At 43.1% G+C, this 1,089,881-nt stretch overlaps 8 protein-coding genes and 1 long non-coding RNA gene across 24 annotated transcripts; 3 read left to right on the top strand and 6 right to left on the bottom strand.

The window, feature by feature from the left end:
* Positions 1 to 11,747: 11,747 nt before the first annotated feature.
* On the bottom strand, positions 11,748 to 102,124 carry ncapg (non-SMC condensin I complex subunit G). 3 transcript variants are annotated; one of them, XM_033026077.1, is made up of 21 exons: positions 101,894 to 102,124; positions 95,870 to 95,995; positions 80,566 to 80,775; positions 70,841 to 71,069; positions 70,261 to 70,406; positions 69,260 to 69,344; positions 63,018 to 63,210; positions 62,523 to 62,672; positions 59,882 to 60,022; positions 57,925 to 58,048; positions 54,624 to 54,713; positions 53,566 to 53,745; positions 46,282 to 46,392; positions 41,217 to 41,336; positions 39,453 to 39,692; positions 35,993 to 36,174; positions 24,422 to 24,596; positions 23,731 to 23,898; positions 22,964 to 23,087; positions 16,579 to 16,657; positions 11,748 to 12,532 (listed from the first exon to the last, which is right to left on the bottom strand). In XM_033026077.1, exons 2-21 carry the CDS (start codon positions 95,981 to 95,983, stop codon positions 12,406 to 12,408), a joined length of 2,988 nt encoding a protein of 995 aa, XP_032881968.1. In that variant the 5' UTR covers positions 95,984 to 95,995; positions 101,894 to 102,124; the 3' UTR covers positions 11,748 to 12,405. The 3 variants fall into 3 exon arrangements, with proteins under 3 accessions (XP_032881968.1, XP_032881961.1, XP_032881977.1); XM_033026070.1 differs by having other exon boundaries at positions 101,808 to 101,933; XM_033026086.1 differs by having other exon boundaries at positions 95,870 to 95,998; positions 101,808 to 101,926.
* Positions 102,125 to 136,163: 34,039 nt separating this feature from the next.
* Positions 136,164 to 368,776, top strand: fam184b (family with sequence similarity 184 member B). 2 transcript variants are annotated; one of them, XM_033026050.1, is made up of 16 exons: positions 136,164 to 136,552; positions 290,049 to 290,891; positions 298,517 to 298,652; positions 314,910 to 315,070; positions 325,911 to 326,117; positions 326,834 to 326,944; positions 327,391 to 327,525; positions 334,200 to 334,309; positions 343,576 to 343,726; positions 345,920 to 346,123; positions 348,997 to 349,178; positions 349,804 to 349,947; positions 353,271 to 353,388; positions 357,183 to 357,287; positions 363,579 to 363,784; positions 366,964 to 368,776. In XM_033026050.1, the coding sequence occupies exons 1-16, from the start codon at positions 136,418 to 136,420 to the stop codon at positions 367,049 to 367,051; spliced, it is 3,036 nt and encodes a 1,011-aa protein (XP_032881941.1). In that variant the 5' UTR covers positions 136,164 to 136,417; the 3' UTR covers positions 367,052 to 368,776. The 2 variants fall into 2 exon arrangements, with proteins under 2 accessions (XP_032881941.1, XP_032881950.1); XM_033026059.1 differs by lacking the exon at positions 363,579 to 363,784 and having other exon boundaries at positions 366,964 to 367,064.
* Positions 368,777 to 370,729: 1,953 nt separating this feature from the next.
* Positions 370,730 to 449,977, bottom strand: haspin (histone H3 associated protein kinase). The gene is made up of 15 exons (XM_033026042.1): positions 449,323 to 449,977; positions 447,355 to 447,576; positions 446,397 to 446,514; positions 436,933 to 438,381; positions 411,933 to 412,044; positions 409,755 to 409,936; positions 408,398 to 408,601; positions 401,989 to 402,074; positions 394,196 to 394,258; positions 391,747 to 391,838; positions 388,226 to 388,305; positions 388,031 to 388,119; positions 384,007 to 384,149; positions 380,976 to 381,075; positions 370,730 to 371,202 (listed from the first exon to the last, which is right to left on the bottom strand). The coding sequence occupies exons 1-15, from the start codon at positions 449,526 to 449,528 to the stop codon at positions 370,995 to 370,997; spliced, it is 3,354 nt and encodes a 1,117-aa protein (XP_032881933.1). The 5' UTR covers positions 449,529 to 449,977; the 3' UTR covers positions 370,730 to 370,994.
* Positions 449,978 to 454,591: 4,614 nt separating this feature from the next.
* On the bottom strand, positions 454,592 to 465,215 carry med28 (mediator complex subunit 28). Its single transcript, XM_033026029.1, has 4 exons — positions 465,005 to 465,215; positions 459,759 to 459,825; positions 457,777 to 457,889; positions 454,592 to 455,029 (listed from the first exon to the last, which is right to left on the bottom strand). The coding sequence occupies exons 1-4, from the start codon at positions 465,176 to 465,178 to the stop codon at positions 454,832 to 454,834; spliced, it is 552 nt and encodes a 183-aa protein (XP_032881920.1). The 5' UTR covers positions 465,179 to 465,215; the 3' UTR covers positions 454,592 to 454,831.
* Positions 465,216 to 477,847: 12,632 nt separating this feature from the next.
* Positions 477,848 to 501,434, bottom strand: lap3 (leucine aminopeptidase 3). Of its 2 annotated transcripts, none has more exons than XM_033026003.1 (13): positions 501,278 to 501,434; positions 495,105 to 495,220; positions 494,247 to 494,301; positions 490,293 to 490,398; positions 488,539 to 488,698; positions 487,017 to 487,181; positions 485,481 to 485,639; positions 484,791 to 484,915; positions 483,294 to 483,382; positions 483,030 to 483,132; positions 481,607 to 481,686; positions 480,455 to 480,564; positions 477,848 to 478,794 (listed from the first exon to the last, which is right to left on the bottom strand). In XM_033026003.1, exons 1-13 carry the CDS (start codon positions 501,377 to 501,379, stop codon positions 478,596 to 478,598), a joined length of 1,569 nt encoding a protein of 522 aa, XP_032881894.1. In that variant the 5' UTR covers positions 501,380 to 501,434; the 3' UTR covers positions 477,848 to 478,595. The 2 variants fall into 2 exon arrangements, with proteins under 2 accessions (XP_032881894.1, XP_032881904.1); XM_033026013.1 differs by having other exon boundaries at positions 477,848 to 478,791.
* Positions 501,435 to 503,786: 2,352 nt separating this feature from the next.
* On the bottom strand, positions 503,787 to 522,330 carry clrn2 (clarin 2). Of its 2 annotated transcripts, none has more exons than XM_033025989.1 (4): positions 522,092 to 522,330; positions 520,771 to 521,701; positions 507,592 to 507,771; positions 503,787 to 504,924 (listed from the first exon to the last, which is right to left on the bottom strand). In XM_033025989.1, exons 2-4 carry the CDS (start codon positions 521,021 to 521,023, stop codon positions 504,659 to 504,661), a joined length of 699 nt encoding a protein of 232 aa, XP_032881880.1. In that variant the 5' UTR covers positions 521,024 to 521,701; positions 522,092 to 522,330; the 3' UTR covers positions 503,787 to 504,658. The 2 variants fall into 2 exon arrangements, with proteins under 2 accessions (XP_032881880.1, XP_032881869.1); XM_033025978.1 differs by having other exon boundaries at positions 522,112 to 522,330.
* A 3,908-nt stretch (positions 522,331 to 526,238) lies between these two features.
* Positions 526,239 to 544,548, top strand: qdpr (quinoid dihydropteridine reductase). Its single transcript, XM_033025966.1, has 7 exons — positions 526,239 to 526,415; positions 526,731 to 526,823; positions 527,665 to 527,761; positions 528,511 to 528,651; positions 534,671 to 534,779; positions 539,906 to 539,989; positions 543,235 to 544,548. Exons 1-7 carry the CDS (start codon positions 526,323 to 526,325, stop codon positions 543,338 to 543,340), a joined length of 723 nt encoding a protein of 240 aa, XP_032881857.1. The 5' UTR covers positions 526,239 to 526,322; the 3' UTR covers positions 543,341 to 544,548.
* Positions 544,549 to 559,268: 14,720 nt separating this feature from the next.
* On the top strand, positions 559,269 to 1,069,251 carry ldb2 (LIM domain binding 2). Of its 11 annotated transcripts, none has more exons than XM_033025916.1 (14): positions 559,270 to 559,582; positions 617,772 to 617,881; positions 624,342 to 624,380; positions 747,025 to 747,100; positions 869,786 to 869,888; positions 985,283 to 985,455; positions 991,243 to 991,365; positions 999,173 to 999,256; positions 1,001,065 to 1,001,160; positions 1,034,377 to 1,034,500; positions 1,042,341 to 1,042,430; positions 1,043,453 to 1,043,595; positions 1,044,601 to 1,044,744; positions 1,068,244 to 1,068,363. In XM_033025916.1, exons 2-13 carry the CDS (start codon positions 617,862 to 617,864, stop codon positions 1,044,715 to 1,044,717), a joined length of 1,188 nt encoding a protein of 395 aa, XP_032881807.1. In that variant the 5' UTR covers positions 559,270 to 559,582; positions 617,772 to 617,861; the 3' UTR covers positions 1,044,718 to 1,044,744; positions 1,068,244 to 1,068,363. The 11 variants fall into 11 exon arrangements, with proteins under 11 accessions (XP_032881782.1, XP_032881807.1, XP_032881801.1 ...); XM_033025910.1 differs by having other exon boundaries at positions 1,043,453 to 1,043,601; XM_033025891.1 differs by lacking the exon at positions 1,044,601 to 1,044,744 and having other exon boundaries at positions 559,269 to 559,582; positions 1,043,456 to 1,043,601; positions 1,068,244 to 1,069,251.
* On the bottom strand, positions 917,168 to 937,242 carry LOC116976246. Its single transcript, XR_004412910.1, has 2 exons — positions 937,109 to 937,242; positions 917,168 to 917,632 (listed from the first exon to the last, which is right to left on the bottom strand). It is a non-coding gene; the product is annotated as an uncharacterized LOC116976246 (long non-coding RNA).
* Positions 1,069,252 to 1,089,881: the final 20,630 nt, after the last annotated feature.

The raw sequence follows: 1,089,881 nt of genomic DNA, 5'->3' as shown, positions 1-1,089,881 counted from the left end.
ACTTGTTCCGAATACCCACCACCCACTGTAAAAACCTTGCCCTGCACATCTCCTTCTCACCTTAAAGCTATGCCCTCCAGTCTTTGACATTTTAACCCTGGGACAAATATTCCGTCTGCCCCATCTATGCCTCTCATAATTTTATAAACTTCTAACCCCAACCACTAGCATTCTAGGAAAAACAAATCATGTTTGTCCAACCTTTCCTTGAAGCTAATGCCCTCTAATTCAGGCATCATTCTGGAAAAAAACGTGTCTGTACCTCTCCAAAGCCTCCCGATCCTTCCTGTAATGGGGCGACGAGAACTGCATGCAATATTTCACATGTGGCCAAACCAACGTCTTATAAAGCTGCATCATGACTTCCTGACTTTTATACTCAATGCCCCTATATTTTGTTGCAATTTCTTTCCAACATATTAAACGTTTCAATTCCCTCCATTTCTCTGTTAACTCAAAATACTCTTGTGCATCTTTCATGAATGCAATTTCTCTCTGTCCATTGTACCCAACTGATAGCTTGCTTCATTTAGGTTTTCAGAGGAATACATTTATCAGATTCTAATGCTGGCCACTTTATAAAATGTAACTCTTTTCCTGTCTTTTTGTTAAAGATTTCCTCCTTGTTTAATATTTCCTCACTTCCTCTTTTTTACTATCCTAATTTTTCATTACTTTGAACTTTACAGTATGTGGTCACTAAAGAGTATGAATGCAGACAAAAATCCAAGGGACTTCAGCAAAGTACAATCAGATAAATATCATCCTGGGACAAAGAAAGGCAATTGATTATGACTTGAGGAGGACTAGAAAAAATCCGAGGTTAGGAAAGATATCCAGAGATTTGTTCTCGTGCAACCAAAGGTAATAATAATAATAAATTTTATTTGTGGGCGCCTTTCAAAAGTCTCAAGGACACCTTACAGAATTTAACAAGAGTAAAAAACATATAATCGGAGTAAAATAAATAATAAAGACATCACCAGTACACAAATTAAAGACAGAATTCGATCCATAGACAAAAAAATCAAAAACACAATGTGAAGAGAGAGCAGCGGCAGCTAAACCGCGCCAGCGTACACTCTCCCTTCCGACAGTCATCTTGGACACAAACTAAAATAATCACTTTTTTATGTGTGGTATGGCTACTCATGGCGTTTACAGTGTTCTTTCAGGGATTTAGGTTTATATGAAGTCGCATTGAAAAAGAATGTGAATAAGCACACTCTGCCTTTATTACTTTGATGATAAGCAGCTGTTCTAAATTTTTAAAGCTGCAGAAAAATTCTCGACAATTAATTGCCAATTTAACTGCCATATAAATCCTGCGGTCAAATTGGAATTGCACTAAATTGCTCTTCTTACTTCAGTCCAAATAGAGTTACAATTTTTAAAAACTATAGTATTCTTAATACTCTAAATTATTAAAGTTTGATTTATATAGATTACTCTAGTAACTAATACAAAGATAAATATTGTAGATGCTTTATTATTGAAACTAAAATAAAAAAATGTAGAAAAATACTCAGATTAGGAAGCATCCGTGGAGAAGGAGTTTTGTGGTCAGCGGTAAACCAACATCATTCACTATTGACTTTAATAAAATATCAACCTTAGTGATTCAATGAAAATTAAAAAATATAAGGAGGATCCTCCATGGCAAAGCCTTGTGTTCTGTAGAGGTTTGATAGTATTACCATGCCGCGTGCAGCAGCTAAAACTAGTTCCACTCTGAGGAAGGAATTGACAGCAGAGCCACACTCCTGACTTATCTAAAATTGTCAAACTGTTAAGCCTTTAGTTTAGTTTATTATTGTCATGTGAACCGAGGTACAGTGAAAAGCTTTTATTTTCATGCTATCCAGTCAAAGAAAAGACTATACATGAATACAATCAAGCTGCCTGTAGTGTACAGAAAAAAGATAAAGGGGTACAACATTTAGTGCAAGATATAACATTGAAAGTGCAGGATATCCAGGATATTTAAAATATCCAGGACTTTAAAAAATATCTTCATTGAGTTACCTAAAAAACGAAAATTCTAAAGAACCTAAAAAACATAAACACTTCTAAGACACCTAATTTATGGCAGAAATGACTAAAAAATATTATTTGGAAGATTTAAATGAATGCTTTTAAACTAATAATCAATCGGAGAGTCTTTTAAAATCAACATTTACCCAGGAATCTCAGAGCCACTCCCTTTAAAATGAGTGGAAGAATGTCCCTTGCACTGGGACAGAATATTCTGCATGTCAGCTTGCTTGTGCTGGGCATGCAGCCAACTTGCTGCTCCCTCACTGCACTCCACACCGTCAGCAACTGGAGCACAGCCTGTTGGCTTACGACAAATTACCGAGATACCTTTGGATGGTGGCATTCATCAAAATCCCAAAGTTACTATTAGTTCCACAGGGGAATGATGATAAATATTGACACTTTCACTCTGAAAAATATGGTCAGTTTCTCAGTTCAATGAGTTTTCCATCATAGTTCATCTTGAAATGTGAAAATTAAATGGTCAATTAACTTCTAATTGGCTTGAATTTAAAACATCTATTTCAATGTTGTTGCTTTAATAATGAATTTGTAAAGGAACAAAAGCAAATGGTGACAGAAGGGGAACTGAAGTGATCCTTTAGTTCACTTGTGTTTGCAAGGGGTATGTTATTTAGATTAAAGTTTCTTAAAGAAACCTTTCTATGGAATCTATGTACTGTGTTTTATTCTACATTGATACCTTCTGGGTCACTTGGGTACATTTTTAAACTGTGAAAGATTCTGAGGAAAATTTGCTGTCTGTCTCAGTACTACTTTCAGTGTATTTTTTACCAAAAGTAATTATAAAATCAAATATTTCAGGAACATGTATGTATGTGCACTGCAAAATTATTTCTTATATATTATAGTGTACATCTTATTTTAATGTCATTTTCAAAGATCTTTGACTGTATGTAATACTTGATAAAATAAAATAAATCTGAAATATGAGTTTTTTTTTAATATAACGTATTCAAATTCATATGATTGATATTCTCAAACAGGATGTTTCCACATTACAGGTAGCTCTGCTACAGTGCAATAGTTAGCAATGTTACAACATTTTGAGATTTAAAAAATCAAGTCTTTAATTTATCCCATCAGATAAAGCATAAAAAGAAGTTTAATTTGACACCAAATTCACTTTCATATCTTCAGTATTAAAAAGGTTATGGCCATTTTCATACTCGGAAATTGGCATCTTGTTCCCTATTGCTTTTTCATTGACTTAACACAAAAGCTGTGATCGAGAACATTTTAAAGCACATAACTTTCTTAAAATTTAAGATAACTGAAATAAATTTTAGTTATTATAGATTGAAGCATTCTGAAACAAATATGAAACAATCTTACTTAGATGACGAAATTAAAGCATATAGTTAGTTAGTTACCTAATTGTAGCTAATTACAGAAATTCAATTACTAGATCTAAACATCTATCCATTTCCTAAGAATAGATTAAGTGGCAGAAGGTAAATCTACAGAGAGATTTATGCCAGTTGGAAGAGTGGGCTGAAAGATGGCAGATGGAGTTTAATGCTGATAAGTGTGAGGTGCTACATCTTGGTAGGACAAATCAAAATAGGACGTACATGGTAAATGGTAGGGAATTGAAGAATGTAGGTGAACAGAGGGATCTGGGAATAACTGTGCACAGTTCCCTGAGAGTGGAATCTCATGTAGATAGGGTGGTAAAGAAAGCTTTTGGTGTGCTGGCCTTTATAAATCAGAGCATTGAGTATAGAAGTTGGGATGTAATGTTAAAATTGTACAAGGCATTGGTGAGGCCAATTCTGGAGTATGGTGTACAATTTTGGTCGCCTAATTATAGGAAGGATGTCAACAAAATAGAGAGAGTACAGAGGAGATTTACTAGTATGTTGCCTGGGTTTCAGCAACTAAGTTACAGAGAAAGGCTGAACAAGTTAGGGCTTTATTCTTTGGAGCGCAGAAGGTTAAGGGGGGACTTGATAGAGGTTTTTAAAATGATGAGAGGGATAGACAGAGTTGACGTGGAAAAGCTTTTCCCACTGAGAGTAGGGAAGATTCAAACAAGGGGACATGACTTGAGAATTAAGGGACTGAAGTTTAGGGGTAACATGAGGGGGAACTTCTTTACTCAGAGAGTGGTAGCTGTGTGGAATGAGCTTCCAGTGAAGGTGGTGGAGGCAGGTTCGTTTTTATAATTTAAAAATAAATTGGATAGTTATATGGATGGGAAAGGAATGGAGGGTTATGGTCTGAGCGCAGGTATATGGGACTAGGGGAGATTATGTGTTCGGCACGGACTAGAAGGGTCGAGATGGCCTGTTTCCGTGCTGTAATTGTTATATGGTTATATGGTAAGTATTGTAACATACCTACAATAGTTGCATTCCCAAGAAATCTTGCTTATAGAAAATTGTATTATAAAAGCAATCGTGTCACTGGGGGACAAGGGCTAGAGAGTATAGTACTCACAATAATAAAGTTTCTTACCCCTCAAGATTTTCAAAAATGCCTTTGTCATCATCATCATCATCAACATCGTTGAAAACATCAACGGGCACAGTGCCTTACAATGCAATGTACGACAACTTCTACTGAAGCATGGATGTCCGTTGGTTTGCTAGGAGCTCATCCGCCCTTTGACAGGTGTTTTTGGTCCTCCTGGGGGTCAACAGCCCCCTCCTCACCTGGCAAACCAGGTGGGGGAGACGGTTTAGTTGCTGACTATCCGATCATGGAGCAGGTAGCACGGGATTATATGGTACCCGTGACGGTAGGAACTCTCCCTGACCTGACCTAATAATAGCTGTAAGTTTATTTTGGGTACAGCAAGATAAAAAATACTATAAGGTGTATATTACATTGTTTAATAGAGTATCATTGCTCAAGTGTCAATAGAAATTTCTGCTTGTCAATTTCTACAGCCACCAGCAGTGAAATTGACAGATTATTTTTAAGAGACAATTGTGCCTGATTACTGTGGAGAGGTTATCTGGAAAAGTTGCGTAAGTGGGACAGGCTCTTCAGAATCACTGGGCCTTTACTGGAAACTCCTATATTTTATTTTCCATTTCTATGGTTCATAATAGATTTTGTTTCAAAAGCTCCAAATTCCTTTTGCTTAAACTCCAATGGCCAAGATAGTGCCCTCCAGAATGCTTCACAGGTGTTTGTAATTGCTCAGGTGTGTTTAATTGCCTCCTTAATGCAGGTATAAGAGAGCTCTCAGCACCTAGTCTTTCCATGACATTTGGAAACTTTTATTGCTGTTTATCAACATGAGGACCAAAGTTGTGCCAATGAAAGTCAAAGAAGCCATTATGAGATGGAGAAACAAGAATAAAACTGTTAGAGACATCAGCCAAACCTTAGGTTTACCAAAATCAACTGTTTGGAACATCATTAAGAAGAGCACTGGTGAGCTTAGGGACTGGCAGGCAAAGGAAGACCTCCACAGCTGATGACAGAAGAATTTCTAACGCTCAAAAAACAGGACAGAATTTCTAACGCTCAAAAAAAAAAATGCAAACAGTGACAATTCAATTTGCCCAAGGCTTCCAGATCTCCATTCTGAATGACTGAATGGGTGCGAGGGGTAGGGGGTGACGGCAGGTGGAGAGATGGTGGGAACAGGAGCACACCGGGACAAGTTGAATCAGTTGTGATCTTATTGAATGGCAACTTGTGTGCTGTTGTTCCCACCATCTCTCCACCTGCCATCACCCTCTACCCCGCACCCATTCAGTCATTCGGAATGGAGATCTGGAAGGTGAGTGATTGAGTTGCTGGCATAATCCCCGACCCCCTCCTCAACGCTCCTGACCCGGAGCAGACCCCCCCATACGCTGTGAAAGATACTCTCCACCCCCCAGCGGCGATGTCCTTTTACAGCCACTTCCCATCAGCTGTCAGCAATGTGGGATAGACTTGGCTATCTCAGTACAGCAACATCGTTCTTGATGCTGCTGTACTGAGAGATAGCCACGTCTATCTTTCTTGGCTGACAACCTAACCTTTGGCCTCCAAGATGCAGATACATTTTCGTGCCTTATTTTGGTAAAAAAAAATATACGTGTGTGTATATATAAGTCTTGTCTTGTTTCTATGTGTGTACGTGTGATTGTATTTTCACCAAAATGGTACACATTAGCGCAAATGTTTTTGCAGGACCTTAGTCAGCACTTTCCCGTTGTCGATGTAATAGGTTTCCTTCAGATTTGATGTTATATTTCACGTTATTTATAATAAAAGTTTTTTTAAAGTTTTTAAAAAGCCAACTTTGAAAATAATAACTGCCTTTGAGAGGGAGACACTTCCAGCAGCTTCCAGTGATGACCCACAGTCCTGTTTATATGGTTGAAAGGGTCAAGAGCTTCAAATTCCTGGGCGTGCACATCTCTGAAGATCTTACCTGGTCCGAGACCACTGATGCAATTATTAAGAAAGCACATCAGCGCCTCTACTTCCTGAGAAGCTTACGGAGAGTCGGTTTGTCAAGGAGAACTCTCTCTAACTACTACAGGCGCACCGTAGAGAGCATGCTGACCGGTTGCATAGTGGCATGGTTCGGCAACTTGAGCGCCCTGGAGAGGAAAAGACTACAAAAAGTAGTAAACACTGCCCAGTCGGCAACGGCTCTGAGCTCCCTTCCATCGAGGGGATCTGGGATTTCTGGGCTAACTGCATTTCATTGTCGCTGTACTGTGCACTGCACAATGACAATAAAGCTTGAATCTGAATCTGAATCTATCGCAGTCACTGCCTCAAAAAGGCTGGCAATATCATCAAGGACCCACACCATCCTGGCCACACACTCATCTCCCTGCTACCTTCAAGTAGAAGGTACAGGAGCCTGAAGACTGCAACGACCAGGTTCAGGAATAGCTACTTCCCCGCAGCCATCAGGCTATTAAACTTGGCTCGGACAAAACTCTGAACATTAATAGCCCATTATCTGTTATTTGCACTTTATCAGTTTATTTATTCATGTGTGTATTTACGTATATAATGGTATATGGACACACTGATCTGTTTTGTAGTCAATGCCTACTATGTTCTGTTGTGCTGAAGCAAAGCAAGAATTTCATTGTCCTGTCAGGGACACATGACAATAAACTCTCTTGACTTGGTCTTGACTTGATGATGTCACAATGCCATCTCATTTACATAAACTGCGAGTCCAACAATGACCTCACAATGGGACCTGCCCGTGAAGTCTTCATGCCCACAATCACATCACTGCGCTTATTCACACCCGTTGCCAACGGTAAAAGCAGCCGCAGCTTGAAAGAGAAAGCTGCGCGCCACCAACTTCAGTCCTACTGGGCCGGGCAAGGTGGGTGGGGGATTGTGTGACAGGGGTGGGAGTGTGTGATGGTGGGGGAAGTGTGTGACGGGGGGGGGGGGGGGAGAAGTGTGTGACGGGGAGCAAAGTTTGACATGGAGGGGGGGGGGAGGAAGAGACATGGGGGGTGGGTTAGTCTGTGTGGGCGAGGGGTTAGCATGTGGGGGGGTTAGAGTGTGGTGGGGATTTAGTGTGGGGGGGTGGTGTTGGTGTGTAGGGGGGTATTAGTGTGTGGGGGGGTTAGTGTGTGTGGGGGGGTCGTGATGTCACAATGGGAACCCATCAGCCGCGCCTGCTCAATTGGGGGCTATGAATGAGTGGTGGAATATTGCGTTCGGCTACCAGCCCTCCCGTGTGATGATGCTCCGCCCCCTGCGTTGGGGGACAGGTCCCACTTGGTCTAATCTATCTATTTTCTATCTATCAATACTTACTATTATTAAAACTCTCATCCGGTCTGCGTTGTATGTAAATTTGCGCAAAAACGGTACCCTATATCGCTAGGATTTTTCCACCACCTTACTCACCGTTCTCCTCTGCTCCAAGCGCACCAAGTTTTGTTCCGATCGTGGAATATTACAAAAGTTATGAAGGTTTAAAAAATCGTGAGATGAGCAGATTGGTCTTACCTGTCAGTTACCGTGAAGGTAACGCCACTGAGCCTACACCCCTCCTCCCCTACCCTCCCTGACACCCCCCCCCCCTTTCCTACACCCCCACTCTCCTACAACCCCCCTCTCCTGCACCACCCCCTCCCCATTTTAAGCTTTAATAAATCCCTTTTCCACTTGCCGTGCCCGCCAGCTGCACCTGCACAGTAATACCTGCGTGTTCTACATCACAATGGGAACCCAATGGGAGGGAATGGCTGCGCCGCCAGAGAGCCGCTAAGTATGGATGGGGGGGGGGAGGGGGGTTTGACGGGGGGGGGGTGGAGTGAGTACGTGGGGTGGGGTGGAAGGGATCAGGGGCATCACAACGGAACCAGTCAGCCGAGCCTGCGCAGTTGGGGGCTATGCGCGAGTGGTGGAATATTGGAATTGGTGCAGAGGTGGAATATTGCGTTGGGGGACCAGCCCTCCCGTGTGAGAATGGAACCCAAGGGTCCCACCTAGTCTAGTATTCTACTAAAAGTCTCACCTCGTTTGAACATCTGCATGTGTGCGTGCGTGCAAGCGATCTCAAGAAACAACGCCGAAACGTTACACCATAGCACAAAATCGTTTGCAGAACCTTACTCAGCTTTTTCACATCATCGTTCTTACAAGTTTCCTTCAGATTTGATGTTATATTTCACGTTATTGATATTTAAAGTTTTTTAAAAAGCCAACTTTAATTTTAAGTTTAATAACTGCCTTTCAGAGGGAGATTCTTCCAGCAGCTTCCAGTGATCATGTCACAATGGCATCTCAGTCGTCCAATCACAATGGGATCTCATTTACACAAGCTGTCGTGAAGATTCCGAAAACCGAAAATGACATCACAATGTGATCACTGCTGCCAATACACAAGCTATGAGAGTGTCTTTACATTGTTGTAAGGAGAGGGACAAAGTGGGAGAGATTTAAAAGTTTTAAAGTGACATTTAAAAGTTGGATTTCTCCCAATCTGCACTGGCAGTTATGAAGTCAAAATGCCCTACAGGCTACAATATTTCTATTCCAGAACACTGAGTCCTTCACAGCATATGTCCTTCAGGGAAAGAATCTACCAGCCTAACCCAGCACAGTTAGGTTTAATGATTGGATTTGGATAACAAAGGGAAAGAATCTGCCTGCCTAACCCAGCACAGCCAACTTTAATGATTAGATTTGGATAACAAAATATGGCCTTGTCGGTGGCTCCTACATCACATTAAATTTTAGTGCAATTGCATTTTTTTGTTTTGTTTAAAATGATCTGCACAGTTGGGGGCTATGGGTGAGTGGTAGGAATATTGCATTGGGGAAACTGGTTGCGTTGGGGGAACGGGTGAGTGGTGGAATCATACGTTGGGGAACGGGTTGCATTGGGGACCAGGCCTCCCGTGTGACAGGGACCCAACAGGTGAGCGGTAGGATCTTGCGTTGGGGAACCAGGCCTCTCGTGGGGGCTATGGGTGAGTGGTAGATTATTGCGTTGGGGGAAACGGGTGAGTGGTGGAAACGGGTTGCATTGGGGGAACGGGTGAGTGGTGGATTATTGCGTTGGGGGACAGGACCCGAAGGGGTCCCACTTGGTCTAGTATATACTTAAAAACCTTATTGCAGTTGGAATAGCAGTAAGGAATTGCAGTCATGTATGGGTAAAATGTATTCAGCAGCTTTAGTGCCTAAATGCTGTAAATCCATTTAAATGTAGGGCTGAAGGTCAGTGACTTTGGAATTGTAACCGGTAGAAAGGTTTTAAAAAATGTCATGAAGGGGAAGGAGTAGAGAAGAAAAAAATGGGAAGAGGATTCAATGGCCATTCTTAGTCATTGTTCCAGCAGAGGTTCGGCTGCCACTGAAGACATGCTGCTGAAATTCTGGACTTCCCGGGCAGCAGGAGTGCCTCTCCACACGTGGTAGAGTAGATGGGGCATATTGGTTGGCATGGGCAAGTTGGACTAAAGGGCTTGTTTCCATGCTGTATACCCAGTACAGGTATGGGGACAATGCAGGTGAGAATTCTGGGCTAGGGTTTTCAGGTACCATGTCAGCAAAATCTGGCTCGGTATTTGAAATTAAACACAGCGACAGGTTTGGAAGGCCATGATTGCAAAAAGCTCACCTTGCATTTCAAGGTTGTGGACATGGCTCATCGATGGGCCTTACTTTCTCATGCCGTGGGATTGCCCTCAATGGTTCTTGGGAGGGGGATTCCTCCGCGGTAAATTTCAATTTGTTTCAAAGGCGAATGGTAAGAAAACAGTGGTTGCCTCTGACTGCAAATCCCTGTTCATTGGAAGAGTTGGAAGAGTCTAGGATTTGCTCATCCTGTGAACAATACAGGACTCTTATCTTTGCAGGGAGGGTGGCCTAGGTTGGAAAAATTAGATAGTAAAATAAAGGTCCCATGTATTGCTTTCATAGAGGAACTCACTTCCTATTTAGATAAAGTCCATCCTGTCCATTCAGGGCTGCTGATCACCGGCAGTTGTGATGTTTCAAGTGCAGACGGGATGCCTTCCTTTAGGCCTACTGGAACATTACAGGTGGTGGAGTGGTTATGGAAAATAAATGTAATGGGACAAGAGGTTCAAGGTCATACTAAGCAGGAAAGGGTCTGTAGCAAAGCAGCTATCTGCCGTTTGGCCTCCTTATAGAATAAACAAGCAGGAGTAGCAAATGCAGCATACCACATTTGAAATCCAATTACATCTACGTATTGACTTTATCATAATGCTTCCTTTTTTTTTTTTACAGAAGGGGAAACTGAGAATGATTCATGATCCTGCTAATGGTATGGAAACTTGACCTGCTACAATCTGTGTGCATTGTGGCCTTCAACGTTACAATGAAAATTCTGCACAAGAATGTACAATACCAATTTATGTGAGTTTTATATTTTGGGAATAGATTATACGTGAAAGAATTGCCCAACTTGTGTACAGCCTGAAACCTAAAATGTGCATTTGGGAGACCGGTGGTATGTATTTGCTGACTTCTGTGGGGCTGTAGGTATCTTCTGCCGTGTGGGAACTGTGTGGGCAACATTTCCAATTTGCAGCTGTTTGAGATACGAACAGTGTCTGGGAATTGGACAGTGTAACTGCAGGTTACAACTAACTGCAGTTCTGTCGAGTGCAATTCCAGTGAACAACAGTGTTCGTTTAACTAGAGTCTGGCAATTCAACAGGATAAATTGAGAACTACATCGTCAATTACTGGATTCTGGAATAAGGACCTTTATTTTGGGGTTTTTTGAAGTTGATTAATTATTTTAATCCATAAAAAGTATATCCAAGTTAGACACAAAATGCTGGAGTAACGCAGCGGGTCAGGCAGCATCTCTGGAGAAAATGGATAGGTGACGTTTCAGGTCGGGACCCCAGTTTCGCCAATTCAGTTGCAGAAAAAGTTAATACAACAAATCACCTGAAGTTAATACAACAAATCACAAATCACTTAATCGGGGATCATGACAGAAGCCTCCTCGTGGCGATCCTCGAAAACGACGACACGACGCACTCTGTAACGCGTCAGGTGACCAATTCTGTCAACATGTTGGACGACGACAGAAGCCAACAGCGAGCTATACGTCATCTGACACACGAGCGAGCAAACTCAATCTAGTTTTACTGCTGATTAAGGCGATGGTTTAGCCCAGTACATTAAAACCTAAACCTACCTGTTTTGAAAGCATGTCACTGAAAACATTTAGTTTTAAATAAAAAGATTAACCACAAACAATGTAATGCTTCAATTTTGAAAGCAATGTTTAATTTGCAATAACATTGAAACAACTTCAGCTACAGGCAACAAAATGCTACCACATAACAGCAGGGAAAAGAAACTCAGTCAAGGAGATTTTTCACTGAAATAATAATTAAATCATTTTAATATTTTCTACTGGTAATATACTGACAATTGTATGCTACTTGTACAGAGTAATATTGGTTTATATACGAGTAGCATGAAATGAGTCAGACTGCACAAGGCCAAAGATGGCCTTCTCAAGTAATTCTTAGATATTTAATTAGCCATTTAATTTTTTAAACTGTTGAAATGCTAGGTCTCTTTTTTGAATCAATTAAGAATTTTGCCATTATTTGTAGCTTAGATTAATAAAGCATCTACATTAAGTAAGAGCCTGGTGGAAAGATATTTATCTTGGAAAAAAATAACATTTTAAAACATCTGACGCCTGATCTATTACTCATATCATCACAACCTATCAAGATATAGGTTGTGATATCAGGGAGCATCTTCAATAAAATATTAGTACCTTGCAGAGGTATGACATGGTAGTTAAAAATGCTAAATATAATTTCAATTTAATGTTATTGAATAAATGCAACATCTGATTTATTTGGCTATAAAAAAAAACACAAGTTATGTTATGCCATGAGACTAATTATTTTCTTTGTTCAGTAAGTGAGAAAGGTTCATTTTTGTTTTTTCTAGTGCTGCAGTCTTTGCTCGTCTTGAAGGTCTTGATGATACTGAAGGGGCTGGAGTTACAAAAACGTGGCTGTCACTAAAATAAAATTATACCATTAGTAGTCAAATCAAGTTTGAAAGACAATAAATTAAATAGCTTCAGCAAAACATATAAAGTTCAAGAAGGGAGATTGTGCACAAAGGTTTTTCAGATTTTTTTAAATCTAAAAGCATAGCCCAGAAATTTTTCACAACATTCTCAGAGAACCCAAGTTGAAAAACTGTTCTGGCCTCAGTTATGTGATGCTTTCTCACCTATTCATCCCATCATGGGAATAGAAACAAATTATTATGGCATATCAGAAATAAATTGTAATTGCTCAAAATGTTCTACTACCTGAAAAGATTACAGAGTTTTGGTATGTCAGAGAGGATTCTCTTGAACGTCTACAGGTATACAGTAGAGAGCGCATTGACTGGTTGCATCATGGCCTGGTTCAGCAACTCGAACGCCCGGAGCGAAAAAGACTGCAAAAAGTTGTGAACGCTGCCCAATCCATCACCGGCTCTGACCTCCCCACCATCGAAGGGATTTATCGGAGTCGCTACCTCAAAAAGGCAGCCAACATCATCAGTGACCCACACCATCCTGGCCATACACTCATTTCACCCCTGCCCAGTGCTTCCACACCTCAATTTTTTTTTTTCCTGAAATAGAATTCAAATTACCTGGAATTTGATGGTGTTTCCCAGCCTTCCCCAACTGCGCACGCGCGGATACCAGGCCCACTGCGCATGCGCAGGGAGACAGCGTCCCAACCACGTCACCGGCGCCATTTTCAATTGTGACACGGCTGACGGGCCTCCCCCAACTGCGCAGGCGCGGATGGTCGTAAATATATGGGAACATACTTTTTTTCTTCAAATAATCCTGCGGGCCTGATTTGATGCATGCGGGGAGATGCGAAGGCTTACCGGGTCGGGAAATCCTTACCGGGCCGGGGAAGGCTTACCGGGCCGAGAGATTTCCTGAAATTTCCCAAAATTATTTTATTTCACTAAAATTACCCAAAGACAACCAGAATTTCAGGTAATTTCCTTCAAAGTGGAAACACTGCGCCTGCCATCGGGAAGAAGGTACAGGAGCCTTAAAACTAACGTCCAGGTTCAGGAACAGCTTCTTCCCTATAGCCATCAGCCTATTAAACACCACAACCTCAAATAAGCTCTGAACTACAATAGACTATTATTATTCCACTACTATTGTTTGTTTTTGTGTGTGTGTCTGTGTACTTGTGAGTATGTATATATGTACACACACACTGAACTTTTTTCCTCTCGTTTATTATATTGTTTATAGTGTACTATGTTTACATATTCTGTTGTGCCGCAGCAAGTAAGAATGTCATTGTTCTATCTGGAACATATGACACTTGACAATATATTGGTATAATTCCCAGTATTTCCTAATATTTTCTCTGAATTCTGTAGGAAGCTCTGCAAAAACAGTTATTTACAGCATTGTCATGGAGTCATACAGTGTGGAAACAGGCCCTTCATCCCAACTTTACCTCACTGGTCAACATGTCCCAGTTACACTAGTCCCATCTGCCTGTGTTCGGCCCATATCCCTCTAAACCAGTCATATGCATGTACCTGTCTAATTGTTTCTGAAACATTGCGATAGTCCCTGCCTCAACTACCTTCTCTGGCAGCTCGTTCCTTACACCCATCACCCTTTGTGTGAAAAAGTCACCTCTCAGATTTCCATTAAATCTTTTCCCCTTCACCTTAAACCTATGTCCTCCGGTCCTCGATTTCCCTACTCTGGTCTAGCCAATGTATTCCTCTCATGATTTTATACACCTCAACAAGAACACCCCTCAACATCCTGCACCCCAAGGAATAAAGTCCCAGCCTACTCAACCTTTCCTTGTAGCTCAGACCCTTGAGACCTGGCAACATCCTTGTAAATCTTCTCTGTACCCTTTCCCGCTTGACATCTTTCCTAAAACACAGTGCCCAGAATTGAACACTATACTCTAAATGCAGCCTCACCAACATCTTATATAACTGCAACATGACTTCCCAACTTTTATACAATACTCTGACTGATGCAGGTTGATGTGCCAAAGCCATTTTGACCACCCTATCTACCTGCGGCTCCACCTTCAATGAGCTATGTCCCTGCACTCCTAGATCCCTTTGCTCTACAACAATCCCCAGAGATTGTTCCCATTCAGTGTGTAAGTCTTGCCCATGTTAGACTTCCCAAAATGCAACACCTCACATATCTCCGCATTAAATTCTATCAACCATTCCTCAGCCCACCTGGTCAACCAATCAAGATCCTGCTGCAATTTTTCACAACCATCTTCAATTTCTGCAAAATGACCCACTTTTGTATCATCTGCAGACTTGCTAATCTTGCCATGTACGTTATCATCCAAATAATTGATATAGACGACACATATTAATGGAGTAATTCAGCAGGACAAGCAGCATCTCTGCAGAGATGGAATGGGTGACGTTTCGGGTCGAGATCCTTGTTCAGACCCTATCCATTCAGCTATCTCTCCTTGGATCCCATGCGATCTAACCTTCCAGAGCAGCCTACCATGAGCTAGAGCAAGGAATTAGGAAAGTCCTGCATTAATTATTCGCCACAATTTTCTATTTGAAATATGTCTATTAATTCATGTTAATGTCTGCCACCACAAGGAAATAATACTTGGATATCAAATTCACAAATCCGAAATGATCCAGTGTATATAACCATATAACAATTACAGCACGGAAATAGGCCATCTCGGCCCTACAAGTCCGTGCCGAACAACTTTTTTACCTGCCTGCACTCATACCATAACCCTCCATTCCCTTCTCATCCATATGCCTATCCAATTTATTTTTAAATGATACCAACGAACCTGCCGCCACCACTTCCACTGGAAGCTCATTCCACACCGCTACCACTCTCTGAGTAAAGAAGTTCCCCCTCATGTTACCCCTAAACTTCTGTCCCTTAATTCTGAAGTCATGTCCTCTTGTTTGAATCTTCCCTATTCTCAAAGGGAAAAGCTTGATCACATCAACTCTGTCTATCCCTCTCATCATATATAGTTAACTATTTCCAAAGTGAGTGATAATCCACAATCTGACCTAAATTTCCTTGTGCTCAAACAAAAGTGCTGGCAGGCCAACTCTTCCAGCTTAATTTTGGGGTTTTTTAATATATGTAACATATTTTCCACAGAAAATGTAAGGCTAATTTTAATACATAACATTTTGTAAAATCCTTGTGATTTACAGGGAGGTTGTTTTTTAAAGTTATAATTTTAGCTTTCAAAGAACCTCGTAACAATGCATAATATTTAAATGTAAAGTGGCAATACAAATACTTTACATTTAGAAGAGATTTGGAAAGGTATACGGATTTGAAAGATTTAGAAGGATCCGAGTCAAAGACAGGAAAATGGGACTAGATTAGATAGGAAATTTGATCAGCATAGACAAGGTGGCCTATTTCCATGCTGTATGACTGACTTGTTTGATTGCCATTATAAAAGAGATTTTATAAACTGGAGGCAACTCTTATCCAAACAGTGGGTTACGCAAAGTAGAAAATCTGGTCTCAATGAAAGTTTTGGATGGCACAGGGAAAGGGAGAGCATGGCATCATTATTTAAGATCTATTTGTGCTTCATTTTATTAGTTTAACAAGTACAAAACTGATAAGGAATTAACTAGCAAGTAACAAAAAAATTCAGAAATTGCAAAGTATGGCGACTATATGATCAATAGAAAACTTAATTATATCAAAGGAAAATTTGTATTGTACCAAAACTAGTCAAGTTAGCTCTGAAATTACAATGGGCATCTGTGAAATAGTAAATTTCATCCTTTTTGGCAATATCTCCAAATATTTGAATGCAAGTGAATGAATATGCCATTCCAGGAAGGCTTCCATTATGTTTGATACATTTAATTAATACACCATGTTTTATCAGCTAATAACATGAGTGTTTGAAACACATTCCCTGAAGTGCAACTTAATTTGTAATAACATGCTTCATTAAATTTCAGCTCATAATCACTGCATTTATGGAAACTTTAAATCATTTCAACCATTGATAATGTACTTGCCTTTCAGGGGAATCTGGTACTCTCTTGGTCCTTCTGCTTCTGGTTGCAGACTTGGCAGTTGACAAATCTTTACCTTGTTCTAAAATAAAGCATAAACATTTCAGTTCAGGTGGTTACAAGATATCCTCTAGTTAAAATCCACACCATATCAACTGTATGGAAAGTCTAATTTGGGTAAAAATCAGTTTTTAATAATTGAAAATGTAACCAAATTTTGCTGAAAACAATCTGTAGTTTATGTTAGGGACAGTTCAGTTTACAAAAGGTCCAGATAACTTGCCATTTGCCTCAACTCAACATATGCCCTGTTAAAAATGTTCCCATGTGAAAATGTGAAAAAGCAACATATAACAAAAAAATAAAAGAATGATATCAACTAGTCAATCATTGTTTGTTACAAGACAAATTGGATAGTAATGGAGCCAGATGCAATTTTCTGTAGGTAAGTAAGAAAATTGATGAAGGCGAGTGGTAGCCATTTTTACACTGACTTTATTAAGGCTTGGTGATGTGATACAAGACCAAGTGGGACCCGTTGGGTCCCTGTCACACGGGAGGCCTGATCTCCCAACACAATATTGCACCACTCACCCATAGCCCCCACGGGAGGTCTGGTTTCCCCAACGCAACCCGTTCAACAAGGCAATATTCTACCACTTACCCATTTCCCCAATGGGAGGCCTGGTCCCCCAATGCAACCCGTTCCCCAAGGCAATATTGCACAGCACTCACCCATTTCCCCAACGCAACCTGTTCCCCCAACGCAAGATTCCACCACTCACGGAATATCTGTCTGTGTCCAGCGTGCTTTTAAAAAATGTAATTGAGATCCCATTGTGCCTTCTTCAGCCGCGGGAAAGGGGAGGGGGAGGGGGAGGGAGGATCGCGGCTCTGGGCCCTGTCTCTGTCTCTGTCTCTGTCTGTCTCCGTCTTTCTTTCTCTCTCTCACACACATCAAATCTGAAGGAAACTTGACAACATCGACGAAGGGAAAAAGCTGAGTAAGGTTCTGCAAAAATTTTAGCACTACCGTGTACCGTTTTGGCGTAGAAACAATCTCATTCATCGACACACACACAAGACTTTTAATAGTATACTAGACCAAGGGGGACCCGTTGGGTCCCGTCCCCTCAACGCGGGGGGGGGGGGGGGGGGGGGGGGGCAGCCTGCGGCATCACACATTAACCATCCCCCTCACACACTAACCACCCCCTTGATATTGGAGAGAGGAGGGAGGGGGTAGAGAGAGGGGAGGGGGTAGAGAGAGGGGAGGGGGGAGAGAGAGGGGAGGGGGGAGAGAGGGGAGGGGGGAGAGAGAGGGGAGGGGGGAGAGAGAGGAGGGGAGAGAGGGGGAGAGAGAGGGGAGGGGGGGAGGGGGGGGGGGGGGGGGGGGGAGAGAGGGGAGTGAGAGAGAGAGAGGGGATAGAGGGGAGAGAGAGAGAGAGGGGATAGAGGGAGAGAGAGGGGAGAGAGAGAGGGGAAGGGGGAGGAGAGAGGGGAAGGGGGAAAGAGGAGGGGGGGGAGAGAGAGGGGAGGGAGGGGAAGAGAGAGGGGAGGGAGGGGAAGAGAGAGGGGAGGGAGGGGAAGAGAGAGGGGAGGGAGGGGAAGAGAGAGGGGAGGGAGGGGAAGAGAGAGGGGGGAGAGAGGCCCGGGGGGAGAGAAAGGAGCCGACGGAGCGACCTGCGAACTTGGCAGCTTCAGTACAGGACCCGATTTGCTTGTTCTTTCTGCGTCTTTTGAATAACGGGGGGAGGATGAGTATGGGGGGGGGGTGACGTCACTCACAGCGCGAACAAGACGGCAGCAAGCAGACCCATTGTGACGTCATCAGCGAGACAGTTGTTTGCAAATGACACTTGTATTGATGGAGTTTTAAATAGCACAGGAGGTAGAACAGCTGGAAAGTTGGGCGGAGCAGTGGCAGATGGACTTTAATCCAGACAAGTGTGAGGTAATGCACTTCTGGGGAAAAATTCTGGTTGGTCATGTGGCCTCGAAACTTCGGGGTGCAAATCCATAGTTCCATGCAATGGCAACACAGGTTGATAGTGTAATGAAAAGGGCATTTGATATGCTTGTCAGTGTAGGCTGAGACATTTTTATTAAGAGTTAAGATGTTATATTGCAGCTGTACTAAAAACTGTTAAGATTGCACTTAGAGCAACAGTGTGGTAACAATAGAGTATAGAAGATTGAAAGGGTTCAGAAAAGATATACAAGGATATTGCCAGGACTAGAGGGTGTGAGCTATAGGGTGTAAGCTATAGTTGAGTAGGCTGGGTCTCTATTCCATGGAGTGTTGAGTTAACTGACGTATTTACAAAAAATTTCAATCAATCCCTAGCACAATGCATGGTCCCCACATGCCTAAAAACATCGGAAATAGGGCCAGTTCCGAAGCAGACAGCCATAACCTGCCTCAACGACGACAGGCTGTTGCACTAACACCAATCATCATGAAGTGCCTGGAGAGATTGGTCCTTAAGCGCATCAAGGCCGCTCTCCCATCAATCCTGGATCCACACCAATATGAGCAAACAGATCAACAGACGACGCCATTGCCACTGGCCTCCATACTGTACTGCTGCACCTAGAACAATGGGGAGCATACGCACGACTGCTATTTGTGGATTACAGCTCTGCATTCAACACAATCGTACCCAGCAGACTGGTCTCCAAGCTGTCCGACCTAGGCTTCGAACACAACATCTGCCTATGGATTAAGGACTTCCTTAAGGACCGGTTGCAGTCAGTCAGGATGGGACCACACAACTCCCCCACTCTGACACTTAGAACAGGAGCTCCACAAGGCTGTGTGCTGAGCCCCCTCCTCTACTCTCTCTATACCTATGACTGCATACCGACCCACAGCACAAACACCATCATAAAATTTGCAGACGACAAGACAGTGGCGGGGCTGATCACTGAGGACGATGAGTCAGCTTACAGGGAGGAGATACTGAGGCTAGTGCTCAGAGAAAAACTTAGCACAATACGAAAAAAACAAAAGAGCTCATCATTGACTTCAGGAACAAGCAGGGTGACCATCCCCCAATGCACATAAACGGAGGAGTGGACAGAGTCTCCAGTTTCAGCAGGGCTCGAAATTAGCGATTGCCTGGGTGTCAATGACCTCCCAAAGTGCAGCCAGCAACCTAAATGCCGAGTCATTTTGCCCGGCTTGGCACTGCAGATACTGGTTTAACATTAAAACCGCAGTGTTCAATTGTCACTGCTACTGTTGACTCGTTATTACAGAAATCATTTTAACGGCAAATCATTGCTCTTAATATGGAGTATCAGTACTGTAGTTATTTAATGAGCAACATTCACAACTATACGTTGGATTTATCCAGGTTTTACTTCTACAGTCGGTCATATACATCACAAATTTGGTCAGGAGATATTTCAGTTGAAATTTTAACGTTAATTCGGAAGTGGGAATGATGGAAACAGCATTTATCAATAACTTTTTTTTAAAATCTTGTGCGTACAAACTGGGTATCTTCATTACTATTCACAGCACATACATCTAATCTGAATGTCCGGTATTGTGGTGTTTTGTCACCTTTAAACATATTACCAAAAGAACATTTGCTGCAGTTATGTCCTATGGCCATCTCTTGTCAGTTAGTGTAATGTTTAACCTGTCAGATGGGTATAGTCAGTTTTAACAGCTATCATCATAAAATGCCTTTAGAAATTTCCTTGCAACCTGTATATTTTGTTGTGGATAAATTATGTGGGAAGCGAGAGTGTTTCTGTACCAATAGCAATAACAACCCATGCTATTATGGCCATGTCATGATAATCTTCAGTCCTTCACAGAAAACATGCTTGCATCAATCTGTAGTGTGCATGGTTAAGCATATATGTTACCATGGTCTAGGATTTATTGACACAGGTTGATCATACGCTGAATAATCCAACCACATTTTTGTTTGGAAGTGGAAAGAAATAATAGAAATTGCAATAATTGCAATGTGTAAAAAGTTGAGATATTGTATTATAATTTTGCTGCATGTCATTGTGGTATATATCATGTCTTGATTGGTGAATATGTTTAGTTTGTGACTTTATTCCAAGTAGAAATAATATGTGAATGCTTCATTGAGCATAATTCCGACTGGTAACTACGCACTTCGTCCGAGCACATTATTGCACACGTCATGCAAGCTGTCTTAAATGACCACATAAACTGTCATTTGGCAACCTAAAAAGCTGCCTAGGTTGCCTGGCTGGCAACAGGGAAAAAAAGTTAAGTGAGAGCCCTGTCAGGTTCCTGGGCACCCACATCTCAGCAGATCTCAGGTGGTCAACTAACACGTACTCCCTGGTAAAGAAGGCACATAAACGGCTTTTCTTCCTAAGATCACTCAGGAAAGTCAACTTGCCACAACAGCTGCTAGTGTAATTCTACCGTTGCTCCATAGAAAGTGGCCTGACAATGGCATCCTGGTATGGTATGGCAACAATTCTGCAGCTGACAAGGCTCTGCAGTCATCAACACATCCCAGAAGATCACCAACACACACCTGCCTGCCCTGGAAGAGATCTATAGCTTTCGTTGCCTGCAGAAGGCATCACGCATACTAAAGGACTCATCTCATCTCGCACATCACATGTTTGCCCTTCTGCCCTCAGGAAAGCGTTACAGGTCCATCAAATCACACATCACAAGATTAACAAACAGTTTCTACCCCAAGGCCATCACCACTCTGAACTCTGCACCGAACAGACAGCCCCCATAGCCAATATTTTGTACTGGCACAACACTATACTGTGAAATATTGCACATTATGGCGACATTTTCTTGCCATTTTGGTATTCGTTATTCGTTATTATTTATCCGATACGTTCGAGCTCCGCTCGGACAGTGCGCCTGAAATTTTGTTGTATGTATTTGCAATGACAATAAAGTATTACTATTATTATCATCACGAGGATGAGGGGAGATCTTGGAGGTATACAAAATCATGAGAGGAATAGATCGGGTAGATGCACACTTTTACCCAGAGTAGGGGAATTGAGGACCAGAGGACATAGGTTCAAGGTGAAGGGGAAAAGATTTAATAGGAATCCGAGGGGCAACATTTTCACACAGATGTGTGGTGGGTGTATGGAACAAGCTGCCAGAGGAGGTAGTTGAGGCTGGGACTATCCCATCGTTTAAGAAACAGTTGGACAGGTACATGGCTAGGACAGGTTTGGAGGGTTATGGACCAAGCGCAGGCAAGTGGGACTAGTGTAGATGGGACATTGTTGGCCGGTGTTAGACCGAAGGGCCTTTTTCCACACTGTATTACTCTATGACTCTATGAGAAGAGATTCACCAAGTAAAACTTAAGTACAAGAAGTAGAGCAAAGGGGAAGATACAGAGAGCAGCACCTAGTTCTCAGCATCGTAGTGCATCAGTTCCATAGACAATCCCCAATGTTTGCAATGGGGTAGAGGTGAATCAGATAGTACCCTAACTTTTGGAAGGACTATTCACAAGCATGATAAGCATGGGGTGGGAAAGCTGTTCCCGAGTCTGGTGGTGTTCCCTTTCAAGCTTCTGTACCTTTTGTCCGATGGGAGCAGGGAGATTTCCCACTCAGGTCATAAATCTGGGTTTATTCTCCCTGGATTGGAAATAGCTAAAGGATGACCCTATAGAGCTTCATAGAATTTGAGGGGCATAGATAGGATAGAGTTAGAATTTTCTCCCCCCAGGGCAGTAAAGTCTAGAACTAGAGAGCACAGGTTTGAGGTGAGAGGGGATATAAAATATCTAGAGCCAGCTGCCAGAGGAGATGGTGGAGTCAGACACAAATACGGTTTAAAAAGCATTTGGACAGGTACTTGGCTAGGAAAGGCAGAGAGAAAATTTGATCTAATGGTAGACATGCATCATGGTTGGCATGGATGTGGTTGCCCAAAAGGCCCAACTCTGTGCTGAACATTTCTATAATTCTACAAACATCCATACAACATCATTATTATTAATATTTCAGTCATCGGCCAATACTAATTAATATTATTGTCTTACCTCACACAAGCAGAACAGGCTTGAAGGAGTGAATAGCTTATTCCTATCTTATAATTTCATATGTAACAGTGGGAAGAGAGAGCAGTCACAAGAACCACTGAAGGATATTGGCACAATGGCTTAACATGTCTGATCAAAAGTTTTTGAAAAGTTTCAGGTAGGGTATATAGGTACTTTGTAAGCCAGTGGGTGAAAGGTTGCCATGAGTAGAAATAATGCAAAGTTAAAGTTAGTTAGATTAGCTGTGATTTTATTAAATGGCATAGCAAGATTAAGGGGCTATGAGTGGCATCCTCTTGCTCCTAATTCACGTTCTTAAAGATCGGATTTAATAATGATGGAGCAGCCCATACCTTTGTCAATTTCAGTTTTGTCCATTGTGTTGTCATCTTTACACTTCTCGCTCTCTTGTAATCCTCCATTTAGGTGATTCATAATTTTCTCAATGACTCGCTGATTTACTTTGTTTTTCATTTCCTACAGGAATATCAGCATAGAAGTATTTAGTTCCAAATTTGTATCTGAAAATGTAATACCTGTCCTTTCATTTTCAAAAATATCATTATAATACATAAAAATTACTTCTAGCATATTCATCAAATTTTAATAATGCAAAATGTAGAGTTTTAAACAAACCCAGCTTTAACAACATTTATGCTGGACTTTAGTTCATAAAACATCTCTATAAGTGGCATGGGAGGCACAACTTCTGATAGATAATTTTACCAAGTTATCTTAAAATATTTTAGGCCAAATATTGACATTAGATGATAGTGGTTTGCAGTTGCAGGTAAAAACATTCAAAGAATCAAACTGATGTGCATCTGTGAAAGAAGACTGAGATAATGAAGAAAATATGACTAATAGTATTGCTCCACTGGGAGCTGGCATGGACCAGAAAGAGCTGAGCGACTGTCTACAATGCTGTTGCAGGGATAATCCATGTTACTTTATTAAATAACTTGCCTATTTCTTTACCTTGCAAAACAAAGAAGAAGCTTACTTCACATTTTTCAATGTTCAAATTAAAGTCAACCTATTTAAATTCTAAAAAAGCCAAAGCAATCTATTTCTTTCCAATAAAAATATGCAAAAAGTCACAAAAAGTTACAAACATAACCTTAATGTCGGCCAGGAGAACATGCAGCTGCTCGGTCAATATTGATCGCCCTGGAGAGAGTTCAAGCAACCCCAGAATTTTGACCAATATCCGAATATCAGGAGAATCTGGATCCTTCAATATTTCTTTGCAGATCTTCACAGCCAAGTTGTCGTGAATTGTAAGTTCCTACACAAATAGGACATGTTTAGGTAGCAATGCAAGGTACCTCAGTGAAGAATACACAGCTCTCATTTAGATTCCCAGCCTAATGCTTATTACATGCAAAAGAATAATGGAAGTACCTTTAAGTTTTTTTTAAACCGCAATTTAACAATCCTTGTTCTATCTATGATTCCCTCCAGAACATTTGTAGACACACAAGAAAGATCTTGTCTAACCGTTTTGACATACATTTCCAGTTGCATCACTTGTCAGGTGATCTCAACAACGGTTAAAGCCATTTCTATCCTCTTCTCCGCATACCAATATTCATAGACATTTTTCTTTCTGCATTTGCCAATTAAAAAATTCTCCTCCCTAAGTCACTTGTACCACATTTTCAATCCTCAAAATACCAAACATTAGGCTCTCCAGCTGTTATATTACACATGCAGACTTCACTTTGTCAAATATCTGTTTCCTTAAATCCAAAGCAACTATGTCAATGAAAGATATTGCCTATTTATGTAAAGTTATTAGTGTTGCTTACCTGATGGTCCTCATTTTTTTTGTTCAGCGAATTAGTTGCACTGACACGGGACAAATCCACAAAAAGCTCTGCCACATTAAGGGGATTAATTTCAGCTAAAGGAGAAGAAGCTGGTGCATAGAACAGGGTCCTCAATGTAGGTAAGAAAGCTTCCTGATAACATTCTTGATTTTTCCTAAGAGAAAATGTTTGCAAAATATTAAATATAAATTTTATTTATTTTATGAATCAATATTTGCTTCAAGTTTTCACTATAAAAGTAGTTGCTGCAGCAAAGTATCTAATAAAGAGCAATTTCAAAATGGACTCTGGAAATAAAAAGAGGGCCATAAACCCTCAACATAACAAGCAGTATAGGTGGAGATAGAAACAGGAACAGTTATCCATTCATCCATCTATCTATCTCTAAAACTCTCGTCTTGTTTGGATGTCTATCTGTGTCTGCGTGCGGTATCAAGGAACTACGCCAAAACGGTACACATTAGCGCAAACATTTTTGCACCACCTTACTCTCCTTTGGCCCGTTGTCATTTGTATAAACTTTCGTTCAGATTAATGTTTTACTTCACAAGTTGTTGACATTAAAACGTTTAGAAAAGCCAACTTTCAGGAGAATAACTGTGACTGTGCTGTGAGAGTTTTCTGGCAGTTGGAGCTATGAAATCACAATGGCATCTCACAGTCCTTCAATCATAAATAGTGATATTCTTAGACATTGTTTTTATTCAAAGATAAAAAATAGTTAGGTTTTTAATTTTCTTGATTGGTCCAGGTCCCACGTGGGGGGGTTGTAGCTCGACGACCGATTGGTCGCTGTTCCAGGCTGCTGATTGAATGAGTGGATCCGTGTTCATTGACTACTAACATTGGGTTTAGCTTATTTTTCATTTTCATTGTTGCATTTAAAAAAAAATTAAAAAAATTACGGTTTTCATAACTCAACGTCTCGAGGATCATCGAGAAAGAATACAAAACAGAAGGGAACAAGAGACGCAACAAGAAAGAACTCAAAGTTTCGAGGATCATCAAGATAGAACGCAAAACAGAAGGGAACAAGAGACTGAACTGAATAAATCTCATCTTCAACGTTTAAATTGTTATATTTTAAGTTATTCACATTTTAATCTTTAGTAAATCCCTTTTCCACTTGCCGTGCCCGTCCGCTGAGCCTGCGCCGTAATGCCTCCGTTTTCTATGACACAACGGGAACCCGTCAGTCGCGCCTGCGCAGTTGGGGGCTATGGGCGAGTGGTGGAATATTGCGTTCGGGGACCAGCCCTGAGATATATATATACAGTGGCTTGCAAAAGTATTCATACCCCTTGAACTTTTCCACATTTTGTCACGTTACAACCACTAACGTAAATGTATTTTATTGGGATTTTATGTGATAGACCAACACAAATTGGCACATAATTGTGAAGTGGAAGGAAAATGATACATGGTTTTCAAATTTTTTTACAAATAAAAAAACTGAAAAGTGTGGCGTGCAAAAGTATTCAGCCCCCTTTACTCTGATACCCCTAAATAAAATCCAGTGCAACCAATTGCCTTCAGAAGTCACCTAATTAGTAAATAGAGTCTACTTGTGTATAATCTAATCTCAGTATAAATACAGCTGTTCTGTGAAGGCCTCAGACGTTTGTTAGAGAACATTAGTGAACAAACAGCATCATGAAGCCCAAGGAACACACCAGACAGGTCAATCGAGCAATTCCAGTGCATGGAACCCAGGTAGGAAAATAACTATTAAGTACTTCCTGGGCTATTGAGAATGATGAACACGGTACGATGAACACGGTATTAAGAATATAAGACCTTGTGGTTAACGCCCTGAAGGATTCAGGGGGCTGCAAGGCAAACCCAGAAGGGAGGGGAAAAGGCTGTGGGCCAAATCCCCGCATTCTGCCCAATAGTCCGTTGGGGAAAATGCTGGACCCTGGAGGACAGGAAATACCCAGGGGTTGGAAAAGCCAACAATGATAAGGTATAGTCAGTTGGGGAAAATGCAGAGCTGCATATGGAGAGGAGATACCCACAGAAAATGTAGAGCCGGAGGGGGCCAAAATACCCAAGGGAAAGAGAAGACAGGGGCCGAAGATCACCCGGCCAACAGGACGGGGAGTCAAAGGGCAGAAGGGGAAGATAAGAAGTTCGGTAGAAATTAGACCCCTGAGGGAGGTACCTAGGAGAGGACCCTGAGGGAGAAGGGAGTTTGCCTCCTTGAAGATTCATTAGGTCTGACGAGAACAGTTAGATCAATTCTTGAGAGACAGGAAAATTCCTGAGACAGGATGATAAGGGAGTTACTCCCGAAAGTAGCAGATAAGACGGCAGAGGCCGCGAAAGGGGGATGTTTGTAACAAATGGTTGAAATGAGCAAGTTGTAAAATTGAAGACAGACGCCCCGTGGCGGAGGTGGGAGTTCCCACTGTGTTTGGGCCGTAGGGGATTGCGAACAAGCTGCAAAAATGAACTCTTCGTATCCTGGTAACCTGAAAAAGAGAAGTTGTAAAAATCGTTTCTTGATGTTCTTTTAGATTTCTTGTCAGTAAAGTTAACTGGAAATAAGTTAATTGATGAAACATGACCAGCTTTTATGTTGTTTCATGGTACATACAAGTTGAGAAACACAGACAGAGAGAGAGAGAGAGAGACAGACACAGAGAGAGATTTTATTTATTTAGCGAATGCAAAGTCCTTTAGCCAAGCAGTTGCCTCTTGATCGGCTGTATGAAGGGTGACAAGTCCTCCCTTGAGTCTTTGTTGAAGGCATGCTTCAATGATGTGTTGTAAGGGAGTGCCACAAGCACACGTGGGGTTGGGCTGCTGCCCCATTTGTGAAGGCTGGCCAAGCAGGGGCCATGTCCAGTCCTGAATCTATTCAGCGTCGAGAGAGAGAGAGAGAGAGAGACAGAGAGAGAGAGAGAGAGAGACACAGACAGAAAGAGAAAGAGAAAGGATGCCTTCTGGAGCTGTCCGCTGGCAACAGAGAGTAGAGACTTATTCGCCTTTGAGTGGGAAAACCTAAAAACCGGGCGAAAGCAACAATTCCGGTGGGCGGTGCTCCCTCAAGGTTTTACAGAATCACCAAATTTATTCGGCCAAATTTTAGAGCAGGTATTGGAGGATTTCCCAGGACACGGGGAAACGCAACTATTACAGTATATGGATGACCTCCTTTTGTCAGGAGAGAGAGAAGAGGAAGTAAGGGACGCCACAATAAGCCTGTTAAACTTCTTGGGAAGGAAGGGGTTAAGAGTGTCCCGTAACAAGCTTTAATTTGTGAAACAAGAGGTAAAATATCTGGGACATCTGATAAGTGGAGGAAAGAGACGAATCAACCCTGAAAGGATAGCTGGGATCACGGGAGTACCAATACCAAAGAATAAGAAAGAGATCCGAAAATTCTTGGGATTGATAGGATACTGTCGACTGTGGATAGATGATTACTCCAGACAAGTGAAATTCCTGTATGATAAATTGGGAGAAGAAAAAGACAAAGTTCAGTGGACCCCAGAACAGGAGGTGGAATTTGGGAAATTAAAGAACAGTTTGATTACCGCTCCCGTGTTGGCTCTGCCCTCAGTAGAACAACCTTTCCACCGGTTTGTAAATTCAGACAAGGGGGTGGCACTAGGGGTACTCACCCAGAAAAGAGGGGGAAATCGACAGCCAGTGGCCTTCCTCTCGAAAATATTAGATCCAGTCTCCAGGGGATGGCCGGGATGCATACAAGCGGTAGCAGCTACCGCAATATTGGTGGAAGAGAGTAGGAAATTAACCTTTGGAGGCACTCTGGTTGTTTCTACACCACACACAGTAAGAACCATACTCACTCAGAAATCCAACAGATGGTTAACAGACTAGACTTTTAAAGTATAAGGCCATCCTGATGGAAAAAGACGATTTGATGATAAGAACCTTAACCCGTCCCAATTCCTGTATCCAGCAGAGAAACAGGGTGACAAGGAAGAGGGCCCAGTACACTGCTGTAGTGAAATAATAGATTTACAGACAAAAAGTAGAGAAGACTTAGAAGAGCAACCTCTGGCTGAGGGCAGCCGGTGGTTTATAGATGGATCCCCCAGGTGCATAGGTGGAAAAATACATAGTGGGTACGGTATAGTGAACGGGGAAACGATGGAGGAAATTGAAAGCGGCAGGCTGCCTGGTAGTTGGTCAGCTCAATCTTGTGAATTATATGCATTAATGAGAGCTTTAGAATTATTGGAGGGGAAGGAAGGAACAGTATATACCGATTCAAAATACGCTTTTGGAGTAGTACAAACCTTTGGGAAGATCGAGGTAAAGAACTAGAGCATGAACAATTGGTAGGACAGACACTGGAAGCCTTGCAAAAACCAGAACGAATAGCCATAGCATATGTGGCAGGGCATCAGAAGGGTAACACCCTGGAGGCCAGAGGAAATAGGGCAGTGGATGAGGTTGCAAAAAGAGCAGCCACAGAACAGATGGTAGAAATGAAGTCACTAATACCGTTAAGGGAACCAGAGGAAAAAATACCTATCTTTAGTGAGAAAGAACAGGAAAACATGAAAGAAATGGGGGCTCAGCGTACTTCAAATGGGAAATGGTGGACACCAAATGGAAAGCAGCTATTGAACAAAGAAATAATGAGGGAGTTATTAGGGAGATTACATGGACAAAGCCATTGGGGAACACAAGCCCTCTGTGACACCCTCCTCAGAACCTACGCTTGCTGTGGGATGCTTACCATGGTCAAACAAGTCATAAGGGGCTGTGTAATATGTCAGCGAATTAATAAGGAAATCATGAGAGCAGTCCCAGGAGGAGGACAACCATTAGCAGTTAGGCCCTTCCAAAGAATACAGATAGATTTTACCGAGCTGCCCCGGGTACGAACATGGAAGTACCTGTTAGTGGTAGTGGACCATTTCACCAGATGGGTAGAGGCATTCCCCACGGCAACTGCTACCTCACAGGCGGTAGCCAAGATATTATTAGAACAAATTATATCCAGATATGGGATTGTGGAAACAATAGACTCAGATAGAGGGACCCATTTTGCCTCCAAAACACATGAAATGATATGTGTAGCACTGGGAATAGAATGGAAATTGCATACACCATGGCATCCCCAGAGCTCAGGAAAGGTGGAAAGAATGGATGGCACCTTAAAGACCCAAATCACCAAGTTGATAGAGGAAACGGGACTCCCCTGGACTAAGTGCCTCCCGATAGCCCTGTTGAGAATCCGAACGGCACCTCAAAAAGACATAGGGATATCACCATATGAAATGTTATTCGGGCTCCTATACTTAGGGAAGATAGAAGGAGTCCCAACAATACAAGGGAACGATGTGTTCCTGAGGAACTATTTACTGGCAGTGTCCCAATCTCTTGCAGAACTAAAAATTAAAGGATTGCTGGCCCAGAGCCCACCACTGGACTTTCCGATTCACTCAGTCAAGGCTGGAGACGGTGTATTAATAAAAACGTGGAAAGAAGAAAAGCTGCAACCTAAGTGGACTGGACCCTACCTGGTGTTACTAATCACCGAGACAGCAGTACGAACAAAAGAGAAAGGGTGGACACACGCAAGTCGAGTTAAGGGTCCTGTGGAGGCCCCACCAGACGATATCAGACCGTGGACTGTGCGCAAAGGAGAGGAACCATTGACTTTAACATTTACCAAGAACCCGCAGGAAAAATGAAGATTTCGTGTTGGTGGGTCGTGTGTTGGGTGGTTACCCAACTTGTAAGTAATGTAACATGCATAAAAATCACAATACCACAGAATAGAAGGTCCACCACCATCCCATTTAATGTATGTAAAGGAAAATGGTGGTGCGGCTATATAATGTATGTATGCACCCATCCCTGTAAAGATTGGCACGCGGTGTTTACTTCATCAAAATATGGGTGGCATCGGACCACCTATCAAACTGATAGGTGGAGAGTATATCAAAACCTGAAAGAGAAATTGCCAGGACGCGTATATGTGAGCATACAGTGTCCAAATACAGGAAAGTGGTAGGTATTGGATATGTGCAGATACAACAGGGAAGGACGCATGTCTGAAGTTTGAGATAGAAGTAAAGTGAGATGGGAAGATACGAGGATAGGGGAGAGGTGTTCAAGATAGATGACAGTCAGAATAGGGATCCCGGGGCAACACCAGCACCACCAGTAGTCAGCAATGTCATCAGGGAAAATGAGTCGAAGGATCTGAAGATAATGATAGTAGCAGGAGAAACAGGATTAAGGTAGTTATATAAGAAAGGAATACCAACAGGGGGAAAATGAGCCAACACCTGGCTTGCCTGGATGATGTACACAGCCAGAAGTATGCAACGAACCAATTGTTACGCCTGCACTGGAGCTAGGCCTCAGCTGGTCCCTGTACCATTTCCCCTGAATTGGGATAGAACACCTAGGGCTATGACATGTATACTACAGCTATTCACAAATCCCCTCTTACCAAAGAATGTGATATGCCAGAGTTATCATTACCTATTTCCGGCCAGCAACAACAATACGAAGGGCCGAAGGGAAGACCCTCGACCTCCTCCATTTACCATTCCTTTTGGGGAGGAGGGGTTTGAGTGCTATACAAGAAATAACCCAGAGGGACAGGACATGGGGGAGGTGCTCAACTGCAATAAGACCTATAACATAACGGCTGAGGAACGGGGCCACTGTTAAATAGCTCCTGGCTGAAAAAGCAGTTAGTCAGTAGAGCCGATGTCTGGTGGTGGTGCGGGGAGAATACCCTGTGGCCCCGGTTAACGGGAACCTGTACCCTCATACAACTGATGATGCCCTTCACCATAGCAGTAGAACATGCTGTAGAACTCGATAAAGGAAGCCGACGACAAAAGAGAAAGGTGAGAGGATCATTCGACACACACATCTATATAGATGTGATAGGGGTGCCAAGAGGGGTACCCGATGAATTTAAAGCCAGAAATCAGATAGCTACGGGCTTTGAGTCCATACTCTTCTGGTGGTCCACAATTAATAAAAATGTGGACTGGATCAACTACTTATACTACAATCAACAACGCTTTATAAATTACACTCGAGATGCAGTTGAAGGATTAGCGGAACAACTGACAGCTACCAGCCAAATGGCCTGGCAAAATCGCATGGCCTTGGACATGCTACTGGCTGAGAAGGGAGGGGTGTGTGTAATGTTTGGCGAACAATGTTGCACATTCATCCCCAACACTGCTCCGGATGGGTCAGTGTCAAGAACCCTAGCAGGTCTCACCTCTCTGTCTATCGAATTGGCTGAGAACTCTGGAGTAGACACCTCCTGGACCGGATTTCTAGACTCCTGGTTTGGGAAATGGAAGCACATCTTTACATCTGCCCTAACATCAGTAATAGTCATGGTAGGGTTATTGTGTTTGTTCGGATGTTGTATCATTCCCTGCGTACGGGGATTGGCTCAGCGATTGATAGAAACAGCCCTGACAAAGAACAGTGTTGCCACCATGATGGCCTTCAGAACACAGTATGACCAACGAGAGGATAGGGAGGTGAAGAATCTGCTGCTAGCATTAGAAAAGGAGGAGATAGTGTAAATCAAGGGTGCGTAGCAAAAAGAAAAGGATGGATTGTGAGGAAAGAGTTAATAGACATGGTTGATTTAGACTAGGGATAGAAAAATATAACTTAGAAAGAAATAAGATGTCAGCAGAAGCCAGACTGCTAGTAGAATAGAAAGTAACGATATAAAGAGAGAGAAATTCTAAATAAAAAGTAGCAACAGAAATACTTCAGTAGATGTTTGGGTGGGCGTTCCACGACGTTCTCGTGGGAATCTGGGTTTTATGTTATGATTGGAAGAAGCTCAATGGGTGTGAAAATAGTGAAAAGAAATGTATAAAGATAGAAGACATCCCGATCCTCGGTGTGCCTCTAGGGGACATCAGTGGAGAGGCACCTATTCTGCAGAATATGAAATTAATAAAAACACTTCTTTGTCTGAATTTGTCTCAAGAGCATTTGTGATTTTTGAATCTCACAGTCTATCACATAAAATCCCAATAAAATACATTTACGTTTGTGGTTGTAACGTGACAAAATGTGGAAAAGTTCAAGGGGTATGAATACTTTTGCAAGCCACTGTATATACACACATAACTAAAACTCTCATCTTGTTTGTTAGTGGGTCTGTCTGCGTATGATTCACGCCCTGAATTATGCCGAAACGGTACACGATAGCGCTACAATTTTTTGACCACCTTACTCACCATTGTCCTGTGGTGTTGTGTATCAAAGTTTTGTTCAGATTGTTGTTGTATTTTACAAGTTATTGCAATATTCACTTTACTAAATCCAGTTTGAGAAAGAATCACTTGACCTTTAGTGGCAGTTACAGCTAATGACATCACAATGGGATCTAATTTTCATAAATTGCCCGGCAGCAGTTCTCCACCCGACAATGACATCACAATGGGATCTCATTTACATAAACTGCCCATGAGAGGTGTTCCAGCCCACAATGACATCATAATGACATCAGCAGCTTTCACCTCGGGGGGGGGGGGGGGGGGGGGGGGAGAGGAGTTAAGGAGGGAGGGAGTGAGATTTTTAAGAAAAAATCAGTTTAAATCAAATTATTGGGACTTCCGGTGGCACCATGGAGCAGAAAGAGGCGCTCCTTTTAGCTCCGCTCTGAAAAATGCGTTAAAACGCATTAAAATACCTGGAAAGAAAAACGGACTGAATGAAAAATACTTACCGGCAGATGCCCGACGGGCGCAAGTGACGTCATCAGAAATCGACGTATACCACTGGATACCGGTATTTTTAAATGAGTAAACGGATTCTGCCGACTCGACCTCAGGCTAGACAAAGAACCCGACTGCAAGTTCCTCAAGAGCAAGAGAAAGAAACTTCTGAAGAATCTGGGGGAGAACCTGAGGACTTATTTCTACCATGGAAGAGCAAATACAAGAACAAGAACAAACTTTAAGACGGGCTATGGCAAAAGACTTTGGAGAAATTCTGACTGAAAAGCTTGGAAAGCTAGAAACAGGACTTGATGTCGGGAATAAAGAAATTTGCGGGAAAATTGACATTCTACAAGTTGCATCGAAGAGGTAAACACCGTTTTGATAGGAGAAATTAAACGGGTCGAAGAAGATATTAGCAAAAAGTTGGAGCCCATTCTCCTCACTATCAGAGAACTCGAAGCTACTACTACGGACATCTCTGACACAAAGCAAAGACTGAAGGAAGATCTCGACCGCGTTTCTGGGCAACTGGCCAGAATGACCAACAAATGGCTAGATCTTGAAGCCCGGTCAAAACTTAAGAATTGTTGGAGTGAAGGAAGGGAAGGAAAGTGGAAAAGATTCTCGGGTCTTCACTGACAACTTACTTCAACAGGTATTTAATCTGCCTGAGAGATCTAAAATTGATCAGGCACATCGAGTCCAGAGAGCCCGATCAGGTGCTGGAGCCCCAGCGAGACAAATTATTCTTAAACTACACGACCTATCAGTTCTTGAAGATATCATGAAGAAAGTGACAAGCGCAGGAATCCTGATGTTTGAAGGAGAAAATAAAAGAATTTTTAGATTCTATCCAGCAGAGGTTGTCAAGGGGCGGAGCTAATTGTAATTAACATCCACGGAAGCTCACGCGAAATCTCCCACAGTAACTTTAAATGCTGTTTTTTTTGTATTATTTACGTTATTTAGCACTTTTTTTTGCTTTTTCTTCTTAAGGCACTTTTTCTTATGATATACCAGCAAGGTTTGGCATTTAGGATCACCCACCCAACAACCAGAAGGTTGATTTATTGTGTTGCCCCATCTGAAACAAGGGTATCCATGTAAGCTATAATGCAAGATGACCCTCTAAAGAAAACTGGAGGAATTACATTTTGTAGCTGGAATATTAGGGGTGTTAATGAGCCAATTAAAAGGGGTAAGGTTCTTGCCCAACTAAAATCGATTAATGCTGATATAATATTTTTACAGGAGACGCACCTCAAAGATCGAGCTCTTATCAGGCAGAAGGCTAATTGGATTGGTCAAATATATCACTCCTCTTTTCTCTCCAAAACCAGAGGTACTGCAATTATAATTCGTAAGGGTATACCATTTAAACATAAAACCACCATAGCAGATAAAGATGGTAGGTACGTCATAGTATCTGGGGAGATATATTCTACCCCACTTACTATGGTGAATATCTACGCTCCCAACTATGATAATCCACAATTTTTTTAACAACATTTTTAATATAATCTCAGATTCCACCCAGTAAAATCTGATAATCGGGGGAGATTTCAACTGTGTTTTGGATCAATATTTGGATAAATCCTCACAATAAAAGAGATATAATACAAAATCAAAATCAAGCGAACTTCAAAATACGTATATAAAAAATAAAAATATAACAAGACGTATGGAGGATTGCAAGTCCATCCGGAAGAGAATACTCCTTTTATTCATCCGTACATAAAACTTATACACGTATTGACTATTTTCTGGTGGGCACAAAATCAATACCATTTACAACTTAATCCCAAATATCATAATAGTATTATTTCCAATCATACCCTGCTAACCTTCTCACTAAAACAAGAAGGAATGTACAATAAAAAATCGTTCTGGAGATTTAATCCCCAAATACTAACTGACCCAGATTGCTGTGAATATTTAAAACAACAGATGGAATTCTTTTTTGAGACCAATGATACTCCAGGTATTTCGCCCTCGTTATTATGGGAATCTTTTAAGGCTTTTATTAGAGGCTCTATCATTTCATATCAAGCATATCAAAACAAAAAGAATAGGATGGAACAATTGCAATTAGAAGAAAAGATCAGACAGCTGGACTCGGAAAATGTGACAGATCCGTCTATGGATAAACATAATAAGATAGCAGTATTAAAATTCAAGCTAAATCGAATTCTCTCTGCAAGAGTTATCAGGCTAATTCAAATTACTAATCAAGAAAACTTTGAATTCGGCGACAAACCGCATAAACTACTAGCACGTCAGTTGAGAAAAGTGGAAAAGGATCATACCATTAAAAAAAAAAAAAGCAGATCAGATAAAGGTGAACTGTTCACACTTCCAAAAGATATTGACGAAAGATTTGCCCAATTCTATCAAAATTTATATACATCCAAAACATCACAGAAACGAGAAACATAGAAACATTGTTGTTAATCCCCAAGAATGGTCCACACTCACTACACTGATCAGAGTACAATCAAGCCCTACATCTCAGCATTGAGTGGCCATACCCCACCCAAGACCAGTCCTCACACACCGTTTCACACCGAGCTGTGGTATAATTCAATGCTCGATTCAGATCAGGTATCCTGGCATACCCAGTGCCGTCAGTAATACATCTTTCTTTATACAATGCAATAACAACCACTTTTAAGGCTGATTCAATTAATGCTCTGGTGGTTCCTTGTACTAATGTACAATGTTTTACATTTCATTTTGTTTTCAGTATAACTTCAGTTTTCAATTTTATTGAAATTCTAAAATTTTAAATTCTAAATTTTTCACCTGAAAAAATGTTTGAAACAGCAAATAAATTACAAACCTGTTGGTAAATGCATACAAAGGAAAGAAAACTCCTAGGCAGTGTCGAAGGAAGGTGTCATCTTCAGTCACAGGGTTATACCACAACAAAATAAGCCGGGTAAGGAGCTTGGGACTTGAAAGTCTTCCAGAAAAAAGCAGTTTAGCAAATCCTTCAGCAGCTACAGTCTTCAGTTCTGTTATCTAAATAAAAACAAGTAATTCTGTCATCTGAAACATTAAGGAAGAGAAAGTAGGGAAGGGTATAGGATACTTAACATTTAGAAAGGATTGACAAAATGCTTTAAAAATGAGGGCAGACAGAATACTGAAGGGCAATATTCAATTCAATTCAACTTTAATGTCATTGCACAAATACTGAGTATGGGTACAACGAAATGCAGTTTTGCGTCAGTCCGTAGTAGTGCAATATAGAAATTTTTTTTTAAAAGAGGATACAGAACAATAGAAAATGCAAAATAATTAAACAATGGGGACGGAGGGACCGGAGGAATCTATCGGCGGGACTCCGAGTTCAGCAATGCGATGGTATGATTGTAGAAGCTGTTCCTCATCCTACTGGTACGAGACCTGAGGCTCCTGTACCGCCTCCCTGATGGGAGGAGGGCAAACAGTCCATGATTGGGGTGGGAGGGGTCTTTAATGATCTTCCCAGCTCGTTTCAGACACCGTTTTCGGTGGAGGGCATCCATGGCAGGGAGCGGGGCGCCGATGATGTGCTGCGCGGTTTTCACCACCCGTTGTAGTGCCTTCCTGTCCGCAACAGTGCAGCTGCTGTACCATACCGTGAAGCAGGCGGTCAGGATGCTCTCGATGGTACACCTGTAGAAGTTGGTCAGGATCTGGGGGGACAGGTGGGCTTTCTTGAGCCTCCTCAGGAAGTAAAGGCGTTGCTGTGCCTTTTTGACCAGCTTGGAGGTGTTGAGGGACCAGGACAAATCCTCCGAGATGTGTACCCCGAGGAATTTGTAGCTGGAGACGCGCTCCACCTCAGTCCCGTTTATGTGGATGGGGGTATGTCTGCCCCCTCTGACCTTCCTGAAGTCGACAATAAGTTCCTTCGTCTTCTTGGAGTTGAGGACGAGGTTATTATTGGCACACCAGGTTGTCAGGTGCTGGACCTCCTCTCGGTAGGCTGACTCATCGTTGTCACTGATCAGTCCTACCACCGTGGTGTCGTCAGCGAACTTAATGATGGCGTTGGATCCGTACTTAGGGATGCAGTCGTGGGTGAAGAGGGAGTAGAGGAGAGGGCTGAGCACACAGCCCTGTGGCACGCCGGTGTTCAGTGTTATAGTGGTGGAGTTGAGGTTGTTGACCCTAACAGACTGTGGTCTGTTGGTGAGGAAATCCAGTGTCCAGTTGCAGAGGGAGGTTGAGATGCCAAGCCCGCTGAGTTTGGTGATCAAGCTGGCGGGGATGACAGTATTGAAAGCGGAGCTGAAATCAATGAACAGCAACCTGATGTAGGAGTTGTTGTTGTCCAGGTGGGTCAGGGCAGAGTGTAGGGCCGCCGCTATGGCATCCTCTGTAGACCTGTTGGCCCGGTAGGCAAACTGATGGGGGTCCAGTGTGGGGGGGAGGCTGGCTTTGAGGTGAGCCAAGATCAGCCGCTCAAAGCACTTAGCAATGACAGGGGTGAGTGCCACTGGGCGGAAATCGTTGAGGCTCCCTGTGGCTGACTGTTTGGGCACTGGCACGATGGTTGATGTCTTGAGGCAAGTGGGGACAACACCCTGGCAGATGACAGATGTGAGGAATGATATTATAAATTATTGAAGTGTGAACAAACAATATAATTGGGGGGAAAAGATAACAAGGGGCAAACAAAAACACCGGTGGGAGTTGTTCATTGATCCCGGTGGCAGCGATTATGATGAGAACATATTTGTTTAACAAGCTGAAATAATTTATATCATTAATCAAGACAGAACTGAAGTAGAGAGACTACTGTAAATCCTCAAGATAGTTTGTACCCAAGAATTGGAAAAATAGTTAGGTGCAGACTCAGTGAATAATTAGTTAAAATCAAAAGAAATTCCTTAGATTATGGAGCAATCCAACCAAATAGGATGAAAGCAAATGTAATGTCATTATTCAAGAGATTGGATGAGAGGGGGGGGGGGGGGGGGGGGGGCAAGGATTAAAAAAAATAAGAAACTATATCATTGAATCCAAAAGCAAAATGCTGCAGATTATAGAAATCTTAAGAACAGAAAATGCCTGAAACATCAAGTTCAGAGAGCAGTTAAAGGGAGAAACAGGTTTCAGATTAATGATGTTCAAAAGGGAACTGTACCTTCAGATTAATGATGTTTTGTCAAAACTGGGAAAGTTAGAATCAAACAATTTACATAGAAAAAAGGGTGTGACAGAGAGAACAAAGAGTAAGTTTTGTGATGGGGTGGAAATTAGGAAAGAGTCAGTGATACGCTTGGTGATGGTGCTAGCTGAAAAATGATGGTGAAAATATGTCTGAAAGAAAAAAGGAGGAAAACTGAATGCCGAAAAGATGAGGGACAAGATAAGAATGGCTGATTATCCAAAAGTGCCAAATTCATTTGTTGTGTCCTGAAGCTTGTAATGTGTCAAGTTGCAACAAAAATGACTTTCCCTTAAATTTACATTGAGCTTTACCGAAACGTCGAAGTCCAAAAGCAAAATAGGAGTGGGAGCAGAATGGAGAAAAAGTGAAAGGTGACGGAAAAATCAAGGTCACCCTTGGACCATGAATGGAGGCGTTCTGTCAAGTTAGCATATCATATTACATTGTGACAAATGAATGCAATGTGAATTTGTAGCTGTACAAGTTAAATCAATATTTCATCTGAAAGGAGTGTTCATATCCTTGGACGACATGCAGGATTTGCTTGAGATAGCATCCCAAGAAGGGGAGTAAAGATTGAGAAGTGGATTAAATAACGGCAAAGTGAATTCCATTTGAAATGCTGAAGGAGGGTAGGGAAATATACTTCTGGTAATGATATCTTGGTGGAGAGGTTGGAAATTGCAGAAGATGATTCATTAAATGCAAAATCTGACAAGGAGGAAGGAGGGCAAGATGAAGCATCCTTATTCTGGGAGGGAGAAAAGATTAGTTTAGACATACAGCGTGGAAGACACAAGGACATTTTGTTTAAAAAGAGGATTGTAAATATTTTTAATTCAATAATCGATTTAGCTCTGCATATCAATTAGAAACTGTGATAGATCTATGAGATCAGGTTTACACTCAGGAAAGTGAATTTTAGGTTGGAAAGTTAGCCACATCTTACTAAAATGGTAAAGCAGCCTTCTTATTCTTATTTCTCATTTCTTATTCTTAAAAATATTATAGTAGAAATGGTGCACATCACATTACCTTACATGTTCCTATTTTAAAATGTACTTTCCCATGATCCTTGTCCTTTACCCATCCCAAGTTCCCAAATGCAATATCAAAAGTCACTGGTTATCCTTACCTCACTGTTTAAGTATTCTAGGAGCAGTTTAAGGATACTGTTAACGGTGTCTGTTTCGACAGCAGATTCTGTAAGTTCGGCAGCTGTTGATTTATCAGTTTCATTACCAATCTCCTCGTTTTGTATATCTTGCGATTTGTCATGACCAGGTTTGAAAACCTCAATTCCAAATACTTGCAGAATGTCAAAAACTGCTTGCAATGCACTGATTTTCACCCTGGCCTCATCAAGTTGAGAAATCTATGATATACAAGGAAACTATATGGGTTTAATCAAACAGGAGTAGATCGCTACAGCAAGCTGAATAGTTTGTAACGCACTGTAACACACCAATTTCATGTTGCCTGTGCAACTACATGATTGCTCCTTTCAATCTATGCTACTGCACTTGTTAATGGCTTAACAGCTCAGCAGCAGCTCAATGTTTTGACTGGCAATGACCAGTTAAAGTTAATTTCCACTGCTTAAAGTCAGATTGCATCTATTAAAAGGGAAGTTGCACTGTGGCTACATTGTATTCCGACAGGCATTCTGAATTCATTCTGTCCTGGGGATCCAACAACGAGAACAAGGGCTTGGCGGTTTTCCAATATTGCAACATAACTGTGGCAAAAGGGGGCAAGTTGTTCTGTATTAGCTGAAGTTCACAAAGCCCTCCACATGTGCACAAACGTTCGTTGTATCACAATTAGTCCCTTGGAGAGGTCATCATTCAGCATATGCATTAAGGTGAGTTGGGGGAGTTCGTGGAATGAGAGGGAGATGCTGAAAATCTTGACAATGTCTGTATCCTTATACCAAGTGTTTCTTATATCCTATAACTTTTCATGATTTACAATCCTTCACTGTACACTTATAGTCACTAAATTAGTTACTAACAAACTTAATTTAGATTTTAGCATAGACGCAAGATCAGTATGTAATGAGTCTCTGGACGAGTGGCTTAAAGCTACACCAAAGGAAAGAAAAATCATAGTCGCAGCAGCCCACAAGGCACGCATAAGTTGAATCAAAATGCTTGTAATTTTTATCATACATAGCAAAAAGCCTACAAGCAAAGTCAAGGACCGTTTGGAAATCTTGCAGCTTGAGAGAGGTAAACGATTCTAGCAGACATGAAGACCATGTCACAATGTAGCATTTGAAAGCCAATATATCAGCTTTTCTGTACAAGCCGTGCATCTTATCAAGCAAACTCAGGATCTTGCTAACATAGCTGTGAATTCCAGTTTTCTTTCAGACTTTTCCAGGTGATTTCTTGGATTGCTGAAGCCAGTGGCTCCTTGGATTTTGTATTTGCTGGCCTCTCAGGATTACAACATTTGTGATCAATAAACATATTTCATCAATGTAAATTAAATTCAAAAGTTTAAAAAAAATAGAAACTCTGCAGTCATCTGCTATACTCTTTTCTACTTAATCTATAATAAATGTGGGAAACAAATCATGCTTTGCAAAGATGCCTGGCTGTTCCCAATAAAAATGATGGACAGATTAATAAAGAAACACAAAGGATAGGAAAGTAGAGATCAGAGTAAAAAAAGACACCAAAAAAGACACAGAGCTATTCACAAGATTAAGAAAATTTAAAGAAATGACCGATACAGGACATTCTACCCATCCTTTTATGGTTTTGCTCTTAACATTTTCCTAACATTAGACAACTCCGTCCTGGCAATCTATACAAAACAATAAATTCAGGAATTCACAATCAAGGTACTGAAATGAAAGATTTACTCAAATATAGACCAGTCCATAAATTACCTGCAATAACAGTGGCAGATGTTGAATCGCTAAATCTTTGTTGTGCAATGCTGCTGAACCCAAACATAAGACTGCCAAATTTCTTACAGCAGGATTAACATTTGCAATACTTGGTAGTATCTAAAAGTAAAGAAACATATTGGAGAGTAAAAAAATCGTGAAATAGTTTTACTAAATAGTATTACACAATGCAACTTGTCTACAAGTATTTAGTTAGCTGACATTTAAATTACTGATACCACAAAAATAGCAGAATTGGCACAATCACATACAATCTATCACCCACCTATACACTGGGGTCATTGTATAATGGCCAATTAACTTACCAATGTGCACACCTTTCAAATATTTCCGAGAATTGAGAGCCACAACAGAAATGTAAGCTATTTGTCAGCAACAATTGTTCTGTGCCTGTGTCGCCACCCGCACCCTCCCCACTTCCAAAGATCCAACGCAATTATAATTACAATATGGAGTGGCATTGCCCTATTAATGTGCAGTGCCACACCGCAGACGCAGCTGGCTTCTCATTGCAAGTTTAGTCAAATTTTGGAGAGCTGCTATGGTTTTGGATGAAATTCCTGAGGATGTAGCAGTACCAAACGTGGTGAACAAACAGTTGCTTTATTCAGACATGGCATGGTTGGTGTACATAGTTTGGTCCTCTAACATATTGTCATTGCTGCTGAGCGAGGGTGTTGCCTCGAGCTCAGCTACCTGTCGCCTCTCATGATCTCAAGGTGAGATCTGCTTATGTAGCACGACACTCTCCTTAACCCATGTCAATAGACAATAGACAATAGGTGCAGGAGTAGGCCATTCGGCCCTTCGAGCCAGCACCGCCATTCAATGTGATCATGGCTGATCATCCCCAATCAGTACCCCGTTCCTGCCTTCTCCCCATATCCCCTGACTCCGCTATTTTTAAGAGCCCTATCTAGCTCTCTCTTGAAAGCATCCAGAGAACCTGCCTCCACCGCCTTCTGAGGCAGAGAATTCCACACTCACCACTCTCTGTGAGAAAAAGTGTTTCCTCGTCTCCGTTCTAAAAAAGTCTTTCCTCGCCTCCGTTCTATGACTTCACGTGACAGCCCTCGTAACCACTGACGAGGGTACGACCGTAAGTGGACTGACCATCGACTGACGCCAGAAGGCGAACATTAATAATGTTATACTGTCCCATTTGCCTCTGTACTCCACAATTTGAGATTTGTAATAGAAATGTGCACTTTAACCACATGCGACTTTTTCTATTACAAATCTCAAATTGTGGAGTACAGAGGGAAATAAATAAATGATGGGTCTTTGTCCCAAATATTATGGAGGGCACTGTATGTTTCTATAAGATCCCCTCTCATCCATCTAAATTTCAGTGAATACAAGCCCAGTCGACTTTCTTTCAACATATGTCAATCCCGCCATCCTGGGAATTAACCTGGTGAACCTACGCTGCACTTCCTCAATAACAATAATGTCCTTTCTCAAATTAGGAGACCAAAATTGCACACAATAATAATAATAATAATAATAATACATTTTATTTGTTGGGCGCCTTTCAGACATCTCAAGGACACCTTACATAGATTAACAGGAATATAAACATATAATCAGAGTAAAATAAATAATAAAGACATCACAGAGACACAAACTAAAAACTGTAAAAACTAAATACTCCAAGTGCCGTCTCTCCAGGGCCCTGTACTACTGCAGTAGGACCTCCTTGCTCCGAAACTCAAATCCTCTCGCAATGAAGGTCAACATGCCATTAGCTTTCTTCACTGCCTGCTGCACCTGCATGCTTACTTTCAGTGACTGATATACAAGCACATCCAGGTCTCGTTGCACCTCCCCCTTTCCTAATCTGACACCATTCAGATAATAATCTGCCTTCCTGTTCTTGCCACCAAAGTGGATAACCTCACATTTATCCGCATTATACTGCATCTGCCCACTCACCCAATCTATCCAGGTCACCCTGCAGCCTCATGGCATCCATATCGCAGTTCACACTGCCACCCAGCTTTGTGCCATGCGCAAACTTGGAGATGTCACATTTAATTCCCTCGTCTAAATCGTCAATATATATTGTAAATAACTGGCATCCCAGCACCGAGCCTTGCAGCACCCCACTAGTCACTGCCTGCCATTCTAAAAATGACCCATTAATTCCTACTCAGCTTCCCGTCTACCAACCAGTTCTCCATCCATGTCAGTACTCAACCGCCAATACCATGTGCTCTAATTTTGCACACTAATCTCTTGTGTGGGACCTTGTAAAAGGCTTTTCGAAAGTCCAGATACACATCCACAGGCTCTCCCTTATCCATTGTACTTGTTATATCCTCAAAAATTTCCATAAGATTAGTCAAGCATGATTTCCCCTTCATAAATCCATGCTGACTTTGACCGATCCTGTCACTGCTTTCCAAATGCGCTGCTATAACATCTTTACCATTGACTCAAGCATATTCCCCACTACAGATGTAAGGTTAACTGGTCTAAAATTCCCCATGTTCTCTCTCCCTCCTTTCTTAAAAAGTGGGGTTACATTGACTACACTCCAGTCCACAGGAACTGATCCAGAGTCGAGAGAACATTGGAAAATGATCACCTATGCATCCAGGATTTCTAAGGTCACCTCCTTGAGTACTCTGGGATGTAGACCATCAGGCACTGGGGATTTATCAGCATTCAGTTCCAACAGTTTACCTAACACTATTTCCTGACTCATGTGGATTCCCTTCAAATCCTCCCTCCCACTAGATCCTCGGTCCCCTAGTATTTTTGGGAGATTGTTTGTGTCTTCCTTAATGATGACAGAACCAAAGTACTCATTTAACTGTTCTGCCATTTTGGTTTCCCATTATAAATTCAACTGTCTGATTTGAAGGGACCTACATTTGTCTTCACTGATCTTTTCCCTTTTACATATCTAAAGAAGCTATTAGTCAGTTTTTATATTCCCCGCAGGCTTTCTTTCATGCTCTTTTTTCCCCTCTTAATTAACCCCTTTGTCCTCCTCTGTTGATTTCTAAATTTCTCCCAGTCCTCTGGTTAGCTGCTTCCTCTGGCCAATTTTTCCTTATATTTAACACTATCCTTGATTTCCCTTGTTAGCCACGGTTGAGCCGCCTTACTCGTTTTATTTTTTCGCCAGACAGGGATGAACAATTTTTGGAGTTCATCCATGCAGTCTTTAAATCTTTGCCATTGCATCTCCACCATCACCCTTTAAGTGTAATTCGTCCGTCCATCCTAGCCAATTCCCATCTCATATCTTCAAAGTCTACTTTTTTTTAAAGTTCAGAACCCTACTCTCTGAATTAACCGTGTCACTTTCCATCCTAATGCAGAATTCCACCATATTATGGTCACTGTTGCCCAAGGGGCTATGCACAACAAGATCGCTAACTAATCCTTCCTCATTACATAATACCCAGTCTTGGATGGCCTGTCCTCTAATCGGTTCTTCTACATAACATCTAGATACATTCTAGGAAATCCTCCTCCTCAGCGTTGCTACCAATTTGGTTGGCCCAATCTATATGTAAATTAAAGTCACCCATGATAACTGCTTGGAACTAAAACTGGTGAGTAATATTAACTCATTAACACCACTTGCATCATCTTCCATTAATTAAATAACCGAGAGAAAACTGAGATGGCAGTCATTGGCTACTCTGCATTACTTGCATTTTGTGAACACAACAAAAGTTAACAATTTTTTCTTGTAATAATATTGATGTCAATGTTGTAGTTATAACAGAACACTGTAGAATGGATGTGCTAATTAAGCGTCTTTGATCCTGATGTTGCCAGACCTGTTTCCAGTATTTGCCTTATTTTAGTTGGTAGATACCAAAGATATAAAACACTATTCTCCAGAACCACAACTTGGGTGGTGTAATGACCCGAGTCTTTGTTGTTTCTCGTGCACTCATCTGTTCAAATTGGATAAAAAACAGCTTCTGCAATGGAGATTACTTTGAGACGTCATGATAGTCCATTCACTCAGAACTGTTGGGTAAAAATCTTGCATTTCCCTCCCCTACCCGTGTTGGGATCTGACATCACTGAATCACCACCTCTAGATATTTTGTGGTCCTGCACCATTTACAACAGATTAGATCCATTGTTTGTGGAAGAACCTAGGGAACCACTCTGGTGTAAAGATAGACAGAGTTGACGTGGATAAGCTTTTCCCACTGAGAGTAGGGAAGATTCAAACAAGGGGACATGACTTGAGAATTAAGGGACAGAAGTTTAGGGGTAACATGAGGGGGAACTTCTTTACTCAGAGAGTGGTGGCAGTGTGGAATGAGCTTCCAGTGAAGGTGGTGGAGGCAGGTTCGTTTTTATCATTTAAAAATAAATTGGATAGTTATATGGACGGGAAAGGAATGGAGGGTTATGGTCTGAGCGCAGGTATATGGGACTAGGGGAGAATACGTGTTCGGCACGGACTAGAAGGGTCGAGATGGCCTGTTTCCGTGCTGTAATTGTTATATGGTTATATATGGTTAAAGCAGATTGATGAGAAGATGACTAAATAGTTTTTTCCATTGTTTTGGTGCTCAAATAATCTGCATCAAATTCATTCTGATAGACCACTAATTTATTTCCACTATATATGGTTTTATGTTAGAAGCTTGGTTGAATATGCATCCAAAACTATCGAGGATAAAGAGAGCCACTTTCCCCTCAGCTCGTGATCACTTTCTTGATAGTCTAATAGGTATAAAATGTTGAACTTGCTAGCAATGCCCAAATTTCAAGAGATGCAAGAAACTTAATTTGTCCTGACTGAATTTTAAGTTTTTGGGATAGAACTGATTTAAGCAGATTAAAGTAAATCCCAAATCAGAAAACAAGTTTGAAGCATATCAGAAATTCAAATGTGAATATGGATGTAAGCATTTGTTTTACCACCCACAATCTCCATGAAAAATCTACTTGGCATTGAGAACAAATTACACTTCCTAAACTCTTGCTTCAATCTAAACTATTTGATTTACTCAGACTAGGTTACAGCAAAGAAACCAGATAGTAAATATGAAAATCATACCAAAGCTTCTGTGATTCCATCGAGAGTCGGACCCAAACCCTTTGTAACAGCCATTTGTTTGACAAGCTCATTGCACATGATCAGGCATTTTAACATTGTTTCAGGGTCATCCTTTTTTAAATTAAAAAAAGAGAAAATGTGAAAATGTAGCACAATTTAGAATTCCATGAAACGTCAAAAGATTAGCAGCACGTAGATAATAAACTAGCTTTAAGGTTGATGTGAGGCGATTACAAGACACGAGATATTAAAAAACTTATTTACCTCCACTGTCACTTTTTTGGTTCAACAGCTTGGTTTACCAAATAAACAAAATTACATTTTTAAATCAGATTATAAACTTTATGGTGCTCTTGAGAGAAAAATACAAATATTCTTTCAATCATTATAAAGTAGGTTTTTGCTAAACTTAATGTAGTCATACAGAAGATTTTCAATTATACAATTTAAAGCCAATCTTGTTATATCTGCTAACAATAAGTAGAAATGACTTGTGAGATTCACAAGACCGAAAATTTAATCTCTGAATTAACTGAGAGTCCCTGCAAAGGAACTATTAAACAAAATAGCTGGTGCAGTAATTGGGTGATTCTATGTTAATACGATGACAAGGCAGAAGGACAGTCGAGGGTCCCCTTCAACAATTGATGGAATCGCAACTTTATACTTAGTCATCTGAGTCAAGAATGCGTAATACAAAGAATTAATGCACTAAGTATTCCATTCTGAGCAACAACACGATTGCAAACTTGATGAGCAATAGTTTGGAGTTTTTTTAGGATAGTAACTCATTGCAAATACAAATGTGAAATTTAACTCTGAGAAATGAATGAATGAATGTTTTTAAGTTCCTTGGAACCATCATCTCCAAGGACCTGAAATGGGGTTAGGTCACCATCGACTCCACAGTCAAAAAGGCCCAACAGAGGATGTACTTCCTGAGGCAGCTGAGGAAACACAATTTGTCACAGGCAATGATGGTCCAATTCCATACTGCCGTTGTACAGTCTGTCCTCACTTTCTCCATCATGGTCTTGTTTGGCTCAGCCACCAAGCACGACATCCAGAGGCTGCAGCGAATCGTCCGCTCAGCTGAGAAGGTCATTGGCTACAACCCTCCCTCCAGTGACGAACTGTACACAGCAAGAGCTAGGAAGCAAGCGGGTAAGATCATCTCTGGCCCCTCTCACTCTGGCCACAAACTCTTTGAAACACTTCCCTCTGAAAGGCGACTCCACTGTCAAAATCACTACAGACACATAAAACAACTTTTTTTTCCCATGAGTAGTAGCTCTACTCAATAACCAAAAGTCTGTCGCCTCCTTTTGCTCTGGTATTTTGTTTCATTCACATGTTTAAACTATGTTTATTATTAATGTTTAATGTTTTATGTGTCATTCTTAATCTATATTACTAAAACTAAGATATTGACCACTTTCTGTTCGTGATTTCTGACGTCATTTTTGGCCACCTCGCACAGAGTCCCCCTCTGCCGGATTGGACCGGAGGATATTTCCCATCGTTGAAAAATCAGAGTTATTAATGTTTTTTAAAATGTCGCCATTCTCTCTGCTGCCCCCGCTGGCGGCAGGGGGGGAGGGACTATAAAACCCGGTAGTGTCGTGCCTCACTCAGTCTCTGCGAGATAGAGGAAGCGATAGGGTCACGGCTCCCTGAGCTGCGAATAACAGTGAACGCACATCTACTCGACAGTGAGTCTCCTTGATGTGGTTGTAAAGTGTTCGCCAAATTGTCTTGGCTTTTTAAAAGTTTTCAGAAAATGGATTGGATTTAAAGTGTTTGCCAAATTGTCTGCCTTGGTTTTTTAAATCGTTGCAACAGTTTTCGGATGGGTAAAGCATGCATAAACATTTTATTAGATCGGGACTGTGTTTAATTGCAAAATTGGCGCTCATTCCATTAGTGGCAAGATGACGCCGATGGCGTCATTTCCGGTTAGCGGCAAGATGGCGCTGAGTGTGTCATTTCCGGTTCATGGCATGATGGCGCAGACTGCAGAAGGCACAGTGAAGACGTTGTTGAATAATTCAAGAGAGCTTACTGCTCTGTCTATGGTGAGTGTGTTTGTTGGACATTGTTTAAAGCATGTTTTCGCTTCAGCAGCTGCAGCTTCTACAGGAGGCTTTAAACATTTGAATCATTCGGTTTACACACTGTATGTTTACCACGTTCTGAAGTAACTTGGCATTTTAGTATTGAGTGTGGGTGAGTGAGTGAGTGAGCAGAAAATGTATTGGTTGTAAAGTGTTTGCAAAATTGTTTGTCTTTGCTTTTAAAATGTTTTCAGAAAATGTATTGGTTGTAAAGTGTTTGCCAAAATGTCTTGGCTTTTAAAAAGCTTTCAGAAAATGTATTGGTTGTAAAGTGTTAGCAAAATTGCCTTGGCTTTTAAAAAGTTTTCAGAAAATGTATTGGTTGTAAAGTGTTAGCCAAATTGTTTGTCTTGGCTTTATAAATGGTTGCAACAGTTTTTGGATGGATAAAGCGTGAATAAACATTTTATTAGATCAGGACTGTTTAATTGCAAAATTGGTGCTCATTCCATGACTTTCGCTTAGTGGCAAGATGGCGGCGATGACGCAATTTCCGGGTTGCAGCAAGCTGGCGCTGAGTGCGTCATTTGCGATTCGTGGCAAGAAGCGGGAGGGTGACGTCAAGATGGCGCTGAGTGCAGAAGACGCCGTTGAATAATTCTAGAGAGCTAACTGCTCTGCCTATGGTGAGTGTGTTTGTTGGACGTTATTTAAAGCACGTTTTTGCTTCAGTAGCAGCAGCCTCTACAGGAGGATTTAAACGTTTGAATCATTCGGTTTACACACTATATGTTTACCACATTCTGAAGTTACTTGGCATTTTAGTATAGTTTAGTGAGAGTGTGTGTGACAGTGTGTGTCTGAGAGTCTGTGTGTGTATAGGGTGGTCGCACGTAAGGTCACCGGGTCAAAGGGCTTGACGCACGGAGCCGCTCAATCCATCTGGAGGACATCGCAGCTTCCGGTCTATGTTGTTAATACACTAAACGCGTACTTTCCTACCTGTTAAAAACCGCCAAAATGGTGATTTTTTTGCTCTGTAAATGATTGTGGAAGTCGGGGTAACTGTGAGAGACATCTATCCTACTTCAGAATTCCAAAAGTGAAGAGAAATTAAGGTAAAGAGAAGCGAGAGCTGAAGGGACAACAACAGCTAAAGTGCTTGGCAAACATTGTGCAAATATCGAGATTGAAAATATTGGGAATTATCGCCTTTGCTCACTGCATTTCATCAACAGTAAGGCATTATTTGTGTTTTTTCTTGATTCCTTTGGTATCTAAAAAGTTTCAGAAGTGATAAATCTGGCTGTAAAATTTAAAAATCGCCCATGGTTCTGAAGTGAATTTTTACATGCAAAAAGAAAATGCTTCTGAAGCTAAATTTATCATTATAAAAATCTCCAGACTTACGAGTGGTGTGTGGGAAAGTAAGTTTTCTATCATTATGCTATTGAGATGTATATTTTGGCAAATAATAAAATGCCCTGACAGCTTAAACATCCACTCCCTTTCAATAGGATATTGTCAATATGCTGAGGTTGATTATGTCCAATTAACAGCTAACTAATATGCCATTCCTTGGCTTGCATCTGAGTAAAATTTAATTCAAAACCATGTATGGTTTGCGATTTTTTTAAATTATAAATTTTGCTTCAGAGGCGTTTTCATTTTTTATGTAAAAACCCATTTGAGAACCAAGGGCGATTTAAAAATTTTACAGCCAGATTTTTAGATGCCAAAGGAATCAAGAAAAAACACAAATAATGCCTTACTGTTTGAAATGCAGTGAGCAAATGCGATAATTCCCAATATTTTCAATCTCGACATGTGCTTGGCCAATGTTAGCCAAGCACTTTAGCTGTTGTTGTCCCTTCAGCTGTCGCTTCTATCTAGTCATTTCTCCTCACTGTTGGAATTCTGAAGTAGGATAAATATCTCTCACGCTTATCCCGATTTCCATAATTAGTTACAGCACAAAAATTGACCATTTCGGTGGGTTTTAATGGGCCCGCTATGCTGGAAACAATGGTAAGTGCTTACCTGCAGTTCATTGCGTGTACTCCAGTTGGCGTAGCGTAGCAACAGTATGGGTCACGGGTCGTGACCCGACTGCCGTGCAACCTCCCTATATATGTGTGTTTGTGCGCGAGTCTGTGTGTGTGCGCGCGAGAGTCTGTGTTTGTGCGCGCGAGAGTCTGTGTGTGCGCAAGTCTGTGTGTGCGTGTGTGCGAGTCTGTGTGTGCTTGTGTGTGCGTGTGCATTTGTGTGCGAGAGTCTGTGTGTGCGTGCGCGAGAGTCTGTGTGTGTGTGCGCGCGTCTGTGTGTGAGTGCGCCGGCGCACGAGTCTGTGCGTGAGTGTGTGTGATCAACAAATAGTACAAATAATATAGTCTTTCGTAGTTCAGAGTTTATTCGTTATGTTTAATAGCCTGATGGCTGTCAGGAAGAATCTGTTTCTTAATGTGGATGTTACAGTTTTCAGTTTACAAAAGTCGGAGTGACTCCAGAAGTCGGGCATAAGTCAGTCAGTCCACAATCCGTGATTCAGTCTGTTAGTCCAGAGGCCATGAGTGAGTGAGGACTGCCCCCCCTTCTCTCCATCAGCCCACGAGAGCCCCCTCCCTCGGCTGCAGGACATTTACCAAAACCAAGAAATGGAAGGATGCACTTTGATGATGACAATCCAGAATTGCTGCAGGAATTGCTATACGATAGAACTGAACAGCAATTTGTTGAGAATGGGCATCTGCTGAATGCTGAGCAGAGAGCAGGGTATGCACTCAATTTAACAGAATGTGAAGACATTCCCCTTCAGCAGACCCAATTCTCCATTCAATCATGTTTTGCTATGACGATCCATAAAGCACAAGGACAAACAATGCAGAAGGTGTTGATCTACCTCGACAAACCGGTATTTAGCATGGAAAACTATATGTCTCTTAGCCGAGGAAAGATGAAACGAAATGTCAAAGTTTTCCTGAAGGATGGAACATCGACCAAGAATATTGTCATTAAAAGCGTGCTTCGTTGAATGATGACTTCTGAGATAAATTCTCAGATTTTGTTTGTTAAACCTTGACCGCTGAATCTCTCTATATTTAAATTGTCTCTTTTTTTTATCAACAGCAGAGACATAAAGACGCAGAGAGCAGCAACAAGAGACACAACAAGAAAGAACAATAATTCTCACCGTTAACATTTAAATTGTTCTTATATTTTAAGTCATTCACATTTTAAACTTTAATAAATCCTTTTTCCACTTTTCATGCCTGTGTGTTCTTCATCACAAAGGGAACCTAATGGGCGGGAATGGATGCTCTGTGGGAGAACCATTAAGAGTGCATGGTGGGAAGTTGTGGGGAGATGGACTGAATGCATCGGGGCAGAGGGGAATGGCAAGGAGCAGAGTGGGGAGTGAAGGGAGGAGGGGTGACTGAGTGAACTGCCAGCGTACCAGGCGTGAGTGACTGCACTGCCAGCCCACCAGCCGTGAGTGACTGAACTGACAGCCCACCTGCTGTCAGTGACTGAACTGCCAACCCACCAGCCATGAGTGACTGCACTGCCAGCCCACGAGCTGTAAGGGAACTGCCAGCCCACCAGCTGTAAGTGACCGAACTGCCAGCCCACCAGCCATGAGTGACTGCACTGCCAGCCCACCAGCCGTGAGTGACTGCACTACGAGCCCACCAGCCGTGAGTGACTGCACTGCGAGCCCACCAGCCGTGAGTGACTGCACTGCCAGCCCACCAGCCGTGAGTGACTGCACTGCCAGCCCACCAGTCGTGAGTGACTGCACTGCCAGCCCACCAGCCTTGAGTAAGTGAACTGCCAGCCCACCAGCTGTGACTGCACTGCCTGCCCTCCAGCCGCGAGTGACTGCACTGCCAACCCTCCAGCCGGGAGTGACTGCACTGCCAGCCCTCCAGCCATGAGTAAGTGAACTGCCAGCCCACCAGCCGTGTGACTGAACTGTCAGCCCAATAATCCATTCAGTCCACCCTCTCCCCCTTCTCTCTGACAGTCTATCACCTGTTTTGGGCAGAATTTCTGGCAGTTTCTCAGCTACCAGCCTGCCAGGTCTCAGTGACTGTACTGCCAGGCCTCAGTGACTGAGCTGCCAGCCCAAGAATCCATTCGGCCCACAATGTAGTTTTTGTTATTTTTTGTTGGGGTATGTGTGTGGGGGGGTGGGGGTGGTGTGGGGGGGAGGGGGTAACTTTTAAATCTCTCCCTGCACGGGAGACCCGACCTCTTCTTTGTCGGGTCTCCGTTGTCGTTGGGGCTGCAACGAGGAGCGGCCTCCAACAGGAAGACCGGGGGCTGTGGTGCCGACTACTCACCTCACCGTCGCGGAGCTGGCCGAGTCCAGAGCGGGTGGAGCGGTGGTGGACGCTGCTGCGACCCGACCCCCGGAGGTTCGGAGGCTGCAACTGCGGGTTTGGCAGACAGTGACACCGGGAGCCCGCGGGTCCCTGGAGGGAGACCGCTTTTCGGGGCTTCCGCAACGGCGACTTCTCCCGCCCGAGTTGCGGGGTTGAAGAGCTCCTGGAGCGGGGCCTTACAGCATCGCCCCGCGCGGCTTGGAATGGCTGCGGGATTGCGAGCGCGCGCCGGGGGCTCTAACACCAAGATCCGGTGCGTGACCTTGCATCACCCGGCGTGGCTTTAATGGCCACGGGACAATCGCCATCGCCCGCCGGGGGCTTTGACTTTGACTTTGACATCGGGGGGGGGGGGGGGGGGGAGTGCAGTGGAGAGAGAAGTTTTTTTGGCCTTCCTTCACAGCAATGTGATGGATGTTTATGTAAATTATGTTGTGTCTTGGGTCTATTTGTTTGTAATGTATGGCTGCAGAAACGACATTTCGTTTGGACCTCAAGGGGTCCAAATGACAATAAATTGAATTGTATTGTTGTATTGTATTGTATTGTATGTCCATACTAGCCCTCTGGAAACCAGTCCCTTCGGCCCACAACACCCATACTAGCACAACTGAAAGCCCCCCACCCACTGGCCAGCAATATTGGAATTGGTGGAGGTGGAATATTGCGTTGGGTGACCAGCCATCCCGTGTGATGCTGGGACCCAATGGGTCCCACATAGTCTAGTTGTTACTGTATGTCGTGTTGTTACTTGCGAGCAGAGCACCAAGGCAAATTCCTTGTATGTGTACGTACCTGGCCAATAAACTTATTCATAAGTTAAGCTTTCTGTAAAATAAAAGTACCTTTTCAATGAAATTTTCTTTAACTTCTGGTTGTTCAGTTGCCTTAATCATTTCAGTTTTGAAGTTTTCCAATTCCTCAATTTTCTGCTTCAGCTTTGAGGCAGCAATGAAATCCTGGCTAGCTATACTCTCCTCCAGTGCTTGTTTTGCTTCTATCAGTTGAACTTTAATACTAGCAAGCTGCGGAAGTAGAAATAGAATATTGTTGTATTAACATAGTAATGCCCAGAAATTCATAACAGTGAGCTAATATTCGCAGTTGGGATGAGCCATCACTCTCGCTCTTGTGTATCAAAATCTATGCAAATATTTTATGACGATCAAACAGGCAGATTAACAGCAGAGCCAAAAAGTTAGATTTGCATTCTGGAAAATGCTTAGAATTCTTCCAAGCGTCCACAATAATCAGAAACATTCTAAAACTATTAAACATAAAATAAAAAGTGTTATATATAAATTTAAAATCACTTAAACACTCTTAAACAATTAAAAATATTATGCAATCACCAAATTTTAAAAAAACATTGCCTTCATTGCCCTTTCCCTCAGTCATTCCTTTCCATTGAAATGATAGGCTTGGATTCAGCATGCAGATTTCTTAATATAACTGCTGTGAATTTCACAATGTTTGTATTTCACTACTCGATTTCCACCTTAAGTGCAGCCAGGAAAATGATAGTGGAACTTGGCTAATAAATTCAGAACTTGTGCACTGGAGAGTGAACACTGGAAGTGTGGGGGAGAACTGCCAGCATTTCCAAGCAAGTCCCATGCCTTTTTACAGTTGTAACTGCTCAGGCCATGGTTACAAATCAGAAGTATAATTTTAACACTTTGAATTGGCATCTCAAAAGCAACCTTCCAAATCACTAAGATATAAAAGTCTTTATCCAGTTTTCCAATTTTGCAATTTATTACTTCACTTTTAATTAATTCAATGGTGTGTACAATAAAAATATTCCTCATGTCCATCAAATCTCCAAAATATTAATATTGTTTTTAAATGGTACATGGTTACAAATTATGCCTAGCCAAAATAGTCACTAGCCTAGGTATACCTTGACTTGCCTCCTCCTTTCTTCATCAGCATTCTCTGGCACATCAACATGAACAGTTGGCACTCGGATATCTGATATTATTTCTGCAACCTGCAATATTAAATCAAATAATAACAATAATTGAAGAGTCATTTTGGCTAGAAGAACAAGAAGGTGCAATGTAAACCAGAGGGCACAATTCTAAATGGTGTACAAGAAACATCCAGGAGTACGTTAATTTGTTGAATGGGCTAAGAACAGCCGAGAAAGTGGTTTAAAAAGCATACAGGATAAATGTGCTTTATTATTTTGAAGTTAAAAGTATAAGAGCAGAAACGGAATAACTTTTTAAAACACTGGTTTAATACGAATTGAACAATTTCTGGATATCACACTTTACAAAAGGTTCACTCAAATCATTTAAGGTATGAGGGACATTAATTATGTGGATGGGCTAGAGAAGCTGGGGTTATTCTCCTTGCATTGGAGAAGGTTGCAAGGAGATCTCATGAAGGGAATACACAGAATAGACTGTATAACTGTTTCTGTTGTTGGAGTTTTCAAAAACTAGGGGGCATAGAATAAGGGTGCAAGAAAAAAAGCTGCTGTAGAAACTCAGCAGGTCATTCAGCAAAGGGATAATCAATGTTGCAGGTTGAGACCCTGCAACAGGGATTTGATGAAGGCAAATCATGATTAATTTGATGACATTCTGATGCAGGGTCTCCAACTGAAGCATCGGCTATCCCTTTGCCTCCATAGATACTGCCTGGCCTGCAGAGTTTCACCAGCAATTTGGTTTTAGCTCCAGTTCCAGCACTGCAGTTTCTTGAATTAAGAATCTAGAATTAAGAAGATTGCCCAAAAATGACAAGTATTTTTTTTAAAGTTAGCCGTCTGAGGCAAAAATAAACTGATAGACTGTAATGGAGGCAGATTTGATTGCAGAATCGAAAGGAGGCTGGGTACGTATTTGAAAAGAAAGAATCGGCAGAGTTATGGGGTGAAGGCAAAAAAGTGGAACAAGCTGAGCAAGTACAGACTTGACAGCTTGAATATCCAACTTTTATGTTACAACCATTCTGTTGCTCTGTGAGTTAATTCTGAGTCTCTCTCAATATGGAATTTCACAATGTACCACATCTCTGAAGTTGATAGGAAAAAGGGCAAATGTAAGATCCATTTGGTATCCTGTAAACTGCATTGTTAACTCCAAACATAATCTTTCCATGTTTTCCTTGTTGGAACCACTTAAATCATGAACTCACTGTAGGCCAGCATAACACAACTGGAGAACTATTTTTTTTCCCTGAGAGGACTAGAACCTAAAAACTTTTCAAGATTCACTTATTTTACAATAACCTTTACCATTTTAGATCAAAGCTACAATCAAATTGACATTGAACTAAATTCAGCCATTTATGTTACTACCTTGATTTTCCAGTAATTAAACTGATATATTTGTAGGTTCATACAGGTACAATAACCCACCAACCTTTTCCATTTTACAGGTTCATACAGGTACAATAACCCACCAACCTTATCGAACCAATACAGGAATCAAAGACCCCTAATTATATTTTAAAAATGAGAAATTCCTACACTAGAGGATGGAATTCATTACCCATGATGGTCATGGAACTATAGACGTTAAGCATATCTATAATAGGTGCATTTTATGGATTCTGACAGAATCAAGGTAAATGGGGTTATTGCAGCAAAGTAATTATCTTATTGAATGTTAACCAGGCACAAGGGATCTTGATTTTATTTTGTTCTTGCATTTATATGTATGTAATGGAATTTAATGTGCTACACTGACAAAGTCAAACTAGCTTCAGTTGGACATTAATTATTAATAATATCTTGGATTCATTACCACGTCTGTGAAATCGTTGTAAAACTTATCAGAGAGTAAAGAAGGTCTTTAACCCCCGACATAGACACCACTACATATCATTGAGGCCGCATGACACTATCTCCATATAACTACAAGTCTTTGTCTTGTTTGTGCCCACGATGTGTCTCTGTGTTAATCTGGTTAAATCCGATCTAGGCTAGAGCCTTCCCATTTTCACACATCCTACACATTTTTTCCGTGGCGATAAACATCTTCCCATCGCATTTCTACCTGTATTTACAAAGTTAATAATCGTTGAAATTTTAAAAACAGCCCAATTTCTTCAAACACTCATTTCGGGAAAAAATATCTGAGTGGCATCACAATGCACTCACAAGGTAGGACGGGCCACTCTGGGAGGATGGGGCACACCAGCGCTTCAACCCCCTCCTCCCCCACCAGTGCACCAATTACAATGGGCTCTCAAGCTGCCGAGTGCCACACCCCCTGCCCCCTCCCCCCCGGCACCCCCTCCAGTAAATCAATCACAATGGGCTCTCAAGCTGCCGAGTGCCACACCCCCTGCGCCCCCGGATTATTCATGATTAAAGTTTGAAAAAAAGCCAAACGGGTTGCATTGTGGGAAACGGTGAGCGCTGCAAATAATGCATTGGGGGAGCTGACCCAACGGGTCTGCACTTGGTCTAGTTAAAGTCTAAAATCCAATGTACATACAACCCTACATTCTTACAAACAGCAGAAATGGTTTGCTCTCTTCCCTTACAGTAATATTTTTCCTTCTTCTCAGTCTTATGTGCTCTTGGTATCATTCAATACAATACATTGGAGGAATGGTTACAATATTAAATGATTTCTGTGTATTTTCCAATCTATGGACAGATCCAACTCATAGATGTCTGTAAAAATGAAAGCCATTTGTTCACCAGGAATAACTTGAAACCTGACCTGTATTTTTAGGCATGATGAATTCTAGAAGACAATTCCCGAACATGGTTAATTATTAAAAGTTAGATTTTACAGGGCACTGAGTTTTTAAGAAGTAGCATACCTGGGGAAAGAAATATCTACACCAAATGATGTGAACATTAATTAAAATTTACATTTAGTTTAATGATAACCACATCACATGGCAACTGGGAGAAGTACAGTTCACCCTTGCGACTGCACTTCTCTCAGCCTTATAAACCAAGTATAGCAATCCTCCAATAAATCACTGATACACCTGTAATACATAGCATTCTGAATTTCACTTCACAATAACATTACAGGTGCGAGAATCTTGTGGTTTGAAATTATGATGATTATGTTCACAAGATCAAAGCCAAAAGCAAGATCCATTGCTCAGGACCAAAACCTGCAGCAACTATTTTACCAATAGAATGCCCAAATTCTCAAATTAATAGTTAAATAAGGCATACATTTTAACACCATGAAATCTTCACAGCAGAACTGCAGTCTTACCAGCCGAATCCTTCTATCATTTTCTTTCTGGATGCTGAGCAATTGCTTCATCACTTTTGCTACAAGAGTACTTGGTGTATTAGGCAAGAGTAGAATTTCCTTCAACACTCCCAGCATACATTTCCTGGCAAAACAGACCACAAAATCTGAATCAAGCAGCATCCGGAGACTTCAACTACACCAAAAATTCAATCAAAATGAAAATTCACATTGTAACGTTATTTATACCGATTTCTTAAAATACCACTCAAACATTTATTAGAACAACTGAAGTCCATGGGATTAAAATCGGGTGCTTTTGATTGGTCAAATAACAGTAGATTGTTGATTTTCAGTGTTTTCAGACAACTAATCTCTCCTGTATGTTAAGTATACCAGACATCAATCTTAAAATTTGAAGAGGACACAAGACTCAAAAATAAAGTTAACAGAGAGGAGAATTTCGTTTAGTTTAGAGATACAGCGCGGAAACAGGCCCTTCGGCCGACCAGCGATCCCCGCACATCAACACCATCCTACACCCACTAGGGACAATTTTTACATTTATCAAGCCAATTAACCTACAAGCCTGTACGTCTTTGGAGTGTAGGAGGAAACCAAAGATATCGGAGAAAACCCACGCAGGTCACGGGGAGAACGTACAAACTCCGTACAGACAGCACGGGTCTCCGGCGCTGCATTCACTTTAAGGCAGCAACTCTACCGCTGCGCCACCGTGGCCGCCCTTAGGGTAATAGACATTAGGAGGATATAATAAGAACTGAAGAAATGGGCATACATCAAACAGAAACGCAACTCAAAAACATTAAATTATTCAAATTTGAAAAAAAAATGAAGAGTGGCACTAAAAACTAAATGCTACAATTTAAAAAAATAATGCAGGAACAGATGTAAACATATGAAAAACATTTGCAGGTATCAAGGTTTAGGTGGACTTCACAGGACATTTGGTTTTATAAATAAAAGAATAACATACGAAACCAAGGTAGCAATACCAAATCTTTATAAAATGCTGGTTATACCACTAGTTGAAATATTGTGATAATATATGAACAGATCTCTTTTGAAGGGATGTTGAGACAATGGAGAAGGCATGACGGAAATTTACTTGAACAGTACCAAATAAATTGAACTTTAGATACAGATAGAGAATGTAGTAATGTTCTTGTGGCAAAGAAACAAAGAGATTCAATAGAATAATTCGAATATCAGAAAGGAATTTATTTTGCCAGATTAAAAAAAAATATAGAAATCACAGATAATCAAATGAATCAAGTAACATAACATGATTTTTAAATAGAATTAGAACAAGTTATTATGATCTAGAATTCACAGCCTGAAAAGATTAAACACACTTTCTAAGGGGAATTTGCACTGATGTTTGAAGAGAAAAATAAATACTAAGGGACTCTTAAGGAGAATAGGAAAGAAAGTGTTTTTGAACAAGGTCAAAGTGTGCATGAATCGCAGAGCAATGAATGACCTATTCCTGTTCCTGCATCTTTGTCCAGCCTGAGGCAAGGCAATGGAGGCCAATTCTCTGGATGCTTTCAAGAGAGAGCTCTTAAAGATAGTGGAGAAGGCAGGAACGGGGTACTGATTGTGGATGATCAGCCATGATCACAATGAATGCCGGTGCTGGCTCGAATGGCCGCATGGCCTACTCCTACACCTATTGTCTAAAGTTGTACATTATTGATAAGGAGGAAAACTTGGTAGGGGGTGCAATGGATGGCTACTTTGGAGAAACATGTTTTACCACCATCTCTCAATAATACCAAAAACCTGAATGATATGACCACAATCATTTGATCTTTGATATAACATTATCCAATTCCAAAATTTAATCAAGCTGCGATTGAACATAAAAATAGTTCACTGGTTCATATCCGACATCAATTGATTGTTGGCTTCTTCAAACCATTTGAAAATACAGGATAAATTTAACAAAATATACCTGCCACCTTCTTCTGATGTATCCAGGCAACCAACAAGACTAAGCAACTCTTGACTTATGAATTCTTTTTTCATTACGTCTTCAACTTGGGTAAAGTCAGCTCTCAGCGATTCTTTCAGAACAGGAAGGTTTTTCAAGAAACTAATAACAGAAGAAATCAATAGTAATTTGTAAACTAAATATTTTAGCTGCATTTTCCAATCCCTACCAATAATTGGTTAAAAGGGTCATTTCATTCAGTTGGTATTTATCCAATAAGTAGAGATGAAGTCTATAAAAATACAAACTTGGGCAAATAAAATCCCCACAGGAGAAAAGCTCTGCAGTCTTTTGACACAAAGTCTCCACTTCCACACAGGATGCTACATCTAGCACACGGCACATGACAAATAACTCATTGGAATATTTTCCAAGAATAAATTTACCAACTTCTGAAGACACTCTAGTGGTGGCTTTCTACAACTATAACTCCCCCAGTTCAACAGATCCCCCATCTGTCAGAGGACGTGACAAATGGTAGAGTCAGAGCAAGTGCATTTGTGTGTGCTGGTGGAGTGAAACTGACAATCTTCACTCCAGCAGCCATCTAAATGTACGTTCCTTACACCTCTACGATAACCAAATTCCTGTTATGCTCACTATGTACAGGTTTGATGTCAAAAATCTAGCCATCTGAAAACCAAGTGCTCTGTGGTTAGGATAGCCAGTAGTTCTCCATTACCTTTACAATTGTGCACCTGTCCAGTTTATTTGTTCCAAGTGGACCTGACCTAACCAAAGGTGCAAGACCTTGGTAAAGAATTAACAATTGCACATCAGACCAATCTTCTCAATAAGAAGCAACAGAAGAATGACTCATCTGCAATTGGACTCTGGCGTCAAGAGATTGCAGATGTTGGAATTTTAAGCAAGGAACAAAATACTGGAGGAACTCAGGTTTGTTTTTGTTTTTTTGCTGCAGTTAGTGCGTTACATATAGGACGTCCAATTAATGAATTGTTTAGAGATTGACTGCTTAACATTCAAATACATTTTGAATTTTTCACAACTCAATCACGTCCCAGTTCTTGTGTCAAAGGCGGCAGCCATTCGATCTAGTCTATTCCAGCTCACAGAATTATCCCATTCCTCCATGAATTTTCCCTACTCCCACCAACTTCCCCCAGATTTTACCACCTACCTGCACGCTAGCAGCACGTTAGAGTGACCAACTAACCTTCCAATTTTGGAATGCACGTATATTTCAGAACACCCAGTGGAAACGTGGGATGATCACAGCGAGAAGATACATATTCCAGACTGTGCTTTGCTGGAGATCAAGATGGAAACCGGATTTCTGGCACGGCCAGGCAGTAGCTCGACTAGCCAAGTGACTACATCTCCCTTTGATACCCTTATTCTACTATTTTGACAAGCTGCAACAATTTCTCATGCCCTACATCAACACTTTTAATTATAAAATTAGCAATCTTTTTTTTCCTTTTGTAGTAATAACTGGTCCAATTTTTAAAAATATTCTGAAAATTCAATTCATAGTCAATAGTCATACGGCATGGAAACAGGCCCTTGGCCCAACTTGCCCATCTTGCCCCAGCTACACTAGTCCCACCTGCCTGCATTTAGCCCATATCCTTCTAAACCTATCCCATCCATGTACCTGTCCAAATGCTTTTTTAAATGATATGATAGTATGTGACTCAACTACTCCCTGACAGTAGAAGTAGTAGGCCCCTCTCAGTCATGACTGACCATGGGTGATGCATCCTGGTCGGATGCAAGCTCATATGGAGGACAGGCTGGTGCCCATGCAGCAAGTCCCCCCTCCCCACGTCGCTGATCGATCCAAAGGATCAGCTGGGCCGTTACAGTTTGGCACCAGCGCCATCGCAGAAGCTGCCAGAGCGAGGTTGTAGACAACGACGAACTGCCTTAGGGGCTCCGGATTTTCTTGAGGTTTACTCCTGGAGCCTTTTACATGACTGGATATGGCCACAAGGCAGTGGAGGTTTTAAATCAGAGTTTTCCCTCTCCTAGAAGGACTGCCTTCCCAGGCTGTCAGCCCCATCTGCCCGAGACTCGTGGGGGCAGGAGCGTCTACCTTCCCATGCAGGTCTATGGCACCTGCCCACTACCTTAAGCTTGTTCCATATACCCCCCATGCTTTGTATAAAAAAAGTTGCCCCTTCGGTTTCTATTAATTCCTCCATCCTCTCAATCATTCTAATTGCTCTCTTCTTGATTGTTCCATTAGCTACAATATTTTGTTTTGTTTTATACAATGACAACTAGAACTGTGCCATATATTAATTGTAATCTTATCGATATTCAAAGTGACAGTATTACATCTGAACAGTGATTAGCAACATATCACAATATCAAGCACAATATCTTGCTTCAATCTCTTTATAAGGACCTGGAAATTCATTTCCTTATTTGGTTACATTTTCTTTAGACAAAAACCCATTCTGATGATTTGAGCAAGCAATTTAACACACCAAAAATCTGCCATAAAAGAAAGACAGTCAAATCAGATATGGGAAAAGATCAATAACTGTACCAAGAAATACAATCTTTTCACAAACTTAATAATGTCTTATTATAGATGAACAGAACCAACATTTTAACGATTTAACGAGTATACCTCAAGAGATATGATGCATAAATAGCTGCTTCAGGCAAAAGTTTTTCTAAGGCTTCTTCCCCTTTATTTCCCATTGATTTCACATAGTTGCAGAGACATTTCCAATACAGAGCATTTTCACAAGTTAAATTTTCTGCTGGTATCACTTTCCTGAAAGGTAGAAAACATTTTGAAAATCAGATCAATATTTTGAAATTTAAAAAATGTCGCAACTCATTGTTTTGCTAAAAAAATAATTAAAAAATGTCAAAACTATTTTTTTTTTTTTACATATTCAGTGTGTTTATGCAATTCACCACCTTTTGGTTTGAGAGTAGGCACTATCATTTAGGTAAATTCAGTCCCATTTGATTTCTTGATGGGGAACCATGGTAGGACATCTATGACCTCATGTACATCCCCAGAACCTTTTGCTTTAGATTAAAATATTTGTAAATTAAGACATTTGTCATGTTAAACTATTTCAACAGTTAGAACAAATCATTTTTGTCGTACCCATTATTCAGCTTTTGACAATTATCAACCAATTCCTCCAGATGGCTTTGAGCAAACATAGCATTAAGTGCAGACTCAGCCTCATCAACACAATTTTCCACATCTAGACAATGGAGCAAGTCCAAAATATTGCCATCCAACATGCGAAGCCAAGCCTGCAACAGCTTTTTCCGTACCACTTCTTTTACAGCATCTACAAATAAAAAAAATATTATATTACCTGAAAATACAAAGCACATACTAAAAGGACCATACACATAATAGCTCCTATACATTGCCATAAATTAAATTTAGAGGAAGATAAGCAAAATATGGTTCATTCCAAAGGATCAAAATAACAAACTTCTTTTTTTTTTTTAAAGAAAGAGCATGATGCTTATACAGTGCCCTCCATAATGTTTAGGACAAAGACCCATCATTTAATTATTTGCCTCTGTATTCCACAATTTGAGATTTGTAATAGAAATGCGGTTAAAGTGCACATTGTCAAATTTTAATAAAGGCCATTTTTACATATTTTGGTTTCACCATGCAGAAATTACAGCAGTGTTTATATGTAGGCCCCCAATTTCAGGGCACCATAATGTTTGGGACACAACAATGTCATGTAAATGAAATTTGTCATGTTTAGTATTTTGTTGGGGGGAGGGACTCAAATTGGGAAAGCTAGCAGTCAGTGTGTGAGGCAGGAGGCAGAGAATGGTAGCACTCTGACCCAAAATGTAGGAGAGAGAGAAGAAAAAGACAATAAACAGAGAATAAGAGAGGGTGGGTTTCTTAAATGTGTATATATTTTAATGCTAGGAGCATTGTAAGAAAGGTGGATGAACTCAGAGCCTGGATTGACACCTGGAAGTATGATGTTGTGGCGATCAGTGAAACATGGTTGCAGGAGGGCTGTGATTGGAAACTAAATATTCCAGGATTTCGTTGCTTCAAGTGTGATAGAATTGGAGGGGCAAGAGGTGGAGGTGTTGCATTGCTTATCAGGGAAGATATTACAGCAGTGCTTTGGCAGGATAGATTAGAGGGCTCGTCTAGGGAGGCTATTTGGGTGGAACTGAGAAATGGGAAAGGGGTAGCAACACTTATAGGGGTGTATTATAGACCGCCAAATGGGGAGCGAGACTTGGAAGAGCAAATATGTAAGGAGATTGCAGATATTAGTAGTAAGCACAAGGTAGTGCTTCAATTTTCAATTTTCCACACATAGACTGGGAAACACATTCTGTAAATGGGCTGGATGGGTTGGAGTTTGTAAAATGTGTGCAGGATAGTTTTTTGCAGCAATACATAGAAGTACCTACTAGAGAAGGGGCGGTGCTGGACCTCCTGTTAGGAAATGAGACGGGTCAGGTGGCAGAGGTATGCGTTGGGGAACAGTTCGGGACCAGTGATCACAATACCATTAGTTTCAATATAATTATGGAGAGGGTCAGAACTGGACCTAGGGTTGAGATTTTTGATTGGAGAAAGGCTAACTTTGAGGAGATGCAAAAGGATTTAAAAGGAGTAAATTTGGACATTTTGTTTTATGGGAAAGATGTGGAAGAGAAATGGAGTACATTTAAAGGTGAAATTTTAAGAGTACAGAATCTTTATGTCCCTGTTCGGTTGAAAGGAAATAGTAAAAATCGGAAAGAGCCATGGTTTTCAAGGGAAATTGGACGGTTCGGAAAAAGAGGGAGATCTACAATAATTATAGGCAGCATGGAGTAAATGAGGGGCTTGAGGAGTATAAAGAATGTAAAAAAAATCTTAAGAAAGAAATTAGAAAAGCTAAAAGAAGATATGAGGTTGCTTTGGCAAGTAAGGTGAAAGTAAACCTAAAGGGTTTCTACAGCTATATTAATAGCAAAAGGACAACGAGGGATAAAATTGGTCCATTAGAGAGTCAGAGTGGACAGCTATCTGCAGAGCCAAAAGAGATGGGGGAGATATTGAACAATTTCTTTTCTTCGGTATTCACCAAGGAGAAGGATATTGAATTATGTGAGGTAAGGGAAACAAGTAGAGTAGCTATGGAAACTATGAGATTCAAAGAAGAGGAAGTACTGACACTTTTGAGAAATATAAAAGTGGATAAGTCTCCAGGTCCGGACAGGATATTCCCTAGGACATTGAGGGAAGTTAGTGTAGAAATAGCAGGGGCTATGACAGAAATATTTCAAATGTCATTAGAAACGGGAATAGTGCCGGAGGATTGGCGTACTGCGCATGTTGTTCCATTGTTTAAAAAGGGGTCTAAGAGTAAACCTAGCAATTATAGACCTGTTAGTTTGACGTCAGTGGTGGGCAAATTAATGGAAAGGATACTTAGAGATAATATATATAAGCATCTGGATAAACAGGGTCTGATTAGGAACAGTCAACATGGATTTGTGCCTGGAAGGTCATGTTTGACTAATCTTCTTGAATTTTCTGAAGAGGTTACTCGGGAAATTGATGAGGGTAAAGCAGTGGATGTTGTATATATGGACTTCAGTAAAGCCTTTGACAAGGTTCCTCATGGAAGGTTGGTTAAGAAGGTTCAATGGTTGGGTATTAATGGTGGAGTAGCAAGATGGATTCAACAGAGGCTGAATGGGAGACGCCAGAGAGTAATGGTGGATGGTTGTTTGTCAGGTTGGAGGCCAGTGACTAGTGGGGTGCCACAGGGATCTGTGTTGGGTCCACTGTTGTTTGTCATGTACATCAATGATCTGGATGATGGTGTGGTAAATTGGATTAGTAAGTATGCAGATGATACTAAGATAGGTGGGGTTGTGGATAATGAAGTAGATTTTCAAAGTCTACAGAGAGATTTATGCCAGTTGGAAGAGTGGACTGAAAGATGGCAGATGGAGTTTAATGCTGATAAGTGTGAGGTGCTACATCTTGGCAGGACAAATCAAAATAGGACGTACATGGTAAATGGTAGGGAATTGAAGAATGCAGGTGAACAGAGGGATCTGGGAATAACTGTGCACAGTTCCCTGAAAGTGGAATCTCATGTAGATAGGGTGGTAAAGAAAGCTTTTGGTGTGCTGGCCTTTATAAATCAGAGCATTGAGTATAGAAGTTGGGATGTAATGTTAAAATTGTACAAGGCATTGGTGAGGCCAATTCTGGAGTATGGGGTACAATTTTGGTCGCCTAATTATAGGAAGGATGTCAACAAACTAGAGAGAGTACAGAGGAGATTTACTAGAATGTTGCCTGGGTTTCAGCAACTAAGTTACAGAGAAAGGTTGAACAAGTTAGGGCTTTATTCTTTGGAGCGCAGAAGGTTAAGGGGGGATTTGATAGAGGTCTTTAAAATGATGAGAGGGTTAGACAGAGTTGACGTGGATAAGCTTTTCCCACTGAGAGTAGGGAAGATTCAAACAAGGGGACATGACTTGAGAATTGAGGGACAGAAGTTTAGGGGTAACATGAGGGGGAACTTCTTTACTCAGAGAGTGGTGGCTGTGTGGAATGAGCTTCCAGTGAAGATGGTGGAGGCAGGTTCGTTTTTATCATTTAAAAATAAATTGGATAGTTATATGGACGGGAAAGGAATGGAGGGTTATGGTCTGAGCGCAGGTATATGGGACTAGGGGAGAATACGTGTTCGGCACGGACTAGAAGGGTCGAGATGGCCTGTTTCAGTGCTGTAAATTGTTATATGGTTATATGGTTGCATATCCTTTGCATGCAATGACTCCTCGAAGTCTGCAATTCATGGACATCACCAGTTGCTGGGTGTCTCCTCTGCTGATGCTCTGCCAGGCCTGTATTGCAGCCATCTTTAGGTTATGCTTGTTTTGGGGCCTAGTCCCCTTCAATTTTCTCTTCAACATATAAAAGGCATGTGCAATTGGGTTCAGATCGGGTGATTGACTTGGCCACTCAAGAATTTACCATTTTTTAGCTTTGAAAAACCCCTGTTCCTTTAGCAGTATATTTGGGATCATTGTTTTGCTGTAGAATGAACTGCCGGCCAATGAGTTTTGAGGCATTGGTTTGAACTTGAGCAGATAGGATGTGTCTATACACTTCTGAATTCATTATGCTACTACCATCAGCAGTTGTATCATCAATGAAGATAAGTGAGGCAGTACCTTCAGCAGCCATACATGCCCAGGCCTTAACACTCCCACCACTGTGTTTCAGAGATGAGGTGGTATGCTATGGATCTTGGGCAGTTCCTTCTCTCCTCCATACTTTGCTCTTGCCATCACTCCGGTATAAGTTAAAGCCCTGTCCCACGGTACTAGTTCATTCCAAGAGCTCTCCCGAGTTTGCCCTGATTCGAACTCGGAGATTTACGGTAATGGCTACTCGGGGGTCTCATGGACATTTTTCAACGTTGAAAAATCTTCACGAGTCTTCCCGTGCTTACCTGTCGTTAGCGAGACTTCCCGAGTACCTGCCGTTAGCGTTAGGAGCCACTAAGGGACGTCCCCGAGCTCTGACGTACCCGCTACGTTCATTCCCTGTGCTTACGAGTATGATTTTTCGTTAAACTCGGGAGAGCTCTTGCAATGAACTCGTACTGTGGGATAAGGCTTTTAATCTTTGTCTCATCTGTCCACAAGACCTTTTCCCAGAACTGTGGTTGCTCTTTTAAGTATCTCTTGGCAAACTGTAAACTGGCCATCTTATTTTTGCGGCTAATCAGCGTGTTTGCATCTTGCAGAGTAGCCTCTGTATTTCTGTTCATGAAGTCTTCTGCGGACAGTGGTCATTGACAAATCCACACCTGACTCCTGAAGAAGTTTTCTGATCTGTCGGACAGGTGTTTGGGGATTATAGAAACATTTCTTCTGTCAACAGCTGTGGAGGTCTTCCTTGGCCTGCCAGTCCCTTTGCAATTAGTAAGCTCACCAGTGCTCTCTTTCTTCTTAATGATGTTCCAAACAGCTGATTTTAGTAAGCCTGAGATTTGGCTGATATATCTAACAGTTTCTCAGTCTCATAATAGCTTCTTTGACTTTCGCTGGCACAACTTTGGTCCTCATGTTGATAAACAGCAATAAAAGTTTCCAAAGGTGATGGAAAGACTGGAGGACAGACTAGGTGCTGAGAGCTCTCTTATACCTGCATTAAGGAGGCACATACCTGAACAATTACAAACACCTGTGAAGCCATGTGTCCCAAACGTTATGGTCCCCTGAAATGGGAGGACTGTGTACAAACACAGCTGTAATTTCTACATGGTGAAACTAAAATGTATAAAAATAGCATTCATAAAAATCTGACAATGTGCACTTTAACCACATGTGATTTTTTTTTCTATTACAAATCTCAAATTGTGGTGTAGAGGCAAATAAATAAATGATGAGTCTTTGTCCCAAACATTATGGAGGGCACTGTAGATAGTTCAATGTTAACAACTAAGCCACTTTATAACACAAAGAGACGGGTTAGAAGGATCTTAAAGGCAAATGGTAGGGAAGCCTAGTTTACTGTGTGCTTAGCTAAGGGGTCAGCAGATACTAAAATTGGGACTGAGTAAGCAATCAGAATTGGAAAAGTAAAGCGGTAGAGGTAGGTTTTGGACAATTAGAAGGGCAATCATCTGAAGAATTTATACACCAGACTCAAAATGTTTAAATGCTACCTTGAGCCAACCTAGCCCAAGCTGAACGCTGAACAGCAAAAAAGACATGATGGATTGAGGCAAAGTTAAGATCAAGTTAATCAAATGTGGCAAATTAAAAACCATGAGAGCACTCAATTATTATTCATGGGGAATAAGATACTTTGCAGACTTCTTTGGACATTGGATGACAAGTTTCTTTCAGTACATCAGAAAAAGTCAATTGTCCAAATTTCAGATACATACTACAATATACACAGTGGCACAGTAGTAGAGTTGCTGCCTCACAGTGCCAGAAACCCAGGTTGGATCCTGACTATGGGTGTTGTCTGCATGGAGTTTGTGCGTTCTCCCTGTGACCATGTCGTTTTTTTCCAGGTGATCTTCCCACACTCCAAAGATGTACAGGTTTATTTATTGGCTTTGGTAATAAATTGTAAATTTTCCCTAGTGTGTAGGATTGTGCTAGTGCACGGGGTGACAGTTGGTCGGCGCAGACGCAATGGGCCAAAGGGCTTGGTTCAGTGCTGTATCTCTGAAGTTCAGCTGTTATTATGTGCTATTGACCAACAATGAATTTCAAGGCACAAATGCATTTGGCAAGGACTATATTGCTTAATCTTTAAAATTTCATAGATTTTATAATAGTTATTAGCGATATTATATGTGGATAACTTACCTGAACGGTCAGCCATGCCTTGCTTCAGAAGTTTTACTCTTTGGGCAATGGAAAAAGCTTTTATATGTATTTTCTCTGCTAATACCTAAAATACACATAATTGACGATGTAGCAGAATCTGTTCAGTGCTTATGTTAAACATTGAAAAGTGAATAGTATCACATGATCATTGTCAAAATACACAAAAATGTGTTTAGCTGCTGATAGTAATTTATATTAACAAAAATTGCATCATTGACTCGACAACTATCCCGAAATGTTTGAGGATATAAAAGGACTAATGGATGATCAAATGTTCGTGAAATAAATCAGTTTCAAGGAGGATCTTAGGAATAGAATTGTAGAACTTGGGGTCAATGTACCTGCTAAAAAAGAGGGAATGGTGTATTATTTAATGCTCCAGGAGAATTTTTTAGCATCTTACACGAAGGTTCTCCATATCAAGAACATAGGTTTAAGCTGAGAAGGGAACGATTAAATAGGAACCTGAAGGGGAACTTTTTCACTCAGGTGGTGGTGCTTATATGGAATGAATTGCCAGAGGGGGTAGTTGACACCAGTACTATAACAACATTTAAACAGGTACATGAATAGGAAAGGTTCAGGGAAATGGGCCCAGCACGGGCAGGTGGGATCTTGGTCAGCATGGTCTAGTTGGGTTGAAGGGCCCGTTTCCATGCTGAATTGCTCTATCCACGTTCTTCACGACAGATGCCCTCAGTCTCCCAATTCTTTCCATCGCAGATCAAATCTCTAGCTTTCACCTGCACAATCAACCCAAGATCACCCTCAAGCCACCACCTACCTAATGAAACCCCAAATCAATAATCCCCAATTATTTTTCCGCACTCCCACAATTTTCTGGAATTCTCCCCCACTTCATGACCTGCCGCCCAATATATATTCACTTTAAATATTGAATTTCATAGACCAAAGTGAAGGAACAAGACACAGGGAGCAACATGCATCAATATTCATGTACACTCTTTAAAATAACGCACCTCGTAGGCTAATTTTCTGACATTATCTTTAACATCCATTGTACGGCCAATGATTTTAGCAAGAGTTCTCACTGATGGTGCTATGCAGGACAATACTGCTCGTCTCACCTCTGGATTGACGTCACATTCAATCAAATACAAATATGCTAAAATAAATTACACGTGATTAGTACATTATAAGTAAAAGAGAAATTTCAATAGTTATATTTTAACTACATTACATAGAAACAAGACTAAAGACGTTCAATGAGTTTATCAGCTTCAAGAACAAGCAGCTCCTGTACAAAGCACCAATTTATGTGTAAGAAATATGTTTAGAAATTGTTAAGACTGAAAAACGGTAGTGAAGCAGGACTGGACAGGGCACCCAAAACTGGTTTGTTTCAATCATCACTGCTGGAAATCTTAAGCAAGGTTTCTAACCATTATCTAAACTACTGAAGAATATTCTTCCTTAAGGTGTTGGGATGTACATGAACATCAGTCATTTGAAGGCAATTCTAATGGCATACAGTTTAATGAGTTAAAAAATAGTTTACACAAGCAAACATGCATGTAGATTAGATAGTTGAATTCTTACCATTGATTACTGGACAGTTTTCATCAATGGGATCCTGAAGTCTGCCCAAGGCAAGCACAGCCTGTATTCGCACATTTGGAAACTTATCTTTTAACCTCACCAGCATGGCATCATATATACGATCATACAGTTCATCATCAATCTGTGCATTTTCTGACATGCTACCAAGAAGCCTATTGATAAGCTGACAGGCACGGAATCGAACAGAGTGGCTGCATGCACTGTGAGACTGTTGGGATAAAGTTTACTAACATGAACTCCAGTCAAACATTAGTAAAATTTAAAACAAAATTACAAAATGATGGAATCATTAACAGGTCATGCAGCAACAGAGAGGAGAGAAACGGTGAACATCATAGGTCAAGGATCCTTCATCAGAACTAGAAGTGTGACAAATTAGCAAGTTTCAAAGAGGAGAAATGAAAGGAGGTCAAAGACAGAAAAATCAGATGGGAGCGGACAATTAAAGTAACGGGCAAATGGAAGCTCGGGGACACCTTTGCGGGTTGCACAATGTTCTGCCAATCGCATAATTTGCATTTGGTTCCTGCAGTATAGAGAAGACCACAATGTAAACACTGAATACAACAACTTGGAAGAAGTGAATTATCGATTCAACTGATTGTGTCCTCGAATAGTGGTAAGATAAGACAGGGCTCAAAATTAACGGCTGCCCGGGTGCCAATGGCCACCTAACGTCCCACCGGGCAACCTAAAAGTCGTGTCAATTCGCCCGACTTGGCAAGCACCTAGTACACCCGCCTCTCTCTCTCTCTCTGTCACTCTCCGTTTCCGCCCCCCATGCGTCCGGGCTGCTGGTTCTCTGCTCTCCGCTGTTCCTTATCTGCCGGAACAGCCGGCTGCCTTGCACATGCGCACTGTCACAGCCTGCACATCCTCCCCCTGCACATGCACACAACTACAGCCATCACATCATCGGCCGCCCTGCACATGCTCACTGCCACGGGAACTGGCCGGCTTCGGGCACTTTCTCCCTCCCTTTGCATTGTGGGAGATCTGGCCGACATTGCTGTCCGGTCGCCGTCTCGCCTCGACCGCTGAAAACCAACGCAGTATCACTCCCTGGAGTTGAAGTAACTCCTTGGAGTAACTCTTGCTTCTTGGTTTCCTGGTCCTCCAAAAATATTCTAAATTAAATTTAAACTGGAGGTGGTGGGGGGTCCATCACCAAACTCCAAACTCTGAACAATAACAGCCTATTGCACTTTATCTGTTTATGTATTGTATATATATATGGTCTATGGTATATTAACACACTGAACTTTTATCTCCTGTTCTGTATTATGTTTACATATTCTGTTGTGCTGCAGCAAGCAAGAATTTCATTGTCTTATCTGGGACACATGACAATAAAACTCTCTTGACTCTTGGCTTGGACTTAAGCCAAAAAAGGGTTCTTGGGGAAAAAAGAGCTACCTTAAATTTAGTTGTGTCTGTTGGGTAACTATGGTAGGGTGAAGACTATTCCATGCTTTAATTGTGTGGGGGAACTCCATGGAGCAGCCAGCATCTCTGGATAGAAGAAATTGGGTGATGTTTTGTGTAGAGACCCTTTAGACTCCCTCTGGTTTTAGTGTTTTTAGTTTAATTTATAGATACAGCGTGGAAACAGGCCCTTCTGCCCACCGAGTCCACGCCGACCACCGATCACTCGTACACTAGTTCTATACCACATATTCGCGACGCAAGTCAAGAGTCAAGAGTGTTTTATTCTATCACGTCCCTGTTAGAACAATGAAATCCTTACTTGCAGCAGCTCAACAGAATATGTAAACATAATACTCTGTAAACAATATTATAAACGAGAAAACAAAAGTGTATACTGTGTTTTGGGTTGGGTCTGAAAAAGGTTCTTGCACACCTTTGCAATGTGGAAGGAAACAAGAGCACCCGGAGAACAAAGCACCTCCAAGGAATAATTTGTAGAAGCCAAGAAGCAAAGGCTGAAATGTTGGAAATAGAGGAAATGAGGTTGAGAACCCTATCAACAGTGGTAGAGGGAAATTCACAAATAAAAAACATCTTAAAGACTCATCTGTGCAATGGCTTATCATTAATGCAGATAACAGTTTGAGAAACTAGGAGAATGAATTGGAGCTCTTACAAGAAGCAGTAAGGGAGGAGATGTCGTCAAGATATCTGTGGGAGTAGCGGCCTTATAATGGATATTGGTAGGTAACCTACCTCCCTGAGATGTTCAGAGATACATCATTGAAACAGGCCCTTTGGCCCACAATCCATGCTGACCATTGATCACCATTTGCACTAATTCTCATGTTATCCCAGCTTCTTAACTACTCCTACAAACAAGGGACAATTTAGAGGCCACTTAATCTGCAGGCTCGCATGTCTTTGGGATGTGTAAAGAAACCGGGGCGCCCAGAGGAAACCCACACAATCACAAGAAGAATGGGCAAACTCCACATGGACAGTATCCAAAGTTAGGTTCGAACCTGGGTCTCTGGCACTTTGAGGTTGCAGCTCTAGCAGCTGCACCACTTTTCCACCTTGATAGACGATGATATAGAGAAAGGGAAGAATTAGAAATGGACCATATGAAAGTTAGTAATTAGCAACAAAAGAAATAGTTCAAGAATCTCAGCTACAGCCCTTCCCCACCAAGTTTGCTTTTCTATCTCCATCATTCCTACATAACCACAGGGAATACATTTGACTTTTTCGCTTTCCACCATCCAAGGACACAAAGAGAAACTCCCCCATGTAAACCAGTATTTGACGCGCTTGTTTCATCTCAGCATGATGCATTCAATGCTCACGTGATCTCCTTTACATTGGAGAAACCTAACACAGATTGCAGAACATGTTTGTATAGCCTACAAGGTGACCACAAGCCAGTCTAATTCTCTATCCCTGTCCCACCAAACAGGACCTCGGTCTACTGCCTCCTACACTATTCAAAGAACAGCATCACATCTTCATTCCATGTGTGTGGAAAAGTTGTAACTTCATACTGAATTTGACTATTTAAAACCACTTATTTACTCCCTACTGACTTGCTTACTTAGACACGGAAGGCCACTTGGCCGATTTCATTTATTCTGCTGCCGCATAGTTCTCTGTAGCCCTGCAATACATTTCCCTTGTGTGCCCACCAACTCACATTTCAGCTCCAGCAACAGAAAATTATAATCCACTAGACTAAGTGGGACCCAGCATCACACGGGAGGGCTGGTCCCCCAACGCAATATTCCAACTGTCCACCAATTCCAATATTGGTGGCCAGTGGGGGGGCGGGGGGGCTTTCTGGAGCGCTAGTATGGGTGTTGTGCACACTGAAGTGTGGCCTTCAGGAGAGAGAATCTCAACATTTTTTAAACACTAATAACTCTTTTATTTTTCATCAGTGGGAAAAATCCTCGTGTCCTGCGCAGCTGATTTTGTCGATCAGTAAGATGGTCAAAAATCACAGCCATAAGTAGCAGCGTTTTTTCTTTTTTTGTTTATTTTATTAGAAGTTAATACAGTACAAAGCAATACAGTGGTACCTAATTTTAGGTGCCAACTATGCCTTCTAGTTTTATGTTTTTGAAAAGGAAGTAACATTTTTTTTTAAATAGAGAGAAGAAAAAGAGGAAAAATAGATAGTAGAAAATAGAAAAACGTGAAGTGTGTATATAAGAAAAGAAAAATAGAAAGTAGAAATAGGAGAAAAGGACCCTTAAAAAAGAAATTTTCAAATCTTTGTTCGGAGATGTAAATCTATCCACGACCTGACCTGAAATCAGTAATCTTTACGGTACTGCTGCATCACATGATTCCAAAAGGTCGATGAAAGGGGACCAACTCCTTAAGAATTGGTCATTTTTATCTATTAGGCGGAGTCCCATTTCTTCAAGGTGTGCTATGTCCATCATATTCCTAATCCACATTTTAATAGTTGGTATAGCTGTATTTTTCCAAAATTTAAGTATCAATTTCTTTCCAATTATTAACCCATAATTAAAAAATACTTTTTGGTCTTTATTTAAATTGATATCTTCTACTATTATTCCATATATAATACATTCCGTATTAGGTTCTATTCTTGACTTGAAGAGCTTTGTAAATATATCAAATAGAAACATAGAAACATAGAAATTAGGTGCAGGAGTAGGCCATTCGGCCCTTCGAGCCTGCACCGTCATTCAATATGATCATGGCTGATCATCCAACTCAGTATCCCTGTACCTGCCTTCTCTCCATACCCTCTGATCCCCTTAGCCACAAGGGCCACATCTAACTCCCTCTTAAATATAGCCAATGAACTGGCCTCGACTACCCTCTGTGGCAGAGAGTTCCAGAGATTCACCACTCTCTGTGTGAAAAAAGTTCTTCTCATCTCGGTTTTAAAGGATTTCCCCCTTATCCTTAAGCTGTGACCCCTTGTCCTGGACTTCCCCAACATCGGGAGCAATCTTCCTGCATCTAGCCTGTCCAACCCCTTAAGAATTTTGTAAGTTTCTATAAGATCCCCTCTCAATCTCCTAAATTCTAGAGAGTATAAACCAGGTCTATCCAGTCTTTCTTCATAAGACAGTCCTGACATCCCAGGAATCAATCTGGTGAACCTTCTCTGCACTCCCTCTATGGCAATAATGTCCTTCCTCAGATTTGGAGACCAAAACTGTACGCAATACTCCAGGTGTGGTCTCACCAAGACCCTGTACAACTGCAGTAGAACCTCCCTGCTCCTATACTCAAATCCTTTTGCTATGAAAGCTAACATACCATTCGCTTTCTTCACTGCCTGCTGCACCTGCATGCCTACTTTCAATGACTGGTGTACCATGACACCCAGGTCTCGCTGCATCTCCCCTTTTCCTAGTCGGCCACCATTTAAATAATAGTCTGCTTTCCTGTTTTTGCCACAAAAATGGATAACCTCACATTTATCCACATTATACTGCATCTGCCAAACATTTGCCCACTCACCCAGCCTATCCAAGTCACCTTGCAGTCTCTTAGCATCCTCCTCACAGCTAAGACTGCCCCCCAGCTTAGTGTCATCCGCAAACTTGGAGATATTTCCTTCAATTCCCTCATCCAGATCATTAATATATATTGTAAATAGCTGGGGTCCCAGCACTGAGCCTTGCGGTACCCCACTAGTCACTGCCTGCCATTGTGAAAAGGACCCGTTTACTCCTACTCTTTGCTTCCTGTTTGCCAGCCAGTTCTCTATCCACATCAATACTGAACCCCCAATGCCGTGTGCTTTAAGTTTGTATACTAATCTCTTATGTGGGACCTTGTCGAAAGCCTTCTGGAAGTCCAGATACACCACATCACTGGCTCTCCCCTATCCACGCTACTAGTTACATCCTCGAAAAATTCTATAAGATTCGTCAGACATGATTTACCTTTCGTAAATCCATGCTGACTTTGTCCAATGATTTCACCACTTTCCAAATGTGCTGCTATCCCATCTTTAATAACTGACTCTAGCAGTTTCCCCACTACCGAGGTTAGACTAAGTGGTCTGTAATTCCCCGTTTTCTCTCTCCCTCCCTTCTTAAAAAGTGGGGTTACGTTTGCTACCCGCCAATCCTCAGGAACTACTCCAGAATCTAAAGAGTTTTGAAAGATTATTACTAATGCATCCACTATTTCTGGAGCTACTTCCTTAAGTACTCTGGGATGCAGCCTATCTGGCCCTGGGGATTTATCGGCCTTTAATCCATTCAATTTACCCAACACCACTTCCCGGCTAACCTGGATTTCACTCAATTCCTCCAACTCCTTTGACCCGCGGTCCCCTGCTATTTCCGGCAGATTATTTATGTCTTCCTTAGTGAAGACAGAACCAAAGTAGTTATTCAATTGGTCCGCCATATCCTTGTTCCCCATGATCAACTCACCTGTTTCTGACTGCAAGGGACCTACAGTTGTTTTAACTAATCTCTTTCTTTTCACATATCTATAAAAACTTTTGCAGTCAGTTTTTATGTTCCCTGCCAGTTTTCTTTCATAATCTATTTTTCCTTTCCTAATTAAGCCCTTTGTCCTCCTCTGCTGGTCTCTGAATTTCTCCCAGTCCTCCGGTATGCTGCTTTTTCTGGCTAATATGTACGCATCATCCTTCGCTTTGATACTATCCCTGATTTCCCTTGTCATCCACGGATGCACTACCTTCCCTGATTTATTCTTTTGCCAAACTGGGATGAACAATTTTTGTAGTTCATCCATGCAGTCTTTAAATGTCTTCCATTGCATATCCACCGTCAACCCTTTTAGAATTAATTGCCAGTCAATCTTGGCCAATTCACGTCTCATACCCTCAAAGTTACCTTTCTTTAAGTTCAGAACCATTGTTTTGGAATTAACAATGTCACTCTCCATCCTAATGAAGAACTCAACCATATTATGGTCACTCTTGCCCAAGAGGGCACGTACAACAAGACTGCTAACTAACCCTTCCTCATTACTCAATACCCAGTCTAAAATAGCCTGCTCTCTCGTTGGTTCCTCTACATGTTGATTTAGATAACTATCCCGCATACATTCCAAGAAATCCTCTTCCTCAGCACCCCAGCCAATTTGATTCACCCAATCTATATGTAGATTGAAGTCACCCATTATAACGGTTTCGCCTTTGTCGCACGCATTTCTAATTTCCTGTTTGATACCATCTCCAACTTCACTACTAGTTAGGTGGCCTGTACACAACACCCACCAGCGTTTTCTGCCCCTTAGTGTTTCGCAGCTCTACCCATACCGATTCCACATCCTCCAAACTAATGTCCTTCCTTTCCATTGCGTTAATCTCCTCTCTAATCAGCAACGCTACCCCATCTCCTTTTCCTTTCTCTCTATCCCTCCTGAATATTGAATATCCCTGGATGTTCAGCTCCCAGCCTTGGTCACCCTGGAGCCATGTCTCCGTGATTCCAACTATATCATAGTCATTAATAGCTATCTGCACATTCAACTCATCCACCTTATTACGAATGCTCCTTGCATTGAGACACAAAGCCTTCAGGCTTGTTTTTACAACACTCTTACCCCTTATACAATTATGTTGAAAAGTGGCCTTTTGATTTTTGCCCTGGTTTTGTCTGCCTGCAACTTTTACTTTTCACCTTGCTACCTATTGCTTCTACCCTCATTTTACACCCCTCTGTCTCTACGCTCACACATTTAAGAAACCCTTTCCCTTTAACTCCATCCTCCATTATCCCATTCGACACCCCACCCCCCTTATTCAGTTTAAAACCACCCGTGTAGCAGTGGCAAACCTGCCTGCCAGAATGCTGGTCCCACACCTGTTAAGATGCAATCCGTCCCTTTTGTACAGTTCTCCCTTACCCCAAAACAGATCCCAGTGATCTAAGAATCTAAATCCCTGCCCCGCGCACCAGTTCCTCAGCCACACGTTCAGGTCCCGTATCTCCCTGTTCCTGCTCTCGCCAGCACGAGGAACTGGAAGCAAACCGGAGATAACAACCCTGGAGGTCCTGCTTTTATCGCTCCAAAATTTATTCAACTTTGTACATCCTACAAATGAATGTGTTATATTGGCGTTTTGAAACAAACATTTATCGCATCTGGGAGAGACATTTGGGTAGAATTTATTCAACCTCGTTTTTGAATAATATAGTCTATGTAATAATTTAAATTGAATTAAATTATGTCTTGCATTAATGGAGCAATTATGTGTGTTCATCAGATACTTTTCCCATCTATCTTTCGGGATCTTTATCATTAGTTCATGTTCCCAATCTTCTCTTAGTGCCTCTGTTGAGGGTAATTCTCTATTTAATATACTATTATAAAAATATGATATTAGTTTTTGTGAATCAGCCTGCTTCTTCTAAAGGGTCTAAAAATAGTTTGAAATCTATGTATATATTTCTTCATAGTCACATAACTGTATATATTTAAAATATTGATTATCATTCAGTTTAAATTTTGATTTTAATTGTTGAAATGATAACAATTTGCCCAATTCATACATATCTCCTACTTTCCTAATCCCCAGTCTATCCCATTGTTTGTATGTTTTGTCGATAAGAGATGGTTTGAATGCAGGATTGTTCAATATTGGGGTTAGTACTGATAAAAATTATCCTTGAAATTAAATAATCTATTTGTTTCCAAATTCTTATTGTATTGTGAATAATTGGGTTCTTCTTATATATTATACTATTCAATTTTATCGGTGAGAACAAGATCGTTCCTATATTGTACGGGAAACACTCCTCTTTCTCCATTTTTATCCACTCCGACTGGTGAGTGGAACTATCCAACCAGTACAATATGTTCTTAATATGCACTGCCCAGTAGTAATACATAAAGTTAGGTAATGATAAACCCCCAACTTCTTTAGGTTTACACAAATGCTTTCGTTGAATTCTGTGTGCTCTATAATCCCATATAAAATTAGTGATATTATAATCTAGTTTTTTGAAAAAATATTTTGGAATATATATTGAGATCGCTTGAAACAAATATATTAATTGTGGTAAGAAAGTCATTTTTATAGCGTTAATTCTACCTATCAATGAGAGCGGGAGCGTTTTCCAAAATGTAATCATAACATTCAGCGTTTTTTCTAAAATCAATATACAGTGCAACAGGAAGTGGTCAAGTTGAGACTTTTAGTAATATAGTCAATAATTAACAATCTTTGAGTTGTGAATGGGGAGAACATAAAAACTCTACACAGAATCTAGAGGTGCTTTCTCAGGTTGGGTGTCTGAGATCATCCAAGAGCAGGAGGAAACCTGGATCCTTGGAGCTGTGACATATCTTTCTGTTTTGTTTTATTTCCTCTGTACTGTTTTTTTTTAAATTCTACCTTAACCACTTGGTCTGCATACCATTGGATATTCCCAATTTCCTCCACCTTTCAACCTGCTTAATTTATCACTTCTCATGCCCCCTGACCAGTTGTGCATTTCCAGTATTTTTGGCTTTTGGTTCAAATTTCCAGTATTTGTGATTTTTCATTTCAACCAGTAAAATGTATGACAAATTTGTTTCCTTAGAAAGCTACATTTCATACAAAATAGAATTGGTTCTATTTGTAATTATTATATGTTAATATGTTAAATATTAAAACTACATTCAAAATTTGTACATTACAATTTTCCACATCACATCTAAACCTACTTTTTTGGCTTCAATATGGACTAAATCTAACACAAACTACAGGTATTGCTCTATTGTTGAATAAATTGAAGCAACCTTAAGGGGTTGGACAGGCTAGATGCAGGAAGATTGCTCCCGATGTTGGGGAAGTCCAGGACAAGGGGTCACAGCTTAAGGATAAGGGGGAAATCCTTTAAAACCGAGATGAGAAGAACTTTTTTCACACAGAGAGTGGTGAATCTCTGGAACTCCCTGCCACAGAGGGTAGTCGAGGCCAGTTCATTGGCTATATTTAAGAGGGAGTTAGATGTGGCCCTTGTGGCTAAGGGGATCAGAGGGTATGGAGAGAAGGCAGGTACGGGATACTGAGTTGGATGATCAGCCATGATCATATTGAATGGCGGTGCAGGCTCGAAGGGCCGAATGGCCTACTCCTGCACCTAATTTCTATGTTTCTATGTTTCTAATACTTTAGGTAAGATATAAAAAATAACACATTTCTATTTACATTATGGAAATTAAGAGATCGGTTAACAATCTTTACTAAATATATAAAACAATAGCAAGAGTTTATGCCCCGTTTCATTTTGAATATAACTTAAATAATACTGCACCTTAAGCAGAAATTGAAAGAGGAACAGTAAGAAAGAGTTGTCATCCTCATCACTTTCTTCCTCATCAACTGGTTGTTTAAGTGAAGTAGCAAATTTTGCAACAAACTCAATCACTCTTTCTACTGCTGGCTCCCGCTTATAAATGGTCATGGGATACATCAACAAATTGATAAAATCTTCATGAAAAGAAGTCTTGGCATCATCCTGCAACTTTAATAAAATTTGCATGATTAATAATTGAAACAATATAAAAAGACTTCCCATGTAAGTCCAAATAAACAGTGGTGTCAGTCAACCCAGAGAAATTCTCTACCAGAATCTGATGTTGCACAATTTGCAGTCAGTTCATTAAATGAAACCTAGCTAAATAACCTAGTTATCATGTGAACCCTATGTTCTTAAAAGTTAAATCTGCACTTATTAAATTTAAAATGGAGAATGCATATGGAGAACACAGCAATCATGGTCACTACTCCCAAATAATGCATATCCACCGATTTCTGGAAAACCGATGATTACAACATTTATCTTGTTTTAATGATATTTCATAATAAAACATCTCACGATCTTTCATCATAGAAATTTGCAGCAAACTAGAAGGCCACTTAATCCATTTTAATCAATGCAGGAATACATTATGAGGAAATACAAATGTTTTGGAAACAATTGTATCCATCAAAAAGTGAACAAAACCGTTAGTGTCAATTAAGATAATATAAATTATATAACTCTCGTAAGGAAAGAAAGTACAAGGAGACAAAGCGGTGCCTCCAAAATTACTAGAAAACTACTCAATTATAAGCAAAAGGCAACAAAAAATTTAAATTCAAACATGTAATGCCCAAGAAGTAAGGAAAACATTTCAGCTTTGGGACAGTAACAAGTAGCTAGAGAATGAGGAATAAAAAAAATAATTGCCTATCCTAAACATAAAAACTATATTTGATAGTTTGTCGTTCTGACAAAAAATATCAATGATTGGAGATAAAATCAGGAGGATGTTTAAAACAATATGTGAAGGGTGGAAAATATCAGGTAAACATAGAAACACAGAAAATAGGTGCAGGAGTATGCCATTCGGCCCTTCGAGCCAGCACTGCCATTCATATAACCATATAACAAATACAGCACGGAAACAGGCCAACTCGGCCCTTCTAGTCCGTGCCGAACACTTATTCTCCCCTAGTCCCATCTACCCGCACTCAGACCATAACCCTCCATTCCTTTCCCGTCCATATACCCATCCAATTTATTTTTAAATGATAAAATCGAACCTGCCTCCACCACTTCCACTAGAAGCTCATTCCACACAGCTACCACTCTCTGAGTAAAGAAGTTCCCCCTCATGTTACCCCTAAACTTCTGTCCCTTAATTCTCGTCATGTCCTTGTTTGAATCTTCCCTACTCTCAATGGGAAAAGCTTATCCACGTCAACTCTGCCTATCCCTCTCATCATTTTAAAGACCTCTATCAAGTCCCCCCTTAACCATCTGCGCTCCAAAGAATAAAGACCTAACTTGTTCAACCTTTCTCTGTAACTTAGTTGCTGAAACCCAGGCAACATTCTGGTAAATCTCCTCTGTACTCTCTCTATTTTGTTGACATCCTTCCTATAATTAGGCGACCAAAATTGTACACCATACTCCAGAATTGGCCTCACCAATGTCTTGTACAATTTTAACATTACATCCCAACTTCTATACTCAATGCTCTGATTAATAAAGGCCAGCACACCAAACACTTTCTTTACCACCCTATCTACATGAGATTCCACCTTCAGGGAACTGTGCAGTTATTCCTAGATCCCTCTGTTCAACTGCATTCCTCAACTCATTACCATTTACCATGTACGTCCTATTTTGATTTGTCCTGCCAAGATGTCGCACCTCACACTTATCAGCATTAAACTCCATCTGACATCTTTCAGCCCACTCTTCCAAATGGCCTAAATCTCTCTGTAGACTTTGAAAATCTACTTCATTATCCACAACACCACCTATCTTAGTATCATCTGCATACTTACTAATCCAATTTACCACACCATCATCCAGATCATTGATGTACATGACAAACAACAGTGGACCCAACACAGATCCCTGTGGCACCCCACTAGTCACCGGCCTCCAACCTGACAAACAGCCATCCACCATTACTCTCTGGCATCTCCCATTCAGCCACTGTTGAATCCATCTTGCTACTCCACCATTAATACCCAACAATTGAACCTTCTTAACCAACCTTCCATGAGGGACCTTGTCAAAGGCCTTACTGAAGTCCATATAGACAACATCCACTGCTTTACCCTCATCAATTTCTCGAGTAACCTCTTCAAAAAATTCAAGAAGATTAGTCAAACATGACCTTCCAGGCACAAATCCATGTTGACTGTTCCTAATCAGACCCTGTTTATCCAGATGCTTATATATATTATCTCTAAGTATCCTTTCCATTAATTTGCCCACCACTGACGTCAAACTAACAGGTCTATAATAGTAAGATTAAACGAGAACTTACCAGTTTGAAGTTTGATCTGTATTTTATGAGGAGTTACGATGAGGGATTACGTGAATACCCCGTCCAGCACGCATGCGCGACATACTTCAAAGCAGCGGTGTGGAATCACAGAAAAACACAATAATTGAAATAAACATAGTAAAGATAAGGAGAACTAAGATACCAGTTGATCTCTATAATTGAGGGTGGGAGCGGAGGGCACGTAATCCCTCATCGTAACTCCTCATAAAATACAGATCAAACTTCAAACTGGTATGTTCTCGTTTAATCTTACTATTTTACTTCGGAGTCACGTGCATGACTATGTGAAGATTTTAAAGCTGTGATTTCAAACCATGTAACAGTCCATACTTCACTCGCTGCCGAAGTCATCCAAGGGAGGAAGTATGTTATTGTAATCAAACATGAATCTGTTTGTAAAACAATAATGGTATTATTTGAAAATAATAACAAAGTAATTAATGCTCCCCCCGGGCTTAAATTATATATTTTTTGCAGTGTCTAAAATTCTCTCTGCAAGTGAAACAGGTTTTATTAATGGCTTGTTGTAGAATGTTTGAAAAGTTCTTTCCATGGACCACCCCGCTGTTACCAGGGTAGGTGCAATGGCACATCCATTCTGTTAGCCGCCGGCGTGGATGCTGCCCTGGTGGAGTGAGATGTGTAAATATCGGTATCCACTCCAGCAGCTCCCAATACCCGTTTGAGCCATCTAGAGATGGTTTGACTCGGTACCCGACCCAGTGGCTTTTTTGTGGCTGACCCATCGTGTTTTTTGTCTCCATCAGGAATTTTAGGTTGTGTTGATATATTGTAGAAGGCGAGTCATGACACATAACGGTGGTCAGGTGGGTACGCCCGGAATTCCATAACGAGTCCTGAAGTTCCTGGTCTACTCTGTTTTACCAGCTCCTGAATGGTGACTATTATTTGGTCTGATGTTACGACCATATTGTCCAGTCTGAGTAGGTAAAAGGACTGGACCCTTATGCTGAGACTAAGCCATCAGCATGGCCGTATACAGGGTAGCTGTTTTCAGAGTAAGGGATCTGGCTGGTGGCCATCCCTTAGGTATGTCAGGACAACACTTGACATCCCAGATCTTGGTATATCTAGGTCTAGGGGGTTTTGAATTGAAGGTACCTCTCATTAATTTGGACACCAGTGGATGAGACCCTATGGCCTGTTTCCCTTGGTGCCTGTCTTAGATAGGCTGACAGTGCACTTCTAGCACATTGATAGTGCTATAGCTCAGACCTTCATCGTGGTGAAGGCTGGCCAGGAACTCCGGTACATAGATATGGTGGTTGATTAGTAGGTTGTCTCTGTTCTCGAGCAGTATGTTTCCCATTGTCTTATACTGGAGAGATATTGTTTCTTGGTGGAAGTCGGTGAGATGCTGTCATCGTGTCCATGGTCCTATTTGACAATCTCAGGTCCATCAAAAGGTCTTTTTGGAATCTGCAACCCAGTAGGCTTATTCTGTCATGGCATGGGTGACTTTCGCCTGATACAGGGTGGATCCGTATATCTGGTCCGCTAGAAATGGTCATGGGTTTAAATGACCCTGTCAAGGACCACTGGGAACCATGGTTGTGTAGGCCAGTCGGGTACTACCAAAAGTCCGAAGCAAAGTTCATCTGTATTTTGCGTAGTACCTGACTGATGAGGCAGAAAGGGGGGGGTGAAAACATAGAGATTAGTTCTCCCCAGTTCAGTAAGAATGTATCCATCGCCACTGCCTCAAGGTCTGGTTCCCAAGCGACATACATCGGTACGTGGTGATTCAGTCGGGATGCAAAGAAACGATATCTGATGTTCCATATTGCTTTGTAATTTCAGCAAATACTTTGGGGTTTAACATGTCTGTCACAGTATTTAGCTTACCTGGTAGGTAAGTTGCTGATAGCCAAATATGTTTGTCGACACACCATTACCAGATTGTGTTGATCAAATTATCACATATCGAGTTTATCCCGCCCATGTGGTTAGTATAGGCCACCACTGTGGTATTGTCAAATTGTAAACAAACATGCAAAATGGTGCATTTTTGAATATGCTTTTAACCCATAGAACATTTCCAACTAGGTTTTATGTCGTGTCTGTAGTAGTGATGACTCTAGATTAGTCCATCTACCACCTGTTCTGGAAATGGGCTATTGATAAATGATGGGACTGGAACTATGCCAAATGTTGTAGTGCGTGGGTCTCGGAATTAAGCACAAAGTCGTGTTTTGAGAGACACTTTTTATTCAGCTCCTCCCGGTTGTAGGGAAGACCAAACGAGAGGAAGATGGCACCCAAACCCCTGCCTTTAAAGCCTCCGGCTAAGGGCCGCCTCCGGACTGAACCACTCCTGTGCCGAGGGGTTCGACACTAAGGTGGCACGACCCTTGGGAGCCGCCACAGGACCCCTCCCCAGAACCAGAGGCACGAAACGCACCGGCGGGCGAACGACCCGGCCAGCCCGCGTGCGGAAGTTAGCCGCTCGTGGGGCTTGCGGAGGCATAGGTGGAGGGACAGGACGAGGGACCGGCGGGAGGACAGGTGGAGTGACAGACGGAGGGAGCCATGCAGGGGGGCGCCCTCGAGGCCGAGGTTGGGCAACCAGCACCGGCTGGTCAATGTCCAGGTGTGCCGGCTTCAAACGGTCGATCGACACGGCCTCCGGCCGGCCCCCCATGTCCAGGACAAAAGTCGACTGCCCGTGTTCCAGCACTCGGAACGGACCTTCGTACGGCCTCTGGAGTGGAGTCCGGTGGGCATCACGGCGCAGGAAGACGTACGGGCAGTCCCCGAGGGCTGATGGCACGTGTGGGCGAAATGTCCCATGGCGGGACGTCGGGACGGGTGCGAGCCTGCCAACTTGCTCGCGAAGGCGCTTTAGGGTGGATGAGGGCGTTCCCTGCTGCCCCGGCGCCGACGGCACGAACTCCCCGGGCACCGTGAGTGGCGACCCGTAAACGAGCTCCGCCGATGATGAGGCCAAGTCCTCTTTGGGAGCAGTCCGGATGCCCAGCATGACCCACGGCAACTCGTCCATCCAGTCCGGGCCGGAGAGTCGTGCCTTCAGTGCTGCCTTCAGCTGCCGGTGGAATCTCTCCACCAGACCGTTAGCTTGCGGGTGGTAAGCCGTGGTGTGGTGTAGCCGCACCCCCAGCAAGCGAGCCATGGCTGACCACAGCTCGGAGGTGAACTGTGGCCCCCGGTCTGAGATGTGCGCCGGCACCCCAAAGCGAGCAATCCAGTGCGCGGACAACGCACGAGCACATGTAGCCGTTGAAGTATCGGTCAACGGAATGGCCTCCGGCCACCGCGTGAAGCGGTCCACCATTGTAAGCAGGTGGGTGATGCCCCGGGACGGCGGGAGAGGCCCTACAATGTCTATGTGGAGATGGTCGAACTGCCGGTGAGGTAGACCAAACTCCTGGAGAGGCGCACGGACATGGCGCTGGATTTTTGCCGTCTGGCACGGAATGCAGGTGCGAGCCCAATGGCCAACCTGCTTGCGCAGACCGTGCCACATGAAACGAGCAGCCACTAGTGCCGTTGTCGCCCGGATTGATGGGTGAGCCAGTCCGTGGATCACCTCGAACACCCTCCGGCGCCAGGTGGCAGGGACGATGGGGCGCGGCTGACCGGACGACACATCGCACAGGATTGTCACTCCCCCAGGACCGAGAGGGACATCCTCAAGGCGGAGGCCGGAGATGGCAGTCCGGTAGGCGGGCACCTCATCGTCCGTGAGCTGTGCCGCTGCCAGAGCAGAATAGTCCATTCCGGGCGCCACCTCGAACACGGCGTTGATAGCGGGCCGGGACAATGCGTCGGCCACCCGGTTCTCTTTCCCCTTGATGTAGCAGATAGATGTCGTGTACTCCGATATGTAGGCCAATTGCCGCTGCTGTCGTGCAGACCAGGGATCGGAAACCTTCTGCAGGGCGAAAGTGAGCGGCTTATGGTCGGTGTAGGCGGTGAACGGGCGGCCCTCCAGGAAGTAACGAAAATGGCGCACAGCCAGGTACAGAGCCAGGAGCTCACGATCGAACGCGCTGTACTTGGTCTGCGCACGGTTGAGGTGCCGACTGAAGAAGGCCAGGGGACGCCAACCTCCGCCCGTCAGCTGCTCCAGCACAGCACCAACCGCCGACTCCGAGGCGTCCACCGTGAGAGCAGTCGGGGCATCTCCCCGCGGGTGTACCAGCAGTACGGCCCGAGCAAGGGCCTCCTTCGCGCCGTCAAAAGCTGCCTCCGCCTCGTGGGTCCACTCAACGCTCTTGTGCTGCCCACCCGCCATAAGTTGATACAGGGGCCGCATGATGTGGGCCGCGGATGGCACGAAACGATGGTAGAATGCCACCATGCCGACAAATTCCTGCAGGCCACGCACCGTGCGTGGGCGGGGAAACCGGCGGATGGCGTCGACCCTGTCAGGCAGGGGAACCGCGCCTTGCGCAGTCACGCGGTGGCCGAGGAAGTCAATTTCGTTCACCCCAAAACGGCACTTGTCCAGGTTGATGGCCAAACCATTCTCGCTGAGCCGCTGACAGAGCTGCCGAAGGTGAGCACAGTGTTCCTGTTGCGAGCGGCTGGCCACCAGGATGTCGTCCAGGTACACGAACACGAAATCGAGGCCGCGACAAACCCCGTCCATGAGGCGCTGAAAGGCCTGTGCTGCGTTTTTGAGGCCGAACGGCATCCGAGTAAACTCGTAAAGCCCGAATGGCGTGATGATCGCCGTCTTCGGCACGTCATCCGGGTGAACTGGGATCTGATTATAACCCCGTACCAAATTCACTTTGGAAAAAATTGTGGCCCCAGCCAAATGGGCCGTGAAGTCCTGGATGTGGGGTACGGGGTATCGATCCGCTGTTGTTGCCGCGTTCAGCCGTCGGTAATCCCCACAAGGTCGCCAGCCCCCGCTTGACTTGGGGACCATGTGGAGTGGGGACACCCAAGGGCTGCTTGAAGGGCGGACGATCCCCAAGGCCTCCATCGTGCGGAATTCCCGCCGTGCCAGACGCAGTTTATCTGGTGGCAGTTGCCGTGCTCGTGCATGGAGTGGTGGGCCGGTAGTCGGGATATAATGCAACACTCCGTGGCTGGGGGTTGCTGATTGAAACTGCGGAGTGAGAATGTCCGGGAACGCAGCCAAGATACGTGCAAATCGGGAGTCCACGGACGCCAGTGGCCATCCCACCGGTTGATCCACACGCAACGTGATCGGCTCCATCGTAGTGGCGTTGACCAAACGCTGACGTCCGACGTCCACCATGAGGGAATGCGCCCGGAGGAAATCGGCCCCGAGCAATGGTTGGGAGACGTCGGCAATGGTGAAGCTCCATGAGAAATGGCAGGAGCCGAGCACGATGGGAACCATCCGCAGTCCATATGTGCGGATGGGGCTGCCGTTCGCCGCGGTGAGGACAGGCCCCCGCTTACCGGAACGAATGTCGGCCAGCGAAGGGGGCAGGACGCTGAGCTCCACTCCTGTATCCACGAGGAAGCGGGTCCCGGAGCGCCGATCCCAGGCGAAAAGGCGATGAATTTGGCTGGCCGCCGCGGGGACTATTGGCAGCCGGCCCAGGCGTTTCCCGGGAATGTGCATGGCTGGCGGCATTGTTGTGCTGCAGCACCCCAGCGTTGATGGTGTAGCACCAACGTCTCCTGTTGGAGTCACTTGGAGCTTGCCTGCTCCTGCTGGTGGTGCCTGCCGCTTGCTGGCGCTGGGCTGCAGGTGCAGTACCCCTCACTGCCGTTGGGGGCGATCGTACGGGCCGTCGGGCTGGAGGTGTCACTCCTTCCACAGCTCCCCCGCCCCACCGGAGGAAATCGGGAGCTGCTGGGGTGACATCATCGGCGTGCCTGCTGACGGCGAGCGCGTTGACGTCATCAGGGCGCGTCGACCTCAGCGCGACCCTGTCTCTGCTGACGCCCAGCGCGCTGACGTCATCAGGGCGCGCTATCCACAGGGCGTCGGCGCGCCTCCCGAGGGCCCGAAGGTCGGCAAACGAGACGTCGGTGAGCTGCAGACTGATGTAGGCCGGCAGCAGATGCAGGTATGTATACTCAAACAACAGGCACGGCGTGTGCCCGTCTAGTAGAGCCACCATCTCCTTTAGGAGGGTAGATGGCCGCCGGTCGCCCAGGCCCCCCATATGCAGGATCCTACCTGCCCGCTCCATCCTACTCAGTCCGTAAATCTGGAGCAGGAGCTTTCAGGCCGAGGTATTTATTATTGTCCGGGGGGTCTGCGAGGAAGTCCGTGACCTCTTCAACCGCATCCTGGTCGAGGGCTCCCACCAGGTAATAGAAGCGGGTGGCATCGACCGTGATGCCCCGCAGGTTGAACTGGGCCTCCGCCTGCTGGAACCAGATGAGCGGCCGGGTGGTCCAGAACTTGGGCAGTTTTATGGAGACCGCGTCCAGAGACAGGGCCGGGCCGGCCTGTGAGGAGGTAGGGCTTTGTCTGTTCTCCATCATGACGCCAATAGAGCGTCGGGGATCACCAATGTAGTGCGTGGGTCTCGGAATTAAGCACGGTCGTGTTTTGAGAGACACTTTTTATTCAGCTCCTCCCGGTTGTAGGGAAGACCAAACGAGAGGAAGATGGCACCCAAACCCCTGCCTTAAAAGCCTCCGGCTAAGGGCCGCCTCCGGACTGAACCACTCCTGTGCCGAGGGGTTCGACACTAAGGTGGCACGACCCTTGGGAGCCGCCACAATGTTCTCTTTCCATCATTATAGGTCTGAAAATAGGCAATTTCATGGTTCAGTCAAAGTGACCTGCATGTTGTTTAAAACGCTAGCACCTTTGCTCTAATGCTGGTAATGCTGCTACTAATTTCCCAATTACTCTTGCCACTTTGTCGAATGGTTGGTTGATTGCTAACCATTAATTTGTTACAGGTTTGTGCCAATTCTGCTGACTTTTCTTTTGGCAACGTTATAGACATGTGGACTGAGTTAATTGTGAATACCAGATAGTCCACAGTTGTGGATGGTGTCAACGTGGATTTATCTGGATGTATGACAAAGCCCAAGGTTAAATAAGTTTTTAGTAGCTAATGCTGCTGAATTAGCTAATTCCATGGTTTTGTCTATTATTAAATATCATTGAGATATGCCATGACAATATGTTTCCTTAATAGTGTCAGGGCTGGTTTAAATATGTTGGAAAACAGTTTTGGCTCATGTTAGGCCATTAGTCAATAATTTGTACTGCCATAGTTACCCCATTCAGGTAAATTTTTAGGTATCTCCGATGATCTTTATGAATGGGTACTGAATAGTATGCATCTTTTAAGTCGATGCCTGCCATAAAGTATCCTTAGGAAATCCATTGTTTGGCAGTTACAAATGTTTTCCATTAAAGTGTGTATACCTGACGAAAGTATTCAATGTGGTTAAGTCAATGATGGTGCGACATTCACCATCTTTTTTGGTTTTAGTAAATTTAATACGAATTCCAAAGGTTCATATTTAGATTTCTCTATGACCCCTTTGTATGTAACTTCTCCAGTTCAGCTTGTCCCTCATGTTTTCTTTTTAGTGAGAGGGTAAAACCCCTTTGGGGTGCATGCTGAACTGGTGGCAAGTTTTTCTTGAATTCAATTTTTATCCTTGAATACTTTTTGGTATATAACTGCCAAGTGTGATAGTTCTTCATGCTTCCAAAAACAGGTGTAGTCCGTCCCCCCCCCCCCCCCCCCCCCCCCCCCCGTTAGCACAACCCCCCCCACCTTTATGTGATGGTAGGAACCAGACCTACCTACCTCCACTGTTGTCTCTGGTGTGTTCATTTCTTCGGTTTCTGGTTCGTCTGTCGGGGTGGTGCTGTTGGGGGGTGGCGCATTTTCCATGGGGCCCGCTCTGGGCCCTGTCCCGAAAGACTTGCGGGGATGGTATGCGGGCCCTGAGCTTTCATCAGTACCATGAAGTAGACGCCTACTGGTGGATGGGTAGAGGTACTGCCGTCTGGGTTTGCGTGGTTTGCTCGTTCCAGGTCCTGCCCTCATGAGGCCAAATGCCTTGGATTCTTCGTCCAGATTTTAGGCTTGATTTGGTAATTCTTTGCCAAATAGCAGGATCTGTGGTTCTGAGGCCGGCGTTCTACACAGTCCTGCGAATCTTTGAGGTTGAGGGCAGGTCTTGTGGCCTCCTTCCAGAAGTTGTTAATCACATACTGTGTTGCACAGTAGAGCCAGGGTGTTTTGGCATGTCAACCTTGTCCATGGAATGAGCATATGAAGTGATAGCCGACGTGAGGGGTATCAACATTTTTTGCAATTTTAAGTATTTGGGTTTAAATACCCTGCTCAATGTACCCCCAGTAATGGCAGGCACATTGAGCAAATGCAATTTTGGGGAGGCGTGATAAAGTCCAGCGCCTCAATGACTACCTGTCTTGGAGAGGTTTAAAGGACAGGTAGTAAGCTGGCCGCCAGTTTAGGCTGTAACGGCCGTCCCGCTCGTGGTGTTGCCACGTAGCGGTTCACCACTCCCAGCAGCTCTTCCCGGTCCTGTACCTCAAGCATACTCCCGGTTTTCTTCAGCCAGTGACCCCTCTTCTTGACCAGCCCAGTCCTGGTCGCCAACGCTCCCCTCTGTTGAGGGAGATGCGATGGCCAGTGCTGTTAGTGCACTGGAGCGGGAGTGTTTATGCTCCCTTGGCGAGCTTGCCCCATCTCCCGGAGCAAGTCTCGCTGGAGCTATTGCTCCATGAGCCTTTCCATAAGGCTTGAAACGGTCACCTTTTGCCGCTCTCGGGCGGCAGTCTACCGTGCCGGGCTCTTCTGAGTGAACCGGCCGGTCCGATTTCCGTTGTGCCTTACATCCAGCCCGCTGCGGTTGGTCGCCAACGTTCCCTTTTGAGCTATGCTAGCGGCGCTGGGCTCGGCTCGGAATGCTGTCGGTGACTGTGGACTGCAGCGTTGTGCGGTCCAGGTGCCGCCGGTCGCCCCCCACTGCAGGAACCCTCCTGGTCCATTGCAGTCCGACGGGAACGACCTTCCTTGGTGTTTTCTCTGTTTAATTCCAATTTAAAAATAAAACAGAACAGGGTTTCGAAAACACCATGTCCTCAGAGTAAGATTTGCTTACCTGAAGGTCCGTTTTTAAATTGTTGCGGGAGAGCTCGAACTCCCGTCCGTCGCTGTGCACTGTGTGAGACGCTATGTCGCGCATGCGTGCTGGACGGGGTCTTCACGTAGTCACTCACGTGACTCCGAAGTAAAATTGCTAGGTTTACTCTTAGAACCCTTTTTAAACAATGGAACAACATGCGCAGTACGTCAATCCTCCGGCACTATTCCCGTTTCTAATGACAATTGAAATATCTGTCATAGCCCCTGCTATTTCTACACTAACTTCCCTCAATGTCCTCGGGAATATCCTGTCAGGACCGGGAGACTTATCCACTTTTATATTTTTCAAAAGTGTCAGTACTTCCTCTTCTTTGAATCTCATAGTTTCCATAGCTGCTCTACTTGTTTCCCTTACCTTACATAATTCAATATTCTTCTCCTTGGTGAATACCGAAGAAAAGAAATTGTTCAATATCTCCCCATCTCTTTTGGCTCTGCAGATAGCTGTCCACTGACTATCTAATGGACCAATTTTATCCCTCGTTATCCTTTCGCTATTAATATAGCTGTAGAAACCCTTTGGATTTACTTTCACCTTACTTGCCAAAGCAACCTCATATCTTCTTTTAGCTTTTCTAATTTCTTTCTAATGTTTTTTTTTACATTATTTATACTCGTCAAGCATCTCATTTACTCCATGCTGCCTATAATAATTGTAGATCTCTCTCTTTTTCCGAACCAAGTGTCCAATTTCCCTTGAAAACCATGGCTCTTTCCAATTTTTACTATTTCTTTTCAACCGAACAGAGACATAAAGATTCTGTACTCTTAAAATTTCATCTTTAAATGTCCTCCATTTCTCCTCCTCATCCTTCCCATCAAACAAAATGTCCCAATTCACTCCTTTTAAATCCTTTCGCATCTCCTTAAAGTTAGCCTTTCTCCAATCAAAAATCTCAACCCTAGGTCCAGTTCTGACCCTCTCCATAATGATATTGAAACTAATGGTATTGTGATCACTGGACCCGAAGTGTTCCCCAACACATACCTCCGCCACCTGACCTGTCTCGTTTCCTAACAGGAGGTCCAGCACTGCCCCTTCTCTAGTAGGTACCTCTATGCATTGCTGCAAAAGACTATCCGGCACACATTTTACAAACTCCAAACCATCCAGCCCATTTACAGAATGTGTTTCCCAGTCTATGTGTGGAAAATTGAAATCTCCCACAATCACTACCTTGTGCTTACTACTAATATCTGCGATCTCCTTACATATTTGCTCTTCCAATTCTCGCTCCCCATTAAGCGGTCTATAATACACCCCTATAAGTGTTGCTACACCTTTCCCATTTCTCAGTTCCACCCAAATAGCCTCCCTTGACGAGCCCTCGAATCTTTCCTGCCAAAGCACTGCTGTAATATTTTCCCTGACAAGCAATGCAACACCTCCACCTCTTGCCCCTCTAATTCTATCACACCTGAAGCAACGAAATCCTGGAATATTTAGTTTCCAATCACAGCCCTCCTGCAACCATGCAACTCTAAGCTCATCCACCTTTCTTACAATGCTCCTAGCATTAAAATATACACATTTAAGAAACCCACCCCCTCGTATTCTTTGTGTCCGAGTGCTACCCTTCTCTGCCTCCTGCCGCACACTGACTACTAGCTTTCCCTATTTGAGTCCCTCCCCCCAACCGTTCTAGTTTAAAGTCTCCTCAGTAGCCTTTGCAAATCTCCCCGCCAGGATATTCAATATGATCTTGGCTGATCATCTAAAATCAGTACTCCGTTCCTGCTTTTTATCCCCCATATCCCTTGATCCCCAAGAGCTAAATCTAACTCTTGAAAACATCCTGCGAATTGGCCTCAACCGCCTTCTGTGACAGCGAATTCCACAGACTCACAACTCCCTGGGTGATAAAGTTTTTCCTCATCTCAGTCCTAAATCGTCTACCCCTTATTCTTAACCCCTGGTTCTGGACTCCCCCAGCATCAGGAACATTTTTCCTGCATCTAGCCTGTCCAATCCTTTAAGAATTTTATATTGTTCTATTAGATGCCCTCTCATCCTTCTAAATTCAAGTGAACACAAGTGAACATATTCTTTCATAATATGTCAGTCGTGACATCCCAGGAATTTACCTGGTGAACCTACGCAGCACTTCCTCAATAGCAAGAATGTTCTTCCTCAAATTAAGGGAACAAAACTGCACACAATACTCCAGATGCAGCCTCTCCAGGGCCCTGTACAACAGCAGTAGGACCCCATTGCTCCTAAACTCAAATCCTCTCCTAATGAAGGCCAAGCTTTCTTCACTGCCTGCTGTATCTGCAGCCTTACTGAACAAAATATCATTAAACTTGAGCAAAACCAAAATAATGTTATTTGGTAATTGCAGAACAAATACACAAGCAAATATAAAGTTAAATGGGGTTGAAATTGAACGAGTTCATGAAAATAAATTTCTTGGGGTTATGGATGATAGAATCACCTGGAAATCACACATTAAACATGTACAATCCAAAATGTCAAAAAGCATTTCTGTATTACACAAAGTTAAGCAGGTTCTGGATCACAAATCACTCCGCATTCTCTACTGTTCACTAATCTTACCCTATTTAAATTACTGTGCAGATGTCTGGGGCAATAACTATAAAAGTTCGCTACATTCATTAACTATTCTGCAAAAAAGAGCAATACGTATTATTCACAATGTCAGGTATCTGGATCACACTAATCCATTATTCTTAGTGTCAAAATTATTAAAATTAGCAGATTTGGTTGCATTTAAAACAGCACAGATAATGTTTAGGGCCAAAAATAAAAACTTACCTGGAAATATACAAAAATTATTCAATGAGCGAGTGGGGGGTTATAATTTAAGAAGAATATTTAATTTTAAGGTACAAAGACCAGAAAACCTTTTTGTATTTCGGTCTGTGGAGTAGGATTGTGGAACAGTTTGAATGTGGAGTTAAAGCAATGTCCAAACATGAACCAGTTCAAAATGACATACAAAAAACTTTTTTACACAAGGTACAGGGATGAAGGGGATGGTTGACAAACAGGGGTTAGTGTTTGTTTATTATTTTGTTTATTATTTATTTATGTTTTTTTGGTTACTTCATACATATTACTTATAAGTGTATATCAGTTGTATGTATATATATGTTTGTATGCATCTCTAAAAATTGTCTGGGGTATTATTATTATTAATTAATTAATTATTAAATATGGAAGAAGGGTTTAGGGAGAAGGGGTGAGATTAAATAAGTTATTCTTCTTCTCACTCCTTTTCGAGCTTGTAAAGAAAAAGTGTTGGACATTTAAATTTTGCTTTATGCTTTTCATTGCTTTGCAAATATTGCCTGGAATGTCCAATTGTTTGACTATTTCGATTTTGTTGTTGTTATTTATTCCTATTTATGTCTTTACTTGTTCGGAACAAATAAACAAATAAATACTTTACCAGTTGGAGGAGTGATATCAATATGAAGTCAAATATTGAGTGGAAATCCCTGAGGCCCCACTGCTTATGATTTTACATTAAAACTAAGACACAAAAATTCAAACTAATGAATCACAAAATACATTAAAAATGCATTAAGAATTCAACCCAAACACAAAATACAATAAAACCAATAATCCATACTCTAATTTAAAGCAGCATCATCCAGAATATGTTGCACTCCATTTTACCTGATTATACATTTGCTTAAGACCTGCCACCAGCTTTGCCAGGTTTTGATGTCCTTTCTGGGCCTTTTCAAAAACTTGGCGGATTTGAAGCAGTTGATTTTTCTGTGACCCCATTTTTAGAAAGATCTTTTTAAAAGAGAGATGCATTAATTAATCATAACGTTTTGTTTGTAACAATTCTTAAAACAGCTAAAATAGCACATTAAAAATAATGCAATAAACTATTTTAAAAGATATAGGTCAAAAAGGTCACGTCTACTTCCTACTTCAAGATTCTAACGATTAAAAATAAATATTAGCATGGAAAAAATATTAGCCAAAATTGTAGATCTCCTAGACAATGGTGAATTTACACCAGCTATTAATTAGTCCAGATTGGAGGTGGTCTATATTTGTCCAGGTTAAATAAGATTTTAATTTAATTTGAAATGGAACCATAGTGGTAAAGTACTCAGGAAGCTCTTGCAAACAACCTATTCATAACCAGATAATATTTAAGTATTCAATGCTTGAGAAATTTTAACCAGGGTAACGAAGCGCATTTACAGTAAAGTGCCATATAACCCTTTGCATCCATCCAAGCAGCAAAATAAAACTTTTGTTTAATATCTCATATGAAAAACAGCATTTCTCACAGTGCAGCACTCCTTCAGTAATACAAAGGAATGTCAATCTAGATTTCAGTAAAGCCTAATTTCACGCAGTTGTATATTTAATTGCACATCTGGATGAAAAGAAGCTTTCACCCAGACATAAATTAATGAAGGGGACTGCTTCCTAAAGAACCCTCCATTATGCAAAGATTTGTTCAGGGGGGAGATACAGTAAATTCCTGCGGATAGTATTTGCCATTGATGAACTTTTCATGCCATCCATCTCCTGCATGTATCAAACTAAAACAAATATTTTATCAACTGATCATTACACAAGAACTCAGGTGCTTTAGAAAGTTTTTTAAATTTTTTATAAACACACTCGCATTGATATAAATGCTTGCTTACTTAACAGAAAACAGAATGGGGTGGGGGGGTGACAATAAACTTTCCCTCTGATGGAGCCCTCAGTCACATTTACTCCATTTACTGCATGCCTGTTCTCAAGCCTTTTCTCACCAGACAGAACAGCGACAGAGTTCCCTTGGTGCTCACTATCACCCCACTACCTTCTCCTTCCAATCTATCATCCTTCACTAATTCTGCCAGCTTCAAACTGGTCCCACAAGTCGCATCTTCCCCTCTTGGATAGAGTGTACATATGGAGAGGATGTTTCCACTAGTGGGAGAGACTAGGATTAGCGATCATAACCTCTTAATTAAAGAACGTTCCTTTAGGAAGGAGACGAGGAGGAATTTCTTTAGTCAGAATGTTGCGGAGGTCGTCAACGGAAGTCAAGTCAAGGCAGAGATAGATAGATTCTTGATTGGTACGGGTGTCAGGGGTTATGGGAAGAAGAAAACAGGAGAATGGGATTAGGATGGAGAGATAGATCAGCTATGATTGAATGGCAGAGTACTTGATGGGCCGAATGGCCTAATTCTGCTCCTATCACTTATGACATGACCTATCCTCCTCCCCCAACTTTCTGCAGGAATCATTCTCTTTGTGGCTGCCTGGGGTCTGCTCATCGCAACCAACCCACACCTCCCCATCCCCTGGCACTTTCTCTACAACATAGGTGATGTGCAACCTGTTCTTTCACCTCAGTCACCACCATTTTTGGGGACAAAAATAGCCCTGCCGTTGCACCTCTTACAATCTAGTCTACTCTTGCAATCTAGTCTACTGCATTAGGTGCTCACAATGTAGCCTCCTATACACTTATAGCATTAGGAGACCATCTTGCAGAACATCTGTGCACATTCCACCACAGCTATCTCAACCTTCCAACTGCATGTCATTTCTATACCGACTCATCCCTCCTCAGCCTTCTGCGTTGCTACATAGAGCCCAAGTGCAAATTGGAAGAATATAATTCATGTATTCCATTTGTAGTTACAACCCAAAGATATGAACTTTGAAGTTTCTAACTTCCAAAAAGACGGTGAAACACATTTCCCCACCCCCCACCATCTGCAATTAAAAGTCTCCAAATGCGTTTCATTCCCATTGTTTAAATAAATAACACCCCTATTAAATGAAAACTTAAAATAAATGATAGTTCATATTGGTGAAGATTTATTAAATTAACATGTGCTTATCCGGGAGTGGGGAGTGCGCAGGGATTTTGTTGTTCCCCATTCACTTGATACCAGTGGCTGCATATATTTCCTCTCTTGGGAGTCCAGATTACCCATATCTTCTCCACCGTTACAATACACCCATTCCTCTTTCAACTGGGTTACACAGCTCTGGGTCCCCATTACTGCAGACTAGCTCCCCAGCTTACCCCACTCCTCCCCCCGCCCCACCATCAGAGGTCAGGTTACCCTTCTTCCCCGAACCCATACATTCCCTGGGTATCTCCAGATCTGCCCCAATCTCCCCTGCAGCCAAGGCTACCCATCCCATATAATAGACAATAGACAATAGGTGCAGGAGTAGGCCCTTCGAGCCAGCACCGCCATTCAATGTAATCATGGCTGATCATCCACAATCAGTACTCCGTTCCTGCCTTCTCCCCATAACCCTTGACTCCGCTATCTTTAAGAGCTCTGTCTGGCTCTCTCTTGAAAGCATCCAGAGAGCCAGCCTCCACCGCCCTCTGAGGCAGAGAATTCCACCACTCACAACTCTCTGTGTGAAAAAGTTTTTCCTCATCTCTGGTCTAAATGGCTTACCCCTTATTCTTAAATTGTGGCCCCTGGTTCTGGACTCCCCCAACATCGGGAACACGTTTCCTGCCTCTAACGTGTCCAAACCCATAATCTTATATGTTTCAATAAGATCCCCTCACATCCTTCTAAATACCAGAGTATACAAGCTCCCGCCATACCGGGAACTAACCTGGTGAACCTACACTGCACTCCCTCACTAGCAAGAATGTCCTTCCTCAAATTGGGAGATTGGCACATAATACTCCAGGTGTGGTCTCACTAGGGTCCTGTACAACTGCAGAAGGACCTCTTTGCTCCTATACTCAACTCCTCTTGTTATGAAGGCCAACATGCCATTTGCTTTCTTCACTGTCTGCTGTACCTGCATGCTTACTTTCATTGACTGATGAACAAGGACCCCCAGATCCCATTGTACTTCCCCTTTTCCCCCCACCTTGACTTCATTTAGATAATCTGCCTTCCTGTTTTTGCCACCAAAGTGGATAACCTCACACTTATCCACATTAAACTGCATCTGCCATACATCTGCCCACTCACCCAACCTGTCCAAGCCACCCTGCATCCTCTTCACATTTCACACTGCCACCCAGATTTGTCATCTGCAAATTTGCTAATGTTACTTTTACTCCCACGGTTGTCCTTCTCCTCCGTTCTCAGAGGTACCCTGCTACCTTTCCCCACCCCCATTCCATGCTTCAGTTATGCCAGACCCATTTCTTCTCCCCACTGCTAAGGGTTACTCCTCTCCCCAGATGTGACAGCTACCGTTCACCCTCTCTGCCATCCCCCAAAAGACTTGCTTATACTGTTTCTGCCCCCCAGTTCCCCACTCCTGCTCCTTCTCTCCAGCTGCCCTGATGTTATGTCACCAGCCCTCTCACAATAGACAATTGGTGCAGGAGTAGGCCATTACCGCCATTCAATGTGATCATGGCTGATCATCCACAATCAGCATCCCATTCCTGCCTTCTCCCCAAATCCTCTGACTCCGCTATCTCAAGTTTACATTTATTGTAACATGCACCAATTGGTACAGTGAAATTTGAGTTACCATGCAGCCATACGAATATAAAAAAAGGAAAACACAACACACGATAGAATTTAACATAAACATCCCCACACAGCTGAATCAATGTTTCCCACTGTGAAGGAAGGCAACAAAGTTCAGTCATCCTCCTCTTTGTAGTTCACCCGTGGTCAGGGCCTTTGATCCCTCCGCAGTCGCCGCTACAGCGGCCCGATGTTCAGGCCCTCTCGCCGGGATGATCGGAACTCCAACGTCGTAATGGAAGAAGATTCTCAGCAGCTTGGAGTTCCTAATCGGCCACTTCTTACCAGAGACAGCGGCTCCCGAAATCCACAGGCCGAGCTGGGCGGAGATTCAACATTAACGGCCCTCAGCAAAGGGATCACCAGGACTCCGCGATGTTGAAGTCAGCGCCGCCCGTGGCAGGAAACTCCGCAACCACAGCTCCACGACGTTAGAGCAGCAGGCCCAACACTCCGGAGCTTCAAACGGCGATCCCCAGTAAGGCATCGCCCGCTCCGCGATGGAATCCAGTGCAGCACTGCTGCTGAAGTCTCTGGCAGGAAAGGCCGCGCCAATCCAGATTGCGGGGGTGGGGGGGGGATGCAAAGACGCGTCCTCACCAGGAAATGCCTGAGAAATGGTTTCCCCTTTACCCTTCCCACAGAAAAAGACTAAGAAACCTCCAAAACATACTTTTTAGACTAAAAATAACAAAAAGATGAAAAACAGAGACTGTAGGCAGAAGCTGCCATCATACGATGCCCCTGGAGAAATATGTATCTTTAAGAGCCCCATCAAGCTCCCTCTTGAAAGTATCCAGAGAACCGGCCTCCACCGCCCTCTGAAGCAGAGAATTCCAGATTCACAACTCTCTGTGTGAAAAAGTGTTTAATCGTCTCCGTTCTAAATGGCTTACCCCTTATTCTTAAACTGCGGCCTCCTCTCCCACAACTCTGTACCAATGTTATCACTGACCCATTCCTCCCCCCCCCCCCCCCCCAGCACACTCATCTTACTCCCTCCACTGCCACTTTGAAGTTCTCCTTCTCTCTGAGACCATCTCTCACCCCCGCCCACTCCATCTTTTCCAGCTTTCTTGTCCCCTCCCACCACCATAATCAATCTGGAGAAACCACCCAAAACGTCTCCTATCCATGTTCTCCAGAGATGCTGCCTGACCCACCGGATACTCCAGCACTTTGTGCGTGTGGTTTTTTTTGTACAGCAGCATCTGCAGTTTCTTGTTTCTACATTTTCCTCCAACGCTTTTGTGATCTGTGCAAAAGTCCAGCTTCTGCAGCTCCTTGTTGGCCTCATCCTCGCTGCCAGGGTTACCCCGGCTCCGGCTCCTCAACCCTATTCCCAGTTACCTTACCCCGCGCAGCCGGTGTTACCGCCATTCTCACACCGTTGCCAGAGTCGTCAGCGCCTATACCCCCACCCCCGTTACTGGGGTTGTTTCATTCCTCACTCTCACCCCCACCCCCGTTATCGTGATCACCTCACTCTACATCCCCTTCCCCCCATTGCTAGGATTCTCCTCCCCCCGTTGCCAGCGCACACCACACCCCCGTTGTTCCGGTGAGATCATAAGAGTCAGGAGCAAAACTAGACGATTCGGCCCATCAAGTCTACTCCACCATTCAATCACGGCGGTTCTATCTCTCCCTCCTAACCCCATACATCTCCCCGTTGTTAGGGTTATCCCCGCCCCCGTTGTCCTGGTTTATCTCACTCTACTACCACCATTCTTCCCCCCTCCTTGCAGAGTGTGGTAACCACCGGTGTGGGGTGAAGCCTTGCAACGGGGTGGGATAGTAGAGCGAGGTAACCCGCATCTGCAGTTCTTTGTCACTACGTTTTCTTCCAACGCTTTGTGATCTGTGCAAAAGTCCAGCTTCTGCATCTCCTTGTGCCCTCGCCCTCGCCCTCTTTGCCGGGGTTACCCCGCTCCGGCTCCTCGTCCCCCCCCCCCCCCCCCCCCCGGGTTGCCAGCGTTACCCCGCTCCCCCGCTTCCCCCCCTCTCCCCCCGCTCCCCCTCTCTCCCTCTCTCCCCCCCGCTCCCTCTCTCTCCCCCCCCGCTCGCCCCCGCTCCCCCGCTCCCCCGCTCCCTCTCTCTCCCCCCCCGCTCACCTCCTCCCCGTTGGAAATTGGAACGTTTATAGTTTTAAACCCAGTCGCGGATAAACCGCCAGCTTCAACCGCCCGAAATTTCAAACCAGATCTCGCGCGGTCCGGCGCCGGAAGTGCAGCGCGCGTCCGCGTCCTGCTGGCGTCGGCGATGATGCTGCTACTCCTCTATAATCTTTGATGCTGCTACCAAAGATAACATATTTGGCTGCTACTGTCGTCGACAGCTGGCTGCGCCTCCACCTCAAGGCCTCCTGTGAAAATCCTGCAAAATAAACCAGGGAAGTGCTGGAAAGCAAAGATCCTATAGCGGAGCCGCTATAGGATCCAAAGATCATAGAGGAGCTTTATGATCTTTGATAGGATCTTTGCTGGAAAGTTGAGTCCCGACCCGTCCATTCCTTCCACGGACGCTGCCTGCCCCGCTGCGATCCTCCAAACCTCGAGTTGATAAATCTCCCCTTTGGCTTCCGAATGACTGCGGACTGCATTGAGAAAGACTGATCAATGCAACATTGTACACTTGATTTCAAACCAGGAAATCGGATTGGACAAAGGCAACAGTAAAATTAGAGGAAGAAAGAGACGAGTGTTTTATTGTCATATGTCCCGAAACTGTATTGTCATATGTTCCACATTGACTGTATCACTCTATGAAACGGAACTATGAAATTCAAGGTACACAAAAAAGCTGGAGAAACTCAGCAGGTGCAGCAGCATCTATGGAGCGAAGGAAATAGGCAATGTTTCGGGCCGAAACCCTTCTACTTGCAGCAGCACAACAGATATATAAAGATAGCAGAGAATATATACTGAGCGTATTATCAATGTAGTAGAACCTCATTTGAAACAACACGATTCACCATTCAAATCGCGATGAAATAAGGTTATTGTAACATGTAGGCCAAGGTGGACATGGGTCTGAAGATGGATCCCGAATCAAAATGTCACCTATCCATGTTCTTCAGAGATGCTGCCTGACTCGCTGAGTTACTCCAGCATTTTGCACCTTATTTTGTAAACCAGCATCTGCAGTTCCTTGTGTCTACATTTTGTTGCACAACTGATGGGAGTTCTTTGAGACCCTCTCTTACTGAGTCTGAAAGGAGGGTCTCGGCCCGAAACATCACCTGTCCACGTTCTCTGGGGATGTTGCCTGATCTGCTGAGTTACTCCAGCACTTTGTGCCTATTTTTGCAAACCCGCATCAGCAGTATAGTTGGTCATAGAAACATAGAAATTAGGTGCAGGAGTAGGCCATTCGGCCCTTCGAGCCTGCACCGCCATTCAATATGATCATGGCTGATCATCCAACTCAGTATCCCGTACCTGCCTTCTCTCCATACCCTCTGATCCCCTTAGCCACAAGGGCCACATCTAACTCCCTCTTAAATATAGCCAATGAACTGGCCTCGACTACCCTCTGTGGCAGGGAGTTCCAGAGATTCACCACTCTCTGTGTGAAAAAAGTTCTTCTCATCTCGGTTTTAAAGGATTTCCCCCTTATCCTTAAGCTGTGACCCCTTGTCCTGGGCTTCCCCAACATCGGGAGAAATCTTCCTGCATCTAGCCTGTCCAACCCCTTAAGAATTTTGTAAGTTTCTATAAGATCCCCTCTCAATCTCCTAAATTCTAGAGAGTATAAACCAAGTCTATCCAGTCTTTCTTCATAAGACAGTCCTGACATCCCAGGAATCAGTCTGGTGAACCTTCTCTGCACTCCCTCTATGGCAATAATGCCCTTCCTCAGATTTGGAGACCAAAACTGTACGCAATACTCCAGGTGTGGTCTCACCAAGACTCTGTACAACTGCAGTAGAATCTCCCTGCTCCTGTACTCAAATCCTTTTGCTATGAAAGCTAACATACCATTCGCTTTCTTCACTGCCTGCTGCACCTGCATGCCCACTTTCAATGACTGGTGTACCATGACACCCAGGTCTCGCTGCATCTCCCCTTTTCCTAGTCGGCCACCATTTAGATAATAGTCTGCTTTCCTGTTTTTCCCACCAAAATGGAGAACCTCACATTTATCCACATTATACTGCATCTGCCAAACATTTGCCCACTCACCCAGCCTATCCAAGTCACCTTGCAGTCTCCTAGCATCCTCCTCACAGCTAACATTGCCCCCCAGCTTAGTGTCATCCGCAAACTTGGAGATATTGCCTTCAATTCCCTCATCCAGATCATTAATATATATTGTAAATAGCTGGGGTCCCAGCACTGAGCCTTGCGGTACCCCACAAGTCACTGCCTGCCATTGTGAAAAGGACCCGTTTACTCCTACTCTTTGCTTCCTGTTTGCCAGCCAGTTCTCTATCCACATCAATACTGAACCCCCAATGCCGTGTGCTTTAAGTTTGTAAACTAATCTCTTATGTGGGACCTTGTCGAAAGCCTTCTGGAAGTCCAGATACACCACATCCACTGGTTCTCCCCTATCCACGCTACTAGTTACATCCTCGAAAAATTCTATAAGATTCGTCAGACATGATTTACCTTTTATAAATCCATGCTGACTTTGTCCAATGATTTCACCACTTTCCAAATGTGCTGCTATCCCATCTTTAATAACTGACTCTAGCAGTTTCCCCACTACCGATGTTAGACTAACTGGTCTGTAATTCCCCGTTTTCTCTCTCCCTCCCTTCTTAAAAAGTGGGGTTACGTTTGCTACCCGCCAATCCTCAGGAACTACTCCAGAATCTAAAGAGTTTTGAAAGATTATTACTAATGCATCCACTATTTCTGGAGCTACTTCCTTAAGTACTCTGGGATGCAGCCTATCTGGCCCTGGGGATTTATCGGCCTTTAATCCATTTAATTTACCCAACACCACTTCCCAGCTAACCTGGATTTCACTCAATTCCTCCAACTCCTTTGACCCGCGGTCCCCTGCTATTTCCGGCAGATTATTTATGTCTTCCTTAGTGAAGACGGAACCAAAGTAGTTATTCAATTGGTCCGCCATATCCTTGTTCCCCATGATCAACTCACCTGTTTCTGACTGCAAGGGACCTACATTTGTTTTAACTAATCTCTTTCTTTTCAAATATCTATAAAAACCTTTGCAGTCAGTTTTTATGTTCAAGAAGAGTCAAACAGCGTGGAAAGAAGCCCTTCAGCCCATTTCGTCCATTCTGACCAAGGTGCCCATCTATGCTGGTCCCATTTGCCTGCATTTGGCCCATATCCCTCCAAACCATCCATGTACCTCTACTACAATCAGTTTGAAGAAGGGTCCCAAGCTGAAATGTCACCCATCCATGTCCTCCTGAGCTGCTGTCCAAGTGTCATGCACCAATTTAGATTTATACGCAGTTTTACAAATAACCCATAGTGGCTTTATCATAACAACCCACCCTTACCACTGAACTACTATGAACTTTGCATAAGACTAAAACACAAGGAACTGCAGATGCTGGCATCTTGAATGAAAAACAAAGAGGGTCAGGCAGCATCTCTGGAGGACATGGATAGGTGACATTTAAGGTTAGGACCCTGGTTCAGACTGATTGTAATGGAGGGATGAAATCTGGAAAAGAGATGAGGAGGACAAAGCCTGGCAAGTGATAGGTGAATACAGATTAGGAGTATTCTGATCAGCAGATGGGTGGACAAATGCTAGAGATGAAAAGAAGACAAAAGGGAACAAAAGCAAACGAGATAAAGGGTGTCAGATAAGGAGAGAAGAGACACAGAAGGCAGTGGAGGTCAAGTCACTGGATGCTTTCAAGAGAAAGTTAGATATACTGTAGCTCTTAGGGCTAACGGAATCAAGGGATATGGGGAGAAAGCAGCAACGGGGTACTGATTTTGGACGATCAGCCATGACCATATTGAATGGCAGTGATGGCTCGAAGGGCCGAATGACCTACTCCTGCACCTATTTTCTATGTTTCTAAGAGGAGCAACAGAGGAAGGAGGAACCTAGGTAGAAGGGAACCGGGTTGGGAGGTGAAAGGGGGCGGGACAGTGGGAGAAATGGGTTGGGCAGAGGGGCTTGGCTAATTTATTGTTTATTGTGTTATTATAAAGGACCAGCCAGACAGTTCTCTGCGTGCTGGTCCCAGAAGTCGATCTCCAATTATTCATTGCAATCGCTCCATTATAGTTTTAAACTGTACACTGTGAGTATAGTTCATAAGTCCATAAGTGATAGGAGCAAAATGACACCATTGGCCCATCAAGTCTACTCCACCATTCAATCATGGTTGATCTATCTTCCCCTCTCAATCTCATTCTCCTGCCTTTTGCACCCCCTCCCCCCCCCCCATAAAGTCCCAGCATTACATCCCTGTTTTGTATTCTAGTCCTCTCGAAATAAATGCTAGCATTGCATTTGGCTTCCTTATTACCAATTCGACTTGGAAATTAACATTTTGGGAATCCTGCACCAGTCCCTTTGCAACTCCGATTTCCGAATTCTCTCTCCATTTAAAAATAGTCAGCACCTCTATTCTTACTACCAAAATGCATGACTCCACACATTGTTACACTGTATTCCATCTGCCACTTCTCTGCCCACTGTCCCAGCCTGTCCAAGTCCTTCTGCAGGGTCTGTTTTCTTCACACTACCTGCACTTGTACCTATCTTCATATTATCTGAAAACTCAGCCACAAAGCCTTTAATCCCCTCATCCAAATCGTTGATATATAACACGAAGAGTAGCGATCCCAGCTAGTTACTGGCAACCAATCATGAAAAAACCCCCTTTATTGCCACTCTTTTCCAAAAAAGCTTTTCATAGTACCTCTGTGCACTTGACAATAAACTAAACTCAACTAATGTGCGTATAGACAATAGGTGCAGCAGTAGGCAGAGAATTTCACAGACTCACTACTCTCTGTGTTTCCTCATCTCCGTTCTAAATTGTGGAACCGTTCTAAACCAGCAATTGTGTTGCACGTGTAATCATCTGAGCAAAAGATGGTGCACGGTAAATAAATGAAGAAGAAAGCTGATAGATTCTGTGTGGTTTCCATTGGAGATGGAATAGAGCTTTATCTTTACCACATTTTTATGCTTCTGTTACTTTTATTCCATACATTAGATGCAGCTCTAATGGTGACACAAGAAATTGCAGATGAGCAAAAATATAAAGTGCTGAGGAACTCAATGGGTCAGGCAGCATCAGTGGAGGAAATGGACAGACCACGTTCAGGTCAGATTCTGAAGAAAGGTCCTCTCCTGTCATTGTCCATCCCCTCCACAAATGCTGCCTGACCCACCAAATTCTTTCAGCATTTTGTTTGAAGGAAAAAACATCAATCCTCTTCTTACTCCATGAATTAATTGCTCCTTTATTAGTGCATTTATACATTCTCAGTCCTTAAAATAATTAAACTGTGGCTTCCATTTTAAAGATTGATGTCTATGATTGTGGAACTAGTGTCAATTTCAAATATTATCAGAAAATAATTCTATGTAATCACTTAAAATCAACAGCCTTAGCCAGAATAGAATCACATCTATTAAGTTTGCTTCTGAGGTTTAAATGCTATAAATCGAACAGCATGAAACAGACGTTTTGGTTCATCATCCACACCATCCACTCGTTTTTCACGCAGTCTTGAGAGTATAGAGAGTATACAGGGAGGCTGAGAATACATTCTTGCAGGCACTGTTTTGAGAATTATTGAGAAGGACGTTTTATCACCGATCCTCACTGATTAGACAATAGACAATAGGTGCAGGAGTATGCCATTTGGTCCTTCGAGCCAGCACCACCATTCAATATGATCATGGCTGATCATCCCCAGTCAGTACCCCGTTCCTGCCTTCTCCCCATATCCCCTGACTCCACTATTTTTAAGAGCCATATCTAGCTCTCTCTTGAAAGCATCAAGAGAACCTGCCTCCTCTGCCCTCTGAGGCAGAGAATTCCACAGATTCACCACTCTCTGTGAGAAAAAGTGTTTCCTCGTCTCCGTTTTAAATGGTTTACTCCTTATTCTTAAACTGTGGCCCCTGGTTCTGGACTCCCCCAACATCAGGAACATGTTTCCTGCCTCTAGCTTACCCAAGCCCTTAACAATCTTATATGTTTCAATGAGATTTCCTCTCATCCTTCTAAACTCCAGAGTACAAGCTCAGCTGCTCCATTCTCTCAGCATATGACAGTCCCACCATCCCGGGAATTAACCTTGTAAACCTATGCTGCAACTCCCTCAATAGCAAGAATGTCCTTCCTCAAATTAGGGGACCAAAACTGCACACAATACTCCAGGTGTGGTCTCACTAGGTGCTCTGTACAACTGCAGAATGACCTCTTTGCTCCTATATTTGATTCCTCTTGTTATAAAGGCCAACATTGCATTCGTTTTCTCCACTGCCTGCTGTACCTGCATGCTTACTTTCATAGACTGATGTACAAGGACCCCCAGATCCCGTTGTACTTCCCCTTTTCCTAACTTGACTCCATTTAGAAAGTAATCTGCCTTCATGTTTTTGCTACCAAAGTGGATAACCTCACATTTATCCGCATTAAACTTCATCTGCCCACTCCCCCAACCTGTCCAAGTCACCCTGCGTTCTCATAGCATCCTCCTCACAGTCCACACTGCCACCCAGCTTTGTGTCATCTGCAAATTTCTTAATGTTACTTTGAATCCCTTCATCCAAATCATTGATGTATATTGTAAATAGCTGATTGTTCTCAGGGGGTCAGGAAATCAAGGATCCAATGGCAGAGAATGCTGCTGACACCTAGTTTGGAAATGTTGTTGGAATTATGGTGTTGAAGGCGGAGCTATAGTTACTAAATGGGAGTTTGACGAAGGAGTCCTTGTTGTCTAGGTGTTCCAGCAATGGGTGTAGGGTCAGGGAAATGGCGTGTGCTGCGGCCAGTTGGAACAGTAGGCAAACTGTATTGGATCAATGCTGTCCGGGAGGCTGAAATAAATGTGTGATGACCAGCTTCTCAAAGCACACCATGATGGCGGGTGTCAAAGTCACTGGATGGCAGTCATTAAAGCATGCTATCTTGTTTATCCTTGGCACTGGGATGATAGAGGTCTTCTTAAATTTGCTGGTCACCTCAAAATGGAGTAGGGAAAACTTACAGATGTCCATGAATACTAATGCCAGCTGGTCCAAGAAGACTCTGAAGATGCAGCTGGAGACTCCATTGGGACCACAGAAAGCTTTTTTCACAGAGACTGGTGAGTCTGTGGAATTCTCTGCCTCAGAGGGCGGTGGAGGCAGGTTCTCTGGATGCTTTCAAGAGAGAGCTAGATAGGGCTCTTAAAAATAGCGGAGTCAGGGGATATGGGGAGAAGGCAGGAACGGGGTACTGATTGGGAATGATCAGCCATGATCACATTGAATGGCGGTGCTGGCTCGAAGGGCCGAATAGCCTACTCCTGCACCTATTGTCTATTGTCTATTGACCAGTTGCTTTCCATGAGTTCACTCTCAGAAAGGCTGACATCTGTCCCAGTAACCATGAGTACAGGTGCACCTGAGGCTGTCGAGGTGGAGGACGTGATTCCACTAACCTCTGTTCAAGGCAAGGTCGTTGGGGAGGGGCATGTTGCCAGTAATACCACCTGACTTCGCTTGTAGCCCATGATGGCATGCAAGTCTTGCAACAATCTGTGGGTGTCTGTGTGGTTATCCTGAGACACCAGCTTGATCTGGAATTCCCTCTTGGCATTCTTAATGACTTTGTGAAGGTTGTACATAGATTTTGTGTGCCATTCGGGATAGTTTGACTTGAATGCTGCAGAGTTGGACTTCACCCGGGTGTATACCTCATGGTTCATCCATGATTGGTGAGTATTAACATTGTCTGCTTTGGTATGCATTCCTCATCACCCTTACTGATGAAGTCCGTGACGGCATATTCATTTCGGTTGGAAACAAAGTTCTTGAATATAGATTGTTTCTCAAATTATTGCAATTTTGATTTAGTATTTGGTGCATTTGGTATACTTGTTTGTATTTCTTTCTTTTTTTTGGTTTGCTTTTTCATTTCTCAAAGCAATTCTGGAGTCTGAAGCTTCATGGTGGTCCTCTGGCCATCAAAAAATCTGAGGTCAATGAATAGCACAAGAATGGTCACAGAGAGGTCTAGCTGTACTTAAGGATGTCCATGTTGACCTATGATACCCAATTACCTGAGTGTCTGGACTCTTCAGTTTACCTGAACACATGAGAGGAGATTGTCGCCATTTTATATTTTCTAACTAACCACACATCAAAAGGTAGATTTTACAAATTATACAAATTTCAGGAACAAATTCAGACCATTTGTGATTTTCTGATCATTGTAATCAATGGAGAAAAAGTTCTCCAGAGACAGCCAACATCCCAGCATGAATCTCTGCCCCAATGGAAGTTGTCTAGAGGTGTATTCCTGTGTTCATAACACAATAAGAATTTTGATGAATGCTGAGCTCATATCAAATGAATTGCTTAGTTTCCTCTGAATTGAATAGAGATCTTTGCATTTATGAGCTTTCACTTAGTCTCCTTAGAAATGTGTGTTATCTCTCTTAAACATTCTTATCAGTTATTTTCTCTTTTATTTTGTCTTTGCCTTTTGGTTGAACATTTTATGTATCCCAAAGAAATATGACATCAGAATTTTATCAGGTTTTGTGTTTTATCTAATTTGTAAAAAAAAGGCCATCAATATGTTCTTGATGTTTTCTATTTGAAAATAAAGGCGTATGCTAACTGAGAATAACACGTTCAAATTATAATTTGATGGCTTTATTATGATAGAGCAAAACACTTTAAAGAAAATTATAAAAAAATAAAATTGACTTTCTTTATCTACAATACTTTACATAACAATGCTTTCCTTATCAAAAATACAGCCTAATTTTGCCTCCATTATGTCATCAAGCTGTTGCTCATCTCATCCACAGTTGAAGCTCTCATCCATGTTTATGTTACCACCTGGTTCCTAGCCCTTCTCCCCCAAAACCCATCACAAGGGTTCTCTAATCCAGGGCACCTCTAGCCAGCCGCCTAATTTTTACCTTCCCATAATCTGAATTTCCTGAACCCCATGAATGACCCAAGTCCTTTCATCTCTGTTTTTGAAGGAGATAATCTGACCAGAGACCCAACAATTTGGTCAAAAGGATAGGTGTTAAGGAACAACCATTGGAAGAGAAAAAGGTGTTGAGGCAAAGAATAGGAATGGAATTTCAGTTTTGGGATTATTCAGATACTGGCATGGCTGGCAGCAAAGCAGCAAAAGGATCAGGAATGTGTAAAAGGCCAGAACTGGAGTAAAGATGAATTCCTGCAAACTACTTTAGTTTCTAGTCCTCTCATACTTCAGATATAAAATGCTCCTCATTGTGTTCAAATCATTCCACAGAATTAGCCAGATTCTATCACTGTAAGGGTCAACTGTCCAAAAGAATCCTATTCCTTCAGATCTAATTTCTTGTACACCCTAGATTTCCTTCATCACTTCATTAGAGCCATGCCTGGCTTCAAGCATTTTGTTCCTAAGCTGCAGATTTCCTTTCCTAACATCCAATCCCACCCCCCACCCCTCCATTCCACTGTTTAGTTTTAGTTTAGAGATACAGCGCAGAAACAGGCCGCACCGACCAGCAATCCCCGCACATTAACACTACCTACCCTACACACGTTAGGGACATTTTTTTTTAACATTTATACCAAACCAATTAATCTACAAACCTGGATGTCTTTGTGGTAGGAAACTGCAGATCTCAGAGAAAACCCACGCGATCATGGGGAGAACATACAAACTCCATACAGACAGCACCAGTAATAAGGATCGAATCCAGAACTCCGGCGCTGTAAGGCAGTAGCTCTACCGCTACATCACCGTGCCGCCAATAGTGTTGCAACCTAACATCCAGTAATGAAATCTACTTCTAGGTCACCTGTCCTGAAATCTTTTTATGTGATGTGGAATACATTTTGTATGAATGTTCATGTTCCGGTGAAGTGTATATTACTACACTAATTGTGCTAACATAAGTTGGTGTTCCTAGATATTTTTGGATACATCCCTGGGACCAAGATTGACTTTTTTCCGGGTTCTATGGATTTCAAGGTCAATGGAGATTCCACAGACTCTGCCACAGGTAGACACAGAAATAGGTAAAGATGAGTAATTTTGGGAGGTACTGCACTTCTTTCAACATTTATGTTGGACTTCTGTATACTTTAGATGAACAGACTTAAGCTTCTCAATGTCTTTCCCAATGCGCTTTCCGCACTTTAAGTGGGCATGGCCAAAGATCCCCAAAAGTCAGTGGGGATATTGTACTTTTTCAATGAGGCTTTGATACATCCTTGAATCCCTTTCTCTGTTCACCCAATAGCAACTTGCCTTTACAGTAATAATTTTGCTATAGTCTGTTGAGCATGCAAACAAAAAAATGGAAAACTTCACCATATTTCAAGGAAAAAGAAAATAAACAGCTTTCTATGCATTTTCTGTCCTAGAAGAGGTCAAACCGGGAAAAAACATGCCCTAAAGAAGTGATAAAGGGTGGAAAGTGTACAGAAGGACCACCAAATCACAAATAACTATGATGGGCATGGATTTTACATCACTACATCTTCAGTTTAAATGGCCAAGAAAGTTAACATAAAGAATTGACATGCAGTCATCGTCCACTAGAGGGACTTTTCAAAGAATTCCTCAACCATAAATCTATGAAATTAATTATACGTGACTAAACACAGGAAAAACTAGGGCAACTTACACCATTGTTTGACCCTGGAGTTATCTCTGTTGATCAGACCCTCATCATGAAAGCTTATTTCTGCCTTTGTTTAAATTGTACCATCATTACCATTGCAGACTCAAGACTCATATATTTACCACCAGAGGGCAGCAAGGGGCAATAGAAATGAAAACAAGTCAGTTTACAACTTAGAAACATGGAAACATTAAAAATAGGTACAGGAGTAGGCCATTCATTGTGATCATGGCTGATCATCCACAATCATTAACTTGCCTTCTCCCTAAATCCCTTGATTCCGCAAGGGAACTAACAATTACATCCATATTACAAAACCAACAATTCAATTCATATTTCAAAAAAATATTCTGAATTAGAAATTGTGTAACAACTCAGTGGGCTGCTGTCATTTTGCATAGTTATTTATTATATTGAATTGTTGGGCCACTTCAACAACACAATGTTCATTTTATATGTGCTTTAATGACCTATCCTGCACTTAGAGTATTCAAGATATCTTTTTTGTTCTTTTTTCCCTCTGAATGTGCAAGGAAATGTAGCCAAAAGAGCACATGAATTATCTGATTTCAGGAGATTCAGATGTGATTTTGAAGAAGGGTTTCAACCCAAAATGTCACCTAAGCTTTTTCTTCAGAGATGCTGCCTGACCCGCTGGGTTACTCCAGCACTTTGTGTCTATCCTAGTTGGTTACTTGGAAATGACAGGCAGCTGAGAAATTATGCCATAGTTGATTTAGTCATAATCTGATTGAGTGATAGATCAAGGAACCGAGAGTCCTTCTCCTACTCACAATTCATAGAATCATTTGAATGTTCATTGATCAATGGTACTTTATTGTCATTGTACCGAGATACAGAGAAATTCCTTTTTTGCATACAGTTCAGTAAAAATCTTACTATACAGAAGCAGAATTGCATAAGATCCGAGGAGAGATAGCTGAATGGATAGAAAATTGGCTCTGTAGGAGCCATTAAGCTTGTCAGTATTATAATAATGTCTAACATTTTTAATATTTTAGTCTTTATCTGTCTGTACTTTTGCTGGTGATATTTGATACGTAGTAGGGGTGTGTCCTTTTGTTAGAGGAGTCTCGCGCAGACTCGCAGATTAGAAGTTATAGTTTGTGTCAGAATATGAGGGAGATAGTTTTCTACCATGATCACGACACACGTTACGAGGCGACATACCTTTATTTTTATTTATTTATTCATTTAATTTATTAGAAGCAAGTGTACAAAAATATAACCAACGGCATATGACATAATACAGTTATTGTACAGCTTCAATTTTGACTTTTAGCTATAGTTAAGAGAAAAGAAGGGAGAAAAAGCAAGAGAGAGAAAAAGTGGAATGTGCAAGGATGGAACCCCTAGACTACCAAAATGGTGTAGCCAAAGAGTGATTAAGTAAAAAAGAAATAAGGAAGGAATAGAGAAAGAAAAAGACAAAAAAGAAAGAAAAAGAGAAGTGATGATATACCTGCCTCGCATCCCTCCCCACCCATCACCCAACCCGTAATTAGATTTAACTCCAAAATTGTGTTGTACCATACTATCCTTGTAATAAATCAATGAATGGTGTCCATGTCTTCGAAAAATGCTCTGGTTTTTCTGCTAAGACAATTCTAATATTTTCAAGATGTAGCGTCTCAGACATGTTTGTAATCCACATTTTAAGAGTAGGGACAGATGTATGTTTTCAAAATTGAGTATTAGTTTTTTCGCCCTTACCAGGCCATAATTAAGGAAACGTCTTTGAAATAATGATAGCTCAGAGCAGGCTTCTGACGTACCGAGAATAATCAATCCCGTGTCGGGGTTCAATTTTATTTTTAGTGTTTTTGAGAAAATTTCAAAAATTCCTCTCCAAAAATTATGTGACTTTATGCAAGAGGCAAAGGAATGTGTTATAGTTGCTTCCTGGAGGAGACATTTATCACAAATAGAGATACATTTGGAAATATCTTATTCAGTTTAGACTTTGAATAGTAGAGTCTGTGCAGTATTTTACATTGAATTAACGAATGTCTAACGTTAATCGAACAATTGTGTATGTATAAAAGGTTATCTTCCCATCTGTCTTTTAGAATTTTTAGGCCAAGTTCCTCGTCCCAGTCTCTTCTAATTACCTCTAATGACGGGATTTCTATATTTAAAAGGGTGTTATACAAATATGATGTTAACTTGTTAGACTCCGAATTTCTATTCATACATTCGTCCAGTATATCTGCAGCAAAGTTTTTGTCGTCTTGGGTATATGTTTTCTGATAATAATATTAATAATAAATTTTATTTTTGGGCGCCTTTCAGGAATCTCAAGGACACCTTACAGAGATTAACAGGAATAAAAAACATATAATCAGAATAAAATAAATAATAAAGACATCACAGAAACACAAATTAAAAACAGAATTCAGTCCAAAAACAAAAAATCAAAAACAAAATGTGAAAAAGAGAGCAGCGGCAACTAAAGCGCGCCAGCGTCCACTCTCCCTTCCGACAGCCATCTTGGACAAAGACTAACAGGATTACTTACAGACAAAAAAAATCATCCCTCCACAATGGATACCACTGTGGGGGAAGGCACAATGTCCAGTCCCCAACCCCAAGTTCACCCAAAGTCAGGCCTATTGAGGCCACCGCAATTGCCTCTACGGAGGCCCGATGTTCCTGGCCGTTCTCACTGGGTGATCTTGCCCCGGAGTCGGGAGAGTCCTCTCAGCGGCTGGGCCACCTGGAACGGCCGCTTCCTAGCCGGAGACCGCGGCTTCCGAAGCCGACAAGGCCGCGCCGGCCTGGAGCTCCCAGGCTCCCGATGTTGAAATCGGCGCCTCCCGCTCCGCTCCGCAGACCCGCAGCCCGGAGGCGTCGAACACGGCGGACACAGCTCACCGGAGCTCCAGCGCGTCAATCCAGCGCGGCGACCCAGGCAAGGCATCGCCCGCTCTGCTCCGCGACAGCGCCCCAGCGCTGCGCCGCCACCGAGGCCGAGGTGCTGGGAGGTCCCCGACAGGAAACGGCGCTCCAAGCCCGCTGGTAGGCCACGAGGACGGGTCGACGGGCAGCCCGGAGAAAAAGCTGCCTCACCGACCAGGTAGGGACCTAGAAGTAAAATTGCCCCCACCCCCCACATTAAAAAGTCCATTTCTCCAACGGACGAAACACAGGACTTACTAAAAACTTTTTTAAAAAAGCGAAGTAAACGGACGGCTGCTTGTTAGCAGCCGCTCCCCAAGATGGCTCCTCCTCCTAGATAGTCTCGAATTTGATGGTATCTGAAATATTGATTATCTTTCAGGTGATATTTCGACTGTAATTCTTGAAATGAGAGATGAGTTCCCATCTCATAAAGATCTCCGAGTTTTTTGATTCCTAATCTTTCCCAATATGTAAACGTTTTATCTATAATAGATAGCTTGAACAAAGGGTTATTGGCAATTGGTGAAGAAGAGATAAATTTATCAGTTTAAAGGTTGATTTCACTTGTCTCCAGATTCGTAAAGTACTGTGAATAATCGGATATTTATCATATAATGTGTTCTTCAAATTTATTGGAGAGAGAAGAATCGCGCCTATATTGAAAGGCGAACAATCCTCTCTCTCCATTATTAACCAATCTACCTGTTAGCCTGTATTGTCCAACCAGTAGATTACATTTTTAATATTTGTTGCCCAGTAATAGTATAAGAAGTTGGGGAGAGCCAATCCACCAGTTTCTTTGGGTTTACATAGGTGCCGTTTATGTGTTTTATAATCCCAAATAAAGTTTGTAATCAGAGAATCCAGTTTTTTGAAAACAATTTTAGGAAGATATATCGGTATTGATTGGAATAAATACAGGATTTGTGGAAGGAAGATCATCTTTATAGCATTTATTCTGCCTATTAGAGACATTGGAAGTGTTTTCCAGAATTGAATAAGAGCGTTTAAATTAGTAACTAAAGGAGGGAAGTTTGCGTTGAATAGAGAAGTATGTTTTCTGGTTACCTGAACACCCAGATATTTGAATTTTTCCGTAGCAATTCTGAAAGGGAATTTTAGAAGGTATGTCGGCTCTTGAGGTTTTATTGACATAATTTCACTTTTGTTCCAGTTTATTCTATATCCTGAAAAGGAGCCGAATTCCTCTACAGGTGCACAACCTTTTATCCGAAGATCCAAATAACGAAAACCTCCGAATAGCGGACATTTTTTCGGTCCTTGAAGAAAGGTCCTTGAAAACGTTCACCGAGGGCGGCCCGCAGAGGTGACAGCGGAACCTCCGGTCGGTCCTCCAACAAAGGGGAACTAAATCCCCATTCATAAAAGAGAAGGTGAGAGTATATTGGGTGAGTGTATATTGCGCGGGAGGGTAGGAATCATTGTAAATCATTGCTTAAATGTTAGTCAGTTAGTTTGGTGGGCTTTTGGGGGGAACTTTAATTCTTAGTCCCCTACCTGGTCGGAGAAGCGGGGAGCGGGCAATGACTTACCGGGTCGCCGTGCAGTAAGCTCCGGACCGCTGTGCTGCGGCTCCCAACATCGTGGAGCTGGGGCTGTGGCCGGCTGCGCTGGATTTGGATTTGTAGCGCCGCGCAGCCAGGGGTAGAGTTCGCCGTGGTCGGAGCTACAACCGGCGCCGCCCGTGGCCGGACCACGGCAGCTCCACGATGTTGGGAGTCGGCGGCCCACAGCGATCCGGGCTGCGGTGGTCCAGCCACGGGCGGCGCCGGTTGTAGCTCCGACCACGGCGAACTCTACCCCTGGCTGCGCGGCGCTACAAATCCAAATCCAGCGCGACCAGACACCCGCAGCCCCAGCTCTGTGATGTGGGAGCCGCGGCACAGTACTGCACGGCGACCCGGAAAGGCATTGCCCGCTCCCCGCCTCTCTGACCAGGCAGGGGACTAAGAATTAAAGTCCCCCCCTTCACCCCCACCACATAAAATCCCTCCAAACTAACTGACTAACATTTAAGCAATGATTTACAATGATTCCCCGGTCTCCGGGGAGGAGGCAGCCGCTCCAGTCTTTCCAAGCCGCCAGCGCTACCTACCTAATCTACGCTAAAAATCTTCCATTCCGAAACCCGAAAATGTCCGATATCCGAAATGTGTCTGGTCCCAAGGCTTTCGGATAAAAGGTTGTGCACCTGTATAAGATTTAATCTATTTGGAATGCTAACTTGGGAATTGGTGATATATAATAATACATCATCTGCATATAATTATATTTTATTATTGGAGTATTTAGAATTATAGCCGTGAATGTTCAGATGTGCTCTTATACTTTCCACTAGAGATTCAATCGCAAGGGCAAATAACTGGGATGATAATGCACATCCCTGTCTATTGCCCCTGGATAACTGAAATTTAGGTGAGAGTATATGGTTAGTCAGTATTCTGGCAGTCGGCTTATCATATAACAGTTTCATCCATGAGATAACATTTTCTCCCAACTGAAATTTTTGTAATACTGTAAAAATATATTTCCATTCTACTTGATCAAATGCTTTTTCTGCATCTAATGAAATAATTGATAAGTCTTCTTTTATAGTTCTGTGTGAGTACATTATGTTAAAAAGGCGTCTCAAATTATTAAACGAATGTCTCTTGGGTATAAACCCTGTTTGATCCGAGTGTATTAATTTATTAACGTATTTAATTAATCTTCTTGCCAAAGTTTTCGCTAATATTTTCTGATCTGTATTTAACAGGGCGATTGCTCTGTATGATCCCGGGTCTTCCCGATCTTTATCTTTTTTGGATATAAGTGTGATAGTTGATTCAGCTAGTGTTTGTGGTAATGTCTGTTCTTGCGGTAATGCGCATGTATAAAGGTTGTATAAACACGGGGAAATTACCTCGTAAAATCTTTTATAAAATTCGTTACTAAACCCGTCTGGTCCTGGTGTTTTGCCGTTCTTCAGTGAATTGATTGTCTCTTCTATTTCTTTAATTGAAATCTGTGCTCCTAATTCATCTCATTCAACCGGATTAAGTGTCGGGAGATTACGGTTTTCAAGAAAGTTTGTAATTTTTCTCCTTTCTGTTGATATTTTGGATGTATATAAAATTTGATAAAATTGGGCAAATCTTTCAATAATGTCTTTTGGAAGTGTTAACAATTCACCTTTATCTGATTTTTTGGATAGTATGGTCCTTTTCAAATTTTCTCAACTGGCGCGCTAAAAGTTTGTGTGGTTTGTCGCCGAATTCAAAATTTTCCTGTTTAGTAATTTAAAATAATCTGATAACTCTTGCAGATAGAATTTGATTTAGCTTAAATTTTAATACTGATATCTTATTACGTTTATCTATAGTTGGATCTATCGCGTTTTTTGAGTCAAGTTGTCTGATCTGTTCTTCTAATTGCAATTGTTCCATCCTATTCTTTTTGTTTTGATATGCTTGATATGAAATGATAGAACCTCTAATAAAAGCCTTAAAAGATTCCCTTAATAACGAGATCGAAATACCTGGGGTATCATTGGTCTCAAAAAAGAGTTCCATCTGTTGTTTTAAATATTTACAACAATCTTGATTATTTAGTATTTGAGGATTAAACCTCCAGAACGATTTTTTATTAAACATTCCTTCTAGTTTTAAGGAGAAGGTTAGCGGGGAATGATCGGAAATAATACTATTATGGTATTTGGGATTAGTAGTGAAAGTTATTAGTTTAGTGTCCACTAGAAAGTAGTCAATACGTGTATAGGTTTTATGTACTGATGAGTAGAAGGAGTATTCTCTTCCGGATGGGTTTGCAATCCTCCATACGTCTGTTATATTTGTATTTCTTATATACATATTTAAGAGTTTGCTGGATTTTGATTTTGTATTATATCTCTTTTGTTGTGAGGATTTATCCAAGTATTGATCCACAACACAATTGAAATCTCCCCCAATTATCAGGTTTTGCTGGGTGGAGTCTGAAATTATATTCAAAATTTTATTAAAAAATTGTGGGTTATCAAAGTTAGGATAGCGCATTCTTTTGTTTTTTGTACAAAAATACAAAAATTCTGGAATGAAATATTTGACATCTTTACAAAATTAATTAAAATAAAACTGGTACCAAAACCAGAATGGATTATTTTTGGAATATCGGAAGGTAACCCTGAACTAAACGTGTTTCAGAAGAATTTACTCAATTACGGGCTAATAATGGGAAAAAAGCTCATACTTAAATTCTGGAAAAATGCGCCTACACCAACAATAAAAATGTGGATATCAAATATGTTTGAAACACTACATCTGGAAGAGATGAGATTCCTCTTAGCAGGCAAAGCAGACCACTTCCAAAAGACGTGGTCTACGTTTTTGGAACTATTACAAGCATAAGGTGCAATAGTAATTTTTAAAATAAATAAATAAATAAATAAATAAAAGGTACCAGGATCTGGCAACGGGGGGTAAAAAAACAAAAAAACAACAAGAACAGACTTGGTTGGTAGTCCCCTTTCTGCGGAGTTTAATGTTATAATAGAGCGATTGTTTCTCCTTTCTTTTTCCTTCTTTTCTAGGGTCTACTTTCTTTCTTTACTTCCTTCTCTAACTTCTTTTCTAAGGGGCTTTCTTTTCTCAACACTCTCCTGCACCTTCACGACTTGCGCACTTTCTTTACTTTCTTTACTTCTATCTTTTTCTTAAAGCTCAAAAAATGAAGCGGTACAAAAAATGTATTAAGACATATGTGTTGTGTAGTATTGTAACTTACCGTACTTCTAATAAAAAATAAATAAAAAATAAATAAATTTAAAAATCAAAGTTAGGAGCATAGATATTTACCATCGTGAGTGGGATAGAATATATATCCCCAGAAACTATGACATACCTACCATCTTTGTCTGCTATGGTGTTTTTATGTTTAAATGGTATGCCCTTACGGATTATAATTGCAGTGAACAGGTCATGAACGGTTTCACCTCCCGCAAAATGCTACCAGACTTATTGAGTGCTTTGGCACGTGCTGGTTGGAATTGTCATCTTCTTTAGGAAGTAGCATCATTGATATTCTGCATAAATTACTTTTAAATTAATTTTTGTGATACAACAAGGAAACTTTGGCCCACCGAATCCGCGCCAACCAGCGATCACCCCGTACACTAGCATTATCCTACAAACTAGGGCCAATATTACAATTTTACCAAAACCAAATAACGTACAAACCTGTACGTCTTTGGAATGTAGGAGGAAACCAGAACACTGGAGGAAACCCCCACGGTCACAGAGAGAACGTACAAATTCTGTACAGACAGCACATGTAGTCAGGATCGAACCCAGGTCTCTGGATGCTGTAAAACAGCAACTCTATCATGCGGCACTGTGCCGCATCTAAATGTGTTTCAATATTGCATAGTTGTTGGCATGTACACATGGGAGCTAATCCTTCAGAGGTCATGTGCACAACACAAACCTGTGTTCACTGAACACCTCAGCTCAGTCCGTCTTAACTTACCTGATCTCCCGGTGGCTCAGCATTTCAACTCCCCCTCCCATTCCCAATCTGACCTTTCTGTCCTGGGCCTCCTCCATTGTAAGAGTGAGGCCCAGCGCAAATTGGAGCAACAGCACCTCATATTTTGCTTGGATGGTTCACACCCCAGCGGTATGAACATTGACTTCTCTAACTTCAGATAGCCCTTGCTTTCTCTCTCCTTCCCCTCCCCTTCCCAGTTCTCCTACTAGTCTTACTGTCTCTGCCTACATTCTATCTTTGTCCCGCCCCATCCTGACATCAGTCTGAAGAAGGGTCTCGACCCGAAACGTCGCCCATTACTTCTCTCCAGAGATGCTGCCTGTCCCGCCAAGTTACTCCAGCATTTTCTGTCTACCTTCCCCTTGTTTAGATCATCCAGCAAGGGAAGTGTTAGATGCAGACAAATACAGTACCTATTGAAAGTATCGTTTGAGTGTAGAAATGTAATTGAATTATTAATGTTTAATGTTTTATGTGTCATTCCTAACTGTCAGTGTATATCATGTTGTCACTTGCGAGCGGAGCACCAAGGTAAATTCCTTGTATGTGAATACTTGGCCAATAAACTTATTCATTCATTGGTTCATAGGTGCAAGGAAGTTTTAGGTCTGAGTGAACAGTCTGTAATGTAAGCAGTCAGCAACGAGTGAAGAAGCCTAGAAAAAAAGTGTTTAGTCCTTTAAATCGAATGGTTCTGTGAAACAGTAAGATTTACAATGACAATGGGAGATTACAACTGAGCTTTACACTATTACAGTGATAAGTTTTTTTTTGCCTTCCATCACAACGATGTGATGGATGTTTGTGTAAACTGTGTTGTGTCTCGGGTCTTTTTGTTTTGTAATGTATGGCTGCAGAAACGACATTTCGTTTGGACCTCAAGGGGTCCAAATGACAATAAATTGAATTGTATTGTATTGTATTGTGGCAAATTTAACACCGGAATAACATTTTAATGCAAAGAAACATCCTGATGTAAAAAGTCACATTTCTTCGATGGCCTGGCAATTACGTTCTATTCTGCATTAAACAAGTCATTAACTGCACAACACAATAATAATATATGTTTAATCCAAGCATTTTATCAGTATTCCTTGGCTCCAACAAATTTTTGGATAAAAGTATTCAGTCAACAAAAAAGTAGGATTGCTAAACTAATTTCATTTTGATAATTAAAAATAACACTTTTAAAATCAGTATCAGTTTAAATCACCACTTCTACTCTGATATAAAAACTGATATTAAACATTAGAATGTGTATTTGTTCATTATACTTTACTGCTTCTAGTCAAGAGTTAATGTTGAGAGATATTCTTCTCTAAAATTATTTATTGTTTTGCTTTACAAAAACATGCTTTCAAAATTATTGTACAGGCATCAACAATTTATCTTTTGAAAGGTAAGGCGTTTTGGAGAAATATTTTGCCATGATGACAAAATTATTGTCAATTTAATTAATTAAATAATTTAGGTGAATAATTTAGCCTCCCAACACTTGAAACAAATATATTCACGTAAATGTAAACTGCTTAATATGCATAGCATTAGAAAACCCAGGCAGCTTCCAGACCACCTTGGGGCAGAAAAATAAGTATCCCTGAGATGCATTTGCAAAACAAATTACTCTGACAATAATTGCTGGCCCGTGTGACAGGTCATTAAGCCATTAACCTCCCAATATAGGTGAAATTAAAGCCCCGCAACCATTACTGTGATTAGGACTGATTGAAGGTGACCCCACAAATGAAGCAAATGCTAATACATTTCCAATGGACAACACATTTAAATTGATATCATCTTTCACAAACACTTTGAATCATTGAATGGGGGATTACTTCCCAATAAGCAATTAATGTATTAACATAATTTCTTTGGGCTAACACCAGCTTTACTACTTAATGGCCAGATAATTGCAAAAATAACCAGCCTGTTGTAGCTGTTGTAATTGACATCAATGGGAATGGGAAATGGTCAGGCAGTACCATTTGTGGGGATCATGACAGAAGCCTCCTCGTAGCCATCCCCGGAAACGATGACACGGTGCACTCTGCGACGCGTCGGGTGACCAATTCTGTCAACATGTTGGACGCCGACAGAAGCCAACAGTGAGCTATACGTCATCTGACACACGAGCGAATGAAGTACCATTTGTCCAATATAGGCAGCTGACCAAGATGAACAGAGATGGTATGAGTGATCAGGATGTTAAATAGATGTGCACTTGTGTCCTTCAATGGGATTGCTCTTATAAAAAGAAGCTTAGGGCAAAAATGCAACATTCTGTTGCCAGGGTGGGGTAGATTAGTTGTGATCAGAATTGTCTTGACATGGTTGCGATACCACTTGGTGGAGAAAATTTTCAAATTGAAAGATGATAAAAATGAAAAATATATTAAATTGAAAATACTTTTTAAAATACTTTTTGGAGTTTGAAAAGCTATCAGGCCTTAGATTGCATTGTTTATTTTGGTGTTGCCTAAAAGCCACAAAGATCCAGTATTCAGTGGTTAATAGAACTCTGCCGGCTCACCACTAACCTCTGAATCAACTGAAACTAATAAGGCAGCATAACACAACCCCCAACTCCCCTGTCCCTCCCCCCCACTCCTTAAAATAACAACATGAACCATGTACAGTAACACTCCATCTAATGCTGGCAAATACAGTATTGAAAATGGGCATTTTAATGCCAAAATATGTTACTGCCTTTAATAAAATGACAAACATATATGTGGTATGTGTATCATATTAACTTGGTAAAATAATTTCAAAATGAACACGTGAGTTTTTGAGAAAGATAGTAATTTGATTCATCTCATTCCCCTAAGTATCTCACTTGTCATTTCTGAATCTGGTGGGCTGTCTAGACAGCTGGTGTGAAGTGCTGCAAAGAGTTAGGACCAATTCGCAGTGAAAAGAAATAGTAAGATTAAACGAGAACTTACCAGTTTGAAGTTTGATCTGTATTTTATGAGGAGTTACGATGAGGGATTACGTGAAGAACCCGTCCAGCACGCATGCGCGACATACTTCAAAGCAGCGGTGTGGAATCACAGAAAGACCCAGTCATTGAAATAAATATAGTAAAGAAAAGGAGAGCTTAGATACCAGTTTGATCTCTATTATTGAGGGTGGGAGCGGAGGGCACGTAATCCCTCATCGTAACTCCTCATAAAATACAGATCAAACTTCAAACTGGTAAGTTCTCGTTTAATCTTACTATTTTAGTTCGGAGTCACGTGAGTGACTACGTGAAGATTTTAAAGCTCTGTGATTTCAAACCGTGTAACAGTTCATACTTCACTCACTGCCGAAGTAATTTGAGGGAGGAAGTATGTTATCGTAGTCAACCATGAATCTGTTTGTAAAAAACAATAATGGTGTTTATTAACAATAACAAAAAACAAATTGCTCCCCCGGGCTAAATTATATATTTGCAGATTGTACTATTTTCTCTGCAAATGAAGCAGATTCTGCTAACGGCTTATTATAAAAAGTTTGAAACGTTCTTTCCCCAGACCACCCCGCTGTAGCCAGTCTATTGGTACGTCCATTCTCTTAGCCAGCCGACATGGATGCTGCCCTGGTGGAGTGAGATTTATACGTTAGTATTTATACCAGCAGCTTACAGCACCTGCTTGAACCATCTTGAAATGGGTTGGCTCGTTACCCGGCCATAAGGTTTCTTGTGGCTGACCCATAAGGCTTTTTCTCTCCCTCGGTGGATTTTAGTTGTGTCAATATAGTTCAGTAGGTGGGTCATGGCACATAACCGTGGTTCTGGTGGGTAGGCCCGGAATTCCATGACTGGATTTGATGTTCCTGGCCTGCTCTGTTTGACCAGCCCCTGGATAGTAAACGAGACATGGTCTGGAGTTATGATCATGTTGTCCAGTCATAATAGATGAAGTGACTGGACTCTTTGTGCTGACACAAGTGCCATCAGCATGACCATCTTCAGAGTTAATTGTTCCAGGGTGAGGGACCTGGCTGGTGACCATCCCCTGAGGTATGTCAGGACCACACTGACATCCCAGATATGGGTGTACCTTGGTCTAGGGGGATTGGAGTTAAATATCCCCCTCATGAGCTTGATCACCAGCGGGTGGCATCCCATGGTCTGTTGTCCTGGTGCCTGAATTAAATAGGCAGACAGAGCACTTCTGGCTGTGTTAATGGCGCTGTAGCTGAGTCCTTCATTATGGTGAAGGCCTGCCAGGAACTCCAGTACATTGGTTACTGTTGTGGTTGAGTAAGTGGTTCCTGTATCCGAACAGTATTTCTCCCACTTCTTGATACTTGATAAGTATTGTCTCCTTGTGGATACACGGTAGGATGCTGTCATGGTGTTGATGGTGTTTTCTGACAATCCCAGGCCCAGCAGAGACCTTTTCAAAATCTGCAACCCAGGAGTTTAATTATATCGTGGCATGGGTGGCTTATGCCAGATACTGGGTGGGTTAGCAATTCTGGGCTACTGGGAAAAGTCATTCGGGTCTCGATGATCATGTCGAGGAGCACTGGGAACCATGGCTGTGTAGGCCAGTCGGGTACTATCAAAATACCTGAAGCAGAGTCCATTTGTATTTTGCGTAGTACCCGACTGATGAGGCAGAAGGGAGGAAATGCATAAAAGAAGAAATTTCCCCAGTCCAGCGTGAACGCATCTACCGCTGCTGCCTCAGGGTCTGGTTCCCAAGCGACATACATAGGAACCTGGTGATTTAGTCTGGATGCAAATAGATCGATATCTGGCGTGCCATATTGCTTGGTAATTTTAGCAAATACTTTGGGATTTAACATCCATTCGGTGTTATCATTGAATTTGCGTGACCTGGTGTCTGCCACTGTATTTAGCCTACCTGGCAGGTAAGTTGCTGATAGCCAAATATGTCTGTCGACACACCATTGCCAGATTGTGTTGACCAATTTGTCACATGATATCGATTTTATGCCGCCCATATGGTTAATATAGGCCACCACCGTGGTATTGTCTATTTGTAACCGAACATGCAAGTGATGCATATTTGTTGAATATGCTTTTAATCCATAAAATGCACCCAACATTTATGCCCAGTGTAAGTAGTAACGATGACTCTAGGTTAGTCCATCCACCACCTGTGCTGGATATGGAATTAGTTGCTCCCCAGCCTTGAGCACTGGCATCTGTTTGAATAATTAACGTAGGGTTAACGATGATGATAGGGCTGGAACTATGCCAAATGTTCTCTACCCACCACTGTAGCTCTGATATTGCTTCAGTGGGTAATTTCATGATCCGGTCAAAGTGACCTGCATGTCGTTTTAGTGCCTGCACTTTTGCTCTTTGTAAGTTTTGATAGTGCAGAGGTCCAAATTGTGTAGCTGGAAATGCTGCTACCATCTTTCCAATTACTCTCGCCACTTGTCGAATGGTTGGTCGATCGTTGACCATTAAATTGTTACATGTTTGTGCCAACTCTGCTGTTTTGTCTTTTGGCAAAGTTACAGACATGTGGACTGAGTTAATTGTGAAGCCCAGATAGTCCATGGTTGTGGATGGCGTCAACTTAGATTTATCTGGATGTAAGACAAATCCCAAGGTTTCAAATAATTGTTTGGTAGCTGACACAGCTGATATAACCAATTCCATGGCTTTGCCTACTATTAAGATATCATCAAGATATGCCATGACAATATGTTTTTGTTTTCTTAATATTGCCAAGGCTGGTTTTAGTCTTGGGTGAATAATCTTGGGGCTGATGTTAACTCGTTAGGCAACGCTTTAAACTGCCATAGTTGCCCCAACCAGGTAAATTTTAGGTATCTGCAATGATCCTTATGAATGGGTACTGAATAATAAGCATCTTTAAGGTCAATGCTTGCCATGAAGTATCCTTTGGAAATCAGTTGTTTGGCAGTTACAAACGTTTCTATTTTGAAATGTATATACTTAACAAACATATTTAGTGATGTTAAGTCAATGATGATGCGACATCCACCATCTTTTTTGGTTTTAGTGAATATATTAGAGACAAATTCCAAGGGTTCATGTTTGTTTTTTTCAATGATACCCTTTGTAATTAGCCTCACCAGTTCAGCTTGTCCCTCTCGTTTTTCTTTAACTGAGAGGGAAAAGACCCTTTGGGGTGAGTGCTGAACTGGTGGCAAGTTTTCTAGAGTAAACTCTATTTTGTATCCACGAATGCTGTTGAGTATATATTTGTCATTTGTGATAGACTTCCATGCTTGTACAAACAGGTGTAATCTCCCCCCTGTTAGTATAGAACCCCCACTTTTTATATGCTGGTAGGGACCAGACCCACCTACCTCCATGGTTCCGGGTGTTTCTTCTGTTTCTTTGTCGGACGATGAGTCTTCTGATGTGTTGTCTGATGTGTTGCTGTTGGTTGGGGGTGGCGCATTTTCCATGGGTTCCGCTCTGGGCCTTGGCCTAAAAAAGGCTTCCGGTGGTGATGTGCGGACCCCGAGCTTTCACCAGTCCCATAGGGTTGACGTCGACTGGTGGACGCGGTGGGGTACTGCCGCTTGGGTTTAGTGGGTTTGCTCGTCCCGGGGCCTGCCCTCATGAGGCCAAATGTTTTGGACTCCTCCTCCATGTCCTTGCCGAAGAGCAGGATTTCTGGCTCTGTGGTCGGCGTTTTGCACAAACCCATGAATTTCGGGTTGAGGGCAGGTCTTATAATCTCTTTACGGAGGTTGTTAATTTCGAACTGGGTATTGCACAGCAGTGCGAGTGTATCCTGCTGATTCGTCGTCATTTCCACCCCATTCACGGAACGAGCATATGAAGTGATGGCTGACGTCAGGAGCCTGAGGTTCCGCTGTAGTTTGAGCTCTTGATTGCGGATGTTTGGCCCAACGTGCCCCCAGATTTGGCTATTGACAGCCGGCACGTTGAGCGAGGCGCAATTCTCAGGGGCCGAATACAGCTCTAGGGCCTCATTAACTACCTGCTCTTGTAGGGGCTTGAAGGAGGTAGTTAATGCTGGCCGCCAGTTTTGGCTCTAATGGCCGTCCTGCTCGTGGAGCTGCCACGTAGCGGTCTACCACACCCAGCAGCTCTTCCTGGTCCTGTACCCCAAGCGTACTCCCGACATCTTCGGCCAGTGACCACTCTTCTTGACCAGCCCAGCCCTGGTCGCCAACGCTGCCCTCGGATGAGGGGGAAGCGATGGCCAGTGCGTTGTGAGGCACTGTGGTGGGAGTGCCTGAACTCCCTTTGCGAGACTGCTCCTCACGAAGCAAGTCTCGCTGGAGCATTTGCTCCACGAGCCGCTCCATGCGGCTCAGGCGGCTGTCTCTGCCCCGCACGGGCGGTGAGACGTCCCCGTCCGAAGAATCGGATACCACCGGCCGGTTGGTCTTCCGTGCTGCTTTACATCCAGCCCGCTGCTCAGGCTGCGCTAGCGGGACTGGGCTCGGCACGGTGTCGGGGATGGCGGACCGCTGGGTTAGCGGTCCTACCGCCTCTTGCCCCCCACTGATGGAACGCTCCTCCGTTGGAGTCGAACGGGGGGCGGACTTCTTGGCTTGTCTTGTTTTGCTCATGATCCTGGTGAGACAAAACAAAGCACTTCTTTTTCAGAAAAACGACCTCAGAATAAACTTACCTGACGGTCCGTCTTTTTTAAGCTGTAGCGGGAGCGCCTGACTCCCGCTGCATCGCTGTTGCACTGCGTGAACGCTAATGCCGCGCATGCGTGCTGGACGGGTTCTTCACGTAGTCACTCACGTGACTCCGAAGTAAAATTCAAATAAAGACTCGTAGCATAATTGCCGAGCTATAAGACAGAAAATCAAAAGGGAAGGCAACACTGGTGAAATTGTGTTATATTTCATTATAAAGGTTTGTCACAGTATTTCTGATCAGTGCAGGCATTCGCAGTCCAGAACCTGCAATGAGAATAACTGTGAGGTTAGCAATAGACAAAATCAGACAGATATTTTGATGTAGGCATAAGTGAAGTTCAATGCAAAAATCGAAATGATGCCTGTACAGCACCTTTGCTACCTTCTCTTGGGTAACTGTGGAAATCTATAATTGATCAGAACTTCAATTATGTAGGAACAATTCTTACCCTGAAATCTGAGACAATTTTATATCTTGTTGTTTAAGATTTTATTGAATTCCTGAGAAAAATAATTACTGTGCAACAAACTCACTGGCATTGATACTAATTACATCTGCAAAACAGATAATCCTTCAAAATTTCATTTTCTGAACTTGTTAAAAAGTTTATAATATTCCATTTTATATTTTAATCTTGCGAGTTTTTCCCAATATTTAGTTCACTTCCTATAAATCGGGTGACCATTTAGCAGAGCACCAGCATTCATTTGCCAAGGCTGGTTCTGAGCCTCCAGTTACCTGTAACTGTCATCTTTATTTCTCCACTCTGGCTTATTTGTCTGAGCCTTCCTTCATTGTTATATGGAGGCCAATGAAGGCTTTAGTAACAGCACCTTTACCTTACATCTGAGCATGCTACACCTTCCGATCCAATACTGAATTCAACACCTTCAGTTAACATGCTTTTTTCTGTGTGTTTCAGAATTAGCCAGTTTTTCTGCAAGTCTGTAGATGCTGTAGAACTGTAGGTGCTGGAATACGGTGTTGGAGTACCCCAGTAGGTGGAGCAGCATCTCTGTAGGACCAGTCCAGCTGAGTTACTCCACCACTTTCTGTTCTACATCTGTACTATTGTTTCAGTATTTCTGTCTCCACCACCATGCCCTGAACTGCTGAGAATATTCTATAGCTCTGCATTTCTAAGCATTTACATTGTGGTGTCTCTCACTCTCTCTCTCACTAACAGCCCTTATTTAAATAGCTTTTATACTCCTTGGAATGTGTTTCCTCCCTCTCTACTTTATCTCATTAACCTTTCAACCAGATGAATCATCAGCCTTATATTCCCTTGGTAACCCTGAACTCACAGTCTCAGGTCTCAGGTATCTAATACAGTAGATACTAGCTGCCCCACACCACCCAACCCCTCTTCACAGCAACTTTAAACCGATTTATTTTCTCTCTCTCCTAGTTCTGATACAGGATCTTCGACCTGAAACATTAACCGTTTCTCTTGGCACAGACACTGCCTGATCTGCTGACCTTTTCAGTATTTTCTGTTTGTAATCTAGATTTTCAGCATCTGCAGTTTATTTGATTTTCATCTATCATTTTGAGGCAACCCTATGTTATGGCTAAGATAGACACAAAATGTTGGAGTAACTCAGTGGGTCAAGCAGCATCACTGGAGAAATGTAGCAGGTTATGTTTCGGATCGGAACTCTTCTTCAGACTGGCTGTTTGTTCAACGGAAATTCAACTTTACAGAATTCATAAATCACTAATCAAAACTTTGATATGCTGAATAAAATTTGCTCTTGTGGAATTTACTTGAAAATCAGTAAATAAATAAACACATTTATATTTTTCAACTTGCATTGCAGGTTTAGGTTTATTATTGTCACATGTACCGAGGTTCAGTGAAAAGTTGTGTTTTGCATACCATCCAATCAGATCAGATAATACTATACATATGTATAATCAAGCCAAACTCAAATACAACAGTAGAGCAAAGGGAAAGATGCAGAGTGCAGAATATAGTTTTCAGCATTGTAACAAGCACACCAGTTCCAGAGACCTGATACGTGCACAGATGACGTGCATTTAATTATGAAAAGTCGCTATACGGACTATCTTTTAGAAATGAACCCCCCCCCCCTTACCAAATTTTACCCCCCCCCCATCACCTGCAGTGATAGATCATCCAGTTCAGATACTCCACTACTACAAGTTCGCTTAATATTATTAGTTTTCAGTATGCACCTGCTCTGATGAACAAATTAGTGCTGACTTGATTTGCTTAGTTTATTCAATATCTTTCTACCACAAATTTTTGAAATGTAATACTTTTTAAACAAATGGTGCTCTCAGTAGCCCATAAACTCAACAATCTTGCCACCAATGACATTTTTCTGACATCCTGTCTTTAACTTTAGATTAGAATTTACAAAAAGAATAACAGTGAATCTATCTATCTGTATTGATCATTGTGATGTATTAACTCTTGCAAAGACTTCCGTTGTGTGTGCAAACATAGGTTGGTGCTGAAATTCAGAAATTACTGAGAAAGATTTCCTGGCTCTCCACAGATTATAAAGTTGCAGATTTCTACTTAATCGAAAAATGACAAGAATCACCAAAAATGACAGGCCGCATGGAATAACATGAAAGTGATTTTTAATAGTGTACTAACATATTACTACTGCTTAACAGTCATTTTGATCCATGTGTGTGGTTGGCCAAATATTTCAAGATTTAAGGATTTTGCACTACTTAAATATTAGTTTAAATTTGACTTCATTTGGTTTACTTTTCTTCTTTATTTTACTTGCTCATTTCATTGAAAATCTCACCATTTATTGTCCTGTTGCAGGGAGAAGTTGGGAAGGCTAGGATATTATTCCTTGGAGTGTATGTAACAGAGGGGTGATCTTATATAGGTGTATAAAATAGGGGAAACTTTTTCACAGAGCAGGTGGTATGTACTGTATATGGAACGAGTGGCCAGAGGAATTGGTTGAGGCAGGTACAATAAACAATATTTAAAAGAGATTTGGACAGGTTCATAGATAGGAAAGATTTACAGTGATAAGGGTTCAACGTGGAGAAATGAAACTTGTTTAGGTGGTCAACTTGAGCAGCATGGACAAGTTGGGCCAACAGGCCTATTTCTGTGATGTATGACTATGACTTTATCCCTCAATATTCCTGAAATGAGAAGCACCTGCATTGGTCTACCTTGATTTTCATCTATTCCAGTCCACCAGGATTCATTTGGTGAACTAAGTGTATTTTTATAACCGTTTGGAGGTTTCATGATCATGCTATGTGGAATAGCTTTAATTTCAGACTTACTTTATTATTGGTGTAGTTCAAATCAAATGTTTCCACATCAGAACTCTGGCCGCTGATCCAGTAAACAAGGATCCCTATTATCTGGTCCAGACCCTCTTCTCACTGCTACCATTGGGCAGGAAGTATAGAAGACGTGGGTCTAAATTCAGAAAGCTATGTTCTGATAACTATCAAGTTCTTGAACCAACCTGCACAAACTTACTCCTACGTCAACAATGGAACACTGCGGACCACCTCTTGCACTCCCATCTTCTTGTTTTCTAATTGTGCTTTACACTAATGTTTTGTTTATTGCATGTTTTTTTTCACCTTCTTGTAGAATATATGTGCAATTTTTGTTTTTGCATGATGTCTGCCTTTATGTGCCTGTGATGCTGTGGCAAGCAAGATTTTCATAGTTCAGTTTAGTTTATTGTCACATGTACAGTGAAAAGATTTTGTTGCATGCTATTCAGTCAGCAGAAAGACAATACATGATTACAATCGAGCCATAGTACCTGTACCTCACTGTACTTGAAGATACCACATATGATCATAAACTTGACATGTTTCATTGTAGAACAGGGAAGAAATAGTATGCCTTTATGGAAGTAAACCAAGCAAAGACTGTCACTTAACTTAAGCTTTCTATTTGTTGAATAAAATGCTAGAGTAGGGGTGGCCGACATCTGCCGTTTAAGAGTGTCAAATGCTGCCTGTTGTTGTTCATGCCAGGTCATATATTTACCAAGGACGGCCTGCAAACTGATCCAGCGAAAACCAGTGCCATTAATGAACTCCCAGCACCCATTGACGTGCCCAGCTTGCAGAGGTTCCTTGGCATGGCGGACTATTTGAGCAAATTCATTCCTGATTTCAGCGAAACGTCAGCCCCATTACGCCTTCTCACACACAAAGACACTGCTTGGACCTGGCATGAACAACAACAGACAGCATTTTACACTCTTAAACGGCAGATGTCGGCCACCCCTACTCTAGCGTACTTTGATCATAGACTGCCTGTTACACTTACATGTGATGCCTCACAACATGGCCTGGGCGCTGCATGCCTTCAGAATGATGGCCATGGCAATAAGCCTGTCGCCTATGCCTCAGGCACCATGTCTGACACAGAACAACGATACGCCCAAATTGAAAAGGAATTACTAGCGGTAGTTTTTGCCTGCAAAAAGTTCAACGATTTCATCTTTGGTCGCACAGTTACAGTTGAAACCGACCACCAACCACTTATCAGCATTTTCCATAAACCTATTCATAAATCTCCAGCGCGCCTACAACGGATGTTACTACAACTTCAAAAATATGACATCGTCCTCGCCTTCAAACGTGGAAAGGATATGCACCTGGCAGACAATCTTTCACGTGCACCTCGGAAGACCTGCAAGGGTCTGCCCTCACAGGATGATGACTTTATCGTGATGCCCGTATCCTTCATCCCTTCATCATGGATGTAGGACTTAGTTGCCCACACTGCCACTGACAAGACCCTACGGATCCTAACCTCTGTCATTAAGTGTGGCTGGCCAGCCAAGCACTACAATGTTCCTTTGCTAGTCCGACCTTTCTTCCCTGTTCGGGCCGAATTGGTGCTACAACACGGGATTGTTTTAAAAGGACACAAGGTCGTGGTTCCTGCTTCATTGCATCACCAGTATTTCGATGCTGTCCATGCAGGACACCCAGGCGTTGAAGCCACTGTTTCACGGGCGAAAAGCATGTTTTACTGGCCTGGCATCAACGGCAATGTGACAGCTTGTGCTGTGTGCAATAGCATGGCACCTCATCAACAAAAGCAACCACTTCTGCCACATCCTGTACCTGCGCTCCCATGGTCTACAATGGCAGCTGTTTTATTTGAGTGGCACGGCAGGCAGTACCTGGTGCTCGTGGATTCGTATTCAGGGTGGTTCAACATTGATTTTCTCAGCAGCCCCACTTCCAGCGGCGTGATTTTGAAACTATCTCGTCATTTTTCAATCAATGGATCTCCAGGCAAGCTGTTGACTGACAATGGCAGCCAGTTCACCAGCCAACAATTCAGAGAGTTTGCCAGACAATGGAATTTTCTCCATATCACCAGCAGTCCTGAGTATCCACAATCTAATGGGCTGGCTGAACAGGCTGTCCAAAGTGCGAAACAACTCATGGAGCGCTCTCACAGGGCCAAATCTGACGTATTCCTAGATTTGCCTGCTACAAATCAAGTGAACCTCAGCAATCTATATTATCAACAGGTATTTTCGATAACTCAGACTTCCAGAGGAGTGAGGGAGCAGGGCACCCACTGTTGTTTTTATTTCAAAATGTTAATTCTTCTACGATTTTAGAGGTCATCGCAGTTCAGCAATCACTTCGCTTCTCCAAAACCACTTTCTTGTCTGAAATGCTGATTGTGCCACGGGTTGAATATGTTTTAAATGTACTGCTTCGGAGATCACCTCCCCTTAATAAACTTGTCCTCATCCGTCTCCTCAATATCCAGCCCCCTTCATGAAAGCTATCCCTGGATTGGAAGCATTTTCTTCCAGATCCGGACACATACTGAAACAGAAGAAAATTATAGCTAAGTGTGCAAATTGCTTCCTTACATCTTTGAAGAAGGGTTCCAACCCAAAACGTCACCTAAAGATACAGCGTACAAACAGGCCCTTCGTCCCGCCGAGTCCGCGCTGACCAGCGATTCCTGTACACCGACACGATCTTACACACACTGGGGACAATTTACATTTGTACCAAGCCAATTGGCCTACAAACCTGTACATCTTTGGAGGAAACCGGAGCACCCGGAGAAAACCCACGCAGGTCATGGGAAGAACGTACAGACAAGCACCTGGAGTCAGGATTGAACTCGGGTCTCTGGCGCTGTAAGGCAGCATCTCTACCGCTGTGCCACTGTGCTGCCCACTCCTACTTGCCTTGAGAAGATAATGATGTGCTGTATTTTTGAACTATTGTGGTCAAAGAGTCATACGGCATGAAAACTGGCCCTTCGGCTCAACTTGACCATGCTGACCAAGATGCCCATCTAAGTGAATCCGATATACCCACCTATGGCCCATATCTCTAGAAACCTTTCCTATCTATGTACCCGACCTAATGGCTTTCAAATGTTGTTATTGTACTCTGCCTCAACCACTTTCTCAGGCAGCTCATTTCATATACCCACCGCACTCTGTGGAAAACATTGCCCCTCTTGGTCTTATCTTTCCCCTCTTATCTTAAACCTATGCCCTCTGGTTCTTGATTTCTTTACCTTGGGGAAAAAGATTGCATTCACCCTACCTATTCCCCTCAAGATTTTATACACGTAAAATCACCCGAGGAATAAAGTCCGAGCCTGCCCAATGTCTAGCTCAGGCCCTCGAATCTTGGCAACATCCTCATAAATCTTCTCTGCACGCTTTCCAACTTAATGACACCTTTCCTGTAGCAGGATGAACAAAACTGAACATGATACTCCAAATGGATCAGAATGGATCGACTGGGCTTATATGCACTGGAATTTAGAATGTCTGGGAGGGGATCTTATAAAAGTTATCAGCTACAACTCCAGTGAACCTCGGCAATCTATATTATCAACAGGTATTTTCGATAACTCAGACTTCCAGTGGAGTGAGTGAGCAGGGCATCCACTGTTATTTTTGTTTCAAAATGTTAATTCTTCTACGATTTTAGAGGTCAACGCAGATCTTATAGTAACATATAAAATTCTTCAGGTAATGGACAGGCTAGATGCAGGATAAATGTTCCCGGTGACGGGGGAGTTCAGAACCAGGGGTCACAGTTTAAGAATAAGGGGTAGGCCATTTAGGACTGAGATAAGGAAAAACTTTTTTACTCAGAGAGTTGTGAATCTGTGGAATTCTCTGCCACAGAAGGCAGTGGAGGCCAATTCACTGGATGTATTCAAAAGGGAGTTAGATATAGCACTTGGGGCTAACAGAATCAAGGGATATGGGGAAAAAGCAGGAACCAGGTACTGATATTGGATGATCATATGATCAACTATGATCATATTGAATGGCGGTGCTGGCTCGAAGGGCCGAATGGCCTACTCCTGCACATATTTTCTATGTTTCTCCAGAGATGCTGCCTGACCCGCTGAGTTACTCCAGCATGCTGTGTCCTATCCGGATAGTGCATCTCTGCTGGATCCCTTCCCCACAGAGCACCCACCGTTCTGTGTGTGCATTGCATGACGTTCAAAGCACGGATCTCTCGTTTCATGCAAACTTTGCCCCGTGTTCACAGGCAGCAATGAGCAGCGCCAACCCACTGATGCCTCCCTCCTCAGCCCTGCCCGGTGGCTGGCACTGAACCACCATTCGCTTGAGCAGTCCCCGGGACGGGTTGCCCGCGCCCGCTTCTGCTGCTTCCACCGGGGAACCGGACCATCGGGCGGACGGAGCCGGACAAGCGGGCGCTCCTGCAAGCCCGCCTCGGGCACCCGAGCCACGCATTCCTTCTCCTCGTCCCCTCCACCCCAAACCCCCGGGGCTCTGCCAGTCTGGGAACCATGGCGACGGGAGTGAGCTGGGCAGTTCATGCTGCCAAATGCAACGGCTCGAAAGCAACTGTGGCGGATCCGGAGCTGCACTACGACCACGACATGCATTTGAAAATGAGTAAGAAGATCGCCCAGTTAACCAAGGTATGGTCCGCGGTTGTGAAGGCTGCATGAGTACATTGCAAAATTAGGAAGGTGCAAGCGCGTCCACCAGGCTGGAATTATAAAAACCCAAATGTCCAATTATATTTGCCACGACGTTATGTGCACTTAAAATTCTGGCTTTAAAAGCAGCAATATAAATATACAATATTCTGCAAATGTTGAAGAGTTTGATACGAGGCTCCTGTTCATTCGAGCAATTTACTTAATTCCCTGGTAAACTTTTAGGTGATTAATGTTTGATTCCCGGTATACATTTCTTCCTTCAATATCACATCGGTGTAATTAAAGTTAACAGATCGCTAATAGTTGGCAGTTAATAAAAAAGCCTCTCAGAACAAAAACATCAGAAACTTGGTGATCATCATAAGAATACAAAAGAAACCTCGAAGGTGCTTGCGTTTGTGTAAAAAGCGGGTTGGTGAGGAGCATTCCTCCTTTCAGCGATCATCTCGAGAATACATTGACTGTTGAATGTTCCCAGGAATATAAACAAGCTTTCATTCGACTGATCTTTAAATCAAGTAAACAGCGAAGAACAAAGCTTCTCAAAGCTATTTATTTGTTGTGGTGGTTGTTAGTCTTTACATTTCTGAGGGAAACTGGTAACTACGGAGGGAGCATACATTATCCCATACAAGGATTTTCATGGGATTATCTTGGTAAATTGCTTTTACTTATGTAATACCAGTATGTCATGCACGAATGCCGCTCATCTGCTGTTTTCCTATTAGACATAGAAAAATAATTAATACAACAGTGACATTTGATTATGTTATTAAAAACATCACGATTGGACATAATGTTGAACTTAATCCCTTTCCTGGTTGAGTGTTAAGAAATAAGTTTACTACCTGCATTTGAATGCTAAGAGTATTTCATTTTGCATTCAATATCCTCTGGAAAATAGCTGCTGCTTTCATAATAAATAACTGGTTGAATAATACGTGCAATGGTTATTGAGGAGTATTTACTGTAAGCTTCAAACTAGATTTAAGAAATACTTTTAGCAAAGGTAAATAACATGGTCAAGGTTGTGGCATCCGGTAATTTTTATTTACAATAACATATTTAAGATGTAGAATATTTTAATTTGTAGCAGACTGTAATATACAACCATAAAATGATTCCACACACCTGTTTAAATTTTTTTTTGCAATCCTTAAGACTAATTTAACTATTAGCATCATGTTGACATGATACCCCAAATTAAAATAGATTGTTGCTAGCTGAATATAGGCTGAAGGGAGCAACTTGTAGGACACTTTAGTTGGCAAAGACGGTAAATTTAGAACTGTGCAAAATGCCAACTCCACCTCTGAAAATCCAAGGGAACGTTTTACTTCTTAGTTTTGTGTTTTTATATTACAATGGTACACCACTATTAATTTTAAATATACAATTTTAAACATAATAATATCTGAAAAATGTCATTAAGACATTTACGCTTGTCCTTTTGGGATATTTAAAGTGCTCATTTAGTTTTTGGGAAGGTGATGATTGGCATTGTCTATCACAAAAGGACAAGCATAAATGTCTTAATGACATTTTTCAGATATTATTATGTTTAAAATTGTATATTTAAAATTAATAGTGATGTACCATTGTAATTTTGATGTGCATCTAACTTGTTGGCCATAGCTCTTGCCTGACAATGTTTTGTTTTTATGAGGGAGACAATCTCTTTATTGTGGGTAAACATTTCTAATATATCTTAAAGGGGATGTACCACTGCAATGAAGAATTGTCATTAGCAGCTCCCTGCTCAGATCTTTCTGACAAAGCCATGCTCAAACTGAATTTGGGACTGTCAATGAGAAAGTCATCAAACAGTGAAGCGGCAACAATTTCCGAGTCAGATCCCTTGCAGCAACAAATCAGCAGCTGCATCAGGAACTCATTCAATTGCTGCCCCTGGGATAAAACATATTTAATAGGTCTGTGTACAATGCATATGTTTAAGCAAGATCTGCATTGATTTAACATAGATGATAGATTCTCTTGTTTCAAAAACGTCATTTTCTGTCATGTAGCTGTTGATGCCAGTAAATTTAAAAAAACCCAGTAACTATGACAGGTTTGACTTTTGGACAAGCTTTTTTTGTTGGAAATTTGAAAATCGATGATTGAACATACTCATGGATGTCGAAACAATAATCTCCTGATTTTAACTATTAAAGTTGGACTACAGAAGAATATACAATAGCTTGGAATGGAAAAGAAGTAAGTGAAAGTAAAAAAGGAAATGTTGTTCAGGGTAATAAGTATGTAATCCAACCTATTATGGACCTCTCCACATTCATTTAGTTTCCTACTGATTGCTTTGCACATTGTCTTCACAAGCCCCCAAAAAAACAAAAGAAGCAAAACTCTATCCTTCCATATCCAAACTTCAATGCTATTTATAGACACGTAGCAATATTTTATGACTACTTTTACAGTGGCACTGTCGCCATCTTGCAATAATTATTGTGATCTATTGTTAGCTTTATTACCTTCAATCGCAATTCCACCCAATTACTAGTTTAAGTGTTTTAGAATAAAGGAATGGTTTTATTCTAGCATGACCTTGGACTTACAGATCCTATGATTATATGCTTTGATTTTATGTAAACAATATAGTTATGTTCTGCTTACACATCCATTGTATTTTCAATTTCATTCAACAAGTAAATCATTTCCGTACACAGGATAATTCAATGTTTTAAATAACAATGTCAAGGTGTTTGAAACATGTACCCGATAGTTTTGACAGCTGAATTGTCATATAAGAGTATTAACTGAATGTGGAAATGGCGATTCTGTTGAATGTCAAGGGTTCATTGTTGGACTCTCTACTATCACATAGAAGGCCATTGTGTGGCACGCATGCTACTTGTCACTCGGGCAAAACCTGATAAATGTCCAGGTCTTCAATGGTTCAATAGTTCTTTATTGTCACATGTACCGAGGTACATTGATATTAATTTTTTTTGCATACAGTTCAGCAAAGTATTACTAAACATAAGCACAATCCTAGTTTAAGTAAAGGTGAATAGAAATACTCCACTGAGACAATCTGCAAGAGTCGCCAGGTTTGCTGCCATTTTCAAAGTCCATGGTGCTTTAAGTGCAGCTGACCATAAAGGCCTATTGTGTAGGAAGGAAGACTCTTTTGGGTCGACACCCTTCTTCAGACCCTTCTCGACCCGAAACTTCACCCATTCCTTCTGTCCAGAGATGTTGCCTGTCCCGCTGAGTTACTTCATCATTTTGTGTCTATGAAGGCCCGTTGTCCAGGTGTTGCAGGTTGCAAATCTTGATGTCACATGCAGTGAATCAAATAGCTCAACTAGCTTTTGAGGTGCAGGGTCCTCAGGATGTGACCAAGATGGATGTTACTCACTGGGCTTCTTTGACAGAAGAAAGCTGCAAATGTTTCTGTATTGCCTCTGGACATGATCTGGGCTTTGATATCATCAGATTTGGAATGTTCATGTAGCCTCATCCCCCTCCTCCCATTTGTTGGTTAATTGTCCACCACTAATGAATGGCTATGGAAAGATGTGCAAGGTCAAAATGCATTGTTTATGGGACTGCTTAGCTCTATGCATACCATTCTGCTTCCATTGTTTGCCATTTAGTCTTTAGTCATGGGTTAATCAGGCTGGCATATTCTTCTCCGGTCCTCATTGAACAGGGTTGCTTAGGATGAGGGATGTGCTGTTCCATAAACTTGTGATGGAATATAATTCTGCTGCAGTTGATGCACCAAGTCAGTTCATAGATGTCTAGATGTCCATAGTATCCAGTTTGACTTTGGCATTGACATCGGTTTATTATTGTCACATTCACCGAGATACGTGAAAAACTTTGTTTTGCATGCTATCCACACAGATCATACCATAAATTAATGCAATCTTAATCATACATGAACACAACAGATAATGCAAAAATAGGAAGGAAACAGAATCTAGAATATAGTGTTAAATTTACAGAGATAGTACAAAAACGTAAAAAAAACTGCAAGGACTACAATAAGGTAGGTTGGAAATTGTGAACACATCCTTAAAATATGAGAAATCTGTTCAAGACTGTAATAACAATGGGAAGAAGCTGTTCTTTTATCTGCTAGGATGTGCATTCAATGTTTTGTATTTACTGACTGAAAGGAATGGGGAGACAAGAGATTAACCGGGGGTGTGAGTGGTCCTGCCACTTTCCCAGGCAGTGTAAAGTGCAGATGGAGTTGATGGGTGGGAGAGAAGGCGTGAGTGGTTGTTGGTTTGTGTGATGGGCTGAGCTGAGCCCACAACTCACTGCAATTTCTTGTGGTCTTGGGCAGAGCAGCTGCCATATCAGGCTGTGATGCATCCTGATAGGTGTGACATCTGTCCTAATTTACAACACAATGTAAGTGTTTCCTCAGCTTTCGGGGTCATTGTCTACACACAGAATATGTATTGGCAAATTTTACCAATGGTGTCATTGACAGATAGAACAGGTAGATCGGTGAAGACAAATGAAGTTGCATTCTTTGATATGTATTACAACGAGCAATACAAAATCAGTACTTCAACGTGACTCGGAACTTCAATACTAATACATATGCCAACTGTGCGAAATCTTGTTCCACCTTCAATACTAACTTTTTGTGTTTTATCAGTATATTTGAAGTGTATCAGGGCATGGGGCAGGGATTTAGATTCTTAGATCACTGGGATCTGTTTTGGAGTAAGGGGGAACTATACAAAAGGGACGGATTGCATCTTAACAGGTGGGGGACCAGCATTCTGGCAGGCAGATTTGCCACTGCTACACGGGTGGTTTTAAACTGAATAAGGGGGGTGGGGTGTCAAATGGGATAGTTGAGGACGGAGTTAAAGGGAAAGGGTTTCTTAAATGTGTGAGCAGAGAGACAGAGGGGTGTAAAATGAGGGTAGAAGCAATAGGTAGCAAGGTGAAAAGTAAAAGTGGCAGGCAGACAAATCCAGGGCAAAAATCAAAAAGGGCCACTTTTCAACATAATTGTATAAGGGGTAAGAGTGTTATAAAAACAAGCCTGAAGGCTTTGTGTCACAATGCAAGTAGCATTCGTAATAAGGTGGATGAGTTGAATGTGCAGATAGCTATTAATGACTATGATATAGTTGGGATCACGGAGGCATGGCTCCAGGATGACCAAGGCTGGGAGCTGAACATCCAGGGATATTCAATATTCAGGAAGGATAGACAGAAAGGAAAAAGAGGTGGGGTAGCGTTGCTGGTTAGAGAGGAGATTAACGGAATAGAAAGGAAGGACATTAGCTTGGAGGATGTGGAATCGATATGGGTAGAGCTGCGAAACACTAAGGGGCAGAAAACACTAGTGGGAGTTGTGTACAAGCCACCTAACAGTAGTAGTGGAGTTGGGGATGGCATCAAACAGGAAATTAGAAATGCGTGCAACAAAGGTAAAACGGTTATAATGGGTGACTTCAATCTACATATAGATTGGATGAATCAAATTGGCAGGGGTGCTGAGGAAGAGGATTTCTTGGAATGTATGCGGGATAGTTTTCTAAACCAACATGTAGAGGAACCAACGAGAGAGCAGGCTATTCTAGACTGGGTATTGAGTAATGAGGAAGGGTTAGTTAGCAGTCTTGTTGTGCGTGGCCCCTTGGACAAGAGTGACCATAATATGGTTGAGTTCTTCATTAGGATGGAGAGCGACATAATTAATTTAGAAACAAGGGTTCTGAACTTAAAGAAAGGTAACTTTGAGGGTATGAGACGTGAATTGGCCAAGGTAGACTGGCAATTGATTCTTAAAGGGTTGACGGTGGATATGCAATGGAAGGCATTTAAAAACTGCACGGATGAACTACAACAATTGTTCATCCCAGTTTGGCAAAAGAATAAACCAGGGAAGGTAGTGCATCCATGGATAACAAGGGAAATCAGGGATAGTATCAAAACAAAAGAGGAAGCATACAAATTAGCCAGAAAAAGCAGCCCACCAGAGGACTGGGAGAAATTCAGTCCAGCAGAGGAAGACAAAGGGCTTAATTAGGAAAGGGAAAATATGTTATGAAAAAAAACTGTCAGGGAACATAAAAACTGACTGCAAAAGTTTTTATAGATATGTGAAGAGAAAAAGATTAGTTAAAACAAATGTAGGTCCCTTGCAGTCAGAAACAGGTGAATTGATCATGGGGAACAAGGACATGGCAGACCAATTGAATAACTACTTTGTTTCTGTCTTCACTAAGGATGACATAAATAATCTGCCGGAAATAGCAGGGGACCGGGGGTCAAATGAGATGGAGGAACTGAGTAAAATCCAGGTTAGCCAGGAAGTGGTGTTAGGTGAATTGAATGCATTAAAGGCCGATAAATCCCCAGGGCCAGATAGGCTGCATCCCAGAGTACTTAAGGAAGTAGCCCCAGAAATAGTGGATGCATTAGTGATAATTTTCAAAACTCTTTAGATTCTGGAGTAGTTCCTGAGGTTTGGTGGGTAGCTAATGTAACCCCACTTTTTTAAAAAGGGAGGAAGAGAGAAAACGGGGAATTACAGACCAGTTAGTCTAACATCGGTAGTGGGGAAACTGCTAGAATCAGTTATTAAAGATGGGATAGCAGCACATTTGGAAAGTGGTGAAATAATTGGACAAAGTCAGCATTGATTTATGAAAAGTAAATCATGTCTGACAAATCTTAAAGAATTGAATGCAACATCTCCAAGTTTGTGGATGACACAAAGCTGGGGGGCAGTGTTAGCTGTGAGGAGGATGCTAGGAGGCTGCAAGGTGACTTGGATAGGCTGGGTGAGTGGGCAAATGCATGGCAGATGCAGTATAATGTGGATAAATGTGAGGTTATCCACTTTGGTGGCAAAAACAGGAAAGTAGACTATTATCTGAATGGTGGCCGATTAGGAAAAGGGGAGATGCAACGAGACCTGGATGTCATGGTACACCAGTCATTGAAAGTAGGCATGCAGGTGCAGCAGGCAGTGAAGAAAGCGAATGGTATGTTAGCATTCATAGCAAAAGGATTTGAGTATAGGAGCAGGGAGGTTCTACTGCAGTTGTACAGGGTCTTGGTGAGACCACACCTGGAGTATTGCGTACAGTTTTGGTCTCCTAATCTGAGGAAAGACATTCTTGCCATAGAGGGAGTACAGAGAAGGTTCACCAGACTGATTCCTGGGATGTCAGGACTTTCATATGAAGCATGACTGGATAGACTCGGCTTGTACTCGCTAGAATTTAGAAGATTGAGGGGGATCTTATAGAAACTTACAAAATTCTTAAGGGATTGGACAGGCTAGATGCAGGAGGATTGTTCCCGATGTTGGGGAAGTCCAGAACAAGGGGTCACAGTTTAAGGATAAGGGGGAAATCTTTTAGGACTGAAATGAGAAAAACATTTTTCACACAGAGAGTGGTGAATCTGTGGAATTCTCTGCCACAGAAGGTAGTTGAGGCCAGTTCATTGGCTATATTTAAGATGGAGTTAGATGTGGCCCTTGTGGCTAAAGGTATCAGGGGGTATGGAGAGAAGGCAGGTACAGGATACTGAGTTGGATGATCAGCTATGATCATATTGAATGGCGGTGCAGGCTCGAAGGGCCGAATGGCCTACTCCTGCACCTGTTTTCAATGTTTCTATGTATGAGCACTAAAACAATATAAAACTTAGATACATCAAAATTGACATAACAGAATTTTCATTTACTTACTACATTGTAATCATAATGCTTGGTAAAACAGAGATAAATTGAATGATACGGGAATAAAACCAAGTTAATACCAGAAGCCATTTAATCTATTAATCACTTTTCATCCTCTTTTATTACCGTCTTGACCTCTGCCAACTGTTTTATCATTGTTGGAGTCTATGTGCCATAAATCACCTAATATCCTGCAATGAACGTAGAACATCGAAAATTACAGGCCCTTCAGCCCATAATGCCTGTGCCGAACATAATGGCAAGATCAGGCACTCTCATCAGGCTATACATAATCCATATCCCTCCATTTCCTGCATATCCATGTGCCTATCCAAAAACCTCTTGAACTCTGACAGAGAATGTGTTTTTTTAATTTGTTTTGCTTGTTGTTAGTTATTTAATGTAAAGTGTAAGCAATTAAGTTTTAATATTAAGATATATGATCCCAATGGTAACATATTTACAGGGCTGCCAACATTGGGTGAGAGTTGGGAGTGAGAAATTGCGAGAGACCAAGCCCGAGGGAGCATAGCGACCGAGGGGGGGGGAGGAGGGCATACTGCAGCGAGTCTTTTAACTTACACTTGAATGCAATATGTATGCTTTAAATTGGATTGGAGCGTTTTTGAAAGGGGGGAGGCTGTGCGATCACTGACCACTGGCCTTGGGGGTGCCCGGTGAGGGAGTGGAGCAACCGAGTGGGGAGAGGGTGTGGAAGAACGGGGTCCCCCCTCCAAGGGTAGGAACTTTTTGAAATTTGATGTATTAAAATCATGTTAGTGCACTGTAGAAATATGATTTCAATGTTTTTTGTATGAAGTATTTTTAAGAGGTAACTTTTTAAGGGGTAACTTTATCCACACAAAGGGTGATGGGTGTATGGAACAAGCTGCCAGAGGAGGTAGTTGAGGCAGGGACCATCCCAACATTTAAGAAAAAGTTAGACTGATACATGGATAGGACAGGTTTGGAGGTATGGACCAAAAGCAGGTAGCATAGCTGGGACATGTTGGCGGGTGTGGGCAAGTTGCACCGAAGGGCCTGTTTTCACACTGTATCACTCTATGACTACATTATACCTCCACCATGCATGAATGCTTCAAAATCAAGTGTTCGAGTTTTATTGCCATATACTCAAGCATAGAAACATAGAAAATAGGTGCAGGAATAGGCCATCGGCCCTTCGAGCCAGCACTGCCATTCAATATGATCATGGCTATTCATCTAAAATCAGTACCTCTTTCCTGTTTTTCCCCCATATCCCTTGATGTTGTTAGCCCCAAGAACTAAATCTCTCTCTCTTGAAAACATCCAGTGAATTGGCCTGCACTGCCTTCTGTGGCAGAGAATTCCACAGATTCACAACTCTCTGCGTGAAGAAAGTTTGTCCTCCATCTCAGTCATTATTGGTCCCCCCTTTATTCTTAAACTGTGACCCATGGTTCTGAACGCCCCCAACATCGGGAACATTTTTCCTGCAGTTACAGTAAGTGAAAATCTAGCAGGCAAGCAGAATGCTTTCTCCAACCACCCCCATTTGAAGTCCACTATCTTCCACCGTTTCTACCCAGTGCTTGGTACTTACTTCCAGCAGCCACTGGTTGTCCTCCAGGATGAACTCTCTCTCCTCTCAACCCCCCTCTCTCTCCCCCTCTATCTCTCCCCTCCATCTCTCTTTCCCTCTCTCTCTCCTCTCTCCCTCTCTGTCTCTCCTCTCACCCCTCTCTCTCCCCTGTCTCCCCCTCTCACTCTCTCCCCTTCCCTCTCTCTTCTCTCTCCCCCCTCTCCCTCCACCTCTCTCTCCCCCCTCTCTCTCCTCTCTCCCCCTCTCTCCCCCATCTCTCTCTCCCCCTCTCTCCCTCCTCTCTTCCCCTCTCTCTCTTCCATATCTCTCCGTCACACTCCCCTCTCTCTCGTCCCCTCTCTCCTCTCTCTCCCTCCCCCCCTCTCTCCCTCTCTCTCCCCTCTCTTTCCCCTAACTCTCTCTCCCCTCTCTTTCCCCTCTCTCTCTTCCCTCTCTTTCCCCTAACTCTCTCTCCCCCCTCTCCCCCCCCCTCTCTTTCTTCTCTCTCTCCCCCTCTTCTCTCCCTCCCCCTCTCTCTCCTCTCTCTCCCCCTCACTTCCCCCTCTCTCTCTCTTTCTCCCTCCCTCTCTATCTCCCCCTCTCTCCCTCTCCCTCTCCACACACTCTCCCCTCTCTCTCTGTCTCTCCTCTCACCTCTCCCTCTTCCCCCCCTCTCTCTCTCTCATCTCCCTTTCCTCCTCTGTCTCCCTCTCTCTCCCCCATATCTCCCTCCCACCTCACTCCCCCTTGCTCTCTCTCACCTCTCTCTTTCTCCTCTGTCTCTCTCCTCTTTCTCTTTGCCCCCCCATCTCTCTCTCTTTCCTCCGTTTTTCTCTTTCCCCCTCTCCCCCTCTTCCCCCTCTCTCTTTTACCACCCTTCTCTCTTCCCCCTCTCTCTCCCATTCTCTCCTACCCTCTGGTCCCTCTCCACCCCCTCTCTCTTCCCTCTTTCATCCCTCTCACCCGTCTCTCTCTTCCCTCCTCTCCCACCTCACTCTCCCCCCTCTCTCTCCCCTACCTCTTTCCCCCTCTCCCTCTTCTCTCTCTCCATTCACCCCCCCCCCTGTCTCTCCCCTCTCTCCTCTCACCCCCCTCTCTCTCTCCCCCCTGTCTCCTTCCCCTCTTTCTCTCTCCACCTCCCTTTGAGAGTCTGTCCCTTCGGCACAGAGACTCTTGCGGCAGCGGCGCTTCCGACGCCTCCGACGGCCCGGGACACTCGCGCTGTCCGGAGTGCTCCATGGCAGAAGCTGCAGCGAGCGACTCGCTAGCCGCGCAAATACTCGTCAGCCCCGCAAACTCACCAGCCCCGGCTCCCCGCATCTGTATCCGCCCGCTGCTTCCATCCCTCCCTCAGCCCCAGCTCTCCAACACCCGCGGACCATGCAGTTTATCCGAGTTTTGAAATTTTTGTTGATCACAGAATTTCTCACCACAGAGCGTGAGAAATTTCTGATCAGCGTGAGGGCGTGAGAGTTTGCTTGAGGGCGTGATTCTCACGCTCAAAGCGTGAGAGTTGGCAGCCCTGTATTTACGTAAACAAAACAGTGGTTGAAAAAAATGCAGGTTTGGAATAAGAATCTAGTCTGCAAGTAAGTGTTAAAAAGGCAAAAGAATGATGGATAAAACTGGTTATTTTTAAAATGCAAAGAAATGAAGCCTCTGGCTTTTAAGCTATTAACAGGATAAGAGATCTTTAAATGACATGCCAGCCCAGAAAGTGGCAGCTCGGTTGTTCACAGGAGATAGTAAAACCTAAAAGATGTAAATTTCTTCTCCTACCATTAAGTAATTATGTGTGAATGGTAGTGAGAAAAGGAACAGGAACTTGAGTTTAATCTGGAAAATGTTATCTGAATACAGATTTGAGGGGATCATAAAATAGCATGGGAACAAGATATTGAGTGAATTTGTTTAGACTTCTCAAGAAATTATTTTCACAAGAAGGGTCTGTATGGAATTTTATGAAAGCAATTAAAATGAAATGTATGCAGGTGCTAAAAGCAAAGAATATTGATAACAGCCTACCTTTTGGCCAAGTATGAAGTTTAAGGCTTTCTATCAACATTTTATCATCTATATCTCCACAATTAAAAGGCAGGAACCCGATTAAAATGAGGCAACGTGCCAAAGAACCTAGTTTAAGGAGCTGAAATATTTCCGTCTAAGATTGTGTCTCTGCTGAACAGTAGAGGATTTCGCCCAAATATGAATCTGCATTAGCATCGAGACAGTCAAAAAGAAGTAATGGAAGACACCAAAAGCACAGCCACTGCCCATTGGTTTTCATCTGTTTGTGTAATCTAGTACTTACTTGGATTGTAACTCTGCTTTGTTTAATGCATTTGTTTTGCAGCCATCAGCTTAACACAACAAAGTGATTCTAAATTCTTCTAAATAGTTGGTTTGCACTTCAAATTATGTTTAAATTCAACAATCTATCAGCAGTATTTAAACTGACCCAGAAGGCTGGCTACGTCTCAGAGATACACAGATGGACAGGACTTGCACTCCCGGCAGGATGCAGTCCAGTAAATCTTCCTGGTGTATAGGTTCTCTCCTGCCACCTGCCACCTGCCACAGAGCCAGGATGACAGCTCTAACATAGAGTCATAGTTTAATTTTTTCGTTTAGTTTTTAGTTTAGAGATGCAGCGTGGAAACAGGCCTTTCGGCTCACCTTTCCCACACCTACCAACATGTCCCAACTACACTATTCCCACCTGCCTGCATTTGGCCCATATCCCTCTAAACCTATCCTATCCATTTACCTGTTTCTTAAACATTGCTATCAGTACAATCAGTACTCGGCCAGCTTGGTCAGCATTGCTTCTAAGCAATGATTGGGCAATGGTATTCTCCATTATTCAGTGCCCACGTCCATCATTAGTTTAGGTCTCTAGATTACTGGTTCAGTAATATCACAGCATGGTTCAGCAACTCGAAAGCACAGGAACAAAGATAATTGGTGCTGAACTCTGCCCAGTCCATCGCGGGTACTAACCTCCCCACCATCGCCCGTAATAGCCGCCTCGCCAACAGTCTGTCCCTTCTCTGTTTTTATTATTTTAAGTATGTCTTGAATACTTGTTTTAATGTCTCTATGTATGTTTTATGTGGGGGGGGGGGGTCGGGGGAAACTTTTTCCAATCACTTACCTCAACAGAGATGCAATTTCTTTCCATGTCGCATCTCCACCCCCCCTGTGGCCTACAACGTGGAGTGGTGCAGCCTTTCCTGGAGAACAGCCAGAGCTTCAAGCCGCAGGTGCGGCGTGGACTTACCATCGCGGAGCCTGGGATCTTTTGCTGAGGATCACCAGTGTTGGAGCTCTGGGCCTGTGGACTTTAACACCATGAAGCAGCGGTCTCCGGTAAGAAGCGGCCGCCTCTGGAGCTCCATGCTGCGGAGTGTTCCGATCTGTCCTGACTCCGGAATTTCAATCATCCCGACGAGAGGGCTTGAACAGCCGACCATCGGCAGCGGCCCCGTTCAAAAGCCCTGGCCACGGGTGAACAAAGGAGGATGATGATTGAACTTTATTGCCTTCCATCAAAGTGAGGAATGCTGATTCCACTGTGTTTATGTTAAACTTTATTTTATGTGCTGTGTGTATTTTTGCTTTTTACTTAGTGTGGCTGTATGGTAACTCAAATTTCACTGTACCTTAATTGGTTCATGTGATAATTAAATTGAATCTTGAAACTTGAATCAAAGGGATCTGTAGGAGTCGCTGCTTCAAAAAGGCAGCCAGCATCATCAGAGACCTACACCACCCTGGCCATACTCTCATTTCACTCCTGCCATTGGGAAGAAGTATAGGAGCCTGAAAACTGTAACATCCAGGTTCAGGACCAGGACCAGGTTCAGATTCAGTCCCTACAACCATCAGACTGTTAAACACTTCAACCTCCAAAAAGTGTTTGTCTTTGCACTATTATCATTGTTTTTTATATATACTGAACTTTTTTTGTTGTTGATTATCATGTTTACCGAGTATTATGTTTACATGCCTGTTGTGCTTCTGCAAGTAAAAATTTCATTATTCCCTTTCAGGACATAATAGTAAAACACTTTTGATTCTTGGCTATAGTTCTCTTTGATTTGATTTGATTTGATTTGATTCAATTTATTGTCATTGCACTTTTCAGTGCAACGAAATGGTTTAGCCTGCAGTCATAACATAGAATAAATAACAAACACTCAACACATTTTAAGTCCCAAAGTCATTGTCTCTTCCCTCCTTGCTCTCCCTCTGCGCTGAGGCAATCCAAGCCAATCTTTGGACTGGATAGCCAATTGCCATTGCATTATCTGTTATTCCATTGTTAAATGACTATTTACACTGTGAAGTGCTAACTTTGTCCATTGAGTTTAATATGCAAATACAACAATTTACAATAATGGTGAGATATATGATGAGCTACTGCTTTCATGAAACTAACAAAAGGGTGGTACCACGGAGACATAAGGAAATGCAGATACTGGGTTCTAGAGTAAAACACAAAGTATTGGAGTAATCTAGCAGGTCAGGGAATAACGTTTAGTCCAAAGTCCGATTAAGGATAGTCCAAGGGTCACCAATGAGGTAGATGATAGTTCAGGACTGCTCTCTAGTTGTGGTAGGATGATTCAGTTGCCTGATAACCGCTGGAAAGAAACTGACCCTGAATCTGGAGGTGTGCGTTTTCACACCTATACCTTTTGCCCGATGGGAAAGGGGAGAAGAGGGAGAGGGCAGAGTGTGACTCGTCCTTGACTATGCTGCTGGCCTTGCCGAGGCAGTGTGAGGTATAAATGGAGTCAATAGAAGGGAGGTTGGTTTGTGTGATGGTCAGGGCTGCATTCACAATTTGCTGCAATTTCCTCCCATCTTGGATGGAGCTGCTCCCAAACCATGCTGTGATGCATCTGATAAAATGCTTTCTGTGGTGCACCTGTAGAAGTTGGTGAGAGCTGTAGAGGACATGCCGAACTTCCTAAGCCTTCTAAGGAAGTAGAGGCATTGATGTACTTTCTTGGTCGTTTCAATATGGGGGGTCCAGGAGAGGTTTTTGGTGATATTGACTCCTAGGTATAAGTGGAAGGAGACGGAAACGGGGTAGGAAAGAGGGACAAGATAGTGGAAGAATAGGGTGCGCACAAGGGTCAGGCAGGGAAACACAGGAAAAAGAGGAAGGGAAGGGGGTTGTTACTTGAAAATGGATAATTCAGTGTTCATAACGTTGGGTTGTAAGCTATCCAAGCAGAATATGAGATGCTGTTCCTTTAGTTCAAGTGTGGCCTGACTCTGGAATTGGAGGAGGCAAGGATAGAAAGATGAGTGTGGGAATGAGAAGGGGAGATAAAATGGTTGGCAACCGGGAGATCCAGCAACTCTTGGCGGACCATGCGTAAAGGGGCTGTCCCAATTGGGCGACCAAATCTGTGCGATTAGAAGAGTGTCTTCGATCTTCAAACTCGCAGCATGGTCGACACGTGGTCCTATGAGGTCACTGGAAATCTCCTTCATGCTCGAGGAAAGTTCCCGAATACTCGCGGCCTCAGCTAGGTCACGGAAAATTTCTCAGCATGTTGAAAAATTTTCCGGAAGTAAGATTTGGTCGGCATGATTCTTTTTTACTCGTAGTGCAGTGGAGTGGGGTCGCTATTTAGTTACAGGCAGTCGAGGGCAGCCGTAGGCAATCTCCTTCGCTGACCGGGCATTTTAATTGGCTCATTGGAGTTTTCAGGACCAAGGGAAAACCTATCGGTAGGTTAAAGGGGCTGTCCCATCGGGGCAACCTAATTGGCGAGTTTAGAAGAGTTTAGGAGAGTTTGAAAAAATGACATGTTGAAGACCTCCTTCGACTATGTAGAAGACCTCCTTCGACCTCCTTCGACCTCCTTTGACTATGTTGAAGACTAGCTACGACTAGTTACGACTAACTTCAGGAAAATTGGACACCGAATAGTGGAGAGTGAAGATGATCTCCTTCGACCTCCCTTCGACTATGATGAAGACCATGTACGACTACCTTTGATTACCTTCGACTACCCTCGATTACCTGCGACTAACATGCCGACCTATACGACCTATTACGACTAAACCTACAAGTAAAAATGTATTGATTTTTTCCATGGCGACCTTTTTTTACTCGTGGGCATTTTTTAACATATTGAAAAAAACGCCGCGACCTAGCTGAAGCCCCGAGTACGCGGAGACAACTCTCGAGCATGAAGGAGAGTTACAAAGACCTCCTACGACCTGGTGTCGACCATGCTGCGAGTATGAGTCGAGGACAAACTCGCCAGAACTCGCGGATTAGGTCGCCCAAGTGGGACAGGCTCTTAAATGCCCGCTAAACTTTATTATACTTCTTAAAAGTGGCTCCACTCCTTCCCCCCCCCCTCCTCTCCCCCTTCTCTCATCTTCTCTTCCTTTCTCCCCCTCTTCTCCCCCTTCTCTCCCTTTCTCACCCCCCCTCCGTGCTCTCTAAAGGACTTACCGTTACTGTGCACCCGTTTACCTTCCTCTTCATCGCGCAGACAGCGCTTCCCGACTTTCCCTGGCCCCCGCCTTCACGATGTGTGTGTGTGTGTGTGTGTGTGTGTGTGTGTGTGTGTGTGTGTGTGTGTGTGTGTGTGTGTGTGTGTGTGTGTGTGTGTGTGTGTGCGCGCGCTGTCGGTCGATCCAGCTCGCGGTTTCAACTCGGACGGTCGATCCAGCTCGAGGCTTTCCAGGCGAGTGCCCTCGAGCTTGAAGGTCAAAGACACTCTTCTTAACTCACGGATTAGGTCGCCGCAGTGTGACAGCCCTTTAAGTGTTCAACGAAACGGTCACCTCAGTACACTTGGTCTCGCTGATGCAAAGGAGGTTACTTTGCGAGCACCAAATGCAGTATATGAAGTTTGCATGTGAATCTCTTTCTCACCTGGAAGGCGGCTGGAGTCCCTGGATGGATATGAGAGAGGAGATGTAGGTGTTTCAGCTCCTGTAGCTGAAAGGGATGGAACCTGGGGAGGGGGAGTTCGGGTGGGAAGGGATGAGTGAACTGAGAAATTGCCGAGGGAGTGGTCTCTGGTCCCCAGAAAGTGGAGGAGATGAGAAGATGTGACAGGTGGTGGGATCACTTTGAAGGTGGCAGAAATGTTGGGGAGGAGACAGAGAGATCAAGAAAGTGGAGAGAGGTGTCAGATAGTCTGAGTGAATTTAAGGGCAGGGTGAGTTGAATAAAGTAGTAGTAAAGTTGATTAAATCAATGAGTTCTGCACGGATGCAGGAGGAAGCTCCAATGCAGTTGTCAATTTAGCGGAGATGGAGTTGACGGACAGGGCCAGTGTATGCCTGGAACAAGGGCTGTTCAATGCAACCAACAATAATGCAGGCATCGGTGGGCCATATGCAAGTGTCAATTTGGTAGCAGTTGTCCTGTAGCTTATAGCAATTCACAGTCCAGTCTGTACCATTCTTCAGCACATGACCCTGGAAATTTGGACATTTAATAACTTGAGCATCAGTCTGAAGAAGGGTCTCGACCCGAAACGTCACCCATTCCTTCGCTCCATAGATGCTACCTCACCCGCTGAGTTTCTCCAGCATTTTTGTCTACCTTTGAACATTATTCAACTCAGCATATTCTCGGTTATTGGATGCAGAACTCTTTCCAAGTATTTAACTGTGACAATGAAACTTTCTACCTAATACAGTTCTGGAAACACTAGATTTTGGAGAATACATTGCCTTTGCAGTTTTATTGCAATCAGCCTTTATTGTTGACAGGATTTAAAAAAAGAAAATATTCAATTTAAATGGGGGTGGCACAGTCGCACAGTGGTAGAGTTGCTGCCTCACAGCACCAGAGACCTGGGTTTGATCCTGTCCACAAGTGCTGTCTGCACAGAGTTTGCACGTTCTCCCTGTGACCACTTGGGCTTTCTCTGGGTGCACCGGTTTCCTCCCGGATTCCAAATATGTGTGAGTTTGTGGGTTAATTGGCTTCTGTAAATAGCCCATAGTGTGTAGGATAGAACTAATGCATGGGTGATCGCTGGTTGGCGCGAACTCGGTGGGCCGAAGGGCCTGTTTCCACGCTGTATCTCTAAACTAAACTAAACTAAACTAAAATAAACTAAACTAAACCTGCCGGATCGGAACCCATTAATATCACCTGCTTTAACATTATTTTCTGTGAAAGATGTTGCCATCTTGCATGTTATGAATGATCTACAATCCACTTTATTCTTCCTTGCACACACAGAACACTTTACTGGAGTAAAGCATAATATATTTCTAGCATTTTTGTTTTTTTCTTGTGAATTTATTATGGCAAATAAATTTCATTCCAGTGAACCACCCACTGCTTAAAACACCAGCCTCCAAGCGTGAACAATGTTAAACAGCCAGGTAGAGACCTTGACTTCAAAACCATCCCACAGTGCTACACAGGTGAACCCTCAGGCATATCTGCTGTACAGTGGGTGGTTGAGCAAACCTCCCGAGTTATTTTCAACTTTAGTCGTCTGTAGCTTGTAGACTTGTGATCAATAATCTCGTCCCTTTTACCATAATGGAGAGCATTTGTTACCACTGCCGCGTCTTCACAAATAAATCAACATTCTACTTTCTCACCACATTAATTTCCTGTTACCTACCACCCCCTATCTTCATTCTCTGTTCTTCTTTCTGTTGCATCTGATCCCACCATATTGTCCCTCTACTCTCTAACATTACTTGTCCCGAATGCTGCATTTACTTTTGATTCATTGGTGCCATTTCAATACAATATATTTAATTGCACATTTTCACAGAATCATAGAGTGATTTAGAACAAAAAAAGTCCATTCTGTCCAAAATGTCTCTTTGATTTAGGTTGTCTCATTAGTTGCCCTATAAATATATTTCCTTCAAATATTTGTTCAGGTTCAACACAATCATCTCCTCCAAACATGTTACCAAGTTCAGGGAACTGGGTCTTTCGTTGCAATTGGATCCTCAACTTCCTCATCAACAGACCATCAACAGTCAATACGAATTGGAAACAACAGTTCTGCCTTGATAACTATCAGCACAGGTGCACCTCAAGGCTGTGTGCTCAGTCCCCTACTCGACTCATTCAATATCCATGACTGTGTAGCCAGATACAATTCCAACTCCATCTTTAAATTCGCCGACCACACCACTGCTGTTGGATGAATTACGGGTGGTGATGAGTCCGAGTATAGGAGGGAGATTGATTGTCTGATTAAATGGAGCCAGAACAACAACCTTGCTTTCAACGTCAGTAAGACCAAGGAGCTGCTTATTGAAGAGGAAGGCGGGCCATGCGGCTGAAAGGAAGGACAGGCGGGCCGTAACCTGGAGAGGGAAGTTGCTGATCCAGCCCCTGATGGAGGGAGCTGGTGATGGCGTACGCAAGAGCAAGAACCGGTAGGAGAGTGAACCAGGGTCTTACTTACCGTGCCCTCATGGTTGGGTGTAGTATGTTGACGAATACTAATTTCAGCTTCTGCAGGTGTTTGCGAGTGAACATATTGATTGGTTCCATCACGGTCTGTTTCAGCAACTTGAATGCCCAAGAGATTAGATAAAATGGTGGAGACTGCCTGGTCCATCTCGAGTATTGACCTCCCACCATGAAAGGGATCTACAGGAGGCACTGCCTTAAAAAGGCAGCCAGCATCATCAAGGACCCACAACATCCTGGCCATGCTCTCATTTCACTCCTGCCATCGGGAAGAAGATATAGGAGTCTGAAAACTGTGACCTCCAGGTTCAGGAACAGATTCTTCCCAACAACCATCAGGCTCTTGAGCACTACAAACACCAACTAAACTTTGAACTCTTGGTTGGCTTGGTTGCACTGGGGACTTTAGGTTTTTGTTTTGTTTTGTTTTGCACCAATATTATTTTTTCATTTACAGAACTCTTTTTATTTGTTTTTATTATGTTACCGTGAGTATTCCATGTTATTATGATTACTGTGTGTACACAGATCTGTTATGCTCATGAAAGTAAGAATTTCATTGTTTCATTTTGGTATATATAATAATTAAACACTCTTGACTCTTTGAAAGATATTCTGAGATTTTTTAGCCTAGAAACCAGCAAAACCACATAACTCAATATGCTCTGAAACTAGTATTTGTTAACGCTCAATGGAGTAACAATTAATTGGCATTATGCTATGTAAAGGGCTATGTGTGACGATCACCTAATATATGCATAGGACATATCTTGATTCTAATCTGAATTATTTAATATTGTTTAAGAAAACACTTATGTTGCATATTGTTATTTGCCACCAGACTTTCTGAATATATAGTAGGCTGTCACATGACAGCATTTCTAATTGTTGCAATCATGAACTCTACGGAGTCATTTTTTAGTAAGGCTGAAATCCATGAATAGGTAATCACTGAGTCTTATATTTAATCTCCCATTTTCCAACATTGCTTCGATTTTCTTGGCAATTGCCATTGGTGATTTCAACCATTTTGCCTTATTTGTTTGCCATGGTTTACACACAACTACCTTCCACAATGTATGATCCCTTAATAGACCCATGGATTAATGGAATTATCATAAAGACAAGCAGCTCCGAGTGACTGACCCTCCTTAATTTCAAAGAAACTAATTACATTTTTGTTTCAATTTTGAATCCTCCCAGTGCTTTTTGGCACTCTCATTTTTTATGGGCAGTGGGCAGGTGCTATAGACCTGCATGGGAAGGTAGACGCTCCCGCCCCCATGAGTCTCGGGCTGATGGGGCTCGTCAGCCTGGGAAGGCAGTCCTTCTAGGAGAGGGAAAACTCTGATTTAAAACCTCCACTGCCTTGTGGTCATGGAAAAGACTCCTGGAGTAAACCTCACGAAAACCTCCGGAGTCGGAGCCCCGAAGGCAGTTCATCGTTGTCTACAACCTTGCTCTGGCAGCTCCTGCAACGGCGCTGGTGCCAAACTGTAATAGCCCTGCTGTTCCTTTGGATCGATCAGCAACGTGGAGAGGTGGGACGTGCTGCATGGGCAACAGCCTGTCCTCCATATGACATCGCCCAGGCTTGCATCACCTGCAAACTAGGATGCATCACCCATGGTCAGTCACGACCGAGGGGGGCTTACTACTTACTGATCATTTATTAAAATATGGTCTGACAAGAATAGCTGGGCAGAAGCGCTCCGATGTATTGTGTTTTGGTTTATTTGGCATTATACTATCATTCAGACTCGTGAGAGCACACAGCAGATTGTCTTCTATTCTCATATTAAACAGCATGGTCTGGTACAACAGTTTATCAAGGTCACATCTCAGTATACTCAGCTTTCAAAGGTGTACCCACTTAATGGAAAAATTAAATTTATAAAACTGCAGATGTTGGAACTTTGAAATAAAAAAGGGCTTCGATCTGAATCATTAACTCTGTTTCTATTTCCACAGAGTTGCTGAGTGTTTGCAGCATTTTCTGTATTCTATTTTTATAACACTAGCTTGGTATGCTGCCTTCTCTTTGCAGAGAATATCTACAAAATATATATAAATATATATTTGTTTTTATATATTTTTATATATTTAGTGTGTACAGAATATTTACAGAGAATATATACAATATATAGTATGCAACCCTCTACATACATTAAATTATACCATTAGATAACGATTTACAAATATGAAATTATACACTAATTATTTAGATACAAACCCACTTATATATCTAGCCAAGCATAAGTTTTATTCATATCCCTTTGCAGTTCTCTTTACTTAGCATCTCTATAATTGCTTTATTAACATAATCATGACCATAAATCTGAAGATACTGTAAAAAGTACCTAGCTGGCATAAACTCTGACATAAACTTGTACAGCAACAACTAGTTAATAACTACAGCAAATATAATGATACAATGTATATGACATTCTGCAGAATATCATCAGTTCAATGGTATTGGTCTTTCATCCAGTTGCCTCCTTTGTCTTCCTGCCTCTGTTCTCATGCTGTCTTACATCCTAACTTTCCTTCATCTATTCCATTTCCTATACTGCGCTGATTACTTTTCCTTCTTCACCTTTTTAGCCATCGCTGTGGATTCATTCACAGGTTTCCCTTTTGGGGATATTTTGGACTCTACCTGTACAGTTTAGTTTAGTTTAGTTTAGAGAGGCCCACCAAGTCCACACCGATTATCGATCACGCGTTCACATTTTTCCTAAATTATCCCATTTTCTCCCTACATACCAGTCTCACAGAGGCCAATTAACCCACAAATCCGCACGTCCTAGGAACGTGGGAGGAAAATGGAGCGCCTGGAGGAATCCCATGCGGTCGCAGGGAGAATTGGAAAACTCCACACAGGCATGACCTGAGGTCAGCATCAAACCCAGGTTTCTGGCGCTGTGAGGCAACAGTTATACCAGCTTGCCAATGTGCTGCCCATAGAATGAGACCATTCAGCCATTCATCTGGCTCACAAATCAATCACATGACCCCCACCAATTTTTCCTGTAATCTACGCTCTGCACATTCTCATCAGCACCTTCAAATTCTACCGCTCACCTGAGGAGATTCACCCACCGACCCAAGTCTTTGGGACGTGGAGGAAACGGAGCACCCATGCAATCACAGAGAGAAGGTGCAAACTCCACATAGACAGCACTGGAGAACCCGGGTCATTGACATTGAGGCAGCAGCTCTACTGATTGTGCCACTGCAGCAGAACATTCCGACTGTTCTGCTGTGTCAGATTGAAGCACACAAAAGGACCTGTGATCCACTGGTGACCTAGAACCTGATCATTCATTGCTTAAACCATACTCAGCCTTAATATTCCATGTTGCTTCTTTTATGGTGTAGGTGATTTTCAATTGGAAGTTCCCTGAGCAACATAGACATTTGAGACAATAAATTGCAAGGTGGGAATCTTGGGTCTTATAATTTTTACATCCTTCGTTTCCTCATCGTCTGTCTTTTGTTTGCATCAGTCTTTGTCATCCGCTGTCTTCACGCCATGGCATCAGAGTGTTGATTTGTTTCCAGTCCTGAGTGCATGGCGTAACTCAGCGAGATAGGCAGCATTTCTGGAGAGAAGTCGAGACGTCACCCTTTCCTTCTCTCCAAAGATGATGCCTGTTCTACTGAGTTACTCCAGCTTTTTGTATCTATCTTTGTTTTAAACCAGCATCTGCAGTTCCTTCTTACACACCTGAGTGCATGGTGCTGTTTTCAGCACAAACCCTTTTGGAGAGTCCATGCTTTTTTTGGACCTGGTTAATCAGTGGTTTCCATCAGCTTTTCCATTCTATTTCTCAGCTGCTACTGTTGATGTTCTCATGCTATCCTTTCTTAGCCCTTGGCCTTCTTCACTGTGTCTTCATCTTTGTATCAACTTTGAGAATCCATGGCAGTCATGGGGAACTGAGGCAGAAGAGGAACTGGCACAGATGAGGAATTGAGGTCAACGTAGATCAGCCATGATCACACCGAAAGACAGGACAGGCTTGAAGAGCCAACTTCCGCTCTTACCTTCCTGTGTTCTCGTATGCTCCACTCAAGACCAGTACCGTCTTCGTATCTTTCCTTCCATTCTTCAATTTGAGCTGCTCAGTTTTTAGCGTGAGTAGCCCTTTATCGGCATGTTCTTTATTTTGTTTCCCACAAGGTTGCAGACTATAGTGTATCAGTCACTAAGACTAACTGCCTCCATATACAACAAATCCTCTCAAAGCCAGCTGTACAATCTGATTCAAGGATATGTTCTCTGTAATCTTTATCACATAGACTGCATTGTGAGTGACAATGAAGTTAATTCAGACTGTAAACTTCCTCCTTCCAGGCTAACCTAGGAATCCACTGTTAGTTTGTTCCCCATATATATATTTCCCCATATCTCCATTGATATACTCGCCCTTTATGGACAACTTAAGAACTACATTTATAACAACTTGGGGTTCAATCATGAAAACTGACAGCAAGGCATGGCAACTCTTGTCTACTGTCTGAGTGTACTATTCATACAACTTGTACTTAACTAAGATTGTGCTTATGTACAGTAATACTTTTACTGAATAATATGCAAATGAGAAATTTCACTCTACCTCGTGTGACCAGAAAGTGCCATTGATGTATATTAATAGGTTACATAATTCTTTTTCTCACTGAATAATAACCTGTGCTCCAATTAGCTGTTGAATTTCACCCGTTATTGCATTCCCAAATTATATTGATGGCATCATTTGACTATCAGAAGCCCTGCTTCTCATCTCAATCCTGACACAGTACACCCTATCTGTGTACTGTAACTCACTGATTCTAAGTAAAACTAACAAACTGCATCTTCCAGAACCCGTATAACTAATTTTGCTGGTGTTTGGAAACTGTAGTGGTAAACTATACGAACCTTGTAGCTGTTCAACTTTAGTTTAGTTTAGAGTTACAGCATGGACACTCACCCCATCGGTTCCACGGCAAACATCAATCACCAGTTCACCCCAGTACAATATAATCCTACTTTCTCATTAATTCCCTACACATCAGGGGCAATTTGCAGAAGCCAATTAACCTACAAACCCGTATGTCTTTGGGATGTGGGAGGAAACTGGGGCACTTCGAAGAAACCCACGCGGTCACAGAGAGAACGTGCAAACTCCACACACACAGCACCTGAGGTCAGGATGGAACCGGGGTCTGTGGCACTGTGAAGCAGTGGCTCTACCAGCTATGCCACAGTGCCGCCCGATGTTGTCCTCTTCAAAAATGGAAGATGACTCCAGCAGTACCACAGTTATTGAATGGAGATACAATAAATGGCAGCTGCTGGAATCTTGAGCAAACCACAAAGTGCTGGACTAGTTCAGTGGGTCAGGAGCATCTGCGAAGGGAATGGACAAGCGACATCTTGGGTTGGATTCTTCTTCAGATTCTAATGGGATTGTTACTCATTAAGCAGAGAGCTGCATGTTCAGAGGGGGTGGGAGTGGGCAGATATAGAATATTGGATGGAAGACACTTCTGCAGAATGTGCCGTGTAAACTAGTATCCAAGGCCCTTGAAACTATATTGCATGGTTTAGGTTGTTGTATGATCAAATTCTACCCAAAACCCGTTGTGTTTAGTGATTAGGACCATAGCTCATCATTGACAACTATATTGATGTGACTTTCTCAGATGTGACCCTATCACATGTAGTAAGATTATTGGTGAAGTATGTGTGATGCCTTTGAGTATGTGTGTATGCCTAAGCATCCATTTGTAAGATGCATTTTGAATGGATTTACTGCTAAAGTATGGATCTGTGTAGCCAGCAATGAAAGCGTTGTAAGGTTGTATGAGGACTTGCATTTGTGAGCAGGACATATGCACCAAATCAGATGGGACAGGTCGCATCTGGAGAGAAGGAATGGGTGACATTTCGGGTTTAGACTCCTCTTCAGACCTCTTCTTCTCTTCAGAGATGCTGCCTGTCCCACTGAGTTCAGCATTTTGTGTCTATCTTTGCTGTAAACCAACATTTGCAGTCCCTTCCAACACGTATGAACCAAGTCAACACTTAATTGAATGCTGTCTTGGCCCATCTGATAAAACCTATTGTTTATTTACCTTAATTTAACAATTGTTTGATATGCTGTTGTCATTGTTTCTATTCCTGAGACTGATACCTGTAGTGCATGGGATGGATTTTCATCCCAGGTCCCTCATGCAAAACATTAAATGTACTCGCAACTGGGCACCCCTGTTCCCACTCCCATTTCTCTTCTGTAAATACATTCTGTTGCCTTGAAGGGAACCACATTTTGAAAGCAGAGTACAGCATACAGCCTTCACAATATTGTATTTTAGTGTAGGAAACCAGGGATGAATATCTATCCATCTAGCTGCCAGCTATGCATTGGTGATGTGAGTGTTTAATGCCCAAGAGCATTTAGCAGTGCAATCCACCTGGTACCCATCTCTTGGTCCAGTGCCTCCATTTCACGAACCATTCAACAACCATTCAGGTGCGGTGGCTTTATTACTAGCTTTATTTATCACATCCACATTTACTTCACCATCCGTTAGTTATGCTATTCTCAATCCTGTTAAAAAATAATTTTGTTAGCAAAGTTAGGCCTCTTGCTTTTAACCGTCCATACTTTGACATGTGGCTCTTTTAATGAAGGATAAAAGTGACATTTCCAGCTCTCACTTTATACTGGAGAACTTTATCTAGCAATTTAAATGCACACTGAGAATTTGCCTTGCAGAGCTGATTTAAAATGAACTCGTGGAGGTTCCTTCTGCGTTCACAAATGTTATTACTGTATCCAAGTAGGCCTTCAGAAACAACATAAGCTGCTTTCAAAGTTACACGGTCAATAAGCTTGCAGTAGTTTAGCTGACGAGCCTACTACAATACAGATATGCACATTCATCAATTCTGTTGTCAATGTAAAATTAAAAACATTTTAATAAATGCAGTATTTCTGGGCAATTTTATTTCAAGATGATCAAATCAATGCATGACTTTTTTCCTAAACTGTAAATTAAGTGTTTCAAATCGTTTTCTTAAAAGGGGCTTCAAACTAGTTTTATCCCTTGTATGTGTCACAGCCTGTTTTAGCACAATCTTAACATTTAGACAGTAATTTACAAAGTTTGGTCTGAAATACTTACAAATTTTGGTTGAATCTATTAACAGTCACTTTGTTGAAACAAGGGACTGCAGTTGCTGGTTTACAAAAAAACACAGAAAGTTCTGGATTACTAGCGGCAGGGGGTGCGGGTGGTCTACCCAACTATTGCTGTTGTGTTTTGCTCACCAACGCTACGCTTTCCTATTGAATGGCCAGACAAAAGCTACGCTGGTGTGAGAAGAGTCAGACGTGTGATAAGAGTCAGACCTTCTCAGGCATTGTAAGTTGCCATGCATGGAAACATTGCAGACGAGGGGGGATTATTGGCTCGGGAAGGGGGCAGTGGAGCGGTCTTCTCTTATAAGAAATGCCATAAAGGATGTAGTTGGGCACCATTTCAGTGGAGAAAGCCCCAGCCTTGGACCGTGTCGCGAACGGTGCCAGGTGATCAAGAACAGAAACATCCTGCGGCGTGCCTGCTGTGTATTCGGGGATACGTGAGTGTATGTGCCTTAGTAGTGTAATAAATTACTTAGTGAATCAAACTCTGTTGTCTGAATCTGGTGTTTTACTTCGGAGTCACGTGAGTGACTACGTGAAGAACCCCGCCAGGACGCATATGTGTCATATATCGCTACACGCGTTGCAACGAGTCGCAGCAGGGGGAACGATGTTCCCCTTAGCGGCAGAATTTGAAAGCCGGGAGCAGCAGGTAAGGAGACTCTGCGTTCCTTCCACTTACCTTACAGGTGGAGACATGGACCAGATCCATGAAGGCTGCGAAAAAGCTGGCGGGGGAGAACCGCGGAGTTGCGGGCAGCCAGCAGCAGCAGCCAACGGCACGCCAATCTCCCGAAATGGGAACAGCTGTGCCCGACTTCGCTCCCGCACCGGCCACGGCCGGGCGGTAGAGCGAAGCAAAAAACGAACAGAGTCGTTGACTCCGATGAGTCCGACTCTGAATAGCCGCGAGCGGCCAGTGCCCGTGAGCATTGGGGCCGGTTGGAGCGGCTTCAGGAGCAGCCGCGAGCGGCCAGTGCCCGTGCGCATTGGAGCCGGTTGGAGCGGCTGGGAGCGGGGAACAAGAGCAGCCGCGACGGCCAGTGTCCGTGAGCATTGGAGCCGGTTGGAGCGGCTGCAGGAACTGGAGCAGGAGCGACTTCAGGAGCAGCCGCGACGGCCAGTGCCCGTGAGCATTGGAGCCGGTTGGAGCGGCTGCAGGAACTGAAGCAGGAGCGACTTCAGGAGCAGCCGCGACGGCCAGTGCCCGTGAGCATTGGAGCCGGTTGGAGCGGCTGCAGGAACTGGAGCAGCCGCGAGTGGCCAGTGCCCGAGAGCATTGGAGCCAGTTGGAGCGGCTGTTGGAGCAAATACTCCAAAGTGACAGGCTCCGGGAGATGGAGACTAGTGACAGTGGGCAGCTAGTAAGTCCTACAGCAGTACCTCTTGTAGGGCTGCACAGTGTTTCTCCCTCATCAGAGGGGAGTACAGGGGGTCAATTCTGGGCTGACCCTGAAGAGGGGTGCAGAACATACCCCTAGTGCACATGGGGTGCAAGAAAACCTATTGGATATGGTGTCCCAGTTTATTCAACCCAACCAAACTGGCCAAAACCTGGAACCTAAAATAGCTGCAAGTGTCGACTACTTGTCATTCAACCAGCTATAAGGACAGGCATTATTGGACACTTACCACCAGGGAACTGCAAAACACTGAATGTTCCCAGTGTCAACCAGTGTATTTGAAAACATGTCGGAGCCTCAATCAGAGCCAGGGACTTGAAACTACAGAAAGTTCTGAAAGTCCTAACAGCAGGAATTACGGTTTTCACCCGCACAATAAACAAAAAAGACATGACACAAGATTACCAGGGTGCACTGGCTTTATTTTGCAACTACCAATACGAGTAAACAGCATTAGGAAGAAGTGCCATCCAACCGGCTTTAGACCCTAATTTGCAGGCCTATGCAAACCTGGAACCTCCAAACCACCAATATTACTATTTGGAGGCAACTTATCAAAACAGGTAAAATAACTTGTCGAAGAGGGTAAAACCCTGGGGCTCATTAAAGCAACGTCTAAAAACTACTTCGGCCAGGAAAAAGCACCCCAGTAGGCCAAGACAAACTGGTGAAAGCTCAAAGGCCAGGAACACTCAACATCGGTCTTTATAGGCCATGGCCCAGACCGGCCTTCCTGGGGAATGCGCTAACCCTCAACACCGACCCAACTACAGATCCAGACTCAACGTCCACGGAGGATGCCGAAAAAGGAACAAACCTACCAATAGTAACCATGGAGGTAGGTGGGTCTGGTTCCTTACGAGGTTGGTGGGAGATTGCAATTCTATCTGGATGCATGCAATAAATTAACTACCGACACTTATATTTTCAGAAGTATAGGGTTATACCATAGAATTTATACAAAAACAAAATCCTCCAGATCAGCATGTACCGAACCGAATGTTCATGCTTACAGGCAAAGAAAAATCAAAAGCGCATGCTGAACTACAGTGGCCATATAAAAAAGGAGTAATGGAGGAAACCCAACACGAATCACAGCAATTCGAGTCCAACATCTTTATCATAAACAAGATGGTGGTTGCCGCATCATCATAGATTTGACTAATTTGAATACTTTCGTACTATATATTCATTACTAGATGGAAACCTTTGTTACTGCTAAGCAATTGATTTCCTAGGTTACTACATGGCAAGCATCGTTTTAAAAGATGCTTACTATACAGTACCCATTAGAGGTGACCACAGATGTTATTTAACACAATGGATCATCTGGGGTTCACCCTTAACTCAGTTCACATGTTAGTGACTTTGCCGAAAGAAAAGGTTACAGCCTTCATGGAGGCTTGCAGCAAAATCATTGACATCACAAAACCATCCATCAGACTGGTAGCAAGAATAATTGGCATTATAGTGGCTGCGTTTCCAGCCACACAAATCGGACCTTTACATTATCAAAAATTACAGAGGGCTAAAATACGAGCACTCAAAAATTATGGTGGTCATTTTGACAGACCAATGAAGCTACCAACAGAGGCCATAATGGAACTAAAATGGTGGAAAGATAACATTAGGCATTGTTCCAATCCAAACATTATCAGCTACCCGTCTATGGAACTACAAACTGATGCCAGTGCACTTGGATGGGGTGCTACCAATTCCATCTCCAGCTGTGGGGGAGATGGAATGCACAGGAGGCATCATTATTACAAACACTGTGCATAAACTACCTGGGAATGTTAAGTGCATTCCATGGCCTTAAGTCATATTGTTGTGGGTTATATCACCAGCATGTTAGACTACAAATTGACAACACCACCGTGGTAGCATATATCACCCATATGGGTGGAAACAAATCGACATTATGTGACAATCTGGCCAACACAATTTGGCAATAGTGTATCCAGAGAGAGATATTTGGATATCAGCTACCTACTTACCAGGTAAACTAAATTTAGTGGCAGACAACAGGTCACGCAAATTCAATGAAAACACTGAATGGATGTTGGATAAAAATGTATTTGCTGAAATTACAGCACGGTATGGAACACCAGATATCGACCTATTCGCATCCAGGCTCACACCAGCTATCGAATTATGTTCATGGGAACCAGAACCTGGGGCAGTGGCAACAGATGCATTTTCGCTGCATTGGGGGATTGTTTATTTATGCATTCCCTCCTTTCTGCCTCATCAGTCGGGTATTTAGTAATATACAGCAAGACTCCGCGTCTGGTATTTTGATAGTACCGATTGGCCTACTCAACCATGGGTCCCGGTGATATTCGACATGGTATTAGAACCATGCACCACCATGGATGGTTGTTTGTCAGGTTGGAGGCCAGTGACGAGTGGGGTGCCACAGGGATCTGTGTTGGGTCCACTGTTGTTTGTCATGTACATCAATGATCTGGACGATGGCGTGGCAAATTGGATTAGTAAGTATGCAGATGATACTAAGATAGGTGGGGTTGCGGGTAATGAAGTAGAGTTTCAAAGTCTACAGAGAGATTTATGCCAGTTGGAAGAGTGGGCTGAAAGATGGCAGATGGAGTTTAATGCTGATAAGTGTGAGGTGCTACATCTTGGCAGGACAAATCAAAATAGGACGTACATGGTAAATGGTAGGGAATTGAAGAATGTAGGTGAACAGAGGGATCTGGGAATAACTGTGCACAGTTCCCTGAAAGTGGAATCTCATGTAGATAGGGTGGTAAAGAAAGCTATTGGTGTGCTGGCCTTTATAAATCAGAGCATTGAGTATAGAAGTTGGGATGTAATGTTAAAATTGTACAAGGCATTGGTGAGGCCAATTCTGGAGTATGGTATACAATTTTGGTCGCCTAATTATAGGAAGGATGTCAACAAAATAGAGAGAGTACAGAGGAGATTTACTAGAATGTTGCCTGGGTTTCAGCAACTAAGTTACAGAGAAAGGTTGAACAAGTTAGGGCTTTATTCTTTGGAGCGCAGAAGGTTAAGGGGGGACTTGATAGAGGTTTTTAAAATGATGAGAGGGATAGACAGAGTTGACGTGGAAAAGCTTTTCCCACTGAGAGTAGGGAAGATTCAAACAAGGGGACATGACTTGAGAATTAAGGGACTGAAGTTTAGGGGTAACATGAGGGGGAACTTCTTTACTCAGAGAGTGGTAGCTGTGTGGAATGAGCTTCCAGTGAAGGTGGTGGAGGCAGGTTCGTTTTTATCATTTAAAAATAAATTGGATAGTTATATGGATGGGAAAGGAATGGAGGGTTATGGTCTGAGCGCAGGTATATGGGACTAGGGGAGATTATGTGTTCGGCACGGACTAGAAGGGTCGAGATGGCCTGTTTCCGTGCTGTAATTGTTATATGGTTATATGGTTATATGGTTATCCATCATAGACCTAATTTACTGGTTCATCCCGCAACAAGGGGAAGTTACCCATGTCATAATTATATAAACCTATTAATTTGTAGAGTTTGAAAGCACCTCTACTACACCTGGGACTGACGGACCGAACAGTGGATATTATTTCAGTGGCCCACAGACAGTCCACCAAAAAACAGTACTTGGTGTCATCAAGAAATGGGAAGTACTGTCACAACAATAAACATCACCCACAGATCTATGAACATCCCGTCTGTTCTGGAATTCCTGGCAAGCCTCCATTACGATGAGAGGCTCAGTCATAGTGCCATCAACTGCGCCAGAAGTGCTCTGTCAACATACCTGTGGCAAGGAACAGAGCGGCATTCTGTAGGGACACACCCTGGTAACCAAACTCATGAGGGGCATTTTTAATGTTAATCCCCCAAGAACCAGGTACTCCCAAATATGGGATGTGAGCATTGTACTGACCATGTTAAGAAACTGGTCTCCAGCTACAGCTCTGTCCTTACAGAAACTGACTATGAAAACAGTCATGCTGATGGCCTTGGTCACGGCACATAGGGTCCAGTCACTACAGAAACTAAGGCTGGACAACATGACTATTTCATCTGGAAATTTAACTTTTCACATCAATGAATTAGTCAAACAAAACAGACAGGGGTCAGCAGGCCTAAAAACAGAATTCAGGGCCTACCCGACAGATGATCGTCTCTGTATTGTAACACACTTACTATTATATATGGAGTATACTGAGATCATCAGAGGGAAAGAATTGTCACTTTTAATCAGCTACAAACAGCCACTCAAAACAGTGACAGTCCAGACCATCTCGAGATGGCTAAAACAGGTCCTAATAAAGGCTGGAGTAGACACTAGCATTTTTAAATCTCACTCCACCAGGGCTGCAGCTACATCGGCAGCTATGAAGTTGGATGTTCCTATGGACCAAATCCTCAAGACAGCAGGATGGTCAACGGAGAAAAATCTTTCCAACGATTTTATAACAAACCAGTCATTGAACCTGGAACATTTGCAGAAACAATTTTAAGTTCTGTAATATAATTTACCCCATAAATAGGGGTTATAATTTGGTGTTACTATATTTATCGTTGGGTTTTCAATATCGTATTGATGTCTAATGATGTTAACACTATTCTCCCCATAATCAAGGCAGATGTGATGCATGGACTCTTTTCCACGGCATGAAATCACAGAGCTTTAAAATCTTCACGTAGTCACTCACGTGACTCCGAAGTAAAATAGTAAGATTAAACGAGAACTTACCAGTTTGAAATTTGATCGTTATTTTCTGAGGAGTAACGTTGAGGGATTACGTGCCCTCCGCTCCCACCCTTGATCATATACTCAACTGGTATCTCTTCTCTAATCTTACTATGTTTAGTCATTACAGTTATCTGTGATTTCACACTGCTGCTTTGAAGAATGACACGCATGCGTCCTGGCGGGGTTCTTCACGTAATCCCTCAACGTTACTCCTCATAAAATAACGATCAAACTTCAAACTGGTAAATTCTCATTTAATCTTACTAATTTATCTTACACAACATTCATGAAAAACGTGCATTGAGAACATAAGCAGCAGGGGCTTGCTCATTGATGCAGAAAGATTACGACAGATCTAGTCTTGGCTCCAACCTCTCCCCACACCACCTTGTATATAATCAACAACACCAGCTTCACAGCTTTCAATGGTAGAGAATTACAAAGATTCACCACCCCCTGTGAAAAATTCCTTCTCATCTCAAGGCAGCAACTACTTACTCTGAAACTATCCCTGCTAGGTTTAGTTATCCCCACTAATGGAAACAGCCCTTCAGCATCCACCCCATCAAATCCCTCACACCTTCTATCTTTTCTTCTATCCCTTCAGCATCTTTTATATTGCAATAAGATCACCTCAACTCATTCAGTAAGGGCCCACTGCTCAGCCTTTCTTTATACAGTATGTCAGCCTTCTCATCCCGGGAATCAACTTGGTGAACCATCTCTGCCCTGCTTCCAGTGTCCACTTCCTTAAATATGGAAACCAAAGCCATACACAATATTCCAAGTGCAGTCTCGCCAGCACCCTATGGAGATGCATTAAAAACGTCACAACTTTTATACTCCATGCCCCTCGCAATAAAAGCCTACATTCCAATAGTCTTCCGAGTTATTTATTGTGCCTCTATAACAATCCTTTGTGTTTCATTCACTGAAATCTGCAGATCCTTTTGTACCAAAATATTTTGCTGCCTCACATCATGCACATACCAATTTGTTTTTTTCATTTTTCATTTTTCCATCAAAAGTGGATAACCTAATTTGTCCCCACACAAACTTTCTATCATCAGCAAATCTGGCCGCAGTACACACAGTACCTACCTCCAAGCCATTAATATAGTTTGTAAGTAATTGGCACCCCGGCTCTGACCCCTGCGGCATCCACAAGTTACTGCCTGCCACCCTGAAAAGGAAACATTTATCTCAGTTTTCTGTTTGTTAGTCAATCCCCTAACCAAACCAATATATTATCCCCAACCTTGTGCCATCTTCTGCAATAAATAACTATGTAGCACCCGAATGAAAGCATTCTGGAAATCCAAATGCACAGTGTCTATCGATTTCCCAACATTCTTTCCATTCCTAACATCCGCAGAGAACACTAGCAAATTTGTTAAATTTACTTTTCATAAAACCATGTTGACTCTGCTTGTTTTATAATTTTCTAAATCTCCAGTTACCATGGATTTTAGAATGTTTTACATGATAAACATTAGGCCAATCAGTCTATAGTTTCCTGCTTTCTTTTCTCTTCTTTCTTGATCAGTGGCCTGCATGCAAAGTTTTCTGACTCCCTGTGACCTCTGCAGGCTGTTTAATGATAGTTTTTTTTCCTGTTCCTCACTCCCACCTCCGTTTGCTTAATGTCTTATTTCTTGTTCAGGACAAGAAGGCAGATTATTATCTGAATGGTATCAGACTAGGAAAAGGGCAGGTTCAAGGTTTCAAGATCAGTTTATTGTCACATGTACCAATTAAGGTATAGGGAAATTTGAGTTACCATACAGTCATACTAAGTGAAATGCAACAAGACACACAGCCACATAAAATAAAAGTTAATGTAAATGTCCACCACAGTGGCCCCCCACAATCCTCACTGTGATGGAAGGTAATAAAGTTCAGCCTTCTTCCTTTCGAGGTGCAATGAGACCTGAGTGTCCTTGTACATCAGTCACTGAAGGTAAGCATGCGCTACAGCAGGCAGTGAAGACAGCAAATGGCATGTTGGCCTTCATGGCGAGAGGATTTGAGTATAGAGGAAGGAGGTCCTACTGCAGTTGCACAGGGCACAGATGAGACCACAACTGGAGTATTGTGTGCAGTTTTGGTCTCCTAATTTGAGGAAGGATATTCTTGCTATTGAAGGAGTGCAGTGTTGGTTCACCAGGTTAATTCCTGGGATGGCAGGAATTATATGATGAATGAATGGATCGACTGGGCTTGTATTTACTGGAATTTAGAAGAATGTGAGGGGATCTTATAGAAACATATAAAATTCTTAAGGGATTGGACAGACTAGATACAGGATGTCAAGTCAAGTCACATTTATTTCTATAGCACATTTAAAAAACAACTCTCGTTGACCAAAGTGCTTTACATTGGTGGAGATACTAACGTTATACAACAGTGGTTCATAGATTAAGTGCATACATAAATACATACATATAGCCCTCCCTCAGAGGACATCAAGAAAGGCTTGAGAATAAAGATGAGTTTTAAGCCTCAACTTAAAAGTGTCGATAGAGGGGGCAGTTCTGATGGGAAGGGGGATGCTGTTCCACAGTCTAGGAGCTGCAACCGCAAAGGCGCGGTCGCCCCTGAGCTTATGCCTAGACCGCGGGATGTTCAGTAACCCCAAGTCGACCGATCTGAGGGACCTGGAGGTGGTGTGGTGGGTAAGCAGACTTTTGATGTAGGCGGGGGCAAGCCCGTTAAGGGCTTTGTAAACATAAAGAAGGATCTTGAAATTTATTCAGAACTGCACAGGAAGCCAGTGGAGAGAGGCAAGAATCGGGGTGATGTGGTCCCTTTTTGGGGTGCCCGTCAGGAGTCTCGCTGCGGCGTTTTGGACCAGTTGCAGGCGGGACAGGGAAGATTGGCTGATGCCAGTGTAAAGGGAGTTGCAGTAATCGAGGCGGGAGGAGATAAATGTGTGGATGATCTTTTCGACCATCAAACTGGAGGAATTGTTTTGTTTTAGCTATTGTCCGAAGCTGGAAGAAGCTAACTTTTACCACGGCATTGACTTGTTTGTCAAATTTCAATGCTGAGTCAAATATCACACCAAGGTTTTTGATGTGAGGTTTGAGTAATGGAGTAAGGCTTCCAAGGCTGCCTGCTATCGTTTTGATTGAGTCCGAGGAGCCGAGAAGGATGATCTCAGACTTACTCTCGTTTAGTTGAAGGAAGTTCTGGGCCATCCAACACTTTATATCCTCGAGGCAGCTGATAAGGTTAAGCAGATTTGATTGGTTGTTGGGCTTCAGGGGGAGATAAAGTTGTGTATCGTCTGCGTAGCAATGGAAGGAAATGCCGAGCCTTTCAATGACTTGACCTAAGGGGAGCATATACAGGGAGAAGAGAATGGGGCCAAGGATGGAACCTTGTGGAACCCGCCAACAGAGGCTAGCTGGGAGGAGAAAGAGTTGCCTATGTTAATAGAGAAACTCTTACCTTTGAGGTAGGAGATGAACCAGCTCAGGGCAGTGCCATCAATACCAACCCCGTACCGGAGACGGTCAATTAAGATGGTGTGGTCGACAGTGTCAAATGCTGCGCTGAGTTCAAGAAGGAGCAGGATTGCACAGTCGCCGGAGTCAATGGTGAGAAGTAGGTCATTATGTACCTTCAACATGGCAGACTCTGTGCTGTGGTGGGCCCTGAAACCTGATGTTCAAATGATAAATGTTTCTGATGTTGGGGGAGCCAAGAACCAGGGGTTACAGGTTAAAAATAAGGGGTGGGCCATTTTGGAATGAGATGGGGAAAAATGTTTTCACCCAGAGAGTTGTGAATCTGTGGAATTCCCTGCCACAGATGGCAATGGAGACCAATTCACTGGATGTATTTAAGAGAGAGTTAGATTTAGCTCTTAGGGCTAACGGAATCAAGCATCAGCAGGAATAAGCAGGAACAGGGTACTGATTTTGGATGATCACCCATGATCATATTGAATGGCGGTGCTGGCTTGAAAGTACCGAATGGCCTACTCCTACACCTATTTTCTATGTTTCTAAATGTATGATAATAGATATTCTACCTAGTCTATTTACAATACAAATAATATTGTGCAAGATCTAATATTTTTTTACAAACCTATACATCAGAAAGCATCATTTATTAAGTACTATTGGATAAATAATCACCTGAAATCCCCTCCTCTCACATTATTGCCAATATTGAATTCAGGTCCTGTTAGGCAGTCACAGAAGAATGGATTAAAACACCAGATTTACTATTGAGAATCTGTTGTTATCTGCCTGCAATGAACTGAATGCATAGGATTAGCAGCAATGCCACATAATCCAAGTATGAATAGTAGCCAAGCCTGACTACAAACATCCCAGAAAGGAGACAGAATCCTTTATGACCTAAGTGGTAAGGAAAGGACAGTTTATTTAAGAGGAGAGAGATTAGAGGCTAGGAATTAATGTGAGAGAGAAGGAAGATATGTGTCATTGTGGGAGTAGTGTCAAAAATAGTTTCCGTGAACTCGTAGTGTTGAAGGGTTAACTGCAGATCTAATGATTGGAGATTAAGGAAGTGCATTTCTCAGAAGGAATTGCCTTTGGGCTGGCTTTGAGGGAAATACTTTTTTTAGTTTGTTACATAAAATATGCATGAACCCAAACGTTATTTTTTTTTTTCTCCATTTAAATTTGAAAAGAAAAAGTAAATTGAATATGATTTAAAGTACATGCAGGAAGGAATTTACCTTTGGTTATCAGTCAGTGAAATCAACAGAATAAAATATCTGGAGATGAGTACAGCATTGATGCACGAGTTAATGGCAGCAACCAAAGAATAATCCCTCCCTTACAATTTTTAATATAACAACACAACATTTCTCAGGAGGGTGGGAGTTTGCTGGGTTATCCTGGGTTAGGGAAGAGCAGCAATTTGGAACGTTTGTGCACAATTCCAAAATTGATACGTGCAAACAAACCTGTGTGTATTCGCTGATATGTTTTCATTAGTCTGCCACAAGATGTGATGACAACATATTATTCAGGTCAATTTTGATTGATCTTGGCCGACCCTTCATTCAATTGACAATAGAAAATAGGTGCAGGAGTAGGCCATTCGGCCATTCGAGCCAGCACTGCCATTCAATGTGATCATGGCAGATCATTCCAAATCAGTACCCTGTTCCTGCCTTCTCCCCATATCCCCTGACTCCGCTATCTTTAAGAGCCCTATCTAGCTCTCTCTTGAAAGTATCTAGAGAACCGGCCTCCACCGCCCTCTGAGGCAGATAATTCTACAGACTCACAACTCTCTGTGTGAAAAGGTGTTTCCTCATCTCCGTTCTAAATGGCTTACATCTTATTCTTAAAGTTCAGTTAGGGGTGCATCTGTTTTTCATTAATCATGCTTTTAGTGTAGCACAAAAGTGTTCTTGAATGACACTGAGATAGTTAAAAAATGATATTGAGATGTGTAGACATACATAATGCCTTCAAATAAGCCATTATCAGCCAGCTCTTCAAAATATAACAACCACAGAATATTCTAGACACAAGAGATGAATGCTGTTGGAATTGGTGTTGGTTTATTAATATCAAATGTACAGTGAAAACCTTTGTTTTGCATCCAGGCAAATCATACCCTACATGAGTACATCATCTGGTGCCAAAGGAAAAAATAAACAAAGTGCAGAATATATTGTTATTGCTGCAAATAATAAAAGTGCAAGGGTGCAATGAGATTGGTTGGAAGATTGGAAATTCATCCTTAGCTTATGAGAGGTACGTTCAAGAGTCTGATAGCAGCGGGGAAGAAGCTATTTTTGAATCTGGTGGTACATGCTTTCAAGCTTTTGTACCTTTGGAAAGAAGGGGAAAGAAGAGAGAGTATCCGGGGAGAAAATGGTCCTTGATTAGGTGGCTGCTTTTCCGAGGCAATGTAAAGTGTAGAAGGAGTCAACTGGAGATGGACTGTGTGATGGACTGGGCCACATTCACAACTTTGATAATTTTGTTGTGATCTCGGACAGATATATTGCAATACCAAGCTGTGATGCATCTCAATAGGAAGTGGTACATCTGTAGAAATTGGTAAGAGTCATTCCTGACATTCTGAATTTCCTAAGTCTTCTGAGGAAGTAGAGGCATCGGTGTGCATTCTTGAGTGTGGCGTTGATGTGGTTGGATCAGGAAAAAAATTAGTTGATTATATTTATACCTAGGAATTCGAAGCTCTCATTGATATGGATTGGGGCTTGTACTCCACCCAGCTTCTGGAAGTTGATGACTGGCACCTTCATTTTGCTGACATTGAGGGACAGATACCATCTTGTCACCTTGATATCTTGACACCATGCAACTGGGCTCTCAATCCCCTTCCTGTACTCCATCTTGTCATTGTTTGTGATCTAACCCACTTTGCTGGCATCATCTGCACACGTAAATGGAATTAGAGCAGAATCTGACCATGCAGTCTTAAGTGTAAAGGGAGTATTGTAAGTGTATGGGGAGTATAGTAAGGAGCTGAGAATGTAGCCTTATGGGATACCAGTGTTGAGAATTATCATGGTGGATGCTTTGTCACCTGATTATGATCTCTGAGACAAGAAGTTGAGGCTCCAGTGGTGGTGGGGGGGGGGGGGGGGGGGGGTAGGGGGTAGGGGGGGGGGGGGTTGTTGATTCCTAGGTCCAGGAGTTTGGAGATGTTTGGTTGGAATTAGGGTGTCGAAGGCAGAGCTATGCAGGCACACATAATGAGGCTCTTACATAATAGGCCACTTACGTAAACTCTCACTTACATAAACAATTCACAATAGGTGGTCCCGTTTCCTGAGCGACCTGTGTTATTGCAACAGGAAGATGGCGAGGGCTTCCCATCTGCTTCAATGATATAAGAGAGTTACCCCGGGCTTGCTGGGAAGGTGAGCGGGAATGAGGGAGGGGGTGGAGAGCAACTGACATCTTTCACAAGGTGCCACAGCGAATCTTGCTGCACCATCTGGATGAGACAGCTGTTATTGCAGCCCACGTCGTAGCCCCTGGTCGACAGCGCTTTCTTCAGGCGGCCATGAAACGACATGCGCGGTCACTCTGGGGCTCCCTCCTCTCGCACCAGCTGCCGCTTCTTCCTGTCAGCCATCTCTTTGTCTGCTCCTCCCTGCACCGCTACCTCCTTCTTGTTCTCCCCTGGAGTCGCCGACATCTTCCATGGTGTGGAAGATCTACCAATAATGTACATTTTGCAAGTCATGTGCTGTTAGAATATATTTGTGAATGGTGGCATCTCAGTTTGATTCTGGCATTGATTTGATTCTAATAGAAAATGCAAAATCATCTTCAATCCATGGTGCCTAAGTAGGTGGAGTAATGCTTTTGGTATCAGATATGCTATTGTCAAAGATTGGGTTGGTGCTGTGAAAGTACTTTGCATGATGTAATACATCCATTAGCCTCTCTTTTGCCTACTAAAATGGAGAGCTATCAGCAAGTTTATCTGACAAAGCAGGCATTTTTTTGAAAGGACACGAAGTGCTGGAGTAACTCAACATGTCAGGCAGCATCTCTGGAAAACATGGATAGGTGCAATTTCCAGTCGAGACTCTTCTTCAGACTCGAAATATCACCTGTCCACGTTCTCCAGAAATTTTGCCTGACCTGCTGAATTACTCTTGCACTTTCGTGTATTAACCAGCATCCGCAGTTCTTTGTTTCAACATTTTTGGAATCTGCAAAAAAATAATTCTAATTATTTCTTGCAGCCACTTGGTAACTCAATTATGTTCCTTCCTCAGTATTTTGTACAACTTTTGATTAAAAGATTCAGAAATATTCTAAGTAGACTTACAGCAATCAATTTACAATTCAGGAGAGTGCAAAAGAGATGACCAGAATGCTGTCTGGATATTAGGAAAAGGAGAGGTTGAACAAACTTGGAAAAAAAATTCTGGAATGCCAGAGGAAGAGGAGAGATCTGATATATAAAATATGAGAAGAAACGATAGAGTAGACCATCTGAACCTTTTTTTCCCAGAGTGAAAATGTCAGAGACCAGAGGGTTTAAAGTTAAGTTGAGAGAGGCATAATTTTAAGGAGATGTGATAAGAAAGTTTTTTTACACAGAGAGTGATGGTTTCCTGGAACATGCTGCCAGGGATGGTGGTACAGGCAGATGAGGTAGTAGCACGTAAAAGTTTTCCAGATAGGCACATGGACATGCAGGGAATGGTGGGATAAGGATTATGTGCAATAGACAATAGGTGCAGGAGTAGGCCATTCGGCCTTTCAAGCCAGCACCGCCATTCAATGTGATCATGGCTGATCATCCACAATCAGTTCCCCATTCCTGCCTTCTCCCCATATCCCCTGATTCCGCTATCTTCAAGAGCTCTATCTAGCTCTCTCTTGAAAGTATCCAGAGAACCAGACTCACAACTCTCTGTGTGAAAAAGTGTTTCCTCTTCTCAGTTCTAAATGGCCTACCCCCTATTGTTAAACTGTGGCCCCTGGTTCTGGTCTCCCCCAACATCGGGAACATGTTTCCTGCCTCTAGTGTGTCCAAACCCTTAACAATCTTATATGTTTCAATAAGATACCCTCTCATCCTTCTAAATTCCAGAGTATACAAGCCCAGCCCTTCCATTCTCAGCATATGACAGTCCCGCCATCCCGGGAATTAACTTTGTGAACCTACGCTGCTCAACTCCTCTTGTTATGAAGGCCGACATGCCATTCGCTTTCTTCACTGTCTGCTGTACTTGCATGCTTACTTTCATTGACTGATGAACAAGGACCCCCAGATCCCGTTGGACTTCCCCTTTTCCCAACACCATTTAGATAATAATCTTCCTTCCTGTTTTTGCTACCAAAGTGGACAACTTCACATTTGTCTACGTTAAACTGCATCTGCCGTGCATCTGCCCACTCACCCAACCTGTCCAAGTCACCCTGCATCCTCATAGCATCCTCCTCTCAGTTCACACTGCCACCCAGCTTTGTGACATCTGCAAATTTGCTAATGTTACTTTTAATCCCTTCATGTAAATCATTAATATATATTGTAAAGAGCTGCGGTCCCAACACCAAGCCTTGCGGTACCCCACTAGTCACTGCCTGCCATTCTAAAAGGGACCCGTTAATCCCTACTCTTTGTTTCCTGTCTGCCATCCAATTTTCTATCCATGTCAGCATTCTACCCCCAATACCATGTGCCCTAATTTTTCCCACTAATCTCTTATGTGGCACCTTATCAAATGCTTTCACAAAGTCCAGGTATACTACATCCACTGGCTCTCCCTTATCCATTTTCAGGCGGAGGAGATTCATTTAACGGCATCAGGAAAGACAATTTGGCCGAAGGTCCTGTTCCTGTGCTGTACTAGACCATCTACATTGAAATCAAATCCCCATTATGATATTTATAGAGTACAGTTGAGATTTATATTATCCCAGTATATTCTGAGTAGAAGTCTGGAGGAAGTCTGGGTAGAAGTTGTGATTACACATATCTCCACGTTCTCCAGCCCCTGATTCTATCTCGTCAGCTGGTTATCTCACATATTCTGTCTGAAGGCATTCTCCTCATTCCAGGAATCCCTTGGGATAATCCTCATGATAATAGAAGGGTTCTTCTAAACTGATCACTGATTTATAGCTGACCTCCCACTTCCAAGACAGAGCGATTTGTATGGAGATAGGTCCAGTATGTTTGTGCATGTGGACATTCTGGCTTTTAGAGTTAAGTGCATCTTGACCACTTTTGACACAGGGAAATTAAAAAAATTAATCCCAGGACTTTTTTGGTTTATCAGGATTCCCTGTAGGTTTGTTTCCCCAGAGACTGCCCAGCAACCGGGATATGGCAGTAGTTGGTGTAAATGAAGGAGCTGTCTGTTAGTATGTTGCTCCTGCAGCATAAAACCAGCCCAAATAATAGATCAAGCAGTACTGCACTTTAGGCGCATGCAAAATGAAATACAAGGTCTCACCATTTCAGGAACTAATCTCCAAATTCTAATAAAAAGAAGGAAGAGAAACCAAGCTTTTGATTACACTAAACATATAACCAACGGAGGCACATGAGGCCAAATATTTTGTATAATCTCACAGCAATAGCATCAGTGTTGGGGGGAAGCCATTTGAAATGAGGATCTTGCATGCCGGCAGTGACAGCCATCAACGATCCAGTTTCATAACACAAATAAGGACAAATATTTTATTCCTGATTGCACTGATTTTTGCAAATTAATCCCAAAATGAAGTTTTAATCCACTTGTGCGAGATAGCATGCTTCTTCATCAGTTTTCCTAATACCAAATCAATTTGAAGTTGACAATTATGTAATTGCATGTTATTGTGCAATTAAGAAATTGCAGTAATCAAATTGCACAGGACTCTTGCGAGTTGAAAGAAAAATTATAAATGACAAATTTTTAGATTCTTTCAACAAAAATTGTGAATATTTCTTTCAGTAATGGAGATTCAGGTCGCAGAGTGCTTTTCTGTATGGATGAAGTGACATAACATTATGGGATTGCTGTCATGATGAGAAGGTTATCTTTTACTTATGGTCAAAGTAATGAGAATTGCATTCTATATATCTAGCATTATTTTTGCATATGGAACTTTGTAATGTAAATTAATGAAAACGCAGGATAACTCAAGAAACTCATTTATTGCTATCTGCATTAAATTTGCACAAACCCATCTATTTCTTTAAGAATCATTTCTACTGCCTGTATTCTTGCCTGCTAGCCACTTTATAAAACCTCTGATGGCAGATAATCAGCATAAAGAGAATATTCCAGCATTTTTATAGTTTCTCAGTTGTCATATTCTTCTTGAGATGAATAGAACAACGCTGAAAATACAAAAGGGTAATAGTTTTACATTGGTTTAAATAAAACCTTTTGGAGAATGCAGAGTTCTCGATTTATATCTGTACCATGCTTAATTGCCACACAAGATGTGTAAAGAATATTAAGGAATATAATTATGTTCATATTCCTCCTGATGGAAGTATATTCCTTTCTCATTTCGAAAGTACTAACAAGTGGCACTTGCTCAGCAATAACCTGCTCACAGAAGCTCAGTTTGGGTTCCACCATAGCCACTCAGCTCCTGACTGTAATGAGGTCAGGAGCTGATAATGAAGCTGAACTCTAGAGGTAAAGTGAAACATGAACATGGGAGCTAACTCCAGAGGTGAAGTGAGAGTATCTGCTCTTGTCATCAAGGCATTGGGCAGGTGCTATAGACCTGCACGGGAAGGTAGACGCTCCCGCCCCCACGAGTCTCGGGCAGATGGGGCTCGTCAGCCTGGGAAGGCAGTCCATCAAGGAGGGGGAAAACTCTGATTTAAAACCTCCACTGCATTGTGGCCATATCCAGTCATGGAAAAGGCTCCAGGAGTAAACCTCAAGAAAATCCAGAGTCGGAGCCCCTAAGGCAGTTCGTCGTTGTCTACAACCTCACTCTGGCAGCTCCTGCGACGGCGCTGGCGCCAAACTGTAACGACCCTGCTGTTCCTTTGGATCGATCAGCGACATGGAGAGGGGGGACGTGCTGCATGGGCAACAGCCTGTCCTCCATATGACATTGCCCAGGCTTGCATCCGACCAGGATGCATCACCCATGGTCAGTCATGACCGAGAGGGGCCTAATACCACTACTACTACTACATCAAGGCATTATTTGATCACGCATGGCAACAAGGAGCCCTTCCTAAACTGGAATCAATGGGAATCTGCTGTTTTAATCCTACCTTGCAGAAGGAAGATGTCAGTAGTGGTTGGAGTTTGATCATTTCAGCCACAGGCCATCTCTGCAGGTGTTCCTCAAGGTAGTGCTCTAGGCACAGCAATTTTTAGCTGCTTCATTTAGGACCTTCCTTCAATTGTAAGGCCAGAATGTAGATGGTCACTGATGTTTAACGTCATTCGCAACTCCTCAGAGAATGAAGCAGTTCACATCCAAACACAGCAAGACCTGGATAATATCCAGGCCGGGGATGATTGGTGGCAAGTAACATTTGCGCCACACATGTGCCTGGCAATGATTTATTCAACAGGACAAATTCCAGCTTTTACCACCAGGCATTCAATTGCAATAATGAATCCCCGGCTATTATTTTCCTGGGGGATATCATTGACCAGAAACTGAACTGAAGTAGTCATATACAAAATGTGCGGGTCAGACTTTGTGTTCATCCTGTAGTCCTTGCTGGCCTTGATGTACAAGGAAGCGATGGTCCAGAAACACAGATTTTAAAAGTTTATCGTACGCTTGGCAGGAAAATAATGAAAATAGTTAAAAAAGTGACACTCTTTCACAATAAATATACATACATTTATCTGTTCTTGCATTGTTGTTGCAGTGTGATTTGGAGAATATGAAATCTGAAAAATTATCCATCTTATTTTAAAAATGTGTCTAGAATTCAGCAGAAATAATTGGAGAATAGAAAATGTTGTTGAATTTAATCATAATACTTTGAAGGTCAGTTATAATTTATGAGTATTAATCGTGAGACACTTTTTCTAGAGATAAATCATGAGGAAGATTGAAATTGACTTAAAGGTCTTGTAATTGCTAAAAGGTCAGTAGATTTTATCATTCTGAATAATGACCATATGCCCAAAGTAATAACAAAGTGAAAGTGCAAGTGATAGAAATAGCCAATTAACTTACATTACCGTGTTCTCAGAGGCATTCCAACTGATTATATCAGTTCGGATGAAGGATTACAACCAAAATATCTTCCTTTCTCAAATACAGACTGACTTGGGGCAAAATCCATTGTGAATTCTATCACAATTTGGTTCACTGAAAGAGTAAAAAGTCCTTGAAACCGTAGTTGTAATTTTAAATAGATTTCACACATCATACATTGTCAACCCCATGACAGTGTGAAACCACTTACTGATAGAATATTTACATATTGCCTGCATATGGATTATCAAATTTTGATTCTAGATTAATTCCACAATTTTAGCGTCACATCGAAGAGAGCTTAAATTAATGGATTTTCAAAGAGCCTGCCTTGATCTTAGGACACCCCAAATTAGTTCACAGCCAAATGGGTACTTGATGAAGGGTTCTAATGTTGTAAACACCTTAGCAAAATCATGCTCTGCACATTTATACAAAGAGCAATGTGATGTTAACAAAACAATCTGTTTTAGCTTTACTAAAGCCAAGTTTCAGTGAAACCAAAGGCGCACTATTAATGTGGTCACTATGTTCTCATGCGTCTTATATTTGCTTACAACTTTGATGGAGGCCAGTCAGCCCAAAATGTCCATGTTAGTTCAAAGATCAACTCCGTCAATCTTGTTTCCAAACCTGTTTCTATACAATCTATTCTCCTTCTCTTGCCCATTATCCACAAGCCACCACTCCTGCCAAACTGGACACATTTTAGTCAGTTACCGTAGCCAATTACCGTAGCATCCAGCATATCTTTAGGGTGTGGGAAGTAACCAGAGCACCAGGGAAAGCATGTAAACTTCACACAAACAGCACTGGTGGTCAGAGTTGAACCAGGGTCACTGGAACAATGTGGCAGCAGCCTCCCACTTAATTTGACATATTACCGTCTTTACCATAACATGCGGAGTATCAGAAATTACACGGGATTGTTATCATTGGAATGGTTATTTTTTTAATATAAACCAATGCCTTATGTTGTACTATGTTGTGTAAATGAAATCGTGCCTCTGATTTTATATCAGTAGGAGATTCATTGCATTACTGTGGATCTTATTTTGCATTTGTACACTCCTGGACAAATAAGGAGAACTTCATGATTAGTGTCTCTAACCACTCAGACTTTGAACTGGGTGAATGCTCAGAAATCATGCACTAACATCATTGGGATAAATCAGCAGCAGTACTTTCATGCATTATCTCTGTACTACTGAGTTTCAAGTCCATTAAATTGATGAGAGATTTACAGAAATAAGGCACATAAATTACCCTAAAGGAGGTTAAGGGAAAGTTTATTAGATATTCAACATTCTCTAAACCTTTGAGAGCATAATTTTCAGTTCATTATTTCTGTTGGTCAATTAATATCAAATGGCATAAATTTAGAACTACATAAAAGATCATAAGATCATAAGTGATAGTAGCAGAATTAGGTCATTTGGCCCACTAAGTCTACTCCGCCATTCAATCATGGCTGATCTATCTCTCCCTTCTCCTGCCTTCTCCCCATAACCTCTAACACCAGTACTACAAGAATCTATCTACCTCTGTGATAAATATATCCACTGACCTTGCCTCCACAGCCTTCTGTGGCAAAAAAATCCACAGATTCACCACCGTCTAAAGAAATTCCTTTTCATCTCCTTCCTAAAAGAACATCCTTTAATTCTGAGGCTATAACTTCTAGTCCTAGACTCTCTCACTAGTGGACGCATCCTCTGCACATCCACTCTATCCAAGCCTTTCACTATTGTGTACATTTCAATGAGGTCCACCATCATTCTTCCAATCTCCAGCATATATAGGCCCAGTGCCATCAAACGCACATCATATGTTAACCTACTGATTATTGGGATCATTCTTGTAAACCCCCTCTGGACCTTCTCCAGAGTCAGCACATCCTTTCTCAGATATGGTGCCCAATATTGCTCACAATATTCCAAATGTGGCCTGACCAGCACCTTATAGAACCTCAGCATTACATCCCTGTTTTTGTATACAAGCCTTCTCGAAATAAAAGGGAAGATTAGAAAAAGAAGACACAAGATGTTGACAGGCCAGAGCACATTATTTGGTCTGTCAATTGAGATGTAATTATTATAAAAATATCCTGGGATATAGGTAAAGACCTGGATATTGAGATTGGATTAAATGGCACTTTTTTTAGAGCTGACTGGGATAAATGTTTTTTTTTGTTCTGTTTACATTCTCTTGAATATAAAGTGTTTATGTGTTGTTTTCAGTTACAGTAATAGAAATTTTGATCCTTTATCTGGGTCTGAAGAATCCCAACCCGAAACGTCATCTGCCCATTCCCTCCATAGATATCGCCTGATATGCTGAGTGCCTCCACCACCTCTAGGGTTGCCAACTTTCTCGCTCTCAAATAAGGGACAAAAGGTCAAAATAAGGGACAAATTCCCGACGGCAATTCGTTGACCGACTCGGCCGTGGCAGTGTGAATGATGAGTTGGCCCGGGTGCTGGACTGCACACAAAGCCCAGCCTGCGGGCCAGCGCAGTTTTGGCCTGGGCGACGTCGCGCGCAAAGTCCGGCACTTCATCCAGCTCATGAACCAATGATCGGCCACGAGAAGGAGGGGTGGTGGTGTCGGCGGTAAGTGAAGGTCCGCAGGTTGGACAGCTGACCAGGCTGCCGACTGACGGGGCCATGGGCGAGGTGTTGCTGCTGCACACCATTGGTCGGGACGGGTGAGGCGGGGTCGGATACGGCGCTCCGACCCGACAGTCCCCGCGACCCGAGTAGTAGTAGTCAAATACGGGACAAGGGCAGTCCCGTATGGGACAAACCAATTTAGCCAAATATACGGGATGTCCCGGCTAATACGGGACAGTTGGCAACCCTAATCACCTCCTCTGCAGTTTCTTCTGTATCCCCAGCACTTTGTTTTTTGTTCAAGATATCAACATTTGCAGTCACTGGTGTCTCCATTTTTATCTTTTGAGTTGGGGGAAATTGCAGCCACACTTTGGACACAATTCAGCCCCAGACTTTTCTTATGTGTCTGTAGCAACTCCTTAATAGCTGCACTGAGTCACCATTTTTTAAACTGCCTGATCTTATCAAATGCAATCTCCAGGCTTAGTTAATTCACTTGATGTCCCTTAAGGGAGAGATGAGCTCTGTATTTAATCATCACTAGAAATGATTGTCCATCCTGGGAACCACTGATAATATCTCAGACAGAACCGCACTGCCTTCCACAAACACCAATCTTGAAGTACTGAAGGGGAAACGGTCATAAATAATGCATCTGGAATGCAATGTGGAAAATGTGTAGCCACCCACTTAATTTGGAAAAAATTGAAAAGTTGTATATTTTAAACAGTGTAAGCAGGGGCAGCACAATGGCACAACAGTAGAGTTGCTGCCTTACAACACCAGAGACCAGGGTTCAATCCTGGCTACTGGTGCTGACTGTATAGATTTCATATATTCTTCCTGTGACTGCATGGGTTTTCTCCGGGTGCTCTGATTTCCTCCCACATTCCAAAGATGTGCAGGTTTGTAGGTTAATTGGCTTCTGTAAATTGTCCCTTGTGTGTAGGATGTTAATCTGGGATAACAAGAACTAGTGTACGGGTGATAGTTGGTCGGCGCAGACTTAGCGGGCCTAAGGGCCTGTTTCCATGCTGTATCTCTAAACTTAACTAAAGTTGAAATTTGTTAGTGTTCAGAGGTATTGTAGGTACAGCAAGGAATCTGTAGGTACAACAAGGAATTGGGAAGGCAACTAATATGTTGGCTCTGATTGAAAGAGTCAACAATGTTTTATTGTCATATGTCCCAGATAGACCAATGAAATTCTCACTTGCAGCACAACAGAATATGTAAACATAGTACACGGTAAACAATATAATAAACGAGAAAAACAATTTAGTGTGCGTAAATATATATACACACATACACTTACTTAGGTTTTTTTTTTTGGATGTTACACAAAATTATACATTTTCCAGTGAACCAGATAAGTTGCATGAAATTTTGGGAGTTTTGGGAGTTGCATGACTTGAGAGGGAGCTTGGGAATCCAGTTTCCAGTGGATGGAAATGGAGCCCAGAAACTGGATGCCTGGTGATTAGAAATGGAGTGCAGCACACATTACCTGCTGAGCCAGATGCCAAACCATTGGGAATTCTGAAAAGCTGTATAGCAGATATCTAAGTTTTACTATATTTCCAAGAGTAAAAACCTCATTGCATTTACATAGGGTCCTGGTTTATTCAGAGCTGGGATATTTCTAGGTCATTATCGAAGTGTTGCTATATTTGCAATAGAAGGAGTGCTGCAAAGGTTCCACAGATTGATGCCTGAAATACAAGGGTGATGGCTCAATCCTGAAGGGAGTGTTTAAGCTAAATTGGGCCGACACACTACAGTTTAGAAGAGGTGATCTAATTGAAACACACAAACTGCTTTTATGGGCTACTGTAGGCACGGGGTTGAAATTTCTTCTGGCTGGATGGAGTGTCTAGAATCAGGAGTGATTGCCTCAACATAAAATGGTCATTCAGGACTGGGATGAGAGGACATTTCTCATCTAGAGATGAGTGAATCTCTGGAATCCTCTGCCCGAGGGCTATGGAGGTCCAGTCGCTTAATATATTCACGAGAGAGAGAGACAGGAATTCAGGGTATGAAATTAGTGCAGAAACACGTTTGTGAGATAGTCAGCCATGATCTTGTTGAATGCAAGTATAAAGGCTGATTTGCCTTTTGCTGCTTCCATTCCCTCTAATTCTATTTCTGTTAACCTCTCCTCTACATCGTATGTTTACTCTGGATTCAACCAAATAATCCCTCTTTCATAATGTTGGATGAGAAGACGATCTCTGATAATAGCACAACGTTAATTTCTTACGTGGCTCATCAGACATTGAAGCAGTTTATGTCTCCAAGGCCAACACCGAGGCATGGGAAAATAAGCAGCATAAGTAGCATTCACACCACAGAATTGCCAGCCCACAGATGCCTACAACGAAAGGGAGCCTAAATACCCACGTGCGGCATTCAATGGCATCCAATTGCCAAGATTCAAACCATCAGCATTCTGAAGGTCATTATTGTGCAGAAACTTAACCGGACCATCAATAAAGATTGTGGCTGTAAGTACGTCAACTTTAAGTATGCGACAGTGAGTGACTGACATCCTGCTTTCCAAAGTCTCAGCACCAGCTACAAAGCATAAACCGTAATTATAGGTCATTCCAGGTGCGACAGAGGTTCACCTGCATCTCCTCCAACCTCATCTATTGCATCCGCTGCTCTAGATGTCAGCTGATCTACATCGGTGAGACCAAGCGGAGGCCTGCCGATCGTTTCGCCGAACACCTCCGCTCGGTCCGCATTAACCAACCTGACCTCCCGGTGGCTCAGCACTTCAACTCCCCCTCCCATTCCGCATCCGACCTCTCCTCCCCTTCCTCAGCCCCCGGGCTGTCTCCTCCCATCGCTCAGCCCTCAGGCTCCTCCTCCTCCTTTTTCCTTTCTTCTCCCCCCCCCCCCCCCCCCCCCCCCCCCCCCCAACCCCCCATCAGCCTGAAGAAGGGTTTTGGCCCGAAACTTTGCCTATTTCCTTCGTTCCATAGATGCTGCTGCACCCGCTGAGTTTCTCCAACATTTTTGTGTACCAACCGTAATTATATATCTTTCTGCTTGACACCATCCAGAACAAAGCAGCTGCTGGATTGATGCCCTGTGCTCCACCCTCCTCAATCACTTGCATTGTGCACCAGCTACAAAATATGTTGGAGCACCAAGAAGACCACTGCACAATGTTCTCAAGGGGAAGTTAGGGAATGAAAATAAACACTGGCCTTATCACCAATGCTCATGTTTCATAATGAGTAAACACTGTGTCTAAAACATCAAATGTACTGCAGCCATGGTCTGACCAGATTCATTAATTCCTCCCTACAGTTAGACTCAAAACTAGTCTACATAAAATACAGAATCTTGTTTACTTGTTTATATATTTTTACCATTAAGCTTACTTGTTTTTAAGGATTGGTGTTCTCCAAACTTTACATTTACCTTTTTTTCTGGATGATTTTGAATTTTTCTTTTCAGATCCGTGTGTTATTCCCTCAAAAATGTATAGTTTCACTTTTATCTTTTGCGAAGAGAGTAAGTTTGAAGGCCAACCCTAGGATTGCTCCTGAGAATTGCGTACGGATTGAATATAAATTTACAGAGACCCTTACACTGTGAGATGTTGACTTCAATCATGTAAACCACAGCTGGAAACTGAAACAGCTACATTTACTAACCTTGCTGTCCTACTTTTTTGCACTGCAGCTCACGAGAAAGAAAGGGACTGCTGCAAAAACACCATTCCCTGACCAAATAAACTGTAAATAGTGGAGCAAAAACATGAGGCAGCTGTGAGTGTTGAAGCAGAGATCTCCAAGCTGTATCAGTACCACAAAAAACTAGTTGACAAAAATATTATATGCGTAACACCTGCAATAACGAGGGCTAGAGTCGTGGTCCACAAAACCAAACCTGATCTTAGGGCCTTATTATGTCTTGACAAGCTGCTGAAGCTGCTCAAACTCCCTTTGCTGTGTCAGGGCAATCAGGAAGATTGATCACACTGAACAAGAGCTTGCAGCTATTTCGGAGCTAGGAATAATCGCAGCATCACAATGGAACTGGATGAAGCACTTGTCAACTCTGGAATCTGCATTCAGAAAGTTGGCCATGACGGTTCAGCAGTTAGTGCCGCTGTCTCACAGCTCCAAAGACTGAATATGGATGCTATCTGGAGTGTTTGCTGGCTCACTCTGTAACTGCTTGGGTTTCCTTCAGGTGTTCCGGATCTTTCCCACATCTCAAGTATGAGTTGGTAGGTTAAATGATTACTATAAATCACCTTTTATGTAGGTTAATAGTCAAAAGAGTCAAAAGGGGCACATAATAGTGCAAATACGTTACAGGAGTACAGGAAAATAAGCAGAGAGGGAAGGGACAAGTAGGATTACATCCCTGAGAGTTGCCATGCTTCTGATGTGTAGAATGGTGCCTATCTACATAACTACAATTAAGTGAAACTCAAGTTCAATAGATAGAGCAATAGTGAAGATGCAGAGTGTGAAATATAGTTCTCAGTTTAATAGCACAACAGTTCCATAGACAGACAGTAAGGTAAGGTTCATTTATTGTCACATACACCAAGTGGTGTAGTGAAATTCACTGGCCAGGTCAATCATACAATTTACGTAATCATACAGTCATAGCAGTTATACAGTAATCTTCTTAAAGCAGGATGGGTCTTCTCTAGGACCTCAGAATAGTCATGAGAGGCAATAGATGTTTGTGAAACTTCTGCCAGCTAGTCCGCACAGGTCCTGAGGACATAGTCAGGGCAATAGACAATAGACAAAAGGTGCAGGAGTAGGTCATTCGGCCCTTCGAGCCAGCACCGCCATTCACTGTGATCATGGATGATCATCCACTATCAGTACACCGTTCCTGCCTTCTCCCCATTATCCCTTGACTCCGCTATCTTTAAGTGCTCTATCCATCCAGAGAATCGGCCTCCACTGCCTTCTGAGGCAGAGAATTCCAGATTCACAACTCTCTGTGTGAAAAGGTATTTCTTCATCTACGTTCTAAATGGCTTAACCCTTATTCTTAAACTGTGGCCCTTGTTTCTGGACACCCCCAGCACCATGATCACAGTGAATGGCGGTGCTGGCTCAAAGGGCCGAATGGCCTACTCCTGCACCTTTTGTCTATTGTCTACTGTTTCCTGCCTCTAGCGTGTCCATTCCCTTAATAATCTTATATGTTTCAATAAGATTCCCTTTCATCCTTCCAAATTCCAGTGTATACAAGCCCAGTCGCTCTATTCTTTCAACATATGACAGTCCAGCCATCCCGGGAATGAACCTTGAGAATCTACGCTGCACTCCCTCAATAGCAAGAATGTTCTTTCTCGAATTTGGAGACCAAAACTGCACACAATACTCCTCAACTCCTCTTGTTATGAAGGCCAACATGCCATTAGCTTTCTTAACTGCCTGCTGTACGTGCATGCTTACTTTCAGTGACTGATGTACGAGGAAACCCAGATCTCGTTGTACTTCCTCTTTTCCTAACTTGACACAATTCAGATAATAATCTGCCTTCTTGTTTTTGCCACCAAAGTGGATAACCTCACATTTATCCACATTAAACTGCATCTGCCATGCATCTGCCCACTCACCCAACCTGTCCAAGTCACCCTGCATCCTCATAACATCCTCTTCACAATTCACACTGCCACCCAGCTTTGCATCATCTGCAAATTTGCTAATGTTACTTTTAATCCCTTCATCTAAATCATTTATCTATATTACTAAATCTCTGTTCTTGACCGGTTTTGGCCATCTGTGCTGCGATTTCCGAGAGAACGCCGCCACCTACGGCCGTCATTTTTGGCCACCTCGCTCAGAACCCCCCTCCGCTGCATGTGTGCCGAGGATTTTTCCCGTCGATGAAAAATGACAGATATTAATGTTTGGACAAAATTCCCCATTCTCTCTGCTGCCCCTGCTGGAGGGAGGGGGAGGGACTATAAAACCAGGAAGTGGTGTGCCTCAATCAGTCTCTGCAAGTGGTGTGCCTCAATCAGTCTCTGCAAGTGGTGTGCCTCAATCAGAGCTCTGAATAACACTGAACAAATGTCTCCACAGCTGTGAGCACCCATAATGTGGTTTGAAAATGAAAATATGGTTAATTTGAGGAAAAAAGCACTGCCTGCAAATGGTTGTTTGGGTTGAAGTAAAAAGGCACCCTCTCTCTCTCTCTCCCCCCCCCCTCTCCCCATCACCCCCCCCCCCTCCTCTCCCCCCCCCTCCTCTCTCCCCGCCCCTCCTCTCTCCCCCCTCCTCCCTCCTCTCCTCCCTCCTCTCCTCTCTCCGCCTCCTCTCTCCCCCCTCTCTCCTCTTCCCCCCTCCCTCTCCTCTCTCCCCCCCTCTCCCCCCTCCCTCTTCTCTCCCCCCACTCCCCCTCCCCCCTCTCCTCTCCCCCCCCCTCCTCTCCCCCCCCTCCTCTCCCCCTCTCCTCTCCCCCCTCTCCTCTCCCCCCCCTCTCCTCCCCCTCTCCTCCCCCCCTCTCCCCCCCCCTCTTCCCCCCCTCTCCCCCCTCTCTCTCTCCCCTCTTTTTCTCCCTCTCCTCCCCTCCATCCCCTTCCCCACCGTCCCTCCCCTAAACCCACCTCCCCTCCACACACCCCTACCCCCTTCCCTCCACCCTCCCTCCCCTCCCTGCTCCCCACCTCTCCCCCTCCCCTCACCCCCCCCCCCGCCCCGCACCCCCCCGCCCCCCCCCCTCCTCCCCCTCTCTCCTCCCCATCTCTCCTCCCCCCTCTCTCCTCCCCCCTCTCTCCTCCCCCCCTCTCTCCCCCCTCTCCCCCCCTCTCTCTCCCCTCCTCCCCTCCATCCCCTCCCCACCCTCCCTCCCTCCCCTAAACACCAACCCCTCCACACCCCCTACCCTCTTCCCTCCACCCCCTCCTCCCCTCCTGCTCCCCACCTCTCCCCCTCACCCCCCTCTCAGCACCCCCTCTCTCTCCCCCTCACTCTCATCCTCTCTCTCTCCTCCCCTCCTCCCCCACCTTTCCCCCCTCACCCACCCTCCCTCTTCTCCTCCTCTCCACCCCTCATCCCTCTTGCCCCTCTCTCTGTGTGTGTCTCTCTCTCTGTCTCTGCCCCTTCTCTCTCTGCCCTCACTCTCTAACCCCGCCCCCGCCCCTCCCTCTCTAGATGTGACTGCAAGTTGGGGGCTACGCGTCATGTAGTTATGGGGTAAAAGGAGCAAATTCATAATATTAATATAATATCAAGGGGGGTAATTAGCGTGAGTGTGTGGGGGGGGGGTGGGTAGTTAGTGTGTGTGACGCTGCATGCCGCCTCCCCCCCCCCACAACCGCATGTTGGGGGAACAGACTCAACGGGTCTGCACTTGGTCTAGTATATATTGTAAATAGCTGCGGTCATAGCACCGAGCCTTGTAGTACCCCACTAGTCTCTGCCTGTCATTCTGAAAGGCACCTGTTAATCCATACTCTTTGTTTCCTGTCTGCCAACCAATTTTCTATCCATGTCAGTACCCTACCCCCAATACCATGTGCTCTAATTTGCCCACTAATCTCTTATGTGGGGCCTTATCAAATACTTTCTGAAAGTCCAGGTACACTACATCCACTTGCTCTCCCTTGTCCATTTTCCTAATTACATCCTCAAAAAATTCCAGAAGATTAGTCAAGTATGATTTCCCCTTCATAAATCCATGCTGACTCGGACCGATCCTGTTACTGCTATCCAAATGTGCCGCTATTTCATATATATCATATCATATCATCATATATACTTATTAAAACTGATCTTGTATGTGTGTATATGTGTGTGGATCTGTGGATGGCTTTACATCTTCGCAAAGCACTACTCGGTAACAATTACATTTTTACATATTCTGATTAACATTTTTCTCCTCTAGGCAGAAATCACCTTCACTGAATATTTTATGCTTTATTTCTCGACATTACCGATTAAAGTATAAAAAAATCAAAAGACTTTAAATTGAAAATGACCAGCTTTAACTGATGACGTCACAATGGCTAGACAAGCAGTGATCAGCTTAACTGAAGATTTCATCCTATATTTCAAGTTATTTAAAGCTTTAAAAATGCCAACTTTCACAAGATTTTCACATATTCTGATTCACTCCTTGATGCTTCATTCTGACTTTGTGATCTTTAAAGATAAGACTTTGCGATTTTTACACTTCTTATTTTCGTGTCCATCTTGTTACAAATGATGACTTTGCTGTCATCGTCCGTCCTGAAAAAGGACGCAAGCTTCTGTCGACAATCAGTGGAAGCCATCACTTGTTGCAATAGATGATGGTGGTAGCAGAATTAGCTCAGGATACTTCCAGTTTCCAGCCCCGCGACATGGACGCTTCTGCTATGGGGCTACTGATTCTTATTAAGACATTTCTTGAAAAAGATATTAACGTTGATTTCATTCACATTGTTTCTGCTGTTGTTAAAAGACCGCGATTTTTGACTTATTTGAAAATATTAACGTTGCTTTCATTCACATAGTTTCCACTGTTGTTAGAAGACTTTGCGATTTTTGACTTCTTTGAATAATACTTCGCGATTTCACTTAACGTTGCTTTCATTCCACTTTTTCCGACCCGGGCTTCTACCTGCGATGCCCCGGCTGGGGTTTTACGTGGCCATCAAGGAGGCATCGAGACCGCAGCGGGGTGGACTCCCGACGAAGACAGATCCAAAGTACCTGTTCAAGTCGTCTGCCATTTCCATGTTCCCCATAATAAACTCATCTGCTTCTGTCTTCAAGGGGCTTCCTATGGACCAGTTGCTTACTGTTGATTCACTCTCAGGAAGGCCAATCTTATGTCTACAGTAACTGTTGGTACAGGTGCCGGAGACTGGTGGGGTGGGTGACATCCTTTCACTGACCTTCTGTTCAATGCGGGCATTGAATGCATTGAGCTCATTGGGGAGGGACCTATTGTTGTCATTGATACTGTTTGACCGCTTTGTAACCCATTGTAGCATGCAAGCCTTGCCACAATCTACAGGTATCCATGCCTTTGCCTCAAGACTCCAGCTTGGTCCGGAATTTCATCTTGGCATCCTTAATGGCTCTACGAAGATTGTTGATGGATTTCTTGTGCCATATGGGGTTGTTTGACTTGATTTTCATCTTCTTTGGTACTCAGTCCTCTATATACCTGCTAATGAAGTCTGTGACAGCTGTGACATATTCACCTAGGTTAGCCGCAGAGTTTTTGAATGTGGACGAGTCTGCTGACTCAAAGCAGTCTCAAAGGATCTCATCTGTTTCCTTAGACTAACAGTAAAAAGGTTCAAAGGTTATTTAATGGTCACATACACCTAGGTGTAGTGAAATGCTTCTTGCCAGTGCAGCACATAAAGAAAGAATACAGACATAACATTAATAAGAGATTTAAACATAAAGAACATCCCCCCACAATGGTTCCCATTATGAGGGAAGGCACAATGTCCAGTCCCCAACCCTAGTTCACCCATAGTCGGGCCTATTGAGGCCTCCACAGTTGCCTCCACGGAGACCCGATGTTCCAGGCCGTTCTCGCAGGGTGATGGTGCTCCGGCGTCGGGAGAATCCTCACAGCGGCTTGGGACACCTGGAACAGCCGCTTCCGTACTGGAGGCCGCGGTTTCCGAGGCCAACAGGGCCGCGCCGGATGGAGCTCCACTACTGGTGACCTCATCGAGAGATCCCAGGCTCCCGATGTAAAGCACAACGCCGCTGCCCGCGGCCGGCCGCTCCACAGTCCCGCAGCTCCACGATGTTTTTCTCGGCGGTCTTCAGCTCACCGGAGCTCCAGCGCGGCGACCCGGGCAAGGCATCGCCCGCTCCGCTCCGTGTTAGCGCTCCAGCGCTCCAGCGCTGTGCCGCTGCCGAAGCCGTGGTTCTGAGCGGTCCCCGACAGGAAACGCCGCTCCAGGCCCGCTGGTAGGCCGCGAGGACGGGTGGAAACTGCAGCCCGGAGAAAAGCCGCCTCTCCGACCAGGTAGGGACCCTGAAAGGTAGTTTCCCCCCTCCCCCCCCCCCCCCCCCCCCCCCCCACCCCCCACATAAAAAAGTCTAGAACTCCAGAAACAAAAACACTTTAACTAACTAAAAATAAAAAAAGAGATGAAAAGACGGACAGCTGCTGGCTGGGCAGCCATACACAGGACAGCGCCCCCTGTAATGTAATGTACTGAAACTAGTTTGACTATAGCTCCAAACCAGCAACCTCACCAAGAACATCAAGGACAGCAGGCTTGTGGGACCAGCTAGGGACGAGCAACAAAGTTTTGCCCTTAATAGTGATACAGGCATCCCAAAACATTAATAAATAAACAAAATGGTTATTAAGTGCCATGGTGGTGCAGGGCTTAGTGCCCCACATGCTCAACCAAGTTCAATCCTGATCTTGGATTTGTCTATGTGGAGTTTGCATCTTCTCCCAATGATTCCATGGATATCCCCCCAGGTGCTTCTGTTTCCTCCCACATCTCAAACGTGTGCTGATTGTTAGGTGAAATATTTTGTGTAAAATTGCTCCAAGAGTAGTTGAGCAGTTGGAGAATCAGGGTGGAGTTGATGAGTGAAAACAGCTTATAGCAAGAAATGGGTGCAGGAATAGGATTGATCGGATTGCTCTGAGAGCTGTGACGGACTATATAGGCTGCTCCAATGTTGCAAGAGATATATTTGACTGTACATCGGCCATGAATGTTTACTTGTTTGTCTTCATCAATACTTCCGGTGTGTATTCCCTGCATATGAGGAGTGCACTTGCCCAACTACACTGAACATGTAAGCACCTGCTTTGTGCCTAAAAAGTGCATATTGGGAATAATATTTCTTTGTCCTGCAGGAAATATCGCAACCCTGTCGCAACGGTCAAGTGAAGGGATAGGCACTTTGCTCTATTTTCTATTGGTCTGTGATTTCTGTGAGTTCTCTGGAGGGTGCGGATCTGGGCTTCACCTGCAATGGATAATGTACATGAAGTCTTTTGATCAGGATTATATCAAGATCATGATGAAAGTGCAGCAGAAGAGTGGAAAGGGGCTGTCCCACAGTGGCAACCTAATTGGCGAGTTTAGAAGAGTTTGTCCTTGACTCATACTTGCAGCATGGTCGACACGAGGTCCTAGGAGGTCTTTGTAACTCTCCTTCATGCTCGAGAGTAGTCCCCGCGTATTTGAGGCCTCAGCTAGTTGCGGCGTATTTTTCAACATGCTGAAAAATGCCCACGAGTAAAAAAAGGTTGCCATGGAAAAAATCAATATTTTTTTTACTCGTAGGTTTAGTCGAAGTAGGTCGTAGTAGGTCAGCATGTTATTCGTAGGTAATCGAGGGTAGTCAAAGGTAATCGAAGGTAGTCGAAGGTAGTCGTAGATAGTCTTCAACATAGTCGAAGGGAGGTCGAAGGAGATCGAACGAGGTCGTCTTCACTGACCACTATTCGGTGTCCAATTTTCCCAAAGCTAGTTGAAGCTTATTGAAACTAGTCTTCAACATAGTCGAAGGAGGTCTTCTACATAGTCGAAGGAGGCCTTTAACATGACACTTTTTCAAACTCTCCTAAACTCTTCTAAACTCTTCAATTAGATCGCCGCAGTGGGACAGCCCCTTAAGACTTTATAGGAATCATGTCTAAAAGATATGAATGATGGAACATTGATACAAGTAGAATGGATTGCGGCTTGGACCAATAGACTTGGATTTGTTGATTTTCTTGCATTCATTATTTTATACAGCTCTATAAAACTACCCCGGGCCGTGAACAGTGGAACCTGGTTTTCTTTCAAATGTGTCTTCAGACAAATTAGAGCACTTTCAGTCATGTTTACCTCTAGATGAGCAAATTCTTATCAATTTTCTGCACTTTCAGGAAGATTTGAGATCAACAGGCCTTAATTGGCTTCCTTACAGTATTTTTTCTTTAGTATGACAGGAAATTGAACTTTGAGGAGTGCACCATAAAATGTTCATGTCGAGCAAGTAAACAGGTGAAAATGGAGCCCAGAGGTTCATGCTTGAGTTGCAGAATGAATACAGATGACTCCTACTTGGCCATTTGGATACCAACATTTCACTCATATAGAATTCACAAATCACAACATGAAAATTTTAGATATGGAATAAAATTTGTTCTCACAGAATTTATGTGAAAAGTAAATAAATGAACACCTTTTTTTTTCAACTCACATTTCTTGATGCCTGTGTGGATGATGCAGCTTTCCATTATGGAAAATCACGGTAGGGATAATTTTCTCAGATCCAGCATTAATTCTTAAAGTGGAGGGTCACTGTGCAAATTAGTTCCTATCTGCTGTCTGAGACACTCCACACAAGACTGAGGTGATGTTTACGTGGAGACATAAGAGTCTGCAGATACTGGAATTTGGTGCAAACTACAATCTACTGAAAGAACTCCACATTTCCTGCGTATGTTTTCTTCTGACTCGTTGAGTTCCTCCAACGCTTTGTGTTTTGTTCAAGATTCCAGTATCTGCAGTTCCTTGGGGGGGGGGGGAGTGGGGGATGAATGGTCGACTGGTCAACTGGCTACCTTCCCTCTTCATTCTCAATCCTGATGCAAGGACTTGACCCGAATCGTGGACAATTCTTTTCCTTCCCACAGATTCAGCTCAACTCTCTGTGTTGCTCCAGCAGATTGTTTTTTGATCAATTTGTGTGTTCTTTTGGAATCTGTACAAGTCATGTTTCAGTGACATGGAAGGCTGACAAGTGAAGTATAATTTGAACTCCTACCAGAATTGAAGATCTTTAAATAGATGGCTTCAGTTACTTATGGCAGAATGCTTTTCTAATTATAAGCCAGATGTTCAGGCTAAATGTTTGGCTGCTTTCCAGCTCCATCAGTCTTAAAGTTTTGTGCTTACATTTCACATGCTGGAGATTTAATCCTCAGAGCTCGATTTAGGATCCCTTTGAGTGTGAATGAGTGCCTTGGAGTTCTTTGCCTTAAAAACTGAACATCGGTGCTATATTTGCAATACATGTCACATTTAATGTGTTAACATGGTCTTTGCTTGATTCTGTGCCAGCAGCTGTAAAAATCTTCTGGAGAAAAACATGATTCTTGGCAGCAGCTGATTGAGATTTTCTTTTTTTTAAACAAAAGCAACTCTTGAGGCATAATTTCTTCCTGCCAGCTTTCACACATTTCTATCCCAAAATTCTCTGCAGCTTTTGCACTTTTCGGATCTGTGTTACGGGGTAGGAAAGGGAAGTGGGTCACGTTCCTAGAAAATAGTCTGTACTGTGACTTTCAGTAACGTTCAGCATTGGTGATCATTTTCCAATGTTCTATAGATTCAGGAACAGTTCCTGTGGATTGGAGGGTAGCTAATATTATCCCACGTTTTAAGAAAGGCGGTAGAGGGAAAACAATGAATTATAGATCAGTTAGCCTGACATCGGTGGTGGGGAAGATGCTGGAGTCAATTATAAAATATTAAATAGCAGAACATTTGGATAGCAGTAGCAGGATCGGTCCGAGTCGGCATGGATTTACAATGGGGAAATCATGCTTGACTAATCTTCTGGAATTTTATGGGGATGTAACTGGGAATATAGACAAGGGAGAGCCAGTGGATGGAGTGTACCTGGACTTTCAGAAAGCATTTGATAAGGCCCCATATAGGAGATTAGTGGGCAAAATTAGAGCACATGGTATTGAGGGTAGAGTGCTGACATGGATAGAAAATTGGTTGGCAGACAGGAAACAAAGAGTAGGGATTAACGGGTCCCTTTCAGAATGGCAGATAGTGACTAATGGGGTACCGCAAGGCTCGGTGCTGGGACCGCAGCTATTTACAATATATATTAATGATTTAGATGAAGGGATTGAAAGTGACATTAGCAAATTTGCAGATGTCACAAAGCTGGGTGGCAGTGTGAACTGTGAGGAGGATGCTATGAGGATGTAGGGTGACTTGGACAGGTTGGGTGAGTGGGCAGATGCATGGCAGATGCAGTTTAATGTGGATAAATGTGAGGTTATCCACTTTGGTGACAAAAACAGGAAGGCAGATTATTATCTAAATGGTGTCAAGTTGGGAAAAGGGGAAGTACAACGGGATCTGGGGATCCTTGTTCATCAGTCACTGAAAGTAAGCATGCACGTACTGCAGGCATGTTGGCCATAACAAGAGGAGTTGAGTAGAGGAGCAAAGAGGTCCTTCTGCAGTTATACAGGGCCCTAGTGAGACCACACCTGGAGCATTGTGTGCAGTTTTGGTCTCCAAATGTGAGGAATGACATTCTTGCTATTGAGGGAGTGCAGCGTAGGTTCACAATGTTAATTCCCGGGATGGTGGGACTGTCATATGTTGATAGAATGGAGTGGCTGGGCTTGTATACTCTAGAATTTAGAAGGATGTGAGGGATCTTATTGAAACATATAAGATTATTTACGGTTTGGACACGCTGGAGGCAGGAAACATGTTCCTGATGTTGCGTGAGTCCAGAACCAGGGGCCATAATTTAAGAATAAGGGGTAAGCGATTTAGAACGGAGATGAGGAAATACTTTTTCACACAGAGAGTTGTGAATCTGTGGAATTCTCTGCCTCAGAGGGCGGTGGAGGGCCGGTTCTCTGGATGCTTTCAAGAGAAAGTTAGATAGAGCTCTTAAAGATAGCGGAGTCAAGGGATATGGAGAGAAGGCAGGAACGGGGTGCTGATTGTGGATGATCAGCCATGACAACATTGAATGGCGGTGCTGGCTCAAAGGGCCGAATGGCCTACTCCTGCACCTATTGTCTATTGTCTATTGTCAATTGTTATGCCACATAATCTGTGCATGCATCAAGAAATGTGAGTTGGTAAAATTATTTTTAGTTATTTACATTATTCACAAATTCCGTGAGAACAAATTTTATTCCGTATCTCACATTTCTGGATGGTGATTTGTGAATTCTGTAAAGGCCATTTTCCACCATCCGAAGGACCGTAACTTGGGAGCCGCCTGTAATAATGATTATAATGTTTAGAATGAGCAGAAGGAAATTAATTGGTTTTAATAGGATTGCTTTGAGCAATGGAATTAGAATTTGGAAATAAAGTCAAACAATAATTTTTGCCATATTCAGGGAACAAAGGCAACAGTTTTTCCTCATGTATTCCTTAGTTTTTTTTATTAGGAATACTGTCAACTTTGATGTATAACATGGTCTCCCTCGGTATAGTCTCCCTCGTTAGTACAGCCTTCTATTTTTTTTAAAAGCCTTGCAGGCTTCCTTGTCTAACTGATACAGTTACATATGTGCTGAGATGCAGAAATAAATTTGAACTTATTTGGCTGATGTGGCTTCACCAAGATCAAAATTATTACCTTAAACACAGGCTTAGATTTACATCCCAACATTTTATTTGTTTTCTTGATGCTTGCAAATATGGTGAAGCCTGTAACCACCAAGAAAATTGTATTTTTCTTGCTCATTCATATTTAATCCATCTTCTCACTTTGTTGTTAGAATGGGGCTTATCTCTGGTAAACTCAACCTGATATCTCCAACTATTGACCGGGTTTGTCCAGATCATTTTTGCAGCCAAGTCATTACTTTCTGAGAACTTGAGATCTTGAGTAACATTTAAGAAATTTTATCAAACAATCACACCCAATGTTTAACTTTACTGAAATCTACTGGCAGTACATATCACCACATTCATTGTCACCCTCAGCTGTATGATTTCATCCCTTGTTAACATTTGACATCTGTATAATCGGTGACCACCTTGTAAAAAATATCAATTTTAAAGGATGGTGATTAGATCCACCAAATCTACAATCCCTCCAGAATACTCCAGTGAATTAATCAGATATTATTGTAATTGTAATGAATTTATTAACCAAGTATGTGAAAATACAAGGAATTTGATTTGCCAACAGTCATACAAAAAAGCAAGATACATAAGCACATAAAATGAAACATAGACTTAAACAGCCACCACAACGGTGTGTGAGAATCCCCAGGGCACACAGCATAAGCGGAGACCCACAGCCATCAGTTCAATGTCCGGGCCACACACACACGCTCCTTCACCGTGACGTGACCAGAGTTGTCATTCTCTCTGCAGTCCCTGTCCGCCGAACAGTCAGAAAGCCGTCCACACTCGCACTAGACTCTGGGATATCCTCATGGAGCCATGTCCCCGCAAAACACCGAGATCACTGCACTCATGACACTCCCTCCGAGTCCTCACCAGTGCAGGCAGCACGTCCAACTTGTTTTTTTGGCGACTTCACATTCCCCACTGTGATGGAAGGCAAATAACATACTTTATTTCCTCCTTTTCTCCCGCAGTCGGGGCAATGGAAACTTCCGCAGTCAGGGAGATCGAAGCTCCCGCAGTCGGCAATCGAAGCCCCCGCATCATGGTAATCGAGGCTCCCGCGATCGGGGCGATCGAAGCTCCCGCGGTTAGAGCTCCCGCAGTCGATCCCTAACAAAGGGACTTCCAGCCTCATGGTGTTAAAGCCACAGTGCAGACGGAGATACGATGAAAAAGTCGCATCCCCGTCGAGGAAAGAGATACAAAAAGTCAAGTCAAGTCAAGTCACATTTATTTATATAGCACATTTAAAAAACAACTCTCGTTGGCCAAAGTGCTTTACATTTGTTATAAGAATAGTATAAACAAACAAACTACATACATATATACATATAACCCTCGCTCAGTGGACGTCAGGAAAGGTTTTGGAGTATAGATAAGTTTTTAGTCTTGACTTAAGGAGTCGATGGAGGGGGCAATTCTGATGGGAAGGGGGATGCTGTTCCACAGACTAGGAGCTGCAACCGCAAAGGCGCGATCGCCCCTAAGCTTATGCCTAGCCCGCGGGATATTCAGCAACCCCAAGTCGGCCGATCTGAGGGACCTGGAGGTGAAGTGGTGGGTGAGAAGACTTTTAATGTAGGAGGAACTGCACAAGGAGCCAGTGGAGAGAGGCCAGGATCGGTGTGATTTGGTCCCTTTTTCGGGTGCCCGTCAGGAGTCTCGCTGCGGCGTTTTGGACCAGTTGCAGGCGGGACAGGGAAGATTGGCTGATGCCAGTGTAAAGAGAGTTGCAGTAATCTAGGCGGGAGGAGATAAATGTGTGGATGATCTTTTCGAGGTCATCAAAGTGGAGGAGGTCATTAAAAGGTTTCCCCCAACCTACCCCCACATAATACTAAATCTAAAGGTACACTAAAAACATACAAGTAAACACAGACCAAAACAGCAAAAGAAGAAAAAGACGAGTCAGGCTGTTAGCGCGGCTGCCATGTACGCCGCCACCTAGGCTTCATTTACAAAGCTCTCTTTCTCTAATCATGCCGAGTCTCTTATTCTTTCCTTCATCAAAAGCTTAAATTCTTTTCATGCATCATGACTTCAGAGTTGACAAAAATGCTGGAGAAACTCAGCGGGTGAGGCAGCATCTATATAGAGAAGGAAGAGGCGACGTTCGGGTCGAGACACCTTCTTCAGACTCGACCCGAAACGTCACCTATTCCTTCTCTCCATAGATGCTGCCTCACCCGCTGAGTTTCTCCAGCATTTTTGTCTACCTTTGATTTTTCCAGCATCTGCAGTTCTTTCTTAAACATGATTTGCGAGTTTGCCTCATTTATTTTATTAATTCACAGACTTTGTCAATGCCAACATTATTTGATCCTAATTGTCCTTGATTTGGTCAAGCCATTTCAGAAAGCATTTCAGAGTCAACCGCACAGCTATGGGCTTGCAGTCATAGGGGACTTACCGCAATGGGATAGTACATTTCTGTTCCAAAAGGACATTGGTGAACCTGATGCAGATTTTATGACAATTTGATTAATTTGTGTCATCATTAGTGGTGCAAGCTTTTTATTTCCAGACTTATTTATTATTTACATTCATGGCCTTGCTGATGCAGTAAGATTTGAACTTGCCTCTCCACATCATTGCCTCTTTTTTAAAGAGAGAGCCACAATCATTACAGTCCAATCTCCTGGGATATAATCAAATTCTAATGAACTTTGAAAATGTCACTGAGGTATACATACTGAGCAGGCAATTATAAATAATGTCATTGCATTAAACATTCAAGGGCAGGCGAAAATAGACTGTTTTGAAATTTCTTTCAGATATTTTAAAGGAGCCTATTAGTTTCCTCCAATCTAAATATAAAGGAATATTTTCTGTGAAACTGATCTACAAGAGCATGATGACAGGATCCATATTTTATCCTGGATTTACAGGGTCTTATGATGTACCACAGTCTATTCTGATTCACAACACAAAATAAATTAATGATTGACCAATCCCTGGTTGGGTGATTTGGGTCAGAGAGCACAAGTTGCAGGATTGTAACCCTTATATCTGTGAGGCGTACAACAATTGAACATTTATGTGATGCTGTCTGCACTTTAACGTATTCATTGTGGTAAAATTATAACTAGACTAACATAATAAGGATTTATAATGAGGCTTAAGCAAGTTGACAAGAAAGCTTATTTTATGAATAATGAAAGGAATTCAATTAGGCTCTCAGGTTGTTGGACTCAGCCCAATCAAATTATTGATCTTTTAAAGGACAATAGATGTTTAATTTATACATTTTAATCAGGCAGGTTTTTAATGAATAGTTCCATTGCCATTGGACTTGACAAATCACACTAAGGGATATGATCATCATCTTTAATGGCTGAGTCATTTGAAATAAGCTTTAATTTTAAAAAGGAATCTGCTTGTGTGATGTTCTAAACATGTACAAAAATTTAGGGCGGGGGAGTGCAGATCAGAGACTCTGTGCCAGCAATCAGGATTCCAGGATGGTGTGTTACCTCCCTGGTGCCAGGGTCCAGGATGTCTCCGTGCAACCGCACGACATTCTCAAGGGGAAGGTGGAGCAGCCGATGTTCATGTTGGCACAAATGACACAGGCAGGAAAAGGGATGAGCTCTCGCAAAATGTGTTTAGGTAGTTAGGCAAAAGGTTAAAAAGCTGGACCTCCAGGGTAGTGATTATTCCCGATGTCACATGTTACCGAGAGTAGGAACAGGAAGTTAGGACAGATGAATGTGTGACTGAGGAGTTGGGGCAGGGGGGCAGTGATTCAGATTTTTGGACCATTTGGATTTTTTTCTCGGCAGAGGTGACTTGTAGAAGAGAGATGGGTTGCACCTGAACTGGCAACCAGGTTTGCTAATGCTAAATGGCGGGTTTAAACTAGAGTGGCGGGGGGAGGGGGTGGGATCCAATGCAGGATTGAGACAGGTGAGAGGCTGGAAGTCGGTACAAAAGGTGATGCAAGAAAGTCCAGTGGACAGAATAAGCAGGAGCGCGAAGAAGGACTGTTGGATTGAGTTGCATTTATTTTAATATGAGAGGCCTGGTGGGTAAGGCGGATGAACTCAAGGCATGGATAGGCCCAAGAAATCGTGGGTGCATTGGTTATCATTTTCCAATGTTCCATAGACTCTGGATCAGTTCCTATGGACTGGAAGGTAGTTAATGTAACCCCACTTCTTAAGAAAGGAGGGAGAGAGAAAGCAGGGAATTATAGACCAATTAGCCTTACATCGGTAGTGGGGAAGATGTTTGAATCGATTGTTAAAGATGTAATAGCAGCGCATTTGGAAAGCAGTGACAGGATCGGTCAAAGTCAGCATGGATTTATGAAGGGGAAATCATGCTTAACTAATCTTCTGAAATTTTTTGAGGATGTAACAAGTAGAATGGATAAGGGAGAGCCAGTGGATGTGGTGTATCTAGACTTTCAAAAAGCCTTTGACAAGGTCCCACACAAGAGATTAGTTTGCAAAATTAGAGCACATGGTATTGGGGGTAGGGTATTGACGTGGATAGAGAACTGGTTGGAAGACAGTAAGGAAAGAGTAGGAATTAACGGGTCCTTTTCAGAATGGCAGGCAGTGACTAGTGGGTGCCACAAGGCACAGTGCTGGTTCCCCAGTTATTTACAATATATATTCATGATTCAGATGAAGGAATTAAATGTAAAATCTCCATTTGCTGATGACACAAAGCTGGGTGTCAGTGTGAGCTGCGAGGAGGATGCTATGAGGCTGCAGGGTGACTTGGATAGGTTGGGTGAGTGTGCAGATGCATTCAGATTCAGATTCAGATTCAGAAAACTTTATTGTCTGTCGTAACAGAAAATCTTCTTTGACGTGGCTCAACATACAACCAGGACAATGTACTGATAAGCAGTCATACAACACAGATTTCTGCGAGCACACACAGTGTGTATAGATCTTAAAAGCAAGTATAAAGATTAAAAACTGTAAATATAGACAAGATAAAAGTTGTGGATACATGTAAAGTGACAGTGCGTCAGGGTTAATTTGTCCCTTGTTCATTTTTTATTTAAACTGTTTATGGCAATGGGTATGAATGAGTTTCTGTGGATGTTTTTCTTGGATAGGGGGACTTTATATCGGCGGCTTAATGCAGTTTAATGTGGATTAATGTGAGGTTATCCACTTTGGTGGCAAGAACAAGAAGTCAGATTGTTATCTGAATTGTGTCAGATTAGGAAAAGGGGAGGTACAACGAGACCTCGGTGTCCTTGTACATCAGTCACTGAAAGTAAGCATGCAGGTACAGCAGGCAGTGAAGAAAGCAAATGGCTTGTTGGTCTTCATAGCGAGCGGATTTGAGTATAGGAGCAAGGAGGTCGTACTGCAGTTGTACAGGGCTCTGGTCAGACTGCACCTTCAGATTCAGATTCAGATTCAGATTCAGATTCAATTTTAATTGTCATTGTCAGTGTACAGTACAGAGACAACAAAATGCATTTAGCATCTCCCTGGAAGAGCGACATAGCAAATGATTTGAATAAATAATAATAAGTGACCGGGGGGGGGGGTGATTGGCAGTCACCGAGGTACGTTGTTGAGTAGAGTGACAGCCGCCGGGAAGAAGCTGTTCCTGGACCTGCTGGTTCGGCAACGGAGAGACCTGTAGCGCCTCCCGGATGGTATGAGGGTAAACAGTCCGTGGTTGGGGTGAGAGCAGTCCTTGGCGATGCTGAGCGCCCTCCGCAGACAACGCTTGCTTTGGACAGACTCAATGGAGGGGAACGAGGAACCGGTGATGCGTTGGGCAATTTTCACCACCCTCTGCAATGCCTTCCGGTTGGAGACAGAGCAGTTGCCATACCATACTGTGATGCAGTTGGTAAGGATGCTCTCGTTGGTGCAGCGGTAGAAGTTCACCAGGATCTGAGGAGACAGATGGACCTTCTTCAGTCTCCTCAGGAAGAAGAGACGCTGGTGAGCCTTCTTGATCAGAGTTGAGGTATTGTGGGTCCAAGAGAGGTCATCGGAGATGTTGACTCCCAGGAACCTGAAGCTAGAAACACGTTCCACCTCCGTCCCGTTAATGTGGATGGGGGTGTGCGTGCCGCCCCTGGACTTCCTGAAGTCTACAATGAGCTCCTTGGTCTTCTTGGAGTTAAGGACCAGGTTGTTGTCAGCGCACCATGCTGCTAAGTGCTGGACCTCCTCCCTGTAGGCCGACTCATCGTTGTTGCTGATGAGGCCAATCACCGTTGTATCATCTGCATACTTGATGATGGTGTTAGTACCATGTACAGGTGGGCAGTCATAGGTGAAGAGGGAGTAGAGGAGGGGGCTCTTGAGTATTGTGTGCAGGTTTGGTCTCCTAAATTGAGGGAGGACATTATTGCTATTGAGGTAGTGCAGCGTAAGTTCACGAGGTTAATTTCCGGGATGGTGGGACTGACTGATTAAAGAATGGATCGACTGGGCTTATATTCACTGGAATGTAGAAGGATGAGAGGGTATCTTATAGAAACATATAAAATTCTTAAGGGATCGGATAGGCTAGATGCAGGGAAAAAATTCCCGTTGTTGGGAGAGTCTAGAGTCCCCAGTTTAATAATAAGGGGTAGGCCATTTAGGACTGAGATGAGGAAAAACGTTTTCACCCAGAGAGTTGTGAATCTGTGGAATTCTCTGCCACAGAAGGCAGTGGAGGTCAATTCACTGGATGTTTTCAAGAGAGATAGATATAGCTCTTGGGGCTAAAGGAATCAAGGGATATGGGGAAAAAGCAGGAACGGGCTACTGATTTTGGATGATCCGCAATGATCATATTGAAGGGCTTGTTTCCATACTATATGACTATGACTATTGTCCACACACGTAAATAGACATGCCCAACACTGCCCCTCCCCCTTCCCTCCGCTCCCACCCCCACCCAACACATCCCTGCTACTTTCCTCCCTTTGGCTTCACAATTCTCAACTATTCAATCCTGCCACTTACCTTCCATTTTTATCTTTGGCCTTTGTTTCAACCATCTGCCTTCAAAAACCTCCCTCCCCCGTGTCCTGCCTCTCCTCTTTTCCAACTTTCTTATTCCCCCTACAATCAGTCCAAAGAAGGATCTTGACCCAAAGCATCAACTATTGTTCTCCAGAGATGCTTCCTGACCTGCTGAGTTATCCATGTGTACTAACTAGCATCTGCAGTTGCTTGTTTCTGTGGAGAGGAGTGTGGATGTCAGCTTACATTGTAAACATTTCCTACCATAGTTGATAGTTTTCGATTCAGAGGCTTGTTGAAGGAGAGAGAATCTTTTGTAAACATAAGTCTTTCATAAGTGCATATTTGGGGTGTTCAAGCTGCATGTGGAAGGAAGGAAGATTCATGTTGCTCAGTTTAAAATATCACACCGAAGAATCATTTATTTTGAAGAAATGAATTTGGAGCTCCTACGGGTTAAAACATTATTTGATTTATTATTTGTTGGAAAGATTCAATTTGTCAGTGTCCTGCAGTATCAATGCCAAGGAAGAATTTATGATTGTTGTGTGCACTGAACACATGGCAGGGTAACATAAGAATATTATATTTCTACAATGCTCATACGTTACTCGGGACCGTGTAGCTGAGGATGTACGTCGACCTGAATTGTAATTCTAACCTAACGGCTTGAAAATAAGTGTGTCATGTAGCTTTAGTCTCACAGCATCCTTTAATACTTCTTAGCTGGATGGTTGGCAACTCTTGGCAACACACTGCTACTCCTGTTCAGACAAACCAGAGAGTAAGTTTGTGATGCTGGTAAATTCAGGTCCAGTTTTCTTTAAATTGCTGCATTGATGAATTCAGAGAGTTAGGAGAGAGCCTGAATTGCAGTGTCTGTGCTGGCTTCTTTCAAACTTTCTGACAGACAGGATAGTCACAGCTATGGATTACTGAGCTATTCCTTTTAAAATAAAATTATTAGCTCATTCACTATTGCAGAATACAATGTATTGATTATTAATTTGTATTTTGTTAACTCTTATTTGGTGATGCCTGTGATATAATTGACATGCTGAAGCTGGGCTATTAGCTTAAATGGTCTTGTAATTACCATATAGTAATCTGCCTAAAGAGCTCATCAATTTCCATTGCAGAGCATAGTTACCTTGCATGGTTTCCAGGAATACAGTAAAAAATCCAATACCTGATTATATGTAGAGCTTTGTATCCAAGCAGATCATGTTGACTTTTAAAATAAGTTCCTACAATTTGAGTTTGTCATTAACAAACACATTGAAAAAGCTATTTAAGAAGGAACTGCAGATGCTGGAAAATCGAATTTTTGTGTACCATTGAAAAAGCTTTTCTTACTTGTGTTCACAATCGACTTGCAGTTAGTAACAAAGTTAGGGAATTACAATGCATTCCATTTTCATACATTTTGGTTTCACCATGTAGAAATTACAGCAGTGTTTATACATAGTCCCCCCATTTCAGGACACCATAATATTTTGGACACATGGCTTCATAGGTGTTTGTAATTGCTCAGGTGTGTTTAATTGCCTTCTTAATTCTCTTTATAATAAAGAAAAATTTCCAAACACCTGTCCGACAGATCAGAAACACTCTTCAGGAGTCAAGTGTGGATTTGTCAATGACCACTGTCCGCAGAAGACTTCATGAACAGAAATACAGAGGCCACACTGCGAGATGCAAACCACTGGTTAGCTGCAAAAATAGGATGGCCAGGTTACAGTTTGCCAAGAAGTACTTAAAAGAGCACCTACAGTTCTGGAAAAAGGTCATGTGGGCAGATGAGATGAAGATTAACATATCAGAGTGATGGCAAGGGCAAGGTTATGGAGGAGAGAAGGAACTATCCAAGATCCAAAGCATACCACCTCATCTGTGAAACACGATGGTGGGGGTGTTATGGCCTGGGCATGTATGGCTGCTGAAGGTACTGACTCACTTATTTTCATTGATGATACAACTGCTGATGGTAGTAGCATAATGAATTCTGAAGTGGAAAGACCCATCCTATCTGCTCAAATTCAAACAAATGCCTCAAAACTCATTGGCCGGCAGTTCATTCTCCAGCAAGACAATGATCCCCAAAATACCGTTAAAGCAACAAAGGAGTTTTTCAAACTTAAAAATTGTCAATTCTTGAGTGGCCAAGTCAATCACCCGATCTGAACCTAATTGAGCATGCTATTTATATGCTGAAGAGAAAACTGCACGGGACTGCAAAGGATGAAGAAATGTCTTCTCTTCTTAATTCTGAACATCCAACACCTTAATTTGAGAGTAGAATCGCTGGCTCAAGACATCCCAGCCAGGAGAAACATTGTCCCTTCTTCCGGCTTGTCAAGCCTTGTAAAGTCTGAAGAAGAGTCTTGACCTGAAACGTCACCCATTCCTTCTCTCCAGAGATGCTGCCTGAGTTACTCCAGCTTTTTGTGTCTACCTTGTAAAAATGACATCAGTTTCAATTAGATCAATTCCCAGTCTTATCAGCTGCAGACAGTATAGTCCCAGCAGGGTAACTATTTCTCATAGAACCACCACCCCCGGTCCCATCTGCAATCTCTGTCAGCAGTTTCCACTGGGAATTGCAAAGGAGATTTGAGGTGAAAAGAACCCGAACAATATTTGAACCTAGTTTTTTTTTAACCACTTACCTGACAACTTATGAATCACACAACTGAGAACAAGCACACGTTAGTGCACCAAAACAGTGATACCAAGTTTCTCGGCAACCATCTTCCTTCATTCTTAAGATGGTTAAGCTGTGGGAAGGTTTGGTTTAAGACTGATGAACATTGGCAATCGAAAGCATGTTATTTGTACAAAGGCAACACAGAAAGTGGGGCACCGAAAGATACAGTCCTAATGTAGGCAAATGGGATTAGTGTAGGTGAGCAAAAAGGTTGGCATAGATAAGATAGGCTGATTGGCCGGATTCTGTGCTGCACAACACAATGACTCTATAACCTCCATGGCTGAAGCCAGCTGCTCCTGGGAAGAGACACCAAGGAAGGTGTTGCATGCAGTCCACGAATGCCTGCATCTTAGGGAAGGTTGCAATTGGCCATGTCAACTCCACCAGCTCCTGTGGGATAAGGAAATGGAGTGATGTTTTCTATCCTTGTGATTGGAGTTTGGGCAACTTTCCAATAAACTATCAGATGTATAGAAAGGAACTGCAGATGCTGGTTTATACCGAAGGTAGACACAAAATGCTGGTAGACAAAAATGCTGGAGAAACTCAGCGGGTGAGGCAGCATCAATAGAGCGAAGGAATAGGTGATGTTTAGGGTCGAGACCCTTCTTCAGACTATGAGATGTGGCAGAAACCAGCATCTGCAGTTCTTTCTTAAACACAAAGTGCTGGAGTAACTCAGCAGGTCAGGCAGCACCTCTGGGGAAAAAGGATGGGTGACGTTCAGGTCAGGCTCTTCTTCAGACTCTATGATATGTGGCAGAAATCAGCATCGGCAAACTGGAATGATCCTGAGGTGAGGAAGCTGAGACTGTCTGTGATCTTCATATCCATGGGCACCTGTGAGGCAGTAATTGAGGTTCCAGGCGATCATGCTCAATGAGGGCAAAGAATGCTCTTTTAAACATCGTCTTTTTAAATAGCAGGCTTTTTAAGGTAAACATTTTTAGTAAACCATATAGTTTTATAAGTAAATAGACTAAGTGGGACCCGTTGGGTCCCAGCATCACACAGGAGGGCTGGTCATCCAACGCAATATTTCACCTCTCCACCAATTCTAATATTGGTGGCCAGTTGGGGGGGGGGGGCTTTCTGGAGCGCTAGTATGGGTGTTGTGGGCTGAAGGGACTGGTTTCCAGAGGGCTAGTATGCAAATTGTGCACCAAATGGATTCTTGGGCTGGCGTCTCAGTCAATCAAGCCTGTTGTGCTGGCAACTCACTCACTCATGGCTGGTGGGCTGGTAGTTGACTCACGGCTAATCCTTGAAATTCTATTTCAAGCAGGGTATAAGGCCACCAAATTCAAGTGCAGTTTCTTACCACTTCTAGCAGGGTGCAAGGCCACCAAATTCAAGTGCAGTTTCATACCATTTTAAGTAGGGTACAAAGCCACTAAAGACAGCGAGTCGTGACCTCTCCCTCCTCCATCTTGCAGAGACTGAGCCACACCCACATTTCCGGGTTTTATAACTCCTCCCCCCCCCCCCCCCCCACCGGAAATGGTGTGGCTTTCATGGAGTGATTGACAGGAGAGAGATTCTCAACATTTTTTTTTTTAACTAATAACACTTTTATTTTTCATTGATGTCTCTGCATCTGCTCAGCGGAGGAGGACTGAGTAAGATGGCCAAAAATCACAGCCGTAAGTGGTAGCGTTTTATCTAAAATCAATATACAGTGCAAACAGCAAGTAAGTGCATTTACAGTAGTGCCTTTTAATTTCAAGCCAAAGCACCCAAGCCACCATTTGCAGTAAGTAGTGCATTTCAACTTCATGCCACCATTTGCAGTAAGTGGTGCCTTTCAACTTCAAGCCAATGCACTCACGCCACCATTTGCAGTAAGTAGTGCCTTTTACCTTCAAGCCATTGCATCCAAGCCATCATTTGCAGTAAGTAGTGCCTTTCAACTTCAAGCCAATGCTCCCAAGCCACCATTTGCAGTAAGTAGTGGCTTTCAACTTCAAACCACACCCAAGCCACCATTTGCAGTAAGAGGTGCCTTTCAACTTCAAGTCAAAGCAACCAACCCACCGTTAGCAGTAAGTAGTGCCTTTCAACTTCAAGCCAATGCTCCCAAGCCACCATTTGCAGTATGTAGTGCCTTTCAACTTCAAGCCAATGCACCCAAGCCACCATTTGCAGCAAGTAGTGCCTGTCAACCTCATGCCACCATTTGCAGTAAGTAGTGCCTTTCAACTTCAAGCCAAAGCACCCAAGCCACCATTTGCAGTAAGTAGTGCCTTTTCTACTTCAAGCCAAAGCGCCCAAGCCACCATTTGCAGTAAGTAGTGCCTTTCAACTTCAAGCCAAAGCAACCAAGCCACCATTTGCAGTAAGTAGTGCCTTTCAACTTCAAGCCAAAGCAACCAAGCCACCATTTGCAGTAAGTAGTGCCTTTCAACTTCAAGCCAATGCTCCCAAGCCACCATTTGCAGTAAGTAGTGGCTTTCAACTTCAAACCAAAGCTCCCAAGCCACCACTTGCAGTAAGTACTGCTTTTCAACTTCATGCCACCATTTGCAGTGCCTTTCAACTTAATGCCAAAGCACCCAAGCCACAATTTGTAGTAAGTAGTGCCTTTCAACTTAAAGCCAAAGCACCCAAGCCACCATTTGCAGTAAGTAGTGCCTTTCAACTTCAAGCCACAATTTGCAGTAAGTAGTGCCTTTCAACTTCAAGCCAATGCACCCACGCCCCCATTTGCAGTAAGTAATGCATTTTACCTTCAAGCCATTGCACCCAAGCCACCATCTGCAGTAAGTAGTGCCTTTCAACTTCAAGCCACACCCAAGCCACACCCAAGCCACCATTTGCAGTAAGTAGTGCCTTTCAACTTCAAGCCAAAGCAACCAAGCCACCATTCGCAGTAATAGTGCCTTTCAACTTCAAGCCAAAGCTCCCAAGCCTCCATTTGCAGTAAGTAGTGCCTTTCAACTTCAAGTCAAAGCTCCCAAGCCACCATTTGCAGTAAGTAGTGCCTTTCAACTTCATGCCACCATTTGCAGTAAGTACTGCCTTTCAACTGCAAACCAAAGCACCCAAGCCACCATTTGCAGTAAGTAGTGCCTTTCAACTTCATGCCACCATTTGCAGGAAGTAGTGCCTTTCAACTTCAAATCAAAGCTCCCAAGCCACCATTTGCAGTAAGTAGTGCCTTTCAACTTCAAGCCAAAGCAACCAAGCCACCATTTGCAGTAATAGTGCCTTTCAACTTCAAGCCAAAGCTCCCAAGCCACCATTTGCAGTAAGTAGTGCCTTTCAACTTCATGCCACCATTTGCAGTAAGTAGTACCTTTCAATTTCAAGACACACCCACGCCAAGCCAACCAGGGGAGGGAGGGGGTAGGCGCTTTCTGGAGCGCTAGTATGAACCATTTTAGAACCAATAGACATTTTTTTTGCAAGCTTTAGAACCAATAGAGACACTTTTTGCAAGCTTTAGAACCAATAGACATTTTTTGCAAGCTTTAGAACCAATAGACATTTTTTTGCAAGCTTTAGAACCAAGTCATTTTTTGCAAGCTTTAGAACCAATAGACATTTTTTTGCAAGCTTTAGAACCAATAGACATTTTTTTGCAAGCTTTAGAACCAATAGACATTTTTTTGCAAGCTTTAGAAGCAATATACACTTTTTGCCAGCTTTAGAAGCAATATAGACACTTTTTGCAAGCTTTAGAACCAATAGAGACACTTTTTGCAAGCTTTAGAACCAATAGACATATTTTTGCCAGCTTTAGAACCAGGCAAGGCAAGGCAACTTTATTTATATAGCACATTTCATACACGAGGCAGACTCAAAGTGCTTCACATAAAAACATGTCATACAATAAAATGAAATAATAAAATGAAATAATATAGAAGAATTAAAAGAAAAGAAAAGCAAAATTAAAAATGCATTATAAAAAGTGCAAAAGTTAAAAGTGCAATGTAGTTAAGATTTAGCTGAAAGCTAAAGTAAACATAAAAGTTTTCAGTCTTGTTTTAAAAGTGGTCAAAGTTGAGGCAAGTCTTAAATCTTCAGGAAGTTTATTCCAGCTATTTGTTGCATAGTAACTAAATCCTGCTTTTCCATGTTTTGTATTTACTCTGGGAATCATTAACAGATTGGTTTCAGAAGATCTTAGCAGTCTAGAAGGCTTATATAGTGGAAGCATGTCAGTGATATACTTTGGTCCTAAACCATGTAGTGATTTATAGGTGAGCAGCAGGATTTTGAAATCAATTATCTGACATACAGGGAGCCAATGTAAGGATTTAAGAATTGGTGTAATGTGTTCAAACTTTTTGGTCTTTGTTAGAACTCTAGCAACAGCGTTCTGAACAAGCTGTAGCTGCCTGACAGTTTTTTTCGGAAGACCTGCAAGGAGACCGTTACAATAATCTAGCCTACTAGTAATAAAGTCATGTACAAGTTTTTCTAAGTCTTGAGCTGACATGAGTCCTCTTAATCTTGCTACGTTTTTGAGGTGATAGTAGGCCGATTTTGTTACTGATTTGATGTGACTGTCGAAATGTAAATCTGAATCCATAATAACCCCAAGATTTCTGGCTTTGTTTGAAGTTCTCAGGGACAGAGAGTGAAGGTGTTGGGTTACTTTAAGCCTTTCTTTTTTAGCACCAAAAACAATTATCTCCGTTTTGTCCTTATTTAGTTGGAGGAAATTTTGGCACATCCAGTCTTTAACTTGCTCAATGCACTGGCACAGCAGATCTATGGGGCGATAGTCATTTGGTGATAGCGCTACATAGATTTGAGTGTCATCGGCATAGCAGTGGTGGTCAATATTATTATTTCGCATGATTTGCCCTAGTGGGAGCATGTAGATGTTGAATAAAGAGGGCCCTAAGATCGAACCTTGCGGGACTCCACACGTCACGTTGGTTGGTTCTGATACAAAGTCGCCAATGGAAACAAAATAGTTCCTATCTTGTAGATATGACCTGAACCAACTTAAGACTGTGCCTGAAAGCCCCACCCATTTTTCCAACCTGTCCAAAAGTATTGAGTGATCAACAGTGTCGAATGCAGCACTGAGGTCTAATAGCATTAATATTGAAACTTTGCCAGAGTCTTTGTTAAGACGGATGTCGTTTACAACTTTAATAAGGGCGGTCTCGGTGCTATGAAGAGGTCAAAATCCTGACTGGAAGTTGTCGTAGCAGCCAGTTGAAGCCAGGAAGTGATTAAGTTGCTGGAGGACAACTTTCTCAATGATTTTACTTATGAAAGATAGGTTTGATATTGGTCTATAGTTGTTAATAATAGAGGCATCTAGGCTCCGTTTTAAAAAAAAGGTTTAATAACTGCAGTTTTCAAGGCTTTTGGGAAATTGCCTGATTGAAGAGAGCTGTTAACTATTTGCAGTATGTCTATTGCTAGGCAGTCAAAAACATTCTTAAAGAAGTTGGTAGGCAAAGCATCAAGGCAGCAGGTGGATGGCCTTAGTTGTGTCACCGTTTCCACAAGAGTTTTAGAGTCTATGACATTAAAGCATGTCATCATTGCCACGTTACTTTTGCCTAAACAGGGTGGTGATCCAACATTTTTGTTTGAAGCGGAGATATTGATGGCACGTCTGATGCCTTCAATTTTATCAGTATAAAAGAATGCAAACTCATTGCATTTTGGCGTGGAATGGAGTTCAGGTGGTATTTGTGTTGGGGGGTTGGTCAGTCTGTCAACAGTTGCAAATAGGGCTTTTGCCTTATTAGTGTTGTTGTTAATGATATTGGAGAAAAATGTTTCTCTAGCACTTTTTAAGTCTAAATTGTAGGCACGGAGGCTCTCTTTATAGATGTCATGGTGAATATGAAGCCAATAGACATATTTTTGCACGCTTTAGAACCAATAGACATTTTTTGCAAGCTTTAGAACCAATAGATACATTTTTTTGCAAGCTTTAGAACCAATAGAGATATTTTTGCAAGCTTTAGAACCAATAGACATTTTTTTGCAAGCATTAGAACCAATAGACATTTTTTTGCAAGCTTTAGAACCAATAGACATTTTTTTTGCAAGCTTTAGAAGCAATAGACATTTTTTGCAAGCTTTAGAACCAATAGACATTTTTTTGCAAGCTTTAGAACCAATAGACATTTTTTGCAAGCTTTAGAACCAATAGACATTTTTTTGCAAGCTTTAATACCAATATACATTTTTTGCAAGCTTTAGAACCAATAGACATTGTTTTGCAAGCTTTAGAACCAATAGACACTTTTTTTGCAAGCTTTAGAACAAATAGACACTTTTTTGCAAGCTTTAGAACCAATAGAGACACTTTTTGCAAGCTTTAGAACCAATAGAGACACTTTTTGCTAGCTTTAGAACCAATAGACATTTTTTGCAAGCTTTAGAACCAATAGACATTTTTTGCAAGCTTTAGAATCAATAGACATTTTTTTGCAAGCTTGAGAACCAATAGACATTTTTTTGCAAGCTTTAGAAACAATATACTTTTTTTTTGCAAGCTTTAGAACCAATAGACATTTTTTTGCAAGCTTTAGAACCAATAGACATTTTTTGCAAGCTTTAGAACCAATATACATTTTTTTTGCAAGCTTTAGAACCAATAGTCATTTTTTTTGCAAGCTTTAGAACCAATAGATATTTTTTTGCAAGCTTAAGAACCAATAGACATTTTTTTGCAAGCTTTAGAACCAATAGACATATTTTTTGCAAGCTTTAGAACCAATAGACATTTTTTTTGCAAGCTTTAGAACCAATAGAGACATTTTTTTGCAAGCTTTAGAACCAATAGAGACATTTTTTGCAAGCTTTAGAACCAATAGACATATTTCTAACAGCTTTAGAACCAATAGACATATTTTTTGCAAGCTTTAGAAGCAATAGACATTTTTTTGCAAGCTTTAGAACCAATAGACATTGTTTTGCAAGCTTTAGAACCAATAGACACTTTTTTTGCAAGATTTAGAACCAATAGACACTTTTTTGCAAGCTTTAGAACCAATAGACACTTTTTTTGCAAGCTTTAGAACCAATAGAGACACTTTTGCAAGCTTTAGAACCAATAGAGACACTTTTTGCTAGCTTTAGAACCAATAGACATTTTTGCAAGCTTTAGAACCAATAGACATTTTTGCAAGCTTTAGAACCAATAGACATTTTTTTGCAAGCTTTAGAACCAATAGACATTTTTTTGCAAGCTTTAGAACCAATAGACATTTTTTTGCAAGCTTTAGAATCAATAGATATTTTTTTGCAAGCTTGAGAACCAATAGACATTTTTTTGCAAGCTTTAGAACCAATATACATTTTTTTTGCAAGCTTTAGAACCAATAGTCATTTTTTTGCAAGCTTTAGAACCAATAGACATTTTTTTGGAAGCTTTGGAAACAATATACATTTTTTTGCAAGCTTTAGAACCAATAGTCAATTTTTTTGCAAGCTTTAGAACCAATAGACATTTTTTTTGCAAGCTTTAGAACCAATAGAGACATTTTTTGCAAGCTTTAGAACCAATAGAGACATTTTTTTGCAAGCTTTAGAACCAATAGACATTTTTTTGCAAGCTTTAGAACCAATAGACATTTTTTTGCAAGCTTTAGAACCAGTAGACATTTTTTTGCAAGCTTGAGAACCAATAGACATTTTTTTGCAAGCTTTCGAACCAATAGAGACACTTTTTGCAAGCTTTAGAACCAATAGACATTTTTTGCAAGCTTTAGGACCAATAGACATTTTTTGCAAGCTTTCGAACCAATAGAGACACTTTTTGCAAGCTTTAGAACCAATAGACATTTTTTGCAAGCTTTAGAACCAATAGACACTTTTTTGCAAGCTTTAGAACCAATAGACACATTCTGCAAGCATTTTAGAACCACTAAGGGCACTTACATTTGAGTAGACACGTGTTCATGTTATTCACAGCTCAGAGAAACGTGACCCTCTGTCTTCCTCCATCTTGAAGAGACTGGGTGGCACACCACTTCCTGGTTTTATAATCCCTCCCCCCTGCCGCCAGCGGGGGCAGCAGAGAGAATGGGAAATTTTGTAAAAACATTAATATCTCTGTCATTTTTAATCGACGGGAAAAATCCTCGGCACACATGCGGCGGAGGGGGGCTCTGAGTAAGGTGGCCAAGAATGACAGCCGTAGGTGGCGGCGTTCTCTCGGAAATCGCAGCACAGTTGGCCAATACCGGTCAAGAACAGACTTTTAGTAATATAGATAAATCGGTACTTTGTCAATATATTAATTGGTTACCTTCCTGCACAACCCTATGGAGCTGCTGTGCAGCCATCCTTGAATTTACTTTCCCTACTTTATACTGTGTTATTAGAAACCTTGGATTTCGTTCACTTGCTCAGCTAAGTAATTGCTGTAGATTGTGAAGAGCGGAAGAAGATCCAGCACTGACCACATATCAGCAATATTGAACCCTGAAAATCAAACCACAGTGCATCAGCTGTTTATTCTGTTGCACCTGTCGCATCCTCAAAAAATAATCAAATTTGTCAAATATGCCTTCCTATTCCTAATTCCTGTCAGATCTGCCTGATCATTTTGACTTTCCAAGTGCCCTATTACTACTTGCTTAATAATAGGTCAGCATTTCTACACCATTGATATCAGACTAATTGGCCTATACATTTGCCTCTCCTTCCTGTCTTGAACAATGCTGCATCTGCTAACTTTCAAAACTTAAACATTGATCCAAGATCAAGAGAACTCTGAAAGATCAAAACAAATACATTCACGATCTCTGCAGCTACTTATTTTAGAATCCTGGAATATAGCCCATGCACTGTTCACTGATGTTTGAAAACAATGTAATCCTTTTATTTTAATTTATTACTATTCATTTCCTTCAATACCACAAATGAAAGCGAGGAGCCAGGTGTTTCGGGAGGTACTTTTAATAATGTCCTTCTTGTCATCAGAGAAGTCCGCAAGAGTAAGATGGCACCCAAACCCTTGCTTTATACCTCTAGCTAAGTGCCGCCTATGGACTCAACCATTCCCGTGCCGAGGGGTTTGATAGTTGGGATGGCCCGACCCTCGGGAGCCGCCACAACATACTTATTACAACACTGAAGGCCTTACAGCCAGTCAAGTCCATTCCAACTCCCATCAGAACAATCATATCAGTCCAACTCCCTTTTTTAATCTCCTATAATCCTGTGCCTTATACAGTAGGTATGTTGCAAAGCCTACCTGAAGCGTCTTTGAAAATCTGCCGTTGCGGGTGTGCGCGATTTTGGCGCCGTTTAGAGGGGGCGGGTTTAAAACGCGATTTTCTCTAGGCTGTTCAAATCGAAGATGTTCAGCCTAGTTAATTATTAACGAAAAATCGCTGGAAGACCCCGTCGCAAAAGCTATTATTAGGTTTAAAGGCCTCGTATAATAGTTATAGTAGTTTAAAAATCAATCTCTAAACCCGCGACCGCCAGCAACCGCAGAGTCTCATAAAGCAAATAGCAGAAGTTAGGTTGTATATTTTTACATTAAAAAGGGCTTCTAAAGATCCCTTTATACAAAATTTACTATTGCGAGTAGCTCAATTTGGCCCCATTATATCGCGCAGTATTTTTCTCGGCATTTGGGGCACAAATCTACCGCAATGTGAACGTTCTAAACCAGCGCGTTCCACAGGATCTCACTAGAAAGCTGATTTAAATGGGCATTTATTTACAGCAATTAACACTAAATTCCTTCCATTTGGTCTATAAATTAATGTAAATGAGATTTAAAAATCATGTTTTATTGTGAATTATTTGTGAATATTATTTGGACATTTAGGCTATTTAAAAATGTTAATAATTTATTAAGAAATGGATAGATGTTTAGATCTAGTAATTGAAGTCTGAAATTAGCTACAATTAGGTAACTAACTAATTATATGCTTTAATTTCAGGTCATCCAAGTAAGATTATTTTATATTTGTTTCAGAATGCTTCAATCTATGATAACTGAAAATTTCATTCAGTTCTCTTAATTTTTAAGAAAGTTATGGGCTTTTGACTGTTCACGATCACAACTTTTTTGTTATGTCCATAGAAAATCAATAGGGAACAAGATGCTCATTTCCGAGTATGAAAATGGCCATAACTTTTTAAATACTTGAGATATGAAAGTGAATTAGGTGTCAAATTAAACTTATTTTTATGCTTTATCTGATGGGATAAATTACAGACTTGATTTTTAAAATCTCAAAATTTTGTAACATTGCTATATACAGTAATACCTTTACCTTGATCCTATAATAATAAAACAGTATTCGACACCACTGAATACAAATATTTTCCTTTATTCTACCATTTTTGTTATCTCTCCCCAATATGTGTTATCTGACCTTGATTGTTAATTTGTGTTCTTTCTGACTCAGTGTAACATGCAGTACATTTCAATACAATATCAGTGACCATGACCTTCCTCCCTTATCAACCACAAAGGATTTCCCCATCATCATGTTGTGAAATGAACATTCCAACACCATTCAGGATATGTTGTTCATTCCATTGAAAATGCAGCATTACCACATGTCAATGGATCTCATCATCCTCATATCTCTTGGATGGTCTTCTCTGGCCCCTGCCGCAGTTTACGCTGATACTGTATTCTGATCCACCAGTTCATCATCTTGATCCTGGTTTTGTGTAGTCTCCACCGCAAACTGGTGCATTCCTAGCTCATTAAGTTCATAGTCTTGGGTCTGCACCCTCACAGTCTCAACATCAGGCTGCACTATCTCTGGATTAGCACAACGATGATACTTTTCCCCATATACTGTGTTTCTGTCGAATGTGACTCCTTCTGGCAACTGGACTGTCACCTTATTGTCTGAAGAAGGGTTTCGGCCCGAAACGTTGCCTATTTCCTTCGCTCCATAGATGCTGCCTCACCCGCTGAGTTTCTCCAGCACTTTTGTCTACCTTATTTCCTTGTCTGGAAACCACTGGTTTGGGTGTGGGGTGAGGTAAGGGTGTGCCCATTTTGCTTGGACTTTCTCTCATCACCAGCTCTTCTCCTGGCATGATATTTGATGGTCTGGCACCTCCTCTCCTGTCTGCATAGGGTTTTGATGACCCTTTCTTTACTGCATCACGATCTCTCACCTCTTGGTCATTCACCAGTTCAATAACCAAAGCCATCTAGGTTTGGATTTTCCTTCCAACAGCAATTCTGCCAGACTCGTCCCCGTTATGCTGTGTGGAGTAGCTCTATTTGCTGCAACATATGACAAGAGGATCTCCTTCCAATCTTTGCCTTCTGCTTGGGCAATTCTCATCCTCTTCTCTTGGAATTGGTTCTGATGTTCCACTTCTTCATTGGCTTGAGGCCACTTTGGTGTCACTTTCTGATGGTACACACCTGCGACCTGCATGGAGTCGACAAACATCTGAGAAATGAACTGAGGCCCATTGTTTGCATATAATGTCACCAGTAGACCGTGTCTTGTGAAGATTTCCATCAGAATTGCTATAGTCTTTTCTGCCATTGCAGACTTCATTATCACATGCTCATAATATTAGCTATAGTAGTCAATGACAACCAGTGTGTAAGAAGGAACTGCAGATGCTGGTTTAAACTGAAGATAGACACAAAAATCTGGAGTAACTCATCTGGAGCAGCATCTCTGGAGAGAAGGAATGGGTGACGTTTCGGGTCGAGACCCTTCTTCAGACCGACAACCATTGTTGACTCTCCTGATGGGACTGGGTCTAGAAAATCTATAGCAACATATTTCCATGGTCCTGCCGGTAACCGTGTTTCATATTGGCTCAGGTATATTGGATCTGCTTACCATCTGGCATCTATGGCATGACCTCGCATGTTGTTCTCCCTCCCAGGCCACCGTACATTTGTACGGAGATTTTGTTTAGTTCCAACAACTCCTAAATCTCCTTCATGCACCATTGCGATCATTCTTGAACTCAGCTTTGTTGGCCTTTTCCTTTCTGGCTATCTACCACTTATCTCCACTAAGGGTAATTTTACAGAAACCTCTCAGCACAAATTTGGGATGTGGGAAGAAACCAAACCAACAATCTACAACAACAAAAAATTTAAAAGCTGCAAATGCTGGAAAACTGAAACAGAAATAAATAAATAATGAAAACACAACATGTCCGGCAGCATCTGTGGAAAGCGAAATGGTCAATAAGTCAGGTTAAAGATGCTACTTGACCTGCTGATTGTTTCTAGCATTTTGTCCAACATAAAATGTCTTGATAAATGTAATTTAGTTTGAGAAAACAAGAGATTACACATGCTGGAATCTGGAGCAGCAAACAATCTGCTCCAGAGATGCTGCCTGACCGGCTGAGTTATTCCAGCTTTTTGTGTCTATCTGCTGGAAGAGCTCAGCAGATTGAGTAGCTTCTCTGGGGAAAAGAAACTGTCCGCGTTTCGAGTTGAAACCCTGTAAAAACGCTTATGTATTCTTGTCTAATGACTCAGATCAAATGACATTTATTTTAAAAAGCAAGTTGTTTGGTTTAACTACATCTTCAATTTCTGGTCTCTTGGTCCAACTAAATATTCAAGTGAAACAATGAATCACAGCAATATTTTGCGATCTGTTGCTGAATTGATCACAGTTCTCACTGCATTTCTATATGGCCACATAAATTGGATTTTGACAGAGGAAGAAACTCACAAAAGCTACAGAAAGAAAAATGTAGTAAGAGGTCCTTCATCAGGTGTTGGCTTCAAGTACATGGTTTATTTATTGATTAAGGAGGAAGACTGCAATGAACATTAGAAAAAAGGTGCTTATAAACATGGAGCAACATAAATAGGACCCAGGTTGTAGTTGTGGCTGTGATCCTGTGGGTCATGTATGTTATGTATACCACAGAACACTCACTTTCTAAAGCTCTGTTCAACAGCCAGTTAATAGCAAACAACCGTGCTGAGAAGGACAAATCAGGCAAATTGTTTCAAGAATAGGTTTAAGGTGAGAGGGGGAACGATTTAATAGGAACCTGTGGGGCAACTTTTTTCACATAGATGGTGATGAGTATATGAAAGAGCTAGTTGAGGCAGGTACTATAACAACATTCAAAAGACATTTGGACAGGTAAATGGATAGGAAAGGTTTTGAGGGGTATGGGACAAACACAGGCAAGTGGGACTAGCATAGATGGAGCATTTTGGTCGGCATGGGGAATTTGGGTAGAAGGGCCTGTTTCCATGCTGTATGATTCTATGGTAACTAGAAAAGACATAACAGTCACCTATCCATGTTCTCCACGGATGCTGCCTGACCCGTTGAGTTACTCCAGCGTTTAGTAGCAACATCTTTAGTTTTAGTTTTTAGTTTTAGAGAAACCGGCCCTTCGTACCACCGACCAACGATCACTCTGTAAACTAACACTATCCTACACACTGGGGATAATTCACAATTTTACAAAAGCCAATTAACCTACAAACCTGTACGTCTATGTAATGTGGGCGGAAACTGGAGCACCTGGAGAAAATCGACGCGGTCACAGAGAGAACGTACAAACTCTGTACAGACAGCACTTGCAGTCAGGATTAAATTGGATCTCTGGTGCAGTAAGGCAGCAACTCTACCGCTGCTACACTGTGCCGCCCGAAATCTGAGTTCTTGAGAGTGACTGATTTCATTTGCAATATAATCCTCTTTCTATAATAGTAATCTGACCTCACTGAAATCTGTAAATTATAAAGTATATGTAGAAAACTAACCATATGTCAGTTCATCATTGTCACTACTCAACCAGACAAGTAGCCTCATCTAATTAAGCTCTGCTTTACTTGTGGAAGGAAAATGTAAGCCAGGAAAAAAAATGTGACCCAAGAACTTAAATGAAACTAGTTGCCAAGTGAGGCAAATGAACATCCAATATGAATTAGCCTAAACTTCTTCCCTGCATATTTTGACCTGAAATAGTTATTTTTAGGTTCGGATGGACTCTGTGGAAACTTGCTGTCCACAGTTGATTGCAGAGGTTATTCATGTGCAGATCAAGATAGCTGAAGGAAGTGGTGGGAGTAGACAGATGTGTGTGAGTGGAATGTAATCACAGGGTATTGGAACACAAACCCTGCAGGTCTTGGAAAGCCTCAGGTGGCAGCGCAATCAGCAAGCTTTGACATGGCTAAGGAGAGAAAAGACTAAGAACTGACAGACAAAAAGGAAGAGAAAGATAGTGCAGCAAAAAATGCAGGGCTAGTCGTTCTGCATTTTGCAACTCTCTGCAATCTTTTATCTGACTTCTTGTCATTCTCTAATTCATTGACCAGATAACCTTGTTTATCCCCATGGTGACCTCATTTATATCCGATCAGAAACATCCCCCATTGTAGCTTAATGAGCTTCTTTTCACTCATTCTTAGTACTGATGAAGAGTTTTGACGTGAAATGTTAACTCTCCATCTCCACAGATGTGATCTGACCTGATAAATATTTCCGCCATTTTCTGGTTTATATTGCATAGAAAGGTAATTCAGAGTACAGGGACATGCCCAGGAAGACACCTTATGCATCTGTCATGGATAGTTGGGTAACACTCTGTATGCTATCAATACATTGTGGGTTCACATCCCACTTCAGAGACGTGAACATTATAATAACAGCAACTTACATTTATATCATTCTTCCTTTACATAACACATAACATAACTAAAGCCTGGTTGAAGAACTTGATTTTTAAGAAGCAACTAATAGAGAATAATAATGTGATAAGATTTTCAGGGGAATTCCAAAGCTGTTGGTTTCTATCTGATGTTTCTGATCGGATATAAATGAGGTCACTGTGGGGATAAACAAGATTATCTAGTCAATGAATTCCAAAGCTGGAAGTATAGTGGTCATGGTCAACAAGGCTTTCAGCACTTGGCCTTCATCAGTCAGAGTACTGAGTATAGAAGTAGGGAGGTCATATTGCAGCTGTACAAGACATTGATGAGGCCCCATTTAGAGTATTGTGTTTAGTTTTGGTTACACTGTTACTGGAACGATGTTAAGCTGGAAAGGTTGCAGAGATGAGTTACGAGGATGTTACCCGGACTCCAGGACCTGAGCCATTGGGAGAGGTTGAGCAGGCTAGGACTATTCCTTGGAGCGCAGCAGAATGAAGGGTACTCTTATAGAGGTGTAATGGACCATGAGAGGAATAGATAAGGTAAATGCACAGAGTATTTTACCCAGTGTGGCAGAATCAAGTCCAAAAAACAACCTTCCACCATCACCCTCTGCTCTCTTCCCTGAAGTCAATTTTCTATCCAGTCAACTGGCTCACCTTGGATATCATGCAATCTAACCTTCCAGAGCAGCCTACCATGTGGAACCTTGTCAAATGACATGCCTGGTTCTCCAGCACTTTGTGTCCAGAGTTTGAAGCTTTGGTGACCATAGACAAAGCCTCCTACAATGGAGCAACTAAATGCAAGGATGCTCAAAACACCAACATTGGAAGAGCATGTTAAAGAGACAGGGAGAACTGAAAGTACACAGGGGATTGAAGCAAAGGATGAGAATTTTAAGATAAAAGGCTTTCAATAACGGGTAGTTGGCAGATTTCTGAAGAAGGGTCTTGACCCAAAACATCATCCATTCCTTCTCTCCAGAGAGGCTGCCTGTCCCGCTGAGTTATTCCAGCTTTTTGTGTCTATCTTAGGTAGCTGGCAGGGCACAAAATATTGCATGACCTTAAGTGTACAAGGAGCTGAATGAGAGAGACTGGCCAGATTGCAATCAAATAAACTAGTCTAGTTGCAACAAGGTCACGGATGAACAATGCAGCTGCAGGGGAGCTGAGGCAGGACAGAGTTGGGAGTCACTCTTATTCAAGTGCAGTTAGAATAAAGTGCAGTTAGTTATAAATGCTGGCATTGTCAATTATGTGCATATTCTAAAAAAGTAATGAAAAGATGAAAATAGATGGACTTTGTGAAAATGAGGCCTAAAACCAAACATTGAAAATTATAGTTTGAGTCTGCTTGGAGTGGGGTCTTTGGCAAATGCAATGGTGGCATTTATTTCAAGAGGGCTGGAATACAAAGACAGGGATGTAATGCTGAGGCCTTTAAGGTGCTGGTCAGGCTGCATCTGTAGTATTGTGAGCAATTTTGGGCACCATATTTGAGAATGGATGTGCTGGCTTTGGAGAGGATCCAGAAGAGGTTTACAAGAATGATCCCCGGAATGAGTGAGTTAACATATGATGAGCTTTTGACAGCACTGGGCCTGTATTGTTTAGAAGGATGAAGGGGTTCCTCATTGAAATGTACCGAATAGTAAAAGGATTGGATAGAGTGGATGTGGAGAGGTTATTTCCACTAGTGGGAGAGTCTAAGACTAGAGGTCATAGCCTCAGAATTAAATGATGTTCTGTTATGAAGGAGGTGAGGGAGGAATATTTTTAGCCAAAGGGTGGTGAATCTGTGGAATTATTTGCCACAGAAGGCCATGGAGGCCATGTCAGTGGATATTTTCAAGGCACAGATAGATAGATTCTTGATTAGTATGGGTATCAGAGCTTATGGGGAGATGGCAGAAGAATGGGGTTTGGAGGGAGAGATAGATCAGCCATGATTGAATGGCAGACAGACTTGATGGGCCGAATAGCCTAATTCTTCTTCTAACACTTATGACCTTGTGAGTGTAGGAGGAAACCGGAGCACCTGGTGAAAACCCATGCAGTCTAGAAGGAGAACGTACCAACTCCGTACAGATAGCACCCATAGGCAGGGTCAAATCTGAGTCTCTGGTGTTTTTGTACTGCAAACAATAGTTTATGGTAGGAGATAATTTTACCTACAGATTTTTATAAAGTGCTCGTTCCAGACTCCCATTTGAGAAAAAAGTTGATCTGCTGATCTGCTGAGCATTTGTAGCATTTTCAGTTTTTGTTAGAAGTTCAAGATTTACGTTTATAGTTTGCCTCGTTGACAAATAGGTTATAAATTCTTGCTGCGGCCTAGGATCTGGCATGACCCAGCTCTTTTGGCTACTAAATGGACGTGGTCTTTGTGCTGTCTAAGATCTTGGAGTCAGGGATGTTTGCATGTTTTCGCCAGGTGCTCAGCCCAATATTTGATCTTAACATATGTTAATTGGTAATCAAATTTTGATGACATTTGGCAAATGCTACCTTTTTGGAAGCATGTCTTAATTAACGTTTCTTGCAACTAAAAATTGTTTCCTAAGACTTAGATACACCAAATTAACTTCAAAGATGAAAAACATAAATCCTTATTAGGGTGAAGGAGCCAGGCAGTTCAGTCAAAGCAGCAGGAAGCCACAAATAGCCAAATTCAATCAAAAGCAAGCAACAAAACTGAATGGAGATGAAGATAAACGCACTATTTAATTTTCAGTTCATTGAAGCTAGAAATTAGTTTGCCAAGGGGGCTGACTGTCAACTAGGATTTTTCAGCTTATTTGTGAATGTAAAGGTTATAACAATAGATTACTTCATTCTTTATGCTGACCTCTGATTTACAAATTGCAAGAGGGTCCACATATTTTCTTTTTTATAACATCAAACTGAGATTCCCAACAGCTTAACATGAGAAAATTTAACAGGGACAATCTTTTTTTTGGAATTTTAGCAACAATCGTTACAGGTGGATCCCTGTGCTTTTATGAGAATTAATTATATTTTTCTTCACATGGTGAGCAGAGAATGCCATACAAGCATGTTCACATGTTCATGACTATCACACAATGTAATTTTAAAGCAGCAGACTAACGATTAATTGCAGCACACTCATGATTAATCGTCTATTGTTCAGGCTACTATTATTAATTCTGTTAAATTCCTCTCATCCATCTAATAATCACTGTGCCTGCTATGTAATTTTTATTTGAAAAGACTATGTTATTTTTTTCAAAATAACTTTGTGACAATTTCATATCTCAGCACCATAATAATTAGCTTGAGCGAAAATAAATCATGGGATTAACTCATGGTTAATTAGCATGTAGATGTTTGCATAGGCTTTCAAATAAATCTTAGGGAATAAATAGAATAAAATATTAAAGCACTGAAATACCAGAATAAACACCTTTTACTAACACATTAATAGCTTGGTCTGGCCAATATGTGACTCTGCTCATGCATTAAGATTGCTCTTTAAAGAGGTTACCAAGTCACATGGTTGTATCAAATGTTGTTGGCATCTGTCCATCTGCAAGAGATGATGGTGCGGCTTTAACATTGTCCTGCTTGGCGAGTAGAATGTTTCATCTGTGGTTGCGTTCCCTGCTGTGGCTGACTAGGCCTATCCTATCCTATCATGGCTCTCTCCTGTAACCTGAGAAAAAGCAGCCTAGATTGTGTGACTAAGTCTGTGGAGCTAAATTGGTAATTTTCTGAGTCAGCGAGAATCTTATAGGCCTATCCTATCATCTGTTCTTTTCAGACCTCCCCCCTCCTCATCTCTAGTCTCCTTCTCCCCTGACTCTCAGTCACAAGAAGGGTTTCGACCCAAAACGTCACCCATTCCTTCTCTCCAGAGATGCTGCCAGTCCCGCTGAGTTACTCCAGCATTTTGTGTCTATCTTAGGCCTATCCTTGACAGGCAGATCTTCCCACAGCTGCTGCACGTGAAGTTGTCTCTGGCCATTGGATTGGGGAGAGTATTGCAGTAGCCATCGACCATTTAGTGGTGTTGGCACCTGGCCTTCAGGGTCATGCTCCACATGCTGTTGTGGTGCTTCATACCTACCTGGAGGTCCCTAGCATCAAATGCCCTAAAAGTTTACAATTGAACCAGAAGTCTAACAGTATATAGCAATGTTACAAAATTTTGAGATTTTAAAAATCAAGTCTGTAATTTATCCCATCAGATAAAGCATAAAAATAAGTTTAATTTGACACCTAATTCACTTTCATATCTCAAGTATTTAAAAAGTTATGGCCATTTTCATACTGGGAAATGAGCATCTTGTTCCCTATTGATTTTCTATGGACATAACAAAAAGCTGTGATCGTGAACAGTCAAAAGCCCATAACTTTCTTAAAAATTAAGAGAACTGAATGAAATTTTCAGTTATCATAGATTGAAGCATTCTGAAACAAATATAAAATAATCTTACTTGGATGACCTGAAATTAAAGCATATAATTAGTTAGTTACCTAATTGTAGCTAATTTCAGACTTCAATTACTAGATCTAAACATCTATCCATTTCTTAATAAATGATTAACATTTTTAAATAGCCTAAATGTCCAAATAATATTCACAAATAATTCACAATAAAACATGATTTTTAAATCTCATTTACATTAATTTATAGGCCAAATGGAAGGAATTTAGTGTTCAATTGCTGTAAATAAATGTCCCTTTAAATCAGCTTTCCAGTGGGTCCCTGTGGAACGCGCTGGTTTAGAACGTTCACATTGCGGTAGATTTGTGCCCCCAAATGCCGAGAAAAATACTGCGGGATATAATGGGCCCAAAATGAGCTACTCGCAATATTAAACTTTGTATAAAGGGATCTTTAGAAGCCCTTTTTAATGTAAAATATACAGCCTACCTTCTGTGGTTTGCTTTATGAGACCCTGCGGTTGCTGGCGGTCGCGGGTTTAGAGATTGATTTTTAAACTACTATAACTATTATTCAAGGCCTTTAAACCTAATAATAGCTTTTGCGACGGGGTCTTTCAGCGATTTTTCGTTAATAATTAACTAGGCTGAACATTTTCGATTGGAACAGCTTAGAGAAAATCGCGTTTTAAACCCGCCCCCTCTAAACGGCGCCAAAATCGCGCACACCCGCAGCGACAGATTTTCAGCGACGCTTCAGGTACGCTTTGCAACATACCTACAGTATATTCTCATGGCAACTAGGGATGGATAATAAATATACGCTTGAAAAAGGAATGTATCCAGATCTAGCGTAAGGGTGTCCTACCAGCTGTAGTTTACCTACTTCTGAATGTATCTTCAGATATCTTTAGAAATAGGTAAATTCACAAGGAAACATACCATTCCCTCCAGCCCACATTGAAGTTGTATCTCCATAGCATTCCATGTTTAGCTCTCAACTTACCTACTTCTCAAGATATCTGAAGAGTGTACTTGCATGTGTGTGAGAGAAAGAGATTAGTTTCAGTGGTAGCACTCTTCTCGCTGATTCAGAAAATTGCCAATTTAGCTCACACATATAGTCACACAATCTAGGCTGCTTTTTCTCAGGTTGCAGGAGAGACCCATGAGCCATGAGAGGTGCCATCTGTCACTAGAGATCTTTAACCAAGGATTTTATTTATCTGTTAATTTGGCCATAACTGTACTTATTGAACGTCGAACAAGGGCATGACCTACACAGTAAATGGTAGGCCTCTGAGTAGTGTTGTAGACCAGAGGGATCTAGGAGTACAAGTGCATTGGTCCTTGAAGGTCGAGGCACAGGTCGATAAGGTGGTCAGAAAGGCTTTTGGCAATTTGTCCTTCATCAGTCAGAGTGTTGAGTATAGAAGTTGTGAGGTCATGTTTCAGTTTTATAAGACGTTGGTGAGACCACATTTAGAATATTGTGTTCAGTTCTGGGCACCATGTTATAGGAAAGATATTGTCAAGCTTGAAAGGGTTCAGAAAAGATTTACGAGGATGTTGCCAGGACTAGAGGGTGTGAGCTATAGGGAGAGGTTGAGTAGGCTGGGTCTCTATTCCATGGAGCGCAGGAGGATGAGGGAAGATCTTATAAAGAGGTGTACAAAATCATGAGAGGAATAGATTGGGTAGATGCACGGACTATTTTTCCCAGAGTAGATGAATCGAAGTCCAGAGGACATAGGTTCAAGGTGAAGGGAAAAGATTTAATAGGAATCCGAGGGATAACTTTTTCATACAAAGGGTGGTGGGTGCATGGAACAAGCTGCCAGAGGAGGTAGTTGAGGCAGGGATTATCCCATCATTTACGAAACCGTTAGACAGGTACATGGATAGGACAGGTTTGGAGGGATATGGACCAAGCGCATGCAAGTGGTCTAGTGTAGCTGGGACATTGTTGTCCGGTGTGGGCGAGTTGGGCCGAAGGACCTGTTTCCACACTGTATCGCTCTATGACTATGACACGGATAATATTTGTCCAGTAATTAATGGTACATGTAATGTTTAGAACAACATTTCACATTAATAATGTGAGACATTGGACCAGAACTTGCCCCATTCAAGTGTCAGTAAATTTGGGACTCCTGTAAAATTGTGCTCTAACAGTGTAGTCCACAGTGCATCTGGGGCCAAGTGCAACCTTGGTGCAACCCCCCACCACATTACCAGGTTCACTTGCTTGCTGAACCTGTGCAAGATTTGATATGGCACAGGAAAAGAAGGCCCATTCACGTCAGTACCAAGGAAATGCTGTGAAGGAGAAGGCAAGTAGCATTCATGCTTTTGAATTCATTGTTAGCTTTAATATTTTTTATAACTTACAAGTGATTTTAACTGATTTAATTCTCTTATTTTCAAAGAAAAAGGTCCAGCTTTTACGATTGATTTTTTTGTAATTTGTTATTCAGAAACATTAGTAATATGCTAGTTTTGCCTCTGGCAATGCAAATGATTTGCATCATATCAGAAATCATGCTAATTGTCTCAAAGTCCATACTCTCCAAAACCCACCCGTTCACCATTTCAGTTGATGGCTCACCCATACCCACCTCCTCCCATGTCAAAAGTCTCGGCGTCATTCTGGACAGTACACTTTCCTTTGGCCCCCACATCAGCAATATCACATGCTCTGCATACTTTCATCTCTGCAACATCTCCAGACTCCGCCCCTCCCTCTCCAAAGACAATACAAAAGTCCTCATCCACGCTCTGGTCACATCCCGCATCGATTACTGCAACGCCCTCCTCACCTGCACCTCCAATAAACTTCTTCATCGCCTCCAATGCATTCAGAACTCTGCAGCCCGGATCATCACCCGCACCAGATCATCGGACCACATCACACCCATCCTCACTCAGCTCCACTGGCTCCCTGTGCACCACCGGATTAACTACAAGATTTTACTGCTGACCTTCAAAGCCCTACACCACCTTGTTCCCCAATACCTCTCTGACCTGCTGCTACCATACACTCCTTCCCGGTCACTTCGTTCCTCCTCAGCTGCAATTTTAACTGTCCCCACATTTAGACTCAGCACCATGGGTGCCAGAGCCTTCAGCTGCTCTGCCCCACATCTCTGGAACACTCTCCCACCTCCCATCCGTCACCTGGACACTATCGATCAATTCAAATCACAACTCAATACACACCTGTTTAGATTAGCATACCCGACATAACTTCCACCATGTTCACCCTGATTTTTTTGATTTTTTAAAATTTATTTATTAGAAGTAGACATATTATAAAATGTAGTTACATATTATAGTAAAAAAACTTTTCATATACATCAGTCATACATTATTAAAATTTTCCATTATCAATTACTTCTAGTGTTTTATTTTTTATAGAAAGAGGGAAAAAGAGGGTAGAAAGTTACAAATAAAAAAGAAAGCAAAAAAAAAAAAACACAACAGAAAAACAAGGGAGGTGGAATGGGTTACCTGTAATACATCAATGGAGATAGGTTCGTAGGTTATAAAGTATAGCTTTTCATCTATTCCTGAGTTCAAGTTTCAGTTGGGTCCTCGTGCTGTGCCAATCTATCCCTTCAGATAGTTAATGAATGGAGCCCAAATTTTATGGAAAAGATCTTGTTTGTCCATTAAGACAAGTCTAATTCTTTCTAAGTATAGGGTCTCCGACATTTCCGTAATCCACATTTTAATTGTGGGGGTTGTAGGGCCTTTCCAACATTTTAATATTAATTTTTTTCTGGTTATTATACTGTAGTTGAGGAAATTTCTTTGGTTTGTTGTGAGTGTTAAGCTTTGTTCTGATATTCCAAGTATTATTAATTTTGTGTCTGGGTCCAGTTTTGTATTAATAACTTCTGAAGTTATTTCAAAAATATCAGTCCAGAAATGTTTAAGTTTTATACAGTTTGCAAACGTATGTGTTAAATTAGCCTCTAAATGTAGACATTTATCACAAATAGGAATGTTCACCCTGATTTTAATGACTTAAAATGTTTTGTGTATTTTTGTTTTTTTTTGTTTTTAATCAACTTGATTTTAATATTGATAAGTGTATTGTGATTTTATGTCCTGTAAGGTGTTCATGGGTGTCCAGAAAGGCGCCAGCAAATAAAATGCATTATTATTATTATTATTATTATTATTATATCAGTATTTTTTTTAATTACCTTTCTCCCTTTGGCAGTCCATCTGCTTTAAAATGAATAGACTCACCGTCCCTTTGGCTGGTCCAACCTTCAGCAGTTTCAACAGACAGATTTGCTGGCAAAAGTGCTTCAGCAGCAGACAACGTTTTATTTCAGCCTTGCCTTTTAGTGTCAGGACCTTACCAGCAAATAGACAATAGACAATAGGTGCTGGAGTAGGCCATTCGGCCCTTCGGGCCAGCACCGTCATTCAGTGTGATCATGGCTGATCATCCCCAATCAGTACCCCGTTTCTGCCTTCTCCCCATAACCCCTGACTCCGCTATCTTTAAGAGCCCTATCTAGCTCTCTCTTGAAAGTATCCAGAGAACCGGCCTCCAGCACCCTCTGAGGCAGAGAATTCCACAGACTCACAACTCTTGTGTGAAAAAGTGTTTCATCATCTCCGTTCTAAATGGCTTACCCTTTATTCTTAAACTGTGGCCCTGGGTTCTGGACTCCCCCAACATCGGGAACATGTTTCCTGCCTCTAGCATGTCCAAACCATTAATAATATTATATGTTTCAATAAGATTGCCTCTCATCCTTCTAAATTCCAGAGTATACAAGCCCAGCCGCTCCATTCTCTCAGCATATGACAGTCACTCCATTCCGGGAATTAACCTTGTGAACCTACGCTGCACTCCCTCAATAACAAGAATGTCCTTCCTGGTATGGGGATTCATAAACTAAGTCAGCAATGAGCAGGTTCAAGCCCAGAGAAATACTGAAGAAATATAATCTAAAAAATATAGTACCTATCATGCTATCTAATGTTCCATGACATAATTGATCACATTAACTGTGACTATAAACTTTATGGCCATCATAAGTTATAGCTATTTCTCACAGGTGCTCTTCCATGCTTTGTCTGATGGAAGGCAGTGCCATTTCCGATTGTCAGCTAGTATATTGTTAAGTCTTGAGAGAATCACATTGTTAAAATAGATTATCTGGTCAATATTCACACCGTGTCCATCCTTTTCTATCCCCAAATTCTTATCCACCCTTCTCAAAATGCCTTACAGAGTCATACAGCATGAAAACAACCTGCCCATGCCGACCAAGATGCCCCATCTATACTAGTCCCACCTGCCCTTGTTTGTCCCATGTCCCACTAAATCGTTCCTATTCATGTACCTGTCTATATATCTTCTTAGATTCAGCCAGCCATTATCGAACCTATCACAGCATCAAAGTTATTAATGGCATATTTTATATGAGATAAAAGGTAAGTTGCTCCTCTTTGTTCTTCTTAACCTGTCTGCCTTCAACACAGTTGACCACATCACCCTATCCCTGCTTTCTCGAGCATCATTCAGATGGTTGGAATCACACTCATCTGGTTCTATTCATAACAATCCAATTTTCGTCAGAGGATAGAAAAACAAAAAAAGAAACTGCAGATGCTGAAAATCTGAAATTAAATTAGAAAATGCTGGAGATACCCAGCAGGCCAGACAACGTTTATGGAGAAAGAAACACGGTTAACATTTCAGGTCAATAACTTTTAATTGTTAGGATCATCTGTGATGCCCTTTCCATGCCCACAATGTTTTATTTGTTATTTACATTGTGCCTTTGGTAACATCATTCCACAGCTTTCCTCACCTCCGTCCTTCTTGACGTCTTATCAGCCACGGTCAAGTGGATGAGCAAACATTTATTTTATTCATAACAAAATCCTTTTCTTGAAACTCGAACACCTTCACAGTCGTCGTACTCTATTTGAAACTGCACCAGATTGTTTACAATCGTGCTGTCATCCCTGATCTCACATGAGTTTAAATCAGATGATATTTTTACATCATTAACATGAGTGCCTGTCTCTATTTCTGTACCATCAAGTTCATCTCTTCCTTAGTTCACAAACTTACACCTTAACTATCTCTAAACGTAACTATTCCTGTATTCCTGACTAACCTCCCTTATGCTATCTATCTATCTATCTATCTATCTATCTATCTATCTATCTATCTATCTATCTATCTATCTATCTATCTATCTATCTATCTATCTATCTATCTATCTATCTATCTATCTATCTATCACAAAAACTCTAATCTTGTGCTCTTCCTGTTTGCGGGGTTTTTCTATTTGCACAAAAACAGTACGTGATAGCGCTCCGATTTTTCGCCTGCTTACTCACCGTTTGCCTGTGCTGCGAGTGCAACAAGTTTTGTTCCGATCGATGGGATATTGTAAAAGTTATTAAGGCTTAAAAATCGTTAAAACCACGCATGCGCAGATTGCTGTCAGTCACCGCTACGCAGATTGGTCTCCTATCCTGTCATCCTGGCACCATCGCCACACTGATTGGCCGCGTGCACAGTCGGGGCCTGGACTGGATCCCAGTCGGTGGCCGAGCTGAGGGCTGGAGTCGTGCCCAAGCCTGAGGCCTGGTCATGGTGTAACAGTGCCTCAGGGGCCGCCCGGCCGCCACCATCCTGGCACACAGCCTCCGCTTTCTGCTCAGCGGGCAGCTCTGGCTCGGCCGCCCGCCACCCTCACCCCACCCCCAGCAAAGCGAGCCCGGTTCTGTCGAGGGCAAGGTCCTCGAGTGCTTCGGCCGCCAATAGCCAGGGCCGGGCCAAGTACGAGAACCAGGCCGAGTACGAGAACCAGGCCTTGGTGCTGCTCTATGGCCTGGGTAGGTGCTGGATCAGGGAATGGTAGTGAGGGGAGGAGGATGAGAGAAATGGAGAGGAGGGAGATGGGATGGTAGAGGGAGATGGGGGGGGGGTGGGGGGAGCTGCACCCAGCCCCACTGTCTACCCGGTGCTGTGGGACACCGCGGGTCCCGGGACAGGCAGCGCCTCAGCGGCGCGGACACCAGGAACGGCCCTGACGCACCGTAGCATTACACGGAGAGAGGGAGAGAAAGAGGGCCCACAGCACAGGGTGGGGGAAGAGAAGACAGAGGGAGGGGGAAGAGAGGGATGAGGGGGGAGGGAGAGGGGAGGGAGCGATGAGGGAGGGGGAGGGAGGGGGAGAGAGAGGGGTGAGGGAGGGAGGGGGAGAGAGGGATGAGGGAGGGAGGGGGAGAGGGGGATGAGGGAGGGATGAGGGAGGGGGAGAGAAGGGTGAGGGGGGAGGGAGAGGGGAGGGAGCGATGAGGGAGGGGGGGAGGGCAATGAGGGAGGGGGAGAGAGCAATGAGGGAGGGTGGAGAGAGGGATGAGGGAGGGGGAGAGAGCGATGAGGGAGGGGGAGAGAGCAATGAGGGAGGGTGGAGAGAGGGATGAGGGAGGGGGAGAGAGCGATGAGGGAGGGGGAGAGAGCAATGAGGGAGGGTGGAGAGAGGGATGAGGGAGGGGGAGAGATGAATGAGGGAGGGAGGGGGAAGAGAGGGATGACGGAGAGAGTTGGGAGAGAAGGATCAGGGAGGGAAGGAGGAGCTGGATTGAGGGTGGGGGAAGGAGAAAGGAGAGGGATGGGGGTCAGAGAAGGAGGGAGGGGGAAGGGGAGGGAGGGAGTTGGGTATAGGGGTGGTGGAGTGCAGGGGGTAGGGAGGGGATAGAAGGGAGAGGGGGACAGGGATGAGGTGGATTTGATGGGAGGGGGATAGGCGTGAGTGGTGGAATATTGCATTGGGGGAATGGGTTGTGTTGGGGGAACGGGTGAGTGGTGGAATATTGCATTGGGGAATGGGTTGCGTTGGGGGACCTGGCCTCCCGTGTGACAGGGACTCCACTTAGTCTAGTACTCTATAAATATGAGGTCTTCCAAATCTCTGTATTCCTAACTTTTAGAAATGGTGTTAAATTATCACCTCAGTACTTGTATCTTCACACCGTCTCCACAATTTAAAAACATTCCCATCATCACAAATTTCTCATTGCTGTCGTCTCTCTATGAGGTATTTGCACTTTGCAGTTTGACTTCCCGATTATCCTTGAAGTAATTTAACTGGTGAGTGGTACAGCGGTCTAGCTGGTAGAGTTGCTGCCTCACAGCAACAGAGGCCCGGGTTCGATCCTGACCTCAGAGTATGTCTGTGTGGAGTTTGCATGTTCTTCCTGTGACCGCCTGGGTTTCCTCTGGATGCCTGGTTTCCTCCCACATTCTAAAGCCGTGTGGGTTTGTAGTTGAATTGGCCAGTGTAACATTGCCCCCAATGTGTAGGGAATATCTTTGAAAGTGAGATAACATGGAATTAGTGTGAACGGGTGGTCGTTAGTCCGCGTTTCCATGTTGTATCTCCAAACTAAACAAAATTAAGGTGTAGGGCCTGTTTCCATGTTGTATCTCTAAACGAAACAAAATTAATTATCCACTATTAGTGCATGGAAAGTTAGCTGTCCACAATCTGCCTCTCCTTTATATTAGCTAAACATTGAAGGAGTGCAGCGTAGGTTTACAAGGTTAATTACCGGGATGGCAGGACTGTCATAAGCTGAGAGAAGGGCTTGTACACTCTGGAGTTTAGAAGGACGAGAGGATATCTCATTGAAACATATAAGATTGTTACGGGTTTGGACACGCTAGAGGCAGGAAACATGTTCCCGATGTTGGGGGAGTCCAGAACCAGGGGCCACAGTTTAAGAATAAGGAGTAAGCCATTTAGAACGGAGATGAGGAAACACTTTTTCTCACAGAGAGTGGTGAGTCTGTGGAATTCTCTGCATCAGAGGGCGGGTTCTCTGGATGCTTTCAAGAGAGAGCTGAATAGGGCTCTTAAAAATAGTGGAGTCAGGGGATATGGGGAGAGGCAGGAACAGGGTACTGATTGGGGATGATCAGCCATGATCACATTGAATGGCGGTGCTGGCTCGAAGGGCCGAATGGCCTACTCCTGCACCTATTGTCTATTGTCTATTGAATATCATATCTTGAATTTCATCATGTATTATCAGTAGTTAGTACTCTTCAGTTGGCAACATATCTTTGAAAATTTTGTAGTATTCCTAAGGATCTTGTTTAACGCATATATTCTGTTCTCCAAGAATCTACAATGCTGGTAAGTGCCAAAAGTAACATCTAACATGTACGATTATTAAATGCTATTTCCAAGATGTAAGATATGGTTGATTTTTAAGATTCACACTAATGGATTGGAGTACAGATTTACAAAATCATAGAATGTGGAACAGGACTGCACTAAAACAAGATATCAATACCAAATATGATGTCAAGATAAGCTGATCTCATTTGCATGCACATGATCCATATCCCTCCATTCCCTGCATATCCATGTGCCGATCTAAAAGCCACTTAAACACCCCTGTTGTATCTGTCTCCACCCACCAACCTCCGTGTAAAAAAATATTGCCTCGCACATCAGCTTTAAACTTTTCCTCCTCTCTACTTAAAGCAATGCCCTCTAGTCTTTGACATTTCCACCCTGTGGAAAAAGGATATGACTGTTTACTCTACTTATGAATCTCATAATTTTATATACTTCCATCAGGTCTCCCCCAACCTCGGCACTCCAGAAAAATAATCCACATCCAACCTCTTCTTAATGCCTGAAGAAGGGTTTCGGCCCGAAACGTTGCCTATTTCCTTCGCCCCATAGATGTTGCGGCATCCGCTGAGTTTCTCCAGCATTTTTGTGTACCTTCGATTTTCCAGCATCCGCAGTTCCTTCTTAAACTCTTCTTAATGCCCCCTGATCCAGCCAGCATTCTGGTAAACTTCCTAGTTTCATATTTCCCAGTTTATAAATCATTGCTACTTTATGCCATTGTCTTACAAATACATCTGTTGCATTGTTTTAACCTGCTTCCAGGGAGCAATCAGAAGACATGGATTTTAAAGGATGGGCAAAGGAAGCAGAGGTTCTATGAGTAAACTGTTTTATAGAGAATGCACTTATGGCCACTAATGCATAGGAATAGGTGGTGGAATCAGATTCAGTCTTGAATTCATTGAATCAAAAGAGAATTGGATAAGTATTTGAAGGGGTAATGAAGATGGAGAAGGGGAGCTGGTCAATTTGAACAGTTCTACCAACAAACCATCAGGTAGAATGGGCAAACTGGCCCACTTCTGTGCAACATTCTATGATCCTGCCAAAATAGACATAAAATGCTGGAGTAACTCAGCGGGTCAGGCAGCATCTCAGCGTCAGGATGCTCCAGTCTGAAGGAGGGTCACCACCCCGAAAAGTCACCTATTCCTTTTCTCCAGATATGCTGCCAGACTTGCTGAGTTACTCCAGCATTTTATGTCTATCTTTGGTGTAAACCAATCTCTGGTAAACATTCTTCCACATTGAACCTACCAAATCTGGGTAGGAAGAGCAAGGCAATGCTTCATGGGAGAGCTGATTCACTTTGTAAGTTATAGCAGTATATTCTGTCATATAGTAATACTGTATGGTCGATATTCTAATTAAATAATTCTGGCACTTACAATGTTACATTGCTCACTCTCCCTCACACATTGATCCGTGTGATATCTGCCATCTGCTCTCGCTGCACTGATCAGAAAGCATTCTACTCTTTTCCAGCAAAAATAACCAAATAAATTCCACAGATATGTACACCTGCCCGATATTAATAGACTGAAATGACGTACTGAAGTCACAGGACACCATAATGCATTCTGTTACTTTTCCTTCGCATTATGTCATCTTCATCAGTATATACGTTCTCTGAATGGCCTCATTCAGTTGACAAAATTTTCCTCTCCAACATCACAGGGGTAAACTTTGATGCAGACACAAGTCAGTGATCAGCGGGTGGGGCTTGCAGAAGGGGGATTAAAATAAACCAACAGTGTCATGTGGAAGGCAACATGTGCCTGGCCTCCAGCAGCAATTGCAAAGCCACACAGGGAACTATGCGGAGTGATTTGAAAAGTTTCAGCCTCCAACAGAGAGGTAGGAACAGGAGCTATGTCTGCTCCTTTAACCAAGAACTGTTTGTTCATACATCTGTCCCAGCAATTTCAAGACCACTGCTTGTACGTTGAATTTGGAGCTAGATTGAAGGACGGCTCTTGCTTGTATTGTTGGCTGGTGTACTTCATAACCTCTAACAGTGGCTCACTATTCTAACACGCATTAATAGCACGCTACCTACTGAAAAGTACTGTTCATGGATGAATGACTAGCGCTCCAGTGCTTCCCAAGGGCAGGCTCTTGGTTCCAGGTTCACTGTGAAGGGCATTACTGTGGCCCAGGGGTACAGTTGCTGCCTCACAGCACCAGAGACCCGGGTTCGATCCTCGCTACGGGTGCTGCCTGAACGGAGTTTGTACGTTGTCCCTGTGACCTCGTGGGTTTTCTCTGGGTGCTCCTGTTTCCTCCCACATTCCAAAGACGTGCAGGTTGCAGGTTAATTGGTTTTGTCAAATTTCTCACTAGGGTGCAGGATAGAACTAATGTATTGGTGATCATTGGTCAGCACAGACTTGGCAGGCCGCCGGGCCTGTCTTCACGCTGTATCTCTAAACTAAAACTAAAGATTGCAAGAGACTAGCCAACCATACCCTCCACTGGAGGAATGTACAATGTATATAGACGCACAGGTTTGAAGGTAAATTGCCCCAAGTGTCTAGGGATTGAACGAAAAAGTGGGGTAACATAGATCTAGTGTGATCGGGTGATCGATGATCGGCTTGAACTCGGTGGGCTGAAGAGACTGTTTCCATGCTGTATCTCCAAAAACGACAAACTAAAGGGTCGATGTAGACCCTCCAGGATTATTAGCAAGTGGCACTGCCAGCAGATTGCCGGCGACCAGCAATTGGAGCAGCATTGACAGTAGCACTGACAAAAAAATGCTCTGGTCTCATAAGGTGGGTCAGGGTGGGTTCTTAAGACCGCTTCTTTACATCTCCCACTCTGCCTTAGGTTCACTCACAATCTGTTAAGTCCATTCCCTACAGTGTGCTCACTCTCTTACAAAAACAAGCTACCTTTCCCCCTCCCTCTCTCTCTCTCTCCATGACCGTGCTGCTTTGCAGAGGTTTCTCTCCCACATTACTTGCAGCCCTCCATGTCTCTCTGCCCCCTCTCTATGCTTCTCTCCGCCTACCTCTCTCCCCAGTTGCCCTTCCCTGTTGACCTTTCTTACTCTCCATGTAACTGTCCCATTCACTCACTCCATGCTTCCTTTCTTTCTTGGCCCCTGGACCTGCTGTGAACTGTAAGGTCCCAGGACACGTCCCCTGCACACAGTGCAACACTTCTAACAGACATGGCTGTGCAGGGTGATTGTCCAAACTCCGGGGCACACAATAGCAGTGTGGAGGGGTGGTGGTGGAATGTGTAAATGTGAGTTCTTTCAAAGATCGGGAATAGGGTTCATCAGGAATGGTTGTGAAGGGCTTGGGAGGTGAGGCCAAGGTGCAATACTCTGAAGTTTTCACAGTGATCTTTATTTTTATATACATTGATGAACCTCATTGCTCTTCTACTACTAGCTCCCTCCCATCACTCCACGGCTATTCCATGCCTGGCCACCATGTTGCCTGCTGCAGCTGCCTGCCATCCCATGGTGTTATCTAGATGAGAATGACCATCTAGGAACAGGCAACTCAAACGGCAGACTAGAGGATGACCTCCTCGGGAGAACATGTTGCTATCTCCGGTGGAGAGAGTGCTGGACCTGATGGGTTCCGCATTGGATGAGCCCAGGTACAAGGAGAGGAGCATGGCTAAAATCTGTTAACTATGAATTCATAGCACCTTAACATTACCGCACTCATTAATATTAGTGTCGTTCCTGCAGGGACTGACATGCGGGCAAAAGGACTCATTCACAAACATTCGTAATGAATGGTGACTTCGGTAGGTACAGTAGCACAGCTGGTAGAGCTGCTGCATCACAGCGCCAGAGACCAAGGTTCGATCCTGACCTCGGGTGCTGTCAGTGTGGAGTCTGCATGTTCTCCCTGTGACCGCATGGATTTCTTCCAGATGCTCTGGTTTCCTTTCACATCCCAAAGGCATGTGGGTATGTAGGTTAATTAGCCTCTGTAAATTGCCCCCTAGTGCATAGATCAGAAAGTGGAATAACATAGAATTAGTGTGAATGGATGATCGCTGGTCATCATGGACACGGAGAGTCAAAGGACTTATTTTCATCTCATATTTCGAAACTGGACTATCGCTGTATCTCAAAAATAAACTAAACTAAACATTAGCCAAACATTTAAATTAATACCTTAGTCATGTGCAAGATAATGGCTCAGTTAAAGTTTCATGGATTGCAGCAAGTTCATACATCACTGCCTTGTTTGCAAGCAAGCTCGCCACTTTGAGGGCACTGAGTCATAGATCATCACATACCTTCATGTACATATGATCCAACTGAAGCTTATTTAATACTAGAACTATCCCTGCACGTATATTCAGATATTACTCGAGTACAAATATTACAAGAAGTAGGTAAGGATGCAAAGTGAAAATTGTTATTACAGCTGCACCATGGAATGATGATCAGAGCATGCAATCAGGCGTTTATGGATAATCTTAGATCGTCAAAATTGATTTCAGCCTTCACTGAAAACTTTGAGATTCAGCAGTGGCAACTGTTCCAGGGTCATTAGCTTCAGCGTCAGCTTATTCCAATGACACAAAAAACAAATGGTTCTTTCAAATATCGATATGAGAAGACGCAGGCTGCAAGACATTGCAAGTGTTCTCGTGGTAGCCATGAGGCATGTTTGATGATGAGCTAGGATAGTTGTGGGTGAACATTGTTGCAGAACCACCTCATAAGGTCATGTGATTGGAGCAGAATGGGGTCATACGGCCCATCAAGTCTACTCCGACATTCAATCATGGCTGATCTATCTCCCCCTCCTAACCCCATTCTCCCCATAACTCCGGACACCCGTGCTAACATTTTTTGATTGATTGAAAGATACAACATGGAAACAGGCCTTCAGCCCACCAAGTCCACACCGACCATCGATCACCATTCACATAAGTTCTATGTTATTTCAGTTTTCCATAAACTCCCTGCACTGCAGGGGCAATTTACAAAGACCAATTAACCTCCAAACCTGCACATCGTTGGGATGTGGGAAGAAATCCACGCGATCACAAGGAGAACATGCAAACTCCACACAGACAGCAGTGAATGTCAGGATCAAATCAGGGTTTCTGGCGCTGTGAATCATTAGCTCTATTAGCTTACACTATGCTGCCGTCCATATTCCTTTTCTTTCCAGTGTCCTCACACAGAGGTAGTGAGTGAGCCTTACACCATAGCCCAGTGGAGATGCCGAAGTTATCTCAGAGCAGGAGAAGATACTGTCTATTGCAATGGGGGGAGCATCCATTGCACCAGGGAGCCTGTCCTCACCGAGCTCCGGCTCAGAATCAGATTCAGACTGATGAAGGGTCTCGACCAGAAACGTCACCCATTCCTTCTATCCAGAGATGCTGCCTGTCCCGCTGAGTTACTCCAGCATTTTATGTCTATCTTTGTTGGAAACCAGCATTTGCAGTTCCTTCCGACACTTTATGAAGGCATTTAAGAGGGAACAACCGGGCAGGCGCTCGGAGATGCACTGAGCAGTGTATCCTGCTGTCCTTCTGGCTCTACAGGGAAGTCCATATTCTCTCAGCTGGTGCAGAGATGTTGAGAACCCCTCCTCCATCTTGGAAGTGACTTGTTTGTTCTACTGTGCCAGGAAACGCCAATCCCAGGGAAAGATTTTAGCTGCTGAAGTAGGTTGCTTTCTCCCCTGAAGCAGTGAGCCAGCCCTCCAGAGCGGCTCCGACTGTCCCCAGCCGGAGGATGCCCAGGGGCAGCAGATGGCTATTGTGCAGGGCATCAGCACAGCCACAGGGGAGTCATGACCCTGCATCTGCTTGCCTGCCTGGGCAGTGCTCTGGAGATCGTGACCACAGTCTTGTAATCAGGGCCACACCTCGAGCTCACTTCTCTGTCTGCCCGCTGCTGTGAGGATTTAATTCAAGGGCACCAACCTAAAGAGCATGTCAAGTCTCTTTGGAGTTGCTGAAGGCATTGATTAGTGTGGAGGCAGGGATTAGAGAATTTAGTTACATGGAGCATAGTTATCTGTATTTGAATCCTTGAAGGTTTTAAAGGGGCTTGAGGGGATGTTGACCAGCAATTTGGATTTAAAAGTGATTCGTAAAGAAACCAGAGGCAACAAGAGGAAACGTGTTTCACACAGTTGAATAGCTGAGGTCTGGAGTGGATGAATTAAACTCTGCAGCACAGTTGAAATGAACCTTCAATAAATGCTTGAAGGGAAGAAACTTGCAGAGTGCCGGGGAATAAGTTCATAAGTGATATGAGCAGAATTAGGCCATTCGGCCCATCAAGTCTACTTCGCCATTCAATCATGGCTGATCTACCTCTCCCACAACCCCATTCTCTTTCCTTCTCCCCATATAGGCAATAGGTGCAGGAGTAGGCCATTTGGCCCTTCGAGCCAGCACCGCCATTCACTGTGATCATGGCTGATCATCCACAATCAGTACCCCGTTCCTGCCTTCTCACTATATCCCTTGACTCTGCTATCTTTAAGAACTCTATCTAACTCTCTTGAAAGCATCCTGAGAATTGGCCTCCACTGCCATCTGAGGCAGCAAATTCCACATATTCACAACTCTCTGGGTAAAAATGTTTTTCCTCATCTCCGTTCTAAATGGCCCACCCCTTATTCTCAAACTGTGGCGCCTGGTTCTGGACTCCCCCAACATTGGGAACATGTTTCCTGCCTCGAGTGTGTCCAATCCCTTAATGATCATATGCTTCTAAATTCCAGAGTATACAAGCCCAGCCGCTCCATTTTATCCACATACGACAGTCCCGCCATCCTGGGAATTAACCTGGCAATGGAGGTTGGAGTTAAATGAAGGGATGGAGTAATTGTATAATGTTTCCAATGGGTAGGTGCAAGTAGGATGGACAACATAGACTCCTTCCACCATGCATCATTTCATGATTCTCTGAAACTAGTGACCAAATGTCAAGAGGACTTCAGTTCTTCATGAGCAAAATACTGGGCAGAAATGTGCAGAGTACTCAGATGAGCCGGCATCTGTGGAGACGGAAATAAACTAAGATAAGGAATTGAGCACAGGAAGGGGGAACACAGGAATAGCCATAGAGTAATGGCGCTGCCAGCACGGAAACAAAGCCTTCGGTCCAACCTGTTCGTGCCGACCAAGTTGCCCAACTGAGCTAGTCCCACACGCTTGCACAGGCCCATTACCCTCCAAACATTTCCTCGCCATGATCCTACAGGTGATCATGGGGCCCTGTTGTTGAAGTTTCAGTTTGACGATTTTTCATGAGAATTAGTGCTGTGACGAAAGATTTTCAGTCTTTGTTATTAACTCCGTTGCTGCCTCCACATTTGTTCCTGAATATGTTTGAGTATTTTCAGCACTTTGTTTTGTTGCTAGCTGTAAATTGGGTTGGCTTGTTCTGTAGTGAAAGGCAGTAAATAAATGAAAGGCAGTAAATAAATGAAAGACAGTTTCATTTTTTCCTCTTTTTCTTTCCTCTTTTCATCAAGGAGAGAAAAACAAGCCTAGCCAAGGAAATAATTAGGATTCCAGTTGCTTTCATTTACTATGTAGCGATAGATTTGCCCAGAAGCTTTGCATTAGTAAAAATATGCACGTATCATTCATTTAGAGTTGGGTAGTCACAGACATCATGCAGATGAGGCGGGTTGAGATCTTTCACAAAGCTGAACAGCTGCTGCTTAATTTTTACCAAACGATCTAGTGTTATGGTCATTCACCTGCAACATTAGGAGCTTTGGTCTGTGATATTTGGAAACTTTAAATGGATAAACAGCAATTATTGCACAGAATGAAAGTATAGTCTATTTTATTTATTCCCTCTGAAGTTTCCTCACTAAAGAGAGTATGTTTACTCTGCCAACGATTTTCATATAAGAATTTGAAATATTAATGATACATCAGCTCTCAGAAATTCCAGCATCCAAGGACAAATGAGGCTTTTATGATTTGAGACAAAATCTGTATCTGCCTGATTTCTGCTCCTTTGCAATTTCTTAAGAAAAATGACAGTCTGGGAACGGTTATCTACCCTGTCTAACCATGTTTTTGGGAATCACATTGGGACAATTCTGAGGCATTCTCGATGAATTTTGCCTCAAGCCCCAGCTGAGGCCAATTGTGAATGCTATTCTGGGGCTTATGAATGATACAAGTTCAAGTTCAAGTGAGTTTATTGTCATGTGTCCCTGTATAGGACAATGAAATTCTTGCTTTGCTTAAACACACAGAAAATAGTAGGCATTTACTACAAAACAGATAGATGTGTCCATATACCATGATATAAATATATACACACATGAATAAATAAACTGGTAGTGCAAATAACAGAAAGTGGTTGCTAATAATCAGAGTTTTGTCCGAGCCAGGTTTAATAGCCTGATGGCTGAGGGGAAGTAGCTATTCCTGAACCTGGTTGTTGCAGTCTTCAGGCTCCTGTACCTTCTACCTGAAGGTAGCAGGGAGATGAGTGTGTGGCCAGGATGGTGTGGGTCTTTGATGATACTGCCAGCCTTTTTGAGCAAAGGCTTTTGAAGCATTAGAGCAAAGAGTTGCCATTCAATCCCAATGAGATTGTCTGTTGTATAAATGGTAAAAATCTTGCTGCCTTTCACTTGAAGCATTGGACTCTTTTTTTTAGTGTACTAGAATGTTACTGTATGATCTTATAGTTTAGTTTAGTATAGAGATACCGCAGGGGAACAGGCCCTTTGGCCCACCGTGTCCGCGCCAACCAGCGATCCCCGCACATTAACATTATCCTACGCACACCAGGGATGATTAACAATATTACCGAAGTCAATTAACCTACAAACCTGTATATCTTTGGAGTGCAGGAGGAAACCAGAACACCCGGAGAAAAACCCATGCATCATAGGAGGAACTGATAGGTCAGTATCGAACCGGGGTCTCTGGCACAGTAAGGCAGCTTCTCTACCGCTGCGCCACCATGCCGCCCTGTTGCAACTGTTGGCAGATGTCAGCTATATTGACACAGATACCTAAATCAGATGTGTGAAAGGTTCCGGGATTTGAAAGTGGTCAGCTGTCCTGCAGAGCAACTGCTGGGAGACTTGAAGACTGAAGGAAACCGGGGTCTGGCCTAACGCGTCTTCAAGACTGGCTGCGGGAGCCGGGGCATAAAGCTGGGGCATAAAGGTGCACGGGCGAGGAGAATTACGTTCATTCGCAGGGCGACCGGCATGTCCAGGAGAAGGCGGCGGCCGGGGGCTTGCCTGGAATACCTAGATCATGGGCTGGACTTTCTGAAAATGGCACCAACACATGGCGCCTCATGCACACGGGATCAGTAGAATATTTCTGTACTATTTGCTGCTCAGTGATTTGATTGGGTATGGCAATTCTCCACTGGACTGATTGCAAGTAATTAATTTCACTGTGCGTTTGCACTTCGCATATATTACAATAATTGCGCTATTGAACCATCTTTAAATGGATACTCAAAATGTCAAACCTAATGTTATTGAACATAGAACTGTACAGCACAAGTTCAGGTCCATTGGCCCCCATGATACCAAGTTAAACTAAACCTTTCTGCCTGCACATGATCGATATCCCTCCCTTTCCTGCATGTCCATGTGTCTCTCTAAAGTCCTCTTAAATGCCACTGTCATATCTGCCTCCACTACCGCTCTTGACAGTGGTTCGGGGCGCAGACCACCCTCTGTGTAAAAAACTTGTCCCATGTATTTTCTTTAAACTTTTTCCTCTCCCTTAAAACTATACACTCTAGTATTATACATTTCCATCCTGGGGAAAAGTTCTGGTCATTTACCCTGTCCATGCTTTCCATAATTTTATATACTTTTATCAGGCCTCCCCTCAGCCTCCAACACTCCAGAGAAAAAAAAATCAAAATTTGTCCAACTTCCCCTCCTAGCGCCAGCATCCTGGTAAACCACTTCAGCACTCTCTCTAATTGTATCAAAGTATCGCGCACCAACCACCAACCTGGACAGAGCCACTGTCGTGCCGCTGCCGATCGGAACGCCTGTTGATGTTTAGTTGAGAGTAGTGTTAAACTTGTTCATGATATATGTATTTTTATTTCTATTTATTTTTTACTGCACACTGAATGGACACTGGTTTGAGTAACGTTTTTTTGTTTCCTCTGAGTATGTGAGTACTAAGGAAAATAACAATAAAGATATACAATACAATACAATACAAGCTGCAATATGACTTCCTGAGTCTAAAGGGCCTATCCCACTTGGGCGTCATTTGCTCCTCATTTACGTGTCATGTAGAAAATTGGTCGACGCGTCGTGTCACGTGGGGAGCGCATGGGTGACGCGCGCATAGTGCATGGTGAGGCGTGGATTCGCATGTAGTGGCGCGCGGTATCGCGCGGTGCGCCAGGATTTCGTAGTGTACCGAAATCCTCACGCGCCACCTGCGTGACATATCATGTACGCACGCTGACGCATTGGCTACGCACGCTGACGCATTGGCGTCGCACGCTATATCGCGTGGTGACACATGGTTACGTCACCGTGCGTCAACGTCCGTAAACATGCGACGCCGCGCGATGCCCAGACGTAGTCGGCCCGCCTTTTACGCATTATGTAACCTCTAACCTCGTCCACACAGACCTCTTCCTGGGTTTCTTGCTAGCCTTTCTTGTTGTACTCCTGCCTGGCTGATCTGTAATTATGAGGGCTACTGCTAACAGAAGTCTCTGTTGTTGCTGTAGCAATAAAATCTGTAGTTCTTCCATGATGGTCATGATGCAGAATAGGGAAGCAGGGTATTTTAATGACAGTCACTACCGGCCTGTCGTGTAAATGATGCACAAATGAAGCCCAAGTGGGACAGGCCCTTTGTACTCAATATCCCGACTGAAGAAGGCAAGCATTTCATATCTGTTCCATTCCGCCCTATCTGTTTGTGTGGCTACTATCAGGGAGCTGTAGACTTGGACCCAAAATCATCCTGTACATCAGTGCTGTTAAGATTCCTGCCATTAACTGTATACTCTTCCCTTATATTCGACCTCCCGAAGTGCAATACGTCACATTTGCCCGGATTTCTTCATCCAAATCAATAACTTAAATCAAGTCAAGTCGTGTTTATTGTCAAGAAAAAAATGAATGTCATATGCATATAAACAGTGAGCTACAGGTACATTCACGCAGACAGTGCCCAAAAACATAAATCATCCATAAATCACACATAAACTCTGCAAGACAGTTTAAAAAAACTGCAAAGAAAAGCATGCCAAAAACACAATTAGAAAAAAATTCAAGGTAGTGCAAATGGTGATTCATAATGTTCCATTGTTGAAGTAGGAATAAGTTTTGAAAAGGGGTCTGAAGAAGGGTCCTGACCCGAAACCTCACATATCCATGTTCTCCTGTGATGTTGCCTGACCCGCTGAATTACTCCTGCACTTTATGTCTTTTTTTTGTAAACTAGCAACTGCAGTTCCTTGTTTCTACACTAGAAAAAGGATTTTGCAGGTGGATTCAAGAACTTGATAGTTGGCGGAAAGTAGCTATCATTGAACCTGGTGGTGTGGGACTTCAGGCTTCCGTTGCAGTGAGAATAAGGCATGACCCAGATATATTGGAGATTCTGGATCAGAGATCCCACCTTGAGGCACCGCCTCATGTGGATACTTTTGATGATGGGGAGGCGGTATCCATGATGGTTAGAATCTCTATATCAGGCCATAGAACATAGAACAGTAAAGCACAAGGTCAGGCCATCAGCCCACAATGTCTGTGTCATGCCAAGACCAACTCTTACCTGCTTTTCCCAGGATGCAACCAATCAAGATACTTTCTACAGTACATCTGTCTAAGGTAGAGTCATCGGTGACATGCCAAATCTCTTTCAACTTCTAACAAAGTTGAGGTTCTGACATTCTCTTCATGATGTTGGGCCGAGGACATGTCATCCAATATGTTAACACCTGAGAATTTGAAGCTGCTGATTCTCTCCACCACCAGTTCACCAATGAAAAATATTGCATGGTCTCCCAACTTCCCCTTACTGAAGTCGATAATTAGTTTTTTTCCTGCTGTATCCTTTTATAGCCTTCCCTATCTGCAGCTTCACTGTGATTACGATTTTTCTCCAGGTGCTCCGACTTTCTAAAGACGTGCATGTTTGTAGGTTGATTAGCTTCTGTAAATTATCCCTGGTGTGTAGGATAGAATTAGTGTATGGATCGTAGGTCGGTGCAGACTCGGTGGGCCAAAGAGCCTGTTTCCATTCTGTATCTCTAATCTAAGTCTATTGATCTCTGCGGAATACCACTGGTCACAGACCTCCAGCCAGAATGACACCTTTCCACCACTACCCTCAGTCTTCTATGGGTAAGTCAGTTCTGAATCCAAACTACCAAGTCATTGTGGGTCCTATGCTTAAGAAGGAACTGCAGATGCTGGAAAAATCGAAGGTGGACAAAATGGCTGGAGAAACTCAGCGGGTAAGAGAGCATCTATGGAGCGAAGGAATAGGTGACGTTTCGGGTCGAGACCCTTCTTCAGACTGATGTGGGGGTGGGAAGAAGAAAGGAAGAGGCGGAGACAGTGGACTGTGGGAGAGATGGGAAGGGGAGGGGAAAGAGGGAGAAAACAAGGACTACCAGAAATTGGAGGTCAATGTTCATACCGCTGGGGTGTAAACTACCCAAGCGAAATATGAGGTGCTGCTCCTCCAATTTGTGGTGGGACTCACTCTGGCCATGGAGGAGGCCCAGGACAGAAAGGTCATATTCAGAATGACCGGGAGATCAGGTTGGTTATTGCGAACTGAGTGGAGGTGTTCCTATAACTGTGCTGATCTTCTGGATCAGCCTACAGTGCGGGACCTTGTCAAATGCCTTTCTAAAGTCCATGTAGACAACATTCGTTGCCTTGCCCTTATCAGTCACTTTCGTCACCTCCTCAAAAAATTAATTCAAATATGTAAGGCATGACCTGCCGTACAAAGTTGTACTGACTATGCTCCCTAATTAATCCATTCTCTTCCAAATGCGAGTAAATCCTATCCCTAATAATAATCTCCAAAATCTTCTCTAGCACTGACTTGAGGCTCACAGGACTATAGTTTTATGGATTCTCCCTATTTCCCTTCTTAATCAAAGAAACAACATTAGCAATTTCCTAGTCCTTTGGAACCTCGCTTGGGGCTAGAGAGGGTATAAAGATCTCCATAAACTGGGATTTATTTTGCTTTTATTCAGAATTACAGATTTTGGAAGGTTTTGTGTTAATATTACTTTCTGTTGTGATTTTCAAGAATAAAATTAAGACTCGGCGCATTCTGGATGGAAGATAAGGCTGTTACTAAAATATTCTGGTCTCTATGGATACACTTTACCACTGCCAAGAATAATTTGCAATGAATAATTTCAGTGTATGAGGAATTATAGGAACAAATACAATCACATCACTATTCTGATACCATTAATTTAGGCAATGTACAGCTAACTCGATATGGTGCATCCAGGATTTCATTATATTTACTTCAAACTATATTGGTCTTATTTATGCTTTTGAAAGAGATTGATACATAAAAATAAATACACCCTATTTCAACGTGCATCTCAAAAATAACTGGAGCATTGTTAAAAAAAAGACTGAGAATCCATTCCAGCTGAAACATTGGTAATAGTTTACAGTATATAGTGTGATTTATAACATGCACATTCATCAGATATGTCACTGTTAATACTGCCCTGATTGTTATACTTAGTTGAGTAACTGGCTTATTTTTACATTCCAGCAGTGGAGACAGACCATTCAGCCACTCATGCAGTTAAAACCTGGGGATTTATTTTTCAACGCCATTTATTGGCTTTTCATCTGTATCCCTTGATGGCCTAATCTATCAACATTTTATTGATCTAGGTCTTGAACATTTCTATTATCCATCTGGAGGAGAGAGTTAAATTTTCCACTACACTTTGAGCGCAAACATTTTTGTCTTATTTCACTCCTCTATGTCCTAGCTTTGAACTTAATTTGAAAATTCTACCTCCTAAGGAAGGTATTTCTCTGTAAATACTTTTATCCAATCCATTTTTCATTTTAAACATCCCCTCATTAACCTATTTGGTGACCAAACTCAAGGGAGTACAAATAACATTTATACTAACTGTCTTCATATCTTAACCTTTTAAGCCCAGCATCATCCTAATTGATTCATGCTGTACACCCTCTGATCCACCATGTCCTTCCAGGGATCCTTCATGTAGAGGATGAAATGTTAATACATTTTGTCACATTATACCATTGAAATAATAGCATTTATTATTTGTCACCTATCTTCTACCTCGCTGTCAATTACCTGCATCAGAAGGTTACCTGCATCAGACTTCAATTAACTGCACCTTAATTTAAGTTGATAGCTTTTTGAAAATGCTCTGGAAATCCACAAAGACAACAGTTCTCTGCCCATCAATGAACTGCTCCCAAAATTCCACCTGGTTAGTTAGTCCTGATCCATTCTTCATAAATCATGGAGTTGCAAGGAACTGCAGATGCTGGGTTATAAAGAAAGAAACACAAAGTGCTGGATTAATTCAGCAAGCCAGACAATATTCCTGGAGAGAGCATGGATAGTTGATGTTTCGGGTCAGGACTCAAAATGTCACCTATCCATGTTCTCCAGAGACGCTGCCTGACGTGCTGAGTTAATCCAGCACTTTGTGTCTTTTTATCTTCATAAATCAGACAAGTCTCGGTGGGCCACACGGCTGCACTCACAAGACCGGATGGACCGTGACCTGTCGCGGGACGCTACCAAGCCGGCCTGTGCTTGTCATCCGAAGAAAATCGACCAGAGAAAAGATAGCTGCGAAGATGGACAGAGGAGCTAGTCCGGTAGGAGAGTGAACCAGCATCCAGCTTCTGCGCCCTCAAGGTCATCTGCGGGAGGCATCCTCACAGGGACAAAGGTGGATGGGTGAGGAGAGGGATGTCGGCTCACAGGACGATCCAGACAACGTAGGAAGGCAACGGCTGGAGGCCCTGCAGCCACCAGGGGCTCGCCTGGATTGGGCACCACTCATAAGACCAAGCGCCTGGACTGGACTTTGAAAATTGTGCCAAAACCTGGCGACTCTTGCAAATAGGGGGTGCCGTCCTGTAGGGGTATGGCTGCCCAGCCTGCAGCTGTCCGTTTTTTCTATCTTTTTTTAATTTTTAGTTAGTTGAGTTTTTTGTTCTCGGAGTTCTAGCCTTTTTATGTGAGAGGGGGGGGGGAGGGGGAAACTGTTTTCTAGAGTCCCTACCTGGTCGGAGAGGCAGCTTTTCTCCAGGCTGCACTGTCGGCCCGTCCTCGCGGCCTACCAGCGGGCCTGGAGCGGCGTTTCCTGTCGGGGACCGCCCAGAACCTCGGCTTCGGCAGCGGCACAGCGCTGGAGCGCTATCGCGGTGCGGAGCGGGCGATACCTTGCCTGGGTCGCCGCGCTGGAGCTCCGGTGAGCTGAAGACCGCCGAGTAAAACATCGCGGAGCTGCGGGACTGTGGAGCGGCCAGCTGCAGGCAGCGGCGCTGTACTTTTCACCGGGAGCCTGGGATCTCTCGGCGAGATCGCCAGTGGTGGAACTCCATCGAGCACGGCCTGTTGGCTTCGGAAGCCGCGGTCTCCAGTTAGGAAGCGGCCGTTCCAGGTATCCCAAGCCGCTGAGAAGGTTCTCCCGACGCCAGAGCACCATCACCCGGCGAGAACGGCCTGAAACATCGGGCCGTCGCAGCGGCGACTGCGGAGGCCTCAATAGGCCCGACTATGGGTGAACATGGGGAGAGGGACTGGACATTGTGCCTTCCCTCATAATGGGAACCATTGTGGGGGGATGTTTTTTATGTTTATTGTTCAATTCTTTAATGTTGTGTCTTATCCGGTAGGCGGCGCGGCTCTCGTCAGCAGCGGCCTCTGCAGTCCGTCTGCGTTTTTATTATTTTATGTCTATGTTTTTATGTAGTTTTTGTTATTTTTTGTTGGGGTATGTGTGTGGGGGGGTGGGGGTGGTGTGGGGGGGAGGGGGTAACTTTTAAATCTCTCCCTGCACGGGAGACCCGACCTTTTCTTTGTCGGGTCTCCGTTGTCGTTGGGGCTGCAACGAGGAGCGGCCTCCAACATGAAAACCGGGGGCTCTGGTGCTGACTACTCACCTCACCGTCGCGGAGCTGGCCGAGTCCAGAGCGGGTGGAGCTGTGGTGGACGCTGCTGCGACCCGACCCCCGGAGATTCGGTGGCTGCAACTGCGGGTTTGGCGGACAGTGACACCGGGAGCCCACGGGTCCCTGGAGGGAGACCGCTTTTCCGGGCTTCCGCAACGGCGACTTCTCTCCGCCCTACATCACCGCCCCGCGCGGCTTGGAATGGCCGCGGGATTGCGAGCGCACGCCGGGGGCTCTAACACCAAGACCCGGTGTGCGGCCTTGCATCACCCGACGTGGCTTTAATGGCCACGGGACAATCGCCATCGCCCGGGGGCTTTGACTTTGACTCTGACATCGGGGGGGGGGGGGGGGGGGGGAGTGCAGTGGAGAGAAATGTTTTTTGGCCTTCCATCACAGCAATGTGATGGATGTTTATGTAAATTATGTTGTGTCTTGGGTCTATTTGTTTGTAATGTATGTCTGCAGAAACGGCATTTCGTTTGGACCTCAAGGGGTCCAAATGACAATAAATTGAATTGAATTGAATTGAATTGAATTATCTTTATCTGTGTGCTGCATGGCAAGACAAATTTCACTACACCAATTGGTGTACGTGACAAATAAATGTCCTTTGTCCTTTGTCCTTTGTCAGTCTCACTGTACTATTTCTGTACACTTTGCTAATCGTGGATTATGCTTAGGTACGGCAATACTTCACTGAACTGTATGCAAAAAAAACAGAATTTTCCAGTGCGTTTGCACGTGTGACAATAAAGCACCATGACTTATTTCAGACCTTTGCATTTCACCTTGTGTGGAACCTTGCTTGAAGACAAGCTGTTAATTGGAAATGTTGTTAAAACTTAGCAAATTAAAATTGCCACTCTGATGTTCATAGATATTCACCGGAACAAGGTATTGTGTTATAGAATAGAACAGGTAAATGGAATTGAGATTCATTGCCATCACGATTTAATTGAAAGGTGACAGTAGACTCCTGTCTCGACAAAAACCTGGACCCACTGCAGTTTGTTTACCGCCACAACAGATCAACAGTGGATGCGTTCTCGCTGGCCCTCCACTCCGCTCTGGACCACTTGGACAACAAAACTCATATGTCAGGCTGTTATTCATTGATTACAGCTCTGCATTTACATAGAAACATAGAAATTAGGTGCAGGAGTAGGCCATTCGGCCCTTCGAGCCTGCACCGCCATTCAATATGATCATGGCTGATCATCCAACTCAGTATCCCGTACCTGCCTTCTCTCCATACCCTCTGATCCCCTTAGCCACATGGGCCACATCTAACACCCTCTTAAATATAGCCAATTAACTGGCCTCGACTACCCTCTGTGGCAGAGAGTTCCAGAGATTCACCACTCTCTGTGTAAAAAAAGTTCTTCTCATCTCGGTTTTAAAGGATTTCCCCCTTATCCTTAAGCTGTGACCCCTTGTCCTGGACTTCCCCAACATCGGGAGCAATCTTCCTGCATCTAGCCTGTCCAACCCCTTAAGAATTTTATAAGTTTCTATAAGATCCCCTCTCAATCTCCTAAATTCTAGAGAGTATAAACCAAGTCTATCCAGTCTTTCTTCATAAGACAGTCCTGACATCCCAGGAATCAGTCTGGTGAACCTTCTCTGCACTCCCTCTAGGGCAATAATGTCCTTCCTCAGATTTGGAGACCAAAACTGTACGCAATACTCCAGGTGTGGTCTCACCAAGACCCTGTACAACTGCAGTAGAACCTCCCTGCTCCTATACTCAAATCCTTTTGCTATGAAAGCTAACATACCATTCGCTTTCTTCACTGCCTGCTGCACCTGCATGCCTACTTTCAATGACTGGTGTACCATGACACCCAGGTCTCGCTGCATCTCCCCTTTTCCTAGTCGGCCACCATTTAGATAATAGTGTGCTTTCCTGTTTTTGCCACCAAAATGAATAACCTCACATTTATCCACATTATACTGCATCTGCCAAACATTTGCCCACTCACCCAGCCTATCCAAGTCACCTTGCAGTCTCCTAGCATCCTCCTCACAGCTAACACTGCCCCCCAGCTTAGTGTCATCCGCAAACTTGGAGATATTGCCTTCAATTCCCTCATCCAGATCATTAATATATATTGTAAATAGCTGGGGTCCCAGCACTGAGCCTTGCGGTACCCCACTAGTCACTGCCTGCCATTGTGAAAAGGACCCGTTTACTCCTACTCTTTGCTTCCTGTTTGCCAGCCAGTTCTCTATCCACATCAATACTGAACCCCCAATGCCGTGTGCTTTAAGTTTGTATACTAATCTCATATGTGGGACCTTGTCGAAAGCCTTCTGGAAGTCCAGATACACCACATCCACTGGTTCTCCCCTATCCACGCTACTAGTTACATCCTCGAAAAATTCTATAAGATTCGTCAGACATGATTTACCTTTTGTAAATCCATGCTGACTTTGTCCAATGATTTCACCACTTTCCAAATGTGCTGCTATCCCATCTTTAATAACTGACTCTAGTAGTTTCCCCATTACCGATGTTAGACTAACTGGTCTGTAATTCCCCGTTTTCTCTCTCCCTCCCTTCTTAAAAAGTGGGGTTACGTTTGCTACCCGCCAATCCTCAGGAACTACTCCAGAATCTAAAGAGTTTTGAAAGATTATTACTAATGCATCCACTATTTCTGGAGCTACTTCCTTAAGTACTCTGGGATGCAGCCTATCTGGCCCTGGGGATTTATCGGCCTTTAATCCATTCAATTTACCCAACACCACTTCCTGGCTAACCTGGATTTCACTCAATTCCTCCTACTCCTTTGACCCGTGGTCCCCTGCTATTTCCGGCAGATTATTTATGTCTTCCTTAGTGAAGACGGAACCAAAGTAGTTATTCAATTGGTCCGCCATATCCTTGTTCCCCATGATCAACTCACCTGTTTCTGACTGCAAGGGACCTACATTTATTTTAACTAATCTCTTTCTTTTCACATATCCATAAAAACTTTTGCAGTCAGTTTTTATGTTCCCTGCCAGTTTTCTTTCATAATCTATTTTTCCTTTCCTAATTAAGCCCTTTGTCCTCCTCTGCTGGTCTCCGAATTTCTCCCAGTCCTCCGGTATGCTGCTTTTTCTGGCTAATTTGTACGCATCATCCTTCGCTTTGATACTATCCCTGATTTCCCTTGTTATCCACGGATGCACTACCTTCCCTGATTTATTCTTTTGCCAAACTGGGATGAACAATTTTTGTAGTTCATCCAAGCAGTCTTTAAATGTCTTCCATTGCATATCCACCGTCAACCCTTTTAGAATTAATTGCCCGTCAATCTTGGCCAATTCACGTCTCATACCCTCAAAGTTACCTTTCTTTAAGTTCAGAACCATTGTTTCTGAATTAACAATGTCACTCTCCATCCTAATGAAGAACTCAACCATATTATGGTCACTCTTGCCCAAGGGGGCACGTACAACAAGACTGCTAACTAACCCTTCCTCATTACTCAATACCCAGTCTAAAATAGCCTGCTCTCTCGTTGGTTCCTCTACATGTTGATTTAGATAACTATCCCGCATACATTCCAAAAAATCCTCTTCCTCAGCACCCCTGCCAATTTGATTCACCCAATCTATATGTAGATTGAATTCACCCATTATAACGGTTTTGCCTTTGTCGCACGCATTTCTAATTTCCTGTTTGATACCATCTCCAACTTCACTACTACTGTTAGGTGGCCTGTACACAACACCCACCAGCGTTTTCTGCCCCGTAGTGTTTCGCAGCTCTACCCATACCGATTCCACATCCTCCAAACTAATGTCCTTCCTTTCCATTGCGTTAAACTCCTCTCTAATCAGCAACGCTACCCCACCTCCTTTTCCTTTCTCTCTATCCCTCCTGAATATTGAATATCCCTGGATGTTCAGCTCCCAGCCTTGGTCACCCTGGAGCCATGTCTCCGTGATCCCAACTATATCATAGTCATTAATAGCTATCTGCATATTCAACTCATCCACCTTATTACGAATGCTCCTTGCATTGAGACACAAAGCCTTCAGGCTTCTTTTTACAACACTCTTACCCCTTATACTATTATGCTGAAAAGTGGCCCTTTTTGATTTTTGCCCTGGATTTGCCGGCCTGCCACTTTTACTTTTCACCTTGCTACCTATTGCTTCTACCCTCATTTTACACCCCTCTGTCTCTACGCTCACACATTTAAGAAACCCTTTCCCTTTAACTCCATCCTCCACTAGCCCATTCGACACCCCACCCCCCTTATTCAGTTTAAAACCACCCGTGTAGCAGTGGCAAACCTGCCTGCCAGAATGCTGGTTCCACACCTGTTAAGGTGCAATCCGTCCCTTATGTACAGTTCCCCCTTACCCCAAAACAGATCCCAGTGATCTAAGAATCTAAATCCCTGCCCCGTGCACCAGTTCCTCAGCCACACGTTCAGGTCCCGTATCTCCCTGTTCCTGCTCTCGCCAGCACGAGGAACTGGAAGCAAACCGGAGATAACAACCCTGGAGGTCCTGCTTTTCAGCATTTTTCCGAGCTCTCTAAAGTCACGCTGCAGAATATTCATCCCCTTCTTTCCGACATCGTTTGTGCCGACATGCACTACCACTTCCGGATGTTCACCTTCGCCCTTGAGGATTTTCACACTCTGTCCGTGACATCCTGGATCCTGGCACCAGGAAGGCAGCACACCATCCTCGCATCCCGTCTGTTGCCGCAGAAACCCCTGTCCGTACCTCTCACAATGGAGTCTCCCACTACAATGGCGTTGCCTGCCTTAGGCCTTTTTGGTTTTGGCTCAACAGCCCTATTCGCATCACAAGCCAGTCCGCCGCCCAGTGTAAACACCTCTTCTGTCCCGACAGCTTCTAAGTGGGTGAACCTGTTCACAAGAGGTACAACACCCGGGGAAGTTGGCATTACATGCTTCCCTCCCGTTCTCACTGTCTCCCACCTTCTCTCTTCCAGTACCTTAGGTGTAACAATCGTACTGTAGGACTTGTCGAGGAACGACTCCGTTTCTCTGACGAACCGGAGGTCATCCACTTGCTTCTCAAGTTCCCCAACACGGCCCTTCAGGAGCTCTACCTGGATGCTGCCTACAGCAGTTTAATACAATCATCCCCTCCAAGCTGGTTACCAAACTCACAGAACTGGGTCTCTGCACATCTCTCTGCAATTGGATCCTCGACTTCCTCATTCACAGACCACAGACTGTTCTAATTGGTGGAAATGTGTCAGCCTCGACAACAATCAGCACGGGAGCACCTCAAGGCTGCGTGCTCAGCCCCCTGCTGTCCTCACTCTATACTCATGACTGCGTAACTGGTCATAGTGCAAACTCCATCATCAAGTTCGCTGACGACACCACTGTTGTGGGACGTATCACTGATGGGGATGAGTCAGAGTATAGAAGAGAGATCGATTACGGAGAGTCGGTATGTCAAGGAGGACTCTCTCTAACTTTTACAGGTGCACAGTAGAGAGCATGCTGACCGGTTGCATCGTGGCTTGTTTCGTCAACCTGTGCGCCCAGGAGCGGAAAAGACTACAAAAAGTAGTGAACACTGCCCAGTCCATCATCGGCTCTGATCTCCCTATCATCGAGGGGATCTATTGCAGTCGCTGCCTCAAAAAGGCTGGCAGCATCATCAAGGACCCACACCATCCTGGCCACAAACTAATCTCCCCGCTACCTTTAGTACAGGAGCCTAAAGACTGCAACGTCCTGGTTCAGAAACAGCTACTTCCCCACAGCCATCAGGCTATTGAACTCAACTCAAACAAAACTCTGAACATTAATAGCCCATTATCTATTTATTTGCACTTTATCTGTTTTATTTATTCATGTGTGTATATATTTATACAATGGTATATGGACACACTGATCTGTTCCGTATTCATGCCTTCTATAATTCTGTTGTGCTGAAGCAAAGCAAGAATTTCATTGTCCTATCTGGGACACATGACAATAAATTATTTTGAATCTTGAATCTTGAATCTTGAGACAGCCTCTTGTTCTCCTGGGTATCCCAGTGCTCTTTCCCCATTGCTTTCTAGATTAACAAGCCCAATTCCCTTCTACTGTATCTGTATCCTCTGCCCTCTTCGATGGTACCATCTAGATCACATAATAAAGGTACTCCTTTATTAAAATGTCATCTCCCTTGTTCCCAATTACTATCATGCATTTCACTCCACATTCCCTCTTAAATTGAGTGACATTGTCAATTTTTCTATCCATACACAACATTTCTATATCAAGAGAGCTTTAGAAAGTTGTGACAAAGGTATCTGCTATTCCTTCACTGATTTCCTTTCATGCCCTGCACTGGAAAAAACATCAAACCCTAGAATGTTTTCACTCGTCTCCCTTTGTATCCTCTTACATATATTAAATCAAAGAGATTCTTACTAAGTTTGTACTTCTGGTATTTTGTTCTCTAAAGTAAAAAAATGTAATATATGAATTTACAAATATGTAATTTTCTTATGATCTTTATTTATTCTTATTGATCAGCACAATCCTCCTTAACTGTCTCCTTCTCGTCCCACGGTTGTGCATTTTCACTGTGACCTGTTATGTAAACCTTTTCATCTAGTTTGATGCTGCCTCTTCCCTCATTTGTTGTTTGACTGAAAAATTGCAGCTTCCACATTTGGGCCATTAGATACTGGTTTTGTATTTTAGCTAAAATCTACTTTGAATAATTTCCATTGTTTGTAGATTTCCATTAGCATATTTGAATTTGACTTTAATCCTTCAACAAAGCAAAGCCTCACAAATAGCAATGAGATAAATGGCCAAGTAATTGCTTTTAATCATGATAGTTGGACAACTGTAATCTTATTCCTTTAAAGTGTTGTGACTTTCCTTACTTTCTCAGTCATCATTTCCAAAGTAATTCTGCACTGTTACTTATCAGTAAATCTCACGTGATCTATCCCCTTGCCAGGTCTAAGGTATTCTAGAAAATTATCCAAATTCATTCCAAGAGTTCACTGAATTTTGCTACTATTTGAATGATAAAATCTCCCATTACAATGACATTTTGTTTCTGGTACATGTTCCTCGATTGTTCTACGAATTCAAAGACCTCCCCAACTTTTATGCCAGCTGTCTTTCTGGAAATAATTCCAATTAGAGTTTTGAATCCTTTATTTTTCTTAAGTTCTTAGTCAATAAGGAAAGTAATGTTGTTTGATCACCATTATTGAATTTCATCCTTTTCACTCCTGCAACTACTTCTTATCTTGAGGCATTACCCCGCCCTTTCAGGGGACTCTGCAGCATTTCATTATTATATCCATCTTATAGCCAATCTTATATCACTGCATCTTATCCTTAAGTTAAATTTGTGGTTCTTAATCATTTAAATAATTTCTTATTCTTTGTGCATTTCTTTTCAATTGCCCTCAATTTGGTTATCTTTCATTTTTAACAGGTACTAGGCTAAGTGGGACCCGTTGGGTTCCAGCTTCACAGGCGAGGGCTGGTCCCCCAACGCAATATTCCACCTCTCCACCAATTCCAATATACACACACACACTCACACACACACACACTCACTCACACACACACACAGACTCACACTCACACTCACACACACACAGACAGACTCACACATACATACACTCACACACACACACAAACACTCACACATACACACATACACTTATACACTCACTCACACAGACTCACACACACACTCACACATACACTCACTCACACTCACACAGACTCACACACACATACACTCACACACACACATTCACACATACACACACACACACACTCACACACATACACACACACACACACACACACACACACACTCACACACATACATACACACACACACACACTCATACACACACATACACTCACACACACACACACAGACTCAAACACACTCATACACACACACACATACACACACACAGACTCACACACAGTCTCACACACACACACGTACACTCACACACACACTCACACACACACACATACGCACACTCACACACTCACACCCACATACACACTCACACACACACTCACACTCACACACACACACACACCATGTATATGACAGTAAACTTTCTTGAATCTACTCACACGGCTGAGCGCGACCTCTCCACTGTGGGGCTTCCGCAGTCAGCAGCACTTCCATAATCAGCGTGACCTCTGCACTTACCGGAAATTACGCAATCAGCGCGACCTCTGCACACAGGAAATTGTGCAATCAGCGCGACCTTTATTCCTTTCAAACACAGTCAGACCTAATAAAGCATTTATTCCTTCCAAACACAGTCGGACCTAATAAAGCATTTATTCCTTCCAAACACAGTCAGACCTAATAAAGCATGTATTCCTTCCACAGTCAGACCTAATAAACCATTGCAGTTTCAAGCACAGGCAGGGCAGCAGGCCAAACAACTCATGGCATTGTCATTTCATTTCATTTCATTTCCAATTAAGCATTGCACTTTCAAGCACAGGCAGGGCAGCACACCAAACAACTCAGGCATTGTCGTTAAGCGCTAACAAATCATTTATTGCAAGTACATTGCAGACTCACAGTTCAGTTGATTCACAGATTAGAATGACAGTCGTGGGCCTCTCCCTCGCAATCTTGCAGAGTGACTGACTCACGTCCAGGCATCCGGGGTTTTATAGTCCTGTCCCCCCAGAAGGGGCGTTACCTTAATTGTGGTGATTGACAGGCGAGAGGACCAATCGGCTGATCTCAAGGTTTTTTAAACACATTACTTTTTTATTTTTCATCGATGGGAAAAATCCTCAGGGCAGGCTCAGCGGAGGAGGACTGTGAGTAAGATGGCCAAAAATCACAGCGATGCAGGGTAGCGTTTTTTCTAAAATCAATATATATCACAGACAGGAAATGGTCAAGAAGAGACTTTTAATTATATAGATATTACTTTAAATTCCTACAACCCTTTTTTATGCCATAGTGTTTCAAGGAAAATATTCACACAGTACCTTTCCTAAATTCACCAAAGTGTGATACAGTATGAGCACCAGTGCTTTAGATACATGGATACAGCTGTAATGTAGGGAAATGTGACATCAAAACTTTACAGAGCAAGGTCTCACGATAGCTCTAAGATAAATGTTCAAGCGGATCCAAAGTGCTGGAGTAACTCGGTGGGCCTGGCAGCATCTTTGGAGAATATGGATAGGTGACATTTCGGGTAGGAATTTCTTCAGACTGTAGAACAGGTCCTGACCCAAAATGTCACCTATCCATTTTCTCCAGAGATGCTGCCTGATTCGCTGGGTTACTCCAGCACTTTGCATCCTTTTATTTGCATAATATTCTTCTTGCAGGTTGGTTCATTTCCAACCCATGCCTGCATCTGACCTCCTGGTCTGCTGCAGACTTCAGCCCTGAGTTAAGATTTGTGCACATATGTCTGGAAGGTTAGTGGGGCAATATTTAATAGGAACCTGAGGGACAACCTTTGCACTCAGCAGGTGCAGGATATATGGAGCCAGGTGCCAGAGGAGGTAGTTGAGGAAAGTAATATAGAAGTATTTAAAAGACATTTGGACAGCAACATGGTTAGGAAAAGTTTAGAGAGGTATGGGCCAAACTCGGCAAATGGGACTATCTTAGATGAGCCATTTTTATTAGCATGGATGTGTTGGGCCGAAGGGGCTGTTTCAGTGTTGTATGACTATGACTGAAATAAAACAAGATATGCTGGATACACCCAGCAGAGAAACAAGTGGCGAAACTGGTGAAGTGTCTTTGATGTAACCATTAACCATAGATCCTTGCTGAGTGCTTCCAGCATTTTCTGCTTCAATTTAAGATTTTCACCCTGTACTTGTTGATTTCCATGTCCTGAGCCAAACAGTAATTTGCATCTCACATCAACAAGATGTGAAGCCCACTCAATTCCAATGGAGTCACCAACCTTGAGTAAAAAACTCAGTTCAACCAAGTGGTTTCTTCATTTTTCCTTGGAGAGTCATAGAGTGATACAGTGCGGAAACAGGCCCTTTATACCAATGTTCCCACACTGGCCAACACGTCCCAGCTACACTAGTCCCACTTGCCCATGTTTGTTCCATATCCCTCCAGATCTGTCCTATCCATGTACCTGTCTAACTGTTTATTAAACGTTGGGATAGTCCCTGCCTCAACTACCTCCTCTGGCAGCTTGTTCCATTCACCCACCACCCTTTGTGTGAGGAAGTTATCCCTCAGATTTATCTTACATCTTTTCCCCTTCACCTTAAACCTATGGTCCTCGATTCACCTACTATGGGCAAGAAACTCTGTGCATCTACTCGATATATTCCTCTCATGATTTTATACACCTCTATAAGATTACCCCTCATCCTCCTATGCTCCAAGGAATAGAGTCTTTACGTTTTTAATTATCTTTATGTTTTTAATTCATTTCTAGTAGCTAACAGTATTAAGTAAATATTCATTTGAAAGTTTTTTGTAATTATTTCTCACACATATTAAATCACAGTAGATGTCATTTTGCCAGTTCTGAAATATAAAACCACATTCGAGAAATCTCTTTTACATTGAATTAATGCAAATTCCAGTTCCTTGAATGCCTCTGAAGCTCTTTGTCAGAAGCCAATGCTGGGCTCTGATGACAATTAGAATTCTTATGCCAGAATATTTTCACATCCAGCTGTAGGATATAATTAATTATTGACAGTTCCTCAGAACATTTATGTCCAGCATCCCATCTGAAAATACGATACATGTTTTCTTTTAATTATGTACTGAGTGATTTTAAACATAGTACCAGGGTGGTGGTGGTTTATATCTTGCCTTAAGCATGGCACATCAGCAAAGCTTATCTAATAAAGCACCATCATCTGGATATTACAACGTTTTGTACTCTAATGGTTCATTGCAGTTTTCTTGTCCTCTGCTACCACAGCAATGAAGAAACTGCCATTATTTATCAATCTTGCAACAAATAGTCTGACGCTTTAATCCAACGTTTTCTAAAAGAGTCTCAATGGATAGCTTTCGGATGACTTTCTTGGATTACAGTTTTTGACAAGAGTCTTTGTGCTGGCTTTTAATATCTTACTAGACCAAGTGCAGACCCGTTGGGTCTGTTCCCCCAACGTGTGGTTGCGGGGGAGGGGGCGGCAGCATGCGGCGTCACACACACTTACTTCCCCCCCGCACACACGCTAACTACCCTCCTTGATATTATATTAATATTATTAATTTGCTATGTTTACCCCATAACCGCCCTATCCACTGACGCATAGCCCCCAACTCGCACGCGGGTCCAGAGTGGGAGGGGGGGGTAGAGAGTGAGGGCAGAGAGAGAATGGGGAGAGACAGAGAGAAAGGGGCAGAGACAGAAGGGCAAGAGAGAGGGAGAGCGGGTTGGAGGGGAGGAGATGAGGGAGGGTGGGTGAGGGGGGGAGGGGGGGGGAGGGTGAGAAAGATGGGTGGAGAGAGAGAGGGAGGAGAGAGAGGGGGGAGAGAGGGAGAGTATGGCTCTGAGAGGGGGGGAAAGGGAAGGGGAGAGGGGGGGAAGGGAGGGGATGCGGTGAAGGGGGTAGGGGAGGGGTGCAGGGGAGGGGTGTGAAGGGGGGTTATGGGAGGGAGGGTGGGGAGGGCTAGGGGTGTGGAGGAAAGAAGGGGGAGAGAGAGAGGGAGGGGAGAGAGAGAGAGGGGGAGAGAGAGAGAGAGAGAGGGGAGAGAGAGATGGGGAGAGAGAGAGAGGGGGGGAGGAGAAGAGGGAGACAGAGCGAACGAATGCAACCCGTGCGCACGTGTTCAGAATGTTCTGGAAATGAAGCATGCGCGTCTCATGCACGGAAGCTGTCGGCAGCTCTATGGAATTCAGGGGAGGAGCCTGAACCACACACAAACTAACCACCCCCCCCACACACACACACACACACACACACACACACACACACACCCCCACGCACACACACACACACGCACACACGCACACACGCACACACACACACACACACACACACACACACACACACGCACACACGCACACACACACACACACACACACACACACACCGCGGTTCCGATCTAAGCTGTCAATTAATTTATACAGCAAATTAATTTTTTTTAAACTGTCTTTGAAATGTTAAGAATTAGTGATGTTAAGTGAGAAATAATTCAATTCAATTCAATGAAACACAATGGAACCAACAACCTGGCAGACTGGGTGGGCGGGGCCAGGCTGGGTGCGGGTGCGGAGCCAGGAGGCAGTTGGGCCCCAGATGCAAAGGCATTGTGAGGTCAAGGACCCGCTGTGTGTGTGTGTGCGGTTCAGGCTCCTCCCCTGAATTCCATCGAGCTGCCGACAGCTTCCGTGCATGAGACGCGCACGCTTCATTTCCAGAACATTCTGAACGCGTGACGCACGGTTGCATTTCGTTCTCACTGTCTCTCCCCCTCTCTCTCCCCCCCATCTCTCTCTCTCCCGTACGCCCTCAATGCGCCTGCGGGCCGACTGGCCGTTGACGCGCCGGGTCTGTCACGCTGGCTCAAGCCAAAGATCGGCTGTGATTGAGAGAGGGGGGAAGGGGGGGGAGGCTGCTGCGTCGGCCAGGGGGGAGAGAGGGGGGGAGGGGGGTGGAGGGGGGAGGGGGGATGATGAGCCGAGAGGGGGGGGAGGGGAGAGAGTGGCAGGGAGAGAGGGGGGAGGAGAAAGGGGAGAGAGGGGGAGGGGGAGCGAGGCGAGAAGGGGGAAGAATGGGGATGGAGGGAGGGGAAGAGGGGTAGGGGAAGAGAGGGGGAAGAGTGGGGAGGGTGGGGGATGGGTTAGGAGGAGGGGGTGAGAGGGAGGAAAGCGATGGTGGCAGCGGAGCACGCGTCAACCAAACGACATCAGCGTCCTCAATCGAGACTCCGGGGGTGGGGGGAAGGGGTCGTCCGAACGCTCCCGTAGGCGCCTCCCGGCTGCAGGCTGTTCACTGTGCCGGGGAGAGAGAGAGAGAGAGAGAAAGGGAGAGCGAGAACAGGGCCCGCCTGCCGCCCATCAGTCATCGGCCTCAGAGTGAGCCTCAGCCTCAGCAATTTCCAATTCACAGTTGTAGTAAATGCAGAGGTCTTGACCTGACCATGAAGGTCTGTTTTCTGGGGAGGGTGGGGGGGGGGGGGGGGGGAGAGTGTGAGGGCAGAGAGAGAGAGAGGGGAGAGACAGAGAGGGCAGAGACAGAGAGAGGGCAGAGACAGAGAGACTGCTGGCGGGCGTGGGGCGGCTTCTTTTTGGCCCTGGTCACGGCCCTATCCCAAACCCCGGGTTTGGCCCTCACTCCAGCTCCAGGCTCTGCTCCAGCCCAGGCTCTGCTCCAGCCCAGGCAGCAGCCTCCCCACCAGGCGCTGGGCTGCGGACATGGACTCGAGGGAGGCCATGGGCGGGGATCGACCTGGGGATCCCGAGCGAGGCGACGGGCGTCGAGCTGGGCTTGGCCCGCGGCAGTAGCCTCCCCACCAGGCGCCGGACCCGAGCGAGGATGTGGACGGGCGTTGACCCCGAACACGTACGGACCAAGCCCTCTCCCCCTTAGCCAGAAAGATTAAAAGGAGGCGGTGAACCCGGAACAGGGAAAGCAGCAGGGGACACCCATGGTGACCGACAGGGGGAGCATGCGGGAGAGGTAGTTTTGTGGTTAGTCATAGCTGCCGGTCGTGGTGGGGTATGGGACATGCTGGAACTGGTGGTGGACGCGGCAGCAGATGGCTGGAGCTGGAGAAGTGGAGCATAAGGATCAGATGGTGGTGGACGTGGTTCCTTCACAGCCAGCAAGTGTTGGCGGACCTGATGGTATAAGGTGCCATCAAAGTCAACAAGGTAAGATCGTGGTTCTTCAGCCAGGCCAACAACGCTACCCAAATGAGAATGTCCCACGGAGGTTTGTAAACGAACGACTTGGCCCGGTAGTAGGGGTTTAAGTGGTTTGCTGGTCTTGTCATGCGATTGTTTCTGTATATCGTGTTTCTCCTGGATACACTTCTGGATTGTAGTTGGCTTTAGCACCTGTGGCACCAGCTTCTGCTGGGCAATCGGAATTGGAGGTCTCGTTGCCCTGGACATCAGACGCTGGGCCGGCAAGCCCAGGATTCCGTCTCTAGAAATGTTCCTGAGGGTTAAGAGGTCGAGATACACATCTGACTTGGCAAGTAGGGCGCCTTCCATTAGCTATCCCACTTCTGACACTATGTAAATAGTGAAAATCCACAATCTGAAGTTCAAGATTATCTTTAATCAGTATCCATATTATAACGGTACAGCAGGTCGTTAGTTGTTAGTACATCGTGACCGCTTCCAAGACTGACTAATGTAGGAAGTGGGTGTTAGTATGAATCATACAGTAGGGTGGGGTTAGTGATGCTATTCTACTTTGATTGGCTTTCATGCATAAACCAACCTACAGATATGATATGATATGTTGTACCAGTTGGCATGTCGTTTCTTAAATGCAGGTACCCGTACGTATGACAAAAAAACAAATATTGAAATTGGCACATCTTTGAAGAGGCTAATATTCATTGCCCATTTTTATTTGTGCCTGAGAAGGTGGTGATAAACCATCTTCTTGACCTTCTGTAATCTACCTGATGCTGCTTCTCCCCCAAATCTTTTAGTGTTAGTCCCATGAGCAACAAACATGCTGTTATCACGATACTTTCAATCCAATGGGGGTGGTCTCATAATAACCCTATTACAGATTTTGATTAACCCCATACATAACACCTCTTCGCAGCTTGTCCCAGCTTTGCAGAGAGCAATTCCAAATAGACCAAATCTCCCAGCAACCCTGAAGCTTTTACCCCAGCTTTTATCCCATACCCTAAGTCCTAGCCTCTCCAATTCCTTCCTGTTTATCATACTGATAACCCGTCATTAATGATAACCAAAATGGCTCAATAATCAGCTAACCAGATATACATAAGTGTGCTTTACATTTCCCATCTATCAGCAACAAAAGATGATGATGTTTCTTCCGAGAATCTTGTCAAGCATCCTGAGTTTTCATGGGCATAACTTCACAAGTTCTAGCTGAGGAGTCTTCACCTCCCAAGTTTTCGTGGGCGCGAATGCCCTCCATCCGTGTTACTGCCCAGTCTTCCATCGCTTTCCACAGTCGAACCTAACCTTGAAATTAAACTTGGGACAAAGCAAGTTACCATCATGCACTCGTGCTTTCCCATACATCCGCAATACTATCCCTATTTGAACCTATTATATTACTAGATCCCCATTCCTATTCTATTCCCTAATATACTCTTTATTATTCTAGGATCGACACTAATTAGCCTTCTTCATACCCACACGATGTTATAATATGTATATCTGATGACGGGTAATCATATAAATTTCAGCTGGGTTCAGTCCAGATTTCCCTCCAGGCCTGACTCTAATTTAAAGCAAACCATGATAATTGTTCCAATTTAACCAAATTCAGTCTCAGCCTTCAATTTACTATTTCAAAATTCAATGCCCATTTCACCTTTCTCATTCCACAGCATTGTAGCCGATAATACAATTCCATTCCAATTCCTGTGGAATTCCCAGCTGTTCAAATTTAAACAATCAATTTCCTTTGCTATTAATTTTATCCTAAATTCCCAATCAAGACTGCCAAATCCAGGGACAATTTCTTTCCACCTTGATAATAGAAGCTGCTTTACCATCAAGGGTTAAACAATTCAAATTCATCGGGCAAATACGCATCGGCTCTGCTATTCCCAATACAATTCAAGTTTCCCCCTACAGTTAACCAAGTCTTTCCTCCACTACCTCTTCTTATTTATGTAAGCACTCCTCACTATGACAACTCGTTACTATGTTGATTCTCTTCCATGTTGGCTTCGTTCTTTATTAGCTTTTTACTATGTTGGCTTCATTCTCTGTCAAGGGGTTCTCGCTTGTACTAGTTCTTAACTACTGAATAATTCCTTAGTCCGGTCTCTTAAAGGGAAGTCCTGCTGCTCACAGTTCCTCTTTTGACCATTTCCAATTCCACTCCAATTCCAATTTCAATTCCCATTTTAATTTTCAATTTTAATTCCCATTTTAATATTCAAGTTCAATTCCCATTTTAATCCCAATTTTAATTCCAACTCTCGTATTCCCTAAATAATTCCATGTTGCCAGAACTTCCCAAGTTCCATCCTTCTTGATGCCCTTTTCACTCCTTTCCATCTTTGTCTGTCTTGAGGATGAGATAATAACCATATAACAATTACAGCACGGAAACAGGCCATCTCGACCCCTCTAGTCCGTGCCGAAAATCAATATCAGTTAATAATCAAATTCCAATTATTCCTGTCAGATTCCACAAGTCTATTCCAAATTTCAAAATGTTAAAAGTCCCTCCAATTCATCACCATACAATTTCGAGACCGAATCCAAAATTTATAAATTTATTTCTAATGCCAATAATTTAGACGCGATTCAGGTATTTTACTCCAAACCACAGAGGAATGTTTTTTATTTGAAGTCTTTCCCTTAAAGTGAGGCTTGTCCCAGAAGTCGTTTTAGGTCGTTGGTGATGTTTCTTTCAAAGATGATTAAAGTGTTCCTTATTCATCTTTCTTTTCTTTCTCCAATAGCTAGATGATATTAAAGTTGGGCACTAGGGTAGGTCCTTTTCTTCTTCTTTTCTGATGGTAGTTTCAGTTACTAGTGAGTAGGGATACTGAGGAGCATATTACTCTGCCTGCTGGCCCACCGAAATGTCTTAAAGGGGCAGGACAGTATCAGTTCTTCCTCCTGGTCACCTGTTTCTGGGGATCTACCTTTTGCTGTCTTCTTCCCGTTCTTAAGGGTCTGTGCATTCTTTTACCTCACCCCATAGATAGCCTCTCATTGATATACTGTCCTGCAGGCACAAACTCAGCAACACATTAATTCAATATCTTCTTTCCCCACTCCCATTCCTCCTGCACGGTAAGTTTGTTTCTTCTCTCCCTAGTGCCATTTCCATTCCTTAGTTGCCTTCCCTTTTCACGCTAGCTACTATGATTCCCTGTCTTACTTCTTCCTTTTAGTGAGGGTTTCTTTGAGAGTCGGATTCATAGAAACATAGAAACATAGAAAATAGGTGCAGGAGTAGGCCATTCGGCCCTTTTGGGAACATGAGAGTTCTGTGAGGAATACTGTGGCTCTAGCTCTACTCCGAAGAATTCTGCACACCCTGGCATATAATAAATATCTCTCCCTTCAAGATGTGCAGATCCTGTTTCACTCGTACCGAATTTAACCGATTTAGTTTTCGTTGGCACCTCCTCTTTAATAGCCGTTTCAGTAGTCTCCCTTCCAAAAGATGACACTCTCTCCTTCTCCTGCTCCTGCTCCTGCTGTTAGCTTACTAATTCTCCCTGTCCCAGCTCTGAAATGTCCTAAGAAGGATCAGTTCTATCGTTTTCTCCTATTCCCAATTTACAAGCCGCCATTCTTAGGGTGGACAGCAAAACAATTTATTTGAAGAAGGGTTTCGACCTGAAACATTGCCTATTTCCTTCACTCCATGGATGCTGCCTCATCCGCTGAGTTTCTTCAGTATTTTTGTCTACCTTTGATTTTCCAGCATCAGCAGTTCCTTCTTAAACAAAACAATATCTTTATTTATTTTTCTTTTAGTGAAGAATATCCTCCAAATCCCAATTAACTTGTTTCCTTCCTCATTATTCCCATATTTTTTAATGATCGTCTCTATATAGTTTATCCCTATTAAAGACTTTATTCCCCCCAACGGCCAAAGTTTGTCTTTCAAAATTGCATTTAATTTCCCCGATAATCTTCTCAGTCTATCAGCTTCATTTGGAAGCTCCCCGCAAATTATCCTTATCGGGCTTTCCAATCTGTTTGATCGATCCTTCTCAGAGAAATTCCCCATTTTCGGAACAATGGTCGAAACACAAATTACAAAATAAAGGTTTCAGACACTAACACCTCTTTCAATCACTCCTCCTCTCATACTCCAGGGTCAAAGGAATCTCTCCCACACAATGGTCAACGGTCTTTCCGATTCACATTTACTCTAGCAATCACTTCCTTTCAACTTTCTCCCAGTCACTCCTATTCAATCACTCCTGTTCAATTATTCAAACCACTCGCTCCTATTCAGTCTCTCTCCCAACTCTCTTATCTGTTAAATCACAATCACTGCATTCAATTCCAAACATTCAAACAAAGGATCTCAATCCAAGTCTAACTCCTACTCGCAGTCTCTCAAGCAGCAATCTCTCTCTCACTCAATTAACTTTAAGTTGGCACAAACAGATTAACCCAAACCATGCTAACAAGACTATAATTAAGAATGAAAATATTCCCTCGATTATCAATAACCCAAAACACACTCCAATATAAACTATAAGCATCCAGTAAACCCCACTCTAATTAATCTTCCTCGTGGCGCATTCAATCAGCAGGATCACTCCTCCCCCAATGCAGCGATCGAAGGAGTACAACCCCTGAGCAAACCACCCCGATTCAGATTCTTACAAAACAATCTTAAACAAATACGAACATTTAACTTAAACACACTTTTACTTCAAGTTTCTAAATCCGTAAACACTTGCAAAAGCAGCAACACAAATAACGGTCTGCGGACTTGACACGATCTAAATCTTCACTTTTAATTACTCCAGGTTTCTTTACTTACATAGAATATTTACAAAATCCGGATCCTTCAACAATACAAGAAGCTATATTTTTGCAATTTACAAAATGATTTAAAGCACTAGCTCACAATTCACGAACACTCGATCTCGATGCGGCGTCACGCTGTTATCACGCAGTGAACCTCTCCCTCTGATACGGAAGATTTTCCCCTTCCTAGTTTACTCTTTGCTGAGGGATACTACTCCTTAAATGATTACTTTTCCTCCCGAATGTTACTATCCCTCTGCTAAGACTGGACTTCTATAGGGGGACCTCTATCCCTCCTCTCTAAATTCGAAAGAATTAGGGGTACCCTTCACTATTCGTCTTGTAAGGAGGCTCTTGTCTCTCAGGTACTTTTCGCTATCAGGTTCTAATCAACAATCGACCAGAGGATTACTATTCACTGTTGATCAGCCACTGTTCGGAATCGATCACAGACATGCACCAACTCCGAAGTTCTAAATACAGGAATTCAAATCTTCAATATGAACTTCTGTATTTGAAAATTTGGCTTTGCAAATATAGACTCGAACTCAAACTCCTAATTTTAGTGCATATCTCTCTTACTACGGCCCTCGAATCAACTAAAATTGGCCAGTTGAATTCTTGAACGGACTGGAGTATTCCAGCCAATCTATACTCTGTCCATCCAAGCCCAGTACTTTCTCGAGGTTCTTCGTCCATCACTTCAGGGAGAGATTCAGATACCTTCAGGCAGACACACCTCTCTGCTGGGTACCGAGGATCCAGCGCCTAGCCGCTTCGCGCTGTGAGTTATCGATGCTGTTTTTCAGAGCGCACCTTTTCAATTCACGCTCCCGGCAATGATCCGATCGAAGACGAGACCTGTATTTTAATACCCCACCAATTTGGATAACAAGTCTAACGCTGGGTCACCCCTCCCCCGATGAAGCACGTTTGGCTCTCGTTAACACAGCTGCAGTCTGCCAACTACGACCAAAGTTTTGGGCCCCTAACCAAGGAAAGGGCCTCCTAACCCAATCCCAGCAGGACCTCTAACCCCACCCTGGTTTTATGGGCCGCCAACCCAAAGGTGTGCTAACCACTCTGCCGTGCTTGCTAGACTGTTCTAATGATCTCGATTAGACCCTTTCCCAAGCCCGCAAATGATCGATCTGCTCCGACTCACTAATGGCAGAAAATTGATGCGAAAATTGCACCGTGGGCCCAATTTCTGCACTCGCGATCGAAACAGCTCAACACCCTTGATCGCAAACTTGTGTTTGGGCATCTTTTGAGATCTTGGATGAGCCCCCAATGTAAATTGCACGTTTCTAAGCTTCCCCCCCCAGTCAAGTCTCAGTAAAAACACTGAATCAAGCACTTGAAACAACTACATTTTATTTTAATAAAATCGTGTTACAGTTCAACTACTGTACCTATCCCACCGCGGGTTCGATCCCCGTGTCTGCCTGTTCAAGCCCTCTAGGCCTCGCTCAGACAGACACTCCAGAAGCTCACGCAGTCCCAAGCGCTCTCCCAGAAGATCAACGTTGGACCTCGTGGTAGCGGACTTTTATATGTCCCGGGACCTCAAGGTGCCGAACCACATGGGGGTGGTCTCATAATAACCCTATTACAGATATCGATTAACCCCATACATAACAGAGTTCCCTAACCCAATAATACAGCAGCGTAATACATTGTATTCAAAATGGACTTCGTAAGGAAGCCAACCTAGAAACATTTACCCGAATCTGCCAGAAACCCAGACAAGGCTCAATGCCTCATCCAATCAACACTTGGCAAAGCAGAACTCTGCAACATTATTTACAACTATTTACAAGGTGTATGTGTGGTTTGTAGCCATCCAATCCATTCTATGCATTTTGCACCTAATTGACAGGGTTTGCAGATGTTCTCATTCTTTGCTTGCAAATTGTATCTAAACTCCAGACACACTGGCACCTCTTCACAGCTTGTCCCAGCTCTGCAGAGAGCAATTCCAAATAGACCAAATCTCCCAGCAACCCTGAAGCTTTTACCCCATTTTGAAGTCCGAGCGTCTCCAATTTAGCCAGGATTAACACGTTTATATGTTCTTGTATGGTTGGTGTCAAGTTTCCATCTCCAGCTGCATGCAGAGTATTCAAGGTGAATCACAGAAAGGACTGATGTCATGTGAACTAAAGGAAGCTGGCCTCAGGCAAGTGGTTGTGGGCGGCTCCATCTCCAGTTAAGTTTTGATAACAATCCAGCAGTTCTCGTGATCTGTTTTTCTGGCGTTAACCCACAAATTACCAAATTTACTTCATTAAATTTAATATCTTACCTTTATTTGAAATCTGATCTCTAGGTTCCAAACAATAACAACAAGACTACCATACTTTTAAGCAAAACACAAAGTGCTTGAGGAACTTAGCAGGTCAGGGAACATCAGTGGACAGGCAACGTTTCAAATAGATTAGAGTAGAGGGGAGAAAGCTGGAAAGAAGGTGATAATGGGACAAAACATGGAAAATGATTGATGGATACAGATGAAGGGGGTTTAACTGGCAGATGGGTGGACAAATGCGAGGCTAGAGAAGCAAAAGAAACAAAGGCTGGCAGATTAGGAGAGGCTAGGAGTGAAATGTAAATCCAGAGGGTGGGAAAGGGCGTGGGGGGAAAGAAAGAGTGGAGATGAAAGGGAAAAGAGGAATGAGGATGGGAGATGAGGAGAACAGGAGGGAAAAGGAGCAGAGTGACTGGATGGGGTGGGAGATGGTAGAAATGGGTGTGCACTGGGATGGATTGAAGGGCACGCAGGGAATAGAGACCGTGCAGGCTTCAATGTTCATACAGTTGGGTTGTAAGTTACCCAAGTGGAATTTGAGTTGGTGCCTTCGGTTTGTGTGTGGCCTCAATGTGCAATGGAGGAGGCTAGGGACAATAAAGTTGCACTATGAATGGAAAGGGGAGTTAAAGGTTAGCATCTGTGAGAACCAGCCGGTCTTGGCGAACAAAGCTCAAGTATTTAGCAAAATACCTAGTCCATGTTTTGCCGTGGTAAAGGCCACATCAGGAGCACAAATGCAATAGATGAGGTTTGAAGAGATGAATGTGAACCTCTGTCTCACCTGAAAGGGCTGCAATGACCCCTGGATGGATATGAGGAAGCAGGTGTGTGGACAGGTGTTATATCTGTTGCGGTTGCAGAGGAAAATATCTGGGGAGGGGGCAGGTTGGGTGGTAAGAGATAAGTGAACCAAGGAGTTTCGGAGGGAGTGGACTCTAGACAGTAGTAAGAGGTGGGGACGGAAAGATGTGACAGGTTGTGAGCTCATGTTGAAGTAGGAAGAAACATTGGAGAATGATGTATTGGATGCAGAGGCTGGTGGGGTGAACGGTGTGTACCAGGGGAATTCTATCCTTGTTCTATCTGGGTGGAGGGGGGGGCAAGAGCAGAACTGTGGGGCAACAAGTGACACAGGTGAGGGATTCATCCACAACAGCAAAGGGGGGGAAACCAGATTTACTGAAGAAAGAAGCTAGAGTGAGGCTACGCATAAACAGGTGGAACAGCGCCTCACTCCGATGTGCATCCATTTCATCCACGATCATCCACTCTGATCCTTCCCTCCTGTCTGTACACTCATCTCCCATCCTTGAGTCTCTCATTCCTCCTCTTTGGTCTTTATCTCATGTTCATAAAACATGACCAAAATGAGGCTATTCGGCCCATTGAGTCTGCTCTGCCATTCAGTCATGGCTGATCTATCTTTCCCAATCCTATTCTACTGCCTTCATGGCATCAACTTGGCAATGAATTCCACAGATTCGACACCCTCTGGCCAAAAAGAAGTCCTCATCTCCTTTCTAAAGATACATCATTTTATTCTGAGGCTGTTCCCTCTGGTTTTACTCTCCCACCAGTGGGAACGTTCTTTCCACATTCACTCTATCTCGGCTTTTCATTATTCGGTAATTTTTCAATGACATCCCTCTGTATTCTTTTCACATCTAGCCTTTGGCACTTACTCCACTCATTTGCCAATCAAACTCCCCTCACCTGTATCACCTGAAGAAGGGTTTCGGCCTGAAACGTTGCCTATTTCCTTCGCTCCATAGATGTTGCTGCACCCGTTGAGTTTCTCCAGCATTTTTGTGTACCTTCCACCTATCACTAACCTGTTCATTTCCTCCACAGATGCTGCCTGACCCACAGAGATCCTCCAGTACTTATGTTTTGCTCAAGGTTCCAACATGTGCAGGTCCAACACTATTAACCTACATCCCTGCACTGTCACCAGCCTAGTTTTCACAGCAGTCTCTCACAGTATCTCAGCAAACCGTTGTTTTGCCAATGCAAAATGCAAAGATGTATTTTGTTGTGCAGTGAGGATAATGTCACTGAGAATTGCATGAGCTGAAATTATTAAACCGACACAATGCAATCTATATAGTAATTAATCTTATGGAATAATTGATACCAGTTCAGAGAATAATAAATTAAACTGAAGGAAAGATTGCATTACATGTTAATTTTTAGGCCTCATTCTGGTACACAGATATGCTCCATTGCAGCTGTTGGTATATTAGCAACAGTCTAGTGTACAGTGCCTTAGACAGTAGCCAGTGATCAGGGATATGGTGACACATCCCCTGATGCTAGAGTATGCTCCTCTATCTATTTGGCATATAGTTAGACATGAGGATAAAACATTGTCTAACAGCTGCTTTATAACTTGAGCTTGCATTTTCTTATTTTTCCGTTCCTTCTCAGGCAGGACCCAAAAATGTCTTCCACATAATCAGAAAAATAATTTAGTGTCACTGATAATTCAGGATGTTACTGAAGTTTTTGTGTGGCGTGAATCATTGTCCAGACTATATTTATGTTGTCTCGTGAAGGTCCGGATTTTATTAGCCGGTAAAGTGCATTTATGCGCATCACTACTTTTATCGCTCTTAGCGAGTGATGTCCTTTTTTTAAACCGGGTCAAAGCCCAGGAGGCAGATTTCAGGGATCATTTCTCAGAGGGGCCAGTAAACAGAATCCTGTTTGAATCGCACCTCCCGTCAGATGGTTCTGGAGCTGTGTCAACAAGCCATTAAAACACCTCCTTCCCGACCATCTGTCAGGAATTAAAATCCAGATGGTGGCAGGCTGTCTGCAAAGAAAGTATATTTAACAATTGAAAATGTTGTTGCACGCTTTAATTATATTATGACCCTCTCTTGGAATCCAAAGCTTTTCTAAAATTACATTCAGTATCAAGATGCAACCAAGTGTAATGGTTTCAGGATGGAAAACCCAAATAAATTCTAGAATTTGGGGAGAGGTTAAAGGAAATTGTATCCTGTTCCAAAGTTATTGAGAGGACACATTCCCTTCATCTATCACTTTGGTTTTCTGACAGTTCACATGTAAGTCACTCTATAATCAGACGGTATTGAAGATAGAAATCTAATGGCTTTATAATCACAATGGACGAAAGAATGAAATTGCACTTCACAATGAATTACTTCTGAAGTCGCTGAGCTTTAGATCAATAAACGTGGCAGATAGCCGGAGCTAGCAGAGGAGATTCACCAAGATATTGCCTGAACTGGAGCAATATGGTTACAAGGAGAGACTCGATAAAATGGGTTACTTTTCCATGGAGCAGAGGATGCCGAAGGAATGGGGGGGACCTGATGGAGTCATATAAAATTGGGGATGGATATGGTAGATGGTTAAAATCTTTTCTCCATGTTTGGGATGTCAAAGACAAGGGGAGACAGGTTTAAAGTGAGAGGTGGGAGGTTTATAGGGGATCTGAGGGGAAATCTTTCAACACAGAGGGTGTTTGTAATCTGGAGTTCACTGCATGAAGGGGTGGTGGAGGCAGATACTCACACAACATCTCGGCAAACATTTGGACAAGTACTTGAAACTCCGAGGCATAGCAGGCAAAGGACCTATAGCAGGTAAATAGGATTAGGGTCAATGAGCAGCATTGACATAATGGGTCAAAATACTTGTTTCTATGCCATACAACTCAATGACTCCCAAGTCATTGACAATTAGTGCAGACCTACTACAACACCACACAGATAGCACTGAGGCAGATAACCAAATATTTAGCTTGAATTATATTTGTTGTTGAATGTTTTCGGAAGAATAGTTAGCTCTTCCAGATATGCCTTGCAATCTTTAATGAGGGTCTGTTATCGATTAGGATGGACAGAAATGGACAAACATTCTTCAGGTCAGGCAGCATCTGTGTTAACTTTTCAGGTCTGAGACTCTTCATCATAACAGGGAAAGACTGGTCTAAGTTGTTTTCTTTCTTTCATTGTTCTGGTGAAAGGTCTCAGACCTGTTTCTCTTGCCACGGATGCTGCCCGACCCGCTGAGTTTTTCAGCATTTTCTGTTTCTGGTACTAAACAATGACCTGGCATTACCACAGGAAGGACTGTGGTTCACCAGGCAGCCAAAGCCAGGGAGGGGATTTAAAACGGATGCCTCTTGTTTTCAATTAAGCTGACTATTTGCTGGAAACATGGAGATTATTCCACTGGAATAACAAAGTCAAGAGAGCTAGAATCTAAACTCTTCCCTCCACATCATAAATAAACATTCAGCAGGGTTTTAAGATGGTAAACTCGGTAACATTGTTGAATGCCTACAGATGATGCATAAGCACTTCTTCTTGGTAACGATTGCAGTTGTATGACACAAAATATACTTGAAGATTGAGGACTCAAAGCAGATTTGTTTTGGTCACCATCTTATAGGAAATATGTTGTCAAGCTGGAAAGGGTGTAGAGAAGATTTAGGGGGATGTTCCTAGGACTCAAGGGCCTGAGCTGTAGGCAGAGGTTGAGCAGGTAAGGACTTTATTCCTTATAGCGCAGGAGGATGAGGGGCGATCTTATAAAGGTGTCCAAAATCATGAGAGAAATAGATCGGGTAAATACATAGTCCTTTGCTCAGTCTAGGGGAATCAAGAATCAGGTAACCTTTTTACACAAAGGGTGGTGGGTGTATGGAACAAGCTGCAGGAGGAGGTAGTTGAGACAGTTACTATCATAACGTTTAATAAGTAATTGTATAGGTATATGGCTAGGTTAGATTTAGAGGGTTATGGGTCAAAGGCGACCATGTGGGACTAGTGTATATGGGGTATGTTGGTTGGCATGGGCAAGTTGGCCAAAGCACCTGTTTCCACGCAGTATGACTATAACTATGATTGTTGCCCAGGTCTTGTTGTGGAGGCCGTGACTGAACAATTACAGATAAAGATGAATCCAGCAATTATCAGGAGCTCACCTCTCCCATCACCCATTTTACATTCGGCAGGAAATTCATTGATGAAGCAGCTGAAGATAGCAGTACCAAAAGTGTTGCCCCAAGGATCTCTTGCAGCAGGTGCAGATCCATCTGGCTTTCATCAACCATCTTCTTCACGTCACATATTCCTTCTGTCACTGGCAATTTCCTCTTGGTCTATAATTTGAGTTAGATTGTTTGTCGGTACACTTGGTTGGATGCCATGGGCAGTTACCTGACCTCTGGAATTTAAGTTATCGCCCTGTGACCAAGCTATAGTGAGGTCTGGAACTAAGCAGCTTGTGCTACATTACTGAGAAAGTTATTGGTGAATAATTACTGCTTGGTTGTCCCTTTCCGTTGGGATACGAGGATTAAAATTGACTAGAGTGCATTTTCCCATTAACACCGAACCAACCTTCTATAATGGAGAGTAGTAAGGGCATGATGAACTACTTAAACAAAAATGGATCTTTTCCCACAAAACTGTTCTTTATCAACACAACACAACTAGACTGTGGCTGGGAGCCCATAGATTTGGTTGAGTCTACTGCATCCAATCAATATAACATGGTGGATCAAACCGGCGGCCAAGGATAGCACAACATTAGCACGAGTCTGGGATCTTGGCCCTCTCCTTGATGCAACTGAAAGAAAGGTGTAAGAACCTTGTGTGAAGTACCAGGGGACGAGCAATGAGTGAGCGGAAGTTTATTGACAATACAGACACCTCCCCGGCTTACATAAACTTGCACATTAGTAAGTAATTCTTTAAGCCCTCTGCTTTATTTCCGAGTTGGACATCTCGGTTGTCTCGGTAGCAGTGCGCTACTTCTATTGGATGTGGCTGTTTCCGCAAGCAAGTCAGCTGTTCCCGTGGATACTCCGATAAGGTATCCGTGTTGGAGCTGCCACATGGTCTTCGCATCAGAGCTGCCAGGTGGTTTAGTTTAGTTTTAGTTTAGAGATACAGTGCAGAAACAGGCCCTTTGGCCCACCGAGACCGCAGCAACCAGAGATCCCCGCACACTAGCACCATCTTACACACTAGGGACAACTTACAATTTTATCAAACCCAAATACCCGACAAACCTGTACATCTTTGGAATGTGGGAGGAAACCGGAGCACCGGACCCACATAGTCGCAAGGAGAACCTACAAACTCTGTAAAGACAGCACTCGAGGTCAGGATTGAACCCGGGTCTCTGGTGTTGAAAGGCAGCAACTCTACCGCTGTGCCACTGTGCTGCCCATGTGGTCTCCGCATCAAATAGTACATTTGCAGTGGCACATCCGTTTCTGACTTGCGTAACATATGATTAACGCAAGGATATGCGGGACCCTTACACAGGTCCGGAAGCATCTGTATTAAGATGCATACTAAAATCAGGTTGTGCTATGAAGTCTGGTATCCATGCAAGGCTGTTCTTTTGTTTTCACTGACCTTGGAAAATTCAGAAGAAAAATTATGATTCTCTGCTTGATCTTTGTCACTCTCTTGAGTTGATTTAGAGGAAGGATCCTTATATTGGCTTGAGGTGTCCAGAAATCTTCACACTGCCTCACTACATATTAACACCCGATGCTTAATGCCCTGTTCTCTTCCACAGTTGGAGAAGGTTAATTATAATCATGCTAATTGAAAGGCAAAGGCCCAAAAGTTAGATTGACTAGGGCTTTTATTACAGCTCTGCTCTATTGATTTAACCCATTGTTAAATAATTCAATTGCAACCATTTCTGAATCAAATCATGGCAACTAGGAAATATAACCAGGCAATTCTGATTTGTGAGTCACCCTTGAGGTGGCAAGGTCATGGGAGGTCGGGATGTGGCTGGGTGGGTTGGGGGTCAATGTTTTATTCAATCTAGGTTTTGCACAAGTGGGTTGAGAAAGATAGTGAATGTCTGATATTGGTTGATTTGATTCCTTCCTGATTCATGGAGTCATACAGCATGGAAACAGGGCCTTTGGCCAACTTGCTCTTGCTAACTAAGATGCCTAATCTGCATCAGTCCCAACTGCCTGCATTTTAGCCCATATCTCTCTAAATCTTTCCTATCCAGGTACCTGTTCAAATATATTTAAAATGTTGGAATAGTACCAGCCTCAACCACCCCCACTGGCAGTTCATTTCATATACCTACCACCCTCTGTGTGAAAAAAATTCCCCTCAGATTCCTATTAAATCTTTTCCCACTCACCTTAAGCCTATGTCCCCTGATTCCTGATTCCCCTGCTCTGGGCAAAAGACTGTGCATCGATCCAATCTATTCCCTACATGATCTTATACACCTCTATAAGGTCACTCCTCATCCTCCTGCGCATCTCTGCACCTCTGCTTCTCCATCTTATTGTCATGAACGCCGGTCAAACTGCTGCTGAACTGTTGATGTTACTTTCTTGGGTCACCATTGGAGGGCATTTCATCACAGCAAAATTGTGGGGATGCAATTACTCCAGAATGTTTTGCCCAATCTACCCAGTATTTAGAATTATTTTAATGCACTTCTCAATAGTAGAGGATCTGGCACGGGCTTCATTAGGACTTTTGATCACATTGGGGACCCTCTAGAAGTTGGTCTTCCTACTTGCACTACTCTCGTCATTGCTTTGACCAGCACTATTAGTCTGAAATCGAGGATATATGGACTTTCACCATGATGCGAGGCAAGTTTAGTTTGGATAGGACAGCATTCCTACAAAACGTCTTTGCCAAACCATAACCACTTGATTTAGGTATGTTGTAAAGCGTACCTGAAGCGTCGCTGAAAATCTGTCGCTGCGGGTGTGCGCGATTTTGGCGCCGTTTAGAGGGGGGCGGGTTTAAAACACGATTTTCCTTAGGCTGTTCAAATCGAGGATGTTCAGCCTAGTTAATTATTAACGAAAAATCGCTGGAAGATTCCGTCGCTTTAGCTATTATTACTTTTAAGGGCTTTATCTAATTGTTATGGTAGTTTAAAAATTAACCTCTAAATCCGCGACCGCCGGCAACGGGCCGGATCTCATACAGGGGACAACAGGAAGGTAGGCTGTTTATTTTTACATTAAAAAGGGCTTCTTAAGATCCCTTTATACAAAGTTTAATGTTGCGAGTAGCTAATTTGGGCCCCATTATATCCCGCAGTATTTTTCTGGGCATTTGAGGGCACAAATCTACCGCAATGTGAACGTTCTAAACCAGCGCGTTCACAGGATCTCACTAGAAAGCTGATTTAAATGGACTTTAATTTACAGCAATTGAACACTAAATTCCTTCCATTTGGCCTATAAATTAATGTAAATGAGATTTAAAAATCATGTTTTATTGTGAATTATTTGTGAATATTATTTGGACACTTAGGCTATTTAAAAATGTTAATCATTTATTAAGAAATGGATAGATGTTTAGATCTAGTAATTGAAGTTTGAAATTAGCTACAATTGGGTAACTAACTAATTATATGCTTTAATTTCAGGTCATCCAAGTAAGATTATTTTATATTTGTTTCAGAATGCTTCAATCTATGATAACTGAAAATTTCATTCAGTTCTCTTAATTTTTAAGAAGATTATGGGCTTTTGACTGTCCACGATCACAGCTTTTTTGTTATGTCCATAGAAAATCAATAGGGAACAAGATGTTAATTTCCGAGTATGAAAATGGCCATAACTTTTTAAATACTTGAGATATGAATGTGAATTAGGTGTCAAATTAAACTTCTTTTTATGCTTTATCTGATGGGATAAATTGTAGACTTGATTTTTAAAATCTCAAAATTTTGTAACATTGCTACTTGATTGTGAATTGCACTAATACATTCCAGAAGAGTAGCAGCAGAAGGATGTCATAGAGTCATGCAGCACGGATAAAGGCCCTTGTCCTAATTTCCCATGCCGACTAAGATGTTCCATCAACACTACTCACACCCGCCTGCGATTGTCCCACATCCCTTTAAACCTTTCCTATCCATGTACTTGTCCAAATGTATTTTAAATGTTGTTATACTACCTGCCTCAACTACCTCCTCTGGCAGCTTGTTCCATATACCCACCACCCGCTGTAAGTTGCTCTCAAGTTCCTTTAAATCTTCCCACTCTCACCTTAAACCAAATATCCTCTGCTTCATGATTCCCCTACTCTGGGTAAAAGACTCTGTACATTCACCCAATCTATTCCCATCATGATTTTTTTATACCTCTATAAGATCACAACTCATCCTACTGTGTTCCAAGGAATAAAGTCCTAACCTGCCAAACCTCTCCTTATATCTCAGGCCCTCAAGTCCTGGCAACATACTCGTAAATCTTCAACTTAACAACATTCTTCCTATAGCAGGGTGACCAAAACTGAACATGTTTAGGGGAACACACTTGTGCATAGGTGTCCCCCTGCCCTGTCTGGCCTTTATTTCCTATTTCCTTCAGCTACTTTATCCTAATCCTCTTGTGCTTCCAAAATAAGAAATACAAATAAATAATTGTACATAATTCCTTGGCAAGGGCACAATTAAAGATGGATCAATGGAGTATAATTGTATATTATTTGGATATATTTCTGGCCAAATATTCATCAACATTTATTTGATTCTCTTTCAAATGTATGTTGCCATGAGTAAATTGCATCCAGCCAATGAATATTAATGCTGTTATATATGAGATAACATTTAGTTCATTTTCATATGCATAAGTATGGGGACGTCTGTGCACAAGTATGGTGAGGATCATTGTACATGTACATGTATGGCAATAGAAATCCTTCTTGCAGCAGCGTCACAAACACATAGATATATAATTGATACACACAGATACATACACTCTATAAGACAGTTAGAAGAAAAAGACTGCACAACAAGACATTAGCATAAAACACAATTCGAAAATAAGTCCATGATAGTACAAGAGGAGGTCTTAATGTTTCTTTTCCAATGTAAGATTAGAGTTGTGCAACTGAGGATTGCAGGAAAAGAAATGTTCCTGAACTATTCTGGTAGTGTGGGATTTAATGCTTCTGTGTCTCCTGCCCGACAGCAGCAGTGAGAAGAGGTTATAGACGATGTTGGGGCTCCTTGATGATAGATACTGCCTTCTCAAGGCCGTGCCTTGTGTGAATGTTTTCGATGGTGGAGTGGTGTGTATCCGTGGTGGACTGAGCTGAGTCCACCTCTCTCTGGAGCCTCTTTGCCAGGGATATGGGAAATGAATCCATTCTACAGAACTATCTAATTACAATCATGACAAGTGGTGTAGCAAAATTAAAGGAGAAATGTGATTAATCCTGACAGGAAATAAGATTTATGACTGCCTTAAACAAAAATTGAAGTTTTGCAATTGGTGATGTAATGGTGATAAGGGCACTGTTATTATTTAGGTCTCCAGAGCTACTTCTATTCAATGATTCCCTCCTGGAAAGTTCTTATGTGGGAATTGGTTGAAGGCTGAATCTGATTTGGTTATGAAGCCCCAGTGATTGCACAGCCTGGTCTCACTTTTATCTTGGTTCAAACCAAGAATGGCAATGTTGCGAAGGTCAAGAATTGGGCTGTCCATAAAATATAGGAGCAGAATTAGGCCATTCAACCCATTGCATCTACTCTGCCATTTAATCATGGCTGTTCGATTTTTCCCTCCCAACCCCATTCTCCTGTCTTCTTCTCCCTATAATTGTCAAAACCCTTCTTGTATCTTAGTATGAGTTAATGACGTCAGAATACAAAGAGAACTGTTGAAAGTTCAAAAAACAGCCATAAATAAAAATTCAAAAATTCTATCTGTCTGGTTTTAGATGGACTGTTAGAATTTATGATAGATGATAGATGATAAAATCACCTTTCTTCAGATAGATTGCGTGTGAATTCATCCACTTCAAATGTCATGTGGCGGGATGTTTGCCTGATCAAAGCTATGCACATTAACAGGTTAAATCTTTGACAGATGGAATAACTAAGCATAGCTAGAAAAATGATTACCCACGTAGAATGATTAAAGTAGACAGCCGGAGACTGGGTTTCTGGGCAGGCAGGTCACTTGCTTGATGAATGAGAAGGCTTAGAGTTGTTGAGATATGTTAAAGTTCAAACAGAGTACAAACCCTGTGTAGAAACCTAGTGTATTCACATGATTTCATTCACATCGTTAGCCAATGATCGCTCTTTTGGGAGAATTTAAAAGAGCAAGTCACCAAAAGATCCACCTGATCTCAAGATAGAAAATAAGCCAGAATATCTGTTTCAATCCTCAAATGACGATTGACAAAGTAGATAATACATTTGACACTGATTTTTTTTTTCCAATCGTGTAATCCTCATCTCCCAGGTGTGTTACTGGAAAAGAGCCCATCATTTTTTTTGCACAATCACAAAATTGTCAGGAATTATGTAGGATAGATATATTGTTAGGTGAATTGGTTATTCCTTTAGTTCCATTACCTACGATCCATTTTATAAAAATTATACATCACAATTAAATTATTTAGAATAACAATTCTCTGCTGAGTGGCAAAATTTGCTGTTATTCCTGATCTCATTAAAGGGGCTGTCCCACTGCGGCGACCTAATCTGCGAGTTTAGACGAGTTTCCCCTCAACTCAAACTCGCAGCATGGTCAACATGTGGTCCTAGGAGGTCATATGAGGTCACTAGAACTCTCCTCCATGCTCGAGGGCAGTTCCCGAATACTCGTGGCCTCAGCTAGGTCGCGGAAAAATTTTCAGCATGTTGAAACATTTTCCGAGAGTAAAATTTGGTCGGCAGGGTTCTTTTTGACTCGTAGTGCGGAGTGGAGTGGGGTTGCTATGTAGTTACAGGCAGTCGAGGGCAGCCGTAGGCAATCTCCTTCGTTGACCGGGCATTTTGATTGGCTCATTGGAGTTTTCAGGACCAGGCAAAACCGACCGGTAGGTAAAATGCCTGCTAAACTTTATTATACTTCTTAAAAGTATCTCCACTCCTTCTCCCCCTCTTTCCCCCCCCCCCCCCCTTCTCTCTCCTTCTCTCCCCTTCTCTCCCCCTCTCTCTCCTTCTCTCCCCCTCATCCCTCCGCGCTCTCTAAAGGACTTACCATACACTGTGGCAGCCGTTTACCTTCCTCTTCATCGTGGGTGTGAGTTTCAGGCAGCGCTCCCTCGCTTTCCCTGACCCTCGCCTTTGCGATGTGTTTGTGTGTGTGTGTTTGTTCGGTCGATCCAGCTCGCAGTTTCAACGCGGACGGTCGATCCAGCTCGAGGTTTTCCAGGCGAGTGCCCTAGAGCTTGAAGGTCGAAGGCACTCTTCTTAACTCGCGGATTAGGTCGCCGCAGTGGGACAGCTCCTTAACACTCCACATGGTCATATTAAAACTTTAGGCATTAATCAGATCAGGATTAGAGAATTAGAACGTGACTAGTAGCTCTCTGTTCATCCACGTAATACTCACAATCATAACTCTTCTTGATCCATATGGTATATATTTATTCCTGAACATTCTCCAACATCTTCATACTTAAATCCTGGGGGCCTGTGTTGTAACAGGGCCTCGTGTGATGTAATCCAGTCACAGGACCAAAAATAACAACTTGGAAAACTTTGACAGCCAGAAAAATGTTGCTTCCATTCAACCACCCTCCCAACAACACCCACACTGGCCACCCCCGTTTAAAATCTTAAACCAAAACATTCAAACCAATGGAACAATTAAGAAAGACGTGAAAATTATGGGGAATTTTTTTAAGTTAGAACAATTTTAAGCAATTAAAACTTTTAAAGAATGCAATTCATTCGAGAGAAAAAAAGATTCCTCAAACCTGCACTTTGTTGCAGAGAGTTTTGCCTCTCCATGGAAATAAATGAGCTCCCTCTTTTTGCACCAAGCTCAGTGGGTAGATTGTCAGAATATGTCAATCAGTCTGAAGAAGAGTCCCGACCCAAATCGTCACCTATCCGTTTTCTCAAGAGTTGTTGCCTGACCTGTTGAGTTATTTTGGCACTTTGTGTCTTCTTTTGTAAACCAGCAGCTGCAGTTCCGTATGTCTCCATTGTGAGAATGTACTGTATACAGGGGAAAGACAGTGGCTTTAGCCTCTGCAACTGCAGTGAAGGACAACCAGTAGGTTTTGAACATTAACATTCACATACAAATCTTGAAACCTCCTGACACTTACGTGGGTAAATGTCAGCTGGCATCTTCTATCAAGTTATGGTCCATAACACATGCTTTAACTAGACTTAAAATTTAATTTCCGCTGATCAATGTCTCTCTCCTTATGTTGTAGTGAATTAGAAAACATGGACATGAAAATTCACCTGCGCCATTTTTGTGGCATTAAATGGAGTTGCCAATCTCCCTAATGGCATTTAAAAAGCTTTTAGAAAAAAATAACAAAATGCTTTAGGGACAATTCAAAAACAATGCTAGCTGGCAGGTCTTAAGAGTTGTATATCCAGCTGTGGTAGTGCATTTTATGACAACTCTTTCCTCAGGGAATACCACAATACAACCGGCAGTCTTTTAGCTGCTAGGTAGTCATAGAATCATAGAGTCATACAACAAGGAAATAGGCCTTTCAACCCCACTTGCCCTGCCAACCATCTACACTAGTCCCACCTGGCCGCGTTCAGCTCCTATCCCTCAAAGTCTTTCATATCCATGTACCTGTCCAAATGTTCTCGTTATAGTAGCAAGTTTTGGCAAGGTTTGAGTGCACACAAGCTTTTCACCGTACCTCGGTACACATGACAATAAACTAAACTAACTAACACTGGGAGGAGACATGGCATGATCCTCCCAGAGGAGACCTCACCGTGTACACAAGAGGCAGCCTCCTTGTGCAGAGGACATTGCAGGTAAGAAGTTGCCAAGGAGGTGCCTGTAGGGCTTGTCCCACTTTCCCGAGTTATTCACAAATTTTCCCGAGTTTTCCCCTTGATTCAAACTTGCAGAATGTTCGTAATGGGTCCGTAGGAGTCCGTAGATATGTCGTAGTGGCTTGTTATGCCAGCCGTAGGTACTCGGGGCATCAGGTAAGTCGGGACATTTTTTCCAGCCTGATAAAACATGTACACGAGTAAAAAAATAATCGGGAGGAAGCCCCGAGTACCTACGACTGGCATAACGAGCCGTTACGATATATCTACGGACTCCTACAGCTTCCTACGGACCCGTTACGAACATTCTGTGAGTTTGAATCAATGGGAAAACTCGGGAGAATTCGTGAATAACTCAGAAAAATTTGTGTATAACTCCAGAAAGTGGGACAGGCCCTTTTAGATAGAAAATAGGTGCAGGAAGAGGCCATTCGGCCCTTCAAGCCAGCACTGCCATTCATTGTGATCATGGCTGATCGTCCCCTATTTTGTCATGAGTGCACTGCAGCCAAATGCTCCTTGCTGATACAAAAGACATATCCACCAAGAATCAAAAATCCATGATTTTGATTTTTTTTTTAAATTCTGTAAAGCTAGGTGTGGCAGCAGAGAAAGTTTGCAAGGACACTGAGGCAAGGCTTCCAAAGGGGAGGGGGGGGTGAATCTAAATTTGACCTGATGCAGTACACATACGAACTGGAACTTAAGGATTTCAAAGGTCACAGACAAAACGTAAAATGCAAACCTCAAATGGTTGCCCTAGTATCCAAAAACATCCAGCTGTTTCTTCAGCCCTCTTCACACAGTTAAACAGCCAGAATAGCAGTGGACATTATGCAAAGTGAGAAGTGGTTCTGTGTACATCAGATCAGAAATCCCACCACTTGCCACATTTTCCCATCTCCTCTCCTGTCTGCTTTCCGCAACAAAACCTCCCAGATCAGAAATCTATGCCACATTTAGAGTATTGTGTTCATTTTTGGTCATCCTGTTATAAGAACAATGTTGTTAAGCTGGAAAGGGTGCAGAGAAGATTTATGAGGATGTTGCCATGACTCGAGGGCCTGGGCTACAGGGAGAGGTTGGGCTGGCTAGGATTTTATACCTTGGAACATAAGAGGATGAGGGATGATCTTATGGAGGTGTACAAGATCAAGAGAGGATAGATGAATCAATGACACTTTATTATCACATGTACCTAGGCACAGTAACATTCTTTGTTTTTGCATACAATCTGGTTAAATCACACAGCAGACTTCGCCTAGGCAGTACACGAAGAGTCACCACATTTTTGGCTCCGACAAAGTTTCAAAAGTTCTTACCTTCTCGCAGCGGCGAACCAGGCCTGCCGCCGCAAGTGTTCACACGCGGCCCACCGGGTCCCTCTTCATTGTTGGCAGCGTGGCCCACCGGGACCCTCTGGAAGGGGTCAGGGAGGAGGGAAAGAAGGGAAATGGGGCAGGGGTGGGGGATGAGCATATGGAGAATATCACAGGAGCACGGTGAGTGGGGTGGAGGGAGAAAAGTGTGTGAAGGGGTGGGGGCAGGGGAAAGCGAGAGTTGGTACTCAATGTTCATAGCATTGGTCCTACTTGCTCCAGGATCTTTGTAGGTTGTCTTTTCTTTTGTGTGCCACAGATATCATTTTCTTGTTCACTGCAGTGTGGCAGAAATAAAATAAAAGCTCATGTACATTTTGCATTCCAATATGGGAAGAGTGGTTACCTGCAGTGCATAGGCTATAGGGTCATATAATTATACAGTGTGGAAACAAGCCCTTCAGCCCAACTTGCCCACACTGACCAACATGTCCCATCTACATTAGGCCCATCTGCCTGGGTTGGGTCCGTATATCTCTAAGCCTATCCTAACAATGTACCTGACTCAAGAAGATATTTTCTGACTGGCAGAGAAGGTATAGCCTATTGCAGCTCCACTCAGGATCAGCAATTGTAACTCCTTGCACTCCTTCACGCTCTGAAAGACTACTTTGTGCAAAGGACGGGTAATCAGCTGCCCCACCACCTCTAACTTTAACTCTTCCTATTTCAGGTCTCTGATAGCACATTATTTTTAGCCACTAAATGTTTTTTATTCCATTATTTTTTAAAGGTCATATATGCACTAAATACCAAAAGCGATGAACATGAGGCTTCCCTGCAAGCTGCTAAGGAATCTCACCAGGAGGAGATCCAACACATCGTTACTGAGACACGGAGTAAGATCTCACAGTATAAGAGCAAGATGGGGGAGGAGATGGATTTACGACAGCAAATTCAGTCCCTCGAGGATACCCTGGAGAAGCACAAGAAATCCAAGGACGAGGTCTTGGCGCAGTTTGAGGTTTACAAACAGCAGGGAGCAGAGCGGGAGAAGAACATGGAGAGAGAGCATGCAGAAAGAATAGTGGCGCTGTCACGGGAGATGCTCAACATTAAAAAGGAGTTTGAGAGCAATCTGCAACACTTCATGGAAATCCAGCACAGGCTCGAGCAAGACAAGCAGTTGGCAATAACGGAGATTGTGAAAGTGAACCAAGAGTCAGAGAACCTTCAGGAAAAATGTAAAGTGCTCAGGGGCTGTTTTGATGAAAAATTCAAGTTGGAAGAGAAGCACAAAATTGACATTCAGTGCTTGAATCAGGAGCTGGAATTCCTGAAATCAGAGAAAACAAGACTAACCACAGAGTTTGAGAAAAAAGTAAGTAAGCTGCAAGTCTCGCATCAAAAGGAACTGGAAGCTTTGAAAAAGGCTCTGCAGCAGTCAGTGACGGAGACACTGAAACAGTGGCAGACGGGACAGAGGAGGAGCCTGCAAGCTCAGGAGGTGGCCCTGCAGCTCAAACTGAAGAGGTTGGAGAGTGATGTCGAAATCAAAGACCAAATGATGCACGTAACTAAAACCCAGTGTCAGAAACTGCATGAACTGCTGAACACTGCAGAGCTCAAAGTCAAGGTGAGCAGGGATATCTGGTATGTTTCATACCCCTTGAATCAAACTATTCAGGTATAAAATCTCCAGCAGCAGCATTATCATTGATTGCAGGGCAGGTTTTTTTAACACAGAGGGTAATGTGCTGCCAGGGGTGGTGATGGAGGCAGATACGATAGTGGCATTTTAAAGGATTTTGAATAGGGAGGTTTCACGGCAGTCGGGTCACGACCCATGACCCGTACTGGTGCTACGCTACACCAAGTGGAGTACACGCGATGAACTGCAGGTTGGCACTTAGCATTGTTTCCAGCATAGCGGGCCCGTTAAAACCCGCCGAAATTGTCAATTTTTGCACTGTAAATAATTATGGAAATCGGGATAAGCGTGAGAGACATTTAGCCTACTTCAGAATTCCAAAAGTGAGGAGAAATGACGGTAGATAGAAGCGAGAGCTGAAGGAACAACAAACGCCAGAGTGCTTGACGGACATTGGCCGTTTACTCACTGCAGTTCATCATCAACTAAGGCATTATTTGTGTTTTTTCTTGATTTCTTTGTCATCTAAAAAGTTTCAGAAGTGATAAATCTGGCTGTAAATTTTTTAAATCGCCCATGGTTCTCAAGTGGGGTTTTACATACAAAAAGAAAACGCATCTGAAGAAAAATTTACATCCAGATTTATCACTTCTGAGACTTTTTAGATACCAAAGGAATCAAGAAAAAACACAAATAATGCCTTACTGTTGATGAAATGCAGTGAGCAAACGCGATCATTCCCAATATTTTCAATTCGATAGCTGCACGGCCAATGTTCACCAAGCACTTTAGCTGCTGTTGTCCCTTCAGCTCTCGCCTCTCTTTACCTTCATTTCGCTTCACTTTTGGAATTCTGAAGTTGGGTACATGTCCCTCACACTTACCCCGACTTCCACAATTTTTTACAGCGCACAAATTCAACATTTTAGCGTTTTTTAACAGGTAGGAAACTACGCGTTTCTTGCAGTAATAACAAATACCGGAAGTTACGGATGTCCTCCAGATGGATTGAGCGGGTCCGTGCGTCAAGCCCTATGACCCAGTGACCTTACATGCAACCCCCCTATAGGCACAAGGATATGCAGGGTTTGATATGAATCATGCATAGGCAGAGGAGATTAGTTTTAATTGGCATCGTGATCATCATGTGCATTGTAGGCTGAAGGGTCCGTTCCTGTCCTGGAATTTGTTCCAGTAATACATTTTGATGTATTTTGGAGATTACTTGCACAGTTGTTACAGCTTCGACATGTAGCTCTTAGTGCATTTGGTGGCTTTTTGCAATCGAGAGATTGGATCCATTAGAAGGAGAGCTTTCACACACAGATTATACATGAAAGGGTTGCAGCCAGTTTACTGCTTCACGCGCCCCCCACACCCCACAGCTTCCCCTATTCCCAATCCTTTGCCCTGCCTTCAAACCAGTATTAGCAACAGAATCTTCAACCGCACTCTCTGTTAAGTCCCTTCCCTGAGACATTTCTGCTGCTCATAAACTTTCCCCATTTTGGAGTTTATGGGTGCAACTCACTCTTCCTCTCAAATCACACTTAAAAGTATGGAAGCACATCCTGGTGAAATCCCCAGTGTGCGGTCCATTAAAGGAACAACTCTGTGACACTGATGTGTTGAACATAGGGCCTACGGAGATCAGCATCAGTGGTCAGAATAATGAAAACTACATAACTGGTCTTCCCTTCACTGTTCTCATCCTTTTTATACAATTTATATTGGAACCACAGGCTGCATCCCTGCCCCATGATCACTCTGCTGGTTTCAGTAAGATGGAGGCTTTGCCAGTGGGAGGAACAACCAGGGCAGACAAACATGTAGGGAGCACCCATGCAGGGATCAACAAATCCCATGTATAGTCAACTCCCATGTATTCCTCCACTCACAGGAGCTTTCGCCTGAATCTGAGTCCTTTTTGTTCAGCAAAATTGCAGCAGTTGGGTGCTTTCATTCTGCTGCTGATGGGACAAACACAATTCTGGGCACTGTTTTGACCAGATTGTCAATAAATTTTATATGGGATTCAATTGTGTGTTTGTGCTAAATATAGCAAAAAAAAAAGGCACAAAGTCCTGGAGTAACTCAGAAGTACAAGCAGCATCCCTGGAGTGCTCTGAACAAGGGTCCCGACCCAAAATGCTACCTGTCCATGTTCTCCAGAGGTACTGCCTGACTCGCTGAGTTACTCCAGCACTTTATGTCGGGTTTTTTTGTAAACTAGCACCTACAGTTCCTTGTTGTTAAATATAATGTGAGTTTAGTGTACCAAAAGAAGGGTAAAATTCAGTTTTGAGACAGGCATGTTTACAGCCGCACGCAACTCCCTCTCCCCACAACTTCTTCTATTCCCAATCCTCTGCCTTGCCCTCAAACTAATATTAGCAACAGCATCCTCAGCCATACTCTCTGTGAAGTTCCCTCCATAAAACCTTTTATCTGCATATAAACATACTAATTATTAATGGCTTCAGCTGCTCACTGGTCCTCAAGCGGAACAACATCTCTTTCCCTGATCTGAGCAAATATTCAGGTTGTAATGTTATATTTTGAAAACATCATTGGTATTGGTTTATTATCATCAAGTGTACAGAGACAAAGTGAGAAGATTTTTGTTAGCATGCTCTTCAATTATCATAGACAATACAATTATCATAGACAATGAATACAATTAAGCTAAACACAAGTACAACAGGTGGAGCAAAGAGAAGAATACACAGAATATAGTACAAAAGAAGAGAGTCAAGTGCCCCAAAACAGAATAATTAAATCCTTACTTGTAGCAGCAGCACCACAAGCTGCCTTTTGTAAACACAGTACTCAGTAGATAACATAATAAGTCACAAAAAAATCATTTTTGGCATTATAGTTCCAGAGGAAAAAGTCCAATATCCACAATGTCAGTTGGACGATTGGGACTATACCCTAGCCTATGGGGTATAGTCCCAATTACTACGTTGTTGTGCCTTCTGTATTATATTAGAATTCAGTGAAAAAATTATCTTTGCCTTTTTAAATCATTTCAGTTCCACGATCTGAAGAAATGTTCCATTGGTGGCACTTCTTGAAGTCTTCTATCCATTGCAATGTAATGTTTCCCCTGACTTAATGCTGAGCTTTACTTGGCATTCTGAATACAAGTCAAATAAAGTGTGTGTTTACAACCTGATGTTCACAGAGTAGCATTTTCCAAAAATATCCCCGGATCAGGTCAAGATTGGGAGTGGAAACAATAACAGGCATCTGCTTATTTATCAGCATTGTAGAATGCAATATTTCTACTGCTATCCAAATTAAAGTCCAACAGTTCATCATAGACCAATGATTGAACCTGGGAACTTCTCAGTTTCTATAAATCCTTACTTTGCCATGCATTGGACACACGAGCCATTCGAAGGTCAAATTGGACTGTGAATTGTCATCTCAGCTGCTATGCCAATAATAGATCCAGTTTAGTAAGCAGCAGCATTGTTTAATCAGGCCATCCCTGGGTTATGAGTGAATTCCTTTCTTAGAGCAGAGGAATCTAAGTACAGATACGTAGTTTCCTGAATGTGCGGTCATAGATAGATAAGGTGGTCAAGAAAGCATTTGGCACATTGGCCTTCAGTTAGGGTATTGAGTATAGAAGTTGGGACATTATGTTACAGTTGTACAAGATGTTGGTGAAGCCACAATTGGAGTACCGTGTTCAGTTTTAGTCACATTGCTATTGCATATGAAGGATGTTAAGCTGGAAAGAGCTCAGAGAAGATTTACAAGGATGTTGCCAAGACTTGAGGGGCTGAGCTGTAGGGAGAGGTAGGGCAGGCTAGGACTTTATTTCTTGGAGGGCAGGAGGCCGAGAAGTGATCATACAGAGGTGTATAGAATCGCGAGGGCAACAGGTATGGTGAATTTACAAAGTCTTTTCCCCAGTGTCGGGGAAGCAAGAACAAGACGACATAGGTTTGAGGTGGAAGAGGCAAGTTTTAGTACAAACCAAAGGGGCAACTTTTGCTCTCAGAGGGTGGCGGGTATATGGAATGAGCTGCCAGAAGAGGTAGTTTTGGCAGATGCTATAACAGCATTTTAAAAACACTTGGACAGGTACATGGATAGGAAAGGTTCAGAAGGATATGGGCGAAACGTGAGCAAATGGGACTAGCATAGATGAGGCATATTGGTTGGCATGGACAGTTGGGCCAAAGGGCCTGTTTCATGCTGTACGACTCTATGACTCGAAGGCGGATGTTCATAACACTCACGGAGGGCCTGTAATTTGTAGCTGTAATTCTTGAGAGGTCTGAACAGGGTGGATGAGAAGTTGATCATTACGGAGAACCTAAAACTGAGGGGTCACTGTTTAAAAATAAGGGGTTATCCACTTAAGAATGAGTAGATGTGAATGTTTTCCTCTGAGGCTCATGAGTCAGGAATGTGGAGCTGAGTTATGAGCAGATCAGCCGTGATCTTATTAAATGGCACAGCAGGTTGCAGTGGGTGCCTGTGCTTCCAATTCACATGGTCATCTGTAAATAAAGAGGGACAATTATACAAAATTGTTTTCTGATCTTGAAAGATAATAAAGTGACTCATTAAATGACAAAGGGGGGTAGCAAAGAGGAAAATCAGCAGTGAATATCATCGTAAAAATAATTGAAGAAATTTTGATTAAAAATCAAAAACCTTCACGTGTTGGTAATCTGAAATAAAATTTTGATTTTAGAATGCTAAATTGAGAAGGAAGAGCAATATGGCGAGGGAATCATCATGAAAAGAACATGCCCTCATCTGCTCCTTCATCTCCACCCCCCACCTCCCCTCTCACTTTTTACAAGCACCACAGTACTTGTAACAACTGTTCTGTTATCTCATTCTAACCCATCTTCACACCCCTACCCTATCCAGCATACTAAACAATTCTTCCAGTTTATGGTACTGCATAATGAGATCTCCTCTACGATGGAAAAACTAAACACAGATTGACTTCAGATAGACACAAAAAGCTGGAGTAACTCAGCGGGACAGGCAGCATCTCTGGGGAGAAGGAATGTGTGATGTTTCGGGTTGAGACCCTTCCGCAGATTGACTTACCCTTTGTAGAGTACCTGTGTTCAGTCCTCAGGACTGACTCCGAGCTCCCTGTTGCCTGTCTTTCGTTGTCCAGCCCTTTCCCACTGTGACTTGTGACTTATCTAGCTGTGTCCGTCTTCACTGTTCCAACAAGGCCTGAGGTAAGCTTGAGGAATAACATCTCACATCATCTCTGGGAACATTGCAATTTAACAACTTCAAGTAACTTGTTTTCTCAGTTTGTCAGTCTTTCTCAAGGTGGCCCCCAACCCAGGTGACTATTTGTGGTGCCAGCCACAGAAGCAGATCTACAAACTCATATTAAAATCACTTCACACTCTTAAATACACTGTAAATGGCTTAATTGTAATACATTATCTTTCTGCTGACTGATGAGCACACAATAAAGGGCCTGTCCCACTATACAAGTTTACCCAAGAGCTCTCCCGAGTTTAAAAAAAAGTCAAACTCGTGGTAAGCACGTAGAATGTACGTAGCGGGTACGTCGGAGTTCGGGACGTCTCTTAGCGGCTCATAACTCTAACGGCAGGTACTCGGGAAACGCGGTAAGCTTGTGAAGTTTTTTCAACATGTTGAAAAATGTCCACGAGAGCCCCGAGTACCGACAAGCGGCAATTACCGTAATTCTCCGAGTTCGAATCGGGGAAACTCGGGAGAACTCTTGAATTACCTCGTACAGTGGGACAGGCCCTTAAAAACTTTTCACTATATCTCAGTACACGTGACAATAAACTAAACTGAACTGAAATGTAACAGAATTGGTCAACTGTGATCTGGAATATTTTTTCTCTCTGCACAGACACTGACACAGACACTAATTTGCTGGTCAGTTCCAACAATCTTTTCATTTCAGGTTCAGTAGTAGCTCCAACCTGTATTTCACAGCCTTACATGTCTCTTTCTTTGTTTCTCTCTCTCGCTCACACAAATGCTCACTGCCTTCAGTAATGAGATAATTCCATAAACATTAGAATTACATCAGCAACCTTGATCTCTGACTATCGAGGTATTTCCTTTGTCCTATCCATCGATGCCTCACCCTCTCTAAAACAATGCTCACACTTTCCCAGTTCTGATGAACGGCTTTCATGGAAAAATTAACAATTCCTCCCTTTCCACAAATAATGTTCAATGTTTCCAGAATGTTCTGGTTTTATTTGAAGCAGAACCTATGTAGATATGCAGAAATTTAGTTGGACTCTGTTATGACCCTGTTTAGGATCCTGTGTATATTTTCTTTGCTGTACTGTGTTCAAGGCAACGATTTGTCCCAAAGTACACTCATTATCCACTCTTTAGGCATGATCTGCTGCCTCAACTTTAACCCCGACTGCATTGAACCCACTGACCTGCCCATCTCTGCAACCTCTGTATCAGACCATTATCCAGATCATTTTTTAAATGGTTAATCAACATTAAAGTCAACTCCCCCATTATCCATAACCTGGGTCCAATGGAATTTCATTTTGCAAAAATAAACACCTTAGCTTAACCTTATCTTATTCATCGTCGTAAACTAAATGTGAACCTAAACTTTAATCTTAAGGTGGTTAAATATTGACTCAGCCATATTTAAACAAAGAAACATTTACTAGATGGAAGGGTTACTAGTTCACTCAATCCTAATATAGATCTAGTCAGTATCCTGATGTAAATTGATATCACATTCCTCCACCCTACCTCACCCGTCTGAAGAAGGGGCCAGATCAGAAGCGTTGTCCCTTCACTCCCACCATGGGTGGAAATCGCTTTTAAAACATGGGGGGGGGGGGTGGGGGACACAATGAGGCCTGACATCTAGGACAGGGGTCGGCAACCTACGGCCCACGGGCCGGATCTGGCCCGTAACCTAAAATCATCCGGCCCGCAGGTGGTTTTTTTCAATTTATTTTTGCAACCTGCGAACTGCAGCCAGTCCTGGGCACGCAGGTGACCTGGGCACTACAGCCAGTCCCGGGGCAGGCGAGTTGACCTGGGCACCACAGCCAGTCCCGGGGCAGGCGAGCTGACCTGGGTGCTACAGCCAGTCCCGGGGTATGCAGGTGACCTGGGCACTACAGCCAGACCTGGGGCAATCAAGCCGACCTGGATGCTACAGCCAGTCCCGGGGCAGGCGAGCTGATCTGGGCACGCAGACGACCTGGGAACTGCAGGTCCTTTGGCCCAGCGTGTCCGTGCCGACCAGCAATCACCCCATACATAGCACCATCCGACACACTAGGGACAATTTACAATTTACCGAAGCACTTAACCTACAAACCTTTAGAGTGTGGGGCAGGCGAGCTGACCTGGGCGCAACAGCCATTCCCGGGGCAGGCAAGCCGACCTGGGCGCTACAGCCAGACCTAGGACAAGCGAGCCAACCTGGAACTGGCTGTAGTGCCCAGGTCACAAAACATGATGGGGACAGGTCCCCCTCCCCCAGGATTTCTGCCCATGCACCATAGATGCTGCCCGACCTTGAGCACTCTGTTTTTTTTGCATCATATTTAAACACATAATCATGTATTTTTAATACATTTTAGGATTTTGAAAACCGACTTCAAAAGGCAGATAATCAATTGTCAGCATCAGATGAAAAACTACAAAAGATGGAAGATGAAGCTCAGCTTTTGAGGGAGAGACTGTTAGAAAAGGAAGCTGAAATACTGCATAAAACAGGTAGGGTGACTTTGTCCACCATCTGTCCAGAAGAAGGCAGTGCGAGCAGATTACAAGAACATGATATTAAATCAATTTTGTTTTGTCCACTGAAAGACCCTCCTTTAGCAGATTCAGCTCCCGCATTGAATTGCTGCCTGTGGTGCTTCACTGTGTCCCCATATTGTTTGGTTGAATGGAAAAATGTGTGAAAAATGGTATATGTTTTCTATAAGACTTACCCTGAGGTATTAGTATGGAAACTGGGATGTGTCCTTGAAGAGGCCCTTTGGCCCACTACGTCCAGGCTGGTCATTGATCACCTGCACACTAGTTCTATGTCCTACACATTAGGGGCAATTTACAGGAGCCAATTAAGCTACAAACTTGCACATCTTTGGAATGTGGCAGGTAACCAGAGCACCCGAAGAAAACTAACATGGTCACAGGGAGAATGTACAAACTCAGCACAGATAGCACCTGTAGCCAGGATCTCTACCGCTGCGCCATTGTGCCGCTCTTTAATAAAATCACAGGGACGTTTTTTTGAACATATAGAAACATAGACATAGAAACATAGAAAATAGGTGCAGGAGTAGGCCATTCGGCCCTTCGAGCCTGCACCGCCATTCAATATGATCATGGCTGATCATCCAACTCAGTATCCTGTACCTGCCTTCTCTCCATACCCCCTGATCCCTTTAGCCACAAGGGCCACATCTAACTCCCTCTTAAATATAGCCAACAAACTGGCCTCAACTACCTTCTGTGGCAGAGAATTCCAGAGATTCACCACTCTCTGTGTGAAAAATGTTTTCCTCATCTCGGTCCTAAAAGATTTCCCCCTTATCCTTAAACTGTGACCCCTTGTTCTGGACTTCCCCAACATCGGAAACAATCTTCCTGCATCTAGCCTGTCCAACCCCTTAAGATATAAAATGGTAACCTGCCTGTCACTTAAATTCTCACACAGTTTACTGCTTTCAATGTGATTGCTAGTTTTTTAAAATGTTACAAATCACAACCTCGTAATCTAATTTTTGGCAGTAAATGATCAAAATACACCGTGCGTGTCATCATACGTGCAAAGCATGGCGGACTAAAGATGCATGGGTGGGGGGGGAATTGTGACAGGAAGTGCCTGGTGCAGTTTCCCAGTGGGTGGCTCATCAACAGGAAATGGGTGCGGACACTTTTAAACAGGCATAAAAAGATTATGATGCTTGATTTACACACAAAACCACAAGCATAGCTACAGGTTGGTCCAAATTTCTAGACATATATGTCCTGACACGGTTGAGGTGCAACTTTAAGCTTCCTGGTTGTGTGCATGCTTCCCCATATCTGGTACCAGAAGATTCAGGAGATTCATTTTCCTAGGATCTCATGAGAGATAATTGAGTCAAGATCTAACCACCCTGCTTGAAAGAAAGGCAAAACTTACAAGAGTGGGGATTTTATTTTTTTGTAACCCTGACCTGAGGTGGCTTCAGGCATAAATTCCTGAGATGAGTTGTGTGAAAATAAATATTAAAGTTTGCCAAATCCATTTCTACAAATTGTTCAGCCAAGTGAACCAAATCCACATTTGTCATTGGGCAATAATCATTTCGGACAGATATCCCTTAATCTAATTTGCGGATTCCACTCAATTTTAATTGGTATGACTAGCATAGCTGTGCAGAAATAGTTGAGTAATTTGATAAACACAAGAAGATATGAACAAGAGCAGGCCCTGTCATTCAGCATGAGCATGGCTGATCCACATTGGCTCAACTCCTTTTCTGTGTCAGTTCCTCATAGCCCTCAATTTCTGACATTAACATTAATCCAGCTCTGGCTTTAATACTTTAAATTATGTAGCCTCCACCACCTTCTGGGCCAGACAGTTAGAGATTCTGTGAAAAAATAATTCCTCGTATTTCCATTTTAATGACCAGCTCCTAATCTTGAAACTATGTCTGCTCGTTTGAGACCTTCTCTCCAGTAAAAAAGTATTTCAATATCTACCAAGTCCATAACTCCCTGAAAGTTGCAACACAAGAAGATAGAGTGGTAAAGAACACAAAAGGTGTGCTTGCTTTCATAGGTTGGGGCATTGAGTACAATGGTCAGAGGTCATGCTGATCAGGACTTCGGTGAGGCCATATTTTGAATATTGCATTCAGGGAGATAAGGTTGTTGGTCTGAAGAAGGGTTGCTACCCGAAACATCACCTATTCATTTTCTCTAGAGATGCTGCCTGACCCACTGAGGTACTCCAGCGCTTTGTGTCTATCCAGGCAGATAAGAATTGGTCTTGGCATTATGTTCAGCACAGAGATTATGGGCCAAAGGGCCTGTTCTTGTGCTGTACTGTTCAATGTTCTCAGGGAGTTATGGACTTGGACCCCAAAGATCCCTCTGTAGTAGCCATTTGCTACACCCTCTACACATTAATGCTGTCATGCCATTTAATGTATATTTCCCCCTTACATTTGATCTCCCAAAGTGCAGCACCTCACACTTGTTCATATAAAACTCCGTCTGACAATATCTTCAACATTGCTAGCATTCAGACATTCCTCCACGTGGGCATTCACTGCAATACAAAGACTATCTATACAGTAAAACTGGGTTTGAGTGTGGGCTCTGCATGTGTTGATGCTGTTACAGCAACTTGTTGCCAGGGAGGGTGGAATGGTAGCAGAGCTACCAAGATGAGATTGTGATGTCTGCTGAGGACTCATGGTAGGACATTGAGGGGACAGTCAGCAGAAGACAGCGGACAGGCTTGCACAGCAAACTCTTTGGTGCATCTGCCTAGAAATATGAAACAACAAGGAATGTGGATGATACTGGCTTCAACCTTGCACATGTCAGGGCAGGGGCTGGAGCTGACCTTTACAGCATGGAGACAGCAGGCAGCACCATTTTAAAACCTGTAGACCCACCCTTCTACAGTATCTGAGGGACAACATCTCTGCTTCCATCACATCACCTAAGCTTTGCCTATGCTAGTGGGAGCTCAGCTGTCTGCACACCAATATCCAAGCAGACTTTGTGTACTGACATCTTCATTTGCCTAATCTGTACATTGACAGCATGTTCACACACACACACACACACACACACACACACACCTGCCATCCCAGGTACGATGGGCAGTACAAGATGTGCTCATTTCCTTCATCCATGACGAAAATCAAAACAAAAAAACTGCAAAGGTGGAAATCTGAAATAATAGCAGGAGATGCTGGAAAGACACTCTCCTCTGTCAGGCATCTCTGTGGAAAAGAAGGGAAACATTTGAAGAGCGTTTGTCAGAATTACAACATCCATAAACTGCAGCCAAGGCAGTCCCCATGAGGTCTGGTTGCAATTGGTAGTTGTTAATAATTATATGTTTGGTGTGGGGCTTTAATTGAACATTTGATGATCTGCATTAAGGGCACTGAAGCTATTGCTAAACTAATCCTGTTTTTGACCCAGGCGTGGGGGTTCGTGCACTGACAATTACGATATAATTGCCCTGGTGGTTGCTTTGCTCCATGGTGTTTGGCCATTTGTGTACATTATTGCCAAGGAATTGCTGTATTCTGAATTAGATTCTTAAAGCTGAGGTAATGCATTTATAAAAACACTGCCACAATTGTGAAATGTCAAGGACTTTACTGGAGCCAGTTCATTGCATTGACAGATTACTGGATTGTACGGCCCATTGTTTCTCCAGCTGTCACTCATTGATCATACAGTCAGCATTATCACCATTATATCGCACACTGAGCAATGTAATTGGGTGCGTATTAATTTGAGCGTGTTTCTTTTACATAAATGATAGGGCTCCTGTGGTTTTCTGTGGGAGGTAAATTGCTATCAATATTTGTCAAGTATAGAGTTGTTATTACAGAAGTCTGAGACTAAGACCTGCATGAATGGACAGGATTTTGTTGCTCCAGTCTGCTTCAATATAATGTCAGCATGAGGAAAAATCAGTAGTCTTTAACTCTCCAGTCATCGATGGCCAAGGTTTTAGATGCTGCCCCATTACTGTTAATAGCTTCAGATTAATATGTATTTGTGTTTTTGCAGCATTACCCTCTTGTATATACAGTGCATTCATAGAAACACAGAAACATAGAAAATAGGTGCAGGAGGAGGCCATTCGGCCCTTCGAGCCAGCACCGCCATTCATTGTGATCATGGCTGATCGTCCCCTATCAATAACCCGTGCCTGCCTTCTCCCCATATCCCTTGACTCCACTAGCCCCTAGAGCTCTATCTAACTCTCTCCTAAATCCATACTCTCTCTTAAATCAACTCTCTTAAATCCATTCAGACCCCTTCGCTTTTTCCACATTTCGTTACTACAGCCTTATTCTAAAATGGATTAAATTTTCTTTTTTTAAATCAATCTAACACAATACCCCATAATAAAAAAGTGAAAACAGGTGTTTAGAAATGTTTGCAAAGTAATTAAAAAGAAATAACAAATATCACATTTACATAAGTATTCGGACCCTTTACTCAGTATTTTGTTGAGGCACCTTTGTCAGTGATTACAGCCTCCAGTCTTCTTGGGTATGATGCTTGGCACTCCTGTACTTGGGTAATTTCTCCCATTCTTCTCTGCAGAGTTTTTCCTTCGCTTGTTGGCTTTCCACTCCCTATCCATCGGACTTCGCTCACCCCTAAGATGCTCAGCTCATACTTCTCAAACTCTCTCAGTAGCTGGGATAAGTTCCCACTCTGGTACAAGGTCCTGCCATTCCAGGTAGCTATTCTCATAGCAGTTTTGGCAGAGAAGATGTTACTCTTTTGGGGGGCACAAGCGTCCCGGAGGCTTTGGCCCGAGCCCGTCATACTAGTAGGGGGCAAGTTCCATTTCTCCTGCCGGTTTCCAGTACAGTTTATGCTTGCTGTTTCCGTAGCGGGTTTTGGGTTTTACGGGGTAGGGGTACTAGCCCTACGCCTAACCCTCCTCCTTTGTCCGGGCGTGGATCCGGCACTGGCTTGGGGTGTCCATAACCAGAGGCGGAATGTCCATAAGCAGAACCTTTACGAGGGATCCAGTTGCTGCGTCAAGGTTGATTCAGGAAACACAGAATTCTTTGACATTGTCACAGGGGTAAGACAAGGTTGCCTTCTATCCCCCTTACTGTTTATTGTCATGATCAACTGTGTCATGCAGAGGACAATGAACAAACTTGACTGGAGTACCGTGGAGAACAGGAAGACGCCTCACAGACCTAGATTTTGCCGATGACATTGCACTCCTAGCAGAGTCGAGACATACCCATCAAGAGATAACAACTGCTCTGGAGGAGAATGCATCAAAGGTTGGATTAAAGATCAGCTGCCAGAAGACTAAAACCATGCAGACCGGAGACTAGCAACCAATAGACCAACTGATAATCAGTGGGGAACCTGTGGAAAATGCCACAAGATTTACCTACCTTGGCAGCATGTTCACAGTAGATGGAGATGTAGGTCGACATCAACTCCCGAATTGGTAAAAGCTGCATCAGTCTTCAGACAAATGCAGCCAATATGGACTAGTGGCCGGATATCCAAGATGCTAAAAGTCAAACTCTTCCAGTCCCTAGTCCTCCATACAGCCTCTATGCCAGTGAGACATGGAAAATCAATGTGAAGATGCAAAAGAAATTGGATGCATTCCAACAACGCTGCTTGAGGAAAATCCTGAAGACTAACTACAGAGAGCACATCACAAACGAGGAGATCTACTGGGAAACTGCAACAAAGCCTCTCAGCCAGGACATAGAGGGAGGCAGGATGAAATTTGTAGGACATGTACTCAGAATGTCAGTAGAACGTGCACCTAAGATAGCAATGACATGGCAACCTGACGGAAGAAGGAAAAGAGGCCGACCAAAACTCACATGGAGGCGAACATTCCAGAAGGATTTGGAAGCCCGGGGCGCAAGCTAATCGAGGGTGGAAGACGTCACACATAACTGAACAGAATGGCAAAAGCTTGCTGGCCAATGCACTCAATAGTGTGGGAGGAACTAAGTCTAAGTAAGTAAGTCTCTGTAGATCCTCTGAAGCTCTGTCAGGTTGGATGGGGAGCGTCGATGCACAGCTATTTTCAGGTCCCTCCACAGATGTTCGATCGGATTCAAGCCTGGGCTCCGGCTGGGCAACTGAAGGACATTCACAGACTTGTCACAAAGCCACTCCTGCATTGTCTTGGCTGTGTGCTTGGGGTCATTGTCTTGGTGGAAGGTGAACCTCCGCCCCAGTCTGAGGTCCAGAACGCTCTGGAGCAGGTTTTCATCAAGGATCTCTCTGTACTTTGCTCCATTCATCTTTCCCTCAATCCTGACTAGTCTCCCAGTTCCTGCTGCTGAAAAACATCCCCACAGCATGATGCTGCCACCACCATGCTTCACCGTAGGGCATGGTATTGGCCAGGTGATGAGTGGTGTCTGGTTTCCTCCAGACGTGACACTTGGCATTCAGGCCAAAGTGTTCAATCTTGGTTTCATCAGACCAGAGAATGGTGTTTCTCATGCCTTTTGGCAAACTCCAAGTGGGCTGTCATGTGTCTTTTACTGAGGAGTGGCTTCTGACTGGCCACTCTACCATAAAGGCCTGATTGGTGGAATGCTGCAGATATAGTTGTCCTTCTGGAAGGTTCTCCCATCTCCACAAAGGAACCATCGGGTTCTTGGTCCCCTCCCTGACCAAGGCCCTTCTCCCCCAATGCTCAGTTTGGCCAGACGGCCAGCTCTATGAAGAGTCTTGGTGGTTCCAAAGTTCTTCCATTTAAGAATGATGGAGACTACTGTGCTCTTCGGGACCTGCAATGCTGCAGAAATTGTTTTATACCCTTCCCCAGATCTGAGACAAGATTGTGTCGAGACAATTCCTTCGTCTTCATGGCGGTTTTTGCCCTGACATGCGCTGTCAACTGTGGGACCTTATATAGACAGGTGTGTGCCATTCCAAATCATGTCCAATCAATTTAATTTACCACTGGTGGACTCCAATCAAGTTGTAGAAACATCTCAAGGATAATCAATGGAAACAGGATGGACCTAAGCTCCATTTTCAGTGTCATAGCAAATGGTCTGAATACTCATGTATATGTGATATTTTAGTTATTTATTTTTAATTACTTTGGAAAAATTTCTAGACACCTGTTTTCGCTTCTTCATTCTGGGGTATTGTGTGTAGATGAATGATAAAACATGAAGTTAATCCATTTTAAAATGGCTGTAATGTAACAAAATGTGGAAAATGTGAAGGTGTCTGAATACTTTCTGAATGTACTGTATTTTCTGCACTCAAAAGTGCAAGCATAAACTGTACACACCACTCAGTTACATGCATAAGCAGGACATTTCATGGCTTTATTTGATTGTGTGTTTCTGAGACAGATATGCTGTTAGTTTCCTTGCTGGCATTGCCTGTGTCACGTCATTTCTCCATTCCCATCATTCTACTAACAATGTGGGAAATGTAGCAAAGATTGGAAACCCTGCACTACTAATCAAAGTCGGCTGTTATACAGAGTTGGATCCACCATTATGGTGCTAATCCTGTTTAGTGGTGACAATGTAGAAAACATTTAAGTGCCACAAGACACTGCCAATACTAGAATCTATAGCAAAAAAAGGGAGAGCTGCTAGAGGAACTCAGCAGGTCGGGAAGCATCTGTGGAGGGAAATAAACCCTAAATAAGGACTGAGAATACAGTATATTTACTTCTATGTTTCTGAACTATGATTTGGGGGCTTTTATGGCTTGAGAAAAATGATATATTGTGGCGGTCCCTGTGGGGTAGGCCACTCCTTGGATCATCCCCCTCGCCGATTGAGGGACAGGGGCGTTGGTCTGCCACGGGGTTTCCTGACGACTCCCCAGGGGCGGAGATACGGGGTTTCCTGACGACTCCCCAGGGGCGGAGATCAGGGTGTCGTGTGTGTGTGTTCTCGTACTGCTACCATTAAAAAGCTTCTTTAGAATCCGCCTGGTGTCCGGTCTTTTCCTGACCTCGACCAGGCCACTACACTGGTGACCCCGCGTCGTTCATCACGCATCGTGATGGAGAATAACGCCGTTGCGTTGAAGCTCCCAACTCTATGGACCGAAGAACCCGAAACCTGGTTCCAGCTGGCAGAGGCACAGTTTGCTGTGAGAGGTATCACGCAGGATGAGACTAAATATTATTATGTGGTTGGCTCGTTTGACCAACTAACTGCGAGGCGAGTTAAGCCTTTCCTCAGGGCCCCCCCGGTAGCGAACAAATATGATGGCCTTAAAGCATTTATCATCAGGAGGTTTGGCCTGGGTGACGCCGAGCGGGCAGCTCGCATTTTCAGAATGGACGGCCTGGGCGACCGCAAGCCGTCTGCCCTCCTGGAAGACATGCTCACCCTAATGGGGGACCATGAGCCGTGTTTTTTATTTAAATATGCTTACCTGCAGCAGCTGCCTCCCGACATTCGCATGCAGCTCGCCAGGGATCCGTTTACCGACATGCAGGCGCTGGGTGAACAAGCCGACGAGCTGTGGAATTCTCACCATCACAACCTGGAAGCAGTGGACGTCCTTCCCGAGGCGTTTGGAGACTCAGAGCAGGTCGGGACCGCTATCCACCGCGTCTCCGCTGCTCCCAGTCGGCCCCCGCGGCAAAATCCGGCGGCCATTGCGCATTCCACAGCAGGCACGTCCTTCCAGCACGGCCAGCCTGCAGTTCGAACCAATGCCAGCAGAGGTCGCTGGCGTTCAAACCAGCCTAATTCGCCTGCAGTTCAACCAGACGCCAGCAAAGTTGGTTGGTGTTATTACCATCACCGCTGGGGAGCTGCAGCCAGGCTTTGTCGACCACCCTGTTTGTTCTCGGGAAACTGAAGGGCCGGTCGTCAGAGATTCCTTCGGCGGCCGGCACGATTCATCGCGTTTTCGCTTGGGACCGCCGCAGTGGGGGACGTTTCCTCGTCGACACTGGTGCGGAAGTGAGTGTTCTGCCTCCCTCCATTGCCGACATCCGTGCGGGCAAACAAGGCCCCCTCCTCACCGCGGCGAACGGGAGTGCTATTCGCACCTACGGGTTTCGCACCGTCCCGCTCAACTTTGGCCGCAACTCGTTTTCATGGAGGTTCGTCATTGCAGACGTTTCCCAGCCGCTGCTGGGCGCCGACTTCCTTCAAGCCCATTCACTGCTCGTGGATGTCAAGCGGCGGCGCCTGTTGCACTCTGTCACGCTGGAGCCGGTCTTCCTCCGTACTGGCGATCCGGTAGTACGCCCTGATGGCCCCCTGTCATCCGTGGATGCGACTTTCGCGCGCATCCTGGCAGATTTTCCCGGCATTCTCGAACCCCACTTCCGCTCCTCCACCCCGAAGCACGGGGTGGAGCACCATATCCCCACTACTGGCCCGCCTGTGCACGCCCGAGCACGTCGTCTCGCCCCAGACAAGCTCCGTCTAGCTCGGGAGGAGTTCCGCCAGATGGAGGCGATGGGCATCGTGCGTCCCTCCGGTAGCCCATGGGCCTCACCGCTCCACATGGTCCCTAAGAAGAACGGGGGCTGGCGCCCGTGTGGGGATTACCGTCGCTTGAACGATGCGACCGTCCCCGACAGGTATCCGGTCCCGCACATTCAGGACTTCAATGCCCATCTTGCTGGAGCATCCATATTTTCCAAGGTGGACCTCGTGCGGGGGTACAATCAGATTCCGGTCCGCCCCGACGATATCCCGAAGACGGCAATTATCACACCATTTGGTCTGTTCGAGTTTGTGCGGATGCCGTTTGGGTTGAAGAATGCCGCGCAGGCCTTTCAGCGGCTTATGGACTGCGTGTGCCGCGAATTGGACTTTGTCTTTGTGTACCTGGACGACATACTCGTGGCCAGTCGCTCGCGGCAGGAGCACTGCACCCACCTCCGTCAACTGTGTCAGCGCCTCAGCAATTTCGGTTTGGCTATCAACGCGTCCAAGTGCCGTTTCGGGGTGACGGCTATCGACTTCCTCGGCCACCGCGTGACTGCACAAGGGGTGGTGCCTCTGCCGACCAGGGTGGACGCTATCCGCAGGTTCCCCCGTCCGACCACAGTTAGGGGCCTGCAGGAATTCGTGGGGATGGTCACTTTCTATCACCGCTTCCTGCCGTCAGCGGCTGCAGTCATGCGTCCGCTTTTCCACCTGATTGCTGGTCATCGCAGGGAGGTTGATTGGTCCGTGGAAGCAACAGCGGCATTTGAGAGGGCTAAGTAGGCACTGGCTGATGCCACAATGCTCGTCCACCCACGAGAGGACGCCACGACCGCCTTGACGGTGGATGCTTCTGAGGTTGCGGTTGGGGCAGTGTTGGAGCAGCTCGTTGAGGGTTCCTGGCGGCCACTTGCCTTCTTCAGCAGGCATCTCAGTGGTCCTCAGCGTCGTTACAGCGCCTTCGACCGTGAGCTCCTTGCCCTGTATCTCGCCGTACGTCATTTCCGGTATTTTCTGGAGGGGAGACCATTCACTGCATTCACGGACCACAAGCCACTGACCTTCGCGTTCGCCAAGGTATCAGACCCGTGGTCTGCCCGGCAGCAGAGGCAGTTGGCGTATGTGTCCGAGTACACTACCTCCATCCGGTTCATTGAGGGCAAATTTAACAGGGTGGCCGATGCCTTATCAAGACCTGCAGTCCACACGGTTCTCCAGGTCGATGAGGGGATCAGCTATTCCACCCTGGCAGCCGCTCAGCTTGCCGACGAGGAGATGGTCGCCTACCGTACGGCGGTCTCGGGCCTGCAGTTGGAGGACGTTGTCTGTGGCCCTGGGGGTACCACGCTGCTGTGCGATGTCTCCTCTGGAGTTCCGCGACCCATCGTTCCCATCGCCTGGCGGCGCAGGGTGTTTGACGTGCTCCATGGACTTGCACATCCCTCCATCAGGGCGACAGTAGCCCTGGTAGCCTCCCGCTTCATGTGGCACGGGCTGCGGAAGGAGGTTGGACATTGGGCGCGCACTTGCATCCCGTGCCAGACTGCCAAGGTGCAACGACATGTGCACGCGCCATTGCAGGAGTTCCCCATTCCTCATAAACGTTTTGACCACATTCATGTGGACATCGTGGGGCCGCTGCCGTCGTCCCAGGGCATGACGTACCTATTCACCGTTGTGGACCGCTTCACGCGGTGGCCTGAAGCCATTCCGCTACAGAATTCCACAACAACCACCTGTGCTCGAGCATTGCTGGCGCACTGGATCGCCCGGTTCGGTGTTCCACTGGACATAACGTCCGACCGGGGGCCTCAGTTCACGTCAGAGCTGTGGTCGGCCATGGCACGCCTCCTGGGTGTTCGTCTGCACCACACGACGGCGTACCACCCGCAGTCGAACGGCCTAGTGGAGCGGTTTCACCGGCAGCTTAAGGGTGCCCTGAGGGCGCGGCTCACTGACCCAGACTGGGTAGACGCTCTACCGTGGGTTTTGCTGGGGATACGCACCGCACCCAAGGAGGACTTGGCCTCCTCCTCCGCCGAGTTGGTGTATGGGTCTCCGTTAACGGTGCCCGGGGAGTTCATCCCGCCGGCACGTGGCCAGGTGGAGCAGCCTTCGGACGCTCTGCAACGTCTTCGGCAGACGGTGGGCAAGCTGGCGCCGGTGCCCACGTCTCGTCATGGGTCCTTCCGTCCGCACGTTCCCTCTGCTCTGGAGAACTGCCAGTTTGTTTTTCTGCGCAGGGATGCACATCGGACACCTCTACAGCGGCCGTACGAAGGTCCCTTCCGGGTCTTGGAACATGGCTCGTCGACTTTCGTCCTGGACATTGGGGGTCGGCGTGAGACTGTTTCAGTTGCGCGGTTGAAGCCAGCACATATCGATATCGATCGGCCGGCGCTGGTAGCGCTGCCCCGAAAGCGAGGGCGGCCTCTGTCTAGGGTACCTCCTCCTCTGGCTACTTCGTCCCCCACACTTGTTGACCAGGCGCCTGTTCCAGGGCCGAGCGTTGTGTGCACCCGGGCTGGCCGCCGTGTACGCCCTCCTGTCCGTTTCGTACCTCGGGTACTTGGGGGGGGTCCTGTGGCGGTCCCTGTGGGGTAGGCCACTCCTTGGATCATCCCCCTCGCCGATTGAGGGACAGGGGCGTTGGTCTGCCACGGGGTTTCCTGACGACTCCCCAGGGGCGGAGATACGGGGTTTCCTGACGACTCCCCAGGGGCGGAGATCAGGGTGTCGTGTGTGTGTGTTCTCGTACTGCTACCATTAAAAAGCTTCTTTAGAATCCGCCTGGTGTCCGGTCTTTTCCTGACCTCGACCAGGCCACTACAATATTTTATTTTATTTTTGGTGTCAGAGGAAGTGAAATTCCGATGAGCAAAACTCAAGGACATTCATGCCAAGACATCTCAAAAGCCACTGCAAAGACAATAGGATATGAAATGCAATGGCACAATAACAATCACAACTGTAACACAAAATATATTCAGAAGCGTCGGGAGAATCTGTTCCTCCACCACCCCTCCTCTTCCCCTCCCACCCCCAGCCCCCATTCCTACCTCCCCCTCCCCTCCCCCCTTCCCATCAACTATTTGGGGAACAGCTGAGAAGCTGAACAAGGAAAGAGAATTAGGGAGAAATGGAGGACCCAACCCACACAGTGGCATTTCTTTAAGAAGCTACTTCAGGGGAAATGTATTAGAGTATGATTTTTTTGACCCCATTCACCATTAACTCAGAACCTGGTCTCACCTTACTTGACACGTACCAGGCAACATTACAGAAATAATAGATCACAACAAAGTAGAGATTCCAAGCAAATTTTAAAATTAAATCACAGCATCGTTGACAAGTCACCGCTCTGTGCTCTTGTGGTCCTCTGTGCCTCCAGCTGTCCCCGTGCCCCTGAGGGGCTGCAGTCTGGACCTGGGAGATGCTGACTGTCAGTGGAGGAGAGAGCAGATGTCTTTATAGAGGGACCTTGAGCAGCACTAGGGTCTTCACCATCTAGTCATGTGTAGCAATGGTCAGGTGTTATCAGGCTGAAAGGCAACAACGAGGTCACAGACAGAGTTGCAAGGTCGAGCTGACTTCATGAGAGTGAAAGACATAGGTTTGTGCTCCATTGCTACTTCCTCAGCGATTCTGGATTTTCTTTTGGGGAACAGATTCCTGGACAGCTCACAAGCCTTCAACGCTGCATCCACTGCTAGCTTACAACCCAGCAGTATGAATATTGATTTCTCTCATTTCAAGTAACCCTTGCATTCCCTCTTCATGTTCATGTTGAATCCTTTAGTGTATTGTGTCTTTTTGTTCTTTATTATTTTATATGGATGTATGATAATCTAATTTTTTTCTCTGTAAAGCACTTTGGCTTCAACGTGATTTGATTTAAAAGTGCTATATAAATAAAAATTACTTACTTACTTACTTACTCTCTCCATCTTTCCCCACCCTAGTCATCCTGCCAGTTTCACTGCTTGTATCCTTACATTATCACCTCCTCCACAGCCAACAATGGGCCATTGTGGGCTCCTTGGCCATCGGTGCCAGTTCTGATTTGTTCTGCACCTTTTCATACCTCTAACTTCCCTCTCCCCTAACTCTCAGTCAGAAGATGGGTCTCGACCCTAAACGTCACCTATCTATTTTCTCCAGAGATGCTGCCTGACCTGTTGAGTGCAAGCAAAGAATTTCACTGTGACTTGTCTCATGTGACAATAAAGTATTTAATTCAATTCAATTCAGTTACTCTGTGGATAGCAGGTCTGATCTTTCTGTCAGTTTCACAGTGCTTACCTGGAGACAGCATTGTTAAAGGTTAAATTAAATTGGCTGCAGCCAAACACATCCACAATTTTGCCCTCTAATATCCATTCCCCCCCTGTCCCTGGTAAAGATCACACACGGCCTGTGATTCACCACATACACATCCCCCTGTAACCCATCATCCCAATTACAGCAGTGTCAATTTGGAGCTGTTGATTGCAAGGTTGTTTCAATCTGCACTGTGCTGGTCATGATTATAAATAGCAATGTAAGTGTGTGTTTGTGTCTGAATATACCTAAATATTATTAATACCTAAATCTCAGTACGGGTTGTCAAATTAATCTTAAACAATAGTGCATGAGGCATGTGATCATGACTGCCCTTACTGAATTTATGGACTAGTAAATAGGTTTAGATTATTTGCAGATGCAGGATTGAAACAGACCCTTCAGCTCAGCGAGTCTACACTGACCATTGATCACCTATTCACACTTGTTCCATGTTATCCCACTTTCTCATTCCCTACACACTAAGAACAATGTACAGAGGCCAAGTGTGTAGGTCAGTGAAGTAATCTGGAGGATGTTAGTAAGAATATGAGAATTAAAAAATAGGATTAATGTAATTTTAGTGTTTAAATGAGAGTTGATGGTCTGCAGGGATTCAATGGGCTGAAGGGCCTTTTTCCATGCTGTATGTCTCTATGTCTCAATGCAGGCTAACTTTGAATCGAACAAGCCACCCCTGCTGCAGTAGTCAACCAAAGAGCAGTGTCGTCATTGGCAGTCGCTCCAATCATGCCAAGCCATGAAGTTGGCAGTCTTCTTGCGTTCCACTGCACAAAGTTAAGGGCCTGTCCCACTTGGCCGTCGTTTACGCGACAGGCCTGTAGTGACTGACGCGCGACGGTCCCGCACGTAATCATGCGTCCGCACAGCCGTCTGGAGCACGTGACGTCATTTGAAGATAGACACAAAATGCAGGAGTAACTCAGCGGGACCGACAGCATCTCTGGAGAGAAGGGTTGGGTGATGTTTCTGGTCGAGATCCTTCTTCCAACTGGGGTCCGAATTCTGGAGAAGGGTCTCAACCCGAAACGTCACCCATTGCTTCTCTCCAGAGATGCTGCCGGTCCCGCTGAGTTACTCCAGCATTTTGTGTCTATCTCCAATCATCTTGGCCCCGCTCTGGGAGTAGGAGTGGGCGCGGATCCAGATCCGCAACGGCCGTGAGCTCCAGGCCGAGCTCGGTGATCGTTTGCCTGCTTCTGCTGCTGTAGGAGGTGGGAGGTTGCGCCGCGCCAGGCATTCTTCACACACTCAAATCTCTATCCCATTTTGGAAGCCAACAAACAAAGCTTCCACAGAAAAAGACACAAAGTGCTGGAGTAACTCAGTGGGTTGGGTGCCTTCTTCAATTTGTTTGTGGGTGGGGGGGGGGTGAAAGAAGAAAGCTGAAAGAGAGGAGGGGCAGAACAAAGTCTGGCAAGTGATAGGTGGATACAGGTGAGGGGCGGATGGGGGGAGGATGATAGGCAGATTGGTGGACATAGGCCAGAGAAGAAAAGACAGGTGTGAGACAAAATGATTGAAGATTTGCTCATTGTGAAAATAGCGGAAGGAATGTATGACAATAGACAATAGACAATAGGTGCAGGAGTAGGTCATTTGGCCCTTCGAGCCAGCACCGCCATTCAATGTGATCATGGCTGATCATCCCCAATCAGTACCCCGTTCCTGCCTTCTCCACATATACCCTGACTCCGCTATTTTTAAGAGCCTTATCTAGCTCTCTCTTGAAAGTATCCAGAGAACTGGCCTCCACAGCCCTCTGAGGCAGAGAATTCCACAGACTCACAACTCTCTGTGTGAAAAAGTGTTTCCTCGTCTTCGTTCTAAATGACTTACCCCTTATTCTTAAACTGTGGCCCCTGTTTCTGGACTCCCCCAACATTGGGAACATGTTTCCTGCCTCTAGCGTGTCCAAACCCTTAACAATAGTGGGTGGAAAGGGTGTGGGGGGGGGGGGGGGGGTAATAGGTGTGTCCAGGTGGGCAGAATGGACAGGGGTGGGAAGAAGGGGGGGGGGAGTTCTGGTAGGGCACAGGAGAGAAAAAGGGAGGAGAAAGAGCGAGAATGGGTGAGATGCAGGAGGGGGGAGGGAAAAAAGAGGGGGGAAATCCCATTGAGGCACAGGAGAGAAAGGGGTGAAAAAAATGTGTTTACAGAATCCCCACCATCTTTATCTGCTCATTACTTGCTCTTTCATCGCCCCCCCCCCTCACTACAATCAGCATGATGAAGGGTCCCAATCAGAAATGCTGTCTGGATGCTGCCAAACCTGCTGAGTTACTCCTGCACTGTTTTTTTTTGTAAACCAGCATCTGCAGTTCCTCGTTTCTACATGTAGCTTCCTCCAACCGGAAAAGTAGAAGAAAATCAGTAGCCAGTGTGACTTGTAACTTTTGAGTAACTCATGAGAATTCTTCCTTGCTGTTTTCTCCTCTATAGTTTTATTGATCATTTCACTTGTGCTACTGTTTATTTTACTCATGCCTAGATGAGAACAAGGATCTGTCCAAGTCCAAGCTCAGTGCTGTGGCTGAGTTGGACGACTTAAAGAGTCACGTGTTGGAGCTGCAGCAGCAGATGTCAGTCTGGGACCAGCAGCATCAGGGAAATAAAGATGTTGAGGCTGAACACAGTCAGCAGCTAACACAGGTATGAGTCAGATCAACAAGACTCACTTACACAAAATAAATTAAGGTAATGAGATTATCACCAAAGATTTTCTGCATGCATTTGCAAACTCGCTCTTAATTCTCATGTCTCCCGGCAATTGGATAACAACTTAATTTACCTTATTGGCAGTGCCATATTACGAGGTTAATAGTGAGATACTGTGAGTATCTTTATTGTTAAAACAAGAGTTTATGAAAGTAAATAATCACAAACTTGTTAATGTGTCATTTTCTTTAAATAACATTTTTTTCTATTCACTCATTATTTTCTCTACTTTCCTTCAGAACTCTTATCCTAATAATTATTATTTTATGTAGAACTGAAGAAGGATCTCGACCCAAAATGTCACCTATCCACGTTCTCTGGAGATGCTGCCTGAATTGTTGAGTTACTCCAGCACTTTGTGTCCTATTTAATTATTATTTTATTCAATTTTCCAGCTGTGATTCAATCTTAACAATTATTTACCTTATTCCATACTGAAATTGTAGTACCACTGGTTGTCAAATTAATCTTGAAGTGTGATAGGGAATGGCCATATAGAATTCATAACACATGAATACAGCTGCAGGGCCCGTTGCCATTTTTGGGAACACATTTGTGGTGTCAGCTTGCTATTTGATGGTTAAAACTGAGGCTGTCTGACACCAGCTGGTACCAAGGATTTGTTTCCATAAAAAGCAACAGGTCCTTGCAGATAAATTCAGGGTGTTCTGAATTCCATGTAGACATTCACTATCACAACGGGACCAGCCAGAAAGCATAGAGATTACAGTAGCCGACAGAGCACAGCAGAGAACTTCATTATGGAGCTGTGTGAGGTCTTGATGTGATATTAGGAGTGATATGTCATGTGTACCAAGGTCCAGTAAAAAGCTTTTGTTGCGTGCTAACCAATCAGTAGAAAGACAATACATGATTACAATTGAGTCATCCACAGTGTACAGATATATGATAAAGGGAATAATGTGAATAACGTTTAGTGCAAGATAAAGTCCAGTAAAGTCCAATCAAAGATGGTCCAAGTATCTCCAGTGAGGAAGATAATAGCTCAGGACTGCTCTCTTGTTGATGGTAGGATGGTTCAATTGCATTATAACAGCTGTGGTGGGTGGCAGAGGGAGAGGGGACATGCATGGAGAAAATGAATGGCTAACGCAGATCAGCAGCAGGGAGGATATCAGATTCTTGGGGTGCTGGGAAGGGTTGATGAACGACATCTGATTGCTGCAAAGGTTATGTCTCACTTGGTGGTCTGAAGGGCAGCATTCCTGCTCTTCCTGATATCCTGCAGTGATGGTCCTTGCTCCACGCTGCCCTTTGGCTGCCAAAATACAGTAGCACAGCGATAGAGTTGCTGCCTTATAGCATCACAGCACCAGCACTATACAGCACCAGAGACCCAGGTTCGATCCTGACTGCGGGTACTATCTGTACGGTTTGTACGTACGGGGGTGGGGGGATGGGGGGGTTGGGGCATGGGGGGGTTGGGGGGTGGGGGGGTGGGGGTATCAGGGGTGGGGAATGGGGGGGGTGGGGGGACAAGGTTGTAATGACTCTGTAAATTTCTCCTGCGGAATGGATTTTATTGGCAGTCAATGGAAAATAATAGGAACTGTGCTTTCAAAGCAGGTGAAGACCTCCCAGTTCACCACCATTCCCACCGCTCCTCTCCTGCAATTAAACCCAACCAGGTGTTTTGAAAATTATTTTTCTATTTTTAAATGTTACACCCCCAACTCCTCCTCTTCACTCAAAATGGTGTCACCTTTTCATATCCCTTTACACATGTTATTCCCTGCTGAGCTCCAAGCTTCTGGCTGGCAATCGTCCAAAAGATCCTCATAAATATCTTGCTTTTACACATCAAGTACATGTTTCTCTTTGTGCTGCCAGCTGCCAAAAGCTAAACACAGCCACCGAAGGTGCTTGTTAACACTTCTATAATTAATCTACTATATTTGTTGTAAAGCATCAAAAAGTGACTTGTCTTCTGTCAAGGGTCTCAGATAGTGTTTGATAGCTTCACCAGCCTGTTAAAATCAACGTTGTAGCATGCAGGGAAGGAACCAAGCATTGGGAATCTGAAGAAACCAAAAGAATTGCAGATGCTGGTCTATACAAAAGATAAACACAAAGTGCTGGAGTAACTCAGCGGGTCATGCAGAGTCTCTGATGATAAAGGATGGGTAACATTTTGGGTCGGGACCCTTCTTCAAACTGTAGAAGGGTCCCAACCTGAAATGTTACCCATTCTTTTTCTCCAGAGATGCTGCCTGACATGTTGAATGACTCCTGCCATTTGTGTCTATCTTTGTGAATCTGGAGTACTGGCCTGCTTCAGACTATGGGCCCCTCCACTATGTAAATCAGGTTCCCATGACCCCAAACACTCTTACACTCTGTCAGTTCATGCATGTTTCATACCCCAAACAACTCTATGACTAATGGAATGTAGGAGTCTCCGCTACGATGTCTGAACTTATAATGATGCTGGAGGAATCCTTCCTCATGTTGGGTCTTCCAATAACATTGTTTGAAAATCTGGGGGGTCTGATTAGCCTCTCTCTTTGGGCAGCAAAGGGGAATCGGTTTCTCAGCTATTGGTTTTGGAGACTCAGGGTAGATGATTGCTTTGCAGTGCCCTGTTTCTGTTGCTTGTTATCAAATGACACTGCCTGAACCTTGAATATTTTTGCTCTGCACAGAGCACACTACTTCATTGCCGGTTGTGATGGCAGTGGCTTCAGAGGCTGGGGACTCCATCGATCTAGATAAAGCAGAAGATAAAGGGAGAGACGCAGATGGGAACAGTCAGCAATGCCCACGAGGGAGGAGGCGTTTCCTTCAGCTTTTTTTCCAAGGCCTGTGTGCTACATATTTGAATGTAGATGGTGTGCTTACTTCTCCAGGGCTGGGTTTTAACTGATGAATTATGCTTGCTTTTGTTTATTTTTATATTTATGACTTACAGCCTGTTACAAAAAATATTGAAATTCTTTGAGAATGTAACGTTAGTTACAGTTTTGTCATGTCGGTGATGTTTTGTCAACAGATCGTGAATAATCTAGTTCACAAACAATCATCTCATTGAAAGACGATTTAGCAGGCAAAATGATTCTTGTGTATTTATGTTTCTCATTGTGGTTGGGACATTAAAAATACCACAGAATAGTTTCATACATATATTAATTATTATCAACTCATCTCAATACAGGACAAAATGCTTTTTTTAAAAAATTGAGTTATTTGTATACTGCCAAGGTAAATGCAATAATCACAAACTGCTGGTAACGATCATGCTATGCACAGTGTCACATAACCATGTGATCAAAATTTACATGATCAAACCTCCAGGAGTTGGCAGTTCGGCTTCCAGTATAAACAGAGATGGCTGCTATCATTGGGGGACCATTGGGGATTAAGTGGAATAGATTGTAACTTTGTTGGCACCCTGTATGTAGCGACTCTTGGCATACTTGTGTATGCAAAACAATCTCACTGTGACATGTCACATGTGATAATCAAATATTCATTCATTCATTCATTGTCTTCCTCATCCTCACCTACACACTACCCTGTAACTGTGTTGACAAAGAACATGGGGTCAACGTCCAAATGAATAATGGCAACGATTATCTTTACCTTTCCTTCACTTCTTATGCTACTCCACTGCCTCTCTGGGGTTGACTAATTCTCTAACCACGGGTAGAAACAAAGAACTTCAGATACTGGTTACAACACAAAAGGCCACAAAGTGCTGGAGTAACTCAGCAGCTCAGGCAGCATCTCTGGAAAACATGGATAGGTGACTTTTTCGGTCAAGGCTCTTCTTCAGACTGTTGTGGGTGTGTGTGTGGGGGGGGGGGAGGAAGAAAGCTGGAAAAAGCGAGGCAGGACAAAGCTTGGCAGGCAATAGGTCAACATAGTGAGGGTTTTTGTTATAAGCAGATGGTTCGAACAAAAGTCAGAGATAAGAATAGAAGGTGTGAACAGGTTTAAGTAGTTGTGGATTGTGAAACCAAAGGCAGAAGGAAATTAGCAGGGGCGGAGGGGAATGGTGGAGGCGAGAAATGGGTGCGAGTCCAGGTGGAGCACAAGGGAAAGGGGGGTGGGGGGGGGGGGTTAGTTCGAGACAACATAATTTGGAGGTAATGATGAGCCCAACTTCTTTAGTGAAGCATTGACAGGACTAAAGCCATTTCCTGTGTCCCCAAATGACCTTCATCATACAACTCAGATTTCACTCAACTGGTCACAGTTACTTTCTTCTGATCAGATACAAACTAAGCCTTTGACATCATAACATGTTTATCAGAAAAACTCCCTAATCCTATCTCCGTTGTGGGGCCCTCCTGATACTCAATCCTTCATCTCTGACTTTGCCGATTGCAGGCCCAACTCATACAATGCTCACCGGGCCACCAACCCATCCTCCACACTTCAGCTCCGACAAGATTCTGATGCCCTATCCTATAATCCCACTCTCCAAATCCCATAAATTCCGTGATCAATAATACATCGACTCCCAATCTTCTTATGCCTTCATTTCAAAACGCAATCATCTTTAAATCCTTTCAGATTGAGGTAACAATATAGAGGGACAGCAATCTGAATTTATAAATAAGAATTATGTTTTAAATTAAAGGCTCAATAGTTTGAAATCACCCTGAACTCTTAAGTCGAGCTGTTGATCAACCTCTCTTCCTTCTCTCGCCTCTTAGCATCCATGATTGTAATAAACCAGCCTCACTACTTTGGAATTATCTCTCAAAACCCCAATGCTGCTCCACCTTGCACTCCTTATTTACAAACCTCCTTAAAAGCAATTGCTTTGACACAGCTTTCGATCTGTCGACTGTTGTCAGTTTCTGGGTGATGATGTCCTTGCAGCTATTGCAATAACACTGAACTTAATTCTCCATTGAGGCAGTGCCCACAGATACATGTCTGCAGAGAATTTGCCAGGCAGATGTGGCTTTGCCTGTGCGCAGATTTCAAACTATTACTGCTTGAGTGCACTCTGCTCTTAGTGTACTCTGGCCACTTCCCTATCTCTCCCCAGCTGCCTTTTTACTTCCTTCACAGAAGTTAATGAAGGAAAGTTACCACTGGGAAATTGATTGTAATAATATTACGCAACTACCAAACTATATGCAATGCACAAAGCTTTGAAAAGATGAATAAAAATGGAAAGATTTTGTTCTAACAGTTCAGAAATGACATGTTTTGCTGCAAATGTTACTATGGAGCTCTTTAAATCAGTTCCATAAAAAATAAATTTTCATACTTGACCAGAATATGTGAAATTCAGTGAGGCAGAACATGCAATCACTTCCATATTTATTAGGTCTGTTCACTCCTTTAAAAGATCCATTAAATTAAATAAGCATAACTTCTCAATCACAGAATTATGCCATTTCAGATAATAAAAGTCCCAGAAGATACTTTCTTGTAATATTTTCAAGCCAGGCTTGAACAGGCAAAGAAGATAGACACAAAAACCTGGAGTCAATCAGAGGGTCAGGCAGCATCTCTGGAGAAGAGGAATAGGTGACGTTTTGTTTCAAGATCCTTCTTCAGACTGAGAGTCGGGGGAGGAGGGAACAAGAGATATAAAAAGGTACATAAAACACATGAATGAAAGGTACGCAAAAGAACAAATCAACGCCAGCGACGATGATCAAGGAAAGGTGGAGCCCACAATGATCCATTGTTGGCTGTGGAGAAGGTGATAAGGAGTGATACAAACAGCAGGATGACAGTGATGCTAGTATGACGACTGGTGTTGGGGAGGGGATGCATGGGTTACTTGAAGGTTAGAGTAATCAATATTCATACCACTGGGTTGTAAGTCGCCCAAGTACTTAGGGATTCATATCTTTATAAACAGAGAACATGGAAAAGTACAGCATTGGAACACTCTTCAGCCCACAATGTCTGTGCCAAACATAGCACCGAGATAAACTAATTTCATCTGCCTACACGTAATCCATACCCCTCCATTCCCAGCATATCTATGTGTCTATGTATAAGCTTCTTTAAAACACCCCTATCATATCTGCCTCCACCAATACCCCTGGCAGCTTGTTCCAGGCACTCCCATCACTCTCAGTGTAAAAAACTTGCTCCGCACATCTCCTTTGCACCACTCACCTTAAAGCTATATCCTCTAGTCTTTGACAAGATGATGGATGTCATCTTTCCATTTTCCCATCTTCTGGATTGTGTCTGGATTCAGCCGTCAGTATAAAGTCTCTGTGAGGATTCACAGTCATTGAACCTAATCAATCCGTGAACATTTCCAAACAGTAGTAGTTTGTACTTACTGTAACAATCTCCCAGATATAACCTCTCTTGTTTTTGATTTTAAACCATGTTCAAATTACTGCCAATTTTTGATTTTTTTGTCTCCATTTCTTTGTGAACAGTGCTGAAAAATGTTTGCTAAATTCTCAATCTTTAGCCATTATTTTGTCGTTGATGTTTTAATGGGCCAGCCTCTCTTTGCCATCTTTCAACTTGGTTCTACATCTGTTCCTTCAAACATCTTTTGTCATTTTCCAATTCCATTCAATCTTTCAAATTCTTAAAATTAGCATTGTTGGATGTGTAGTTTTACAAGTTGTGGCCTGGTATAACCATAGTGATGAGAGTGCTATTATTAAATTGCAGAACATGTAAACACTAACTCCTCAAAAGTTCTTCACCACATCTTTGCTTATTACTTCCATAGCCTTTAATGGAACTAAGTCAAGCATTGTGTTACTCCTTAGGGGTAACGTAAAATGAGGTGTCAGAGACAAATCCTTGACAATATCAGGAATAAAAGTAACATTAGCAAATTTGCAGATGACACAAAGCTGGGTGGCAGTGTGAACTGTGAGGAGGATGCTATGCGGTTGCAGGGTGACTTGGACAGGTTGGGTGAGTGGGCAGATGTATGGCAGATGCAATTTAATGTGGATAAATGTGAGGTTATCCACTTTGGTGGCAAAAACAGGAAGGCAGATTATTATCTAAATGGTTTCAAGTTGGGAAAAGGGGAAGTACAACGGGATCTAGGAGTCCTTGTTCATCAGTCACTGAAAGTAAGCATGCAGGTTCAGTGGGCAGTGAAGAAAATTAATGGAATGTTGGCCTTCATAACAAGAGAAGTTGAGTATAGGAGCAAAGAGGAACTTCTGCAGTTATACAGGGACCTAGTGAAACCACACTTGGAGTATTGTGTGCAGTTTTGGTCGCCAGATTTGAGAAAGGACATACTTGCTATTCGGGGAGTGCACCGTAGGTTCACAAGGTTAATTCCCGGGATGGCGGGACGGTCATATATTGATAGACTGGGCTTGTATACACTGGAATTTAGAAGGATGAGAAGGTATCTCATTAAAACATATAAGATTATTAAGGGATTGGACACGCCAAAGGCAGGAAACATGCTCCCAATGTTGGGGGAGTCCAGAACCAGGGGCCTCAGTTTAAGAATAAGGGGTAGGCCATTTAGAACGGAGATGAGGAAAAGCTTTTTCACACAGAGAGTTGTGAATCTGTGGAGTTCTCTGCCTCAGCAGGCGGTGGAGGCCAATTCTCTGGATGCTTTCAAGAGAATGTTAGATAGAGCTCTTAAAATAGCTGAGTCAAGGAATATGGGGAGAAGGCAGGAACGGGGTACTGATTGTGGATGATTAGCCATGATCACAGTGAATGGCAGTGCTGGCTCGAAGGGCCGAATGCCCTACTCCTGCACCTATTGTCTATTGTCTATTGTCTATTGTCTATTGAATTTCACTCACCCAACTCGTCCACTCACCCAACCTGTCCAAGTCACCCTGCATCCTCATAGCATCTTCCTCACAGTTTACACTGCCACCCAACTTTGTGTCATCTGCAAATTTGCTAATGTTACTTTTAATCCCTTCATCTAAATCATTAATATATATTGTAAATAGCTGCGGTTCTAGCACCGAGCCTTACAGTACCCCACTAGTCACTGCCTGCCATTCTGAAAGGGACCCATTAATCCTTACTCTTTGTTTCCTGTCTGCCAACCAATTTTCTATCCATGTCAGCATCCTACCCCCAATACCATGTGCTCTAATTTTGCCCACTAATCTCCTATGTGGGACCTTATCAAATGCTTTCTGTCCAGGTACACTACATCCACTGGCTCTCCCTTGTCCATTTTCCTAGTTACATCCTCAAAAAATTCTAAAAGATAAGTCAAGCATGATTTCCCCTTCGTAAATCCATGCTGACTCGGACCGATCCTGTTACTGCTATCCAAATGTGTCGCTATTTCATCCTTTATAATTGACTCCAGCATCTTCCCCAACACCGATATCGGGCTAACTGGTCTATAATTCCCTTTTTCTCTCTCCCGCCATTATTAATAAGCGGGATAACATTAGCTACCCTCTAATCCACAGGAACTGATCCTGAATCTATTTAAAAAAAAGGAAAATAATCACCAATGAGTCCACAATTTCCATTCATATCCTATCTGTTGTCAGTTATGCATCCACCCAGCGTGTGAACGGTTAATTCCCCAAGACTGGGCATTCCCACAAACCTTCCTTCAAATATTTATTTGTTTGTAGTATATTTTTACCAAATGTCATTAAATAACGCCTTACTTTCTACCTCTTCCTTGACTACATTAACATTTACAAGAAACATTTGATTACAGTCAGGTTTTAGTCACATCTAAAATAAATTCCTCTTGTTCATTTCAAAAGGCAGACCTTTTTGGTGTTTCCATAGAAATGAATATTTCTCTGACCCTAATTATATGAATGAGGTGTGGTCTTATATCGACAATATGTCAATGCATTATTCTACTGGTTATTACCTGCACTGTATAGCATGGGGGTGATTGAAGTCTGAAGCTGCTGCCTTAATCTGACAGTCTGGGGAGAATTTGTACTTGTGTCTCAGAAGTGGTTCTGAAGGATTGGATCATTTTTGTCTCAGTGAAAGTCTTTGTTTTTGATTTTGTCCACCTTCTGTGTGGTTTGTGTGTGAACAGTGATTGTTTAGTAGAGTTTTGTTAGTTTAGTTAGTTTAGTTTATTGTCACGTGTACCGAGGTGTTTGTTGCATGCTAACCAGGCAGCAGAAAGACAATACATGATTACAATCAATCCATTTACAGTGTATAGATACATGTTGAGGGAATATCGTTTAGTGCAAGGTAAAGCCAGCAAGTCCGATCTACGATAGTCCGAGGGACATCAAAAAGGTAGATAGTAGTTCAGCACTGCTCTCTGGTTGTGGTAGGATGGTTCAGCTGCCTGATAACAGTCGAGAAGAAACTGTCCCTAATTGTGTCAAGTGTATGTAAAAAAGTGATCTTAGATCGCCTCAGAACACCCTGTTTCCATCAGAATGACAGCCAGCTTTAACTGTGATTTGGCCCATATCCATACATCTCATTGCATTGGTCTTGGGGAAATATATCTTCTGGTTACTGTGGTGAGAGATTTATTGATGTGCATGCTCCAGGTAGCTTTTGGTTTGTTTAGCCAAGTCCAGGAGTTGAGAGTCTGATGGCAGCTGATGGCCTCTTGCGACATCTATGCCAGGACTCAAGAGTATTTCCCAACTGCTCTTCTATTGCTGGTCGCCAGACACATTTCTGGCAACTGGCGTTATATGATGTATACCTGGGAGTTGTCTATGCAACTGCTTTAATACAACTGTTCTGCCTTGAGGTGGCACAACTCTGAATCCACAAAGAACCACACCTTCCTGTCACATGCTAATAATATATCATCACAGTTGTAATTGTAATTAATTTATTAGCCAAGTATGTAAGCATACAGGGAATCATCTTCTCATTCCTCATACTGAAAGTGCTTGTACATCCAAATGAGGGTAGGGTCATGTCTGGTCAGAGCAGCAAACTTAGTTATTATGTAAATCGACCTGAGGGTGGTCCATGTGCAATAACAATGATGCTATCACAAGGAAGGGGTACAACGGGCACTAATTCAGAGCACCCACACTATGATGGAACTATTAAGTACTGCAGAATGTGATCATATGCAGCCTGTGTTACAGCCCATCCCTGCACTCCTGGTGATACCAATGGAGGTGCGTCCAAACGCATCAATAAGACCATCACGTTGGGTCCATTCAATTGCATGTGGAGCTTCATCTCAACAGATGCGATAGTTAGGCATTCATGTTGACTTCCTCATCCCATCCTGTTTTTTTTTCCTCTCTCTCTCCCTCTCTTTATTGGTTGTAATCATTTCTCCCTGTCTCCCTTTTTTTCGCTCCTGTCTCTCAGTTCCGTGTCAACATTCCTGGATTTTACTGGAAAGTCCAGGGAGCTCATCCAATTATCCTTGCAGCACATTTCAAATTGTTAGGAGATCCTATCTAGACTCAGGAATGTGATAAACCCCCCCCAAAAAAACCTGCTGATGCTGGAAATCTAAAGTAAAAGAGAGAATGTGGGTCAGGCCGCATCTGTGGGAAGAGAGGCAAGAGTTAGGTTGAAACCCCTCTGAAATGTGACTGGGTACCTTTTGTTGCTTGGGGCCAAATTATGTTGACTTTTCTCTGCAATGAAGTGTCTTGGGACAGGTTACTATCTTCCAGAGGCTATGTGAGATAAATTGTGGCTGTTCAGTTCAGGAGCATTTTTGTCCCTTGTTGACACTTTATTTCCATGTTACATTTATTCAGGAAATGAAAATGAAAAAGCTGCAGATGCGGGAAATCTGAAATAAAATCAGAACGTGCAGAGAAAACTCAGCGGGTTAGGCTGCATCTCGCTTTGAAGCAGTTTAATTCAGAATTCTTTTACTTTGTAGGTGATTGAGGCACTTACTCGTGAAAAGGAAGAACATCATAGAAGGCATGAAGAAGAGCTAAAGAAACTGAAGCGAGTGGCTGAAGAGGAGAAGGTTCGTTTGAAGGAGCAGTTAATGAAAGGACTGGAGGAACTGGTGAAGAAGCACACCACTGAGATCAAGGCAGTGCAGACCTCAATGGAACTGGAAAGAAAAGGACTGCAGAAGGTACATGGATACACAAGAAATCTGTGTATCCATGGGGATACACGGGGGATCTGGAGCAAAAAATACCTGCTGATGGAACTCAAGGGGTCAGGCAGCATCTCTGAGGGAAAAGGAATTGTTGACATTTTGGGTCAAGTGCCATACACCAGGGGTCATAGTGGCGCAACAGTAGAGTTATTGCCTTAAGGCTCCAGAGACCCAGGTTCGATCCTGACTACGGCTGATGTCTGTTACGGAGTTTGTATGTTCACCCCATGACCATGTGGCCTTTCTTCGAGTTCCTCCCACACACCAAAGACATGCAGGTTTGTAGGTTAATTGGCTTCAGTAAAATTGTAAATTGTCCCTAGTGTGTAGGACAGTGTCAGTGTACGGGAGGATCGCTGGTTGACGCAGACTCATGGGACAGGGCCTGATTCCCTGCTGTATGTCTAAAGTCTGAAGCTCATTTCATGGTGATTATTGATGTGAGGTTCCCAGTGGTACAGCAACAAAAGACACACCAGTTACTGCAGAAGGCGATGATACCTGGAAGCTAATACAATGCCTTATTTAGACAGTGCAACCATCGCTGTGGGTGGTCCATTGTCGACTTTAGTTACAGTGGCAGAAGATTGCTTTTAGACAGTTAACATAACAGTCCTTTCAAGTAAATTTGATTTTGTATAATGATAACGTAAGGTTTCCTTCTACAATAACTAACATCTTCATTGCAGGAACTACAGAATCAGTTGGATGAAATTAACATCAGAGTTGAGAATGAAAGGCATCTGCAGGAGAAGGAGAAGGAGGAACTTTACGATAGACTTCAGGACTCTCTGCAGAAGGTGAGCGTCCTCAGAATTAGAAATTACCCACAGGTATAAAACAACAAAATCAAATCTTGTGTAGGAAAGAACTGCAGATGCTGGTTTACACTGAAGATAGACACAAAATGCTGGAGTAACTCTGCGGGACAGGCAACATCTCTGGAGAGAAGGAATGGGTGATGTTTCGGGTCGAGACTCTTCTTCAGACTGAGAGTCAGGGGAGAGGGAGACGTAGGGATATGGAAGGGTAAGATGTGAAAAGGAGAGATCAAAGGGGACAAAGATCAAGGAAAATGTAGAATGGATCATTGTTAGCTGAGGGGAAGGTGACAACGAGGCATACAATCAGTAAAATTTAATGCGGAGGACAGTGAAACTAGTCGGAGAACGTGGATGGGGGCTAGATGGAGAGAGAGGGAATGCAAAAACTAATCTTGCTTATTTAATATGGGTTGACTTTCTAGATTTCCAGGATGGAAAGCTTCATGAAGCAAAGAGATAAAGGCATCGAGCAAACTGATTGTACATATCTACAAGCAAGTCATGAGAGCTTACTGAAGGAGCAGGAACAGGCACTCAAACAGATATCAGAGCTGCAGGTAGGAGACTGTATGAGAGTGGTGACCAGAGATGGTAATTTAACTAAAATTAGGTGTTTATTGTGGTAGGGGTGGAACAACAGTAAGAATTGTTGCAATTCCAAGAGAGATGCTATAAAACGTGCTCATATTTATAATCTAATCAATATTTATAGTTGCTGTGTTGGAATGCGCTGTTTTTAAATCACTGACACTTGTATTGAACTAATGTCAAAAGTGGCATTTAGAGCAAAGGCAATTATCAACCTGTTTCCAATACAAATCATTCTGTTGGAAAAATCTGAAGGCACTTGCCCACATAAACTTAATTATTTGGATTTGGAGCAGTTTTCCGGGTTAATTTCAAATGCATGGGTGTCATTTTTGAAACTTTTCCATTTTTCTCCGGTTTAGTATTTATCAATGTGTAAAGATGATACATGTTTCATTACTTCGACATTCAGCTCTGACAGCAAGTGCCTTCGAATAATCTTCTAAAAATAGAACCCCATCTTAGTCACATATGATTGCTTTTAGTCCTTGTGCCTAGAAGAGCCATATAGTCATACAACTCAAAAACAGACCTTTTAGCCTCTTTAATCCGGACTGACCGTCAAGCACCCATCTATACTAATCCTATGCTGATCTTTTTTTAAATTCTCACCACATTCCCATCAACTCCCCCAGATTTCACCATTTGTCTGTACTCTAGAGATAATTTACAGTAGCCAATTGACAACCAATCTGCATGCCTTTGGGATGTGGGAGAAAATTGGAGCGCACATAAATCAATACAGTCACAGGAAGACTCTGCACAGACAGCTCCAGACAGCGCAAACTCTGCACAGACAGCTCCAGAGGTCAGAATCAAACCCAGATCACTGGAGATCTGAGGCAGCAGCACTACCAGTTGCACCACTATGCTACTCATGGGCGGAAATCCCAGGAGGGATGGGGGGGGGGGGGGGGGGCACGCCCCCTCATGTTTTGGAGGTGGGGGACAATCCCCCATGTTTTGTAATCCGGATTTTTAAATTCGGTGAAAAAAAATCTATTAAAAATCTCCGCTTTCCGCGAGACAGTGGGGATGGCACTGATGATCGAGGGCGCCGAATGGACGAGAGAGACGTCCGTCAGCATGCAATGGGTGGGCGGGACATGATGATTCAGCGCGATGATTAGAGGAGGGAGATGTCGGTCAGAGGCGGAAGTAGAGGGGTGGGACTGAGGATAGAGCGAGGTGATTGGAGGATGGAGACGTCCTGGTGGAGCAAAGATCATAGAGCGGGGTTTAAATCGGCCCATTCGCGGGGCCTTTCATCAAAATCGGCCGTGGGATCTTCCGTCGACCCGCAGTCAAATTGCTGTCAAGGCGATCGAGGCTTCCGATGTTGAAGCCCCCGCCGGGGGATGGAACATCCCGCGGCCGGTTTTAAGCCACGCCGGGCGATGAAACCCCGCGAATGGGCCGATTGAAGCCCCACGATTCGAGGCGGACGAAGCTGCTGTTGCTGGAGTTCGGAGTCGGTCACCAACCAGGTCAACTCCCAATGTTACCATCCACAGGGCCCACGGCTGAAGCCTGGTGTGTGTGTGTGTGTGTGTGTGTGTGTGTGTGTGTGTGTGTGTGTGTGTGTGTGTGTGTGTGTGTGTGTGTGTGTGTGTGTGTGTGTGTGTGTGTGTGTGTGTGTGTGTGTGTGTGTGTGTGTGCGCGCAGGCGCACGCGGCTGCAAAAAATCGCGTCCCCCCCATGTTTTGATGGCGATTTCCGCCCTTGATGCTACTTGATGAAAGGAGGGGTAGACAAAAATGCTGGAGAAACTCAGCGGCTGCAGCAGCATCTATGGAGCGAAGGAAATAGGCAACGTTTCGGGCTGAAACCCTTCTTCTTGATGAAAGGGGAAGTATTTACATCATGGGATCAGTGGATACAACATAGGGCAACATTAGCTGAACAAAAGAGGCACTAATGTCCGCCTGGAGAAGAAAAATATTGAAAAAGGGAGGATCGAAAGCAACGGCCAGATGGATAAAATAGTAATGTAAAGCAGAGCAAAACATCACAGTGCTGGAGAAAGTCAAGAAGTCAGGCAATATCCGTGGAGGAAATAGACATGACGCTTCAGGTCAGGAGCCTTCTGCATTCTTCAGAATTATCAAACCTGGAATTAATAATTGAAAATGTCAGATGGGGAAAAGAGAAAGGTGAAGACAGTTATAGAAGGGAGAGGAAATTAATTAAAAAGATGACAAAAAAAGTGCTGGTTAACATTTGAAAATTCTGAATTCAAAATAAAAATGGTTTGTATGTTTATGTGTAAAATATTTAATGAAATAGGAATTAAGTACAGTAAACTCTCGCTATAACTCTCGGATAACACAGGGGTAGATGGTGTCCTATTACTGAATGTCCGCTGTAAACAAAAAAGGGGGTTAATATCTACAGCATTAAGAGAAAAACAGCCAATAAACATACACTACACAATAAGCACTAAAGGTCACAAAATACTCAATAGTCAAGAGAGAGTCAAGAGTGTTTTATTGTCATATGTCCCAGATAGAACAATGAAACTCTTACTTGCAGCAGCACAACAGAATATGTAAACATAGTACACTGTAAACAATATAATAAATGAGAGAGAAAAAGAAGATTAAAAAAAAAAAAAACTTAGAAAGGCACAGTGGTGCCACAGTAGAGTTGCTATCTTTCAGCCACAGTGACCCGCGTTTGATCCTGACCTCGGGTGCTCACTGTGAGTTGACTCCAGTTTGTGGGGTGCAGCTGATATGCCGGAGTGTAGGGGGAGGGGGGGTGGGGTCATGAAGGGTGCCCGGGGTCGGGGTCGGCCCGGGTCTCTGGTGTTGAGGGGCGACGGCTCTGCCAGCGGTTGGTGGGGATCACGGAGGCCAGTTGGGCTGCAGGTCGTGTGGAGGCTGGGGCACCTGGGGGAAACCCATTCTGTCTTTGTCTTTGCAATGTGGGAGGAAAGGTAGAACCACTGTGATAGTTCCATCCTACACACTGTGAATTATCCCTAGTGTGTAGGTAGGATAGAACTAGTGGACAGGTGATCGCCGGTCAGCACAGACTCGGTGTTTCCACGCTGCATCTAGAAACTAAACTAAGCCAAAATGGCTCAAAAACACGATTGAAATGTCTAATTCTCCAAAGTAGGCAAAGCACTTTTATTAGTACAGTAGAAGAAACAGAGCAACATAAATTAACTCATACTTAACCCAATCTCCTGTAGGCTTAGTTTGCCATTGAAATGAAAGGGAAAGCACTTGTTTGCCAGGTCCAGCTTGGCACAGTTTGTTCATGCAAATTCACCACCATAAGTGATGGGGAATTATCAGAATTTCAGGCACACTCCCTGGATTACAACATCAGTTGTAAAATAATCAGCGATCCCCTAACTGCAGTTGTGGAACTTGCATTTATGTGAAAATTCAAATGTTCACACAGGAACATTCAGGTCAGTTATAACATTTTCAAGTGAGATAGGGATGGTGATAAAAGATTCTACCACAGAACCAGAATGGAAGTATCTTCCTGGAGTGTGTGTAAAAGCAAAATTCATATGGATACAATTAAGAGTATATTTATTAAAAGGACAACAGCAGCCTGGGGGAAGGCATAATACAGTTTTTTAGTAAAGCAAAGTAGTCAGTTTAACTCCAAAAGCTGTCTAATTCAAGCTGAAAGAAAGAATCATTTCCAGAATATTGCAGAGTGGAAATGGTTACAAAAATCAATCTCGAAAACATCTAGCGATGAGGACACCTCCGCAATGAAGCAATTCCTCTGTCAATCTGGATTGACAGAGGAAATGCCTAAACATCTCATATCTGACACATTGCAGCAGTCCCACTATAACCTAAAGACACTGGAAGGGAAATAGGTCCGTTCTGCACATTGCCATGGACCTACGGTGAAGATGAAACGACTGAGGCTTTCAGACGGTTCAGGCATGGGAAAAATGGTGTCATCATATTATTGGGCCGAATCGAGCTGAATGCTCTTGGTGGATATGAAGGGAGCTGTCAACTATTGGACCAATGACTGGCCAAACTACTCCAACATTTCCATGAACCCAACCACTATATAGAGACTCTACCAGAGGAAATTCAATAGTGAAAGACTTCTCAACAAAAACTCTGCTCACTCCAATATCTCACAGCTGGCCTGATGACTCCCAACCAACCAGTAGCCATGGTGTTCATATTACATGGTTGGCCTACCAAAATAAATACTGCTCAGAATGCCCAAGAAATCCAGGAATTAATAAAGTGAAAGGGGAGTGCTTTTTTGAGCTAGAAGCATCATCACAGCTACTGGGAAATTAACAGCCAGATATGAATACCAAGATCCAAGACGAAGAGTGGAAAGAGCACAGGAGATCCAGCAACAAGTGACATGATAGAGAACTATTTCTGGTGTGATTTCACCATCTTATTTCCCTTATCCTCTCTGCAAGTTATTTCCAGTCTAACAAAAAACATCCTTGTTACCTCCTCACTGAAGAGTCCCAACCCAAAACATCACCTATCCATTCCCTCCACATATGCTGCCCCACCCCCATACTTTCAAGCTCCCCCTCCTTCCAATGGCGGAACTTCCATAGGATCCACTAGGCATCTCAGAACATCCAAAATGCAAAACGATATTTACTTGAAGGGAAGTATCGTGCAATATTATGGAGAAAGTACGATGTAATCTGTGGAATTCATTGCCACAGAAGGGAGTGGAGGTCAAGTCAATGGATATTTTTAAGGCATAGATAGAAAGAATCCTGATTAGTACAGGTGTCAAGGGTTATGGAGAGAAGGCAGGAGAATGGAGTTGAGAGGGAGAGATCAGGCATGATTGAATGACGGAGTAGACTTGATGAGCCTAAAAAGCCTAATTCTGCTCCGATCACTTATGAACTTACGTAATGGAGCTAATTGATTAGCTTCCCTGAGATGACACAAGCACAATGGGCTGCATGCCTACTTTCAGTGCTGTGTCACATTGCGATCCTCAGATGTAATGACACCGTTGAATGATGTTCAACAATCGCAAGCTGGTTTTAATAAAGCAACTATTGTGAAAAGAACCAATAATTCAAATTAAAACTGGTACGTATTTAGAAATTGAAAGGTTAATCAAGATTAATCAAAGCTAACACACATTTGTTAAAGACAAATCATATTAAAAAATGTAATAACATTAAATAGCTGGGTGGACAGATAACAGAAATAAAATATATGGAGTTTTAAACAATGTTCAATGAGTTGTATCAATGGACTCTGGAGAAATAAACATAAAACATGAGGATATTTTAAAATAGTTTTTTTATCAACAAACAGTAAATAGATGGCTGAGCAAGAATCAAAGGCCTGAGAGTTGCTCAAATTCAAGGAGGGGTTAGGCAATGTATATGAAATATCGGTCTTGAGATGGCATTTGTCTCAACATGACAGGATGATTTCAACTATGATTTGGGGAAAATGTCTTGAAATTTCTTGGCAACATCAAATAAGGAGGTTTTGGAAATGGTGCGATGAATTCCAAAGCTCCTTGGCTGGACAGTTGGAAATAGAAGGGATTAATTTTACTTTGCTCTGGCAGAATGTTAGCATGGACATGATGGGCTGAATGTCCCCTTTCTCTTCAGATAACGGAATCGGTTCCTTGAGTGAAATGTATGTGAACACTTATTCCTCAAATAAATTAAAATATTTTCTTGGAAAAAGCATATTTCTAGGTCTCGTGTTCCCACTATTTTCCCCAATGAAAAAATAAATAGAGAGACTTAAATCGCACATTTGTAATTTGCTGAATAGGTAAATAACCCCATCTTAAAAAACTTTAAGTGCAAATATGATGAGTAAAATAAGGAGTACACCGAATATTCAGTTACCAGGTGTGTTCATGTCCATTTGTCTTTCAAATTTCATCAGCATCTTTCTACTGCTTTCCTTTCCTCTTTAAATCGACAGGGTGGTGATGAAAGTATATGGCATGCTTGCCTTCATAGGACAGGGCATTGAATTTTAAAGTTGGGACATTGTGTTGCAAACTTACCAAACACTGGTTAGACTGCACTTGGAGTTTTGTGTGCAGTTCTGGTCACCATATCAAATGAAAGATGTGGTTACATTGGAGAGAATGCAGAGGAGATACACCAGAATGTTGCCTGGATTGGAGGACTGTAGGAGGGAAGAGATTGGATAGAGGAGGAGATTGGGTAGACTGGGGTTGCTGGGTTGGTTTCCCTGGAGAGAAGGAGGTTGAAGGGTTACAGGTGTATACACTTGTAAGAAACATGGAAGCGGTGGTTAATCAGAATATTTTGCGGATGATTGGTGTATCGAAAACAAAAGGGCATATATTTAAGTTGAAAATAAGGAATATGCCAGATGAGTCAGATATCACTAGGTTTAAGAGACATTTAGACAGACACATAAAAAGCCAAGGCATAGTAAGATACGGATCTAATGCAGACAAATGGAATTAGTTAAGATGTGCAAAATGGTCAGCACGGTGTAGTGGGCTGAAGGGCCTGTTTCCATGCTTTACAATTCATGACTATGACTTTAAGTACTCAGGAAAATTCAGCAACCCAACTCCAAAATCATTCCTTAAATGTTTGCAGTCAATAAATAACAATCATGTAATGGTTAATCCCCTCTTTTTGTGGACCCGTCAGGAGAAATTGAAAAAGCAGAAAGAACAGCATGAAGCTCTGGTTTCATCCTCGAGAAAAGAGAACCTTCAACTTTCTCAACAGATAGAGACAAAGTGGAAAGAAAAAGTACGGTACGTTACATTCAACAACACAGTGCTGGCACCAAAATGTATACGTTATGATAGTCAGCTATGAATCTTGTACCTCCTCATCACCTCAAAAGTTTAACCTGAATATAATTGGTTTAATAATGGTTTTATAATGAGCTTCATTTTTTAAAACAGTTCTGCATATCCAGGCTGGTGTGTTACTTCCCTGGTGCCATGTCCAGGATGTCTCCTTGCAGCTGCAGACTATTCTCAAGGAGGAGGGAGAGCAGCAAGAAGACATTGTGCACATTGATACAAATGACATAGGTCAGAAAAGGATTGAGGTCCAGCATAAGGAGTCGGCAAAAGGTTCAAAAGCAGGACCTCAAGGGTAGTAATCCTCAGATTATTCCCCATGTCACGTGCTAGTTGGAGTATGAAATAGAAGATAAGACCAGATGAATGCCTGGATAAGTAGTCTGAAGGATGATCTTACAGATCTTATAAAAATCATGAGGGAATAGAAACAGTGAAAGCACAGAGGTGCTTGAATCCCAAGGTGGGGGATTCAAGAACTAGAAGGCAAAGGTGGGTATATAGAATGAGCTGCCAGAGGAAATAGTTGAGACAGATACAATAATAACATCTAAAAGATATTTGGCACAAACACAGGCAAATTGGACCATCTTAGATGGGGCATATTAGTCAGCATGGATGAACTGGGCTGCAGAGCCATGCTGTATGACTCCATGACTAAAGTCTGAAGAAGGGTCTCGACCCAAAACCTCACCCATTCCTTCTCTCCAGAGATGCTGCCTGTCTCGCTGAGTTACTCCAGCATTTTGTGTCCATCTTAAATTTAAACCAGCATCTGCAGTTCTTTCCTACACAACTCTAAAGTTTTGTTGGTTATTTGAAGGTTAATGTGTTGGCAACATACAACCTTGCTGCAAATTCCAGTGTGATCTACACTGAATATTGACTGCTTGGATATTGCATGCTTTCTCTTTATTTGTTCATCTGTCAAGACTGCACTGCTATTAAATAAGATCATGGCTGATCTCATTATAACTTTAATTTTGCACTGCCATCTACCCTTGCTAATTTTTCACCCCTTGCTTATGAAGAATCTTCCTCTGCTTAAAATATTCTTTCACCTTTTGAAAATGAAATCTGAAAGACAGATGACTCTCGGGGGCAATATCATTTTACATTTTTTCTCTCTTAAGTGGGTGACTCATTGTTCAACATGATTCCAAGTTCCAGATTCTCCATATCTCCTCCCTACATTCACAGTGCCAAACCCATTTAGGATCTTGTGTTTCTACCAAGTTCCCTCCTGCTTTTTTAAACTGCATCAGATATGACACATGCATGTCCAGTCTTTGATCAAGAATCAATCCATCCATTTAAGGTATAACTCTTGTAAACTTTCGCTGAACTGTTTTCAAAGCCTTACTTAAGAAATGAGACCTATTGTATACATAATATGTCAGGTAGTTTCACTCATCCCCTCTATAACTGAAGCACAGCCTCTTTACCTTTCAATACCCTCAATAAACAATAACATCTTAATGATTTGATGTACTTGCATCCTGGTCATTTGCATATCATGTTGCAGGAAAACTTTCTACATCTCAGTGTTCTGCAATTTCTCACCAGGGAGTTAGCCTTCCTCAATTTTGTTTTTTTCCTGCCAAAATGCCATTTCATATTCACAGGATGTGTACCACACTGGAACCTTTCCATTAATCTTCATCCCTAATTGCCCTGAGACTGATAGGGGAGGGTGGCAAGGTGTGACAGGAGTACTGGGGTTATGCCTTGGGAGGACTGATGGCAGACCCAAGGAGAGTTGTCATACTGTGCTTTACTTGGAGAACATCCACAAGAAGGGCTCCCAGCTCTGGGACATCTCCTCTTAAATAATGCAGTGGTAGAGTTGCTGCTTTACAGCGCCGGAGACCCGGGTTCGATCCCGATGATGGGTGCCGTCTGTACGGAGTTTGTACGTTCTCCCCGTGACCTCATGGGTTTTCTCCGAGAGCTCCGGTTTCTCCCACACTCCAAAGACATACAGGTTTGTAGGTTAATTGGCTTGGTATAAGTGCAAAATGTTCCTAGTATGTGTAGGATAGCGTTAATGTGCAGGGATTGCTGGGTGACAATAGGTGCAGGAGTTGGCCATTCGGCCCTTCGAGCCAGCACCGCCATTCAATGTGATCATGGCTGATCATCCACAATCAGTATCCTGTTCCTGTGCATACTCGGTGGGCCAAAGGGCCTGTTTCCACACTGTATCTCTAAATTAAACTAAACTATGCCCACAAGCATTGCGAATGCCTACTCTGCATGAGTCATCCTTGCCATCTTTTGCCAAATGCTTGTGATCCAAACTCCTGGAAGTTAAGTTCAGACATACACTGCATGCAACAAGGCATCACTGAGCATGAGTGAGGTCTCCTGAATGTAACACCTCAAAGAGCCTAGAAGGATGAACAGAAACCTGTGGAACTCGCAATAGGTCCTGGATATTTCTTTGGAAATTGCTTTTCAATAAATCAAAATAAATCAAAAGCTGGAAGAACTGCTGTCTCACCATACCAGAGACTCTATCATGACAACAGATGCTTTCTGTACAGGTTGTCCTTGTGATTTTCTTCATGTGCTCCGGTTTCTTCCCACATCCCAAAGACGTGCGACTTTGTAGTTTAATTCACTTCTGTAAATTGCCCCTAGTATGTTGGGAGTGGATGTGAGTGGGACACCATAGAACTAATCAATGGTTGGTGTGGACTCATTGGCCGAAGGGCCTGTTACCATGCTGTATCTTTTAATCAATTTCATCCATCAATCAATCAAATTTAAGCACGTTGCCCAAAATAAACATTGTAATCCAATCGTATGTTGGGAGGATGTCAGAATGATGCACTTAAGGCTATAACTTGCTGCAAATGGATCTTTGGGCACAACATGCCCTTGTTTCATACCGGAGATTTAATTAACTCCCAATCACTGCATTAACAATAGCAATCTAGTCTAGATAATCCCAGGAGCCATTAGTGTGCATCTGCATAAAGTCAGTTCTGAAACCAGAAATGGTAATGGCATAAATGAGATCATTACGATTTGTTTTGTTATTCATTTTACTTCCTTGATTTATATGAGTAATATGCAATTTGAAACATTAAAATCCCATTGAAATTTATTTAGTGGGCTGTAATTTATTATAGAACTATAAACAAGACTATTTAGTGGAGTAAAAGGTACAGGGCGACCAATGTAATAATCTTGTAAGGCCACATAGTTTTGGTCTGAATGCTGGAAATATGTTATTTTTCAGCAAGTATCAGTTAACAAAAGGTACCTGACTGAATTACCACATCATTGTTATTATTGTAAAGGGGATGTTATAATGATGGTCCAATTCTTTTGTTATAATTCTCTTTTTTTATAAAGGGTCGTTTCGCCTAATATACTTACTTATTCATGTCTCTCATTTCTACAATTTTCCTATGCTCTCCTGACAACTTGCTTGCCATGAGTAAATATTTTGTGTGAGGCCCCTTGTGAAATAGAGTCGAGAGCAGAACTATCAGTAATGGTGTCAATGGAAACCAGATTTAAATGGATGAAGCACAAATTGCAGGGAGGGCTGAAGGATTAGAATGAGGATTTAGCTGTAATTTCAAGAGATTTTCATTTCTAATTCATTGGTTTTAGAATCCGTTAAGGGGTTTCCCTACAGCAGTTTGTATATTTTTGTTTCAGAGGGATGAGAAGTTTTATATTTATGTTGTGTTATTTCTTCTTCCTTGGGAAGGGCAAGGCTGCTTTATCAAAGGGAGCTGAGGGAATGCTCTGTGTTCTGTTTCACAGAGACATGGCTCACCCCCAGCTCCTCAGACTCAGGGGTCCAGCCTGAAGGGTTCTCCATCCACCGTATGGACCGTACGCAGGCATCTGGGAAAGTGAGAGGAGTTCTGTCCAACTCCTGCTCTCCACACCTGGAACATCTGGCGGTGAAGTGCCGCCCCTTCTACCTTCTGAGGGAATTCACCTCCATCATCCTGACCGCGGTTGACATCCCACCCCAGGCAGACGTCCGTCTGGCACTGGAGGAGCTGCACGCCGTGGTCAACAAACACCAGACGTCTTACCCCGAGGCGTTTACCACCATTGCTGGGGACTTCAATAAAGCAAACCTTACGAAATCGCTCCCTAACTTCCACCAACATGTCTCCTGCTGCACCAGAGGACCTAACACCCTCGACCACTGCTACACCACCATCAAGAATGCCTATCGTTCTATCCCTCGCCCTCACTTCGGTAAATCCGACCATACCGCGGTGCTGCTTCTTCCTGCCTACAGGCCGCAATTAAAGAGCGCACCCCCAGAGGTGAGGACAGTACAGAGCTGGTCGGGGGGGGGGGGCAGAGGAACAACTCCAGGACTGTTTGGAGTTTATAGACTGGGCAATGTTCAAGGACTCGGCAATGGACCTGAACGAATACGCCACAGTCGTTACAGACTTCATAAAGAAATGTGTGGAAATGTGTGGAGGACTGCATCCCGACAAAAACCTTCTGAGTGTTTCCCAATGGGAAGCCTTGGATGAACTTTGAGATCCGCACTCTCCTGAAGACCAGACACCGGGCGTTCATGTCTGATGATACAGTGGTCTACAAGAAGTCCAGATATGACCTTGGTAAGGCCATCAAAAAGGCCAAAAGGGACTTCTGCTTCAAGCTGGAGGATGAGACGGATGTTCGGCAGCTGTGGTGGGGCCTGAATGCAATCACCTCCTATAAGGCGAAATCAGGAGGCAGCTCAAATGTCGGCGTTGCATCACTCCCTGACGAGCTCAATGCGTTTTACGCACGCTTTTATAGGGAGAACACTGATGTGCCTTCTCGATCCCCCCATTCGCTGTGATGGTATTTCAGTCACAGTCACTGAGGCCTGCGTCAGAAAATCCTTCAGAGGGGTGAAGCCTCGAAAAGCGCCTGGACCTGATGGTATACCGGGTCGTGTTCTAAAAACCTGTGCGGACCAATTGGCTGGAGTTTTTACGGACATTTTTAACCTCTCACTTCTGAGGTCCGAGTTTCCGGCCTGCTTTAAAAGGGCATCAATAATACCGGTGCCCAAGAAGAGCAAGGTGACGTGCCTGAATGACTATTGACCAGTGGCACTAACATCTGTGGTGATGAAGTGCTTTGAGAGGTTGATCATGATGCAAATCAACTCCTACCTCGAGAAAAACCTGGACCAACTGCAGTTCGCTTACCGCCACAACAGATCAACGGTGGATGCGATCTGGCTGGCTCTCCACTCCGCTCTGGACCACTTGGACAATAAAAATGCATATGTCAGGCTGTTATTCATCGATCACAGCTCAGCATTTAATACAATTGTCCCCTCCAAGCTGGTTATCAAACTCTCAGAACTGGGTTTCTGCGCATCCCTCTGCAAATGGATCCTCGACTTCCTCATTTACAGACCACAGACTGTTCTAATTGGTGGGAAAGTGTCAGCCTCGATAACAATCAGCACGGGAGCACCTCAAGGCTGCGTACTCAGCCCCCTGCTGTACTCACTCTATACTCATGACTGTGTAGCTGGTCATAGTGAGAACTCCATCATCAAGTTCACTGACTACACCACTGTTGTGGGACGTATCACTGATGGGGATGAGTCAGTGTATAGAAGTGAGATCGACCGACTGACCAAATGGTGCCAGCACAATAACCTGGCCCTCAACACCAGCAAAACCAAGGAACTGATTGGGGACTTTGGAATGGGTAGGATGGGGACCCACAGTCCCGTTTATATCAACGGGTCGATGGTGGAAAAGGTCAAGAGCTACAAATTCCTGGGCGTGCACATCTCTGAAGATCTTTCCTGGTCCGAGAACACTGACGCTATTATAAAGAAAGCTCATCAGCGCCTCTACTTCCTGAGAAGATTACGGAGAGTCGGTTTGTCAAGGAGGACTCTCTCTAACTTCTACAGGTGCACAGTAGAGAGCATGCTGACCGGTTGCATCGTGGCTTGGTTCGGCAACCTGAGCGCCCAGGAGCGGAAAAGACTACAAAAAGTAGTAAACACTGCCCAGTCCATCATCGGCTCTGACCTCCCTACCATCGAGGGGATCTATCGCAGTCGCTGCCTCAAAAAGGCTGGCAGCATCATCAAGGACCCACATCATCCTGGCCACACACTCATCTCCCCGCTACCTTCAGGTAGAAGGTACAGGAGCCTGAAGACTGCAACGTCCAGGATCAGAAACAGCTGCTTCCCTACAGCCATCAGGCTATTGAACTCAACTCAAACAAAACTCTGAACAATAATAGCCCATTATCAGTTTATTTGCACTTTATCTGTTTTATTTATTCATGTGTGTATATATTTATACAATGGTATATGCACACACTGATTTGTTCTGTATTCATGTCGGCGCTGACCCACGATCACCACGTACGCTAACACTATCCTACACACTAGGGACAATTTGCACTTTTTCCGAAGCCAATTAACCTACAAACCTGTACGTCTTTGGAGTGTGGGAGGAAATCGGAGCACCCGGAGAAAACCCACACTGTCAGAGTGTGAACGTACAGACTCGGTACAGACATTACCCGTAACCTGAATCGAAGTTCAGTGCTGTACAGGCAGCAGCTCTACCGCTGTGCCACAGTGCTGTACAGGCAGCAGGTCTACCGCTGTGCCACAGTGCTGCTCCTACGTCACTGTGTGCCCTCAATAACTGCTGTACAAGGTGGCAGTGGGGAAATTAAAGTGCTGCGGTGCAAATCCCTTTGCCTGCTATTCAATGCAGCAATTGATCTGTCTGCTGGAACACGTTTCCAGTTCCCTCACAGGGAGGGAAAGGTTTCTAATGCTCTGTCAGACAAAAGCTGGGGATTGTTGGAAGGTTACCAACAACCCCCCATTATACCCCGTTATGCTGGCAGCAGGCGTGTCTGTGAGCAGCGTGCTGCACCATACCTTTTACATCTAAGGATGACCCTATCAGTGGCCTTCTGTTGATCATGTGCTTCAGGGTTTAAGACTGGTTCAAAGTTATGATTTGGGGACTCACGTCGCAGCGGCCTCTGCAGTCCGTCTGTCTTTTTATTATTTTTTGTCTTGTCTCAATGTAGTTTTTATTTTTTTTGACGGGGTATGTGTGTGTGTGTGTGTGTGGGGGGGGGGGGGGAACTTTTAAAATCTTTTGCCTGCACGGAGAACCCGACCTTTTCCTTGTCGGGTCTCCGTTGTCGTTGGGGCTGAGCAACGTGGAGCGGCCTCCAGCAGGAACGACCTAGGGCTCCAGTCGCGGAGCTGCGGACTTTACTCACCATCGTGGAGCTGGCCGAGTTCAGAGCGGGAGGAGCGGTGGTGGCGTGCTGCTGCGACCTGACCCCGGAGATTCGGAGGCTCCAACCGCAGGTCTGGTAGACAGTAATACCGGGAGCCCGCGGGTCCCTGCTGGGAGACCGCTTTTCGGGGCTTCCGCAACGGCGACTTCTCCCGCCCGAGTTGCAGGGTTGAAGAGTACCTGGAGCGGGGCCTTACATCACCGCCCCGCGCGGCTTGGAATGACTGCGGGACTTTGCTAGCGCCCGCCGGGGGCTCCAACACCAAGACCCGGAGTGCGGCCTTGCATCACCCGGTGCGGCGTAAATGGCCGCGGGACAATTGCCGTCGCCCGCCGGGGGCTTTGACTCTGACATCGGGAGGGGAATGGGGAGTGCAGGGGAGAGATACGTTTTTGCCTTCCATCACAGCGAGGAGGAGATTCACTGTGATGGATGTCTGTGTAAATTGTGTTGTGTCTTGGGTCTTTTTCTTGTGCGTATGACTGTAGAAACAACATTTCATTTGAACCTCAATGAGGTTCAAATGACAAATAAAATTGTATTGTATTGTATTGTTGCCTCTATCCTTCATAAGATCAAAGGCTTGACAGGAGGGTCTTTGGATCCCTAGCATTTGCATCACTCCATTGGACATTATCAACTGCATAAAACTCCAGAAAGTGGTGGATACACGTCATGTCCGTCCATCAGACCGTATGAGAACTGAAGCAGTTACTTTTCAAATAGCAACACAAGTGGACAGGATGGTACAGAGGACATCCAGTGTGCTTGCTCTCATCGGTTGGGGCATTGAGTTTAAGAATCAGGCAGTCATGTTGCAGCCTTATAAAACTTCGGTAAGACTACATTTGGAAAATTGTGTGCTATATTGGTTGCCCCATTACAGGAAGAATGTGGAGGCTTTAGAAAAGTACAGAAAAGGTTTATTAGAATGATGCTTGGGTTAGAGGGTCTCAGCTATAAAGAGAGGTAGAAAGACAAATTGTCTTCTCTGGAGCATCAAAATCTGAGGAGAGACCTGGTAGTTTATAACATTATGAGAGACATAGATATGGTAGACAGTCATAGTGAAAATGTCAAACACTTGAGGGCATAGCTTTAAGGTGAGAAGGATAATGTTTAAAGGGGATGCGCAGGCCAAGGTTTTTACACAGAGAGTGGAGGGTGCTTGAAATGCATGACCAGGGGTAGTCGTGCAAGCAGATATGATAGTGATTTGGTTAAGAGGCTTTAAGCTAGGCACATGACTCTGCAGGGATGGAGGGAAGTGGACCATGTGCAGAGAGACCACACTTGGAGAACTTGCTGTTCTGCTACAGAAGAAAGCCATTAAGTTAGAAGGGTAAAACAGAGAGTCATCAGGATATTACCTGGGCTTGCAATATAGAGAGATGTTGGATAGGATGGGACTTTGAAGCGTGGGAGGCTGAACAGCGACCTTTGTGAGATGTACAAGATCACGAGGAGCACAGATAAAGTGAACACACGCATCTTTTTCCCCCCAAGGGAAAGGATTTTTTAATCCCAGGGTTAGGTTGAAGGGGAGAAGTTTAAGAAGGACTTCAGGGGCACCTTTTTCACTCGAGATAGTCCCTATCTGGAATAAGCTGCCAGAAGAAGCTACTGAAGCGGATATAATTGCAACTTTTAAAAGACGTTTGGACAAATATATGGGCAGTGCTGTGGGCCAAATGCAGGAAAATGAGACCTAGCTCAGTATGCCAATTAGCATGGATGCATGCACACACCATTTTGGAAAAAAAAAGCAAACTTGCAAAATAAGAAACTGATGCCAATCCCTTTGGAGTCTCACTCTGATCTCAGCTTGTTTGTGTCTTAAAAGACTCAGTTTTTCAGAACTTCAGATCAGTTTGGCTCTGGATTAAAACAACTGAAAGTTGTCCTTTTAATGTCTTTGTCAGATGTGAGAATGAGAAGCTGCAGGAAAGGCTGAAGAGAGAACGTGCAAGTGGCATGCAGTCGGCTATGGCTCAGCTGCAGCAGGAGAAAGAGCAAGAAATGGAAACCCTGCAGCAAAGGTGGCAAGCTGCAACAGGAACACTTGAAGCAGAGGTAAGCACTTGAGCAGAGGTAAACACTCCAATTGGCATCCAGTGTTGAATGGTACACCCCAGGGCACAGTACTTGGCCCACACCAATTTTGCTTTACATAAAGGACATAAATAAATGACATCCATGAAAAAGTCGCAAGTACGACCAGACTATTCGCTGGTGATTGTTTGCTGTACCGTCCAATTAAGTCAACTGATGATGAAGATGCTCTCCAAAAGGATCTCGATACTATGGTCGAGTGGTCACAACAATGGGGCATGCAGTTCAACCCTTCCAAATGTGAAACCATGCGTGTCACCAGAAAGAGGAATCCAGGCGTCACATCCTACAACATAGATGTCACCCTTGAAGAATCCAAACAAACCAAGTATCTTGGCATCAAATTGCAGAATGATCTGCGTTGGAATGGTCAGACTCATCGTGCAACAGTGAAAGCAACAGGTGTCCTAAACTTCCTGAGGCGCAACTTTCATCATTGTTCAGCTTCTGTCAAGGAGAAGCTGTATTTCACCCTCGTTAGACCTCATTTGGACTACGCAGTTGCAGCTTGGGACCCATACACAGATAAAAACATTTCATCCATCGAACGTGTCCAAAGACAGGCCGCTCGATTTGTTACTAACACCCATGAGAGAGAAGCGAGTGTCACCAAACTTCTGAATTCTCTGGGGTGGAACCCTCTCCAAGACAGACGTGAAGCTCACCGTTTGACCTGTTTTTACAAAATGTTAAATGGTCAGCTAGACATAGATCACAAGACCTACACCAACCCCAAACCAATTAGGAGCAGACGAGGGCATTCGATCCAATTTGTGATCCCAGCTACAAAGACAGATGTATACAGCAATTCGTTCTTCCCACGCACAATTAAAGCATGGAATAATCTCCACCAAACTATAGTTACCCAACCAGATGCAACTAAATTTAAAGTAGCACTTTCTTCCCAATAACCCTTTCTGGCTTAATCCCTCCCTTCACCACCTCCAGTTTAAATTCCAGTTGGAATATTTTGGAGGACCAAGTAACCAAGAACCAAGAAGAAGAACCAAGACGGGGCAATGGGCAGTGGAGTGTTTTATGAGATTGCACTTGCATGAAGGAGTTTTGCCTGTCAAAAGCAATTATCAGCTGAATTCTCTTATCATTTAAATTCATGGCTGTGAAAATATTGAATAGGTACAGTGGTGCATTTAGTCCCGAGATGGTTGCCACATGGTTTGGGACTTTGGGCAAATGGAAGAAGGGGCCAGGAAGACTGTGTCACTATGAGGCTCAGGCTACTCTCTATATCCTTGGTCACATGAGTAAACACCCCTTCCCCAAGACCCCCACCAGACATAGGCACAAGGTAGGAGCTGGCGGTTGACAAATAATCAGGTATAGAGAAGCTGGTTGGTCTGCTCTGAGAGACAGGTTAGTTATGAGCCACAGTAGAATGTTAATATTTTAATATCATCCTGGGAGGAGTGGGTCAAGGAAGCTCACTGTATAGATGAACATTCCTGCAAGAATGTCAAATCACAGGAGGAAATGTAACAATGACGATATCCCCTGAAAATGCACAGCTTCTGCATCACCTGCTATTGAAAAGAGAGGGTACGTTATCCAAGGCCTGAGTGCTCGGTGGGAGAGGAGGGATCCCTGTGAGCTCACCTTGAGCCCACGCATTTTATACGGCTGCTTCTCCTTCCATTTTGGTAACCAGCAAAGAGAAAAGTTGCTCAAACCTCGTGTCAGGAAGGTTGAAATCGTGTTAAAGATACTTAAGAATTCTCTTCTTTCCAGTCTCTAACATTTTATCTACTTAAGAATATCTTAAGTAGATAAAATGTTAGAGACTGGAAAAAAAAAACTCCTAAATCTTTGTAACAATTGAACTGAGGCGGTTGAGTGCTCCTTTGCATATTAACAGGGAATAGAAACCTTTGCAGGATCCGCTCCAAGTAACACACCTCCTTGACCTAGAAGTATATCCACCCTGGGAGTACCTTCAACAAAAGACCTGCACTTGTTTAAGTGCATTTGATGGACCATCATTACTTTTCCTTTACCAATTGGGAATAGATACTAAATGCTGAAATTTAAAAACTGATCCTGAGAAAGACGATTTTTATTTTAATGGTTGTTTGAAAAATGAAATGAGGTAAAGTCAAGGCGTTAAAGCTTTCAATTTTAATCCTCTATTTATTTCAGCTTGCAGACACAAAGAAGAACTTTGAACAACAAGTGACCAATTCCCAAGCTGCAGTCCAGTTACTTCAGTCCCAATTGAATGAAGAAAAGGAAACTCTCCTGCAGAATGTTCAGTATGTCACATCACTAAATCAGGATCTTGAATCTCAGCTTGAGATCCTGAAACAACAGGTCCTCAGTAGTGGGGAGAGAAATCAACAGCAGGTAATTGTGGTAAGGGAGACACAAGAAACTGCAGATGCTGGAATCTTGAGCAAAACACAGAGTGCGGATGAACTCAGTGGGTCAGGCAGTATCTGTGGAAGGAATGGACAGGTGATCTTCTGGGTCGGGAACCTTCCGTAGATTGATTTGAGGTGGGGTGGGACACTTGGCAAGTGATAGGTGGATGCAGGTGTAGGGAATTTGATGAGTGGCGTAAGTGACAAAGGCTAGAGTCATGGATAGATAGATAGATAGATAGATGGATAGATAGATAGATAGATAGATAGATAGATAGATAGATCCTTTATTGTCATTCAGACCTTTCGGTCTGAACGAAATTATGTTGCCTGCAGTCATACACAGAATCAATAATAACAAAACATACAATAAACACAAATTAAACATCCACCACAGTGAGTTCACCAAGCACATCCTCACTGTGATGGAGGCAAAGTCTTAGTCATACAGCGTGAAAACATGCCAGTTGGTCCAATTTGCCCATGGCGACCAACATGCCCTATCTACACTAGTCGCACTTGGCTGCATTTGGACAAATATCCCTCTAAACTTATCCCATCTGTGTGCTTGTCCAAATGTTTTTTAGGTGAAAAGTAGACAAAAGGGTGTCAGATAAGGAAAGCAGAGGTAATGAATTGTAAAGCTGAAGGAAGGGATGGGATTGGAAGGTGATTATTTGAGTGGAAAAGGAGAGGATAAAATGGGGGACGGGAATGGGAGATGAGTGGACAAGGAGAGGAATGCAGCAAAGTTGGGGGGGGGGAGAGAGATGGTGGGGTAAATGGGAGCTGGAAGGGGTGAGGTACAGTGGGACTAAGGGGTTACTTAAATGGAAGTAAATGCTGTGGTTCTGTAAAATTGAACATTTCTAGCCCAATGTCAGTCCAGTAACTGTGCCATTGGGGTCTAAAGGGCTAGGTTATGATTATTATATTCAGACACACAGGACCCTGCATCAAAGGAGCCACGATTCCTCTAAGACCATTTGGACTCAAGGAGGGTTCAACAGAATGGCAAAAAAATCTCCCAGCAATGCCTTGCCAGCCTTTGACTAACTGACATCGCAGAGGAAAGTTTAATTTCATTTAAATATATCTGATATTCACTAACGGGTAGAGATAAAGACATAGTTTCAATGAAAGAGACCTGGTCATTCTCAGCAGTGACATGAATGCCAGCTGGGAAGCCCCATCGGCCAGACATCCTGCTGGGGCCAGCAGACTAAGAGCCTGGTAGGATCGTGGCCCTAATGGTCTCCTCCAGCAGGGAGAGACACCACCCAGGCAAGCAACACACAAGGAAATCCTGTGTCCTCAGAAGCATTGAAGATGCCAGAGATTGAAAAATGCTATCGCAAGACATCCCAGTAATTGGATAAGAGATTCACTCATTCATTATTGTCTTATAATCATGAACCTGGATTCCATGATCCAGGGAGTCCTGTTGCCCAGGATCCATCTCTCAGGGCATTGTTGGCACCAAAATTCCTTGGCTATGAAGTCTCCCTCAATGGTTCGTTATTATCACATGTATCAAGGTACAGTGAACCTTATAATCAAAGACCTGCAAAACAACATGAGGGATAGATTAAAAAAACATCTATTGATGCTCCTGAACACATCATCAGTGATGTAATCTGGGTTCATAGCGTATTTCGGGTCCTTCAACATCAGACACCCTCGCCCAGGCGACCCAGTCGTGGTTCATCAGACCACGACGTGTTCAGATGGCATTCGCTCTTCCCCATGGACCTCCTCTCCTGATCCAGAGTCATCTTGAGGCCTCCTCCGCTGCCTCTGTGATGTTCTTGATGGCTCTTCTCCTCTCCATTACGTTTATGCCCAGTGCACTCAAGGCTTTGTAGAGCGATTGCCCTGCAAAACCTCTGCAGCCAACCTCGATGGGCATACACCTTGCCTTCCAGCCCTGCTTACGGCAGTCTATGACCAGCTCTTCGTACTTGGTTATCTTCCTCTCATGGGCCTCCTCCCGACGGTCCTCCCACGGCACTGTCAGTTCCAACAAGACGATGTTTTTGGTCGCCTCTGAGACCAGGAGGATGTCTGACCTCAGGGTGGTTGAGGCAATGTGCTGTGTGAACTTCAGCTGTTTCACCAGGTCTACGGAAAGCTGCCAGTCCTGCGCAGTTGCCAGGATTCCTGACCGATTCCTGGCTGCTGTGGTTCTTGGCAGCTGCACTCCGGCCTTCACGAAGGTGATCATCTGGGTGGTGGGGCTGTGCTCGTCTGCAGCTGCTGATTCCCATGCTGATGGCTTCTGCAATGGGTTTAAGAACCTGGTCGTGACGCCAGGTGTACCGGCCCTGCCCAAGAGCCTTTGGGCAGCAGCTCAGGATGTGTTCCAACGTCCCCTTGCCTGAGCATTGCGGGCAATCCGGAGATTCCGCTTCAGTATCAACTCAGTTCCTCCTATTCCTTCAGTGTTGTTGGTAAGCATTGGAGCATGACATAGGGTCACTTAGATTACTTTGGGAACCATGATTTCACTGGCTCCAAATAAGAAGCATCTCTTTACCGGGAAGCCCTTTATATTCTGTGCAGGCAGTTGCTGCCTCTGCTGGAGACGAGGCTGCAGATGCTGAACAAGAACATTGTCCTGTAGTCATCATCTTTCCCCCAGCCTTTTGGTGCTTCTGCTGCTTTTCAGGCTGCACCTCATGAGTTCTTGGACACCAAATCTTTAGTTTAGAGGTACAGCTGTTTTTAGTTTAGGAAACAGGCCCTTCGGCTCACTCCACCACAGTCCACACTCCACCACAGTTGCTGGAGTAATCCTGACTTGTGTTACAAGTGAGTGTGGAAGCAAAAATTGAACAATGTAAACCTTTTTTTAAGGAGGACAATTACCAGAATCAGCTTAAAACACTGAGAGAGACTCTGTTAGAGTTGCAGAGTGAAATGTCTGAGCTACGGAAAGAAAGGACACTGCTTAACGAAAGTGTGGAACTGCTCAACAAGGAACTTGAATTGAAGAATCAGGAAGCCATTCAGCAGAGAATTAACAAGACACATTACAGGTTAGTAGCTTTTGAAGATATGTTTTGTTAGAGGAAGTAAAGGGATGTGGCTCAGATTTAATGGTGTGTTCCATACGGGTCTACTCTGGGCCTCATTTCTTTCTGATGTCTATGAATGATTTGGACTTGAGGACTGAAGTCAAAGCTTACTGACTGTGCCATGTTGTAAATGTTCACTGATGATCAGTGCGGCTTATCCAAACTTGCCTTTACCAAGTTCACTGGTAAGAACTAGCTCATCGTAAATGTCGTGCATCAGGGTCTTGCCCAAGGTAATGTATTTTGAAGATATGAAGAACACATACAAACAAACAACAAAGAAGGAAGGGACAGACAGACTGTTGGCGAGGCAGCCATTGCTGGTACCACCCGGTGGACCTGGAGAGACAAAAAAAGACCGGCTCTCAAAATAGCTGAAAAAACATTGATATCTGGTTATGTCACAGTCATGGACTTGGCTGTTAACTCCAACAAGAAACATGAATGCTTCTGAATGTGCATTAAAAAAAATCTGGGTTTTTTATAAGAATAATCACTTGACAAAAGATCTCCTTATGAAAACATTAATGTTGTTCTTGCTCAACAGTGCTGCAATATTACCCACTTTCTATTTTCCATGATATAGATCACTGGAAGAAGAGCTTAAGGCAGACCATGAGAAGGAAGTCTTGCTGAAACAAAATCACTTGAAAGAAATCCAAGGCATTGTGTCTGATTTCAGCAGCTCCCAAACCCGTCTCCAAGCAAAAATAGTTTCCTTGGAAACTGAGTAAGTGTTCTATTTCCCTTTTTTTTTTTAAAGAAAGCTGGAATGAAACAAGAAACCGGGCTTGTTCAAGATAATTATTCAAATGCTAAGAGCAACAAAATAAAAAATGTTCATGGCCTCAAATTTCCATTGTCAGTCTTATGATGCCAAAACCAACAATAGTTTATGAATTCCAACAATATTTTGTTAATTTCTGGAAACAGATGGGACAGCTCTAAAATAAATTAAGAGGCAGCGGTGGTGGTAAGGTGCCTAGCCTCACAATCCAAAGTCCTGAGTTCATATCCCACCAGAGCAGCTGTGGAAATTATATTCAGTATTTACAAATTTTAGTTATGATGACCATCCTGGCTTCTGACCAACCAATACAACTGACTCTTATTTAATTGCTCTCTGAAATGACCTAACAAGCCACTCAGAGTAGCTCACTGCCAGGATCAATAAAAGCCAATCTTGCCATTGATGCTCAGATCCTGAAAAATGTCCAAGGAGGTAATGTGGCACAGTGGAGCTGCAGGAAGCTCAACCGTTTCACAGCTCCAATAGTCTGGGTTTCTTTCAGACCACCAGTCTTCTGTGTGGAGTTTGCACTTTCTGTGGCGTGTTGTCTCCTCTCTGGTGTTCTGGTTTTTCCCCATAGCCCAAAGACACGCTGATTAGAACAAAGAACAAAGAATAATAGAGCACACAAACAGGCTCTTCAAACAGAATATCTGTACTGAACATGATGCCAAAACCAACTCTTATCTGCCTGCACACAATCTATATCCCTCCATTCCCTACATATCCGTGTGCCTATGCCACCCCCCGGCAGCACGCTCCAGGCACTCACCACCCTCATTGTAATAAGAAACTTGCCCCTCTCACCTTAAAGTAATGCCCTCTAGTATTTAATTTTTCCATCCTGGGAAAAAGATTGACTGTCTAACCTATTTATGCCTCTCATAATTTATCATGTCACCCCACAGCCATCGCTGTTCCAGAGAAAATAATCCAAGTTTGTCCAACCTCGCCCTATAGTTAATATCCCCTAATCCAGGCAATCTAGTAAACCTCTTCAGCACCCTTTCCAAAGCCTCCACATGGTTCCTGTATTGGGGTGACCAGAACGGCATGCGGCTGGACCACCGTCCTATAGAACATCACGACATCCTGACCCTTATACTCAATGCCCAAATCTATAAAGGCAAGCAGACCACGTGCCTTCTTTATCACTATTTATACGTGTTGCCATTTTCAAGGAGTAATGGACTTGGACCCCATGATCCCTTGGTACATCAATGCTATTAAGGGTCAAAGCATTGTATATTTTCCCTGCATTCGTGTGGAATTAAACTTGGATTAAACTCCAAGCGCCATTTCTCCACCCATTTCTGTAGCTGACTTATATTCCATTATATACTTTGACCGCCTTCGGCAGTCTGCGACCCTAATGATGTTGATGTTATCTGCAAACTTATTACCTAAACTGTCAACATTTACATCTAAGTCTTAGATCTAAATGACATCTAAGTCATTTACATTTATCACTAACAGCAGAGGTCTCAACACAGATCCCCACTGATCTCAGACCTCCAGTCTCAATATCGTCCTTCCACCATACAACTAAATCACAGTTAATGCTGTGCATCTTAATCTTCTGGATCAGCCTACTACAGGGGACTTTATCAAATGTCTTGTTAAAATCCATGCAGACAACCACAGCCATTCACTTAGATCACTTAGGCGACTACAGGAGACTATGCGGTCGCCACATGGTCACCACATGTTCGCGGGTGGTTGCCGGGGAGTCGCCTTCATGGTCGTGAGTAGTTCCCGCATTCTCAGAACTAGTCGCGGCTTCATTCTGGTCGCCGCTAATTTTTCAACATGCTGAAAAATTGGCAGCGACCAGAATGAGGCCGCCATGGAGAGTAGTGAGAATTCTCGTGCCATAGGTGCAGTGGTAGTAGGTTGCCAGGAGGTCGTAGGTTCTCGCCGGAGCTGACCGGTGAATTTCATTGGCTCATTGGGGAAAAAAACATAGTTTTCAGAACCAAGGATAACCGACCGGTAATGTTAATGTCCGCCGAGCTTCACAGCCGTGTATCTCTGGCTTCTTAAAAGTTTAACCCCCTCCTTCCACCCCCCCCCCCCCCCCCCCCCACCTCTCTTTTAAAGGACTTAGTTGACCCTTCCTGTACACTGTGCTTTCACCGTCTTAATTACAGCGCCAACCTTCCTGTTCATCGCGGTGTGTGCCTGTATCACATTGGCTTTGCACCGTGTGAATTTCACTCAGACAGCGCTCCCCCTGCTTGCCCTGTCCCCGCCTGCATAACTGGCTGGTGAAGGGTGTGTGTGGGTGTGTGTGTGTGTGTGTGTGTTCCACTCTGACAGTCAGCGTTCCAGTCGCTCGTTTTTCAGCGACCTGCTACGACTTGACAGTCACCGGCAGTCGCCTGACAAATTGCCTAAGTGGGACAGGCCCATTAGTCACCTCCTCATAAAGGTCGTACTGATTATCCCAATGTTAGATATTCTCCAGTCCTCCGGGATCTCGCCTATGGCGAAAGACAACAAAGATTTCCATGAAGGCTCCCACAAACTCCCCTCTTGCCTTTCTCAATAACCTGGGATAGATCCTGTCGGATCCTGTGATTTATTCACCCCAATGTTCAAGAGCCCCAAAACCTCCTTAATCTCAAACTGCCCAGGCATTTTAGTACTCCACACTGATCTCACTGTTCTCCATGTCTCCTTCTCCTTGGTGAAAACGCATGCAGAGTTCTTATTTAGTACTTGACCTACATCCCCAGACTTCAAGCATGTTCCCTCCTTTATCATTGAGTGGTCTAACCTGCTCCCTGGTTACCCTCTCATTTCCAATGTGGGCAGTTTAATAAACAATATAAATTGGCCTGGATGTAAATATAAGTATCGGGGTTGCTGATGAGCATGTGTGAAATAATAGGTGAAGTGAAAATAAATCAGGAAATTGAATTAACAGGATTGCTGGTAGCCAGTATAGACAAGGTGGACTTCCTTTGCTGTTATCTGATATGAGAACTACATTTTTGATAAGATGTTATTAACGTGACAACATCATGATTATTGCCTTTTCTTAACTTTGACTTATTGTGAAGGATAATTCACCATGTGCGGAGTTGAAACCATCTTCTGGCTACGTGGTACATAAAATACAAACTGGCAAGATCTTTTCACCAGTGAGATAAAATAACTTCCACACCTTTATTTATCTCGACTTATGCTAACTCTTCTCAAGTTGACACTAATTTATTTATAAAGAACTCAAATTCTTTCAAATTCACAATCGTTTGCAGATTGAAAGAGAATGAAGAAAAGTCAAAAAAGCATGAATGCAGACCAGAAGATTTACACCTCATTAATAAACTTCAAGATAACCTATCAGAACGTGATCAGGTTATTAAAAGACTCCTGGTAAGTGTTCACTATGTGGAGTTTTTCCAATGGGAATCAACTAATCAAAATGTTAACCCAATGTCTGCAAGAGGGAAAACAAACCTCAACTCCTATTCAATCAATTTAGTTTGCTTCTTAATAAACCATGGATTTTCTCCAGGTGTGCCAGTTTTCTCCCACCTCAAAAGACATATGGATTTGTATGTTGATCAGTCTCTGTAAATTGTCCCTAGTACGTAGGGTGTGAATGAGGAAAGTGGGATAACATTGAACTAGTGTGATTGACAGTCGGCAGAAACTCAGTGGGCCAAGGGACCAGATTCTAAATTAAAACCAAACATCATTCATATTTCTGTATCACAATAGAAACAATATTGCTAAAATAAATAAAATCATTTTGTTTTCAAAGAGATTATCATAAGCACATTGAAATGCTCTACATTTCACTACACCCAAGAATAAGAAAAAAATAAACATGGAAATTTTTCAGGACAAAATAAAGTAACTTTAATCTCACTTCCAAAACAAAACAAAAACCCAAATGAATTTTTTGTATCGCATTTTCTGGGAAGAATACAAAGGAATTTCATATGTCATGCTTGCTGAACAGCTATTCCCTAGAATAAACCTTAACTAGAGCAGAAACAAGTTCAAATATAATATGAAAAGGATTATCTTCCTCGGTGACAGTTGTCCTGCTTTCAAGTAGGAAACCCATGTCACCAAACGCTGTTCACTCATCTGCCACTGAAATAAATGGTCTGTTGAGTGTGCAATTAAGTTGGATTGTGACAGTATTTGTTCACCCTTGCTCGGATATGACAATGGATAAAAGGGAGTTGCAGATTAGTCAGACTTTCAACGCCAGCATTCATTTGCAAATTAAAATATATACAAACTTGGAACAAAACGCCCAAACGTTCAAACAGGTCATCTTCATATAATACTTAAAAATTCTTACAACATTGTCGATCTTCAGGATTTTAATTCTAATACATGATTACTGATATTTTATGACTTGCTTTTTGCTAAACATTACTCACAAACACTTAATGCATTCCAGTTTGATGTTCACATTTATTTACTAATGCGGCCACCCAGGATAGAAGTTGACCTGCTGACACTTGGGCCCTGGGAGTACTCATGACATGCAGACCTTTCCACAGATAAGGTAGATGGTGACTAATGTGTCAGGATGAGAGGTCGTTTCTGATCTTTTTCTATCAATGATGCTGTTCTCTGTTTTTCAGTAGCATTCTAAATGCCCCTTCTGCACCAAGTTGTCTTGAGACAGGGAATCCCAGGTGTCATAGGGACTAGAAAATGTCTAGTACATTCATGAACCTTGCTGTCTGTCCACTTTATAATCTTTTCCTGGATCAGTTTGGAATAGAGTAATGGTTTCAGGAGTGTGATGTTAGGGAGCCAACTGAATGTTCGATGTCTCGATGCTGAAGGTGTTGCTCAGGCAACGGACATTACTGATGCACTTGTGTGTCAATGGATTTAATAGAAAGCAGATTAAGTGGGGGTCAGTCCAACAGTCTTCTGTAATTGTCATTTGAACATCCTTGCAGTCTCTCAATTGAAAGAATAGTATTATCTATATCAGTTTTGTCAAATGTTTGTTTCCCTGATGAAGCAGGATGTTTCTTATGACAAGACCAAGCTCCTAGGATTATTAGTGAAGAGGCAGACCACACTAGACTTGGTCTTTACTATTTTCTTGCCCAAGGGTTGGCTTTTCCCACCCTGGAATTGGCCACCCAGAAGAATCAGTTTGTCTCCACTTTATTGAAGAGCTACATTTTTTTTCCTAGGTCAAGTCTTCTTTGTCCCCATACATTTCTTTTGCACTGCTGACCATCACATATTATGGTGCATTTAGCCCAAAAGGTCAACAGCTACCAGCAAAAGTTTGACACCAATTACACAGGGGGAGTTGTTGACACACACAGCCGGTGAAACGTGTTCACCAAAGTGCCAATACTGGAGAGGAGCATTTCCATTTTGTGCAGAGACCCTGGCATGGAGATTCAGTGCTTTCTTCAAAGAAGGGGTGGTGCAGAATGCTTAAAACTCCAAGGAGAGGGTATTTTAAAACATCTGAAAAAAAAAGTGACCCAGCCAGTCAGGCAGCATTCGTGGAGAGAAAAACAGTTAATCTTTCAGGTCATTGATCATTCATTGGAACAAGCCAGATCTGATACAAACTGGAAAGGACATTTTGCTTGAATGATTAAACTCATTCTTGATTGCTGAGGACTTTACTATAACCAGTCAGAAGATTGATGCAATTTATGTTGAGCATCGTTGGAACAGTAAAGGAAGCCAAAGACAGCGGTCAGAGTAGGATTGGGTCAAATTAAATAAACAGGCTACTGGAAGGACAGAGTCACTCATGCAAACTGAGAAGTGATGCTCTGCAAAATATCTTCGGTTCCTGTGTAGATGCATTTCACTTACTTGAAAGATGTACAACGAAGATGTTTTTCCACCTGGAAGAAATATTGGAGTCTCTGGTTGAAGGGACGGGAGATTATACAAAGTTAATTTACATTTTGGATAAGGTCTTCGCAATAATGTATTTGCAGTTCCTCGTGCAAGCTGCCTACAATGGGGCAAGGTAGAGCATGGACATATCGCAGTCCTGTACACCTGTCATCAAGTCCTTGGCTCCATGATGTTCCTGCTGAGCATTTGTTATTAATTTCACTCTGTTGCAGTTGTGAGAATCAGCTGGAAGTCTCATTGTAGCAGCTTTACGCTCTAAACAGGCCAGGTCTTGTATCAGTAACACAGAATCACGGTGCTTTTAGAAAACAATCTTAAAATTGTGCATCATAATGTATTGTATAGCAGAATTCTAGGAGAATTCATTCAGAACTCCCAGTACCACACCACAACCCCACCACCATTAAGCTTTTGTCTGTATTTAAGGATTTAACATGATGCATAAAACTCAGTTCCAGAAGCATTAAAGGTGAAAATTGAATCCATATTTTTTGTTCGACTAACTAAGCCAATAATTTTTAGTTTTTAGATTAAGGGTCACTCATCTTTCAACTGAACATTTGTTCACTGAGCTATATACTGTGTCAAACCATTCTTGCTTTGTCCAATAGAGTTAGGCATTTTCAGTATCAGGATTTTTCACAATCCACTTTTAATCCCTGGAACCTCAATGCCACCGACAATTAGGCCACTGACAATATCTTGCTTTCAGCAACTTTGGTTGTAGAAGCTTTAAGTGTGGCGCCAAATCCCTTCCATTCATATGGGCATTGGGAAAATCTTGATCTTGCTGCATTGAAGTTCACCATATCGTTTCGTATCACCACTTTAAGACCTCACACAGTGAGATTTCCTCTTGGTCCTAAATTAGAGTCTGTTATGTGATTTAGACATAAAATAAATTAAAAGATTCCCCAGAGTAAATTAGTTTGTTATTAGTTTGTTAAGGGCTTGGACACAATAGAGGCATGAAACATGTTCCCGATGCTGGGGGAGTCCAGAACCAGGGGCCACAGTTTAAGAATAAGCAGTAAGCCATTTAGAACGGAGACGAGGGAACACTTTTTCTCACAGAGTGGTGAGTCTGTGGAATTCTCTGCCTCAGAGGGCGGTGAAGGCAGGTTCTCTGGATGCTTTCAAGAGAGAGCTAGATAGGGCTCTTAAAAATAGCGGAGTCAGGGGATATGGGGAGAAGGCAGGAACGGGGTACTGATTGGGGATGATCAGCCATGATCACATTGAATGTTTGAAAATTCAATAATTTCCTATGTCATAACTGTGTTCCATCTAACTCATAGGATGACAGGAAGTTTCAGCAGATAGCTTTGGCAAACAGTGAAAGTAACATCAATAGATGTTTTACCAGAACTCCTATACCTGGAAGCTTCACTCCGACCATGAAGGTAAATTACTTCTGAATCTATTAGAATTTGTGGAAAAAAATTACTTGTCTAACTGAACTGAACTTTATTTATAGAGCACTTTAAAAACAACCACTGTTGCAACAAAGTGCTGTACATGACTAATCATAAACATAAAACAAAACAATAAAAACATTAAAAGACAGTAAAAACAATAAAAAAACAATAGAAACACTAAAACAGGAGCAGTCTCATGCAGGGTCGAAAGCCAAGGAATAGAAAAGGGTTTTAAGACTAGTTTTGAAAATGGACAGTGAAGGGGCCTGTCTAATGTGCAAAGGTAGAGTGTTCCATAATGAGATGGGAACGCGAACCGCGTAATGAGATGAACGATTGAGAGCTATAAATATGTAAATGGAACAAAGGATCTTTCATAGTACACCATTGCTTTGATTCATGTGTGAGACATTACTTGTCCAACAAAAAACAAAAATGGGTGTCTGGCAGGAGTACAGAGCTGATCATTGGTGAAGAACTCAGGAACACTATCCCATCTTTTGGCCTATTTTCAGTAACTCAGCACTGGAGGGCTGTTGAAGAGGCAGTGCAATTTTAAGGCAACCATCAAATAGTTGTGCTACTAATTTCAGTGACAGTGAGGAGGCTCTGCTGCAGGAAATCAAATGTAGAAGGTGTGGTCATTTAAATATCCAGAGCTACATTTTACCCAGGTCAGTGGCTTCAGTTAGTTAGGGGAGGAACATTCAATGCAATCTAGGAAGAGGTTCAATCACCTCAACCATGTTTCTATGTTTTAGGCTAGGGAACGCAGATAAAATACCCATACTAACCCACAAATCTACTCATCATTGCCCCTTTCCATTATTATTATTATTATCTATATTACTAAAAGTCTGATCTTGACCACTTCCTGTTGTTCTGTATATTGATTTTTTTTTAAACGCTGCGAAGTACGGCTGTGATTTTGGCCATCTTACTCAGAGTCCCTCTTCGCTGCGCAGGACAAGGGGATTTTTTCCATCGATGAAAAATAAAAGAGTTATTAGTGTTTAAAAAATGTTGAGATTCTCGCTCCTGAAGGCCACGCCCCTTCCGGAGGGACTATAAAACCCAGACGTGTGGTTGTGCCTCAGTTCTCTGCAAGATGGGGGAGCGAGAGGTCGCGATTCTCAGTCTGAGCTATGAATAACACTGAACACATGTCTACTAAACTGTCAGTGCCCGTAATCTGGTTTGAAAATGCAAAAGTGCGTTTTGGTTTGAAAGTGCTAAAGCAAGCTGTGTTGCCTTTGGTTTTGAAAGAGCTAAAGCAAACTGTGTTGCCTTTGGTTTTGAAAGTGCTAAAGCAAGCTGTGTTGCCTTTGGTTTTGAAAGTCCTAAAGCAAGCTGTGTTGCCTTTGGTTTTGAAAGTGCTAAAGCAAGCTGTGTTGCCTTTGGTTTTGAAAGTGCTAAAGCAAGTTATGTTGCCTTTGGTTTTGAAAGTGCGAAAGCGAGCTGCCTTGCCTTTGGGTTTGAAAGTGCTAATGCGAGCTGCCTTCCCTTTGGTTTTGAAAGTGCTAAAGCGAGCTGCCTTGCCTTTGGTTTTGAAAGTGCTAAAGCAAGCTGCCTTGCCTTTGAAAGTGCTAAAGCAAGCTGCCTTGCCTTTGGTTTTGAAAGTGCTAAAGCAAGCTGCCTTGCCTTTGGTTTTGAAAGTGCTAAAGCAAGCTGCCTTGCCTAATTAGAGCTGCCTTGCCTTGCCTTCCATATAATTAAAAGTCTAATCTTCCTGTTTACGCTTTATATTGATTTTAGAAAAAACGCTACGACGTACGGCTGTGATTTTTGGCCATCTTACTCAGAGTCCCCCTCCGCTCATCAGGTGCCGAGGATTTTCCCCATCTATGAAAAATAAGAGTTATTAATGTTTTAAAAAGTTGATATTCTCTCTCCTGAAGGCCACACCCCTTCCGGAGGGACTATAAAACCCGGATGTGTGGAGGTGCCTCAGTTCTCTGCAAGATGAGGGAGCGAGAGGTCGCAATTCTCATTCTGAGCTGTGCATAACACTGAACACATGTCTACTAAACTGTGAGTGGTTTTACTGACCTGTCAGTGCCCTTAATGTGGTTTGAAAATGTAGTTTGAAAATGCAAAAGTGTGTTTCGGTTTGAAAGTGCTAAAGCTGTGTTGCCTTTGGTTTTGAAAGTGTTTAAGTGTTTAAAAAAATGTTGAGATTCTCTCTCATGTCAATCACGCCATGAAGGCCATGCCCCTTCTGGTGGGAGGGGAAGGGACTATAAAGCCCAGAAGTGTGGGCTTGGCTCAGTCTCTGCAAGATGGGGGAAGGAGAGGTCACGACTCGCTGTCTTTAGTGACCTTGCACCCTGCTTGAAATGGTATGAAACTGCACTTGAATTTGGTGCCCTTGCACCCTGCTTGAAATGGAATTTCAAGGAATAGCCGCGAGTCAACTGCGAGCCCACCAGCCGTGAGTGAGCTGCCAGCACAACAGGCTTGAGACAACAGACTAGCGCTCCAGAAAGCCCCCCCCCCCCCCACCACTGGCCACCGATATTGGAATTGGTGGAGAGGTGGAATATTGTGTTGGTGGACCAGCCCTCCCATGTGATGCTGGAACCCAATGGGTCCCACTTAGTCTAATATCTTACTATTTTAAAAATACAGATTTGTTGATGTCTGGTATGTGCCGAAGAGTAAATAGTGGCATTAATTACAATAACTTCAGTGACATTTAGATGAGCACTTAAATAAGCAAAGCGTGAAGAATACAGATAAATTCTTCCCAACACAGCTGAGCCCTCTTGCATCATTCACCACCCCACCATCATATACAAATCATTACACGTGCATCTCTCCTGTCTATCTGCGTTTCCATGAAACCTGAAATTGCTGGATGTACTCACAGGTCAAGCAGTTCCTGTGACTGATAAAATTCGTTTTTCAAGTCAATATCCCATTATTCAAACTATTCTTATCTGACCATCTTTAATTTATGCTTGCTTAAAAACCACTCTTCTTCAGCATCGTAAAATCATGAAAAGCTTGACGATGGCCCTTATTCCAAATACCCACAGTGTAGCTGGTGTATTACTTATGCAATCCAGGTATTTGGCAAATAACTGCACATCCTGGTATTACAAAATAAAAACTGAAAGGACTGGAAATATTCAGGTCAGTTAGCATTGGGGTGGAAATAATCTCAATTAGTATTAACATTGCTGTCTGTCCTTTTCAGTACTTCCAGCAAATGTTTTTACATTTTATCCCTCAAAACCAAATACTTTTGTAGGCAGTTGATTTCTATTTCTTGCCTGTTGTTAGAAGATGACATATGTCAGCATTTTAGTTGAAAATTCTGGGCTAAAATTGCAGGGGTTTACAAAAATTATCCAGAAATGATTTTCAGAAAGCATAATTTGAACCTTTTGATTGACGTTTGGTATTGACCATGTTTTTCTATTGGATTTTCAACCTGTGGCTACCTATAATATACAAATTAGTGTGAATCATTTGACCATGATAGCCACATATAAATTAATGAATTCGTTTTTTTTATATATGCAAGATGCTATGCAGAAAGCAATCTTGTTCAATATGAAGATTAATAAATGCCACAGCTCACACATTTTTTTTGCATGTGTGTACAAGTGGCTAGGTGAATTGACATTTACCTTGCCTTAGTTGCTGCAGAACTCTCTTGCCCTTTTACTCTCAATAAAACTAACGAGAAAGGTTTTAATGTTGATTGAGCCACAACAATGGGCTGTCATTAATCTGCACCTGAAAATGTTCGCCTATTCCCCTGCATATCCACCAGGATGTGGCCAAGTGGTAGTCCTTAGCCAACAGGAAGCACACACAATGTTCATAGCGAAAATGGGAGCAGAATGAAGTGAAGCACAGCCTGCTGATGATTGAGGGGTTTACTTTTTGAGACCAGTCACAGGGGATGTAGATTTTTTTTTCGTCTATTGTTTTTATAAACATATTCTCAGCTTTTTGACCACAGTGCAGATTTCACTAACTAAGAATACAGGTTTTTAACAACAATGGTTCTTTAATTTTTTTAGTGGTCTAGTGAGTTTAAGGCCCTAGTGAGACCACACCTGGAGTATTGTGTGCAGTTTTGGTCCCCTAATTTGAGGAAGGACATTCTTGCTATTGAGGGAGTGCAGCGTAGGTTTACAAGGTTAATTCCCGGGATGGCGGGACTGTCATATGCTGAGAGAATGAAGCGGCTGGGCTTGTACACTTTGGAGTTTAGAAGGATGAGAGGATGTCTTATTGAAACATAAGATATTAAGGGTTTGGACACGCTAGAGGCAGGAAACATGTTCCCGATGTTGGGGGAGTCCAGAAGCAGGGGCCACTGTTTAAGAATAAGGGGTAAGCCATTTAGAACAGAGATGAGGAAACACTTTTTCACACAGAGTGTTGTGAGTCTGTGGAATTCTCTGCCTCAGAGAGCGGTGGAGGCTGGTTCTCTGGATACTTTCAAGAGACAGCTAGATAGGGCTCTTAAAGATAGCGAAGTTCGGGGATATGGGAGAAGGCAGGAACGGGATACTGATTGGGGATGATTAGCCATGATCACATTGAATGGCGGTGCTCGAAGGGAGGAATGGCCTACTCCTGTACCTATTGTCTATTTTTAAGAATGCAAGCCATGAAAGAGAAAATGTAGTTTGCTTTCCTTGCTATTGCAGTGAAACCATAGTGTCCATAATCTACTTTCACACTGCTCCAGTAGAATTTACGGTTAATTTCCACTAATCAGGCAAAGATCTATATTATTTCTGGTGCAGATAAAGTGAAAAGAATATTCTTGCAACTAGTCAGCAGCATGTCTAATCCATCCCAAATATCTGACGTGCATTTTTACAGTAAATTGACTAAGGCACAGGAAAGTGATTTATTGTTAAACAGCCAGCAATGGTGTCACATTATAATTTGAGATTGTCATCCACATGTTACCATCAGGTGTTTCCAATTATTTCAGCTCTAGTTGCAAGAAATTAGTCTATAAGTGTGGTGAGGGAAATGGGGCATTACAGAACTTAGTGAACAGCAGAAAATCACCAAGGAGATTAAGCATCTGAGAAGTAAATCGAGAGGGGGGGGGGGGGAGTGAGGGAAAAGAATGGAGAGGGATGGACAGGAAGATAAATTAGAGTGTGAATTCAAAGTTTGAATTTACACAGAAGGGTGGTCAGCGCCTGCAACACGCTGCAGGGGTATGGTTGAAGCAGTTATGATAGTGCATTTAAGAGACATATGGATAGGCGTAAGGACATTGATCATATTCAGGTAGATAAGAGGTGATCTTGGCATCATGTTTGGCACAGACATTGTGGGCTGAAGGGTCTTTTCTTGTCCTGTGCTGTTCTAATGTCAGGCTTGATAAAGAAAAAGAAAGAAATCAGAGATAGCAAATGAAAGAAAGGAAAAGTAGGACTATTTTCTTCAAATATTCAAAGTCTCCAATAACTGAACATTAATGAATGAAGTTCCACAATTATACGTTCAGCTTCTGGGCAAGGGAGGTTGGTTGGCAGTTTTTACCTCATGTTGCCAATAAGGTATTGCTATAATTATAATTATTTGACAAATTTCTAGGGTGATAATTTCGGCAATTAACATGCAAACACAATAATTCATGAAAACCACAAGGAGATTTAAGGGCAAGATAACATTTTTATAGTTTACTGTTTATCTGCTCCTATCCACAAATTATTGGGGGCTTTGCATATCAATAATGACGAAAGGCATTCAGACTGCGAGGCAGCATCTATGGCTTCGCCCAACACCTCCGCACTTCAACTCCCCCTCCCATTCCGTATGCGACGTTTCTGTCCTGGGCCTCCTCCATGGCCAGAGTGAGTCCCACCGCAAATTGGAGAAGCAGCACCTCATATTTTGCTTGGGTAGGTAGTTTACACCCCAGTGGTATGAACATTGACTTCTCCAATTTAAGGTAGTTCTTACTTTCTCCCTCCTTCCCCTCCCCTTCCCAGATCTCGCACAGCCCAGTCTCCGCCTCTTCCTTTCTTCTTCCCACCCCCACATCAGTCTGAAGGGTCTCAACCCGAAACGTCACCTATTCCTTCGCTCCATAGATGCTGCCTCACCTGCTGAGTTTCTCCAGTATTTTTGTCTACCTTCAATTTTTCCAGCATCTGCAGTTATTTCTTAAACAAAAGGTATTCAGACCGTACCTTTTCAGTAAAATCTCTTAGATTAAAGCAATTACTTTGCAGGCAGTAATTAATAAGATTTAATAGTTTGTTTTTGTTTTGTGAAACTGAATTTTAGAAAAAGAGAACAGAAGATTTACCAGTTCGGGTGGTCAGTGTTCCAAATCTGAGTTCATATGGGAAAAGCTTTCTAAGCTCTGAATCAAGTACAATCAATATGTTTCCTGCAATGACTAAATCTCCAAGCCTGGACCAAAACCTCAACAGTACATCAAGAATATTTCTTCAGCCTTTACAAGTCCTGCCATCAAAACCAATCCCAAGGTAATACACTGCACCTTGTATTGATTTTATACAATAATCTATAATCCAACAATAGGTTTAACAATTTATACAACTCCTTATGCACATTTAAACTTTAAAGGTGTTTCACAGGAATGCAATTAAACAATATGTGACAGAGCCACGTAAATAGTTCACAGGCACACTGACAGAATACAGCTATTGTATCCCCATCTTTATCAGTCCTGCCGCTACCACAAAATAGCCATAGATTGTCCACCATCCATTAATGGGTGAACAAACTTTATCCAACTAAATGTTGTGCAAACAGAAATCTCCGCCTCTGCTCCGTCATCAGCAGTGCTGCCTCAGCATTCACTCCTCTCTTCCTGCCACGGGTCTAACACAGATGCAGATGATTTGCAAATTCAGTATAATTTCTGAGAGATGAACTTCAGTTCACTTATCTGCACAATCAGTAACACTGCACTATACGTGTTGCCTGACTGACTACAGCAGTGCCTAGCTTATCTGGTATTAAAACCCTGATCCATGCCTTTGTCAGCTATGTGCTTGTTTATTCCCGACTCCTATGAATTCCTAGCCCAATGCGTTCAATGCACCATGACGGTGCCTGCCTACTTATAGAGACCCAGTTCATCACTGGCATGATTCCCATTCTTACTTTTAGATCCCATTCGCTCTCTGTAATCTGTTCTACTCGCAGTTATCTGCACCCCTCTAATTCTGGCCTCTTGAGCACCCTAACGGTAATCACTCCACCGTAGACAGGTACATCTTCAGCTGCCAAGATCGTTATCTTTGGAATTCCAACTCCTCATCCTCCTTTAAAACTTTCAGAAACCTTTGATTAGAATACTAATTGAATTAAATGTTTCCATTTTAAGTGTCCACTACTAGTGAAAACCAACGGTCGAAAAATGGCACATATTAGCATTGCGGTATTTATATTTAAATCTGTAAAGGAAGCAAAGAACTTGACATCGTAGAATCGAAGCATATGACTTTGAAACCATGATTGAAATCTGGCAGAGACCATCTCCACGTGTAGTCTTCTTTCAGCAAGGAGAGAAGCACACTAGCAGAAAAGGCAGCAGCGAGCAGTATTGAAATTGTTGAAAGTTAATTAGGGGGCTGAGGTTGAGTCCTGCTGTCAACCTTGCACAAGTTTCTGCCTGTTATAATTGCATGCTTGAAGCTGAGACACACTTTGCTGGTGCTTCTCAGAAGAACTTGGTTGACTGTCAAAACTTTCCAAAACCAAAACTCAGAATTGTCAGATTACGGAACACGAATGCTAAAAGAAATTCGTGTTGGAAACGTTTAAAAAACCTGCAACTTTCTGATCCCCTTTATGTTGTGTATCACCAGCAGCTCCTAAACAAGGTAAAAGTTGTGGCCAAATTAATTTCCTTGCTTGTTAAGTCAACTGAAAAAGTATTTTTGATGTTTTCTTTCGAGCCTGCTTATTAAAAAAAAAATCTGTTCAGGCCATGCATTTTCTGTTGCCATTTCATGAATATATTATTTCAGCCACTATTCAGCCATATTATTTACATGCTACTCCTTGCCTGTTCAAGTAGAAAATCAGCAAAGATGGAATTAAAACAGAAAATGCTGGAAATACCCAGTGAGTCAGGTAGCTTTTGCAGAGAGAAACAGATCTGAAGGGTCTCAACCTGAAACGTCACACATTCCATCTCTCCAGAGATGCTGCCTGTCCCACTGAGTTACCCCAGCTTTTAGTGTCTATCTTTGGTTTAAACCAGAATCTGCAGTTCCTTCCTACATGAAACAGATATTGTCGCGGGTCAATGTCTCATCATCAGAACTGGTGTGAGCAAGAGAGCCAGAAGGACTACAGGAAAAAGATCTGTGTTGTAAATTTAGCTAGCCCTCTGTCAATTGTTTTAGAACAATGACAATGGCATCAAACCGATGATGTATTGGAATGGTCAAACCAGCAAAAGCAAGATAAATTTAACTGGCCCCATATCATCATGAGTGAATGAGACATCAAGAGTGCTTTCAAGTTTCACCTACCGCCAAGCCCAAAACAATTCAGCTGCAAACCTCACTCCAGGCTTGATTGGGCAACAGGAACAGTGGAGAATGGCAGACAAGGCAAAGGTTTTTGAAATTATTAAGTCAAGAAAGGCTCCAAGGAGTCAGAGCACTACAGGAAATAATTAGTTTCAAAGGCAAAAATAAAATCAATGACTAGAAACCCATCTGGAACAGAGGAAGCTAGTTGTTGTGAGAGGCAGTTATTATAACCCTGGAAATGAACTGTTGGAGCTTCTTGGGGAAGTAGTTTCTATGCAATCATCATTCACTGATTTGCCATGACTTTCCATCCTTAAGGAATGGAAATATCCCATGGTATCCACAACTCCTCTGTTAACACTGCTGCACATAACAATCTAAAATCATGGATATCAAAGAACACTCATGTAATGACTACTTCAAATTAAAAAAATAAAGGCCCCAGGGATAAGGAATGTCTATCATCTCCATTGACTGAAGAATCCATGTCAACACTGGCTGCAAGACAAGAACAAATTATTATTAAGTCAAAATGCTATAATTCACTACTAAGTATCAGAACGGAAGCATTAGCATCATAAAGAGAATAATAATTTATGGGTAAAGTCCTAACATTACTAAGTTAAGGTAACAAAACACAACATTCCTACTCCACTACATATTAAACCTGAAGTTATGAGTTAGTGTGTTGTCAAAGAGTGGGCAACAATAAATATACAGTAGTCAGTAATTTAGTTGGCCAATAGAAATAAGTATAATAAAATTGAAAGATTGCCCTACATAATAAATTAGTTCTTTAGGCATTTTAGCTGTTAATCTACATCAATGCCTCACAGATCATGAAGCGACAATCGTTTGATGTCTGATGAAATTTATAAATGAATCAAGAAAGGATTATTGGAATAGGGTAGCTTTTGAAATTAAACATTGTTTTACAACTTCAAAGAATATTCTTGAGAAACTGCCAATTCTTCCATCTTTTGGGAATTTAATTCCAAAAATAAACCATTCAATGATATGAAAGACCATCTTAAATCCTTTCAGAGCCGTTGTTTTCCTTGTGTAATATTTATCTCATTCCATATGCTGATGAAAGATTAGATCACATGATATTTAACAGACTGCAAATTAACCTTTTTCTGTTCATGTTATAGCATTACAAATGAGGGGATGGAAAATCAAGAAACTACAGGAAAAGATCCTCAGCAACATGAATGGTTCACTAAATATTTTTCATTCTAGAAATGAGTTAGATAAGCATGTTTTTATAGAATTTCATTTAATAAATTATTTGTGATGTCCTCAATCACCATTTCTAAGATTCCATTGAAAATAGTAATAATATTTTCACCAGGATATGCAAATATTGTTCTCAGCATAAAGTAGTGGGAATTGTCTGTCAGCGTTTGAAGTAATTCCTTGTCCCGCTCAGCATATTCCTACATCAACCAAATTGCCACATTTTTTGTTTGACGTGTATGTGTGCGTGTAAGATTCAAGATTTTAAAACTCTGACACAAACATTAACTCTATGGGGACAGCATGCTATTCTTTAAAAAACTCTTGCACTTTATACGGTCAAGTTTGGTTTTGTTAGATGTTTAATTTAGAAAAAAATAATCCTTGCATTTATTAAATGTAGACTACTGTAGATGTGGTTTTAGCAACTATTATTATGAAATTGAATTAATGAACAGCAAATAGATATTTTTTTAAAGTATTGTCTTGCATGCCAGATAAAATGCCTCAATTGCAGGGCATTATGATTAAAAATGAAAGACTACCTCGTATCTTAAGTAATTGAAGAGATAAAGTTACAGAAGTTAAAACAACACAGCACTAAAAGAGTCCCTGATTTAATCATATTGCTTGATTTTCAGTTAATCAGTATTGACACATCAGAATTGCAAGATTGCGCATCCTCATTTTTAGAACAACTGGTTTGTTAAATAGTTAGCTAAAGGATTTAGAAACAGGGGGACACTGTGGAGAGCAAGTGGGAGCCTTTCCAAATAACAATTTAGGTTAGTTTTGCTATTTGATGTAATCCATTTATTTGAATGTTAGAAATGGCAATGTTTTACTCAATTCTTCTTAAAATTAGCACAAGATCCATTTTGGTTTGGATTTCTTTCTTTAACAAAATAAATTCCTGATTGGAAAGATGAGTATTTCCCAATAGAGGACAGGTGGGAACTATATTAAGGACATAGAATATTATAACACATGAAAAAGTCCTTCAGCCCACAAGGTCTGTTCCAACATGATTCCAAGTTAAACTAATCTCCTTCGCCCACACGTGATCAATATCCTCCATTCCCTGCATATCCATATGCCTACTTAAAAGCCTCTCAAACAACACTGTTGTATCTGCCACCACCACCACCCCAGGCTGCGCGTTCAAGGCACCCACCGCTGTGTTCTGGAAACATGAGATGGTTTTAAGTTCTCTTTAAGGGACAATTCTGAATGAACCTTAGCACTGTGGGAGAATGTAGAGAAAATTGAGGTACAGGATGATTAGTATCCACGCTGTGTGGATGCCAAAAATTATTGGGCAATTGATACTTACAATATACTGCTAACATCACACTTATGTTTAATGCAGAAAGATCAGACTCCTCCTGATGTTTTTTTAATTTGTTAGTGGAATATGACTATAATGTAAACAGAGAACATGGTGCTATTTATACAGTTTTTAAATGTAGCAATGTTGTAAATATATATAATGAAATAAATTACATTTTTTGAGCATTGCCACTCAGAGAAGGAATATTACTACATACACCAAAAAAGCAAACTGCACACGCAGGGCTTAGTAACATATCCTTAAACTGTATCTACAACTATTAGAATAATAAGCTATTCACTTACCATATGTGAATGTAATCAGATTCAATCTTTCAGAATCACTGCACAAATTGATACCTGTTTGAGATGACTAACAAAATACATACGGTCCACCGAGTCTGCGCCAAAAAGCAATCACCTGTATACTAGTTCTGTCCTACACACCAAAACCAATTCATCTACAAACCTGCACATCTTTGGAATGTGGGAGGAAAACCGGAGCATCTGGAGAAACCCCACAGTCACAGGGAGAAAGTACAAACTCTGTAGGGGTAGCACCGGTGGGATCAAACCCGGGTCTCTGGTGCTGTAAGGCTACAATACTGCTGCACCACCCTATTAATTTCATTCTCTGCATTAGATTCAAAATAAAGATTTATTGTTACCTTTCCCTCATAGATTGCTGCAATAGTATAGGAATCTAATGAGACCCGATCTGTAGCATTCTTGTGTGTCTGAGTATGTATGTACTTCCCTGGAATCAGTCGTGTAAATTTGCTATATTGATCCTTGGGGTAAAAAGGTTGTCCTGAGCAACTTTAAAGATTGGACCATCTTTAATGAAATTATGAATGAGAGGTGACCTCATGCATGATTTTGAGGGATTGGTTGATTTGATCACGTTATTGTTAAGCATGGAATTTAGTGCAGAGACTCAGAATGGATAATTATTTAGAATTCAGCAAGTTAAATTTCTTTGGCTCAGCATCACAGTCCTCCAAGATTAATTTTAAAAGTTTACGAACCTTTCAGCAACGTTCATGCCGAAATCAGCTGACTAACAGAGGATCAGGTGGGGTAGTGGTGTCGAGCTGCAGGATTTAATCAATCTTTTTGAACAGCAGTGGAGACCCGAGGGGCCTGGTGCCCTGTGCCTGTTCATCTCCACAGTTCAGAACATTACTTGTCCATGTTGGGGAGATGGCACAAAGTGCAGGTGCACTGTTGTGAATGGAGCAGCGAGAGAGCAACAGACAAAAATCACTGGAATATAAGATGTTGATCAATTATGATTATATTGGCAACCTTCACGCTACAACATTTCAGGTCATGAAAATTATGCCCTACCGAATTCACAAGTCACCAAATGTAACGCATGCACAGATGACAGTTTTGTGCGATGGAAATTGTTCCAGGAACCCTCCCCAGTACTGCAGAGGCCATCTGAACTTGAAGGTCCAGCAGAGCTACAGTTCTGGTGTGCTGGAAAATGAGTGGGGAACTCTTTAAGGACATGATGGGCTGAATGGCAGCCCAAATTCAAATTTCTTCAATATTATGAAATGGAACAGCCACAAGAACCCATAAACAGATACTAGTTGAAAGAATCAACTAACAAGCTAAAGCACAAAAGGAAACAATGTTCCTCCATGTTCGGCTGGCATGTTGATCATCTTCATCGTGCATTTTGCAGACTTATTTGTGCACTCAGGAAACAATATATTTTAAAGTAATTTGCAAACCTGGTTTTAAAATGTTATGTTTCATTTGTTATTAACCAACAAGCAATGACAGAAAGGAATTTCATAAGACTTGGGTCTCTATTCCTTGAAGCGCATGAGTATGAGGGGTGATCTTATAGAGGTGTATAAAATCATGAGAGGAATAAATCGGGAAGATGCACAGAATCTCTTGTCCAGAGTAAGGGAAATCGAGGACCAGAGGACATAGGTTCAAGGTGAAGGGGAAAAGACTTAATACGAATCTGAGGTGTAATTTTTCCACGCAAAGGCTGGTAGGGGGCCTATGGAATAAGCTGCCAGAGGAGGTAGTTGCGGCTGGGACTATCCCAACGTTTAAGAAACAGACAGGTACATGGATAGGACAAGTTTGGAGGGATATGGACCAAACGCAGGCAGCTGGGACGAGTGTAGGTGGGAGGACATGTTGGCTGGTATGGGCAAGTTGAGCCGAAGTATCACTCTATGACTCAAAGATCAGATTTAATCTGTGACTGCATGACAATAATTTTTGCATGAGCATGATAAGCTGCAGACAAAATCACTTATAAAAACAGTCGGTACTGGAAGCATTTAGTCAGTTGTATATACACAGTACAAGAGAGCGAAAGAGAGAGAGAAAAGGTTATCAAGTACGGATTATTATTTTCACCAGAACCCAGGGAGATCAATAACCAGAAATGTCACCCCTTTCTCTACAGATATTACCATATCAGAGTATCAACAGCATTTTCTGATTTTATTTTACAATGGAACTTTATTTAGACAATACTGACAATCTTTATTTAGACAATACATGATATTTTACAATTAAAAGCTTTATTATTCATGTTGCACATGTTTATTTACATTTCTGCATTTAAAGGCAAAATCTTTTAATTTTGTTGAAACAGTTGACCTGACAGTAGTAAATCTCCAGCACCTGGATACTCCAAAGAGTCCCTCATGAACTCTTCAAAGACTTCTTTAAGCATTTTGAGAGATTTTTTGGTTCTTTTCTTGTAGCGCATGTTTAACAATTTGTCAGCCAGGTAATGCAACCATAACACATTTGTATGTGGATTGTAGTCTTCCCAATTGTTACTAAGAAACAAAAGAAAATATTCAGTTTTAATAAGAGACGTGGAGACTTTTAAAATGTTATTTAAGATTTTCAGAACATGGTTAATTTTGATTAAACTTGGGAATAAAAGAAAAATCCATTGTAAGTATTCCACAAAGTTAATGCCAATTTAAAAAAATCAGCATTTTGAAAATGAACACAAAAAAGGTTGCAATTCTACAAAGCAAATAGCTTGTTTCTCAATGCGGAAGGGAAGTTACACTGCTACACGGGTGGTTTTAAACTGAATAAGGGGGGTGGGGTGTCGAATGGGATAGTGGAGGATGGAGTTAAAGGGAAAGGGTTTCTTAAATGTGTGAGCGTAGAGACAGAGGGGTGTAAAATGAGGGTAGAAGCAATAGGTAGCAAGGTGAAAAGTAAAAGTGGCAGGCCGGCAAATCCAGGGCAAAAATCAAAAAGGGCCACTTTTCAGCATAATAGTATAAGGGGTAAGAGTGTTGTAAAAACAAGCCTGAAGGCTTTGTGTCTCAATGCAAGGAGCATTCGTAATAAGGTGGATGAGTTGAATGTGCAGATAGCTATTAACGACTATGATATAGTTGGGATCACGGAGACATGGCTCCAGGGTGACCAAGGCTGGGAGCTCAACATCCAGGGATATTCAATATTCAGGAGGGATAGACAGAAAGGGAAAGGAGGTGGGGTAGCGTTGCTGGTTAGAGAGCAGATTAACGCAATAGAAAGGAAGGACATTAGCTTTGAGGATGTGGAATCGATATGGGTAGAGCTGCGAAACACTAAGGGGCAGAAAACGCTAGTGGGAGTTGTGTACAGGCCACCTAACAGTAGTAGTGGAGTTGGGGATGGCATCAAACAGGAAATTAGAAATGCGTGCAACAAAGGTAAAACTGTAGTGCGTGGGTCTCAGAATGAAGCACGAAGTCGTGTTTTGAGAGGCACTTTTTATTATGTTCCTCCCGGTTGTAGGGAAGACCAAACGAGAGGAAGATGGCACCCAAACCCCTGCCTTTAAAGCCTCCGGCTAAGGGCCGCCTCCGGACTGAACCACTCCTGTGCCAAGGGGTTCGACACTATGATGGCACAACCCTTGGGAGCCGCCACAGGACCCCCCCCCCCAGAACCGGAGGCACGAAACGCACCGGCGGGCGCACGACCCGGCCGGCCCGCGTGCGGAAGTTAGCCGCTCGTGGGGCTTGCGGAGGCATAGGTGGAGGGACAGGACGAGGGACCGGCGGGAGGACAGGTGGAGTGACAGGCGGAGGGGGCCGTGAAGGGGGGCGCCCTCGAGGCCGAGGTTGGGCAACTAGCACCGGCTGGTCAATGTCCAGGTGTGCCGGCTTCAAACGGTCAATCGACACTGCCTCCGGCCAGCCCCCCATGTCCAGGACAAAAGTCGACTGCCCGTGTTCCAACACTCGGAACGGGCCCTCGTACGGCCTCTGGAGTGGCGTCCGGTGGGCATCACGGCGCAGGAAGACGTACGGGCAGTCCCTGAGGGCTGATGGCACGTGTGGGCGAAATGTCCCATGGCGGGACGTCGGGACGGGTGCGAGCCTGCCAACTTGCTCGCGAAGGCGCTTTAGGGTGGATGAGGGCGTTCCCTGCTGCCCCGGCGCCGACGGCACGAACTCCCCGGGCACCGTGAGTGGCGACCCGTAAACGAGCTCCGCCGATGATGAGGCCAAGTCCTCTTTGGGAGCGGTCCGGATGCCCAGCATGACCCACGGCAACTCATCCATCCAGTCCGGGCCGGAGAGTCGTGCCTTCAGTGCTGCCTTCAGCTGCCGGTGGAATCTCTCCACCAGACCGTTAGCTTGCGGGTGGTAAGCCGTGGTGTGGTGTAGCCGCACCCCCAGCAAGCGAGCCATGGCTGACCACAGCTCGGAGGTGAACTGTGGCCCCCGGTCTGAGGAAATGTGCGCCGGCACCCCGAAGCGAGCAATCCAGTGCGCGGACAACGCACGAGCACACGTAACCGTTGAAGTATCGGTCAACGGAATGGCCTGCGGCCACCACGTGAAGCGGTCCACCATTGTCAGTAGGTGGGTGATGCCCCGGGATGGCGGGAGAGGGCCTACAATGTCTATGTGGAGATGGTCGAACCGCCGGTGAGGTAGACCAAACATCTGGAGAGGCGCACGGACATGGCGCTGGATTTTTGCCGTCTGGCACGGAATGCAGGTGCGAGCCCAATGGCCAACCTGCTTGCGCAGACCGTGCCACATGAAACGAGCGGCCACTAGTGCCGTTGTCGCCCGGATTGATGGGTGAGCCAGTCCGTGGATCACCTCGAACACCCTCCGGCGCCAGGTGGCAGGGACGATGGGGCGCGGCTGACCGGACGACACATCGCACAGGATTGTCACTCCCCCAGGACCGAGAGGGACATCCTCAAGGCGGAGGCCGGAGATGGCAGTCCGGTAGGCGGGCACCTCATCGTCCGTGAGCTGTGCCGCCGCCAGAGCAGAATAGTCCATTCCGGGCGCCACCTCGAACACGGCGTTGATAGCGGGCCGGGACAATGCGTTGGCCATCCGGTTCTCTTTCCCCTTGATGTAGCAGATAGATGTCGTGTATGTAGGCCAATTGCCGCTGCTGTCGTGCGGACCAGGGATCGGAAACCTTCTGCAGGGCAAAAGTGAGCGGCTTATGGTCGGTGTAGGCGGTGAACGGGCGGCCCTCCACGAAGTAGCGAAAATGGCGCACAGCCAGGTACAGAGCCAGGAGCTCACGATCGAACGCGCTGTACTTGGTCTGCGCACTGTTGAGGTGCCGACTGAAGAAGGCCAGGGGCCGCCAACCTCCGCCCGTCAGCTGCTCCAGCACAGCACCAACCACCGACTCCGAGGCGTCCACCGTGAGAGCAGTCGGGGCATCTCCCCGCGGGTGTACCAGCAGTACGGCCCGAGCAAGGGCCTCCTTCGCGCCGTCAAAAGCTGCCTCCGCCTCGTGGGTCCACTCAACGCTCTTGTGCTGCCCACCCGCCAGAAGTTGATACAGGGGCCGCATGATGTGGGCTGCGGATGGCACGAAACGATGGTAGAATGCCACCATGCCGACAAATTCCTGCAGGCCACGCACCGTGCGTGGGCGGGGAAACCGACGGATGGCGTCGACCCTGTCAGGCAGGGGAACCGCGCCTTGCGCAGTCACGCGGTGGCCGAGGAAGTCAATTTTGTGTACCCCAAAACGGCACTTGTCCAGGTTGATGGCCAAACCATGCTCGCTGAGCCGCTGACAGAGCTGCCGAAGGTGAGCGCAGTGTTCCTGTTGCGAGCGGCTGGCCACCAGGATGTCGTCCAGGTACACGAACACGAAATCGAGGCCGCGACAAACCCCATCCATGAGGCGCTGAAAGGCCTGTGCAGCGTTTTTGAGGCCGAACGGCATCCGAGTAAACTCGTAAAGCCCGAATGGCGTGATAATCGCCGTCTTGGGCACGTCATCCGGGTGAACCGGGATCTGATTATAACCCCGTACCAGATCCACTTTTGAAAAAATTGTGGCCCCAGCCAAATGGGGCGTGAAGTCCTGGATGTGGGGTACGGGGTATCGATCCGTTGTTGTTGCAGCGTTCAGCCGTCGGTAATCCCCACAAGGTCGCCAGCCCCCGCTTGACTTGGGGACCATGTGGAGTGGGGACGCCCAAGGGCTGCTCGAAGGGCAGACGATCCCCAGGGCCTCCATCGTGCGGAATTCCCGCCGTGCCAGACGCAGTTTATCTGGTGGGAGTCGCCGTGCTCGTGCATGGAGTGGTGGGCCGGTAGTCGGGATATAATGCAACACCCCGTGGCTGGGGGTTGGTGATTGAAACTGCGGAGTGAGAATGTCCGGGAACGCAGCCAAGATCCGTGCGAATCGGGAGTCCACGGACGCCAGTGGCCGTCCCACCGGTTGGTCCATACGCAACGTGATCGGCTCCATCGTAGTGGCGTTGACCAAACGCTGACGCCCGACGTCCACCATGAGGGAATGCACCCGGAGGAAATCGGCCCCGAGCAATGGTTGGGAGACGTCGGCAATGGTGAAGTTCCATGAGAAATGGCAGGAGCCGAGCACGATGGGAACCATGCGCAGTCCATATGTGCGGATGGGGCTGCCGTTCGCCGCGGTGAGGACGGGCCCCCGCTTACCGGAACGAATGTCGGCCAGCGAAGGGGGCAGGACGCTGAGCTCCGCTCCTGTATCCACGAGGAAGCGGGTCCCGGAGCGCCGATCCCAGGCGAAAAGGCGATGAATTTGGCCGGCCGCCGCGGGGACTATTGGCAGCCGGCCCAGGCGTTTCCCGGGAATGTGCATGGCTGGCGGCATTGTTGTGCTGCAGCACCCCAGCGTTGATGGTAGTAGCACCAACGTCTCCTGTTGGAGTCACTTGGAGCTTGCCTGCTCCTGCTGGTGGTGCCTGCAGCTTGCTGGCGCTGGACTGCAGGTGCAGTACCCCTCACTGCCGCTGGGGGTGATCGTGCGGGCCGTCGGGCTGGAGCTGTCACTCCTTCCATAGCTCCCCCGCCCCACCGGAGGAAATCGGGAGCTGCTGGGGTGACGTCATCGGCGTGCCTGCTGACGGCGAGCGCGTTGACGTCATCAGGGCGCGTCGACCTCAGCGCGACCCCGTCTCTGCTGACGCCCAGCGCGCTGACGTCATCAGGGCGCGCCATCCACAGGGCGTTGGCGCGCCTCCCGAGGGCCCGAAGGTCGGCAAACGAGACGTCGGTGAGCTGCAACCGAATGTAGGCCGGCAGCAGATGCAGGTAGGTATACTCGAACAACAGGCACGGCGTGTGCCCGTCTAGTAGCGCCACCATCTCCTTTAGGAGGGTAGATGGCCGTCGGTCGCCCAGGCCCCCCATATGCAGGATCCTACCTGCCCGCTCCATCCTACTCAGTCCGTAAATCTGGAGCAGGAGCTCTTTCAGGCCGAGGTATTTATCATCGTTCGGGGGGTCTGCGAGGAAGTCCGTGACCTCCTCAACCGTGTCCTGGTCGAGGGCCCCCACCAGGTAATAGAAGCGGGTGGCATCGACCGTGATGCCCCGCAGGTTGAACTGGGCCTCCGCCTGCTGGAACCAGATGAGCGGCCGGGTGGTCCAGAAGTTGGGCAGTTTTACGGAGACCGCGTCCAGAGACAGGGCCGGGCCAGCCTGTGAGGAGGTAGGGCTTTGTCTGTTCTCCATCATGACGCCAATGGAGCGTCGGGGGTCACCAATGTAGTGCGTGGGTCTCAGAATGAAGCACGAAGTCGTGTTTTGAGAGGCACTTTTTATTATGTTCCTCCCGGTTGTAGGGAAGACCAAACGAGAGGAAGATGGCACCCAAACCCCTGCCTTTAAAGCCTCCGGCTAAGGGCCGCCTCCGGACTGAACCACTCCTGTGCCGAGGGGTTCGACACTATGATGGCACGACCCTTGGGAGCCGCCACAAAACAGTTATAATGGGTGACTTCAATCTACATATAGATTGGGTGAATCAAATTGGCAAGGGTGCTGAGGAAGAGGATTTCTTGGAATGTATGCGAGATAGTTTTCTAAACCAACATGTAGAGGAACCAACGAGAGAGCAGGCTATTCTAGACTGGGTATTGAGTAATGAGGAAGGGTTAGTTAGCAGTCTTGTTGTGCGTGGCCCCTTGGGCCAGTGACCATAATATGGTTGAGTTCTTCATTAGGATGGAGAGTGACATCGTTAATTCAGAAACAAGGGTCCTGAAGAAAGGTAACTTTGAGGGTATGAGACGTGAATTGGCCAAGATAGACTGGCGATTGATTCTTAATGGGTTGACGGTGGATATGCAATGGAAGGCATTTAAAGACTGCATGGATGAACTACAACAATTGGTCATCCCAGTTTGGCAAAAAAATAAATCAGGGAAGGTAGTGCATCCGTGGATAACAAGGGAAATCAGGGATAGTATCAAAACAAAAGATGAAGCGTACAAATTAGCCAGAAAAAGCAGCCTACCAGAGGACTGGGAGAAATTCAGAGACCAGCAGAGGAGGACAAAGAGCTTAATTAGGAAAGGGAAAATAGATTATGAAAGAAAACTGGCAGGGAACATAAAAACTGACTGCAAAAGCTTTTATAGATATGTGAAGAGAAAAAGATTAGTTAAGACAAATGTAGGTCCCTTGCAGTCAGAAACGGGTGAATTGATCATGGGGAACAAGGACATGGCAGACCAATTGAATAACTACTTTGGTTCTGTCTTCACTAAGGAAGACATAAATAATCTGCCGGAAATAGCAGGGGACCGGGGGTCAAATGAGATGGAGGAACTGAGTGAAATCCAGGTTAGCCGGGAAGTGGTGTTAGGTAAATTGAATGGATTAAAGGCCGATAAATCCCCAGGGCCAGATAGGCTGCATCCTAGAGTACTTAAGGAAGTAGCCCCAGAAATAGTGGATGCATTAGTGATAATTTTTCAAAACTCTTTAGATTCTGGAGTAGTTCCTGAGGATTGGAGGGTAGCTAATGTAACACCACTTTTTAAAAAGGGAGGGAGAGAAAACGGGGAATTACAGACCAGTTAGTCTAACGTCGGTAGTGGGGAAACTGCTAGAATCAGTTATTAAAGATGGGATAGCAGCACATTTGGAAAGTGGTGAAATCATTGGACAAAGTCATCATGGATTTATGAAGGGTAAATCATGTCTGACGAATCTTATAGAATTTTTCGAGGATGTAACTAGTAGAGTGGATAAGGGAGAACCAGTGGATGTGTTATATCTGGACTTTCAGAAGGCTTTCGACAAGGTCCCACATAAGATATTAGTATACAAACTTAAAGCATACGGTATTGGGGGTTCAGTATTGATGTGGATAGAGAACTGGCTGGCAGACAGGAAGCAAAGAGTAGGAGTAAACGGGTCCTTTTCACAATGGCAGGCAGTGACTAGTGGGGTACCGCAAGGCTCAGTTCTGGGACCCCAGCTATTTACGATATATATTAATGATTTGGACGAGGGAATTGAATGCAACATCTCCAAGTTTGCGGATGACACGAAGCTGGGGTGCAGTGTTAGCTGTGAGGAGGATGCTAGGAGGCTGCAAGGTGACTTGGATAGGCTGGGTGAGTGGGCAAATGCATGGCAGATTCAGTATAATGTGGATAAATGTGAGGTTATCCACTTTGGTGGCAAAAACAGGAAAGTAGATTATTATCTGAATGGTGGCCGATTAGGAAAGGGGGAGATGCAACGAGACCTGGGTGTCATGGTACACCAGTCATTAAAAGTAGGCATGCAGGTGCAGCAGGCAGTGAAGAAGGCGAATGGTATGTTAGCATTCATAGCAAAAGGATTTGAGTATAGGAGCAGGGAGGTTCTACTGCAGTTGTACAGGGTCTTGGTGAGACCACACCTGGAGTATTGCGTACAGTTTTGGTCTCCTAATCTGAGGAAAGACATTCTTGCCATAGAGGGAGTACAGAGAAGGTTCACCAGACTGATTCCTGGGATGTCAGGACTTTCATATGAAGAAAGACTGGATAGACTCGGTTTGTACTCGCTAGAATTTAGAAGATTGAGGGGGGATCTTATAGAAACGTACAAAATTCTTAAGGGGTTGGACAGGCTAGATGCAGGAAGATTGTTCCCGATGTTGGGGAAGTCCAGAACAAGGGGTCACAGTTTAAGGATAAAGGGGAAATCTTTTAGGACCGAGATAAGGAAAACTTTTTTCACACAGAGAGTGGTGAATCTGTGGAATTCTCTCCCGCAGAAGGTAGTTGAGGCCAGTTAATTGGCTATATTTAAGAGGGAGTTAGATGTGGCCCTTGTGGCTAAAGGGATCAGGGGGTATGGAGAGAAGGCAGGTACAGGATACTGAGTTGGATGATCAGCCATGATCATATTGAATGGCGGTGCAAGCTCGAAGGGCCGAATGGCCTACTCATGCACCTATTTTCTATGTTTTCTATGTTTCTATGTTATGTCAGCTGACTTTCTTTTAAAACAATCTCAAAGGAACGATGAAATACAAAAATCATAAAAACCAATGCCGTTGATGAACCAGTTGGAGAACAGCAAATATAGCATTTGTTAGGGGGACAGAGTGGAGATTCATTGGCAGCAAACAGGACGTGTCATCTCCCTGCACCATGGTCCTGCAGAATATTCTCAGGGGCGAGGGGGAGCAGCCAGACGTTGTTGTGCACAGTGGCACAAATGATATAGATAGGAAAAAAGATGAGGTTCTGCAATGTACATACAGGCATAAGATTAAAAAGCAGGACTTCAAGGGTAGGACACGTGAATGCGTGGCTGTGTAATCAGTGCAGGTGGTCGGGATGCAATGCAGGAGTGAGGCTGGAAGTTAGTATGGAAATCCACAAAAGCAAATTCAGCAGACAGCAGAGGCAGGACTGTTGAATTAAGTTGCACTTATTTCAACGCTAAAGGTCTGACAGGTAAGGCAGATAAACTCAGGGCATCGATAGGTATGTGCCACTGGGACCTTATGGCAATTCTAGAAAGGTTCAGGACTGGCAACTTAATGTTCCAGGTTTCAAGTGGTACAAGCGAGATAGAGATGGGGATAAACGAGGGAGAGGAGAACTGATTGTGGCTATGTATGGTATATCTGATCTGTCTGGTACCATGCAAAACAAAGTTTCCCACTGTACCTCAGTACATGTGACAATAATAAACCCAAACACATTTTGTGAAGTGGCTTTGAGCTATACCACTGATAGCCTCTCCTCTAATTATTTTGTCTGCAACAAATAACAAGCAGTCCCTTGCCTTTGGGAAGAAAGGAACATAAAAAAAATAGCAGCTGCAGCATTATTGGCTTGATGTTCATTTCAGCAAAGCATCATTTCTCTATAATAACCATATAACCATATAACAATTACAGCACGGAAACAGGCCATCTCGGCCCTACAAGTCTGTGCCGAACAACTTTTTTCCCTTTAGTCCCACCTGCCTGCACTCATACCATAACCCTCCATTCCCTTCTCATCCATATGCCTATCCAATTTATTTTTAAATGATACCAACGAACCTGCCGCCACCACTTCCACTGGAAGCTCATTCCACACCGCTACCACTCTCTGAGTAAAGAAGTTCCCCCTCATGTTACCCCTAAACTTCTGTCCCTTAATTCTGAAGTCATGTCCTCTTGTTTGAATCTTCCCTATTCTCAAAGGGAAAAGCTTGATCACGTCAACTCTGTCTATCCCTCTCATCATTTTAAAGACCTCTATCAAGTCCCCCATTAACCTTCTGCGCTCCAGAGAATAAAGACCTAACTTATTCAACCTATCTCTGTAACTTAGTTGTTGAAACCCAAGCAACATTCTAGTAAATCTCCTCTGTACTCTCTCTATTTTGTTGACATCCTTCCTATAATTGGGCGACCAAAATTGTACACCATACTCCAGATTTGGTCTCACCAATACAATTTTAACATTACAATCAGCAACACTCATTTCTCAAAACCCAATAGTGCAGAGATATAAAATAAACACTTAACAGCAAATAACAAATTGAACATTTTTACACAATGTTAAAAAGGTAAAAAAGATTGGAAAATATTTTGCCAGAAAACCAAAAAGATCCTGCTAAGATTCCACGGCAATAATCCGGTTGATACTATCGAAAGGTTACCCATTTCAGTGCAAACCTATTGTTATTGCAACAGATTTTAGTCAATGAAATCATAGCTCAGTATATTTCTTACATATTGGCTACACACTGCAGATAAATATAGTTATAGGCTAAAAAGTACTTTTTACACAAAAAATTGAAAATCTTTCAATACTTTGATTACTTACAGGTTTTCCTCCTTCATTTTTCTGTATATGTCAAACTGGTAATCTCCTTGACCATGGAAGGTATCGTCCTCCGAGGAAAGATCACAAAAGTGCACAACATCTGGGAGGACAGATTATTGTGGAGCAAAAGAAAAATGAGTATTGGAAATATATAATGAATGAGACATTCAAAACACATTATAAATTAAAACTAAATGTTTTAAACTCTAAGATGCCATTAGACTTCAACTTATTCTTTAGACTTTACTTTAGATTTAGAGATATAGTGTAGAATCAGGCCCTTCAGCCCACCAAGTCCGTGCTGATCCAAAATCACCCCGTACACTTACACTATCCTACACAAGGGACAGTTTACAATTTTACTGAAGCCAATTAACCTACAAACTCTACATCTTTGGAGTGTGGGAGGAAAGCAGAGCACCCGGAGAAAACCCACGTGGTCACAGGATGAATGTACAAACTTCGTACAGACAGCACCCGTAGTCAGGATCGAGCCCAAATCTTTGGCGCTGCAAGGCAGCAACTCTACCATTGCGCCACTGTGCCACCCCCGATTCCTGCAGTAGCTTTTCGATTTGATGTTCATACTGTCAGGGACTCATAAACGATTTAAAGTGATATAATTTATTTAATTGTACTCATCAACATTTATTAAATGAATTAATCCTCTACCCATGAAATTATTTGATCCTTTACTTCATGCTATAGTATCACAGATACACCATTTATTTTCTATTGTCTAGCGTTGCCTACACCTCAAATGTACTACTGACTGTTAACTGCTATGGCACACTCCTGTTCTCATAAAGCCTTTTATGATTGAATAAAATAAGGATGATTGTCAGGATGACTTAAATGATGAAATTCTGGAAAAGTGGAGACAATATTTACATAACCAAGTGTTTGTAGATGACAAATGATCTGTGTAGAAGCTGAAACAGTAAAATAAATGTGTTGTTGGAGGAACTCATCAGGTCAGGCAGTATCTGCAGAGGGAAATACACAGTTGATATTTTGGATTGAGACTGTTCATCTGGATATGAAAGTGAAATGTCTCAACAGGAACAATAACTTCCATTTAACTCCACATGCTGCCCGACCTGAAGTTTCTCTAGCAGCTTATTTTTTGCCTTGGGTTCCAGGATCTAAAGTCTCTTGTATCATCTCTCATAAACATACACTCATTACCTTAATGATTATTGTGATCAACTTCACTGCCTCTGCATCCCACTGAAAGTGGAATGATTCAGAAGGCTTTTTATAATAACTATTGTTATATAAACAGCTTTATTGATCGTGGAATAGAAATATACTTTTTAATGAAATTATGTTTAACATCATTTAAACTGCAGGTCACTTTTTAATTCCAAGTCTGGATAGCATAGTTTAGTAAAGATGCCAATGCCTTGGAAACGGAGCAGTAGAGTTGATGCACTTTAGTTATGTAATAGGACTAGGAAAGTTGCAATTGTTTTCCTCAGAACAGATAAGAAAAGATTTAACAAATGCATTCAACATTTTGCAAGGTTTTGACAGTGTAAATAAGAAGAAACCGTTTCTTCCGACAAAAGTTGGTATCAAAAGGACAGATCAAAATTACTTGACAAAGTTTTGGAAGCAAATCAAAAATGCAAAATGTATTACAATCAAGGTATAGGACTTTCCCCCTGAGGAAACTGAAGAATGCAATAATCTTTGACTGAAGATCTGACACAGGTAAAGTGTGTCAAATAACCTGTATGTGCATCATTCCCTATTACTGTTGTTCCTCAAAAGAACACATCAGAATAAACAGCTCCAATTCTGAAATATGTCACCAGAGGAGTGAGACAAGGAAGGAATTCTTAATATTTCCAGCAGTATCTCACAAAGATACAGATAATTGCTGTCAATGTTTAGTGGATATGTCCACGATATATGACACAGCAGCCCATTCCTAAAGATACGGTGAAGCCAACAGCAATGCTTGGAGATTTGATTGGGAGAGAAGAGGCAAGTTGATGAAAGTAAAAAATGCATCAACATTTTTACAACTCATTCTAATAATGTATCAACATTTAAAAAGAAAAAACTAGGTACAATCTATACATTGCTATAACAGATTCCAACAACTTTACATCCATTGATCTTAATTTTAATGGTTGGATAGAGATCGATGGGTATTGCAAGTGATTCCCCAGCTAGGGCATGCTACCTGTAGAAACACCATATGAAACATATCATCTTGTTACACAAACTAAGCATTTTCTTGACCAGTGATTGATCCACAAATGTTTGATTATAGGCGACTGCCCTTGTTTTACAATTTGAAATTTAGCCTCAAGTTCCAAGAACAGAATAGCCTCAAGGCGAAGGGAGGTGTGGGCAAAGTACGTTTAGGTTCATTTTGCAATGGTGCTCTATAGAGGTTTATTTATATTATCAGGACTTACAAATTCTTCAAATTATGTGTAAAGCATAATTTGCTACTTTGTTCTGGTTAAACAATCGCTACAATTGTAAGCAATAGTACACACAAACATTCTTTCTCACAGAATTTTGGGAACATCAACTGAAGTAACTGTATGGACAATAATCCCTGAATTTTGTTAATTAATCGTCCATGTCTGATCAGGCTTTCAGCAAATGAAACTGCCTGTTATCTTGGAAAAAAAACCTGCTCATATTTCTGAATTAGAGAATAGGATCCAGTAAAATAATAGAAGTCAAAAAAATATATTATTTTCCCTGCAAAGAATGAAAGGAATGTTAAATTAAAAATATTAAAACGTTTTGCATAATCGTGCAAATTGCAGTTAAACCAATGATGATTCATGGGCTTAGATTAAGTTCTCATTCTTGGCTAAGCAGTAAAAGGTTAATATTAAACTAAAAAATATTTTGAATTGTAATTTATTTCAAATTAATGTGTTTCAGTCACATGATGCGTGGTGAAAAACTGTGCAATCACATACACAGCATTATTTAAAACAAAATAGTCACAATGCACAAAATACATAACTTTGTCAGTATACATTTTAATATCACTAACCTTCTCCCATTCTTGATAGGGTAAAATCAATAATATGAGCTACATATCCATGTGTGTTAATATTGAAAGATTTCCCACACAATCTGTATTCAACTTGCTTGATGCCAGTTTTCTTGACAAGTATATTACCCCAGTGCAAGTCTCTGAAATTGAATTCAAATGATTACTTCGATATAACAATTATCAAAAACCAAATTGCTTTTAAAAATATACCCAAGGTCCAAATTCCTGAAGTGGGAAGGCAGAATGCCATGTGATCTGAGCAAGGACTCCATAATATGAAGCAAAATCAAGAATTCTCAGGTTAACACTCAAGAATAATTTCCACAAATGGCAAAACAAAAGCACGGGTACTTTTTGTTGATCAGATTTGGAATATTAGGGGCTACCAATGGAATCATGTGTCTCTGGCATTAACCCTACAAGATCCAAAATGGGTTTAGTTTAGAGATACTGCGCGGGAACAGGCCCTTTGGCCCACCGGGTCCGCGCCAACCAGCGGTCCCCGCACATTAACACTATACTACACCCACTAGAGACAATTTTTACATTTACCAAGCCAATTAACATACAAACCCATATGTCTTTGGAGTGTGGGAGGAAACCAAAGATCTTGGAGAAAACGCACACAGATCACGGAGAGATCGTAAAAACTCCGTACAGACAGCACCCGTAGTCGGGATGGAACCCGGGTCTCCGGCGCTGCATTCACTGTAAGGCAGCAATTCTATCGCTGCGCCACCGTGACGTGTCTTTAATGAGACCCACGTGCACACTTCATATTAAACCTATTCCAATATCAGATACAAGGACGATTTCTTAGTCGAAATAAGGATAGGACATTGGTCTATGACATGACAATGCAGTGGGATAGACTTCGTACTCACTCATCAGATAATACAATATTTTGACACATTTCCAGGGATGAAATGCTTTGCATTGATGTTTATGTTCAAATAAAATAAATGACTACAATCTAAAGTTGTGCAACAACAACTCCCCCCAAATCATCGGCATATACCGTTACTATCAAGCTTTCAGAATCTCCTAATCAATCAAACATGAACCAGGGTCCATCTGAAGAAGGGTCTCGACCCAAAACTTCACCCATTCCTTCCCTCCAGAGATGCTGCCTGTCCCGCTGAGCTACTCCAGCTTTTTGTGCCTATCTTCGGTTTAAACCAGAATCTGCAGTTCCTTCTTAAACATGAACCAGTCCTAATTTGCCATGAAAGATTACACACTAATAATACTGCCATCAGTTTATTTAAATACCTGGAAATTAAGGTAGAATGCACTACAGACATTTAACTCTCAATTTCATATCTGTACCAGTGCAAGAGGAAAATTAACATCTAAAGAAACATGCACTCTCTATTGGAGATCATGAACAAACAACGGGATGATTTTAAACCTTTTAACCCACACTGATGCCAATGGACTATTGAAACTACAGGCATTGCAGAGATCAGCAAAAGTCTGTCATCTGAGTCTTTGGTATTTCATCTGCTGCATTTCAGCACCATTACACGTTAATTTTGGCAGAGCTATAGACTTGGTTCTATCAGATTAAGTTCAGGAATCCTAGTCCATCAATCACTGGAGTTTCTAGTATACTCTTTCTGCTTTATAACATTTCCAATTTCCATTAACTTCCCAAATTCTTTCTAAGCATTTCCGTTGTGCACATCTTTCCACAAAAATCGATGCTCCAATCGCTCCAAGCAGGTTCTGTGACAGTAACACGGTGAAAAAGATTTTATCAATGGCACATCTGAAATGCTGATTATGACTGGACTGAACTATCCCTTCTCATCCTGCTTGACCTGTCTGCAGTCTTTTGACACAATTGACACTATCTTCCTCCTTTGCCAATATTTAATCAGGCAATGCCATTACTTTAAAATTCATATCCTCATGCTCAAAACCCTCCATGGCCTTGCCCTCTGTCATCTTTGTGGCTGCTTAAAAGCTTACAACCCTCCAAGATCGATCCAGTCTTAGAGAAACCCCTTGGTAATCTGTCGCGTTAGAAGTTCAACATATGACCCAATTACCAAGGGAGCTTACTTCAATCTATCCAACATCACTCACCTCTATCTCAACATCAGCTAAACTAGCAAAGCCTCCCAATCACCACCCCTCGTAAACTTCAGCACCCAAACTTCACAGCTCAGATTTTAACACACCAAGACGTCTAATACCTATGTCACAATCATGTCACTCTAACAATGCCTTAATTCAAAAAAATCATTCCCTGGTTAACATACCCTTCCACAGCATCATTCCCATACCTCTGTAACAAATGCCAGCTTTATAAATCTCCCATATCTGCACTTCTTCAATGTTAGCCTCCAGCAGTCTCATTTTAATGAAGCCATCATGACACCCACTACCTCACCTGTCTAAGCCCAAAGCCCTGAGATATCCTCAAAGCTCTCATCTTTTGGTGCTCTGATAATACATAGAACATAGAAAGTACAGCCGACAATGATTGTGCCCAACATGATGCCCAGCCAAACTGATCTCCGGTCTGCACGTGATCCATATGTCGTGGAGTAGACTGAGACTGACTCCCCTTCCCACCCACCCCAAATCTTGGCACATCCCCAATCCTTGCCACTCGCCACTTTAATTTCATGTTTCATGTATTTTGTGTTTTTATGACCTTTGGCAGATCAATTTCCATCCTGGGATAAATAAAGTTCTATCGTATTGTATATCCCACTATTCCCCGCATTACCATATACCTATCCAAAAGCCTCTTTTGTATCTGCTTCCACCAGCACCCCATGGAATCTATTCCAGGCCAATAGATTTGCCACACATATCTCCATTAAACCTTCCCCCTCTCACCTTATTACTATGCCCTCTAGTGTTGGACATTTCCACCCTGGGGAAAAAGGTTCTGACTGTCAACCCTACCTATGCCTCAATTTTGTATACTCTAGTCTCCCCTCAACCTCTGATGTTCCAGAGAAAACAAACCAAATCTATCCAACCTCTTCCTGGTGCTGAAATTCTCTAATTTGGGCAGCATTCTGATAAACCACATCTACACCCTCTCCAAAACTTCCACATCTTTCCTGCAATGGGGCGACCAGAGGTGCATGCAATATTTAAATGCGGCTTAACCAAAGTCCCATAAAGCTGCAACATGACTTCCTAACTCTTGTACTCAATGCCCCTAGCAATGAAGGCAAGCAGACCACTTCTTACCACTCTATTTACTTGTGTTGCTACTTTTACTGAACTACGAACTTGGACTCCAAGATTCCTCTGCACATCAGTGCTGTTAAGGGCTTTGCTTTTAACTGTATACTCTCTCCTTACATTCAACATCCCAAAATGCATTTGGTGAGGTTAAACTCCAAATATCATTTCCCCACCCATTTTTGCAGCTGGTGTGGTTTGATGGCAAATTTTGTAAAGTTGTTTACAATGTAAAAGACACTGCGTAGATTGTTATTGTTTGGCAAATTTTGGAAGGAAAGTGCAAAAGTATTCATATTACTCTCTCGATCAGAATTCCCTGACTTCACATAGTATTAAATAAAAATTAAAGTTCACAAAAACATCAATGTTTATTCAGAAACAACAGGTCATGAAAAGAGGTGCATGCAATTAAAAAAAATAAACGTTCTAAGCTCTCTTCATGAACAGATCCCACCATTAGCATAATGGTTGATAATGCACAAAACAGTTGGAAAAACTGAATATAAAGACGATAAACTCCTAATATCTGAGGACAGGAAAAAATTTGGCTAGGGTATTGGTTGCTAAATTCACATCCATTATAAACCAGCCATTGGCTACTTCAGTAAGAAATTAGATTACAAATGGCATTCTTAGACCCAATCATTGTGGTCCCCAATATCCTTACTCTGAAAATGTATTCAAGTCACTAAGCTAAATCCACACGTTCAAGTCGTAAATGTGTAACGTAGTATTGATGAGGGTTCATTTGTAGACGAGGCTTATTATTTTACAACGGTTAATGAAAAATCCTTCCTCCCTTCCCTACCTGTGCTCAAAATGCAAAGAGCTTTCAGCCACAGCCAAGGATGCAGTTACTTGATGCAATATACTTCTTGCTTCTTCAAGGGAAGGTATCTAGAGAAATAGGTTGATGCAATAAACTCAATGAGGAACAGTCAGAAATATAATAAATGATAGAATTGCAATTCAAGCAAAGATAAGAAAATATTTTTAAAATTACCTTTGTTTCCATACTTTCTAGATCACAACCACCATAATCAAATTCAAAAATTATGTAAAGTTGCTCATTCTGTAATTCATCTAGAGAAAATACATTTCACAATGTTAAGAATTTTCAATAATGTGGGGAATTTACGAAACAAACAAGCCCTTGAATCATTGAATGACTATGGAAAATTTTAAATGTGACATTAGCAATTCAGAACAGATTCCAAAAGATTAAATCCTTGCTATTATTAACTAAATTTATTACAGCAGAAATGGAAAATTCTTCCCTGCTGCTTTTCCCTCCATTTTATATTATTCAATAAGCTTTTTTAAATTGCTTCTTTTGTTACAATTTATTGTACAAATACTTTGCTTGGATTGATTTGTAAAACCTCACACTTCATTTACAGCAGGGAGCAATTATTTGCCTGCTGAATATTCAAAACCAATAGTAGCACACTTGGGGAGTGAATGGTTTCATGACTCATTTTAAATGCAGTTAAACTTTTTTTGTAAAACAATATTTGGTAATTTATAAGCTATAGAATCAAGCAACAAAGAAAAATTGCAGAATACATATGCATTTATCCCCACACATGAAGAAGTAAAAGTAGAACAGAACAGATAAAAAGCTTAAAGAAAATAAGTAAAAATTGCCAGAAAGACTCAAGTTTTCTATGCTTCGGTATTCATTTAAATGTTGTAAAAAAGTATATTCTGATTTTGCTGAAAAATATATAAAATTAGTTGTATTATCAATGGCATCAAAGCACCTCAAGCAATATAGCCATTCAATATTCTATTCAGGATGGATGTGGAGTGGAGAATTTCAGGGCTAATTTTACAGGTAGACAGTCAATAAACTTGAAATCAGAGCAAAGTTGTTAAATATCCAGAGCAGAAGTTGTCTACAAGGTAGTTATAATTTCAGGAGGTGAATATCTGCAATTTTTCAAGGGCAGTGACCAAGACCTAAACGTCGTCAGCTATTTCTGTCATAATCTTTTTTCAATCACAGGGTGAAGTGGGACATTTGCTGATGATTGTTGCACAGAAGTTCATTCCACGATGCAATATTAAACTTAATTTAAAAAGTTAGTAAAATCACACATTTCTGGGTTTCACACAATGCAGGCTTGGTTAGGAAAGATTAGGCAAGGCAAGGCAAGGCAACTTTATTTATATAGCACATTTCATACACGAGGCAGACTCAAAGTGCTTCACATAAAAACATGTCATACAATAAATGAAATAATAAAATGAAATAAAATAGAAGAACTAAAAGAAAAGAAAAACAAAATTAAAAATGCATTATAAAAAGTGCAAAAGTTAAAAGTGCAATGTAGTTAAGATTTAGCTGAAAGCTAAAGTAAACATAAAAGTTTTCAGTCTTGTTTTAAAAGTGGTCAAAGTTGAGGCAAGTCTTAAATCTTCAGGAAGTTTATTCCAGCTATTTGTTGCATAGTAACTAAATCCTGCTTTCCCATGTTTTGTATTTACTCTGGGAATCACTAGCAGATTGGTTTCAGAAGATCTTAGCGGTCTAGAAGGCTTATATAGTGGAAGCATGTCAGTGATATACTTTGGCCCTAAACCATGTAGTGATTTATAGGTGAGCAGCAGGATTTTAAAATCAATTCTCTGACATACAGGGAGCCGATGTAAGGATTTAAGAATTGGTGTAATATGCTCAAATTTTTTGGTCTTTGTTAGAACTCTAGCAACAGCGTTCTGAACAAGCTGTAGCTGCCTGACAGTTTTTTTTGGAAGACCTGCAAGGAGACCGTTGCAATAATCTAGCCTACTATTAATAAAGGCATGTACAAGTTTTTCTAAATCTTGAGCTGACATGAGTCCTCTTAATCTTGCTATGTTTTTGAGGTGATAGTAGGCCGATTTTGTTACTGATTTGATGTGACTGTCGAAATTTAAATCTGAATCCATAATGACCCCAAGATTTCTGGCTTTGTTTGAAGTTTTCAGGGACAGAGAGTGAAGGTGTTGGGTTACTTTAAGCCTTTCTTTTTTAGCACCAAAAACAATTATCTCCGTTTTGTCCTTATTTAGTTGGAGAAAATTTTGGCACATCCAGTCTTTGACTTGCTCAATGCACTGGCACAACAGATCTATGGGGCGATAATCATTTGGTGATAGCGCTACATAGATTTGAGTGTCATCGGCATAGCAGTGGTGGTCAATATTATTATATCGCATGATTTGCCCTAGTGGGAGCATGTAGATGTTGAATAAAGAGGGCCCTAAGATCGAACCTTGCGGTACTCCACACGTCACGTTGGTTGGTTCTGATACAAAGTCTCCAATGGAAACAAAATAGTTCCTATCTTGTAAATATGACCTGAACCAACTTAAGACTGTGCCTGAGAGCCCCACCCATTTTTCCAACCTGTCCAAAAGTATTGAGTGATCAACAGTGTCGAATGCAGCACTGAGATCTAATAGCATTAATATTGAAACTTTGCCAGAGTCTGTGTTAAGACGGATGTCGTTTACAACTTTAATAAGAGCGGTCTCGGTGCTATGAAGAGGTCGAAATCCTGACTGGAAGTTGTCGTAGCAGCCAGTTGAAGCCAGGAATTGATTAAGTTGCTGGAGGACAACTTTCTCAATGATTTTGCTTATGAAAGATAGGTTTGAAATTGGTCTATAGTTGTTAATAATAGAGGCATCTAGGCTCCGCTTTAGGACAAAAATACGTGAAAAATTGATTATTTAACAAAAGTATACATAATGATTAAGGTCCAAAATTGTAACAAATTCTAACCAATGGTTTACAGTGACATCTAGATTAACAGAAGATAGATGCAAAATGCTGGAGTAACTCAGCGGGACTCAGCATCTTTGGAAAGAAGGAATGGGTGATGTTTTTCGGGCTGAGACCCTTTTTCAGACTGGGGAAAGGGGGTCTAGAGCTACAGTGCCCTCCATAATGTTTGGGGCAAAGACCCATCATTTATTTATTTGCCTCTGTATTCCACAATTTGAGATTTGTAATAACAAAAATCACATGTAGTTAAAGTGCACATTGTCAGATTTTAATAAAGGCCATTTTTAGAAATGTTGGTTTCACCATGTAGAAATTACAGCAGTGTTTATACATAGTCCCCTTATTTCAGGGCACCATAATGTTTGGGACACAGCAATGTCATGTAAATGAAAGTAGTCATGTTTAGTATTTTGTTGCATATCCTTTGCATGCATTGACTGCTTAAAGTCTGTGATTCATGGACATCACCAGTTGCTGGGTGTCTTCTCTGGTGATGCTCTGCCAGGCCTGTATTGCAGCCATGTTTAGCTTATGCTTGTATTTGTTGGATGCATTAATGGCATAAATCAGAATTTTCTTTATACAAAGCTTACAAATGACTTTCAGAAGTAGCTCAAAGTTAAACTGCATCTGCCTATCCCAAGTTTGGAAGTATTCATATTTATTCTCAAAATGTGTCAAACACATTTAAGTGCAAGAGAAACAAGGTTTTTTGTAGCACCGCAGGAAAACGCAACCACTATGCTCACCTGGACGATCATTTTCAGAAGTCTTGATTCGATTATATTTGTCCCAAGCTTGTAGAAGCTCTGCAGGGTAAGAATCTTTGACACAGTGCACACTATAAAACAAGGACACTTATTTTACTTTATACAATATTTATAATAAAGATCACAGAGTTTAGAGTTTTTTTAAATAGGTACAATATTCCAAGTACCTTTTGGCATTGACAAACTAACAAATTTGGCATTACAATTGGCACGGAAGAAGCAGACACCGTTTCCCGTGAACTTCAGAAAACATAACTTCTCCTGCATCTGAAGTGTTCTAGGTCATCGAGAAATACCCAGCCAATCTCAATCAATGGTGAAAAGAGTCTCTGACATGCTGGGCTTTATCAGTAAGATTATTGAGTATTGAATTTGGGATGTTATGTTGCAGTTGCATAAAATATTGGTGAGGTTGCACTCGAGTATTGTGTTTGATTTTTGTCATCTTCCAGTAGGAAAGATGGCATGAAGCTGGAAAGTGTATAGAAAAGGTGTATAAAGATGTTGCTCCCCCACCCTCTTTCTGAGTGGGGAATTAAGAACTATAGAGCATAGGCTTAACATGAGTGGGGAAAGATTTCATAAAAACCAGAGTGGTAAAGTTTCACACAGAGGATGGTGTATGTACGAAATGAATGCAGAGAACGTGTTTGAGGCAGGCTCAATAACTACATTTAAAAGGTACATGAATGAGAAAGGTTTAGAGGGATATTGGTCATACACCAGGCAAATGGGACTAACTTAGTTGGCCACTTGATCAGCTTGGATGAGTTGGAGCAAAGTTGCTACCATAATGTATGACTAATGGGCCTGTCCCACTTAGGCGACTTTTTAGACAATTGCAGGAGATTCAATGGTCGCCACATGTTTGCGGGTGGTTGCGGGGTAGTCGCCGTCATGGTCGTGAGGAGATTCCGCATTCTGGGAATTTGTAGCGGACTCATTATGTGGTGCAACTAGAATTAAGCCGCCATGGAGAGTAGCGAGAATTCTCGTGCCGTAGGTGGGTCGCCAGGAGGTCGAAGGTTATAGCCAGTGGTGACCGGTGAATTTCATTGGCTCATTGGGGGAAGAAAACGTAAGCAGTAGGGCGTGTGTGTGTGTGTAGGTGTGTGTGCAGGGGTGTGTGTAGGTGTGTGTGTAGGTGTGTGTGTGTGTAGGGGTGTGTGTAGGTGTGTAGGTTAGTGTGTAGGTGTGTGTATAGGTGTGTGTGTGTGTCGGGGGGGGGTGTGCGTGTGTGCGTAGTGGTGTGTGTGTGTGTGTGTGTGTGTGTGTGTGTGTGTGTGTGTGTGTGTGTGTGTGTGTGTGTGTGTGTGTGTAGGTGTGTGTGTGTGTGTGTGTGTATGTAGGTGTGTGTGTGTGTGTAGGTGTGTGTGTGTGTGCGCGTAGGTGTGCGCGTAGGTGTGTAAGCGTGTGTGCGCGTGTAGGTGTGTGTGTGTGCGCGCGCGCTTAGGTGTGTGTGCAGGTGTGTGTGCACGATGGGCAGGCATTATCTCATTTTCCTCCAAATGTCAAAGGTACTAAATGGATTGCAATAACTGGCTTTGCACCTTCCCCCTAAAGCCATTCACTAACTACAAAATTAGCAAGTGATAGAAAGCGACGAATAATGGTAAATTGTTATGTTTGTTTTGGATTGAAGAGGTCAGATGTCCCCAAGTGTTGGCAATGGATCTACTGTTTCTGAATTATGGCTCTGCACCCGTCAGATCAAAAACACACATGGATGTTTGAAGACGACATCAAATGCAAATAGTAAACAGTAAGAACCAGGACAGAATGCAAAATGTTTAAATGCATTGCAGATTAAATTTGACGAGGGAAGTGTGAGGTAATATATTTTGATTGGTAAAGCAAAGAGAAGCAGTGTAAAATGTATGGTAGCATTTCAAAAGGAACATGAAATAGAAAGACTTAGGGTTATATGCACACAAATATTTGAAGGCAGAAGAAATCACAATAATTTATTTATCTTAGACATTTCATTATTGGCAAAACTGAGACCGATTAAATGACAGTTTCGATGTGCTGAATGCCATTTTCTTTACTTGAAAAATCCATTTAATATTTCCTTTACTGTTTATGCCAATATCAGTGAAATTAACAGAGCCATTTTTTTTTCAATTGCCATTTTGTTATGGTTAATGAAGTAGACTCAAATCTATCAGAAAATAAAATGTTGTTACGTGACTAGAATCACAATTCTTTTGATACAAATGTCATGAAATCACACCCAGATGAAGTAGGCTAGCATTAAAATCCCATGCCCCCAATATTCCACCACCCATCAATAAAGGTGCAAAACTCTAAAGACAGAGTGGATCCAAAAGTGTGTGCAATAAAAGAAGGTTCTGTCAACTTTTATTAAACAACAATTGCAAAGCACAAATGCACTAAAATTGAATCTGTGATACATAAGTGCACTTACGAATGTAGACAAATAAATCCAAAGGTGCAATTTTCACTTTCTTCACGCAACTGACTCAGTTTCCTAAGGGTAAGAAAATGATTTCCAATTCGGATATCTATTTGCATACAGTGTTTAAAAAACACAAAATAACTCCACCAAAAATTGGGTCGTGCATTTGAATATTCAAAATTGGGTAAATCAGTTTAAGAAATGCAACTTTATACACCTCTATAACACCGCCCCTCAGCCTCTTACGCTCCAAGGAATAAAGTTCGAGACCACACATTCTCACCCGGAAACTTGGTCCCTCAAGTTCTAGCAATATCCTCATAAATCTGTTCTGCACCCTTTCCAGCTTAATGCCATCTTTCCTGTAGCAGAACAACCAGAACTGAATACAATACTCCAAGTGGAAATTTATCAACATCTTAATAAAAAGACACAAAATGCTGGAGTAACTCAGCAGGTTTGGCAGCATCCCTGGAGAACATGGATAGGTGACATTTCAAGTTGGGACCCTTCTTCAGACTGATTGTGGGAGATTAGACACGGTGCATACTGTGAAGAATCAGTCAGCCAGGAAACAAACAAAGAGGGAAGATTGGTGAAATAATGTGCTGTGCTGACTTGCATGTATTAAAGGGGTTGCAGTAGCCTGGGAGACTTTCTGCAAATGGGACTTCACAGTCAGATTCATTTGACCATTATTCTATCTCCTTGCGTCATTCCATTTCCCATGAAGTGACAACTGAAGTCTACTCCAAGTGCAACCTCACCAACATCTTAAAATAAAAGACACAAAACGCTGGAGTAACTCAGGAGGTCAGGCAGCATTCCTGGATAGGTTAAGTTTCCGGTCGGGATCTTAAAGAGCCTGTCCCATTTTCACGACCTAATTCACGACCTTTTTTACACGTGGACATTTGTCAACATGTTGAAAAAACTCCCCGACTAACTTGATGCCACGAGTACCTACGACCTGCATCATGACATACCTACAACCTCGTGACGACCATGTTGTGAGTACGAGTCAAGGACAAACTCAGCAGAGGTCGTGAATTAGGTCGTGAAAGTGGGACAGGCCCTTTACACATCTTGTACATGTGCAACATGACATCCCGACAACTACTCTCAATGCCCTGACTGATGCAGTGTGCCAAAATCCCTTTTCACCACCCTATCAACTTGTGATTCCACTTTCAGGAAACCATGTACTTAACCTCCAAGTTCCCTCTGTTCTACAACACTTCCTGGGACTCTACCGTTCATGGTGAAAGTCCTAACTAGTTTCCAAAATGTAATACCTCGTGCATATGAATTGAACACCATTTTCCATTCTTTGAGAATGTTCTATAACATTCAGGGAAGCAACACACCATCTTCGAGTCCCATTTGCTTCCACAGAATCTCCTGTCTGTCCTGCAAACTATCAAACCTTTCCTTATTAAGCCCTTTGTCCTCCTCTGCTGGACTGAATTTCTCCCAGTCCTCTGGTAGGCTGCTTTTCTGGCTAATTTGTATGCTTCTTCTTTTGTTTTGATACTATCTCTGATTTCCCTTGTTATCCACGGATGCACTACCTTCCCTGATTTATTCTTTTGCCAAACTGGGATGAACAATTGTTGTAGTTCATCCATGCAGCCTTTAAATGCCTTCCATTGCATATCCACCGTCAACCCTTTAAGAATCAATTGCCAGTCTATCATTTTTCTCATACCCTCAAAGTTACCTTTCTTTACGTTCAGAACCCTTGTTTCTGAATTAATTATGTCACTCTCCATCCTAACGAAGAACTCAACCATATTATGGTCACTCTTGCACAACAAAACTGCTAACTAACCCTTCCTCATTACTCAATACCCAGTCTAGAATAGCCTGCTCTCTCGTTGGTTCCTCTACATGTTGGTTTAGAAAACTATCCCGCATACATTCCAAGAAATCCTCTTCCTCAGCACCCCTGCCAATTTGATTCACTCAATCTATATGTAGATTGAAGTCACCCATTATAACTGTTTTACCTTTGTTGCACGCATTTCTAATTTCGTTTGATGCCATCCCCAACTCCATTACTACTGTTAGGTGGCCTGTACACAACTCCCACTAGCGTTTTCTGCCCCTTAGTGTTTCGCAGCTCTACCTATATTGATTCCACATCCTCCAAGCTAATGTCCTTCCTTTCTATTGCGGTAATCTCCTCTCTAACCAGCAATGCTACCTCGCCTCCTTTTCTGTCTATCCCTCCTGAATATTGAATATCTCTGGATGTTCAACTCCCAGCCTTGGTCACCCTGGAGCCATGTCTCCGTGATCCCAACTATATCATAGTCATTAATAGCTATCTGCACATTCAACTCATCTACCTTATTACGAATGCTCCTTGCATTGAGAGACAAAGCCTTCAGGCTTGTTTTTACAACACTCTTACCCCTTATACTATTATGTTGAAAAGTGGCCCTTTTTAATTTTTGCCCTGGATTTGTCTGCCTGCCACTTTTACTTTTCACCCTGCTACCTATTGCTTCTACCCTCATTTTACACCCCTCTGTCTCTGCTCACACATTTAAGAAACCCACCACCTCTTATTCTCTGTTTATTATCTTTTTCTTCTTTCCTCCCTACATGTTGGGTCTGAGTGCTTCCCTTCTCTGCCTCCTGCCTCACACTCTGTCTACTAGCTTTCTCTATTTGAGTCCCTCCCCCCAACTGTTCTAGTTTAAAGTCTCCCCAGTAGCCTTTGCAAATCTCCCCGCCAGGATATTGGTCCCCCTCGGGTTCAAGTGCAACCCGTCCTTTTTGTACAGGTCACACAATCCCCAAAAGAGGTCCCAATGATCCAGAAACTTGAATCCCTGCCCTCTGCACCAGTCCTTCAGCCACGCATTTATCCTCCAACTCGCTCCATTCCTACTCTCGCTGTCGCGTGGCACAGGCGGTAATCCTGAGATTGTTGCCTTTGCGGTCCTTTTCCTTAACTCTCTTCCTAACTCCCTAAATTCTCCCTTCAGGACCTCTTCTCTTTTTCTACCTATGTCATTGTCTGTTAGGTTAGACAAGCACACCTCTTCAACCCTCACCCTGAACACCGGCGTTCCACAGGGCTGTGTGCTGAGCCCCCTCCTCTACTCCCTCTTCACCTATGACTGCACACCTTGTCATGGTACTATCACCATCATCAAGTATGCAGGTGATACAACGGTGATCGGCCTCATCAGCAACAACGATGAGTTGGCCTACAGGGGGGAGGTCCAGCACTTAGCAGCATGGTGCGCTGCCAACAACCTGGCCCTTAACTCCAAGAAGACCAAGGAGCTCATTGTAGACTTCAGGAAGTCCAGGGGCGGCACGCACACCCCCATCCACATTAACGGGACGGAGGTGGAACGTGTTTCTAGCTTCAGGTTCCTGGGTGTTAACATCTCCGATGACCTCTCTTGGACCCACAATACCTCAACTCTGATCAAGAAGGCTCACCAGCGTCTCTTCTTCCTGAGGAGACTGAAGAAGGTCCATCTGTCTCCTCAGATCCTGGTGAACTTCTACCACTGCACCATCGAGAGCATCCTTACCAACTGTATCACAGTATGGTATGGCAACTGCTCTGTCTCCGACTGGAAGGCATTGCAGAGGGTGGTGAAAATTGCCCAACGCATCACCGGTTCCTCGCTCCCCTCCATTGAGTCTGTCCAAAGCAAGCGTTGTTTGCGGAGGGCGCTCAGCATCGCCAAGGACTGCTCTCACCCCAACCATGGACTGTTTACCCTCCTACCATCCGGGAGGCGCTACAGGTCTCTCAGTTGCCGGACCAGCAGGTCCAGGAACAGCTTCTTCCCGGCGGCTGTCACTCTACTCAACAACGTACCTCGGTGACTGCCAATCACCCCCCCCCCCCGGACACTCCTCCCACAGGAAAAACACTATGTCTGTATATATGCTAATGTAAATATTTATTCAAATCATATGCTATGTCGCTCTTCCAGGGAGATGCTAAATGCATTTCGTTGTCTCTGTACTGTACACGGACAATGACAATTAAAGTTGAATCTGAATCTGAATCTGAATCATTGGTACCTATCCCTGTAGATAGGGTGGTAGGGTGGTAAAGGAAAGCTTTTGGTGTGCTGGCCTTTATAAATCAGAGCATTGAGTATAGAAGTTGGGATGTAATGTTAAAATTGTACAAGGCATTGGTGAGGCCAATTCTGGAGTATGGTGTACAATTTTGGTCGCCAAATTATAGGAAGGATGTCAACAAAATAGAGAGAGTACAGAGGAGATTTACTAGAATGTTGCCTGGGTTTCAGCAACTAAGTTACAGAGAAAGGTTGAACAAGTTAGGGCTTTATTCTTTGGAGCGCAGAAGGTTAAGGGTGGACTTGATAGAGGTTTTTAAAATGATGAGAGGGATAGACAGAGTTGACGTGGAAAAGCTTTTCCCACTGAGAGTAGGAAAGATTCAAACAAGGGGACATGACTTGAGAATTAAGGGACTGAAGTTTAGGGGTAACATGAGGGGGAACTTCTTTACTCAGAGAGTGGTAGCTGTGTGGAATGAGCTTCCAGTGAAGGTGGTGGAGGCAGGTTCGTTTTTATCATTTAAAAATAAATTGGATAGTTATATGGATGGGAAAGGAATGGAGGGTTATGGTCTGAGCGCAGGTATATGGGACTAGGGGAGATTATGTGTTCGGCACGGACTAGAAGGGTCGAGATGGCCTGTTTCCGTGCTGTAATTGTTATATGGTTATATGGTTATATGTACCACGACCTCAGGCTCCTCTCCCTCCCATTTCAGGATATCTTGGACACGTTCAGACACATCCCAGACCCTGGCACCAGGGAGGCAAACTACCATCCGGGTCTCCCGACTGCGTCCACAGAATCGCCTGTCTGACCCCCTAACTATAGAGTCCCCTATTACTACTGCCCTCCTCTTCTTTTCCTTACCCTTCTGAGCAACAGGGCCGGCCTCTGTACCGGAGGCCCGGCCGCTGTCGCTATCCCCAGGTAGGCTGTCCCCCCCCCAACAGTACACAAACAGGAGTACTTATTATCAAGGTGTACAGCCACTGGGGTACTCTCTAGTCCCTGCCTCTGCCCCTCCTAACCGTGACCCACTTGTCTGCCTCCCGTGGTCTTGGAGTGACCACCTCTCTGTAACTCCTCTCTATGACCTCCTCGCTCTCCCTGACCAGACGGAGGTCATCGAGCTGCTGCTCCAGGTTCCTAATACGGTCCCTTAGGAGCCCCATCTCGACGCACCTGGCGCAGATGTGGACGTCTGGAAGGCTATCAGACTCCATGACCTCCCACATCTGACATCCAGAACAGTAAACTACTCTGGCACTCATTCTCCCCCTTTACCCAGGATACAATACAAAGTGCTGGAAGAAATCAGCAGGGATCTGACTCCCAATCAGCTGCTTTCTCTAGCCTGCTTTCTCTAGCCCGCTTCCACCAATCAGCGGCTTCCTCAAGCCCACTTGTTTTGAAATGCTAATGGATCGTTACAGATTTGGGTTCTTCCTCCCACACCAACGGCTCCTGGGGGACCTCATTGAAACTTACCGAATAGTGTAAGGCCTGGATAGAGTGGATGTGGAGAGGACGTCTCCACATGTGAGGGAGTCGAGGACAAGAGGACGTAGCCTCAGAATGAAAGGACATTCCTTTAGGAAGATGCGGAGGAATTTCTTTAGTCAGAAGGTGGTCAATCTGTGGAATTCATTGCCACAGAAGGCTGTAGAGGACATCAATGGATATTTTTAAGGCAGAGATAGATTCTTGATTAACACGGGTGTCAGGGATTATGGGGAGAAGGCAGGACAATGGGGTTACAAGGGAAAGATAGATTGAATGGCAGAGTAGACTTGATGGGCCAAATGGCAGGGGCTTACTACTGCCCCCCACTGTCACCCTGGCTGTGCTAAGATGAAAAGGAAAAGTCAAGTCAATTTCATCCTATCTTACCTTCACCCTCTTCTCAGTCTCCTCACTAATGCCTCCTGCACCAAAACCTCAGCACAAATTCTCAATCACAGCACTTTGCCAAAGGCATAGCCTCTCCTAAAAATAGCCACTCTGCAAGTTCCCACCTTGCTTTTATGAACTCCTAGATTTCACCTCTAGAAACTAATGGCCATTTTTCTCCCATGCTGCTCCTCCCTCTTTCAGCTCTAGTCTTTCTTGAAACTAACCTATTGGTATTCTACGGTACACAAAATTGCTGGGGGAACTCAGCGGGTGCAGCAGCATCTATGGAGCGAAGGAAATAGGCGACGTTTCGGGCCGAAACCCTTCTTCAGACTGATAAGGGGTGGGGAAAGAAAGAAGGACAAAGGGAGGAGGAGGAGGAGCCCGAGGGCGGGCGGATGGGAGGAGACAGCTAGAGGGTGAAGGAAGGGGAGGGGGGGGAGGGGACAGCACGGGCTAGCCAAATTGGGAGAATTCAATGTTGATGCCAAGGGGACGCAAGGACCCCAGACGGAATATGAGGTGCTGTTCCTCCAATTTCCGCTGGTGCTCACTCTGGCAATGGAGGAGACCCAGGACAGAGAGGTCGGATTGGGAATGGGAGGGGGAGTTGAAGTGCTGAGCCACCGGGAGATCAGGTAGGTTATTGCGGACCTACCATTGTTTTCCAAGTCTCCAGTGCCCCTCCTCCTTTCAGCTCCACAGTCCACGTTGAGAGGAGATCAACCAATCAAAATAACAGCGGCAAATATGCAGGAGCATCCAAACAGAGCCACAAACTAGCAGCTCCAAACGTGGTAAATGGCAGACCACTCAATCACCTTTGAACTCCGTTATGTTAGCATTTTCCGCAATGCTCGTGAATAACCTCGAAGCGATGCTGATAACTTCACACCAAACTATCACATTTTGGTTAAAAGATTTAAAATTTCAGTTTTGTAAATATAACTGGGTATAAGTAAATATGAAGTGCAGAGACACAAGAGATTGCAAAGGCTGCAAACTTCAGCAAAAAATAAAGTTCTGGAGGAACTCAGTGAGCCAGGCAACATCTGTGGAGGGAAATGGAGAGACGGTGTTTTGGGTCTGGACCTTTCTTCAGAATCTCCTTTTTTTCAAAAAAAGACTTATGGTCTTTGGGTATTGCTTGCAAGGAGAGTACTGATCATTCATTTAACTCCCAATGGCAAAATCAGTGAAAGCACTCCCACACCACCTAGTGGGGATTCAGACACAATCTAACGACTTGATCAGTTGTTTCATAGTGATCTTAGAAGAACAAATCCATTGCTGTTGGTCTACAAATAGGCTAGACTGGGGATAAAAATCCTCTCCGAGGATTATTGTGAATATGACCATTTAAAAAAATAATTAACTTACTATTACTCATAAATTAAAATTTAATTCTTCAGCTGCCTCAATGGTTAATGAATTCAAGTGTCCAGATCATCATCCCTGACCTCGGGATTACCTGCCCAGTAACATATTTTGTTACAATTGTCAATCAGTTGCGGGCAATATATTTTCTACCAAGAATAATGCACATTCCTAAAATAATACGCCTGTATCAACAAAATTAATCAAAGGTTTATTTTAAATAGTAACGATAAAATTTATACTCAGCTTTCTGCACAATAACAAGAGAGAGTAATGCAGGTAACGTCCTGTTTCAGAGTCACAAGAATGGTCCCGACCCAAAATATCACCTGTCAATTTCCTCCCCAGATGCTGCCTGACCTGCTGAGTTCCTCCAGCACTGTATTTTGCAGGGGATATAGTCCATTTACCAGTAATGTTAACCAATTTGTTTTGTTTTTATATTGATCACAAAAAACACTTACTTGGAAATCATTATTTCAGGAAGAATCTCTTCAAACTTCTTCTGTGGTTCTCCATTCACATATTTCTCTCCTTCAATTGGGATTATCTGAAAGTCAAATTTTGATTATTTGGGATATGAAAAATGCTCTTCCCTTTAGTGTGGATAATTAAACATAAAGGTGGTCACAAACACTTAGTTGCCAAGCATCTGACAGCAAATAGCATGTTTTAAGCAACCACATTTACATATACAGAACACCTGACTATCCAAACATGCAAGTTAAACACAGCAAAACACAAACAAAACATTTGCTTTTAAAAATCATCTCATCAGTTTTGGCATCCGCTTGCAGGGTTCCAGATCGCTACAAAGTAAAGCACACTAGCTGAAATCTCATTTATGCTCCTTTTTAATTATTTACCAGAATTAATCTATTACTGATGCTTAGACCATAAGACATAGCAGAATTAAGCCATTCAGTCCCTCGAGTCTTCTCCACCAATCATGGCTGATCTATTATTCCCTCTTTACCCCATTTTGCAACTTTCTCCCATAGCCTTTGACACCCTCTTTACACTTACTAATCAAGAAACTATCAAATTCCTTGTTTAAAATACCCAGTGCCTTGGCCTCCACAGCCGTCTGTGGCAATGAATTCCACAGGTACACCAGTCTCTGGCTAAATAAATTCATCCTCATCTCTTTTTCAAAGATACGCCCTTTTACTATGAGGCTGTGTCCTCGGGTTCTAGACTCTCACATTTTTGTAAACCTCCTTTCTCCATCTACTATCTAGGCCTTGCATTATCTGGTAGGTTTCTGGAATTCAAATACAATTATGCTGTGATAACAAAGAATTTGAGTGATTTTAGTGTTGCATTAGCCATCATTTTCCAAAAATTTAGATTGTGGACAGGTTCCTGCACAGTTAATCTACTTTTTAAGAAAGGAGGCAGAAAGAAATCAAAGCAATCAACCTGTTAGTCGGACACAGTAGCCATCATTTTCCTAATTTCCTATAATACAGGATGCAACATCAAGTTGTGTTGAAAATAATATTCAGCATTGATTTATGAAAGGGAAATCATGTTCACTCTATTGAAGTTCGAAGGTATCTAGTACAGCAGGTGCTGATGCAATATAGAATTTTCAAAAGGTCCCACACATACGGTCACTGAAAGAGGTTAGAGCACAGAATTGGGGTGAAATACTAGCATGAAGAGTTGGGAATAAAAGGGTCCTTTTCTAGTTGACAGCAGAGTAACACATGGATAGCTGTCCAAATCCTTTCACATTCTATATGAATGGAAAAAAACAAAGAGTATTACTCAGGCAACATCTCTGGAGGACATGGATAGGTGACATATCAAGTTGGATTGCTTCTTCAGACTCCATCTAAATTATTTAGCTGAGGGAACCAATATAACAATTTTATGTCATCATCAACGCAGAAATTATTGGGAAGAGAGTCATGAAATGAGTAAAAAGAGGATTCAAAGGGCTATAAAGAAGTTGAATGAGTGGGGCTTGCATAGAGTGGACGTGGAGAGGATGTTTCCTCTAGTGGGAGAGTCTAGGACTAGAGGCCGAATAGCCTAATTCTGCTCCTATCACTGGAAATATGGCAGATGGAGTACAATATGGGGAAAAAGTGGGGTTATACACTACATTAGTAAAAAACATTGTCTCACTACAATTAAATAAGACCTTGGGAAGATTACATCTGGAGTAGTGTGTAGAATTTGGGTCTCATTACCTAAAGGGGAGATTAATTTAACATGGCATCATATGAGCATTGATATAGTGGGCCAAAGGACCAGTTCCTGAACTACAGTGCTTTATGAATGATACATAAGTGCAGCAAAAGTTCACCAGTGGGTACACAGAAAGATTAGATTCGATTAGATTAGATTCCTTTATTGTCATTCAGACCTTTCGGCGGAGCACAGCAACTTCAACAAACCAGAGACCACACACAAATGTGACCTTTGCGACAGAGACTGTCACTCCCACATTGGTCTCTTCAGCCACAAGGGACGCTGCTCTGGCCGAGGTTTGGAGCAAGCAGCCAACAACTAGGATGCATCACCCATGGTCAGTCATGACCAAGGGGGGCCTACTACAAAGTGTAGCAAAGGTTCACCAGATTGGCTCAGGAGATGGCAGGTTAATCATACAAGCACAAATCGCATTGAATAGATCACTTTCTTCAGAGTTTAGAGGAATGAGAAATTATGTTAAGGAGACTTAGAGGGCTTGACTGGACGGATGTCTTCCCTTCTACCTGAAAGAGTCCAGAAAACAAAAAGGAGATTATTTGGGAATGAAATGAGAAGCAATTCCGTCAATTAAAGTGCAGGGAATCTTTGAAAGTCTCCACCCAAGAGTGCTTTGAGACTTGGTCATTAATTGTATTCAAAACTGTAATAGATACATTTCTGGATCATTGGGGCATCTGAAGATAGGGTAAGGAGATATACAGTAACATTCTGAGAATCCATAACCAACTACTCTATCAGGGTGTTCAAGAAGGAACTGCAGATGCTGGAAAATCGAAGGTACACAAAATTGCTGGAGAAACTCAGCGGGTGCAGCAGCATCTATGGAGCGAAGGAAATAGGCAATGTTTCGGGCCGAAACCCTTCTTCAGACTGATAGGGGGTGGCGGGGAGAAGGAAGGAAAAAGGAGGAGGAGCCCGGGAGCTGAGGGATGGGAGGAGACAGCCCGAGGGATGAGGAAGGGGAGGAGACAGCAAGGGCTAACAAAATTGGGAGAATTCAATGTTCATGCCCGCAGGATGCAGACTCCCCAAGCGGAATATGAGGTGCTGTTCCTCCAATTTCCGGTGTTGCTCACTCTGGCTATGGAGGAGACCTAGGACAGAGAGGTCAGATGGGGAGTGGGAGGGGGAGTCAAAGTGCTGAGCCACCGGGAGGTCAGGTAAGTTCTTGCGGACCAAGTGGAGGTGTTCGGCGAAACGATCGCCCAACCTCCGCTTAGTCTCACTGATGTCGATCAGCTGACATCTAGAGCAGCGGATGCAGTAGATGAGGTTGGAGGAGATGCAGGTAAACCTCTGCCGCACCTGGAACGACTGCTTGGGTCCTTGAATGGAGTCGAGGGGGGAGGTAAAGGGACAGGTGTTGCATATCTTGCGGTTGCAACGGAAAGTGCCCGGGGAGGGGGTGGTACGGGAGGGAAGGGAAGAATTGACAAGGGAGTTGCGGAGGGAGCGGTCTTTGCGGAAGGCAGACATGGGGGGAGATGGGAAGATGTGGCGAGTGGTGGGGTCACGTTGGAGGTGGCAAAACTGATGGAGGATTACTTGTTGGGTGGTTGTGTTAACCAAGTGATCTTTGCCATGAACCCCAGCCACTCAATGAACCCCAGGTTCTGCACTCCCTGTCCACACATCAGTACCAGACTCTGGTAGTCCATTTAAACCCTCCTGGATGGTTTCCACATTCCATTTAAACCTACTGGGGCTTTATTTCCCATGCTCTCTTTAAATGTAGCAGCTTCATAGAACATTTAATATTCTCCTGCATAACATCTTAAAATAAAAAGGTATTTTGGACTAATATTAGAATCATATCCAATAGTCTTGGAATTCTGTCAGTTCAGCACCAAAATGCCAAGCGCATTGGATTAGCAGTTTTACCATATTGTGGCACTATCTCTGGTTTTATTATGGTGGAGCAGGCTCAGAGCTAAATGGCTAACATTTCATTTCCTTAGTCTTGAGCTGGAGTGAGAATATAATTCAAATTAATGCATCTCCAATTTCCGGTGTTGCTCACTCTGGCTATGGAGGAGACCTAGGACAGAGAGGTCAGATGGGGAGTGGGAGGGGGAGTCAAAGTGCTGAGCCACCGGGAGGTCAGGTAAGTTCTTGCGGACCAAGCGGAGGTGTTCGGCGAAACGATCGCCCAACCTCCGCTTAGTCTCACTGATGTCGATCAGCTGACATCTAGAGCAGCGGATGCAGTAGATGAGGTTGGAGGAGATGCAGGTAAACCTCTGCCGCACCTGGAACGACTGCTTGGGTCCTTGAATGGAGTCGAGGGGGGAGGTAAAGGGACAGGTGTTGCATATCTTGCGGTTGCAACGGAAAGTGCCCGGGGAGGGGGTGGTACGGGAGGGAAGGGAAGAATTGACAAGGGAGTTGCGGAGGGAGCGGTCTTTGCGGAAGGCAGACATGGGGGGAGATGGGAAGATGTGGCGAGTGGTGGGGTCACGTTGGAGGTGGCAAAACTGATGGAGGATTACTTGTTGGGTGGTTGTGTTAACCAAGTGATCTTTGCCATGAACCCCAGCCACTCAATGAACCCCAGGTTCTGCACTCCCTGTCCACACATCAGTACCAGACTCTGGTAGTCCATTTAAACCCTCCTGGATGGTTTCCACATTCCATTTAAACCTACTGGGGCTTTATTTCCCATGCTCTCTTTAAATGTAGCAGCTTCATAGAACATTTAATATTCTCCTGCATAACATCTTAAAATAAAAAGGTATTTTGGACTAATATTAGAATCATATCCAATAGTCTTGGAATTCTGTCAGTTCAGCACCAAAATGCCAAGCGCATTGGATTAGCAGTTTTACCATATTGTGGCACTATCTCTGGTTTTATTATGGTGGAGCAGGCTCAGAGCTAAATGGCTAACATTTCATTTCCTTAGTCTTGAGCTGGAGTGAGAATATAATTCAAATTAATGCATCTTTAATGAAAACTTAGATCGCAAATTAAAGCAGTCAGAACAAAATAAAATCTAGTAATTGGTATCCGCCAAAATCAATCTTTCATGGTGAAAGGATGATGCATACAGCTTTGAGCTAATCAAAAGATAGCATGAGTTAAAATAACAAGATTAAATATTATTCATGGGAGGAAGGTTAGACAAATGGAAAACAAAGGAGAAAGGAATATTCTTTTCCAATGAAATGAATGTTACCACATTCAGAAATTACTGGCATCACAACATTACCCTGGAGAATCTGGCTCTCCAATTTCACAAAGTAGCGGATCCCATTGATTTGAAGAATCAATAATTTCTTCGTATTTACAGCATTTAAATATTTAAAATATAATACTTAATTTTATGATTTAAAGTAATTTTAATAATTTAAATGTCTAGTAGGTATTTTAATTTATAAATGTTCATGATCTATAAAGACATTTAAATTATTAAAATTACTTTAAATCATAAAATTAAGTATTATATTTTAAATATTTAAATGCTGTAAACACGAAGAAATTATTGATTAAAACTAGTAGTTTTAACAAGTGATGTTCACACATCAGCACCCAAACTCCAGTCTTCGAGACTCAGGATTACATCAACCTATTTGGGCTTTTATACCTGACTCGGGTATGTTTGGGCAAGTGGAGACCATTGGCAAAGAGAAAAATTCAGTTGGATCCAGGCCGTTACAGAATCAAATACACCAGCTACTTTGCACAAAATGTTTATGCAAAAATGTCAATCAAACAAATGACTAACAAATCTATATTATTTTGACATTGCTAATTGTTCAAGGTTTTGGTTTAATTTTCTTCAATGCCATCATATTTTAAAGCACTATATAGGGCATCAATAGGCAGACCAATTTAAAAATCTCAACCAAAGGAAAGCAACTTTGACAAAGCTGTAGACTTTTAGTACTGTGGCAGTGACATCTTTAGATTGGCCGAACTGTTATAGCAGATCCTGAAATATCAACCTATTGACTCAAGGGGTGAGAGCGCAAATAAATGAGATAAGCTACATGCAGAAGAACCAAATGGTATATTTTACTCCCAAAAAATATATTTTTTAAATTTGGGATCTGAAACTCACTGGGAACATTAAACAAAAGGGTAAGCCTTGAATCTCCTTTGCATTCTGGAATACGTCTCTCTGAGCTTCTTGAATCTGAAAAGCTGTAGAAACTGAGTAATTCAATATTTTTTTAAATACATGTGTCAAGGGTTATGGGACCAAGCAGGAAAGTGGAAATGACACAAGATCAACCTTCATGTTATTCTTCCAGTCTGAAGAAGGGTTTTGACCCAAAATGTCACCCATTCCTTGCCTCCAGAGATGCTGCCTGTCCTGCTGAGTTACTCCAGCATTTTGTTTCTACCTTCATATCGAGTTAATGAGAGTTATAAAGATGACAGAACGGAAACAGGTCCTTCACTCCACCTTCCAATGCAGGCTAGCATACTTGGCTAGTCACATTTGCCTGCCTTTGATCTATATCCCTGAAAATGACTTAGGATGCTTATTGAATCACTGCTGACCTTCTGGTGAAAGTGCTCTCAGTATCGTAGGATACAGAATCACATGATTAAGACAGTAGTGAAGATGATATAGTAATAATGCATTTTCAAATAAAAATTCTGCTAACCTTACATTCTCTATGAAATTATCACTTGAAGTACCTTGAAGACTACATCATTTCCATCATTGTTTATTGTCTGAAACACTTCCCCAAAGACTCCCTCTCCAATTTTTTTACACTTCCTGAGTTTGGCTAATGGTATGCATTCGTTAAAGGAAATTGGTCCATTTTGATGACATTCATGGTAAATTTTCACTTCATCTGTTAGCATCACTGACTGTAATAATTCAGATGAAAATTGTTCCTGTAGAATAATTGAAAAAAGTTACAATGCATTTTAAATATTTGCAGCTTAATGTTTATCATGAATTAATATTATTAATTCTTGCCATTCATTTTACTGGATTTTTCAAGTTAAAATATAAAATGATAGTCAGTGGGCAATATTTTGATTTATTATTGCTCCATGGAAAAGGCAAAACTTTCAATTTTAATTAAGTGGCGTCAAAGCAAAAATAAGCTGACCAATTAATATACAATTTTATTAACAATGACAGGACCAGAAAACATTTTAAATATCTTCGTGGACAGTGCCAGATTCTTTGCAGGAAAAGTTAAAACTGCAATAAATTTTTTAATACTTTAGGATTCCAAGTGTCATCCTACATGCCAAGTATAAAGTCCCAAAATGTTGCTGTATGCCTTCAGAGATGTAACAATATTTTTTTTGGCATTACATTATCAAGTATTCAAATATACATATTCTGCAACTGAATAAGTGTGGCTTAAAAATACTAAATTTTCATGAAGCTGTTCAACCTTCCACTTTCTCGGTACTTCTCATCCTGCCACAAAATCTAGCACATTATATTTATGCTTTCATTCGCTCACCTGCAGGATGCAGATGTCACTGGCAAGGCCAGCATTAATGCTCCTTTCCAAATAGCAAAGAAAATAAATTAGTGCAACTGGCCATCATTAAATGCAACAGCATATTAAAAGATAACTATAACGGTCGGAACTCTTGATTATGTTTCAAAATGGTCAAATTATTTATCAGCACTGTATATATTTGCAAACTTTAATCAAATTTGTGAATGACATCACAAACGTCAAACTGTGCTGACGAAGCATGTAACCATGCTGAAAACAGATCAGATCAAAAAACACTGACTTGCTCAGTATTTTAGTGCATCTTTCAGTAGACAAATGCAAAAATATTATGATTCACTATTTTTTGGCTTTAAAAATTCCAGACAATTATTTCAAATGTTCAAATATAAAATGAATGTTGGTGTGCAATATATTGACTGTGCAGATCCATAATTGTTCCATTAAAAAAGCAAAATGCTTTATTTTAATTCATTGGAGTCAAAGTTTTTATACTTTCTTGCATTTTATATAAAGTTAATATCTGTAAAATCTAGCCATATTTCTTGCTAGATCTCTATACCCACCATCAAGGAACATCTCAATGATTTGGATCTTCGAATGCTCTTGCAAATTGGTGTTGCAGATACATTTTCCATCAAAATCAACCTATCCTGCGGTGCAACCAAATCGCTTTGATTGCAGCTATTTATTTTTTGTAATATACTTTTGTCAAGAATGCTTTGGTCCAATTTCAAAGGCGTAATAACTGGAAAAAAAGGAACACTAAAAATCAAACTCAAGTTACCAACTTGATCTCAACGTTAATGGCAAGTTTGATGACAAAGTAATGCTTATTTTAATTTTATTTTTTTTGAATACACAACAACTTCACTGCAGCATCATTAAAACGATCCAGGTAACAAATTCAAGCTATAACTACATTATGTTCAATGCTCAAGGGGTTAAAATAAAAACAACATAAATTTACAGCATGAAATTAATTGTATTAAGACAAGTGGCAGATGGAATATAGTGTAGCAAAGTGTGGAGTCATGCATTTTGTTGTAGGAATAAAGGCGTAGATTATTTTCTCATTGGGGAGAGAATCCAGAAATCGGAGGTGCAAAGGACCTTGGGAGTGCTGGTGCTAACCAAAAAGTTAATCTGCAAGTCGAATCAGTAGTAAAGAAAGCAAACGCAATGGTAGCATTTATTTCAAGAGGGCTTATATAGTATACAAAAACAGGGATGTAATGCCGAGGCTCTATAAGCTGCTAGTCAGGCCACATTTGGAATATTATGAGCAATTTTGGGCGCCATATCCAAATAAGGATGTGCTGACTCTGGAGAGTGTCCAGAGGTTTACAAGAATGATCCCAGGTTAACATATGATGAGTGTTTGACAGCACTAGGCCTATATTTGCTGGAGTTTAGAATAATTAAACTTACAGAATAGTGAAAGGCTTGGATAGAGTGGATGTGGAGAGGATGTTTCCATTAGTGGGAGAGTCTAGGACTAGAGGTCAGAGGCTCAGAATTAAAGAATGTTCTTTTAGGAAGGAGATGGAAGAATTTATTTCGTCTGAGGGTGGTTAATCTGTAGAATTCATTGCCACAGAAGTCTGTGGAGACCAAGTAAATGGATATTTTTAAGGCAGAGATAGATAGATTCTTGATTAGTACAGGTGTCAGGGATTAAGGTGAGAAAGCAGGAGAATGGGGTTGAGGGAAAGATAGATCAGCCATTATTGAATGGCGGATTAGATTTGATATGCCAAATGTTTCATCAGTCAATGAAAGTAAGCATGCAGGTACAGCAGGCAGTGAAGAAAGCAAATGGCATGTTGGCCTTCATAACAAGAGGAGTTGAGTATAGGAGCAAAGAGGTCCTTCTGCAATTGTGCAGGGCCCCAGTGAGACCACACCTGGAGTATTGCGTGCAGTTTTGGTCTCCAAATTTGAGGAAGGACATTCTTGCTATTGAGGGAGTGCAGCGTAGGTTCACAAGGTTAATTCCCAGGATGGTGGGACTGGGCTTGTATACGCTGGAATTTAGAAGGATGAGAGGATATCTTATTGAAACATATAAGATTATTAAGGGTTTGGATATGCTAGAGACAGGAAACATGTTCCCGATGTTGGGGGAGTCCAGAACCAGGGGGCCACAATTTAAGAATAAAGGGTAAGCTATTTAGAATGGAGATGAGGAAACACCTTTACAGACAGAGTGTTGCAAGTCTGTGGAATTATTTGCCTCAGAGGGCGGTGGAGGCCAGTTCTCTGGATACTTTCAAGAGAGCTAGATAGGGCTCTTAAAAATAGTGGAGTCAGGGGATATGGGGAGAAGGCAGGAACGGGGTACTGATTGGGGATGATCAGCCATGATCACATTGAATGGTGGTGCTGGCTCGAAGGGCTGAATGGCCTACTCCTGCACCTATTGTCTATTGAATGGCATAATTCTACTCCTTTCACTTCTGATCTTATGAAGTGGTTTCTCACTTAACCATATCAGAAGGTAAAAAAATATTAATTCAACACCTTAAGACAATAATGCAATTTATGAGAATGGTCCAACATCCACAAAAGCAATATTATTGAAAGTTGTTTGGAACACATTAAAGCCCACAACCACAATATGAAATTGGCAGGGTTGCTATCGACTCCGTCAAAAATCACAGCTCACATTTCTGAGCTGATTGCATTATAAATGTCAAATCGTTTTATTTATATCAATTGAAGCAAACGCAACATCACCAAACCTTTCTTTCTTTTGTGGAGTGAATGAGCTGCCTTGAATCTAGACCAATTACGAGAGCTCAAGGGCGTGAGAACCGATGATGAGTTCATAAATGTTGATTGCAAGTTCTTTTTCTAGGTAAAAACAATAAAAGAAAACAGTTATATTGTGCAGAACATAGGCATAGGCACACAGTTGCCCAACCTTACTTACATCTGGAAGAGAGGATAGTAGCAGGAATAGTCTTGGCTGCCAGGGACTCAGCAGAGGGTTGGAGAATACTCATTCTCCATGTCTCCTCTACAAACTCTTCAACCTTACAAGATTATGCCACTTTCACCTGTTCCTTTCCCATATGACAAACCTTTGTACCTTTGTTGTTTGGGATGTGGCCAGGAAATACCATCTGCCCAGGTGTAGTGGAAAGAAGTGAACTGTGAGGAATCCTGCCTGCATAAAACATCTTGGAGGAAGAAATCCAGTTTGAGGAGAACCTGGAATCCAATCTCTTCAGAATGGAACTAGCAGCCAATACAAAGTTAACAATTGCATTCCAAACGTGAAGGGGCCCCAGATTTTACCTCAGCGAAATAAGCTATTGCTGAGAGGGTTCAGCTTCCTCCCATCATGATTCCGGATGTTAATGCTGGCAGAGGCTTTAAGAATATAGTAGAACATTAACAATCTGCCCTCAAGATACTACAAAGGAAACAAGTGGCTCATCGGGGTGCACGTTGGTTGTCCCCTCAACTTGCATGTTCTCCACAGCACCTGCACAACTATCCATCACCTATTAGTCCAGTCTGCTGCAACTCACAGGAAGATCAAGTCATTTAGGCCCAGAATGGTCTTGAACGGCCAAATGTAATCACCTCCATTCCAAAAGTATAACGTTCAAAATTGGGCACTGAAGGAGGACTCAGTTGCTGTCTTTAAAGAGGCACAGCAGCAAAGGCACTTGGAAGTGTTACTTCTTCTTCTTGCGTATGGCGTGCACAGCCTAAAGTTGTAATGCAACTTGTTCTGTTTGATCTTCCGTTTGTGCACGCCAGGTTGATTGCTTTCGTCGAAACATGGTAGACCACGTGAAGGTTGCAATGTTACAGAAGTGTTCCTTAAAAGCAAGCAAGTACACAAGACCTTGTTACTCTACTCTCAAGCACAGACATTTTTCAACCAGTCCCTGCAAACCTGTATAAACCTGCCTGCTTCAAAGTCTCCATTGTCCCTGTACCCAAAAAGACATGGATTACTGGTGTTAATGACTACAGGCCTGTCGCACTGACCTCTGTAGTCATGAACATCTTCGAAAGACTTGAGCTGGCCAAGCTGAAAAATATCACTAACCCCATGCTGGACCCTCTGCAGTTTGCATATTGGGTCAATAGATCTGTGGATGGTGCAGTCAACCTGGGCCTGCACTTCATCCTCCAGCACCTAGATCGCCAGGGGACCTATGCGAGGATTTTGTTTGTTGATTTTAGCTCTACATTCAACACTATTGTGCCAGAGCTACTACATTCCACACTCTCCCAGTTGCCTGTGCCTGAACCCATCTGTCAGTGGATCGCCAACTTCCTGACAGACAGGAAACAGCATGTGAGGCTGGGAAACCACATCTCGGACCCGCAGACCCTCAGCATCGGAGCACCTCACGGCTGCGTACTCTCCCCTCTCCTCAACTCTCTCTGCACCAATGACTGCACCTCCAGACTCCTCTGTCAAGCTTCTCAGGTTTGCGGACGACACAACCCTGATTGGACTGATCCAGGATGGGGAGGAATCTGCCTACAGACAGGAAGTGACACAGCTGGTGTCCTGGTGCCGTCACACCAACCTGGAGCTCAATGCTCTATGGAAGACAGTGGAATTGATTGTGGACTTTAGGCGAGCTCCCCCTCCCCTCACCCCACTCACCATCAACAACACCACAGTCACATCTGTGGAGTATTTTAAGTTCCTGGGAACCATCATCTCCAAGGATGTTAAATGGGGGGCCACTTCCTGCGGCAGCTGAGGAAACACAATCTGCCACAGGCAATGGTGGTCCAATTCTATACGGCCTTCGTAGAGTCTGTCCTCACCTTCTCCATCATGGTCTGGTTTGACTCAGCCACCAAGCACGACACCCGGAGGCTGCAGCAAATCGTCCGATCAGCTGAGAAGGTTATTGGCTGCAACCTTCCCTCCATTGACGAACTGTACACTGCAAGGGCCAGGAAGCGAGCGGGTAATATCATCTCTGACCCCTCTCACCCTGGCCACAAACTCTTTGAATCACTTTCCTCTGGAAGGCGACTCCGGACTGTCAATGCTGCCACAGCCAGACATAAAAACAGCTTTTTTCCAACTAGTAGCTCTACTCAATAAACAAAATAAACTTATTCAATAAATTCAATAAACTTAATTATATTTATTGTGGTGATTAAGAAAACTGCAGATGCTGGAAAATCGAAGATACACAAAAATGCTGGAGAAACTCAGCGGGTGCAGCAGCATCTATGGAGCGAAGGAAATAGGCAATGTTTCGGGCCGAAACCCTTCTTCAGACTGATAGGGGGTGGCGGGGAGAAGGAAGGAAAAAGGAGGAGGAGCCCGGGAGCTGTGGGATGGGAGGAGACAGCCCGAGGGCTGAGGAAGGGGAGGAGACAGCAAGGGCTAACAAAATTGGGAGAATTCAATGTTCATGCCCTTCGCTCCATAGATGCTGCTGCACCCGCTGAGTTTCTCCAGCTTTATTGTGGTGACTTGCTTAATTTTTGTTTCCTTAATTTGATATTTGCATCACTCCATATAATTTAACAAATTGGGTGGGTGGCGGCAATACTTTTCTATGTATTTGCTGCTTGTTATGAGGGAACTCTGGCAGGTTGTTATATAGGCAGGTCCAACATGGTGAATGAGCAGCAGGAAAGGAAATTAGATTAGATTAGATTAGATTAGATTATTTAATGACCACACAGTCAAGCTGGTGGAATTCAGGTTCAGTACAGGATGTTACAAGGTAGGCTGATTCCCGTCAAACATAACATAAAACACATCATACAATATACAGTACATGCATGGGGAGGATATGTGCTGTTGTCATAGTGTGTTCAGAATTCGGATTGCGTGTGGGTAAGAACTGTTGTTAAATCGAGATGTCTTGGCGGGCAGTGAGCTGTAGCGCCTTCCTGATGGCAGCAGGTGGAAGATGTGGTGAGCTGGGTGGGAGGGATCAGAGATGATTTTCTTCACCCTTGACACGGATCGTTTGTGATGGAGTGATTCTATTGATGGAAGGGGAGTGCTGATGATTTTGGATGCTTTGTTAACTATGCGCTGTAATTTATTACGGGAGTGTCTAAACTGCTGAACCAGACTGTAATTGATGAAGTGAGCATGATGGCTGTGTAGAATCGGATTAGGAGGTGTTTCCTTACTCTAAACTTCTTGAGCTGGCGGAGGAAGAAGAGTCTTTGGTTGGCTTTTTTGTAGATGTGATTTGAATTGATTTTCCATTTGAGGTTATTGCTTATGTGAGTGCCAAGAAATTTGAATGAGTCAGTGGTGGATATGGGTTCGCCTGAGATGAGTAGGGGGGACTTGGGTTGTGCCTTACGTCTGAGATCAATGATGAGTTCGTGTGTTTTTGATGTGTTGAGTAAGAGGTTATTATCTGTGCACCAAGTGACTGCTTTGTGTGTTTGAGTGCGGTATTCTGTTTCATTATTGTTCGAGATGAGACCTATGATGGTTGTGTCATCTGCGTATTTATATATTTTAACTGAACTATGCTGGGATGTGAATTGGTTTGTGTAGAGTGAGAATAACCAGGGTGACAAGACGCAGCCCTGAGGGGCTCCTGTGCTGAGGTGCAGGGGGTGAGATATGGTGTTATGTATCTTCACCCTCTGTTGTCTGTTCCAAAGGAAGCTGTAGATCCAGTGACAGATGCAGGGGTCAATGTTCATGTCCGTTAATTTATGGAAGAGTTTAACCGGGTTGATGGAGTTAAATGACGAACTGAAGTCCATGAACAGGATGCGGGCGTACGTGTTGGCGGTTTCCAGGTGTTGCAGAGTGTGATGAATGGCCAGATTGACTGTGTCTTCCACTGACCTGTTGGCTCTGTATGCGAATTGGTGTGGGTCCAAGTTGGAGGAAGTGCTGGTTTTGAGGTGAGCAAGAATAATGCGCTCGAATGACTTCATGGCCGCAGATGTAAGGGCAATCGGTCTATAGTCATTGAGGCAGGATGATGTGTTGGACTTGGGCACAGGGATGATGGTAGATTGTTTGAAGCACTGGGGCACTGTACATTGGCAGAGGGATGAGTTGAAGATGCCGGTGAATACAGGGGCCAGTTCTGCTGCACAGTGATGAATCACTGCTGGGCTGATGTTGTCTGGGCCTGCAGATTTATTTTTCTTCTGTCTCCTGAAGGTAGTCCTCACCTCGGCCTCCTGGATGTGGCATGGAGGGGGAGGAAGAGGAGAGGGGGACAATGGTGGAGGGACTGGAGACTGTTCAAACCTGCCATAGAAAGTGTTCAGTCTATCTGGGAGTTGATGATCATTATCTGGGATGGGGGTGGATTTCTTTTTGTAGTTGGTCATTTCCTGAAGTTTTTTCCAGACAGTTCTAGTGTTGTTTGTTGAGATTTCTTGTTCTAATTTGGTGGCATAATTGTGTTTGGCTTTCCTTATTGTGGACCTTAATTTATATTTTGCAGCCATGTAGTCCTGCTTGTTTCCAGATTTATATGCAGCATTTTTATCAGTTCTTAATTGTTGAATTTCTTTTGTGAACCAGGGCTTATTGTTATATTGTTTAACAGTTCTTGAAGGGATACAGAGTTGCTCGCAGAATTGGACATATGACGTTACTGTGTGCGTGTAGTCGTGGAGGTCACCAGCTGCGCGGAAAAATTCCCAATCAGTGCATGCGAAGCAGCCTTGCAGCTTTTCGATGGCGTCTGTAGACCACGACCTAACAGATTTGGGCGAAGTTTTTGAGGATTTTATTTTTTGCTTATATTTTGGGATAAGCAGCAGCATCGCGTGGTCTGACTTCCCCAACGGAGCTCCTACAAAGGCACGGTAAGCCTCCTTAAACGGAGTATAGCAGTGGTCGAGCGTGTTGCTCCCTCTGCTGGGGCAGGTCACGTGCTGGTGGTAGTTTGGAAGCTCAGTGGACAGGTTGGTATGGTTGAAGTCGCCTAACACAATTATTGCTGCATCTGGGTATGAATTTTCTGTGTTGGATATATGACAGGCTAGTTCGCTCATGGCGGCGTTAGCATTAGCCTCAGGTGGAATATAAACACCGATTACAATGACCGATGCAAATTCTCTGGGGAGGTAGGTGGGTCTGCATGTGATAGTAAGGTGCTCCAAGAGTGGGGAACATACATGGCTGAGTGAGGTGGAGTTTGTGCACCAGCGTTGGTTTATCATAATGCATATTCCACCACCTTTTGACTTGAAAGATAGTTCAGCTGACCTGTCGGCTCGGTGAAGTGTATATCCTGGCAGCGTTACTGCTTGGTCGGGCACTGACTGGTCCAACCAGGATTCAGTCAGGCAGATGGCAGAGCAGTTGCTGTAGTTCCTGTTGGTCTGAATCAGAAGCTGGAGTTCGTCCATCTTGTACCGGAGAGATCTAACATTTGCCAGCAGGAGGGCTGGGAGAGGAGGTCGGAATGGGCGCCTCTTGAACCTCGAGAGGATACCGGAGCGTCTGCTTCGTTTGGCGGTCTGCGGTCCGCGGTCGGCTTCGTTTGCCGGTCTGCGGCCAGAATGTAGAGAGACCCGGGGAAACAAGCGTTATTTCCTTCGGTAGAGATGGCCTCAGGACTCCGTGGATGTTAAGTTTGAAATTTAGAAGTTCCCATCGGGTGTATTGGATTAAACATGACACATTGCGAACGTATAACACAGACACGAGTACAATAGACAGGAACACAACTTGTACTGGGGCGCGCCTCGCGGCCGCCATTTTCCATCATTTTCCATATGGAAAATAATTCCATATAAGCATGTTACATGACTCAATTCCATTTTACAGTTGTTAAGATTTTCTAAGTGTTGGGGAAATGTGCAACGATGGCATCAATGAATGCAAAGTGAGTCGGCTTTCACTTTACCCTGGAATTGTTGCAAATTATCTAGTTCAAGTGGTAGCAAAGGTTTATTTAATTCAGACACAGACCACGTGTTTGTGTCCCAAACTGCAGGAATTGCATCAAATAAATCCCAGGGATACAAGGCAGTGTGTATTGGTCATTGTCTACTTTCATCTGTCTGCTATTGTGCAGCAGGCACAGGATACCTTCGGATAATTGTCACTCATCATTATTTCAACACAGATCAGAAATGGCTGGACTTCTACTTTATGCATGTGATTATTGTAATTTTTTTTAATGCAGTAATTTTTTTAATGAAATTATGGCAGCAAATTAATTAATTAAAATGATAATTAGATCTTGCTTCAGTAAAGTGTTTGGACAATCCACTATATTTTGAATGAGACTGCCGCAGAGGTCCGGCTCCCGAACCCGCCTAATTAATCGGTGAGGGCAGTTCCTGTGGGTTCCCCCGTTGACTGAACCCCACTGACTGCCAGTGTACAGAGTGGAGGTCACGGCCATAGTGGGACTGGGGCAGTGCCTGGCTGGGGGAAGGCTAAGGCATCTTCCACTGAGAGGAAATGCCTAACCCTAACCCTAACTCACCCCCCTTCCAGAGCTGCCCACAGCTGGAGCTGGAGCCGCCGCCGCCTTGAGACCGGCTGCGGGCTCCGTACGTGTGGCCGCTCAGCGAGTCCTCCTCGGCCAGCATGCCCTTCTGGATCATCATGGTAATGATGGTGGGGAGCAGCACTGCCCTGCACGCCGCCCGGGCCGCCTTCAGCACACCCAAAGCGCCGGCCCCATCAGTCCGCCCGCTCGTTTTCTGCAACACTGATGGAACAACCGACCACTCGCAGCACCCATCGGTGGTCCGACAGGCCACTCGTAGCACCCACCGGCTGTCCGACAGCCTGACCGACCACTCAGAGCACTCACCGGGCGTCCGACAGTCTGACCTACCACCCGTAGCACCCACCGGCGGCCCGACAGCCCGACCGATCCTTCACAGCATCCACCGGCCGACCGACCAGCCAACCGACAGCCCTACTAACAGACTGATCGAATGACTGACTGACCGACTCACCCTAACCCTAGCTCTACATTTGTTATTTATCATTTTTATTTAACAGTTCACATCATAACTTTAAAGATAAATCAATTGTAAAACAAAATTATCAGCAAGGTTAGCATTACCTTTATTCCTTCGAAACCTTGCTATTGTTTTGATGTAATTAGGTGGCAGCCATGATCCCAGCATGCTCGCTGCCCAGCTACCATGAAACAAAGCGCGTGATTGGCCAATTCTTGTCCGACTCAATGTCAAACGTGCCTTGATTGGACAATTACTACTCACAAAATTTCAGGTTTTTCCTCATATTTTAAAAATATGTGCATGTTTTGTTCTTGACGAATTTCATGTATGATTTCTATAATATTTTTACACAATATGTTAAAAATTCAGGTAGTTACGTGATTTGGGTCACAAACTTAAATGAAAAAGCACCTCGGCCCACAGCCTAAAACCAGCATCTACAGTTCCTTACTTTCCTGGAGTGACACAGAACCCAGAAAGCTTTGGGCAACAGTTCCAAACATGCGTATGAGCATCTCTGCTGACTGAAAGTGACAAATCTTTGTCACAATTAGAGAATTGCTCCCAAAGCCGCTTGAAATATAGGCATCCATCCAGAACCCTTCTCTCCGTTCCACTACTACCGATTCCCTTTAATCTTCCAGATCATTGCCCTCCCCATGCACTGCTTCATTTTGGTCCAGGCTAGACTAGAAGCCCATTGAGGCAACAAGGTTCCCATGTTTGAATCAAAAGGCAATCTTTATTGAGCTCATTATTCAGCAAAATATCAACTCTAAGAGTTCCAGTACTTTTCACCCACTTTCGTCCTTTTGTTCATCACAAGCTTGCAAATAATTTTTGCTCCCTTTAAATAGTACAAATCTAAGCTAGCCCTTTATGTTCACATTGACTTGCCTCTGCAAGTTGGATGGATTCAGAACTGACTAACTCGTAGACAACAGAGGGTTGTGACGGATGTGTGTGTTATTTATGCTGGAGGTCTGTGACCATTGGAGTTCCGCAGGGATTCATGCTGGGATCTCTGATGTTTGTGTATATAAATGACCAGGACACAAATGTCGATGGGTTGCAGATGATACCAAGATTGCACAAGTTGCGCACAATGGGAAAAGCTGTTGTACAACAGAATATAGACAATAGACAATAGACAATAGGTGCCGGAGTAGGCCATTCGGCACTTCGAGCCAGCACCGCCATTCAGTGATCATCCACAATCAGTACCCCATTCCTGCCTTCTCACCATATCCCCTGACCCGCTATCTTTAAGAGCACTATCGAACTCTCTCTTGAAGGCATCCAAAGAATTGGCCTCCACTGCCTTCTGAGGCAGAGAATTCCACAGATTCACAACTCTCTGGGTGAAAAGGTTTTTCCTCATCTCCATTCTAAATGGCCTACCCCTTATCCTTAAACTGTGGCCCCTGGTTCTGGATTCACCTAACAACGGAAACATTCCTGCCTCTAGCGTGTCCAATCCCTTAATAATCTTACGTTTCAATAAGAACCCCTCTCCTCTTTCTAAATTCCAGAGTATACAGGCCCAGCCGCTCCACTGTATCAACATATGACAGTCCTGCCATCCCAGGAATTAACCTTGTGAACCTATGCTGCACTCCCTCAATAGCAAGAATGTCCTTCCTCAAATTTGGAGACCAAAACTGTACACAATACTCCAGATGTGGTCTCACTAGGGCCGTGTACAACTGCAGAAGGACCTCTTTGCTCCTAGACTCAACTCCTCTTGTTATGAAGACCAACATGCCATAAGCTTTCTTCACTGCCTGCTGTACCTGCATGCTTACTATCAGTGACTAATGAACAAGGACCCCCAGATCTCATTGTACTTCCGCTTTTCCCAGTTTGACACCATTCAGATAATAATCTGCCTTCCTGTTTTTGCCACCAAAGTTGATAACCTCACATTTATCCTCATTAAACTGCATCTGCCATGCATCTGCCCACTCACCCAACCCGTCTAAGTCACCCTGCATCCTCACAGTTCACACTGCCACCCAGCTGTGACTCATCTGCAAATTTGCTGTTAATTTTAATCCCTTCATCTAAATCATTAATGTATATTGTAAATAGCTGTGGTCCATATTGTAGACCACGGGATGGAGATCAACCTCATAAATGGTTAATCCAAGCTTTGGATCCAAGCAATACAATATATAATAAATACAATACCGTTTATTTGTCATTTGAACCTCACATGAAGTTCAAACGAAATTTGGTTTCTGCAGTCATACAAGAAAAGAACCAAGACACACACCAACACAATTTACACAAACATCCACCACAGTGAATCTCCTCCTCACTGTGATGGAAGGCAAAGTCTTGTCTCTCCCCTGCTCTCCATTCCTCTCCCGAAGTCAAAGCCAAAGCCCCCGGCGGGCGCTAGCAATTCCCACGGCCACTTAAAGCCGCGCCGAGCGATGTAAGGCCCTGCTCCGGGTCCCGATGTTGGAGTCCCCGGCGGGCGCTAGCAAGGCCCCGCTCCAGGTCACTCTCAACCCCGCAATTCGGGCGGGAGAAGTCGCCATTGCCGGTGCCCCGCAAAGCGGTCTCCCACCGGGGACCCGCGAGCTCCTGGTGTCACCATCCACCGGAGTCGGGTCGCAGCAGCGCGCCATCACAGCTCTCCACGCTCCAAAGCCGGCCAGCTCCACGATGGTAGGTCCGCAGCTCCGCCGGCTCCGTGACTTGAGCTGTCGTTCCGGTTGGAGGCCGCTCCACGGCGCTAGACCCCAACGGCAACGGAGACCCAAAAGGGAAAAGGTCGGGTCCCCGTACAGGGAAGAGATCTAAATGTTTCCCCCACCCACCCCCCACACATACACAGTCAAAAACCCACCACAAACTACCCTCAACAGGACAATAAAATAAAAAAAGACAGACGGACTGCAGAGGCCGCTGCGATGTCGGTCGCGCAGTGAGGTGTTGCACTTTGGGAGATCAATTGTAAGAAGGTATGTGGTTGACCCTTAACAGCATGGATGTGCAAAGGAATCTTGGGGTCCAGGTCCATAACACCTAGAAAGTGCCACATAAGCAGATTGAGTAGTAAAGACGGCATAAATTTGGCTCGCCTTTATTGGTCAGGGCAATGAGTGGAACAGCCAAGATGTTATGGTCAGGTTCTATGGGACTTTGGTTAAGACGCATTTGGAATATTGTGTATAATTCTGGTTGCCCCAATACAGGAAGGATTTGAATTGATTTGATTCAATTTATTGTCATTGTCTTCAAGTAAGAGACAACAAAACGCTATTTCACCATAGTCATACGAACAAAAAAACTAAAACACAGCACTCAATAGTCCACAACACAAACATCCCCACAGCGGCACCAAAGTTCCCCACTGTGAGGGAAGGAACCAAAGTCCAGTCAACCTCCTCGCTGATGTTCCCCGATGTTCACCCGTGGTCGTGACCTCCCGAGCCCCCCGCAGTCGCCTCTACGGGCGGCCCGATGTTCAGGCCATCTCGCCGGGAACGATGGAACCCTGACGTCGAACGAAAGAACATCCTCAGCGATCTGGACCTCTGAATCGGCCACCTCTCACCAGAGTCCGCGGCTCCCGAAGTCCACAGGCCGAGCTGGGCGGAGATTCAACGCTGGCGGCCCCCGGCAAAGGGTCCCAGGACTCCGCGATGTTGATCAGCGCCGCCCTCTTTGGGAGCTCCGCAAACCACAGCTCCGCAATGTCAATGCAGCAGGCCCAACACTCCGGAGCTTCAAACGGCGATCCCAGGTAAGGCATTGCCTGCTCCATGATGTATCCAGCGCTGCACCGCCGCTGCTGAAGCTCGGGTCCGGTCCCGGCAGGAAAGGCCGCGCCAATCCAGTTAATAGTCCGCGAGGCGGGGGGGCCAGGGCGCGACTCGGATAATAGTCGCATCCTTGCCAGGACGTGACTGAAAGACAGTCCCCCCCCTTCCCCCACATAAAATACTAAAAAAAAACATACTAAAAATAAAAAAGGTAAAAAAGACAAACAGACTGCAGGCGGAGGCAGCCATCAACAGCGCCACCGGAAGTCCCAGATGGGGAGGTTTTGGAGGTTTACCAAAAAGCTGCGTGGATTATGGGGTATTAGCTACAAGGAGTGATAGGACAAACATCGTTGAGGGGAGACCTGTTATGTATATAATATTATGAAAGGCATAGACAGTTAGAACCCGTCTCCCCCAGGTAGAAATGGCAAAGACTAGTGGGTGTAGTAACTTTAAGGTGTGCGGGATAAAGTTTAAAGGAAATGTGCAGGCAAAATGTTTTTTAAAAAACACAGAGCGAGGTGAGTGCCTAGAACATGCCGCCATGCCTGGTGGTTGGAAGCAGATACAACATTGCCCTTTAAGAGATTTTTAGATAGTACTAGACCAAGTGCAGACCCGTTGGGTCTGTTTCCCCAACGGCGTTTTGCAGGGGGGGGGGGGGGAGGGTGGGCTGCGGCATCAAACTCATATTAACCAACCCCCAAACACACAGGTGGGGGGAGGGAGGGGGGATGTGAAGAGGGGAGGGAGGGGAGAGGAGGTGGAGGAAATGGGACAGATTTGGGAGGGAAAGGAGAGCGGGGTAGGGGGTGAGAGAGGGGGATGGGGAGATAGATGTGGTGGAGGGGGAGGATGGGGAGGTAGGGAAGGAGGGAGGGAGGGGGAGAGGGGTGGGGGAGAGAGGGGAAAGAGTGGAGAGGGAGGTGGAGAGGGGTAGGGGGAGTGATGGAAGAGGGACAGAGGGGTAGGAGGAAGGGGGTGGCGTAGAGAGGGAAGGGGGGTGGGGGAGAGAGGGATGGGTGGGAGAGGGGTTTCGGAGAGGGAAACATAGAACCATTGAAATTAAGTGCAGGAGTAGGCCATTCGGCCCTTCGAGCCTGCACCACCATTCAATATGATCGTGGCTGATCATCCAACTCAGTATCCTGTACCTGCCTTCTCTCCATACCCCCTGATCCCTTTAGCCACAAGGACCACATCTAACTCCCTCTTAAATACAGCCAATGAACAGGCCTCAACTACCTTCTGTGCCAGTGAATTCCAGAGATTCACCACTCTCTGTGTTAAAAATGTTTTTCTCATCTCGGTCCTAAAAGATTTACCCCTTATCCTTAAACTGTGACCCCTTGTTCTGGACTTCCCCAACATCTGGAACAATCTTCCTGCATCTAGCCTGTCCAACCCCTTAAGAATTTTGTAAGTTTCTATAAGATACCCCCTCAATCTTTTAAATTCTAGCATGTACAAGCCGAGTCTATCCAGTCTTTCGTCATATGAAAGTCCTGACATCCCAGGAATCAGTCTGGTGAACCTTCTCTGTACTCCCTCTATGGCAACGATGTATTTGAACATTGGGCATTGTGACATCACACGATGGAACGTTCACCAGGGGCTGGGGCTGGTGCTGCTTCTATGGGTGAGAAGCCAGTTTAGTTGTGAAATATTGGGGGGGGGGGGGGTGGGTTAGGATTTGATTAAAAACGTGCACTTAAACACGACGACCAATGGCAAACCCGTTGGGTCTGATCCCCCAACACAGCCGTTCCCTACCCGTAGCCCCCACTGGGGGGGGGGGTGGGGGGCGGGCGCCTCACACACACTAACCACCCCCACACACAGAGTTGGAAAAGTGCATAAAGACCGTTCCCTACCTGTAGCCCCCAGGGGAGATTTGGTCGTCGAAGTCGGGTCCCTGCCGTCTTAAAATATCGTATCTTGAAGTCGTCGAAGTCGGGTCCGTCTCGGCAACGCGTGGGGGGGGTGGTGGGGGGGTTAGCGGTGCGGCATCACACACACGAAGCTTCGACACACACAGAGCCTTAAAAGTGTAAATGCCCGACCTCTTTTCCGTTTTTCTCTAATTTAATTAAGATGTGCAGGTGGTGTTCTTATCGAGGTTCAGGGGTGAATGACGTAAATATTTTCACACAATATGGGAACATCTCATGTTGTCTTGAAGGCTCCTCGGCCCACATCTGACTCTCTGTACTGTCACTATGGCAACGATGTCTATGAGCACTGGGCATTGTGACATCACACGATGGAACGTTCACCATTGGCTGGGGCTCCTGCATAGGCATATGTAAATGAATCCATTCCGATTGGACATATGTGAAGATTGGGCATTGTGACATCACACGATGGAACGCTCAGCAGGGGCTGGTGCTGGTGAAGGTTCTGTGGGTGTGAAGCCAGTTTAGTTTTGAAATATTGGGGGGGGGGGGGGGGTTAGGATTTGATTAAAAACGTACACTTAAACACGTCGAAATGTAATGAGGAACGGATACTTAGAAAGAAAAGAGAAATCTCTACCAAAATGGAAAAGATGTCGGCGATTCAGCGTTCCCCCTTATCCTTAAACTTTGACCCCTTGTTCTGGTCTTCCCCAACATCCGGAACAATCTTCCTGCATCTAGCCTGTCCAACCCCTTAAGAATTTTAAACGTCTCTATAAGATACCCCCTCAATCTTCTAAAATCTAGCGATTACAAGGCGAGTCTATCCAGTCTTTCTTCATATGAAAGTTCTGACATAACAGGAATCAGCCTGGTGAACCTTCTCTGTACTCCCTCTCTATGGCAACGATGTCTTTGAGCATTGGGCATTGTGACATCACACGATGGAACGTTCACCATTGGCTTGGGCTCCTGCATAGGCATATGTAAATGGATCCATTCCGATTGGACATATGTGAAGATTGGGCATTGTGACATCACACGATGGAACGTTCAGCAGGGGCTGGGGCTGGTGAAGGTTCTGTGGGTGTGAAGCCAGTTTAGTTTTGAAATATTGGGGGGGGGGGGGGAAGGATTTGATTAAAAACGTGTACTTAAACACGACGGAATGTAATGAGGAGCGGATACTTAGAAAGAAAAGTGAAATCTCTACCGAAATGGAAAAGATGTCGGCGATTCTGCGTCCAGTTTCGGAGTTGCAGGGAATCAATGGAAGAAATGTGACAGCCGGACGGAGTTCCGTTTCGGAATTTTGGGCGAGAGTTTTATATATTAATAGATAGTAAATATTATCTATATTAAATATATCTTATATAATCTGTATTTAAAAGTCTGATTAGGCAGTGGGCGGGCCTCTCAGTCCATTTGGTCATAGGTCAGTTGCTCTTTCTCAATGTTACATTCTTGTGAAGTGTTGTAATGACATGACTCAAGATTATGGACTGTTTACACATCCAAGACCATTGGGCTGGAATAATAATGGATTCTGTATTAAGTTTGATATGTTTAATTATACTCATGTTGGGATAAGAGGAAGGACATATGTGAAGGCCAGAAGGTGGTTGGGTGAGGAATATGTGACCTTTGTATGTTAGATTTCTTATGTTTATAAAAACTGAGGTGACTAGGCTTTGAGAAAGAGATGTGGGTCTGGAGATGTAACAAAGTTATTAAAGATGGGATAGCAGCACATTTGGAAAGCGGTGAAATCATTGGACAAAGTCAGCATGGATTTACAAAAGGTAAATCATGTCTGACGAATCTTATAGAATTCTTCGAGGATGTAACTAGTAGCGTGGATAGGGGAGAACCAGTGGATGTGGTGTATCTGGACTTCCAGAAAGCTTTCGACAAGGTCCCACATAAGAGATTAGTATACAAACTTAAAGCACACGGCATTGGGGGTTCAGTATTGATGTGGATAGAGAACTGGCTGGCAAACAGGAAGCAAAGAGTAGGAGTAAACGGGTCCTTTTCACAATGGCAGGCAGTGATTAGTGGGGTACCGCAAGGCTCAGTGCTGGGACCCCAGCTATTTACAATATATATTAATGATCTGGATGAGGGAATTGAAGGCAATATCTCCAAGTTTGCGGATGACACTAAGCTGGGGGGCAGGGTTAGCTGTGAGGAGGATGCTAGGAGACTGCAAGGTGACTTGGATAGGCTGGGTGAGTGGGCAAATGTTTGGCTGATGCAGTATAATGTGGATAAATGTGGTTATCCATTTTGGTGGCAAAAACTGGAAAGCAGACTATTATCTAAATGGTAGCCGACTAGGAAAAGGGGAGATGCAGCGAGACCTGGGTGCCATGGTACACCAGTCATTGAAAGTAGGTATGCAGGTGCAGCAGGCAGTGAAGAAAGCGAATGGTATGTTAGCTTTCATAGCAAAAGGATTTGAGTATAGGAGCAGGGAGGTTCTACTGCAGTTGTACAGGGTCTTGGTGAGACCACACCTGGAGTATTGCGTACAGTTTTGGTCTCTAAATCTGAGGAAGGACATTATAGCCATAGAGGGAGTGCAGAGAAGGTTCACCAGACTGATTCCTGGGATGTCAGGACTGTCTTATGAAGAAAGACTGGATAGACTTGGTTTATACTCTCTAGAATTTAGGAGGTTGAGAGGGGATCTTATAGAAACTTACAAAATTCTTAAGTGGTTGGACAGGCTAGATGCAGGAAGATTGCTCCCGATGTTGGGGAAGTCCAGGACAAGGGGTCACAGCTTAAGGATAAGGGGGAAATCCTTTAAAACTGAGATGAGAAGAAATTTTTTCACACAGAGAGTGGTGAATCTCTGGAACTCTCTGCCACAGAGGGTAGTCGAGGCCAGTTCATTGGCTATATTTAAGAGGGAGTTAGATGTGGCCCTTGTGGCTAAGGGGATCAGAGGGTATGGAGAGAAGGCAGGTACGGGATACTGAGTTGGATGATCAGCCATGATCATATTGAATGGCGGTGCAGGCTCGAAGGGCCGAATGGCCTGCTCCTGCACCTAATTTCTATGTTTCTAATCCTTTGAGAAATGTTGTCAGTGTAAAAACCAAAGTCGTAAAGAGGCCCAAGGATGAGGTTGGTATGCCATCCCTTAGAGATAACAAGAAAGGGAGAGGGAATGTGAGATGGCCACAGGACCATTATCATTAATCAAGTGGGACATTTATATGACCCTTGCGTACTGGGAAGATAGGAGATTTGAGTTTGTAAAGACAGAGTAAATTTCTATTTTAAAATGTGTAATGTAAGATAATGTTAGTTTAAATATGATTTATAAAGAGATCATCTGGAAAATATATATTGTGTTTTAATTAGGATTAAATACACTAGAGCCCTGTGTTTAGATCTGTAGTTTAAGAAGTTACATTATTTCCCAAGACGTACAGGTTTAATGGGAATACAATACAATACAATTCAATTTATTGTCATTTGGGCCCCTTGAGGTCCAAACGAAATGTCGTTTCTGCAGCCATACATTACAAACAAATAGACCCAAGACACAACATAATTTACATAAACATCCATCACATTGCTGTGATGGAAGGCCAAAAAAACTTATCTCTCCACTGCACTCTCCCCCCCGATGTCAGAGTCAAAGTCAAAGTCAAAGCCCCCGGCGGGCGATGGCGAATTGTCCCGCAGCCATTAAAGCCACGCCGGGTGATGCAAGGCCACTCACCGGGTCTTGTTGTTAGAGCCCCCGGCGGGCGCTCGCAGTACCGCAGCCATTCCAAGCCGCGCGGGGCAGCGCTGTAAGGCCCCGCTCCAGGAGCTCTTCAACCCCGCAACTCGGGCGGGAGAAGTCGCCGTTGCGGAAGCCCTGAAAAGCGGTCTCCCTCCAGGGACCCGCGGGCTCCCGGTGTCACTGTCCACCAAACCCGCAGTTGCAGCCACCGAATCTCCGGGGGTCGGGTCGCAGCAGCGTCCACCACAGCTCCACCTGCTCCGGACTCGGCCAGCTCCGCGACGGTGAGGTGAGTAGTCGGCACCACAGCCCCCGGTCTTCCTGTTGGAGGCCGCTCCTCGTTGCAGCCCCAACGACAACGGAGACCCGGCAAAGAAAAGGTCGGGTCTCCCGTGCAGGGAGAGATTTAAAAGTTACCCCCTCCCACCACCCCACACACATACCCCAACAAAAATAACAAAAACTACATAAAAACATAGACATAAAATAATAAAAACGCAGACGGACTGCAGAGGCCGCTGCTGACGATAGTCGCGCCGCCCACCGAATGTCTTAACAATGCCTTGTTAATATAATTTGAGTAATCACTGTATGTATCTATTGTATTTTGAGAAGTGGGTTCTGGGAATTGTCTACTTTTCTGGGATATCACTTTGTTGGAATGAAATCTGAACAAAGAAATTAAACGCACATGGCAAGGGAAGGGGCCACAAGGAGTCATGTGACACCTACATCAGTTGCAAATGTGGAAATGTACTGGGAAGGAGGGGATAAGTGGGAGCAAGTGATTGGCTGGTAATAAGGGAATGTTAGCAAATGATTGGATATGGAAATGTAACAGGGGTGGGGCATGCTGATTTGAAAATGGTATAAAAAGCGATGATCCTTTGTTTTGAGCGGGACAGAGCTCCACGTGATTTGATGATGTGGGGGAAAACCAACTTTTGTTTGCAAATAAAAGTTTAAACTTCTTGAAGGATTCTCCGCGTGATCTGAATTAATTTGAGTATTGAAAACCACAACAATAGGCACATGGATATTCAGAGAATGGACGAATATGGATAATCTACAGGCAAATGAGATTAGTATATTTTAGCATCGTGCTCAACACAGATATTTTTGGCTGAAAAGCCTGTTCTTGTTTTGTACTTTTTCTATGTTCTGTTCTATGTACCAAAACACATTGGATATGCTTAAATCAAATTTTTTTTTAAACATGTTGGCAGAGACCAACGCTGTCCATTACAGGAAAGGCATAAAGGTGTACAGCACCATCAAGCTAACAGGATTAATGTAAATGGGCATCGAGATCAGCGTAGATGAGGTGGGCCTTAAGTGCCTGATTTGAAAGGCATTATCAGAGTGTGTTGTATCAATCTACAAAATATGCTTGCTTTGTTTGCTGAAGGATCTATCAATCAAAAATCAAGTTCCATTATTTAAAAATCAATTTTATGCTCTAATTCAAGTTTACTGGGAATACCGTGCTATAAAGGAATACCATACTATACAACTAAATCATAATCTCACTTTCTCATTGTACAATCCAATGCCAAGTGACAAGGCCAAATATCCCTTGCATTTGACAATGTTGTGGCACTCTATAGCAAGGATATTTCAATAATAAGATATCTCAATAATGAGATCTCAATTAGAAGGAATTTCTTTAGTCAGAGGCTGGTGAATCTGTGGAACTCATTGCCACAGAGGGCTGTGGAGGCGAAGTCAATGGATAATTTTAAGGCAGCAATTGATAGATTCTTCATTAGTACAGGTGTCAGGAGAAGGCAGGAGAATGGGATTGAGAGGAAAAGATTGAATGGCAGAGTAGATTTGATGGTCCAAATGGCCTAATTCTGCTCATAGAACTTATGAACACCATAAAATCATATCACTTCCTTATGAAAATACCAGCACCAGCATCAAAAAGAATTCCAAAGCACATCCCATCGGCATGCTCACAGTATCAGTTCATTAATGGGTGATTTACAAATCATTTTTTTACCGACTGCAATCTCTTCATAAATACAAATCATGGAAACAATCTGAAAATTTCATCCCCAAGGTTGAGATTAAAAAACAAACGAAATGCTGGGAGTCTTCAGGTTTGGCAGCATTTGTGGGTAAAGATGTTGTGGTGGTAGAATAGTTAGTGCTGCTGCCACACCTATAGCAACCCAAATTTAATCTGCACCTCTGGCATATTTGTATTTCTGGAGCGCGAGTATGTGTTGTGGGCCAAAGGGACTGGTTTCCAGAGGGCTAGTATGGACATTGTGGACTGAATGGATTCTTGTGCTGGCAGCTCAGTCGCTTGGGCTCAGTGGGCTGGCAGCTCAGTCGCTCGGGCCCGGTGGGCTGGCAGCTCAGTTGCTCGGGCCTGGTGGGCTGGCAGCTCAATCGCTCACAGCTGGTGGGCTCACACACACCCTCCATCACACACTCACACAGTCAATCACACCATCCATCACACTCTCACACACTAATATGACAGTAAAACTCTTGAATCTACTCACGCGGCCTTTCTCCTGAGCGGAACTTCCGCATTGAGCGGGACACTCAGTTCAAGCAACACAGTGCAGACCCACCCTTCAATTCAGTTCAAGCAACACCGTGCAGACCCACCCTTCAATTGAGTTCAAGCAGCACAACAGTGCAGACCAACCCTTCAATTGAGTTCAAGCAGCAGTGCAGACCAACCCTTCAATTCAGTTCAAGCAGCACAGTGCAGACCAACCCTTCAATTGAGTTCAAGCAGCACAGTGCAGACCAACCCTTCAATTGAGTTCAAGCAGCACAGTGCAGACCAACCCTTCAATTGAGTTCAAGCAGCACAGTGCAGACCAACCCTTCAATTGAGTTCAAGCAGCACAGTGCAGACCAACCCTTCAATTGAGTTCAAGCAGCACAGTGCAGACCAACCCTTCAATTCAGTTCAAGCAGCACAGTGCAGACCAACCCTTCAATTCAGTTCAAGCAGCACAGTGCAGACCAACCCTTCAATTGAGTTCAAGCAGCAGTTTGCAGACCAACCCTTCAATTCAGTTCAAGCAGCACAGTGCAGACCAACCCTTCAATTCAGTTCAAGCAGCACAATGCAGACCAACCATTCAATTCAGTTCAAGCAGCAGTTTGCAGACAATAGACAATAGGTGCAAGAGTAGGCCATTTGGCCCTTCGAGCCAGCACCGCCATTCAATGTGATCATGGCTGATCATCCCCAATCAGTACCCTGTTCCTGCCTTCTCCCCATATCCCCTGACTCCGCTATTTTTAAGAGCCCTATCTAGCTCACTCTTGAAAGCATCCAGAGAACCTGCCTCAACCGCCCTCTGAGAGAGACCAATCCTTCAATTCAGTTCAAGCAGCACAATGCAGACCAACCCTTCAATTCAGTTCAAGCAGCACAGTGCAGACCAACCATTCAATTCAGTTCAAGCAGCATAGTGCAGACCAACCATTCACTTCATTCACGGCAGAGACTCACAAACTGGACCCAACTCTCACTGTCTTCCGGGGTGACTGACTCACGTCCGGCCTCCGGAGCTTTATGCTCCTGGCCTACCGGAAGGGGCGTTATCTTCATCATGGTGACTGACAGGCGAGAAGACCAATCTGCTGATCTCATGATTTTTTAAACATTCAAAACTTTTTATTATTTCACTGATCGGAAAAAACCTTGGGGCGGTTGGAGGAGAGGACGGTGAGTAAGATGGCGAAAAATTACAGCGATATAGGATAGCGTTTTTTCTAAAATGGATTTACAATGTAGACAGGAAGTTGTCAAGATGAGACTTTTAGTAATAGTATAGATAGAAGATATGTCAGGCTGTTGTTCATAGATTGCTACTTGGCAGTCAACACCATCATCCTCTCCACACTTGTTACCAAGCTCAGGAAACTGGATCTCTGTGCATCCCTTTGCAATCTGGATCCTTGATTTTCTCATCAACAGACCACAACAGTATGAATTGGCAACAGCACTTCCTTCTAGATAACCATCAGCACCAGTGGCACTTGTGTGCTCAGTCCCCTGCTCTACTCACTCTATACCCATGACTGTGAAGTTGGACACAGTTCCAACTCCATCTTTAAATTCGCTGACACCACCGTTGTTGGACGAATTACGTGTAAAAATGAGTCAGAGTACAGCAGCGATATTGATTGTCTGATTGAATGGTGCCAGAAGAAGATCAAGGAACCGATTATTGAATTTAGTAGAGGGAAATCGAGGATCCACAAATCTGTCTTCATCAATGGGTCAATGGCAGAGAGAGTCAACAACTTCAAGTTCCTGGACATGTATCTCTCTGAAGATCTGTCCTAGGCCAAGCCCATTGATGCAACCTCAAAGAAAGCTCATCAACACTGTACTTCCCGAGAAGATTATGGAGATTTTGCATGCCATAGAATACTCTTCTGAATGTCTACAGGTGTACAGCAGAGAACATATTGATTGGTTGCATCTCGCCTGGCTAGGCAATTCAAACACCCAGGAAGGAAGGAACTTACGAGTAGCAGACACTGCCCGGTCCATCACAGGTACTGACTTCCCCACCACTGAAGGGATGTATAGGAGGTACTGCTTCAAAAAGGCAGCCAGCATCAAGGACACACATATCCTAGCCATGCTCTCATTTCACTCCTATCAACGGGACGATATAGGAGTTCATCTTTAAATTCAGGAACAGCTTCTTCCCAACAACCATCAGGATCTTGAACACGACTAACCTACAAATTACCTATCGTGGTTACACAAGGGACTTCAGGCTTTTTATTTTGAACTATACTGTTTATGTTTAATTTATTGAACCTTTTTTATGGTTATCTATGACAACTCTGTTTACAGGCTTGTTATGATGGAACAAGTAAGAATTTAATTGTTTTGTTTGTCACCATATATGACAATTAAACACTCTTGACTGATGTAGGTGTGTGGCAGAATAATCAGGAAAAGGAGGTTTTGTTGATGGACAAGAGCAAAATAGGCATACTGATGGGTCAAAAGGCCTCGACCAACGTCAAATGAAAATATGAAAATAAATATATGCTGGAAACAAAAATATTGTTTCTGATATATTAGAGCAGTTAAGAAACTTCTGTCGCAACAGATCAAGTTTTCTGCAATATTTTGCCTTAGAAAGTAACAGAACATGAACAAATTAGTCTTGAATTTAGCATTCATATTATGCTACACTATGCTTGAAATACTTGGACAGTATATATCAAGCAAACCAGACAGTTTAACAACTGCCACATGACCCATCTGCACAGAATACTTCACATCAAGCGGCAAGACTAAATTCCAGGCATACGGATTCTGTTCCAATTAATCCTCCCCAGAATTTAGTGTTGAAAGAATCACAAATCGGGTGGGCAGAACCTGTCAGAATACCGAAGCAGCTACTTTATGGATAGTTGACCGAGGTAAAAGAAGCACGTGGTGGACAGAAAAAAAATAGATTTAGAGTCCCTCAGAACGTCCCTGAAGAGAGTTAACATTGACAGATATCAGAGGACAAGCACTGGGTTGTCCTGTTTGTCCACAGAAAAACAGTCCACAATCATGTAAACAAGCTCACGTGGGAGCAAGCAAGCATGAGCAAGTCTTCAAAATCAAGGACAATTGATGTTACAGCATCTCTGCACCTGTCAACTGTGTGATTTTTGCCCATAGTATAATGAGTTGCCTCTGTACACATCGTAACACTAAAAAACCTAGACATCATGGATTTACGAGAACGATTGACGTCAAAGCATATTATGTTCTTCATCTCCTGAATACATTCACCGCAAATAAAGCACTTTTATATTTTCGATAGCATCGTTAGTAAGCAGCAATATTTTGCAACCAATGAAGATAAATGATGATATAATCTATATGACTGAATATGTTTAGCAGAAGATAATTATTTCCCATTCTATTTTTAATAGTGCCATGGGCACCTGTGTTAATGTGTCTTAGCATAGAATTTAACGTATATTCAATCATTTGATCCACAAGATTAAAAAGGTTATCCCACGTTGAGAGATTAAGTAAGACAAGCCTATATTTACAGAAGATTAGAAGAATGAGAAGGAAATTAGACTAAAATATAAATTCGTATTTAGTCTTGACAGGATATAAAAGACTGTTCTATCAAGTTAGACGGCCAATGAACAAAAACATTGGCCTTAGGCTTTCTTCTGTAAGGCTGAAGACATTTGGTGTAATGATTTCTGAATCATTTTCCCTGGCAAAAATAGAATGGAAGGCTGGATTGAAGGAAAGGAATTCTATGGAAGAAATTTTAAGAAGGCATCTGTCTGGAGGGAAAGGGATGCCTCCTGGACTCTATAACCACAGGCCAGATGAAGTCTGAACCTTTAATAATAATAATAATAATAATAAATACTTTATTGATCCCCTCAGGGAAATTCAGATGTCCAGAAGCTCCCAACCAACAAACCCACAGATTCAAAACGAACGCAGACAGAAAATACATAGAATACAATGTGGACACTACCTGAGAGCAATAAATACTTAAAAAGACCAATAATTAACAGTTAAAAATTAATAATTGCAAAATGCATCCCCCTACAGCCTAGCGGTCCGAATTATAAAATCTAATGGCTGCAGGGGTGAAGGATCTCCTGAACCGCTCCGTTCTACAGGGCACGGAGAGGAGCCGGTTGTTGTTCCGAGTGCTCTTTTGACTCTCCAGAATTATATGGAGGGGATGCCCGGGGTTTTTCAGGATGACCTGCACCTTGTGCCTCATACGCCTCTCAAGCACCTCCATCCCAGAGTCTACTCTCCCCTCCAGCACTGAGCTAGCTCGTTTAACCAGTTTGACCAGCTTCCTATTGTTTTTTGCACTAATGCTGTTGCCCCAGCAGACAACAGCGTAGAAAATAACGCTTGCGACCACTGTGTTGTAAAACATGTGCAGCATATCCTTACACACATTGAAGGATTTGAGCCTTCTGAGGAAAAAGAGTCTGCTCTGGCCTTTTTTGTAGAGGGAGTCAGAGTTGACAGACCAGTCCAGTTTGTTGTCAAGGTGCACTCCAAGGTATTTATATGTCTGCACCACCTCAATGTCAGCCCCTGCAGCGTTGACCGGCTGAAGGGGGAGCTTGGACCTGCCAAAGTTAACCACCATCTCTTTAGTCTTTGTTGTGTTCAGGGTGAGACAGTTCTCTTCACTCCAGGCACAAAAGGCACTGGTCAAGTTCCTGTATTCCTCCTCCTGCCCGTTCCTTACACATGCCACAATCGCTGTATCATCTGAGTATTTCTGTACGTGGCATGTGTCAGACTTATAGTTAAAGTCTGCTGTGTACAGGGTGAAGAGGAACGGGGCCAGAACCGTTCCCTGTGGGAACACTAGCGCACAGCTGTAGGGGTTCATAGAGAATTTATGGGGTTTGCAGAGAACTGTTGAAGTGATTTTGTTAGAAACTGACTCCTTAAAAAGAACAGCCTGTGAACTTGAGCCCAGAGACAAAGAACTGCTTGTCATAATTAATAAAATCCTAGGCAGAACTATGAACAACAAGCACGTATTAGGACAAAGGTTATGAGGTAATGCCGACCAGCCCCTGGGATCAGGGTCAATAAGGAATGGACACAACACAAGTGATTGGTTTTGGGATTGATATCCTAATATTCTAATTATCTTATATTGAATAAAGAAGCTGGTGGTTTGCAGTTGTATTCCAGTCTTTTAGCTGTTCTGCAGGTCTGTTAGTTAGTCTTGCCTACTTTCTCCTGGATATATAACTGCAAGCTGTGAATAATGAAATCTTGAAACCTACCACCGGACTCTGAACATCATTAAAAAGCATATTCTAACAACACCTCAATGTTCTAGTTACATTTTCTTTCAATGTTTGAGACCTGTGCCATTCATGGACCTGGTACACTTAATACAACTTGTGCAAGTGATTTCAAATATACACACTATATACTTCAGCCACAGACTACTGTTCCAAACCCAAATTAACGATTTAAGAAGGGTTTGGGCAGACCCTGTCTACAACTAGGGCCTAAAAAATGAGGAAGAGGGCTGCGATAAGGAAAAATATCGCACAAAATTGTAAATATCTTTAAAAAACTAATTCCTGGATGATTATGCTGTATCAAGGAGTATATACAAGACTTTGACAAATAGATTTTTGGACACTAAATGAATCAAGTTATATAGCAATGTACAAAGGCCAAGGGAGAAAATCAAACACTGAGAATGGCAGAGAAATCTGAATCACTGAATTACTTATTTCCATATGCACTGCTTTTATGTTGGAGGCATTGAACTTGGATTAAATAGTTTAGAGTTGAACTACCTTCAGAGTATGAGCCACGTTACAATAAACAGTGAACAAGTATACAGTACAGATTATATTTCCTTACCTCTGTTGTTTGCGGAAGTGAATGCTCAAGTACATCCGAAGTGGATTCTTCTGTACTTTTCACTGTTGCTGAAATAGGTTTTATGTTTTTATGAATTATTGATCGAGTGCAGGTGCTCTGCTTACTCGATATTTTTGAGGCATTTTTGATGTTCGTTTGGCCAGATAGCTTATTTGTTTTCATCTGGCAACCATTTTCCTTCAAAAATGTTTTTAGGTTTTGTTGAGCAATTACATGTTCCAAGATGTCTGTGTCAACTATAGGCTCTATCCTTGCCTTATTTGGAACAAATGAATCCCCACTTAATTGGTCCGCTTGCACGTTCAGATCCACTGTAGGTGGAGATGACTTTAAACTCCTATTATTCGTATACTTGCATTCTTCATCCTTCAATTGAAATTTGCATTCATAGTCATCCAAAGCGCCATCACATGGACATGCTTTTAAGCCATTTCTAATCAAACTGCCCTTCTGTGGCAAGTGCTGGTGTTGTTCAAGATGACAGAGAAGCATAGGCCTATGAGCAAGCCCAATAGAAGATTTAACCAAACCTTTTGGGGCTATGAATTTTAGTTGCAAATTATTAATAATTTCTTCTTTATTTCCAACAGCATCATGGAAAGAATTCACCTTAGAGGAGTCATCTTCCGAAGTCAATGACCTACTTTTATGCAAGTAATTTTGTGCTGAAATGCGATCTAGTCGTACCACAGGCTGAATGTTCAAGTTGGAAGCTCTGTTTTCACATTTATGTCCATCCTTTTTAATTACTGAGTCAAGATTTAAGGTAGAGTCAAATAATCCAGACATTACTGAAGGATGTCTGACATGTACTTTTGGATCATTTGTTTCTTGCAATAAACCATCCATGCTAGATATTTGAGATGGCTCAATGTCAGCAGAAAATAATTCCTTACTGTTATAAGAGTTCTGTGAAGTTCGTTGCCAATTATTCTTCTGTACTTTGAAGAGATGAGAAGCTACTGGAGCTACAGGTTCAAACCTTTTGACTGAAGCCACATGATTATGGTCAGTTTCAAAACCACTGATTCCATCTGATTTATTTTCCAACAATCCAACAACCTCTGAACAATCTGAAAATTCTGTGGAGACAAATTTCTTGTATGATGTATTGTACTGCTGGGAGCAGCAGATATTCATCATACTGGCGTGGTCAGTACTTTCTTTTGCACAAGGCTCAACACTGTTCTTCCACACATAATCCTCCTCAATTTCACCACTGAGAGGAATGATACATCTTGATCGCCCCTTAATTTTCACTCTCCGAGTACACGAGGGTGTGCTGGTCTGTAGTGGTGCCCTATCTAGTTTCTCTACCAACCGAGGACGTAGATAATAGTGTGAAGTGTTGGAGGAATTCCCAAATTCATTTGACTTATCAAAACAAATAAATGATTCTGAAGATTCAACAGATCTACCAAGGAATCCCTGGAATAAAGGAAAGAAATGACAATTATTAACTTACATACATATACTAAATTAGTTAAAATTCTGATTTATATTTCCTTTGAAATGCAAAATTTTTACTTTTTTGACCAAATACCTCAATCATTGTTTTAAATATACTAAATGAATTACAATTGAAATACAGATAAAATGCTCTGGTTTAGATTTCATGGATCAAAAATGTTTTCCATATACATAAATCCAACAGTGACATACAAAAATATCTACATGTGCAAGGAATATAGTATCGTAGTTTAGAGGTGGTTGCGCTTTATATCATCACTGGAGAAATACCACGCAACATTCACAACCAAATGTACCACAATGTTAAACGAGCTAACAAGTCTCAAACATGCGAATAGTGCTCAATAAATAACTTATTTTTAAATTGATTTATTTGGAACAGGGAGTCATCAGCAACATTGGCAGTGATTGCTCAATTCAACGTGCACTTGAGAAGGCATGGGCGACCTTCTTGAGCTGCTTCAGTCCTTTGCCAAAGGCATACCCAATTTTTTTCTGCTAAGAATCAACCAACTACTCATCCCACCCCCTTCATCAGCCCATCATTCACTTCATCTGGGGCCAACATCCACACCCTTTCCTGCCTGTCACCGCATTATTCAAGTCCCAGGCTATGTTCCAGTTCAGTTCACATCCTGATTGTTTAATCTCCTGAATTAATAGATGAACTTGAAACATCTAACTTCAGAAGTCAAAGTCCAAAGTCAATTTTATTCGTCACATGCACCCGATGATGCAGTGAAATGAATTTGCCAGCAGCGATATATTTAAAGAACACACGATACACAAAAGAACTATTACAGAATTTGGTCAAACACAAGATATAGAATATTACACCTCAGATTTGCTTGTTACTGTGCAAAGAGCACGGTGGCGCAGGGGTAGAGTTGCTGCCTTACAGCGCCAGAGTGCCGGTTTCGATCCTGACTACGTGTGCTGTCTGTACAGACTTTGTATGGTCTCCAAACTAAACTAATTTCCATTTTAAACCACCTTGCATTAAGTTTAAACTGGGTCCACCTATTCCTGATTAATTCACTCTTTAATCAGGTTTCACAACATCAATCTCAATTGAATCTTTCACACAACTTGCTCAGATTATCTGCCCAATCCTCTATTACAAAGAAAATATTAGACAACTTCAAATTGTTATTTGACCCTTAAAGCACAGATATAATTTTGCTGAATCAAAATTCTCTTTAAACTCAATTTAGGATTAGTGGACCATTTAGCATTGTACCCCTTCTGCCATGGAATGAGATTGGAGCTGACTGAGTTCATATCCCTTAATATCTTTGGATATCAGAATAATAGCACACCATCTACTGTTTGCCAAAGAATTCCAAATGTTTAACATTTTGTGCGAAGATGTGTCCAAGTTCAGTAATTTTTAGACTTTTTAAAAGAGTAATTTTTAAACATACATTTGCATGCACTCCAGTTCTCTAGGGTCAACATTGCATTAAGCAATATAAACTGTTATGTTTTATTACGAATAATAAGAGGCAAATATTGTCATAATACTAGAAGGGTCTCAATATCAGATGATAAATATAGATAGTTTATTTAAAGTTACTGAGCAGATTGAGAAAGTGGTTAAAATCCAAACAGGATCTCAGACGCAAGGCATAGAGTAGAAATGCAAGGAAGTCACATTTATCATTTTCTAAAATACAGTTCAGCCGCAAATAGTGTATTTATTAATTTTTGCAGAAGATTTCAAGGCTTTATGAAAGGATGTGCAAAACATTTATTAAAATATCACAACTGTAGTTATTTGGCTATTAGATTGGAAAAGCTGAGATTGCTCTCCAAGGAACAATGGGGGATTGGAAGGCATCAGAGAGAGTATTTAAAATTCTGAAAGACCTCAACAGGGTAGATGCAAATAAACAGTTCAAGACAAAAAGGAGAGGAGAAGAGTCAAGGACCAAGAAGAGGACCAGAAGAAGGTAATTGCTAAAATAAGTGAAAAGGACTTTTTTTTTTAATGCAGTGGAGGCAGACTCAAAGGGGAATTGGATATCTGACAAGAATTTGCAGGCAGGTCAGAAGCAGTTCTTTACTTTTACCATTCTATACTTCTGAGACGACAAGTTCTCTATGAACAAAGACACAAAATGTTTAGAGTTAATATAGATCATGCAATTTATCATATTATGCTCACTATTGCCAAGGGGTTCCTTTACTTTAAGCTTCCTAATCAAATTTGATTCATTACACACCACCAAATCCAGAATTGCTTTTTCCCCAGTAGGCTCGACCACAATCTGCTCCAAGAAGCCATCGCGTCATTGGTACCCACATGGATCATGATGGCTGATCTTTCACCTGCTAGTCCAAAATCCTCTACAGGTCAGTCGAGATGTCCTGAACCTAGGCACCAGGTGACAATGATACACCCTCCTTCTCCTGACCACAGACCAAATTGGAAGCAGTTAATCTAATGGATGTCAAGTCACTTTTATTTCTATAGCACATTTAAAGAACAACTCTCGTTGACCAAAGTGCTTTACATTGGTGGAGGTACTAACGTTATACAACATTGGTTCATAGATTAAGTACATACATAAATACATACATATAGCAGGGCTCGAAATTAACGGTTGCCCGGGTGCCAATGGCAACTTACAGTCCCGCCGGGCAACCTAAAAGCCATGCCATTTTGCCCGGCTTGGTAAGCAACCGGGACACCCGCCCGCCATCCGTGTCCGGGTCTCGGCGCTAGCACTCGGCTCGGCTCTCCGCTGGCTCTCCGCTAGCTCTCGGGTCTCGGCGCTAGGTTTCGGGTCTCGGCGCTAGCTCTCGGGTCTCCGCTCGGCACTAGCTCTCAGCTCTCGTCTCGGCGCTACCTCTCGGCTCGGGTCTCGGGTCTCTGCTTGGCCGAGCACATCATCAGCCATGGTTGTGCGCATGTGCGGCCCTGCACATGCGCACTGTCACGGCAACTGGTCGGCGTCAGCCACATTCTCCCTCCCTTTGCATTGTGGGAGCTCTGGCCACCATTGCTGCCTCACCGCGACCGCTGAAAAACAACACAGAATCACTTCCTGGAGCTGCAGTAACTCCCTGGAGTAACTCTTGCTTCTTGGTTTCCTGATCCTCCAAAAATATTCGAAATGGAATTTAAATTGGTGGACCCACCACCACCAAACTCTGAAAAATAACAGCCTATTGCATTTTATCTGTTTATTTATTGTGTATATATATGGTCTATAGTATATAGACACACTGAACCTTTATCTCCTGTTCTGTATTATGTTTACATATTCTGTTGTGCTGCAGCAAGCAAGAATTTCATTGCCCTATCTGGGACACATGACAATAAAACTCTCTTGACTCTTGACTTGGACTTAAGCAAAAAAGGGTTCTTGGGGAAAAAAAAGCTACCTTAAATTTAGTTGCGTCTGGTTGGTACCTATGGTAGGGTGAAGACTATTTCATGCTTTAATTGTGCGGGGGAACTCCATGGAGCAGCCAGCATCTCTGAATAGGAAAAAATTGGGTGACGTTTCGGGTAGAAACCCTTCTTTAGCATTCCTCTGGTTTTAGTGTTTTTAGTTTAATTTAAAGATAGTGTGGAAACAGGCCCTTCGGCCCACCGAGTCCACGCCGACCACCGATCACCCGTACTCTAGTTCTATCCCACACATCAGCAACGTAAGTCAAGAGTGTTTTATTCTCTCACGTCCAAGTTAGACCAATGAAATCCTTACTTGCAGCAGCACAACAGAATATGTAAACATAGTACTCTGTAAGCAATGTTATAAACGAGAAAACAAAACTCCATACAGACAGCACCCATATTCAGGATCAATTCCAGGTCTCTGGCAATTTTAGGCAGCAGATTTATGGCCAATGTACTGCCCCAATAGCCTTGAACTGAATTAAAACATACAGTAGCTGTAAAGGGGGACATATCATTACTTAGAGATTTAAGACTGAAAATGGATAGTTTCAAAGTTATCAACGTATCATTTTTTGTGTGTTGGAAAATAAAGCTGGTGGCAGCTGGTGGGCTTGCTGCCTCACACTCCAGAGATCTGTGTTCGATCCTGTTCTCAGGTACTGTCTGTGTTGAATTTGCACATTCTCCCTGCAAGCATGTGGGTTTCCTCCCACATCCCAAAGACGCATTGGCTTTGTAGGTCAACTTGTCTCTGTAAAATTGCCCCTAATGTGCAGGGAGTGGGTGATGAAAGTGGGATAACAAAACTTGTGTGAATAGGTAGACGAAAATGTTTGAGAAACTCAGCAGGTGAGGCTACATCTATGGAGCGAAGGAAATAGGCAACGTTTCGGGTCGAGACCCTTCTTCAGACTGATGTCGGGAGGGGTGGGGGGCGGGAAAAAGAAAGGAAGAGGTGGAGACAGTAGGCTGTGGGAGAGCTGGGATATGGGAGGGGAAGGAGGGAGAAAGCAAGTACTACCTGAAATTGGAGAAGCCAATGTTCATACCGCTGGGGTATAACCTACCCAAGCAAAATATGAGGTGCTGTTCCTCCAATTCCCGGTGGGCCTCACTCTGGCTATGGAGGAAGCCCAGGACAGAAAGGTCGGATTCGGAATAGGAGGGGGAGTTGAAGTGCTGAACCACCGGGAGATCAGGTTGGTTATTGCGAACTGAGTGGAGGTGTTGTGCGAAGCGATCGCCAAGCCTGCGCTTGGTCTCACCGAGGTTGATCATACGCTGAATAACCATATTTTTGTTTCGAAGTGGAAAGAGATAATAGAAATTGCTTTCATTGCAATGTGTAAAAAGAGATGAGATACTGTATTGTAATTTTGCTGCATGTCATTGTGGTATATATCATGTCTTGATTGGTGAATATGCTTAGTTTGTGACTTTATTTGAAGCAGAAATAATATGTGAATACTTCATTGACCATAATTCCGACTGGTATCTACGCACTTCGTCCGAGCACATTATCGCACGCGTCATGCAAGCCATCTTAAATGACCACCTAAACTGTGATTTGGCAACCTAAAATGCCCGGCTGGCAACAGGGAAAAAAAGTTAAGCGAGAGCCCTGTATAGCCCTCCCTCAGAGGACGTCAAGAAAGGCTTGAGAGTAATGGTGAGTTTTAAGTCTCGACTTAAAAGAGTCGATGGAGGGGGCAGTTCTGATGGGAAGAGGGATGCTGTTCCACGGTCTAGGAGCTGCAACCGGAAAGGCGCGGTCGCCCCTGAGCTTATGCCTAGACCGTGGGATGTTCAGTAACCCCAAGTCGACCGATCTGAAGGACCTGGAGGTCGTGTGGTGGGTAAGCAGACTTTTGATGTAGGTGGGGGCAAGCCCGTGAAGGGCTTTGTAAACATAAAGAAGGATCTTGAAATTTATTCGGAACCGCACAGGGAGCCAGTGGAGAGGCCAGAATCGGGGTGATGTGGTCCCTTTTTCGGGTGCCCGTCAGGAGTCTCGCTGCGGTGTTTTGGACCAGTTGCAGGCGGGACAGGGAAGATTGGCTGATGCCAGGGTAAAGGGAATTGCAGTAATCGATGCGGGAGGAGATAAATGTGTGGATGATCTTTTCGAGGTCATCAAACTGGAGGAATTGTTTTATTTTAGCTATCGTCTGAAGCTGGAAGAAATTAGCTTTTACCACGGCATTGACTTGTTTGTCAAATTTCAATGCTGAGTCAAATATCACGCCAAGGTTTTTGACGTGAGGTTTGAGTATTGGGGTAAGGCTTCCAAGGCTGCCTGCTATCGTTTTGATTGAGTCCGAGGGGCCGAGCAGGATGACCTCAGACTTACTCTCGTGTAGTTGAATGAAGTTCTAGGCCATCCAACACTTTATATCCTCGGGGCAGTGGATAAGGTAAAGTAGAGTTTATCGTTTTTTGGGCTTATGGGGGAGATAGAGTTGCGTATCGTCTGCATAGCAATGGAAGGAAATGCCGTGCCTTTGAATGACTTGGCCTAAGGGGAGCATATACAGGGAGAAGAGAATGGGGCCAAGGATGGAACCTTGTGGAACCCCGCAGCAGAGGCTAGCTGGGGAGGAGAAAGAGTTGCCTATGTTAGTAGAGAAACTCCTACCTTTGAGGTAGGAGATGAACCAGCTCAGGGCAGTGCCATCAATACCAACCCCGTACCGGAGACGGTCAATTAGGATGGTGTGGTCGACAGTATCAAATGCTGCACTGAGGTCAAGAAGGAGCAGGATTGCACAGTTGCCGGAGTCAACAGTGAGAAGTAGGTCATTATGTACCTTCAATAAGGCAGACTCTGTGCTGTGGTGGGCCCTGAAACCTGATTGGAAAGTTTCCAATATAGTATTTCGGTGAAGGTAAGGCATAAGTTGACTTAAAATTACCTTTTCACGGGCTTTTCAAAGGAAAGACAGTTTTGAAATAGGTCTGTAGTTGCTTGGCAAGGTGGGGTCGAGGTTAGGTTTTTTCAGGAGGGGCTGGACCACCGCATGCTTGAAGCAGATAGGAACAGTGACAGTAGCCAGAGAACTGTTGAAGATGGCGAGGATGCTGGGACCGGCTATTGTAATGACATCCTTCAGAAGGGCAGAGGGGACAATGTCGAGGGGGCAGGTAGTAGGTTTCATGGTGGTGACCAGTTTTACAAGGGAGGGTAGAGTAATGGGTTGGAAACAGTCTAATTTTGAAGAACAGACCAATGAGACAGCCAGGTCACGGATGGGAGGGGAAATATTCGATCTGATGTTCTTAACTTTGCTGGTGAAAAATGTAGTATGCCTCCAGAAACACAGCATTCAAGTAATTCTCCCTGTCCTTAATGTGCCACAGCTTTTGAAGCTCAGACTCAAAGTCATCAAATTTGCTGCAGATGTGGTCACCAGGAACCATCAAGAGGTCCACCAGCTCCTGTATCCTGCTGATATAACACTTTACAGAGAACTACGGCAATTTGTTTTTTTATTAATGGTCACTCACATGTGCATACTGAGAATGTGTTGATTAGTTATTAATGTGCAGAGGGAACGCAATTCAAAATCTAAAGCACAGCATCGATCCTTGCCCTTTCACCGGACTACGATAGGCACCAAAGTACTGGAAAAATATCACCATTGTTGCTTCTGCAAAAATCTAGAAAAATCCACTGGAAGGATAAACCAACTAACATCAGCATCCTTTCCCAGGCCAACATTCCCAACGTTGAGATCTTACGACATTTAGGCAGGCTAGGTTCTTCCGTACACAACAATAGGCATGCTATCCTAAACTCTTTTACACAAACAGATTAGCCGGTGAACAGTTCAAGGACATGCTCAAAGTCTGCTTAGTAAGATTGTTGGGAACCTCTGGTTCACAACAATTCAAGGTGGAAAAGGAGCATTCTGGATGGTGTGGAGAACCTCATACACCAGAAGCATAGAGGAGCACTAAGGAGCACACCATCTCATGAACTACCTATCCATCTATCCTGTCAGTAACTTTCTGCCATTATGGAAGAGCCTGTCATTCTCACGTTGGCTTCATCAGTCACCACAGAGCAAGAGTGAAAGCAAATCATCCTCCGTTCTGTGGGACTGTTGAGAATATTCTGTTTCTGGCTGACAACCTTCTACATTCCTGGAGTAAATGCATAAAAATTGAGAGCAATTTTATGTCCTCCTTGTGCGAGAGTAATGAAATCAAACTATACACTAGCCAACTCTGCACTAAGGATCACATAACTTGAGACTAAGAATTCAATTTGGAATCTAATGCGGTCTACTATTCCCAGTTATGCCAACTGGAGTCCTTAATGACAAAACAGTGGATTGGTGACGGGTTGAGTAGGGAGAAGAAAATATTTTATCACCTTTAATTACTTATATTGAGAATCACAACTAATACAAGTAACACAATCTATCACTTTGTAAATTGTGCAGAATGTTCCACAATTAACATTCCTCGGCTGTAACTCCATTGCAGTCACCTTCACAACAATATTTTATTATTTAAGATGGCTGGACAGTATCAGAGGGAAGCAAAAGAAACGCTAACTTACCGTTCCTCTCAGTCGAAGCTGGGTATTTCCAATTTTACGTGACGTCACCTTATTGCGCCGCAGTTTCTGTCGATAAGTGACAAACTTGGATTGTGCAGCTGTTGGGATTAGTTCTCTTCTGCACTTATTTTATGTCCACCTTTCCTCCTCCCCAAAGGAGTGAGAGAAAGGAAAGAAAAATGATTTTAAGTGGCGCAGTTAACAATATAACAAATTAATCTTGAAGGATTTTTTAAAATTCCAGAACGATTACTGTAAAATATCTTCTAGTTTGTTTATCTGTGAATGCAGTCATTTAATGAATCAAAATATGGTCCATCAAATCTACATCTATTTATTTCAAAATTAAACTAGCTAATTCCACATCCCTGACACCCCCACCCCAGTACCCGTTCTTTTTTTTTTCTCCTGTTACTTATTTATGCTTCTGCATGTCGTTCCTCCACCCCCCCACCCCCATCCCACATAGGTTTAGTAACTCATTTTAATGGGAAGAAATTACTGTATGAGGGGTAATTTTCAACATTCTAAAAAAAGGTTATTGACATGATTCATACAATTTAATTGAACTGAAATTTCCCCAGGGAATAGTGTTCCTTCAGTAGAGTTGTTCCACCCATGCAGTAATACTAAAATATTCTATTCTGATATGGAATCGTGCCCCTCAGGAGCATTTAACAGTAATCTGCAAACTTTAAATCTCTAACCTTTTCCTATTACCTGAACTAATAGTTAAATCACAGATTTTCAATTTTCACAAAATGCTTAAGATAGATGCAGTTGATCAGAGCAGGAAAACTCTGCACCCATTTTCACTGTGATCTGGTATTCATAAAACGCTTTTTATATCAAGTTAATTTTTGGACACACATTCGAAGATATCACCATGATGGGCTAAATAGATCTTTTTATCAGAAACTGTTCAAAAATAATTTGCAAATATATATATATCACATACCTAGAAACAGGACAACGTTTTTCTTTCCCTTCCACAAATACACAGTCTTCTTGACTTTCGCCTTCACTGGAAATGGAGTCATTATCCTTATAACACAAAGACCCTCTCTTTCGAAGGAGATAACCCTTCTTTTGGCTTTCAGTATTTCTTCGATTTCCAACATTTCTTTTCAGCACCTTGGCATTTGAAGCACTATACAAAATAGCAGTTCCTTTGCGTCGTCTGAAACAATTCAGAATACATTTTCAAAAAGTATACAGTGAATTAAGCAGTAGAGCATTTTAGATTTCATGTACATTAATAAAAAAAATATTTTGTGAATATATTAAATGGCAGAGCAAGATGTATGGGCCATTCCCTTCACTCAGGGCACAAACATTATAAACAACCTGGGAGTTCATTAATAGATTGAAGACATCAAGATACGAGATTATGTAGGATTAGAAAAAAAAGATGAATTTGTAGCTTCAACAAGTGAGAACGGGAAAAAAGTTGAGATCCAATATTCAGAGCAAATCAGGATACTGGGCAAAGTGGAAACACAAATATTGTACATGGTGTCTGGCATTGTACCAAATAAAAAGTATTATAGTAAATGCTGTACTTTTTGATGAGCCTTTGATGTCTGTAAGGATATTTTAGTGCATACAGAAAATACTTTTATGGTGAATCAGTACACATTGTATAAAGTATTCAAAGATAAGACAATAATTATGTTTAACAATTGCAGAATAAGATGTGTGATGTGCAGAATAAAATGTGCAGAATAAGATTTGTAGGAGGCCTCTGGACAAGGAATCCACTGGAATTAACTGAGTGGATATTGAGAACATTTGTGCAACTTGTGGTGAAGAGTTCAGAGAACCAGAAAGTCAAGAAATCAAGTTTATCTATATTTATTATAATGACAACTGCATATCGACGTATATGCCGCTAGTACCATCTCATGATTTGTACGTTTTGTCTAAAGGAAAGTGGAAAAAACAATGTACAGTAAACCCTCGTTATAATGGACAATGGGGGAAGGGGGGTTAGTGTCAGTCATTGCCAATTGTTCCAGCCCGAAAACCAAGGGTTGTCACTGAGTGGGACCACCCTCACCAGAGTGCAGTGGCCCAAAAAGGCCGCCTGGCACCACCTTGTCCAACGCAGCTGGGGAACAGCAATAATCTCTGTCTCTGCTACTTCTTCCCGCATTCAGAGATTGAGAGCAAACTAGGTCTGGAATGTTGGGGTGAGGAAACCCTGTCCCACTCTGAAATTCCCACGCCCAACTGGTCACCTGGCGCTCAGGGAGTAAGAACATAGATCTTAAATGTTAACTCCATTTCTCCTTCCAAAGACACCAAGCTGCTGAATACACAAAGTTCTTAACAGCTAAAAAAATATTTTTATCACTGCAGGCTAAAAATACAAAAGTCCGTTTGTTACATTGTTTAATAGAGTTAAGTGCAGATCCAAGAGATTGCTTGTCAATTTCAATGCCTTGTCGGTTTCAATTGCCTCCCCAGTGCAACTAGCAGCCTGTGTTCTTAAAGAAATAGCCCAAAAAACAAAATACCGTTATAAAGTGGTCAACAATAACGAGGGTTTACTGTAATTGTAAACTTCAAAGTGTACATTGAGAATTGTGCACACTATGTGATAAGGCTTTCAGTTGCAGCAGTAGACTGGCGGACTAGTCTTTATAGAGGATTTTCTGATGATGACCATTTATTTGCTTGTGGAAGCGGCAACGCAGAGGAACCTGCAGACAGGAGCCGAGCCCGTTCAAAAACCATCAGCGAGGAAGAAGGAGCAATGACAGGGAGTCACGATGCACGGAGCATTGGTGCAAATGTAAAGGGACTTCGCCATCCTGATGCACCGATTGAAGATCTGCAGGGAGCTCCGGCCCTCCAGACCGCCCCAGCTCCGTGCAGGAAACGCTCTGGGGATCCGACACTCGCGGCCGGCGGAGTCGAGCACCTTTTCCTGACGTTGGCGACCGACTCGCCGCTGGTGTCGGTGCTGGTCGAGGGCAGGGCGTTGCTGGAGTCCGAAGACGAGAAGAGATGTTCGGGCCCCGCGTCCGGGCTCAGCCACTTGTGGCCCTTCACCGCCCGGCTGCCGTATTTGCCGTAGGTCCGCACCACGGCCGGGCGGCTGCCCCGCGTCTGTATCCTGCTCATCATCGCGCTGTGGCTGCGGCGGGAGGGAGTTGGGCCGGTGGGAGAGTAGGGCCCGGGGGGGGGAGCGGATCCGGTGAGCGAGTGGAGGTGGAGGCGGGGGGATTGGAGCCGAGGGAGGGCGAGAGTTAGGGGGATGGGGAGGGGGGGGGAAGAGTGGGGCCGGGGGCCGGGAGAGTGGGGCCGGGAGAGTGGGTCCGGGAAAGTGGGTCCTGTGGGGTCGGGGGCCGGGAGAGTGGGTCCGGTGTGTCAGGCGGGTCCGGGGTCCTGTGGAGCCGGGAGAGTGGGTCCGGGAAAGTGGGTCCTGTGGGGTCGGGGGCCGGGAGAGTGGGTCCGGTGTGTCAGGCGGGTCCGGTGGGTCCGGGGTCCTGTGGAGCCGGGAGTTTCCGCGCCGGCGCCGCGGCCCAACAACCGCCCGTTGACCGCCTCGCTGTTTGAATTTCCTCTCCTCCCATTGGACGGAGCTCAGAACCCGGGCGTGCGTGTGACGTCGGCTCCCCGCTCCCAACGCTCGGCTCGATGCCTGCGGCCGCCAGAGAGGGCGCTGTCGGGACGCCGGCGTCAACGTCAAGTGAGGAAAGTCCCAACCAAAGATACTAAAAAATAAAAACAAAGAAAGTAACAATTCAATTTGCCCAAGGCTTCCAAATTTCCTTCATTCTGAATTACTGAATGGGTGGAGGGTGACAGTAGGTGGAGAGATAGTGGGAAAATCGGGAGCACACTGGCACGTTGAATCAGTTGTGATCTTATTAAATGACAATACTAATTCAAAGGACCAATTGGGGGGAGAGTTCCTTTCACAGCTGTGGGGAGTCTGGCCAGTGATAAAGTTGCGGGGAGGGCAGGAGCATTGAGAAGGAGGGGGTTGGGGATCATGCCAGTAACCCACTCACTCACCGCTGCCGTGGTACTCCGGGCGCGGAGCCACCACATTGTGGCCGGGGAGGGAAGTAGCTCGGGTGGCTGCCGGGACCTCAGTGCCTTTTGCAGGCCCGCTCACCTCTGGCAGTGCTCTCCGTCTGAACAGTGAGGGGACCAGCTCAAGAGCAAAGATCATAGAGCGGAGCGGGTCAATGGGCAATGGATAACAGAACAGCGGGCGGTGGAGCTTACCCCTGTGTCAGCGCGAACAAGGAACCAATTGAGGTCACTCGCGCTGAATAGGAGTATGCTCCACCGCCCGCTGTCCTGTTATCCATCGTCCGCTGACCCGCTGGTTGCTGGCATGATCCCCGACCGCCTCCTTCTCAACGCTCCTGCCCTCCCCACAACTTTACCCCGAGCCAGACTCCCCACACGCCGTGAAATAAACTTCCCCCCCCCCCCCCCCCCCCCCCCCCCCCCCCCCGCCGCGCTGTCCTTTTACAGCCGCTTCCCACTTTACAGCCGCTTCCCATCAGCTGCCAGCAACGAGGCTTGGCTATCCCTCAGTACAGCAACATCGTTCTTGATGTTTAAGAAAGAACTGCAGATGCTGGAAAATCGAAGGTAGACAAAAGTGCTGGAGAAACTCAGCGGGTGCGGGAGCATCTATGGAGCAAAGGAAATAGGCAAAGTTTTGGGCCGAAGCCCTTCTTCAGACTCAGACAACGTTTCGGGCCAAAACCCTTCTTCAGACACCGAATGGTGCCTATTTCCTTCGCTCCATAGATGCTGCCGCACCCGCTGAGTTTCTCCAGCACTTTTGTCTACCATCGTTCTTGATGTTGCTGTACTGAGGGATAGCCGTCTATCTTTCTTGGCTAACAACCTAACCTTCGGCCTCCAAGACGCAGGTCAATTTTCGTGCCTTATTTTTGGATTAAAAAATAGCGTCTTCATTGCCGGGAAATACGGTATTTAAAAACATATAACTCAAAGAAATTTACTAACCACATTATTTGTACACAAACTCCATTCTTCTTTCTTTGTTTCTTAAGATAATGGCAATCCATGTTCGAAGATGGCGGCGCTGGCTTAACAGCTGCGGCCCACCTGCAGTCCGTCTGTTTTTTTTATTTCGTTTTGTTCCTTGTCATGTTTTAGTTAATTTTGTTTTATTAAGTTGTGTATGTGGGTGGGTGGGTGGGGTGGGAGAAACATGCTTTGGTCTCTTCCTTCGGGGGATGCGACTTTTTCTTCGGTCGTATTCCCCGTCTCCGTCTGCGCCGAGGCCTAATGGCGGAGCTGGCGGCATCGGAGCTGTAGCAGCGGCAGCAGCGGCGGAGAACCGACTCGGCACCGAAGCTGTGGCGGTGGCGGCAGCAGCAGCGGCAGCGGAGACCCGACTCGGCCCCGAAGCTGTAGCGGCGGCAGCAGCAGCGGAGACCCGACTCGGCCCTGGAGCTGTGGCGGCGGCAGCAGCAGCGGAGACCCGACTCGGCCCTGGAGATGTGGCGGCGGCAGCGGCAGCGGCGACCCGACTCGGCCCCGAAGCTGTGGCGGAGGCGGCGGAGACCCGACTCGGCCCCGAAGCTGTGGCGGAGGCAGCAGCAGCGGAGACCCGACTCGGCCTCGGAGCTGTGGTGGAGGCAGCGACCACCCGCGGAGTTTGAACCGTCGCCTCGGCGCAGAGGGAGAACAAAGAGGGAAGAGACAGAGACTTTAAGATTTTGCCTTCCACCACAGTGAGGAGGTGTTTGGTGAACTCACTGTGGTGGATGTTAAATTTGTGTTGATTGTGTGTTTTTGTCATTTTTAAAATTATATGTATGACTGCAGGGAAACAAAATTTCGTTCTAATATACGAATCTAATCTAAACATGCACGAAATTTGCGCTGCGCATGCGCAGTAGGTGCAAAGGCAGAATTTCAGCTGCCTTCAGCTCCCCTTGATGTGAAGGCTTGAGGCAGCGTCGACGGCATGTGAGCTGCACATAGTTTTGTATGTTACAAGTACTGCGGATGAAAGGCGCGGGAGAATTATGCCTACCTTAGAGATCGATCTCTTAGGTAGGCATAATTCTCCAGTGCCTTTACTATTTATATTTAATAATTACCATTTTATAATTTTAGTCAGGGTAGGCACATGCCTGCTACCTTGCCTACCCTGACGGCACATGCCCGTTTCAATCCTGACTAAGGGTGCTTGTCTGCACAGAGTTTGTACATTCTCCAGGAGACCACTTCGATTTTCTCTGAGATCTTCGGTTTCCTCCCACACTCCAATGACGTATTGGTTTGTAGCAGGCAAGTGCCGTCAGGGCTGGCAAGGTAGGCAGTGCCTACCCTGACTAAAATTATAAAAAGGTAATTATTAAATATAAATAGTACATTTTCCAATTCATTTACTAAATTCAGTATTTATTATTAAATGGTTATTATTTTAATAATCGATCTTAGGTAGGCATAATTCTCCCATGCCTTTCATCCGTAGTACATGTAATACGCGTAACTATGTTCAACTCACATGCTGTGGACACTGCTTCAAGCCTTCACTTACAACGGGCAGTAAAGGCAGCTGAAATCCTGCCTTTGCACCGTGGACTGCGCGCAAGGTGCTGTACATGTCCACAAGAGACCAATCTGCGTATGCGCGGTTTTAAAGATTTTTTTAAAGTAGGACCGATATGCACATGCGTGTTTTTTACGAGCGAATACGCAGATTTTTACGATTTTTAAAAGTCGATTGACTGCCTGTAACTGTTGAGAGCAGATGTTGAAACAAAATGTTGACACCTCAGTTCCTTCCACAGATGTTGCCTGGCCTACAAAGTTCCTCTTGCAGTTTGTATTTTGCTTTGGCTGTAACAATTTATTTCCTCTCTCTCCTTAGCTACAAATTGCCCGTAAGAACGTGACAAAAAGGAGCGAGTATAGACCATTTAGCCCTTCGAGCCTGCTCCAACTTTCAACAGACCATCGCTAATCTTTTACCTCACCTTTTTTCTGCCCCGGCCTTGTATCCCTTAATTCCTTTAACATCCAGAAACTAACCATTATATTTTGAATGCAATCACTGACTGAGCCCTCTTGGGTTTAGACGTTCAAAAATATATCACTCCGAGTGATGTAATTTCTTCTAATTTCAGTCTCAACTGGCCTACTCTTTGACTTGAGATCTTGACCTGATTCTAGAGTCAGGATTTGGCCCACTATCAACTTTCATTGACCATATTCAGACTTGCATTTTCACAGTTGCTGAACTGCACTGCAGCATGTTAGATAATCCATATCACAATCCAAGCCTGGCCAATGTACAAAATTATAATCTATTATTTTTGTTAGTACTACTCCTATGTTTTTCCTTTATATTTTATGATCGAACTACAATTACATACATATCCCATTTTAAATAACCAGGATCAAACAACAAATTTCTCAAAAGTGAAATTAAATTAGCTTCGTCTATGTAATTTCTTACTTCAGACCAGGTTCCAAGAGTGTTTTATAAACATAACTTGCAACTGAATCATTTTGCGTTCATTGTACAATTTTGGAAGCTGTCAATCAGAAACAGTCTGGATGCAATTAGGATGTTTCTCCTGGTTGAGGAGTCTAAAACTAGCATTCACTGTCCCAGAATAAGCAGTAGGCTGTTTAGAACTAAAATTACAGAAATTGCTTCACTCCAGAGGATGGCGAATCTTTGGATTTTTCCATCATGCATGGTGTGGAGCCTCAGTCATCAAGTGAAAATTCTTACAACATGGGAGTCAATTTTAAACCTATGCTAATGCAGAGCAGTCCCATTCCCTAATTATTTTCCCAGTAATTTATTCTAACCCCAGTCTAATCAACTCTACCCAGATTCTACCACACAGGATCTCTGGATCTATAAATCAGAGACATTCATGTTTTGCAGTACATGGGCAGTTCGAGGACTTGTTAGTGTCAACAGCTTAACATCAAGGATTTCAATTAATATTCTGCTGATCCATCCAATTATGCAGATACAATTCTACGAGTTAAATGCTTCCTTCATAGGCTTTACCGTTGACAAGGGAAGTGTAGGACTATATCTTTCTGACATTTTAAACACTTGCTATATAAAAAGGATACAAATTGTATCTTGCAAATCATTCCATAGCATTCTTCCCTCCATAAATTGTAGATGTCCCTCAAAACTTTCAAAAATTGCTACAGAATCAATTAATGCATTTTTATTGTAACAATTGAGCTCACAATATAATTACAGCCATTTAACCCAAACAGTTAATCATATAACAAACATTTATATCATTAATCAAAATGAAGTGACTTTCAAAGTGATTTTTTTTCTGCATATTTACACTCTGTAGCGACCTTCATTCAAGGGATAACTTGAAACTAATTTAGGAGAAAAGTTCAAGTGAAACGTCCAGATGCTCCGCTGACATGTATAAGCTTCACGTTTGCTTTAGTGGAGCTGGGATGTTTGCAGATGCTTGTTCAAGGTAGGCTAAAGGTCCTTGAGCGAGATCTGCTGATTTTTTAGGCTGTGCGTTGATATCTTCCAGGACTTGTTGCCAGTGTCGCAGCTTGCTGAGATGTTTTTGGATCAATGCTTCCTTTCTCTGTAGTTCATTTTTTAATTCGGATACATCCTAAAAATATTTCACAAACACTATTACAAGGAATATTTTAATGATTAAGTCTTGAAAGGGTAAAATATTAGGAATTTACAAATAACAAAAGATACATCAAGGAAAAACATTTCAATAAAGTCCTGCAGCAGTACAAAGCATTGAAACTGATTGGTTCCCTGTCAACATTACATCAGTTAGTAATTATAGTCATTTAAACTGTAGTCAATTGTTTATTGTTGGCTTTATGCTTAAGAAATAAAAACTTTGAGTTTGGCAATTCTACAGAGAGGGTCTCCAAGAGAATGTCTGTTTCTCCACATAGAGTCATAGAGTGATACAGTGTGGAAACAGGCTCTTCGGCCCGACTTCCTCCACACCTGCCACCGGCTACACTAATCCCACCTGCTTGTGCTTGGTCCATATCCCTCCAAACTTGTCCAATCCATGTATCTGTCTGTTTCTTAAACGTTGAGATAGTCCCAGCTTCAACTACCTCCTCTGGCAGCTTGTTCCATCCACCACCCTTTGTGTGAAAAGGTTACCCCCTCAGATTTCTATTAAATCTTTTCCCCTTCACCTTGAACCTTCACCAAGTAAATTCCTTGTATGTGAATACTTGGCCAATAAACTTATTCATTCATTCAACCTATGTCTTCTGGCCCTCGATTCCCCTACTCTGGGCAAGAGATTCTGTGCATCTGCCCGATCTATTCCTCTCATGATTTTATACGCCTCTATAAGATCTCCCCTCATCCTCCTGCGCTGCAAGGAATAGAGACCCAGCCTGCTCAACCTCTCCCTACAGCTCACACCCTCTAGTCCTGGCAACATCCTCGTAGATTTTCTCTGAACATTTTCAAGCTTGACAATGTCTTTCCCATAACACGGTGTCCAGAACTGATGACAATATTCTAAATGTGTGGCTTCGGAAGCCACGGTCTAGGGTAAGGAAGCGGCCGTTCCAGGTATCCCAAGCAGCTGAGAGGGTTCTCCCGACACCGGAGCACCATCACCCGGCGAGAAGGGCCTGAAACATCAGGCCGCCGTAGCGGCGACTGCGGAGGCCTCAATAAGCCCGACAATGGGTGGACAAGGGGATGGGGACTGGACTTTGTGCCTTCCCTCACAGTGGCAACCATTGTGGGGGGATGTTTTTATGTTTATTGTTAAATTCCTTTATAATGTTATGTGGTATTATGTTATGTGGTATTAATGTGCTGCAATTGCAACTTGAATTTCACTGCAGCAAGTTGGTGCATGTGACAATAAATGAACCTTTGAACCAACATCTTATACAACTGCAACATGACCTCCCAACTTCTATACTCAATACTCTGACTGATGAAGGCCAATGTGCCAAAAGCCTTTTTGACCACCTTATCTACCTGCGACTCGACCTTCAAGGAACCATGCACCTGCACTCCGAGAGCCCTCTGCTCTACAACACTGCCCAGAGGTCTACCATTCACTGTGTAGGTCCTGCCCTTGTTAGACATCCCAAAATGCAACACCTCACATTTCTCTGTATTAAATTCCATCAACCACTCCTCAGCCCACCTGGCAAATCGATCAAGATCCTGCTGCAATCTTTCAGAACCATCTTCACTATCTGCAAAACCACCCATTTTGCATCATCAGTAAACTTGCTAATCTTGCCCTGTATGTTCTCATCCAAATCATTGATGTAGATGACAAACAGTAACGGGCCCAGCACCGAACCCTGAGGCACACCACTAGTCACAGGCCTACAGTCTGAGAAGCAATCTTCCAACATCACCCTCTGCTTCCTTCCATTAAGCCAATTTGCTATCCATTCAGCTATCTCTCCTTGAATCCCATCCAATCTAACCTTCCAGAGCAGCCTTTCATGTGGAACCTTGTCGAATGCCTTACTAAAATCCACGTATACAACATCTACAGCTCTGCCCTCATCGACCTTTTTGGTCATGTCTTCAAAAAAACTCAATCAGATTTGTGAAACACGACTTCCCATGTACAAAACCATGCTGACTGTCCCTAATCAACCCTTGTCCATCCAAATACCTGTAAAACCTATCCATCAGAATACTCTCTAGTAACTTTCCAATTACAGATGTTAAGCTCACCGGCCGAAAGTTCCCAGCATTTTCCCTGCAGCCCTTCTTGCAGCACAAACTTTTGTCACCCAGGGCTCCCGCAATTTCCTCTCTAGTTTCCCACAATGTCCTCGGATATATCTGATCAGGCCCTGGAAATTTTGAATAATAAACCCCCATATTAATCAGCTTTAACCTCCGACAGGCTTCGTTCACGTCACAACAAACATTTACCACTCTGTTCACTTAATTCGTTAAATTCACTTTGTGCTGACTGATCACTTGTACCCTTCTCTAATTTAAAAATCAGTTTCCCCAATATCTGTCAGGCAGTTGACTTTGAATAAGTGAAAGAGGACGCAGATCAGTCATTGCTCTTCCTGTATGCCTGCTCTTACCATTATTCTACTGTGAGGATTTAAGTAAATTGTATCGTCGTTGATATTAATGATATATATTTCCCAGCCTTTGTAACAAGACAGCAGGAAGTTTGCATTCCCTCCATAACAGGCTTAGAAACATTAAAGCCAATTGTAACACATTGCAATTGTGAAAGTTGTAGGTTACCAGATATGACTGCCTCGACAGCAAGCTGTTAAACCCAGCTGTATTTACTTGCATCAAAAATTCACAGGATTCCATGTATACTTTCAGGTAATAAAACCATAAACAATTAAATAAGCTCTCTACCTCTTTTATGACTTGTTCAGGTTTTTGTACAGCAAGCTGCAGTCTCTTCTGAAGGAAGAAACACTCAGTTTGCCTGGCGACATCCAAAAACTTTTGGATGCATTGCTCCACACCTATGGCATAATAATTGAACATATTTAAGGGTAAAAATAATGTTATTTGGAAGCATGAAACAACATAGACACTGTGACTACTGAACTGATAAATTAAGAAAAAATGGAGAGCAAGGGTCAGTTTCTACAATAAATTAAATTCAAGAATATTCCAATGATAATACTGGAAGATAAGCTTTATTGTTTTATAATGAGAAGGTCTTGAAGGGACAAACTGATTTAAAGTTTGGAGTTACCTATGACAATCCTTGCCTGTGGTTTCATTGGCAAACTGTCAAGCAGCTGGTGCATGAAGTGGTTGGGCAGATAATTTAGAATGATTATGGGCTATTCACCCACAAAATCTAATTCATAACTGTATTGTTTGAATTTTCCACCTAAAACTTTTCCTTGAGTGCTGTGATTGTGTGTGCCTAACTATTATATGCATCTTGCATCCAATGTTGCAGATACTTATTTTAATAAATTATAACAAAGAACATCTTTCCTCTGGTAAGTGCAAAGAAAATTAACATCAGTAAACATGACACAGATTCCTGGCTGCAGGCAGAGATTCCAAAGGGACTTAAAATTACTTGCATTGAGATTATTAGAAAATTACCAGTAAGTTATTTAAAGGGATAAAAATCACCTTCAAATCATTAGGGTGCAATTAAAATCCATTGAAGGCAGCCCAGCATTTAGCCCTTTGCAATGAAGTCAAGATTAAAGAGATTCAAGATTCAAGAGACATTTATTGTCACATGCACCAATTGGTACAGTGAAATTTGGGTCACCATACAGCCATACGAATTTAAAAAAAGAACACAACACACGATAGACTTTAACATAAACATCCCCACACAGCAGAATCAAAGTTTCCCACTGTGAGGGAAGGCACCAAAGTTCAGTCATCCTCCTCCATACATCTTTGTAAGCACTTTAGAATAGTTTACAGTCTAATACCTGGAATGGTAGATTATCTTATGAGGAAAGGTTGTGCTTCTAAAGTTCGAGTTTAGAAGTGAAATTGTTTTGATTGAAACACGAGCCTAAGAAGTATTTACAGGGTGAATGTGAGAGGATGTTTCCTTTTGTTGAAGAATCTAGAAAATCAAGGCACTGTTTACAAATAAAATGTTATAATTTAGAACAACTGGGTGTAATTCAACCCCCCTCCCCCCCCCGCTCCCTCCCCTAGAAGGCTGCGTATTTTGAACACTTCTTCCACTGCTCTTTGAAGAAGAGAGTCTTTAAGGGAGAGACACATTGCTAAGTAAAGGGGCGAAAGGTTACCACATGCAGACAGAAATGCAGAGTAGAGGTTACATCAGATCAGAGTGATCTTATTAAATATCAAAGCAGGCTTGAGGGGCTAAGTCGCCTACTCCTGGTCCTATTTGTATTTCTATGATTCCAGGCAGTAAGCAATGTCCAGATATCCTAAGTTACCAAAAGGTGCATAAAAATGAAGTAATGTATAATCAGAAATATTTTCCCCCTCAAGCAGTGTAGTCGAATAACATGGTTAATTTTCAATTTTGTTATCCAAATACTACCAAATGTACAAATGTTCTGTTTCATAAGGCCATTGCAAACATTAGTACTTTAACTAGAATAATAATCAAGAAATATTACATATTGGCTCATTTATTTCTATGCAGGATAAGTAAGATAATTGTTTAAATAGTTTATTCTGCTTTTATAATAAGGCAAACATGTTTGAAAAATGGTTCTATCAGGATGTAAGGCTTTAGATCAAGACCTCTAATGTGTTACAGATTCAATTTAATGCTGTATTTCAGGTTCACATACAAGCCACTGCCTAAGCATAGAATTTGCACCTCGTATCATTTTTCTCAATAAATGTATTTTTCCGAAGTTTCCCACCTGTTCGAATCTCTTCTTGATCCGTACCATTCACATAGTCTTGACTGACCAGGGATGCAAAACATGCCTACAAGAAATTCACAGTTAATGCTTCCAGTTTCCCAAACTAAATTAACAGAAATAATCTAGCACAATAGAAATTTTCTATCAGATCAAAACCCAAGTAGGATTCAAAGTCAAATGCTGTGGGAGCCCAGGGACACGGATGGAGCCTCTGGCTGCTACAACTGTGGCAAGTGCGGCCAGCTTCAGCTCCTAAAGGACTGTTGGTTCACTGGAGAAGCAGCTGGATGACCTCAGGGCCATCCGGGAAAACGAGAGTTTCCTGGACAGGACCTACAGTGAGGTAGTCACGCCGAGGATACGGGAAGAACCAAGGTGTGTGACGGAGAGAAAAGGTGGAAATCGTGGAGTGCAGAAGACTCAGGTGGCTGTGCCTAATGAAAACAGGTACGCCCTCTTGGGAACTGTCCAGGGATACGATGTTTCCAGTCCGTGCGGCGGACACATCGGTGGCTCCAATCCTAGAGATGGGACTCGACCGGCGAGACCGACGTCGGGCAGACCCAAGTGGTGGGTGACTCCATTGTCCGAGGAGCGGACAGGAGATTATGTGGCGGCAGACGAGATACAAGGATGGTCTGTTGCCTCCCTGGTGCCAGGGTTCACGATGTCACGAGCCGAATTCAGAACATCTTCGAGAGAGAGAAGGTGAACAGCCGGCAGTTGTTGTGCAGGTAGGCACAAACGAAATCGGGAAGAAGAGGAAGGAGGTTCTCCAACATGACTTTAGAGAGTTGGGAAGAAGACTGAAATGCCAGACTTCTAGGATGGTTATCTCTGGATTGCTTCCAGTACCTCATGCTAGTGAGGGCAGGAACAGGGAGATAGGGGATCTGAATGTGTGGCTGAGGGGCTGGAGCAGGGAGCAAGAATTTAGATTTATAGACCACTGGGATCTCTTCTGGGGTAGGGGTGACCTGTACAAAAGGGACAGGTTACACCTTAACTGGAGGGGGACCAACATTCTGGCAGGCAGGTTTGCTAGGGCTACATGTGTGGGTTTAAACTAAATAGGGGGGGGGATTGACAAATTGGGAGTATAAAGATGGAGTTGAAGGGGAAGTGGCTGCAGGAAAATTACAAAAGATTCTCGAATTAAAGGGAAGGAAAGCTCGAGAATGGTCAACAGAGTAAGGTCAGGGCCAATTGCAAGCGGTTCGAGGGGGGAAGTGAATACGGAGGACAAAGTGCTGTATATGAATGCACGAAGTATAAGGAATAAAGTGGACGAGCTTGAGGCTCAGTTAGAAACTGGCAAGTATGATGTTGTGGGAATTACTGAGACATGGCTGCAAGAGGGCCAGGGCTGGGCACTGAATATTCAAGGGTATACCTCCTATCGAAAAGACAGACAGGTGGGCAGAGGGGGTGGGGTTGGTGAGGAATGAAATTCAGTCCTTTTCAAGGGGTGACATTGAAACAGGAGATGTGGAGTCAGTATGGATAGAACTAAGGAATTGTAAGGGTAAAAATACCCTAATGTGACTAATCTACAGGCCCCCAAACAGTAGCCTGGACATGGGGCGCAGGTTGAATCAGGAGTTAAAATTGGCATGTAGTAAAAGTAATGCTGTGGTTGTTATGGGAGATTTCAACATGCAGGTAGACTGGGAAAATCAGGTTAGTACTGGACCCCAAGAAAGGGACTGTAGAGTGCCTTCGTGATGGATTCTCTGAGCAGCTTGTATTGGAGCCTACCCGGAAGAAGGCTATTCTGGATTTAGTGTTATGTAATGAACCGGATTTGATAAAGGACCTCGAGGTTAATGAGCCATTAGGAGGCAGTGACCATAACATGGTCAGGTTTAATCTACAATTGGAGAGGGAGAAAAGTAGATCGGAGGTGTCAGTGTTGCAGTTGAATAAAGGGAACTATGGGACCATGAGGGAGGAGCTGGCCAAAGTTAACTGGAAAGATACACTAGCAGGGATGACAGTGGAACAAAAATGGAACAAAGGTGTTTCTAGGAATAATACAGAAGGTGCAGGATCAGTTCATTCCTAGGAGGAAGAAAGATTCCAAGGGGAGAAAGGGACGACCATGGCTGACAAGGGACGTCAAGGACAGTATAAAAATTAAAGCGAAGAAGTACAACGTAACAAAGATGAGCGGGAAGCAAGAGGATTGGGTAATGTTTAAAGAACAACAGAAGATAACTAAAAAGACAATATGGGGAGAAAAGATGAGGTACGAAGGTAAGCTAGCCAAGAATATAAAGCAGGATAGTAAAAGCTTCTTTAGGTATGTGAAGAAGAAAAAATTAGTTAAGACCAAAGTTGGACCCTTGAAGACCGAAAAAGGTGAATTTATTATGGGGTACAAGGAAATGGCAGATGAGTTGAACAGGTACTTTGGATCTGTCTTCACTAAGGAGGACACAAACCAATCTTCCTGATATAGTAGTGGCCAGAGGATCTGGGGTGACAGAGGAACTGAAGGAAATCCACATTAGGCAAGAAATGGTGTTGGATAGACTGATGGGACTGAAAGCTGATAAATCCCCAGGGCCTGATGGTCTGCATCCCAGGGTACTTAAGGAAGTGGCTCTAGAAATCGTGGATGCATTGATGATAATTTTCCAATGTTCTATAGACTCAGGATCAGTTCCTGTGGATTGGAGGGTAGCTAATGTTATCCCACTTTTTAAGAAAGGCGGGAGAGAGAAAACAGGGAATTATAGACCAGTTAACCTAACATCGGTGGTGGGGAAGATGCTGGAGTCAATTATAAAAGATGAGATAGCCGAACATTTGGATAGCAGTAACAGGATCGGTCCGAGTCAGCATGGATTTACAAAGGGGAAATCATGCTTGACTAATCTTCTGGAATTTTTTGAAGATTTAACTAGGAAAATGGACACGGGAGAGCCAGTGGATGTAGTGTACCTGGACTTTCAGAAAGCATTTGATAAGGTCCCACATAGGAGATTAGTGGGCAAAATTAGGGCACATGGTATTGGGGGTAGAGTGCTGACATGGTTAGAGAAGTGGTTGGCAGACAGGAAACAAAGAGTAGGGATTAACGGGTCCCTTTCAGAATGGCAGGCAGTGACTAGTGGGGTACTGCAAGGCTCGGTGCTGGGACCGCAGCTATTTACAATATACATCTATGATTAGCATTAACATTAGCAAATTTGCAGATGACACCAAGCTGGGTGGCAGTGTGAACTGTGAGGAGGATGCTATGAGAATGCAGGGTGACTTGGACAGGTTGGGGGAGTGGGCAGATGCATGGCAGATGAAGTTTGTCGGATAAATGTGAGGTTATCCACTTTGGCAGTATAAACAGGGAAGCAGATTACTATCTAAATGGCGTCAAGTTGGGAAAAGGGGAAGTACAACGGGATCTGGGGGTCCTTGTACATCAGTCTATGAAAGTAAGCATGCAGGTACAGCAGGCAGTGAAGAAAGCGAATGGCATGTTGGCCTTTATAACGAATAGAATCGAATATAGGAGCAAAGAGGTCCTTCTGCAGTTGTACAGCCCTAGTGAGACCACACCTGGAGTATTGTGTGCAGTTTTGGTCCCCTAATTTGAGGGTGGACATTCTTGCTATTGAGGGAGTGCAGCGTAGGTTTACAAGGTAAATTCCCAGGATAGCGGGACTGTCATATGCTGAGAGAATGGAGCGACTGGGCTTGTACACTCTGGAGTTTAGGATGAGAGGGTATCTCATTGAAACATATAAGATTGTTAAGGGCTTGGACACGCTAGAGGCAGGAAACATGTTCCCGATGTTGGGGGGAGTCCAGAACCAGGGACCACAGTTTAAGAATAAGGAGTAAGCCATTTAGAACAGAGACGAGTGGTGAGTCTGTGGAATTCTCTGCCTCAGAGGGCGGTGGAGGCAGGTTCTCCGGATGCTTTCAAGAGAGAGCTAGATAGGGCTCTTAAAAATAGTGGAGTCAGGGGATATGGGGAGAAGGCAGGAACGGGGTACTGATTGGGGATGATCAGCCATGATCACATTGAATGGCGGTGCTGGCTCGAAGGGCCGAATGGCGTACTCCTGCACCTATTGTCTATTGTCTAGTAACAAAATATGCCAAGCAAATATTTGTGAAGTCGTTTTTTTTTAATGAGGTAAATTGAACATGTTTATAAAAGATAGATTAAAATAAAATAGACATTCAGAGCAGCCAGCAGACACTTAAAATAATAGTAAAATCTTGTGGAAAGAGTAGACGAAAACTATAAAATATTTCATAAAAGAGGATTCTAATGCAATGTGAATTTGAAAATCACCTTAAATGAGTGTCCTATGCCAGCTTACACTTCTCCACGTTATCCTTCAAAACATTCTTCCACACTATTAATCCTCAAACTATCTGCAGGAACTTCTGAGTCACTCAACACCAAATATCCTGCACCTTTCATCGACACCATTCCTCCTCACACTCCTGCTGCTGAGACTATTCTTTATTTGACCTCCATATCTTCTGGAAGAATTGCCCCAGTAATATCCAAGCCCTCCCTGGGCATTTTCTCCCAACCATCCACCAATATTCCACCAGGCGCCCAACTTCCCTCACAATAGTTATATACATCCCTGCTCCCAACACTAATACTGCTCTCCCTCCAACCCACTCTATTGGCATATTTCCTGGTCCTGATCTAGTCTGTTTCCTTGCAGACACTTTCCCCACACATTGCTCACGGGCACTCATCACCACCCATGTACCCATCCACTCCTCATGGCCTCCCAGTATCGACCTTTCCCCCATCGATCACTCACGGACACCCCCCATCACCACCACTCTTGCACCCACCATCACCACCACCACCACCCTTATAATAACTTTATAATAATAACTTTATTTATAAAGCACTTTAAACAACTGCACCCATCCACCTCCTCACACGGGGACCCACCACCACCATCACCCTTGCACCCATCCACCACCCTTGCACCCATCCACCACCCTTGCACCCATCCACCACCCTTGCACCCATCCACCACCCTTGCACCCATCCACCACCACCACCACCCTTGCACCCATCCACCACCCTTGCACCCACCACCACCACCCTTGCACCCATCCACCACCCTTGCACCCACCACCACCACCCTTGCACCCATCCACCTCCTCACCCGTGGCCCCTCCATCACTCAGGACCCACCCTCCCTCTGCCCCAAACCACGACCCACGACCCCGGCGCCGTCTCTCCGCGCCACCGTTACCTCAAATGAAGCCTCCAGTTCGTCCACAAGGGTGCTGGGAGGCCGTACCGACACCGCGGCAGGAGCAGTGGCCCCAGGTACGGTCCCGGGGGGAGGAGGAGGAGGAGGAGGCGGCGGCGGCGGGTTGGGGTTTTGCGGCGGATGCGAGAACATCCCCGACAGCGAGGCGGCCATCTTGCGGGGCGTCGGTGCGCATGCGCCGCCCTGAATCGCCGCCACCGCAGATGCTGCAATCCCGAGGGAAAGGCAAAGTGCTGGTTAAACACAGCGGGTCGGGCAGCATCTGTGGAGGGAATGGACAAACAGAAGGAGGAACCATCCTCCTTCCACAGAGTGCAAGCGCCTGTGGTTCTAGGGAAAGAAAAGCACGACAAGCCCATTGCATGCACCTCACGATACCCATTGATTCTTCATGCTCAGGATGTGAGTGTTACTGCGCCAATCCATCCCTCTGTATTGAAAGTGTATCCAAAAAAATTGCTCTGCTTGAAGTTCTTGAACTTTAAGATAGCAAGAGAGTGAACATTGTGATATTCAAAGATCCTCCGCTATAGGATCTTTGGTGATATTCATTTGCATCTGCTGCCTCATTCTAAATGGAATAGCTTCTCTTTGAGACGGTTGTTGAAATAGGCTGCGAAAGATGCCTCATTGCCCCGTCTCACGGTGCGAGTCCACCCACGAGTGACCCCGAGTGAAATAAAAAATCAGACTCGTGGTTGTGTACAAGATTCCAAGTTTATGTTCAAGAGTTTAACCGAGTTCCCACGGGTATGTCTAAGTTTGCCGTTTACTTCTCATTTCTGCGATGTTCCAAGTTCGTCTCCCAAGTTACCAAGTTCCTCTCCCGAGTTACTCTTGAGCCAACGTCTCCCGACGTGTGGAAAAATCATCACATGGTAAAAGTGATGTCATACAGTTTTTTTTTTCCACTATAAAAAGACCCAGCCTGAAGAACGATCTCGACCCGAAACATCACCTATTTCTTTTCTCCAGAGATGCTGCCTGACCAGCTGAGTTAGTCCATCATTTTGTGTCTATCTTTGGTTTAAACTAGTATTTGCAATTCCTTCCTTCAAACTTTTAGAGCAGTTTGTTTCAAGAAACAATCCTTCCAAAATTGCATTCAAAAGTCCATTTGAACTGCATTTGTTCAAGGTCTGGCATCAATCATAGGCTGTTTTTTTTTTGTCGGGAGGAACTGCAGATGCTGGTTTACACCGAAGATAGACACAAAATGCTGGAGTAACTCAGCGGGACATGTAGCATTTCTGGAGAGAAGGATGTGTGACGTTTCTGGTCGAGTCCCTTCAGACTGAAAAAAACGTTTCGACCCTTCTCTCCAGAGATGCTGCCGGCTTGGCTGAGTTACTCCAGCTTTTTGTGTCGCGTAAGATTGTTTTATTCCCTTAATTTATCTCTCATCAAAACGTTGGTAAACTTCTAACAAAACGATTAGGTAAATTGAACCTTAACGTTATTTTTTCCCCCGACAGCAAGGTCCGTAGACCAGAGGGATAGCAGTGTGTGTCTCTCTACTCATCCAGTATGTCCGTCAGAGCAGCCGTCCCACCGTCGCGACTTAAACTGTATAAAAAGCAGCGGCTCAAAACATTGCTGATTGGGCAGATCTCAAGTGAGTTTATTGTCATGTGTCCCTGATAGTACAATGAAATTCTTGACCAGATCTGACCAGAAACCACCCCTTTCACACTCACCCCAGCCCTGGAAACAACGTTTTCAGTCACCCCAGCCCACCCGCAACCTCTGAATGAAAGACAAAGCTCAAACTCTGCACCGAGGTCAGGATCGAACCCGGGTCTCTGGTGCTGCCAGGATGATAAAAAATTATCAATTAAAAGAATTGAAAGCAAAAGCTACTGATGATAATTTTTTTATCAGTTAATAAACAGCAAAAGCAACTTGAGAACGTTTAATTGAAAAAAGATTTCCTGTCTGAATTGGTTTAAATCTGGTATTTTTACCCATCTTTGGTATTTGCATAATGAGGTATGGAAGGGACAGCTCTGACCTTTAGTCGTTCTTGTTATTCACTCAACATGCAGGACTATTTGGTTATTTTTTTATCTTTATCCTGAGATAGGAGAAATAAACAAAAAGATCGCTATTGACATGCTCTGAGTCATCTATCCATGCAGAAATTTCCACGCAGTTAATATAATTGTTAGCGGCAGCTTTATTAAATCCTTCTTCCCCATTTCGTCACAATAACCATTTTAATTTTGCGCATTGTTATTCTTGTTACCTTGGATAAAAGATTTTTATCCCATAAATAAGAACCAATAGGGAGGTGCTTGCATCAGATTCTTCTGTTCCTCTGATTCTCTCTCTGTTTCTCTCTCCAGTCCTCCTCTCTCCCTTCTCCCCCTCCCTCCCTCCCCATGGGTAATCACTACCAAAGTGTCTGCCCACACTTTGTCAGTACACCTATCATACACTTGTCTACCGGACTAAGTCACCCCAACTCCCCCCACTTCCCCCCGACTCCCATCCCCTCCCCACCCTCCCTACCCACTCCCACCTTTCCCTCCCAACTCCAGTCCCGTCCCGACCCTCTGGGAAACTGAAGGGAGCGACAATCAACTGCCACGGATACAAATACAAACACAAGAAAGGGCAGATGCTGGTTGATAAAAAGTGAACACACAGTGCTGGAGTAACACAAAGATGCAACAGAATTTTGGAAACGTCATCCCATCACCCATTCCTTCTCTCCAGAGATGCTGCCTGGCCCGCTGAGTTAAAGAGTGCCCACGGTAGACTCATGAGTCACTACGGTAAACTCACGGGCTACTACGTTCTTACAACGAGTTTAAATGTTTCAAATTTTAACTTCAACAGTAAATTTGACTCGTGGAAATCTTTAATCATGTTTATAGCGCTTTCTCACGGGGCGACTTGACGCAAGATGTAACCAGAGTGAAGTGGTCGTGGTCTAGCACGATATCACACGATATAACGGGGGTAGATAAAGAGTTCCCACGGTACTCGGCATTTCTGTTATTTGTGCGAGTGACTTGTCCGTCTCCCGAGCTTTCCCGTTAAATCTTGAATGAACATTGTGAACTTTGAAGTGTTGTTAAATCATCACGTGGCACAAATGATGTCATTTTTTTTTTCACACACTATAAATATCCTCCCTTGGTTGAATTGGCTCATTTGGAGACATGCCTGTACTAATGCCATGACTTTACTGCAGGAAGATGCCACATTACTTAGGAGAGAGGGGGAGAGAGACAGAGAGAGAGGCACAGAGGCAGTGTGATGTACTTCGGGGTGACTGGCGGAAGAGAAAGAGCGCACATGACCTTGGTCTATCTGTGTGTGTGGGAGCAAAGAGAGACTAAGCAGAATACATCGGTCTTATTGTGTGTGGGGGGAGAAAGAGAGAGGTGGGGTGTGTGGGAGAGGGGGAGAAAGAGACGTACACTCACATAGGCAGAGTCTCTCAGCCTGTGTGAGAGGGAGGGAGAGAGGCACACACAAGGTGGATGTGAAATCTCACCTGCCTGTTTCAGTGACAGACACCTGCCGCCAGTAAATGAAGACACCCCCATCTGTCTCCCCTTCCTCTCCCTCGACTTGATAATCAAAAACTGTCTGAATCAGCAAGTTAGACACAAAATGCTGGAGTAACTCAGCGGGCCAAGCAGCATCTCTGGAGAAAAGGAATAGATTCCATTTTTGGTCGGGACACTTCTTCGGGATGATTGTAGGGGGGAACTGGAAGCAAGAAAAGACCGGGACAAATCAGGGCCAACAACAGATGACCTCATCAGGGTATTTTGAAGGGGGTTCCCGACCCGAAATGTCGCCTAACCCTTTCCTCCAGAGATGCTGCCTGACCCACTGAGTCACTCCAGCACTTTATGTCTATATTTGGTTCCCTGATAGGCCAATTGTTGGCTAGGGATAGTGTGATCCCAAGAGGGAACCATCGTTGCAAACCTTGGACTGGTTAACCGACATTTACTGCATGGGGGAGGGGGGGGGGGGGTGGGGGGCAGGAGGGGGTGGGCGGGGGAGAGAGAGAGAGTGTAAGTTACCTAAAATTAAATAATTCAATGTTCATAGTGAACACAGACACAAAATGTTGGAGTAACTCAATGGGTCAGGCAACATATCTGGAGAAAATGAACAGGTGGCGTTTGTGTCTAGCTTCGGTAAAAACCAGCATCCGCAGTTCCTTCCTGCACAATGGATCTTAGTGTCAAGTCTCTGACTCCCGTTGGCAGGCCATACGGCCCACAGCCCTCCCAGCGATGACTAACCCATGTCACAGGGGGATGGTGTGAAGGCGGAGTTAGACAGAGCTTGATTAATGTTATGGTTGGGGAATGGGCCATAATATGGCCAGGGAAACGTTGTTATTCGTGACGCCCCCTCCGCCCTTTCCCAGCTGTTCTCAATCGCACCCCCGGCCACACAAAAATTTATACTTTAAGAAGGAATACACGGAACATTTAAACTCAGAACGCTTCTAACAGAGTGAGCCATGTGAGCACTTCGATCATTCTCCCTGTATTTGCATTTGACAAAATAGTCGGGAAAAAATGTTTAAAAGTGTTCATATCTTTTGCTATGCCTAATTGGCCCTTATCTCTGCGAAAATAGTCTGATATTCGTAGGTGAAATGTCACCAACAATAATTGATTCTATTATTAATTGACTAATAATTGACTCTATTAGCAGAAAGATGCAATTCTGATCTAATATTATCAGTGCCTCTGTCTTTGGAAGCAACACCAGCAATTTATTAAATCTGACTACATGCGGCACAGTGGTAGAGTTGCTGCCTCACAGCCCCAGAGACCGGGGTTCGATCCTGACCATGGGTGCACCGGTTTCCTCTCACACTCCAGAGATTACAGGTTTGTAAGTTAATCGGCTTCGGTAACATTGTAAAATTGTTCCTGGAGTGTATAATAGGTGGTCGGTGCGGACTCGGTGGGCCAAAGGGCCTGTTTCCGCGCTATATCTCTAAAATCTGAAGTTAGGTAATGTCTAAAGGAACTGCAGATGCTGATTAATACGCACAAAAGGACACAAAATGTTGGTGTAACTCAGCAGGTAAGTCAGATCTGGGAAGAAAAACGTAAAAAGCTGGAGTAAGTCAGCGGGTCAGGCAGCATCTCTGGAGAAAAAGAATAGGTGGCGATTCGAATCGGAACCCTTCTTCAGACATCCTAATCGGAATTGTGTCTGAAGATGTGTCTCGTCCCGAAACATCACCTATTTTTCTCCAGAGATGCTGCTTGACTCGCTGAGTTACTCCAGCTTTTTGTGTCTGTCTTCGGTTTAAACCAGCATGTGCAGTTCACTCCTTTACACGGGTCTCTGGAGAACATTGATTGGTAGCATTCCGCACCCTGCTTCGGAAAGGCATCGATCGCTAGTCGGCGAGGACTCCGAGCTGTATCTCTCAAAGAAGTACATGTGAAAAATTTCTCACGGACCATAAAAATGCGGGACCTTTCAGTAAAGTCCCTTTTAAAGATTATAGTTATTTTCTTGAATCTCATTAACATAACTCATGAATAAGTTGATGTCCATATGCGGATGCAAATCTTTATTTTTTAAATTCAATCCCACAGAAGACAATTTTTACTCACCTTCTGTCCCCTCTGTCCAGCTTCCGGGTTCACCGTTCGCAGGAGTTCCCACGGTACACGCAAGAGTCAATACGGATATCGCACTGGCCACTACGTACATATAATGTTGCAATGTTCAACCACAAGTGTACAAGTCACTCTTGGAGAAATTCAAGCTTGTTTGACCAAGTTACACAAGTACCTGCCGTTAGCGCCACGGTGGTCCACGGTGGTCAACGAATGCCATACGGTTATCGCAAGAGGTTCCCACGATGTTCAACTCTGGTTAACTCTTGCGTCAAGTCGCCCCGTGAGAAAGCGCTATTAAAGTTTTTCAAGAGTTAACAAGTTTCCCGGGTACCTGCCGTTAGCGCCACGAGTCGCTAAGTTGCGTCCACGAGTTCCGACGTTCCCGCTATGTTAATTGTACGTGATTACCACGAGTTTAATTTGTTTTAAACTCGGGGTCACTCGTGGGTCGACTTGCACTGTGAGACAGGGGTTTTAGTGTTTTATACATGTGCACTGACTGCGTACTGGTAATGTTTATATCGGGCAGAGAGCCAAACAAACAGGTTGCTTTGAGTTTCTTGGTTGCTCATGAAAATCCAATAATTGGAAAGTATTCATACTTCTGCTTTTTGAAGCACATGGCTAAATGTTATTCAGATCATGTCCCATGCAAGAGAATTGCTTGATCAAATGCAGAATAAAATGGTCAAAATTGGCAAACATAAATAGACAGCAACTTCTATACGCACATTTTAACTGCTTCCAGTTTAGTGCTTATTGTTCGTTCACCGTTTATTTCAATAATGGTATTCTTTAACTTCACAAAACAATGTTGGTGGTGGCTATTTTTTCTCGTCAAAATATGTCAGGTTTATTTTATGTGTCATATTTCATTCAAACATTTCCCAATACACTAAAACTCAGTGGAAGTAATTAATTACCTATCTTTTTCAGTACCTTGTCTTTTCTAGCTTTTTTCCCCATCCCATCTTGAATAAAAGGAATGAAAATATAATCCGTTTTTATTGCAGTGATTTAGGTACATGTTAAATATTTTGCGGCACCACATGTGCAGTCATTCCACGTATCTTCGGGAAGAATTACAGCCCTCGGTAATTGCTATCATTTTGTGTGGACCCGAAAGCAGGGGTACGTGGTTTCTCAGGATGTCTGGAACATGCAAACGTCATTTGGCACCAGATACAAACTGCCAAGAAGGAAAAGAGAGATCTGCATGTGGCCAATTTCTTAGACCTTGCCAATGCCTTTGGTTCGGTGCAAGAACGGAACTCACTATCAAAACATGGAGGGGACGGGGGCCACAAATTTTTGGCGGCCGCGCGCGCATGCGCACACTCACACACGCACGCGAGGCTTCGGAAGCTCAATCCAGCGCTAAATGCAGCTCAACTGCCTGTCTCACCTGGTTAACTACAGCCCTGTCTGGACTGACGGGATACCAGCGCTGCTTCTCCACGCTGGCCATATTTCCCGCAGGTCCAGGCAGGTTAACCTGGCGGGGATGTCGCCCACCTCTCAAAACATGGAGGGGACGTGTCCCCTCTGGCCCCCCTGGGTTTTCCGCCCCTGGTTCGGTGCCCCATGAGATTCTTTGGGCAGCTTTTAACTTCTTCCAGTTCCCAGAGGTCATCACAAAGCTGGTAAAAGCTTACTTCCAGGACCTCCAGTTCTGCGTCACAACACAGGACAACACCACCACCTGGCAGCACCTTGATGTAGGCATAATGGCAGGCTGTACCATTTCTCCTCTGTTTTCACCATGGCAATGGAGCTCATCATTCGAGCATCACGATGGGTGGTCAGAGGGGAACGCTTGAAGAGTGGGCTGCGTCTTCCTCCAATCAGGGCGTACATGGATGACATGACCACAATAACAACAACAAAAGCATGCACCAAACGCCTGCTGGGTAAACTCCAGGAAAACATCAAATGGGCACGAATGGAAATTAAACCCAGCAAATCCTGCAGTATCAAAGGTCGGCTCACTGACGAAAGGTTCATCAATAATGAGACAATACCAACTGTCCTGGAGAAGCCTGTCAAAAGCCTCGGGCAATGATACACCGCATACCTCAAGGATGCAGAGCAGGTGGAACTCAGTGGCCTCAAGCAAATCAACAACACTGCTCTCCCAGGGAATTGTATTGTATTGTATTCAAATTTATTGTCATTGTCTCAATTAGAGACAACGAAATGAATTTTCCTTACAGGCAGTATCATAAAAATAAATAAATAATAAATAATAAAACATATTAAAAATAAAATTGAATTAAAAAAAGAAAAGCACAAACACAGAAAGTCCACGACACAACATAACACAGTGGCACCAAGGTGAGGAAGGCACCATAGTCCAGCCAGCTTCCCCTCCAATTTTCCCAGATGTTCATCCGTGGTCTGGGCCTTCCGAGCACCCGCAGTCGCCGCCCCGGGCGGCCCGATGTTCAGGCCCTCACGCCGGGCTGGTGGAACGCCGACGCCGATCCCCGACGGTGAACATCCTCCTCCTCAGCGGCCCGGACCTCCTGATCAGCCACCTCCCGCAGCCGGAGTCCGCAGCTCCCGAGCTGAAGCTTTGGTGCCTTCAATTCGGTCTACTGCCCCGACTCATGTGGCCAATTACCATCTACGAGGTCATTTTATCCCATGTCAACCAGCTGGAGAGACTGATGAACTCACAAGTGAGGAAGTGGCTTGGGCTACCGAGATGCCTCAGCAGCATAGGGCTCTATAGGAATGGAGCCCTCTCACTGCCAGTCTCAAGCCTGGTGGAGGAATACAAATGTGCCAAAGTGAGGCTGGACATGACACTAACAGAATCCGGGGACCCAATAATAAGAGGTGTCGCTCTAAACCTAGCAACAGGGAAGAAATGGACTCCAGCAGCAGTGGTACTGGACACAAAATCCGCCCCCCGACACCGGGACATAGTGGGCCATGTCCAACAAGGCCGAGGGGGCTTTGGCCTGGGAGCAATGAAACCTACCTGGCAAAAGGCTACTCCAGCTGAACGTCGGCACCTGGTGGTGGAGGAGGTGCGCCACCAGGAAGAAGCAGCCAGGTGTGCCAAAGCCATATCCCAAGTCAAACAAGGCCGCTGGATGAGGTGGGATGGTGTTGAGGAGGAAGATCACATGGAGAGAGCTGTGGAGCATGGAGTCAAATAAGCTGAGCTTCATTATCAGAACCACATATGACGTCCTTCCCTCTCCCGCAAACCTAAATCTTTGGCTGGGAGAGGATCCAGCCTGCTCCCTGTGTGCAGTTCCAGCAAACCTCAAGCACATCCTGGTCGGTTGTAAGACCAGCCTAACACAAGGCAGATACACCTGGTGGCACAACCAGGTCTGAGGTGTTTGGCAGCTCAACTCGAGTGCAAGAGAGTTACCACCAACGCCATGCCTATCAATGCCCAGATAACATTCCCGCAAATATCATCCTTCATCCGGGAAGGAGAGAAACGGAGGACTAACCCCTCGCCTCTCAACTCATGCCCACTGAATGCAGCCAGGGACTGGGTAATGTGTGTTGACCTAGGCCAGAGGCTTTCGTTCCCAGTTGAAATCGCAGCTACCAATCTGCGACCAGACCTCGTTCTCTGGTCCAACTCCTGTCGCCGTGTTTTCATCATTGAGCTGACGGTCCCATGGGAGGAGGCTGTGGACGAGGCTTATGAAAGAAAAAAGCTTCGATATTCAAACCTTGCAGCAGAGGCAGAGGAGAGGTTGGAGTGTAAGGGTGTGTCCAGTGGTGGTAGAGTGCAGGGGCTTTGTAGCCAGTTCCACCGCAAGGCTCCTGAGGGAAGTAGGAGTCAGAGGGCAGGCACAAAGGAGGGCGATAAAAGAACTTGCCAATGCCGCCGAATGGAGCAGTCACTGGCTGTGTCTGAAGAGAAAAGATGCTGTGTGGGCTGCCACATGACCATCTAGAGGCTAACCATAAGACACACACTCAGGTCTGATCACCCTGCGGTGGGCCTGCCTCGACTGAGGGTGTCTTGTGATAAAAGGCCGAAACACCCAGTGACGTTGAGGTACACAACTGAAGATGTGTCTGATTGGTAGCAAAATCACCTAGTGGTCATCCCTAAGAATGTCAATTGTGGTGAAAAATCTTAGGGATTGTAACATCCAGTCCTACTAATCAATATGTGGAATCAACTTAACCATAAAATGGCTTTGAGTTAGCCTGCAGATAACCAAAAACTGTTCTTCAAGGTAACTTGGTGAACATAGGATTGTCCAAAATACCTAGAGCCTCTAAATCTGTTATTAAAACAGAATATTTCTCATTTTCACTTAATTCTATTATTATAAATGTCTCTAAATAACTACTGGAAATAATTTTGTAAATCTATTGCAATAACAGACAGCATTATTTTCACGTGATGCTGTCCATTATTGGAACAATTTACAAATTTTCCAGTATTGTTATTTATAGCTGTTTATAATAAATATGTTGTTTTAGTAACATCGATTGAGGTGCTCTTGGCATTGCACATGAAGATGATTTTCCACTATGGCTTTACTGCTAGAAGACAGAGTTAACATTTCAGATTGAGGGCCCTTTTCAGTATTGGGCTTACAATGAAGATGAAAGTCTTGAGATGTATAAATGATATAAATCAACAGAATAATTTATAAATCCCCTCACAATGCAGTCTTAAACACAGGAATACAAAACAATAGTAGGCAACTGGTCCCACTATTCTGCCCTACCATTCAATATGATCACTCCTGAATTGCCCCAGGCCTCAATGTGTTTTCTGTGCTCGTTGCACATAGCCTTCAATCCCTTGATGACAGCAATTTATCTGCTTCTTCTTTCAATATCACCAGTGATCTAACCTCCATAATACTCTGGAGTAGAAAATTCTATTTCACAATCCTCTGCATGAAGAAATAAGCGAGTTTGGTATTCCGAAAAACGCAAGGAATCATGGGATTTGTCAAAGGTCATTCACCATAAAGAAAAAGCGAACAAAGCGCTGGCTGGAGAAACTGTGTATAAATTCTTATCTTCATTCATAATTTATGTGTAAAACTCTCATCCCCCCATAGGAACAGGTAGCGGGAGAGCGGGGTGTAACAACGAAAGAGAAGGGGCAGATGCGAGTGGGAGACGGGGGAGTGCTCGCACACAAACCCGCGCCTCATCCGCAGCCAGGATCTAATCTGGGTCCCCGGCGCTGCGAGCGCTAACGAACCGCCCCCCCCACCCCCACCCCCCCCCCCACCCCCACCCCCCCCCACCCCCACCCCCCCCCCCGCCCGGGAGTCCCATCCCCACCTGGGAGGGTGGCCGGAGACGTCTGGGGCGACCCCGGACCGACATGCCCAAAACCAGAGCGGAGAAGCACCAACCCCAGCTCAACTACGCCTGTCCCGCCAGGCCAACCGACAGCCCCGGAACGACGGGACACCAACGGCCCCAGGTCCACAGTCAGCGCAAAGAAGAAACGCCAACTCCAGCCCTCGCCGACACCAAGGGGGCCAACCGACAGCCACTGGACAAGGAGAGAGGCGCAGCCGACGGAATAGCCCTCCCGGGAGCCGAAGCAAGTACTAGCTCCCCGAGCCGGCTGCAAGCCCGGCCCGACACCTCCAGCCGCCTCCAGACAGGGACGGGACACCCGGGAGGGATGGCCCAGTAGCAACTGAACAGCGCCCGCATCGCCGGAGTCCCGGGCCCGACCCTGACCACGGACGAGCACGATCTCACACACTCACCAAAGCATAAGGCAATAAAAACGACAAAATAATCTTAGCTTTTAACAAAGGAACAATAAATACAACTAATTCATAGTTTGAAAGTAGTATTTCCTTACCTAGAAGAATCAAAGCTGGAAAAAACGGATGAAATGAGTAAACAGCTCCACTGCTTCCAGCAATATTTATGCAGTGACCTTTGACCTGGGCATGCGCAGTCGGAATACCGAACTCGCTTATTGTTATACACAATATGTAAATTAACATCTCCTTATCTTGTATCCATGTCCCTTCATTTGACATTCTTCAACTCATGGAGACATCTCAACATGTGCCGTTAGGATCTTGCACTATTTTAGTAAATCACCCCTCAATCTCCTAAATTCCAAAGGGTATAGATACAATTTCACGATCTGTCATGATAGGACAACTCTTTCATCCCAAGAATTAACCTCATGGTCTGCACCAATGTTACGATGTCCTTTCTTAAAGGGACCAAACTATGCACACAGCTCCAAGTACAGCCTTACAAAAGCCCTGTACAATTTATCACAACAGTTTCCTATATCTAAACTCCAATTTGTTTGCAATAAAAGCCATAATGCTACTTAACTTCCTATTTGCTGTAGTTCGATTTATGCACAAATTCAAATATTTTTCAAAATGCAAAGATGCTATGTACTGCAAATTTTTCAAATATTTATATACATTTTGGGATTAAAAACTTTTTGATCAGTCTTAATCCCCAGACTTTGTGGGCTGTAAGCTGCAAACCTGACCTCAATCCCTGCCCTCCCAGCTGCTGGGTGCTGCAATGCCAGGAACCCGGTGAGAATCCCTGCAATACCTTAGTTTTGAGGGTCTGTCTATGAGGCTGCATAGCTCTCCCAGGTGAAAGATATTTCAATGGTAAGTTCAACAATGGTTGTTGGTTGTTGTGCGTATTATACAGAAATCTCTGGACTGATGGAAGCAGTGCCACCAAACAGAGAGAAGATTCAGCATCTTCCACTACATCCTACAAGTGATGAGGGAAATAGTAGGGTCAGGTGGTCATTCTGCTCAGAGAGCAGGCACTATCAATTCCCAACGACAGCCTACCATACCAGTCAGGGGTGTAGCCCCGAGTCTCTCATTTCAGCACTGAACAGCCACTTACCTCTGAATGCCCAAAACCCAGTCTTCTACACCAAGCCATGCGATGATTCACTGTTGAATTTGTGCCAGGTTTCTGACACAGGAGATTTGCTAGTAACTCATCTGTATTTGTATAATGCTGCAATGACCCCTTTTAGCATCAATTTCAAAAGCACTCTAATTTCTGTCATTCAGAGCGATACCACTGTGGTTTAAAGTTGTTCCTTATATCCTATTATCACAGTTTTCTTTGAAAATGTTCACATTTATGTTCCTTACACTGTTTAGTTAATTGGATTTCATTCAACATTCACAGTCAATATTGAATATGTTCTGAAATCAAGGCATTGGATTGATAAATTATGAATGTCCATTGTAGGCAATTTATTTTATTTATTTGACTTACATGGTCTCATTTTTGCATTGAATGTTACTGGAGTTCATGGTTAGAAATATTCAAGACACAAAATATATATCAGTTTTTCCTTTCAACCGAACACTTCTTTTCCAACTAAATTCACTATTTTTCAAAACCGACAGGTTTGCAACTGTCCAAGAATGACAGGGAACATTGCAGCTATTGTGCGGCTGCAAAGAAATGTCCCCGTGTAGCAGCAAATGTGCAGGAGCCACTGAATAAGAGCAGAATGTTTAGGGACAAAAATCACGGGATATGTTCAGATGCCATTACTGCAATTATCAGTCATAATTATGAAAAAATTAATTAACAAAATTTGACATTCAAAAAAAGTCTTACATTTTAGATGAAGGTAGAAAAAAAAAAATTTCACAAATCCAAATAAGGTCATAGGGAGTAAGAAAGAACTGCAGATGCTGGTAAAATCAAAGGCAGACACAAAATGCTGGAGTAACTCAGCGGGTCAAGCGGCATATCTGGAGAGAAGGAATGGGTGATGTTTCGGACGGTGACCCTTCTTCAGTCTGAAGAAGTGTCTCGACACAAAATGTCACCGATTCTCCAGAGATGCTGCTTGACCCGCTGATTTACTCCTGCATTTTGTGTCTACCTAAGGTCATAGGTATACTTACCAGAGTTCTAAAACTAAAGAAAAGAGCACATGTGGATTAATCATTAAATATACATCATGATTTCTGAGTTTCTTGGCTCAAGGAGACTGCAAATTCTACCAACGTCCGCGTGGGTCTTCCTGCCATTCCTTTCCGCAGATAAGGAACTTCATCTTTGTTTGACATTACGCCAGCTATGTCGAGGTGAGCCCAGTGAGGTACTGTAACAAACTCTCGAAGGAATGCTGCAGCTGTACATGCTCCGCCAGACCTGCCGGGATATTACAGAGTACAGTTAAAGTTAACATGTGTGAACAGACTTTATTTCAAATTGGTGATGTTCCCACCCCTTGAGAGAAAACGTGAAACCAATACTTTTTGTTGGATGAGGTGTCTTTTTTTTTTTTATACATCTCAAATTTCCCCTTGGACTCCTTTGTTTCAGAGAGAAAAGAAAAATCTAAGTTATAATTTTCCGGCCCTGGTAACATCACTGTCGTCTCTGAACTCTCTAGTGCTGCAGCATCTTTTTCATGTTGTGTGGCGACTATACAGTTCTGTCCAATTGATGTTTTGCACCTACGGCTGAATGCTGTTCACTATTGACTATAGCTTAGCCTTCTACACCATAATACTGAATAAGCTTATCTTCGGATGTTGGCCTTGGCACTTCCATCTGCAAATGGCTTATGGATTTCCTGTTCAGCAAATCTCAGTGGGTTAGAAATGGCCTTAACATATCCTTCCCCCTGACCTCAACACTAGTATTCCTCAGGGCTGTGTACTCAAGTCCCCTGCATAATGGAGAGGCCATCAACTGAGATCTACTACAAACCTACTGACTTCCAGTTATCTTGATTACACTTCCTCCCACCCTGCCTCTTACAAAGACACTATCCTCTACTCTTAATTCCTCCGTCTCTGCCATATGTGCTACAAAGATGAGGTTTTCCATTTGAGGACATCCAAGGTGTTCTCTTTCTTTAGGAAACGTGGTTTGCGCCAATCTGTTGCAGATTGATCCCTCACCCGCATCTCCTATGTATCCCATAGTTCTGCTCTTACTCCTCCTAGCCCCCCAATGACGGAACAAGAATAGTTCCCATGGTCCTCACTTTTCACCCAACCCCTCGTCTGTGTCCACCTATTACCTGCCATGCCATGTCCTGTCTCTCATCTCCTCCAAGCTTTCTTGCCCCCCCCACCCACAATCAGTTTGAAGAAAGGTCCCAATCCGAAACATCATCTATCCATGTTCTCCAGAGATGCTGCCTGACCCGCTGAGATACATACAGCACTGTGTGTTCTTTTGTGTAAACCAGCATCTGCAGTTCCTTGTTTCTACAGCAACTCAGTGCTGTTCAGTCCCCTGCTCTACTCACTCTATGTCAATAACTGTGAAGCTTGATACAGTTCCAATGCCAACTTTAAATTCATCGAGGACATATAATGGGTAATAATGAGTCATAGTATAGGAGGTAGATTGAAAATCTGAGAATCAACAAATTCCTGGGCTTGCAGATGTTCTAAAGAACTGTCCTGGGCCAGGCACATTGACACAATCATATAGAAAGCACACCAACCCAGCTACTTCTTTAAAAGATTGAGGAGATTCAGTATGTCGATGAATACTCTCTTATATTTTTACAGATGTTTGCTGGAGAGAATATTGATTGGTTGCATCACAACCTGGTTCGGCCACTCGAACGCCCAGGAAGCTCATCCCAAACACAAAACCACCCTCTGTGTGAAAATGTCTCTCCTCAGGTCCCTTTTGTAGATAGATGAAATCAGGGGATTGATCAGCCATAATCTCATGAAATGGAGAAATAACTGAACGGCTGAAGAGCAGTCCCAACTCTTTGTTTCATTATTCAATTCATCCAGTGGAAGTAATTTTAACATTAGACTTAGAGGCAAAATAACATTTTCACCTGTATTTGCCAATGTTATTCAGGTCGGCTAATTGTGATTCTGTGACTTGTCTGGTATAATGTTGGAAAAGGGGCATCCTCCACACACGATCTCCAGTCACGATGCTAGCCTAAATAAAAAAAGCACAAGCCCAAGATAATAAGTTTAGTCTGAAATCGAAAAGAGATTGGCATCAAATATGTCAATGGTATACAATAATGAAGCAGGTCATTGTGTTCATATTGCAATCCTACTGGTTCTACTCGCGCACCTTTTCCCTATGTTTGTGCACTTTTTAAAATCCTTGCCCAACTCCCTTTTAAATTATACATTTGCATGAGATTTTTCTCATCTTTTCATTCTTTTGTCATTCCCCTTCATTCTGTCACCTGTTCTTGTCGATTGTTGAAGGGTACACTCAAACAATCAATCTTATTATACAGTGCAACATTAACTTACAATATAAAACAGGTTTTATCGTTTTAAATATGCTTCTGATTATATTTATGAATCACTTTGCTAATTTACTGTTTTGTAATCTTAGTTGTTTTAAATTAATTTGGTAGAGATATTATTGAAGATCATTATTCACAAATTCCTGCAAAGATTACGGTGGCACAGTGACGCAGCGGTAGAGTTGCTGCCTCACAGCACCAGAGACCCAGGTTCGGTCCTGACACGGTGCTATCTTTACAGAGTTTGTACGTTCTCCCTGTGACCGCATGGGTATTCTCCGGGTGCTACGGTTTCCTCCCATATTCCAAAGACGTGCAGGTTTGTAGGTTAATTGGCTTCTGTAATTTGTCCCTAGTGTGTAGGATAGTGTTTGTGTACGGGTGATCGCTGGTCGATGTGGACTTGGTGGGCCAAAGGGCCTGCTTCTATACTGTATCTCTAAAGTCTAAAGATTACAATATTCCTATGCATCAAATTTAGTGAATGTTGGTTAGTCATTTTAACAAAATCATATCAAATTGCAAGCTATTTTTAATTCCCTCAAAAACTGAAAGTTAATGGAGAGGGAGGATGGCTTCTTTGTTACAATATCCTTGCCTCGATACATACCACCTTCTGACCTGGGTTTCTTTCACAAGCGTATGAGCATAGAATTAGATTCGTAAACTGCAAATGAGATCTTCAAATGCTTGGTGTAAAACATTAATTATTCTTACTTCTCTGAGGTGTTCCCACAACCAGTCGGAGTTGGTGAAAACCCCAGTAGCTGCTGATCCCAAGGCAACATCCATAGCACCTGTTAAAATAACGTATATCAAATCACCCGGTTTAATATTTTAAAATGTTATGAATGTTGACATTTCAGACATGTTTGACACAAATATCTTATACATGGTGTCATTAATGTTAACATAATTATATTACTGTAATGAAGTAGTTATTTTACTGAAGATGTTCAATTCCTACCATAGAAAAGATGGAGATTGGAATTTAATTTCCATAAAAAGTGTAACAAATTGCTTAAGTAATTGACTTTTATTCTGGCAAATTGTTGTAAAATCCAAGTGGTTCATTAACCTTCTTGAGGGAGAGAATCCCGCTGCCACTCCTTGGTCTGTATAGGAGTCCAGTGTGACACCAATGTGTTTGGTTCTTAACTGTCCTTTGAATTAACTGATCAAGTCAGACAAATGCAACAAATGGCTGCAGATAGGATATCATGCTGATTTAGTTATTGAAGGAAGTCCATTAGTATTTTCTCAGAGCATCCATGTTATGGACAGTAAAAGATGGCCTGGCCAGCAACCAACTAACACAAGACACAGTCCGGGATTTTTACTATATTGAATATAACACATTTTGAAAGTTGTCAAGGTAAAGCATCCATGATGATGGAAATCTTGAAAATTGATCTTGAAGATGAATAAGGAAGCTTACATACTGGGGAAGCATGTTGGGAAAATGACCAACATAGGGGACTTAAAGATGTTAGTGAGGCAATAAATAGATTTATCATGTTGTGTAAGTTCCACAGCACAGCTAGTTTAGTTAAAATAAACATTGGAGCTTGTAAACTAAGCTGTAAGTAATAAAACTGCTCAGAAAATTGTGTATTTTGTTGTGCCTATTCGTTAGGTATATGGGAGAACAGTTTTCGAAATAACCGGTAAGGTAATGTTAAAGTAAAGTTAAAGATAACTCTGGGGATAGACAAAGATGAAAGGTTACAGAGACATTGATCAATGATGAATTATTCCAAGAATGTAGAATCCACATGAAACCATTGTGACTTGAAAATATTACATGCTGTAGGTACTGTGAATCTTTGAAGCACTTTGGGTTCTCTCAGAGTGTTTTCAGTGCACACTGTTAAGACCTTAAATAAACCGACTTATTCGAGACACCACTAATGAACGAGATGTTTTATTTTGTACTTGTTCCTGTCTGAGCTGGCCCCGCAGTAAAGCAAGATTCAGGGTACAGGTTTAACAAATTCCCTCCTACAATCCAGTTCAAATTAGCAAAACAATCCAACTGTATTTAGAATGATTTCACATTATCTAATTCATAAGAAATGTAATTGGCACTGCACTGTTGTGATCAAATGCACTTAATGACCTTGTACAAAGAAAGCAATACCTGTTAAGGTTGCAGCATTTACAACTGCTTTGGGGTTAAAGTTGTGTGCATAGCATAGGGCATCAGCCAGTACCAAACGACCCTCAGCATCAGTGTTATCCACCTTAAAAATACAGGATAATTCATACAGTAAAAACATTGTAACATTTAACATAGAGAATTGAACAGTCTCAAATCCATTTAATTATAAACAAGAAATTGAAAAATGTTAGAATAATGTTTTAATAAACTCTTAGAAAAATGTTTCAATAAGCCAAGCATTACCTGTATAGTTTTGCCATTTTTAGCTCTGACCACATCACCAGGTTTATTTGCTCTGCCATTCACCATATTCTCACACAAAGGAGCCAGACCTAAAATATGTATAAACACAAGAGCAGCCATTTACCATCAAAATTAAAACTACACCTCTCATTTCCTGCCATCTCCAAACAGCTCCTACAAGTTATATCTACACCCTATACAGGAAAGTAAAATCACTGGTTCTGGACTTGAAGGTCCTCAATCTTCCACAATTTAGAAAAAGAACACAGAACTGTCTGGATTTAAAAACATTCCTTATTGATGCAGTATTACTCATTACCATAACATATCCCCTTGTCTTTAATTAACATTCCTGCCCTCTTCTCATCTTCCTTAATTATTTTTGTGTAGAGAAATCTCTCTTCAATACATTTGTGATGTGATCTCCAAGGCAAGTAGCAGGTTCACAACTTTCTGAATGAAGAAACTTCTCCTCAGACCAAATGTCTTAGACAAATCCTGAGACTATAACACTCGACCTCTTGTCAAAATTAAGTTTAGGTTTATTATTGTCATGTGTATCAAGGTACAGTGAAGTGCTTTGTTTTGCATGCTATCCAAACAGATTAGATATACCATACGTAAATACAATCAATGTGTAGGAAGAACCTGCTGTAACCTTTGGTTTACACCAAAGATAAACACAAAATGCTGGAGTAACTCAGCGGCTCAGGCAGCATCTCTGGAGAAAAGAAAGAGGTGATAAATCAGGTCAAGATCCTTCTTCACGCTATTCCTTATCTCCAGAGATGCTCCCTGACCCCATGAGTTACTCCTGCATTTAGTGTCTCTAAATGCAATCAATTCCAACTCAAGTACGGATAACCCTCATTATAATGGACTCTAAGGGATGGAATGTTGTCCGTTAATGCTGATTGTTCGCTGTAACCGAGTAAGGGATTCGCTCCATCCACCTAGCAGCCACTCCATGAAACAATAAATTGTTTTCAAATACAAAGTTATTTTTACCAGCTAAAAATTTACTTTTGTTACTGCAAGCTAAAAATACTAAATGCTGTTTGTGACATTGCTTAATAGAGTATCATTGCACAAGTGTCGATCAAAGCAATTGCTAATCAATTTCTATGACCTCTGCGGTGTAACTAGTAGCCTGGGATCATAAAGTGACAATGTCATAGAGTCATACAGTGTGGAAACAGGCCCTTCGGCCCAACTTGCCCACACCGGCCAGCATGTCCCAGCTATACTAGTCCTAATATCAGAGGGTTTTTTTCATTCTAGTGAAAACATAACCATACTCAACTCTTCTTAAAGAAGATCTCAGCATCCTGCAAATCTAACTTATGAATCTTTGTTGCCATCTACAGCATGAATGTCCTTTCATTAGTAAGGAGACCAAATCTATATACAATACTAATAAACTGTGGACTGGATCCTCATCCTAATTACACTTCAAAACTTCCATCCTTCCAGGTGAATTGCAGCACAACATTTTACCTATGATGTTAAGGGGAAGTTTCAAAGATGCTGCAGTCGTTATGGCAGAACAGACTGTTGCTGCTCCTCCCATGTCGGCTCTCATTGCATCCATCCCCGAGGCAGGTTTAATTGAAATTCCACCACTACCAGAAGTGAAAGCAGAGATAAGGTTAGCTGAACATAATTCCAGGTGGAAGAATATAAAATACTTTTCTGCAGTACAAACAAAATGTATTCCCAAAAATGTTACAGCTGCAAGCACAAAAGATCTGGTATGGTTTTAGTTCTCTCAGATAGGATTTTCCAGCTACTTTTTCTATACTATGCATGCAGCAAGTCAATCAAAAGCTGAAACAAAATCTGAGTTAAAATACTTGACATCAGGGTTCATATTCCTATATCAGGTTAAGAGAAATGTGTTGGAATGAACTTGTATTTCAAGATGAAGCCTACTTTACTATTGTGGAAAATACAAGTCATCTTAATTATTGCAGTAAGCTTGGATTTAAAAAATAATTTTGGCATCGGCATTTGCAGTGTAATATTCCTCATTCTGCACTCTCTAAAAACACGAGACTCCAAACAATATTGTGGAACATTAATAAAGACCACAATTTAATCTCCACCATTCTGCTCAGAATGTCAGGCAGTAATACCCGAAGTTTAAAAATAGAATGTTAGATAAAAAAATTTAAACTCAGAACTCACCTGTCAAATGTAATCCCTTTTCCGACAAAAACTAATGGTGATTCACTGGAGTGTGCAGAACCATTATAGTGAATCTCTAAAAATACTGGCTCTTCATCTGAGCCTTTGGCTACACTAAGGAAAGCTCCCATCTGTTGCTCCTCAATCCAGGATTTGGGCCTGTGACAAATATATGGAAAATATTAAATCAGCATCATGTATAATACCTACAAACGTTTGGGAAGACTGGTACCGATCGCTTATCCTAGTGTCTTTCTAAATTACTAGATAGTCAGCAGAACTGGAGTCACAAATAAGCCAGAACATGTCTGACCACAGTTTCTTTCCTTACTGATAATAGTGAACCTGTTGGCATTTCACCTCAACCTAGTACTTAAAGGTTTGCTGAAATGTGATTGTTGTCAATAAAGGAATTCAAACTTTTGACTTTGAACTCACATTCTCTTGACTATTAATCAATCCTCTACATAACATGTCCAATAAATCATAGTCTTCATAACACAACAACAGGTACTATAAGTGGCTGAACAATGTTAACGGGTCCCTTTCAGAATGGCAGGCAGTGACTAGTGGGGTACCACAAGGCTCGGAGCTGGGACAGCAGCTATTTACAATATATATTAATGATTTAGATGAAGGGATTACAAGTAACATTAGCAAATTTGTAGATGACACAAAGCTGGATGGCAGTGTGAACTGTGAACTGTGAGGAGGATGCTATGAAAATGCAGGGTGACTTGGACAGGTTGGGTCAGTGGGCAGATGCATGGCAGATGCAGTTTAATGTGGATACATGTGAAGTTATCCACTTTGGTGGCAAAAACAGGAAGGAAGATTATTATCTAAATGGTTTCAAGTTGGGAAAAGGGGAAGTACAACGGGATCTGGGGGTCCTTGTTCATCAGTCACTGAAAGTAAGTAAGCATGCAGGTTCAGTAGGCAGTGGCATCTAAATGGCAGCTAAACATATTGATGGCACAAAATGACACACAAAATGTTGGAGTAACTCAGCAGGTCATGCAGCATTTCTGAAGAACATGGATTGGTAACGTTTCAGATCGGGACCCATCTTCATACTGATATTCATATATTGATGAAAGGCTTTGACAGCTAAAATTGTAGAAGGAAATCCAATCTAACACCTTTCTGGTCTGCATTACTTTACTAGTCATTTATTACTTAAATACATTATGAGAGTTATTGATAGTATTGAAATATTTTTTTTTTAAACCTATTGCTTCATGCTTTGCTGTGACAATCCAAAAAGTTAATATGACCGTTTAGACCAAGTCATATCTGCTGATAATGGGAGCAGAATAAACATGTTTTACCGGAATAAACACATTTCAAAATCTGTAGTAGGAGGAGAGAGTGGAAAACCATTTTAATGCCTCACTGCACAGTTTTTCTTTTATCACTTCTTAAATAGCAAAAGCTAAACATGAACAATTTGCAATCTGCTGCTACAATACATTTTCCTCACAAGTTCTGCAACTTTAATGCTTTTGTTGCTTCAATGCAAATTGCAAGAATCACCTTATATGCACTTCCACGTTATCACCTGTTGAATGTAGTGCTTGTTGAATGATCTCTGCAAAACTAGTTGGAGTTAAATAATTAGCCGGTGCTTCCATCAAATGCCGAGCCAAATTCTGTCCTTCTGCATACATAACTCCTCTCTGCCATGCTTCATTTTCCAAACTTGCAAAAAGAAAATATTTCCAAAGTGTGCATGTTAAAATTATTCCAATTTAATGGTCCAAAATGATTCAACAACCACTCACAAATCTGATCAATTGATTTGTTTAAAAAAATCAAAATCTAGGATCTTCAATACTTACTGAGGTTACACAATTTTTAAATTGTAGCTTTTCCTCCTTGACAGATTAGTATACCAAGGGAAGAAACTCAACAAAAGTATGCTCTACTTTCAAACCTAATTATATATAGTGGCTATTAGTTAAAAGATAAATAAATAAATTATATACCATACTTCTCATAGGTTTAAAATAGTAAGACAAAAAGCAAAATAAACTGCAATTACTTGACATCTCCAACATAAAGTTGGAAACATTAGCAGGTCAGCCTTCATCTCTGAAGGGAACAATCAATATTCAAAGAAGAAAAAATTTGAAATTACGTATAATGTTTTTAACCAGCATTACAACTGAAATCATAAGAGAATGCACTGTATCACGAGGTAGTGATGCAAACAAGTTATAAATTCTGCCACATTTTAAATTTGGGCTAAAAAGAGCCACAGCTAACTAGAATTGAAAGCTGCAAATATATTAGTAATTCAGTCTTTTGCTGAATGATGATGATGATGATGATGATGATGATAATAAATACTTTATTGATCCCCTCAGGGAAATTCAGATGTCCAGTAGCCAACAGAACGAAAGAAGACAAAAAATACATAAAATAAAATATGAACAATACATGAAAACAATAAATACTTAAAAATAACCCAATAAATAACTATTAAAAGTGCAAAGCATCCCCACACAGCTTAACGGTCAGTATTATAAAATTTAATGGCTGCCGGGGTGAAGGATCTCCTGAACCGCTCTGTTCTACAGCGCAGGGAGAGGAGCCGGTTGTTGTTCCGTGTGCTCGTTTGACCCTCCATAGTTTCATGGAGGGGGTGCCCGGAGTTGTTGAGGATGACCTGCACCTTGCTCCTCATACACCTCTCAAGCACATCCACCAGAGTCCACTCTCCCCCCCAGCACTGAGCTAGCTCTTTTCACCAGTTTGTCCAGCTTCTTGCTGTTTTTATCAGTGATGTTTGTTACCCCAGCAGATAACAGCGTAGAAAATGACACTTGCAACAACAGTATGGTAAAACAAGTACAGCATTTCATTGCACACACTGAAAGATCTGAGCCTTCTGAGGAAAACGAGTCTGCTCTGTCCTTTTTTGTAGAGGGCATCGGTGTTGACAGACCAGTCCAGTTTGTTATCAAGGTGCACTCCCATATATATGTATGTCTGAACATAATATCCTTTATAAAATTGAGAGTACGCTTTATGTATATACATAATATTACAATACCTTCCATATGGCTTCACAGTGACTGCTGTTTTCTTCTTCTTCTTCAGCTCATTATACTCAAATAAACCCAAAACAGACCCTTCTGCTGCACAATGGGCATCCCCACACGGATCAACTTCCACATAAGGAACCTCTAGGTCTTGTAACTGCCTGCATCCAACTAAAAGACATACAAAAACTAAATGTTCTGTCACTTAACGATTACATGCAAGTTTGCTTCAGCAGAACTGACTAACAAACTTAAACAAAGTGGCTGAATTGTTAGTCAATAAAAACAACCATTGCACACTTAATGAGTTCATGTGAAAGGCCGTCTGATACAATGAAAACTTCCTTCAAATCATAATTTCAAATTTTCCTTTCATTCTTTATTAATAAACAAAATGCTGAAAACCCGTTGGAAGTAATTGGGTAGAGATTGTAAACTACCACCACTGTCCAAACTCATTATTTATAATGATTGCACAAACCTATTATAGAAACTACAACTATAGTCAAGCCCAAATGACCCTCTGCAGCAAAGAACCATCCCAGCAGGCAGAGCAGGCCATGAGTGGCGACAGGTCTCAGGCACTGATCTTCAGGGCTGTTCCTCCAGAACACCATGATGATATTTGACCCTTTATCACTGTGACAGATTGTTGAACTATTTTTAGAATTGTCGATTGAAACAGTGTCTATGATAATCAATGATTAAGATTAAATGATGTTTAATTAAAAACATATTGAAGAACTAGAAATTAATTAAAAATATTAAGATTAAGGAAAATTTGGGGAAAAAACCTGTCTGCCCCTACTTTTTACTCAGTAGGGTTAACATTCAAATAATTTTATTGATGTGGCGGGGATTGTGGCTCTTGCATAAAGCTAGATCTCTTCAATGGATCTGTATTCCATTGCACACTCATTGTCATCTCCAACTGGCATTAGGGCCTCCATTCTAATATTCTATTATTTTTTGATAAAGTATCAAAATGTCAACTGTTCAATTCCCTCCTCAGATCCTGCCTGACATGCCGAGTTCCTCCATTTGCTCCTCATTTTGCTAGATATTCCAGCATCGGCTTTCCCTTGTGCCTCCACATTATTTCTTAATTGTTTCCAATGATATTTATCTCCAATAATCTTTGGCAATCTATTCCATAGAGAACCAACTAATTGCAAAGAAGAATTACCTTTTATTATCCCAGTCTTCTTGTTCACTATTTCAGTTAAACAAAAATGAAAACCTCTCAATGATTAAAACAAGAGTCCTTGACAGGATGAGGTTGCCACCTAATCAGTCCGAGTTTTTACGTTGAGTCTGATGAAGGGTCTCGACCCGAAACGTCACCCATTCCTTCTCTCCAGAGATGCTGCCTGACCTGCTGAGTTTTGTGTCTACCTGAGTTTTTACGTTGCTGTACAGAAGCAGAAATGGAGATGAAGTTTAACTAAGTCTTATTTTAAGCAGTTTTTTTGTTCCTCCTATGTCATATGATATGCCGCCATTAAGTCTTGATGAATTTTAAGCAGCATCAAATTTTGACTATGTGCTGACAAGACTACATGCCAACATCTAACCACTTCTAACCTTGGGTAAAGATAACATTTCTTCAAGTTGTGATAACCCAAAACTTCAATGGACTCTGATGCTTTTTCAGTTTTAAACTATTTTCCATTCATTAAACTGTAGTTTTGTTTTGATATGTATTGATCTTAAACCATTTTAGCTTCTAATAAAAATTGTGCAGAAATTAACAAGATGCATTTACCTGCTATGGCAGATCGAATGTTTTCTTTGCCTTCGTCGTATTGTTCCAAACTATTAATTCCAGCATTTTTGTCACCAAGACCAACAACTACAATGTGGGGGAAATCCTATTAACGCAAATGTTTTAATGATAAGAGGATAGATATTATAATCTTTTTACTAAAAATGATAGTTCTCTTATTCTACCTTCACAAGTCTCAGAAAATAACACTAAAGTGAAGGGACAAGTCAGTCTACAGTGGTAACAGAGGGTTTAAATTACAAGAGTCTGAACTAACAATCCAGAGTCAAATCCCACTGTGACATTTTAAGAATTCAATTTTAGTGAATATATATATTAATCTAAAAAAACATAGCTAGTCATAAATAATGACCAGAAATTTCCAAATTGTTGTAAAACTTTATCTGGGGTAAAAATCTGCTGCCCATACCTCATCTGGCCTAAATCTGACTCCATATCCCCAAGATGGCTGTCGGAAGGGAGAGTGTACGCTGGCGCGGTTTAGCTGCCGCTGCTCACTCTTCACATTGTGTTTTTGATTTTTTTTGTCTTTGGATCGAATTCTGTCTTTAATTTGTGTATTGATGATGTCTTTATTATTTAATTTACTCCGATTATATGTTTTTTACTCTTGTTAAATTCTGTAAGGTGTCCTTGAGACTTTTGAAAGGCGCCCATAAATAAAATTTATTATTATTATATTCAACAATGTGGTTGACTGTTAAATGCCCTCAGAAATTATCCAAATAGTTTAGGGCATTAAGAATGCTTGCCTTGTTCTCAAAGCTCAGATTCCAGAATAAATAAACAGAAATAAAACAGCAAGGGATTGATGATGAAAAAAGGTACACAAAATTGCTGGAGAAACTCAGCAGGTGCAGCAGCATCTATGGAGCGAAGGAAATAGGCGACGTTTCGGGCCTAAACCCTACTTCAGACTGATGAAAAGATGGGCATAATCCTACTGTGTCATAATAATTTAATGATTCAAACCGTGGGCATTAAAACTATATGCAAATTCATGCTCAGCGTACTTTCAGACAGATGTAGAACACCATCAGCCTCTATTTTATAACCATTCGAGATGTAAAATATAAAATATAAATGAGAATTTATACCAAAGGAGGACCAAAAAAGATTCCAGATATTGGATATCCGAAACAAAAACAGAAAATGGTGAAAACACTCAGCAGGTCAGACAGTAACCATGGAGAAGAAACAGGCAAGATGTCAAGCCCTTGACGCTTCATCAGAACTACAAAGGGAGAAAACAAGCATATTTTAATTTGCAGAAAGAGGAAAGAGTAGAGAACTAAGAGAAATCTCTGGCACCCATACAACAGTGTAAGATTCAGCAACTGCCCTTTTATCTCTAGATGTAGTCTCCTCTACGATGGAAAAAACAAACACAGATTGGCTGAACATTTTAGAGAACATTTCCATTCAGTCTGTGCTTTTAGTCAATCACCTGTTACTTTATTTCTCCCACTGTGCTCTCTCAGCTTTCTGCCTCCTACACTACTCCATTGAAGTCCTATGTAAATTTGTGAAGCAGCACCTCATCTTCCCCATGGGCATCACGCATCCCTCTGGACTCTAATGAATTCAAGAATTTCAGATAATCAACCATTTTTGACAAATGACCAGCCTTTTTTCAATTTCAATTAATTTCATTTTTTCTTCTGCCTCTAATTACATTATTCAAGAAATAGTTTCCACAATATCTTTGACCTGCACTCCCTCTTGATTTCTCCCTGGGAGAGGAGACCACACCGTGAGCATCAAGTGCAGTATGATAAATTAGAAGTGCAAGTTACTTGCTCTTTCACATGGAAGAAACGTTTGAGCCCCAAGATGATGGAATTAAATATGCTTGTTTTCAAGTTCAATGATGGGTTACTGACCTGAAACATTATTTCACTCTCCCTGCTCTCTCTGCTGAATGCTTCTTGCATTACATAACTATTTCTGGTTTTGCAAAACTATTTTGATTCTCAACATAAAGATAGTTTACACAGATTACAGATATTATACAACGTATCAAGCTTCTTCAAAGGCAGACACAAAATGCTGGAGTAACTCAGCGGGACAGGCAGCATCTCTGGAGAAGAAATGGGTGACGATTCGGGTCGAGACCCTTCTTCAGATTGATCTCTGGGCCCTGGCATCAGTCTGAAGAAGGGTCTCGACCCGAAATGTCACCCATTCATTCTCTCCAGAGATGCTGTCTGTCCCGCTGAGTTACTCCAGCATTTTGTGTCTACCTTCAATTTAAACTATCATCTGCAGTTCTTTCCTGCACATTTTGTCAAGCTTCTTCAATGTCTGCTTCCTCAGACTGCATTTATTCAGTTTGAGATCAGTATTCAACCTCATAACACACTGCCAGGATAATTGCACTGCACAAAATTAAGTAATTTATGTGGATTTCCTAATTTGGTAATTAAATAATGGAGAGCTATTTTAATGACTTTATTTTGAATGTATTATGCTTACAATAACCAGAAAACTTTCTGCTTTTAAAAATGCATTGACAGTATGTGAAATACTGACAATGTCATTTGAATTTTCAGATAATTAACACAATGTCTAGAATCTATTTCAACAGGGCATGTATACAAAAACAGGGATGCAATGTTTCGGCTCTACAAGGCGCTGTTAAGGCTGCATTTGGAGTATTGTGAGCAATTTTGGGCACCATATCGTAGGAAGAATGTGCTGGCTTGGGAGAGGGTCCAGAGGAGGTTTACAAGAATGATCCCAGGAATGTCAACCTATGATGAGGGTTTGTCGGCACTGGGCCTGTACTCACTAGAGTTTAGAAGAATGAGGGGAGACTTCATTGAAACATCCAGAATAGTGAAAGGCTTGGAGAGCGTGGATGTGGAGAGGATGTTTCCACGAGTGGGAGAGTCTAGGACTAGAGGTCATAGCCTCAGAATTAAAGGACGTTCTTTTTGGAAGCAGATGAGGAGAAATCTCTTTAGTCAGAGGGTGGTGAATCTGTGGAATTCTTTCCCACAGAAGGCTGTGGAGGCCAAATCCATGGATATTTTTAAGGCAGAGATAGATAGATTTTTGATTAGTACAGGTGTCATAGTTTATGGGGAGAAGGCAGGAGAACGGAGTTAGGAGGGAGAAATAGATCAGCCATGATTGAATGGCTGAGTAGCCTTGATGGGTCGAATGGCCTATTTTTACTCCTATCCCTTATGGCTGCCTCGACAACAGTCTGACCTTTCTTCCTTTTTGTTATTTTTAGTATGTGTTAAAAAGTATGTTTTTGTGTTCCTTGGTTTCTTTTATGTATGTGGGGGGGGGGGGGGTTGGGGGAATTTTTTTTTTCCAATCTCTTACCTCGACGGAGATGCGATTTTTTTCTGCAGCCTAACATCGTGGAGTTGGCGGCCTTTCCTGGAGACTGATGGGCGCTCCAAGTCGCAGGAATCTGTGGGAGTTTAACATCGCAGAGCTTACGATCCCTTTGCCGGGGATATAAGCTCCAATTGCGCGGCCTGTGGACTTCAACCGTGAAGCCCGCGGTCTCTGGTAAGAAGGGGCCGGCTCGGGAGCTCCATGTCGCGGAGAGAGTTTCAACCGTCCCGACGGGGGGCTTCGATTGTCGGCTGCGGGGGCTTTGATCGCCCCGACTGCGGATGGTTTAACTGCCCCGACCGTGGGAGAACAAAGAGGAAGAAGATTGAACTTTATTGCCTTCCATCACAGGGATGAAAGTGGAATCCACTGTGATGAATGTTTATGTTAACTTTTAGGTGGTTGTGTGTCTTGTTGCTTTTCACTTAGTATGGCCATATGGTAACTCACTGAACTTTAATTGGTACATGCGACAATAAACTGACCTTGAAACCTTGAACTTATGATTGCTCACCATTAAAATTTACACTTTCTTATTGACTAAATATAGCATTAAATATATTTAATCTGAATACATACCTGATGCAGTCCATAAAATATACGGCTTCTTCCTTTTTTAAGAGCAGGACCAGATCTTAAAAATGAACAATATTAAACAGAAAGCTAAAATAATTTTGTATAATTTTTTCTAGCTTTGCTACAACTGTATGCAAGTGATGCATCATTTACCAGCCCACATTTCTCACTGCAAGGCACAGGAAATCTCATTGCTTTTCCCTGCATACCACTGTTCTCTACAATCAGTGGCACTGTAAGCGATATCATCATACTTTCACACAAAGTCCTATTCACCTCACTCCTCGTGCTCAAAATACCCACTTACAATTTCACCTTAGATCACTTTACTCAAAATGTATCCCTAAACTAATTCATTGACCACCCATCCCTACGTGGCACTTTGTGAAATTTGCCATGTGATTATTGCAGTTAAATCCTGCAAAGTTATGGCCAAAACATTATATGTATTTTGCCTGTATCCGTCCACACATTATGTGACAACATGTGCTCACACAAATAAAGGAAACACGTATAATTCATAACAAATTCGATATTTTCCCCCAAAATAATCAGATTAGTGAAAATAAAGTAATTTGGAGATCCAAAGAGTGACTTTAAAACCTATTTCAAAAACATTTTTAACTCTTTCATATAGTTCATAAGGTAATATGGTCATGTGATAGGAACAGAATTAGGCCATTCGGCCCATCAAGTCTACTCCGCCATTCAATCATGGCTGATCTATCTCTTCCTCCTAATCCCATTCTCCTGCCTTCTCCCCATAACCCCTGACACCCGTACTAATCAAGTTGGTATGAATAAATTAATCTAACATATTTTTTATAATTTGTTTCCATTTAGCTTGGATACTGTACTTACATGGTCAGAAGTTCATTAAGCTTTCCAGCTATAGAACTGTCAAATATTTCTCCAGCTTTCGTGAACTGAATGGTTTCATCCTCTTTCCCTCCCTCATATACACCAAGCACTAGACCCTGCAAGAAAATGGATCAGGAAAAATATCAAATACAATTTACTTGACAAGTTGCTACTAATATTTTGTTTGGACAGTTTTTAAGTAGGTTAAAATTATCAAGATTTCTTGATACGTTTTACTTGCTCCTCTAATTTAATATTTATATTCTGTCCAGCATCATTATCATCATGAGATAAGTCTAAAAATTATTTTGTCAAAATTATTTGCTTTTTGGTCTCACTTGGCTCCTCTTATACTGAATTGATATCCTCATTTTTTTTCTCAGCTTACTGCAGCAATACTCTATCTGGCAAGGTAGACAAAAATGCTGGAGAAACTCAGCGGGTGAGGCAGCATCTATGGAGCGAAGGAAATAGGCAACGTTTCGGGCCGATACCCTTCTTCAGTCTGAAGAGGAAGAGGGGGGAAGGGAAGAAGGGGGGGGGGGGGGGAAGGGTAGGGGGGGGGGGAAGGGTAGGGGGGGGAGTGGAGAAGGAGGGATGGGGCGGGAGGGAAGGTGGAGGGGACAGGAGACTCACTGAATCCATTCCTGTGAAAAGTTAGAGACTGTGATTGGATCTGGAAGCGGACTAATACATCTGTAAATAAAACTGAATGACTCAGACATCTTTTCATTTGCACAATTGATTTTATTGCATTAATTTTAATATATTAATGCTTAAAATCCATGCATTGAAGGAAGAATATTTTACAGCCCATCTGTGGTCCCTAATCCCAACCCTGACCCTAACCGGGCGTCACCCGCAGGACAGCATACGTTAGCGTGTGACAGGGCGCACAACATGATGAGACACCCAGATGTCGCCTCTGGATTTTGAACATTCCAAAATCCAGGGGCGACAGGGAGACACCGTGCACCGCCTGCGCATCATTACATGCGTCACCACGCGTGATGACCCGACCACGACGCAACAACATCTTTTCAGGCTGTCGCCCAAGTGCGACAGGCCCTTTAAGGTGTTTATCTAAAAGTAAAGTAAAGTATCCTTTATTGTCATTCAGACTTTTCAGTCTGAACGAAATTTCGTGCCTTGCAGTCATAGCACAGAATAAAATAACTAAACACACAATAAGCACAGATTTGACATCCACCAGTGAGTCCACCAAGTCCTCCTCACTGTGATGGAAGGCAAAAGTATTAAAGTCCTTATCTCTTCCCTCCTTGTTCTCCATCTGCGTTGAGGCGATCCAGGCTTCCGATGTTGGGCCCCCCACCGGGTGATGGTAAGTCCCGCGGCTGAATCCGAGATACGCGAACGGGCTGGTTCAAACTCCGCGGCCCGGGGCGTACGAAGCTGCCGCCCTCCAGTCCAGTGGACGAAGCTGTTGTTGCGGGAGCTCCGGAAAACAGGTCACCAACCTGGGACCTGCGAGCTCCCGACGATGTCGGGCCACTGGGCCCGCGGCCGAGTCCACTGGCCCGCGGCCGAGCCTCCGAAGTCGGGTCGCCGCCGCAACGCCACCACAGCCCCGAAGTCGGCCAGCATCGCATTGGTAAGTCCTGGCTCTGCCTCCAGAGCCTCGAAGTCGGTCCCAGTTGGAGGCCTCAGTGCAGACGGAGACGGAGACAGGGGATACGACAAGAAAAGGTCGCATCCCCCCGAAGGAAGAGACCAAAAACATGTTTCTCCCACCCCTCCCACACATACACAACCAAAATAAACTAAAACAGGACAAAAAGAAAACAAAAAAAAGAAAAGACAAACGGACTGCAGGCGAGCCACAGCTGCAGGGCAGCGCCACCACTTCCGAAAATGAACCATTTATCCCATTCTGAGTTAACTGGATGCACGGGGATGCACTGGTTAACGGGGTGACAGAGGCAATACACAGACACATTCAATATCGAATCCACATAAGAAGGTGGTAATGTCAGCAAGCTCTGGAGAAGGAGTCAGGCAGATGGATGGACTCAGCAGGTCAGGCAGCATCTGTGGGGAGGGTTGCACAGATGCAGTCTTCTCCCAGGTTAGAGCAATCAAATTTTTTTCACTCAGTGGGTGATAGGTATATGGAACGAGCTGCTAGAGAAGGTATGTGTAGGAAGGAACTGCAGATGCTGGTTTACACCGAGTATAGACACAAAATTCTGGAGTAACTCAGCAGGTCAGGCAGCATCTCACGATAGAAGGAATGGGTGATGTTTTGGTTTGAGACCCTTCTTCAGACGTAAGATTGCCATATTGCCAGAGAAGGTAGTTGAGGTAGGGACAATAACATTTTGTGTGCTGCCTCCCTGGTGCCAGAATCCAGGACATCTCGGAGCGACTGCACGACATCCTCGAGAGGGAGGAGCAGCAGCCGGAGGTTGTTGTGCAACTTTGCACAAACTATATCAGTGGGAAGAGGAAGGAGGTTCTGCAACACGAGTTTAGGGAATTAGGTAAAAGGCTGAAAAGTAGGACCTCCATGATAGTTATCTCTGGTTTGCATCCAGTACCTCATGCTAGTGAAGGTAAGAACAGGAAGATAGGGGAAATGTATGTGGGGCTGAGGAGTTGGTGCAGGGGACAGAGATTTAGATATCTGGACCATTGGGATCTCTTCTGGGGCAGGAGTGACTTGTACAAAAGGGACGGGTTGCACCTTAACAAGAGGGATACCAACATCCTGGCGGGCAGGTTTGCTAATGCTACACAGGTGGGTTTAATCTACATTGGGGGTGGGATATCATACAGGACAGAGACAGATGAGAGGTTAGAAGTTGGTATGGAGGGTGGTGGGGGAAAGGTTAGTGGACACAACAGACAGGTGAAAGACGGAGAGCGAGGAAGGAAGGTTGGGTTAAACTGCACGTATTTTAATGCAAGGTGCCTGATAGGTAAGGCAGATGAGTGAATGGATATGTACGAGCGACTGGGACGATGTAGCCATGACTGAAACCTGGTTAAGAGAGGAGCAGGACTGGCAGCTCAATGTTCCGGGGTACAGGAGCTTCAGGAGAGACAGGGGTGATGGAAAATGGGGTGGGGGGGTTGCATTGTTGGTAAGGACGATGTCACGGCAGTGGTCAGAGGTGACATTACAGACGGTTCGTTTAGTGAAGCTATATGGGTGGAGCTGAGGAACAAGAAAGGGATGATCACGTTGGGGGTATACTACAGACCCCCGAATAGTCAACGGGAATTAGAAGAACAAATATGCCAGGAGATTGCAGACAGCTGCAGGTCAAATAAGGTTGTTGGAGCAGGTTATTTGAGGGGAAAGGAACATCGGCCAAGTGGGATGTTTTTAAATGTGTGCTGACGAAAGCTCAGGATGTATATATCCCAGTTAGAATGAAGGGCAAAGCAGGCAAACGTAAGGAAGCTTGGCTGACGAGGGAAATTGAGGCATTGATCAAAAATAAGAAGGATGCATGGGACAGGTATAGACAGCTGGGACTAAGTGCATCCCTGAAGGAGTTTTGGGATCTGAGGAGTAAACTGAAAAAGGAAATCACAAGGGCAAAAAGGGGCCAGGAGATAGCTCTAGCGGGTAGCATTGACAATCCCAAAAGATTTTATAAATACATAAGGGGGGAAAAGGTAACTAGAGAGAGAGTGGGACCTCTCAGGAAAAGACAGTAGGACGGAGGGACGGACTGTGGGCAGTCAATGGGAGTGTCTTGAGAGCAGTCAGTGTCACCGTGAAGGTACTATCGAAGGTAGACAAATCTCCAGGGCACTGATCAGATATATGCGAGGACGTGGGAAACTAGAGAGTAAATTGCGGGAGCCCTGGTTGAAATTTACTAGTCATCGTTAAATACAGGAGAGATGCCGGAAGACTGGAGGGTGGCAAATGTTGTGCCTTCGTTTCAAGAAGAGCTGCATGGAAAATGCTCGGGTATAGGCCTGTGAGCTTAACATATGTAGTTGTAAAGTTGCTAGAGTATTCTGAGGGATAGGTTGTACAGGTATTTGGATGGGCAAGGGCTGATTAGGGACAGTCAGCATGGTTTTGTACATGGGAGGTCGTGTCTCACAAATCTGATTGAGATTTTTGAAGACGTGACCATAAAGGTCGATGAGGGCAGAGCTGTAGATAATAATAATGCATTTTATTTGCTGGCGCCTTTCTGGACACCCAAGGACACCTTACAGGACATAAAATCACAATATATTTATCAATATTAAAATCAAGTTCATTAAAAACAAAAAAAAACAACAACAAAAAAATACACAAAACATTTTAAGTCATTAAAATCAGGGTGAACATGGTGGAAGTTATGTCGGGTATGCTAATCTAAACAGGTGTGTTTTGAGTTGTGATTTGAATTGATCGATAGTGTCCAGGTGACGGATGGGAGGTGGGAGAGTGTTCCAGAGACGTGGGGCAGAGCAGCTGAAGGCTCTGGCACCCATGGTGCTGAGTCTAAATGTGGGGACGGTTAAAATTGCAGCTGAGGAGGAACGAAGTGACCGGGAAGGAGTGTATGGTAGCAGCAGGTCAGAGAGGTATTGGGGAGCAAGGTGGTGTAGGGCTTTGAAGGTCAGCAGTAAAATCTTGTAGTTAATCCGGTGGTGCACAGGGAGCCAGTGGAGCTGAGTGAGGATGGGTGTGATGTGGTCCGATGATCTGGTGCGGGTGATGATCCGGGCTGCAGAGTTCTGAATGCATTGGAGGCGATGAAGAAGTTTATTGGAGGTGCAAGTGAGGAGGGCGTTGCAGTAATGGATGCGGGATATGACCAGAGCGTGGATGAGGACTTTTGTATTGTCTTTGGAGAGGGAGGGGCGGAGTCTGGAGATGTTGCGGAGATGAAAGTATGCAGAGCGTGTGATATTGCTGATGTGGGGGCCAAAGGAAAGTGTACTGTCCAGAATGACGCCGAGATGTTTGATGTTGTGTGCATGGACTTCAGTAAGGCATTCGACAAGGTTCTGCATGGTAGGCTGCTCTGGAAGGTTAGATCGCATGGGATCCAAGGAGAGATAGCTGAATGGATAACAAATTGGCTTCATGGAGGGAAGCAGAGGGTGATGGTGGAAGGTTGCTTCTCGGACTGGAGGCCTGTGACTGGTGGTGTGCCTCAAGGTTCGGTGCTGGTCCCGTTACTGTTGTCATCTACAACAATGATTTGGATGAGATCATACAGGGCAAGATTGGCAACTTTGCTGATGATACAAAAGTTGGTTGTTTTGCAGATAGTAAAGATGGTTGTGAAAAACTGCAGCAGGATCTTGATCGATTGGACAGGTGGGTTGAGGAATGGTTGATGGAATTTAATACAGAGAAATGTGAGGTGTTTCACTTTGGGACGTCTATCAAGGGCAGGACCTACACAGTAAATGGTCGGCCTCTGGGAAGTTCTGTAGAGCAGAGGGACATAGGAGTGTATGGTTCCTTGAAGGTCAAGTCGCAGGTAGATAAGGTGGTCAAAAAGGCTTTTGGCACATTGGCCTTCATCAGTCAGAGTATTGAAGTTGGGAGGTCATGTTACAGTTGTATAAGACGTTGGTGAGATCACATTTAGAATATTGTGTTCAGTTCTGGACACCGTGTTATGGGAAAGATATTGTCAAGCTTGAAAGTGTTCAGAGAAGATTTACGAGGATGTTGCCAGGACTAGAGGGTGTGAGCTATAGGGAGAGGTTGAGTAGGCTGGGTCTCTATTCCTTGCAGCACAGGAGGATGAGGGGAGATCTTATAAAGGTGTACAAAATCATGAGAGGAATAGATCGGGCAGATGGACAGAATCTCTTGCCCAGAGTAGGGGAATCGAGGACCAGAGGACATAGGTTCAAGGTGAAGGGGAAAAGATTTAATAGGAATCCGAGGGATAACTATTTCACACAGTGAATGTATAGAACAAGCTGCCAGAGGAGGTAGTTGAGGCTGGGACTATCCCATCGTTTCAGAAACAGTTAGACAAGTACATGGAACGGACAGGTTTGGGGGGATATGGACCAAACGTGGGCAGGTGGGACAAGTGTAGCTGGGACATTGTTGGCCGGTGTGGGCGAGTTGGGCTGAAGAGCCTGTTTCCCTGGACCCGCTCCAGCGCCCAGACCCCGTGCCCTTCGCTCACTGTCCGTGTCTCCGCCCCCCGCCGGCGCCCTGCTCACCGCACCTTGGAGCCGCTGGCGTAGCGGCAGGAACGGATCGAGTTCCAGGCCGAGCCCGTCCTGAGGAGGGAGCGGAGCGGCGCCCGGACTCGCCCGACGAGGGACATGATCAATGGCAAACAGTGCGGCCTCGGCCTCGACCTCCCGCCTCCCAACACAGCGCTACTAGCGGCCGGCCGCCGTCATTGCAGCAATCCCGCCTCCCAACACAGCGCTACTAGCGGCCGGCCGCCGTCATTGCAGCAATCCCGCCTCCCAACACAGCGCTACTAGCGGCCGGCCGCCGTCATTGCAGCAATCCCGCCTCCCAACACAGCGCTACTAGCGACCGGCCGCCGTCATTGCAGCAATCCCGCCTCCCAACACAGCGCTACTAGCGGCCGGCCGCCGTCATTGCAGCAATCCCGCCTCCCAACACAGCGCTACTAGCGGCCGGCCGCCGTCATTGCAGTAGTCCCGCCTCTCAATACAGCGCTGCCGGCGACCGGCCGCCGCCACCGCAGCGATATCGCCTCCCAACACAGCGCTACTAGCGGCCGCCGCCGACACTGCAGCGATATCGCCTCCCAACACAGCGCTGCCGGCACTGCAGCGATATCGCCTCTTAATACAGCGCCGCTAGCGGCCACCGCCACCACTGCCCCATCCCGCCTCCCAACAAAGCGCTGCCGGCGGCCGGCGGCCGGCTGCCGCCACTGCAGCGATCCCGAACCCCCACGCAGCGCACCCCTCGGCCGGCTTCCGCCACTGCAGCGCAGCTCCCACTGAATGAGGAGATGGAAGTGTAATTCTGTGCATGAAACTGTGAAAATGCTGAGAATCTGAATATAATTCTGCAGAGAAAGAGAGAAGTAATGTTCAGGAAGAAGATAGACACAAAGAGCCTGAGTAACTCAGTGGGACAGGAGGCAGCATCTCTGGAGAGAAGGAATGGGTGACGTTTCAGGTCGAGACCCTTCTTCAGTCCCCTTCCTTCTCTCCAGAGATGCTGCCTGTCCCGCTGAGTTACTCCAGCATGTTGTGTTACAAAATTTGACAAATATTTTTGCCAAGGGCCTGCAATTTCTTCCTTAGCTTTCCGCATCATAGAATACACTTGATCGGTTCACTTGTGTACCTTACAATGAAAGTTTAATTCCCCAATTTTAGGTAACATACAAACACCTCCCTCTCCCCTCCCATCTACCCCCCCCTCCCCCCGCCACCTTTCTTCCCCCACTCCTTCCTCCACTAAAAATACATTAACCAGTTCAACATTTCACAACTATGAAATGTTTCAAAGAGTTTCATAACTCTTGGAGTCACACCATCTCTAGCCAACAATCAGCCCATTAGGGAACCTCCTCGCCAGAGGTCATCTGTTGCTGGCCTCAATTTGTCCTGGTTTTTTTCTTGCTTCCAATAAGCGAGTTCGATATTCCAAAAAACGCAAGGAATCATGGGATTTGTCTAAGGTCGTTCAATCCCAAGTTTATCAGTTATGAAATTGTGTCCTCAGCTTTGCACAGGAAAAGCTCAGTTTCTCTCCCATAGTGAACTGCTCCATGCTGGATCAATAAATTAAACAGCTGCCCTCAATTTATTAAATCCTATAATGACTCAGTCACTTAATTTTATCTACCTGGATAAAATTCTCAGTGAGGCTACAATTCCTATGTAGTTCTGTACTTTGGTGACTGTATACCTAGAAGCTGATCATGAATGAGTGGCTGCACTACAAATGAATAACTGATTTTTGGCCTCTAGCAGAGTGTAAACAGCCAATGTGTTTTATTTGATGTTATTTAGGGGCTCAATTGGAGCCTGACCTTTGCAAATTATGAAAGCAATGTTTAATTGTTCGGTACATATATATCGGACAGTTTGATAAGTTGTAATGATAAAGAATGCAACTCATAATGGCACAGACTTTATTTAGCTAGGACTTTGTCCTGAAACACATTTGCCGATTACCAACTCAAGGAAACAGTAATAATCCTAAACTTTGCATGAGACTCTTAACATTTCTTTATTAAAGCCTGCAGTTACCTGATTTCAGCAAGCTCTGTACACAGCTGCATGAAAACAATGTACCACACATGTAAATGAAGGTTTTGAACGAGCTAGAGTCATACAGTATGGAAACAGGGCTGTGGGACATGATGCCCCATCTACACTAGTCCCACCTACCCACGTTAGGCCCATAACCTCTCTATCTTTCCTATCCATGTATCTGTCGAAATGTCTTTTAAATGTTGTTATAATATCTTTCAACCTCCTCTAGCAGATCGTTGCACATCGTGAAAAAGTTGCCCCTCAAGTTCCTATTAAATCTTTTCCCTCTCACCTTAAACCTATGTCCTCTGGTTCTTGATTTCCCTTCTCTGGGTAAAAGACTCTGCAATGATCTTATACACTTCCATAAGATCACCACTCAGCCTCTTGCACTCTGAGGAATAAAATCTTAGCCTGCCAACCTTTCCCTATAGCTCAGGTCCTCAAGTCCTGGTAACATACTCATAAATTTTCCCTGCACTCTTTCTCGCTTAACAACATCCTTCCTATAGCAGGGTGACCAAAACTGAACACTATACTTCAAATGGGGCCTCACCAACATCTTATACATGACACATTATTATGTACAAGATGATGTGACATAACATCTCAATTTCTGTATTCAGTACCCTGACTGATGAAGGCCAATGTACCGAAAGACTCCTTGACCACATTATCTACCTGCGACACCACTTTCAAGGAACTATGTACCTGCGCTCCCAGATCCCTCTGCTCTGCAACACTCCCCAGGGCCCTATCTTTCACTATGAAGGTCCTGCCCTGGTTTGACCTCTCGTACATATCTGCATTAAACTCCATTTATCACTCCTCAGCCCGCTTGCCCATCCAAAAAGATCTTGCTGTATTTTTTGATAACCATCTTCATTATCTACGATACCAGCCATTTGAGCGTCATTTGCAAACTTACTAATCATGCCTTCTACATTCTCATCCAAATCGTTGATAAAAATCACAAACAGCAATGGGTCCAGCACTGATCCCTGAGGCACACCACTAGTCGCAGGCCTCCTGCCTGAAAAATCACCTTTCACCATCACCCCCTGTCTCTTCCATGAAGCCAAAAATTGGGTGAAGAACATAAGTACTCTGCTATTAATTATTTATGTAATGATAAATTGTACACAGCTCTATTGAAATACTGTACCTCAGTAACAAATACATGTAATGTAAATACATTAGTTTAAAATTGTATATTAACACCATTTCTATACCAGCTACGAATTATTCGTCACAAAATATAACAACATGCATATGGCTGTTGGTAGCTGTCCAGTACAGGTAAGGTTTCCAATAACGTCTTCCTGCATGGTAATAATAGCAATGTTGGTTGGCTAGTACATCAGGACTTCAGGTGTGACATTTGCTTCCTCTGTTTTGGTCTTGAAGGTGGGGAATTGTATTCCACCGATGCGCACCACCAACATGTTCACTACATGTACCACAGGGCTTGCCACACAAATCCAGAAGGAAGAGTCAAAGTATTCCTGAAGTATGACAAACTTGAAAACTTGCTCACGAAAATTGGCAATTCGTTCTGTGTGGCGATGAAGCTTCACAGCGGCAAAAAAGCAAACAATTGCAGACACTCCACATATACCTGCAAAAGCAAACCAGTGCAATTCCAACATAATATTAGAGGGAATTGGCTGACAATGCAAAACTCCCTCTTTCTAGATCTGCCACATCTAAAACTTTTATTTGGTTCTGCTTGTAGCTCAGTTGGTTAAGTTGGATAAGATGATTTACACAGATCAATAGGGTGAACTTCGCTCCATAGATGCTGCCTCACCTGCTGAGTTTCTCCAGCATTTTTATCTACCTTCGATTTTTCCAGCATCTGCAGTTCCTTCATAAGCAATAGGGTAAACATGGTGATTTAGATTATGTTAATTAGGTGGCTGATGTACTGAGATGGACCTCGATGTTGCATGGACGAGGGTGATGAATTCAGCCATGCTCCCATGTCAGTCCATCTGTAAATAACTTATATTGTATACAAATGCCAGTAAATAGAATTGAACAGATAACTGAATTGAACCATTATCTGAATGGTGGCCGATTAGGAAAAGGGGAGATGCAACGAGACCTGGGTGTCATGGTACACCAGTCATTGAAAGTAGGCATGCAGGTGCAGCAGGCAGTGAAGAAAGCAAATGGTATGTTAGCATTCATAGCAAAAGGATTTGAGTATAAGAGCAGGGAGGTTCTACTGCAGTTGTACAGGGTCTTGGTGAGACCACACCTGGAGTATTGCATACAGTTTTGGTCTCCTAATCTGAGGAAAGACATTCTAGCCATAGAGGGAGTACAGAGAAGGTTCACCAGACTGATTCCTGGGATGGCAGGACTTTCATATGAAGAAAGACTGGATAGACTCGGCTTGTACATGCTAGAATTTAGAAGATTGAGGGGGGATCTTATAGAAACTTACAAAGTTCTTAAGGGGTTGGACAGGCTAGATGCAGGAAGATTATTCCCGATGTTGGGGAAGTCCAGAACTAGAGGTCACAGTTTAAGGATAAGAGGGAAGTCTTTTAGGACCGAGATGAGAAAATCTTACTGGCATTTGTGAGTGGGCAGATGCATGGCAGATGCAGTTTAATGTGGATAAATGTGAGGTTATCCACTTTGGTATGAAAAACAGGAAGGCAGATTATTATCTAAATGGTGTCAATGGGGGAAATCCTTTAGGACCGAGATGAGAAAAACATTTTTCACACAGAGAGTGGTGAATCTGTGGAATTCTCTGCCACAGAAGGTAGTTGAGGCCAGTTCATTGGCTATATTTAAGAGGGTTAGATGTGGCCCTTGTGGCTAAAGGGATCAGGGGGTATGGAGAGAAGGCAGGGATGGGATACTGAGTTGGATGATCAGCCATGATCATATTGAATGGCGGTGCAGGCTCGAAGGGCCGAATGGCCTACTCCTGCACCTATTTTCTATGTTTCTATGTTTCTATGTAACCATTTGGAATTACACCGTAGAAATGACGAACTGGGAGTGAAACCAAAGTCAACAGCAAGTGGAAACTGCTGCCCTGGAGTGGATGTTTTCAGGAATGGAGAAAGGGACTAAAGATCAGTCTTAAGCAGAATCTTATGAACTTTCAAGTATTACTTGTCTGCTAGGTAAGAGTGAGCAAAGTAAATAACATTTTATTTTGCTTTGAATCAGGGAGGTTTGTTTCTCCCTAGATACATGTTTGTGCTGTACCCAGTAATATCTGAAAGAGGCATGAATTTAAATTACATCTGCAACACAAACACCACAAGAAAAGAAGCAGGAGTAGATCACCAGGCCCCTTAAGCCTGCCCAGCCATTCAATATGATCATGACTGAACTGCTCTCTCCTCAACCCTTTTTTTGTTTCATTTCCCTGTGGCCATGAATTCCACAATCTTTCAAGAATGTACCTACTACTATTTGTCAGCTGGGACAAGTTAATGTATGAGGGCCTGCCATTTATCCGAAGTACTGCTGAAAGACTAGGTGATAGTGCCTTATGTAGCTTGGTTCTCACAACATGTTTAATACATAACGTGTGTGGTTTCCAATTTCTATCAAATTCCCTGAGGCTGTGTGTGAGTATGCAGAAGTATTTTTAAAGTGACATTGAAGGAATGGAGAACCAAGGAACCTGACCAAATCTGTGGCTGTCGGTAGACCCATCAATAGAACGCTGCGTAATCGGATACAGATTTTAAGTACCACTGATACCTTGTAAGGAATTTTACAACTGCAAGGGCCTCAAAAGCAGCTTTAATGCAATCTTATGTTTAGTGCTAGTTGGAAAATTGTAAATATTTCTCTTATAGGATGTATAACTAACATTTCCTAAGTCATTGGGGAATCTTAGTTTAGGAATAAAACTTGTAATTAAATAGATAATTATTAAACAGTTTCAGCAGAAAAACTATGCAAAATATTCAGGTTATGATGGGTACAGAGTCATGAGCAGGAAGGGCATAAGTATAACTCATTATCAGGAAAAAAACTATTTGCTGTAATATTTTCTTTCAGATATGTGATTGTTTTAACTGTTCAAACATTTATTATTTCATTTAACAATTGATAGTTTATGCAGATTAATTTCATGGTCAACTTATTTATGGGTATATAGCATATTTTATTATAAGCCCTCAATTCCAAAGATTATTTGATTATTTTTAAATTATAACAATACAAGTAGTATTAATAGTCTTTCAGCAGTTAAAAACAGTATGTAACAAGAAAAGAACATTGATATTAGATCCTTTATACTTACTTGCAAATACATTCCAGAGGTAGATGCCCATAGTTCCTTTCATGGCTTGGTAAGGGATTTTCACTGCATTGTAAACACAAAATCCAAAACTGACCATAGCAAATGCAATTGCCAGGCAGATAAATAATACCACCAAAACATGAACAGCAGTGTTCAACGTTTTCACCAACTGTGGAAAAACTGGGAATATAGATTTAAAAATATTAGAACTACAATATGCCTGTTTCTGGAAAAAATATACATTTAAGCATATTAGCTTTTGATTAACCATAATGACAATGGCTGAATATTCAAAGTGAGTTTAGTATCTTATAGTGATAAATTATTTTACTGTGATCAATATTTTTCATATCTGGAATAATTTTATAAAAATGTTTTTTTTCTTTAGTAAATCAGTGAGTTTGCACAAGATGTTGCAACAGATAAACTGGAACAGGCACAGCTCTAGCTTTGAATAATTAGTTTAGTTTAGAGATACAGCACGGAAACAGGCCCTTCGGCCCACCAAGTCCACACCGACAAACTATCCCCACATATTAACACTATCCTACACACACTAGAGACAATTTTACACATACACCAAGCCAATTGACCTACATACCTGTACGTCTTTAGAGTGTGGGAGGAAACCGAAGATCTCTGAGAAAACCCACGCAGTCACGGGAAGAACGTATAAACTCTGTACAGACAGCACCCGTAGTCGGGATCGTACCCGGGTCTCCGGCGCTGCAAGTGCTGTAAGGCAGCAACTCTACCGCTGCGCCACTGTGCTACCGATGTTGAATTAATCACACTTGACTGTGCAAACTGCCCTGGCTCTGTCATACCATGGAGAATTATTGGGGAAGGACTGATGCTTTATTTAAGAACATCACATGTTTGTGTGTGTCTTCAGAGGCACAGCATTCAGACATACAGATCCCAGCACAAAACCAATTTCACTTACTGACAGTTGTGCAGACCAGGTATTTAGCTGGAACTAGAGCAATGTACAGGATGTGAAAAGCCCACTCTGGTCACATTGGCTGATTCCTAAGTTAAACTAAAGGCACACCGTTGCACACAATTTCATAGCTGGCATAACATGACTTTGCATGACTTGTATTTTATCTGCATAGCCATTTGTAATTTTCTTTAAAATTATGATTGAGGAAAGCTTATAAATACAGTATCTCTAGTATTTTACTGTTATTATTTTCAAATAAATGTTCTTTGTTCTTTGACTTTTCTATTCATCTGCATATCTACGTTTAATTTGTCAATATCATCTACCAGCTGGCAAGCTGTTGAACACTTTCACCATGCTCTCTGAAAATATTATATCTGAACTTTTATTCAGCATCCCTGCTAATTTAACTGTATTACATAGGTACAGAGTTTGTTTTATGCATGACAGTGTCTTAGTTTATCTCTATTTTAACTCAAAAAATTGATGCTATTTTTACTCCAGAATGAAAATTCTCATATTCTTTCACTTATTTTCCCTGCTGGCCCGGATGTCATATTCCCAATATCAATTTATTTACACTTTTCTGCAATGGCCAAAGACAGGGAGATTCCAGTGTGCTGCAGTTTCAGAACAGCACAGCTTTCTGCAAATCGATTGGAAATTATGCCCTGTACAATCTCACAATTAGCACCTCCTGTTCTTTGCAGGGAGCGCTTGTTTCTTATTTTTGCCATCACCCTCTGGGTTTATGGTCTCAACGAAATATGGAACAGGACTCCCAGGCCATCTGATGTGTGTTGTGTGCTTCGGAGTATTCTTATTCACTTTATACTTTCAAGTTTTAATCCCTGTGAGAAGATATGAAATGTGATGGAGAGGCATTAGTGCATCAGCACCCATGCATGTATGATGGACCAAATGGCCTCCTTTATCAGACAAGTTCTATGGTCAGGACACTCCTTGGAGATGCTCCCACGCCACCAGCATTATTCCACTGAAAGCACCCAAACAGGATCTCCATCACATTACCAGCAAAATGATTGAGCATAATATACAGTGCCCTCCATAATGTTTGGGACAAAGACCCATCATTTATTTATTTGCCTCTGTACTCCACAATTTGAGATTTGAAATAGAAAAAAATCACATGTGGTTAAAGTGCACATTGTCAGATTTTAATAAAGGCCATTTTTACACATTTTGGTTTCACCATGTAGAAATTACAGCAGTGTTTATACATATTCAGGGTACCATAATGTTTGGGACAGAACAATGTCATGTAAATGAAGGTAGTCATGTTTAGTATTTTGTTGCATATCCTTTGCATGCAATGACTGCTTGAAGTCTGCGATTCATGGACATCACCAGCTGCCGGGTGTCTTCTCTGGTGATGTTCTGCCCGGCCTGTATTGCAGCCATCTTTATCATATGCTTGTTTTGGGGGCTAGTCCCCTTCAGTTTTCTCTTCAGCATATAAATAACATGCTCAATTAGGTTCAGATCGGGTGATTGACTTGGCCACTCAAGAATTTACCATTCTTTTAGCTTTGAAGAACTCCTTTGTTGCTTTAGCAGTATGTTTGGGATCATTGTCTTGCTGTAGAATGAACTGCCGGCCATTGAGTTTTTAAGGCATTTGTTTGAACTTGAGCAGATAGGATGTGTCTATACACTTCAAAATTCATTATGCTACTACCATCAGCAGTCGTATCATCAATGAAGATGAGCCAGTTCCTTCAGCAGCCATACATGCCCAGGCCATAACACCCACACCACCGTGTTTCACAGATGAGGTGGTATGCTTTGGATCTTGGGCAGTTCCTTCTCTCCTCCATACTTTGCTCTTGCCATCACTCTGATATAAGTTAATCTTCCTCTCATCTGTCCACAAGACCTTTTTCCAGAACTGTGGTTGCTCTTTTAAGTACTTCTTGGCAAACTATAACCAGCCATCCTATGTTTACGGCTAACCAGTGGTTTGCATCTTGCAGTGTAAGCCTGTGTATTTCTGTTCAGGAAGTCTTCTGCAGATGGTGGTTTTGTCATCAGCTGTGGAGGTCTCCCTTTGCGATTAGTAAGCTCACCAGTGCTCTCTTTCTTCTTAATTATGGATCCAAACAGTTGATTTTGTTAAGCCTAAGGTTTGGCTGATGTCTCTAACAGTTTTATTCTTGTTTCTCAGTCTCATACTGGCTTCTGACTTACATTGGCACAACTTTGGTCGTAGTGTTGATAAACAGCAATAAAAGTTTCCAAAGGTGATGGAAAGACTGGAGGAAAGACGAGGTGCTGAGAGCTCTCTTATATCTGCATTAAGGAGGCAATTAAACACACCTGAGAAATTACAAATGCCTGTGAAGCCATGTGTTCAAACATTATGGTGCCCTGAAATGGGGGGGACTATGTATAAACACAGCTATAATTTCTACATAGTGAAACCAAAATGTATAAAAATACCCTTTATTAAAATCTGACAATGTGCACTTTAACCACACATGTTTTTTTCTATTACAAATCTCAAATTGTGGGGAACTGAGGCAAATAAATAAATGCTGGGTCTTTGTCCAAAACATTATGGAGGGCACTGTGTCATCTGCAATAAATTCCACAAGATCAATGTGTCTCTTCATTCTGATTTGCCCATATTCAGTAGCATTTGCTGTTTACGAGCACAATCCTCTGTTAGAGATTATTCTAAAGTTATAAAATCATGTGGAATCAAATGAATCAATCAATTTCAGCTCTGAATTGCTTAGTTCACAATGACACCAAGCTGTCCACAGTGTACAGATACATGATAAAGGGAATAACATTTAGTGCAAGATAAAGTCCAGTAAAGACCGATTAAAGATAGTCCGAGGGTCTCCAATAAGGTAGCTGGTAGCTCAGGACTGTTCTCTAGTCGTTGATAGGATGGGTGAGTTGCCTGATAATAGCTGGGAAGAAACTGTCCCTGAATCTGGAGGTGTGCATTTTCACACTTCTGTACCTCTTGCCTGGTGGGAAAGGGTAGAAGAGGGAGCGACCAAAGTAAGACTCGTCCTTGATTATGCTGCTGGCCTTGCTGAGGCTGCGTGAGGTGTAGATAGAGTCAATGGAAGGGAGGTCAGTTTGTGTGATTGTCTGAGCTGTGTCCATATTTCTTTGCAATTTCTTGAGGTTCATGTTTGTTTGTGAGAAATGTTTGGCAGGCCTATATGGATTCAGACCAGAAGTGTTGAATTCACTTTCATCTGTGAAAGATTGCTAACACAATTTTCTCTGAGTATAATTGATTTTAGAGTGCATAGCATTTGAAAAGTTAGTGTTAGGTAATCTACTTTCGAGGCTTCAGCATGAACTATGATGCCTGTCATCTTGAAGAGCACAAATAAAAAGAATGTCATAGTTAATTTTGCAAAAGAAATGACCTTTCCATCATAGTTTATCTTTTGCATGGTTCATTTTCAGTGAGAAATATTCAATGGATCAAGATTTTATTAATATTGCAGAAGAAGGAAAACAAAGAACATTTAAATTGCAGTCATTCTTCATTTGCCAATGAGCTTTTTCCACACTAGGGTTTAATCAAATAAAAATAATAATTTCAAAGGAGCCACTTGTTAAAATCAGATCAATTTTGGATCAGTTAATTTTGCATTTAGTTTTATTGTGCCTGAAAAGAACAAATGCCATTATTAAATGTCAGCGGAATATATAATCTGATTAAACTGCGCACTTTACTGTACGTTAATGAAAGTTCATTTACATAAGAAATTAAGTGAACTTGAGCAGCAAATTGCTTTTTGGATGATAAATGGTGTGTATCCTATGAAATTCAGTGAACATCCTAAATCCGATAAAGCCTGCCAAAGAATGGCTTCCTTTTGCGGCAAGACTGGCTCATCACTTCGTAGCATATTTAAAATAACATTTTATTGTCCTTAGTACTTGAGTATGACCTTTCCAATGCGCAGGTGATCTTCTCTGTAAAAATAAGACAGTGAAGGTGACAATCTACCCCCAAATATATCTTATCTATAGGAAATTATAGTTAGGCATTTAACTTAAAATGGTTACCATTTAAGTGGCTTTCAACATGTTGGGTGAAATTTACAAGATATCAATTCGCCAATATGATTTAGAAAATATTTGCATGATGATGTATATTGGGGGTCCTGAAGGTCCTATCCGGGCCAAAATTCAACATTTCGCGCTTATCTGAATTGAACTGAATTGAACTCCATTATCCATTATTTAGCCTATTTGCCCAGCTGATCTAAATCCTGCTGTAATTTTCAATAACCATCCTTACTGTCTACGATGCCACCTATTCCGGTATTGTCTGCAAATTTACTAATCATGCCATTCTCATTCATATCATTGATATAGATTACAAAGAGTTGTGAGTCTCCCCTTCTCCTAATCTTACACCATTCAGATAATAATCTGCCTTCCTATTCTTCCCACCAAAGTGGATAACCTCACATTTATTCACATTATACTGCATCTGCCATGCTGGCAGACAGGAAGCAAAGAGTAGGAGTAAACGGGTCCTTTTCAGAATGGCAGGCAGTGACTAGTGGGGTACCACAAGGCTCAGTGCTGGGACCCCAGCTATTTACAATATATATTAATGATTTGGATGAGGGAATTGAATGCAACATCTCCAAGTTTGCGGATGACACGAAGCTGGGGGGCAGTGTTAGCTGTGAGGAGGATGCTAGGAGGCTGCAAGGTGACTTGGATAGGCTGGGTGAGTGGGCAAATGCATGGCAGATGCAGTATAATGTGGATAAATGTGAGGTTATCCACTTTGGTGGCATAAACAGGAAAGTAGACTATTATCTGAATGGTGGCCGATTAGGAAAAGGGGAGATGCAACGAGACCTGGGTGTCGTGGTACACCAGTCATTGAAAGTAGGCATGCAGGTGCAGCAGGCAGTGAAGAAAGCGAATGGTATGTTAGCATTCATAGCAAAAGGATTTGAGTATAGGAGCAGGGAGGTTCTACTGCAGTTGTACAGGGTCTTGGTGAGACCACACGTGGAGTATTGCGTACAGTTTTGGTCTCCTAATCTGAGGAAAGACATTCTTGCCATAGAGGGAGTACAGAGAAGGTTCACCAGACTGATTCCTGGGATGTCAGGACTTTCATATGAAGAAAGGCTGGATAGACTCGGCTTGTACTCACTAGAATTTAGAAGATTGAGGGGGGATCTTATAGAAACTTACACAATTCTTAAGGGATTGGACAGGCTAGATGCAGGAAGATTGTTCCCTATGTTGGGGAAGTCCAGAACAAGGGGTCACAGTTTAAGGATAAGGGGGAAATCTTTTAGGACTGTGATGAGAAAAACATTTTTCACACAGAGAGTGGTGAATCTCTGGAATTCTCTGCCACAGAAGGTAGTTGAGGCCAGTTCATTGGCTCTATTTAAGAGGGAGTTAGATGTGGCCCTTGTGGCTAAAAGGATCAGGGGGTATGGAGAGAAGGCAGGTACGGAATACTGAGTTGGATGATCATGCCATGATCATATTGAATGGCGGTGCAGGCTCGAAGGGCCAAATGGCCTACTCCTGCACCTATTTTCTATGTTTCTATGTTTCTATGCTTCTGCCCACTCACCTAACCTATCCAAGTCACCCTGCAGCCTCAGAGCATCCTCCTCGCAGCTCACACTGCCACCCAGCTTTGTGTCATTTGCAAACTTAGAGATGTTACATTTAATTCCCTCATCTAAATCGTTAATATATACTATAAACAACTGGGGTCCCAGCACCAGGCCTTGCGGCACCCCACTAGTCACTGCATGCCATTCTGAAAAGGACCCGATAATTCCTACTCTTTGCTTCCTGTCTGCCAACCAGTTCTCTATCCGTGCCAATACCCTTCCCCCAATACCATGTGCTCTAATTTTGCACACTAATCTCGTGTGTTGGACCTTTTAAAAGGCTTTTAGAAAGTCTAGATTCACCACATCCACTGGCCCTTATCCATTCTTTGTGTTACATCCACAAAAAATTCAAGAAGATTAGTCAAGCATGATTACCCCTTCATAAATCCATGCTGACTTTGAGCGATCCTGTCACTGCTTTCCAAATGCACTGCTATAACATCTTTAACAATCGACTCCAGCATCTTCCCCACTACCGATGTAAGGCTAACTGGTCTATAATTCCCCGTTTTCTCTCTCCCTCCTTTCTTAAAAAGTGGAGTTACATTGGCTACCCTCCAGTCCACAGGAACTGATCCAGAGTCGAGAGAACTTTGGAAAATGATCACCAATGCATCCACGATTTCTAGGGCCACCTCCTTGAGTACTCTGGGATGCAGACCATCAGGCCCTGGGGATTTATCTGCCTTCAGTCCCAATAGTTTACCTCACCATTTTCTTACTAATGTGGATTCCCTTCAGTTCCTCCCTCCCACTAGATCCTCGGTCCCCTAGTATTTCCGGGAGATTGGTTCTGTCTTCACTAAGGAAGACACAATAAAGTACTCATTTAACTGTTCTGCCATTTCCTTGTTTCCCATTATAAGTTCACCTGTCTCTGACTGTAAGGGACCTACATTCGTCTTCATTAATTTTTTCCTTCTTACATACCAATGAAACTTTTACAGTCAGTTTTTATATTTCCAGCAAGCTTTCTTTCATGCTCTTTTTTCCTCCTGTTAATTAACCCCTTTGTTGAGTTCTTAATTTCTCCCAGTCCTCTGGTTTGCCGCTTCTTCTGGCCAATTTATATGCCTCTTCCTTGGCTTCAACATTATCCTTGACTTCCCTCCTCAGCCACGGTTGAGCCGCCTTCCCAGATTAATTTATTAGCCAAACAGGAATGAACAATTTAAATCCTTGCCATTGCATTTCCACTGTCAACCCTTTAAGTATAATTTACCCGTCTATCCTAGCCAATTTCCTTCAGTCTCCTTTATTCAAATTCAGGACCCTTGTCTCTGAATTAACTGTGTCACTCTCCATCCTAATGCAGAATTCCACCATGTGATGGTCACTGTTGCCCAAGAGGCTTTGCACAACAAGATCGTTAACTAATCCTTCCTCATTACACAATACCCAGTCTAGTATGGCCTGTCCTCTAGTCGGTTCCGCTACATATTGGTTTAAAAACCAATCCTGTATACATTCCAAGAAATCCTCCTCCTCAGCACTGTTACGGATTTGGATGGCCCAATCTATATGTAGATTAAAGTCACCCATGATAACCGCTGTATCTTTGCTACACGCATCCCTAATTTCCTGCTTGATGCTGACCCCAACCTCCCTACTGCTGTTTGGTGGTCTGTATACAATTCCAACAAGCGTTTTCTGCCCTTGGCTATTTCGCAGTTCTACCCATACCGATTCTACATCATCCAAGCTAATGTCCCTCCTTGCTATTGCATGAATCTCCTCTTTAACCAGCAAAGCCACCCCAACTCCTCTTCTTTTCTATCTATCCTTCTGCATATCGAATACCCCTGCATGTTTAGCTCCCAGCCTTGGTCACCCTGGAGCCATGTCGCCGTAATTCCATCTATGTCATATCCCTTGACTACTAACTGTGCATTCAATTCATCCACCTTATTTCAAATGCTCCTCGCATTAAGGCACAAAGCTTTCAGGGTAGTTTTTCTTATCTCCTACCTTTTGCATCTGTCCTCCTTTTATGGCCCTCAGTCTCCCTGCATTGGGTCCCATCCCCCTGTCCTGTTAGTCTAAACGTAAACTTTCCTACACTCTCTTTCCCATTAGCTGCACGGATATGCTTCCACGTTGTTGACTCCACCCCTCCACTGTTTAGTGTAAACCCACCCGTGTAGCACCAGCAAACCTGCCTCCCAGAATGTCCATCCCCCTCCAATTAAGGTGCAACCCGTCCATTTTGTACTGATCACCTCTGCCCCAGAAGAGATCCCAGTGATCTAGAAATCTAAATCCCTGCCCCCTGCACCAACTTCTCGGCCACACATTCAGATCCCCTATCTCCCTGTTCCTACCCTCACTAGCACAAGGTACTGGAAGCAACCCAGAGATAACCACCCTTTCAGCCTCCTACATAACTCTCTATACTCACGTTGCAGAACCTCCTTCTTCTTATCCACGTCATTTGTGCCTACGTGCACAACTACTTCCAGCTGCTCACCTTCCCTCTCGAGGATGCTCTGAAGTCGGTCTGAGACATCTTGGACCTTGGGACCATGGATGCAACACTTCATCCACGAATCTCGCCTGTCGCCACAGAATCTCCTGTCCGCATTTCTGACAATGGAGTCACCCACCACTATGGCTCTGCCTGACGTCGGTCTCGCCAGTCGAGTGTCAGTCCTAGGATTCGAGTCACAGACCTGTCCGACGCTCAGACTAGAAATGCCGTCTGCCCCGACAGCTCCCAGGAGGGCGTACCTGTTTTCCTGCCAAACATTCGGTTTTAATGAACCCTTTCTTAACTAACCCTTCCTCGTTCAATCTAATGCATTAAGGAGGTTTCCCAGAAAATGGCAACCTGCAGCAGGTATAATTTCAACATGTGCATTTAACATTTTTTTGCGATTCAGAGAAGTCCCTCCCTTGTTGTTTGCCATAATAACTAATGTAAAGGTAAACAAGCAAAGGAGATGCATCCTGAGATGGAAATAAACTGTACTTTGTCATTGCTTTGGCATCAGTCAAATTAGATTACATTCATATTCTCCATTGCACAGAGGCCATAATTTTTAATGGGAGAAAGAAATCAAGATTCAAGATTCAATTTAATTGTCACATGTACCAATTAAGGTACAGTGAAATTTGAGTGTTTTACAGTGAAATCCTTCAGTATACAGTGACTGCCATAGTTTTGCACAAGTATATTGATGTGACATTTAAAAACATTATTATGTAAGAAGCTTTTCCCACTGAGAGTAGGGAAGATTCAAACAAGAGGACATGACTTGAGAATTAAGGGACAGAAGTTTAGGGGTAACATGAGGGGGAACTTCTTTACTCAGAGAGTGGTAGCTGTGTGGAATGAGCTTCCAGTGAAGGTGGTGGAGGCAGGTTCGATTTTATCATTTAAAAATAAATTGGATAGTTATATGGACGGGAAAGGTATGGAGGGTTATGGTCTGAGTGCAGGTAGATGGGACTAGGGGAGAATACGTGTTCGGCACGGACTAGAAGGGCTGAGATGGCCTGTTTCCGTGCTGTAATTGTTATATGGTTATAAGCTTCAGGGTAAGCAGCAACACCAGCAGTGGTCACACCGGTGTGATATATAAACCCCTCGAGTCTCCTAAATATCTCTGCGTTTGTCCTAAATGTATTTTCGTGTCATGAGAATCAATTACAACAAGCAAAATGTCAAAATATTTAAACAGAAAACGATGATGCTTGTCCACACGGTCAAAGTATGCCTTTCCTGTTTGACAAGTATTGAAGTAGGTTTTGTTGATCTGTGGTTTCCTCTCAGGCTGAAGTGTGGCTGCAGGAGGTTTTCGCCCTATCAGCCAATGCACTCGTCCTTGATAAAAAGCTCGTATCCTGGGTGGATCAGCTTAAGTACACTGTCCCAAGCCAAATGAAGGAGGCGTCTGGGATGGCGGCAGGCTGTGAGGCATGGGTGAGCGTTTCACCTAAGAGAGATGACCTGATGATTCCCTAAAGTGGAGGCATTAGTTTGCTGGACATTTATATCAGGTCATCTCCCAGGGAACTGGTAAGACAATGTTAAAAAGATTTGCTGGCACCCAGTCTTGGACCAGCATCATTTCAACCTTCAGACCGAGAGGTGTCCCAGTTGATGGCCCACCAATCGCATATGTCCATTCTCTGCTGTCTTTGCCCCTTCTACTCAGAGTAAGCTCTCTGCTCAATGTAAGCAAAGCTTTACTCGCAACGAAGATGGGTGTGAGTCGGGCAGGGTTGCAGGAGGGTTGCTCCTCAAGAGAGATGAGTTCATCAATCTCACATCTCTGCTCATGTAGGGCAGATACCTGCTCCTGTGTGGCGTATTTCTGCTCATTCACGAGAGCAATGTGCTGACGTGCAGCATCTCTCATTTTATGGACAACAGCTGACTCGCTGCTGTGCCACGTCCCTTCACTCCCCTGGACCAGTCTGAGGCTCATTGACCGCAACAGGCTGACGGATGGTACCTGTCTGCTCGCTGGGGCGGCAGGCAGAGGGATAACATTCATGAGGTTGTTGCTGTCAATGAGCAGCACAGAGATCAGACCTCCAGCTGGGTGGTGGTGAGACTGCACCGGAGCAGAGAGACACCATACGGCTCCACCCATGCCTCCACTGCAGCTTCACACAGAGCAGCAAGTCCTGTGACGGGCCCTTTGTTGACGAGCCCTTGCAAATGAAATCTCCAGAGTGAAAGCATGAAGATAGACTCCACCCTGTTTCTCATCTTCACCTGCGTCTTCTTGTGCATTCATATCAACCACATAATGAAACCATCCGAACTGTACTTATTTGAGTCTTCTGGGGCAGATATTTCAAACCTCCCTCTTCAGTGTGATCCTGCACCAGATTACCTACGCCTCAAATACTTTCCTTCAATCCCTTAGAGCACCAGATTCTGAAATGGTGCTGTGGGTTGTCAGAAAGAAAGACATGTCATTACTTCTTCTCCCTTCAGTCTTGCCTTCTTCATCTGTCTCCTCCTACATCTCCTGCTCAGTAAGTGAGAGAGGGGAAAGCAGGGGCGGTGGTTTCTTTACATCCTGCACAGAAAAACAGAGGGCATTTACGTCCACAAGATACAATCAAAATGCTTATAAAATGATGCAGCAGCACACATGGTACGGAGACGTCCGTCACAAATCAATTTAAAGCAGTACATTACTTACTGTACAAGGAAACTTGGCAGATTTTACATTGCTTCATTTTGAAAGGTGACGCGCCTCTGTAGCCTCTTTGATCATGAGGAGGAAGATTATCTCCTCTTGCCTGATGAGATGCTGCATTTGTGGGAGCTTCCCTCCCATGCAGCAGCCTCTCTTCTTTTGTTTTGTTCTTTTAGATGGGATGGATGAGACAAGGGATATTGAGTGATGTTTTCAGTCTCAGAGCCTTGACCTCTGTGTGGGGGTGGAGGAGATGGAAAGGCAATGATGAGTTGAGCGTATGAATGGAATAGAAGAGCGTGGGAGTGTGGAAGGGAAGTCAATTTCTTTGCTTACGAGTCTGTGTGAGTTTTTGAATATGCCAGCCTGTGGATGTGTGTGTGTCTCTGGATTAATGTGCATGTATGCGAGAGCAATATTTTTAGTGCTGTGCTGCTCTACTTGACACATTTGTGAGGTTATGATTTTATTTGCATGGAATGGGAATATTCACTGCTGGAGAAGGCAACTCGAGCCACCTCTTGCCAAGCTTTTCTCATGGTAATTTCTGGCCCTTCTGACACAGGACCACCTTCCTGATAAATATCTTGCTCAATGAGATTTTGATGTCCGTCTTGTGAATCTGGGACCTTTCTTCTGCTCCCCTGCAGCATTTATTTTCCTAGTGGCAGCCATTGTTATCTGTTGCCCGACTGCCATGGGTGGAGTGCTCCTTTAAGCGCTGAAGTCCTTCTCTGATTCCTGTACAACTCTTGCAGCTGCATTGAATTTTTACACAGGTCATGTCTTAGTGCTTCTTTCTGAGTATTAAATACCCTTGTGCTTGTGTGAATTTGCTATTTTGTGAGGGGGCAAGAATTGATGGTAGTGCTGAATGTGCAAGCAAAAAACAGGCAGGTGAGATTAGTTTGCCTTCAAATAATATCTTCTGCTTTCTGTTAAGGGATTTAGTGTTGCAATACATAGGCACACTCATTGCATGCCTATGTATTGCAGATTAGAGCATTTGAGGTGAAAATATTTCCAATAACATACTGAATAGCACTGTAAAAGATCTTTCTGTTGAAATATGCAAGGAACAAGTGTTGAGTATTTGGGCAGGCAAATAATATGATGAAAAATATATGTCCTCAATCTAGATTGTGTAGACACAAGACAGCCAGCAATTGGGTTAACGTTGCTAAGTGAGGTTGCCAGCTGAATGTCAATTTATGCAAATTTGGGAAGCCCTCTGAGAAATGGGTTCCATCTTCTCAATTGTACAATTATCTTTACATTCACAGTCTGTAAATAAGGGAAGAGTTCACCACGGCTGGGATTTATGAGCTCCAGAGGTGAAAATCGACATTGCCAGATAACATATTCATATAACCAGTTAAAGACAATAACAACATTTTCCAGGATCTGCCATAATTACTTGTGATTTCAGAGTCCCGTCCTCCTAGACCACATTTTCGTATTTTTCGTCCCCGGAATAATCCATAGTGCAGAGATCCTGTGAACTTTGCCATCTCTGGATCAGTAGCATTCACAATTTCAGCCCCTGTTTTGCACAGAATGGTACCGGTCACCCATCGCGTTGTCCCAAGTGCCACAGTCAGCAGGATTGCAGATATAAAACTTACAACAGCAGCAATGGAAAAAAAAAACTTTTTCAGAAGGTTGGGCATCACATTCAATGTGATTATAATACCTCCCTTTATAGGTGAATAGCTCAGTGAAATCTTTGTTGGAGTTGAACGAAAGCTGCTTTTAATGCTGATTCCAACCTTATTTTGATGCTTTAAAATTCATCACTGATATGATAAGATAATTTAAACTGAACCACCTCAGACATATTGTCCAGTATTCCATCAGTCCTACTGTTGTTGCTATTCAATTGTCAGTGTTCCATCTTCTGAGTACATTGCAATTTGCCAATATTTAATAATCACTGCAGTGTCTCTTATTGCATGTACAGATCCTCTCATTTAATATAAAAAAATTCTTATCATCGCTTGTCTGATGTGTTCACTTGTCACATCATTGACAGTTCCAATTCAGTTCCAATAGATGTCTGTATAACTAAGCCAGAATAGTTAGCGAACATTGGCATTACTGTAAAAGAGAAAATAAAAATAGACAAAATGCTTATCTATTTGAAGAAAACATTTCTCATGTGTACCTTTGTCCTATGTTTAATATTATACATGAACATCAAAAGTTCCCTCCTGTTACTTTCCAAGATATAGAATTATAATGCTTACGAGGCCAGGACATTCTGGGAGAGAAATACGATGATACTAATTTGCTCTTCCTGCTTTTTTTTGTTTCAACTGAAAATAAAGCTCACATCTTCCCACAAGTTCCTGAAAATTCAGAAGAAAAAAACTTCAGGAAAAAATAAACACAATTTTTGTCAGTATCGAGAGTTTATATTCATGAGAATACTAATTCGCAGCAAGGCAATAAAATGACGTTCTCTGATAGATTTTGCAGTTGTTATTGACTTTGATGATCTAGGTAATGTAAAAACATCTAGCTATTACCGTCTGTTAGATGTAGGAAGAAATGGTCATTGCTATATGCCCAGTTCCTGCCAAACTATCTGGGAGCAGAATTGTTTATAGACGAGGAGATATCTGCATTCAAATCATTCTGCTCAGCTGGTTCTTAGGCATAATTATTTCTCATGTAAATATGTGAGTAAATATAAACCATATGAATTTAACAAGCAATTAAAACAACAATTCACATACCTATTTATTGTAGAATTTACCTTTTACTGCTTATGAAATCCAAAAAAAAGTTTTTTGTTTTTTTCTTTACACCGATATTCTTTCTCATTGAATACATTCCATCTTCATTTACTCGCAATATCCTCACAAATCACACCTCTGGGAGTGCAGTAGCAAAAGGCATTTTGCTTCACAAAGTTGATTCTCATCAAGGAAGCAGAGTAAGTGAATCAGTAATCTCACTGTTGGTGATTCACTAGGAGAGGAGGTTTAAAGCTATGCATGTGACCATCTCCTAGGTTACTGTGATACTCAGCTCTCACTGCCTTCCTATCCCTGCTTATCATGATACACATAAATAATAAAACCTCTGCAACAAGATAGCCATGGGAATAAAGCATTTCTGATATAACTTCACCATTTGGAGAGCCACCAAATTCTACATCATCTATCGATTCCTGTTTTGTGGAAATAAAATAGGAATCAGAAAAATAATAACTTTAGAAAAGTGATCTATTTAGAAAGTCTTCTCCCTAGCCTTGCTGTAGTGAGGTTACATACCCAATCCAAATGCATCAACACAGGCATAGGATCAATTAATCAAAGGATTCACAAACACAATGTAGATTTGTCCATTAACAGACTATGTTAAGGTGTAGATTTGATCATTAACAGAATTCAGGCTGAGTTTTATTTTATTTTGTTCAAGCAAGGAATTGTTGTGCCTTGTCTCTCTGATATGAGCTAAACCTGAGGAATTTTAATTAGTTGTGGTTGAGCACGTGCTTTGTACAAACCTCTATTATTTATGTGATGACAGAGGGATAGAATAGCAATTTGGTGCTCGCTCCCCATTACAGTGATGGTAGATCTAATCCAGTGGTATCTGGCAGGAATCCAGCAGACACCGTATCTTAGTTTGCTGCTGGATGTCTGTCAGCCCTTGATCTTTAACACCTACTTTCAGGTTTTAGTGGTCTCCTGTGCTTTCCTTCTGGTTCATCTTTCACATTTCACCATACTATTTACAAATCTTGTGCCTTGACTTTCCTTTGCTTATCTGAGATGCTGGCTATGTGAATAAAGCATTTTTCATGTAACATTTTAAGAACAACTTACTACGACTATTTTACACACTGGCTGCCTCTATTTTGTTGTGCTATTAACCTTATCTTTCATTTACCCGCCCACTCTGATTTGATGGATTTCATTTCTATTATTATTCAAAAAAATAACATCTTTCTTCAGGTTGTGGATCTCATGTGCATTTCCAGTATTTTCAGTTTTTATTTCTGAATTCCAGCAAAATAGTTTACTCTTTGGTTTGAACTTGAAGCCCCTTTTACTGGATGCGTTGATCAGTACTGACTGAACAGAATAGTATCGCTGTCATGGGTTATGGGGAGAAGGCAGGAGAATGGGGTTGAGAGGGAGAGATAGATCAGCCATGATTGAATGGCGGAGTAGACTTGATGGGCCGAATGGCCTAATTCTGTTCCTATCACATGAATATCCCTTGATACAACAAAATTAAAATTTTTAGTGTCTCTCGGTGTGTCTTGTGTGGGGGGTGGTGGGGGGGTTAAGGGGGAACTGCTTTCGGTCTGCTCCTCCACAGAGAGGCGATTTTTCCATGTCGCCTCCCTCGCGGCCTAACAGCATGGATTGGAGCGGCCTTTCCTGGAGTCGGGCCCGGAGTTTCAGCAGCGGGCGCATCGTGGACTTTTCATCGCGGAGCGGGCGAGCCCTTGCCGGGGTCGCCAGAAGGGAGTGCTCCGATCGCTGGCCCGCGGACTGTTACATCCTGAAGCCGCAGTCTGCGGAGCTTCTAGCCGCAGGCGCGGCGTCTGGAGCCTGGGATCACTCGTTGGGGATCCTCGGAGCAGAGCTCCGATCGCCGGCTCGCAGACTATAACATCCTGAGGCTGCGATCTGCGGAGCTTCTAGCCGCGGGCGAGGGGTGGACTTACCATCCTGAGCCTGGGTTCCCTCACCGGGGACAACCAGAGAAGAGCTTCGACTGCCGGCCTGTGGCCTACAACATCCTGAAGCCGCAGTCTCCGGTAGGAAAGCGCCGATTCGGGACCTCCAAGCCACGGAGTGTGTTTGACCGTCCCGACGAGAGGGCCTGTACATCCAGCTGCCTGTAGCGGTGACTGTGAAGGGTTTAAGGCCCCGACCACGGGTGAACAATGGAGGAGGACTGACTGTACTTTGTGCCTTCCACCACAGTGAAGAATGCTGTGGTGGATGTTTGTGTTAAATCATATTGTGTATTGTGTGTTCCTTTTTTATTGTACCGCTGCTGGCAAATTCATTTCACTGCACTTATATGTGTATGTGATGAATAAAACTGATTGATTGATTGATTGATTGATTGATAGGATCCTCATAGTAAAGTTGCAGATTAGAGCATTTGACATGAGAATATTTTGAATAATTTAATTATATTTAAATAATATAATAACATACTGAATAATACATATTGCACTGTAAAATATGTCTTTGTTGAAAGATGCAAATAACAAGAGTCATGTATTTGGACAGGCAAATATTATGATGAAAAATTGCAACAAGTATTTAAAACACAAATCAAAAGCCATTGAGGAGTGTGGAGGCGTCATTGCTCTGGGCCTATGTCTATCCTTTCATTGATATTTCTAAAACAAATAATTTGGGGATTGCTATATTTGTAGCTTGATGTACATGAACTTGTTACCAAATTTCTTACTTTACAAAAGTAACTGTACTAAAATATTTTATTCAGAATAGAACCGCATGACATTTCGGAAACAATTGTGGAAGATGTGATCTAAACGCAAAGCGTCCTTGTATTTCATTGTACCCAATAAAAATATTGCATTGTGTGTGACATCATCGGGTGGCACCACGTGCGGCAGCCTCGCCAGCAGCTGTTTGTCCGTTCATCCTTTTTGTCTGTCTAAAGGTTTGTTCTTGGAGGTCTTTTAGTCTTTTTATATGGGGGGTGGGGGGGGGGAAGGGGAAACCGTCTTCTCAGTCACTACCTGGTCGAGGATGCGTCTTTTCTCCGAGTCGTATCCTCGCCCCCTCCTCGTGGCCTACCATCTGGAATGGCGTGGCCTTTCTTGACGGAGACCGGCCAGAGCTTCAGCAGCAGCGCAGAACTGAGTTACCATTGTGGAGCGGGCGATGCCTTACCGGGGATCGCCGTGTGGAGCTCCGGAGTGTTGGGCCAGCTGTTTAACACCATGGAGCTGTGGCCTGCAGAGCTTTCAGCCGCGGGCAGCGCTGACTTTAACATCGCGGAGTCCTGGGACCCCTTGTCGGGGGTCACCAGCATTGAATCTCAGCCCAGCTAGGCCTGTGGACTTCAGGAGCCGCGGTCACCAGTAGGAAGTGGCCGGTTCGGAAACTCCAAGCCGCTGAGAGTGTTCTCCGTTCCAACGCTGGAATCTGATCATCCCGGCGAGAGGTGCCTGAAGGCCCCGACCACGGGTGAACAAAGAGGAAGAGGACTGAATATTGCCTTCCCTCACAGTGGGAAACGTTGATTCTGCTGTGTGGGGATATTCATGTTAGATTCTATTGTGTATATTTGGTCTCCATTTATTGACTTATTACAAGCATGTGGTGCAATACAACCATAGAAATTAAGTGTTTCAGAACTAGGTGGGAGGTGGATAAAGATATGAAGGAGGCATATCCCTTTCAATTTCTTTCTCTTGTTTTTCTTCTCTTTTCTCTCTTCTATTCTTTTTCTTTTTGCTTAGTGCACATCACCTTATTTTCTTTTTTGAGCTATATAATATTCTCTCTCTATATATTTCTTGCTTTCCATATCTCTTTTTCTCTACTATTAAATTTAAAATAAGAAGTTGTACATGAAATGGAATATGTTATTCATGTAGTATATTATTGTACATCACTTCTAATTTAAAAAAATGTCTATTGTGTATTGTGTTCTTTTTATTCGTATGGCTGTACGGTAATTCAAATCTCACTGTACCAATTGGTGCATGTGATAATAAATGTCTCTTGAACTTTTGATTTTATAATATCGGAGAAACACACGTTTCCTTTGGTTTCTTTTTTTAAATAAGCAAATGTGGGAAGGGAGAGTAGTTATTAGTTGCAGTGAGTCCTCCAGAGAGAAGGTGGTGCTAAGGGAGTAGCTTCTTCTTTCAGTTAATATTTGCACTCACAGTTTCACTGGAGATCTTCATCTGAGCGACAGCGAGTGTCACTGGTCTGATTTTACAGCGAGAGAGAAATGGCAATGGCAGCAGCTCGTAAAGTGATCGTGTACGGAGGAAAGGGCGCCCTGGGAACCAAATGCGTGGAGCTTTTCAAATCAAAGAACTGGGTATGTAACTAAAGCAGGAACGAGTGTGTTCTGGGCACAGGATAACTAGTTATAGGGGCAGTAAAATTAATTCAGCTTAGAGTTTCAACAAGGAAGTGTGTCTTTGGCTTCACACTTTGGGGACGGGTGGGGCGACAAATTAGCCTGTGTGTGTGTATCTGTTTCACGGTGCTGTCAGTCACAGTCAGTGCAATAACCCTTCACACTTTGGGGACGAGTGGGGCCACGGGTGGGGCGACAAATGAGCCTGTGTGTGTGTATCTGTTTCACGGTGCTGTCAGTCACAGTCAGTGCAATAACTTCTCTCTGTTGCAGTGGGTCGCCTCCATTGATTTCACATCCAATGAAGACGCGAGCGCGAACATTATTGTGAAGACGAGCGAGTCCTTCACGGAACAAGCAGAGCAGGTAACGCCGGTGAACGCAGACACTGATCTCCCAAAAGATATAAACAGAGCAATTAGTCCAGACATGTGCAGAAGACGAGAGTTTAGTTTAGAGATACTGCGTGGAAACAGGCCCTCCGACCAGCGATCCCCGCACATTAACCCATCCTACATAAACTAGGGACAATTTACACTTTTATCAAAGTCAATTAACCTACAAACCTGTGGGTCTTTGGAGTGTGGGAGAAAATCGGAGATTCCAGGGGAACCCACGCAGGTCACAGAGAAAACACACCCTATACAAACTCCATACAGACAGCACCTGTAGCCGGGATCGAACCAGGGTCTCTGGCGCTGCACCACTGTGCCGTGACTATAGTTCCTCATAGATTCAGGCAGAAAAGGATTGAGCTGAACAGATGAGGTAAAAAAACAAACCCTATCTAACATAATTAATAAGGTAGATATGAACATAGAAGTCAGGAGCACGAGTTGTTTGGTCATTGCTAAGTTTAATAAGATAAGGCTAATCTAATTGTAGTTTCAACTTTGCACTCCCGTCTATTCCTGGTAACCCCTCACCCCTTGCTAATCAAACACCCATCTTCATCTGTCTTAGAAATATTCAAAGAAAAGACTTCCACAAGCCTATGAGAAAGAGAGCTCCAAATTCATGCTTCATCTCTGCCTCACATATGCAACCCCTTTGTTTTTTAAACAGCAATTGCTAGTTCTAAATTCTTCCAGGAGAGGAAACATACTTTCCCCATCTATCATCTTAGGGCGTAAAGGTGATTTGAGTATTCATATATTGGACGTAAAATCAATGATAACTGTTTTGCGTGCCGTTCTCATTTCAATAGGTTACTGCAGAGGTTGACCGTCTTCTTGGGGAACAGAAGGTGGATGTCATCATTTGCGTAGCGGGGGGTTGGGCAGGCGGCAGCGCCAAGGCAAAATGTAAGTGTATTATATACACCTACACCATTCATTCATATTTCATATTTTATATATAAGGAAAATATTTTTTATCAAAATGCATTTCACTTAACATATAAAGATTTTACATCAACGTATGATGTCAAGTTATAATTTTATTAAGCCTTTCATAATGTTTTATTACTTGCACCTCAGGTCAGGAGTATGAATTCATCTGGGAAAATTCCTATTTTTTACATGGTACCTGAACAAGGGTGTCCGTGCCTTTGGGTTTATTGATCTCGGGTTTACATCATCTTAGATCATATCTTGCTTTATCTTTTGGATCATGTGTGCCCCAGATAATTTTGTGTACTTAGAGTGACTAGGCCGTAATACCTGTATACTTTAGCATTGAAAATGCTGAAAACACATAACAATAATTAATTAAAGCGTAAATTTAATTATGGACAGATATAAACACAAAATAATATGGGTATGAACATGTCTGTCCTACAGTGTGCAGGTAATGAGGGGTTCAAATGTTTTCTGAATCTCAGGACCACAGCCTTGCATTAACGAAGATATTTCAGCTGTATCCTTGTATATTTCCATGGTGCTATTAAGTGAAGATTGATCTTGTAACAATTTTTAGATATTTTGGAAATATGATATCCTTTTCCAATGAAGTTTTGGTGAAATCTTCCTGTGCTTATTTTTTTTAAATAGTCACCCTTTGTCTCATGCAAAATAAAATTTGACGATGATTTTTGTTATTTCATTTCTCAAAGCTCTGTATAAAAATGCTGACTTGATGTGGAAGCAGAGCATGTGGACATCAACAATCTCCAGCCATTTAGCCACAAAGTATCTCAAAGATGGTGGCTTGTTGACCCTTACAGGAGCAAGTGCTGCCTTGGGTGGAACACCAGGTGAGTAGATCTTCACTTGTTGACTGCATTAGCTAACTTTATTAACATTAGATCATTAGTCCTAGCCAAAAGGCATGCCTCAACGTATGAAGATGTTCTCCTCCTTTGATCCTCCTTTAATCCTCGAGGTATGTTAAAATATGGTTCCGTAACTTATTTTTGCATAATGAAAAGTGCCACCATAACGTGATTGGAGTTTCCTTACATTTAATATACAGATACATTTATATAATGGAATGATTGGATGTAAGAGTGAAATTAGTCATTGATTAATTAAAAATCCAGATGTAATTTCCACATTGGTTTGTAAATTGCATAACATGAATTTCTTAAAGTTTATTTTAGTTCTAAAAGAGGCCTTTGATGTTGCCTGAGATTGTGACAGATGGTAGTAAAAAAGTCTCACATGATAGCCAAATTATAAACAATATTTGAAAAAGTACAATGACGAAGATTTGCTGAACTGCAATCTTGAAGCCTGAGTGCTTGGGGGAAAGGAGTTCTGGAAGAACATGCTTCGCTATGGAATTTCACTATGCAGGTACCCCATGGTCCTGATATTCATCGTCCTCAAACAGTGCTGGAAAATCAAATTTTCAGGAAGTAGACCTTAGCTTTCATTCGTTCACATTGAAACACACCACTTTAGTGAAAGAGGACTAATTAGAGAGCTAATTCAAAGAGCCATCACAGGAACCCTTGTCAAATGCTCTCCTGTGAAATTTTGTGGCTGCTCGTAGTAGATGCTTGCAATATTTTCGAGTAGTAGTCCCATTCATTTCAACAACTTTAATGAACTGAGTGTGTCCTGGTGAGGATGACAGGCAAACGCTTAATACCAAAAGTATTTGCCAGTCATCTCACTTTTGTCTTTGGATCCACAGCATAATGTTTTGGCATGTTTGTGATCAAAATTATGTGTATTGCTGCTGTTATGCACATGCACTAACCCGAAGGTCGCTGTTCCCAACTTTATTTTATTATCTAATTCTTATTTGCTCACCATATTGGTCCCTGCTGGGATTACAGTGTGAAAATATATTGTACTTGTCTACAAGCCGAGTCAACAATCATTAATTAGAAACATAGAAACATAGAAAATAGGTGCAGGAGTAGGCCATTTGGCCCTTCGAGCTAACACCGCCATTCAATACGATCATGGCTGATCATCTAAAATCAGTACCCCTTTCCTGCTTTCTTCCCATAATCCCTTGATTCCGTTAGCCCTAAGAGCTATATCTAACTCTCTCATGGAAACATCCAATGAATTGGCCTTCACTGCCTTCGGTGGCAGAGAATGTCACAGATTCACAACTCTCTGGGCAAAAAAGTTTTTCCTCATCTCAGTCCTAAATGGCCTACCCCTTATTCTTACACTGTGACTTCAGGTACTGGACTCCCCCGGCATTGGGAAATGTTTTCCTGCATCTAGCCTGTCCAATCCCTTAATAATTTTATATGTTTCTATATGATCCCTCTCATCCTTCTAAATTCCAGTGAATATAAGCCCAGCCGATCCATTCTTTCATCATGTCAGTCCTGCCATCCCGGAAATTAACCTGGTGAACCTACGCTGCACTCCCTCAATAGCAATAATGTCCTTCCTCAAATTAGGAGACCAAAACTGCACACAATACTCCAGGTGTGGTCGCACCAGGGCCCTGTACAACTGCAGTAGGACCTCCATGCTCCTATATTCAAATTCTCTCGCTGTGAATGGCAACATACCATTTGCTTTCTTCACTGCTGTACCTGCTTGCTTACTTTCAATGACTGATGTACAAGGACACCCAAGTCTCGTTGCACCTCCCCTTTTCCAAATCTGACACCATTCAGATAATAATCTGCCCTCTTGATCTAGCCACCAAAGTGGATAACCTCACATTTATCCACATTATACTGCATCAGCCATGCATCTGCCTACTCACCAAACCTATCCTGCATCCTCATAGCATCCACCTCGCAGCTCACACTGCCACCCAGCTTTGTGTCATCAGCACGGTTGGAGATATTACATTTAATTATTTTGTCTAAACCCCACTAGTCACTGCAATAATTATATATTAATGATTTGGATGATGGAATTGATGGCTTTGTGGCCCATTTGCAGATGATCCAAAGATAGGCAGAGGGGAAGGTGGTGTAGGGGAAACATGGTGCCTGCAGATGGACTTGCACAGGTTGGGAGAGTGGGCAAAGAAGTGGCAAATGGAATACAGCTTAGCAAAGTATGCGGTCATGCACTTTGGTAGTAGGAATAAAGTTGTAGACTATTTTCTAAATGGGGTGAGGAATTTGAAATCGGAGGTGCAAAAGGTCGGGAGTTAGCATTCGTTTCAAGAGGATCAAAATATAAAAACAGAGATGTAATGCTCAGGCCACATTTGCAGTATTGCAAGCAGTTTGAGGCCCCATATCTGGGGAGGAATGTGCTGGCATTGGAGAGCGTCCAGAGGTGGTTTAATAGAATGATCCCAGGAATAATTGAGTTGACTTATGATGAGTGTTTGATGGCTCTGGGTCTGTACTCAATGAAGTTTAGAAAGATGAGCGAGACGTAATTGAAACTTACTGATTAATGAAAGGCCTGGATAGAGTGGATGTGGTTAGGATGTTTCAACTGGTGGGAGAATCTAGGGTCAAAGCAAGAGGAATTTCTTTAGCCAGAGGGTAGTGAATGTGGAATTCATTGCCACAGACGGCTGCGGAGGCTGTTATTGGGTATTTTCTAAGAGGAAGATTGATAGTAAGGGTGTCAAAGGTTATGGGGAGAAACAAGGAGAATAGGGTTAAGAGGGAAAGAGAGATCAGCCATGATTGAATGTAGACTCAATGCGCTGAATGGCCTAATTCTGTTCATATGACTTATGAACGTTATGAATTTATGAAGCTAAATCTAAATAGTTCAAGGATAAATGAAAAATTAATAAAACTGTTGATGCTGGAAATCTGAAATAAAATTGGATAAAACTGGAAATACTCAGGCACTGTATTCGATGTATTTTGTTAATCTTACCTGCCTTCAAGCTTTAAAAAGTACTGCAGAGAAAATAAATGTACTGACTATATAATGGAGGATCCACAGATTCTTAAAATCATGAAGTAAATTTTGTGAGTTGGAAAGGTTGACATTTTGTTTCATGTTTATTGAAGGTATGACATTATACCAGAAGTACATACTATTTTGGTCTTTTGATGGTCATTTTGGAAGTTTAACTGGATGTTCCAACCAATTAATTTCTAAACTAATTTTCAGGTGCCTAGTTTAGATGAGAATGAACATGTGGGTTTTGATTTGTGCAGAGTTGTTTGGTTTGACCTTGTGTCTAATCAACAAAGTGAAGAGCACTGTCGGGGCCAGTGAACTGTGACTAGTTTCCTAATGTACACTTTCAATAATCGATTAGTCACTAGTTTTACTGCTGGGTCTGGAGGAGTTGATTCTTTGAGAAGGGAATGCAGAGACTGCTCATTGTTCCATTAGATTATTCTACACTTAGGGAAACATTAAAACTTGAATGTTGTTGGTCTTGGTTTCCGAACACAGTCTTGCCATTTCTTTAATAATGGTAAATATAATGGTAAATTTTAAATCGTTGATGAGTTTTAACTTTATTAATAAACTCTTAACTATTCCTTGTGTAAAGATTTTTTGTTTCTAAATAATGTTTTAATTATTTTTGTGTTGAATTTGTTTCTTCTGGTTTGCATGTCATCAACCATAATGATTTTGGGATGTATTGCACATGCCTTTATCTTGATTATTGTATATTTATTTGTGTGTTTTCTGTTGATGGACCTGTAAAGCTGAAGCATGTAAGAATTTAATTGCTTCGCTACTGGGACATAAGACAGTTAAACACTCTTGATTCAATCTGGCAATTTAACAGGGAACGGTTAGCTCTCCATCACTGGGTGTACAGCTTGTCCTTGATTTTCATGCCCACATGATGAAATACAGAATTCAGAGCTGAACTGGAGGTCAGATGCAGCTCCTTTGACCTTCTGCTCCACCATTAGACTTGTCACCGAGCCAGGCACAAACACAGACTTCAGGGTTGCTGACCCCAAATTTATTAATTTTGCTCGTCTTACTTTGCAATCAGTTGGTCGTCATTGAGTCATGTCACCGTAATCTTCTTGGGCACCATTAGTCAAGGAATTGAGTATAGAAGTTGGGACATAATATTATGGTTCTACAAGACACTGGTGAGGCTGCACTTGGTATATTGTGCTCAGTTTTGGTCACCCTCCTATAGGAAAGATGCCTTTAAAGTGGATAGAGTGCAGAGAAGATTTACGAGGATATTGCCAGGATTTGAGGGCCTGAGCTGTAGAGAAAGATTGGGCAGGCTAGGACTTTATTCCTTGGACTGCAGGAGACTGAGGGCTGATTTTCTAGTTTATTTCCCCATGTGGAGAATAGATAGGGTGATTGCACGTTGCCTTTTTTTCAGGGTAGGGTAAGCAAGAATTAGAGGGCATTGATTTATGGTGAGATGGGGAAATATTTAATAATAAACTGAGAAGACACCTTTTCACAGAGAGAGTGGTGGGTATATGGAACAAGTATCCAGAAGAAGTAGTTGAAGCAGCTACATTAATATGTAAAATACGTATTCCAATGGTACTAGCTTTGATGGGGCTTCTTAGTTGGCATGGACGAGTTAGGCTGAAGGGCCTGTTTTTGTGTTGTATGACTAAATATCGTGGGTACATTATGGAATTTTCACCATTTTCCATCCCTCACCAGTCTCTTAATTTTTAAATACAAATTAAAGACCTTCCGTTCTAACATTTCCTCATTTTGGTTTGTAATCACGTTCCTTGGGAATACTTCTGTGAAGCACCACAGTATAAAATGTCTGGAACTTCTATTAAAAATGCTGAAGATCAGTTTTGATGGTTTTGTTTTTAGGTATGAGCATTTCTACTTGATCGGCATGTTTTGGGAAAAGGTTCCTGTGTTCTTAAAAATAGTGAGGTGTACAAGTTATAATGAACTATTTAAAATAACGTACCTTTGTATAACAGTAAAATAGTGAGAATTAAAATGCTTGATTTCAACATGCAAAACCACCAAGATTGAGAATATAATGTGCTTGCAAATGGCTATAATGTGCTTGCAAATGGCTTGAATATGCCTGGCTTCTGGGGTTTCTAGTTTTGTCAGACCATTCATTGAATGAAGCAAGGTTTTTGTGGGTATTCTTGCACACATTCCTGGTGCACACATCCAAGAATAAAACTGGCGGAGTAATGTCAATTTCCTCATCCTCTCCCTATTTGATAGATTAAGAAAACGAATAAAACGTAAAATTCTAGTTAATAATTTCTTCAATGTCCAACCTTTGAATTTTCTGATCAGTCTTAATATTTAACACTTGCCTTCCAAAATGTATTAATGTATCCAGGACCATTCACTGAAGTGACAACCCAAAGATGAAAAGCACATTCTGAATGCCTTTGAAATACTAACACTAGAAAAGTTTAAAAAAAAATTTAATTGACTGTTCCTCCCTTGAATGAATGGATTTGAAGTGAAATTGAATTGGAAATTTTCCATAGGAACAGAATATATACAAAGTCTCTCTGTGCTCAGTTGTAAATTGAGTTCAAAACGAGTGTTTCCCTGTTGAATCCACTTTCTCCTCTGTGCCTAAGATATAATTTAAGGGCTAGGCTGTTGCAGGTTTTACCAAACTCCTCCATTTAACAGATTGTGGATCTTCATCCTAACACTTTTCAGTCGAATCTGCCATGTTAAAAATGAATTAGTGAATGAACAGGCAAAAGCAGAAACGATATACTTGAGCAGTTTTACAATGTAGTAGTTTATTTTTAATTTTTTATAATTATTTCATACAAAATCTTTTGATAACCCATTACCAAATATACTAAATGAAATGGTAGTGATAGATTTGTTTAAAGAACAATTTCTGGTATTGTTCCCAGTTTCTCTAAAAAATATTGGACTGGATTAAGGTTTATTTTTTAAACCCATCTGTTTCCCATTTAGGAATGGTAGGCTACGGCATGGCAAAAGCAGCTGTACATCAGCTGTGTCGGAGCCTAGCTGGGGAGAACGGTGGACTGCCATCTGAATCTTCAACTCTTGCAATTTTGCCGTAAGTATCAGGTTCACCCTGTCCAGTCAGTGAAGAAAATTCCTGTTACATCTCACAATAACACTTGGCATTAGAGAAGAGTAGAAACAGGGAACTGCAGATGCTGGTTTACAAATGAAGACACCAAATGCTGGAGTGGCTCAGTTGGTCAGGCAGCATCTCAGGAGAACATGGATAGGTGATGTTTTGGGTCAGAACCCTTCTTAAGACCACTGAGTTTGAAGAAGGGTCCAGACCCAAAATGTTCCCTATCCATGTTCTCCTGAGATGCTGCTGACCAGCTGAGCTACTCCAGCACTCTGTGTCTTCCTCAACACTTGGCACTACTTGGCTAGATTAGGAGCTGATGCATCATGTGCTATCAATGTTCATTTTCCAAGTCTGAATAAAATATTTGGAGTAAAAACTTCAAATATTTAATTCCTGTTTAAATATGCAGTTTTATAGTTGTAATTGCATTATTCCACATCTCTTACATGGCTATACTTGTACAAAGATTTCTTTCCAGTATTATTACATCCTTGAGATCAGTGCATTACTGGGTTTTGTTTGCTGATTAGCATCTATCACCTCCCTTTGACCCTCTGAAGAACAGAATAAGTCTCTTCTGATCTGTTATTATTCTCTTGTGATCATTTTGGTTATTGATGCTGTCTTGAGCCTATTTTATTTAATCATAAGATCTTTCTCTCCTAGCATTCTGTACTGCACAAAGTCTTGCTTGCCCAGCGCACTGTGTTTACTCACCTGCATTGTCTGTTAGAGATTCAGATTTAATATCCTCACTCGTAGATTGATAATCGCCCTTGAAAAGTGATTTGCATTGCTTAGCAAAGATGTTTTAAAGATGTATTTTCTTGTTATTTACCATGGTGTTGCAATGTTTCCTTTGTCCTATGTCTTGGCAATTTTCAATCATTAGGTGTTGGACATTCCTCCACCTTTTTCTTTAGCATTTACCACGCATCACTTCACCTTTTCCTATTGAGGATCTGGGTCCTGAGCTTCAGAATTTCCTCTGCTTTTTTCACCTCTCTATGTTAAGAACTTTCTTATAAACACTGACCTTGTCCGTGTTTGAGTCATCTCTGGTTATATTTGTTTGATTCATTGTCCACTTTTGATTGATTACACATCTTTGAAAGATTTTGCAATGTTACCAAACACTTGAAACAGATCGTTGTTAAGGTCTTGGAGGATTAATATTACTGGCATATGTAGCATTATCAGGTAATTCTCTTAATAATTGTCTTTCAGTTTATTAGGTAATCATTGTTCCTTGTATTAACAACATGAATACTCTTACTTAAATAAAGTGACTTCAAGATAATAATTCATATATACAATTTTAAAAAGCAAAATTTATTTCGCTCATCAGTAATAAGAATGCAAAAATCAGTGGAATGTAGGAACGTGAAATAAAAACAATATCCTGGAAATACGCAATAGACCAGGCAGTATCTGTGGAGAAGAATACAGTTAAAATTTGAGGTCAGTGACTTATTGGATCAAAAGACCAAACTGCTGGAGGATCTCAGGGGTCAGGCAGCATCTGTGGAGGGAAATAGACAGTCACAATTTGGGTCTCGACTCAAAACATTTCCCTCCACAGATGCTGCCTGACCAGCTGGGTTCCTCCAGCTGTTCGTTTTTTGCTCCAGATTCCTGCATCTGCAGTTTTTTGTGTCTTAACTTTTTATTGGAAATGTTCTGATGGAAGGTTATTGGCCTTAAGCTAGCTGAGTATTTCCAGCATCTTGTATTTTTATTTCATTTTACTTTTTACTGCTTTTGCATAAAGCATTTCTCAAAGGGAATATTTTACCCACACATTTAAAAAAAATATTTTGAGACGTAATCATGCTCAAATCTTTTTTACATGTCATTGTAAATTGTTTCAGAGATGCTGTATATCAACTGCTTATAGCTGGAAGTGAGCTTACGGGTGAAGATTGTTCTGAATAAGATCGGATGACAAATTAAAAGCAAATAGGTGGCACAGAAGAAAGAATGCACATATTGAAATTGCTTATCGATCCTTTTCTAGGTTCTGCGCAGTTCTCCGTTTTACAATATGGGCCAATTCGGTGAATGTTTACATCCTCCTGTGATCTTAGAACAGGTTGCACTTGATTTTAACATCGCTATCTTTACAATAGGTTACTTTATGCATGTTGACCAAACAGCAGCATAATCAGGAATGGGAATAGTCTGTACTTTGTGCATGAAACAATGATGCCATCAGCTCTATAACCTGAGCTTCATTGGAAACAGAAAGATTAACATACATGACATGTCAGAGGTTTAATTTATATTTTGGAGCTTTGATCTCTTTTATGTTTTTGAGTTTTTGATTTTAGTCACATATAATAATTTTATTATACAATATTGTTAAGGAAAAATACACTAGTTTCTCCCTCTGAATATTGACTTAGCCAATTTCAGGTAGTCCTTGCTTTCTCCCTCTTTCCCCTCTCCTTCCCAACCCTCCCACTGCCCACTGACTCCGCCTCTTCCTTTCTTCTTCCCGCCCCCACCACCCCCCACATCAGTCTGAAGAAGGGTCTCGACCCGAAACGTCACCTTTTCCTCCGCTCCATAGATACTGCCTCACCCGCTGAACATCTGCAGTTCCTTCTTAAACAACTAGTTTCTCCCTCTTGTATTTTGTTAAATTGACCTCAGATCTGGGTCATTCAGATTGTATAAAAGGAAAATTGTTGTGACTGTTGATATTTTGTGTATATTACTGTGGTCACAGTAGACTTTCCTTCTCTTCCTGCAGATGCAGGGTGATCTAGCACTTTTCTGCTGATTGATACCCAGTTTTACGAGTCATCTATCTACCTTTCAGCAGTGCCAGCGCTATGAGACTGCTCGTTCCATGTCATTTCTTGGATTAGTCACAGACTCCCTTAGCTTTCATTAAAAAGACCATAGGCATATTTTCTTTGAAGATAGACACAAAATGCTAGTGCAATTCGGCGGGACAGAGAGCATCTCTGGAGAGAATGAATGGGTGACGTTTTGGGTCGAGACCCTTCTTCAGACTAGTCAGGGGAAAGGGAAACAAGAAATATAGAAAGCGATGTAGATATAGAACAAATGAATGAAAGATATGCAAAAAAGTAACTGTAATAGAGGAAACAGGCCATTGTTAGCTGTTTGCTAGGTGAGAACAGGAACGGTAATATTGTTCTTGCCTCAGCCCTTCAGTTGAGCCACTTTGTGGAATGATATTCTCACTTTTTTTGCTAATCCACTCCAAAATGCATGCATCATCTTCCATTTACCAATGTCCATGTATGTGTTTAAAATTCAAACATACACTGACCAAAAAAGAACCTTTCCATCACATCTATCCTGATTGGCCTATGCTGTCTTCTCAATTCCCAAGATGTTCATTCCTAACATGTTCCCATGTATATCAGCTTAACGATTCAAGTACTACTTGATCTCTTTAGTCTTTTTCAACCCTTATCTTTCGTGAACTCTCCCATTCATCTCACCTCCCGCGCTCCACTCTTCAAAGTCCACATGCATTCATAAGATCTTAAATGATAGCAGCAGAATTACGGCATTCGGCCCATCAAGTCCACTCCGCCATTCAATCATGGCTGATCTATCTCTCCCTCCTAACCTCATTCTCCTGCCTTCTCCCCATAACCTCTGACACCTGTACTAATCAAGAATCTATCTATCTCTGCCTTAAATATATCCACTGACTTGGCCTTCACTGCCTTCTGTGGCAAAGAATTCCACAGATTCACCACCCTCTGACTAAAGAAATTCCTCCTCATCTCCTTCCTAAAAGAACATCCTTTAATTCTGAGGCCATTACCTCTAGTCCTAGACTCTCCCACTTGCTTTGGTCTTTCTCTCTATGTATTGTTTCTTTAAAAGCACCTATTCCTCACTCATCATATTTAATATATAAGAAATTAATCGCTTTTGCTTAATCTCGCAGTCACATCTAATCTCATTTTTTCCTGCTTTTTTCTCTATTTCCATTTTACTGAAACATCTTGATTGATGTCTTTGCAAGAGTGGTTGTTGGGAAAGTATTTTTGTAGTGTTATGTCTTCTTAAAGTTTACTTATTGTTCAGGATCTTTGAGGTTTTTCAGTCCATAATTTGTCTTTAAATATTTTTGAGGCAACGATGTAGGCACAGTGGTGGAGCTGCGGCCTAACTGTGCCAGAGACTAGAGTTCAATCCTGACTTTGGGTGCTGTCTGTGTGGAGTTTGTATGTTCTCCTTGTGACCTCCTGTTTCCTCCGGGGGTGCTCCAGTTTCCTTCCACACTCCAAAGACGTACAGATTTGTAGGTTAATTGGCTTTGGTAGAGTAGTCCCTAGTTTGTAGGATAGTGCTAGTGTACAGGGTGATCGCTGGTAGGCGCGGACAAAGTGGGCCTGTTTCTGTGTTGTATCTCTAAAGTCTAAAGCAGGGGTTTCAAACTCATTTTAATTCATTTTAGGTCACGGGCAAAATGCGACTTCATGCGCGCTGGATCGCGCTGTGCATGCGCAAACGCAGCCCGATCCGGCACTGGGGACAGTTGCAGCCCGCTCTGGCGTCAGGGAAATCATCCCGCGGGCAGGATTGGACCCCTTCACGGACCGCATCCGGCCCGCGGGCCGCGAGTTTGACACCCCTGGTCTAAAGTAAAGACTAAAGTGTATACATGCTTGACAAGAAAGAGGATGAAAGGTGATTGCAGGTAGATGAGGATGCGAAGCCAAGATGCTAAAATGAATAGGTTCCGCCATGGTCTGATGAACTGGCAGAGCAGGCTTCAGGGGTTGAAGGCCTCATCCTGCTAATTTGTATGGTCTCGTCCATCAGTCTTGTCAGGAAACCCGCATCTTTCTTTCCAAATAGAGCAGGCAAAAACAACAGAGTTTACTGTGTATGTAATTCAGGCTAAAACATCAGAGTAGAAAAAATTGAATTGAATTGATTTTTTGATTTAGATGGGCCAAAGGAAGATGAAAGTGCGAGTTTCCTTTTAAATTGCCAATTTCTAGGCTAATTGGTATTATCAGACCTTCACCATGGTAACATACAGACATAAAATACATATGACACAAGAGCTTTCAAGTTCAATTTAATTTATCTTTCAGCGTTACCTTGGATACCCCCATGAACAGGAAATCAATGCCTAATGCAGATTTCAGCTCCTGGACACCATTAGAATTTGTTGCTGAGTGAGTATCCAGCTGGTTCAATTGTCTGTAATCATTTCACATCAGCACGCTGCTGTCTGTTTTTTTCTTTGTGTCTGTCCCAGTGTCCAGATTCCAGTTGAGAGGTCTGTTTGTCTAGTTTAGCAAATATTCTGCACACAATTATCAAGGATAACTGACCCTTCTTTAGGACAATTCCATCTTTAGCGATTCATTGACAGATAACTGAGCAGCTCGCAGAAACTAATAATAATAATAATAATAAATTTTATTTATGGGCGCCTTTCAAGAGTCTCAAGGACACCTTACAAAAATTTAGCAGGTAGAGGAAAAACATGTAAGGGGAATGAAATAAATAGTAGAGACATGACTAGTACACAAAGTAAAGACAGAATACAATTCAAAACACAATATGAGGCAATTAGTGCACAGATGAAAAGGGAGCGGGATGTGGGGCTAAGGATAGGCAGAGGTGAAGAGATGGGTCTTGAGGCGGGACTGGAAGATGGTGAGGGACACGGAATTGCGGATCAGTTGGGGGAGGGAGTTCCAGAGCCTTGGAGCTGCCCTGGAGAAGGCTCTGTCCGCAAAACTGCGGAGGTTGGACTTGTGGATGGAGAGGAGACCGGCTGATGTGGATCTGATGGACCGTGAGGGTTGGTAGGGGGAGAGGAGGTCAGTGAGATATGGGGGGGCCAGATGGTGGAGGGCTTTGTAGGTGAGGATCAGGATTTTGTAGGTGATCCGGTGGGAGATGGGAAGCCAGTGAAGTTGTTTGAGGACTGGAGTGATGTGATGCCAGGATTTGGTGTGGGTGATGAGTCGGGCGGCTGCGTTCTGGACCAGTTGGAGTCGGTTGATGTAGGTGGAGCTGATGCCAAGGAGAAGTGAGTTGCAATAGTCCAGTCGGGAGGAGATGAAGGCATGGATGAGTCTTTCAGCAGCGGGAGGTGTGAGAGAGGGTCTGAGTTTGGCGATGTTGCGGAGATGAAAGAAGGAGGTTTTAATGAAACATAGAAACATAGAAATTAGGTGCAGGAGTAGGCCATTCGGCCCTTCGAGCCTGCACCGCCATTCAATATGATCATGGCTGATCATCCAACTCAGTATCCCGTACCTGCCTTCTCTCCATACCCTCTGATCCCCTTAGCCACAAGGGCCACATCTAACTCCCTCTTAAATATAGCCAATGAACTGGCCTCGACTACCCTCTGTGGCAGAGAGTTCCAGAGATTCACCACTCTCTGTGTGAAAAAAGTTAGTCTCATCTCGGAAACTAATACCTTTCATGTCAGTGACAGCTAGTGAGAAAGCCAAATGAAATTATGCTTTATTGTTTAAGCTGAGATCTTATTACTGAAAAGTAATTACTTGGTAGTAATCAACATCTTATAGCTACAATGTAATTTTGAGATAATTACACTTGATAATGATTGTAATTTTGTTATGGTAATCCATAAAAATAAATATTCAGATAGTTTATTTTAATAATAGTCCCTTTATATATATAAAAAGTGGGTAAGCTCTTCCTTTCAAATTCGGTAATTTAAGAGGGAGATGTAAATGAAATGCACCTGTATTTGTGAATCTGCCTTATTCAAGGCTTATTCACGAATCTGCTCATAGGATGCTAATGACAACTGGACATCAAAGGCAGGTTTGATCCTCTGTCCCCAGTATATACTTTTTTAGGCTCAGAACAATGTTTGCAAAACGATAGTATTTAACCTTCCTTATAGAACTTGAGCATCCTATATTCCAGCTGATATTCATATTTCAGCTGAAATCACAGAACTCAACATATAAGAACATAAGGTGAGAAATTAAATCAGACCTTGCTGGCTGGGCTATGTGGCTCAAGTTCCACATGAGTCGCTAGGAGATTTGAGCTGTAGATTCAACTTACCCTGCGAAATATACTTTATAAATGCGAGATAACGTTGATTCATTGTGCTACCCTGTACATCAGCCCCCACCCCAACCACCATCACCAAGCCCACTAAAGGGAAGAGTATTCCCTCTCATGCCCAAGAATAAATCGTAGTTTTGGCATAAGAAATATTTCTGCCCACATATTTGCAATTTGTTCCTACACATGTTTATAACATAGAAACATAGAAAATAGTTGCAGGAGTAGACCATTTGGCCCTTTGAGCCAGCACCACCATTCAATATGATCATGGCTGATTCATATAGTCCGAATGAATTTCTCATCCAAATGGAGCAGTCCAAAAGAATGTACATGGTATGCAGTGCTGTACAGTAATGCTGTGTGCTGCTTGCCATGTCCTAGTGCTTATATTCCCTTACTATGAAACATTGTGAGCTAGCACTGTGGAGCTCCGCAAGAGATGCACCACGACACAGAAGAATCTTGGCAAACATTGAAAATATGTGTTTACAAAACAATTCATTGGGTTCATTGTATGTTGCAAGGCACTGAACAACTTAAGGTGCATTTTCTGTGATGCTGCCCAAAATTAAAATATAGATTTGGTAGCAGTAGTAAGAATTCCTGGTGCAATCAGAATCAAATTGAAGAAAATGTCCTGTGCCGCATTTAAGCTTACCCTCATCAGGCTTCTGAACCATTCTGAACCATGGAATTACAAAACCAAAAAATTATGAAGTTGCTGCTTAACGAGAACATGACTGGTTCATCTAGTCCATGGCAATGTTTACTATTATCTTCTCCATGGGAGCTGACTGCACCAATCACATATTTCTGCTCTTGTGCATTGTATATTATTCTTTTCCCACTCTGGGTTTGATCTCTGGTTACTGGTTCCCTTCATTGGGATTTTTCCCGTATAACAATTTGAGCATTGCATTGTTGGATTTTGTTTGGTGAACAAGAGCTATTAAATGAAAGATAACTTCTTTGATGCATTTTATAGTCATGCAAAGATGAGTTAAATACTCCAATTGAAAACTGGCCAACCTTCTCCAATTTGAACAGATCAATGATTTCAAATGGGACCAGGTCTCCTGAGTTAGGGGCAGAATACAGTAATCCTGGATCAACCTCATATGTTTGATTCACTGAATTTACTTTTTATGGATCAATTTTGGGACTTCTCCCTTACTATATTACTTAGAAATTTGCTAATGTTAGAATAAAAGTTGATGGTATGAAGAAATCAGAATTGTTTGAAAACTCACTAACATTCATCCTCAGTCTTGGCAAACCTGCACTCTGATCTTTTGGTGTTTGAATAAACTATTCTGTTTTACATTATGAGTGTTACTTTGTGTAACTTTTCCAGAACCTTCTATAAATGGACTGATAAAGCTACCAGACCTGCCTCTGGAAGCCTTATTCAACTTAAAACGACTGGAAACAAAACTGAACTAATTCCTGCTCAACTCTGAGATGGAGATTCCAAATGTAACCACACAATATGGATTTAATTATTTTTGTGAAATGCCATTTAATTTCAATATGAATCAATTGATACCAATGTTAGTGAGATGTATGTATGATCCGTGTATTGTAAATTTCTCCACTCAGTGACTTGCCCACTATTTTACTTTTGCAATAATAGGACTTCTTCTGCAGTTGTATAGGGCTCTGGTGAGACCACATCTGCAGTATTGTGTACAGTTTTGGTCTCCTAATTTGAGGAAGGACATCCTTGTGATTGAGGCAGTACAGCGTAGGTTCACGAGATTGATCCCTGGGATGGCGGGACTGTCACTTGAGGAAAGCTTGAAAAGACTAGGCTTGTATTCACTGGAGTTTAGAAGGATGAGGGAGGATCGTATAGAAACATATAAAATTATAAAAGGATTGGACAAGCTAGATGCAGGAAAAATGTTCCCAATGTTTGTAAGTCCACGCCACGCCCACAGCTAGAAGCTCCACAGACCACAGCCCCACAATGCCAAAGTCACCAGATCAGCGATCGGAGCACTCCTCTCTGACGACCCTCGGCAAGGGTTCGCCCCGCTCCGCGATGGAAAAGTCCGCGCTGCGCCTGCTGCCGATGCTCCGGGCCCGACTCCGGGAAAGGCCGCGCCAATCCATGCTGTTAGGCCGCGAGGGAGGCGGTATGGAAAAAGTCCGAACGCAGTTTCTCCCCCCTTTCCCCCCACCACCACCACCCACACAAGACATACCGAGAGACACCTAAACTAACATTTAGACACACCAAAAAACCCCAAAAAGTCGAAATGACGAACACGCTGCTGGCAGGGCAGCCGACTCGCAGCGCCCCCACCAACCATGCTGTTTTTTTTCCAATTTCAATTGGAAGCACTCATGTAGTTGAAGTTGTCCTAGTCATAGATAGAGATTTTGGTAAGCTTGGTCCATAATTCTCTGTAGGAATATGACAAACATTTACTTTAAGAATAAAAAATATTAAGTAATTTAGAATGTAATGATCATATCAGATAATGTAATTTAATATTGTTTGTGATTGTAATATGTGGTTTATGTATATAATTGTCAATGAAAATGATTTATCTGAAAAGTTGACAGTAAAACTTAGGAATCATGTTGTTTTCTTTATTTTACCGGGGTATATGCAAAACAAACATGTACCTATGTACGTGACAATAAAGTATCATTGAATTAATTGATTCTCCACAGTGGTTTTCCGGTGAAGAGGTGGTGGAAGTAAGTTACTGCCAAGTATCTATTCGTTTCCAGAAAAGGCCACCAGGAGATGTCAGATAGATGCTTTGCAGCAATTGCCCTTTAATTGTTTCCTCTTTGTTGGAAAATGTCTCCCATTCTCCATGCCCCAGATCCGCAAATTCAGGTGATGAATTTGTGGGGAAAGGATAGGAGCATTCGAATAACAATAATCCAAAGGCAAAATTATGGTGAAAAAAATACTTAACACACATCTCTAACAGTGAAAATAAAATCACTTTGAATGAATTTACAAATAATTAATATAATTAATATATTTTCTCTTTAAAATTTCTTCTCTCATATTGATTGCCTCTATAACTGTACCATGAGTGCTTCTAAAAACGATGCAGTCTAAATAATCAACTTATATTGCTGTTGTACACAAACCTATTTTTCTATCTTATTGTAGCAATGTTACAAAATTTTGAGATTAAAAAAACCAAGTCTGTAATTTATCACATCCGATAAAGCATAAAAAGAAGTTTAATTTGACACTTTCATATCTTCAGTATTAAAAAAGTTATGGCCATTTTCATACTCGGAAATAAGCATCTTGTTCCCTATTGCTTTTCCATTGACTGAACACAAAAGCTGTGATCGAGGTCAGTCAAAAGCCCATAACTTTCTTAAAAATTAAGAGAACGGAAATAAATTTTCAGTTATTATAGATTGAAGCATTCTGAAACAAATATGAAACAATCTTACTTAGATGACCTGAAATTAAAGCATATAATTAGTTAGTTACCTAATTGTAGCTAATTACAAAATTCAATTACGAGATCTAAACATCTATCCATTTCTTAAGAAAAGGTTAACATTTTTAAACAGCCTAAGTGTCCAAATAACATTCACACAAGAATTCACAATATAACATGATTTTTAAATCTAATTGTCATGAATTTATAAGCCAAATGGAAGGAATTTAGTGTTTAATTCCCGTAAATTAATGGCCATTCTAACCATATTGCGAGTGGGTTTTTGTGGAACGAGATCGATTGGAACATTGTGGTGTGCGGTGAATTTGAACCCCATATCGGCAGGAAAAACACTGCCGGTTCGTATGGGGCCCAATCACATTTTCGCAACGTGAAATTTTGATTAAAGGCATCCTAAGAAGCAAGTTTATATGTAAAATAAATGACTTACCTTGCTTTGTCCCGTACGTGAGATCCATCCCGTTGATTTTTATTTTACTCCAGCGCTGAAATTGTCCCGCGGTTTAAAAAAAAATTTCAGAGAACGGCAGTCGGAACGAATTTTCAGCATTAGGTAGCAGCCCGAGAAAATATATATCAGACAGGCAGGAGAAAACGGCATTGTAATCCCGCCCCCCTCCTCAAAGGCGCCAAAGTCGTGCATATGGCCAGTGACAGAAGTTTTGTAACATACCTACTATCAACCTGTGACCACCTTCAAGGAACAATGTACCTGCACTCCTAGATCCCTCAATAGCACTTCCAGAGCCTTACCATTCACTGTGTAGGTCCTGACCATGTTAGAATTCCTAAAATGCAACACCTCACATTTCTCTGCATTAAATGCCATCAACCATTCCTCAGCCCACCTCGCCAACAGATCAAGATGCTGCAATTTTTCATGAACCCTGAGGCACACCACTAGTCACAGGCCTCCATTCCGAGAAGAAACTTCCACACTCACCCTCTGCTTCCTTCCATGAAGCCAATTTTCTATCCATTCAACTATCTCTCCTTAGATCCCATGCAATCTAACCTTCCAAAGCAGTCTACCATGTGGAACCTTGTTGAATGCTTTGCTGAAGTCCATTTTCTACAATATCAACTGCTCTGCCTTCATTAACCTTTCTGGTCACATCTTCAGAAAACTGTACAAGTCAAAGTAAATGAGGATAGTCACTGCAGCCAGGAAATTTCTGTGTCATTTTAACAATGTTTTAGGGGCTCAGGAAGTGAAAAAGTACACAATAATGGCTTAGATTGGGAGACCATCAGTTGAGTTCATTAATTGCCAGCAACCTAGGAGCTGAGGCTGCATAGTGTATTTGATTGGGAGCAAAGCTGTCAGCAGCAGCATTGCTGAATTAATTAATATATGTGTCGCAAATCTTGGTGGAAGAGGTTGATTTTAAGGATTACTAGACCAAGTGCAGACCCGTTGGGTCTGTTTCCCCAACGGCGTTTTGCAGGGGGGGGGGGGGGGGAGGGGGGGCTGCGGCATCAAACTCATATTAACCAACCCCCAAACACACAGGTGGGGGGGGGGGGGGGGGATGTGAAGAGGGGAGAGGAGGTGGAGGAAATGGGACAGATTTGGGAGGGAAAGGAGAGCGGGGTAGGGGGTGAGAGAGGGGGATGGGGAGAGAGATGTGGGGAAGGGGGAGGATGGGGAGGTAGGGGAGGAGGGAGGGAGGGGGAGAGGGGTGGGGGAGAGAGGGGAAAGAGTGGGGCGGGAGAGTGGAGGGGGAAGGGGGAGAGGTGGAAGAGTGGGGAGGGAGGTGGAGAGGGGTAGGGGGAGTGATGGAAGAGGGACAGAGGGGTAGGAGGAAGGGGGTAGCGTAGAGAGGGAAGGGGGGTGGGGGAGAGAGGGATGGGTGGGAGAGGGGTGCGGAGAGGGAAACATAGAACCATTGAAATTAAGTGCAGGAATAGGCCATTCGGCCCTTCGAGCCTGCACCACCATTCAATATGATCGTGGCTGATCATCCAACTCAGTATCCTGTACCTGCCTTCTCTCCATACCCCCTGATCCCTTTAGCCACAAGGACCACATCTAACTCCCTCTTAAATACAGCCAATGAACAGGCCTCAACTATCTTCTGTGCCAGTGAATTCCAGAGAATCACCACTCTCTGTGTGAAAAATGTTTTTCTCATCTCGGTCCTAAAAGATTTACCCCTTATCCTTAAACTGTGACCCCTTGTTCTGGACTTCCCCAACATCTGGAACAATCTTCCTGCATCTAGCCTGTCCAACCCCTTAAGAATTTTGTAAGTTTCTATCAGATACCCCCTCAATCTTCTAAATTCTAGCATGTACAAGCCGAGTCTATCCAGTCTTTCGTCATATGAAAGTCCTGACATCCCAGGAATCAGTCTGGTGAACCTTCTCTGTACTCCCTCTATGGCAACAATGTATTTGAGCATTGGGCATTGTGACATCACACAATGGAACGTTCACCAAGTGCTTGTGCTCCTGCAAAGGCATATGTAAATTAATCCATTCCGATTGGACATCTGTGAGCATACGGCATTGTGACATCACACGATGGAACGTTCAGCATGGGCTGGGGCTGGTGATGCTTCTATGGGTGAGAAGCCAGTTTATTTTTGAAATATTGGGGGGGGGGGGGTGAAGGATTTGATTAAAAACGTGCACTTAAACACGACGACCAATGGCAAACCCGTTGGGTCTGATCCCCCAACGCAGCCGTACCCTACCCGTAGCCCCCACGGGGGAGGGGGGGGGGCAGCATCACACACACTAACCACCCCCACACACAGAGTTGGAAAAGTTTATAAAGACCGTTCCCTACCTGTAGCCCCCAGGGGAGACGTGGTCGTCGAAGTCGGGTTCCGGCCGTCTTAAAATAGCGTATCTTGAATTCGTCGAAGTCGGGTCCGTCTCGGCAACGCGGGGGGGGGGGGGGGGGGGTTGCGGGGCGGCATCACACACACGAAGCATCCCCACACACAGAGCCTTAAAAGTGTAATGCCCCAACGCAGCCGTTGCCTACCTGCAGCCCTCACGGGAGACGTGGTCCTCGAAGTAGAGCCGTTCCCGAAAGGCCGTTTTTAAATGGCGTCGCGTGAGGTTGTGCTGCGGGCGCCAGCAGCCGTTATGGTCGCTGGCCAGCAGGAGGTGACAAAATGAGTGAGGGGGGGGGGGGGAAGAGAAGGTTTTAATGAAAAAAATGGACATAAACATAACGAAATGTAATGAGGAGTGGATAGCTGGAAGGGAAAGTGAAATGTCTACCGAAATGGCTGCCTGTATGGGTGAGAAGCCAGTTTTTATTTGAAAAACTGGGGGGGGGGGGGGAGGAGGCATTACACTTTTGCGTTGGGGCATTACACTTTTAAGTGGTGAAAGTTCTGACATAACAGGAATCAGTCTGGTGAACCTTCTCTGTAATCCCTCTCTATGGCAACGATGTCTTTGAGCATTGGGCATTGTGACATCACACGATGGAACGTTCACCATTGGCTGGGGCTCCTGCATAGGCATATGTAAATGGCTCCATTCCGATTGGACATATGTGAAGATTGGGCATTGTGACATCACACGATGGAACGTTCAGCAGGGGCTGGGGCTGGTGAAGGTTCTGTGGGTGTGAAGCCAGTTTAGTTTTGAAATATTGGGGGGGGGGGGTTAGGATTTGATTAAAAACGTACACTTAAACACGTCGAAATGTAATGAGGAACGGATACTTAGAAAGAAAAGTGAAATCTCTACCAAAATGGAAAAGATGTCGGCGATTCAGCGTTCCCCCTTATCCTTAAACTTTGACCCCTTGTTCTGGTCTTCCCCAACATCCGGAACAATCTTCCTGCATCTAGCCTGTCCAACCCCTTAAGAATTTTAAACGTTTCTATAAGATACCCCCTCAATCTTCTAAAATCTAGTGAGTACAAGGCGAGTCTATCCAGTCTTTCTTCATATGAAAGTTCTGACATTCCTGGAATCAGTCTGGTGAACCTTCTCTGTACTCCCTCTATGGCAACGATGTCTTTGAGCATTGAGCATTGTGACATCACACGATGGAACGTTCACCATGGGCTTGGGCTCCTGCATAGGCATATGTAAATGAATCCATTCCGATTGGACATCTGTGAGCATTGGGCATTGTGACATCACACGATGGAACGTTCAGCAGGGGCTGGTGCTGAAGCTGAATCTATGAGTGAGAAGCCAGTTTAGTTTTGAAATATTTGGGGGGGGGGGGGGGGGGAAGGATTTGATTAAAAACGTGTACTTAAACACGACGGAATGTAATGAGGAGCGGATACTTAGAAAGAAAAGTGAAATCTCTACCGAAATGGAAAAGATGTCGGCGATTCTGCGTCCGGTTTCGGAGTTGCAGGGAATCAATGGAAGAAATGTGGCCGGAAGCCAGGCCGGAAGCCGTACATGTAAATTGATCCGTTCCGATTGGACGTCTGCGAGCCTCGGGCATCGCGATTGGACGTCTGCGAGCATCGGGCATTGTGACATCGCACGGCGGGAACGAATCGAAAGGCAGGCAGGCAGCCGGTCGGAGTTCCGTTTCGGAATCTGGGGCGAGAGTTTTATATAATAACTAGACCAAGTGCAGACCCGTTGGGTCTGTTTCCCCAACGGCGTTTTGCAGGGGGGGGGAGGGGGGGCTGCGGCATCAAACTCATATTAACCAACCCCCAAACACACAGGTGGGGGGAGGGGGGGGGGATGTGAAGAGGGGAGGGAGGGGAGAGGAGGTGGAGGAAATGGGACAGATTTGGGAGGGAAAGGAGAGCGGGGTAGGGGGTGAGAGAGGGGGATGGGAAGAGATATGTGGGGGAGGGGGAGGATGGGGAGGTAGGGGAGGAGGGAGGGAGGGGGAGAGGGGTGGGGGAGAGAGGGGAAAGAGTGGGGAGGGAGAGTGGAGGGGGAAGGGGGAGAGGTGGAAGAGTGGGGAGGGAGGTGGAGAGGGGTAGGGGGAGTGATGGAAGAGGGACAGAGGGGTAGGAGGAAGGGGGTGGCGTAGAGAGGGAAGGGGGGTGGGGGAGAGAGGGATGGGTGGGAGAGGGGTGCGTAGAGGGAAACATAGAACCATTGAAATTAAGTGCAGGAGTAGGCCATTCGGCCCTTCGAGCCTGCACCACCATTCAATATGATCGTGGCTGATCATCCAACTCAGTATCCTGTACCTGCCTTCTCTCCATACCCCCTGATCCCTTTAGCCACAAGGACCACATCTAACTCCCTCTTAAATACAGCCAATGAACAGGCCTCAACTACCTTCTGTGCCAGTGAATTCCAGAGATTCGCCACTCTCTGTGTGAAAAATGTTTTTCTCATCTCGGACCTAAAAGATTTACCTCTTATCCTTAAACTGTGACCCCTTGTTGTGGACTTCCCCAACATCTGGAACAATCTTCCTGCATCTAGCCTGTCCAACCCCTTAAGAATTTTGTAAGTTTCTATAAGATACCCCCTCAATCTTCTAAATTCTAGCATGTACAAGCCGAGTCTATCCAGTCTTTCGTCATATGAAAGTCCTGACATCCCTGGAATCAGTCTGGTGAACCTTCTCTGTACTCCCTCTATGGCAACAATGTATTTGAACATTGGGCATTGTGACATCACACAATGGAACGTTCACCAAGTGCTTGTGCTCCTGCAAAGGCATATGTAAATGGATCCATTCCGATTGGACATCTGTGAGCATCGGGCAATGTGACATCACACGATGGAACGTTCACCAGGGGCTGGGGCTGGTGATGCTTCTATTGGTGAGAAGTCAGGTTATTTTTGAAATATTGGGGGGGGGGGGTTGAAGGATTTGATTAAAAATGTGTACTTAAACACGACGACCAATGGCAAACCCGTTGGGTCTGATCCCCCAACGCAGCCGTACCCTACCCGTAGCCCCCACTGGGGGGGGGGGTGGGGGGCGGGCGCCTCACACACACTAACCACCCCCACACACAGAGTTGGAAAAGTGCATAAAGACCGTTCCCTACCTGTAGCCCCCAGGGGAGATTTGGTCGTCGAAGTCGGGTCCCTGCCGTCTTAAAATATCGTATCTTGAAGTCGTCGAAGTCGGGTCCGTCTCGGCAACGCGTGGGGGGGGTGGTGGGGGGGTTAGCGGTGCGGCATCACACACACGAAGCTTCGACACACACAGAGCCTTAAAAGTGTAAATGCCCGACCTCTTTTCCGTTTTTCTCTAATTTAATTAAGATGTGCAGGTGGTGTTCTTATCGAGGTTCAGGGGTGAATGACGTAAATATTTTCACACAATATGGGAACATCTCATGTTGTCTTGAAGGCTCCTCGGCCCACATCTGACTCTCTGTACTGTCACTATGGCAACGATGTCTATGAGCACTGGGCATTGTGACATCACACGATGGAACGTTCACCATTGGCTGGGGCTCCTGCATAGGCATATGTAAATGAATCCATTCCGATTGGACATATGTGAAGATTGGGCATTGTGACATCACACGATGGAACGCTCAGCAGGGGCTGGTGCTGGTGAAGGTTCTGTGGGTGTGAAGCCAGTTTAGTTTTGAAATATTGGGGGGGGGGGGGGTTAGGATTTGATTAAAAACGTGCACTTAAACACGTCGAAATGTAATGAGGAACGGATACTTAGAAAGAAAAGAGAAATCTCTACCAAAATGGAAAAGATGTCGGCGATTCAGCGTTCCCCCTTATCCTTAAACTTTGACCCCTTGTTCTGGTCTTCCCCAACATCCGGAACAATCTTCCTGCATCTAGCCTGTCCAACCCCTTAAGAATTTTAAACGTCTCTATAAGATACCCCCTCAATCTTCTAAAATCTAGCGATTACAAGGCGAGTCTATCCAGTCTTTCTTCATATGAAAGTTCTGACATAACAGGAATCAGCCTGGTGAACCTTCTCTGTACTCCCTCTCTATGGCAACGATGTCTTTGAACATTGGGCATTGTGACATCACACGATGGAACGTTCACCATTGGCTTGGGCTCCTGCATAGGCATATGTAAATGAATCCATTCCGATTGGACATATGTGAAGATTGGGCATTGTGACATCACACGATGGAACGCTCAGCAGGGGCTGGTGCTGGTGAAGGTTCTGTGGGTGTGAAGCCAGTTTAGTTTTGAAATATTGGGGGGGGGGGGGGGGTTAGGATTTGATTAAAAACGTACACTTAAACACGTCGAAATGTAATGAGGAACGGATACTTAGAAAGAAAAGAGAAATCTCTACCAAAATGGAAAAGATGTCGGCGATTCAGCGTTCCCCCTTATCCTTAAACTTTGACCCCTTGTTCTGGTCTTCCCCAACATCCGGAACAATCTTCCTGCATCTAGCCTGTCCAACCCCTTAAGAATTTTAAACGTCTCTATAAGATACCCCCTCAATCTTCTAAAATCTAGCGATTACAAGGCGAGTCTATCCAGTCTTTCTTCATATGAAAGTTCTGACATAACAGGAATCAGCCTGGTGAACCTTCTCTGTACTCCCTCTCTATGGCAACGATGTCTTTGAGCATTGGGCATTGTGACATCACACGATGGAACCTTCACCATTGGCTTGGGCTCCTGCATAGGCATATGTAAATGGATCCATTCCGATTGGACATATGTGAAGATTGGGCATTGTGACATCACACGATGGAACGTTCAGCAGGGGCTGGGGCTGGTGAAGGTTCTGTGGGTGTGAAGCCAGTTTAGTTTTGAAATATTGGGGGGGGGGGGGGTTAGGATTTGATTAAAAACGTACACTTAAACACGTCGAAATGTAATGAGGAACGGATACTTAGAAAGAAAAGAGAAATCTCTACCAAAATGGAAAAGATGTCGGCGATTCAGCGTTCCCCCTTATCCTTAAACTTTGACCCCTTGTTCTGGTCTTCCCCAACATCCGGAACAATCTTCCTGCATCTAGCCTGTCCAACCCCTTAAGAATTTTAAACGTCTCTATAAGATACCCCCTCAATCTTCTAAAATCTAGCGATTACAAGGCGAGTCTATCCAGTCTTTCTTCATATGAAAGTTCTGACATAACAGGAATCAGCCTGGTGAACCTTCTCTGTACTCCCTCTCTATGGCAACGATGTCTTTGAACATTGGGCATTGTGACATCACACGATGGAATGTTCACCATTGGCTGGGGCTCCTGCATAGGCATATGTAAATGAATCCATTCCGATTGGACATATGTGAAGATTGGGCATTGTGACATCACACGATGGAACGCTCAGCAGGGGCTGGTGCTGGTGAAGGTTCTGTGGGTGTGAAGCCAGTTTAGTTTTGAAATATTGGGGGGGGGGTGGGGTTAGGATTTGATTAAAAACGTACACTTAAACACGTCGAAATGTAATGAGGAACGGATACTTAGAAAGAAAAGAGAAATCTCTACCAAAATGGAAAAGATGTCGGCGATTCAGCGTTCCCCCTTATCCTTAAACTTTGACCCCTTGTTCTGGTCTTCCCCAACATCCGGAACAATCTTCCTGCATCTAGCCTGTCCAACCCCTTAAGAATTTTAATCGTCTCTATAAGATACCCCCTCAATCTTCTAAAATCTAGCGATTACAAGGCGAGTCTATCCAGTCTTTCTTCATATGAAAGTTCTGACATAACAGGAATCAGCCTGGTGAACCTTCTCTGTACTCCCTCTCTATGGCAACGATGTCTTTGAGCATTGGGCATTGTGACATCACACGATGGAATGTTCACCATTGGCTGGGGCTCCTGCATAGGCATATGTAAATGGATCCATTCCGATTGGACATATGTGAAGATTGGGCATTGTGACATCACACGATGGAACGTTCAGCAGGGGCTGGGGCTGGTGAAGGTTCTGTGGGTGTGAAGCCAGTTTAGTTTTGAAATATTGGGGGGGGGGGGGGAAGGATTTGATTAAAAACGTGTACTTAAACACGACGGAATGTAATGAGGAGCGGATACTTTGAAAGAAAAGTGAAATCTCTACCGAAATGGAAAAGATGTCGGCGATTCTGCGTCCAGTTTCGGAGTTGCAGGGAATCAATGGAAGAAATGTGACAGCCGGACGGAGTTCCGTTTCGGAATTTTGGGCGAGAGTTTTATATATTATATGATAGATAGATGTATTCCAGAGTTGGTCAATAGAGAAAATAAATTACCTAAAGTCTCACATAACAAATGCATGTGTAAAAAAAGGAAAATTTAGCATTCTTATAGTGCTTTATCACTTGCTCAGAATGTGCTAATATGCATTATAATCAAAAGATTACTCTTGAAATGTAATCATTGTCATGCAGACAAAGGTAATAACCATTTTACACCTAGCAACACTGCAAATAAAGAAGGCAATTGTTTCTCGTGAGTACAAGTGAAGAACAACTTTGACCAGGTAACTAAAGCATAACAAATTTATGTGAATATGGGAATCTTTTGCATTTACTTGAGCAAGAAGCCAAGGGAAATTGCTATTCCTTCACAGGACATAATATAAATGCAAGAACATCATAATCATGCACACTCATTTAGGGCAATTCCAAAAGCATATTGCCAGAAGTGAAATGACCAATGTACAAAGAAAACCAAATAGACTAAATTGCTTACAAAGAAAATCATTTTGCCATAAAGTATATATTTTTTGTAATACAGGGGGAGGATACCGACATAATGCTTTGTGGTAATTTGCAGATACATTGCATATTTCAAGTTCCCCATTTCTGGCAACAAGATAGCATTCTATTTGATTATGTTCCACAAAAGCAGGAGGTTCTCTTTTTAGGAAATGAAATGAAAAGATTATTACTCATCTCGTCCAACCTACAGACTATCCAATAAACAATCACTAAGAAGCTGCAGGTGAAAAAGAATACATTACAGATACTGGAAAAATGACTAAATGTCAGAAGCAGTCATTGCGTGGATAAAACAAATCAGTTAACAATTCCCATGTTGATTCTCTTCCAGTATTTTCTGTTTTTATTGCCTAGAATCTACTATTAGTGTTATTTACGTGTCGATGATGTAAATTATTTATTATTTATTAATATTTATTAAAATAATTAGAAATTCATCGCCATTTCAAAATATTTCCTAATGATGCCATGTACTGCAGAATATTAAAATATATTTAACACACAGCTTCACAACATAGAAAACTGAAGGAAAATTAAAAACTGTTTGATTTTGCCCAATATATTTCATCAAGGAAAGCCACATGTGGCATCAGACTGAAAATATTAGGTGAACTCTACTCTGTGTTTTCCAGAATACAGTTATCCATATCAAAATATTGTTTGTCACTTTTGTTGCTGCCAGCGCATTAAAAATGGATAAAGTGGTTAAAGTGGCCCATGTGGCTTAACTGATTCTGCTCTAGGAATGGATTGCAATTTTAACCTGATCTTTTCGGCAGGCAAGAGCGAAGAGAGGTCATAAGATTCTTCTACAAAGATGTAAATTTGGCGCTGATGAGATAATTGGGGATAAACTGTAATTTCAACCAAGGATCTCGTCAAGCTGACTTGTCTGCTCTGGGGCTGGGGCAAAGAGGTATACAAAGAGAGGTTATACTTAATTTAGTTCATTTCGGGGCCAGGAGGAACAAGAGTGCTTTGTTTAAATGTAGATAAGGCAAAGCTTGCAAGGATATGACTTAATGTGGGCAAATGGGATTGGTGTAAATGGGCAAAAGAGTTGGGATGTTTGTGGTGGGTCCAAAGGGCCTGTCTGGCTCCTGAGAAACTGTATGGCTATATGTTTAGTACCTCCTTCGTTGCATGTTATTTTATGCCATGTAAAATGTTTAAAGAATGTGTTAATAATTGTGCTGCTCACTTCCTGATTTGCAGTCTTTGAAGATTATTTAAAGTGACACGATCCTCTAATGTTAAAGACCGATGCATTTATTTTTTTCAGAAATAGGATTTTTCTAACAAAATGTGAGATTAGCTTGAAACAACATTCAGATATGTCATGAGAGGTGGACATTTCCACTGAAGTAAAACAGGGTTGGAAATCAAAAAATAAACTTTTCTCAAGTATATCTTGGAGCAAAGATATATAAATATACACACATGGCGGTATGAAAAATGATAAATCTACCAGACAAGACTGTCCAGGCTATAGTAATTAAATATGAGCTATATTGTATTCAAAGATTAATAAAACTTTTTGATATAATAAAGAATCAAACATTGTTGAGGACCGAGCATTTTGCTACAATAATAAGGAAAATAATAGTGCTTAAACTCGAAAAAGGTAAAATAGGTGGATTGTAGTTTAATCAGAGATTGTATTTCTTTAGATGCATTGTTCTACTGGATCTATTGTCAAGTTTATTGTCATACGCACAAGTACAGTGTGGTACAGGTACAATGAAAATCTTGCAGCAGCATTAGAGGCATGTGGATTCAGACAACATGCAAAAACATACATTCTACATTAAATCAACAACAGTGAAAAGAGAAAGATTACAACAACAAAAAAGACAGTGTAAAAAACACAATTAGAAACCAAGTGTGTGGTAATGCAAGTGGTGGTCCCTCGGGTTCCATTGCCAGGAAGGAGTGGGATTGTGTAGATCAATTCACAAATCTGATGGTGTGGGAAAGTAACTGTTCCTCAACCTGGTAGTGTGTGACTTCAGGCTACATCTATACAACTGTGCAAGAGTATTTGGTGACATGCTGTATCAATTTAAATTTTTAAGAAAGTAGAAATGCAGGTGTGCCTTCTTTGTGATTACGTGCAAAACCCAGGATATGTCATCTGAGATGTTGATGTTCAGGGATTTTAAGCTATTCTCTCCACCAGCGACCTATCAATGAATGGGGTCTCCTGATTCCCTCTCTGAAGCCTGATATTTATTGGTTGCTTATTTGGTGGTTTGCTTGGGTAGTTGAAAAATCTACCATTTTTATTTTGCTCTGTTGCGAATCTTCCTTTGAAATATACATAGATTTCTGCCTCAATTTTTGTGGGAGTGTCTCATGTACATAAACTTTGTAAAAATGAGTTCCTTGGAACATTCTCAGTTTCTCAGAGCATTCTCCTTTCAATGATCACAAATTCAGCCTTGTAAAACCCTTCACTATTTACATACTTTTCTTAAATCCACCCTTATCGTTCCATGAAATGGTGCAAATATTTTGAACATTGCAAGTCTCCCCTGGTAATTTGATATCCTAGTGAATCCATGTTGTATTGTGTATTATTCTTATGATCATTCTATAATAGACGGATAATTCATTTGAATTTTGGATAATTGCTGCTCGGAGACCATGATTCATTCATCACGGAAACAGGTATTTCATGCCGACCAAGTGCCCATCTGAACAATTCCCATAAGGCCACGCTTGAGCTGTATACCTCGAACCCTTTTCCAATCCATCTACATGGCTGAATGACTTTTAACTGCTGTTATTGTACCTGCCTCAGTCACTTCCTCTGGCAGTTCATTCCATACATGTACTAGGGATTTCATGCCAGGGGGCTAAATGATTGACAAGGTTGTGGGGTAAAATTCTGTGATTTATGTAAACAGTATTGAATGTATGTATAGCCTCTGAGAATGTCGGACAAGTTTTTTACATGGTGCCTGCATTGTACATAATTTTTACTTGAATAAAGTTTATTTTTATTTATTTTTAAACTTCTGTGTAAAAAAAGTTTCCTATTTGGTCCCTATTAAATCTTTCCCCTGTCACCTTAAATGCATGCTCTAGTTCTTGTATCCCCAACACTGGCAAATAACATCCTAACTACTATACTCGATGTCTTACTGATGAAGGCCAGTGTGCTAAAAGTCTTTTTCACCATCCTGTCCATCTGTGATGCCACTCTCATGTCTGAGATCTTGAGTTTCAAATACCCTTTACCGCATTTTTCAAAAGGCTGTACTGGTGCATTGAAGCACGACTGAATTTTGTTATTGATGTCTGACTTTGCCAAGAGGTGATTCCTGAGATGTAGGAACATGTTAATGTTTCAAGAAGTTTGCCATGAACCTTTAGGGCAGCAAGGTCAATGTTTTTGGTCTTGTGGATGCTCAATGTAATGGCCATCTTCTCGATGAGTAGCTTCTTCAGCATCTGGTAGGAATGACAGTAAGAGACCAGACTGTTTCCATATGTGAACATATCCTTTGTTAAAAATTGCCTCAATTACACAACTCTGACATGTCTAGCTGAGGCGATGACGCCATATATTTGAGACCAAATGTCTTCATTGCTGAGTTTTAGGTCTTCAAGCCCTTATCATTTTTGAGTTGAGAGATGGCATTCTCATTAAACAGTTGTGGCTAGGTTGGTTTGGATAGGCTTTTGTGATATGGAGCCAAGCATTGCAATTGAGGAGGTCTTCAATCTATTCCTTGCAATGGGCATTGACTGCAAATCTGTCCCTGGTGAGTTTGCTGCTACTCATTGGGATAGGGCCTTAGGCATTTGCAGTGTAGATGGAGAAATAAGGAACCACAAATTCTGGTTTACACAAAAAGAGACAAAGTAAGTGCTAGAATAACTCAGCGGATCAGGCAGCCTCTCAGGAGAACATAGATTTGTGACGTGTCGGGACCCTTCTTCACATTGATGGCTTGTGCAGCATTTAAGAAGCCATGCGTGTGTGTCATGGCTGTTAGTGAGCTGCTGAGCTACCTGCAGTCTACATCCAACATTTGCTTGTTTTAAGTATAAATTACAGTTAACAGCATAAACTCAATATCCGTTTATCCAGCAATGTTATCAAAAATGAGTTATATATTTTGATTGAAATTATATCATGTATCTTATTTTAATCTCATCACAGCGTGATTGTGTAAATATTGAAATCCCTTCTTTTGTGGGATCGCCACAAATCTGATTCAGATAGCATTTCTTAAGAAAGAATTAGCATTTGTGCACTATGGATGTGTTGCTCTCCCTGTAAGTTATGCATCATTGTGTCAGCGTACTTTTGTGTTTTCCTCAGTGTCTGTGTCAAAGTAGGACTGCCGAGTGAACACTGCTTTTATTCTGCACATTAACCTTTGCTCGTGTCTGCAGAGGGAGCGCGCTTGCCCTGGATGTTCCTTCTTCAGTTTTTCCTTTGCACGGGCGCGCCCCCGGCCGCTTTGTCATTGAACCGATCCCCAGCCGCCAGGTGATCAATCCAAGGCCGTCATTGAGGGAGAAGGAGTCGAGATAAGCAGCAGCGGCCGATCCCGTTCGACCCCCGCCCTGCATTCGCTGGGAATGATGCTGGCTGGGTGAAAGGTTTCCTGCAGAGCAGAGGAGAGGACAGGAGAGGGGAATTCACTGCAACTTGAAAGAAGAGGAGGTAAACTTTGCATCTTCTCCGGTCATCTGATTAAATCCACACCCAGGCTTACTCCCAGGCCTGGCATTGAGGAATTGACAAACTCTTTCTCTCCCGGCTGGCTTTGAGAGACGGATGAATGTTGAGTTTGCAGCAAAGATCATCCGCTCTATAATCTTTGGTTTGCAGTGCAGCGCAGCCGGGATCCCGGGAGCTCCCGCCGTGCGCGCGGCAGCCTCTCGGCGCGGCTCCCCGGTGCACGCGCTCCTCTGATTGACGGGCAGGAAGGATGTTGTAAAGTAGCTGCCTCTCAATATAATCTGCATGTGCAAAAGTATTTTTCCAAATTAGCCTATTAACTTCAAACTGCCGCTGGGCCGCCGGATAAGTGGGGAATCTCCCATCACTTGCTGAGAAGTTTTATTAAGTTCTGCTTAGTTTATGTCGCATACAAACCGAATTGCAGCTCTAGACTAGTGAGTGAAAGTATTGGATTTGGATAGAAATATTTCTATAATTTGTATGTATATTTAAACTTTACCAGGGCATACAACATCCACGTTTTGGTTTGCATAGCAGAAAAAAATGTGTAGTTATGCCCTGTTCTCGAAGTTCAATTCTTGCTTGCATTTCGTTGTACATGGTTCATGTTACAATGACAATAAAGAAACTATTCTATTCTATTCTATTCTATTTTCAGACTCATTGTGCGACATCACATTATGCTTAGGTACAGGCTTTGTGTTAAGAGATAAAATGTTTTCATTCTACACAGAATATACCGTCCTCGTGAATAATTACAGACTAATACGTATGAATAGTGATTTTTTTACCTGCAACGGTGACATCACTTTTGAAATAACATAAAATATTTTTTAGGTTTTCAAACTAAAACAAAACGTCATTTTCTTGACACTTTCTCACAGTACATTTCAGTCATTCGAGTCCATGTCAGCTCACAGAGCAATCCCAGTCCTTGCTCATTTTTTTTCCTGTAACATCCTCCCACATTTCCACCAACTCCTTTCAGAGTTTATACTCCGGGGCAATTTACAGTAGCCAATTAAACAATAAACTAACACGTCTTTGGGATATGGGAGTAAATTGGAGCACCTGGGGGATACCCATGCAGTCCTGGGAGAACATGTAAGCTCCACAAATAGGATTGAATATGGGTCACTAGAACTGTACATCAGCAGTACTTAATGTGCCACTGGACTGCTGGTAACAAAACCTGTGCTTCTGAAACATCATGTGTGAGATTGTTCATTTAGTAAGATGTTGTATAGTATTTGTGGTTTGCAGACCTACATATAGTCCTCTGATGAATTACTGCATTTCACGTTAGTGATATGGAACTTGCTCCTCTTGTTGGAGAGATTGCAGTCAATGTTGCTGTAGCTCTGGGTTGTCTCATCAGTTGGCTTGTCTTGGTTTTGATGACAGATAACAGTGTGGTTTCCACATTGATCACAAACTTTATTGGAATCCAGGTTTTCAATGTTGGATCCTGTGTTTGCTTTGCTGTTGTTTCAACTACTCTGGTGAAGATTCACATTGTTGACATGTCATGCTTTTCTTTATCATTTCCATCATTTTGCCATGAACCTTGGAAGTTGGACAATTTTATACTGGACAATTTTTACATTTATCAAGGCAATTAATCAAGCCAATTAACCTACAGATTAGCCTCACCACTTGTTTTTGTGTAAAGGGCTTGTCCCACAGCTGTCTGGAGCGCGTGACATCATTTGAAGATGGATACAAAGCTGGAGTAACTCAGCGCGACCGGCAGCATCTCTGGAGAGAAGCAATGGGTGACGTTTCATGTCGAGACTTCTTCAGTTTGAAAAGAAGGGTCATGACCCGAAAAGTCACCCATTGCTTCTCTCCTGAGATGCTGCCGGCCCCGCTGAGTTACTCCAGCATTTTGTGTCCATCTTCAATTTTCTTGGCCCCGCTCTGGGAGTAGAAGTGGGGGGGGATCCGGACCGCAACGGCCGTGAGCCCCAGGCCGGGTTTGACGTTTGTTTGCCTGCTTCTGCTGCTGTTGGAGGTGAGACGTTGCATTGCGCCAGGGTCTTGGGCCTGTCCCACTTTGGCCGTCAGTTCCGCGACAGACCTTTGGAGCGCGAAGATTTAGTTCACTGCAAAAATTTCAGAGCCCGCGCCGATGTCGCGCACAACTACATACCCCTCTGCGCTTCTAAGTGGGACCAGCCCCGCGCGGCCATACGATGCCCGTGCGCCTCAAAGCGACCACGAGGTCGCGTAATTTGCGTGCCAAGGACACGTAAGTGGGACAGGGCCCTTATGAGGTATTTTGCTTGGCAAAGTTGTCTTGTACTTTTTGCCATTCGGTAGCTTGGCCAGTGATTTCATATGAGCTTCAGTAGGTGTGGGTTGGGGTGGAATGTTTGTATTTTCCCTGGTGTCTGATTTTGATGGACAATATTTTCATGAAACAGTTTTCTCCTTGGCTGAGGTTACAAATATTTTGTTTATAAATTCTTAAAAGTCCTCTGGTCTCTGATGTCTGAAGATTGGGATCATTTTAGGTATAAAAGATGACAAAAAATTTGTAAAGATTGTAAAAGAAGTCTACAGATAGAACATAAAAATAAAATATAAGAGTTTTTATACATACACAAAAAGGAAAAGAACACCGAAGGCAAGTGCGAGCCCATACTGAGACAAGGAAATGGCAGAGGAATGAAATAATTCCTTTGTGTGTCTCTTCACAGAAGAAGACGCGTGTAACATGTGAGGTGAATGAGGGACCGAATTGAGGAAATATATAATAGAATTGCTCGGATAGTAACTTTCATGTGAGGAACCTATGTTAAGTTGTAAGAAAAGCTTAAGGTTTTCAGAAACACATGTATCCTAATGAAATACAGTACAAAGAAACACACACAGGGAACGGATGAATCAAAACATAGAAACGCTAATCTGAAACTGCATAGCTTAGTCTATTGCTTTGAGGCAATTATAACGCTGGAGGAAATTATATTTGATATGATTTTGTGTTGAAGAATGGATAGCTGAATAGGGCCTCTTCTTAGGCCAGAGGTCATCTGCTCTTTCTCTATGGCACATTCTTGAGCTCTGATGTGACATAAAGATGAAGAATTATGGCTGTCTATGCTGAGTTTGAGACAGAATTCAAGGCTGAGGGATAATAGACTCTGTGGTTAGCTTTGGCTATGTTAAATTATAATGAGGTTGAGATAAGGGATCGAGAAGCTGTACTTTTGAAGTAATGGTCTGAAGTTGTAAATTTACCCTGTGTTCTGTAATATTTGTAAAATACCTTGCAGATGAGATCGGAAATCCATCTCCCAGAGATAGCAGGAAAGAGAGGCTATATAGAATGAAGCTGTATCCTGGCACAAAACACTTATCAATTAAGTTGACAAATTTATGACCCATATATGCTTGGAGTTGGGAGGTGTGTGTGGGTTTTGAATTTAACTTAGAAGCTGTATAATTTGGCGAACTCATATAATTAATGCTTTAATACATAGGTAATAGTATTTTAAACTGTGTAAAATTGTAGTGAAACCATTTATGAAATGTATTGTGTCTTCGTAGGACTGTAAACATTAGACTTTGTTTAGATTTATAGAAATATCTTTCTTCTTGGTATGGAAATGTGTTTGTTTGTATGACTTGTGTGATCATTGTATTATATGTGTGTATCTTATATTTTGAGGAGTGGTCTTTGATAATTGAGACTACTGGGGTTTTGCTGTGTTGAAATAAAATAATTCTAATCAAAGTTAAACCACAGGCAAACGAAGGTTGTAAAATGAGGCCAGAGAAGGGGGGATTATGTGACTGCTGTTGTAAATCACCAGAAGGACTGAGATGATTGGTTACTAGGTTGTCATACCCTCTGTATCTGAAATGTCTAATACCTATATAAATGCCATGAATTTGTATCAAAGTTACTATTCTCTGTGTTGGAAGGTTCAGAGACTAGTGTCAGCTGAATAAAGAATCGATTTCAACAGCTACAAGTGTTTGAGTCAAGTTGACTTTAGATTGACAAAGAACTCAGTCAGAAGTGGGATTCTTCGATTCTCAGCCAACCAGATAACGAAGTTAAGAGTCAAACTCCCTACGGATAGGACCAGAGGAATTGGCCAAAGCAGAGTGAGTAGTCACCACTCTGTTTTCCTCTCTTCCGTTTTTCTGTGGTAGTAGACCTTTCGTTATTGCGTTGTGTGGGATCTCGACAGAATCAAGTCAATCTAACAAACCTTGATGAGTGGTAAGATAGACTTTTAAACAGACTCGTCCATTGGGAATGGAGAGACTCGGTCATTGGGAATGACCAATGGTAACTAGGAACTGACGATTGAACTGGATCCTGTCGATTAAACACCGGCAATACTAAAACATACTGGTCATTTGGAATGATCAGTAATAATTGTAAACAGGGTTAGGAGGTAGTTAAAGATTTGGAAACAGGGTCAGCTAAACACTGACAGTGCTAATCTCATCCTGATCATTTGGAATGGTGGGAAGTAGTTGAAAACAATTGAATTCAGATCCAGTGATGTCACGGTTTCTAAATAAGAAATGGTAAAACGTTAACATCATTATTATATTGTTGTAAGAATAAAGCATAAGAATATTAATACTGTGTATGGAATAAGTGGTTGTGAATATAGTAGTAATAAATGTGATAAGTATATAAGAAATTGGGTAACAAACAATGGCCTGTGGGCGGTTCTAGAAATCCAGATTATGAGAATGAGTTGAAGGAACCAAATGTTCTCTAGTATTGAATTAGTTTCCTTTGCAACAAATTTGTCCCCCTGGAATCCCTTGTTTGATAATGAGGATTCAAACTGATGTAGTAATTGTTGCGGTCTATAATGGACCGAATCTTATTGCTTACAATGGTGACATGCCATTCTTAGTTATGTGCAAATTAATTCACCCCTGTGCAATGCCATGTTAGCTCCTTTTGCCTATGTGCAAAAAAAACATTGCAAAATAGGAGTAAACTGCCTGCCCATGCAAGCCTGTCCCACCTTTCAAAATGATCATGGGTACTCAGCCCCAGGCCTTCTCTTCTGTGTATTGGAAGTGGTCAGGTCCACAGTTCCGTAAATCGTTTGCACTTTAAAACAAACTTCCTCCACTGAATCTCAGGAACTCATATTGGGTTGTGGAGATTAGATCATTGCAAGTATTTAATGAGGAAGTTTGTTTTAAAGTGTAAACGATTTACGGAACTGTGGACCTGACCACTTCCAATACACAGAAGAGAAGGCCTGGGGCTGAGTACCCATGATCATTTTGAAAGGTGGGACAGGCTTGCATGGGCAGGCAGTTTACTCCTATTTTGCAATGTTTTTTTTGCACATGGGCAAAAGGAGCTAACATGGCATTGCACAGGGGTGAATTAATTTGCACATATTAATTTGCACATTTGCACTTCCTCATTAAATACTTGCAATGATCTAATCTCCACAACCCAATATGAGTTCCTGAGATTCAGTGATTCTGAATCTCAGAAATTCCTAGGTGCCTCGCTGTTAAATGCCTGTTTATCTTGTAGCTATGTCCCTTTATTCGAGTCTATCCCACCACTGGAAACATCTCACCATTACCTTGACATCTCACCGAGGACCTTTTGTATGATCCAAAAAGATCACCCTTTATTGTTCTGAACTTCATAACTGCTTGTGATGGAATAACCTTCTCTCCCTGGGTATTGGCCCAGGGAGTTTCTTCTGGACTGCCACCAGATCTTGTTCTCAACTTACATTTACAATACCCATGTGCCATTATGTATCTTCTGAATATATTCTCTTTGCATCCTTTTTGCTATGATTATTCCGTATTCAGACAGTAGAATACCATCTTCCTGTGAAATGTCAATTGAACCAGCAGCATCTTTTGCTTTGTTTTCTCTTTTACAATCATCTGAATCACTTGCAGACAATGCATTTGCAACTCCTCATGTTTGTCCATCCTTTCTCTGATCTATCTCACTCTGGTTTGTTGGTGTCATATAAACTACTTTCATTGAGTGGTTCATTTTCTTTTCTGGATCTCTCCTCCTGCTTTTCCTGTGATAATAGATAAGAAGGTGCTTCCTGTTTTTTTTCTCTGTTATGTATTTCAGTGTAAAATAATAACCCAAAAGTTTCACGAATAATCTTTATAGTGTAGCTGGTAGCCTGCATCAGGTTTGTTTGGTAGATTTGTTCTAGATGATCATCTTGGGCTATGAATTTATTTTCTGTGGAGGTAGACATAGAACTCTATGCATCCAAAAATAGCAATTCTCTTTCGCAAAGACACATGTGTCTTCTACTGATATGCCTTGGGTGCAATTGCATTATGTTCTACTGTCTTTTTGAGGAGACACTTTATTGGTATTGGTTTATTGTCACGTGAACCGCGATATAATGAAAGCGTTAGTTTTGCATGCTGTCCAGGCAGATCACACCAGACATGAGTACAGCAGGTCATGCAAAAAGAAAATAAACAGTGCGGAATATAAAGTGATGCAGATAAATAAAGTGCGTGTCACAACTGTGTAAATTGGAAGATTTGGATTATGTCCTTGGCTTATAAAAGGTCTGTTCAAGAATCTGATAACAGCAGGAAAGAAGCTGTTTTGGCGGTCACAAGAACGACAACTAAGTATTGTAACTTATTTTATTCACAAAATAGCTTCTTAGCTCACAGGTTCATACAACACGTCTGGCCACAATGGTGGTCAGCACTCAACTGCCGCGCGAAAGCAAAACTGCGCAAAAAATTAGCAGCCCCTCCCGAGTCACGTGAACGCGGCTTCCGAACGCCGGGTTCAATACCTGCGTGCGCCTGCGTTCGATACCTACATGGCCCCCCCCAGAATCCGCGGAACGGAAACGTACGGGTAACCGGACGGTTCGACCGGAACGCGTAGTCCGAGGTCGTGGGGCGAGCGTAACATTAGGGGCCGGCAAAACATAACCGGAGGGGCGCGACAAATGCGAACGAGGGTCGGGCGTAACAGAGGGGACCGGTGAAACATAACCGGGGGTAACAGGTGCAGAGAGCGGCAAAACGGCCGGTGGACGTCATCTACGCCGCGGAGTGGCCACCTCCACCGGGCTATCCTCGTCGACATGTGCTGGCTTAAGGCGGCTGACGGAGACAAATTCCTCCTTGCCACCCATGTCCAACGTGAACGTCGAGGTACCAGTCCTCAGCACCCTGTACAGACCTTCGTACACCCGCTGTAACGGCGAACTGTGAGCATTCCTTCGAAGGAAAACAAACACAATCCCGTAACATAGTAGGCACATGCACCGCGGACGACTCGTGTCGGGAAGTAGGCACCGGGACCAAAGCGCGCACCCGCTCGCGAAGGTCAGCTAACACCGCCGAAGCCAGGATCTCCTGATCCCGGGGGACGGGCAGAAAATCCACAGGTACCCGTAAACCTGCTCGGCTGAGGAGGCGTTGAGGTCCTCCTTAGGCGTGGTACTGATGCCTAGGAGAACCCAAGGCAACTGGTCGACCCAATCGGGGCTGGTGAGCCGAGCTTTCAACGCCGACTTGAGGTGCCTGTGAAACCACTCAACCAAACCGCTGGACACTGGATGATATGCGGTGGTCTGGTGCAGTTTCGCACCATACAGCTGTGCCATACCACTCCACAGGGAGGACGTGAACTGGGCCCCTCGATCACTAGTGATAGTGGAAGGAACCCCGAAACAAGCGATTCAATTTGAGACAATAGCCCGCGCAAAAGCCTCAGCGGGGGTATCAGTTAACAGTATCGCCTCCACCCACCTGATAAACCTGTCCACGATAGTCAGCAGGTGAGTGGCCCCGTGTGAACACGGCAAGGGACCTACCAGGTCGACAGGAATGTGCAGGAACCTGCCGTCTGTAACAGCGAAATCCTGTACGGGCGGGCGCACATGCCTCTGCACCTTGAAAGTCTGACAGGGGATACAAGAGCGGGCCCATGCTGCGACCTGCTTCAGTAACCTGTGCCAGACGAACTTGGCCGCGACCAGGGCAGCGGTGGCGCGAATGGACGGGTGAGCGAGGCTGTGGATGGTGTCGAAAATCCAACGCCTCCAGGCAATCGGAACAATGGGACGGGCTTTGCCCATGGAGACATCGCAAAGGACCCGCACGCCGGCGGCGCCACAGAGCACTGTAGCCAATTTAAGGCCAGACTCAGCATTGCGGTAAACCTCCATGCCAGCATCCACCTGCTGAGCAGCGGCCAGCTCCGCATAATCCACACCTAGGCTTAAAGCGGAAACCTCGGGGGCTGCCGGACGGGACAGCGCGTCAGCCACACCGTTCAGCTTCCCCGCCACATGCCGAATATCAGATGTGAATTCAGATATGTAGGCGAGGTGCCTCTGCTGCCTGGCGGACCAGGGATCGGACACCTTGGTGGTTTGTGGTCCGTGAATGCAGTAAACACGCGCCCCTCCAGGAAATACCGGAAATGGCGGATAGCTAGGTAGAGCGCGAGGAGTTCCCGATCGAAAGCGCTGTCCTTAACCTCGGGGGCTCGCAGCTGCCTGCTGAAAAATGCCAGCGGCACCCAGCGGCTGCCTACTCGTTGTTCGAGGACAGCACCCACCGCGATGTAAGATGCGTCCACGGTGAGGGCCGTTAGGGCTGACGTCCTAGGGTGTACTAGCATAGTGGCGTTGGCCAATGCTGTCTTAGCCCCCTCGAAAGTCGTCTCAGCCTCCTTGGACCAGACCAGGTCTTTAGGCTTACCGGCCAGACACTGGAACAACGGCTGCTTGATGGCGGCTGCTGACGGGATGAATCGGTGGTAGAAATTTACCATTCTGATAAATTCTTGCAGGCCCCTGACGGATAGAGGCCTCGGGAAGCGACGGATAGCGTCGATCTTCTCGGGCAACGGCTGTGCGCCGTGGCAAGTAATGCTGTGACCCAAAAAGGAAATGGAACGCAATCTGAACTGGCACTTCGCAGGGTTGATCACCAAACCGTGTTTGCGCAGCCGTTTGAAGAGCAGGCGGAGGTGCCTAACGTGCTCTGCCTGTGAACTGCTGGCCACCAGAATATCATCGAGGTAGATGAATATGAATGGCAAATCCCGACCGACCTGATCCATTAGCCTTTGGAACGCCTGAGTGGCGCTCTTCAGGCCAAAAGGCATTCTTAGCCATCGGAAAAGGCCGAAAGGGGTGATGGTGGCCATCTTAAGGACGTCATCGGGATGGACCGGAATTTGATTATACCCGCGAATGAGGTCGACCTTCGAGAAAAAGGTTGCGCCCTCCAGATGCCGAGAAATCCTGAATGTTCGGGACTGGGTACCGATCTGCCGTGGTTACGGCGTTAAAACGCCTGTAATCACCGCTAGGTCTCCAACCCCTGGACGCTTTGGGTACCATGTGTAACGGGGAAGCCCAAGGGCTATCCGACCGCAGGACAAACCCCATGTCCTCCATAAGCTGGAACTCGTCTCATGCGATGCGCAGTTTATCGGGTGGGAGGCGGCGCGCGCGGGCGTGAACCGGTGGGCCCTCGGTGGTAATGTGGTGGACCACGCCATGACGGGGCATGGCCCCGTTGAACCAGGGTGTGCGCAACCCTGGGAATTCGGCGAGCAGGGCTGTGAAGGATGCTGGATCTCAGCTACCTCGTCGAGTTGCTGTAGGGGCGTGGATGGATTAAGCGGCTTGGCAGGGCAAAGGTCCGACACAGGAACCATGCGTCTGCCTCGCACATCGACTAACAGGGAGAACGCGCGCAAGAAATCGGCCCCCAGTATCGGTTGGGCGACGTCAGCAACGGTGAACTTCCACCTATACGGGCGGGAGTCGAAATTTAAGTCCAGGGTCCGCGTACTGTAAGTACGAATGTTGCTCCCGTTGACGGCCGAGAGGACGGGTCATACCTTACCGACGCGGGTATCTCGGGCACTCGGTGGCAGGATGTTGACAATGGCACCGGAGTCCACCAGAAAACGGTGGCCAGAGAGGCAATCACGGACGTAGAGGCATTCGTTTAGGCCGATCGCGTTCGCCTCTATAGACAATCGGCTGAGGCATTTCCCTGAAACGGACAGGGGCTTCGGCATCTTCGGGCTTCGGTACCGTAGCGCTGATGGTAGTAGCACCTGTCGTCGGCTGTAGACCACTGGAAGCGGCGATGCTTCGTCGGCGCTGGGCTGGGCTTCCTCCTCCTCCCGATGTCATCTCGGTTGCACCCGCGCCGTTACAGGGGAGCGGGTGAAGGCACAAACGTCCCACCGTCTGTTGGCCCACAATTTGTCTGCTCTCTCCGCGAAGTACTGGGGATCGCTGAAATCAGCTCCGGTGATCATCGGCGGGTCCCTGATGTAAGGCAACAGCCTCGAGGCACAGTCCTGTGGCAGAGCTCCTTCCACATGGAAATCCATGGTGTCCATCGCAATAATGCGGTGCAGGTGAAACTGCGCCTCAACGTGGGCGAACCACACCTGAGGTTGATCGGGCCAAAATAATGGAAGTTTGAAGCCCGGTGAGCCCTGCCTCGTGCCGGCCGATCCTATGGGAACGTAGTGCTCCTGCATGATCTTTTGCATGTCTAACGACGGCTAGACAGGTCGGGGTCACCAATTTGGCGGTCACAAGAACGACAACTAATTCTCAAAATAGCTTCTTAGCTCACAGGTTCTTACAACACGTCTGGCCACAATGGTGGTCAGCACTCAACTGCCGCGTGAAAGCGAAACCGCGCAAAAAACTAGCAGCCCCTCCCGAGTCGTGTGACCGCGGATTCCGAACGCCGGGTTCGATACCTGCGTGCGCCAGCAGGCGCCGCTAGACTGTTCTTTAATCTGGAGGTATGTGGTTTCAAACATTTTTCATCCGTCGGACACGAGAGAGGAGAAGAGAGAACAATGGTTACTGTAAAGTAAACATATGCTGTTGTACACCTTCCATATATCTACTACACTACTTTCTTAAAATTGTTAAAGACCATTTCATAGGATTGTGACCACAGGTGTTCAGTATCTTCTTTCATTAGTTCTTTTGGGTTCTCACTTTTGAGAAAAGAAAACATTCCTGCATGAAATTAGTGCCTGAAAGCTGCATATTTCATCTTCTACTGTATTTTCAACTCAGTGACAGGTTTTTGTTTCCGTTTAGCCTCGCTCAGAGCGGTGTGCAATCCATTCCAATGAACTGCCATTCTATCTTATAAACAACGCATTGTCAGCCTTTGGCTTGAGCCCAGCTTTTATGGTTCTTTCTGTTACTTCATGAAGTTGATAGTTAAAGGCTTTGTCATCGACTTCATGGATGTGAATGTCATCTGCAACAACTCTTTCTTTGCATCATCTGTTGGGCTCTTCTACTTTCTGCTGCATCTCTACCCTAGCTTTCTCTCCGGCTAAATAGTATGCATTTGTACTTGCATTTTCAAAGGTGGGTTAAATGCTGTTAACTATAAAGATTTCTCATTAAGCTTCACTTTCCATTGCCAGCTTAAGATTTGCTGAAATATTTGCCCTATGCCAAAGTTAATGCAATTTCCATGGATGGAGCTGGGTAGTTTATCTGTTATTTGCCCGACTCAAGTCTTTTGGGTCTAAATCCATCCTTGGCTATCTATTAGGATTTTCTGTCACCACAATGGTGCACACCCAGCCTGTGTATTTAGTGGCTGTGGCTGTTTGTACCTTCAGTTCCATCTTCTGGAGTTTTGTTTCAAGCTTTCTTTTCAGGTGACTTTGGGGTGGATTAGTGGTTTCATTGGTCCTTTCCTGAGATCCTCAGTAGATATGGCAGTAGCTTTGGAGAGAAAAACAGAGTTAAGGGCCTGTCGCACTTTCCCGAGTTACTCACGAATTCCCGAGATTTCCCCTTGATTCAAACTCGGAGAATGCCCGTAGCGAGTCCGTAGATATTTCGTAGCGGCTCGTAATGCCAGCCGTAGGTACTCGGGGCATCAGGTAAGTCAGAACGTTTTTTCAGCATGTTGAAAAATGTCCATGAGTAAAAGAAAATAGCCCCGAGTACCTACGGCTGGCAACTCCGAGTTTGAATCAAGGGGAAACTCGGGAGAATTTGTGAGTAACTCGGGAAAGTGGGACAGGCCCTTAAACCTTTCAGCTGAATGGTCTTGGGCATTCCCAACCAGCAGTAGTGACAACAACATTTCATTGCAGGTACAAGCTGGGGGAAGTAAGTAGCATCTCATTTGCGATTTAAGGTGGTTCCAAACAATGTACGTGGATAATTAACAATAGGCTTAAATAATAGTCCTGTTCTTCTTCTTCTTTCGTGTGGCGTGCACAGCCTAAAGTTGTTGGACAACTTGTTCTATTTGATCTTCCGTTTGTGCACGTCGAGTTAATTGCATTAGTCGAAACAGGGCGGACCACGTGAAGGTTGCAATCTTCCACCCCATAGTCCTGTTTAGATGGCATTTATATTTCTTAATAGCCATTTTTGCATTAAGGCATCTTTTTTGCATCAAAACTCCAATGCCCCTGTCCCACATAGGAAACCTGAACGGAAACCTCTGGAAACTTTGCGCCCTACCCAAGGTTTCCGTGCGGTTCCCGGAGGTTTTTGTCAGTCTCCCTACCTGCTCCCACGACCTGCAACCTCCGGGAACCACATGGAAACCTTGGGTGGGGTGCAAAGTCTCCAGAGGTTTCCGTTCAGGTTTCCTAAGTGGGACAGGGGCATTACTCTTTGCCTGGAGTATACTAATCCTTTAATGTTCCTGTTCTAGATACATGTACTGCAGTGTTGCCCATTCATTTTCTGGATTGTCGGGGATGAAATTCTGCAGAGTTGTGCATAGGTGTTGGAAAATGTACGCTGTGTTATTGAATCCTTGGGGAGATTTGGTTGTCTAATTTAAGATGTAGTTTAGTGTTGCTGAGGATTGAAAAATACTGGAAATGTTTTTTGAAAATATTTGTTAAATTCATCTTGTCCATTTACAAATAGGTGTAAATATTTGTATTCCATACTTTAAAAGGAAATTTATGGTATCAACAAAAACATTAAAAGAAAAACGTGTTTTGTAATGGGAATAATTTATCCTTTTTTACTGATAATGTGCTTTAGTAATTTATGTTTTCAACTTAATTAATCCTTGAGAAAGAATTCAGTATTTAATGCTGTGTCCTCTTGCTTTATATGCTCACATCCATCGGGTGGCGCCACCGCAGTAGCTACCTCGCCAGCAGCTCGTTAGTCCTTTCACCCCTTTTGTTATTTTTAGTGTGTCTAAATGTATGTTTTAATGTTTCTTAGTATGTTTTATGTGGGGGTGGTGGAGGGGAATAAGGGGAAACCGTTTTTCGGTCGCTTACCTGGAAAAGATGTGTCTTTTCTCCGTGTCGCATCTTCGACCCCCCTCCCCCCCCTCGCGGCCTACCAACTGGTTTGGCGCGGCTTTTCCTACCGGAGACCGGTGCAGAGCTCCAGCAGCAGGAGCAGCGTGGAATTGCCATTGCGGAGGGGGGCGATCCCTTGCTGGGGATCGCATGTGTTGGAGCTCCGGAGTGTTGGGCCTGCTGACTTTAACACCGTGGAGCTGTGGTTTGCGGAGATTCTAGCCGCGGGCGCGGCGTTGACTTTAACATCGCAGAGCGGGGCGATCCCTTGTCGAGGATCACCAGTGTTGGAGCTCCGTCCAGCAGGGCCTGTGGTCTCGGAAGCCGCGGTCTCCTGTAGGAAGCGGCCGATTCGGAAACTCCAAGCCGCAGAATGTGTTCTGATCTGTTCCGATGCCGGAGTTTCAATCATCCCGCGAGAGGGCCTGTACATCAGGCCGTCCGTAGCAGCGTCTGCGGAGGGTTTAAAGGCCCCGACCACGGGTGAACAAAGAAGAAGATGACTGAACTTTATTGCCTTCCATCACAGTGAGAAATTTTGATTCCACTGTGGTGGATGTTTATATTAAACTCTATTGTGTATTGGGTTCTTTTTATTCATATGGCTGTATGGAAACTCAAATTTTACTGTACCAATTGGTGCATGTGACAATAAATTTGAACTTGAACGCAAAATGGGTATTATAAATATGTTCTTCATTTTGCACTTAATAGCTTTAAAGGATGCATTATTCTGCCATTTATTACGGTTCAATTTTAGATGTTTGATCTGACATAAAACTACTGGGAGGATGTCCATGAAATGTGGTATTTAAAAAAAAAAAAAATCAGTAAACAATATAATTATTTTTATGTGCTTGCTTTATTTAATTTTCAATATATTTATCAACAAGGTTCCAGCTGTTGCGTGCAAAAGTTTTTTGCTGAAGCACTGTAAAGTAACATTGGGCAAATGATATACAGTGCACATTAGGACATGTGTGGCTCCTCAAAGTGTGTTTTAAAATTTTGTTTCACAAGTAGGTGAATTTGCCGTCCTTGTCGGCGCATGATCACAAATAGTTTTGTGACAATGGGATGCTGAATGGTGTTAGATCACAGTACGTTTACATTTTACTCTTTCAGAATTGTGTTGGAGAAAACATTGCGTGGTGAAGTACATGAGTACAAACAAAAGAGCATTTGCTTAATTGCTAATTGATTATAATACATTTTTTGGAAGGCTGCCTTCCATAGTCATAGAGTCATTTCCCCATGGAAACGGGCCCTTCGGCTCAACTTGCCCATGCAGACCAAGATGCCCCATCTTTGATGACAACATGCAAAATCTGTTAATTTAATACCAGGAGCAATCTTAATTATTTTACAATTACTATCTGTGATTTGTAGGGATAATTCAACACTCCTCTTGCCTCTGAGTTTGGAGTTTATTTTTCATTAACTAGCTAAAGTGTAATAAAAGGTTTATGAATAAATGTTTCCTCCAGAAACACTACTTCAGTGCCTATCAGGATAAGTTATTGGTATCTGATATTTATCTTTGAATCAAGAAACAGAAGAAATTAGGTTGTCAGGATTTGTTTTTAAGAATCCATCTTTTGATTTTTTTTTTAAATGGCAAAATATGAATTATTTTTAAATGTTGAAAAATTAAATAGGTAATCTGGGTGGATCAATAAGAGTTTAAGCAATTGCCATGCTTGACTACCTATGGAGAGTGTTCAATGTCTGTAAAATGTCATGCTGGATGCCACTATTTTTGTCAAAGTACAAATATCTTGTGATGTTTCATTTTTCAATTATTTCCAAGTTTGATCTTTCTGAGGCTGGTTTATTCTTTGTTCCATGAATTCTACAATGCATTTCTTTTGTTGCTTGAGTGATATTCCAGCAGTTCTGAATTATTTATTCTCCCTCACCGATTTAAAAAATAAATAATTCATAAGGCCTCTTGTTTCTCAGTGCCCAAAGCTAATATTGTTGCATGTGACAACATTGATTCTTTCTTGTGATCATAATTTTAGCTGAATAGAAAGTTTGATTGGTTTTTAGAACTTCATTTCCGGCATGAATTTGCTATTAAAGATGCCATACGCTATGTCTGCCAAGGCTTTCTCTATCTTGAAGATAGACACAAAATGCTGGAGTAACTCAGCGGGACAGGCAGCATCTCTGGAAAGAAGGAATGGGTGAAGTTTCGGGTCGAGACTCTTCTTCAGACTCTATCTCTTCATGTTCTTGACCTTCTGCTCTTGGCCAGAATTAGGTCGCACCCAAACTGGAAGAGCAGCACCTCCTTTTCTGCTTGGGTAGCTTACAACCCATAGACAATGGTATGAACATGGAATTCTCCAATTTGAAGTAATACCCACGACCGCCGCGCTCTTCAATGTGCCCCCCCCCCCACAAGTTAGTTAGTTTAGTTTATTGTCACGTGTACCAAGGTACAATGAAAAACATTGGTTGCGTGCTGTCCAATCAGCAGAAAGACAATACACGATTACAGTTGAGCCATTTACAGCGGATAGATACATGATGTGGAAATAACATTTAGTTCAAGGTAAAGCCAACAAAGTCCGATCTCGGATAATCCAAGGGTCACCAAAGAGGTAGATAGTAGTTCAACACTGCTTTTTGGTTGTGGTATCCTGATAACAGCTGGGAAGAAACTGTCCCTGAATCTGGAGGAGTGTGTTTGTGTTTTCACACTTCTGTACCTTTTGCCTGATGGGAGAAGAGGAAGTGGCCAGGGTGCGACTCATCCTTGATTATGCTGCTGGCCTTGTCGAGGTAGCATGAGGTATAAATGGAGCCAATAGAAGGGTGATTGGTTTGTGTGATGGTCTGGGCTGCGTCCACAATTCGCTGCAATTTCTTGTGGTCTTGGATGGAGTTGTTCCCAAACCAAGCTGTGATGCTTTCTTTGGTGCATCTGTACAATGCTTTCTTTGGTGCATCTGTACAGGTTGGTGAGAGTTGTAGGGTACATGCCAAACTCCAATCAAAAACACAACAATACTTGGTCTCCAGTCACTCTGTTCCTATCCCCTTCTTTGTACATTCATCACCCATCCCCGGGTCCCTCATTTCCCTTTTAGTCTCCCTTTCCTCCCCACCCGTGCCCTTCCACCTTTATCCATCTCTCCAGCTTTTCATTTCACTCCGCCTCTTCTCTCCTTTTTTCGCATCCTTTTTGGTTTTGTTTCACTTCAAGCCTTTGTCACTTACTCCATCCAAATCCCAATCTCACTGTATCCACATATTACTTACAGGTTTTGTCCTGCTCTCAACTCTCTTTTCCAGCCTTTTACCCCCTCCCCATTCCATCAGTGTGAAACGTAATCTGTCCATTCCCTCCACAGATGCTGGTCGACCCACTGAGTTCTTCCAGCACTTTGTTGGCCTTTATAACAAGAGGAATCGAATATAGGAGAAAATAGGTCCTTCTGCAGTTGTACAGAGCCCCGGTGAGACCACACCTGGAGTATTGTGTGCAGTTTTGGTCCCCTAATTTGAGGAAGGACATTCTTGCTATTGAGGGAGTGCAGCGTAGGTTTACAAGGTTAATTCCCGGGATGGCAGGACTGTCATATGCTGAGAGAATGGAGCAGCTGGGCTTGTACACTCTGGGGTTTAGAAGGATGAGAGGGTATCTCATTGAAACATATAAGATTGTTAAGGATTTGGACACGCTAGAGGCAGGAAACATGTTCCCTATGTTGGGGGAGTCCAGACCCAGGGGCCACAGTTTAAGAATAAGGAGTAAGCCATTTAGAACGGAGACGAGGAAATACTTTTTCTCACAGAGTGTGGTGAGTCTGTGGAATTCTCTGCTTCAGAGGGCAGTAGAGGCAGGTTCTCTGGATGCTTTCAAGAGAGAGCTAGATAGGGCTCTTAAAAATAGCGGAGTCAGGGGATATGGGGAGAAGGCAGGAACGGGGTACTGATTGGGGATGATCAGCCATGATCACATTGAATGGCGGTGCTGGCTCAAAGGGCCGAATGGCCTACTTCTGCACCTATTGTCTATTTGTGTTTTGCCATGAGAGAATCTTTAATCTTAATTAAAGGGGTTGAAGTGGTCCATTAAAATCTGTCTCCTTGACCATGCTTTGTTCTATTTTGGTGTGTTGGATTTTGCCGAGTTTGAATGGAGGAGAGATCATTGTCCATGCTTAATCCATCTCTGATGGACAAATGATTGGGAATTGTGTACCCTCGTTTCCTAGCATAGTTATCCTGAAATTGCTGTTAGCCTTACACCCCCAACCTGATATTTGGCTTAACACAGAGTTCATCGAAGGACAAGGAGCTTTGAGACATTTCCATTGATGGCATTACTCACTCAGCAGAACCCTCAGCTCCACCTCCAAGGAGCATTTCCCAAAATTTAAAATGAAAAAAAAATGTTTTATTATGATCTTGAAGAGTTTTTGAACTTTTGAATATCTGGGAAACATTCAACTGCTACTTAGCTATTTTGATTGCTCTGAATATTACTGGGACTGCGACTTGGTTGAATTGCCATATCGTTCTCAATTTTTCGTATGTGTCAATTTGTGTTGTTAGTCTCTTACAAAACGGAAGGTGTTACAATGGAGAATCAAGTGTTTCCTGCAAGCTTTCGAACATGGTGAAATGCACAGTCATTGTTATTTTTAATCAATACTGTTGGTTTGCTGCTGATCGGAAAATCATTGCTTGCAGCGGCAGGGTGTCACTTTTTTTTCACTTGTTTAAATCATCTTGTGAAGAGCCCCGCAGCATACCTGCAGTGCATGGAACAGCTGCTTATGGTGTTTCCCTTTTATCTATACAACTAAAAGTCTCATCTTGAGCACTTCCTGTCTGTGCCGTATATTGATTTTAGAAAAATCGCTACCCTATATCGCTATGATTTTTGGCCATCTTACTCACAGTCCTCCTCCACTGAGGCAGCCCCGAGGATTTTTCTGACTGATGAAAAAAATAAATTATGAGTGTTTAAAAAAAATCTTGAGATCACCTGATTGGTCCTCTCGCCTGTCAATCACCATGATGAAGGTAACGCCCCTTCGGGGGGGGGGGGGGGGGGGGGGGGGGGGGTGGGTGGGGGGGGGGTGGGGGGGCAAGGACTATAAAATTCCGGATTCCTGGACATCAGTCAGTCAGTCACTCTGGAAGATCGCAGTGGAGAGGCCACAACTGATTTTTTATTTTTTTTAATTTATTTTTTTTTAAATTAAATTAATTTTATTAGAAGCAATTGTTCAAGAATAAAGCAATTGACATGAAAGTTATACAATTTTCACGGTGGAGAAGCCACAATTGTGATTCTAAGCTGTGAATCAACTGAACTGAGTCTGCAATGTACTTGCTATAAATGATTTGTTATCCCATAATGAAAATTAAATGAGTTGTTTGGCCTGCCCTGTGCTTAAAACTGCAATGGAAATGCAATTAGCTGTTTGGCCTGCCCTGTGCTTAAAACTGCAATGGAAATGCAATTAGCTGTTTGGCCTGCCCTGTGCTTGAAATTAAAATGGAAATGGAAATGAAATTAGTTCTTTGGCCTGCCCTGTGCTTGAAATTGAAATGGAAATGAAATGAGTTGGTACCCAAAAATGCTGGAGAAACTCAGCGGGTGCAGCAGCATCTATGGAGCGAAGGAAATAGGCAACATTTCAGGCTAAAACCCTTCTTCAGACTGATGGGGGTTTGAAATTGAAATGGAAATGGAAATGAAATGAGTTGTTTGGCCTGCCCTGTGCTTGAAATGGAAATGAAATGAAATGAGTTGTTTGGCCTGCGTGAAACCACTAATTTCGGCTCACAATGCCCCTATTAGCTGAGAAACCTCTGCATTATGCCCAAAATACTCGTATTAGCCCAGGAGGAGCATTTTGGCCCAAAAGGCATATGCCAGGCTAGGAAAAGTCCAGAAAAAGTGCCTTTCACTGAGATTTGACAGATTTTTTTTTAAAGAGCCCCTTTCGGCCCATCAGGCCTGTACTTGCACAGGAAGAGTCATTCTATGCACATTCATAGAAACATAGAAAATAGGTGCAGGAGTAGGCCATTCGACCCTTCGAGCCTGCACCGCCATTCAATATGATCCTGTACCTGCCTTCTCTCCATAGCCACTGATCCCTTTAGTCACAAGGGCCACATCTAACTCCCTCTTAAATATAGCAAATGAACTGGCCTCAACTACCTTCTGTGGCAGAGAATTCCAGAGATTCACCACTCTGTGTGAAAAATGTTTTTTTCATCTCGGTCCTAAAAGACTTCCCCCTTATCCTTAAACTGTGACCCCTTGTTCTGGACTTCCCCAACATCGGGAACAATCTTCCTGCATCTAGCCTGTCCAACCCTGTAAGAATTTTGTACGTTTCTATAAGATCCCCCCTCAATCTTCTAATTTCAAGCGAGTACAAGCCGAGTCTATCCAGTCTTTCTTCATATGAAAGTTCTGCCATTCCAGGAATCAGTCTGGTGAACCTTCTCTGTAATCCCTCTATGGCAAGAATGTCTTTCCTCAGATTAGGAGACAAAAACTGTACACAATACTTCAGGTCTGGTCTCACCAAGGCCCTGTACAACTGCAGTAGAACCTCCCTGCTCCAATACTCAAATCCTTTTGCTATGAATGCTAACATACCATTCGCTTTCTTCACTGCCTGCTGCACCTGCATGCCTACTTTCAATGACTGGTGCACCATGACACCCAGGTCTCGTTGCATCTCCCCTTTTCCTAATCGGCCACCATTCCGATAATAGTCTACTTTCCTGTTCTTGCCACCAAAGTGGATAACCTCACATTTATCCACATTATACTGCATCTGCCATGCATTTGTCCACTCACCCAACCTATCCAAGTCACCTTGCAGCCTCCTAGCATCCTCCTCACGGCTAACACTGCCCCCCAGCTTCGTGTCATCAGCAAACTTGGAGATGTTGCATTCAATTCCCTCGTCCAAATCATTAATATATATTGTAAATAGCCTAGGCCTTGAATTATCTGTGTTCTCTCCATGTGACTGACGTTTCACTCTAGCTTGCTCCCACATCCATTAGGCCTGTCTGATAGTGGCATGGTTGTCTCCTGTAAATTTCCCCTGGTGCATGGGAAAATCTGGGGCGAGTAGTTAGTATAGGTTTAGGTTTATTATTGTCATTTGTACTGAGATACAACAAAAGGCTTTGTTTTGCACTCTCCTACACCCCAGGGGAAATTTACAGCAGACAACCATCCTAGTAAAATAGGTAGAGGAAATGGGAAGATACAGCATGTGGAATATAGTTCCGGGGTTGTAGCGCATCAGTTCTGTAAACAAAGTAAAGAGTATCTTAGTCATACGTACTGATAAGGAACAACAAAATTCTTACTTGCAGCTGCATAGCAGGTCTGTCGAGACAGTACTCGATAGAAAACATAATACAAGACAAACAAAAAAAAAGTTGAATAAATTAAAAAACAATCTTAGTTTGCAAAACAAAGCAAATGTCTGAAGTCCCTCGTACAGCTAAGACAGTTCGTAGTTTGAAGTTTTGTTGGTGTTTTTAATGTTCAAGACCCTGATGGTTGTTGCGAAGATGCTGTTCCTGAATCTGGAGAATACGATTTTCAGACTTCTATACCTTCTTCCCCATGGTAGGAGTGAAATGAGAGCATGGTCAAGGTGGTGTGGGTCCTTGATGATGCTGGCTGCCTTTTTGAGGCAGAGCTTTCTGCAGATCCCTTTCATGATGGGTGGTCAATATCTGTGATGGACTGGGCACCACATTTTGTAACCTCCGTTCCTTGGTGTTTGTGTTGCTGAACCAGTCCGTGATCCAACCAGTCAATATACTCTCTGCCGAACTCGTGTGGAAGTGCAGGAGAGTATTTGTCAACACACCAAATCTCAATCTTCTGAGGAAGTTGAAGTGTTGATGGGCTTTCTCTACGATTGCATCAATGTGCAGGGTCCAGGACAGATCTTCAGAGATAAGCGCGCCCAGGAACCTGATGTTAACACTTTCCACCACTAACCCGTCAGTGCAGTCCAATGTCTGCAATTGGGTAGAGATGAACCTGACAATACCCTAGCTTATGGAAGAACCATTCAGAAGCCTGGTAATAGAGAGGAAGAAACTGTTCCTGAATTTGGTGGTGCATACTGTCAAGCTTCGGTACCTGTTCCCTGGCGGACACCAGGGGAAGAAGGAATGACTGGGATGGGACATATTTTATTATGTCAGCTGTTTATCCAAGGCAGCAGGAATTGTAGGTGGAGTCAGTTGAGCGAAGTCTGGTGTGTGTAATGGTCTAGGCTGCATCTATAACCCGACAATTTCTTGTGGTCTTGGGCAGAAATGTTCCCTAACCGAGCTGTGATACAGGATGCTTTTCGAGGTGCAACTGTAGAAGTTTGTAAAAGCCATTAGAGACATGCAAATTTCCTCAATGTCCTAAGCAAGTAGAGGCATTGGTGTATTGGCTGTCGCATCAATATGGTGGGAATGTGGAAAGAATAAAATCAGTGGGAATGTGGGAAAAATAAAATCAGTGTAGTATGGTATTTGTGTAAATATGCATTTGAATTTCAGTGTACTCTTTGGGCTGAATGGACTGTTTTTGCGTCATACAATTCTATGATTCTGAAATTCCCTTCTAAAAATGTTCCTGCATTATACTTCTCTTTTTACCTTTAAGACATTTGTTATCCTTTATATTTCCAAAACTTTCCATTTGCGTCAGCCACTCCAGTGATGCATTGTGAGATTGTAATCCAATAACGTTGCTATAATAAAAAGACAATAATCTGGACAAAAGTCATAAGAGTAGCTTGAATCTTATTAGGGATGAAGCTCTCGTCTGCTTTGTGCTAATTCAAGTGTTTAAGTGGCCATTAATGAGATCCTCTGAGAGGGGAATTAGTAATGAAAATTAGTAATGAAACTTGCAACGTATCTCCTGTAAAAAGTAGAGACTAAAATATTTAGACATCGCTGCTGTCCAATTAGAGTCCTCTGCTAATTGAAGGACATGAGAACAATAAACTTGGTTCACTTCTGACATGAATGGTTTGGTAAAGGTCAGGGTAATTGTATCTTTCAACGCTTACTAAAGTGAATCATAAATTGTTGGCTGTTTCCTGTACAGCAGTAATTATGGACAGTGTGAAGCCCCGGGCTTGTATTTGAGAGTCCAGAAGACTGACGGATAATTGAAGGCTTGAGCTCATACTTCAAATTTATTTATTTATAACATTAAATTATGCTTTTTGAAACTTATCCAAAGGAGATGGAATTCATGTTTAGCGAAGTATTTGAATCGTAGCGTAGATCCACTCTGTGGCTTTACTGCGCAGTGCGACGTGGACCAAATGAAAAATGAAGGTATCACTAAGGAATCCCACCAAATTCAGATTGATTTAATCGCCCCAGAATGGTAATTTCTTCACTAATGGTTGCTGAATGCAGTTGAGTGTGCAGTCGTGGTTTTGAGTGCCATCGTACAGTCCCCCTGCTCTGACAGCTTGAGTAAATGTCCTGACATGCTACAGTTCCCTTCTCTGATGCTGGAAACATTGTGAAACCAAAGCACCCAGAGGAAAGCCACATGGCCACAGGGAGAATGTGCAAACTTCACACAGACAGCAACCGTGGTCAGGATTGAACCCAGATCTCTAGCACTGGGTCGGCTAGTTGCACCACTGTGCCACCTGTGGGCGGCGCCAGCTCACTAAAGCAGCACAGCTGTAATGGGGTGGATGCAGTAACAGACTAGGACATGATTGAGAGTGAGAGGACTGCAGAACAAATGCTGCAGGAGATAATTAAATTGGTAATTGCTAATTTCAACAGAGGCCAAAAACGATCAGTACTTTAGGTATATTTTCCAAAGAGAGAGAATATGCTGTAATTTAAATAATTAGGTAATATTTTTCCAAATAGAAAATCAATGGATAGAAAAGCCATGCATTGCATAACATGTTAAGCAAAAATCTCTTTCCTTGGAATATAGTTAAATAGTAGAGGGGTTTGAGGCTGATTAGGTTGTAACTTGCATGGCTATACCCATGTTTATGGCATTTTACATATAGTGGGTTTAATAATTTTTCCAGCCAACATGTTTTGGGGTAATGGGGCATCCTTGCCCAAAGTCACCAAACATGACTACAGTAGGATTTGGACCCAGAGCACCAGACTCCCTGCACTGACTGGACCATGAGTGTGGGTGACGGGGGATTGGGATGGACATTGACAGGGCTCTCGCTTAACTTTTTTTCCCTGTTGCCAACCGGGCAACCTTGGCAGCTTATTAGGTTGCCGAATGACAGTTTAGGTGGTCATTTAAGACGGCTTGCATGACGCGTGCTCGGACGAAGTGCATAGTTACCAGTCGGAATTATGCTCAATGAAGCATTCACATATTATTTCTGCTTCAAATAAAGTCACAAACTAACATATTCACCAATCAAGACATGATATATACCACAATGACATGCAGCAAATTATAATACGGTATCTCAACTCTTTTTACACATTACAATTAATGCAATTTGTATTATTTCTTTCCACTTCCAAACAAAAATGTTGTTGGATTATTCAGCGTATGATCAACCTGTGTCAATAAATCCTGGACCATGGTAACATATATGCTTAACCATGCACACTACAGATTGATGCATGCATGTTTTCTGTGAAGGACCGAAAATTATCATGACATGGCCATAGCATGGGTTGGTATTGCTATTGGCACAGAAACACTCTCGCTTCCCACATAATTTATCCACAACAAAATATACAGGTTGCAAGGAATTTTCTAAAGGCATTTTATGATAATAGCTGTTAAAACTGACTATACCCATCTGACAGGTTAAACATTACACTAACTAACAAGAGATGGCCAAAGGACATAAATGCAGCAAATGTTCTTTTGGTAATATATTTAAAGGTGTCAAGGCGCCACATTACCGGACATTCAGATTAGATGTATGTGTTGTAAACAGCAATGAAGATACCCAGTTTGTAAGCAACAATCTTTTAAAAAAATTGTTGATAAACGATTTTTCCATCATTCCCACTTCAGAATTAACGTTAAAATTTCAACTGAAATATCCCCTAACCAAATTTGTGATGTATATGACTGACTGTAGAAGTAAAACCTGGATAAATCCAACGTATAGTTGTGAATGTTGCTCATTAAATAACTACAGTACTGATACTCCATAGTAAGAGCATTGATTTGCCATTAAAATAAATTCTGTAATAATGTGTCAACGGTAGCAGTGACAATCGAACACTGCGGTTTTAATGTTTCACTGTTCACAATTTAATTAATCCATCTTTATGCATTAAAACAAATAATAACATTGGGAATTAAAACATATTTGATTGCATTCCGTTATCAAACATAGTCAATGTTAGCTCTGAAGACATTTCCAGTACAAGAGGGTCGGGAGGGGGGTGGGGGGTGTGTGTATGAATCAGTGCGGGATGGATAGATGGCGGTTGGGGGGGGGGGGGGGCTTGAGAAGGCAATCGGGGCAGATTGGATGGATTGAGGCAGGGGAATTAGTGCGTGTTGGTTGGAGTAGGTAAAATTGTGAGGGGAGAGCGCAGGGGATGTCAGTGGGGTTGAATGGGGGGGGAGCAGTGCAGGATGGGTGGGGGGAGCAGTGCAGGATGAAGGGGTGAGCAGTGCAGGATGGATGGGAAGAGGGGTCAGTACAGGATGAAATGGGGGACCAGTGTAGGATTGATGGGGAGTGGCAGGAGAATCAATGCGAGGTGGATAGGGAGATCAATGTAGGATGAATAGATGGGGGGGGGGGGGGGGGGGGGGGGGTAGATGTAGAGGGGAGCACAGGGAGATCAGTGCAGGAAGAATAGAGGCAGGAATGGGGATCAGTGCGGGATGGAGAGAAGGGGTCTCAGGATAAGGGGAGTGGAGGGGGTGTACAAGAGAGAGAGAGAGAGAGAGAGAGAGAGAGAGGAAGGGGCAGAGGAGGTGGAAAGGAAGGCCAGCGCTCCTTAGACAACACCTGTCAGGCACGGAAATAGCAATCAAAATATGGAGGGGACAGAATATCTTTGCGGCCGTGCGCGCATGCGCACACTCACGCGAGGCTTCGGAAGCTTCTGTGAACGGTAATTTCAGCTCAATGCAGCTCAACTGCCTGTCTCGCCTACAGCCCTGTCTCAATCCAGACAGGGCTGTTGGTTAACCTGGCGGGACAGGCAGAGTTGAGCTGGGTTTAGCACGGCTTCTCTGCGCTGGCTGTGGGCCTGGGGGCGCCGCGCCCGTCTGACTCCCGACGCCTCTGGCCATCCCCGGGCGTGTGGAGGGGCTATCGGGTGGTGACGGGGATGGTCCAGTGGCGGTTTGGCAACGATTGCAGCACCGGAGACCAGGATCGATCCTGGCTGCGGTGCAGGTCTGTCGAGAGTGTTTTGGCACGCTCCCTCCTCCAATCACCGCGCTCTATCCTCAGTCCCCCCCTCCCCTACTTCCACCTCTGACCAACACCTCCCTCCTCCAAGGGTTTGTTTTGAAAGCGCCGTTGGCGGAGTGGCAGCAGTGGCCTTTACCATGCCGGGCGGGGTGCGGGAGGAGATGGAGTCGTCGCCGCTGCTGCTGCTGCGCGGGGCCCATCATTCACTCCGACCCTCCGTCACGCCACACTTAGCATCTTTCCCATAACCGTCGCCGACACAAAAAGTCACGTTCCTTTTCTCCAGAGATGCTGCCGGACCCGCGGAGTTACTCCAGTTTTTTGTGTCTATCTTCGGTATAATCCAAGTTGCCAAGCCGGGCAAAATGACTCGCCATTTAGGTTGCCCGGCAGCACTTTTGAGTGGTCAGTGGCACCCGGGCAACCGCTAATTTCGAGCCCTGCATTGATGGTGGGAGTCAAACTCAGAGAGTAAAAAATATCACCATCTGATGATAGCTCTGGGACAGTTAACAATATCACTAAACTTAATATTTACATATTTACAAAACAATAAGTTTCATTCCTTTTCGTGTCGGCCTGATGAGGAACCGTAAAACAACCTTATGAAAATGGAGGAGATAACTGGTATTGGAAGTAAACGTCTTCCCCAGGCCACTGGAGAACACACTGATGCAAATTAGCAGAATATTATTAGATACTAGACCAAGTGGAACCCGTTGGGTCCCTTCCCCCAGCTCTTGGGGGGGGGGGGGGGAGGGAGTAAAGTGGGAGGGGAGGGAGTAAAGAGGGAGGGGGAGGGAGTAAAGAGGGAGGGGGAGGTGGATGGGGTAGAGAGGGAGTGGACTAGAGAGGGTGGGAGGGGGGCAGAGAGGGAGAGGGGCAGAGAGGGAGGGGATAGAGACCCTACCCAATCTCCCTTCTCCTAATTTCCCTCGTCCTCCTCCCCTCACTCCCGTTCCCTGCCCCAGGACCTACCCAGGTCGTAGAGCGGCACCAGGACCTGGACAGCTTGATAGCCCATTGTGAATGGTGCACTGTTTGAGGCAGCCATTGTTACAGTTGGCAATGGTCATTGTGGCAGTCAGCAGGCAGCTTGAGAGCCCATTGTGATTGCTGCACTGAGGCATAGTGACATCATCACTGGACGCTCTCGGAGAAAGCGGTTTTGGCTTTTTTTTAATCTTTAAATCATGAATAACTTCGGAAATATAGGTTGGAATACGACGGGAAGATGTTTATCGCTTCGACGAGAAAAATGTGAGTAGAATATGTGAAAATGGGAAGGCTGTGGCATAGCGCTTAGAAGAAGATTGGAAAAATCAGAGCAGAGTGACACATTGACGGCACAAACAAAGAGTTTTAGTAATAGATAATTTTACAGGGAAGTCTGGAATTACTCATTTTGATAGCTTGTCCTTTGTAGAATGGATTTAAAAACTACTTTCAATTGCATCATGCTGTTATAAAGTATGGAGATGTCTCGCGTGATGGACTGTGGCCATTACTAGCAAGTACCTTGGGGGGGGATTGTTCTGCAGTTCTGTCAATGAACAGATTTCACGTTGCTTGGTGCAGTAGGTTGGATAACTGACTTGCCCATAAACCTTGTGAGGGTGATGAAGCTGAATTTTAGTTAAAATATAAGAAGATATTAAATTGGCTTCTGGGCTAGCTTACAGCTTATATTTAGTCTCAAATTAGGCTTGCCTCAGGTTGCGGGTGTGTGAGATAATAAATCCTATAACATTGTCTCCCAAGTGACAAGCAGAGAGGAGAAGCTAGAGAGATCTCTTTGAAGTAAGATGCCGTAAACCAAATGGCCAATGTTATGGGGGAGGAGGCGAGAAAGGAAGAGAGAAACAGCTAGTCATATCTGTGAAGTAAGATGCCATAAACCAAATGGCCTATGTTTATGAGGGACCAAATGACAGAGAGGAAGCAGCGAAAGAGCTAGGGTGATCTCTGTGAAGATAAAATGGCATTATCCAAATGGCCAATGTTTATGAAGAACGAGAGGGGAACCAGGGAAGTAGAAAGATAAATGTCGTAAACCAAATGGCCAATGTTATCTTGTAACATGTAAACAAAAGGCCTTTGATGTGATGCATTCTGTGGAAACCTTTTCCTGTACCTCTGACCATGACTAATGTCTGTGAAATGTGCTAAGGGGACAAAAAAAACCATATTTAAGGCAATGTAATTCTGTTGTTCAGAGAAGGGGACCGAGGACAGTCGAGTGTCTACATTGGTCACTTAGCTGGAATTCTCGGTCCCTTCCATCGGCCGATGTTAAGTAAAGTTTTGAACTGGTCTACCAAACAGTTTGTGTGGTGTCTGTTTATTAAGAAGCGAACCTGGTTGAGTAGTTAAGAAAGTAGCGTTTTCATTGGCGTAGTTATGCAGGCCTCGCTGGTACCACATCAACAGCTGACTGCAAGAGGTTGCAGAGGTTGCCGGGATTGGAAGGGAGATAACTGAGCTCTATCGGCCCCCTTGTAAGACCGACTCCCTAGAAACTCCCGGGAACGTCTGTGATCCTTCAGCAGACATTGAATTGGTTCCCTGCCGAGGTTCTTAGAAACGGACACAGGTAAGACCAGTTGGGCTTTATATGGGTTTTTTTGGGGGTTTTTTTGGTTGTTCTTTTCAACACAATCTCAATTTCTTCTTGTCCCAGCACCATCATCGTATAGCTTTTATGGCCTTGGTCACTGGTTTCCAGCAAAAACTCCTCCAACCTGGGAATGTAGATCTGGCAAGACATGGGTTAATTGCCGTCCATACATAATTAGTTAATTGCCCAGGGCCTGTAGGTGGCTTCCCCCCACTCTCCAGGGGGTGGACACAGCAGCTTTTCCTGTATCAATAAAAGGTTGTAAATCTTGTTCCCAGCTGAGTTTCTCCAGCACTTTTGTCTACATTTGATCCTCCAGAATCTCCAGTTCCTTCTTAACACTTCCCTGTGAACTTATTCTTTAATCCGATTATATCCGAAGAGGCTCTCTCCACCTGAATATTCAATTCTCCAAATATGTTCTCTTCCCCAATCTACTTTATCTTCTCACCTTTCATCCCTCATTGTGAGTTCCCTCAAACCCCCTTTTGTAAGTCATAAGACAATTTTTCATCTACCTAATTTCCCTCACACAGCACATGCTTCAACATCTTTTTGTTTGCTTGAAAACAGTAATCTTGCTTCATTTGCGTGGCCCAGTCAAGAAGGTTTGTGCTCTCTGGATTAGCCACATACGAAGTTTCATCACTGATGTTACGAGTGCTCAATATTAAAAGTTGGTTTGTGGCTGGAGAAGCACTCGTGATTTGTGGATGTTGTGTAGGTCAAGTTAACAAAATAGTTAAGAAATTATGTGTGATCCTGGGCTTTAAAATGTACAAAAGCCAGGAAGATATGCTAAACCCAAATAAATCAAAAAATTCCGTTTAACCACTGAAAATTTAGTATTCAACGGGCAGCACAAAAAAACATGAAGCCTTTGGCAAAGATCCAAAAGATGTTCAAAGAATGTGGAATTAGTTTGTGAAGAGGATATGAGCTGCACCAATTACCAATGTGCCATGCAGAGACAGCTGAGGGGTATATCCAAGCAAGAATCATTGCACAGTGCAGCACAAAGCCTAGACTGATTAATTTTTGATTCCTACACTTCCCATATACCTGCAATTTGTTTATCAGCACAGTGGTGCAGCAGGGACAGGATATGGGTTTGATCCTGACCTTGGGTGCTCTATGTGGCTTTTGCACATTCTCCCTGCATCCCCTTGGATTTGCTCGGTTTCCTCACACATCCCAAAGATGTGCATGTCTATATGTCAATTGGCCTTTAAATTGACCCTATGTATGTAGGGAGTAGATGTAAAAGGGAAATAACAGAACTGGGGGTGGAAACAGGTAATCAATGGTCAGCGTAACTCAGTGGAACAACGAGCCTGCTTCCATATATTATCACTAAACCAAACTATTGCATTTTCTATTGAATACTTTTGTTGAATTAAAGGTTTCAAGGTCAGTTTATTGTCACGTGTACCAATTAAGGTACAGTGAAATTTGAGATGCCATAATAAGTGAAAAGCAACAAAACACACAGCCACATAAAATAAAAGTTAACATAAATATCCACCACAGTGGCTCCCCACATTCTTGATGGAAGGTAATAAAGTCCAATCTTCTCCCTCTTTATTTTCCTTACTGTCAATGCATTCCGAATTGTCACCACACCACCCTCGTGATGTGCAGGGATGATCAGCTATTGGGTTTGTGGAGTTCATCAATTACCATAAAGAAGTACTCACCATTATATTTCTTGTCTTTTATTAGTGACAGTTACTAAAAACCAAACAAATATAATTTTCAGTAATAGAAACTGCCAAATTAATCTAAATTTCTGTTGTTATTTCCTATTCGTGGAAGTGGGTCAGTCTAGCCAGCAGACGATAAAGCTCCAGGGAGTGATTGAAAGGAGGACTGCATGTTTGACAGGCAAGGTGGATGAAGTGAGGTGGATGAAGATTAGCACGTGGGAATACGATATTATTGTTATCACAGAGATCTGGTGGGAAAACGGGCATTACTGGTAAATCATGATTCCAGGAGACAGTCGGTCATAAAATGGATGGAGGGTGGAAGGAAATGTAACATTGGAGGTGTATTTGAAATATTAATCTAGGAATCCATTCTGCAGTTATAGGCTAGAGTGTCTAAGGGGATTCATTGAGACACCATTGATCTGAAGATGCATCCACTTTGTTGTTAGATGGGCTATTCCAGTATGTTAGCCTGGTGGCAATGAAGGAAGATGTATGAAATAGAGAGGAATGTACACTGGTGGCTTTTATTGTCCCCATCCTGCTCAATGGTCAAAGTCAACAGAGGTTCAGTCAAAGAACCCATGCCAATACACAAATTGATCAATTTAGTCATCATAAATGACTTAACTTTACACAGCATCACTGTCCTTAGTCAAAAATCCTCGTGCATGGCCAGTGTTACATCTAGTCCCCGTAACGTTACAGACGTGTGAATTTGCAGGAATTATTTAGACAATAGACAAATAGTTTAATAAACAAATGCCAGTATAAATTCTGATTATATTAAGTAGCAGCTACACTTAATTTCCACAGGCTTTGTATCAACAGTTCTTGCAGCACAGTACTTTGTTGACCCTCGAAAGCCCACACCTGAAATATCATACAACCTAATGGAGGCAAGAAAACCATTACATGCAAGTGCAGAGAATTAAGCTCCACTGCTATCTTCAGCTCCATGTGCAGATTTTCTCAGACACTTTGATAAGCCGAGTCATCCATTACTTTTTACACATTTCAGCAGGAATACTATGCACAGATGAAGATCGGAGGCTGCAGATTAAATAATCTTGGAACAGTTTCCACTCAGCATTGACCAACACTGGAAACCTATTATGTACATTTTAGTCAAGGTCTGCACTATTAAACTATTGCTCTTGGCATACTGCACCAATATATAACTATGTGTGCTTCTCAGCAATCACTGTCACATGTTTTCAGGATGAATATTACATTATGATCATCAATGTAATTACATTTGTGCCAATTAGTTTCTCAAAATTGCAGTCCAAATTGTGATTCTTGGTTCAGTTCTTAAGCAATTGTGTTTTGGACAAATACATTTGTCAAAATATCAAATAGCATTTATGAAAACAACAAACCGGAGGATATAATCTGGAGCAGTGATGCCATCCACTGGTGCACACGCAAACATTTTGCATAACAAAATGCTTTCAACTTGGAACACTGACACATATATTTAAAAATATACCTGCCCAGAAACTGGATTTCATATTTCCTCAGTGCAAATTGAAGGGAGTGGGTGTGAGTGGGTGTGAGTGGGTGGGTGCTTCATCTTTGCTACAAGCAAACATGCAAACAAAAAAAGGTTGCTGTGTAGTTGAAGAGAAAATAGTGCGTGTGGCCGCCATTCCTTCCTCCGGCACCCCATCCCCACAGGTGATCTCACCGAGCGAGTTCCTTGCAGCAAATTACTTCATCATTCAAACCAATGTAACAACATTGGTGCCGGGAGTGCTTGATCCAAATTCCCAGTGCCCAAGACTTCCACCAAAAATGGTTGCTATTGTACTAAACATGTGCTAAACAGCTGTTGTGCACAATCTACACATATAAACAGACGCTGCATGTTCCAACTTCTAAGTAATCATGTTTAACTGTGAAGTCCTGCCAAGCTGCTAAGTAATTAGCACAAGGACTAATATTACAATCCTATCATAATTATACATGTTTCAAACAAGTGCTACACTATTCACCATTTGCCCCAGACATTCTCGACTCAACCGGAAATGATTAATTTTATTCCGAATCTCCCACATATATCTTTGACACGCTTGAAAACTAAGTTCTCTAAATCTCAAATCTCGTGGGCCAAAGCTCCCGAGGCTGGATAGAAACTATGCTGCACTGGTGCCCACAGTGAAATATGCTCGTCTCAACTCTGCCCAATTTCAATTGTACTGGGTTTTTATATTCTAGTCACCATCTTTTACTGTCACTTTTCTTTCAAGAAGTCATGTGTGAAAAGAACCCACCCATCACTCCCAAGACCCAATATCTCCTTTTGGAGCAACCATTAGCATGGATCCCCTGCCCTCAGCACAGTGGGTCCAATAATTGACCAAAGTACTTTTACTTTCTGGGTCCAGAGAGGACTCTGCCTTACCAGAGGACACAAAGTGATGGAGTAACTCAGCAGGTCAGGCAGCATCTCTTGAGAACATGGATAAGTGACATTCAGATCAAGACCCTTCTAGCCTTACAAGGTTGTACTGAACCAGGTTAAGGCACTGCTGCTTCGGCATCTCGCACATGCTGGAGCTCCGAGTTAGCTTGGATGATGAGAGGGGGCAGACAAGGACAGGAGTGGGGGATGGGATGGATCCACAGATTCCACCCAGCCTGCACATTTGTTCTGAATTTCCCCCCCAAACTGCTATTACAATTCAAGCAAAATAAAATCCCAGCAATTTTATCCATTAAACATTTTATATCCAAGGATTGAATCATTTGGTAGATCACCACCTTTTTCCACAAACGGATTGAATTCTGCAGCATTGCAATCATCACATTTTTTCACGCTCCAAAATAAACATGTCCAAAATTAAACATAAAATGTAATCACATTAAGGAATCAGTGAAGATACTTAATAGCTCACTGTGTAATCTATTTAGTAATGAACCACAATTTACATACTTGATTGGCCTTGTTGATGATATTTCTTTAATCGTTGGATAATGTCAGAACAAGGTGTGATCACCAGACAAAGTACTTTGGCAGCCCAAAGAGTCACCGTATCACAAGGCAGACCTGAACTTTGAAAATCACTAACTACTGCAAACAAAAATTTCATGATTTGCGAAGAAGCAGTTTTATCATATAATTTAATTTTCTTTAAAATCTGCTAATCCACCAGGATTGGGTCATTCAATCCAATGTGTCAAATGTGGATTCAATGTTTTTTTTAATCTTCTCAACGGAACCGCTACAAGTGGCACAGCTATGTGCCATTATCCTTTCATTACAATTTCAATGATGGACATGACCTGCGACTTCCAGAAATAAGCGAGTTTGGTATCTCGTGCGTGCAATGAATCATGGGATTTGTCAAAGTTCATTCGGGATAAACAAAGAGCGTTGCTCGTGATCGCGAACGCAGCATCGTATAAACTGTGTACGTATTGGGCGGAACTGTAAAAATAACATTATTGGTCTGAGTTTTTGTCTTCTTTGTATCTTAAAATGCTGGCAAGCAACCCTCTACAGCATGTACAACAACCATGACATGCCACCTCCTAAATATTAATCTGGCATGTTTTTATCAATTATTTGCAATTCCAAAGCACTATGATTTTCCCCAACATTTTATCTCTCACTGGTACATGAAAATTTATTAAAAACTAAACAGCAAATATACAAAACAACATCCCGACATGCATCCTGGAACTAATCCAGACACACATACAGTATAACCATATAACCATATAACAATTACAGCATGGAAACAGGCCATCTAGGCCCTACTAGTCCGTGCCGAACACTTATTTTCCCCTAGTCCCATCTACCTGTATTCAGACCATAACCCTCCATTCCTTTCCCCTCCATATACCTATCCAATTTATTTTTAAATGAAAAAATCGAACCTGCCTCCACCACTTCCACTGGAAGCTCATTCCACACAGCTACCACTCTCTGAGTAAAGAAGTTCCCCCTCATGTTACCCCTAAACCTCTGTCCCTTAATTCTGAAGTCATGTCCTCTTGTTTGAAACTTCCCTATTCTCAATGGGAAAAGCTTGTCCACGTCAACTCTGTCTATCCCTCTGATCATTTTATATACCTCTATCGTCCCCCCTTAACCTTCTGCGCTCCAAAGAATAAAGACTTAACTTATTCAACCTTTCTCTGTAACTTAGTTGCTGAAACCCAGGCAACATTCAAGTAAATCTCCTCTGTACTCTCTCTCTATTTTGTTGACATCCTTCCTATAATTGGGCGACCAAAATTGTGCACCATACTCCAGAATTGGTCTCACCAATGCCTTGTACAATTTTAACATTACATCCCAACTTCTATACTCAATGCTCTGATTTATAAAGGCTAGCATACCAAAAGCTTTCTTTACCACCCTATCTACATGAGATTCCACCTTCAGGGAACTATGCACAGTTATTCCTAGATCCCTCTGTTCAACTGCATTCCTCAATTCGCTACCATTTACGATGTACGTCCTATTTTGATTTGTCCTGCCAAGATGTTGCACCTCACACTTATCAGCATTAAACTCCATCTGCCATCTTTCAGCCCATTCTTCCAAACGGCCTAAATCTCTCTGTAGACTTTGGAAATCTACTTCATTATCCACAACACCACCTATCTTAGTATCATCTGCATACTTACTAATCCAATTTACCACACCTTCATCCAGATCATTGATGTACATGACAAACAACAGTGGACCCAACACAGATCCCTGAGGCACCCCACTAGTCACCTGCCTCCAACCTGACAAACAGCCATCCACCATTACTCTCTGGCATCTCCCATTCAGCCACTGTTGAATCCATCTTGCTACTCCTGCATTAATACACAACAATTGAACCTTCTTAACCAACCATCCATGAGGAACCTTGTCAAAGGCCTTACTAAAGTCCATATAGACAACATCCACTGCTTTACCCTCATCAATTTCCCTAGTAACCTCTTCAAAAAATTCAAGAAGATTAGTCAAACATGACCTTCCAGGCACAAATCCATGTTGACTGTTCCTAATCAGACCCTGTTTATACAGATGCTTATATATATTATCTCTAAGTATCTTTTCCATTAATTTGCCCACCACTGAAGTCAAACTAACAGGTCTATAATTGCTAGGTTTACTCTTAGAACCCTTTTTAAACAATGGAACAACATGCGCAGTACGCCAATCCTCGGGCACTATTCCCGTTTCTAATGACATTTGAAATATTTCTGTCATAGCCCCTGCTATTTCTACACTAACTTCCCTCAATGTCCGAGGGAATATCCTGTCAGGACCTGGAGACTTATCCACTTTTATATTTTTCAAAAGTGTCAGTCCTTCTTTTTCTTTGAATCTCATAGTATCCATAGCTAATCTACTTGTTTCCCCTACCTCACATAATTCAATACCGAAGAAAAGAAATTGTTCAATATCTCCCCCATCTCTTTTGGCTCTGCAGATAGCTGTCCACTCTGACTCTCTAATGGACCAATTTTATCCCTCGTTATCCTTTTGCTATTAATATAGCTGTAGAAACCCTTTGGATTTACTTTCACCTTACTTGCCAAAGCAACCTCATATCTTCTTTTAGCTTTTCTAATTTCTTTCTTAAGATTCTTTTTACATTCTTTATACTCCTCAAGCACCTCATTCACTCCATGCTGCCTATAATTATTGTAAATCTCTCTCTTTTTCCGAACCAAGTGTCCAATTTCCCTTGAAAACCATGGCTCTTTCCAATTTTTACTATTTCCTTTCAACCGAACAGGGACATAAAGATTCTGTACTATTAAATTTCCCCTTTAAATGTCCTCCATTTCTCTTCTACATCCTTCCCATAAAACAAAATGTCCCAATTCACTCCTTTTAAATCATTTTGCATCTCATCAAAGTTAGCCTTTCTCCAATCAAAAATCTCAACCCTAGGTCCAGTTCTGACCCTCTCCATAATTATATTGAAACTAATGGTATTGTGATCACTGGACCCGAAGTGCTCCCCAACGCATACCTCTGCCACCTGACCTGTCTCATTTCCTAACAGGAGGTCCAGCACCGCCCCTTCTCTAGTAGGTACCTCTATGTATTGCTGCAAAAAACTATCCAGCACACATTTTACAAACTCCAAACCATCCAGCCCATTTACAGAATGTGTTTCCCAGTCTATGTGTGGAAAATTGAAAGCTCCCACAATCACTACCTTGTGCTTACTACTAATATCTGCTATCTCCTTACATATTTGCTCTTCCAATTCTCGCTCCCCATTTGGCGGCCTATAATACACCCCTATAAGTGTTGCTACACCTTTCCCACTTCTCAGTTCCACCCAAATAGCCTCCCTAGACGAGCCCTCTAATCTATCCTGCCAAAGCACTGCTGTAATATCTTCCCTGACAAGCAATGCCACACCTCCACCTTTTGCCCCTCCAATTCAATCAAACCTGAAGCAACGAAATCCTGGAATATTTAGTTTCCAATCACAGCCCTCCTACAACCATGTTTCACTGATCGTCACAACATCATACTTCCAGGTGTCAATCCAGGCTCTAAGCTCATCCACCTTTCTTACAATGCTCCTAGCATTAAAATATGCACATTTAAGAAACCCACCACCTCTTATTCTCGGTTTATTTTCTTTTTCTTCTTTCTCCCCTAGATTTTGGGTCCGAGTGCTTCCCTTCTCTGCCTCCTGCCTCACAATCTGTCTACTAGCTTTCTCTATTTGAGTCCCTCCCCCCAACCATTCTAGTTTAAAGTCTCCCCAGTAGCCTTTGCAAATCTCCCCGCCAGGATATTGGTCCCCCTCGGGTTCAAGTGCAACCCGTCCTTTCTGTACAGGTCACACCTTCCCCAAAAGAAGTCCCAATGATCCAGAAACTTGAATCCCTGCCCACTGAACCAGTCCTTCAGCCACGCATTTATCCTCCACCTCGCTCCATTCCTACTCTCACTGTTGCGTGGCACAGGCAGTAATCCTGAGATTGTTATTTTTTTGGTCCTTTTCCATAACTCTCCTCCCAACTCCCTAAATTCTCCCTTCAGGACCTCTTCTCTTTTTTACCTATGTCATTGGTACCTATATGTACCACGACCTCAGGCTCCTCTCCCTCTGATTTCAGGATATCTTGGACGCGTTGAGACACATCCGAGACCCTGGCATCAGGGAGGCAGATTACCATCCGGGTCTCCTGACTGTGTCCACAGAATCGCCTATCCGACCCCCTAACTATAGAGTCCCCAATTACTATTGCCCTCCTCTTCTTTTCCCTACCTTTCTGAGCAACAAGGCCAGTCTCTGTGCCGGAGGCCCGGCCGCTGTCGCGACCCCCAGGCAGGCTGTCCCCCCCAACCGTACTCAAACAGGAGTACTTATTTTCAAGGTGTACAGACACTGGGGTACTCATTCGTCCCTGCCTCTGCCCCTTGCCCTTCCTAAGCGTGACCTACTTGTAGTAAATAGTCATTGTGGCTTGGAAAAACTAATTCTCTTAAAATTGTTTATGCAAATGCAACTACACTGGGCCTTCACAAACTAAATGTATAGTTCAGTATTGTCAGAAAAAAAATCCACCAGTTTGTATACTATGAATTAAATACAATAAATGAGCTCTGTATAGATACATGGTGATAACAAAACTGTTTTGTAAAATAAGTAAGATGTAATAGATGTAAAGCTCTGATTGAGTTGAAATGTACATGTTTTTTGCAAATTCTGGATTTCAGTTCATATCAAATCTGGTTGAACATAAAGTTGAACTTCTGATCAAAGTGATCTGCAAGTGCAACAACATCTAATTTACACACCAATGGATGCAGCAAATTACATAATGCTACACAGACGGTGAAAATATCATCAATATGCGGAACTAAAGTGGTGGGTAAAGTGTTTCTCAGGATGTTAAACCACTTTAGACGACCTATGGCCTGTTCAACATGAATGCGGACATCGGCAACCTTCTTGGTTTTTTGTACTTTTTCTCTGGTCATTTTCTGATAACCACTGCTGGGTTGAATGGGAATTCCTCTATCCGCTATTATGCAACCCCCAGGATCAACTAAGTTCAAAAATCAACTCTTCCTAACAATGTGTGTATCAGATGATCGCCCACCCCAAGCTTTTGATAAGAATGTGATCAATTCCAACCAATACTTTCACAGTGTTGTGTTTCTTGTAGTCAGACCATGTCAAAGCCTGTAACTGTAGATGTCGTGGTTGTTCTATAAATATCTCTGCAGTCGAGAATGCATCTCAGTGCTGGGTATTTATTTATTATCTGTTTCGGCAGCGTGGACCATATCAAATCACAATCTGGCCAGAAAATCAGGGGTTTCAGTTGGATGGCTAGGAATTTAATCCGAATATGGAATATTTTAGAACATGTACCCACACTGAGTCCGAACAAAATTGCGAGAAACACCATCGACAGCCCAAGGCGCAGCTTCATCACCATGAGTACCATTTCATCCTTGATACTGAGTTTTGATCTGGGTCCAGACTTCTTTGGCGATTGTTTAAATGTTCTTGGTACTTTAGTACTGACGACTTTTTTCTTCCCTTCCCAATATCGCATTTTCATTGCTTTATGCTTCACATACTTGCATAGATTGTCTAAGTCTGCCTTCGAAGAGAGCCCTGTCAATTTTCTCACATTTTTGTCGGTCTTGATATTGCTACAAAAACGCTTTTTAGCTGCAGCATTCTTCAGTTTTAGTTTCAATTCTTCTACCTTGCCTTCCAACATTTCAACTTTGTCGGTCAGTTTGTTTATGTCCTTCTGTTTTTGGGTGCATCCCGTGCAATTACAGTTCTCTTGACAGCTGCATTTGTACACATAAGCATGACCTACAGCAAAAGCTCGTAAACGCTTGTTGTCTGGTCTATCGTCTACATGTTGGTCAACATTGGTTTATGTTGCTTTACACAACTTTACTTACACATGTACATGCAGAACTCATTCAGAAGTTAACAAACATGCATGCAGCCCGTGGCCATGGACTGGTATAGTAAGAGGTGAAAACCCCACAAATACTTTTCATATTTTCTATTGATAGTTATAGAAATAATATTTAATTTCATTCTCCCCGCCTCCCACCCCCACCAAAACAATATGGTTCTTATTCATTGTCACGAGACAAGCAAGCGACCAAGGAAAAGCCAATAAAACCACCAAAATCATTGTCGTTTTTTACAAATGAACCATAAATACACCGAGTTAATAGTTTTGAAAGTAGTATTTTCTTACCTCAAAGAAGCAAAACTGGAAAATACATATGAAATGCAGGTTAAAACAATTATCGATCATAATGTATACGCACAGTAGCTCAGCTGGCGAGAATGTTTATCCCGAATGAGCCATGAATCTGGGCAAACTCACGCATGCGCAGTTGTAATACCGAACCCGCTTATTAGTGAAGCACTACTCAAGTCACAGTTTTAACTGAGCCCAGCAATTGCGATTAAATCCTTTCCAAATCCCCTACACTGTTCATTAGCACTGTACTTTCTTAACCACCTATCTACCGTTCCAGCTATTATATTAGCAGCATTTCTTTTACTGAAATGTACAGAGGAATCTCATTAGTCCGGTACCAAAGTGTCAATCATCTATAAGACCAAACACTGCTATTAGCGCAAGCTCCCCCAGTGATATCAAAATGTTTCTCCACTACTTCTATTTCTTGATTGCCAACATTTTCTAAAAATATGTAGTTTTGAAGCTCAAAGTTTGTAAGATTAATTGTCAATAATCTCTCTTGGCATAGCAGGAATTAGCAGCCATTGGATATAGAAACATAGAAACATAGAAATTAGGTGCAGGAGTAGGCCATTCGGCCCTTCGAGCCTGCACCGCCATTCAATATGATCATGGCTGATCATCCAACTCAGTATCCCGTACCTGCCTTCTCTCCATACCCTCTGATCCCCTTAGCCACAAGGGCCACATCTAACTCCCTCTTAAATATAGCCAATGAACTGGCCTCGACTACCCTCTGTGGCAGAGAGTTCCAGAGATTCACCACTCTCTGTGTGAAAAAAGTTCTTCTCATCTCGGTTTTAAAGGATTTCCCCCTTATCCTTAAGCTGTGACCCCTTGTCCTGGACTTCCCCAACATCGGGAGCAATCTTCCTGCATCTAGCCTGTCCAACCCCTTGAATACTAGACTAAGTGGGACCTGTTGGGTCCCATGTTCACACGGGAGGGCTGGTCCTCCAACGCAATATTCGACCTCCACCAATTCCAATATTGGTGGCCAATGGGGGTGGTGGGGGTGGGGCACTTTCTGGAGCGCTAGTATGGGTATTATGGGCTGAAGGGACTGGTTTCCCGAGGGCTAGTAGGGACATTGTGGGCCAAATGGATTCTTGGGGTGACAGCTCATGCACTCAAGCCTGATGTGCTGGCAGCTCACTTACGGCCAGTGGGCGAGCTGTTGACTCATGGCTATTCCTTGAAATTCTATTTCAAGCAGGGTGCAAGGCCACCAAATTCAAATGCAGTTTCATACCACTTCAAGCAGGGTGCAAGGCCACCAAATTCAGATGCAGTTCCCTACCACTTCAAGCAGGGTGCAAGGCCACCGAATTCGTGCAGTTTCCTACCACTTCAAGCAGGGTGCAAGGCCACCAAATACAAGTGCAGTTTCATAGCACTTCAAGCAGGGTGCAAGACAACCAAATTGAGTGCAGTTTCATACCATTTCAAGCAGGGTGCATGGCCACCAAATTCAAGTGCAGTTTCATAACATTTTATGCAGGATGCAAGGCCACCAAATTCAAATGCAGTTTCATACCATTTCATGCAGGGTACAAGGCAAACACATTCAAATGCAGCTTCACACCATTTCAAGCAGGGTAAAACCACCATAAAACCACACAAAACACCACACTCACAGTTCAGTAGACATTCAGTGTGTTCAGTTGACTCACAGCTCAGACAGTCGTGACCTCTCCCTCCCCCATCTTGCAGAGACTGAGCCACACCCACACTTCTGGGTTTTATAATCCCTCCCCCTCCCACCAGAAGGGGCATGGCCTTCATAGAGTGATTGGCAGGAGAGAGATTCTCAACATTTTTTTAAACACTAATAACACTTTTATTTTTCATTGATGGGAAGAATCCTCTGCACCTGATGAGCGGAGGGGGACTGAGTAAGATGGCCAAAAATCACAGCCATAAGTTTTATCTAAGATCAATATACAGTGCAAACAGGAAGTTGTGAAGTTACCACCACCAACAACCATTTGCAGTGCAGTTACCACCACCAACAACCATTTGCAGTGCAGCATTTCAGTGCAGTTACCACCACCAACAACAACCATTTGCAGTGCAGCATTTCAGTGCAGTTATCACCACCAACAACAACCATTTGTAGTGCAGCATTTTATTAAACTGAGTTCTTTTGTCAGTCCAATTCAAGAAAACTTGATTCAAACTCTTGCTCTTGAAATTGATTCTTTATTCTGACAGCGCTGGATAATTCTTTAAACCTTCCAACACAGAGTTAAAACTCTGGGGCAGGTCGAAAGAACTACTGACTTTGGTATAAATGTAACACATTATATACGTAATAGACAAGGATGGTACAAAAGGAGTGGAAACTATTAACCAATCATTATGGTTTACCATACATTTAACTTATTTGCATTAACCAATCAACTAAATCCTTTCCATTGATTGACAATATGTATAGTCACATGATTTTCCCTTTTCTGGCCCCTTTACAACCTTCTTTCCCTCTGTGGTTTCTCCAACCTCTTTGTTCAAAATCATTTTATTTCAATAAAGCAAAACCTCAGATATAAAACTAATTCTCAGAGAACACTTCTCAGAATATACACATCATACAGCAATCCCACAATACATACACACAAAACATATATTTTCATTTTTGGAAAAGAAAGTTATTTCTAAAACTTCAGATTTAAACAAAGTCTAATACTTACAATCCTAATTAAACACAATACACTTCACAAATAATTTCCTTACAACTACATAGTTAAAATACAGTTACTTATGGATTACAAAGATTATATATGAGTTTTGCCCTATTCTTACAAAGTGGTAAAGACTTAAGTTATTTCTAATCACATAATTCCCAACTCCAGACACATAAAGACCATTAATTGTCACACTTGATTGCTTCTTCCCAAGCTCGGGTCTAATTTCATTCTGTATTACAACCTCCCCCTTCTATCTCTGGAGGAAAGGAATGTAAGGCCTCTTCACTAAAAGCATTCCACACAACAAATGAAAGATTATCAAAACAGAGTTACTTTCTCAGTTTTCGATAACTATACGAAACTCTTTTGCAAAGGTCACACAACCATCACCCATGCCTTATCTCTTATCTCAACATAAATACATTTAAACAGCACAACCCATCTCACAGACGTATCTACCCTTGGTGCCTACAACCCAATATGGACTTCAATAAATCCCCTTCATGACACAGCCGAGCTCAGAGATGTGTCACAAAGGAAGAAGGATGGTGCCCATGTCATGGAGAAAGATCCCATTAACAACCTCCATTATAAACGCCAACCTAAACCAAATACAAACTTCTGACAGCATAATTATTGCTTCAAAGCAATAAATAAAGATTTGCCTATTCAGATCAGCATTTCCATGTTATGATAAGCCATCTGTTCTCTTGTGTGTGTTCTTTGTTCTTTATTTCTTTGTGGTCTATCTATCAAAGTCCTTCTCTTGCAACTTAACATAAGTTCCTTAAGAACTTATCATCTGAGCAATTTTATTATATAATATTTCCTCAATTTCAGTGCAGTTACCACCATCACCAACAACCATTTGCAGTGCAGCATTTCAAAGCAGTTACCACCACCACCACGAGTTTCGGCCCGAAACGTTGCCTATTTCCTTCACTCCATAGATGCTGTTGCACCCGCTGAGTTTCTCCAGCACTTTTGTCTAGCAACAAACATTTGCAGTGCAGCATTTCAAAGCAGTTACCACCATCACCAACAATCATTTGCAGTGCAGCATTTCAAAGCAGTTACCACCACCAACAACCATTTGCCGTGCAGCATTTCAAAGCAGTTACCACCACCAACAACCATTTGCAGTGCAGCATTTCAAAGCAACCACATTTTCATTTTCAAACCACATTAAGGGCACTCACAGTTGAGGACATGGGTTCAGTGTTTTTCACAGCTCAGAGAGACATGACCTTCTCGCTTCCTCCATCTTGCAGAGACTGAGTGAGGCACAACACTTCTGGGTTTTATAGTCCCCCCCCTCCTGTAAAATGACTTGCTTGTCACACAAAGTCTTTTACTATATAACTTTATTATACGCACTACACACATTATGCACTAGCTGTCCGTGGTCATCACTGGAGCTAGAGAGAGAGCTGGAGGTGGGGAAGCTACAATTATACTGGAGACAATGGGGAGTGGTTAGTAGTGGTGAGGTCACTATGTTAAAGGAGCATGCACTGATCTACATCCTTCCTCTTGGAAACAAGAGCGACCATGGCTCATACGCTAGAATCAGAAACCGCGCAGGGAACGGTTAGAGCATACCATGATGCAGGCTACTCAAACACCCCGTACCGGGCAGGCGGCTTGACCAGCCGCCCAGAGCGGGTGAGCAACCCGCCTTCCCCTTCAACCGCAGGAGCTGCAGGGACGGGGGCAGGGACAGAGATGGGAGATCCGGGTGAAGAGTGCCCAGGGGAAGGAGGAGAACGGGGAGGCGAAACAGGTACACTCGGAGGTGGGGCAGGAGAAGGAGGCTGGTGTGTGCGGAGCACAGAGAGCTGAGAGGGCAGTTTCCGGGGCATGCGAGGAGTGACAGGGGCAGGAGGAGTTTCAGGTAGGGGGGAAGGGACAGGCGGAGAAAACGGGTCTGCGGGAGGCGGGGCAGGCTCGTTGACAAGCAGCAGGTGCTGGCGGGTCCGACGGTACACGGTGCCCTCGTAGTCAACCAGGTATGACCGGGGAGAGTCAGCATTGCCAACGACAACGGCAAGCCGGTGGTGACCGGAGGGGGACTGCATCCGGACAACCTGGCCTGGGAACAGACGGGGGAGGAGACGGGACGACTTGTCAAAGGAGCGCTTCTGGATGATCTGCTTCTCGACGATGCGCTCCTTGACAGCGGCAGGGCTCTGGACCGTGGGCTTGAGGGATTGCTGAGAGACCGGGAGAGGGGCGGGTGGTGCGGGACATGAGGCGCTGGGCAGGCGAACCGAGTGCGGGGTCCCGGGAAATGTTGCGGAGGTTGAGGAGGGCAAGGTAGAAGTCAGAATGAGAAAGCCGACAGTGTTCCAGCAGCTCCTTGGCGCTGCGGACAGCGCGCTCCGCAAGGCCGTTGCTTTGCGGGTATTCGGGGTTGCTGGTGATGTGGCGAATGTTCCAACGGGTGGCGAAGGCACGGAACTCTGCGCTGGAAAACTGCCGTTGTCGGATTGGAGAGTCACCGGGGACCCAAAGGTTGAAAAGTGGTGGCGAAGCTTCCCGATGACGGCAGCAGACGTGAGGGAAGGCAGCTGGTCCACCTCGAACCAGCTGGAGTAGGAGTCCACCAGGACCAGGAAGTGTTTGCCATGCCATTCGAATATGTCAGTGGCGACAGCCATCCACGGCAACTCGGGAGCCGGCTGCTGCATGAGAGGTTGGCGCTGTTGATGAGGCAGGAGGCTGTTGGAGGCAGCACAGGCGGAGACCCTGTCCCGGATGTCCTGAGCCATTCCCGGCCAGTAAAACTGGCTTTGGGCCTGGGACAAAGTGGCCTCAACCCGTTGAGGTGGCCGTTGTGGGCGGTTTGTAAGTAATGATACCGCAGAGCGGCTGGCACCACGACCTTGTGACCCTTCACCACCACGCCGTTGTGCAGCACCAATTCGTCCCGAACCAGGAAGTAGGGCACGGCACCAGCCGGTAGGGAGGAGCGTCGGTCAGGCCAGCCACGGCGGATGACGCCCTCAAGCTGTTGCAGGGCAGGATCAGCGGCAGTGTGTTTGACCAGGGACTGCATCTGCCAAGAAGGAACAATGTTAACGTTCAGTACCATCAGGTCAGACGATTCGTATGGATGGCGGGCAATGGAAGGGAGCGGCGCACGGGACAATGTGTCGGCCACGAACATCTCCTTGCCCTTGCGGTACACAATGTTGAACGTGAAACGCTGGAGCTGCAGCATCATCCGCTGCAAACGGGAAGAGGCAACATGGATAGGCTTGTTCAAGATAGAGACCAGCGGCTGGTGGTCAGTTTCAATGGTGAAGGTGTTGCCCAGAATGTAGTCCTTGAATTTGGAGCATGCGAACACCACGGCAAGGAGCTCCTCAATCTGGGCGTAGCGCTGCTCAGCAGGGGTCATGGTGCGAGAGACATAGGAAACAAGCAGCTGCTGGTCGTCATAGAGCTGAAGGCAGGCGGCACCGAGGCCGAACTGAGATGCATCGCAAGTGAGGACAATTGGCCTGTTTAAATCGAAGAACTTGAGAGTCGGGGTGCGTGCGAGCTTGGACTTCAGGGCCACGAATGCCGACTGGTGATGCGGGAGCCAGACCCAGGCATTGTCCTTCTTGATCAGCTCCCTCAGGGGAGCACTCAGTTCGCTGAGGTCGGGTATGAACTTCCCCAGGTAGTTGACCATGCCCAGAAAGCGCTGCAGGCCAGGGCACGTCGGTGGGAGCGGGCATTTCGGTGACCGCTGCCGTCTTCTGGGGGTCTGGCTTTAGACCCCCGGCCGTGAAAACGTGGCCTACGTAAGTGACTTCCGGAACGCGGAACCGACACTTCTTCGGGTTGAGTTTGAGATTGATCTCACGAGCCCTGTCCAGGACCTGGCGGAGGTGCAGGTCGTGCTCAGCGACGTCCCTCCCGTACACCAGAATGTCATCCACGATGATAGCACACGGCAACCCGGCAAACATCTGTTCCATGGTGCGCTGGAAAACCTCGCTTGCTGAGTTGATCCCAAAAGGCATGCGGAGAAACCGGAACCTGCCGAAGGGTGTGATAAAGGTGGTCAGGAAGGAGGAACGTTCATCCAGAGGGATCTGCCAGAAGGACCTCTTGGCATCTAGGACCGAGAAGACTGTGGCCGGACCGACCTGTGCAGCGACGTCCTCCACTGTCCGCATGGGGTAGTGCGGGCGTTTGATGGCAAGGTTCAGGTCTTTCGGGTTGATGCAGATCCTGATCTCGCTTTTGTCCTTCTTGGCAGCGACCACCATGGTGGAGACCTACTGGGTGGGAGCGCTCACCTCCTTGAGGATGCCCATGGCCACCATGTCACGTAGTGTGGACTCCACGCGGCCCTTCATGGCAAAAGACACACGGTGGGCCGGTCTAATCACCGGGTTGACCCCCGGGTCAACAACGATTTTGTAAGCACAGGGCAATTTGCCCAGAACGTCATCAAAACGGTCGGGGTACTCGCTCGGGGGGTCCATGGGGGCCTAAACCATGTGGATGTCGCGGTGGAAAGAGACCAAGCCAAAGTCCTGGCATGCACGGGCGCCCAGCAGGGTGACGTTTTCAGAATCCAGCAGGAGAAAAGTGAGGGACCGAGAGGTCTCAAGAACTGTACAGTTAAGCGTGGCCTTCCCCACAGGGACCAGAATACCTCCCCCATAGGCATGAAGGCGGGAGCCATCGGGAGTAACCGTCTCCCCAGAACTTATCTGTTTGAAGAGGCTAGTAGACATAACATTGGCAAAAGCACCAGTATCGACCTTCGCAGGGAAGGAGTGGCCATTCACAGTGACATGTACAGAGGGATCTGTTATCAATGCAGGTGCACCCAAAAGCGAAAACACAGTTGAATCACCGTGGGAGGAGCTCGTATCAGAGTCAGGGAGTTCATCAGGCTGGTACAGGGAACCAGGCACGCTATCACAGTCCACAAGGTTGTTTAGACTCCTTCTAGGAGCAGGGACAGGTTTCCCACGAGATCGACATGCCGCAGAAAAGTGGTTCAGCTTCCCGCAGGAATTACAAGTTTTACCCTGCGCTGGGCACACGTTGAATTGGTGGGAAGAGAAATTACAATTTGGGCAGCGACGAGGGGTGACCTTAGCGGGCGCAGCGGCGGTGCTCTGGCGTGGCGGGCCATTGATCCGCCGCCGGCCAGCAGTACCGGTGAAGTTAATGTCCTGGGACACCGGTTGAGATACGGAGCCAACAGCAGAGGCCATGCGAGCGGCATGCATGGCAACCCTTAGCGTGAGGTCAGGCTTCATCAGGAGCTCGTCACGCAGCTTAGAGTTCAGGAGACCGTTGACCAGGACGTCCCTGATCATTTCGTCCGGTGTTATCGCTTCAAGGCGGCACCGCCGAGCCATATGACGCAAAGAGGCAATGAAAGCGTCAATATGCTCACCGGGAATCTGACGCCTTTGGAAGAACTTAAAGCGCTCGATAATGTTATTGGTAGGGATATCGCAGAGGGCAGTGAATTTGGCTATGAGACATACCGGGTCGTGACGGTCTTCAGGAGGGGCGAACTCGAACGAGGCATAGTGTTCCATTGCCTCCGGACCAGCCAGGTTGACGAGCAGGTGAGCCTGTACAGCAGGAGTGGCACCAGGATGAGCGATTGCGATATAGTGTTCATAGTCGCGCTGGAAGACAGTCCAGCGGTGTACAATGTCCGTGTCAAAAAGCATAGATGGTCAAAAGAAATATACATCACACCACAACATCTCTATCGGCATCACATACAGTGCAGAACGTGAAAGGCAGCCTTGATCTCTTCACTCAAGTTTCTGGGATGTAATATTTTGGAACCTGTGCTATTTATTTTATTATATTTTTCAAAGGTAGTGATTGTGGGAGATTTCAACTTTCCACACATAGACTGGGAAACAAATTCTGTAAATGGGCTGGATGGTTTGGAGTTTGTAAAATGTGTGCAGGATAGTTTTTTGCAGCAATACATAGAGGTACCTACTAGAGGAGGGGCAGTGCTGGACCTCCTGTTAGGAAATGAGACGGGACAGGTGGCGGAGGTATGCGTTGGGGAGCACTTCGGGTCCAGTGATCACAATACCATTAGTTTCAATATAATTATGGAGAAGGTCAGAACTGGACCTAGGGTTGAGATTTTTGATTGGAGAAAGGCTAACTTTGATGAGATGCGAGATGATTTAAAAGGAGTGAACTGGGACATTTTGTTTTATGGGAAAGATGTAGAAGAGAAATGGAGGACATTTAAAGGGGAAATTTTAAGAGTACAGAATCTTTACGTTCCTGTTCGGTTGAAAGGAAACAGTAAAAATTGGAAAGAGCCCTGGTTTTCAAGGGAAATTGGACATCTTGTTCGGAAAAAGAGGGAGATCTACAATAATTATAGGCAGCATGAAGTAAATGAGGTGCTTGAGGAGTATAAGGAATGTAAAAAGAATCTTAAGAAATAAATTAGAAAAGCTAAAAGAAGATATGAGGTTGCTTTGGCAAATAAGGTGAAAGTAAATCCAAAGGGTTTCTACAGCTATATTAATAGCAAAAGGATAACGAGGGATAAAATTGGTCCATTGGAGAGACAGAGTGGACAGTTATCTGCAGAGCCAAAAGAGTTGGGGGAGATATTGAACAATTTCTTATCTTCGGTATTCACCAAGGAGAAGGATATTGAATTATGTGAGGTAAGGGAAACTAGTAGAGTAGCTATGGATACTATGAGTTTCAAAGTAAAAGAAGTACTGGCACTTTTGAAAAATATAAAAGTGGATAAGTCTCCAGGTCCTGACAGGATATTCCCTAGGACATTGAGGGAAGTTAGTGTAGAAATAGCCGGGGCTATGACAGAAATATTTCAAATGTCATTAGAAACGGGAATAGTCCCCGAGGAGTGGCGTACTGCGCATGTTGTTCCATTGTTTAAAAAGGGTTCTAAGAGTAAACCTAGCAATTATAGACCTGTTAGTTTGACTTCAGTGGTGGGCAAATTAATGGAAAAGATACTTAGAGATAATATATATAAGCATCTGGATAAACAGGGTCTGATTAGGAACAGTCAACATGGATTTGTGCCTGGAAGGTCATGTTTGACTAATCTTCTTGAATTTTTTGAAGAGGTTACTAGGGAAATTGACGAGGGTAAAGCAGTGGATGTTGTCTATATGGACTTTAATAAGGCCTTTGACAAGGTTCCTCATGGAAGGTTGGTTAAGAAGGTTCAACTGTTGGGTATAAATGCAGGAATAGCAAGATGGATTCAACAGTGGCTGAATGGGAGAAGCCAGAGGGTAATGGTGGATGGCTGTTTGTCGGGTTGGAGGCAGGTGACTAGTGGGGTGCCTCAGGGATCTGTGTTGGGTCCTTTGTTGTTTGTCATGTACATCAATGATCTGGATGAAGGGGTGGTAAATTGGATTAGTAAGTATGCAGATGATACCAAGATAAGTATCGATAATGAAGAGGATTTCCAAAGTCTACAGAGTGATTTAGGCCATTTGGAAAAATGGGCTGAAAGATGGCAGATGGAGTTTAATGCTGATAAATGTGAGCTGCTACACCTTAGCAGGACAAATCAAAATAGGATGTACATGGTAAATGGTAGGAAATTGAAGAATACAGTTGAACAGAGGGATCTAGGAATAACCGTGCATAGTTCCTTGAAGGTGGAATCTCATATAGATAGGGTGGTAAAGAAAGCCTTTGGTATGCTAGCCTTTATAAATCAGAGCATTGAGTATAGAAGCTGGGATGTAATGTTAAAATTGTACAAGGCATTGGTGAGACCAAATCTGGAGTATGGTGTACAATTTTGGTCGCCCAATTATAGGAAGGATGTCAACAAAATAGAGAGAGTACAGAGGAGATTTACTAGAATGTTGCCTGGGTTTCAACAACTAAGTTACAGAGATAGGTTGAATAAGTTAGGTCTTTATTCTCTGGAGCGCAGAAGGTTAAGGGGGGACTTGATAGAGGTCTTTAAAATGATGAGAGGGATAGACAGAGTTGATGTGGACAAGCTTTTCCCTTTGAGAATAGGGAAGATTCAAACAAGAGGACATGACTTCAGAATTAAGGGACAGAAGTTTAGGGGTAACATGAGGGGGAACTTCTTTACTCAGAGAGTGGTAGCGGTGTGGAATGAGCTTCCAGTGGAAGTGGTGGCGGCAGGTTCGTTGGTATAATTTAAAAATAAATTGGATAGGCATATGGATGAGAAGGGAATGGAGGGTTATGGTATGAGTGCAGGCAGGTGGGACTAAGGGAAAAAAGTTGTTCGGCACGGACTTGTAGAGCCGAGATGGCCTGTTTCCGTGCTGTAATTGTTATATGGTTATATGGTTACACGCCAAATGCTCCTGCTCTACTGCGGGAGTGGAGGCATTGTCATGGTTTCCTGGCCATTGCATCAATGCAGTCGGACCAGGACAGATTATTGGTGATATTTACTTCAAGAAATGTGAAGGGGTTGATCATCTTCATGTCAATACCACTGATGCAGTCTTGGGTGTATACTCTAAAATGGATGACATTTATTTTGAATGTATCTCCTTTGTTTTGGTGACATCGAGGCAAAGGTTGTTGCCTTGATACCATGTCACTAAACTCTTTGTCTCATTTTTGTATTTTGTTTCATCATTGTTTGAGATCCAAGTGTGGTGATGTTATCTGCAGACTTGTAAATGGAGTTAGAGCAGAATTTGGTTCTGCAGAAGTGTGCCGGGTACAGGGTACAGTAGGTTTTAATTTTTTTTAATTTTATTTAATTCTTTATTTCGAACAGAATAAAAAATAAAAAAACAAGTATGAAACAACATACAAAAAACACAACAAGAATATTCATAAAGCATCATAAACAATATTTTTTATTTTTTTATTTTTTATTATTTTTAAAAATTTTATTTTATTAGAAGTAAGTACAATCATATGGCACCAAAGTGCCTAATATATATTTTCATAATACATTTTATGTACAACTTCTTTTTTTTTTATATTAAAGAAAGATTAGAATAAGAAAAAGAGATTAGAGTAAAGGATAGTAAGACGTGAGATATATAATGTGTGAAGAAAAAGAAAAAAGACGGATGAGTGAAGAAAGTTGAGAAAAAGAAAATAAAAAAAAGAGAATAAAACAAAAAAAAGTAAGGAAATCATTGTTTATAATCTTGACCAACCCTCGTCCGGTCCTGAAGCAGTTATTTTTTACAATTGTGTTGCACCATATGATTCCAAAAAGACGACAAATGGAGACCAACTCGTTTTGAATTGGTCTGATTTATCCATTAGGAGGAAGTGCATTTCCTCAAGATGTGCGGCGTCCAACATACTTGCAATCCACATTTTAAGCGATGTATTTTTCCAAAATTTAAGTATTAATTTTTTTGCTGTTATTAAACCATAGTTAAAAAATAAATTTTGAGATGTGTTCAATTTATTCCCATCTTCCATTACGCCAAATATAATCATTTCAGTATTAGGTTCCATTCTTATCTTAAATAATTTTGTAAATATTTTGAAAATATCACTCCAAAATCTATAAAGTTTTATGCAGGAAACTAAGGAGTGTGTTATAGTTGCATTTTGGGATAGACATTTATCACAAATGGTGGATATATTTGGATAAAATTTGTTCAATCTTGTTTTTGAATAATATAAGCTATGTAAAATTTTAAATTGAATTAGATTATGTCTTACATTAATCGAACATTTGTGAATATATATCAAGTACTTTTCCCATGTAACCTTCGTAATTTTTATCATTAGTTCCCGTTCCCACTCTTCTCTAAGTACCTCTGTCGATGGTAGGTCTATATTTAAAATACTATTATATAGATATGATATTAATTTTTGTGAGTCAGCTTCAATATTCATTGCTTCTTCCAATAATTCAGGAGTTATTTTTTGATATCCTTGTATATATTTTTTCATGAAATCGCAAATCTGAAGATATTTAAAATATTGGTTGTTTTTCAGTTTAGATTTTAATTGTAATTGTTGGAATGATAGTAGGTTTCCCATTTCGTACATATCCCCGATCCTTCTAATTCCGAGACTTTCCCATTGGTTATATGTCTTATCAATAAGAGATGGTTTAAATAAAGGGTTAATCGCTATTGGCATTAACAATGATAAATTTCTTAATTTTAAAGATAATTTTATCTGTTTCCAAATTCTTATTGTACCATATATAATTGGGTTCTTCTTATATATTGTGTTATTCAGTTTTTTCGGGGAGAAGAGGATCGTTCCTATATTACAAGGATGACAATCCTCTTTCTCCATTTTTATCCATTCTGTCTGTTGGGTAGAACTATCCAGCCAATAAATTATATTCTTAATATGCACTGCCCAGTAATAATACATAAAATTCGGAAGTGAAAGTCCCCCGACCTCTTTTGGTTTACATAAGTGTTTTTTTTGTAATTCTATGTGATCTATAGTCCCAAATAAAATTAGTAATATTAGAGTCTAGTTTTAAAAATATATATTTTGGTATATATACCGGTATAGACTGAAATAGGTATAATAATTGTGGTAGGAAGATCATTTTTATTGCATTTATTCTATCTAATAATGATAAAGGAAGTGTTTTCCAAAATTTAATCAGCGTATTAAGTTTATTTAATAAAGGTATAAAATTAGCGTTGCATAATGATTTATATTTTCTAGTAATCTGAATACCCAAATATTTAAATTTTTCTGTTGCGATTTTAAAGGGGAACTTCAATAAATGTGTAGGTTCTTGAGGTTTTAATGTCATGATTTCACTTTTATTCCAGTTTATTCTATATCCAGAAAAAGACCCAAATTCCTCTATTAAATTTAATAAATTTGGTATGCTCGTTTGTGACTTTATAATATATAAAAGTATATCGTCTGCAAATAATGAGATTTTATTCTTTGAGTCCCTGGTATTATAGCCCTGAATATTCGGATGAATTCTTATACTTTCAGCCAGGGGTTCTATCATAAGGGCAAATAGCAGGGGTGATAACGCACATCCCTGCCTATTACCCCTTGATAGTTGAAATTTTTGAGATAACATGTTGTTAGTTAAAATTCTTGCCATCGGTTTATCATACAATAATTTTACCCATGTTATAAAATTCTCTCCCATATTAAATTTTTGCAGTACTTTATATAAGTATTGCCACTCTACCTGATCAAATGCTTTCTCTGCATCCAAAGAAATAATTGATATATCTTTTTCCTCTACTTTATGCGAGTACATTATATTAAACAGGCGTCTCAAATTATTAAATGAGTATCTTTTGGGTATAAACCCCGTTTGATCAGGGTTTATCAATTTACTAATATATTTGCTTAATCTTCTTGCTAAAGTCTTTGCTAAGATTTTCTGATCTGTATTTAAAAGTGATATAGCTCTGTATGAGCCCGGATCTTCTAAAAACTTTATCTTTTTTTGGAATAAGCGTAATAGTTGATTCTGTTAGTGTTTCAGGTAGTTTGTTTTCTTTAAAAGCATGGGAGTATAAATTAAATAAATAAGGGGTCGTTATCTCATGATTTTTTAAATAAAATTAATTACTAAAACCATCTGGTCCCGGTGTCTTACCATTTTTCAACTATTTTATTGTTTCATCTATGTCTTTGTAATTTGAGCTCCAAGTTCCTCTTGTTCCAAAAGGTCCAGTTTTGGAAGATTACAGTAATCTAAAAATGTTTTAATTTTACTATCTTCTATTTTAATTTTAGATGTGTATACATTTTGGTAAAATTGAGCAAATCTATTATTAATATCTTTAGGTAGTATTAGTAATTCACCTTTCTCTGATTTAATTTTAGTTATAGTATTTTCCTTTTCTTGTTTTTTCATCTGGCGAGCTAAAAGCTTATGTGGTTTGTCACCAAACTCAAAATTTTCCTGATTTGTAATTTGGAATAGTCTTATTACTCTTGCCGATAAAATTCGATTAAGTTTAAATTTCGGTAATATTATCTTATTGTGTTTATCTGTCGTGGAATCTTTAGTATTATCTAACTCTAACTGTCTGATTTCTTGTTCTAACAACATTTGTTCTGTCTTATTCTTTTTATTTTGAAAACTTTGATATGAAATTATAATTCCTCTAATAAATGCCTTAAAAGTTTCCCATAATAAAGAAGGCGAAGTACCTGGTGTATCATTTGTATCAAAAAAAAGTTTCATTTGTTGTTTTAAATATTGATAGCCTTGCAAGTCATTTAAAATATGTGTATTAAACCTCCAAAAAATTTTTTTACCCGGCATTCCCTCAAATTTTACTGAAAATGTCAACGGAGAGTGATCTGAGATACTACTAATGTGGTATGTTGGATTGTTTGTATATGGCATTAATTTCATATCCACTAAAAAATAATCAATTCTTGAATAAGTTTTATGTACCGAAGAGTAAAACGAGTATTCCCTTCCAACTGGATTAGCAGATCTCCATACATCTATTATATTAGTATTTTTTATATAAGGATTTAGAAGTTCACTAATCTTAGATTTTAAATTACTCCTCCTTTGTTTTGCTGATTTATCTAGATATGAATCTAAAACACAGTTGTAGTCCCCCCCTATTATCACATTTTGGTAATTAAACTCTGATATTATATCTATAATTTTATCAAAAAATTGGGGGTTGTCAAAATTCGGAGCGTAAACATTTATCATGGTTAGTGGGGTTGCATAAATTTCTCCCGAAACTATAATATATCTTCCCTCTTTATCTGATATGGTATTCTTTAATTTGAAAGGAATACCTTTTCGAATAAGAATAGCCGTACCCCTAGATTTAGAAGTAAATGAGTAGTATGTTTGGCCTATCCACTTCGCCTTTAATCTCATTTGTGTTTGTTGTTTCATGTGCGTTTCCTGCAAAAACATTATGTCGCTTTTCAAAGATCTTAGTTGGGCAAAAATTTTACCCCTCTTAATTGGTTCGTTGGCACCCCTTATATTCCAACTACAGAATGTAATTCCTCCATTCTTTATTTGTCTATCGTCTTGCATTGTAAATCAAGATAATATTCCTGAATCATATGGTGCAACCAAATACCTCAGAATTCTGGGAGTTGGGTGGTCATCCCGAGTTATTAGATTTATATTGCATCTCCTTCTTGTAAAGTATCTTAGAAAAAGAAAGAAAAAATGTGATATACAATTACTTACAAAAAAAATAAACAAATAAAAATCTTGATTGTGCTTAAAAAAACAAAAGACGAATAGCCATCAGTGATGGCAAAAAATTTATAGACCTCCGTGATGTTGTTATACATTGAGCTCCTCCCCCTTGGTAGAGCCTCATAAAAAGTTACATACCGTTTCACATTTTGTCTTTTCTTATATGAATTTATCAAACCAGCGTCAGTGAAAGCCAAAAAAAAAAAAAAAAAAAATCAGGAAAAGACATAAGAAGTAAAAAAACAAATATAAAACACAACATATACATGATTATATAAGTATATATGTCTTTCCAATTTATCTAATCTTAATCTAATCTAAACTTTACCATATATATCCACCCAGGATTCTTACATAATATCCCATTCTATAACTACCATACAAGCAGGCACCAACACCATACAAGCAGGTACCAAAGGGTTAACTGCCATACAAGCAGGTACCAAGGGGTTAAACTTTGAGCTTTTCGTTCAAGGTGAAATATAGCCAGGCTCTCTGAATAACACTTTCCAGCGAGATAAGCTTTATAATTGTCTGGAAAGCTCGGCCATTTTAACCAGTTCAAAACTCTATCATAAGAATTAAAAAGTTCAATCTTCTTCCTTGTCGACAGCTTGCCCCGATGTTTTCTTAACGATATCCTCTGCATACTTTAAAGCTTTTCCGGGATTTGTAAATGAGCGTTCAGTGCTGTTATAAGATACTTTCATTCTCCCGGGAAACATGACCGCATATATCTAATTCCGGGAATATCCTTCAGAGTGTGTCTTGCCGGTGTGAACAATCTCATTCTCCGGGCTACCTCGGGTGGGTAATCGCGGAAGATTCGAACATTATCCCCACGGTATGACAGCTTCTTCCCATGGGTAATCTTTCTCAATATAAATTCCACTGAAGAGATATCACGGAATTTCACAATTATCTGTCTTGAATAATTTGTTCCTCTTGCAACATGCCCAACTCGGTGAGCGACATCTATTCTTGGTTCTTCCGACAGTTCAAAGACATCTTTGAATAAATCAGTAACGAAAGTACATACTTGAGATTCATGTCCCTCTCGTCCTTCATTTACTCCTAGAATCATCAGATTTTGTCTTCGAGATCTTGCTTCCAGGTCCAGACATTTATCAGTCATTCTTCCAAGTTTTTCCTCTTCAGTTTTCTGTGATTTTTTCAAACTCCTTATTTCCGTGACCATCTCTTTTATCTCATTCTCCATCTCTTCCATTATCTCATCTAGCTTTCCGATATCATCCATCACACCTTTAAATTTCTTGTTGTAATCATTTTCGATTCTGACACACTCAGAGTTTAGTCTTTTATCAAATTACTTATATTGCTTCTTCAGTTCTTTTAACTCACTGCAAGTATTATCAATTTTTTGAGAAATTCTTTCCATGCTAGTCTCCATACTCTTCTTATTACTCTCCATATTAGTCTCCAGACTCTGCTTGTTACTCTCCATATGAGACTCCATACTTTGCATCTTCTCCAGTGTAATATTGATTGTAGCTATAAACAATATTTATAAATAAATGAATTGTATGTGTCCGAAAAGGAGCAGGAAGAAGCCAAAGCTTATTAATCCCCACCCCTTATTCAACTGCTTATAATTATCTTACACAAATTTAGCAGCTATAGACACCTATTTCCATATGTACACCAAATTATTTACATTTATACACAAATCAAATATTTACAAAGCCATACAAAAAAAGAGGGAAATAAATAAATAGAAAATAAAGATGAAAAAGAAAAAACCCTCATGTACAATATCATGTACTATACAGTATCTCTTAGTCATATATACAACCCATCACCCTATAATCACCCTTCCCAATACAATCAGTATAACAAATATCCCATTCAAAATCACCTATCCTCATCCCAATATCCTTTAAAAAAAAAAGTGATTTTGTACATTTTTTAAACTGAATTATGTTTGTGCTAAGTTTTATCTCCTGTTCCAAACCATTCCACAAATTCACCCGCAGATTGCTATGCACATACTTTTAAGAGTTGTTCTGACATTGAGTTTTTAAAAATTAAGTTCCCATCTCAAATCCCTGTCTTTCCATAAACAGTTTTTGTATGTTTCCCGGAAGGTAAATTATTTCTTGCTTTGTACATGATTTGTGCAGTCTTAAATTCAACCAGATCGGGGAACTTCAGTGTATGTGACTTTAAGAATAATAAATTGGTATGTTCAAGGTATCCAACATTATTGATGATTCATATTGCTCTTTTTTATAATGTGCATAACGGCTGTAGGTTGGTTTTGTAGGCGTTACCACATTTCTCCACACAGTAACCCAGATATGGCAATATGAGTGTATTATACAAAGTATGTAATGATTTGTGGTCCAGAATGTATCTTAATTCTCCCAATATTGCTATAGACTTTGCCACTTTTGCTTTGATGTGGTCTATATGTGGTTTCCAGCAGATTTTGTGGTCTAAGATCACACCAAGAAATTTATTTTCATATACTCTTTCTATACTTACGTTATCTATTATCAAGTGTACTTGAGGGTTTGTTTTATATTTTCTAAATAGCATAATCTTTGTTTTGATTAAATTTAAAGACAATATGTTGACATCAAACCACTGTTTTAATTTATTCATTTCTGATGTGATGACTGAGGTGACTGGGAATGCATTCTTGCGGGGCAACAGAATGGAGAATTTTCATGGAAGATGTTTTGTCGCCTGCCTTACTGATTTTGGTTTATGGGTTAGATAGTTCAGTTGCAGGGAGGGATGCTGAGTCCTGGATCCAGGAGTCCAGTGTTGAGTTTGGTTGTGATTATGTCATTTAAGTTGGTCTGTCACAGTGATTTACGATCTGTTCCACTTCTCAAACGTATTGCGTTCAACAAATTCCCATTGGGGAAAAATGGTTGACTGAAGTGGATGGAAGACCTTATGATTCATGTGAAATGTGCTAAAGATGAAATGGGTATCCAGGTTTCTCAACATTTGAATATTTTTCAATATTGTTGTTTTGTTTTCGCAGGCTGCTATCCTCTGATACCTTCTGAACTGCGCTGTGTCTCAGTAAATTCTACCTACCATCCCTGTTCTGTATCATTACAACTCCAGAAACATGCTGGATCGAGATATGGAGTAAGTGTAATTTTATTTTTTGTATGTTTAGTCATGGTTGTTTTGTCTAACCACTCCTCTCATTTACGGCACCAAGACTTCTCTGGAGCAGGAGGTTATCATTAAAATGCACTCTTAGCACCAAAGCCTTTTTAATGTTTATCAAGTGGCAATCTGAATATGTGCAATATGGAATTGATGTCCTTGGATACTGTACTCTGTAGTCATACGACACAGGCTTTCTTCCCAAGGGACAAGGAAAACTAATTTAAACTTGTCCAGCAATTTTGTTTATTATTGTTACATGTACCAAGGTACAGTGAAAAGCTTTTGTTTGCAGTCCAGTCAAAGAAAAGAATACACAGTAAACCCTCGCAACAATGGATCTCTGAGGGGGAGAAGGGGGAATTGTTATTGCCGATTGTCTGCCATACACGGCCATGACGGTAATTATTAAATAGTTTAACCCAGGGCTGGGTGGGAAGAATTAGGGCATTGGCGTGGATGATAGTGGGTTAGGCCAGTGGGGATATACAGGCTAGGGAGCCGCAGAGCCCCTGGCACCACACGTGGTGCACTAGGGACAGGGCCGGTACTCATCACGCTGCTCGCTCTCTCCACTCCTGCGAACAGAAGCACGACACGTGGTGCCAGTTCAATGGGTAACCTGGTGGAAGTGGGGGGCGGTGGGCAATGGGAGCCTCGCAGCGTTACTAGGCAACCGAGGCACGGTGAGTACAGTGGGATGCGCTGCGTCTGCAACTAGCGCCCTGGTACTTCACTTTGTGGCAGCTGCTGCAAACTCACTCTTTTTCATTTCTGCCTTCAGGTTAAGGATTCTGGGAGTTAAGGATTCTGGGAGTTGAGTGTACAGTATTTATTAGCATTTATTAGTAAAGTGTAAAGGATAAAGTTTTGTGTTTTTTAATATTTAATATAGAGTTAATTTGGGAGTAAGATATGTCAGTGGAGATTGGCCCCGTGGTTTGCTCAGCCTGCAACATGTGGGAGATCAGGGATATGGCCGGTGTCCCTGGTGACTACGTTTGCAAGAAGTGTGTACAGCTGCAGCTCCTGGCAGACCGCATTGAACGATTGGAACTGCGGCTGGATTCATACTGGAGCATCCACGATGCTGAGAAAGTCGTGGATAGCACGTACAGCGAGTTGGTCACACCGCAGGTAAAAGGTAGGAGGACAGAAAGGGAACGGGTGGCCAATAGCCAGCAAAGCAGTAGGCAGGTAGTGCAGGAGTCCCCTGCGGTCATCTCCCTCCTAAACAGGTATACCATTTTGGATACTGTTGAGGGAGATGGCTCATCAGGGGAATGCAGCAGCAGCCAAGTTCATGGCACCATGGGTGGCTCTGCGGCACATGAGGGGGGGAAAAAGAGTGGAAGGGCAATAGTAATAGGGGATTCAATTGTCAGGGGAATAGATAGGCGTTTCTGCGGCCGCAAACGAGACTCCAGGATGGTATGTTGCCTCCCTGGTGCAAGGGTCAGGGATGTCACTGAACGGCTGCAGAACATTCTGGAGGGGGAGGGTGAACAGCCAGTTGTCGTGGTGCATATTGGCACCAACGATATAGGTAAAAAAAGGGATGAGGTCCTACAAGATGAATTTAGGGAGCTAGGAGATAAACTTAAAAGTAGGACCTCAAAGGTAATAATCTCTGGATTACTACCAGTACCACGGACCAGTCAGAGTAGAAATAGGAGGATATTGCAGATGAATATGTGGCTTGAAAAATGGTGCAAGGGGGAGGGATTCAAATTTTTAGGGCATTGGAACCAGTTCTGGGGGAGGTGGGACCAGTACAAACAGGACGGTCTGCACCTGGGCTGGAGTGGAACCAATGTCCTTGGGGGAGTGTTTGCTAGTGCTGTCGGGGAGGATTTAAACTAATGTGGCAGGGGGATGGGTACAAGAGCAGAGAGGCAGGGGGGTGTAAAATGAGGGTAGAAGCAATAGGTAGCAAGGTGAAAAGTAAAAGTGGCAGGCAGACAAAACCAGGGCAAAAATCAAAAAGGGCCACTTTTCAACATAATTGTATAAGGGGTAAGAGCGTTGTAAAAACAAGCCTGAAGGCTTTGTGTCTCAATGCAAGGAGTTTTCGTAATAAGGTGGATGAGTTGAACGTGCAGATAGCCATTAATGATTATGATATAGTTGGGATCACGGAGACATGGCTCCAGGGTGACCAAGGCTGGGAGCTGAACTTCCAGGGATATTCAATATTCAGGAGGGATAGACAGAAAGGAAAAGGAGGTGGGGTAGCGTTGCTGGTTAGAGAGGAGATTAACGCAATGGAAAGGAAGGACATTAGTTTGGAGGATGTGGAATCGGTATGGGTAGAGCTGCGAAACACTAAGGGGCAGAAAACGCTGGTGGGTGTTGTGTACAGGCCACCTAACAGTAGTAGTGAAGTTGGAGATGGTATCAAACAGGAAATTAGAAATGCGTGCGACAAAGGCAAAACAGTTATAATGGGTGACTTCAATCTACATATAGATTGGGTGAATCAAATTGGCAGGGGTGCTGAGGAAGAGGATTTCTTGGAATGTATGCGGGATAGTTATCTAAATCAACATGTAGAGGAACCAACGAGAGAGCAGGCTATTTTAGACTGGGTATTGAGTAATGAGGAAGGGTTAGTTAGCAGTCTTGTTGTATGTACCCCCTTGGGCAAGAGTGACCATAATATGGTTGAGTTCTTCATTAGGATGGAGAGTGACATTGTTAATTCAGAAACAATGGTTCTGAACTTAAAGAAAGGTAACTTTGAGGGTATGAGACGTGAATTGGCCAAGATTGACTGGCAATTAATTCTAAAAGGGTTGACGGTGGATATAAAATGGAAGACATTTAAAGACTGCATGGATGAACTACAAAAATTGTTCATCCCAGTTTGGCAAAAGAATAAATCAGGGAAGGTAGTGCATCCGTGGATAACAAGGGAAATCAGGGATAGTACCAAAGCGAAGGATGATGCGTATAAATTAGCCAGAAAAAGCAGCATACCAGAGGACTGGGAGAAATTCAGAGACCAGCAGAGGAGGACAAAGGGCTTAATTAGGAAAGGAAAAATAGATTATGAAAGAAAACTGGCAGAGAACATAAAAACTGACTGCAAAGGTTTTTATAGATATGTGAAAAGAAAGAGATTAGTTAAAACAAATGTAGGTCCCTTGCAGTCAGAAACAGGTGAGTTGATCATGGGGAACAAGGATATGGCGGACCAATTGAATAACTACTTTGGTTCCGTCTTCACTAAGGAAGACATAAATAATCTGCCGGAAATAGCAGGGGTCAAAGGAGTTGGAGGAATTGAGTGAAATCCAGGTTAGTCGGGAAGTGTTGTTGGGCAAATTGAATGGATTAAAGGCCGATAAATCCCCAGGGCCAGATAGGCTGCATCCCAGAGTACTTAAGGAAGTAGCTCCAGAAATAGTGGATGCATTAGTAATAATCTTTCAAAACTCTTTAGATTCTGGAGTAGTTCCTGAGGATTGGCGGGTAGCAAACGTAACCCCACTTTTTAAGAAGGGAGGGAGAGAGAAAACGGGGAATTACAGACCAGTTAGTCTAACATCGGTAGTGGGGAAACTGCTAGAGTCAGTTATTAAAGATGGGATAGCAGCACATTTGGAAAGTGGTGAAATCATTGGACAAAGTCAGCATGGATTTACGAAAGGTAAATCATGTCTGACGAATCTTATAGAATTCTTCGAGGATGTAACTAGTAGCGTGGATAGGGGAGAACCAGTGGATGTGGTGTATCTAGACTTCCAGAAGGCTTTCAACAAGGTCCCACATAAGAGATTAGTATACAAACTTAAAGCACACGGCATTGGGGGTTCAGTATTGATGTGGATAGAGAACTGGCTGGCAAACAGGAAGCAAAGAGTAGGAGTAAACGGGTCCTTTTCACAATGGCGGGCAGTGACTAGTGGGGTACCGCAAGGCTCAGTGCTGGGACCCCAGCTATTTACAATATATATTAATGATCTGGATGAGGGAATTGAAAGCAATATCTCCAAGTTTGCGGATGACACTAAGCTGGGGGGCAATGTTAGCTGTGAGGAGGATGCTAGGAGACTACAAGGTGACGTGGATAGGCTGGGTGAGTGGGCAAATGTTTGGCAGATGCAGTATAATGTGGATAAATGTGAGGTTATCCATTTTGGTGGCAAAAACAGGAAAGCAGACTATTATCTAAATGGTGGCCGATTAGGAAAAGGGGAGATGCAGCGAGACCTGGGTGTCATGGTACACCAGTCATTGAAAGTAGGCATGCAGGTGCAGCAGGCAGTGAAGAAAGCGAATGTTGGCTTTCATAGCAAAAGGATTTGAGTATAGGAGCAGGGAGGTTCTACTGCAGTTGTACAGTGTCTTGGTGAGACCACACCTGGAGTATTACGTACAGTTTTGGTCTCCAAATCTGAGGAAGGACATTATTGCCATAGAGGGAGTGCAGAGAAGGTTCACCAGACTGATTCCTGGGATGTCAGGACTGTCTTATGAAGAAAGACTGGATAGACTTGGTTTATACTCTCTAGAATTTAGGAGATTGAGAGGGGATCTTATAGAAACTTACAAAATTCTTAAGGGGTTGGACAGGCTAGATGCAGGAAGATTGTTCCCGATGTTGGGGAAGTCCAGGACAAGGGGTCACAGCATAAGGATAAGGGGGAAATCCTTTAAAACCGAGATGAGAAAAACTTTTTTCACACAGAGAGTGGTGAATCTCTGGAACTCTCTGCCACAGAGGGTAGTTGAGGCCAGTTCATTGGCTAAATTTAAGAGGGAGTTAGATGTGGCCCTTGTGGCTAAGGGGATCAGAGGGTATGGAGAGAAGGCAGGTACGGGATACTGAGTTGGATGATCAGCCATGATCATATTGAATGGCGGTGCAGGCTCGAAGGGCCGAATGACATACTCCTGCACCTAATTCTATGTTTCTATGTTTCTATAACCGAAATTCGTTATATAGGGATCCATAATTGTGACGGTTTCTGTACATGAATACAATCAAGCTGTCCTCAGTGCACAGGTCAAGGACAAAGGATTCCATATTTAGTACTAGAAGTCGAATCAATGTGCTTTAATAGAGGAAGAGAACGTTTGTTATTGCAAATGCTCGGCTGATCCAGCATATCAAGTAGGAAGCAGCTTAAAAGGAATGATGATATGCGCAGATTGGTTGTTTATTTAAAAAAATTAAAAAACATTTATTTTTTCTTTGACTGGAGCAAAATAAATTCTTTAGTCTGTCTGTTCACCAAAAATGAATGCTTCCCATATTGAGGTTTCACACTAAATTAACAAATACTCCTTGCAGTGGGGTAATTTTGATTGGTATCGTCCCTCTGTGGACGAGAACATATCTACTTACTAATTGTGTTGTTTAATGGTATGCATGAGATTTACCACAACTTAATAAACAGGATTTCTGAAGGTAGGACTATTGATTTTAAACAATTACATTTTTCAGACTGGTGTGGGAAGCGGGAAAAATCCATTCTGATGCAGGTTATGTGCATCATAAGAGGTGGATGTGAAGTTGTTGGGGGAGGATACAGCTATTAGTTGGGATGGATGTCAGTGTCCGGTGGACGTTGGTTGTCAGTGAGTCAGGATTAGTTGTTGGTGGGTGCTGGTGTTGTCCGATTGAGTGCACATTAGTGTCTGGAGGCAGGTAGTCGATTTGGAGATGTGAGGGGTGATTCGTGTTGGGGGAGCACTGAATGAGGTGTTGGGTGAATATGACAAACGAGACTGGTCAGCCACAGAAATGTGGGGGAAAGCTTGAGTAGTACGGGTGTCGGGGGTTATGGGGAAAAGGCAGGAGAATGGGGTTAGGAGGGAGAGATAGATCAGCCATGATAGAACGGGGGAGTAGACTTGATGGGTCGAATGGCCTAATTCTGCTCCTATCACATAAACCTGAAAGTGGGCAATGGAAGCACGTTTCTTCGGCGGGAGTGATTAAACAAACTGAGGGAGGAACTCAGTGGGTCGAGCCACATCTGCGGAGGTAAATGGATAATCGACGATTTGGGTCGTGCTTAAGCTGGTTTCCCAGTGCTAAACTCACCCATGTAAACAATACTCCAGGTGGCACAGACCACACATGGTTCTGAGAATATGGAAGTAGCAATTGAAGGCCATTGCGCTTGTCTGGGGGTCTCCATGTATTAGCATGTCAGCTACATAGTAAACATTGCTGGTAAATCCCAGGCATTGCACAACCTGGGTTAAGCCCCTGATTTTATTTCGTATTATTTGATTAACCTTTCATTAAAATTAAATCTCAAAGCACACAGAATTGTGAGGCTGCAATATCACATTTTGAAGTACACTGTTGCAGAGTGCTTGTGGGAGAATTGTAATTGATGGTTCAAGTATAGTGTGGTAGAATAATATAAATTTGCAGCTTGTTGTGTTAATTGAAATTCTCTTTTCTTCACCCCTCCAGATCCACATACCCTTCATCCTTAAGTGAGCCAGATATGGGGTAAGATGAGCCAATGGTTTTCTGAGAATGTTTTGAGTATTCCAGTTACATTGTAAAAAGGCTGGTTTGGATCAAAAATGAAACCAAAACTTTGTTGTGTTGGCACGATTTGCACTAATAGACTGATCACCAAATTCTCAAGTTGAGATAATCTTGCCTGGTACAGAACGTTTTAATGACAAATCAATTTTTATCCCATTTCGTAATCTGTTTCAAACAACTAAGTTAAGCGCTAATATAGGAACAAACAATGCTAAAAAATACTTGGGTAAGGTACCATCAAAACAATTCATTGCTGCTTTTCTCTCCGAGTAGTACAGCAGTTTTATTTTGCATGGCCTACCAGTACCAACCCTGTGTGTGTTGAGCAGTGTAGATCATTTTTCTCTTAGCATTAGGTCTGTTGGGAGGCGGAGTGCTCCATCTAGTGGGGATAGAACTTGTCGGCATTTTCTCATGTCCGGCCATGCTGCGAATGCGAATTAAATATCATTGGGGATATGAAGCCAATGTTCATTTTCATTTGGCTTACTAATCAGCTGGTTTTATTAAAGCTTAAAGGTTCTAGAGTTGAACGGCTTGTTTTAAGAAAAAGTTGAAGAAAGCTTAAGCCAGCATATTTTTAATTGTAATATGATTTTGCACAGATATTATTGTTGATAATATAACGTTAACAACTCTACAAATGTTAAAGTCGGAATACGCATCTTTCCTTTGTCGATCAGTTACAAAATGCTTTAAACTTGGTTCCCTATTTAACCCCCCCCCTCCCCCGCCCCCGCCCCCATCTGTTTTGGAATTAGAATCCAGTTATGCAATTTTCAGATGTTTTGGTCCTACTTCATTCCACATTTTAAAATTAGACAATGGTTACTGTGGAACTTTATTTGTCACGTACCAAGGCACAGTGAAATTCATTTTTGTATACAGTTCAGTACAAGTATCACTATACATTAGCACTTAGATACATCTTAGATAAGCATCTGAGATACACTACAAGTGTACAGCAGTAGTACACTGAGACAGAATTCAGAGTCACCATTTTTAGTGCCATTTCCAACTCCCGGTTTGTAAGTGCAGAGTTACATTTGATGAACATATTGTTGAAAAGCTAATTTTGGGGCAGTGGCTAAGAAGTTCACATTTTCAATCCAAAGAGATGTTGGGCTTTCCCAATACCTGGTCCTGCCCCTTGATGGCGCCAAGTGGCACTGATCAGAGTTCAGGTCTGCTCAAGATGTGCAACAAATCTCCCAGTCACTTCCATCAGCAAAGGAGGAACTGCAGTTAACACTGGATTTAAAAGCCACAGGGATAAAGGCTATCCAGGTGGAAAATTAGGGGCTGTTCTTCAAGTTTATGTGTGGCCTCACTCTGGGTGATGCAGGAATGGGAAGGGGAGCTGAATTGGTTAGCAACCGGGAGCTCCGGCAGGTCTTGGTGGACAAGGGGCAACTATTTGGTGAAATGGTTGCCGAGTCCATACTTGGAAATGTGACTGGCAGCAAAATCACATTAAAAGTGACAGAAATGTCGGGGAGTTATGTATTGGATGTGGAGGTTGGTGGGGTGATCGTTGAGGACCAGGGGAACTCTATTGTGTAGGAAGGAACTGCGGGTACTGGTTTAAAATGAAGATAGACACAAAAAGCTGGTGTAACTTAGCGGGTCAGACAGCATCTCTGATTAATTCATTGGCCACTCCTGCAGTACCAGTCGTACAGTAGGGGAACTCTATCCTTGTTCTTTATGAGGAGGAGAGGGGGTGGGGGAGAGGAGACAGTGGAGACATGGGAGAGCTTCATCCAAAACAGCTGGGGGAGGGTGGGTGACTCTGTTCGCAAATTGCAGGTGAGTTGTTGAATCTTCAAAATGGCAATTGATGTTATGTTAGTGTTAATTTCAGCTTTGAAATTTGTAAGAGCTGTTGGCCAAAAGGGTATGGAAGAAGTGGGTAAATGGGGGTCAATCTCAGAACTGCCGTGAACTTGTTGCAAAGTGAAGAAGGCTTCAGGGAATAATTAGAATCCTCCCATTTCTATGGACACCCGCGATCACTTTGTTTGGTGTTGCCAGATTGGACAGAAGGTTCCTTCAACATCACCAATTCCAGTTCCTCACTAACCATGCAGGCTGAATCAGGTTATGTAAAACTTTGCAGTCCTGTTGACTGCATTCGCTCAATATACCCACATCTGACCAAACTTAAACCAAAGGGTGTCTAGAAGGCAACGGGTATTCATTGTGCATCCAACTCTTTCAAAAGTTAGCTGTTCAGATTCAGAAACATTCCATGAATGCAAACAGTTTTATCTGGAGTGATATAGTTAGCACGTTCTCCAGGCATTTTGTTTCACCAAATCAGCTGTTGCAGTTTAGTGGGAATCTTTAGCTGCAAAAAGATGGGAAAAAAGTGATTATTTTAACTGAAGCGTGGTTTATATTTTATTTGCATTCAATATTGTTGCATTTTGGTGCCAATAAGTTTGGTTATTTCTTTGATTCTTTGCATTCAGTACATGCATTACCACGTTTGACATTCATATTTGTTCCTTGCAAAACCTCAAAAAATGCCAATTCAAATGAAAAGGAAAAGTTACATTTAATGTAACAGGAAAATGGAACTTGATATGTTTGCTAAGCTTCCATAATGCTAAAAAATGTAAAGCACTTGTATCCCTGTGGCAGGGTTGGACCATGTGCCATTTTCAATCCATGATGACCTCCTTAATTTTTTACTAAAAGGAATCTTCACTTGTGGCTTACAGCAGGCTTCCTGAAAACAGTAATAACAACACCACCATGACTTATTTAAGGAATTTCTGTACACTGTAGAATTTATTTCATTCTCCATGAGTTATTGGCAATTTTAGAAGATCATTATTGACTGCTCAATAGGTTCAGTTTACAGGTAAAGCATACCTGCATGAAAATGAAAGCAGTATGCTGCTGGACATATTTTTGACTAATAATTACTGTGGATATTGGGTTTACAAAATTGCTGCAGGGAACAGTTTCCCAATTGTAACATTAAGCATTGTATTTTTTTTACACTGGGACAAAAGTGGTGTTATTAACCTTTCCATATTAACTTGTATTTTAAAGTAAATTTTATGTTTGGAATTTGTGAACCAAGGGATTAGCAAATTCATGCAGGATTGATTTAATTCTGGACCCTCTGGATCTTTCAACTTGTCTCTTGTCACTTGCATTAAGTCCTTCCAAATGTAATGCTTTAGTACATGTACCAAATACATATTTTGATATTAATGCAAATTATTAAAAAGACATTGAATGCTTCTGTACTTTGGAGAAGTCGTGTTGACATCTGCTCTAACCAACTGCATTAAGGAGGCAATTAAACACACCTGAGCAATTACAAACGCCTGTGAAACCATGTGTCCCAAACATTGTGGTGCCCTGAAATGGGGGGACTATGTATAAACACTGTTGTAATTTCTACATGGTGAAACCAAAATGTATAAAAATACCCTTTAATAAAATCTGACCATATGCACTTTAACCATGTGTTGTTTTTCTATTACAAATCGCAAATTGTGGAGTGCAGAGGCAAATAAATAAATGCTGGGCCTTTGTCCCAAATATTATGGAGGGCATTGTATATCCCTTACATCCCTGAAATCTTTAAAGTTTGAACCAATTGAAGTAACTTCAGTTCTCTGTGCAATATCGAGTCTTGATTTCACATTTTTAGATTGTCAACCAGAACAAAGCTAGTAACGAGTAAGGGATTTGCACTGAAACACAAAGTCTGCTGAGGCAAAGACTAGGAGAATGAAACCAAGTCCTGTAAGGGATATATGCAAATAGGTGGAGAAACTTTGGGTAGCAGCACATCCTAGCTCAAGCTGAAAGATAGCATGAAACAATGCTCGAGATGAGAGTTAGTGAAAAGGGAACATGGTGGTGTACCACAGGCAATATGTCTAAAAAGGTGACGATCCACAAAGTAAATAAATCATTGGATCAAGCAGGATGGGCATTGAGTAATTCGGGGAAGACGTTTGGTAGGTTCTGACTACAATCTTGAAAATTGAATCGAATTCAAGGACTGTAGTTCTTATGAATGGTTGTTTTCAAGGTTAAGGGGAAGTCGGGTTTCTCCAGGTATTGGAATTAGGACCGTCTCTGTTGATATATATTATTGACCTCTACATAGGTTATAATTTTGAACATTTTACCTGTTAAACTGAAATGTGGTAAGCTGCTTGGGGGACAGTAAGAAATTGAATGTCAAAGGAAAATTGGCAAAAACAAATGCCTGGAAATCAAATATAACAATGAAATGTGATACAGCATGGTGGGAGGGGCGAGGGAAACGATGCATGCTAATAGGTGACGGGCAGGAACAGAATTATCTGGGGTGGATGTATACAAATGTGTGAAACTGACAGTCTTTGACTTTTTTAATAGAGGAAAAAGTGGAGAAAGATGCTATGTTAAAGCCCTGGTGGCCTCATCTGGAATATTGTTCATGGTTCTGCGCCAAATGCCTGCCTTCCAAAATGCAACCAGGGATAATGACCTGACATGATGAGAATCTGGGGTAGTTCTGCTACGAAGTGTGGCATTTATGAGGAATTTTTAGAGGCATCTGTGAGTGTTGGTGTAACACTCAGGTGTAACAAAAGAGTACTGCTCAAGATAGTAGGACTGGAAACCAGAGGTCAGATTTAAAATAATCAGGTAGAATTTGTTTAAAACAAGTATTGTGATCTGGAATGTTGCTCGATTATGCTGTAATATTTTTAATTAATTGAGTAAACAGTCAAAATTAAATCATTTGCCAGGCAAAGATGAAAAGGAAAAAGAACAGTTTCAAGGTTTCAAGGTCTGTTTATTGTCACGTACCAATTAAGGTACTGTGAAACTCGATTACCATACAGCCATACTAAAAAAAACAAGACACACAACTACATGAAACTTAACATAAACATCCACTACAGCGGATTCCCCACATTGTGATGGAAGGCAATAAAGTCTAATCTTCTTCCCTCTTTATTCTCACGCGGTCGATGGGTGTCGAACCATCCGCAGTTGGGGCGATCAAAGCTCCCACGATCGGGGGGGGGGGGGTCGAAGCTCCTGCGGCTTGGAGCTCCCGAAGTTGGTCCCTATCCAGGGTCTGCGAACTCCACAATGTTAAGTACGAAGTTGGAACTTCCGAGGTAGATCCCTGGCAAAGGGACCGCCAGCTCCACGATGTTAGGCCGCAGTGCTGACAGAGATACGATACGGAAAAAGTCGCATCTCCGTCGAGGTAAGAGATTTAAAAAAGTTTCCCCCAAACCCCCCCCCCCCCACATAAAACAAGCTAAAGAAGCTAAAACATACATTTAACACGTACCAAAAAGCAACGAAGAAGGAAAAGGACAAGACAGATTGTTGGCGAGGCAGTGATTGTGGGCGCCACCCAATAATTGCATAGCAAAGAGTTAGCGCAGATTGGATGGGCCAAACGGCTGCCTTCTTTGTTAAATCATTCAATGATATACTCAGCCAGGCACTGATAAGAGATCTGAACTCAACGACAAAGGGTGTTTCACGATAGCCGGTGTATACTGCAATCTGAGAACTGGTAGTCTGTACAACCTGTGCATTCTAAGCCCGGAGATCAATTGAAATTTTAAATGTACTGACAAGAGTCTATACTGTTGGCCAAAGTGTCACAATTCGAAGCTGGGAAATTAATTACCGGGATACACCAATGTTGGCAGCTTGGACACCAGGAGCTGCTCCACTCTTGAAACATTTCCTTTTGTAGAGATCTTCATCAAAAGTAAGACCATCCTTCCTGCAAAGCCCAAATTGATCCTTGGCTCAAGGGTCTGCATTTTTCAAATACCTTGGGTTATGGATGTTATTTGTAACATCTCCTGTTTGTTGCTTTCATCATTGGGCAGCTTAAGATGCATGCTGTTTAGCTGTAAATAGTGATGTTCTCATATGGGATTAATTGTAAAGTGTTTATAGCGCTTGCCGTTGGTGACATCTTCTGTTACTTTTTGATTTATCTGCCGAACTGCCCCCTTCACAGTTGTTTTAAATGCATTTTGTGCTTGAATGGATTCCCAGTCAATATCCTGACAACATTGTGTCTGTGTTTATGTCTACATTTTGGATTATATCAAAGTACAACGTGCTCTATGTCAGAGCTTTTATGACTGTTTTGTGATGATTGATTCCAATAATCCACTCGCATAGGACTACATCACGATGGCACAAACTGACAGGTAATCACTTGTCCTCGGGCAGTAGTATGTTTATGAGAACATTGCGTTGCAACTTGCTATCTTTAGGGGCAAACTCCGGCTGGTTACCAACACTTTGCATGTCACCGCTTCAGTTTGAGAGAGCACGATGTGATGAGCTAGTTTATTTTCTGAAATTGTTACATTTCCAGTTGCCAATCCGCCATATACAAGGGCACACAAGAGCGAGCTGAATTAAAACAAATTCTGGCTATCTTACGGCGCTTGATACTGAAATGTCGACTTGCATGCCCTGTTCGTATGCTGCTAGATTCTCAATCCTTAAGGAGACAAACACTTGATGTGTTCAAGAAGGAACTGCAGATGCTGGAAAATCGAAGGTACACAAAAATGCTGGAGAAACTCAGCGGGTGCAGCAGCATCTATGGAGCGAAGGAAATAGTTTGAAGAAGGGTTTTGGCCCGAAACGTTACCTATTTCCTTCCCTGCATTGAGGCTGCTGCACCCGCTGAGTTTCTCCAGTATTTTTGTGTACCAAACACTTGATGTGGTTCCCTCATGGTGTTGATAAGCTTCCAGCAATTAGTGGGAGAAAATGTCTTGAGCTGGAGGATGTCGGGATGAGTCTCAACAACAGCAGGCATGTTTAGATGAGAAAGTGCTGTTGAAGTCAGAAGTTTTTATTCTCATGGTATCATTTGTGTAAAAAGTTGAATTTCCATTCTACTGCTAATAGGGTAATAACTTAATAATTTAATAATTTAAAATAGTATTTTCATAATTAAATAGCACAGGTTCTAAAGCATTACATCCCAGAAACGTGAGTGGAATCAAGGCTGCCTTTCACGTTCTGCACTGTATGTGATGCCGATAGAGATGTTGTGGTGTGATGTATATGTCTTTTGACCATCTATGCTTTTTGGCTTGTGCACAGTTATGAGTTGTTCTGACCAAGCATTAGCCTGCATTTTGAAGACTTTCAACTGTTGCACAGTTGCTCCAGAGTAGTCCATCTCCATTGCAATAATCTTCCCCAGCTGCTTTTTGGATTGGTTTATTGGAAATTATCACCTGGCAGTGTGCTCCCATTGTAATCCTTCAGAAGGAAATGATCGTGTAATTAGAAGATACAAGAAACTGCAGATGCTTGATTCTTGAGCAAAACAAAGTGCTGGAGGAACTCAGCCAGTCAGGCAGCATCTGTGGAGGTAGTGGACAGATGTCGTTTAGGTTCCGTCCCAAATTAGAGTGTTAACAGAGAAGTTATATTAAGCTTCAGAGAAAACCTGTTTCAGCATTCTCTTGGATTGCTTTACAAAGTTCAGATCTTCATGTTGGCTGATAATTTACAAAGCAGCAGTGCCTGGCACTCTTTAAAAGGAATCTCTGGCACCCAGCTACAATGATGTCATCTGTTGGCAAAGGGATCGTGCACACCAAAGAAATCTCAAAGATATCGGGAAGCCAAAGGCAAACTATAGTTCATGTTTTGAAAGTAGTTCATCTTCGGGTGCGGAAGGGTCTCGACCCGAAATGTCACCTATTCCTTTTCACCAGAGATGCTGCTTGACCCGCTGAGTTACTCCAGCCTTTTGTATCTACGGTTTAAACCAACTGCTGTTCCTTCCTACAATATTCATTTTTAACACCTGTATGTTTAAATTTCATTTTATATTTTAATGTTTACTAGACCAAGAGGGAACTGTTGGGTCCCATCCCCTAAACGGGAGGGGGAGGGGGGGGGGGGGCGGCGGCATGCGGCATGCGGCGTCACACGCTAGTCAACCCCACACACGCACTAACTACCCCCCGCACACACACACACACACTAACTATTCCCCTTGATATTATATTAATATTATTAATTTGCTCCTTTTACCCCATAACCTCCCTATCCACTGACGCATAGCCCCCAACTCGCAGACGCGCCGAGAGGGGCTGGGGGGGGGGGGGGGGTGATATAGAGTGAGGGCAGAGAGAGGGGGCAGAGACAGAGAGAGAGGGGCAGAGACAGAGAGAGTGGGGAAGAGACAGAGGGAGAGGGGGGTGGAAGGGAGGGGGGAGGGGGTGGATGGGAGAGGGGGTGAGGGGGAGAGGTGGGGGGAAGGGAGGGAGGGGGTGAGGGGGTTTAGGGGATGGAGGGTGGGGGGTGGGGGGAGGCAGTGGAGGGGAGGAAGGTGGGGGAAGGGGGAGAGGATGGGGAGGGAGAGAGGGGAGAGAGAGGGGTGGGAGAGGGGGGAGAGAGAGAGAGGCGGGGGTGAGAGAGAGCGGTGGGGTGAGAGAGAGAGAGAGGGGAGAGAGAGAGAGAGAGAGAGAGAGAGGAGGGGGAGAAACAGAGGAGGGGGGGAGAGGGGGGGAGAGAGGAGGGGGGAGAGAGAGGAGGGGGAGAGAGAGGAGGGGGAGAGAGAGAGAGGAGGGGGGGAAGAGAGAGGGGACAAGGACAGCAGCTCGCCGGGGGGGGGGGAGGGGGCGGCAGCGTCCCCTCCAGGCGCCGGGCCCGGAGGGATGTGAGGACGTCAAAAGCAGCGGAGGGCCGGCCGATCGTGGCTTCCGCGAGGGCAAGCCCACCCACCAGCGTGACAGACGATCGGGCGGGCGAGACGGAGAGGAGGTCGTCCCCTGTGATGGCCGCCATGGTCACTTTTCCACCGCGCTTCCCTGTGCCCGTACTTCGATAATGACTGCCGCCGCCATGTTGTAGAGCGCGCAGCACGACTTGAGCACGTGTTTAGCGGGCCACGTAACTCGCAGCTCGTGGAAAACAGTGGACGCTGGCCGTGAGGAGCAGAGCCATTGTGACATCATCAGCTCGCTTCAGCTCGTTAGATTTTAAAATTATCTCAGATTGGTGAACAATTTTAGTAAAAATCTCGGGAAATAATGATTCAAATGTTCAGATGAGGCGATTTTCGAGATCATGAGGTAAATTTCTACCGGAATATGTAAAAATGTCACCATTAGCGCGTTGGGTTTTCGAGGAGATGTGAATTAAAAAAAGACTCAAGTAAACAAACAAATAAGTAAACATCCAAGATCAGAGTTTTACAATAATGTAGATAGATGTGGAAAATTAGAATATACGCTATAAGATTCATGGTTTTGGGGCAAACAGCTGTAACAGTAGTGGCTTTGTACAGCATTAAATCTATCTTAGACCTCTTGCAGTTTGTTTACTTTCACAGAATTGGGACACCTCAAAGAACTTTATCACCTGTTAAATGCAGGTGAAGAAATAGATTCCCACTAGGAATTGCCTTGCTTACGAGTGATCAATTCTCTGCAACCAAACTACTTTCATTTCCAAGTCATTGGTTTCATACACATTTCCTTCAATATGTTCTGATTATTGGAAAGTTTAATTGAGTGGACTTCTGCTAACATTGTAAGAAAATCACATAAAATTGACCCAGATTAAGTCGTGTCGGGATTAAAGTCTGCTTGCATACGATTTATGTTCAATATATACAATGGCTGCTTAATGCCTGTTATGCCAAGAGAGGTGTGCAGATGTGCAGATTATTGACAATTAATCTTACAAACTTCTGCTCCAAACTGGAGGATGAAACAGATGTTCGGCAGCTGTGGCGGGGCCTGAATGCAATCACCTCCTACAAGGCGAAACCAGGAGGCAGCCCGAATGTCGGCGAAACATCACTCCCTGACGAGCTCAATGCGTTTTACGCACTCGTTGATAGGGAGAATACTGATGTGCCTTCCCAATCCCCCATTCGCTGTGATGGCATTTCAGTCTCAGTCACAGAGGCTGACGTCAGGAAATCCTTCAGAGGGGTGAACCCCCGAAAAGCTCCTGGACCCGGTCGTGTTCTAAAAACCTGTGCGGACCAACTGGCTGGAGTTTTTACGGACATTTTCAACCTCTCACTTCTGAGGTCTGAGGTCCCCACCTGCTTTAAAAGGGCATCAATTATACCAGTGCCCAAGAAGAGTAAGGTGACGTGCCTCAATGACTATCGACCAGTGGCACTAACGGTGGTGATGAAGTGCTTTGAGAGGTTGATCATGGAGCAAATCAACTCCTACCTCGACAAAAACCTGGGCCCACTGCAGTTCGCTTACCGCCACAACAGATCAATGGTGGATGCGATCTCGCTGGCCCTCCACTCCGCACTGGACCACTTGGACAACAAAAACTCATAAGTCAGGCTGTTATTCATCGATTACAGCTCGGCATTTAACACAATCATCCCCTCCAAGCTGGTTACCAAACTCGCAGAACTGGGTCTCTGCGCATCCCTCTGCAATTGGATACTCGACATCCTCATTCACAGACCACAGTCTGTTCGTATTGGTGGAAATGTGTCAGCCTCGATAACAATCAGCACGGGAGCACCTCAAGGCTGCGTGCTCAGCCCCCTGCTGTACTCACTCTATACCCATGACTGCGTAGCCAATCACAGTGCGAACTCCATCATCAAGTTCGCTGATGACACCACTGTTGTGGGACGTATCACCGATGGGGATGAGTCGGAGTATAGAAGAGAGATCGAGCAACTGTCCATATGGTGCCAGCGCAATAACCTGGCCCTCAACACCAACAAAACCAAGGAACTGATTGTGGACTTTGGAAGGAGTAGGAGGGGGACCCACAGCCCCATTTATATCTACGGGTCGATGGTTGAAAGGGTCAAGAGCTTCAAATTCCTGGGCGTGCACATCTCTGAAGATCTTTCCTGGTCCGAGAACACTAATGCAATTATCAAGAAAGCTCATCAGCGCCTCTACTTCCTGAGAAGATTATGGAGAGTCGGTTTGTCAAGGAAGACTCTCTCTAACTTCTACAGGTGCACAGTAGAGAGCATGCTGACCGGTTGCATCGTGGCTTGGTTCGGCAATTTGAGCGCCCTGGAGAGGAAAAGACTACAAAAAGTAGTAAACACTGCCCAGTCCATCATCGGCTCTGACATTCCTTCCATCGAGGGGATTTATCGCAGTCGCTGCCTCAAAAAGGCTGGCAGTATCATCAAAGACCCACACCATCCTGGCCACACACTCATCTCCCTGCTACCTTCAGGTAGAAGGTACAGGAGCCTGAAGACTGCAACAACCAGGTTCAGGAATAGCTACTTCCCCACAGCCATCAGGCTATTAAACCTGGCTCGGACAAAACTCTGATTATTAATAACCATTTTCTGTTATTTGCACTTTTTCAGTTTATTTATTCATGTGTGTATATATTTATATCATGGTATATGGACACACTTATCTGTTTTGTAGTAAATGCCTACTATGTTCTGTGTGCTGAAGCAAAGCAAGAATTTCATTGTCCTATACAGGGACACATGACAATAAACTCACTTGAACTTGAACTTGAACTTGAACCACAGTATAATAATAATAATAATAATAATAATAAATTTTATTTATGGGCGCCTTTCAAGAGTCTCAAGGACACCTTACAAAAATTTAGCAGGTAGAGGAAAAACATGTAAGGGGAATGAATAAATAGTAGAGACATAACTAGTACACAAAGTAAAGACAGAATACAATTCAAAACACAATATGAGGCAATTAATGCACAGATGAAAAGGGAGGGGGACAATAGGCAGAGGTGAAGAGATGGGTCTTGAGGCGGGACTGGAAGATGGTGAGGGACACGGAATTGCGGATCAGTTGGGGGAGGGAGTTCCAGAGCCTGGGAGCTGCCCTGGAGAAGGCTCTGTCCCCAAAACTGCGGAGGTTGGACTTGTGGATGGAGAGGAGACCGGCTGATGTGGATCTGAGGGACCGTGAGGGTTGGTAGGGGGAGAGGAGGTCAGTGAGATATGGGGGGGCCAGATGGTGGAGGGCTTTGTAGGTGAGGATCAGGATTTTGTAGGTGATCCGGTGTGAGATGGGAAGCCAGTGAAGTTGTTTGAGGACTGGAGTGATGTGATGCCAGGATTTGGTGTGGGTGATGAGTCGGGCGGCTGCGTTCTGGACCAGTTGGAGTCGGTTGATGTAGGTGGAGCTGATGCCAAGGAGAAGTGAGTTGCAATAGTCCAGTCGGGAGGAGATGAAGGCATGGATGAGTCTTTCAGCAGCGGGAGGTGTGAGAGAGGGTCTGAGTTTGGCGATGTTGCAGAGATGAAAGAAGGAGGTTTTAATGACATGGCGGATGTGAGGCTCTAGGGAGAGGGTGGAATCAAAGATCACGCCAAGGTTGCGGGCCTTGGGAGATGGGGAGACAGTGGTGCCGTCGATGGTGAGAGTGGGGTTATTGATGTTGCTGAGTGTGGCTCCACATTGCATGAATGCTTCAAAATCGTGGTTGAGTTTTATTGCCATATACTTAAGCATAGAAACATAGAAAATAGGTGCAGGAATAGGCCATTCGGCCCTTCGAGCCAGCACTGTCATTCAATATGATCATGGCTGTTCATCAAAAATCAGTACCTCTTTCCTGTTTTTTCCCCTTATCCCTTGATTTCGCTCCGAGCTAAATGTAAATCTCTCTTGAAAACATCCAGTGAATTGGCCTCCACTGCCTTCTGTGGAAGAGAACTCCCCCAAAATCGGTAACATTTTTCCTGCAGTTACGGTAAGTGAAAATCTAGGAGGCAAGCGTGATGCTTTCTCCAACCACCCCCATTTGAAGTCCACTATCTTCCACAGTTTCTACCCAGTGATTGGTACCTACTTCCATCAGCCACTGGTTGTCCTCTAGGATGCACCGAGCCGCAGCCCGATCCATTCCAGTCACCTGGGTGAATTTGGCACAGAGACTCTCATGGCAGCGGCGCAATGCTTCCAACGCCTCCGACGGCCACGGGACTTGCACTGAGGCTGCTCCATGACCGGAGCTGCAGCGAGCGACTCACCAGCCCGGCAAACACTCGCCTGCCCGGCAAACACTCGCCTGCCCGGCAAACACTCGCCAGCCCAGGCTCCCCGTCCGCATCTGTCCCCGCCGTTGCTTCTGCATCCTTCCCTCCCTCAGCCCCAGTTCTCCAACACCCGCGGTCCATGCAGTTTATATGAGTTTTGAAATTCTCATTGATCACAGAATTTCTCACGACAGAGCGTGAGAAATTTGTGATCAGCGTGAGAATTTGGCAAAATGCGTGATTCTCACGCACAATGCGTGAGAATTGGCAGCCTTGTACATCATCTTCCCAGATGAAGATCGGAAGCTGCAGATTAAATAATCTTGGAACAGTTTCCACTCAGCATTGACCAACACTGGAACCCTATTATGTGCATTTTAGTCAAGATCTGCACTATTAAACTATTGCTCTTGGCATACTACACCAATATATAACTATGTGTGCTTCTCAGCAATCACTGTCACATATTTTCAGGATGAAAATTATATTATGATCATCAATGTAATTAAATTTGTGCCAATTAGTTTCTCAAAAATGGAGCCCAAATTGTGATTCTTGGTTCAGTTCTTGAGCAATTGCGTTTTGGACAAATACATTTGTCAAAATATCAAACAGCATTATGAAAACAACAAGCCGGAGGATATAATCTGGAGCAGTGATGCCATCCACTGGTGCACACGCAAACACTTTGCATAACAAAATGCTTTCAACTTGGAACACTGACAGACACGTATATTTGAAAATATACCTGCCCACAAACTGGATTTCATATTTCTTCAGTGCAAATTGAAGGGAGTGGGTGTGAGTGGGTGGGTGCTTCATCTTTGCTACACGCAAACATGCAAACAACACATTAATTGACAGCCACAGTGTGGAAACAAAAAAAGGTTGCCGCGTAGTTGAAGAGAAAATAGTGCGTGTGGCCGCCATTCCTTCCTCCGGCACCCCATCCCCACAGGTGATCTCACTGAGCGAGTTCCTTGCAGCCAATTACTTCATCATTCAAACCAATGTAACAACATTGGTGCCGGGAGTGCTTGGTCCAAATTCCCAGTGCCCAATACTTCCACCAAAAATGGTTGTTATTGTATTAAACATGTGCAAAACAGCTGTTGTGCACAATCTACACATATAAACAGACGCTGCATGTTCCAACTTCTAAGTAATCATGTTTAACTGTGAAGTCCTGCCAAGCTGCTAAGTAATTAGCACATGGACTAATATTACTATCCTATCATAATTATACATGTTTCAAACAAGTGCTACACTATTCAACATTTGCCCCAGGCATTCTCGACTCAACCGGAAATGATTAATTTTATTCCGAATCTCCCACATCTATCTTTGACACGCTTGAAAACTAAATTCTCTAAATCTCAAATCTCGTGGGCCAAAGCTCCCGAGGCTGGATAGAAATTATGCTGCACTGGTGCCCACAGTGAAATATGCTCGTCTCAACTCTGCCCCAATTTCATCCTCTTTATACTGGGTTTTTATATTCGCCGCCATCCTCGACTGTCACTTTTCTTTAGAGAAGTCATGTGTGAAAAGAACCCACCCATCACTCCAAAAAGACCCAATATCCCCTTTTGGAGCAACCATTAGCATGGATCTCCTGCCCTTAGCACAGTGGGTCCAATAATTGACCTAAGTATTTTTACTTTCTGGGTCCAGAGAGGACTCTGCCTTACCAGAGGACACAGTGATGGAGTAACTCAGCAGGTCAGGCAGCATCTCTTGAGAACATGGATAAGTGACATTCAGATTGAGACCCTTCTTCTGGCCTTACAAGGTTGTACTGAACCAGATTAAGGCACTGCTGCTTCGGCATCTCGCACATGCTGGAGCTCCGAGTTAGCTTGGGTGATGAGAGGGGACAGACAAGGACAGGAGTGGGGGATGGGATGGAGCCACAGATTCCACCCAGCCTGCACATTTGTTCTGAATTTCCCCCCCAAACTGCTATTGCAATTCAAGCTGAAAATAAAATCCTAGCCATTTTATCCATTAAACATTTTATATCCAAGGATTGAATCATTTGGCAGATCACCACCTTTTCCCACAAACGGACTGAATTCTGCAGCATCGCAATCACAACATCTTTTCACGCTCCAAAATAAACATGTCCAAAATTAAACATAAAATGTAATCACAATAAAGAATCAGTGAAGATACTTAATAGCTCACTGTGTAATCTATTTAGTAACAAACCACAATTTACATACTTGATTGGCCTTGTTGATGATATTTCTTTAATGTCAGAACAAGGTGTGATCACCAGACAAAGTACTTTGGCAGCCCAAAGAATCACGCTATGACAAGGCAGACCAAAACTTCGAAAATCACTAACTACTGCAAACAAAAATTACCTGATTTACGAAGAAGCAGTTTTATCATATAATTTAATTTTCTTTTAAATCTGCTAGTCCACCAGGATTTGGTCATTCAATCCAATGTGTCAAATGTGGATTCAATGTTTTAATCTTCTCATGGGAATGCAACAAGTGGCACAGCTATGTGCCATTATCCTTTCATTACAATTTCAATGATGGACATGACCTCCGACTTCCAGAAATTAGTGAAGCACTACTCAAGTCACAGTTTTAACTAAGCCCAGCAATTGCGATTAAATCCTTTCCAAATCCCCTACACTGTTCATTAGCACTGTACCTTCTTAGCCACCTATCTACCGTTCCAGCTGTTATATTAGCAGCATTTCTTTTACTGAAATGTACAGAGGAATCACATTAGTCCGGTACCAAAGCGTCAATCATCTTTAAAACCAAGAAAACTCTATTACAGCAATCTCCCCCAATTATATCAAGATGTTTCTCCACTACTTCTACTTCTACTTCTTGATTGCCAGCATTTTCTAAAAAGATGTAGTTTGGGAGCTCAAAGTTTGTAAGATTAATTGTCAATAATCTGCACATCTGCACACCTCTCTTGGCATAACAGGCATTAAGCAGCCATTGTATATATTGAACATAAATCGTATGCAAGCAGACTTTAATCCCGACACGACACAGAGCCCTTTGGTGCAACTTGCCCACACCCGCCAACATGTCCCAGCCACACTACCTACTTTTGGTCCATATCCCTCCAAACCTGTCCTATTCATGTACCAGTCTAAATGTTTCTTAAATGTTTGGATAGTCCCTGACTCAACTACCTCCTCTGGCAGCTTGTTCCATACACCCACCACCTGGAAAACATTACCTCTTAAAATGTCACCTCTTAAAAATACTTCAAACAAAAAACATTGAAATCATACTTCTCAAATGCACTAAAACATGATTTTAATTCATCAGATTTCAAAAAGTCCCTACCGTGGGAGGGGGGACACCCACTTCCCACACACTCCCCCCACTTAGTTGCTCCACTCCCTCGCCAGGTGCCCACAAGGCGGGTAATCGCTCAGCCTCCCTACTTTCAAAAACGCTCCGCGGACCCTGGTTCAGACAGAGAACACTGCCAGATGTGAGTGGGGTACTGAGGCCAGTTGTCCGTGATGTCTGGATCCCAATGCTCAGCGCTTCGTGTTTCGGAGTTGGCTAATGTTATTGATTTGTAATTATCTTGATTTGTAATTAGTTGACAAAACCTTAATTTAATAATCCGGAATATCCAGGGGGATGGGATAAGTGGAATATTAAAATGACATGCAAGGTGTTAGGCTGTCTGTAACAAGATACAGCCCCGATAATCCATTATTTCCTTCAGTTAAATATTGGGAAGGGAGCACTATTGTCATTTGCCACTCAACTATTATGTTTGTTTACCTCACTGACTATTTCTAACCAACCCCCCCCCCCTCAAATTGCCGAACCAAGCCACGATGCAACCGGTCAGCATGCTCTCTACTGTGCACCTGTAGAAGTTAGAGAGAGTCTTCCTTGACAAACCGACTCTCCGTAATCTTCTCAGGAAGTAGAGGCGCTGATGAGCTTTCTTGATAATTGCATTAGTGTTCTCGGACCAGGAAAGATCTTCAGAGATGTGCACGCCCAGGAATTTGAAGCTCTTGACCCTTTCAACCATCGACCCGTAGATATAAATGGGGCTGTGGGTCCCCCTCCTACTTCTTCCAAAGTCCACAATCAGTTCCCTGGTTTTGTTGGTGTTGAGGGCCAGGTTATTGCGCTGGCACCATATGGACAGTTGCTCGATCTCTCTTCTATACTCCGACTCATCCCCATCGGTGATACGTCCCACAACAGTGGTGTCATCAGCGAACTTGATGATGGAGTTCGCACTGTGATTGGCTACACAGTCATGGGTATACAGTGAGTACAGCAGGGGGCTGAGCACGCAGCCTTGAGGTGCTCCCGTGCTGATTGTTATCGAGGCTGACACATTTCCACCAATACGAACAGACTGTGGTCTGTGAATGAGGATGTCGAGTATCCATTTGCAGAGGGATGCGCAGAGATCCAGTTCTGCGAGTTTGGTAACCAGCTTGGAGGGGATGATTGTGTTAAATGCCGAGCTGTAATCGATGAATAACAGCCTGACTTATGAGTTTTTGTTGTCCAAGTGGTCCAGTGCGGAGTGGAGGGCCAGCGAGATCGCATCCACCGTTGATCTGTTGTGGCGGTAAGCGAACTGCAGTGGGTCCAGGTTTTTGTCGAGGTAGGAGTTGATTTGCTCCATGATCAACCTCTCAAAGCACTTCATCACCACCGTTAGTGCCACTGGTCGATAGTCATTGAGGCACGTCACCTTACTCTTCTTGGGCACTGGTATAATTAATGCCCTTTTAAAGCAGGTGGGGACCTCAGACCTCAGAAGTGAGAGGTTGAAAATGTCCGTAAAAACTCCAGCCAGTTGGTCCGCACAGGTTTTTAGAACACGACCGGGTATACCATCAGGTCCAGGAGCTTTTCGGGGGTTCACCCCTCTGAAGGATTTCCTGACGTCAGCCTCTGTGACTGAGACTGAAATGCTATCACAGCGAATGGGGGATTGGGAAGGCACATCAGTATTCTCCCTATCAACGCGTGCGTAAAACGCATTGAGCTCGTCAGGGAGTGATGTTTCGCCGACATTCGGGCTGCCTCCTGGTTTCGCCTTGTAGGAGGTGATTGCATTCAGGCCCCGCCACAGCTGCCGAACATCTGTTTCATCCTCCAGTTTGGAGCAGAAGTCCCTTTTGGCCTTTTTGATGGCCTTACCAAGGTCGTATCTGGACTTCATGTAGGCCACTGGTTAATTGGAAGTGAATGCCCTGTGTCTGGACTTCAGAAGAGGTCATAAAGTGATACAGTGTGAAAACAGGCCCTTTGGTGCAACTTGCCCACACCCGCCAACATGTCCCAGCCACACTACCTACTTTTGGTCCATATCCCTCCAAACCTGTCCTATTCATGTACCAGTCTAAATGTTTCTTAAATGTTTGGATAGTCCCTGACTCAACTACCTCCTCTGGCAGCTTGTTCCATACACCCACCACCTGGAAAACATTACCTCTTAAAATGTCACCTCTTAAAAATACTTCAAACAAAAAACATTGAAATCATACTTCTCAAATGCACTAAAACATGATTTTAATTCATCAGATTTCAAAAAGTCCCTACCGTGGGAGGGGGGACACCCACTTCCCACACACTCCCCCCACTTAGTTGCTCCACTCCCTCGCCAGGTGCCCACAAGGCGGGTAATCGATCAGCCTCCCTACTTTCAAAAACGCTCCGCGGACCCTGGTTCAGACAGAGAACACTGCCAGATGTGAGTGGGGTACTGAGGCCAGTTGTCCGTGATGTCTGGATCCCAATGCTCAGCGCTTCGTGTTTCGGAGTTGGCTAATGTTATTGATTTGTAATTATCTTGATTTGTAATTAGTTGACAAAACCTTAATTTAATAATCCGGAATATCCAGGGGGATGGGATAAGTGGAATATTAAAATGACATGCAAGGTGTTAGGCTGTCTGTCACAAGATACAGCCCCGATAATCCATTATTTCCTTCAGTTAAATATTGGGAAGGGAGCACTATTGTCATTTGCCACTCAACTATTATGTTTGTTTACCTCACTGGCTATTTCTAACCGACCCCCCCCCCCCCCCAAATTCCTTTGACAGGTTGAAGTGTCCCCAATCTCGTTGTTTTATTAATTGAACACGTAGATGAACATCCTCAAGGATTGTAATCAGATGGAAACTGATTCAGATGCGATGTTTAAGAGCTTGTTCAAAGAAGGGGCATATTTTAAAGGAGTGACAGAGATATTTGCAGGGGAATGTGTGAGGAGGTTATTATTTGTCTTTAGTTTTAGCTTGAATCAGGACATCTGAAGAGTCAAAGTTTAATACAGTAATTGTGCTGATACTGACTCCAACCAACCACCTTACGAATATCATCCATTCCGGAGTTTTATTTTTATGATCATTTAAACTTCACTTTGATTTCAATCACTTCAATGTAAATGTAATTGGGAATGGGGATCATTGGAACAAAAATTTGCCCTTGGTACATATTAACTGTAATATAATAATGTATGCATGTTGGTAGGTGCAATCAAAACAAAGATCTTTTTATCATTGTTGTTTTATGAATACCACAGAAAATATTATGTACTCTCAAGATCACATTCAATAGAATAATACTGCTTAAATATATATTTATTGGACTTTGCATTTTGGAAAAGTCCCAGCTGAGAGGAAGACAGTAAAATACTGTAAATATTGGGGGTGAAAATGACCAGGACAGTTTGTTAGGAAAATGAAGGAAATGGTAACAGAATACTTATACAGCTGAGTGAATATAATTTTCTGGATGAGAAATTGTGTTCAACCAATTGGTGACTTCTTTGACAAAGTAACTAGCATGTTAGATAACAAGGAAGCCAATGGATGTAGCAAATTTTGTTATACAAAATTGACCGGTGAAGTGCCCCATAAAAGATTACCGCATTAGATAAGCACCTGTGGACTTGAACATAATAGGTTAAGTCCAGGGCGTCAGATATGGGGCTTTATGTGTGGGCCAGATATATTGTCACTGCAGAGGGGTAGGAGCAAGGCCAGAGTCAAGGTCTGGAATAGTACTAGGTGTGCAGTCAAAGCTGGGACAATGGGAGTGTTCAGCACTGGGAACCTAAGCAGGTAAGCAGCTATGATCATGGTAGAATAGGGGACCAGGTGTAAGGCTGGACTCGGGGTCAGGAATGAGAGAAGGTATGCAACTGGAGTCAGGTCAGGAGTAGTACCAGGTGTGCAGTGAGACCCAGGTTGGTCAACATGGGCCAAGTGTTTGATTATAATCTGATTTCCATACATGAATATACTAAGATCATTCATGTGCTGCACCTGTTGATCAGTGCCTGGCTCCACTGTGAAATGTAATTAGGAATGTAATTTAGCCTAACCTTATTCATAGCTAATCAAAATTAAAGCATAAATATTGCATTCTAGTGTAAGTTAAAAGATTCGCTACACTATGCACCAGATTGCACAATTTCAAGCTGAAAAATGCAAAAGCTCTGTCCCAATGGGAGGGGGGACAACATCCCCCCCCCCCCCCCCCCCCCCCCCCCCCCCCCTTCCCTCGGTTGCTACGCTCGGGCTTGGTCTCTTGCAATTTCTCACTCCCAACTCTCACCCAATGTTGGCAGCCCTGACTATTCCTGCTGAAATGTGTAAAAAGTAATGGATGACTCGGGTTATCAAAGTGTCCGAGAAAATCTGCACAAGGAGCTGAAGATAGGAGTGGAGCTTAATTATCTACACTTGCATCTAATGGTTTTCCTGCCTCCATTAAGTTGCATGATATTTCAGGTGTGGTCTTTCGAGGGTCAACAAAGTACTGTGCAGCAAGAACTGTTGATACAAAGCCTGTGCAAATTAAGTGTAGCTGCTACTTAATATAATCAGAATTTATACTGGTATTTGTTTATTAAACTATTTGTCTAAAAATGCAGGGAAACTGGCAAGATTAGAGACCAGAGATTTATTGCGAATTCTTCTCATGTCACACTGTGCCACCTTAACGATCAATTAAAAAAAAAAAGATTGTTTTTTGGTTATTTTGGAGTTTTGTAAGAGTCTTAACATCATATTTACCAGATATTATACATCCAGCATATTAATCTACATTTTGTGCCTCTGAATATACGTTCAATAATTCCTGCAAATTCACACATGTCTGTAACGTTGTGGGGACTAGATGTAACACTGACCATGCTTATATATGTATTTTTGCCTAAGAACAGTGATGCTGTGTAAAGTTCAGTCATTTACAATGACTAAATTGATGGATTTGTGTATTGGCATGGGTTCTTTGACTGAACCTCTGTTGACTTTGACCATTGAGCAGGATGGGGACCAGTGGCGGACTGGCCAGGGTGTCAGCTTGCCCGATGGCAAGTGGGCCTCTGATGAAGTGGGCCCCCTATATCAAGTGGGCCCCCTTTGTCTCCTGGCAACCAATATTTTTAGACCCAGTCCGCCACTGATGGGGACAATAAAAGCCACCAGTGTACATTCCTCTCTATTTCGTACATCTTCCTTCATTGCCACCAGGCTAACATACTGGAATAGCCCATCTAACAACAAAGTGGATGTATCTTCAGATCAATGGTGTCTCAATGAATCCCCTTAGACACTCTAGCCTATAACTGCAGAATGGATTCCTAGATTGATATTTCAAATACACCTCCAATGTTACATTTCCTCCCACCCTCCATCCATTTTATGACCGACTGTCTCCTGGAATCATGATTTACCAGTAATGCCCGTTTTTTCCACCAGATCTCTGTGATAACAATAATATCGTATTCCCACGTGCTAATCAGCCACCTCACTTCATCCACCTTGCCTGTCAAACATGCAGTCTCCTTTCAATTCCTCCCTGGAGCTTAATCAAGTCTGCTGGCTAGACTGACCCACTTCCATGAATAAGAAATAACAACAGAAATTTAAATTAAGTTGGCACTTTTAATATTGTAAATAAGGTGCCTAAAAATTAGGAAACCCTGTGTCTGTGTGTTCGCAAAAAAAAAATGAGGATGGTGTAAAGTTTGGTGGAGTTGGGGGAAGGTTTATTTCAGCAGTTTTGCCTGACATGGCCTTGTATCCGAAGGTTGTGAATGCAATTTCCTCTCTGTTAACTTCAGCAGAAATCTCCAGTTTGACTCCCTGAAAGGAGGCCATCATAATTGATGGTGTCAGCCTACAGATGGGATTGGAAACTGAGTTCCAGTAAGGATGCATAAAGATCCAGTGGCATTATTTCGTTGAAGGGTAGGGGAGCAATCGAGTGTATTGTGACCAATATTTATCTCTCTCCCTCAAACGCACAGACATGGATAATTGGATCATTGTCACATGGCTGCTTGGGGGTGCTTTCTGTGTGTAGACCAGCTGGCCTGTTGCTTGTATTGTAATCATGGCTGCACTTTGGCAGTAATGTGCTTAGGGATGTCTGAAAGGGAATAGAATTTTCTCTTTTTTTCTTTTTTTATCCTTGGACTTGCTGAAATATCTTCTAGTATCTGGAGGTCGGTCAGATGGATGTTGGTCACTTTCCATTTAGAAAGTTGGAGCAAAGCATGATGATAATTCATTTTGGGTTTGAGATGATTTGATGGAATGCTGTAGTAAGTTGTCTATCTGTCCTGCCAATTGCATCCTGTGGAGAATCTGGAACAGAGTTACAGAGAATAACTGGAAAACATAGAAAGGAGATGAGGAGGAATTTCTTTAGTCAGAGGTTGGTAAATCTGTGGAATTCTTTGCCTACAGAAGGCTGCGGAGGCCAAGTCAATGGATATTTTTACAACAGAGGTTGACAGATTCTTGATTAGTACATGTGTCGGGGTTTATGGAGAGAAGGCAGGAGAATGGGGGTGAGGGAAAGATAGATCAGCCATGATTGAATGGCAGAGTAGACTTGATGGGCCAAATGGCCTAATTCTGCTCTTTTCACATGAACATATGAACATCTCACAAATGTTAGTAACGTATCTTTTTTTGCAAAAGAGACCTCGTCAATACTGAAGAATAATTTGAAGCTTCCTTATGCATGTGTTTTTTTAGCTTTTCTATGTGGAGGAGGGGGGTTGGGTAAGGGGGAAACCGTTTCCCAGTCACTTCCTTGTGAGGACGCGACTATTCTCCGAGTCGCGCCCCCACCCCCCTCCTCGCGGCCTACCACCTGGATTGGAGCGGCCTTTCCTGTTGGGGACCCGGACCAGAACTTCAGCAGCGGCGGCGCAGCGCTGGATACTACTCGGAGTGGGCGATTGCTTAACTGGATCGCCGTTGAAGCTCCGGAGCGTTGAACCTGCTGCTTCAACATCGGAGCTGAGGTTTGTAGAGCTTCCAGCGCGGCCGGCGCTGACTTCAACATCGCGGAGCCCTTTGCCGAGGGCCACCAGCGTTGAATCTCCGCCCAGCGCGGATTGTGGACTTCGGGAGCCGCGGACGATTGCCGATTCGGATGTCCAAGCCGCTGAGGATGTCCTCCAGTCCCGACGTCGGACTTCCATCACCCCGGCGAGCGGGCCTGAACATCGGTCCGCCCGTAGCGGTGACAGCGGGAGCAGAGAAGGGAGAGAGGGAGAGAAAGGAGGAAGGAGAGAAGGGAGTGAAGGAAGTATCCCGGTAAAATCATATAGCAGACCTCATCTAGGCGGTTCACAAGCACATTTCTTGCGGCAATATAGTTACAAGCATTCACTGAACAGTCTGGTTTTCTGCGTGTTGCCACACATGGCAGCAGGCGGCCCGCTCCACTGGGTCCCCATTCATTCTCGGCGGTCCCATCTCTCCCTCGATGGTCCCCCTATGCCCCCTATGCTCATGAGTCCCTCCTCGCTCTTGGCAATGCGGGTCCTGTCAACGCCTTGGGGTTTGGGGGCCACGTTCTGAGCTCCCAGGGTGCCACTGGGCAGGTCCTTGGTCTGCAATGGGTGAGCCGGGCCTGCTGGAGGGCTTGGCCTTGCTCACCACGATACTCCCACATGTGGCTCAGCAGAATACTCCAGGGAAGGGAAGAAGCTATTTTATGTGTTTTTACGTGCCTTCAAGCTTTTGTATCTTCTGCTTGATAGGAGAGAGGAGAGGGGAGAAGAGCGAATGACTGGGGAGTAAGTAGTTCTTAATCACGTTTTAATCATATGCTGCATCGTCCGAGGCATCGTGAAAAGTAGACCGAGTCGTTGGGGAGGGAGGCTGGTTTGTGTGATTTTCAGATTTCATTAAATATCCTTAAATTTTTCTAACTTTTCCATCAGCTGTACCTAATATTTATTTGGGCATTTGAAGATGAGCAAATTGTAATTACATTTGCTTCAAGTTAAAATAAATATTAAAATACAAGTTTGAACTATTATATTTATTCAGTCTGCCTTTGAGCTTTGCAAAGGAATCTTATAAATCTGCCAATGTGTTTTTTATTATTGCAACTTAATTTTAGAACTTTTATTGTAAAGTTAATTTAATCTTTTAGTCAGACACACTGAGAACTTGCACCAAATATGTACAAATTTATTTATGAGAGCCGAATTGTTTTACTTCTGCCCTCTCTTCAGACTGACTGGGGCAAGCTATATTTCAAATGGTGCAGATTAGAATCAACGAACAAAAAGCGTCCTTGTTTTTTTTAATATCTCTGAGTAATTTTGTTTCCAATGGGAGAAGGACTTGCTATGAGTAAAGATACATCTCTTGGCAGCATTAACATTTTTGTGTCAAGGATGGGTCTTTAATTATCATATAGATAATATCAATTTTTTATTTTTTTAATAAATGAAACACGTGAAAGTTTGACACGGCGCATGTTGCCTCTGAGCTTATATCATGCTGACAAGTTATATATTTTAAGGATCTTACTTAGTTCAATATTTTTCAGATTGTTGGTATTCATGATTTCCTACTGAAGTCGTCAGTTATTTTCCTGCTGTTACCTGGACCATATTATCATTTAACAGATTCTTGACGTTCACTTGTTACTTACACTCGATTTTTACATTTATCTGTGCTTGTAAAGTCATGAGATTGTGTCAAGTTGTTTGTTAAATCCTCGCTTTCCCCACTGATGGCATCAATCCAGCTTGTCCAGGTTACGTTGGATCGTTAGAAATGGCTTCTTAGTCTTGAAATAATTTAGATAACCTGAAGTAAACTCCAGACTCAAAATGATAAACAGGAGTGACACTAGCATTGACTTGAATGAACTCATTGGTAATGGGTTTCCTGTCCATGCTCATTCTTTGGCATCTATCTTTCAGCTGGACATCAGTTCCGTCATGAGAGAAGTCACCTGTGACAGTGGGGCAGACCATATATTTAGGTTTGAGTGTAGAATAGTGTCAAAAGTACTTTTGGAAGCCAAGCTGATAGTATCCACTGCTTTTTTCTGACCCAAAACATCCAGATGTTTGTGTTTTACTCCATTGACCTTGGTCTGAAATGAACCCATTATTTGGCACATCCTGCTCCTTTGAATGCCTCGCCTGCCTTTAATCACCCATTTCCATTCATAGAACATGAGGAGTAAGAATACTCGATAGGTTTGCTTGAGCCAATTCTGCTATTCATTGAGGCTTGAGTACACTTCTTCATTGCATTCCCACCCTATTCCTGTATCCCTTGATTTCCTACGTACACAAAACTCCATTGACACATCAGTCTGAAGGAAGGCTCTGACCCGATACATCCAGAAGTTTTTTTTTACTCCATTGACCTTGGTCTTAAATGAACCCATTGACTGATTGCCCAGAATCCTCTGACGATGACCCACAGCCATCTAAATGAGAAGATTTATTTCCATCTTGTGTTGTTGATTCTCTGCTCCTCCACTGGAATATCTGTAATAGTCTATATAGGTGTAACCTGTAACAACCTTTGGTATTTATCAACTGTTTCTTTTTCCATTTAAAAACAAAGAGAATAATACACCTGTCTCATGAGGAATAACATTTCATAGAGTATTCAGCCATACTTGTACCTTACTAACCTTTGTGATCCTAACTAACTTCTTTACATGTGGATTTTCCTTCACTCAGGAAGGGAAGAGAAAAAATCCAATGGTTCAATGGTACTTTATCATCATGTTCCTGATGTTGGGGGAGTCCAGAACCAGGGGCCACAGTTTAAGGATTAGGGGTAGGCCATTTAGAGCGGAGATGAGGAAAAACGTTTTCACCCAGAGAGTTGTGAATCTGTGGAATTCTCGGCCTCAGAAGTCAGTGGAGGCCAATTCTCTGGATGATTTCAAAAGAGAGTTATATAGAGCTCTTAAAGATAGCGGAGTCAGGGGATATGACGAGAAGGCAGGAACGGGGTACTGATTGTGGATGATCTGCCATGATCATATTGAATGCCGGTGCTGACTTGAAGGGTCGAATGGCCTACTCCTGCACCTATTGTCTATTTTGTACCTCAGCACAGTGAAATCCTTTTTTTGCATACACTTCAGTGACAATCCCACTGTACATTAGGCAAAATCATACTAAATATAAGTGTCAGAAGTAGACCCACACTGAGTCAATATACGAGATTTACCACGTTTTAGGCACCATCTTGTGCCCTTAAAGTCTGATTTTTTTTAAAAGGCTAATCTTAACTTGGCCTTTAAGGCCCATTGCCCTGGCAGCTGCATTGGGTCGGAATTGCAGCGGTTGGCCTGCCGATGTTGTCGATGTCCTAAACTGCTGCAGGCCGTGTCTATTCCCCACACTTGGCCACTTGGAGCGGTGCCCGATCTAATGGAGCCCCAGGCTGCTTCAAGGCCTTAGGCGGCCTACTCCGCCAACTCAATCATTTTGACAGGTATGATATTCAAGTTTCTACTTTAATCCCATTTCTATGAAGCAGACTTTATTTCTTCAGGCGTCAAATGTTTAAAAAGAAAGTTTAATAATTATATTTTCTATTCGCTGGTTTGCTCTGGTGAGAATTCTGTACTATCATTGGCTGTTGGATGTCAAGAGATCTCTTGGAACTGATCTCTCGACCCCCAGCTGCCTAAAGCACAGGCTGGCTTCTGAAGCGGTAGGTCAACGGCAGACCAGGTGACCCTCGTGTGCCAAGACATAGAGGACAGCTTCCAGGCATGGGGAGAAGGCAGGCGCTGTCTTCTTGGACCTCACAGCTGCATATGATACTGTCTGGCTGCGTGGACTACACATGAAGCTTCTGGAAACCATCCCAGACAAGCACATGGTGAGCTTCAACATGGAGATGCTGAGCAACCGCAGCTTCAGGCTACACACCAGCAACGGGCAATGCAGCAGGGTGAGGAAACTTAAGAACGGCATCCCACAGGGCTCAGTGCTGGCACCAATGCTGTTCAACATCTACATCCATAACCTGCCTGCAACCCAGTCAAAGAAGTATGGCTATGCTAATGATCTGGCCATCCTACTTAGTAAGCCATCCTGGAAAGCAGCAGAAGAGGGCCTCTCTGAAGACATGAACATCCTGTCTTCATACCTGAGGAACTGGCGCCTCAAGCTCAGCATGGGTAAGACAACATCTTCAATGTTCCACCTCAACAACAGGGAAGCGACCCGCGAGATGAACTTCATGGTGGATAACGCCCGGTTACGGTCCCAGCCCGTCCCCACGTACCTCGGTGTGAAGCTCGACAGAATGTTGTCATTCAAACAACACCTGGGAGGTGCCAAGGCAAAGACAAGCCCCCGTGCCGCACTGATACGAGCCACCCCAGTAAACCAACTGCCCGTCCTCGCTGACATCGCCCCAGCCAACATCAGACGAGAAGCAGCCACGCTGGCTCTCTCTCGAAAGGCACAGACCAGTGAATCCCACCTCCTCCATCAAATCGTCACAGAGACACCACGACGAGTGCGCCTCAAGTCACGGCACCCCTTTGCCACGCAAGCCCAAGAGCTGCTCTGCACAACACTGGCTGACGCTTCTAAGGCGGCCTGGGTCAAGACGAGATGGAGAGACCAGTGGAAGTCAGCAGAACCATCTAGGCTACACCAGTACATCAATGACCCCATGGGCGTCCCTGGCCAGGATCTGCCCCAAAAGCAGTGGACAACCCTCAACTGCTTGAGGACAGGCGTCGGACGCTATGGAGTAGCGACGAAGAGGTGGGGCCTCGTGGACAGCGCCTCCTGCGAATGTGGGGACCCAACACAGACAGTGGAGCACATAGTCACCAGTTGTCCCAAACACCGGCCACCGAATGGCGAACGAGGTCTGATTGACCTGGACGATGACACGTTGGCCTGGCTCGCCTCAACGGAGCTGCAGGTCTAAAAGACATACTACAGAAGAAGAAGGAACTGATTACTAACAGAAGACCAGATTGGGAAAGGTAATATCCAAGCTACAGAAATCTAGATTTTTTTTGTGGCCGTCTCTTGTCAGGATCTGTGGTGACAGTTGCTGCTGACTGTAGAATTCAGACCAATGATTTTATTACTCTGGCACGCGCCAGACTTCGGAAATCGCAGTCACTAATGAGGAATCCAGTGCATCACTGTGCAAAATTGTTGATGTCTTTATTGTTATTTACTCAACTTTATTCTGAGGATGGAGATGCAAAGAACTTCAGATGCTGTTGTCCTGAGCAAACTGCTGGAGGAACACGGCAGGTCAGGCAGCATTTTTGGAGGGATAGGACCGATGATGCTTCAGGTGGTCTGAAGAAGGGTCCCGGCCCCTTCGCTGAATTCTCAGAATTCTCTGCCTCGGAAGGCAGTGGAGGCCAATTCACTGGATGTTTTTAAGAAAGCGTTAGATATAGCTCTTAGGGCTAACGGAATAAAAGGATATGGGGAAAAAACAGGAATGGGGTACTGATTTTGGATGATTAGGTGATTCAGCCTACACCACTCAACAATGACTACACCTCTGTATTCAGCTTCCCTCCCCTCACTGATGCAGTCCACAATTGCAGAGTCATAGATACATAGACAATAGGTGCAGGAGTAGGCCATTCGGCCCTTCAAGCCAGCACTGCCATTCAATGTGATCATAGCTGATCATCCACAATCAGTACCCCGTTCCTGCCTTCTCCCCATATCCCTTGATTCCGCTAGCCCTAAGAGCTCGATCTAACTCTTTTGAATGCATCCAGTGATCGGCCTGAAAACTACTGCAGGTGGAAGGAGACCAAATTATATCTCAAGTCCGAGGTGTAGATGGTGAACAGGAAGGGAGAGAGGACCGTACCCTGTGTGGCCCTTGTGTTGCTCATTACCATGTCCGAGACACAGTTCTGTAGCCTGACATATTGTGGTCATCCAGTCAGGTAGTTGATGATCCAGGACACCAATGGAGCATCCACCCGCATCTCCGTCAGTTTGGTCCCTAGCAATGCAGGCTGGATCGTGTTAAAACAACTGGAGGTCAAAAAACATGACTCTCACAATACTTCCCGGCTTATCCAGGTGAGCATAGGAATGATGGAGCAGGATGGTGCCCTCAACCTCCATCTTTGTTTGGCAAGCGAACTGCAGGGGGTCCAGGTAAGGTTTAACCAGGGGTTGCAGGTGAGTGAGCACCAGCCTCTCCAGGGACTTCATGATATGTGAAGTCAGAGCCACTGGTCTGTAATCAATGGAGGGGCTGGGGCACGTCCTCTTTGGCACAGGAACCAGGCAGGATGTCTTCCACATCACAGGAACCCTCTCCAGTCTCAGGCTCATGTTGAAGATGTGCTGGAGTACTCCGCAAAACTGGCTAGTACATGCCTTGAGTACCTTAGGGCTGACACCTATGGCTTTGCCTGGGCGGAGTCTCCTCAGCTTCCACACCTGCTCAGCTTTGATGGTCAGGTACGACCAAGAAAGGGCAGAGGAAGTGGACCAGGGGGATTGAGGGGGAGAGACTGTCGGGGAGCCAGGGGGAGGTTGGGCAGAGGCCCCACCATCAAATCTAGTAAAAAAAACAGGGTTTTGCTCGTTGGCCCAGTCCTGATTGCTTTCCCACCCAGGCCATTGGTCTTCTTGTAGCCTGTAATGCTCTTCATACCGCTCCACACATCCCTCATGTTGTTCTGCTGAAGTTTCAGCTCCAGCTTCCTCCTGTAGTCGTCCTTGCCCTGTCTCAGTCTTGCCTTCAGGTCTTTCTGCACCCATTTCACCACCTCCCTGTCACCATTCCTGAAGGCCCCCTTCTTCTGGTTGAGAAGGGCCTTTATTGTCACTGGTGACCCAGGGCTTGTTGTTGGGGAAACAGTGTACGCCTCAGGGACAACATTATCCACACAGAACTTTGTGTAGCTGGTAATGCAGTCTGAGTGAGAGGAAACCGGAGCACCCGGAGAAAACCCACATGGGTCATGAGGAGAACGTACAAACTCCGTACTGACAAGCACCCGTAGTCAGGATCGAACTAGGGTCTCTGGCGCTGTAAGACAGCAACTCTACCGCTGCACCACCGTGCCGCCATGTATCACCACACCACATTCCCCAACTTTTTTTTTGTAAGCCAGCATCTGCTGTTCCTTGTTTCTATGTTTTTTTCCCCTCCTGTTGCTCTTAATTTCCTTCCCCTTCTTATACCTATGTGACTTGCAATCATTGACCACTTGACCAGCAGCAGCAGCCTCTCATTACCTTTACATCTGTACTCCTGCACATGGAGACCAAGCGTACACTCAGCAACTGACTCGCTGAACACTTACATCTCAGTCCATCAAGGCCTGCAGAATCTTCCGGTTGCTATCTCTTCCTCTTCCCATTCCCATACTGACCTTTCTGTGCTGAGCCTCCTCCATTGACAGAGTGAGACCACACACAAACTTTGTGTCATATTTTGTTTGGGTAGTTTACAATCCAAACAATGAGCAATCCTGGGAACAATACTTGTAAATCATTCTTGTCTAATGCCAGCATATCTGTTCTCTAATGTGGTGACTAGAATTCAGCATCGTACTCCAGTTGAGCCTTTTTATTCCATGCCTCTGTTGATGAAGCCCAGAGTTGTGCATGTCTTGTCAATCACACTCTCATCTTGCTGCATCACTTCCAATTAGTTATGAACAGAAACCACTGAGCCTTTGCTGTTGCATCTCTTTGGGATCCTTTATCGTTTAGATAGACACAAAATGCTGGATTAACTCAGCATCTCCGGAGAAAAGGAATAGGTTGACGTTTCAGGTCGAGATCCTTCATCAGACTCCTTTATCCTTTATTGCCTCACCTTAATCTTCTGACAAATGTATCAGATCCAATTTCCCCACAATGAACCTCATCTGCCATGCTTTTGTCCATTCCACTGGCCTGTTTATATCCTGCTGCAATCTGTTACTGCCCCTTTCACAGTTCATATGACTGCCAGGTTTTACCATCTACAGATTCAGAAATTGTGCCTTGCACCCCCAATTCTAGGTCATTAATATAGATAAACAATTACTAATTGCATGAACACCTATCTCTTTGGATAGTTATTATTCACCTTCCTTTAGTCTGAAAAAGTAACCATTCACACTTTCCCCCTGTTACTTGGCCAACTTTGTGCTTCAACAGTGCTGATTAGCCTGTCATGTGAGAACTCAACAAAACCCTTCTCAAAAGCAATGTCCAGCACATTGACTGTTTCCTGTATTGACTCTATCTGTTATCTCCTCTCAAAAGTGATTAACACAGTTTTCTCTTAACAAATACCAACTTGCTTTAATTAATCTATATATGTCTAGATGACAATTACTTCTATTCTGGACCAAACTCGACTGCACTAAGCAAATAATTTTTTTTTGTTATTTTTAGTGTGTTATGAAAGTTTGTTTTAATGTTCTCTGGTTTGCTTTATGTGGGGGAGGGGGTCGGGGAAAACTTTTTTTTCAATCTCTTACCCTGCCAGAGATGTGATTACTTTCTGGGTCGCATCTCCGGTCGCTCTGCGGCCTAACATCTTGGAGCTGGAGGCCTTGCTCGGGACTGACTTTGAACCCCTAGCGCCGGGCGTGGACTTATCATCGGAGCCGATCCCTTGCCTGGGATCGTTCCAACGATTGCCTGTGGACTTTACCATCGAGAACTTGTAGTCTCGGGAGAGACCGTGGATGTCGGGAGCTCCAACAACGGAGAAGGTTTGACAAGCCCTGACCCGGGGTCAGATCGCTCGGCGCGGGGGAGCTGAGATTCCCCCCCCCCCGCAGGAGTGATGCAGGAGTGATCGCCCTGACGTGGAGGGCCCAAACGCCGCCGGCTACGGGAATAAGATCATCCCATCAACGGAAGGCTCGAGGCCCCCGACCGCAGGAGAACAAAGAAGGGAAGAGATTTAACTTTTCTTTCGCCTTCCACTACAGTGAGGAATGTGGAGGAATCACTGTGGTGGATGTTTATGTTAAAATGGATTTTGTGTGTTCTGTTGCTTTTTATTTGTATGACTGACTTGGCAAACGAAATTCCTCTTATGTTGCAAAACATACGTGGCGAATAAAGTATTATTGTATTGTACAGTGCATTCAGAAAGTATTCAGACTCCTTCACTTTTCCACATTTTGCTACATTACAGCCTTATTCTAAAATGGATTAAATTCATTTTTTTTAATCATCAATCTACACACAATACCCCGTAATAAAAAAACAAAAACAGGTTTAAAATTTTTTTTGCAAATAATTATAAAGAAATAACTGAAATGACATTTACATAAGTATTCAGACCCTTTACTCAGTACTTTGTTGAGGCACCTTTGGCAGCGATTACAGCCTCAAGTCTTCTTGGGTATGATGCTACAAGCTTGGCACACTTGTATTTGGGTAATTTCTCCCATTCTTCTCTGCAGATCCTCTCAAGCTCTGTCAGGTTGGATGGGGAGCGTCGATGCACAGCTATTTTCAGGTCCCTCCAAAGATGTTCGATCGGGTTCAAGTCCGGGCTCTGACTGGGCCACTCAAGGACATTCACAGACTTGTCACGAAGCCACTCCTGCATTGTCTTGGCTGTGTGCTTAGTGTCGTTGTCCTGTTGGAAGGTGAACCTCCGCCCCTGTCTGAGGTCCAGAACGCTCTGGAGCAGGTTTTCATCAAGGATCTCTCTGTACTTTGCTCCGTTCATCTTTCCCTCAATCCCGACTAGTCTCCCAGTTCCTGCCGCTGAAAATCATCCCCACAGCATGATGCTGCCACCACCATGCTTCACCGTAGTTATGGTAATGGCCAGGTGATGAGCGATGCCAGGTTTCCTCCAGACGTGACGCTTGGCAATCAGGCCAAAGAGTTCAATCTTGGTTTTATCGGACCAGAGAATCTTGTTTCTCATGGTCTGTGAGTCCTTTAGGTGCATTTTGACAAACTCCAAGCGGACTGTCATGTGCCTTTTACTGAGGACTGGCTTCTGTCTGGCCACTCTTCCATAAAGGCCTGATTGGTGGTGCTGCAGATATAGTTGTCCTTCTGGAAGGTTCTCCCATCTCCACAGAGGAACTCTGGAGCTCTTTCAGACTGACCATCGGGTTCTTGGTCACCTCCCTGACCAAGGCCCTTCTCCCCCGATTGCTCAGTTTGGCTGGGCGGCCAGCTCTATGAAGAGTCCTGGTGGTTCCAAAGTTCGTTCATTTAAGAATGACGGACACCACTGTGATCTTCGGGACCTGCAATGCTGCAGAAATTGTTTTATACCTTTCCCCAGATCTGTGTCTCGACACAATCCTGTCTTGGAGGTCTTCGGACGATTATGAGTGTCATGGCAAAGGTTCTGCATACTTATGTAAATGTGATATTTCAGTTATTTCTTTATAATTACTTTGCAAAAATTTATAAACAACAGTTTTTGCTTCTTCTTTCTGGTGTATTGTGTGTGGATTGATGATAAAAAAATAGATTTTAATCCATTTTAAAATAAGGCTGTACCGTAACAAAATGTGGAAAAAGTGAAGGGGTCTGAATACCTTCTGAATGCACTGTATAACCTTATTATGTAACTATTTCATCATTCTGGGAGTTCAGGATTTGTTAGTTCTCCTTAACCTCACAGGAATGCGTTTCAACCGTGCCTAGTACATTGCTCTGTTACAATTTTGGTTGTCAACCTTTGGTTTCTTTACATTCACTTGGACCTGATCCACACTCATCCCATTGAAATCGGCCTTTCTCCAATTAAATGTGTTTTACTTTGTGTTACTCTTTTTTTCTGTAGCTAACCTAAATTTGGTAATCACTATCTCCTACATGTTACCATATCATAATGAAAGACAGCTGCCTTCTTGTTCTGAATAGAAGCCAAGGCTGCAGCATTTCTTCAGAAATACTTGCTCAAAAAGCAAGGCAGTTGCAGTAATCTGTTTAGTGCTCTATTTTATACTTTATTTCTTCCACCATATTCCACTTTATAAAAGAAAATAGAACTGATATAGAATTAATACTCTGTTCCAGATGAAAGGTCATATATGTAACTTGCAGTATTACCAGTCAAAAATATTATTACATTGAGAATGTGTTCCTTCAGGGTACACATACCTGCATGGGTGGAATCAGGCTAATGCCGTCTATCCATATTTTGTTTGCATCCATGCACAATCAAGTTGTGTTCTATTTGTACATTGATGCCACCCACTAAATATTTGGTTGCTGGAATTAATTAAACGCAATAATAGGAATCAATTTCATGTTGCTTAGCTGCATTTAATTAATAATCCCGATAGAAGTTGTATGGGTAGAATTTGTGGGGGGGGGGAATATTAGTCTCTACTGACGTATCCATCAAAAGCAACTGACATACATTTTTAAGTAAGAAGTTCCAAAGCAGGTCATTTTAATTTTAATTTGGAGATGGCAACTGAATGACATTTTAAAAAAAAAGACCCTGCCAAATCCTAGGTGTATTGAGTCTGTTGTTCATTGGAGAGAAAACAGCTCAGTGTGGAGGTTAGTTTCCAAGCCTCATTGTGTAACAATATATAGGGAAATGTCTTCACTGAAGCCAATTAATTCTGCAGCAAAAGCAGCGAATTATTGAAGTAGAAAATTGACAGCCCAAAATTGAGATTAAAAAAAAAAGATTTAGATACAGAATCACATTCAGACTATGTTTGCAGAGAAAGGAGCTGTCAGACTTGTAAATTCAAACTGTGTTCAATCTGGGATTCTTGCGGTTTGTATTCTATTGCTCTATCATTTGTACATTGCCCCTTTGATAAAACTAGTGTTTTGATACACTTTCTTCAGCTTGACCAGTCCTGTGTCACTCTGAGAACAAATCCTGCAGGGTTTTTCCATACTAATTTGCAATGATTATGTATTCAGGCAAGCCAGCCAAAAGGGAGGAGCAACCATAAACCAGGATTAGGTTGAAATAACGAGGTCACTGAATTGCAGTTGCTATGGCTACAGCACATCTAAGAGTACAGTATTCTGCTCAGAGATGAGTCAAGGCTAGATATTTTGATGTACGTTGGATTTTAGGAAATAGCTTTCTCCTTTTAACCTATTGTGACCTCTTAGAGTGGAAGAGCTGAGGGACTTTTTGGAAGTACAAAATCACTTTACTCCACTAGATCTGTTAATCCTAAAACATCAAGGTTTCGCGTTTTCTGTAATATGTGGTTATTGAACATTATCACAGCAAATGCAGAGGCACAAAAGCATAATGTATTTTAAAAGGCAGGACGATTTTCTAATTATGATCAGTACCAGTACATACATGGAGCATTACTTCTACTGAATAAGGAAACAAAGGGATTTGAATTGCCATCTGAAGTAAACACAGAGTTGTTGAGAAGGATTCTGTTGTTTAAATTATAGAAAAAGCAGAAATGGCTAACCTTCCAATTCACCACTTGCTTGTGCATTATAATAAAAGCAACTGTGTTTGCTCCTTTTGCATGCAGAAGGATATTTGAGTTGATTTGGCAAATTATGTGTGAATTGAGAATTTTGTACGATTGTTGGTGCAGTTAATAGTGACTATAGTAATAACTTTTGCCTCTGGTCATATGAGCCTGAAATGTTACTCAATTGCAGCAGTTTATAAAATAACTTCATTTTATTTTCCAAATTGTGTTCTCCAGATTTTATTTTAAATGAATACATTGAAAATAATTCGCTCATAATGTCTAATAACTTGGGACAAATTGGTATCTATCGATAAAGGTAGATCTGTAGGTTTGTGGCAATGGGGTTACTGATCATTTCAGCGAAGAAGGCTGATTCTGCAGGAGGAAGGTATCTCTTGTGAGACTCTCATAGTGAGGAAACAGACAGTTGAAATGAAAACTATTCCATTGTAGATGCATGTTTATGTTGTGCATATTATGTAAGAGTATACTTCAATCATCCTGTTTGCCGAAGTGCTTAATTGTTTTCTGTAGGAAGGAACTGCAGATTCTGGTTTACACCGAAGATGGCCTCACAATGCAGGAGTAACTCAGAGGGACAGGCAGCATCTCCAGAGAGAAGGAATGGGTGATGTATCAGGTCGAGACCCTTCTTCAGATTGAGAGTCAGGAGAAAGGGAAACAAGAGATATAGACGGTGATATAGAGCAAAGAAATGAGAGATTCAAAAAAAAAAGTTTTTTATGACCTGCTCACTGGGACATTTGCAAAATAATTCAACTTACCAGAGATCTAAAACATTTCCAAAGGCATTGTTTTTTGTTCATTACTTCAGTTTAGAACAAGAAACGGACTGCGGGAGGAAATCAGAGGGTTATGCAGCATCTGGGGAAGGAAATGGACAGATGAAGTTTCAGATTGGGTCCCTTCTTCACTCTGGGGGGTGGGGGGTGGGAAGAAGAGTGTAGATGGGGCAAAACCTGGTCGGTGATGGAGGATAGGTGTCATTGGCAAATGGGTGGAGAAGGTGTCAAAGGCTAGAGGTGAAATGGCGACAAAGGGCTGTCATCTTAGGAAGGATGAAAGGGAAATGGCTGACGGAGAGGGAGGGATGGAAGATGAACAGAAGGGGGAAGGGAAGAAACAGGGTGATGGGGTTGATGGGAGAATGATATGTGAATGAACGAACGGTGATGGATGGGGATAAGGAGAAGGGCTGGTGAGGTTTACTTGAAATTGGAGAATTCTGTTCATGACATTGAGAAGTTGTTCTCCCAGTTTGTGTGTGGTCTCATTCTGGGTGTGGAAGAGGCTGAGGATAGAAAGATCATTATGGGAATGGGAGTTGGTACACAACCTAGCATAAGTTTTGAAAATTTTAAACACATAGGAGTCACAGAGTTATAGAGTGTAGAAACAGGCCTTTCGGCCCAACCTTACCATCACCAGCCAACATCCCATCTGCACTACCACCTGCTTGCATTTGACCCTTATCCCCCCCAATCCTGTCCTATCCATTTACTTGTTTAAATGTTTCTTAAAGGCTCAGGCTCCTATTAAACCTTCACCCCCCTCCCCCCCCCTTTGGTTCTCGATTCCCTTATTCTGGGCTAGAGACTGTGCGTTCACCCGATCTATTCCTCTTGAGGAGAGAAACTTTAAAAAAAACTGCAGGTTCCCAAGTGGTGAAAAAAACCATACAAAGAAATACTTGGTCACTGAGGCAACTGTGCTGAAAATGTGCCCAATCCAATATACTCACGAGAGAATGAACTGCCGCCTTTAACTCTTGCAGTGCGTGAGGTGAAAGCGATTTTGCAGGAGAATCTGTGATATCTTTCCCAGTCAGCACCTCGTATGATTTGAAGGGGAATTGTTGCGTTCTTGCGTGCCTGATGATTTTTGGCCCTTGATGTGGGAGAGGTTGCAAATTCAGATGCAGATTCAGATTCAAGTTTATTGTCATTGCACTTTTCAGTACAACAAAATGGTTTAGCCTGCAGTCATAACATAGAATAAATAACAAAACACACACTCAACACAGTTTAACATCCACCACAGTGAGTCCACCAGGCACCTCCTCACTGTGATGGAATGCAAAAGTCCCAAAGTCTTTGTCTCTTCCCTCCTTGTTCTCCCTCTGCGCTGAGGCGATCCAGGCCTCCAATGTTGTGACCCCGCCGGGTGATGGTAAGCAAGTCCTGCGGCCGAATCCGAGCTCCGCGAAGGGGCCGGTTCAAACTCCGTGGCCCGGGGCGGTCGAAGCTGCCGCCCTCCAGTCCAGCAGACGAAGCTGTTGTTGCGGGAGCTCCGGAAAAACCTGTGATCTGCGAGCTTCCGACGATGATGTCGTCCACTGGCCCGCGGCCGAGCCTCCGAAGCTCCGAAGTCAGGTCGGAAGTCGGGTCGCAACGCCACTACAGCCCCGAAGTCGGCCAGCCTCGCGTTGGTAAGTCCTGGCTCTGCCTCCGGAGCCTCGAGGTCGGTCCCAGTTGGAGGCCGCCAGCTCCGCCATTAGGCCTCAGCGCAGACGGAGACGGGGGATACGACAAGAAAGGTCGCATCCCCCGAAGGAAGAGTCAAAAAACATGTTTCTCCCACCCCCCACACATACACAACTAAAATAAACCGAAATAAACTGTAACAACGGGACAAAAGAAAACAAAAAACGAATAGACAAACGGACAAAAAGACAGCTGCAAGGCAGTGCCGCCACTGCCATGCAGATTATGTCATTAGAGAAATGGTGGTAATTTGTTTCTCTGCATGTATTAAATGGGATAGGTGAGAATAACAGTATGCTGATTAATAAGGGAATTTAGGAAATACAAACAAGATGCTGGATGCACTCAAAAGATCAGGCAGCATCTGTGTAAGACGAAGCAATGTTCATGCTTCCACTTAAATGTTTTTATTTCAGGTTTTCAGCACCTGCAGTTTTATTTGTATTTTCAATATTTTGGAAAATGGATGTGGTGCTAACTCATTGGTAATTTGTTCAGACCGCATTGGAGAATAAAGCAATATACAGTTTCCCCTTTTTCTGGCAGCATTCCAGCACGCAGTTAGTTCACTTTTATCCCGACCTGATCCTAACGCATGCATTGTGACTTCAACTACACTAGTGTTGTGCGGATGAAATGTCCTGGCAGTGCTAGTTCTAAATAAAGTCTTGTTCTTTGATACTAACAGTCTGCTTGGTTAACATCCTGGCAATTTGTTGCTCGATAAATGAAGCATGCTTTACCTATAGCAACAGGTTTTTTTTAAAAGGGCCTTTATGGATATATTATCTAGCTAATAGTTTTAATGATGAATCTCAATAAAAATGTGGGTAAATAAAAAAGAAAATTACCTTGATAGTGCGTAATATTTAGATACTGGATCTAGACCACTGGATTGACTCTAGACATTGAACCGAATGCTTTTCAAACCAAAGAATCTCCTGGTTGTTGTGAATGCAGGACACTTCTCCCCAATTCCACCCCTTCTTTCAAAATCTCCTCTGCAGCATGTGAAATCCAAGGAACCCACGCACGTGGCATCATTATTCACAGTTTCTCAGATGTGCCTCAGTTTCTAGAACATCTGGAAGTGCCTGCTGCTAGGTGCATCTTTATTCAGATTGATATGCAGGGAATGGATGGATATGGATTATATGCAGACAGCTAAATGGTGGTCTTGGCATCATGTTTGGCACCAGCATTGTGGCCTGAAGGTCCTGTTCTTGTGCTGTACCGTTCTTTGTGCGTGCCCGTTTTAATTACAGTTGTAATTTAACTGCTGCTGATCATTCATGATGTTGAACCCTGTTTGAAGCATCAGGCCAATGGACAGCATGTCCAGAATGCCTGGATACTGCAATAATTATGATTTGCTGGTTGCATGCAGGCCACTAAATGTGCAATTATTTGCACCGTAGTCCCGTTGTCCATTTTCAAGCTGTTGATTTAGGGTGCGGAATGGGCAGCTCATGATTTTCACTTCCAAAGTATGTTTTTTTTGTAAAAAGCAGATTCAACTTTCCTTCTGTTTCCTTTCCCAAAAATATTTAATTCCTTATGTTAATAAATTCCATGCATCTTTTTGGCCTTGTGGATCAATGTGTAGATGTATTTACGTTGTACTTGGTGTCATTGAGATAAATCTTGATGGCAGAAGTGGAATGGCTGGGTCTGAGTCTTTGAAATTCTAAATAGTCAGGGAGGTCCAGCAGGAGCCCTGTAATGTAGAAATCCAGAGCTTCCTGAGTGTCAGTTGGCAGCTCATCTGTCCCTGTGCCCTGCCAAGATAGACACAAAATGATGGAGTAACTCAGTGGGACAGGCAGCATCTCGGGACGAGACCCCGTTTCAGACTGACGTAAAGGAACCGGTCTCAACCAGAAACATCATCCATTCGGTTTCTCCATATCTACCTTTGGTGTAAACCAGCATCTGCAGTTCCTTCCTATACACTGTACTCTGCCTCTTGGCTCCGTAAGCCTTCCAGTTGTGGGGCATGGGGGTCTGTGTGGAATTCCCCACCAGTATGCCAGGGAGTTTGCATTGGGATCTGGGACCAGATAAATCCTGATTTATCCCATTGATTGGAATGGGGAATCTTGGCCTCCAGTTTATCAGGGAAAAAAACATTTGCATCTTATTAAATTATTTATTTATTTCAATTTAAATCATTTTTAAATGTTGCGAAATGTCTGTCAAAGCACTGCATTGTTGGAGGCTCTGTTTTGTGAAGAGACCTTAAGAAGACACCCTCTCTCTATTGAATGTTAAAGGCCCTGCAACACCTCATAAGAACAGGGGAAGTTCTTTGTGTCCTAGATGACATTTATCCCTCAGTGAACTTAAGTGGAAATCATTCACTGGTCATGATTATGTGGCTATATGTTGAACCTCGATGTATGCAACTTGGCTTTTCAGATTTGTGCATTAAAATTGTAGTCTGCTTGTTTATTTCCAAGGATAGCTCAATTTTGAACTGGCTGAAGTTCAATAGATCCCACCCAATGAATCGCCCAATGATCCCCTGGCAGCTCGAACACTCCACTGGACGAGCCATGATGAATATTCCCTTTTGGTGTGATCACGTTTCATTATCTTGGCATATCTTGTTCAACTTCTTCACCCTTTTGATCGATCTATTATTCTCATTCAATCACATATTGGAAAGGCTTTGAGATGGCCAGGCGTTAACTCAATTGCCTCAGAAGAACCAGAATTTAGACCCAGTGCCAATGAAGGAATGGCAGTATATTTCCAAGTGAGGATGTTGTGCAGTTTGAAGGGTCAGGTACAGGTGACTGTGTTCCCCAGGGTCTGAAAACGCTGCCCTCTGTGGTGGGAGTTGTGCGTTTGGGCGGACCTTCCTTGGATGATAACTGCGATGCTTTTTGTAGATGACACTGCAGCCACTGTGTGCTGCTGATGGAGGGAATGAATATTACAGGGGATTGATGGGCTACCAGCCAAATGAGGTGTTTTGTTGTGGATAATCTTGTGCTGCTTGTGTGCTGTTGGAGCAGCATTTGTTCAGCATGTGGAAGCGTTCAATCACACTTATTGCCTTATTCCTGTTTCACACGGATTTTTGATGCACACTTGATAAAACTTGCTTTAATTTCAGTGGCAGGCATGCCACCTATGAACCAACGGTGTGATGAGGTTGGGTGCTAAGTGGTCTTTGGGAAAGCCAAACTGATCATCGATAAGTAAGTGTGTTTGATTGTACTGTTGAATTCCGCCTGCGAGTTGACCAATTGGGCAGCAATTAGCCTGACTGGACTTGTCCTGCTTTTTATGAAGTGGACGTTACTAACACATTTTTCAGATTGTTGGATCGGACATTGGTTGGATCTCAGAACTGCCCTGAGGAACTCAAAGCACATTAACCTACAGTTGAGTTCATCAGTCTCTAACAATAGTCATAAGAACATATGAGACCAAAGGAGGAGAAAGTCATGCAGTCCCTACCATTCAGTTCAATGGCACAATGAGCTGTTCTGTTGACCATGCTACAGGAAGACGTGATTGAGCTGGAGAGGCAGCAGAAAACATTCACGAGGTTATTACATGGATTGGAGGCCTCACGTTATCAGGAGAGATGGGATAGACTAGGTGTGCTCCTCGATTCCATCGAAGGACCCAATCAGTCTTTCCAGGTGAGGCAGAGGTTCACTTGCACCTCCTCCAATCTCATCTACTGTATCCACTGTTCTAGGTGTCAACTTCTCTACATCGGCGAGACCAAGCGCAGGCTCAGTGATTGTTTCACTGAACACCTCCGTTCAGTCCTTGCCTGATCTCCCGGTTTCTCAGCACTTTAACTCCCCCTCCCATTCCCAATCTGACCTTTCTGTCCTGGGCCTCCTCCATTGTCAGAGTGAGGCCCAGCACAAATTAGAGGAACAGCACCTCATATTTCACTTGGGTAGCTTACACCCCAGTGGTTTGAACATTGACTTCTCTAACTTCAAATAGCACTTGCTCTCCCTCTTTATCCCCTCCCCCTTCCCAGTTCTTCCACCAATCTTACTGTCTCCGACGACATACTATCTTTGTCCCGCCCACTCCCCTGACATCAGTCTGAAGAAGGGTCTCAACCCAAAACGTCCCATTCCTTCTCTCCAGAGATGCTGCCTGTCCCACTGAGTTACTCCAGCATTTGTGTCTCCCTGGGATAGACTAGGTCTGTTTTCTCTGGATCAAAGGAGGCTGAGAATTGAGATTGAGGTATGGAAAATTATGAAGGATAGATAGTGTTGGCAGTTAGTCTGTTTTTTCACGAAGAGTTGTCTACAAGACATAGTTTAAAGTGAGAGGGAGGAGGGGTTCTGCAGGATAAAATGTTCATACAATGTATAGTTTTTTATCTGGAATGAGCTTCAGAGAAGGTGGTTGAAGCAGCAGCAGTAACTTCATTAAGTGGCATCTAGGGGGAATGGTCAGTCATACAGGGATATGGAATTAATGCAGGCTAGTGGGGTTACCATAAATAGGCATCATGGTTGACATTGATGCGATGGACTGATGGGACTATTTCTATGCTGCATAACCAACTCTCCATGACTATAACTAATCTTGCATTGCCTTTCCTTCTGCACTAACCCCATAAACCTGATTATCATAGTATTCAGAAATCTAGTGATTTACAGGTAAAGACAGCCTTTGCATCCCTCTGAAGATTCACCACCATCTTCTATGACAATTGGGAGGTTGGGTTTGGAGGAGAGGAGGTGATATTGCAGCTCATGGACAGAATTCCAAGATGAAGGTTGGATCTAGGATCTCTAGGGTAGAGGGGTGGTGTTTGATGCAGTGAATCAGAGTTAAAAGAGTGCCAGCTTCTACCATATTGACCACTAAACCAAATCAGATGTGGAGAAGGAATGCAGTATTGGATGGCTTTGTGGATGAGAATGAATACTTTAGATTCATTTTGATTGAAAGAAATGTTGATAGGGAAACAGGCCTTCATCTCAGATAGCCTTTAGCAATTAAAAATTTCTAGAGTGGACTTTGGGCGCACTGCCAAACTGAGCACTGAGAATGGAAGTAATGTAGTCATGGTTGTGATTACTAAATTAGAGGCTACAGATCAATGAATGGATAAAATGCACTGTTGATGAAGTCCGGTGGACTGGCAGTGGTTAAGACATTGTGGCGATGGTTATGAGAAAGTGTGGAATGAAAAAAATGGTTCAATGTGTTAGGCATGCTGCTTTAAATGATTGCATTTGATTGAGCCTTCCTTGGACTTATCCCACAAACCTCAACTCCTGGGACTTTATTATGTATAAACGTCTAATCTGGCAAAGTGTTCAATACTCTCGCCTTTTGCTGGTCATCATGGAATTGAGACCATCTGCCATCAACGATTTCTCCTCTTACTTCCATTCTTATTACAAAGAACTATGTTGGCTATTTTTCCTCTTTCATTCTTCGCCCAGACGTTCCATTGGCTCTTCGTGAAATGCATTTGACCAGAAACTTGGTTAAACTTGGCAGTAATAATTAGGCAGGCTACAAGAATTTGAGACAGTATTGTTACACTGAAGGATGCTCTTGAGTTTGGATTACTGCACATTATTAGAGTACAGAGGAAGCTGCAATGTCTTTCCTGCTTTGAGAGCAGATTGGAAAATTGTACATATTACAATTGAATTCAATCTATTTGGCTGTGGGTCAGGATGCTCAGCACAACAAGGTCTCTGCAGATCCTCCATGTTATGTGCTCTTGTTCTGTGATCACAGAAATACTTTATTCATGTAATTTTACTTTAGTTAAGCAGTATTTACCAATTTATTACTTGATGGTACTAATGTTCCTGTTACGTGTTAAAAATAACCAGAGCTGTACACAGTGGTGCAACTGGTGGAGCTGCTGCCTCAGAGCACCAGAGACCTGATCTGACTTTGATCCTGACTTTGGGTGCTGTCTGTGTGGAGTTTGCACGTTCTCCCTGTGACTGGGTTTGGGTTTCCTCCCACATCCCAAAGATGTGTTGATTTGTACGTTAATTGGCCTCTGTAAATTGCCCCCTAGTCTGCAGGAAGTGGATATGAGAGTGTGATAACATGGAACTAGTGTTGATGGGTGGTGTGGACTCGATGGTCCAAAGAGTCTGTTTGCTTGCTATATTTTCCAATTTAATCAATACACCAATAGACCTTGTAGGAGATTGGACCTAAAAGCTAAACTAGCTCACTTTAGCTAAACCAGGAAAGTGTACATGCATAGGAAGGAACTGCGGATGCTGGTTTAAACCGAAGATAGGCACAAAATGCTGGAATAACTCAGTGGGACAGGCAGCATCTCTGGAGAGAAGGAATAGATGACATTTTGGGTCGAGACCGTTCTTCAGACTGATGACATACATGTACATGTATCAGATTGGTAAAAATAGAGGAATTACTACAAAATAAGTTGATGCAATGTCCTTGAGAAAAGGATGATATGGTAATAGAAACAGAAACATAAAAAATAGGTGCAGGAGTAGGCCATTCGGCCCTTCGAGCCTACACCGCCATTCAATATGATCATGACTGATCATCCAACTCAGTATCCTGTACCTGCCTTCTCTCCATACCCCCTGATTCCATTAGCCACAAGGGCCACATCTAACTCCCTCTTAATAAAAGCAGGAACATGTCTTTATTTCAATATGAAAGTTTACATCCACTATCCTACAGACATTTTTCTAGTTGTTAGATTTATATCAGGATAATGCATTTCAATCAGATTATTTTTCGGGGATTTGAATCCGAAAAATAATATATTCAGTTGATTAGGGTGGTATGGTATTTCTTTTCACTTCTATCTTCCAGGATCCCAAAAGTAAGCATTTTGAAAGGACAGAACCCGGTGATTAATCAAGTTAATAATAGCAAATTTCTCGATACAGCTGACTATGGATAAAAGATCTGGATCTGAAGAAGGCATGGGATTCCAAGTGCCTTCACTCACCATTTACTTCATTCAACAAGCATAATCCTCAAAGGTAAATGCTGAATCAGTCATAAAATGTGCCCTGATGATCTAATTTGCATTACTCAACCACTGACAATCTTTTACTGAAGCAACAACAAAAGTTTGGAATCTAATACATTTAGTGAGAAATGTATCCTTATAACATATCTATTTTTTTCTTTCAATTACAGATTGAATTGTGGTAAATCATTATAATTGCTGTTGCTAACATTAACAATTTTCTATTTTTTACATAATCCACCTCTTGTGCAATGGAATCTTGATTTAAATGGTGTTTATTCATGTTTGTTCAATTTTAAAGTGTGTAATAGCTATTTTAATGAGCGCCCGTTGATTAAAAATATGATGGCTAATTATTTTGATGCCAATAATCTCTTGTGTAGCAGTACACCTGATTACAGCTATTTTGTTTCAAATTTCTTGGAGATGTTGTTTAATTATAACCAGCATGTAACATGAAACAGCAAAATTCCACTGTTATAGATGGCATCCATTTATATGAGGCCATAAAGCCTAAGATCACTTGACACATTTATAGTTGGAGGAACTCCGTAGATTAGACAGTATCCAGAGAAGCAAAGGAATGGTTGACATTTCAGGTCAAGATCCTGTATCTGGACTGAGTGCAGAGGGGAAAATACCAGTCTATAGGAATCATGCAGTTACTATAACTTTGTAGCCAACTGCAAAGTATGTCTCCTTTTGGCACCTTTTATGGTTGGCTAATTGAACTTCCCAACATTGGTGTTACTGTGCGACCTTCTCCATATCCCAATGTATCCCAATCCCAAATATTGACAAGGCAATATTGTTGGCTATAGCAGAATAAAGTTGTTGTCTATTGCAGAAAAATAGGGCACATTGAGTCCGAAACTTCACATTTGCATCTTAGGCAAGCTAGTCTTACCTGGAAAAAGGTAACAATTGGATTGGATTGGATTCAATTTTATTGTCATTGCACTTTTCAGTGCAACGAAATGGTTTAGCCTGCAGTCATAACATAGAATAATAACAAAACAAACACTCAACACAATTTAAAGTCCCAAAGTCATTGTCTCTTCCCTCCTTGCTCTCCCTCTGCGCTGAGGCAATCCAAGCCTCCGTGTTGCGACCCCGCCGGGTGATGTTGTGCAAGTCCCGCGGCTGAATCCGAGCACCGCAGACGGGCCGGTTCAAACTCCGCGGCCCAGGGCGGTTGAAGCTGCCGAAGCTGCCGCCCTCCAGTCCAGCGAACGCAGCTGTAGTTGCGGGAGCTCCGGAAAAACAGGTCACCAACCTGTGAGTTCCCGACGATGTCGTCCACTGGCCCGCGGCCGAGCCTCCGAGGCTCCAAAGTCGGGTCAGAAGTTGGGTCGCACCGCAACCACAGCCCCGAAGTCGGCCAGCCTCGCGTTGGTAAGTCCTGGCTCTGCCTCCGCAGCCTCAAGGTCGGTCCCAGTTGGAGGCCGCCAGCTCCGCGATAGGCCTCAGCGCAGACCGGCATGGAGACGGGGGATACGGCAAGAAAGGTCGCATCCTCCCTGAAGGAGGAGTCAAAAAACATGTTACACCCACCCCCCCACACATACACAACTAAATAAACCGAAATAAACTGTAAAAACTGGACAAAAAGAAAACAAAAAAAGAAAAGACAAACGGACTGCAGGCGAGCCGCAGCTGCAAGGCAGTGCCGCCACTTACGGAATGCGTTGAGTGAATAAAAATGAGCAAGAAAGCACTGGGAAAATAATGTATGAATAATTTTATTTCAATGAATTCTGCATCATTCCCACCCAACTGAACCCATTTAATGATTCGGCACAATGATGTTCTTTATCTTCAAATTAAGCACAATCTGAATACAAGTAGAATTTTGCAAAACATTTTGTTCAACAGTAAAGAGTTTTCATGGGGTTTTGATACACCATTGCAAGAATATATAGATGATAGATCAAGAATGCCAGATGGGAACACACACATAGTGCTCAGTGTATTTTCTTTGTGTTGGCACGTGCTAGCATGGCATACCGGCACCTCTACATTTTTTTACCATTATTCTGTTTTCCAGCCATGTGCTGTATGTCTTTTAAAGATGTATACTGGCACTTTTTTGTCTTGCCAAAGAAAGTACTGATGGCGGTCCAAATTATCAATGTGCTCAGTATTGAATCAGCAAAGCAACTATGATAAAATAGACCAAGTGCTGGAGCAACTCAATGGGTCAAGCAGCATCCTTGCAGAACATGGATTGGTGACATTTCGGATCAGGCCTCTTTCTTAGACTGCATCTGCAGTTCCATGTTTCTACAATGCAACTATAATGCTCAGTCAGTATTTTGAGTTCGAGCAGGATTTAAATGCCACATTCTGAAGCAGTTTCATAGTTCCTTTCAAAGACTTCCATCAATTTGCATCCCTAAGTGGCATTTCATTGACATCAACATTTTTGTTTTTGCTGATTTAACAGATCTGGTTGAAATCTGTGAGACGGTAGAAGTGTGCACTGGTGGAGCTGTGCGCGTATAGGGTGATTTCACGAAAGGTCACTGGAGCGTAGATCCGCACCCACGTGACCGAAAATTTTAACTGGAGTACATGCGTCACTTCCGGTACATGTTAGTGAATGGGAAAACACGCACTTTCACACCCGTTAAAAACATCGAAAACGGCCCGTTTTTGAGCTGCAATTAACTGTACCGGTCGGGGTGACCGTGAGGAACAGCTACCTAAATTTACAGTCCAAAAAAAAGATAGAAACTAAGGTAAATTCAAGAGGGAGCTGAAGGTGTCAAAACGGCGGAAGTGCTAGCGGACATTTGCCGTGGAGATTTAAAGATCGAAAATATCGGGAATTATCGCGTTTGCTCGCTGCATTTCATCAAAAGTAAGGCATTATTGACTTTTTATCTTTATTCGTTTGTTATATGAAAAATATTAAAAGTTAAAAATCCGTCAGTAAAATTGCAGAATCGCCCATGGTTCTCAGGTGGGTTTTAACATGCAAAATGAAAACGCTTCTGAAGCTCCATTTACCATTTAAATAATCGTAAACTATCAATGCGTTTTGAAATAAATTTTACTGAGATGCAAGCTAAGGAATGGGAATGCCATGCACGTGCAACAAGAAGAGAATATTAAAGCAGATTTGGTTGCAGCTCAAGCATCTATAGCTCTGCAAGTTGATGGCGTTCTTGTGCACATTGTCTATCCTGCTCACAGTGGGTGCCCAATCAGGATTGTTGACATCATTCCATGCTGCAGGCTTGTCTGTTATTAGATGATAAATAAATAAATAAGTAGTTTGGGTGATTGTGCAGGCTTTAAACAAGAAACATTGAGAAATATATTTTGGCAAATAATAAAATGTCCTGCTTTTGTCCAACTAACAGCTGACAATTATCCCATTTATCAATTTATTTCAAAACGCATTGATAGTTTACGATTATTTAAATGGTAAATGGAGCTTCAGAAGCGTTTTCATTTTGCATGTTAAAACCCACCTGAGAACCATGGGCGATTCTGCAATTTTACTGACGGATTTTTAACTTTTAATACTTTTCATATAACAAATGAATAAAGATAAAAAGTCAATAATGCCTTACTTTTGATGAAATGCAGCGAGCAAACGCGATAATTCCCGATATTTTCGATCTTTAAATCTCCACGGCAAATGTCCGCTAGCACTTCCGCCGTTTTGACATCTTCAGCTCCCTCTTGAATTTACCTTAGTTTCTATCTTTTTTTTGGACTGTAAATTTAGGTAGCTGTTCCTCACGGTCACCCCGACCGGTACAGTTAATTGCAGCTCAAAAACGGGCCGTTTTCGATGTTTCTAACGGGTGTAAAAGTGCGTGTTTTCCCATTCACTAACACGTACCGGAAGTGACGCATGTACTCCAGTTAAAATTTCGGTCACGTGGGTGCGGATCTACGCTCCAGTGACCTTTCGTGAAATCACCCTATGCTGGAGCTGTCCACTACAGGCAAATGTCCCGGAGATGAATCCTGTACCCAAGCTCCTCACTTACCTATTCAGTGGTTCTTACGCACTGCCAGTACATTGGGCTTCATCAACAGTGCAATTTTTACCCGTCATTGTTCTGTAACCTCCAGTCCTAGGATCTCAGTTTCATGCCTTCAATACTACTCTAGAGCATTTTTAGTTTGTTTTTCAGATGAGAAACAGTCGCAATTATTTATTTTCAAGTCAGAAGAATATGTCTTCTCAAATTTCAACAGACTTGGCTCAGATGAGAAACATTTCCAACAACACATGCAATGTCTTAACAACACTGTCATTCGCATTCATTGTGTGTTTTACAAGGTTCCAGCACATCGACGATAATAGGTTGATAGGAGCAAAACACAAAGTGCTGGAGGAACTCTGCGGGTCAAGCAGCATCTGTGAGGGAAATGGACTGATCTGGTAACATTTCTGCCAACATTTCTGATTATGACCGTCCCTCTGGATTGTCCATTTTCCACCACAGGTTGCCTGACACATATACCTTTTCCAGCAGTTTGCTTTGTTTTGCAACAAATTCCAGCATCTGCAATGCATAAATTGACCAGATCCTACTTGATATGCAGTAAAAGCCCTTTATTCTTGTGATTTCAGACAAACTGAGCCAAGGACTGCAGCTGAATCTTCACTGCCAATGTACAAGCACATTAAGCATGTTTCCTACTTGCATTGTTGGACTATGAATTTGGTACAACAAATATTTTGTGAACTTGTTCACCAACCTGTAAATTTGCATTTCAACAATAATTCTGAAATTGATTATAGTGGAGTTCTCTAAAACTAGCTGAGGACTGTAAATAATATTGAGTTAAATAGAACCAAATTTCAGGAAATCTATGTTGCGCATGTTACTATTTTACAACAGATGACGATTTTATACCCCTTGGAATCTGCAATTTGAGGTGAAATTAGCATTTAAAAATTCATAGAACATTCAGCAGATTTGATGTAATGTTATCTTTGACAAACTTATCGTAAGAAACAAATCGTGGGATAAATAAAAGACATGCAGATGTCTTATGAATTTTCAAAAGAATCTCGTGTAGTTGTTTTATAGCATTCCTGTTGCCAGATTTCAAACATTTGTTCTAATTGAAACTAACAGATGAAAAGCATAACTGATCAAAAACTATGCTGACGAGTAGGACCTTATGTTTAAGATTAATCAATGTTGTTTACGATTAAGATTGATTAGGAATGGTGCATTCCAGAAGAGATCACTGCTGGAATATGTTTAGTTTTCTTATCAGAAAATATTTTGATTTGGTCATTATAGAAAAAAATCAGGTTTGATAGACTTTGGTCATAACAAGAGGATTTCAGTATAGGAGTAAAGAGGTTCTTCTGCAGTTGTATAGGGCTCTTGTGAGACCACATCTGGAGTATTGTGTGCAGTTTTGGTCTCTTATTTGAGGAAGGACATCCTTGTGATTGAAGCAGTGCAGTGTAGGTTCACGAGATTGATCCCTGGGATGGCGGGACTGTCATATGAGGAAAGATTGAAAAGACTAGGCTTGTATTCACTGGAGTTTAGAAGAATGAGGGGGGATCTTATAGAAACATATAAAATTATAAAAGGACTGGACAAGCTAGATGCAGGAAAAATGTTCCCAATGTTGGGTGAGTCCAGAACCAGGGGCCACAGTCTTAAAATAAAGGGGAGGTCATTTAAGACTGAGGTGAGAAAAAACGTTTTCACCCAGAGAGTTGTGAATGTATGGAATTCCCTGCCACAGAGGGCAGTGGAGGCCAAGTCACTGGATGAATTTAAGAGAGAGTGAGATAGAGCTCTAGGGGCTAGTGGAGTCAAGGAATATGGGAAAAAGGCAGACACGGGTTATTGATAGGGGACGGTCAGCCATGATCACAATGAATGGCGGTGCTGGCTCGAAGGCCCGATTGGCCTCCTCCTGCAGCTATTTTCTATGTTTCTATGTTTCTATGTCAGTTGCTGAATCAATGGTATGTTCGCATGGTAAGGATACAGCATATTCAGAAAGGATAAGGATATTTATAGGTGTAGGAAGGAACTGAAGATGCTGGTTTACACGGAAGATGGATGCATAATGTTGGAGTAACTCAGCAGGACAGGCAGCATCTCTGGAAAGAAGGAATGGGAGATGCTTCTGGTTGAAACCCTTCTTCCGACTGAGTCAGGGGAGAGGGAGACAGATATGGAAGGGTAAGGTGTGAAAGCAACAGATCAAAGGAGACAATGATAAAGGAATGATTGCTTCGCTGAACACCTCTGCTCAGTCTGCTGAGGCCGATGTGTTCTCCCAGTTGCTAAATACTAACTCACCCTCCCATTCCCATAATAACCTCTGTCCTGTGCCTCCTTCATTGTCAGAGTGCGGCCCAATGCAAATTTGAGGAACAACGCCTCATATTTGTAGGTACACAAAAATGCTGGAGAAACTCAGCGGGTGCAGCAGCATCTATGGAGCGAAGGAAATAGGTAACGTTTCGGGCCGAAACCCTTCTTCAGACTTACGCTCCATAGATGCTGCTGCACCAGCTGAGTTTCTCCAGCATTTTTGTGTACCTTCGATTTTCCAGCATCTGCAGTTCCTTCTTGAACACCTCATATTTGTACATTTGCCAAAACATATTCTCCAGAGATGATGCCTGACTCGCTGAGTGACTTCACTTGTAACCCAGCATCTGCAGTTCCTTGTGTCTCTCTATATCTTTGCTTTGTCCAGTGCCATTATTCTGATGAAAAAATGAGAAGGTGAAAAATTCCCCATTCACCTCTGATGCTGATAAAGTGTGCTCCATCAATAGAGCACACAGAAAAATGTGGTTTTCTAATCTGCAGCTCAGGTGCTACGATTAGCACAAAGTGCAGTTTACACAAAGTGCTGAAATCACACGCCGGGAGCGGCAACATCTGAAACATCACCTATCCATTTTATCACCTATCCATATCCATGTGACCCACTGAGTTATTTCAGCACTTTGTCCTTTTGTGTAAACAAGCATCTGCAGTTTCTTATTCCTATACTAAGATTTACAGAGCAGCTTTTTACCTTGAATCGCAGAATGAACTTCCTTAACAAAGCAACTGGATTGCATGACTGACGACCAAGAAAAGAATATTCATAATATTTGGTGAAGCCAGTAATATATAACTTGGAACGTTTCATTAAGAAAATGCACAAATTTGTGAAGCTAAGGAATATTCAGATTTTTTTTGTGCCTTTAACATTTTTAATTCCTTCCTCGTGTCTGCTTTCTGGTGCAATTACATTTTATGGAGGCCAAGGTTTATTAACAAAATATTGTTTGGCATTGCAAGGAAATTGAGTTGATCATCTTCCTTTTATTAAATATCAGTGCCGTGAGTTATAATTCTGCTTAAGGTGTACTGCCTTTTAATTATATGTAGTAACCTTTACATTGTTTAAAGAAAATTCAAAACATTACTATTGTAGAGGCCTGATTGTAATAGTCAAAGGTAATGATGCTTGGGGATTTGGCAGTTCAAAGTAATACCTGTAACAGCAAAAATGAGTTTGCGTTACAAGTGTATATCATTCACACAATTTCAGAATGCCTAGTTAACATTTCAAATCAACATATGCTACATTTCCTTACAGTGAAATAAGGAAACAGTGGTTGTACATCCACATTATTTTAAATGAACACTTTTATCCTTTATTATTGCATATTTATTCAGTGAAATAAAGTTGAGTTAATGCTAACCCAGAAATTCCAAGAGTTTGGTGCAAATTGAATCTCTTGTGATTGATCTTGAATTGGATAAATTGAATTGCAAATTGGATTGGATTGATTTTGCTATTGGATTGAATAATGAAGTATACATTTTTTCAACTTATCGGCTAACTGGTTATTCCTAGGTTACCAATGTAGAAAATAGGACTGCAATCCCTCGTTCTGAGATGTGTGGGAGTTAGCCAAAATTCCAGGCCTAATTTTTGTCTTTGGATGAGTCTAGATTAAAATTAAAGGCTTTTTTTCAAACGATAATGTGTTTTATTAATGTTTTTCTTTTAAATTCATTTGTGCTTTTAACTATCAATTTTGATTTCTGCAGACATATGTTTTGGAACAGAAGAACAAGTTGACCAGTCAAATTAAAACAATATTTTAGCATGTTTGTTTCTAAATACTGTTGGTTGGCATATTGCTGTTATACAGTGCCCTCCATAATGTTTGGGACAAAGACACCTCATTTATTTTTTTGTCCTGAACTCCTCAATTTGGTTTCATCATGTAGAAATTACAGCTGTGTTTATACATAGACCCCCCCCCCCCCCCCCCCATTTTAGGCACCATAATGTTTGGGACACATGACTTCACAGGCGTTTGTAATTGCTCAGGTGTGTTTAATTGCCTCCTTAATGCAGGTATAAGAGAGCTCTCAGCACCTAGTCTTTCCTCCAGTCTTTCCATCACCTTTGGAAACTTTTATTGCTGTTTATCAACATGAGGACCATAGCGGCACATTTGGATAGCAGTAACAGGATCGGTCCGAGTCAGCATGGATTTACGGAATGGAAATCATGCTTGACTAATCTTTTGGAATTTTTTGAGGATGTTACTAGGAAAATGGACAAGGGAGAGCCAGTGGATGTAGTGTACCTGGACTTTCAGAAAGCATTCCATAAGGTCCCACATAGGAAATTAGTGGGCAAAATTAGGGCACATTGTTTTGGTGGTTGAGTGCTGACATGGATAGAGAAGTGGTTGGCAGACAGGAAACTAAGAGTAGGGATTAACTGGTCCATTTCAGAATGGCAGGCAGTGACTAGTGGGGTACCGCAAGGCTCGTTGCTGGGACCGCAGCTATTTACAATATACATCAATGATTTAGATGATGGGATTCAAATAACATTAGCAAATTTGCAGATGACGCAAAGCTCGGTGGCAGTGTGAACTGTGAGGAGGATGCTATGAGAATGCAGGATGACTTGGACAGGTTAGTGAGTGGGCAGATGCATGGCAGATGCAGTTTAATGTGGATAAATGTGAGGTTATCCACTTTGGTATGAAAAACAGGAAGGCAGATTATTATCTAAATGGTGTCAATGGGGGAAATCCTTTAGGACCGAGATGAGAGAAACATTTTTCACACAGAGAGTGGTGAATCTCTGGAATTCTCTGCCACAGAAGGTAGTCGAGGCCAGTTCATTGGCTATATTTAAGAGGGAGTTAGATGTGGCCCTTGTGGCTAAAGGGATCAGGGGGTATGGAGAGAAGGCAGGTACAGGATACTGAGTTGGATGATCAGCCATGATCATATTGAATGGCGGTGCAGGCTCGAAGGGCCGAATGGCCTACTCCTGCACCTATTTTCTATGTTTCTAAGTTGGGAAAAGGGGAAGTACAACGGGATCTGGGGTCCTTGTTCATCAGTCAATGAAAGTAAGCATGCAGGTACAGCAGGCAGTGAAGAAAGTGAATGGCATGTTGACCTTCATAACAATAGGAGTTGAGTATTGGAGCAAAGAGGTCCTTCTGCAGTTGTACAGAGCCCTAGTGAGACCACACCTGGAGTATTGTGTGCACTTTTGATCTCCAAATTTGAGGAAGGACATTCTTGCTATTGAGGGGTGCAGCGTAGGTTCACAAGGTTAATTCCCAGGATGGCGGGACTGTCATATCCTGAGAGAATGGAGCGGCTGGGCTTGTATTCTCTGGAATTTAGAAGGATGAGAGGGCATCTTATTGAAACATATAAGATTATTAAAGGTTTGAACACGCTAGTGGCAGGAAACATGTTCCCGATGTTGGGGGAGTCCAGAACCAGGGGCCACAGTTTAAGAATAAGGGTAAGCCATTTAGAACGGAGATGAGGAAACACATTTTCACACAGGGAGTCTGTGGAATTCTCTGCCTCAGAGGGCGGTGGAGGCCGGTTCTCTGGATACTTTCAAGATAGAGCTATATAGGGCTCTTAAAGATAGCGGAGTCAGGGGATATGGGGAGAAGGCAGGAATGGGATACTGATTGTGGATGATCAGCAATGATCACATTGAATGGCAGTGCTGGCTCAATGGGCCGAATGGCCTACTCCTGCACCTATTGTCTATTGTATATTATCTATTGTGCCAAAGAAGGTCAAATAAGCCATTATGAGACTGAGAAACAAGAATAAAACTGTTAGAGACTTCAGCCAAAACGTAGGTTTACCAAAAGCAACTGCTTGGAACATCATTAAGAAGAAAGAGAGCATTCGTGAGCTTACTAATCACAAAGGGACTGGCAGGCCAAGGGAGACGTCCACTGCTGATGACAGAAGAATTCTCTCTATAATAAAGGAAAATCCCCAAATACCTGTCCGACAGATCAGAAACACTCTTCAGGAGTCAGATGTGAATTTGTCAATGACCACTGTCCGCAGAAGACTTCATGAACAGAAATACAGATGCAAACCACTGGTTAGCCGCATAAATAGTATGGCAGGTTACAGTTTGCCAAGAAGTACTTTAAAGAGCAACCACAGTTCTGGAGAAAGATCATGTGGGCAGATGAGACAAAGATTAACTTATATCAGAGTGATGGCAAGAGCAAAGTGTGAAGGAGAGAAGGAACGGCCCAAGATCCAAAGCATATCACCTCATCTGTGAAACATGGTGGTGGGGGTGTTATGGTTTGGGCATGTATGGCTGCTGAAGGTACTGGTTCACTTATCTTCATTGATGATACAACTGCTGATGGTAGTAGCATAATGAATTCTGAAGTGTATAGAGACATCCTATCCGCTCAAGTTCAAACAAATGCCTCAAAACTCATTGGCCGGCGGTTCATTCTACAGCAAGACAATGATCCCAAACATACTGCTAAAGCAACAAAGTTTTTCAAAGCTAAAAAATGGTCAATTCTTGAGTGGCTAAGTCAATCACCCGATCTGAACCCAATTGAGCATGCCTTTTATATGCTGAAGAGAAAACTGAAGGGGACTAGCCCCCAAAACAAGCATAAGGTAAAGATGGCTGCAATACAGGCCTGGCAGAGCATCACCAGAGAAGACACCCAGCAACTAGTGATGTCCATGAATCACAGACTTCAAGCAGTTATTGCATGCAAAGGATATGCAACAAAATACTAAACATGATTACTTTCATTTACATGACATTGTTGTCCCAAACATTATGGTGCCCTGAAATCGGGGGACTATGTATAAACACTGCTGTAATTTCTACATGGTGAAACCAAAATGTATAAAAATGGTCTTTATTAAAATCTGACAATGTGCACTTTAACCACATGTGATTTTTTTCTATTACAAATCTCAAATTGTGGAGAACAGAGGCAAATAAATTAATGATGGGTCTTTGCTCCAAAATTATGGAGGGCACTGTACGTACACAATGCTGTGGTTGGGTTCAATAGCTTTGAGTCTGTGTGTATGTTTCACATAATTTTGTTGCAATCAGATGCTAGACCTGAATCTGATGTATTGGAAATGGGGTAGGAAAGAAAATGCTGATTGTGTGTGTGTGTGTGTGTTTGTGTTTGTGTGTGTCTTCACCAGTCTCATTTATAAAATGTTCATTGTGCTTAATGCAACTTTAAATCAGTCCTACAAAGATCAATACAGAAGAAAAATGAGCATGAAGCCAGGTATTGCTATATGGCATTACCTGTAAATCCTAAATGAAAGGTGAGCAAAAAAGAGGGTTCTAATAAAGTAGTTATTGTTGCTTTTACACCCCAGATAGGCTGTTGGAAGAGAGCACAGCTTAATTATTTACTCTTACTGACAGACCATTATCTTTAAATATTACAATTCCCTGGAGCAATGCCAATGCACTGCATAACTTCGGTTACATATCTTACTAACAATTGTCCAAAATAATAGAACAGTTGGAGTAAGAAACAACAAAATTTGACTGCAATTACTGATTAGTATTTTTGTGGCGATTTAGCACAAATATCTTTATGATATTCTCTATTTTAATATAATATTGTTTTATTTACACTTTTTGTTAGGTTCTCACATCTGACGATTATATTTTTGTAAAAGATTTGTTTGAACAAGCGTAAATCCCTCTTCCTTTTCTCCCAGTGAGGCTCAATCTAGCAGGTCAGTCAGGTGTTTGTAAACGCAAGAATTGTTGCTCTCAGGTTCTCTGCTGGAACCTCTCTTCATCCAGCAATGTAGTCCTTGATCGATCAACCAGTGAGTCTCCTCTGATATTCCCTTTCTCCGGGGGACAATGGTTGATATTTGTAAATGTTTTCATGCAAGGATTATGAGTCCGAAGTGAGTAGAGTAGAGAATGATGCAGTGTCTGAGCAGGCATGACATTGCAGGCTGTCACCATTCCACCCATTTAGAACGCTGAAAACTCTCGATTTCTTTGCTTTGTACTTCACTCCTTTAAATAATCCACCACTACTGAAGTTGCACTACATATGGAGCGTTTGACAGCACAGGGCCTCTAGTCGCTGGTGTTTAGAAGGTTGAGGGGGGACTTCATTGAAACTTACAGAATAATGAAAGGCATAGATCGAGTGGATGTGGAAAGGATGTTTCCACTAGTGGGAGAGTCCAGGACCCGAGATCATAGCCTCAGAATTAATGGGCGCTCTTTTAGATAGGAGGTGAGGAGGAATTTCTTTAGTCAGAGGGTAGTTAATCTGTGGAACTCATTGCCACAGAGGGCGGTTGAGGCCGTCAGTGGACATTTTTAAGGCAGAGAGAGAACAAATTCTTGATTAGAATGGGTGTCAAGGGTTATGGGGAGAAGGTAGGAAAATGGGATTAGGAGGCATTTGGTGAAAATAGGGTTAGGAGTCTTGATGGACCGAATGGCCTAATTCTACTACAACATGTGAACTTGTGAACTATGGCCTGCACTTACTTAGAATAACCTAGAATAACTGATAATTTATTTTATATTTGTTAATTTGTTGCGTTACGTGCCTATTAAGATGCAGCAAATAAGAATTTCATTGTTCTAGTCCCAGTTCAAATGACAATTAAACATTCTTCACTCCGTTAGCCAATACACAGGTTAGAAGGGGAGATAATCCAATAACATATTTTATCAGGCACTTATGCTCATCCTGATTTTGGGAATGACCTGTATTTCAGAAAATAGGGAAGAGAAGCAAAAGTAGACTCTTCTGTGCCTACTCTGCCGTTCAGTCCAAGCATGGCTGATCTTCAGTCTCATTGCTACTTCATTGCATGAAACTCAATGTACCTACATTCTTTGAGACACAAGTCTGTTGATCTCTACCTCGAATATGCCAGTGACAGAGCTCCACAGCCCTTTTAAATAAAGGATTCAAAAGGTTCACGACCCCAAGGGTGAAGACATTTCTCTGCACCACAGTCCTGAATGGCCAGTAATTATTTTGAGACTCTGACCGTTTGTTTTCGACACCACAAAGAGGGGAAGCACCTTCACTGTATTTACGCGTGTAATGATGCGCGGTGTCTCCTTGCCGCACCTGGATTTTGGAATGTTCAAAATCTTTTCGCAACACCTGCGTGTCTTATCATGTCGTGCGCCCTGTCGCACACTGATGTAGGTTGTCCTGCGGGTGACGCCCGGTGACGCATGGTGTCGCAAGGTCATGACCTCAGCTAATTCATTTTGCGACAGCCTGCGTCATCGTGCGTCAACCTGTTGTCCTCAGATGTCGTCAACAGTGACGCAGCCTGTGGTATCGTGTAACGGGTGGGACGTATGTTGACCGGCTGTTGCTGTTTGACGTCTGTGCAGTCACAGGATGTCGTAGGTGCTGTCGTAGGCTGTCGAATGCTGTCATATGTTGTCGCAGTTGAGGCCTTGGAAATTGTGACATCGACTGATGCAGATTGTCGCAGCTTGACGTCAACTGTGTCGTAGCCTGCCATAGATTGTTGTACAACTTGACGGTTTTTCGGCGACTGTGGGCGTCAGTCAGTTGCCGAAAAAATCGCAAAGTGGGACAGGCCCTTTACAGTCCAGAGCAGTATCGAGCCTTGTATCATCAGCATTGTATTAAACTTGCAATGTTCATTGAACCAATTAAGAGTGGAGCTGACTGAACAGGAGGTGAAACCTGTTCCCCTTGTGTATTTGTTCTTATGGAAATATTCTGCATGTGACACGACTTCCCACATACAAACTAATCAGCCCTTGCCCATCCAAATGCCTGTATATCCTATCCCGCAGAATACTCTCCAGTAACTTACCAACTACAGATGTTAAGCTCATCGGCCTATAGTTCTCAGCATTTTCCCTGCAGCCTTTCTTGAAAAGAAGTATAACATTTGCCACCCTCCAGTCTTCCGGCACCTCTCCTGTATTTAAGGACGGCTTGTAAATTTCAACCAGGGCTCCCGCAATTTCCTCCCTAGTTTCCCACAATGTCCTCGGATATATCAGATCAGGCCTTGGAGATTTGTCTACCTTAAAACATGACAGTACCTTCAGTACTTCTTCGTCAGTAACCCTGACTGCTCCCAAGACACTTCCAGTGACTGCTCCAATTTCCTCCATCCTCCTGTCTCTCTCCTCGGTAAATACAGAGAAGAAATACTCATTTAGGACCTTGCCCATCTCCTGTGGCTCCACACAGAGTTTGACCACTTTGATTCCTGGGAGGTCCCACTCTCTCTCTAGTTACCCTTTCCCCCTTATGTATTTATAAAATATTTTGGGATTGTCCTTAATGCTACCTGCCAGAGCTATCTCCTGGTCCCTTTTTGCCCTTCTGATCTCCTTTTTCAGTTTACCCCTTAGCTCCTGAAACTCCTCCAGGGATGGACTTGATCCCAGCTGTCTATACCTGTCCCATGCATCCTTCTTGGTTTTGACTAACGTCTCAATTCCCCTCGTCAGCCAAGCTTCCTTACGTTTGCCTACTTTGCCTTTCACTCTAACAGGGACGTACACATCCTGAGCTTTCTTCAGTGCACTTTTAAAAACATCCCAATTGGCCGTTGTTCCTTTCCCATCTAATAACCTGCTCCAGTCAACTTGAGCGAGACCTTCTCACATACCCTCAAAGTTGGCCTACCCCAGTTGAGCGTTTTAACACTTGGACCCTCTCCGTCCCTATCCATAACTATCTTAAACCTAGTCGAACTGTGGTCACTGGTCCCAAAAGGCTCATCCACACACATTTCATTAAATTACCCTTCCCAATTTCCAAATACTAAATCCAGCGTTGCCCTCTCACGTGTGGGGGCCTCCACATACTGCACCCCATCTGAACGCTTCACGCTATGATTTTCCCAGTCTATATTGGGAAAGTTAAAATCCCCGACTACAACAACCTTATTTGACCTGCAGCTGTCTGCAATCTCCCGGCACATTTGTTCTTCTAATTCCCGTTGACTATTCGGGGGTCTGTAATACACCTCCAACAAGGTGATCATCCCTTTCTTGTTCCTCGGCTCCACCCATATAGCCTCACTAGACGAACCATCCGTAATGTCACCTCTGAACACAGCCGTGACATCCTCCTTAACCAACAATGCAACGCTCCCCTCCTCTTTTTCCCTCATCCCTGTCTCTCCTGAAGCCCTGGTACCCAGGAACATTGAGCTGCCAGTCCTGCCCCTCCCTTAACCAGGTTTCAGTCATGGCTACAAAGTCCCAGTCGCTCGTTCCAATCCGTGCCCTAAGCTCGTCTGCCTTACCCATCAGGCTCCTAGCATTAATATACGTGCAGTTTAAACCTACCCTCCTTCCTCGCTCTCCACCTTTCACCTGCCTATTCTGTCCACTAACCTTTCCCACACCACCCTCCAAACCAACTTCTAGCCTCTCACGTGCCTCTGTCCTACACGAGATTCCACCCCCCTGCCAATCTAGTTTATACCCTCCCGTGTAGCATAAGCAAACCTTCCCGCTAGGATGTTGGTCTCCCTCCAGTTTAGGTGCAACCCGTCCCTTTTACACAGGTCACACATGCCCTGGAAGAGAAACCAATTATCCAGAAATCTGAATCCCTGCCCCCTGCACCAACTCCTCAGCCACATATTCATTTCCCTTATCTTCCTATTACCTTCACTAGCACGAGGTACTGGAAGCAATCCTGAGATCACTATCCTGCAGCTCCTGCTTTTCAGTCTTCTGCCCAATGCCGTAAATTCTTGTTTGCTGAACCTCCTTCCAACCTATATCATTCGTGCCAACATGCACAACAACCTCCGCCTGCTCCCCCTCACTCTTGAGGATGCCGTGCAGCCGCTCTGAGACGTCCTGGACCCTGGCACCAGGGAGGCAACACACCATCCTGGAGTTTGGTCCTGCTGCCGCAGAATCTCCTGTCCGCATCTCTGACGATGTTCTATATAATTGTTGAAAATTAATCCTGGTTGCCACTGTCTCACAGCAGCTAATGCTGCTCAGATTGGCCTCAAGACCACCTATCTTCCAGACCAAGCAATCCCTCATGCCAATGATCAGTGCTCCCTTTCCTTGTCTGTTCTGAATTTGTTTGGTTGTAAATCTGCTCCTTTCAGGTGAAATCATCAGAGAATTTCCTGAATGAATTTTGCTGATGTGTTGGAATAATCGACTGCTCTAGAAGTTCGCTGCATGTGATCCAAAGGTCGTCTGCACCTTTACAGCAGCAGTGAACTTCAGTCTAGACATTGAAATAAAAAAAAAAGCCAAAATCATGGGAACACAAAGAACTTCAGTTGCTGGAATTTTAAGTGGAGGTGCACAGTGGGCTGGGCAGCATCTGTGGAGGAAATGGACAGGTGACATTTCGTGTAGGGACCCTTCTTCTGAAAACTGTACAGTTTCAAAGCTAAATCCCCATTCTTTTATCAAAGGTGTATCAATTCCTTGCAGACTTACTTCATCTTTTGGATTTACTCATTTGAAAGAGTTGAATCAAATCTTGCAGAACTTCTCTGGCAATAATCCTCTGTGCCAGCATTTCAGAAATAAGTGTCATTTAATCATTTAGTTTGGTCCCCGGGTCTGTGGAGCGGCTGCGGGCGGCGGCGCTGAACTTTCCATCGGGAGCCTGGGATCTCTTGTTGAGATCGTCAGTTGAGCTCCATTCGGCGCGGCCCTGTCGGCTCCGGAAGCCACGGTCTCGAGTAAGGAGGCCCGTCTATGGGTGGACATGGGGATGGGACTGGACTTTGTGCCTTTCCCCACAATGGGAACCATTGTGGGGGGATGTTTTGATGTTGAAACTATCTATTACTGTCATGTTGAATTCTTTTTTTATGTGCTGCATGGCAAAAAGAATTTCACTACACCTAAAGGTGTATGTGACCAAATAAAATTTGAACTTGAACTTGAATATTTATTTTGAAGGCGGAATATTGTAAATGGAATTTTTGATTTTAATGCACATGAGCTACGTCACCTTCGCTGATATGAACACAGATGTTTGTTTAACTACATCTCATGTTCTAAGGACACTCTTAGAATTTCTACACTCAGGGTGTCCCATGAGGCTTTCTGTGTACAGTCGGCACCATGCCTGCAAGATCCTTACCTGTATCTGATATCTAAAAATCGCACTACACACTAACTCATGTAACTACAGTTGGTATGTTTGTGTTTGTACAATGAAAATTATGAGGAGTGGATCAAAGGTCATGGATATGCAATGAATCAAAATGTTGCCACTTATCTACCATTAAATCGGTTGAAATGTCACTTGTAAAACACTACAATAATACTTTTCAAACAAATCCATCAAAACAACTATTAAAATATACAATGTAAGTGCTGTAGAATGAAATTAAGCTTGGATATTTAGGAAAATATTGCAATTGCATGAAATGTTTAGTGCGGAGAAAATTTCAATCGAAGCTTTAGATCATCAGACTTGGTGTCTGGCTACTGAGATGCTCCAGGCCGCAGGAAGTGCCGCAGAGTACTGGCAGCGCAAGGAGCGATTTGATGCCAAGAGCCACACGCTCGCCACAGTGCTCACAGCGACGGAGACTATAACATGATGGTATTAGTCAGCTCCCCTGGTCCTTAAATTGCTGGGATCATTTCCACTAAGAAAAGCAGATGCTTTCTGTCCATGGGTGTTGTACCTCTTGTGAACAGGTTCACCCACTTAGAAGCTGTCGGGACAGAAGACGTGTTTACACTGAGCGGCGGACTGGCTTGCGATGCGAATAGGGCTGTTGAGCCAAAACCAAAAAGGCCTAAGGCAGGCAACGCCATTGTAGTGGGAGACTCCATTGTGAGAGGTACGGACAGGGGTTTCTGCGGCAACAGACGGGATGCGAGGATGGTGTGCTGCCTTCCTGGTGCCAGGATCCAGGATGTCACGGACAGAGTGCAGAAAATCCTCAAGGGCGAAGGTGAACATCCGGAAGTGGTAGTGCATGTCGGCACAAACGATGTCGGAAAGAAGGGGATGAATATTCTGCAGCGTGACTTTAGAGAGATCGGAAAAATGCTGAAAAGCAGGACCTCCAGGGTTGTTATCTCCGGTTTGCTTCCAGTTCCTCGTGCTGGCGAGAGCAGGAACAGGGAGATACGGGACCTGAACGTGTGGCTGAGGAACTGGTGCACGGGGCAGGGATTTAGATTCTTAGATCACTGGCATCTGTTTTGGGGTAAGGGGGAACTGTACAAAAGGGACGGATTGCACCTTAACAGGTGTGGGACCAGCATTCTGGCAGGCAGGTTTGCCACTGCTACACGGGTGGTTTTAAACTGAATAAGGGGGGTGGGGTGTCGAATGGGATAGTGGAGGATGGAGTTAAAGTGAAAGGGTTGAGACTGAGGGGTGTAAAATGAGGGTAGAAGCAATAGGTAGCAAGGTGAAAAGTAAAAGTGGCAGGCCGGCAAATCCAGGGCAAAAATCAAAAATGGCCACTTTTCAGCATAATAGTATAAGGGGTAAGAGTGTTGTAAAAACAAGCCTGAAGGCTTTGTGTCTCAATGCAAGGAGCATTCGTAATAAGGTGGATGAGTTGAATGTGCAGATAGCTATTAATGACTATGATATAGATGGGATCACGGAGACATGGCTCCAGGGTGACCAAGGCTGGGAGCTGAACATCCAGGGATATTCAATATTCAGGAGGGATAGACAGAAAGGGAAAGGAGGTGGGGTAGCGTTGCTGGTTAGAGAGCAGATTAACGCAATAGAAAGGAAGGACATTAGCTTTGAGGATGTGGAATCGATATGGGTAGAGCTGCGAAACACTAAGGGGCAGAAAACGCTAGTGGGAGTTGTGTACAGGCCACCTAACAGTAGTAGTGGAGTTGGGGATGGCATCAAACAGGAAATTAGAAATGTGTGCAACAAAGGTAAAACAGTTATAATGGGTGACTTCAATCTACATATAGATTGGGTGAATCAAATTGGCAAGGGTGCTGAGGAAGAGGATTTCTTGGAATGTATGCGGGATAGTTTTCTAAACCAACATGTAGAGGAACCAACGAGAGAGCAGGCTATTCTAGACTGGGTATTGAGTAATGAGGAAGGGTTAGTTAGCAGTCTTGTTGTGCGTGGTCCCTTGGGCAAGAGTGACCATAATATGGTTGAGTTCTTCATTAGGATGGAGAGTGACATCGTTAATTCAGAAACAAGGGTCCTGAACTTAAAGAAAGGTAACTTTGAGGGTATGAGACGTGAATTGGCCAAGATAGACTGGCGATTGATTCTTAATGGGTTGACGGTGGATATGCAATGGAAGGTATTTAAAGACTGCATGGATGAACTAAAACAATTGTTCATCCCAGTTTGGCAAAAAAATAAATCAGGGAAGGTAGTGCATCCGTGGATAACAAGGGAAATCAGGGATAGTATCAAAACAAAAGATGAAGCGTACAAATTAGCCAGAAAAAGCAGCCTACCAGAGGACTGGGAGAAATTCAGAGACCAGCAAAGGGCTTAATTAGGAAAGGGAAAATAGATTATGAAAGAAAACTGGCAGAGAACATAAAAACTGACTGAAAAAGCTTTTATAGATATGTGAAGAGAAAAAGATTAGTTAAAACAAATGTAGGTCCCTTGCAGTCAGAAACGGGTGAATTGATCATGGGGAACAAGGACATGGCAGACCAATTGAATAACTACTTTGGTTCTGTCTTCACTAAGGAAGACATAAATAATCTGCCGGAAATAGCAGGGGACCGGGAGTCAAATGAGATGGAGGAACTGAGTGAAATCCAGGTTAGCCGGGAAGTGGTGTTAGGTAAATTGAATGGATTAAAGGCCGATAAATCCCCAGGGCCAGATAGGCTGCATCCCAGAGTACTTAAGGAAGTAGCCCCAGAAATAATGGATGCATTAGTGATAATTTTTCAAAACTCTTTAGATTCTGGAGTAGTTCCTGAGGATTGGAGGGTAGCTAATGTAACACCACTTTTTAAAAAGGGAGGGAGAGACAAAACGGGGAATTACAGACCAGTTAGTCTAACGTCGGTAGTGGGGAAACTGCTAGAATCAGTTATTAAAGATGGGATAGCAGCACATTTGGAAAGTGGTGAAATCATTGGACAAAGTCAGCATGGATTTATGAAGGGTAAATCATGTCTGACGAATCTTATAGAATTTTTCGAGGATGTAACTAGTAGAGTGGATAAGGGAGAACCAGTGGATGTGTTATATCTGGACTTTCAGAAGGCTTTCGACAAGGTCCCACATAAGAGATTAGTATACAAACTTAAAGCACACGGTATTGGGGGTTCAGTATTGATGTGGATAGAGAACTGGCTGGCAGACAGGAAGCAAAGAGTACGAGTAAACGGGTCCTTTTCACAATGGCAGGCAGTGATTAGTGGGGTACCGCAAGGCTCAGTTCTGGGACCCCAGCTATTTACGATATATATTAATGATTTGGACGAGGGAATTGAATGCAACATCTCCAAGTTTGCGGATGACACGAAGCTGGGGGGCAGTGTTAGCTGTGAGGAGGATGCTAGGAGGCTGCAAGGTGACTTGGATAGGCTGGGTGAGTGGGCAAATGCATGGCAGATGCAGTATAATGTGGATAAATGTGAGGTTATCCACTTTGGTGGCAAAAACAGGAAAGTAGATTATTATCTGAATGGTGGCCAATTAGGAAAGGGGGAGATGCAACGAGACCTGGGTGTCATGGTACACCAGTTATTAAAAGTAGGCATGCAGGTGCAGCAGGCAGTGAAGAAAGCGAATGGTATGTTAGCATTCATAGCAAAAGGATTTGAGTATAGGAGCAGGGAGGTTCTACTGCAGTTGTACAGGGTCTTGGTGAGACCACACCTGGAGTATTGCGTACAGTTTTGGTCTCCTAATCTGAGGAAATACATTCTTGCCATAGAGGGAGTACAGAGAAGGTTCACCAGACTGATTTCTGGGATGTCAGGACTTTCATATGAAGAAAGACTGGATAGACTCGGTTTGTACTCGCTAGAATTTAGAAGATTGAGGGGGGATCTTATAGAAACTTACAAAATTCTTAAGGGGTTGGACAGGCTAGATGCAGGAAGATTGTTCCCGATGTTGGGGAAGTCCAGAACAAGGGGTCACAGTTTAAGGATAAAGGGGAAATCTTTTAGGACCGAGATGAGGAAAACCTTTTTCACACAGAGAGTGGTGAATCTCTGGAATTCTCTCCCGCAGAAGGTAGTTGAGGCCAGTTCATTGGCTATATTTAAGAGGGAGTTAGATGTGGCCCTTGTGGCTAAAGGGATCAGGGGGTATGGAGAGAAGGCAGGTACAGGATACTGAGTTGGATGATCAGCCATGATCATATTGAATGGCGGTGCAGGCTCGAAGGGCCGAATGGCCTACTCCTGCACCTATTTTCTATGTTTCTATGTTTCTATGTGCTGTTTAAAGCAACATTTTCTGGAGGCTTCACAAATGTAAAGAAATTTGCAGTATTATTTCAAAAGCATCAAAACTTTGGCAAAGTCAGAGTGATCCAACGCAGGCAGATGTAACTACGTTTAAAAATCACTTTATTGAGTTTTAGTTTTAGAGATACAGCGCGGAAACAGGGCTCACTTGGGACAATTTACATATTCACCAAGCCAATTAACCTTCAAGCCTGAACGTCTTTGGAGTGTGGGAAATAACCAGAGATCTCGGAGAAAACCCACGCGGTCACGGGGAGAACGTACAAACTCTGTACAGGCAGCACCCGTTGTCAGGATCGAACCCGGGTCTCTGATGCTGTAACTCTACCGCTGCACCACCGTGCCACCCTTTGGGTTGTTAATAGAGTTGGGATATTTTGAGCAGTGGGGGGGAGAGGTGTAGGGGCGGGGTGGGAGGGTTGAGTGAGTGGGGGGGAGAGGTGCAGGGGCGGGGTGGGAGGATTGAGTGAGTGGGGGGGGTTGTGGTGGCATGGGAGGTAGTGGGGGGGGAGAAGTGTGGGGGCGGGGGGGAAGGTTCGGTGGGAGGGGGGGTTGTGGTGGCATGGGAGGTAGTGGGGGGGGAGAGGTGGGGGCCGGGGGGAGGGTTGGGTGGGTGGGGGAGGTGTGGTGGCATGGGAGCTAGTGGGGGGGGAGAGGTGTGGGGGTGGGGGGGAGGGTTGGGTGGGTGGGGTTGTTGTGGTGGCATGGGAGCTAGTGGGGGGGGAGAAGTGTGGGGGCGGGGGGGAAGGTTCGGTGGGAGGGGGGGTTGTGGTGGCATGGGAGGTAGTGGGGGGGGAGAGGTGGGGGCCGGGGGGAGGGTTGGGTGGGTGGGGGGGTGTGGTGGCATGGGAGCTAGTGGGGGGGGAGAGGTGTGGGGGCGGGGGGGAGGGTTGGGTGGGTGGGGGGGTTGTGGTGGCATGGGGGTTATTGGGGGGGGAGAGGTGTGGGGGCGGGGGGGAGGGTTGGGTAGGTGGGGTGTTGGGGCTGGGGGGTTGGGGGGAGAGGGAGGAGTGGGTGGGAGGGTGCATGTAGGGGGGGTTGTGAGGGGGAGGGGGTGTGGAGGCGGGGAGGAGGGGGTGTGGAAGCAGCGGGGGGTGGGGAGAGAGCTTGGAAAAAAGACGTGGTCGTGGGGGGGAGGGAGGGTATCACGGGGGAGGGGGCAGGAGCCAGCGAGGGGGACCAGAGGGGAAGGGGCTGGATGATGCACAGCGAGCGATGGGGACTCACTGCGGGCGCTGGTCGCTGGACGTTCTACTCTGCTGGGATCAGAGTCTCCGTTTTCCTTTTGGCGACATCTCTGACTCCGCGCCGGGTTGGGCCACTTCCGGTCCCTCTGATAATTGTGTCTGATTGGATACCTCCGCCGGCCATCCAGAGCGTCCCTCAGCTCCAGTAAAGACGCGATGGCGCAGGAAGGGGCGGACCGTCCCACGGAGTGACAGGAGAAAAGACCAATCCACGCGGCGCCGACTGGCAGGAGAGTAGATCGATCTGCACAAGCGCGATTTTTAAACCTTGCTAACTATTACATTAGACCATCGATCGAAGGAAACTTGGTTCAATCGCAGCAGAGGAGAACGGTGAGTAAACTGGCGAAAAATCGTAGCGCTATTGCATACTGTTTTTGCGCAAATATAATGACTGCGCAAACCCGAAGATAACAAGACTTCATCTTTAAGTCGTTGGCAGTCGCATTCAGTCCCACCGTGGTCATGTCAGAATTTTTTTATTTCTGCCTTCTTTTGAACGGTACCAACAGGAAAACGGCCTACTTCGACTACTTTCGAGCATGAAGGAGAGTTACAAAGACCTCCTAGGACCTCGTGTTGACCATGCTGCGAGTATGAGTCGAGGCAAACTCTTCTATACTCGGTAATTAGGTCGCCGCTGTGGGACAGCCCCTATACTCCAGCATTTCGTGACTATCTTCGGTGTAAGATGTAATTCTGCAGTTCCTTCCAGCATACTACCCCAATGGTGGCTTAACCAAAGTTTTATACTGGTGTTAAATGCCTTACCAACATAATTAAAAAGGACTCAGTTGACATCCCTCCATGTTGTCATCTGCCAGCTTTTGCTCAAATAATTTTCCACCTGTGGAATGATTCCCACACCATTTGGACCATTAACAAGTGTGGCCATGATTATTTCTGGATTGCTCCATACGTTGCTTGACACTTAAAAAACACACATCAGTGTTAAATGCAGTGAAGCATGATCAGCTCTGGCAGAACACGATAATTCGGACGATGCCCGCAAATTTCTCCTCTGACCACCAGGAGTGGGCATCACATCTTATCCCTATAATGCAGCTGTATCGAGTTTTTCCTCTATATTAGATAAGTGAATATAGGGCAAGTACACAGACCAAATGCTTTAAAATAAATACAATCACATTTATTGCAGTTCCTACCCCTGCCTGAATGTACTAAAATTAAATAAAGGTTAGCAATTTGGTGAGCTGTTTTTTTCCTGATCGTGCCTCAAGTTTTAATTTGAATGTACAAGCTCCTCACTGTTCTGACTGATGCATTATATAAATTAAAATGTTGCCTCCAGTTGCCTCTGTTAAATATTCATTACATTTGTTTGAGATTTCACCCTGGGTCAGATTATTCTGATTTCTTCCGTTGAAGGCTGCAAGGAGGATTTTGGCTCCAGGTGGAATGGGCCATCTTGAGTTGCTCTGCCTGTGAACAGAGGATTTGGGGTCGGGAGGAGGGTGGTGGAGCTGGAGCTGAGGAGGGGATCGCTTGGAAAGTCAGTCCCCTATCGGATTTCTTCCATCCACATGCCCTCTGGGTTGGGATTTGATGTTTTCCTTGGCATGCTGCAACATTTAGTCTTGCACTGATTTAATTTTAGCTATCTTAATTTCTGGCGCCAGTTGATTCCAGGATACCCATCTAAAATTCCTTTTGTTTAACAACCACGTTATCCCTGAGTTTACTGGGGAATGACTTTCCTACTCTGTGATTTCCAGTGAGTCTATCCAGCAAAAGAATACTTTAACTGGCCGCATATAACCATGTTTGTTTACACCTGGGTTCAGGAATTCTTTCCTTGCATAAAATAATTACTTCTTGTGCATCTGACAGGAAAGTTTGCAGGTAAGTATATCCATCCTGAGAGAGGAAATTAAAAAATCGGGGCAATAAAATACAAGTAGAGAGTCGTGTAGTTATGCAGCGTTTAAATGTGTGTCTGAAATAGCGGTCTCTAATCTGGTTCATGACTTCAAAGACACCTTATGTTGCTATATAACAACTTAATCATAAAAAAATGATTTTGGTGATGTTTTTAGAGGCATGGGATTATTTAGAGCAGTTGTTCCCAGCCAAACTCTCCAGAGGTGCGGAGAGTTTGAGAGCCATAATGGGATAAACAAGTTAGTTCATAAAATCCATCCCAATAGTTCAATTCTTAAGAGGAGCATCCTGTAATATCAACTAGCATTACAGGTGTGTGCATATTTCATTGAGAATGAGTAAGTGGGGCATTTATTCAAAAGGATTTGGCACATTCGTTTCAATGTAACTTGGTGCTATTCAGCTGTTCAGGTTAGAGCAGAGGTATCCTGTTTTGAAAGCTCCAACTTTTTGATGTTTTATCTCCTTTAAAATATTGGTAGGAATTATTCTTGAGCTGTCAAATGATTTGAGAAGAGGTAGAATGTCAGCAAAATTGTGTCCAATTAATGCAGATTAGCATCAGCGATATCATTGAGAAAATTAGGGTCATGTCAAAACGAAAAGATCAAAGAATGGGTGGGACAGAGAGAGAAAATTAATAAATTGATAATACAGGGTTAGTAGGTAAAGGATCAAAGAGACTGCAGAATGAGGAACAGTAAGGGAACAAAGTGGTGCAGCTGGCAGAGCTATTGCCTCACTGCACAAGGTTCTAATCCTGTCGTCTGCTGTCCGTGTGCTGCTTGCATGTTGTTCCTGCGGATGCATTAGTTTCCTCCCACATCCCAAAGACATGGGGTTGTAGGTTAATTGGCTTCTATAAAATTATAAAGTCACCCCTAATGTGAGGAGAGTGGATGAGAAAGTGGGATAACGTAGAACTAGTTTGATCGGGTGATTGATGGTCAGCGTGGACTTGGTGAGCCAAAGTGCCTGTTTCTATGGTGGACCTCTAAACTAAATTAAACTAAGGCTCTGGTGATCACAGACCCGAGGAAAACAGTGTAAGTCAGACTGAGTTAAGGGATCCTGCAATCAGTGGGTAGACCAAAGCTCTACACACATGCCACATCTGGTTGTCAGTGATGGTGGACAATTAAACAGCAGAAAGGCAGAGCCCAGCATGTGGGTGCCAATGCAAGACTGAAGCAGTCACAACCTTGTTCAGCCAGATGTTCAAAGTGGAAGGTGGTTCTTGGCTTCCTCTTGAGATCCTCGCCTTCAGAAAAGCCATTCTTCAGTCCATCCACGTCATGACAACTGTCCATAAACAGAAGTTGATATTGATTGTATGCTCAATCTTGAAAAATCTGTACTCATTTATTTTCTGTTTTCCTCAGTTATAGTTGGGATAATATAAGGCTCACAAGCCTGTATTTTCCCTGCCTGTCCCGACTTGCCTTCATGAAAATACAAACACCATTAACTTCTCTTCAATCTTCTGTACCTCACTCATGACTAAAGATGATGCACAAATGTCAGTTTAAGCTCCTATAATCTCCTCCCTTGCCGCCCATTGCAATTTGGGATATATTTCATCATGCCCTGGGGATTTGCTGCCTTAAATGTGCGTCAGTATCTCTAACATTTCCTCTTTTCTAATCCATTTTCCAGACAACCAGTGTACATCTCCCTGACTCTCTATCCTCTCCATCTTTCTCCCTGGTGAATACTATCATGTATTTATTCAGAATACCATACATATCCCCTGGACACACAATGACTTTTATTTTAGTCCATAAGAGGTCATATTCTTGCCCTAGCTCCCCTCCTCTAATATATATTTATAACAGGTAATGAAATTCTCTTTAATATTGGTTTTTTTTGCAAGTGGATTTAGAATGCAAAATTGGGGAAATTATTCTTCAGTGATATCAGACATTGGTGAGTCCACACCTGGATTAGTGCGATCATCTTATTTAAGGATGTTAATGCATTGGAAGCACTTCAGAGAATGTTTCGTAGACTAAGACCTACAATGGATGTATTGTCCTACGGAGGAAAGCCAGGCAGACTCAACTTGTATCCACTGCAGTTTCAAAGAGAAAGAGGCAACGATTGAAATATAAGAGTCCTGAGTGATCCTGACTTCGTAGATCGGGAGGATGTTTAATTTTCTGTGAAAATCAAGAATTGGAGCTACTGGAGGAAACATGGCTTCCCTATTTGTGAGATGGGGCAATTTTTCTTTTCCCTCAAAGTTGCTTGTTTTTGAAAATCTCTTCCTCAAAGGTTGGTGAAAGTAGAGTCTTTGAATATTTTTAAGATGGAGGTAGACAGATTCTTGGCAAGCAAGGGGCTGAAAGATTACCATGGGAAGATGGGAGTGTGGAATTGAGTTTACAGTTGGATCCGCTGTGATCTTATTGAACAGTGAAACATACTTGAATAGGATTGCATATGCCCTGTGTGTATAGTGTTTGCAGGCCTGTTTTGCTGCTGCAAGAAAGATAGACACAAAATGCTGGAGTAACTCAGCGGGACAGGCAGCATCTCTGGACAGAAGGAATGGGCGATGTTTCGGGTCGAGATATGAAGCAGGTTTAGAGGGATATGGCCCAAATGTGGGCAAATGGAACTACCTTAAATGAGGCATATTGGTTAGCCTGGACGATTTGTGCCGAAGAGCCTGTTTCCGTGCTCTGAGTCTATGACTTGAAGGGCCTTACCTTACTCCTGTTCTTGATTTGTGCGTAATGTCATTTAAGGCTCTCTCTGAATTTCTTAAACTATGCTCCACATCTGCACTTGCTTTAAGGGCCTGTCCGACTTTACGAGGTAATTCACGAATTCTCCCGAGTTATTCATGAATTCTCCCGAGTTATCCCTCTTGATTCAAACTCGCAGAATGTCCGTAATGGATCCGTAGGAGTCCATAGATATATCGTAGCGGCTCGTTATGCCAGCCGTAGGTACTTGGGGCATCAGGTAAGTCGGGACATTTTTTTCAGCCTGATAAAAAATGTCCACGAGTAAAAAAATAGTCGGGAGGATGCCCCGAGTACCTACGGCTGGTTTACAATATATCTACGTACTCCTACGGATCCGTTAGAACATTCTGCGAGTTTGAATCAAGGGGAAAACTCGGGAGAATTTGTGAATAACTCAGGAGAATTCGTGAATTACCTCGTAAAGTCGAACAGGCCCTTACGTTTGGCCTGAAATCGAGCACTTATATTGTTAAATGCAATGCTGCAGTCTCAGTGGACATGCCATCCATTGCTGAAAATTAATCCAGTTTTTCAAACTACCTTATGTTGCACAAAATTACATGGAATTTGTAGCACAGAGCTGTCCCTTGCCGATCTCCTCTCAGACATCTTTGAGTCAAGATGGTTTAATTGTAAAATTCACTTGCACCTCATCCAACCTCATTAACTGTGTCTGCTGTTCCAGGTGCCAACTCCTGTATATCGGTGAGACCAAGTGCAGGCTCGGCGATCATTTCACTGAACACCTCTGCTCAGTCCGCCTTAACCTACCTGATCTCCTGGTTGCTCAGCACTTTAATTTCCCCTCCCATTCTCAATCTGACCTTTCTGTCCTGGGCCTCCTCCATTGTCAGAGTGAGGTCCAGTGCAAATTGGAGGAACAGCACCTCATATTTTGCTGGCTAGCTTACACCCCAGCGATATGAACATTGACCTCTCTAACTTCAATAGCCCTTGATTTCCCTCTCTCTCCATCCCCTCCCCTTTCCAGTTCTTCCACTAGTCTTACTGTCTCCGACTACATTCTATCTGTGCCCCGCCCACTCACCTGACAGCAGTCTGAAGAATAGTTTTTTGCATATCTTTCATTCATTGTTCTTTATCTCTCCACATCACCATCTATATCTCTCATTTCCTTTATCCCTAACCAGTCTGAAGAAGGATCTTGACCCGAAACGTTACCTATTCCTTCTCTCCAGAGATGCTGCCTGTCCCGCTGAGTTACTCCAGCATTTTGTGTCTACCTTGGGTTTAATTGTCATATGTACTAACAGCAGAACAATGAAATTCTCTCTTGCAGCAGCAAAACAGGCCTATAAACACAATACACAAGGTAATATATAATAAACAAAAGTTCAATAAATTACTAACCTTAATACTCGTGCAAAAGCCCAAAAGTGCAACCAAAGGCAGTCTATAGTTCATAGTTGAGGTTAGTGTTATATTGTGTTCAAGAGTTTGATGGTTGCAGGAAGAAACTATTCCTGAACCTGTTTGTCATGGTTTTCAGACTCCTATACCTTCTTACCAATGGTAGGAGTGAAATGGAAGTGTACCAGGGTTGTGTAGTATACGTACCCCGCAGCTATGCCCTTGCTCCCCCTCCCCCTAGTCGCAACAGAGACAGAGTCCCCTAGTCCTTACCTTCCCCCCATCAGCCGTCACGTACAACACATAATCCTCCAAAATTTCCGCCACCTCCAACGGGATCTCACCATTTGCCACATTTTCCCATCTCCACAGAGACCACCCCCTCTGCAACTCCCTGGTTAACTCATCCCTTCCCGCCCAAACCATCCTCTCGCCAGGTACCTTTCCCTGCAACCGCAGATGACGCAACACCTGTCGCTATACCTCCTCGACTCTGTCCAGGGACCCCGACAATCTTTTCAGGTTAGGCAGAGGTTGACTTGCGCCTCCTCCAACCTCATCTACTGTATCCATTGTTCAAGATGTGGACTCTTATACATCGGCAAGACCAAACGCAGACTGGGCGATCGTTTCGCGGAACACCTTGGCTCAGCTTACGTGAACCAACCTGTTCTCCCAGTTGTGTAAGAAAACAGCAGATGCTGGTTGAAAATGTAGACAGACACAAAATGCTGGAGTAACTCAGCGGGACAGGCAACATCTCTGGAGAGAAAGAATGGGTAACGTTTCAGGTCTGAAGAAGGGTCTCCCATTCCTTCTCTCCAGAGATACTGCCCATTCCGCTGAGTTATTCCAGCATTTTGTGTCTACCCTGATCTCCCAGTTGCTGGACACTTTAATTCTCCTACCCATTCCTTTCTGTCCTCGGTCTCCTCCATTGTCAGAGTGAGGCTAAACGCAAATTGGAGGACCAGCATCTCATATTTCGCTTTGGCAGCTTACAGCCCAGTGGTATGAATATTGTTTTCTCTCACTTCAGGTAGCCCGGCATTCCCTCTCTCTATCCCTCCCCCACCTAAGTCGCACTAGCTTCTCATTTTCACCCTACAAACAGCTTACAATGGCCTGTTTCCTTTATCATCATTACTTTTTTGCATATCTTTAATTCATTGTTCTTTATCTCTCCACATCACCGTCTATATCTCTTGTTTCCCTTATCCCTAACCAGTCTGAAGAAGGGTCTCGACCCGAAATGTCTCCCATTCCTTCTCTCCAGAGATGTTGCCTGTCCCACTGAGTTACTCCAGCTTTTTGTGTCTTTCTTCAGTGTAGTATAGATACTGACGATGGTGTGGAGGTCAGTACCTGTGATGGACCGGGCCGTGTCCACCACATCGTTGACTCTGTTGCTTACGTATGTTTATCCTGTGTCCTTATTTTTCATCAAGAGAGCCTATGTTGTAACTGGACAACAGTTACCTCCCTGAGTTAGAAATGTGTTTTTCTGGTGTGGGGATTAACATTGGAAGAAGTTGTACTTTGAAACATTTGCAAAATAGGTCGAAGGCTTCTTCTGACTGAAATTATTAGTATTGTAATCAACCCTTGAATTCCTAATTTTGGGTTACATAATATAACTTTTTTATTCACCAGCTGAAAGCCATTACTGTGGTTCTTCATACTGGTTGTTATTTCAATGTTTTTTTGTGCAAGCAGCCCAGCGATCAACCCTCCTATGCCTGATGTAGTTATATTAGATCAGTGCTGATAATGTAAGGGACTCCTTGGCCTTTTGCCCATTCTTCTGTGAAGGTTTTAGGAATAAGATCCATCTCTGTATGATAATATCAGCAAATTATCTCTTCTCACCAGATAGTCTGGATAGGGAGTTGGTGAAAACAAGTTTGACGGGTGGATGATATGGAGACGTGATTTGCCTACTACAAAATCAATTCAACATAAAATGGGGATCTTAATGCCAAGTCTGCTCCAAATGTTTTCTTGTGGCAATTGTACAAAGAACCAAGCATTATCCTCCAGTTAGAATGCCAGTCCACTTGTCGGATGTCAACCACAAAGTAAGTATTGGGGGTTCAACCGCAGGTTTGATTTGCAAACATGAGAACTCCCTGAGGGATGCCAATCGAGTGAAATTGTTGGACAAAGCAAACAATTGCCTCAGAGTGGATCATTGGCCTAGGGGAAACCACACAGGAGCATCTGGAAATCCTTCTGGAAGTAATTTGCTTTGTTTTCCTCTGCAGTCTTAGCTTTATTCTCTGGATAGTGTTGTGGTTTAGAGACTCAAAGTTGGATTAGATGACACAGACACGGAGAATTCTTCAAGAAGACGAAAGCCTTTATTTGCAAACATCGGCTGGAACATTCAGAGATGACACCACCTGCCCATTCTCTAATTGCTCTCCGATTCACAGAAACAGGCAGCTTTTTATTACAGTTTTTCAGCCATATCTTCTCTACCTTATCTTGCATGCTGTACTCCTCTCGCATCAATCTATCTTTGATTCTAGTATTCTCTGTCTCGCCACCATTAACTTCCGACCTTGGTTCAGCCTTATTCAACTTTACATTTCCCCTCATATCTCTTCCTCTTTTGCTGCCCTTAAATTCCAAACTGTTACTCTAATCTCCCAGCTGAGTCTACCTTGCCACCATTATGTTTTAGCTGCAGCCAAGGTTACACACACCATATTATAATGTTACATATTAGTTTATAAGTTGAATACAAAGACACAAATGTATTTATTAAGAATACAAAGGTGCAAAACTAGAAATAAGTAACTTGTTTAGTGTCTCGATTATTAGATAAATGATTTAATTAAGTGCTGCTAAATGGCTAACAATCACATGAGGCTAAATAAAATAAGCTGATGTCTGATTACGTAAATGGGTGTGCTATGATAAATGTTTCAATTAAGTGCTCTTCTATATAACTTCCATAATAGCTTTGAATATTTTGACGATCCACTCTGCCATGTTCAAACACCCGATAAGTATGAAGTTACTGTACATGTTTTGCACCCTTGGAATACTTGGAGGATTTGCTGCACCAGAGAATTGGAAAATTGGTCTTTGTTGAGACTTTGACATTTTCTGTATCTTTCTGTATCTTTCTTCCAGTTTTCTTTCAACAATATACACATTCCGTGTTCTCAGTATCCCCACCCCTTTATGATATTTATAGTCAATGGTATTGGTGAAAAGTCCGTTCCTTTGAATTGGATATTAGTTTGCAGGTTTCACTGGCTTCGAGACAATAACCTCGAGTTTGAAACAAAGCGAATACAAGTTTCAGAATATTAGAGAAGATTTTTCTTGTTTTTCTTTCATTTAATTCATTGAACTATCTTTTCTATCACTGCCTTTCACTTGATGAAAACCTTTTCTTTTTTTAAAGTGGTAATTATTGGCATCAATTGTTTTCATCCTCTTAGTTATCTAAGCCACTCCTTTCACAATACCGTCTGGTCAACTGACTCCTGTCATTCCCAAGCTTTCCTGTCTTGTAACTCGCTGACAATCGGGATCGTCTGCGGAGCTCATTCCTGCACCACCTATAGATCTTGAATGGATGTAGTACTGAAGTGGTAGTCATCAAAGCACTGTCACATTTCAACACGCTTTCCTCTGATATATATTCTACTTTATGAAAGACTTGCATTTGCATAGCATGTTTCATGATCACAAGACATTCCAGTGATCTTTGTAGTCAATAAATGGCTTTTGAAGTGTATTCGCAGTTGTAATGTTGTAATGTTGTAAACCACGTTGGATATCTCGCATTGATGTTATGGATTGCAATCCTGTATTCGCAAAATATATTGATGTCGCCACTAATGAGACATCTGGGATTTAAAAAAATCAATCTCAGCTATTTAATTTTTATTTCCAGAGACCATGTGCTGGATCTGATTTTTCCTCTCAAGTGTCTCACTACATTTATCTGTATAACATTTAATCTGCCTATCCATATCCATACTTCACCCATTTTCATTTGCTGCTGTCCCTCTTATTGTGGTAGTGTCTGCACATTTAACCAATTTGTTTTGAAGGTTTCCAAGTGATATCAAATGGTGCCTGGTCTTCTAGTTGATGGCACAGCTGCAGCTTACCTACAAATTGCAATATGATAAATTTCTGTTCATGTGGAAATGGAACATGTTATGTTCACCAAAATACAGTAAATGCAGTTTTACCTACAATTTGTTGCAAATTATTTATGATTTTGCACCCATTGTCAAGACACTGAATGCAACAACTTAGAATCCATTTTATCTGTGGAAAACTAATAGCAATATTGCTGATCTTGAAACTTTTAAACTGCAGTTGATGGATGTGTATTATTTAAGTTTAATAATAGAATATCTGAAAACCCGCAGCACCTATACTATTCCATAACAAAAACTTGCATAATTGTTTGATTAATAGTTTTTGGTCTTTAGCTCAAATAGGTGACTTGATCATTAATCATCATAGTCAGACTAATAAAAGATGAATGGTAATTGGACAAAGTGAGGTTGCCTTGTCACAGCAGGAATCAAAATAACTTAAAAATCATGAGCAGAGTTAAGATTCTGGTTCTATAGGTCGTCTGCCATTTTACTGCTTGTAATTTTAGCGTTTGCTTAAATGTTGGCAAGGGCTGTATGGATTATATTCTTTGTACATGCTGCTTGAAGCATTTATGGTGAATTCTTAAGCATTGGATCTTGCAACTGAACTACTATACTAAAGGCTTGTAACATTTTATTTGTTTCTCTGATGAACCCAGGTTGAACCTTTCACCTCAAACATTTAAGGAATTTTTCATAATCTAATGATGTGACCTTTGACTCAAAATTTATGATTTAAATTTTGTGGACAAATGTCAACCAACTGTTACTAACATTCGAAATATTTTCAAATAAAAAAAATTCAGACAGTGCACCTAATTCATAAAGAAAGTCAAGGATGGAATGAAGTTGTAAATTTAAATGAAAGAAAGACTGCATTCAGCAAAGATCACAGGTCCTTTATTTAAGATTTTATATTTAACAAAAAAATAGCTTTTGAAGAGATGCTTTTCATTAAACACGGAGCTATAAAACCTGTTAATGTACTCTCATCATACTGATAGTAAAAATTAAAATAAAATGATCTATCTCAGAGGGTTCATTGCAGAATTAAAAAAATCATTTGTTAGTTCTAAAATTGGCTTTTAAAATTTATACTTTTTTTACAGGGGAGACTAATGAACCATGTGCAATTTCAGACGCCACTGACTTTGTAAAATAGATGCAAACAAAAGCCCTTTGTGTCAATTGATCATTTGATTTCTATACATTTCTCAAGCTCCAGTCTGCCTAACACACCCCTGCTGCAAAATTATTGCCTTTTGCCCTCTTCAAGGCAATGGCATTTTCAAGATTAAAGTTCTACATGACTTAATAGTTCTCCATGAGATCAACTGGTCTTCATGTGAGTCTTTGGCCTGTGAGGGCTGCAAAGACACTGTGACTGTGTTAGAGGAGAAATCTAAACCAATGTGTTACAAAAAAATCATACACCGCTACACACAGCAAGTAGCCATTCTGTCTCCTGTACCCGTGGCAAATGTTTGAGCACTTCCCATAACCTTTTCAACTTTTCAGATATGTTTTCTTTTACCAACTAAAAGTGATTGTTAACTGCTTCTAGTTTTCTGTCTGCAAAGGCATAGCAAACCACATTGAACTTCTTAACTTATCCTTTTGTGATTGCCATTACTATATTTTCTCTGTGCAAGGAATCTGGAATTTCCATATTCAGTAAAAAATAATGTATTCGATTTGCCTGCATACCATTCATAATCTTGAATTTCTAATTGATTATTTCTGACCTTTCTCCATTTTAACAAAAGGAGCCCAATTTTCCTATGTCGTTCAAATGAAGCATTTCAACCTTGAACGTCTCAGAATATTAGTTAAGGGAGAGAATCATGGCTGCATATATTGAAGTCTCTTGCAAACAGGCAGACTTCACATTGACTGACAATCCACTTGAAAAAACATCAGAAAATGAAGCTGGGATTTTCTGCCCTGTGTGCAAGCGCATGTATGTGTTTCTGTGTGTATCCCAGCGTATGACGATACATTTTTTAATAATTCAGACATCACAAAAGATGTTTGGGCATTGGTTTGGATTCATGAATTCAAACTTAACAGTGCAGCAATCAACCATTGAAATATCCTAAGTCAAACATGAATCTATAATGACTGTTGGTGGATCTCAGATGCTTATATGTACTTTGCTTCATAGATTATTCTTTCTCGGAGTAAGTAGTAGGGCATATCACCCACCTCCCCAGGTAAAGTTTAGATTGTGCCCAGTCTGGATACAAAGCATTCCTCAATTTTCTTGGCACATTAGAATTCATTGTTGCCACTGTTACCATAGTTTAATTACACATTTAACCTGATGCATTTTCTGATGCCTACTCAAAGTTTCAAATTTTGAAAGATGGTTGTAAACAAATTAAAGTAAGCAACACAAAACCCTGAAGCACAATGTATTATTTCTTGGACGCAAAGTACTATTTCCTTTGAGATAATCTCCATTGGAGAAATTGTGAACGTTAAGAAGGTTATTATGACAGAGAATGCTAAACATTAAAATAATCAAGCTGTGGCCAAAAAATAGAGGCAGAAAGGGTAAGTGAGGAAAATAAAGATACATTTGTATTTTGAGGGGAAACTGCAGTAATTTAAACATGGGAATAAAAAGTCAGTGGAGTATTGAGTGCAGTGGTATTAATAAGATGGAAACAACCTAGGAATAAAATGTTGGTGGAGGCTACAAATGATAGAACCCAAATTATCAAGTGACTTGTACAAGAATGTAGGAGATAATCTTCACGTTTCCTCTTTCAAAATCAGCAACTATTGCCAGAATTTTGCATTTTTCATATTGCCGAATATATACTTGGACATGAATAAAGGTAAAGCCAATATTTAACTAAATTTTCTTCAATTTAGTTTGTAAAGTCCAAAACTCCAGTTCTGTTTTATCTTCCTCTCTACCAACCAGCTTTGACGTTCTCCTAACTTTAAGTTCCTGATATCTAGAGCTATAATTATTGGTTATGCCTATAAATGTTAGTTGTAATATCCTTCCTCTGTGTTAAAGATCAGAATTGAACACAGTATATTAAAAACAAGAGGCTGTCCTTTGCTATTATGGCACTGTCAGCTTCTCATCCATCCCATGTTTTGATTTCTCCAACAGATTGCAGTCAGAGCACTGTAGTTTGGACAAAGTGTGGTCTGAATGTGGCAAGCAGAAATGAGCTTGTTCTAACTATTGGCAAGGCACCAAAAATATGAATTAGCTTTTTTGCCTGCAATAATATATGCTGAGTTAATCCTGTTAGTTTAGTGGGTTCCAAATTTTCAGATGGTAGGCTTACTTTAATTGCTTAAGAATTGCAAGCTTACGACTGGTACTTCCTAACCCTTCAAGGAGCTGAGTGGCAGAATTCAATAGGAACTGTTGCTTCAAGCTGTGAGCCTCAATTGCAATGCCTGAACCTGGAGCGGCAGGCTAGTGTTGGGATCAGGCACCCCCGTAATGCTTATGGTTGATTGCCAATGTGGTGGTGGAAGCATAACAATTAAAAGCAGTCGCTTCTAATCTTCCAATCCAAAGGTAGAAGGTGACCAGTCCATAATGTGCACAATATTTGAGAAAATTGAAAGATTGAGAGATGTTAACTGAACTGCGGAGTGTTTTTGGTCGTGCTTTGGTGAAAATTCCAAGCCTGACAGCAGTCAAAACGTGAAAAGATTGTCATCCTTCCTTTAAAGCCTGCACTTGGAGTTAAGTCTCTTTTGATTTCTACATATGATGGTGCCATTGTTGCAGCAATGATATAGCAAACATCAGCCTTATGTTTATTGACCAGCATGTCACAGGGAAGACCAGCAATTCAGTTTGCATTGAATTAATCAGAAAAATGCACCGTGGTATTGAATTTCTGGATATCTGCCTCTATCATCTGCTCTGACATCTCTTCTTCCAAAACAATTATCAGTTTGTATAAATTAGTTCCATTTAATGTCTGGATTAAATTTATTTTTCACCACATCATGTAAATAATTTTATAAAATCCGAAGCATGTCACAGCTGCTGTAGGAATGAAAGTGTTCCCCTATAGATTTAAATTTCAAATTGTGGATGATATGGGTTTGTTTTCCAAGGAAAGGTGTTTTTTAACTTGAAGAAAAACATTCAAAAGAATCATTAACACCTTTTCAAATTATATGAAATGCAGTCTCAAGTATTGATCCTTCAAAGACGATAGAAATATAAAAAAAACATTTGAATTGTGAAATTACAATGAGTTGGCTTAGGGTCTTGTCACATAACATTGTTTCAGTGTTACGGGCAAGGTAATTGGCACCAATTTGACTGTAATTATATCACTTTGTTTGGTTTGATTTCCTGATGTGCGTTGATTTTGCTTATCCCGCCTGGTTGTAAAAGGATGTGACACAACTGAAGCAACACTTTTAACTGATACTTGACTAAGTGAGACCCACCCGTTGTGTCCCTGTCACACTGGAGGCCTGGTCCCCAATGAAACCCGTTCCACAACGCAATATTACACCACTCACCCATAGCCCCCAACTGTGCAGGCGCGGCTCAATTCCCCTCATCCCCAGCACTCCCTCCCCTCCTCTTCAACTTCCATCTCCTCTTCCCCTCCTCAATCCCTCCCTCACCTCTTCCTCCCTCTCCTTTACCCTATCGTCAGTCACTCCCTTCCTCCCTCCATAACTCCTCTCCACCCCCTACCCCCCTCCTATCCCTCTATCCCCCACTCCTCACCTCCGCCTATCTCCCCCACTATCCCTCCCCCACTGTCCTCCTCTCCATCTATTCCCCACTCCCACTCCCTACCTCTCCCACTCCTCTCCCTTTATTCCCCCTCCTCCAGCACTCTCCCTCCTCACCTCTCCCACTTTCCCCCCTCTACCTCCCAACCCCCCCTCTCCTTCAATCCCCCTACTCCCCCTCCTCACCTCCCCAGGATCTCGAGGCAGCCGCTCCTTTGCCCCAGAGCAGCAACGGCTGCAGCTGTGGCCCATGGAGGCTCTGGCTGTGGCCCATGGAGGCTCTGGCTGTGGCCCATGGAGGCTCTGGCTGTGGCCCATGGAGGCTCTGGCTGTGGCCCACGGCGGCTCTGGCTGTGGCCCACAGCGGCTCTGGCTGTCCCTTCCACAACCGACCGACCGACTGGCTGTGTGGCTGTGGCCGTGCAATGCCAGGCAATGCTGGGCGAGGCGGGCACCGCCGGTGAATTACAGGACGGGACCAACCTGCACTGACAGGAGAAGCGACAAATCTGTGCATGCGTGGCTTTTAAGATTTTCAAACCTTAATAACTTTGAAACTATACCATTGATTGGAACAAAACTTGGTGCACTTGAGGACAGGAGAATGGTGAGTAAGATGGCGAAAAATCGTAGCGCTATCCTGTACCGTTTCTGCGCAAAGAGAAAAAAATGCAAACCAGAGCACAAGATCAGAGTTTTAATTATGGATAGATAGATTCAGCCTAATTTTAAAATTGAGTCAAATATTGACATATTTTGATAAATATGTTGCGATTTTAAAACTTTTCATTCAGGCCTACCAAATGGCTAGTATGGTTGAACAAAATTTTTAATTCGCAATGTATTTAATAAAACTTGTTTGGACCCCCTTCTGATGAGATTGATGTAAAATGTAATTTCATTGGGTGGTTATGTTACCTATGAGGTTTGGATGTTCTGACAAAGTGAATTGAAAATCCACATTGTTAGAAGAAATTGTGTTACGAGAACTGGAAAGAAGAATAAAATTGAGGATATCAATTTATATTGTTCTTGCTCAGCTGGAAAAAGGGATCATTTTTTGTTTTCCAGCACCTCATATTTTGCTTACAACTCAACAGTATGAACATTGGATTTTCCAACAACCACCCCCATATTCTCCCCCACCCCCTCCTCTCCCCCTCCCTGTGACCCACCTGGACTTGCATTTATTTCTCACCTCCCCCTGCACCTACATACCTTCCTTTTGGCTTCACAATTAATCAACTATTCAATCTTTTTGTCTCACACATTTAATTCATCTCTGGCCTTTGTCCAACCGTCTGCCTCCTTTGTCCAACCATCTGTCCATCAAATCCCCGCTTGCCCATGCTCACCTATTTCCTTCCACACTTTGCCCTACCTCTTCTCTCTTCTAGTTTTCATCCCCCCCCCCCTCCCGTCCAAATCAGTGTGAAGGAGGGTCCTGACCCAAAATGTCATCTACCCATGTTCTTCAGGGATACTGCCTGACCCACTGAGTTACTGCAGCTCTTTTTTTTTGGTTGCCAGTTCTAAATATGTGCAAGTTATTGGCTATTACTCGTATGCACTTGCACAGATTAAGTTTTATGCATTTGGATCTGGTGACTGCAGTGAAACTGAAAGTGCAGAAAACACAGAGAAAATGGTCAGCTACTGGATGGGGAAACAGAGTTAACATTTCACTTAAAGCCCCTCTGTCTGAATGTGCAGAGATCTATTTCTCTGGTGGCTATTAAAGAACAAAGGCGTCTTGTGTTGGTGACCAGTATTTACTTTCTCCCAGTGATTTACTCCCATGAGCAGTGATTTTTTAAAAAACCTTGGGAATCAAGGAACACATCACCAGCCAGTAAAATGTGGCTTTGGAAACGTTGAAAGATCGAGAGATGAGTTTCATTTCATTTGTGACAAATTTTAGATATACTGCAGTTCTGAGTTGCAAAGATGTGGATATTGAATTCTAGGTAAAGGTTTTATTAATTCATTACAATAAAAACATCACGGTTCCAAAAAAAACTTAATGTATGAAACATCAACAACATTTTCACTTTAAATAAAGATATTGCTATAATTAATACAGACAGAGACAGATTACCGGCAAGTGTAAGAAATATTAACAAGGCATTAGCAATGACAATGAACGCTATTCACCGTGACTGGCATTGGAAAGCAGAGAAGTCGACATTTCTGTTCAGATTTGTGTAATGCATAGACCTGCTGATAATAGAGAAAAGCGCCTCTCTTTTAATGAACAATCGAACAGTGACCTGAAATTAGCAGCTTAATATTTTGTAACATTTTGATTTATGTCTCCAACTTAGTAACATGTTCCAAATAGCCTTTTATACCACAATATTTTTTCATAAGAATGTGTTTACCCAAACAATATGTCTGAAAGTATGGCTAATTAATGAATTGTGAGCGTTACCAAAATAAAGTAGTGGTTTCGTGAAAACTTTATTTCCTTTCAGGTTATTTTTGAGCAAATAGGTTACTGTTGTTGATAATAGAAATCATTTTCATAAAACATTCCTTTCTTTGCAATTTCAACTGAGAGTCTAAACCACTTATTTTCTTATTTTAAATGGATTGGTGCATTAAAATAACGGGGAGAATGCTGTAGCGAGAGTTGTTGCCTAGGATTAGCACCACAGTCAGTCTATTCTTCGATTTCCAATGAAAACTGATTTTACAATTGTGTACAATATAAAAAGTCGTCGTTCATTATGGTATCTGGTGCTCAGGCTTTTAATGTGCATTAGATGTTATCTATCTACATTTCCCTGATCTGATGCATTTGTGAAGCCAGTGTCTGATATACTACATGGATCCCATAAAGCAAAAGATAAACCATCAAGTTTACAGCATATAACTGATGGTGCATAAAACTCACCATCTTTAAGGAGCACTTGAATGCAATTTCTTCTTAGTCCTTTTCATTTTCGAATCATTCTACTTCTTTACATATTGATTCCTTAAAATATGGTTTTGATAGGATAAAATTGAGCGATTCAGAAGAATTTAATTGTAAGAAATACAGAATAAAATATTCTTCACAAGGAGGAGCTATTTTAGTTGAACATAGGAAGAGAAAAGATCATTAGTCCCATAAGTTTTCGGTTCGAGTGAAGAGAAATCAATTTGAGTCACAATTAATTTATGATTATAAATTTTAATAACGGGATGGAGATTTCTTAATCAACCCACTTATTGCTTGACCTTATTCGGTGAATAAAATATCATAGAATAATGGAGGCAGTATGAAAATTAATTAAACATTACTGCAATTAATCTTAAAGGGACACACACGCATGTGAAGTAAACATGGTACATAGTATAGGTAGTTCTGCTATAGTTGCATTCCTAAAAATCTGGTGTATATAAAAGTCGTATTATATAACCAATAATATCGATGGGGAGTTGGGAGTGAGTGAGTTTCAAACTCTCAATAACAGTTATTTCTTCCACAGGATTTTCAAAAACAAAGATCTTTACAAACTTATTTTTGATAATGCAAGCTAAAAATACCAAAGGCTAAATGTCAAATTGTTTAACAGAGTATCATTGCGCAAGTGCCAGTAGAAGCGATTTCTTGTCAATTTCAAAGATCATCTTTAAAACGTAGACTGCGTCCTGAAAAGACTGATTACTGTGTGGAAGTTGCATGAAAATGCCCTGGATTGTTTTTGTTCCGAGGCAACGTCTTTTCTGCTCGTCAATTTACAAAGTAACTTTTAAGTAGTTTTCTAGGTCACAATAGTAGTAGAAATATAACCAATAATGAAATTACGTCTTATAGCAAAGCAGCACTACCTATACTAATGGGCATGGGAAGAGAGATGACCACTTTTAACTTGGTGTAGATGTGGAGGATAAATCATGGAAAGCTGATCCTTGTTCATTCCTTTCATGCCTTGAAATATTAGTTCCGAGGACTATCAAAGGGATCAAATGAACCAACCGTTATTTGGATATATCTTTGCCACTATTGCACAATAAGATTTTTATAAATAGTTGGTTTCATTGAACCGGCAAAATAAAATTATATTTTCTCGTTAAATTTGGACCAAAATATATAAATACTATTGTTCAAAATGTAGGTATTCAATTTGAGCTATAGTTGCTGTTCATTTAACAATGTAATCAAAAATAATCTTGCATTGGAGAGCGCTGAATAAAAATGCGACGTATTCAAGGGCGATGAGACTTTCTGATCTCCACTGATCTCAGTTTTGCACCTCGTGATTAGGGAATGACTCTCTCCTGCTGAACATGGAGTTCAAACTGTGAAGAATGTCCATGCACACTTAGCACCTCATCCTGAAAGATTGTTACTTTGGCAGGGTGGGCAGGTTTGGGGGGGAGGGGGGGCAGAGAGAAGGGTGGAATTAGAAATTCCTATACTGTTGTGCTGGTTTCAGCAAGGAGAAATTGAAGATTGAAGTGATTTAAAAATAATAAAATTTAGAACGGCCCCCTTCTAACAGGTAACACATAGTCTGGCTGAGCTTCAGGGGATCCATCCAGAAACACCCAGAACATCTGTCACATGTCATTATACAAAAGCACAAATCCACCCTTACAGCTCTTTAGCATTCAGTAAGCGGACACAAACCGTTCAGTTAACAAGAAGCACATGTGCTCTCTGCTTTTAAACAAAGCAGGGTATGGTTGATACTCCCACCAGGGGACCCTTAATTGAAGTAGTTACTTCAAGTCTGCTACATACCATTATCTATAGTAACCACGGGCACTATTCAAGGAATTCAAATCAGGCGGGAGAGGGCTTTCCACCCCCTCCAGCCTGTTCTGCATTTGATCAACTTGATACAAAAGCACTTTAAACATTAATGAAGTTAATTTTGATTTAAATTAACTCTATATTTGAGGAAGGACATCCATGCTATTGAGGCAGTGCAGCCTAGGTTCACGAGGTTAATCCCCGGGATGGCGGGACTGTCATATTGAGGAAAGATTGGAAAGACTGGGCTTGCATTCACTGGAATTTAGAAGGATGAGAGAATCTTATAGAAACATTTAAAATTATAGAAGGACTGGACAAGCTAGATGCATGAAAAATGTTCCCAATGACGGGGGAGTCCAGAACCAGGGACCACAGTCTAAGAATAAGGGGGAGGCCATTTATAACTGAGATGAGAAAAAACTTTTTCTCCCAGAGAGTTGTGAATTTGTGGAATTCTCTGCCACAGAAGGGAGTAGAGGCCAATTCACTGGTTGAATTTAAAAGAGAGTTAGATGGAGCTCTCGGGGTTAGCGGAATCAAGGGATATGGGGAGAAGGCAGGCACGGGTTACTGAATGTGGATGATCAGCCATGATCACAATGAATGCCGGTGCTGGCTCGAAGGACCAAATGGCCTACTCCTGCACCTGTTCTCCATGTTTCTATGTATATGATGCACCTCATGAATTTATTCATGAATTTTGGAACTGCCGTGTGCATTCATGAAAGAAAATAGAATAAAGTTCCAGTCTGTAAACTCCCTTAAAGTGATGGTTTTGAAAAGGCATGCAAAAAAAACTGAAATAATATATTGAAGGTACACAAAAATGCTGGAGAAACTCAGCGGGTGCAGCAGCAAGATGCTGCTGCACCCGCTGAGTTTCTCCAGCATTTTTGTGTACCTTCGATTTTCCAGCATCTGCAGTTCCTTCTTGAAATAATATATTTCCTCCTTGGGTCCAGCGGTTCCTGATGTTTTACCTCTAGTTTGTAGGTCCACTAATTTCCAAGGATGCTATTCATATATTAAAGAACGTGAATGCTGTGTATGCATTTACATAGAAAGGCACAAAGTGCTGGAGTAACTCACCGGGTCAGGCAGCATCTCTGGAGAAAAAGGATACGTTGTTTCTGGTGGGAATCCTTCTTCAGACTTAAATCAATTTATATCACAGCCTCATTGGTGCAGAAGTTACTTTGGTTCACAATTCACAGTGAAGCAACAGCACTGCTGCTGACCCTAAAGTAAGCTGCACTCTCATATCTAGTGAGCTCTGTGGTGGAAACTTGATCTTTCCTGGTGTCTGCACTTCCAGACGCCAGTTGAACAAGCTCTTGTGAAATCAAGCTGAATGAGCAGCCATTATCATTGGGCAATTTTCATAATGGCAGCAAAACGCAGAGTGTTGGAGGAACTTGGTGGGTCAGGCAGCATCTGTGTCGGGGGAATGGACAAGCAATGCACTCAACTTAGTACTGGTGGTCTTGAGAGACTCAAGCCATTGCCAGATTTGCAAATGCATAATAGAGGATCATGCTGGGAGTGTTTGCTGATGTATGAGTGTGAACAAAACCATTTCAATGTAAATCGTTATGATGAGAGCCTGTAAATTGGCCAGCCATGGTTGCACCAGCTGAGACGGCAATCAAAGAACATTGAGGGGCTAAGGCAATGAAGTCTTTGTTTTGCAACAGCATTACAAAAAGAAAATAAAAGGCATCTTTTCAAAAGCATTTAAGACATTTAAAAGGTGGCTGTGACATTCAGTTGCTAATTAATCTCCTATGGCATCACATTGATGATAAATGTTCCATTAAATCTAAATATTATTAACAAGACCTCCCTTGGTGCTGCTTGCAGGTAATGTTCTGTGCAACAATAAATCAAACTCTTGCTCACTGTTGCATGATATTATTTATTTCTAAATCTTATTTTGAGATTTGTTGATCAAGGACTGCGGATACTGGTTTACAAAAAAACCCACAAAGTACTGGAGTAACTCAGTTGATGTTTCTGATTGGGACCTTTCTTCAGACTGTGTGTGTGGAGGAGGGGGGGAGGGGGGGGGGGGGAGGAGTTGGCAGGTGGTTGGACAAAGACCAGAGCTGAAAAGACAGAAGGTGTGAGACAACGGGATTGAAGACTTGCACGTTGTGAGGCTAGAGGAAGGAATGCAGGTGGAAGGGGAGTGGGACTTTCACCTATTTGTCCCCTTACCCTCCTCTTCCACCTACGTTTGATACTGACAGTGGAGAGTTGCCGTGAGATTTTACCCGTTTAGTATTAAGTGGAGGGAAAGTTGGATGAGGGGGTCATTTAATTTGTGGAAGGGGGGAATCTTCTTGCTTTTGGGCCATGAAACAGCTTAAAGTTTGGGAAAATGAGGAGGTGGAAGTGAAGGTTCACCTATTGATGGAATCCTTGACGTGAAGAGATAGGTTAGAGATGGGGATCAAAGGCCAGAAACAGATGCACATATTTTAAGGTGTGATCGTTCACACAGCCATTCAGAGTTTTTGGTCATGTTAATCCATAGAATAGTACAACATAGAACAGGCCTTTTTGGTCACAATGTCTGTGCTGAACATGATGCCAAGACCACCTCTCATCTATGTGCACATAATCCTCTATTCCCCGCATATCCATATTCCTCCCCAGATGCCTCTGCCGTATCTGTCTCAATCACCACCCCCAGAAGTGTGTTCCATGCACTCACCACCCTCTGTGTTCTATGCAGATCTTTATTGTAACATTTTTAATATATCCTACTCACCGTCTATAGAAAAAAGTTGATATTTTCTAAAAATACACGTGATTTTAATCCAAACCATTTGGCAGAAGAATTTAATCCGTGTTCAATGCAAGGAAAAATGATCGTTAAAGAGATGAATGATTTCTGTTTAATGCTTTTTAGATTTAAGGGAACAACTATCTTTTATTAAAATAATTAATGTTCTACTTCAAATCATCATTAAGTAGTATGTAATTCCTTTTCGCACAACAACTATTGTGGATAAAGACACAGTTTGACATTGCAGCTGGGAGATAAGTGCTAAGTTTACAATTCAAAGACCAACCAATTGGAGGAAAGGATCGAGTGGAAGGATCTATGTCTTTGATGGAGGGACATTGGACGATGAAAGATTGAGGAACGTTAAATAAATTTAATGATAATGATATTCAAAAGTGCAAACTCTATTTTCTTCATAACTCCATCCTTGGTCAAACTCAGTGGGAGACTGTAGACAATGCTGAGGTGTGATACCAAGAGGGTCTCGACCCGAAATGTCACCAATTCCTTGTCTCCAGAGATGCTGCCTGTCCTGCTGAGTTACTCCAGCTTTTTGTCTCTATGCCAGGAGACGCCTCTGGGATCCAACATCAGTGAGGCTGTCACGCTAAAAATGTGATACTGAACCCACCTCAAGTCAGCTTATACCAGTACAACTTTAACATTGACATTTTCACGGCAAAATAGGAAATTGCCTGAGAAAGACCTGTCGACAAAAAGCAGGACAAATCCAGTTGGTTAATTACTGACCCGAAGCTCACAACTGATTGTCATAAATTGAGAGAAGGTGTCATTGAATCAAATGCTACTCAGTCACATTTTATCAATGACCTACTCCCCAGTGCCCAGTTTGGATTTTACCATTAGACCTTATCACAGCCTAGCTCTAAATCAAGACCTGAGTGCTGATTCCAGTTATAGAGCGAGTTTGCTACCAAAGAGTGTCCGGAGGCAGTAAAAGAGCAGCCCACTGAACTTACAAAGGCTGATATGGCTATCACAATTTATCAAGTGAAATATTGCCATTGTGCCTGCTAGTGCGAAGACAAAGATTGAGGAACATCATATTAATGATACGGTAAACCTTCGTTATAATGGATAATTGGAGGGCAAATGGTGTCAGTTATTGCTGATTATCTGGTATAACCAAGTAATAGTTTACCGAGTATGGAGAGGGTATGGAGAGAAGGCAGGTACAGGATACTGAGTTGGATGTTCAGCCATGATCATATTGAATGGCGGTGCAGGCTCGAAGGGCCGAATGGCCTACTCCTGCACCTATTTTCTACGTTTCTATGTTTCTATGAGTAATAGAGTATCATTGTATAACTAGTAGAAACAAAGAACTGCAGATGCTGGTTATTACACAAAAGGACACAAAGTGCTGGAGTAACTAAGTAGGTCAGGGAGCATCTCTGGAGGACATGAAGTGGTGACGTTTTGGATCGAGACCCTTGTTCAGACACTGCACCTGGAATCAAGGTGAGTTGACGGCCCCAATCTGCTTTTGGGGCAGATCCTGGCCAGGGACGTCCATGGGGTCATTGATGTACTGGTGTAGCCTAGATGGTTCCGCTGACTTCCACTGGTCTCTCCATCTTGACTTGACCCAGGCCGCCTTAGAAGCGTCAGCCAGTGTTGTGCAGAGCAACTCTTGGGCTTGCGTGGCAAAGGGGTGCGGTGACTTGAGGCGCACTCGTCGTGGTGTCTCTGTGACGATTTGATGGAGGAGGTGGGATTCACTGGTCTGTGCCTTTCGAGACAGGGCCAGCGTGGCTGCTTCTCGTCTGATGTTGGCTGGGGCGATGTCAGCGAGGACGGGCAGTTGGTTTACTGGGGTGGCTCGTAGGCATCCGGAGACAGTCCGCAGGGCGCTGTTGAGGGCAGCATCCAGCTTCTTGGCGTGAGGGCTACGGCACCAGACCGGAGCTCAGTACTCGGCGGCTGAGAACACCATTGTAGACTAGTGCATGTTCCTTTAACATAGTGACCTCACCACTACTAACCACTCCCCATATCACCAGTATAATTGTAACCTCCCCACCTCTAGATCGCTCTCTAGCTCCGGTGACAGACCATGGACAGCTAGGGCAGTAATGTGTATGAGTAGTGTGAGTAGTAATAAAACAGTAGTGAAGACATAGTGCGCTTTGACTAGTCTTTACATGGTGTCATAGTAGTACCTTGCGCCTCCTGTTTATCGGGTTTTATTTACTTTTCGCCCAGTTCCCTACATTGTTTCTCTCCCGTGTCCTTACCATGGCTAACTCTTGTCGCAAGCCTGGTATGCTGGTTTTCGACTCCGACATTGCCCATCGGTGGGCTGTCTTCCAACGCGACTTTGAGCACTACATTGCGATTGCCCATCCTCATGCCACCTCTGCGACGCAGTCACACCTGCTCCTCAACTTGGCTGGCCCGGAGGCCCTGGAACGATCGGAGTCGTTTGAATACGCTGCTGGTGGGACCCGGTATGTCTTTTGGCTAAGTTCACCGGTCTGTGCGACATTCCCACCAACTGCATTCTAGAGCGATTTAAGTTTTTCACTAGGCGCCAGAGCCCCGGTGAGCACATTGACACCTACATTGCCGCGCTACGGCATCTGGCACGGCGTTGCCGCCTGGACGCGCTGACCCCCGATCAAATGACCAGGGATGTCCTGGTGTTCGGTCTCCAGGACGAGAAACTGCGGGCTGAACTTCTAAGGAAGCCCGATCTGACTTTGACCGAGGCTCTGCACGCCTCTCGCATGGCGGCGGCTGTCGCCTCCGTGGTATCGCCTGCAGCTCAGGACATTAACGTTGCCATTGTTGCTGGCCGCCGGCGGATCGATGGCCCGCCGCGCCAGCGTGGTTCCCCTGCCCCCTTGAGGGGCAGCCCGCGTCGTTGCCCCAACTGCAACTTTGCATCCCATCAGTTTAATGTTTGCCCCGCGCAGGGGAAGACTTGTAATTTCTGCAAAAAGTTCAATCATTTTTCTGCCGCATGTCGCTCCCGTGGGAAGCCTGTTCCTGCTCCCAGGAGAATGCTAAACAACCTTGCGGAGGCTGATAGCGCGCTCGGTTCACAGTACCAGCCGGACGAACTCCCTGATTCTGATACCAGTTCATCCCATGATGAATCAAGCATTTTTTCACTGTTGGGTGCACCTGCGCTGATAACGGATCCCTCGGTGCGTGTTACTGTGAATGGGTCGACCTTCCCAGCGAAAATCGACACGGGGGCGGTGGCCAATGTTATGTCAGTGAGCCTCTTTAAAAAGATAAGGTCTGGTGAGAAGGTCACTCCCGACAACTCCCATCTACATGCCTATGGGGGAGGTGTGCTCGTACCAGTCGGGAAGGCAACTCTTATCTGCAAGGTTTTGAAGGCCTCTATCTGCTGGACACTGAGAACATCACGCTGTTGGGCGCCCGTGCGTGCCAGGACCTCGGTTTGGTCTCCTTTCACCGCGATATCCACCAGGTGCGGACCCTCCTGGACCCCCTGTGTGAGTACCCTGATCGTTTCGACGACGAGCTGGGCAAGCTGCCCTGCAATTACAAGATCGTTGTCGACCCAGGTGTCGAGCCTGTGATCCGCCCGCCACACCACATCTCCTTTGCTATGAAGGACAAGGTAGAGTCGACTCTGCGCCACATGGTGGCCGTGGGCATCCTCAAGGAGGTGAGTGATCCTACCCGGTGGGTCTCCACCATGGTTGTTGCTGCAAAGAAGGATAAGAGTGAGCTTCGCATTTGTATAAACCCCAAGGACCTGAACCTTGCCATCAAGCGCCCGCACTACCCCATGCGGACGGTGGAGGACGTCGCTGCACAGGTTGGCCCGGCCACTGTCTTCTCAGTCCTCGATGCCAAGAGCTCTTTCTGGCAGATACCGCTGGATGAACGTTCCTCATACCTGACCACCTTCAGCACACCCTTCGGCAGGTTCCGTTTCCTTCGCATGCCATTCGGGATCAATTCTGCCAGCGAGGTCTTCCAGCGCACCATGGAGCAGCTGTTTGCCGGTCTGTCGTGTGCTATCATAGTCGACGACATCCTGGTATACGGGAAGGACGTCGCTGAGCACGACCTCCACCTCCGCCAAGTCCTGGACAGGGCTCGTGAGATCAACCTTAATCTTAACCCTAAGAAGTGCCGTTTCCGCGTCCCAGAGGTCACGTACGTGGGCCACGTTTTCACAGCTGAGGGGCTGAAGCCTGACCCGCAGAAGACGGCTGCGGTCTCTGGGATGTCTGCACCCGCCGACGTGCCCAGCCTGCAGCGCTTTCTGGGCATGGTGAACTACCTGGGGAAGTTCATTCCCGACCTCAGCGAGCTGAGTGCGCCCCTGAGGGAGCTGGTCAAAAAGGACACTGCCTGGGCTTGGTTCCCGAAGCACCAGATGGCGTTTGACATCCTGATGTCCAGGCTGGTTAGTACCCCCACTCTCAAGTTCTTCGACTTGCAGCGCCCAATTGTCCTCACCTGCGACGCCTCGAAGTTCGGTCTTGGTGCCGCCTGCCTGCAGCTCTACGATGGCCTGCAGCTGCCTGTCTCCTACGCTTCTTGCACCATGACCCCCGCTGAACAGCGTTATGCTCAGATCGAGAAAGAGCTCCTCGCCGTGGTGTTTGCCTGCTCGAAGTTTAAGGATTACATCCTGGGCAACACCTTCACTATCGAAACCGATCACCAGCCGCTGGTCACGATCCTGAATAAACCGATCCACGTCGCCTCATCCCGCTTGCAGGGAATGATGCTGCAGCTCCAGCGCTTCACGTTTCGGGTCGTGTACCGCAAGGGCAAGGACATGTTCGTGGCCGACACGCTGTCCCGCACAACGCTGACGTCCACAACCCGACACCCGTACGAATCGTCTGACCTGATGGTGTTAAACGTTAATATTGTGCCTTCACAGCAGATGCAGTCCCTGGTCCAGCACACTGCCAAAGATCCTACCCTGCAACAGCTTGCCGACGTCATCCGGCGTGGTTGGCCTGATCGTCGCTCATCCTTGCCGGCCGGTGCCGTGCCCTACTTCCTGGTCCGGGATGAGCTTGTGCTGCATGACGGAGTGGTGGTGAAGGGCCACAAGGTTGTGGTGCCTGCTGCGCTGCGGGACCACTACTTTCAAATCGCCCACAGCGGCCATCCCGGGGCCGAGGCCACTCTGTCCCAGGCCCAGAGCCAGTTCTATTGGCCCGGCATGGCCCCGGACATCCGGGAGAGGGTCTCCGCCTGCTCCACCTGCAATAGCCTCTCTCCCCATCAGCAACGGCAGCCGCTTCTGCAACAGCCTGCCCCCGATCTGCCATGGATGGCAGTCGCCACTGACATCTTCGAGTGGCGTGGCAAGCACTTCCTGGTCCTTGTGGACTCCTACTCCAGCTGGTTCGAGGTGGACTAGCTGACCTCCCTCACATCTGCTGCTGTCATTGGCAAGCTGCGCCGCCACTTCGCAACCTTTGGCTCCCCTGCGAGTTTGCAGTCGGACAACGGTAGCCAGTTTTCAAGTGCGGAGTTCCGCGATTTCGCTGCCACCTGGAACTTTCGTCACTTCACCAGCAGCCCCGAGTACCCGCAGAGCAACGGCCTTGCTGAGCGCGCCGTCCGCAGTGCCAAGGAGCAGCTGGAACACTGCAGACTTTCCCGGTCGGATTTTTACCTGGCCCTCCTCAACTTCCGCAACATTTCCCGAGACCCTGCCCTGGGCTCGCCTGCTCAGCGGCTCATGTCCCGCACCAGGCACCCTCCGATCCCTGTGTCCCAGCGGTCCCTGGTGCCTTCTGTCCTCCGCCCTGCTGCCGTCCAGGAGCGCATTGCCCAAAAGCAAGAAATACAAAAACGCTCCCACGACTAAGTCCTGCCGTCCCCTTCCGCGTCTGTTCCCTGGTCAGGTCGTCCGGATGCAGTCCCCCTCCGGACACTACCGACTGGCGGTTGTCGTCAGCTCTGCCGGCTCGCCGCGCTCTTACCTCATCGACCACGAGGGTACCATCTACCGCCGATCCCGCCAGCATTTGCGGCTGGTCAATGAGCCCGCTCCGCCTCCTGTTGCCCCTTTTGCCCCCCCGATTTCTTCCTCTCTGCCTACCGCTCCTCGCATGCCCAGAACTCTGTCCTCTCAGCTCTTTGTGCCCCGCTCCCCTGCAGCCAGTCCGCCCTCGCCTGTTCGTTTGTCCGCCTTTGTGCCGGTTTCCCCTTCCCGGTCTCCGCTCCATCCCTCCTGCCCGATCTCCGGCTCGTTTGCCCGCTCCCGCTCCCGCTCCCGCTCCTGCTCCTGTTCCTGTTGTTCCTGCGGAGGAGGGGGAGGGCGACTTGCGTACCCGCTCCGGGCGGTTGGTCAAGCCGCCTGTACGTTACGGGGAATTTGTTTAACTGTTGCCTGACTGTGTGTGTGTTTAACTGCTTGTAGCGTATGAGTCGTGGTCGCCCTGTCACTGCTGTACTGCTTTGTTTCCAAGGGGAAGGATGTAGACTAATGCATGTTCCTTTAACATAGTGACCTCACCACTACTACACTCCCCATATCACCAGTATAATTGTAACCTCCCCACCTCTAGATCGCTCTCCAGCTCCGGTGACAGACCACGGACAGCTAGGGCAGTAATGTGTATGAGTAGTGTGAGTAGTAATAAAACAGTAGTGAAGACAGTAGTGCGCTTTGACTCGTCTTTACAACCATGGCCACTTTGGACATGCGCAGTGTCTTCGTCGTGCCTCCCCATGTGGTGCCGGCTAGGCGGCGTATCAGTGCGGCACGGGTACTTGTCTTTGCCTTGGCACCTTCCAGGTGTTGTTTGAATGACAACGTTCTGTCGACCAAAACCTATTATAAAGAGGTCCATAATAACCAGGGTTTACTGTATTGAGATTCAGAGTGAAAACTCCATTACTAGCATGAAGAACTATGGCTGAAGTTCTTGAAATTTAATCTCTTTAGCATGACGACAATCTCAAGAAGCTAATTCTATTATTTCATTTGGGACAAATTTGGAGAATTTTATATTCAGGATGTACAGAACATATCAAATACCGTAGGTATTCAGTGTAATTTTGTAAAAACAGTATCACTCATAATGTCAGCATATGGCTTTACTTGAAGCAACATTCCACAGATTACAAATATTTCTAATTTGTGATTGAATAATTGAATGTGATTTGTGATTGAATGTTAGTGCTAGGTTTAGGTGTATATCCCTGTAATTTCCACAGCATTTTATTCCTTATACAACAATGTTGATAATGTCAAATGCATTAATCTACTGCTGCCTTGTAGGGAAATCCATTTTTAATATCTTGCTGTTGTGTCACTGAAGTGATTTGATGAGATGTTTCATTACATTAAAGAATTGTACCCACTTTCTGCAGACATGTAGTGCAGACTATAGGCAATGTCTACTGGCATCACGGAAGATTATTTCCCTTTAATAAACACCAATTTCCGGCTGGTATTGCAAATAACAACTCCTGGTGTTTATTGAGCATTATGCAGATGAGGAAAGATGTAACTTAATTGGAATGTCCAAACAAAACAGGAAGAAAATGAGTGTGTTTACATATAACTCCTGCTGATTTGTTTTTAATATATCAAGTATCAATCAAGTATCCTTTATTGTCATTCAAACTTTTCAGTCTGAACGAAACGTTGCAGTCATAACATAGAATAAAAAATAACAAATCACACAATAAACACAGATTTAACATCCACCACAGTGAGTCCATCAGGCACTTCCTCACTGTGATGGAAGGCAAAAGTCTTAAAGTCCTTGTCTCTTCCCTCCTTGTTCTCCCTCTGTGCTGAGGTGATCCAGGCCTCTGATCTTGTGACCCCGCTGGGTGATGGTAAGCAAGTCCCACGGCTGAATCCGAGCTCCCAGTTCAAACTCCGCGGCCCGGGGCGGTCAAAGCTGCTGAAGCTGCCGCCCTCCAGTCCAGCGGACGAAGCTGTTGTTGCGGGAACTACGGAAAAACAGGTCACCAACCTGTGACCTGCGAGCTCCCGACGATGATGTCGTCCACTGGGCCCGCAGCCGAGCCTCCGAGGCTTCGAAGTCGGGTCGCTGCCGCCGCAACGCCACAACAGCTCCGAAGTCGGGTCGCCAACGCTGTAACGCCACCACAGCCCCGAAGTCGGCCAGACTCGCGTTGGTGAGTCCTGGCTGGCTCTGCCTCCGGAGCCTCGAGGTCGGTCCCAGTTGGAGGCCGCCAGCTCTGCTATTAGGCCTCAGCGCAGACGGAGACGGGGGATACGACAAGAAAAGGTCGCATCCACCCCGAAGGAAGAGACCAAAAACCTGTTTCTTCCCCCCCCACCACTAAAATTAACTAAAACGACAAAAGAAAACAAAAAAAAAAGAAAGAACAGACGGACTGCAGGCGAGCCGCAGCTGCTAAGGCAGCGCCGCCACTTCCGGATATTCAATTCCCTATAAGTATAAAATTAGAGTTTGGGCATCTGCAGTAAAAGGCAGTCGCGCATCTGAAACTGTGTTTCTCACATGGGGATTATTATTTCTGTGGGAAAAGTGGGATGCAGGAGAAATAACTTTTCAGAAGCGTCTGACAAAGATTACAAACGCCATCTGCAAGACAGAATTAAACAGATACATTGTGGCGGCTCCCAAGGGTCGGGCCATCCTAACTGTCAAACCCCTCGGCATGGGAATGGTTTAATCCAGAGGTGGCCCTTAACCAGAGGGATTAAAGGCAAGGGTTTGGGTGCCATCTTTCTCTCGTGGACTTCCCTACAACCGGGAAGAACATAAATAAAGGTGGCACGGGGTATCGATCCGTGGTTGTTGCGGCATTCAGCCGCCAGTAATCCCCGCAAGGTCGCCAGCTCCCACTTGCCTTATGGACCTTGTGGAGTGGGGACGCCCATGGGCTGCTTGAAGGGCGGACGATCCCCAAGGACTCCATCGTGCGGAATTCCTGCTGTGCCAGACGCAGTTTATCCAACGGCAGCCGGCGTGCTCGTGCGTGGAGAGGTTGGCCGGTAGTCTGTATGAAATGTACCACTCCGTGACTGGGGTCGATGACCGAAACTGTGCGCAGACCAAATACAGCGCGTTCGATCGCGAGCTCCTGGCTCTGTACCTGGCAATGCGCCACTTCCGTTACTTCCTGGAGGGCCGCCCGTTCACCGCCTACACAGACCACAAGCCGCTCACTTTCGCCCTGGCGAAGGTTTCCGACCCCTGGTCGTTTCGTGCCTCGGGTTCTGGGAGGGGGTCCTGTGGCGCCTCCCAAGGGTCGGGCCATCCTAACTGTCAAACCTCTCGGCCATCTTTCTCTCGTGGACTTCCCTACAACTGGGAAGAACATAAATAAAGGTGCCTCTCGAAATACCTGACTACTCTCTTTCGTTTCGCGACCTACGCACTACAACATTGTATAAAACAGCAGCACAGAGACTGAACATTCCAGTCTATATTGGTTAATTCCAATCGATTGAAAGAGAGATCCGGGGAGCAGAAAATGCTGCAAACGTAAGTGAGAGGAACTCTTTCCAGATAGGAAAAGGCAGCAATGGTTTGTGTTTTATTTACAGGGAAGTGGAATAGAGAAGTAAGTAACTGACGTAAAATTTATTCAAAGTACTATTTAGACCTTCGTCGTGCATTATGGAAAGACTCATTATGGAAAGCAAGAAGAATTACAGAAAGAGTGTGGTGAAGGTTAACTGGAATGATGCCAAGGATGAACAATAACTTAATGAACCAACGCATCAAATCTGAACTTTTCTTGATGGTATAGAAAAAGATAAAGGTGTTTTTATAACAGCAAAATGATAGATTATGGAAGAGTTAGAGAGGGTATAAAGGGCCGGTCTCACTGTGACGACCTAATTGGCGAGTTTAGAAGAGTTTAGGAGAGTTTGAAAAAGTGTCATGTTGAAGACCTATTTCGACTATGTAGACCTCCTTCGACCTCCTTCGACTATGTTGAAAACTAGCTTTGACTAGCTTCGGGAAAATTGGACACTGAATAGTGGAGAGTGAAGACGACCTCCTTCGATCTCCTTCGACTATGTTGAAGACTATCTACGACTACCTTCGACTACCTTCGATTACCTTCGACTACCCTACATTACCTACGAATAACATACCGACCTACTACGACCTACTTCGACTAAACCTACGTGTAAAAAAAACATTGTTTTTTTTCCATGGCGACCAGTTTTCAGCATGTTGAAAAAAACGCCGCGACCTAGCTGAGACCTCGAGTACGCGGGGACTACTCTCAAGCATGAAGGAGAGTTACAAAGACCTCCTAGGACCTCGTGTCGACCATGCTGCGAGTATGAGTCGAGGGCAAACTCTTCTAAACTTGCCAATTAGGTCGCCGCAGTGGGACAGGCCCTTAAAACTATAAATCAAATATTTTTTTTGGAGGCTGATTGTATCAACAACATGCCAGACTAAAGAATAATATTGGGAAATAAAAAATAGAATCAAAATACGTGGAGGGGTTGTAATGTAAACCACTCGGCATCTCTACATTAATCAAGTTTATTGTCATATATACCAAGGTACTAACGCTGAGAGTAAATAATGTGTATATGGTGTTGGCAAGATGATCCAGAGCTGTATGTAGTGCAAGACATTTGCCTAGGCCTATTTTTCCTGTATGTGACTTGCAAGGGGTCTATATTGTCTAGAAGTCTGGAGCAAATTTGGACAATTGCCAATCTGTCAAAGTACTTCATTATGGTCGATGTCAGAGCTACCGGGTGCTGGTTATTGAGACAAGCCAATTTATTTTTCTTGGGGACTGGAATGACAGATGTTTCCCTGAAGCAGATGGGGACAGAAGACTGTTTCAGTGAGGGGTTGAAGATGTCGGCGAAGACTGAGACCAGTTGATTGGTGCATGAGTTCAAAATCCAGCCACGCACTCCATCCAGGCCAGACACTTTCTGAGAGTTTACTCTCGTGAAGCAGATCTGATTTCTGCCTCCAAGATGAAAGGGACAGGGCCAACAGGAGATGGATGGATATTGCCTAAGTGGAGTTTTGTTTGCCTGTCCAAAACGGGTGTAAAAGGCAGTGTGCTTCTCTGGCAGATTCACGATATTGCCAGAAATTGCTCGCAGCTTGTAACCTATGATAGTATTCTGGCCCTGCCACAGTTATCTGGCATCCACTTGATTGAATATAGCATCCAGCTTGCTCTGGAATCCTCTCTTGGATTTCCAACATCCATGTGGAGATCATTCTTGGCCGCCTTGTATAGCGTGGGATCATCCTTCTTGAAAACCTCAACCTGGATGACTACAAGCAGGGCCGGCCTTAGGAGGTGCGGGGCCCAATTGGGAACAAGTTTGGTGAGCCCCAGGTTCCCAGCCAAGGTCTGTAGAATCATAGAAATATAAATAAAGTCTATTATAGACTTTATATCTCTATGGTAAAATGGAAAGTAATCAAAATGTGCGCTTAAAAAGTGCCTGCGAGTTAATGAACCATACAGATCTAAGCTACATTTTAATGTAAAATTGCATACATGTAAGCCTACGTAACAAACAAAATGTGTAAATCACCTCTGAAAAGTACATAGTTACAATACCACTTGTTTTAGTGACTGTGAAATGAAAAAAAAGTAATTTAATGAACTAGATCCTGAAAAGCCAATAACTATTGGTGAAAAACCAGTCCAGGCATTAAATTTTGGGCTTCAGCCCCATCCTACCCTCATGGCTTCTACCCCATCCTAACTTATTTGTGTGTGTGTGTTAGTTGTCTGTGCGTTATATGTGTGTGTGTGGGAGGGAAGGAGAGAAGGGAGGGAGGGAGAGGAAGGAGAGAAGGGAATGAGGGAAGTAGAGAAAGAAGGGATGGAGGGAAGGAGATAAAGAAGGGAGGGAGGGAAGGAGAGAAAGAAGGGAGGGAGGGAAGGAGAGAAAGAAGGGAGGGTGGGAAGGAGAGAAGGGAAAAGAGATGGAGGAAGGAGGGAGGGAAGGAGAGAAGGGAGGGAGGGAAGAAAGGGAGGGAAGGAGAGAAGGGAGGGAGAGGGCCGGCGGCGGGAGCGGATGGCGGAGCCCGGGCGGTGGGGTGTGAGCTGAGGCCAAGGTTTCTAAACCCCCGGCCCGGCCCTCCCCGTATTGTTCACCACGTCTCCCCGGGGAGAGAGAGGGGTGGAGCCGGGGCTGTGTGCGTGAAGCACGGCGACTGTGTGTGTGTGGATGTGTGTGTGTCATTTTGCATGTGAAACGTATTTCCTCGAAAACCATATGCAAAAACACGGAGATTTTTACAATTTCGGTAGGGATTTAACTTACAATTTCATAAATGCACTCCTCTCTAGATTTGGTCGATTATTTCCCCAGATTTTGAATAAAATTGTTCATAAAACATAAAAAAAAATGTAAATCAAACTGCTGCATGAGTCACAGTGCCACCTCACAGATGTCCAATCACAATGGATCTCATTTACATATATGACATCACAATGGGACAGGTGTGGGAGATCTCTCCCCCTCCCTCCCTCTCTTCCACCCCCCCGTGCCTTTCCCCCACTCCCTCCCTTCTCGCTCTCCCTCCTTCTTTCTCCCTCCCGTTTCTCTCTCTCTCCCCTTTCTCCCTCTCTCCCCTTCTCTCTCTCTCTCCCCCTCCTCTCTCTCCCCCTCCACTCTCTCTCCCCTCCCCCTCTCCCCCCCTCCCCTCTCCTCTCCCCTCTCCCCCTCCTCCCCTCTTCTCCCCCACCTCTCTCCTCTCACCTCCCCCTCTTCCCCTCTTCTCTCCTCTCCCCTCCCCTTCCCCCACTCCTCTCTACCCCCCTCACCCACCCAACGGGTCTGCATTCGGTCTAGTTATTATTATTATTATTATTATTATTATTATTATTATTATTATTATTATTATTATTATTATTATTATTATTATTATTATGCACATTGTTTCAAATTAGAAGCGATTAGAACATGGAATACACAACTACCAGTGACTATTGATGCAGAGACTATTATATCTTTTAAATGAGTATCATTGTGAAAGAAAATTGCGGCTTGTGAGAAAAGAGCAGGGAAATGGGAGCAGTGTAAATATATTTCTCATGTGTAAGTGAGTGATAAAATCGGGCGGGAGTTGATAAGAATGAGGCTAGAATACAAAACGGGAGGAATGGAAATTAGTGCGTATGGGAGGTTGATGGTGGGTTGGACTTGGTCCTGTGTCCATGCTGTATCTCTCCACGATGCAATGTTCTTTTTCAGTCATGCTGGATGTCATTCGGGCAGAAGATCCCTGGTGCAATTGTACTAGTGTTTTGACTTCATCAATTTCTGACTTTGACAGGGGGATGCTGTAAAGGACAGGTTGCCACCTGCTACTTATCACACCATGACCCCACTCAACGGACCTGATGGTGTTTAGCGTGACAACAGGCAAAACAGAAATGGCAAATGGTCAAAAGTTCACTGGTGATCCCGTTCACCCATGCACAGCTCTGGGGAGATCCCACCTGCAGGTTCCAGATGACGGGCTGCCACCCACACTGACTGGTGCCCTTCTGTCCCAACACCTTCATGGGTTTCTGCAATTCAACTTCAATGACGGATGGCTCTACAGTTTTGCATTGATCGTTTTCCCATTTCTATTTTGCGGGTTGTCACCACAAACGCCATCAGGTACTTTGAGGGGGGGTCATGGCTTCATAACTAGCAGGTGGCAACCTAGCCTTTACAGCATCTCACTGCCAAAGTCAGAGATTGATGAAGTTAAAACACTTGGCAAATCGGAGCAGGGATCCTCTGTCTGAATGGCTTAAACCTTCAGCAGATAAATTTAATCCATCTTTTTATATCCTTTAGTGCTTCTTACATATGTCACTTCAATTAACATTCATTAGACTACATTAGTATATGTAATGTATCTTGTTAATCTTAGCCAAGGCAGATTTGAATAACTTGGATTAACATCTGATTAAATATCTCTACTTGCTTAACGTGACTGAAGGAAAATGGTGAAATTTGGAGGATTCTACTGTAGGGTGAAAGCAATTAACACCTCAAGTCCAAAGCTCCATAGCAAATGCATGGCTGGGTGATTTTTTTTCAGCTGTGTAATTCAAAACAACATTGTTGTTGCGTAAGAATGCAGTGACAAGGGCTAAGAATTTCAAAGAGCAGGGAGGAAAAATCCACAAGTGCCTATACACGAGTACTACTCACACACCAATATTACTATTCCACTGGCATCACTCGTGCAAGCATACATATAATGCCCTGACCTCTGCAATGACTTGGCACCAATTTATCTCGTCATTTGGAAGTTAGTTAATGACTTGGGGAGACCAAAAGATAGAATAAAGAGAAAAAGCATAGACCCCAGAAAATTACAAATAGAATGTGATTTGGAGGGTATTGTGATGGTTTGTGATTTCTTTGGCTGAAATAATTTTTTGTTAATTGGAATGAGTTCAGTGACTAGGTGCAGCAATGTTCATGCCTGACATATTAGATGTGGACCAACAAACACAATGAAGTGCCACTGTTATGAATGGTGTTTCGGGATAGGAGTCTGGGGCCTCTATCATGCCCATCTGCGGACAGTTGACTGGCGGCAATAGAAGTCAGCGAGTAGCTCTATGTCTGATCAGTATTTCTGCATTGAATATTTCTCTTTTTTCTTTTCTTGGCCTTCCTTTGATCTCTTCCCTCATGCCTCTTAAATCCAAAGCAATGTGAAAACTAAAATGTAAAAGTTAATTGCTGGCTTTATTTCTGCATTAAAATCTAATTCCTAGCAACACTTCTCCCTTGCTTCCACCACTCTCGCCATTAACAATAACCAAGCAAGGAGTCAGAGGCAGATTTTTGTCAACAAGATCAGCCAGAAATTATAAATATGATCAGATTCAAATTTACCTGGAAAACATGTGATTTCTGTTCACGGTTCACAATACCCCTGGGAGGCAGAGTGAGAATCTGGTTTCTCTCTTTTGTTCACCCAATTTTTTTTTAAATCACTCGGAGGATGTGTGCATATTTATTGTCCATGCTCTACTCCTCTGGGTGAATTGTAGTGGCATAGAATTGAAATTCAGTCACTTTTCTAATTATCTTCTTCTGTTTCATTCCTAAACTGGTCAAGATTTACAATTTGTTTCACCAATATTATCGATGCTGGAGGAGGTTTTCTAATTCAGAGTTTGATGGCTTGTTTTACATGTTGCCAGCAAATGCAGGCTCTTAAAATAAATCATAGATAATAATTACAATATTGATTAAATTAACGATTCTTGGAGATTTTCATGCTGCTAATTTACGATAAAATTCAAATACAGCTTGCGGTATTATTGGTTCAAAATAAAACACATTTTTTTCATTGTCTTTACTAGAATGCTGAATTGATTTTTTTTAATCCACAAGGACAGCCTATTATAGTCGAAAGCTTGTCCATGCTCCTTCTCCTTCTTGAGGTAGTTCTGTATTGCAAAATGCAAGAAGTCACTTGTTTTTGAGAAAATCATTTGGGAATACATTCCGTTATATCACTCCGGTGCTCTAATCGTGTATGTGGTGTTATGACATGACTTCTCCCCCTATATCTCCCCCGTTATATCCGTTATATTATTGTGTACGAGAGGATGCTGAAACTGCAGTTTATTGTGCCTTTGCACTTAATTATTCCTTCAAGCAGTCACAATGTATAAAATTACAAGAAATAACTGCTGAGAATTGTGCGTGGTTTCAATATAAGGTTGTGGGCTTGGACTTGGATTGTTTGTGTAGAGCAGGTGAAGAAGACTGGTATGAGACTGAATATTGCCAATCATCCACTAATTGTTAGGTTTGTGCTACACACAGTGTATTTTAATCTCTGAAGGAGTGTAAAAGTTAAAAGGTACATTGCCACATGCATGCCGTTAACAAGGTAATGAAACAACAACCGTGCTTGCCTAATTAATGGTTTGTTTTCTTACAGTCTTTCCTTCCTGAACTTTGCCACTTCTTTATTGCAAATGTGCATTATCAGAGATTTAAATTGCACACTTATATTTAGTAGATTAATGAATGCCCTTGATAGTTTTCTGCTCTACATTCCTTTTTTATCAAACAATAAGAGAAAGCCTTTTTTTTTTGTAGTTGGCCACTAATCTAATGCGTAGCATTAATATGTGATTTTGTTTTTAGAAAAAATTAATTAAGTAGAAAAGAGAATACTTTTTCTAAGACACTAGAATTTCACTGCCCTTGTTCAAAATAAGGATTTTGTTCCGGTGCTCTAATCGTGTATGTGGTGTTATGACATGACTTCTCCCCCTATATCTGCTTCTTTATCAATTCCCTCCACAGATTTTAAAACATATCTGATTTTTTTGACATCTGTGCTAGTGCTGGAGGTGATCTAGCCTCGTACAAAGCCTCTGTGACAGATTTAATACTGAACTATTGACGGACATGTAGACTGTCATGTAAGTTCACCATTTTATATGTACATCTGTCAAGACATCTGTATTTAGGAGCAGCTGATGATTTTTGTTATTGATTATACAGTTAATATTTCCTCTTTCTGGATCTATTGCTGGGAATTATGCCATGGTGGTCTGAACTGACTGTTACTACTTGGCACTGACGGAATAAGTCCTTCATTCTTCTGAGAGTTTTCACGTTTCTTGAGGAGCAGCAGTTAAAAGGGACGTTACAGGGATACAGATGTGAGCACCTGTTCGGTATTAAGGATCTTCTGAACCCATTATTCTGTAGCCAAGTGGGTACTTTGTTCTCATTTGTCAAGCTGCTTATCCCCAACAGTGAAATTTACATCCTCGTCCTCGCTGACTTCTTAAATGAAGTTCAGCCGAGACCTAAGAGTTCAGATTTGTGCATTTTGCATCTTTTCCTGCAGCTGACATGTAGCATTGATGGAGCAGGGAGTGGGGTGGCAGGTATTAGAGAGGAGTGCTGGCAGAGGCAAAATGAGTGAAACCACACTCTCAATTTTATTTTCTCTGAAACAAATTGACTGGTCTTAATCTCAGTCGTCAAAATTCCCCATGCAGAAACAAGGAACTGCACATGCCTGAAAGACACAAGGTTCTGGAGACACTCAGCGGGTCAGGCAGCATCTCTGGAGAACATAGATGGGTGATGTTTTGGGTTGGGACCCTTCTTTGAATTCCTGAAATATCGCTGAAATCTAGTTTGATTTATAATGACCTTGTTGATTACTGTTCTGCATTTGTGGATAAACTAAGTCCAGCAGTCTACCTCTTGGGCTGTCCCTTGGAATCGCAGAAAACAAACTTCCTCTTCAGTTTTGTGGATTCTAGGGCAAGTGTGGGTTCTGCAGAATTATCCATGGATGGGGCAGATGGTAGCCGAGGCGGAATGTGAATGGGTTGATAGTGAGCTATGTTTGTTTCTTCAGCCGCTTATCAAAGTTCCCTATGCATGGCCTCAATATAAACCTGAATGTTCATTCTTTCTCCCAATTGAGCACTCATGGGCCGGAGAATCCCAGGTTTGCCCTCCCAAGTATCTAATTTGGAAGTTCGGTGTTGGGAATATGAATGGAATAGACTGTTCAATGAAGGCTCCAGAGGTTAATTACCATCACAGCATTGGGGAGGCCGGCCTGTGAGAGGAGACTGATGTTGGTTTGCTTGTCCTTCCAGTGAATTTGGAGGATTTTTTGGAAAACTTTGCAGTTGATATTTTTCCAAGGTCTTGGCCTGCCTGCTGAGTTAATTCAAGTCTCAGAGGCATATAAGAGGGCAGGAATCACTTTTCCCTGTGACTGACAGAATATTTCCAACATGTTCCATTTTAGTTGCTGGCTGGAGCATATTGAAAATATTCTGCCAGCCAGGCAAAATCTGTGGGAACCGAAACAGAAATAAGGTTTCAGCTTCTCATGAAATGTCATTGATCTAAAACATTAATCCTGTTTTTATCTCTCTGCTTTCTATTTCTGTTATTTGTTCAAACTTAAGTAAGCAACAAATATTTCAAAATTATTAATTACAATATATTTTCTTTATTTCTTATTTAATGCAGCTTTCTTTCCCTTCCTATCGCTTCCTGTACCTGATTGACATTGAATTTGTCTGCTTTTATTTCATTTCCTTGCCTTCAGTCTTTGCGCTGTTAATTTGACAATCCTTCACCTGACGGGCTAAGGAGGTACCTTGTCACCCGCTGTTTTCACTGGGTTCCCAGTTTAACCTCATATCAGCATTAACAGCTAGCACTTATATGTAGAACACTATATCACTGAAAGTGTAAAGGCAGGCCTCACAAATGCCAAATAATTTTTAATACGCTCCCATGGCAAATTTAGTGTAATTTATTTTCACACATTCAGTTGTTATCTTTACAATCACTGGTGATAAACCCCATGCCTATCAGGAACAGTTTGCTGCACAATCATGGCTTATGACATTCTGGTAGAATATTACAAAACTGGTGAAGAAAACAGGTGAAGGAAAATGTGTTATTGACTGCAAAGATTTCAGAAAAGTGATAACAGAACTTGCAGTGGGTTATGCCTTAACTGTTGCTCAATATCTGGCTCCAAAAGGAAACTTAGAATTTGTTTTCATATAACAGTATAAGCGGGTCAAATACATTGCAAAATGGAGAAGTAAACAGCTGGAGATGAAGACATGAAGTACTCTGTGTGTTTGAGGTTGGCAGGGGATCAGAAATCTGCTCTGGTTAGAGTACTGGCTTGTGGATTTGTTGTATTAAATTGTATCACATTGCAATCTCACTGTGATGCAACTCATTTTGTAAAGCTGTATTTCATTACTCCTTTGTTCTAAACACATTTTAAAACCTCATGCACTGTTAGTGATCTTTGACATTTTTGCAAAGATCCCTCAAATATGTCTTGATTTTAAAATCTCACTGCAGGACTTAGGAATGCAGGCAGTGGATAGTAGTTGATTTTAATCTTGTGTCTGATGCATGTGGATTTTCTTTGGAATTCCATCTTAGTTACCGAGAAAAAGCATTTTAAAAACTAGAAGGATGAAACTGAATGGTAGAATATATCTTCCAAATGCTTGTTCTTTGAAATGTGAAACCTTCTGCTTATGTATGTGCGTAATATCAATGTTCAAGCACCAGCAGTATGTTAAATAGCCCATGAATTGTAATTCTCTACAAAACCCTGAGACGGGACGAGAATTGCACATGGGAAGCCTAAATGACAGTTCCAAGAGGAACTTGCAGCTAAAGGATTCAGAGACATGTTGTTTCTGTGGTGTGTACAACAGGTTCTCCATATTTGGCTGGACCTTTCCTGGCCACCAAAGGTATTGTTACAGTTCCCCGATTTTTCTTACAAGTGCATGAATCAAAAAGGCAGTTTCTATAAGAAGAGCTGTACTGACTGTGGAGAGTATGATGTCAGTGGAGAAACATGTTGTAGCTGTGAACGTCCTACACAAAATCTCATGGTGAAATCTCCTTGTGTGGTCTGGACACATCTCTTAAAATCACAGTCATCCATTGCTAAACAGGCCTATTGACCCACTGAAAGTACGCTGACCATTTACATTATTCTTACACTAATACCATTTTATTCTTCCAACATTCCAATCAACTGCTCCCAGATGTACCAACTCACAGACCAGCGACAATTGACAGCAACTAGTTCACCTGCTGGCCTGATCCCAGCATGTGTCTGTGGGAGATAGACACAAGTTCTGGAGTAACTCAATGGGCCAGGCAGCATCTCTGGAGGAAAAGGAGAAAATCCCATCCCTTTTCTCCAGAGATGCTGCCTGACCCGCAGAGTTACTCCAGAACTTTGTGTCTATCTTCAGTAAAACCAACATCTGCAGTTCCTTTGTGCCTGTGGGATGAGTCAGCTGGTGCTGGCTCGAAGGGCCAAATGGCCTCCTCCTGCTATGAGTACATGGATGAAACCTGAGCAGTCATAGAAAGAACATGCAAACGCCACGCAGATGGCACCAGAGGTTAGAATTGAACCCTGGGTCGCTGGAGCTGTGAGGCAGCAGCCTTACCAGCTGCGTCACGGTGAAGGCAGTCTCGGAGCTGTTTTCGGCCAGAGTCGCAGGGGATTTTTGTGCGATCAGATATAAAGATGATTAGTAAAGGAAGGATGAGGTGGGACAAGTTCTTCCAAGGTTGTAAATGAAGCTTGGGAAGAAGAACGAGCTTCCGAATGTGCATCTTCTGCCTGGTATTGCTCAGTGTTAATGAAGAATGACAACAAAGGAAACCAACCTCGCCCCTGATTGCCAGCACACACTCAAATGTGCAGAACTGTTCACCTGTTCATCTTCAGCTTAATTCAGATTTTCCTAAAGCAGCTCAAGATGGGCGGCCCTGCTTTCTACAGAATGTAGGAGTGCTTTGCTCTCATGAAGATCCATTGGAGCAGGTTTACGGTTGCCCTGAAATTGCTGGTCCTTTGTTCCGGATCAGGCTGCTTGTTTCCTCCAGCATAGTCTTCCCCAGTGTCCAGGTTCCCAGCTCTTCATCAAGGCCAGGATAGGGGCTGTGCCAGCAAAAGTAGTAACTGCACAGTGGCTCGCAGTCAGACCCTGTCCCGAGGCTCATCAGCTGCCAAAGCTGTACGTTTACTGATGGTTAAAATGCCTTTGAAGTGCAAAAATTGACAGTGACGTTTAACATGTGCTTAAAATAAATTGTAAACAAAAATATACATTGAGTATAAGAGCCAGAAAGTCAGAGGGTGTAGCAGCACCAAATGTGGTGAATAAACAGTTGCTTTATTCAGTGAGATAATAGGTTCGAAATACAGTTTGTCCACTAACATAATCATGTCATTGCTGCTGTAGCTGAGCGAGGGTGTTGTCTTGAGCTCAGCTACCTGTTGACTGGGTTGATCTCAAGGTGAGATATGTTTATGTAGCTGGACACTCCCCTTAACCCCATGAAGTCATGTGATAGCCCTTGTAACCACTGACGAGGGTTCGACTGCAAGTGGCCTGACTATCAGGTGACGCCACAGGACCCCCCCCCCCCCAGAACCGGAGGAAGGAATAGAATGCGCTAACTTTCTACAAGAAGGTGTGCAAGCATGGTCGAGGGCGGTTCCTGCTGTGGGTTGGAGGCACCCCGGCCGTGGGTCGAGGCGGTGAGGACCGCGGGTGCAGTCAACGCTCCGGCTGTGGACCATCCCGTCCGTATGCCGAGGGTTGCGAGGAGACCAATGCAAAAGCTGCCAGATGGACGAGACACAGTCGCATCTTCTCGACCAGCAGGGGATTAAGTCCTAAGAAATACGACTGGGAGACGTCGGCAACAATGCAAACAAAAAAGAAAAATAAATATAAATAAATAAACTGATTGCTAAACCAAATCAGAAACAAACAAAACAATGAGCAAACAAGTGCAAAGTGGTAGCAAAGTTCAAATTGTCCACTGTCCATGGTGCAGGATGGGAAGCTGTGCTGGAAAACTGGAGGTTGCAGTGACAGCATTCCACCTGAAGTGGCGCTGTTGCCAGCGGTCAGGCTGCAGGGATGGCATCTGGCCAGAAGGTGGCGCTGTTGACGGCGGTCAGGGAAGGTCGAGCGTCTTTTCCGGCCGGCCGTGGTGGCCATTTTTGCAGTCGGGGTGGCAGCCATGTGTTAGTAGGCCGCGGCGGCCATTTTGGCGGTCGGCTGAGGCGGCCTTTAAAGACGATTCAAAATGCGTGCGGGATGGCCAGCATCGATGGGCCTCGCCCCAACGCTGCAGGTAGGGACTCCACTCACCGTCGCCGGTGTCGATGGAGACCAGCTGCGCTGCTGGGGAATCGGCGGAGGCTGGAAGCTGCCGGAGAATCCATCGCGGGACTGCCGACTCACGACTGGCCGAGGCTCCACCCCGCTGTTGGGTCGGAAGGGCAGCCAGCGCCCAGGGATCTTTGGGGTCCGCGCCGGTGAGGAGCAGAAGGACGTCTTCAGGCAGCCGCCCCAAGTAGGCCCGCCCTATCGGGTGGCTAGGCCTTGAGCAGCGGCCAGCCGGCTAATGGGCGGGCCTGCTCTCTCCCCATTCCCGGGGCCGTCGGGCGGGCGTCGGTGATGCTGGTGGCGGGTAGCAGCTGGTGGGGAGCGACGGCTGTTTTTTTAGTGGCGGATGGTGGGGGAGCGGTAGCTGGTGGGGGAGCGATGGCAGCCGCGGCCACTCAGCTCTGGTTGGCAGCAGCTGGTGGGGGAGCGGCGGCAGCCGCGGCCTTTCGGCCCCGATCGTCGGCTCTGGGCGGGTCATGCGGACGAGATATGCAGCCGTCAAGCACGGCACGTATTGCGCCCATCGACCCGGGCGGTCTGTGGCATACCTTACGGTAGGGCCGGGTTGGCAGTAGCATCGTTCAGCAGGGCAGGGCTGTCGGCTGCAGACATCAGGTCTCCCGAGGCTGTGTGTGTCGGGAGAAATCCAAAATCCCAATTTGGATCGTCGCGGGTCACCAATTTAGCGGTACCAAACGTGGTGAATAAACAGTTGCTTTATTCAGTGAGATAATAGGTTCGAAATACCGTTTGGTCCTCTAACATAATCATGTCATTGCTGCTGCAGCTGAGTGAGGGTGTTGTCTCGAGCTCAGCTACCTGTTGACTAGGTTGATCTCAAGGTGAGATATGCTTATGTAGCATGACACTCCCCTTAACCCCATGACGTCACGTGACAGCCCTCGTAACCACTGACGAGGGTTCGACCGCAAGTGGTCTGACTATCAGCTGACGCCACAACTGCACCTTTATAAAGCTTTTTTTAGGCCACATTTGGGGCATTGTGTGCTGTTCTGGTCACCTAATTACAGGAAGGATGTGGAGGTTTTGGAGAGGGTGCAGAAGAGGTTTACCAGGATGTGGCCTGAAGTAGAAGGGATTAGCTACAAAGAGAGGTTGAGCAAACTTGGATTGTTTCCTGTGAAGCATCAGAGGGTGAAGGTGAACTGTTCAAAGTATATAAAATTTTAAGAGGCATAGAAAGGGTAGACAGTCAAAACGTTCTTCCCAGGGTAGAAATGGAGGGCGTAGCTTTAAAGTGAGAGGGGCAAAGTTTAGAGGAAATGTGCAGGACAGGTGTTTTTACACAGTGGTGGGTGGGTGCCTGATGGTGGATGCAAATATAAAAGTGGTGTTTAAGATACTTTTAGATAGGCACATGGATGTACAGGGAATGGGGAGATATGGATCATGCACGAGCAGAAGAAATTTGTATTACCTGGCATCATGTTCGGCACATACATTGTGGGGCAAAGGGCTTGTACCTGTGCTGTACTGTTCTACGTTCTATATTCACACTTCAAAAATTACTTCAAAAACATTGAAGCATGCATGAATAAATTATTTTACAAAAGCAGCTACTTGCCTTTCTCCTGGAAGCTGATGCCAGCCCTTCATTTGAGGGAGGGAAGCCGGCGCTCTCTCAGGTTACATGGTGCAGGCTCAGTGATCAGGCTTCCTGGCCTGAGACTGGGAGAGACTCTGGGACCTCTGCTTGGATATCTGGATCATTGCCAACACAAGTGCTGATGACATGGTGGGAGGGTAAGGAGGAAGAATTGCTACTCCCCATTCCACTGAATTATGTCTCAACCACTTGTGTGTGGCGGCACGACCGACGTTTGCAGCGGCCTCTGCAGTCCGTCTGTCTTTTTTTTAAATTTGTCCCATTGAGTGTGTAGTTTGTAGTGGTTTATATATTGTTTTTAACTGTGTATATGGGGGGGGAGGGGGAAACTTTTAAATCTCTTCCCTATACGGGGGATCCGACCTATTCTCTGTTGGGTCTCCGTTGTCGTTTGGGCCTAGCACCGTGGAGCGGCCTCCAACCGGAACGACCTGGGGGCTCCAGTCGCGGAGCCTGCGGACTTACCATCGTGGAGCTGGCTGGCTTCGGAGCGTGGAGAGCTGTGGTGGCGCGTGGCTGCAACCCGACTCCGAAGCTTCGGAGGCTCCAGCCGCAGGCCCAGTGGACGGTAACATCGGGAGCTCGCAGGTCCCTGGTGGGAGCTCCCGCAACGGCAATGGCTCCTGCCCGAATTGCGGGGTTGAAAATGACCCGGAGCGGGGCCTTAAATGGCCCGGCGCGGCTTTAACGGCCGCGGGACTTACCATCGCCAGCCGGGGGCTTTGACATCGGGAGAAGAATGGAGAGCAGGGGAGAGACAAGACTTTGCCTTCCATCACAGTGAGGAGGAGATTCACTGTGATGGATGTTTGTGTAAATTGTGTTGGTGTGTGTTTTGGTTCTTTTCTTGTTGTATGACTGCAGAAACCAAATTTCGTTTGAACTTCATTTGAGGTTCAAATGACAATAAACGGTATTGTAATTGTATTGTAACTTGGATGTGCAGGGCAGCAATTTCTCTAATGCCCGCACTGATCAATACTGGGTTGTGTGATTTTATGTCTCACATGTTGCGTCTCAGCCTAACTTTTATTTGCACCATTGTCATAAGCGCATAGCAGGCAGCAGAATAATACTTGTCCCAACAACCCTTTTATCAGGACTGAACTCACCTCATGAGCCTGCAGGCATGGAACCATCAGGGTGAGCAAAAATCAATGTGTAGGAAGGAACAGCAGATGCTGGTTTACATGAAGATAGTAACAAAAAGCTGGAGCAACTCAGCGGGTCAGGCAGCATATCTGGAGAAAAGGAATAGGTGACATTTCGGGTCAAAAACAATCTTCAGACTGAACTTTTTCTCCAGAGATGCTGCCTGACCTGCTGAGCTATTTGAGCATTTTGTGTCTATCTGAGAAAAAATCAAATTGGAGTCAAAATAAATCTCCTTTTAAAACTCCTCACTCACTTAACTGCTATCAGACCAGTGGATCACATTGATATGTGTATTGAAAGGTAAAGAACTTCAAATAGTATAAATTTGAAATGAAAACAAAAAATGTTGTAAATAATAACGGGTCAGGTAACATCTATGGACAGTGAGGCAATTTATGTGTCAGGCCAATAATCTTTTGTTAGAGCTGGGTAAAAAGTCTTGAAAACAATGGTATCCTGAGTTGATGGGTGGAGAGAACAAAGAGAATGTTTAGAGGGGGATTGACTATAATCTGTATCATTCGTCTTCTTTCAGAGAACTGCAAGTGTTGGAATGTTGAACAAAGCACTAAGTGCTGGAGGAACTCAGTGGGTCAGCCAACATCTGTAGAGGAAATGGACACACAGTGTTTGGACGGTACCCTTCTTCAAAGAGCCTGAAGAAGGGTCCTGACCCAAAACATCATCAGTACATTTCTTACGCAGATGCTGCCTGATTCACCAGAGTTCCTCCAGCACTTTGTGCTTCATTCAGAGTACGTAAAGGTGAAAAATGTTGAGAACCCTTGATCTGCATTTTGTTGCAGATCCAGCACAACAGCATTTTTTGTCTATCTTCGGAATAACAAATCCTTAATGATACTAAGATGAATTGAATATTGTCGCACGCATATTTCAACATTTCGGCTTCTGCACTGAGCAATCAGAAAATGTGACATGAATTGTGAAGTTTGGTAATAAGCTGCTGCTTTCACATTAGTCTGGATCTTTCTGGTTATGCTCAAAAGGTGACATGAACCATTCATGCCACAGTAAGTCCTGGTGGTTCTCAGTTAAGAGTCAGATTTAAAATGTTTATCTATTTTTAAAAATCCCTCCCTCATACCCCTTCCTTGTGCCCTACCCTACCTCTCTCCTGTCTTCAGCTGTGTAACGCTCCCTCATGTATGGTATAATTTGACGAGATAGCATGCAGAACAAGCGATTCGCTGCATCTCAGTGCACTTGACGCTAAATAAACTAATCAAAGACACCTCTATTCCTAGACCAGGGGTGGGGAACCTGCGGCACTTAAGGCCGCATGCGGCCTTCTAAGCCATTAAGTGCTGCCTTTTGAATGAATCCAAATTTTGTAGAACAAATCTTTTTATTATTATTAATATGTTTTTGTTCATCTTTTATTATTTTAATTTAAATCTTAAAATGAACGTATTTAAAATACCAATGAGTAAAAAAAGATTCAACGAAATAATCCTCTCCGACTGACGGCCACATTTAAAACATTAGTAAGTCATGAGGGCTATTTTAACAAAACAATGTACATTTTGAAGTATATCTAATTGATATCTAATCCCTGGGATGGCGGGGCTGTCATATGAGGAAAGATTGAGAAGACTAGGCTTGAATTCACTGGAGTTTAGAAGGATAAGGGTGGATCTTATAAAAACATATAAAATTATGAAAGGACTGGACAAGTTAGATGCAGGAAAAATGTTCCCAATGTTGGGCGAGTTTAATCTACAATTGGAGAGGGAAAAGAGTAGATCGGAGGTGTCAGTGTTGCAGTTGAATAAAGGGGACTATGGAGCCATGAGGTAGGAGCTGGCCAAAGTTGACTGGAAAGATACACTAGCAGGGATGACAGTCTCCACATAAATGGCAAGTGTTTCTAGGAATAATACAGAAGGTGCAGTATCAGTTCATTCCTAGGAGGAAGAAAGATTCCAAGGGGAGAAAGAGATGACCATGGCTGACAAGGGACGTCAGGGACAGTATAAAAATTAAAGCGAAGAAGTACAACGTAGCAAAGATGAGCGGGAAGCAAGAGGATTGGGTAATGTTTAAAGAACAACAGAAGATAATCAAAAAGACAATATGGGGAGAAAAGATGAGGTATGAAGGTAAGCTAGCCAAGAATATAAAGCAGGATAGTAAAAGCTTCTTTAGGTATGTGAAGAGGAAAAAATTAGTTAAGACCAAAGTTGGACCCTTGAAGACCGAAAAAGGTGAATTTATTATGGGGAACAATGAAATGGCAGATGAGTTGAACAGGTACTTTGGATCCGTCTTCACTAAGGAGGACACAAACAATCTTCCTGATATAGTAGTGGCCAGAGGATCTGGGGTGACAGAGGAACTGAAGGAAATCCACATTAGGCAGGAAATGGTGTTGGATGGACTGATGGGACTGAAGACTGATAAATCCCCAGGGTCTGATGGTCAGCATCCCAGGGTACTTAAGGAAGTGGCTCTAGAAATCGTGGATGTATTGGTGATAATTTTCCAATGTTCCATAGACTCAGGATCAGTTCCTGTGGATTGGAGGGTAGCTAATGTTATCCCACTTTTTAAGAAAGGCGGGAGAGAGAAAACAGGGAATTATAGACCAGTTAGCCTGACATCGGTGGTGGGGAAGATGCTGGAGTCAATTATAAATGATGAGATAGCCGAACATTTGGATAGCAGTAACAGGATCGGTCTGAGTCAGCATGGATTTACGAAGGGGAAATCATGCTTGACTAATCTTCTGGAATTTTTGAAGATGTAACTAGGAAAATGGACAAGGGAGAGTCAGTGGATGTAGTGTACCTGGACTTTCAGAAAGCATTTGATGAGGTCCCACATCGGAGATTAGTGGGCAAAATTAGGGCACATGGTATTGGGGGTAGAGTGCTGATATGGATAGAGAAGTGGTTGGCAGACAGGAAACAAAGAATAGGGATTAACGGGTCCCTTTCAGAATGGCAGACAGTGACTAGTGGGGTACCGCAAGTCTCGGTGCTGGGACCGCAGCTATTTACAATATACATCAATGATTTGGATGTAGTGGTGGAGTAACATTAACAAATTTGCAGACACAAACCTGGGTGGCAATGTGAACTGTGAGGAGGATGCTATGAGAATGCAGGGTGACTTGGACAGGTTGGGGGAGTGGGCAGATGCATGGCAGATGAAGTTTAATGCGGATAAATGTGAGGTTATCCACTTTGGTAGCAAAAACAGGAAAGCAGATTACTATCTAAATGGCGTCAAGTTGGGAAAAGGGGAAGTACAACGGGATCTGGGGGTCCTTGTACATCAGTCTATGAAAGTAAGCATGCAGGTACAGCAGGCAGTAAAGAAAGCGAGGAGGAATATAACAAGAGGAATCGAATATAGGAGCAAAGAGGTCCTTCTGCAGTTGTACAGAGCCCTAGTGAGACCACACCTGGAGTATTGTGTGCAGTTTTGGCCCCCTAATTTGAGGAAGGACATTCTTGCTATTGAGAGAGTGCAGCGTAGGTTTACAAGGTTAATTCCCGGGATGGCGGGACTGTCATATGCTGAGAGAATATAATACAATACAATACAGTACAATACAATACAATTTATTTTCATTTGAGCCTCTGTGAGGCTCAAACGAAATTCTGTTTCCACAGCCATACAAACAAAGACAATTTCCTAGACATACACACAATTTAATTCACACAAACATCCATCACAGTGGACCCACTGTGATGGAAGGCAAAGTCTTTTCTCTCCCCTGTTCTCCATGTCTCTCCCGATGTCCAAGCCCCAGGCGGGCGATGATAAGTCCCACGGCCATTTTAGGCCGTGCCGGGCGATTTACGGCCCCGCTCCCGGTCTAAATGTCACAAAGTTGGAGCCCCCGGCGGGCGCTGGAATGTCCCACGGCCATGAAGCCGCGCCGGGCGATGTACGACCCCGCTCCAGGTCGTTCCAACCCCGCGACACGGGCTGGAGAAGTCGCGTTGCGGGAGCTCCGGGAAGCGGTCTCTCTCTCCCCCCGGACCCGCGAGCTCCCGATGTCCCGACAGTCCACCGGACCTGCTGCTGCGTTGCTGGAGCCTCCGAGCCCCGGGAGTCGAGTCGCAGCAGCGAGTCACCACCGCTCCCCACGCTCCGAGGCCGGCCAGCCCCACGATGGTGAGTAGTCCGCAGCTCCGCAGTCTCCCGAGCCCCCGGGTCGTTCAGGTTGGAGGCCGCTCCACGGTGCTAGGCCCCAACGACAACGGAGACCCGACAGGGAAAAGGTCGGGTCTCCCGGACAGGGAAGAGATTTTAAACGGTTTCCCCCTCCTAGTATTACCGTTCTTAATTTATTGTACTGCTGATTATTATATATCTATCCGTGTGTTATTGCATTTATGGGCCTGTTAAGATGCAGCAAGTAAGAATTTCATTGAAGATAGACACAAAATGCTGGAGTAACTCAGCAGGACAGGCAGCATCTCTGGAAAGAAGGAATGGGTGATGTTTCAGGTCGAGACCCTTCTTTATTGGTCTGTTGCCGGTCATATATAACAATTAAATACTCTTGACGAGATGCTTGATTTGAATGTATGGCTCTTTAAACTCATCTTTTGTGAGGTTTTGGTTATCCTCCTCCTCGTGCCTAGCATCAGATTTTTGTTTGAAAATGCTGCTTTGGAACGTTTTATTTGTTCCCTTTATAGGTATTGTATAAATAAAAGTTTTTTTTTTTCTAGTGGTAATACTAATTGGTGCGTGTGATAAATACTGAAACTAATTCAGCTCTGTTTTGCTTATAAGTTTGATGGGCCATGGAAGAAATGCAACTGTTTGTAGGAACTTTCAATGGACATTAGACAATAGGTGCAAGAGTAGGCCATTCGGCCCTTCGAGCCAGCACCGTCATTCACTGTGATCATGGCTGATCCACAATCAGTACCCCGTTCTGCCTTCTCCACATATCCCCTGACTCCGCTACCTTTGAGAGCTCTATCTAACTCTCTCTTGAAAGCATCCAGAGAATTGGCCTCCACTGCCTTCTGAGGCAGAGAATTCCACAGATTCACAACCCTCTGTGTGAAAATTTTTTTCCTCATCTCCTTCTAAATTGCTTACCCCTTATTCTTAAACGGTTCTGGACTCCCCAACATCAGGAACATGTTTCCTAACTCCAGTGTGTCCAAACCCTTAATAATCTTATATGTTTCAATAAGATCTCCTCTCATCCTAAATTCCATATTATACAAGTCTAGCCACTCCATTCTATCAACATATGACAGTTCTGCCATCCTGGGAATTAACCTCGTGAACCTACGCTGCACTCCATAAATAGCAAGAATGTCCTTCCTCAAATTTGGAGACCAAAACTGCACACAATATTCCAGGTGTGGTCTCACTTGGGCCCTGTACAACTGCAGGACTTCTTTGCTCCATTACTCAACTCCTCTTGTTATGAAGGCCAACATGCCATTTGCTTTCTTCACTCCTGCATGCTTACTTTCAGTGACTGATGTACAAGGACCCCCAGATCACGTTGTACTTCCCCTTTTTCCAACTTGACACCATTCAGATAATAACTTGCCTTCCTGTTTTTGCCACCAAAGTGGATAACCTCACATTTATCCACATTAAACTGCATCTGCCATGCATCTGCCCACTCACCCAACCTGTCCAAATCACCCTGCATTCTCATAGCATCCTCCTCACAGTTCACACTGCCACCCAGCTTTGTATCATCTGCAAATTTGCTAATGTTCTTTGTGTCATCTGCAAATTTGCTAATTTGCAAATTTCCTTTCATAAAATGAACCAAGGAAACCTAGCATCAACAAAAAAAGACAAGGAAGTGTTGAAATAATGATTTTTTTATCACGAGGATATCAGTGAAAGGAGAGAAATGCCTTCTACTCTATTATTTTCGTACTTCATACCTGGTGTGTGTGGGAAGGAACTGCAGATGTGGTTTAAATTGAAGATAGACACAAAGTTGGAGTAACTCAGCGGGACAGGCAGCATCTCTGGCGAGTAGGAATGGGTGATGTTTCGGGTTAAGACTCTTCTTCATATCTGGTAGTTAAATCACTTCTTGCCCAAGAGCCAATTTCCAAAAAAGACATTCACACGTAGGGGCCAACACAAGTTTTCATGAAACAAAGCTGATTAGATTACATCTCTGGAATAAAATACTATCTACTAAATTAATATCCACCAGTTGCAATGTCATATTGCTTTAGAAATAATTAAATCCACATAAATAATTTGTTTTACTTTCCGGATGCTCTGAAAGTTACCATTTCAATGCTTATGTGTGTCGGATCAATCCGAGCTGCAGTTAGAGCACAATAATTTGGACTGGTGTAACCAGGTTTTGAAAAGTAATTTGAGGCAGAAACTTAGTATGTCATTGTTCTTTTTGTGATGTATGTGCACTCAGATGTAAACAGAGGGTCAAGCCTTCATGCAGCCATGTGACCTTCTCAGCAGGAAAAGAGGAAGAGGCGGGGGTCACTCAGGGAGGCTCCCCCTGGCAGTGATTATTTAAAGTGAATGAAGTCAAAGAGTTAATGCACGTCAACACATCAGCACGTCACCAATGAATGAAAATTAGAAATGCCTCAATCTTAAGATGTTAACTGTTGGACTACTTTGCTTAACTGTCAAATAATGATACTTGAGTGTATTGGGATGCTATTCCACACCCCCAGGAGACTCCCTGTTTCTAACAGAGTATTGCTTCCTTCTATGAAGATGAAAATTTATGAGGAAGACATCATTTTTGCTCGCCTTTGCAAAACAGCATTCAAGATTTTTATTGAGAGAGAAAATCTGCCTCCCGAAAGCTGTCTAATAAAATGCAGTTGTTTAATTTTATTCTTGTGGAAAATAATGTACTTCGGTAATGCCTCCTCTCCTCTATATGCAATTTTAACCTTTGGAGTTTGATGCTTCAGTTTAGGTGCATGGTTTAGCCCATGTTAAGCACACTCTATAAAAGTGAATGAAGCAAGCACACTGCTGAAAGTGTTAGTGTTAGAAAATACAGCACTGCAGTGTGGTATATTCCTTTTAGGAGGTATTTTAAGTCAGGCAGCTGTACAACCACCTATATGCTAACAAGTCTTGCTGCCAGGTTCCTGAGGGGTCCTTGCTGGGAAAAATTAAAACCAAACCTCAGACCTCTCTGTCAGCTTGAAGAATTATATTTTTGCCAGTCTTTGGAGCGGACAGGAAATGACCCTTCCACAAACTGATTTTTTTAAAACAAGTTTTTCTGCCTAGAGCCATCCGGTCTCTCTCTTGCAGTAGAGGGCTCCCAGAGCATTTCCCAGTGTGTTCTGCTGGTAGCTTGCCTGCACTGTAGCCTGAAGCCCATGTGCACTGTATGGATGTTGATGTTACAGTGTGTGGCTTGATTCTCTGCAAGCATCCAAGATGTCCAGCACACCTCATGACCCTTTCTATTCCTCTCCTTTTGGACCATTTTATAGGAGACACACGCCATACGTGGTACAGCCAGACTATCGGATATATGAGCTGAACAAACGGCTGCAGACTCGCACAGAGGTAAGTCCTTCAGCCTTTTTGAAATAACACATAATACTTCAGATGTGTTTCTGGGATAATTTTGCATGGGGCTCATTATGCTGCTTGAAGTATTCCATTATTTGCAGAAACACATGGCTCTGATTATTTTTGTAATTAAATTATGTGGCATCTCATTATCTCTTGGTGCAAATTAATTGTTTAAGTTGATAAAAGCCGCCACTTCTTCACAGAATTTAATCAAATGAGGCGTTCTTTTCTTTTCCCCCAAGGTTTATCTTCATAATGCAAATGTTTTTGTTTTGGGGAGATGGTTTCCAAATGGTTAATTTTTAATGAAAAGGAAAAGCTGTTCCACATTTAATTTAGATTTGCTTTGGAAGACTACCTGTGTTTACACTGCAACACTGTGGAAGCATATTGCTAGATCAATGACAGCTGGTTGTGTGATACTTACTGTAAGTAAGAGAGCATGGAATGGCTCTTACTGCTAAATTAGAGACTGTAATAAGAGGCTGAAATGGAAGTTCAGCTTTCTTATTCTCGTGCAACGGAGCTTAGCTAAGGAAGTAACGAGGAATTTATAGTAAACACGTAGACCTGTTAATTAAGAAGCAAATCAGATTGTTTGTCATGCAGTTGCTCATAAATTCACTCTGTGTGTAAAGGAAAACACAATATTTATTGCAGATCGGAATTTTGTTGGTGAAGTAAATCAAATGATGAATAGAAAGTGATATATTGCAAGCATTGCTTGGCTAATCGGAGGTGAAAGCAAGCTCAGTACTAGTAGTTTATTATGACACTGAGCAATTTTTTTTGTTGCCCTTTTTATGTATTTATGTCCATTGAAGGACTTTTAAGCTGATTAAAAAAAATCAAAATGGTATTCTCTTTCATTACATAAATTGTATAGTGGGGTGAAAATATGATGTGAAGGAATTGCTGTTCGCAGAATGATTGGATGAACTTCACAAATGTCTGGAGGCTTCTGATTTGTGTAATTATACCATTATAAAAAATGCCTTTGTCTTTGAATGGTTAGGGTTACCTGAACAACCCTGTTGAAGTGCTGAGCATTGTTTCTGCAATGTGTTGACATGCTGCAGCACAGACGTTTCTTTTGGAATAGCCGGCATCGTTTCACTTTTTCAAACTCCTGATAGTTACATCCTATTGTCAGGTTGACTTTGGGTTATTAATTAAATTTGCAAGAGTATTTTAAAGCATCAATTTTTAAATAGGATGAATATCCAAAACGTATTTTTGATCGATGTACTTAATTTCATATGTTGTAAATAGAAATAGTTGTTTCACATTACAGTTTTGTCAACAAAAAAATTGTGCGTGTGTGTGAGATATAAGTGTGCTTGTGCACAGGCACATATTTACGTACCGTTAAAATGTGTATATTTGATGCTTTTGATCATTTTTAGGAATTGATGTTTAAGTGGAGAGGAAACATTAAAATACTTAAGCTCGAGCACTGAACTGAACACTGAAATATTTCTTGAGCACAACCTACAAGAAATGCATCTGTTTTTGGATATATACACACACGCACATGCACACAATGAGAAAATAACCAGGAAAAATACTTGAAATGCAGTTGTGTTGAAGTAATTACAATTCAGTTGTTTGCTGTCAACTGTAATGTCTGCCTTGAGTGAAAAGTATGGTCACAAGGTGTTGATAGCAGGTTGTGTGTTTTTTTTCAGTCAGTCTCCTTCAAGTGAAACCAAGTGATGCTTAAGTTCTGACATTCTCAAAATACAGATTAGTAATTATTCAGCAACTCCATCAATCTTTATTAGATTTAATGAACTCGCTGTAATCGTTCAATTGGCATTTAATAAACAGTCAGGCTGAGAGAGTGATTGTTATATTTCCATGATAATGTTATTTTGCCTATACTAATCTTATCAAGGAGCATTTGTATGATTATTTTATTTTAAGTGAAAATCAGTAGCTTAACTGGGAGCAGTATCTTTCATCTTTGATCTGGGCTTCGATTTGATTGGAGTGGAATCTCCTCAATTTTTTGTCTCAACATGAATTAAAATTCACTAGAATGTAGAAACAAGGAACTGCAGCTACTGGTTTACAAAAAAAAAATCACTGTTCCTTTTCATAAAATTTCTGTAACATTATTTGCTTTTTTAGGTTACCTGAAAGTCACTTACTTAACCCATTTTTAGTTATTTGTCTCCCCACCCGAGTAAGATAACTCCTTGGCTTGCTGTCACAGATGGTAGTTTTGGTTCACCATGATGGTGTGTTGCAAAGCCAACAATGGTCTGAAGAAGTGTCCCAACCCGAAATGTCATCTACCCATTTCTGCAAAGATGCTACCTGACCTGCTGAGTTACTCCAGCACTTTGTGTCCTTTTGTCTAAAGTAGCATCTGCAGTTGCTTCTTTCTACATTTTCCTTGAACTTCATTCCCATTGCCTTGATTTCACATTTTACACCTCCTTACCTATATATCTCCCTATCCCGTGGCATCAGTGTGAAGAAAGGTCACCATTCCTTCTCTCCAGAGATGCCGCCAGTCCCGCTGAGTTGCTCCAGCATTTCATGTCCACTATGATCTTAATCTCGGCCTGCATAATCTCTTATGAGGAATTGCTATGGTCTTAATCTCAGGATTGAGGATGACTTGAATCAGTTAGGTTTAGTTCAGTTTATTTAGTTTACAGCGTGGAAACAGGCCCATCGGCCCACAGAGTCTACGCCGACCAGCGATCCTGCATATTAACACAATCCTATGCACTAGGGACAATTTTTACATTTATACCAAGGTAATTAACCTACAAACCTGTACTTCTTTGGAGTGTGGGAGGAAACCAAAGATCTTGGAGAAAAGCCACGCAGGTCACGGGGAGAACGTACAAACTCCATACAGACAACACCTGTGGCCAGGATCAAATCCAGGTCCCTGGTGCTGTAAGGCAGCAACTCCACCGCTGTGCCACTATGCCACCAGGTCTTGTGGGTGATGAGGCCAATGTGATAACCGTGGACTCATGCACAGATGGAGCAGAAAGTGCCTCATGGGTGAGGCAGGTGAACCTGAGGAGTACCTTCAGCATCAGACTAACATGAGGAGTACCTTCAGCAACAGACTGGTTCCACCAAGATGCAGGACAGTACATTTTCCTAACGCCACCGGAGATCCTTCTTCCACGTGGCTATCAAACTGTACAACACCTCCCCCTTCTGTCGTGGGGTAGACTGAATCTCCTGCCCCCCTTGCCAATCTTTGCACATCCCCAATCCTTTCCACTCATCACTTTAATTTCATGTTTCATGTATCTTGTGTTTTATAACTGTTGGCAGATCAATTTCCCTCCGGGGATAAATAAAGTTCTGTCATATCGTATCATAGGTGAGCACCTTCTCCCGTTATTTGTACATGAGGTTTTTAAAGCCAACCTGAATGCCTCCTCTTCACTTCGAACATTCTTGGGACAGGGAATCCCAGATGCCAGTGGCAATGATGGAGTTTTTTCCAAGGAAGCTTTGTATCCTCTGACTGCTGTGGAACATTTTCCTATGACAGTGGTCTGTTGAACATTTTAGGACTCTGGTATCGGGCATATGAATGATGTGCCTACCAAATGGAGAGGAAAACAGTGTAGTTAGCACCTGTGTGCTGGGTAATGACGTTGATTCAAGGATTCAATGGTACTTTATCATTACATTTACCAAGATGCAGTGAAATTCTTTTGTTTTGTGAAAAATTCAATAAAATCATACTATGCATAACCGCAATCATTGATGAGTGCAATAGTGCAACGATTATAGTGTAAGAATAGTAGACCACCGAGGCTGTACACAAAGAGTAGCTATGTTTCCGGCGCCTTCTTGTGCTCTTCAAGTTTCAAGTCCTTAAAAATATAGAGTCTTATCTTGACCTTAAAGACTTGTTGAACTGACTTTTTTAACCTTACAATGAATTTGAAGGATTTGTTGTGGATATCATTGATGGTATCTTCCAAGTGCCTTGAGAATGTGTGTTGTCGGTAATCCAGGTCTCAGATCACTCCAACCTGGTAGATAATTAATTTTGCGGTAAATCGAGATCTTGATTTGCAAATGGTTGAACATGTCAAAGCCTTTGGTCAATGGCTTTGAAAGTGATGGTGAACTTCCCAGGTTGCTGTCTACCTTTGCAGAGAGGTGGCTCTCATGAAATGGGAAGTGACCCATGTAATCTTTTATTATTGGGAGAGCAGTGAGATGCTGGTAGTCTTGTGGATGTAGAGTGCAAGGCGTATTCTGCCTTGTGCTTCAATCAATGAATCAGTGATGAATTGTAGCTCGGTTTGTGACCAAGGGTCATCTGTGTGCTGCCGTTTGAGGGTGATTCTTCAGTAACTGTCTACTTTGGTGTCCCGCTACTTTGATGCTGTATATAAGGAAAATCTGTCATTCTATCCCATTTCTTCTTTTTCTATATTGTTAATAAACATAATCCTCATAAATAATAATTAAACCCTAAATGAATAAAGTGCTATTTTTAAAAATTTTCCCCGATGTTCGATGTCCTCCCACCCCCGGAAACCGCATGTCCCGATGATTACCTGTGAAATTTCAAGTCAGCATATTTTTTTAAATGGGGGATCTATCTGAAATGAAAATACTTTTAAACGGTAGGTATTAATAATTAAATTTTTTCTCACCCTTAAAAAAATTCCTGTATTCTTGATAACATTTTTAATCTTATCGTTTTTTTCAAAAGTTCCTTGTCATTTACCGTCACTCACCTTTGTTGAGCAATCACACATGGGTTTAAATAGAATAGACGCAAACTTCTGCCCTCAAAAGACCGCGGAATTCGAAAGCTACCTACCTTGTGATTTTCTCCTGATTCGCGGGACGAGAAGCGTTAGAAAACTCTGCTTTTTGCTGCATAACGGGTAAGTACCTTTAATCACCGCCATCTCCGAACGGTGTTAAACTCTTAGAGAAAAAAAAATCTTTCATTTCTGATTTGTACTTGGAGATGTGTTCCTGCCATGTGCCGTTCGTCCAAACTATATGACCAGGCATGGCCTTCCGACGAGGCCATGCTGGGCTAAAGGCTTGGGCCACCATACCCGTCACGGCCATCTCCATAACTTAACCCCCGATCTCCATCTAGCTCCATTGCCAGCTCCTACAGCTTATCTTTTCTTCCCTAATGCCAACCCTAACCCTAGCCCTAGCCCTAACCCTAGCCCTAACCCTAGCCCTAACCCTAACCCTAACCCTATCCCTATCCCTACCCCTAACCCTACCCCTAACCCTGCCCCTAACCCTAGCCCTAACCCTAGCCCTAGCCCTAACCCTAACCCTATCCCTAGCCCTATCCCTAGCCTTAGCCCTCGCCCTATCCCTATCCTTAGCCCGAGCCTTAACCCCCTGCCCTAACCCTAGCCCTAGCCCTAGCCCTAACCTAGCCCTAACCCTAACCTTCGCCCTAACCCCAGCCCTAACCCTAGCCCTAACCCTAACCCTATCAAGAATAGAGGAATTTTTTTAAGGGTGATAAATATTTTAATTATTAATACCTACTGTTTAAAAGTATTTTCATTTCAGATAGATTCCCTATTAAATAAATATGCCGACTTGAAATTTCACAATAAACCATCGGGACATGTGGTTTTTCGGGGAGGGGAGCATCGGGAATTAAAAAAAAACCTCTTTATTCATTTAGGGTTTAATCTTTATTTATGAGGATTATGTTTATTAACAATATAGAAAAAGAAGAAATGGGATAGAATTACGGATTTTCCTTTTATACAGCATTAAAGTAGCGGGACACCAAAGTAGACAGTTACTAAAGAATCACCCTTTCGTCATCTCCGTCACGCGACACTCCCGAACTTAGCCATCTCCATCACGCTGAGTCATATCCGTCACATGAGTATTTTATGCTTATAATGTGTAAAATAATCCAACAATTACCATAATTATGAATTGTAATTGATAAATGAACAGTATGCTTCTGCCTATTCATCTGAAGTTAATATTGTTTTAGAGGAAGTTGTTGAAAAGTTATGTGACGGTTACCATTCTTGTTGAAAATCACCATTTTTTTGGCACGAAGATTTAAAATCAATGCGTGGACAGAAAAAGTATTTTTTGGTGGTTTATTTGAGGAAGGTAGTCTATAATTTGAAAGTGCAACAAAAATTTGATTTTATATTCTTAAATCAGTTATATTTTGCAGTGTTGTTCATCATAAAAATGCGACGGATATGACTGAATACAATGGGCATCCTGGAAAAAGAAGAGGAAAAAATAAATTAAATTCTCTAAAAGAATGCGCCAAACATATTTTTCCCATAGTAGAGATGTTCATCTATGTGAAACAACATTCAAAGTTGTAAAAATTTAAGTTTTATAATTGGGTTTCCAGAAACTTCAAAGTAGACACTTACTGAAGAATCACCCTTGAATGTGGAGGTTTAGGGATCTTCATCTGGAGTGCTGTCAGTGTATGCAAAACAATTTTCCATTAGCTCCGTGGGGATTTTGTGGAGGTGAGGTGGAATTGAGAAGAGTGCAATGACCTGAGTCGTGGCACTGTTGCAGACCTGTCGGTTAGGAATTAAGGCTTGCATGCTAACAAGTTCACTAATGGCACCTGGCCCAGGCGATTCTTTGTGTGCTAGTCACAGAAGTGGATCTACAGATACATATTACAATTGCTCGACTCTTTTAAATCTCCAGTGCGTAAGCATAATTTCTTACTTTAACTACATTCTTCTTAATCAACCCTCGGATTGGACTTTACTGGCTTTATCTTGCACTAAACATTATTCAAGTTATTCCCTTTATCATGTATCTGTACACTGTAGTACGCAACAAAAGCTTTCACTGTACCTCAGTACACGTGACAAACTAAACTAAACTAATCTAATCGTGAAGTAAAGGTAAATGGTGATGATTTTCCAAGGACAGATGAATTTGATGAGGATGCCCACAGTTTCACCTGAGTGATGGGATCAAAGGCTTTGGTGAAGTGAAATAGAATGCGGTCAGTGGTGATCCCTGCACTTTTCTTGTAGTTGTCGATACCAACTTGAATGAACTCAATTTGGTTCAATGTAACATGTTCCTTGTAGTTAAAATAGATTTGTGTTAGATCATCTGGATAATTGTATGTAGAATAAAGAAAAGCTTATTAATTAGACATGAAGGTACATGAGTATAATGCAGCAGATGCTGGAAATCTAACACGTAAACCAAAAATGCTAGAAATATTCAGCAATTAGGTAACAATTGTGGAAAGAGAAACTGAGTTAACATTTGTTGTTGCCTGGATCAGAATTGTTCTAATAAAAGGTCAATAACCTAATACCAGAACTGTTTCTTGCTGCACAGTTGTTGAGAATATCTCAAACTTTCTCTGTTTATAACTGAAAAAAGTGTTTAATTAGCAAGCAGGCATTTGTGGGTTTCGGACTGTGTTTTGGGGAGGGAAAGAGATGAGGTTCATCATTTAATCCAAATGTAAGTTCTTGCTGAAGTTCTGGGAATGGAACGATACCAGATGATTTTCCCATGCCTTGTCCAGAGTGAGGTTTTCTTCAAACGGCGATTGGTAACCCAGTTAAATGCCGGAAAAGAACTGATGAAGGGTCTCAATCCGAAAAGTCACCTATTCCTTTTCTCCAGAGATGCTGCCTGGCCCACTGAGTTACCCCTGCATTTTGTGCCTATCGCTGGAAAAGAACAGTCAAATGGTCATGTCACAGTCGACAGTGAATCGGTAGAGGTGTCTAAGACTGATTATACACTTGTTCTTTGTCATTCATCTGTGCATTCATAGGGCACAACACTCCACTAATCTGGTATCCTGCTGCTCGAAAATCCTGATTGTCTGGCACCTACCTTGCTTATTCGTCTGGAATATGTGCTGGGGTCCACCGTCTAAGTAGACGTAGAGTTAGAGTAGGTGCTCTAGAAAGCAGCTGGGGCTGAGGTCTGCTCTGTGGGCTGGGTCTGTGGTCAGATTCTAGATAGGGTCCATAGTACTAGTGGGTAGTTTGTGGTCAGCGCCAGGTCCCAGAATGCTTGTGTATTTCCTGCTCCATTTAAAGATCACTGGGTTAACCGGAAAATGTATTACTGTGTAACATGTATATAAAGAAAAGTGAAATGCAAAGTGTGTTGTAAGTCAATTGAAATAATATGTAATAATCTGGAAAATCTCTTAGTCCACATGATCAAAGTGCCAAGGGAGCTGCAGTATCGGGTGTTTATTGCACTCTCCTCTCCGTACCTTCTGGAAATCAGTACAGCGACTTGTATAATATAATAGAATAGAGAAGGCGTTGAGAATGTGTGCAAAAGAGACAAAAATTACATCTGTAAATTGAATTAAAATCAGCACGTGTAGTTTATAAACTTTTGCAGTGTTGAAGAAGAGAATAGCCCTGTAAAAACTGTATGTAGATGGGTTAACCTTGTACCAATAACAGGACTGAAAGTGACACAGAAAACAAATATCTGCCTTCTGGATCTGAAGAGGAGGAAGTAAAATAAAAGCATGGAAATTCCATTTAAAAATTGCTGTGGATTTTCAAAGATCCGAGTGTGTATGTTCACAGGGAACCAAATGAAGTTGCTGAGTTCACATTTTTGGATTTGGTCACCACTTAATCCATAAATGAAAAATACAAAAGATTTAACTCATTAGAACCGTAAATTTGCATTGTGACATCAAAGGTAATCTTGAAGTAATTTTATCTCTCAGGACCTGGCACTTGCCTTGACCCAACCGTGTCTGATGGTTGCGCCCCAGTGTTTGCCAACTGTTCTATTTTTGCCACTGGAAAGCTGGGAAGAATAGGTATTTACTTCCTAGCAATAATCAAAGTCAGTGGGATGGGAGGGGCAGTTGTCGTTATGTGGATCAACCTCGCGATGTGGCCACTGGATTTCCTTTTATTGTACCATCCCAGTGATATTAATTTAAAAAATCACAGTAGGAAAAAATTAACAGCAGCATCCTTCCTCGCAGTGATGAATCACTGCTTCACACCGCGGCCCTAAAGAATGTTGTACATTGTATAATGTTCTCGTAAAGTGCTTTGTTGAATTGGGATTAAACTAATTTTAAATCTTCCAATAGTCATTGTTGAAAATTACAAACAGTAAATCCAAATCTGAGCCCTGGGACACCCCATTCCCTTCTTTCCACACCCACCAATTTCCTCCACCTCCTCCTCACCTACGACATAACATTAGGTAACTCGTTAGAGAATCTTTATGTGCATTAGCCAGTTTGCTTTGCTTTCACCGGAATTATTCCAAATCCCTGTCGCTTTGAGCCTAATTAATGCCCTTGCTCGTGGAACTTTCCAAAATGCCTTGCTGACATTCTGTTGCATTATGTTAAATGATTTTCTGACAGTCCTCTTCGGTTACCACTTCCTTAAAGTCAAGGAGGTTTGCGAGGCAGGGTCACTTCCTGTACAATCCACACTGCCTGCTAGGTTTTTGTTCAACAGATTATTTTGTTATCTAGTCCTGATCAATTCCATTATTTTAAACCGGACCCTGCAGTTCCTGTGCCTTAAAAAAAACCTTTTTTGAGAATAGGTGTCACTTTATCCTGTATCCAATCTACTGATATTGTAGCAGTGCCCTTGATTCTCATCCTAATGATTGTCAATATCTATTAAATCTTCCACTTAATCTCCCACTGGGGATAAATACATATATCTCTGGAGATTTATTTGTTTTTAGTTCTGCTCGGTTGCCTAGATCCTGAGTTTTGATTATGTAAATATAATTAATTTTTCTTTTATTACCCTCTGGTTAGAAGGGACACATTCCTCATCTCTTTCCCTTTAAAGGAAATGTCCTTGGAGAAATTGAAAGATGTAGTGACCCTGCCTACATCTATAAGTAACTATTTATGTTGCCAAAGGTGAGCAAATGTTTAAAAAAAAATCCAACAATAAGAAATGGAATTCACAGGAATTTGTAGGACAATGGAGATGTGAGTGAACTGGAAACTCACATTTACCCATCTGACACCCATTTGTCTCCTTTTTAACTCCTGCCTTTGCCAGGCTTTGTCTCGCCCTCATCTCTTTTCTAGGTTTTCCCTCCCCCTCCCACTACAATTCTTCTTAAAAAGGGCCCTGACCCAAAATGGTGCCAATCCACTTTCACTGCAGATGCTGCCTAAAAACTCGCTGTTCCTCCAGTTCCTTGTATCTTCATCAACCACATCTCTTCTCATTGTTAATGACGATGGACTTTGAATGTTTATTCTCTGAATTCCCTGATGCATGTTCTGAACACTGGTATTTCAAGTCAAGTAATTGCTGATCCGTATACATATGTTACAGTTTTGTTTGAGATTCAGCATGGAAACAGACCCTTCGGCCCACCGAGTCCACACTGACCGACGATCACCCGTACACTAGTTCTACATTATCCCACTTATCCCTACACACTGGGGGCAATTTACAGATACTAATTAAACCTACAAATCTGCACGACTTTGGAATGCGGGAGGGAACTGGAGAACATGGTCACTGGGAGAACGTAAATACTCTACACAGAAGCATCCATAGTCAGGATCAAACCTGGATCTCTGGCGCAGCAACTCTATCACCGTGCCACTGTGCCGCTCAAGGTACTATACAGAAACTCTAATATATTTATATTTACTCATATTCCGCTTGGGTAGCTTACAAATCAATGGTATGAACATTGAATTCTCCAATTTTAAGTAACTACAAAGTCTCCGCCCCCCCTCCTTGTTCTCCCTTTTATCTCACACCTTCTGTCTTTTCAATTGTGGTCTTTGTCAAACCTTTTGCCCATCAAAATCCCCATCATCTTTACCCACCCATTACCTGCCAGATATTGTCACGCCCCTCCTCTCTCCCAGCATTCTTCCCCTACCCCCCTCCCGCCCCCTACAATCAGTCTGAAGATGGATCCCGACCCAAAATTTTCTCTAGAGTTGAGTTACTCCCACATTTTGTGTCTTTTTTTAATATATGTTTGCTTGTTGAGACTGAGATTGAGACCTTGAGATCTGCCTCGTCCATTAGTAGACAACAGCCACTGCTGTATCATGCCAGTCCCTGCTTGTTAGAGAGCAGTTATTTATCTGTAAAGGAGTCCCAAGGAACTGCAAATGCTGGAATCTTTAGTAAAACACAAAGTAATTCACTGGATCAGGCAACATCTGAGGAGGGAATGAATAGGCACCGTTATGTGTTGGGACCCTTTTTCGATGTGAAGAATAGTCCGACCTGAAACATCACCTATCCATGTCCTTCACAGAATTCCTCGCTGAATTACTCCAGTTCTTTGTGATTTTTACTGTAATGGACGTTGGAATCCTTTGTGAACATTATGCATAGTAGCAACATGAACCTGAATTGTAACCAGCAACATAACATCATTATGATTTATGTTTACAATGATATTTTTACTTGTATAAAGCCACAAATTAAACTTCTTGGAAATTAGTTTTAATCGTAATGTTAATGCTGCCAGTTCTTGGTAACTTGTGGATTTGACTGTATTTTTGGGTAGTTTATCTTCATGTGCCATTCCCTTTTTGAATCAATTGAAGATTTTTGCTAGATTTCTCCCTTTGGTTCTGTAACAGCCTGCAAAGAGAAGTGCTTAAATGGCCAATTTTCGGTCTTGTTCACGGTGGTAGAATATGATTCTTTCCACTTTACACTTCCTAAGCAGCAAGATTTGATGCTGGAGTTTCTTGTGTGAAGTGCTGGCTTGGAATGCTTGCTGCTGGTTCTTATTGGGAAAACCATGTTGTTATGGAACAGTTATGTTCACAGTGTGCTGTAGTTGAATTCTTCTGCCATATTTTTTGCATCTTGCTCTGCTGAACACATTGCTAAATCTGGCTCAGATAGAGCCCATGGGAATGGTGAATCAGCAGTAACTCTGACTTCAAAAATTATTTTGGGACGGACAGGCATCTTTGGCATTTATTCTCTCTCCCCATATGCTATTGGTAGGTGATGATGATTTGAGGAACTCTTAGTGAAATCGAGAACTTGCAGTAACTGCCTGCATTGTTGGATTGGGTGAGGGTGGGGAGGTGTCCAGATTGCTTCATTGTAACATCAGCATGTTCATGGTGTGGTGCCCGGCGGCTGCCAGAGCAAGAAAACTGGTAAAAATATTCAGCAAGACAAAGACTGTTTACATATTCTGTTGTGCTGCAGCAAGTAAAGGGCCTGTCCCACTTTCCCGAGTCCTCTGCCGAGTTGAAAGGACCTTAAAAAAAAATCAGGTTTTTTGTGATCTACGAACTCCTCCTCCCGACTATCTTTTTACTCGTGGACTTTTTTGTCATGCTGGAAAAAAAGTCCCAACTTACCTGATGCCCCGAGTACCTACGGCTGGCATAACGAGCCGCTACGATATATCTACGGACTCGCTACGGACATTCTCCGAGTTTGAATCAAGGGGAAAACGCGTGAATTTGGGAGTAATTGGGGAAAGTGGGACAGGCCCTTAAGAATTTCATTGTTCTGTCTGGGACATTTGACAATAAAACACTCTTGACTCTTGGCTCTCTACAGTAAATTAACTTTGCTCCTGAACCTCCAGTGAAGATGAAAATGCTTTAAATATTGTTTCTGTATTCTTGATAGCTGGTTTGTGGATTGAATGGGTGAGCTGATCTTTTTTTATCATCTTTTGATTCCTTCGTAAATAGAGAAACTGGAACCACAATGAAATGCAGATGCTGGAATCTTAAACAAAACGGATAACTGAAGTAACCCAGCAGGCCAGGAAGTATCTCTGGAACACATGGATAGGCATAGTTTCTGGACCATTCTTCAGACTCGAGAAGTGGCACGACTCGAACCTTCACCTATCCATGTTCTACAGAGATGCTGCCTGACCCACGGAGTTATTCCAGCAGTCTGTGTTTTACAGAAACTGGAAACTCCACTCGAACTGAGGAGAATGTTTGAGAACTTTAGTCTGTGTTCCTAGTTATTCCAACCCCGTTCTTGGCAACTGTCTGACATTTAACCAGGCTGTTTGCCAATAATGTAATATTTGACCCTGAGGTTTGGACCAAATTCCCACAGCATCACGAGGGCCGGTTGTTTTCATCTCCATAACTCTGCAAATCTTTCTCACCACCTCAGCAATTTCCCTCTGCTGCTGAAACCTTCATCCTGGAGATTCACTATCCCTGGAGATGACCATTCCGATACTATCAAGTAATTCAAAATCTTTTCCCATTTGCGCTTGCCTATCTCCACTTGTCACCATATTGTATGGATATTGAATTCTCTAATTTTAGGTAACCTCTAATGTCCCCTCTCCCCCCCCCCCCCCCCCCCCCCCCCCCCTCTTCCCTCCCCAGTGTCCCACCTGGACTCCCACCTATTTTTACCCTCCATCCACTACTTTCCTGTAAATTGGTATGCCTTTACTATATATATATATATCACCACACAGATTATTCATGCTACACATTCCTTATGTAGTCCAGTCCAGATCTTCATCCCTACCCTGGGCACACAGGTCCTGTAGCCAGTGCGTCATTCTCTCTCTTTAGCACGTAGTGTTCCCTCCGCTTGTACTGCAATAAACACTATGAGTTATAGCCTCTATGTGTGGGTCTGAACATTCAACATGGTGTCAGAAGTGGGTCATGTGTTCACCAGTGATGGCCTCAAACTCGATCCATCAAAGCCTATTGTAATTAACGAGTTACCAGCACCCACAGACGTGCTCAGCCTGCAGAGATTCCTTGGCATGGTAAACTACTTGGGGAAATTCATTCCAAATTTCAGTGAACTATCGGCCCCACTGTGTGCAGCAAGCCCACAAAGACACTGTTTGGTCCTGGCATGAACAGCAGCAGAAGGCGTTCGACACTCTTAAGCAACAAATGTCTTGTTAGGCTACCTGTCACACTGACGTGACGCCTCGCAGTATGGTTTAGGAGCAGCTTGCCTCCAAAATAACAGGGACTGCAACAGGCCTGTTGCCTGTGCATCATGACGGTCTCCGATGTTCCTTCGTCCTATTTGGAGGACCTGGTAGTCCAAACTACTGCTGATGATACCTTACGATCGCTCTCCTCTGTCATTAAGCACGGGTGGACAGACAAACAATACAGATTACCACTCCCTATCCGGCCCTTTTTTGCCGTTCGTGATGAACTAGTACTACAAAAGGACATTATCGTAAAGGGCCACAAAGCTGTAATTCCTGCCTCCTTACACAGCAAGTACTTTGATGCAGTCCATGCGGGACACCCAGGCGCAGAGGCAACTTTCCTGCGAGCGAAAAGCATGTTTTTCTGGCCTCGCATGGCTGATTATATTCGTGAGAAAGTAAAGTCCTGTGCAGTGTGCAACAGTTTGACACCACAGCAACAAAAGCAGCCACTTCTCTCATACCCGGTTCCCAAACTCCCATGGTCCACATTGGCAACTGACATTTTTGAGTGGCAAGGCAAACAATATCTGGTTCCAGTCGACTCGTATTCCGGATGGTTTGAAATCGAACTACTCAGTAGCCCCACCTCTGCAGGGGTAGTCCAGCAGCTGGCATGCCATTTCTCTGTTCACGGGTCTCCGTATCAGCTACTGACTGACAATGGCAGTCAATTTACCAGCCAGTACTTTAAAGACTTTGCTACATGCTGGGGTTTTCGTCATATCACCAGCAGCCCCGAATATCCACAGTCAAACGGGTTGGCGGAACATCAGGAGTGCCAAACAAGTGATGGAACGAAGGTACACAAAATTGCTGGGGAAACTCAGCGGGTGCAGCAGCATCTATGGAGCGAAGGAAATAGGCTTTGTGATGGAAGTGATGGAACGATCCCACAGAACAGGGTCAGACGTATACCTAGACCTGCTCAACCTGCGCAACATCTCCCGTGACCCGATATTGGGTTCACCCGCCCAGCGACTGATGTCAAGGCAAACCCGAGCCACATTGCCTGTGGCGAAACAGGCACTAGTACCGCAAGTGATCCCACCATCCGAAATCCAGTCCAGGCTACAACAAAAGCGTAACGTTCAAAAAGGATGGTATGACAAGATGAGCAGACCACTTCCACCACTAGCCAAGGGACAGGTGGTCCGTCTACAAACCGAAAAGGGTCACGACCGCCTTGGTGTAATTTCTGGAACTGCTTCCGAACCACGTTCATATTTGGTCAATACCGATGGCGGCACCTACAGAGGTAAAAGACAGCACATCCTGCCTATGAATGAACCAGCACCACCTCCGTATTATCCTGACCGCACAGGTATACTTCCATCCCCATCCAGCGGCATCAGCCCGACCATACCACCACTACCATCCGCTCCTGATCTGGTCGTTTCGCCCATGGCCACGCCGCCTCGACTCCTGCCAAGGTCTCCAGTTTCATCGTCGGGGGTGCTGTTTCAATCTCCTGCACCTGTTCTACCACCGATCACATCTCCGGTGACGGGAGAAAATGCAGGACTGTGCTGTACGCGTGCAGATCGCATCTGCAAGCCCACCCTAAAGTACCCGGGTTACGTTTGAACTTCCCTCCAGCTTACTTACACATACTATATGTACTTTATGCAATCAGTAGTACCTACGTTTTGCATGCGATTATCATATCTATTTTATTATCCAATCCAATCCAACTTTATTTGTTAAGCACTTTAAAACAACCAATGTTGACCAAAGTGCTGTACAGAAGAATAAACAAGACATCATAAACAGACAACATAACAGCTCACATGAGGCGCAAAAATTACATATGAAATACAACAATAAATTAAAAGACATAAAACATGAGTAAAAATAATAGCCACGCAATAAAAGCAATCAAAATAAGAAATTAAAGAGTGCTTTACATAGAAAAAAAATAATTAAGCTTCCGTACATCCATAGAAAAATTAAAATTAAGAAAAATTACACAACATATTGTATAATTCAACACAAACGTCCCCCCAGAACAGAATAAAAAATTTCCACTGTGGGGAAAGGCATCAGAAAGTTCAGTCCTCTCCCTCTGTGATCACCCGAGGTCGGGGCCTATTTGTGGCCTCCGCAGCCAGTCCGATGTTTTCAGGCCCTCTTGCCAGAAAGCTGGAATGCCGGCATCGGGTGAACACTCCTCGGCGGCTTGGAAATGTCTGGAGCGGCCGCTTCCTCCCCGGAGACCGCGGCACCCGAAGTCTTCAGACCGCGCTGGTTGGAGCTCCGACTCTGGTGATCTTGAATCCCAGGCTCCGCGGTGTTTAAATCCAGCGCCACCTGCGACTGGACGCTCCGCAGCCACAGCTCCTCGGATGTTGGTCGTCGGTCACGGTACTCCGGAGCTTACCGCACGGTGACCCGGTAAGGCATCACCCACTCCGTGTTGGTGTCCCAGCGCTGCGCCGCCGCCGAAGCTGTAGTCCCGGCCGATCCCGACAGGAAACACTGCAACAGTCTGATGGTAGGCCGCGAGGAAGGGGCGAAGAAGCAGCTCGGAGGGAAACCGCCTCTCCGACCAGGTAGGGACCAGGAAAAGTTTCCCCCTTCCCCTCCACCCACCCACCACATAAAAGAAGACCTCCAACAAACATTTTGTAGTAACAGGACTAAAAATAAAAATAAAAAAGGGTGAAAGGACGGACTGCAGGCAGAGCAGCCATACACAACGGCGCCCCACTCCTGCAGTCCGCCATCTTTTATGAAGAATTAGGAGTTTTATTAGGAGTTAATTCTTTAAGAGGAAGGATGTAGATTAGTATTTCTTTACTATATATATATCTCCACACAGATTATGCATGCTACACATTCCTTATGTAGTCCAGTCCAGATCTTCATCCCTACCCTGGGCACACAGGTCCTGTAGCCAGTGCGTCACTCTTTCTCTTTAGATTTGATGCAAACCACGGGGATGAAATCATGTCGTGTTCCCTCCGCTTGTACTGCAATAAAAACTATGAGTTATAACCTCAATGTGTGGGTCTGATCATTCAACATTTCCTTCCTCTGGCTTCACAGTCTGCAACTCTTCAAACCATTTCACACCTTTTATTCTTATTTCTGGCCTTTGTTCCAACCATCACAAAAAAAACTCTTGCCTGTACACCTATTACCAGCCATGCTTTGTTGTGCCTGTCCCAACTCAAAACGCCATTTATTAGCGACGTTACAAAACTTACCTTCAGCTGCGCTGCAGTTCTGTCACTGGCCGTGTGCGCGACTTTGGCTCCTTTGAGGGGGGGGGGGTGCGGGATTAAAATGCAGTTTTCTCCTGCCTGTCGGCGACGGATTTCCTCGGGCTGCTAGCTGCTGAAGAATTATGGATCCGACTTCCATTCCCGATTTTTTTTTTTTTTTTTTTTAAACGCGAGACAATTTAATAATTTGATTAAAATAAAAAGCGACTTCTAATGCCCTCAAGGCCTACAATGTGACGGATCTCAAGAACGGGACAAAACAAAGGTTAAGTCGTATATTGTACATATAAACTTGCTTCTTGAGATGGCTTTAATCTAATTTTACATTGCGAAAATGTGATTTGGGCCCCATACGAACCGGCAGTGTTTTTCCTGCCGATATGGAGTTCAAGTTCACCGCAAATGCAACGTTCCAATCGATCGCGTTCCAGAAAAACCCACTCGCAAAATGATTTAAATGCTCTGTTTTTTGGACAGTCATGTCATAAAAGCATCTAAATCGTCTATATTTTGAGTTATTGTCTCCATAGTCAATATTTTTATACCAAATATCAGTTTTAGTCCCATGTATTGTGCAAAAAAATAATAATTTTGATTATATTGAGTGGATGTTTCTAGATTAATTTATGGGAATTAAACATAAAATTTCTTCCATCTGGCATATAAATTCATGAGTGAGATTTAAAAATCATGTTATATTGTGAATTCTTGTGTGAATGGGATTAGTTTGTTATTTGGATACTTAGGCTATTTAAAAAAAAAATCCTTTTCTTAAGAAATGGAATCTACAGGACATTCTTAATGGGAAAGTAGTGGGCAGAAAGGCATGTCCTGCATGGTTTGAAGAGCAAAAACTTGTAGTTTACAATGTCAAAATTCAAAAGTTGAGGAAAAATAAGATGTACAGAGTTGCTTATTGGTTACAATCAGAGGAGTATGATGATGCTACTGATTATGATATGCCAATGTACCAGCTAGCAACTGATCTTCTCCATAAAAACTTGGTCTATTGCTAGAAACTGTAATTTATTTACCTATCTGTTACGGACTTCCAGCATATAATACAATAATATTAAAGTTCTGATCTTGAGAATATCACATTTTTGAATTTTCAAGGCAGTCTGGGTGTTTATTACTATTTCCGTCACAACGGTCAATTTTGTAATTAACTACAATTAGGTAATTAACTAATTATATGCTTTATCTCAGGTCATCCAAGTAAGATGTTTTATATTTGTTTCAGAATGCTTCAATCTATAATAACTGAAATTTTCATTCAGTTCTCCTAATTTTTAAGAAAGTTATGGGCTTTTGACTGTCCTCGATCACAGCTTTTGTGTTAAGTCAATGGAAAAGCAATAGGGAACATAATGCTAATTTCCGAGTATGAAAATGGCCATAACTTTTTTAATACTGAAGATATGAAAGTGAATTAGGTGTCAAATTAAACTTCTTTTCATGCTTTATCTGATGGGATAAATTGCAGACTTGATTTTTAAAATCTCAACATGTTGTAACATTGCTGCATTTATCCATGTTCTCCAGAGATGATGCCTGACCTGCTGAGTTACATCTGCAATTTGTATCCTTTTGCCTGCTTGCTGCCCTTTTTTGGTTCCCAGTTTACCAATGCATCAATTTAAAAATTCTCCTCTCGGATCTCTCCATGATCCGATCATTTCTTATCTATGTAGTCTCCACAAGCTCTGCAATTCTCCAAAAATTCTGGACACTTCCATTTGTGGCCTCTTGAAATCGCCCATATTTATTGCGGCTTTATCATTGCAGTAACAGAGCCTATTTTATTCTGTATCATTCTTACAAAGGTCAGATAGAATGGTAGTCAGACATTTATGTTCTTTGATCAGCACTGAAATAACTTTGTGCTTGTTGACTGGAGCTACCTAGTTGACAGCTTGTTGCTTATTGAGTTATAGTTGGACAATTCATGTATCCATGATTATTTGCTATAGTCGAGGGTTTTAGTGAAAATGATGAAGGTTTGGGTTGTTTGCATGGTGTTCCATTGCAGATAATTCCCTGAGAATGAATAGCAATGAAATAATGGACCAATGAATACTGTATTATAAATGAAACGTAGAATGTCAAATGCATATAAGCGTAAAGATGTGTGTCATGTCAATAAATAGTTCCAAATTGATAACAGTCTACTGCAAAGTGTTGAAGTTTGGGGAAAAGGTTAAACATCCCCAGAAAAACGTGACTATTTTTGAAACGGAAAATATATTTAGTGGTGTGATTTTATTAATGTTGATTTTCTTCATACTTGCTGCATGTATTACACAATTTCCTCTCCTATCCAGACCATGACATATTGTGAAGTGTTGATAAAATGTTGTCAAAACACATTTTGTGTAAGTGCCTGCTTTAATCTGATGGACATATAGAAACACTTGATGCATAATGAGTGATTCACAGACTTATTCCTTGTCTGTATCCTCTTATGTTCTAATGATGTGTGCAAAGGAACTTGAACATTGAACTGCCATTTCAGGTTAATGGTCCCATCACTCAAACCTAGCTGGATCAAAATGCGACAAGTATAAAGATAAAACACATTAACCTTGAGCCCTTGGTTTCACACGCTACCTACTCCTCGTCTAAAATAGCACTTTGGTTGCTAAAGGGAAAGGGTTTGTGTGGATGGCTTTGAAAATATGTGGTGCAAATATTAATATGTGATTACTTAATCAATTTTCTGAAACTTTGGTCCACCTTTTTAGCAAAGGTGTTAATGGCAAATGGAACAGTCTTATACATGAAATCATTCAGTATTCACATACTTATATTTGCATCATACTGTATTTTGAGGATCATGAAGAATTGGGCATTGCTATTCTAAACGTGACTTGATTAACAGCATGATGAGGGTTGGTCACCTGGTGGTTCACACGGACATCTTTTTGCTGGGTGAAGTTTCTTTTTCTATTTAAATGATTTTTTTTTCAGAACTAGAAATTCATTTAATAATTTATAAACAAAATGGCCTTGAGTTTAAGGGGAGAACAAACAAGATCCACAAGGAGCTCTTAAATGATCAGTGTGCAGTGACCAGGAGCAGGGCAAGTTAAGAGGAAGCCACCCAGTCAGGTGACAGAGAGAAAGCATGGATATGGCGTTGATTTAGACTTTAGAGCAGAAATACGCCCTTTGGCCCACCGAGTCTGCGCCGACCAGCGATCACCCCGTATGCTAATCTACACACACTCGGGACAATTTTACCGAAGCCAATTAACCTGTACGTCTTTGGAGTGCGGGTGGAAACCGGAGCACCTGGAGAAAACCCGAGCGGTCACGAGGCGAAAGTATAAACTCCATACAGACAGCACCCGTAGTCAGAATCGAACCCAGGTCTCTGGTGCTGTAATGCAGCCATTATACCACTGTGCAACCGTGCCTTCCTGGGGAGGAGGAAACTCCAGAACCAGGAAAACCTAAGCCTTTCAGGTTCTAATTAAACTGAAATGTATTATTTACCCCACGATGCACCTTCTGGTACATCCAATTTAAGACCTCCAATTTAAAATGTGGACAGGACTGAATCTTCATATATAAAACAAAATTATGAAGGACATCGGGTAGATAGTAGGAAATGTTTTCCCTACCTGAGAGATGTCAAAAACCAAAGGGCATAGATTTATGGTAAAGGGTAAACTGCTTAAAGGGAATCTGAGGAAGAAATATCTTCACTTAGAAAGTGGTTAGAATCTGGAATAGAGTCATACAGTCATAGAGTGATACAGTGTGGAAACAGGCCCTTCTGCCCAAACCACCAACAATGTCTCAGCTACACTAGTCCCACTTGCCTGCGCTTGGTCCATAACCCTTCAAACCTGTCCTATAATTGTACCTGTCTAACTGTTTCTTAATGATGGGATAGTCCCAGCCCCAACTACCTCCTCTGGCAGCTTGTTTCATCCACCCACCACCTTTGTGTGTAAAAGTTACCCCTCGGATTCCTATTAAATCTTTTCCCCTTCACCTTGAACCTACGTCTTCTGGTCCTCAATTCCCGTACTCTGGGCAAGAGACTGTGCATCTACCTCATCTATTCCTCTCATGATTTTGTACACCTCTATAAGATCTCCATTCATCCTCCTGCGCTCCATGGAATATGGACCCAGCCTCTCCCTATAGCGCATACCCTCTAGTCCTGGCAATGTACTGCCTGAGTGGGGAGTGAAGTATCTAGACAAAACCATAAATTGCCACAGCATTAAAGGTTGCGGACCAAGTGGCTCAACTACAGTCAGCATGGACATGGTGTGCCCACGGGCCTGTTTCTGTGCTGTGTGACTGTTTGGCTGTACGATTAAGACTTTGCTTTCTTATTGCATTGTTCTGCTCAAAAGAGAATATTACCATCGTGACATGATGGGAATGCAACAAAATCAAAGGGTTAGTAAAGTGACTGTCCTCAGCTTAACTGCAGCAGTGGGAGTTAAAATCTGGCCCCGTGTTTCTTTTTGATAATAACTTTAGTTAAAGGTTTCTTTAGCAGGCAGTGGTGCTCATACTTTGCTGCCACTTTTATTATTCCTGATAGTTGTATAAATCCTAATGAATGATTGGAAAATGTTCACTGACATGTAAAGGAGGACTTTATGCAGCCTCTCCTTTGATTGATGCATTATTGTGTTTGAGCTAGGTTTTTTGCAATGAGTATGAGGGTGCATGTAAACATTTTCCTTTAAGTAATGCTACAGTGTTTTAGATCGCACTGGTCTATCTTGCCTTCACTTTGTCACTGTCAGCACAGGGCTGGCGTGAGGAAGGTGATTTTCTTTCTTTCTTTGAATGAATTCCATTCAGATTCTGATTTCGAGAGAGAACGTGTGATCTGAAATAAAAATAAAAATAAGATGGTGAACCAGAACAGCTATGATGGATTTTGTTCAGCCACCACAACACAAACACACTGCATCTCTTACAGAAGCTGCAATTAAGTGATGATCCTTAAAGAGATCCCAGAGAGGATTAACTTTATCTTGTTTACAAAACATGTATCCATTGACTTTGTCTATCAATAACCAACATAGAGATTATTTAGCATATTAAAGACCTGAGATCATGGTTGAATGTCATTATTTCAGTAGAATAGTACATATCTTTAAATATTGACGATTCTTGCCTTCAAGATGCAGTAGAGGTGTAAATTGTTTCAGATTGAGACTCAATGACAGCGCACTGAAAATTCCTATTATAGAATAAATATTCCCTAATATGTTTCAAGTGAAAATGGGATTTTATAATATTTTGGTGCCGACAGTTTCTCCCGCCATTATTGACACCATTGTCGCTCCAGTCCTGAGATGATGGTGTTGAAATGTGACATTTTCGCACCTAGCCTCAGGGTTCCAACAACACTCCTTCCTTCTCGGATCACAAAATGCATTTCAGTCACTCGGAGAGGCAAATGCTAAAATAGAAGTTGGTTTATTTTCATTTATTACAGCTCTTTCAAATGCATTAACGTGAAAAACACTTTTTTTTAAACACCGTGTCATCATCAGACATAGTTCATACTCAGTTCAGTTGTCATTTGGCCAGATACAAAATAGAGGTTGCTGCTTTAATTACAGATGTCACAGTCTGTCTGAATAAGATCATCAATACAATGTTAATGTACCAAATCATCAGCAGTGTCTGAACCAGAATATGGGATAAAAGTAGTGTTGTGGATGCTGAAATAGATGAAGGAGGTTTTTGGAAGAACTTTGTAACACATTAAAAAAAAGTTACACATTTAAAAAAAATGTAACAAATCTTAAAAATGTACGGTTTAAAATCTTTTTCGTTGCATAACTGGAATAACTATTCTGAGGTAATTGATTGCATTCATTTTTGGATATTTATTCATTCTCACCAATAAGTTGTTATTCTGAATTTGTTTTGTAAATAAGTCAAAAGGTTTGTGTCAGTTTTTAATAGGGAGGTTAGATTGCATTTGCATGCAATATGAAGCTAAAATCAACAGAGTGAGTTGGGTGGGGGTGGGGGGGGGGAGATCGGAGGGTGGGTTTGAGTGTGGTGGAAGCTGTCTAATGCACTCAGTACATTAGACACTTTTGATTCTGCTTGCCTGTAATTTTAAGTTTAAATTTGAATTTGTATGGATTTCTTGATGCCTCGTCATTTCAGATCAGTGCCTCCTTTAATAACAATTTTCTTTTTCTGAACACAATGGCCCTAATAAATGAACCAATATCTATCACTAAAATATGAAGTACTAAAAGCTTAATCTTTCAGATCTTGTATGCATGTGGAGTACAAAATAAACCACTTCAGCTGACAAAAGATTGTGCCAATAGCAAGTGATACAAGGCCAACATCTTTATTTGGATCACTGTGCTCCAGTTGGGATCAAAGCTATTCAATTAAATCTGTTGCAAGGAAACATTTTGTTAAGAAGCATTTTAATATTCTGTTAAGCATTTTGCAATTTGGTATTTGTTTTTGTTTCAATCTAAACTTGGTGCAATTTTGTTCTTCCTTCTCTTGAAGCTTAATAGTGTAAAGTCAACCAAGAACTAACAAAGACAGCATCTAGGTGAAGGATTTCAGTGAGTGAGTGGTGCCAGTTTACAGATGATCTGGAAATGCATGCTGTCTATTCATAACAGTAATGAAGCAAATTTCTTGTTTGTTCACATTATATATTTGACAAAAAGCTGGGAATTCTAAACAAATTACAAACCTATACGTTTCTTTTTTTCCATATTTACAATGGACAACCTTTGTTATAACGTCTTAAACAATCACCAGTTTTGAAAGAACCACGAAGTGCTGGAGCAACTCAGTATCAGTAACTGTTTAGTTTATTGCCAAGTGTACCGAGGTACAGTGAAAAGCTTTTGCTGCGTGCTAACCAGTCAGCGGAAAAACAATACATGATTACAATCGAGCCATTCACAGTATGCAGATACATGATAAGGGAATAACGTTTAGTGCATGATAAAGCCAGTAAAGTCCTATCAAAGACAATCTAGGGTCACTAATGAAGTAGTTCGTAGTTCAGGGCTGCTCTCTAGTTGCAGTAGGACGGTTCAGTTGCCTGATACCAGCAAATCAACCAGTATCTGTGCGGGGAATAACAGGTGACGTTTCGGTTTGGCAGTCTGAAGAAGGTCCCGAGCCGAAATGTCGTCTTGTCTATTCCCACCACAGGTGCTGTGTTATCCGCCCAGTTCCTTCAGCAGTTCCTTTTTGCTCAATCTATAGTTTCTTGTGTCACCCATTTAAAACTGTTATATGGTTTAATTCACAAGTTCTTTGAGCAAGATTCATGTTGCTCAGTATTGGCAATTGGAGTAAAGGATCTGAGGTCAGATCGTTGATGAGGACGATGTGGATCCAGTTCGGTGACGAGGTTACTTTCAGAAAGCACTTCGAAAATGTACTGTGCTGTGAACGAGTAGATCTAGTCATTGCCTTGTTAGGTAGACCAAATATATTTCTCCATCTTGTCCCCACATGCCTTAAAACCACCTCCATCGTGCCGGTGCCAAAACACTCCACTGCGGCAAGCCTCAATGACTTCCACCCAGTTGCACTTACTCCCATCATCACCAAGTGCTTCGAGAGGCTGGTCCTGGCACACCTCAAAGGCTGCCTACCTCCCACACTGGATCCCTATCAGTTCGCCTACCGCAAGAACAGGAGTACGGAGGATGCCATCTCAATGGCACTCCACTCCGCCCACTCCCACCTCGACAACAGAGCCACCTACGTGAGAATGCTGTTCATCGACTATAGCTCAGCATTTAACACCATCATACCCTCTAAACTGATCACCAAACTCAGCGACCTGGGCATCGACCCCTCCCTCTGTAACTGGATACTGGAGTTTCTAACTAACAGACCCCAGTCTGTTAGGTCAGACAAGCACACCTCTTCAACCCTCACCCTGAACACCGGCGTTCCACAGAGCTGTGTGCTGAGCCCCCTCCTCTACTCCCTCTTCACCCACGACTGCACACCTGTACATGGTACTAACACCATCATCAAGTATGCAGATGATACAACGGTGATTGGCCTCATCAGCGACAACGATGAGTCGGCCTATAGGGAGGAGGTCCAGCTCCTAGCAGCATGGTGCGCTGACAATAACCTGGCCCTTAACTCCAAGAAGACCAAGGAGCTCATTGTGGACTACAGAAGGTCTAGGGGCGGCACGCACATCCCCATCCATATTAACGGGACGGAGGTGGAACGTGTTTCCAGCTTCAGGTTCCTGGGGGTCAACATCTCCGATGACCTCTCTTGGACCCACAATACCTCAACTCTGGTCAAGAAGGCTCACCAGCGTCTCTTCTTCCTGAGGGGACTAAAGAAGGTCCATCTGTCTCCTCAGATTCTGGTGAACTTCTACCGCTGCACGATCGAGAGCATCCTTACCAACTGTATCACAGTATGGTATGGCAACTGCTCTGTCTCCGACCGGAAAGCACTGCAGGGGGTGGTGAAAATTGCCCAACGCATCACCGGTCTCACTGCCCTCCATTGAGTCTGTCCAAAGCAAGCGATGTCTGCGAAGGGCGCGCAGCATCATCAAGGACTGCTCTCACCCCAACCATAGACTGTTTACCCTCCTCCCATCCGGGAAGCGCTACAGGTCTCTCCGTTGCCGGACCAGCTTCTTCCCTGCGGCTGTTACACAACTTAACTCTGTACCTTGGTGATTGCCAATCACACCCCCCCCCCCCCCCCCGGATACTCCTCCCCCAGATAAATTGCACTAATGTATGTACATATATTCTGCTGTTCATTATTCTATGTTCGCTCTTCTGGGTGAGATGCTAACTGCATTTCGTTGTCTCTGTACTGTACACTGCACAATGACAATAAAGATTGAAGCTTCTGAATCTTTCTAGAAAGTGGAGATTGGATCATGTTCAATAACAGAAGCAAAAGGAACAGAAATACAGGAGGTTTTAATCAGAGCATCTATTTTGCTGCAATGTAATATTGTTCTTAATGATGAACAGGAGATTAGCATAATCGTCCTTCCATTTGACCAAAGTAGACACTGCCCTGCTTTATTTGCTGTAAAAGTTCAACAGAGGATTCACATCCTAGAACTTGTGGGTACATGAAATGTAAATGACTGCAGCACAGCACATTGGCAACTTCAGTCAGAGACTATGGCATTAATAGTAAGATTAAACGAGAACTTACCAGTTTGAAGTTTGATCTGTATTTTATGAGGAGTTACGATGAGGGATTACGTGAAGAACCCCGCCACGACGCATGCGTGTCATTCTTCAAAGCAGCGGTGTGAAATCACAGATAACTGTAATGACTAAACATAGTAAGATTAGAGAAGAGATACCAGTTAAGTATATGATCAAGGGTGGGAGCGGAGGGCACGTAATCCCTCATCGTAACTCCTCATAAAATACAGATCAAACTTCAAACTGGTAAGTTCTCGTTTAATCTTACTATTTTACTTCGGAGTCACGTGAGTGACTACGTGAAGATTTTAAAGCTCTGATTTCATGCCGTGGAAACGAGTCCATGCATCACGTCTGCCTTGATGACTGTAGGAGGAATTGTGTTAACATAATTTGGACATGAATTCGACATTGAAATCATAAAATTTATTAACACAAATTTATAACCCCTTTTTATGGGTTTAAATTAATTTACAGAACTTAAAATTGTTTCTGCAAACGTTCCAGGTTTCATTACTGGTTTATTGTAAAATAATTGGAATGTTTTTTCCCCCCCAGACCATCCTTGAGGATTTGGTCCATTGGGACATCCAACTGTATCGCTGCCGATGTAGCTGCAGCCCTGGTGGAATGAGATTTAAAATATTAGTATCCACCCCAGCCTGTGTTAGCACCTGTTTCAGCCATCTTGAGATGGTCTGGACCGTCACTCTTTTGTGTGGTTGCTAGTGGCTGACCAAAAAGTGCCTTCTCATTGCCTCTTAGGATTTTCATTTTCTCCATGTATAACGACAGATGTCTTACTATACACAGACGGTCATCTGTTGGGTATGACCTAAATTGTATATTGAGGCCTGCTGATCCCTGTCTGTTCTGCTTACTAACTCATAGATATGAAACGTAATATTTTCTGTTGAGGAAGTCATGTTGTCCAGTCTTAGTTTATGCAGTGACTGTACCCTTTGTGCCGTGACCAATGCCATTAGCATGACTGTTTTTAATGTCAGTCTGTGTAGGGACAGAGCTGTTGCTGGAGACCAATTCCTGAGCATCTTCAGGATAATAATTACATCCCATATTTGGGAGTACCTGGTTCTTGGGGGATTAGTATTAAAAATTCCCCTCATAAGTTTTGTTACCAGTGGGTGAGTCCCAACAGAGTAACGCTCTGTCCCCTGCCATAGGCAAGTCGATAGGGCACTTCTGGCGCAGTTGATGGCACTGTAACTGAGCCCCTCATCATAGTGGAGGCCTGCCAGATATTCCAGAACAGACGGGATGTTCATGTCTCTGTAGGTGATGTTGTTTTTATGGCAGTGCATCGCCCACTTCCTGATATAGACCAGATACTGTTTTTTGGTTGACTGTCTTTGGGCCGCCGAGATCATGTTCACTGTTCGGTCCGTCAGTCCCAGTTGTAGTAGAGGTGTTTTTATAATTCTACAAATTAATAAGTTCAAATGTTTATGGCATGGGTGGCTATCCCTTGTTACGGGATGTAGCAATAAATCTGGTCTATGTGGGATGGTGATACATGGTTCTAATACCATGTTTAATATCACTGGGAACCATGGTTGAGTAGGCCAATCGGGTACTACCAATACCAGATGCAGAGTCTTGTTGTATTTTCCTTAATACCCGATTGATGAGGCAGAAAGGAGGGAATGCGTAAATAAGCAATTTCCCCCCCCCCCCAATGCAGCGAAAATGCATCTGTCGCCGCTGCCCCAGGGTCTGGTTCCCATGAAACATAATTTGATAACTGGTGGTTAAGTCTGGATGCGAATAGATCGATATCTGGTGTTCCATATTTTGCTGTAATATCAGCAAATACTTTTTTATTCAACATCCATTCGGTGTTTTTATTAAATTTGCGTGACCTGGTGTCTGCCACTAAATTTAGTCTTCCTGGTAGGTAAGTGGCTGATATCCAAATATCTCTCTGGATACACCATTGCCAAATTGTATTAGCCAGATTGTCACATGATGTCGATTTGTTTCCACCCATGTGGTTAATGTATGCTACCACGGTGGTATTGTCTATCTGTAGTCTAACATGCTGGTGATATGACCCAGTACAATATGACTTTAGGCCATGTAATGCACCCAACATTTCCAGGTAGTTTATGCCCAGTGTGAGTAATAATGATGCCTCCTGAGCAGTCCATCTACCTCCACAGCTGGTGATGGTATTGGTGGCTCCCCACCCAAGTGCACTGGCATCAGTTTGTAGTACCATGGAAGGGTTACTGACAATGATTGGATTGGAACAAAGCCGGATGTTATCTATCTACCATTTTAGTTCCATTTTAGCTTGATTGGTAGTTTCATAGGTCTGTCAAAGTGACCTGCATTAATTTAGAGTGCTTGTATTTTTGCTCTCTGTAAGTTTAGGTAATGTAGAGGTCCAAATTGTGTGGCTGGAAAGGCAGCCACCATTTTGCCAATTACTTTTGCTACCAATCTGATGGATGGTTTGCTGATGTCAATGAGGTTATTGCAAGCCTCTATTAAATCTCTAGCCTTTCCCTTAGGCAGAGTCACCGAGATGTGAACTGAGTCAATGGTGAAACCCCAAATAGTCCATAGTAGTGGAAGGCGTTAGTTTAGATTTAACTGGATGGATAATAAATCCCAGTTTTTCAAATAACTGTTTTGTGGCTGTTACAGTTTGTTTAGACAATTCCAAAGTTTTGCCCACAATGAGTATGTCATCTAAATATGCCATGACCATGTGTTTCCGTTTCCGTAGAGACGCTAGGGCTGGTTTCAAAATTTTTGTGAACAGCCTGGGGCTGATGATAACCCATTTGGCAGTGCTTTATACTGCCAGAGTTGTCCCATCCAGTTGAATTTTAAGTAACATATGTGGTCACCTCGTATAGGCACTGAATAGTAAGCATCTTTTAAATCGATGCTGGCCATGAAGTAACCTTTGGAAATTAATTGTTTAGCAGTAACAAAGGTATCCATTTTGTCAGATCTATGATGATGTGACAACCACCATCTTTTTTGTTTTTGATAAATATATTGGACACAAATTCTAATAGTTCGTGTTGAGTTTTCTCAATTACACCTTTTATGTAAAGCCGCTCCAGTTCAGCTTGCGCTTTGATTTTTCTTTATCAGAAGGCACGAACATTCGGTTCAGTATATGTTGAACTGGAGGGCTGTACTTGTGTATAAACTCTATTGTATATCCCTGGATACTGCTTAAGATGTAAGTATCGGTTGTTAACATGCTCCATGCCTTCAGAAAAGAGTGTAATCTCCACCCAACCTCCATGCTCCCTGTATTTTGTAGGGAACCAGACCCACCTACTTCCATAGTTACCAGTGGCAGGTTTACTTCTTTTTGTAGGTTCTTCGCTGCTGTTGTTGCGCTGGTGTCTGGATTTTCGGTTTGGTTGGCGTTGGAGGTACCCGCATCTTCCAAGAAGGCCGGCCTGGGCCATGGCCTAAACAAGACTCATGTTTTGAGTACCGGGCCTTCGAGCTTTCACCAGTTCTGCTGGTGGGTGCGTAGGGTGCTGTCTTTGGCTGTAGTGGGTTCCAGTAGGTTCTCTTGTTCCTGCACCCCTTGCACACTTGTCTTTCCTTCTGCGGACCCCTCTTCCAGGTCAACCCAGAACTGACCCGCAGTGCTCCCCTCTGATGAGGTAGAAGCACTGTGCAGCCCTTCAAGAGGTACTGCTGTGGGTTTATCATAGGGCCCACAGTGACCCGACTCCATCTCCCGGAGTCTGTCACGTTGGAGCAAATGCTCCACACACCGCTCCATCCGGCTCCAGCGCTCTCGGGCGCTGGCCGACCGCGGTTGTTCAAAGTCGGATTCCTCTGAGTCCACGACCTTGTTTGTTTTTGTGTCTAGCCTTACCGCCCGGCCGCGTGGATCTGGCCGGTGCGGAGGCGACATCGGGCACAGCTGATCCCACTTTTAGTGATCCGAGTGCCGCTGGCTGCTGCTGGCTGCCCGCTGCTCCGCGGTCCTCCCTCACCAGCTTTGTCCTTACTGCCCTTCCGTGGCGTGCATCTGGCCGGTGCGGAGGCGACATCGGGCACAGCTGATCCCATCTAGCCCACCAGCTTTGTCGCAGCCCGTTGGTTTCTCCACCTGTAATCAGCATGGTAAAAACACAAAAAGACCGCAGCTCTTACCTGCAGGTCCAGGTTAAAATTGTCGCTACGGGGGAACGTCGTTCCACCCCGACTCCTGCCATTTTTGACTTGTCCAAAAAGTCGACGGCCCCATTCTGAATAGTCTCCCGCCCGGCCGTGGTGTTCTGGCCGGCGCGGGACCAAAAGTCGGCACAGCTGATCCCTTACGGGGCTTGTGCCTTCAGCTGCTGCTGGCTCCCGCAACTTCGCGGTCCTCCCCAGCCAGCTTCACTCGCAGCACTTGTGGACACTATTTTGTCCAGCTTCCCCCCCTGTGAAAAAACAGCGCGGGGAACAAAACTACCGCAGAGTAAATTTCTTACCTGCAGGTCGCGGTTTCAAACTTACCGCTGTGGGGGAACGCTCCCCCCCCGCCTGTCATTTCGCAAGCGTGAAGCGATATGACACGCATGCGTCGTGGCGGGGTTCTTCACGTAGTCACTCACGTGACTCCGAAGTAAAATTGGCTGTTAAATAGAGAAAGCGCTGCCAATGGAAGAATGATCGTGAACATGGGGGTTGGTGATATCTGAAAATTAAATAAAGATGCTAAGATATCATAGAACATTCCCCTACTCAGGGCAAGAGACTCTGTTCATCCAAGTGTTAAAAAAACCCAACTTGCTCCACACATCTTCTTTAATCCCCTCTCACCTTAAAGCTGTTGTTTAGCTCAGTTGGTTATCGTTGAAGTAATGAAGTCTGTGTTCCATTTTTTCCCTTCTCCTTCCTTTAGGTTGGAGGTAAAATAATTGGTATAATTTCCTCCTCACCGATAACAGGCAGAGTGCTGGAGGTATTTATAGGATGGTCTTGACAGTGATGGCCTGTGTAGATAATTAGTCTGCTAACTTATTTTTTACACAATTTTATGATTTACAGAAAATCTCTCAGTTTATACATACAATTCTTACAACTGCGAGAGATGTTTTTAAAATTCAGCTATTTCTCATTGTACATACAGTGCCAGAAATGTTACATTTCAGCCTTATTCTAAAATGGATTAAATTCTTTTTTTTTTTATCATCAATCTATACACAATACCCCATGATAAAAAAAAGTGAAAACAGGTGTTTAGACATTTTTGCAAAAATTAAAAATAAATAACTGAAATATCACATTTACATAAGTATTCAGTCCCTTTACTCAGTACTTTGTTGAGCCACATTTGGCAGCGATTACAGCCCCAAGTCTTCTTGGGTATGACGCTACAAGCTTGGCACACCTATATTTGGGTCATTTCTCCCATTTATCTCTGCAGATCCTCTCAAGCTCTGTCAGGTTGGATGGGGAGTGTCAATGCACAGCTATTTTCAGGTCCCTCCAGAGACATTCGATTGGGTTCAAGTCCGGACTCTGGGCCATTCAAGGACATTCACAGACTTGTCACGAAGCCACTCCTGCGTTGTCTTGGCTGTGTGCTTAGGGTCGTTGTCCTGTTGGAAGGTGAACCTCCGCCCCAGTCTGAGGACCTGAACGCTCTGGAGCAGGTTTATATCAAGGATCTCTCTGTACTTTGCTCTGTTCATCTTTCCCTCGATCCTGACTAGTCTCCGTTCCTGCCGCTGAAAAACATCCCCACAGCATGATGCTGCCACCACCATGCTTCACCGTAGGTATGGTATTAGCCAGGTGATGAGCGGTGCCTGGTTTCCTCCAGACGTAACACTTGGCATTCAGGCCAAAGAGTTCAATCTTGTTTTCATCAGACCAGAGAATCTTGTTTAGGTGCCTTTGGGCAAACTCCAAGCGGGCTGTCATGTGCCTTTTACTGAGGAGTGGCTTCCGTCCGGCCACTCTACCATAAAGGCTTGATTGGTGGAATGCTGCAGATATAGTTGTCCTTCTGGAAGTTTCTCCCATCTCCACAGAAGAACTCTGAAGCTGTGTCAGAGTGACCATCGAGTTATTGGTCACCTCCCTGACCAAGGTTCTTCTCCACTGATTGCTCAGTTTGGACGGGCGACAAGCTCTATAAAGGATCCAAAGTTCTTCCATTTAAGAATGACGGAGGCCGCTGTGCTCTTCTGGACCTGCAATGCTGCAGAAATTGCTTTATACCCTGCTCCAGATCTGTGTCTCGACACAATCCTGTCTCGGAGGTCTACGGACAATTCTTTCGTCTTCATGCTCTGACATGCACATGTCAGAGCATTCTTTGCTCTGACATGCGCTTCTACTACTTCTTCTTCTTCGGAGTTTTACGGCAGCCGGCATCTGCAATGTTGCATTGCTGCCACCTTCTGGCTTCATTCCACAGTACTCATGTCTTTATCTGACATGCGCTGTCAACTGTGGGACCTTATATAGACAGGTGTGTGCCTTTCCAAATCATGTCCAATCAATTTAATTTACCACTGGTGGACTCCAATCAAGTTGTAGAAACATCTCAAGGATAATCAATGGAAACAGGATAAACCTAAGCTCAATTTTCAGTGTCATAACAAAGGGTCTGAATACTTAGGTAAATGTGATATTTAAGTTATTTATTTTTAATTACTTTGCAAAAATTTCTAAACACCTGTTTCCGCTTCTTCATTCTGGGGTATTGTGTGTAGATTGATGATAAAAAAAGAATTTAATCCATTTTAAAATAAGGCTGTAACATAACAAAATGTGGAAAAGGTGAAGGTCTGAATACTTTCTGAATGCACTGTATTTACACATTTTTCTTGTTGTGATATGAAATAAGAGATGCGTGCCACAGTGGTGCAGCTGGTAGAGCTGCTATCTCACAGTGCCAGTGACCCAAGTCCAATATTAACCTCGGGTTCTGTCTGTGTGAAGTTTGCATGCTCTCCCTGTGACCGTGTGGGTTTCCTCCGGATGTTCTGGTTTCCTCCTACATTCCAAAGACGCGAATGCGAATGAGGGATTATAGAATTAGTGTGAACGGGTGATCGATGGTCAGCGTGGACTCGGTGGGCCACAGGGATCTGTCTCCATTCTGCAGCTTTCAACCACTAAAGATCCTAAATCAGCTGCTGTTACAATACATAGATTATTTTTTAATCGGCCTTGTTTTTCTCCACAATTTATACTTTTCCAAGAGGTAGGAATGGATCGGCTCAAAGTTGGTTTGTGTCCAACAGCAACTGATTGCAGGGAATAAATAGGGTGGATAAAGAAAATATATAAGGAAAGAGAAAGACAATGTGGAAACCGAGGAAAATATATAACTGCTTGATTTATTGAGGAAATAGATAAGACAGTGAAAAGAAAGTTGCTGGGAGCGTGTATCAAAAAATGCTGGAAAATGCAAAACTGAAGGCAGAGACTGAAAGAACTTGGAGAGTCAGCACTTCATCAGGCATCATTGTTGGATATTTCTCTTCTTAAAGGCTGTGGGCCGAGGAGCTTTGTCATTTAGTTTTGTGACCCAACTCATAGAACTACCTGAATTTTTAACATATTGTGTAAAAATATTATATAAATCATACCTGAAACTTGTCACGACCAAAACCTGCACACTTTTTAGGAAATATGAGAAATCCTCAAATTTTCTGAGTAGTAATTGCCCAATCAATGCACGTTTGACATTGAGGTCAGACGCAAATTGGCCAATCCCGCGCTTTGTTTTATGGTCGCTAGGCAGCGAGGACGCTGGGATCATGGCTGCCTCATCATTACATCAATAGCAATCAAAGATCTTTGATAGCAATAGCAAGGTTTCCAAGGATAAAGGTAATGCTAACCTTGCTGATAATTTTGTTTTTCATTTGATTTATCTTTATAATGTTATAATGTGTACTGGTAAATAAAAATGATAAATAGCAAATATAGAGCTAGGGTTAGGATTAGGGTCAGTCTGTTTGTCTGTCTGTCTGTTGGTCTGTCTGTCTGTCAATCTGTCGGTCAGGCCATCGGTGGTGAGCGTTGGGCCGGGCCTCCATCGGGAGGTGAGGGTTGGGCTGCCGGGAGGTGAGCGATGGACCGGGCCTCCGGTGAGTGCTGCGAGGAGTCGGTCAGGCTGTCGGCCGGTCGGCCGGCCGGTGTTGCAGCAAGCGAGCGGGCGGCCTGATGGAGCCGGCGCTATCTGGGTGCTGAAGGCGGCCAGGGCAACGTGCAAGGCAGTTCTGCCCCCCTCCATCGTCACCACCAGAAGGGCATGCTGGCCAAGATGGACACGCTGCGGGGCCACAGTATGGAGCCCGCAGCCGGTCCCAAGCGGCTCCAGCTCCAGCCTTGGGCAGCTCTGGGAGGGGGGCGAGTTAGGGTTAGGGTTAGGAATTTTCCTGCCTTATCCTTCCCCCAGCCTGGCACTACCCCAGTCCCACTATGGCCGTGACCCCCACTCTGCACACTGGCAGTCAGTGGGGTTCAGTAAATGGGGGAACCCAGAGTTCTGACTTCAATAGTATGTAAAAGATAACCGAGCAACAGGATTTTTCAAAAACTAACCCTCGAGTATAAGCATCCTAAAGTGCACAGTAGTGGCGCTGGTAAAGCTGCTGGCTCACAGCACCCGAGCCTCGGGTTCGATACCGACCTCAGGTGCTGTCTGTGTGTAATTTGCATGAAGTTTGCTGTGAAGGCATGGGTTTCCCCCAGGTGCTCCAGTTTCTTCCAAAATCCCAATGACATACAGGTTTGTAGGTTAATTGGCCTCTGCAAATTGCCCCTGGTGGGTAGGAAGTGGATGCAAAAGTGAAATAAATCTTTTTGTTTTGTCTTATTCTTTCTGCTTGAAAATTTTTAGCTGCTTTCCACAGCTTCTGTCACAGTTTGAAAGGCCTGTGTGATACCATGACACAGTGCGGAAAGATAAGAAGGGGATTTCTGATTCTAGTTATTCTTATGTGGGGAAGCACTCAACAAATTGCATAATTCCTCACATAGAGGAATAAAATATCCACTTTATTATTATCCTGGGCTCTTCACAATATGAAGTGGCCATTCTCAATTAATTTTGGGTACGGAAAAAAACTGCTGGAAGAATTCAACAGATGTGGCAGCATCTGTGGAGGGAAAGGAACAGTTGATGTTTCGGGTTGAGGCCCTTCATCTGGTCCAGATGCTTTTTGACCCACATGGATCCCTTTGCCTTTTGCTCCAGAGTGCAGCATCGGGTTTGATTTTGGGAACTGCTCTCCAAGGCATTCTCCCCTCCAGAAGTAGAATGTGCGGTATAGGAGAAAATTGATCTCTTAGACGGGAGGAAAATAGAAGAACAAGGAAAGCGTTTTCATATTTTCCAAGTCCATATATTTCCAAACATTCAAGATCTGAAAAAAACCCTTTGTGTACGAGTATTTGCCATGTCCTTTATTTATTGTTTAGTTTAGTTTATTGTCACATGTACCGAGGTACAAGGACAAGCTTTTTGTTGTGCGCTGTCCAGTCAATGTACAGGCTATACTTAATTACAATCAAGCCGTCCACAGTGTACAGATACAGGATGAAGGTTATAGCGTTTAGCACAAGATAAAATCCAATAAAGTCTGATTATAGATAGTTCAAAGGTCTTCATTGAGGAAGATGGGAAGTTAGGACTGCACTTGAGCTGGTGAAGGGATGGTTAAGTTTCTTCATAAGAGCTGGAAAGAAATTGTCCCTGCATCTGGTAAATTTATTTTGCTTGTTTGCCCTTTGTACTTTTTCACTCATCCCAATCAACATAAAAAGGCTCAAAGTCAGAAAAGACAGTTTCAGTTTTTATTGCCTTTTATTTAATGTTGTACGTCTTCAAGATTTATTTTGAGTGTAAAATAAGAGACAAAGTTATCATGATGGGATGGAATTCTAACAAAACCAGGCACATTCATTTTGGACCAATGTCTTGTTTTTGCACCATCTTTCTCGTTTCACTGTCTTGTATCATTTATGTACAATTTATGCTTTTGTGTGTTGTTTGAGTCTATGTGCCTGTGGTGCTTCTGCAAACATGATTTTCATTGTACCTGCACCTCACCGTGTGCATATGACAATTCACTCGAATTGACATCCTGAAAGAATAGTTCAATTATATTTTGAACATCACCAAAAGTGAAGTAAATAGGCTTTCTAAAAAAAGTCAATCTATACACAATATATGCGTGTATCTTATATGGGAAATTAGACATTCATTTAATTTAAGAAAAACAACAATCTTAATGTGGAATAGTAGAACTGGGGCCAAAGTTCTGTAGGCCATCTGGCATATCTCTAAAGTAATGGAAGGGAGACCAGTGATAGGACAGGAACTAAACTAAATCAAAGGCAAGGCGAAGTTGGAAACACAGCCAGCCCATCCTTTGCTTGGCCAAGGATGGCCTGCAAGGTACCAATAGAGCAACAAACAGAGGAAGTCTGTAAACCTGAATGCAAATCTGTAGAAATGGGGACTAATATAGGGATTCATTTCTACATTCTGTGCTCAGTAGTTAAGTCACCCCACCTCGCACTTTCTTGGCAGAAGGGAATGTATTTCCTAGATCTGGCACCTGTTACAGGGATTCGTGACTTCTTTAGGAAAGTGACACCTGAGGTTTGACCAGCAGTCTGAGCTTTGCATATTCAGCAGGTTTTTCATAATTCTCTGAATTATTGACATGGCCTTACCACCTGAAATCGCAAGCCCTTGCACAAACAGCAGGATCAGCATACGCTCATCTTTTTTGTTGCAGTGCAAATCATTTAACTGGCTGCCTTAAAAATGGTAAATATTCTAGTAATAAGCGAGTTTGGTATTCCGAAAAATGCAAGGAATCATGGGATTTGTCAAAGGTCGAACATTATGAATTAAAATCGAACGGTGCACTGTAGATTCAGTGAGTATAGATTGGGTCTGATTTTTTTGTCAGTGGGAGACCGGGGGGGGGGGAAGGGATTGGGCAGGCGGGCGGGGGGGGGGGGGGAGAGACTAGGCAGGGGGGGAGACCCGCAAGCGCTGCCGAACCGCCACTGGTCACCGTCCCCGTCCCCCCCCCACTCGAGACGTCCGGACCGACGGGACACCGGCCCTCCAGGCCCAGGGCAGAGAAGCGCCAACCCCAGCTCTCCTCCGCCTCTCCAGCGGCCCCAGACCCACAGAACCCACAGACCCACAGCCAGCACCAACTACAGCCCAACCCCACTCCAACTCCAGAGGAACCTGCTTCCCAATGGGCCGCTAAGGCGACAAGTGCCAGTTCGCCCACGGCCTCGGCCGCTTCTGCCCCTACGGTACCCGCTGCCACTTCATCCACAACCACAAGGAGGAGCGAGGGCCCCGGCCTCACCTGTGCCAGAGCGCCAGCCTGGGCTCAGCCTCCTCCGGCCTGGCGCTAGACTGGGCCGCGCTACGGGCAGCCTTCAGACCAGACCTGGAGTTAGAGCTGGCCCGGACTCTGGGCTTAGGGCTGGGCAAGGGAGGGGGGGGAGGTTGCTGCTGCCGCCAGCATCACCATCACCAACAGTACCCGCAGCTCCAGCGGGCCCAACCCGGCAGGACAGGCAGAGCCGAGCTGGAGCCAGCGGCTGCAAGTCCTGGCACACCCCGCCAGCCCAGGGCCACCCCGGAAACCTCCGGACAGGGACGGGACACAGGGGAGGGGACGGGACGGCCCAACAGCAACTCAACAGCACCCGCTGCGACGGAGAGACGACCCCGACCCCGACTACGGACGAAACGCAAGCCTGCACACAACGCAGCACCACCGTTACCAAGACTGTTTTATAGACAGTGAACTATGACCTGGGTATGCGCAGTCGGAATACTGAACTCGCTTATTCAAATAGTTCAAATTTATACACAAAGAAACAGTTGTGACTTTTTAAAACTTTTAGTAAGGGTTAGTGCATGTGCAGCTCGGGTCAGCCATTAACTGATGGCATTAGTCTTCAGGGGACTATCAGTGTGATAACAATGTCATGAACCACTGAAATTGCTCCAATTCTACTGGGGACTAAAATCCATCATTTGCTGTACCAAGATGTATATCATTCTCTCAGTTGCAGTATTTTTTTTTTAAGCGATTCAGGTCCTTTAGTAATATGTGCCTTTGTTCTGATAATAGTGTGATTTTAAATATATTTCTTCCTTTATATTTTGGACATGAACTAATCACCTGAAAACATTTTAATCAAGAGGTGGTAGGTTCTACTTCAGCGGGTTGAGGACGAAAGCCATGCTAACACTCAAGCCTGGTACAGAGGTAGTGCTGCATTGCCGTGGGAAAGTGGCAACATAATCCAGGGCCATTTTCATCCCGGTCATTCCCTTTTCACCCCGCTTCCATCAGGCAGTTGATATAAAAACTTGAAAGCACGCACCACCAGAACCAGGAACAGCATATTCTACGCTATTATCAGACAACTGAATGCCCTCCATCAGATAGGGTATAGACCCGATCTTCCAGCCTACCTCATAGTGGATCTTGCACATTTTTTAAATCTACACTTTCTTTGCAACTGTAACACTATAACTTTGCAACACAATATTATGCACTCTGGTAATTTTCTCTCTGCACTCTCTGTTGTACTTGTGTCTGACTTGATAGTACTCATGTATTGTATGATTTGACTGGATAAATAAAGTTTTTCACTGTATCTAGGTACACATGATAATAATAAACCCATACCAATACCAGCATTGTTAGAGCTTTCTAATGAGACGTTGAACTCAGATTGTCAGGTGAACATGAAAACTCTGAAAACTTCCTGAGGACTGGTATTATTCTCTCTGTCCTGCCAATGTGCATGTCCTTGAATCAGTGTTACGAAAGAATGTATTTGGTTACTTTTACACTATCTTCTTTGGAATTTGCAAAGCACACCACTCTTTGTGGCATCAAGAAGTGGCTGCACTGTGCAATTCTGTGGAGATGTTTGGAAGTTGTGAAAGGTGTTATAATTAAATGTAAAACTCTTACTAATACATGTGATTGTTTAATACAGAAATAATTATTTAAAACATTGTAATTTGTAAGAAACTAATCTTTTTCCTAAAGAAATGAATTGGAGGTGGATAGCTTGGCGAGGCTGCTATGTCTGGCGCCACCCGAATGTTCTTCGTTATCTACTGAACAATACTAGAATGAAAAACAGGTGGTTCTGTGTTTTGCGGGGACATGGCTCCATGATGACACCCCGGAGTCTAGTGCGAGTGTGGACGGCTTTCTGACTGTTTGGGCGGACAGGGACTACAGAGAGAGTGAAAGCAGTCGGTACTCCTCTGGCCACATCACGGTGAAGGAGCGTGTGTGTGGCCCGGACATTAGAAACATTAAAATGTAGAAAATAGATGCAGGAGTAGGCCATTTGGTCCTTCGAGCCAGCACCGCCATTCAATATGATCATGGCAGATCATCCATAATCAGTACCCCGTTCCTACCTTCTCCCCATATCCTTTGATTCCGCTAGCCCCTAGAGCTCTATCTAACTCTTTTAGAGAGTTAGATAAAGAAGAGAATTCCACAAATTCACAACTATCTGGGTGAAAAAGTTTTTCCTCATCCCAGTTCTAAATGGCCTTCCCCTTATTCTTAAACTTTGGTCCCTGGTTCTGGAGTCCCCCAACATCGGGAACATGTTTCCTGCATCTAGCTTATCCAATCCCTTAATAATGTTATATGTTTCTATAAGATATCCTCTCATCCTTCTGAATCCCAGTGAATACAAGCCCAGTCGTTCCATTCTTTCATCATATGACAGTCCCGCCATCCCGGGAATTAACCTTGTGAACCTACGTTGCACTCCCTCAATAGCAAGAATGTCCTTCCTCAAATTAGGAGACCAAAACTGCATACAATACTCCAGGTGTGGTCTCATCAGGGCCCTGTACAACTGCAGAAGGACCTCTTTGCTCATATACTCAAATCCTCCCGTTATGAAGCTCAACATGCCATGAGCATTCTTCGCTGCCTGCTGTACCTGCATGCTTAATTTCAGTGACAGATATACAAGCACACCCAGGTCTCGTTGCACTTCCCCTTTTCCTAATCTGGCACCGTTCAGATAATAATCTGCCTTCTTGTTCTTGCCACCAAAGTGGATAACCTCATATAGTATTTATCCACATTATACTGCATCTGCCATGCATTTGCTCACTCACCCGACCTATCCAAGTCACCCTGCATGCTCATAGCATCCTCTTTACAGTTCACTCTCCCAGCTATGTGTCATCTGCAAATTTGCTAAAGTTACTTTTAATCCCATCATCTAAATCATTAATATATATTGTAAATAGCTGCGGTCCCAGCACCGAGCCTTGCGGTACCCCACTAGTCACTGCCTGCCATTCTGAAAGGGACCCGTTAATTCCCACACTTTGTTTCCAGTCTGCCAACCACTTCTCTATCCATGTCAGTACCCTACCCAGAATACCATGTGCTCTAATTTTGCCCACTTAGCTCCTGTGTGGGACCTTATCAAACGCTTTCTGAAAGTCCAGATACACTACATCCACTGGCTCTCCCTTATCTATTGTACTTGTTATATCCTCAAAAAATTCCAGAAGATTAGTCAAGCAAGATTTCCCCTTCATAAATCCATGCTGACTCGGACCGATCCTGTTACTACCATCCAATTACATCTTTAATAATTGACTCCAGCAGCTTCCCCACCACCGATGTCAGGCTAACTGGTCTATAATTCCCTGTTTTCTCTCTCCTTCCTTTCATTGAACTGATGGCTGTGGGTCTCCCTTGGGGATTCTTACACGCCGCTGTGGTGGCTGTTTAAGTCTATGTTTAATCTTTATGTAGTTATGTATTTTGTTGCTTTTTTTGTATGACTGTATGGTTAATCAAATGTCACTGTACATCGGTACACGTGACAATAAAGGACCATTGAACATATCTAAAATGTCTGTTGAATTTTTGCTAATAAAATATGCATATTTCTTTAAAGAGTGGTTTGTTTGAAAATAGATAATTACTTTTTTTCCTTCACGAAATTTTGACCTTGAATTAAAACGTTATTATTTTTATCTGGTTTTGCTCTATTTAAGTAGTTCCTAAACCAAATTCAATGGCTTCATTTTAGGAAATACCAGGTGCCATAGCACTGTGTGTTCGGCAGGATATGTCGCACTAGTCCACGTTCACATGGAAGCAGCTCCAAGATGACTTCTATTTGACTGCACGAACAATCGTTTGGGCAGCAAAACCGGTGCAGAGGCCAGAAGGAAGTAACAAGCATGCTCCCACCCTTTTCCTGCGACTTGCCCAAAGTTCCTTCCAGGCAGTAAGATGTGCTGATAATGAATAGCAGGTTTAATTTTTCTGCGTTATTGGTCAGTTTATATATTTGTACCAAAAGTGTGTTGTGTGGGAGAGTGCACCTTTTATCTTGGAATCAGGAAAAGAAATGTACAGGCATCATGTAATAATATCCTGGATCCTTCATCAGCATGAGATTGTTTAATTAAATTTTGCTGCATTCATCTGTAAATTGCGATTTTGAGGTCCCTCAATATATAAAAATAAACCCCTGCAGTTGAGTGGTGGTGCTATTGCTGTGCTTGATGCCGCATACATGTGGCTTCCAAATATCATTGTCTAACAGAGTTCAGTGGCGTGCTGAGGTAGGGGTGCTGAGGTGGTTATCTGATAACAGGCCACTTCACAGCCAACATCAAGCCTCTGGCTCTCCTAGGGCAGTAGGTATATATTTGAGCCACATCCGGGTGATTCAAACCGCCCAGGAGAAATGTGTCGGAATGAACTGCTGGTTTAAACCGAAGATAGACACAAAAAGCTGGTAGCATCTCTGGAGAGAAGGAATGGGTGACGTTTCGGATCGAGACCCTTCGTGTAGTCTGTAGAGGGGTCTCGACCAGACAAGTCACTCAATACACAGTAGACAATAGGTCTGCTTCACTTTCAGAATAGACTTCAGGGCTGCACGGAGGCGCAGCGGTACAGTTGCTGCCTTACAGCGCCAAAGACCCGAGTTCGATCCTGACTAAGGATGCAGTCTGTACTGAATTTTGTACGTTCTCCCTGTAACCGCATGGGATTTTATCTGAGTGCTCAGGTTTCAATAGACAATAGACAATAGGTGCAGGAGTAGGCCATTAGGCCCTTCGACCCAGCACCGCCATTCAATGTGATTATGGCTGATCATCCACAATCAGTACCCCGTTCCTGCCTTCTCTCCATATCCCCTGAATCCGCTATCTTTAAGAGCCCTATCAAGCTCCCTCTTGAAAGTATCCCAAGAACTGGCCTCCACCGCCCTCTGAGGCAGAGAATTCCACAGACTCACAACTCTCTGTGTGAAAAAACGTTTCCTCATCTCCGTTCTAAATGCCTCACCCCTTATTCTTAAACTGCGGCCCCTGGTTCTGGACTCCCCCAACATCAGGAACCTGTTTCCTGCCTCGAGCATGTCCAAACCCTTAATAATCTTATATGTTTCAATAAGATCCGCTCTCATCCTTCTAAATTTCAGAGTGTACAAGCCCAGCCGCTCCATTCTTTCAGCATATGACAGTCCCGCCATCCCGGGAATTAACCTAGTGAACCTATGCTGCACTCCCTCAATAGCAAGAATGTCCTTCCTCAAATTAGGGGACCAAAACTGTACACAATACTCCAGGTGTGGTCTCACTAGGGCCCTGTACAACTCATTTCTTCTCTCCAGAGATGCTGCCTGTCCTGCTGAGTTACTCCAGCTTTTTGTGTCTATCTTTGACTCAAACTACCCACTTTGCACACCCAAAATATGGAATAGCATAATGAGGCAGATGTGTATTGAATAAAGGCATAGAGAACAAAATTACATTGATCTTCAGAGACAACAGATTGCTCACTATAACTTAGCTGAATTCTTTTAGATGTGTTTCATTTCCTCTGTGCCAGCACCATTTGCAACTAGAATATGAATCACTTAATTGAAATAACAACCTAAGCTAGTTAAACACTGAAAATCAAGAGGATTATTAAACCTTTGACGGCATAGAAACATAGAAACATAGAAACATAGAAATTAGGTGCAGGAGTAGGCCATTCGGCCCTTCGAGCCTGCACCGCCATTCAATATGATCATGGCTGATCATCCAACTACAGTATCCTGTACTTGCCTTCTCTCCATACCCCCTTATCCCTTTAGCCACAAGGGCCACATCTAACTCCCTCTTAAATATAGCCAATGAACCGGCCTCAACTACCTTCTGTGGCAGAGAATTCCACAGATTCACCACTCTCTGTGTGAAAAATGTTTTTCTCATCTCGGTCCTAAAAGATTTCCCCCTTATTCTTAAACTGTGACCCCTTGTTCTGCACTTCCCCAACATCGGGAACAATCTTCCTGCATCTAGCCTGTCCAACCCCTTAAGAATTTTGTAAGTTTCTATAAGATCCCCCCTCAATCTTCTAAATTCTAGCGAGTACAAGCCGAGTCTATCCAGGCATGAAAGACTATCTATGCTTAAAAAGACAAAGCTTGTGCGGCTCCTAGAATCTCTGGAGCAAGATATGACTATTAAGGTGATCTATCATCTTAAAAATATAAAGAACATAGAACTGTATCGCACAGAAACAGGGCTTTCGGTCCACAATGTCTGCTAAGTTAAACTCATCTCCTCCACTTGTATGTAATTCATATCCCACGATTCCCTGCGTAACCATGTGCCTATTCAAAAGTCTCTTAAATGTCACTATCGTATCTGCTGCCATCACCACTAGTGACAGCGCGTTCCAGATACTCACCACTCTCCATGCAAAACAAAACTTACCTTGCCCCTCTCTAAATCAATGCCCTGTCCATGGCTTGAACCTTTTCCCCTTTTCACTTAAACTATCATACCTCTATACTTATAAAACTCTGATCTTGGATGTGTGTGTGTGTTTGTTTGTGTATAATCACATCTTCTCGAAAAATCTACGCGGTAACGATAACATTTTTACATATTCCGGTAGATATTTTTTCAGTGGAGTCCAAAATCGTCTTATCTGAAAATGTCTTGCTTTATTTCTCGAGTTGTTACTGAAAATGTTGAAAAATCGCACAAAACTTGAAATAAATGCGACTCTCTTTCGCCGATGACGTCACAGTGGGTCTGCTTGCTGCTGTCTTGCTCGCGCTGCGAGTGCCCTCTCTCCCCCTCTCTTCCTTTCCCCCCTTCCTCCGCGCCCTCCTCCTCCTCTCCGCCCTCCTCTCCCAAGCCCCTCACCCCCTCCTCCCCCCTCCCCCCATCCTCTCCCCCCTCCTCCCCCCCTCCTCTCTCCGCTCCTCTTCCTCCCCCCTCCACCCCCCTCCTCTCCTCTCTCCTCCGCCTCCTCTCCCCTCCACTCCTCTCTCCCCTTCTCTCTCCCCTCTCCCCCTCCTCCCCCTCCTCCCCCCCCTCTTCTGCCCCTCTCTCCCGCACCTCTCTCTCCCCCTTTCTCTCTCCCCCCTCTCTCTACCGCCACTCACTCCCCTCCCCTTCTCTCCCCTCTCTCCCCTCCCCCTCTCTCTCCCCCTCCCTCCCCCCTCTCTCCCTCTCCCCCTCTATCTCCCCCCCTTCTCTCCCCCCCCCCTCTCTCCCCCTCTCTCTCTTTCTGCCCCTCTCTCTCTCTCTCTCTCTGCCCCTCTCTCTCTCTGCACGTCTCTCTCTCTACCCCCTCCCTCTCCCGATGCGCCTGCGAGTTGGGGGCTATGCGTGAGTGAATAGGGCGGGGATGGGGGTAAAAGGAGCGAATTAATAATATTAATATAATATCAAGGGGGGTGGTTAATGTGTGTGTGTGAGACGCCGCAGGCTGCCCCTCCCCCCCCCCCTGCAATTGCGCGTTGAGGGGACGGGACTCAACGGGACCCACTTGGTCTAGTATATTTATAAAACAAGGAATACAATTAGGGCATTTGGGCCCTCATGCCTGATCTGGCATTCAAATAAACCATGACAAAGCTTTCATTTCAAAGGTCATTTCCCAAAGAGCCATATCCCTGTTTCCCTTGAATCCTTTAATATCCAGATATCCATTGATCACTACCTTGAATGCAGTCGGAGACTGAGAATTCAGTGCGCTCTGTGAGATGAAACCATGCTCTGGCCTTGCTTTATTCATTTGCTCCACGAGAAGAGCAACATTCCCGGCAGAGCCCTGACGTTTCAACTCTCACATTCACAACGTGCACGCTCGTTCAGCAGCAAAACCACAAAAAGTACTCTCAGATTATTATCATGTCACTGTCTTTTACAGGAAATGAATGGCACTGTGACATATGAATCACCATGTAGTCATTAAAAAAAACCTCTCAGAACAGTTTTTCAATGACTCTGGGTCTCCCAGTGATTGCAGAGATATTACTGGGAGTTGGTGAATTTTACAGAGCCGAGAACACAGCTGGTCAGGTTGTTGCTCAGGAAGGACGAGGCACTTCAATTCCCATCATGTACCTGCTTCAGATACTGCTATGGTGGTGCAGACAGTCTGGTACCTTGCAAATCAAGGTGATGCATGTCAACAAAAGTCTTGAAGATGCCATGCATCACAGCTAAACCAAGTCCTTGCCTCGCCCATGGGCAGTGGGCAGTGATTTATTTCAACAAGGTGCTGACATTTTCCCTTACCTTTGGTGTCCAGGGCTATTGTGCTGATCATATAAACTCTACCAACAGGCACCCACTTCATTGAAAAATGCAAAGTGCTGTAGTAACTCGGAGGGGTTACTCTGGAGAACATGTATAGATGATGTTTCAGGTCGGGCCCAAAACTTTGCTTTTGTGTTTTTTCTTGTAAGCCAGCATCTGCAGTTCCTTATGTCTACACCCTCTTTATTGACAAAAAAGGACACAAAGTGCCTGAGTAACCTAGCGAGTCAGGCAGCATCTCTGGTGAACATGGATAGGTAACGTCAACTATCCATGTTCACCAGAAATTATTCCTAACCAGCTGTGTAGATTGGCTATTGCATGTTAGACAATCAGAATGCTTAGTAATTATAACTCTGCCTAATGATAACATTTATAGTGTAAGAATTCGCCCACTGCCTGCCAGTTGCTGCAGTAGTGAGAACGTATGATGTACTGCTTAGATGATGATGAACTGAACACTAAAGATGCTTGTGCTTCAACCTGTGTGAGACTAAGCTATTTACACTCTAGCACGTTGTATCTTTTTTATTATAAACCAGCATCTTTAGTTGCCGTGTATTCGATTCATCAACACCAATTTTAGCTGATGAGTCCAAGATGTACAGGGAAGCATTTCTTCATGGCTTCCATAAAGCAGATATGCTGGAAATGTTGCCAGCTGAATTCTCTCCGAGGATTAGAAACGTAGAAAAATAGGTGCAAAACTAGGCCATTCGGCCCTTCGTTTAAGCACCGCCATGGCTGATCATCTAAATCAGCAGTGCGTTTCTGCTTTTTCCCCATATCCCTTGATTCCTTTAGCCCTAAGAGCTAAATCTAACTCTCTCTTGTTCCCATGCCGTTACTAAGCTCCCATAGATGCATGTACTCGTTCTTCCTGTGCCTCCCTGTCGCAGAGTAGGACTGGGTAGGACAGAGAGGTGAAGTATTGTCTCAGCGGGTGACCCACTGAGGCACTGCCTCCAGATCATCATCAGTGTGTGACAGATGTAAGGCTGTGGGCAGTCACTCCTGTCATTGTGAAGCTTTGGGAGGACCTTTAAACATTTTTTAACACTGAAAGCATTAAAAGCGATGAATGAGTAAACATACATTTTCTTCCCAGTCTGGTTGGGTGAATGCTCAATGATAATTGCGTCCTTGGCGTGTGGTGTCTGGAGGCGGAGAAGAGTGCTAGACGCTATCACTCAGCTCATCCAAATCTCTGGGGTCCAATAAATCTGGGATGTATTCATCTACTTAAATGCCACTCTGAAACAGTTCCTCTCAGACAGGCTATGGAGCTGAAATGCAAACTCTGCTTCTTTCTCTGCTGATGTTGCCTGACCCGCTGCACAGTTCTAGTATTTTCTGATTTTTATTTGCATTTTTAACAATTGCAGTATTTTGTTTTTGCATTACTATATTTCTGTCATTATCTATTAGAAACATAGAAAAATAGGTGCAGGAGTAGGCCATTCAGCCCTTCGAGCCAGCACCGCCATTCAATATGATCATGGCTGATCATGGCTGATCATTAAAAATCAGTACCCCTTCCTGCTTTTTCCCCATTTCCCTTGATTCCCTTGAACAAGTATTGTTCATACTTCAGGACAATGTCACTGCATGTTCACATTCCCTTACATAGTTTCGGAGTATTGCAGCACTGCTCATTGAATGAGACCCTGGCTCTATATTTTCATAGGTTGCCTTAAATTGAACGGAGGACATCATAAGGTTGATTGGATTTGGATTCTCCATTTTGTAATATCTCCTGGAGGCTGGAGAACCAGCAAATCATTGCCAGTGGAAAGTTTAAAAACCTCCACAAAAATGAGAAATTCTTCCTGCTGGCAGCCTGCCCAGGAGACTGGCAAGGTGCCATACAGATAAAAATAGGCGGTTTTACACAAAGATTATACAATCTCGAGCAGAGCTCAGGATTTAAAAAACGTTTCTCACCTCGGTACACGAGTGGTGCTCTTAAATTATGATTTTAATTTTGTGAGCCTTCAGAATTTGATGATAAAATTGCTAGCTCTAACCAGAGGTGAATGGTGAGAAAAAGCCTTAATGAAGAGGTGAGGAATTGTGTGCAGTTTTGGTCTCCTAATTTGAGGAAGGACATCCTTGCTATTGAGGCAGTGCAGAGTAAATTCACAAGGTTAATTCCCGGGATGGCGGGACTGTCATATGATGAAATAATGGAATGACTGGGCTTGTATTCACTGGGATTCAGAAGGATGAGAGGATATCTTATAGAAACATATAACGTTATTAAGGAATTGGATAAGCTATATGCAGGAAAAATGTTCCCAATGTTAGGGGAGTCCAGAACAAAGGGCCACAGTCTAAGAATAAAGGGGAGGCCATTTAAAACTGAGATGAGAAAAAAAAAATCACCCAGAGTTGTGAATTTGTGGAATTCTCTGCCACAGAAGGCAGTAAAGGCCAATTCACTGGATGAATTTAAAAGAGAGTTAGATAGAGCTCGAGGGTCTAGCGGAATCAAGGGGTATGGGGAGACGGCAGGCACGGGTTACTGAATGTGGATGATTGATCAGTCATGATCACAATGAATGACGGTGCAGGCTCCAAGGGCCGAATGGCCTCCTCCTGCACCTATTTCCTATGTTTCTATGTTTCTATGAGGAGAGCAGTCATTCGGATGATGTTTGTTTGAGAAAATCATTTTTCACACAGAGTGATGAATCTCTGGAATTCTCTTCCACAGAAGGTAGTTGAGGCCAGTTCATTGGCTATATTTAAGAGGGAGTTAGATGTGGCCCTTGCGGCTAAAGGGATCAGGGGGTATGGAGAGAAGGCAGGAATGGGATACTGAGTTGGATGATGAGCCATGATCATATTGAATGGCGGTGCAGGCTCGAAGGGCTGAATGGCCTTCTCCTGCACCTATTTTCTATGTTTGCAAGTAATTGTAATGTTCAATGGTAAGAGGCCAATGGGGAGCTTCATTAGTGCAGAGTGAGATGTACAGTATGTGGGGCTGGATTGTTCTTGGAAAGAAGTTATATTTTGATACCAAAAAAAACAACTGGCTCCCTCAAACAAAATGTAGAACTTTATGTCATTTGATGGACTATGAGCTTCTTGTCCTCACTGTTTCAGAACGTTCTCTTTAACTTGTAGGTTTTAATATCTTGCTGCAAATTAGCATGTGGGGGTACACATCTCCAGACGCTAACACAAATGTGAAATTCTACAGAAATCTGAAAGATAAACTGAAAATGCTGGAAATTCTGAACGGATTAAGTAGTGGGAATCGGCGCCCTCGATCATCAGTCCCACCCCCACTGTCTCGCGGAAAGCGGAGATTTCACTGGGTTTTAAAATCTGGATTACAAAAACTTGGGGGGGATGTCCCCCACCCCTCAAAACATGGAGGGGACGTGTCCCCTCTGCCCCCCCCCCCCCCCCGGGGTTTTCCGCCCCTGCATACAGCCATACTAAGTGAAAAGCAATAATACACACAGGCACATAAAATGATTAATATAACATAAACGTCCACCACAGTGGAATTCACATTCCTCAATGTGAAGGAAGGCAATAAAGTTCAGTCATCTTCCTCCTTTGTTTACCCATGGTCGGGTCCTTTGAACCTTCCGCACTTGCCGCTACCGACGGTCCGAAGTTCAAGCCTTCTCATCGGGATGATCGAAACTCCGGCGTTGGGATGGATCGGAACACTCTGCGGCATGGAGCTCCCGAGTCGGCTTCTTCCTACCGGAATCCGCGGCTTCACGGTGTTAAAGTCCAAAGACCCCGCGGTCGGAGCTCCGCTGGCAAAGGATCGCACCTCCCAATGTTAAAGGCCGCATCACTCCACGTTGTAGACCGCAGGGGGGACGGGGATGCAACATGGAGAAAAATTGCATCTCCGTCGAGGTAAGTGACTGTAAAAGGATTCCCCCCCCTACCTCCCACATAAAACAAACCAAGAATTAGCATTAACCATCCTATCACCTCTGGTTAAATCCCTCCCTACCTATGTTCAAGACACCTCACACGCTCTTAGTCTACTCCAGGACTTCCGTTTTCTAGGCCCCCATTCCCTCATCTTCACCATGGATGTCCAGCCACTCTACACCTCTATCCCCACCAGGAGGGTCTTAAAGCCCTCCGTTTCTTCCTCGACCGCAGAACCAACCAATCCCCGCCTACAGATACTCCCCTCCACCTAGCGGAGCTGGTCCTTACCCTTAACAACTTTTTGTTTGACTCCTCCCATTTCTTCCAAATACAAGGCGTAGCTATGGGCACGCACATGGGCCCTAGCTATGCCTTCCTCTTTGTAGGGTATGTAGAACATTCTTTGTTCGAGGCGTACCAGGGCCCCATCCACGACCTCTACCTCCGTTACATCGATGACTGCATTGGTGCTACCTCCTGCACCTACACACAACTAACTGACTTCATCCATTTCACCACTAACTTCCATCCGGCACTCAAATACACCTGGACCATTTCCGACATTTCCCTACCATTTCTAGACCACACTATCTCCATCGCAGGTGATATACTACTGACCGACATCTACTATAAACCCACTGACTCCCATGGCTATCTGGACTACACTTCTTCCCACCCTGCTTCCTGTAAGGACTCCATCCCCATCTCCCAATTCCTCAGTCTACGCCGCATCTGCACCCAGGATGAGGTGTTCCACACCAGGGCATCGGAGATGTCCTCATTCGTTAGGGAACGGGGGTTCCCCTCTTCTACTATAGATGAGGCTCTCACTAGGGTCTCTTCTATACCCTGTGACTCTGCTCTCACTCCCCATCCCCCCACTCGTAACAAGGGCCGAGCCCACCTTGACCTCACCTTCCACCCTACCAGCCGTCACATACAACAAATAATCCTCCGACATTTTCGCCACCTCCAACAGGATCCGGAAGTGGCGGCGGAAGTGGCGGCGCTGGTGAACGGCTGCGGCTCGCCTGCAGTCCGTTTGTCTTTACTTTTTTGTGTTGTTTTTTTTCGTTTTGTCTAGTTAAGTTTTTGGTTTTTAGGTTGTGTTTATGTGGGGGGGTGGGGTGTTGAAACGGGGCTTGCTGTCTCTCCCTTCGCGGGAATGCGACTTTTTTGTCGTATCCCCTTCTCTGCCTCCGTCTGCGCTGAGGCCTAATGGCGGAGCTGGCGACCTCGAGACTCCGGAGGCAGCCAGTCAGGACTCACCCTGGGCTCGCTCCCGTGAGGGCGGCCCAGCTCGGGGCTGGAACGGCGCTCCCGTGAGGGGCTGTGACGCTCCCGTGAGGGCGGCCTGGCGAGGGGCTGAGACTCTCCCGGAGGGGCTGTGGCGCTCCCGTCGGAGCGGCCCAGCTCGAGGGTGGAATGGCGCTCCCGTCGGAGCGGCCCAGCTCGAGGGTGGAATGGCGCTCCCGTCGGAGCGGCCCATCCCGAGGGTGGAATGGCGCTCCCGTCGGAGCGGCCCAGCCCGAGGTGGAATGGCGCTCCCGTCGGAGCGGCCCAGCCCGAGGGAGGAACGGCACTCCCGTCGGAGCGGCCCAGCTCGAGGGAGGAACGGCACTCACGTGAGGGCGATCCGGCTCGGGGCTGGAACGGTGCTCGGGTGGCTGGGACGGCATTCTGGCGGCGGTGACCTGAGTCCGGGGTTCAGCCGCGGGCCAGCGGCTGCGACCGCTGGACTGGAGGGCGGCAGCTTCAACCACCCCAGGCCACGGTGTTTGAGCCGGCCCGTTTGCGGGGTTCGGTGAGCTGCGGGACTGTTTGTGCCATCGCCCGGTGGGGAATCGCCTCAGCGCAGAGGGAGAAGAGGAGGGAATAGACCGCAGCCCTAAGATTTTTGCCTCCACCACAGTGAGGAGGTGCTTGGAGGATACACTGTGGTGGATGTTAATTTGTGTTTAGTGTTGTTTATTATTGTATGATTGTATGTATGACTGCAGGCACGAAATTTCGTTCAGATCGTAAGGTCTGAATGACAATAAAGGAATTCAATTCAATTCAATTCAATTCAATCCCACCACTGGCCACATCTTCCCATATCCTCCCCTGTCTGCTTTCTGCAGAGACCGCTCCCTCCGCATCTCCCTGTTCAATTTGTCCCTTCCCACCCAAACCACCCCCTCTCCTGGCATTTTCCCTTGCAACTGCAGGAAATGCTACACTTGTCACTTTACCTCCCCCCTTGATTCCATTCAAGGACCCAAGCAGTCTTTCCAGGTGCTGCAGAGTTTCACCTGCATCTCCTCCAACCTCATCTATTGCATCCGCTGCTCTAGGTGTCAGCTGCTCTACATCGGTGAGACCAAGCGTAGGCTTGGCGATCGCTTTGCCCAACACCCCTGCTCGGTTCGCAATAAGCAACCTGATCTCCCGGTGGCTCAGAACTTCAACTCCCCCTCCCATTCCGAATCCGACCTTTCTACCCTGGGCCTCCTCCATGGCCAGAGTGAGGACAACCTTAAATTGGAGGAGCAGCACCTCATATTTCACGTGGGCAGTTTACACCCCAGCGGTATGAACATTGACTTCTCTAATTTCAGGTAGTCCCTGCTTTCTCCTCCCCTTCTCAGCTCTCCCTCAGCCCACTGGCTCCGCCTCTTCCTTTCTTCTTCCCGCCCTCCCCACCTTCACATCAGAAGAAGGGTCGCGACCCGAAACGTTGCCTATTTCCTTCGCTCCATAGATGCTGCCTCACCTGCTGAGTTTCTCCAGCATTTTTGTCTACCTTCGATTTTCCAGCATCTGCAGTTCCTTCTTAAACAAGAAATACTAAATCATACTTTTAAAACATACTTAAAATAATAAAAACAGAGAGGGGACTGACAGACTGTTGGCAAGGCAAAGTTCTAATAAGTCCCAACCATTATTTACGTGATGCTTTTAGCTCTAAATCATCCTGGGTTTCCTTGTTAAGAGATGCAGTGAAATGGGCACTACATCACCTTGGGAGACGTTTCTATGAGATAGAACAGTACAGCACAGGAACAAGGCCTTTGGCCAACAACATTTGTGTTGAACATGATGCCAAGTTAAACTGATCTCATCTATCCGCACATGATCCATATCCCTCTATTCCCTGCACTTTCATGTGCTAAACGCTTCTTAAACACCACTATTGTATCTGCCTCCGGTCCAGGCAATGCATTCCAGGCTCCTCACATCTCCATGAAACTTTCCTCCCTCTTAGCCTATTGCTATGCCTTCTAATGTTGGATATTTCCACTCTGGGAAAAAGATTCTGCCTTATTTATGCCTCTCATAATGTTATATACAATGAGATGAGGAGAAGGGTTTCTTTCAGAATGGCTTTTAGGTGAAAGGGGCAAAGACTTTTTTCCCACAGAAAGTGGTGGGTGCCTGGAGCACACTGGCAGGGGTGGTGGCGGAGGCAGATATGATAGTGGTATTTTGTTTCAAGGGAACAGGTTCAAGGATCTGACTAGCAGAACAGAAAAAGGCTCACTTGTCTGTTTAGTTACAAATCTGTTTTACTGGCAAGATAGAATAAAAACAACAGTTGTCTTGGTACACACGGGGTCCATTTTACAGCACACCTCTCCCTCTCCCTCTCCCTCTCCCTCTCTCTCTGCCTCTGTCCGCGGTGCTGATCGCGACTCAGCCCGTTGGTGAACCCCTCTTGTACATAAACTAACTTCTGACTTTCTGGCGCCTGCCTTTATACAGGTAAGAAATCAGTCGTTCAAATAACCGCCAGTAAGTCCTGGCCAATAGCGCTGCTTCCAAATTCAAACTATAACCAATGGCAGGGGACTGCATCCCAGCAACCCCCCCCCCCCCTTGGGGAACAAAGCGCTACCAGCGCAGACTGGCGCGTAAAGCAATACACAGCGCTGCAATCTTGGCGCGTAAAGCAATACATACAGCGTTGCCAGTTTGGCGCGCAAATGTTTAAACACAACGCTGTCAGCTTAACGCATGGGAATTTAAACAAAGAGCTGTCGGCTGCAGCACTATGGGTTCTAAATATAGCGCTACCAGCTGCAGCGCCATGGGCATTAAACATAGCGCTACCGGCCACAGCGCTATGGGTCACAGACTGTTCAGGCAAAATTCTCGTGTAACACATAAAAGAGGCTTTTCAATAGGCACCTGTATATGCAGAGTATGGAGAGCTATGGATCACTTGCAGGCAGAGGAGATTAGTTTAACTTGGCATCATGTTTGACGTTGATATTGTGGGCCGAAGGATCTGTGTTGTACTGTACTATGTTCTAGGCCATAGAGAGCTTAGCTCTATGGAACATGGCAGGTGGAGAATATTAAAAGAGTGGGTCTTGAACTAACAAATATAGGTTGAGAATTTTGGCTGTAGATGTGTTTTGCCAGACTGGAAAAGTGGCATTCATGGTGATAGAATAAACGTTAAATCAGAAGCTTTGCTCAGGCATGAAAGGGGAGCCATTATTGTCAGTGGTCAAGTCAATCTTGGAGAGAGAACAAGAAGAGGGTTGGGATCGGGGAATGAAATGTGGTGGGGATCAAAACACTGGTCTTCCCACTGTTCATTTGGAGGAAAGATCTGTTATCCAGGCAGTGTGCTGAAGACAGGCAGTAGAGAGATTAAAAAAAGTGAAGTTAAATTGGGTTTTAAATGTTATTTTGTAACTTGATGGTACACATTATTTTGCTTGATGGTCCTGTAATCTCTTGAGAGGGGAGGAAAGTCAGAAGAAAATGTAATTCTCTGCCTCAGAGAGTGGTGGAGGCCGGTTCTACGGATGCTTTCAAGAGAGAGTTAGATAGAGCTCTTAAAGATAGCGGAGTCAAGAAATATGGGGAGAAGGCAGGAACGGGGTACTGATTGTGGATGATGGTCTACTCCTGCACCTATTGTCTATTGTCTAAAATCTCAGGTCATTATTAGAAAAATGGAAGAATTCCTCACTAATTAAAAACAGTCCAAGAGATCAAAACATCCATATATTACTTGTCTAGACATTGAGCTTCTATGCAATCCAAACTTTGCAAATGTAAGAATCTTATTATTAGGGACCTGTTCAACATAATCTGAACCAATCCATCTATGTTTACATCAATAACCCAAAGTATGTGCCGGGAGGTATTGCATTATTACAGGTGTGTGTGGGAATATTAGTGTGAATGTCTGAACTTGAGGAATGGATTTGAAGCTAATCAAAGCTAAGGACGAGGCAGGATGTGAACCATTGCTTCACCTTGAGGAAATAGCTGGGGAGAAGAATGGAATGGTTGGAGATGCAGCCATAGAACCGTGGCAGGTCCTGCTTCAAAGTTTCGAAAAAGTCATGGTGATATCTAAGGTAGACACAAAATGCTGGAGTAACTCAGCGGAACAGGCAGCATCTCTGGAGAGAAGGAATGGGTGACGCTTCGGGTCGAAGAAGGTTCTCGACCCAGAGCATCACCCGTTCCTTCTCTCCAGGGATGCTGCCTGTTCCGCTGTTACTCCAGTATTTTGTGTCTACCTTTGATTTAAACCAGCATCTGCAGTTCTTTCCTGCACAGGGTGAGATCTAAATTGGGTTTGAACTGTGGTTCAAAGGAAAGAATGATCTTTGGCAAGAATGGACCAAGAACCAGGTGGAGAAATCAATTTAAAAGCAGCAGAAATAATTCCTGGAGGAAGGAAACTGCTGGTGATATCAGTGAGAATTGGACCAGAGATAATCAATGTTTAATGACGCTGTTAAGGTTGGCAAATATTTTGCTGTCAACAAATTCAAAAAACTCACTGACACTTTAAATATGCTTGGAGTTGTAACATTGTTATTCTTAATTGATTTGAAGTGGGGTAAATTGCATATGAATAATGCCTCTGTACGAGTGCTGTTCACTGGGTAAAATATGGAATATTGTAATTGCAGGCAGTGAAACGAGTAGCTACATAACACCTCGTAGTCTCACTGGGTGAGGTTGAGAAGTCAGGTGAGGCAGTTTAATTGTTAAGTAGTGGCTATTATTGTAGACTTATGAGCATCCCATGAGGTCTATTAAACCTTATATACTAAATTGCTTTTAATAGTTTTGGAGCGCCAGGTTTGCCAAAAAGGTGTTTTAAATTGTATTTTATTTTTATTCATTCACAGAACATAAACAAAGCTGGCAAAGTCATTCAGTCAGAGGGAGCCTAGAAATGTGAGAGCATTCAAATTAATTTGCCGCCGTGATTGGCCTTAACGTGCCACAGATTAAGAGCAACCACAATGGTGCAAGGCTGGGTAGTATCTTCCAATACACAGTGTCATGTTTGTTACCTTATCAGATACTGCATGTGGTTCTGAGATGTTAATGTTCTCCCCGTGTTTCTGTCTTGTGCTTCCATGCTCCTTTGAGACTTATTTCATGCAGATATAATTGAATAATAGCAACCTCTGCTTTTGAGCCCTTTCACAAACCTGCAATAGATGCTGTCAAAGAGTCCACCTTACGCTGTATCCCACTGAGAGAACATTTCTAACAGCATTTGCTGCAGAGTTTAAAGCTGTGTTCTTTGGCTGCCGTCTTTATAAACAATTTGTAAATCAATTTCTAATTTCTATTTATTATGATCACATCTCTGAAGGGATCACTGACATGTGATGGTGGGATTGAAAGTGTGTTCGATGAACACATGCTGCTTTCCTGAATAAAGCAATCAATTGTGCACTTAATCCAACTTTGCGAACAGATTGGTTTAAACAAGAAGTCAGTGGAAGTGCTTATCCTCCCAGTGCTATGGTCACATGCAGGGTCATGGCACTGGCAGCTGGGAGTATTGATTGTAAAGGTTGGTAGTAACACACAGCTTTTTACTGACACTCGAGGCTTAGAGAGGAAAATCAAACCCATAGCAGAGGAGTTTGGTCTTTGCTGCTAATGCTCTGCATGTAAATCTTCAACATTTCGTCATGGTGCAAGCTTCGCAAGAGCTCAAGGGATATATTATATATCACCTATTTTATCTTGTTTTCAGTATCATTACTATTCACAAGGCAATGGTGTGATATGGCAAGTATATATACAATTGCAGGAAGGGAATTTGGATTTAATTCTCCAATAAGTTTTACAAATTCTTACTGTAGAACTTGAATCAAGAGGATAGATACAAAATGCTGGAGAAACTCCGCGGTCAGACAGCATCGTTGTAGAAAAGGAATAGGTGATGTTTTGGTTCGAGACCCGTCCTCAGACCAAGAGGATTTTCCTGAGTTCACTTGCTTGCTGGAAGTTTTTAAATTCAAAGACTGCTGGGGTTTGATTCTGACACCTATACAATAGTAGACAAAAGTGCTGGAGTAACTCAGCGGGTGCAGCAGCATCTATGGAGTGATGGAAATAGGCAAATAGGCAACGAAGAAGGGGTTCGGCCCGAAACGTTGCCGATTTCCTTCACTCCATAGATGCTGCTGCACCCGCTGAGTTTCTCCAGCACTTTTGTCTACCTTCGATTTTCCAGCATCTGCAGTTCCTTCTTAAACACCTATACAATAGTTGCTGGTGTTAAAGTTTGTTAAATTTTAGAGAAAAATGATTATTCCATTCTGCCCATTAACATAGAACATAAAACATAGGAAAGCACAGCACAGCACAGGGACCAGCCCTTCAGTGGCATCTGCTTCATGGTAAACAAGTTGTGTTGCTTGGACCAAGTGGTCTTCTCCCATCTGCATGCATGTGATCTACACCCCTCTATTCCCTGCATATCTATTTGCCTATCTATCGTATCTGCACCACCACCATCCCTGGCAGTGCGTTCCAGGCAGCCACAACCCTCTGTATAAAAATACTTGTCCACACATCTTCTTTATGGATATTTTCAAGAGAGAGGTATAGCTCTTAGGGCTAACGGAATCAAGAGATATGGGGAGAAAGCCGGAACGAGGTACTGATTTTGGATGATCAGCTCAGTGCTGGGACCCCAGCTATTTACAATATATATTAATGATTTGGACGAGGGAATTGAATGCAACATCTCCAAGTTTACAGATGACACGAAGCTGGGGGGCAGTGTTAGCTGTGAGGAGGATGTTAGGAGGCTGCAAGGTGACTTGGATAGGCTGGGTGAGTGGGCAAATGCATGGCAGATGCAGTATAATGTGGATAAATGTGAGGTTATCCACTTTGGTGGCAAAAACAGGAAAGTAGACTATTATCTGAATGGTGGCCGATTAGGAAAAGGGAAGATGCAACGAGACCTGGGTGTCATGGTACACCAGTCATTGAAAGTAGGCATGCAGGTGCAGCAGGCAGTGAAGAAAGCGAATGGTATGTTAGCATTCATAGCAAAAGGATTTGAGTATAGGAGCAGGGAGGTTCTACTGCAGTTGTACAGGGTCTTGGTGAGACCACACCTGGAGTATTACGTACAGTTTTGGTCTCCAAATCTGAGGAAAGACATTCTTGCCATAGAGGGAGTACAGAGAAGGTTCACCAGACTGATTCCTGGGATGTCAGGACTTTCATATGAAGAAAGACTGGATTGACTCGGCTTGTACTCGCTAGAATTTAGAAGATTGAGGGGGGATCTTATAGAAACTTACAGAATTCTTAAGGGATTGGACAGGCTAGATGCAGGAAGATTGTTCCCGATGTTGGGGAAGTCCAGAACAAAGGGTCACAGTTTAAGGATAAGGGGGAAATCTTTTAGGACCGAGATGAGAAAAACATTTTTCACACAGAGAGTGGTGAATCTCTGGAATTCTCTGCCACAGAAGGTAGTTGAGGCTAGTTCATTAGCTATATTTAAGAGGGATTTAGATGTGGCCCTTGTGGCTAAAGGGATCGGCGGTATGGAGAGAAGGCAGGTACAGGATACTGAGTTGGATGATCAGCCATGATCATATTGAATGGCGGTGCAGGCTCGAAGGGCCGAATGGCCTACTCCTGCACCTATTTTCTATGTTTCTATGTTTCAATGGCAGTGCTGGCTCGAATGGCCTGCTCCCGCTATTTTCTATGTTTCGTTATAATTTGCCTTTTGTCTTCTAGTTTTTGATATATCCTGCCTTGAAAGAAAGGTTCTGACTATCCACCCTTTCTGTGTCAAAGATCTTTTGACAAAGATTTGTCATGATCTTGCTTTGTTGTGCCTCTCGTGGTGACAATGTTCCAGACAAATCCTTGCTTTCAGAAGAAGGGTCCTGACCAGAAATGTCAACTATCCATGTTCTCCTGACCCGCTGAGTTACTCCAGCATTTTGTATCTTTCCTTGCTCTCTTCTGCCTCTTGAAATCCGAGCAGCAGAGGACTTTGATTTACACCACAGCCTGTGATTTGTCAATGGGGATTAACACCATCAGGTGTTAGGAATTTCCATTTAGCAAACTGTGGGTGATGCCAAAGCAGCAATTGCAGTGACACAGAATGTGGATTATGAGAGCATCCTAAGGGAAAGCACAAGAGCCACTTCAGTGATAAGATGATAACGAGTTACTTTGCACACCGCACATGATTGTTTTTCCATTTTGTTATGACATATGATCTGTGCATTCTGTCCTCAATTACTGCCTTCCATGCTGAGTAATTTGGGAGCACCTTGTGATGCCAGTAATCAGTGATGCCAACTGTTTATCTTCCTGGGAATTGTAGCCTGGCTTGTGTCAGAAAAAAATGTGAGTAATGGGCCTGTCTCACGGTGCGAGTCCACCCACTAGTGATCCCGAGTGAAAGAAAATATCACACTCGTGGTTGTCTATGAGATTCCAAGTTTATGTGCACGAGTTTAAACGAATTCCCATATGTATCTCTAAGTTTGCCGTTTACTTCTCATTTCTGCGATGTACCAAGTTCCTAGCCCGATTTACCAAGTTCCTCTCCCGAGTTACACTTGAGCCAACCGTGAATGAAGGTCTGTTTTAAGTATCAAGGAGCAGGACAGCATCTCATACAGTAAGTATATTCGGATTCAGTATTGAAAGTTATTCAATTTCTGAACTTAAAAAAACTAGGCAGGATCTCGGACCCGCACTCGCTGCCATTGTGCAGCAAGGAGGCGGTGGCAGAGAAGCAACAGTGTTAAAGAACACAGCTCCATCCTGAATTTACTGCCTGGTCTACACACTGCGGGGAGACGGGAGATGAAATCTTTGAATGTGTACGGATGTCTCCGCGCCTGCTCGTTCTAAGCGGAATATATTTTTAGTTGCCTTTCAAGCCGGGCTTTGGTTTTATTCCTTGTTATTGTTTATTCGCACACACATTTCGGGTGTGAGAGGTCCATGCCGGGTGCCAGCCGGCCGCAGCCACTGTTCTTTCACATCAGTTGCACTTCAGATTGTTGGGAGACGGAGCTCAGGGTTCGCCTCCTGAGCTGCTTTGGTGCCCAGGCATGAGTTGAGGTGGAGGGAGGCTGGGGTGGGGGGGGGGGGGAGGGGGATGCGTAGGCATCATTAATCTGTCTGGGGTGACAAGGCTCTAGGGTTAGGCTGGGATAATTCTCTGCTCTCATCTCTCTATTTCTGTGTGTGCATTAGCAGGGGGAAGAGCGGTCTACCTCGCTGGGGCACAAGACCTCTGCTGCTTGCCCCTTGCAGCCATCAACTTGTTTGTTCCTTTGGTGCGCCTCATCAGCCCTGCTCCCATCCCAGCCCTGCCCCAGCTCTCTGCCCCATTCTCTTGGAAATGTCGCTTCCGCCGCTGTAACGAGGAGGGGTCCGGCTTGGTGGGTGGGTGGGTGGGCAGTGAGGGGGAGTGGGTACAAACCACCGAATCCATTCTCAAAAGTCGTGCAGAGCCGTGTAGAACTCACGTTTCTCTCTGCTTCATATACGTGGGAATTCCCTCAGTATGGTCACTCAGTGGGACAGGCAGCATCTCTGGAGAGAAGGAATGGGTGACGGAATGACGTTTCCAAAATTCTGCTGCGTCTTTGTGTTACTCCAGCACTGTGTGTTCACTTTGTGTCAACGAGCATCTGCCCTTTCTTGCGTATGACATTATTTGTATCCGTGGCAGTTGATTGTCGCTCCCTTCAGTTTCCCAGGGGGTCGGGACGGGACTGGAGATGGGAGGGAAAGGTGGGGGGGGAGAGGGGGTTGGGGTGACTTAGTACGGGAGACAAGTGTGGAGAGGTGTACTGACTGTGTGGGCAGACACTTTGGTAGTGATTGCCCACCAGTCTCAAAAGCCGCTGTGTCTCCCTGTCCCTGGGATAGCAGGGGGCGATCAAACAGCACAATACCCCCCTCCCTCTCCACGCCAACATGAAGGGCAACGATCTCAAGGCTTTAGCATCAGAAACTGTGGGCAGGCGACAATCACCCGCCATAACGCGAGAGAGATCATACACTATTGTCGGTGTTTCTGTCTTTCTCCATCTCATTGATGGCCCTGTCTGTCGCCACCCCCACCCCCACCCCCACCCCTCTGCTTCCCGGCCATGTGTGTGACCCCTTCCCTCCCCCCTCCAGCTCCCCGCCCATTGCACCGGGCGCGGGGGCTTTGCACTGTCTTCACGTCGGCGATGCCAGCAGATCAGTGCCAGTCGTCCCGGGGCAGATGCTCGGGGCCTCTCTCCCAGCGAGGCCCCGGACTGGCACGCGGGCACGCCGGCTCTGCCTCACCATGGGCCGCCGCCAACTAAGCCACCCGTCCACGTCCACACGCTCCGTAGAACAGGAGCTGAGACTGGGAACTGTACCGTCCTTGCCCCCACCCTCTGCAACTGCAAACAACCCCACTCTCCTGCTCACCTAACCCGCCCATCCCTTCTCTCTGGGTATTGAAGGCGCTTCTGGTCTGCAGTGTGCAATAGTCACTAAAATACACTGCATCTTTAGAAAGGAAAAATACAAAACATGTCAATCCCACTGGATAGTCATGGTGCTGTACAACACGGAGACAGGTCCTTCGGCCCAGCTTGGCCGTGCCGTCCAAGTTGGCGTCTTGGGGTAGTCCTATTTGCCTGCATGTGGCCCATAGGCTTCTAAACCCTTGCCATCCATTTATCTGTCGTTAATAACCTCAAGAAAATATTAAGTCTACGTGAGCCTGCTTCAGTTTCCTGGGTCCAACTCAGAGAGAAGTCTCCCCCCCTTTCCAGGGTTAATCTCTCTGTTTATAATGCTCTCTGCATTATGAAGTCCTCGACAGTGAACCCCATGGACAATCACTACCAAAGTGTCTGCCCACACAGTCAGCACACCTATCCTACACTTGTCTCCCATACTATGTCACCCCAACCCCCCCTCCCTCCTCCCCCCCCACCTTTCCCTCCCAACTCCAGTCCCGACCCCCTGGGAAACTGAAGGGAGCGACAATCAACTGCCATGGATACAAATAATGTCTTACACAAGAAAGGGCAGATGCTGGTTGACAAAAAGTGAACACAAGGTGCTGGAGTAACACAAAGACGCTGCAGAATTTTGGAAACGTCATCCCGTCACCCATTCCTTCTCTCCAGAGATGCTGCCTGGCCCGCTGAGTTAAAGAGTGCCCACGGTAGACTCAAGAGTCACTACGGTAAACTCACGGGCTACTACGTTCTTACAACGAGTTTAAATGTTTCAAATTTGAACTTCAAGAGTAAATTTGACTCGTGGGAATCTTTAAACATGTTTAAAGTCTTTCAAGAGTTAACAGGTTTCCCGGGTACCTGCCGTTAGCGCCACGAGTCGCTAAGTTGCGTTCACGAGTTCCGACGTTCCCGCTACGTTAATTTACGTGATTACCACGAGTTTAATTTGTTTTAAACTCAGGGTCACTCGTGGGTCGACTCGCACCGTGAGACGGGTTTGAAATTTTAATTTACTGACTTTAGAATTATGTGTGATATTTTGCACCAGATAAAATAAAACGGGGGGAAAGTCTATGGTGAATTAACTTAAATATTGTTCATTGACTCTGACACATATAAATTGTTGCATTCAACAGTTACTAAGGGCATGCAAAACTGGAGTGTGGGGACCAAGGTAGAGGAATGTGGCGCAGGGGAGCAGATTTCAGGGACTGCAATAGTTGGGGGAGCTTGTTTGGTGTTGATTAACTGATCATCAAGTCTGCACATGTCTGTTGTGGAATGTTTCCCTGATGTGTTAGGGCTCGAAATTAACGGTTGCCCGGGTGCCATTGACCACTCAAAGCGCCGCCGGGCAACCAAAACACCGAGTCATTTTGCCCGGCTTGGCAACCAGATACTGGTTTGTACCGAAGATAGACACAATAAACTGGAGTAACTCCGTGGGTCAGGCAGCATCTCTGGAGAAAAGGAACGCGACATTTTGTGTCGGCGGTGACGGCTGTATTGCGTGGGAAAGATACTAGGTGCAGGGTGACGAAGGGTCGAAGCGAATGACGGCCCCCGAACAGTGGTAGCGGCTCCATCTCCCCCTCCTCCCGCCCCCCGCCCGCCCTGATAAGGGCCGCTGTTTGCAAATCCGCTAACGGCGCACTTTCAAAACAAACCCTCCCGCACGCCGAGGCCGGGAGGAGGGTGGGAGGGGGAGGCCTCGGCGTGCGGGAGGGTTTGTTTTGAAAGCGGTTATCGCCATTAGCGGGTTTGCAAGGAGTCGCCGCTTTTAGGGAGGAGGAGGAGATGGAGCCGCTGTGCGGGACCCGTCATTCGCACCGACACTTCTGAAGCAGCTGCACCATAGATCCTATAGCTTTCTATTTGCGCTGATCTCCCCCCCCCCCCCCATCCACCCTGTACTGAACCTTCCATTCAAGAAGAATGGGGGGAACAGTCTGAAGAAGGGTCTCGACCCGAAACGTTGCCTATTTCCTTCGCTCCATAGATGCTGCCTCACCCGCTATGTTTCTCCAGCACTTTTGTCTACCCCTTCCATCCCGTACTGAACCCCCCCATTCAACATCACTGACATCCCCAGTGCTCTCACCTCACAATTTTACCTACTCCAACCAACACGTACTAATTCACCTGCCTCAATCCATCCATTCTGTACCGACTGCCTTCTAACCCCCCTCCCCCGCCATCTATCCACCCCGCACTGATTCACACACACCCCCCTCCCTGACCCTATTGTCCTGGAAATGTCTTCAGAGCGAACATTGACTATGTTTCATAACGGAATGCAATCAAATGTGTTTTCATTCCCAATGTTATTATTTGTTTTAATCCATAAAGATGGATTAATTATATTGTGAACACGTGAAACATTAAAATCGCAGTGTTCGATTGTCACTGCTACCGTTGACACGTTATTACAGAATTCATTTTAACGGCAAATCAATGCTCTTAATATGGAATATCAGTACTGTAGTTATTTAATGAGCAACATTCAAAACTATACGTACGCATATATGTTACCATGGTCCAGGATTTATTGACACAGGTTGATCATACGCTGAATAATTCAACCACATTTTTGTTTGGAAGTGGAAAGAACTAATAGAAATTGCATTAATTGCAATGTGTAAAAAGAGTTGAGATACTGTCTTATAATTTTGCTGCATGTCATTGTGGGATATATCATGTCTTGATTGGTGAATGTTTAGTTTGTGACTTTATTTGAAGCAGAAATAATATGTGAATGCTTCATTGAGTATAATTCCGACTGGTAACTACGCACTTCGTCCGAGCACATTATCGCACGCGTCATGCAAGCCATCTTAAATGACCACCTAAAGTGTCATTTGGCAACCTAAAAAGCTGCCAAGGTTGCACGGCTGGCAACAGGGAAAAAAAGTTAAGCGAGAGCCCTGTGTGACCATTCATGTTTATTGAGGACTGAAAATGTGGGCATTGTTTTGAGAGCGCTTTTGATTTCCTCTTTTGAAGCATCACAGTCAAACAGTTTTTTAATTGAATCGATGGGAAGCAACAGCATGGAAACAGGCTCTTTGGCCCAGCAAAGGTGCGGGTCATCTGTTTATACTAGTTCTATGTTATCTCACTTTCTTATGCACTCCCTTCCCACTGGGGGCAATTTATAGAGGTCAATTAACCTACAAACCCACACATCTGTGAGATTCAGTAGGAAACCAACGGACTTGGAAGAAACCCACGTGGTCACAGGGAGAATGTGCAAACTCCACACAGGCAGCAGCCAAGATCAGGATCGTACCCGGTGTCTGGTGCTGTGAGGCAGCAGCTCTACCAGCTGTGCCACTGTGCTGCCTCTAGTGAGCAGTGGGCATACAATAGTATTCATGGCTAACCAACTTCTCGGGCAGATGGGCTAAGAAAAGGAGCTGGTAAAGTTGGGGGGGGGGGGGGGAAAGGAAAAACAACCTTGCAAACCAGTTTCTGCAACTCCTACAGTGTGGGCCAGGTGACGCTGGATTTGGCTTGTCTCTCGCAGTATCTCCTGAAATGCATCTATCCAGGTTGGATTCAGTGGTCTAAATGGGCTGATCCTCCACACAATGGTGAGGGATTGGAAAGCCTCTGATGGTAATCCATCGAGCACTTATCCCTGGAACGTCAAGAGACAAAGCTGGATGGAGTAAAATAGGAAGGAAGAGTGGAAGTACTTCCAAAAAAAAGTCACCCTATTCTCAGAAATTAGATCAGTCCTACAGTTATCTGGCTACACTTCTTCTCACCCTGCCTCTTGCAAAGACTCTATGCAACCCCCCACTCTCAATTTTTCCGTCTCCGCTACATCTGCTTCCACGATGAGGCTTTCCAGTCTAAGACATCCGAGATATCCTCTTTCATTAGTAAATGTGGTTTTCCTCCTGCTGCCACTCTCACCATTCTCAGCATATCCTTATGTTTATCCAACTCGTCTCCTCTGTGTCCTGTAGTTCTGCTCTCGTTCCCCCTCCATCCAGAGGGAACAAGGGTAGTTCCCTGGTCCTTATCTTTCACACACCAGCTTCCGCATTCAGCACATCATCCTTCTACACATGTTCCCAGCCCTGTCACTTTCCACTTTCCACAGGGACTGTTCTCTCCGAAACTCCTTGGTTCACTCAAGATGGGTCTGAAGACAGGTCTCGACCCAAGACGTCACCTATTCCTTTTCTCCAAGGATCTTCTATGTGATAGCCATCTGGATAAACATTTTCACACAGACAGTTGTGAGTCTGTGGAATTCTCTGCCTCAGAGGGCGGTGGAGGCTGGTTTTCTGGATGCTTTCAAGAGAGAGTTAGATAGAGCTCTTAGGGATAGCGGAGTTAAGGGATATGGAGAGAAGGCAGGAACGGGGTACTGATTGTGGATGATCAGCCATGATCACATTGAATGGCGGTGCTGGCACGAAGGGCTGAATGGCCTACTCCCGCACCTATTGTCGATTGCCTATTGTCTATTGTCTATTATTAAACTTTAAAGCTATTTGATTTTTCCATTCTGGGAGAAAGATTCTGATAGTTTACCCTCTCTATGCCTCTTATAATGTTGTATACCTCTAAAACATCTCCCCACAACATCCAACCTCACCCTGGTCACACCCTTTTCCTCCCTTCTCCCATCAGGCGTGAGGTACAGAGGTTTGATACACATACCTCCGGATTCAGCTACAGTTTCTACCCAGCTGTCATCAGGCAACTGAACCATCTTATCATCAAATAGAGAGCGGTCCTGACTAACCATCAACCTCATTGGAGACCTTCGAACTCTCTTTAATCGGACTTTATTGGACTTTATCCTGCACAGAACGTCATTCCCTTTATCCTGTATCTGTACACTGCAGACAGCTTGAATTTAATCATGTATAGTATTTTTGCTGACTGGATAACACACAACAAAAAACCTTTTCACTGTACCTCGGTGCACATGACAATAATAAACTGAACTAAACTAAACTATACTAAGGAAACATTACAAGTCTGTCCAACCACTCCCTATGACTAATACACCCTAATCCAGGCATTATACTGGTAAACCTCCTCTGCATCCTTTCCAAAGTCTCCACATCCTTCCTGTAATGGGGTGACCAGAACTACATAATACTCCAAATGTGGCCTATCCAAAGTCCTATAAAGCTGCATCATGACTTCCTGACTCTTATATTCAATGCCCGGACTTATGCCTTCTTTGCCACTCTATTTACTTGTGTTGCCACATTCAGAGAGTTATGGACTTGGACACCAAGATCCCTCTGTACACCAATACTGTCAAGGGTCATGCGATTAATTAAATATTTTCCCGTTTGACCTTCCAAAGTACAACACCTCACACTTGCTTGGACTAAACTCCATCTGCCATTTCTCCGCCCATTTCTGTAACTGATCTGTATCCCATTGCATACTTTGACAGCCTTCCTCACAGTCCGCGACTCCACCAATCTTGGTGGGAAAAAAATGGCAAACTTACTAACTGACCCATTTATGTTTACCTCCAAATCATTTATATTTTTATATCTATATCTATATTATTAAAAGTCTGGTCTTGACCACTTCCTGTTGTTCTGTATATTGATTTTAGAAAAAAACGCTGCCACTTACGGCTGTGATTTTTGGCTAACTTACTCAGAGTCTCCCTCCGCTGCGCGGGACAAGAGGATTTCTCCCATCGATGAAAAATAAGAGTTATTAGTGTTTAAAAAATGTTGAGATTCTCTCTCCTGAAGGCCACGCCCCTTACGGAGGGACTATAAAACCCGGAAGTGTTGAGTGCCTCAGTCAGTCTCTGCAAGATGGGGGAGCGAGAGGGTCACGTCTCTCAGTCTCAACTGTGAATAACACTGAACACGTGTCTACTAAACTGTGAGTGGTTTTACTGACCTGTCAGTGCCCTTAATGTGGTTTGAAAATATTGTTTGGAAATGCTAAAGCTGTGTTGCCTTTGGTTTGGAAATGCTAAAGCTCTGTTGCCTTTGGTTTGGAAATGCTAAAGCTGTGTTGCCTTTGGTTTGGAAATGCTAAAGCTGTGTTGCCTTTGGTCCAGAAAGCCCCCCCACTGGCCACCAATATTGGAATTGATGGAGAGGTGGAATATTGCGTTGGGGGACCAGCCCACCCATGTGATGCTGGGACCCAACGGGTCCCTCTTAGTCTAGTATACTTATAAAAGTATCATCTTGTATGTATGTGTGTGTGTCTTTGGCAAAACGTTACGCGGTAGCGCTGAAATTTTTACAGAATCTTACTCACATTTTTTCGGTCGTCGCGATAATCATGTTTCCTTCAGATTTGATGTTATATTTCAAAAGTTATTGATATTTAAAGTGTTAAAAAAGCCACCTTTGAAAAAAATAATGCCTTTAACAGGGAGATTTACACGGTAGCACTAACATTTTTGCAGAACCTTACTCAACTTTGTCCCGTGGTCAATCCTGTCAACTTTCCTTCATATTTGATGTTATATTTCACGTTATTGATATTTAAAGTTGTAAAAAGCCCAGTTTAAGAAGAATAACTGTCACTGCTTTGAGTTTTCTGGCTGCTTCCAGTGATGATGTCACAATGCCATCTCATAGTCCTCCAATTACAATGGGATCATTTACATAAGCTGCAGAGTCATTGTTGCCAACAGTAACGGCAGCCAAGATTCACAAATTTTACCTCCAGCCCACTCCCCACAGCCCACAGCCCACAGCCCACCGCCCACTCCCCACAGCCCACCGCCCACTCCCCACAGCCCACTCCCCACAGAATTTTGAGAGACAGAATTTTGGCAATGCCCCTCTCTGGCATTGGTGGCCCAATCGTTGAGCAGCAGCATCACCCTTAGCAGAATCACGTGGGAAGGATTTATTGGCTCCATGGAGCGCTGACGCAGACTCAAAGGTCGAGTCCATTCATTGGCTCCGGGAAGCGCCGACTGTAACCTCCCCCCCCACGTGAGAATGATTGATTGGCTCTAGGGAGCACCGACACAAAAGTCGAGTCCATTCATTGGCTCGAGAAGTGCCGACTGCCCCCCCCCTCCCCAACGTGCGCCGACGGGTTGCTTTGGGGGACCAGGCCTCCCATGGGGGTTATGGTTGAGTGGTGGAATATTGCTTTGGAACGGTTGAATGGTGGAAAAGGGTTGGTTGGGGAAGCGGGTGAGTGGTGGATTATTGCGTTGGGGGACGGGGCCCAACGGGTCCCACTTGGTCTAGTATATATATAAAAATATAAATGTGTGTGTGTGTATATATATCACAAACAGCAGCGGTCCCAGCACTGATCCCTGCGGAACTCCACTGATTACCGACTTCCAGCCTGAATATTGACCTTTCACCACGATCTTCTGTCTTCTGTGAATAAGCCAGTTCTGAATCCATATGACCAAGTCACTGTTAATCCCATGCATCTTAATCTTCTGAATCAGTCTACCATGGGGGACATTATCAAATGTCTTACTAAAATTCATTTAGGGAAGGTTTTTGTTTCTACCTGCCTTTCAGACCCCCATTACACACTGAATTTAAAAAAAACTTTTTTCTCATCAGCATTTAACCAATTCACTGCCAAGTTTTTTTTCACTATTGGCTATGACCCGAGTTAACTCTGTGTTGGCACCGAACAGGTTAACTCATCAGCCAATTCCTTTAAATCAGGGGCCTTCAAACTTTTCTGCATGAGGGCCACATTATATATTTGGTACATTTATGCGGGCCGCACGCACGCGTGCACACACACATGCACATGCACACGCAGACACTCGCGTGCACACACACATGCACGCGCACACGCACACACTCGCGTGCACACCCCCACACACACACACATACCCACACCCACACACTCACACACACACTCACTAACACACACACCCACTCACTCACTGGGGCCACCATCGCCGCTGTCGCCAATCTTCTCTGTCTCCCCGGGGCCTTCGATGCTGCTGCCGCCGACCCGTCTCTACTCCAGCCCCCCACGGGCCTCCACCAGTGACACCGCCGACCGTCGCCTCTCCACCGGCCATCAGCGGGCCAGAGCCGGCACCTCACCAGACTTCCAGGCTCAGCACCAGGCACACAACCTCCAGGGTCTTCTCCGACCACACACCCGCTAGTTAAAATTCCCCGTTGTTTAATTTGGCTTTTTTTTTACAGAGGTGTGGAACGGCGCTCTGGTGAGCTCCGGCAGCACTACACCCCTGGGTATTAGTCACGTACAACTAACGGTAACCCTCAACTTGATAGCCTACGGCAAACTGACGTGCAAGTTCCCGCACTACCACAGAACCCGCTAAATAGCCCGGAACACGGAACGTGTTAAGGGCTTGCTGCGGGCCGGATAAAATCTCGTGGCGGGCCGGATGTGGAGACCCCTGCTTTAATCAATGCCCCATTGTTTTGGAGCCTCCAGCTCATGGAAATAAATCCTTCCTGTTTGTTCTGTCTAATTTTAATATTAAACCTTCCCTTGGGTTCTTCTGTTTCAAAGGATACAATCTGTTCTTTGCTCACAGCTACAGCTTTCCAGTCCGAGCAATATTCCATAAATCCTACAACCATTGCATTGCTGTCACCTTTTTACTGTATCGTGATGATGAGAATAGATCTCAAGCTTTGCCATAAATAATACTATATGCAGTTCCAGCATAACTTGCTATTATATTCTATACCAAGGTTAGGAAACGAAAGCATCAGGTATGCTTTTTTTGACCACTTTATTGACATATTCTGGTACAATTTAAGGTTGTGGCAATATACATTTGAAGGTCCCTAATTTGCCCAATAACACTTAATATCATGCCATTTTTGTATATTCCTTTCACATATTGCATTGGTGCAATGCACTGCCTCACTTTCCTTGCTAAGTTCTGTTTGGCCCAATTGACCAGATGTTTATATATTCTAGCGGTCTAAAACTTATCTTCTCACTGCCAAACCCTTTAGCCAATTTCTGTGTCACCTTCTGCTGAGTGGTCTTCTTAGTTCTCCTGCTTGCTGTGACATTTTCTACATTTCCTTTACTTCTCCAGTTCATTATTTTGCCGGTTCTAAAAAGATTTTCATAAAATATATTTCAGTAATGTATTCAAAATAACCTCAACACACGGGTAAATTTTCTGATGTAATTGTCGTTCAAATCCTGCAGCTCAACCAGAGAAAGCACAACTGAAATCCAGCATTAGAAATATTCAGATCCAACGTCAAACCCCATTATCACAATATTATATTGCAGAATTATAAGTTGTTTTAAATAAAATATTAAACTTTAAGGTTTAAGAATGATATTTGTTGTACGAAAAGATAAATAAGTGGTTAATAGGTTGATTGGCAGGCTTTTGAATGCAAGTCATTATTGCAAATTATTCTATTAACATACCATGTGTTCGACATGTGTTTTAGTGGAGATAATTTGTAGGTAATAAGCCTTCAGGTCATTAAATGAAACCTGAAGTAGGATCCATGATAAAAGACTTCATTCTCTGTAATCTTTCATGGCAGTGCAATAAATTTTCAGTAAATTAAGCAAAGTAACAACGAATTTCAGTGTTTCCTGCACAAGATGCTTGTCTTTCTCTCCCCTACTGGTTCAAAATAAAAGGCAGTAAAATACCAACAACTAGACTATTTATTATATCCATATCCTCCTTGTCTGTGTTGATGTTTCTACGGATTTTATATTTGTTGTTGTCAGCATCATGTAAGTCCATTTTGAACATTGTTTCAATAACTATGATCTGGATGAACTGGGGAAGTGGGCCAAGAAATGACAGATTAATTTAATTTGGACAAGTACGAGATGTTGTACTTTGATAAGTTAAACCAGGAGGGGTGAAGATGAGTTGGATGGTCAGAGTCTTTTACCCAGGGTAGAGGAATCTAAAATTTGTGGGCCTAGATTTAAGGTGAGAGGGGAAAGATTTAAGAGGGTCCTGAGGGGCAACATTTTCACATAGTTAATAGTGGGTATATGGAACGAGCTGCCAGAGAAAGCTTTAGAGGCTGGTACATTTTCAACATTAAAGACATTTGGACAGGTACATGTCATCTAAGCACAAGCAAATAGGACTATCTCAGGTAGACAACTTGTGTGGCATGGGCGAGTTGGGCCGAAGGGCCTCCTCTTTGCTGAATAACTAATAACCGTGACTCTTTAACGACAAACAGTGGGTGCCAAGCAGGTGTGTTAAACCTCATCTCTATGTCCATCTCACACCCTTGTCCCACGCTCTCACACTGCACTCTCTTGACATGGCACAATTTTTACTTTTTCCCTCTGCACTATTTCATTTCAATCAGGTCAGGTCATCTAGGAGAGGTGATGGAATACAAGAGATTGGCAAATGTTTGTTTGATCCCACAGCATTTTGATGCATTTAATTGTGATAGACTCAACAACCTCTTCCTTTCATGTTGGAAATGATGTGCGGGGAATAAATGCGACTGAAGAGAGGGTGAAATACTAAAGGGCAAAATGTAAAGGAGAGCAATCAGCAGTCTTGCTCTCAGACTCGTTAGTTGGATGCTCTGTACATGCCCTTTGATATACATTGATTACCAATCCTCGGCAAATACTGCTGACAGGCGGAGCATTCATTTTGTATGAATAATAAACCATTGTATGTGAGTTTGCAGAGTATTTGGAAGCCTTGCCCTTCTCCAGGCTTCTGGTCTGTGGCTTGCTTTGTTTGTTTGGTTTTGGTGCCTTCAGGAGTTGAATCAGAACCTGTCTTTTGGGATGTTCTGCAGTGTTCGTAATACTGTAAACTGCAGACTCCATCCATTGATGTCAAAAGACATTATAATTATGCTGCACAAATCAAAGCAAAGGATGAGAAGATACATAAAATCACAGAACTCTGAGTTTAACAGTGCCTTTATGTGCGTATTTTGTGAACAAAATCAATAGGAGATCAAATAGGTTTCTTTAGTACTATTCAGTGATACTATTCATCAATGCACAAATCTCCCTGAATACTTTTGTATTTAGAATTAATTTCTGAAAGCACTTGATGGAAGTAAGACATTTAAAAAAAGATTTTTTAACATGGCAGACAGAGCTCATTATCTGGGAATTGTACAGTACGTGCGGGATGATCACTAACAAGTAAAGATCTGCACTGTGGATCTAAAGACTGCCATTGTGTCAGTTTAGATATAAAGGGAAATCTGCTTATTATATGGTTATTAACTTTTATTCACTTAAATTCACCTATTCAGTTTCATAATCTATATAAAAATCATCACTTGAAAGAGACACACTGGGGTTACGGCTCAGGATGATAATGCCTTGAATCACTCTGAAGATATGCAAACCTCGTTGATGGGAGCAATGTAATTATCCCTCTGCAGAACAATGTCTTCCTGAATTCTCATAATAGAAAGATTTTTTTTTTACAAAATTAGAAGTAGCCAGTGTTCTACCAAGGGTTTGGGGAATTCTGCACAATACAAGCTTTGTTTCGTAGTGGCTGCAACTGATCAGGGATTTAGATAATGGCAGGATTCAGATTAGCAAGTTTCCAGTTTCTATCAGGAATAAAACTACCCATTAATTTATTTTATAATGCACTTGCTTTTCAATGTGGTTTTAATTTTTAATTTTGCTTCTGAATTTTTACAACTGAATTTTGTCTTTTGTCACAAATAATTGGTAGAATTTTAAATACAGCTATGGATTTTCCAGAGATTGATTCTTGGGATGTGGGGATATCTTTGTATTTTCTGAGGATCTGAGAGTGCAGCTTCTTGAAATAGTGCAGTGGTTGTGATGCACTCCTGCAATTAAACAGAATCTCCAGCTCCATCCAGCAGAACTGGTCCCTGCTCCGTATCTGCCACCTCTGTGCACTTTAACCTGAGATAGTACTAGTTCCAATTTATTTTGTTTCTCTGCATCTATGTGGTCCCCGGCAAATGCCTCCATGTCTCAACTAATATTAAGATAGCACATTTGACTTTCAAACCATTCTTTTGGCAAAATGATTTCTCCTGAAATCCTTGTTGAATTTATTGGTGACCATCTAGATGTTATGGCGATTGTAACTATCTGCAGTTGAGTCAGTTATGTTGGGATGGGAATAAAGTCACACATAGACCAAATTGATAGAGGTTTGCAGGTTTCATTTTTTTGAAATCAATCATTAATATGAAGAAGGGTCTCGAGAGGGCGGTGGAGGCAGGTTCTCTGGATGCTTTCAAGAGAGAGCTAGATAGGGCTTTTAAAATAGCGGAGTCAGGGGATATGGGGAGAAGGTAGGAATGGGGTACTAATTGGGGATGATCAGCCATGATCATATTGAATGGCGGTGCTGGCTCGAAGGGCCGAATGGCCTACTCCTGCACCTGTTTTCTATTGTCTATTGACCCGAAACAACATCCATTCCTTCTCTCCAGAGATTATGCCTGTCCCGCTGCATTACTCCAGCATTTTGTGTCTATCTTCAGTGTGAACCAATATCTGCAGATCCTTCCTACACATTAATAAATAAGTTGCGTCACTGTTCTTCCAGCTGCTTCTTTTAGCATTATCAGATATTTTATTTCTTAGTATTTTAGCCGATTTCAAATGTTGGTACTGGCTCAGTGGGACTTGAGTGCTCATTTTCTGTTTTTGGTATTCAAGCCTCAGGGTAGCTCATCCAGAAGCATTGCTGCACACCCTCTCATAACATATTGATGATAAAGCATAGAGTTTGCAGTGGGAAGATGAGCTTCGGAAGGCCAAGTGGTCCTTTCTTGACTAATCTAGTAGGCTCCTAGAAAACCTGATTGTGTAACTATTTCATTTACAGAAACATTTTTCACTGAAAATTAATAACAGTTTGCGGGCTTGTCATGCTTTTTTATGTATTGCGGAGGCAGTGAACATGATTTACTTTGCACCTTGAAGAAAAGAAAACTATTCGCCAGAAGTGGCTCTTTGTCTGAATTACGACAATCATAAAAAACATACATTTATTTTGTTCAAATGTGCCTGTTCTCAGAGTAAATATGCTGAAGTACCAGCAGCATACCTATTGTCATGAAGTGGGATTGCCGCATGTATGAGCAGGATCGTGGACCAGCAACAACAAGAAACAACAAGAAAATCATGGATAATTTTTATGCCATTGAAGAAAATTGGTCAAATTGGTATGCAGATCATTTGTCTTCTGCAGCCAGCAGAACAGATGCTCACTTATTCTCACCGGGTCAGTTAACATTAATAGGAAGGTTTGAGTATTTTGAAAAATCTGATGAACAAAGTTGCTTTGTTGAGTTCAAGTCCGTGATAACATGGGCCCCTGAGTGGGGAAAATGGTTAAAAAGGAATTCATCCACAGTTTTTGCATTATTTTTTAATATTATTAATCAGAATACACAAGTTGGTGAATTCTCAATTCAGGATAATGTGCTCCAGCTCTGAAGTTTGTGCAGTGAAGATCAAAATCTGCTCCATGCGAGTGAAAAGTTCATAATGACCGCGTACAAGAAGAATGCACGGAAGAATGTGGCCGAGTGGATTATACTGAGACAAAAATGTTCATACACTGGAGGATTTGAAGAAATGGTGCTGGAAATTAGACCCTGCCTCCATACATAGGTCCTAGAGTTGTATTAACTTTCTTACTTTGGGAATCCGTGGATTGTTGTCCCCTTAATTCAGTGTTTGCTTTTCTTTCTACTTTTATACAAAGAGTGGGTTTGTGAAGCTCGAATAATCAAATAGAAATCCAAGGATTAATTGTGCAGGAACAGCATGCCATTTTCTGAAATGATTTTGTGTTGTTGTCAGCATCATTTTTATTGTACTAAATGAAAGAAAATTTACATTTGATGCTATGACTTTATCTGTTTGCTGCCATTGGTATTGGTTTATTATTGTCACATGCATTGAGATATATTGAAGAACGTTGTTTTGGCTTGTTACCTGGGCATATTGTGCCTTACTTGTATGCTTCAAATAGTGCAAAAGATAAAGTAAACATAGTGAAGAAGATAGTGGTTCACTGACAGCTTGTATGATCCATAAGATTATTGTATATATACTAATACAGGGCAAGTGCTGTCTGACAAGACTTTATGAGGGAACATCTCTTTCATCCAGCCAGGTTCAAAGCATGGGTGCAGGCAAAATGGACCCCATCACATTTTGATCTCGTTGGCAAATTTTCTGACAGTTTTTGTTGATTGATGCTAACTTTATGCCAACTGTTTGGTGTTCTCTGGCCTCATTAGCTGGAAAAAACGGGTAATTGGAGAGTTCTAATCAGTCTGGCAGTGGCTTCAATATTCCCCAATAAATTGCAGACAGTTGTCGTGTTAGGTAAGGGTTCCTTTACCTGTTCGTAAGCCACTTTCTTCGTCAGCCAGAAACATTTATGTTTCTATTGCTACCCATATTGTGTTGTCTTACATAGACTTTCAATAATTCTTTCATTTTATTTCAACATATTCAACCTATCACCACCCATAATTAAACAAATGGAATATATAAAGTTTCTAGTTATTTTACTTTTATTTACAGGTTATTATTGTCATGTGAACCGAGGTACGGTGAAAAGATTTTGTTGTGTTCTTTCCAGTCAATAACAGACTATTATTGATTACAATCAGGCCATTCACAGTGTACAGGTAAAGTGTACAACATTCAGTGCAAGATAAAGCCTGATTTAAGATCAGAGGATCACACTCTAGCTGATGAGAACACCGTTCAGTTGCCTGGTAACAGCAAGGAAGAAATTGGCCTTGAATCTGGTGGTATGCTTTTTCAAACATCTGTACCTCTTGCCTGATGGGAGAGGGAAGAAGAGGGATTGACTGGGGTGACACTGGTCTTTGATTATGTTAGTGGCCTTGCTCAGGCAGCATGAAGTGTCGATGGAGTCTAAGGAATGTAGATTTGTTTGCTGAATGGTCTGGGCTACATCCACATCCCTCTGCAATTCTTTTGCTGACATGGATGGAGCTGTTCCCCAACCAAGCTGTGATGCTCCACGATGAAATGCTTTCTCTGACACATCAGTAGAAGCTGGAGAGGGTTGTTGGAGACATGCCAAACATCTAAGGGACTAGAGGCATTGGTGAGTTTCTTGGTCATCGCTTCGATGAGGCTGGTCCAGGACAAATTGCTGGTGATATTTATTCCTAGGAACTTGAAGCTTTTGACCATATCTACTTTGGCGTCATCAGTGTATACTGGAATGTGTGCTGCTTCGCTTCCTGAAGTCATGCACAATCTTGCTCACATAGAGGGAGAGGCTGCTGTCTTGGCTCCAGGTTACGAGGTTCTCAATCTCCTTTCTGTACTCTGTCTTGACTGGTGGTGTCATCTGTGAACTTGTAAATTGAGTTGAATTGGCATTTGGCTGCACAGTCATGAGTGTATAAGGAGTATAGAAGGGGGATGAGAATGCATCCTTACGGGGCACCAGTATTATTGATTATCAGAGAGTATGACCACCTATCCTCACTGATTGTGTTCTGTTGGTCAGGAAGTCAAGGATCCAGTAGCAGAGGGGAGTGCTGACTCCAAGTTCTACGAGTTTGGGGATAAGCTTGGTTGGGCTAATGGTATTGAAAGAAGAGCTACAGTCTAGGAATAGGTGTCTGGTGTAGGTGTCCTTTTAACCTGGTGTTCCAGGAATGAGTGTAGGGTCAGGGATATGGTATCAGCCGTGGACCTGTTGCTGTGGTAGGTGAACTACAGTGGATCAAGAAGGCTGCTTGGAAGGCTGAATTTAATGTGTCCCATAGCCAGCCCCTCGAAGCACTTCATGATGGTGGATGTCAAGGCCACTGGACGGCAGTCACTATGGCATGAGCTCTTGCTTTTCTTTGGCACTGGGATGATAGTGGTCTTCTTGAAGAAGGTAGGTATCTCAGAACTGTGTAGGGAGAAATTAAAGATGTCCGTGAATTGTCCCGCTAGTTGGTCTGTGCAGTACCTAAGGTCGCAGCCAGGGTCTCCATCTGAGCCAGTTGTTTTCCGTGAGATCACCCTCAGGAAGGCCAATCTAACTTCTGCAACTGTGACCCTGGGAATATGCACACTCAAGTCTGATGGGATGTGTGTCATCGCCCTGTTGAAAGCAAGCTTAAAGCAATAATAAATACCATGAAACATTTTATTATAATTATTACCAGCATGAAAACTGCTTTAAAAATATATGAGGGAATTTGCGTAGTCAGATTTTTATAGGTTACTAGACCAAGTGCAGACCCGTTGGGTCTGTTTCCCTAACGGCGTTTGCGGAGTGGGGGGGGGGGAGCTGCGGCATCACACTCACATTAACCACCCCCCAAACACACAGGTGGGGGGAGGGGAGGGAGGGGAGAGGAGGAGGAGGAAACGGGACAGATTTGGGAGGGAAAGGAGAGCGGGGTAGGAGGTGAGAGAGGGGGATGGGGATAGAGACGTGGGGGGGGGGGATGGGGAGGGAGGGGGAGAGGGGTGGGGGGAGAGAGGGGAAGGAGTGGGGAGAGAGGAGGGGGAAGAGTGGGGAGGGAGGAGGAGAGGGGTAGGGGGAGTGATGGAAGAGGGACAGAGGGGTTCGGGGAAGGGGGCGGGGCGAGAGAGGGAAGGGGGTGGGGTAGAGAGGGAAGGGGGGTGGGGGAGGGATGAGGAGAGGGAGAGGAGTGGGGAGGGAGGGGTAGAGGGGTAGCGGGAGTGGTGGAAGAGGGACGGGGGAGTGGTGGAAGAGGAACAGAGGGGTGGGGGAGAGAGGGGAAGGGAAGGGAAGAGAGAGGGGTGGAGGAGGAAGAGGGGTGGGGTAAGGGGAGAGGTGGAAGAGTGGGGAGGGAGGGGTAGGGGGAGTGGTGGAAGAGGGACAGAGCGGTATGGGCGAAAGGGGCGGGGGGAGAGAGGGAAGGGGGTGGGGTAGAGAGGGAAGGGGGGTGGGGGAGAGAGGGATGGGTGGGAGAGGGAGAGGGGTGAGGAGAGGGAAACATAGAAATTAAGTGCAGGAGTAGGCCATTCGGCCCTACGAGCCTGCACCACCATTCAATATGATCATGGCTGATCATCCAACTCAGTATCCTGTACCTGCCTTCTCTCCATACCCCCTGATCCCTTTAGCCACAAGGGCTAGATCTAACTCCCTCTTAAATATAGCCAATGAACTGGCCGCAACTACCTTCTGTGCCAGTGAATTCCAGAGATTCACCACTCTCTGTGTGAAAAATGTTTTTCTCATCTCGGTCCTAAAAGATTTACCCCTTATCCTTAAACTGTGACCCCTTGTTCTGGACTTCCCCAACATCTGGAACAATCTTCCTGCATCTAGCCTGTCCAACCCCTTAAGAATTTTGTAAGTCTATAAGATACCCCCTCAATCTTCTAAAATCTAGCGAGTACAAGCTGAGTCTATCCAGTCTTTATTCATATGAAAGTCCTGACATCCCAGGAATCAGTCTGGTGAGCCTTCTCTGTACTCCCTCTATGGCAAGAATATCTTTGAGCATTGGGCATTGTGACATCACACGATGGAACGTTCACCAGGGGCTGGGGCTGCTTCTATGGGTGAGAAGCCAGTATTTTTTGAAATATTTGGGGGGGGGGGGGGGGGGGGGGGGGGGCTGCGGCATCACACTCACATTAACCACCCCCCAAACACACAGGTGGGGGGAGGGGGGGTGAGAAGAGGGGAGGGAGGGGAGTGGAGGAGGAGGAAATGGGACAGATTTGGGAGAGAAAGGAGAGCGGGGTAGGGGGTGAGAGAGGGGGATGGGGAGGGTGATGTGGGGGATGGGGAGAGGGGGGGGGGGAGAGAGGGGAAAGAGTGGGGAGGGAGAGTGGAGGGGGTGGGGGGAGAGAAGTGGAAGAGTGGGGAGGGAGGAGGAGAGGGGTAGGGGGAGTGATGGAAGACGGACAGAGGGATAGGGGGAAGGGGGCGGGGGGAGAGAGGGAAGGGGGTGGGGGAGAGAGATGGGAGAGGGAGAGGGGTGAGGAGAGGGAGGGGGAGGAGAGAAGGGGGAGAGAAGTGGAAGAGTGGGGAGGAAGGGAGGGAGGGGTGGAGGGGTAGCGGGAGTGGTGGAAGAGGGACGGGGGAGTGGTGGAAGAGGAACAGAGGGGTAAGAGGAAGGGGTGGGTGAGAGGGAAAGGGAGGGGAAGAGAGAGGGGTGGGGGAGGGAGAGGGGTGGAGTAAGAGGAGAGAAGTGGAAGAGTGGGGAGGGAGGGGTAGGGGGAGTGGTGGAAGAGGGACAGAGGGGTAGGGGAAGTGGGCGGGGGGAGAGAGGGAGAGAGGGAAGGGGGTGGGTTAGAGTGGGAAGGGGGGTGGGGGAGAGAGGGATGGGTGGGAGAGGGAGAGGGGTGAGGAGAGGGAAACATAGAAACATAGAAATTAAGTGCAGGAGTAGGCCATTTGGCCCTTTGAGCCTGCACCACCATTCAATATGATCATGGCTGATCATCCAACTCAGTATCCTGTACTTTCCTTCTCTCCACATCCCCTGATCCCTTTAGCCACAAGGGCCACATCTAACTCCCTCTTAAGTTCCGATTGGACATATGTGAACATTGGGCATTGTGACATCACACAATGGAACGTTCACCAGGGGCTGGGGCTCCTGCAAAGGCATATGTAAAAGAATCCATTCCGATTGGACATCTGTGAGCATCGGGCATTGTGACATCACACGTTGGAACGTTCACCTGGGGCTGGTGCTGGTGCTGCTTCTATGGGTGAGAAGCCAGTTTATTTTTGAAATATTGGGGGGGGGGAAGGATTTGATTAAAAACGTGAACTTAAACACGACGAAATGTAATGAGGAGTGGATACTTAGAAAGAAAAGTGAAATCTCTACCGAAATGGAAAAGATGTCGGCGATTCTGCATCTGGCTTCGGAGTTGCAGTGAATCAAAGGAGGAAATGCAGCCGGCAGCCGTCCATGTAAATGGATCCATTCCGATTGGACATCTGCGAGCATTGGGCATTGTGATTGGACATCTGCGAGCATTGGGCATTGTGACATCACACGATGGAAACGAATCAAAAGGCAGACAGGCAGCCGGACAGTGAGGATAGACATTGGTGAGGATAGACAAAGATTTTGTCAAAGAGTAGCTTTTAAAGAGCTTGTTAAATGAGGTGGTAAAGGTGCAAAGATGGTGTGTTTTATAGAGACGATTAACTAAACTTAGGGTCGAACCAATAATAAAGTACAGTTTAGTTTATTGTCATGTGGTATAGTGTAAAGATTTTGTTTAGAGTTATCCAGTCAGCAGAAAGACGATAAATGATTACAACGAGCCATTTACAGTGTATAGATATTTGATAAGGGAATGACGTTTAGTGCAAGGTAAAGCCAGCAAATCAAGGATAGTCCGAGGGTCACCAAAGAGGTAAATAGTAGTTCAGCACTGCTCTCTGGTTGTGGTAGGATGATTTAGTTGCCTGATAACAGCTGGGAAGAAACTATACCTGAATCTGGAGGTGTGCATTTTCACACTTCTCTACCTTTTGCCTGATGGTGGAGAGGATAAAAAGGAGTGGCCAGGGTGCGACTCATCCTTGATTATGCTGCTGGCCTTGCCGAGGCAGAGTGAAGTATAAATGGAGTCAATAGAAGGGAGGTTGGTTTGTGTGATGGTCTGGGCTGCATCCACATTTCGCTGCAATTTCTTGCGGTCTTGGATGGAGCTGTTCCCAAACCAGGCTGTGATGCATCCTGATATCACAAGCACAATAATTAGTAAACAGTGGAAATATTATTTCCCCATACCCTGTATTAATCTAATGGCCTCAGCCAAATCTCTCACTTTTCCATATTCACACAAGTTCCATATTCACACAAGATGGATCTTTTGAAGTGGGGATTAAGTTCCTGCAGTAGACCATAAGTAGAAAATGACATTGTACCTTTATAGATCCCTGCTGCGGGCACCACAGGACTTTTGTGTCCAGTTCTGGGAGCAGCTGAATGTGTTATATAGATGCAGACAATATTTACTAGAATGATTCTGATGATGTGGCACTTAACTTAAGCCACAGAGTCAAGATTGTTCTCCTTTAAGAAGAATAGATTGAGAAGATTGTTAATAGAAATGCTCATTATAAAGGTCAAATTAAACAGTCCATTTGCGGAATGGTTTAGACTTGGAGGGCTCAGATTTTAAATGATTGGTAAAAGATCAAAGGGAAACAACTTCCTTAATTTAGAGCAGACACCATATGAGAGAATAATGGAGGCAGTAATAACATGGCTTTTGGAAAGGATAGGCACAAAGTGCAGGAGTAACTCAGCGGGCCAGGCAGCATCTCTGGAGGAAAAGGATGGGTGATGTTTCAGGTTGGGACCTCTCTCAAGAGTCCAGAAATAAGACTGACTGAATTGTTCTCACAAACTGCTGAGACCATTTAGTGGCATCTGGTGTTGTAATGATTCTCTGATTCTATGATGAAGTGTATTTTGAAATACCATATACATGTATTCCAGCATAATGGTCAAGCGATCACTTAGTCCGTACATACTGCTGTCAAAGGAGGACCCAGTGTGGGGGAACCGCTGTGAGGGGGGAGGAGGGAGGGGGGCAGAACTGGAGCTTCCGGTCACAGGGAGAACATGCAAACTCTACACAGATAAGACCTGAGAACAGGATCGAACCCAGGTCTCTGGCGCTGTGAGGCAACAGCTCTACCACTGCACCCCTATGCCGCCCTAAACGTACTCCAGATTAGAGTCTTGCAGATAGTAGGAAAAGGTCAGGAGGTATGTCACAACATAAGATACTTAACCCCTTGGAGCTGTGGCATGTTTGTAGCTGATCCAGTTGCGGAGGTGGAGATACAGTCTGGATTAACTGCATGTCAGGGAGTTGCAAGGACACATACACCAACAGCCACGTTGCACAGTGGCTGCATCATGAGGGAGATGAGCAGCAATGTGCTCCGTGGAACTGTTGCCAGAACCCTTGGGTGATGCTTCTGCAACCCTGCACATCTGTTGGAGAGCTGGCATGAGGCCATGGTGGGAGCAGAAATAAGATTTATTCTTAGGAAGGCTGATCTGACGTCTGCCACCATGGGTACTGGTGCACCGGAGGTTGTATGGGAAAGTTACATTGTTTCACTGATCTTCTGAGCATGGAAGGCATTGAGTTTGTCCGGGATATCTATGTTTTTGCCAGTGATTCCATCCCACATCTCTTTGCAACCCATTCTAGCATAACCTAACGTGCAAACTTTGCCACAATCGACGGAAGTCAGTGTGCCTATGCTGGGTTTATCCGAGTTTGGTTTGGAATTGTCTCTTGACATCCTTGATGACTTTGCAAAGGTTGCACATAGATTTCCAGTACAGCGGGTCAGGCAGCATCTCTGGAGAGAAGGAATGGGTGACGTTTCGGGTAGAGACCCTTCTTCAGACTGAGCTCAGTCTGAAGACGGGTCTCTACCCGAAACGTCATGCATTCCTTTTCCCCAGAGACGCTGCATGCCCCGCTGAGTTACTCCAGCATTTTGTGTATGTTCGGTGTAAACCAGCATCTGCAGTTCCTTCCTATAGATTACCTGTACAAGTTGGGATCATCCAACTCGAACGCCACAGACTTGGACCTGGGAGTGGACCTCGCAGTTCATCCAGTGTTTCTGGTTGGGGAACTCTTCGATAGACTTCTTTGGCACACAGTCCTCTACACACTTCCTGATGAAGTTTGTGGTGGCCTGCTCTTTTTGTCAAGCATTAAGTCAAATGATTAACCTCAGACTTTCATATGAAGAAAGACTGGATAGACTTGGCTTATACTCGCTAGAATTTAGGAGATTGAGAGGGGATCTTATAGAAACGTACAAAATTCTTATGGGTTTGGACAGGCTAGATGCAGGAAGATTGTTCCCGATGTTGGGGAAGTCTAGGACAAGGGGTCACAGCTTAAGGATAAGGGGGAAATCCTTTAGGACCGAGATGAGAAGAAACTTTTTCACACAGAGAGTGGTGAATCTCTGGAACTCTCTGCCACAGAGGGTAGTTGAGGCCAGTTCATTGGCTATATTTAAGAGGGAGTTAGATGTGGCCCTTGTGGCTAAAGGGATCAGGGGGTATGGAGAGAAGGCAGGTACGGGATACTGAGTTGAATGATCAGCCATGATCATATTGAATGGCGGTGCAGGCTCGAAGGGCCGAATGGCCTACTCCTGCACCTATTTTCTATGTATCTATGTATCTATGAGAGGAACTGATGAATACCATCAGTGCCAATACCATCGACTGAACCAGATGTGGATCATATTAACTGCTCCATAAGCTGGTGCATTTAATTGCAGGATATATTTTGTGTTCTGCCATTCATTATGCTGAATTTCCCGAAAACAGTCATTTTAATGTATGGAAAAGTCAGCAACTTTATCACACCTGTCTCTTAACAACTATTCACTGACTTTGAATTCTGACCAAGACAGACGGTTGAAAGGATTTAATCTCATTGTGAATTTAAAGCTGACCCAGGAGTCTCAGTTAAAGTAATTATTCCATTCTCCCACACTGCTGACATTAATAAATGGAGCTTGATAAGACCCCATAGTTATTTATAGTGAGCTAAGAGCATACCTTTATGCTGTAGGTGAGTTGCAAACTGCACAATATGGGGTGTGCTTGAAATATGCAATTTTGATATTGTTCGCTGTAACAATAGAGCACTAATGAATAATATTATCACTTCTCCCAAAGAGACTCAATTAAATACTCTTCAGCCTTGTCTGTCAAATGTCACATTAGTGAATTGGATTTTTGCATTTTTGTTGGCAGAATATGAAGTAGAATATGAAAAAAATCTCAAACTAAGTCCCCCCCCCTCCCCCTCCCCGATGAAGTGTCTGAACTGAACTGCTGGCTTTCTGTCTGCAATTTTGTTTCCAGCATTTGCAATTGTATTTCTCCTCTTCCTTTCCCCTGCTGTAATGTATCTTTATGGCCAAAAACAAAGAATTGCATTTACACCCAACACCTAACTCCCTTCGAAGGTAGACACAAAAAGCTGGAGTAACTCAGCAGGGCAGGCAGCATCTCTGGAGAGAAGAAGGGTCTTTACCGTCACCCATTCCTTCTCACCAGAGATGCTGCCTGTCCCGCTGAGTTACTCCAGCTTTTTGTGTCTATATTCGATTTAAACCCACATCTGCAGTTCCTTCTTACACCTAATTCTTTTCCCCAAGGTGAAGAAGCTTGAAGAAGGTGACCTATTCATTTTCTCCAGAGATGCTGCCTTGACCTGCTGAGTTACTCTAGCACTTTGTGTCTTTTTATGAGGAAGCATGATATCAGTTTCACGTTCGGTGAGTGTAATTCTCCAGATGAAAATAGTGGCTTCCTACATGCTCATTAAAATCCCATAAACAAATGGGATTGGTGACCAATTCTGTAACCTTAGGTTGTGTTTGACAAGGTGCAGAGTGTTGGTGACACCACGAACATCAAGGGGTACAAGTGCAGCAAATGAAAACCACAAAGCTTGCGCTCTGCACTTGAAGCCGTGCTGTTTGTTCCATTAGAATCTGACATGTATGTATTAAAATACATTATCAAACCCAAATGGAACCACCAGACAACTTCCAACTAAGAAATGCTGGGCTGCCCTTAACTGCTGCTGTAAATAATTGACACAAAATTAAGCTTTGGGTTGAGGTTATTATTTCTGAACCACACAAATAGTAGTGGAGGGAAATAAATAGAATGCAGATGCTAGAATCTGAAATAAAAACAAAAATACTGGAAGAGAATTCAGTTCTGACAAAGGGCCTTGAACTTGAGACGTTAACTGCTTTCTCCCGCAGATTCTACTTGAAGTTCTTCCAGCAATTAGTTTTTGTTGCAGGAAAATCATAATCAGCAGACCATGCATCTTCAGTGTGCTGTTTGAAACACTGGGTAAAACAAAAGCAGGCTGTGCGTCATTGTTCCTCTACTCTTAAGTGCCATCCTATGCAACTGCATGCTTATGTTCTGTTTATATTTTACATGAAAGAACACAAACCTTGAGACTTTTCGGTGTTTCCAGAGGTCACTGCACACCATCTAATTACTTATTAATTCAGAATCATCCAACCTGTAGGGCACGACTGAATTAGCCTTGCAAAAGTACTTTTCTTTGAGAGCTGCAAAAGAAAATGGGTAAGTCCTCAGCTGCAATCGGCTCTGGTCGGTTGCAGGGATAAAAGCTTGGGGCTGATGAGGAAGATTAGAGAGGAGGGATGGGCTGAGGGCTTGAGTGGTGGGTCAGGGCTGATGATCAGGGAGTCAGGAGGATGTATTATTACTTTACATTACCAATATTAAAATTGTATAATTTCCTTTAAAGAACACCTGTGTGCTTTTTAAGATGCTGTACATAGTCCTGAGAATTGCCAGGATATCAGGCGTGGCAATAAGGAGAAGCAGCCATGTTTTATACCCGGTCCTCTTCCTCTGGCTTTGCATTTCATTCCACTTCTCTGCTTATCAGACATCTTGTCTTTTTTTTCATCTCTGGCAATTGTCACTTAATCCACTCAGCTGTCTATTAAACTCCTCTGATCTGTATCCACCTAACACTCAGTAGGTCAGGTCGGGGGGAGTTCCCATCGCCACGGGTGCCATATAATCCCGTGCAACTTGCTCCATGGTCGGATAGTCAGCGACTGTACTATTTCTCCCACCTGGTTTGCCAGGTGCGGAGGGGGCTGTGGACCACCAGCAGGACCAAAAACAAGACCTGTCAAAGGCCGGATGAGCTCCCAGCGAACCATCGACCATCCACACTTCAGTAGAAGTTGCAGGTAGACAAAAATGCTGGAGAAACTCAGCGGGTGAGGCAGCATCTATGGAGCGAAGGAATGGGTGACGTTTCGGGTCGAGACCAGTTGCGATCACTTCATACTTAGTATTGTAAGGCACTGTGCCCGTTGATATTTTCAACGATGATGATTATCATCATCATCATCACTTGCTAGACTTTATCCTGTACCCACCTCTCTTTTCCAGCAATCTTCCCCTCGACTACAATCAGTCTGAAGAGGGTCCTGACCCAAAACATTGCTTATCCATTCCCTCCACTGATGCGGCCTGGCCTGCTGTGTTCCTCCAGCTCTTTGTGTTTTGTTCAGGATTCCAGCATCTGCAGTTCCTTGTGTCTCCATATTTTCATGGAGCTCAGCAATGCCTCAGAGGGCGGTGGAGGCAGGTTCTCTGGATACTTTCAAGAGAGAGCTAGATAGGGCTCTTAAAAATATCGGAGTCAGGGGATATGTGGAGAAGGCAGGAACAGGGTACTGATTGGGGATGATCAGTCATGATCACATTGAATGGCGGTGCTGGCTCGAAGGGCCGAATGGCCTACTCCCGCACCTATTGTATATTGTCTATTGTCTCAGCAATATATTTGTATAATTACTCACAAATATATGAGCTGAGATCGTGAGCATTTTTTGGATGGAATACCATCTAAAATGAACTTTGTTTGTTGATATCTTTTTGATCCATTATTTGGGATTTCCTGTAGCAGCAATATAGCTGTTGTGTAGTAAAAGTGAATCAGCCTGTCATTTAACCCACCACCGTCTCCTGGGACCATAATTTAATCAAATTAACCTGTGCAGCCAACCAAAGCTGAATGCAAATTTTTAAATAACTAGTAATTGAGTTCATGTAATCTGGATACACAAGCTGTCAAGATGCGATGGTTTTTGGTAATTCTCAAAATGTTTTCATTACAACTAATATTCAAATCAAAGAATGCAATGGCAATACTTCTGGTATTGGTAATGCAACTGTGATACTTTTGTGAATTTTAACATACATCACAATGCAACGATTCTACATTGAGTCCAAAATACAATGATGTCTACACTAGTCACAAAAACAGAGGTTGCAGACTGTTTATAGAATTTAAGAATATTTCCTTCACTCCATAGATGCTGCCTTACCCGCTGAGTTTCTCCAGCATTTTTGTCTACCGGAGGTTGCAGAATAGTATGTTGATTAAATGGTGGTGATCACAGTGTCTGCATTGTAGACACTGAGTGAAATCAAAGCTGCAGTCAGGCAAAATGTTGTTCTGTCATGTGTTGGACAGCATTTCAGTTCTAACAGTGGAAGCACACCTTTGAAACCATATCTCTCGTGGTATTGCAGTTATATTGCACTATTTACCCAAAATTTGTGATGACCCTTTTATTATAACCATGATCACAATCTGAGGCATGTTGTCAGCACACAACTACTAACTGATGGGATTATAGGCATTGCTATCATCAATTAGACATTGCCTCCATTATAGACATTATGTCTATAAATGCCATTCATAAACATAATGTCTATAAATTCCATCATTGTTTATTTTGATATAATTTATAGATATTATGGCATTCATAAATGTATGATTTATAAATTATATCTGCATAAATTTATCATCAACAATACATTGATAAATTATGTTGATAATAATACATTGTGAACATGATTATGATTATGTTCACCAAGTTATGAATTCAAAACAGTCGCTAAGGGTAAAAACTTAATCGCTGGAATAAGAGACTGCAGTTCCTCGAATCTTAAGCAAAAAGCAAACGACTGGAGGAACTCAGCAGGTGAGCAGCATCAGTGGAGGGAAGTGGACAGATGACGTTTTGGGTCAGGACCCTTCTTCATGCTGAAATGCTGTCCATTTCCCTCTACAGATGCTGCCTCACCCACTGTGTCCCTCCTGTGGTTTTTTTTTTTTTCTCTCTGGGGGAAGAGAATGAGCAAATATCTAGTAAGCCAAGCAACCATCTTGCTGGACCTACAGTACAAATGCCATAATTACACAATGAACTGTTGGACAACACACATGCATATATGATCAGAAAAATTATGCCACCTAGCCCCTCAAATCTGCTCTGCTATATATTAAAGGTAGACAAAAATGCTGGACAAACTCAGCGGGTGAGGTAGCATCTATGGAGCGAAGGAATAGGTGATGTTTCGGGTCGAGACCCTTCCTCAGACTGATGTGGGGGGGAGGAGGGGGGCGGGACGAAGAAAGGAAGAGGCGGAGACAGTAGGCTGTGGAAGAGCTCGGAACGGAAGGGGAAGGAGGGAGAAAGCAAGGACTACCTGAAATTAGAGAAGTCAATGTTCATACCGCTGGGGTGTAAACTACCCAAGCGAAATATGAGGTGCCGCTCCTCCAATTTGCGGTGGGACTCACTCTGGCCATGGAGGAGGCCCAGAACAGAAAGGTCGGATTCGGAATGAGAGGGGGAGTTGAAGTGCTGAGCCACTGGGAGATCAGGTTGGTTAATATGAACTGAGCGGAGGTGTTGGGCGAAGTGATCACCAAGCTTGCGCTTGGTCTCACCGATGTAGAGCAGTTGACATCTAGAACAGCGGATGCAATAGATGAGGTTTATAGGAGGTGCAGGTGAACCTCTGCCTCACCTGGAAAGACTGCTTGGGTCCTTGGATGGAGTCGAGGGGGGAGGTAAAGCGACAAGTATAGCATTTCCTGCAGTTGCAAGAGAAAGTACCAGGGGAGGGGGTAGTTAGGGTGGGAAGGGACGAATTGACCAGGGAGTTACGGAGGGAGTGGTCTCTGTAGAAAGCCGAAACGGGAGGAGATGGGAAGATGTGGCTCGTGGTGAAATCCCGTTGGAGGATTATCTGTTGTATGTCACAGCTAGTAGGGTGAAAGATGAGGACAAGGGGGACTCTGTCCTTGTTACGAGTAGGGGGATGGGGAGCGAGAGTGGAGCTACTGGATATATAACCATATATATAACCATATAACAATTACAGCACGGAAACAAGCCATCTCGGCCCTTCTAGTCCGTGCCGAACACGTATTCTCCCCTAGAGGAGACCCTGGTGAGAGCCTCATCTATAGTTGAAGAGGGGAACCCCCGTTCCCTAAAGAATGAGGACATCTCCAGTGCCCTGGTTTGGAACACCTCATCCTGGGTGCAGATGCGGCGTAGATGGAGGAATTGGGAGTAGGGGATGGAATCCTTACAGGAAGCAGGGTGGGAAGAAGTGTAGTCCAGATAGCCATGGGAGTCAGTGGGTTTGTAGTAGATGTTGGTCAGTAGTCTGTTACCTGCGATGGAGTTAGTGAGGGCTAGAAAGAGTAGGGAGATATCAGAAATGGTCCAGGTGTATTTGAGTTCCGGATGGAAGTTCGCGGTGAAATGGATGAAGTCAATGAGTTCTGCATGGGTGCAGGAGGTAGCACCAGGGGAGTTTGGGGATTGGGCAACATTACGCCTCGAACAAGGATTGTTTGATGTAACCTACAAAGAGGCAGGCATAGCTAGGGCCGATGCACGTGCCCATAGCTATGCCTTGGATTTGGAGGAAATGGGAGGAGTCAAATGAAAGTTGTTGAGGGTTAGGACCAGCTTCGCTAGGCGGAGGAGAATATTAGTAGACGCTATATATTAAAGTCATGGCTGATCTAATTGTAATCTTAACACCATATTCCCATCTGGTAACTATGGTAACTGTTCTCCCCTTTGCTTATCAAATATATCTCCCTACATCTTAAAAGATTGCCTCCAATCTTTGAAGAAAAGTTGCAAAGACTAATTTCTCTATATTTTGAAAAAGTTGCCTTATTGCTGTTGTTAATCATTGAACCTTTTGTTTTTAGTAATGAGTAGTTCTAGATTCTCTCACAAGATCCTCTCCTAATTTGCCCTAACAAGACCGTCAGGATCTTCTATATCTCCTTTCACTCCTTTAAACTATAGTAAATACAATCCTAACCTATCCAACCTTCGTTTGAAGGGAACCTACCATTCCCGGAATTAGTCTAGTAATCCTCTGCACTGAAAAAACACATTTACATCCTTAAATAAGAAGACCACTACTGTTTACAGTAGTTCAGATCTTGCCAATTGCTCTTACTGACGTCCTACATAACTGAAGCATCACCTGCGTGATTATGTATTTGGCTCCTTGTGCAATAAATCATAAAATTATGTTGACTTTTCTTATTATAGGTGCTCCTGCACACTAATATTTTGTGAATCGTTCACTGGGGCACTCATATCCCTTTGCATCTCGAGAATTCTGCAATCTCTCGTCATTTAGATACATCTCTGGAGAGAAGCAATGGGTGACGTTTCGTGTCGAGACTCTTCTTCAGTCTGAAAGAAGTGTCTTGACCTGAAACATCACCTATTCCTTCTCTCCAGAGATGCTGCCGGTCCCGCTGAGTTACTCCTGCATTTTGTGTCTATCTTCAATTTTCTTGACCCCGCTCTGGGAGTAGGTGGGGGTGGATCCGGATCAGCAACGGCCCTGAGCCCAGGCCGAGTTCAGCGATCGTTTGCCTGCTTCTGCTGCTGTTGAAGGTGAGACATTGCGTTGCGCCAGGGTCTGTGGCCTGTCCCATTTTGGCCGTCAGTTACGCGACAGGCCGTTGGCACGCGAAGATTTTGTTCGCTACAAAAATTTCGGAGCCCTGCGTGATGTTGCGCACAACTACATACCCCTCCGCACTTCTCAGTGGGACCGGCCCCGCATGGCCACACGATGCCCGTGCGCCTCAACGCGACAACGAGGTTGCATAATTTGCGTGCCAAGGACACGTAAGTGGGACAGGTCCTCAACTCTAACACTTTGTGTTTTGCTACAGTTTTGCTACAGTTCATCCATTGGTTCCCCCTTATCTACTACATAGGTTACTTCTTCAAAAAACATCACTAAATTGGTTAACTGATTCCTCTTTCACATGAATTTCACAGATCTATGCTCTGGTGACCATTTGCATTTAATTGTTGACAATTGTGTTTAGATGACCAGTTGTGGAACCTCTTTGAACTATTGTCAGTGAGGATGGATAATAGTGACAATGACAGGAGGCCTGAATCCATTTTACATTTACAGTTATATTGCGATGACTACATGCCAGAGGTAGAGGGATTCATGCAAATGCATAAGAATGTTATTTATATTGATCATACAGAAGACTATTCTCAAGCAAAATATTAGAACATTTTAAGAGCATTGGTTTAATTTCAGATTTCCAGCAGCTGCAGATTGCTTTGCTTTTCGAAGTAAAAAATGTACTCCGCTGTACAAAACTAAAGAGCAACTCCACATTTCATCTTCAGAGAGAGGATTGCTATGTTTATTTATGCACAACCTACATGCACGCACGCTTCTTCCAAATATACCCTGTGACTTTGATGATCAACATCTATGTGAGGTGATAAAGCCAAGAAAAACAGTATAACAGCAAATGCAGAGAAACAGATGCAATTCAGATCTATATCATTGCAACCTGGGGTGTACATTTATAGTCATACAGCATGGAAAGAGGCCCTTCAGCCCAACTTGTCCCATCAACCCTATCCCTCTTAACCTTTCCTATCCATTTACCTGTTCAAATCCAGTTCCTGTCAAATGCTTTAACCTGAAGTTCCACTGGGTACAGAGACAGGTGTTGCATCTCCTGTGGTTGCAGGGAAAGGTACCTGGTTTGGGTGGGAAGGGATGAGTTAACCAGGGATGCTGCCTGACCTGTTGAGTTACTAGAGATATTTATGTTTACATATTTTTGTGCTGCTGCTCAATAGATGAAGTAAGAATTTCATTGGTCCGTTTCGGGGCACACTCCATAATGTTTGGGACAAAGACCCATCATTTATTTATTTGCTTCTGTATTCCACCAATTTGAGATTCGTAATAGAAAAAAAGCCACATGTGGTTAAAGTGCACATTGTCAGATTTTAATAAAGGCCATTTTTATACATTTTGGTTTAACCATGTAGAAATTACAGCAGTATTTGTACATAGACCCTCGATTTCAGGGCACCATAATGTTTGGGACACAGCAATGTCATGTAAATGAAAGTAGTCATGTTTAGTATTTTGTTGCATATCCTTTGCATGCAATGACTGGTTGAAGTCTGCGATTCATGGACATCACCAGTTGCTGGGTGACTTCTCTGGTGATGCTCTGCCAGGCCTGTATTGCAGCCAACTTTATCTTATGCTTATGGGGTCTGAAGAAGGGTTATGGGGTCTGAAGAAGGGTTTCGGCCCGAAACGTCACCTATTTCCTTCGCTCCATAGATGCTGCTGCACCCCCTGAGTTTCTCCAGCATTTTTGTGTACCTTTTATCTTATGCTTGTTTTGGGGGCTGGTCCCCTTCATTTTTCTCTTCAGCATATAAAAGGCATGCTCAATTTGGGTTCAGATCGGGTGATTGACTTGGCCACTCAAGAATTGACCATTTTTTAGCTTTGAAAAATTCCTTTGTTGCTTTAGCAGTATGTTTGGGAACATTGTCTTGCTGTAGAATGAACCGCCAGCCCATGAGTTTTGAGGCATTTGTTTGAACTTAAGCAGATAGGATGTGTCTATACACATCAGAATTCATTATGCTACTACCATCAGCAGTTGTATCATCAATGAAGATAAGTGAGCCAGTACCTTCAGCAGCCATGCATGCCCAGGCCATAACACCTCCACCACCGTGTTTCACAGATTAGGTGATATGCTTTGGATCTTGGGCAGTTCCTTCTCTCCTCCATATTTTGCTCTTGCCATCACTCTGAGAAAAGTTAATCTTCATCTCATTTGTCCACAAGACCTTTTTCCAGAACTGTAGGTGCTCTTTTAAGTACTTCTTGGCAAACTGTAACCTGGCCATCCTATTTTTGCAGTTAACCAGTGGTTTACATCTTGCAGCGTAGCCTCTGTATTTCTGTTCATGAAGTCTTCTGCGGACAGTGGTCATTGACAAATCCACACCTGACTCCTGAAGAGTGTTTCTGATCTGTCGGACAGGTGTTTCTTTATTATAGAGAGAATTCTTCTGTCATCAGCTGTGGAGGTCTTCCTTGGCCTGCCAGTCCCTTTGCGATTAGTAAGCTCACCAGTGCTCTCTTTGTTCTTAATGATATTCCAAACAGTTGATTTTGGTAAGCCTAAGGCTGATGTCTCCAACAGTTTTATTCTTGGTTCTCCGTGTCATAATGGCTTCTTTGACTTTCATTGGCACAACTTTGGTCCTCATGTTGATAAACAGCAATAAAAGTTTCCAAAGGTGATGGAAAAACTGGAGGAAAGACTAGGTGCTGAGAGCTCTCTTATACCTGCTTGAAGGCGGAAATTAAACACACCTGAGCAAATTACAAACACCTGTGAAGCCATGTGTCCCAAACATTATGGTGCCCGGAAATGGGGGGGACTATGTATAAACACAGCTGTAATTTCTACATGGTGAACCCAAAATGTATAAAAATACCCTTTAATAAAATCTGACAATGTGCATTTTAACCACGTGTGGATTTTTTCTATTACAAATAAATAAATGATGGGTCTTTGTCCCCAAATATTATGGAGGGCACTGTATGATAATAAAACATTCTTTCCCAGAGCAGGGGAATCAAGAACCAGAGGACATAGTTTTAAGGTAAAGGGGGGCGAAGATTTAATAGGAATCTGCGGGGTAACTTTTTCATACAAAGGGTGGTAGGTATATGGAGCAGGCTGCCAGAGGAGGTAGCAGAGGCTGGGTCTATTGCAACATTTAATAAACAATTAGACTGGTACATGAATAGGACAAGTTTAGAGGGATATGGGCCAAAGGCTGGCACGTGGGACTCGTGTAGATGGGACATGTTGGCCGGTGTGGGCAAATTGGGCCAAAGGGCCTGTTTCCAAGCTCTATGACTCTATGACTATGATAGAATGTAGGTTTTTTAATGTAAAGCACAGAAATTAATTACTTCTGCCTCCGTAATGGTGTGTAAGATACTTAACGATGTGCATTATTTTTTATATTGTGCCAAGTTGTTCAACATTAACAAGGGCAATTTTCACCGTTTGTAAGATGTAGTGAAAAAGCAAGTATGTTTTACATTTTTGCTGCACCCTGCATTTTGTTTCACACTTTATTATCATTTTGCAGCAAACCGTTACTTTGCTGTGATTTGTGGTTATCTACAAGTGAATAACAAGTTGCTCCAAGTGCAGTAATGACCAGGGAGGCATTTGTAACAAACAGGAACCATTGATATAATTAAATAGATCTCGTACAATTGACCTCAGTGATGTAAATTAGTCGAAAATAATGGACTAGATTTTGCATTTAGTGACAAATGAGTAACGCCAGCTTTTCATTACTCTTACACTTGCCCACGGATTTTCCATCAGGATTTGAATGGAGACTACTTTACATTCTGAAGGAGTAAAAGTAGATTCTTCGTGCCAGTGAGGTTACCGCATTAATTAAGATTTATTGTGCCATTGAAAAGATGCATAGACTGGAATAGACATGTTTTATCGTGAGATTTGGTCCTATTTCTGAGTAAAGTAAAACAACTTTATGCCATTGAATGTGGTTTGAAATGTAAGGTGGGGTGGTGTTAGTGCACAGTGAATTCATATACAAAACAAGACCATCTCTGATTAATACTCATGAAGTGGGTGCTGAGAATACTCATGTGCTGTTGATCAGGGAATACCACAGTGTTGACTCGGTAGAGATAAATTAGTAGTGATATATATCCAATTTAGGATAAGGAAAATATGTAGGTGGTGACATTCCCACCTACTTTATTGTGGTTGTCAGAAGGTGCAAGATGTTGTAAATGGTGGTGAGGCTTTGGGAAGTTAGACAGTGAACTAGTTGCATCAGCAATCCAGCCTCTGACGTTCTTCCAGCTGCTTTATTGATCTGGCTCGAGGCTTAGTTTTCCTGTTAATTGTGACATTCAGGAAACTGATGGTGGGGAATGTGTTCATAATAAATGTTTTGATTATGAAATCATTGGAGGCTGTTGGAGATGTTGCTGCTTGGCATTTTTGCAGTGTGCCTGTTACTCGTGTTACCCGTTAGAATCAGCTTTTGCCTAAATGTTGCCACGGTCTTGCTAAAGTGGCCATGAGCTGCTTAATTGCAGGGGGAGTTAAGAATGGAACTGAACATTAGGCAAATATTAGTGAACATCCACATTTCATTCACTACAATGGACACGATGACATAGCTGAAACTAGTTAATTGAGAACATCGTTAGGACCAACTACAATTGTGCTGGAGCTGAAATGATTGCTTTGCAACAAGAACGAGCATAACGTGTGGGAAGGAACTGCAGATGCTGGTTTACACCAAATATATACACAAAGTGATGGAGTAACTCAGCGGGTCAGGCAGCATCTCTGGAGAAAAAGGATGGGTGGCGTTTCGGGTCGGAACCCTTCAGCAATCTGAAAATTTTTCCGCAAGTAAAATTTGGTCGGCACGGCTCTCTTTAACTCGTAGTGCAGTGGAGTGGGGTCGCTATTTACTTACAGGCAGTCGAGGGCAGCCGTAGGCAATTCCTTTGCTGACCAGGCATTTTGATTGGCTCATTGGAGTTTTCAGGACCAAGGAAGACCTACCGATAGGTAAAATGCACGCTAAACTGTATTAGACTTCTTAAAAGTGCCCCCCCCTCCCTCCTTCCCCCCCCCCCCCCCTTCTCTCCCCACCCCTCCGCGCTCTCTAAAAGACTTGCCTTACACTGTGCAGCCATTTGACCTTCTTCTTCATCGCAGGTGTGACTTTCAGACAGCGTTTCCCCGCTTTCCTGGCCCCCACCTTTGCTGTGTGTGTGTGCGTGTGTGCGTGTGTGCGCGTGTGTGCGTGCGTGCGCGTCAGCGTGCGCGTCAGCGTCAGTGTCAGGCGTTCCAGGCGAGTGCCCTCGAGCTTGAAGGTCGAAGACACTCTTCTGGACTTGCGGATTAGGTCGCCCAAGTGGGACAGATCCTTTAATGTTAAACACAATAACTCTTACCTCAATCCACTATATGACCCACATCCACTATAAATCCACTGACTCCCATGGGTATCTGGACTACACTTCTTCCCACCCTGCTTCCTTTAAGGACTCCATCCCTTACTCCCAATTCCTCCGTCTATGCCGTATCTGCACCCAGGATGAGGTGTTCCACACCAGGGCTTCGGAGACGTCCTCATTTTTCAGGGAACGGGGGTTCCCCTCTTCTACTATAGATGCGGCTCTCACCAGGGTCTCTTCTATACCCCGTGACTCTGCTCTCACTCCCCATCCCCCCCATTCGCAACAATGGCTGAGTCCCCCTTGTCTTCACCTTCCACCCTACCAACTGTCACATACAACAAATAATCCTCCGACATTTTCACCACCTCCAACGTGATCCCACCACTTGTCACATCTTCCCATCTCCTCCCCTGTCTGCTTTCCGCAGAGACCGCTCCCTCCGGAACTCCCTGGTCAAGTCGTCCCTTCCCACCCAAACCACCCCCTCTCCGGGCAGCCGCAGGAAATGCTACACTTGTTGCTTTACCTCCCCCCTTGACTCCATTCAAGGACCCAAGCAGTCTTTCCAGGTGCGGCAGAGGTTCACCTGCACCTCCTCCAATCTCATCTATTGCATCCACTGCTCTAGATGTCAGCTGCTCTACATCGGTGAGACCAAGCGTAGGCTTGGCGATCGCTTCGCCGAACACCTCCACTCGGTTCGCAATAACCAACCTGATCTCCCGGTGGCTCAGCACTTCAACTCCCCCTCCCATTCCGAATCCAACCTTTCTGTCCTGGGCCTCCTCCATGGCCAGAGTGAGGACAACCGTAAATTGGAGGAGCAGCACCTCATATTTCGCTTGGGCATTTTGCATCCCAGCGGTATGAACATTGGTTTCTCTAATTTCAGATGGTCCCTACTTTCTCCTCCCCTTCTCAGTTCTCCCTCAGCCCACTGGCTTCTCCTCTTCCTTTCTTCTTCCCGACCCCCCACCCTCACATGAGTCTGAAGAAGGGTTTCGACCTGAAACGTTGCCTGTTTCCTTCTCTCCATAGATGCTGTCTCACCCGCTGAGTTTCTCCAGCATTTTTGTCTACACACTTACCTCAACTCTGATCTCAGCTCTTTTACCTTGCCTGAAACAAGACTGTGTTGAGAGGTGTAGCAGAGTGGACATGGTTAGAACCTGAGCTGAGTATCTTTGTTTTCTCGTACATTTGACTGGCAAAACATTGACACTTGGATCATTTTACTGATGACTGAGAGTAGACTAATTAAGTGATATTTGGCTGGATGACTGAAGGGATGGCCATTTACACTTTTATCTTTGTCATGATGTCTGCTGCAAAGTCTTGTTTGCTGCCCAGGAGATGAATTAAAAATAGCAAAAATCCCTGGTGAATATCCAATCTGAAGTCGAAGCACTGAAACTAGACACCAGAAATGTGTGTAGAAGCAACATTGAAGGAAGTAAAATAAGTAAATACCCAAAACTGTAACTGAGCAGGTCAGGCAGCATCTCTGGAGAATATGGAAATGTGATGTTTCAGGTTGGAATCCTTCTTCAGAAGAAGGGTCCAGAGATGCTTATTGACCTGCTAAGTTACTCCAGCACGTTGTGTCTTTAAAAAAAAATAAACCATCACCTGCAGTTCCTTGTTTCTACAAGTAATTACCCAGCAAGGTGCATTTTCAGATATCTCTCAGTTAAATAGTTTCAACGCAAGAAAAATGCGGCAAGAGGGTTATTGCTACTTTACTGTTCAGGTTGAACATTTGACTTTGTTAAAATTGATGTCCATAAACCAGGGTTTATGTGAATGCGGAGAACTATCAGGCATCATGTGACTTTAAAGAGGCTGCCTTCATTATTATTTCTGAAAGTTGTTATTTTTGCAAAAAAAGGAAAATAAACGTAATAGTAGCACAACCTTTGCAGATTTTTTTTTTTTAATTGCTTCATTGCATGAAAGAAATAGTGTGAGATAAAGTGAGATAACTTAAAAAAAATGCTGTGGCCTTTGGAATTAAAATTACTTTGATGTACAGAGTTTCACGGAAACATGAAAGATAGTCTGGGAAAGCAGTACAATTTAAGTCAACATAATGCTTTTAAACCGTGAAGTGGTGATATTTCAACTAGTATGATAGATCAGAGTGTAATACTTTTTCAGCACTGTATTTTTTTACATTCAACAGGCTCAACATCTGCCGGTGTGAATTATGTTAAAAGCTTAACTGTTTTGATCAGGATGGGCTATAGCTTTTTCTGCGTTTATTCATCGAGATTATGAATTGGTGGCACCTGCTTATAGTTGCCTATATACTGGAGTGTGTATCAAACCTGTGAATTATTTTTAAAAAATCTTATGCACTGTCTTCCTGTGATTTGTTTTTCCTGCAAAGAGTCTTGACACATATAAATGATTTTGACACGGGTGAAATGTAAAAATCGATATCCGTTTATCAGCTGTCATTGAGTGGACTTTCATGCCAGTTGGCTTGATGTAGCGTCCCGTCAAGAGCTCTGTAATTGAATAGGGCTCAAGCTGGAGAATGTGCCAATTGTCGACTAACATTGATAAATATCCTTTCAACAAGTTTCCTGCAGCCAAGTTTCAAGATGTCCAATTAACATAAATCCACAACTCATCACGTCCATTTACAAAAGAGAACACATTTGTTAAAAAGTAGTTCAATGCAGGAACAAATTTTAATTTTAGTATGTGGCGGGGACTCAAAGGAGTCCAGCCAAAAACTAATCGGACACGAGTTTCGTGCACTGGACGTGTTTATTCTCTCCAATACAGCTCCCTACTCCCCCAAAGTCACGGGCGTTGTCCGGCTTTAAATACCAACTCAGGTACCGACTCCGTGACGAACGCCTCCCACACCAAGACGCCGCCCACCAGAGCCGATTGTTCGTTGTGCCCTTGGGTTGCCACCAGGTGCTGCCACATGACCCCCCCCCCCCCCCCAGAACCAGAGGCACCGAACCAGACGGTATGCCGAAAGAGGCGGCCCGAACTCGTAGATACAATCCCACGCCACGGGGGCTTGCTAGGTTCGGAAGAATCTCCAGGAGCCCAGGACGGCGAACGCCCGTGACGGGGAGGTTGAGCCACAAGGACTGGCTCGCTCAGGTCCAAGTGGGCCGGTTTCAAACGAGCCGCAGACACAGTTTCATGCCAGCATTGGCGGGCCGCTGAACCCCAGCATTGGTGGTAAAAACACAACATCCTTCTCCTTTGATCTCCTGGGTCCTGCTCAACCATCCTCCTCTCCTGTGCCACTTGTCTTGTCTATGGCTCTTGTGGGCGTAGCCCTCTTGTGGGCGTGGTCCTGGTTCGCTGGGCCTGCCAGGGCGCTGAATCAATCCGGTCCAGCGATTCCAGCGATTCCAGCGGTTCCAGGTATTCCAGCGCGCCCACCTGCTGCTGGTCAGAAAGCCACAGCTCATCAGCGCGGGCCGCTAGTCGGATCGGATCCTCGAAGCTCTCCCCCGCGAGTTGCTGGCAGATGTCTCATGGCAACTGCTGCAGGTAAGTAAATTCAAAGAGCGGGCAGGCAGGTGGTCGCCCATGAGTGTTAGCATCTCGCTCATTAGGGCCGAGGGCATCCGGTCGCCGAGCCCGCCCATGTTAAGGACCTGACAGGCGCACTGTATTCAGCTCGGCCCGTAGATCCGGAGCAGCAGCTCCTTGAGTCCTGCGTACTTTCCCGCCGCTGGCGGGTTATCGAGGTAAGGAATGACCCTGACCGGCCGTCTGCTGGTCAAGGGCGTTTACCACATAGTGGTAACGGGTCTCGTCGGACGTGACGCCGTGGATGAAGAACTGGGACTCGGCCTGTTGAAACCAAACCCCCCCGACTGCAAGGTCCAGAATGTACGTAGCTTCAGGGAGACTGTGTTGAGTTCTGCCTCGTTGGCCTCGTAGGTGACAGTGGCAGAATGCATTTTCTTTTCAAATTTCCCTTCCAGGATTACACCCCTGGGCGTCGGGGTCACCAGTATGGCGGGGACTCGAAGGAGTCCAGCCAAAAACTAATCGGACACGAGTTGCGTGCACTAGACATGTTTATTCTCTCCTATACAGCTCCCTACTCCCTCAAGATCACAGGCGTTGCTCGGCCTAAAATACCAACTCGGGTACCGACCCCGTGACTAGCGCCTCCCACACCGACACCGCCCTCCAGAACCGATGGTTCGTTGTGCCCATGGGTTGCCACCAGGTGCCACCACATGTACCTGTTTGCCACTGTTTTGGATGCTCTCTGGGATCCACAGTTTTGCTGGTGGTGGGTGGGGTGGAGGGTTGTTGCAAAAGGTGAGATATCAAGTCAAGTAATGGAAAAATGCATTCGAACACATGTTGGATTGCTAACAATTTGGATTTTGCCAGTTCTTTTGTGCAAGTTTAGTGATTTTGGACAAGATATGGTTTCCTTCAGTGTTACTTATTTCAAGACTTGACTGTTTAAATTGAACAAACCAGTGTGAGGTGCGAGTGGTGCTCCACCAGCATGAGAAGAGATTGCAATGTCATTCCCAGGACTGATGAGTGTGTAAAGAGTGGAACTGTGAGGTACTCTCGTTGTGGTGATGACAGTTTTAACATTGCTCTAGTTTATCACCACATTATGATGTGAAAATGATGCAAAATGATTTAAAAGGAGTGAACTGGGACATTTTGTTTTATGGGAAGGATGTAGATGAGAAATGGAGGACATTTAAAGGGGAAATTTTAAGAGTACAGAATCTTTATGTTCCTGTTCGGTTGAAAGGAAACAGTAAAAATTGGAAAGAGCCCTGGTTTTCAAGGGAAATTGGACATCTTGTTCGGAAAAAGAAGGAGATCTACAATAATTATAGGCAGCATGAAGTAAATGAGGTGCTTGAGGAGTATAAGGAATGTAAAAAGAATCTTAAGAAATAAATTAGAAAAGCTAAAAGAAGATACGAGGTTGCTTTGGCAAGTAAGGTGAAAGTAAATCCAAAGGGTTTCTACAGCTATATTAATAGCAAAAGGATAACGAGGGATAAAATTGGTCCATTGGAGAGACAGAGTGGACAGTTATCTGCAGAGCCAAAAGAGATGGGGGAGATATTGAACAATTTATTTTCATCGGTATTCACCATGGAGAAGGATATTAAATTATGTGAGGTAAGGGAAACTAGTAGAGTAGCTATGGATACTATGAGTTTCAAAGTAAAAGAAGTACTGACACTTTAAAAAAATATAAAAGTGGATAAGTCTCCAGGTCCTGACAGGATATTCCCTAGGACATTGAGGGAAGTTAGTGTAGAAATAGCCGGGGCTATGACAGAAATATTTCAAATGTCATTAGAAACGGGAATAGTCCCCGAGGATTGGCGAACTGCACATGTTGTTCCATTGTTTAAAAAGGGTTCTAAGAGTAAACCTAGCAGTTATAGACCTGTTAGTTTGACTTCAGTGGTGGGCAAATTAATGGAAAAGATATTTAGAGATAATATATATAAGCATCTGGATAAATGGGGTCTGATTAGGAACAGTCAACATGGATTTGTGCCTGGAAGGTCATGTTTGACTAATCTTCTTGAATTTTTTGAAGAGGTTATTAGGGAAATTGACGAGGGTAAAGCAGTGGATGTTGTCTATATGGACTTTAGTAAGGCCTTTGACAAGGTTCCTCATGGAAGGTTGGTTTAGAAGGTTCAACTGTTGGGTATAAATGCAGGTGTAGCAAGATGGATTCAACAGTGGCTGAATGGGAGACGCCAGAGGGTAATGGTGGATGGCTGTTTGTCGGGTTGGAGGCAGGTGACTAGTGGGGTGCCTCAGGGATCTGTGTTGGGTCCTTTGTTGTTTGTCATGTACATCAATGATCTGGATGAAGGTGTGGTAAATTGGATTAGTAAGTATGCAGATGATACCAAGATAGGGGGTGTTGTGGATAATGAAGAGGATTTCCAAAGTCTACAGAGTGATTTAGGCCATTTGGAAGAATGGGCTGAAAGATGGCAGATGGAGTTTAATGCTGGTAAATGTGAGGTGCTACACCTTGGCAGGACAAATCAAAATAGGACGTACATGGTAAATGGTAGGGAATTGAAGAATGCAGTTGAACAGAGGGATCTGGGAATAACCGTGCATAGTTCCTTGAAGGTGGGATCTCATATAGATAGGGTGGTAAAGAAAGCTTTTGGTATGCTAGCCTTTATAAATCAGAGCATTGAGTATAGAAGCTGGGATGTAATGTTAAAATTGTACAAGGCATTGGTGAGACCAAATCTGGAGTATGGTGTACAATTTTGGTCGCCCAATTATAGGAAGGATGTCAACAAAATAGAGAGAGTACAGAGGAGATTTACTAGAATGTTGCCTGGGTTTCAACAACTAAGTTACAGAGAAAGGTTGAATAAGTTAGGTCTTTATTCTCTGGAGCGCAGAAGGGGGGACTTGATAAAGGTCTTTAAAATGATGAGAGGGATAGACAGAGTTGATGTGGACAAGCTTTTCCCCTTTGAGAATAGGGAAGATTCAAACAAGAGGACATGACTTCAGAATTAAGGGACAGAAGTTTAGGGGTAACATGAGGGGGAACTTCTTTACTCAGAGAGTGGTAGCGGTGTGGAATGAGCTTCCAGTGGAAGTGGTGGAAGCAGGTTCGTTGGTATCATTTAAAAATAAATTGGATAGGTATATGGATGAGAAGGGAATGGAGGGTTATGGTATGAGTGCAGGCAGGTGGGACTAAGGGAAAATAATTGTTCGGCCGTGTAGGGCCGAGATGGCCTGTTTCCGTGCTGTAATTGTTATATGGTTATTACTTGTCAATATGGCTATCAGCAGTGCTGAAAGTATGGAATAAGTTATTTTTAAAAACCTAATGGTTAATTGGGTGGATGGAATTTTTGTTACATTGACCATCGACGGAGAAGCAAGATGTTGCGACTTATACCGTCAGATTACATAATATAAATATTGCTATTGTGAATTATACAACTTATATCGTCCTGGACTTCACTGACAACGGCTCACCATCTGTAATCTCCACTTACCAAGTCCTGGTGAGGTCTCAAGCAGTGGCATTGACACTCCCAAGAAATGACTTATGCCAGAAAAATCCGGGCATTGATTTTAAAAAGCATAATTTCCAGCGTATATATTTATTGCCTGCAATTTTTCTGTAAGGTGCTAACAATGTAGAGCATTCCGCCTCACTATCCCATCTACTGGTCCCCAAAGTGAAAGCAGTAGAATGAGCCAGTGACAAAAGCTTCCGCCTGTTGGGAAGTATGGATTTTCCATCACTTAGTCCAGGATGAGCATTTGTCTAATTTTATTGTAGATTGAGATCTAGATTGAGAGCTTAAATATAGAAACATAGAAACATAGAAAGTAGGTGCGAGAGTAGACCACCAGGTCCGTCGAGCCCGCACCGCCATTCGCTCATGGCTGAACACTAAACAGACACACTTACCCACAAACAGTAGACACAAGACACAGAACACAAGACACTACCCTCCCCTTTATACCGCTATCACCCCTCTCCACCCCAAGAACCGCGTGATCTCCTGGGGGAGGCAAAAAACCGGATAAAAACCCAGGTCCAATTCGGGAAAAAAATCCGGGAAATTCCTCTCCGACCCCAATCCAGGCGATCGACACTTGTCCAGGAGATCACTCAGGTCTTACTATACTAACCATACCTAGGTCCATATCCCTGCCCTCTCCCCGTAGCCCCTTATCCCCTCGGCAGCTAAAAAACCATCTATTTTAGACTTAAATATATTTAACGTTTCTGCTTCCACTGCTCCCTGGGGCAGTGAATTCCATAAATTAACCACCCTCTTGGTGAAGAAGTTCTTCCTCATCTCAGTTTTAAAAGAGCCCCCCCCTTATTCTGCAACTATGTCCCCTAGTTCTAGTTTCCCCGATCATTGGGAACATCCTCGGTGCATCCACCCGATCAAGGCCCCTCACGATCTTATATGTTTCAATGAGATCGCCTCTCATTCTTCTAAACTCCAAAGAGTAGAGTTCCAGCTTACTTAACCTTTCCTCATATGTCAATCCCCTCATTGCAGGAATTAATCTTGTAAACCTTCGCTGCACTGCCTCCAGGGCTAGTACATCCTTCCTTAAGTATGGACCCCAGAACTGTACACAGTATTCCAAATGTGGTCTCACTAATACTGTGTACAGCTGCAGCAAGACCTCCGTGTTTTTATACTCAATCCCCCTAGCAATAAAGGCCAAAACTCCATTGGCCTTCCTGATTGCTTGCTGCACCTGCATACTGACTTTTAGTGATTCATGTACTAATACCCCTAGATCCCTTTGCGTTGCATTACAACGCAGCTCCTCCTCATTTAGAAAATAACTTGCCCTATCATTTTTTTTCCCAAAGTGAATGACTTCACATTTATTAGTATTAAATTTCATCTGCCAAGTTGTTGCCCACTCACCTAGCTTATCTATATCCTTTTGCAGACTCTTCCTATCCTCCTCATCCCCTACTTTTCCTCCCATTTTTGTATCGTCCGCAAATTTTGATATATTACACTTGGTTCCCTCCTCCAAATCATTTATATAAATTGTGAACAACTGGGGTCCCAGCACCGACCCTTGCGGAACCCCGCTAGTTACCGGTTGCCATCCCGAGTATGAACCATTTATCCCCACTCTCTGCTTCCTATTTGTTAGCCAATCCTCTACCCATGCTAATATATTACCCCCAATCCCATAATTTTTTATTTTTAGCAATAGTCTCTTATGTGGCACCTTGTCAAAAGCCTTTTGGAAGTCCAAGTATACCACATCCACCGGTTCCCCTTTATCCACCCGGGTTGTTACTTCCTCAAAGAATTCGAGCAGATTCGTTAAACAGGATTTCCCCTTCACAAAACCATGCTGGTTCTGTCCGATGAAGTCATGTTTATCCAAGTGCCCCGTTAGTGTTTCTTTAATAATTGTCTCTAACATTTTACCCACCACCGATGTTAGACTAACCGGTCTATAGTTACCCGCCTTCTGTTTACTTCCTTTTTTAAATATAGGTGTTACATTGGCCATCTTCCAATCCACTGGGACCGTTCCTGCCTCCAGGGAGTTTTGGAAAATTATCACCAATGCATCCACAATCCCCACCGCTATCTCCCTCAAGACCCTTGGATGTAATCCATCAGGCCCAGGGGATTTATCCTCCTTCAGTCTCATTAATTTCCCTAATACCACCTCCTTGGTGATCTTAATAGTATTTAGCTCCTCCATTCCTACCGCCCCCTGTTTATCCAGCGTTGGAATATTTTTTGTGTCTTCTATGGTGAAGACTGATACAAAATACTCGTTTAATGCCTTTGCCATTTCCATGTTCCCCACCAACAACTCTCCAGTCTCACCCTCCAATGGACCAACGTTCACCTTAGCCACCCTTTTTCTTTTTATATAGCTATAAAAACTCTTACTATTAGTTTTTATGTTGTTCGCTAAATTCCTTTCATAGTCTATTTTCCCCGTCTTAATTAATCTCTTAGTTATTTTTTGCTGACCTTTAAATGCTTCCCAATCCTCTACCCTCCCACTATCTCTGGCTACCTTATATGCCCTTGCCTTCAGCCGAATACTATCCTTTATAGTTTTACTGAGCCATGGCTGACTGTTCTTACCCTTACCCCTTTTTTTCTTCATAGGAATAAATTTTTCTTGAAGGTTATACAGTAGATCCTTAAACGTACACCACTGCTCATGTACCGTCTTATTCTTGAGTCTGCTATCCCAGTCAACTTTGATCAGCTCAGTCCTCATACCTTCATAATCCCCCTTATTTAGACTAAGCACCCTAGCCTGAGTTTCAACCTGCTCCCCTTCTATTTGAATATGGAATTCGACCATATTGTGGTCACTTGTTCCCAACGAGTCCCTAACTATGACATTTTTAATCAATCCTGCTTCATTACACAGGACCAGATCCAAGATTGCCTCCCCCCTTGTCGGTTCTGTGACATACTGTTCTAGGAACCCGTCTCTAATACATTCTATAAACTCTTCCTCTAGTCTACCCTGCCCAGTTTGGTTTGCCCAATTAATATGAAAATTGAAGTCCCCCATGATTACAGCAGTTCCCTTTTTACATGCGTCAACTATTTGCAGATTTATGTTCTGACTAACAGCGTCACAGCTATTTGGAGGTCTATAAATTACACCCACTAGTGTTTTTTTCCCCTTGTTATTCTCTATCTGTACCCAAGCTGTTTCACTATCCTGATCCTTCAACGCAATATCCTTCCTCTCTATTGCCGCTATTCCCTCCCTTATTAAAAGGGCCACCCCTCCTCCCTTTCTTTCCTGTCTATCTTTTCTAATTGTCGAGTACCCCTCTATATTTAACTCCCAGTCCTGATCCCCTTGCAGCCATGTCTCCGTAATGGCCACGATATCATAACTATATATACTTAATTGCACCGTTAATTCATTTATCTTATTTCGAATACTCCGTGCATTTAGATAAAGCACTTACAGATGATTTTTACTACCCTTCCTTTCCGTTTTTGCCCCTTTTACATCTAGAGCTTTATCTTCACACATTCTGGATCCTCCTGTCACATTTTGATTTTCCGCTTCCCTAGCCTCCCTAGATGAGCCCTCCAATCTATCCTTCCAAAGCACTGCTGTAATATCTTCCCTGACTAGCAATGCAACACCACCACCTCTTGCCCCTCCAATTCTATCACACCTGAAGCAACGAAATCCTTGAATATTTAGTTTCCAATCACAGCCCTCCTGCAACCATGTTTCACTGATCGCCACAACATCATACTTCCAGGTGTCTATCCATACTCTAAGCCCATCCACCTTTCTTACAATGCTCCTAGCATTAAAATATGCACATTTAAGAAACCCCCCGTCTCTTCTTCTCTGTTTATTTCCTTTTTTTTCTTTCTCCTCTTGTGTCCGAGTGCTTCCCTTTTCTGCTTCCTGCCTCCCATTCGGTCTACTAGCTTTCTCTATTTGAGTCCCTCGCCCCAACCATTCTAGTTTAAAGTCTCCCCAGTGACCTTTGCAAATTTCCCCGCCAGGATGTTGGTCCCCCTCGGGTTCAAGTGCAACCCATCCTCTCTGTACAGGTCCCACCTTCCCCAAAAGAAGTCCCAATGATCCAGAAACTTGAATCCCTGCCCTCTGCACCAGTCTTTCAGCCACGCATTTATCCTCCACCTCGCTCCATTCTTACTCTCACTGTCGCGTGGTACAGGCAGTAATCCTGAGATTGTTACCTTTTTGGTCCTTTTCCTTAACTCTCCTCCCAACACCCTAAATCCTCCCTTCAAGACCTCTTCACTTTTTTTACCTATGTCATTTGTACCAATATGTACCACGACCTCAGGCTCCTCTCCCTCTGATTTCAGGATATCTTGGATGCGTTGAGACACGTCCGAGACCTTGGCACCAGGGAGGCAGACCACCATCCTGGTCTCCCGACTGCGTCCACAGAAACGCCTATCCGACCCCCTAACAATAGAGTCCCCAATTACTATTGCCCTCTTCTTTTTTTCCCTACCTTTCGGAGCAACAGGGCCGGTCTCTGTGCTGGAGGCCCGTCCGCTGTTGCTACTCCCGGGTAGGCTGTCATCCTCATCCGTACTCAAACAGGAGTACTTATTTGCAAGGTGTATTTGCAAGGTGTACATTGGAGTACTCCCTCGTTCCTGCCTCTGCCCCTTGCCCTTCCTTAGCGTGACCCACATGTCTCTCTCCTGTGGTTTTGGAGTGACCACCTCCCTATAACTCCCCTCTATGACCTCGTCACTCTCCCTGACAAGACAGAGGTCATCGAGCTGCTGCTCCAGGAACCTAATACGGTCCCTTAGGAGCCCCATCTCTCTGCACCTGGTGCAGATGTGGACGTCTGGAGGGCCATCCGACACCATGACCTCCCACATCTGACATCCAGAACAGTACACTGCTCTGACTGTCATTCTCTCGCCTTACCCTGGATCCGATACCAGTACAATACAATAGAAACTGCTGGGAGAAATCAGCAGGTATCTGACTCACAACAACTGCTCCCTCTTGCCCTTTAAACTGTACCTTTATTATATAAACAAAAAGCACTGTACCTTTAGCCCACTGTACCCTTAGCCCACTGTACCCTTAGCCCACTGTACCTTTACTAAAGCACTGTACCTTTAACCATAAAGCATAAATGCTAACCTGAGGTTGCACCCAATCAGCTGCTTCCTCTAGTCTGCTTCCACCAATCAGCGGCTTCCCCCAGAAACCCTCCCTATGGAGCGTGGAACGTTACGGGAATTGGTAAGCCCTGACCCTCCTCCACTGTCTCCAACGGTCCCGGGCCTCTGTGAAAACAAGCCCCGTGCCCGATTTAAGTACTCACCGCCCTGACCCTCCTCCACTGTCTCCAACGGTCCCGGGCCTCTGTGAAAACAAGCCCCGTGCCCGATTTAAGTACTCACCGCCCTGACCCTCCTCCACTGTCTCCAACGGTCCCGGGCCTCTGTGAAAACAAGCCCCGTGCCCGATTTAAGTACTCACCGCCCTGACCCTCCTCCACTGTCTCCAACGGTCCCGGGCCTCTGTGAAAACAATATGTTCTGTTTTGTTTAGAGATAGACAGGGATGAAGGCCCTTCGGCCCATGTAGTCCGACCATCAATCGTACATCTTATCTGATAATTATTAAAGCTCTCGTTGGTTTGTAACTATTTGGGAGAAGGCATGTTTTCTATTGGGGAGAAGGCAGGCACGAGTTATTGATAGGGGACAATCAGCCATGCACCTCCTGCACCTATTTTCTATGTCTATGTCTATGTTTTCTATGTAACGGATTCTATTTAGCAAATATTCGTTTAAGGCATTTGTGGATTTGCTCCTCCACCCTTTGCCATAACGGAGAAATATTTACATATTCATGTAGAGTTTTTCCTCCTCCACATTTTGTTTTGAAAATTAGGAAATTTGGTTATTAATTTCACCGCATTTTTAGTAAAAAACATAAATTTAAAAAAAAATCAAACTGCTGCATGAGTCAGTGCCATCTCTCAGATGTCCAATCACAATGGATCTCATTTACATATGCTATGACATCACAATGGGACAGTGGTGGGAGATTGGAACCTTCACGTGATCTGGCGTGCACAATCAAATAAGATCAAATAGAGCCTCCCTATCTACCCCTACTCCTCTACCACACTCCCTCTCTACCATCCTCCCTCTCTACCATCCTCCCTCTCTACCATCCTCCCTCTCTACCATCCTCCCTCACTATCCTCCCCCTCCCCCTCCCCTTCTCCCCATCCCCCTCTCTCCCTCCCCCATGCCACTCTGCCGCTGCTTGCCACTCTGCCAATGGCGCTTTCAAAACAAACCATCTAGCACGCCGAGGCCGAGAGGAGGGAGGGAAGCAGCTACACCAAAGATCCTTTAGCTATAGGATCTTTGAGCTGCACCGCTCGGCCCCGTACCTTGCTGTTGGCTGGCGAAGCAGGGGAGGCGATGGCGACGAGATCCCAACCGCCTCCCCCTTTGGCGGCGGCACTTGGCGGTGGACAGGGACAGGGATGGCCAAGACAGCGGGGTGATGTTGTCCGAGGAGCGCTGACCTTCCTTCCTCCTCACCTCCCCTCTCTCTCTCTCTCTCTCCTGTACGCCCCCCTCCACCCACCCTTATCCCGAGACCCCTCCTCTCCATCCCGCACTGATCCCCATTCCCGCCTCTATTCAGTCCTCACTGACATCCCCTGTGCTCCCCCCCCCCCCCCCATATATTCATCCTGCGCTGATCACCCTATCCACTTCGCATTGATTCTCCTGCCACTCCCCATCCATCCTACACTGGTCCCCCAATTCATCCTGTACTTACCCCCCTTCCCATCCATCCTGCACTTCTCCATTCATCCTGCACTGATCCCCTCCATTCATCCCGTACTGACCCACCCTCCATTTACCCTGCACTGATCCATCCAGTAGTGATCTCCCCAATCATCTTTTACTTATCACCCATTCATCCTGCACTGGACCCTCCATTCATCCTGCACTGGTCCCTCCATTCATCCTGTACTGATCCCCTCATTCATCCTGTACTGATCCCCCATTCATTCTATACGGATCCCCCATTCATCCTATACTGACCCCCCATTCATTTTTTACTGATCTCCATTCATCCTGTACTGATCCCTTAATTCATTCTGTAGTGATCTCCCATTCATCCTGCACAGACCCTCCGATCCACACTGTGCTGACCCCCTCCCCATTCATCCTGTACTGAACCTCCCATTCATCCTGTGCTGACCCACCCCCCCCATCCATCCTGTACTGAACCCCCCATTCAAGAAGAATGGGGGGAACAGTCTGAAGAAGGGTCTCGACCCGAAACGTTGCCTATTTCCTTCGCTCCATAGATGCTGCCTCACCCGCTGAGTTTCTCCAGCATTTTTGTCTACCCCCATTCATCCAACATTCAACTACCAACATTCACAACTATACGTTGGATTTATCCAGGTTTTACTTCTACAGTCGGTCAAATATTAATATTGGGAAAGAATAGGAATTAAAACGTTTGGAGACATGTATGAAATGGGAAACCTTTTATCATTTCAACAATCAACAATTACAATTAAAATACAACCTGAAAAGTAATCAATATATTTAAATACCTTTAAATCCGAGATTACTTGAAAAAACATACACAAGATTATCAAACTTTGACCTCAGATCTATTAGATGAAGGAATGAACAGAAAGGCGGAATTAATTAATTTAATATCATATTTGTATAACATCATTCTAAATATAGAAATACTATCGTCAGATGCAATTAGAATGGACTGGGAACAAGAACTATCTATAAAAATTTCGAAAGACAGATAGGAAAAATACTTGCTATATGTACATAAATGTTTGATTAATGTAAGACATAACTTAATTCAATTTAAAATTTTACATAGATTATATTACTCGAAAACTAAACTGAATAAAACATTTCCAAATGTTTCTCCCATCTGTGATAAATGCTTATTTCAAGATGCAACTATAGTACACTCCTTTGTCTCTTGCATAAAACTCCATAAATTTTGGAATGAAATTTTTGGAATCTTCACAAAATTATTTAAAATAAAATTGAACCCCAATACAGAACTGATTATTTTCGGAACAATGGAAGACGGCTGTAAGCTGACTTCATTCCAAAAGTGTCTCCATAATTATGGCTTAATAACGGCAAAAAACTTATACTTAAATTCTGGAAAAATGCACCCACACCAACGCTCAAAATGGGGATTTCAAATATGTCTGAAATGTTACATCTCGAAGATATGATATTCATCCTATCAGGCAAATCAGACCAATTCTTAAAGATTTGGTCTCCCTTTATCGACTTATTACAAGCATATGGTGCAACTTAGAAATGAACTGTTTCAGAACGGGTGAGGGGTGTGTAAAGATACGAAGCAGGTATATCCCTTTAAAAAAAAAAAAATTTCCCCTATCCTTTTTTTTTTGTTTCATCTCTCCCTGTTGTTTTTTCTCTCGGGCTTCACATCTTTATGAGCTCTTTCTCTCTATTTTTTCATGAACTATCAATATCACTACTTTATTTAACATTCTCTTTCTCTTTTTCTTGTTTTTGTTATTTTTTTTACTACTAAATTTAAAACAAGAAGTTGTACATGAAATGTATTATGTTATTCATGTTTTATATTATTGTACATTACTTCTAATAAAAATATTTATTAAAAAAAAATATATATTAATATTAAATTTGCTCCTTTTACCCCATAACAGCCCTATCCACTGACGCATAGCCCCCAACTCGCAGGCGTGTCTAGAGATTGACGGGGGGGGGGGGGGAGAGAGTGAGAGCAGAGAGAGAATGGGGAGAGACAGAGAGAAAGGGGCAGAGACAGAAGGGCAAGACAGAGGGAGAGGGGGATGGAGGAGATGGAGGGTGGGCGAGGTGGGGAGGGTGGGGGAGGGCAGGGGGTTGGGGAGAGGAAAGGGGGAGAGAGAGAGAGAGGGGGGAGAGAGAGAGAGGGGGAGAGAGAGGGGTGAGATGGGGAGAGAGAGAGATGGGGAGAGAGAGATATGGGGAGAGAGATAGAGGGGGAGAGACAGAGAGAGCGAAATGCAGCTGTGCATCACGCGTTCAGAATGTTCTGTTCAGGTGCAAAGGCATTGTGAGGTCAGCGGACAGAGCCGGGCGGGACCTGGAGGCAGTTGGGCAACCTTAATATTTTTTTAAATGTCAGGGAGCAGTTTGGTTTTAGTGGAACCATGTGAAGGTTCCAATCTCCCATCCCTGTCCCATTGTGATGTCATATATGTAAATTAGATCCATTGTGATTGGATCTGTGAGGTGGCCGTGTGACTCGTGCAGCAGTTTGATTTTCAAATTTTTTGATGTTTTGTGCACAATTTTATTCAAAATCTGGGGAAATAGAGAGCCAAATCTAGAGAAGAGTGGATTTCTGAAATTATAAGTTAAATCCCTACCGAACTGGTAAATATCTCCACCTTTTTGCGTCTGGTTTTCGAGGAGATACGTTTTACATGCAAACTAACACACACACACACACACACACACACACACACACACACACACACACACACACACACACACACACACACACACACACACACACACACACAGTTTTAAAAGTATACTAGACCAAGTGCAGACCCGTTGGATCTGTTCCCCCAAAGTGTGGTTGCGGGGGAGGGGAGGGGGGCGGCATGCGGTGTTACACACACTAAATACCCCACCGCACACACGCTAACTACCCCCCTTGATATATTAATATTATTAATTTGCTTCATTTACCCCATAACCGCCCTATCCACTGACGCATAGCCCCCAACTCACAGGTGCGTCTAGAGAGGGAGTGGGGGGGGGGGGGGTAGAGAGTGAGGGCACAGAGAGAATGGGGAGAGACAGAGAGAAAGGGGCAGAGACAGAAGGGCAAGAGACAGAGGGAGAGGGGGTGGAAGGGAGGAGGAGAGGGTGGGTGAGTGAGGGGGAGGGTGGGGGAGGAGGGGAGACTGAGACGGGGAGAGAGTGGGGAGGGGGAGGTGGAGATGGGGAGAGAGTGGGGAGGGGGAGATGGGGAGGAGAGGGGAAGGGGAGGGAGAGAGAGGGGGGTGAGGATGGGGGGAGCGTGAAGGGGGAGACAGGGGAAGGGGGTGGTAGAGGGTGGAGGAGGGGGAAGGGTGAGTGAGGGTGTAGAGAGGGGTGGGGGAAGTGGAGGGGTAGAGGGGGAGGTTGGAGAAGAGGGGAGGAGGGGGTAGAGGGGGAGAGGAGTGAGGGAGGGGGAGGAAGAGGGGGAGGGGAGAGGTGGAGAGAGAGTGGAGGGGGAGAGAGAGGAGGGTGAGAGTGGAGGGAGAGAGAGAGGAGGGGGAGAGAGAGGAGGGGGAGAGAGAGGAGGAGAGAGAGAGAAAGGGGAGGGACAGAGAGAGAAAGGGGAGGGAGAGAGGAAGGGGGTAGAGAGAGAAGGGGGAGTGGAGGAAAGGCGCGGGGGTGGAAGGGAGGGAAGGAGGGGGAGAGATCTCCCACCCCTGTCCCATTGTGATATCTGTGAGATGGCACTGTGACTCATGCAGCAGTTTGATTTTTTTAGTGGGATCACGTGAAGGTTCCAAACTCCCACACCTGTCCCATTGTGATGTCATATATGTAAATGAGATCCATTGTGATTGGACATCTGTGAGGTGGCACTGTGACTCATGCCGCAGTTTGATAAATATTTTTTTTTTAATGTTTCGTGAACAATTTTATTCAAAATCTGGGGAAATAATTGACGAAATCTAGAGAGGAGTGGATTTCTAAACTCATAAGTTAAATCCCCACCAAAATTGTGAAAATCTCTGCGTTTTTGCGTCTGGTTTTGAGGGGGGGGTGTACAATATCTGATAGTGATGAAAAATGAAAAGAGCAGTCACAGTAATGGAGACACAAGGAACTACAGATGCTGGTTTACAAAAAAAAGATGCAAAGTACTGCAGTAATTCAATGAGGGAGATTTCAATTTTATATAGTGGAGGAAAAGAGGAATGTTATTCTTGGAGCAGAAAAGACTAAGAATAAATTTACAGTAGAGTTACTGGTTCACAGCACCAGATATAGTAGTTCAATCCTGACCTCAGTTGCTGACCATGTGGAGTTTGCACGTTTTTCCTTGGATCACAAGGGTTTCCTCCATGTGCTCCAGTTTCCTCCCGCATCTCAAAGACGAGTGTGTTTTAGATTAATTGTCCATTTTGAATGAGTGACAGAATCTGAGCAGGGTTGACGAGAATCAGAAGAGAACAAAAAAAGATTAATATTAGATGGTTCTAAATACACTCGTTCTATCCTACACAGTAGAGGTCATTTACAGAAGCCAATTAACCTACAAACTGCACAACTTTGGAATGTGGGAGGAAATGGCAGGACTGTCATACGTTGAAAGAATGGAGCGACTGGGCTTGTATACACTGGAATTTAGAAAGATGAGAGGGGATCTTATTGAAACATATAAGATTATTAAGGGATTGGACATGCTAGAGGCAGGAAACATGTTCCCGATGTTAGAGGAGTCCAGAACCAGTGGCCACAGTTTAAAAAAAAGGGGTAAGCCATTTAGAACAGAGATAAGGAAAAACTTTTTCACCCAGAAAGTTGTGAATCTGTGGAATTCTCTGCCTCAGAGGCTTTGGAGGCCGATTCTCTGGATGCTTTCAAGAGAGATTTAGATAGAACTCTTAAATATAGCGGAGTCAAGAGATATGGGGAGAAGGCAGGAACGGGGTACTGATTGTGGATGATCAGCCATGATCACAGTGAATGGTGGTGCTGACTCGAAGGGCCGAATGGCCCACTCCTGCACCTATTGTCTATTGTCTATTGAAACCTGAGCACCCAGATAAAATCCCATGCGGTTACAGGGAGAACGTACAAATTCAGTACAGACTGCATCCTTAGTCAGGATCGAACTCGGGTCTTTGCCTCTGTAAGGCAGCAACTGTACTGCTGCGCCTCCGTGCAGCCCTGAAGTCTATTCTGAAAGTGAAGCAGACCTCTTTTTGTGCACAATCCGTGAGGAAAAGTGAGTTAATAATACCAAGCAAAAAACTGGAGATTCTGGATATCTGCAGGTAAAAAAGAATACATTGCATGTTCTCAGCACGTCAGACAGAATCTGTGGGGAGGAAAAATGTTATGGGTCAATAATGTTCCATTGGGATTACTTTGCAGAAATGCTTTGTGGTTGGTTCAGATCTCATCACGTCACAAATAATCTGACCAATATTGGTCATCTTCTCTGATGAGTCTTCCCCAGCATTTGCACAATATATTATTGTAGATGCGCTCAATGTCAGAAGCAGAATTATTATATAGTGCTGGGGAATTGCATTTGAATGGATATTATGGACCCAACCAAGATGTACAATATTCAAAATTCTGTGTTTCCAAGGCTAAAATATATTGTTTGTTAAAAAGCCACTGATTTCAACCACTATTTGGAAATGGAGGATTGAATTTCTGATGCTCATGTGAAGTGTTTCAATACGGGGAGGGTGATCCAAAACTGGGGTGGCTCGGGATATGTTTCTCAGCCTTGAATCCAAATTTCCTTAATTATATCACAATCTACATTTCAGAAGTACTTGAAGGTAGACAAAAATGCTGGAGAAACTCAGCGGGTGAGGCAGCATCTATGGAGCGAAGGAATAGGTGACATTTCAGGTCGAGACCCTTCTTCAGACTGATGTCGGGGGGGGGGGTTTGGGAAAAAGAAAGGAAGAGGCAGAGACAATCGACTGTAGGAGAGCTGGGAAGCGGAGGGGAAGGAGGGAAAAAGCAAGGACTACTTGAAATTGGAGAAGTCAATGTTCATACCGCTGGGGTGTAAACTACCCAAGCGAAATATGAGGTGCTGCTCCTCCAGTTTGCATTCTGACCACGGAGATGGCCCAGGACGGAAAGGTCTGATTCGGAATGGGAGGGGGAGTTGAAGTGCTGAGCCACCAGGAGATCAAGTTGGTTATTGTGAACTGAGCGGAGGTGTTGGGCGAAGCGATCGCCAAGCCTGCGCTTGGTCTCACCGATGTAGAGCAGTTGACACCTGGAACAGCGGATGCAATAGATGAGGTTGGAGGAGGTGTAGGTGAACCTCTGCCTCACCTGGAAAGACTGCTTGGGTCCTTGGATGGTCGAGGGGGGAGGTAAAGCGACAAGTGTAGCATTTCCTGCCGTTGCAAGGGAAAGTACCAGGGGAGGGGGTGGTTTGGGTGGGAAGGGACAAATTGACCAGGGAGTTATGGAGGGAATGGTCTCTGCGGAAAGCAGAAAGGGGAGGAGATAGGAAGATGTGGCCAGAGGTGGGATCCCATTGGAGGTGGTGAAAATGTCGGAGGATTATATGTTGTATGCGACGGCTGGTAGGGTGGAAGGTGAGGACAAGGGGGACTCTGTCCTTGTTACGAGTGGGGGGATGGGGAGTGAGAGCGGAGTTACGGGATATAGAGGAGACCCTGGTGAGAGCCTCATCTATAGTCGAACTATTAGTTCCCTAAAGAATTAGGACATCTCCGATGCCCGGGTTTGAAACACCTCATCCTGGGTGCAGATGTGGCATAGACAGAGGAATTGGGAGTATGGGATAGAGTCCTTACAGGAAGCAGGGTGGGAAGAAGTGTAGTCCAGATAGCCATGGGAGTCAGTGGGTTTGTAGTAGATGTCAGTCAGTAGTCTGTTACCTGCGATGGAGCTAGTGAGGCTTAGAAATGGTAGGGAGATATCAGAAATGGTCCATGTGAATTTGAATGCCGGATGGAAGTTAGTGGTGAAATGGATGAAGTCAGTGAGTTCTGCATGGGTGCAGGAGGTAGCACCTATGCAGTCGTCAGTGTAGCGGAGGTAGAATTCGAGGATAGGGCCACTGTACGCCTCGATCAAGGATTGTTCAACGTACTCTACAAAGAGGCAGGCATAGCTGGGGCCCATGCGCGTGCCCATAGCTACGCCTATGATTTGGAGGAAATGGGAGGAGTCAAAGAAAAAGTTGTTGAGGAGAATATTAGTAGACAGGGATTGGTTGGTTCTGCGGTCGAGGTGGAAACGGAGGGCTTTAAGAGGTGGGAGATGGAGGTGTAGAGTGACTGGACATCCATGGTGAAGATGAGGGAATGGGGGCCTGGAAAACGGAAGTCATGAACGAGATGAAGAGCGTGTGAGGTGTCTTGGACATAGGTAGGGAGAGATTTGACCAAGGGGGATAGGATGGAGTCGAGGTATGTGGAAATAAGTTCGGTGGGACAAGAACAAGCAGAAACAATAGGTCTGCCAGGACAGTCAGGTTTCAGAAGTACTTAATTAGTTGTTACGTGCTGCGGAGCATTCTGAAAGTAATGTGAAAAGAGCTATACAAATTGAAATTTTACTTTGGTTTCCCTCTGGGTCATTTGGTGAATTAAGCACGTCTTTATCCCTATAATCTGGATGTCAAACTAGACTGTATCAAAATGTCTCAAGACATCTGCATATAGCAGAGGGAAGGAACGTGATGTGATTGCTTCACACCAATGCGGGTTGCCTTAAGTCTCAAGGAGTCTCAATTTGAAACATCGACCAACCGTCACAATGAAAAGCTCACAGATTCAGCTATTAGTGCTGGTTCTTCACAGTGGGACAAAAATGGGGCCATGTCTCTTTATGCTTTCTCTGCTATTTTGTTAACTTTTTATGAACTTTTCTCGGTCTGTGATAGCCTGCGTGTATTGCTTTGTAAAGCGTGACAATTTGGGTCGATACAATGCATGTAAACCGTGAAGTACTGACATTTCAACTGGCACGGCAGATCACAGTGTAACACATGTTCAGCACTGTCATTTCTTTGGCATCCAACAGGGTCAACATCAGCCAGTATGAAGTATGTAAAATCCTACCTGCTTTGATGTTAGGGTGGGCCGCAGCTTTTTCCCTCATTTTTTACCCTTTCCAGATTTTTTGGATTATGAAATGGCAGTGCTTGTTTGCTAAACAGTGGTAGGAGCTCATTCTTATTGGAGAGATAAAAATGGACCTTTTGTCTCAATGACCTTACTGTGCTTTTTGGTAAGCTCATTTGCAACCTGAATCCTATCTTTACTCCATCTGTAGCAGCCTGTGCTGCATTGTTGCATCTGTATGTTCAGTAACTCCTTGTTTTAATGGACCTCTTTTAAAAACGGATTTTGGTTATAGAAAATGACATACTGATGACTGCCGACACCATCCCTGGGCGCTTCCAGCTGGGCTGCCGACGCCACTGCCGGCCCACATCACCTCCATGGCCGCTTCCAGGTCAGATCTACTGCTGCCATCACCAGCCCACACAGCTCCGCTTCTGGGCCACGCCTGCCACCACCCTTGGCCTGGCAACCCTTACCGGCACACCAGCCATACCGGGCCCATGACCATTGACCCGGACAATTCACGCCTCTCCCCCGACCGCCAGCAGGCCAGGGCCATCAACTCGCCTGGACTCCAGGTCCAGTTCCGGACCGAGAGTCTGAAGAAACGTCACTTATCCACATTGTCCAGAGATGCTGCTAAGTTACTCCAGTACTTTGCATCTTCGTGTATTACCCAACAGCTGCAGTTGTTTGATTCTACTGCTTGATTCAATGATAATACCTTACTCGGTTATAGCGGACAATCGGCAGTAACTAACACCATTCCCGTCCCTATGGTCCGTTATAATGAGGGTTTACTGTATAATGAAAATTATCCACAGTTTTCTTTTAGATTTACTGATTCCGAATCCAAACATTATGGGATTGATATTAATTCTAGCCATCTGACAGAAGAGGGGGAGAGTGGAGAGGGAAGGGAGGTAGTGGTGGCTTTGCTGGTTCTCGTGGAGGGGGCGCAGCAGTGGATTTAGAAAAATGGCCAATTCTCTCCAACACACATGTAAAGTAACCAGAAAATGCTGGAAAGATAGAAGAGGCCAGACAGCTGTGATGACCTGATACGTTAAGTCTGTTTCTCTTTTCACAGAAAGCGAATGGCATATTGGCCTTCATAAAAAAGAGTATAGGAGCAAAGGGATCCTTCTGTAGTTGTACAGGGCCCTAGTGAGACCACACCTGGAGTATTGTGTGCAGTTTTGGTCTCCAAATTTGAGGAAGGACATTCCTGCTATAGAGATAGTGCAGCTATTTGGTATTAGAAAAGACAGTAATTTGGATTCATCCAGTCTTTTACCGATATTATGTGCTGTCACAGACTCAATGAAAGGCAAGTGCATTTTTCTTCAAATAATTCAACTAAAATTGAAGTGAATAATTAAATGAGGCTTTTTAGTCACATCATATGTATAAACCTGCAACATCCTGTTAGTTTTTTGGCACTGTTTGCAGCTCTTTGTTAACATGTGACAGCTTGAGTACCTGATCCCATAACTAGCTTTATCACCTTATTTCCAGTATGTTCCCATTTTATTTGTAATCTGATCTGTCGTACCAATATCCAAAATGAGTAACTCCATACTATTTGTATACTATTGTTCTGCCCGTTTGATTAATCTACATTGTGCAATTTAAAGATTTCAAGACCACAAGAAATAAGAATAGATGGGCGAGCATTTTGCGATGAGGACATTGTGACTCTGCAGCGGGATATAGACGGATTGAGTGATTGTACAAATGGAGACTAAAGTGGTCACAGCTTAAGGATAAGGGGGAAATCCTTTAGGACCGAGATGAGAAGAAACTTTTTCACACAGAGTGGTGAATCTCTGGAACTCTCTGCCACAGAGGGTAGTTGAGGCCAGTTCATTGGCTATATTTAAGAGGGAGTTAGATGTGGCCCTTGTGGCTAAAGGGATCAGGGGGTACGGAGAGAAGGCAGGTACAGGATACTGAGTTGGATGATCAGCCATGATCATATTGAATGGCGGTGCAGGCTCGAAGTGCCGAATGGCCTACTCCTGCACCTATTTTCTATGTTTCTATGGGTGAGACTTGAAGGGAATATAATTTCAAGGTAAGAAGGATGCCATTTGAAATTGAGGTGCGTAGAAATTTCTTCTCACAGAGGGTAGTAAAGCTCCAGAATTCATTTCAGCAGAGAGTTGTGGAGACGACATCATTAGAAATGTAAAATCCATGCTATGAATATGATTCCAATGCAGATTACGTCCAAGATCAAATGTAGGTTCCACCTAAACTGAAACCAAATTGAGAATGTGGAAGTGCCCAGCAGATCAGGACATATATATGGAGGGAGAAAAACTGAGTTAATGCTACAGAATTGAATTGTGTTGGAGAGCAGCCAAAATATGTTTGCTGAATACATCTTCTATCTGGGCATATTCCAGCATAATATTGAAATCAACAATTTCAGACAACTTGCTCTGTAAGGATATTATTCATTGTCTGATTAACTCATTTTTCTCCCTTCAAACACAATGCCTGATCTACTAAGCTTTCCACTTGTGATTTTGAGTTTTGGCAACAGGTTTGGCTTGCATTTCATAATTTTAACATGGGCTTTTGTTTGCTTTCTGTAGCCCTCTCTTGCTGTCCGCATTAATCTAAAACCAGGCTGCTCTGCAAACATGGGGATCATCTGGCAATGATAGCCTTGTACCATCATGGATATTTCCTTTGTCCAATTCACCCCTTTTCACTCGACAGCACAGAACAAACTTGTTTCCTCACTTTCTCAATTCTGATGAACAGCCTTGACATGAAGCATTAACACCGTTTCTCTTTCCATAGAAATGCTGCCTGATCAGCTGAGTGTTTCCAGCATTTTCTGTTTTTGATTTCAATTTATTTAAAGTTGGATTACACAGTGGAGATATAGAACATTCAAGTATGCTTGTTTTTTGCATTAACTCCCAAATATATCTAAATATTTTACAATGCAAAATATATATCCGAAAGCACTTGTTCGTGGAAAATTCATATTTTGTCGTTAAAAAGATAGGGTAGTGGAAAACTAGCACCAATTTTGAGAACAGTTTATGCTTGTATTGCTGATTGTATCAAAAGCAGAAGCTATCCCAAGTTTCTACCCGTGTATCTGTTACAACTGTAGCTCACTGTTTGGTTGCGTTAAAGGATGATGAGGATAATATTCAAACTGGGTCAGAGTAAATGTAAGACAGTAGAATCCATAGAATTAAAATATAAGTGATATGTTAAAATTTTATAGCATTTCCAAAATAGTTTAAATAACATTTACATTTGGGACATGTTGAAACTGGGAGAACTTTATTCAGAGCCCAAACTAGTTTCCCCTAGTTTGTGATGACTTTTATATAATTTTTTTGTTTAGTTAATTATTGTCACGTGTACCGAGGTACAGTGAAAAACATTTTTGTTGAATGCCATCCAGTCAACGAAAAGACTATACATGATTACAATCAAGCCGTCCACAGTGTACAGATACAGGATAAAGGGTATGTTTAGTGCAAGGTAAAGTTCGAATAAAGATAGTTTGAAGGTCTCCAATGAGGTAGATGGGAAGTTAGGACCGCTTTCAGGTCGGTGAGATGACAGTTTACTTGTAATGATGGGGCTTCCAAAATAAAGCTACGTAAAGAAAACTGGATGAGCAGGCAGTGCTCCAGATCGATGATCGAGGCACGCAAGTTCAAATCTCATCACCAGCTTGGAATTAAAACTGAAGTAATTAAATACAAATCCTTTTCTCCAGAGATGCTGTCTAACCCGCTAAATTACTCCAGCATTATGTGTCAGCATCTGTGGTTTCATTTTACACAAATACAAATCCATCTTGTGCACAGCCAGGTATTGACAATAAGCAATGGGTAGAACATTGTCTGAATCTTCCTGAAGCTATTCCTCTTGTGCATTCAGGAAGGTGAATATATCACCTTTGAAGAATGGGGGCTGTCGATCCTCACTGAGAACTCTCAATCCCACTGTTTTACTAACACAGTGACAACAGTAGAAATATTTCCTTCTCAGAAAGAATGGTGATTGATATGGAAATCAATTGAGTGCTGTTCCAAACCAAGCTCATTAATCTCTCAATATCTCTGCCATTGATGCAACAAATGATGAATGGGTTCAGTGTAAATTGGGTGATCCACTTGCCAATATTACCAACCATGTGGTAAAGACAAGCATCCAACTGCATGTCCTGTGAAATGTAACAATGTACTTTTCTTTATTTTTCAAAGTGACTAATTTTCAAATTGACTACATTTTCTGTATAGATTTGTGTTTTTATATATAATTTAGTTAGACACAGCATTAATTACATGCCTTTTGAAATTGTTTGTCCTCAGGACAGTGACAATCTGTGGTGGGACGCATTTGCGACTGAGTTTTTTGAAGACGATGCAACGCTAACACTTTCATTCTGTTTGGAAGACGGACCAAAGAGATACAGTAAGAAGGCATTTTATTTGACTTAGAGTAACATGTGTAAATATTTGTTGGGGTTTCAGCCAGTGTTTACAGTTTAATTATGTAGTGAATGAGGAGGTAATCTATCATCAGGAACATTCGTATGGAGGAACATTCGTTAATCAGAAAACTTTGTAACAATAATATTATTTTCAAAATGCTTACCAGTTAGAATGGAAGTATCCGTGGAAACAGCCAGTGCCTTTGTCAGAAACTAATTAATTCAATTGTTTTCATGGCTAGGGCAGCATATTTGAGATGTTAGATGCATTGATGGATGCATATTATAGAAATTAATAATCTTTCTGAATGCTGATGATATTTCAATCACTCTGCCCAGTTTGTGGATTCACTTGCAGCTAAGTATTAAAAAAAACAACTATGAGATGACAAGGAAATGCCTGCTTCAAAGTATTAAAACCTACTCACTCATCATAGCAAAACACAGGGGAGTAGTTATTTTGATTATCATTTATGTAAAATGATGGGGACATAATCAGTGTTTCTTCATGAAATGGGTTTGTGTAGTTCATGGAGCTGAGGATACCTCGTGATTTTTTAATCGATTGAAAAGGGAAAACAATGGTTTGAACTTTGTATTATTTGAAACATGAATGTATCAATTAGCCACAATTATTGCACTTGGTATCTTGTGTCTCACAGCTTCTATGCATTATTAAGTTTGTAATTAACTCTGACCAGATCACTGGTTTGGTTTGGTATTGAGGCCTGGCCCTTGGAGGGAAACAAGAAATCTGGCAGGCATCCCATGTTATCACCATTGTGGAAAGTCGAGTAATTAGCGCTTTATTATTAAATCTCGTCTCACTAACTGATACATAGTACATTAAAAAATAAACATCTTGGTTTTATTTCTCATTGTTAAGATACTGGGAAAAGCACTTGTAGCATGTGATGACATTTGCTCAGGAATTTGCAGAAAACCTGTCAGAAAAAAAACAATGACCATCGTCCATAGAATCAGAAAGTCATTTCTGTACACAATAGCACCAATCCTCAAACAGATTGCCATCCGAATATAATAACACACATGGTCAGTTATGGAAGATAGGGGTTGCAGCAATGTGCTGGGGTCGGGAAGAGGCAGAACACAGATGGAAACCAACTCCTTGACAGCCAGTTATCTGAACATAGTAGTCGTTGCCTAGCTGGCTTTTGGTTCCGGATTAGGTTCGGCTGGAGAGAGAACCAAGGCTGCCCACGTGCTTTGGGTGAAGAGAACTACTACTCACTCCCTGCCAGGGTGATGCATGTAGATGACCTATGAACAATAAAGTAATACCGCAGGATGTTGAGTGCATCGTCAGGAGCGTCTTCATCTTGAGTGCATCTACAGGAGCAATGGGTAGTAAGTCACCACCATTTTTCTGACAATTCAATCCTCGTAGAAAAATGGAAAAACTTGTTTTGCCTAAAATATAACGCTTTGCCTAAATTTCCAAAGCAATAGTGCCAGAGAGAGGTGACATTTTGCAGGCAGCATGCAGAAAAACATTTGTATACTTGCCTGTTGACCCAACCTGGGACATCTGGTGATTAAATGCTGACCGCTCGAGCGACATTCGTTCGGCCTTCATCCTGATGGCAGATTACACCCCGAGTCAAGCCAGCACTTGAGGAATTGAGTGCAGCGATCAACAAGCATGAAGCAGCGTACCTGGCCATCTTCATCATCACTACGGATTTCAACCAGCTAGGTTGAAGAGGACCCAAAACACCCAACCATTGCTATACCTCCATCACGATTGCCTACTGCTCCAGCCCTCACCTGCGCTTTGGAAAACTTGACCACCTGGCTGTGCCAATTTACTCTATCCATTTACAGGCAGAGACTGAATAGCGTGGCACCAGTGCACCAGTGAAGTGGCCTGCGAAGAGCTGGTCAAAGAGGGTGGAGAAGCAATTACAGAACTGCATCAGATCTGTGCACTGGGCCATGTTCAAGGGTTCATTCTTGGACCTACAATACAATACAATACAATACAATACAATTTATTGTCATTTGAGCCTCAGAGAGGCTCAAACGAAATTCTGTTTCCACAGCCATACAAACAAAGACAATTCCTAGACATACACACCATTTAGTTCACACAAACATCCATCACAGTGAACCCACTGTGATGGAAGGCAAAGTCTTTTCTCTCCCCTGTTCTCCATGTCTCTCCCGATGTCCAAGCCCCAGGCGGGCGATGATAAGTCCCACGGCCATTTTAGGCCGTGCCGGGCGATTTACGGCCCCGCTCCCGGTCTAAAAGTCACAAAGTTGGAGCCCCCGGCGGGCGCTGTAATGTCCCACGGCCATGAAGCCGTGCTGGGCGATGTATGACCCCGCTCCAGGTCGTTCCAACCCCGCGACACGGGCTGGAGAAGTCGCGTTGCGGGAGCTCCGGGAAGCGGTCTCTCCCCCCGGACCCGCGAGCTCCTGATGTCCCAGTCCACCGGACCTGCGGCTGCGTTGCTGGAGCCTCCGAGCCCCAGGAGTCGAGTCGCAGCAGCGAGTCACCACCGCTCCCCACGTTCCGAGGCCGGCCAGCCCCACGATGGTGAGTAGTCTGCAGCTCCGCAGTCTCCCGAGCCCCCGGTTCGTTCAGGCTGGAGACCGCTCCACGGTGCTAGGCCCCAACGACAACGGAGACCCGACAGGGAAAAGGTCGGGTCTCCCGGACAGGGAAGAGATTTTAAACAGTTCCCCCCCCCCCCCCGCCCCCCACATATACACATTTAAAACCAATATTAAAAAACACCAACACTACATTTAACTAGACAAAAAATAAAAAAAAGACAGACAGGCTGTAGGGGCCGCTGCAACGGGTGAGTCGCGCCGCCAACTCTGTGTCCAAACCAGACCTGAATGAATATGCCGCAGTTGTCACCAACTTCATATTTTAAAAAAAAGTGGACAGGTGTGTACCTGGAAAAACATTGAGTTTTCCTTAATCAGCAGCCATAGATGAACCAGGAGAATTATTATCTGTTGAAGACTACACCTGTGTTGTATTGAGGACTAGTGATCCAGTCATACACAAAGTCCAGGATCGCCCAATCACAAAAGAACAATCAACATTTTGGCTCCTTGCATACTATCATTTCCTACAAGACAAAACCGGGTGGTGTAAGTGGCAACAATTCATCGCTTCCGGATGAGCTCAAAGCTTTTTATGCACACTTTAAAAGTGAGAACAAAGACATGTCTACACGAGCCTCCATAGCCCCTCATGTCTGCGATCTCAGTCCCCGAGGCTGACATTGGAGTATCCTTCAGGGGATGAATCAAAGCAAAATGTCCAAACCAGACGGCATACCTGGCTGAGTGATAAAAATCTGTGCAGACCAACTAGCTGGAGTATTAAAGGACAACTTCAGTTTCTTACTTCTGTGACGTGAGGTTCACAACGGTTTAAAAGGACATTTATTGTACCGATTCCCATGAAGTGCACGGTAACCTGCCCTAATGACTACCAGCTGGTAGCACTTGTATCTACCATAATGAAGAGCTCCAAAGAGTTGGTTATGGTTCAAGTCAACTCCTGCTTCAGAAATGATCCGTTTCTGTTTGCCGATCGGCACGTCAAGTCAACAGCAGATACTATTTTTCTGCAGCAGTTTTCATTGGTGGGTCAGTGGTGGAGAGAGCTGGCAACTTCAAACTCCTGGGCAATATTATTTGACTTATTTGTCTTCAACTCCTGGGCAATAACAACTCTGATGGTCTGCTCAGGCCCAGCATGTAGATGTAATGATGCAGTGCCTGTACATTCTGAGAAGTTTAAATGTTTAAGAGGAAGTTTAAGGGGATGGGTTGGTGTTACTGATCCAAACACTCTTCAGCGTAATAGCCCTGTCCCACTGTATGAGTTCATTCAAGAGTTCTCCCGAGTTTTGCCCTGATTCGAACTCGGTGATTTACGGTAATGGCCGCTCGCAGGTACTTGGGGCTCTCGTGGACATTTTTCAACATGTTGAAAAATCTTCATGCGACTTCCCGAGCTTACCGCATTTCCCGAGTACCTGCCGTTAGCGTTACGAGCCGCTAAGAGACGTCCTCGAGCTCCGACGTACCCGCTACGTTCATTCTACGTGCTTACCACGAGTTTGATTTTTTTTTTAAACTCGGGAGAGCTCTTGAATGAACTCGTACAGTGGGACAGGGCTTTAATTTCAGGCTGGAGAAACATCAAATGCAATTATGTTTCATTAGGGAGATGCTTATCTATTAACTTATCTATAAACAGCATCATGACCTGGTACGACAATTCCAATGCACAAGAATGCAATAGGCTGCAGAGAGTTGTGGAATCAACCCAGCCCATCGTAGACACAGCCATTCCACCATTGAAAGCATCTACATGAGGCACTGCCTCAAGAAGGCATCTTCTATCAACAAGAATCCAACCATGCAGACCATGCCCTCTTCTTGGGGTCTAGAAGTCTGAAGTCCCACGACATCATGTTCAGCAACAACCACTATCATACAACTATCAGATGTTTGAACTGACTCGCACAACTCTAATGCAGCTGTGTTTTTCATTTTCAAGGAGTTGTGAATGGGATTGAACATAGTACAATTGTGTACTTCTGATAAAAGGTTTGGTGTGTGCATTTAAAGAAAGAAATTGGAGGAAAAAACATGAACCATTGGAGTCATGATTAAAATTAAATTAGTCCTTGATTGAGCAAGTTAAATATCTATTCTTCAACAGAAATATTGTTCTTTTTGTGCATTTTTATGATTTTAACCGTGGGCACCAAGATAACACTCACTTTCAAGATCTTGAATCTAGATTTATTTGGTGTTTTGTGGATTTATATGTCTGTCCTTTTTTATGTGAAAGTCATTAGCTCGTGATCTTGGAAGGAAGCATCTCCTTAAGGGAACATAATTGCATTTGATGTTTCTTCAGCCGAGCATTACGCTGAAGAATGTTTGGATCAGTAACACCAACCCTTCGTTTACAATTTTCACCTCTACATTTTCAACGTTCGCCTGTGTCAATCTTGTCATTTAGGGAGGTTAGGGTCCAGGACCTCAAACAAAGTTTTGCATTCCAGAACTGTAGCTATGTCACCTGATGAAACTAAGAGTATATCGATAGAAATTTGCTACTTAGTTTTTACTTCCACCCTGCCCGAGCTTCCCATGCAACCAACTCCTTCCAATCCCCACTGCTTGAGTTTTGATGGGCAGCTAAGTATTTCCAGCAATTTTGCATGAATATGGAAGTGCCTGATTTGTTAATTGGTGGACGTTTGAAATGCAATACAGGTAGAAGCAAAGTCTTGGAAATACTCAGCACGTCAGGTAACATCTGCCAAGATAGAAACAGAGTTGGTGTTTAAGGAATTAATGTAATCGTTTAGTGATTGGAAAAAGAAGCAGTGTCAGCTTTAAAAAAAAATTATATAGGTGACTGAAGAATTGCTGTCTGACCTGCTGGGTACTTCCAGAATTTTCTGTTTTTATTTCAAATTGTCTGATGTTTTTCAATTTCTCCGAAATAACTTTAATTCATCTTGGATTGGAGTGTTCCATGTGGGCTATTCTGGATACAGAACAATTGGCAGGGTGACACTGGATGTCAAAATTCATCCTTGTTGTTCTGTGGAGGTCTAAAACGATGGCAGCTGTGAACTGAACTGTGAACTGCTTTTGAAATTCTATTGGGAATAGGGGCAATGCACAGGTGGTGCTGTAATACCCAGTTAATCCAAGCAGCCAAGCACTTGTATCTACCCAGGACTTTCTTTCTTTTCAGTCCTTCAATTTTGGATATGGGTTTTCATTGTTATTATTATCCTGTTTCAAAGATAAAGCAATGTCCATTTGGAGTATTTGATAAACTAGGACTGTTTTCCCTGGAGCGCAGGATGTTGATGGTGACCTTACAGAGGAGTATAAAATAACAAGGGGTAACGATAAGGTTGATAGTCACAGTATTTTCCCCAAGGGGAGGCAAGTCTAAAACTGGAGGGTATGGGCTTCAGGTCAGATGGCAGATTTACAGGGAATCTGATGGGAATTGGGGATAGAAAGAGCTGTCAGAGGAAATATTAGAGACAGGTTTAATTACAATGGTAAAAAGCCTTTTGGACAAGCAATGGATAGGAAAGGTTTGGTGAGTTTTGGGCCAAATGCAGGTAAACGGGTTCAGCATAGATAGGTATCTTGATTGGTATGGAAGAGTTGTTTCGAAGGGCATGGTTGCAGGCCATGAAACTGTATGAATCTACAATAAACACTCAGAATGAAATGCGTGTCATATAGAAATGGGTTGTTTGTGAAACTTAGAATACTGATGCATTGTATAAGTGGAAGCTTATAACTGAAGAGAGGTGTCGGCGGATTTAAAATATATCTAACAGGTTTCTCTTTCTCTGTACCTGGGTAGAGCACTATGTTTGAAAAATAGCAACAACCACTTTAGTGTTAGGAAGGGCATCACTGGCCTTCAGTGTTGATGGTTTTCAGTGCACCTCTTTCATAGCCATAGATAATTCCGCAAAGATCCTGAAATTGCACCTTGCATTTGTAGGTGATAGAATTTGATTAGGATCCATTCATGTTATTTATATGCTATCTAATCAGCCAGCAAGGCTCAGAAGCTATCGGTGAAAAAACAATTAACATGTGGTCATATATGCTCGTGCAACCTTTCTTGTGAACTGAGTTCCAGTAAAAAGGGCTTGTTATAGAATAACATCTTTGTGCCATCTGTGGAGTGTAAAACCGATGTGACAGTCTTCAACCTATCTTGTCAGTGGATCTGTATGGTTTGTTAAATGAAAATGTTTTCAGATTGTAATGTCATGTACTGGGTGCTGGATTTGGTTAGTAAGAATAAATTCTGAATACATCTCGTTAGGTGCATAGATAAACTGAAATTCAAGTTTATAACTTACAGGGATACAGATAAATGCTTAAATACATATTATAATGAGTCTAGGATAAGAGACCTACTAAAGTGCGTTGGAAATCCAGATCAGAACTTACTAAGTGATGAATGTTTTTCTTTCCACACTATGTGTATTCTGTGTGCGTGTGTGTGTGTGTGTGTGTGTGTGTGTGTGTGTGTGTGTGTGTGTGTGTGTGTGTGTGTGTGTGTGTGTGTGTGTGTGTGTGTGTGTGTGTGTGTGTGTGTGCATACTTGCGAATGTGTGTTGCAAGCTGCTTTCCAAATGTACAGTATTCCAGCAGCAATGGTAAAAAGATCACAGACGTGTTTAGTTTAGTTTAGAGATAACAATACGAAAACAGGCCTTTCTGCCCACCGAGTCTGCACCGACCAGCGATCCCCGCACATTAACACTATCCTGCACACACTAGGGACAATTTGCATGTATATCAAGCCAATTAACCTGCAAACCTGTACGTCTTTGGAGTATGGGAGGAATCCAAAGATCTAGAAGAAAACCCATGCAGGTCATGGGGAGAACGTACAAACTCCATACAGACAGCACCTGTAGTCGGGATCGAACCCGGGCCTCTGCCGCTGCAAGCGCTGTAAGGCAGCAACTCTGCCGCAGCGTCACCGTGATTCATGTAATCCACGTTCCTTGCTTTGCCAAACATGTTGCTGACTGATGTTTTTCATAATTATGGTTTTATCTTTATTTATTTACACAATGTGGATATTCCTGGCATGACGTATTTATTGTCCATCTCTAATTATCTTGGAACAGGGTAGCAAATTCTGGCATTTTAAACGGCAATTCAGAATGAATCGTATTGCAATGAGTCTGGGAATACACTTCAGCAAGACTCTAAATTTGACAGATTTTGTTTCGTAAAATACATCAGTAAACTCTATGGAATTTTAAGACAATTAGTTAGTTTCAAAATGAACATTGGTAATGCTAGCTTTTTATACTAATTACATTTTTTTGTTCTAACTTAAAACTTAACTACATTTTAAATTTGTAGTTGCCATGGTGAGATTTGAACTCATGTTGAGAAGTTATTAATGCAAGCCTTTGGATTACTTTCCCAGTAACATACCCTCATTCCTTGCCTCCTGAAGTCTTGAATCCTTCAGTACCCTTCATGAGTTAGCGTCTCAAGCTCTGCGCCATATTCTAGAATTGATTGTGCCATTATTCTGCACAAATTGCAACAAGTTTTAGTTATCGTCAAATTCCTTCCCGGAGCAAGTTTCTCAGCTTTCGGCAAACAATCTGCTACTCGCTATGAATATAAAATAAGACCCCTTCATGTTATGAATGTTTACTGCTGTTTGTTTTTGTATGCAAGACACTGCTCGCTTGCACAATTGGTCCCGTAACTCTTGAGAGGAGACACGTTTTCTTCAATTCTTGACATCCCCACAGAGAGGTGAGCAATCGAAAGAACTACAAGCAGCCTACAAGAAGTCCAGGGAAAACCTGGCGTTGCCATTCCTGATTACTGCTCAGTGATTCCTGCAGGAAAGAGCAGATGTTCATGTGTGCATAAACAAGATCAGGCTCCATTGTGGAGCTCTCCATCACAACACCGTATTCACAACACTGAGTTGAGTACCTTAGGAGCAGACTAGGAAATGTGTTGTATTTTGAAAATGCTGAAATATATGTGCTGCCCTGCAGCATTCAGTTGTCTCTTTAGACCACTTTATTCAAGTGCTACTGTTGCATTGTATAACTACTGCGATTATAAGATATATTGGTAAGAGGTCCATTAACATATTTCAACGCACCAATTTAAGTGTTGTGCTATGCCACAATATATAAAGTGCTCAGAAATACGTCAATGTGTTTTTCATCTACCATCCATCACAACTGTTCATTTTGTAGCTCAGACACAAACTCTATGAAAGTTGTGTTGTGCATCAAAGAGCATTGTGGCATTTTTACAGTTTTCATTTGGGAATAAATTTTGATATACTTTCATCTGGTATACATGTTAACATTGCAGAAACTACTCTACTGGAACTAGGGCAGTTCTCGGGAATGGGCAGGTCTTGAGAGGTCCAGCCAACCAAGGAGTCACCCCCATATGATGGTCTGATTGAAATGGTGTTGAGAATGGTGCCATCATAATGACATTGGTGAAAACAAAATGAAGCATTCAACCGTGATGTAATACTTTATGGCATTTCATGTATATATGTAAAAAATGCACCACCATTGACAATGGTAATTTGTTAAGAGGGAAATCCCAAAGCAGGCACATCTAAGGGATCTTCAGATTGAGCACTCTGCCAGAAAACAGGATTGTTAGAAGGGTGCTGGTGAAAATGTATATATAATTGTCTATACTGGGAAAGCTTTCTTCCATTAGTTTATGCTGAATTTCTGATAGATTCATAGTCATACAACAGAGAAATGGCCCCTTGAGTCTACTAGGTCCATGCTGACCATCAATCACCCATTTATACAAATCCAATTTTAATATCTCCAAATTCCCATCAACTCTTTGCCAGCCCTCCCCCCACCCCCATACTCCACCCCGTAAAAAGGATCTACCAATCGCTGACAAACAAGGATTGTATTCCAGTGGCCAATTAACCAACCAACCTGCAGGTCATTGGGTTGTGGGAGGAAACAGGAGCACCATGAGGACACCCATGTGGTCACGGAGAACATATAAACTCCTCACAGACAGCACTACAGGTCAGAATTGAGTCAGGGTTGTTGGAGCTGTGAGGCACCACTGTGCCACCCATAACCTAAATATGAATGCCACACTTAAATGTTGTTGTTAAGGTGTCCAACAAGAATCTGCCCTTATTCTTATCCAGTCGTATATTCTAAACCTGATCCATGATGCCAAAAGCAGGGCGAGGTGAAACCACAAATGCTTTCTACCTGCCATGGAAAGGAAAATCAATTCAGGTTCACTCATACAAAATTCCAGCTGATGGTTTATCAAAGAGGGTTCCCGTAACCAGTTGACTATTAATTCACCTTTAATAAGCTTGACCCATGAAAGCTTGATGAGAAAAAGGAGGAAGCAGTGTATTTATGAAAAAATAATTTCAAAAAAAATCACTCATTACTCTTTTTATAATGTGGATAGTCACATAGATATACAAGGAATGGAGGGATATGGATCACATGGCGGCAGAGGAGATTAGTTTAACTTGGCATTATGATAGGCGTGTACATTGTGGGCTGAGGGGCCTGTTCCTGTGCTCTACTGTTCTATGTATACTTTTAAGAAAGCTGAAGATAATCAAGCATGGCCAGCATGGTTTTATGAAGGAAGTCATGTTTAGGAAATTCAAATTCTTTGAGGCTGCGACAGGAAGAGTTGAGAGAGGGGAATCGGTAAATGCAGTGTATTTAAAGTTCCAAAAGGCAAAAATAAAGAGTAAAAAATATTGGAGAGAGTGCATTAGCATGGATTGAAAACTGCCTGTCATGGAAAACAGAGTTGGAATAAATGGGACTTTTTCAGGTTAGAAGGATACAACTAGTAGACTACCCTTGTGGTCTGTTCTTGATCCATCATTGGAAGAGTGAGCAGACTGTAAAGTTTCCAATTTTGCTGATAATGTGAAAATAGATGGAAGGGCAAGTTTTGATGAGAACAGTGTGATTTTGCATGGGATATAAATACATTGAATTACTGGCAATTTCTAAGTTTAATGTGGGAAAATGTGAGGTAATGTGAAAGGAATCAGGAGGAAGATTATTATCTAAGTAAAGAGAGACTGCGAATGAGTGATATGTAAAGGGATCTTGATGTTCTAATGTATAAATCACAAAGTTAACATGTAGTTAAGGAAGCAAAAGGCATGTGGGCCTTCATTGTAAAAAGTTTCTAGTTTTAGAAAAGGAGATCTTGCTAGAGTTGTGCAGGGTGTTGGTGAAACCACACCAGCAATACTGTGCAGATGTTGTCCCCGCCCCCTACCTTAGAAAGGATATAGTAGCATTGGAAGGAGTCATTGGGATCATGGGATTTCACGGGGTCAGAGTAGCAAGAGAAGCTAGACAGTTTGGGTCTGGATTTCCACGAGTTCATATAAAATCCTTGTTGGATCGATGTTGAGAGGTTTTTACTCAGTGGGAGACTTACACACAACAGAACATAGTTACAAAGTGAGGGGCCAGTCATTTAAAACTGGGTGGAAATTTCTTCATTCAGATGAAGAAATGGATGGATGGAATTATCTGGCACTGGGTGGTGGAGGTCAGATCTTTAGATATGTTTAAGGTCAGGATTGATAAATGTTTGAACGATTAAGAGCTGTGAGGAACTTGCACTGAAGACCAGTTGAGCCCAGCAAGATTAGCCATGATCATATTGAATGGCAGGGCAGGCCCATGTGGCCAGTTCACCTCCTGCTCTTATTTTCTTGTGTTCTTGGATTTTAATTGATAGCACTCCCTTTAGCACTATTCTTGGTTTTAGATTTGTCTGAACTCTGCAGTCTGTCCGATCAGTATTAAACCAGTGTTTAATCCAGTCATAAAATTTCCTCTGATCTTCAGACCATTAGTTTTTTTAAAGCCTGACATTTGTACCCTAAAATCACCATGGTCAGTATCCTTTTAACACCGCTGCTTGGTACCAGTTGATCACTTGCTGACCACATTCCCTCACTCAGGAAGGTTGTAGAGGCCAAGTCAGTGGATATTTTTAAGGCAGAGATAGATAGATTCTTGATTAGTACGGGCGTCAGAGGTTATGGGGAGAAGGCAGGAGAATGGAGTTAGGAGGGAGAGATAGATCAGCCATGATTGAATGGCGGAGTAGACTTGATGGGCAGAATAGTCTAATTCTACTCCTATTCCTTATGTCCTTATGTCCTTAACTTCAGAACAAAGCACACCATTATTTTGAAGTCCCCGACTTGCCGGGTTCACACAAGTTCAAACGTTCCCAAGTGCCTGGGCCAGGTCATTTATGGGGCTGACATGAGTGGAGCAGTTGACTGGCATCCCTGAGTGTGCTCTCTGAATGGAGGCCGTCAGCTGCAGCGCTGGCAGCCCAGTGATGGGGAGCTGCACTGAAGCACTGCGGGCTGATAGCTGAATGACAGCTTCTGACTTGGGACTTGTCATTTGTGAATCCTGCTCCCGAAGAATAACCAGGAATAGAGCTTGGAGGCTACGTTTTCTCTGTTTGTATCTCTCTAGTTTTGTTGATGTTTATTTGGGATTATCATTGCAAATATCCTTCAGTGTTCTGAATTATCTACCATTGTTACATGTAGTACAGTTAAACCGAGAACAAGAATTAAGGCATAGAATATTATGTTGTACGTTGATTGCCTGAGGGTACGGATGTCTTATGATGTTGATTATCAACCTATCTAAGCACTGAAAGTCCTGTCAGTATCAGAAATATTTTCAATGCAACACAATCCAGAATTAATCTCTGCCGATTAGTTAATCTGAATAGGTGTAGAAGTACTCAAAATGATTTTCATGTGCAATATTATTAATAAGACCTTAACCCCATCTTTATTTTGTTTGAAACAAAATGATGCTATCAAAGAGCTGGTGAGAATCAACTCAAATAAAAATTATCTTGCTGGTTCTGATTCTGAACACAATGGCTCACAGTCTCACTGTAAAACAATGATGGAGTGTATTGTTGGGAGAATTTTATTTTGCTCCTTTTATTGCTTTGTTTGCACGTTAATCTCTAATTACTAGAAACGAGACTATCTGAAAAATGTGTTTTATGTGTTTGTCAAAATTGTAATCTAGTGTTGCCATCATTCAGCTGTTCATTGTAAACATCACTGTTTTAATATACATTTTCTAGGATCTCACAATCACAGTTTTTTTCTGTGCCATTATGCTTCTGCAGCGGATGTTAATATTCTAATGAAGTGTGTAAACAATGAATTGTCTCCATTAGCATCAAAGGCTGGGAATATCTATTATTTGCTACGGGAGGGTGTCACTAGCAGAATGATAACCATCCATTTTTCGAATTCTTCAACGTTCAATAAAATAAACTGCTTTACTTATCAGAGAGTGCTTAATTTGTGATGACCTGGCTTGATTTTAGTTCAACAGAAGTAGACATGTTAATTGTCAGTATTTAAACACATGAAAGTTAGAAATAAAAATTGTTTCTTAAGTTCAAGATAAATATCACTTTATTGGGTTATATGGCATTCAAGGCTTCAATCTTTAATACATTTTGCCCTGCTTCAGAAAAAAACTGGTAGAAGACAATTGACCTATCTATTCAAGTTTCAAGTTTATATTTATTGTCATTGTACCAATCGGTACAGTGAGATTTGGGTTACAGCCATACGAATAAAAAGAACACAACACACGATAGAATTTAACATGAACATCCCCACGCAGCGGAATCAGCGTTTCCCACTGTGAGGGAAGGCAATAAAGTTCAGTCATCTTCCTTCCTCTTTGTTCACCCGTGGTCGGGGCCTCGAGCCCTCCATAGACGCCGCTACGGTGGCTCGATGTTCAGGCCCTTTCGCCGGGATGATCGAAACTCCGACGTCGGAACGGAAGAACATTCTCAGCGGCTTAGAGTTCCGAATCGGCCGCCTCCTACAAGAGACCACGGCTCCCGAAGTCTACAGGCCGAGCTGGGCAGAGATTCAACACTGGCAGCCCTCGGCAAAGGGATCCCAGGACTCCGTGATGTTAAAGTCAGTGCCGCCCGCGACTGGAAGCTCCATAGACCACAGCTCCACGGTGTTAACGTCGGCAGTCCCAGCACTCCGGAGCTCCAACACGGTGATCCCAGTAAGGCATCGCCCACTCCGCGATGGTACTTCAGTGCTGCACCGCTGCTGAAGCTGAAGCTCAGGCCGGTCTCTGGCAGGAAAGGACGCGCCAATCCAGATGGTGGGCCGCGAGGAAGGGGCGAAGATGTGGCTCGGAGGAAAGTCGCATCCTCGACTAGGTAGTGACTGAGAAAAACAGTTTCCCCCCTCCCCCTCCCAACTCCCACATAAAAAGACTAAAAGACCTCCAAAACAAACTTTTTAACAGACTAAAAATGAAAAAAAGGATGAAAGGACGAACAGCTGCAGGCGAGGCTGCCATACTCAACGGTGCCACCCACCAGAATGTACGCTTACTGTACCTCTGTTTCACTTTTAATGATTTGTTTTTATTTATTACATTTTAAAGATGCTGGATCTCTCTTCAAATTATTTTTTTAACAGGTGCACGGCAAATGAGTATGAAAATCATTCCAGGAGGATATTAAAATGCAATTCAAATAATGAGATATATGAGAACTGATTTGAGTGTGGAGTAGCAGCTGTACGGGATGTGGCGAAATAAATAATATTGTAGCGGGTCTATCTCGCTTGCAAAGGTCCATCGTCTATAATATTCATGACTGAACTGGATTCGTCCAGGCCATGGTTGCCCATCATTTCCAATTCTTTTCAAGTACAAAAGGTATCCCACTGTGTTTAGGTATTTCTGGTTGGTATAATTTTCCCTCCTGGTCTGATGTATTCTTCGTTGCTGTGGTTTGGACTTAATGGTTTCCAGCACAACAATGCTCAGTTAACAAATAGAAGTGCCTGCTCTTCCCCATTCAGGCTGACATGTCTGAAGCTCTCCTATGTCGGCACTGACACTAGCAATTGCCTCTTTCCCATTTGTAAGCTAAGGAGAAGAAAAAAACCCTATGTGTCCACACTTATGTTTGCAGAATACAAAATCACCAACGCACCAGTAAATCACCAATGGGGAGGGAAAAATCGTTCTAGCAATTTCACCCATCAAAATTTCCTTCTGATGTTGTGTTAAAAAGGATTAAAAGGAAAAATCAAAACACCAGATACATTTTTGAAGTTTCCCATCAATCTCAGATATATAATTAAAATAAAAGGTTATTTATAACACTTGAACAAAACTTATATATTTTGAGCTTGTTAAAAGGTAATCTTCATAACATTGGTTTCCAGTTCACAGTGATATCACTTTATCAGGATTTTTTTTCCAGGCCAACGTTACTCTTCCATATTTCATTTATTCCTTCCATTTTCTCAGATGCAAGCCTAGCAAAGTGAAATATAACCAGGAGCACAGGTCATCAGGGACCGAACAGCATCCTTGCCAGCAACATTGAGTGGGGATTTCAAGCAGCTTACAAATAAACATGGATGCTGAAGTCTTGTTCGATTGCCTGTCATATCTTTCTGATTAGCACCATTTTCCTGGGAATTCCGACAATTTCCTGCTGATACTTTGATTAGAGAGTGGAAGAATCCCTGTAGAGCCTGGTCATTAACAGGTTTTGTTGCCTGTACTCATCTTGCATTAATTCACCCTGTTAAGGAGGACAGTGGGTCAGGGAAATCACCCAATACAGACACTCAAAATATATAATCTTGTTTTGAAAGTGATATTTGTTGAAACAATATTTTGCACACAATGCCCAGTGAGAGTATTGAGATGAATCTGTAAAAGTAAACTCTTTGAGCTAAACCAGCAGAAATGCTGCAGCTGACAGCTGTACTGTAAAGGTGGAAGTAATAATGGCAATGTGATCACCAGTTCTAAACTGCATAATTTCCCCACTCACCATCGGCAATTCTGTGTAATAAAATCATAAGAATACACTGAAGTTGAGAATAATCAAAAATTATTCAGCTCGTTCCCTCCACTGACTGTATATCATTTTCCAGTCATGGTTTTGACCCATCTCCTCACTGCCTGCAGAAAAAGCTTCCAAGAATTTCTTTGGGTTTCTCTCTGACCTCCAAGGGAATAGCTGCAGAATATTTAACCCACAGAAGCCATCTGCACAGCCTAAGATCACTTGTGATCCACAGATAACTTAAACATCATCTCAGAGCTGTGCGAACTGCTGAGTTCCATTCAAGAGCTTGTTCATCTGTTTACCCTCATGACCTTTGTTCTGTCCTCGGGCAGATATTATACAACTCTATTTCAAATTAGTTCATTGACTCTTCCACGCACTCATGACATTAACTTGTATTTTAACTTGACACTTTATAATTGACTTGTTCTCCCTTATGTCAAGGCTTAACCTGGAAGTTTCTCTCCAGGTTTGCATAGCACACAGTGCATCATTCTTACTTATTCATTAATCTCTTCTTGTTCACCTTGTGACTAATGTTCAGATTGTGCAGGTTGCAAGGGGCAAGGTAACTAGTCTCAGTGGGGGGATGGGGTGAGGAAACGTGAAATTATCATTGTATAGGGGTAGAGAGGGGGAAGGTTTTATCCAAAAATATGCTGAAACATGGTGAGCAGGGTCTCAACCCGAAAAGTCACCCATTGCTTCTCTCCAGAGATGCTGCCTGTTCCACTGAATTACTCCAGCATTTTGTGTCTATCTTCGGTTTAAACCAGCATCTGCAGTTCCTTCTTACACATAATACAGATTTAGTCTGATTTGAGACTATTTGTTTATCCACCAAATAAATAAATTGCAAGTAAGCTCTTGAGCTCTAGATGTTTTTGCATTCATAGATTAAGCTAGTGTTACATTGTTGCCTCAAGATGGCAGGTAATATCAAAGACCCACATCACCCTGGCCACACTCATCTTGTTGCTCCCATCGGGAAGTAGGTACAGGAGTCTGAGAACCAGAACCACCATGTTCAAGACCAGCTTCTTCCGATCAACCATCCGGCTCTTGAACCGCGCTGCAGAACCCTAATCAAAGCCCCATCTCAACACCAAACTGCCATGGATTTAGGATAAGGTTGCACAATGTACTTTGGCTTGCACTATTATAGCCTGGTTACCTAGTATAACTGATAATTTATAGTCTACAACCGTGTGAACTGATAATGCATTATGACTGCAGCCTGAATGCAGCAGCAAGCCCCTGTCCCACTTACGTGTCCCTGGCACGCTAATTACGCGACCTCGTGGTCACGTTGAGGCGCGACGGTCCCGCGTGACTTCATTCGTCTGCATATTCGTCTAGAGCGCGTGACGTCACTTGAAGATGGACACAAAATGCTGGAGTAACTCACCGGGACCGGCAGCATCTCTGGAGAGAAGGAATAGGTGATGTTTCGGGTCGAGACTCTTCTTCAGTCTGAAAGAAGGGTCTTGACCTGAAACGTCACCCATTGCTTCTCTCCAGAGATGCTGCCGGTACCACTGAGTTACTCCAGCATTTTGTGTCCATCTTCAATTTTCTTGGCCCCGCTCTGAGAGTAGAAGTGGGGGTGGATCCGGACCGCAACGGCCGTGAGCCCCAGGCCGAGCTCGGCGATCGTTTGCCTGCTTCTGCTGCTGTTGAAGGTGAGACGTTGCGTCGCGCCAGGGTCTTGGGCCTGTCCCACTTTGGCCATCAGTTCCGCGACAGGCGGTTGGCGCTCGAAGATTTTGTTCGCTACAAAAATTTCGGAGTCCCGTGCGATGTCGCGCACAACTCCATACCCCTCCGCGCTTCTCAGTGGGAACGGCCCCGTGCGGCCACATGATGCCCGTGCGCCTCAACGCGACGACGAGGTCGCGTAATTTGCGTGCCAAGGACACGTAAGTGGGACAGGCCCTTTAATGGCTTCCACAACTAGTGTCTGACCTACAGGCAGTCACAACTCCCTTTAATGTGTGCAGCTCACAATGCTGTCTCCCAGTTTGAATGTTTGGGATTGTAAATATGTAGCAAGCTGCATTTTCTACATCAAGCAGACTTTTAAAAGTATTTACACCCTTTGCTGACTGAGTACACAGTGGGGGTGAATAATTAGCTGTCAACGCTGGTACTTAAAACTAATGCCATCACACTTTTGAAGCTTCTGCATTTAAATGTTTGCATTTCTCCTTTAGTTGAAATCTGCTAGCTGTTTCAGTTTTGAAAAGGTTTAAAAAAATTATAAGGATGACACTAATAGCAATTTGATCATACAGAATCAAAAATTAGTATTTTACTTTAGTACAGTGAAGCTACAACTTATTCTTTATTCTGTAATTGAACATAGAATAGTACAGCACGGGAACAGGCCCTTCGGCCCACAATATCTGTGCCGTGATGATGAAACACTGTATGAAGGTAAATACTCATGATGAATCACACTTCAAGCCTGAATTTTGTATCATTAGTTGATCGATGCAGAACTTTGCAGATATTTTGTTTGGGATTGACATTAACTTCTGGCAGAAAGAAAAAAAAGCAGAGCACAGTACACGTTAAGAGGCTGTTGATTTCTGTTTTAAAAAAATAGAAATGTATTGAAGTTGTTAAAAATGTGACATACTCATTAAAATATATCCTGGAGCTTCCCTTCCACCCAGTGTAGTCCTTTATGCAGATATTCAAATTTTCCAGAGGGGTCAATTTTAATAACACATCATTTTGTGCAATCATGTTGCTGACCTTGGCACCTTGCCCCGGGTTCCTGCCAATCACAGAGCTCGACCTTGCGAGCAGAGAGCACAGATCACCAATGTAAATGCTTTAAGTCAGGCATTTTCCTGTTACGTTCTGTGGTGAAAGGTTGGTCTTGAACATTTTATTTTTGACAGGCGGGTTTCTTTAGACAGAATCCTGCTTTATACTTCAGCTGGATTGAATTATTATTGTCCAATATTTATCCAAATGTTTCTTTTGCAGCAACATTAATGATTCAGAACATTTATCATGTTCATGCATCAACATTGTTATATCTCCTAAAAAATAACAAATTCTAAAACACATAACAATAGTGTTGTAAAAGAGGGTTGAGTGTTGAGGGCCCCCTTTCTTTATACATAAAAAACAACGTTAGAAAGGCTCGCCAGTAAAATATTATAAAATCTCCTTTCCTGCAGTGCAGCTGATCCTACCATTGTCTTCTATTCAGACCCCCAGTACCAGTGCAATTATGGTTTTTCATTCCTGTTTCTTTTCATTAGGGCATCTTTATATGGAAAAGGATCTGTTTTCAAGTTTGATTTGCAGCTAACAAGCAAGTCCAATTCCTCTTTGGAAGAGGTTTGCATTTGATGTCCGTATGGTGCAATGGCCACAGAAAATGAGGCAGCAGTGCAGGCAGAATCATTTGGCATCAGTGGATGAAGAGTGGAGCAGAAAGAGCCCTCTCAGTAGCTGAAGTCTGAAGAATGGCCCTGACCCGAAACAACACCTATCCATTTCTCCAGAGATGCTGCCTTACCGCATTACTCCAGCATTTTTTGTCTATCTTTGGTATAAACCAGCATCTGCAGTTCTTTTATATTCCCCCTCAGAAGCTGATCAGCAGCAGGTCTGCTCCAGGGTAGAGATACATAGATACATAGAAAATAGGTGCAGGAGTAGGCCATTCGGCCCTTCGAGCCTGCACCGCCATTCAATATGATCATGGCTGATCATCCAACTCAGTATCCCGTACCTGCCTTCTCTCCATACCCCCTGATACCGTTTAGCCACAAGGGCCACATCTAACTCCCTCTTAAATATAGCCAATGAACTGGCCTCAACTACCCTCTGTGGCAGAGAGTTCCAGAGACTCACCACTCTCTGTGTGAAAACGTTTCTTCTCATCTCGGTCCTAAAGGATTTCCCCCTTATCCTTAAGCTGTGACCCCTGGTCCTGGACTTCCCCAACATCGGGAACAATCTTCCTGCATCTAGCCTGTCCAACCCCATAAGAATTTTGTACGTTTCTATAAGATCCCCTCTCAATCTCCTAAATTCTAGCGAGTATAAGCCAAGTCTATTCAGTCTTTCTTCATATGAAAGTCCTGACATCCCAGGAATCAGTCTGGTGAACCTTCTCTGCACTCCCTCTATGGCTATAATGTCCTTCCTCAGATTTGGAGACCAAAACTGTACGCAATACTCCAGGTGTGGTCTCACCAAGATCCTGTACAACTGCAGTAGAACCTCCCTGCTCCTATACTCAAATCCTTTTGCTATGAAAGCTAACATACCATTCGCTTTCTTCACTGCCTGCTGCATCTGCATGCCTACTTTCAATGACTGGTGTACCATGACACCCAGGTCTCGCTGCATCTCCCCTTTTCCTAATCGGCCACCATTTAGATAATAGTCTGCTTTCCTGTTTTTGCCACCAAAGTGGATAACCTCACATTTATCCACATTATACTGCATCTGCCAAACATTTGCCCACTCACCCAGCCTATCCAAGTCACCTTGCAGTCTCCTAGCATCCTCCTCACAGCTAACACTGCCCCCCAGCTTAGTGTCATCCGCAAACTTGGAGATGTTGCCTTCCATTCCCTCATCCAGATCATTAATATAAATTGTAAATAGCTGGGGTCCCAGCACTGAGCCTTGCGGTACCCCACTAGTCACTGCCTGCCATTGTGAAAAGGACCCGTTTACTCCTACTCTTTGCTTCCTGTTTGCCAGCCAGTTCTCTATCCACATCAATACTGAACCCCCAATACCGTGTGCTTTAAGTTTGTATACTAATCTCTTATGTGGGACCTTGTCGAAAGCCTTCTGAAAGTCCAGATACAACACATCCACTGGTTCTCCCCTATCCACTCTACTAGTTACATCCTCGAAAAATTCTATAAGATTCGTCAGACATGACTTACCTTTCGTAAATCCATGCTGACTTTGTCCAATGATTTCACCACTTTCCAAATGTGCTGCTATCCCATCTTTAATAACTGACTCTAGCAGTTTCCCCACTACCGATGTTAGACTAACTGGTCTGTAATTCCCCGTTTTCTCTCTCCCTCCCTTCTTAAAAAGTGGGGTTACGTTTGCTACCCTCCAATCCTCAGGAACTACTCCAGAATCTAAAGAGTTTTGAAAAATTATCACTAATGCATCCACTATTTCTGGAGCTACTTCCTTAAGTACTCTGGGATGCAGCCTATCTGGCCCTGGTGATTTATCGGCCTTTAATCCATTCAATTTACCCAACACCACTTCCCGACTAACCTGGATTTCACTCAGTTCCTCTATCTCCTTTGACCCGCAGTCCCCTGCTATTTCCGGCAGATTATTTATGTCTTCCTTAGTGAAGACGGAACCAAAGTAGTTATTCAATTGGTCCGCCATATCCTTGTTCCCCATGATTAACTCACCTGTTTCTGACTGCAAGGGACCTACATTTGTTTTAACTAATCTCTTTCTCTTCACATATCTATACATGTGTGGAAAAGCAAAGGTTAGTGCAAAGTCCAGAAACCAGAGAAATTGGATTCAGTATAGGGAAACATGCCCAGAACACAGATTAGAAACAGAGTAGATTTATTAATCTACAAAGAGCACCAGTTGTAATTACTGAGAACTGTATTGTGTTAATTAAATGCAACCTTTGTAACTCATTAATGAGACAATTAATATCCAAATGTATTTAAGCGTTACTAAATAATAACGATTAACTCCACTTGTGGAAATGTCCATTTTGCTTTTGATAAAGCTCTCAGCTTTTATGTATTTTGCTGATGTTGTCAACAGCTTAATAAAAGTGAATATTTCGATAGCACAATGGCGCAGTGGTAGTTTTTGCCTTACAGTGCCAGAGACCTGAGTTCGATCCTGACTACGGGTACATAGTTAGTACGTTCTCCCTGGGACCTGGTGCTCTGGTTTCCTCCTACACTCCAAAGACGTGAGGGTATATGAGTTAATTTGCTTCTGTAAATTGTAAATTGTCCCTCATGAGTAGAATAGTGTACGGGTGATCACTGGTCGGAGCAGACTCGGTGGGCTGAAGTGCCTGTTCCAAGCCATATCTCTCAAGCCTAAAGTGAAAAACCAGGAAGTGTGCAGTCAATGTGAATATTTAGTTCTCAAACATTTGTGAATATTGCCAATAAAATGAAACCTCTGTTCCTTCGGAAAATATCCAGGAATGTATGAGAACATTTTATCATTGGCACTGACAATTGGGAAGCAGCTGCTGAGGACTGGGGGAGTTGGAGAAAGGACCTCCAGGTAGGTCTGAAGTGCCACAGCAACATGTGGTACAAGACCCTGGGGGCCAGGAGCCAATGTTGCAAAATAGTCAATGGCTACAGCAACACGTTCCCCAAACCAATGGCCAGAGACAACTTCACCTGTGGAAGCTGTGGGAGGATCTGCCTGACAAGGATAGGCTTAGTCAGCCACAGCAGGAAATGCAGCGACAGATGAAACATTCCCCTCTCCAAGCAGGACAATGTTAAAGCCGCATCATCATTTCTCACAGATGGACGGATGCAAACACTATGAGAAATTTGAAATCATGTACTCCTCGGACATTTATTGTGCAGCTATGTATTAAGGACATTGGATTTAGGAGCAGCAATAGGTCAGCAATGGGTCTTTGAGGTTGCTTTGCAATTCATTCAAGATCATGGCAAATCTCCTCCTTCAGCAGCATTTCCCAGAATTTTTCTCATCTTCCTTGGTTCACTTAATGCCTAGAAATCTATTCATATCTGTTTGAGATCAACACAAATACTGAGCCTCCTCAGCCCTCGGGTGTAGGTGATTCCAAAGGTTCACCGTCCTCTGAGTGAAGAAATTACTCCTTACCTCTGCTTAGTCTGAAACTCTGTCCCCTGATGTGGATTCCTCAGTCAGGGGAATCTAGCCTCCCAAAGTTTTAATTAATTTTTAAAGTTTCAATGAGATTATCTCTCATTCTTTGAAACTCTAGTGATTAAAGGACCATCTGTGCAATATCTCCTTAAATCATAGGGGTCCATCAGCTTTCAAGCTTACCAAGTTCTCTCATCCTACTTGTTGACTAATACCTAGTTTCTTGAGTTTTCATTTTTGCTTACTCTTGGTTCTCTAACATATCCGTCAGGTTACTTTTATAACTTTTTCCACAAAGAAGATATAAAAATAGGAGTGTTGGTGCCTGAAACATGCTGATAGTGGTGGAGACAGATACAATAGTGGCATTTAAGGAACTTCTAGATGGGCATATGGATATGCTGGAAATGAAGGGATATGGATCACGTGCAGCCAGATGAGAATAGCTTGGCTTCATGTTCAGCACAGACATAGTGGGCTAAAGAGCCTGTTCTGTTTATGATTCAGTTCTCTAAAGAGGTGCTGTACTGTTTACCTTCTTTGAAGACACATGCAGAGAAATTGTTTAATATCTCTGAACATTTCCTTGTGCCTAATTATAAATTCTCCTGCCTCTGCTAGTAAGGAGCTCACATTTGCTAATCATTTTTTTATATACCCTTTAAAGTCTTCTATGATTTATTTCATTGTTTCTCACCGGTCCTTTCTCATATTCCACCTGCCCTTTCTTCATCAATTCCTTGGTCCTCCTTTTGTCTGTTCTAAGATGCTCCCAAACTTCAGGTCTACTCTTATTTCTGGCAACGTTATAAGTCTCTTCCTTAGACTTAACAATTTATTTCTCTTGTCAGTCGCAGATGAATAGTTTTTTCTGTAAAGGGCCTGTCCCATTTAAGCAATTTTTTCGGCGACTGCAGGCGACTAGGCTGTCACCACATGGTCGCGGGGTGATGCCTGTATGGTCGTGAGTCGACTCCTCAAGTCGCCTAAAGAGTAGTAACTTTTTTCTTGTCGCCGCTAGATTTTGAAATGTTCAAAACCTTTTGCCGACTGTGGGCTTGATCTAGCTTGTCTTCTACTGTCGTAGGTGCTGTCGTAGGTTGTTACCAGGATAACGCAGGTTGTCGCCAAGTGACGTAGTTTGTTGCCGGGTGATGACTTTGGCGACTACCTACGCCAACCGGCGACAGGTACTGAATTGTCTTCAATTGTCACCGACAGGGTCGTAGCTTGTTGTAGCTTGTCGCGCGTGGGTGGATGTAGGTTGATTTTGGTTGTCGTAGGTTGTCGCCTGTGTGGTCGTACGTTGTTGTAGGTGTGGTCGTAGGTGGACGTCCTAATAGGTAGCCGGTTGTCGGTAGCTTGCCGTAGCTTGTCGTCGACTAGGTGGTAGGTTGTCGTAGACATTGTCGTAGGGGGGGTCCAGTCGCCCATATTTTGGCGACCTGCTACCGCCGGCATTCGCCAAAAAAATTGCCTAAGTGGGACAGGCCCTGTAGGCTTCTAAGGTTTTTTTTTGCTGTTGATTCTTTCTTTCTTTAAACAGTTGCCTTTGCCTGTTCACTGCCATACCTTTCAATGTATTCTCCCCGTCAACTTTGCTCGTTTCACTCCTTCATAATGACCTTTGTTTAGATCTGAAACCCTAATTTTCTTTGGACGACTGCTTTTAAATTCAGTCTTGCCACAATGCTCAAGATAGACACAAAATGCTAGAGTAATTCAGCGGGTCAAGCAACATCTCACAATTGTTGCAATTCCCATTGGGCCTTTTCTTTCAAGAAAATGTATTATTAGGATGTACGTTGTTCCAAAGATGTGCAGGTTAATTGTCTTCTGTAAAATTGTCCCATGTGTGTAGGATAGAACTAGTGTCAACTCGGTGGGCCGAAGGGCATTTTTCCAAACTATCTCTAAACTAAACTAAAAAGTTTTGGTATATTTTACCTGTTTGCCAAATGTGTAAGAGAGCAGATGAAGCACCCTGCCATTATTGTCAAGATAAACGTTTTGTGAAGATTACTTGCTCATGATTTTCCCCGCAGAGTTAATCATCCCTTGCTGGAGGCAGTGCTTCCAGTCGGTGACAGTGTATCTCAGCCTTTGAAACTTAATCAAGTCCGAAGCTTGCTAAGTTGCTTGTGACATTACCTTGCACTGTCCTCCATTAGTGGAGTGCCCATGAAGCTGAGCAGCAGAGCCCCATCTTGCTGCCATTCCCCACGGTAATGCTGTTGCTGCACCTGACCTTTCATCCCTTCAATGGGGATCTTGTGTCTGCAGCTCAACAGGTAAATGCTAGCAATTTTCGTCATGCTTTTACTTGTTAAATTATTTATGTTATATTAACTTTCTATTTGGAAATAAATACTTTTTGCTTGTTTAAAATAAATCCTTTATATAATTTTTAATGTCTGGATGTCATTTGGCCGGAGACATTTAGAAACTATTGATATATTTGACAGGATGCTGCGTTTCATCCGCGGATTTTCTTGTAGTTCTGGGGCAAGGCCTCTATGCCCACCTGACTCTAGGGCACCAGGACTCAGCAAGAATGGGTCTTCCCTCGCAGATGAGACAAATGGGGTCAAGGACTGCATCTGGCATCTCTGGGCACTGGATTGGATTGAATACCTCTTTCTCCGAGCCTTTCTTGTGCATCTGTCAGCATTCCAATAATGAATCTGGGTGATGAAAGATCAAGTCCGTCCACAGCACTGAATCACTTGACCACCTCGGGTAGAAAATGGATTAGTGATGATCTGTTTTCACCCACATTGCTAGAGGTTGAGTGGAATCTGCAGTCCAACGCTGTCAAGATGTTCTGCAGCTGATCCTGTCTCTTCATGTCATTGGCAAAGACATGTCACCGGCATTTGTTTTGGATGTGCATTTGTAAAATTACAGAGCTCATTTTGTGAGCTGATTTTATATCACTGAAAAATAGCTTCTGTATTATTTGTTTTATTTTTTTCTAATTGGGTGCAATTGTGCATAGAAGTGGAAAAATAGATTTAAAAAGTCAAAAATATTGACAACCATTATTTCTTCCAATCTTTTTTTCTGACTTGAAAGATAATTAGGTTGGTCTGTTTTCACAACAAAACACTATTTTGCACTCACTTGTCTCACTCATAGCTCACCCTAATCCAGACTCAAGTGGTGTTCACCCCTTCATTTCTGGTTGAAAACAGTTTGGACATTGTAGTCCCTGATGGGAGATTATTCTGTCAGGTTACAGGTTTTCACGTCTGGAATATTCCATGAGGCAGAGTGTGCCAAGTCTATAAAATTAAATCAGTTACTGTCTTGGACCATCTTGTTTTTATGTTAAATATATATTTATACTAGACCAAGTGCAGACCCGTTGGGTCTGTTCCCCCAATGTGCGGTTGTGGGGGGGGGAGGCGGCATGCAGCGTCACACACACTAACTATCTCCCCCCCCCCCCGCACTCACGCTAATTACCCCCCTTGATATTATATTAATATTATTAATTTGCTCCTTTTACCCAATAACCACCCTATCTACTGACGCATAGCCCCCAACTTGCAGTCACATCTAGAGAAAAGGGGGGTGGGTGGGGGTAGAGAGTGAGGGCAGAGAGAGAAGGGGCAGAGACAGAGAGAGAGAGAGAGAGACACAGAGAGTGGCAAGAGGGATGGGGGGGGGTGGAGAGGAGGAGAAGAGGGAGGGTGGGTGAGGGGGGAAAAGTGGGGGAGGAGAGAGAGAGGGTGAGAGTGAGGGGGAGAGAGAGGGGGTGCTGAGAGGGGGGTGAAGGGGAGAGGTGGGGAGCGGGGAGGGTGGAGGGAAGAGGGTAGGGGGTGTGGAGGGGAGGGGGTTTAGGGGAGGGAGGGAGGGTGAAGGGGAGGAGGGGAGAGAGAGGGGGGGAGAGAGGGGGAGGGGGGTGGGAGGAGAGAGGGGGAGGAGGGAGGAGGAGGGGGGAGATAGAGGGTGCGCTGAGAGGGGGGTGAGGTGAGGGGAGGTGGGGAGCAGGGAGGGGGAGGGTGTGTGGAGGGAAGGGGGTAGAGATGTGTGGAGGGGAGGGGGGGTTTAGGGGAGGGATGGTGGGGGAGGGGAGGAGAGGGAGAACAAGAGGGGGGGAAGAGGGGGGAGAGGAGGGGGGAGAGGAGAGGGGGGAGAGGGGGGGGAAGAGGGGGGGGAGTGGGGGGGGAAGAGGGGGGGAGTGGGGGGGAGAGGGGGGGAGAGAGGGGGGGGAGAGGAGGGGGGGAGAAGAGGAGAGGGGGAGAGGGGGAGAGAGGAGAGGGGGGAGAGAGGAGAGGGGGGTGATGGGGAGGGGAGGGAGAGGAGAGGGGGGGAGAGAGAGGAGGGTTGATGGGGAGAGGGGGGGAGAGAGAGGAGGGGAGAGAGAGAAAGGGAGAGAGACAGGGGGGGAGAGAGAGAGAAAAAAAGAGAGTGGGATAGGGAGAGAGAGAGGGTGCCTTTTTACTTCAACCCAAACAACCATTTGCAGGCAGTGCTTTTTTCCTCAAACTAACCATATCTTCATTTTCAAACCACATTATGGGTACTCACAGCTGTGGAGACATTTGTTCAGTGTTATTCAGAGCTCTGATTGAGGCACACCACTTGCAGAGACTGATTGAGGCACACCACTTGCAGAGACTGATTGAGGCACACCACTTGCAGAGACTGATTGAGGCACACCACTTCCTGGTTTTATAGTCCCTCCCCCTCCCTCCAGCAGGGGCAGCAGAGAGAATGGGGAATTTTGTAAAAACATTAATATCTCTGTCATTTTTCATCGACGGGAAAAATCCTCGCCACACATGCGGCGGAGGGGGGCTCTGAGCGAGGTGGCCAAAAATGACGGCCGTAGGTGGCGGCGTTCTCTCGGTAATCGCAGCATAGAAGGCCAAAAGCGGTCAAGAACAGAGATTTAGTAATATAGATGTGGAGCGATACAAGTAATACTATTATTGTGATACAATAATTTAATTTGCATAGCATTTAAATTTCAAGAAAATCCGTCCAGATCAATGAGCTGAATTTTTGATGATAATTTTTTTTTTTTGTCTAAATCAGATATTAGGCCAAATAATTTCAATTGGTAATGGATGGTAAAATGCACGTTTATCATTATTGCATTTCAAAATAACTAAGTGCATTTATGCAGTCCCTTTTACAATCTCCAAACATTCTAAATTCCTTTAAAATCAGTGTGGTGTTTTGCAAAGCAGGAAACAGAGGGGGGAAAGCGGTTTTGCCACCAAAATGCTTTATTGAAAATGTTTTTTAGAATTCTGAACCCGCTGTTATGGGGGAATGGTGTGTAAATAGTGCTAATGTTTTTAAGGATAAGCTGGGGAGGGAGACAGATAGAGGTTTTGTTATTTGGGATGAAATAAGTTGCATAGCCAGCATCATAGAACTGTTGGATCAAATGGCTGCACGTTTCCTTATCCTGGTAAATTCACCTATCCCTGCATTGCCATCCTTTTTATTGCCTCTGCAATATTCCACGAGGCCTAAACTAATGCAGATTGTGGCCCTGACAAAACTAACACTCACATCATCTTGGACTATGTTGTTTTTATGCTAGATACATATTTATATGTGGAAGTATTTCCATCTGCTGCAAGTTTGTAAACACAAACTCCTTTCAGGACCAGCATGACCTAGAGAGGAGCGTGGCTTGCCTTGGCTCTCTGTAGATATTGAAAAACGAGTGGGCTTCAGCGCACCAACTGGCTGCTTGAAACGCTGCTTGTTGCCATTTATTGGGGACGTGGAAGCATAGTTAGGAATTCAGCAAGCGTGCGGAAATGAGTCATAGGCAATCAATTATTTTTCAAACCAAAGGGATGTAAATCGTGATATGTTCTTCTGGAAGCTTTTACTGTATGTACGATAATATGGACTTGGGAGTAGGGAATGCCATATCAAGCTCCACACATGACAGAAATTAGCGAGTCTAATTAACTGTGAATAATACGAATAGATTTTGGGAGGTTGTAAACAGTTTAGTGTCGATGGGTGAGACAAGTATCAAATGAGATGTAATGTAGACCTGAATTGATACATGTGAGAAAATGTGCACTAAACAATAAAAATGTAAATGGAGTGGAAGAGCACTCATACTTGATTATCCCACGTCCTAATCTCGTGGCCAGGGTGTACATATGTCTACAATGTAAAAAGAGACAGGCCACTTGCAATAAAGGTAATGGCAATTCAGGCTGTGATAAATTGCTTGAGATTTGACAGGCAATTTATGATTCAATTCTTTTTAAATTGTCCATTGCTCTCTGTTTATTGGAATAAAGTGCACCAACTCAAGTCATTGAGAAATGTTGCTTCTCACTGGTGAATCTCTGAGCTGATGTTTTCAGGGCAGTCTTGGAATGGACAGGAATTCTGACTACTCATAGCTTGTCCTCTTAAGCAGGTAGCATACAATAATATGCCTCAACTACCCCCTCTGGCAGCTCATTCCATATACTCCCCGGAAAACGTTGTCCTTCAGGTTCCTGTTAAATCTTGCCTCTCTCACCTCTGGTTTTTGATTCCCCTACCCTGGATAAAAAACTGTGCATTCACCCTATCTATTCCCCTCGTGATTTTATATACCTCTATAAGATCACCCTCAACTTCTTTTGTTCCAGGAAATAAAGCCTTAGCCCGCCCAATCTCTCCCTATGGCTCAGGTCCACTAGTAATTTTTTTCTGTACTCTTTCTGGCTTAACAACATCCTTCCTATTGCAGGGTGGCCAAAACTGAACACAATACTCCAAATGTGGCCTCACCAATGTCTTGTACAACTGTCGCATAATGTCCAAACTTTGGCCTTCATCAGTCAAGATATTGAGTATCAATGTATCAAAAGCCTTCTTGGCCACCCTATCTACCGGTGCTGCCACTTTCAGGGAACTATGTACCAGTACTCCTAGATCCCCTTGTTCTACAACATTCCCCAGGACCCTACCATCCACTACGGAAGGTCCTGACCTGGTTTAACCCCAAAATGCAACATCTCGCACTTATCTGTATTAAACTCGATTAGCTATTTGTCAGCCCAATTGTCCAGCTGATCAAGATCCTGTTGTGATTTTTGATAACCATCTTCACCACCTATGATGCCATCCATTTTAGTGTCATCTGTAAAATTGCTAATCATGCCGTCTACATTCTCATAAACCACAATTAGCATTGGGCCCAGCACTGAACCCTGAGGCACAGACCTCTAGTTCAAAAAATACCCTTCCACCACCACCCTCTGCTTCCTTTTGAAAGGAATAGACCAATTGAATTGAATTGAATTGAATTGAATCCTTTATTTGTCATTCAGACCTTTCGGTCTGAACGAAATGTCGTTGCCTGCAGCCATACATGTAATAATAACAAAACACAATAAACACAAATTAACATCCACCACAGTGAGTTCACCAAACACCTCCTCACTGTGATGGAGGCAAAAGTCTTAGAGTTACTGTCTCTTCCCTCCTCTTCTCCCTCTGCGCCGATGCGATACCCCACCGGGCGATGGTAAGTTAGTCCGCGGTTCAAGCTCCGCGGCCCGGGGGGGTGGTCAAAGCTGCCCGCGCTGTTGCAACGGGTGCTCCGGAAAACAGGCACCAGCCTGTGACCTGCGAGCTCCTGACATTGTCCTCCACTGGCCCGCGGCCGAGCCCAGGATCCAGGTCGCCGCCGCCTCAGCTGCCGTAGCACCGTCTCCGCTCCGCACCGGGCCGTCTATTCATCTATCCTTTTATGTTGAATGTCTCCCAAGTATCTATTCTTGACCCTCTCATTTGTCTCATATACTGTACATGCTGACCTTTTTCTATATTTATATTGATAATGCCCACCTGCCATCTCTCTCGACCACTCCACTGTCAGTAAATTGTCAAGTGTTTATATCCGGTATTCAGAACTCTGTTCCTTGGTCGCTGACAGCACCCAAGCAGCTGCCTCTATCTGAACTGGACTGTTTGCATCTATGGTAACATTTTAAAGCCGAAATAGGCAAGGATCACACATCTGTGATTACCAATTTCCACCGCTGTGTTATAGTACATCGTGTCCATGCTTTTATTACTTCCCTGTGGTTTTCACGTTGGCTTACAGTTACGAAATGCCATGATATTGATATTCTCTTCCTTTTCCGTCTCTGTATCCTCTTTCAAATCCACAAGCCTGAGATATATACATCCCTCTAAATCTGTAGTTGATCCTCCAGTTTAATCACACCATCATTCTTGGTCCTTCCTTTAGCTCTCAATGCACTTGGCACTGACATCGGGCCTCCACCTCTTTTGACTCCTTCCTCACAATGAGCCTCATGCGCTATCTTTTTGGCCAGGTTTTTGCCATCTGCCGTAAAATCTCTCATGTGCCTCTGTGTCGGTTGTTGTTTAAGAAATCCTCATGTAAAACCTTGTGGACATTTTTGCTGTTAGATGCACAACCTAAATACGTTGCTGCTGTTGAAAGAATGGTAGAACCATCATGTTGATGAGAATTCAGGTAGCAGGGCATCAGAACAGGATCTTCCCAATGTACCAGCACTCGGCTGAAATAGAGTCCATACCCATGGTCCAATGTTTTGGGGACCAGCGGGATGGATTTGCCATGGGGCTGAGAGGCTGCAGGCATCTTCCGCCAAGTGGCAATTTGCTGTGTGACCGCATTTCTGACTTGCTAGCTGTTCGGATTTACGAATAGTTCTCAGGAAGGGAACCCTGTCGTAACCTGGGAATGACTCGTATGAATGAATCTACTGCCATCCCCTCCCTTGCTCCATCCCACCGCCCCTTCCCAAGCAGCTTTGTTTAAATCTTAATAAACCCTCAGGTTTTGAAAGTGAACATGACTACGTTCAGATGAGTGAAGATTTGTTTTCACTGAGCTGCCACATGCTGCAGGGAGACAATTCTTTCCAATTGGGTATCCAGTCATCATGAATCCAATTACAGTGTAAGCATTCTTCTCTGTGCCGGCTTTGCGACTGGCTTCAACAAGCTGCAGCCCTCTCAGGAATAATTTGCCTAACGGGGTAGTGAGAGTGGGGGTGCGTTGCTCATTTCTTTCTGAGTCTGCCGGTTAAAATTAGATTTGTTGCACTGCCCTATTTTTAATTTGCTTCCACCGTAGGGGTAAGTGTTGGGAGGGGAGTGGCTGGATTGGTTTTACAGCACTGCTCATCTGTGCTTACAATACTTTCTTGCACCAGTAACTCACATTTCCCATTTTAATTGGTGACTCAGATCTCCAGTAGCTTTGGAAGAATTAAAAGCGTGAACAGCGTCTAACTTCGCTTCCTTCCAGCAAGCGCGTACAACTCCGAAAAATAATTGGCACAATACTAACATCAATTATTCATATATTTGCCATTGCCTGCTGTCCCACTTTATTGAAGAAGAAGATGTGTGATGAAATAGAGCAATGAGTTATTATTGTTATTATCCACTAATATTTTCCTTATGGCACTGAATACGCGATCAGCAAAAATTACTTTGGAAGTCGCCTCTGTTTTCAGTACACAATTAAAAAAACAGCTGGGTTTCAAGCGGGCTGGCAAGACAACGAGTCCTCGGGAAAGGCTCCACAGATTTATAATGTCATTTTAAATTGGTCTTAATTAAGTAGCCTTTTACTTCATGTATGGAATTGTAAATGTATGTATAAATTATAATCTCTTATTGGTTAAATTAGGTTTTCATAAATATGTTGCTTTCACCAAATGCTGGGTTATTTAAAGGCAATTTTTTGCAGTACGGTTTGCTGTTAACATTGGATTTCTTAACCACTACACTACATTTAGCATACTAATAATGTCCGAATGAAATTGCAAAATTCACCCCTGATATGAGTCACATGCAGACCTTGAGATTTAAAAGTTTTCATTAACTACATTTCTCCTTGTGTATGATCAACTTTTCATATTATTCATACATTGTGAAGAATGGGGAATGATTTAGGATTATCAGAATTTTGCTTCCTCATGCCATGCTAAACTCCCAATGGTATTAGTGTGTGGCTTGGAAGTCAACAATTCCAAATAAACTGCTGGTTGCTTCTTGATAGCGTGTTTATTCCACATTCATCTGAAGCTGCGTGGCATTTCTTCATAAAATCATAGTTTGCACATTGTTTTCTCATTCGCTTTAGTAATTCAGAAATTAATAATTATTCATTTATTCTTGTGTTTATAGTTAACATAAAGTCAGGCTATTGGAACATGAGAGGATACATAGGGATTCAGGAAAAGAGAAGAAGGAAAAACCTGCTTGGCCAGCCTCAATATCACACAAACCTTTCAGTTATTCTCCCTGAGAGAAAATACTACAAATCAAAGCTCTCCTGGAATTGGAGACGGGAAATAATTAGCATTCATAGTGGCATTCAGATGATAAATTTATTTTTAATGATTAAAATTTAAATTTGCCACTTTCATTCTGTTCAGTGTGAATCATGGATGTTGGAATTATTAGCCAAGGAGTTGTTACTGATTTAGCCGTCTCAAGTGTTACATCATCAGCTGTTACGGTCATCAGCCATCTTTACTCTTCCTGTCATCATTTGCACTTTGGGAGGAGGTTAGATAAGTACATGGATGATTTCTTCCTCCAGAAGAAACCATAAATGAGTAGGAAGGAATTGCAGATGCTTGTTCAAACCAAAGTGATTGATAGACTATTATTTGAGGTTATTATTGAATCATTTTAAGCTCCCAATAGATTCAGTATATTATTTAATTCTCAGAAGTGAAAAGACTACTTATTTCTAAAAAGCACTATGCTCAAAATTCCTCTGTGACTTTTTATTATTGCTACAAGGAGGATACAACAATGTAAGATGGATGATGTCAGATAACTGCAGACCTTTTTTTCTTGTACCCATGTGTGCCTGATGGAGGAAACTGCCTCCATAATAATGAGAGTCCCGACCCTATACGTCGTCTATCCATGTTCTCTAGAGATGCTGCCCGACCCACTGAGTTTCACCAGCATTTTGTGTTTTTTTCTGCATCCATTGTCTGTACCCATTTCATATTCGTTTTTCAAAGTCATTAGTCAGCCATCACAAAAGTGAAGAGATACGAAGTTCTTCCACAAACTCGAACAGAATGTTCTTTAATTTAATATTACTTCATGCAATGAAATTCAGTTTGCTTCATGCTTAAGGATTGCTTAAACATGACAGGCTCAGGTAGTATCTGTAGAGATGTTGATTGATCAGGACTTGGACATGGATGGCATGTCGTGAATGGCATCACATTTACTTAAGGCAGGCGGCCACATAATGATGGCACAGATGAGGAAGTTAGTGTAGAGCCTATTGTGTTGGGCAGTGTTCTGGAAGAGAAACAAAGCAGTTTTGTCGATGGTGTAGACATCTGTTCTGAAAGTCATCCTGGGCTTGCTTATATAACACTAAAGCTGCAAACAGTCCAATGCAACTTTAAATGTTGCCAGGGAGAGGAATGAAGTACCGGGAATTCTAGCAGCGTTGGTACAGCCAGAAAATCACTAGGCAAGCTCAGAAAATAAGTGCAGGGTGTAGGCTCTTGTGCAGCAGTCCCAAATTTATTGCACTCCCCAGCGGTAGACCAAACTAGCATGATCTGAGCAATTACTTCATATAGCTGACAGTTTCTTTGCATTTATTCTCCACTTCGGATGCTTTCAGTTGTTTTTCAAAGTTTGACTCATTTATTATGCATATGTATATTTCAAACAGTTTTTTTTGCGAGCAATTTTCCCCCACAAAACAGCTCCTCTAGAGAGGTGCAGAAAACCTTCTAATCTCTGGTCCTACTTGAGTCTTGCTAATTTTGCATTCATATGAGCTAATTTATTGCAAACCAAGTTAAACGACCATCTTAAATGTGGATGATCTACGGTATTCCTCTTATGCGCAAGCATGTGTCAATGCAGCAGCTTAGTTTTAGAAGGGATCTGTGAAATGTCAAATTTTGGGGTCAGAAATTGCTTATCATCTTGGAGGCAGTTTGTAGTCTTGGTTACTGCCTTTTGGCCTGTACTCTGTCCTCCATGTTTCCCAAGCAATCCTTGCCTGAGTTTGGCTATAGGGGTGTGGAGGTATTCGGTGTGCTCTGGGAAACTGCAGGATTACTTCAGGAGTCTGAGTCCTAATTGCTTAGGAATTACGCACGGTCGGTATATGTTTTGGTGTGAAATGTTTTGCTGTTTACTACTTGTTCACTCATTATATATATTAGTTTGGTAAAATTTGTTGGCTGAGAGATTTTAATGTACATTTCTGTTGAAACTACGTGATTGCAAAAGAATGCTTTCCTAAGCAAGTTTGCATTTAATTCTGAAATTGAATGGGAACCTTACAAGAATATATGCCGTTCCAACCAATTTTTCATGAGGTTCAAACTATTTATTTATTTGCAGTTTATTTTTACTCAAGATTTCAGTATCTGCAGTCCTTGTGGCTTTAAATATTGTTTGGAAGTGCAGTTACGTATGCTTGCCTTGTTGCCATTGGGTTTTTTTCCAGAGGTACTTGTCAGGCTCTGGCGTTCTTGGTTTCAAGGAATATTGCAATTCAGGGAGAATGAAGTTCATCAATAAAACTACAAAGATTTGTGCATTTCTGGTGAAATTACATAATTGCAAGGGAATGCTTTCTTCAGCAAGTTTACGTTTAGTCATTTTACCTTCAAAGTTTTATCCTGAGTAATAAGGTGCTGCTTATAGAAGAGTAAAGTCTGGTTACCTTGTTAGGGAGCAAACGGATCTAGTTACAACTATTTAAAGATGCTCGCCTGTCTGTTGCCCACCCAATTTATATTTAAGTATTAGTTGCTTTTCAATGAAGTGATCTCCTCTGCTTTCCAAATATTTGATTGTTAGTATATCCCAATGGTATTTTCAAACTATTAAACCAAATCAATGCTACATAATTAAATCACAATCAATCTTATTATTTACTGCTTTTAGGCTTGCTCCCAAATACAATAAATCAATAGCACATCTTAAGCTACAGTTTCTGCTTCGATCATTTTGTCGAAGTCCATTTTGCTCGTTGTATCTGCATGTGTTTGTTTAATCTTTTCAAAATGGCCCTGGTAAATATCGGTAAATATTAAGAAGTTATATTCAATGGCCCTGACCCTGGTAAATATTGAGAAGTTATGACCTAATGTGAATTCTCAAGATACTATCTTTTACACCATAAAGAACTAGTTGTAATTACATTACATATATTCCACTTTGTGTCAATTCTATCTATACTCAAATAAATGAATATATTCAACGGCCCATTTGACACAAGCAGGCCATCTTACATGTATTGTCTGAACTAATGTATTTCCGTGCAGCTGATTACAAACTATTTCTGCATTTTGGCTTCAAGTGAAGGCAGAACCTCTTCCACTGGAAGCAATCAGCTTTCCATTTGCACGTTAAGCTTAGTCATAATACTTTTAATATTTGTGGTCCCAAAGTTAGTTTTTTCCCCAATGACTTGAACATTTGTCCTATAAAATGCAGCATATGCCCACTGAGTTTTTCCTCTTCTCCTGAAAGAGAATAGTAGTCCATCCAGCAGAGCCTGTTGACTCTCCATGGCTGTATTGCTGAGATTAGTCAAGGGTGTTTATTGTCATATGTACTGAAACAGACCAATGAAATTCTTACTTGGAACAGCACAATAGATATGTAAACGTATAACTCTGTAAAAACCATGATTATCAACAAAAAGTTTCAGTATATAAACAACAAACAATAATAGTACAAAGACTAAAGCAAGTCTATGTAGTTCGGAGCTTAGTTGAGGTTGCAGTGCTTTAATGGAGTGATGATTGTTTGGAAGAAGCTACCCCTGAACCTGGATGTTGCAGTTTTCAGGTTCCATCCTTCTTCGCAATGGCAGAGTGAAATGAGAGTGTGGCTATGGTGGGGTGGGTGTTCGAGTTGCCGAAGCAGCCCATGATGCACCCAGTCAATATGCTCTCTACTGTACACCTGTAGAAGTTCAAGAGAGTATTTTCGTTGACATATCGAATCTCTTCAATTTTGTAAAGAAGTAGAGACATTGATGTGGTTTCTTTAGGATTGCATGATCCAGGATAGATCTTCAGTTATATGCACACGCAGGAATTTGAAGTTTTTGACTCCACAACCGACCTGTCGACGAAGATTTGTGGATCTTTGGCCTTTCTCTTCTAAAGTCAACCATCAGTTCCTTGCTTTTACTGACGTTGAGAGCAGGATTGTTGTTCTGGCATCATTTGGTCCGTTGATCGATTTTGTTCATATACTCTGACGTCATCATCCCTAATTCATCCAACAACCGTGGTGTTGCCAAATTTGTGGAGTTGGAACTGTATCTGGCTACACAGTCATGAGTATAGAGCAAGTAGAGCAGGGGCCTTGAGGTGATCCTGTGCTGATCGAGGAAGAATTGTTGCTGCCGATTAGTACTGATTGTGTTCTGTTGATGAGGAAGTCGAGGATCTAGTTGCAGGGCCAGTTCCCTGAGCTTGATTACCAGTTTGGAGTGGATGATTGTGTTGAATGTAGTCTATGAATGACAGCCTGACATGTTTCCTAATTGTCCAAGTGGTCCAGTGCCAGAGTTGAGAGCCAGCGAGATCACATCCTCTGTTGACTTGTTATGGTGGTTCACCCCCCTGAACGATCTTCTCAAATACAGGAATTTCACTGCAAATCAATATATTTGATTTCTGATGTTCTCCAAAAGAGATAATAATAATAATAATAATAATAATAATAATAATAATAATAATAATAATAATAATAATAATAATAATAATAATAATAATAATAATAATAATAATAATAATAATATCTTTTATTGTCATTGTACATAAGTGCAATGAGATTTGGGTTTGCAGCTTCCATCCGATGTCATACTTAAATAACTAATACAATTTAGATTTAGATACCCCGAGAAACATGGTTTGTAAAAATAACATTACAACAGTAAAACAGTTCAAACAGACTAAAGTGCAGATGTGTCTGTGCGACGTGACCATCCGAGGGAGACAGTCCATGGGGGTGGGGGGCACTCAGCAGGGCCGGTTCAGAGCCACTATAGCTCTGGGAATGAAGCTGTTCCTGAGTCTGGAGGTTCGGGCGTAGAAGGCCTTGTAACGTCTGCCGGAGGGAAGTAGTTCGAACAGTCCATTACAAGGGTGTGAGGAGTCTTTATGGATGCTGATGGCCTTCCTGAGGCACCGTGTGCGGCAAATCCCATCCAAGGCTGGTAGCGGTGTCCCAATGATCTTCTGCGCTCTGTGGATGACGCGCTGAAGAGCTCTCCTCTCCGCCTCCGTGCAGCTGAGATACCACACAGAGATGCCATACGTTAATATGCTCTCTGTGGTGCAGCAGTAGAAGGTTGACAGCAGCTGTTGGGGCAGACCAGTCTTTTTTAAATGTACTCAGGAAGAACAGTCGTTGCTGTGCCTTTTTGACCAGCGCAGCGGTGTTGGTGGACCATGTGAGATCCTCTGAAATGTGAGTGCCCAGAAACTTAAAGCTGGACACTCTCTCCACACTGTCGCTGTAAATGGAGATTGGGGCGTATTCTCCATTATGTGACCTCCTGAAGTCAATAATCAGCTCCTTGGTCTTGGAGGTGCTTCTTTGTCAAAGATTATGTGGATGTAACAGCTGTTATCATGCACAGAATTCAAGCTATCAGATTACACTCTTGGACTGTGCCCTAATAATAATGTTTCTCAATATTTGAGTGAGTACACGGAACGGAAATGATGGATATCTGAAATACAATGAAGGAACTCTACCTAAACTGTTAACATATAAAACTGTTAATCTACTTAAGGTGTTAACCTTGTTGAATCATAAACCAAAATGAGCTATTAACCTACTTGAGGTGTTAATCAACTAAACCATATGAATTTTTAATATTTCTGCCCATGAATGTTGATCGGCCTGACATTTATTGCCTTCATTTTCTTTTTAATGTGGGTTAATTGCAGAGTATTTGATGACATCCGAGATTTTGTGTTGAGAATATATGACCAGATACCCCGTTGTTACTCCTTTGTTACTTATTTGTTACTCCTTCTTTCGATTCTGAGCTCTTGTGAAGTGGGAAGTCTCGTTACTTTCCTGCTGATCCTCTCACAATCGTGTGCATTGAGAGAATAGACGCAGTCTAATCTGAGTTACATCCCATGCCATATATGGCAGATCCCATGTTGTGGGGCCGACAACTATTCATCTGAATTAGCAGGAGAGTTGGGGGGTGAGGTTTGGTACAACAATGTGCAGCTGACCATGTCTCCTGTAGTGTACGTTACTGCAGTCATCAACCCGATGCTTTGTGCAAAAGAGTACGATGAATGTGCTTTGCTGATTAATGATATATTAGATGATGAAACACATCTACTTGAAAGATTCATCAACGAGTTACCAGCACCACCATTAGAGCAGGGTTTTGTTTTCAATGCTTGTAGATCTTAAAATGGTAGCGAATTAGTAGAGCAAGTAAGAATTTGCTTTCTTCGTGTCACATGCAGGACATGAATATAGTCGGCTTTGGAAAAAAAATCTTATCCAGTCAGATGGTGTCTGATTATAGTTTGGTCCTGAGAAATGGAAGGACAAGTAACCATATAACCATATAACAATTACAGCACGGAAACAGGCCATCTCGGCCCTACAAGTCCGTGCCGAACAACTTTTTTCCCTTAGTCCCACCTGCCTGCACTCATACCATAACCCTCCATTCCCTTCTCATCCATATGCCTATCCAATTTATTTTTAAATGATACCAACGAACCTGCCACCACCACTTCCACTGGAAGCTCATTCCACACCGCTACCACTCTCTGAGTAAAGAAGTTCCCCCTCATGTTACCCCTAAACTTCTGTCCCTTAATTCTGAAGTCATGTCCTCTTGTTTGAACCTTCCCTATTCTCAAAGGGAAAAGCTTGTCCACATCAACTCTGTCTATCCCTCTCATCATTTTAAAGACCTCTATCAAGTCCCCCCTTAACCTTCTGCGCTCCAGAGAATAAAGACCTAACTTATTCAACCTATCTCTGTAACTTAGTTGTTGAAACCCAGGCAACATTCTAGTAAATCTCCTCTGTACTCTCTCTATTTTGTTGACATCCTTCCTATAATTGGGCGACCAAAATTGTACACCATACTCCAGATTTGGTCTCACCAATGCCTTGTACAATTTTAACATTACATCCCAGCTTCTATACCATATTAGCGACTATGGATGATGTTATCTATTGAGTACTGTGTTAAAGACCTACGAATTTCATGGTTGCGTTTCAGTATATATGACAATTAAACACTCTTGACTTGCCAGTATATAGACATGAGGAAAAGGTGAGGCAGAGGATAGTAGGCAATAAATGGAATCAGATGGGCTGGGTTGGTCCAGGCGTTGGGGAGTGATAAGCAGATTCCATTTTGGTGTAAGGGTGGGGAGTGTTGACACAGGAGCTAGTAGGTGATAGGTACAAACATAATCAAAGGAAAAAACAGACAACATTCAATATTAACGACTAAGGTGTTGTTCTTCTAGTTTGTGTTTGGATTGTCATTTCAACCTCCCATTCCCTCTCTGCCCTCAGCCTTCTCCATTGCTACAGTGAGACCAAACGTAATGTAGAATAGCACCTCATATTTCGCATGGGTAGCCTACAGGCCAATGAATGGTATGTACAGTGAGTTGTCCAATTTCATGTAATCCAATCCCCATGTTTCTTTTTCACTCCCACTTGTCCACTCAGGCTCTCGCTTTGTTAACCTTTCCCAGCCCCCTCCCCCTCCCCCTCTCCCTCCCCCTCTCCATTGTTGTCTCAAATTATCAACTTCCTACATCTGGTTCCCTTTACCTGTCACTCGCATACCTATCACACTTGATGTCTTCTCCCTTTGTTCACCTCTGCTATCTGCTCACCCAACTGGTTCGATTTGCTCATCAAGACAGCATGTTTGGAGGGAAATAGACAATCGACGTCTTGGGTCAGGACCCATCATATGGACTGAACATGTTGAGGTAAAAACATTCGGCCCTTCGAGCCAGCACCGCCATTCAATGTGATCGTGGCTGATCATCCCCAATCAGTACCCCGTTCCTGCCTTCTCCCCATATACCCTGACTCCGCTATCTTTAAGAGCCCTATCTAGCTCTCTCTTGAAAATATCCAGGGAACCGGCCTCCACCGGCCTCTGAGGCAGAGAATTCCACAGACTCACAACTCTCTGTGAGAAAAAGTGTTTCCTCGTCTCCGTTCTAAATGACTTACCCCTTATTTTTAAACTGTTGCCCATGGTTCTGGACTCCCCCAACATCGGGAACATGTTTCCTGCCTCAAGCGTGTCCAAACCCTTCACAATCTTATACGTTTCAATAAGCGGCGCGTCTCTTGTCAGCAGCGGCCTCTGCAGTCCGTCTGTGTTTTTTTTATTTTTTGTCTCGTTTTTATGTAGTTTTTATTATTTTTTTTTTGGGGTATGTGGGTGGGGGGGAGGGGGTAACTTTAAAATCTTTCCCTGCACGGGAGACCCGACCTTTTCTTTGTCGGGTCTCCGTTGTCGTTGGGGCTGCAACGTGGAGCGGCCTCCAACAGGAATGACCTGGGGCTCCAGTTGTGGAGCTGCCGACTACTCACCTCACCGTCGCGGAGCTGGCCGAGTCCGGAGCAGGTGGAGCGGTGGTGGAGCAGTGTGCTCTCAAGTATTGAAAAGTCTGATTTATCTCTTTCACTGCAGACCTGCTCTTGTTCTTTCCCAGTTGAGTACCCATTACTTTGGGGACATACACAATGTGTTTCCTTGCACTTAAAATCTTGGCATTCACTGGTGATATCTCGTATTGATCACCTTCAACCCCTTATAAAACTATGCTTGTCACCATAGACAAGAACTGTTTTCTAAGCAAGAACATCATTCTCTTTAGAGTAAGTTTATATTTTTCTATCAAGGGCAAAGGCTGTGCACGGCGAGCACTGAGATGTTTCCGAGTCAATATTTATGTGCTGCAGCAACATAGTTGTCAGCAGTATTTCTGAAGCAAAGGATGATATTTTCAGACCACCATGAATTCAGACCACCTAGAATTTAGATTGTATTGATCTAAAAAGAAATGAACTGGTCTTAAAGTCTGACCATGCTCTCTAATGGGGAGTTGGCTGTGAATGATTGGGAGTAATTATTTTGACCCGAGTGAGAATGCAAAATGAGCCGTAGAGATCTGGCTGGCTTTCTACATCTCCCAATCTCTGTTCATGGCAACGGAGGTGATGTATACAATATACAAATTTATTTGTCATTTGAGCCCCAGTGAGACTCAAACGAAATTTTGTTTCCACAGCCATACAAACAAAAACAATGTCCTACAGACATACACACAATTAAGTTCACACAAACATCCATCACAGTGAACCCACTGTGATGGAAGGCAAAAGTCTTTTCTCTGCCCTGCTCTCCATGTCTCTCCCGATGTCCAAGCCCCAGGCGGGCGATGATAAGTCCCACGGCCATTTTAGGCCGTGCCGGGCGATTTACGGCCCCGCTCCCGGTCTAGAAGTCTCGAAGTTGGAGCCCCCGGCGGGCGCTGTAATGTCCCACGGCCACGAAGCCGTGCCGGGTGATGTATGACTCCGCTCCGGGTCGTTCCAAACCCCGCGACACGGCTGGAGAAGTCGCGTTGCGGGAGCTCCGGGAAGCGGTCTCTCTCTCCCCCCGGACCCGCGAGCTCCCGATGTCCCAGTTCACCGGACCTGCGGCTGCGTTGCTGGAGCCTCCGAGCCCCAGGAGTCGAGTCGCAGCAGCGAGTCACCACCGCTCCCCACGTTCCGAGGCCGGCCAGCCCCACGATGGTGAGTAGTCCGCAGCGCAGTCTCCCGAGCCCCCGGGTCGTTCAGGTTGGAGGCCGCTCCACGGTGCTAGCATTGCGATGGCCTTTTACATTGTTACACTGTATGACTTGTTACATCACTTTGTATCCGTCAGGTTGGCAGTGCACAGCCCAGAAAGGCCAAAGGAATCCAGTGACTCCTGCCTGGAAGTACACTTGAGTGCACTACTGTTATAAAGCTTATCGTAAGTCAATAGACAATAGACAATAGGTGCAGGAGTAGGCCATTCGGCTCTTCAAGCCAGCACCGCCATTTAATGTGATCATGGCTGATCATCCCCAATCAGTACCCCGTTCCTGCCTTCTCCCAATATCCCCTGACTCCGCTATTTTTAAGAGCTCTATCTAGCTCTCTCTTGAAAGCACCCAGAGAAACTGCCTCCACCGCCCTCTGAGGCAGAGAATTCCACAGAAGTAATCGCTGAACATCACAAATGAAGCAAGGGCAAATGTTAGAAATGTTCTTCAGATGGCGCTTAGTTGAACTAACATCACAATGGGGCAAGATTGAATTTGATTGAACACTATTTTATTTTAATTGAAAATACTTTAAATTTTATTTTTGTTTGTTTTTGATCCTGGTTAACTTTTTTCTCACTTATCTCAATTTGTAATTGCGCTTTTTATATATCCGGCGTGCGGCTTTCTCGAAAGTGCAAGCTCTTCCTTCAACCTTAATGTTATCTATATTAATAAACATCTGATCTTGACCACTTCCTGTTGTTCTGTATATTGATTTTAGAAAAAACGCTGTCACTTACAGCTGTGATTTTTGGCCATCTTACTCAGAGTCCCCCTCCGCTGCGCAGGACAAGAGGATTTTTCCCATCGATGAAAAATAAAAGTTATTAATTCTTAAATAATGTTGAGATTCTCTCTCCTGAAGGCCACGCCCCTTCCGGAGGGACTATAAAACCCGGAAGTGTTGAGTACCTCAGTCAGTCTCTGCAAGATGGGGGAGCGAGAGGGTCATGTCTCAGTCTGAGCTGTGAATAACACTGAACACGTGTCTACTAAACTGTGAATGTGGTTTTACTGACCTTGACTGCCCTTAATGTGGTTTGAAAATGGAAATGTGGTTGGTTTAAAATAAAGCACAGCAAATGGTTGGTGGTGGTTGCTTTGAAATAAGGCGCAGCAAATGAAATTTGCTTGAAATGGTATGAAACTGCATTTGAATGTGGTGGCCTTGCACCCTGCATGAAATGGTATGAAACTGCATTTGAATTTGGTGGCCTTGCACCCTGCATGAAATGGTATGAAACTGCATTTGAATTTGGTGGCCTTGCACCCTGCATGAAATGGTATGAAACTGCGTTTGAATTTGGTGGCCTTGCACCCTGCTTGAAGTGGTATAAAACTGCACTTGAATTTGGTGGCCTTGCACCCTGCTTGAAGTGGTATGAAACTGCACTTGAATTTGGTGGCCTTGCACTGCTTGAAGTGGCATGAAACTGCACTTGAATTTGGTGGCCTTGCACCCTGCTTGAAGTGGCATGAAGCTGCACTTGAATTTGGTGGCCTTGCACCCTGCTTGAAGAGGCAGGAAACTGCACTTGAGTTTGGTGGCCCTTCACCCTGCTTGAAGTGATAGGAAACTGCACTTGAGTTTGGTGGCCTTGCACCCTGCTTGAAGTGGAATTTCAAGGAATAGCCGTGAGTCAACTGCCAGCCCACCAGCCATGAGTGCGCTACCAGCATATCAGGCTTCAGTGACAGCTGCCACCCCAAGAATCCATTTGGCCCACAATGTCCATACTAGCCCTCTGGAAACCAGTTCCTTCAGCCCACAACACCCATACGCGCTCCAGAAAGCCCCCCCACTGGCCACCAATATTGGAATTGGTGGTGAGATGGAATATTGCTTTTCCCCGAAGCCAATCTACCTGCATGTTCCAACTTAATAAGCAAACTTGGATGCTTGGTCCCCGATCTCCAGCAAGAATTCTACATTCTAAGAATTCTAAGCATTGAGGTGGTATCACACAAAACCTTGCAGCTAAGAAGCACATCACAGTCACTGACTGACTTCTGTTTAGGGAGAAATTAATATAACCATCACACATTTTTTAGAGGACATTGTTGGAAATTAAGAAGATTTAATTTAAATCCCTTTGTGTGATGCAACAAATGAATTGCTGTTTAACTTGTAGCATCAATGATTTTGTGGGAAAACAGTACAAGTTGTGTCGTCCTAAGAACCGACAGACAGCAATGATAAATGGCCAGTAACTCTTTTAGTGGAGTGCATGCAACACCAGGGTACAAGCACTAAGGTTCAGTGCCGAAGTAAGCGAGTGTATCCAGCTCAAGGGAATCTCTGTCCCATTTCTGCTCAAAGTGGAGCAAGAGAATTTGGGATGATAGACACGGGCTGGAGCCTATGCACCCAGAGAACACTGAAGCTGGCAATAAAGAGGTCTTTTTCAGATTGGCTGCCAGTGCCTAGCGGAGTTCCGCAGGGGTCGGTGCTGGGGCCGCTACTCTTCACGTTACATATTAATGATTTGGACGAGGGGATTGAAGGCTTTGTGGCCAAGTTTGCAGATTATATGAAAATAGGTGGAGGGGCAGGTAGTGTAGAAAAAACAGGGACTCTGCAGAAAGACTTGGACGGGTTGGGAGAGTGGACAGAGAAGTGGAGGATGGAATATAGTGTAGCAAAGTGTGGAGTCATGCATTTTGGTAGTAGGAATAAAGGCGTAGACTATTTTCTAATTAGGGAGAGAATACAGAAATCGGAGGTGCACATGGACTTGGGGGTGCTGGTGCAGGATTCCCAAAAAGTGAATCTAAAAGTCGAATCAGTAGTAAAGAAGGCAAAGTCATTTATTTCAAGAGGGCAAGAATACAAAAACAGGGATGCAATGCTGAGGCTCTATAAGGCACTGGTCCAGCCACATTTGGAGTATTGGCAGCAAATTTGGGCACCATATCTGACGAAGGATGACGAAGGTTTACAAGAGTGATCCCAGGAATGAGTAGGTTAAGATATGATGAGCATTTGATGGCACTGGGCTTGTAAGGTTTTGAGGGGCATTGGTAGATTAAATAGTCAGAATCTTTTTTTCCTAGGGCAGGGGAGTCTGAAACTAGAGGGCACATGTTTAAGGTGAGTCGGTAGAGGAGCTCTGGTTGGTTGGGGTGGTGGGTAGGGGTTGGTGGTGAATATCTGGAGTCACCTGCCAGATGAGGTGGTGAGACAGATACACTTACAATATTCAAACGCTGTTTAGACGTGCACTTGAATAGGGAAGATATTGGGGCATGTTGGCTGAATGTGGACAAAGTGGATCAGCATGGATAGGCATCGCTGACTGTCAGCATGGGGAGGTGGGTCAAAAGGACCCATTTCTGTGATGTAAATTCCAATGATGCTATGTTTTTTTCTTCTTTTTATATTGAGTCACAATTAAAATATGAAATTCAACTTCTCAAAAATCTACTCATCCTGCATTGAAGTTAATTAAGCATTCAGATTGTGCCCGCATTAATATGCTATTCCCATTACTCCATTGACAGGTGGTAGTCACTAATTACTTTGTGACTTCCTTGTTTGTCTGAGCTTTGTTGATGTTGCATTTATTCTTGATTTGAATTTGATATTGTTGGGGATTTGACATTATTTCAGGTAGTCACCTTCGACACCACACAAGGTACTCAGATGCAAAGGTGAGATTAGTGGGTGATCTACCTTTAAGAGGCACATTGCCTGACCGGGGAAAAGGGCCACTTAGATAACCATGTATAAGTACATCAGCCACTCCATTTACACTCCATTAACACCCCCACCTTCTTTCCCCCGTCTCCTCTGTGCCCACATGGACTTGCACCTATTTCTCCCCTCTCCCTCCAGCCACATCCCATCTCTGGCTTCACAATTCGCAACTCTTCAATCTTTTTGTCTCACATCTTGTTTTAATCTCCGGCCTTTGCTCCAACCATCTGTCTATCACAAACCCTTCTCACCTGTGTTCACCTTTTACCTGCCACGCTTTGTCCTGCCTTTAATCAGAGGATGGTGAATCTGTGGAATTCATTGCCACAGAAGGCTGTGAAGGCCAAGTCAATGGATATTTTTAAGGCGGAAATTGACAGATTCTTGATTTGCAAGGGTTTCAGGGGTTATGGGCAGAAAGCAGGGAAAGAGAGGGAAAGATAGATCAACCATGATTAAAGGACGGAGGAGACTTGAAGGGCCAAATAGCTTAATTCTGCTCCTTGAACTTATGTCTTTCTGAACATGAACCCTCCTCTCTCCCAACTCCCCACCGCCCCCCAACAATCAGTCTGAAGAAGGGTCCCAACCCAAAATGTCACATATCCATGTTCCACAGAGTTGCTTCCTGACAAGCTGAGTTGCTCCAGCACTGTGAATCTTTATTTCTCTTCACACTAAAGCTCTGTGAAAATTGTGTAGGTTTGTTGTTGTAAGGAATGACCAGTAGGCAAGAAGCTGCTGTCAGCTTGGAGTTTAACTGTGATTGAAGATATGAGAGCAAAATAAAAATGCATAAGAACTAAGTCACATCAAGACCATATCCTGTTGTCTTAAATGTCTGAAAACTTCCATTTCACATGGCCAAGATAAAAGGCCTTTGTTTACGACAGCACATAAAGTCCATAAATATATGGGAATTCTTTAGTTAACAAAATTAGATTTATGAACTTACAGCTCAGTTGCTTCACGTTACTTTAAACAGATTTGAGGAACCCCATATCCCCGAGTACATTTACTCAGTTATTAATCTGGTGATTAATACATATCTGAAAGTAAATATTTACCCCCCAAAAATTCCATTCTCTGCTCGAGTTAGTGGCAGCTGTATTTGATGCGGGCACTACCACTCTAGCCCCATAACTTCTGTTGTTTAAAAGTGCATTGTTGTTGATTGTGATCTCCATTTTTAAGAAAGGAGTGCCATGCTAATGAGAAACAAGGCATAACACCAAATTCAAAATGTAGCGTTAATGTCGTGGAAAATTAGAACACTGATGGAAACGGATTTAGGCCAATTTAAAGTTTTAATTGCAAACTTCAACATCATTTGTATTTCATATGAGATCAATACCGTGCAAAGTAATTTATTAAATGGTCCACATGTTCAGTGTCACTGTGGAATGTTTTAACATGTATTCTTGTGTCTAGAGAAGTTCACGTTTGGCAAAACAACAAGTTTAGCAAGAACAAGTTCTGTAAGAATTTTCATGCATCTTATTTTTAAGAATGAGGCTCTTGTGTTTTCTCCTTTCACTTTAATATCATCTTGAAACATTCCCAATGCTAGAAGGTGGTCAGGTACACTTTACTCATGGTTGCATCATTGTGGCTCTGAAACTTCTGAGTTTTGCTCCTGATGAGCTCTTCCTGATTCTTCTAATCCATCAAATTTGCACACCTTGCATCTGTCATTCCTTGCATGAAGTATGTATAACCTTCTACTATTTTTGAGGCATATTTTTAGGGAAATCTGCATGATAAAATACAATTAAATAAATGATCTATTAAATAATAATAGATATTAAAACATTATATTTTCCTAATTCTTGTGTCCCTTATTTGCACTCTTGTTTTTGTGATGCAGTGTATTCTGCTACATGTTTTTTGACTCTTCCTTCGGGGGGGATGCGACCTTTCCTGCCGTATCCCCCGTCTCCGTGTCCGTCTGCGCTGAGGCCTATCGCGGAGCTGGCGGCCTCCAACTGCGACCGACCTTGAGGCTGCGGAGTCAGAGACAGGACTTACCAGCACGAGGCAGGCCGACTTCGGGGCTGTGGTTGCGGGGCAACCCAACTTCCGACCCGACTTTGGAGCCTCGGAGGCTCGGCTGCGGGCCAGTGGACGACATCATCGGGAGCTCGAGTTCTGTTTTCCGGAGCTCCCGCAACGACATCTGCGTCCGCTGGACTGGAGGACGGCAGCTTCAGCAGCTTCAACCGCCCCGGGCCGCGGAGTTTGAACCGGCCCATTTGCGGAGCTCGGATTCAACCGCGGGACTTACCTACCATCACCCGGCGGGGTCGCAACATCGGAGGCTTGGATTGCCTCAGCGCAGAGGGAGAGCAAGGAGGGAAGAGACAATGACTTTGGGACTTAAACTGTGTTGAATGTTTGTTATTTATTCTATGTTATGACTGCAGGCTAAACCATTTCGTTGCACTGAAAAGTGCAATGACAATAAATTGAATCAAAATCAAAAATCAAATCAAAATTAAATGTTCCAGTTAGCGTAGGTCACTTGCAGAAATCTGTAGACCAAACATTATTGGCTATTTATAGCCCAGATTTTTTTTTTTGTCACCATGAAAGAACATTGGTTATTTTTAAAGCAGAGATTGATAGGTTCTTGATTAGTAAGGGTGTCAAAGGTTATGTGGCGAAGGCAAGAGGTTGAGAGGGAAACATAGATCCGCCATGATCGAATGGTGGAGCAGACTCGTTGGGCTGAATGTCTTATGATCTTATGATTATGTTTTATTGATAGATGGAAGAGCATTGCATGTCATGCTGTGGCATAGCTTCAGTCCATGTTAAGGAAGTATTTGGGAACTCTACCATGTGTTAATTAATTAATGAAATGCAAGGACAGTCATAAGGTCATAAGCAATAGGAGTAGAATTGGGCCATTCGTCCATCAAGTCTACTCCGCCATTCAATCATGGCTGATCTATATCTCTTTCCTAACCCCATTCTCCTGCCTTTTCCCCATAACCTATGACACCTGTACTAATCAAGAATCTATCTATCTCTGCCTTAAAAATATCCACTGACTTGGCATCCACAGCCTTCTGTGGCAAAGAATTCTACAGATTCATCACCCTCTGACTAAAGAAACTTCTGACAATCTTTGAAACGAGGATGTTCCTTGTACAGATATGCTGTGGAGAGCGTCATGTGATCAATTCTTCCAAACACTAATTTCAATGTCCTTTTTACTGTGCAATCGAAAGCATAGTCCACTGCCTATTTCTCAAGAATGAGTCCTTAAGACTACAGCCACCGCGTTATGCCCCTGTCCCACTTAGGAAACCTGAACGGAAACCTCTGGAGACTTTGCGCCCCACCCAAGGTTTCCGTGCGGTTCCTGGAGGTTGCAGGTGGTTGCCGGAGGTTGCAGGTAATGGAAGCAGGTAGGGAGACTGACAAAAACCTCCGGGAACCATTCTTTTGGTTTCCAGTGGAGCAAGGTTTAACTGGGCAAAGACAGCAGTCCTGAAAAGCCAAAATAGATAATTGCAGTAACAAAAGAATGAAAAGGAGAAAGCTTCAGCGATAAAGAATGAGAAAGCAAAGCACAAACCGTGTGATTTTTCCACGCACACATTTAAGTTCTGGAAGTGCTTTTGGCAAGGAGGGGAAAATAAAATGCTGATCGGAGGCCAGGACATATCAGTAGAGGGTAGACAGGAAGACATTAATGAAGCAGGGTGGGCAATCAAATGGAATTGGGTGCTGGCTTAGTGGAGTTTGCATGTTCTTCCTGTGTCTGTTTGAGTTACCTCTGGATGTCCCTGGATCACATCCCTGGATAGCACATAATAAAAGCTCTTCACTGTATATTAGTACACATGACAATAAATTACACTAAACTAAACATCCCACATTCGTGGTGACTTGATGGGCTGAAGGACCTGTTTGCATGTTATATGGCTCTATGACTATTCTTCTAATTTTATGATTTCCACTTACGGCTACTGCAAGACCAACATATTTTTCCATCTTGCTGGTTGGGGGGGGGGGGGGAGGGGTTGGGATGTTCTTTGCATTGAGAGCAGCTTCAGAAACAAATGTACACAACAGAAGATGTAAGGAGTTTTAACTTTTCAGCCCCTTCTACTGAATCAGAATGAATCTTAAATGACAGAAATATATACATGAGAATGAAATAAATCAGTAATGAGTTTTATAATTGCAATGGGTGTTTTTCAACGGGAAAAAAAAGCTGATAGCTGGGGCTCTGAAATATCAGATTTTTCATCTATTCATGGAGTTGAATTCCCCTTGGTTTAATTAAAACACAATTTACCTCCAGAATTAATAAATATTTTAGAAAAAACAGAAGAATGTCTCTGGGTAATTAATTATTTTCCAGACATCACCCCCGTGCTGATCCTTTTATTCAAAATTTCTGTTTTGCTCCCAGCTTATGGTAAAACATTGATAGTATATTTGCTGCTTTCATCTGCAGTGCAGCATTCAGCCTTTTTTTAAAAGAGAACTTGCTTTACTTTGAATGCATTAACAGTTAATTCCTGGTGCCATTTGTGTTTGGTCAACAAAAGATTGTAATAAAAATGAGCAATGCACAAAGTACTGGCTGTATTCTGTGGAGGCAAATGGACAGATAACAGATTCCTTGTTCAATCTGTTTGTTTCCCTCCACAGATGCTGCCTGACATGCTGAGTTCCTTCACCAGTTTGTTTTTTTGCTCCAGATACCAACACCTACAGTGTCTTGTTTCTCCAATTGGTAAAACAATGAATCTCTTCTGTTTGCTGGTAATATCAACAGCTGAGCTGAATGGAATACAATTGTGGTGAAGCTTGCAACCTGTAGATTCTAAACCCAACCTGGTTTTAAAGAAACAGTGGGGAATTCTAGCAGCTAAAACAGTGCCTACGTGTTTCATGCTTCCCTGTTCTTCCAGTCCATACAGTCCATATGCACAGTGATATACTTTATAGATCAGACATCAGTCTGAAGAAGGGTCTCAACCCGAAACGTCACCTATTCCTTTGCTCCGTAGATGCTGCCTCACCCGCTGAGTTTCTCCAGCATTTTTGTCAACCTTCTACTATATAGCAGCTATTAGCTTGGGTTGCAAACTGCTCCATTGCAAGCTCCCCGTGCTGGCACCTCCCCATGACTGCAGGGGCAGAGGTTGGGGTGGTCAGGGGACAGGGTGCAACCACTCAGTGCTGACATGGGGGGGGGGGGGGGGGGGCATGGTGGTTCTGGCCTTTGCTGAGCACAGGCAGCTCCATGTACTGACTGACTATAGAAACACAGAAAATATATGCAGGGGTAGACCATTCAAGCCATTCAATATGATCATGGCTGATCATCCAAACTCAGTACCCCATTGCTGCTTTCTCCCCATAATCCTGTGAATTGGCCTCCACTGCCTTCTGTGGCAGAGATTTCAACAGATTCACAACTCTCTGCTGAGCAGCTGCCCAGCACGAGTTCCCCAGGCAGCCATTGAACCAAGGGCAGATTCATGACTGGGGGAGTGCCAGGCTCCTAATGTGGGAGTCATGGAGTCATACTGCACTGAAACAGGCCCTTCGGCACAAATTGTCCATGCTGACCAAATGCCCCATCTACACCAGTACAACTTGTCCATGCTGACCAAATGCCCCATCTACACCAGCACAACTTGTCCATGCTGACCAAATGCCCCATCTACACCAGTACCACCTGCTCATGTTTGGCCCATATTCCTCTAAACCTTTCCTATCCATGTACCTGTCCAAATGTATTTTGAACGTTGTTACAGTACCTGTCTCAATAATTTCCTCTGGCAGCTCGTTCCAGATACCCACCACCCTCTGTGTGAGAAAATGTTGCTCCTCAGATTCCTATTAAATCTTTCCCTTCTCACCTTGATCTTATGTCCCCTGGTTCTCTTTTACTCTGGTAAAAGTCTCAGTGCATTTATCTCAAAGATTCCCCTCATGGTCTCATACACCTCAAAAAGATCACCCCTCATCCTTCTGCACTCCAAGGAATAAAGTCCTAGCCTGCCCAGCCTCTCCCTATAGCTCATCTCTCTACAATATCTCCAATAACATCAGTTATTGTACTACACCTCCTCTTCATACCTACTTCCCCATTAACGCTCTCGTTCATGGGAGCAATTCCTGACTGCTTGGGAGTTATCAATGTATTGAATTTCTTCAGAACATTGATTGTAAAAAAATATAGGGTCAGTGAAACCCCTCCTCCCCCCTCCCAATTTTCCTTCTGGCTTCTATGTGTGTGTGTTTCTGAGATGTCTGGTCATGTAGAATGGTTTTCCATGCACAATGTATGTCTAGATGTGTTAACTTCCATTGTGCCCGTGTGGCCTGCGAGTACTCACACAGGAGCAATGAAGGCATTCGCTGGGTTTACTTAAAGGGGATCTGACTGACCAGGTCTGAACTTGTGCTTAGAACACACTTGCAGGAAGAACCCATTTAATGTGAGTGTTTAATCTTTTGCTTTTCATTCTAACTCTCCTTTGAGGCTCCCACTGCTCTGGTCTGGCCCAGTCACCGCCCTCCCCAATTGGCATTACATCTTGACTTGGCTCCCTAGCCCCACAAAAAAACACGGAGACACTTGGGCAACTACTACCCCCTGTACGCTAACCCAACTTCACCCTATTGTTGACGCAAGAAACTGCAGATGCTCAATCTTGAGCAAATATGCTGGGGAAAACTCATCTGAAACATCGCCTGTCCATTTCCTCGACAGATGCTGCCTGATCTCCTGAGTTTCTCCAGCACTTATTGGTGCTCATACCCCCTCACTGATAGGTCAACGTTTAGTTAATGTCCTCCTTTCCTTGGGCCTCTCCCACTACCAGACCAATTAATCTCTTGCAATCCTCCTGATCCCACATTATGCCTCGTTAAATATGAACAAGGGCTATTCGGTTGTTCACAACACCTAAGTCTTTGAATGCTGTGTAACAGTGAACCATCGCACAAAATGTGCATTGACCTGCAGTGTACCACTGATTTATTCTTCTCTCCGCAGTGTGGGCAAGTTTCCAAACTCCGCTTATTTTCAAATTCCAGCCTATCTCATGAAACTGAAATATTAATCGCTTTCCACTCGAAATCTCCTTCCTTCTGCGAGTATTCCGTTTTCTCAAGATATTCCAATTGATTTAATAATGCATACTCTCCTTCAGACTTCCTGCAGTGTTAGCTCTGTTTCGCTATCCATCACTGACACTACGTTCCAGACGGTAGGGCAACATGTCCTCGGGAATGCCATCTCAGGAGTGGTTGAAAACACGGCAAGCTTTTATGTGCATGAAGGGTGGATCAGTTGCTTTTGTGGATTACCCTCAAACTTTCAATCCGAGAGACAATAGACAATAGGTGCAGTAGGCCATTTGACCCTTCGAGCCAGCACCAATGTGATCATGGCTGATCATCCCCAATCAGTACCCCGTTCCTGCCTTTTCCCCATATCCCCTGACTCCGCTATCTTTAAGAGCCCTATCTAGTTCTCTCTTGAAAGTATCCAGAGAACCTGCCTCCACCGCCCTCTGAGGCAGAGAATTCCACAGACTCACCACTCTCTGTGAGAAAAAGTGTTTCCTCGTCTCCGTTCTAAATGGCTTACTCCTTATTCTTAAACTGTGGCCCCTGGTTCTGGACTCCCCCAACATTGGGAACATATTTCCTGCCTCTAGCGTGTCCAAACCCTTAACAATCTTATATGTTTCAGTGAGACATCCTCTCAGCCTTCTAAACTCCAGAGTGTACAAGCCCAGCTGCTCCATTCTCTCAGCATATGACAGTCCCGCCATCCCGGGAACTAACCTTGTAGACCTACGCTGCACTCCTTCAATAGCAAGAATGTCCTTTCTCAAATTAGGGGACCAAAACTGCACACAATACTCCAGGTGTGATCTCACTAGGGTTCTGTACAACTGCAAGAGGCTATGTTAACATTTGAAAACCATAAACTGATGTGGTCGGTTGTTCCAAGCTTTGGCATATTTGGTCTGACATTCCTCAGAGCATCAGTTACATTAAGTTTGTCACTAAAATATCCAGTTCAAAGAAGATAGACTCAAAAAGCTGGAGTAACTCAGTGGGACAGGCAGCATCTCAGGAGAGAAGGAATGGATGACGTTTTGGGTTGAGACCCTTCTTCAGACCCGGTTCAAAGAATGCTGATTATTTGGTGTCCTATAATATATTAACATTGACAGCAATGCAGTTCTGATGGTATTTCGCCTTAAATCTATGTTCCAGCTTCCTGCTCTAATGTTTATAGTATAGGCAAGAATAGGAACGGGCTGGCAGTGAGAGCTAAGAAATGTTGAAGTAGTTCAACTAAAAATGTTTTTCCTTCTGCAAGTGTTCAGTTCAAGTTATTCCAACTGATTTAATAATGCATACTTTTCTGCAGACATGGAGCAGTATCCCAAGGAGGTTAATTATCTTCCGTGAAACATCCAGGTTTTATTGTTCTTGTTACAGGATGGTGTGCTTCATGCTGAGTAGTTTTTCAGCTGTACGAACTTGAAGGTTGGTCAAAGCCTCGCAAGTTATACAATATACCGTGTTGTGCTATACGTCTGACAAGACATTTTAGAATTCTCAGTGCAAGCCTGAATGCATCTTGACTACTTTGATGAATGATTGACAAGCATTTTTGTATATTCATACACAAAGCAAGCTATTATTAATGTACCTGTATTTTATGTTAATTGGTTCACCTACATCATAACAGCTGCAAAAGTGCTGAATCTATGTATAATATTAGTTTGTCGAGCAAATAACAACAATTTGCTTTGGTGTTGCAGAGACGTTTCCCAATTGGCATCAAAGGATGATAGCCTACATTCAAATGTTCAGTATACTCAATCAGCTTGGGAGTATAGGCGGATCAGCGCTCGTACAAGTGATTCTCAGTATGGAATAAGAGAGATGGCCGAGTTTTGACCAGATTCCAGTTTGGATCATGACAGTTTATAGAATATATTGGGAAGTCCCAAGAAGGGCATTGAAGAACCAATGATTGAAGATTTTCCACCATTACGTAGCCATCTTTGTATTTGGCCTGATTGAAATGGAAGAATATGTGCAAAATATAAAACATGCATCCACTAAACATGGTGTGGGATTTCCGAGATTTATTTCCCATTCAACCCTTAAACCTAATTGTTCAAGCTTGCCTGTGTTTGAACTAAGACCCAAATGACAGGATTTCTCTCAGGATGCTTCTCAGTGTGGTGCTAATGTCTTTGGATGGATGTTTAGCAGAAACAAACCCCAACCTCATTGATTGATTATCTGTGCTACTTCTAATTATGGAATCTAAATCAAAGAAGAAGCAATTTGGCTCATGGAGTCCCTCAGCACAGAACAGGTCCTTCTACCCACCACGTCCATGCGGATCTTTATGCCCACCTGCAATGGAATCTGAGCTCTAGGCATTATCCTTCTATGCACTTTGTAGAGCAGTGCTGAATCTTTGGGAGTGTTGTCCAATCTGGTCATCTTTCTGTAAATTGATATTCTTCAATTTGTTGTCTCGTTGTTTTGAGGAAGTTCATCTTGAATCCTGCAATGTATAGATTCCTAGGTACACAAAAATGCTGGAGAAACTCAGCGGGTGCAGCAGCATCTATGGAGCGAAGGAAATAGGCAATGTTTCGGGCCGAAACCCTTCTTCAGATGTATAGATTCCTTGCAGGTCAAAGTTTATCAAGAAATGATATGCAGAGTAATGCTGAAAGTTGCACTGAGTTGTTGGAGGTTCTCATGTATACACATGCACATCATGATGCACACAATCAAACACACTGTGTAATAACAGAGAGAAGGAACTGCAGATGCTGGTCTGAAGAAGGGTCCTGACCTGAAACATCACACAGATTCTCCTGCTGAGTTACTCCAGCACTTTGAGTAATGGCATTGCATTTTATTACTTACCTTTCACCCTTTGCACTACTGCCTTTCACCCTTTAAAAAGAGACAAACAAGGCAAACTAGTTAAAACATTTATACATTTAGGAGTTTAACTGATTAATTGTTTTTAAGTTCTCATCAATCTTCATAACTGTATATTAACGCTGGTTGTATTGATCCTGGATTTGGAAGGTATCATCAATGTAGTCGCAACCTCTGAACTCGGTGAAGATATCACTTTTTGACTCTGGACATTTTTTTGCTGGTGTTCCTTCAAGAATTCGTCAACAGCAAACGTAGTGTTATTCGTCCCACTGCAATGTCCAGAATAAACCTGCGTTAAGAATGCATTCTATTGAAGAAAGATCAGATATTCTATCCCCAACAATGTCCCCAGCATACTCCTTAAGTCATTCCAGACGGTTTGCATCCACCCTAAGGACCAAATATAGCATTTAGAGTCATAGAGAGATACAGTGTGGAAACAGGCCCTTTGGTCCAACCCGCCCACACCGGCTAACAATGTCCCAGCTACACTAGTCCCACCTGCCTGCGCTTGGTCCATATCCCTTCCAAACCTGTCCTATCCATGTAGCTGTCTAACTGTTTCTTAAACGATGGGATAGTTCCAGCCTCAACTAACTCCTCTGGCAGCTTGTTCCATGCACTCACCAGCATTTGTGTGAAAAAGTTACCCCTCGGATTCCTATTAAATCTTTTCCCCTTCACCTTGAACCAATGTCCTCTGGTCCTCGATTCCCCTGCTCTGGGCAAAAGACTCTATGCATCTACTCGATCTATTCCTCTCATGATCTTATACACCTCTATAAGATCACCCCTTATCCTCCTGTGCTCCATGGAATAGAGACTCAGCCTACTCAACCTCTCCTGATAGTGCACTCCCTCTAGTCCTGGCAACATCCTCGTATATCTTTTCTGAACCCTTTCAAGCTTGACAATATCTTTCCTATACAGTAACTTGGTGCCCAGAACTGAACACAATATTCTAAATGGTGTCTCACCAACATCTTATACAACTGTAACATGACCTCCCAACTTCTATACTCAATACTCTGACTGATGAAGGCCAAAGTGCAAAAAGCCTTTTTGACCATCTTTTCTACTTGCGACTTGATCTTCAAGGAACCATGCACTAGTGCTTCTAGATCCCTCTGCTCTACAACACTACCCTGGGGCCTACCATTTACTGTGTAGGTCCTGCCCTTGTTAGACGTCCCAAAATACAACAACTCACACTTCTCTGTATTAAATTCCATCAACCATTCCTCCGCCCACCTGGCCAATCAATCCAGATCCTGCTGCAATCTTTCACAACCATATTCACTATCTGCAAAACCCACCCACTTTTGTGTCATCAGCAAACTTGCTAATCATGCCCTGTATGATCTCATCCAAATCATTGATGTAGATGACAAACAGTAACGGTCCCAGCACCAAACCCTGAGGCACAGCACTAGTCACAGGCATCCAGTCCGAGAAGCAACCATCCACCATTACCCTCTGCTTCCTTCCATGGAGCCAATTTGCTATCCATTCAGCTATCTCTCCTTGGATATCCTAGATACAGAAGATCAATTCCTTGCCTTGAACTTAACATAATGCTTCTTTTTTATATATTTTTTTATTAAAGGTAATCAATTACAATGCTTCAAACAACTTTATATCAAATTAATTCAATTTGCATTAAGTAAAACACTAGTAATACTTATCTACTATTTTTTTAGAAATAATGATAGAGAAAGAATAGAACAGTTATAAATCATTAAGAGAGTGATTAAATAATAATTTGATTATATATAAGAAAGAAAAGAGAAACGAAAAAAAAAAAAAAAAAAAAATTTTTAGTAACCACAATATGTATTATTAATAACACTACTACAAGTGATAGTATCAATAAAGGCATATATGTTAATTCCAATATAAAAATGAATTATTCTCACCAAATCCCGCAGGGTGCACGCCGAGCTGTGTTGCCAAGAACAGCTACTTCTCTAAATACTGTATATATGGAGACCATATCTGTTCAAAAGAATTATACTTGTCCAATAGGACAAATCTAATTCTTTCCAGATGTAACGTCTCCATCATCTCTGTTGCCCACATTTTGGTTGTGGGGGATAATGTTCCCTTCCAAAATTTCAATATGATTTTTTTCCCAATTATCAAACAGTAATCAAAGAAATGTCTTTGATTTACTGTAAGTGATAGATGTAAATCCGGAATTCCAAATATTATTAGCTTTGGGTTAGGGTCCAATTTAACTTTGATGACTTCAGAAATAACTTTAAAAATTTCTGTCCAGTAATAATTCAATTTAGGACATGTAACGAAACTATGTATTAAATTTGCCTCTGCTTTCTTGCACTTATCACAAATAGCAGAGAGATTCGGAAAAATACTATTTAATTTAGTTTTCGAATAATGTAACCTATATAATACTTTAAATTGTATCAGTATATGTCTGGCGTTTAATGAACACCGGTGTATTCGTTGTAGACTTTCTTCCCAGTTTTCTTTTGTTATAGCCAATCCCATTTCATTTTCCCATGCTTGACGATATACTTCCGTTATTGGATTCTCCTTATCCAAAATGATGTTATATATATAGGCTATTAATTTTTCTGTATTTGGATATAAATTAAACAGTTCGTCTAACAATCCTGCTTCTTTATTTTTATAATCTTGTGTATTGGATTTAATATAATCTCTAATTTGTAAATACCTAAACAAATGTTGTGGAGACAATCCATAAATATCTTGTAACTCCTGGAATAAAAGAAATTTTCCTTTTCTATACAGGTGTTCTATCCTTGTAATTCCTAAATCATCCCATTGTTTAAACCCCCCATCTAATATAGCAGGTTTAAACGATGGATTATTCATAATTGGTAATCTAAATGAGAGATTATCCAAGTGTAGAGTCTTAACTATTTGTTTCCAAATACGTCTATTATTATATATTATTAGGTTGTCTTTATAATATTTTTTTTGTACTTCCGTTGGTGCAAAAATTATCGAACCTACATTGAAAGGTAGACAGTCCTCCTTTTCTATATTTAACCATGTCGGTTCATGATCCATATTTACCCACCAGAAATTCATATTCTTAATCTGAACAGCCCAAAAATAATATAAAAAGTTTGGAAGTGCTAATCCTCCATTTATCTTAGCTTTGCATAGATGTTTTTTATTTATTCTGTGATTTTTATAATCCCAAATAAAACTATTGACAATATTATCAATTTTTTTAAAAAAAGTTTTCGGAAGAAAAAAAGGAATAGCCTGAAACAAATATAACAACTGCGGTAGAAATACCATCTTTATGGCACTTATTCTACCAATCATGGATATAGGAAGTGTTTTCCAATATAAAATATTTTTTCTAAGTTTATCTAATAGTTGAGGATAGTTGGATTTTATTAATGAGTTATGAGTTTTAGTTACGTTAATCCCTAAATATTTAAGTTTGTCTGTAACTACTTTTAATGGGTATTGTTGTAATGTATTTAGATTTATTCCTGTTATTGGCATAATCTCGCTTTTATTCCAATTAATCCTATACCCAGAAAATGCACCAAACTTAGTTATAATGTTTAGCAGGTTGGGAATACTAATTTCCGGTTTTGTAATATAAATCAAAACATCATCTGCATATAAAGAAATTTTATTAATTGTTGTATCAGTATTATAGCCATATATTTCAGGTTCAGATCTAATTTTTTCCGCCAATGGTTCTATCACCAATGCGAACAATAAGGGTGATAACGGACATCCCTGTCTGCATCCCCTAGAGAGTTTGAATTTGGCTGATAAAATTTGGTTAGTCAAAATTCTTGCCATAGGATTCGAGTATAAAATTCTTACCCATTTACAAAATCTATCCCCCAATTGAAACTTTTCCATTATATTAAATAAATACATCCATTCCACCTGATCAAACGCTTTTTCTGCATCTAGTGATATAACCGCTAGTTCCGTATCTCGTATTCTTTTTGAATATATAATATTAAACAAACGTCTGAGATTATGGGATGAGTAACGTTTTGGGATAAAACCTGTTTGATCATAATGTATTAATTTAGAGATCACTAAACTTAATCTCCTAGATAAGACCTTAGTTAATATTTTTTGGTCTGTATTTAAAAGGGCAATCGCTCTATATGATCCAGGATCTTCCAAATCCTTATCTACTTTAGGGATGAGTGTAATTGTGGATTCATTTAAAGAATCTGGTAATTTTCCTTGGTCATATGCATATCTATACATTATTTGTAATCTTGGGGAAATCAGATCTTGAAATTTTTTATAAAATTCTGCACTCAGGCCATCTGGGCCCGCTGCTTTTCCGTTCTTTAGCGAACTAATTGATTCTATAATATCTTTTACTGTTATTTCAGCATTTAACAATTCTCTACCTTCCTGATCTAAGCTATTGATTTGACATTCTTGTAAAAATATTTCCATACTATCTGTTTGTCCTGTTAGTTTTGACGAATAAAGATTTTTATAATATTGTAAAAATCTATCATTAATATCTTTTGGAGTAATTAATATATTTCCATACTCAGATCTAATTCCGTGTATCATCTTCTCATCTTCTAATTTTCTAAGCTGTCGTGCTAGTAATTTTTGTGGCTTATCTCCAAATTCAAAATACACTTGCTTAGTTTGTTGAAAAAGTTTAATCACTTGATTAGAATATATTTTATTTAATCTATATTTTACTGATGCAATTTTATTACTTAACTCTTTGGAAGGCTGTTTTATATTTTCATTATCTAGACGTTTTATCTCATTTTCTAAATTTTGTTCTATTTTTCGATTTTCTTTATTGAGATGTGCTTGTGCGGATATTATTGCGCCACGCATGAATGCCTTAAATGTGTCCCAAAATAGTGATGGAGAAGTTTCAGGATTATCATTAGTTTCAAAAAATAATTTAATCTGATCCATCACATATTTACAACAGTCATTGTCCTTTAATATCTGAGGGTTAAATCTCCAGGTAGTAGTTTTATTAGATATATCTTTTAATTTTATCTTAAATGTTAATGGCGCATGATCCGAGATGATAATATTATGATATTTTGCATCATACGTAAAAGGAAGTAATTTAGAATCTATTAAAAAATAATCTATCCTCGAATAGGTTCCATGTACGGGCGAGAAAAAAGAATATTCTCGTCCGGATGGATTATCTAACCTCCAGATGTCTTTAATATTAGATGTATTGATAAAAGCATTTATGAATTTACTTGATTTCGAGGCAGCTTTCCTTTTTGCAGATGATCTATCTAGATAATTATCTAAAGTACAATTTAAATCACCTCCAATTATTAAATTGTGTTGAGTGGATATAGGAATATTATTAAATATTTTCTTAAAAAATAATGGATTATCAAAATTAGGGGCATATATATTCATTAAAATTACCTTTTTTGAATATAATTCCCCTGTAATTATTACATATCTGCCTTCTTTATCCTCTATAATAGAACTTTGTATGAAAGGTATACCTTTGCGAATAATTATTGCAACTCCTCTAGATTTATGAATAAATGTAGAATGATACACCTTAGAAATCCATTTAGCTGTTAATCTATGTTGAGCATCTTTTTTAAGATGAGTCTCTTGAAGGAAAATGACATCTGTCTTCAATCTGTTCAACTGAGCTAACACCTTTCCCCTTTTAATTGGTTCATTAATTCCTTTTACATTCCAACTACAGAAGGTTACTCCATCACCCCCAGTCTTCACCTTTATATCATGCATTTTACTATTAGGGCGGCTTTTTTTGGAGTAGCCTTCTTGACTCCCCCAGCTCCCCGTTGCACCCGGACATCAATCCAATGAGAATTTCTTTCCACCTTAATCCACATCTATGTCTTCTTAAACTAAATACACAATATCCTTCACATCTACATTCAAATAATATATAATATAAGATCAATAAAAAACAAAAACAATAAGAAATATCAATAATAAAAAAAAAGTAAAGGGTGTTAATAGGGTGCTCAGAAAAAAAAGAAACTACACTTGTATAGTGTGTAGTATGTGAAGGTGAAAGCCACACTAACGTGGCCATTAATCTAAAGACTTCCGTTTTTTTAATTAAAAAAAAAGATGTTGATTATACCAGCTCCTATCTCAAATGCTATATATATTGGGGTGGGGTACTAACTTTATATACTTAGTACTTAGTAATTATTTCTATTATTCATATTACTATTTGCTAATTACTAATATCAATTGTATTTAATACTATAATATGTAATACTATTATCATGGAATAATTAAATATTTTCTAATAATTAATACAGAACTACTACTAAATGCCCATTATTCCACTTCCTTCTAAGTGAGTATTTCATAACCACAGGTCGATGATAAAAGTTCAGTCCTCTCCTTCTCCCTCGGGTTCTTCCTCCGCATCTTCTCTCTCTTCATCTTCTGGCTTCTGCTGTATGTCTCGGGCGAATTTCAATGCTTCAGTATGCTTAACGAAACGATATTCCTTGTCATCATAAGTTACTCTCAGTATTGCTGGGTACATCAAGCCATATCTCAGATTCTTAGTATTCTGTAAATTCCTCAGGATACCTTTTGTTTCTTTAAATAGTGCTCTTTTCTTGGCCACTTCTGCTGGGAAGTCTCTAAAAATACTGATGTTGTCTCCCTCGTATTTCAGGTTTCTCTTTTTTATTATTATCTTCATCATTTCTTCGAAGACATGGTCAAAGGCCACTTTTACAATCATTTGTCTGGGCGATGAACCTATCCCAGGGGCCCGTCTTAGAGCCCTATGTGCACGGCTCAACAGGGGTTCATGATCCAAATTCAAAATATCCATTAAAAGTTTTGCAACAAATTTTCGAGGATCTTGACTCCCCTCACGACCTTCGCTCAGACCAACTATACGCAAATTTTTACGGCGTTGGCGTCCCTCCAGATCAATACATTTCTCGTTTGTTTTATGTAATAATTCTAAGAGGCGTTTGTTCTCGGCACGGAGTTTTTCGGTCTCCTTAGTATTTACTTCAGCAATTTTAGTTAGCTCTTTAATTGCTTCGCCTTGTTGGTCTAGCGAAATTATAGTAGGATCTATCTTGTCATCCAGCTTTCTTTCCATCCCAGCAGCTATTTCCTTTACATCCTCAATTTGAGTTTGTAACTCGGCATTAGCCTTTTCCTTCCACTCATCCATCATACTTTTTACCGTCGTTATAACTTGTTTTATTAAGTCTTCTTTATCTTCTTTATTTTTCTCGTGAGACACCAGCATATCCGCTTTTAAACTTTTTATCTCCTCCATATACTCCTTCCTCTGCTTCTTTATCTCCTCCATATACTCCTTCCTCTGCTTCTTTATCTCACCTAGAATGGTAGTCTTAAGTTCCTCCATTTCAGCTTTCCTCTGTGAGACATCTTCTTGAGAAGCAGAAGCAGCACCCGAGCTGAGGCCAGTTTCCCTTCTCGTAGCTTTTTTTCCAGTGGTGGGGGGAGGGGAGCGCTGGGTCATAATTTCTTCTTAAAATCGCGCGCCTGATGACGTCACGCACCTTTTAAACGCTGCCGGAGCCGTTCGTAATCGATCTCCTGTGGTAAGTGCGTTTGTTTGACCCTTTAACCCCCGTTTTAAATTCAGGTTTTTGCGGAGCTGTAATGGCGCGATTCCACTCACATCGTGGCGCCAACCGGAAGTCCAACATAATGCTTCTGAAGCCTTCTTTGTAACAATTGACAGACAGTTTTGGTTTTCTTTTAACAGTTTGTCTTGGTTAACCTGAAATATTTTGTGATGACCTCATACCTTAAGGAAACTGGGTATATGAATGAAGCCCCTTGTTAGATAGTGGGGTTTTTTGTTATCTACATTTAATTTAGTGTATGAGTGTGATCCTCTCTATTTCATAAAGACCTAAACCCTTGCCAGTTCACCTTACAGATCCTGGAAATGGTTATTGTTCTTTTTCAACAGTTCAGTTACCTTGCAGTCCTTGCAAAGCGGACTGTTTTGTCTGCTTTACCATCACAAGTACAGCCAGCCAGCCTCTGCTCCTGCAGCTCACATACCTGTACTTCTTGTGCTATAGCCTTTAGCATGGTTCCAGTTCATTCCCATTATGTTTGGCACAATGCAGGTATGTTGTGTCACGTGAACCAGCATTAAAAAAAATCCTTTGATTATCTCTGCCTGCTGCTCTTGAAGCTTAACTTGGTTGTAAAGTAGTCACACCAAATACATTCCTCCAATCCACTTTAAATTCTTTGAAGTAAATGTTTTTGATTAAACTTAGCCTGCTTGTTTTGCCCGTTACTATGATTGGTTGTTTTACTATTTAGCCATTATCAGAGTTTACTCATTGCTCTGACCTGGGGCGTTGGTCTAGGTCAGAGATGATGGGTAATCTCTCATAATAAGTGATGTCTCGTTAAAATATGTCTTTACGTTTGTTTTTTGTTAATGCACTTTATTGAACTATTTAATGTACGTATCTTTGCCCATAATGAAACAGTCTGCAGCGGCGCTATGTTCATATCAGTATACCGATCATTGGTTTTCAGAGGAATTTTAAAATTGTTGGATTTTCCATTATTGCCATCTCAATGTTGTACAGTGCTATCTTTTGTGGCTTTTTGATATTAATGTTGCTCTTGTACTGAGAAAGTACTGGCATTTTTCTTTACTGATTTTGGGAGTCATATTTGTTAATGTGGTAATTTTACATGCTTGTTTGAATATGAAAGTTGGTACATTTATCAACTTGGATTAAACTTTTTTTTCTGGCAAATTGCACATACATTTGTCCTTCAGCACTTTAAGAAAGGCCACAGAATTACACTGCCAGGAATGATTCCAGAAGACCACAATTTAATCACTAATAGCCTTGACAAAGCTGGAGTTTGAGCCTGAATTTGTAACTTCATCAAATTGCTTCATCATAAATGCCAAAGCTCCAGACAACGCTACCTTGCATCGTTCCCCTTTCAACATTTGCATGGCTTATACAGGTTGATTAGTGCACACGGCTCTTTATTTCTCCCATGTTTGGGTCTGAACATAATTCTCTCGCCTGCATCTACACTGAACCTGAGTTTTTAGACACCCTCCCAACATGAATTTGAGGTGACCAAATGCATCCAATTGCTTTGTCACTTTATGTACTTTCAGTTATTTTCCACCCTGTCACCAGACCCTCCACGTAACTGGTCCTTCATTTACCCCACCTCCTCCTCCACTTAATTTTCACCTATCTCCCTTCTTCAGGCTTTACGTTTCATTCCTCTTCTCTCCTTATCTGACAGACTTTTGTCTCCTGTTCATCTCTCGCCTTCGCCATCCATCTGCCTATCAAACTCCTCCTCACCTATGTTCATGTTCTAGGAGCAGAATTAGGCCATTCGGCCCATCCAGTCTACTTCGCCATTCAATCATGGCTGATCAATCTCTCCTAACCCCATTCTCCTGTCATCGCACCATAACCCCTGATACCCTTAGTAATCAAGAAACAAAAGGGCGGTGCAGTGGTAGAGTTGCTGCCTTACAGCGAATGCAGCGCTGGAGACCCGGGTTCAATCCCGACTACGCGTGCTGTCTGTACGGAGTTTGTACGTTCTCCCCGTGACCTGCGTGGGTTTTCTCCGAGATCTTCGGTTTCCTCCCACACTCCAAAGACGTACAGGTATGTAGGTAAATTTGCTTGGTAAATGTAAAAATTGTCCCTAGTGTGTGTAGGATAGTGTTAATATGCGGGGATTGCTGGTCGGTGCGGACCTGGTGGGCCGAAGGGCCTGTTTCCGCACTGTATCTCTAAATGAATTTAAAAAAATAAAAAAGCATACAAGCAACACAAATCATATCACTTGTCAGGCTCTGCCATCCTCTGAGGATGTTTCCTTCAAAAGTATGTTAACACATAATGTTGTGGCTTGCACACTGGAATGGTATAAAGCACATAGGAATCTGCGATTGAAAATATGTGAATTCTGATGATCAGTATTTTAAGATTGTTTCCCAGGGCAAGGTGAGGGTGATGCAGTGGCAGCTTGGGATACTTTTGCAACTCCTGTTTGCTATTTGTATAATTGTTTGGCATGAAAAGAACGTACTTACACCGCCTATTCCTTCGCTCGCCTGTTACTCCAGCATTTTGTGTTTATCTTTGCTGTAAACCAGCATCTGCAGTTCCTTCGTACACATTCTTGCCTTATTGTTGTTTGACTGAGTCACTTATATTGAATAAATAAAAACACCATTTCTCTGACGGTACAAAAATGTTAGCATTGTTAGCGTTAAAAGTGTTGCCCTGAACGAGGCAACATAAGTGGATACAGTGATAAAGAAGGCATATGGTATGTTTGTCTTCATTGGTCGAGGCATTGAGTATAAGAATCAGGAAATCATTTTGTAGCTTTATAAGATTTTGGTTGAGCTGCATTTGAAATATTGTGTGCGTTTCTGGTCACTCTATTACAGGAAGGATTTGGAGGCTTTGGAGAGGGTGCAAAAGAAGTTTACCAGAATACTGTCTGCAGTGGAGGGTATTGCCTAAAAGGAGACTTAAGAAGAGTCTTGAGCCGAAACGTCACTTATTCTGCCTGCCCCACTGAGTTACTCCAGCATTTTATGTCTATCTTGGACAAACTTAGATTGTTTTATCTTGAGGGTTGGAGGCCGAGGGGAGACCTGATAAAAGTATATAAAATTATGAGTAAGATAGATAAAGTAGACAGTCAAAACCTGTTTCGCAGGATGGAAATGTCAAAGACTAGAAGGCATAGCTTTAAGGTGAGAGTGGCTAAGTTTAAAGGAGATGTGCAAGGCAAGTGATGGGTGCCTGGAATGAGCTGCCAGGGGTGGTGGTGGAGGCAGATATGATAGTGGGATTTAAGAAGTCTTTGGGTAAGTACATGAATATGCAGGAATGACAATAGACAATAGGTGCAGGAGTAGGCCATTTGGCCCTTCGAGGCAGCACCGCCATTCAATGGAGGATATGGATTACGCACAGGCAGAGGAGATTACTTTAACGGCATCATGTTCAGCATGGCCAAAGGGCCTGTTCCTATGCTGTACTGTTCTATATTCAGAAGATCTAGGTGACCACAGCAGATAGGTGGTCTGCAAAAGCACCATCAACCGACACTGAAGCCGAACGGACTGCTCTTGTGCTGCACTGTTCTAGTCTGATCTTGCCTCCATGATGTGGAGGAGCCCACTTCGAGAGCACGAATTGCAATAGGCAAGGTTGGAGGAATTGTATGTGAGTCTATCTCTCACCTGGAAGGGCTGTTTATGTCCCTGAATGGAAGTGAGAGAGGAAGTGCAGCGACCGTATTAGAACTCCTATGGTTGCAGGCATGGGCGGAAATCCTGGGGGGCTTTTCGGCGCCCGGCGTGGCTTAAAATCAAACTGCTGCATCGAGGCGATCGAGGCTCCCGATGTTGAAGCCTCCGCCGTCCGATGAAAGCCCCCACGAACGGGCCGATTCAAGCCCCACGATTCGGTGCAGATGAAGCTGCTGTTGCTGGAGTTCGGAGTCGGTCACCAACCAGGTCAGCTCCCGGTGTTACCGTCCACAGGGCCTACGGCCGAAGCCTCGCGTGTGTTTGCACGCGGCCGCCAAGCAATTGTGACCCCCCCATGTTTTGATAGCGTTTTCCGTGCCTGGTTGCAGGGGAAAGTACTTTGGGTGGGGGAGAGATGGGTGCGGAAGGATGAATGAGCAGGGAGTGACGGAGCCAACAGTTCCTGTGGAAGGCAGAAAGGGGTGAGGAGGAAAATGTGACTAGTGCTTAGATTGTGTTGCAGCTTGTGGATATATTGAAGTGTTGGATGCGAAGGCTGTTACGGGGAAAGATAACTACCAAGGGAACATGGGTGTTGTTTTCAGACATCAATTATCCCAGCCTCAGGATATCACTACAGGAGTTCCTCAACACAGTGTCCTTGGCCCAACTATTTTCAACTGCTTCATCAGGGCCTTCCTTCCATCCTAATGTCAGAAGTGGGGACGTTTACCAGTGAGTGTACAAAATTTACTTCCATTGATCAAGCAGGGAGGGGTGATAAGTGGCAAGTAACATCTATACCACATGAGCATCAGCCAATGACCATCACAATAAGTGAGAGGCTAACTACCTATCCTTGATATACATTGGCATTGCCATTGCTGAGTACTTCACTATCAATATCCTGGGAGTCACTAATGATCCAAAAACTAAAGCAGATCAACCAACACCATGGCTACTAGATCAGGCCAGAGGCTAGATATCCCAGTGGGAGCTGATCGATTCAAGATTCAAGATTCAAGAGAGTTTATTGTCATGTGTCCCTGATAGGACAATGAAATTCTTGCTTTGCTTCAGCACAACAGAACATAGTAGGCATGACTACAGAACAGATCAGTGTGTCCATATACCATTGTATAAATATATACACACATGAATAAATAAACTGACAAAGTGCAAATAACAGATAATGGGTTATTAATGTTCAGAGTTTTGTCCGAGCCAAGTTTAATAACCTGATGGCTGTGGGGAAGTAGCTGTTCCTGAACCTGGTCGTTGCAGTCTTCAGGCTCCTGTACCTTCTACCCGAAGGTAGCGGGGTGATGAATGTGTGGCCAGGATGATGTGGGTCCTTAATGATGCTGCCAGCCTTTTTGAGGCAGTGACTGCGGTAGATCCCCTCGATGGAAGGGAGGTCAGAGCCGATGGTGGACTGGGCAGTGTTTACTACTTTTTGTAGTCTTTTCCTCTCCACGCTCAAGGTGCCGAACCAAGCCACAATGCAACCGGTCAGCATGCTCTCTACTGTGCACCTGTAGAAGTTAGAGAGAGTCCTCCTTGACAAGCCGACTCTCCGTAATCTCAGGAAGTAGGGGCGCTGACGTGCTTTCTTAATAATAGCATCAGTGTTCTCGGACTAGGAAAGATCTTCAGAGATGTGCATGCCCAGGAATTTGAAACTCTTGACCCTTTCAACCATCGACTCGTTGATATAAATGGGACTGTGGGTCCCCATCCTACTCCTTCCAAAGTCCACAATCAGTTCCTTAGTTTTGCTGGTGTTGAGGGCCAGGTTATTGTGCTGACACCATATGGACAGTCGCTCGATCTCACTTCTATACTCTGACTCATCCCCATCAGTGATACGTCCCACAACAGTGGTGTCGTCAGTGAACTTGATGATGGAATTCGCACTATGACTGGCTACGCAGTCATGAGTATAGAGTGAGTACAGCAGGCGGCTGAGCACGCAGCCTTGAGGTGCTCCCGTGCTGATTGTTATCGAGGCTGACACATTTCCACCAATACGAACAGACTATGGTCTGTGAATGAGGAAGTCGAGGATCCAATTGCAGAGGGATGCGCAGAGACCCAGTTCTGCGAGCTTGGTAACCAGCTTGGAGGGGATGATTGTGTTAAATACCGAGCTGTAGTCAATGAATGACAGCCTGACATATGAGATTTTGTTGTCCAAGTGGTCCAGAGCGGAGTGGAGGGCCAGCCAGATCGCATCCACCGTTGATCTGTTGTGGCGGTAAGCGAACTGCAGTGGGTCCAGGTTTTTGTTGAGGTAGGAGTTGATTTGCTCCATGATCAACCTCTCAAAGCACTTCATCACCACAGACATTAGTGCCACTGGTCGATAGTCATTGAGGCACGTCACCTTACTCTTCTTTGGCACTGGTATAATTGATGCCCTTTTAAACCAGGTGGGGACCTCAGATCTCAGAAGTGAGAGGTTGAAAATGTCCGTAAAAACTCCAGCCAGTTGGTCCGCACAGGTTTTTAGAACACGACTGGGTATACCATCAGGTCCAGGCGCTTTCCGCTGGGCCCAGCAGGGGTGGTGTGGGCCCAGCGGGTGTGGCGTGAGCCCAGCGGGTGTGGCGTGGACCCAGCGGAGGTGCGGAAAAAGGGGGGTGCGGTCGCACCCAACGCACCCCCCCTTCGGACGGCCATGCACTTCGTCCGAGCACGCGTCATGCAAGCCATCTTAAATGACCACCTAAACTGTAATTTGGCAACCTAAAAAGCTGCCAAGGTTGCCCGGCTGGCAACAGGGAATAAAAGATAAGCGAGAGCCCTGTATGACGTTTCTTTCCCTTTTCCCTATTTTCCTTTGTTAATGTGATGACATTGGGGAAGTGAAAATGCATCTTTTGGGCACAGCAGTTGCTTATTTTTGTTTTCATGCATTGTTAACAGTTTATTTTCCTTGCCAAGCTAAGCATTCCACTTCATTTAATGTCTTCAGAGGGCACTGAGGCATTGTCAGGCATTTCAGCAGTAACAAAAGGTGAGCGTGCAAGGGATCATTCCAAATACAACACCCACACACTGTTGTTGAGCTGGTGCACTACTGTCTATCCAGACAATGAAAAGTCTATTTGAAGAGCTGGGTTGTTTTGTAAGCTCTCTATATGCATTATTTAATGATTGTAGGGAAACAGGACGAATGGAGGCATTCCGGATAGATTAGCCGATGTCTGACATATGTTGGATGCACATATCATTTTCCCAGCAACAATCTCTGCAGGGTGCTGCACATCCAAGTGACAAAAACAGGTGGCAAGTCTTTCCATATGCCTGGGGCATGTGGGAGATAGGTGCAAAATTATCTTGCCTGCAACCAGCAATAAACCAGCTAACATGGCTCTTATATTTTGCAAGTACCAAGCTCAGTTCCTCTCTCACGAAAGAGGAACAGGGATTCCTTTTTCATTTTTCCACATTATCTCCTTTGGCCTGGCATCAGTTGTTGCCTGATTACTTTCAGGTTCATTGTGCCATTTTACCATATTAAAGGCGCACGGTTTTCTCAGCCGTTTCATGCAATGCTGTTTTTGAGAGCGCACTCCTGCGTTCCTTGCTTTCCTCTCACCGTCTGCATTGTTAGAAATATGTTGCGCTCTTTGTATTGGTTTCATCACTACCACACCCACTCACTCAGTAGGATGCTGCAATTTGTGAGCAATGCAATGCCAATTTAAGAACATAAAAGGAACAGAAGGCAGCGTTTTGTACTGTGAAGTCATCGCCATCATGCAATGACTATGGCTGGTCTTTTACCACAACTCCACTTTGCCGTCTTGGATCTCTTGACCTGTAGTAATCAAAAACCTGCTCTAGTTGAGGGGAGACTTAATAGAAGTATAGAAAATTATACGAGGTATAGATAGGGTTGACAGTCAGACTCCTTTTCCCCAGGGTGGAAATGTCCAACACTGGAGGGCATAACTATAAGGTGAGAGGGGGAGAGTTTAATGGAGATGTATGGAGCAAGTTTTTTTTACACAGAGAGTGGTGGGAGCCTGGAACACATTGCTAGGGGTGGTGGTGGTGGTGGCAGGTATGATTTAGGAGGTTTTTAGATAAGGACATGGAAGTGCAGGGAATAGAGGGATATGGATAATGTACAGGCAGATGAAATCAGTTTAACTTGGCATCATGTTCGGCATCAACATCGTGGGATGAAGGGTCGGTTTCTGTGGAGTCTGTTCGATGTTCTATGTCCATTGGCAGTATTGACAACACCATATGTAGTCCTAGAAAAAGGTCATACACACAAAATGATCATTATTGCCATTATTGCCTTCTATCATTATTGGAAGGACATTATTGCCATAGTGCAGAGAAGGTTCACCAGACTGATTCCTGGGATGTCAGGACTTTCTTATGAAGAAAGGCAGGATAGACTTGGCTTGTACTTGCTAAAATTTAGGAGAATGAGGGGGGATCTTATAGAAACTTACAAAATTCTTAAGGGGTTGGACAGGCTAGATGCAGGAAGATTGTTTCCGATGTTGGGGAAGTCCAGGACAAGGGGTCACAGCTTAAGGATAGAGGGGAAATCCTTTAGGACCGAGATGAGAAAAACATTTTTCACGCAGAGAGTGGTGTATCTCTGGAACTCTCTGCCACAAAGGTAGTTGAGGCCAGTTCATTGGCTATATTTAAGAGGGAGTTAGATGTGGCCCTTGTGGCTAAAGGGATCAGGGGGTATGGAGAGAAGGCAGGTACGGGATACTGAGTTGGATGATCAGCCATGATCATATTGAATGGCGGTGCAGGCTCGAAGGGCCGAATGGCCTACTCCTGCACCTATTTTCTATGTTTCTATTTTTCTATTCCTTGACCACATTCAAACAGACTTAATGTGACAAGATACTTTGTGATGCCTGGAGTATGGCAGGATCTGTGCTGAGCTCAATGTGATCCTCTAGCACTCCAGTCTTTTCACAACATTATGTAGGTATGTTACAAAACTTACCTTTAGCAGCGCTGCAGTTCTGTCACTGCCTGTGTGCGCGACTTTGGCGCCTTTGAGAGGGGGGCGGGTTTAAAATGCCGTTTTCTCCAGCCTATTCAAATCGATATTGGTCAGCCTGTTTAGTTGCTAAAGAGAAATCGCTCTGACATTCGTTCTCTGCAGTTATTTTTAAACATCGCTGGATATTTCGATTGTTAAATTAAAAATCATCTTCTAAAGCCGTGAACGCCGACAACGGGACGGATCTCAAGTAGGGGACAAAGCAACGTAGGCCGTTTATTTTTACATAAAAAGGTGCTTCTTAAGATGCCTTTAATCAAAAATTTAAATTGCGAGAAGGTGACTTGGGGCCCATCCAAACCGGCAGGATTTTTCCTGCCGATATGGGGTTAAAATTCACTGCAACCGCAACGTTCCAAACCATCGCGTTCCACAAAATCCCACTCGCAAGATGATTTAAATGGCCATTAATTTACAGGAATTAAACACTAAATTACTTCCATTTGGCCTATAAATTAATGACAATGAGATTTAAAAATCATGTAATATTGTGAATTCTTGTGTGAATGTTATTTGGACACTTAGGCTACTTAAAAATGTTAATCTTTTCTTAAGAAATGGATAGATGTTTAGATCTAGTAATTGAATTTTGTAATTAGCTACAATTAGGTAACTAACTAATTATATGCTTTAATTTCAGGTCATCCAAGTAAGATTGTTTCATATTTGTTTCAGAATGCTTCAATCTATAATAACTGAAAATGTATTTCAATTCTCTTAATTTTTAAGAAAGTTATGGGCTTTTGACTGTCCACGATCACAGCTTTTGTGTTAAGTCAATGGAAAAGCAATAGGGAACAAGATGCTAATCTCCGAGTATGAAAATGGCCATAACTTTTTTAATACTGAAGATATGAAAGTGAATTAGGTGTCAAATTAAACTTATTTTTATGCTTTATCTGATGGGATAAATTGCAGACTTGATTTTTTAAATCTCAAAATTTTGTAACATTGCTACATTATGTACATGTATGTCCCAGATGCCTCAATCTAAAGTCTTGTTATATCAAGGCATTTCTCCACAGTAATAAATTTGATCTCATGATGTCATTCATGAAGGAAGGAAAGTTGCTGTTTAAAGTGGAACGGGTAGGGAAGAATGTTTTGGGGTATCAATAAATCAATTACTTTGCAAGAAAAGCACTTTACCAATTGTGTTGCTGTTTGCATGCGCTTTATTTGATTTTAGAACATACAAGCTTCAGCCTAGTGGTAGGGGGAGGCCAATAATATCATGTGTTCTTTTAAAGAACCTTCTTAATCTCACAGTTCCTGACATAAGGTGCTTTATGTTTTAGATTGATGACCTATCATCAGAACTCAACAGATGCTGCCTGACCTGCTGATCTTTTCCAATGTTTTCTGTTTTCCTGCAATTTCAATATTTTGCTTTGTGGCAAGGTACTGATTGCTGTTGAGGGGACACAATAGACTGTAGATGCTGGAATCTTGAGCAAAAAGTGCATCAGGCAACATTTGTGGAGGAATGGACGAATAACGTTTCCTGACAGGACCATTCCTCAGGCTGATCAGTCTGAAGAAGTGCCTCTACTGTCCATTTTATCCACAGATGCTGTCTGACCCGTTGATTTCCGCCAGCATTTTTTTTGTTTTTAACTGATTGCTCTTCTTGGCGGAATTAGCGTTCCTAAGGCTAGAACATCAGACAAGGTTCCTGCTGCATTCTTATGGTCCCTGCTGGGAAATGGAGATCAGGATAAGGGCATGGTTTAGCTTTCCGACTCCTGCGCCAATTTGCCCGCTGATGTTCATTGTTGAGCACCAGGTGAAATGTTTAAGGTCAAGAGATTATAGTTACCTGCGGGAAGGTTCCGTAGTGGATTGGCACTGACATTGAGGGTGAGCAACTAGGAGTGCCTAGACATATTCAGATACTTACCTTAAGGCACCACTCATTACACTTGAAAGGAAACTGTGTTTTTACTTCTTCTTTCGTGTGGCGTGCACAGCCTAAAGTTGTTGGACAACTTGTCCTATTTGATCTTCCGTTTGTGCATGTCGAGTTGATTGCATTAGTCGAAACAGGGCAGACCACGTGAAGGTTGCAATCTTCCACTGTGTATTACTTACAGCTGTGTAATCACTGTACAAATAGTTAGCATATTTAATTGTGTGATAAATTGCTACTAATATCTAAAGGGGACACCAACAGAAACCAAAACAAAATCCTGTAAAGTATTGGTTGCCATTTAGATGTAAAGACAATAATCTGATTGAATTATTTGTAAAATTCAACCCTTTTGTTTCTGTTATGTTGTGTATGATTCATGAAGTGGTGAAAATCACTTAAAAATACCATCATAGTATCACATCTCTTCAGAGTTTTAACATTCTCTAAGCTTCAAAGTCAAGGCATATCCTATTGGTTACTATATTGGTTACTGATTATTGGTCATTTTTTAAGCAGTTCTGAACTACAACTGCCCTGTTCCAATGCAAACACATTTATGTTGTAAAATCTATACATTCATATATGCCATGAAACAAAATTGGTAATGTACTTGTACATTTTACACATGCAATCTATATATTACTAAAACTCTGTTCTTGACCGGTTTTGGCTTTCTGTGCTGCGATTTCCGAGAGTACGCCGCCACCTACGGCCGTCATTTTTGGCCACCTCGCTCAGAGCCCCCCTCCGCCGCATGTGTGCCGAGGATTTTTCCCGTCGATGAAAATTGACAGAGATATTAATGTTTTTACAAAATTCCCCATTCTCTCTGCTGCCTCTGCTGGAGGGAGGGGGAGGGAATATAAAACCAGGAAGTGGTGTGCTTCAATCAGTCTCTGCAAGTGGTGTGCCTCAATCAGCCTTTGCAAGTGGTGTGCCGCAATCAGAGCTTGGTTTCACCCCATGTTTTATGTGATGACGTTCCCATAAAACACGTTGGACCCTTTTTGCTGAATCAAATACACCACATAAATGCAAGTTGTTATACAGGCTGCAGAATAACTTTGAGTGTATGTTTCTTTAATCTGTACTCAATGCACGTATATCTTCTATGAGCATTTGTTGTATACTTTACAATATTTTAAAAGATATCTCCAGTGGTACATCAATATTAATTAGTGCGAAATCATTAAGGCAGGAGTGTCTGAACTAGCCCCTGCTCATCCTCTGAGGACCAGAGAACCGGTGAGGAGGATGGAGGGAGCCGGCGAAGGCGGATGCAATTGTAGGGCCGGCAAGAGTGTAAACCAGGGTCTTACTTTCCCCGCCCTCAAGGCCGGCTGCGGGAAGCGTCCCCGGGGCACAAAGGCTGATAATAATAATGGATGGGATTTATATAGCGCCTTTCTAATACTCAAGGCGCTTTACATCGCATTATTCATTCACTCCTCAGTCACACTCGGTGGTGGTAAGCTACTTCTGTAGCCACAGCTGCCCTGGGGCAGACTGACGGATGCGTGGCTGCCAATCTGCGCCTACGGCCCCTCCGACCACCACCAATCACTCACACACATTCACACACAGGCAAAGGTGGGTGAAGTGTCTTGCCCAAGGACACAACGACAGTATGCACTCCAAGCGGGATTCGAACCGGCTACCTTCCAGTCGCCAGCCGAACACTTAGCCCATTGTGCCATCTGTCATCCTAAGGGGTCAGGCGAGGTAAAGGACGACATTTCGCTGGACGATCCTGACAGAGGTGATGGCTGGAGGCCCTGTACCAGCCTGGGATTTGCCTGGATTGGGCGCTGCTCCACAAGATCACCGGTCTGGCTTTTGAAAATGGCGCCAAAACCTGGCGACTTGAATGCGGTCTCAGTGGACTATGCAACTTGCACCAATTGCGGATCGCACTTATTAGGTATGGCAATACTTTACTGAACTGTATGCAAAACAAGTACTTCACTATACATAGGTTTTATTTAATTCAAATTCTTTCTACGGATTTTTTTTCAGAATAGATTCATGTTGTATGACCCATGCTTCCTCCTGGGCTAACACTGGTGTTTGTGTGCTGTCAACTAAGTGAAGCTCAGCAGACATGACTTGGAGCCCTGTACCTCTCTGAACATTATAAAGGTTGCTAATAGTGATGAGTGAACAAAACAATGTAGATAATGAGAAATGCAACTAAAGCTTATGAATTACAAGAATGTAAGCATTTAATGAAACTCTGCCCAAAATCCCACCTCATCAAAGACACTGTGAGTTGATTATTCTTCATCTGTTCACTAATTATCCAGTCCTGACAGTAACCAGAGACCACACTGATAAATCAGCCGTCCACGACATTTAAATCCTTCCTACACTTTTTATCTTCCATTTGCCCGGAGGGAAGGAAACATTTTAATAGTGTGAAACTCTGTAAAAGATAGTCTTTATCATCTGACATATCTTTCACTGTATCTTATGTAAGCCTTTGGGCCAATATTTAAAGGTTTAATCTGCTGTCAAACTATAGGGATTATTACTTTTACCTCAAAAATTAGAACTGTGTCATTGACAAGTGTCATTGGCTTAATTTTATGGCTGCTATTTGGCAACATAGTTTATCTTCTGTACATTCTATAATATCTGAAACACTTGTCAATGATAGGTTCTAAATTTTCTGGTGAAAATAATAACCCCTCCAGTTTGCTTTGTGATTTATGGCTTCATCATTGAAGTGCAATTCACTTCCACGACCTGACCCCTGTCTACAGTTAAAAAGAAAACATCATCATCTTAAGCACTGTCACAGTCGCAGAGTCGTAGAGTGACACAGTGTGGAAACAGGCCCTTCAGCCCAATTTGCCCACACCGGCCAACAATGTCCCAGCTACACCAGTCCCACTGGCCTGCGCTTGGTCCATATTACACCAAACCTGTCCTATCCATGTACCAGTCTAACTGGTTCTTAAATGATGGGATGTCCCAGCCTCAACTACCTCCTCTGGCAGCTTGTTCCATGCACCCACCATCCTTTGTGTGAAAAAGTTATCCCTCGGATTCCTATTAAATTTTTTTCCCTTCACCTTGAACCCATGTCCTCTGGTTCTTGATCCCCCTACTCTGGGCAAAAGACTGTGTATCTACCCGATCTATTCCTCTCATGATTTTGTATACCTCTATAAGATCTCCCCTCATCCTCCTGCACTCCATGGAATAGAGTCCCAGCTTACTCAACCTCTCCCGATAGCTCACACCCTCTAGTCCTGGCAATATCCTTGTAAATCTTTTCTGAACCCTTTCAAGCTTGGACTCTTTCCAATAACATGGTGCCCGGAACTGAACACAATGTTCTAAATGTGGTCTCACCAATGTCTTATACAACTGCAACATGACCTCCCAACTTCTATAGTCAATACTCTGACTGATAAAGGCCAAAGTGCAGAAAGCCTTTTGACCACCTTATCTACCTGCGACTCGACCTTCAAGGAACTATGCACCTGTACTCCTTGATCCCTCTGGTCTACAACACTACCCAGAGGCTTACCATTTACTGTGTAGGTCGTACCCTTGTTAAATGTCCCAAAATATAAACAATCACTCTTTTCTGTATTAAATTCCATCAACCATTCTTCCGCCCACCTGGAAAATTGGTCCAGATCCTGCTGCAATCTTTCACAACCATCTTCACTATCTGCAAAATCACTAACTTTTGTATCATCAGCAAACGTGCAAATCTTGCCCTGTATGTTCTCTTCTAAATCATTGATGTAGATGACAAACCGTAACGGGCCCAGCACCGAACCTTGAGACACACCACTAGTCACAGGCATCCAGTCCGAGAAGCAACCTTCCACCATCACCCTCTGCTTCTTTCCATGGAGCCAATTTGCTATCCATTCAGCTATCTCTCCTTGGATACAATGCAATCTAACCTTCCAGAGCAGCCTACCATGCGGAACCTTGTCAAATGCCTTACTGAAAGCCATGTACACAACATCTACAGCTATGCCCTCATCGACCTTTTTGGTCACGTCGTCAAAAAAATTAATCACGACCTCCCATGTACAAAACCATGCTGACTATCCCTAATCAGCCCTTGCCCATCCAAATGCCCGTATAACCTATCCCTCAGAATATTCTCCAGTAACTTTCCAACTACAGATGTTAAGCTCACCGGCCTATAGTTCCTAGCCTTTTTCCTGCAGCCCTTCTTGAAAAGAGGCACAACATTTGCCACCCTCCAGTCTTCCAGCACAAGTCCTGTATTTAAGAACGACTTGCAATTTCCTCTCTAGTTTCCCGCAATGTCCTCAGATATATCTGATCAGGCCTTGGAGATTTGTCTATCTTCAAATATGACAGTACCTTCAATACTTCTTCGACAGTAACCCTGACTGCTCTCAATACATTTCCGGTGACTGCTCCAATTTCCTCTGGCCTACTGTCTCTCTCCTCAGTAAATACAGAGAAATACTCATTTAGGACCTTGCCCATTTCCTGTGGCTCCACGCAGAGGTGACCACTTTGATTCCTGAGTGGTCCCACTCTCTCTCCAATTACCCTTTTCCCCCTTAAGTATTTATAAAATCTATTCGGATCGCCCTTAATGCTACCCGTCAGAGCTATCTCCTGGCCCCTTTTTGCGCTTCTGATTTCCTTTTTTAGTTTACTCCTCAGTTCCCGAAACTCGTCCAGTGATGCACTTGTTCCCAGCTGCCTACACCTGTCCCATGCATCCTTCGTGTTTTTGATTAAACACTGAATTTCCCTCTTCAGCCAAGCTTCCTTACGTTTGCCTGCTTTACACTCTAATGGGGACATACACATCCTGAGCTTTCTTCAGTACACTTTTAAAAACATCCCACTTGGCCGAGGTTGGGGAAGTCCAGAACTAGGGGTCACAGTTTAAGGATAAGAGGGAAGTCTTTTAGGACCGAGATGAGAAAATCATTTTTTACACAGAGAGTGGTGAATCTGTGGAATTCTCTGCCACAGAAGGTAGTTGAGGCCAGTTCATTGGCTATATTTAAGAAGGAGTTAGATGTGGCCCTTGTGGCTAAAGGGATCAGGGGGTATGGAGAGAAGGCAGGGATGGGATACTGAGTTGGATGATCAGCCATGATCATATCGAATGGCGGTGCAGGCTCAAAGGGCCGAATGGCCTACTCCTGCACCTATTTTCTGTTTCTATGTTCCTTTCCCCTCAAATAACCTGCTCAACTTGAGAGAAACCTTCTCTCACACCCTCAAAGTTGGCCTTATCCTAGTTGAGCATTTTAACACGTGGACTCTCTCCGTCCATATCCATAATTATCTTAAACCTAATTGAACTTTGGTCACTGGTCCCAAAAGGCTCCTCCACACACACTTCATTAACTTGATAAATTCAAAGAATTAAAGTTAAAATATTACTGTTGGTTTAAAAAGCACTGAAAGGTCGAGGGCCAAAATACATTTCTGATCTTCTGCTACATTATGAACCATCCAGACCTCGGAGGTCGTCTGGAACAGGTCTGCTTTCTGTCCCCAGAGTCATGGAGAAGCAGCGGTTAGTTTTTATGCATCACATATATGGAACATGTGGGTGCAATTCCAGAAAAATGCAGGTCGGCTCCAACTCTCAATTCTTTTAAATCGGGGCTGAAGACCTTTCTGTTTGACACTGCCTTTAATTAAATTAAATAATTATTCATTTTTTACACTTGTGTAATGGTGGAAGTGGAAGCAGTGATTTGCTCCTCCATTCCAATGCATTGGACCAAGGAAATAATTCATGAAGTGATCTCTACAACTTACTAGACTATAGGGTCCTGTTCCTGAGAAATATTTGTGACCTGACCTATTCGTAAGTTGGAAATGACAATAATAGTGTGTAGGAGGGGATCACACAAACAGCTGTGAGGAGAATGAGCAGGCAGGATGAGGGTGGTCACCAGCCGATCTCACTGACTATGAGTGAGTCTGCTTAGCCCTCCCAGCTCTGCTCAGCTCCACCAATGTGTTTGTCGATCATTGCATCAGTGTGAAGGGACCAGGTTAGGTTGAGTAGTATGGTTAGGAATTTGAAGTTGTCAACCATCTCTACAGCAACTATGTTGATGAGGATAGGCTTGGGTTCACCCCTTCACCTCCTAATGTCAATAAACAACTCTTTTGATGGTAAAGTTAAGGGCATTGTTATTGGTTTCCCATTGACGGTAATGGCATCATTTTGTGGGTGACCAGCAGCAGCATTTCCGCTAATGTTGGGCCTGATTAACAATTACTTATTCGATAACTGTAACGGTATTTTGTCAAACTTTTTCCATGTAGAGTGCTGGGATGCTTCAGTGAATCCTGCAGAGTTACAGGCTCATTCATTATGATTTCAGAGGCTATAATTTTTAGGAAATTAAACATCAATTAGAGCCCGCTTAAGGAGTTGGCATCTGAATGCATTAATTAATTACACCATTTTCTTTCTGACTACATACAGAAATGTACACTGCTAACAGTTGTACATTTTACACTTTATACATTTTAATATGTTGGTTATCTGAGATAATAAGCACTGGAATGCAAATTGCCACAGAAAATGGAGTGGACAAAGTCTGCATGTGTTCTCTCGGTGCTGTAACTGGGAGATTTGAGTTTTGCTTTCATTCCTCTTGACCTTGTTCCAGTTCCAGTACAAGAGTTTTGGTTCAAAACCCGACACAATGCGTCTTGCCTATCAGTTGGTCTTGCAGCACTCCCATTTTTAGCATGTGAAAACCCGCTATTTTCTGGAGCACAGTGCATGTTTCCCACAGTTAAGCTTCAACTGGATGTTCCCTGCCTTCATCCCATAGAAAACGTCTTTCTCCGTTGCGGATGTAATGCTGTTCCTAGCACAATGTTTGTTTAGAGCTTTGTTGGAAGAAAGTAATGTTGATCCAAATTGTGTCCATCTGTGACCAACCACAATGCAAGTAGGCCTTCATTTTTCTGCAGTGGTGCCATTTATAGAGCGCTTTCCTGCATTCTGAGAATTCCACTCTGGTGGGAAGCAGGGTTTACTTGTTAGTTCTCCTGTGCCTCTGCAACGCCAGCTAACCTCACTGTCCACTGTCTCCTTTTACCTCAAGGCCAAACTCCCTACCTTTGCCTGACCTGCACCGCACCAATCAGTTCTCCAGTCCTACCCAATTCACGGAGTCTCTCCACAAATCTCTTCAACCACTCAAGCATCCTTCCTTTACAATTGAAAGATAATCACAGTAATTGCCATTCACAAGCAGCTGATCCTTGCCCCAACTTCTCTTCTGATATGACTGCGTCCTCCACAATCCTTGACCCTCATTGACTCTCTCTCTGTCTCTCCTGCGACATTCTGCAGCTGGCTGGGGCCCCATCCCTTGTCCAGTGCATAGAAGAAAGGTCATCTTTTGTGTCAAGCGGTTTCAGTGGCACAGTGAGTCATTAACCCCCCCCTCCTCACTTTCCCTCTCCACCTTAAAAACCCAGCATCTGCAGCTCCTTGTTTCTACAGGTCATTTTCTCCATTGGATTCAGATGTAATGCCAATGTTTCAGACTCAGTCACAATGAATTTACAATTGAACAATTGACACTCCTTTGCAAGTACCATGGAAATTCTAGGCATTTGAATTTTATTGAGTATGTTCGGGTTGATAGTTGACTGGAGATTGCTAGTTTCAAGCAGCCCTTTTGCCGGAGTGAATCTTCCTAATTATCGTGCAAACATTGTTGTTGATGCAGTATTTGACAGATGATGGATTTAAATTGCCTCTACTCTGCAAAAGCTTACTTTTTTTTATTCTGATAAACAGAGCTTGAACAGCTTTTTCTAATTATCAGCAGTCAGACTGTGCAAAGGCACAATTCTGGATTTTTATTTCACTCCTTTGACATCACTGTGATCCAAAATAACTACAAAGACAACACAAATTGTGTAGATATTATGCTTTATAAAGGGCCTGCACTTTCACGAGGTAATTCACGAATTCTGCTGCGTTTTCCCCTTGATTCAAACTCGCAGAATGTTCGTAACGAGTCCGTAAGAGGTCGTAGGAGTTCATAGATATATTGTAGTGGCTCGTTATGCCAGCCGTAGGTACTCGTGGCATCACGTAAGTTGAGACGTTTTTTCCGGCCCGAAAAAAATATCCACGAGTGAAAAAGTGGTCTGGATGACAGAAATTGCAACATTTTACTCGTAAGGAGGGCATCGAAATAGTAGTGGGAATTTGTAGACAAACTCGTAGGAGTTCGTAGGAGTCTGTGAACATAGTCGTAGAAGGTCATAGGAGTTTGTAGATTACAACAATCTTGATTTTTTTTTTTAGGTCCTTTAAACTCGGCAGAGGTTTTGAATTAAGTTGTGAAAGTGGGAAAGGATGTTATCGGGACTGGAGAGTTTGAGATAAGAAAATGCCTTGCTTTATGTTTTGACTCCAATCCAACTTTAATCAGCATGACTGGCTTTTATTTAGCACCAGTGCATATATTAAACTTGAATTTGCTTTAACTCTGAACCAGGGAGTTGACCTATCAGTGGCTTTCACCTCTGATATAGTGCACAAACACCAGCAAATTGTGGCATAAATATAACATGACATTGCACATGCCCCTCCATAATATGATGGTACTTCTGAACGACTCACCATAAAATATTGACCGCAATCATATCTCCCTCATTGTCAATGGTGACATTTCATTGCATGAATTAGTGTCACGGTGAACAAAATGGTGAAGAGTAAATTATTCATTGCCCAGGAGTGCTTTGCCACTGAGCACATGAAGTTCTCTGGATTTGAACTATTGAAAGAGAGTTGTTTACGTAAATACAGACATATTTGAGTTACCTTATTTTGTGCGTTGTACTGATTTGTTTGGAAACTCTACAACTAGATACCATGATTAAACTTTGCTAAATCTGCCTTCCTTTAATGGAGTGGATCTTCTACTGCCCCGTCTAAGGACCACACTGTTAATTCTGGGGGTGGCATGAGAAGTGGGGTTTTGCTGAGAGCCTTTGTGTTCCAGCTCATTGGCAGGACCAGCACTGTGCAGGGACCTCTCCGTGAAATAAGCGAGTTCAGAATTCTGACTGCACATGCCCAGGTCATAGGTCACTAGCTATAAACAGCCTCTGCAACGATGGTGCTGCATTGTATGCAGGCTTGCATTCGTCCGTGGTTGGGGTCGGGGTCGGGCCCGGCTCTCCGCCGCTGTGGGTGCTGTTGAGTTGCGGTAGGGCGCCTTGTCCCCCCCCCCCCCCGGTGTCGCGTCCCTGGCTCCAGCTCGGCTCTGCTGTCCCGCCAGGTTGGCCAGCAGCCTTCCACCTCCCTCCCCTCAGTCCAACACCGAGATCCTGCTGAAGATGGGCAGCCGCCGGCCCTATTCGAAGAAGGGCGATGGACCCGCTGCTGCTGGAGTCGTCATGGTCGGGGAGAGAGTCTGCGGACGGGTTCCTGCCGGCCATGGGCCGGCCGGGCGCCCACTGGAGCTGCTGGTGCTGTTGGTGGTGCTGGCTGCAGCAACAATCTCCTCTTCCTCCCTTGCCCAGCCTCAAGGCCAGAGTCCGGGTCAGCTCCAACTCCAGGTCGGGGCTGAAGGCCCAGTCGAGCGCCAGGCCGGAGGAGGCCGAGCCCAGGCTGGCGCTCTGGCGCAGGCGAGGCCAGGGCCCTCGCTCCTCCTCGGGGTTGTGCATGAAGTGGCAGCGGGTACCGTAGGGGCAGAAGCCGGTGGTGTGAAAGGTGCGGCACGGCTCCGTCTTGTACTTGGGGTGGCGGCTGAGGCAGCGAGTAGCGGCTCTTCAGGGATGGGTTCCTCTGGAGTTGGAGCGGGTTTGAGCTGGAGTTGGCGCTTCTTCTCCGTGCTGGCTGTGGGCTTGGAGCCGCTGGTGTCATTGGTCCGGGGCTGTTGGTTGGCCCGGCGGGAGAGGCGGAGGTGAGCTGGGGTTGGTACTTCTCTGCACTGGCTGTGTGCCTGGGGGCCCATGTCCAGTTGGTCCAGACGTCTCCAGCCGCACCTCCCAGCGGGGATGGGACACTCGAGCAGGGGGATGGGGACGGGGACGGTCCAGTGGCGGTTCAGCAGCGCTCGTGGCACCGGGGACCCAGGTTTAATCCTGGCTGCAGATGAGGCGCGGGTCTGTGTGCGTGCAGCTGCCGAGAATGTCTCCATCCCCCCCCCCCCCCCGCGGACTCCCACTTGCATCTGCCCCTCAGTCCGCCCCCTGACAAATACAAACTTGAAAAAAGACAAAAAACTATACTCACTGTATCTATAGTGCTTCGTACAGTTTTTATTTATAGTATTTGACCTTTGACAAATCCCATGATTCCTTGCATTTTTCGGAATACCAAACTCGCTTATTGGTTGGCTTTGACAGGCGGTGAGACCACACCCCTGAACTCACTTGGAACAAGCTGTCATCAGCTGCCAAACTTCAAGTCAAAAGTGTTTAATTATCACTAGCCTAAGTGGGACCCATTCCCCAACGCAATATTCCATCACTCACCCGTTCCCCCAACGCAACCCGTTGCCCCAACGCAATATTCCACCACTCACCCATAGCCCCTAACTACGCAGGCGCAGCTCATTTCCCCTCATCACCGAGCACTCCCTCCCCCTCATCTTGATGGGTGTGTGTGGACGGGGGTGTGTGTGTGTGTGGACGGTAGGGGGGGATCTGTGTGGGCGGGGGGTGTGGGGTGGAGGGGTTTGTGGGCGGAGGTGTTGGAGGAGAGTGGTGTGTGTGCGAGGGGGGGAGTGAGCTCAGAGAAAAGACGGGAGAAGAACCATGGGAGAGAGGGGGGCATCACGGGGGAGGGGGAGAGGAGCCAGCGAAGGGGACCAGAGGGGTAGTGGTTGGAATTGGCGGTGCGATGGGGACTCACAGCGGATGCTGGTCGCTGGTCGTTCTCTTCTGCGGGGATCAGAGTCTCCGCTTTCCGTTTGGCGACATCTCTGACCGGGCTGGGCTGGGTCTCCGGCTCTGGGCTGGGTCGGATCTCCCACGCTGGGCAAGGCTGGGTCGGGTCTCTGTCACTGGGCTGCTGCTTGGGGCGGGGCTGCTGCTTGGGGCAGGGCAGGGCTGGGCTGGGCAGCTTCGGGTCCCTCCGAAAGTCAGCTGGAAACCTCTGCCGGCCATCCTCAGCTCCACTAAAGACGCGATTGTGCAGGAAGGGACAGACCGTCCCGGGGAGTGCCAGGGGAAGAGACTAATCCGCGCTGCGCCGACTGGCAGGAGAAGAGATCGATCTGCGCACACACGTTTTTTAATGATTTTTAAACCTCGCTAACTTTTATGACATTCAACCGATCGGAACGAAATGGCGCACTCGCAGCACAGGAGAACGGTGAGTGAACTGACGGAAAATCGTAGCGCTATTGCGAACTGTTTTTGCGCAAATAGAAAGAACGCCAAACCGGAAGATAACAAAGATAGTTAGACAGACAGACAGACAGACAGACAGACAGACAGACAGATCCGAACAATGCAATTCTTACTTGCAACAGCTTAAACCTGTAAACACAATGTATGTGGATAATATATAAGACACAAAAATCCAATAAACTAATAATCCCAATACCACTAGGCTGTGGGCCGAGCATCAAAAATGTGTCTAGAAATCAGTTTTCGTGACCCAAGTCACCAAACTACATGAAATTTTCCACAGATTTAGATGAAATATAATTGAGAAGGAAGTCATAACTCGTCATTGCCGAAAGTGGCACATTAATTAATTAAACTAATTAGAAAATGAGATCGGGAAAGTAAGCGCCATCTAGTGGCGAATGCCCATATTACACGATGGGCAGCCTATTTCCGTGTTGCAGTCCATTTAAACTATATATCATTATAACTATATATATTCCAGATAGTAATATATAACTATATATATTCCAGATAGTAATATAGGTATAATAATATAATAATATATTATTAATATAATAATTATTATACCTATTATATTCCAGATAGATATATTCCTCCGTTTTCCTGGAAACTGCCGCTATGGGCGGCACTATGTACACCCCCCCCCCCCCCCCCCCCCGCCCGCGGAGAAGATCCGCAGCTACGCGTTCGCAAATTGGCCGCTTATTAATTGAGACCGCGGCTTCACTATGTTAAATACATAGGCCCCGCGACCAGAGCACCTTTTCCCGGTAAGTTATCGCAGGCAGCTCCGAGATTAGATGATTAAGACTTATTACTCTACAACAAGCTGGCAATAGTGAAAATGTTTAATTTACCTTGTTATTGATACATATAGTTTAGGCCCTCAACTTCATGAATGAATGAATAAGTGAATGAGTGAATGAATGAATGAATGAATGAATGAGTGAGTGAATGAATGAGTGAATGAATGAGTGAATGAATGATTGAATGAGTGAGTGAGTGAGTGAGTGAGTGAATGAATGAATGAATGAATGAATGAATGAATGAATAAATGAATGAATGAATGAATGAAGGAATGAATGAAGGAATGAATGAAGGAATGAATGAGTGAGTGAGTGAGTGAATGAATGAATGAAGGAATGAATGAGTGAATGTACAGCCTCCAAATCTCATTTTTTCACATTATAAAGGGTGCAATTAAATTAATTAAAGTCCATACAGATTAATTTTCATAAATTCAGACTTTAGATCTTACCTTTCAGTTTAAGTTGATTCACAAAGTTTCACAACTTTGTGTTGCAGCATCTCAGCAGCGACTTTGCTTTCATGACTTTCTTCCACTTCTATCCACTTAGCTGCACATTTTTCAGAGTTCTTAATGCTTTTCTCACTAAATTCAATTACCCTGCTGCAAGTTTCCACGACAAAGAATCTTCATCGGAATCTCCAGTGAAGCCCTCTCAGCTATGATGTGTGCTAGCCTGAAACAAAGCGCGTGATTGGCCAACTGACAGACAACTCAATGTTAAACGTGCTTTGATTGGACTAAAAATACCTGACATTTTTCAGATTTTTCTCTAATTTAATAAAAAATGTGCAAGTCTTGTTCATGACGAGTTTCAGGAGTGATTTATATAATTTTTTTACACAATATGTGAAAATTTCATGTAGTTCTGTGACTTGGGTCACGAAACACTGGAATAAAGCTCCTTGGCCCACAGCCTACACTGCATAAAAAGCTCCCACATTTACTGGGGTTCAAAATCACTCTGAATCCAGTGAAATTTAAGAAAGCAGCAGAAAAATTAGAACTATTAATTAAACAAATGACCAAGTTGAAACCAAATTTAAAAGATTTTAACTAACTTAATTGTGACAGATACAATACCTTCTCCCAGCAACCATGTTACCCTGTGTTTAAGAAGGAACTGCGGATGCTGGAAAATCGAAGGTAGACAAAAATGCTGGAGAAACTCAGCGGGTGAGGCAGAATCTAGGGAGCGAAGGAAATAGGCAACATTTCGGGCCGAAACCCTTCTTCAGACTGATGTGAGGGTGGGGTGGGGGAAGAAGAAAGGAAGAGGAGGAGCCAGTGGGCTGAGGGAGAGCTGAGAAGGGGAGGAGAAAGTAAGGACTACCTGAAATTAGAGAAACCAATGTTCATACCGCTGGGGTGCAAACTGTCCAAGTGAAATATGAGGTGCTGCTCCTCCAATTTACGGTGGTCCTCACTCTGGCCATGGAGGAGGCCGAGGACAGAAAGGTCGGATGCGGAATGGGAAGGGGAGTTGAAGTGCTGAGCCACTGGGAGATCAGGTTGCTTATTGCGAACCAAGCGTAGGTGTTTGGCGAAGCGATCGCCAAGCCTACGCTTGGTCTCACCGATGTAGAGCAGCTGACATCTAGAGCAGCGGATGCAATAGATGAGGTTGGAGAAGGTGCAGGTGAACCTCTGCCGCACCTGGAAAGACTGCTTGGGTCCTTGGATTGAGTCAAGGTGGGAGGTAAAGCGACAAGTGTAGCATTTCCTGCGGTTGCAAGGGAAAGTGCCCGGTGAGGGGGTGGTTCGGGTGTGAAGGGACGAATTGACCAGGGAGTTACGGAGGGAGCGGTCTCTGCGGAAAGCAGACAGAGGAGGAGATGGGAAGAAGTAGCAAGTGGTGGGGTCAGGTTGAAGGTGGCGAAAATGATGGAGGATTATTTGTCGTACGTGACAGCTGGTAGGGTGGAAGGTGAGGACAAGGGGGACTCTGCCCTTGTTACAAGTGGGGGGACGGGGAGTGAGAGTAGAGTCATGGGGTATAGAAGAGACCCTGGTGAGAGCCTCAACTATGGTCGAAGAGGGGAACCCCCGTTCCCTGAAGAATGAGGACATCTCCGATGCCCCTGGTGTGGAACACCTCATCCTGGGTGCAGATGCAGCGTAGATGGAGGAATTGGGAGTAGGGGATGGAGTCCTTACAGGAAGCAGGGTGGGAAGAAGTGTAGTCCAGACCTATTTCCTTCGCTCCATAGATGCTGCCTCACCCACTGTGTTTCTCCAGCATTTTTGTCTACCAACCATGTTACCCTATTCATTTTACAGCGGCCAGTCCTCTTGTGCCAGGTTTAAGGTATTAAGGGCCTGTCCCACTTGCATGCAATTGTGTGCGTTTGGCACGACCATCCGGAAGCGGAGGTCGCGCAAAGTTCCCGCGAAGGTCGCGCGTGAGGTCTTTTACGCATATAAACGTGCTGTTATAAACCACAGATATGCTTAAGCACCAAGCCTTCACTTCATTCACACAAAAGCAACGGCATTTTGGACTGGAAATTGTATTGGTGATTTGGTTTAGGCCAAAATGAGCTGTTATTGTGGACTGTGGGATGGCTTTAAAAAGTGGTGGACTGAGGTTGAAAATTCTAATCAACTGGGTGTAACACGAGAGATATTGAGAAATTCACAAATTCGGGTCATGATACTTATTTAACAATAAAGAGAGAGGGTGGATTTGGCTGCCTGAAGCAGTCAGTCAAGAGTACTGTGGCCATATTCAGGCTCAAGCTTTGCCTGTGTGATTAGAATGAGATTGGATTGGCTTCAAACCTGACGCCCACTTATTTTGGGCGTCGCACGGCGCCGGGCAGTGACGTCATCATGCAACGCCACGCGCTAGGCGTACGCCGTCAAGACGCTGCGTACGACGTCAAGATGCTGCGTACGCCCGCAATGCCCCTGCGTACGCTGGCCGACAGGTCGCTGGTGCGTGAAGATTTCGGTCACTGCAGGATTTTCGGAGCCCCGCGCGATGTTGGGACCAGCCCCGCACAACTCCATACCCCTCCGCGCTTCTAAGTGTGACCGGCCCCGCGCGGCCATACGGTGCCCGTATGCCTCAAGCGACCACGAGGTTGCATAATTTGCGAGCCAAGGTTGCGTAAGTGGGACAGGCCCTTTAATTGGCTGATTCCATAGTGTGAGAGCTGGCTGTGGAGAATGGATGTGGCCCCATTTGGCTCCAGCACCAGCACCCTGCAGGTGCCCATGACCATGTTCGGCTGGACTCAGGAAAGCTGCACTCGGGAAAGCACACTCTGGGCTAAGTTGCCTAGAAACCCTGGCAGAACTCGATAGCAAATCGACTTCAGTGTGACACCTTTCCTTTACAATGAATAGGCCAACTACCGTCTGACAAGGCAGATTAGCAAACGTGAAGCTCAGTTCAAAAGATGTTAGCACCTCTTTTCAATGCTGTTCCTACCTTAAAAAGCAAAATAGTTTCCAAATACAAATCAATACTCCACTAAGATTTATTGATTCTTAAATTGTGAAAGTGGGAAACGTTTACAAATTGTGTAGTTGTTCAAGTTGGATGGAAATATTGATCTTGAAAATGGGGGTTGTAATAATGATAAAATTGTCCATAAATATGGCCATTGTTCTGTAAAACTCACAGCTAATTCTGTTGTATGATCGTATGTAGGCAGATGGGGAAACCTAAAGTTGCTGACTGTGACATTCTGGTCTGGCACTTTCCAGTCTTCACAATTTCTAATTCTGATCAAATTTCTATTTCCTATTTTGTACATTAAAACTGTTCCGTGAGATGTAGCAACATCCGTAATGGTGCTCAATGTTCAGTTTGCTAGTAGATTATGCATTTGATGTTAAAAAACTGTTTTTTGTTCATACAAAATTTCATTCCTCATAAAATTGTTCAGGATAGAAACAAGCTATTGTGCACCTCATCCATACCAATCAGTGAGCCCCTTCCGCATTAATCCCTTGCCCAGCACGGTCCATAGCCTTTGATACCAACGAGATTCAAGTGTTCATCTAGTCCCTTCGTAAGTGTTGTCAGCGACCCAGCTTCAACCACTTGTCACACTCTGGGTATCTTTTCTGAATCTCTTTCCCCTTACCCGAAACCTATCTTCTCTAATCTTATCTACTTCTGTGGGGAAAACTTGCCTGCAGTCTATCATATCCATACTCATAAGGTCATATGGAATAGGTGTAGAATTAGGCCATTCGGCCCATCGACTACTACGCCATTCAATCATGGCTGATCTACCTCCTAACCCCAATATCCTACCTTCTCCCCATAACCTCTGACACATGTACTGATCAAGAATCTATCGATCTCTGCCTTAAAAATATCCACTGACTTGACCTCCACACCCCTCTGTGGCAAAGAATTCCACAGATTCACCACCCTCTGTATAAAGAAATCTCTCTTCTTCTCCTTTCTAAAAGAATGTCCTTTAATTCTGAGGCTATGACCTCTGGTCCTAGACCCGCCTACAAGTGGAAACGTCCTCTCCACATCCACTCTAGCCAAGCCTTTCACTATTCTGTATGTTTCAATGAGGTCCCCCCTCATTCTTCTAAACTATACTCCTCATAATTATATACAGCTCAATCATATCTCCTCTTCACCTTCACCAGTTCAGAGTGAATAAACCTGGCGCCTTCTTACAACTGAAGTGCTCCAACCCAGGCAACATCCTGGCGAATCTCCACGGCCCCCTTTCCAGAGCTATTACACATTTGCTATACATGGTGACCAGACTGCACATGGGTCTGACCAAGAGCTAATAAAGTCGGAGCAAAATCTTCCTACTTCTGTATTCATTGCCCCAGGTTATGAAGGTCACTATCTCATATACCTTAGTAATTGTTAACTACATATGTTGCCATCTTCAAGGATCTTAGGACTTATACTACAAACATCCCAGTGTTCTTTAATATTCCCTAAGACCCAACCATTCATAGTATATGTCTTAGTTTCATTTGTATTCCCTAAATACATCAGCTCACATTTGGCTGGATTAACCTCTGCCTGTCATTTTTCAGCCTATTTCAACAATATATCAATATTTCCCCACAGCCTAAGAGCCTTGGTCACCCTGTTATAGGAAGGATGTTGTTAAGCTGAAGATTTGCAAGGATGTTGCCAGGACTTGAGGGCCTGGGCGTTCGCGTGAGGCTGGGCAGGCTAGGATTTAACACCTTGGAGCACAAGTGGCTCAGGGAGATCTTATAGAGGTGCATAAAATAATGAGGTGGTGTATAAAATAATGAAGACAATAGGTAGGTTGAATACAGAGAGTCTGACTCAGAGTAGCAGAATCAAGAACCAGATATTTAGTATACTCACAGAATGCCTTCAGATTTACCCCAATCATGTCTGCCAGTGATTCTTTGTGACCAATCTTCACCTTCCTGATTCCAATTTAAGCACCTCCCTTCACTTTATATGGACGAAGCGCAGGCAAGTGGGACTAGTGTAGCTGGGACATTGTTGGTCAGTGGGCGAGTTGGGTCGAAAGGCCTGTTTCCATACTGTATTACTCTATGATTATTCATTACAGGCCTCCCTCTGTTATTAGTTTCTTATACCTGTCTTTTGTTTTTTTTCATGTTATGTAATTTTCAGTATCCCTTTACATTCAGGTTTCCATGTACTTGTTATCCTTGGCTTTTACCCCGGCAGGGACATGTTGGCCTTGACCTCTTGCTATTTCACCTTCCATTGCTTCCATTGTGCAGATGCAGACTTAATTGCAAGTAGATGCTCCCAATCCCAGACCCTTCCTAATGTTAATAAATTGGCCTCCTCCACCCTCTTCCTTAATTTAAATCCTTAATTACTGGTTCATTCCTATCTTGTCAAAGTGCAGTCACCCTACTTGTAAATAAGTAATCTACACAATCTATAGTTCAAGATCATCTTTAATCAGTACACATATTATAGCGGTACAGCAGGTTGTTAGTTGTTAGTTCATTGTTACCGCTTCCAAGACTGACTAGTGTAGGAAGTGGGTGTTAGTATGAATCATACAGTAAGGTGGGGTTAGTGAAGCTATTTTACTATGATTGGTTCACATGCAATAACCAATGTACATCCTTCCCCGTAAAGAGTGAAACACACATGCAGCTAGAATTCAAACATACTCGCCATATCTATCAGGCGGTCTACTAATACAGCCCGAACGCATATGGACCAAGCCCTCTCCCCCTTCGCCAGAAAAATTAGAGGGAGGCGGTGAACCCGGAAGTGAGAAAGCAGCAGGGGACGCCCGTGGTGACCTACAGGGGGAGCATGCGGGAGAGGTAGTGTTGTTGTTAGTCATAGCCGCCGGTCGTGGTGGGGTACGGGACATGCTGGAACTGGTGGTGGAAGCAGCAGCAGACGGCTGGAACAGTAGAGGTGGAGCATAAGGATCAGCTGATGGTGGACGTGGTTCCTTCACAGCCAGCAAGTGTTGGCGGCTCCGACGGTACAAGGTGCCATCGATGTCAACAAGGTAGGATCGGGGTTCTTCAGACGGGCCAATAATTCAACCTAGATGGGAATGTCCCACAGTAGTTTGCAAACGGGTGACTTGGCCTGGTAGTAGTGGTTTAAGTGGTCTGTCTCGACCGTGAAAACATTCCCAATGACGAAGTCCATGAATTTAGATCAAGCGAAGACCACAGCCAGCAGCTCTTTCTCAATTTGCGCGTAGCGCTGTTCGGTGTCGGTCATGGTGCGGGAGGCATAGGAGACAGGACGTAAAGTCCCATCGGCAGATGATTGTAGGCAGGCGGCGCCGAGTCCGTATCGTGAGGCAACGCAGGTAACTGTCACAGAGCGCTTCAGGTCGAAAAACGTCAAGGTGGGAGTGCTGGTCAACCTCGATTTTAAAGCATCAAATGCTTTTTGGGAGGGCTTGGTCCGAACGCGTTCTTTTAGCCGTTTAGCGCTTCTGACGGCTCGTTCAGCAAGCCCGTTACTTTGTGGGTATTCGGGGATGCTCGTGACGTGGTAAAATTCCATCGGTTAGCAAAGTGTTTGAAGGCGTGACTGGTAAACTGTCTTCCGTTGTCAGCCTGCAAGCGAGGGCGAAACGGTTCATCTTCTTGCAGTAATTACAGGACTTTCCGTAAGCAGGACAGGTAGCTCGCCCCTTGTTGTGGAAGTAGTTACAATTCGGACATCTCCGAGGGGGCTCATTGGCGAATCCCCGGTTAGCCGGTTGAGGGGGCTCAGTCATAAATCTCCTGTTATCGGTCGGTGTTTGTAGCCTGTTGAAACCCGTCAGTTTTATGGTCTTCTTCTCAGAGTCAAGCTGTTCGCTTAATGGAGCAACAAACTCAGGCATACGACAGGCATGTGTTGCTTGCTCAAGGGTTAAATCAGGATTCCGCAGTAACTCAGTCCTTAGCTTCTGATCAATCGTCCCAGAAACTAGTTTATCCCTTATCAGCTCATTCGTCATCGTTTCGAATTGGCACCTCTGAGCCATGTATCTTAAATCACAAATAAATCTCTCTACCAGCTCATCAGGAAGCTGGTGTCTCGCAAAGAAGTTGGCTCTTTCTAAAATGCGGTAGGTCGCATATCTCACGGAATTTATGCAGTAAAACATTAGGGTCATGCATAGACTTTTCAGGCACAACTACCTGATCATTGTCGTCTTGGACAGCTGGTGCGTATTCAAAAGTCCGTGATCTCATCATGGCCTCGGGTCCCGCAAGGTTAAGTAGGAGGTAAGCCTTGACAGCGTCTGGTTCATTTCGGTGGACGATATTGATGTAGTGTCCGTAATCAATCTCAAAGAGCCGCCATCGCTCGCTGATGTCGGAATCAAAGATAAGCTGTGCAGGCTTTCTGCATGATTGAGCCATAACGAAACAAGAAAAAAACTGATAAACAGAAATAAAATTTGGTGGGTTACTCCAAGCTTACTGACACCATGTAAATAACTATACTACATAATCTGTAGATCAAGATCATCTTTAATCATTACCCATATTATAACGGTACAGCAGGTCGTTAGTCATTAGTTCATCGTTACCGCTTCCAAGACTGACTAGTGTAGGAAGTGGGTGTTAGTATGAATCATATAGTAAGGTGGGGTTAGTGATGCTATTCTACTATGATTGGTTCACATGCAATAACCAAACTACACCACTTGTAGAATATTGAGGTTTCTATGGCGACTGAAGAGATTCCAGTTGGGTTCCTTGCTTTCCTGGTGCTAAGGTCAGATGAAACCTCTCATCATCATCGGCGATGATGATGAGAGGTATCATCTGACCTTAGCACCAGGAAAGCAAGGAACCCAACTGGAATCTCTTCAGTCGCCACAGAAGAGCCCATTTGACCCCTTACGAGAGAATCCCCTTCCACTATTACTCTCTTAGAATTGTTCCACCACGGGGGTTCACATTTATCCTCCCCCACCTAGCATTATTTCAGATAACATGAATACTCCATGACCTCTGAAATAAAAAGTAGTCTTAATTTTTTTTTTTTTTATTAGAGGCTTATACCAAAAAAAAAATCTTCCATGTCACAGGACCTGTCCAAGCTTTGTGGACCATTTTTTTCTGGAATCAGCAAAAGGCATCATACCTTGGTTGCTGACCATACAACCCAGACTATCCAATAACCTAAAAGCAACAATCTGTCTGTGATGGAAATTTTCAGCACGTTAGGCAGCATATGTGATGAGAAAATCAGAATTCAGGTTGATGGTCTCTCAAGAATTTTTTTTGTTGTTGAAATAACCTGATGTCCTCTTTTGTATAATACTCTGCTGGCTTGAATATGCGGCATGCATTGGTTGCATGGCTCCGTAACAACCGCCAAGCTCATTGCAACACATGTTAAATATCTTTGTCAGTAACTTGCACTGCAGAGTCATCAGCGGAATGATCAGGCGGCACACTGTCTAATGTAATGGTATGTGACCTCAATATTGCCAGCCCAGCTATTTCCAGACAATGATTTTGGCAAGCTTGGCTCTTTCATTTGCTTTTCATATGTTCCACATTTATAAGAGATCAACAGAGCAATACTGACTTTACAAGATGTATGAGATATGAGAAATGCATTTCTGCAGATGTTCATTAAGTCAGAGTAGAATTTTAATGCAATCCTTTCTAACCGATAGAAACTAGATTAAGTCAGAACGAAGATGAAAAATTCAGGCTTTCCGCATAAAATATAAAAATGCATGCCTCATTTGTTTGGTGACTTCTATTTCTCAGACTATATCCCTGACATTTGAGAACAAAATCATATCCTGTTACCTTTCGTGTGCTCTTGGTTTTTGTTGCTTATTTGATGTATTCAGTTTGACATCTCTGCACTCATGACACAATGTAAATTTCTACTTTTTAATGCAATTGCTTTTTAAAAAATTGCTATCGCAGTATCACTTCATCTAAACCTATTTACATGTGTTGTTTGCAGAATTGTGCTCTGAAGACTATTTTGCTGCATGAACTGGATTTGTTTTAAACCTTCAGAGTGATGCAGTACTATTCAGATTCTGGTTTCCAGGCCCATTTCCAAACCATAATATGGCCCAGGAAATATATATAATAATGAAAAAATATGATTAATCTTATGGATTAAGGACAAGCCGTGTAGATCTCTTAACATTTTTTTTATTATGTTGTTCATTATTAGAGCCAGGATGTTTAGGCACTGAAATAGGCAGGCAAAAAGGCATACTAAAATTACAAAAAAGGCACGAGAAAGGCATTTATTGACAATAAAAGGCATAAAAAGGCATTTATTTCCACCACCAAAATTTGGTTAAAAATGATAATATAAAGGTATACTACATTAAATGACCAAAGTTATCTGGTTGCACATAATTACTAGCATTTTTTTCAAATTATCTGGTGTTAAACTATGCCATCTGTCCGACAGAATATGCTTCAGTTGTGAAAAACTTATTTCTACCTCTTCTTCTTGCATATGGCATGCACAGCCTAAAGTTGCAGGACAACATGTTCTATTTGATATTATTTGATTGTGCACGCCGGTATGATTGCATTCGTCGAAACAGGGCGGAACACGAGAAGGTTGCAAACTTCCACCCCGGGTTGCTGGTGCATACCCGAAACAAGCTACAGACTCTATATTCATGTCGATATCTTGTGCATTACAACCACTTTTGAGAACTTTAGCTATGTTTTCTATTTCTTCAAGATCTTTGTTTGCTAAAATCACTCTCTCACGTTTTCCTTGTATGTCTTTACCTACATCGCCAGGAACTTTACGAATATCATCAGTTACTTTGTTGAAAACCTGCAAGTTATTCACTAATGATTCGCCACATTTCTCAAAGGAAGTGATAGCTTGTGGGAAGTTTGCAAAATTGGAAGCAATAAACACAAGATCGCGGTGGGGGGACTTTTTCTGCATGAGTTCACTGACGATCCTGACTGCAGCAGATTCATCTTATTCAAAACAGTTGACGATTTATTTTACCTTTTCAAAATTTGCAGCATAGTAGAGTGTAGCAGAGAGCCATGTACCCCAGCTAGTCAAAACGGGCTGAAGAGGTAGTGGAATCTCGGGTGCCATTTCCTTGAACGACTGCACACGTGACAGTGCTCTGAGGAAGATTTTCATGACATTGGAAACAAGGCGATCGACATTTGGAAACAAGCTATGTTTGTGCTTGGCAATTCTATGAAGTCCTTGAGCTAAGCATGTTAAATGCAACATTTTGGGGATTAAAACAAGCAGAAGAACATTCTCCTGTTTTATACCTTCTGGCCAAAGTAAAGCAAGTGAAGATTTAAACAACTGAGCAATAGTTGAGCTGTTTGACTTCTCCAATACTTCCGATGTCAACAAATACTCCTTTGATGGTTGACCTGCCTCCAGTGCATCGATGACCACATTGGCAGCATATCTCCTCACAGCATCGGTTGTCTCATCTATTGAGATCCATATTTTGTTGCATGCAACTTCATCTCTAATTTTCTGCACAACAATGTTGAAGTTGCTGTCAACATAATTTTTCCGTAATGATGACTCACTTGGTCTATGTTCCTCTGTGTATATCTCTAAAAAACCTCTGAGAGGTTTGTTTTCCAATTTCCACAGTGGAATTCCAGCATCAATGAATGCCTTGCACAGATCACTCAAACTCAGATTTGCGACTGGAGCCAGCAGTAAATGTAGTGAAGAGACAGCTTGGGTATTTCACTTGGGTAGTCTACACCCCAGTAATATCAACATTGACTTCTCTAATTTTAGATAGCCCTTGTCTTCTCCCCCCTCCCCCTCCCCTCCCCCTCCCAGCTCTCCTTCTAGTCCTACTGTCTCCACCTCTTCCTTTCCTTTTCCCGCCCCCCCACATCAGCCTGAAGAAGGGTCTCGACCCGAAACGTCGCCTATTACTTCTCTCCATAGATGCTGCCTCACCCGCTGAGTTTCTCCAGCATTTTTTGTCCACCTTCGATTTTTCCAGCATCTGCAGTTCTTTCTAAAATAGATCTTGGAGAAGACTGAACAAGCGGGCAGCGGCATGAACGAATGAATGGCCACCGGTTTTGCCCCGGTGGTGGAAGTTTTCTTGTAAGTTATTATACTATGTTAAAACGTTAATAATAACATTACTATTAACGTGTTAACATAGAAAAAGTCATTGTAATCAAGGTACAACTAGAGAAAAGAGCATGACCTTTTAGCAAAACGGCTCAAAATGGCTGATTTAGGCACTCGATCATGAAAAAGGGATTATCCTGGTGAAATCATCAAAAAAGGCATGAAAAGGCACATGGCATTTATGGCAAAATCCTGGCTCTATTCATTATTCATCATCCCCTTTGGAGGAAATTCAAAGCATTTCAGACAGCTCTGCTTGGAATTCAAGGGAAATGTATTATTTTTCACTGTTAAAAAAAAGTATATATTCAACATAGGAGCATCTTTACAATCATGAATGATTTCTCAGTTAATTGTCATTCATTGCCCTTTGAGTAATATGGTTAGTACCGTTAACTTATCAGGAACAGAAAAGAAACAACAGTCAACATTCATCAATCAGCACAGAATTAAATTTCTACATCTCAATTAAATATAACTGGGTAGAAATTCACTCTGGACAGATGCACTTAATGTGTGCTCTGGCAGTATGTTATACTTCACTTACAAAGTTTGATGCCATTGAATCCATACATTGCCACATCATATGGTCAGTGTTATGACCGAGGAGGAATTTCACCTTGATTCCAAGTAACATTGAACTTCAGATAACAGTATGAATCCTTAAAATAGACAGCGGATCAGGCAGCATCTCTGGAGAAAAGGGACGGCTGACGTTTTGGGCCGGACTCAAGAATCCTTAATGTCGTCAGAATCCCAAACTCAGATTCTCACCTTCAGTCATTAGTCATTAGGATACACAAGAGCCCTCTCTTGTGTATCCTAATTGACTTAAAGGTTGTGGGGTTGATTAAAAGCTTTCCTGTGTCTCCCCTAGCAAGAATCTGTGTGTGTTTAGCACATCAAATGAGAACAGATTACAATTTAAAATAAATGGTGTAGGAGCTAGAATTGTTTGCACAACACCTTCTATATATGTGGCACTGTTAAAAATGTTCCTGGATAGTATGCAGGAGTATTGTCAGAATTCCTATAATCCAATATAATGGAGTTCGGAACAATCGGCAATCTAACTTGTACTGACACTTGTTTGAATTTCAAGCTGGTCAATGTCATAACCCAGAAAGTGTACTTTACTCCTAGTGGTCGTTCAGTTACAATATGTTAATACTGTTGTTAGAATGTGTCATGACCATATTGAATGGTGGGGTCAAAATGCCTAATCTCCTGAGTCTGTTTTCTAATGTTCCTCATTAAAATAACATTTGGCAGAGCCAGTGCCAGAAGAATGCATATGTGTTACAAGTACCATTATAGACCTTTGTGTACTCTTGTAGGATCCAACGAACAGGCATAACAAATCTAAATGTTCTGTCAGTATTGATTTCGCTGCTGGTTCTTTGTACCAGGCAGTCTGTTTCTCTGTTGCCAGCTGCCATGTTGATGTAGTGTTACTCAGAGAAAGCACTTACTAAAATCTGAAGTGCCGTTTCACATGCTTTGGTTTAAATTGCTGGCTTCTTTCCTAATGTGTCTCAGGAAATAATTAAATACAGTAGCGTAAATTAATGTGACTAATTACCACAATGTTAATTAGTTCTGAATTGTGCATAGGTGGATACACATTTGTTAAGCCTCTTTTAAACATTTGGTGAAACAACAAATTGCTAATCTCGTCTCCTGAGTGCTCCTTTCAACATAAAGTGTCCACAGAAATCTCAGTATTTTCGAATATAATCCTGTGGGAAACCATATTGTGCTGTAATGATAACAAGATTGAAACTGTAAACAGCAAAGCAACATTTATTTCATGTTTAATTTCTATCTAATTGCAACCTTCTTGGCTTTCAGTTCATGCATCGGAATGGATACTAATTCTCTCTGATCTTGTGAAAGTAGAAAAACTTGGACAACGTGATTTAATGGATACTATTGGTTTATAGCATACGGGCATCTCTAACAAGACCTACATTTATTAGCCGCATTGTGCATGAGAAGGTTGCAATATGCTGCCTTCTGGTAAAGGTCTTCCCAAAGTGTGAAGGGGGGATTCCAGGGCGGCACAGTGGCGTAGCAGTAGTAGCTACTACTTTACAGCACCAGAGACCCGGGTTCGATCCTGACTTTGTACGGAGTTTGTACGTGCTCCCCGTGACCTGCGTGGGATTTCTCCGCGATCTTTGGTTTCCTTCCACACTCGAAAGACGTACAGGTTTGTAGGTTAATTGGCTTGGTATCAAAGTTAAATTGTCCCTCTTGTGTGTGGGGTAGTGTTAATGTGCGGGGATCGCTGGTCGGTGCGGACTCGGTAGGCCGAAGGGCCTGTTTCCATGCTGTATCTCTAAACTAAACTAAATTTAGGTCCTTCAGTGGTGCTGGTTCTAAATCCAGGAACTTCCTACTCAACAGCACCGTGGGATACCTTCAAATGAAGGAAGGCTATGGCTCAATAAGGCAGCTCTCCACTATCTTCCAGAGGACTGTTAAGGGTGGGCGATAACTCTGACCATGCTGGTGAAGCTCACATTGAGAATATGAATGTATGTATTCACTACCTTCCTGACAAGTTTTTTGTTCCATTGGTCAGAGGCCAGACTTACAGAGAATATTCCAGGGATCTGTATACTTGGAGCAAGTTGTCTTCACCCCTGCATTCAAATCGGGGGAAGAATGGAGAGCAGGGGAGAGACAAGACTTTGCCTTCCATCACAGTGAGGAGGAGATTCACTGTGATGGATGTTTGTGTAAATTGTGTTGGTGTGTGTCTTGGTTCTTTTCTTGTATGGCTGCAGAAACCAAATTTCGTTTGAACCTCATGTGAGGTTCAAATGCCAAATAAATGGTATTGGTATTGTATTGTATTGTATTGTAAAACTTCTTGCCGTAAAGACAAAAACAAACAGTAACTTCTGTACAATGGTACCCAGCATACTGGCAACAGTCAATCTCTCACCTTTAAAAAGTAATCCACCTTTCTCCATCTTTTTCCTACCCAAGTGGATGATCTTTCATTTCTCCACATTGTACTCCATCTACCATGTTCCTGCCCATTCACTTTGATTCATCCACCTGACGTCTCTCTGCATCCATCCTTCTCGCATCCCACTGAATTTTGTATCATCAGCAAATTTGGATGTGGGGAGGTTAGACCTAATCCAAACCATTGATGTATAGAAAGGAACTGCAGATACTGCTGTATTCCGAAGATTGACACAAAGTGCTGGAGTAACTCAGCGGGTCAGGCAGAATCTCTGGAGAAAAAGGATAGGTGACATTTCAGGTCGGGACCCCTCATCGTTGATCTTGTTTGTGAACACTGAGACTCCACATTAATCACTGGATACAGCCTCCCAAACTGAAAATGACTTGATTATTTCTACGCTTTTATGCAATGCTCTATTAATGCCAGTACATTATCCTCATTACCTTGTTACGCACATTCATCTTGTTTAATAACCTCTTGTGTGGCATCTTTACAAAAGGTATTTTGAAAGCCCAAAAGCATCGTACCTACTGGTTTACCCATATCTATTCTGTTGGGTGAAACTCACAAAATTCCAATAGCTTTGCCAAACTGATTTCATTTTCCTAAATCCATGCTGATTCCTGCTCAATCTTATTATTATTTTACACATTCCCTGTTAGCACTTTGTAAAAAAATAGTTTCCAGCATTTTCCGTACTGCTGATGTAAGGGTTCCCTATGACTTTATGTCCCATCTTAGCATCAAAATGGGATTACATAGAAATGATAAATTAGACAGAAAGGGTCTGGTCATCCAACTCCAAACTGATTACATGACGGCAAAGTACATGCTGCAGAAAATCCCTTTCTCCAATTATCAGTCCCACTGTCATAAAACAACTAAAGAAAAGCTGTATTCCAATGGGTATGTTCAAATGGAGAAATAATATCTGTGGCTGTGACAAGGAAGGAATGCGCAGCCTTCTCCAAATATTCCAGAGTGACATCTGATTTCACTCATACAGTACACAAAGGAATGTTTTAGAATCTGTAGACTGCTTATTAAAGAGCCTTTCGGTGACCACTTCTTCATGCTCCCACCTTGCAATGGATTTTCAAGGTTCGAATAGTCATAGTCATATCGCACAGCAATGGGGCCTTGGGCCCACCACATCCAAGCTGCTCCAGGTCCATAACTTTCTATGCCTTGCCTTTTAGTCATGAAAATTAAAGTAAAATTGCACTGAATAACGAATTTAATCGGAATTTCCTGATGGCTCGTTTGTCATTTTGTATTTCCCCCATGCACGTACATTTCAGAACAACTGGCTTGGCTACTTTCCCTTGAACACGATCTTGTGAATGCTTTTGGACGTTCAACCGTTCAGATTTAGAAACATAGAAAAATAGGTGCAGGAGTAGGTCATTCGGCCCTTCGAGCCAGCACCACCATTCCAATATGGTCATGGCTGATCATCTAAAATCAGTGCCCCGTTCCTGCATTTTACCCATCTCCATTGATTTCTTTAGCCCTAAGAGCTAACTCTAAATCTCCCTTGAAAACATCCAGTGAATTGGCCTCCACTGACTGAGAATTCCACAGATTCACAACTCTCTAGGTGAAAAAGACAGATCAAGGTTACCACACTCAAAGTAGGCAGGCTATCTTTATTTTAACATTCCAAATGAGGCTCGCTTGCAGGGCCAGCCTTAGGAGGTGCGGGGCCCAATTGGGAAAAAATTTCATAGAAATATAAATAAATAATTATAAATGAGTCACGTGTCGTGAGTAATATGACAATTCGGGGGAGAGTTCCTTTCACAGCGTGTGGGGAGTCTAGCCAGGGCTAAAGTTGCGGGGAGGGCAGGAGTGTTGAGAAGGAGCAGGTCGGGTTCATGCCAGTAACTCGCTTACTCACCACTGCCGCGGCGCTCCGGGCGCGGAGCCACCGCATTGTGGCCGGGGAGGGAAGCAGCTCGCCTACGAACGGCCTCCATCACCGGACAGCAGAATCGACTGCCATCTCAGTGCCTTCTGCCGGCCCGCTCACCTCTGGCAATGCTCTCCGTCTGAACAGTGAGGGGACCAGCTCAAGAGCAAAGATCATAGAGCGGAGCGGGTCAGCGGGTGATGGATAATATCACAGCGGGCGGTGGAGCTTACTCCTGTGTCAGCGCGAACAAGGGATCAATTGAGGTTACTTGCACTGACATATGGAGTAAGCTCCATCGCCCGCTGACCCGCTCTTGAGCTGGATGATCCCCTGCCGACCCCCACCTTCTCAACGCTCGTGCCCTCCCCGCAACTTTACCCCTGGCCAGACTACCCACATGCTCTGAAAGGAACTCCTCCCCCCAGCAGCGCTGTCCTTTTACAGCCGCTTCACACTTTACAGCCGCTTCCCATCAGCTGCTAGTAATGAGGGATAGACTTGGTTATCCCTCAGTACAGCAACAATGTTCTTGATGTTGCTGTACTGAGGGATAACGAAGTCTATCTTTCTTGGCTAACAACCTAACCTTCGGCCTCCAAGATGCAGGTACATTTTCTAGCAATGTTACAAAATTTTGAGATTTTAAAAATCAAGTCTGCAATTTATCCCATCAGATAAAGCATAAAAATAAGTTTAATTTGACACCTAATTCACTTTCATATCATCAGTATAAAAAAGTTATGGCCATTTTCATACTCGGAAATTAGCATCTTGTTCCCTATTGCTTTTCCATTGACTTAACACAAAAGCTGTGATCGAGGACAGTCAAAAGCCCATAACTTTCTTAAAAATTAAGAGAACTGAATGAAATTTTCAGTTATTATAGATTGAAGCAATCTGAAACAAATATAAAACATCTTACTTGGATGACCTGAAATTAAAGCATATAATTAGTTAATTACCTAATTGTAGCTAATAACAAAATTGACCGATGTGATGGAAATAGTAATTAAGACCCAGACTGCCTTGAAAATTTGAAAATGTGATATTTTCAAGAACTTTAATATTATTGTATTATATTTTGTAAGTCCATAACAGATAGGTAAATAAATTACAATGTCTAGCAACAGACCAGGCCTTTATGGATAAGATCAGTTGCTAGTTGGTACATTGGCATATCATAACCAGTAGCATCATCATACTCCTCAGATTATAACCAATAAGCAACTCTGTACACCTTGTTTTTCCTTAACTTTTCAATATTGGCATTGTTTGATCTTCAAACCTCGCATGACATGCCTTTCTGCCCACTACTTTCCCATTAAAAATGTCCTGTAGATTCAATTTCTTAAGAAAAAGATTATTTAAAAAAATAGCCTAAGTATCCAAATAACAAACTAATCCCATTCACACAAGAATTCACAATATAACATGATTTTTGAATCTCACTGTCATGAATTTATATGCCAGATGGAAGGAATTTAATTCCCATAAATTAATCTAGAAACATCCACTCAAGAGGCTGAGGTTGGGAAGGAGGGGGGGGGGGGGGGCCATGAGAAATTTTATCGAACTCTGAAATTGAAGATAATAATAATAATAATAATAATAATAATAAATTTTATTTATGGGCGCCTTTCAAGAGTCTCAAGGACACAAAAATTTAGCAGGTAGAGGAAAAACATGTAAGGGGAATGAAATAAATAGTAGAGACATGACTAGTACACAAATTAAAGACACAAAGAATGGCAAAAGCTGGAGTAGCTCAGCAGGACAGGCAGCGCAGCGACTCTGGAGAGAAGACCCTTCTTCAGACTGAACTGAACTCTCGTCAGTGAGAGTACTTGTGATTGTCTGAAGAAGGGTCTCGACCAGAACCGCAACCCTCTCCCCAGAGCCCCTGCCCGTCCCTCTGAGCCACCACAGACAGGGAGTTGAAGGTAGACACTGGGGGGTCCACCTTCAACTTCAGAGCCAAAAAAACCCCACAGAGTGCTGGAGGAACTCAGCGGGCAAGGCAACACCTGCGGAGGGGACATATCACTTATCAGGAGCCGCCACGAGCCAGGACTCTATCTCACCCCCCCAACATAAAGGAACCGTAGATGCAGCCATCACCGCAAAACATCTAAGAAGAAACTGTAGATGCTGGAAAATCGAAGGTAGACAAAAATGCTGGAGAAACTCAGCGGGTGTGAAGCCCTGTCCCACTGTGCGAGTTCACCCAAGAGCTCTCCGAGTTTAAAAAAAATCAAAACTCGTGGTAAGTACGTAGAATGAACGTAGCGTGTACGTCAGAGCTCGGGGCATTTCAATAGACAATAGGTTCAGGAGCAGGCCATTTGGCCCTTCGAGCCAGCACCGCCATTCAATGTGATCATGGCTGATCATCCACAATCAGTACCCCGTTCTCCCCACATCCCCTGACTCCGCTATTTATAAGAGCCCTATCTAGCTCTCTCTTGAAAGCATCCAGAGAACCTGCCTCCACCGCCCTCTGAGGCAGAGAATTCCACAGACTCACCACTCTCTGTGAGAAAAAGTGTTTCCTTGTCTCCGTTCTAAATGGCTTACTCCTTATTCTTAAGCTGTGGCCCCTGGTTCTGGACTCCCCCAACATCGGGAACATGTTTCCTGCCCCTAGCGTGTCCAAGCCCTTAACAATCTTATATGTTTCAATGAGATATCCTCCCATCCTTCTAAACGCCAGAGTGTACAAGCCCAGCTGCTCCATTCTCTCAGCATATGACAGTCCTGCCATCCCGGGAATTAACCTTGTAAACCTACGCTGCACTCCCTCAATAACAAGAATGTCCTTCCTCAAATTGGGGGACCAAAACTGCACACAATACTCCAGGTGCGGTCTCACTAGAACTCTGTATAACTGCAGAAGGACCTCTTTGCTCCTAAATTCGATTCCTCTTGTTATAAAGGCCAACATGCCATTTCTTAGTGCTAACTGCAAGTACTCGGGAAACGTGGTAACTCGTGAAGATTTTTCAACATGTTGAAAAATGTCCACAAGTAAAATATACTCAGGATGTAAAAATTTGATACTTTTTAACACGCAGTCATGCCGTAGTAGCTTGTGAGTTTACCGTAGTAGGACCTGGTGTCCTATATCACTATTGTATGTTCATGATGGAAATAAGAATACTCTGTATATTCATTACCTTTGAATTGTAGTTTTATGTAATCCTCTCATAATTTCTGAGTTCCATTTCACAATATCAGACGTACAGAATGTTGCAAGGTAATATCTTGCTCAAACTCAGTTGGATCTCAATAAATATCACCAAATATGCCATTGTTTCAGCCACATTATGACAAAATATAGAATGTAGGTTATTTGTTATCAGTCACACCATCCCAGAAACAACAGCACTTAAAGAAGAACATTTGTTTTCCTAATTTACGAGCATGTACCATAGGTTGATCCATATCCAACAAAATGTTGTGATAATTGGATAAAAAGTAATATTGTCTAAGAAATTTGGTGTGGAATGATAATCCATCTCAGTGCTCATTTAGGCAAGTCCCAAGCTATAGATACTTTTCCCCCACCCCAAATCCCCCTTGCCTGATCTTCATTGAACCTACCATTTGACCAATATTTTACTCAGCTGCTGTAACGTTTCCTTCCTATCAAAATCTCTGTGTAGCATCTCTGTCCCTATCTTCCAATTCCCACTTTGAAATAAAATACAACTTTCGACTTAAAAATTTCGCAGCAGGATCGCTATATAAATGCAAATATATGGTATTTTATCCTAGCATCGCATCCCCCCCTCCCCATTCCCCCCCTTACCACCACACAAGAAGCGTAACTTGAAGTGTTTGCATTAGGAGAAGTTCGATACGGACCAGGAATGAAAATTAATATCTATGAATCGATTAACAGTGAGATATGAGGTTAGATTGAAACACCTGTCAGAGGGCTAAGAAACAATCCTGAGTTGACGCCGTATTGTTTTAAGTGAGCTTTTTGCAGCGACCTCACCTTATATTCTGGTAAAATATTCTTTCCACGGAAATCTCCTATTTCACTTTGAAATTATATTCATTTATAACCATTTGCAACATCAGTAACCACCTTAATGTTCGTGCATTTATTACCGGGTATGCTTGAAACTATTTATTGTAATGTACTGTATCTTTAAAAAAAACTCCATCAACATGGTATGAAAATTACACTGAATCGAACGATGATTGAAAATACATGGGAATCGGCTAATCGCGATCCTGCTGCGAAATTTTTAAGTTGAAAGTTGTATTTTATTTCAAAGTGGGAATTTCGAAGATAGGGACAGAGATGCTACACAGAGATTTTAAGCTCTTGGGTGAACTCGCACAGTGGGAAAGGGCTTGAGGCAGCATCTATGGAGCGAAGGAAAGAGCCGGGTCTGAAGAAGGGTTTCGACCCGAAACGTTGCATATTTCCTTCGCTCCATAGTTGCTGCCTCACCCGCTAAGTTTCTCCAGCATTTTTGTCTACCGCAAAACGTCAATGATTCCGGGAATGCCGAGAGAGCTAGAGAGAGAGGTGGGGAACGGGAGAGAGAGAGTGCGCGAGAGAGAGAGAGCGGGAGGGAGAGAGCGAAAGACAGCGAGACACAACATGGGTCGGTAGGTAAATTGAATGACTAACCTGCTGCAGACCAAGAATTTCACCAAGAAGAAGTCCTTAATCATGATGGAGAGTTTTAAGAAATTCTCAATGTCATTAATGCATCAATCTACATTCCTCAGTAAATGTAATTATGTTTTGAAGAAGTGTTAATGACGCCGCGTGAATTTTATCCAAAGGAATGCAGCGTCATTAATACTTCTTCAAAAACACAATTACATTTACTGAGGAATATGGATCGATGCATTGATGACGCATTTGATAACTACTTGTTAACTACTAGCTGTTAACAAGTGCTACATAATTTGTGTCTGATGGCCGTGCAGCGGTTGTTATCCATGTAGGTTTTGTAAAAAAAATCCGTATGGCAAATGTTTAAAAAAAAATCTTTATTTAACAAAGCGAATTTGTATCTCCATATGAAATATGGAAAATTAACGCGGGGCCCCCCTTAACGCGGGGCCCAATTTGGAAAAATCGGTCCAATCGGCTTAAGGCCGACCCTGCTCGCCCGCTTTGGTTAATGGAAGATTTTACATTTCTGATAATGAACTGGAACTGAAACTTGAACAAAAACAACTTTCTGTAGTTGCAGTTAATGAAAGGAATATTCAATTGTGCCCAGGGCAGGATCTCCAGGGCATGGTCTTTTTCATCTTTAGATAGAATTTAGATAGAATTAGATAGAATTTATTACCACACAACCAGGGTCGGTGGAATTTGGGTTGTCAGCAGCGATACAATAATAAAGAACACACAACCACAATAAAAATGTAACACAAACATCCACCACTGCATTCATCACTGTGGTGGAAGGCACAAAATTTGGCCAGTCCTCCTCCATTTCCCCCCCGTGGACAGGACCAGAGTCCAGAGTCAGTCCAGGATCGGCTCTTCCTCACCGGAGACCGCGGCTTTAAGTTGTTGTAGGCCGCAGGCCGGCGGTCGAGATTTAAAGTCCCCGCCGCAGCCAGAAGCACCGTAGACTGCAGGGCCGGCGGTCGAAGCTCCCCTCCAGGGGTGATGGTAAGTCCATGCCGGCCCCGCGGTAGAAGTTGGCCGCGGGCCGGCAGTGATGGCTTCTTCTTCCCCCGGGTCCCCCACGAGGGATCCCGGGCTATAGACGCCGCACCAGCTGGAGCTCTGCAGACCGCGGCTTCAGGCTGCGACTTCAGGCTGCCGGCTGCCCCGGGCCAGCGAAACGGAGCGCTCCCCTCCAGCGAGCCCCAGCGAGGGCTCACCCGCTCCACAACGAGAGTCCACGCTGCGCCCGCCGCTGAAGTCCCGGGCGTGTCTCCGGGAAAGGCCGCGCCGATCCTTGATGTTAGGCCACGGGGGAGGCGACCTGGAAAAAGTTGCCTCTCCATGGAGGAGGCGACCGAAGCGGTTTCCCCCGCACCCCCCCACACCACCCCCCACACAAAACACACAAAGGAACATTAAGCACATACTTTAAAACATACTAAAAAATAAAAAAAAGTTTAAGGGCAATAAGTGGGAGTTGGCTCAGTCAAATGCTATCTTGTTTCTATTAAGTAAGCATGTGATTACATTTCCCAATATGTTTAGTTTATTGTGTAGGTTGGAACTGCAGATGCTGGTTTAAACTGAAGATAGACACAAAAAACTGGAGTATCCTTTCTACTATTGTGCATTCAACCAAGATTGGGAGCACAAAGAATGAGATGTTTAAGCAACAGGGGAGGAAAATACAGCATGTCCCCTCGTTACATTCCAGACAACTGTCTGTAAACCAAATTCTTCGGGTAAGTCGGAAACATCTGATTTCCATATTTACCTATGTCGTAATGTTTGACATTCAATTACTATAAGTTGTTTCATTTCAATGAAATGATCACCTTAACACTATCCGGAAATAGACTACTGGAACAGAAAATTAATCCATTCATTAATGAATATCAAATTCTTGCATCACTCCTTCCCCTCTCCCTCTTTTCCAGTGTTATTGACCCTCCTCCATCAGTCTGAAGAAAGGTCCCCACCTGAAAGTACGTCTTTAAATTCCATCCACAGATGCTGCCTGACCCACTGAGTTCTTCCAGCACGTTGTTTTTTGCCCAAGATTACAGCATCTGTCGTCTCTAGTGTCTCCATACAATCAGTTTTGTTGTAATTATTGTGATCATTTACTGTGATTTTTTAAAATAAGTGGCCAACAACTTCAAAACAACAATGGTGAAGATGAAAATAAAATTGCTGAAAGTGGATATAAGATGCAAGCAAATGTTTCTGGAAATAAAATTCAGTCACAGTCTGGGAGGGCAGGAAAGGTTTTAAGAATTCCCAGGGTGCGAATTAGCTCTTTGCGTTTTGTAGGACCATCCAGAGTCCGGGAGTCTATTTGTGCCCCAACAGGCATATGAAGTTAACTTCACCAAATACTATTCTACCATCTTTATATATTTCAATATATGTTCATAACAGTTATGCAACATATCTCTCAGCACAAAAAAGTCCATCTTTTTTTGCAATTGCACCCCACCCCTTTTAAATACTAAAGGTTTACAGCCTGGGCAATGCTGTTGTTCTTTGACTTGAATGACCACTGATTCAATTGAATCTTTCCTGTAGGTTAATATAACAGTTCAAATTTAACTGTACAAGTTGGCTATACAGCTCATGAAATTGAGAAAAAATAGATTAATTTTGTGCATTCATATCAACAATGATAACAATGGTATTGTTAAAAATGCTGTCAATATTCTGCATTGGCCAGGCTGTAAACCTTTAGTATTTAAAAGGGGTGGGATGCAATTGCAAAAAAATAGATGAACTTTTTTTGTGCTGAGAGTTATGTTGTATAACTGTTATGAACATATATTGAAATATATAAAGTTGGTAGAATAGTATTTGGTGAAGTTAACATCATATGCCTGTTGCATAATTGGATAATGGGACAACATTTGACATGGTTGACCACCTACACTAAATATATCTCAGAAAATTTTCATCCTCTGAAAGAAAGTGATCATTCAATGAATTGAGAGTAAATATCCAGTGAACAGAAATTGAATTAAATACAAAAATGAATGTGTGATGCGCAGAGTAGACAAGTGGAGAGAGTACTGCCTGCTCTGGTTGGCGTATATTAATTGCAGGGAGGAATTGTTGCTGTTGCTAAATTGAAAGTACGACTAGAACTTCAGTCCTTGTGAGAGGAAATGAATAACATAAAGATCTGTGCCCTAAATGTGGGTACAAACTTATGAATATTATTCATTTGAAAACCTCTGATACTTATTTTGTAGATGACAAAGATAAACAACAGATTGTCTGGAATTATTATCTTGCTCGAATATTCTCATTGTTTTAAAAGTGTTAACTTGTGCTTGGCATTTTCTTCAGATCTAGAGCCCTCTGCTACTTCAGTTCCAAACTGAAGTAGTGAAGTTTGAAAGTTTAGATTAGTCATAAAGTCATAGTCATAGAGTGATATAGCATGGAAACAGGCCCTATGGCTCAACTTGCCCACACTGACCAACATGTCCCAACTACACTAGTCCCACCTGCCTACATTTGGTCCATATCCCTCCAAACCTGTCCTATCTAACTGTTTCTTAAACGTTGGGATAGTCCCAACCACAACTACCTCCTCTGGCAGCTTGTTCCATACACTCACCATCCTTCGTGTGAAAAGGTTACCCCTCGGATTCCTATTAACTCTTTCCCCCTTCACCTTAAACCTGTGTCCTCTGCTCCTTGATTCACCTACTCTGGGCAAGAGTCTCCACGCAATCTATTCCTGTCATGATGTTATACACCTCAAAGATCACCTCTCATCCTTCTGCGCTCCAAGGAATAGAGTCCCAGCCTACTCAACCTCTCCCTATAGATCACACCCTCTCGTCCTGGCAACACCCACATCTGTACCGTTTCCAGCTTAAATCTGATTAATGATGCACCAGTATACAATGAAAATCCTTGTTTGCATGAAGCACAAAGAGTAAACAGTACACATGATGTAATGATAAATACAACATTAAAATCAACAAAGTGTCCAAAATATTAGAGTGGTGCAAGATTGTAGGGTGAGTGGTGCAAAAAATTATTAAAGTGCAATAACAGAAAACCAAATGAGTTGGCATAAATAAGAATGAGTAATTATATATGGCAGCACCTCCAGGAAGGGGGTGAGAAAGAGGTAATTGGTTCAAGAGTCCGATAGCAGTGGAGAAGGAGCTGTTCTTGTGTCTAGATGTCAGAGTTCCTGTATCTTCTCCCAGAAGATAGAAGAGAGTAAAGGGAATGGCCATGGTGACATACAACCATAATGATACTTTCATCTTTCCTGATGCAATGAAGATGGGCTGGCTGGAAAATGAATCTGTGATGCACCATGCTGTGTTCATCACTCCAAACAGTTTCAGGTGGTCAAGAACAAAGCAGTTGCCCTACGAGGATAAGAAGTATCCTGTCAGAATGTTTTCTATACAATTGTCATGGACATGGCAAATCTTCTCAGAGCCTTAAGAACATAAATAAACTGATGCACTTTCATGATCACCACATCAGTGTGAGGAGACCAGATTAGGTTGCTGGTAATATGGATGCCAAAGCATGTGAAGCCGTTGACCATCTCAACATTCGTTCCAGTAATGAGGACAGGATTGTGCTTGCCCTCTTGTTTCCAAAGGTCAACAATCAACTCTTTCATCTGAGTCTGAAGAAGGGTTTCGGCCCAAAACTTTGCCTATTTCCTTCGCTCCATAGATGCTGCTGCACCCGCTGAGTTTCTCCAGCATTTTTGTGTACCTTCGATTTTCCAGCATCTGTAGTTCCTTCTTAAACTCTTTCATCTTATTGTATTTAGAATATTGAATAGTAGTGAACATTACAATAAGTGTTGCATTTAACCGACAGCTCACCACCACCTTTTTAAGGGCAATAAGGATAAATGGCAGCAGAACCCATGTTCTATGTATAAATTTAAGAAAGGTTACAAGATACAATAAAATGTAAATGAAAATAGTTTCTCTTAAATATTGTATCTAAAATTCCTCTGTTTACATTACCTTTTCAGACATTATTCTAGTAATCAATATAGTCTATGGAAATAAAAGTATATGAACAAAAAATGTAATGACATGCTGGAGTAACTTAGAGGCTAAAAGGCAGCATATCTGGAGAACATGAACGGGTGGCGTTTTGGGTCAGGACCCTTCTTTGGATTTTCAGACTTTTTTTTGTAAATCAACATCTGCATTTCATTTTTTGTAAACCAACATCTGCATTTCATTTTTTGTAAACCAACATCTGCAGTTCCCTGTTCTTACAAAGTATTTGAGCAATTTATGACTCAGGATTATGAACTAATAATTATATTACTGGTGCTTACTGATGGAATGCAACTGACCCGGAGTGCAGAAGTGCTGTAATGAAATGTTCAAAACAGAAAAGCAAGAAAAAATGTGTGTGGATGTAAATTACCAATGCCTCACCAAAATTCATTGAATTTTAGATTATTTCCATTGGTGATTGGTTTATATTAACCACTTATGGGAGTGTCTTCTTCACAAAATAATTAGAACTTTGTTAAGATTCGCAAAAGAATATGAATCTGAAAATACGTATGAACAATAAATATGCAATATGCAGGGGAAATATTAGATAGAACATAACAATTCACCAAACCAGTACAAGTTGGCAGCAAGGACTGTTCCACTTCGGCAAAGTGCCATGGATGATTAATTCCTGCAGCGCTGTTTTAATAATTTAAAAGCTGAGGCTCGACCATTGTATTAGAACAGCACCAAGTTTGAAAGGAGAAAAATAGATGATGCACAGAAGCTCAGTTGGGTAAAGCAAGGAAAGAATGGAAGATTTTGTGGGAAGAAAAGGTTTTACAGCAAAATAAATTTCAATCCCAGAGGTCTAGCAGCCAGCAGTTAATAGGCAAAAGCTGCCAACTTCATGTAGGCTCATCGTTATCCTGCAACAAGACAACATGACAAGATCAAGATGATGATTTTGATGATTCTTTCTTGAGGAAGCACGTTGTATATGTGTCTATATATGAAAGTAAGGATGAATTATCAGTAACTATATTTTTACCTGGTTCTGTGCACACAGTGGGGGCTGGGTGTGGAGGTGGTTACGTACGTAAGATCTGGCAATGTCAGTAATATTTTACAGATGTGAAAGGCCCATGAGTTATGAGTGACTAATGTAATCCAGGGAATGGTACAGCAGTTCCTAGAACAACTCTCGTAATGCAGACCATTCATTATTAACCAACACCATTGAAAAACTTGTGGAGCATGACTGACCCTTGCACAATAGAGCAGCAGCACATCAGACTGGATGCTTGTGGCAGTTCTGAAGAGAACTACCGGTGCTCAGCCATTCAAAGGGAAATCATCCACGTCTGAAAGCATGCACGTCGCGAGTCTGGGGTTTGTTGACACAATCAATGGCCGAATCCGTCATGCGGCTCAAAGGCTGAGAGTCTTACAGGTCATCCCCAGGATAAAGCTGGGAAATTGACTGTCAAATTCTGCAGCAGTTAGACCTTGAATAGGATCTGAGACCCCATGGATTTTGATGCAGAATCCAGGCTTGTTGAATGGGAGGCATAAGGGTAGGTGAGTTTTTCTTAATTATTCTGCTTTAGTTTCCTTTTTGAAATGATTTCTTAAACCCCTGTCCCACGGTACGAGTTCATTCCAAGAACTCCCCCGAGTTTACCCTGATTCGAACTTGGAGATTTACGGTAATGGCCACTTGTCGGTACTCGGGGCTCTCGTGGACATTTTTCAACATGTTGTTGTCATGTCATGTTGAAAAATCTTCACGAGTCTTCCCGTGCTTACCTGCCGTTAGAGAGTCTTCCCGAGTATTTGCTGTTAGCGTTACGAGCCGCTAAGAGGCATCCCCGAGCTCCGACGTACCCGCTACGTTCATTCTCTGTGCTTACCCCGAGTTTGATTTTTTTTTTAACTCGGGAGAGCTCTTGGAATGAACTCGTACTGTGGGACAGGGCTATTAGTGTTACTTTTGTATCTCAAAAAAAAAGTTTCAATAGCTTCTAAATTATTTACTAATGCCTTAATAGTTTTCAAATGTCTCTGAATATTAGAGAAATTTGCAAACTATTTAAAAAAATTCTCAGCTTTGATGGAACGTGAAGCTCTGTCCCAGCTCAGCATTAGGAACATTCTTGGGTAGGGCAACAACATTTTAGTGTGGACACCAGGTGGTCTGCACTGACTGCCTCAAGGCTGATTTCTCTTGGGAAGTATGGGGTTTTTTGGGAACAGATTTGTCTATTCTCAAGGGATGAATGTCACTTTGGCATCATATTCTCTCCTCATTTCAATTGATCCCTTTCTTACAGTTCCATTGGAACTCTTATGGAAGAAGTTGATACCTGTATGGTGATAGAGAATATACTGGGATAAAACTGTCACTGTAAGAAAGATGGCATTTAGGATAAAGTCTTTTAGCTGAATGCTTAGTGTTGTAACCACCATACTGGGAATCAGAAGGTCAGAATTGTCTTTGACATTATCCAAATCTTCTGCTAATATTCAGTGTTGTTTATTGATTATGTTTTGGAATTTAGTCAAGATCCGATAAGAAGGTTACAATTATCTCATACATTTGCCAGCATTCCACATCAGAGCAAATAGTGTTCAGATTGGTGGAAGATTATTTTTTTGGAAATAAATAGTAAGACAAAGGACAAGCATTACACTTACAATTTTATTGGGATTTGAGACAAAGGTGATCTACATATTGTTTGTATAGAGAGATTTTACTTTGATAGGTATAATGGGCTTTTGGGAATATGCTTTACCAAATTCGTGCTTTGATGATATGAAAAAGCCAATTTAGAGGAATGATTTGCCCTCACTTAATCCTGTTTATTTTGTGATTTTTCTTTCCAACAGCTATCGGAAGAACACTTATTCCTCGATATTTCAGTACAATCTTTGAAGGAGGAGTAACAGACCTTTACTATGTTCTTAAACACTCGAAGGAGTCTTACCACAATTCATCCATCACACTGGACTGTGACCAGTGTAGCATGGTCACCCAGCACGGCAAACCCTTGTTTACAAAGGTAAGAGAAAGAAAGAAAGTTGGTGAGGAGGATGAAAATAAATATTTAATGCAGATGATAAATTATGAAAGAAAAAAATAAACATTCTAGAATATTTGATGGAGTTTCATGTCATTCTGTGCACTAGATACTGGTAGATTACACAACATTTATATTGGTGCATATTTAGCTGGACCTCTGCATCAGAGATGTAGACTGAATGACATTCAGACGTATTTAAAAACTATTAAAATTGAAATAAGTAAGAAATTTAAAAATGAAACATAAAGCTAAATATAAAGTTATTATTTTGAGCATTTATTTTATGCTATGGGAAATGTTACAATAATTTAACAACTTTGAATACACCTAATTTGAAAATTCAGAAATAACTAGTTTTGTCACTAAATGCATTTTTCTCAAAATAACAAAAACATTTGGAGATAATGAAAACAAATGTACAATAAAAAAAATTAAACTTTGTATAGAAACTAGAATCCCTATTCGAACCTATAGTAACTGGTACATATTTGTATTGAAACTAGAAGCTTAGAATCCCCAATGAAATTAGTAAAAGGTTCCAGAATCTGACCTGTGGCAACATTCAACAGTCTATTTTCCTCAGCATTGGATGCCCTGTGAGGTCCAGCAATAGGCCAAATGAACTGATGCAGACACCCTCCACTTCATCCCCCCCCCCCCCCCTCCAAATTTCTTGTCAAGCCCATAATTCACAGGGCATGAGTCTAAGTCATGTCAGTTTTAGCGCTGATTAGCCACTGGCCTCTGCCGACAAGATTCAGCCCATGGTGATATAAAGGAACTTGAGAAATCAGATATTGAAAGGGTTGGCATGCAGATAGAGATGTAAAGGAGTGAGACACCATTAAGGCACTGACCAATAAACTTTCTTCAGTTCCACGTTACTGAGTTAGTTTGCAACCACAACCCCCACTCAATTGGAGATCATTCATCCAGCTTCTCCCATTGATTGTACAAAAAATATCAAATAATTTAAGGTACAATGTGTGTCCAATGCATATTGCAGTCTGTGATTCGTGCTCCACTGTTTTAACCAGCAAATGGTTCTGTGAAGTTTGTAGTTATTTAAAATCAGTTTTCTTATAGCGAGTGGACTCTCCAAATAAAACCCATTTCTATCTTAAATAATATAGCAGTGAGTTAATTAAGGAAAGCTAATTAAGATAATTAAGGAAAGTGGAAATTTTAAAAAAAATGCCTTCCAAAATGCCACCAGTTGGCCTGGTTCATGAAACGTTTTATATTTGCAATTATTAAATGAGCTGGATCCTGGAGCATAACTTTACTTTGAATTTTGATTACGTTGCACCCACACATGCAGTTGTGCCTAACAGCAGGAATTCTTATTTGGGGGTTCCATGTATGCAGAAAAAAAATCATTTTCTTTCCAATGTGAGTTTGATTTGTTAGATTTGTTAGATTTGTTCTCAGGCTTCTTCCTATGGTGCTGTACTGTTGTCCATGAGGGAGTTCATGAGAAAGGGCAGGATGCCTTGGCTCGCTTATTTTCTTCTTTTCCCTGTGGAGATACAGTTATGCAACATAGTCAGTGGTGTTTCTTTCCTTTGAAGGGATGACGATTGAAATAAATGTTTTAAATGGTAAAATAGGGACAATAGACCAAGAGTGGACAACACAGGAAGCAAAATCCTGCAGTGTCTACTCAATGACAACATTAATCGCCATGCTTGATCGCTCTCTCCTTTAAATATCTAACCAATTCACCCTTAAACCTGCTTCTGTTTCCAATTTAGAAACTTAATTCCTTGCGCTCACTACATTCTGCATATATTAATTAAATGTTGAATTTCTAATGCATCTCTCTTTTCCAAGCTTGAGACATGCCCTATGGCATATTTGTGGCAACATTTAATATATTAATAGGGTTAAATTTTTCCGTTCCCTTAAGCATCTCGAATACTGGAATATTATTAGACTCCCAGACCCATTGTCTTCATGTGTTTAGATGTTTTAAATTAAGTGTTGGCCGAGTTGTATGATTTTTTTTTAAAATCTCTAACACGTTGCTTATCTTTGCTAAATTCATACAGTCAGGAAAGTAGGTCAGCCAAGCTTCATTGGAAAACCACAAAAGCCTTTTGTAAAAATAGGGCTGCTAAATCATCCAGATTCTCTGATTAAAGCAATTACAGCTTGTGTAAATATGCAATATTTATACTCTGTTGTTTAGCATTTTCGATTTTAGAAGCATATATATTCGAATCTTCCTATGTTAAATTGTGTCACGTCATATCCAGCATACCTGTATATCTGGTGAGATAAAATTATTATTTTGAGTAACTTTTGTTTACCCTTTGAGATGTTACAATATTTTAAAAACATCAAATACATCTTCAGTGAAAATTCAGAAATAACCAGTTTTGTAACTAAATACATTTTTCTCACAACCAAAAAATAACTAGAATCTTTTACATTAGTCTGAATTAAAAATCCACCGCTATCCCAATGGCTTCTAGAAAGTGTGTATTGTGCGTTGTGGGTGACAAGTTCAGCTCCTGGTCTGTGCTGGCATTTCTGATTGCAGTAGTGACACATTAGGACATGAGAATTAGATTCAGCATTGCTAAAGATAGGGAAACTTCGCAAGGTTTTGACTGCAAATCGTAATTCTGCAGCTGCTGCAGTCAACAGTGTAGGTATGGACACAGGGCGAGGAGATCATCTACTTCCACACAGGCTCTGAATTAAAACTAGGATTTATTTGCCTGAATTACTCAACACCATGCTAGGCACTATCAAAAGAAGCCCCTTTTATCGTTGTTTTGTGCACATTCCAAATGATCAAATAAATCACTGTTCCCCTTTTGAACAGTTAATACAATAATGATAACTTTAAAAATTTGGCATCCTTAATTTTGTTATGATCTCAGAAACATTGCACAGTCCTCTTAAAATGTTTTGTGAAGTTGCTTCAGGGAATGATTTAACATTGCAACTTTGGCATCCAGATTTAACAAACTACCAAAGCCAAAGATGTAACAAATTTCCCATCAGTATCATTTTTTAATTAAAAATTACAGTGTCAATTACAAATAGTTTTTGCCGATATTATTTTTTGATACATTTATTGGTTCTAGGAATAAGCATAGCATCAAAGGTGCTCCTATTTTAATTATTCATAGACTCTCCCTTCTCTATCTTCAGGTGAAAGAACAGTATTGTTTAAATTATTTATGATCCATACATAAAATGACTGAATAAAAAGTGGCACCTTCCAAAACAATTGTAAATGGTTGTGTACCAAAAAACAGTAGTTTGCACCAATGTGAGAAAGTGTGGCTTCCACAATCACACCTTCAGTTGATGGATGATGTCGGTGAAATGCATTTTAATTCAAAACCATGAGAAAACGGTCATCAATGAATGTAGTATTTTCATAGAGAGTTTAGTATACTAACCACATCATTGGTTAAAATATCTTTGGAATTCTGTCAAGTCTGGTATTAGCATTTCAGTAGATTTCAGAAGCTGGTGCAACATATGTCAGAGCAATCTTTTGCATGGTGTGCTCTAGTTTTGATCAGTATCTGTAGAATCCGTGTCAATTGCTTCCTATTTCTTGCACAGATTATTTAATTAAAATGACCCCTCAGGGACTGATAAATTGATCATTAAGCCAACTGTATCTGAAATGCTTAATGAACCTGTATCTGAAGTACCGTGCGATTGGCAGGCACTGTGAAATGAGGATTTAGGTTTCATGTACAAGTTTGGAAATGTTTCCCATGCAGGGCATGTAGTGTGGCAGCGCAGTTCCAAAAGGTGTGTGAACAGACCTCTTATTCCTCACTCCTTCCTTGCATTGTTCGTGTCCAGGCTTTTTAATTCAGAGGAAGAGCTGAGTGACAGTTCAGTGCATCTTCACAGTCAGCAAGAACAGTCAGCAGACTGGTCAACCTGGGTTGCTCTCAAAAGGCTTGACAGCATCTGATAAGCCTGCTTACTGAAAAGCAGTGCAAAATTCAGACGTTAGATATCCGCAGTGTGGAGGGAGCACTTCATGAATACAGACGGATGACAAATTATTTTCTAAAATAATTAAAATCAGTTGGGTATTTTCACAGTGAAATATGCAAAATTTCAGAGACTCAGAGATAAAACCAATTTAAATTAAAACTCCCCTGTTCGCTCTGTATGTAAAGGGGCTGTGCAGAGCTGCATCAAATCTTATAGATTAGGAAATCCTAACTTTGATACTCCCTTCTGAGCTGAATGCTATAGATTTGTCCCAAAACCCTCAACCAAAGAGGTGAAAATTAATTTGGATTACCATGAGTAATTTGTAACCAGTGACCATAGCTAGAAATGTGAGCCAGTGTGAACTGAATCGGACACAAGCCCTAGCCCTCCAGGGCCAAATAACTTGCCGACACTGGGTGAGTGGACAATTGGGCAAGGTGGAGGAGGATAGCTGTCTACTTGTGGAATTATGGCCCATACGCCCACAGAGGATTGGGAGAAAATTGGGCAAACAAATAGTCTTAACTATTACAGATCAGTTCTTTATTTATGAAGGAAGAAAGATAAAGAAATTGAATTGGTCTGCTGCCATTTCAACTTTAGTACTTGTGGGTATGTGTATATATACACACTGAACTTTTTTTTCTCTTGTTCATCATATTGTTTACAGTGCACTATGTTTACATATTCAGTTGTGCTGCAGCACGTAAGAATTTCATTGTTCTATCTGGGACACATGACAATAAAACATCTTGACTCTCTCTCCAGATGCATAAGAAGAAACCAGAAATAGTTGGAGATGCTCAGCAGGTCAGACAGCATCTGTGGAGAGTGAAACAGAGTTAGTATTTTATGCCTGTAAACTTTGATTGGAACAGTTCTGATTAAAGATTACTGGACATATGACATTCTCTCTTCACTGATGCTGCCTGACCTGCTTTATGTTTCCAGCATTTTTGTTTCACGTTTCTGGCATCCACTGTATTTTGCTGTTGTTGGTTATTTTCTGGTTTCCACCTATTTCCTAGAATTTTTTGTAAATCCATGGCACAAACAGTTCCCTATTAGCATGAAGTTGGCTATCTCAGGGTCCATATGGATGTCTGGTAGGAGAATTAGGAATAGTCAATTGGCTGTTCTCTAAAAAGTTGGAACTAAGATACATAATTGGAATAAAGCTGAGAGATGATTTATTTTACATTAAAACTGTAGCATGTGGCATATGGTGACACTGGATAACTGTATATCAGAAACATGAATGCCTTCCAAACATAAAAATTAATAATATTTTGATAGAATGCTTTAAAGCTAAGATTTTTTTTGCATGTGAAGTTTTGTGTTGCCAAGTAAAGTGTTGCACACTTGCTAGACTCTTTCTTGTTGATCCTCCAGAGACCATCTGTGCTGGGAGCATTGATTATAACGCGTCTGCTGGAATTACATCTTTCTGGTTGCCATGCCAACTAATCAGCTGGTTCCCATTGCCATGGTAATAAAATGTCACAGCTCAGAAAACCGTAAAAGGAATTGAACAAAACAGCAAATGTTTTCTTAATTGCAACCTTCTAACATCAAAAAGATCATAGACAATTTTTTTTAATGATTTGGGTGAAGGAGGAAAGCTGCAAAGTAGATAAATTGGCCAAAGTTTGCGGAGAAAACCCATACTGTTCAATGTTAAGATTGAATGCAATATTAATGTGTTCTTTTTATTGTGTTCGAAAGGAGTTCTCTTCTGTCATTTTCTTCACTACTTATATCTTTCCCCCTAAATCCTGGTGATAGGTTTGTACTGAAGGGAGGTTGATTCTGGAGTTTACATTCGATGACCTGATGAGAATAAAGATGTGGCACTTTACCATCCGGCACTACAGAGAGTTAATCCCACGCAGCATTCTTGCCATGCATGTAAGTAGCACCCTTTCATTGCTCTCATGAAGCAAAATATTACCTACTGATGAGATCCAGCACGACAAATGCCCAACCTATGAATAAATGTTTTGCCATTCTTAAAGTAACAATCCCCACATTCAACCTTTTACACATGGATATCACCTGTTTGTTTACAGTGGTTTCTTGAAATTACAAAATGAACAAAGAAATGGGAAGTGAAATTAATACAATGTAAATATTGCAATAGAACTTTAATTTGCCTGCTTTTACACTTCAAAATTATTTCATTGGTAGAAAAGCACATTTGAATTAAAAAAAAACAATATGTGAACTCGGTTTATTTCTATAGTACTGCATCTTTTCAAAAATTGAAAATGATGGGAATTTAATGGGAGTTTAATGTTGATATATACTGTCAACAGAACAATGCAGCAGCATAACAGTCCTGTAAACACAGTACTCATATGTAACATAATTAACAAAGAAAATTAAATTAATTAAAACTTAGAGTTCAATTTCACTCTTAGGGCTAAAGGAATCAAGGGATATGGGGAAAAAGCAGGAACGGGGTACTGATTTTAGATGATCAGCCATGATCATACTGAATGGCGGTGCTGGCTCGAAGGGCTGAATGGCCTACTCCTGCACCTATTTTTCTATGTTTTTATAAACCCCAATATTTGTGCAAAAAGCCCAAAGTACTCGGTGCAATTAAGACAGGTTTGCCTGGTGTGTCTGCATCTCGATGAGTGCTGCCTGCTTTCCTAATAACAAAGGCATTAAGTAGGTTTGCAATTAGATTGGAATAAAAATATATTCGGCACCTAAATTATGCTGTCTGAAATGCTTTTATTAACCAATTGTAGTTTAAAGACTTGGGGAAAATGTTTGGTGAATTCATTACATTTGCTTCTTTGTCTATACACAATGTGCACCCAGTTCTCGTAGCAACAACTAGGCAGAAAATATTATCTCATACTTCTATCTCACTGCAATCTTCACAAAATATGACATATGAAATACTTAGCTTTGAAATTATATTGCTCTCATTAGTAACTATATTTAGTTTAGTCAGGTGGGGAGAAAATTAGCAAATTTCTAAAGATGTATTTTAAACATCTATTGAACATATTAGTAGATTGATACAAAACCTATAAAAGAATGTTTCTGCCATGTTTAGGTTGAAAGCTCTATTACAATGGACCACAATAATTATTGAACATAATTTAAAGATGTCTGCTCATAAGAATCAAATCATTGTGGAAGTGCTCACCACAATGTTTCAATGTTTGCTAAAGCTTACTTATACCATTGGTACAAATGATCACTTGTAATTTTCCCTCTTTCCCTGCGCATGATCCCAGTGTTAATATTGTGATTGTTTGTGTAGTTATTGTATACGAAGCCATGCTGGACATTTTCATTCTCATTAAGTGTATGTACTCGTGCCTACGTCAAAATAATGTGCTTTCAAGCTCCATTTGAAAGCTCCATGAAACAATGTTCTGGCTGAGATGATGAACTGGGATCCTCTGGGTCCTACTTGCAACAAATGTATTTTTTGACGTGAAATACTCTTAGTCAAGGATGTTTTGAAGAAGTGATGAAAGATGAAGATATGATGTAAGAATGGATCGACCGGGCTTATATTCATTGGAATTTAGAAGGATGAGAGGTCATCTTATGGAAACATAAAATTCTTAAGGAATTGGACAGGCTAGATGCAGAAAAAATGTTCCCGATGTTGGGGGAGTCCAGAAGGGGCCACAGTTTAAGAACAAGGGGTAGGCCATTTAGGACTGACATGAGGAAACACTTTTTCACCCAGAGAGTTGTAAATCTGTGGAATTTTCTCCCACAACGGGCAGTGGAGACCAATTCACTGGATGTTTTCAAGCGAGAATTAGATATAGCTCTTAGGGTTAACAGAATCAAGGGATATGGGGAGAAAGCAGGAAAGGGGCACTGATTTTAGATGATCAGCCATGATCATATTGAATGGCATTGCTGGCTCAAAGGACCAAATAGCCTACTCTTGCATTTCTATGTTTCTAAGTGACAGAAACGATTTGTTATTTCTGTCTTTCCATCATGACTGTCAAATCATCATTTTTATTTATTTGTTCATAGGATATGGATGCTACTGACAATTAATTTAGTTTAAAGATACAGAATGGAGACAGGCCCTGCAGCCCACCGAGTCCACACCAACCAGCGATCACCCATTCACACTAGCTCTGTTATCCCATTGTCTCATCCACTCCCTACACACTGGGGGCAATTTATAGCAGCAAATTAACATACAAACCCGCACAACTTTTGCATGTGGGAGGAAATCAGAGCACTTAGAGGAACGTGCAAACTCCACACAGACAGCACCCAAGGTCAGGTCTCTGGAGTGATGAGGCAGCCCTATGTGATTCCCTATGCTACATTTACTGTCTTTAATGTCTCTGAACTGAGTCAGCCATTCAAAATTATAAAATACAAAATCTCCAATACTGAGAATTGGAACTAAAAAGCAGTAAACGGTGGAAATATTCAGCACAGCTAGTGTCAGAGGAAAGAGAAACACAGTTCATGTTTCAGCTGCAAAATCCTTCATCAGAGCTGGGAATGAGAAAACAAATGAGTTTGTTTTCTCAAGTTCCCAGTTCTGATGAAGAACAAAGGATGAAACATTAACTGTTTCTCACTCCACAGATGTTGCCTGAATAGTCGTGTATTTTTAATATTTTCCATTTTTATTTAAATCAACCACATTGGTGAAAGATACTGGTTAGCTTTTGAATGGGGGTGCTGGCTCGAAGGGCCGAATGGCCTACACCTGCACCTATTTTCTATGTTCCTATGTTAAACTCTGTCCCATCAGGTCTCACTGGTAGGAGCAAGAGATCCCAAAAAATCATCTCTACATTATCACTTTGCCTATTTTGGAAGCTCATTGTTCAAGTGTTCGCTGGCACTGTTTCAAACATTATAACGTTCTCATTAAATATTACTTAATTATGCTTTGTCACATCAAATTTATGAATTAGGAAATTGCTTCAGTTAATGGTCTGAAACCTTATGTTTTTTTTGTGCGAGTTGATTTATCTGTACAGCTAAAACTTTTCCTCTGCTGCAGTTCTGTGCAAGCAGATTCGGAACTATTCCAGGAGACTTGACACTTCACTAAATTTTAGATGCATGAATTTTTTGAGGTAATTTGAAATTTAGCCTGGTTAAATTGCAATCTAGTTCATATCCCAACAGCACCAGCTTTCAATTCACATGGGAAAATGGATGTGGAGTAATTACTGAATGCCGTTGTGGGTTTCATCATTTAAAATAATTAGATGTGTAGCAGAATCCATTGAAAAAGAGACTGCTAGTCTTGCTTTTCAGGCAGCCACTGCTGCCATCAGCATTTAATGATCTGCCTGACACATCACATCTCCCTGTGCGGATATTCGCTGGTGTGCTCTCTGTAACATATTGCTACACAGCTTGAAAAGGCATCAGTAATCAAGGCATACAGACTGCCATCAGAAGGAAAAATAGAATGAATTACTGAATCATGATCAAGAGGAGATTCTTTCACTACTCCCATCTCCCACCTCCCACTACCAACACTACCACCACATAACCTCTTCCCATCCCCTGGAGTGCATTCAGCTAGATCTATACTGAGGGAATTTGGCCCTGAAGCATTGAACTTTGAGACCCATTTACTGAGTGAAACAGACTCAACACTTTTGATGTTCTTGATTTTCAAGAAGCTAGTTATTAAATATTTATATGAAAGGGGATGGATGTATATATTTATTTTCAGGGATGGTGAAGCAGCAGCTGTATAAATCAATGAAAATGTTGATGAATTCAAGGTTACACTCTCTTCCACTCCTGTTCCACTGATGAGATATGTTTCTATTTCAATGACTTTGGGCGGACATGATAGATATAGTGCCATTTGTGGAAGATACTTGAGCAGTGTTAACTCCATTTAAATATTTTTATTAGTTAATTGAATTACTCAATAAATAAATACTTTTATTGTCACATGTGACAAGGCACAGCCAAGGCATGCAAACAGTCACCACATAAAGGGCGCTGACAAAGTTACAAAGTATCCTGCACTGGGACCTCCTTGTTCCAATGCAGGAGGTCCCAGTTCCTTGCTCCAGACAACCAAGTTGTGAAGGAAGTGGTCTCTACGGAAAAAAAATGGTGGGGATGGGATGGTGGGATCACGCTGAAGATGACGGAAATGTTGGGGAATGATGTATTGGATGCAGAGACTGGTGGGGTGAAAGGCGAACACAAGGAGAACTTTGTTCTGTCTGGGAGGAGCAGGAGCAGAACTGCAGGAGAGTCGCAGGTAAAGGACACAACAACAGGGGAGAGACCACGTTTACTGAAGAAAGAGGACATTGTAGAGGCACCAAACGTGGTGAACAAATGGGTTACTTTATTCAGGCATAATAGGTTCGTTATGCATGCATGTTGATCCTCTAACACAAAGTTGTTGTTGCTGCTGTGAGGCTGTTGCCTCGTGGGCTGGAGCTGAGCCCCTGCCGAGCTGGAAGGACACTCACCCCTAGAGAGAAGGGAGCTGGTCAGCTCGAAGTAAGAGAGAGAGAGAAGAGAGCTCGTCATATATACCAGGACACACCCCTATAACCCGTGACAACTCCTCCCTGCCATTGCCCAGTCACGTGACCCTACCCCCAACTGCTGAGGGATCGTGTAGCTAGTGGCCCCACCACCGGGTGCCGTCACAACATCTTGGATGTCCTGCACTGGAAAGCCTCATCTTGGAAGCAATTGCAGTTGAGACAGAGAAATTGGGATAGTCATAGAGTGATACAGTGTGAAAACAGGGCCTTCGGCCCAACTCGCCCACACCGGCCAACAATGTCCCAGCTACACTAGATCCACTTGCTTGCGCTTGGTCCATATCCCTCCAAACCTGTCCTATCCATGTACCTGTCCAACTGTTTCTTAAACGATTGGGTATTCCCAGCCTCAACTACCTCCTTTGGCAGCTTGTTCCATATACCCACCACCCTTTGTGTGAAAAAGTTACCCCTCGGATTCTTATTAAATCTTTTCCCCTTCACCTTGAACTACCTTTTTAAAATAAACATTGATCTTTCCGACTCATTTCTTTTCATGGACTGATTATTTGTTGAAGCTCTATAATGTTATATTGAAGGGATTTATATATGATCCTGAAAATTTAACAGAATATGTTTGGAAGGTGAAGATAGACACAAAATGCTGGAGTAACTCAGTGGGACAGGCAGCATCTCTAGGCAGAAGGGATGGGTGACTTTTCGGGTCTAGACCCTTCTTCAGACTTTTTGTCTATCTTCAGTTTAAACCAGCATCTGCAGTTCCTTCTTCCTACATGTGTTTGGAAGGTGACTATGGTGTTTGTTGTTCTTGCCCAGGTTTCTGTCAGGGCTCGGTGACTGCATTGTGGCGAGGTCCAGGTTGTCCTTGCAAAGCACACTGCCTGTATGAATGGAAACAGAATGGTGATGACTGTAGGAAAGTTTAAGATACACAGAGAAGATCCTTGTTGCAGTTCTCCCCTCATCCTCCAGCCTACTCAACCTCTCCCTATAGCTCACACCCTCTAGTCCCTATAATACATCCTTTTGTCTCTTTTAGCCTTTATCCATCTCTGCCAATCAAACCCCCCTCACATGTATCCATCTACCAATTGCCAAGCTTTGCCCCACCTCCACCATATTTCCAGCTTTCTCTCCCCTACTACAATCAATCCTGACCTGAAACTTCATCTATTCATTCATTCCACAGATACTGCCTGACCTGTTGTGTTACTCAGCACTTTGTGTTTTATTCAAGCTTCCAACAGTTGCACAACCTTGTGCTTCTAAGTATTATCAGTCTTATTAATAAACTACATATCTCCCAGAGTATGAGGCCTAAAAAATTCCATCATGTGTGCTACATGGCAGAATTGTTAAAATATCTAATTGTTAAACAACATGCATCTTTCTCACTTCTATTGTGTTCTGATTTGTTCCAGTTCTTGTGTAATGCTTGTTTTAATGTTACAGCCACAAAATTGTATCGCATAACGAGGCCTGTATAATGGATGGGACTCGCATTTGATGCAGGCCTTAGCCAGAGGGTTGCAGCCTGCTTAAACCACGTTTTTTTTAATGGGAGACCTATTTGGTCTGCAGCCATGAATCCAACTTCTTCTTGGCAGATGCCTCCTTTGAGTGGTCTTCTTGACAAACTTCTGATATTCCCAAGAAAACGCAACCTTCCAACTACCATCCCAAAACTGACTCTCTTGCCGCTCCATTGCTTTTTCTTCCATCTACCCTCAAACTATTTCCAAACTCACTTCCTCCGTCAATTTCCATCTCTGGTCTCCACTACATGCTATAGAAACCCACAGCGCTTGTGGTATCAATTCTTTCCTATTGTATGCAATAGAAATTTGGAGGACGTCAAAAGTGAGATTTCCAACCTCCATTCCCCAAATTTCATTCACTACTCCTTGTAGTGCCATTTTAACATATTTTCATTCACTTCACACATTCTAAGCCATTTGAGTCTGTTGACAAAATGGTGTCAGCCATGGAGTTGGAGGCAGGCGAGAAGTCGTAGTTATGACTGACTTCACAGCAGTCAGTTGTACTGTAAACATATCAATTTACTAAGAAAACAGTGTGCACATAAAGAGCAGAGAAAATAAAACTTAACAATTGAAACCAGATAAACCTCTCAAAACACAGAGTGATTTCTCCAGAAAATACAGGAAGTGGTAGATAATAATATACACATTTATAAGCATAAAATCAACTTTAGACACTTTCAACAGCGCCGACTGGAAAGAAACTTTGCCATTATTTGCAACCTTTAAGAAAAATAAAGAAAATGCAATTGAAAATTTGATTTGATAAAAATAACTCCAACTAGATTTTCATTTTAAATGGTCAGCAATTTCTTACACGAGGTGATGGGCAAAGGTCAAACATTTTTTTCCTGAACTTGAATGAGTGATGGCATTTTACTAAAGTAATTTCAAGGTAATCCTAACTGATGTTAGTATTGTAGTGATGTAAGTGTGGGGCAATTCCATTGAATGTATGTTGTGTGCTTTCATTGAAATGAGACATAGAAACATAGAAACATAGAAATTAGGTGCAGGAGTAGGCCATTCGGCCCTTCGAGCCTGCACCGCCATTCAATATGATCATGGCTGATCATCCAACTCAGTATCCCGTACCTTCCTTCTCTCCATACCCTCTGATCCCCTTAGCCACAAGGGCCACATCTAACTCCCTCTTAAATATAGCCAATGAACTGGCCTCGACTACCCTCTGTGGCAGAGAGTTCCAGAGATGCACCATACTCCATTATTCCTGAGCAGGGCAACCTTGTGGCTTCATGGCACTTCAGAACAACTTCATAATGTATTAACATTCTCACTGCTACATGAAATCAACAGCTCCTATCTATAAAAGCTTGACTCTGGAATTGCCACCATTCAGGTGAATTCATAGGTCATGCTCCTTGAGGTGATCATTAAAGCCCACTGTTTCAAAACCAATTGATCTCACTTTGCCCAATATTAAAGGATGAGTGTTAAATGTAATGCAGGTTCAGGGGGATCGTGTAAAGCATAACATTATCAGGAGCTCCACAATTTCTCTTTGAGAATAACATCATCTTATAAAACACCTTTTCAAGATTAGTTTCTTATCTTTGCAGAGAAAATTGCTGTGAAGCAGTTCCATACTGGTTTTTATTTTATCAGATATGTTGCTTTTTAAATGTTTGCTTTTTTTTTCAGGCACAAGATCCTCAGGTGCTGGAACAATTGTCCAAAAACATCACTCGTATGGGGCTAACAAACTTCACCCTCAACTACCTCAGGGTAAGATCAGTGAGCGATGAATCCATTTGATGAATGCCAAAGTAAAAAAATCATTTTCGGACTCAAAAAATATGAGTTTTAATCCTCCTAATCTTCATTTGAGAGACATGTAAAGGTGGGTGGTCAACGGATTAATGCAATAAAGAAGGAACTTGCAACAGGAAGTATGTGTAATTGTCTGTGTTGGGTGGGGGGGGGGGGGGGGGGGAGGAAAAGAGGGGAAGAGGGGGCAGTTGTTTAACATTAAGGGGAGTTTTTACTTCAACTCTATTCAGTGGCTACATGTGCAGTTCTAATCATTCATAATAAAGTACTCCAGATTATTGTAATACATAGAATGTCAATTGTTTTTATAAGAATCAAAGTATTATTACAACTTGTAATTTATTTGTTTGTATAGGACTTTTAATGGAGTCAATTATTTGGAAGTTTTGTTGTGTTTTCATTAATATAATTTATAATGTATTATACATTTGAATTTATGCAGAGCTGCTTTATGTTACAATGCATTATGAATATTGTTTATCATAGTGATAATTACATTACTCATAATTGATCTGCACAATACATTATGACTGTAGATGAATTAATTGAAAAAGATGAATTACACATGAATTTGTTCTCGAAGCTGAGGTTTGTGGGGCATACTTGGTTATGCCGTCCAAATTTGGTCAAAACAAAAATGATGTGAGCCACTTAATGGACACAGCAGTTAAAGTTTCTCATGATGCCTCTCCCAAGCACAACTCTTCTCGACCATCTTTCATCAACCCTCCACTAGTAGGAATTAGGTGATGAGGGTCAGGGAAACTAGCTAACAAAAAGAGAGTTTGTGCTCTGGTCTACAAGAGCATTTCTTGCTGTTGTAGACATGATTTCCTTAGTTAAGTCAAATGGAGGGTGGCGGCAGCAAGACAACTGATTGGCATGATGGAGAGGAAAAAGCCTGATGGTAGTCTCCCAAACCTCTCTTTTGTCTCCAAGGATATATCAAATTTGAGGCAGCTTTGCTCTGAGCATTTTACAAATTAAAATAGACTCTGCAAGCACTGCTCTCTTTTTAGAAACTTTGCAGATGATGGTTACAAAAAGAATACACTAAGTGCTGGAGTAACTCAGTGGGTCAAGCAGCATCTCTGGAGAACATGGATAGGTGATGTTTCAGGTTGGGGCCCTTCTTCAAGAAGAAGGCACCCAAAATAAGTTCTCGACCCAAAACATTGCCTATTCATGTTCTCAGAGATGTTGCCTGACCCGCTGCATTACTCCAGCACTTTGTACTGGCTCTTTCTCCTACCATTGCTGCATAGGTGTCGCTGTCTGATAGTGGTAGGCACCTTTTTGTGCTATGTGTCCCCTCGGGAGCATGCATTGCATCCTTAATTCACACCAATCCTTCAATTGCCAATAACTATAGTGATCGTTTGAAGCCATTGAACCCAGCTGTATGACCAGATCCTCTTAGACTGGAGATGGTTTTTCTCATATGGCCACTCACAGTGCCTCACTAACTTAGGAAGTAGTTGTGGTAAACAGACGTGTCCTATCAGAAATTCACCAAGTTTCCAGGAGAAGATAATTAATTTCTGGGAAGCTTTGATCTGAAGCGGGTGGGAGCTTTGATGTGAAATCAGAGTCTCCCGTTGCTAGGGAATCAAACTGTTGTGCCAGCTTACCTAAAGAGCATCGTAAGTAAATTAAACCTTCAATGGTAATTCATTTTTTTGACCCTTCTGATCTTTTTTTGTCAGTGGCACTTCTCATGAGCTTTTGTGCCAATTATTCCATGTTTTTTGTCCCCTTCCCAGCAGCATTACTGCAGCCAAAAGGTTTCCCAATGGGAATTCCCCTCTCTGAGGTGTTTGGAAAAAGAAGCAGAGGATCTACAGAGGGATCCCAGGCAGGTCAGGCTGCACAAGAGTTTATCTGCACCCTCCTGTCAGGGCTCTGACACATGCGTCGGCAGGCTAATCCTGAACATAATTTACACTGATCAATAATCTGGCTTGCTGTGGCCCCCCTTCCTGAAGGAGGTTGGTATTGTAGATACCAGGCCTGGCACATGAACATACAGGACTGCTGAATGACCTACTCAGAAGTACCTCAGTCACAATGTATTTTGCCTTGAACACCTCTACTTAAAAGAGAGACACCAACCTGCATCTCTCCCACCTTGGATGCATTCACCACACCTGCAGCTTCAGGCACTCTACAGTTAGCAGTAATCTTTGTCAGTCTCAGATATAAAATTTAATGTTTGTCTTTAAAATGAATTACTGTAAAATTCTGAATTTCTACCATTCTTTGCATGTAGGTTTCCTAATTTCCCACCATAAAAGGCCTGGCCTTAATTTTTAAACCATGTCCCTTCGTTCCAAAGTATCCAATCAGCTGAAGTGTTTTCTTCCACCTACTGCCCGTTTCCCTTATATTCTTCAAAATGTTAATCGGATCATTCCTGAACCTTCCACGATCCAGGGAATACAATCGCAGTGAGAGTAATCTCTCCTTGGAACTTAACGCTTGGAGACCAGATGTTACACTGATACACTGCACGCTTTACAAGATATAGTGCCCAAAACTGCCTGCTGTACTTCAGATATGATCTAAGCAGGTTTTGCAAAGATTTAGCAAAATGTTTAACCCTTTATATTTCAGTCCTCTAATTATGAGTACATTTGTGTGCATATGTATGATCTATTTGCCTTTTTAACTATTTTGCCCCCGGGCCGTGATATTTTAATCGTTTATACCTGTAAGTGTATTGGGCCCTTCTATCATTTCACCATTTTTAAAAAGTCCTTTATTCTGACCTTTATAGATCTAAAGTGGTTCATCTAGTAGGGGAGTCCAGAAAAAGAGGCATAGCAAAATTGAAACAACATTTAGAGTGATATTTGGTAGAAAAGTTTCACGCAAATATTAGCAGAAAACTTCTCTCAAAAAGCCCTTGATCCTCAGTCAATTGTAAAACTTTAAATCTCAGATTTAGACAGGGATTTCAAGGCAAGGTAAATGGACTAACAATACCAAAGGTTGGATTTTATCTTTTGTCACATACGTTGATTGTCCGTTATAGTGGGGGGGTATTTTGTATGTGTGCCACTGCATTATCACATACAACTGAAGAAGTTCTGAGGGTGTATTACTTCTTTCCTATGTGCCATGTTTATAGGAGCATCCACAATGATTATTCAGCATTTAGCTCGGTGGCAATAATCGATTGCCTAAAGCAGGTCTCCTTCTCCTTGCAGCAATTTAGAACCAGGGTTGGTGATGTGGTTGTGATGTTGGTGGTCACTGTTCTTGTAGCCACCTTCATTTCCAGTGCCTGCCATTGCCTGTATGTTTATGTTTACCTATGTTTTTGATCACCTTTGATTATGCCTATCACTTCTCAGTACCATCTCTAACTGTAGATAGCTATCCAAACCCTTCCAAGGTTTTGTCCTCCTAATCTGACATTCATCTTTAATTCCCTTTGAATGGCTCTTGTATACTTTTCCATTAGAGTGGCCTGTATGCATACTGTTTCCTTTATCTTTATTGCACTACCTGATGTGCTCGTGTGTGGTATAGTTTGCCTCGATAGCTCACAAATGCCGTGGAGGCCAATTCACAGGATGTTTTCAACAGAGAGTTAGATAGACCTCTTCAGGCTAACAGAATCAAGGGATATGGGGAGAAAGAAAGAACAGGGTACTATTTTGAATGATCAGCCATGATCATATTGAATGGCGATGCTGGCTCGAAGGGCTGAATGGCCTACTCCTGCACCTATTTTGTTTGTTTCTAACTAGCTAAACTATATAATTTGACGTAATGTTCGAAATATATTAAATGTCATTTTGCTCTCTGTCTTCCTTGATAGACCAGAATGGAAAAAAAGGTAACATGTAGGATTTTTCAAATTGTACTGTCATCAACTCTCTTGAGGCAGCAAATTCACATGTTCTTTCCATCATCGCTGGTGGCTGCAATCAAGCAATTTTCAGGAATGAGCTGACCAATCGATATCAGCATGTCTCCTCCCTCATACAGGTTTCCGTGCTGTAATTGTTATATGGTTATATGGTCATACAGGATGTTAACACACTAGACCATGAGAGTTTGGCGATGATACCACTGTTCTCGGCCAAATCAGTGACAATGATGAGACTAAGTACAAGAAAGAGATCAGGAACCTTGTGTCATGGTGTCCGGACTATAGCCCAGTCCTTATTGTCAGCAACATGAAAGAGTCATTTGTTGACCTGAGGAAGCAGAGGGGTGAACACAACCCTGTCCCCATCAATGGTGTTGCTGTTGAGATGATTGACATCTTCAGTTCCGTGGCATCCATGTTATCAGTACTCACATGGGCCCCAGCTATGCCTGCCTCTTTCTAGGGTACGTTGAACAATTACTATTCCAGGCGTACACTGGCCTTATCCCCGAACTCTACCTCCGCTACATTGATGACTGTTTTTAGCAATGTTACAACATTTTGAGATTTAATTTTGAGCATAAAAATAAGTTTAATTTGACACCTAATTCACTTTTATATCTTCAGTATTAAACAAGTTATGGCCATTTTCATACTCGGAAATTAGCATCTTGTTCCCTGTTGCTTTTCCATTGACTTAACACAAAAGCTGTGATCGAGGTCAGTCAAAAGCCCATAACTTTCTTAAAAAAGAGAACTGAATGAAATTTTCGGTTATTATAGGTTAAAGCATTCTGAAACAAATATAAAACATCTAACTTGGATGACCTGAAATTAAAGCATATCATTAATTAATTACCTAATTGTAGCTAATTACAAAATTGACCGTTGTGACGGAAATAGTAATAAACACCCAGACTGCCTTGAAAATTCAAAAATGTGATATTCTCAAGATCAGAACTTTAATATTATTGTATTATATGCTGTAAGTCCGTAACAGATAGGTAAATAAATTACAATTTCTAGCAATAGACCAAGTCTTTATGGAGAAGATCAGTTGCTAGTTGGTACATTGGCATATCATAATCAGTAGCATCACCATACTCCTCAGATTGTAACCAATTCCTCAACATTTTAATTTTGGCATTGTAAACTACAAGTTTTTGCTCTTCAAACCACACATGACATGCCTTTCTGCCCACTACTTTTCCATTAACAATGTCCTGTAGATTCCATTTCTTAAGAAAAGGATTTTTTTTAAAAATAGCCTAAGTATCTAAATTACAAACATCCCATTCACACAAGAATTCAGAATATAACATGACTTTTAAATATCACTGACATTAATTTATATCCCAGATGGAAGGAATTTAATGTTTAATTCTCATAAATGAATCTAGAAACATCCACCCAAAATATAATTAAATTATTGTTTTTTGCACAATACATGTGACTCAAACGGCGTTAGAAGTAGCTTTTTATTTTAATCCAGCGATTAAATTGTCCAGCGATTAAAAAAAAAAAAAAAAACATATCGAGAACGGGTCCGGTCAATTTAGTTTAAAAATAATGATCATGGAGAGAGAGAATAACACAAAATATAGACAATTTAGACGGCTTATCTCCAAAAAAAATGGGCATTTTAATCATCTTGCTTCTGGAACGCGATCGATTGGAACGTTGCATTTGCGGTGAATTTGAACCCCATATCGGCAGGAAAAACATTGCCGGTTCGTATGGGGCCCAAATCACATTTTCGCTTATAGAGGATTGATTAAAGTCATCCCAAGAAGCAAGTTTATATGTAAAATAAACGACTTACACCGTGTTTTGTCCCGTACTGGAGATCCGTCACGTTGTAGGCGTTGACGGCGTTAGAAGTAGCTTTTTATTTTAATCCAGCGATTAAATTGTCCAGCGATTTAAAAAAAAACATATCAAGAACGGAAGTCCGGTCGATTTTTCATCAGCAGCTGGCAGCCCGAGGAAATCCGCCTCTGACAGGCAGGAGAAAACGGCATTTTAATCCCGCCCCCCCCCCCCCCTCAAAGGCGCCAAAGTTGCGCACACGGCCAGTGGCAGAACTGCAGTGCTGCTGAAGGTAAGTTTTGTAACATCGCTACTGTTTTGGTGCTGCCTCCTGCACCCATGCAGAACTCACTGACTTTATCAGCTTCACAACTAATTTCCATCCTGCACTCAACTTCACTTGGACCATCTCCGACATCTCTCTACCGTTTCTGGATCTCATCGTCTCCATCACAGGAGACAGACTATTGACTGACATCTACTACGACTCCCATAGCTATCTATATTACTAAATCTCTGATCTTGACTGCTTTTGGCCGACTGTGCTGTGATTTCCGAGAGAACGGCGCCACCTACGGCCGTCATTTTTGGCCACCTCGCTCAGAGTCCCCCTCCGCCGTATGAGTGCGGAGGATTTTTTCCGTCGATGAAAAATGAGAGATATATTAATGTTTTTACAATTTTCCCCATTCTCTCTGCTGGCGGCAGGGGGAGGGACTATAAAACCAGGAAGTGTCGTGCCTCACTCAGTCTCTGCCTGACCAGGAAGCGAGTGGGTCACGGCTGTCTGAGCTGTGAATAACACTGAACACACGTCTACTCCACGGTGAGTCCCCTCGATGCGGCTGTAAAGTGGCTGCAGCCCTTTTTAAAAAGTTTGTGTTCACAAAATGAATTTTGGTTGTTGGGTGTCTGCAGCCCAATTGTTTGCCTCTCCTTTTTAACAAGTTTGTGTTCACAAAATGAATTTTGGTTGTCGGGTGTCTGCAGCCCAATTGTTTGCCTCGCCTTTTTAACAAGTTTGTGTTCACAAGATGAATTTTGGTTGTCGGGTGGCTTGGCTTTTAAAATCGTTGCAACAGTTGGATGCCTGCTCAAGCATCCATACGGCCCACAATGTCTATACTAGCCCTCTGGAAACCAGTACCTTCAGCCCGCAACATCCATATTATGCAACAGCCATCCCCCCCCCCCCACTGGCGAGCAGTATTGGAATTGGTGGAGAGGTGGAATATTGCATTGGTGACCAGCCCTCCCGTGTGATGCTGGGACCCAACGGATGCCACTTAGTCTAGTATAGACTACACTTCTCCCCACCTTACTTTCTATAAAGACTCTATCCCCTACTCCCAATTCCTCAGTCTACGCCGAATCTGCGTAGGTTTTCCTATGAGGTTTTCCATACTAGATCATCGGAGATGTCCTAATTCTTTAGGAAACTGGGGTTCCCCTCTTCAATTATAGATGAGGCTCTCACTAAGATCTCCACGATATCCCGCAGCTCCGCTCTTGCTCCCCCTCCCCCGATTCGCAACAAGACAGAGTCCCCCTTGTCCTCACCATTCACCCCATCAGCCGTCGCATATAGCATATAATCCTCCAACTTTTCACCATCTCCAACGGGATCCCACTACTGGCCTCAGCTTCCCATCACCACCCCTTCTGCTTTCCGCAAAGACCGTTCCCTCCGCAACTCCCTGGTCAACCCATCCCCTCCCACCCAAACCACCCCCTCCCCAGGTACTTTCCCCTGCAACCGCAGGAGATGCAACACCTGTCCCTATACCTCCCCCCTCGACTCCATCCAAGGACACCGGCAGTCTTTCCAGGTGAGGCAGAGATTCACTTGCACCTCCTCCAACCTCATCTACTGTATCCGCTGTATTAGGTGTCACCTTCTCTACATCAGCGGGACAAAGCGTACGCTCGCTGAACACCTCCCTAACCTAACCCTAACCCTCAGTCTGCCCTAACCTGCCTGATCTTCCGGTTTCTCAGCACATTGATTCCCCCTTCCATTCCCAATCTGACCTTTCTGTCCTGAGCCTCCTCCATTGTCAGTGAGGCCCAGCGCAAATTGGAGGAAGAGCACCTCATATTTCGCTTGGGTAGCTTACACCCCAGCGGTACGAACATTGACCTCTCTAACTTCAAGTAGCCCTTGCTTTCCCTCTCTCTCTATCCCAGTTCTCCCACCAGTCTTACTGTCTCCGACTACATTCTATCTCTGTCCTGCCCACTCCCCTGACATCAATCTGAAGAAGGGTCTCGACCCGAAACATCACCCATTCATTCTCTCCAGAGCTGCTGCCTGACCCGCTGAGTTACTCCAGCATTTTGTGTCTACCTTCATGAGCAACATATCCTGGTCCCTTCACATTAATGAAGTGATCAAAGAAGAGAATCAGCATCTTTACTTTCTTAGGCTTCAGATGATTAAGCTTGTCGACGGAGATTCTCTCAAACTTCTACAGATGCACTATAGAAAGTATTCTGACAGGATGCATCTCCATCTGGTATGGCAACTGCTCTGCTCTTGACCGTCCAAATCTGCAGAGAGTGGTGCACCCATCTCACTTCATCACAGGCTCATCACTTCCATTCATCGAGTTCAACTTCATGGTACATTGTAGCATCATGAAAGCTGGAAGTATCGACAAGAGCATCCGATACCCTGACTATTCCCTTACCTTTCTTCTACCTTTTGGGAGGCAATGCCGAGGCTCAAAAGCCAAGACATCTAGCAACTTCCCCACTGCTATCAGACTTCTGAATCAATCACCTCATTCTCACCTCCCTGACAGATAAGGTGGGGGAGAATTATGCATATTGAAATCATTTGGGGGTGGGGGTGGGGGTGGGGGGTGGTGTAGTTAGGTAGACATAGAGGTCATTAACTAAAAAGTGAAATCAAATAAGGGAGGGATGATGAGTAGATGGAACCAGGTTGGGGTTCTGCAGGATCGGGAACAGGAGCTGTCGTGACTTGGCTGTATAATAACTGGAGCCTTCCACCATGATAAAGATCCAAAGACTTTATTAACTACATAGCAAGTACGACTTCACACTTGCACGTCTCACTAATTCTAAAGGAACCAGGCAAGGAGCGGTTACTGTAAAGCTAGTGGGCGTAACTACAAAAGCATGACTCATAATATAAGTGACACTGATCGACATCTTGAAGAATCAACAACAATACAGATCCATAAACTGAGCAAGGCATGTATATCAATCGATGACAAACTGGAGGAAAGTCAAACATAGTCCAGATGCTTCACAACCGGCCTACAAACACGACCAGCACGTGTACAATAGAGACCATCTCCATTTTGTTTTTCCGTGGAGAGAGCAGGTAGTTTCACAAGTGAGGGAGACTGGACCAGCGCCCCTGGAGATGAAGCAGGAAACTGTGGTGCAGGCGAAGATGGAACAGGCAGAGGAGCTGTTGCAGACATGGATTGTTGTGCTGGCAGAAGCATGCGAGTGCCACTAGACGCAGACAGAAGTGAACTTGTTCGATCTGGATAATACAGAGGAGGAACTGGCTCGTTCACAGGCAGGATATGTTGCCTGTTACGCCTGTAGGTGTCGCCATCAGCACTAACGATATATGAGCGTGGCTCCGAAGCAATTCCAGAAATTACTCCAATACGGTCGTGGCCTTTGTCAGTCTGTAAGCGGATCACCTGCCCTTTGGTCAACGGTGGCAGTGGCCTACTTGTCTTGTCAAACCATTATTTTTGAATGTCACGCTTCTGTTGCAACCTGGATTGAACCTCCTCAGGTGGAAAAACTTGTGGGATCAATGCCTGATCTGCTACAGGCACTGTGGCACGGGTCTGCCTTGACAATATGCGTTGAACGGGTGAACCCAAGATGGGGTCACGGGAGATGTTGCGTAAGTTGAGCAGATCCAGGAATACGTCAGATATTGCTATGTAAGTACGTTCTGTGAGCTGTTTAGCACTTTTGACAGCCCGTACAGCCAGCCCATTAGATTGGGGATATTCAGGGCTGCTGGTGACGTGGTGAAAATTCCAGTGTCTAGCGAACTCCTTGAATTGTTGGCTGGAGAATTGATTGCTGTTGGCAGTTAGCAGTCTGCCCGGTGATCCCTGGACTGCTCCGATTGGAGGCGTGGGTTCGTATCCCACTTATGACACCATGTCGTGACTAGGCTGTATAATAACTGGAGCCTTACACCATGATAAAGATCCAAAGACTTTATTAACTACATAGTAAGTATGACTTCACACTTGCACGTCTCTCTAATTCTAAGGGAACCAGGCAAGGAGCGGTTACTGTAAAGCTAGTGGGCGTAACTACAAAAGCATGACTCATAATATGAGTGACTGATCTACAGGAGCCAAGAGAGACGAAACACCGGTGGAAAGGTGGGTGTTGGGCAGTTCAAACCAAATGGAACAGGATAATCTACCCCACTCACCAGGTTTCATTTGGCCATCATCCATCCCCTTGTCAGGTTCCACCTATCTGACTGTCATTCATTTGCCTCCCCAACCTAGTTCCATCTGCCCATTATCCACATACCTTTCTACCTTGTTCACTTTTTCTATCCCGTCCCGTCAGTTCCAACTGCCTCCTCGTCCTCGTATCTGTTTCCACCTAGCACTTACCAGCTTCTGTCTCATCTTTCCCTCTCACTTCAATATACTAGCTACCTCCACTTGATACTCTTAGCCCTGAAGCAGGGATTTTACCCAAAATGTCAACCATTCCCTTGCCTCTACAGATAATGGTTGACCCGCTGAGTTCTTCCAGAATTCAGCATCAGCAGTCCCTCGGCTGATCCTGGAGGTGATCTTGGGGAGGATTGATTAAATTATATCGTTTGTTTTCATCCATCACTCAGGAACACTCTGCATCAAGCTGCAGACTGCATACGTTATGCAAGTGTTAGATACAAAGTGCTGGAATATCTCAGTGGGTCAGGCAACATCTCCAGAGTACGTGGATAAGTGACGTTTCTCGTCCAGACCCTTGCATTACTTGAATCATCCCTATCAATGTTCTCCAGAGATGCTGCCTGATCTGCAGAGTAAAGGGCCTGTCCCACTTTCACGACCTAATTCACGACCTCTGCCGAGTTTGCCCTTGATTCATACTCGCAGCATGGTCGTAGGAGGTTGTAGGAGGTCGTAGGTAGGTCATAGCAGGCCATGATGCTAGTCGTAGGTACTCGTGGCATCAAGTAGGCCGGGCCGTTTTTTCTCGCATGATGGAAAATGTCCATGAGTAAAAAAGGTTGTGATTTAGGTCGTGAAAGTGGGACAGGCCCTTTACTTCAGCACTTTGTGTCTTTTTTTGTAAACTAGCATCTGCAGTTCCTAGTGTCCAATAATTCCCAGTATTCAATAATTCCTTTAAGTAAGTTTAAGCAGGGTTTGACCCTGCACACCAGCCCTGATTTCCTGTGTGGGGAAAGAAAAAAGAGAGTGCAACATGGCCACAGACACAACATACCTTAGACTTTATAGTGTTGTTTATCTAGTGCAGAGCAGCAAACACTTGGAGAGGTGAAAAGTTGCAAGATAAATGAATGTGGGCCTGGGAGATGACAACACATTGAAGATCTTTGAAATCATGGATGAATAGATATGATGAAAAGCATGTGCTCTCTGAGATCAGAAAGCTTTTTTTTAATTTTTTTTACTAAATATTTTTATTAGAAGCAGTGTACAGTAATATAAACCGCGGCATATGACTAAATACATTTATTGTACATCTTCCATTTTAAATTTAATAAAAAAGAAATAGAACAAGAGAGAAAGAGCGGGAAAGAGAGAAAGTGAAAGAAATAGTGAATGTGTAAAAGCCTAAAAAAGAATAAGAAGACAAAAACGAAGAATAATAAAGAAGAAAAAAAAAGACCAAAACGTGTTGATATACCTGCTTCATTTCTCACCACACCCATCACCCTGTCCTTAAATCGGTTTAATTCCAGAATTGTGTAGCACCATACTATACTTGTAATGAATCAATGAAAGGAGACCATATCTTTAAAAATTGCTCTGATTTTCCTGCTAAGTCTCATATCTTCAAGATGTAGCGTCTCAGATATGCTTGTAATCCACATTTTGAGAGTTGGGGTAGAAGCATTTTTCCAAAATTTAAGTATACGTTTTTTTGCCATTATCAGGCCATAATTAAGGAAACGTCTTTGAAATATTGATAGCAGAGATCAGAAAGCTTTGAACGAGTTTTGGACTAAATTAACACGCCAAACTTTGCATTATCACTGTGAGAAACTGACTTCCTGCAGTGCAACAAAATATCACCAGCAAGTTTTGTTTCAAGAAAAACATAATAGTTATTAAGAGGCGGACATCCAGTTCGTTATTGTTGTGCTATTAAAATTGTTATCGGAGTGTTCAGTTGTGCAAATGAACCCTACCAGTCCTTTTGCAGGAAATCTATGGGCCTGGTGCCAGTAGGTGCAGGAAACTGGTGGTTATCAAAAACTGATTCTTAATATATTTGTGAAACAAATTACAACATGTATCTTTGGTCTATAATGTTGGTAGATAGGGGCCAATTTCCATCTGTGACATATATCAATAAAACGGGTGGGTGAGGTGAACATGGTGCTGTCACAAAAAGGCACAACCATTTTGGCGGTTAGGTATTGTTTCTATTTGAAGCCACAGTGCACAAGTATTTTTAGTGCTGATTGGCAGAAGGCTGATTAACAAATTGACAAATCCAATGAATGATCCACTTGCTCATCGCTCTGAAAAGACAAACTATGTGAGGCTGTGGAATAATTCAGAGGCTCCAAAGATAGAATTGTTGCTTATTATAGCCCCAGCAAATCCCTTTCTGCAATTACATTGGTAAATCTCTGAACACTCCTCTTTCCCTGTCTCTATTGTTTCGTTTGACGTACATTTGGTTGAAACATCGGTAGGTTAATTTGCATTCTGAATTTATCTGTAATATGATATCCAAAATGACAATATTGGAAAGACAACAGTGAAATATATTTCTTTTACCGTTTTAGTCTGTATCAAACCACATGAAGTGAGTACTCTGGGTATCCATATGACCTTCAGAGAGAGAATCTGAAACATGAGTGAAGAGTTCAGTCCACAAAAATAAAATATTGTCTATTTTCCGACATTCCTCTTTTAAATGCCATTAGGCAGAAACTTGCTCAAGCACAGATTTACATGTACATATTTCTTATCACCTCAGCAATTGATCTTAGTTTTCCATCAGCATTTTTAGTAGTTCTTGACAGATTTCTGGAACACGGTTACATATGTTTAACATCAGGACAATAGGATTGTGATAAAAATCGATTGTTAAAATCTTTTTTGATTCAACCAACAACTCAGCCACACTGCTTTTAAAATCGCATTCACAGTATTGGGAGCAGTATTGAAAAATTCCATCTAAATATTTGGTAGTCAAATCGCCATTCGACCGTCATGACGTGATTTCTCTGTGATTTCTAATCCCTTCTACCTGCACATCCCCCCCCCCCCCCCCCCCCTCCCCCCCCCCCTGCCTATTCATGTGCCGATCTAAAGGTCTCTTAAATGCCACTGAGATATCCTTGTCCCTCCTCCTTCGTGGAACATGCTGGTCCTGAGCTCTGAAAAGCTGGGGGTTAGATGATGCACAAGGTGCCACATCTGGACGGCTGATAACAACTAATTTACTGACCCTAGCTCCTGCATAATAACCTCCCTCAGTTTGAAACTTTCTCCTGAGCTCCAAACTTATCCTTATTCATAACTATCTTAAAATTAAGGAGTTGTAATGATTGTTCCCAAAATGCTCTCCCACTGAAATGCCAGGCACAAGGTCAGGCTTGTTTCCCAATGCAAGGTCCAGGAAGTTCTCTCTTTTAGTTAAAGTATCCACAAACTGAAAAGCTATCAAATTTTGCTCCAAGCCTCCCAGTTAACCTTGCGACAACCCTGTTGCTTTTCCATCTTTCCATATTAACGTATGGCATCTCTGTGTGGTATCTCAGCTGCACGGAGGCGGAGAGGAGAGCTCTTCAGCGCGTCATCCACAGAGCGCAGAGGATCATTGGGACAGAGCTACCAGCCTTGGAGGGCATCTACCACACACGGTGCCTCAGGAAGGCCGTCAGCATCCATAAAGACTCCTCACACCCTTGTAACGGACTGTTTGAACTACTTCCCTCCGGCAGACGTTACAAGGCCTTCTACGCCCGAACCTCCAGACTCAGAAACAGCTTTATTCCAAGAGCTATAGCGGCTCTGAACCGGCCCTGCTGAGTGCCCCCCATCCCCCCCCCTGGACTGTCTCCCTCGGATGGTCACGCCACACAGCTTATTTATTTATTTTACTTTTCTTTTTCATCGGTTGGAGCTGCATACTAAATCTCGTTGCACTGACGTGCAATGACAATAAAAGATATTATTATTATTATTATTCTCTCTGCATTCCTCTAACGCTCATTGGCTATTGGGAAGCCTATAATCCCTTCAGAGTGATTGCAACTTCCTCATTTTTTGAGCATGAGATGCAAGGAATGTTAGAATCTTGAGAAAAACACAAAGTGCTGGAGGAACTCAGTGGGTCAGGCAACAGCTGTGGAGGAAATGGACAGACGATGTTTCAGGTCGGGACCCTTCTACAGACTGAAGAAAGGTCCCGACCCAAAACGTCGCCTGACCATTTCCTCCACAGATGTTACCTGACCCATTGAATTTCCCCAGCACTTTGTGTTTCACTTATTTTGACATACATATATGTCTCAATGATAATCTCTTCAGCATGTTCTCTCTGAATTCAGCTGTGACATTCCCCCTGATTAGTAAGGTAACCCTTCCACCTCTTTCACCTCCATCTCTATCATATCTGAAACTTCAGAACTCTGGAACATTGAGCAGCCAGCCCCAACACTCCCAGAACCAAGTCTCTGCAATGGCCATAATATTGTAGTTCCATGCATTCATCTCGGTTCTAACTCATCTAATTTATCTATTACACTCCTTGCAATTAAATAAACACATTTAGCCCATGAGACTCAACATATTTATTATTAGATTTAGCTCTTAGGGCTAACGGGATCAAGGGATATGTGGAGAAAGCAGGAACGGGGTACTGATTTTGGATGATCAGCCATGATCATATTGAATGGCGGTGCTGGCTCAAATGGCCGAATGGACCTATTTTCCTGAACCTATTTTCTATGTTTCTATGGTTCTATTCAGTTCCTGCCTGCCCATCTTTCAGATTTACTGGTTATTATCTCTAACTTACCACCATTTATCAGAGGAAGTCATTGAGACAGATATTATAACAACATTTAAAAGACATTTGGGCAGATACATTTAAGAAGGAAATGTGCCAAATGTGGATAAATGGGACTAGCTTTGATGGGACATCTTGTTCGGCATGGATGAGTTGGGCTAAAAGATGCTGTCCCTATGACTCTAGTCCTTCACATGCTGACCTGCTGCTCTTGTTCCACCTCCCGCCACTCTAATTTAGATAATACCTCACGCCACTCTAGTTTATACCACTCGTGAACCTCCCTCCGAGGATGTAGGTTCCCCTCCAGTTCGGAGCTAAGAGTTAAATCTAACACAATCTGTCCTTCTTGTGCAGGTCCCACCTGCCCTGGAAGGGAGCCAAATAACTAAAGCTGACGCTGTCTGTCTGACCCGCTGAGTTACTCCAGCTTTTTGTGATAATCTTTGGTTTAAACCAGCATCTGCAGTTTCTTCCTCCACATCTGAAGCTCTCCCTCCTGTATCACCTCCTTAGTCACATATTGAACTATGCTCTTGTCTCACTAGCTCATGACACAGGTGGGAATCCTGAGATTACAACCACACGTTCTGTTTTTTAAAGTGCCACCTAACTCCCTCAATTCTCTTTGCAGAATCTCATCTCCCTTCCTGCCAATGTCATTGGTACCAGTCTATGATGCTAATATTGTCTATACCCTCTGGCTGCTCATCTTCCCCTTTCAGAACATCTTACATCGCACAAAGCCATCCTTGACCCTGGCACCAGGGAGGCAGCACACCAACCTGGGGTCTCACTTGAGGGCACAGAAATGCCTGTCCATAGCCCTGACTATAGGGTCCCCTATCACTGCCTATTGCCCTATCTTGCTGTTCAACAGAGCCGCTGTTCCGGCTGCTGCTTCTATTTTTGTCCCTGAGAGGTCAACAGCATCCAAAACAGTAGATTTGTTTGAGAGATGGCCACAGAAAACTCTTGCATTACCTGCCACCTCACTTGGCAGTCACCTGTCTATCTGGCCGAAACTTGGCATGGCCACCTCCTTGAAACTACTATCTTTAACCCTCTCTTCCACCCGAATGCTGCTCAGTGTGTCCAACTGTGACTCCAACTAAGCCATGTGGTCTGAGGGGAACTGCAGCTGGACACACATCCTGCACATCTGATATAAGGAGCGTATCACACCACTGGCTGCAATAACTACCCCCTTTAATGTTACATTTGTGTTGATTGTGTGTTTTTGTCATTTTTAAATTATATGTATGACTGCAGGGAGACGAAATTTCGTTCAGACCGAAAGGTCTGAATGACAATAAACAAATCTAATCTAATGGATACTTAAAACTAAATCTAGCAGATTTAAGGAGAAATAGACCAACACCGTACCTTGTTTCTACATGCCATCTTATTTACCAAAGCCCAGTGTTTACCTAAGCCCACAATTTTGACCTACCAGTAGCTCTTCCACCTCAAAGCAGCCTTTTTCAAAATAGACAACCAAATATGACTGTTCCATTGGAGCCTGCCAACTATTAAGGCTGTGGGTCTGACAAACCAGATACTGTTTATTTAATTTTGGACTTCGGGCTTTGTTTTGTTCTGCACTATATCAGGTTTTTATTTATTGATCTTTTCTGGTTTGTTTATTATGTTATCTACTGAGCACTGTGTTTACAGATCGGTTGTGCTGCTGCAAGTAAGAATTTCATTGTTCTCTTTCAGTACATATAACAATTAAACAATCTCTCTTGACTCTCTTGATTTAGTTCAAATTACAGGCACTTCCTAACTTAAGTAATAGGCAACTAATGTAAACACGTACTAGCATAAGCAATATTTTAAGCCCACTGACACCCCATATGGTCTCTGCAATGGTGCCCCCTGTGTACACCATATTGGAGTTTCCCCATGGTCTCCACGTCCGGGCCCTCCCATGGTCTCTGCCTCGGAGCTCCCCCGTGATCCCCAAGACGGAGCTCCCCCGTGGTCTTCGCGTCAAATAGTAAATGAAAGCGGCCGCAGTAGCACTTCCGTTTCTGACCTACGTAATATCCGACTTACGCAGGAGTCCGCGAGACGTAACCCTTATGTTAGTCAGTGAGGGTGGGCATCTATATTCATTTTGGCTGAAGGGATTAACCACTGGGTGCGTAAGGATACCTCACACCAACGTGCTTCAGAGTTTGGCACATACTGGAGTCATGTACTTAGCATTTGGCAGGGCTAAAAATGGAAAGCACAGAGTCACGTATTTCTTGTAGAGCTTCAGCAGGCTCTACATGTAAATCAGATGCATATAATACTATTGATATTCTAATAGATACTTTGCTTAGTCTCTAAAAAAAATAGTGGGGAAAAAAAGGCTATCAGCTTAATTAGAACACCTTTATGTTTCGGCTTAACCACTTATATTCTATGAAAGTAACAACACTTAAACTCCCTTCCCCATTTGACTGCTTCATATTATTAAAACTTGATTTAAAGCAGCATCTAATCTTTCTGGTTCATTGCTGCAGCAGCTCTTAGAGAATAGGAATTAGAGATGTGAACTGATGATTTAGCTCCTTCAGCTGGTTCCATCACCAGGAAACTGCTTCAGGAATTTTCCACTTCTACGTACATATTTCTGTCACCTTTTCACAATCATACTAGTGTGGTGATTATTTGAGGTGTAGATTGAGCTGTTGATGGATGAGTACCAAAATATGTTTTTTTAAATTTACACGTGAAGCATTACTGACAGAAAACGATGCAAATGCAAAATAAATGGGTTATTACTTCCCATTACCACTTCCGCAACATCAGTCGTTTGTTCTCCCATTTTTCTCTGTGGATCAAATTACTGTGTAATTGGATGTGGGCATTAAGCGACCCTATGACTGGTATACAGATCAAAGACCTGTAACCTTGCCACATTCAATCCAGGAGAGTGACGGGCAGCCAGATAAATCCCAGGAGCAGGCTCAGCGATCATTTATTTTCTCAAAATGGTGGTAACCAACACACAAATATAAAAGGTAACCGCCTACAGATTAAAAAAAAAATTCTGGAGTAACTCAGTGGGTCAGGCAGCATCTGTGGAGGTAAATAGATAGAAGAGATGCAAAATGGATGGACTCTTCTTCAGATTGATGGAGTAGAGGGGAGATAGCTGATAGAAAGAAATTAGTGGATGGGATGGGGCAAGAGCTGGCAAGTGATAGATAGATTCAACTGGTCAGATTGATTGGCAGATGAGTCAGGTGAGGAGAGAAGGATCGAGATTGTAACCAAACCACCTGAAACGCCATTGATCATTTCTACCCACGCATGCTACCTGAACTGCTGAATTCCTCTCGTCGTCTTTTTTCTGCTCAAGGTTCCTGGACAAGGAGATCTGCAGTCTCTTGTGTCTCCATCTTTAGCCAGTTGTCCCAGATGGATGATGATTCTCTGTCACCTGATATCCATGATCTTAAAAATAATCATCATGCATTTGGATGCAAGTGCAGTATCAAGAGATTGAATCCATTGGACGCAACGCCTTGACAATATCTTGGTTGTTGCAGTAAAGACTCGTGCACAGTAGTGCATTTGGTAAGCTGCTGCTTCACAGCGCTAGGGACCCGGGTTTGATCATGACCTCGGCTGTTGTCTATGAGGAGTTTGCACATTCTCTCTGTGACCATATGGGTTTCCTCCAGGTCCCCCAGTTTCCTCCCACATCTCAAAGACAAGTGAGTTAATTGGTTAATTTTTCTAACCAGCAGCAAACATTTTATCAGATATCTCGTGTTCACAGGACAGAGAGTAAATACTACCTGTCTAATATGTCCCATATGTCCACTCACTATCATCTGAAAATTCAACAGAATACATGGTTCTCCATCATCCCAGCATGCAATTATGTGCCTCCCAGTTGTGGCATTCAATTATCTATTCACTGAGACTTGATTGGATTATCTAAGCACACTCAGCTCCAGTTGTCATCGTAGCTTTGGTCTAGATATGGACAAAGGGGCGAAAGACCATAAGTGTGATCAGGAGGGAATTAAATCAAGGCAGCACATGATCACAAATGACACCCTAATAAAACTGGGGGTTGGAGAGAAAACTGTTTCTTGGAGTCATAACCCAGTGAAAGTTAGGATGGTTGTGTTTGCTGGTGTTTATCTCAGTTTAGGCCACATCTGCAATAAATAATTCCTCAGGCTCTAGTCCTGGGCTCAGTCCTCTTCAGCTGCTTGATCATTGATCTCACGTTAAGCATTAGGGCTGTTTGTTGATGATTGCACAGCATTGAATCACTTTTCGAAAACAAATCGAACACAAATGCCCATCGGAGCAGAGTAAAATCACATAACCTTAGAACCACAGAGTTCTAACCATTTCCACAAAATGGAGCCAACTTCACTTGATATATATAACTTAGCTTTCGTGCCAATCGTCAGCTGATGAACAGTGTCGTGGTGGTAAGGTGGGAGTGTGTTGCAGAAAGGAAGAATAACATTGATCAGATGGTCAGCTTGATCGACCAATCAATTGTGTAGACTAGATTATGACAGAAATTGGCCTTTATTTGGTAGTTGGTTCACCTACTGAAAACCTTTCCACCACACAAAGTTGTGAAAGTATTTTGCAGTACTCTCTACTTACCATGGTGGCAAGTGGCAGACAACAAAATACCAATGCCAGGTTTGCCACTTATATGATGTATATCATGGGTCTGCAGAATTAAATGTTGGTCATTTTGGAGAGTTTAGGTAAATAATTTAGTTTACTTGTGTTTAAAGCAACAATAACTTGGGTTTATATAGCATATTCATTTGTAATGTCATAAAGTCACAAAATACTTCACAGCAGTGTCAGATTGACTTTTATAATCACAGAAAGGGGCCCATCGACCCGACTCATCTATGCTGACCAAGATGTCTCTCTAAAGGAATGTTTCAATAGTTATTTAGAAGACTTACAGATTTGAAAAGCCGCATTCTTTAAACAGTTTGAATGATCGCCAGTGATATGATATGATACGATAGAACTTTATTTATTCCAGGGGGGAAATTGATCTGCCAACAGCCATAAAAACACAAAATACACAAAACACAAAATACATGAAACAAGAAATTAAAGTGACGAGTGGAAAGGCTTGGGAGATGTGCAAAGATTGGGGAGGGGGGAAGTCAGTCTCAGTCTACCCTACGACGGAAGGGAAGTAGTTGTAAAGTTTGATAGCCACAGGGAAGAAGGATCTCCTGTGACGTTCTGTCCTGCATCTTGGTGGAACTAGTCTGTTACTGAAGGTGCTCCTCAGGTTGACCAGTGTGTCATGAAGGGGGTGAGCTGTATTGTCCAGGATGCTCTGCAGTTTGAGGAGCATCCTCCCCTCCAATACCACCTCCCATGAATCCAACTCCACCCCAGGACGGAGCCAGCCTTCCTGACGACTTTGTTGATCCTAGTGGCATCTGCAGCCTTCGTCCTGCTTCCTCAGCACACGGCAGCGAAGAAGTTGTCACTGGCTACCACCGATTGGTAGAACATCTGCAGCATATTACTGCAGACGTTGAAGGTGTGGAGCCTTCTCAAAAAGTACAGACGCATCTGTCCCTTTTTGTACAGGGCCTCAACGTTCTGGGACCAGTTCAGGTACACTACAAGGTATTTGTACTCCCTGGTAAACTGAACATCTACACCATTGATGGAGACAGGGAACAGGGATGTTCCACTCCTCCTACAGTCCGCCATTATCTCCTTAGTCTTGTTGGTGTTGAGCTGCAATGTGATTCAGCCCACACCACTCAACAATGTCGTTGACTGCACCTCTATATTCAGCTTCCCTCCCCTCACTGATGCAGCCCTCAATTGCAGAGTCATCTGAAAAGTTCTGTAGTTGGCAGGAAACAGAGTTATATCTGAAGTCCAAGGTGTAGATGGTGAACAGGAAGGGAGAGAAGACCGTACCCTGTGGGGCCCTTGTGTGGCTCATTACCATGTCCAAGACACAGTTCTGTAGCCAGACATATTGTGGTCGTCCAGTCAGGTAGTTGGTGATCCAGGACACCAATGGAGCATCCACCCGCATCTCCGTCAGTTTGCTCCTGAGCAGTGCAGGCCGGATGGTGTTAAAAGCACTGGCAAAGTCAAATAACATGTCTCTCACAATGCTTCCCGGCTTATCTGGCAGAGCATAGGAACAATGGAGTAGGTGGATGATGGCGTCCTCAACCCCCATCTTTGTTTGGTAAGCAAACTGCAGGGGGTCCAGGTAGGGTTTAACCATGTGTAGGAAAGAACTGCAGATGCTAGTTTAAATCGAAGGTAGACACAAAATGCTGGAGTAACTCAGCAGGACAGGCAGCATCTCTGGAGAGAAGAAATCTCCAGAGATGCTGCCTGTCCCGCTGAGTTACTCCTGCATTTGGTGTCTACCTAGGGTTTAATCATTCTGCATCAATGGTATATGCCCATGACTGGATGGTGTGTGCCTTGGAGGGGAATTTACAAGATTGATATTGTTCCATTAAATATGAGACTGTCAATTTATATTCCACAATAAAGACTTCTGCACTTAATTGAAGTCCAGTGTAGTAAATCATTGCAGGAAAGAGATTATTATTAGTTTAACATTAAAGTGTAAGCATATTCAGATATTGAGAGCAAATGTTATTGGCATGCCATCCATGTTTTCACCATCCAGTTTGGGTGTATCATGAAGACAGTCAGGAGGACGCACTGCAACAAGTCGGCAGGAAATTTACAGCAGAATTTCACAAGTTTACAATCTCCACCAGAGGAGGGATAAGAGTAACATATTTAATGGAACAATATCAATCTTGTAAATTCCACTCCAAGGCACATACCAACCAGTCATGGACATAAACCATTGATATAGATGATATACCATCCAGACCTTGACGTGTACCATTTTGCCTGTTGCTGTCAAAGTTTTACCAGCACTGTAGAATCATCAGGGCCTGTCCCACAAGCGACTCTTTAGGCGAGTGCAGCAGACTCTGCGCTCGCCTCATGATCGCCACATGGTCGCCACATGTTCGCTGCTGGTCTCTGGTGAGTCTCCTTCATGGTTGCGAGGAGTTCCGGCATTCTGGGAACTAGTCGCGGCCTCAGTATGGTCGCCGAAAATTTTTCAACATGTGACAAAAAATTGGTCGCCGTGGAGAGAATCAATAATCCTGTAGTCGTAGGTGCATTATAGTGGGGTTGCCATGTAGTTATGGGTAGCGAGGTAATCGTAGGTAGTTTTAGTTAATCGCCTTTGCTGACCGGGTATCTTCATTGGCTCATGGGGGGGGGGGGGGGGGGGGAAACGAGTTTTCAGAACCAAGGATAACCGACCGGTAATGTTAAATCCCCACCAAACTTCACAGCTGTGTATCTCTGGCTTATTAAAAGTTGTCTGGCTTCTTAAAAGTGTCTCCACTCCTTTCCCCCCCCCCTTCTCCCCCCTTCTCCCCTTCCCCCTTCTTCTCCCCTCTCCCCCTCTTTTAAAAGACTTACTGTGCTAGCCGTCTTAACCTTCCTGTTCATCACGGTGTGTGTGTGTATCACCTTGGCTTTGCACCGTGTGAATTTCACAAAGCGCTCCCCCGCTTTCCCTGGCCCCCGCCTTTGCGATGTGTGTGTGTGTGTGTTCCACTCGCCGTTCCAATTCCCAGTTTTTCAGCGAGTGCCGCGAACTTGACAGTCGCCGGCAGTCCATTGAAAAATCGCCCAAGTGGGACAGGCCCTTTAGGCAGAGCAAAGTGGTGCAAGATGTCAGTCTGACATTCACCTTTGCTCAGTTAGTGAGGTACCAGTGGTACCTACAATTCAAAATTTAATATGAATGATACTTGGCCCCAATAGCAGTCATATCATTAAAACTTAGGAGAACATAATTAGAAAGTGTTTTCTTCAATGTAAAATAAAATACCAACTGCACATTGAAGATTGTAAAGATGTTACTCAAAATACTAAAACTATTTTTAGTAGTTTTACCTTTGGCTGGTGTAGTGTTGCTGAACTGGGATCAGCAATAAAAATGTTAATCCTTTCTGTTTGCAAGGAATTATCCACAGGTTTGGAAAATCCTAGCCTATAAACTGGCCCAGCAAACTTATAGAGTCAGTCATCGGGCAGCATTGTGAATCTTTTGCTCTTTAATTATTTGTGAGATGTATTCTGCTTTAAAATATGGCATTCACAGAATTAGGAAGTCAGATAGGTTGCGTATGATTGAATACTTCTGACTTATTCTATTCTTCACAGCTCAACTTTCCATAATACATATTAAAAAGAAGACCATGTGCAAATTATTCATTGTATGCTAATGAGCTCTGAAACATTGCGTGTAAATTATTTCTGTGGGAAGGAAGTCACAGGTTATCAAACAGCCTTAGGATTCTATTGTTGATAATTATTTTTGCCATTGGCGATGCCCCCTCCTTTTCCTTGATCCAAATCCTGGTATTGTCTCTCATATTCCCCTCCCAAATCCTTTAGTGCTTGAACCTCTGTAGTCATATCCTGGAGGAAGCAGAGCAGAATGATAAGATTGCTGTTTATCTGCTGGCTTATTTTGAGAGCTGCTGGAAGACCCAGCTAAGAATTTACATACATGGATAAATACATGTATTCCCTGGGTTCAGCTACAAATGAACTTTTGACTTCCAATGGAGAAAACACCATTTACAAGACAATGGTGTATCCATGATGTGGCCACAGTGCACACAGACACTTTCCGATCAGTTACACTGATCATTACATTACTGTTGGAATACTCCCGGTATTTGCTGTCTTTGTGGTTAGGATGTGAGACTTCAGTTGCATCTTCTTTGACACTGAATTTGTTCCACAATGATATTTCTGTTCATGGAAGTTCAAAACCAAGCTAACTCTCTGCTGCTGATTCAAAGCAGTGTCTTCTAGCAGATCCTTCTTGAATGGCTCCGATGCAAAACATCACCCGTCCAAGTTCTCCAAAGATGCTGCCTGACTGCTGAGTTACTACAACACCTTGTGACTTTTTTTTAAATCCCCCTATTGTTATGTTCAATGGCATGTAGCACTAAGAGAAATCTGAAGGTCTAGGTTTATGGCAAAAGATAAAATAGTAGTTATAAATTGGTGTAAGGACAATTTGTAATTGAGAACTGATTTTTTTTTTAAAGTGGGCTTGAAATAGCTACTAGGAGATAAATTATTCCGAGCATTGAAATGTGATTAAGAAGGAGATTCCAGGGGTGCAAATATATATTCACACAGAAAAAATATGAGATTGCCAAACAGAATCTCTAGAGAACAAAGTGCATCAGACAGTAAATGAAAGAAAGAAACTTTGTCAGACACAGCAGAAAGAGAGTGACAAATGTAGGAGTGAAATTAAAATGGAAATCAGGAAAGCAAAGAGAAGCTATGAATAAATATTGGCATAAGATCAATGAAAATTCAAAAATGTATATCCCGATGAAAATTCTGCCCTGTCAGCAATGCAGTCTGAACCATTACCATCCTCTGGTTGAAAAGACTAGATAGTGTGGAGAGAATGTTCCCAGTAGTGAGGTCTAGGGTCAGAGGGCACAATCTCAGAATAAAAGGACGTACCTTTAGAATGGAGATGATCAGGAATTACATTAGTCAGAGGGTGATGACCCTGTGGAATTCATTGCCACAGCCGGCTATGGAGGCCGTCATTGGGTATTTTTAAAGCGGAGATTGATAGGTTCTTGATTAGCAAGGCTATGCAAGGTTACGGGGAGGAGGCAAGAGAACAGGGTTGAGAGGGAAAAATAGATCAGCCATTATCGAATGGTGCAGCAGACTCGAGCCAATTGGCCTAATTCTGCTCCTATGTCTTTTGGAAAACTGTCTTAATTTCCCTTCCAATTTTCTACTAATTGCTTTATGCCCTGTGGTTTTTACTCCTCTGCTGAGGGAAGTAACTGCTTCTCTCTAAGTCTATCTCAGACTCTTATAATTTGACATGTCTGAACTATATCTATCAGCCTCATCTGTTCCAAACAAAACAAATCCAACTTAACCGATCTTTCCTCCTATAAGTACATAAAGCGCAAGAGAATGACAAAGAAGTTAGGCCAACAAGGGACTAAAGAAACCAGAAAAATGGTCATGAGAAGTGTGAGTTAATGCACGGGAGGTGCAGAGGAAGGGGAATAAACAATAAACGGGATGATATTGAGTGATTATAAAGCAACATGAACTTTGAGTACATCTGCACAGATCCTTAATGGCAACAGGATAGGTCAGTGAATAGGTAAAATGAAAAACAGGATTTCTTTATTCTTTATTCACTGAGACATAAAGTAATATTGGAAACTTCTACACCATAGCTTGAACTTTGCATATCTAACTGAACTGGAGCTGATGGAAAGAAGATTTATGAGGAAAGATCAGTTAGTCATGGAGCATGGAAATAGGCCCTTTGGCCCAACTTGCACAAGCTGACCAAGATGCCCCATCCACACTAGTCCCACCCACCTGCATTTGGCCCATATCTTTATAAACCTTTCCTACCTGTGTACCTGGCCAAATGTATTTTAAGTTAAGTTGGAGTTGTTCTGTTTGGAACGGGGAGGCTGAAATAAGACATAGTTGAGATATATAAAATTATAAAAGAATAAATGGGAAGAAGCTACTTCCCACGGTAGAGGGGTAAGAACGAGGGGGAATAAAGCAATTGGCAGGAGAGTGAGAAGGGAAACGATAAAAACAGTTTTCACCCAGAGGATGGTAAGGGTTCAAACTTCATCACTGACAGGGCAGAACTGTCATTACATTACTGAAAGAGCCGTGACCAACAGAGGTACCGATCTAGTGCTGGAAGCGGAGGTTAGATTGGGTAGATCTTTTTCAACCAGCAGAGGTATTGTGGATGAATGGCCTCCTGTCTCATAACATTTCTGATTCTATAATTCAATCTCACCTAATTGTGATTCATAAACAGTTATCAGCAAAAAAATGGTCACAGGAATACAATATTGAGCAGTGAATCATGTAACCATTTGGAAACCAGAACAAGGAAACTTCATCAACTTGTTTGGTGGATGAATTTGCTGGAACTTCTTGAGATTTGTAAGCATTAATTTGCAAAATGTAATTGGAGTATAACAAAGGTGAATGGTCTAAAATTAAAAGTCAGTGAGAACCAATATGTAACCAGTCAAAAAGAAGAAAACTGACAGAAGAACAAAATCATTCCATTGTTAGTACTTAGTTGATGATGGACTCGGGCAGTTTAATAGTGAAAATATATTGTTTTGATGGAGTGGCTAAACTCATTTTGATGTCATATTTTATACTTGGAGCAGCTGTCTGGGTAAAGGCTGCCTGGTGGTATATTTAGTGATTATGACTTGTGATGGCACTGCACAGAAGAATGAATAATCCTGAAATCACTCCTGCCTTCAAGCTCACCGATAAATCATTTGCAGATGATTCAGTTCCCCAGCATTATAAATTGTGGTAAATTACAAGCATGCGCGTCTGCTCTAATTCCAAAATAAATATGGAACAGATTTTCTGTTTCATTTGCTGCATTTTTTTAAATGTCAGTACTGGAATAGTTGAATAATGTTTGTACTTGAACTCAGCATCACCATAGGCTGCGTCTTTATTTCACACTCTCATTTTCCAATGCTTCACGTTAGTTTTTGTGAAGTGCCCAAGGTATTTTATAACATGGCAATTTCATCTTGGAAAACAGCTGGATCCCAGCTCTGCTACAGTTGTTGTATAACTTTTCACCAGACTGTGAACCAAATGTTGATCCAGGTGCTGCAAACATTACTACCTGATGGCATGACCAATAACTCATTCAATAACATATTCCGAAATAGAGGTTATGCTCAAGTAAATTTAGTAGATTTCTACAATTTCAGCTTTGTACTTTTCACTTTGTAAATTCATATTGGAATGAAGAATGTTCATTTTTCTCATTTGTAGGATTTATATTGTAGGTGGTTAATTAATATTTTAGATTCACTTAAATCAAATTTATTCAGTTTTGTTGAACATGATAGAACTTGAATGCTAAAATGCTGTAAGTGTACTGATAATTCTTCTAGAAAAGAGAGCTTTACATTGTCAAACATTTTTGAGCCATCGCTAGGTCACAGAGTGTGTCATACCATCTCCTGGTTACCAGTGGATTTCAACCTGTTATGAGAATAGAAGCCTCTAAATCACCACTGCTCTGCCTCTTTGGTGAACACTTCTCTGGTGCAAAGGGCATAACATATCAAAAACGTAGTTTCATCTTGGATGCTCTGTGCTTGGTTTTCTCTGCAGACAACTGCATAGGTGATTTATATATGATCACGGGGAGTCTAAATGTTATGTTAGTGTTAGTGTATGACTATAAAATACAAATGAGTGCTTTAACATCAAAACTAAATTGACATTTCAACACAAAGCAATTAAAAATATCTTATAGGGTGAATAAACACATTATACTCAACTTCAGCCATTGAACTACTTTTGAAGCAGGGAATAAAATTGTACTTTTGATTTTTACTTTGTAGACTTTTTGTTTTGTATAGAAGAAAAATCCTTCAACGTGTATTGTCTCGCGAGCTACCTGGGCGTTTTGCCAGCTACAATGTAGGATTTCAAATAAGCTTGTTTACTATTGAATAATGATGGTACAGTATTGTTTTAATTTTTTAATATTTAATGCCTATTAATGTCAAGCTATCTTGTTTTCCATGGACTTTGGATTTACACATTTATGGTTACCTAGTATTATAGTTATTAATTTCTTGTAATATTGGTTATTATATATTCATCTGTGTGTTATTGTGTTAAGCATCCTGTTATGCTGCAGCAAGTTAGAATGTAATTGTCTGTTGCCAGTACATATGACAATTAACATTTTTACAAAGTTTGTTGTATCTCTGACGCTTTGTGGAGGAGTGGCAAGATTTGTTTTCTGCCAAGAATTGACTGACTAATGAGCATGGCTTACTTGTGACTGTATTATAATGCTATTCACCACTCAAAACGTGTATCCCATTCAAGATTTAGGTATTGTGTAACTTGGTGAATTCTAATCAAAGCATAGACTGGGAAGTACAAGTTAAATGTTACCCCTCCAGTAAGGTCCTGATCTCAACTTAATTACCATCAGAGTCAGCACAAATGAAGAACATACATTTGAAACTGAACCCCTTGGCTTGAGGAGGTGGATGAAGGTCTGATATTGTAGAATAATAATACCAGACCTTCATGCACCTCCTTTCTTTATATTTCTCAAAGGCCCTGTCTGATTCTATCCTCTTAAATGTACTTTTAAACTTTGCTTGTGATTCCTTTTTCTTTTTGACTAAATTTACCACCTCTTTGGATATCCATGGTTCCCCTACTTAGCCATCCTTCTCCCTCTGCCTTACATCCTGTTACATGCCGGTTCTGAACTTTAATGAACTGGCAGGTAAGCTACTCCCACATGCCAGATGATGACGTACCCAGTAATAACTACTCCCAGTGTACCCTCATGTGCTCCTGCCTTATAATATAGTTTGTCTTGTTTCAATTTAGTATATACCCGCCAGATCCAGCCTTCTCCCTATTCAAAACAATCTTAAAGCTTATGGAGTTGTGATCACGATCACCAAAAGGCTCTTCCACTGAAACACCAGTCATCTGGCCAGGCCCATTTCCCAATATAAAGTACCGTATTTCCTTTTTCAGGTTGGACTGTCCACATACTGTTTCCAGTAACCCTCTTGGACACGCCTCACAAATTCTGCCCCATCTGTTCCCCTGGCACTGAGCAATTCCCAGTCAAGTTAAAGTCACCTACTTTGGCATCTTTCAGTAACCTGTCTACATATCTGTTCCACTATCCCCTACTTGCTATTGGGAGTCATTAGTCAGTCCCCACTATTAGTTAGGAACATGCTTTCTCTGTGCAGCAGTGCAATTTAAAGGGCCATTCACCACTGTTGTATAAATATCTACAATCAAACACAGAACACCCTGGAGACTGATTCAAAACCAAGCTCATGACCACAGAGACTTTGAGGTCCTCTACCAGTTCCACAGTTAAAACTCCTCATCATGTGTGCTTCTGTGGTGGGCCTGCTGCATGAGCTGGAACTGTCAGCCAGACTTCCGTCCTGTGCAGTTGTGTCTGGAGATCCCGAGGGATGTTGGGGTCAGACGACTTTCACCCATAGACCTTCTCAGCTCAATGTCTACAGACCTCCAGGTTTCTATTTTAGTTTAATTCAGCAGCAATGTATTGAGACTCTACAATTTTCTAAGTCAGTGGTGATAGTGATCTGACCACTCTAACCTTAACCTCTGGATCAATCCAAGTGGCAGAGGCAGATCTTTGCACTAAATCCCAGAAAACTGCTCACATCCACAGTTTGTAGCTAACCATTAGCTAATCTTAGGGAGGTCGTTGATTTTCCCAACTAAATAATTTCCTTTACTTTTCCTTCAGTGGAAAACATTAGGTTGAGTTTCTTAAGCCGGAGCAAGACTTCAGGCATCGGGACAATGCAGACATGGCTGACGACTGTACGCCCACAGATCTCATAACCGACAATCTGCAGGTCAGCATTGGTACAGCAGGTTGTGAGCTTCCCCGGAATGCACATGGCGATTGCAAGGGCTTACACTCCCTGAACACGTGAATTGTGGTCAACCATGAGAAGAAACTGCAGATGGTGGTTTATACCACAGATAGACACATAATGCTGGAGTAACTCAGCGGCCGACGACAGTTCTGATTTGTTCTGAATCTTTTCATACATTTAGTTTAGTTTCCCTCACCCCTGACTTTCATTCTGAAGGTCTCGACCTGAAACGTCACTTATTCCTTTTCTCCAGAGATGCTGCCTGACCCACTGAGTTATTCTCATATTTTGTGTCTAACAAAGTTCATATGATGCTTTCATTACTAGGCAGCCTCTTGCTAGCTTCCATATATTAGATGTTGAACATCCCTAAAGGCCAGATCATCTGAAATAAAGGCTATTCCTAATTTACTTGGTTTTTAATTCCACAGCCAGCTACTGCTTTGATGAATACCATGGTATCAGCAGGAACCTGGTGGAGAATGCAATCGCTCATCCCACTAGCCACAGCAGTGACTAGTGGGGTGCCACAGGGCTCGGTGCTGGGACCCCAGTTATTTACAATTATATTAACGATTTAGACGAAGGAATTAAATGTGACATCTCCAAGTTGCGGAAGACACAAAGCTGGGTGGCAGTGTGAGCTGCGATGAGGATGCTATGAGGCTGCAAGGTGACTTGGATAGGTTGGGTGAGTGGGCAAATGCATGACAGATGCAGTACAATGTGGATAAATGTGAGGTTATCCACTTTGGTGGCAAGAACAGGAAGGCAGATTGTGTCAGATTAGGAAACGGGGAGGTGCACCGAAACCCGGGTGTGCTTGTACATCAGTCACTGAAAGTAAGCATGCAGGTACAGCAGGCAGTGAAGAAAGCTAATGGCATGTTGACCTTCATTGCGAAAGGATTTGAGTTTAGGAGCAAGGAGGTCGTACTGCAGTTGTACAGGGCCCTGGTGAGACTGCACCTGGAGTATTGTGTGCAATGTTTGTCTCCTAATTTGAGGAAGGACATTATTGCTATAGAGGGAGTGCAGCGTAGGTTCACCAGGTTAATTCCCAGGATGGCGGGTCTGACATATGATGAAAGAATGGGTCGATTGGGCTTGTATTCACTGGAATTTAGAAGGATGAGAGGAGATCTCATAGAAACATATAAAATTCTGAAAGGATTGGACAGGCTAGATGCAGGAAAAATATTCCCAATGTTGGGGGAGTCCAGAACCAGGGGTCACAGTTTAAGAATAAGAGAAAGGCTATTTAGGACTGAGATTAGAAAAAACATTTTCACCCAGAGAGTTGTGAATCTGTGGAATTCTCTGCCACAGAAGGCAGTGGAGCCAATTTACTGGATGTTTTCAAGAGAGAGTTAGATTTAGCTCTTAGGCCTAAAGGAATCAAGGGATATGGGGAAAAAGCACGAACGGGGTACTGATATTAGATGATCAGCCATAATCATATTGAATGGCAGTGCTGGCTTATAGGGCCTAAATAGCCTACTCCTGCACCTATTTTTCTATGTCTCCGTGAAATGCGATTCTGCCCTTCGTTCTATTCTGAAGGTGCCCTCCAGTACATACAAAACATGGTTTTGTACTTGGTTGTCATCTCCTGCCTACTAGACAACGTAGCTGATAGGAGAGCTGGGCCTTTGCAAGAGGAGCAGGTGGTGAGTAACATAATGCAGAGCCTGGGGCCAGGAGCTGAGGATCAAACGCAGCATTTCAGCTCCCTCTGAACAATGTAATTGCTCACAGATTCACCTGTTTCCCTGCTCCTTGCCCAAACATGAACTAGTAGTCACAAAACATTCAGGGCCATTGCCTCCTTGAACTCCAATGGACGTCCATGTGGGTGCTACTGAAAAGCATTAATCTTGTCTGCAGAGAAGGGTTGCAATCTAACAACATTAGATTCCTGTGATTATAGTCACAACCCACATGGCTTGCCTTATGTAAAAATGTTGGACAGTGAAAATGTGCCTGTGCTCATATATGCGAATCATGATTTAAAACCACGCTCTTTTTACACTAGCACGAATTCCCACAGGTAAAACACAAAATGCTGCATTAGCATCAAATTGTGGTCCAAAGGCATCTGTAGGCAATTGATTTTTCAGCTCTTGTACATCGATGTGGAAAAGCCAGACTGAATTGAACCATGTAATTATAATTAATACATTATAACCCAAAACTAATTATCAATACTATTCAGTGGCTAAGAGAGAAAATCAAATCTTAGTGAATGTTATTTAGAATGGTTGGTGAATGATACAAAAATAAAGTCATTGAATAGGATTAGCTGCTGCAAGATTTGAACTGAGAATTGGGATGGCATAGTGACCCAGAAGAAAGTCATTTGGGGTGTATTCTCTGCAGTATTTGCATGTTCTCCCTGTGAGTCGGTGGGTGGTTCCTCCCACCTCATAAAGCTGTTGTGGGAAGTTAACTGACTGCAGTAAATTGGCCGTTTTAAGTGGGTGACTGGAGAGTTGAGAGGGTCGAGGTGTTGGGGGAGTTGATGGGCATGTGGGAAATAATAGGTTACAGGGTAATAGGGGATAGTACTAATGGATATGCTGTGTCAGTAGGTATAAACTTGATGGACTCTTTCCCTTTTGAAGCAAAATAGGAAAGGGTTTGCCGGTGACCTATACTTTCTCCTGGACAGGTACATGGATCCGAAAGGTTTAGAGGGATATGGGCCAAATGCAGGCAGGTGGGACTAGAGGTGATGGGACTAGTGTGATGGGACATCTTGGTTAACGTGAGCAAGTTGGGGCCTGTTTCCGTGCTGTATGATTTTTAATTATTTAGAAAAATGATAATACATTTTGACTCTTGACTTTTTTTGTCTGTTTACTTTTTTTGTAATTTAAAGGTGAAAACAGAGAAAACTTTTGTTAAATGGCTGAAGTAGTTTCACCATAACTTATAGTGACGGTGTCAAAAAAAATGTCTACACAGGAAGGCCTCATGTTATGGCAATTCGGGTAACGGAAATTCACCCTTACAGAATTCACAAATCATTGGGATAAGGAGTAAAAATTTGTTCTTATGAGATTAACCATTTTTTAAACTTTCATTTCTTGCCGCAAGCACAGATGACAAGACTTTGTTTTGCAGAAAATTGTAATACCGACTGATTATGAGGAATGATTGTATTTTCCTGACTTTGTAACATTTCAGTCCCTACACTGATATTATTTGCAGTGGTCCTCATTCCGGTCACATTGGCACAAAAGGTTGGTTATTATTCGTGCTTCACTGCCCAGTTCCAAGAAAGCATGCTTCTAAGCAGCTTTCTCACGTATTTAATGTTTCATTTCCTCTTCCAAACCCTCCTATATGGTTTACAATGAAGGCAGAGAGAATTATGCACGTAATACTCAAAGAATATCAGACCAGCTGCCTAACCAGCTTTCCTAACCAGAAGCCTTGGATGAGCCATGAGATCCACGTTCTTCTGAAGACCAGATCCCAGGCATTCAGGTCTGGCGATGCCGAGGTCTACAAGAAGCAAAGCATCACTCCCTGACGAGCTCAACGCATTCTCCGCATGCAACACCGATGTGCCTTCCCGAGCCACCATTTGCCGTGATGGTATTTCAGCCACAGTCCCAGAGGCCGACGTCGGAAGATCCTTCAGAGGGGTGAACCCTCGGAAAGTGACTGGACCTGATGGTATACCCGGTCGTGTTCTCAAAACCTGTGCAGACTAACTGGCTGGAGTTTTTGTGGACATGTTTAACCTCTCACTTCTGAGGTCTGAGGTTCCCATCTGCTTTCAAAGTGCATCAATAATACCGGTTCCCATGAAGAGCGAGGTGACGTGCCTCAACAACTATCGACCAGTGGCACTAACGTCTGTGGTGATTAAGTGCTTTGAGAGGTTGATTATGGCGCATATCAACTCCTACCTCAACAAGAACCTCGACCCACTGCAGTTCGCTTACCGCCACAACAGGTCAACGGTGGATGCAATCTCACTGGATCTCCACTTCGCTCTGGACCACTTGGACAACAAAAACTCGTACATCAGGCAGTTATTCATAGACTACAGCTTGGCGTTTAATACCATCATCCCCTCAAAGCTGGTTACCAAGCTCACGGATCTGGGTCTCTGTGCATCCCTCTGCAATTGGATCCTCGACTTCCTCGTCCACAGACTGGCCATATTGGTGGAAATATGTCATCCTCGATAACAATCAGCACGGGAGCACCTCAAGGCTGCGTGCTCAGCCCCCTGCTGTACTCACTCTCTACTCATGAATGTGTAGCCGATAGTGCGAACTCCATCATCAAGTTCGCCGACGACACCACTGTTGTAGGACGAATCACAGATGGCGATGAGTCAGAGTATAGAAGTGAGATTGACCGATTGACCAAATGGTGCCAGCACAACAACCTGGCTCTCAACACCAGTAAAACCAAGGAACTGATTGTGGACTTTGGAAGGGGAAGGATAGGGACCCACAATCCTGTTTATTTCAATGGGACGATGGTGGAAAAGGTAAAAAAAATTCAAGTTCCTGGGCGTGCATATTTCCGAAGATCTTTCCCGGTCCCAGCACACTGATGCAATTATAAAGAAGGCACATCAGCGCATCTACTTCCTGAGAAGATTATGGAGAGCCTGTATGTCAAGGAGGACTCTCTCAAACTTCAACAGGTGCACAGTAGAGAGCATACTAACTGGCTGCATCATGGCCTAGTTCAGGAGCGGAAAAGACTGCAGAAAGTTGTGACCACTGCCCAGTCCATCACTGGCTCTGACCTCCCTACCATCTAAGGTATCTATCGCAGTCGCTGCCTCAAAAAGGCTGCCGACATCATCAAAGACCCACACCATCCTGGTCACACACTAATTTCACCTTTGCCATTGGGAAGAAGGTACAGGAGCCTGAAATCTGTAACATCCAGGTTCAGGAACAGCTATCAGGCTCTTAAACACGACATCAAATAAGCTCTGAACAATTACAGTTTATTATTATTATTGCACTATACTGTTTATTTATTGTGTATATGGTCTATAGACACACTGGACTTTTATCTTCCGTTTTGTATTATGTTTACATATTCTGTTGTGCTGCAGCAAGTAAGAATTTCATTGTCCTATCTGGGACACATGACAATAAAACTCTCTTGACTCTTGACCTGCCTTGCACTATAGTTTCTTTAATTTGTATTGTGTGTCTTTGTTGCATCCATAAGACTTTAAAGTCGAAAAAGTTTAGACCATTTTCATCTGTGAAATGGCAGCAGTTCAAACAGAAATTATTTCCCCATTGAATTTCCTTCTTTACATTGAACTGAGACAAAATTATTTCCCCACTGAATTTCCCTCTTTACATTGAACTGAGACAAAAAGTGGAGGTGGTTTCAAAAGAAGGTACAAGACAATGTAGAACTTTTGTAACAAATGTCAAACCTGTGTGGAAATCTATTGGGTGGCTACTATCTGCGAGCCATTCTCTGCATTTATCAGATTTTTTTAACACATTGAAGGTTTACGTGTAACTGGATCATTTGTGCTAATTTTCCAGTTGTGTGTTATACTGGAGCCAATGCAAGAACTGATGTCCAGACACAAAACATACAATATCAGCCCAAGGGACTGCCTGAAAACATGTTTATTCCAGAAATGGCAGCGAATGGTGGCGCCTCCAGGTAGGCTGACAATGTTTCATTAATTATTATTAATGCAGAGACAGAGTTGCAATGGCATTGGGAAATGCTTTATTAATGCACACTTAACTCAATATCAAAGGTACTGATCCCTAAAACACCACTATCTTTCTGGAAACTCCTCACTGTTATTATTTGTCTCCATATCATGTTCAGTAGTGCAGGTGAGCTTTAATATGAGCTACATTATACACACAAATTAATGATATTGCAAGTGGAAACATTGATATTCTTGTTTTTACATTAATGTTCATATTTTGATTGCTGCTCAGGATGTACTTTTTTTTCAATAGTCAACAAAGAATATTCATGCATCATGTTCAGCTACATTTTTTAAACAGAGGAGGAATATTCCTACCAGATAAGCGTTCATCCATTTACAGACTTTCTGTATTATTAATTCTAATTAATTCAACCTATCTGTGAATTCAAATGATGCTAGGTAAATACAAAGCACCCTCCATTGCCTTATTAAAATCAATTATGTTATGCTGCAGGAGATTTTTCATTTTTTAAGAGGAGAATTAACAGGGGAGGGAAAGGCTGTATGAAAAAGCATTTCTATTCTCCATTCCAAACATCTTGGCAAGGTGACTTGCAACTGGCTTGAACTGCTCCAGATCTGGGTCTGAGTTTGCACACCCCTGATTTGTGCAAGATCCTGCTCCATCTTAAATCCTCGAAAAATGTGGCATTGAGAAGAGGTACAATGGTAAAAATAGAAGGTTTTGAATGAAGCATTCCTTTTGGCATTTTGGTATCCAGAAGCTATTTAAGTTTTTTTTTAATCTTCCACATAAGTGTCTGTACTGAATCGGGAGCCATCAGTGTTATTTAGGTTTAGCACTGAAAAGTTCTGCTTCTGCCTTTGTATGTGGTATTGTTAAGAAATGGTGAGTCCTGGAATCGTTTTTTTTTAAAATTTATATCACTGTCCTTCCCCATAAATTGTGGGAATCTGGACAATCAAATTAGGATTTGTATAGATTTATATATTTACATATAAATTCTAGATCCATATCTGAAGAAATAAAAACTAATCTAGGTAAATAAATAGTCAACATATAAAATAGGAGCAACTGCAGTAGTATTAAAAAGTAACATTTATTTGGAACTGATTCACAATGAGGTTCAGGTGAAACTTTCCCTATGAAGCCAATCTTTAGAAGATACTAAGTGGGCCAGCATCACACAGGAGGGCTGGTCATCCAACGCAATATTCCACCTCTCCACCAATTCTAATATTGGTGGCCAGTTGGGGGGGGGGGGGCTTTCTGGAGCGCTAGTATGGGTGTTGTAGGCTGAAGGGACTGGTTTCCAGAGGGCTAGTATGCAAATTGTGCGCCAAATGGATTCTTGGGCTGGCGTCTCAGTCAATCAAGCCTGTTGTGCTGGCAACTCACTCACGGCTGGTGGGCTGGTAGTTGACTCACGGCTAATCCTTGAAATTCTATTTCAAGCAGGGTATAAGGCCACCAAATTCAAGTGCAGTTTCTTACCACTTCTAGCAGGGTGCAAGGCCACCAAATTCAAGTGCAGTTTCATACCATTTGAAGTAGGGTGCAAAGCCACTAAAGACAGCGAGTCGTGACCTCTCCCGCCTCCATCTTGCAGAGACTGAGCCACACCCACATTTCCGGGTTTTATAACCCCTCCCCCCCACCGGAAAAGGTGTGGCTTTCGTGGAGTGATTGACAGGAGAGAGATTTTCAACATTTTTAAAAAAAACTAATAACACTTTTATTTTTCATTGATGGGAAGAATTCTCTGCGCCTGCTCAGCGGAGGGGGACTGAGTAAGATGGCCAAAAATCACAGCGGCAAGTGGTAGCGTTTTATCTAAAATCAATATACAGTGCAAACAGGAAGTAAGTGCATTTACAGTAGTGCCTTTTAACTTCAAGCCAAAGCACCCAAGCCACCATTTGCAGTAAGTAGTGCCTTTCAACTTCAAAGCTCCCAAGCCACCATTTGCCGTAAGTGGTGCCTTTCAACTTCAAGCCAATGCACCCACGCCCCCATTTGCAGTAAGTAATGCATTTTAACTTCAAGCCATTGCACCCAAGCCACCATCTGCAGTAAGGAGTGCCTTTCAACTTCAAGCCACACCCAAGTCACACCCAAGCCACCATTTGCAGTAAGTGGTGTCTTTCAACTTCAAGCCACACCCAAGCCATCATTTGCAGTAAGTAGTGCCTTTCAACTTCAAGCCAAAGCAACCAAGCCACCATTTGCAGTAAGTAGTGCCTTTCAACTTCATGCCACCATTTGCAGTAAGTGGTGTCTTTCAACTTCAAGCCACACCCAAGCTACCATTTGCAGTAAGTAGTGCCTTTCAACCTCATGCCACCATTTGCAGTAAGTGGTGTCTTTCAACTTCAAGCCACACCCAAGCTACCATTTGCAGTAAGTGGTGTCTTTCAACTTCAAGCCACACCCAAGCCATCATTTGCAGTAAGTAGTGCCTTTCATAGAAACATAGAAACATAGAAAATAGGTGCAGGAGTAGGCCATTCGGCCCTTCGAGCATGCACCGCCATTAAATATGATCATGGCTGATCATCCAACTCAGTATCCTGTACCTGCCTTCTCTCCATACCCCCTGATCCCTTTAGCCACAAGGGCCACATCTAACTCCCTCTTAAATATAGCCAATGAACTGGCCTCAACTACCTTCTGCGGGAGAGAATTCCAGAGATTCACCACTCTCTGTGTGAAAAAAGTTTTCCTCATCTCGGTCCTAAAAGATTTCCCCTTTATCCTTAAACTGTGACCCCTTGATCTGGACTTCCCCAACATCGGGAACAATCTTCCTGCATCTATCCTGTCCAACCCCTTAAGAATTTTGTAAGTTTCTATAAGATCCCCCCTCAATCTTCTAAATTCTAGCGAGTACAAGCCGAGTCTATCCAGTCTTTCTTCATATGAAAGTCCTGACATCCCAGGAATCAGTCTGGTGAACCTTCTCTGTACTCCCTCTATGGCAAGAATGTCTTTCCTCAGATTAGGAGACCAAAACTGTACGCAATACTCCAGGTGTGGTCTCACCAAGACCCTGTACAACTGCAGTAGAACCTCCCTGCTCCTATACTCAAATCCTTTTGCTATGAATGCTAAACTTCAAAGCTCCCAAGCCACCATTTGCAGTAAGTGGTGTCTTTCAACTTCAAGCCACACCCAAGCTACCATTTGCAGTAAGTAGTGCCTTTCAACTTCAAGCCAAAGCTCCCAAGCCACCATTTGCAGTAAGTAGTGCTTTCAACTTCAAGCCAAAGCACCCAAGCCACCATTTGCAGTAAGTAGTGCCTTTCAACTTCAATGCACCATTTGCAGTAAGTAATGTCTTTCAACTTCAAGCCAATGCACCCACGCCCCCCATTTGCAGTAAGTACTGCCTTTCAACTGCAAGCCAAAGCACCCAAGCCACCATTTGCAGTAAGTAGTGTCTTTCAACTTCATGCCACCATTTGCAGTAAGTAGTGCCTTTCAACTTCAAATCAAAGCACCCAAGCCACCATTTGCAGTAAGTACTGCCTTTCAACTGCAAGCCAAAGTACCCAAGCCACCATTTGCAGTAAGTAGTGTCTTTCAACTTCATGCCACCATTTGCAGTAAGTAGTGCCTTTCAACTTCAAATCAAAGCTCCCAAGCCACCATTTGCAGTAAGTAGTGCCTTTCAACTTCAAGCCAAAGCAACCAAGCCACCATTTGCAGTAACTAGTGCCTTTCAACTTCAAGCCAAAGCTCCCAAGCCACCATTTGCAGTAAGTAGTGCCTTTCAACTTCATGCCACCATTTGCAGTAAGTAATGCCTTTCAACTTCAAGCCACACCCACCCCCCCCCCCATTTGCAGGAAGTAGTGCCTTTCAACTTCAAGCCAAAGCAACCAATCCACCATTTGCAGTAAGTAGTGCATTTCATCTTCATGCCACCATTTGCAGTAAGTGGTGTCTTTCAACTTCAAGCCACACCCAAGCCACCATTTGCAATAAGTAGTGCCTTTCAACTGCAAGCCAAAGCAACCAATGGACATTTTTTAGCAAGCTTTAGAACCAATAGACATTTTTTTGCAAGCTTTAGAACCAATAGACATTTTTTGCAAGCTTTAGAACCAATAGTCATTTTTTTTGTGCAAGCTTTAGAACCAATAGACATTTTTTGCAAGCTTTAGAACCAATAGAGACACTTTTTGCAAGCTTTAGAACCAATGGACATTTTTTTGCAAGCTTTAGAACCAATGGACATTTTTTTGCAAGCTTTAGAACCAATGGACCTTTTTTTTGCAAGCTTTAGAACCATAGAGACACTTTTTGCAAGCTTTAGAACCAATAGAGACACTTTTTGCAAGCTTTAGAACCAATAGACACATTCTGCAAGCATTTTAGAACCACTAAGGGCACTTACATTTGAGTAGACATGTGTTCAGTGTTATTCACAGGTCAGAGAAACGTGACCCTCTGCCTTCCTCCAGCTTGCAGACACTGATTGAGGCACACCACTTCCTGGTTTTATAGTCCCTCCCCCCTGCCGCCAGCGGGGGCAGCAGAGAGAATGGGGAATTTTGTAAAAACATTAATATCTCTGTCATTTTTAATCGACGGGAAAAATCCTCGGCACACATGTGGCGGAGGGGGGCTCTGAGCGAGGTGGCCAAAAATGACGGCCGTAGGTGGCGGCGTTCTCTCGGAAATCGCAGCACAGATCGCCAAAACCGGTCAAGAACAGTTTTAGTAATATAAATAGATATAGGATTTTACTGAATTAGGCTTTTGATAAACCTGTAGTTTTTTTTGCCATTGTCTTCTTTGCAAACTGAGCATAAGTGTTCAAATTGTAGTCTTTGTCCATAATTTCAAAAATTATTTTATACACTATTAATATTTTTGATATCAAACACGTGTTCAGGTATTGCATTGAGTAAGATGACAAATTAATTGTGTTACTCATCAAATTGGTAAGCCCAGAAAATTTGTCATCTGTCATCAAGACCAAAATTTGTCCAATGAATTATTCTGATGCTGCATCTGCCTTCATAATAGTGTCTCACAAATTGTTGTGGGGTTGGACGATGCAGGTCTTATCTGTCTGCAAGCCATACAAGTTATTGATTGGTTCAGTTTGCTCTCTGTCTGCACTTAAAGTAGGGAGAACACCCTGACCAATATGCCCTGTAACATGTTAACTGGCTGTTCAGGGTAAAATGAGATTATTTCATGAATATAAGAATACTAAGGACTTCCTGCATTCTAACAGACGTAAAGACTTGCTCCATCTATTCACTTATAAATGAGTAAAGCTTTGTCCCAGCACAGTTTTGCTTACCAGAAACATAGATCACTGACTGGCTGTGAGGGCAATATATTCAATGTCCTCATTAATAAAATCATTAACCAATCAATTAAATGCATCAAGTATCAAGAGTGCTGACTTTTTGACCCTGTTTTCTAATTAATATTCCCATCAAAAGTGATGACCATACAAATAAAATTATTCAGCTACTTCATGAACATTCAATGAGTGTCAGAGAATATTTTACTAATGTGGTTATTTCATCCACCCGGGTGGCGTTGCATCAATGTTGATGCCAATTGTTTAAAATTGTTTTATATCTTTACAGATTAGTTCCCATTGTTTTACTTTTAACATGTTGTACATTGCCATAGAGTAATCCGAGATTGTTATTAAAGGCAGGTAATTTGTGAGCTGTTCTTTTAATGGTTTATCTTACACCTGTAGGTATGAAGTAGTGTGGTGATTTGCAAACTGTACAATTGTATCCTACAACAAGCAGCGCAATGACGTTGGAGTGCCAGCACACACTGTCAAGGCGCTGTGAGGATGAAAGATTTAAACCCTGTGCAGCTCAGTTTCAAATCTCTGCTGTGCTGTTAAGGGAGGGCACTGAGCAGAGGGCAGATGCTTCCCCACAGGAATGGAGGGTTGGAGGGACTGCAGCCTCCTGGTACACCTGCAGACCTCTGGCAGGGAGGCTCATGGTGGCCCTGGCAAGCACTACAGACAGTTTACTACCCATTCCTTCAATCCAGAGATACTGCCTGTCCTGCTGAGTTACTCTAGCATTTTGTGTCTATCTTGTCTTTGGTGGCTCTAGAAATCGTGGATGTATTGGTGATAATTTTCGAATGTTCTATAGATTCAGGATCAATTCCGGTGGATTGGAGGGTAGCTAAGGTTATCCCACTTTTCAAGAAAGGAGTGAGAGAGCAAAAGGGGAATTATAGACCAGTTAGCCTGACATCAGTGGTGGGGAAGATGCTGGAGTCAATTATTAAAGAAGTAATAACGGCACATTAGGATAGCAGTAAAAGGATTGGTCCAAGTCAGTATGGATTTATGAAGGGGAAATCCTGCTTGACTATTTTTCTGGAATTTTTTGAGGATGTGATAAGTAAAATGGATGAAGGAGAGCCAGTGGATATAGTGTATCTGGACTTTCAGAAAGCCTTTGATAAGGTCCCACAGGAGATTAGTGGGGAAAATTAGAGCACATGGTATTGGGGGTAGGGTATTGACATGGATAGAGAATTGGTTGGCAGACAGAAAACAAAGAGTAGGAATAAACGGGTCCCTGTCAGAATGGCAGGCAGTGGCGAGTGGAGTGCCGCAAGGCTCGGTGCTGGGGCCGCAACTATTTGCAATATATATAATGATTTAGATGATGGGATTAAAAGTAACACTACCAAATTTGCAGATGACACATAGCTGGGTGGCAGTGTGAACTGCGAAGAGGATGCTAGGAGGTTGCAGGGTGACTTGGTCAGATTGAGTGAGTGGGCAGATGCAATATAATGTAGATAAATGTGAGGTTATCCACTTTGGCGGCAAGATCAAGGAGGCAGATTATTATTTCAATGGTGTCAGATTAGGAAAAATGGAAGTGCAATGAGACCTGAGTGTCCTTGTACACCAGTCACTGAAAGTAAACATGCAGGTACAGCAGGCAGTGAAGAAAGCTAATAGCATGTTGGCCTTCATAACGAGAGGATTTGAGTATAGGAAAGGTCCTTCTGCAGTTGTGCAAGGCCCTAGTGAGACCACAGCTGGAGTATTGTGTGAAGTTTGTTATCCTAATTTGAGGAAAGACATCCTTGCTATTGAAGCAGTGCAGCGTGGGTTCATGAGGTTAATCCTCGGGATGGCGGGACTGTCATATGAGGAAAAATTGGAAATACTGGGCTTATATTCACTGGAATTTAGAACGATGAGAGGGATTAGAAGGATTATAGAAAGTATAAAATTATAAAAGAACTGGACAATCTAGATGCAGGAAAAATGTTCCCAATGTTGGGGGAGTCCAGAACCAGGGGCCACAGTCTAAGAATAGAGGGGGAGGCCATATCTCAACTGATATGAGTAAAACCTTTTTCACCCAGAGAGTTGTGAATTTGTGGAATTCTCTGCCACAGAAGGCAGTGGAGGCCAATTCACTGGATGAATTTTAAAGAGAGTTAGATAAGAGCTCTAGGGGCTAGCGGAATCAAGGGATATGGGCAAAAGACAGGCATGGGTTACTGATTGTGGATGATCAGCCATGATCCCAATGAATGGCGATGCAGGCTCGAAGGGCCAAATGGCCTCCTGCTGCACCTATTTTCTATGTTTCAGTTTACGTACCCGCTCTTTTACCTTCAGCGGGTAAACGACTTGGAAGAATCAGGGGACTGAGGAGAAAAATAGAGGAGATTGATTCACAAAAATGGCAAAAAAAATTATACTATATCATATGTGAACCATTAAAACCGCTGCAATTAACCACCCTGTAAAAGTAAAATAGTTGTCCCGTGATGTTGTAATCCTTCAGGTCGAACCTCACAATCAGCTGTTATACCCTTTCTCATACGTCACACTGCCTCAACCCCACAACCTCGCTCAGCCCGTCCAGCGCACAATGGTAAGTAAACTAAGTTTAATTATTTTTAGTCATTAGAAGTGTTTTTTTTGTAAAATAACAAGTCATGGAGGGAACAATAAGGCAAGTCTATTCTAGGAGGATTTGGATCCCAGCCTTGCCAAATATTTCACAATTATTCATTGACATGTACTGTTGGCTTGACCCAATACAGATTAAACACAAAGGATGATTTTCTTTGGTCAGTTTGTTTGATTTTATCTGTAGTGAAAGTACGTGGTCAAAAAGAAGATGCTGAAAATGATAGTTAGAAAAATACTTTACATCATGTTATTCAAGAACGAAAGGACATTTTTTTTGCCATGGGTGATCTATGCTTTATTCATCCTCCAGTGGTTCCAAAGGCTGGCACATGATCTCTCTCACCACTTTAACCTCCTGCTGACCTAATGAGGAGTGGTGTTGTCAATTGGTGTACTGAGGAGGGGCAAAACTTCACTTAATTGAAACGTTAAAAAATGTTAAAACGTTGCCGCGTGGGAAAAACTTAATATATTGTTTTAATTTTTCAGACGATTCCATATCAAATCTATGTCAACCAATTAGGAGGAAAATCAGCATATTTGTCCTTCCATTTATGTATTCTCCTGTCATACCTTCGAGGCCACCTGATACCAGCTTAGATTAATATCCAGCTGACCAGTAATGAAGTTAAAATCAACAACCATTCCACGTATATACTCAGGAAAGGATGATGATCTGTACAAATCTATTCAATGCTCACTTTCATGGCAACAGATGATCAGACGATCCCATTCTGTAAGATTAATTACAACTTTATAAGTTAATGAACATGTTGAAGGGAATGAGTTATCAGAGAACATATCAGGATAAAGAATGTATCTATTATAACGACACAAAATTTACATTCCTTCATGTTGCACTTGACTAAACAGTTCCATATGTTTATCCGGTCAGGAAAAGGTAACACTAATCAGTCTTGAGCACCCAAAGATTATTATGATATCAAAAACATGATCCTGGCATGTTTTTGTTTTCCACAGCAGAACCAACCAGACAACAGACGAACAAGCGGAGAAAGAGGAAGAACTCAGCGAGCAGCACCTCAAACAGCAGTGCAGGAAACGTCAACAGCTTGAACAGCAAGAAGAAGGGGCCTGTGGCAAATTTCAGTCTCTCCAGTCAGGTACCTGTAAGCATCTCCTTTCATTTCTGTGTCTGACCAGGACTAGCATGTTGACTAGTTACTTCAAAATATGATATATAATATAATATATTTACATTTACACTTCTGAAATGGTTCATTTTGTCCTTCTTGTCATCTTTTCTCAGTAACATTTCTCTGCTAAGATACAAACAATAACCCAAACGTAATCCTGAAAATAACCCGTTCAACTTTGGCTCTCACAATGCAAATCTTACAAAACAATATTCTCTGATAGTATTCGTCTTGGATTTTGCTTTGTTCCATATGCACCTGTTTTATGTGAGATAACTCCTAACTGAATATACACGACTGAAAGTCAAAAGCAAAAATAACAATGTGGCTCAGTAACATTGTGATCCCTTACTCTCGAAACAGAGCAATTTAAAAACTTACACATGGTATGTAAAATACTCCTTTATCATGACTGCAAAAGTGGAATGCAACAATATCTGCATTACACCGATTTTCTGCCTGACATGGAACTGCTTTTATTTGCTTAATAACCTCATTCAAATGCCTAACCAAAATAAAATTCTATCTCTCAAGCATGGTATGGGCCATGATATCAAGCTAAGGCAGCAAGGGGCTGCAAAACGAAGTTCTATAAACAAAGGTAACATTATGCCTGTCTCTCCCTCTCATCCCTTTCACATTCAACAAAGGTGGCTGTACCCAGGAAATGCCCTTCAAAGACCCATAAGTAGCTGCATCCCACTCGTTTATAGCCACAAAATAACAATAGACAATAGCTGCAGAAATAGGCCATTCAGCCCTTCGAGCCAGCACCCCTGCCACTATTAAATCCCTTCCCATCCGCCCACAACCCCAAGCCTCACCGCCACAGAACGAAAAATTGTATTAAAATAGTTTTTAGAAAAATGCACATGTTTAAGTGTGATAAGCTGGGGAGAAAATAGTTTGCTTGAGAAAAAAACGGCTCCAACAAAATAATCGAGACCCACAGTGTCCTCCCTCCTCTGGCAGCAGCTACAGCAGGGCTTCATCCACGTCCTTCAGGACAACGTATCCACCGTGGCTCAACCTGAAATGCCAGCGTCCTCTTCGTACAGTTCAACACAGCGGCTCCACATGACATCCTAAATGCTGTTCTCTACCACTCCGGAACAGGTAAATTCCCAGAAATAAAGAAGAGGGAAAGAGAAAGAGAATTGTTTTTACAAATAAAAAACGCATTAACTCAGCAAGCGCTGAGCAATACAGACCAGGAAGGTTCCACATTTCATACCCCTCTCCAAACTAAGGTAGCTCTTCCAAGCACAGTGGTAATAGGGTGTTACATTTATCTTCTGCACCCTGAGGAAAGGAAGAGAAATTCAGGTCTAGATTTCCATCTTGGTGATTGTCAGAGTGTGACAAAGTGAAGGAAAGGTGAGGAGAGAATCATTCCCATTAAAAATTGACATTTTCTTATACCATGAAATAAGCAGTATTCTGGTGCAGTGGTGATTATTTCACAATTGATAAAGAGACCAATAATTGACATACAGATCTGAAAGTCTGAGTACCTTTATCAGTTAAAACTCATTTGGATTGGTAATTAAATCTCACAGGTCTTGTACTACATTAGTGGATTCCATCAGGTTACAGTCATTAGTTATGTACACATGTATTTTTTGTGATTTAATCAACTTTCAGTGATCATTACTTGATGAATATTGCTGATTTTCTGAAATTTGCCAGTGAGTTTATTGACTCAATTTTCAGAAATACACGACACAATGGGAATCTATTATTGCCACGTAACCATTAAATTTGATCCTGTGTTGGGTAAAGTGATATAATAATAAGTGTGGCTATTCTGCAAGATAAAATGATAAGGCAAAGATTCTTGACCACAGCTATTCATGTGACATTAGTCAGGAAATGGTGTTAGGTAAACTGTTGGGACTAAAGGCAGATAGTGGTTTGCCGCAAGGCTCGGTGCTGGGACCCCAGTTATTTACAATATATATTAACTATTTAGACAAGGGAATTAAATGTGACATCACCAAGTTTGCGGATGGCACAAAGCTGGGTGGCAGTGTGAGCTGCGATGAGGATGCTATGAGGCTGCAGGGTGACTTGGATAGGTTGGGTGAGTGGGCAGAAGCATGGCAGATGCAGTATAATGTGTATAAATGTGAGATTATTCACTTTGGTGGCAAGAACAGGAAGGCAGATTATTATCTTAATGGTGTCAGATTAGCAAAATGACAGGTGCAACGAGACCAGGGTGTACTTGTACATCAGTCACTGAAAGTAAGCATGCAGGTAAAGCAGGCAGTGAAGAAAGCTGTTGGCCTGTTGGCCATCATTGCGAGAGGATTTAAGTTTAGGATCAAGGAGGTCATACTGCAGTTGTACAGGGCCCTGGTGAGACTGCACCTGGAGTATTGTGTGCCATTTTGGTCTCCTAATTTGAGGAAGGAGATTATTGCTATTGAGGGAGTGCAGCGTGGGTTCACCAGGACTGGGCTTGTATTCGCTGGAATTTAGAAGGATGAGAGGATATCTTATAGAAACATATAAAATTCTTAGAGGATTGGCCAGGGTAGATGCAGGAAAAATGTTCCCAATGTTGGGGAAGTCCAGAACCAGGGGTCACAGTTTAATAATAAGGGATAGGCCATTTAGGACTTACATGAGGACAAGTTTCTTCACCCTGACTTGTGAATCTGTGGAATTCTCTGCCAAAGAAGGCAGTGGAGGGCGAGGCCAATTCACTGGATGTTTTCAAGAGAGAGTTAGGTTTAGGGGCTAAAGGAATCAAGGGATATGGAGAAAAAGCAGGAACGGGGTACTGATTTTAGATGATCAGCCATGATAATTTTGAATGGCTCAAAGTGTCGAATGGCCTACTCCTGTACCTATTTTTCTATGTTTCTATGTCTCTAAATCCCCAGGACCTGATGGTCTGCATTCCAGCGTACTCAAGGAGTTGTTCCGAGCAATCTTGGACGCATTGCTGATCATTTTCCAATGGTTTATAGACTCTGGATCAGTTCCTGTGAACTGTAGGGTAGCTAATGTAACCCTACCTTTTAAGAAAGGAGGGAGAGAGAAAACGGAATTATAGATCAGTTAGCCTGACATTGGTAGTGGGGAAGATGCTTGAGTCGATTATTAAAGATACAGCATGGATTTATGAAGGGGAAATCATACTTGACTAATCTTCTGTAATTATTTGAGGATGTAACAAGTAGAATGGATAAGGGAGAGCCAGTGCATGTGGTGTATCAGGACTTTCCAAAAGCCTTTGACAAAGTCCCACACAAGAGATTAGTGTGCAAAATTAGAGCACATGGCATTGGGGGTAGGATATTGACATGGATAGAGAACTGGTTGGCAGACAAGAAGCAAAGAGTAGGAAATTAACGAGTCCTTTTCAGAATGGCAGGAAGTGACTAGTGGGTGCGGCAAGGCTCGGTGCTGGGACCCCAGTTATTTACAATATATATTAACGATTTAGACGAGGGAATTAAATGTAACATTTCCACGTTTTGACACAAAACTGGATGGCAGTGTGAGCTGTGAGGAGGATGCTATGAGGCTGCAGGGTGACTTGGATAGGTTAGGTGAGTGGGCAGATGCATGGCAGATGCAGTATAATATGGATAAATGTGAGGTTATCCACTTTGGTGGCAAGAACAGGAAGGCAGATTATCATCTGAATGTTGTCAGATTAGGAATAGTGGAGGTGAACGAGACCTGGGTGTGCTTGTACACCAGTCACTAAAAGTAAGCATTCAGGTACAGCAAGCAAAGAAGAAAACAAATAGAATGTTGGCCTTCATAACAAGAGTATTTTAGTATAGGAGCAAGGAGGTCCTACTGCAGTTGTACGGCGCCTTGATGAGACTACACCTGGAGTATCGTGTACAGTTTTGGTCTCTTAAATTGAGGAATGACATTCATGCTATTGAGGGAGTGCAGCGTAGGTTCACCAGGTTAATTCCCGGGATGGCGGGACTGAAATGCTGAAAGAATAGATCGACTGGGCTTATATTCACTGGAATTTAGAAGGATGAGAGGGGTTTCATATAGAAACATATAACATTCTTAAGGGACTGGACAGGCTAGATGCAGGAAAAATGTTCCCGATTTTGGGGGAGTCCGAACTAGGGGTCACAGTGTAAGAATAAAGGGTAGGCCATTTAGGATTGAGATGAGGAAAAACTTTTTCATCCAGAGAGTTGTGAATCTGGAATTCTCTGACACAGAACGAAGTGGAGGCCAATTCACTGGATTTCAAGAGAGTTAGATACAGCTCTTAGGGCTAACGGAATCAAGGGATATGGGGGAGAAAGCTGGAACGGACACTGACTTTGGATGATCATATTGAATGGTGGTGCTGGCTCGAAGGGCCAAATGTCCTATTCCTGCACCTATTTTCTATATTTCTATGTTTCTAAAACAAGAGACTCTAGATGCTCGAACCTTGAAAAAAGATAAACTACTGAAAGAACTCAGCGGGTCAGGCAGCATCTGTGGAGGGAAATGGACAGATTACATTTCACGTCAGGACTTTTCTTCTATTTGCAGTTATGCATATATCTGGTAAAGACATTTGGTCTTGAGAGGTAGTGAAATTTGCTCAAAGGTGATTTTTAGTTCCAGTCCTGCGGCTGAGTTTAACGCTGAGCTCTCAGTGCTCCCATTTTACTCACTGCTGGGAAAGGATAAAAAATTCCAAGTTCCCATTTGCCTTTGGAATTCTCCTGTGCTAGATCATCACTCGCTGCGTGATAGACCTATAACGATAAACAATTATTTCAGAAATAGCAGCTTCTGCAACATTATAAGAGCAATAATGTTTGAAGTAAAGGAGGAATCATTTTGTTAAAGACTGGAAGTTCATGTTTCACTTCTTATGTTATGACTGCTGGATTAGATTTGAGGAAAGAGAAAAAATGAGATAGGGATCAGCCCAAATGAGATGGAATTATGCATTGATAGAAACCATGACAAAGTAAAAGATCCGACTGGAAAAACAGACGAGGCATGCTGGCATTAGGTTAAAAAATTGGCTTTTGCTGGGGGTAGTTTCTCAGTAGGATCTGTTCCTCTGATCACATATCCTTGTCCTGTTGGAAAAAAGTTATCAATTTCCCTTTAATATTATTTCCCCTATAACCCGTACGATGCAATAGCGATCAGTGCTGTGACTTCAGCTACTCATAGTTTGTATTAATGATTTGGAGGATGAAATCAAGTCTAACATATCTAGATGTGCTGTTGGTACATAGCTAGGTACAGTGTAGACTGTGATAAGGATGCACAGAGAGTATACGAGGATGTGGACAAGCTAAGTGAATAGACTGGAAAAAGTAAAAGATAGTATTTCCTAAATTAACAAGAGATTGAAAGGTGTTGGTATTCAGAGGGATCCAGGTGTTCTTGTTGAGTTGAGTTGAGTTTATTGTCATGTGTACTGACGTGCAGTGAAATGCTTTTGTTGTGTGCTAATCGGTCAGGGGAAAGACAATACATGATTACAATCGAGCCATCCACAGTGTACAAATACATAATAAAGGGAATAACGTCAATAATGTTTAGTGCAACATAAAGTCAAGTAAAATACAATGAAAGATAGTCCGAGGGTCTCCAATGAGGTAGATAGTAGCTCGGGACTCTAGTTGTTGGTAGGATGGTTCTGTTGCTAGATAACACCTGGGAAGAAACTGTCCCTGAATCTGGACGTGTGCATTTTCACACTTCTATACCTCTTGCCTGATGGGAGAGGGGAGAAGAGGGCTGCGACTCGTGCTTGATTATGCTGGTGGCCTTGCCGAGGCAGCGCGAGGTGTAAATGGAGTTAATCGAAGGGAGGTTGGTTTATGCATTGAGTGGTCTGGGTTGCATCCACAATTGGGTGGTCTGGGACTGCATGAATCACTAAAAATTAACATACAAAGATAGCAAAGGAAGTAGGATGGCAAATGGTACGTTGACCTTTATTACAGGAGAATTTAAATACTAGATTAGAGATAACTTGTTCTAATTATATAAGACCTTGGTAAAGGCCCTGTCCCACTTACGTGTCCTTGGCATGCAAATTACGTGACCTCATCGTCGCGTTGAGGCGCACGGGCATCGTGTGGCCGCGCGGGGCCGGTCCCACTGAGAAGTGCGGAGGGGTAGGGAGTTGTGCGCGATATCGCGCGGCGCTCCGAAATTTTGTAGTAAACTAAATCTTCGCACGCCACCGGCCTGTTGCGTAACTGACGGCCAAAGTGGGACAGGCCCAAGACCCTGGAGCGACGCAATGTCTCACCTCCAACAGCAGCAGAAGCAGGCAAACGATCGCCGAGTTCGGCCTGGGGCTCACGGCCGTTGCGGTCCGGAGCCGCCCCCACTCCTACTCCCGGAGCGGGGCCAAGAAAATTGAAGATAGACATAAAATGCTGGAGTAACTCAGTGGGACCGGCAGCATCTCTGGAGAGATGGAATGGATGATGTTTCGGGTCAAGACCCTTCTTTCAGACTGATCCAGAGATGCTGCCGGTCCCCCTGAGTTACTCCAGCATTTTGTGTCCATCTTCAAATGACGTCACGCGCTCCAGACGGCTGTGCGGGCGCATGAAATCGCGCACGACCATTGCGGGACCGTCGCGCCTCAACACGACCACAAGGTCGCGTAATTAGCGTGCCAAGGACACGTAAGTGGGACAGGGGCTTAAGTCTACATCTGGAAATATGTCTACGTAAGGAATGGTATACTTGCAATAGAGGGAGGAGAGCAAAGATTGAATTAGATTATTTCCTTGCATGGTGGGTTATCAAATGAGCAGAAATCAAGCAGACTTGGCCTGTAATCTCCAGGGTTTAGAACAATCAGAAGTGATTTCATTGAAACAAAATGTTCTAATTGAGTGCGACAGGGTTGATGTGGAGTGGATAACTACCCTGACTAGATTTTCTTGAAATAGGCCACAATCCCAAAGGAAGGGATCAGCCAATAAGGACAGGGATAAAATGAAATCTCTTCGTTCAGAGGATAGGGAATCTTTGCAGTTCACAAATCAAGAGGCTGTGGAGATTTACACAATATACTCATCAGAGAATGATAATTTATTTTTGGTATTAAGGGCATCAGTAGGAAATATATTTAATACTGGCTTTTCAGATTGATGACTTTTGATCAGATTTCACACAATTCTAATAGATGGTCATTAACCTGAAATATCAACTCTGTTTCTATCTCCACAGATACTGCATGCCCCATGACCATCTCCAGTATTTACTATCTTTATATCAGACTCCATATTTCTTATTAGATGCACATTAAAAAATGAAATTATATAATTCGATTATTTCCCTAGTGCACATCTTCAGTCTATTTACTTTACTTTTAATCCTGTTTTTTTAACCAGATTTTGATTCCTGATCGTTTGAGCTCGTCATTCGTGATTATTTGTATAGCATACCGATTTAGGAACAAGAGCTTGATTAACTGTGGAACTGCTCCCAATTTTGATCATTTACTTATATCCTAGGTAGTATGCTGCTTCAAAAATCTATGCATAATTTTTCCTCAATAACTTTGCTATTTAATGTTCAATAATGCTTTCCCAATATAATATAGAATTCTGCACACACCATTGGTAAAAACTCACTTTTCTGTAGTTTCAAAAAGAAAGAAAACACTCCTCCCGTTTCTTTAACACAAGTTGCAGAATTCACCCCAATTGTTGAATAGGATGGAATTGGTTCAGAAGTTGCAAATTGTAACAGGGTGTGGAAAGTGGCATCAAGAACCTGGTAGAAGGGTGACAAATACCATTTTAGAAATTAGATTAGACTGAGAAACACATCGAAGAGAGTGGATGAATAAACTATAATAAAATAGTTTTGGTCATGTTTCTCAGACTCAATCAAGATGCAAACATCCCAATGCACAGTTGTGCGATGATTAGAATAAGTAAAACTAACCAACAGGTCACTGTGAACATTGAAATTATGAATTCTGGCAATTCAGCTGGAAGAAGGAGCTGAGAGATTTGTTCTTTTGTCCTGGTTGGCTGGTTAACATAAATTTGAATTTCTGCAGGACTTCTTAATCTGCACTAGAAATCCTAAAACATTTTAAATGTAATTAATTGCTAGTGGGATGCTTTTATCTTTCTTATATGGATAGGCAGATGTAGTTTGACACTTTCGATGATCCCAAAATGGAAATTTGATTGCTAATCAGACCTTTCTTGTGATTCAGGTTGAGGGATAAATCTAGGCCAGGGAAACAGTAGAACTCCTTTTCTCAAATATCATCTAAAGATCATTTACTTCAATCTAAACAGGAAAACAAGTTTTACATAGACAGTTTCATCTGAATTTGTTGACAGTGCAGTAGTCCCTCAGATCTGGACTGAAATGGCTGCCCACATTAGCTACTCAAATCCCTCAACCACTCATTTTATTACTTAGAACAAAGAATGCTATAATTGAGCAAAGATGAATGGAGCAGAGATTTGGATGACTTTAATGTTGTGAACTTCTGGTTAGATGCGAGATGAAGAAGTGTTGTATGTGATAGCGAGTTAAATTTCATTTGTAGATTTAAGCCTATGATTGGCTTGTGAACGTTCATGCTGGTCTGCATACTTTGATCAACATGTTGGTCGCATACTGTTTTTGGCTGCTATTCTTTCCAAACACGCATCAGGACTCCTCTAAAATACTCTGCTCAATTTAAAACACAATTTACATCTGAGTTTGGGATTTGGTGAAGAAGAAGATGATTGGAAGGACACTGAAAAATTAGCAGTTAAAAATGAAGAGATATTACTGAGTGACCAAAGCAAGAGTGTTTGTTTAAATTGCCTAGGAAAGAACTGCAGATGCTGGTTTAAATCGAAGGTAGACACAAAATTCTGGAGTAACAAGCAGCATCTCTGGAGAGAAGGAATCTCCAGAGATGCTGCTTGTCCCGCTGAGTTACTCCAGCACTTTGTGTCTACCTGTGATCAAATTGCTGTTCTATTTCTTGCTCCGTTATTCCTTATAACTGAGAACCAGGGTGAAGGGCCAGGAACTTAAGTAAATCGCACCACATGGGGTGGAAATGAACCAAATGAAGGGCTATTAAGTGAAAACGGATTTGGGATTTAAATGCCTGAATCATGTAGATAGAAGAAAAGACTAAAGTTGGGAAGTTTCATTGTTTCGATGCCTCTTGGTATTATTTGGAAAAGGAAATGGTACTTCCTAACAAGTCATTGGAAATTCCAGAAAATAAGGATGTTAACTTGGTTTCTGATGTAAAACAAACCTATTCTTAGCCTTTAGGAAGGAACTGCAGATGCTGGAAAATCGAAGGTACACAAAAAAGCTGGAGAAACTCAGCGGGTGCAGCAGCATCTATGGAGCGAAGGAAATATGCAACGTTTCGGGCCGAAACCCTTCTTCAGTCTGAAGAAGGGTTTTGGCCCGAAACGTTGCCTATTTCCTTCGCTCCATAGATGCTGCTGCACCCGCTGAGTTTCTCCAGCTTTTTTGTGTACCTCCTATTCTTAGCCTTAGTTGTTGGCTCCACTGCTGCTCCATGCATGGAAACGTTTTGAATCATTTGGTTCAAGTGCCAGTACCGTATGTATTTAGGGAAACATATCTTTTCTGCTCTTGTTTATTTTTCCAGATTGTGCTCTGACACATTTGTTTACACCATTTCTTTGTTCCTCAGTGTCCCTGTACAAGTCTCTCATTAGATACAGTGCTTGTTTTCCCACATGCAGGAGGAGATTTTTCTTTGTTAATGAGATGAGTAGTTTTACTCATTGGTAATTAGCAGGAGGCTTTCTGCCTCCATGCTGACACTGTGTTTATTGTAACAGCTGGCCAAATTGGAACATTTTCTGCACAGATTGTTGTACAGTTCCAATATGCTTATAAGTGACAGACTCTATGGTAACAGATGGGAAATTTAAGGCTTGTTGGCAATCAGCAGGTTTTTGATAATGGCTTAATTACCTATGCAAATTATCTCATCAGTATGTGCATTGTTATCTTTTTTTTTAAATACCTAAATTAATTACACTAATCAAACAGTGGACCAAATAGTGTATTGCTGGTGACTGGAGAATTGAACATCTTGTCAACTTTGGGAACAGGCTGATGGCTTACATGTACAAATCTGTTCAGCTGTGAATGATTCCCAGAGCGATGTAGAATCTTACTGCTGGACACTTGTAGCAATCCAAAAGATTAATAATCCTTGCCAGCTGTGTGATCACAAGCTAAGGCCATTGGCATCATTTATTTTAAACTACAAAATATTACTGCAGGAATGTAAATCCATATATCATTAAGACGTGACATTTTTCACAAATGGGAAATACCTTTTTCAACAATACAAAGGCTTAAAAGTGCTGGAGTAACTTAGCAGGTCAGCGGCATCTATATAGAACATGGATAGGTGATGTTTTGAGTAAAAAACCCACTTCAGATTGATTGTAGAGAGGGTGGAGGAGAAATCTGGGAGAGTGGAGAGGCAGAACGAAGTGTGGCAAGTGTTCAAGAAGGAACTGCAGATGCTGGAAGATCGAAGGTTCCACAAAATTGCTGGAGAAACTCAGTGGGTGCAGCAGCATCTATGGAGCGAAGGAAATAGGCGACGTTTGGGGCCGAAACCCTTCTTCAGACTGTTGGGGGGTGGGGGGGAGAAGGAAGGAATAGGGGAGGAGGAGGAGCCCGAGGGCGGGCGGGTGGGAGGATGGGAGGAGACAGCTGGAGGGTTAAGGAAGGGGAGGAGACAGCAAGGACTAGCAAAATTGGGAGAATTCAATGTTAATGCCATCCGGACGCAAGGTCCCCAGGCGGAATATGAGGTGCTGTTCCTCCAATTTCCGCTGGTGCTCACTCTGGCAATGGAGGAGACCCAGGACAGAGAGGTCGGATTGGGAATGGGAGGGGGAGTTGAAGTGCTGAGCCACCGGGAGGTCAGGTTGGTTATTGCGGACTGAGCGGAGGTGTTCGGCGAAACGATCGCCCAACCTCCGCTTAGTCTCCCCGATGTAAATCAGCTGACATCTAGAGCAGCGGATGCAGTAGATGAGGTTGGAGGAGATACAGGTGAACCTTTGTCGCACCTGGAACGACTGCTTGGGTCCTTGAATGGAGTCGACGGGGGAGGTGAAGGGACAGGTGTTGCATTTCTTGCGGTTGCAACGGAAAGTGCCCGGGGAGGGGTTGGTGCGGGAGGGAAGGGAAGAATTGACGAGGGAGTTGCGGAGGGAGCGGTCTTTGCGGAAGTCAGACATGGGGGGAGATGGGAAGATGTGGCGAGTGGTGGGGTCACGTTGGAGGTGGCGGAAATGGCGGAGGATTATGTGTTGTATTTGCCGGCTGGTGGGGTGAAAGGTGAGGACCAGAGGGACTCTGCCCTTGTTGCGAGTGCGGGGATGGGGAGAGAGAGCAGTGTTACGGGGTATGGATGAGACCCTGGTGTGAGCTTCATCTATGGTGGCGGAGGGGAATCCCCGTTCCCTGAAGAACGAGGACATTTCCGATGCCCTGGTATGGAATGTCTCATCCTGGGAACAGATGCGGCGTAGGCGGAGGAATTGGGAGTAGGGGGTAATAGGTGGATACAGGCGAGTGGGGAAGGTTCCATTTTGCTGAACACTTGCGCTCAGTCCAGCAAGGCCTACTGGACCTCCCTGTGGCTAGTCATTTTAACTCACCTACCCATTTCAATTCTGACCTTTTTGGCCTGGGCCTCCTCCATTGCCAGAGTGAGGCCACACTCAAACTAGGAGGAATAGCACCTCGTGGGTAGCTTATAACCCAACCATATGAACAATGAATTCTCCAATTTTAGGTTAACCTTTAACAACCCCTCCCCATCCCATTCCCCCCTCCCTTTCTCCCCCCTCTTTCTCCCCCTTCCCTATCTCCCCCTACCCATCATCCCCTACCTTTCTCCTGCTACCTTTCTCCCCCCTCCCTTTCTCCCTCCTTCGTTTCTCCCTCCTCCCTTTCTCCCCCTCCCTTTCTCCCCCCTCCCCCTCCCTTTCTCCTCCTCCCCCTCCCTTTCTCCCCCCCTGCCTTTCACCCGTTCTCTCTCCTCCCCCCGTTCTCTCCCCCCCCCCCCCCGTTCTCCCCCCCCTCCCATTCTCTCCCCCCCCCCCCCGACTCTCTCTCGGCTTTTTTCGCCCGTCCCTTACAATCAGTATGAAGAAGGGTCGTGACCCAAAACGCCACCTATCCATGTTTTCCAGGGATGCTGTCTGACCCGCTGAGTTACTCCAGCACTTTGGGTCCTTTTGTGTAAACTAGCATCCGCAGTTCAAAAGGACAAAGGACAAAGGACAAAGGACATTTATTGTCACATACACCATTTCTGGTGTAGTGAAATTTGAGTTGCCATTTGCAGCGCACCAATAAAAGTAAGAAACCACATTGAAAAAGAATTTAACATAAAACATAAAAACATCCCCCCACAATGGTTCCCACTGTGAGGGAAGGCAACAAAGTCCAGTCCTTTTCCTCGTGTTCACCCCGTAGTCGGGGCCTATTTGAGGCCTCCGCAGTCGCTGCAACGGCGGCCCGATGTTTCAGGCCGTCTCGCCGGATGATGGAGCTCCGGCGTCGGGAGAACACTCTTCAGCGGCTTGGAGTGTCTGGAACGGCCGCTTGCTGCCAGAGACTGCGGCTCCCGAAGTCCACAGGCCGCGCTGGTCGGAGCTCCGACACTGGCGATGTCCCAGGCTCCGCGGGGTTCAAAGTCAGCGCCGCTGCAGGTGGACGCTCCGCAGACCCCACAGCTCCGCGATGTTGGAGTTGGCGGTATCAGCACTCCGCATCACAAGGCGACCCGCTCCACGATGGTGCTTCAGCGCTGCACCGCTGCCGAAGCTGTAGTTCTGGCTGGTCCCGGCAGGAAATGCTGCTCCAGTCCCGTTGGTAGGCCGCGAGGAAGGGGGCGAAGATGCGGCTCAGAGAAAAGCTGCATCTCCGACCAGGTAGGGACTGAGAAATGCAGTTTCCCCCTTCTCTCTCTCTCTCTCTCCCCCCCCCCCCCCCCATAAAAAAGATTAGACCTCCAAAACTAAACTTTTTAACATACTAAAAAATGTTTAAAAAGGGTGAAAGGACGGACGGCTGCAGGCTGGGCAGCCATACTCGACGGCGCCCCCTTGTTGATATAATTTTATTGGGGCCTAACTCACTGTTACTGGTTTGCAAGTGAATTTCACCCCTTCCACCTAAAGCACAAAACTCTTCAAAGAGTTTTTAAATGGAAGTTAGATGGAAATTTTTAGATGGAAGCTAACGGAGGGACCCCTGGGCCCACCGGCTCTTGCATGTTGATTGGTACAAACAAAGCTAAAAGTAATTTTTAGGCCAGAGTGTGGAAATTTTTATTTTAATGTATAAAAATGATGTGAGCAACATATTATATTCTCATCATTGTGAATCCTATTGTATGAAGATGAGAAATATGAAATCATATAATTTAACAGCACAAAAGCCATGTAGCCCCTCATATATCAGTTCTTAGAAATAACTAAATATTTTATGCAAGTCTTCCATACCTTCCCTTTTGTTTTTTCATACATTTGTCTCCTAAAAAATTTGAAAAGAGATCCTACCATTTTTTTCCTTCAGCTTTCTACTTATTGGCCAGTACTTATATTTTAATAATTGACAACTGAATCATCTTTCTTTTTGAATGATAAGAACTGCAGTTCTTGCATCTCTAATCCCTTAAGGGCCTGTCCCACCGAACGAGGTAATTCAAGAATTCTCCCGAATTTCCCCTGATTCGAACTCAGAGAATTACGGTAATAGCCGCTCGTAGGTACTCGGGGCTCTCGTGGGAATTTTGCAACATGTCGAAAAATCTTCACGAGCTTACCGTGTTTCCCGAGCACCTGCCGTTAGCGTTACGAGCCGCTAAGAGACGTCCCGAGCTCAGACGTACCCGCTACGTACATTCTACGTACTTACCACGAGTATGATTTTTTTTTAAACTCGGGAGAACTCTTGAATTACCTCGTACAGTGGGACAGGCCCTTTACTCTGCTGCAATGTTTTCAACTTAGAAACAAAACCAATATTGGTGGTGGGCCATTTGGCCTTTGTGACTACAGAGCTATCCAATGTCATTCTTGCCACTCTCTCTTTGTATCATAATTCTGTACATGTTTTTGATCAAAATCCTGCATCCATCATGACAATTCTATCAACCTCTCCCCCCCCACCCCCCCCCCCCCCCCCCACCCCCCTCCCTAATGAGACTCAGAGTTGCTGTTTGACCTGCTGAGTTCCTCTAGCAGATCGTTATCAAAAGATTAAAATGTCAGTATAGCTTGTTGTGCTGGGTCAGGGTTCATATCCAGTTCAAATTGAATGGATCCCCAGTAATTGTTAGAAGCTTGTCTGAAACAAACATAGACAATCCCAATTTACCTTTTATAACTGTCTGAAGTAGAGGAATATATGCAATCAGTGAAAGTGAACAAGGATGTGGATATAGTTTTAGGTTGCTGGCACAGTGATGAAATGCAAAAATGCCTTTCCTTCTTGTAAACTATGTTAGTTATATGAATGAAAGTGTGTCCTGAAAATAGAGATTTAAAAAATGAATTTTGCATACACAAAAACTCATGTTTCTAGGTCTTAAATATTATCTTTAAAGTTAATGTGTTGAATGACAACCAACTATTTGAACTGAAGTTCTGGACTTGCACATACTCCAAATGTGTCACTACAGTCCATCTGTAGACTGCACACAGAGTCTAATTGCTGAAAGTCCATGGCATTATGCTTGGGAATCCATTCTCGGATCCTGCAGCAGTCTGTCTTGGTGTAGGGAATACCCATCCCATTGATATTTAGGCTTCGAGACTTGACAGAAAAGGGAAAGATAAGTATTTTTTGAAATATTTTGATTATTAAGTGCTTATGACCAACAACATTTTAGAATGTTTTTATTTCATTTTAAATAATTTTAAGTCTTTGAATGTACAGCTATTTCAAGGTGACAAACACGACTACATTTTTTGGTAGTTTTGACCGAACCTACAGCTAGTATCGTAACTTTGGCTTCTTGTGAAGCCTGTAAGGGGTGAATGAATGAATACTTTATTGTCACATGTGACAAGTCACAGTGAAATTCTTTGCTTGCATACATTGCCAATGAAGGGCACATACAAAGTTACAAATACACCCCCCTCCCCCCCTTTGCTCTTCGCTCTTCCCCCCCCTCCACCCCCCCCTCCCCCTCACGGCAGCAGCAACGCCCTTACTTCACGTGTCCATCCTCGTGCATCGGTCGGCACCATCATCGGCTGCCACACCAAACTCTCCACAGACGCTGCCAGGTCCTCACCTGCGGTCTCTGTGGCGCTGTCCTAGGCCCCGCAACCAACCTGGGCTCCGTTCGGTCCCTGGCTTCTCTGCTGCCATCTGGGAGGCATCGAGACTGCGGCGCCTCGATAAAAGCCTCCGGCCGTTTTCCTCGTCCGCAGCCACAGCCCGGTGGGAAGCCAGGTGTTTTAGGGGTGGATCCTCAGGACTATACTGCTCAAAATCCAGTTGCTGGTTGCAGTTCATGCCCAGAACATGGACAGTGATACAGGAAAATGGGCCTTGTCCAGCTCATTATATCTATGTTGATTTGATTAGCAAGAACTTGTGAATATTGCAGATATTTATGAAACTTGGTACTTATTACATTTCTTGCTTTTATTTTCCTACCGGGGGAAAGGAGTAGAGCGGGAGGCCAGTAATCAAGAGAAACACAGTTCTGCTCTCTATAATAATCATTATAGGCATTAAGATTGTTCAGGTATAATAAGACTACTTTTCCAATTTTTGTTTAAAACTGAAGGTTCTGTGATCACAGGGAAATAAAGAGGTTGCGGTACAATCAAAGTGTTTGGCAGCAGTAGAGTTGCTGCCTAACACCGCAAAAGACCAGGGCTCAACCCTGACTACAGGTGCTGTCTGTATGGAGTTCGTATGTTCTCCCTGTGACCGCATGGGCTTTCTCCAGATCCTCTGGTTTCCTCCCACATTCCAAAGACGTGCAACTTTGCCAGTCAATTGGCTTCTGTAAATTGTCTCTAGTGTGTAGAATAGAACTAGTGTATGGGTGATCATTGGTCAGGGTGGACTTGGTGGGCCAAAGGGCATATTTCCACGCTGATTCTCTAAAAGCAAAAACTAAAAGTAAATCTCAATAATATTTTCAGCTCATTTGTCACCTACTGCAGATCTGGAAATAAGGAGGAGAAATCATAGGCAAGGCCACAACATGGGGTTGATCCAAAAGAAAGTGGTTAATGTCATCTATTATGGTAGACGGAGGAAAGACTAATACCAGAGAAGGGGAGGATAACACTGTGATTAGAACATAGAACATTATACCACTGGAACAGGCCCTTTGGCACACAATGTCTGTGCCATACATGATTCCAAATTAAACCAATCTCCACAGCTTGCATATAATCCATATTCCTCCATTTCCGGCATATTCAAGTGTTTCTCTCAAAGCCTCTTAAACACCACTATCATACTTGCTTTCACCACCACCCTGGCAGCGTGATCCAGGTACTCACCACTTTCTGTAAACATACAGTACATCTATTTTAAACATTCCCCCTCTGACCTTAACTCTGACTGATCTCTAGTATTTGAAATTTCTATCCTGGGTTAAGGTTCTAACTGTCTACGATCTGTGCCACATATATTATAGACTTCTATTAGGTCTTTTCTCAGCCTCCAACTCTTCAGAGAAAGCAAACCCAGTTTGTCCAACCACACCTTACAGCAAATACCCTCTAATCTAGGCAATATCCTTTTAAACCTCTTCTGCACCCTCCAAAACCTCCACATCTTTCCTATAATGGGACGACCAGAACTGCACGCAATACCCAAAATGCAGTCTAATCAAAGTCCAGTACATGACTTGCTGACTCTTATACTCAATGGTTCGACTGATGAAGCCAAGCAAACCATGCAACTTCATTATCATTCTGCCTACTCGTGTTACTACTTTCGGGGAAATATAAAATTGGACATAAAAATCCCTCTATACATCTATGGAATCCTGCAAGAGGGCTCCGCCCGAGCCGGCTGCCATCCCCTTTTCTGGGGTTACGTCCATGCCCGGATGGTACTAGACAGGGACTACATGCTGTCCACGGGCACCCTGGGGGATTTACAGGACCGCTGAGCACCGCTGGGGTGGAATGTATCCTTGACAAGGATTGTAACATAATAGTTTAATACTCAGTATATTTGATATTTAAGAATATAAGTAAATAAGCGTAAAAAAAGGGATCCTGCCATTATCTGTACATTTGACCTCTAAATGTCCATCTGCCATTAAACTCCATCTGCCATTTCTTTGCCCATATTTGTAGCTGGTGTATATCTTGCTTTATCCTTTGACAACCTATTTCATAGTCTGTAACTGATGGAACTTGTCCTCATCCTCAACAACGTCTCTTTTGACGCCTCTCATTTCATGCGAAAGGTATAACCATTGGCATTCAAATGAGCCCCAGCTATGTAAGACTTTTGTCATTTACGTCAAACAGTCCTTGTTACAAACATACACTGGCAAGATCCACCACTTTTTTTCTTTGAGTAAGCCAGTTCTGAATTGGCTCTACATTGGCTACTCCCCAGTGCTTCAGGACCTCTCCTGTAGTTAGAGAGGATACAAAGATCTTTGTTAGGGCCTTGGCCATCTCCTCTCTTGCCTGCTTCCTATTTACTTTATATGTACCAGAGAACACAGATTAATTGTAATTAAAAGTTCTCATTCACATTGTGGAGGGCAACAAAATACTGATGGAAAACACTGAAATATCAGTAAAATATCTTGCCTTTCCAATGAGGAACATCTGGCTGTTTCATCAATTGCAGCTGTTAAATAAAGTAATGTGGTCATTGGGTTCACAGTTCCAGCTACCCAGGCTGACTGCTGACCTCTAGTGCTGTCTATGTGGACCTGCGTGTTCTCAATGTATCAGTTTATGTTTTCTCCCACTTCCCAAAGATGTGCAAGTTAATAGGCTGCTGTAAATTGCTTTAGTGTGTGTGAGTAGTGTGCAGTATGCAGTCAGTATCTGCAGCGTGTTGATGGGAACGTGAAGAGAATAACATTGGATTAGTGTAAATCCAGCATGGACTCAGAGGTCTAATGGGCCTGTTTTTGTGCTGTATGGTTCTGTTTAGAAATGTAAAAGTCAACGAGAACAATATTAATCTAATTTCATCTGCTGAAAATTTTACAAATTTTGCAATGTCTGAATTCTGTTTATCTAATGAATGAGCGAGTTATTAAAAGGTATATATAATGTTGTGAATTAGCTCTGAAATAAATGTAGCAGCAGATTTTTGTATCGTTCAAGAGATTACTCCCTCTCGCCACTAAGTGGACTACATGATTAAGGAGAATGTCGTAATATGCATGTGAGCTCTCCGTCAGAGACCTTCAGAGCTTCTTCACAGATAAATCTTCATAACACGGTCTTTTGATTAATAGATTCTTTATTGTTGATGAAAAACAATAAGGTTCATCCAACCTTACACTCCGACTCGTACACTTTAATCTTCATCGAACTCCAGCTTATCGCTTTAAAGGTTAGAAAACTCCTCGTGTCTCCATTACACTTCGCATAGTCAAAGGGTATGCCTTCCTCATGCAAGTCCTAAACTAAAAACTAAGCTTCTGCGCAAGAAACCTAGCTCCAAACACGCCCTAGAATACGTCATAAATCCCATCCACATAATTACGGGTAGTCTAAAATTTAAAGACACATGACATAATTAATGGCACACAAAATAAGCCAAATGGCCACGACAATATTTGATTGCCTTACATTTGTTTAACTGCGAGAATCTTTCAAAAACTGAAAAAAAATAGATGATTGAAGTGGTGAAGAAGTGATATAAACTGAGTAGACAAAAGTGCTGGAGAAACTCAGCGGGTGCAGCAGCATCTATGGAGCGAAGGATATAGGCAACGTTTCGGGCCGAAACCCTTCAGACTGATGTGGGATGGGGAGAAGAAAGGAAAAAGGAAGAGGAGGAGCCCGAGGGCTGAGGGAGAGCTGCGAAGGGGAGGAGACAGCAAAGGCTACCGGAAATTGGTGAATTCAATGTTTATGCCACTAGGGTGCAGACTGCCCAAGTGGAATATGAGGTGTTGCTCCTCCAATTTGCGATGGTCCTCACTCTGGCCATGGAGGAGGCCCAGGGCAGAAAGGTCGTATTCGGAATGGGAGGGGGAGTTGAAGTGCTGAGCTACCGGGAGATCAGGTTGGTTAATGCGGAGGTGTTCGGCCAAAAGATCGCCATACCTACGCTTGGTCTCACTGATGTAGATCAGCTGACATCTAGAGCAGCGGATGCAATAGATGAGTTTGGAGGAGATGCAGGTGAACCTCTGTAGCACCTGGAACGACTGCTTGGGTCCTTGAATGGAGTTGAGGGGGGAGGTAAAGCGACATGTGTAGCACCTCTTGCGGTTGCAAGGGAAAGTGCCCGGGGAGGGGGTGGTGCGGGAGGGAAGGGAAGAATTGACCTGAGTAACTGGGCGAGATGGAGCAGAAATAGATCACAAGATAAAAACGTAAAGAACCAGCTGAAGATTGCCTGTGCAATGCAGTATGTTTAATTTCTAATACAGGTGCACAACCTTTTATCCGGAGTTCCGGAAACCGAAAAGCTCCGAAAACCGGACCAGGATGTCGTCTGCACACCAAAGCTCGCGTTAGGCGCCAAACTTGACCCGAAACGACCCACGGTCAACCCAGGTCTGTACTACTGTAGCGGCTGCCTCCTCACCGGAGACCGGGGAGACACTTAAACATCTGTAAATAATTGCTTAAATGTTAGTCAGTTAGTTTGGAGGGCTTTTATGTGAGGGGGGGGGGGGTGAGTGAAGGGGGAAACTTTAATTCTTAGTCCCCTACCTGGTCGGAGAGGCGGGGAGCGGGCAATGCCTTACCGGGTCGCCGTGCAGTAAGCTCCGGAGCGCTGTGGCCGCCGACTCCCAACATCGCGGAGCTGGGGCTGCGGGCGTCCGGCCGTGGGCGGCGCCGGCTGTAGCTCCGACCCCGGCAACTCTACTCCTGGCTGCGCGGCGCTCCAAATCCAGCGCGGCCCGCGGCCGGACGCCCGCAGCCCCAGCTCCGCGATGTTGTGTGTCGGCGGCCACAGCGCTCCGGAGCTTACCGCACGGCGACCCGATATGGCATTGCCCGCTCCCCGCTGGTATCCCAGCGCTGCGACGCCGCCGACTCCCAACATCGCGGAGCTGGGGCTGCGGGCGTCCGGCCGCGGGCGGCGCTGGATTTGGAGCGCCGCGCAGCCATGGGTAGAGTTGCCGGGGTCGGAGCTCCAACCGGCGCCGCCTGCGGCCGGACGCCCGCAGCCCCCAGCTCCGCGATGTTGGGAGTCGGCGGCCACAGCGCTCCGGAGCTTACTGCACGGCGACCCGGTAAGGTATTGCCCGCTCTCCGCCTCTCCGACCAGGTAGGGGACTAAGAATTAAAGTTTCCCCCTTCACCCCCCTCCCCCCCACCACATAAAATCCCTCCAAACTAACTGACTAACATTTAAGCAATGATTTACAATGATTCCCCGGTCTCCGGGGAGGAGGCAGCCGCTCCAGACTTTTCAAGCCGCCCACGCTACCTACCTAATCTACGCTAAAAATCTTCCATTCGGAAATCCGAAAAATTCCGAAATCCGAGAAGTGTCTGGTCCCAAGGCTTTCGGATAAAAGGTTGTGCACCTGTATACCAAAATAAGTTATCTGAATCACAGTCAGTGGAACTTTCCACAATTAAACACAAAATTGCATAAATCAAAACTGTTTACTGGTGAAAAAGTTTGGATTTTCCCCTCAATATTGGTATCTTTATCACAAATAAAAATGTAACTGAGTAGGTATTCTTCATTCTGAGACAGAACTTTCTGCAGGATATAATTAGATTATTTTTCTCAACATAAATATGTTAGGCGATTTTGGGTGAATGGACCTGGCGTTACGTACTGAAACAAGAATAAATCAATACAATATTAGAGTGAGCCAAGTTGAATTTCTGAACTTCATATAGACCTATATCAAAGTTAAATGTAGATTTCAAAATTCTTTCCAAAATATTAGCTATGAGAGTGGAAAATATTTTACTGCAAATTATCTCTGAAGATCAGACAGGTTTTATTCAAAATCGTTACTTATACTTTAACGTTAGGAGATTAATGAATATTGTATATACAGCGTCAAATAAAACCCCAGAATGTGTCATCTGACTTGATGCCGAGAAGGCGTTTGATAGAGTAGTTTGAGAATACTTATTCAATACACTTGAAAAATTTAAGATTGGTCTAAAATGTATTTCTTGGATCAAGCTGATATATCATATACCTCAGGCTTCTGTACTTACTAATAATCAGAGACCCCCTTTTTTCAGGCTCTTTCGAGGTACTAGACAGGGCTGTCCCTTAAGTCCTTCACTATTTGATATTGCTTTGGAACCTTTGGCCAACGCTATTAGGGAATCCCCTAATATTTTTGGTATTGTCCGTGGGAATAAGACACATAAGCTATCTCTTTATGCAGGTGATCTGTTATTATTCATTTCTAACCCTGAGAAATCTATTCCGGCAATAGTAGCATTACTTAATCAATTTAGTAGTTTTTCTGGTTATAAACTAAATCTTAGTAAGAGTGAGCTTTTTCCATTAAATAATCTAGTTTCGAATTATGGACAGTTTCCATTTAGATTGACTACTGAAAGTTTTACTTATCTAGGTATTAAGATCACCAAGAAACACAAGGATTTATTTAAAGCTAATTTTATGCCTTTAATTGACCATATTAAACAACAGTTTACTAAATGGTCACCAATGTCCTTATTCTTAATCGGCCAAATCAATGCTATTAAAATGTTCATTTTACCTAAAGTTCTGGATTTATTTCAGACGATACCAATTTTTATTGCCAAATCTTTCTTTGATATTATGGATTCCAAAATTTCTTCATATTTATGACAGAATAAAAATTCCAGACTAAGTAAAAAATACTTACAGAAATCAAAAAAAGATGGTGGTTTGGCACTACTGAACCTTAGATTCTACTATTGGGCAGTCAATGTTCATTATTGAACATTTTGGACAAAAGATTTAGAAGATACCCACTGCCCAGGATGGATACACCTTGAACGTGATTCCTTACAAAGGCTATCATCGTTACCTTTTACAATTACGAGATTGAATAAATATACGACTAACCCAATAATAAGACATATGTTTCGAATATGGTTTCAATTTCGTAAGTTTTTTGGACTAAATGATTTTATCTTATCGAGTCATATCTTATCCAATTTTCTCTTCCAACCTTCTAGTACTGATCAAGTCTTTTTGTTATGGAAGAGGAAGGGACTAGTAGCTTTTCGTGATTTGTTTTTGGATGGTTGTTTTATGTCTTTCGAACAACTCTCCAATAAATATAATTTACCTAATTCACACTTTTTAAGATATTTACAAATTAGACATTTTTTGAAGGCTATTCTACCCCTTTTTCCGCTACCACATCAAACCAAAATTTTGGATTTTTTTTTACATTTGAACCCTTATCAGAAAGGATTAATAACGACTATTTATGAGTTGATTTTTAAATTACAAATAGATATATTTGATAAAATTAAGAATGACTGGGAAAGAGAACTCCAAATTTCTCTATCTATAGAGAAATGGGAGAGGATTCTTCAATTAATCAATACCTCTTCAATGTGTGCAAGACACGCTCTGATACAATTCAAGGTGGTTCACAGAGTTCATATGTCAAAAGATAAGTTAGCTCGTTTCTATGGTCATATAAACCCTACCTGTAACAGATGTAACTCTGAAGTGGCCTCACTGACCCATATGTTTTGGTCCTGCCCACTTTTAGAAAAATATTGGAAATAAATTTTTGATACTATTTCTGTAGTCTTAGGTATTGATTTACAACCTCATTCTATTACTGCAATTTTTGGGCTACCAATGTTAGATTTTATTCGTTTGTCCCGCTCCGCCCATCGGTTGATTGCTTTTACCACACTATTCGCCAGAAGATCTATTTTATTTAAATGGAAAGACTCCAACCCTCCGACCACACTCCAGTGGTGCTCTGAAACGATATCATGTTTAAATTTAGAAAAAATCAGGAGTGACATTGTTGAACCCTTGGTTAAATTTGATAAGACTTGGGGAAAATTTATTCAACACTTTCATACAACATAAATTGCTCCCTCTCTAACCGTTATAAAAACTATTTTACCTTTATATGGTGGAACGGACTTGACGACAAATAGGCTTAAATTGTTGAAATTCTCAGTTCAGATTCTGTTTTGCTTTGCTTTGCTTTGTTTTTATTTATTTATTTCCTTTCTTTTTTTCTTTAGTTTAGGGGGGTTTTGTTTCTCCCTTTTTTCCTTTTTTTTTGTCTTTTTATCTTTGTGTTTTTTTTCTACATATATAAGTTTTTTAAATATTTAACTATATTTACATAGAGACCAGGAGGTCCTAATTCAATGTGTATTTTGACACATGGACTCATATTAGGTTATACCTGTTATTAATGTAATCCTGATCCCTATGTATCAATATCATTGTTATGTCAATATCATTATTCTTTTTGCTTTGTTTTTTATGTTTTGTTTTTGTTTTTTGGGGGAAAAACTAACACAAAGAGTTTAAAAAAAAGAAAGAATTTCCTCTGCACGGGCTAATTGCTATACCATGAGACTATACTTTTGTATAAATGATTGAAAATATTTCTACCCATCTCCAGTTTAAAATGCTTAGACCACGAAGGTGGGAAGTGGGTTACAAGAAACCAATCTGACAAATCTATAGAGCATTTTTACACTATTTGAAAATTTCTACATTAACAACTGTAATTATTCCACAATATCAAATTTGAAATTTGTTTAGACGGACAGCATACATGGAAAAACGTATTACCTCAATAGAAATTAACCTAAAGATAATCACTTGTCTCAGATAAATTAAACGATTTCTGCCAAGCTACTCTTTATAGTCCCATACATCCCAGTGTCTGCAAAAATGCAATCCAGTTTGTGTTGTGATCTCTCCCTGCCTTTAAATTTAAATCCCAGTACTGATTAGATAACAACTGAATGAAAAAGCTTGGTTCTGAAAATTGTAATCAAATGTTCTCTTAACAGTTATGAAAGAATATGCTTTTAATGAGAATTGGAAAGCAGTGAATTTCGGTTCCTGACAACTTCTCAGATTACATATGTTTCCACTCCACAAAGAAAATTTGAGATTTACGAAGGGAGAAAAATAATACACAATGTGAAATGTTGATCAATTGATGAAATACTTTTAAGTGAAAGCCAGTGTTATATATTTGAAGATATATATTTTTATGTTTGATCAACATTTGTTCTCTCAGCTTTTAACAAATTTTTCTCAATTTATAAACAGGACAAGGACACCATCTATTGGCCACTTAACTATATTTGTTCACATTTTGCTCTGGACTTTGCTCTGAAGCATTTGCCAGAATCACATTATTATTGTGAATTGGCTTGGCTAAGCAAAAACAAATCTCTTCACTGTTTACCACATGCTTGTCTGTTCTTGTTATAGGATGTTATGGTCGTGGGTGAACCGACACTGATGGGCGGAGAGTTCGGAGATGAGGATGAGCGACTGATCACTCGATTAGAAAACACGCAGTATGATGCAGCAAATGGCATTGATGATGAGGAAGATTTTAATAACTCTCCTGCACTGGGAAGTAACAGCCCTTGGAACAGCAAAGCGCAATCTAGTCAGGAGAGTAAATCAGAAAATCCCACACCACAGGCCTCTCAATAAACAGGACCATATCAGTTTTTATTACAACATTTTGTGCTTTCCCCTTCTTCTTTATCAAGGCTGAAACCCAAAATTTATTGTTTAAAAATGTCTACCTTCAGCTGTATTGAAATATTAAATCCCCTAATTTGATTTAGTGAGTTCATATTCAAAGCTTTAAAAAACATTGAACTGGTATTATAAACCATGCAACCCATTATATTTTGTGGGCATTTGAGTATGACAAGTTTGTGGTTTCTTTTGAATTGTTCCTGAGTTTGAACTGTTACTATCAAGGGACTCTGATAGTGATGATCATTTATATTCAGATTTTGCAGGAACCCATGCTGGTCTAATTTTTGCTTGTGTATTTATGTAAGCTTTTTATAAGGGGACAAAAAGATAATTTTGAGCAGACACGATTTAATTCACATAAATGTTCAGCACAAAATGTGAAACTTAGAAATAAGTCTTTGTGTCATTATACGGATGTATTTTATGTATGCTTTGCCATTAATTAAGTGTGCCAATAAACAATGGTAACATGAATGCTTTTGTCTTACAGTGGTTAATCACTGTTCTCAAAAATTTCATTAAATCCAGTTCCATATTTTTGCTGAAAATTGTAATATAATTAATTAACAGTACTTCTGTTTCTGTCTGAAGAAGATTCCTGACCTAATGACAATCTGAACATAACGCATCTGAATTCTTGGAATCTAACTCGTCAAGCAGAAGCCAAAAGAAAATCACAAATGTTAACTTAAGGAAGCATAAATGATATATGTTTTCAATGAATGGGTTGAATTTTTATTTATTTTTTTTGTTCATTTCAGAGGTTGTTAAACGTTTTTTCAGCATTTGCAAATATCTGTTAATTTCAGTTATTTAAAAAAAAGTTAACTTTCATTTCCTCCATGCCCAACTACATTAAAATAACCATTTCATGAACTTTTGCCAAATGTCTCTGCACTAGTTTAGTTTATTGTCACGTGTACCGAGGTGTAGTGAAAAGCTTTTTGGTGCTTGCTATCCAGTCAGGGGAAAGACAATACACGATTACAATTGAGCCATTTACAGTGTATAGATACATGATGAGGGAATAATGTTTAGTGTAAGGTAAAACCAGTATATCAAGGATAGTCCGAGGGTCACCAATGAGGTAGATAGTAGTTCAGGACTGCTCTCTGATTATGGTGGGATGATTCAGTTGCCAGATAACAACTGGGAAGAAACTGTCCCTGAATCTGGAGGTGTGTGTTTTCACACTTCGATACCTTTTGCCTGATGGGAAAGGGGAGAAGAGGGAGTGGCCAGGATGCAACTCGTCCATGATTGGCCTTGCCAAGGCAGCATCAAGTATAAATGGAATCAATAGATGGGAGGTTGGTTTGTGCGATGGTCTGGACTTCGTCTACAATTCACTCCTCAATTCTTGCCGTCTTGGATGGAGCTGTTCCCAAACCAAGCTGTGATGCATCTTTATAAAATGCATTATATGGTGCACCTGTAGAAGTTGGTGAGAGCTCTCGGAGACATGCCAAACTTCCTAAGCCTTCCAAGGAAGTAGAGGCCTTGGTGTGCTTTCTTGGTCGTTCCTTCAATGTGTGCGTTCAATAGAAGTTGTTGGTGATATTGATCATCGGAATTTGAAGTTTTCAACCATCTCTACCTTCAGTGCCATCGATGCAAACTGGGGTTTGTGTACGGCTACGCTTCCTGAAGTGGTTCCTTTGTCCTTTCCTTTCTCTTGCTGACATTGAGAGAAAGGTTGTTGTCTCGACACCAGGTACCCGATCTCCTTCCTGTACCCCATCTTATCATTATTGGATATTCGGTCCACAAATTTGATAATTATAGACAATAGACAATAGGTGCAGGAGTAGGCCATTCGGCCCTTCGAGCCAGCATCCCCATTCAATGTGATCATGGCTGATCATCCACAATCAGTGCCCCGTTCCTGCCTTCTCCACATATCCCCTGACTCTGCTATCTTTAAGAGCCCTATCTAGCTCTCTCTTGAAAGTATCCGGCGAACCGGCCTCCACCGCCCTCTGAGGCAGAGAATTCCACAGCCTTGAATTAATTGAATTAGATTTGTACATGGCTGCACAGTCGTGGGTGTACAAGAAGTAAAAAAGGGGGCTGAGAACTCAGTCTTTCGAAGCACCAGTGTTGAGAAATATCCTAGAGGATGATTTGTCCCCTATCCTCACTGATTGGGTTCTGTTGGTCAGGAAGATGAGGATCCAGTTGGAGAGATGAGTGCTGACACCAAATCCCACCAGTTTGGCAATAAGTCTGGGTGGTATAATGGTGATAAAGGCAGAGATGTAGTCTATGAATAGGAATGGGTGACGTTTCGGGTTGAGATCCTTCTTCAGTCTAAAGTCGACCTGAAACATCACCCATTACTTCTCTCCAGAGATGCTGCCTGCATTTTGTGTGTACCTTTGATTTAAACCAGCATCCGTTGTTCTTTCCTACACGTCTATGAATAGGAGTCTGACATAGGTGTCTCTCGTATCCGGGGGTTCCAGGGTTGAGTCTAAGGCTAGGGTGATGGCATATTCCGTGGACCTGTTGTGGTGGTAGGCGGACTGCAGTGGGTCAAAGGCGCTGAGTAGACTGGATTTAATGCATTCCATAACTCGCCTCTCAAAACATTTCTTGATGGTGGATGCCAAGGCCACTGGGCAGTAGTCGTTTAGGCAAGAGGTCTTGTTTTTCTTTGGCACCGAGATGATGGTGGTCTTCTTGAAGCAGGTGGGTACCTCAGAATGGAGTAGGGAGAGATTAAAAGATGTCTGCGAATACTCCCGCTAACTGGTCTGCTCAGCTACTAAAGACACGGCCAGGAACTCCATCTGGGCCAGTTACTTTTCGTAGGCTAACCCTCAGAAAGGCCGATCTGACCTCTGCAACAGTCACCCTGGGGAGCGGCATACTTGAGTCTGAAGGGCCAGGTGTCACCACCCTGTTGGCCTCTGCTCAAAGCGAGCATAGAAAGCATTCAGTTCATCAGGTAGGGTCGTACTATCACCAATGATGTTGCCTGACCTTGCTTTGTAGCCAGTTATCTTATTCAGACCTTGCCACATTCTCCATGTATCCAAGTGATTACACTGGAACTCAAGTTGCCTCTTGGAATCCTTGATGGCTTTGCGGAAATCATAGCGGGCCTTCTTGTACCGCTTGGGATTGTTTGACTTGTATACAGCGGACCTAGCCTTAACGTATGAATGCATCATTCATTCATGAGTTGGGAAACACTCGGATTGACTTCGTTGGCACACAGTCTTCCATGCACTAGTTGATGAAGTCAGTCACGGCAGTGGCGTACTCATTCAGGTTAGCTACAGAATCCCTGAATTGGACCAGTCCACTGACTCAAAGCTGTCACGTAAGATGTCATCCATGTCCGTTGACCAGCAACTCTCAGTACTGGATCCTCCTGCTTCAATTTTTGTTTGTAGGCAGGGAACAGAAGCACAGCTAGGTGATCAGATTTCCAGAAATGTGGTTAAGGGACAGAGCGGTAGGCATTTTTTTATTGACATGTAGCAGTGGTCGAGGACGTTCCAGAACATGGTGGGACAAGAGACATGCTGATAGGACTTTGGTAGTACGCCCCTGAGGTTGGCTTGGTTGAAGTCTCCGGCTGCCACGACCAGGGCTTCGGAATTCTTTGTCTTAAAGCTATTGATAGTGGAGTACAATTCATTCAGAGGAAGCTTGACGTCTGTGTGTGGGGGGGAATTCCCTCGGCAGGTAGTAGGGAAGGCACTTCACAGTCAGATATTCTAGGTCCGGGGAGCATGAACTCGGGGGACTACCATGTCTGTGCACCACAAGGTATTGATTGGAAAGCAGACACCGTCGCCTCTAACCTTGCCCGAGGACACTGATGAAGGAAGAAGCCCTCAGGCTGCATGGCATAGTCAGGTACGCCAGGGATGAGCCATGTCTCAGTGAAATAGAGCAGACAGCATTCTCTCACTTCTTTGAGGTAAGTCATTCTAGCTTATTTTCATCTTAGGTAAGTTCATCTTGCTTATTTTCCATGGATTGTATATTAGCCAGTGGTATGCTAGGAGTACTAGACCAAGGAGGACCAATTGGGCCCCGTCCCCTCAACGCGCGGTTGCGGGTGAGGGGGGGTGGGGCTGTGGCATCACACACACACTGACCACCCCTCACACTCACCGGGGGGGGAGGGGGGTTGAGAGGGGGGGGGAGGAGGGAGTGGGGGGGAAGGGAGGGAGTGGAGACGGGGGAGGGTTGGCAGAGGGGTACGGGTGGCGGGTGGGAGGGGGGAGAGGAGGGGGGAAAGGGAAGGGGGTGGAGAGGGAGGGGTAGAGGTTGGAGGGGAGAGGGAGGGGGGGAGAGGAGAGGGTGGGGGGAGAGGGGAAAGGGAGGGGGGGGGGTTAGTGGGGAGGGGCGGGAGAGAAAGGAGGGGGTTAGATCTGAGGAGCAAAGGCATAGTGACGACATCCAGCTATCTTCAGCACGTGAGATTTTTTTTCAAATGTCAGATTTAGTAAAAAAAAAAAGCTGGGAAATAATTAATCAAATGTTCAGATGAAATGAGAGGATTTTTGAAATCATGAGGTAAATCTCTACCGGAATATGTTAAGATGTCACCGTTAGTGCATCGGGTTTTTGAGGAGATGTGAAACCCACACACCCACACACCCACACACCCACACACCCACACACACCCCCACACACACCCACACACACACACACACACACACACACACACATCCAAGATCAGAGGGGAGAGGAGGGGGGCGGGGAGAGGAGGGGGGCGGAGAGAGAGGAGGGGGGAGAGAGAAGAGGGGGAGGGGGAGAGGAGGGGGAGAGAGAGAGAGGAGCAGGAGAGGAGAGAGAGGAGGGGGAGGGGAAAGAGGAGGGGGAGAGATGGGGGGAAGAGAGAGTAGAGGGGAGAGAGGAAGGGGAGAGAGAGGGAGAGAGAGTGAAGGGCAGAGAGAGGGGTAGAGGAGGATGGGAGGTGGGGGAAGGGGTGGTGGGGGAGGGAGGTAGTGGGGAGGGGGATAGTGGGGAGGGGTAGGGAGAGGGAGAGGAGTGGTGGGGGGAGATGGAGTGAGAAGGGGGAGAGAGGGGAGGGGGGGTTAGAGGGAGGAGGGGGAGAGGGAGAGTAGAGGGGAGAGGAGGGCGAGGAGAGGAGGGGAGAAAGGAAAGGGGTAGACAGGAGGGTGGGGGAAAGGGAGGGGGGCAGAAGGGGGTGGTGGGGAGAGGAAGGAGAGGGGGAGGGAGTAGAGAGGAGGGGGAAAGGGAGGGGGGTGGAGGAGTGGGGGAGGGAAGGGGGAGAGAGAATAGAGGGGAGAGAGGAGGGGGGAGAGAAAGTAGAGTGGAGAGGGGGGGGAGATAGGAGGGGGGTATAGAGGAGGGGGAGGGAGGAGAGGGCACGGGGAGAGGGGGGGAGAGAAACAGGGAGGAGGTGCAGGGGGGAGAGGTGCAGGGGGGGGGGAGAGGATGAGGGAAACCGGGCGAGCGAGGGTGCTGCGAAAAGCGGAGAGAGCCCAGGGAAAGAGAGAGCTCTAGTACAGGGTCCACCTTTAGTAAAAAGCTCTCGGCAGCTCCTGGGAAAGCCGAGCCGAGGCTAGCGTGCGTCGACCTCAGAAGCGCCGGATGGGGACAGCGGATCCAAGTGGGTTGAGTATGTGGTTGTCATTCAGATGGGACCAGGTGAGGATGGCATTGGGGAAAAAAAGGGGGGGATGAGAGAGAGAAAGGGATGGATCAGAAGGAGAGAGAAAGGACCAGAAGCATTGCGAGTTACCTAAACTTAGATAATTTAATTTCATGCCACTGGTTTGTAGACTACTCAGTGAAGTACGAGGTACTGTTCCCCTAGTTTGTGTTTGGACCTGCCCAAGCAGTGGAGAAGACCAAGGAGAGACAGGTCAGCATGGAAATGGTGGGTGGAGTTAAGAAGCCTGCAACTAGAAACGCGAGATGGCCATTGTAGACAGATGCTAACCAGCACTTGGTTCGCTGATGTAGAGACCTCATCAAGAGGATTGAATGCAATGAAGTTGTAGGAGGTGCATGTGAATCTCTGCCTCACCCAAAAGGGCTGCATATTTACCTGGAGAGTGGTGAAGGAGTGAGAGGGATTGGAGTTGGACGTTTTACATTTGCAGGGTGGGTGGAGGCTGGTTTCAGTATGGGCAGAGCTACAGCCACAACTCACTGCAATTTCTTGTGCTTTGGGGCAGAGCTGTAGCCAAACCAAGCTGTGATATCAATATAGGGCTCCCTGCAGAGGCATTCGGCCAAATGTGGTAAAAAGAGGGAAAATGGTAAAAATGTTGGTTAGTTTCTTACTTATCCTATTGTTCATCCAATGATGTACAGTAGATTTATTTTTAATAAATAGTAAGGAATTATATACATCATCATTATGCCTGATAAATCTCAAAAGCTTTAGGATAGGAAGGAATGTTAGAGTAGTTTCTAATGTAACTGTAGCAATGCTCAGCTTGTAGTATACTTGCATTTTGGGCATATTAAATTTTAAGTACAAAACAAAGAAATAACAAATTTGCTGACAGGATATATTCTGTACTGCTGTAAACTGACAAAAGTTAGGGAACACTCTATGCCTGCAGTAATGCTATCCTTATTGGGGGAAAAACAGACTCTCAATTTATTCTTCAATAATTCGCTGCATAGTAAGAAAAATAATTGAAATGTATTTTGCTGTAGTAATTAGAGAGTACGAATTAAAATAGCAATTTCCACTGGATAAGCATGGGGCTTACTAAGCTTCCAATGGTGACATTTAAATCCCTCCAGTTATTTCACCCACGCTTACTGAAGATATATCCACGACACAATTACCTGTGGTCTGTAGACAATAATGCACAAAGAGTTTAAATTTTAATACTAATCTTTGAATAAAGTTGCTTCCATATTAAATTTCACATTTTCTCTTTCGAATCCTACCTAGAGCAAACCAGTTGTGTATTGTGAATGCAATTAAACATGCAACTTGTTCATTAGTTTCATATTTAATATTAAAGGTTCAGTTCTTTATTTTACATTTTTTAATTTTCTGTTCACCATTGTAAAATAATCCTTAGTTTGTGCTGCCTCTTTCATGGTATTACACTGCACAACGATTAGAAGTAATGCATGTAATTTTGCTCCATATCTAATTAGTTGATGAAAAATATAACATTTAAATATAAATCATCTTTTTTTAAGATAATGGATTTTTGTACAGTGTGAAATAAATTACATTTTCAATTTATTTTGTAAATGTAAGTATTTTCCACTGGCAAATAAAGTCACAAATTGCTGGAAGCACTCAGCAATCAGCAATCAGACAGCAGCTGTGGGGGGAAAAGCTTGCATTCAAGATCAATGGCCCTTTGTCAGAAGGCTCATGGGGCCAAATTACTTGTTCATTGACTGGAAAGGTGAACTACTTCTCTTTCCACAGATGCTGCCTGACCTGAGTGTTTCAAACATTTCCTGTATTTTATTTCCAGCATCTGCAGTTATTTAGTTTTGTTTGCTGAAAATAATTACATATCTAAATAGTATCAAACATCCCATTCTAAAAGAATGTGGATAATTTTTCAGTGACATTGTGATAGATGTAATTTGTTGGATTAGAATAATAAGGACGATAAATGGTACTGAAATGCCGAGGAGCTGAATGGTTTATTTCTATATATGTGTTTATTTTGTAAATGGGCGAAAAACACATTTTCCAACTATTGTCAGTTGTTCAAGTAGTTAATAACATATGTTGATTATATTTTAAGCTGCAATGCTTATTGAGGTAATACATGTTTTTACATAAATATGTTAAGCATCATTTAAAGAGTTCAACAGTCACTTGGCAACTAAGCAGATTAGTACACAAAGCTATTTTTCTTCAGTTAGATGAAATATACATATCGGTAATTAAACTGAACAAAACAAAATACAAAATTTGTTATGTAAATTGTCCAAACATAAGGCAAGTTTCCCTGTCAGCTATGGATAGCTGGTAGCAGTCGAGCCTCTATGTCATGCGTTTAAGTACCATTCAGGAGCACAAGCCTCTGGATTGATACTCCAGTATCATACTGAGAAGGTGCTGCACTGTCAGAGATGTTATCCTGCTGAAGAGAGTTGAACATCAATCTGGCCTAGAAATTGTTTTAACTCATCTTTAATGGCATTGTGCACCACCCTAATGCTGTTTACAGCAATCCCATAAAGATTGTGATCTTTAATCACAAGGTTTACGGAACAGAGTTGTCAGATCTCCCTGTGTAATGACACTCTGGGTCTATTTCAATATGATGTATTCTGTAGACATATTGCAGGTTCTCACGGCTGCGAACATTCAGCCTAGCTGCTGCAATCTCGGCAGCAGTCTTCAATGCATAATATAAGTTGCACTGTTATTGCTGCAGAGGTGCTTTGTTACTTAATGAATAGATGCTACAACGATGAGACAGCAGGAGAGTATTCTTATGGTATGCAAGGCATGCTGGTAAATAACAATACCAAGGAGAACCTCTAAAGAAAGTCCAACAGGTTATGAAAGGAGGTTGCCAGAAAGGTCACTGTAGTATGTAATTTGATATAATTACCTGCATTTTGAGGATGTCAATGTCTGTTTTTCCTGCTCCTGTGGGTTGCAATGAAAGTATCTGGTTTGTTAGTATGCAGTTTGGGTAACGGCTCAAATGCAGCAGTGAGCAACAAACTAAGATGTAGAAGCAGCATTCTGGAATTATTGCGAAGGTGGGACTCAAAAGTGACCATGAACTTGACTATAATGAGGAAAGCAATCCCAAGTTTTTTTAAGTCATAGGAAATCCACAGATTTTGATGATCAGAAGGATGTTAGGCGTTTAAACAGCACAATTTCAAAGTAAGCTTGGTTAATAAAATCTGTTTTTTCTGTGAATGAAGAGGGACTTTGCTATTCAGACCGGAGGTATTGATTTTACGCAGGAGAAAGGGTGCTAGACCAAATGAAAACCTGAGAAAAAAGTCAGAAGTGAAATTTTCCAAAGGCTGATAGCCACTTCAAAGTGCACGCATCATTGTTCTGCTCTAGGTTAAGTTTATTTTCAACCACATAATGCTTTTTTCATAAAGTTGTGCTGAAGATTTTTTGGACCTCAATTTATTCTGCCATTTCGATATGCAAGATTTGTTACACTGATTTGAAAATGTGACTGAAATGTTACCTCTCTTTTTCTCTCTTCGCAATAAATGGCTTATCCTATTGTAATTGTAATTGTTATTAATTTATTAGCCAAGTATGTAAAAACATACAAGGAATTTGATTTGCCATAGTCATACCAAAAAAATGACGAGAAACACAAGTACATAAAAATTAACATAAACATCCACCACGCGTACTGTGATGGAAGGCAATAACGTATTATCTTCTTTCCTTCTTTTCTCCCGCGGTCGGGGCAGTCGAACCATCCGCAATCGTGGCAATTGCAACTCCCGCAGCCGGTGATCGAAGTTCCTGCGTCGGGGCGATCGAAGCTACAGTGATTGGGGCAGTCGATGCTCCCGCGGCTTGGAACTCCCGATGTCGGTCCATAACCCCGGGACCGCGAGCTCCAAGATGTTAAGTCCACAGGCACCCGCGGTTGGAGCTCCTAGTTCATCCTTGACAAAGGGATCGCAAGCTCCACGATGTTAAGTCCGCAGGCTCCCGTGGTTGGAGCTCCCGAAGTCGATCCCCAGCAAAGAGACCACCAGCTGCACGATGTTAGGCCGCAGTGCCGACGGAGATACGATACGGAAAAAGTCGCATCTCAGTCGAGGAAAGAGATTTAAAAAAGTTTCCCCCACATAATACAAAACTAAAGATACACTAAAACATACATTTAACAACAGACTAAAAAAACAACAAAAGAAGAAAAGGACGAGAAAGACCATTGGCGAGGCTGCCATCATACGGCGCCACCTGAGAATTAACAGAATTTTCTGTTTCTATTGCAAATTGCCAGCAAGAACAGTTCATTGCTTTTGAATCATTCCTGGTGCACAGGTCAATATTTATCCCTCAATCAACAGTTTATCTACTGATCATTATATTTAAAACAGTCAAACACCAATTCTGACTTTTTCTTTGTATCACAGGAATATAATTCACCTTGAAATTCTTAACAAGTCACAGACTATCCTGATTTGGACATATATTACCAATTCTTCATCATTGCTGGAGCTCATTATTTAAAACCATTACCATAGTATTGTTACTTCTGCAGGTGTTTGAAGCAAATGGCCAGCACCAACTGGTTAGAGAAATGTGGAATGGGCAAAATAGTGTCTTGACACCTTAAATACAAATCAAGCATTGGCAATGATGGGGATGTCCATTGTTCAGTTTAATTGCATTGCTGCATGTAGTAGGCTAAAGTGCTGGTCATCAGAGACATGGAGGAATTGGACAAATACATGTGAGACCAAAAGAACAACACAATAAGGTAATGGAAAAATGAGGGACTAAATAAATACACTACATACTACTATGACAATTTCTGAAAGAAGTATTTTATCTCCGTCGGGAGATAATGATGAACCACAAACAACAAGGATGACAGCAGATCTGTGGAGTCGATACCCAAAACACCCGACTACGACTCCAACTCCGACTCCTTGATTTCTTGGGTATCCAACTCCGACTCCTCCTGGTATAATAATTCAAAATCTGCTATGATGACATTACACAAGATGGCATTTCATAAAAACCACATGAATCATCAGGCTTCCTTCTAAACCCATGAACTTAAAGTTTTTAGTCTAATTGTTGTAGCTATGCCATTGTGGCTTTTTTAACTGTTTATTCTTGAAAAAATAACAGAATTAATTATACTAAAAGAAAAACAAAATTACAGAAAGGACTATGACAAAATAAAAATTCCGATGAATTAAATAAAAATTATAAAAGCATTACTCCAAAATGGATTCAACTGTATGAGTTAAATGGCTAAATTATGACCAAAAAAAAATTCTCGTGCAATAGATATTAAAAGTAAATGCATAGGTAGTTATGTTTGCCACAAATGTACATACCTAAAATGTATTAATAACTTGTCATTAGGAACAGAATTGCTTCTGCCAGATCCTCTTTCATTGAAGCCCTTAAATCTGATTTAATTATTTTCAGTGTGGAGAAGATACAAGATTAAAAACATGGATCTGGAAAACAGAAGCCGTCGACTGAATTTGCAAATTGTTGGTTTGCCTGAAGGTCAAGAAGGGGATAATGTTATAAAATATGCCTCTAAAATGATAAAGGAGACTTTCAACACTGAGCACTATGAAAATCTTCCAATTTTGGATAACGCACACAGGATCGGGAAGAAATCTGGTCCCCAAGATAAACCGAGACATTTGAACGTTCGGTTTCACTTTTTGCAGATGAAGGAGAATATCCTCCAAGTAGCAAAAAAGTTGGGCATGGTTGAATATGAAGGATGCAAGTTTCGGTTTGTTCCTGATTACAACTGTGAGCTTATGGGATTGAGAAAGTCTTTCCATAATGAAATGTCTGAGTTGTTTAAGAAACAGCTGCGCCCCGCCTTGCTCTATCCAGCTAGACTGTGTATACGACTCTTTAATGGTAACAACCGATTTTTTTTTAATCCGCAAGAAGCTTCCAGCTTTCTGGAGGCTTATGGGGCTGAAGCTGCGACGGGGAGTTACTGATAGTCGATTAAGTTACAATTGGAGATTTATTGTTCCTATTTTGACAATATATCGTTTTGTAAATGATTAAGAATTTAATTGGATGAGTTATTCTTTAATTACTTTTTAGAATTTTAGTATGAAGGTATCAAACCATAACTTTTACCTTCTCTAAGATACTGTTAATTTAATGTAATGGCATTATATATTAACTTTTAAGATCTTCTTTGTTAGCTCTTCTATTTTTAAAATCAAAGGATTTTCCCCCTGTCTTTAGACAAACAAAGTGAAGCAGTTCTTGTTTTTCATATTTTGACCTTAGATAAATAACATGAAGTAGCTTGTTTTTTACAGTTAACATGCACTTTTTAACCATAACATTAATTTGTTTTGGCTATTGAGTGGTAAATATGCCTTCTTTTTATGTTGGGTGCTGTCCTTAGGAGAGATGGGGGTAGGGGAAGGATTAGGTAGCGTACTGACTGTCTACTGGTCAGTTTCAGGCTTTGCATGGGTGGGGGGGGGGGGGGGGGGACTTTTGCTTTCAGTTTAGTTTTTTCTATCTGGGCAGAATTTGAACTACAAAAATGTCTGAAATGTCGTCACTTCTGGGTCCGCCAGATTCTTCTTCCAGTATCATGAACTGTTATTCATTAAGAAATTAACCCTTTACATTCCACATGATTTTTACAAACAATATGGATAAAGTTATTAACTTCCTTTCATAGAATGGGAATGGTCTGAACCATCCCATTAAGAGGAATTTTTTTAAAAAGTTCTTCGTAGACTAAATGCTCAGATTATCTTTGTTCAGGAAACTCATGTAAGGAAAGACGACAATCAACGATTCTTTAAGTTTTGGAGAGGACAGCAGTTTCATTCAAATTCACAGGCAAAGGTGAAAGGAGTCTCTATTTTTATTGACTCCTCAATTTGTTTGTTCATTATGAAACAATTTCTGATCCATATGGTAGATTTTTGATGATCACTGGTGTTCTTCATAACCAAAAAGTTGTTATGGTGAATGTTTATGCGCCTAATATTGATCACCCTGAGTATTTTAAACAGCTAATCGCATCCTTTCCTAATTTAAATGAACAACTTTTGATAATGGGTGAAGCTTTTAACTGCTGTTTGAACCCCTCGATGGACAGATCTGCATCTGATCATGTGCTTCCAAATAAATCAGCTAGTTTTATCAATTCTTTTTTATTTGACTGGAATGTTAGAAGTCTGGAGATTCCTACACCCAAATGACAAAGAATTTTCTTTTTTCCCTCATGTATGTCATAGTTACTCTAGGATTGACTACTTTATAATAATGTGTCAGCCAAATGTCAGATTATTAAAGTGAGTAAACGGGATGGTACATTTGACAGTAGACCATGATGAAATTAATAAATCCTTTCAGGAATTTTATACCTCCCAATACGAATCAGAATTTCCTACTGATTCCAGTATAATGCATGAGTTTTTAAAGAAACTGAACTTGCCAAATTGACCACATAATGAGTCTCTGTTGTTAGATGAACCCATCACGGAGGAAGTATTTCTCAAGTTTACTGTCTCCATGGCTATGTAAGGTTTTTAAAGAAGCCTTTTTAATGAATAGTCCTTTTATGAAGCATCTATTTCTTTAATTCTTAAAAAAGATAAAGACCCTACTGAAGTGACATCATATAGACCTATATCACTGTTAAATGTAGATTCCATACTTCTTTCCAAAATATTAACTATGAGATTGGAAAATATTTTACCGCAAATTATTTCTGAAGATCAGACAGGTTTTATTAAAGATCGTTACTCATACTTTAATGTTAGGAGATTAATGAATATCGTCTATACAGCGTCAAATAAAACACCAGAATGTGCCATTTCACTTGATGTTGAGAAGGCATTTGATAAGTAGTATGGGAATACTTATTCAATACACTTGAAAAATTTAAGGTTGACCAAAATGTATCTCTTGGATCAAGCTGATATATCATATACCTCAGGCTTCTGTACTTACCAATAATCAGAGGTCCCCTTTTTTCAGGCTCTTTCGAGGTACTAGACAGGGCTGCCCTTTAAGTCCTTTACTGTTTGATATCGCTTTGGAACCTTTGGCCACCGCTATTAGGGAATCCTTTAATATTTGTGGTATTGTCCGTGGGAATTAATTAAGACACATAAGCTATCTCGCTATGTAGATGATCTGTTATTATTCATCTCTAACCCAGAGAAATCTATTCCGGCAATAGTAGGACTACTTAAGCAATTTAGTCGTTTTTCTGGTTATAAACTAAATCTTAATAAGAGTGAGCTTTTTCCATTAAACAATCTAATTTCCGGTGGCGCCATGCTGGACTAGCAGTCGCAACTTTTAGCTCCGCTGCTGTAAAATCGTGATTTTTCGCGTTAAAATCGGGTCTGGAGGTCGGGACAAATTCAAAAAACTTACCGGAGCCCCGGGACGTCGCGCTGATGACGTCATCAGTAAGCGCTGTGATTTAAACGGAGGATAAAGGCTTTTAAATGGAAAAAAACGTCTCCACCTCAGAGAACAATCTCAAAACAACTGCTGAAAACCCAGAAAACTGAAGAACAGACCTCTGAAGTGGATTCTGGAATGGCTACAAGATCCAAGACTGAGATGGCTACTAAGGAGAAAAATGAAATGGAGGAGATAAAGAACTCGGTAAGAGAACTGAGAAAGGATATTGAGGCTGGAAACTCAAAAATGATGGAAAATATTAATGTTAAATTGATGGAAAATATGTCGAACATCAATGCTGGTAATCAAAAAGTTATTGACTGCATTGGCATTATACATAAACGAATTGAGGATGTGCATGAAGAGCTAACGGGGAGAATTAATAAAGGGGAAGAAGAATCTACGAAGAAGTTTGAGGCTGTGCATGTAATTGTTTCTTCACATGTAACTGCAATGAAAGACATGGAAACAGTTGTTGAACAAATGGCTGAAGATATGCAGGGAATGAAGCTAGAACTAGACAGCCTCAAGAGTCAACTGGCGAAAGTCTCAGATAAATGTCTTGATCTCGAAGCTCGCTCAAGACGCCAAAATTTACGAATACTGGGAGTAACAGAAGGGGCAGAGGGAAACAACGCCCGTGAGTTCACTGCCAACTTAATCAAACATGTACTCAATTTACCTGTGGAACCGGAAATTGAAGTGGCACATCGAATACCCAGATTTAAGCCAAGATCACAAGCAGATCCAGCCCACCCACGACAGATCATAGTCAAACTTCGGGACATTTCAGCACTTGAAGAGCTGATGAAAAAAATCAAATACGGAGTGAAGATGACGTTTGGAAACGACTCTATCAAACTCCTCCGGGATTATCCCTATGAGATCGTGCAAATGAGAAGAAAGTTCTCACAGACAAGACAGATTCTCCATGGAGTTAAAGATGTCAGATGTGGCGTTTTTTATCCGGCCAGGATGCGCATTACTTTCAAGGGAAAAGAGAAAACTTTCACTAATTCGGACGCATCTTATAAATATGCCCAAGAGATTGTGGCAGAAACAGAAGATTAATCAAGGCAGCGGGACGATATGGACAAATTCTTTCCTTTTATTACTTCACAGAGAACACCTGAAGATAAGGGAAGAAACACCATTCTCTAAAGTTTAAAATGGAAGAGCATTTCCACGTGCGCTGGTCTAGACACCTTATCTCCTTTGGACGCTTTGGAATTCAACTCAAGGACATTCTTTGTTCAAAATGAAGGAAAGACTGATAAGCAACGCAGAGACGAACAGCAGAGCCGAATGTGGAAAACATCACAAGGACAAATGGCGGTTTAAGATCTTAAAATAGCTTTACAAAATATAGAGAATTAACAATAATTAACAATACTAATATAGAAATATAAATGGAAACTAACCTGAACTATATAATGGGCAAAATGTAATAATGTGTTAAAAAGACTGACTAGCTTGTATATAGAGCGAGACAATTAAGCAGGGATAAAGAAATAATAAATAACAAATTTTAGAATTAACGTAAATAATACTGAAAGTTTAAGTGCTATGTAGTTCGTGTGGGGAAGGGAGGAGATTCAGGCGCCTGGCATAATTCCAGGAGTCTGATTCTGGTTAACCCTTTCAGCTAACAGCTTACTATTATCAAAGGTATAACTAATTATAAATAATTAGTAGATGAAATTGTTAGATATATAAATTTCACAGTAGCTGAACACAAGATCTGATAAGTCTGAATGAAATATATATATATATAGTGTAATTGGGTGAAATATAACTGATTTTGAAATGGTACCGCCCTCCTAGGTTTAGAGTAATAAAGGGAGCGGAGCTAATTGTACAACATCAACTTCGGAAGTCGAATAGATGTCGAATCCCACAGACGGGTGGGACACTCACTTCAGTGTCGAATACTTCAGACACTGTAATTTTACATGTTCAATTTTTTTTTTAATCACAATATGTCACAACTATGTGTTTTTTTTTCAAGGACAATCGCAAAAGGGATCTACCAAGGAAGTTTGTAATATAAACACCCCCCAAATATCCAGAGTCCTGAGGTATGGAGGCACCGTAATAAATAAGGTTATTAAAATCAGAGAAAATGCAAGATGACAAACAAAAGAAAATGGGAGGAATCACACTGTGTAGCTGGAATATAAGGGGTATTAATGAACCAATTAAAAGGGGCAAAATACTAGCTCAGTTGAAATCATATAACACGGACATTACTTTTCTACAAGAAACGCATCTTAAACATCAAGATCAGATGAGATTGTGGGCGAATTGGATAGGCCAAACATTTCACTCCTCACATACTTCGAAATCCAGAGGCACCGCAATTATTATTCGCAAAGGAATACCATTCAAATCAAAGAACATTATATCAGATAAGGAAGGGAGATATCTTATAGTTACAGGAGAGATCCATGCTACGCCAATCACTTTGGTAAATATATATGTGCCCAATTTTGATAATCCTCAATTTTTCAATAAAATCCTGAATACAATCGCAGAATTTAACTACCAAAATGTTATAATTGGAGGAGACTTCAACTGCGTTTTAGATCCGTACTTAGATAAATCGATGCAAAAACAAAGAGGTAATATGAAATCTAAAACTAGTGAACTCTTAAATACATATATAAAAAATACAAATAAAGCAGACGTTTGGAGGATCGCGAATCCGACTGGAAGGGAATATTCGTTTTATTCAATGGTACACAAAACATACTCACGTATAGACTATTTCCTAGTGGATACAAAACTAATTCCTTATACTATGAACCCTAAATATCACACCAATACGATTTTAGATCACTCCCCGCTAACTTTCGTTTTAAAATTAGAAGGAATGTCTACGAACAAATCGTTCTGGAGGTTTAACTCGCAAATTCTGAAAGACCCACAAGGGAGTATATATCTAAAAAAACAGATGGACCTATTTTTTGAGACAAACGATACACCAGATATATCGCCCACTTTACTATGGGAATCCTTCAAAGCATTTATTAGAGGAGTCATTATCTCGTATCAAGCTTTTCAAAACAAAAAGAATAAGAATGAACAAAGACAATTAGAAGAACAAATCAGACAACTAGATATAGATAATGCTAAAGATCCAACTATGGATAAACATAATAAAATTTTAATACTGAAATTTAAGCTAAATAAATTATTGTCAGAGAAAGTTATAAGACTATTCCAAATTACAAAACAAGAACATTTCGAATTTGGGGATAAACCCCATAAATTTTCGCACGCCAACTGAAAAAACGGGAAAAAGATCATGCAATTTTAAAGATTAAATCAGATAGAGGGGAATTATTAACACTACCTAATGATATCAATAAAAGATTTGCTCAATTTTACAAGAATCTATACACATCGAAAACGCTAATAGACAATAATAAAGTTTCAGAATTTCTGGACAATTGTAACCTTCCAAAACTAGAACTGAAGGAACAAGAGGAACTGGGAGCACAAATTACATCTAAGGAAATAGAAGACACAATAAACACACTTAAGAATGGAAAAACACCAGGACCAGACAGATTCAGTAATGAATTTTATAAATGTTTTTACGACATAGTTACACCACGTCTACAGAAAATGTATACATACGCTTTTAAAGAACAAATCTTACCTGAAACACTAGCAGAATCAACGATCACATTAATACTTAAAAAAGATAAAGATATAGAAGAACCAGGCTCATATAGAGCTATTGCTTTGTTAAATATGGATCAAAAAATATTAGCGAAAACACTAGCTAGAAGTCTAAGTCAATATGTTAGTAAATTAATTAATAAATGAGGATCAAACGGGATTTATACCTAAGAGACATTCATTTAATAACCTGAGACGTCTGCTTAACATAATGCACTCTCACAAACCTCAAGAACAAGAGTTATCTATCATTTCATTGGACGCAGAAAAAGCATTTGATCAAGTAGAATGGGATTATATGATTAAAGTATTGCAAAAATTTCAAATGGGAAAGAACTTCATCGCATGGATAAAATTATTATATAACAAACCCACGGCTAGAATATTAACTAATAATATACTATCTACGAAATTCCAATTATCAAGGGGCAATAGACAAGGATGTTCATTATCACCGCTGTTATTTGCTCTGGTAATTGAACCTTTAGCTGAAAAAATCAGAACACACCCGGATATTTACGGTTATAATACAAAATATACAAATAACATAATATCTTTATATGCAGACGATGTACTACTGTATATCACAAAACCCCAAATCAGTATACCAAACATATTAAATCTAATTGAGGACTTTGGATCTTTCTCAGGATACAGAATAAACTGGAACAAAAGTGAAATTATGTCGATAAAACCGAAAGACTCAACACATCTCTTGAAATTCCCCTTTAAAATAGCCACAGAAAAATTCAAATATTTGGGAATTGAAATTACTAGAAACTATCACGCTATGTTTAATGCCAATTATAGTCCCTTACTTAAGAAACTAAATAATCTAATCAAATTCTGGAAAATGCTCCCGATGTCTTTATTAGGTCGAATAAATGCTATAAAAATTATCTTTTTACCACAAATCCTATATTTATTTCAATCAATACCTATATATCTTCCAAAAAAGTTTTTCAAAAAACTAGACTCAGACATTACAAATTTTATATGGGATTATAAATCCCACAGAATACAAAGAGCACACCTTAGTAAACCAAAAGAGATGGGTGGTCTAGCGCTCCCTAACTTTATGTACTATAATTGGGCAGTAAATATTTAAAATATGATTCACCTGCTGGACAACTCTGCCCAGCAGGTGGACTGGATTATAATGGAGAGAGAGGACTGCTCTCCGTGTAATACAGGAGCGACTCTCCTCTCACCAATGAATCTGAATAACAAAAATTACAATAAAAATCCAATGATACATAGCACAATTAGAACTTGGAAACAAATAAAACAGAATCTAAAATTAAGAAATCTATCTCTTTTAATGCCAATAGTCAATAATCCATCGTTTAAACCTTCAATTATAGATAAATCATTTACACAATGGGAAAGAATGGGAATCAAAACGCTCGGAGACTTGTATGAATTAGGAAAATTATTATCATTTCAACAATTACAAATGAAATATAATTTGAAAAATAATCAATATTTTAAATATCTTCAAATCCGTGACTATCTGAAAAAATACACAAAAGACTATCATAACATGCCCCCAGACTTATTGGATGAAGCCATGAAGACAAAGGCTGAATCAGCAAATCTAATATCATACTTATACAACATTATTTTAAATATAGAAATACCTACAACCGATGGTGTTAGAAGAGACTGGGAACAAGAACTAGCTATAAAAATTTCAAAAGAGAGCTGGGATAAACACTTACTATATGTGCATAAAAGCTCGATCAACGTACGACATACTTTAATTCAATTCAAAACATTACATAGACTATATTATTCAAAAACTAAAATAAATAAACTTTTCCCCATTTATCACAAGTGTCTCACCCACTTGTGATAAATGTCAGTCACAAGAAGCTACCATAGCGCACTCTTTTGTTTTTTGTATAAAAATCCAAAAATTCTGGAACGAAATATTTGAAATCTTCACAAAATTAATTAAAATAAAACTTGTACCAAAAGCAGTGAAAAAGCTACTTTTCTTAACAACTAAACCAGGTTCGCTTCTTAATAAACAGACACCACACAAACTGTTTGGTAGACCAGTTCAAAACTTTACTTAACATCGGCCGATGGAAGGGAGCGAGAATTCCAGTCAAGTGACCAATACAGACACTTGACCGTCCTCCGTCCACTTCTCTGAACAACCGAATTACATTGCATTAAATAGGGTTTTTTTGTCCCCTTAGCACATTCCACAGACATTAGTCATGGTCAGAGGTACAGGAAAAGGTTTCCACAGAATGCATCACATTAAAGGCATTTTGTTTACATAGTACAAGATAACATTGGCCATTTGGTTTACGACATTTTATCTTCACAGAGATCACCCTAGCTCTTTCGCTGCTTCCTCTCTGTCATTTGGTCCCTCATAAACATTGGACACTTGGTTTACGGCATCTTATCTTTCTACTTCCCTGGTTCCTCTCTCATCACTTGGTCCCTCATAAACATTGGCCATTTGGTTTACGGCATCTTACTTCAAAGATGTGACTAGCTGTTTCTCTCTTCCTTTATCGCCTCCTCCCCCATAAACATTGGTCATTTGGTTTACAGCATCTTACTTCAAAGATGTGACTAGCTGTTTCTTTCTCTGTCACTTCCTCACTTGGGAGACAATGTTATGGTATTTATTATCCCACACACTGCAACCTGAGGCAAGCCTAATTTGAGACTAAATATAAGCTGTAAGCTAGCCCAGAAGCCAATTTAATATCTTCTTATATTTTTAACTAAAATTAGGCTTCATCATTCCATCCTTTTATCAAAATTTTGATAACTATAGTCCTTGCCGAGTACATACGAAAGACCATAAGCATCTCATCAGACAAATTAATAGTACAACTAGTAATACAATCAATCCATAGTGGACAATCATTCCCCAAGTCCCTCCAAACATATTAAATGGCCACCAACCTCCCCCGGACGTGACACTAAGATACTACCATAGGACAGGAAAAGGACCATAAAAATTGCTCAGCCTTTATTCGGCTTCGCTTGGAACTCCCCGTGTGCTGGTGTAACTGGTTCATGCTTCTCTTGTGTGGCACTGCATTTGCAACATAACAATGCCCTGTCACAAATGTACTGTTTCCTAAATATACACCAGTGCCTTGGTTGTGGCAAAAACAGGTAGATAACAGGATATCTTTGCTGCGCTTGTCATGTTTGACTTCAATCTTGTTTAAAAGGTGTGTACCATCCTTTGAATGTGGGTTAGTCCACAAGCTTGCCAGTCTGAAGAAAGTTCAGTCCATGTGGGCTGGGCCACCCCAGAATAAAGGGAGCATCAATAGCCCATCGTCCTTGTTTGCACAAACTGTTCACAGTCAATCAAATGTATCCAGCGACGATGATCTTCAATCTTTACAGCAGTTCATGTTGTTAGCAACACTTGGTTGTTCTTTTCAACACAATCTCAATTTCTTCTTGTCCCAGCACCATCATCGTATAGCTTTTATGGCCTTGGTCACTGGTTTCCAGCAAAAACTCCTCCAACCTGGGAATGTAGATCTGGCAAGACATGGGTTAATTGCCATCCATACATAATTAGTTA

The sequence above is a fragment of the Amblyraja radiata genome, chromosome 1 (genome assembly GCF_010909765.2).
Source record: "Amblyraja radiata isolate CabotCenter1 chromosome 1, sAmbRad1.1.pri, whole genome shotgun sequence".
Taxonomy (NCBI): Eukaryota; Metazoa; Chordata; class Chondrichthyes; order Rajiformes; family Rajidae; genus Amblyraja; species Amblyraja radiata.
Note: the sequence above shows the minus strand (reverse complement) of the source record. Positions and strands in the feature narration are given on the sequence as shown.

Coding starts and splice junctions, on each gene's coding strand:
- ncapg (XM_033026077.1), bottom strand. CDS start 95,983: ATGGGGTCACAGAAAAATCAACTGCTTCAAATCCGCCAAGTTTTTGAA. Junction 63,211..69,259: donor AGGCATGGCTGACCGTTCAG/GTAAGTTATCCA, acceptor TTTTATTTGTAG/ATGCTGTAAAAGAAGTGGTA. Junction 24,597..35,992: donor TTGTATGCATTTACCAACAG/GTTTGTAATTTA, acceptor ATTTTCTCTTAG/GAAAAATCAAGAATGTTATC.
- fam184b (XM_033026050.1), top strand. CDS start 136,418: ATGGCGACGGGAGTGAGCTGGGCAGTTCATGCTGCCAAATGCAACGGC. Junction 298,653..314,909: donor TGAAATACTGCATAAAACAG/GTAGGGTGACTT, acceptor ACTCATGCCTAG/ATGAGAACAAGGATCTGTCC. Junction 346,124..348,996: donor GGGAGAGAAATCAACAGCAG/GTAATTGTGGTA, acceptor CCTTTTTTTAAG/GAGGACAATTACCAGAATCA.
- haspin (XM_033026042.1), bottom strand. CDS start 449,528: ATGATGAGCAGGATACAGACGCGGGGCAGCCGCCCGGCCGTGGTGCGG. Junction 447,577..449,322: donor GTCGCCAACGTCAGGAAAAG/GTGCTCGACTCC, acceptor GAATTGTTTCAG/ACGACGCAAAGGAACTGCTA. Junction 408,602..409,754: donor CATTGAGATGTTCCTTGATG/GTGGGTATAGAG, acceptor ATTATTCTACAG/GAACAATTTTCATCTGAATT.
- med28 (XM_033026029.1), bottom strand. CDS start 465,178: ATGGCCGCCTCGCTGTCGGGGATGTTCTCGCATCCGCCGCAAAACCCC. Junction 459,826..465,004: donor AACTGGAGGCTTCATTTGAG/GTAACGGTGGCG, acceptor AATTTCTTGTAG/GCATGTTTTGCATCCCTGGT. Junction 457,890..459,758: donor TCAAGAAGAGATTCGAACAG/GTGGGAAACTTC, acceptor ATTATGCCATAG/GTGTGGAGCAATGCATCCAA.
- lap3 (XM_033026003.1), bottom strand. CDS start 501,379: ATGTCCCTCGTCGGGCGAGTCCGGGCGCCGCTCCGCTCCCTCCTCAGG. Junction 488,699..490,292: donor CATTCGATCTGCCATAGCAG/GTAAATGCATCT, acceptor TATGTCTTTTAG/TTGGATGCAGGCAGTTACAA. Junction 485,640..487,016: donor AACGTGGAAGTGCATATAAG/GTGATTCTTGCA, acceptor TATTTGTCACAG/GCCCAAATCCTGGATTGAGG.
- clrn2 (XM_033025989.1), bottom strand. CDS start 521,023: ATGCCCAACCTTCTGAAAAAGTTTTTTTTTTCCATTGCTGCTGTTGTA. Junction 507,772..520,770: donor ACGGGACTCTGAAATCACAA/GTAATTATGGCA, acceptor CTATATTCCCAG/TTTTTCCACAGTTGGTGAAA. Junction 504,925..507,591: donor CCTCTGGAATGTATTTGCAA/GTAAGTATAAAG, acceptor TTGCTTTTGCAG/GTATATGTGGAGTGTCTGCA.
- qdpr (XM_033025966.1), top strand. CDS start 526,323: ATGGCAATGGCAGCAGCTCGTAAAGTGATCGTGTACGGAGGAAAGGGC. Junction 526,824..527,664: donor TCACGGAACAAGCAGAGCAG/GTAACGCCGGTG, acceptor TCATTTCAATAG/GTTACTGCAGAGGTTGACCG. Junction 527,762..528,510: donor CGGCAGCGCCAAGGCAAAAT/GTAAGTGTATTA, acceptor CATTTCTCAAAG/CTCTGTATAAAAATGCTGAC.
- ldb2 (XM_033025866.1), top strand. CDS start 617,862: ATGCTGGATCGAGATATGGA. Junction 999,257..1,001,064: donor TCACCCTCAACTACCTCAGG/GTAAGATCAGTG, acceptor TCCCCTTCCCAG/CAGCATTACTGCAGCCAAAA. Junction 1,001,161..1,034,376: donor TACAGAGGGATCCCAGGCAG/GTCAGGCTGCAC, acceptor CTAATTTTCCAG/TTGTGTGTTATACTGGAGCC.